Below are 960,710 nucleotides of genomic sequence, written 5' to 3'. Positions count from 1 at the left end.
GCTGGCCACGGGTCGGTATGAATCCTGTTTTCATATTACTATAAGATACCTAGTAAATTGTGGTACGACTGAGGAGGGGATTAATTCTCATGAAAAAGCAAGTACACAACAATTTATTTTCATTGTAAATTTAGTTTTTGAGAACAATCAGTTGCACTTTTTTCATCATACAGACCTTGATATCTCTTCAGTGCAAACAAATATCTTTAATGCAGCTCCATATGTAAGAAGCGACAGGTAACCAAGTACCAAAGTCGTAAACAGAAAATATCTAACATACATACAGTAAAGTAGTCGTTTTCAAATTCACTTTCCTCGGAAACTAAGCCACAGGTGAAACAAATTGTTTCTACACTCTTCACTTGTTTCTCCATAATGAATCATCGCCTGAACATTTACACTATAATTTACTAGACACCCTTATACAGCGAACTATAAGACCTGGTGCTTACTATTGACTGAACTATTTAATTAAATCCAGCCCCATCCATGATTTGACAATATTTTCTCAAGTTAATGAGTAATTAACACTCACGTCCTCTCACGCAAGTCCATACCATTTACAACATCGATTAACCTATCAATCTTGAAAAGCTCGGTAGTGTGTACTAGGTCTAACCCTAGCTCCCATGCACCCGTGGACAGCACCGTTTTACACAGAGAGGATTTTTCTTTATATTGTTCTTTCAAACGGTAGACTAACGAATGATAACATAGAACCGGTAAGTACCAGAGTATCGAGAGAGGTATATAAAGCTTTTAAGTAATTAGTAGCACGAGCTGTGATTTAGATACATACTCAACGCGCGAAGGCACGCGTGCCCCTTGGTAATGAGCACCCGCGTCCCTCGGCGTCTATTATTCGTAAGGGAGTAAAAGCGAGACGTTCGACTCGAGTGTTTCGCGAGGGAACTCGACCTTCGAGCATTCTTAAGGCCCCCCCTGATATTTTCACGAGCTTCCCACGAGTCTCGTGGAACATCCCCCTTCAATGCGTCGATTCGACAGAACTATCAATCCGGAGTTAATAGAATCCTCCCAGCCGCTGGCTGGAACCCTGTCAACCAGCAACCTTCGAGCTTTCCACCGTGTCCAGCCAAGCAGGCCTGGAAAAGCGAGTGTTAGACTCGCGAACCGGAAGAACCACGCCGTTCGCCGTACTCTTCTCTCATCCACTATCGCGACCCTCGTTACCGGTGCCTTAGAAATAAGTCAGAACGCGAGTACTCAAGTATAAACTCCTTCTTAAAGTGTCTTTTTAATTCTTCTTACTCTTTAGCTCAATACTGCCCACTGTCATCTCCAGCGATCGGTTCCGCGGGGATCCTACAAAGCCATTCGTCAAATCGTAAAAGGGGGCAAAGCTCGACGCCGCCACAGAAATTCACCGCCCCACGGAATGTAATTACCCTCTATTTAATAGCTTCGGTGCGGTTCCCTCTGTGTTTAAAGCCGCGTTCGTACTGTTCCACAGTCGCGAATCCCTCAGCTTCTGTTCTTTTCTCTCCGTTCCTCTCAGCCTGCCTATAGGCTAGACACGCTTCGCTTCGTTGCGCCACTCTGATGAGATAGACAGGAGGAACGAGTGTAACGACTGTTTTCATTAATACCGCGTTTTATCCCAGCTCGTAAAGCTTGATTTGCAATTAACGGGCGCGTTGCTCGATGTCGAAGGACGAAGGAGCAGTGCCTGCCGACTTCGTTTCTGGAACGCGCGGGTATCGAGACCGCGAGACAAGAATCGTAAGATCGATCGGGAAAGCAATCCTGTTTCTGAGTAACAGGTGTTTCGTTTGTAATTGAAGACGAACGAATGCTTTGTTGTGGGAACGGCGCTCCTGTCGCTGCAAAAAGATGGCGACGATTATCGCTCTGGCCTGTGTTACGTCACTTTCCGAGCTCTCGAGCCCGTTTGCCAGCGACGATGAAACTTTTACGGGCCGACTCGTCGAAGCATCGATCCTTGGAAATTCCTTGCGAACATCGTATCTGATCGGAGCGATACGATCGCGTACGTTAAACGTGGAATTTCTCTTTTGGATGTGCTGCACCGCGGTATGGAAAAGTCGAGTAGGGAATTCGCGGGAAGAAAGTAGCTTGGAAACGTTTTCGAGCTACTGTTGCGTAGGAAAATTAGTGGTGGTTTCTTCACAGTGCAAGTGGAATTGGAGGTTGTGAAATATAGGACGATGGAGTTTGGGTGTATTTTACGAATGTATTGGTGTTTCGAGGGAAACCTTCCATGTTGTGCTAGGTATTTCAGCAGATTTTGAGTATTCCACTGTGGAGGATCGAATTCTATGCAGATGAGAAGACAGTGACTGATTGTGAGTATAAAATTACAGAGGGTGTTTTAGACAGTGGGGAAAGGACGTAAGTTTCAAGCAGTTGAGGACATTTGGTTGAGTTCTTCGTAGCCGTGTATCCACTTTCAAAGAAATATCTTTTCACCCTTTTTGTATCTTTATCTAAGGAACAAGGAGGTGCTATGATAGAAAACTACACACTTGCTAGTAAACTAATTAGTAGGAGTGTACGGATCGTCCCGAGGTTCGGGTTCCCGGCCCTCGGGACGGGTCGGAAAATTTCGGGTGGGATCCCGATACTTTCATATTGCTCGAGATCATAGACATATATAGATGGAGCAGAAGCTGGGACTATAGGCGAGGGGAACGGCAGGCTTGGAGGGGAAAAGGCAGAAGTCAGATACAGGCACGTCGGCCCGACGTCGGGTTAGCTTCGGAAGCATTCGGTATACATAACCACTGCGTTACCCGATTTGCCTGTATCGCTCCCCTCCCCCCCGCCCCTCTTACACCCCCTCCCCCAGGCTTACGCTCTGTCTATATATGTCTATGCTCGAGATCCTGAGACTCAATTCGGGCTACAAGCATGGCCGCCATGAGCGGGCAATTTGATTTCAGGTCTGCTCGGCAAAACTCGGACGCGATCGGCTCGAAAGCCAGCTATTAACACGAGACCGAGACGGAAAGAATTATGTATCATTTATATCAATACCAGTGATAAGTTTTTACCTTTCTGTCTCCTGTTGAATCATAATTTGTATCTTATTATTCATTTACATATGTGTATTTTAATTGTTATCAATTAGTCTGTGAATACTGGATATGTACACATACGTACTTAAATAAGACGTATAAAATAATACATTTAATAAAATATTATTTTATTAAGATTTTAAAATATTGTCGAGCTAAAAATAGTCTTCCTCCCAAGTTTTGAATATGGTATTTATTTAACTACGTATATGGACATATTCGGTATTCACAGACTATTTGGTAGCAATGAACAAATATATGTAAACGAATAATAAGATACAAATTATGATTCAACAGGAGACAAAAAGGTAAAGTAGTAAGTGAACTAAAGGTAGCGATATAAATGATATACATAATCCTTTCCGTCTCCGAGTTTTGCCGAGCCGACCAGAAATCAAATTGCCCGCTCATGGCGGTCAGGCTTGCAGCCCAAGTCGAATCTCGGGATCCCGAAACCTTTGGGATCTCGAGCAATACGAAAGTATCGGGATCCCGCTCGATCCCGCCCGAAAGTTTGCGGCCCGTCCCGAGCCCGAAATGTCGGATACCCGCACACCCCTGCCACTCAGTGCGGCTTCTCATTCAAGAGGTATTCAAACACGTGAAAAAACCAAAAAAAAAACGATTTCAGATATACCTACTCAACTCACCTTTGAGAAACATGGAAAGACGGATAATCTGCCAATATTTCCCAAATAATTATCACGAGCCACAATAGTGTTTCGCGCCACAAGAACCCACCTTTAGACACTTTTTTTCGTAATTTGTCTCTCTCCAACACTCCAACTTTTCTGCAACCAATCAATTGTATCAAAGAGACAGCTCAACTTGACTAAAACATCCCTCTACAAATACCTATAGTGGATTCTGAAGTCTAGAAGCGTTGGAATAAGCGGTAAAGGTGGAGACACGGTAAAAGACGACAGGAGCGGCAAAAACGGTAAAGGCGGAAAAAAGTCAGTGGAAAACGGTAAAAAAACGGTAGCTCTCTACGGAAAGAAAACATGAAGCGGGATACGTTCGACGAAGCAACGATACCGTGAAATCATATTCGTGTATCGGCCGCGACCGGTACGCGATGCGTAACGCCGCCTGGAAAAAGCGAGACGAGTAGTTGCACCGCGTAGGTCAGAGTTTCAGGGGGAGAGGGAGCCCGAGGTTGTTACGAGCCGCGCCAAAGTAATTACACGTTGCAACGCGGCGCGATATTGCGTTACACGCGTACCAGCGCCAGGAAAAACGATAAATTCCGCTGGAAAGCGGGCCTTCGAAGGATGATCGGCTGGGCCAGTCGCGCGCAACGTTTATGGGCCCCTCGCCGCGGAAACTCTCACTGCAGCGAGTTATCCAGAGGAACGTGATAATCGAGTAGGATGTGGGATGTCGGCATTCTTGTAACTAGGGTTGCAGCGATTGGGATACCGTCATCTGGGGCGAGATTGTGCCAATTTTCTGTGTACACTTACTTCTGTGTTTATACGATTTTGATTCAACACAGCTCTAGAAAAAATTAAATTCTCCTTTTCCGCGATTTCTTTTCATGTAACGCGGTCCATTAATTTTAACTCTAAAGACAAAAATATTTCTACTCACTTTTCTAGGAAATAACTCCCCATTAAAAAAATTCTTAAATCTGCATCGAAGGCTGCTACACACTGGCAATTATATAAATGTTTTATCTGCTTTAAAACTTATTTGAACGTGTGTAGCGACACTCAGTTTTCTATTTCGACTTTATCTCGTACGCAGTCGGAAAAAATGAAGCTCGAGGTTTGACGATTTGTTTGCATGATTGCTCTATTCTTTGTTACACGGATTTTTCAGGAGCATATCTATCGTGTAAAAGCAGAATTAAGTGTATTTTGAAAAGGTTGGGAATATTTGTATTATAAACTATATACAGTTTTTGGATTTCATTTTACAGGAAAAAATTGTTATTATCTAATAGTCAGTAAGCCACATATGTGGAGAATTCTTGGTACATTCTAACCCTACGGTGACTGATCTCCAAAATGTACAACAATACCACAGTAAATAAACGAGGACAGCTGTTCGAAAAAATTAAGTAGAGTCGAACAAAGTATCCACTAGAATGCACCACAATTAGGATCTTCAATTTATACTAAAACAAGTGATTTATCTATATCCAATAGAAGTGGAGGGACATTCGAAAACACCATTTGTCACAAGCTACCCCTGGTTGCACAAAGTGATACCTGATGACGGTAATTCAATATTCGAGTATTTTATAAGTAAAGTACGTATGTATTTCTGAAATTCTGAGGAACTCGTGTTGCCAATTCCCACGTCGCATTAGAATTTCCTGATGTTTTCAATTTAGTTTCCAGAATACAAAATTATTGTGTTTGTTGCAATAGGAATATTAATTAAATTCTGTTACATTTGTGGCAATAGAGAAGTTTTCAATGTTATTTTATATTGATAGTGTGGAGTCAAGGAAATATAAGATTTGTAGAGGATTCAGGTAATATGGTAATAGAGCAGCGAAGGCCAGTTCGAGGAATTTGGGAGCCCGAGCTCCATGATGTTTACCACAGCCGCGCGGGAGGGGAGCTCGAAAGCCAATGATAACGTGGGCGCGCCACGGATAGGGAAAACTGCAGTAGTGCAGCCTCATACCCGTACGATAGGCTTGAATGACTGGGATTCTTCGGGGCCCAAGTGACCGGTGCCACTGGGGCTCCTAAGAGGGCTAGTTATTTCAGTCTAGGAGTACGAGTCTGCACCGCACGCCACTACACTGCGTTCCACATTAGAGCATACTCGTTTCGCGCAGGGATTAGGGATTGCAAACCGGTAAATCGGTAAATCGGTTTGAAGCTTTTTTTCACTGATAACGTAGTAGATATCGACGGAATTATGCGCTACATAAATGTGCTACATTGCTATACATACAATTTTTACCAGTAATTCACCAAATTTTTACCGGTAATTCGAGAAATACGTAATTTATCGGCAAATATCGAGAAATACGTAATTTATCGGTAAATATCGAGAAATACGTAATTTATCGGCAAATATCGAGAAATACGTAATTTATCGGTAAATATCGAGAAATACGTAATTTATCGGTAAATATCGAGAAATACGTAATTTATCGGTAAATATCGAGAAATACGTAATTTATCGAATTCCCTGGAAAAAATTTTGCGAATTACCGGTAAAAATTGTATGTATAGCAATGTAGCGCATATATATACCGCATAATTCCGTCGACATCTACTACGTTATCAGTGAAAAAAAACTTCAAACCGATTTACCGATTTACCGATTTACCGGTTTGCAATCCCTAGCAGGGATAGACTGTTGATCGGTAGTAAACCGGCAGGGAAAATGCTACGACCAATCGCGCGTGTCAGGTCCGTGGAAGCTCCGCAGATCGGTCGCAAATCGGTAGGGGCGTTGGTACGCTCTTATATGGAACGCAGTGTACTTACACTCTTACAGACTTCCCTATCTGTGGCGCGCCCAATTTATCATTGGCTTTCGAGCTCCCCTCCCGCGCTGCTATGGTAAACATCATGGAGCCCGAGCTCCCAAATGGCTCGAACTGGCCTTCGCTGTAATAGAGTCAGCATTTGATTTTCAAGGATTGGCATGTCATGTCCAGCCATTCGCGTTTAACAGGAGCAGCTGCTTGCATAAAATCCAACGATCTTCCCATGTCGTTCTACGTTTCATGGGTCGTTCTGGAAACTTTTACGAACTCTCGTCGAAGCAAATTTATGTCGCCTTTTACGATCGTCTCTTTTTCTATCCTACGTTTCGTAAATAGCTCCTGTTGATATTTTTCTGCACTGCTTATGAAATCGACGTAATACTCAATTCTCCAAGACTTTACGAGGCTTTTTAAGATTTCGCCACCGATTTTTATAGACGCCTCGGCGAACAATTACCAATCTGTATACAATTTTCAAAAAACTTATCTCCAATCACCGATATCAGTATAGACGCTAATCAAACTAACCCAGTAAATAATTAAAAAAAAATAAATACTCGTTGCATAGTCAGGCACCTAAAACGAATCGCCCAGCAAAAAATTATACCGAAGAAAGTTCATTCTGCAACAAATATTCTTTATAATAAATTATATAACTTCTGGTCACTGCTTTTACGAACAATTCTTGCTTCTCGTGGTTAAGCAAAGAATTTTGCTGATTTCGCAGTGCAAGGTTACGCACAGTTGCGCTAACTGTAGTTGGAAGATTAGTTTGACCCGGGGATTCCAATTTTTCTTTACACTTTACTCGTCTTCGGCTACCCATTGCTACTCGAAGTGTTCAGACGTCGATTGAAGTTTTGTGGTTTTCCCTGAAATGTTTATGTTGGTCTCTGGGACCATACATGGTAGGCAATCTTGCCAGGCAACTATTCTTAAAAAATATTTTCTGTTGCAAAGGACGTTGCTATATTTCTGGTCACTCCTTTTGCGGTCGCGGAAGACTGGGAGCAATTGCGGTTGAGGGAACGATTCGGTGGATTCTCCAGGGCAACGTTATTTGCTGACGCTCCACTTGTGGTTGCAGAATTAGTGCGAGCTGTGGGCTTCGACTTTTCCTTAGCACTTTCCACGAAATTATCAGTGATTGTGTCTGCGTGAATTTATTTCGGGAAGGTTCTTGTCGTTTCTCCGAATGATAGATTACTTTAGATCGAATAACCATTTCAAAGATCATAATCTTTGAAGGTTTTTCCAAGATATTTAAGCTAAATTGCATTCGAAATTGTAGGGAATTAAATTCTTTGGAAATTTTCAAACGCCAGATTGAATTTTTTTTGTAAGTTTCACAAAAGTTTCTAAATTTTTATGATGGAAAATTTCAAGTCAACTTTTTCCACGTTCGTATCTCATAATGTCTCAGTAGTGTCGACTGATTTTTCACTAATTTTTCAGTGATCTAGCACACATCTGCATACCCCATTCTACTCGTAATAAAATTGAGCTCCTAATATAGTACTATTATACTATTATTATTATCCCAATATACGTAGTCCTAATATACTATTAAGCTACTCAAGACGATGGATAGTCTAGATTTTCTACAATATATCCCAAGCCCTGAAGAAAACCATTGCTCAACCTCAACCGCTACTAGTTATGCTTCTATAGCTGTCCATCAATAACATGTAGATATACACAGCCAGAATTTAGTCGAATAACGTGTTCCATGTCCAACCAATATCTCGATCACTTTAATTTAATTCTACTCGGCCAGACACAGGCTACAAATTTTCCTGACCAATGAGAACGCTTCGCACTGACTCGTTCTCATGCAACCTTGCTAACAGAACTAGATCTTATCAAGATGCTTATGCGTACTTCAGTTAACTCCAAGGCAATAGCCAAAGGCTTCCGTAATCGCAAATCAGTCCAATTTGATACGCACCCGTAGATGGAGCATTTGCAAATAGCACCAACGCCATGGATTACGGTTTTTTCGACCACAAACTGCAGGATTTTTATCTACACACGTAACGGAACCGGTCCATATTATTCATTACTAGAAATTCATTGCTATAATAGCAAAGTCAAGTATAACGTTAGAACTTGGCAATATATTCATGAAAACTCTTCCTCTTAAGATATCTCGATAATATCAGTAACGCTTCAATGTTGATTCCAAAGCCTCGACTAATTTTACGATGACTGAAAATTGCTCTAATTATATATTCCATCACAAAACAGCGCTTCTGAAGTATCTACTTATTTGTTTCTACAGCAATAATGCAATCCACTCTGAAATTCCCTAAACTCTCCAAAGATTTATGACTAAATTCTCTAGATTCACCACTGACAGCTTAGTTTGGACTAACTTTTCACGTTTCATTTGGAATCTTTTTGAAGTAAATTGTTCAGAAACTTGCAAATGAGAAGATTAAGTTTTCACCAGCACCAATAATTTTGTCAGCTTTGAAGCTGAGGAGAAGACGAAGAAAATCTCGATCACCACAAATCGCACTAATTCTGTATAGGACACGCAATCTTTTTGTTCCCTTCTAAAATTCGCAAACATTCAGGATTGCAAATTCCAATCTCGACATTTCTCAGATCCATAGCCAGCCAGCTTAGCCTCAACTAATTTTTCACTCCACTTCACTGAAACCTCGAGGTGTAAGCTACCGTTCGCCCGCAGGTGCGCGCCATTTTATCGTTCCGGCCGCTCGTAACTTTTGTCAGGAGCACCCCATCATGTGTAATAGAACGAAGCTCAGCGACGTTCCAACTATGCCTTCAGACGCGTTTCGCATCGATCTTCTCTGATTTCTCGGCGTTCACTAGTTGCCATTAGTCAGCTGTGTGAACTACATCGGCGCCGAAGAGGCTCGGGGAACGTTCGCGGCATCCGATAACGCTACCCGCGCGTCAGAGTGGCTCACCGATCGTCAGGATTAGCTTCAGATACGATTTACCGTTTCCCATCGTGAAATATTATCAATAACGCACTATCCATTCGACGCTCCACCGATTGCCCCCGATAATGTCAAGGTAATTGCTGATGGGATCGATAAGCTTCGCTCCCTAAGCGCTCTCCTCTCTATCGTTTCGAGCGCTCCCAGATAGCTTGGACTCTAATTAACCGAGTCCAAGGGGATCATCTTCAACTGGGATTACTCCTTAAGCCCTGGTCTACTCGCCTTGTTTCCCTGTCAAACAGCAGATGAAACTCCTTCCTTGAATCTTCAATTCCTGGGGCGCAGCTTCCCACGTAGCTGATTGCAGCTTAACTGTTTCCTGCCATCAACCAACCAGACATCTATGAAGCCTACATCTTGCATCCCACTTCTAGGAACCATCAGGTGACAGAGATCTTTGCAATATTCTGTTAAAAAATTAAACAGTCGCGTCACATCTTCCTAATGCTGCAACTATGGTTCACACTTAGTAGTTGAGTACTACATACGCCTACTACCGGGACCCGTTCCAGCGCTGAAATCCTGATAGAGTGTAGCAAAGAGAAGAACCCCTCGAGTGTCGGTAGCCGAACGTTAACACGCCATGGCCCCTTTTGCTGCTGGATGTCGATTAGTCGCTCTGCCGTTCATCGTTCCCCGGCTCATCGGAGCCGTTATCGAGGGCTGATGTGGTAATTCGCTGAGCTCGATGTTAATGACGCGTGGCCAATTTACAGGTAGAGCCTCGATGACGACTGGCCAGGCCCCAGACGGCCCGTTAGGCTCGTTTGATATCTCGTTGCATTAACGACGGGAAATTCTTTGATGCTTTCATCGGGCACCATCAGGCGGCTGCGTGGCGCGGAGAAAAACGACGCCACTCGCCAGAGACGATAAATTAGCTCGGGAGCAAGAAAGTGTTGCCGGATGATTGCGTCTGTTAACCGTTTCCACGCGAGATAAATTTTACGATAGCGTGTTATCAGCTTGTAATTTGGAGGCTGGCCATTAGCGTGACGAGTGGGACCAACTGACCCCTGCACGGCTTTCATTCAGTAGACCCTCCCTGTCTGACCAGCGAGTAGATGAGTTTGGTTCAGTATTGTGTAGCACTGTGAAGCTATTAGGTAGGTGCAGAAGTTCGTTCGCTGGCTGTTAAGTGATGTAAGGTGTAGGGAAATCTCTCTTCTTACTACAGCTACTTGTACTGTGCGTTGCTGAGAAGATGTCTAGCGAGAGTAGCTCTTTGTCACGCGGTGCTATGCGATCCGATTCGTCGATGTTATCGTGTCGGACAATTATGGCAATTCGCGTCCCCTATCTCTACGCCCGTGGGGATATAACTTCCGCTTGCCATCTTCTCAGCAACGCTCAGTTCTTTCACCAGAACTGTGGTTTAGGACAACTGGGAATATCGGTTTCAGGAGATATGAGGATGCATGTGATTACATGTTAAAAGGGTTCAGAACTGAAAAGTAGGGAAGTAGTAGGGAAAGGTTAGTGGAAGAATTAGTTTTGTCTTTTTGAAATCGTGACTGGCTACCTTCTTCATCGATAAAAATATAATAATGTTGCAAATTGTTTGTCAAACGGGATCGAGAGTCTCATAAACTTGGTATGTGCGATAACAATGAAGTAAGAGTTATCGAAGAAATCACAATGATACTTACAAATAAAAATTGATTACCAAACGAACTCTAGGAATTTACTACCAGCCCACATAGCACACGACGTCACGTCTATTTTACGTCTGTTTTAGGTCTAAACGACTTACGACCTTATTACGACGCCTTTAAGACGTCTGCGCCTTTCAGACGACTGTCTTAAGACGACTTTACGATGTCTGTGTGCTATCTAGGACAGCTCTTATTATCTGCATATCCAAGCATCCGAACCCCGTTTACAACTAAAAGCTTGAGCTCTTAGTGTCCGAAGACCCCATTGTCAAAAGATATACCTTCCCAGTGAAAAACTTCAAATGTTTCGTGTACCTAGTGACTCATAACTATTGGAAACCTAATACGCGCATCAAACCATGAGAATATCCACGTACAATTCTCGCGAGCAAACCTGAAGGGGCTACAAACTCTCCCTTCTTCCTCGAGTCAATCACACATCCATATAAAACAACACCCCATAAAATAAAACTGTAATATTCGCAAGCCTGAGCGTCAGTAACAGCGCTTATTTATTGGCTACCATTCTTGTCCTGCGGGTTGCGCGATCCAGGGGCGAGTTTATGCTTGTTTCCCGCCAAATCTCGTCCATTCCACTTGATTAAATAGTCACGCAACCGGCATTAATCGCGACGATCTTGTCCGTGATAACGAACGCTCGCAACAATTCGCTACGGAAAGTATCTCGAAAATGGCGACCAGGCACCGCGACTTCGCGAAGGTTGTCGCCGATCTTAAACGTAAAAAGGCACGCGTAACGAGAGTTAAAATCACCAGTGTCTCTGCAGCTGATTAAGCTCCATGTGCAGGGAGGGAGTTCCAGGAAAGCCTCAACGTCCACGACATAAATATTCTAATTAGACCCGCGCATAATTAACGGACGCGGAACGGTGAATTATCGTAATCGTTAGGCAGTATTTTCATACGTTATCGCGACAACAATATCTTGTAGCAAGGTATCTCTTTATCGCATTAATTAAGCCCAAGCAACGGAACACGCTTCTTGGAGAGTCGGCGGGGACAGTTCCGCGTGATCGACGTGTACGTATAAGAGAGTTGATCGTAGTGGTCGAGTCATTCTTAACTTGCTAATATGAAAGGGAACTCTATTCGATTTCAGTGGAAAGATCTACTGATAGCAACTTGTTCGGAAGTTAGTAAAAGCAAGTTTGCGGATTTACGCGAAAGCTATTGAGGATTTGGCACTGTACTTAGCTTATTTTGCAGAAGAAGATGAAAAAAGGGAGAGAGGGGTGAGAAATTATTTTGTGTATAGAATTAATGGAGGTTCGTAAATTTTCGCTGGTCGAAGGAATTTCTATATTACCTTTCAACAAAAAAAAATGAAGTTAAAGGAGAAGGGTTGGAATTTGCTCTTTTTTTTATAACAAATTCACTAAGGTTCATTAATTTTTCCCAGTCGAAGATATTTCTGTATTCCTTTTTAGCGATGAAATTGGAGCAAAGGGGGTGAAAATCACCCTCTACACAGAATCTACTTGGATTTATAATTTCAGCTGGTTGAAGATACTTTCGCATTCCTTTTTACTCGTAACAATGAAGTGTCGGGATATCGTTAAACCTGTTCGAGTTTGTAGACCAACAAATGCTAATTGAAATATCTTAGCAGACTTAAATGGTAACAGAAAAATGACGCGCATATTTAAGGGGGAGCTTATATCAATGCAAAAACGTTTATGTGGCAATCCAGTAGAGCATGTTTCTCTGAAAACAGAATTAATTCGACGTTGAAACGTTTTATAAATAGTCATAGCGTAACTTTCGATATGCAAAAGATATTTGCATCGCATCCTTTGTATCGAACGCAGAGCACGCCATGATCTTAGGCACTAATTATTCAGGAATGAAAAGTGTCCTCACGAAGTGACTCGTGACATTTAAACGGGCACAAAACATCGATGGAGCTGTCTTCAGCAGCATTCATTGTTGCTTGATACATAAAGATAATCGCCAATAATCGTAACGTCCATAAATCACACGAGCAGAAAATTTTAATTATTTTTTAAAACGTTAAACGTCGAAGTAGTGAGTATAATATTTCGTTGTATGTAGCTTTTGCAACGGGCGGAACAAAGTAATTAGTTTTTAGCTTTTTCTTAGTACTCCGGGGCATTTCTGGGCGAAAAGGGAGACAGTTAACAAGTAGTTTTATACTAGAATTTGCATTTATATTTTGACATTTCACATATGCACGGAATTCTAATATTTGCTAGAAATGGACCACTGAAATATCTTCAACCACTCCAACGTTACTCTTTATTAGTTAATTCTAAACATCAAAACTGCCCCTCCCTCACTTTGAACTTCACAGAAAACTAACGACAAATCTTTATAGCTTTCCAGTACTCCTATAATCTTGCAAAACTACAAAAAGAACCCAGTTTTGTTTATAAAAAATTACAGGAAATGCAGAAAAAATTCTGAAGTCAGAAGCATTCAATGCACCAGTGGGTGACTCTCGATTTTCATTACTAAATGTCTTGTAAACTACTAGGTAGGTGTCGACATTAATACCTACAAATGGGTACAAAATATTTTATTTTCCTATCCTTTTTCTTCCTTTTGTAATCGATAGAAGGCACTGATTTATTCTGGTGCCACTAGTTGTGACATTATTCGTCCCTCTTTTTTCTTTACCATTTTGAATCTTCTTTTCACTCTCTAGCTACCTGTCAAATTTCGTCCAAATCGATGCGCTACACTTCACGTGGGCCCCTTTTATAGTTCACGAAATGGGCCTATTAAGAGGGGGGTAAATGGGGTGAAACTGATAGTGCTCTTGACGGTCGAAAACCAGTTCACGGATGTATCGCAATAAGAATAGCTTTTGCACACTAGTGCCACAAAATATTAAACAACTTGATCACACCAAGGCGATACCACTGACAGACAGTGGCGGATTTAACAGGGCGGCCGATGAGTAGTTGCCGCCTAGGTCCCTGCACAAAAGGCCTCGGCAGGGCCCCATGACCAAAAAAAAATTATGATTAGGTATAGGTATCCAAACACTACATTTTTTTCGTACTACTACACTTGGCCCGTTTTTAGTAAACTACCTCTTCATTTCCCCGAGAAAATGCGCCCCCAGAAGGCCCCCTAAGGACCTATCTTCAAAAAAGAGTTATGATTTTCACCAAACACTATATTTTTTTCTGTACTACTACACTTAGCCCGTTTTTAATAAACTACCTCTTCATTTCCCTAAAAAAATAGGCCGCTCAGAACGTTTGCCACCTGGGCCTTTTTTCTTGAATCCGCCACTGCTAACAGACCTCTGTTCTACTTACAAAACGCGACAGCTAATAATTCTTAAATTTCCAAAAGATCTTCAGCGCACATAACTTCAACCCCAAAACGTTATCCCCCCACCCAGAATATCAGCATTCCATTCATTACGCTCATATGGCCTCCAATCAGAAGCCTAACCCACTTTCAACGCATCGCTAGTACCTAATTCCATAATTCATACTTGCTGGCCCGGTATTTTTGAGTAGACGTTACTCTCCCATCTTCCTTCTAATCCCCGTGATCGAAACACCAGCGCAGTTCTCAGAGCCCCCCACCGGCCCACCCCAGGTTGACTTGGTCGAGCTGGGACGAGGGAACAGAAAAACGCGTATCGTCGGTGCTCTAATTAATGGAGCCAACCAGTGAGGCAGAAAAAGCATCATCGAGTTCTATTTGCGAGGCAGGGCCTGCATCAGGGCGCGGGTAATCGCGTGTGCCCGTGATTACGGGCCCCTTGCCCGTGGCCTCTCCTCTCTAAATCGTGTTAGCTGAAACTAACCACCGCCCGCGAGATCGCCGCCAAACAAACGGTACGCTTCCACGGGGCCCGATATGATGAGACCTGCCTTATAAGGCGTACAACTGGTGTTTAAAGTCACCAGCGCCGCGGCTTTCACCAATTTCAAATCAGATTGCGAACCCACCCGCCAGAGCCTCCTAATCGCCGTTACCTCGAGCACGCTGGGAATTCCGCTTGTAATCGATCCCCCGTGATTTCGCGTAACACGGCGCGGTCTCTTGGCCTGGGCATGAAGTGTGCCGTCGTTTGAAGGGACACGAACCCAGGGCCACTTTAGCGTCGACTTGCTTGGTCTTTTTAACCCTTCTCGGTGGATGTGTTCTGTCCGTGCGGGAAACTCCGAGGGGCGTTTAGGATGTACGGTTAATAGGTAGGGCTGAAAGGTTCCCACATCCCGCGAATGGTGAGCGATGGAACGTTTCTGCTGAGAGGGTTAATTGTGGGGAGAGTGTTTTAATGTTCGGCGGCTGAGTTGGTGATTGAAAATGAGGACGCTTGTGGAGTAGGGGTTTTTAGCTTTTTGGAGAACATGGTCCCTTTCCAGAGGAAAGTTTTCGAAGGAATAGAAAGGGACATATTGTGGCCGTTTGCTTACATTCGAGGTTTAAAGAAACCTTAAATTTCAGGGAGTGGACTAGTGAAAGTGACGGTTCAATTTCTTTCCCGCTCCAAATTCTGACATCCCGTGTAGTGACGAGGACTTTGACGAGGGGACCACGTGGTGTGTTACAAACTGAGTGTGATGGAACTTTTCAATCAGATAGAGAGCCAACAAATATTTGACCCATGTTTACTACACTGTAAGGGGTATCCCTACCTTGACGGCCTGAAAAGGAGCCCAGATATTTGGGACTTTTTTTAAGAGAAACCCTCAAATCATATTAATTGAAACCTTTATGCCTATATTCGTTCATATTTAATTTTAACAAAAAACGGTACCTAAAACTTTAAACGCGTTTTTCTCAAAACGTTGTTTTTCGATTTGGTTAGCATATCTCAAAAACCAATCGCTCGATTTACTTAAAATTTGGTATATATCTTCAGTAGATGTACCATTCTCGTTATTACTAAAACTAAATCGGTTTTTGCAAAATTAGACTTTTGCGACTTAAAAACCAGCGAATTTTTTTGCAAAAATCGATACCTGTTTTAGACGCTGCTTTTTTTTTAATTTTCAGTATTTCTCATTTAATTTCGTTCAGGCGATAGCCACACTCATACAGATTACACAAATTTTTAAAGTTTCTACTTCGGACAACTACAACGACTGATTTTATGCTACCAATGCAATTATGTTTTTTGTAAGGCGCTCTATTTGAAGCACTATAACTCCGGATATAACCACTATTTCTGCATATAATTTTTTTTCCATATTCTGTAAAGATTGCTAAAAAAAGCCACAAAGCTGAAAGTAAATATATTTAATGGTTTTCTTTTAAAAAATTCACAAAGTTTGATTCATTTTTCGTCTGTCAATTTAGGGATACCCCTTAATAGTACACCTTCTTTCCAGTACGCTTAATTAAGCTTGGATTTTATACAGCACATAGTACTCTCAGTACAAACAGAATTACTTTCTTCGCATCTAAATTGATTTCTCAAGACAGTAATGTAAAGGGCAAGATTCAACAAACAGTTCACTGCGATTACATCCATCTTCACTTTCGTCGAATTAAATACATTTAATTATAAACCTAATTGCTCTACCTTTTCATCTCTATGTCTGATGAAATTTTACGAAACCCAAAAAACAATCAGAAAATTCAAACTTCACAAGCAGAGTACTACCAAGCCTGACAACATATTCGTTAACAAATAATAGCAGTCGCGAATAATCCCTGCATTTCTTGTCGACGTTTGTGGAACGGTGTAATTCGAAGAAACCTAGGTACCAAGTGAAACTTGGCGGAAATTATTCAGCTGTGCAGGCAGAGATTTTTCAGTGCCTTGGCATCCGAGCCGCAGTGTGGTCGACTAATATACCGCTACAGCGCGTTAACCTTCTGAAGGTAGAACGGAGGTGTGGCCCACCCCCGTCTCTCCGTAAACACGAGGTATGAGGTACAACAATGGTCCCCGTAGATGGAAGATTGCACGGAAAGGTGCAACGTTCACGTGCAAAGGTCGCCACAGTTGAATCGAATAAAGGGGTATAATGTCGCAGGTCGACTATGATAGCTGATTTTTTATTAAAAAAAGGAAAAAGCTTGAATAAAAAAAAATATTGAATTTCTTGCTGGAAACGCCAGTCTGCTTTATTTGAAGAAACATGGGATTTGTTTGAACTGTGTTGATTTCTTGAAATTGACGAGATGCAGCAGAGTTGCAGTATTAAGGGGGATTCTCGTTTAATAGACCCGAGAGTAAATGATATTTATGAACTTTTTTTAAAAAAAACTGTTGGTCATATTTGATTAAACACTTTTGGGATATATAGAAGCATCTTGAAACTTGCAGAAAATATTTTTTTTTGTTTCGATCCTCCTTATTATTTATTAATTATTGTGGAACCTTGTTCACCTCTTCAATGACGTAACTCCTGTTGGCGGGATGCGTAGCACTTTTCACTGTCATCTGATTGCAAAAAAATAGAAGTTTCTTTAAGTTAGATAGTTTACACTGGAATTGGTCCACTTTAAAGGGAAAAAAATGAAAAATTGAAAGTGTTATAGCGATTGAAAGAAAAAGTATTTTTTTCCTTAGATTAATTTTTCATATCATTCTTTATACCGACGAAAAAAGGATTATAAATAAAAACTAAAATTAAAATTTCAGGTCCAGTCCCAGCGTAAATTATTTAACTTTAAGAAAATTTTCTTCTTTTCGCAATCAGATGACTGTGACAGGTGCTACACCTGACGCCAACATCGTCGAAGAGATTCCACAATAATTAATAAATAATAAGAAGGATCGACATAAAAAAAATATTTTCTGCAAGTTTAAAGATGCCTCCTTATATACCAATAGAATTTAATGCAATATTAATAATAGTTTTTTAAAAAAAAAATCATAAATTTCAGGGACTGTTACACGAGAATTCCCCCTTAAGGGGACCCTCCGGTCAACACCCTTAAAAAATAGGTAATCTTTATGAATTTTTTACAAGAAGAGGTTATAACATATTCTAAAAAATATTTTTTGCACTTATTGATACACTCGTTACGGTGTAAAACAATTTTCTGTTTCGCGTTTTCGGTCTTGATGCATTTTCTAGGTGGCGCTTAGTGCAGGCGCTGCTAAAAAGAGATGCTTAAACAGTAACCACGAAATTTACTCACAGGATCGTCTAAAATCAAAAATTCAAACAATTTCTTAAAATTTATTTCAATGGCTATCGCAACATCCCTTGTTGGGGCAAAAGGACCAAAACTACGATGATGATGCACATTTGAACGAAGTAGTGCAAAAAAGGCGGGCAATTTTCCGCATTAATGTGCAGATAAAAAAGAAAGCCGTGTTTGAAAAAATTATGTTATAGGGTGCTGCGAAAGCGAGTCCAATTACGAATCAAATGCCTCAAGGTTTTTTTGAATCGGTTCATTAGTTCTTCTGAAATCGTGGTTACCGTTTCAAAATATCGCGTTTCGAGAAAAACGCGTTCAAAGTGTTCTCGGCTCATACCTGCGTTCGGAGCTTAAATTAGTTATGTGACTGTACAATCTATACAGTTACGAATTTTGGTGTGAAACTTTCACAGATTTTCTGAAAAATTTTAATCGGAGGGTCCCCTTGAATCCACCCTAATCAAGGTACTATAGGTATCCCACTCGAGATTTTTTACATGAAATTTAATTTCCTAATTTTAATAAAAATTTCTGTGGCCAACCTCATATGATCTTTTAAAGTATGTAACATCAATTTGGATCTCAGAATAAATTATGCGGGAGTCTCTTACGTTACATATTCATGAGAAGTGTACTTTGAACCACGAAATGCAACCATGAAGAAATTTAACGGGCGAATAATTGAAAAATTCATATGAAACTTTTTCAGGCACTTGTGTATTTAATTGACTACTAGATTAATTAGATCGTGTCCTAAGTAAAGAATAAAGCGATTTAGCTGCAACCTCCATTTGCAATGGGTTCGAATTCCAATTCTCCATTGAAAGAAACTCGAGGGCCTTAATTTTTGAATACTTTAGAAATGAGACGATTCGCGGAGGCTCAGAACTCCCCCTTAGCACAGAGCTAACGTGAATTTCTTTACAACTTCCTAAGTGCAATTTATTAGCAACAATCGTCGATGGTAATTGAACGATCGTAAGGATAACTACCCTTTAACTCCCGAAATCGATGATGATAACACGTTCAGAAAGTCGTCGCGCCGATTTGTTCTCGTTGAATAATACTCAAGGTACCGTTGTATCATACGATAACCCCTTCCAATTATTCTCTTAATTTAACGTTACTCCCCCTTGTTTTTATATATATAGAAATATATTTATATACATATATATATATTTTTTATTCTCACTATTTCCTAGTTCGTACGACTTTAATCGTAGACGATAGGGGGAGCGGGCAATGTTGATAACACCCACACACCCCCCTATTAAGGTGACGAACCCGATTCCAAGGTTACCATGGTAACGAAACGTATCTGCCAAGAGATATCTTTCAAACGACACGATGAATAAGTAAATTAACGAGTAAACAAATGAATAAATAAATACTCAACTAGGCTTGCACCAAGTCTGAGCAAAGCGACAGGCCAAGCTTGCGCGGTAATTATAACTATTAAGGAATGATAGATTTTTACTACTCCTCTTCTTCTTTCCTTTTTTGTCTCTTTTTTGTACGTGTTAATTAAATGAATAATATCGAAACGGAAGTTTAAAAGAGCCTCGACTATGTATATAGGAAACGTATGTGTTGGCCTATCCAGTACAAAAACCAGATCGTTATAATATTATAGATCACGGATTATTGTGTTATGTGAATAATTACATTCTATGTTGTTAACATGTTTCTACACGTGAACAGATACACAGATATATGTACGGAGATATATATATATATATATATATATGTATGTACACACATGCATACATACATAGATATGTATGGATATAATGTTAACGCAGCTCTCTTTCTCTCTCCCTTTTCTCCTACCCCTCCATTCCCCTTATTTCTATCTCGTTCTTCGCAACTATTCGTCCTTCTACCTTTCATTAATCGTTTCCTCTCGCCATGCAGCTGGAGAAGACTACTTGTAGAGGATCGTTTTTTGTTTTGTACTTAAGCGTGCCCGTACGCGACCGAACTATGTTTTGTACCACGCGCAGAATGGCAATAAAGTAGTTGACCAATTCCTTTTTTTAATCACACGTGTTTCAATCTACCCTTTCTGTCGTATACGATCCATCCTTCATCTTCGATGGTACCTGGATTTAAAAATGCTTCACTGATTTGTCGTTACCTTAACCCTTAACTGGTATCCTGGGGTCGCTCGTGACCCCAAGCACCCAAAGTTCGATGTACAATTTTCGGTTTTCCAAGTTGATAAACTGAATTTCTAATTAATTTTATAATAATAGTTTAACTTTCTACGCTTATATTATTTTCTACATTACCTAAGAAGAAAATATTCATAGTGGTTGCTCTAGTGTCGACTTTACAAATTTCTGTGCCCTTTTTTATTTGGGGTCTGCCACGATCCCATTATACCAGTCACGTTTGCCAAAAACAGTATACCAGTTAAGGGTTAAGGGGTAGAACCTGGTCCAGGACGCTGAAGAAATTTCATCTTCGCGAATTCAGTACTTATTTCTAGAACTATAAGGGTGTTTTAATATATATTTATACAATACAAAAGAAAAGTTTAATGGAAAAATTTCGAGTTCATCGCGCTGAAATTGATTAATCATTGATGTGCCTTGCCACTGGAATTTGTGAAATGGCGGGGAAAATGGAGCCTGCATTTTTTTTGCCCAAAATAAACAAACTGAAATTTTCCTTAGTTCATTACATTGTCGATGAACTAAAAAAAAATAAAAGGTCTAAAATGGACAAAATTATGGGACTTTAAAGGAACAGTTACGGTTCTGCAGACAAAATTTCGATGTTTTTATTAAAAAAATATGGCTTAATTTAATTTTTTCATAAATGTTAATTCGTCGACGATGGTTGGTCATAATTTAACTAAAAAGCCCCGGGGAAAGTCCGTTGAAAAATGTTGTTTGTGAAAACGCGTTTTAAAGTTTACGGTTTCCAGTCGGGCGCGTGTATATTGCGCGACACATAACTGCTGATAGTTCCGAACTACTTCGAATTTCACTCTGAAATTTTAGGAATATATTCTCTAAGAGTATTACTATCCATTAAAGCAAAAAAGAAAGTCGAAAATTTCAACCCTCTGAACCAGGTTCTCCCCTTAGCACCTTCAATGGCGTCGGCGTGTTTTCACGCCGAGGGATTTGCATCCTGCGCACGATTTTGGCGTGCTTCCAATTTGAGTTTCTGTGTTCTCTGGTAGATCTTTGTGAAAGTAGTGCCAATGGGTTGGCGTGATTTTCCCGATGAAAATGAGTCTAAAAAGTCGATCTTATTTGTACCATTTCTCATCATATATTTCGTGTAATTGTTTAACGGAGTTTGGAAGCAATTCGAATTATGTATGATTAAAAGTATAATAGGCCATATTTGCACTCATTTCCATCAGAAAAGTCTACTATTCAACGGTAGTACTCTCGTGAAAATTTAATAGACCATATAGAAGTTCAAATTTTCATTAGTGTCGGCATGTGTTGAAAAGTGCACGGCAAACTGGAGGGAATTTTCCTGGCAACAGCGATCTGTCAGAAAGGTATGACAGATTTGGAGTGGCACTTTGCAAACGCTTGTGACACTCAAGGTTAAATCAGAAAAAATATTCATTCTTCGCTGACCATCAACAGATGAAAATTCTCTCAAATATACATATTTGTGGTTCATCATCACAGGGCGCAAGAGGTAACGTATTTTTTAAATTATTCCAAGATGTTCTGAAAATGGATTACGAAAACTATGGCTGGATATGAAACTGCACGATATCGCCAGTTGAAAGGAAAGGTTCAAGCTTTGACGTTCGCCCAAAATCAATAAATAGAAAATTGTTTTATCGTGTATTAATCGCTTAAGACTAAAACAGTTCTTAAATCTAACAGACTCTTTTTTTACGAAAACCAAAAGGGGAAAGAATGACAAATTTTCATAAAAAATATATTATTAAATTCCCATAAATACGAATATTCATATTACCAAGAAGCACACAATATATCTTTCCATAAAACAGGTAAGTGTTGCGCAGTTCGCTCTCAACTGTGGGACAGAAACTCGCTTTCCACGTGTATGGCAGTTCTTAAAATAATTTATTCACCAATATGAACAAGTGGATTGTGTAGCAGGTTCTCAACGACGATACGAGCGCAGAATCGATACGTTTGTAATAGTTCGATTAATTCTTACGTGCCCGATTACGTTCTTTACGTACGGTACATGATAAATATACAAAAAAAAAATGCATGTGTAGTGTCTTAAATGCTACGATAAAGCAAACGTGCACCAGTAACCGCGCCACGTAATTTCGTCATAGAGCTGAGTAAAAAATATTTCTCGATTCCCCGATTGATTTGCAGTTAGAATAGCTCTCTACACATTTATAGACCATATAGTACATCCACACGACTTGAAAATCATGGAACACAGGAGGCTTCGTTATACGTCTACCACATTTCTAAGTTACTCTTACCTTTCATCAGTTTCACATCGCTGTTCATTCATGGACACATTTAATAACCGTGTGACAACACGAAATTACAATTTGTCACGATGAATTTCATTGGATCAAAGCAACTTAATTCAAATGGACACCGTTCTGAAGCGAATATAACAAACGTTTTGCAATACAATAATGGTAAATACTAGACTAAAGATGTTCATGGACAGTGACGGATTTAAGAAAAAAAGCTCAGGTGGCAAACGTTCTGAGGGGCCCATTTTTCCGGGAAAATGAAGAGGTAGTTTACTAAAAGCGGGCTAAGGGTAGTGGTACTGAAAAAAATATAGTTTGCATAAAATCATAATTTTTTTAAGGATGGGGCCCTGGGGGCCTTCTGGGCAGGGGCCCAGGCTGCAAATCCGCCACTGTACATGGAAATACTCACGATGGCTACGCGTGTAACAAACCAATGGCCACCTGTGTCCCGCGTAAATCAATTCTGAAGCTTCTGTGAATGGTTCAGCGCGCGAATTCGGATTGGAACATCAATACTTGTATCGCACAAAATAGGGAATATTGTCGAAGCACGAGCCTCGTCGAGTAATATCCGAGCCGTTTCACAGGAGTAGTTTAAAGAACTGTTCGAGAGAGAAGCGCGACCAGTAAGTATCCATCTAAAGCGTGTGCCTACTTTCCATATGAATTGACGGTGCAAGAACGGGGGTTGCAACGAAAAACCATTAAGATACGTATCAGCGATATATTATTATGCGTTATAAAAGTCGCTGTGGTGCAAAGCAAGTTCCATAAAGTAAGAAATGAAATGCCATCTTCTTGAGTAACACGGGCATTTCCCCTTGCAACGCCTGCGCTTGCCAAAGGAACTCGAAAGAAAATGTCAGTCACCTGACACCAAGAGATCCTCCACTATCAAAACAAAGTGACGAAGAAAGGCGAAAAAAGAACACAAAAAGATCATCCATAACAAGATCAACGAACATCCGTTTCATCCTTCATCAGTTCAATGATCCTTAAAAACTCAGCCCAACGACCACTGACAACGAAGAAAAAGTTACCGTTTCGTATGAAAAAGGATAGCAACGTCGTAGTGTATTTCGATAACGACAATACGAGCAATTGACGCTGCGACAATCAAGTGACGGACAGATTACTCGAGTCGTTCTACCACGCTGATCGTGTCTTGTTAAGCCAACCCCAACATGTTCCAGTTACACTTCCCAATGGTCGATTTTTCTTATACGATCGATTGCACGCGATGATCGCCTAGCCCTGATTAACAGCAGTTGCGGTAGAAAGTGATAGGTATTAGCATAGAACGAAACACTGGCATCATGGACCGACGCGTCAGCATGTTACGCAGAGAAGAGGCAGAGAAATCGGTGTGGACTCAGGAGGCCAGCTCTAAGACAGAAGCTTGTCCTCAGGGATCATCGGGCTGGTCGCAGAGGGCGCGGCGGATGCGCGTCTCGCCGCCTCGGATTCTCGGAGGGCGTCGTCGAAGCTCTGCATTGAAGTAGATCTTGAAGGCACGACTTTGGTCTGGAAACAGTAAATCAGCGATTTTACGCGGAGTGATCTGCTTCAGTTTCTCCAGAGATTTGTCGTGGACAATAGGCGGTGATGGCGAAGAGCGTTGTATGTAAGTCGTTGGGACAGTTTGTTGGTGGTAGCACTAGGATCTAGGATTCTTGGAGGGTTTTGAGGATTGTAAGAGCAGATTTAAGGAAGGGTGATTTTAACACTTTGGGTGGCTCAAGATGATGAGAAATGCCACTTCAAGTTGGGTCGGCCTTTCCGAGCGATTCCTTCTGCTAAGAAAGTTTAAACCATTCATGTAAGTAGGTGTATGCGCATATCCTTACATTTAGGAAATCGGGAATATGTCATTTACATTATAATTTCGGTGATTCGCTAATTTTTACAGCCGTTATTTATTTACACCCAACAATCTGCAACAAATTAGCTGAAATTATTTTAATTCCATACTTCCATTTTATTATAAATTATCTCAATTTTCATTGCAATGAATAATGAATTTGAATGTCTCGTGCGATAGGGCCTTTAGTTGCAAACTAATTTCAAAGAATCTCAGGACGATGCACTTGGAAGAGGCAGTCATGATTTGGAGCAGCTTTTTTTTTAATGTAGTTGAATTAATTTAGAGAGATACAACGTTTAAAGCCAGTTTTCTTCACAAAAATCTAGCCCCAAAAGGCTCCATACAATTCCATTCTGCAATTTATTCATAATCATTGTGTTCTCACAACTTCGCCGCAATGCTTTTCAGAAACTACTCGTATAAATTGTGGTATCTCTCTGGTCGAAGGGAATTCCTGAAGGTAGGTTTACACCTGACGAGTGACTCGGCCGAGGCATCGGTCTGCTACTCGGCCAAGTGAAAATCTGGCCCGCCAGATTACTCGGCCGAGTACTGGAATATGCGTTCAGACTGGACGAGTGCTCGGCTCAGTGGGCTCACTCGGCCGAACACTCGTCAGGTGTAAACTCAGCATTATACTGAATACCACTTACCCTGTCATACTCGTCAATCACTCTGCAACACATTCGCCTCTCTTGTGTCAAAACTATCACTCGTTAAACTTCACAATCAAACACAAATGAGACATCGGCAAGAACACACCCAATCAGTCAAGCAAAAACATGCAGAAGTTACATACGTTATAACTTTCATACCAGAAAAACACAACGATACGTGCTTGTACTTTTGTGCTGTGTTACTTATAGTCTAGTTTTATCATGTCGACGTACCAAATTTCATGCCATCAAAGCATAATATTTAGTCACCTGACTTATAAGGGTGATTCATAAATACACGTCAATACTTCAGGCACCAAATCTACATACTAATACAAGTAAAAACGTCATATGAACATACGTCTTATATATCTTAGTTTTCGAGTTAGATGATTAATTGAAGAAAATGTTCGAAGTGCCTCGTGCCTCAATATACGCTACACACAGTAGCTTTATCCATATCATTTGCGACGTGTACAAGACCTTCAACAAGCAGAGTACATTTTTAAGAAGAACATTTTCCGAGTGGTCATTGAGAGACTATTGCTGAGAGACTATTCGAAGAATACCTCCTGGTGTTTTCAAGCGAGTGCGGAACTCAATGCTACGGCGTGCAGTAGCGTGTATCGAGGCACGAGACGGGCAACATCGATGGAACATTTTCTTTAATCATCCAGAAGACGTATGACGGTTTTACTTATATTAGTGTGTAGATTTGGCGCCTGAAGTATTGTATTGTATTTGTATTTTTTCTGTTGTGTTTTTAACACAAGGTGGCGTTTCAAGCATTTTCCTTATACTGCCTAACGAACGATAATATAGTTCATTTCCTTTTTCCCTCCACTCTCCTTCGGGTCCCAGCAGCAGCGGCGCACCGGGAGACAAGTGGTCACCCATCTTTCCCCAGTACGCCGCCCCGTTTAACTTCGGTGGAGATCTTACGAGAAGCGGTGTCTCCATCACGGCCATGGCTGCTGGTGGCGCCTGAAGTATTGACGTGCATTTATGAATCACCCTTATAAGTCAGCAGACTAAATATTATTATCCAAAACAATCGTTGCTTTTGACGAGATAAAGAAATGTCTGAGGACATTTTTTGCATGAAAGATGCAAGTATATGTTATGTGATCAATGATCGTTCTTCCCGAGGTGACATCTTTCAAAATTTAAAGTTCATGGACGTTTTTTAGATTTCGAAATTTTGAGTTTGGATTACACATTTTTCATTGGTACAGTGTTTAAGGGGGTATACCCGTTTGAACCCTCGGAAAATGTATACATTTTGTGGATTTTTTTACAAGTCAACGGTTTGATGCAGATTTCCCGTTTTTTAACTATGTTTACATAGTATTATGAACTACTTATAAAAAAAGTTTCAGTTAAAAAACTATTGTTTTTCGGAAGTTACGGATACATGTCCGAAAGTCTCTCGATTTTAGACGGCTAAACGGTGGCCCTAAAAACTCGCGCTACGTTCAACCAATTTACTTCAAATTTTGCATGCAGAATCATAATAAGATTCCGCATCGTCCAACGAAGGCTTTTTTTATTTCGATTCCCCGTTTATTATTTATAAAGGAAAAAGGTGAATTTTTCTCTTAGAAAAATTTAACTTTACCTTTGATCTCTCACCATTTCTTTATTTTTCAAAATTTTCAAAATCGCCTTCGTTGGACGATGTGGAATCTTATTATGATTCTGCATGCAAAATTTGAAGTAAATTGGTTGAACGTAGCGCGAGTTTTTAGGGCCACCGTTTAGCCGTCTAAAATCGAGAGACTTTCGGACATGTATCCGTAACTTCCGAAAAACAATAGTTTTTTAACTGAAACTTTTTTTATAAGTAGTTCATAATACTATGTAAACATAGTTAAAAAACGGGAAATCTGCATCAAACCGTTGACTTGTAAAAAAATCCACAAAATGTATACATTTTCCGAGGGTTCAAACGGGTATAGCCCCTTAAGCTGGAAATTCGACGACCTGTGACAATTTATGCAATATAAAAATATTATGTTTCAATTTTCTTTTGACCGCCGCTAATGTAGCACCTCTCGTTAAATTCCTTTCGTACCAGTATGAATATTTAATTGAATACACAGAGGAGATCCATATTCGTCAGTCACTCACTAATACATCACAGAAGAAGGGAAATCAGCCAGGATGTAGTCCACAGTGTGATGAGAGGCACTTACCTTCATGTTCTCGTAGGCAGAACCAACTCGTTCCTCCAACGAACGGAAACTGTCAGAATTGCGCATCTGGCCCAGCCTCATGGACAGTCCGCTGCCAAAGCCGCCCAAAATACTGCTAGTTTTCTCAGCCGTGGTCTTGAACACTGACTCTGTCTTCTGGAACCTATAGAATAAGAAGAGGACGATGAAAATTCATTTTACCCATGGGACTTGTTCTGTTGGTATCAGGTCGCGTTGTTCCCGGTGGTTGGGACAATTCGAATAATTCAAGTATTCGAACAGTTCATAAGTACTCGAATGTCGCGAATATTCCTTCGCTATTGCAGTATTCTAATATTACATTCGAATTAGAGCTGTACTTGAATACTACATTAGAATTAGGGCTGTGTTCGAATACTGCAGTTGAATTAGCACTAATTTGTCTTTACTAATATAATTCAACGTCCAAAGCTCAGTAACTCTGGTATAAAAGGTATTTCAACTCGATGTAGAATTTGGGATTAATTGAAGCGATCTCAACTGGTGAACCCTGAAACTGTTTCATCTACTGAAGTATTCATTAACAAAAACACGAAAAAATACATTCCTAATATTTTTAATGTTCTACAAGGTCAGCGTGAATAGAAACAAATCCACTCTCGGAATGCTCTGTGAGTACTAGGATATTAGAGGATTCAGTTCGTATTCGAATACTGAAGCACAGCCCTAATTCGAATTTAATACGCGAACACCACAATATTCGAATTTTATTCGCTGCATATTCGAGCCCTAGGACTGTTCGAATATAAAAACAGTGAAAAATTCTACTAGTCCCAGTCCTAGTTGTCAATGGCCACGGACGGCTTGCTTGGTACTCAATAATGATCAAGCCAATGATACCATTGCTCATGCATTTGCTCGCGCACCGACCACAATGGATTAATCACAGCATGCCGCGTTCGTATTATATAAAGCTTATGTTTCTCTGCCCGCGACCCATGGTCGATATGTGTATACCAGTTTTCTATAGGAACTAATCAGCTTAATTAACGTGTTTCTTTTTTCTCTAATCTCTTTTCACAGGGTCTTATTAGCTCAGTGTTAATTATACTGTGCTATGCAAGGGTATGGTCGAAGAATTTTAGGGCATGTAGTGATTCTAAAAATAGGCAAATGATATCCATCAACGTGGATCTAAGAATCGATCTTAAGGGAGATACAATTTAATCTATTTGTGAATATTAATTGCACATGAGTCATAATACATTGTTAAAACTTTGATTCGTACGGTGTGTAATATTTAATTATTCTGTTGATACTTTCGATCGCCAGAACTCAACTCTCTGGGTTCCTTTTTACCGAAACGCACATTTAGTTTCTTATTAAATGTTGAAGCTTAGGAATACAAGAAAAAGTAATTTCTTCGCCTTAAGGTCTTAATATAAAACGATCGCCACGTCAGTAAAATAGTACAGTACAAATCCAGAGTGCGATACAATGAAAGGCAGACGTATGGAATATCTGTCGTAAGAAATCGACATAAAAATAGGAAAACGAAATCTCCATCAGGATTGACTTGCAAACTGTTCGTTTTGTCCATTTCTGGTAAACATCACGCGGCCCTAAATTCTTTGATTTCCCTCCCACACCACACTGCATGCACAGATACTCGCTTCAATAACCTACCACTCGAAAGTAGCGAGGCGTTCGAACACCGAAGTAAGAGGATCGCGCGCTAAAATCGGTGCCAGGGAATCGAGTAAAAACTCTGCGAAACTTTCTCGAAAACTCATGTAAAACACAATAAAGCAGAAGGAGAAGAAGCGTTCTCTGGTACACGCGCGTTAATGATCACTGTCGCGGAAGAAATGTCGAATCCTATGGGAAGGACAACTAGTTTTCGTACTTACAAAATGTTCTCGGAGACTGCCTTGGTGAACTGACCGAGTTTCTCGCCGACGTTCTGATAACTGAATGAGAACCCAACCAAAAGGTCAAAGAAAAAGTGTTTCCTACATGTCTGGAGGGCAGAAGTAGCAGAAAATAAACAGAAAAGGGTTGTAAAGCGAATAGGAGATCGGTAACCGCCACCTCGCGCGATATTACAACGGACATGATGAATATGCAGGACGAGTGTTGGGCATGCGTTCTGTTTCTCGCGATCTGTACAATCCGAGGATATTTTTTTTGTTTACCAATCGGACTAACAATATCATTACCATAACTGCAAAATCGGATGAAGAATAAATGAAGCTCGAGGAAATTCTTCAGTGAACATTAATGTGCGATTCCACTGAGGCAACCCACGACAACGTTCCACGGGTGACGTTTTGCATGCGGAAAAAAAGCTGCGACAATGTTGCACGTTGCCAACAAATCGTCTCACAAGGGAACATCCCGAACCCAGAAATTCAAAAAATTCTGAAACTTTGTGAATATGTAGGGAATTTCCTTCCGATTATAACGCATTTTTTTTTTTGCTGCCCAAATTCACTCTAAGGGGGTGTAATTAACCCCTGAAAATTCGGCTATTTTCCGATTTTGTGTTATAACTCGTGAATTGTAAATTAATTTTTTTACCAAATGATAGATCTAATTAAAAGAAGTAACTTTTGTCTTGAAACTTTTTTTCTATCTTTTACAGTTCTTAAGTTTTAAAATGTACGAATTTTCAGGGTTTAATTTCACCCCTTCGAGTGAATTTGGGCAGCAAAAAAAAATTGCGTTGTAATCAGGAGGAAATCCCCTACATATTCGCAAAGTTTCGATTTTTTTTTAATTTTCGGGTTCGGGATCTTCCCTTGTCAGTGGAATCGCACCTTTACTAGCATTATCAGTACGCTGACTAGGAACGTTTCGTGACTGAACAATTGAATATTGTCATGGATGAAGGAATTATAGCAACCTCGATGTCTCTGGTGGCGATAAGCTTCTCTAGTTGTACTTCTAACCGTGTCTTGAGTCTCAGGCGACCAGCAGCAGCGTCATAAATAGAATTTCTAAACGACTTTTTGAATCGTAAATTAAAAAATTCAATAGTTTGTTTAGTATAACATATTTAACACTCTGAGTGTCACAAGGATTAGAAAAATGCCCCTTCAAATCGGTCATGCCATTTCGAGATATCATTTAATGAACACCGACATTTAATCAAAATTTAAACTTGTATATTGTCTACTAAAGCTTCGTGGAATAATTATCAATGTATAGGCGAGGTTTTTCCAATGAAAATAAGTCCAAACACGACCTCATTCGAGCTGTTTTTAATTATATATAATTTGAATCACCCCCAAATTCCGTAGACCGTTTACGCATCATGTATGACTAAAAGTAGCCCGAATGAGGTCGAGCTTAGGCTCATTTTCATCCGGAAAATCTCATCGATCCATTGGTGGCACTTTCTTCAAAACCTATAACAGAATATAGAAATCCCAAATTTCGACTTCAAAACGGAGTTTGAGCTTGGTTTATTTTCAAAACAAACATTCTGACAATCTTGGACGACATTTTTGATGCTGCCCAGAAACTGTCAACGAAAAATCACGCGAAAACTGTACACAGAATGCAAATCCCTAGGCATTAATGCACGCTGACGCCAGTCGAAGTGTTAATATGATTCAAATTAGTGATTTCCGAAGGACAGGACCCTGCTGCTGAGCGCCTCGTGCACGGAAGCACTAGTAGTACCCAGCAAAGACTCCACTAGTGCAGGATGAGGGTGAGAGCTAAAGAGATAAATGCGTGCTGATGATGGATAAGTGGTAAACTTACACTTGGCTCTCCTTAACGTTTTTCAACCCCTGATTCATGTCTTCGGTGATCTCCTTCCAAACACTGATGCCCAGCTTCCTCTTCAACTCCTGGGAGACCCTGATCTTGTTCGCCAGAACGTGCCTCAGGGTCTGTATCTCTTCTTCGACCTACGACAGACCGTGTCCTTGAGCTTCATCGCGGAATTGTTAATGTGGTCACTAAGACTTCGTCTGCTTTGTGCCTTGCAGAGATATGGCAACCAACCGGAGACCCATTCGAGTAGTATATACAGGGTGTCCCACTAAGGAGTGGACAGCGCGATATCTCTTATAGTATTGTCGATAAAAATATAAAAAAAATAGGGAATTGCATGGTTCGAGGGGGCCCATTTATTAGCGCGAACGAATTTTGTTTTCGATTATTATTTTAAAAGATACGATGGTCAAGTTCGGTTTTTCAAATGGAACTATTTTTTTTGAACACCTGAGTTGATAGTGCGTTCCAAGACAAATTCAATAAGCTTTAATGTATACACTTTATTTCCACTGGTTTTTAAGATATTGCGCTTGCAAATTTACTGATTTTCACTGCAAGGTCTTACTGGCGCCACGGGTGGCACTGCCTGTTGAAATGGATACTTACCTGCCAAAGGTCTACGCCAGAAATGGCAAGCCCAAAGGCTGGACAATTCTTTTCCGTCAGAAATGCTACTTAGGTAGGTACATCTGCGGTATCGAGAAGCGCATCGTTACTTTTATTTCGCACTTGCTTCTACGCTCGGATGGCCGGTTCTTTTGGGAGGGATGCAAGTTGGATTGGTTAGGTTAGGAGGAGTGAAAGTTGCTAGACTAAATTTCAACCATAGGGAGCAGATTGTGTCAAAAGAAAAGAATTGTCCAGCCTTTGGGCCTGCCATTTCTGGCGTAGACCTTTGGCAGGTAAGTATCCATTTCAACAGGCAGTGCCACCCGTGGCGCCAGTAAGACCGCCCCCGGTTTTTGCCATTCCAGAGGGTTTTCTTCCAGTGAAAATCAGTAATTTTGCAAGCGCAATATCTTAAAAACCAGTGGAAATAAAGTGTATACATTAAAGCTTATTAAATTTGTCTTGGAACGCACTATCAACTCAGGTCTTCAAGAAAAATAGTTCCATTTGAAAAACCGAACTTGACCATCGTATCTTTTAAAATAATAATCGAAAACAAAATTCGTTCGCGCTAATAAATGGGCCCCCTCGAACCATGCAATTCCCTATTTTTTTTATATTTTTATCGACAATACTTTAAGAGATATCGCGCTGTCCACTCCTTAGTGGGACACCCTGTATATAAAATAATACTCTTCGGAGAGAATCCATCAAATGTGTTCTTGGATAGCTAGTAGAGGGGTGCCCTTATTTGGTCACATTTCTACGCATCCTAGGGTCTTAAAGTATTAATGACCGAAAGATAAAAATGTCTTAAGGCGACTTCACACATGTCAGTTCCGTGACGGTTCAATACCATCAGTGGTCTCTTTGGGTTAGTGTCAGTAACTGGCACGCCCAGGTGTAAACTGCTCCGTTCCAAAACAGGGAAACGATATTCTTTACCGCTTACACTGACGACATTGAACCGTCACAGAACTGATATGTGTGATGTCGCTTTTACTCTGTGTGAAGAAAAATGGTAATTTTGTTATTTTCTTCATAATTTCAGCTTTCTTTGTTCTTCTTTGATTTTGACACTGAATTGAACAATACTTTTATCCTTTGAATGGAAGTTACACTTCCGATAAATATCGTGGATCACGTGACATAACAAAAATTAGCGTTAGCTCATGTGGGGCATTCACATTTTTGTGAAATTCAGTTAGTAGCAATAATGTATTCCAATAGGCCGTACTAATAATATAATATAGAAGAAATATTTTTTTTTTGCTCTCAATGCCTCATTTCACATGAACAAAATAAATCTATTCACCACTGGCAGTTATCCAACACACATTTTTAAATCGTTACGATGCATTTCCGTAAATTATCTGATTTTAAGATTTCGTTTGTTTCCTCTCTGCGCAATACAAAATTGCCGATACCACGTATATGTGACGTTAATTTTTCACGAGAAATTGTATGAAAAACGTGTTGCGCGACTGCTGCCACGACCAACTAAATAGGTACACCTGAATTCCATTTATGAGTTACAAAAGTGTCACGCGTAAAAGGGCCATTATTCCCTCCACGGCAAATGGAGGGGCCACGGACCACAGAATCCCTCGCCAGTCGTATTTCACGATTGTGGCTGTACACTGTTTTCCGAGGGAAGATAAAGAGCTCTGTGGTACGTACTTTGGCCAGTTCTGTGCTCCATTCTTCCTTTTGGCGCTCCTGCTCCTCCAGGGAAAGTCCTTGCAGCTCGCTCACCACGTTATCCGACGACGGCGAAATGTAGCCGGACGAGTGAAGAGTTGCATCTTCTCCTGCAATGCAAGGAAATACGTTAAGAAACCACTTGCGCGCATTCATCAACAATGCAAGCCCATTAATATAATAAATAAATAAAGTTCGCGTTGATTGGGTTCAAATATTTGGGGTTCAAATTTGTTGTGTATTTAGTGCACACCGTGTACAATGATGTATTAAATTCACAGGCTACACTAGTGAATATTTTTTAGGGAAATTGAGTTCCAAGGCTTATCTTTAGACATCGAAAAATATATGTTAAGATGAGGGATCGATTCTATTCGACGATTCTTGCTCTTTCGTCGTCGTCTTTAGCATCCAAGAACTGGAGAGATCGATGGATGTAATCGAAGGACTCGCGGATATATCCATACTTATACCGCTGGATTGCGCAAGTTATAGATCGCTTTGGTTTAAGGGGATAGATCAGCCGTTCTATCTATCTTATTACGTTTGAAATATTAAGTTTCATGAGCTGCTTCTTTTAGGCAGTTCGCGGATGGAAAATAGAGCTTTCCAAGAAAATACTTTCTTTCAACATTACTGTAGTTAATAATTGCTACACTTTGGATGCTAATTGTCAGTGCTTCGCGTGCTTTTCGTTTTTTCACGTTAGCCACTAAATGGATGACTTCTTTGAGGATAATTTATTCCGAATTCCTTATTAACGAAGAATGGTAATTTCGACATCAGACCTTACTAACACTTTCAAAATGATTAATTTTTCAACTGCAGTGCAGAATAGTTTTTTTACTGAGGCATTCGCTTTTCCCAAATACTTTTCTTGTTGATCATTGTTAATTTTCTTCTTCATCATTATGTGTGAATTGTAATATTCTTTCAACTTTGGAAAATTCATAATTCTTACTAGTGCCAAAAATATTTCGATCAACACCGAAAATTTCAAGAACATGCTACAGTACCCTTTGACCTTAGATTTCCCCCAAACTATATATCCATCTCTTTAATTCAATATTCCTTCCGTTCTGCAAAGTAGTTTAATAACAAAATCACTTAGAAATGATACATTTTTAGAGTCACATTTCTATAAGCATTGCTATCTGACCTCCACTTGAAGCAACAGCTGTGTCACTCACAATCAGCACATACAAGCCGACTGGGGGTGATCCTTTATGCAAAAATAAATCAAAACTGTAGAATAAGATTTTTTCATCCGAGGTTTAGTCTTGAAGAAAATCGATTTTCAAAATCGAAGAGAAAAAATGGCGACCTGTTGAAGGAGAAAATTTCATTTAACCAAATTTTTGCTTTGATCTGTTACAGAACATGCGATAGGGACGATAAAGGCAAATTTATTGAATAGAATATAAGTACCTAGCTGTTTTTATTTCAGATGAAGACAACGAGCGCAATCATATTAACCGTGAAGGAAGAATTATTAAAAGTGATCGCACATGAACACCTCTAATATAGTACATACGTATTTGTTACTTTTTAATGTAACGGCAAGGAAGTGTTGGTAAAATATTAGCAAAGAAATGTACAAAACCAGAACTATGTAGACCGTTTATCTGGGAAAGAAAAAATTCATAAAAACTGCCCATTTTTCACACACTTTCAAGTGAATACCTCCTTAAGGGGTTACGCCACCCTGAAAGTTTTGTGAAAAAAAAACGATATTTTTTTCTTTGAATTTTCTTATTAAGTTTTAAGAATAATTTAAGTCATGGTAGACGCAAAAATTCCCCAAAATAGCCGAGTTATACGCTTTCAACGAGGCGCGGATGTCGATATTCCGCAGCAGGTAGCGACCATTCTACTTTTCTTCTTTTGCGTGTTTCTCGAAACTACATTTTCAAAGGTGATATATCAAATATCTCCGAAACTATTTGTCCGATTGATTTCAAACTTGGCACGCATATTCTTAATGGTATTGTCTACAATGTAGCCTATCATTTTTTTCATGCGATAACCCCTTCGTATATAATAAATGTTTTAAGTTCGTTTTGTCAGGTGATAAACGAATAATTTTCTTCACCTTGCTCTCATGTGTGCAATAATTTTTTTCTCAAATCCGTATGCTACATTGTAAGTATTTTATTAAGGAACAGGAAAATCATCATGTTTTTCATTTCAGATGAGCCTGGGCGTTATAATTTGTTACATCAGTCACGCGTGTAACGGCGGACGAGCTCCGCGGGAGAACAAATAACTCGGTCATTTTTTTAATATTTTTGTACAGTATTTATACAATATATGCACTAATACATGTCCTACATATAAGAAGAAAAGAAATAATTTTCAAACTCATAGTATCAGTAAAAAAAAATCGTCTAGTTTAGTGCTGTTTCGAGCGCCTCAGGGTGGCGTAACCCCTTAATGATTTCGGCCAACTAACAAGGGAAGATCTGGAACCCGAAAATTCAAAAAATTCTGAAACTTTGCGAATATATAGGGGATTTCCTCCCGATTAAAACGCAATTTTTGTTTGCTACCCAAATTCAATCTAAGCGGGAGGAATTAGTCCCTGAAAATTCGACTATTTTCCGATTTTATTTTGTAACTCGCAATCTGTAAGAGATAGGGAAAAAGTTTCAAGACAAAAGTTACTTCTTTTAATTAGATCTATCATTTGGTGAAAATAATTATTTTACAGTTCATTAGTTATAACACAAAATCGGAAAATAGCCGAATTTTCAGCGGTCAATTACACCCCCCTAGAGTGAATTTGGGCAACAAACAAAAATTGCGTTCTAATCGTAAGGAAATTCCCTACATATTCACAAAGTTTCAGAATTTTTCAAATTTCCGGGTTCGGGATATTCCCTTGTAAGTACTTCCGAGGCGCGAATAGTTTCCTCCTCGATCCTTTATGAATTAAACATGCCAATTAATAAAAAATTAAAGAATTTTTTCTTTAAATTCCGTACGGTATCAAGAATCTTCGCGTTTTTACGTAAAAAAAGTTGTATGCGAAGTGAAAGTGAGGAGGCACGCCGACGAAGAAAACTAGTAACCGCCATGCGTAAACGCGAAATCTTTGCCTGGAATATTCGCGCGAACACCTGTCTGCTGTTTGTGCACGTCGAACACGTACGTATCTACAGAGAGAAAAAGAAGGAACTGCTTCTTCTTGCACCTGAAAACAATTAAGAACGAAGCTCCATTTTGTATCTCCTGCTCCTCTTCGGCTACGCGTACGTACATCCTGGATATCATCGATTTACAGACGCCACGGGAACTTTCACGGGTGCGGTGAAGCAAAACGACGTTGCAAACAGCAGGAACAATTTCGATCGAGGCTGTGCAAAGAAAGTCGAGCTCGACGAAAGCCTTCATGAGGGTAATTAACGTTCACACCATTCATGGTTCGTTAAAATTCGTAGCGAGAAAGAAGATTCGTAAGTTCTTGAGAATTACTCGGTTGCAACGTGATCTGTTCATGGAGAAACTTTGAAACTTGTGGTATGGATAGGTAGCTTCGATGAGGATTTATTTTGCTGATACGTCTCGGATTAATATGAATACTTGTGGAGACTGCAGCCTTTGCTATTTCACTGTTTTTTTTCGGCTGACCTGAGAGGAATGACAAAAATGTTGCCTTTCTTATGTAGAAAAAAAGAGAAATTGGTTTCTACGGGTACCAAGGTGAAAATGTAAAGCCACGTTTCCACGTGTGAAATGCGAAGTAAAGAGCAAGCTTAACTAGCACACTAATGTTTATGTAGTTTCAACGGGGGAGTATTTTTAATCCTTACAAATTCTTTATCCACCTCAAGGAATATAATTTTAGAATTTTGCCATAAAACACTGATCGCGTTCTTTATTCCAAATGACCAGTTTTGGCTAAGGCAGGGCTTGAAACCGTTATTGTAAAGATTTCGGTTCTTGAAAGAGTTATGAAGAACCTTTATTCGGAATAACCGTTGTAAAGAACCTAAATATCAGACTATATAAGTATAAGTTACGGTTCCTATGTAGCTGTATAACTTTTATTTTTTAGGTTCTATATAAGTTACAAAGCGGTTATAGAACCGATTCTTGTAACGATTGTACAGAGTTTTACAGTAAATGAAATCACAACATATTACAACTATAGATTACTCTGTGTAACCAAATTGTTTAAAAATTATTATAAATAAGTAAGCAAATGTATATTATGTACACATTTGTACATATGTATACAAGTGATCCTTGCACACCGCCGAGTGTATACATATACATATGTACAAATGTGTACATAATATATATTTGCTTACTTATTTATAATAATTTTTAAACAATTTGGTTACAAAGAGTAATCTATAGTTGTAACATGTTGTGATTTCATTTACTGTAAAATTCTGTACAATCGTTACAAGAATCGGTTCTATAACCGCTTTGTAACTTATATAGAACCTAAAAAATAAAAGTTATAGAACCTAAAAAATAAAAGTTATAGAACCTAAAAAATAAAAGTTATAGAACCTAAAAAATAAAAGTTATAGAACCTAAAAAATAAAAGTTATAGAACCTAAAAAATAAAAGTTATAGAACCTAAAAAATTAAAGTTATAGAACCTAAAAAATAAAAGTTATAGAATCTAAAAAATAAAAGTTATAGAAGCTAAAAAAATAACAGTTATAGAAAGTAAAAAATAAAAGTTATAGAACTTAAAAAATAAAAGTTATAGAATCTAAAAAATAAAAGTTATAGAAGCTAAAAAAATAACAGTTATAGAAAGTAAAAAATAAAAGTTATAGAACTTAAAAAATAAAAGTTATAGAGCTATATAGAAACCGTAACTTATACTTATATAGTCTGATATTTAGGTTCTTTATAACGGTTATTCCGAATATAGGTTCTTCATAACTCTTTCAGTCAGAACCTTTATATAACACTTTGAAACAGTTATTTTCGAAATCTATTCAAGCCCTGGGCTAAAGATATTTCATCGTATACCAGAGTATGATGGTGGGAGCGCGGCTTAATGTCGAGTTCGGGCACCGTTGTTCGCTGGAGTTTGGTAGTAGCGACGCAGCAGAACCCTGATACAGTTCTCACTTTCATATTTTGCAATTCTGTCCTACTTATGGTCGTTCGTGTGCTCCTTCCAATTCTTAGCACACGCAAGAATGTCTAACAATGCGAAAAAATATGCACTAAAGTATTTTCACAGTTTAAATCGAAATACTGCTTTGGAGCAATGAGTTCCCAAGGAGAAATAACTAAAAACAAAATGTTTCGGTGAGAGGAAATTTTCGATGCAAGTGTATTAACAATAGATCCAATAAAATTCGCGATGGCAAACAAACAGTGGATTGTTTTGTAAACGAATTGCAATTTTGGGTTCCTAAATCGAAATTCATGACTTCTCCACTAATTTAAGGAACTTGTTATCATTTTACTTTCTCTTGATGCTGACGAAATAGAACTTTGAGAAGTATTAGATTATTATCTCGCATTGAAAAAAATTAATATACTGGCATAAAAATTGATATGAACAGCTGCAAAAAAGAAAAGTATTCCTAATCTATGATCTGCTATATACTTTCTACATTTTTACACAAACACTAAATTTTATAACTTTCGCAGAATTATATACTGTGCCAGAAATAGGTGAGCAAATTCTGGAAGACTATTCTACTCACTTTAGAGGCAAAAACACGCTATACAATCTAATATCTGGAAATACATTTTTTCCAAGTTATAAAGACTTTCTATCTGTCCTGAAATTTCACGAAAACGCGTAGAAAGTTGCAATAGATTTCATCTGCACTTCGACACATATATGCATTGCTGAGATGATTAATTTGATCGAAGTACCTATCACTAACACAGAAGGAAAGAAAATATCTTTGATCCTACTTTGAGTACTAGGTAATGGTTGTTACAACTAGGTAACAAGCACTTTGCAGATTACTTCAGAATTTAGCCTTCTACATCACCGTCATTCAAAAACAACAGAGCTGTAAAATTGAGAGTCATAAAACTTTAAAAAATTTATGCTGCTTTCATAGGAATTTGCACTTCTAAATGCAAAAATAACCTGAGCTTTACTCCATCACCTAATTTATGGTGTAATATTTGAATGAAATTAGAAGTGAAAAGCTACTGAAATCACAACTGATGTAGCCTGGCGATCCAATATTCATACCCTCCTAGAAATTTCTAATATTTACCAGCACCAACCGTTATGGCGACCCTAAAGTGTTTATTCGAATGCAGCACCCGAGAGTATATTAAAAACTGCTAAAATATAGAAAGAACTTTTTTCATCGCATGCCCGTGTAATTTCCCTCCAGGATCATACAGATCACATTAGTCTTGAACCTCCAGACAGGTTCTAGCGTACCCGGAATTATACTGTGCACCTTTTACCAATTCGAGGAACTTCTTGTAATTCTGGCTGTTGCTGATCTTGGCCAGGTAGGGCTTCGAGAAGTCCTGGAATATCACACGGACCGATCTCCTTTTCTTCCGTCCCCGACTGGTGCCGCCATCCTCCCCATCAGCAGTGAGGAACTGCGTCTCCACGGACAGATTCGCGTCGTCCACCACGATTTCGTCGATCTCCCCGTTCGAGTCGTGCCAACAGTGGACCACCAGCTCGCCACCGTCGTCGCTGAGCTCGTCGATGTCGTCGAAGCTCGGCGTCGCCGTCATGTTCGAGTAGTAAGCGTCCTCTTCGTACTCCAGCGACTCGAACTCGTGTTCATTTTCGCTGGGACAGTCCTGCTCGCCGTGCTCCTGGCACACCCTCCATCTCGAGCTCTGCTTCGACGACCCCAGACGATCCTCGACCTTGTCGTTCCTCTGCTTTACATCTGGCATATCTCTTTTCATGGCTACCCGATTTTACTGGCCAGGCGCGAGCTTCTAAACGAAATTCAGAACCGAAGGTCTCTCCGACAAGCAGATCGGCAAGGGTTCGTTTAAAGAATCCTCGACGATCGGTAGAGGCATCGCAAAACCCTCGATCGTTCCTCAGCGCATCTTGGCGTCCACTTGGAAGCTAGCAGAGGAAGTGTCCGCCACCACAGAGGAGTCTTCTGCCTCACTGCTTTGTTTACCGGTCACCGTACCCTCCTTTCTGTCTCCTGAACCGTAGAAACAAGTTTCCTCCGCAGGGAAACCGTTCGCCGATCGAGTCCCGCTCCGAGAGCCACGAATAGCACGACTTCTGCGTGGATCTCTCCATCCAATGATCTTTAGACTCGCAGTTGTTGCTTTCTCGTTCGAATCACTTAGACGTGCCTCGCGTTCACCAACAGTAGAAGTTCAAAATTACGTTTATAGAATTTTCGCGATGTACAAGTCGAGGTGAAGCTAGGCTGCACGTTTCGGTGGGAAGATGGAGGATCTCGACGATAGAACGTTTAAGGTAATGGGGGCAAGGAAGATCCACTATCACTCTCAATGACGAACTCGATCTGGGCGACCACGTGCACCGATCGGCGCGTGCTGGCGACGATCACAGCTGGCACGATCGCTCTTCGTGTTCCCGACGCGAGGAGATCGCAGGCTTCCGCTCTCGACCGGCAGCGCCGCCAGCGTCGTGGCCGCCACGTATCCAAGAAGGAAAGAAATCCAGGCCCAGTCGCTCCTTCCTCCTTCGCGAAGAAGGTGAAAGGGGGAAGGGGGCCTTACGCCATCCCCACTCTGCTAGACCTTTGCGCCTGGCCTTCCTTGCCTGGCTGACGACGAATCAAAACACACTTTTACCGCGTAGATTGCTTGTAATGCTGCCACCTGCCAAGTCTTCATCTGAAAGTGCTCACTATGTGCCTCTTCGTGCTGACGAGGGGAGTGCATAATATTTTCTGCTAATATTTTACATATAATGGGTGCCCAATATGTATATTAATGTTTTTAATACGCAGGCTGCGCTATTGAAAGGTTTTCGTGAAAATCGAGTTTAAGGTTTTCCCTTTTACAGAGCCTCGATGTGTGCTTATACAGTGGCTCGCATTAATATTCGGACGCTTTTTAAAATCGCATAACTTTTTTAGAATTGGTCCAAACAACTTGAGTTTTTTTGAGAAGCTGGAAGGATTAATTTTCTAACTGACGCGTTTCGTCGTTTAGAAAAAAAATGTATTTGGTTGGAATAGCGAAAAGAATAGTAAAGGTCTGGGTTAGGGTTAGTAAAGGTCGAGAATCGCTGATTTCGGGAATTTTCGCGATTCTCGACCTTATTCTGCGATATTTAAACGTTTGTAGCTCGGAGCAACGTTTACCGATTCTGATGAAATTTTAGGCACGTATACAACTTACTGCAATCTACAAACGGGTTTTTTGAATTTTCATTACAAGCTCACAAAAAAAGTTTAAAAATCGACCTTTACTATTCTTTTCGCTATTCCAACCAAATACATTTTTTTTTTTTCTAAACGACGAAACGCGTCAGTTAGAAAACTAATCCTTCCAGCTTCTCAAAAAACTCAAGTTGTTTGGACCAATTCTAAAAAAGTTATGCGATTTTAAAAAGTGTCCGAATATTAATGCGAGCCACTGTATGTAAACGAATTAAGTTTTGTTTATGCAAAACTGTAATTATATTGCAGTGGTAGTAATTATATTTCACTTTAATTTGTGCAGTGATTCTTGGCATATGTTATTTACTTTTATTAAGTCTTAAACGTTTCTTCGATTAGCTATTTAAATTGGTATCATTCTTCTCTGCTCTTGTACGAGTACAATTAATTAATTTCATTTTGCCCGACACAGCGGAATTATCCCGCGTTCTCCCTAAGTAACAGGTGAAAACGCTGAGGGCACGGCCGTATGCGGAAATCCTCCAGTCACATTTGTTAACCATAGGGTAAGCAGGCCAGTAGATGGACGAATCGTTGGTTAATCGTTAATATTGAAAGAACTAGAGTTTTAATCTATATTATTGTTTTTTATGTTGTAGAAAAAACGTTTGTTGTTTTATAAAACATTAATATATTTATTGAAATCTTTTTTGGATGCGAAAAAGTATTTATATATACGGTCTTACGCCAGTATGCGCTAGTCGCTGGATTCTTAGTAGCCATTGCTCAGTGTATTCGTGCTTTCAAGTTAATAAAAAACGTGTTTGGACGTATTGTGAAGAGGTATGTAATAGATGATTGTACTGAAATAATAACAATTTATAAATAAACGCGTAAACAAAGAAAAATAAAACGATGGAACTTATAAAAATGACTGTCCATGTACTGGTATGGATTTTCTAACCTAACCCAGTAGATGGACAGAATAGAATTGAACCTTTTGAAGCGGTTTTTTTTTAATAAACAAAAAGTTTACACATTTACTTGTATGTAGGTACCTTATTTTTCTTTTAATTTAGGTGGCAAGCAACAAAAAAGATATACCTTGTATCAATATGCACATGATGATATACATAGATAGAGCCTTAGAAAATATTAGAAGAGGAATGAGTGTGGGAAAAGCAGTCAAAGCAAATAGAATTTCTAAATCAACAGTGCATCCCAAATTATCAGGGAAGACTCCCGAACATTGTAAAATGGATCCAAAACCTATTTTAACCGTAGGCGAAGAAAACCGCTGAAAGTGGATTTTAAATAAAGCCAGGATGGGTTTTCCAATGCATCCTGACGAAGTGAAAATGAAAAGAAATTTCACAAAGAAAATCCAGTACTGTAAATAAAGTTTGTAATCCGTTAATACTACAAGAAACAAATCTAAACAGCGAAGAAGATGGAAACAGCGAAATTTCACTGGATTTAATAATTGAATCTGTTAAAGTAACTAGTCAAATTTTATAATTCCCTGTTAAATTATGTTATTGATTAGAATAAATGAAAGAAAGTAATAAACTATATAAGCACACAATATTGACGAGACGTTTTATGTTAGAATGTGGGACATGTAAAAAGAAGCTTACCACATTTGTAAGGACATCATTTTCTTAGTTTATTTAATTATATAATAAAGACATACTTCTGATAAATTAAAACAAAATTAAAAACACTTTTTTTCATAAGAAAAAATTAACTACATAGATCATAGAATATCAAAAATAACTATATGGATATATATTTTTACTTTGTGCCATTACGAAAATGTTTAAAAGGTTACATGTCAAATCGGGACAGTCCTACACGATCCATGACGTCTGATCACTTCAGGATAGATATAATCTCACTTTATTTGCACTCTGGGGCCATAACCTGTTGCACAGTTTTCCGACAATGAAGACTGCATACGTTTTTAATTTTGATGAAATAAACTATATTTTAACAAAAAATGCTTTAATCTAGGTCACTACTGTAGCTAATAAGCCTTTTATTCGTCTAGCCAGACACCCGTCCATCTATTGGTTCCAAACTGTCCATCTACTAGCCCTATAGTCCATCTACTGGTGATACGGGCTATGAGGAGAATTTTCATCATTTTATGCTTAAATACATTAACTTTTTACTTACAGCAATTTTCTTCTTTAAATTTATACATTTTTACGTGCAAGGCTTTTGATTTTTTTTTTCTAATCAGCAGATATTTCTAAGAAACACCTTGATGTTTACATCGGAATCCGCTAAACCGTCCATCTACTGGCCTGCTTACCCTATTCACTGAACGCCTATAAGCGTCCCCGCGCAGGCTGTATTCACTGATTGAACGCCTTCATTACAAATGTGATTGCAATGCGACGATAAAAGTAACAAAGGTGATTAATACTTTCAACGCCATGTGGCATCAAAAAATGCAACGACCCATGCAAATGAGTGAACAGAATATATGACACAGGAATAATGGTACAAATACATATTATCACTTCTGTCTTCTGTATCAGCTGGAAGTTTAAGTTAATTGGCCAATGAAAAATACATAGCTTCATGGACATCTGACGACACAGATAACTTAAAATGCGCACGTGGCGTAGGATGCGTGTAGAAACCATACGCTACACCTGTGGCGCCAACTCATTTTATGGAAACAAGGTCACAAGAAATTATTTGCAAAGCTGAATTAATTTATACATTGAAAAAATATCATTTTTGTAGAAAATTGTCGGTATTACTCTTAAATGTGGCAAAGTTAAATGAGAAGAATTTATATCGCGTACTAAAATCCGAAATATATTTAGCGACTTCGCTTAATGATATTTCTAAGTAAGTCTTATATGAAGGGTAAGGGGAAAAAACGAGGAATGTCCATTTTTCGCGATTTTGCGATTTATAGCATATTTTGTTGGTGGCAACTTTGGGACTACAGAACTATCGAATCACAAAGGGTTATAAAATTCAAATGCCTCCGTAAAATAACGTTACCGTTTTGATATACCTACTGGTTAAAAACAGATATGTAATGAACTGGAATAAAACACTTAATTTTTCGATAAAACTGTTTTGTGACATTCCCTTTTTTTCGCTTATCCTTCATATGAAATAGTTGCTATCTCGTGCAAGATACGGGGAGAAAAACGCCTTCACTTTACTATTTTCTTTCCACAGAATCTTCAACTATCAACAAATAATTATCTCCAAGTCCTCCAAGATTATTGCAAAGACATTGTGTGTTTCTTAAATGTACGACTATGTTTTTTTCTAGAAGGGACAATAAGAACGAAAATCATTTAAAAAACTAATCCAATCAAATCTTCTCGAAATAACCCATGGCTCCAAATTGACACCTCTAATTGAAAATGACCTCACACCAACAAAGAATAGAAAAAGGGCAAAGAAATCATATCTATATTCTCATAAAAATCGTAAAACCTGTAATAAAACAGATCTTGCACAGAAAACTCCGTTTCTAATTCACTTCGTAATCTACATTAACGAATGATTTTTAAACTTTTCCTACGAACCAGAGGCAACTATTTAGTACACTTTCTGGAAATTATAACACCACACTGCTACGATATCCTAATTTTGTAATTTAAAATGCAGCAGGTCTAAACATTCATATGACAATTCCAATTTTATGATCAAAATTGTGGTCCTGTGTTCGCGTGACAAATTCTATGCTCTTACAAACATTTTATACACAAAGGGAAATAGAACTGTACATCATACTGTGCTCGCGAAAAATGGCGGATAATCATGTCTGCCTCTGCTTTTCTCGTCACGAAACATTGCATAATATAATACTTATGAATATGGCTTGTAACGGAGGAGTGAAACGAGACAGTCACGCTCGACGTCCAAACTATTAATGAATCATCCTTCGATATCACGACGCGATAGCACCAGCCAGTTTCTTTCAATTCTATCTCGCCCGTCGACTGGTTCCATAAACGCTTCACAGCAGGCGAAAAGGGGGCCCATAAAGGAGCAGAAACTGGATCGAGACTGGAAAAAAGGAAAGAGATGCCTGTTCGTACGATGGATTTTGTTGGATGAGGATGACGGAACGGAATCCTCGACGGTTCGTTGACCGCGCGCAGCGTCTCCAGCTCCCTCTTGCGAGGTAAAAATTCAAGGGAAAAGTAGCGCCTACTAGCCACGTTGTTTCAGTTACACCGAATTATTATTACTGAACCGATAGTGCCAGTGGTAGGTGAAAGCAGAACACATTTATGTAACCTTTTCTTCAAATGAATCACCTACACCACTTTTCTTCCAAGGAAAGAAAATAAACGAACGAAAAATTACTTTCATCGTGCCAAAGCACTTTACCAAATTTACATGAAATTTTGCACAAAGAAAAGGGGGGGAAATATGTTCACTTGATATCTTCCTTTCAACGTTTCATCGCATCAAGTTTCACGAAAATAGGGGAATCCTTTGAAATCGAGTTCTAAAGTGCGCCATTTTCGATTTCTCTGATTGGACCAATTTGGTATTCTTTCACTGAACGACTCAAGCTTCCATTAATTTATCAATGTGGGTATAGAGGGAGAAGTGTAAGACAGGAGCGATAACAGACATCCTTCTTTGATATCAAGGAGCGTCGCACAGTGGTTCCAAAATGGGAAATTTTGGAAAAAAATGGGTTCTCTATGTATTCTTATAGAAAATTTTGCGCTGATTCCGAATATATACCATGTTCCTATACCTAAAATAAACGATTCATGTGTTTTTTGGCCAAAAACCATGAAAAATCACGTTTTTTCACATATTTTGCGATATTGAGCAGTTTTCTTCTGCCTCCGTGTAATTTTGTCCAATAGAAAAGTTGTATAGAATTAAAATATGCGTTTTTTTAAATTTTTTAAATTTATTTTTAACTGTCAATATTCGTTTTTTGAACGGATTTTGTACTTGTACAATGTTTAGACAGTTAAAAATAAATTTAAAAAAATAAAAAAAACGCATATTTTAATTCTATACAACTATTCTATTGGACAAAATTACATGGAGGCAGAAGAAAACTGCTCAATATCGCAAAATATGTGAAAAAAACGTGATTTTTCATGGTTTTTGGCCAAAAAACGCACGAATCGTTTATTTTAGGTATAGGAACATGGTATATATTCGGAATCAGCGCAAAGTTTTCTATTGAAAGGCGACACCCACAAGAGGGATCGACGGTCAACAGTAGCAATTAGGTATTAACCTTTTTTTACGAAAAAAAAACTTACAAAAACGTTTGCATACGGTACAGACGGTGATGGACGGTGAAATTTTTTAATGGGAATTGTACCTCAAAATATGTACTTTCAAACCTCTCCAGTTTCGTTGCGGAGGTAGACGGAGGTACCTGAAAAAAATGGTGATTTCTAAAACACCTCGGTATTCTTTGAGATATTGTTATATTCTGACAACAGTTTCAATTCTACTTCTTTTTGCTCTACACTATGTAAAAATGAGTAATAAAACTACTCCGGAAAAAACAGGTCCACTTAGTGATTTGTAGAAATTTTGGCCATACTTCTTTAGTGCGAGTTTTTCCGCACTTGCAATCGGTTTTAGAGGCTAAGTGAGAGGAAATGATCGATACGTAACCGATGAAAAAACATACCTAAAAAAGCAATACGAAATTGTGACATGATTTTTTGACTTTTTTCCGCCTCTGAACCACTGTGCGTCGTAAGGCGAACCTCGATAGGATAGAACCTACAGTGGCGGCCCCGTAGATACGTACACCCTTTAAATCAGAATAACTTTTTTAATGTTGAAGCAAACGACTTGATTTTTTTAAGAAGCTAGAAGGATTAGTTTACCAGTTGACGCGTTTAAACGTTTTGAAAAAAATTACAATTGGTTGGAATAGCTTAGAATATTGATCGGTTTTTCAACTCTTTTATCTGACATCAGCTGGTAATGAAACTTTAAAAATCCCGTTTGTAGATTTCAGTAAGTTGTAGGGGAGAGTCATACGGCGAAAGCTAGATCTCGCTTCTAATGATAATTAACTGCACTATCGATGGAAAAATAAATAAATACTAGAGTCCGTAGCAACGTATTCCGGCGACGTTCTTTTCCTTTCAGTATTACCAGAGTTCTAAGCAGTTATCGTTGACTTTGGTGGTTCGCACGACAAAAGTTATATTTTTTTAACACCTGCATGAAAATGGGTGTTTTGAGGAAAATGACCGATTTCAGACGTAATCGCGTTTTCTACTTTTCTCCCAAGGGAAAAAGACCTTACGCGCATGCGTATTCGCAATTTTTTACTTTGCTCCCAAGGAGACTGGAGTTTGGCGTTACCCTGTGGTACGAAGATGCATTTGTTCGACTAATCGTTATCCATCGTGTGTATTTTTTTTGCGAATCGCGCAGCAGACTATCAAAAACACCTTTCATGCAGGTGTTGAGAAAAGTATTGGACTATTTCATAGCTGATTTCTTATTTCTCAGGTAAGTAAATAATTTTGTCATATTACGTATATTATTTTTAGACTATTAACTATACATAAATGCCCTGATTTTCCTAAAACTTTGTCCACGTGCTTATCGTGCAGTACCCGCAGAGTTGGGCACAATGTAATCTATTTACAAATTATAAATTATGATTAAACTGTAATTGTGTAATTGATTACACATTATTTTCTGTGATTGTTAATTTAGGTAGTTGACCATTTGGTTTTGTCAACTATGTAAACGAACGATTACAGAAAATAATGTGTAATAAATTACACAATTACAGTTTAATCGTACTTTGTAATTTGTAATTAGATTACATTTTGTCCAACTCTAAGTCGTCCAGTATTGGCCAATTATTTTTTATTCTCACCTATAATTATAATCCATAGATTTTTCTTTGTTTTTCTGCAGAAAAATGTCAGAAATTAAACCGAAAAAAAAGAAAATGGACGCAAAACGATGTGAATGCGGCTTTGAAAATGATACTATAGGACAAAATTAGACTAAACTAAACTAAAATAAACTTAACCCTTTCGGCCCTCTGGGGATACTATGTCCCAGTGAATGTTTGTGATCATCTGTGGAACAATATTGCCACATATGTGCGTTGTTTTATTGTTTTTCAGTTAGTCTGATTATATACTACTATCTTTGATTGGCAATCATGAGAATAAGCAAACGTAGTAACGAGATGGATAAGTTTTATTTTGGCAGGATGTCTAGCTGCAGAGTCGCAATTATAGAAATCTCGTGATATATACACGAGATTTCATTTTTCTGAAATTGTTTATCGTAACCTTTCAGTTTATAGTGGATATGATAAGAATGTTTTGCTTAAAAGTGTTTACATTATTATGTTTTTATTTATCTTATTGAGCATAAAGTAGTGGCTATGCGTTTTCGGGTCGCATACATATGTCCCACTAGGTATTTTCATACTTTGTTCTTGTTTCTTTATCACAAGCAGTAACACATAATAATGTTATAAATTCGTTGATAATATGTATGTATAATATATCTATATGTAATAAAAATACATTATATAACATATCTACAGAAGATCGCAAGTGTTTAACCGTGTTTAACTTTTCCGGGTCATGTACGTCCCACTCAAAAAAAAAAAAAAAACTGCTGGGACAAATGTACCCCAATTTTTAAAATTGGCATACAACTTTCAAATTTGATCAGTACCTATCCGCCACTTAGTACAATCGAGTTCTGCAAGAAAATATAATAAAAACCGGGTAAAAAAATGTCAGGTCGAAAGGGTTAACCTAGGTTTTGATGAACAAATCACTGAGTGCAAAATTTGCAAAGAATCGTTCAACGAAGATTGGGTGCAGTGCATCAAATGCGAGGGGTGGGCTCACGTGGAGTGCACAGACCAAGAAAATATCGATCATTTTACATGTGACATTTGTAGACGTGCTTAAATATTTTTTTTCTAATTGCAAACATTTTGACTAACATTATTAATTACTTAGACCTTACAATCTACTAACTACTTAAGTAGTTGGCCGCTACTGGACGACTATAAGGTGGTATAACAACTTTTTTATTCCGGCGAATTATTAATCTTTATGATAAAATTTGAGAAAAACGAGTTGTCCCCTCTTATTAAGCACTATTTGCACTACAAATTACTTCTTTGAAATTTGATTTTTACCAGCAGTTGCCCAAGTTACAGTGCAAAAACTGAAAGTGGCCGGAACTGTATGACTCTCCCCTATGCATGCTGAAATCACAGTTTTCAACCGAAAACTGTCGAAATGTGATTTTCACCACTTTTAACTGTTTGTAGCTCATAGCTACGTTAACCGATTTTGCTGAAATTTGCAGCATGTGTACAACTTACTTAAATCTACAAACGGGATTTTTAAATTTTTATTACAGGCTCAGATAAAAAAAAATGAAAAAAAACGAGCTTCCGTATTTTCTTCGGTATTCCGACCAATTGCAATTTTTTTCAAAACGCTAACTAAACAGTTCAACTAAACAGTAAACTGATCCTTGTACCTGCTCAAAAAAACTCAAGTCGTTTGCTCCAACTTTAAAAAAGTTATTCTGTTTTAAAGGGTGTACATAAGTACACATATGGCCGCCACTGTACGTAGAACCGGTTCATCGGCTTTCGTTTCAATGCAGTTCTAAATATGGGCCTACCTGGTTAACAGAAACCTCAAGGTTAACGGCTGCCTGTCGTACTAATACAAGGATAACGTGACCAATCACTAGAAAATGTGCGAGATGAAAATTTCACAGCCACTTTGTGACCTTTCGATCATTTCGTTACAAAGATTACATAGTAATTTTTAGGTGAATTGAATTTCAAATTCCTCATAGTAAAACTTGTATTATTTCGAACTTAAGAGGGGTCTTACTTTAGAAAATGATTTTCAAGTGTTTCACGGTACGGCAACAATGTTTTTAGAAAAGTTTTTGCGGTGGTATGGTGGAATTGTGTAAAAATTTACTAGTTTTTTTTTTGGAGGGGAGTATTGTTCCTTAAGAGAGACTGAATACTGTTATAATTTATTTACTTCATTTCTGCAAGTAAAATACTTATTTCATTTACTATGATCAATTATATTAGTGCTTCTGATTTTTTTTAGATATTCGTGTTCTTGGAGTACATATACAACCCTCTTGGAGCGACGAGACAGATTGAACGCCTATTTGTCTCAAGTTCTCCGAAGCACACAACGCAAGAACCCCCAGACATCGCCACTAACATCAGTTCGGGGGAAGATCGATAAAAACTGCTGCGCTAAGTATTCACCAAGTTAAGAGCTTACTGCTAAAGCTAGCGGCAACTGAAACCGATAGACACAAAAGGGGAAGAAGTCCCACTTCTTCAGGCATCGATACAATATCATGCAAACTTCTCACCGAGTGATTGTTACTTATCTCGTTAGTAATGACTCTTCCGAGGACCTTGTAATAAAAAAATGCACTCAATTCCAATATTCTTATGGTCCCGACAGCAGTATAAATAAACAAAAATAGAAAAGGTAGCAGCCCCATCAGTACGCCAGAAATAGAGATCTAAAAACGAAATCTGGGGAAGGAAATCGAAGTGGTATTTATATAAGTTGCAGGGTATAATTGTCTTCCTTCCAAACCACAAAACTAAAGTGAGGAAAGAGGATTTTTTGTAGGCCACGCAAACTCGAAGAAGGAATTACTGCAGGGGTAGCAATGATATATGCGTGCAACGTTTTAAAACAGGCCATAATTAATGTAAGAGAGTAAGAAAAATGGTTTAAAAAATTTCTCATTTATATTGTTATGTAAATTATTCATTCGTGTCGTGCATTGACTTCGTTATGTAAATTATTGTTGTTTGAAAAATATTAGGCACATTTTCAACTATTGACAACTACTTAGGGATGCAATTATGAACTACGGATATGACTATGGACAACTGGGGATACAATTATTTGAAAACTAGGGATATAACTATGGATAACAGAAGAGTCCTTGTAGAAAACACTGTTGGGGCCAAAAATCAAATTTTATAAGTAGGTACCTACACTACCTGCTATGCTATTACCATTGGCACGTAGAACATTTTCAGATAAAAAAATATTGAAATTCGGCACTTACAGTGTTTTCTACAAGGACTCAACAATTTCCGATTATTACACATTTGTTACTTATTTCTGTTCAAAAGCCACTTCTGTTTCGCTTGTACCATACTTTCATATGCAGATTCATCGTTCACTTGCAAACGACATGAGTGGACAATAAAATTGATATTAATTAATAGGTATCAGCGCGTAAATTGTAATTATGGAGAAGAAGACAGAAGGTGGCATAATTAAACTGCGCTACACACATATCATTAACAGCAGGCTTCCTTTGTCTTCAGTTAATTTCTACAACAATAGAAGAGGAAGCAGTGTCTTGGCATCTGTTCTACCTTATTTGCATTAAATTAGCAATCCTTCACCCTGTTCCTTTGATTTTCAACCTTTCGCGGGAAACAAATTTGGTTCACCCTTTTGCACACCAAGTATGATACCAAGGCACATCAAGGTTCAAATTAATGTAGGATGCTGATATCATTCAATTTTGTAAAAATGGAGTAATTCTAGTCTGAAGAATTAAATGAATTACACTGTTCGACAAGGTTTTTGAACCTTAATGAAATACATCGTTTCGCGTGATTTTTTCCTCGCGGAAAACGAATTTGGCGTAGCATGTCAGGATTTTGAGAAAATTGAGGTTAAACATGCCATTTTACAAGTTCGCGCGAGCGCGGGTTGCAGGATAAAACGCTGACCCTGTACGAGATAGTCTATGTGGCGTACAAGAAACTGGGTAAATGCATGAAAAAGTTGTATGTAAGGTGAATGTCCCAATTTCTGCTCACTTAAGAGGTTAATCGTCAGAAAGAAGGTGTAAAAAATTTGTTTGTGATCAAAATTTGCAGAGTAATTGATTAATTCCTTAATAATAAATCAACCAGTCGAAAACTATTTAAGAAAGATATTTCAAGATGTTTAACTACTAGTAATTTGTAATTAAATGTAATGCTTTGAATGACCATATTTCTGCTCACAAAAAATAGCGATGTACGTATCTCTACTCACCCTTTGTAACAATCTCTGCTCACATAATATGGTACCTTTTCAGGTTAAAATAAGTTACATCTTTTATGGAGATGTTTTATAACACAACAGTAAAGCATAAAATAATGATAAACAAAAAATAAAATGCCTTCGAATAGAAATAGAGATTACAGCATATATTGAATTGTGAGGTTATGTTGCTAAAATTTTGGTGAGTAAAAATGCGGACACGACGGTGATTCACTTGACCCTAAACCTAATCACCTGTTTTCTACTTAAAATAATCAAGAATAGTAAAAAAATCTACATCCAGAGCACAATACGGTATCTGTTTTTGTTATTGAATAACAAGTTTTACTGCAAAAACTATTTTCTGCCCAATTATCGAATACCAATAGCGACCCTGTTCTACCCCAACCAGCTAAAACACGGTCGAGAAATCGTGAGTCTCTCATTTTATAAGTTTTTCGTTGCTTATGCTGCACTTTGATTAACCCCAAGCTCGTGCAACACTCGCGTAAATGTTTAAATAATTTTGAATTATTTTGTTGTAACTATAGTACAAACGTGACACTTATAATAATAAGAAAAATACGAAATGAGCAGAAATTGGGACATTCACTAAGGCATAAGTGCTAGTGTTTTCTGAGGTCGCTGATTCTGAATCCGGCATAGGATTTGTAAAATTAATTTGTTTAAACAAATATATACAACTTTTTCGTGCATTTACCGAGTTTCTTGTACGCCACACAGACTATCTCGTATACCACAGATTTCAGTCTCTTACAATTTTGTACGCGGTTGCTTGCTTAGAATTTATTGTAACTCTTAAAGTAATACATATATTTTCTACACTTTTTCTTGCTGACTTCGAGTATTTAATCGGATTTTGGCTAGGACTTACCGTTATTTTTATATATTGGTTTGAGTATATCAAAAATAGGCTATTTTGGCATGTTTAACCTCAATTTTCTCAAAATCCTGACGTGCTACGCCTTTTTTACGGACAAATTCGTTTTCAGCGTGCAGAAATTTATCGTAAACGATATATTTCATTAAAGTGATACAAAAATCGCATTTTTTTGTCGGACAGTGTAATAAATTAATAAATTACAAAATTACTGTGGTATATTTTCTGTTATTTCGATATTTAGCAATATCTCTGGTCAATCTGTGAGCTAATAAGTTGGTGTGCAATGGATTAACTCATTCTGATAAGGAATATCGCTGTAAATTATCTTATCACGGTAGGGGAGACCGGGGCAGATTGTAACAAAAAAGATTTCAAAATTTTTTCTGGAAAGTGTTTTCCTCAACCAGGAAATAATTTGCGTGACTTACTACTTATTATGTGATGAACTCATTGAGGGTAAGTACGTGACAAAATATTGGACACTTAGCCATCAAGCGTCATCATAAACAAACCTGAACCTTTGTTACAATGTGCCGGAGTCCGGGGTAAAAAGTAACACCACGTGGGGTAAATTCTAACACATCTGTTTTACTTATTTAAATACAAATATGAACACAAATAAACATTTCTAAAAAATATAAATGAAAACACAGATCATTATTAAACCTTTGATATACATGAGTTAAACAATCATTGTTTATTCATCTGATTCTATCTTCTTCGCTTTCTTTACTTTTGCCTTTATACTTTTTTTCTACTTCTTGGATTCTCGATTGTTCTGTTGTTCGTCTAGAGTACTCTAGAGCAATTTTTTTCCGGTGTGTCAGCAAATAGCATGTTTGCTTCATCACCAGTTAGAGCGGAGTAAGAAGTAACATGTTACAATTTACCCCGAGCTTGAATTTTCGCGTTTTATCTCAGCAAATGAGAAACTAAACATCAAATTACTAAAACGCGTACACATTATAATAAACCAATGTGTAGCAAAAATTCAAACGGTTTGTAATTATTGGAAATGGGTTATGAAATAAACTGTAAAACAGTATATTCTTTATAAACTCTAGTTTATTTTACTCAGCTCGGAAGGACGTCGTATCGTGCTGAAGGCAAGACTCGAAGTGAAGAGAAAACGCAAAGGCAATTCAAAAAGTCCGTTGTCCACTTGAAAAGGGACAGGCCTGCGTTCTGTCTCTTACCCTTGCAGTTAGAATAAGGATTCCCTAACAGACCCATGGGCCCGCTGGCCTCTGGTTTATTGCTTTTGTCAGCGGTTCTCATACGTAACAAAATTCATTTTTGTGTTACCAACAATCCAACAGTAATGACAGTTAATTGAAATAAAAGTGTTAATTGTAAGACAAAATTTACTTACGTGCTCTACATACCTACTAAAATTCTGAGCTATAACCAGAAAATGAATACATAACGCTCAATTGGGTCACTAAAACCAACAGTGCTAATATCGTCAAACAGCTCTCGCATGCTGTGGGTTACAAGATTTGTCGTTCAAAAGATTTTACTTATGTTACAATTTACCCCGCGTTACAACCTACCCCGGTCTCCCCTGCTTTTAATAATGGAATCGGCACAGGTAATCGAAACTGTACAAGCGATGTTTATAATTAACCGTGAATCCGTGCCGTTACTTTGTTCAGCTGCTATTTGCATTTCCACGGTCCAACAATCGCAGACATATTTGTGCATCCACGTGAAACCGAGGCTGAAACTCTATTCATCGACTTAGAAACATGAAGCAGAGTCAATAATACGGGATCAGTTTGTACAGAGTACGGTGTATTGAAAAATTATTAGCATACACAGGCAGAAAACGAAGCACTGGGGAAATTTTTTACTTTTTCATTTTCGAATATGCGCTACTGGAAATATTTATTGTATCGCCCATAGACAATTTTCATAGTTACGTGATTGATAATGAAATATTGAAATATTGAATACTTAAATAGTTACTAATAATATTCTCCTAACAACAAAATTAACGGAGGTGTGGGTGTAAGAGAAAAATAAGTAACAGACTATAACGTATAACTTCTATTTCTTCAATTTCACGAAATTACTGGCAGAGACAAATTATTAGATGATTGTAGATCATTACAGACACAAATGGTGGTCTGGAAATAATAATTGTTTGTTTATGAAAAGGAAGCATTTGATTTATTTTGAGGTTGCAAAAGGAACAAAAAAATATAGGCACGCTTTTCAATCACAAGGGTAATTAGGTAAATGTAGTACCTAATTACGGAAAAATTTTGGCCCCCGTTTTGGCATTTGGCCGCTTTGATAATTCCAAACTGCAATTGTGTATGGTATAAAAATAAATAAACTAGAGGTCTGAGGTATATTTTATTTAATTACTGTGAAAACTCAGAACTTAGAGCAAGCCTGGCCAACTCGTGGCTCCAGGAGCCGTTCTTTTGGGAGCTCACGATCAGAGCCGCAACACTGTTGTCCCGTTATGGAACATTTCTAACCCCGCTAGTTTTCTTGTAGTCGCCGCAGCGAGTGCGAGACTGAGAACGAGCGAGAGGGCACGCGTCAGCCACAACTGCCAAGTCATAAATTATGCTCGGCACCGCCACAACGTCATATCTCTCCGGCACCTCTCACTCGCGGTGGCCACTACAAAAGAAATAGCGGGGAAAACAACGAGTTCTTTTCACGACCAAACACGCTGGTTCTTTTTGCAGCACCACTGTATAATGTAAAAGCTAAAAAGAAGCCTAGAATCAGTGCTCTAACGTACAATACTAGATTTTTTTTTAAAAAGACAATTCACAATGACAAAGTGTAAAAAATGTGTTCAAGAGCACTTATGCTGTGGTCACATGGTCAGAGTGAAAGCATTTGTGAACACCATTAAAAGAAAAAAAGAAGAACACATAAATAGTGCAAGTTCGAAACAAAGCTCGCTAAGTTTTGGTATATTATATTTTGAATTAAAGGCCAATGTAATGAGTGAAAAACGAATAATTATAGAAAAAGTAAATAAGTAAAGGAATCCAAATGAAAGGTGCAACTCAAAAAATCTACCCGTGCAATTAATTTTCTGACTCACTGTGCACAAATATCCATATAATTCTAATAAATTCAGAAAAATTACGCATTCCAATCGAACTACTTTCAAACGATCGTTTCGTAATAATTTGCCACACAGACGCAAGGCAACAATTATTCTTGACAATGGCTACCAGCACGACTGGAACAGTTACAGTGGAATGCAAGTTTGAATGTTAACTTTCACTTCCCTTTTTTATAAAACCGTCCAGGGAAAAAAACGAGCGCCGAGTAACGTTCGTCGTGTCGAAAATGAGTCATAAGCTTATGTATACAGAATTTCCATCGCTTCAAACACAGCGATAGGGTCAATGATTTTATAGAAACTGTGGAGAACCAATGGGAGCACAATTTACATCGATTTTCGGCGAAGTAAAAAACATAATCGACGCTGACTCCTACTATACAGCTCTGTCATCGATTCAAACGAAGTGAATAATTAATTGAAAACTAGAACAGAACCAGAAAACTGTTTTATTCAATTAAAAGGAAGCTGTTGCTTCTAAACATTACACAATCGAGAAAAAAGCACTGAAAACATTCGAAAAGTTGGACGAAACATCATGCAACATTTAGGGTAAAGGACCCAATTACTGACAACTAACCAATTACTGTCACCTTAAGCTATTTTACTTAAAATAACGAATAAATAAACTATAGTATATAATCTATAATATAGATTATAGGTTGAATTACATAATTCTTTTTGTGTACGACTTTACAACGTTTATTTGTTCGTTATTTTAAATAAAATAGCTTAAGGTGACAGTAATTGGGTCCTTTACCCTAGTATACAGTCTTAACTTGCCTCCAAGTGATCACGACGTTTTTACTAGACTACTAGCAACCTTAACTAATCAATCCTACGCAAAGAACTATGCTACCCTAGTAGCATAAAATATTAAATACACATAGATCCAATATTAAAAAGAAGTTCAATCTCTTTTTGATATTTAAATATAGATACAATATTTATTCTAGATTAATAAGCAAATATTTAATATTCATTTAATATTAGAAAAAAATATTTTTGTCCAAATATAAATAAAATATTTATTTAATAATAGAAACAAAATCTTTATATTTTTTTCGAATGTTCGGAAAATATTCATTTTATATTATGAAATTTTTTTTCAAATATAAAGTAAACATTTATTTCACATGTTCAGTATGTGTATACAATATTTGAAATCAACATTTCTGTCATATTAAAAAGTGTGGCCAACGAAATATTTTTTTAATATTTGGAAAAAATATTTAACCAACACTTTGTGCTACTAGGGTATAATTCAAAGTGTCGGCGACAGATTGGCAAACATCCAGAAATTCTTTTCTCGAAGTAATACTAAAGAATCTCCAGAATACTCGAGAAAATGCACTCTGTAACTTCCAAAGAAGGATACCTTGAACAGTGATGTAATTGCCAACTAACTTCCACAGAGAAACATATTTTTTACCAGATACAGCCAACTGAACAACATGGCTATAGCTGCCGCAAATGCAGCACGGAGAATGGCCCAACTTCGCATGGGCGGCCATTCTGCAGACTAATCTATCATCTTTTGCGAGTATGGGCTAGCACAGAGCTTATATCGAGGCTTTGCCTTGCAATTAGTATTTAGTACCATATTCACAAATTATTGCAGAAATGTTCGGGAAACATGCCAACCACGTGAAGCGCCGCAACTCTCCAGCATGCGTCCGTGGTAGCTGAATCGATATGTTTTATCCAACTGTAGCACGTACATACACGTGACTGTAAGAACCATTTTTCAAGGGTCGATATAAGATTGCAACCAGAACGACCACGAATCGCAGCATTTCCGCGAACACGACACCGATGGAGTCAGCTTTTGATACTTTCTCTTTGGTTTTCTCTGTCATAGGCAAATTGCGTGAATTTTGCTTCGAAGTTTTCTGATGAGTTATACACAGTATGTCGGTAAAATAACGGGACTTTTTAAATTTAATGAAAACTGCTAATACCATCTACTGAAACAATATTATGTAACCTGAAAGCTGTATAGGATAAATGTCCCAATTACTGCCACTTCATTTGTTTTACTTAATAAACACGCAATGTATAATGAATAGTTTAAAAAATAATTTATCATAAAATTGGGACTGTTCTTCTTATTATTATAGTACATTCTTTATACGTCTATTTTTTATACGTTACATTTTTTTAAAGTGAAATAAATAAAGTGGTAGTAATAGGGACACTGACAGTAAATGGAACATCTACCCTATTTCCTCTACAAAACAAAAGCATCGGTATTGGAATCGACTAACGGATTGTCAAGTTAAAACGGTTAAAGTGGCAGTACCTTTTGTCACTTCGTCGCAGAAACACAATGGGACAAAAAAAATTTCGGCGAAAAAACAGGTCTGTGTGCTCCAACATCCTCCGCATTCGCCGAACTTATCGGCATGTGATTATTTCCTATTCCCAAAACTCAAACTGGCCATGAAAGGAACTTTTTATGATAGTGTTACAAACATCCAAGGCGCGGGGATAGGCGTCATTGAGGCGATTCCGCAAAATGATATAAAAAAATGTTTGCTGGTACTAGTCGAACGTGCCCAGCGGTGTATTGATGCAGAAGGGATGTATTTTGAATAAAAAAAAATAATTTTGGCAAAATAACTAATTTTCTTCTTTGAATTTAAAACAGTTCCGTTATTTTTCCGACGTACTGTGTATTCCAGTGCAACGCGATCGAGCTTGCGAGTCAAAGGGGTAAAGACCGGCACTGGGTCCCGCTGATTGATTCAGAAGGAGCTAGAGTTTTAATAAATCCGTTGACGATGCTCGGACCACGCGGAGATTTTATAGGAGCCGCGCTCGCAGCAAGGGAAAATATTTGCATTGAAAATAATGAGGCTGTTAATGTGAACGAGACAGGAAGGCGTATGGGTAAATGGGGGAGCGGCAGCTCATGAAAGATAAAACGCTATGGCCATAGCGGGAGCGAGGCTTGAAACTGTTTGACGTAGGTCACGAAAATAGGCTCCGGCGAAATCATGAATTTGGTGAATAGCGTCGCGTAGCCTGGGTCGTTTCTTACCTTACAAAGCGTTTTCTAGTTGTAAAAATAACTAAGGCTTGTGGGGTTTAAATGCTAAGAAGAACGAAAGTTCAGTGCAGGGATTTGATGAAAATATTATGGAATTATAGTATGTAAACGTTTGTTCCTAAGTAGTAAATATGTATCAAGAGAATATCGCACTCTACTTTAGTATTTCCAAGATCCTATATGGTATTGTTGTAACTATAATACACCAGGTAGAACTTTACCAGCAGTTTTTTAATATTCCCCTAATATACTCATAATAATTCTAACAAATTGGTACTTTTTTGAGAACCTAGAAGGATTAGTTTACTACGTGACTTGTAACGTTGTTTGGAAAAAATTGCAATTGGTCGGAATAGTAAAAAAAATAGCGAAGGTCGCTTTTTCAACTTTTTTTATCTGACAAGGGAATATCCCGAACCCGGAAATTAAAAAAATTCTGAAACTTTGTGAATATGTAGGGGATTTCCGCCTGATTACAACGCAATTTTTGTTTGCTGCCCAAATTCACTCGAAGGGGGTGAAATTAACCCCTGAAAATTCGGCTATTTTCCGATTTTGTGTTATAACTCGCGAACTGTAAGAGATAGAAAAAAAGTTTCACGACAAAAGTTACTTCTTTTAATTAGAGCTATCATTTGGTAAAACAGTTATTTTACAGTTCACGAGTTATAACACAAAATCGGGAAATAACCGTCAGGGGTCAATTCCACCCCCTTGGAGTGAACTTGGGCAGCAAACAAAAATTGCGTTGTAATCAGGAGGTAATTCCCTACGTATTCACAAAGTTTCAGAGTTTTTCGAATTTCTGGGTTCGGTATGTTCCCTTGTCAGTTGCTCAGGCACTAAATGTACTCAATTTTCCCAATGTATTTAGTGTACTCAAGTGTTCCTAGTAGCCTAGTGACAAATGTACTCCAAGAGGAACGGGTACTCAAGTATTCGAGATATTCTAAACCTAACAGTGCCTACACTAGTACTTAAGGGGAGGTTCTGGTCTAAATGTCGATTTTTCTTTTATTTCATTTTTCGAATGTTCAACCTTTTAGGAAAACGGGTTTGAAAGGATTTGTTGAAATTCGTAAAATTCCCGAAGTTATAGGCATTTGAGTCGCGGCAAATACATGGGTCACAACCGGCTACTCGGCGCTCACGTAAAACTTCAAATGCGTTTTTCTCGAAACAGTGTTCTCAAAACGGTGGGACCTGTATCTTCAAAAGTTATTATCCGATTCGACTGAAACTTGTTTTATTTTGAAGATTATTCTTTTGGCTAGGGGGGGGGGAACTAAAAAAAATTACAAAAAGTTGAAAATTTATAATTTTTAAAGGCGTTGAAAGGACGAAAAATACAGGGAAAAGTGATTTCAAACGTGAAGTGTCGTTATTTTCTAAAAAAAATGTAATTTTTGTATTTTTTTTAGTTCCCCCCCTAGAAAAAGAATAATCTTCAAAATAAAAAAGGTTTCAGTCGAATCGGATAATAACTTTTAGAGATACAGGTCCCACCGATTTGGATCAATTTTTTGACGCCTTAACTTTAACGACTCCCCAGGGCTGTTTGCACTGATTAATTATAAAACAAAAAATATATTTCTATAACATAAGACATCCTTAATACAATGCAACAAGTCCCATTAAATTATATATAGTAGTTTTCCTTTAATTAATTCCTAAATATCACCTATTTTTTGGGGCTCTAGACCAGAACCTCCCCTTAAGTACTCAAACGTTCCAGTGAACAATGCACTCAATGTAGGTACTACAATACCCAATGAACTAAACGTATGGAATTACTAATTGTAAGTGCTTAAACGACCAAGTGTATACCTGCATAATAATATTGCTATACATTATAAATATTCGTTTCCCAATACTTTCAACTACCCCTTATTCTGATTTTTTTAAAAATTGTGAACAAGACCTAAACACTATCCAAAATCCTAGCATTCTACCTTATAAAAATTGATATAACATTATGTAAAGTTTGTATAAAAATAATAGCTTTGTAACGGTAATGAACATCTAATTTAATAGTTTATACGTATGAATGGTATTGCACATCCTCGTACGAAAAAGGCATGTATGAAAGTCACAATCTACACGTAAGTATATCACGGAATACGCAGAAAAATATTTTCACGATAAAATATACTTGTGTACTCCACGCATATGTGATACGCATACGAGACGACATCGAAGATGAACTTTACCTATCAACATTTCAAAATCGTTATCTTCCTGAGCTGCCCGCGAGTGCGAACTTACCAGATACATGATACAATTTTTAATTTTCAACGCGATTGCGTGTGTTTCATCGAGCGATGAATTATTTCCTCTAATTAGCGTGAAACTTTAATAAGAGGACTTAATAACCTATTCGATATACGAAACATATGGCCTGCTAGAAATTCCCAACATTCCTAATGCTATCGAGTATCACTGCAACTGCAGTAATAAGAGATTCGCAAAATAATCTCTTAAATAATATTTGATATGTAAGCGTACACTCAATTGGCCAATAAAAGTATACATTATTTTTCATACAATTCACACTTTTTAGAATTCCAAAATATGGGGAAAGTATTTGCTACTGCCAATAACAATCAATGTTTTGAGTCAAGTTATAGACCCACGTCAGAATCATTATTTATATGCTATAAATAAACAAATTATGTACTATTGGTAGTAACACTGCAGTAAGTTTTGATCAAAATGATGAAACACGAAATATTTGGTACAAAGAAAAATAATTTTTTATTTTATAAGTAAATCCAGTAACTACTATTCATATTGTTTGTACTTAGGTTCCCTGTGTTCTTTTTTACCTACCACATGTTTTCTACTACCATAACAAGACCTACCGTATTTTTAATAACAGACATCTGTTTGTGTTTCCAGTATGATACAATTTTAATAAAAACTGAGACCTTGATTCAATAGAAGACCAGCACTTACGCCCTCGCTTACCACTTAAACATACCCATATACACAAACTTGACCCCAAACAATTGAACTCAATAAAACGTGTATTGAATCGCAACGAAACAATAAACTACTTTGCAAACGAAAACTAACTATGCACCTCCATCGAAGCGTTTTGCGAAAGTCAGTTCCTCTTTAACGAAAACAAGGAAAATCGTAATGACGTTATCGCAACTAACATCTGCCACGAGTCGAGAATAACGCACAGGCGTAATACGCGCACGTATTTGTCGTACAATTGAAGAGGTTATGGCAGCACGTCTCCAACTGTACGTACAATATTAAGACTCAAATTAACGTTGACATTCCTGACGTTACAGCGTCACGAATCTTACCCGTGTTTCACGAGTAAATACTAAAGACAACTTACAACAACCAATAACACAAGACTCAATATGTCACATAACAACGCCAAGCAGAATTCAAAGATGCATCATTCCACTGACAAGCGGAACTCCCACGATAAACTGATCGTAATTATCGCGTAGGATCGATCGCACTCCAAACTGCGCGATAGGCATGTTATGTGGCACGAAAGGAATAGTGCCTGTCGAATGGGGAAAAATCAGAATAGGTTAGAACGCGTCACCAGAAGTGCCATGTCATCAGTGGTAGTGTTTCAGTGATCTGTGGCTTAATGTTGCATCAAATGAGATGAAGATTCGACTAAGCGAGTTACTGTGACGAAAATATGGAACACGTTAGCACAGAGGCCGATAAGAATCGCGACGGGAGTAGTGGCGTCAACGAACTTACCTGTTGGTACGTTGGTGCTCATTTCGTCGAATCGATGCTTCCTGGACGATGCTCCCTTTCGCTCGCACACAATCCACCACACGCGAATAATCAGGGGAACAATGATGCGCACACGTTTTTCCGCGAGAACTTTCGAAACGGATACTGTGACGTGTTCCCCGGTACCGAACCGAGATCGATTCCTTCCGACTCGCTTCTGATCTGAGGAACGGCTCGGCGGCCATCTTGAAAACAGTGGGCAGACCGCGCCGCCACACGGCGCACGCGGTACTAGCGGACGCGCAAATGTTGCGTTTGAATTTCAGGCGGCATGACTGTGGTTTAAACTTTAGATTTCGACTATATCACTAACGCGAAAGAAGTCCCACAAGGAAAATAAATGCCTTTGTATATTATTTTTGGCTATTTATTAGGGTTATAATGACTTTAAGGTAGGAAAAATTGCAAAACATTTCAAGAAATGGCAATGAGGAAACACCTGGGACACAGGTATATAAAATTATTTTAAATAAAAAATTGGTTTCGACTAAAAGGCAGAAATTTTATTCGAAACTCATCAGATATAAATAACCCAGAGTTAGTTAGCGCCATAAATAATGTTTTCATTCGACGGGAATTCATCCGATGGTCACACAGATAATGTTTTCAATCGACAGAAATTCATCCGATGCTTCGAATAATCATCTCACTTTCATTTATGTTTATATCCGAAAGTTATTTAAAGCATAAACAACTCTGGGCGAGCCTCGAGCGCCTTTGACCGAAGCCGCCGGCTTCTCGAGCCGAGGGACATTGTGTCATTCACCCGTATAATTTGCAGCGCGGAGTTGCTCGGCGATGTGTCATCGATTATACAGAAACGGAATTTCTTTATTTTTTATCGTATCAATATGAAAGTGACACCATTGAATTCCTTGCATTAACAAATTGACAAAAAATTATTTAAATCGGTCTTCTTTCACGAAACGGGCTTTCAATCATGCAAATTAATTTTATGCGTAATATCGTTAATTGAGGTAGTGAGAGCAAGCAACGGACTAACCCACATTCTTTTCGAAATTGAGTTAGTAGCAATAATGTATTCCAATAGGCTCTACTTATCATTTAAAATAGGCATTATTAGGTCGGTGCAGACGTTCGTTCGCTTTATTGATACAAAGTGTTTGTTAAAAATATAAATATATTTCATACCTTTGTAACGAAAACATTTTCCTTCAGTGTTTATAATTTTTTGCCACTTTTCTGGTAAAAGTTCAACTAGATGAACTGGTAAATTTGCCAATTATAATAAACCGTGTTTTGGAAACACATTAATTTTTTTTATATTTGTGTTTCAATGCGGTACGTCAACGAATACATTTAAAATTATTTTAACATCAGGCTGACTGTGTTCCTAAATGGGGGTGCATTAGACTAAACATTCCTGGCGTCAGGAGGTGGCTGGCGCCCGCTTTGGGTTTTCCAACTATCCGGTGTTGAAGGATTGCTTGTTTAAATAAAGAGAGAGTTTAGTTATGGCATGCGGCCTGACGCCGTATTGCCAAAGAATAGGGACTCTGTTTCTGGAGGATCTGGCCACGTCTGGACGCAGGCCGTTACCCGCCATCGATCTCCCGAACAGTTTACCTCCGTTCTCGAGAGCATCCCTACAGCCTCCGTCTCACTTGCGGGTTTTGCCCACTGGGTGAACGGGACCCCAGGCTCTCCGACCACAGGATCCAGTGCCAGCGGCAGGGTTGGCCCGCCAGGACACCGAACGGTCAAATCGTCTTTCTTCTCTCACTTCGCCGAACCGCTACCGACGATCGCGACACGCGCCGCGATACGCGCCGCGATACGCGCCGCCATGCACACCGAGATTCGCGCCGCCATATACAGTATTTCCTTGTTACGGGCTCGGTTTGGTGTACACGATACGGACTTTTCGCTATCCCCACCACTTCTGTCTCCCTCTTGTCCGGCGAAGGCGAGAGCGAGATGGAACGAGAGCGAGCGAGAAGCACTGAAAGCGAGCGAGGACGGTACGAGATAGACGACGCGTTGATGTTTTGTCTCGCTCTGTCTTTCGGACGCTTGACACTCTGTCCTTTGCGTGCGCGACGGGCGTGCGCGATGGTCGCAAGCGCTTACAGTGAGCCAGGCTTGCGTCAAGATATTGTGAAGCGGTTTTCGCTGCGCACGCAGTGTTCCATCTCGTTCCCCCCTTCGGCCAGAAAGAAGCGAGAAACGAACACTCGCAATTAGGGCTCTGTTTACGATACGGGCTCAACGCCGGTCCCGACCAGCGAGCCGCTAACGAGGAAACACTGTACACCGTGACTCGTGATAGCATAAGGTTTAGCTTAAGCCGCTTCCACTCTGTTTGCCAGTATAGACCTGGCCGAGATACTTGTATTAAAGCCAATAAATTGGCTTGTCTGCCGTGCTGGGCTGCAGGAGAACGGCCCCCACCATACTGTTTTAACTCGCACACTGTACACAGCCACACGGAGTTCTCGCTCCTACATAGCTGATGTTACTGATGGTGGAGGAACCGGCTGACTGGTAACGGGGATTTTGCTGCCCGCGGCGGCGAACAAATTACTCGGTCCTGTGCTACGTCACTCAGGATGACGACGGGGCGGCTCCGGTATAACGCAGAGTACCACATATTGGGACTCCTAGTGTCGAACCTGGCGTATGACGCAGTGCTGCGGGTGCCTATGCCGTCGCTGAAGGTGTGGATGGTCTGTTACGCGGACGACACTCTGGTGGTGATTGCCGGGCAACATTGAAGGACAGCGATCAGCCTCGCGGAGGAGACACTGCAGCCGGTCCTCGCCAAGATAGGGCCGCTGGGGTTACGAGTCGCCGTCCAGAAGACGGAGGGCATTTGGCTGTCCACGAAGACGAGACTTGGGATCCCCAGACAACTCGGCGGAGCCTACGTCCAGGTCTCGAGGTCCATGCGATACCTCGGACTCGAGCTGGACAGCTGCTGGAGGTAGACGCGCCACTTTAAGGCCCTGGGTCCCCGACTGGAGGGACAGGTCGGGCGCCTAGCGACCATTATGCCCAATTTCGGGGGCCCATTGGACGGAGCTCTATGGAGCGCTGGTATGGGCCGGCGATCTGAGGACGTGTAGCGAAGGACGTCAGCTCCTCGCCAGGGTGCATCGAAAGGTAGTCCTCAGGTCCGCGAGATGGCATTGGCAGAAAATGGTTTGGGAGTAGGTGGTAAAATACTGTAAGAAAGGGAAGTCTTGCCTAAGATGTTGGTGCGTCGGTGAACCGGTGGTTGCGAAACCATCTGTTTATTATCACGGCGATCCTGGGACCCTTGGCCCTCACTTGGGCTAATTGCCTGCATTTCCGATACAAGGGCCTATGAATTTACGACAGGCCCAGGTCTACGAGGTGCGGACTGACAAACCAAGTGTCTGCAAGATGGGGTTCTGAAATACAGGGCATCCTTGTGCGTCCTTGGTGGTCAGGCGACATGCTCACGCTCAACAGAAGGAGCTTCTGTTTCATACGTACTATAAAGCACTATGTTCCTACTAAATCTGAATATAATGATGATGCTGTTGAAGAAGCATTAGCTAATTTTATAAAAAAAATAGCGAGTTCTGTAAATAAAAAATAATATTTCGTCTTTCTAATGTCCTACCATTTAAAAATACCGTAACCAATTAAATAGACTATTACAGATATAATAATTATTTCTCGTTCGAAACCAAGAGTGCGGCCACTGTGCCGCATCCAAGTTTGAAATAATAGTGGGAATGTTAATTTGAATAATATGTTACTATTGTAAGTGTTTGAGTTATAACGTTATTTTGTTTCGTGTAACGATCTCAAACGAGGCGTTGCCGTTAATTACAGGAGATTCCACGAATAGAGCGGTTACCCGTGGAATAGTGGGATTAGATTCGGTTGGCGTGCGACTAAGAAATGAATTTCAAGAAACGAGAGTCCTTCTTTTAACAATAAATAACAAAATAGTTCATTCAAGAAAGGTTTTGACACTAGGTCTAAATGAACATAGAATTTACTCAATATAACTAAATGCAAGATCATTTCGTGACGACGTACTAGTCGGTACAAATGAATTATGTTTGTTTCGTTTTGACGCTAAATTGATGTAGCGCAGCGCTGTCCAAGGTCGCTCCCGCGGGAGCTTGGGGTTCTCCCACTCTCATCCGCGTTATCAGGGATACCGCGCGACACTACTCGCGAAGACGCAAGCCCGACTAGCCCGTCATGGCAGCCTTCGTAGCGTCGCGCGGTCTCCTTGACAACGGAAGGCACGCTGCGCGAAAGAAAGATTGGAAGGGGAAGCAGGCGCGTGAGGGGCCCCTACGCTGGACAGCGCTGGTGTAGCGGAACGTGAGATTAACCGAAATAACGCTCGGTCGGTTAAATAGAACATAAGGATCTTTTGACGCTAAGTCGGTGTAGCGGAACGGGAGATTCACGAAAATAACGCTCGGTCGGTTAAACAGAACACAAACATTGTTTGATGCTAAATCAGATTAGCTGAACGTGAGATTAACGAAAATAACGCTCGGTCGGTTAAACAGTACATAAGATCTGTTGATGCTTTCGTTATAGAATAATTTGAACCGTGGCGTTAATTAATATAAAAGATATATAGTTACGATACTAAATCGCTAGTTGAGCACAAAGTCTCGACACGAAGTCGGAATAACGTATAATACACGAAATGACGCTTGGTCGAATTAGAATGTTAAGGTTTTAGAAATTGAGAGGATTACTTCTCCCGGATTTGATTGGCTTAATGGTGCCTATCAGCTGGCCCACGCTTTTCTGGGATGGAAGTAAGAGGGGCAACTAAAGCGTCCTCGAAATGGAAGTTGAAGGGCTAACTAAAGCGTCCTCGAAATGGAAGTTGAGGGGTAACTAAAGCGTCCTCAAAGGTCGGTACGGTGTCAGGACCGAGTCTACTCCTCTGCTGCTGGCAGGCCTATATTTATACTCCCCGCTGAAACTTGACCCGCGCCAATCAGTCGCTACGTGATTACGCGTACCAATCGGATTTAACATCCGGTTCTCTTGTTGTGAGGTTGCCGGGGCTGAGATTCTCCCTGAGAATCTCGTCGGTTGCCGTGGGCTGGTCTCTGAAGGGTCGTCCTCCGGGCTCCGATAGTACGGGTGCAGATGCCGGGAACGGGGATTCGGTATGAACCGAAGGTAGTGGATCTTTAGCCGGTTTAAGAGTTGGAACTCACCGTAGAGTGAACAAAGATTTATTGAGCTTGAACTGACAATGGCGCGGCGATCGCGGTAGTGATCGCTAATCGATTCGCAAAAGTTGAGAGAGCGAGCCCCGTTTGGGCGGTGGTTATATATGGTCATTTTGGGTCACGATGGGGCCTAATGGTCGCTGTCCGATGACCCGTGGCTGTGCAACGTTCGTTATCCGCGCATCGATCGCGGATTCCTTAGCATTGGGACACGTCTTGCGGGCTCGATGCTAAACGGTGGTTGTTTCACAACACCCTCCATTCGCGCACTACGCTTAGTGTTATGCGGCGCCCGGTTGAGCGTGCGGTCTGCGCACGCGCGCTTAAGTCGTTCACGGCGCTGAATTGACAGTTGAATGGGCGGTTATGCGCATGCGTTGCGCGTGATTGAGTACAACTGTTTCCCGCTAGGTAGCGTGTCCCTCGCACGTGTCTTAATTACAGTTTAAATATAATAGAACGGAAATAGTGATAAATATAAAAGGAAAAGGAAAAAATTTACGACGGTTAGCAGCGGTACGTTACATTCGAGAAGTAGGTACTCTTGGAAGTAGTGGTTGTATGTCTGATTGTGAGTTGAGGAAATATTTCAGTTATAAAGCGATAGCACAGCAGTAGATATTGCAAAATTATAATAGCAGAAAAAACAAGGAAATTTATTAAGTTCCTGTGCAATTTTATACATTTCTTTATTTGTAAAGTCAGTAGTAATTAAGATGTAAGTGTCTGAGATTTATCGAGTACGTGAATATTGTGTTCTATTGTATTACAGTGATTATTGAATGCTTTGGGAAGGTGTTATTGTTTAATGCACATCGACACCCTCTCAGACTTTATTCTTCACGTCACACTGAATTAAAGAATGTAATTTTTAGTTGTTCCACCCCTTTATGAATGGTGCCGAAAGTAATAGATCCGCTGTACTCATAGGGAGTCTAATAATTCACCTCATCGATAGTAGAATACGAAATGTAATGTGATCAAACATTGGAACTTGTATTTTAAGTAAAACGCTACATATAAATATCAAAATACACCCTGATAGCCAGATCTGGGCAGCAGAATCTGACATCAGAACCGTAGTCGTCTGTGTCCGCAGATGGCTGCGTTCTGAGGTGCAGAGCCTGATGTCAGCTCAACAGCTGATCCGCAGCAGATTCTGCCGTCTGCTACGGTTCTGACGTCAGACTCTGCGCTCTCATGCCAGAGCCAGACCCTGCTACCAATCTGATGTCAGACTGGAGACAGATGATTATCAGGGCATGCAATTATACTTTACATTCATCTCAGTTTCAAGAATAAAGTCTGCGCACCCTGTGTTTGTACATCATTATTTTCTTGCTTTGCGCTCTGGATTTAGGTACCTCTTGACTCAATTGCCACGAATATACAAGCTAATCTGTATTTGTAACGTTGCAGTGGAGGGAACAAGCGGGGATCTTTCTTTACAACATTTATTTCTAATACCTATGTATCTATGTACAGTTACATACACTCGTCTATGAAACGCAAATACAATAATAATCTACAGCACGAGAGCCCGATGGTTTTGCTCTTGTGAGTCGGTATTGGCGCTTTACAAGGTGTACACCTATCATTCCGGTTCTTATAGTTTAATGACAACTGGTATCATCGACGGATGCAAGACGATCGTTAAGACGTCCTACGGAAGCGAAAAGATGTTCCTTTTTATTGCATAACGGTCAATTCCTATACGTGTTACGATACATAGCGTATTGTTCGTTTTAAGATAATACTGATGGATGCTAACTCGCGTTAGCACGATGCGACTTCGTATACAGATAGTAGCGTACGGATGTATATTGATAACACATTTCGCTTTCGTGTTGCTACGCGGCAGCAGTTAAATAATTAGCCTTCAATCCCAAGGAAAATCTTCGCCATAAAATATCTAACTTGCATCCCGAAATGGGCGGACCGAAACGAAATATATATCATTTCAATTGTGACCCGTGCCGTTCGTAGATCTCACGATCATTTTAGTTCTCTGGTAAATAAGAATAATCAAGCATCTCGAATGGAACCTATCACGAAACGCAAAGGTACTCCTCGATTAGCCTAAAGTACACGCATTGAATACACACGTACACCTACTAACTGAGTGGTATCGCCTATCAATGCTTCCTCATAGTGTCTCACTGATACCGGATCTTTTACTAAGCGAACACACTGAAATGATCTCTTACGGTGAATCTTAAGGTCCCATGGGACGCTCGGTGCTGCTAGTTGGGTCGAATGTGCTTTAAACTCGTACTGGCCTAAGTGTCCACATATCATCGCTTGGGCGAATCGTTAATAAACCGTGACCACTAACACTGCTGGACGACAGTTACACGCTAACGATAAGCTCGAACTAAACACTATTGTATTACGCGTTAAGCTGGCAGAGATTCGTGAATACGTGTCGTTAAAGATACCGAAGGAGCAGTTAGCACGTTATCGTTTCGCGTTGGCACCGTTGAGTATCAAACATTCTGATCTGTCTATCGTCTAGGGCGTAGACTCTGCGCTATTTAACACGCTCGCTGTGGGAGTTAACACTTTGCACTCTAAAGGCGATCCCTAGTTGCTAATTCAGCGCAACAACCCGAATGATGGACTGAATGGCCAAGGTAACGGTTACTGCAATTGTCTTTTATCGTTGCACCGAAGATTTGTGAATCTATTGCGCGTGAACGTCTCATAATACTGCGGTATTTTATCGGTTGCCATAAAAGGGGCAATTAACGTAGGTACGATAAAATAAGCTACGAGTACAAAGTGTGAATTCAGTATTGACGTATCTTGTATAATTTTCTAAAAGATTAGAAAATATGCATCGTAAATAACAAAGACCCAGAAATATAGGAGTTATGATTTGCAGTAGGAGTGCACGAGGTTGGAGTCACAGAATACGTTCAGGTTTTGTATGTAGTTTGCAGCGTGCATAAATAATGCACCAAACACAGCGCTTATTGTTGATAAATATCCGACAAAACGGAGTTGAGAGTTCAGTCTTTTCCAGACACTGGATGTGCGCAGTCATACGTAAGCATGAAACCGTACCAGCTGTAAAGCCGAGTGTATCCAGCGAAGCGGACTCACGTTCCTCAATGTCCGCGAGCATTTTTCGCAGCCGGTGGATACTCGACTTACTATACAATATTATACAATGTATACAGTAATTCCAGATGTACGGGTACATTTTTACTTATTTCTCATTATTCCTACGATTATTTACCTAAAGTGGCCTCATTCTTAGGTATAAACCCATATGCAGCATTTACAAAAGACAGAACTCTGATTTCCTCGGGAAACTTTAAGTAGTACCCTCCGTGCGTTTTCTATTAGTTTCGTTGCTGCACTATGAACGCGTACGGTATACACATGTCCTTCCCTTCTATTCAGCGAACGCGGTAAAAAGAAAGAAAGAAATATGAAACGGTTCTACAATTAGCAATGGCAATGAAAAATTGGAAAATAACTGTCTGGTGAGAGTCTGGAGCTAGGCGACGCCGGTAAATTAATCAGAGACTACCTAATATCAACGGATCTTAAGGCATGGTTAAACATGTGCAATGCGCGCTACAGAACACGTCGAATGCATCAGAAAGAACTGTACAGTCTTCCACGGGATAGACCTACCCACCATACTGTTTTGCTGCCTCGGTGAGAGCGAGGACCTTTGGACCCTAGATATATGTCGAAAATAAGCAAATAGGTGTCCGAGCGTTTCTGCCAATGGGCCTTAATATTAGAGATATTTACATGGAAATTATTAAAAATTTCATAGTGACCGTGGGGTTTTAATGGGTAAAAATCCCACACTACCCTGGCGCCCCCGGGGGGATTTCCCTCTGAAGGAGTCGGGGTGCTTTTTGATGACTTTCTCAAGTTAAAAAAAAAATTATAAAAGAATAATGTATAAAAAAAATGTATAAAGTTCTTTTTTAACGTGGAGACAACTCCAAAAGGCACCTCGAAGCCTCCAGAAGGAAATCTTCCGTGGACGCCAGGGTAGTGTGGGATTTTTACCCACTAAAACCTCACGGCCACTATGAGATTTTTAATAATTTACATGTAAATATGTTTATTGTTAAGGCCCATTGGCAGAAACGCTCGGACACCTATTTACTTATTTTCGACATAGATCCAGCGTGCCAAAGCTCATCAAAATCGGTGTCTACCTCATGGTGTCCTAACCTTGTAAGTAGTAGATCGCCCGTTGACAGCCGAGAGCAATAAAACCGACGGGTCAGATAAAATAGCCAGTACAGAAAAATAAAATGTTCATGTTTTTGATAAATGTTGTTGAAAGTATTACCAATGGATTTTTTAGGGTTTCCCGATGGAAATGAGTCCAAACATGGAGCAATTCGGTCCATTTTCAGTGAACGTAGCGTGTGCCCTAATTATATATTCATAATAAAAAATAGACCGAATTGCTTCGTGTTTGGACTCATTTTCGTCGACAAAAACTCTCGAATCCATTGGTAATATTCTCATCCAGGTGTAATGAGAAATATGAACATTTTTGTATTCAATACTGGATGACTGAAGTCACTTATTTAGTGGTAACTACTTACTTTCCCTGCCTCGGATCATGGAGAATTCTCCGGTCCATATTTTTTTTCTATAATCCGAGGACTATCTGTTTGTTATCATGAATTTGAAACCCTAATTAGGGTAGAAATGCCTAATTTTCCGGCTCACATAATATATACAGGGAAATAGAAATATACAAATTGCTTGTTTAAAAGTAGTTCGATTTGCATGACATTTAGTATGATTTTCATCAGAAGAACATACGAAATCCATTGGTGTTACTTCCTTATCGATATGACAAATAATAAAGAATTTCCTAATACGCCGAAATGAATATTTCACATTTTCACCCACGACTGCAGGGCGCGCCGACCTCAATTCGCTACGTTCGCCCGAAGATTCATACCTGTTTCAGAAAACAATAATTCTTTCTTTATCGTATCGATATGGAAGTGACACCAATAGATTCCTTATGTTTTTCCGATGAAAATCATACCAAATTTCATGTAAATCGGGCTATTTTTAACGAAGTTAAATGGAAACTATGAAAATCAATTTTTCATTTAATTTCCTTCATTATGCTCCGAATTACGTCGTTCTTGGTGTTAATTCCATCGGCGAAACACGAGGAATCGAATGGCGTCGTGTTCGCAGAGATCTGATGAGAAATACGGAAATCCTGGACATTTCTTCGTCGAAAGCCATAAAATTCGGTGCGGTACCACGGAGGTTGACCTCGCCACGGGGTACGCGCGCCATTACAGATATATGGACGTGGTTTTCACTGCGCACAGTGTTCGGCCGCGCGATGCGCGCCTTTGCACATGTTCAACCTTGCCTTCACGAAAACAGCGACGATCATTATTATTGCTCGTTCTATGCGTGATTGTAAAGCCTTCCTCGGTGACTATTTAGGCTAACCAGGCGGCGATCACGGTTGTCAGCCATCTTCCCGTGCGTATAGTCGCCCTAAATTATTATCATACTTTAGATACAAGTGTATAATACAGTCGCTGTATGTACAGAAACCTACCAGTCGAAAGCTAATGGGTATCGGTTATCCAGAAAGGAGGCTCCTTAGTCCACATACGGCCAGGCTAAAGCAAGATGCACACAAAAACGAAATAGCAAATCGTGTGTTAAGCAAGAACATTCGCTGTATTTGTTTACACTTTACATTATCTCTGCATATGGTACCATCACTGCCGCATCATACGCCACACCACCCGTCACTTTACTTTCGCGTGCATCTTGCCTAACAATTGTTCGTACTCGTTTTTTTTCTTTTTTATAAAAATAGTGTCAGAAGTGATCTCGTGGCTACGCGTTACAATCGTAAAAACGAACATGTGAGAAAGATACGGTCGCTGCGATTTTCCTTTCCCAAGTGGTACCCAACGAGGGGGGGTTTCGAGCGGAGGCGTGCAATGACGCTTTCAACGGGGCTCTCTCGTGTTTGTTATAAAAAAGTTTACGGCGATAGTTCTCCGCGGTATGTACAGCAAACGTCGGATAACGGATGGACTTTGTGCTTTAATCCTGACAGGCGCGAGAAACGCGCTAGACGTTCCTCTGCCGCGGTGATAATCACGCGAGAATGATTCGTTCGCTGGCACCCGCGGGATTTCACATGTAGACATCGATCTATAGGCGTTTATATTAATCGACGCGATCCCCTAGAACTGCCATCATCATGGCAGCCATGTGTCTCGCGTTTCAACAGCGATCAGCTCCGACGCGTCCACGCGTTTCCGCTTCGTCGTCGAAACGGCCTGCCTAATTTCTGCTAGCTTCCTCGACAGTTCTCGACGAACGAGCACCCGAGCAAGCTTGGCTGTCTATCTACAAATGTGTATAGCACGTACGACCCGCATACGGAGTTACCTACGAGGCGTAAGCTAGCTTGTATGAGTTAAGGGATTCCTGGGATTGATTCTCTCTTAATCTTCCGAGCGATCGCTTTTGCCGGAAAAGCTTCGTACAAAGCGAAATTTCACCTTCCTTTGCTTTCAAAGCCAGCATTCGGGGACTCTCCAACAATACTTTCGATACTTGCTAGAAAATATCGACGTGAAAGCACACCAAATTGGCGGGAAAACACGCCGAAGCCACTAAAACATTGTTAGTTTCAATTTTCAGGTTATGTTCGGCGATTGTATCGTGACAGTTCGAATGCTGTTCGAATTCACGCGAACGAGATGTGTATGCGACACGAACACACACTGTCGCGAAGAAATGTATGGAATGTGCAAAAACAAAGGATTCGTTCCTCGCGAAAGAAGAGTTATGTTCGTCCGGGATAATCGGGCGATTCCTAACCTCGAAAATCGATTGTGCACTGTGCAGCTGGTATGGATTACGCGGAAGTCAAAGGTAATTTTCTGTGATGCATAAGAGCTCTTCTCTTTTTACCGTTCCCTTCGGCTTCGATAGGTGTGGTCGAGCGTTTAGGTGCCATGCTTACACCTCGTACGAGCTAATTACTTTCTAATATTCATAGCTATGACAGCGACACAGACAGTAAGATTCCCTTAGATCGATTAGAAAACAGCGTTCGACCAACGGTAGAAGATTCAAACGATATAAACTTTAGGGCAACCAGCTTAATATTCTTTACGCGCTGTAACAAGAATTTTGTACGAACTCTTCTCGCCGTGCAAGCGCGTAGCTGTCTTGTCGTTTGTTGCTTGCTACGGCGGGAGAGGGGTTCTCGCGTCCATTAAAATATATCTTCCACGTTGGAGTAATTGCGGTCCCAATATCCTCCGCAGTACAGCCAGTCCTCCTGGCCCGTGTACGGATTGATGCCTAATTGAAACCACCTGTAGCGCAGGAAAAATTTACACACTGTAAGTACATTAGGTAAGTGTATCTAACATAAAGTGACCAGACATCCCGGATCATGGGGGCTGACCCGGATTTGAGTTGTTTGTCCTGCATTGAAAACTGTCCCGAATAGTGTCCCGGATTGGACATGTAACCTTCTCAACATTTTCGCAGTGGCACAAAGTTACTGTTTCCTCTACTTCACACGGTATAAAGAATTCTATAAGAACATTTCAAGTAATGAAGATTTATTTTAAAAAAATCGCTCTGCGGGAAAATAGCTATAAATAATGTATTTATTTAATATTTTTTATATTGATGGTTATTTATATAGTTAATATAAATATATATCCATATAGTTATTTTTGATATTCTAAATAGTTAATTTTTTGTTATGAAAAAAGTGTTTGTAATTTTGTTTCAATTTATCAGAAGTATGTCTTTATTATACATATTATTAAGTAAACTAAGAAAATGGTATCCTCACGAATGTGTTAATATTGTTTTTTACACGTCCAGCATTCCAACATGAAACATCTGGTCACTTTAGAATCTAACATCACGTAAGTAGCACTTAATATCACCACTGAAAAGAATTTCAGGGAATCTTTACAGTCTGAAGATTTGTTGAACCGTGACAATTTTACATCACGTTGGGGGAAGCTAAGTTTAAAAATTCTATGAATACGTACATGAATATTTACTGGGAATATCTAATTAATCACATGCTTTAGCGGTAAACTTGTCGATTAGCATGGCCATCACACTACTAGAGTTTTCCCTATCCGTTGCATGCCCACCGCTTCGTTGGCTTCGAGCACCCTCTTCCACGCAACACCATAGCATCCATGGTGCTGCGTGGAAGGGGGTGCTCGAAGCCAACGAAGCGACGGGCATGCAACGGATAGGGAAAACTCTAGTAATGTGCGTGTAGGATCGTATCTTTAAGGTGAAATTCCACGGCGCGTGGCTCGCCGTCTCGCCGAACCTGGGCGAGCCGAGCCGAGCCGAGCCGACTCGCCGAGTACGTGCCGTGGAACTTTACCTTTAGAACCTAAGGGCTGTGATGCCAGATCGGGGACGGGTTCCCTCGAGAATTTCCCCCACCTCGCGCACACTACGCCGGAGCTGCGTGTCCGTGAGTTGGACTCAGAAGCGCCGAGCTCACGGACACGCTGCTCCGGCGTAGTATGCGCGAGGTGGGGGAAATTCTCGAGGGAACCCGTCCCCGATCTGGCATCACAGCCTAAGGGCACATTACTAGAGTTTTCCCTATCCGTGGCATGCCCGCCGGTTCATTGGCTTCGAGCACCCCCTTCCACGCAGCACGCGTCCTCGGACCGCCCACCTGGACTTCGCTGCGCTATAGCATGTATGCGCTGTAGCGAACCGATGTGAGTTTGGGGATACCAAAAATGAGACTGCGATTACAGACATCGCGCGACGGCGTGCAACAATTTTGTTTCTTTTCTGTATTCGTCGAAAACAAACATAAATGTAAAGGCGGAAAAACACTGTCTTCGCGTCACGTGAGCTCACGTGTTATCACGTTGACAAATTTAAACCGTGATATCATGCTTAGAAATATACTATTGTCATGTTACAATATTTTGGTAATACTTAAGTAAAAGGTAATCCTCACCGATTTCGATAGCCTTGAAATATGCTGTCGGGAGCATGATTCGGAACATTTTTTCCTGTACATGTTACCGTCGCACGGCTTTAGTTTCCGAGATATTCGCAAAAGATATTGTTAACAAGGAGTCACATGAGGTCACGTGAGCCGATAATGTGTGGATTTACAGAAAATAAAAACGTAGGTACTATCACGTGTGAAGATGGTGATGTGAAGTGATACGCATAAGCTAATTTCAGTATGGTTCTGATACATTAAAACACCGTATAAAATCAAGTAAGTAAAATGGCATCGCACACTTTTTGTCCGTGACGTGAGTTTATGTGATAGCACGTGAGCTCACATGACGTGATAACAGTGTGTTTCCGCCTTTAGGCCGAGCGACGGTAACATGTATAGGGAAAAGTTGTTCAGAATCATGCCTCCGAAAACATATTTCAAGGTCATCGAAATCGGTGAGGGGCATGCTAATCGATAAGTTTACCACTCGCACTAATCAAGACCTACAGTATGATTCTCCAGCTAGAGTCGACAAATGCCGTGTCGCCAGCAACAACGCGCCTCGCTGAGTTTCGGGGCCTTCGACGCTCGAGACCAGCGGGCCCATACAATGTTGCGCACTAACAAGGGGAGGACAGGGTGTGATAGACATCGATTTTTATGAGCCTTGGCAAGATGGATCTATGTCGAAAATAAGTAAATAGGTGTCCGAGCGTTTAAGCCAATAGGCCTTAATAATAGTGATATTTACATGTAAATTATTAAATATTTCATAGTGGCCGTGGTGTTTGAGTGGGTAAAAATCCCACATTACCCTGGCGCCCCTGGGGAATTTCCTTCTGGAGACGTCAAGGTTCCTTTTGAAGATTTTCTCAAGTTAGAAAAAAAATTTATAAAAAAAAATAATTCATAATTTTTCTAATAAATTTAAAAAAGGCCTAACCCTGTCCTCCGCTAGTAAGCAGTGACGAACTTTGAGTTTTCGCGTTTCTCATCAGATCTTTACGAAAGTTGCGTCAATCGATTCTTTATGTTTGCCCGATGACAATGACTCCAAAAACGACATAATTCGGACCATAATTAAAGAAATTACACGAAAAATTGATTTGCATAACGTAAAATTAACTTCGTTAAAAATAGTCCGATTTACATGATATTTGGTATGATTTTCATCGGAAAAACCTAAGGAATCCATTGATGCTACCGCCATATCGATTCGATGAAGAATAAAAAAAATTCTTAATATGCTGTAGTGAATACGTTTCACGTTCGACCGCGCGGTATCGTTCAGGCGATGATTCACAGCTTATGCGAAAAATTGAACTCTCTATGTTTCCTTATGTTTTTCCGATGAAAATCATACCAAATATCATGCAAATCGGACTGTTTTTAATCAAGCTAATTTTACATTATGAAAATCAATTTTTCGTGGAATTTCCTTGATTATGATCAGAATTTTGTCGTTTCGGGGCCATTTCCATCGAAAAAACATAAATAAGAAATGGATTGACATTCAAGATCCTGATTTGTACTTGTCTTGCTATTTAAAAATCTTTAGATTTCAACAGTTTTAGGCTAACATACATGACACACACACACTTTCGTTTTTATCTAAGGTTAATCAGGAACAAAAATAGCAATCCCTCTTCAATTTTACAGAACAAGGGTACTATTGTGGGAATTGTTAACCTGTTAACCCGAAAGGTTCTCAACCAGAAATTCCCTGTGTGCGTGTACCGATAAATCAGCAACGACGAGTTAACTCGACTTGTTCAGAGCAAATTCGAATATGTTTTTCTGTATTTCTGTTATAATACAATAATATAGTGATGAAATTGAAGACAAAAATTCCGGAATATTATTAATTATATTAAAAATAATATAAACATGATGAGGGCAAGACAAAAATAAAAAAGTAAAGTTCCTTGTTATTGCAATAAAAAACGAAAAAACGAAAAAGCGAAACGTAAATAAGATAAATAAATATACCTAGTGATATATCATCAGAAGATATAATACCTTCGAAGTGGGAATGGAAAATTTTAAATGACGAGTTAACTCGCGTTGGCCAAAAGCTGACGAAATTTATCAGTTTCATTATGCCTGTGTCATCATGTATTTCTTCATTCCATACCTGGGCGTCCATTCCTGTCCCTTCTTGTGCTTTCGAGCTTTACGCGACTCCCGTTGCTTATCCTCGAGCCTCGCTTTTTCGGCCCCTGCGCCATCGTGATCACCGTTCTCCAATTTCCTGATGTCCGGCCTCAATCTGGAATCCGTCGGGTACACCACTTTCTCCAGTGCTGGTGTCAGTTCGTTTAGCGACATCGCGAACGTTGTGAACTGGTAATACTGAAAGCCGATCCGTAAATGTTAACCATTGACCGTGTACACCGATAAATTTAGCTCCTTTGTTGATTGCAACTAGCGTGCATTGACTTGCCTCTGAACTATTGGGCGGCCTTGGAGCAGCTTCCCAAAGGGTAACAGATCCAGGGATATCGTCGATTGTTGGAATGTCTTCTCCATCTATACTTGCTGATGGATCATCGATAGCGTCCTTGAATAAAAACGAAAAGAGATTACGCCTGTAGATGCAATGGATGCTGTATTATTTCTGAAATCTACGAAATTATATGGTGAAAAAATGGTTTTCATTAAATGCATTACATTTGGGTACTAGAAATCTTGAAACAAAATCTGTGGATTTATATCTTTTTTTGTATTTTCAGTGACTTCTTTAAATGCGATAACTACATTCACGTGCACTCTTCGGCCGTCTTTTTAAAGAGTAAAGCAGCTGTGATTAATATTTTAAGTACCTGATGGGAGGGCTTAAAAGCTCCGACCTTGAGACTGTGCAGCTTCGCTAGGACTTTCTTATGCCCCGGGCTACCCTGAGGACTCTTTGCTTCGCGTTTCACCCTCTCCAGAGCTTCTTCGTACGACGAAGGTTGGCACACCTTCATCCTCTCTGTCCATTTTCCGTAAAGGAACAGCAGCTTCCTCTTTCTAAACAGAAAACAAGTTTCTTCGAACGATTTCTCTTTATCAAAGACGACGTTCCTTTTCATCGACACTTTACATAAAGCTCCACACAGTAGGCAGAGACCATTGACGTAAATTTCTTACTAACGTTCGCGTATTTACTAGCGATCTCAAGAAGCTAATTCGAGTAGTGTTCCAAGATCTATCCGAATATTTATGTTTGTAGCCACTTTGAATATAAAAGAATGCTCATCTCAGATATGTGTTTAAAACTTTAATTCTAATAATATTCAAAGTTAAACTTTTGATCCGCCATCTAAAATATTTGTCTCGAAAACTGCAACAATTTAACAAATTTTGAAAAGAAAAAAAAAATTCACGGCAGCTCATACGCGCGTTACAAGTTACAACCACGACACTTTCCTGGATCGAACAGTTCAAAATTCCGTATATTCACTACTGACAATTTTCAAGACCTTTTAACAACCGTTCCTCTTCACTTCTTTCATCCAAAGTTCATAGTCCCAACATAACATAAAATTTACAATCGACGAAAAATTGCTGTTAAGTAAAATCTGTATCTTCATATTAAGGGCCTAAAACAATTAAAACTCATTCATTTCTACCTGCTACCCGTGTATGTATGCCGCATGCTCGAAAAGAGTCAGTGATCGTGGTGTGGAGTCTCTATCGACGCAGCGCGGAACGGTTGGCTAACGATTCGCGATTGGACTGGCGATACCGAGGATCGTTTCTACTCTTACTGATCCAAGTGATTATAAACTGTTACCAGCTTACTCTTGGTCCGTTATAAAGCCTTCGACGCGGTGAAGGTCCTTCCCGTTGCAACTGGCGCTCTTGAACGAGAGTGATGCCTTTAAGTTCGCTCCGCCGCTTTGTTTGATATCCAGCGAGCCGAGTTGCTCCATCCATAATTGGCCCACCAACACGTTATGAAGTATGCAGTTGATGTTCTGCCAAGTGTAGGCTTCCTTCCATCTACATGCACACGATTCGCCGTTTAATAACACTTTTCCTCCCACCGCCACTCAGCATAAGCTAGCTCGCAGAAACTCGAACGTAAGCAGCGCATAAGGCACTCACTTGGGCAGTTCGACGGTGACAATGCCTTTCGGATGTATCTCTATCGATTTACCCCAGAATTTCAATTTCGGGTGTATACTGCCGTGGAAGATGAAGTCCTCGCTATCGGCGTGGAACGCGGACACTGGAGGATGATGGGACACTTGCTCGCAAACTATCCTGAAGGGAGAATTTTTGTGCTCTATACTTATGAATAGATGATCGCTTTGCGTGAAGAATCACCTCTTTTCTTCGAAAACTTTATCTTAACTTCTTACTGAGGGAGCTCGATTTATTGGCATGGAGATATTGCCTTTAGCAGCCATTAGATACTGAACGAAAAGTTTAAACATAAAGTTTCAATGGAGACCTGTTTATATGCAGATCCAGTAATCCCCTGGACTTGTATAAAATTGACGTAAGTGGAGTAATTAGTGAACTTTTTGAAATCTAGATTATTATAAATAATTCCCTCGTAAGCAAGGGAAAATACCCAACCCGAAAATTCAAAAAATCATGAAACTTTGGGGATATGTAGAGGATATATAGATAAGTAAGGTAAGTTGGGGTAATAAGGCCCACCTAAGGTTCTATAATTTTTTTTAAAAAAACTTTTTCATATTTTTGAAAATTTTTTTTTTTATAAAAATCTATGGACATTAAACTATACACTGTAATATTTGTAACAATATAGGTACAAAATAAATACGGAAATTAATGGGATTTTAAAAACCTTGTAAACGGGCGTTATTTCCTGTAGTGGAGGTAATAAGGCCCACCTATTTAATATGTACAATTCGGGCAAACAAAGACATCATCGATCTCAGGTGTGAGCCCAACGCATTCCTCGCGTATCCAGGTGACACATGACACGCTGTCGCATATCTGTCTTGAATGCAGTTCTGCATAATTTGCAAAACCAACTGTCTGCAGAGTCCACGTTTTCTCTGGAGGTGGATGGCATGGGCTCTTGTTCACACACTCTTGTCTTTTTTCTTCCGGTTGAAGTGGTACGTGCTTTGGGGCTCTTCTCAATATCAGTCCTGCTTTGGAAGAGGAGCGACAAGAAATAAACCCCACTTAATATTTTGGTGGGCCTTATTATCTGCTTTGTCACTTCCTCATTGCCGAGGTTATATGTTAAACGTGCACTTTACAAAATCATCAATTTTTGGGAAGTATGTTGCCAACATATATACTTATTATAGTTGTACAGTAATTGGATAATGCGTACTTCTAATACAAAGCCAAGAAACCAACGTGATTCTTATAACTGCAGCGACGCCAGTTGCGGAGGAAGCATTTGTTGAATTTACAGCCGGCAAATGTTATATTAATCGCGTGGGGGTTCTTCGAGTGACATTTCGTATGTAGTAAAAGCAATAGATGGCATTAACTAGATTGTGGATTGACCTACCAAGGATAAATTACAGGTGGGCCTTATATCCTCCTGGGCCTTATTACCCGAACTTACCTTATTACGCATTTTCTTGCTGCCTTAAATATTCGACTATTTTCCAATTTTGTGTTATAACTCGCGAACTGTAAATTACCAAATGATAGCCCTAATTAAAAGAAGTAACTTTTGTCCAAAAACTTTTTTTCTATCTCTTATAGTTCGTGAGTTACAACAAAAAATCCAAAAGTAGCCGGATTTTCAGCTGTCAATTTCACCTCCTTAGAGTGAATTTGGACAGCAAAAGAAATACCTAATACACATCTATATATCCTCTACATATCCCCAAAGTTTCATATTTTTTTGCATTTCCGGGTTGGGGAGGATCTTTCCTTGTTAGTTCCAACTTTGAGAAGGTATAAATTTAATATAACCCGAACGAGGTTGCACTTTTTACAAGAACTCGACAAAGGGTGAAACAACGCGTCGCAAATAAGAACACCACAAGTACAAATCAATGTGAGTTAGAAGGACATACATCGAGGGATGATCGTATTCCATAAAAAGGAGCATTTATGATTTGAATTTGTTCCAGTGAATTCCCGTACCCTCGTACAATTCTTGTACTCATTGCACAACGCCGTGGTAAGTAATAACGGTGCGCAAAATGTCTGGTGACCCGCATGCTCGAATAGTTACCGAAAGTCCTCGTGCTCGAGTTCGTACGTCTCCCCCAGTATGGGATTGAAGGGTTTGCCAAGCCTCTCCCAGTTCGAGGCCAAAGCGCTGACAGCAAAGGCGGCAACGTACTATAACGTGTCATAATGAACGATATAGATCGTCCTCCTTCCAGATGAATGAATATTTAATGGTTGAAAAGCTAGGCTCACCTGTAGCCTCCCGATGGGAGTTTCTTCCTGAGCGGCTAGCTTGAGCAGCTTGGCATACTCCATGTACTCGGCAACGCGTTGGAGGAAGGAGAGGGGTTCGTTAAAAATGACTGGCATGGCGATTTTACTAAGATCCTTACCCAGTGACAGCACTGAGCAGAGATTCACTTCTGAGTGACCAGGAACTGGTAACGTTGTTCTTAAAGAAATAACGACATCCTGCTGTTATGATCTCAGTAACGATCTTTATCGGCGTAAGTTAAATACAGACTACTTGCACTGATGTTGACTATCAGTTACACTAAAACAGTCGAATATAATACTTGAAATTCAGCAGAAGAACGAACTGAAGCGTACAAAAGCTTATCAACGTAATAGGCAAAACGTAATCGATCGCCCTACAAAGGAGTTGTTTTGGCAACAGCACGCAATCGGAATCAATAAATCAGCTACAATCTGACAGGCCACGGACATCGATTACGTAATTCACAATCAAGCCCAGCAAACAGCGACGATTGTTGACCACCAAACGTACGACCCATTCGATTCCACCCCCCAGGAAGTCTCGCGGAACCGTAACACTCGCGATCTCAGCGAGGAGCGCATCGTTATTGTACTTTGCCAGCAGGCATCCGTCTTTACAGAGCAACAATCGTCGAACGCTCAACAAGATCGTCGCGAAGACTGAAGGTCCGTCGGCCTCGGATGCTTCTGAGAAGCATCAGCTCCGTCGCGGTCCCGATCGAATAGTCGGCTTTCCCGGCCGAAAATTAGTCCCGTGCATCAGAGCGACGTGAACGTCACGCACCTGTACGGCCCCTGTATCCTTTCGTTGGCCATTATACGGGGCTGTCGTGAATATCGCGCAGCCTATTGTCCGGCTGGGTAACGGCCCTTATCGCGGGATGGGACTCGTCACGTTCTTTGATCCACCCTCGCTTGCTGGTGATGTCCCGACGACCAACAACATCCGGCGATTACGTGAACCAAGGGCGGCTGACGGGAACGGGGGGGATGGTTGGATCACATTGCTCGGTACCTTGTCCTCTGATAGGCCTCCCGCGTGTACCCTCCTCCTCGTGCACAAAGCGACCAGCCACAAAGAACCGACACGGGCAAAGAGGGTGGAAAAGGCAGAGACAGAGGTGGGGGAGCGGAAGACACAAAGACGTCGCCTGGCGTTCTCCAAAAGGTGCACTGACTGTTATCACCGCGACATGGTTCAGAAGCCGGGGCGTAGGAACGTTAGTCAACCTAGGTGTCGGTCCAACGGAACACCTCGGTCGGTCGACATGTGCGTTCGCGCACCGTGTCACAGCGGCTTCTAAGTTTATATCGGATGGCGGAACTCGCGATCAGCTGTACGCCCGGATACTGCACGTTGGGTGTGCGGGCGTGACACAGGAGCCCTGGCGCACCCCCTTGTCCCTATCTGCGTCCTGCTCGCACCCTGCCACCACCCACGGCCAGAGCGGCACAGCTGTCTCTTTCCTGCCGCGCTATGCCCGCCAGAAAATATCAATAAATCCGAGCATGGTTGGTGTGGGCCATACCTTGCCCATTCCGTTGGACGTGGCGCGCCATTCGTTGCGCCCGGGACCGCGCACGCGCACCGACCGACGCAGCCGCGCGGAACGTCGCTGGTTGTCAGATTTGAATTTTCGTAGCAGCCAACCGCCGTTTCTCGTTGTGATCGCTCGGTCTGGCCGCTTAATTAATTCGGGCGCCGCGTTGTTTGGAGTGCGACGATTAAGCGGGCGGGTAATTTACGCGGTCCAGCGTGGGGGGAATTTTGCTCGGCGGCTAATTGCATCGTTGCTGTTGGGGGTGTAACGATATCAGGCGGAGATGGCTCGATAACAGCGCTGATGCACGGTGTAATTGATAAAGTAGTTACGTTGTTGTCGTCGTGTGACTGTAACTCGATTTCGATCAGTTCTGAGGGGACGCGTAGCAGGCCCGTTGTCTCGATGGGGATAAATAGCTCTCTGGCGATCTCGATATTCCTCCCGCGAATATCGTTCGTGCCACGCGCCTATTTTGCCAAACAATAGCACGCGATGAAGCTTTCACTGCAGTTTCAATGAAGTATGCATGGCGCGTGTTGATTGAATTCGTTCCCCGTTTTCATGGTACGGTAGCGACTGGGTGATTATTTTATCGAAAATTCCTCTCGTCTTTCGCGGACGAAGATCCGTTTGCGGGTCGGGCAACGTAATCGGATTGCACAATCGTCCGGTGGGATTATGGTTATCCTTTAAGTCTTTAAGTGCATTACACGTACTCGTATTGACGTGCACTGAAATGTGGATTAACCCTCGGGTGACGGATACGTTTTGACCCCTCCTAAATGTCAAACCACATCTGTTACTTATCGTTAGTATTATTTCTCGCAGAAAATAAGGATTTTAGAGCGCAACATCAGATTCTAATATAGAAGCTTATTCTGGGGTACGAATGAGTATTATTATGGGGTGAAATAGGCTCTGCAGTGGACTTGAGATTCAAGTAGCCGCTAACCAAGGGTTAAAATGCCAAAGAATTATAAATAAGCTAAATTTCGACCGTAAAACTTAACTACAGTGGTATCGGCGCACTGGATCGTGCCAGAGCACGGTGACTTATTTTCAATAGCATACGCACTATTTTATATATGTTTTTAACTTTCCTTGAAGATGATCTAAACCAAGATGGAAACGTCGGAAACTAATTTATATATAATTAATTAATTGCAAAATAGCTTTGATGTATTATTTTAATTTATTAACATAATAATTGTTTTAATCTGACCGATCCAGTGCGCCGATACCATTGTAGTTAAAATACCAAACTGATGAATCGCTTTGCAAACTTGAAATACATTTAGGACAGTTGGAATTAATTACTTTACAAGTCCTCTGGTTTGTAGCATTTCGAAAACACTCTTGATTATTCTCTGGAAACGCAGTGATTGTTTTTACAAGCTTTTATTTAGTTTCACTTGTGAGTTCGTTAGTTTATTAGGGTGAAATCTTGTGAGCTGATTTTGACCCACTTTCACATATCCGGTCGACTTGAAACTTTACACACATACGTAGTTCGATGACAATACAATATTTTCACTAAAAAGCATAAAATGATTTTATAGGCGTGGGGTGTAAATATCGAATATTAAAAGTTATGCAAAAACTAACTACTGAACGGTATGATTTTGTCTTGATTTTTAACCCTCGGTTGTCACACTGGGTCAAATTGATCCTGCAATTTTTTAACCAAAACAGATTTTGTCGGAACTCTTATTGCTTCAAATTTTTTTTTAAGCATGATGATTTAAATGTCAACTTTCAACGATGGGCATATTTTAACAAATAGTTTTTAATAACAATTGATTGAAAATTGACAGGGTCAAATGGACCCAGTGTGGCAACGACGTTCGAAAAAGTAGGTGTGACAACCGAGGGTTAATCTAGTTAGATAAAACTAATGCATCAAAATCCGTAGAGCATTATAAATATTAATATAAAAAGGACATTTCAAAAGTTACGCTCCACGTTTTTATTTTTAGTCACATGAGGGAATTCTTCTAAGGCAGTCATCTATAGGGCGGTATCAAAATTATTTTTTTCCTTTTTAGTACATTTTAATAAAAGCTTGTTTAAAAAAAAAACATTTTTTACTATACTTATGTCACAAAATCGACAAAAATCTGTATTTTTGTATTGTCAACTGACAGTGAGTTTCGAGGAATAACAATAGTATAAATGTTTACTAATCTTTCACTTCGTTTCAAGCAATTAGTGCACAAAGCATGGTATTCGCATCGAACAACAGAAATATGAAGATACGTCAATTCTCCAGCGTTTTCTAAATAAATACACCACTTTCATTCCTGAAGACCGTAACAAGGAGACGTTTAATTTACTGAATACTAAACACGCGAATACTTTCGTGCACAATTGCACGCAATACACAAGAATGTGAATCACAGATCGTTAACGAGTTCCCTCTTAATCCTAGGATGCCTTTATGTAAATTTAACTTGTGAGGTCATTCCATACCCCTCTCTTTAAATATTCCTAAATGTCATCGTGTATAAACTGTGTCGTGATGTGAATGAAATCAATTCACAGGATCTATGTCATTTCATAAAAAAAGTAGATATTTAACCAGGTTACAATTTCTAAGTCGTATCTACGTATGGCATCAATAGCCAACGCTGGGGAAAATAGATTTTTTAAATAGATGAATAGAAATAAATATTGTTATTTGTTCGAATTATACGGGATTCAACAAATGAACTTTTCTTTGAAATAGTAGTTACATGAGAAATAGTAGTAGTATGCGTTTATTTTATATGTCTTTCGGCTTTTGAAATTTGAATATTTCTATCTCTTCTCATCTTTTTCTTTTTCGCTCTGTTTTCTTCCGTTATTTCTTCAAATATATATTTTAATATTAGCTCATACAAATACTATTGTGAGTATTTCATCGAGATATATTAAAATAGTATTTCAAATAATAATATTTCAAACGATACCTAGTATTTTGTAATAATGTCTGACTGACTGACAGCACAAAAAAATCTATGCCAACATACATACCTGCGTTCAGAAGTACTTGCAAGAACTATTTTCCCGAATATATGTAATTTTAAGAAGGTAGCGAGCGACCTTTTCGATCCCCTATTTCCTATTTTCGAATCCGAGTGTAAATAGTAAATAGTATTTGCTCATGATTTAAGCATTAAATGAAGTAGGATTTTCAAACAGTATTTTATTTAAGCATTAAACGAACTTGTATTTTCAAACAATATTTGCTTATGGAAATATTTCAGTTTATAGAGTTTTGTCTCAAACTATTCCAAATTATCCCCAGCCCTGCCAAGATCTCATCTACCAAAACCTACATACATGGACACCACCGGCGAAAAGTTTGCAAGTAGATACTTATCGAGTACCATTAAAATCATGTCGTACGACAAAATGTTTTCTAATTCGAAGTTGACAGTTTTAGTGGTGATTACAGTGTTTCTGATTCCCATCATACATTATAATATCTTATCACGCAAAAGGACTAGGTACTTACATGTACTTCCACGTTCATGAATCATGATTGTGACATGTACAAGACAAACATTACTACAATAGATCCATTGCCTGTAAATATCAATTCGCTACAGTTACTCACAAAATTGAGCGTACACCTAGGTTGATAACGAAAATTGGCGGGAAAAAGAATACAAACACACTTATTCAAAAGTGAAAACACAATATATATATTATTCGTATATTTTACCAAATAATGCGTAACAAAAAATCTAAATAAAATGGACTATTGGTGTATATTTAAAAAAAAAATGGTAAAAGTACACGTATTTTAGTGACACAAAATTGAGCGTACACCTTGTTAAAACACTACTTACAAACTTATACTATATCGTTTCATTTATTAATACTTCGTCGCATATCCCCTGCCATCAATTAAGTGTTTTATTAAAGAAGGAGGAATTTTTTTCCCATTCTTCTCTCAACTTTCGTTTGAAATCTTCTATATTCGTAAAATTGTTATTTGCCATCCTGGATTTTATTTCCCCCCAGACATTCGCGATGGGATTGAGATCAGGTGACTGGGGAGGTGTTTTTAGCATCTTTGGGATGTTATGCAGCAACCATAATTGAACTATATATGTTGAATACTTTGGGTCATTATCTTGTTGAAAGTAATACACCCGCGGCATTTTTAATTTTTCTGCTGAATCTTTTAGATTTTTTTTTAAGATATTTAAGCACTTAACCCTTAACTGGTATCCTGGGGTCAGTCATGACCCCAGGCACGCAAGGATCGCTGCAAAATATTTGGTTGTCTAAGTTTGTAAACTGAATTTCTAATTAATTTGATCATAATAGTTTAACTTTCTACGTATCTATTATTTTATACATTACCTACGAACAAAATAGGTATTCATGGAGGTTGATCTAATGTCGACTTTACAAATTTCTGTGTCCTTTTTTATTTGGTGTCTGCCACGACCCCAAGATAACAGTTACGTTTGAAAAAACAGTATACCAGTTAAGGGTTAATTTTGTCCATTATGCCATCTATGCATTCGATAATTCCGGTACCATTTGCACCTATACATCCCCATAACATAACGGATCCTCCTCCGTGTTTAAAAAATTGATTTTAGTCTCGTCACAGAATATAACATTTTCCCAAAAACTTTCGTCAAAATTTACAAATGTTTTTGCAAATTCTATACGTTTCTGCCTATTTGCTTTGGAGATATACGGTTTCTTTCGTGCGACTCGGCCATTATATCCCTCTTTTCTTAATGTTCTACGAACTGTTTCAACCAAAATGTCATTATTTATACGCGAGGAAACACCTAACGTTAACATCCGCACACTTGTTCTCGGATTTCTTTTAATTTGTCGACAAATGAATCGTTCATCAGTGTTCGACAATATTTCCTTTCTTCCTTGGCCAGGTGTATTTCGGACTGTTCCATCGCACCGAAATTTGTTCATAATTATTTGTACGGTAGAATGTGTTCTGCCGACTATTTTCCTTGCTTGACGAAAGGATTTACCTTGCGAATATAATTTTACAATAAGATTTCGTATCGAAATGGCAGTCTGCTTCCTCTTATTAGCCATGTTGCTACTATAATCGCCAATCTACGGATAGCAGATAGTTTTTTTTTCTTTCAAAGACATTTCGGGACTTCCTCTTCAATATTACCAACATTTAACCAATACGCAATAGTGACATCAGCAGTATTATACGGGTCTAGTTGTGTGGGGAATTAGACAGGAAGCAACAATTGAGAAAATTCATTCACGCTTCTTAAAACAGTTATTAAAGGTTCCAGTGCGCTCCCCCAATTATCCGATAAGACTAGAAACAGGCAGAACCAAACTGGAAAGTTCAATATTAGAAAGAACAATAAAGTACTATGTGAGGATATTTAACATGGAGGAGAACAGATTCCCCCAGAGGTGTTTAGCGAAACTTAAAGAATTGGATAAGAACAAGAATAACCCAAGAAAACATAACTGGTACACACTAGTAAAGAAGAAACTTGTGGAATTGGAGAGTGCGGAAATATTGGAACTAAGAGAACAAGATGAAATATCGAATTGGATAAACAATATAAGGAACAGGATCGAAGTTAAAATATTCTTAGAAGATAGGGATAGGGCACTTGTGCCAAGATACTGCCCGATATACAAATATATTAAAGACTTAACGCGGCCAGGCACAGAAGAATATTTAGAGTTGTAGCGGGTAGCACGGGAGGGTGGTGCGTCAAGCGACCACCAGAGTAGCGCTGCTGCACTACGGGCCCTGGCTGCACCCCCGCTCCGCACCCCATGCCAATGCGCATGCTCCGAGACCACCCTCGCAGGGATAAAAGGAGCCAAGACCCAAAAGTTAACCAGTCTAAGTCCCAGCTCTGACAAAGTCGCTCCCTTGTGCGGACGACTACCCTGACAGGTGACTAACAGATAGCGCTCCCCGAGTGGACCAGAATCGGTAGACTTCTGACAGGCTAGTTCGCAAGGTTCTAACAATCGCTCCCTGGTGTGGACGATTCCTAAGCGGATCATCGCCTTCGTGTCAAAGTTGTTCACGTGTCTCCATGTATATAGTGTTAGATCTTAATAAATGTAAATAGTTTTGTCATTGGTGCGTATTCCTTTCTATTGCCACCCTGCCCGCACAATCCACGTTACAGAGTATATATTACCAATTCCATACATCAGGGCGATTGCTCAACTACGCTTGGCAGGAAGACATGAATTCAGTATGGTAGAAGAAAAGGAAGGAAGAGTAAGAATAAGCGACGCAGAGGAATGTCAACTGTGCAACATGGGAAGAAGGGAGACTTTAAAGCATGTTCTGTCTGTATGTCCCCAATATCAACAAGGGCATGCACAAAAAGTTAGGGAAAAAGAGTTCCCTGAAGTATTAAATATTGGGAATATCGAGGAAGCAAAGAATATGTTTTATTTTGTACAGTCAGTCATAAGAATAAGAAAACTTGCGCTCTAATTGAAATGTAATGCGAGTATAAATAGGTTTAGGTTTAGGTTTGTTTTTTTTTCCTACTGGTTATAAGAGTATAAATAATATATAAAGTATGGGTATTAGGCTTAAGTACATAGTAAAACATATAAAAGTAAGGATGTAGATGTGAAAACCAAACAACCTCCTTTGTAATAGGCTGTGAGCCTGTAGTACAAATAAACTTATTATTATTATTATTATTTAACCAATATAGACCTGCGCAATGTGAAAATTCCTACGTGTACGCTCAATTTTGTGTCACTAAAATACGAACACTTTTACAATTTCTGTTAAATATAGACAAATAGTCAATTTTATTTAGATTTTTTTTTTACGAATTATTTAGTAAAATATACGAACAAAATATATATATATATATTGTGTTTTTATTTTTGAATATGCGTGTGTTTGTACTCATTTTTTCGTCAATTTTCATTACCAACCTAGGTGTACGCTCAATTTTCTGCGTAACTGTAGGTAGCACGCAACAAAATACTACCTTCCTTATATTTTCCTAACTTCTAACGTAGCACACCAATTTATAGCTGAAAAAAAAATATTAATCAGAGAAAACAAAACAAGTGATAGATACTCTAGAAACACTGGGTCAGTCGAGACCTCAGAACCCCTCCCAGAGTTAACGTCCCTTCATCCAGCAAGGCTTACCGAGATTGCCCCCTAATCTGCTCGCAGCCGGCTAATTAGCGTGGATTAATGGCGAGGCAGGTATTTACTTAGTTCAACGGCCCTGTGTCTATGCGGGCAGTGCATCGGGATAAGAATGAACCGAATCTCTATTGATTCACCTGGAAACCAAATCGATATCCGTACGAGGCACAGGGGCTCACTTCGTTACAGATCGGCCAACTTTCGTCGGATCAGCGGAGAGACGAGCGGCCCTCGTCGGTCGTTTCTTCACGCGACGTGCATCCGCGGCTAAAGAATCCGTCATTCCTGGTTCCGCGACCCGTTCGAACGCCTCTCCCAATTATCGCTTTCAGATTAACGATTCCACTGACGTGAGTAGCACTCTCTGCAATTTAAGCCTCCCGAAAGGAATTTGAAAAAAAGTGTTTCTTCTTTATTATCCAAGTATCTGGATGAAGGTGTCATGGGTGGGACTTGTTTAATTGGAGCTAGGAAGATAAACGTGAAATTTCTGAGGGTAATCCGTCTGCAGGGGTAGTTTTGTGTCTTTTCGCAGTGATGTGACGCAATGGCTAACGAGGCGGAGAAAGAGGAGAAGGCAGTCGAAGATGCCGCGTGGATGAAAGTGGAACCTGAGGGCGAGGAAGAGGGTCGTGAGTCGAAGGAGGAGGCTGCGAAGAAGCCTCGCGTCAGGAAGTACCTCGCGAAGCACACGAAGCTGTATCCGGAATTGTACAGAAGCGACGTCTCCATACATCCAAGTTACACGACATTTAAGAACTTGCCCTAGTAAGAATGACTTCGTTAATAGACACAGACACAGTAGTTTGACTCGCACAGCCCCTTCTGCGTCAAGCACGAAGTACACTTCCCCTCGTAAATCCTCGCGTGGTCATCGATAACCAATAGCATTAATGAACCACGAAGCAGACTTTCTGTCGAAAGAATTTAAAAACAGCTAAACCGCTTCTCATCGTCGAATCAATCTTTAACCCTCTGCACTCCAATTTCGCCCTAGTCACCGACCAGAGATTTTTTTAGTAAACACAGCTATTGGAAGATGGAAAAGTATAATACAGTGATTTCGAACTCACTAATTCTTTTAATTCCACTCACCACGAAGATCTCCACTGTTGCAAGGTTTAGTGATACTAGTGACTTAAATCTTGGGGGTGCTTGAAAGAAATTCTTGAAGTGCAATGGTTTAAGCCTTCTTCTGCCCTGCCGCACTTTATTTCAAGCCTGAATTAGTTTGCTACCACTGCGCCGCCTCGCTATTGTTTTGCAGGCATTTCAATAGCGCTACGATGTAAGAAACTGTTCCGTAACTAGGGCAATGGTCTGAATATCTGATTTGTTAAAAGCCACGTCGCCTGTCGGCGTCGCGGGCAGAGGATCAGGCAGCAGATCAAGCGCCAGCTGATGCGCGAAGTTATGCATTTCGCGATGATGCAGATGTTCGCCATCGATAGCCTCAGAATCGACCGCGACTTCAGCGTCGGGATGCCAGCGAAGACATTGATCGTCCCCGGTTTGGTAACCGCGAACGAAAGGCGTCGCATCAACGAGCTCCTTCGTGACTCGCGATGAAATAAATTTCGTTGTGCATCGGAACCGATTTTGTACCGACGTGTGAACGAATAAAGCCGCGTTTACCCTGTACGTTGAGTAAATTGGTCGAGCCTCCTTTCGTTCGAAAAGAGGACCCCCGCTCTCGCGAAGCTTGCGCGCGAGATCCAGGAGGGAAACAAATTCAGGTCAATCGGAAACAAAGAAATCAAAGCCTCTCCAATGCCGAGCGGTTGCGTTTTTTGACGTTTGCAAGATCACAACACAGGGGAGCTGATACTTTGGTATTTTCACTCCTGTTATGAAATAGTACGATGTTTCGTAACAAGTACCAGCATGGGCTCCTGTCCGTTTTGTACAGCTGTGGTTCGTCGCCATTGGAGTTATGGGGCATGCACGTAAGTTAAAGAGGGATAGAATTGCTCGAAGGGAGGAATATTCTGTGGGTTTGATTGAGCCCTCAGTGACGGGGTAGTTTGAAAAGTTTGTATCGGTGGAATGGTGACAGAAGTATGAAATTCGTAATAGCTATGCATCTTTGCAGCTGAATAGCTTAAACCCATAACGGGGAAGGGGACTTTTGCAAATCGTTCGGTAATTGGGAAGTGATGTCTGACACTTTAGTGACAATTCATGTTTTATTACTTTATAGAGGTTTTCGCTAACTGCCGCGTATTTTTATACGTCGCGGCGCAATTTTCTCCTGTTTAAAGCACCTGAAAATGGAGAACGATGCAAAGGGGTACTTTACATCAATTGAATCGGTTATTGCAGAAGCCACGCGTGAGATATGTTTGGCGAATTTGAGTTAGGCACGTATCTTTATGCAGGTTGCCAAGGCGCATTGTTTGGTAGGTATAGAAATGGCACATATTCCATTTTAAGGGGTGAGTCCACTGTGGCGGTTTGAAAAATTAAGCTATTTTTAAAGATTTTTTTCTGCGTAGATACAACACATAATGCAATATTTTTTTTTTTTGGTATTTATTAAGCTACTCTTATATTATACAGAAAAATTTAAAAGAATTTTTTTTAATTTGTTTTAAAACTTAAAACGCAATTGTCTCAAAACAACGTTTTTTTCAACTGGTGCGGGTGATTGCAAAAAGCTATTTGAGCAATCAGTTTGAAATTTTTACACGTTATTCAGAACATCAGTGGCTACGGCCGGAACCACGGAAACCTTTTTGGATTAAACATTTCATACTTTTTAGAGAGCAAAATGATTGAAAAATTCACCGTATTTTGACACTTAAACTTCAAACCTCCGCCATTTTGTTAATTTTTTATCAGTAAAAATAATTCTGGTTCCGGCGATAAACACACTCATAATGATTGCAACACACTTTAAATTTTTTGTTTCAAATGCGTCATTTTTCCGGAATCACGCACGCCAGCTCTGCATCGCTTTCTCAAGGCGCTCACATCAGTGCGATATATATTTAAAAAAAACTGTTCAAAATTTAAAATAGATTTTTTTTTTATACTGTCAATAAGTGTATTAATAAGTAGACAAAGCATTATTTGCGTTGGACATTCCGTTTACTAAAAAATAAATCCTAAAAAATGACAATTTTTCACGACCTTAAGGGGTTGTACCTACTTAGTCAGAAGGCCGAAAAGAGGCGAGTGTTTGTGATTTTTTTTTAAAAAGCGGAAGCATATATTGTTACAGAACTTGTTGCACTTAAAAGAGACACATTTAAAGAACATTTGGTAATTTTTTCGTAGAAAAATCTTTACGTTTATAATAAAATTACAACCTACATCCAAGAAGCCTTTTTAAAAAGTTGTTTTGGGGTGAGCACTGCCATGCGGGACCATATTATCTAAAATAAAAAAACAAAGACGATTTCGTTAGTATATTAATGTGTCCTCTGATTAACAGAAGGAATTTCCGAAATATTAATTTAAAACAAAATGGCGGTTATTTAAAGTTGAAGTCCTGATTTTTGCCCGAAAACTAGGTATAACCACTTAACTTACCCTTCTCTGTAAAAAAACAGCTTCAAAGATTGAGTTTAGTGCAGAAACGTTATTGTATGTGAAAGCACGTGTTCATTTTGCAGTACTTCGAAGAAAATGATTCATGAACATCGATCGTGAACAAAACCACTTCCGCGCAATTTTCTTTATTCTTTTATTAACATTATGAGTATCCAAACGAATAAAATGTCGAGTTTCACCTTCAAGCTAGAAGTTTTGAATTAAAAGCCACCAAAAAATCTTGAAAAAAGTGGTTTGGGTTAAGTTAGTTTATTGCAGAGACAATGCACATGTGAACATTTTTCCAATTTTTTTTGGTAATTCTCTAATGGAAGATTTGGTTACCTGATTTGGCAGAATAATGTTGAATCTTTTAATTTAAAACAAACATGCATTTTTCACTGATTTTTAGGGCAAGAATTATTGGAATGAAACAGTTTTTACCCTTTTTGTTTTACCTGATTTGGCAGAATAATGTAGAATCTTTTAATTTAAAACAAACATGCATTTCTCACTGATTTTTAGGGCAAGAATTATTGGAATGAAACAGTTTTTACCGTTTTTGTTAAAACCTGAAAAACGTCAAATACCTGCGTATGTTGTTTCTGAAATAACCGATTCAATTACACCTGTAAAACATATTGCATCATAAATATAATCTAGTTGCATGCTGTTTGAAAGTTATTACACAGTTTACAGATGGATAGTGTTTTCTTAATAATCTTCCTGGTACATTATTACAGTTACCTATAAATCTTCTTAATTCTGCTGATACTCCTTACGTCTATTCAGCAATTCTGCAAAGCTTGCATTAATTACATACCAATCGACTACTGTTTTATTCAGTAAATAGAAATAACATTTACCCTTCTTTATTCTTGCCCGTCCACATTTCACCATTTCATTAATTAGAAATAGAGGCTACTTAAAACTAAATCATTGATAATCCCTTGTCAAACTAATATTACTTAAATAATCCATGTCAAGACGAGTGTCTACCCTAAATTCGAGGACTGTCACTGAGGAGTTAACCGTTCACTGTAAACCCTATTCCTCGGCAAGCGCAAAAGCAGAGTACAATATTGCCTCTCGTCAGTAGCAGATAAACTGGAGTCGATGAGAAGTACAAACAGTGCAATTTTGACCAGGTGAAAAATGGTTACATCCGAAGGGTTTCCGACGAGGAAGTAAAGTCGCTGGCGCTGGAGTTGGCTGGTACCAACGTGACGACGACTTTCATCTTCAGCCCCCCTAATCCCAAGCAAGTCCTCGCCATCCGACTTCCCTTTCTGATCATGATCATCAAGAACATGAAGAAGTACTTCACGTTCGAGATAACAGTAAATCTCTCGCGCATACACTCGCACTTTCAGCTCGATAACAAGCTTAACGAGCAAGGCGACATTGCTTGAGGAGAAAAAAAAGAGAGAAACGTGTGTCGTTTTCGCCCCGGTAGATACTCGACGACAAGAACATGCACAGGAGGTTCCGAATGAGCAATTTCCAGAGCGCCACTCGAGTCAAGCCCTTCTGCACGTCGATGCCGATCGGCCTGTCTGGCGGTTGGAATCAGATTCAATTCAACCTGGCAGATTTCACGCGAAGGGCCTACGGCACGAATTACATCGAGACCACACGCATGCAGATCCACGCGAACTGCAGGATCCGACGCATCTACTTCGCGGACAGGTGCACGCGATCGACCTATTTCCACTGATAGCGATAACATTGTTACTGCCGCTTTATCGGAGACAGTACTCGACGGGCAAGGAAACCTTCCCGACCCGTAAATTCTGATTTTGATGAAGCTTCGTGTGAGTGTACTTGTAGCGCATTGGAGTATGCAAGGAGCAGTTCCTTTTTTCTGCGGAAATTCACTCTGAAACCAGCTCTTAAAGTTCAGGAACAGCCGATCAGAAACTGTTATGCGGCATGCCCGCAAACACTTTGGGCCCGCAAGACTTGACTAGTTTCCTTGTGGGTTACTTCGGTTTTATGCGAGGACCACGAACTCCGTTCATTCGAAATATCTGTGTTATTTTAAATATTGAAAGAAGAACGAATTAAAGATAAGGTTCTATGTTTTCGAGAAGCTCATCGTACGGAAGATTTAAAAGATAAGTAACTCTTTAAGGGGTCATGCTCAGTCAGGAGGCCAAAAAAAGGGTGGACTTTGGAAATTTTTTACTCAAAAGCTATAACACATTTCTCAGAAAATCTTTTTTCCTTTTAAGGATTGCATCTAGTACCGTGCATCGTAATTTTTTTATTAAAAAATATTTATCAATAACTAAGTTATAGTCGATCTCACTCGAAGGTTCTCTAAAAAAACGCTTATGCGGTGACCACTGCTGCTCGAAAGTCGATCATCGAAAATAAAAATTTCAAAAGAATTTACTTATTATATTATATTATCTAGTATTCGAACGAAGGATTTTTCGAAATATTGATTTGGGAAAAAATGGCTGATGTTTAAAGTAAAAGTTTCAATTTTTATCATAAAGCGTAACGGATTTTCGTCAATTAAAAGAAAACTAAGCATCGGATAAAAAAATCCTTCGTTCAAATACTAGATAATATAGTATAATGAGTAAATTCTTTTGAATTTTTTATTTTAGATGATCGACTTTCGAGCGGCAGTGGTCACCACATAAGCCTTTTTTAGAGAACCTTTGAGAAAGATGGACTATAACTTAGTTATTGAAAATGGGAAATAAGATCATCAAAAAATAGGTGATCTTTAGGAATTAATTAAAGGAAAACTACTATATATAATTTAATGGGGTTTTTGGCATTGTATTAAGAATGTCTTAAATTATAGAAATATATTTTTTGTTTTATAATTAATCATTACAGACAACAGTGGGGAGTCGTTAAAGTCAAGGCGTCAAAAAATTGATCAAAATCGGTGGGACCTATATCTCCAAAAGTAATTATTCGATTCGACTGAAACTTTTTTTTATTTTGAGGAATATACTTCTGGCTAGGGGAGGAAACCAGAACAAATTACAAAAATAACATTTTTTTAGAAAATAATGACACTTGAAGTTTGAAATCACTTTTTCCCTATATTTTTCACACTTTCAACGCCTTTGAAAATTATAAATGTTCAATTTGTTGTATTTTTTCTGGTATCCCCCCTAGCCAAAAGTATATTCTTCAAAATACAAAAGTTTCAGTCGAATCGGATAATAACTTTTGGAAATACAGGTCCCACTATTTTGAGAACACTGTTTCGAGAAAGGCGCGTTTAAAGTTTTACGTGGGCGCCGAGTGGCCGATTGTTTCCCATGCATTTGCCGCTACTCAAATGCCTATAACTTCGGAAATTTTACTGATTTCAACAAATCCTTTTAAACATGTATTCCTAAAATGTTGAACATTCGAAAAATGAAATAAAAAAATCGACTTTTAGACCAGAACCTCCCCTTAAAGTGGAATAAGTTGGTAGCTCGAGGTTGCCATTTTAGATCAAGGGAAGCGATGTGGAGACAATTTTCAAACTTGGATATCTAAACGGGAAACTGTTGGTTTTAAGATACATGTACCATAATATATTTTTGCTTAGAATCTACAACTCTATCGAATATTAGGTACCTACCACGAAAAGTAGCTGTTGCATTTAAAAGCGTATAGTTGACTTTGAAATATCTTCCACTCACAAAGACAGTATTATCTTCAATTTCGTTTCTAATGTTTAGAATGGCGGAGGTGCTTCTGGTGAGCAGAGTTCATGATCCATTCTCATAATCATCTATGATTATATTGTTAGAAAAATTAGTGCGAGATATTTCAGATTTCCCATGGAGGTAAGGTATAGTAAACAATAGTGTTACCAGTTCGCATTTCTTCGTTAAGGGGGCACAGTACTTTCCTTGCCCGAAAATTAAGCACTTTTTATGAATTTTTTTTTATATATGAAAATGAAAAGCTAGAGAGATGGGGTTTGTTGCAAATGAGGGATCACTGTTTGAAGGTATCAAAAGAATTTTTATTAAAAAAAAACACCCTCCCTCCCTTCGCTATAGTCGCTCAAAGTTAGTCCCTCCGCTTTTTTTAAATCAAAATTCTTTTAATACTTTTAAACAGTGATCTTTCACTTTCAACAAACCCCACCTTTCTAGCTTTTCAAAGCCTTTCTTAGCTGGGCAAAGAAAGTACTATGCCCCCTTAATAAGGAATACCTAACATCCAAGGGTATAGGCTAAGTAGGCTGCAGCGTAGGGCGACAAATTTCGGGAACCGATAAATTCTGGAAAGCGGTAAATTTTGGGGACCAACAAATTTTACGAAGCGGCTAATTTTAGGGAGCATCCAATTTTGGGCAGCGGCAAATTTTGGGGAGCGAAAGAAAGTGGAAAATATTTAAACACAAAGGCTTGAGGCAACTTAAAAAACAATTCACTTTCTTTTCATGTAGCGAATTAGTAATCTAGGCAAATATCTAGATGTTACATTTTATCTTCACATTATTAAAATGTCCGCGATATGGGTAATGGAATGTATGAACACAGCATTTTAGCTGTGTCATCTTAAGCGCAGTTGGAAAGCACCTTTATATACTTGCAGCTCATTTTGATTTCACATCTTTTTTTATATTCTAATTATTATTATCTTCTATTCTTTAGTGATTTATTTGATTTCATGTACTTGGCGTAATTTTTTTACTTTTTTGAAGTTTTTTTTTATTGGTTAGTAATGACTCAGATGTGAATAGCCATATTGAATTAATTTTTAAATTGTCTCGACTCTTTAAAATTAAAGTATTTGATGATATTTTGCGGAAAGGGCGGCAGACGCTTGCTAGCCTAGGGGCGTCAAATCGGGCGCCATCCCGTAAGGTATTAAATCTTCGAACATTCTGTTCTAGTAATTTAGCAATTTAATTATTCAAATACATTTTTGCATAATTATTGCACTTGAGGAAGAAGTTAGTGCATGAATAAGCACATCGTGTTGTACTATTTAATACTTTACAGTAATATTAATCAACAGACTTTATTCGGAAGACGAGCTACCAGAAGACTTCAAGCTCTTCTTGCCACTTCATCGAAGGAAGTGTGTCCGCGAGAAAGACGTTGAGAAACCAAAAGATGCGAAAGCAAAGGAAGAGATCAAAACTGAGGAACCACCACCCTTCGAAATAGGTGAAGCAGAGCATGATGACGAAGAAGAAGCTGAGGAAGCATTAACAGAAGAATCGGTTGAGGGGGATCCTGCTCTTTCAAAACAGGCACCTGAGAAAGTTGTGGCAACAACGGAGGACGAAGAAGAGGAGGAGGAGGAGGAGGAAGCTGAACAACCGGATGTGGGTGATTATGAGGCTGAGGATGAAGATGCCGCAGAGGATGAAGCTGAAGAAGATGCTCGCACAACGCCTCCAGGAGACATCACGGAAGAGGAAACTGAAGCGGACCAACAAACCGCCGAAGAGGAAGAAGAGGCAGAGGCAGAAGCAGAAGTAGAAGCAGAAGTAGAAGCAGAAGTAGAATCAGAAGCAGAAGCAGAAGAAGCAGCAGTAGTTCAGTAACGAACACATAATGCATAGTGTAAATATTGATTAATAAATAATATTTATTTTTACGTGGCCTGAACAATTTAAAAGATTCCCTACTATACTCGAGTTGTTTTACATTAAAAATTAAAGATGGAAAACTGGAAAAGAAACATCTTGATAACTACTAGAAATCCATTGTAAAATTCATTCACGCGAAGCATATAAATTCTTATTTCTTTAGAAGTTCATTATATACACAGCGTAGAGAATAAACAAGATGTATATAGTTCTTTAGGTCATTGTTTATGATTTCTGTGTACCTTTTTTAATTAAAAATAAAGTTTAGTATTGACTGGAAAGATCAATTTAAAACGCTTTAACATTTTTAGAAGAAATAAATCGGAGTCAGTGTTCCTATGTGTATATCATATGATAAAAAAAAAGGAAAATAGCTGACTGGACATTTGTTTATTATTAAGGAACGTCGTAATCATCGTCTTCTCGTTTCCTCTTCATAGAATCATCCATTTCTAGCTTGATAGGTGGTCCGGTTTGCCCTGACGAGATTTGTATTTTTGGTTTCGTTACTTGTGCCTTCACTGTACCCGATCCTGTATTAGCTAAAAATTTAAAAACTTATATAAACCGACAACGAATGTTAAAGCTCATTATTGCACCTTAAGTAACTTGTCTTACGTATTTGGCTTTTCATTGTAATATGGATCGAGGGAACGGGAGGTTGGGAATACACGACTCGAAAGGGATCTGGGGATTAATGTACAGCGTCAAATTTATTATTCCAACCAAATTTAAACATATTTTTGCATGTAACTGACCCGATGAGAATTTTAGAACTGGCTTCGGTATCGAAATAGTCTGAGTCCTGGCAACCGTAGCGAGCGTTCCTGGTCTTTTAACGATAGAAAGCCCGGTCTTGTTCCCTTCCATTTTGATCTTAGACTGGCCGCCTTGGATATTATTTCCGATTATAGAGTGCAATGGTTTCCCTAGTACTTTCTTCGTTGCGTTCTTTAGTTTATAGTTCGTCGCATTCAAACAATATCGATCGGGCGGTAACCTCAAGCCATTGCTCGGTTTAACGAATGGAAGCGGTATATTATTCTTCGCTCTAGCCACGTCTAACAGTACATCTCTTGGCGGTGGATTCGTGAAAGTACGTTCTAGCTGCATTTTGACAGCCAATCTGACATCATCCAAATCAATGAACTTCTTCTTCCCATGATTTGCATAAATTCTACTGTCGTCCAATATACAGGTGACATAACCTATAAAAGATAAATCCATCACGTTATATACCTCGCATAATTTTTATAAAATAACAAATGTATAAGTTCTGTATAAGTTCTTTTACATCCCCCACGAAACTTCGACAACTTCTAATAAACCCTGTTCGTAAAATACTTACGATACGTGAATTCAAGTAGCTGATTTATAACCTTCGGTTCATAGTCTGTTATTCCCATATCTTTCATAATTGACATTATAACTTGGGCGTCTTTTGGAATATGTTTCACGTGACTCATTGTCTTTGATTTTTCTGTCATTGTGTAAAACACGTTACTGTTATTGTTATTGTTGCACTACGCGCAACAACTGGATATCACAGTTCCGCGGATTTTAGGTTAGCGTTGCGAGGCATAATTAGACGAGAATCGTGAAGTGGGCGTTGCAGTACTACCACACGTAGAGAACCAAATTTGTAGAATTAAAAATATTTTAATTTATAAATTGCATAAAAAATGACAATGTAATCGATAAATAATTGCTGTTTCTTTGCTTGATAAGAGAATCGGGTTTATAAATTTAACGAATAATTATAAACTTTGTACAACTACGTGTATATTTTCTGCGTTGTCATTAATGGCAATGGATACATGAGACTGGGGTACAGTGTCAGCAAACCTACGGATTTTTCCGTAGATCTACGGAATTTTTACTGTTAGCGAATTCGGTATCTCGCACTGACTCTGTGAAGGTGCCAGAAAATGAGTTGGATTGGTTGTTTCTGATAGAGACGAAGATAGCTCTATAAGAATCAACCAATTCAAGTCATTTTCTGGCACCAGCTCCGAGTCAGTGCGAGATTCCGAATTCGCTTTAATCTACGGATCTACGGATTGTAAACTGAAATCTACGGATTTTTTACCTTAAATTATTTAATACTATTAATGGGTGTGTTCCGTTTCGCGCATTGAGTGCATAGACTGCAGGCAATGGTGATTGGTGGTTCATGCCGTGAGTGTGTAGACTGCATAACCTAATTCGTGGAATTCCCTAGAATCCTCCAACTTCTAGCGCATGATGCGTGCAGCAACTACAGAAAATCAAACCATAGGGCGGTATTCTCAGTCGCTACTTATTCTTAAGCAAATGCTTAAGCATTCGGCATCCTTTACTAGCTACATACTAGGTTTCTAGAAAGGATTTGGGAAAGGGCGGTTCCCATGAGCAAGGGAATTAGCTTCTTGCATACATGTAATAATTAACACATATGAAGAAAATCCGTAGATCAACGGATTTTTCAAAGGGGGATCTACGGAATTCTACGGAATGTTGTATTGCGGGGCCGGTTGGGAATTCTGACTATTTATGGGAATCCCGATGTGGTCCGGTGTCCGTGAAACCCAAAAGGGTTCTGCTCGCGAATCGTGCGAAGTTGATTGAACAAGACAATTTGTAACGAATAACTTTGAACGAAATAAAGATTATTGAACTGAAAATTTAATTATTGAATATTAACCAGAACTATTAAGAAACGAACAAAGATATTTAAAGATTGATCAAAGGTTGGGCTTTATTATAACACGTCCGTGCTTTTACAACGTCGGTGATGAATTGAGAGGCGAAGAAACAGGCTTCTTCGTACGTTCGTTCCTCTTTTGTTTTAAAGCATTGTTTTCGACCGATAAGGAAGGAGGCGAAGACAAATTTCAAATGTAATAAACTTCATCCTCAACTCTTTAAAGTTCGAACTTCACGCTGCAAGAGCTTGCGCTAAACGCCGCTAGAGCGAAAATCGCAACTCGCAACAGTAACAGTTGAACTTTTCTCTACGGACTTTCAAAAATCTGAGTTGGCAACACTGCTGGAGTATACTTCAGTCGAATTTGCCTAGCGAGTTCGTGGCTTGCCGTCAAACTGTCTTTTGGAGTTTTTACCGAAGGAATTTATACCACATGAGAAACAACATGAATATTACATCTGCAGGTAAATTACTTATTTCAAGTTTCTCTGCTTAGTACATCTTTAAATTGCATTACATCGGTGTTTACCAGTAAATTTTCACACAAGACTTGGACATTGTTCGTGCAATGATTTGCAAGTCTCGTGGACCATAACCTCTAAATTTGTGTTCGAAGTATTAGACGCAGCGGTTTATTTAGTTTTAAATCGTTCCTAGTGTTTTAACGCAGCTTTTAACTGTCTCGGGCAATTCAGTTTAATGAATAAACGTTATTTTCTTCAGCTGGTATCATCTCCCTCCTGGAGGAGCCGATGCCGGAGTTAAAGGTGTTTGCTCTAAAGAAGTTGGATATGATAGTGGACGAATTTTGGCCTGAAATTTCTGAGGCCATAGAGAAAATGTATGTTACTTAAGTATTATGCTATATGGTGTTACAAATTATTTTCGGCAGTTATTTATTTATGAGTCATTCCGTTTCAGCGAGATTCTTCACGAGGATAAAGCATTCTCTCAACATGACCTAGCTGCATTAGTTGCTAGCAAAGTGTATTACCATTTAGGAAGTTTCGAAGATTCTCTTACTTATGCTCTCGGAGCTGGGGAGCTCTTTGACGTTAATGCTCGTAATGAATACGTTGACACTATTATAGGTACTAATGTTAGATTTCTCTTATTAATAATGGTTGATTTCGTTCGATTATATGTATTGTCGTTTGCTGAAAAGAAGGCTCTCGGACGTTAAACGGGGCAAGGGGGCTACTTTGCTCGCATTGGCCGATGCGACAACGTCGACCGATACAATGTAAGCGAGCGGGACGCAAGCGGTGGGAGCCAATGCGAGCAAAGTAGCCCCCTTGCCCTGTTCAGCGTCCAGGCGCCTTCTTTTCTGCAAACGACTGTACATATCCAAATTTTGTTGTAGCTAAATGTATCGACTATTATACTCAACAACGTGTCTTGGAAGCGGAAGGGAAGCTACCGCCAGGTAGCAAAGGCATCGATCAGAGATTAGAGGGAATTGTGAACAGAATGTTCCAGCGCTGCTTGGAAGATAATCAATATAGGCAAGCCTTAGGTCTTGCTCTCGAAACAAGAAGAATGGATATCTTCGAAGCCGCAATTATGCAATCGGTAAGATAAATTTTGGCTAGTTCGCGAAGCATGTGTGGTGTCCAGGTTTCTTGTTCAGGTTTCGAACTGTTTTTATGTTAGGACGACGTGAGCGGCATGTTATCCTATGCTTTCCAAGTCGTGATGAGTCTTATTCAGAATCGAGGGTTCCGCAACACTGTGCTTCGCTGCCTAGTAAACCTCTACCGTAATTTGGGAACTCCGGACTACGTCAACATGTGTCAGTGCTTGATATTTCTCGACGATCCATTAGCCGTTGCCGAGCTCCTAGACAAACTGAGTAAAGGCTCGCAAGATTGTGTTCTAATGGCCTATCAGATTGCGTTCGACCTGTACGAATCAGCGACTCAGCAGTTCCTCGGTCGGGTTTTGCAAGCTCTTAGAGCAACAGCTCCCATCCCAGGAGCTCTCATAGTTAAACCAATTGTTAAACCAGCCGCGAAGGCTTCCACCGATACCAATTCCGATTCTACAAGCATGGAGACTGAAAGCAGTACACCTGCTCCAGAGGATAAATCTCAACGTAGCGTTGAGAGCTTGGTAAGTCCCAGTATTCAGGAAATATAACTTAAAAGTACAGCTAATCAATTTCATTCATCCACGCAGAATGCCGAAGAACGTGAACAGCAAGAACGAGTGGACGCTTTGTCGAGCATTTTGGGCGGGGAAATTTCGATCGACTTGCATCTGCAATTTTTAATTCGTAGTAATCATACCGATATGCTGATATTAAAAAATACCAAAGACGCTATACGCGTGTCTATTTGTCATACTGCCACCGTAATCGCGAATGCGTATATGCATTCTGGAACAACTAGCGATCAATTTTTAAGGTAACTATCTACACCCTTTTATTCAGTTAATCGTTCATTATTCAGTATAATATCCTTCGGAAATGCCGTGTCTCAGGGACAACTTAGAATGGCTGGCCCGCGCTACGAATTGGGCCAAGCTAACGGCAACAGCGTCTCTGGGCGTGATCCATAGAGGTCACGAACAGGAAGCTTTAGCGTTAATGCAGTCTTACCTCCCGCGGGATACAGGCGCGGGTGCTGGCTACTCCGAGGGAGGCGGTTTGTACGCGTTGGGACTCATTCACGCGAATCATGGCGCGGCGATCACGGATTACTTGCTTGGTCAGCTGAAGGACGCACAGAACGAGGTTCGTACATGATAATTTGCTTACCTCAACGTGTAAATATTCTATCGACAATACGCTGTGTAACGTTTAATTTGTTGGCAGATGGTACGCCACGGTGGATGCTTGGGTTTGGGGCTGGCTGCGATGGGATCGCACAGGCAGGACGTATACGAGCAGTTGAAGTTCAATCTTTATCAAGACGATGCTGTTACTGGAGAGGCAGCGGGTATTGCCATGGGTATGGTCATGCTGGGGTCCAAATCGACCCAGGCGATAGAAGACATGGTTGCGGTGAGTCAAAAGATGCAGGTTTTTTTAATACACTAATTTTATTTATGCACCAGTCTGGAAAGATAGAGATAATATCAATTTAAAATAGAAGGAATAGTATTTATTAGGTAATAATATTTTGATGACTGGAAAGGGTTGTTGATTATGACTTATTATTAACTATATGTATGTGGGTAAGTATTGGGCTTTTTAATTTTTTTCCAATAATTTTATTCATTTTCTGCTACTTGCCAGTGTTTCAGTTAAATGATTTTGTTTATAAGAAAAGAAAGTAGTAACTTTGGGGTGACGAAAAATATGTAGATTAAAAAAGCAAAGGGCACCGTGAAATCTTGGAGGCATCTCCATTTAAAGAAGTTTTGTGGCCATCATGTTATAAGATGTCCTCCTCGAAACAGAATAAGTTCTATTTAATCGTGGGTAATCGTGGGTAAAGATTAAAATGGGACAGCCTGTGCATCTACACTGTATTAAAATTGAATTGTACTGACATTAAGCAACTGCAAGACCTTACATTTATTAAGTAATTTCGATAGCACCCTAGATCAAGAATCATTTAATAAACAGACTCGTCTGAACTTCAATCTTCCACTGTTTTGCTCCATAGGTTTATTAATATTTAACAGAACAATCGAGGAAACTATGTAATAAAGGGATTGCGATCGCTAGTAAGACCATAAACTGTAATATCAAGCTTTAGAAAACAGAGAACAATTTATTATAACATAAACATCTACAATGTGATACACTTAAACAATTTCCTCATTAACCAAGCGCGAAAGGTGGCTGATTAGCAGTCTTGAAGTCGTACGAGCCTCTTGCACTACAAAAGGAAAAGTATAAATTAAATTTAACGGCTGTGTACAAAGCTGGTATACACTCAAAGTCACGTAAAAGTATACAAACTAAAACTTACTTTGGATCGAGATTAGAACCACCCATGTATGCTCGCGGTCCACCATTCTTTGGATTACCAGGGAATCCCTTTGGCTTGGTAACAGATTCACTGTAATACTGGTAGCTGCGTCCATGTGAGCAAGCACCTGTTTAATAAAACGTGCCTTCATCATCACATGCACTAAAACCCTGTTCACATTTTGTCCTCCGCTATTTGTCAAAGCAACTTTCCATCTGTCATATTTGAAACTAATAAACTAAATGACTCATAGAGTCATTTTTCTTTAGGGGGGTGGTTACAACATTTCATCAGCATTCAAGCGTAAGGCTGTTAAAAGTATCGAAAAACTTCAGTCTTACCGAACATGTCATTAGAGCAACCTGGTTGCTTACTTCCTCCGTTGGCGTAGAAATCGGATGTGCCAACCGCGGTATTTATCCCCAAAAGACCAGCACTAGTGTGAATAACTTGAACGTTTTTCGCGTGCGAACGATCTACTCTTCCCTCAGGGCCGTTACTTTCGAACATTGGTTTGGCTGGGTCAAGAGCTGTAATTAAAATTTCGAGCTGCAATTAAAATTTCCACTCACAAAACAATAACATTTACTGCACAAAGTAATATTCTATCGTTAAACGGAATATTCTATTCTTATAACACAAATATCCTCACAAAAAACTTCATCTTATAAAGCAACCCTTTTACAAACGTCGATTTCAATTTGTTTTTTAAAACTGATAGAACTTTAGAAACATCTAGGGGGTGTCTTGATAAATAGTATACTGTTCCATTTACTGGTTGAATTCATTTTAAAGGGGTGAGATCAACTCTCGAAGATTGACGTAGGTACTTTTTGCTTTCATTTTCATCTTGCCAAATGGCCGGACAAGCAAAGAATTTATGATAAGTAAAATTCACAGTTATATTCATATTTTTGAAGCTCGATATTTCCTGTTTCTACCTACCAATAACTTCAGCGACCAAACTAGATCTCGAAACGATTCGCGCTGCCAAGCTCGCGACGTGGGCGCCCAGAGAGTGGCCGATTATTTTCATGTTGGTTGGCTTCAGATTCGCTTTTAATCGCAGGAAATTTACGAAACTGGCTACATGTTCAGCCACTGTCGGTACACTCTTTGCAGGTGTCGGGTAATATGAGTTATTGGATATTGCACTCCAGTCGATGACGATGACGTTGCAGTCCAAATGCTTGAGGTATGCTGGAACCAGATCACATCTTACTTATCAAGGAAATTTCTGCTGAAAATTCACGATAGGATTCATTTACGTTACCATTGCGAACAAGGGTGCAGGAGGATTTATCACCAGCGCTCTTCCAGCCGTGAGTAACCACGATGGTCGGTTTGTTTGCGTTCCAGGCGCTCCTTGTGACGCTGTTGATGTCGTTCGTCGCTATGACTTGTCCAACCGTTGGGTTTCTCCTGAAATGGAGAGTATATTCATTGGTGAAGTTAATAGTTAATGAGATCAGTTAATGAAACTTAATTGAAAGCGTAGATCATTCCAACGTTTGATACACCCATTCGTTGAATTTGAATATTGCAAATCTTGGTCAAAGAAGGAAGATTGAAATCAGTTGATATATTATTATTGTTTATGATGAATATATAGGGATTTAAGAAATCAGCCTTAGAGTCCATTGAAAGTTCCCATTTGATCATTGTTTCATGATGCTGTCATTTACATGTTTTGTTGGAGTATAGCTACAAAATTATCAACTTGTTCTTAATTGTGTTCTTGATAGCCTAGTGAATTGTTTCTACAACGTGGGGAATAAATCTTCAATATTACAAATAATGGTTTGCACTTTCTAGGATGTTTCTGCATGATTCCTGATAAGAGTGTATACTGAAGGAACCAGGGTTCATTTCGTGTTGTAGTTTCAAACATTTTAAGGAAAAATGCAAGAAATATTTTCTCACTACGCTTCAAATAATCCTTTATCGAATTTCAAAGTACCTTGTAGCTTGTCTATAAAAGATTTCAATCGAGTCTAAATATCTGACACACAATATGCTGTTTTTCGTTGCAATTTCATCAGACCCTTTCTTACTTCTCGACTTTTGAAAACCATTTGTTTGATTTAAAAAAAAATTAAGTCCCATTACTTCTACAATCATTAGTAGATCAATTCTGCTATTTAATCATTGTTTTATGATGTTGTCACTTACATGTTTCGTTCAAGTATAGCCACAAAATTATCAACTTGTTCTTAATTGCGTACTTGATAGCCTAGTAATTTGTATCTATTACGTGGGAAGTAAATCTTCAATATTGCATATAATGGTTGTGAAAATGGTTTGCACTTTCTAGGATGATTCTGCAAGAGTGAATATTGAAAATCTGAAGAACTTCAGTTCGTTTGAAGCTTCAAACACTCTGAATGAATGACGCAAGAAATATTTTCCCACTACGCCCCAAATATTCCATTATCGAATATCTAAGTGCCCCGTAGCTTTTCCATAAAAGATTTTCATCTAAATACCTAACGAACAATATGCTGTCCTTCGTTTGAATTTTGTCAGACCCTTTCAACTGATGTCACTCATGTACTAAAATTAATAATCTTACTTCTCGACTTTTGAAAACCAGTTGTTTAATTTAAAAAAAAAAACTAAGTCCTCATTACTTCTACAATCATTAGTAGATTTCGATTCTGTCACAATATGACTACTAGTAATTTATATGTACTTATATCAACATATATCTCCCAAGCATATCCTTCTTCCATTATAATAAAAGTCGATTTTCACTTGTCTCTCGCAGTTCCCCAAACAGTTATGTTACAAAAGTCCCATAAACTCTGTTACGTTCTAAAATGTTAAGGTAGTAAAGATCAGAATAATTTTCTCTGAGAGAGAATTAAACAGAATAATTCTAACCGTGTGTAAAGTGTGAAAACGACGGAATTTACGTTGGCGGCCAAGGTACTAATTTCCTCCAAACTCAGTGGCTCATAGTTGAGCTGAACTAGATGCGGCACGCCATCTCCATCAGGGAAGATCGTGTAATTGGCCTGCATCAACGTTGTGAGCAGGGCTGGGTAGACTGAAAATAAATTCCACCCTGTTAAAACGTCCCCCCACTTCCCTGTGTGTCGATATATTGATATATTATCTGTGTACTAACGCATAGCCAAAGCTGTTGGGGCAACCATTTTTCATCCGGTTGATACGAACCACCACACCGCACAGAATAAACGGACTACTTGGCTTCTGTGCTTTCAGTGTCCCTTCTTTTATAGTTTCAATGGAAACAATGGTCTACCACTTGAGCATTTGAACTTTGATAAGACGGAGTCACACCGTTGGATCAGTTAGGAGTGTTTGAGGGACAGTGTGATTTTGATCAGTTCTGATATGTCTATCAACGCGTGGTTGTGAAATCTTTGAAATCTCCACTGTGATAAACTTGACGCAGCTTGTGCCTCAATGCAGGAATTCGAACTCTAACCCGTACCCGGTTCGGTCCTCAGTATCGCAGAGTAACCCGCCTAACCGGGCCAGAGAAGACATCTATAACTCGAATAAGCCGGTTAATGTGGGTTACAGTAATACGATGAAAACAATTATAATTGTAAGCATGTTTCCAAACAGTAATCAATTTTATTTCAATATCAGACACTCCTAATGTCTGTGCATCAATAGTACATTGATTGAGTGTGAAAAGAGGATATTACGTAATGGAGATCATATAATTCACTGGTTGTAATCAATATGCGGGGTTAAGGATTAAGGTGGCCGGGTCGAATTTGCGGGCGTCTGTCGACGGTGCGGGTTTACAACCCTGTTGTTCGATGATTCGATACCTAGTACCGCGCGGACGAGATCAACTGTCGACCAGATGGCTGGACCTTTGCTTATTGTCTAAGTCTAAGGTGTCGAAAATATTCGAATGCTAGAAAATTTTAAAGAACCACACTTATTCCTTCCGTAGCTTATGTTTGCTCATTGCATATTTATTGCGCTTACTTTGCATAACATTTTTATGACATTGTTGCTAGACCAATAGCAAGGTAGGACTACTGTCAAGGATACTCGGGATAGGTGCTAAATGAAGTGCTAAGTCTTGAAGTTTAGGAAATAAAGTATAAATTCCGTTTCTAACAAGCGTCTAAAATTAATCAATCTTGCATGCATTATGTAGGTACTCGTATATTTTAAACATTGTGTTTTCATTTGATCTGAATATTGCCTGTAGATGCACATATCACAAGCCTTAACCCTCGGTTGTCACACCTACTTTTTCGAACGTCGTTGCCACACTGGGTCAATTTGACCCTGCCAATTTTCAATCAGTTGTTATTTAAAAACTATTTGTTAAATTAAGTCTAAAAAATTCTGAGATAAAGTTTGACCGTTGTAGAATATATGCCCATCGTTGAAAGTTGACATTTAAAGTGTCATCATGCTTAAAAAAAATTTGAAGCAATAAGGGTTCCGACAAAAAGTTTTTTGCTTAAAAAATTGCAGGGTCAATTTGACCCAGTGTGACAACAGAAGGTTAAGTGACTGTCTAGACTAGACTGTCTTATTTTACTAGTAACTCGCTTTTCTAGAATTTAAGAACCGTTCCCTTGTGGTTACTATGGGTTACAGTAACCTTCCTTGGTTAACCGGGTTTGGGTTATGGTTACGCGGCGGTTCGGATCCCCGCCTCAATGTTTGAGTGCCGAGAGAATTTATTTTTAGATTGAGAAGTTGATTTGAGTAGGATATAAAATAAATAATCTGAAGATAAATTGTTAAGTAATCTGATGATACGCAGAGGTTGGAATTAAATTGTATTTTTACCCTAAAACCTTGATATCATCTCTGCTTCTTATTTCTGGTCAAGTGTACACAAACATCGTTCAACCGCCACAAACGCTCTTTGCGTAACAACTGTAATCTCCCGTGTTTTTATATGTGTCTGTAATCGTTAATTTAGGTAGTTCACCATTTGGTTTCGTCAATTACGATTAAACTGTAATTGTGTGGTTGATTAAACATTATTTTCTGTAATCGTTAATTTAGGTAGTACACCATTTGGTTTCGTCAACTACCTAAATGAAGGATTACAAAAAATAATGTGTAATCAACTACACAATTACAGTTTAATCGTAATTTGTAAGATGTAATTAGATTACATTTTGCCCAACTCTGAATAAATTATACATAATACACTTTAGCATCTTTGAATATTATCACATTTGTCACCACCATGTATTAAGGCCTGCAGCAAATAGAACGAGTCTTATTATGCAACTTACTATGTGTTGTGAGCGCGCAACTGTGCGAACCGTGTACTTGCCATCGCGTAACTCCATAAGCCGATAGTGCATTATACAATTCATATACACGATTGAATTCACAAAAAAACACCCTATATTTTTAGTTATTATATAAACGGAAGAATTGTTTAAAATAACGCGAGGTAAAATTTTTTTTTTAAGAAAAACATTTTTTTCAAAAATTTTGTTACCGTTATTTTGTAGCGCTTATTGCGCCATTAAACTTTTGTTGGAAACATTTTTTTCTGTCTGTTGTACTTTGAAAGTTATACGTGAAAAAGTGGAAGTGGCAATTTGACTTTGAGGTTGGTTTTCACCCCCTTAAAGGGCGATAGGGCACAAATGAAACACACCATTGTTCTTGTTTTGAGTCACTCTAAAAACCCACAAAGTTGCGTTCCAATCGGTGAGTCCGGGTTCGCGGTGTTCCCTTGTTAGTGGTGTACTCTTTTGATTGTACTTAATTACTTTTAGAATACTTTTGCAAACTGCCTGCGCTTTGTCAGGGTTGTTTCGACCGCATGAAGTTTCGTTTCACCGCGAGCGAGCTGCTGGGTGCCAAAATTCTGAACGCATGATACACCATGTTATCTTTTGAGCAGATTGTGATGTAACGCTTGAATGCAGTATTGAGTAATAGCTGGTCAGGTGATCGAGGACTAGAGGAATGTTTCAACTATGTACTTCTGACGTGTCTGTGGTTATTTCTGGTTTTTAACCAACTTCAAAAATGAGGAGGTTATAGATTCAACTCGTATGTAGTATCTTTTTTTTTTATGTTTGTTCCCGCATAACTCCTCAGTATGGGCCGATTTTGATGTTTGTTTTTTTATTCAAAAGACCCCGGTGGTCCCATTTTACACTGCATCAATATTGGCTCAATACTTTGCCGGTACTGGTTAATTCAAACTTCGCCTCGTTACATAATTTATATTTCATGTATTCGCACATTTTAGAGTATTTCCCCGCTTTGAGTTGCAGACCCCATATAACGAATTTGAGACATCCTTATTCTCACTTTTTCAAGCCGCTTATTTTGTTTAATCTTCCATTTCTAGCAAACGCTTCTTTTTTTATGAGCACCTCTTTTTGTAGGTCTACTCATATTTTTTTTTTAAATAAATGTAGTTATGAAATTTAAATAACTAAAAAGTAAAAATTAAAAAATGTAAAAAAATTAAAATACACTTCCCTTATTTAATGTACGACTGTCATTTTTTTTTAAGTCGGCGCCAGATTTACACTGTGTAAAAGTTTGCCTGGTCACGCCAAGTATTTGACCGAATCTTAGATTGTGTTACACAGTGTCGCCTTTGCACGCTGCTGGAAAGCACCTTTATGTACTTGCAGCTTATTTTGATTTCACATTTTTTTCTATATTGTAATTATTATAATTTCTTATTTTTTTGTGATTTATTTGATAATACTCTTTTCCGTCCTCGACTTTTTCATGTACTTGGCGTAATTTTTTTACTTTTTTTAAGTTTTTTATAGGGATTATATAAACCTTTAAAGCAATTTTAATAACGAAAAAAAAACAATGCAAAAAATATTACGAAAGGAAGGGAGGGGGTAAGAAATCGCCAAATTACCCTTGCGCAATTTGAGGGTGGCCCCTTATTTAAGATAATGTATTTTCCATCATTATTTATGATTTCCCCATCAATGTTGAAGTTGCGTTACGCCCCTTTCACAAAAATCTTGGAATTCTCATTAAAAAATGAACCTATTGCACTTTTTGTGGCCTCGAAATTATTGAAGTTTTCCCCGTATAAACCGTTTTGTAGTGATCGGAAAAGGTGCCAGATCCGGGGAATATGGTGCATGAGGATTATCTTCGCATTGCAGTTTCGATATATTTTCCCGTTGCTATCGCCACGTGTGATCTCGCGTTGTTGTTGAAATACAGGACGCCCGTTCGATTCGCAATGGATGGTCTTTTAATTTAAAAACACGCTAACATCATGCAGAGGATTCAAAATCCTCGGCGTGCAAACACGTCGACGCCACTTAAACTGTTAATCTGGGATTGAGCTGGGTGTTTTAAAAAAGTAGATAGGTGTACATTGATAAAATTATAATAGGGTGATAGGCTGAGGTAATGATAATAATAGAGCACATCGAAACACGTAAATAGTTTTGTAGATTTCTGTCGGGTAAAGATGCTATCGTAATGCAATTATTATGGAATGGCTGTTGAAGAGGATAAGACGCTACAGGGATATGACAAAAATAGTCTGCGTTTGATGAGTAATGTTGTTGAGTCATGAATGGGGTGTTCCAAGACGAGGGTTGCAAAAATTAAGGATGCGTACGGTTTATCTGTATAAGATGTGGGTATAATGGGAATTTTTGAGAGTTGATATCTTTGAAGTAGGAAAAAATTATGTAGAATTTTTATTTATCAATAAGAATTAGTTTTAGGCCGTATGTTTATTGAGAGTAATTCAGTTACTTATTAGATCGGTTTCGTGAGGACTAAAAGTTTGGAACCACGATTTTATATTTACTAAAATACATTGTCCCGTACCTAATTACTTAATTTACTGTCAAATTATTTATTGCGACTGTGTAAACGAATGATTACATACTAATGTATTGACTCTTTTATTTACGAAAGATCAACATATTCACTGATTACTATATAGCAAATTGGAGCAATTTGATTAAAATTAGATATAAAAATTGAAAGAGTAATACGAGAGATGTTGGCTGTTATTATTTGTAATTTAGATAAATACGAGTCACTGTACATTCTGTGCATAAATTAAAATTCAGCATCCTTTAGCAGCTTCACAAAATCATTTCAATACTGAAAAGTGATAAGTACAGGGTGGGACGGCTGGTATACCGGGATAGGGGGTGATTTTACCTATAAAAATACATAAGAAGCTTTCAAGTAGTTTTCAAAAAAATTGAATATAAAGATTTGTCGATCTCTACTCAATAGATTTCTTTTCAAACTGTTACTTCCGCCGACACTTTTATTTGTGGGGTCGCGTTAAAGAAATAGTGTACGCAGAAAATAGTGTACATCTTCTGCAGCTAAAAGAAAATATCATACAAGCTTTCCAACAATTAAAGCGTCAAAACACTGTGGCCTCAGCCCACCACTCTCTGATTCATAGACAAGGATTTACATAGTACGTACAGATTCAACAATTTATTCAGTAACGCAAATGTAAATGAACGAAGCTTTAGAAAACAGAGAACAATTTAGTATAACATAAACATCTAGAATGTGATACACTTAAACAATCTCCTCATTAAGCAAGCGCGTAAGGTGACTGATTAGCAGTCTTGAAGTCGTAGGAGCCTCTTGCACTACAAAAGGAAAAGTATAAATTAAATTTACGGGCTGTATACAAAGCTGGTATACACCCCAAGTCACGTAAAAGTATACAAATTAAAACTTACTTTGAATCGAGATTAGAACCACCCATGTATGCTCGCGATCCACCATTCTTTGAATCACCAGGGAATCCCCTTGGCTTGGTAACAGATTCACTGTAATACTGGTAGCTGCGTCCATGTGAGCAAGCACCTGTTTAATAAAACACGCACTAAAAACCCTGTTCACATCTTCTACTCCGCAATTTTTCAAAGCCACTTTCCATCTGTCATATTTGAGACTAATAGAGTCTCATTCAGTCATTTTTCTTTAGGGGGATGATTGCAACATTTCGCCAGCATTCAGGCGCAAAGTTGTTAAAAGTTTAAAAAAACTTCAGTCTTACCGAGCATGTCATTAGAGCAACCTGGTTGCTTATTTCCTCCGTTGGCATAGAAATCGGATGTGCCAACCGCGGAATTCATCCCCAATAGACCAGCACATGTGTGAACAACTTGAACGTTTCTCGCGTGCGAACGATCTACTCTTCCGTCAGGGCCGTTGCTTTCGAACATTGGTTTGGCTGGGTCAAGAGCTGTAATTAAAATTTCGAGGAACCTGCTTAATCTTCTCGCATCGCAATAACAGTTTCACTGCACAAAGTGAAATTCTATTCCTAGAACACGAACATCCTCAAATAACTTCTTCATCTTCTAAAGCAACCCTTTTATGGACGTCGGTTTTTTCAATTTTTTTTTAAAAACTGATAGAACTTTGGGGACATCTAGGGGTAGGGTGTCCCTTATAATGACTTTGTTTTTGACCAATTGTAGAATTCGGTCCGAGACGCACCTTGATTTAGGGTAGATGCCCCATTTACTGTCAGTGTCCCTATTACTGCCACTTTATTTATTTCACTTAAAAAAATGTAACGTATAAAGAATAGACGTATAAAGAGTGTACTATAATAATAAGAAAAACGGTCCCAATTTTGTGATAAATTCTTTTTTACACTATTCTTTATACGTTGCGTGTTTATTAAGTAAAATAAATGAAGTGGCAGTAATAGGGGCGCTGGCAGTAATTGGGACATTTACCCTATTTCCCTTTGGTGTGATAAATAAGTGTGCAAAATTTCGCCTCGATTATACGACTCTAAACCCTGTCTAATGGGGCTCGAAGTTTCGAACGAAACTGCGGTCTTGCAAACAGCTGTTTTTTTTATAAATATGCAACCCTGTATGTAAGCAAATGTGTGATGGAACAGCAGTTGGGACTATCAATTTTCGGTATCTTATCGATAACTTATTGATAGTTAACGATATATCCATAACGATAATATCGTTAAGATATCGTTAAGTGATGGAAGAACAAAGGTGGTGCAAATTTTCCATTTGCCCAGTCTTTGGACTATGCCTGTAAAATATTTATACATTCCAGCAACCTCTGTTCCAAGTGAACGATTATTTTCTAAAGGTGCACGAAAGAAAAATAAAAAAAATGAAAGAAAGTTTATAATATATCGTGATTTTAAGCTTCTTGAGGCAGGGTTCAGAATAACCCGATTGGCGCAAATTTTTGCATACTTAGCACACTCAAAGGAATAAAATTAGCAGGGTCGCAACATTTTATCGCACCTTCAATTTTAAGGGACAGTCTATCTAGGGGGTCTCTTGATGAATGATATACTATTCTATTTGCTGGTTGAATTCGTTTCAATCAATTTCCGAAGATTGATGTAGGTACTTTTTGCTTCTAATTTAATCTTGCCAAATGGTCGGACAAACAAAGCAATTTATGGCGAGAAAAATTCACTGTTACATTCATATTTTTCAAGCTCGATATTTCCTGTTTCTACCTACCAATAACTTCAGCGACCAAACTAGATCTCGAAACGATTTGCGCGGCCAAGCTCGCGACGTGGGCGCCCAGAGAGTGGCCGATTATTTTCATGTTGGTTGGCTTCAGATTCGCTTTTAATCGCAGGAAATTTACGAAACTGGCTACATGTTCAGCCACTGTCGGTACACTCTTCGCAACTTGCGAGTAGATTATGTTCTTGGCTATTGCACTCCAATCGATGACGATGACGTTGCAGTCCGAAATCTTGAGGTATGCTGGAGGCAGATCACATCTTACATGTCGAGGAAATTTCTGTTGAAAATTGACGACAGGACTTATTTACGTTACCATCGCGAACCAGGGTGCAGGAGGATTTATCACCAGCGCTCTTCCAGCCGTGAGCAACCACGATGGTCGGTTTGTTTGCGTTCCAGGCGCTCCTAGTGACGCTGTTGATGTCGTTCGTCGCTATGACTTGTCCAACCGTTGGGTTTCTCCTGAAATGGAGAGTATATTCATTGGTGAAGTTAGTAGGGTGAAGGACCCAATTACTGACACCTAACCAATTACTGTCACCTTAAGCTATTTTACTTGAAATAACGAACAAATAAACGTTGTAAAGTCATACACAAAAAGAATTATGTAATTCAACCTATAATCTATACTATAGATCAGGGGTGTCGAACTAGCGGCTCCCGAGCCGCAGTGGCTCCTTCTCTTCTTCGCCTGCTCCGTAGAGCCGTAGGAGAACTGCCCCCTCCACACCTACTTCGCTCTGACGAATTTCTCCTCCGGGAGCCGCGCTCTCTCCCTGCCGGGTCTCGTGCAACGCCTGGAGAAAAATAAGTGGGGGAACCGGCTGACCCGGGGCCCGACTCGTGCGGCTCTCGGAGTGGGAAGTTCGACACCCCTGCTATAGATTATATACTATAGTTTATTTATTCGTTATTTTAAGTAAAAAAGCTTAAGGTGAGAGTAATTGGTTAGGTGTCAGTAATTGGGTCCTTTACCTCAGTTGATAGATCAGTTAATGAAACTTAATTGAAAACATAGATTATTCCAAAGTTTCATACACCCATTCGTTGAATTTGAATATTGCAAATCTTGATCAAGGAAGGAAGATTGGAATCATGTAATATATTATTATAGTTCATGTGAATACAGGGGGATTTAGAAAACCAGCCTTAGATTGTGTTGATAGGTCTTATTGGATAGAGATGGGCAAAATTCTAATTTAAATAAAATTTCGAATAACTAATAAAAGTTAAAATAATTATTCGTCGTGTGTCGAATAATGTTGACTCGGTATAAATTTATTGAAGGAATAAAATTAATTATTTTTATTTGTCGAACGTTTCAACTTCAGCGTCAAATACATTTGTCAGCTTTAATTTTTTTCGGAGATTGAGGTCTGGCGCGCGCCTGACAATCTATGTAGTATCGCCCCGTGACGGTGCTCAGCAGCTCGAACGCTCCAAAAAATTATTTGACGTCGAATAAAGTTAAAGTTAAGGTTACACTTAATGTTAAACCTAAAGTTGATGTATTTATTCGACGCTGAAGTTGAAACACTCGACGAATAAAAAAATTATCTTTATTCGCCGAATAATCGGAAGTTAAAGTAACTTTTATTTGATCCGTTATTCAAATAATTGGCTGCACTTCCGAATGGCCCCAGTGGCTGATCGACACGAGATTTGTGGGGAGGGTGTTTGGACTCTAAATAAAAAATTGTTGTTTCGGGAATTTATTAGTTTACGAGATATTAATAAAAAACTTTTAGTATTTCTGTTGACTTATTCCGACATTACGCATTCCACTTTCCAACTTGTTCTGGATATTAGTATTGGTTGGGGCTAGATTAGTGCGGGGGGCGCGTAAAGCGATGTAAGTTTAGAGATTTCAACCAGAAATTTGGAGATGCGATCCATCCTATTATACAGGGTGGATACCTATTACTTTATTGATAGGCAGTACTCTAGGGGGGGGGGTGATTCTATTCGCCAAAATAAGACGAAAATATAGAATACAATTTTGTAATATCGCGCTTCGTTTTCGAGAAAATTGGCTTTGAATTTGAGCTAAATATGCATGCCCTTTAGGCGCCTGAGGGGCACGCGAGGTAAGGGGAACGCGTCCAGCTGTCCGTAGGACAAATTGGGGGAGGGCAGGATGAAACCCCGTTAGGGCTACGTATATGCAGTTCAAAAAAATAATTTGTAAAAAAAAATAACAATTTTGTATTAATATTTCGGAAACTAATAAATTCCCGAAGCTACAATTTTAAATTTAGGGTCCACACCCCCTCCCCACCCATCCCCTCAAGCCTCGTGTCGATCGGCCACTGGGGCCATTCGGAAGTATATCTAAATAATTTTTTATTTAGTTACTGCTCAATTCTGCTATTTAATCATTGTTTTATGATGTTATCACTTACGTGCTTCGTTCAAGTATAGCCACAAAATTATCAACTTCTTCTTAATTGTGTACTTGATAGCCTAGTAATTTGTATCTATTACGTGGGAAGTAAATCTTCAATATTGCATGTAATGGTTGTGAAAATGGTTTGCACTTTCTAGGATGATTCTGCAAGAGTGAATATTGAAAAACTGAAGAACTTCAGTTCGTTTGAAGCTTCAAACACTGAATGAATGACGCAAGAAATATTTTCCCACTACGCCCCAAATATTCCATTATCAAATATCTAAGTGCCTCGTAGCTTTTCCATAAAAGATTTTCATCTAAATACCTAACGAACAATATGCTGTCCTTCGTTTGAATTTTGTCAGACCCTTTCAACTGATGTCACTCATGTACTAAAATTAATAATTTTACTTCTCGACTTTTGAAAACCATTTGTTTGATTTAAAAAAAAAATTAAGTCCTCATTACTTCTACAATCATTAATAGATTTCGATTCCGTCACAATATGACTACTAGTAATTTATATGTACTTATATGAACATATACCTCCCAAACATTTCCTTCTTCCATTATAATAAAAGTCGACTTTCACTTGTCTTTCGCAGTTCCCCAAACAGTTATGTTACAAAAGTCCCATAAACTCTGTTACGTTCTAAAATTTTAAGGTAGTAAAGATCAGAGTAATTTTCGTGGAAAGAGAATTAAACAGAATAATTCTAACCGTGTGTAAAGTGTGAAAACGATGGAATTTACGTTGGCGGACAACGTACTAATTTCCTCCAAACTCAGTGGCTCATAGTTGAGCTGAACAAGATGCGGCACGCCATCTCCATCAGGGAAGATCGTGTAATTGGCCTGCATCAACGTTGTGAGCAGAGCTGGATAGACTGAAAATAAATTCCACCCTGTTAAAACATCCCCCCACGTCCCTGTGTGTCGATATATTGATATATTTTCTGTGTACTAACGCATAGCCAAAGCTGTTGGGGCAACCATTTTTAATCCGGTTGATGCGAACCACCACACCGCACAGAATAAACGGACTACTTGGCTTCTGTGCTTTCAGTGTCCTTTCTTTTATAGTTTCAATGGAAACAATGGTCTACCACTTGAGCACTACAACGTTGATAAGACGGAATCACAGCGTTAGATCAGCTACTAGTGTTTGAGGGACAGCGTGATTCTGAATGAGTTCTGACATGTCTGACAACGCGTGGTTGCGAAATTTTTGGCGGCTGCACATTGATAAGCTCGACGTTGCCTTGTGCCTCAATGTTTGAGTGTCGAGAGAATTTATTTTCGGACAAGAAAGGGAAAAGTCCGAGAGGAAATTTATTCTGAATGGGCAGATTGAGAAGTTGATTTGAGGAGGATATACAATAAATAATCTGAAGATAAATTGTTAAGTAATCTGATGATACGCAGAGGTTGGAATTGAATTGGATTTTTACCCTAAAAGCTTGATATCATCTCCGCTTCTTCTTTGTGGTCAAGTGTACAGAAACAACGTTCAACTGTCGCAAACGTTCTTTGCGCAACAACTGTAATCTCTCGTGTTTTTCTACGTTTGTATTTCTTTTATAACTCATTGCCTGCAAATGTGTGGGAACAGGTGGGTGAATGTGTTTACTTTACGTGGTAAGATACACGTTATTTTTACGGACTCACGGTGGAGAAGTTGGGCCTTAAGAGTTAAACATTGATTGAGTGTTAAAAGAGTGTATTACGTAATGCAGATCATATTTTCGTTACGAATATTACTTATTGAATTGTCCAGTTTGTGTGCACAATTGTGATTAAATAAGAATGAATCCGTTTTTACGCGCTAGTTGTTGGTAATTTCTACTGGTGTCTGATTTTCAAGTGCGAGTTGAATTGTCGAATATGAAATTATATTTAAGGGTATACGTATTCAGTTTCTTGACTTCCGTTTTTTCCATTACTAGGGTGGATGCACCATTTGTGGCCACTTTAAGATATTGCACCAGTTTTGGCCACTTGTTAAAAAATATAATATTTTCCCGCGTAAGCAATAAGTGTAACCTTATATTTCTGGCGGTGTACTGAACAAAATATTTATGATGTGAAATTCTCCACATAATAATGATCTGCGAGCAATTTAAAAATAAGATAATTATGCACGTGGCCAAAAACAGTGCAGTGGCCACAAACGGTACATCTACCCTACTTCTCGTTGTGCCAGGCTGTGATTAATTATAAAAAATTTGACCAGAATTAAACGTCGACTATTTCAATAATATTACACTTAATTGTACAATCCTTTGATTGTGCTTAATTACTTCTGGAGAAAAGTTACGATAGTCGTTATCTCGGCTATCGAGCGTGATCGTACGATGGAAAGATTAGGCGATTGAAAGTTGTATCAAACGTTTATTAAACTACTACTTGAACGAAGTACAAGTACTAGATGATATTTCCATTATAATCAAGCTACTTATTTTTTATACTCGATATATTTTTGTGGACATGCTGGAAATAGAACTGTACGAGGCGCTTGTATTCGAGTAACTCAAATTTTGATTTGAGAATACCTGGGCTCGTCAAATCAAGTCAAATATTCGGTCTTTTGGATAGTAATTTAAAGAGATTAGGGAACTCGACTATTTTGCAAAACTTTAGATCCCATAGTTTCTCTAAAACCACTATGTAAATCACTTAATCGTCTTGTCATCACAAAAGATTCTTATATTCACTAGACGTTACTACGCAAATATATTGACTGACAGCAATAAAAAGGCCGACAACTTTAATTTATTTTTAATTCCATTACAAGCAGGGTAAACCGTACAATGATAGGCACCCTAAGTGGAAGTCACAAATGGAATGTCTATATTTTTTTGTGAAGTTTTTATAAGGTCTTAATTTTCAGGTGTTATCGGTGTTTATGGATGTCTCATTAAAACAAAACATTTCGAGTAGCTATTGTGTCTTTTATTTTAAAAATGTTCATTGAAAAACAAGAATAGGCATAAAAGCACAATCATTGGTATACGTAAGGGGTTATGCCTAGTCAGGCGGTCGAAAAGAGGCGAATATTTGTGAATTTTTTTTTAAGAAGCGGAAGCGTATATTTTTACAAAACCTTTTGTGCTTAAAAGAGCAACATTTAAAGAACATTTGGTAATTTTTTCGTAGAAAAATATTTACGTTTATAATAAAATAACAAGCGACATCCAAGAAGCATTTTTAAAAATTTGCTTTCGCGGTGAGCACTGCCATTCGGAACCAGATTATCTAAAATCAAAAAACAAAAAAGATTTCGTTAGTATATTAATGTATCCTCAGGTTGGCGGAGAGAATTTTCCGAAATATTAAGTTAAAACAAAATGGCGGCTATTTAAAGTTGAAATCCTGATATTTCCGTGCAAAAATCCCGCGAAAGATCAGGATTTCAACTTTAAATAGCCGTCATTTTGTTTTAACTTAATATTTCGGAAAATTCTCTCCGTCAACCTGAGGATACATTAATATACTAACGAAATCTTTTTTGTTTTTTGATTTTAGATAATCTGGTTCGGAATGGCAGTGCTCACCGCGAAAGCAAATTTTTAAAAATGCTTCCTGGATGTCGCTTGTTATTTTATTATAAACGTAAATATTTTTCTACGAAAAAAATACCAAATGTTCTTTAAATATTGCTCTTTTAAGCACAAAAAGTTTTGTAAAAATATACGCTTCCGCTTCTTCAAAAAAAATTCACAAATATTCGCCTCTTTTCGACCGCCTGACTAGGTATAACCCCTTAAGTTGTACATTTATTGGCACAGCGTATTAAACAAATGATTGCAAAATTACATGTTTTGGTACATAGAGAATCGTGTTGGGAAAATAGTTAAACAAATATGTATAAGTCACCGAAATTTTGTTATTTATTCTAAAACTTTTTTACAATATAATTTGTTAAACAAATTGTTTAATCAAATTAATTTTACAAATCCTATGTCGGATTTGGAATCAGCGACCTCAAAAACCACTAACAATATATACAACTTTCTCGTGTATTTAACCAAAAATTTCAGTCCCTTACCACTTCTGTACGCGGTTGCTTGCTTAGAATGTATTGTAACTCTTAAAGTAATATATATATTTTGTACATTTTTTCTCGCCGAATTCGGGTATTTAGTTTGATTTTCCTTAGGATCTACCATTATTTTATATATTGGCTTGAATATGGCTAAAATAGGCTTTTTTGGCACGTTTAACCGCAATTTTCTCAAAATCCTGACGCGCTACCCCTTTTTTATGGACAAATTCGTTTTCAGCGAGTAAAAATTCATCGGAAATGATATATTTCATTAAGGTTATACAAAAATCTCATTTTTCTTTATCGGACAGTGTTATTGGCACTCAAAAACTAAAAATAAATTATTGATTTTTAAATAATTCACTCTTTATTAATAATTAAAAATAAAAATATATAACAGATCAGGCAAAAGAAAGGAAAATTCAGATTTAAAGTCATCTGATTCAGGATAATTGCTTAAGAAAGCCATCGACTCTTCTTCGTTGCTGAATGTTTCTCTTCTATTGTAGTTCTCCTTATCAAAATTTAAAAAACCTTTACGGCTTTTCTGTGGTGCTGCCAGATGTAAAATGTGCAGTTTAACTACTGGACTCTGCGGTGTTGTAGTGAAAGAAATATAAGAAATTGCAGAGAACTATTTTCTGAGCTCGTACTTTTTAATATATATTTTGTTTTTTCATCAGGAGTACCAGTGATTACTGCAGTGGCAGTATTAGTGCAGTTTACCCTAAGTCATAGAAAAAATACAGCTTTTCGTGACTCAAGCGTACTTCGGTAAAGGACAATCTTCATTTCTCAAAGCTAAAAAGAACTTAACCTTTCATCCGTTGCAAATCTTAACCCCCACTTTCTCCTTCGAAAATAATTCTTACTCGAGTAAAGAGAAAACCTCAAAGGGAATATTCACCATTGAGAGTGTGAATAAAAACAGATTTCCATTATTTCACGATGGAATAGGTCATCGAGCCACCGTTGTTAGCTTAGCGAATAGAAAATGTAGGCTTCGTCGCTGAACTCGATTTTTCACCATAACGCGCAATATTTTGCCAGGAGCTTCCGTGCATAATCTTTGCCCATTTATTTGCGAAATTCTCGGCTTGTCTGCGAAATAACCGACTCCGCGGTGGTCCTCGTATTTCTTCGTGAGACGATTACCTCCATGGGACACCGAAATCCACTTACTGCCGTTGGAAAAATAGGCGCAGGGCAAACTGCCCGCGCTTTGTCAGGGTTGTTTCACCCGCATGAAGTTTCGTTTCACCGCGAACGAGCTGCTGGGTTGCAAAATTCTGGACGATGATACGCCATGTCGTTATCTTTCGAGTAGATTGTGATATAACGCATGAATGCAGCATTGATTAAAAGCTGGTCAGGTGATCGAGGTAGGGGAGACCGGGGCTGAAAGTTCCGATTTCGATAAAACATAAAAAATGAATGGAAAATAATTTAGTTATTCTCTTCACTGTTCACTAATTTCTTGTCAAATTTATTATATTTTCTGATTTTAAGCTTGTATTTAATATATCGTAATAGGTTTTTCATAGAAAGTAATTTATTTGTGGCTGATCGAAGCGGAACTTCTTACCCCTATTTATGGCAAGTTGTTATCGCAATGGGTTAAGTTGTTACTAAGATATAAGAGCTGCCTTTTAATGAAATATTTCATTTTCTAATGAAATAAAACAGAATTTTATTAATAATGTTTATTTATGAAGGTTCGGATCTGTTTTAATTCTTGACTAAATATATCTTTTACATTTTTAGTAAACTGCATATCGTTGGTTTTTAATTGAGCGAGGAGAATAGCACCTTAACTTGTCTTTGTTCCGTGAATTAAGAATACATTTTTCTTATAGAAAAATAGAAGTCTCTTGTATAGCGAACACAAGTCAAGCAACAACGATAACGATAGACTGACTGACTAAGGTTGTCTTTATGCTTATGTCTTATATCGTTCAGAGGTGGCGCCAGGGATATTTAAATCTCAAAGAGTTTGACTCTTACTGATTGAAATACTCATAGATTCTAGCAGGGTAAACAAAAATGTATTATCTTTAAAAGAAAACCAAAACGATATAATAACCGTAAACATTATCTTTGGTATAAAAACTATAATCTACTAATCAGTATTACATTCGACTGTTTGTAGGTACTTACTTAGTGAGATTTGTACTTGTAGCCTACTGTGGCCTCTTGTCCACATTGTAGTATTTTAATAAATCTCGATAGAATCATGTGGCAGATATTGAATTCTCTACCGACACTTTTTATTTATCTTTACGCATAACTTCGATCGAAGTCGTGTCCCTTTCCGCCTTTCATTCATATGTTCGCGTCTTAAAGCACAGCAGGAACAATTTATACATTTGCGGTGGGGCAAGTTGTTACAGTAACAATTTGAGAGATTATTCTGTTATTTCATATATTGAAACGATAAACACTATTACACCATGTTCTTAAATGTCATTTGATCCATAAGAACGAATCAATCTATAATATTGACGTTAAATAATTGAAATAGACCAAAAAATAATGATAGAAATTTTTTACTTAAGGTAAATGGCCCAGTGGTGAAACAGTTAAGGGAGCAGTTGAGATAATTGCAATTTCTTTTATATTTAAGCAGTATAGAATTATAATTAAATATGATTATTCGAAAGCGTAAAATTTCTACTTTCAGGTAAAGTAACAAAAATCTACATTTATTAAAGGAGAAGTTTTAAATTAAATGAAACATGAAACTGCTCATATGGCCCAGTAATTAACTGAAATTCATAGCGTGTCCCAGTCATTAACTATCAGCGTCCCAATTATTGAATATATATTTAATTTAACTATTTCTATCAGTTAATGAAAATAAATCAATATGGTTATATTTTGGGGTAATGAAAACATTTTATTTATAATAAATTTGTGTTAAATTCTTTATTATTTACCCGAATTAATTAATTTGGGTTTCTTTAGTCGTTTATAAAATTGTAGGTTATGTTAATATTATGACGAGTTTAAGATCAATTATCCTAATAATTCTTAAACAGTATTATATTTTTGTATAGTTATTATTAACGTAAATATATAGGATACCAAACACACTTACTTCAGAACAATAAATGTTAATAATCTCAAAACTTCACTGAGTACTGGCGTCTCTACCAGTGTTTAAACACCATTAAACACGCGTTTAATAACTGGTCCATGTCTTGTTTTCGTGTACTAGTGGATAAACGCAACAATTTCAATATTAAAAACAAAAAATTAATAAGAGATCCAATTAATTTGCAATTCTTCAATATTTAATAAATCCAAAACAACTATACTATTTAAAAAATTATAAAATAATAAGTAATTACAACCTTAACAAAAATATTCTCTCGCTTACTTGAGCCCATTAGGTAAGAAGCGAGATTGAAACTGTCGAAGCTTTACTGTGCAATAATATTTTTGCATGATATAACAATTCAGTTACGTAAGCTTATAATTGTATCTATACAATGCTAATACATTTTAACATTATATTTCGATCAATTTAAACGTTGCATATTCGTAAAACTGTTATTATTAACGAAATTTCTTCTCAATTTTTAATTATTAGGCCTTGTTTAAGCACTGGGCCATTTACCTTATTTGGTACGCGACTAATTGGTCCTTGCTTACAACCACACAATTCGCTGTCGCGGGCGCTATTAAAGTGGGCGACAGAGTGGCGTGATCAACTCACGCGGAAAAAATAATTTAAAGTACCACGCTCTTTTTATTTTGAAGATAGAGCCGTCGGAACAACTTACCCCCGGAACTTTTAGCCCCGGTCTCCCCTACTAGAGGAATGTTTAAACTATGTACCTACCTCTGACGTGTCTGTGATTATTTCTGGTTTTAACACTTTGAGTGGTGCAAACTTTTGAAATAATGCTCCTTTAAGTCAGCCACCCTTTTCCAAGGGATTGCTTTTGCCGGGAAAGTTTTGCGCAAAGGGTACAAAGTGAACTTCGAGCATGATTTGTTTCCAAAGTGTTAGGTTGCTGCATAAGTTGGAGTACCTACGTTTTCTATAAGCACGATTTTTGAAAACAGCTTAGGTATTGTACTTAGGAATCGTCCTTATATTACATAAGGCTTGGGGTGGGGGGGGGGGGGTAGAAGGAGTCAGGTAGCGTCTTACGTACCTAATATTTTTTTAACCTAGTTTTCAATACGAGTAGTCTCAAGAGCGATGTTTCATCGCGCGCACAAAACCGAATTAAATGAATTATACAGACCTTTAAAAGAATTTTAATAACGAAAAAAACAATGCAAAAAATATTACATAAGAAAGGGAGGGGTTGGAATGTAAAATTTTAGGAGTACTTATACTTGGGGAGGGAGGGGGTAAGAAATCGCCAAATTCTAAATGTCTCTTTTATACAAATCTTCGAATTTATCATTAAGAAATGAGTTTATTGTACTTTTTGTGGCTTCGAAATTGTTGAAGATTAACTTCGCATTACAGTTTCGATATTTTTTCCCTTTGCTCTCTCCACGTGTGATCTCGTGCTGTTGTAGAAATACAAGACACCCTTTCAATTCACAAAGGATGGCCTTTTAATTTGCAGGTCTTGCTGTACTCTCTCAAGTTGTTCGCAATATAAATCAGCGTTGATAGTTGTATTTGAATTGAGTAACTAATAGGTATGTACTCGTTATATAAACCAAGTGGCGATGGCGGACAGTGTTTATGCAGCAGCCTAATACATATTAGATAAAAAATTAGTAATAAAGCTTCTTCTGCAAAGGGAATATTAAATAAATGGTACCTATTCGTTAGTTGAGAGTGTTTATAATTTGTTACAAATCTCTCGCATTTTTGTCGAATAAAGACATATATATAATTTTTAATAGTGTCTTACATACAACTCCGAACATTGTGTTTTATTAGTGATCTCGAGAACGAGACGCGAAGCATAATTGAAGCATAAAAACAGATCACGGCCCTCTCACTTAAAAGAGGCAATGATAATATAATAATAACAAAAGTTAAAAAGAATTTCTCTTTGCTTCCCCACCCCTTGATAATGCTTTAAAAAACGTATGAAGCTCAGTTGGCGTCGCGGGACCGATGGTGGTTCCCCCGCGTGCGTGTTGGAAATTTTGGGCCTGAAGATTGTGGCGACACCTGCGTACAGTGGCGGTACTACATTGTGTTGTATTAGCGATCGTCTCGAACGAGACACTCTGCATAACTGCGATCGAACTTCGTCCGCCTCCGGCGGTGGGGATGTCGAGATTCGATAGACAGCGACGTTTGAAAAGTCGTTTTAAATTTTAAAGTAGCACACGCGACAGAAAGACCAAGCACGTCCCGTTCATGTATAATGTATATAAGTATTGCAACTTCCCTCGCAGAGGCTCGCTCACTTTTTCTCCGGCGAATTTACCAATACAAAATAATTAAACAATTAGGCGGCCGTATTTTAATATGGTGGAAATTGGAAAAGCGCAGTAGAATACGAAAAAAAGCTGCTGCGTGAGCACACCTTACCCTTACAACCTTACATCATGACTTAAACAATCCGTGCAGAAACCGCGTAAGGTGGATGATCAGCAGTCGGGAAGTTGTACTTGCCAGTCGCCCTACAAAAGAAATAAGTATAAATGAAACTTAGCGGCTGTATATAAAATTGGTATACACCCAAAGTCACTAAAACTTACTTTGGATCGAGAATAGGCCCACCCATGTATGCTTGCGGTCCACCACTCTTTGAATCACCAGGGAATCCCCTTGGCTTGGTAACAGATTCACTGTAATACTCGTAGCTGCGCCCATGTGCGCAAATACCTGCAATAAAACGTGTCTTCACCATTACGTGCACTAAAAACCCTGTTCACATTTTGTGCTCCGCAATTTTTCATATCAATTTTCCGCCTCCCATATTTGAAACGAATAGACTGTCATAAGTCATTTTTCTTTAGCGGGATGGTTGCGACATTTCGTCAGCATTCGAGCGCAAGGCTGTTTGGTTTTACCCGCGAATGATCATTCAGATCGTTCGGGTATTGTTAAGTTTGCACGTGATGTGCCGACTATAAGTTTCACTCGAAGGACCATCTCTTGGATAAGAGAAAAAAACTTGTACAGATCTAGCTATCGTGACTGTGTTGTGTCTTTATTCAAGTCTAGTTTCTATCTGGCCGTGAGGCGTACATCCTTCTTACAAGAAACCTACGAAACCCAGTCATTGGCTGTTAACAAACCGGGGTGAGAAAATCGCTATAACCATTGGTCGCCCGAAAACAGTGGGCGAAAGCAAGACCGTGGTGGGAAAACGTCGCCGGCGAGGACAACCCGACTTTCCCCGAATGTGCATCTGGCAATGCTCAAGGTCAAGTCCCAACGAAGATTCGGGCTAACCCCGAGAGGTATACATTTATAACGCAGACGACCAGGCCTTGCCCCAAGTGCTGCTTGCCGTAATAAATTTTACAGCCCTGTCCCGTTACAGAGTGCCACGGCTAAGGGTGTCCAATTGACGCATCGACACTGTTAAAAGTTTCGAAAAACTTCAGTCTTACCAAACGGGTCAGCTGAGCAACCTGGTTGGTCTTTTCCTCCGTTGGCATAGAAATCGGATGTGCCAACCCCGGAATTCATCCCCAATCGACCAGCACATGTGTGAACAACTTGAACGTGATTCGCGTGTGAACTATCTACTCTTCCGATCTCGTCCTTCCTTTCGAACAGTGGTTTGGCTGGGTCAAGAGCTGTAATTAAAATTTTCAGGAACCTGCTTAATCTTCTCGCATCGCAATAACAGTTTCACTGCACAAAGGGAAATCCTGTCCTTAAACGGAATATTCTATTCCTCTAACACTGAACTTCATTTTCTGAAGCAATCCTTTCACAGATGTCGGTATTAGAAATTTCTTAAAAAGTGATACGTCTAAGGGGTGTCTTGATGAATAGTATACTACTCTATTTGCTGGCTGAATTCATTTCAACCTTTTGACTGCGGCACACTCTTTGAGAGAACCATCGATACAGACGGCGCGATATTTGCATATCAGTCGCTGCGACTGGTTGTCCACTGACTAAAGGCTGCCGTTCCAATGGGCGGCTGGCGACTGCGCCACTAGTGCAAGGGAGACACAGATACATACGTCTCCCTTGCACTAGTGGCGCAGTCGCCAGCCGCCCATTGGAACGGCAGCCTTAAGGTCGGTATTAGATATATTGGCCAGTGAGTTTCGTGAAGGGTATTCTCCCACAACACAGTTTGCATGCCTCAGTGCTCCTTTTCTCAACGTTTTCTGACTCGCTCTCGCCTTCGCAGAGCAAGAGCGAGTCAGAAGTGGTGGGGATAGCGCCAAGCTTCTAGCGTGTAGGTCAAACCGAGCTGTCAGCGTAGAAATGCACACATCAGAATAGGTTTGCGTTAGCTCCGAAAAAATTCAGGAGCTTCATTGGTCAGGACAGTGATTCTTTCTCGATAGCTTCATCTAATATTGGTCTACGCATAACTTCGTAACGCACACAACTATTACGTTAAGAATAAACAAGAGCCACACAGCTACGTTACAGGCGGAGCCGAGCAGCGTTCACGTTACCCCACCATACCCTTCTTGGGCCAAGCAACTCCAACTGACAAATCCACGATCGTCAGGTGGTGGTGGTTGATTTCTCCTCGATCGCTGCTTGCGAAAACGAATTCACCGGCCAATATATCTGGCTTCGACCTTAGGTACTGACCAAAACGGTACGCGGAGATTCGATACCATTCTTAGGGATTAAAGAAATAAATAATTGCAAATAAATAAAAAATATTCAGTTTTTCTTTCGCATATATTTATAGACTTGTGAGAGCGTATATATACGCCTTTCGTAGTCAAAGGGTTAAGGATGTGAAATTAACTCTGAAAGATTTACGTCATTTTTGCTTTCATTTTAATCTTGCCAAGTGGCGGGTTAGACAAAGCAATTTATGACGAGAAAAATTCACAGTTATATTCGTATTTCTCAAGCTCGATATTTTGTGTTTCCACTTACCAACAACTTCTGCGACCTCCGTATTTTGCGATACGATTCGCGCGGCCAAGCTCGCGACGTGGGCGCCAAGAGAGTGACCGATCATTTTCATGTTGTTTGGATCCAGGTTCGCTTTTAATCGCAGGATATTTACGAAACTGGCTACATGTTCAGCCACTGTCGGTACACTCTTCGCAACTTTATGGTACAGAATGTTACTGGATATTGCACTCCAGTCGATGACGATGACGTTGCAGTCAAAAACCTTGAGGTATGCTGGAACCAGATCACATCTTACTCATTGAGGAAATTTCTGTAGAAAATCGACGATAAGGACTCATTTACGTTACCATCGCGAACCAGGGTGCATGAGGATTTATCACCAGTGCTCCTCCAGCCGTGAGTAATCATGATGGTTGGTGTGCTCGCGTTCCAGGCGCTCCCTGAGACGCTGTTGGGATCGTCGATCGCTATGACTTGTCCAACCGTTGGGTTTCTCCTGAAATGGAGAGTACATACATTCATTGGTGAAGTTAATAGTTGATTGATCAGTTAATGAAACTTAATGGAAAGCATAGATTATTTCAACGCTTGATACACATATTCGTTGAATTTGAATATTGCAAATCTCGGTCAAAGAATAAAGTGACCAGACGTCCCGCATTTGAGCCCTTTGTCCCGCATTGAAAAGTGTCCCGCAAAGTGTCCCGGATTGGACATGTAACCTTTTACATTTTTGCAGTAGCATAAAGTTACCGTTTCCTCTACTTTCTTTTGTTGTGAAAAAAGAAATATTTTTAATTTCGTTTCTATGTATCACTTTATAATCACAAGTATGTATTTTTAAATATATTGTAAATGCTTTAATAAACTACGAAGAAGATCTCCTCACGGATCTGTTAACCCATTTTTTTTGCTTGCTTGCTTGTCCCGCATTGGAACAGAAAATATCTGGTCACTTTATCAAAGAAGGAAGATTGAAATCATTTGTTGTATTAGCATAGTTTATGACGAATACAGGAGTATTTAAAAAACCAGCCATAGACGTGGGCAAAATTTTAATTTCAATACAATTTCGAATAACGACTAAAAGCTAAAATAATTATTCGTCACGTGTTGAATAATGTTGACCCGGGTTAACTTTATTCGACTTAATTATTCGTCACTTATGTTTCGTTCCAGTATGGCTACAAAATTATCAACTTGTTCATAATTGTGTACTTGATAGTCTAGTAATTCGTTTCTACTACGTGGAAGTCAATCTTCAATATTGCATATAATGGTGTGAAAATAGTTTGCATTTTCTAGGGTGATTCTGCAAGAGTATTGATAAGAGTGAATATTGAAAAACTGAAGAACTTCAGTTCGTTTGAAGCTTCAAACACTAAATGAATGACGCAAGAAATATTTTCCCACTACGCCCCAAATATTCCATTATCGAATATCTAAGTGCCTCGTAGCTTTTCCATAAAAGAGTTTCATCTAAATACCTAACAAACAATAAGCTGTCCTTCGTTTGAATTTCATCAGACCCTTTCTTACCTCTCGACTATTGAAAACCACAAATTTGATTTTTTAAAAAAAAAAAACTAAGTTCTCATTACTTCTACAATCATTAGTAGATTTCGATTCCGTCACAATATGACTACTAGTAATTTATATGTATATCAACATATACCTCCCAAACATTTCCTTCTTCCATTATAATAAAAGTTGATTTTCACTTGTCTTTCGCAGTTCCCCAAACAGTTATGTTACAAAAGTCCCATAAACTCTGTTCCGTTCTAAAATTTTAAGGGATGGAAAGTCAGAGTAATTTTCTCTGAAAGAGAATTAAGCGGAATAATTCTAACCGTGTGTAAAGTGTGAAAAAGATGGAATTTACATTGGCGGCCAACACACTAATGTCCTCCGGAGTCAGTGGATCATAGTCCAGCTTTATTAGATGCGGCGCGCCATCTCCATCAGGGAAGATCGTGTAATTGGCCAGCATCAACGTCGCGAACACGACTGGATTGACTGGAAATAAATTTCACCCTGTTAAAACATCCCCCCACTTCCCTGTGTGTCGATATATTGATATATTATCTGTGTACGAACGCATAGCCAAAGGTGTTGGGGCAACCATTTCTAACCCGGTTGATGCGAACCACCACACCGCACAGAATAAACGGACAACTTGGCGTCTGTGCTCTCAGCGTCGCTACTTTTATAGTTTCCACGGAAACAATGGTCGACCAGTTGAGCACTACGACGTTGATAAAACGGGATCACACCCTTGGATCAGCTGCGAGTGTTTGTGGGGCAGCGTGATTCTGATGAACTCTGACATGTCTGACATCCCGTGGTTGCGAAATCTTCGAAGGTTACTCTTTTGCAACCTGGCTGTTGGCTTGTGCCTCAATGTTTTGGTGTCGAGAGAATTTATTTTCGAACAAGAAAAATAAAAGTGACGCAGCCAGTTTATTCTGACTGGACAAATTGAGGAATTGATTTGCGGGGGATTGAGGTCGATATAAAGTTTTCCGTTGAATAGAAATTTGAGGATTTAAAATAAATAAACTGATGATAAATTGTCTGATGATACGTTGATGTTGGAATTGAATTGGATTTTTACCCTGATAACTTGATGTCTCTGCTTATTCTTTGTGGTCAAGTGTACACAAAGATCGTTCAATTGTCTCAATCGCTCTTTGCGCAACAAGTGTAATCTCTCGTGTTTTTAAACGATTTTATTCAGCTTCGATCCTCTGTTTCTTTGTTTGTATGGTAGAGCTGTTACTTGTTGACCCGTCGGGTACGCGGCTGCCTGAAACAACTTCAAGCAATTGCATGTTTTATTGCCTGTGGTATTATTTGATGTTAGCAAAAAATGATCGAAAAGTAACAGCTGTAATGTATGGTTCAAATCTGGCAACTCAAATTTAACCAACTTCCAACTATCCAATTATCTTTAAACTTTGTAGGCGTGCGTAGTTTGTTAGTGACTAGAAAATGAAAAAATTTATTAATACAATTTTATGTTAAACGATTTTATTAAAAATGCAGAAGAAATTAAATTAAAATGCACTGTAAACTAAAAAATAATTCTTTTCGTGTACTACAATTTCGATGGTGCTTTTTCACTTTCAGTAAAATCGTGGAGCCATGATATTTCATAACAGGATATGAATCACTTTAATACAGAAGCAAACGTCGAAATGAATTTGTTTTGAGAAAGTTTTCATTCGCATTAATGAAACAAAATGTTTTAATTGCGGGATTACAGATTGTAATGTGACAGAAAATTGATAAACTATAGTTGATGATTCCACTTGCCAACCGATGCTTCAACTTCTGGTTGCACATGGTGCCCCACGATTTTATTTAAAGTGAAAAAGCACCATCGAAATTATAGTACAAGAAAATAGTTGTTTTTTAGGTTTTTGTGCATTTTAATTTAGTTTTTTGTGCATTTTTAATAAAGTCGTTTAACATAACAATTTTATATATATATTTTTATTATTTCTTTTGCTATTCATTGGCTGAAAAATATGTGTCGGAACAGTTGGGTGAACGTGTTTACTTTACGTGGTAAGATACACGTTTGTTTCACAGACTTACGGTGGAGCAGTGTGCCTGAAGAGTTAAATAGTGATTGAACGTTAAATGAGTATATTACCTATTAGTACAGACAAAGCCCCGATGTAGTCAAATGCACGCGTACCCACGAATATATCTTTAAGTTGAATTTTCTCGAAAACTTGAACAAAATTTTATTCTATATTTTCAGTTAATTATTACAGGTATGTAGGTATCCTCAGCCTAAGCGGTTGTGGCCGTTTGAGATTACGCGGAAGTCGGAATTCCCAAAAGGCCGCGCAACAGAGGGTACATACAATCACCCCCTGCCCAATTGTACCACCTGTCCCACCCCATCCCGTACACGTTCGAATATTATTAGCTGCTCCAATTGTCTCAAGCCTGAGATCATTTAGAATAAGCCTCTGATTAGTTCCCTTCAATTCCTCGCCTGGAAGTATCCCGCTTATACTCCAAGCTAAATTAGAAAAATCGTCAGACGCAGTGTCCTTAAAATAAAACTTCCCGCTCCGGGTGCTCGTGGACGTCAGTACTCAAAGAATCGATACAAAATCTGAACACACAAAACAAACGAGAGGGAAGCATTAAACAAAGTCTTCGAATCTCAGTACCCCACCGCGACGAAGAAATTATATCCCGAGAAGCGAATTGATTTCACAAAGGCAGAGGTTCGCTTGCTCCCTTCGAGGATATTTTTCTACCAAACTAGCTGTCCTTAAAGAGCAGGGAATAAAAAGGTGAATAGGACCGCTCCTTTGCGACCGAGACCCGGGCTCCCTTCAGCAGAATGCATCCCTCTAACGAAGTATCTGTTATTTCTCGTTCATGCGACAGAGGTAGTAAGATACGTTTGTAACCATTACAAAGAACCTTTGTCTCGAGCTCTTCGCTTAATAAGATTTCTGCCTACAACAAGGGGGGAGGGGGCTAACCTCTAACTTTCTTTGTCGGAAAGTTTCACGTTTCCATTGTTTCTTATTCTTTTTTTCTTCTCCTCTTTACGCAGTACGCCCAAGAGACGCAGCACGAGAAGATCCTTCGAGGATTGGCCGTTGGCATCGCGTTCACCATGTACGGACGGCTGGAGGAAGCTGATCCATTGGTGACTTCCCTTTCCGCCGATAAAGACCCGATACTACGAAGGAGCGGCATGTACACCCTGGCGATGGCCTATTGCGGTACAGGAAACAATCAGGCCATCAGGAAGCTTCTGCACGTTGCTGTAAGTTCTCTTTGCCAATCTGGTCTCCGTCCTTTGGCAGCGTTCTTTTCGATGGCTTTTACGCCTCGGTTGCTTCTGATGCTCCAGACCTTCAGTAGGAAAGTCGATGTCGTAAACGGTACTACGCGCTATCAGATTTATGCGGGATTAAATTGTCTGCGAGATAACGCGGTGACGATTAGAATTACGCGTCACCGACTGGATTAATTAGCGATGCGTAGTAAGTGCTGCGATTAAAAGAATAATAATAAACGGCGGAAATGAATGGTGTAGTATTGCGTTTTGTTTTGTTATTGTCGTGAAAGCTAGTGTGTAGAAATGTCGGCATCTGCTCCGTGACTCAAGGCTTTTTAAGGGGTCAGCTCACTGCGGCGGTTTGAAAAATTAAGCTCTTTTTAACGATTTTTTTTCTCCGTTGATACAACATATAATGCAATAAATCTTTTTGGTATTTATTAAGCTACTGTTTAACAATAACAACATATATTCAACGACTAACAAAGTGAATATAAATAGCTTGTAATTAAATGAAAAGTCTAAAGAGCACGAAGTATTCGGTAGGAAGTCCCGCAAGGGTCTGCCCTTTTGCGTCGGCGTTTGACGAACGCCCGAAAATTAACGGACGGGGAAAACAAATTTCCCATGCGCCCCAAGCTTGCGGAAGAGGGCACGCTGTCCTTAGGATTTCACTGGAGCTCTGGCAATCGTCACTTTATTGCGCTAGCCTCCAAGCTCGACCACCGCAGTAGGCACTCGAGCAACCGACCGTTTCAGGCCTGGGAAATAAATAAAACTCCCTCCCGGATTACAGTCCGCTACATATTATACAAAAAAATTTAATGAATTTGTTTTAAATTTGTTTTAAAACTTTAAACGCGATTATCTCAAAACGACATTTTTTCAACTGGTGCAGGTGATTGCAAAAAAACTATTTGACCAATCAGTCTGAATTTTTTACACGTTATTCAGCACATCGGTGGCTATTGCCGGGACTAGGATTATATTTACTGATAAAAAATTAACAATATGGCGGACGTTTGAAGTTTAAGTGTCGAAATACGGTGAATTTTTCAAGCATTTTGACTTGTAAAAAGTATGAAATGGTTAATAAAAAAAGGTTTCCGTAGTCCCGGCCATAGCCACTGGTGCGCTGAATAACGTGTAAAAATTTCAGACTGATTGGTCAAATAGTTTTTTTGCAATCACCTGCACCAGTTGAAAAAATCTCGTTTTGAGATAATCGCGTTTAAAATTTTAAAACAAATTAAAGAAAATTCTTTTCAATTTTTTTGTATAATATAAAAGTAGATTAATAAATACCAAAAAGATTTATTGCATTATATGTTGTATCTACGGAGAAAAAAATCTTTAAAAAGAGTTTAATTTTTCAAACCGTGACAGTGGACTGACCCCTTAAGTGCTGGGACTTGCAATGGATGAATTGTGAAATGGCGTACAGTCACTGTGGGCGATTTAAAATTATTTAGGTAGCATTCTGCGCATTGAAGTTTTTAGTGTTGATAGGGGATGCAGAAATTCACGTATGCTCTCTAACAAAATAAATGTAGGGATTATTTCAGGATTATACACCATTAGGAGTAAAACATTTTAGAGATGGAAGTAGTACACAATTATTAATATTATGACGCGAAATGTATTTTTAAATTCACATTCACTTAGTGGCCCGTAAAAAAGACACAGGTTCAGGATTTGTTTTAGAAAATGGCATAGGTGGAAGTCATACCAGGTTTTATCCAGTAAAAGGTATATTTATTCATTGATTTTCTCAAATTTGGATTAAAGAATAATAATAAGCCCAAACAGTGTATCTGGTGACAAAAATTCGAACGGATTTGCGAAATAAATTAAAAGTATCTATACATTGGAGGCCTAATAGAGAATAATTTATAATTTTTATTACCAAATGATCATGGGAAGCTCATCTTGAAAATGAACGCCGAACTTGGTTTTGTTTTCAAAGTAAAAATTTGTGGCCCTCGGACAGTACATTCGATGCTTCCTAAAAACTATCGACGCGGAAGCAATTGGGTGAAATTAGCTCCCATCTTGTGAAAAATTAAAAGATTATTGTTGTACTAGTTTCGTACCGGGTTGTACCGTTGAGCCTTTTCTAACATTCGGAATCGTTTTCGAAAAAAAATGAGAAAGCCAATTTTAAAGATAGTTCTCTTTTTTGAAAAAATTGTTAAAACGTTTAATTTATTTTCATAGTCTTTTCGAGCTTTCCTGTTCAACGTCCAAGACAAAATCTTTAAAAAGCACACGCCTCCCACTCGCAGCAATAAATAATAATAATAGCAACTCCATCACTTATTATTTTTCAGTCAGAATTTTGGAAAATGTAATGATAAATGTACATAAATGCAGGGGCGGCTTTAGCATACTTGGCACCTCGGGCAAGATTATCATGGCGCCCCTCCAAGGGCACGAAAATCAATTAGCAGAACGGATAAAAATGAATAAACGCATACAGTGGCGCCCCTACAGATTTAGCGCCCCGGGCGGTCGCCCTGCCTGCCCCCTCCCCTTAAAACCGGCCCTGCATAAATGAACTCAATTTGCGTCTTTCTTATGGGCTGCTACGTACACGCAACCCTTTCACTGATCCCTCGTTGATGCAAACATGTCTTTCATCAGGTTTCCGACGTGAACGACGATGTTCGGCGGGCAGCAGTCACTGGCTTGGGATTCCTCCTGTTCAGGTGAGTACCAGCAAAGAATATTCAAGCCCCATAATATCGATACGACCCCGAAGAATGCGAATTCTTCGCGTCCACGCCCCACTCCCGTTTTATCGGTGTCTATCTAGAAATTCCATACTTGTGGTGTTAACCTAGATTCACACTTTTAATAATGTCAACGAAAGCTATTTGCGCACACCCTTCGAGAGCTGTCCGCAAATATTTCGAGAAAAAGGAGCAGCCACCCGAAGCTGCGGCGAACTTTTCATATTTATATGTTAATTTCGCCGGGTACCATCGGAATCCATGGTTCCCTGTTAATAATTTATCACGCCGGCAAACTGGGAACCTCTTCGTTTAATACACTTGCCAGCTTCTTTGCGATCATACGCGGCGAAATAAGAGAGGATTATTCCCGCGAAAGTTTCGCTCGCGGCGTTAAATCCCTTTCGAGCCGATGGTTTCTGGAATTGAAATGGGGAAGTGCGATTTCCGGGGCATGGAGGTTCAATTTGATTGGGACAAAAGTCTCTGGCGCTGGGGAAGCCAGCGAGGGGTATAGGAAATATAGGTGCAAACTTAATGTCGAGTGTCGTTGGATTGACGGGGTGTAAAGGTTCTTCAACACTCGAATACATCTACTTCAAGTTATAATGACGTAGAGCTTCGTTGTCTGAGTTACGTCCGTGTTATAGTAAACTAATGCGCAAGTTGTGTCTAACAAGGGGTGTTCGGCAACTCAAAAATTCAAACAAATTTAAAACTGCAGAATTTTAGTTTAAGCGGTTCTAATAACGGTACTATTTTTTATTTCGGTAGTGAAACGTTGCTAGGGATGAAAACACCACCTCAAAGAAATTGTGAGTTTTCATATTATCGCGAATATCTGCGAAACCGTAAAAGATATAAAAAAAAGTTTAATTCAAAGTTTAATTCAAAGTCACGGGTTTTAATATCCTACCATATGGCGATAAAGAACTCTGAAAAAATTAATTATTAAAAATTTAACCCCCTTTTCGGAAATTCTTTATAACCATATTGTAGGATATCAAAAATCGTAGAACTTTGAATAGAATCATAGAACTCGTAAGGACATTTCGGTACACACGTGCTCCCAGAAATTGGAAGCTCCGTTTTCTTGTTGGACGCTCGGTTTACGGTGCAACACTTGAGTAGGTAATGGAAGTGGTGGAAAAGAAAAGAAAGTTAACGAGGGGAAAGAGTGACCCAAAAAATAGCCTCCTTTTTGGTCCTACGGTTTTGAAACTGAATTTTATGCGAAACGATACCTTATGATGAGACATCAATCGCGCGAAATTTTCTAGTTGAGGTGAGAATTAGTTTGTGAGATGTGGGTGGTCAAAGAAGTGAAAATTTGTTAACGAGTCAACCCATACGCTTCGATGTACGGACTTTTATGTCAGTCCGATAATTTAATCAATTATTTCCAGGGGTTTTACTGACTGCTAACAACAAATTTGAACTTAGATTTTCAAAATTCACGAAAAGCAAAAAAAAAATCATGAAATAGAAATATATAATATATAATAATATAATATAATAATTCTTTATTGCACAGTAGACATTACAATAGAAAACATAAAAAAAGCGAGATAGAGGAAAAAGAAAAAGAATAGTTAGATTTGAATAGCACATATAAAACTAGAGGAGTGCAAAAGGCGAGGTACAGCTGCCAGCTGTTATTAACCTTGCCATTTAAAGCTACTTAAAACTAAAACAAATACAATAGAGTACACGAAAAGTAAATGTAGACGGCCAAATAACATAATCAAAATGACTGTGTAGTAGGTGCTTTTTGTAATATCGTCCACCATATTCAATCGACCATTGTGAGTTTTGCTGACTGCTAACAATGAATTTGAACTTAGATTTTCAAAATTCCCAATGGCCGATTCAACATGGTGGGCGATATATTTAAAAAAGCACCAACACTACACAGACATTTATATTTCTTGATTTTTATTTTTTTTTCGTGAATTTTGAAAATCTAAGTTCAAATCGTTGTCAGCAGTCAGCAAAACTCACAAAGGCCGATTCAATATGATGGACGATATATTTAAAAAAACACCCACTACACAGACATTTATATTTCTTGATTTTTCTTTTTTTTTTCGTGAATTTTGAAAACCTAAGTTCAAATTTGTTGTTAGCAGTCATCAAACCCAATGGAAGTGTATGGGTTGACGTGTTAACGAATTTTCACTTCTTTCACCTCCCATATCTCAGAAACTAATTGTCACCTCAACTCGAAAATTTGTTGTGATTGATGTCCCATCATAAGGTATCATTTGGCACAAAATTCAGTTGCAAAATCGTGGGACCAAAAAGAGGCTAAAAAAGGCTTCATTTTTGGGTCACTCCTTTGTTTGAAGCTGCGTGATGCAGTCACAGTTACCAGTGCTTTCATTTAAGGAAATATAGGCAATCAGTTTAAATCGGCACACGTACTGAGAATGAGGAAAAAGGAGGGAAAACTCGTCATCGATTAGAAAAATTGCGACTATTTCGAAGTAGATCTCTGTGTTATTAAAAATACAAACGGAAACTAATCCACATTCAGATCTGCTGTTCAATAATCATTAAGCATTCATTTTGAGGTCACATGCTAATTGTTAACACGCTGACCTTTTAGATATTAGTCATTCCGCAGCATGTACGTGCACCCGTGCAAATAATTAATGTTTAATGACATAAAGCACTGAATAGGCGAGGTGTCACGTAACTATTGGTACAAATTGAAGCGTTCTGATTCTACACAAAGAAAATGTAGATTAAATCTTTTTGATTTTTGTTTTCTTTTTGAGAAAAAGAGATTGAATATTCATTAACTGTGCGTTCAACTGATCAGGAATTTGCGGAGTGCTGTAGTAAGCTTAGTATAATTATGAATAAAGAGAATTATTGTACAAAAGTCAGTTGAAATTGTAGAGAAATATTTTTTCCAAGAGAAAAAATTCGTTTTCGAGAAAATCGATTTAACTGAGTACATATACGTATAATGTACCAGTTTCATCTTCAGTATCGATTTTCTAAAAACCGATGCTTTGTTTAAAAAAAGTTGTTCTACAATTTCCACTTATTTTTTAATATGTATGGACTCATTTTATTCGTAGCTGTACTATATTTACTGCTACATTTTGCCACTTCTAGATCTGTTATATGTGTGCTTAATGGATCTTCAATGTTAGCTTTTCTAAAAATGTTACCTCCAATCAGAAAATGTCATTTCACATTTTCGAAATATTTTTTTAAGACCCCCCGGGTATTAGAGTCTCTGTGCTTCTTTTCATGGGATCTATTAACCAATTAAGTTTGTATTTATGTTTCCAAAATAACCCTCGAACTGAAACTCAGATAATATTTACGTAGCGATATTTCCTGCCGTTCATTGCTGTGTTTCGTATAAGCTGCATATTCCGTTCCTTCCAATTTACCCTTTTGAGTAAATGTTAAACGAAATGTCAAGAGGTATTCAAATTATGAATGGAATTACAGTCTGTATTTAAATAAAACCACTAAAAAGCGAACGTGTTGAGGTAAATTGTGGGATAAATGTCATGAATAAAACTTCGTTGATAACAGTGCATATTAAGGGGTTAGTAGGCCACCTTGGATGAAGCACAGTTATAGTCATTTTCGGCATTTTTTTTTAGGAGGTAATGAAATAAATGGAAAATTCAATACGAACCAGTTATTGTACAACTCTCGACGGAAAAAGTCGTATTTTTTTCGTACAAAATGGCGGCTGCAGAGCCGTGATATGCTGTATACAATAAATTTTGGGAGGATTTTCCACAGTTGATTCGTATTGAATTCTTAAGATTTGAAGAAAGGAACTTTGCCTTGTAATTTCAGATTGAAAATATTTTTATATTTTTTTAAATATAGGTGTCATGAAAAAGTATGGGAAGATTCCCCACAAAAATTAATAAAAATTTCACGAAACTCACCAAGATTTTAATTACATCGCAATCCATTAGACATTCATATGTGGATTCTGTTGAAATCAATAACACTTACCAATTATTATTCATTCAAAAAAGAAGAAAAAGATATGAAGACATCGACTTTCATATCTTTAAATTCCTCAATACTCATACATATAAACAGTTGCATGAATTTTCTCGAAGATATCAAAATGATAATAGGACCATATTTTTAGAACTTTACCTATATAAATGATATAACACCTGACCTTGAGATAACACCTATCTGTCAATTTATACTATCAATCCAATCATCTGAGTGAACGCACTCGCGTATGAAGCTTACGACAATCATGTGAATGATTAAATGACAGGTGCTTCGAGTTGCTGATTAGTCGAATGTAAATGAGCGTTTAATTGGCCACGTCGTTCGAAGGTGCAACGCAGATGAGAGTCCCTTATGTGGGCAATCTCGTTGCTTAACGATCTTTGATCGGCGTTGCTTCTGAAAGATTTTCGAATATTGCTTTGATCATTTTTATAACAGTCTACGTTTCATTGAAACGCAGATTGCTTTTGAATTTCAGTAAAAATTGCAAAGTAGAATGCACAGACGTTGCATGCACAGGTAGGTATTAAGTTTTGTCTTTTTCTGTTTTGGCGTGTTTTTGCGTTAACATTTTTTAGAAAGCATTAGACTATAACCAAGCTCGGTGTTCCTTTTGAAGTTGACCGTCCGATGAGTTGTCTGCCAATGAAAATTTTGGTTTCTGTATTCTCTGTCAGATCTTCTTGAAACTATCACCAATGTAGGGGAGACCGGGGCTAGTTGTTACAATTTTCAGTTTTTTATTTTTTTTTTTATATTCCATATTCAATACTATCAATGACTCTCACTTAAAGTACGTTCTTTCCTCTACCGATGACCGCTGTCGCATGTATTTAAACGAAAACCATGACTTTGAAACAAGCCATTTTGAAGGTCGAGACATGTTGTATCAACGTGCCCCGAGTAGGGGCAAGTTGTTACAGGATTAAATTTTACGAAACGAGGCTTATTATGAGTAATATAATTATATTTTCTTGGACAAAGGTAAATTTATTAATGGTAAGAATCTATTACAATAAATATACAATAAAAAATCTATTTTAAAAATAATAAAAAACTACTGAAATCAGTTGCACTAATTATGACTCGTGTCTATTATTTGTGATGGTTTTATTTCTCATCTGTCTTTTCTTTACTGTATGTTTTTTTTATTTTTATGTCATCAGTTTCCTTTTTAACACTTTTTAATAAACTCTTTTTAGTTTTTGATTTTTTACTTTTCGTTCCTTCTTTTAACAGTTCTTCCTGTCGTATAAATTAATTACTAAATACAATGTAACAGCATGCCCCTTTCCCTCTGTAACAACATGCCCCTTTTTGTATGTAACAACATGCTCCTTGTCTTATGCAACAACTTGCCCCGGTTGACACCATTGTGTATAAAAAGCTATAAGTTCATACCAGTTCGGTGTACTCTTCTGTTCTTGGTACGAATCTGTAGCTAAAGGAACACTGATTCAAACGTGGTAATATTAATTTACATACATTTATCTGTCTGTTCGGTAGAAAAGATTGAAGTAGAAAGAGAAAAGTTACTATTAGTACCGAAACACACAAAAAACTGTAATAAAGTGACAACTCGTGAACCGACTACAAACAAACAACATACACAACTGTGTATGGTTGAAACACATCAGCCACTTCATCGTCGAAGTGATAGTCCAGGCGAAAAAAATTTAAACTGCTTTGTAACATCTAGCCCCGGTCTCCCCTACCTATTGACAAGATTCTGCTGAAAATGAATCTCAACTATGCCATATTCGGTCTACTTGTAATTATTCACGATTTATAATTAGTATAGGAAATTCGGGGGCGATTCGAATTATGTATAATTAAAAGTAGTCCGAACTATGTCGTGTTTAGACTCATTTTCATCGTGAGAACCTTGCCTGGTAGAATTGGACGCATTCGTAGAATTCTCATTAACCCTCCGGCGGACGCGCTTTGTCAAATCTCATGGGCGGACGCGCTGCGGCACTTTATGCCACAAACAGAGAGACACCAATATAATTCAATAATAGCAAACTTTATTGCATAAATAACCGGAACAGTAAAGTCAGAAGTAGTTCGTACAAAATAAACAAAATAAATTCTAGAATAAACAATAAAAACCAATAGTAAAAATAGTAAAATAAACAATGAGATCAGTCTTCCTCCATTGGGGGATGCAAGAAATTATTGCAACGAACTGTTTTATTACTATGCTTTGTGCATAGTAATAATAAAGTGAGAGATAAAGTGAGAGAAGGTATTGTATTTCGTCGCCTTCGTGCCGCTTTGTAGCGCCGAACGTCGTTTATGATTTGCCGCCATTTCGGTCCCTCTCACTCTTTCGCGGGCTGTCCCATCTAAGGTGATGCTCGATCACGAATCCTTACCTTACAAGGGAACACCGCGAACCTGGACTCACCGATTGCAACGCAACTTTGTAGGTGTTTACAGTGACTCAAAACAAGAATAACGGCGTGTTTCATTTGGGCCCTATCGCTCTTTAAGGGGGTGAAAACTAACCTGAAAGTCAAATAGGCACTTCCACTTTTTCGCGTATAACTCTCAAAGCACAACAGACAGAGAAAAATGTTTCAACCAAAAGTTTAATGGTGCAATAAGCGCTACAAACTTGCGTTAACAAAATTTTGAAAAAAGTTAAAAAAATTCATAATGGCGAAAAAAAACTCTTTTCAAAATTTTGTTAACGCAAGTTTGTAACGCGCTGCGGCACAGAATACCGCGATTTAGTACCTTCCACTTGAAAAATGACATCTGATATAGTACTTCAACAGTCACGATTTTGGTGTTATACGATTCCTATAATAGTCAGCCAAGCATATCTCGATGAACACTGGCATACAACTAAGTATATAAATGATATCTCTAAACGCACAAAAATGCGGCATAAAAGACCGCGACTTGCCCGCCGGAGGGTTAAGATTTAATACACAACATAGAACTATAAATTTTCATCAATGTCGACATGTGTTCAAATCGCGAGCTGAGCTGGACAAAACTTTCGCGGATAGAACGGATTCATCTGAAAGGCCTGACTAACTTGAGGAGACATTTCTTAAAACGTTGCATCAATCAAGGTGCCACGACTGCAGCATCGAGTACAATTACCTATCTCCGGTCAATCGACGAGTAAAAAAATTAGAGCACGTAGGGTTAATCTGTCTCCATGCTCAAACCTTTTTCGATGACTCTTCGACGCCGGCCTCCCATATTTTACTGCTCCACGGTGCTAGCTGGAAGGAACGTTTATCTCCAGCTCGGTGCCCCCTCCCGGCCATTTGGAACGTGCGAAACTTTTTTAATATGTCGACTTATTGCGTATCCGGCGAATTTGATCGACAATCGGCCGTCGAAGGCACGAACAACCCCGACGTTGACCGAGAGATCGATAGTTTTCATCTCTCAGAATTTGACGGATTGAAAGTTCCTTTCATTTCCCCGTTAGTTCGTCCAATTCGCCCCACACCCTCCCTTCCTGCCCCAGCGTTCTCGTTCCACGATTTCACGGTGCAGTTTTTCGCGGTCGAGAGCCCCGCCGTTAATCCGCGCCGACGTTTTCTATTAAACAGAGGACGTGGAGGGATCGATCCCACCCACCGGAAGTCCCCTTCGAGTCACCGGTTCCTCGGGCATGGCGACGTAAAACCGTGATAATTGGCGCTTCTTCTATCCCCTTTATTTCATCCCCATCGTGTTCCACGGGGGGATTAAGATTCGTTGCTTATCCTTGTGTTGCTTGATTTGCTTTTGAAATATTTGTTTTCGCGTGGAACCCTTTGTGGGTTTCTTGGAACCCCAGTAGGGTCGATCGCTGCGCCACTCTTGGGGGGTGGCATTCTTATTTGGCGCTTCGTTTTTGGTGTGGTCTTTACGATTTGATATAAGGGAGATTGCAACAGTAAGGAAATTAATTTTATTTTTACATACTCAAATAGTTATACTTATCAAGGAAGTGCAGAAGAATTTTCATGCGATTACAGAGACTCACAAAAGTATTCGTCCACCCCATACGTGTAACATATTTTACTTATTTAAGTAATGTTAAGTCCAGTATTACCCATTTTAATTTATAATGGTATAAACCTTGATTAATATAATTTTAGTTACCGTGTACGAAAGAAATGCTGAAATAAATTTTGCTAGAAGAATGGAACAAGATAAGTCCCAATTTCACAGTAAATTATTTAGTTCAATCTATGCGTAATACACTCCTCACATTAATTAAAGGATCACCTCTAGGAGCCCCAAAAATAGGGGCAAGTTCACATGGTCATAACTCCGGTAAAAATAGTCGTATCGATATTTTGAAAATGTGGTTTGAAAGCTTGGAATCTCTACTTTCAGCTGTTTTTTCTTCTTCAAATTTTAGATGCATCGCTTTTCGGCAAAGTTATAGCAATATAAAGCGCACCTGGTCAATTTTTAAATTTTTTCTTCAGCTTTGCGATGTTCCACGGCGTGCATGAATTTTTTTACACACATTCCATTTACACCACTCGAAAGCGACCACTTTCCTGTGTAAAAAGAGGGCAATTGATTTCTTGTACGATTTATTTCGGCCGAGTTATTTAACATTGAAGCAAAAATCTTTTTTTTTTCTTCAGTAGAAAAATCAGACTTTCCTCTTTCGATTCGGTTAAAATTTCGGTCTCTGATGTCCTTTCCAAAATATGCTTAAAAATGTATGTGTGTGTCTGTGTCTGTGTTTGTGTGTAATGATAGAAACAAGAACCGATCGCCATCGCGGGAACGACAGTCCGGCACATTACCATTGTAGCCTTATTTTTCCGAAACGGTAACTTCCAACATAAAGGCCACAGGTAAAAAATTATCGCAGCGGGTTCCGGTGGCACTCAAAAGAATCGGCAGACTCTCCGATTTAAAATGAGCTCAAGACATCGATGTTTCGATCATCCCGCGCGAAGATACAGCGAATTGAAGAGAAAAATGGAATTTGTACAATTTTTAAGCATATCTTGGAAAGGACATCCGAGACCGAAATTTTAACCGAATCGAAAAAGTCGAAGATGCGTCTTAAAGAGGAAAGTCTCATCTTTCTACTGTTTTTTTTTTCAGGAACGTTCTACGATGATTGGATCACTTGCTAGAAGCAACTAAAAAAAAAAAAAAACGATTTTTGCTTCAAAGTTCAATAACTCGGCCAAAAAAAATCGTACAAGAAATCAATTCCCCTCTTTTTACACAGGAAAGTAGTCGCTTTCGAGTGGTGTAAATGGAATGTGTGTAAAAAATTTCATGCACGCCGTGGAACATCGCAAAGTTGAAGAAATTTTTTTTAAATTGACCAAGTATTTCTCTTTGTATTGTTATAACTTTGCTGAAAAGCAATGCATTTAAAATTTGAAGAAAAAACAGCTGAAAGTAGAGATTCCAAGCTTTCAAACCATATTTTCAAAATATCGATACGACTGTTTTTACCGGAGTTATGACCATGTGAACTTGCCCCTATTTTTCGGGCTCCTAGAGGCGATCCTTTAATTAATCTGAGGAGTGTAGATACAGCTTATAATAAAATCGCAGGAATATTAGAAGAATATTAACTTATTACAATTGCGTTTGTATAAATTATATATTTGGGCGAATATTTTTTTGCACGATCGTTGCTATTTCCACGGATAATAATACTTTTTCACATAAAAACTGTGCACAGTTTTTCAATTGAATCCACCCAAAACAAAAATATGTGAATTAAATTTGCGAATTCTTACTTTGAAGTCGATTTAATTTGTAAGATGTGTTACACATGTAAGATACTATATAAGATACTCATGTGATACACTATCCGACTAATTTCGTAGCTAGGTGTCGATCATTTGTTTTTCAGCGAATAATATCTCCTTGTCTGTGAAACACGCGCTTCTTAATCAAGGGATTCTCCAGACATTTGCCCTTTTCACTTTGCAGGCATAATCGGAATCACTTTTATCCCACAATCATGGAAAATGTTGTATTACCGTAATAATTTTATTACTATCGAACTTCTTCGTGCCGAATACAATACTCCAAGTAATACTCTGACAAGCGAACTGAACGATATGTACTGTAGCTACCGTGCGAATGCCACGATTTGTTTCTATGTTTTGTCAGACCGCCCGAGGATACTGAAAATCAGTATGTATCGCGACAACTGTATCTCACGAGAATCGCCTTTTGAACGCTGCTATCGCTACAGGTAATACATGCACATACATACTATCGGTATCCATCACACGTGAATCGTGATACACGTATCGGCGCGTGAAAGAGTTCATAATAGGGAGAGCTGGTTACTTTTGTGGGTAACTGTACTTATCTTGTGCATTTGAAAACTTACAGTTAGTAGAAGAGGTTCTAAAAATTTGAGGACTTCAAAAGAAGCCGCGATTTTAAAACCGATGTGTTTATGCAAGTAAAATTGTTTCAATTAATTTTTTTACAAATGTTTTTAGTTCATTTAGGATGAATATCAATAATTTAACTAAAGCATTTTGAAAAAAGTTTACATTCTTTGTTATTTTTTTTTAAACAATTTTTACACGTTTCTGCTATTTTTTTTAGTTCGCCGGCTATAAAATTATATGAAAATTCCAAATACTCTCGGTTTTACTGTGCCACGGAAAAAATAAAGGCTCCTTTTTTACTGCCATTTAACAATTTCAGTGGCGAGGCGCATCAATGATTAATCAATTTCGACGCGACGAGCTTGAAATTTCTCAACTCAATTTTTTCTTTGGATTGTATACATATATATGAAAATGCCCTAAAAGTTTTGGAAAGATCGACTTTATTTTTCTTCGTTAAAAAAATTCGCAAAAATCGCCTTTTTTTTCAGCGTCGGAAACCAGGGTTTCCCCTTTAATATCGGTGTTCCTCTTCGAGACAGCGCGGCGCGGGGCCGATAAAAGATCGCTTCGTGAGCGGCGGTCATTGTTTTCCCGCTGGCGGAAGGATTAGGGATTCTGTCGGAGTTATCGCGCCGTCGAGAGCCCCGACGCGACGGGCCTCCCCGGTAACGCTGTCAAGGGGTTTTTATTGTCATTTAAACGAAGGAGTCGCGTGTCAAGTCACGATTGTAGGATTCGTTAAACCATCATCCACGTTGGATTCGCCTTACTCCGTTTGCCCTTCGAATTAAAGGGCCCCGTTGAAAGTTATAGAATCTGATTTCAGCTGGGGTGGCTTCCGTTTCATTGTAGTTAATGGAACAGACCTATCTCGCGTTATACATTGCCATTTCGTACGTTGGATCGTCAAGGAGTCTGATAAAGGAAGTTCGATAATTTGAAAATTAAAAGAATGTAGTATCTACTTTGCAGAAATGTAGTTCAGGTGGTCCCAAAGAAATAATGGTGGTGAAACATAATTAGGGGTAGAAGCACCCACTCAAAGTAATTGTGAGTTTTCATATTATTTGTGTTTAATTTTATACCGGGGAAGGTGCATTACATGTAGAGAGTGAATCCAATGGTGTGTCACAAAATCCTAATCAAAAACGTAATCACGTCGGCTCCAATATGGGAAGCAATTTCTAATTTAAATGTTATTTGACATTATAAGGAAAAGAATTAAGGAGAGCTACCATCTTGGATGCATGAAACTCATAGGTTTATTTAGTAACTTTTGTCATTTAAGTAATGAACTGTATAGAAAATTTTATCAATGGCATTTATTGGAGATCTATTGAAGATTAAGAAAAAAAATCTGCTAAATAATCACAATTTTTCTTCAAACACTCACCATTTCCATAAAAATGTCTATTTAGAAATATACCTATGTAATTCTGTAGTTCGTGTCACGTGGAAAATAAAATTTTTTCGTTCTTTGTTCTCGGATTCATCAGATTGGAAAAGATGTATAATAAATGCTATTAAGATTTTCTATTCATTTCATTATTTAAAGGAAAATATCTACACTGCGTTCCACATTAGAGCGTACTCGTTTCGCGCAGGGATGCACTGTTGATTGACAGTAAACCGGCAGGGAAAGTGCTACGACCAATCGTGAAAGTGCTACTAGTGTTCCTGATTTCTCCATATTTTTTGTTTTTTGAGAAATCAGAAACGAGATTATATTTCTTGAGAATTCTCGAGAAATTGAAAAAAATATTGTAAAAATTATATTTTTGGAATATTGTTGATAATATTTATCAAAAACACAAGAAAACTTTAACTAAATGATTATTCGTGTCTAATTTATACAAAACTTGTGTAAATGAAAAAATAGATATTAAATATAATAGGTAAATTTATTCATTTAATACAAAATTGGTACAAAGCGAAACATTACTTTTTGGTTTTAAAATTTATTTTTAAATAGCACAATGCGTTTAATGTAGCGTCAGCGAATCTATTTCTTTTTTGTGGTAAAATCTGTTACTGTTATATTTTCACGTTTTATATATATCTATCTTGGCTGTTAAATAAACAAATGCGTCTTTTGACCATTTTTGAAGAAATTCTGGATCATGCAAAAATTTTATACGGGATACAATAGTCTTATCTCCTCTTTTCTATATTTCTTCTTTAATAGCCACAAGAAACTCATTAGGTACTTAACACAGTATTCAATTTTTTAAAAATTTTAAATAAGAATTTAAGAGCACCTTAATAATATCGAATCTTCTGTACTGTTATTTTCTGTTGGAATTCATATAGGATCTAATATTATTAACCAGATGTATTATAAACTGTATATGTGTTTATACGTTCGCGATTAACTAGTAATACATTCATTTACGAAAATAAATGAGATTTATAATATTTTTCCTAAACTTAAGTTTCTCGCGAAATTATAGTATTTCTCGAGAAATAAGAAATAAGAAATTATAAAATTTCTCGAGAAATAAGAAATAAGAAATTATAAAATTTCTCGAGAAATAAGAAATAAGAAATTATAAAATTTCTTGAGAAATAAGAAATAAGAAATTATAAAATTTCTCGAGAAATAAGAAATAAGAAATTATAAAATTTCTCGAGACATAAGAAATAAGAAATTATAAAATTTCTCGAGAAATAAGAAATAAGAAATTATAAAATTTCTCGAGACATAAGAAATAAGAAATTATAAAATTTCTCGAGAAATAAGAAATAAGAAATTATAAAATTTCTCGAGAAATAAGAAATAACAAATTATAAAATTTCTCGAGAAATAAGAAATAAGAAATTATAAAAATTTCTCGGGAAATAAGAAATAAGAAATTATAAAATTTCTCGAGAAATAAGAAATAAAAAATTATAAAATTTCTCGAGAAATAAGAAATAAGAAATTATAAAATTTCTCGAGAAATAAGAAATAAGAAATTATAAAATTTCTCGAGAAGGAACACTAGCTAACTACCAATCGCGTATGTTAGATCCGTGGAAGCTGCGCAGATCGGTCGCAAATCGTTAGGGTCATTGGTACGCTCTTACATGGAACGCAGTGTAAATAAACCTATGTTTTCCATGCGTCCACCGTGGCAGTTTTTAAAATGTTTGACGCGATTTAAATAAAAATTCCCAAAAAATCCTCCAACCAACAGCTTCCAACACTCTCAGTCTCAATCTCGTTATCGAGACGTCGAAGTCCCTCAAGTTGGGTGCCTCCCTCCAGATTGATGCGTTGCGCGCGCGAAAGGAACGTGTTCGAATTCTTCTTTTCGGCGGGTCCAATGAATCTCGATCCAGCGCGGATAGTAGGATGCAGGGGGTCGACTAGAAATTTATTAATTGAAAATACTCGATCGATCTCAGTGGTTCTCCGAATAGGACCGTCGGCGAGGATAAATAATCCTGGACCTCGCCAGAACGAAAGGGGTCGTTAACGATTCTGTTGCTGGGCGAAAAATCTCGGGCGAACAGGTCGAGGATCATGACTCGAGAGTCGAGGGATGCTTGGAGGGGTGTCGTCCGCTCCCCCTGCCCGTTTCGGAAGCTTCGATCGCTGTGAAACCAAACTTCTAGCCGTCTGGTGAGACACTGAAAGTTGTTTCGAGGGATTTCGGATTTCACGTGTCACCGTCGCGTTTCCGGCTTGAGGACTTCCGTGCTGGCGAGCAATCGAAAAATTTACCGCGTCTCGGGCTCGAAAGACGGAGGGTGAATAAGTCATGGGCCGTGGTCGAGCATCGAGACGGTTTATAAGTCGCGCATGCACGTCGGACGTCGCGAAATGCGTTCGGCCGACGTGTTAACCTCGGTGCTCATAAATTTATGGAAACATTACACGTGCTCGCAGAGTGTGAAAGTTTGATGTCGCGGATCATGGTCCTGGGACGTTTGCCCTTTCGATCCGACGCATTTCGGTGGACTTGTAATAAAAAGTATTTTTATGGACTCGTTACTGGGAACAGATCAGTTTTTATTTCATGGGTTGTGGGCATTTGGCAGGCGAAAATGCTTTGCATCGACTCTCGGTTATCGCACTGGGTCAAAATGACCAAAAATTTGACTTTGAGGTAGAATATCTTTGAGACATCATTGAAAATAGTACTACTAGCGCAATGTAGTAGGAATATATTGTATCGTTTATAGGTAGAGACGCTTCCCGAGTGAGAATTTTATTTATCAAATTTTATTTCATTAAAGTAGTATGTCCCAAGTGTATAACCATAAATTTTTAGCTAAAAATATTCAAAATTAAAACAGATATCATTTGTTAAGCAAAAGAACTTTTTCTATGACCCTTTTTCTTTCATTTTTTTTTTTTAAACATGATACTGTAAATGTTAATTTTCAACGATGAACATATATTATTCTACATTGTTCAAACTTTATCTCAGAATTTTTGCGACTTAATTTAACCGATGGTTTTTAAACAGCAGCTGGTTGAAAATTGGCTGGGGTCGAATCGACCCATTGTGACAACTGTGTTCGGAAAAATAGGCGTGACAACTGAGGGTTAAAATTTAATTCCTGATAATTTGTAGTTGTTGTTTCGAACGTACTAAACTTAGCGAACGTAGGTGCGCGTTTGACAATTTTGCTTATCAAACAACGCTTCCCGGCGGCAAACTAATGGCGACGGGAACTGTGACTGGCTGGGAGAATTTGAAATGACTGTAACCACAGTATCTCCTAGCACTGACTTTAATAATACTGAGTATAGACAACGACAACTTAAGACGCGGATATATATAATGACAACACACTCCTATGTTTGAAGTGAAGACGAAATTGCGTTTTTCTGCAAAGACAAAAATTTTATTTACTAACCACGTGTATGTACAACATTCATAATTCCTAACACAATTTTGTACACTAGTTTACAAGATTAAGTATCTGTGAAGAAACGAGTTTCTCACCTGTAAAGACAAAAGAACAACATTTAAAGCCTTTAATTCAGGGGCTATAAATTCTTTACAGGCAGTTATTTTACAGTTCTCTGCCTTGATCGTTTTAACCAAGGTAAATGTACCAATAACTAGACGTTTAAGGAAACGATGGCAAAGTATAATGAATATTGTGTATAAAATTAACAATTTAAATGGAACTTTTTTCATTCATAAAGATTTTGTTGTTTCTCATCAGCACTTACATAAGAAAATTTCATTTCTTTGATATTTAACGTAAAATAAACAAGAATATTTGTACGTGTAAATGTACCAATACATAGCCAACCTCTGATTGACCTAGCGTCCTAATTTTCACGTCCCAGTACCTAGCCATGGGTTTTATAGTCGTGTAAAAATTATTTTAAAAACTGATTCTTTGTCTTAAATGGGAAAATCCGTTAAGGAAAATTAAGAAGTACAGAAATATAAAATTATTGTATAAATAACCATAATAAACAGATTAGGAAATAAAAGTAAAAACATTTTATTTATCTTACAAGTAATATAATTTTGTTTTATGTATATTATTACAATTGTATCTTTATAATTTATTAAATGTACTGAATTGTTTTTCTTTTTTTGGCCATTCATTTTTTAATTTCGTTGTTAAGTTTTTTCTTTTCCTCGGCAATAGCTTTTTTGGCTTCTTTTTCTTCAATTTTTGTTTCTTTGCTTCATCTCTAAGTCTTTTTCTTTCTTGTATTTCTACTTGTTTTCTTAGTTTCTCCTCCTGAATTTGAATGTGATGCATCTGCCATTCTTCAGACGTTAATATCGTAGAGCTCCTATTTGATTTTTTCACTTTTTTATTTGGAATTGCATTAGGCCAAATCAAAGCACTTTATAGTATTAAAAAATACTCCTGATTATACACTAGTACAAGTCTTTGAATATACTAAATCGCGACTTGCCTTATACATGGACGCTTGGTTAGTAATTGGGTCAGACACGAATATTATGTACCGATATACAGCCACGTATTTTTTTACACAAAATACAATCTAAATGCGTAATACCGCGTTAATTAATTGCTTTAAATATTCTTAGAATTCCATAAGTTATTCGTTCATATAAAGAAACCCAATATTACACTAATTATTCGCTTAACAAACATTCTCCTTAGCAAATTCTGAAGAATCTAGCAAAATTCGTCATGCGTCTTTACCGTGAGATTTCAAACAATTTTTCAAGTGTTTTAAACATAATATTTATCAAAATCATTTTTAGCGTATGAAGTTTAAGATTTATATAACACAAATTAATCAATATATTGTGCCTGATTGATATACACAGCTTAATAATAATTAATATCTGCATCAGTGGCCATGCATTGGTACATGGCTAGTCATTGGTACATTTACCTTACCTCTAACCTCTTCTTCTCTCCCGTCTCATAAAAGCAGTCTTGACACCTATTGAATTCCGTCGATAACGCGGTAAATTCAAAATATGTCACTAAGAAAACGACACACTACTATACGAGTGTGGTTGTTTACTTTACATATATACAGTAATTGGCTACGTAATATGGATTTTGCTTGCCCCTATGGTGGTTTTCGGGCAACTGGCCTACGGAACAGCACGCGACACAACGTGGACTCCGTGTGGGTGGAGTTCAGTTCGCCTTACCGAATCCTGTGACTTTGTTGGTGCAATCCGGCATAACTCCCATCAAGGGTGTCAATAAGGTCTTCCCCTAATAATTAGGGAAAGGGAAAATTCGTCGTGGGAAAGTCAACGACGTGGGAGGCCGGCTTCTAAGACCTCTGATCCGTCACCGGGCCCTACAGGTCTTTGTCGCCTGAGTACAACGAGGCCTTTGAAATCCCCTTGCACGCCAGGAAAACTGGCGCCTCGCTTTGGAAAGTCGCGCCTTGTTTAAGAATACTGGCGCCTTGAAATAAACACTTCTTTCAAGGCGCCAGATACCAAATTCTGTCTAACAAGGAGAGGGTTAGGGTTGAAAAATCATTTTTGTGGAATATCTCGAGAACTATTAGAGATAGGGAAATAGTGTCAATGGACGAATTTTGTGTCTTTGAATGCGAAATATGACTGACTCACCAGATTTTCAAAAATCCACAAAAATGATTTTTCAACCCTAACTTTGAACGCAGTTTTCACCCCCCAAATATGAAAACGGGGAAAAATAAAAAAACACGTATTTCTTATTTTTCGGTCCTCTGTAACATATCCAAAAATCAAAATGATCGGAGGCGGACACCTAAAATACTCTCCTTGTAAGGACGGAACAGTTGCTTCAAGAAAAATTAAAGGGTTTCGGAAAGAAAGGAAAGTTCTAAAGTGGAAAATCAATTGTTTGTTAAGTAAATTAAAAACTGGTTCAATTTCGAAAGAGCTATTAGGAGCAATATTATTGACACACATGTATCGTCACAATATTTGCTAAGTTAAATGGTTCACTGTGTACCATTGAATTTTGAACTGTTATCGGCCGAAGAGTCGTCTTTCGGTTTCCCACGATTTTCCTGATAGCATTCCACTTGACATTTGAATAATGTTTCGGAGATTGTCAGCAGACCTAAGCTAAGATTTATTTTGTACCTTAATCGAATATTTCACGATAACAGAACTTCTTATACCGTGGAACCTTAGTAATCCCCTGCAGACGAGACCCAATCACCTCCAATTATCGGGAATTCGGATTAAACGAAGGACAGACGCACTCGATGTCTGAGAAGTCGATTCACGAGCAAACATTTCGAAGGACAGAAGCTTATCAACGAAAACACTAGTGAGAATTGTAAATTCTTCAGTATATCTCGAATTGAGTGAATTATCTATAGGCATAACCTTGGTGGACACGGGTCCATTTCAACCCATTCTAAGTTTAAACTACATGCCTTAGGGGAGACCGGGGCTAAAAGTTCCGATTTCGATAAAACATAAAAAATGACTGGAAAATAATGTAGTTATTCTCTTCACTGTTGACTAATTTTTTGTTAAATTTATTATAGTTTCTGATTTTAAGCTTGTATTTGATATATTGTAATAGGTTTCTCATAGGAAGTAATTTATTTGCGGCTAATCGAAGCGGAACTTCTTACCCCTGTATGGGGCAAGTTGTTATCGCATTGGGGTAAGTTGTTACTAACAAGGGAAGATCCCGAACCCGAAAATTCAAAAAATTCTGAAACTTTGTGGATATGTAGAAAATTTCCTCCTAAATGCAACGAATTTTTTTTTTGCTGCCCAAAATCACACTAACGGGGTGAAATTAACCCCTGAAGATTCGGCTATTTTTCGATTTCATTTTCTAACTCGCAATCTGTAAGATATAGAAAAGAAATTTCAAGACAAAAGTTACTTCTTTTAATTAGATTTATCAAATGGTAAAAGTTTTATCAATTGTTTCAACAATTAGAAAAAAGTTATAAACAAAAATATTAATAATGTTTTCTAAAATTCGTTGTTTCACGTGAAATCTGAAATGGATGTTTAAATAATTATGAAACAGCATAATCCATATTTTTTTCCATACAATTTCAACTTTTGTTGTATTGCGGAAATATGCTCCTCGACAATCGAATAACTTTTGGATCCCATTGTAACGTACCTTAAGGGGGAACACCACTATGCTGGCCGGAAAAGCAAGCCATTTTTAAGAAGTTTTTTCAGAAATAATTTACAGTTTTCATACAAAAATTGTATTACCTATCTTCAGTACGCTGCCTTAAGAGACTATTTAAAAAAATAGAAAAACATCCATAACTTTTAATATATTAATTAATCTTCTAGACCCCCTCCCCGCGTGCTTGGATAAAATGGATACTGTCCTAAGTCACTTATTATTTCCTAATAAATCTTAGAAGAACATTGCTCGTCGTGCAGCTTCAGGTGCGTTACAATTACATCCAAAATTTATTCGATTGTCGAGGAGCACATTTCCGCAATACAACAAAAGTTGAAATTGTATGGAAAAAAAATATGGATTATGCTGTTTCATAATTATTTAAACATCCAGTTTAGATTTCACGTGAAACAACGAATTATAGAAAACATTAATATTTTTGTTTATAACTTTTTCTAATTGTTTAAACAATTGATAAAACTTTTATCCTTTGAAAGATCTAATTAAAAGAAGTAACTTTTGTCTTGAAATTTCTTTTCTATATCTTACAGATTGCGAGGTGGAAAATAAAATCGAAAAATTGCCGAATCTTCAGGGGTTAATTTCACCCCTTTAGTGTAATTTTGGGCGGTAAAAAAATTTCGTTGTAATCAGGAGGAAATTCCCTACATATCCACAAAGTTTGAGAATTTTTTGAATTTTCGGGTTCGGGATCTTCCCTTGTAAGATATAAGAGTTGCCTTTTAATGAAACGTTTCATTTTCTAATGAAATAAAACAGAATTTTATTAATAATGTTTATTTATGAAGGTTCGGGCCAACAAAAATGTATTATCTTTAAAAGAAAACCAAAACGATATAATAACCGTAAACATTATCTTTGGTATAAAAACTATAATCTACTAATCAGTCTTACATTCAACTGTATGTAGGTATCTACTTAATGAGATTTGTACTTGTAGCCTAGTGTGGCCTCTTGTCCACACTGTAGTATTTTAATAAATCTCGATAGAATCATGTGGCAGATATTGAATTCTCTACCGACAGTTTTATTTATCTTTACGCATAACTTCGATCGAAGTCGTGTCCCTTTCCGCCTTTCATTCATATGTTCGCGTCTTAAAGCACAGCAGGAACAATTTATACATTTGCGGTGGGGCAAGTTGTTACAGTAACAATTTGAGAGACTATTCTGTTATTTCATATATTGAAACGATAAACACCATTACACCATGTTCTTAAATGTCATTTGATCCACAAAAACGAATCAATCTATAATATTGACGTTAAATAATTGAAATACACCAAAAATAATGATAGAAAATTTTTTACTTATTTGGTACGCGACTAATATGTCCTTGCTTACAACCACACAATTCGCTGTCGCGGACGCTATTAAAGTGGGCGACAGAGTGGCGTGATCAACTCACAGGGAAAAATAATTTAAAGTACAACGCTCTTTTTATTTTGAAGACAGAGCCGTCGGAACAACTTACCCCCGGAACTTTTAGCCCCGGTCTCCCCTAGTTATTATTCATATTACTTCTCGATGAAGATAAGGATTATAACAAAATCAGAGTTTAATACTATAAGAAGCTTATTTTATGGTGGGTGAAAGAAATTCTGGGTTAAAACAGTCCCTGCGCCATTCATTTGATGTAATTGTTGTATCACAAGTTTCTTTCCTGCAGAGACCACCAATTTTTGACGTCAAACTCGTTAAAGTATTAGCACGTTTTATTAATTGAAGAAATTAGATGACGTTTGTTAGGAATTGTGAATAAATCATTAGTAGGCCTATTGAGAAGAACGTAGGACTGGTAGATCGATAAGGTGTGCAAGATTTATGACGACTTTCTCGTACGAACGCAAAAAGCTTTCAGACGTATTTAGCCAACGTTGGATTCTGTGTGCTCGATTTTAATCAACGCTGCTAATCGGGGGATAAATGTAAATTAATTTCTCCGAGGACGAGACGAGGATTTCCATCCACTAAATGGGACCCGCGAATCGTGACTAGATTACTCGACGAGCCCACCTATCCTCGTCAAAGTGTGTCGATTGATTCCGATTATGGATCGTTGAATTATGGACGCCATTATTTATGCACATTGCACGGCTGTGTCCTTACGGACGCGAAAAAGATTATACTAATAACACGAACTAGCGTCGATCAAAATATTTTCCAGTTTACCTTTCCTTTAATTTTTTGTTTTTAAATTAATTGCATTATTAAATATGTATTAATTATCCTTAGTTCATAGTTACCTTTATCGCATGGTTAGGTAGTTTCAAAAGGGGAGCTGTTTATTTTTGAACTACGAATATTTTCGTATCAAAATTGCAAAATTGCCAATGTCCTTGTTTTTGCATAAATGTTGCATAAACGTATTTTGTTATAGGCAGAGCGATTGAATTGTTCGTTTTGAACTTTAAATTTGTTCCTTGATCCTCGTAGAAATTACACCTTTGGGGAAATTAAGTTCTTTACATCGGTGGACCGTCGATAAAAATAATTTTTACGTGACGAAATGTGATTGTTGCAATAATCTAGAGCCTCTAACTATTTGGACGGTCCGCTTTGTTGTTTCGCACAGTTTCCGTAGCGAAAATCAAACCAGAATTGATCGATAATAGAACTGCATGGCGGCCATTGGGCGCAATTGTATTCACGCCTGTTTGCAGGTACAATTCCTAATTTCTTGGATGGGTATAAAATTTCCCTCGGACTCGTTTTCAACTCTGCAATAATTAAACTAACTGCAAAGTATATTGTGCTATAGGAATCATTACGAGGAAAACAAGATCACTGATAAGTATGTAAGTACGTCGATTCATAATAACATAATTTACATAATGAAGTTGGAATTTCGGCCGTAAAATTTGTTTTTAAAAAATTAAAACATGATTTCGGCGCACAGTTTCGGTCAATTAAAAGAAAAATAAAAGCTAATTTACAAATATAAGAAGTATCATCTTCCGACGTTTCGGTCAAATTTAGACCTTTATCAAGGAAAGTTTGAATAACTAAATACTGCGTATTCTTATATGTAACATGCTTGATAGAACTGTCAGTCATTGTTCAACCGACTCGTACGTCGCACGCTTCTATCAAACATCTTACATATAAGCGTACGCAGTATTTAGTTATTCAAACTTAACTTGATGAAGGTCTAAATGTTGACCGAAACGTCGGAAGATGATACTTCTTATATTTGCAAATTAGCTTTTATTTTTCTTTTAATTGACCGAAACTGTGCGCCGAAATCATGTTTTATTTTTTTTTAAAAAAATAACATAATTTACGTTTAGAAACAACTTGACGAATAATAACAAATTAAGCGTAGGTAAGTATTTCTAAGATAATTGAAATTTCTTGCATATTCGCATAATCAGATTTCTTCAATTTCCTACTCCAAATTTTACATTGAAATCAATTTTGTGCTTTTATATCATTTCTACAGAACAACACATTAAAAAAAAAATTCCCCCAAATTTATGTAGGATTTCTCCTGGTTCTTGCTGAATTCTTAGGCGAATGGGACGTGGAAATGGAGGTCTTTTAAAGGAATGAGGCCCAGTTAATATTAAAATAAGCAGAGTTTAATATAAGTGGAGCTAAGTGGTGAATAATGATGAAACATATAATATAAAGACTTCTCTCCTTCGCTCGTCTCCCACGCGACAATGCCGGCGCGCTTTTCGGCTGTTTTTCTGACGCGCCACGCCTCGACCAGCGCTCATCGGCATCCCACATTTACGCCTTAGAATTTCCCATAGCCTTGCATGAGACTTCACAAGTTGTCTTGAATAATTTAGATGATATATGAGAAAGGAGCAATCAAATGAGTTCTGATTAATCGTCGTGGCCCACCATGGCGTCAGGAAGCCAGGATAATATACTTAAAGTGACGCGATTATCAAACTTCCCCTTCTAGGGAAATCTTCGTTTATTATTACAGTACGTAATGCATCATTCATGTTCACTTTGTGTCAACTTCAATGTCAAGCTCGTTTCCCGCACTATCTTGTTCCACGTATTTTCTTAAAAAAATGTTCACGAAAGTGGCCAGTGAAACTCTTTACGTTAACTACTCCTTTCATTTTTTGAAGCTAAAGAGCTCGAGAAGTTGTACTTGTTACGTTCTTCCTTAGTAGAACAATAGAGCATTCTATTGTTAGCTGCATAATGGAAATGTTTCACAGCAAGTCATATCGAAATGAATTAATCATTGCTAATAAAGCCAGCGAACAAAAAGGACTTGGATCTCTCCCCGACCTCTTACATTATTCTTATCAACTCCTTCGATGCTGTGGGCGCTGCACTGAGTGCCATTAGCGTTTTTTGTTGTTTAATGAATTCCTCCAGCACCTTGGACTCGTACGTACGGTCAAAAGTCGTTTTCCCTTCGACTTGCTTAAGTACTCATCAATTCTCGTGGATGGCAGGTAGCTGCATTCATGATAATTGCATCTATTTTTCTTTCGTGCTAAAGAAACGCCTCGAAACAAACGTACTAATAGGGAACGTCGCCCAACTGTTACACGTCGATCTTCATGAAACACGGCATACGAATTATAGAGTACGTCGAAACGAGGGGGCCAGTGGTAAAAGTGGCACATGCCACCTTTTTATGATTTTAGAGGAAAGCGAGGTGAAGGAAAAATTGTTTTCATAGGAAATGCAATACGAAATTGTAAATATTTTAAACGGTTAGTGAATTAGATGGTAAATGATAACTATTGTCAAATTGTAGCTGAAAAATTATTTTTATAGGAAATGCGGTACGAGATTGTAATTATTTTAAATAGTACTAGAATTATGTAGGTGGTGAATGACAAATATTATCAGATTTTAGCTGAAAAATTAATTTTATTAGATCACGTGCCCCCAAGTTTTTTCTCGGTTCTGCTCGGTGAAACGTACATGCTATTACATCATAGTCCAGTGAAATTAGGATCTGTCTTTGGAATAAATCCCAGCAAGCTAAATTTTGGTATGGGCCTTTATTTGGTCGTTTTAAACAATATGTCATGTCCCCATCGATCCGACCGCCGCTAAAAATTTTACAGAGGGTTGAAAAAACAATTTTTTTGCGCGAATATCTCGTTATCTAGCAATTTTGCGACAAAAATAGTTATTGTACAATTTATAGCTTAGGAAATTCTCTACAAAAAAGGTGGTATGAGTTTCTTCGTTGGAGTAATGAGAACGTCAGCATCAATGGATGTAGCACGTGTGGAGCGAATAGAAAGAACAAGAGTAGGTTTATTGCTATGCTATCTCAAAAATTGGAAGCTGCCAACATCAACGTGAAACACGGTCAAGACGATGCTGACGTTCTCATTACTCCTACGAAAAAAACTCATAGCACCTTTTTGTAGAGAATTTCCTAAGCTATAAATTGTTTAATAACTATTTTTGTCGCAAAACTGCTAGATAAGGAGATATTCGCGAAAAACAGTTGATTTTTTCAACCCTCTGTAAAATTTTTAGTGGCGGTCGGATCGATGGGGACTTTTGACATATTGTTTAAAACGACCAAATAAAGGCCCGTACCAAAATTTAGCTTGCTGGGATTTATTCCGTAGATTGGGCAGATTTCCGTCTAATATCACTGGACTTATCAGGCGATGGTGCAATTACACTACATTGCAGGATCGAATGAATAGTACAATGAAACGAAAATTTATGCACTTGTGGCGTGTGCCCTTTTTCCACAGGGCCCCTCAAAAATTGAACACATATTTCTACAACATCCTACTCACAAACCTATCTTATCACTCCTCTAGTTCTCTCTCAACTCGTTCCCAATCTCTTCTCTCTATTCCTGCACATCGTATCTCCAAATTTGAATCTTCATTCTCTTATACCGCGGCTTATTATTATAACTCCCTTCCTGCTACTATCCGACAGTTAGGCTCTTTTCCGTCCTTTAAACAAGCAACCCGGCAATACATCCTTCAGCTCTTTTAGTGTTGTTGCACTTCGTGATGTCTTCCCTTTCCGCCCTAGCCCATGTTGTACCGTGATCTACGCAATCGCCGCCATTGTATATTGTTTCATTACTATCTGTTTCATATTTGATATTTCATATCTCATATCTCATATTTCATATCTCATATTTCATATCTCATATTTCATATTTCATATTTCATATCTCATATTTCATATCTCATATTTCATATCTCATATTTCATATCTCATATTTCATATCTCATATTTCATATCTCATATTTCATATTTCATATCTCATATCTCCTATCTCATATCTCATATCTCATATTTCATATCTCATATCTCATATTTCATATCTCATATTTCATATCTCATATCTCATATCTCATATCTCATATCTCATATCTCATATCTCATATCTCATATTTCATATCTCATATTTCATATCTCATATTTCATTGTTGAATTAGTTTTAAGTATTTTTAGTATTAGTATACGTAGTACTAATTAATGTTTAGTTTTATGTTATGGTTAGGCCTATTAACAGTTTATACTGCGGCCTCGCCTTTACTCGCCTTTACTTTCTCCTTATGTACTATACCTTTGTTTTACGAGTAATAAAGACGAAATAATAATAATAATAATAATATTTTTTTTACCGGCGGAAATTTAGGTTTAGGGAGTGAAATTACCCTTGAAAGTTGGGGGTTGGGAAACTTTTAGAAAACAGGTTTATGATCGAGAACTATTGAAAGAGAAGCAGATATCGTGTACGTAGACTAAGAATGTGAAGGGGTCTCGTTGAAATTTTATACGAAACAATTCCACGTGGGTATTTTATTTAAATACAGTAGTGCATCCGCAGATATCGTCCTTACTTCTGGGCATATAAAAATACTCCTGAGGGGAACGTTACATTCAGATCAGAAGGGCAAATATGATGATAGGATAGTTTCTCTCTGGGACAGGAAGTTGTCTCTTTTTGGTCGTCGATGGTCTTTTAAATGGAGATATACCTACATAGGTCTACCCTAGGTGTAGATAAGAGCCAACTTCCTGATATGTAGGGGAGACTGGGGCTGGTAAGCCATTTTTTCAGTGTTTGATTTTTAATAAATTATGTGGACGAAATATCATTAAACCGGTTAGTATATTTGATAGGGCATACATTTGGCTATCTGATTAAATTATTAAAGTTGACTCAATGTGACAACAATTAAGGTATTTTAATGTTTTTCTAACACTTTCCGTGCTGGTCAACCAGCCCCATGATCGGGGTTGGTTGACTTACAGTATGGGGTAGGTTGACTATAGGTACAATCAGTTAAAAAAATGTTATTAGCAACTTATCTCAGTGGTAATACAATAACACAAGGTCACAAGAGTTGTTTCGTTATAAACTATTAATTATCTGTCCTTCATATTTTAATAATAAACTGAAAAATTTTTCAACTTAAATATAAACTATAATGTATTTATAACAGTGAAATTTAAACAAAAAATAAAAATCGCTTTCTGAATAACACAATAACAATTTAAACCTTATTAACGTTATTAGTCAACCAGCCCCGACCGATCATGTAGACTTCAATAATCTATATAACCTGCAATTATTTATGTATAAACAAAAATACTATGTCAATAGATCGTCTAATAAACAAACGTTAAAATAGTCCCTTAACATTTATTCTATTGTAACTACATGGAGCGTGAAAACGTAAAATCTTTAAGAAAAAATATTTACTTACGTAGTCAATTTTTCGACAAATGCTGATAACTGTAAGGCCGCGTACAGACTTGAGCACGAACGCGAATGAGGCAAGCCGAGGCAGAATGGGTATGCCAGTGTTGCACGTCGGTAAATTGCTCGGGACCGTTCGCCGCATGCCTCGGGCCGATCCGACAGCTTTGGATCGTCCCGAGGCATGCGGCGAAAGCAAGGGAAAGACGAGCCTCCTTCTATACATGCTTATTCATGATTTTTTTTAGAAATGCGAATTTTAAGTGGGACCCCTTTTTTTCTTTACTACTGCGTTGTAGACTATAACAAATATATAAATACAAAATTATAATGTTAAACAATTTTATTAAAAATGCAGTAAAAACTAAATTAAAATGCACTAAAAACTAATAAATAATTATTTTCTTGTACTAAAATTTCGATGCTGTTAATATCACTTTAAATAAAATCGTAGGGCACCATGTGCAACCAGAAGTTGAAGTATTAAAGTGATTCATATCCTGTTATGAAATATCGTGCCCCACGATTTTATTTAAAGTGATATTAACAGCATCGAAATTTTACTACAAGAAAATAATTATTTATTAGTTTTTAGTGAATTTTAATTTAGTTTTTAATGCATTTTTAATAAAATCGTATAGCATTCAATTTTTGTTTTATATATTTTTTATTTTCTAGTTTTTAGTGTTTGTGGATTTACATTTCACAGCTCAGACTTCTTTACAAATATCTTTTATTGCTGTATACAGTTTAACAGTTTGCTTAAACGCTGTAGTGCTACTAATCTTCATTCTATACTAGCGTCCCCCATCTCGGCTTCGCCCGAGATATTAACGTGACTAATTCATATGTATTAGAATTAATATCTTTTAAGGAAATTAAGTATTTTTAAAAAAAGCTTGATTTCTTCGTAATATTTTGGAGAAGATAACATTCTTGGTATAATGATTTCCTGACATTAGGATGAATTGTTGTTGTGCATCACCTGCCGGAGCAATGATGGCGAATATTATCCATCGCTCCTATTTGAACTTCTCCTAAGTTAACATACCTAGTTAATTCCTGGATGATAATTCAATGCAAACCTTCCGGTAACATTCTCTCGTATAAGTCCAGGATTTACCAGTGTATCTTAATATATAAAGCAGAAGTCTTTGTGTGTTTGTCTGTCACCTAAAACATTCGAACGGTAAACTCGGGGGTCACGAAATTTCTTCCAGCTCATTTATACCTACCTAATCCGGATGAACGTGGTCACAAAAATATAAATAAATAAAATACAATTTTTTTAACAAATCAGAATCTAAATTTCGGGTGAAACTGAGTAGCAAAGCTAGTATTGCATACGTCGAGCAGGAGTGGATATGATCTTGACAAATTTGATCGCACCCGGGGCATAGTAACATCCACACGTGGTACACATAAATCTGCAACAGGAATTTGTAACCATACGATCATTCTAACATATATGTCCGCGGTAATCCACTTCTCTAGCGAGAAAGCGCGCGAAAAGCTTTGCCATCTGGTGGTGACATCACGGTACTGCTGCGGGTGAGGTATCGCGCGGGCCGAATATGCGCATGCGCGCGCGAAGTAGACTGTGTATACACGGGTCACGTGGTCTGCAAAGAGCCGTACACATGAAATGTTTACACATAAATTACATGTTACTAACGCCTTTCTGAGACATGCTACATAGCCTATGTCCATCCTAGAGTATGCACGAATAACGTGTTAAAATTTGAGGAAGAGCGGTTCGATAGGTCTTGAGTTTTGCGCGAACATAAAAATCGGCTCCCTCTTTATATAATAGTATAGATTAAAAAATATAAGTTGTGCTAAAGACCGGTCATTTGACCGGTCGCGGTAGGAATAGGTATACGTGAAGTGTCGGTAGGAATAATGTTAAAAAAAACCTGGGATCGCGGGGTCGGACATAAACGCATGGCATAGTAGAAGTGACTTCTTTCTATAGTAAATCGTCCCGCAGTAGAGCATATGTCGGTGCAAAGTTATTAACAATTAGTCAACCTACCCCTTGGGACAACCAGCCCCGGTCTCCCCTATAACCTTTTTAATTCCTTATGGGGAATAAAGGAAAATAACATTCATACATCAACAAACAATATTTATAATAACAGTAATAGTAGTAGTGAGTATTTTCCAAATTCTTCTCTCCTCCTGGAAACTTTTCCTCCTATCTTCCTAACAATATACGTACAGAGCAAAGAATTAAATAGTCAAGCGTAGAAAAGTGGACAAACTGATTATCTCCATCTCGCGCGTCCTCTACAACAAGTGGAAATTCCTAGAAATTCCTGGAAGTGGTAGTCCGCGTTCAGATAAATTTTTGGCGATTGCACGCGTGTCACGCGACAGTATATCAGCTGATTGTGAGCGGAGTAACGCCCAGTAATGTGCTGCCTGAGTATACTAATCAAAAGCTCTGGCGTGCACATAGAGCCGAGTATATCAGCCATCGAGATAATGTCGTCTCAATCGGGCACGCAACGACCAGCTGAAAGTACGAGTTTATGCCATCGTCGCTCTAGGACAACTGGTAAATTACACGCAATTACAATGCCTCGTTAAAGACGAGAAATCCTTCGTTAAGGAATAAAACGACGATTCAGAGAAAATAGTGGATGGGAACGTAGAAGACAGAGGGTGGAATGAAAAAAAATTGTGATACGAAGATGGGTGGAAATATGTCTCTTGACGTTACCCGTGGCTGGCGGAAGGATCGACGACCATTTTTCACCCGCACACGGCGAAAATAATGAATTTCGAACAGTGTGTAGGTATTCTACGCTCTGCTAGGGATGGCGTTCGATTTGTCTCGATGGCGAACAGTGCGAGGTCTATTATCTAGCGATCGATAAAGTTCGCGGACGAAATCCAGGAATATTTATTTTAGCGAGGACATCGTTCAAAATTGCCGTTATCGTTAGCTGGCATTGTATTCGAATGGACGCAATGCTTGGAACAGTGAGGAGGAATGACCCTTTAATTTCTCGATATTTACATCGCCGGGGTTTGCAGTGTGTTTTGTGGAATTTCTTTGCATAGTGTTTGGAATGCAGATTTAGGAAACTTAGGATATCCATACGAGAATTGAAGAAACTGCGACGTAGAGGATGGAAGCTGAAGCCTCGTGTAAAATTCAAGAGGTGGTAAACACGTTCGTGCGTTGATAGCAATTCCAAACGCCTTTGGAAAAATTCGAATAGATTCTAAAGGGAACCTCTTGAAACTCGAGAGATTCTAAGATGGTTTGCAAGGGCTTTGTGTTTGGTAGTCTTGTACAATCTTACAAATTTTGTGTTCGAAGTTGTGGAAATCTTGGAACTATATCTACATACGTATTGGGGGTTTGGCAGTGTTGAAGATTTTGTAAGCCTTGAAAAGCTTAGAGGTCTAGGAAGCTTTGAAAATTTTCATAGCATTGATTGTTTTGGAAGCTTTGATGATCTTAAAATTTTGGGGTTTTAAATATTTGATGCTCTGCCTTTGTGTTACTTCGATTACGCTGATCTGTAAGACATCAAAGATATCAACAAGCAAGATTAAGATTTTCAAGTACGAATATCTTCGAGAGCTTCAACCCACTCCTTCACTTCTAAAGCTCCACATTCCAGATTTGTTAGAAACCACAAAAGTTGATTATCTAGATATCAGAGAATGGTTTTTCTCAAATTTTCATTTTAATATTCTACAGCATCTATACTATTATATAAAGAGAGAGCCTATTTTTATGTTCGCGCAAAACTCAGGACCTATTGAACCGATCTTCCTCAAATTTTAACACGTTATTCGTGCATATTCTAGGATGGACATAGGCTATGTAGCATGGCTCAGAAATGCATTATTAACATGTAATTTATGTGTAAACATTTCATGTGTACGGCTGATTTGCAGACCACGTGACCCGTGTATACGACAGTATACTTCGCGCGCGCATGCGCATATTCGCCCCGCGCTACATCGCCCGTTGCAGTACCGTGATATCACCACCAGATGGCAAGGCTTTACACGCGCTTTCTCGCTAGAAAAGTGGATTACCACAGACATATATGTTAGAATGATCGTATGGTTACAAATTGCTGTTGCAGATTTATGTGCACTCCGTGTGGATGTTACTATGCCCCGGGTGCGATCAAATTTATCAAGATCATCCACTCCTGCTTGACATATGCAATACTAGCTTTGCTACTCAGTTTCACCCGAAATTTAGATTTTGATTTGTTAAAAAAATTTGTTTTTTATTTATTTATATTTTTTGTGAAAATAGACCACGTTCATCTGGATATTAGGTAGGTATATTGAGGTGGGACAATTGCGCGCAACTCATGAGTTGTTTACCGTTCGAATGTTTTTAAGCGACGGACAAACACACAAAAACACTTACTTTCTGTTTTATATATTAAGATACACTGGTAAATCCTGGACTTATAAGAGAGAATGTTACCGGAAGGTTTGCATTGAATTAGGAATTAGCTAGGTATGTTAACTTAGGAAAAGTTCAATAATATTTGCCATCATTGCTCCGGCAGGTGATGCGCAACAACAATTCATCCTAATGTCAGAAAATCATTATACCAAGAATGTTATCTTCTCCGAAATATTACGAAGTAATCAAGCTTTTTTTTCAAAATACTTAATTTCTTTAAAATATATTAATTCTAATAAACATGAATTAGTCACGCTAATATCTCGGGCGAAGCCGAGATGGGGGACGCTAGTATAATATATTTATGCAAAAAAATATACAATATAAATACAATTATACTACTTGTTACGTGCAGAGTCCAACAGATAATCGACCATAGTCCATTCCAAATCGAAATTGAGACTTCAGCATTACGTGTTAGAGCTTAGGGAAAGCTAACAAACTGCAGTATAATAAAAGGAAAAAACGGACACAGGCCAGAAAAGGCCAAAGGGTCCTGGGATCGGGGAAGAACTATCAAAGTCCAACTAAATAGATAATTTTCTGGTATACAGTCCGTTCTTCCACCACCAACATTCTAAACAAATTCCTGTTACAATAGCAGTGTAGCATGATTTCTCTTTTTAGTTAATCCCGTGCCTTGAAGCTGCGTCGGTGGCCGAATTCTTGTGCGGGCCTTTGATTTTCTGTTTATGAAAATGAACATTTAATGTTCTTGAAAAGATTCAGAAACCCATTATAAAGAAGAAGAATATTTTAATTAGGGAGAGTGGGAGAAGATTTCACAAAGTTTGTTCTTCACACCTTGAAAATTTTATTTTTTGTCACTGATCGCATTACCCCTGGACCCTCCAGGTGTCTTTGGAATTTAAGCATAACGTATCTGGCATAACTACTGTATGGGATCGTCTGCTAACGATGACGGAACACGTGTCAAAATTAACCCACTTTCGCCGGTGGACAGTTAAGTAACGAGCAGGCCCGTTAAGGTCAACATACCCTGAAATGGGTAGGTCAGGGTGGATCGAAGGTCATTAACTTATCACGCATGGAATCAGGAGTTGGTCGGTTCGTTCTAAATTCCGTTATCACGGGCACGTGCGAAGATACGGACAAGTCCGCCACGTAGCCGCCCCTATCGATAATGAAACAATTATTTACGCGGTAACGACGTTTTCTTATCGGCTTATTTGGCTCCGTGTTATCGCCCCCGCCTTCCTGTTTCCTCGGTAATTCCCAGCCGAGTACTCTCGAACGAACGTCACGTAAGAATCCAACGTTTTCTCCGTCCGCCATTTCTTCACAGAAAGCTGGTGACGTAATTAATTGGAAGGTTAAGCCAGTTATCTTCGCTAGATAGACGGACAAGAATTTATTGGCCTTATTCAATACAGTGTAGGGTGGATGTACCAATAAATGAACACGTACCAGTGAATGGACATTTTATATTAAAATGAGTAAAATAAGTTATTAAAATAAGCAGCTAATTAATTAGAAACTTTTAATTTCTTGCTTCATATCCAAACAATTTTTGCAGCACGTAGAATCAATCGCGCTGCAAACATAATTTTATAAAAGTGTTCATTCATTAGCCTTGAGTGTTCATTTATTGGTGCGTTTACCCTAGATTTTTAATGAGGCAGACCAAGGGTGTAATAAAGACGTTAAAGTGGTGCGTCGGATCTCCCTTAGGCTGTGATTTCAATATTTAAAAAAATCGAGCCTCGTTCATCTGTAACAGTAAAATATCTATTTATTTAAGTTTGTGGTTGGAATTCGTTTGAATACAAAGAAAATTTAAAAAGCACAAGTCAGAAACGACGAGCGAAAGAAAAATAATGAAGATAGGGAATAAAAGAAATAGGCTCTAAGGTTAGAATGCGACTAATTAAGATGTCACGAGTACATGCCGGGTATTATTGAGCATCTATGGACTCCAAAAAAATAAAAGATGTACAGTAAAGATCTTTGATATGAGTCCTCGTTTTCGGAAAAGCCGAGTTTGCAATTGGTTTCGTTTGAAAAATCAGCAGAATTTGCCAGTAGACATGGTATAACTTTGACTGAAACAAGTCGAAATTATAGATTAACTTTGTTCGAATGTGGCTTTGTTTTCGAGAGCATTGATTGAAGCTGGAATCGATTTTTAGTCAAGTGAACTCGTGCTTGATGGAGTTTCAAATCCGATTTTCTCGCAAATAAAGGCTCGAGCGAAAAATCCGAAGGTTCGTATAAAAAGATGTTATTTTACAGTTTCCATGTATTTTTGTAGAAAAAACCACTCTACGCTCTGTTGTCATACGCTTCAGAAGCCACTAACGCGAGGAATACACCCCATACGCGCGAACATTGATATTCCCGAAGTTTTAACGAAGTTCTGCCACTTAATGAGGTCCAGCAAGTTTGCGGGAAGTTATGATATTCGACCACAGTTTGTGGCTTCTGGTTCATCTTGATTCTCGAGAAGTCCTAATAATAAAAGTAATTTATTCGCCGCGGGAAATTTAATCTTGCTCGCGGTGGAAAATGGCGAGGGTACGTGGGGAGCATGGAAGCAATCGGTGAAGACTTTTCGGCTGTGAGCTTTCAAAATTTCAAGCTGGTCCGTGAGATCTTGCTGCATGCAAATGCACACTATCGTCCATAAGTCACCAGACACTTACACAGCTGGTTATAAAAACACGATTTTATATTCTGAAGATCTACTGATTATGATAATATAGAGTTAGCACATATTAATTGGTTACATTGTAGAGAGCATGCACTACAGTTTGTACGTTACAAATTTTACCAGAACAGGTAGCAAATGATTTGATTGTATAGCCACGTTTGGATACGACCAATTGAACTAATAGCGTCCTTTTAATTAATTATTTTAGTATTATTTCTGAACCAATTTCTTTCCAACCTTCTAACAGGTACTTCTGACAACTCATTCTTTAATTTTGGTTATGTTTTTCTTATTTGTGTATCCAAATCACCCCAAACTTCTGCATTAGGTTAAGGTCACGCGATTGTGGAGGCCATGCGACAGTTTGCATCTCATTTTGTCTTTTCTAATTCTTTTAACTGGTTCGTGCAGACCGTCGAAGTATGTTGTAAGTGAAATAAGTAAATATAACAAAATAGAATAATAATACTACTCCTGAAACTTGTATTCTAGTATTCATAAGGTTGACAGCCATCTGGACTTGTAACATTCAATAGCCGCTTCTTATAGGTTTTCGTGCGCTGAAAACGAATCCGCAAACCGTTTGCCGCCATCACGCTCAGTTTTTGAGAAACTCGACTTTGAAAGAAACCGCAAATTTTCAATTTTTAACATCTTTTGTGTCGAAACGGTAATAGTTATTCGGTTGCTCGTTGCGTCAAATGCAACGATAAGTTATTATTGCATTATAAACATTTAATTGTGTTTAAACAACGACCAAAGGGAAAAGGACACCCGAAATGTACTCTTTTTTAAGATATCTTTCCATTCCTTTCCAAAACTAAGGGTCTAGGAGAAAATCTGACCATTCCACGCGATGCAGCAGACATTTTTCCTTCGGAAAGCATCAACAGAAGTGGTAAAACACATTTTGTTTTCAATACAGAAGCGAAATATTTCGCTTCTGTATTGAAAACAAAACGTGACTTACTACTTCTGTTGACGCTTTCCGAAGGAAAAATGTCTGCTGCATCGCATGGAATGGTCAGATTTTCTCCTACATCCCTAGTTTTGGAAATAAATTGAAAGATATCTTCAAAAATGAGTGCATTTCAGGTGTCCTTTTCCCTTTGATCGTTGTTTAAACACATTTAAATGTTCATAATGCACTAATAACTTATATCGTTGTATTCGGGAGGGTTCGTAGAATAATTTGACGCGACGAGCAACCGAATAACTATTACCGTTTCGACACAAAAGATGTTAAAAATTGAAAATTTGCAGTTTCTTTCAAAATCGAATTTCTCAAAAACTGAGCGTGATTGCGACAAACGGTTTGCGGTTTCGTTTTCAGCGCACGAAAATCTATAAGAAACGGCTATTGAATGTTAGAAGTCCGATAAAAAGACGAATTTTGTTGAACTGTGTAATAAATGTTCACCAGGTGATTGTTTAAATGGAGCGTTCGTTGCCATCGTAAGTTTTCTCATCATTAAATAGTTCGACTGAAATTGTTGGAGTAAATATCCAATACCAGAAGACTCTCGAAATATTTGTAGCAATCTTCACGAAGCATTTCCACAATTTTCCAACTTTTGGTGAAAGCTTCTAGAAGACAGTTTCCCAGCAGGTGTTCCCTGCCTTCCAACATAAGTTACTCGCGATGAAAGTACTTCCCTCAGGCAACAAGTTTCCCCCCGCGAAAACACATCCGCGAGGCTCGGTTCGCGCGTTTTCCACGGATTTAGCGTGTACGCGGAAAGCCCGAGATTTCCTCGGCGAGCTCCTGGGATTTTCACAAAGTCGCCTGAAAGTTCTCGCGACAGGCATCACCCTATTTCCATATTCCCGATCTTTATCGATTTCTCGGTGGTAATCGAGTGGCCAGCCACTGTGGAATTTCCATAATCCCTGGCAGATATGTCGATCACGTGGTTATTTCAATATTCTTTTGTGGAAGCACGGATAGAAAAGTGCCTTGTGTTGTTAATGCTTTATCTGCTGTTGTTGCGGCCTGAGTTAGTGATTTCGATTTATTATCGAGCTTCGAAATAAGAATTCGATATTGCTTCGTGTTTAATAACGATAAAATTGTAGCTTTTAAAAATGTTTACTGTATTTTAAAAATATATCGTGAAGCTTCTCAGAATCAGAGAGCTGGCGAATCTAAGAATTCGCACCAAAAGAATTGCACCATTTACAGGTCGTTTATATATTTCTAAAATACAGTTATGAAGGTATTTTGAATCAATGAATAGTTTAGATTGTTAAGAAAAGTCGAAGTTGAGTTTAAGAATTTGGTATTATTTCGTATTTATTACCGCCATAATTGCACCACTCGAAGAACTCTATTACGTTTTAAAAATTGAGTAGCGAAGGGTTTCAAAATTACTTGCAGATAGAATGGGTAGTAGTGTGAAAATTACTCGGTTAAAAATACAAATTTTCGATAGTCGTGCGAATAAATTTCAGCTGAAACATTTAAATATACTGAACTCATTTCTGCTAAAAAAAAAAATAAGACATTTATCAATCTTACCCCACCAGTCAATAACCAACCAAAATCCTACTAATTATTCATAATCCTATGTAGCAACAACAACAGACGCTCCCCTAAAAATATCCAAAGAATCGCCCACGTTTTCCCACAGATATTCCCGTTTGGAGATGGCTGGCGCCATAATTCACGGCGATTCCTCGTTTCAACCCCTTAATGTGATCCCCGACGATCGTTTACCGGAAACAGGGGCTCCGGAACTTCCGATAGAAAACTTGCTCACGTTACGATGGCCGCCACGGCTTGTGTCTCGAGTCCTTTCCGTTCGAGAGCCCTCGGGGAAATACAGGGGCGCACGTTTCGTGTCCACCCCCTCATCGATTTCACGTCGCCCGAATCTCTTTTATCTACCCGGGGTCAAACCGTTTCCCAATACACTTCTCGCGGCTGGTCCAACGATCTGCCTGTCACGAACGACGATACAGCTGTCGGAAACTGTATTTCTTATTCCCGCCGGTGGCCTTCCGTTCCGCCTAATAAATGGGGCAGGAAAGAGCACAGTGATGCTGCCATCCCTCTGGAGGGGCTCGGGCGATTTCCATGCAGGAAACTAATGAAATATGAACGTTTTTCTTTCATTGGTCAACGCAGAAGACGTTTGTTACATATTGTGCATAAACTACTTGCTGTTGGTGTCCATTGTTCAATAGTATACTGCTGGACACTATTTTTTGCCGATGGGTCACGCGAAAAGTTATACGAAATTCATGGGAAATAAATAGTGCATCGTCTGGTGCATAGATGGCATTGTTTTAAATTATCAATTATTGGTTAGAAGAAAGTGGTATATTGTTTCGAATTTAAGAATCTGTAAATAAGTGCAAAGCGACAAACTTTAGCGTCAAAAATATGTGTCGCAATAAATTAATCCTCGTTATAGGTTTTCTAAAATTGTACTTATGTCAATTTCGTGTCTTTAAATTATTTACTTCTTATATGATTTTTAAGGAGATTATAATATATTATATGCCTTTTCTTGGGCATTTATTTTTCAATTAATGTGTAAATAATCATATATTCGGCAAAGAATAGCGTCGAGTAGTATACTAGAAGAGTATAAATTCGAGGATTGTTCAAGGTTGGTGACTTCTGTATGACGGATAGAGTTCGTGGAAAAAGTGAGAGAAATGAAGGCATGCAATGGGGTGTTTTTAAGTGGTGGAAATTGGAGTCGTGTGATTTGAGCAGAGAGTATGTAGATTGTAGATAGTAGTTTTGGGGTTATCGAGTAGGGTGGAACGAAATATAGGGGCAAAATATTTTTTTATTATTCCTGACTTCTAATAGTGGGCAAAATTTGCCTTTTATAATGTTATTTAAGCTGTGAGAGTTTGATCTTGATCAACAAATTTTTTCAGGTGCCGTAAGCCATTCAAAAGTCACAGAATCAGTAAATATGAATTTTTGAATGGCTTGCAGCACCTCAAAAAGTTCGTTGATCAAGATCAAACTTTTACAGCTTAAATTACTTTATAAAAGGCAACTTTTGCCCAGTATTAGAAGTCAGGAATAATAAAAAAATATTTTGCCCCTATATTTCGTTCCACCCTATTATGGAGTAACTAGTTTTTTTTTAATTAAATAGTCTGTAGTTAAGCATCAGGTTAGATGTTGGTTGATCGTTGTCAACAGAAGTCACACTTTCGTTGAGTATAAAAAATTGACATTTGGATAAATTATGAGCCTTTAGTTTTAGTTTTAGAAATTTTGACTTAGAAATTTAGCAGTTTTGTTACTATGTTAGTTAGCGTTGTTACTATTTTGACACAATTCTTATGATTTCAGTTTTCATTTCTTTGTAAATCCTTTTCACTTAAGGGGGTAGGTTACCCTCAACGGCCCAAAATCAGGCCCTTCTTCAAACGCATATTCTGAAGTCATGAATGAATATAGGAATAATTTTTAAACGTCATTTCGGCGACTTTAATGCACGAAAAGAAATTTTTAAATATATTTACAGGAAAAAAAGTTATAAATATAAATGTGGGAGCGTGTACGCGTTGCACCGTCTGATGGTGAACACGATTCCGGACATCTTGTGTCGGAAGCAGAATTTTGATAAACAAATTAATACAATTTTTATGTTGATGTACATGATTTTATCCTTTTTTTTGGTAGAGAAAATATTTTATCTTTTTTTAAAAAAAATTTATATTGAAAATGTGCTCCCGACACATTGTGGGGAATAGTTTCCTGCACCTCCTTGTAATTTTTTGTTCAAATCGTTGCAGCGGTTTTCGAGATTTTATGTTCACCGTTTTGGGAAACGTAGTTTCTGGGAAACCCCGTTTAAAGTTGGACATCGTTATCCAATCTCACGCGCAGGCTCGTACATTTTTTACTGTAATTCCTTCAATTCTTGGAATTTCGGGGCCCGGTTGCGCTTAAAATGTGTAGAAAAAATGTAGCTAGGGAATATGCAAACATCCTAAAAAGCAATTATTGGAAAATTTTGAGGGTAACCTACCCTCTTATCTCTCGTGATATGAGTGGTTTTCAAATTTTTTCAGAATTATTTCCACGCAATTCTCATGACTTTGGTGTTTATATTTTTGTTAAAACTATTTTCGCTTTCGTTCAAGATAAAGAATTGTGTCTTAGATTGTGGCGTATGTAACTTTTGTACGTCATACTATACTTCATTTTAAATTTATAGATTGTTTTATTCCAAAGTGGTTAAGTGTAGGGTCATGTTATATGATTTTTAATCAGTGATGCTGATCGTATCATTTTCTCCCCAGAAATTTTGAATTTCGGTCGAGAATAAGTATACTAATGATGATTATGATTTGAAGTATATTTTATGATCATACAGTTGAATCTTAAACGGAAGCACAAATTTTGTAGTTATGCATGTTTCGAAGTAAATAAGCTGTAGAAATCTAGAAATATTACCCAAAAATTTTGTGAAGCGTTCTTTTAGAGTTCATGTAAATACAGACAAGTAGAATAATAAATGTTAGATGCATATGTTTATTTTAAACAGAATTTTACGTAATTGAAGTCTAAAGTCTATCAGAAAATTTTATCAGGGAGCAATATTTTATTCAAATATTTATCAGTTCCAACTGTATCTGAAAATAATTATTAAGAGAAAGTAAAGAAGATTGATAAATACCTATAAGAAGCATTAAAGTGAATGAAAATCTCCACTTAAGTATTTGACGAAGAATACGAAATTCGTATAATTAAAACTTTCAAATTACAGAGATAGAATACCTAGAACTAAGTAATGAGATTAACGAAAGCACTGGTTATGGTTTTACTAGCGAATTTACTTTCATACGTGGTAATGAAATGACACTTAAGTATATTATGTTTAAAAACTTGTTGCGCCGGAAAAACGGTTTATGGTATTTTTACGTGAAAACTGGTTGAGTTTAAAAGGTTTAATTATGTCATAATGCCGCGTAAAGCTGCCGTGGACAAAAGTTTGGCCGCGTTTTCGCTCGCTTGAAATATCCCAGGAACCGGAAATACGGAGAATATTACTTTTTTATCCTCTTTACAGTAATTCTACACAATGGTTGGCGAAACACTGGCCAAATGGGAATAGTATTCCCACCGTAGGAGTGTATTAAAATTTGAAGTTTTTGTCTTTCACTTTACGAGAGCCATCCACACATAAATTATGAAAATATCGCGGCTCCAGTTCTGTCTCCTCTTTTATGGACGTTTAAAATAATGTATGAAGTCCAAGACTGGCTACGATAAATTCAAATGTGATTTATATTTAATTCTATCCCCTCCTGGAGGGTATTTCTATAAACGTTCTCCAATTCAATTTCGTGAATTCGATCAATGCAATTTTTGTATAGTATTAGCGGTTTTATATTGTGAAAATTTTCTTTCTTCACTATCAAAGTAGCACAATTGAAGGGTCGGATGCAATAAGGAGACTAGCGCTCGAAAATGGGAAAAATTATTGTACAAACGCTAAGAAAGCATTGGAAAATTAAATGTTAAACTGAATTTTAAAAAATATATTGTTGTAAAGCTCGTCACGACACACATTTTTTCTATTTGCAGTTTGTTTATCCAATCATTACTATTCGAGCTAAAAATTATAAACAAATTTTTCATCATCCAAAATCATTATTTCTTTAAACATAAATTGCGATAACTTGAGTAAATATTAACGTATCGTTAAGAAACTTAAAACATAACTTCAGAAAACTCTAGCGAAGCAGTAGAATATATCTCGTGCGCCGCGTATAATGCGCTACTTGGCAGTCTTAGCACTCGCGTTGACTGTTGGTGTCGCGCGGGATTTATATGCATCGTCATATCTTCTACAATTATTTATTAATCAGTGTGAAAATTGGTGAAAATCTTGCTTGTATATTAAGGAAAAACTTTGTCGCAGCAAGTTATATGTACCTCAAAATTGCCTGGATACTTTTTACCGGCGAACGTTGAAAAACATGGGTTATGTCCAGTATTACTTTTTAATTAAATATTATTACATTTATTAACATAAGGATTTCGTGCATACATTTTACGACTTCCCTAGAGTTTTCTGAAGTTATGTTTTAAGTTTCATAACGATCCGTTAATATTTCCTCAAGTTATCGCAATTTATGTTTAAAGAAATACTGATTTTGGACGATGAAATTTTTTTTGTTTATAATTTTTAGCTCGAATAGTAATGATTGGATACACAAACTGTAAATAGAAAAAATGTGAGTCGTGACGAGCTTTACAACACTAAATTTTTTAGAATTCAGTTTAACAACATTTAATTTTCCAATCTTTCTTAGCGATTGGACAATAAGTTTTCCCATTTTCGAGCGCTAATCCCCTTATTGCATCCGACCCTTCAATTGCTCTTATTTGGCAAATCTTCTTATACTTACGTCGACGAACACGGAATTCAAATCTTTCAACCTTCATTTTCAGTGGAATGAGTTTCTTTAAAATCATTGAAATTCTCTTCAATTCGAGAAGATCATTCATTTTCAGTTGGAAAATTTATCACAATGGAAATGCAGAAACAGTGAATGACTGAATGTAATTCAACTTAAGTTTGTGCAATTCTAAACATTCACACTTGTAATCACAGTTTACTATTTCCCCCAAACACACACTAGATCAAATCTCTATCTACATTCCTTCAAATATCCACGAAAATGGCAGAAACATGAAAGGAAGTCAACAACCACGATCCCCTGGTATTCATCATTATTTACCATAACTAAGTCCCATTGAATTTGTTATTGCAGAAACGATATATGTATGTGACATTTTCCTACTTTTGAGAAAAATATTAAAAATTGTTTCATTCAATAATTCCTGCCCTAAAAATTTTCATTAGAGAGCTAATAAAAAAATTTGGAGAAAGGCTCACATGTGTTATTTCTGCAGTAAATCAATTTTTTCCGTGATTTTTAGAGGGTTTTCTATTAAAAAACTCCCCGTTTTATTTGTTTGAATGCGCGTTTTATTAAAACAAAAAAGAAAATTACGTGGAGAAATGGTCTACCTATTCATGACCAAAATGTTTTGTTCATGTGAACAATGAAGTTTCCCTGTACTGCAGAAGCAACACGTGTACTTTCACATACAGTGGTAATCAAAAGAAAATTTAAAATTCATTTTTTCTAAGTGTTATGTTGGTATCACTGGTCTATTCTAGCAACTCCCAATCGATGGCATGGGAACTATCTTATTTTTGTTACCATTTTCAGTTTAAACTTTCTTCTGACCACTACTGTATGTACAGTGGCGTGCAAAAGTATTCGGCCACCCTTTAAAATCGCATAACCTTTTTTAAATTAATCCAAACGACTTGAGTTTTTTTTTAGAGGTTGGAAGGATTGGTTTACTGGGTGACGTGAACCGTCGTTTTGAAAAGGAATGTACTTGTTCGGAATAGCAAAAAAAAAAAAAAAATAGAAAAGGTCTGTTAAAAAACCAAAAAACCCGTTTTTAGATTTTAAGTAAGTTATATACTTGCCTAAAATTTCATCAAAGTCGGTTAGCGTTGCTCTGAGCTATAAACGCTTAAATATCGCAGAATAAGGTCGAAAATCGCTGATTTCGGGAATTTCGCGAATCTTATTCTGCGATATTTAAGCGTTTGTACCTCGGAGCAATGTTAACCGATTTTGATGAAATTTTTGGCACGTATATGGCTTACTTAAGTCTACAAACGGGTTTTTTGAATTTTCGTTACAGGCTCAAAAAAAAAAAAAAAAATTAAAAAACGACCTTTTCTGTTTTTTTTTGCTGTTCCGACCGGGTGCATTTTTTTCAAAACGACGAATCGCGGCACTTGAAAAACTAAACTGGTCCTTCTAGCTTCGCAAAAGGAACTCAAGTCGTTTGGATTAATTTTAGAAAAGTTATGCGATTTTAAAGGGTGGCCGAATGCTTTTGCACGCCACTGTATATCGTTTCTGCACTAAACTCAATCTTGGAGGCTGTTTTTAACAGAGAAGAGCAGGTGGAACATGTGTCATTTCTATACCAACCAATGCGTCTTGTTAACGTGTATAAAGATACCAATGTGTCTAACTTAAAACCGTCAAAAATGTCACACGCGTCGTTTCTGAAATAACCGATGGAATTGACCTGCTTACTCAATAAAATGATTCGAAATAGTCACCCCCGTGCCAAGGCACTCATCTAAATCCCAAACACACGATAACAAACTGGCGAACCTATTTCCATGTCTTCTCCTTATAACTTTACTTCGCGAACTTAGCATTCGTCGACCGTTTTACCAGAAATTATTCCTCAATCGTCTGCAATCCAGCGAGAGAGAGTAACGCTTTCTGGGAAGTTGATTGCGTGCGTTGCATAATCGTTCGTGCAACGTGTTTTCACGGTTATTACGGCGTTTCATTAGAACGATTCAAGGTGAGGCCGCTTAAGGGGTTATACCTACTTATTAGTCAGGCAGCTGAAAAGAGGCGAATACTTGTAAATTTTTTTTGAAGAATCTGACGCATATATTTTTACAAAACTTTTTGCGGTTAAAAGAGCAACATTTAAAGAACATTTGGTAATTTTTTCGTAGAAAAATATTTACGTTTATAATAAAATAACAAGCGACATCCAAGAAGCATTTTTAAAAATATGGTTTTGCGGTGAACACTGCCATTCGGAACCAGATTATCTGAAATTAAAAAACAAAAAAGTTTTCGTTAGTATATTAATGTATCCTCAGGTTGACGGAGAGAATTTTCCGAAATATTTATTTAAAACAAAATGGCGGCTATTTAAAGTTGAAACCCTGATTTTTTCGCGCGATCTTTGCACTTTAAACAGCCGCCATTTTGTTTCAAATTAATATTTCGGAAAATTCTCTCCGTCAACCTGAGGATGCATTAATATACTAACGAAAACTGTTATGTTTTTTGATTTTAGATAATCTGGTTCCGAATGGGAGAGTGCTCACCGCAAAACCAAATTTTTAAAAATGCTTCTTGGATGTCGCTTGTTATTTTATTATAAACGTAAATATTTTTCTACGAAAAAATTACCGAATGTTCTTTAAATGTTGCTCTTTGAAGCGCAGAAAGTTTTGTGCAAATATACGCTTCCGCTTTTTCAAAAAAAATTCACAAACATTCGCCTCTTTTCGGCCGCCTGACTAGGTATAACCCCTTAAGGTCCAAGTTTACGCAAATTGCAAGTCGCGCCGCGGCTCCAGAGCCGCCTATTCTCGCGGGCGCAATAACAAAAAGGAAGGGAGAAACTCTGCCGTGTCGATACGACCGATTAAGCAAGGAAATGGAAAACAGCTCGACGTAAATTTGCATTAATGGCACATGTGCGTTCTCGGGGTATCGATTTTCTCCGCTGTTGTGTTCTTGCTCTTCGACGATGTTAGACGTTGCTGCCGGCCACTCGTTCTCATAGAATTGGAACATGTGCCGCAGTGAAAGAAATTTCGATCGTTGTTAAGAGAAATGGCAAATTATGTCAGAATATTGAGGTTCTTCTGTAGCAAACCTAAGGTTCTAAATGTTCCTTAACACTTGGGTGCAAGATTTTGAAAAATGCGATCACCTCTACTAGGAAAGCTTTAGGCATACAGAGTAGAAAGCGAAACCTTTGCTTCTGTTGTTTTAAAAGCAACCATTCGGGCACTCTCGGACAATACTTTCTCAGGCGTGCACAAAATGCAAGTCCCTCGGAGTGGAAACGCGCCGACGTCGAGCAAAGTGTTAAACAGAATGTAAGTCTATAAGTGATATAAGACAAGTTTCAGAGGATTCTTCTCAATACTATGCTAAGCGGAGCAAGGATTTCCATATTTTATTTCGAATAGTTGCGATAGAGCTCAAAAACACTTTCAGTTATAATCAGTTCGAAAACTACAATATGTATAGAATATCTGTGAAAATTTGGAGTAGATTATTTGACAAAGGACATCATTCAATTGATAATCTTCAATTTTTATGAAATTTTTTCGAACTTGTGGATCGAAAATTTATTTAATTAAATTTCTCCCGAACTAGTGGAAATAGGAAAGCAATTTTAATACGAAAAATACTGAACAAAAATTTGAGAGATTTAATAATAATAATATATAAGTTTTCTCTCCCCAAGTTTTATGAAAGTTTTCATCTCCCGAACATAAGTTTCCGCCGATAAAAAATGTACAACAGTGAAAATAGAGCTATTGAGCTTAATTTTTACGTTCATACTTTTCATCAGAATTTCAGTAAAATCCGTCTGCACCGAACACACACAACTGCTATTTCCTCTTTTGTTAATTTAATACTACTCGGAATAGAAGTGTTACATTGTGATGTTCCTTAAATTCATTTCAATATCTCGCACAATATTACAAAAAAATCATATGAATCCATTTGAAAAACTCAGTATCGCCTTAATTTCACTTCGAAAAAATATTTTCGAAATACTCTTTATCATTTTATATTATCCACTTAGTACAGAGAAATGTTGATTAACTACTGTCATCCGATTAATTGCAGACTGAATATATAAAAGTGATAGAAGTACTAGATTCTTTCTTTTATTTAAAATTAAAGAAGAACAAGTACTATTATTTTTTTTATCTTCTGTGTTAGTTAAAAAAATCTCCATTGGTACTTTCGGCCTTTTTAAATAAACTGTATCACAGCCTTTCATCTTTTCTTATAATATAAAACTTTGTTTCTTACTTAATAAGACTTCAAAATATTAAAATAAACATATTGTAAGATTATATAAAATATTGTGGCACTTGTAGAAAATAAGCTTTGATACATTACGTTAATAAATAACATTATGGTAAATAAACATTAAACAAAATTGGTTCCTTGAAATTTTTAATTTTCGTACCACAACCTGTTATTGTCTCCAGTTTTCAATTACTACCACCAAACTTTAATTTCCAATATTCTATTCTATCAAAACAGTGAAATTTGTAGTCCGAGGACAGGTGGTCCATTAGTGTGTCCCTCTTTTTCAACATGCGATTTCTTTTGCTCTCACCCCTAGTTCCATTTCATAAAATAATAGCCCTTGAAAAAGGTCATTGCAATGGGAAAGCAGGAAAGAGTGTCGACCAGGCCTTTTTGGAGTTCATTCTCTGTCTGAAATAGTTAGCAAAGTAAATGGTAAAATGGCGATACTCGCGAGCATTCTACATTTTTTTTTGTATTCAAAATAGTCGATGGAAGATATTACGAGGCATGCCCAATTCCAGCTAGTTCCCATGCAAATAAATATTTCATTGTCGATCCGGTCGTGATAATACTTGGGCACTTGAGCGCGGGCTGCCACTGCCGGAAAGCTGCCACTGACATCCGCCGCGAATTCGAAGGAAAATAACCGGACATCGAGTGGAGTGGCCTTTGTTTCCCCAGCTTTCTGGGGGGCGCTTGAAAATTCTGCCAGCATCTGGACTGGCCGTGCAAACATTATTTCCCGTTTAGAGGGCAAAGTTTTTATTCGCTTCTACTTGCGCTGGTGCTTTCGACCTTGGATGGGATAATCCTCGGACGCCTTCGAGGAACGTTCGTGTCTTGAGGGAACTGTCTGCTTCACCCGGCCATTTTTCCCCCCATTATTTAATGTCGCATCAACCGCTAGTGTGGGTTATTAGCGACCTAGGGTCTGGTCTACAGTTGGTTGCACAGTTTGGTATGCCTTAGGTAATCTAATAGCCTTTGTAATTGATCCTTTGTCGTCTAAGTTGTCCTTTAGGGTGGGCCTTTAGGGTTGTAGTTTTGTCTATAGAGGTAGTGTTTCCTGCAGTGTAGGTTGATGTGTTCCACTGACAGTTGTACTTTGCACAGATCGCAGGATGGGGGTTCTTCTCGGTTAAGGAGGAACCGGTGCGTGAGGTTTGTGTGACCAATCGTGATTCTTGAAATTACGACCTGATCGTGCCTTGGTAGCGAACGTGATATACTTTTGTCGAAAAAATTGTCTTCAATTGGTGTCAGTCGTGGCTTAGTTGTGGATTTGCATTCTTCATTCCATTTGCCCTTTATTTTTTTCTTTAGGCACGGGAGTATAATTGCCGGAGGGAAGACAGTACTTTGTGCTGTAACATAGGTGGCAATGTATGTTCTGTGAAGCTTGTAGTAGGTACTAGAAGAGTATAGGTTTCAGAGGTTGCGCAGGGTTGTAATTTTTGTATGGAAGGGAATGGTTAGAGTTCGGAGGGAAAGGAAAATTAAAGAGCGTATGTAGAATGTAGGTAGGGGAGACCGGGGTAAAGTGACGCGAAAAAAAATTGAAGTCGAATAAATTTTTTCCCTTTGAATAAAAATCTGTGGAAATAGATTTATAATATAATTTGAACATTACTATTGATAAATGACGAATACCAATACTTAAAATAAACTTAAAGTATATTAAAATTCAACTTGAAAAGAAAATGCCAAAACGACCACTTTACCCCATATATGGGGTAAAGTGAGCTACTATTTGGGGTAAAGTGAGTTGAAATAAAATACGAGTTTTAATTAAGGATATAGGTAATTATTAACCCCTTGCGTTGAGATGACGGTGTATCACGTCAGTTTCTGTTTTTTTTTTTTGAACCGTGGTTGTCAAAAACTGTGGCAGAGTTTTCATTTTTTTGAGGATAGATTCTGTTCCATCACGTCACGTGGTTTCCCAGCTAGCTGACAGGTTAGGTTATTGCGCACATCACTCGCGCATCTTTTCTTTGCAGCTCAGTTTACCCCGGTCACTTCTAAAATTAATTATTTAATAATGTTAGGATTAATGTTTTCTCAAACGCGTGTACATGTATGTTTATAAGCTTGTTATAAACATGCAGAAAAATATTGGAGTTAAAATAACAAATTTAAGACTCATTTATCCAAAAAGCTAAATTGAAAAGGAAACTAATTGGAAGTCTCTAAAACTTCATTTTTAATTTTTTAAATGAATTTCCATTTTGCGATATTTGAATGTGTATAATTATCATTGTGGCATTACACACATTTATTACGTCACCAAAATTTGTAAATATATTCTTTGTTGAAGAATAAATTAAGAAAGCTCATTTTACCCCGAGGTTCACTTTGCCCCGGTCTCCCCTAGTGGTATTTGGATCATGAAGTTACTATCTGCATAGGTTTTAGTTGGTCCCTAAATAGTTAGGCACAAGGTTAGACGTGGGTTGATCGTACTCGACAGAATTCATACTTTCATTGAGTATAAAAAAGTGACTTTTGGATTTAGGAGCCTTTAGTTTTAGGAATTCTGGCATAGAAATTTAACAGTTTCATTATTGCATGACTCAGTTTTCAGTATTTTGACACAATGCTTGTGGTTTTCTAAGTTCTCCTTCCTTTATGAGCTGTTTCCTTGAGGATATGCTTTTGAAGGTTTCAATTTTTCCCGGATTATTTTTGTTTAATTATCGTAATTTTGATAGCTTGTCTTTTGGTCAAAACTATTTCGATGCAATTCTCGCAGTTTTCAAGGTTTTCGTTTTTTTTCAAAACTATGTCTATACAATACCTGTGCTTCTATGTATGAAATTTTTATGAAAACTATTTCAACGCGATTCTCGTGATTTTATAGTATCTTATTTTTCTTAGTTCTATTTTTGCAGAATTCCCATTGCACGAACCTTCTATTATTCCATCATGATCTTGCGTCGTGAACTAATTCCCAATACACTAATAAGTAATTTATTTATTAAAAGCTTGCATTCTTCTATAAACAGACTACCCAAAGGGTATATCCACTCAAACTCAGTACAGTGTACGCACCCTTTTCGAGATTGCTGCTACTATTTCGCTGCGTTTTTAATTAAGCGATGCCCGACGCTAAATAGTGCAGCAGGGGAATAGAAAAGCGTGGAAAAGGAAGTTGTCGTTCCATACTTTTTATTCCACGAACGTTCTTACGTGATCGCGTTCACGTGGCTCTTTTGCATTCGCGGAGTCTTAATGCGGTTGAAGCAAATGCCACGGGTCTCGACGTTCTTTCAGGCTGCCAGCAGCGAAATGCCAGGGAGTTCACATTCGTATCGACAAAATTCAATGTATGTACGCGCATACCGCCTCTACCCTTTCCAAGGCACGATTCTTTTGTTTCGCAATGCATTTCTACCCGTTCGTCGTTTATCTTTGAATTCTTTTCACCCCGAGGGACTTCTGGGACCTTTACTAACCGCACATATCTAAAAATTCATTCGCAAGTTATTTTGTTATGTTTAATTACAACTTATGTTACTTTAAAAATTACAAAACCGTGAGATGCAAATATCTCTTACTACTTAAGGAATTTGCAATGTAGGTAATAATATATTCTAACTAAATACAAAGACAAATTTCCAAATTAATCTGATTGCTTTTTGGATAAATTTGGGGAAGGTTTTTTGTTTTCTTTATAAAGAATTAGTTGGGTAAAATAGTCGATTATAAATAATTATCACCCTGAGAAATACCCCTCCAGCAATACCTCCGCACTCGCCGCGAGAGGGCATTTCTACCGATCTCGCTTTCTCGCAAGTTCTCTTTCAACTACCGATTCCTGTATACAGGGTATCCCCAAATTGTGGGACTTCCTGGAACATGTAATTTCCTGATCCAAAAAGTCCTTTACCCGTTTGGGATCTGAGGTTTAGTTCCCATGATATTAACAGTTGAATGTTAGCGGTCTAAGTTCCGAGGCGCGCAGTTTAAGGGGTTATGCCTAGTCAGGCGGTCGAAAAGAGGCGAATATTTGTGATTTTTTTTTGAAGAAGCGGAAGCGTATATTTTTACAGAACTTTTTGCGTTTAAAAGAGCAACATTTAAAGAACATTTGGTAATTTTTTCGTAGAAAAATATTTACGTTTATAATAAAATAACAAGCGACATCCAAGAAGCATTTTTAAAAATTTGGTTTTGCGGTGAGCACTGCCATTCGGAACCAGATTATCTAAAATCAGAAAACAAAAAAGATTTCGTTAGTATATTAATGTATCCTCAGGTTGACGGAGAGAATATTCCGAAATATTAATTTAGAACAAAATGGCGGCTATATAAAGTCGAAATCCTGATTTTTCCGTGCAAAAATCCCGCGAAAAATGAGGATTTCAACTTTAAATAGTCGCCATTTTGTTTTAACTTAATATTTCGGAAAATTCTCTCCGTCAATCGGAAGATATATTAATATACTAACGAAATCTTTTTTGTTTTTTGATTTTAGATAATCTGGTTCCGAATGGCAGTGCTCACCGCGAAAGCAAATTTTTAAAAATGCTTCTTGGATGTCGCTTGTTATTTTATTATAAACGTAAATATTTTTATACGAAAAAAATACCAAATATTCTTTAAATGTTGCTCTTTTAAGTGCAAAAAGTTCTGTAAAAATATATGCGTCTGTTTCTTTAAAATAAAATTCATAAATATTCGCCTCTTTTCGACCGCCTGACTAGGCATAACCCCTTAAGGGGACTGAATAGGTAGTCAGATCGCTTGAAAATCAAGTATTTTTGCGAATTAATTGCAAGGAGCTGAAAGCAAGCACAGACTTTTCCTTTCGTACATTGTTTATTACGATCACGTAAAGTAAAAAAATTGTTTTTTTAATACATATCTATTTTACAAATGACGTCACACGAGGTTGATTATCCAGTGTTTTAGAAAAAGTGTCTTTGATTTTGCACTGATATTGAGTTTAAAAATAAAGATACATCGGTTTCCTTGGGATATATTTCTCGTAGAACCTCTAACTTCGACCTGAACCTCGGAAAAAAGAATCGAACTAAAATTATTAAAGTAGCGACTAGGAGAAGGCGATTTTTACGATAAATGTGGCGTTTCGGGGCGCACAGATATCTGTGTTCTTTTTTATCTCCGAAATTAGAACTTTTATACTCTAATGTTGAGGTTCAGGGCAGAAAGGAATATATTTTGAACATGCTGTAAAAATTTCAAGTCGATCCGAACCTCCGTTTTTTTGCAAGCACTGCAAAACCGCAGAAGAAAAACGCCCACACACCAGACGATTTTTTAAAAATTTGTTTCAATTGCTGTTTTACAGCGTCAGCATTGCACCTAAATAAAGAGTTATGTTCGCGGCGCAGGTGATTTCCTATTAAAAGATTCTTAATCTGTACGAGTGTCGCTATCACCCGTAGCTCAATCAACAATTTTTTATGGAAAAAGTTTCCCTTCACAGATGTATTGTTTCCCGTAGAAAACCCTGTGCCGGTCATCTAAATTCACCCAATTCAAATTTGGGAAAACGTAAGCTCCACGTTGGTAAAAAATGGCCTCATAAAATAAGCTCAGCTGAGGTCATTGTAAGGGTACCAGGATTCTGTTCTCATAACTCTCAAAAACCGATAAAATAATATTTCATGCTCCACAATGCACCGACGATCACAGATACCCCCTTTTGAAGCATCTTTCTAACAAACTGAATACCAGTGAAAACAGATGATGTTGAAAAATCGCTCGCCTCGAGTAATGTTGTTTCTCGACTTCGATGTTTCGCAATTTCCGTCTCTAGTGTCATGGACGATTCGCATCGCGTTAGGGTAAAGGACCCAGTTACTGACACCTAACCAATTACTGTCACCTTAATCTATTTTACTTAAAATAACGAATAAATAAACGTTGTAAAGTTACACACAAAAAGAATTATGTATTTCAATTATTTTTATAGATTATATACTATAATTTATTTATTCGTTATTTTAAGTAAAATAGCTTAAGTTGACAGTAATTGGTTAGGTGTCAGTAATTGGGTCCTTTACCCTACTCTATTCTCACTGCAAGCACAGGTATTATCGGTCGTCAAGGATGAAAATTGTAGAAAAACAGGCAAAGTTGGTTGATAACTTACAAATATAAGGAATTATTTTATTCATCAAAGTATGCACCCATATTGTCTATACCCTCTTGCCATTTAAGCGGCAGGTTGCGCAGGCCGTTGGTATCAAACCCTGGCGGACGAGAGTCAATGAATTCCTGGAAGGCTCAGTAAACAAGAATCAGTAAACAAGTGACAAACTTTAACGCCAAAAACTTGTCGCAATAAATTAGCCCTCGTTACAAGTTTTCTAAAGTTGTATGTCGATTTCGTGTATCAAATTGTTTTCTATGTTTTATTTACTTGTTGCATGATGTTTAAAAAGATTGTATATGCTTTTTCTTGGACATTTATTTTTCAATTAATGCAGGTATACATAATTATATATTCGGTAAAAAATTATGTCGAGAAGTGTAATTCTAAACACATTTTCGTGAATATCTGCATCATTAATTTATTAGTAGCATCCGAATGGTTCGTTTCATGCATTCGCTTCGAAGTTATGATCGTTTCAAATCCACAACTTCCAATTTTTCGCCCGATGCATCTTCCTCTTTATCTGCATTTTTTTTTACAACTGTCTCATCAGATACCGGATAGGGTAAATGTCCCAATTACTGCCACTTCATTTATTTTACTTAATAAACATGCAATGTATAATGAATAGTTTAAAAATAATTTATCATAAAATTGGGACTGTTCTTCTTATTATTATAGTACATTCTTTATATTTCTATTCGTTATACATTACGTTTTTTTTAAGTGAAATAAATAAAGTGGCAGTAATAGGGACACTGACAGTAAATGGGACATCTACCCTATGCAATTATGCTTTTCAGAATTCGTTGAACCTGTAGATTTATGATTTACAAACATTTTACATTGGCAGCAAGGGCGCCAAGATTGGCTATTTCTTATTTTTTTTAACCGCGTAACAGTATGTACCTATATCACTTGCCCATTTAATCTGCAGTTTTTTTTACTACTTTTCCTTTCGTCCTTCCTTTGGCTTTTCTGTCGATCATAGTGGTGTGTTCATTACGAACGCAACACTACTGTAGATGTATGTAGGGGAGACCGAGGCTAGTCGATACGTTATTCAGTTTTCAATTTTTTTCATTTTTGTTTGAATTAATTACTTAATAACAAATATGCTAAAATATACTTTGGTCCTTTCTGTTTAATGTATAGCAAGCGAAAACTTGAGAAAATACATACAAAATGAAAAAATGTTATTTGGACGAAGGCAAAATGGGTCAATTTACCCCACTGCAGGGCAAATCCATACCGTTCTGGGGAATGTTGATACATCTGTAAAATATCCGTTCAACGAATAATTAATAAACTTCAAAAATATAATTTTAATCTAGATACCTTTCCAACAATATAGACCAAAAATAAGCAAAGACGTATTCTAAAAACCAAATAGCTTTTGAACAAACATGGAAAAACATTTTTATTTTTATTTATTTTTTTTGTCTTCTTTAACACGAGGTGTCTTCTTCTTTTTGTTAATATATCTTAATAAACTCATTTTGTCAATATTGTATATTTTCGCGCTTTGCCGTAATGATATTGAGTTTTTTTTCTATCGCTTTTTCAAAAATATCTTGCGATATTTCGCCACGATTTGTCTTTTTGATATAATTTCGAACCATTTTCCTAGTAATAAAAGGAAGAAATTCTTACCCCACAGGAAGTCATTATGTACAAACATGTCCATAACAAAAATGTAGAACATATAAACAAAATAACAGAACGTAATTACTTTACCATCAAAAGACTCAGTGTGAAGCTAAATTAATTCGGGTTATAAAATTCTCTATACCGTCTCACGACACATTGAAAAGTGAATACAACTATTTACTTTTTCTCTATGTATATAAACGAAAGCAGTTAAAAAATTATTGGTAACGTCAACGTACACATACGTATCCTGGATCGTAGGAAAGAATTGAACAACAATCTTCACATATCTCGCTGAAATGGAGCTACATATATACGGTGTCGAGGTAATTCGTCTGTATCAAATTGCCCCCTGTATCAACTAGCCCCGGTCTCCCCTAAATCAGGTCTTTTCAAAAGCTTTCGCGTATTTCGTAGGACGCAGTGACGCTGTTCTATGCGTTTGTTTTCTGCTTAAACCATTCCGACGTTTGTTTTCGCTTTGGATGATCACCTCAGTATCAGCATTCAATCAGCGATCCGAATTTAGAGCGAGTGGTCGCTAATTTTAAGCCGAATAATGTATGCTTTATGGGTTCAGCAAATCCGTAAATGCTCCACAAGCTGCTAAGGATATTAATAAATTGTATTTGTTTGTTCCATTTGCTGCTTCATTTGCCAGCTTCGCAGATTCATTTACTCATTAATAAAAATGCATTTTTTTACTCAAACCTATTGAACTTTTTGAACTGTCACTGACCAGTTAGTAAAACGATGGCAAGAAGTCATTGAAAAAGGAGAGAATCAAATTAATGATTAAACTTATTCTCTTGTAGGTATGGTCTTCGTCGTAGTAAAGTTCGAATAAAAATAAGCAAAGACTTTTGGAACAACCTAAGATTCCACAAAAGCCTGCTGCTCCAAATCTTTTACTTCAGAAGTTTAACCCCTTCACTGTTCAGTACGAGCCTCTCTCGGGGAAGCCATCTTTTTTTGTATTTGTTATCATGAATGCAATTAATTTATACGGTAAAAGAACTACATAGGGGAGACTGTTATACCATGGAACACTTTTTGCATTTTACTTTTTTTATTCTTTGGTTAGATTATTTTTTTTAAATAAAAAGTGATGATGATGATTATTGAATATTCCTTTACAACGTTCTGTAATTATTTTTGTGTTTTACAGTGATATTGAAAGTTAAAAATTATAATGTCAGTGCCATGTAAAATGTTCCATGGTACAACATGGTCATGTATCATGGAACGCAACCTCTTGTACTATCGAACACTGTCAAATTTTGGTTTATAATCAAAAGTTGCGTTTCCTGAGTTCCGGAATTTTGCCAGTAGTCTTGACAAAGTGGTTAATTTAACATTATACTTTGCATGCTTCCCTAATTGATATTTTAGTCGCTGGAGAAGCAATAACTGCCTGAACAGCGTTCTTCGAAACATCTGGATCAATTGGAGCCCTCTTAAGGGGTTATACCTAGTCAGGCGGTCGAAAAGAGGCGAATGTTTCTGAATTTTTTTTTGAAAAGCGGAAGCATATATTCTTACAGAACTTTTTGCGTTTAAAAGAGCAACATTTAAAGAACATTTGGTAATTTTTTCGTAGAAAAATATTTACGTTTATAATAAAATAACAAGCGACATCCAAGAAGCATTTTTAAAAATTTGGTTTTGTGGTGAGCACTCCCATTCGGAACCAGATTATCTAAAATCAAAAAACAAAAAAGATTTCGTTAGTGTATTAATGTATCCTCAGGTTGACGGAGAGAATTTTCCGAAATATTAATTTGAAACAAAATGACGGCTGTTTAAAGTGCAAAGATCACGCGAAAAAATCAGGATTTCAGCTTTAAATAGCCGCCATTTTGTTTTAAATAAATATTTCGGAAAATTCTCTCCGTCAACCTGAGGATACATTAATATACTAACGAAAACTGTTTTGTTTTTTGATTTTAGATAATCTGGTTCCGAATGGCAGTGCTCACCGCAAAAACCAAATTTTTAAAAATACTTCTTGGATGTCGCTTGTTATTTTATTAAAAACTTAAATATTTTTCTACGAAAAAATTACCAAATGTTCTTTAAATGTTGCTCTTTGAAGCGCAAAAAGATTTGTAAAAATATACGCTTCCGCTTTTTCAAAAAAAATTCACAAATATTCGCCTCTTTTCGGCCGCCTGACTAGGTATAACCCCTTAACACCCTCTTTACTTCGTGGCATAATTATTCGAAGAAAAAAAAACAAATAAAAAAAATGGCATCGTCTACCTTGGGCCATGTTCCATGGTACAGAATGTTGTGGGTTCCAAGGTACAAGAGGGTGCACATTTATACCAACATGTCTGCAAAATTTAGATGTTCACTAAAACTATTGAAGTAAGCATGTTTATTTACTCACCAGGAGATGTAGAGTACAATGTATGTAATACTGGTCACAGTTACAATCTAATGTCCTTATTAAATAATAAAATTACAGAAACGAAAAATTTACTTCTGTCGCTCAAAAATTTGTTTATTTCACTACACACACGTGTGGCACCACAGACAAATAGAACTTCCGTTAGAGCTACCTAGCGGCATTCTCTACAACCTGTAATGAGTTTCACTGTTTATATAGCACCACTATCCAGTAATAGACAATGTTTCAAGGTACACTATGCCCGAGGTAGGGGAGACCGGGGCTAGATGTTACAGGGGCAGGTTGTTACAAAGCAGTTTAATTTTTTTTTCGCTTGGACTATCACTTCGACGATGAAGTGGCTGATGTGTTTCAACCATACACAGTTGTGTATGTTGTTTGTTTGCAGTCGGTTCACGCGTTGTCACTTTATTACAGTTTTTTGTGTGTTTCGGTACTAATAGTAACTTTTCTCTTTCTACTTCAATCTTTTCTACCGAACAGACAGATAGATGTATGTAAATTAATATTACCACGTTTGAATCAGCGTTCCTTTAGCTACAGATTCGTACCAAGAACATAAGAATACACCAAACTGGTATGAACTTATAGCTTTTTATACACAATGGTGTCAACCGGGGCAAGTTGTTACACAAGACAAGGGGCATGTTGTTACATACGAAAAGGGGCATGTTGTTACAGAGGGAAAGAAGGGGCATGTTGTTACATTGTATTTAGTAATTAATTTATTAATTTAACCCTTTAGTTACCACGAGTCACTGTAGTAGCTTCCGCTAAAACCTAAAAAGATTTTATTAAAAAGTTTTAAAAAGGACACTGATGACATAAAAATAAAAAAAGAACATACAGTAAAGAAAAGGCAGATGAGAAATAAAACCACCACAAATAATAGACACGAGTCCCCGTATGAAACGGACGACGATAATTAGTGCAACTGATTTCAGCATTTTTTTATTATTTTTAAAATAGATTTTTTATTGTATATTTATTGTAATAGATTCTTACCATTAATAAATTTACCTTTGTCCAAGAAAATATAATTATATTACTCATAATAAGCCTCGTTTCGTAAAATGTAATCCTGTAACAACTTGCTCCGTATTCTGTAACAACTAGCCCCTACTCGGGGCACGTTGATACAACATGTCTCGACCTTCAAAATGGCTTGTTTCAAAGTCATGGTTTTCGTTTAATTACATGCAATAGCGGTCATCGGTAGAGGAAAGAACGCACTTTGAGTAAGAGTCATTGATAGCACTGAATATGGAATGCAACAAAAATAAAAAACTGAAAAAATGTAACAACTAGCCCCGGTCTCCCCTACAACAGTCTCCCCTACATGATGTTAGATCGTAAGGGTTAAATTTCTTTGACTCTACGATTTCATCGAATTTCACCATGAAATCTTACGAACGCATCTTCACAATATTGGCCTACAAAAAATAAGATTTAATAAAAAAAAGAAGGGTCGATCTCCTCGACTCTCCAAATGGAAATATCCCCTAAAGCCGGCAAACGCGAGAGTGCAAGGGAAATATCGCCGAGCAGAGAAGTTAGAATAGATCTTGTTTGGGTATGGTGCTCGTTTTCCGAGGGCGTACAGGGCCGCTGTAAAGGGCGGTGGAGGATATTTTTATTTACAGAAACAATATTTGCGACATCTGCGGGAAGACAATGGAAATTTAAAGCACCCCGCGGCTCTCTCTCTGGCGGGAAGCGCGTCGATAGTCCATTTAAGGGTTGTTTTTCTCGACTTTCGAGCACCGTGGAAACAGACGGCCCCCAGCGGAAGTTACTGATTTTGCTCGTGCATTTTAACGAGCAGGACAATGGGGATGGGGTCGGGGAAGATGGAAAAACACGTTCGATCGCGTATATTCACGAACTCTCAATTAACACTTGGGGGCGCATATTTACGTTTATTTCACGAGCACCGATCTGTAAATTAAAACGTCGATTTTCGTGAAATTATTGAGTAGTGTGATCGTTTTGGCGAATGGCTTTTTGAAGCACGTAAAGTTTTCAAATATTGATCGAGGGGAATGTTATGTATTATTAAATTTGTAGAAATTTAGTTTACTTTGAAAAAGAGTAAATGGATGTTTTATATTTTTTTTTTTGAGGGCGTAGCGATTATTATTATTACAAGTTGTAATTATTGTTGAAGGTTTTTGAAGATTGTGAATTACATATTGGAAATGAATAATTATTACATAATTTGAAACGTTGATGTTCGTTTGAGTTTACTTTTTATGCATACCTTTCAGTTATTTTATTATATTGCGTGTTTTAATTACTGCGGTTATTTCAATAATTTTGAGTACTTCAGTTATTTTAGTTATTCTGCTTCAACCAATATCGGGTATTAATTGTTTCACTCACGTCGGCTGCAGCAATTGTTATTCTAGTTATTTCAGTTATTTCAAACCTTTTTTAATTGTTTCAATTCTTTGAATCATATCAGTTATGTCTGTTGTTTCTAAATCGATTAAAATGTGTGGAAGCTGTCATCAATTTTGTGTCCAATCACCACTTCAATGAAAGCTTAAATGTTTCTCAGTATTAGAATTACAATTTAAATATAAAAGAAGCTTCTAACGATCCCTTCGGTCACTATAAAATTTACACCGCGTTGCAAAATTGAGGGTCATAAGAACTTTTTTTTCAAAATGTATGCTGATTTTATAGGAATTTGCAATTCTATATGTAAAATAATCTCAGAGTTGCTCCATTACGTATAATTTGTTCACAACTTGTTTTGACGTTTTTATGTTGCAATATGCGATTGAATAAAATTAGTAGTGAGAAATTACTTAACTCACAACTAATTGGCGTGGCTTGGCGATCCACTTTCTACAATCTCCTAGAAATTTTTAAGTAAATTCTTACATGTACCTGCACCAACCGCTCCGACAACCCTAAAGCTGTTCCTATTCAGTGTGTTATGAAACTCTTATTCTGTTTGTCGAATTCAGCACCCAAAAATATATCGAAAACAGCTAAAATATTGAAAAAAAGTTTTTCCCTCGCAGACTTGTGTTATCTCTTTCGAAAAGAGAATTACAATAGCAAAATCTATTTTTCTTTTCAATCACCACTTCAAAAACCAACATGTTGACATGGAAATGAAAACCCGAGTCACTCTTACAATTAAAATTAAAATTCAAGTCAAGAGTGAGTCCCCGAAGATCCCTTCGTCCGCTGCAATTTGTCACAGACGATTTCCAGCGTTACCAGAGGAAGTAACGGCTGGTTCCTCTTGAACAGCTGATAATCGCAAATTGCTTCTTAATTACAGCGGTCGCTTTAATCGTAGTTGGTGGCAAGGAGGGGATGAGGCGCGTATCGTTGGTAAATAATCACGTCTTACAATTAGTTGGAGAAGTTATCTCTGCTTCGTTGACCCAGCTCGTGGCTGAACGCAGACTCTGATAAAGCTCTCGGGGCTAAATAATGATCGATCTTCGACGGCTGACAAATTCGGTACGAACCGCTGGTCAATTAATCTGTTCGCCCGTAAACGAACGCTGTGCCGTGTAATTTCAGCCGCGACTTCTCGTTCTAAGGATTAATCATTGACACGGAAGGGGGTTATTACAGTAGACGCTCTCATTTTATCGAAAAATGGCCTGTAGCAGGGCGACAGGCCCAATAGCTTATCCTCCCACACTATCAATCATACGTATTGTATTAGGTTACTGTGAAAGCTTTGTAAAAACAGTGTGTTTGCCAAGAAAGGATCGTACGGAAATTACATAGGTTCCAGGTAAAAATCGTTAATGGAGTCTCTAGTTGCTTCGATATACTTTTTGTATTTGGAAATGGAGCTGTTAATACCTTCGTATAGAATTTCAAATTTCTAATTTCTTCGAGCTTTAGAATAGCGTTTTTAGTGAACTGTCTGATAGAGAATCTTTCGTAGTGTAAGTTTGACAGAGTTTGACAAAATGTAATCTAATTACAAATTACGATTAAAATGTAATTGTCTAATTAATTACACATTATTTTTTGTAATCGTTAATTTAGGTACTTAACAACATTGTGGTCAACTGCTTAAATTAACGATTACAGAAAATAACGTGTAATCAGTTACACAATTACATTTTAATCGTAATTTGTAGTTTGTAATTAGATTACATTTTGTCAAACTCTGAGTGTAACTATTTCCGCTTAGATTGACACTCGGTCGGCTGTGCCTGGGTCTGTTTTGACCCGAGTTCCTAACTCTTCAAATTTATATAAAAATTGCTGTTTACAGTTCGAGATATTAATTGCTGTAAGAAATAATCACGTTCCTGAGCGATACAAAAAGAAAGGAAAGTGCATACGGGTCGAAACTGACCCAGTCGATCTTCTAATCTCGAAGGATTAAAAGTAGTGTCTCAACTTTAATCCGTATAGTTTATGACGTATCATTCGTGTTATAAGTGATTAAGAATAATTATTAGTAGATGTTTCCATCGAGCACTTTTGTTAGCTATGGCTCTGGGCTTGCTTTGCACAAATTTTTGTTTAAGAGGTTACGTACACCTGAACGGGTGAAAATCGGAATCAACTTTGAGATTTTTTCCTAGAATAAATTATTTATTTCTGGAGATCGAACTCGGTTTCATTCAGTGGTACCGTATATTGAGGTTTTGCCGATGCTTGCGAGTTTGATGAGTTATGTAACTCCTTACCAGAGGCACGCTTAGAAATTGAGCAAAAGAAGGGGCAAATTTAGTGACCTATTTGTAGGATTTACGCAGGACGATAAATAGATTTGTAATCTCCACGGAAGTGTTCGTAGCAAATGTCTTCTATTGTCGAAGATATTGGACTGTGCATTAATATTGAGTCGGGAAACAGTTTGTTTTAGAAATATACCTACTATCCATGATATGTAATTGGATATCCTTGTTTTGAAAATGCCTTTATAATTGATTTTTTTATTTATTGCTTCCTCAAGATGCGTACTTAAACTTCCTTAATATTCATTTGAAATTCACTGAGCGTTGTATGTAACAAATTAAACTATTTAGAAATCTTGTGCTTGGCTGACCAAACACTGACTTATACTACTGTGCAGATTTCCTGCGCTTTCCAGCTGTGTACATACAGCATTCCCTCTGATTTCTGAATATCGAAATAACACCATGGTGTTCCTTCAAAATTAATAATTTCTTTTCAACTGTACACGGTGAAATCTTTTACGATACTTGGAAAATATCATTTATAATTGCATATATAACTTATAGTCCCTGATATTATTCAGAGCCAGGGATCAAGCCGAGAAAACTGGCAGAGAACTGCCATTAAAAATGCAAAGGCACAATTACTGTAAATATATGTATAAAATATTAATAATTTATTTAAAAATAAAACTACAAAATTATAATTATTTAAATATTTTCAATAGCTATTTAATGAATAACTGTCACATGAATGGAGGAGAACAAACAATATTTACACGAACTATTCATCCATATTATATTAGTCATATCATCCGTGGCTCCTTAAATAATCATCCACCCTCCAGTTCCCACCCTTCAAATTAATCATCAGATAATATTCATACTGGATATTACTCGTGCACCATCTACGCATACCAACGAGGGGAAAAAATGTCACGGTACACATTCATAAAGTAATCCCTATGATAATGAAATTTTATTCCGTGGTCTATGGCCTGGGGCTTCCCACGCAATTATTGCAGGCCCGTAGCCGCGCAATTTTTTAATCTTCCATCCGTTCCGAAAGCAGAGCGAAGTCTACTCTGGAAAAGGGGAAAAAAAATCAGTCGACAGGGAGAATTCATAATGTTTAGATGGACGAAAAAAAAATTCTCGTCAAAATTGAGTGTAGGCGCTGAACTCACCCCCGTCCTTCTAATGAAATGAACATTTCGGCTAGCTAGTCTTTCTAATAGCAGCTAATAGCAGTTAATTATTTCCTGTACTAATTGTTATTGCTTCTGTATCTTGTGTGGAATAAAGAGGATTTATTATTATTATTATTATAACAAAATAGTAGAGAATCACACATTTCGGAGTCGTCGTAGCTTCTAAAACAATTTAAGGCGACAGGCCAAGCAAACTACAAATATCCCTTTGGAAATATTTGAGGTAGGTATGCTTAAAACAGACTGTGTGACTTAACAATCTAAAATGATTAGGAAATTAGAACGTAGAACACAAAAAATATGAAATTTATATTAGACGGGGTGGGTTACGTGACAGGTTAGAAGACTTAGTGAGACAATTTTTTTTTGGTTCAAGTAAACAGGGGTGTCATTAAAATTCCTTTTCCACGAAACAGAATATCTCTCTCTCTCCCTCTCCCTCTCCCCCTCTCTCCCTCCCTCCCAGCGAATCCCGGTTAAACTTCTTTCCCTCTTATCCCCCTTTCTACCCTCTTTTTCCACTAGTCCCCTTTCTTTCGCCCTTTCCCTTTCGCTTCTCCCTCCCCCGACACCCATTTCGCTGGTACGGTCGCGTCGAACGCGAGTAAATTGATTTTCTGTATCGATAGCCCGGAGAGTCGATGCTACCACGCAACTGCTGGATACATTTTTGACTCCAGGCCCCGTATAAATTCGCATTACTCCGTCAAAGCGGTCACGTAATGCAGTTTCCATGTCTGTCCTTGGCGACAATGAATCGACCCTGGAGACCTTTGTGGGCACGTCAAACGATTTGCGAACGAAAAAGAAGGAAATTTCGACAGCCCCTTTTGCTCCCTTCTTTCAACTGTCCAAAAAGCCGCCTTGCTAGGTTCTAAAGCTGTTGATTTATTTCTGAAAATACTCGTTTAACGATTATTACCTGAAGCTCTTCGCCACGATGGCCTGTTGCTTTGCGACGGGGCGCCCCCCCCCCCTCCCCCGGTCTACACCCTTCTAGAATTTTGTCTGTGTCGTACCCATGCTTTCCCGCGGCTTTCGAATATTCAATATTTTAGTGTATTACGTGCTTCCATTTTCTACCGAGGAAGGTGGATTCTCCGGGTAGTTTTAAATACCCCTGGAAGTTGGTTTTACGCACTTTTTATGTGAAATAATTGATAATTGGGGGAGATGTTAAGTGGAAGGTAAAAGTGGTGTTTTTTCGTTATTATTCAAATATAATTCTTGTTCTCTGCTTTTGTAAGTCTTCTCAAACCCACTTCAAATGTTAAATGTGAAATTTTCTCCAAATTTATCTAGGTATTTACAGAATCACGAAAATGACCGAGTCTCAAAAGGGAAGGCAACTTTGGCAACTCGAAAATTTAAAAAATCTGCAACTTTGCAGAAATTTAGTTTATGTGATGCTAATAACGTAACTGTTTTTAATTTGACAATAATACGGTCCTAAGGGTGAAAACACCCCCTCAAAGAAATTGCAAGTTTTTATATTAGAGTTGCGCATTAACTAAATAAAAAATTATTTAAATAAGGATCAAATAAAAGTTACTTTAACTTTAGATTATTTGGCGAATAAAATTAACTTTTTTTATTCGATGAAGATTTATTCGATGAAGACAGTTAATTTTTTTATTTGACGAATAAAGTTAATTTTTTTATTCGACGAATAAAGTTACTTTTTTTTATTCGACGAATAAAGTTAATTTTTTTATTCGACGAATAAAGTTACTTTTTTTATTCGTGGAGAGTTTCAACTTCAGCGTCGAATAAATTCTTTAACTTTAACTTTAACTCGAGTTAACTTTATTCGACACATGACGAATAATTTTTTGACTTTTATTCGTTATTCGAAATTTAATTTAAATAAAAAATTTGCCCATCTCTGTTTCATATTATCGTGAATATCTGCGAAAGCGTAACATTTTTCGAAAAACGTTTAATTCAAAGTGTTATGGCTTTCGATATCCTACAGTATGGTGATAAAGAATTGTTGGAAAAAAGCGTGGTAGTACATAATAAACCACAGAACTTTGAATTTAACTTCTTTTTGGTATCTTTTACAATTTCGTAAATATTCACGCTAATATAAAGATTCACCATTTTTTATAGGGAGTGTTTCACCCTTCGGATCCTTTCATTGTCGAATAAAAAAATAGTTACATTATTAGCATCACTTGGACTACATTTCTGCAGTTTCAGATTTTTTTTAATTTTCGAGTTGCCGCACTTCCCTCGTCAGTAACAAGATTAAACGGATCACGCGATTACAGTAACTTCTTTTATTGCCCTTTCACGTTGAATCTCCCTCGAGCCCCACTAATTATTTTTTTTTTATCATACGTAAGTGCATACATTTACATAACCCTCATTAATGCTCGCACATATTTCTTCCCCTGCAGACATTTATACATTACGAATTCATAACTGCACGTATTTGTTATCCAAATTTATTCTCGTATTATTCACTTCACGATTTCCATATCCTTCCATAATTCTCATTATTAGCCCAGAATATTCTACGTTACTTTCTTATGGCAGTATTAAATCACCAGCCTATTGAGCAGTAATTATTACGCTACACGATTCCCAAATATTCCAGCCGTCCCATCCCCCGTTACCTTCAGATCATTAATTCCCTCCAATCCACCCTGTGTCTCCAGCGATAATCAGAGAAGAGGGATTTCGATTTACCTGTTAATCGAAAGAATCAGAGCACGTCTAGGTGCTCGGAGGCGTAATTCACCCCAGTCGCATTTTTCATCCCCTTGATAGGAAATTAGCGAGTGCCAGTGTTCCCCGTGTGCTGTAGGTAACTGTTTAATGACGTTCGAAAGGGTCAATTAACGGGTGGATTTGTTGGCAAACTATGGAACGATCCGAACAGGCTCGTCACGGTAGGGATCGTTTCGAAAGAATGGCCGATCATGGGGTGGAAAGGTGTGGGAAAGTCCGAACTGTCGCTACGCGTAAAATTTGCACGGGTGCACGCAATTGTAGCATCGATTCGCGAACAGTTTCGAAAGGTTGTATGGCTGCGGGCTGTTACATTGGCACGCCATTGTTCGCAGCCTGTTACAGGGGGTGGCGATGTGTAACTCATTCCCTTCTATTGGCCCATCATTATTGGCCTCGAGTGGTTTGGCGGTAAAGGGACTTGCAGGAAAACAGTACCACGATGGGACAAAAGTTCGGCAACTATGGGAACTGTTTACTTTAATAAATGAAGGACGCGGAGGAAATACCTATAGAGTCGAAAATTCGAAATTTTGCAACAGCAAATAAACTTTGAAACACTATAAATCAGATAGGTACTTTTGTACCTTTCCCAGTGAAAACATTTCTTCAAAGTTGGTTAGATGTTTCCTGTTTCCTCCCTTGAACTACAATAACATTAGGTTTTAATTTCCTTGCGCAATTAATTATTTAATTAAAGAACCACTGGACAATCAATTGATCCTTAAATCTTCAATAACTCGTTACTCACAAACCGTTAGTTGTTCCCCTTTACGACTTACCATGTTTAATTAAATTACCTACGAAAGCAACTCAATGCGGTCTAGTCTCGTTTTCACATTTTTTGGGCTCAGATGGTTTTTTCCCATGCACCCTTCAAATTGTTTAGCCTTCTACTTCCGAAAATTTCTGGGCATTGGTAGATGTTATAAATTATATGCATATAAATTAACAGGTACATTTTAATTTCATTTTATAAACATTATACTGTGAAATAGTAGAATATGGAACTTTTGCTTATAAAAGTTCGTTTTGCACGGATTAAAATTTTGAAAATAAATAAAGTAGTTTTGTGGTGTAAAAATGAGGCTGTGCTTTACTGTCAGTTGTTGTAAGCTGCAAGAGTCCCTACTAATATATAAAAGTGAAACGTTGTCTGTTTGTTTGTCCTTCTTTCACGCCTAAACAGCTGAACGGTTTTCAATGAAAGTTTGATTATGCATTACATAGGTCCTAGATTAAAGTATAAGCTATTTATTTTAGGTTTGTTTTATTTTGGAAACATCATAAATAATTCCCGGGTGGAACCGGGTCACGGGTCAGCTAGTAGAATATAAATATTAATTGTCAATTATTGTAATCGTTAATTATATTTGAAGGCAAATGTGGCAATAGCAGTTTGTATTTAGCCCTTACACGGTAAATATTTTCTCTAGTTTCGTAGTTCATTTATTTTCATTTATTCTGTTCTTTGTTGCAATATCGATAATCGAGGGTGAAAATGGAGTTATTAATGCTTTGGACAGCGGTGAGGATTTGTGGGGATTTTTGTGGAGGTTTGCAAAGTATTATTGAAGAGGAATGTTTGCAATGTTTCACAGATTTTTCTACATAGCCAGTGCAAATATAAACTGTACCTACTATTCTTAATGAGTCGCATTCACCATTCTATTAATAATAAACTATGTAAAAATGTTACGACATGTCAATGAAAATAGTAAAAACTGTATACCTACTTATAAATTTCACCTACGTGTAAATGTTCAACAAAAATTACTTCCCTTCAGGGGAATACAAATAACATCGGTTATACAATAGTTTCACGTGTCTAACCATATATATTTTTCTCTGTTTCAGGTAAGCGATCAATACATCCAATTGAAGTAGAAACGTAAGTCTTTGTTTCTAATTTTTACAGAGCGTTAAATCACCAAAACTATCTATGAATTTTCTTAATTCAATCCTCCATTTCTGTGATGAAATTTAAACTTAAATAGTGAAATGAAAAATACGTGGTTACAGGTCAACATTAGCAATTTGTGGGTATAAAACATAAAAGTACATTTTCCCTCTCCCTGTTAATACTCCGTTAATTAATTAATATGACTAGAAAGAACATTAATTAATTATTATCAATGTAGAGGAGAAAACAGATGTAGCCTGTAATGTATTAAAATAATACACCCCCTGCACCAAAATAACAATAATTAAATATCACAATTTCATAATTCTGCTGTCACATTCATGCAAGCGGACAGCAGTACCTGTTTCATCAACATTTTATCATAAATAACAATTTTGAAGTTAATATTATTCGCGTGGTAGGTGTCATAAATGAAAGCTATATTTAAATACGGAAAATTCAGTAAATTATGATATAATCTGCTAGCAGATAAAATCTTCATGGAAAAACAAGTGAAAGATGTAGAATAATTTTTTTTGATTCATCGCATTGTTTCTGAGAAAAATGGTTTTGAATATGAAGGGGGTACACCACCTTGTACGCCTAAAAGGATAGGTTTTAAAATTTGTTTTCTCGGGCAATTTTTCAGTGAAATATCGGGATCTTTTTAGGAGATGTTAGGCAACATTTTAATTTTATATTCGTACATTATTTATATCTTGAAGTTTAAAAATGGCGGAGTTATACAACATTGTCTACCGCCATGTCTTGTCAGCTGGCCCCCAGAAGCAAAAGCGATTGGAACATAAAAATTAAAAAATTCTTTATTGATCTTAAAGAGAAATAGATTTTCTTCAATGTTACGTACGATTTTTTAATAATTTTAGAAAATAAGGAAATGGCTTCGTGAAGATTTTTTTTCTCACTGAAACAGTTCAGCTTTGGAGGTTTATAAATATTAAACAAATTAAAATATGATACAAACCGTACGCTACACTGAATAAATTCTATTTTTCTTTAAGTTGAAATAAGGATTTTAATTTTTTAAGTTCCAATCGCTTTAGATGTTGGGGGATATCCAACAAAACATGGCGGTAGGCAATTTTGTATAACTCGACTATTTTAAAACTTTAAGTTATAAATAATGTATGCAAATAAAGTTAAAATGTTGCCTAACATCTCCTAAAAAGATTCTGATATTTCACTGAAAAATTACCCGAAGAAATAAATTTTAAATTTAACCATTCTGTTAGGCCTACGAGATGGTGTATCTCCTTAAACAAAATTAACATAATCTAGAGTCGATTACTCTGGTGTAGATTTTTTATTATCATTGACATGCTGGGTTGCGATGCATAAACAAATGTAATAATAAAAAGACCGCATACGTACTTAATAGAAATTACAGAGTAATTTTATTCAGCATTATTTTATACAAGGTATTTCTGAATGAGGATTCAAATATATAAGTTAGTTTACTTTGTAAGATAACAATACTTTGGTACAGTAACATATAGTATATATACCGAATAGCATTGCAAGTTTCATGAAGCATTTTTTATAAAAATTATGGAAAGTGTCATCCATGTTACAAATGTTTAATTTCCAGTAAAATTCAACTGCAGTTCTAATTATTCGTTAATTGTCATCTATTTAGTGTCGACAGGTAAACAAACACCAAAGCCTCAATACTAGAGGCAAGTAGTTTCATCCTTATACGATTAATCATTTTTCTCGAAACATCTTTTTCATTTCACACTTTCTACACATTTTTTCGTGAGAAATTATCTTCTGGCCGATGGTACCACGATCTACTTAAGATTGTATATTTTTTCACACATTTAAATTGTGCAAATACAGAAAAATGGCTTGACTTTTCAAGATGCTCACAGCAACTGCATTTAAAGGGCGACTTCTACATAAAGGCTTGAAAAAAGGACACAGTTAAAAATTCTTTTAGAGAAATGTATACATAGGTGAAAATCACCCAAATTTTTTATCCCCAAAAGTTATATTTGTTAACTAGATTCTCCTAAATATCGATTGAAAAATAACTGAAGGAGTTATCGTTACTGGTAAGAGAAATGTGTTTTTTGAGATTCGCTCGAGAAATTAGAACGAATTTTAAAAATACTTTAAAATTTCAGGTCCCAGACGTTCCCCGTTTGAAGAATAATTTTTCTTTGTGCTTGTAAAATAATTCAGAAAAAATGGCAACGTCAGGGATCTCTATATACTCTACATACATCTCTCAATCTATTTTTAAAATCTGTTTGGGCTTTTTGAAAAAAAAAACACACCTCTCCTATCGGCAGCATTAACCGTTTTAAATAGTTGTTACTATTTCTCAATAAAAATCGTGAAATGTCTTGTAAATAAATATATCTTTTAGTGGACAGAAAATTTAATATGTATTTCACCTGTACCATTTTCTAAAAAAAGAGCCTAATTTCGTGTCTATGTCAGGCCTCTAGCTGTACACGTAACCCCTCGAGCGTGTTTCGCTTTATAAAAGTGGTCCACGGAAAAGTAATGATTTTCGTGTAGCCTCCATAGCCTTCGGGAGAAACGAATATTAAAAATGGAGCCTTGATAATCCCACCAGGGAATTATTTCGCCGTTGTGTTTCCATCACGCAGAACTCGCTAAACCTCTTCCCTCTTATCATCTTTCTTTGCCAAACGCCGAATTTAATTATCGCCGCGATTCGAGCATTCATTCGCGGTTATCGCAACGAATAACCTTCCAGAAGATCGATTGTTCCCACGATCGACCTCATTTTAGAGGTCTAATTACTCGAGGACGGAGACACTGGCAATTGGAAGGAGTTCTCGAGCCGGCGTATAACTATTACTAACGAGAGGTGAGGCTTAATTAACGGGGCGTTAATTAAGATTAAGGAAGATTAGACATTAGCCAAGATTGCTGGTGACGAAAAGAATTATTCACTCGATGGAGGGGGGGATAATCTCTGGAAACTTTGATAATCTTTTAGTAATCCTTCCAAGTTTCTCTGATTAAGTTTTCATTCGTTGCATTCTAATGAGGAAATAGTTGTCACGAGATGTGATTTATGAATATAGCCTCCTGACCATCTTCTTTCTTCGGGGGCTTTTTAAAAGCCGAATTAGGGAAGGCTACCTAAAAAGTTCATTATACAGCCATAATAATTTAATATTTGAAGAGTACTGTTTACATATAATTAGTTCATGCTATGTATAGCCATGCAATAAATGGATAGACACCCTACTCAAATGTTTATGTGGAAATCAAGTTGAAAATTTCTTTTTTTTTTTTACAAATTTTGTATATAAAAATATACCGAAGGGCGAGGCTTTTTTAAGTAACTAATCGTAGCAATATTTGATAGTTAGTAAAATGTGTGAATATTCTTGGAATTACTATGTGAATTATAGTCGAGATGCTACTGCAATTTATGTGGGATTTAGTATGGAGGTAGCAAATCTTTGAAACTCGATTTTCTCAAGAACTTTTGAACAGTGTATAATTATTAAGTTATTGGAAATACACAGGTATTTATTTTGTGCGTTAAGTATGCGGAGAATTTGAACTAAATCGTTGATCCAAACCTCGTGCACTGTTATCAGTGCTGCCCTAGTAGAGGCTGCAGGTGATAAGTGTTAATATCAATATATCTCGAATTTGTCACGGTTATTGTGACATACATCTCGATTTTTTAACTTAGGAATATCGTAGAGTTGATCTTGGTTTCCTATTTCGAACTAATTATCTTCCTTACAAATAATTTAAACTTTTTTTTAAAAAATAAATTCTCTATGTGCCTAGAAAAACAGTCTTACAATGATATTAAATTTCGCACTCCCTGTTGCTGTCATTATTTTATTTTAGTGAATATTCCCGACTGTAGAGCACAGTCCCTTCTCCTCAACCCTTTAAACGATCGATTTCTGCATCAGAGATATTTCCAGTGTATCTACGATTGTAAATTTACAAATAACTACAGGCAAAATTAACTTATTCTGCCCATACTAAGTACAACATATCGCCTAATACACTACCTTTTTCATTTAAGACACAATTTTGTCCATTCTCACCAGGAATCAATCCACATTCGTGGCGAGTTAACTTAAGGGGGGGTTCTGGTCTAGAGCCCAAAAAATAGGTGATCTTTAGGAATTAATTAAAGGGAAACTACTATATATAATTTAATGGGGTTTCTGGCATTGTATTAAGGATGTCTTAAATTATAGAAATATATTTTTTGTTTTATAATTAATCATTACAGACGGCACTGGGGAGTCGTTAAAGTCAAGGCGTCAAAAAATTGATCAAAATTGGTGGGACCTCTATCTCCAAAAGTTATTATCCGATTCGACTGAAACCTTTTTTATTTTGAAGATTATTCTTCTGTCTAGGTGGGGACTAGAAAAATTACAAAATGACATTTTTTAGAAAATAACGACACTTCAAGTTTGAAATCACTTTTCCCTGTATTTATCGTCCTTTCATCGCCTTTGAAAATTATAAATTTTCAACTTTTTGTAATTTTTTAGCCCCCTTCCTAGCCAAAAGAATAATCTTCAAAATAAAAAAAGTTTCAGTCGAATCGGATAATAACTTTTGAAGATAAAAGTCCCACCGTTTTGAGAACACTGTTTCGAGAAAAACGCATTTGAAGTTTTATGCCTATAACTTCGGGAATTTTACGAATTTCAACAAATCCTTTTAAACACGTATTCCTAAAAGATTGAACATTCGAAAAATGAAATAAAAAAAAATCGACATTTAGACCAGAACCTCCCCTTAATACTTTAAATATTTCTGTTACTACCACTCCACGTGCGGCGTGAAAACGCCCCGCTCCACCATGAAACTGGTTAGCATTAGCGTCGTTGGGCGAAAATTAAATATCGCTTCGTAACAGCACAAAGAGGATTCCTGTAACGCATATAAAAGCCAATTGCCGCGAAACTACAGTCATTAAGCTCATTATTCATTTGGTATCTCGAGAAGCACGCAGCCCGCTGCATCGAGTTCGCTGAATTATTCAAACAAGTTTCTGAATGTTTCCCCCTCCGTCGTCCTTCGTCTTCTCACTGCTTATTTCGAAACTTTCTTCGCAAGCGAATGGATTAACGAGTGCGATGCAGTTCGTGCCACTGTCTCGAATGATAGACTGATAAATTATTACAAAACCTGCAAACTGCTTGTTTCGCAGCGCGGTGTTTATCCAAGCGCACGATTGTTTGAGTCTAAGAAACTGAGTATTGTTAAAAGAAAGTGGACTGTTATTGGCTATTTTTATATAATTATGCAGAGTTCTTGTCCAGTTTACTTACAGGAACTTTGTTTTATTGGCTTCGTGGCACAGGAAGTGGTACAGACGAACAATCACAGAATTAATGTTTAGAGAGATAGGTATACTAAATAGTGCTCGATGATCAGCTGTTTCAGGTCTGCTAACATTGTGTTAGTCGCTAGGTATCTATTCCATAAGGGTCCGTAGAAATTCCGTCGACAATAATTTATTCATTACAATACTTTTCATTTCAAGGTTCAAATTCATACCTACTTAAGGGGACTAGGCAGTCGAAAAATCGATTTTTTTATTGCATTTTCCGAAAGTACTATCTTCTCTCAATAAAATGCCGCTTGGTTTATAGAAAAATTTGCAAAATTGTAGATTTGGCAGCTAATAACGTCAAGCGGCAACCTATAGCGTCGCCTTTGCCCAGAAACTTTAAACGCGTTTTCCTCGAATATTTGTTACTCTTCATTTTTTTCCTGTTTGCGAGCGAATTGAGGTTCAAATCGACTTCGAAAAAATTACAGGGTGTGTAGAATGTGTGCCATTTCGGCGCAAACCTCTGATATGGTCCGTAAAAATTCGAGACTTTCATAAAAAAAATTAATAAGTCACCGGATTTTTTTATGAAAATCTCGAATTTTACTATAAACCAAGCGGCATTGCATTCAGAAAAGATAGTACTTTCGGAAAGTGCAATAATAAAAATCTATTTTTCGAGTGCCTAGTCCCCTTAAGATCGAAGCCAAATATATTGGCCGGTGAGTTTCGCGAGGGGTATTCTCCCACCACGTAGCGAAGCATCCCCACCACTTTCTCGTTTCTTTCTCGCTCTCGTTCCATCTCGCTCTCACCTTCGCAGGACATGAGTGAGCCAGAAGTGGTGGGGATAGTGCCAAGCTCTTGACGTGTAGGCCAAAACGAGTTCTTAGCGTAGAAATATATACATCAGAATAGGTGTGCGTTAGCTCCGAAAAAGATCAGGAGCTTTATTGGTCAGAACATTGATTCTTTCTCGATAGCTTCATCGAGAATGGGCTACGCATAACTTCGTAACGCACACAACTATTACGTCAAGAATAAACAACAGCCACACAGCTAAGTTACAGACGGAGCCGAGCAGCGTTCACGTTACCCCACCATACACTTCGGGGCCCAAGCAACTCCAACTGACAAATCTACGATCGTCAGGTGGTGGTGGTTGATTTCTCCTCGATCGCTGCTCGCGTAAGCGAATTTACCGGCCAATATATCTGAACACGACCTCAGTACAAATTACTGACTTAAGGGGGTAGGTTACCCTAAAAATATCGATAATTGTTTTTTAGGATGTTTGCATATTCCGTTAGCTACATCTTTTCTACGCATTTGAAGCGCAACCGGGCCCCGAAATTCCAAATATTGAAGGAATTACAGTAAAAAATGGAAGAGCCTGTACATGAGATCGGATAACGATGTCCAACTTTAATCGCGATTTCCCAGAAACTACGTTTTCCAAAACGGTGAACATAAAATCTCGAAAACCGCACCAACGATTTGAATGAAAATTTACAGGGAGTTGCAGGAAACTATTCCCCTCCATTGGGAGCGCATTTTCAATATAAATTCTTAAATAAAAGATAAAAATATTTTTTCTACAAAAAAAAGAAAAAATCAGAAACATCAACATAAAAATTGTATTCATTTTTTTTCTTCAAAATTTTGCTTTCTGCACAAGATGGAGACTGTCTTATAGATTATAAAAATGCCTTTACTTTGTGTTTTACGTAATTCACCTGTCCGGAATCGAGTTCATCATCAAACGGTGCATCGCGTACACACTCTCACATTTATATTTCTAACTTTTTTCCCTATAAATATATTTAAAGTTTTCTTTTTGCGTATTAAAGTCGACGAAATGACGCTTAAAAATTATATAAAAAAATTATCCCTATATTCATTTAGTACTTCAGAATATGCGTTTGAAGAAGGGCCTGATTTTGGGCTGTTGAGGGTAACCTACCCCCTTAAAATTACAACCCTGTGCACGATGTGGTAAGTAAAGTATTGTCCGAGTATACATATACCTACTCTCGAATGTTTGTTCAAGCCGAGTCAAGGGGACATTTCTCTGTGACACCTTCAAAAAATCGATTTTATTATTTTTATTTTTCGAATATATACAGGGTGTCCCACTAAGGAGTGGACAGCGCGATATCTCTTAAAGTATTGTCGATAAAAATATAAAAAAAATAGGGAATTGCATGGTTCGAGGGGGCCCATTTATTAGCGCGAACGAATTTTGTTTTCGATTATTATTTTAAAAGATACGATGGTCAAGTTCGGTTTTTCAAATGGAACTATTTTTTTTGAAGACCTGAGTTGATAGTGCGTTCCAAGACAAATTCAATAAGCTTTAATGTATACACTTTATTTCCACTGGTTTTTAAGATATTGCGCTTGCAAATTTACTGATTTTCACTGCAAGAAACCCCTCTGGAATGGCAAAAACCGGGGGCGGTCTTACTGGCGCCACGGGTGGCACTGCCTGTTGAAATGGATACTTACCTGTCAAAGGTCTACGCCAGAAATGGCAGGCCCAAAGGCTGGACAATTCTTTTCTTTTGACACAATCTGCTCCCTATGGTTGAAATTTAGTCTAGCAACTTTCACTCCTCCTAACCTAACCAATCCAACTTGCATCCCTCCCAAAAGAACCGGCCATCCGAGCGTAGAAGCAAGTGCGAAATAAAAGTAACGATGCGCTTCTCGATACCGCAGATGTACCACCCTAGGTAGCATTTCTGACGGAAAAGAATTGTCCAGCTTTTGGGCCTGCGAACCCTGTCGTAGACCATTGGCAGGTAGGTATCAGTTTCAACAGGCAATGCCACCCGTAGCGCCAGTAAGACCGACCCCGGTCCTTCCTATTCCAGAGGGTTTTCTTCCAGTGAAAATCAGTAATTTTGCAAGCGCAATATCTTAAAAACCAGTGGAAATAAAGTGTATACATTAAAGCTTATTGAATTTGTCTTGGAACGCACTATCAACTCAGGTCTTCAAAAAAAATAGTTCCATTTGAAAAACCGAACTTGACCATCGTATCTTTTAAAATAATAATCGAAAACAAAATTCGTTCGCGCTAATAAATGGGCCCCCTCGAACCATGCAATTCCCTATTTTTTTTATATTTTTATCGACAATACTTTAAGAGATATCGCGCTGTCCACTCCTTAGTGGGACACCCTGTATATAGGTAAAGAAAGGACACTTTCTTTAATTTAAATTAACCGCGCTCCATTAGCTCAGCGCGCCCTCTAATCGATATATATCGAGGCTCAACGGGGGAGATCAGAATATAGAGAGATAACGTAAGAGAACACGTGTGCATGATTTAAGTGATGAAATAAAATAAAAATAGATCTAGGAGTAATTAAGGAGAATAGACTTTAATTGTCGTTTCTCTTTCTTTTAGGTAATTAATAAACCATTTTGTATATTTGTAAATATTGTATACACATCATAAGTAAATTATAACCTCTTTCTTTTAGAGCAACACATTTTGGCTATTTTCCTGGAAAGTCCTCAATATTATCCTTTGTCTTATATATATTTGAGAACGTACTGTTAAATTTTTTGAGAGAAATTTCACGTAAGTTGTGGCTTATTCAGCCCTTTTTGTACACCCCTCGCCGTGAGTGCTCCGAGACCCTGGCAACTTTAAACGCGGTTTTCTTGAAATCTACTTCTTGTCACCTGGCGTAGATAAAATCTCAACAACTACTTGGCCGATTGCTCTGAAACTTTTACAGGACAGTCCACGTACTAGTAACTCTCGTCGGAACCAACGTTATATTGTTATGTTGAGTTTCTTATACTTTTTCTTATTGAAAAATTCCCGCAAAAAAAAAACTTCGGACTTTTCAATTAAAGTATTCGCCATTGTGCCAATTTTCAGCATAATTTATTTATTTTGGTCCCGACGATAACGACAATTATTCTGATTAAGAATCTTTTTGATTTTTTTGTTTTTGCCCACCTGCTATGGTATCAATTCTTAAGATATCCAATTTCTTTTTGCAGTTTATACAGCTCGTTTTATACACAAAAAGGTGTGTACCTTGAGTTTTAACCATGTTTTTTTATATGAAAAAAATCATAAAAACAACCCTGTTTTCCGAGCTGCTAAAGGTATTAAGAAAAGCAGGGCTTACGATCCAACGTATAATCTAGTCAGGACTTAGCACAAGTATTTTCACGTGCATTTCCAAAGAATATGTCTAAGCCTCTAAACCTTCTCGAAAATTATTCCACTCAATTTAAAAAAATGGTCTATTTCCGATACCTGAAAGAAAAATCATTTTTGCACCTCATGTTTCTCGTTCACGCATTAAAGGACGAAGGAAATAATTCCTCGGTCCCCTATACCTAATAAATATACACCCGTTTTGTGAGCTGTCCGAATGATTCATTTCCTATTCAACCACCACCGCGGAAATCGACCGTGAGTTATTCGTTGGGGGCTGGGGGGCAGATACGACCACGTTCTGGAAATCGAAAATGCATCTTTTTTTCCTCTACAGCGGCAAAGTGCTGCTTCGCTTTAATTTACGCAGTCCAGTTCAATTTACTGGGCACACGCCAGCGCCCGTAATAAGATTCGCGTCGTTATTGGGGAATATAGATGGCGGGGCGTAACGTGGACGTGCTTGTTCGAAAATAACGTTCATGGGCAAATTAATATCGCGATTGTACCCTATACCACTTACGCCATCGTTTAGCTACCAATAATTATTGACACAAAAGTAGTTGGATAATTATTGACGATCATGTTTTAAGTGGACCTATGTTGTACGTTGGCCCTTGTCTTGTGGATGCAAGGGTAATTTTACCCATTCTGTATATCGCGTATGAAAATATTTGTAAAAAATTTCCTCCACGTCTAACAGTCAAATTTGAAATTTTAAAGTCAAATCTGATCGTTCTACTTTTGTTAGATATTATGAAAAGTCTATCCCTAATGTTTGATTGGTAAATTTGAAAGTTTTCAAATGAAACAGACTTCTTGATGTTGTACTCGTAAAAATTTGTCTTACTGCACAATTCACGTAATTAGAAATTAAGGGTCTGCAACAAATGTGTATACACTGCGTTCCACATTAGAGCATACTCGTTTCGCGCAGGGATACACTGTCGATTGGTAGTAAACCGGCAGGGAAAGTGCTACGACCAATCGCGAAAGAGCTACGACCAATCGCGAAAGTGCTACGACCAATCGCGTGTGTCAGATCCGTGGAAGCTGCGCAGATCGGCCGCAAATCGGTAGGGGCGTTGGTACGCTCTTATATGGAACGCAGTGTACATTCTAGTATAAAGGTACCCCCAGGTTCGTCTGCTAATAATTCTCTCAACGAAAATTTAACTTCTGTCAGATACTCATGAGAATTTTATCCCGAATGTGTATTTGTATTTTTTTTCCTGTGTGTTTCTAACACAGGATGGCGTTTCAAGCATTTCGCTTATATTACCCAACGAACGATAGTCATTTTTCCTTTTTCCCTCCTCTCTCCTTCGGGTCCCAGCAGCCGCGACGCACCGGGAGACTGGTGGTCACCCATCTTTCTCCAGTACGCCGCCTCGTGATGTTTATTTGAGATCCACCCAAAACTGCTCGTTCCACTGGTGTTACACTCGTGAAGGTTTTTCTCAGTTGCATAATTGGAAATAAAAAAAAAACAACAAAGAATGCATATAGTAGATCAATCTGGGAAATTTATTTCTGTTATTCCAGTACCTATCAAATTTGTATCCCACAGTTCGTGTAGGTACTAATAGTTCTATTAACGAAAATCGATTTATCATACGTAACTTCGAATCGACGATCAGCCAGGAGGTGGATCGGGGAAATTTCGCAGCCAACGAGCTCGTTACATTCGAAATTCCGCCGGTCAAAGGGGCCAATAGCTGGAACAGTATCGAGACCGAATTCGAGGAGTCGCGATTGTGTAACCCGCGGTTAATGATGCGCCGTAAATAAGGGCGGTAAACGTCATCGATGACCAACGAAATCGGGGTTTCATTCATTGAGTTGTTTTAATCGTTGCCACGATTTACAGATACCGCGGTGCTTTGAAAATTTGATGAGTAATCGCTGTCGATTTATAAATGTTCGACTGGTCGATACGATCTGGCGTTATTGGTATCGAGGCAATGTTGCGATTAATTCACCCCGTGGCTTATCGGTGTTCGCCAAAATACGACGCACTGTTTTGTTCCGCATCCATTGTGGGATGGTCGAGCAAAGAATTTTTAGAATGTCGATATACAAAAACTTAAAAGAAATCGAGAAAACCATAATGAATATTTTGGAGGTTTTTTGCCAAAGTTTCTTTTATTGGGATTATTGTTTAAAAATGTATTTACTATAAAAATAAGGAAATACAGTTTCAAAATATTTATGGGTCATTCCACGTCAACCGGATCGAGTCCAAAATTTGGGAAAACGTAGACAAACGTGTGAGGGCTTAAATTGTTCGTCTACGTTTCCCCAAATTTTGGACTCGATATTATTACGTATTATTTTTTGGGACTGTCATGTTTATATTAGAAGGTATATATGCTGGTTAAACGAAGTTCAGCTAAATGTATAAGAACAACTCTAATATTTAGGAAATTTTTGACAAAATAACCAATGTTGTGTTGCTCTGTAAAACAAAGTTTGAGTTTATTTAACACTTCAACATACTATTTACACTATTTACAAACATAAAACCCTACCTGTAAAATAAAGAAACGACAATTAAAGTTTTTTTTATTAGATTGTCAATTTCCTTGTTATCTGTCTTTTACAATTACGATTTTTATTTAATTTTACACAGTACGTAAGTTTCTTAGCACGTGTCTTTTGTCATACTTTACCTACAACTCCAAACCCAGCCGCGTGGGACGATCAGTGGGTTTCCCTCGGAGCGCGGCAAATTTAAATTGAGAATGTATACTTTTCTTACAAATGTAGTTTCACAGATTCCAACACTAACAAGGGGAGGACACCTTGTGGTAGACACCGATTTTGATGAGCCTTGACAAGCTGTATCTATGTCGAAAATAAGTAAATAGGTGTCTGAGCGTTTCTGCCAATGGGCCTTAATAGTAGAGATATTTACATGAAAATTATTAAAAATTTCATAGTGGCCGTGGGGTTTTAATAGGTAAAAATCCCACACTACCCTGGCGCCCCGTGGGATTCCTCTCTGAAGGAGTCGGAATGCATTTTGAAGATTTCCCCAAGTTAGCAAAAAAAAATTTATAAAAAAAATAATTTTTTAAAAAAATTTATAAAGTATTTTTTGCCGTGGAGACATCTTCTATAGGCACCCCGACGCCTCCAAAAGGGAAGAACTAAAAAAAAATTATGAATTTTTTTTTAGTTTTTAATTATGAATTTTTTTATAATTTTTTTATAATTTTTTTAACTTGGGAAATCTTCAAAAGCCACCCAGACTCCTTCAGAAGGGAATTCCCCGCGGGCGCCAGGGTAGTTGTGGGATTTTTACCCACTAAAAGCCCACGCCACTCTGAAATTTTTAATAATTTACATGTAAATATCTCTGTTATTAAGACTGATCGGCAGAAACTCTCGGACACCTATTTACTTATTTTCGACATAGATCCATCGTGCCAAGGCTCATCAAAATCGGTGTCTACCACATGGTGTCCTCCCCTTGTAAGACGCAAAAAAAACTGTTTTCGTTAACAAACATGTCTTAACCGATTAAATTTCTTAATCTTGCCAGTAATAAGATACTCCCAATAAATATTCACGTATTCATAGAATTTTGAAACGTACCTTCTTCCAATGTGATGTAAAATTGTCATGGCTCAATAAACTTTAATGTTATCAAGATTCAGTAAAATACTTCTGCCCTAGGTGTTGCTCAAGTAACGTAACTATAGTATGTCTTGCCACACATGCTTGGCTATCATTTAGTTCAGTTCATTACCATCGCATACCAGCACTTTCTTCCCGAGATATTACGTGCTAGGCGATAGCAACGCACTCGCCCTAGCCGCTTTCCAAACCGCGTGTTGCATTATGAATTTCCTTTCGTTCACTGCGAAAATAAATCAAATAAATCAGGCTAAATAAAAATCCATTTCTTCCCAGTCCTAATCTGAAACAGAGCACAGGGTTCAGCTTGGAAATCCTCCATTTCTCAAACCCTCCATTACATTAGCATTGCAAATCGGTTAAGAATCAGCTCCCAGTTACATCGAATACCTGGCGAGCTGTGCTCAATGTTTAGGCCTGGAGCACACGATTCCGTGCATTCTTCGACGAAGCTGCGTTCGAACAGGTGCTTCGAAATGCACATGGGTGTTCTGATGGAAACGATTCCTCGAAGGAAGTGATTCTGATTCGCCTGTTATTCTTTCCTCGAAATAAACCTCTACTATAACTAAAATACTGACATTCGGGAAGGGAGCAAAAAGATTTTAGAAGTAAGACAGAGGGACTGATAAAACAATGAGAAATTGCCACAGTAACAGGTAGTAAAAGCATAGTACAGAACAAAAAGGAAACTAGGGCAGGAAATGGCATAAGAAGTGGTGGGTGTAATAATAGCAATCATTTCTTTTCTCGTAAGAGGACAGTTAATATCCTTTGCATATCGTTAGTAGGGCCCTTTCACATGAAACACATCTGTGTCTGTCATTTCTGTTGTAACTAGAATTTCAGGTATATTTACTTGGCACACATAGGAATTTTTAGAAAGTTTAAACAGAGAATAGCAGAACGTCTTGTATTCTGTGTTCTTGGTATTTCCTTCTGGAGCTTATTTTACGTCATCGTCAGTTATTTGTGTTGAAATGAATGTTTAAGACGATAGCAATTTTCATTCTTCACACCTCATCTAATCCATGTAGACTAGTGGAGGTATTACTCGAGGTATTACTAAAAAATTAAATGCTTAAAACTGGGAAAAATTATTGTCCAAACGGTAAGAATTATTGGAAAATTAAATATTGTTAAACTGTATTTTAAAAAATATAGTGTTGTAAAGCTCGTCACGACACACATTTTTCCTATTTACAGTTTGTTTATCCAATAATTACCATTCCAGCTAAAAATTCTAAACAAAAAAATTTTCATCGTCCAAAATCATTATTTCTTTAAACATAAATTGCGATAACTTGTGTAAATATTAACTGATCGTTATGAAACTTAAAACCTACCTTCAGAAAACTCTAGCGAAGCCGCAAAATGTATGCGCAAAACCCTTATGTTAACAAATGTAATAATATTTAATTAAAAAGTAATACTGGACATAACCCATGTTTTTCAACGTTCACCGTTAAAAAGTATCGAGGCAATTTTGAGGTACATATAACTTGCAGCGACAGAGTTTTTCCTTAATATACAAGGAAGATTTTCACCAATTTTCACACTGATTAATAAATAATTGTAGAAGATATGACGATACATATAAATCTCGCGCGCCACCAACAGTCAACGCGAGCGCTAAGACTGCTAAAGAATGCATTATACGCGGCCGCTTTATAACACTATATTTTTTCAAATACAGTTTAACAACATTTAATTTTAAAAAAATTTCTTAGCGTTTGGACAATAATTTTTCCAATTTTCGAGCGCTAGCCCCCTTATTGCACCCGAGCCCTCAATTACAATAAAATTTAGCGTCTCTTTTCAAAATAAAAAAAAAAAATTCACTTGATGGAGAGAGAGGTGGAAGTGGCCATGCGATAAAAGGAATGGGTCAATAAAACCATTCAGTAGAAACTAAAAACTATAATTCATCGATAACAATTTATAGATGGGAAGCGTCAATGCCAACAATTTGTACATAAACACAATTTGGTTATGGGCTGGTCTCAATTGCCGATACTTACTATTTATGTACACACCCAACTCCTCACTTTTGTTTGAAATTGGTAGTAGAAGTGCTATTAGAGTCGATCATAAATAGAATATGTAGCGAGTAAAGCACTTGTTGCTTGTCCATACACATGTTACTGCACGGATGCACTTGTACTTTGTACCTATGAATGCTATAGTCAGAACACGAGTAACTGGCTGCTCAAGACCACTGAGGAGCCCCCTCTTGAAGTTGCAGAGCATCTCTTCAAATAGAGATGCAACTTGGCTTTTATGATCAATCAATTATTATTCCTCCCTCTACAGTATTATAATAATGAGAATATTTAGAATTTGTAATAGTTCAGAACGCTCAATCGTAAAACAGTGCACGCAAGAAATAACACAGAATTATGTTTCTCAACAAATTATACAAATTTTTTCTTTTAATATTCAACGTGAATGCGTCCAGTGGTTGTTAATCCTCGCTTGGCGCATACAGGGTCGATTCGAACTCATCCTAAATATTAAAATTACATATGAAAATCGCAGAGGCAAAACATGATAAGTCACATTTTCCGTTGTTTATAGGGGAGCAATAAGTTTAATGCTCAACGCGCTATCAACCAACCCCATGTTACCAAAACTGTGCTGTTGTTTGCTTTTCAGATTAAATATGTATTTTTGTCACCCTCTGGAACGTTTCAAAAATATTGCTTGCCATAATATTTTTTATCCTAGACTTGTCAGCTTTTTACTGTGTTAATAATTATCTTTGAAGTAATCCCTTGTTAGGTTACCCTTAAATTGTCATTCATCTACTCAAATTGATTCATACCTTCCCAATGGATAACCAAAAAGTTTAGTTGCATAACTTAAAAATATAAAGATTTTTGTGAGCTGGTCGCATTATTCCCCTGTTTCACTTGGACTTGCCATGTTGGCCCTCTGTACACCTATTTTTAAAAGGTATGAACCTTTGGACTAGGAGGGTTGTTCTCCTTTTCAACCTATGTCTGCTCCCTTTTAGCCATCAGATGGTATAAAAATCAGAAAATCAACAGAAATGGAGTTATCGTATTTTCCCCGGTGGTCGTCATATATTAATCATCATTAGTATTTTTAGATCCCAACAAAATTGAAGTCTAATATGACAGCTAAGTTTGAGGTGCGTATAAGTGGAGTTATCAGTCAAAATTAGCGCAAGGGTTAAACATGGAAAATATCGCTATTAAAATTCCATGTCTCCTACAGGCGTATTTTCCTGCACTCGTGCAAGGCCGAGGATATTGTGCGAAGTTCCAGAACTTCGCCCGTTGTCGGTGCAAAGTTTACGGTCGTGTTTTGCCACGAGTGCGGTTAAAAGCTGTCCCGCGGTCTTTCGCGCGTCTTCGTGCTCCTCGAAATTGTTTCGGGGGATTCGGAGCAAGGAATTTGGGATTTCGTGGACGCTGGCAGGATCTTAAACCTGCCAGGCTTTTGGAGTAATGACTCTTCAGCTCGAACAGCATCCGTTGGCTCTTGAAAAAAAAACCCATAACAGAGGAACGTAAAGGAAATCGTACAAGTACTTCTGCTTCTGGAAGAAATAAAAGAAGACGGGAATTATGAAATTAGCAGGATTTACCGACAGATACAAAGCTCGAACAGGGCCCTTAATCCTTAGGAAAACGCTAGTAGCTTTAGGGACACGAGGTACAAGTGCCTATTTTTCATTTTAGGCGGAATATAAGAAGGAAATTACGAAGTCAGTAGAATTGACCATCGTATCTCCTTTCTCACTTCAACTCTATGCTATAGGTACTTTTAATCTATCTTATTTGTTATCTGCTAATCACTATTACCTTATTCTTTCTATTTCCTACACTGCCTTATATCTAAATCTTTCTACCCTCTTCCCTTCCTCCCCTCCTATTTCTATTCCTATGTTCATATACCTGTTCTCCCTTATCTCCTTCTTCTCTCTCCCTTCTCCTTTCCAGCCCCTCCATTCAACTTTCCCCCGTTCCACCATCGTCCATAATTTCCCTTATTCACCTACATCTCCACGCCTAATACATGTTCCAGATTGACCATAATAGCTGTAGAAACCTCAAACAGAACTATTTGGCTGCTCAAAAATCTCTCGTCCTACAGAAGAGGAAGGAAAAACTGTATATATCTCTTCGCGTGGAAAGCAAAGGAGGGAGGAAATTCAGAAATTCGCAAGATTTACCAACACATACAAAGCTCGAACAGGATCCCTTAGATCGTCGTGGAACGGTCGTAACACAGAGAAATAACGCAAGAAACGTATGCTCCTTTTTCTGGGCGGACTAAAAGGAAATTACGGAGTTAACAGGATCGACCGAAGAACACAAAGGAGGAACAGCTGGGGAAACGAAAGAAGCACTCGCGAGAGTAGACGTTAACGTCTGTTAGACGTTTAGCGCACCTCCCTCCCTCTATGTAGCCCAGCTTCAGACGCGAGCACTCGAGCTGCAAGTGCATCTGGCGCTGACTCGAGCTTAAGCTCGGCTCATCCTCGTCCAGCTTTGATCATACTCGACGCGCTGATTGACGCGCAGAGACGTAATAACGCGAACAGCCCTTCTACTCCGCCGCAAACAATCCTCCCGCTGTTGAATCGCCCGTATCGAATACCTTGTTTCTCCAGCAACGCACGATACTCTTGTTCCAGAACCTCTTCCCCGCCTCGCAGTATCATCATGCAGCCTTTGTCTTTGCAAACACGTGGGACAAACGCACGTCAGCCACGCAGAGACAGGGAAGAATCGAGCGGGGTTCTAGCTCTCTGGGTGACTCGTGAAATTTACTGTTTTGGTGAAAAACGTGCTACGCATACACCTGGGGCCCAACTAGCCCTTAACTGGTATCCTGGGGTCGCTCGTGACCCCAAGCACCCAAAGTTCGATGTACAATTTTCGGTTGTCTAACAAGGGGACCCCACAGCTGAACCCCCGTGGATTTTAATAAAATTTTAGGGGATGAATCTGGAGGTCACCTTGATTACCATCTGCTAAATATTTTATGCCAATGAGCATTATTTATAAACAATCGATATGTGAGCCGTAAAAGCAATTCACTTCAAGCACATTTTAAGAAAGTGAGTTGGTTGAGTACGTACAGCGCTTACTTCCCACCGAAACAGCACGGGTTCGAATCCCGGTTATCCTATTTTTTTTTCCTTTCCTTCAACCCTTATTTTAAATAATTAAATTTTATACTGCTTTGTTTCATAAATATTGTAATTTTTTAACATAAATTTGATATATAAACATGGTAAAAATACATATTGTCATAAAATATTTAGCAGAGGGTAATCGAGGTGACCTCCAGATTCATCCCCTAAAATTTTATTAAAATCCACGGGGGTTCAGCTGTGGGGTCCCCTTGTAAGTTGGTAAACTGAATTTCTAATTAATTTTATAATAATAGTTTAACTTTCTACGCTTCTCTACCTAAGAAGAAAATATTCATGGTGGTTGCTCTAGTGTCGACTTTACAAATTTCTGTACCCTTTTTTATTTGGGGTCTGCCACGACCCCAGTATATCAGTCACGTTTGCCAAAAACAGTATACCAGTTAAGGGCTAGGCCAGGGGGTCCAAGCTTGGAAAATTTACTACTTTCTGAATGGAGTTACCCTGAAGTTTCCTTTATAGTGATTCAAGGGACTTGTTGGGTGTTGAATATACACTGCTGTTGCGCAAGTAGAAGTATTAGGACTCCTGCTCTGTGTGGAATAATTTTGAAGGACCTTGCAAATTTATTGAAGAACTCTAAATTTCTTTAGTTTATTTGGTATTTTAAATTAAAAGCAGTGAAAGCTTTGCACGTTTTGACGACAGTGCCGCAGAGCTGGCAAAAGATTGCTGCATTCGAAGTGATTTGATACTATTTTTTAATACCCCCCAGATTTTTAAACCTGTCTTAACCTGGAGACAATCTCAATCTGCCTCAAAACTCCCTATTCTAAGCTCAGTCAGAAAATTTCTTGAAGTCTCACCGCTATTCGATATCACGAAGATATCAGGGTCACGATTTTCAAAGGTCTGAACGTTTTCAAAACTTTTAAATCGGTGTAAGCCACGAAACAGTCTGGAACTGCCACCAAACTCTGTATTATTTCGTTCAAAAAATTCTACGACACCATTTTGAAATCCCTACCACTATTCGATATCACAGCTAAATAGATATGTCATCAAACAGGGTTAAGCTTTCCAAATCTCAAGACTTTCCAAGTCTCAGACTGACCCAAAGCTGCGTATTCTTAGCTCGTTGAAAAAGATTGCATAGCAGCATAGATGACAGTGTTAAGATTTTCAAAAGTCTGAATATTTCCCAGATTCTCAAAGCTGTTATCGGCGCGAGACGGTGTCAACCTGTCTCAAAACGCCACATCGTTGATTTTTTTTTTACAAAATTCACAAGGCCGCGTCTTCAAATCCTACGAATATTCGGTATCACTACATCATCAATATATGTCAGTTTCAAAGCAAAAATTTGCAAAGAAACTTATCCTAGCTCTGTCCCACTTCCAGTGTAAAAAATCCTGCACCATTTCAAGCGAGAGTAAAGTCTGTTCCTCGCAGGGAGGCAAGTGTTTTTCTCTGTTCGTTTTGCGCCTTACACCAATCCACTAATTTAATTCCAACTGACGTCAAGATTAAGAGAGAGAGAGAGAGAGAGTTTCTCACGAAGACTGAAATCAGCGATTATCCCCCACACCGACGTCGCGAATCTATAGCCACCTGCAGTGCGCAATAAATCACTGGTTCGGAATAGCCGATTCGAACGGAACAATGCGACTAAGAAGAGTTTAAATCGCGCGATCAGATTTCTCGCGGAATTTACGACCTCCAGTTAAATTTGATCTGGATTAAGCAAAACCATAAACGATTCATCTCTCGGCGATTTCGGGAACCGAGTCACTTAAATAGTCACTTTTCCAAGAGGTTGATTAGTTCGAATGCTGGAGATTTAATAACCTTTCACAGTAGAGTAGAGTAATTCTAATAATGGGAAGTAGATTTAGTAGCCTCCCTGCGTTACTTTCTCTTATTGTATTCCCTGGGAATAGTAGTTGCACTCCCTAGTAGCTTATTTAATTATTGCCATAAGACACTTCTGCGATTCACGACAGGTATTTAGGGTATATCCACGCATTTTTTATTTCTGACAATTTTCATTAAAATAACTCAACCGTTACGGAGCCGATACGTTTGAATCCGTCTTAAAACGTCTGATGGGCCTAAAGGGTCATCCTTCAAAACTTGAACAAACGTGTGAATCGAGTCAGACATCTGTGTCGCATGCATACGACTCAAAATACGAAGTAGCAAAAAGGAGTGGACACCGAAGTAGTTATCGCTAAACAACTAGACGAATTAGCATGCCCAAGAGGGCAGGGCAACCGCAATTTCCAGAATTACATGAGGTATGCTAATGTAGTGCAGTTACGTCGCAGCTTTGCACTCTGGTAATCAGAATGGCCTGCTGAGAATTAACTGAGCGGGAATTTCGTGTGTACCCCTTCAAAATTCATCGCTTTTGGTATTCCTCTAAGGGCAATCTTCGTCGTCGCCGAGTCGAGGCAGGTCGAGCTGCTATGGAATTGTCATAATTGGCAATGCTGCGCAATTAGCTCGGTCTCCTGTCCCTTGTCGGACAAGAAAGATTTCGAGGGCAATCTTCTTGGCCCCAGTTGGTTAACCGCTGTTCTGAAACCGTTTCGAAGGGTCTGCAATGAATTCGGTAGCCGCACGCATGGATATCCAGGGGAATACTTGCTAATTTTTGGGACCCGAAGGTTCCGTCTTACTGGAACAAAAGGGGGCTCAGAGCGAGGCGGAAATCCAACGATCCTTTATTATCAGGCAATTGCTTACTTCCATCGTTTTGGGGAACATTTGCCTGCCAGGTGTCTAATAGTTGATTGCTCTGTCGGCGGGTGGTATACGGTAACTTCGAACCGGTACATACTGACGATCACCGCTGACTCGCGGGACAATACGGTCATAAACCGCGACCCTGGCGAGACCTGGCAAGGTTTGGTAGCCAGATGCCCGGTTTTTCCTCTGCTACGTCACGAAAAAGGAGGGGGTTCCTCCTCCACCACCGAAATCGCAGAAGGAAGGTTCCTCCTCTTCAAGGAAGGCTGGGCCAATCAGGCATTTTTGGCGCCTCCCAAATTCAGATGTCTTGTCCACCTTTGACATCGAAAAGGTGGACAAGGTCAGGATTCAAACAGCTCACCACAGAGCAAGTTCTAAAAAAGCTGATCATCGTGCGGATCAGAATCGACCATATTCATACACTTGACTTTTTAAACAGTCACCTAAGATTAGTTTGGCGGGTGATACAATCGTACTGATACACGTGTTTCGCAAGGTGAATCGGGCCTTACAACCCCGAAGGAAACATTGATTTTCCACGTGCATGTTGGTACGAACACCGAATGCTCTTTTTGTAGTAGGTATAGTATTGATATTGTAAATGGGCTAATCTATATCTATATTATTATATAAAGAGAGAGCCGATTTTTATGTTCGCGCAAAACTCAAGACCTATCGAACCGATCTTCCTCAAATTTTAACACGTTATTCGTGCATACTCTAGGATGGACATAGGCTATGTAGCATGTCTCAGAAACGCGTTATTAACATGTAATTTATGTGTAAACATTTCATGTGTACGGCTGTTTTGCAGACCACGTGACCCGTGTTTACGACAGTCTACTTCGCGCGCGCATGCGCATATTTGGCCCGCGCGATACGTCGCCCGCAGCAGTACCGTGATGTCACCACCAGATGGCAAAGCTTTTCGTGCGCTTTCTCGCTAGAGAAGTGGATTACCGCGTACATATATGTTAGAATGATCGTACGGTTCCAAATTGTTGTTGCAGATTTATTTGTACCCCGTGTGGATGTTACTATGCCCCGGGTGCGATCAAATTTGTCAAGATCCATCCACAGCTGCTCAACGTATACAATACTAGCTTTGCTACTCAGTTTCACCAGAAATTTAGATTCTGATTTGTTAAAAAAATTTTTTTATTTTTTTATTTATATTTTTTGTGAAAATAGCCCACGTTCATCTGGATTAGGTAGGTATAATGAGCTGGGAGAAATTTCGTGACCCCCTGAGTTTTTACCGTTCAAATATTTTTAGACGACAGACAAACACACAAACACTTTCTGCTTTATATATTAAGATACCGTGGTAAAAAATCGTGGACTTATAAGAGTGAATGTTACCGGAAGGTTTGCATTGAATTATGATCCAGGAATTAACTAGGTATGTTAACTTAGGAGAAGTTCAAATAGGAGCGATGGATAATATTTGCCATCATTGCTCCGGCAGGTGATGCGCAACAACAATTCATCCTAATGTCAGAAAATCATTATACCAAGAATATTATCTTCTGCGAAATATTACGAAGAAATCAAGCTTTTTTCAAAATACTTAATTTCCTTAAAAGATATTAATTCTAATAAACATGAATTAGTCACGCTAATATCTCGGGCGAGGCCGAGATGGGGGACGCTAGTGGTAAATAAGACTAGAATTGGTAAATAGGAGGGTATTCTCATTCGCGAGCGCGAAAAATAGTGTTTTTTTAGGAATGTTTTGTGCAAAAGCATAAGTTCGATCAAAACAATATTTTTGTATGTTGTTACGAGGTATTCATTGTATTGTTCAGTATTTCTATCTTAGAGCATATAAACATGGAGGAAGCATGCAATGGGCGAAAATGTAGACGGCGGTAGAAAGAGAAAGATATACGGGGGCAGCCTCTCTCTTTGTAGCGCCAGGGGCGGCAGTGTTTTTCCTTGTTAGCGGCTCGCTGGTCGGGTGAGAGAACAAAGTGCCAATAAGAAAACAGACGTCTAAAATTCATTATAAAAATGACTTCTTATAAAAGAATAATAATAATAAAAGTATTATGAATTTTTATTAGAATTTGTTACAGATTTTAATAGTTTTTTATTTTTTATGGCATGCTACACCAGTGCAAGTGCCTGCCTGCCGAATTCGCTAATATTCTCTAGTCTGCCGGTGATTTTTATTGTGCCTGCCTGAGGCCGGAGACGACGGTTCAAAACCTAAGACTCCGACTGAATGCCGAAGATCTGGCAACCTTGACACGGGTCGTCACGAATCGGCGAATCATTCTTCGCGTCCATGTCGATCGGCGTCGGTTCGTGCCGTAGCGGAACGTTGCAGGTCGGTGCTGGATAGTATAAACAGTCGCATTTGAAACGCTATTAAAACTAATATAGATATTATTTTATCAGAACAAACCTATATGTTCAGAAGTAATATCTATATTAGTTTTAATAGCCATTTTATATTAGGTCAACCGCGTCTCCGGGATGTACCCTACGTGTTGGGAGCATAAAATCCAGCAACGTTGCACTTCGACAGGGCACGGACTCGGCCCGTCCGGCCCGTCGTCTCAACGAGCGGGCCACCGAGCCCGGGTCCAGCGGGCAACGAGGAGCCGCCGAGTTCCCACCGAGCTCGGCGGCTCCTCGCCTCCATAAGCTTACCGTAGAGCAGGGGTGCACAGGACCCCCAATTCCGGGCGCGAGCGCACATTCGAGCTCGTTCAAGAACAAGCGAGTCCGCCAACGGAGTGGGGAGCGGTTGGAGTAGTGGGAGTGGAGCGTCACAGGCTGCCGCAGGGGTTTCCAGAGTTTGGCGCTTCGAAAGTAAGGCACACTTTGGGGAATTTTTAAAAGAAATGTATTGAGTATTATAATTCCAATCTCTGTACTCAAGGTTTCAAATTGAAGAAAAATGAATCCACGATTAATAAATATTAACAAATTATACATAGAAATATATGTATATTCACGTATGGATCTAATATTGCACCAACTTTATAAGTATCCGAATACTTTTGTGGCCCACTGTATATGTATATATCACATATATGTTATTAGATATCTTCAAATGCAAATACTCAAATTTACGTATGCGAATTTGTTAAAATTAACTTTCTGAATATAATATAAAATTCTGTACGTTTTCGTTTGGTCTTGTATATCTATCGCGAGTATGCTTGTAGTTGTAACAGGCATACGGCCTTTGCAGTCATAGAGTTCCCCACCACGAGACATTATACCGAGGAGTGGGGATGAGCATACCACGGTCGAGCTCGAGGGCTCACCAGTGATGCCAGAATCGTGGGACGCGGGACAAATGCTTACCCCCACTATGACCCACCGTCGTCTCCCACTATGGCTTACCGTCGTCCCTCACTTTCTTTCCATCGCACTGCACACAAGGATATCCCTACTCCTGTCCGTGTACTCGGCAGCCCAACAGACAACTGCTATGGACAGGAGTAGGGATATGCTTGTGTGCAGTGCGTTGGGAAGATAGTGGGGGACGACGGTAGGTCACAGTGGGGGTAAGCAATTGTCCCACGTCCCACGATTCTGGCATCACTGGGGCTCACTGACTGCCCTAGGGCACACTTAGTGTGCACCCCTGCCGTAGAGGCTCGGCACGGCACGGAGGCCCGGCTCGGTGGCTGTATAAACCGACCTTAAAGGTCTAAACACACTTGTCAGTTCCGTGTCAGTTCCGTATCCGTCGTACCAGTGGTAAGAAAAAGAGGGGCGTAGAGGGTCTCTTCTTCTTACCACTGGCACGACAGATACGGAACTGACACGGAACGGATATGTGTGCGCAGACCTTAAATCGACCTTTAGGAGCCCCGCCGCCAGCCGCGTTCGTCGGGCTCGTAACGAGGATGTACTGTAGATCTAGAAATAAGCATGTCTAGAAAAGGGGTACGTGATGGCAAATGTAGATCTCTCCTGTGGAAATTCTTATACGTCTGTCGGGATTCAGAGAGTGTCTGTCTGAAGAACGATTCACATTTCTTCAGTGAAATTAGAACGGAAAAGGATACGTCCGTGTACGAAAGTGAAGAATTAGGATCAGTTGCGTGGAGAAAATTTGCTTTGAGGGTAGAAGAATTTTCTTCAACCACATGAAACGATTTATCTTATAATACGTGTTTATGGGTTAATATATACGTATGTTTGTACATGTATGTTTCACTTGTCAAATTCTTTTATGTTGCAGAGAGTTATTTGAATATTATTAAAATATCAACTTTCAACCTGACCAGTTAAAAATAAGAGAAGAGAATTTTACACTTAATATATCAATATTTACTCTGACAAGGAGAGTATTTTAGGTGTCCGCCTCCGATCATTTTGATTTTTGGATATGTTATAGAGGACCGAGAAATAAGAAATACGTGTTTTTTATTTTTCCCCGTTTTCATATTTGGGGGGTGAAAACTGCGTTCAAAGTTAGGGTTGAAAAATCATTTTTGTGGAATATCTCGAGAACTATTAGAGATAGGGGAATAGTGTCAATGGACGAATCTTGTGTCTTTGAATGCGAAATATGACTGACTCACCAGATTTTCAAAAATCCACAAAAATGATATTTCAACCCTAACTTTGAACGCAGTTTTCACCCCCCAAATATGAAAACGGGGAAAAATAAAAAAACACGTATTTCTTATTTTTCGGTCCTCTATAACATATTCAAAAATCAAAATGATCGTAGGCGGACACCTAAAATACTCTCCTTGTGAGTGTATTATAATAAGATGCAATTACCTTTTTTTACATAGAAACAGAATAAAGGAATGGGAAATCTTTATTCCCTCTCGTGTAACTAAAAAACCCTCGAATAAATATAAGCTAATTTTTAACATCACAGATCTAATTCTATCATAATAACAGTAAATAATTTATTCTCTCTTTCTGTAAAACAAAAAACAATCCCTTTACAGAAATTCGAGTAGTCGAGTATCAGTCGTATTGATTTTCGCTGTCTATTTGCGCAAAAGTCTACCAGAGATACGCAGTCGCATGCATATAGATAATTAATCAAGTAATTGCGATCCGACGTTATTAGTTAATGAATATCGCGAGAAATTGTTAGACTACCGTGCACGGCCGCGCTGTCGAGGGACGCAAGAGATAACTCTATTTGTATTGTACTTTCGTTCAGAGAAAAGATAAATGTTGCATCATCTATCACAGAAAACCTGACATCGTTAAAAGGGTGAAATTGACCTACATGGCCTGTTGAATAATTATCCATTTCCTTCTATCGCTTTGGTATGCAGAACTCCTTTCAATGTATCATATTTCCTTAGAACCTGATAAATCTTCGATTTTAAGTAGTACAAAACGGGATAAGACCTCCCCAATGTCATTTTAATATTTTACTTTCACCTGATCAATAACAGTTTCATTGTATAAATTGGTGAATAGTTAGGCTATCATTTAATCTGACCTTTGCTTACGCAACTACGGTTTTACACTGCTGTATTTCTCGCTACAGTCAGAACAAAATCGATTAGGCGTTCAGGGCGACTCGCGGAAACTACCTCCACCATACTATTTGCCACTCTGGCTCTTGTCTCTCTGCCGAAATCTGCAGGAACAGAATTTTTCCTTTGATTTGTGACGAGTGCAACATTTCCCACGATATTCGAAGTGAATGTTTCTACTCAACCTTAAAGGATTGAAAAAACTATATCCACTGAATCAAGGTCCATTGACCACGCATTGTCATGCTTAGAAGTCTGCACAACTTTCTAGGAAGGAGCCGTAAAGAATTTAACCCTCAAACACCACACTATACTTTCCTAATGCTTTCACCACACTGGGTCTACGCAACCTAGAATTTTCTTTCCTCTATATGTGTATATTAGGATCTGGTGCACCGATTTAAACATTTTTTTTTTAATCAATTCGTTAGACAATAAGGAAATATATCGATAGATTGGTCAAAAATCATTTGATGCTCAAGATATTTTGAAAAAAGACGTCCGTGTTCTGAAATTTCCGTTCTTTCTTCTTTTAATCGCAGTTTTTTCTCAAAAAAGGTACAGGGATTTTGTTATACATCAATTGAAAGGTTTTGGGTCATACTTCAAGGAAATATATATGTCATTATGATTGGTTCCAAAAAATATAATTATTTCAGGAGGTCTCGTTCTTCCGAACGAATGTTCTCTGTGAAATTATACAATGAAATTGTTGGAATAATAATTTATTTTATAAAAACAGTATAAATCACTATGAAATCATTCATTTACATTAAGAGCAGTCGGAACATATTCCCTACACATTCTATCGATTGAAAAGTACGTGTTCTACTTTATACAGCGTAGAAATACTGTCTCAACGAGAAATCATTGCATAAGGGTCATTCCACGCCAAATCGATCACTTTTCTCCCTCGATGTCTCGGATTTTTTTAAAACTTGAATATGTTGTGGTCCTCGTGAAATTAGGGAGGGTTTAAGTCATCATTTTGTCGATTTCCAGTCTGTTTAAAAAAACACAGGGCCTTGAATTTTGCGATTTTTGCCTATTTTCGTGAAAATGGGTTGTACTTATGAATTTTTATCTCAGAAACTATTTGTCGGATTCAGTTGATTCTTACGGCATTTTAATGTGGAAGGATCGGTCTTTCTGACTAATTTTTTTCCAGATCGAAAAATTAATTTTGCAACATTGAAAATTATAAACAAATTTTTATTTTGCAAATTCGGGCTCGAGCTCGCGATTTTAAAAATCCGAAAAAAAACACAATCATATTCCTTGAAGTTTTTTCTACAAAATAAGCCTATCTCCAGGGTGGTGCGGCTCCTATTAACATCGCAGTGGGGTGGTAAATACGGCGGTTCGCGCCAAATCAGGTAAGCGCACCGGGCGTCGCGCGGACGCTCCGCTATTACGGTCGACTGACCATACCGTTACCACGCCATATTACTTCAATGAGGTTTAAAAACAATATCGATGGATCCCGTACTCCTCTGAATGGTGCAATTTATACCTGCAGAAAAACTTTACTAACCCACTCTTTGCCAATGACTTTTTTTATATTAATCAGATTTCTAAGTTTAACCCCGGTCCGCTTACCTGATTCGGCGCGAACCGCCGTATTTACCACCCCACTGCGATGTTAATAGGAGCCGCACCACCCTGGAGATAGGCTTATTTCGTAGAAAAAACTTCCAGGAATATGATTCTGTTTTTTTCTCAGATTTTTAAAATCGCGAGCTCGAGCCCGAATTTGCAAAATAAAAATTTGTTTATATTTTCAATGTTGCAAAATTAATTTGCCGATCTGGAAAAAAAACTTATTAAAAAAGGCCGTATTCGCAGTTTATTTCAATATTATAAAAGGGGGTTGCGACTCCAAAAAGGTTGGGAAACAATGAGTCAATGAAAAAAAATGCCTCAGGTGCGTAGCAATCGCTAGAAAGTTCTTCTACTCCGTGACCGCCATACACGCAAGAAGGATCTTGCCGTTCCTTCTTACTTGTGCAGTCAAAAGTTGTAATGCAAAACGGAGCGAGTGTGTCCAGAAATCAGTCGATTTAGTATGTCCGTACTGTCAATTTCCTGGCACGAACGCAATTACAACTTTTGACTGTACAAGTAAATCGAACGGCAAGGAGGAGCGTGTATGGCGGTCTTTAGACGGGAACACTACTCCGATTGAAATGGGAGTCCTACCTCAGCCAGCCTATAATCCAGACATCGCGTCTTGCGACTACCACTTCTTTAGGTCGATGCATCGCAAAGTTCAAAATAGATTGGTTCAAAATTGGATGAAGACTTTACAGCCTTAAAAAATGAGCCCTTATTTCGTCGAAGGATTCAAATTTGACCAGACAAGTGGCAAAGGGTCGTAGACAGCCAAGGAAAATACATTGATTCAAAAAAGATTATATAGCTATATTCTCGACAAGCACTGTATTTTTCATCCTCCCTATTGTCTGGCAGAAAGGTAAATAGGTGGTGCAGAAACAGCAAAATGTCGGGTACAAACGAAAATACTTTTTACTTCTGTACTCTGCTTATTAACGTAAATGTCTTGCACAGAAATAGATCTCCAGTAAGTAGAACATCGTTTCAGCATTACGAATAACCGTCGTTCCCGAAATATTCGCTCCGCAGCGTTAATACTGCCACCTGAAATTGCGTTTTTTTTTCAATTCCATAGGACTGTATTTTTAGAAGAAGTTTTGTAAAAGTCCTCCCGGAGGCAGGGGCCGAGAGGAATTCACGAGACGCGCGAATATGCAAGATGCGGGGAGTGCGATAAAAGTTCTGCTGGGAGGGATGATGGCACAATTAGCGACCAATAACTTCTAAGAAAATGGAGTTAACGCGGAAAAGGGAATTAAATTTTAGCTACGTCCGCCTGACGCTTGGGGGTTACTCGTTGCATCCAGAACTTTGTGTTCTCCATGTCAGTTCAGAAAGTCCTGGCCGCTTATAAAATTTGGCGTGCGTAAAATTCCGTAACTTCGAAGAACGCCGACTTCGGTCACGACTGTTAATTAGCACCAGAAAAAGAAACAGAAGGACGCAGCGAGTGAAACGAAGCATCAGTTACAGGATATCATTTCTACGTATTTTTTAATTTTTACTATTTTAAAAATGCTCACCGTTTCAAAATTCCAAAAAAAAAAAATCATTCGGCATCGCGGTGGCACAGTTAAAAAGTTATATTATTAAAATTAAATTAAAGTGTAGGGAAATACTGTAGGACCATTTTATGTAGCCCGCCATTATTGCGTTTGAATATGTCGCACGCAATATTTTCAGAAAAATTCTGTACGATGCTCGGAAGTTTTAAAAGATAACGATGCGGTTAGTGTCTGGCAACTGTTGCGAGAGAATCAAGCTGGATGGGGAGAGGCTCTCAGTTTTAAGTGCGCGAGATTGCTGGTACGTACTGAAATTGCTGGTACCTGCGAATTTATGTTTCCCAGGTTCCCTCGAACTACGATGGAGTCGTAGTGTCTGAAAAAAATTCAGAGATTTCGCGGAGAATGACTGCGCACGGTTATTGCCTGGTAGCTGTCGCGAGAAACCGGAGTTAACGCGAGGAATGAAATTGAATTCTCAAAATATTCTCCGGCTGCTCGTGAGAGACTGTTTTTATATTCTTGTATGTGGGATCGTGTCTGTGGGCTATACCTATCTAGAAGCTGATTGCGTTTCTGTCAAACTCGGATTTATTTATGGGTGTCGGGAATTTGGAAGCAGTAAGATCTCAGCAAACCATTTCTTGAGAAGTTAAATATATTTAAATAAATAAAAAGGGTGGCTATTTTGGAGTTTTTTTTTTATAAAGAAAGTATTCACTTGTACTGATTCAATTTGCCTTTGTTTAAAAGTACATTTGTTGACGTTTAGACAAATAAAAGTTGGTAGAAAAGTTTATTAAAATTGACATGTAGAAATGAAAATAAAAAAATTAAACGAAATTCTAAAGTAAAATAGCTGGTTATGTTAAGTTGATACCTGGTTAGCTACATAATCGGAAGGAAATAACTTTAGGTTAAAATAAATTGTCGGGTGTCCGAATCTAAAATATTGCTTTTCAAAATATTTCTTCGCTGTTTGATTAGGAGGAAGTAATTAAGCACTTGGTAAAAGAACTCCAACACAGCCAACCCTTAACGGTACCACAAGACATTCTCTGAAAACTTCAAATGAATCGGTTAAATGGTTTCGGAGATATTATTATGTTCATTGACTTGCAAAACTTTCTTGATAATCTCAATTACAGGTTTGGTAGACGATACTTCTATATCATCGTAATTATCGATTTCTGGTAAAAACAATTTTAATAAAGTCTATGCACAATGGCGCAATGGAGAAACATATAATTGTGTAGGCCACTATAAAAAGAATTTCGCGATAAGGTGTGAACAAATATTTCATGTTCAGGTTCCTATTCGGTACAATCCGAAATTCGATCACTCCAAATATTAGAATACTCCTAATTATTCGGTTACACTCAAAACAGCCAATACATAGGGTCTACTTTTGATCGTCATTATTTTTATAATTACCATCGCAAAATACAGTGTTGTCTCGTTACGGGCTCGGTTTGGTGTACACGATATGGACTTTTTATTGGTAATTGGTTATTAAATAAATGAGCCTTTTAGTTTTATATTTTAGTTTTATTTAACGGCTAGGAAAGAATGTCTTTCTATGACGGTATACCGAACAGAAGTGAGCTCTTCTCTAACAACGGACTGTTTTATCACCGTTGCCAGATATTGAAACAAAAAGACGCTCTACATACGTATTGGTGATTCCCTGTGGTTGAGTTGGACTCGTTCAGGGTTTGTTAAGATTGCAAACTATTTGCCGACTATGAAGGACCACCCTCGTAGAGGGACAATGTGCAATTGATTTCAAAACCATTTATTGTAACTGTTGTAAATAGCTTTGTTCATCATCTAGTAATTTTAGTTTATGGTCAGTAACGTTGAGTATACCAGGTGGCGCCAGTTTCGTTTTATTTCCGTTCTGTTAGGTTATGTCACATCTTTTATTTTCCAGAGTCAATGGTCTTTTTCGTTATGTACCAGTCTCAGTTTTTCCTTTGTTTGATATACATGGCGTCTGATATTCTGTACAAGATATTATAATTAAGATTCTACAATTTGCTTTATCCTGTTCTTAATAAATATAATATACGCAACAGTAACAACAAACTTAACTTAACTACATTCACTATCTAAGCGTACTTGTTCGTACGCAAGGTCTATGACTGTACTAATGAGAGCTGTCGAGTTCGATAGGTTCGATGAGTTCTGTTTGAATCTCTATTGCGATCTGGCCACGGCCTTGTCGCTGAGCTTTCCTCCAAGTCCCTCATCCCTCCCTCCTGGTCTGAAAAAATGGGCCTTGCCCAATCAGCGTCTCACGACATCGCGACACCCTTCCATTGCGCCCTTTGCGTGTCTTCCGGAGTGGGATGCGTTGGCGCTAGACTCCTCCGCTTGGTGGTAACAGCTTAGCAACGCGTGGGAAAAACCCCGGGCCTTGATTTCACCGATGGCCTGCTAGCTGGCGAAAACCGTTGAAACGGTCGAACCCATGGTGTGCCCTCAGGAACCTGACCTTCGAGGTCTGGGATGCGTAAAAAAAACTCGGCGATCCGAGGATAAACAGCGCGAGTCAGGGACTCCTTAGGTTTATGAAGATTTGTGTTTCCGCATCTCAATTGGATTTGGAGATGGGACAAACTTTCTCTAAACAAAATGACTCGACCAAGGTGGTCTGAGTAATGTATAACTAAACACGTATCATTATCTTTTACTATATTCAGGTTTCCCTGAATGTTGAATCATTTTTGCCTTTTAATAATTATAGTAGTCCAACACTTTTCACTATCCCCACCACTTCTATCTCACTCATGTCCGGCGAAGGCGAGAGCGAGCGAGAGGCACTGAAAGCGAGCGAGGACGGTACGATACAGACGACGCGTTGATGTTCTGTCTCACTCCGTCTTTTGGACGCCTGACACTCTGTTTTTTGCGTGCGCGACGGGCGTGCGCGATGGTCGCAAGCGCTTACCGTGAGCACGAAAACCGCTTCGCAAAATCTTGACGCAGGCCCGGCTCACGGTAAGCGCTTGCGACCATCGCGCACGCTCGCCGCGCACGCAGTGTTCCAACTCGCTCCCCCTTTCGACCAGAAAGAAACGAGAAACGAACACTCGGAATTAGGGCTCCGTTCGCGATAAGGGCTCAACGCCGGTCCCGACCAGCGAGCCGCTAACGAGACAATACTGTAAGCATTTCGCATCATGTCCTCATCGACATTATCAACTTCATCTATGTTACTCGGTATGTTCCATATTACGTACACACATGTTCCGACAATAAATTAAGAATCATACTAAGAAGAAAGTAACTTTATTGGTAAACTATTATTGAATAATCAAGAACACACATATTTAATGATAAATTACATCCAAATAATACCTTGTAACATACCTTCACTGCAATATTTGACTGTTTGATGCACTTTTCAGAAACTTTTACAGCCCGCGAAAAATATAAACGTTTCTTTTTCAATGATGGATGCCCGACTGATACTCAATTGTCAGAATCATCGTCTATTGCAGGAGTGTCGAACTTCCCCTCTCCTAGAGCCGCACGAGTCGGGCCCCCGGTCAGCCGGTTCCCCCACTTATTTTTCCCCAGGCGTTGCGCGAGACCCGGCAGGGAGAGAGCGCGGCACCCGGAGGAGAAATTCATCAGAGTGAAGTAGGTGTGGAGGGGGCCGTCCTCCTACGGCTCTGCGGAGCAGGCGAAGAGGAGAGGGAGCCACTGCGGCTCGCGAGCCGCTAGTTCGACACCCCTGGTCTATTGTGTCTAGGGATCTAGTATACACGATTGGCTGAAGAGTTCGTTATTTCTTTATCGAAATTTCACGAAGTTCCATATTACGTGCCGTTCCATATTACCTGCCTTTACCCTACTGTACAAGGAAACTTCACTCTATGAACCTCGGAAAAGAAATTGTTACACTGCTATGGATCAGAATGGACCCGTATTCCGCTCTGAACGGTCAGCTTACCCACCATCTACGAATTAAACGATCTGATACTTCGTTCATTCCCCGGTGTCCATTACCCCTGGCCCAGGGAAGAACCACAGACTTAACCACGACACCGTGAACCCTTTCCCCCTTCACAGACGTTCGAGGAGCACTTCGTTCAGTATGGAATAGAATCCTTGGCCCGTGATTTCGTTGGCCGGCGAGCTCGTGCGATATCGCTACGAGCTGGTGGGAAATGTGTGCCGAGCTCGAATTCGCGGGTATTGTCCGTGGGTGATGAAGGGTGGACGGAAATGGTTTTTCCTTCGGTGTTCAGTCGACCTTTCCGCCGATTCGCTGGCACGCGGGAGCTCATCACGCCTCGAGAGACCATTTTCGCGGGCCGAGAGTTAATTAACGTCACGTCGAACGTGGGTGGCGCCCCTTCCGCCCTCGCCGCCCTACTTGCTACAACGTGTCTCTTTTAGCAGTCATTACTGAAATCCCTGGGAGCCGTTATTTATAGCTGTTTTCTTCGATTTGCTTCGGGCCAGTGTTTGCCGAACACTCAGCTTTTGCTCATTGCCCTTCGACCTCATTCCCGCCAATTTTTTCCTCTCACACGTCGCCTTGCCTCGTTCCAAGTCACTCGCTTCACGGGCCGTCCTCCGCCCTCGTAAGACGCTCGCTCCAAAGGAGAAATTTGTTTCTCCGTTTCTTTCTTCCGGTTTCTTTTTTGTACATCGTCTGCTTTTTGTTTCGAAGGTTCCCCCTCTGCTGCGGCGCAAAATTTGACGAGAAATACGCGAGTAGCTACCTTTGTTTAGGATTTCAGTTCCTCGAATTTTCTTGAGAAACTAGGTGGCTAGAAAGGCGGAATTTAAAACGTTTCTGATAGAGGATTTTTTTTTAGTTTTAGTCCTTCGAGGTCTTTAATTATTTTAAGGTATGTTCCAAAAGGTTTGAATTATATTTGGAGACATTCAGGAAAAATGAAAGTATTGTTCTTCTTGTAACAAAGATAATAGAGAATATTGTGATACAGAATATTAGACATTGTGGATGTAGGAGTTGAAAGTATTAAGGTAATGTTTTTCTTGTTAAATAGCAGAGGGGGTTAAAAATTGTGGAACTGCTTGTAAAAATCTACTGGTGGGGATATAACATTTTTTGTCTTATATTTCATAATATTATTTTCATAGTATTTTTGCCCATTTTGTGCACAATGTTTATTTGGTGAATAAAAATTCATACAATACATCCTAGTTTTCAAAATAAAAGCCACTGTGATCTAGTGGCAGAGTTGTGCAAAATTACAGTTGAATTACTGCATGAATTATAATTACAAAATAAATCAGTTACATTGTATTCAATTACATTGTAATTCGTAATTCAGATCTCTCATTCAAAGAAATTACATCATAATTCGTAATCGCGATTGAAGTATAATTGCAAAGTACAATGTAATTACGAATTACAATTTTAGAGGTAACCAAATTGAGAGGTAATAAGAGGTGGGAAAGAAATATGTAGGTATTATTCATAAATTTATAATATATAAAGAGAAATAAACTGCTTTGTTACATTTTTTCCACATTCAAACATAAATGTAAAACAAGAAACATGTATCTGCTCTACCTAACTTACAATATATATATTAAATGGAAAAATAACGGCAATCACCTAATGCATCTCATGTAAAAAAATTAATACAGAAATACAGTGAAATACATCACCTAATATGGAAAAAACTGGGAAAAATACCATTTTTAGTTCACCACCAATCACTAATTGGGCGTCGTATAGGCATGAAAGATAAATATAATCGTTTATCTCACTTCTTCAGAGTTCTGAGTTGTAATTTAATTACATTCTAATTCAATTAAATGCATGATTGCAGTAATTAGGAATTGAATTAATTGAAAAGTTTGAATTACGTAATTCAATTACGTTGTAACTCAATTACTATATAATTGAAATACAATGTAATTAAATTACAGTGTAATTCAATTAGCTCAACTGTGTCCAGTGGTAACCCACTTTCCTGCTAATTATTCCTTGGCCTATGAAGCCAAGAAAACAAAAGCCCCACTATCCTGTAAACTTTGCATACATTACTGACTCATCCACTCTAAGTACAAATGTCTTTGATGTCACAGATAATCCAGACTTCGAACAAATTACACTCAACAAGCGTTTTTCTTCGAACGTCCTCGTCTTTCTTCACCGACTGAGGATTTCCTTTCACGTGACCTAAGTTCGTTGCCGTTCGATCAAATGTACGCCCACGCGATTTGCAGCTAATTTAACTTCTCCTCTGTTTGTCTTTCATTCCGCTTATATTACTTGCTGTTTCTCTTTTCGAGCCACCTCGAAACCTGCCTGCTTTTCTTCGGTTATTGATGAAATTTTCCTGGCGATGAGTCGGGGCGCATTAAAACGAAGCAACTTTGCATTTCTGACGTTTTATCGCGGCAGACGGCGAGAATACGCTGCAGCCTCCTTTAATACCACTATACGCCGATTCTTATCGCCTTTCCTCGAGCATTGTATCAGTTCTCTCGCCCCCCTCGGCTGAGTGAGGGCTACCAAGTAGGAAATTCCTTTGGTAACTAAAAGTCGTAAATTAACACTTCAAATGGCGCAGGGTTAGAAAAATGCCCCTTCAAGTCTCGGTCAAGCCTTTCCGAACGATAACCTCGGCTGAAAAAGTTTTGTCCAGCTTGCTTTGCGCTTCAATCATATGCCGACACTAATGAGAATCTGCAGTTTGTTTGAGAATCTAGTGGTTGAGCGCGCTGGATGCCGGAGAGGTTATGCTCGACGGTGAAAAGGTGCACACAACACAGCACTTAAAATGAGTAGCGTCAAGTTTATTTAAAACGAGCAAATACACTGGTCGTGAGTCGGTGAGAATGCACGAAAAGTTCGCGGTTTTGGAGATTATATGAATACACGAAGATGAGCGAATCAATGCTCGTTGCACCACCACGTGCGCGACACCCGCGGCGATCTACAATCGAATCTGAGCGTGTTCCAATGAGCACGTGAGCGTGTGAAATCAGCTTGAAGAGCGATTATATTTAATAGGACTGCAATATCGAATATAAATAGGGCAGGTGGCGTACAATTCCCTCGCCTAAGTGAGTTAGCACGCGAAATCTGGCAATGGTGCGGGGTGAGGAGTGTATGGAAGAAACACCATCCATTGGCGACAAGGCTACAGCTAGTAGTAGGAAAATTGTCCGGCAAGCCTTTCTGAACCAGGGAGTCCCAGAGGGATCACTGGATATCATAGCAGCATCCTTGTCGGAAGCCACCTTGAAACAATATAATGGATGCCTAAAGGAGTGTGCAATCTTTGCGGGAACAAGAGGGTGTAACGTTTCTCCAACCGAGCAACGTGGCAGTAATAGAATTTTTGACCAATAAATTCAAGGAAGGTGCGGGATATGGAACTCTCGATTCTGCTAGGGCTGCCATGTCACTAATAGCATTCAGTAACATCTCAAAAGATCCCATAATATCCAGATTCTTTAGGGGAATATTTAGACAAAGACCCGCGAAGCCTAAGTATGCCAGTACCTGGGACACTGAGCCTGTACTAAAGTTTATTGAAAACCGTCAGCTCTCGCTTAAGTACAAGGGTCAAGAGATATCAGAAAAATCAGCGACTTTGCTGGCAGCAGCCACAGCGCATTGGTTGCAAACGCTCGCGCTTATAGATATTAGTAATATTACTTTAACGGCGTCAGGTATAGAAATTAAAATACCAGACTTGATTAAAACCTCAAAGCCAGGGAGCGTGCAGCCGAACCTGGTGCTACGTTTTTTTCAAAGAAAGACCAAATGTCTGTGCGGCAAAGGCACTTTTAGGTTACTTAGACTGTACTAAGGATAAACGCACAAAAAACGGTAGACTTTTCTTGTCGGTCCGGAGGCCCTTTCAACCAGTGGGCACACAAACCTTGAGCAAATGGGTAAAATCATTGCTAAAAATGGCAAGTGTGGACACAAATGCGTTGACGGCATACAGTACTAGGTAGGCGGCCGTATCCGCAGCCACTAGGAAAGGAGTATACATAAGTACTATTAGACGCACTGCAGGCCTGGGTTAGGTCTGGGTTAGGTTGGTCTGATCACTCGCAGACTTTCGCAAAATTCTATAATAGACCGATTCACCAGTCGCGCGAATCCTTTGCCTTATCTGTTTTAGGACCTTAAAGGAATAGAAGGATAGGTTCTGTTCCCGAATTGAAACACACAATAACGTTCAACGTGAGTCTTTGATTCAGTGACTTATATCTGCTCAAACGTTAAGACTTGTTGAGGTCAGGATGAAGACTGACGTCTGCCGGACGCACAATTTTCCGGCAAGACGCGCGCGGGTAGAAAACTCCTCCTAATTGGTTGACCCGATGCCGATGTCAACCAATCGGTATCGTTCGGACCCCTAAATCGCGCCACCTATTTCGCGCGTCTACGGCGCGCTTCCACCATAGCGGGGGTGAAATTTGGCGGGAGAAATACTTCTGGTAACGCAGCAGGATTTCCCCAGACCCCGAGGTGCGTGACGTGGCCGGTCGCAGGCCGCCGCCCTCGCACCGTGGGCCCTACAGAAACTCAAGGTTTACGATACCCGCAATAACTATTGAGGCCGTAAACGAAAGTCTCTAAGAAAACATGCTTTGTTCAAATCACGAAAAGAACGGAAAGCGGCTTACTCAAAAATAGTTTTGCTGGCGCGCGTGTCATAAACCATGCCGACCATCTGTACGCCAAATGTTCATATTTTGCCGTACCGATGACCGCTACAGACCTGATACCTGATACTGAGTAAGAGAAAGGAATCGAGCATCACACAATCTCTAAACATCTGCGTTTAATCTCGAGAACGAGGCGCTCTATATAATTATACGATGAAACGAATTTACTTGTACGTGAAGTTCGATCGTAATTATATTGAGCGCCTCGTTCGAAGATGATTACATCCCACCCGATTTAAACCCAAAAAATGTAACCCTCAAAGAAGAAGAGTGTGTGATGCCTCCCCCTCGGTCTCAAATCAAGCTAAAAATATGAAGTTCGCGGCGAGTGGTCACTAGGAGAAAGTGCGAACGCGCGATATATAATTTTTTTTTAATAACTCTAAACGTTGCGAGGTTCCCGTCAACTGACAGTACTACGTGTAATCATCTTCGAACGAGGCGCTCAATATAATTACGATCGAACTTCACGTACAAGTAAGTCCGTTTGATCGCATAATTATATTTAGTGCTCGACTACACTATGAGCGGCGAGAATGCACAAGTTGATTGGGATCTGACACGGGGGCGGGGCCTAGCCAAGATGGCGCCGATATGGGTACAAGATACATGCGTTGTATATGCGATAATGTAGTTTTTTGCGAAAATGTTCCTTTCTATGCAACGTATTTGTGATTGGGCAGATTCAACTCCCGCTTACCGGAATTTTTGCAACGGTACGAGAATTGGCAGGGATTGATGTGTGCCCAACGACCGCTTCTACTTTCCGCCACCAGATGTCATGGTGACGGATGTCAGGTCCCAATAGAGACACGAGCGTCGCACAGGACACGTCCTACTATACACGCTGTGTGAACAAGAGAGAATTTGTTTGAAACACACTTGAGTTACACTTGCCAACTCAGATTTTTGAAAATCCATAAAGAAAATTTCAACATTCCGTAGATCCCCCTTTGAAAACTCCGTTGATCTACGGATTTTCTTCATAAGTGTTAATTATTACATGTATCAAAGAAGTTAATTCCCTTGCTCATGGAAACCGTCCTTTCCCAAATCCTTTCTAGAAATCTTATATTTCGACCCTCCCCTAACATCCTCAAAAAAAATTATTGTCACAACAAAAATTGACAAATTACGAAAAAAGTTCGCGCGCAAAAGTTGTGAAATCGACTTTTACTAATTCCCATTCAGTACAAGAGCTTTTCCCAAAAATAATGTTTCAATCAATCGGTGAAATTAAACAGTAAATGATTTCTGTAATCAGAATTTTTTGTTTTATCAATTTCGAATTACCTTAGTTTTAAAATTATACATATTGTTGCGTCGGGGCGTCTCTACCGCAGGCCACCCCGACGCAAAGGGGTAGAATAATGATTAGACGGGCGCACACACGACTGAACTATATTGTTACACAGAGCAATAGTTTACAAAGGTACGACCCGCACGTCCGAACGCAATGGCTTCTTCTTCTTTTAAAAGAAAGTTGGAACCTTAATAATTCTATTAAAAAAAAAATGTAAGAACACGATAATAGGCGCAGTTAATTAAAAATACAGAGATTTAAACATCAATGTCATTGCAGGAGTTACTGCGGACATACATGCATTACTGCGTGCCAGTTACTAACGAAATACCAATTACAGCGCGTATATTACTGCGGACAGATGTTAGGCAAAATACTAGTATAACAAAGCCTATTGGCTTTTTTTATATTTTTTATTCTTTTTTTACACGTCTATCTTTTCTTGGCATCTTTACAGAGCTGTAACTGTCACTCACGCACCGCGGCTCACTTTGGAAGTTAGATTGACATACGATCTGAAAACGGTTAGGTTACGCAGTTGCCAGTCCGCAGTAATACATGCGCATGGTGTAAAGTACTGCACCTAATACTGTGGCGAGAAATAAAAATTTAACTAAAACGTGGACGACTGATTTACTGTATATCTGAAAAAATCACTCTTGCTGTATCGAATAATAACGCTACATTACATGTATTACTGTTAATAACAAAAATATAAATGGTAGGTGTTAGGTCCAGGTAGGTGTTCATGAACCGCCATATCGGGAAATCAATCAAATTTTTGCCTTGACGAATTTCAATTATATTCATTAATAATAATCTGTAATAGAGTTTAAAATAATTTTATCAAATAATTTTCAAGAGATTATGTACTTTCCAACATTAAACACGATTTGTTTCAGAATATCCACAGTAATACCCACACTTACCCTAGTCATCTGTCCCAGAAACTACCGAACGATTTTATTTAGATTTCCAATCTACTCAGAATTTTTTTCTCACATTCAACGCCACCTATAACTCAATTTCAGCAAATTACGTAGCTGCCTCCGTTTCGCAGCAAAGTCTTCAATTACGGCTTCGATTGCTGTGATTGATCTCCCCGTCCACATTCGTCCTGACTTTCACCCTCCCCCATGTTGCGCAAAGCTTGCCGCTGTAGGATCGAGCAGCCGCTTGATCTCCGCCCGTAATTTCGGCGATGAGGGCGAGACTGGCTACCGTGAAAAGTCTACGGACGAGAAATATTTGCGAGGCGAGGCCGCTGATGAATCGACGGCTTTCTATTTGCAGGCACGCTTTGAGGACGCAACCCCGAAGAGACACGTCCCTCCTCTGGGGATCGCGTTTTTACCGCGGCGGGATTCGCGCGCGTACGCGCCCCGGAGAGCGAAGACGAACGTTTTCAAAAGAGCTCCGTACTGTTTCTTTGTCTCTTTGTTTCCCTGTTCCTCTCATACGTCTTTGCTGCAGCGAACAATGAGCGGCCTTTGAAGTTGCCGCCTGCGTATCGTTCGTTTCTTCGTGCTTCCGACGATCCGCTGCCGCTGAGAGTGGAGAAGAAGAGGCGCGTGTATGATTAAAGGCTGCGGATCGAAAACGCGCGTCGTTTGTCTTGAAGATTCGGGCGCAATCGCGAGTGGTAGCGTTCGGGAGGCAACGGGAGACGGTTCTGCCAGAAACTCGAAAGTTATCGATGAAAATGGATCACGTAGGCTTTTGTAGTTCGTTGGCACACGGATGTCGCGGGGCGTGCAATTGGCTAGATGGGCAGAGTTTCGGTACTGTACGGAATTGGAAGTGGAAATGGATTAGAATGGAAGGTGGACTTAAATTGATCTAGTAGGTATAGCTAAACAACTTCAACTTGATCAAATGATTGCGCTTGCGGAACCGAGAGCTGGGGGACCCGGTCCCTTTCACTCGTGAGGCATTCTGCTAAACAGGGATTTACTTTTTGGAATAGACAGTTGAGACTAGAGGTGTGCCTATCGATTATCGACAGATTATCGATATCTTATTGATACTTAACGATGTGTCGACAATATCGTTAAGGGGGTATTCTGGTCTGACGAGGCGTTTTTGTCGCGTTATTTCTGAATTTTTTTTACAAAGAACCCATCAGTTTTATTATTATTTAGTTTATTGCTACGTGTTTATTGATGTTTGAACTATCTTTACAAATTTTGTGAATAGAAAAAAAATTAAAATCAAACGCAGTTGACTGCTTTAAAGTAATGGCGAAAAAAAAACATGGTGTCATGGTGTCCATGATTGGGCTCGTTCTAGTGATCTATAACAAAAAATGAAAAGAGATTCTTTATCTGTATGCCTGTGGCTATCGTCCCTACCAGAATGATAAAAAAATATTGAAAATTAAGGAAATGGCGGCGGTTTGAAAATTAACTTTCGATTTTCGCACAATTTTTCAACTTTAAAGGTCTGTGAAAGTTTAAAAACAAAATATTTTATCGTAATTCTGGTAGGGACGATAGCCACGTGTGTGCTGATAATATATGCAAAACTTAGATTGAGTTGGTCCAGCCGATCTTGAAATATCATGGTCACCGGTTCGAAAAACATGGTTTCGAGAAAAACGCGCTTAAAGTTTTGCGTACAATTAAGACAGAAAGGTGACCTAGGAGAGTAACGGTCTCTTTGTAACCAAATGGTCGATTTTTGTGTTTTAAAAGACACAGAAATGTACCCTCCTCCCCCCACCCACCACCCCCCAAAAAGGAACAGTCCGCCGAAACTTTGCCGAAATACACTTGCAGGAACAAAACTGTTATGCGTCGCCCGTCCCGCTCAGTGAGCGCGCGATATACCTACCTATTCTGCACCCTGTAGCTCTGCAAATAATACGAATTGGAAAAAATCCTTTTGCACATGTATTACCTATAAAATGTACCTGTAGAAAATGCACAATAGATTTTTTTTGCCCGTCAGATCCGAATACCCCCTTAAGGCGAACAGAAGCGGCTGAGGTAGAATACAGCACTTTGTTGCAGCAACGATGCAGATACCAATTTTAAAGACATTGTAACACAACGGTACATGTACATAGGCACTTATAAAGATATCGCTTTCGATTCGAAGGGATATGTTAAAACGGTAAAAAGTAATTTAATATACAAGTACGATATTAACCAAAATAATTCAAATATACAGCCGAGCAACGTAACAATATATTAACAATGAGTGCACATAAAAGTATAAATGAGAGTGCGGGGGAAAATTTTGATAAGGAAGTACAAAATATAAAATCCAATACTGATTACAATATTGCATCAATAAAATACGAACTGAAGATTTTAATATTTTTTAACGCTATAATTTTGAAAAAATATACACCTCTGTTTTATTTATATTTATAATATATAATTTACAATATACGTATAAATAATACAAATTCTTACAGACAGAAGTACAAGATTACAGCCAAAATACACTAATATGTTGCCTGCAATAAGTTCAAATAGAAATAAATAGATTCTGAATGACTTTATTATATAATTAATGCGTTGCATTCTACCTCAGCTGCTTTATTCGCCATAACGATATCTTAACCATATTATCGATATATCGAAATATCGGTAAGATTTCGATATTTTCGACACCTTTATCGATAACTTTATCGATAACTTTATCGATAATCACACCTCTAGTTGAGACAGCCAGTTCCACTACTTTTTCAATTAAGAAATAGAACTTTCACCTCTAATTATTCCTGACGATTAGTGTCTTGGAACGACACAGTTCGTTTATCAAAGTTCCAAGTAGGAAAATAAAGAAGCACGGGAACCGCTTGGACGATTACAGCGGGACCAAAGGAGGTGCAGATTTTACCACTGATTAAAAATTCGTTTTTACTTTTATCCCACCGCGGGGAAACGAAATAATGAGATTCGTGAGTAATCGATGGCTAGGATATCCGAGTGATCATCCGGCTGCCTGAATATCTCGCGTCGAAAGGCTCCATTCGAACCGGCTGACCTACTTCTTCGTCTTCATCGTCTAATGCGAATTGATTTTCGGATATTAAACGTATAAAGGGACGTACCCGGTCGGCCATTGGTTTCCCTACCCCTTTAAATTAATAATCGACCACCGCGTTCTCTGTGGTTACGCGCCTGCAATTAGCATAATCGACCCTCGGGGCAAAGAGACACGGCAATGTTTGCATTTCGAGCAGCGTGAAAGAAGTTCATTTGGGCCTATCTTCTTGAATTCCGTGGAATTAAGTAATCCTTGCGGGGAACGAGGGGTTGGCTGCTGATAAGCAAGGGCGAACCCCTTGCCATAGGATTTTTACGAAGGTTGTAAACTCTACAGTTAACTTACGTCGAGGAAAAAAAGATAGGTACAGTAATCAGCAATTTGTGAATTGTGATTTCCTTTCTGTACCTGGCTTTGGTGTGTTTCCACATCGATAGTTCCTGAAAGCATCGAAAGCGTAGTGTCCTAAATGTTTACTTCGAAAACCAAAAGCTACCTCAGAGTTTTTTTGTTGGAAACTTTACCGCCTCAACAATCTTTGTGGCTGTTAAATTTCGCGTGAGTCATTCGGAAATACAAATTTTAATTTCTGTATTTTCCATTAGATCTTCACGAAGGATCATGAATTATCCCAAACTGGACCTCACCCAGAGAAGCTTTAATTACAGCTAACGTACAATTGGCCTGCAAAATTCAGAACTGATTCGAATTACGTGTAACTAACAAGGAGAGTATTTCAGGTGTCCGCCTCCGATCATTTTGATTTTTGGATATGTTATAGAGGACCGAAAAGTAAGAAATACGTGTTTTTTTATTTTTCCCCATTTTCATATTTGGGGGGTGAAAACTGCGTTCAAAGTTAGGGGTGAAAAATCATTTTTGTGGAATATCTCGAGAACTATTAGAGATAGGGGAATAGTGTCAATGGACGAATTTTGTGTCTTTGAATGCGAAATATGACTGACTCACTAGATTTTCAAAAATTCACAAAAATGATTTTTCAACCCTAACTTTGAACGCAGTTTTCACCCCCCAAATATGAAAACGGGGAAAAATAAAAAAACACGTCTTTCTTATTTTTCGGTCCTCTATAACATATCCAAAAATCAAAATGATCGGAGACGGACACCTAAAATACTCTCCCTGTAAGAACAGTTAAAAGTAGGTCGTGTTTGGATTCGTTTTCATCAGAAACACCTCGCTGATCCAATGTTAGACCTCCGTTGAATATCTAATAGAAGATAATAAATATAGCACTTAAATTGTACTGAAAGTGTTGATACGCTAGCAACAACTTAAAAATTCGTTAACTGCTTCTGTTTTTTTATTGAGTCTATGTACGTAACGACGTCTGCTCCAGACGGGTTGAAACGGTTCTAGAAATAACTGCTTCAAACGGTTATATGACGGTGCTTCACAAAACAGTTATGAAGAACCGATATTCTGAATAGATGTTACAAAGAACAGAAATTCTGACTAAATACTGTACCTACCTGTTTCGGTTATGGTTGTAGAACCGTTAATTTTTCGGTTCTAAATCGGTTCCAAGACGGTTCTGGAATCGATTCTCGTATCGATTTTACAGTAGAAGAAGTACTGGGGCCTAAATATGGGCTAGTTGAAGTATTGGGTCATAGTGGATGTTCGACTCTATCGCAGAAGGTGTGAAAGTACGACTGAGGAACAAAAGGAGCTGTGAGAAACAGATAATGGCCCGCATTTGTTTGGTTAGCGCATTGTGTTGCAAAACGTCTTAAAAGAACGAACGAACGAATCTTAGAAGATTTTACAGGTATGTTTGTTTTATTTTTTTAACAATAATCTGGTGAAATAAGAGTTAATCTGCTGTGAGCACTATATTGTTGACATTGTAAGCTTGTTTTAGCATCATTTTTATTAATAAACAGCGTTGCGTAGTAATGACTTTCAGCGACGTTTAAATTCATCAGAGGGGACACACAGGTGACGAGGATGCGAGTTGCATGTTTTGCGGAGGACTTTTCTCTGACAAGGGGAGGACACCATGTGGTAGACACCGATTATGATGAGCCTTGGCACGATGGATCTGTGTCGAAAATAAGTAAATAGGTGTTCGAGCGTTTCTGCCAATGGGCCTTAATAATAGAAATATTTACATGTAAATTATTAAAAATTTCATAGTGGTCGTGGAGTTTAGTGGGTAAAAATCCCACACTACCCTGGCGCCAGCGGGAGATTCCCTTCTAGAGGCTTGGGGGTGCCTTCTGAAAATGTCTCCACGTTAAAAAAAATTATAATTTTTTTTTTTATAAATGTCTCTACGTTAAAAAAATTTCATAAATTTTTTTTATAATTTTTTTTAACTTGGGAGAATCTTCAAAAGGCACCCCAACTCCTTCAGAGGGGATTCCCCCGGGGGCGCCAGGGTAGTGTGGGATTTTTACCCACTAAAACCCCACGGCCAGTATGAAATTTTTAATAATTTACATGTAAATATCTCTATTATTAAGGCCCATTGGCAGAAACGCTCGGACACCTATTTACTTATTTTCGACACAGACCCATCGTACCAAGGCTCATCAAAATCGGTGTCTACTACATGGTGTCCTCCCGATTTGTACCTCCGTTTTTTCGCAATCACTGCAAAACGAAGAGGAAATATGATTGCGAGAAAAACGCATTTAAAGTTTCGAAAGAGGAATTCTACCTGCGTGTACGCAGAAACGGTTTATGACGCGCTCGACCTTTTCGGCTGTAAAATCCTTAATTTTGCAAAGTTTAACGCAAACCAAACGGCATTTTACTCGGGAAGGGTGGTACTTTCGAAAAATGCAACAAAAAAATCGAGTTTCTGACTGACTAGTCCCCTTAAGTAGATGCCAATGTTACCCTGTATTGCCAATGTTCCCTCAGTTCACAGTATTTTTGTTCAGCTTATTTCAACTCTTAAGATATAGATCCAAGTGTCGCATCTAAGCAGGCGTGGCAAAATCTTGAAATAAAAGTGCTAGCCCATATTTAGACCACTTCCTTTAATTGAAATCGCTAGTATTACGTTTGCAGATTATTCTTTAAGAAACTAAAACCGACTTCAAAAAAATAAAACAGCGCTAAAAAGTAAAAAATATTTTTTCTCTTATTTCATCTACGACTCTCAAATTTTTAAGTCGGCGCCAGATTTACACAGTCCAAATGATGAGGCGCCGACGTAAAAATATGAGAGTCGTAGGTTAAATAAGAGAAAAATTATTTTTTACTTTTTACTGCAGTTTTATTTTTTTGAAGTCGGTTTTAATTTCTTTTAAATTTTTTTACTTTTAGTTTTATATATATTGACACAACATGCTGAGGAGATATGCACGTACGTACATACAATAATAATAATTCGGTGACAATAGTCTATATTATTAACCAAAACTGAAAAAATATTGGGCCAATGTTGATGCATTGTAGGATGGAACAACCGGGGTGTCGCCCTCTGTCGAATAAAAAAAAGATCATCAAAATCGGTCCATATGGTGTAGAGTTATGCGGGGATGAACATATAAAAAAAAATACGTACGGGTCGAATTTATAACCTCCTCCTTTTTGAAGTCGGTTAAAAAGCATTAGCATAGTTTTTTCAAAAGCATTATGAAAAAAAAACTGAAATAAGTATACATGCCATTACTTGGTAAAGAGAAACATGCTCCTTAATGTAATTGCTTTTCATGAAACAGTTAAAAATAATCGACAAAGGAAATTTGTCTTATATGTTGATTCTTTTTCACGTTGTAATATCCGTTCTCTTTGACTTTCGACTGATACGCGACATAAACACGAGTAAAAATATTGGTCGCGATGCTGATGGTACTAAAAGTTGAGTATAATATGTAGTATTTGACGAAGTTTGACTGATTTCTATTTCCTTGGGTGTCTGTTGCATTTTTTTGCCTCGTTTTTTTTTCAAAATAGATTGAATTTATCAAGATTATTCTGCGAATCAAGTTTTAAGCATTAAGCTACCCGTTTTTGTTTAATTTAAGAATATTTTTCGTCGAGATCGTCACTAACTAATAAGCATGGAATATTTTCCATTCGCGTAACAGGAAATTCTATTTATAGCTGGGGTAATAAAAGTTTCATTGCGTTTCCCTTGTAATTATGTAAATTTTCTAGTATCTTGCGGCAGTTTTATTTCCCTACCTATAGTCAGGGAGCGTATCATTTTTAAAACAACGACCTTCGTATCTAAACGAGTGGGTCACGTAATCTGTCCTAACCCTTTCTGAAAATAAATGGAAAGTGCCCCTGATTGTGAGTAGGTGCACTATGAATACAATGATTAAGCAGTGATGAGAAGATTCCAATGTTGCTACAATAGGACACAAACTTCTGTTTTTATTAAAATAGGCTTCTAACCAGATAGGGAAGAGGTTTGAAATTCTTCATACGCAAGTTTTACTTCAGAAACAAAAAAATCAAAGGCTGGATAATTCGAGGTTTCCTTTTGAGCCTGGATTTCAAACACATTTAAGAGAAACTTAAAAAGTTATTTTTATAAAAATACGCCTGCAAAATATAAATAATAAAATAAGCTTCTAACGCGGTGATAAAAGCAGTTAAACTTATAAATATTCAGATTTTTAAACTAGTTTGTTATTTTAACATTATGCAACGTAAAAGTAAAATATATCTACAGCAAAAGTACTTACATAGATATATACAAAATATACAAACAGCACATAAGTTAAAATATGAGGAGTCCATCTCCATTCTCCCGATACATCTACTGAAAAAATATTACACTGGAAATGAAGCGATCTTTACTCGAGAACTTCAAAGTTAAGAAAATTTGGAGGTCTCTCCCACCAAAAAAAAATCACATAAAATATAAAATAATCAATCCATTCATCCACGCTAGAGGAAGCAAATCCTTCATTTCGAGAGTCCTGGAATCCTTCCCCAACAAACTTCTCGTTGGCTTCTTGCGAAAACGGACCAAGTATTTTGCAGTAGCTTTCAATTATTACCTGTTTTACTGTAATAGATTGAACTTTAAATTTACATCGACCGAAAATTAAGAAATGTAGACTTGGTTAGTTTTGCTCGTTCTAGCCAACGTTCGGCAACCCAAAAATCCCCTTCCTTCGTAAGCATATTGCAACAACTACTTACTTCCTCCGAATCTCGAAAGTGCTCCAGTGACCTAATACCCACACCTAGTAGTTACCTCGTATCCACAGAGCGAACCGTGACAGACGATAGCAATTACGTGCTGTGGGCCACGCAGTTGTGAAGAATTTATTCGGTCGATGCGAGGCTTTGATAGACGAAGGGTGATCACTGTCACGTAGGGGGTGGCGCGTGCATACACCCGCTGGCGCAGCGTTGCTGCATACGTGCAATCACACGAGCAAATATCGTGTCTAGCAGTGTCCATATCGCTGATAACTCTTGTCCCAGGTATGGCCGTGGTAGGGGAAAACTTTAGGATATACCGACGGTCGCGATTCCACGCGTGGGGGTCGCGAAGGCAACTTGGTCTTTGCTCAGGGGGGGTGGAATGATTTCTTTCACTACGGCGCTCCGGGTTATTTGAAACCTGCCAGCTGAGCGAGCTGGTGAGAGATAAACCAATTATCTGCCGTTTGGGACCAGTGATGGATGATGGATGCACGAGGGGTGGGAATTTTGGCAGTTCGGGTTAATATTGTGGAAAAAATACTGATGTAAAGGAAGGGAGCAAACGTTGCAGGTTGCTAAGGGTGGTATTAGGTATATTCGATGGTTTATTATTGCTATGGCACAATGCGGAGGGATGCTTCATGGATAAACAAATTCAGAGTACAAAATAACGTTTCTGTAAATGGGTTTTGAGTTATCGGAAAGTGGCTTTGACAGTGCGTCAAATTTATTTTGATAATTTGATAAGTCTCGCTGTAAATCGTGGTTTGCTATTCTTAGTTGCAAGTAGTTTTAATGATAGATTACAATGGATAGATTTGAGGTAAAGTAGGGTGTAAAGCGGAGGTATTGAAACATTACCAATCATTTGGAACGACTCACAGATGGAACTTAAGGGGTTAGTCCACTGTGACGGTTTGAAAAATTAAGCTATTTTTAAAGATTTTTTTCTCCGTAGATACAGCATATAATGCAATCAATCTTTTTGGTATTTATTAAGCTACTCTTGTATTTTACAAAACAAAAAATTAAAAGATTTTTTTAATTTGTTTTAAAACTTAAAACGCAATTATCTCAAAACAACATTTTTTTCAACTGGTGCAGGTGATTGCAAAAAAAACTATTTGACCAATCAGTCTGAAATTTTTACACCTTATTCAGAACATCAGTGGCTATGCCCGGAACCACGGAAAGCTTTTTGGATTAAACATTTCATACTTCTTACAAGGCAAAATTATTGAAAAATACACCGTATTTCGACACTTAAACTTCAAACCTCCGCCATTTTGTTAATTTTTTATCAGTTAAAATAATCCTGGTTCCGGCGATAACCACACTCATAATGATTACAACACACTTTGAATTTTTTGCTTCAAATGCGTCGTTCTCCCGGTATCACGCACACCAGCTGTGCATCGCTTTCTCAAGGCGCTCACATCAGTGCTCACATAATATTAAAAAAAAAACTATTTAAAATTTAAAATAATTTTTTTTTATACTGTCAATAAGTGTATTAATAAGCAGACAAAACATTATTTACTTTGGACATTGCGTTTACTAAAAAATAAATCCTAAAAAGTGACAATTTTTCACGACTTCACAGTGGTCTGACCCCTTAACCTTATCATAGTGTAACCCCCGTGTTACACGAATTGATAAAATCATGCGCGCTATTTGGGGGCTTTTTTGTGAACTTTAAAGCGTTACTTTACTATTACCATATGTAACAAGTGTCTTTAGGGCAGAAATACATCCGTAGAAATTCTACTGTGGTACACTGTCTCGTATTGTAGATTACAACTCTTCATTTCGCGAGGACCACTGAAAATACCAGGGAAATGCTAATTTTTCTCTCAATTATTTCGAATTTCCTTTGTGAATAAATTTGATGTCGGACATTATAATATATGTAACACTAGTATAACATTCTGCAAAACCGAGGATTCGCTTAACATTATAATACATAGGCACATTTATGCATGGTTTAACACTGGTGTTATATCCATATTTTTTCATTTGTATAAAAAATTGTTACACCAGGAATTTTTTGCCTATTTTCACGATGAAATGTGGACAAACATGGACCGATAAGAATTTTTCTGAATAAAATAAAAAAATCATGATACTAAGGGTTAATCGATTCACGCGTATTGGCATTTTCTTATTTCCGCTACGCCATCTGGTGGCGACAATTAAAGCAGTCTAATCGGGTTAGTTGTCCCCTGTTATTGGCAGTATTGGGAATTTCGACTGTTTGACGGTCGATTTTGTAAAATTTAACAGACTATTCAATGACGAAAACATTATTGCAATATTTCAATACTCGTGTGACACCAGTCCTGTAACGCGATTGACCCGATTACAGAGCTTACTTTAGTAGATGGCGCTCTCACAATATTTCCCAACACCATCGAAAATAAATATATACGTCAATCTTCTAGCAAGCACTCTACAGTAATTGTTCATGAAACGGGCTAAGTGCTGTAACGTTCGTTTATAAGACGTTCTTTCTTATCCGTAAAACGAAATTTTACGAAACAGATTTAATATAATTTAATTGATGTAGTTTAATTTCTTTAATCTGAAGCGTTGGCTAGAACTGAAAAATTTGAAAATCTGGAATCCGATTTCTGGAGGGTAAGCGAATTCCTAGACTTTCTTAAATTTAGTTTATTCCCTAAAGTGGGGGTGGTGAAATTTAGTAATTGAATTGATGCAGTTTAATTTCTGTAATCTGAAGCGTTGGCTAGAACTGAAAAATTTGAAAATCTGGAATCCGATTTCTGGAGGGTAAGCGAATTCCTAGACTTTCTTAAATTTAGCTTATTCCCTAAAGTGGGGGTGGTGAAATTTAGTAATTTAATCGATGCAGTTTAATTTCTTTAATCTGAAGCGTTGGCTAGAACTGAAAAATTTGAAAATCTGGAATCCGATTTCCAGAGGGGAAGCAAATTCCTAGACTTTCTTAAATTTAGTTTATTCCCTAAAGTGGGGGTGGTGAAATTTAGTAATTTAATTGATGCAGTTTAATTTCTTTAATCTGAAGCGTCGGCTACAACTGAAAAATTTGAAAATCTGGAATCAGATTTCTGGAGGATAAGCAAATTCCTAGACTTTCTTAAATTTAGTTTATTCCCTAAAGTGGGGGTGGTGAAATTTAGTAATTTAATTGATGCAGTTTAATTTCTGTAATCTGAAGCGTTGGCTAGAACTGAAAAATTTGAAAATCTGGAATCCGATTTCTGGAGGGTAAGCGAATTCCTAGACTTTCTTAAATTTAGTTTATTCCCTAAAGTGGGGGTGGTGATATTTAGTAATTTAATTGGTGCTGTTTAATTTCTTTAATCTGAAGCGTTGGCTAGAACTGAAAAATTTGAAAATCTGGAATCCGATTTCTGGAGGGTAAGGGAATTCCTAGAGAAATTTTCATTTTTATTTCAACAATAAGACACAGCGGAACAATACGATCGTGCTCGATATCGATCGCGAAGAAACAACTTAGCAACGTTTGTAACTACAGGAAACTTGCAAAATGCAGTCGATCCTGACTTGTAGCCATTACGGAATCTACCTTCACACCTTCAAGCTTAACACCTGAAGGAATTCACCTGGTCCTTTCGAATGATTGTTAAACTACTTTGCGCGTCAGATTTACGCGAAGTAACCTTCGGATGATTCGTTTAATCATACGCGGTGCTTTCAAGAATGAATGCAGATTAATTGCACTGTCGCTCATAAGTATTTGCCCAGACGCTGTTCATCAATAGAACAAGCCAAAACAAAATTGGAGTATTGAAAAGAATTAACAAGTGTCGGTATAAGCTGTCTGTTTTATGCAAAATTAACTGCCATAAAAATGCAGTATTTCTGCTTTGAAGAACAGAGGATATAATCCTCTTAAATTTAACTTCCATTTTTCTTATTGCTATCTTTTATCAACCTTCTGAAAGAACAATAAAGAATCTAACTCATGCCATCAGGAAATCTTGACACAATTACTATACACTGTTTACAAAGTATAGAAACCAAATGCATCATGGAAACTTCCCACTGAATAAAGGCCACTGGCACTATGTACTTACTAGTAAACAGTTCTAAAACAACAATTTTCAGCAATCTTACACTTTAACTTTCTTCTTTTTAAAATACCATTCGTACATAAATCTCGTGTTACATTTCGGGGCAAATCCTTATTCTAATACAAATACATATTTAAAGAATTCCACGCATTTATGACAGCAGAGAAATTAGATTGTTAAGTAAATACTTACAAGCGTCAGACTAGATAATTATCTCAACCCTAGAATACTAATGTTTTCCGGTTTACGGTATGTAGTTTGTAATGTGTTCTTTAGTGAATTTTATTTTTTATGAATATTTCAAAATTGTATTTTTTCCACAGTTGTTCTACTTTTTTATTTGCAAAGGACAGTACAAATTTATTCAGTAACAAAATTAAAATAAAACACCGCTATATAGTAGCAGTGCTAGTCGGACATAGGGATGGGGGTGCTGTCAGAGGAGTAATTCTTATATTACGTACATTAGTATTCTGGGGTTAATTCGAGATTTTCATAAAAAAATTAAGATGCCACCGAATTTTTTAAACCCAGACCATCATTGTTTGTGCGCTACAAAAATCCGGGGACTTCTTAATTTTTTTATGAAAGTCTCGTATTTTTGCGGACACTATAAGAGGTTTGCCCCAAAATGGCACATGTTTTACACATCCCGTAATTTTTCCCAAGTCGATCTGAACCTCAATTCGTTCGCAATCTGGAAAAAAATGAAGAGTAACAAATATTCGAGGAAAACGCGTTTAAGTTTCTAGCTGCCAAATCTACAATTTTGCGAATTTTACTTTAAACCAAGCGGCATTTTATTCAGAAAGGATAGTACTTTCGGAAAATGCAATAAAAAAAATCGATATTTCGACTGCCTATTCCCCTTAAGGGGTTATGCCTAGTCAGCTTTCGAAAACGAACGCGATTTTCAAGAATTTTTTGTGGAATATCTACTGTATATTTTATTACAACTATTCGCTTATTTTAAATGTATATATATGCAGCAACTCTCAGTATTTTTTTTAATAGAAAAATATTAAGAAATGAACGAATAACAGCCATTCTCGCGAAAGCTGTGTTGATATCGATGAGCAAGATATTTCGGAAACCACTGCATCGATTGGCCTAAACTTTTGCAGACTTCTTATATATACCAAAGACTAGTAGATGAACGAAGGATTTTTTATTTGAACAAAAACTGTATTTTTAATTAACGAAAAACGAACAATTCAGACATCGGAAAAGCGTGGTTTTGCGTCAAACGGCCGCCATTTTGTCCAAAACCAACTTTTTGAAAAAGCCTTCGTTCATCTACCGAATTCAACCATATATTAACAGAATGTTTTTGAATTTTTAATTTTAGCTGATCCGGCTAAGAGAAAACTTGCTCACCGCACAGCGCCTTTATCAAAACAGCTTCCGCGAGAATGGCTGTTATTCGTTCATTTTTTAATGTTTTTCTATAACAAAATTACTGAGAGTTGCTACATATATGTACTTTTAAAATAGGCGAATAGTTGTAAAAAAATATACAGTAAATAATCCACAAAAAATTCCCGAATATCGCGTTCTTTTTCGAAGGCTGACTAGGCATGGCCCCTTAAAGTCTAGCAGCTCTTTTGCTACAGGCTACAATTTCAAAGTGGGGACCAAATAGCGACGAATGGTATCGTTTCCATGGAACACCGAGGCACGCGACACCATCACGTGTCGAGCCCTAGTAGCTAGTTTTTGAAGCGTTATCCGTGTCGATTCTCGCGGCGCGATAACTATTAACGCGCGATCACGCGGGCCTTGTGTTATCAGCGTTGTAATTCTACGTGGTTACTGAAGTACACCCCGCGTATTTCGCTTCTATTAACATAAGCGTACTGTCCCCCCTCGTTCCTAGCCAAGGCTCACGTTTCCTCTGGGGTTTCCCATTTTGAGAAATTAACACTTCGAGCGACACAAAGCTTAGCAAAGTATCGTTTCAAGTCAGCTCGGCCTTTCCTAACGATCACTTCTGCCGAAAATGTTTTGTCCAGCTTCCCGTGGGCTCTGAACTCATGCCAGCACCAATGACAATTTTAAGTTCTAAATTGTCCTTTAAATCTTCACGAGAGTGCTACCAATGAATAGGCGAGGCTTTTCCGATTAAAATGAGTCCAAACACGACCTTATTCGGTGTATTTTGAATTTTTCGAAATTTGAATTTTACGCATCTAAATTTCGTGGACATACTGTATGTTACGTGTAATTAGAAATGAACCGAATGTGGTCGAGTTTGGACTCATTTTCATCAGGGGGATTTCAGCAATCCATCGGTAATGCTTTCATCAAGATCTAATAGAGAATATAAAAGTTACTATTTTCGTTAGTGGATGACTCATCTGAGACTTGGCAATGTTCGGGAATACTTGGACAATGCTTTCCAGAAAATATCGACGTGATCCAAGGCGTTAATTAGGAAACCCTGCTTCTAAATAGAATGTAATCATTTGAATATTTAATCCTCGAACTTCGAAAGAGGAATATTTATAGTTATTTTTCGTACAAATTCGCATTCTTTCAACAACAGAGCACGGATAGCCCTCGCTCTATAAACCTATCTTCTCTAAACAAATGTAGGCATCGCAATTCACGTAAGCATCGCTATGAATTTTCATTCCTGCTTTAGAATCGTGTCAGCTTTCACTGGCATCATTGAATCGTGACAATTTTTCGTTTCATGCAAAATTTGTGCTGTTTTCGTGACAGTTAAAAAGGCAAGACTTACAGTTAGAGGTTCGCTGAAGATTTGCAAGGACTATAATTGTCTATTAACCTACTGTTATGCTGAGAAAGCGAAAGATATAACCCTTTTTAGGGACACGAATCAGATACACTTCCAGTAGCTTATGATTCACCTTAATGGCGAAAGAAGTTGTATATTTTCAATACAAGTACTCGTTTCTTAAAATAAAGGGGTATAGACTAAAATAATTCCGAACCTACTGCGTCGACGAAGAGTTAAGAATCAAAGTCCAAACACTCTGTCGGTTTGTTTTGTGCTTGAGGCTTCTTCGAAACAGAATTATGGATTAAATCGGAATTTTAATATTTTGTATTAATGTCCTGATACTCTACTATCACTTAATTTCATTCGCTTTTCATAGAAATTCGAATGCTTTACGATTTTTTTTCTATCACCCTCTAACATTTCGTCTTGCATTTTTAATTTCCGCTTCCCCAGTTCTGCTTTCCATTTTTCACCCCTCCCACCCCCCAGCACCTTACCTCCCCCCCGCACAAGATTCCCATTTCATCGCTGTAGAAGGTAAATGGTGCATTGACAACGTAATCACGTGAATGAAACACAGTTGTTACACTCGTTTCACGGAATTCTGGTTCGGAGAAGCATAAATTTACCATTCAGAGGTATTGATTGTCGTGTTACCTTCCCGCTTCCTCGGCCAAACGGAGCCAACAGCCTGACTCGGGGACACGAAGTCCTCGTTTCCCTTGTTAAAAACTGCTATTGCATGTACTTACGCGAGAGTTACGTATGATTCCCTTCGGACGATTGTAGAAGCACTCGAGCTCTGCTCCGAGGATGCATGTATTCTTTTCAACCTCGAGTCGAAGCGCTATCGAGATCAGCGGACGATATTCTTCAAGTATTTGCGAAATCACATCGAAGTGGCTTGGAGTACATCGTTTGTTCAGAAGATACATCTAAATTTCCGTCAGCTTTCTCTCGTGAGAAAATAATTCGACAGGGGTACTTCGAGACTTCTTTTTGTGCAGTTCAAACAAAAACTACACGAATGAAATAAGTTTCCCGCTCGTAGAAAGGTAAATGGTATTCTCGCTATTTTTTACTCGTAAGCAACGTTTTTCATGCAATTTTCGTGTGACAGGAAATGTAGGAAAATGTTGAAGGTTGTTTTTGACAAAGAGTAAGTTTAAACGTCACCAAAGAATTAATTAATTACATTGTTTACGTGAAAGCAAACAATCGAGTGGGGACACTTGTAGCAAATGGATGTCAAAGGGGAAAAGGGGAGCACGTTTATATGTTATTTTTGAATTTCCGGGGACCTGTGCGCGATTTTATTGCGACATCAATTGCAGGCTAAGCTCGTGTGCGGTACGAAAATGTTTTGATCGCACGTGAGCGTCCCTACGACTGAGCATACACTAAAGAATATTATATAATAACATTACTTTAGTCGAGCATTATTTTATAAAAATATGGTGAAGATTGCACCAGCTTTAGTTGATACTTCTTGAAGCTCGAAATGTGTGCTAGACTTTAGAGTTTGAATTGAAAATCCGTGAGAAATCAAAAGTGAAATTAAGAGGGAAACATTCTAAATATTCTTCTTAATTTTTCTTGTTGCATAAGTAAAAAGAGCTTTTTCATGAAACTCATGTTTACGTAATCGTCTGTGTGTTTGAAATTAGTCACCAGGTGTCAATGCTTTTGTGCAAACTTTCGTGCTACTGAATAAGTATTTTCGTTGAATTGGTACAAGAGTATAATTAATAGCTTGTTTAATTCATTCCAATCTAACTTGTCGATAGTCTCGAAAGCAAAGTTTTGAGCACTAAAGTAGTGTAGTAAAGAGAGTTCTAACCCAAATTTGAGTTTTGCGTTCAATACACGTTCAGAGTGGTACGATAGACGTTCAATACACGTTCAGAGTGGTACGATAGACGTTCGATACACGTTCAGAGTGGTACGATAGACCTTCAATATACGTTCAGAGTGGTACGATAGAGGTTCAATACACGTTCAGAGTGGTACGATAGAGGTTCAATACACGTTCAAAGTGGTACGGTAGAGGTTCAATACACGTTCAAAGTGGTGCAATAGACGTTCAATACACGTTCAGAGTGGTACGATAGACGTTTAATACACGTTCAAAGTGGTACAGTAGAGGTTCAATACACGTTCAAAGTGGTGCAATAGACGTTCAATACACGTTCAGAGTGGTACGATAGACGTTCAATACACGTTGAGAGTGGTACGATAGACGTTCAATACACGTTCAGAGTGGTACGATACACGTTCAATACACGTTCAGAGTGGTACGATAGACGTTTAATACACGTTCAAAGTGGTACGGTAGAGGTTCAATACACGTTCAAAGTGGTGCAATAGACGTTCAATACACGTTCAGAGTGGTACGATAGACGTTCAATACACGTTCAGAGTGGTACGATAGACGTTCAGTACACGTTCAAAGTGGTACGGTAGAGGTTCAATACACGTTCAAAGTGGTGCAATAGACGTTCAATACACGTTCAGAGTGGTACGATAGACGTTCAATAAGGTTCAGACTGGTACGATAGACGTTCAATAGACGTTCAGAGTGGTACGATAGACGTTCAATACACCATACTACTTTTAACTGGCGCCAAAAGTGTTTTGAACGTCTATCGTACCAGTCTGAACTGTATTGAACGTCTATCGTACCACTTTGAACGTGTATTGAACCTCTACTGTACCACTTTGAACGTGTATTGAACGTATATCGTACCACTCTGAACGTGAATTGAATGCAAAACTCAAATTGAAGGTTAGAACGCTCTTTACTATACTACTTACTAAGTAGTAACAGAATTTGCGATTTACTGACTGTCTTCCTCTATTATTCAAATATTAAGTAGGTATCTGAATATTTGATTGTTGATTATATTGAAATCTATTATCTAAGGAAATTCAATTCATCGATTTAGAATATTTAATAGTTGCCACCGTTAGCTACAACTAGTTAATTAGTACCTAGTAGTTGATTTATTCCACCTTCTGCCAAATATTCATTTAAAACTTCTGTGTTTACTTCAGTATTCTGCAATGTGATTTTTCCTTTCTTAAAAGTGGAATTGTTTGGCTGTCCAGCAGAATTGATTAGTGAAACGTTGTTCCTCAATAGTTTGAAGTCAATCAAGCCTCTGCTTTGCTTCGACAACAATAACGAACGATTTCATCGTTTGTGGGTATAAAGGCTATAAAGTATCGAGTCCATTTTATTTCCGTGAACAAAAATTATTAGCTATTCCTGTTTTGCATGAACGTTTTCCCATCGACCTGTTCATGCTCTGTTATTATCCCCTCTTCTCCATTATTTTTCCCTCTGCTACCCTCATTTCTTCCTTCCCAGTTAAATCTGTCTCTCGCTTTCAGCTGCTACCTTCCTTCAGATTTCCTCTTTCGTCTGTTTCATCCCTCCTCATCTAACCTCCTCGTTTTCTATTTTCCTTTATAAAATTTTATCTGGGATCACCACGAAGTCATTCGAAGGCGTTCTCTGCAGGACTTTGCTAATTTTATTTAATTCTAGTTCCGTTTTGTGTTTGCCAAAATTTGTGGAAATTTCGTTTACATTACATATACATTTGCTTTTCGTAGGTAATGTTAAGCTCCTTTTAACTGACGGAAACCTTGATGTTGGGGAAGTGAAATTACTATCGATATTCTATTCACATAGATATCGGTAGTACCTATAAGATTTCTCAGTATCAACATCACTCGTAACAAAACGATTAACACGTTCCGCGTCACGGTGGAAATTAAAAAAGTGGATTGCGATATGTAGTTGTAGAAATAGTAGTTGCGTTAAGGTCTTTATAATTTTAGCTCTTTTTGTTCCCTTTTGATTTCGACACTGAATTGAGAAATACCACTTTTCTTTTAATGAAACATTCACCCTCCGGTACATATCGTGATACCGAACGTGCTAAAAAAGTTCATATCCCTCTTTTCCCTCACATATTCTCCAAGACTAAATTGACTTAATCAAAAGCACCAGAATTATTGGAATATCCTTAATAATCCCTGTTTCTTCAAAATACGCTGCGCAACTGTAACTCCAACCCTCGGACGATGTACTCCAAGAATACCTAGACGAAATCGTTGAAGCTTTTCCCGTCTCGCGTAGAAGAGAGAACTCCGACCTTCCCTCTACCGTTTTTCTAAATATTCTGCATCCGCAGCTCTACATTTTCTCGAAGCACTTCGGATAGCCATTTAGATAAAAAGTCAAGGTTCAAGAATATTAGTTTCAGGCGTAACGGTTATACCAGTGACGCGAATAATTACATTTATCCCTCCTTTGAACGGCCATGTTGCTGTTAACGCTTTACCAGCCAGCGTTTTAAAGCGAAAATGTGAAATGCACTTTTCGATTAACGAAATAGGGGGTCCACTTTCTTCCGAACGTTTGATCCTTGGAATATTCCAGCGAAATCGAGACCATTCTCTGAATCATGTTTTATTAAACTCCCTAATATTGCATGCCCCAAATGATTACAATTAATAGCTGCGAAATGCTGAGTGAATTATAGATTATTAACCCTTCGTTGACACACTTACTTTTTCGATCAATTTTTGCGTACCTGGGTGGCTCACACCCAGAGTAATTTTTGAACAACTGCCATTATCATCTAAAGAATCCAATCGTCATAAAAAAAAATCATGGATCAGTATTAAGGTCTCTAGAATATATTCCAATATTTTTTTTATTCAAATTGAATCACTGTTTTTTTTAACAAATTCTAGATTACCACATGTCGAGAAAAAAGGAAGAAAATCTTTAAATAGTTGTAACTTTTACAAATTTCAATATTAGAAGTTAAAAATCTACAGAATTGTTGTTCGGATATAATACTTCGAGAGAAAAAATAGTGTGTAAGTCGACTTTAGAAATAACTATTTAATTTGCATGTAGAAGGTACAGAGCATCAATATCAGCTTATGGGTGGCTCACACCCAGAGTGTCGACGAAGGATTAATTACGTACGTCACAATCGCGTGCCTAAAAAATTTGGGGATTAAAATTAGGGGACTACTAGGTTGCGAAACAAGTGCCTTAAAATTGATGATTTGCCTCACAAGTGTTATGTTACAGTGGGCATAAATTCGTTGGAAAGATGTGCATACTAAATAATTAATTAACTCGAACATTCTAATTATCCAGTTATCCTGCTCTCGGGATCTGTTGCACAGAATAGATATTAAAATATGCAATCTACTTGCGAATTTCTCAACACATTGCAGCTGAGAGACGTAGAAGCACGTTTTTCAAGCTAGACTGTTTCCCCCTCCATTTTTTATTTATATCACAGTGGTGGTCGAAAAAAAGATCACGAACGACACTTTTACATTGTCTATATATAAGCAATTTTAACATTAGGCTTTACTAATTATATTGGTATCCCTGGGTTATTCTAGAAAATCCTCAGACTCTAATCGATACCCTATTGAAAATATTTATTGCACCACTCGAATACTTAACATGTTGCCACTTACACTTCATTTCATATTAATATTAGGAAAATACTATGGGGTGATTGTTCACTAGTTATTAACTGCTCGATATCTTGGCGAAAGTAAGTTGGATACCAACCATTTTATTAATCATGCAACTATGTGCAGACTACGTGGGTTTCAAGGTGATGCAATAAATCTATTCAGTAGTGCAGATACCAGTATACCTTTCTCGTATTCAATTATGGCCTGCTCCTTTACTCTCTAACACTTTGAGTGGCGCAGGGTTTCAAAAAATGGCCCTTTCGACCACAAAAGTCTTCTACAAAGCGAGCTCCAAGCTTGGTTTGCATTTAACATAAATATTCGAAGACTGTCGGACAATACGTTTGATACTTTCCAGAAAATATAGGAACATGCCTGCAAATCCCTTGGCTTGAAAACACGCTGACGCCACTCAAAGTGCTAAACTTTCTTTGTCATGCACCACCATGGTTGGGCATCATACAATTGAGGGTTGCAAGGGAAAATCCACTGTGTCCAACCTGCGAAAATTTGCAGGAGAAAGCAACTAAACTTTGAAACACTACTTTTGTATCTGTCCCAATGGAAATACTTTTTAAATATGGTTAAACGGCTCTGCTTTTCCCCTTAAATTATAATAGCATTAGGTTCTCACTCAGCTAGTTGTTCCCCTTCACGACTTGCCGTGTTTAAATTACCTATAAAAGCAACGTAATACGATCATAATCTCATTTTCACATTTTTTGGACTCTGACGATTTTCCCTCCTGGATCGTTCAAATGTTGCTGACTCCAAGTCCCGTGGCTATCAAGTGTGACTTGATATTGCGAAGAATGGAAGAGTTTAGGAATAGCAAGTGACCACACGTAGTATTGTTAAACACTAGGGTCTTTATTTTTAAAGAGCCTGGCCAGGGAACTGGAAAGGCTAGGGTGCCTTCTGGCAGGAGGAATATGACGAACCGCATAACACTTACCCTAAAAACATATTTCTTCTTTACACGCAGTAACCAAATGTAACACCAGAAGGGGGTCACTAGCATAGGAATGTTCTTCGTCAGCTGAATCGACGCGCATAGTGGGAGGTGAAATTGGTGCTAATAAAGTGTCACTGTAAATTATAAGCGCGCTTTCTAATCCCTTATTATTTCATCGTAGGGAGCACAGTGAGCTTCTAGAACCTATTTCGAACCTAGGAATTGAAATATAATCACAAATTCGGGTAGTGAGTGAGTCTCACGCAGTTCTGGAAAGATATTCACTGCGAACATGGTCTGCCTTAACGTTCTACGACCTCCAGTCCAACCATGTATTTAATTGTTATCAAAGAACGAGTAACGCACATGTTAATAGCTACGGTTGTATATTTTTGTCAAAGTTTAAGGGGGAAGGTACAGTTCAATAAGACCAAGAAAAAAAATTACTATAAAAACCTAGCACATTTCCTGGACATTCTGAGCCAGTCAGAATTTTTTTTCGAAAAGTCTATGCACGTGAAAAATAAACTCAGACTTGGAGGAAAAAATGTGTATTATAATGATATCAACACATTTATTTCATTTTTTCTTCTTATAGTTATATAGTTATATATCGCTGGTCTCACCTTGTCCTAGAAAAGAATATGTAGCCATTCGAGTGAGAAATGTGGGGAGGAAGGCGTTGGTTCAGCAATTTTAGCATCGTAAGTGGTTTAGCCCATCTTCGTTCAAGAGTAAGCTGCACAGATTGTTGCGTCAGGAAAACCCTATCACCCCATACTTATCATAATCATGGTTTGTATTGGGCTATACCCGTCTATCATTTTCGTAATAATAAATAAATAATGACACTCTCCTGTAAAATAGTGCTTTTGTGTCACCGTGTACCTTTTTCTCGAAATCTACCGAAGCGATTTTAATAATTCTCTTTAACTTTTCCAGAAATAAATCGACTACAATTTGACCGATCGATTGGGAAAAGTATGTACAATAATTTCAGTTCTGAGGGTTTAGAGAGGCAAGAAATACCAGGTTTACTAAACCTGTATTAAAACTCGCTTTGCCAAAATCTTCGATCAAAATGTAGTCGATCTTACGAGAGAAATGTGAAAAGAATTTTTTTTTAGAATATGTTCACTCAGTACTGAGCAAAAGGGACCGACACATAGGTGGCTTCGCTCTTACCAACTGTATCCACTTCGTTTTTAAAGAAACGGGAACACGATTGGGTCAAAAAGAGACCCCCGAAGGCCGCAGTAGGCGCAGGGAAATGAGAATCTGATTGAGTGGAAAAAGGCTCGAGGTACGTAGTGGAGTTAAGTGCTGCATAATGCACACGTGCATGTCGATTATATTCATCTTAATAGCTTAAAAGGTGAATTCCTTCCATTAAAGAGTTCAGTGCGATAATGGAGGGGGGTTCAAGCACCCGGGAACAGGCTTTTAATCGCTCGAAATGTTCCCAGTCCACGATGTGTTAATGTAACCATCGATTCAAGTAAAAGTTCGTCTCACAACCGTGTAGCAGGCAATAAGGAAGCAGCAATTCTTGAAATTCTTCAAAATCATCACATTGCAAAGTCTCAGCGATCCCGGTGCTAATGCCAGGCCAGTAAAGCGTTAACGATCGAAGGATCCCGTCGCCCACGTGGCGATGATAAACATCGTCGAAATGCAACGACACCCGTGCAGTCGAAGGGAAAACCGTCCCCTTTGTGATTGCAATCGAGTTCCAGGGACCGTGGAAAGGATTTCTGGGGTTGGGGGTGGTTCGCAATCTTCTCGACGATCTCAAGCATCTCGATATCACACAGAACACAGGGCGCAAGGCTGACTTCGCCCAGCCTCTGTTGCACGCCCAATGGTCGAAATTCACTTCGTTCTACAGAATTTTCATCGTGCCCATCCATTCACACACTCACGCGCAGTAGGTAACTTTATTGACGTCTCCTCAACAATGCAAAACGCGACTACTATTTAGGCTTATGAATTATGTACAAACAGTCGCCACGACGTGCTCGGTTATTTCGTTTAAACTAGAGCTGGAACTGGTTTTCGAATTTCTCTCTGTTGGAGTATTCGAGCAATACGAGTATTTCAATATACATCCCATGAAATTAGGGCTGTACTCGAGTCATCAAATACAACCCCAACGAATAGTTGTGTCTTCGCAAGGTAACGCACTTGCAGGGATTTTCTTTTTCTATTCGAAGTAGTATTTTCCAGCGCAATAAAAATATATTGACAACGTATTTTCTATGTCTGCTAATAAACGCTCCAAGGGGTGAAATACTCTTTCAGAGCTCGCCAACAGAAGTAGCATTTCTCCAATAAATCCCTAACTAAATATTTGTCGACTGGGAGATAATTTGAATAGAACCTGTTCGCTTTTGAACATAACATTGTATCAGAAGAGGAATGTTACATCAGCCCTAACTCGAATGTGTAATAGTATTTGAACACTGGAGTGTTCAAGGTGTATTCGTAACATTCGAGTACTTATCAAGTATTCGAGATTGAATCATTCATTGTCAGTTACTTCCAACGTTAGTCTTCACCTAGCCTCTGGAATTTGACTCTCGATGGCGGTCCCCTCTCGCGACCACGTTCCATCGACTTGGAAGGGCGCTATTATGTCCACGGGGCGATAAATAATTCGAGCAATTTTCTGTTCACAAGCGGTTCTAGCCAGGATGCGGGGCAATCGAGCGCTCCATCAGGCTTCCAGTCGACGTTATGGGCTCGCCTGAGAAATCAACCGATCACCAGTATCCCAGGGTTCGATTTAAAATTTTATCGTGACCAGCCACTCGTGTAGGCGTAATTCGCCGAAATGGTCGAGAGTTCTCCGGGACGGGAAGCTGCTTTTGTGCTTCCCTCGAGCGCCTTCGGTTCACGCCCGTACTTGGCGCTTGGCCACTCTCCTTTTCCCGCTTCGAGGCCAAGAACACGCGCCTGGTATCGACTTCTGCTTTTGTATTCAATTCCATCGAGTTAACACTTTGGCAGCCGCTTTCGCGCTGATATGCGCGATTTTAATCCGCGTCACCCACGCGGAGGGCGAGTCGTGAGTTCTTGCCCAGTTTATAGCTTCCCGTGCTTTTCTTATTGGCCGCAGAGTGCAGTGAATTCAATTACCAGGAGGATGGGTTAAGCCCATAATAGCCATTGTTTCAAAAATTGGTATTTATCGCATGGATTTTGATGGAAAAAAGTCAACTTGACAGGAACTTACGACTCACCGAATTTTATTTTCATTACGCAGTTCGTGTTCACATTTCTTTGCAACAGTATTTCCAGCAGCTTCGTGCGCTTCGTTTTAGCCAGTACAGTGAGGAGCTGGCAAGATTCGACCCGAGGGAGCTGACAATATGCCAACCAATAAGTGACACTATTAGCAAATAACATGCGTAACAAGGAACAGAGACAAATTCGTCTGAATTTTAAAATAGGCCTCGCATTTCCTCCGGATCGATTCCTGCCTGCTCCCAACTGTAAGAATCAGACAGCTTATTGTGAGAGAAGTGTTTTAGTTCGTCCAGGAAAGTAGATGAAGCTTTTGGTTCAAGCTTTGCGTGTCTGATCGCACCAGCTAATGGACAACGTTATAGTCAGAACAAGATCAACTGGCCACGCAAGGCCACTGACGCGCGTTACCTCCACATTTACCTACCCCTGCTCCGTCTCCCCTTTCCTCGAGACAATCTGTACTCAGACGCTCTCTGTCAGATAAAACAGAGCAATAAACATGATGGCCAGTGAGTTTTGTTTTCCGCGGACAGTTGATCTTGTTCCACCTGTATAGTTTCACGAAGGAAACGCACGAAGGACACCAATTTCGCTCAAGTACCGCATATACAGTTTGTATTCGCTATAAGCTCACGGCTGAGGACCATCGGCGAGCTCACAGCGCGTAGAGGTCCCGTTTCTAACGCCGATTTCCTTTCACTCTCGTTTTCGATAAGACAGTAGCTCACCCACTCCATACAACTACCAACATTGGCGGCGATAACGACGAGCTTATAGCGTGAGGGTAAATCGATCTTATAGTGAGGGAATACAGTAATTAGGATACCTCTGACCCCCTTTATTTTCTAATCGATCGAGCATGAGCTTAGTACAAGCGGAATGGAACAATCTCAACATCGCATGAAGAATACAAAAATTCGATGGGAACTTACTTGGGGGGGGGGGGGATTTGATGAAAAGCGCTTTTAGGCATCGATTAATTCACGCCTGGCGAATACAGGGTCCACTCGGACCCCTCTTAAATATCAAATTACATATACCTATTGCTTATCATTAGCCGCACTTCTTCGGAAAGATAAGAATTTCAGATCACAAGATTGAACTCTAATACAAAAGCTTATTTTCAGATGTATATGAATGGAATCGTGGGTCAAAATGGACCCCGCATCTAACGTACGATCAATCTATCCCCCGTCCGAGAGTTAAAGCGAGGACGTCTCTGCGAGAACTTTCGAATATCGCGCATGCAATGGGGATCCCTCTCGTCGGCAGGCGATAGAAATTCGACCTTTCGAAACGAACGGACCGATAACAATTCGCGGAAGTGGCATTAATTATCTCTCGGCGACTCGTGTTTATGGGTGGCCATTAATGGCCGATTCGCCGTGGATGAGCGGCTCCTCGACACCCCATCACGGCGGATTTAATACTTCTCGCTCCGCACTACTCTCGTTAAAAGATTGAGGAGCGCGTTCATTAACGGGGGTGGGCATTTCGTGAACAAATTACGGCAATTCTACACGCTAGACCTTAATTCCTTGATAACGCTGAAGAGTTCTCGATGAGCAACGGTTAATGTCAACGAGCCAATCGGCTGTTAAGCGAAGACTGCGCGGCTAACAGTCGGAGCGGACAGTTTCCGTCGCGTCAGGTCTCTACTTAGACGATCCTCGATCCTCTTGACGCGTGTTTTCTACTCAATCGTGATCGCTGAGCAATTTTCAGCACTCCTTGCTGAATGATTGAAGCCTCGTTGGCGAAACTCGAGTCCACTTGCCGCTCGTTAGGAAGTCCTTCATCCTGATAGCCTGTTCTCCGAATTCCTAAATCGTAGTTTGTGGAAATAGTCTTGTTCCCTCGACGTTCTGATTGCCTCTTGCGTCATCCGCTGAAAGATCATACACTCGCCAGGTTCACTCGCAAAATCTTAAGCGTTAAATTCCGCGCTGCCGCAGTGTTCTTATTTTAAACGTCACTATATTCACTTCTCCTACAGGCAGTTTATGAAAGTGATGCTAATCCCTTAGGGGAGGCTCTCGAACCTCTAGTGGAAGATCGAATGTTTATCATGGCGCGCAGTTCACTTGAAATTCTTGATTCGAGAATCAAAGTGTTTCGCGCTTTGCTATCGTAATCCGTACCCTGCTTCATGGTCTACTATTTCGTACCCATCGCGGAATGATCGTCGAACTCTAAATCCGAGGAATCATCTCAACTTTCACCTGCCCCTTAATAATTACCTTCTCCGTAGGAAGCTTCTCGAATTTTCGTTCGATGAATCGAACCCTCACAGTTCATGAACACCATTGACCGTATCTCCAGTCCATCTCTCGTGGGATCCACGATTTTATCAGTAACGTTCTTCACTCACTATAGTTCAGATTCGCGAAATCGACTTATCGATAATGTTAAACTCTGGTGACGGCAATCCCCGGTGTCCCGGGGCCGAAGGCCTACCTTGACGGCCTCCACGTTTGGTTCCTATACCTGCAGAGCAAGACCTTCTTGAAGGCCTGTCGGAACACCTTGTTGAAGATGGTGTAGAAGATGGGGTTGACCATGGAGCTGGCGTAGCCCAGCCAGGTGGCTAGGTCGAAGATCTTGTGATCGATCTGCCTCTCACAGTCGGGGCAGACAGCCGGGATCAGGTTCAGGACGAAGAATGGCGCCCAGAGAATGACGAAGGTGAAGAAAACTACGCCTAGCACTTTGGTCGCCTTCTGCTCGAGCCTGATGATCCTACCGTGGCGGGAGCTGTTTCGCGATACCACGCTGCTGGTTCTCGAGTGATGGCTGCGAACCGGACCCGAGTATCTGTGCAAGCATGGGGAGGACGAGTTGCTGCTCTGTTTCGAACTGATGCTCGCTGCACCGTTGTGGGCTCGCATCGTAGCCGCCCGCCTGATGGGAATGGCCCTTGATGATAATAGGGAGGTCCTCGTGTTCCCTGTAACGTCAAATGATGGGAGGGATTTTTAGTAATGATTTCAGAGGTGATATTCATGGTGTTTTCTTAGTAGGAATTCTTTTTGGTATTTTTTGGTATTTTTAAAAGGGAATTTCTTGGAGTTTTCTTTATAGAAATTTGGGAGTTTTTGTAATATGATTTGTTGGTGTTTCCTTAATGGGAAGTTTTCGTATTGGCTTAGAATTTTTAGTGATTTATCAACAGGAATTCTTGGTGTTTTCTCAGTAGGAATTATTTTTGGTATTTTTTGGTATTTTTAAAAGGGAATTTCTTGGAGTTTTCTTTATAGAAATTTGGGAGTCTTTGTAATATGATTTGTTGGTGTTTCCTTAATGGGAAGTTTTCGTATTGGCTCAGTGAGAATTTTTAGTGATTTATCAACAGGAATTCTTGGTGTTTCCTCAGTAGGAATTATTTTTGGTATTTTTTGGTATTTTTAAAAGGGAATTTCTTGGAGTTTTCTTTATAGAAATTTGGGAGTCTTTGTAATATGATTTGTTGGTGTTTCCTTAATGGGAAGTTTTCGTATTGGCTTAGTGAGAATTTTTAGTGATTTATCAACAAGAATTCTTGGTGTTTTCTCAGTAGGAATTATTTTTGGTATTTTTTGGTATTTTTAAAAGGGAATTTCTTGGAGTTTTCTTTATAGAAATTTGGGAGTCTTTGTAATATGATTTGTTGGTGTTTCCTTAATGGGAAGTTTTCGTATTGGCTCAGTGAGAATTTTTAGTGATTTATCAACAGGAATTCTTGGTGTTTCCTCAGTAGGAATTCCTAGTACTGTTTTATCATAGTACAAATTCTTGGTCTTGTCTTGTGAGTTCACTAACTAATTCACTAATTGATAGAAGCATATCATACAAATTTTTTAGCTTACTGGGTTTATTGCAGGGTGATGAAAGAAGGGTTTACCAGCAGATTATTATGTTTCGACTTTTCCTTTGCACCATCACTAATCATGGATCAGATAAAGTGGATGCAAATTCTAGCATGACTAGCGTGACGACGCTAATTCTAATGATTTCAAGCTTATTATGTTTAAACTAAAGAGTGTCACGCTTATAACTAAGTAATTTTATTTCCCGTATCTTAAACAGTCAAACCTTGTTACCACTTTCAAAGAATACTTAAATCATCGCTATAATGAAACTAGCTTTACTACTCGGCTTCGCCCGACGTTTAAATTTCGATTTTATACAGAAAATAATTTTTTAGTTTTTTTTGTGAAAATAATCACAATCGTCTGTATTATTCAGGCATAATAAGCTGAGGCACGTTTCGCAACCCCAGAGTGTATCGTTCGAAAGTTTTTAGGCGACAGACAAACACTCAAACGTATAGAAGTTTTCTGCTTTATATATTAAGATTTCTAGGCAAGACTTTCAAGTTCAACAGTATATTCGAAACCGAATAATTCTCACATAAATAAATTAAATTACTTACTCGCTAATTGTACGATTGTTTAATCATAACCAAAATCTGTCCTCTCTACTCAGAATTAAGTTACTTTCAACAGGAGCAAGTAGCAGGCACTTCTCCAGTCCCATAACGCTTAGACGTAAACAGTAGACTGTTATGCTTCGTAGATTGCCTGTTTGCTAGAAATAATACCGAGTTTACTGTGGCCAAAATTGGTCCAGTGTAATGCCCATGTGGAAAGCAACGTATGCTAACGAACTATGAAACTGTAAACCACTCACGGGCCATAAACCGTGTTCCGTTCGAAAGCTGATAAGTTCCTGTCAGGGACTCTTTTAATGAGCGGTCAATAATTAATCCTCTGACCTAGTCGCCCATTTTCCATCCATACTATTTCGACGAACGCAGCCTCGCCAAATCACCAGGATTCCCTTACTTCCACCCATTAACCCTTATCTGGCAAATGCAAGGTTCGTTTGGACCCATCCTGAATTTCAAGCTATATGTGTTACTTGCTTTTAGTTAGCCTTAGTAGGTATATACTTCTTGAAAAAGCTGAGGATTTTAGCTTATAACAAGATGAGGACTTAATTGCGTGGCTTATTCCGTAGTGTATATGAACGAACTTATTTATTGGATAAAATGGATCCTGTATGTGAGGTATGAGTTGGGAGTTAAAAGGTGGAAGGAAGCACGGAAAAGAAGAAAATAGAGGTATGCGTTTCGTCCTGGGCCTGCGAGTGGACTCATTAGTAAGACTTTACCTAGCAGACCCTGCCTTACAAAGAAACGTTCCCAACCCGAAAATTCTGATTTTATTGGAACTTCGTGTAAATGTAGAGTAGGTATATTGGAGTATGCAAGGCACATTTTTTTCGGCGGAAATTCATTATGAAAGGCTCAGCCCTTAAAGCCGGGGATCTACCTGAGAGCTAAGCTATGGTATGCTATGTCTGGCTGTGGTATAAAACATAAAAAAACGTAGCACAGCTCAGCTTAGCTTTTGGTGGAAACGGTTCCATAAGGATGTATTGAAGCTAATTTTTTAAAACTTAGCATGGCGTAGCGTAGTTTAGCTGTCAAGTGGATTCTTGGCTTAATATAACTTTATTTCTAGTTTGGTAGTGTGATAAAGTATAAAAACGGGGCAATTATTATATTTAAAGTTTTGTTGTGTCTCGCACCGTTACAAAGTTTTGTTACAAAATACAAAGAAATGCGATACTTTTAAGAGCTGATTTCACTCTTTTTAAGTGAACTTCCGCAGAAAAAAATTGCTCCTTGTCTACTCCAATATGTTTCCTCCAGAATTTTCGGGTTGAGAACGTTTCCGTGTTAGTCGCGGGGACGATATGAAAGTAAGACGAAAATAAGTGTATATCTTTCGATAGTGAAACTGATCAAGTCCATATTTCTTAATTTTTGGTAAATGCGAATTTGAAATTCAGTTTATTACGATAAAACAGGTAATAATTTATTGAAAGCTATTGCAAAATACATATGATTTTCTCCATATGGGTTTTTATTCACCCTTCGTTGACACACCCCCTTTTTCAAACAACTTTGACATACCTGGGTGGCTCACACCCAGAACAATTTTTGAACGACTGCCATTCCCATCTAAAGAATCCAATCGTTATGAAAAAAATCATGGACCATCTTCGAAGTCTCTACAATGTATTCCAATAGTTGTTTAATTGAGATTTTATCACAGTTTTTGTGGAAAAAATCTAGATTACCATATGTCGAGAAAAAATGAAGAAACTCTTCAAAAAATTGTAACTTTTAGAAATTTCAATATATATAAGCTACACATCTACAGAGTTGTTGTTCAGATATAATATTTTGAGGAAAAAACAGTTTATAAGTCGGCTTTGGAGAAAAGGTATTTATTTTGCATATAGAAGGTACAGAGCGTCAAAATCAGCTTAGGGGTAGCTCACACCAAGAGTGTCAACGAAGGGTTAATCTACTGTTGATAAAACACTTTAAAAGTAATTGATTCCATTAATTCTTAAGGACTTCAGGGTGGAATGATGGACCTGATCAGTTTTACCAAAAAGCCAACGATATTTAGGAATCGATGATTAAAAGTTTAAACACACTTGTCAGTTCCGTGTCAGTACCGTTCCGGCGTGCCAGTGGTAAGAAGAAGAGGGGCGTAGAGGGTCTCTTCTTCTAACCACTGGCACGACGGAACGGTACTGACACGGAACTGATATCTATTCGCAGACCTTAAGTGAGAACTTGCGAAAGAACGCGATTTTTTAAAATGTCCCCTTGTGGCGAGTGCAGAAGTATCGTTACAGGCGGTTCAAGGATTAAAGGAACCTGCAGCGCCTACTTCACTCCTCATATCGAACCTTCATGCTCGATCTTCCCATCAACGAGAAAAATTAGAATATCTAGAAACCTACCTAAGCTCGATCCTCTTCTTCCACCCCTCCAAGTGACGATCGAGTTGAGCTCGTAGTTTCTGCCAGGCTCCATCCTGCCGCTGTTATTTCTCCCCAGGAGCCCCGCCTCGAGATTCCTGCCCGTGATCGGTTTCATGGTATCGCTCGAGACAATTACGATTTCGCTGGAGGGTTGCGAGGGCGGCTTCCTCGACGACTCCCCGAAATAGGGGCACGTGCACGGTGGCGGCAGCGCGATCTCGCCTTCCTGCCTCTCGACAGGCTTCCTCTGGACGGCGTCCTCGTTGGGCGAGTTCTTCGTGGACGCCGAGACCCGGCCAAATACGGGCTGCTCGTGGAAGCTGAAGGACCTCTTCCTGGGCGTCTTCGGCGAGGCCGACTCTGCACGCTCGAGGTGGGCCTCGTTGAAGGTCGAGGCCCTTCGACGGTGCTTCCAAGGGGTTGGCGAGCAAGGGTCCTCCTGCGCGGAGAGGCTGGTCCTTGAGCCGGAAACGCTGCTGCCGCCACTTTCACCGCTTCTGTAATTTGGGGATGTTAGTGGTTGGTTGCAGGTGGAGCAAGAGGGGAATGCATTTGGGAACGGGCTGGAATGCTATGAGATTTGGTACTCTTAGTTTGGATGCTGAATTGAGTCGCACAGTATTGTCTTGACCTCAGGACGGGGTTTCTGTCGCGAACTAAAATGAGCTCTATCTCCCTACTTCTGTTCTTGACACAGCGGCGAATGGGACAGACTGCCTGTAAGCGGGATGGCGCTCATTCGCAGTACACCGTGTGCACCGAAATCTCGGGCACTAGCCGCACTCGCACAATGAACGAGCCGACCAAAGTGAACCATGTAACTTCGCCTGTAGGCGCTCCCCTCACTTGATTAGCTCTCGCACTGTGTGGCCGCGGCTGCTGTCCGAGATTTCACTGCACACGGTGTACATATCTCTCATTCTACACGACCAGGCAATAAAGGCAAGTCGAAAAGACTACCTGTCTTGGAAGATGGTGACGGTTCGGGACTGAAATTGTGGTCATTAATTAAACTCTTAACTGGGTCATCATCAACCCGGGAACGTCTCTCTGGTGTTTTAAAATTCCTTATTAAAGGTGATTACAGGGGAATTAAATATTGGGTTGGACGGAATGTTTTTGCGTTCTTCTTTTATTAGATAGGGTAAACCAACCAGTAATTGACCGCATACCAGTGATTAGGCAAATAAATGTCAATTATAAATTTAAACATTATTATATGTTTATAAATGGAGTGTAGTTGCATTTTTAATATCCTATATTTTTAGTTACGCGTATTAGGCAAACATTAATAAGTACAATTCTTATTAAAACTATGCGGTCATTTACTGGGCTTCTACGCGTTTTGCATTTTATATATTTTTTTAAATTGCGATAAGAATAAGTATTTTTGTAGAAATTTCAAGAAAAATAAATTTAAATGCAATTTCAACAGTTGTTTTGTTGTTATACATAAATATATTCAAGTATTAATCTGAAAGGTCCATAGATTCAACAATTCGGTCATTCACTGGTTGGTTTACCCTATTGCCACATTGCCGCCTTTAGTTAATTTCTTCTACCACTCATTATACTCTTCCAAGCACTCAGTTAGGAAGGCGGTTAACAATTCTCGTTAACTTCTATTAACTTTCATTGTATTTTTTTTTTGTTTTTTAGTATTTTCTATCTAGATACTATTTCTTTTTCTGCTTTTATGTATTAGGCATCCACTGGTTTTCTCTAGTTTCTATGTACCAAAGGGTTTAACAAACAAAAAAAAGTTACTCTTATAAAGTTTTTCAAGAATACATGTTGGAAGCACATTAAATCTTCATCGGAAGTTCTCTAGTAGTGATGCGTCGATCCATGGCAATTGTGGCATGTAAATCATCCTCATCTATTGCCTTTGGTCGCTCAAAGTCGCCTGATCAGAATTGTTCAACCCACATGTGACACATCCTAACTTTTAACGGCTGATTTTCCATGCACTTTGCAAATGTTTTTTTACTGTTTCTATGACTCTAGTGCCTCCTGACTCATCAACGTAGTACGTGTCGAATATGTACTTTACTAACTGACATATTTGGACGAATTTTAGAACAAAGAACTAAATGCAACACTTAAAATATAATTATAAACATAACACGTAATGGGACGCTGAATTACTTTATGAATGAAAAAAGAATACTGGAATTACTAAGGAATTATGTAATAGGACGTTATAACGGTACAACTTTCCGTTTAACCCAATAATATCAACTTTAATAGTATTTACTGCTTTTATACTAGCGGAAATTTTTAGCTACCACCAGGAACCAACTTATCTTACCCAACAAATTCTCCAATGACGAGTTAACTCTTCTCCACTCGTTAACAAGTGAAGGGAGTTTGCGTAGTTATTTTTCTTCTTCTTCTGTTTGTTCTTTTCATTTAAGAACATTCTTGAGACTTCGTTAATAGATTTTCTGGTGTATATTGGGAGGGATATCAGACTGGCACTGTGCACAGCGAGTTAAGGGAGAAATTATAGATTTTCTGGGAAGATAGTACTGTTTAACACAGCACTCCTCTGACTGTTATAAATTTTCCGAATATAACAGCAGCATCGAACAAACTTCCAATACATTAATTTCCCTGCAAGAAGCAAGATTATTGGATGAAGGTAGTGACGATAGGCACCCATTAGAAAAAGGAGACCAGTCAACCAATCCTTATCATTATTAATTTCTGTTACAAATACTTATTACATAAAATAACACATAAAATACCCAATAGGGGTAGATGCACTGTTTTTGGCCATGTGCTTATCTCATTTTTAAATTGCTCGCGGATCATTAATATGTGGAGAATCTTACACCATAAATATTTTGTTTAGTATACCACCAGAAATATAGGGTTGCATTTATTGCTTCCATTTAAAAATATTATATTTTTTAACAAGTGGCCAAAACTGGTACAATATCTTAAAGTAGCCACAAATGGTGCATCCACCCTAGTAATGGAAAAAAAAGGAAGTCAAGAAACTGAATACGTATACCCTTAAATATAATTTCATATTCGACAATTGAACTCGCACTTGAAAACCAGACACCAGTATTAGCTGTACCCATTACTATAAGCATTAGCCAGAGTCCACTTGCCCATAAGAAACACACACTAGAACCACATCCCCTATCTCAATCCTCTAGCCTTACTTTCTTCTAGCCAAAGACTAAAAACCTAACTTTCTTTCCCCTAATGGCGAGGAATCACGCAGCACGCGAAATTGTACAGCGAATTAGGGCTGAAAGTGGTTGGAAACGAGCTAATGCAGCTGCGCTAGTTGCCAAGGGAGGACAATTCATAATAGTTTATCGGCTGCTGAGGCAGCGACGCGTATTAATCTATGGACAGGTTCTCGAAAGGGAGTGCATTTCTAGATTATCCCGGTGTCTCGTCGCACCTTTTGCTTTTCCCCCCCGGTCACGTGGAACGTAATGGATCGCGGGATCGAAAAAAAAATGCACGAGTCTGGCGTTCTCCCTGCTGGTCGAGGAGAAAGGTCAATGGACACTGGGGTCGTTGCTAATAAATCGGACAGGTATGAAACGCGGCCGCCATTTTCGACGGGTTCTATCCATTATTGGAGATCACCGGGGCCATTATTCCGCTTTTCTGCCCACGACTGGCGTCCTAGTGGCGAGAGTAAGGTGGCGATTACAGTTTCCTAGTTGCGATTCATGTAACATCCGTCATTTGCATATGTCCTTAAATTTAGGACAATCAGAAATACGTCATTTGTATTATAATTCCCTCGTTCTTACAGCCGTTATTTATTTTTAGCTTAATTTCTAAACAATTTAGTGGAGGAATAATAAAAACGAAAATGAAAATACTGTACAGTAGAAAATACTGAAAACATGGAATAGAAAATGATTTTAACTCCGCGTAGATTGTTTGTTTAATCCAAACGCTAAAAATGAATAACACTCTCTTGCGCCAAGAACAGAGCATTTTTTTAAATCGCCCAAATTGTATAATAGCACGAAACATTCGACGAAAGAAAATCTTCCACTTCCTCCCGCATAATTTCACGCGGCAACCCAAAGGCTCTTTTCAAAGCTCGCTCTGGAATGTTAAGGTCTACCCGTTGGAGCGTCAACGAGCGAGGACGATACGAACGATTGCCTGTCGTTGAAACCGTATCCATCCACCGACAACGGAACGGAAACACGATGTGGAGTGTCGCGTCGACGATGCGAGCCTGCCGCGTTTTTGATTTTCCCGGGAAGCACTCGAAGTATCTTCAATCGTTCGAACAGGAAGACTATGGTCAACGGCCCTCCCGCCGCGACAATTGCCACCGTTAACAATTTCCTATTCGACGCGGCTCCAGTTTCAATTTCAAAAGTATTCGCTGTGCTCCCCTATTCGTACAGATCGGGCCATCGAGGCTGAAATGTAGGCCCTACTGACGCAGAGGAGCACTCTTTCCCCTGTGTTCGCGTCGCGTGCATCAATGGTTTCCTAGTTTTATTTATTTTCGATCTACGGGCGGAGATTTTTTTGGTATTGAAATGTAGATTTTCCAGGAGGAATTGAGGAATTCACATTTCCCAGTGTATTTAGTCGATATGTCTCGTTAGCAGGTACTTTTAGTAGCGCGCTGAATCTGGGGTAGCATATTGGAGGAAAAGTTTTATACGAATTTGGTGAATTTTGATTTTTTAAGTGACGAGTTGGAAATGACTGATGTTAGGTAATATTAGGGTGTGTTAAGGGGACTAGACAGTCGAAAAATCGATTTTTTTATTGCATTTTCCGAAAGTACTGTCCTTTCTGAATAAAATGCCGCTTGGTTTATAGTAAAATTCGCAAAATTGTAGATTTGGCAGCTAAAAACGTCAAGCGGCAACTTATAGCGTCGCCTTTACCCAGAAACTTTAAACGCGTTTTCCTCGAATATTTGTTACTCTTCAATTTTTCCTGACTGCGAACGAATTGAGGTTCAGATCGAGTTGGAAAAAATTACAGGATTTGTAAAACGTGTGCCATTTCGGGGCAAACCTGTTATAGGGTCCGTAAAAATACGAGATTTTCATAAAAAATTAAGAAGTCACCGAATTTTTTTAACCCAGACCATCATTGTTTGTGCGCTACAAAAATCCGGTGACTTCTTAATTTTTTTATGAAAATCTCAAATTTTTACGGACCCTATAAGAGGTTTGCCCCGAGGAAAAAATGAAGCGAAAAAAATATTCGAGAAAAACGCGTTTAAAGTTTCTGGGCAAAGGCGACGCTATAGGTTGCCGCTTGACATTTTTAACTGCCAAATCTACAATTTAGCGAATTTTACTGTAAGCCAAGCGGCATTTTATTCAGAAAAGATAGTACTTTCGGAAAATGCAATAAAAAATCGATTTTTCGACTGCCTAGTCCCCTTACGGAGTTGTATGGGAGACCGGGACCAGTTGATACAGACGAGTTATCTCAACACTGTATATATGCAGCTCCATTTGAGAAAGATATGTGAAGATTGTTGTTCAATTCTTTCCTACGATTCAGCGTACGTGTGTGTACATTGGCATTAACAATCGTTATTTAACTGTTTCGTCTATGCAGAGAAAAATTAAATAGTTTTGATACATCCAAATTGATCGTCCAAATAACATTTTTTCATTCATTTTGTATGCATTTTCTCAAGTTTCCGCTTACTATATATTAAAGAGGAAGGACCAAAGTATATTGTGGCATATTTGTTATTAAATAACTAATTCAAATAAATAATGAAAAAAAATTGGAAACTGAAAAACGTATCAACTAGCTGCGGTCTCCCCTACCTAGTCAAGCGGCCGAAAAGCGGCGAATGTTTGTGATTTTTTTTTTAAGAAGCGGAAGCATATATTCTTACAGAACTTTTTGCACTTAAAAGAGCAACATTTAGAGAACATTCAATAATTTTTTCGTAGAAAAATATTTACGTTTATAATAAATTAACAAGCGACATCCAAGAAGCATTTTTAAACGTTTGCTTTTGCGGTGAGCACTGCCAATCGGAACCTAATTATTCTAAAATCAAAAAACAAAAAAATTTCGTTAGTATATTAATGTATCCTCAGGTTGACGGAGAGAATTTTCTGAAATATTAATTTAAAACAATGTGCCGGCTATTTAAAGTTGCAATCCTGATTTTTTCGTGCAAAGATCACGCGAAAAAATTAGGATTTCAACTGTAAATAGCCGCCATTTTGTTTTAAATAAATATTTCGGAAATTCCCTCCGTTAATCAGAGGTGACATTAATATACTAGCGAAACCTTTTTTGTTTTTTAATTTTAGATAATCTGGTTCCGAATGGCAGTACTCACCGCGAAAGCAAATTTTTAAAAATGCTTCTTGGATGTCGCTTGTTATTTTATTATAAACGTAAATATTTTTCTACGAAAAAATTACCAAGTGGTCTTTAAATGTTGCTCTTTTAAACGCAAAAAGTTTTGTAACAATATATGCTTCTGCTTCTTCAAAAAAAAATCACAAGCATTCGCCTCTTTTCGGCCGCCTGACTAGGGTTAACCCCTTAAGCTAGATGAGGTAACTGGTTAGACACTCTGTGATCGAACGTCGTCTGTTGCTTCTTCTTGAAACAGCAAAATAGACAAGTTACGTTTAAGTTGTAAGCTGTTTTAAATAGTGTAACATAGAAATGACCGCTGCAATTATGAATAAATGTTCACCACTGAATTTTCCAATAATAGAATGCAACAACAAAGTTGCTATATTAGCACTTGTAAAATTATAATTTGAGAAAAGTTTCTGCTTATTTCGAGCTTAAATAATCCGAAATGGCAAGTGTCTAGTTTCTTGGAGTCTTGATGTAATTTAGACTTGTTTCCTAAAGCGTGGACGTTCAATTAGAGATTGCATACTCTGCATTAATGGCGCATTCGTTCTTGATCCCCCCATCTCTGCAATGCGAATGGCTCGAAAGCTTTCCTGTTTCAGCAACACGGTAGACTATTTCAAGAATTTCTTCAATAATGAACTTCCTGAAGGCATTAAAAGCCGCGAACTCGACGAAGAATTTCTTATCGATGGTGTTGCACAGTGCTTCGACCCGTGAAGCTTTATGAAATAACTTTCTCAGAGGTAGGTAGGTAGGTATGGCAACCGATGCCTGCTTGTATTCTGTACAATGAATTTCAGTCTCCCCTTTACAGTTACTCTGTAATTTAGGCAGATACAAGGCAATAACGGGGAAGAATTCTTTACAAATTCCTTCCAAATATTTTTCAATTAAAGCAGTTTAAGGTAGAATGTTTCGAAGAATCACACGCAGTTCCATTACGAAAATCTGTCACCTTCAGATTTAAAAAATATAATAAATAAATATCGCGTTCAAATAATTCTTTTCGCGTACACAGTGCTGGAAAAATTGTATTCCAGCAACCACAATTGTGTGCGCAATTTTTATAGTTACACGATTGATAAAGTGAACGATATCCAACCTATTTTGCCCAAGATATCGAGAACTGAATAGGTACCTAATCGACAAAATCGGCATAATATATCCTCAGTGCTGATATCAAGTGAGGTAGAGGTACTAATGTGTTAAATATTTGAGTGATGCAATAAGTATTATTGTTCCAGTAGTATAAATATTGTTTCTCTAGTCCTACAGAGTTCGAGCATGTCTCATCAGATTTCGATTCCACTTACGATCTACCTATTCCATCCCCATCACTAGTGAACACATATCTCTGAATTGAATAACACGTAAGAGATAGCATGTTAAGTATTCAAGTGATATAACGAATGTTTCCAGTTCTGCAGCTATCGTTTATCTTCCTATTTCTATAGAAATTGTTGAGTAGAAAAAGTCTCCTCATATAACTCAGGGAACCATAAGGGTGTCCTGTGTTTCGTACATACATCTCATTTGGCAAACCATTGGTCTGCCAGTCCTCTATAAACCTGGAACTGTTGTAAAATTACGAAACCAAGGCTATTCACCTGAACAGGGCCAAGATTTCCAGAGGGCAAGGACCATTGACTGATGGCCTCGCACCAACCCGTTCACCTGGTCATCAATCTGAACTATTCCTTTCCTACAATCTTCAAACGCCCGCTGCCGAACACGCCTCTACCAATAAAGAATATTTCCTACCACCTCTCTCTAAAAATCGCACCCCTGAATCAGACTCCATCTCTCAACTGAACATTCCTCCAAAGAGAGCTCATCTAAGCCAGTACAACACAGCTCGTACATTGAGAGCTCTAACATATTTAAAGCGACGAGTTAATTGTTATTTTATCTTAAGAATATGCGATAACTGTTATTGCTCAAGTGCGGCGCATACTCTCATTTATTTAAATCCCAACACCTTCATATCTCTTATAAATTAATCGGTGGGCTCCTGCGATCATGAGCCATCGTAAGAGAGTGACAGTGTTTCATGGATCCTTGCAACATCCTGTACGTAAATTCAAGCGTATCTCGTCAGATTTGCATGTCACGCATAGTCCACCCCATCCAGTGAACATATGTTCCTCGATTAAGGGGTTATGCCTAGTCAGGCGGTCGAAAAGAGGCGTATATTTGTGAATTTTTTTTGAAGAAGCGAAAGCGTATATTTTTACAGACCTGTTTGCGCTTAAAAGAGCAACATTTAAAGAACATTTGGTAATTTTTTCGTAGAAAAATATTTACGTTTATAACAAAATAACAGGCGACATCCAAGAAGCATTTTTAAAAATTTGCTTTCGCGGTGAGCACTGCCATTTGGAACTAGATTATTTAAAATAAAAAAACAAAAAAGATTTCGTTAGTATATTAATGTATCCTCAGGTTGACGGAGAGAATTTTCCTAAATATTAAGTTAAAACAAAATGGCGGCTATTTAAAGTTGAAATCCTGATTTTTTCGCGTAATTTTTGCAGGAAAAAATCAGGATTTCAACTTTAAATAGCCGCCATTTTGTTTTAACTTAATATTTAGGAAAATTCTCTCCGTCAACCTGAGGATACATTAATATACTAACGAAATCTCTTTTGTTTTTTTATTTTAAATAATCTGGTTCCGAATGGCAGTGCTCACCGCGAAAGCAAATTTTTAAAAATGCTTCTTGGATGTCGCCTGTTATTTTGTTATAAACGTAAATATTTTTCTACGAAAAAATTACCAAATATTCTCTAATTGTTGTTCTTTTAAGCGCAAAAAGTTCTGTAAAAATATACGCTTTCGCTTCTTCAAAAAAAAAATTCACAAATATTCGCCTCTTTTCGACCGCCTGACTAGGCATAACCCCTTAACTCGCACGTAAGTAAATGGCAATGCGTTCAATACTCAAGTGATTCAATAAACACATCCCTAAAAGTATATTTTCGGTGGTCGAGTTAGGCGAAACACCCTGTATATGTCGCGGTTGCGTGGCCCCGAGAGTGGATTGCACTTAGCTGCTGGCATTCAAAGTGCAAAACGGGGCTGCACTTGTCTGGTGTCCGCACTTAAGTAAACTGCTCTTCCCTACCTGAAACTCTCTAATAAAGGAATGCACTTAACCGGCCGGCCTGAACGCGTTCCCACAAAGGATTCGTTGCGCCTTTGCTCGGGATGCCCCGTCACTTTGACGCTCTTTGAAGTCGGCCCCTCACTTTCGAAGAACTTCGCCGAGCTTCCTAATTGTCCTGAAAACGGGCCGCGGCTTTTTCCCCCATTTCTGGGGAGCTTTCTTGCTCCTCGACCTCCTTCCCCGCCTCCCCTTCTCTTCGTCTTCGAAACAATGATTCAATTAACGCGATGAAGAGGATTCTTTGACGTTTCTGCGCCCCATTCCTTGACCCTGCGGTCGCGTTTTTAATTGCCTTCGTTACCAGTGGCACGTAACCCTCGAGCGGACAGGAACTGTTATTGGATAATCCGCCGAGGGTGTTGGATCACGAGCAAGACAGCAGGATGGATGCCTAGGTTGATCGCTCACTTCACCTCTCGATGCTACCGTCAAATTTAGGTTTTAACTCTACGCTCGAATTTATTTGCTCGTAAATTGGGCAGAAATCTTTTCCTCAATGCTGCACTTACTAAGCTCACAACTGTCGGGTAAGAAAGAATCTAATATAGGCAGTGATGTCAAAATCAATGATGTAATATTTAATTCGACGAGTCACCAATTCTTTTAATTTAATCTTTGGGGTGTCTGAGCGGCGTAGTTGATCTGCGAAGGGTTCACCCTGCTGAAGTGACTTGTAGGAATATATTAATGTAAAAGCAGCGGAGGCACAGTGGGTGGGACACTTGAGTATCCTGCAGACAAATAAAAAATTTGAGGACTTATTTAGCATTTCTTTTTAGATACTTCAAGCTCCTGAATTACGTAGCAATATGACCAAATAACTTCAACCCTATAGTAGGCGATGAAAAACAATTTCACAGTAATCACTATATCTCTGCTAGCCCTAATACTGATTTTACTATATAAGTACTTGTTAGCCTCTCTGCTTTAAAAAATAAGAATTTCAACCTACGACAACTTCAAAGTTCACTATAAAAAAACTGTATAAGCAAAATTCTAACGGGGGGTTAAAATTGACCCCGTCCAGGAGTGAAATTACTTTTCCTTTTCAAAACACTAGAAACCTTCTTTATCTTGATGAGAGGAGTCGTGGCTGTCCCTCATTGTACAGCAACATTTGATCTACTGTGTATCATTATCGCTGATGCGTTAGGGGGAGGAAAGTTCTAGTTCCCACGAGGCTTTCTCCCCCGAGAAAGTACGAGGGAGTGATCCCATCCAGACCAAGGGTCGTTTTCACTGACACGATCTTCGTCTCAGCGAGTTAGCATAAAGTTAAGAAAGGCATCCTTCCTTGCGGGTAGTTTGAGGCCATCGAGCGCGATGTCGTACGATAAGAAATTTTTCGTACTTTTATCATTCGATTAACAGACACAGCCAGGGATTCGAGTAATTACTGCCTCGTTTACACACTCAACACACTAGGTCACAGACTTATATGTGCACTTGTGCTGCATTAGTTCATGCTTACCACAAATTGAAGACTTCGCAGCAAGAAGGGGGCAGCTCCACATGTATTAACTTTTAGAAAGCTAATAAAAACAGTGGCAACAAAATATTTTTAGGCGTATGTTGAAAGTATTTTACCCACTTAAGGGGAGGTTCCGGTTTAAAAGTCCATTTTTTTATTTCATTTTTCGAATGTTCAACATTTTAGGAATGCGTGTTTAAAAGGATTTGATGATATTCGTAAAATTCCCGAAGTTATAGGCATTTGAGTAGCGGCAAATGCATGGGCAACAACCGGCCACTCGGCGCCCACGTAAAACTTTAAACGCCTTTTCTCGAAACAGTGTTCTCAAAACGGTGGGACCTGTAATTCCAAAAGTTATTATCCGATTCGACTGAAACTTTTTTTTTTTACTTTGAAGAATATACTTCTGGTTAGGAGGGAAACTAAAAAAAAATACCAAAAATTAAAAATTTATAATTTTCAAAGGCGTTGAAAGGACGAAAAATATGGGAGAAAAGTGATTTCAAACTTCAAGTGTCGTTATTTTCTTAAAAAATGTAATTTTTGCATTTTTTTTTGGTATCCCCCCTAGCCAGAAGTATATTCTTCAAAATAAAAAAAGTTTCAGTCGAATCGGATAATAACTTTGGGGGATACGATTTGGATCAGTTTTTTGACCCCTTGACTTTAACGACTCCCCAGTGCCGTCTGTAATGATTAATTATAAAACAAAAAATATATTTCTATAATATAAGACATCCTTAATACAATGCAAAAAGTCCCATTAAATTATACATAGTAGTTTTCCTTTAATTAATTCCTAAAAGTCACCTATTTTTTGGGGCTCTAGACCGGAACCTCCCCTTAAAATCTACATATTAACACGGCACTTACAAGACAAAATCCTGAACCCGAAAATTCAAAAAAATCTGAAACTTTGTGAATATGTAGGGAATTTCCTCCTGATTACAACGCAATATTTGTTTGCTGCCCAAATTCACTCTAAGGCGATGTAATTGACCCCTGAAAATCTGGTTATTTTCCGATTTTGTGTTATAAGTCATGAAATATAAAATAATTTTTTAACCAAATGATAGATCTAATTAAAAGAAGTAAGTTTTGTCTTGAAACTTTTTTTCTATCTCTTACAGATCGGGAGTTATAACACAAAATCGGAAAATAGCCGAATTTTCAGTGGTTAATTTCATCCCCTTCAAGTGAATTTGGGCAGCAAACAAAAATTGCGTTGTAATCAGGAAGAAATCCCCTGCATATTCACAAAGTTTCAGAATTTTTTGAATTTTCGGGTTCGGGATCTTTACTAAGCCAAAATATATTTTCTCTATGACATTGTGAATTTACAAAATTTGGAACTGCCCCTTTTTGTGCACCAAATTGTATATAAAAATCCAATCCCCTTATCACGGATGAATAATTATATTAAAAACCATTCTTATGTTATAAAGCTATGTATTAGTACATGAAAACATCAGAAAACATGAATCTATAAAATTTAAAATTTTTTACAAATATGCTTCTTTCTTTCACCAAATCAATGATAGAGTGCAAGTACTCGTACTAGCATTCTTACGTGTATAACTTGGGACTGGATTATCAGAACTGCCTCTTTCTTGCATCTATTTATCCAGATTTTTATACACTCAACTCTACTTGCATATAACTAAATTTCAGCAACTTATGGAGCTGCCTTCTTTTTGCAACAAAGTCTTCGGCTGTAATCTTTCGACGCTTCTTACCCCTTCGTTTCACTAGCTCTCAACAGTTCGTGCAGTGTCGGTGTGTTTTCGCGCTGAGAGATTCACACCCTGTGCACTATTTCGGCGTGTTTTCACGAGAAAACCAAGTAAGGAACTCGCTTTTTACGCTTTGTACAGAATCTTCCCGACGAACGCTCGGAAAAGCCTGATCGACTTAAAAAAGCATTTTTCGAAAACTTGCGCCACTCAAAGTGTCAACGCATCAATCTACACTCCCGCAGATTAATTAGCATTCAATTTCACGCACCCTCGAATCCAGACACTGGACCTGTCATTTTCTTTCTCCTGACCCCAGATAGCCCACGAGTCCATAGCCGCCCCGGAGGAAAATGGTCCGAACGATTTTGATCTTCGAGGCGTCCTAGGGGAATTCAATTCGACGTCCATCTCGTGGACAGTAGATTCGCGTGTTTCTCCTGGACCTCGATCATCGATCGACGACAGTGGTCCTTCCAACATCCCTGTCGCGCTCGATCCACCCTTGACAGGACCGTTGCAATCAAACTTGGCACGATTCGATGTCGTCGGCGAGGTCGGGATATTCAAGCCCGGATTTCCTAGTATTAGGATTCCGGCCGGATATCTGATTTTACGAGTGTTATGAGGAAAGAAGATTGGAGGTGTTCGATCCGCCTGACTGAATCGAGACTGATACCAGTGGAACTGGAGCCAAGGATCTTGGCGGAGCCTGGGTGTTTTCGGAGGGACTGGTTTCCCTGCCGATTGCGGGGAGGGGAGGGAGGGGGGGATCGTTTTCGAGGCGATAAGGGGGTGCCTGATCGATGAAGATGGTCCTTCGGATTGGTCGCGAAACGGGGAGTTTCCTTAACGAATCTGTTGTCGCGTGATCGAGGTCTCTTGAATGCCTGATCACTGTTGGTGATTGGAGGAGGTAATCGAACGTCTGAGGCGTCGACGACAGCAGGGGAAAGGAGTTGGGGCAAATGGGACGAAGCGTGGGGTTTTTTTGGTTGAAAATAGTATTGGGAAATACATTAGATTTGGTCGTCAATGAATTTTTGGGAATTAGGCGAATCTGGAGCTGTGTTTCTTGTACGTAATTACACAGGGTTTGATAACGGAGAATCATTTTGCTTGGAGATTATTCTTTTATTGTGGTGAAGAATGCGTTTTGTGGAAGGTTGTAGGAAACGAACTTTTAATTTTTTACCATCTGGTAGCTAGAGAATTGTATGAATTTTAATTTCACTGGAATTCTGGTTGCCTTTTGGAGTAACTTGTATTAGAACTTGTATTAGAACTTGTCAAGGTACACACGTTTTCCCAGCAAAATTTAAATGGCAAATTACCTGGCAATTATATCAACGCACAATCCCCATCTTTTAGAAATTCGATAAAACAATTCCACACAGCTTTTTTGCTTATCCTTTTTTTTTTTTAAAAAAAATACGTTATTGCTTTTCCCAAAAGTGTCTAATCGAACAAGATATCTTGTACCCAGAACTTAACACTTTCACAATTCAAAACTTCATTCCCCCAAATCGATTTCAGGCAAGGTACCTCTCGATTTCTGCAAATAATTAACGACGAGTCCATTTCAACCCCCCTCCACATCACCCTGACTCCCAAAATAATTAATAACCTCCCATCAACATTAAAACCCTCCAAGTCTGACGGACCCCACACCCCAGTTTCGAATATCAAAATAACATCCATCGATCGAAGAACGAACTTCCCCCTGCACTCCCCAGTTTTTCCTGCTAAATGTCAAAGCACGGCATGTTAATCGATGAGCAGCATATTTCCACTCTTAACGAACAGCTTCCTTCGATAGCTGGTCAACATTCGAAAGCCAGTGTGGTTCCGATATTTTTATTCGCGGAAAGGAGGTTTCGTTGTCGAACGACCTAATAAAAAAAAGAAAAATAAATAATCAGTGGCTCGTGTTGCTAATTAGGGGCTGCTCGAGCTGCGGCTCTCACGAAACCCGATTCTGAACGAGACGACGCTATTGTTACTCCCAGATATAATTCCGATACACGACCCATTTTGCGGCGAGCTACTGGCGTCGCGATAATGTCGAAGTGAGCAGGGGGAGGGTTGGAGGGAATCTCGTGGACGATAACAGTAAGCAACGTAACGAGGCGATGTCGTAGTTGGTAGGAGATTTGGAAATATCCGGGGCTAGTTCGCGTAAGGTGGTGTTTTTATGCGCCGAGGGCGCTGGCAGAGGGTGCCAGTAGCCTTCTTCGACACGCCTTGCGCCGCTGCTCCCGGAAAGCTTTCGAAATCTCGAGCACGTTTGCCAACTGCTTCCTCGGGGGTCTTGGATTCACCGGCGAAGCTCGATCGCTCGCAATGCAAAATTGAAACGACGCGAGAGCGAAAAGCTCGGGGCGAGATCTCTTAGGGGTTGAGTGAAATGTTCGCCGATGTTATTTCTGTTTCGACGAGCGAATCCTGTTTTGGGCGATTCCTCAGAATTGTATTTTAATGCTGGGGTTTCTTTTATTGGATGTAGATGGATGTGACAAAATGAGCTACTTGACGTGCGAAATTTAAATGGGAATTAGTGGCTAAGCTTCTCCGCATTGAATAATTGAATAATGCAGCCACATAACGCGCGTGCTAATCCTTCCACTTAGTGGTGTGCTACTTTCCATCTATTTAAGCAGCAAATTTTTTACTTCTAATTAAACCTTCGGCCTGAATTGTGCCTTTGGAAATGGAATGCTTTGATGTTGGAGAAGAATGTTTCACGCGTAACAGTGCTACCTAAATTTGCCACTTTGGAAATATTTCGCAGCAAATCTTCGGTTCAAATACTAATTATTCTTGCAACTATATACACTTCATGAAATCAAGAGATACGAAAGCCGTAACAAAGCTTGATAATAATAATAATTTCTACTAACTGGTAAATAAATACATGAACAGAAGAATTTGAAGAAGTATTACACCCCACGGTTTTCGAGATGACAGCTTCGAAAGATCTCAAAAAAGAAGAAACAAATATCCATGAATCTGCGCCACTTTCACATTCACACGCGCGTTCAAATTTTTTCGCGCCATTTCCCTTGCAACGAAAGCGCGAGATCAGCTCTCGCAGCTAAGTAAGACTAATAAGAGACTTTCCGGCAAAAGGGGAACACGTCCAAACGTATTAACTTTTGGAAAATTAATAAAATCAGTGTTGGCAAAATATTTTTAATCATATGTTACAGTATCTTAGCCACTTGAAATCTACATATTATAACGTAGCATTTAGCACTATTACTATTTTCAAAATTTGGAGTCTGCCTCCTTTTTGCACCAGATTCTATAAACTCCTCTTATCTTGAGTAAATAATTACATTTACCCTCATAGGTCACAGTGGGTCAATGAAATTACGTCCGATACTGTATACTCAATGCCAGCAGCAGTTTATTTCCTTATTTTCAACGAAAAAGACGATTATTCATAGCGAACAGTTGTTCGGTAGAAGTAAAAGATTGCTCAACTTCACCTCGCCAAATAATTATATTCTCCTGAACCAATCGTAATAACGCATTTTTCCCTCAAAGTATGACTCGGAACCTTTCGATTGCTGTATAATTAAACCCTCGTATCATTTTCTGAGAGAAACAGCGCTTGAAAGAAAAACAAAATTTCAGAACTCTCACTAACTTGGTCTCTTTATTTTCAAGATGTCTCAAGTACCAAACGATTTACGACTAAATCTCTTTTATATATACTTTTTCCTTATTGTCTTATGAATCGATCAAAATAAAGAGCATTAAAAACGGTGCAGTACATCCAGAGATATAGGCAAAAGAACGCTCTGGGTTAACCATGTGTTTATAACATTCAATTTCGTTAGGGGGAGCAAAGTTTGTCTCTAAATGCATGACGTACTTGTATTTGGCCTTTTTTAGTGGCAGTGGTGAGGTAGACAGCAAAGGGTGGCTCAACTGACAAGAGACGTTATCGACGTGTCTGGCGCAGATTTTTTGCTCCTTATATGCTGTCAAGCACAAAAATCTAAAAGACGCGTATTTCTTTATTTTTGCTGAATCTCAAGTTTAAGGGATGATTTAAGCTTTCTGGTTTCTCTAGTATCCCACTCCTCTGGATGCCACTTTTGCAAATGTTACCACAAAGATCATTTTATAATACGCCTTTGCTTTAAAATGCACGTTATTTGTTGGACATTTGGCGTTTATAGTGGCAGAACGGGAAATGTCGATTTTTGAAGAATGTGGTGCTGTTTTAAATGCTCTTAAAAAAAATACGCATCTCTTAGGCCGCGTCCAGATCTGAACCGAACAGGAACCGAACGCCACTTGAGACTTCCTACGTGTGAAACGTATATTTCTAGCGGTTTTCGCCAGTTTAGACAACGATCGCTATCTTCGAAATTGGAAACTCCGCAGGATGCGGGGAAGATGCTTTCCTCCCAGTGCCATTTCGCGATTTATTTCTTTTTGTGGTTTCGGTTCGCGATGAACGGAGCAGCTGTGCGTAACAAGGACTTTTCGGGAATAGTGCGCGAAGAGTCTACGTCGAACCTTCAAACCCAAACTGTTCTTCATAGGCAGCGCCCAGATCTGAACCGAACAGGAACCGAACGCCACTTGAGACCCCCTAATGCCGCGTTCCTACATGTGTATGTTTCTACCAATTTTCACCAGTTTAGATAGAGTCTCGTGGCTCGCGACAATTAAAGATCGAAGGGCAGAGAGTGTTTAGAGTAGTGCAGAAAGGTTTGCCTGCCATATGACACCGAGGAAGGGACCTCGGGACCCTCCACCAAACGAAAGTCAGGCTCGCCGAGATGTTCAGGCTGTTCCCAGCCGATGTCAGTAAAGTCCCTACCCATCAAAGGAACGGCTCACCCACATAGGGTAAACAACTGTAGTGGTGCATCCCTGTCGCTCACACCACCATGACTTGTTGTCGTCCTTGCCATTGGGGGTGTCAAGTAGTTTGAAGAAGCAAGACAAGTTGGTCATAAACGAAGAGTGTCCCACAGACCTCCCCAAGCGTACCTACGCCTACGGTTCGAAATGTCTACGGGACTCTCAGAATAATTTCACCGTTCATACGAGCACCATGTCCGCAGATCAAGCAGCCGCTGTGTATATCTGCATGTATTAAATTTATAAAAAAAAACAGACAGCAACAGACCTTGGGTCTGCACTACTCTAAACCCTCTCCGTCCTTCAAAGTCGCTAGAAATATACGTTCCACGCGTAGGAACGCGGCATTAGGGAGTCTCAAGTGGCGTTCGGTTCAGATCCGGACGCGGCCTTAGACTTTGAGCTTAACAACATATTTCAAGGAGAAAAAAATCAGCGCTGGACTCCTCGATGGTGTCTCTTGCGAGAGTTCCGGCCCCAACATCTCTTTGGGTAGGGAAAGTGTCAACAAGCACAGGAGTAGGAACACTGACTTTAATACTGCCAACATACGGTGCTGCCTATAACTGAATTCCAGCAAATTATGGAGCTGGCTCCTTTTTGCAGCAAGTCTTCAATTTAATCTCCGAGGCGGGTCTGGTAAAGGAAGCTCTTCGTATATGATCCCCGTCAAACGCCCGCGCTTCTTTTTCCCTTTTAATTAGCGCCGCTGGTTCATCCCTTAAAGGGCAGCTGAAATTAATCCGCCGTTCATATCGTTTCTACTTTTCCTGGCGGTTGCTGCGAGAGCGTAACAAATAGCCAATCTCCGACGCTGGGGAAACGGGGCCAGAAGCGTCGACCTGTTACACGGCGACATTTTATAACGTCTTCCCCGCGGAGTGAAGGGTGTTTAAAGGCTCTCGCCTCGCTACGTGCTCACAGACACGTTGCCGCCAGGGCGGGACACGCCATCCCATCGGTCTGGGACTTAATTCTTCGCGAGCGCGTGCTTTTGTCGAGAAATGACGAGCAATCGGCTCAGAGAATAAATTGCAGCCCGCTCGCAACTCCCACGCGGATGGTTCCTTTGAACGGGCTCCTCGGCCTGGATCCTCGATTCTTATTTGCGTGCGCCTGATTCGTGTAAATATGCCTCTGCATGGATTCGAATCCATCGACGCGCATTTCTTGGGTCTCGGGATTCGGCCATTCTTCTGGGGGAATATTACGTCTTTCCTTGTTTTTTTTTTTTTTTTTATTTCGTAGCTTGTGCTGCAGTTCTCAGTTGAGAATGTAAAGGAAGCTAACTGCGAACTATGGAAATGTTCTGTGTATTTTTAGTTAAGTAAGGATCACTTTTTGATATTGTATTACAGCTTGCAATGGTTTCTTTTCACTTAAGGGGATATTCTACTCTCTCGGTCGAAAAATCCGCCACTTTTCGGTGATGGTTTTTATAATAAAATACGCACTTAACGTTTTCGAATTTCGGGGAGTATATTGTACCACTCTCGAAATACAAAATAAAATCATTGTTGTTTGTTTATTTTAATTGTTTACTTAAATACTTCGCAGTGAAGTTGGCGTTTTCGGAATTGCTGGCGGTTGAAATTTCGGACGACTGCATCGTCGGAAACAAAAACACCAAACATATTTTTAATTTGCAGGAGTGTGGCTATCTCGCTAACCTCAAGTAGCTCAAGATTTTTTAATATTTTCCCACATTTCATATCTATTAAACAGAAAAGGAATGCCCTTTTCGGTACTTTCAACTTTGATCGACTCCCATTTTAATAATTTATGTTCAAAATTGTTATTTCGTGGAAAGCGAGATAACCATACTCCTGCGAATTAGAAATATGTTTGGTTTTTTTATTTCCGATGATCCAGTCGTCCGAAATTTCAACCGCCAGCAATTCTGAAGCCGCCAACTTCACTGCGAAATATTTATGTAAACAAATGAAATAAACAAACAACAAAGATTCTTTCTTGTATTCCAAGAGTGGTAGAATATATCCCCAGAAATTCGAAAACGTTAAGGGGAGGTTCCGGTCTGAAAGTCGATTTTTTTTATTTCATTCTTCGAATGTTCAACCTTTTAGGAATAAGTGTTTAAAAGGATTTGTTAAAATTCCTAAAATTCACCAAGTTATAGGCATTTGAGTAGCGGCAAATGCATGGGCAACAACCGGCCACTCGGCGCCCACGTAAAACTTTAAACGCCTTTTCTCGAAACAGTGTTCTCAAAACGGTGGGACTTGTAATTCCAAAAGTTATTATCCGATTCGACTGAAACTTTTTTTATTTTGAAGAATATACTTCTGGCTAGGGGGGATAGCAGAAAAAATACAAATAATTGAAGATTTATAATTTTCAAAGCCGTTGAATAATGAAAAATATAGGGAAAAAGTGATTTCAAACTTCAAGTGTCGTTATTTTCTAAAAAAAGTAATTTTTGTTCTTTTTTCTGCCCCCCCCCCCTAGCCAGAAGTATATTCTTCAAAATAAAAAAAGTTTCAGTCGAATCGGGTAATAACTTTTGGAGATACAAGTCCTACCGATTTAGATGAATTTTTTGACACCTTTGACTTTAACGACTTCCCAGCGCCGTCTGCAATGATTAATTATAAAACAAAAAACATATTTCTATAACTTAAGACATCCTTAATACAATGCAAAAAGTCCCATTAAATTATACAGAGTAGTTTTCCTTTAATTAATTCCTAAAAATCACCTATTTTTTGGGGCTCTAGACCGGAAGGTCGCCTTAAGTGTTTATTTCATTATGAACACCATCACCGAAAAGTGGCTGATTTTTCGACCGAGAGAGTAGAATGTCCCCTTAAACTATACTTCGAGGTTTAACGAATGTTTCAACTTTCAGTAATTCTTGTGATAACTACTAACAATATGTATCACATTAACACTTCCCTTGCCAGCATATTTCAAATTTTCTTTAGCTTCCTAACAAGTGATAGAAAACTAATCTGCAACGGTCAATCATAGAAACATATCAGTTCTGTAAAGATTTTCCTAATTTCAGCCTCTTTTTCCTTATTTTATATCGACGTGGAATTGAAAAATACGTTCGCCTGTTCGACTCAAGTTTCATTTCTAATAAATGTGAAACAAATTGCGAACCAAAAATTAAGATGATGTTAAGTTCCGCTGGACGAAAAGCTGAAAATGGAGGATAATCCAGACGGTCTTACACCTTTATCTGCAACGAAACCATTTCCATTATGCATGGGAACAACACAACGGCGCCAAATTCCTTAAAATTGGTACACCAGTGGGAAGCCTAATTCTCCGTGGTTAACAAGATGCGCATATTTCATCATCTTGGAACAGCCTCTCGCCCGAAGAGTTAAGGGAGCTACCTCACGCTCCATACTTCATGGAGAAACGCTGAGAATCTGCATACCACGAACGCTTGAGGGAGTGTGAACTTCCAATATTATCGGAGAACCTTTACATAGAGAATCCAGAAGTGGTTGCAGCTGAATACAACGCCTTGCTATAGGGAAGTTAATTCGTATCTTGATCGACACTTTTGAAGAACGATCGACGCTGTTGCTAGCCCATCCTATTCTGCTGGCCCTGAAAGCCGTTTCACACGAGACACTCTTGTGACACTCTTCGCTTGGTAAAAGTGGACTCCCCTCTAATTTAATTGCTCGTCGGCGAACCCGAGGTATCTTTAGTCAGTGCGGTGCTTATTAAGTACAAAAATAATGGGGCAGAGTAATTTCAAAGTCAATTCTTGATTTTATTGTATAAACTCCGAATAGGACCATTCTTCAAAGCTTCGGTGTCTCTGGTAGGTATACTTCTAGTGCGAACAATTAAAAAAAAAATAGAAGAAGCTAGAAATCGAGTGAGTACAAATTCGCCATTAGTTAGTTAAAAGACTGAGCACACCTATTAGTGAACAAAATTCTTAAATTTTGGCTATTTATCGTGAAATGTTCTTTTTGCCAAAATACCCACCTGATTTTTATTACTGTATACTTTATACAATTCTGACATTTTCGTTCCTACTTTATGTAACTTTTGTTCATATTTCTGCGGAAACACATCTCTTAAAAAACCACATAAGCAACTACAACTTGAGAAATCATTATTATCATTACTATTCCAGAGATTGTATGTAAGATGTTGCTCCCTACATTTTGTATTCGACTGCAGAGCACAAATTTTCGAGCGGTAGTGTACAGTGAGTAAAAAAAGTATTTGGACGGTTTTTAAAATCGCATAACTTTTTTAGAATTGGTCCAAAACGACATGGGTTTTTTTTAGAAGCTAGAAGGATTAGTTTGCTAAGTGACGTGTTTCGCCGTTTTGAAAAAAAATGCATTTGGTCGGAATAGAAAAAAAATTGTAAAGGTCGTTTTTTTAACTTTTTTCTGTGAGCCTGTAATGAAAATTCAAAAAACCCGTTTGTAGATTGAAGTAAGTTGTATACGTGCCGAAAATTTCATCAAAATCGGTTAACGTTGCTCCGAGCTACAAACGTTTAAAGATCGCAGAATAAGGTCGAAAATCGCTGATTTCGGGAATTTTCGCGATGAAATTTTAGGCACGTATACAACTTACTGCAATCTACAAACTTTTTTTTTAATTTTCATTACAAGCTCACAAAAAAAGTTAAAAAATCTTTACTATTTTTTTTGGCTATTCCGACCAAATACATTTTTTTTCAAAACGACCAAATACGTCATTTAGCAAACTAATCCTTCCAGCTTCTAAAAAAAAACTCAAGTCGTTTGGACCAATTCTAAAAAAGTTATACGATTTCAAAAACCGTCCAAATACTTTTTTTACTCACTGTACATCGAAAACACGAGTAATGACCCACAAAAGTGTCTTATGTGGAAAGCCCACTACCCTTCGCCATCTTTCGTTAGCCGTCCCATCTCGGTCATCCGGCAAATCCCCCATTCTTCCTTGCACCGTACGCGCTGTGTCTGCCGAAGGCTCAGGCATGATTCAGGAGAATCCGCCTGAATTTCTCGTTTAGTCAGTTGCCGGGCCTGCACGCGGCCTGGTCGAACGGTAACGAATAGCCAATCTCCGTGGCGAGAATAACGTCCCATCTACACCGCGACTTCCCGTTTTCGCGACGGGCGGCGAGACCACTTACGTGCCACCGGGACTAGATCAGGAGATGACGGTGGCGTCGACCTGGAATTGGAACGGAAGTCCTGGAACTTGGTGTAACGATCTAAAATGCCACCTCTTCCGGGAGACGGTGTCCAAAAATTGAACACGCCCGTCGCCCTCTGGATCGTGTTTCAGTCCCTAAAGGGACGGCCAGACTGCCTCCCCATTGATATAAAACAGTGCTTTAGCCGGGGTTGAATTTTTAGTGTTTTGGGTAGCCGACTGTGGTAAATGTGATTGACGCTTGGAATTGGGATAATGAGGGATTAGTAGGGAACCTTTAAAACCCATTGATTGCTGTGTTAGTCGTGTATAACTGCCACCATTAGTTTTGGAGTAATTCCTATTCACCAGCCGGACCTAATGGCGCACGGGATTCTCTCTTAGGTGCCGAAGCCATGATATCCGTTCGAACACTTTACCAGTGTATGGCCGAATCCCGCCTCAAGCGACACTTCTGCTAAAAGACACTTCTGTCTTCTTCTCTACAGCTGTAGCAACACTGACCAAATAGATACTTTTGGAAACTCTCTGCAGTGTTAAGCTTGTCTCTCAAAGTAAAACCACCTTGCCCCTGCACATGCCTAACTCGTACTTCTTGATGAACTCTACTTCCTTTTGCGTATACATGAACCCACTAATAATACTGCCTAATGAAATACGCCGTCGTGAAAAATGTCCGCACGACCACCGAACCACTGTGACTGCCCTCGCGTTCCCTTTAGTCAGTAGTCGCGTGAATCCAGTCCCTTCATTCTCTGCCAACGTCCTGAAGCTTTCAGCGCGCCTCCGCATCCATTTGCCCAAGGTGCAGCCGCGCGCGTAATCCCGGGGGTTGATTAAACCGAACATCCCCGATGCGTACCAATTCATAATTGATCGGATCTGGCAACATGACTTCACCCGAAACGTTGCGGCAACCTATACGCCGCGGCGTCGAGTGGGAACGAAACGCAGCCCCTGCAGGGGCTCGGATTCGTGGTAGCCCGACGTGATATCGATAATACGCGTTCTCCTTGGCACCGCGTTTGCGTCGCGGCTGCGTGTATTCGATCGAACGAGTAATTCCGACGCAATCTCGTTCGTGGAACAGGCAAGAGACAGCTGAGGGAATCTACGCTGATCTCTCGGCACGGAATTAAAGCGGAGCGAATCAATGTTTCGCGCGTTTCGAAATTAAACGGGGCTGCCGAGTAATCCCGTGGTTGCGCGAGGCGGCGGAATTCCTCTTAAAAATTCAGGCCGGTCCCCGTGTCTGCGTTTAACCGACGACACCTGCCTTCCGTCTTCATCCTTTCCTCGTTACTCGGCCGGGATCCTCGTCCGCACTTATACTCCGTGGGGAAAGTAATGGGAACGACGGAACGCTGAGGCACGGATTACGTCTTGGACGGGGGAGGGGATTCTGTTAACCTGTCGGTACAAATTCCGGATTCCTGCGAGAAATCCTAGCCCCGGATTTGCAATTTTACGTGTACTATTTCAGCGAAGGGGCTCTTAATGCCGGAATTGCAGAAGGAGGAAGAGGAGCCTGGGGAAGTGGGTGGGATTCGAGCTGGTAACCTTCTTCACTTTCAGTGCCACTATTTATGTTACGGAGAATTCACTCTTTTTAGATAATACGTTTCCTCAATTTAAGAATCAGCGGAAATCGAAGTGTTGCAAAAATTACAGATTTTGGGATCTAATTTTTGTTGAGTATTGAATATTTGGAATTCAAATTTGCAGAGGTTTTATAGAATCGTGGCTTCGAGACATTTAGAGAAATCACACAAGAAAAGTACAGTGGTGTATGTGTTAAATAACACCATATATTTTATCCACAGAAATTGATTCCTCCCGACACTTTGAGTGCAAAAATACTGCATAGAATACAACCCACAGTTCACCCCAATAATTCTCCCCATCTATTAAAAAATTCAGGAACCTATAGTATTACCCAAGAAAAATGTAATGTAACTTTCCTAATAGATTATTACTCTCGAACAGCAGAGAAACTGAAATCATAGTCACCCAACGTCCACCACCTAATAAACACCCCTAAAATTATTCCACCAGTATAAAAAAGCTCAACGTCGTTCCTCCGTGAACTTCAAAGATATCGAAACTTTACTATCCACATCTCCTTCAAATTTCCCACCGCAAGCAGAGCTTTAAGCAACATTCGCGAAAAGAGGGCGCCCATCTCGATCCCCGAGTTCTGTCGAAAGTTATCAGCGAGTATCGCGAGTATATATTTCTGTGGAGCGAGACGGCCAATAAAACGGGCTTCGATCCGAGATATCGACATCCCGCGACCAATTTCCCGACGGCACGTCGCGTTGGTTTCGTGCACGCGAATGGCTGGCAGGAGAAACGCGGGAAACATTCCGCGCGCTCATAAATCTGTCGCGGGTTTCGAGGCTTCTTCAGCGCTGGCGGATCCCCCGATGGGATTTCCACGGTGTTCGGAATTCGAGGCAGCAAAACGTCATCGCGATGCCGGCGAAAAGGATACCATCTGGAACTAGTCTCCTATGACAGGTGTTTCTTTTCTTTTGTGACTGAACAAATGGTCGACAGGCGATTCCTGATCACTCAGGGGGTTCCGCGACGAGTCGTTCGGCTTTTGCACTTCATGAAGAGGGATTTTGATGCAACTGCAGTAGGATGTAGTCCGTGGGAAATTAGGGGGGGTTTAAGTCATCACTTTGCTGGTTCTGAGCTTGTTTGGAAAATACAACGTTGCCAGAGTCTATAAGTAACTGTTTCCTTTCCGGGCTCAGACTGATGTATTGATAGTGCACGTTGGGTATAATAGTGTGTTAGACGTGTAGGGTGCTCTAGTCAAAATTTTGCGAAGGATAAGGTTCAAGAATTTATTGTTTCCAGTGCTAAACTGTAATTTGGATGTATTGTGTTCAACTGTAATCGGTGTAGTAATTTTAAGTGTATATACAGAGTGTTGACAAACAAAAAGTAGTTGAAAGGATTTGAGATTAGTAGTAACCATTGAATTAAATGAAATAATTTCTTTGAAGACGATGAAGAGGTGCAAATAGGTAAATTACATTATTTAAATTGGAAATTGCTGTTTATTCCGAAAAGATTAGTTTGCTCACTTCTTATGACTACTAAGCATTTTTTACTACTTCAATGAGTACTACAAGCTCGAAAATTTTTTTACTATCTTTTGGAAACACTCTGCATACGTTTTTCCTTCTTTTTTTTATTTCTGTAATCTACAATAGACAAACTTTTGAACTTCATTTTTTCTCTAAATGTTGAGCACTGCACATAATGTGTTTGCCAGATTATTGTAAATAGTAGGTATGTGCCAATTCTATACAAAATTTGAACAAAATCAGGGACTCGTACACTTCCTGATATACTTTCAAAATCATTAAACAAGATTTCTCAGTTTAATCTCTTGGACGATTTTCGTGGATTATCGTTCAGATAAATGCCTCGACAAATATGGATTACGTTGAAGAGTAGACTAGATAGGTGCCTGTTTACAGCTGTTGAATAAGCAGTTCGATTTAACTCGATTATATTGAAAATTAAATAATAAGCAACGTCGTTAGAGTAGAAGAGGAACATGTATGAGTTTGTTCCATTTTAATCATTGGTTAAGATACTTTAGTGGACGGTGATAGCACCTTTATTTCGAATTGAGAACAGGAGTTGAAAAGAAAATCTTGGTTGCTCTTAATAAATTTTAAGGGAGCTGAGTTGTTTGAGCGCCAGTTACATAAAGCAGAACTTTCTTCAATAAGCAATCCCTATTTTCTGGGAACTTCGTTCCCTAACTTGCGGCATTTTTCATGTAGAAAGTCGATTGCATAGTCGAAGGGAGTCAGCACTTGAGCCAGGGACAACTCTACCCCAGAAATATAAATTGCTTGAAGTGAGATAAGCTACTAATCCACCAGGAATCCAATTTAACAAGGAGGGGAGTTTAGATGACCGAAGGCTCATTTCTTCTGTATAAAATACTCTGTACGTAGTTTCGACTTTAAACACAAAAACATTATGTTTATTACAGTGATGTAAATACAGGTCACACACACACATTTGTTCACGAAAGACTTCCACGTTCGTTCGACCACATTATGCGTGTAGTTTTACTTTTTATATTTAATTATAAACCAAGTGATGGACCAGTCTAATCTGTGTGTTTTAACATGTCGCACCAGAATGGTATGCTGGAGCGCAAGTTTGGAGTGTGCGCTCCAAACCTGCATGTCAGATTGTAGGTCTGGAGTGTACGATCCAAAAGGTGTCAGTGTACATCAAAAGTGACAGGTTTTGGAGTGGAGCGTGGTATTTCCAGCCAGATGGAAAGTTTTACGCAACGCGCCAGCCGACATCATCAGGTTCCTGCCGTACTCAGATCCTATTTGTCTTTCGTTAGTGTAAAGAACAATTAACAATACAACGATACACTGGTGTGAAATTTTTTTAAAATACGAAAACTGTTATGTCAAGATAGAGGTTGAGTTGGCTGTGTGAAATGCTTTGAATAAGCCGGGCCCTGCAATCCAAACATGGGAGCGTATTCCTACTGTATACCGAGCATTTACGGCAACAGTTTTGGCCTGCGTGTTTGGGGTGCACGCTCCAAACACGTCGAAAAACCGTACGTGTAAACTGGCCTATTTAATCTAGGCATCAAGAAACAAAAGCGAGGTAGTGACTTTCACAATTATTTATTCTTCTTTATTTAAGGGGACCTTCCAGTCTAAAAGTCGATTTTTTTTTATTTAATTTTTTGAATGTTCAACCTTTTAGGAAGACATGTTTAAAAGGATTTGTTGAGATTCGTAAAATTCCCAAAGTTATAGGCATTTGAGTAGCGGCAAATGCATGGGCAACAACCGGCCACTCGGCGCCCACGTAAAACTTTAAACGCGTCTTTCTCGAAACAGTGTTCTCAAAACGGTGGGACCTGTATTTCCCACTGAAACTATTTTTATTTTGAAGAATATACTTCTGGCTAGGGGGGATAGCAGAAAAAATACAAATAATTGAAGATTTATAATTTTCAAAGGCGTTGAATAATGAAAAATATAGGGAAAAAGTGATTTCAAACTTCAAGTGTCGTTATTTTCTTATAAAATGTCATTTCTGTATTTTTTTTCTGCCCCCCCCCCAGCCAGAAATATATTCTTCAAAATAAAAAAAAGTTTCAGTCGAATTGGATAATAACTTTTGGAGATACAAGTCCCACCGATTTGGATCAATTTTTTGACACCTTGACTTTAACGACTCCCCACTGCCGTCTGTAATGATTAATTATAAAACAAAAAATATATTTCTATAACTCAAGACATCCTTAATACAATGCAAAAAGTCCCATTAAATTATATATAGCAGTTTTCCTTTAATTAATTCCTAAAGATCACCTATTTTGGGGGTTCTAGACCAGAAGGTCCCCTTAATTCAATCTAAAAAGCATTTCACTGTAGCAGTTATGATCTTCAAGTTTATCGGTCAGGTGTGCCTTCAAGATACTTCAAAGAGAACGTGGTATAAGGTAGATGGGTATTGGGATATTAAAGCGCTGACAACATAAAAAGATCCGCCAGTAGGAGACTAATATAAAATAAATTCTCCGGATCCACACTTCCTACAAATGCCCTAATTCCAGTACCCCAGCATACCGCTACTAAACAGCTAAGCTTAACATTGACACCATTCAGGCATGAAACATCTCTGTATCATCAGTAGGACATGAAACAATAGAAATACGTAGTTTTGACATACTTGGATAGTCCAGGTATAATCCAGAACTTGGCCCAGAGTTTCTCTAACTAGAGGAATCGAAGACGATTTAAAAGATAAAACTGAGGCCCCTGACGCAGCGAATAACGTGCTGACTTCGTCCCAATGCAATACAAGAAGCAGCCCGCGGAAGAGGTAGGTCAGGTAGTGGAGGGACGGCAAGGAAAAAGAGCACATCGCTACTACCATCCATAGTGAAGGCAGCCCTCAAAGTTGGGGGTCGAATATGTATTTCACCAAATGCCTCGATAACTATTCGGTGTAGGAAGGAACATCTTTTTCAATCGCGCCTTTAGTAGAAACGATTGTCGATACAAAATCAATACGTGGCGAATAGTTTCCTACGTCCAACTTCTCACACAAGTTTCCTAAAAATCGGCGTGTATGGGTTCGAAATGTTCCTTTGTAAGTGGCTTCAGTGCCACCCGAGCAAAGTGCTCTGCAACAGACGCGTTCGCCAAACGCATCCAATTCATCAGAATTGGTACACAGCCACTCGTCGGCTACGAGTCGATGACCTAACCCAGTTCCCGGAACCCTTATCGTCCAAGTCACAACTAAACACTCCCCCCACCCCCTCGAAATTCCCGTCCCAAGATCATTCGATTACCGCGCAATCAGGGCTGAACCTTACCCATGGCGAAAGCTGCATTGGTGCGACTGATGCGGCTGGTGGTGCTGGTGGTGGTGATGATGTTGCACGGAGTGCTGGGGGGTAGATCTCGGCGTGGCGGTGGGCGTGGGGCTTCCTGGGCTGCCGATGCCCTCGAGGCCTCTCGAGAGCTTGAGCATCTCGGCGCCGAAGGCGTGAAGGGCGGACATGGCCGACGGCGGTGGCTCGGTTTCCGGCAGCCAAAGTTCGTGGGTGTCCAGGTTCGTCAGTTCCGTATCGGTGGAGGTGCCGGAGGTGTGCTGAGGGGTGCCACCGCTACCTGCCGAGCCTTTGCTCAGCAGAAACCGCTTCCAGGTGCCACGTCTGTCGAGTCCTGAGGACACGCCGTCGCGGACAATCAGATTACGCTTGCGTGGCGATCGAGTCCAGGGAGGGATGATTTGTTTCCCTTCTGGGTGATGTCTGAGGAGGGGGCAGGGGGGTCACGGGATAGTTGGGTGTCGAGTGGTGGACGTTTGGAATGTTTGGAGCAAGTATCGCGCCTGGCAGAGATTCAGTGGTTAATCTGAAGACCGGTTAAGTGGTTTGCGGAGGTATTCTTGAGGATGCGGGGTGCTGAAACTGTGCTCTGTCACTTGTTATAGGGTTGAACTATTTGGTTAGAGGTTTAAATACACTAGTGGATTTAGAGCACTAATGGCGGAGAAGTGTGTGAAATACGTGCTGGTATCTTGACTTAAATAGAGGAGTTCAGGGTGCTACTCTTCGCCGGGTGCTACCTGCACGCAGGTCTTTGTACATTGCTGGCTGGAAGAAATTGCAGTGCAGAGTTTTCGAGTGGTTTGGGGGTGGTTTAGGTTATAGTTTTAGGGTACTTTGAAGATGTTTGGAGATCAGCTTTGAAGGATTAAGGTTCTTTGATAAATGCAATTTTGGAGGAATTTACACAACTTTGGTCGATTTCAGATCCTTGGAGGTTTTCGTAGCTCCAAGGAACTCAGAGAATCCAGGATTATTCTAGACTCCTGGTTTTCAAAGAATTTATTGTGGTTTGAAACTGATAATCGCGTGGTTCTATTTTGGACGATTCCAGTGTTTCTGAGTTTATTGTTTCAAGAAGCGACCCTGAACTGAGAGTTGTAAAAAAGCACAAGATTTAAAAAGTTCAGAATTATTCTAAATCTCTGGTCTCCGAAGTGATGATAGGAGGATGAAGCTGATAATTGTAGGGTCTACGTTGCTAAAGCTAGTTATCAAATAAATGATAGTGACAAACTTAGCTAAGAACTCATTAAAATATGTGTAACATCAGTATTGGCGATCCTTCGAGTAGGTCACCACTTTACTGAAGACTTACTGTCCTCCTTCTTAATTGTTTAGAGCTAGTAACACCTCTACTGTAATTACATATTATGAATTCATCTCCAGTACACTTCAAATTCTCTAAGTCTGCCATTTAAAACCTGCAGCTTAGCAAATATCGAGCTGCCCATTTCACAGACAAAGTGGAGAAACTAGGACACCAAGGTAGGTAACGAAATTGCAAATGTACAGTCGCGCAATTCCTTCGTTTATATTATCGTGTCATTATGAAACGAATGAAAGTTCGAGGAGCTTAAAACACTGTCGAGCGGAACGCGGGACATGTTTCCTTTGCTACTTATTTAGCACTTGGCTTCGCTTTGAAACTCGTCCCCTCTCTTCGCTGATTACATTTCAAATGGTCGAGGGAGGTGACGGTCTTCGGTGTTACTTCTCTGAGCTGTTTATATAAATTCGTTCCTGCTCGTACATTTATTTTCCGTTCCTCAGCTGAAATTGCCTCAACCGAACAACCTATCTCAATTTACGCGAAACCCCACAGCGTTAGTCTTGAATAATCGACGTTGTTATTCATCTGTGCCTCAATGAGTTACAAACTTGTTTTCTTTTTAGAGGAAGGAAATTTAACAGCCCTGCAGATCATGCGTTCTTCGCGATAGCATCAAATAATTGAGAAAAATTAGTTTTATTACGACAGAAGTGAAAATTACAACATTTTTAGAAACTGTTGATTAATCGGCAGTTATCGATTTATTTCGTTTTTGCTCTTCGAATTTTATGGAAATATGTTTTCCAGCAGAAGGTCACTCGAAGGGACTAATAATGACGAAATAGGGGAAGGGGCTTTTGAAAATATTATCTACAAAAAAACCGTGAATCAGTATCAACCTACCACAATATAAATACATGGTGTTATAGAAATTCTTACACAGCGAGATTCGTTTCTTCTTCTTCTTTCATCACTACTCAACACCCTTTTTCATAGAAACTTATATTCATCAGAACTAATAATGAAGAATAATGAAAGAAACAGGGGAAGCTGGCGCATTTCTTCTTCTTGTACCCAAACTCGAATACCATTCTTCACAGCACAAATATAATTATCCCGAAATTATGGTTTTCCGTCAGGCCCTCGTTGTTTCTCACGTTAAACGTTTGGTAAACGTTTCTTCGGAAGCGTAAATTCCACGTTGTCGCGGGATAAAGGTATGCACTGGGGAGGTTTGCCATCCTTCCGGGGCCAACATTTCCGTGGGTACAACATAGCTTCGTAGCTGAAACCGAGTCCGTTAACTGTGGGACCAAACTGCATCCTAACCTAGCTTCCGCCGTGGCGCGCCTGTTCCTTAAGTTTCGGTATTTACGCGCCCCTATTGCAATCTCTAATGAATGATCCGAATTCGCCAACTACCTGGTTGTAATTCGAAAACGCTTCGCTTGCCACAAAACGATCGGCCCACATTTTGGGGCCCAGGGGACAGAGCAACTAGACATGCTGCTACATTCCACCTTCTGGGAATTATTTATAAGGGTTGCAAAAAATATGTGATCCACACTCGGCCATTTGCGTAGATGCTCATCGGTTTGCGAGATATTTAGCAATAAACAGCGTGCACCAAAAATGCAAAGGCCCAAAAATGCACGAATATTTTTTCGTTCCTCTCGCGAGCATTGGAAGAAATAATTTCCAGCTTTAAAGAAATAATTGTGAAATACTATCCTTGGAGATTATTATTTAGATCGCAGAATGCTTCGACCCCTACTAATTTTGCGCAAACCCACTTCGCCCTGCTTTGATTTATGCCTTCCAAGTATACGCCTCCTTCTTTGGCCCCGTGCCGCCTTTCTGTATCGATTAATTTCGGCCGAACGATTATTCGGAGGCAGACTTTTTAACGTACCGTGTCACGTCCGCCGTCTTTGCATAATGGGGTCCCATTTGCATGTGCCCGTGGTGGGCAAGTCGCTAGCCGGCGACATTGCGACGTTTTCTTATCGCGACGGCATGCGGGCGGCGCCGAAACGAACAGATAAGGGACCTCGTAGGCCCCGATGGGCGAGAAAACCGATCGTTTTCAATCCTTCGTGCCTCGAACGTCAATAAGGAGGACGCGAACGGAGGGGTGGGGGTGGACATAGCCCTCTTTTTCACAAGCCGTTGAATTAATAAGGTGCTTCACGAGTGAAAACTTCTACTGCCTGCATAAAATCGTAGAATAAAATTGTCCAGCGAATTAGGAGGGCTCCAATGGAACCTCAAGGTATTCACTTTCCGGAAGGTTCAACATACCGCACGGACTGTGAACAACCTCTCGCGACTTTCACACGCAAACTCCTTCTACTTGGTTCAGTGGAGACCAGCCAATAAATTCTTCTTCTAAATTGCACCCTAGCCTAGAAATTCGAAGTGAATTTTTTTACTATAGTGTGTTCTACACACTGATAGGGTAATTTTTCTTACCCCATTCACACTTTCTGTCCTCGCAGTGTGTAAAGCATAATTGTGCCGGTGATTATGATAGCGGTGTGTTTTGTGGTTTCGTTGAAAAATAATGTCACTTTCATAATGGGCCGCGACAATTTCACGTTCATTTCGAAAGTGGTGTGAGTTCATTTGTTCCCTGTAATTTCTGAGAAAGGAAATAATTAGGGGAAATGTGGGATAATTGATGACAGTTTTGTTTTTTGATTAAAATAATGGTTTGCTTTGTTTGTATTTAATTATGTAAGTTGTGATTCTTAGAGTATTCTCAATATACGTGTACAAATCTGAGAGCTGAAAAATAATTTTAATAACTGAATTTCAACATTTTCTGCCAGTGATGTTATGCAGAAGTATCTCCCACTGAAGGGGAGACTTGATCAAAAGGTTAGGGAGACTTGATCAGTGAACTTTAAGAGTAAATAACACATTAAGTTTCTAAAGAATATTTATTCTCTCCGTCAATAACACGAAATAAAGGGAATATCGTAAAAGGAAAGTAAACTATAACAAACTTGAAAGAATTACTGGAAAAATAAAACCGAAGAATTAAACTCTATGACATAAAACAACATAAATGCATTCTTAAAAGACGTTTCCCTTAAATATCATCTAATTAAGATGATGATGACGAAGAAAAGATTTTCCTTCTCACTTTCTTTGCCGTACTTTTCTGTTTCATTAGCCGTACTATGGTTCTTTTTGGGGCATTTTCAGTTGTTCAAGTATCCCACCTCACACACACTGATCAAGTATCCCTCAATGCACTCGATTTGAAAAAAAATGAGAAATTAAACCTACCTTAAATATTTAGATGAATCAATAAATAGCATCAATAGACCAGAAATTGCTGTTTCTACTTAATATATTTCAAATCGTTGAAAGTGCCAAATTTACTCGAAAAGGAGGAAGAGCAAGCAGACCGAAATATTCACTTTTTGGCTGCAAATCAGATCGAAGCTTCTAACAACATTATTCTATGCTCCAAAAAGAAAACTGCAACGTGAAGTGTTGCGATACTGTAAACATTACCACGATAACGCGACAGCAGGCACAAATTACCAATACATTAATTAAAAAGCTGACGTGATCATGTATCCCCGCTGATCAACTATCCCACCTTTCCTCTACATATTTCTGTATTACGTATTAACCTTATATGTGGCTCAATTATGCTGCAAATATGAGAAAAGTTTGGACGAATACTGTTGAAAAATACGTGACCAACAAATGGTTCAAGTTGTTAGTAGCAAAGTATTTGAAAATGAAAATTGCATTTGTTCGAAAGAAATGTCTGAATTTATCAAGTTGTGAAGATCGAAAAACTACGTTGAAGCACTTTTGGACTTTCAGAGACATTCAAAGTTTAAAAAAAAAAAAAAGTATATATATGTTCGTACGAGTTGTTCGTAAAATTTTAAAATCATAGATACGTTTGACATTATAAGAGCGTATGTGCTGTGAAACATTTTATTCGCAACAGCCTAAATATCTCGACACAAAGGATACAGGACTTACCCCACTTTCATAATCACCAGCCCAATTATAAACAAAATTAGACATTGACTTTCTGGATGAATGTAAATTTTCCAACACATTTTTTAAACAGATCCCCATTAAATCCAAGCCTGCGGAATTATCTGCGAAAGCTACAGCTTAAAATCAGTGGGATGCACAGTGAATTTTGGTTGGGAGATGTAAAGCTGCGCATAGACCTGCGCAGCACGTAAGTCGTTAAGGATAATCGAAGATTCGACGAGTTGTAGTTGGACGTTCATTGGTTCGACTGTGGAGCTTTTGTTTCACCTTTCGCGGCACGTGGATCGTTCTGAGCGACGGGGAGGGGACTCGCAGTTGTCGCTTCCCAGGAACGATTAAGCGCGCATTGTTCGGGGGGAGGTTGGTGATTTTACGAACCTCGGGATCGCGAGAACGACGGAGGAGCTCAATGGGTGGTTGAATCGTGGAACGATCGCGAAGCTCCTTGTAATTGCTGTGGCTGGCTGTGGATCAGACACACAGGGGGTGGAGCGCCTCGATCGACGGCAAAAAGCTGGCCGAACGATGTGAAATATAGCGGCCTGGCGATAAATCACTGGCAAATTTCAGGGGGCAGAGAACGTTCAGTGAATGAAATGCTTTTAGCTTGCTTCTTCTTTTCTGCTGGTAGGAAGGAAGGCGTTTTCCCTGATTTGTGACCAGTATGCAATTTCCATGTAATTGGTGGAATCGCGGCTCGTTGGAACGTCTTCTTTAATCCTCTACTGGGCTGTGCTACGATAACATCTTAAAGGGGTAGTTTCGCGTCTGGAGTTAACGAAGTTAATCGTTTCTTGCGGCTTCTCTGCGATTAAAGTTTCAAAAGTACCTGTACCTCTGGAATATTGTATAAAAATTCGAAGATGTTTTTTTAGAATGGATGCTTTTGTTGTGATCTGAATTTTTATATTGGTTTTATTCCTGGGGTATTCAATTCACTAATTTATTCAATACAGGTGTGTTGTATTTCTTAATTTTTGAGAATTTCCGATACCAGACTCACTAATTGTAAATCACTGAAAGGGAGTATTTTTCTCAAAATCCTGACCGCGATATTTCAAATATCCATTTTGAGAAAAATGCAAAAAAAATTACAATAGGTGTAGTGAAAATTACTGTTGCCATTCAAGTTCCCTCTTTTCTTATTTTTGCTTTCTATGAATTCATTTCGAAAGGTACTAAAAATACACTCATATAAAATAAGAATCGCATTCATTATTGTATTTCTGATTACTGGATGAGCTGTAATTATGTTCACTACTTGCAATATCATTTTCGACTTTGCTAATAATTTATATACTAGTACTGTGAATTATATAAAAAAAATTCATACCATATCTTCGCCAAAAATGAATCCCGAAAATCGCTGATTTTGCATTCTTAACAAAGAGGTTAATTAGTAGGGCTAGATTGAAAGATCACTAAATAATTACACCATCTGTATTCCGTCATTTCATGCAGTTACTGAATTTAATTCTTGAAATTGTTGTACCTGCGTACAGTATTGCGGATTACTTCGATAGTTGTATTCGTAATTACTGTTCAATATGATAATTAGCCCTGTATCGCTGTGTTAATTCGTATCCTGCCTACGACTCTGTGTAATTTGAAATTATATTACAAAACGCAGCATCTGGTTAATTAGCATATTTTAGTTACCGATTCTAATTGGCTGTGATTAAATGTATGCAGTACAGTGTAAATCGATTTGGTAATTACTTTTAACTGGCTGTGCTTCAATGTCCTCTGACTATTTATTGACCACATCAGGCAACCTATTAAGCTGCACACACTGCAGTTTAATAACAACACGCAAGTGAAACAAAATATTTCTCCGAATTTCCATTCTCAGCAACAAAACAACGAATTAAAACTTTTCCTTAACATTATGGTACAACAGTAGATATAAAATAGAATAGAAATGAAATAGAAGTAACAATCTTCCATCCATAAATTTATTTACTCCACATTTTTCAAAATCTACGTCTGCTTCCTGCCATTATTAAAATATAAAAATTAGTTGACAAAGGAAAATTGTTTTATTGCAATGATTTTTCAGGTCTGAATGCATTTTAGCAATGATTATAAGTATATAGGTACTAGTAAGGTACTGTTTCTATTCGGTAACAAATCTCCATGCCACGAAGTGCACAAATCCCGAGAAAGCTTCGAGTCTAACAATTCTTCACGAGGCTTTTTGCCTTCCGTTTTACAGACACTTTGGGCGCGCGTTGCGCGGCCACGAAACGCCCACGATTAATTTGCAAGTTAAATTGGCCGACGCAAATCCTTGAGTCGAAAGAGGCGTCGGTTCGCGCCCCAATTTGCCAGTGCATCGGCTCCGCAGAAGTTTTGGCAGTGTTCTTTGCCATTCGCTTGTCGACTTTTTGCGAAAAAAAATAATGGAATTTCGGCAGCTTCTCCCAGATTATTCGATTAATTTGCAAACCGGAATTGTTGGCTGAAAGTAAAGTGACTTCTCGAAAGTGACTGAGATTCATTCTAAACAGTCAGAATCTTAAACGATTATAACTTCAATCAGTATTTTTCTCTTTGCAGAGATTTTTTTCATCTTCATTCAGACCCCAGAATTTTTTTAAAATGTCTCATCACCTTTATTCCAATATAAACTTAATAGATATGTACCTGTTCGTTTGGTGCACTGATGTACAAACTGGCGCCACGAAATGGGCAACTTAATCGTTGTACAAAGAACTCCGCAACAATTCAAACAGAAAATCGAATTTCTCCAAAAGACCAGTTTTTCAGCTAGATTTAGCAACCCTTATTTATCCTCCCTTATAAAGCGTACTGCGGGAAAAAATAACAAATCCGGAATTCGAAAATTATTAAACATTGGGAACAATACGCTAATTGCGATACTCCGCTCTAATTAAATACGAGGGTGGAAGAAATCAGTTCTCAAAGTTAAAGTCTCAAGTAAAAGTTACAAAACTTATTAAACAAAGTTATATTTTTCTAATCTCAAACAAAGTTCGTTATCTTATCACTTAAATACTGAAACTATACTTCTAAAATATTCCACGCAGACATGGGAGTAAATTGAATTTGACGCCAAATAGGAGTCATGGGGACCCATAAATTCCACCCTCGCAAATAGACACAGCGAACTAAATTTTGTTGGTATTGCAATTTCTTCACGGAAAACATTTCATCACTGATATAATTCTGTATTTCCTTGCTATCGAAATGTATTACTTTTGTTTAAAGAATCCTCCCGCATAAGTAAATAAATAAATAAATAAATACATAATTAAATCCCCCCCCCCCTGGTGATAATTAGTCGCCAATCTGGACTGCCAATTTTCCTCGTCGCGCCGTTGTGATCCTCTTTTTCGTCACCGCGGAGACTCAGTCCGAAATCTGAAAAGGGATCAGTTCCTTTTCTGCCGGGGCAGCCGGCACGCTGCAATGACGAACAAAGGTGCCATCCAACCTATAGAACTCTTAATCGCAATCTCCGGCGAACCGGGGCTAGCCAAAGGCTGGGAACCGTAGCCAGATTACACCGAAATTCTCTATAACACTCTTTCTTGGCGTGGGTTGGGTCGAGAGATAGGGTCGAACGGGGGCCTTGTTCGCGTGTATTTCCTGTTCGACTCGTGGCTTGATCTTCATTCGCCTTCTGATCCTCGATTAGAAATGCTTCCGAGCGATTCCCCGCCACTGATTTCGGCTTTGAGATGGCTGAAAGACGAAGCCAGCTGCGATTGCATCCTTTCACCCGTTACGTTGTTTTTATATCCCGCTCTGCTTCGGATTTACTCGGGCCTCGTGTTCCCTGCAATCGTGCCTGGGAAGCGTAGTGTGAAGAAGAAAGTGAGCCATGGTATTTATTCGTTCTTCATATTTTATTCGTCTAGTAGTTTCCGAAATACTGTTTGGATCTGTGCTTCGGTTGGTGCAAGGTGTTACTTGGTCATTTTCGGAGGCACTATATGATATTTCTAGAATTATTAAGCAATTCGGATTTGGGGCGGTATTCACAGTCGCTACTTATTCTTAAGCTAATGCTTAAGCATTCGGCATCCTTTACTAGCTACTAGGTTAGTTGAGGATGCCGCATGCTTAAGCATTTGCTTAAAAATAAGTAGCAACTATGAATACCGGCCCTAGACTAGATCTACAATTTTTTTTTTTTAGATGCAAGTCTCGGGTTTTTCTAGAATTTTTTTTTTTAATTGAAACTTCTAGGCTGGTATTCATAGTCGCTACTTATTCTTAAGCAAATGCTTAAGCATTCGGCATCCTTTACTAGCTACTAGGTTAGTAGAGGATGCCGCATGCTTAAACATTTGCTTAAAAATAAGTAGCAACTATAAATATCGGCCCTAGACTAGATCTAGAATTTTTTTTAGATACAAGTCTCGGATTTTTCTAGAATTTTTTTCTAAATTGAAACTTCTAGGGCGGTATTCATAGTCGCTACTTATTCTTAAGCACATGCTTAAGCATTCGGCACCCTTTACTAGCTACTAGGTTAGTTGAGGATGCCGCATGCTTAAGCATGTGCTTAAAAATAAGTAGCAACTATAAATATCGGCCCTAGACTAGATCTAGAATTTTTTTCTAGATACAAGTCTCGGAGTTTTTTCTAAATTTTTTTCTAGATTGGAAATTGTAAACTAGATTTAGGTTTTTTTCTAGATGCAAGTCTCGGATTTTTTTCTAATCTTTTTCTAGATTAGAAATTCTAGAGTAGATCCAGATTCATTTTCTAGATTATAAATTCTAGAGTAGATCCAGATTCATTTTCTAGATGCAAGTTTTTTTTCTAGATGCAAGATTTTTCTAGAATTTTTTTCTAGATTCAAGTCTCGGATTTTTCTAGAATTTTTTTTTTTAATTGAAACTTCTAGGCTGGTATTCATAGTCGCTACTTATTCTTAAGCAAATGCTTAAGCATTCGGCTTCCTTTACTAGCTACTAGGTTAGTAGAGGATGCCGCATGCTTAAGCATTTGCTTCAGAATAAGTAGCGACTGAGAATACCGCCCTTGGACATGACTTTAGTAATTACGGTGTATAATTGTGCCCAATAGCTTTCATTGCGATGTGGCACAGTGTTTTGAAAAGAGGAAAAAAGTCACTTTTTGAATGTTAAGTACACAGAATTTTTTCAATACAATTCCATAGTGGGATAGTTGAAGCACCAGAACCAACAAGAATTTTCTGTAAATACCATGAATTTATAAGAAAATTACAACATGTAATTTGAGGAACAGAACTCCTGCAATTTTGAGTTACAAATGCACTATCTTACAAGTAAAATTTAAAGTATCTACAAATTAAAAAAAAAATCGCAATTTTGTAATTTGATTATGTTCATACTGAACAAATAAATTACATGAATTAAGTCAGTGACACCATCATTGATTTCAGTAGGGCACAAGTTGAACAAAGAGGTATTTTTAATAATAGAATCCAAGTTTAATTAGACATAACTTTTTTGCCACAGCTAGCGTCAAGGTAAGACTTAATACTAGTGGTGCATTATACCTTTGAGTACATAACCAAACAGGTATCAGCTGCGTAAACCTGCAGCTTTGGTGTCGGGAGCATTTTTTCTATAACTTTTATCAGTATTTGGAGTATCTTGCTTTCGTTTTTCATAATATCGAAAAATGTTTTAGATAAAATTTGAATGGTTCATAATTAAATGTAATTAGTTTTTTATATGTGGCCAAATAGAGAACGTATGTACGAAGGTCACCGATGTTTTGTTAAACAGAATCATATATTTTTTAATACATCACTGAATTCAGTTCATCATTTTCTATGACAAAGTATTAACCTACTTGTGTCGAAAAACTATTAGCTTAGAAGATATTTAAATTTAATCATTAATATTGGCATACAAATATCTCCTCAACCTAAACTAATAGTTTTTCGACATCAGTGGGTTAATACTTTTTAATAGAGAATGACGAGTAGAATCCATTAATGCCTTTAAAAATATGTGAGTCCGTTAATAGAAACATTCTTGACTTCTATATGTCTTCTACATGTACGCCTACAAAGAAACTAATTACACCAAATTATTCCAAAACTATAATTACATGTGCACATGTGTTACATTCCTTTTTCGTATTTTATTTAAATTTGAATTATATTTTTTTACAAATCGCACAAAATATCAGTTTTACTTTTATTATGAATCGTCCCCAACTTTAAGTCCCTTACTTTTCCGTAGCTATGCCTCTCAAAACACCATTATCGCGGATTATTGTTTCACTCTGAATTAGCCATTTTTGTTTTTAGTAATCTTGACTTCAGATTTGTAGTCAGCGACCTCAAAAACCGCGGGATACCAAGTTTTGTATAAATTGAAGGTTTCGCATTGATGCTATCATATTTTTTCCTTGAAATGGGGGTTTCGGACCACTGTGCCGTGGGTTGCCTCGATATTTCGACGAGTCTTCAACTTCAGCTTCGCGTATATATGGAAGTCATACTGTAATTAAGTAAATTTTTGTCACCATTTCTCTGCGAAGCTTTTCTACCAATTCCTTCAGTTCGTACAGCTTAATGGAATTAGATTGAGTTTACTGGAAACGAGCAACTCCGCTTGCACGGAGGGAGCGGCGCGACAATTCGCCTTGTTAACTGCAGACGAGCGTGAGCTTGCGCATCAGAAATGTCGAGCCAACGGAACAATGCATGAAAGTAACTTTTGACATTTCGTTCTTTTACGAGAAACGCCGGGAACGCGGGAAAAACGCCTTGTTTGCCGGAGATAATGCCAGCGCGCGGACAAAGGAAACGGAAACTGTATCTAGCGTTAAAATGATACGAGAAACTGTTGGCAACATACTGTCAGGCGAGCGCCTAAATGTGTCGCGGACAATAGTGACACGTCTTTAGGAAAACTGCAGGATTCCTGACGAACCTGGACTCTTAAATCTTTTCAACGAAACAGTTACGTTACTCTTTCTGTTTTCTGCTGAATATTTATCATCTGCCTTTCTTTCCGAAAGCTTTACTCGTTTGCCTACAGTCAAACATCCTTTCGTTTCATTTGCAATAGCTTTGCTTGCTCTTATAATTCAGTTTGCCTTTTGATAAGTGCGCTGGTTCCCTCTTATTTCACTTGTTATGAGTCTGTAAATGTGTACAATCGTGAGCATCGATCTTCGGGTCTCTAATTTGCAACGGGGGAGATTTTTCAGCCACTAGTTTGCAGTTGATTTCATTCGAGTTTCAACCCCCTCAGCATTGAAATCTTCGATGTCTAATATTGAAGTTTAATTTGTTAACTAATCGACGTGTCACTTTAATCGACACGCACTCGCTAGGAAAAGAGTGACGATTCATTTTCGAAATTCTGCTTTGAGTTTGTACAGCTAGGAGGCGTTTACGAACTCGCGCCTTTGACAAGTATCGCTAGTAACAAAATAGAAGTAATTCTCTGTGAGAAATTGGGTCAAATTACGATTCGTTGATCTCCGCGAAGAAGCATCACGGACCTGCGATAATTCGATAATCTGGCAAACCTCGAAATTTGATTACATCTGCGACTCTTTTGGGAATACACTCTGAAGCAACGAGGGGGTCGTCTGCCCCCTTCTGCACACATTATGTTTGACTAACCTCGAATCAAGCTGCCTCAGCTACACAGCAATTAATTCGTTTATTTGATAATATCTCGTGGCTCAATCCCATTGTACACCAAAGAAACCAAAGCATAAAATGGATAAAAGACCATTTACTCGTGAGTAAATATAAAAATAAAAAGTAAAATGATTAGGTGACACATGGAAAATGGGAAAGTGTGAAAGGTTGAATCTTCAGTTAGATAGGAAAGTTGAATTATTTTAGAAGTAATATAACAAATTGTTGCGCAAATCTCAGAGACTTATACTGGACACTTCTTAATAGTAGTCCAATAAGACATTTCACGAATATTCTCAAAATGGAATGAAAAGTATTTCAAATATTCCAGATTCTTTATAAACAATTGCAGAAGATTAAATCACAACCCTTTGCTTAAGAATTTTTTCTTAAATAATATTTTTCTATTACCTTATTGCTTCCAGACTTGAAAATTACCAGTCTCGTTGATCTCAAGTGTCACTAAAATTTACACATTTTACACTACTTGCACCTCCTAATCTATATTTCTCAGTAAACGAGGGCATCCCATTTTCCAATTAACTTATCAAAGGTCCGCCGCAAATTTAAAATAATATATAACGAAAAAAATAAACGAAGGCAATCTCTGCATTGGTTTTACAAAAGTTGTGTAGTTAATCAAATCCATCTTCAAAAAAGCAAATCACAATGGTCTCCTTGAGTTTCGTTCCTGCTATTTCCTTATGGGCTACAAACTTCAAGGTTATCGATCTCATTGGCTCGCAATAGACTTTCCTTCTAAAATTAAGCAAAGTTGAAGAAATTCTTTCAGCGTAAATATCTCACAAGGGAACACCGCGAACCCGGACTCACCGATTGGAACGCAACCTAGCGGATTTTTAGAATGATTCAAAACAAGAACAACGGTGTTTTTCATTTGGGCCCTATCGCCCTTTAAGGGGGTGAAAACTAACCTCAAAGACAAATTAGCACTTCCACTTTTTCGCGTATAACTCTCAAAGTACAACAGACAGAAAAAAATGTTTCAAACAAAAGTTTAATGACGCAATAAGTGCTACAAACTTCCATTAACAAAATTTTGAAAAGAATAAAAAAAAATATATAACTGACGAAAAAAAACTCTTTTCAAAAGTTTGTTAACGCAAGTTTGTAGCGCTTATTGCACCATTAAACTTTCGTTTGAAACATTATTTTCTGTCTGTTGTACTTTGAGAGTTATACGCGAAAAAGTGGAAGTGCCAATTTGACTTTGAGGTTAGTTTTCACCCCCTTAAAGAGCGATAGGGCCCAAATGAAAGACACCATTGTTCTTGTTTTGAATCACTCTAAAAACCGACAAAGTTGCGTTCCAATCGGTGAGTCCTAGTTCGCGGTGTTCCCTTGTCAGTACTGTACATTTATCGCGCGGGTAGACACCGTCTTCCTATTCATTGACCATAACCACTGAACGCCTATAAACGCCCCCTATGTGCATTTCGTTGAATTATCCAATATTTATAAGAACCCGCAGCGTTTGTAGGGGGGTGGGGAGGGTAATCGGTTCGCAGTTCGGACTATAGAGAGTGAAATTGTTATTAACAACCAATTCCACCGCATTTGGATTCGTCGAAAGGAATCGCAGCACTTGCAAGTAACTTATTTATTCTTTATAGAAATTCACTCTAAGCTTCGTGTTTGAAAACGATATTCTCGACTGCAATTGATCGACTGATCCTGACTATTGATCTTCCAATCCACAGAATTAACTTCCAACCAACAGCGTAACGCAATTGCCATTTACGTAGCTATTATGAAGGAAATGGCTCTCGTCGGTCTGCTCATTCGCGAACGTAGAGGTTATCTAGCTCGTTTTTCTTTCCTCCAGCATTCTTGGCGAATGAACTATCAAATGGAGACATTAAGAAGAGAAACGGACTGACCCATAGTTTTTGCGAAATTGAATTAGTAGCAGTAATGTATTCCAATAGGGTGGTACCAATCATGTAGTAGCATATAGGGTTTTGTTTTTCAATTTAAAATTATATGGCGCAACAAAGTCACTCGTTGCATTGAAATTTCGTGGTGACATATATGTGCAACGCTTATTAAAATTAAATGGATAATTAATTCTGTCTTCGTCAGGGAGCATTTCGAATAGTGTCGGAAGCTAAACATTATGTCTGCGCTGGCAACAACGCCTGCAAAACAAAATTCCGTTGTAACCCTACTTCTTTAGAATCGCCTATTTCTCCGTTTATCCGGTACTAAACAGGGTTAGTCCGCTGTTGCTCTGAATGCCTGAAATTAGAGCGTCAAACTCTATTTTAAAGTGTCAAGATTAACCGCCATGTTTGGACAGCAGATCGAGCTCAGGTTGTCGACGTTTTCCCTGACATCGATACGCCTGTGGGGCTTGATTTTCGTTTCTTCGCTCGACACCCATTTCTTCGCCCGAGTTCCCGTGTCAGGATCGTTTTTCGGGGCCAGAATCGCGACAAAGGGGCCGGGCAATTTCTGTCCAGTCGATCGATGGCCAGGATTATTGGGTTTCGCAAAGCTGGACAGCCAAGACGCGGCTTTCCAAGAGGGATGCTCTTCTTCAGGGGCTTCTTCAACCGTGCCCGCGCTTTCACCGGCGGATCGATTGCGATGGAAATGAAACGTTCGCGCTGGATAATAGTGTGGCTGGTGATCGAGAATCGTATTCGACTTTAACATACGTCATGTCGCGTGTCATCCACGCGTCGTTAAAGCTCTCACAGTAATGAAACGTCATCCGTTTTTCGCTCGTTTATTTATTTACGCGCGTTTGGTGATTGGTGGCCGCTCGAGTATCAGTGTTATGCTTTTTATCAGCCATTTCCGCGCGTTTTCGGGCGGAAGCTAGGACACGATGGAATTAATTAAGGATGAAGCAGGTTGTTTCATTTGTCAGAGTGGTTTATTTTAATTCGACGGTGTGCAGCGTTGAAATGTGTACGTTATAAGTTTATCCTGAACTGGATCAATTTGAAAATCTGCAGATTTTAGAAAGCCACCGTGTATTCTTTTTCGTAAGAACTAGAACCTTCGTGACCCTTCTATCAAGCAACATGGAGGTCTACTCAAATAACAGAATGGTGGAAAGGATGATGAGGGAAGAAAAAGCTATAAATACACGATATAAATATATATTGTTTAGAAAAGTCTTAAACACGCTATTTCTCAGAATTTCAATAGCATAGTCGTCAAGGGAGCTGACTATGAAATAGCAAACCTAAAAGACTCATCGTCTTGACAGAACCCTAAAAATTAGCATCCCAGAACCCTCAGATTAGTAAACACTCTGAAGGTTCTGGTCCCTTGCTTTACCAGTGACACTTTTCTGTAAACCAATATGGAGACGTACTCGAAAGACAGGGCTGTGGGATGAGAGCTAGACAAAGGGAAGAGGGAAGATCCAGAGATACACAATAATAGGCATCCTCGGGGATCCAATCAGAAATGTAACAGGTCAGTGTACCTGGTAATACACTAACCTCCCGGGGGTGGACCCTGCGGGCCACCGAGCCATCCAGAGGACCAACCTGCTGCTGCTCCCCCGATATTCTGTCGTTGCTCCGCCAGCAATCTGACCGTCAACGCGTACGTAAGCAGCATCACGCCCAGCGGTATGTAAAAGCAGATTATGCTGCCGATCAACTTGTAAAGGGGGTCTGGTATCTGGCATGAACCGTCCACCAGCACGGAGTCGTCCTCCTGCAACACGGCCAAACAGGATTATGCATTTAACGTCTCGTTCTCCGAGATTTCTGTCGCGGTGTTGTACGCGGGGCACAGGACTTTCCCTTCCGCGTCGTGAGAGATTAATGTGCTTTTCATTTGTAAACCGAGGATCGACGACGTAGTGCTAGGGATTTTTATATCTATAACATTGATTCCTAAAACTGGAAGGTCATATAATGGTATCACGATTTGTCTGAAACTGAGAGACCATGGCGTAGTATTACATATCTTCCTGTCTACAACTAGAGGTTACTGACGTAGTAGTACGTCTCTTCCTATCTAAACCTGAGTCTAAATCATAATATACCGATACCACCCAAGCCACTGGTGTTTTCATTTCTAATCTATCCTGCATTTCTTCTATCATCAAGCTCACAGTCGATTTCCTTCTCTGTTCCAGGACACCGGAACAATGCCCCAGCGTGGTGTCCCTGTTGGCAGAGAGCTATAACCCCCACGTGCGATATGGCGCAGCCATGGCCCTGGGTATCGCCTGTGCTGGCACAGGGTTGAAAGAAGCGATTGCTCTGCTGGACCCAATGACCAACGACCCTGTGAACTTCGTTCGCCAAGGCGCCCTGATCGCCTCCGCGATGATTCTGATCCAGCAGACGGAATCGACCTGCCCGCGCGTCAAGGACTTCAGGGCCCTGTACGCCAAGGTCGTCGTGGACAAGCACGAGGACGTCATGGCGAAATTTGGCGCCATTCTTGCGCAGGGCATCATCGACGCTGGTGAGTTGCTCTCCTATTATTGCTAAACGACTCTTTGGCCTCTTGATAACGTTGGGCCATGTCTTGCCTGGGTTCACCTAACGTCGGAGAGGTCATGGTATGGATACAAAAGTCCGTCCTAGTTATCGCAGGCCTTGGTACGGAGATGGAAATGAAATCGAGGATCCTTTGCACCAGGGTCGGGCAAAAATTGTTTGAATTACAAAATAAGAAGGAATATTTTAAATAATTTTGGTAGGCAATAGCCATTAGTGGTACCACTTGCGAAAGAAACATTCAAGAAAAAAGCATAAAAAGAGTTGAGAAAGTTATTAAAAAAGAGTGCAGATGTGACAGTAGACACTTCATCGCTAGCTGCTGTTATGTAGTTAGCAACGATTGCTCGATACCAATCTGCGTACTAATTACTTCGATGGTGGATCATTATCTGTGTTAAATAAGGATGAAACAGAATACCCACTTAAGTTTAATCATTGTCACATTTGCACTCGTTTTTCACTTCCTCTATGAGACTGCAATAATTACAGTTTCTCTACAAGTCGATTGATCTTGCCTATTTTGAAGGCGTTATCAAAAGGATCTTGAAACGTGCTTAGCTATTACTAACATTCTGAAAGCCGTCGATATTCATTAACCCTCGGGCATTCAAAGAAAAACCTCCATCACGACCACTAATAAAAGACACTACGAAAGTGTCGGGCGCTGATTTTTTCTCATTAAAATATGCTGTGGCGCATAAAGATCTAAGAGACACAATTTTTTTTATTTTTGCCAAATGTCAATTTTAACTGGTGAAACCGAATTTTCATCGAAAATCAGCATTTTCCGAATAAAATCTCCTGCTACTATAAACGCTAAATATCCATTAAATGACGTGCATTTAAAAGAGATACATATTATAAAGTAATATATTTGTTAACAAATGCAAAAATGGCAATCGGAGGAATGGGAGACTAGAAGAACCTGAAAACACTTTTGTATTTTCTTGTGCATGAAATGAAGCAATTACCTAGTTACACTTGTCCTGTTATGCAAGTTTTATTTGCTAAATTATCAATTCTCTAAGCTCCTATATAGCAATTCACCGCAACCTGTGGTAAATATTTTGAATTCGTTGTTACTTTCATTCAGGAAATTATGAAACACAAATGTTACAAGTAAATGTTAATATGCCTTATACATATATACGTATGCATATATATATATATATATGTGTTTATACTCTTCTTCATCAGGTGAATCTATTACATAATTATATATATATATAATTATGAAAAAATATATATATAATTATGAAATAGATTCACTTACGTTATATATTTACTTACGTTGCAGAAGAAAAAACTTAATTCGGGAAATGCCAATTTTCGAACTTTGAGGGTTTATTTCACCCCTTAAAAATTGAGATTGAGCGAAAATAAAGAAATACGCCTGACTTAGATTTTTGTGCTTCGCAACATATTTGATCGGCGTCGAATAGCTCGACAGTGTCCTTTGTGAGTTCATTATCAGAACGACCGGCAGAGTCTGACCTAGACCAGCAGCGTCGATTGTTGCACACTTGCGCATTTGCACAGGACAATGACAATTGTTCCAGGTGGCCGTAACGTGACAGTGTCCTTGCAATCGAGGACAGGCCACACCAACATGCTCGCGGTGGTCGGTGCCCTGGTGTTCACCCAATACTGGTACTGGTTCCCTCTGGCCCATTGTTTGGCGCTCGCCTTCACCCCGACCTGCCTGATTGCCCTGAACTCCCAGCTGAAAATGCCGAAGCTGGAGATCCGCTCCAACGCCCGTCCAAGTGTCTACGCTTATCCGGCGCCCCTGGAGGAGAAGAAGCGCGAGGAAAGGGAGAAAGTGACAACGGCTGTCCTCAGCATCGCAGCGAGGGCGCGCCGACGTGAATCGGAGAGGCGCGCTCGCGACTCCCAGGAGAAGATGGAAGTGGTTAGTTTCAGCGCCTTCCAGTGATTTCATGATCGTTAAAGACGGATTCGCACGTATCAGTTCCGCGATAGTGCAGTGCCTTCAGTGTCAGTAGTAAATAATATCGTCTTCCTATTTTGGAATGAAGCAGTTCAGACTTGTCAGTGCCAGTTACTGGCGCAACAAGACCACTGACACTGATGGCGCTAAACTGTCACGAGACTGATACGCTTGAATCCGTCTTCATTGGTCTACGGATCGGAAAGAATTCGAATTATGCATAATTAAAACTAGCCGGAATAAGGTCGTGGTTGGGGACTCGTTTCCTTATTTTGAACTCTCGTGGAGATTTAATAGTCAATATAGAAGTTTAAATTTCTCGGTTGAAGAATCCTCAGCTATTCTCGTCACCGCTGTTGCACCTTGGAAATGTACAGTCTAGATTGTCACAGTTTCTCACACCTCGTAATCGCGGAGACAGCCGCCTCTGGGCGCCATGATCGATCGCCTAGCCGTCGTCGCGACGACTAAGGTCGTGCTGGCGCTTCCTCCTTCTAATTTCCGTCGCTTAATTTTTCATCACAGGACCCGCCCGAGACGAAGGAGGTTGTAGAATCGCTGCCGAAGGAGAGGGAAGAGAAGAAGAAGGAGAAGGAGACGGTGGAGTCTCTGGCGAAGGAGAAGGAGGAGAGGAAAAAGGAGAAGGAGAAGGAGATGAAAGAGGCGAAGGAGGCGAAGGAGGCCAAGGAGGCGAAGGAAGCGAAAGAAGCGAAGGAGGCGAAGGAGGCTAAGGAGGCTAAGGAGGCTAAGGAAGCGAAAGAAGCGAAGGAAGCAAAGGAGGCGAAGGAAGCAAAAGACGCGAAGGAGGTGAAAGACGTGAAGGAGAAGGTGGAGAAGAAGGGCAAGGACGAAACCGAGAAAGGAGAGAAGGAAAAGAAGGAGGCTGAACCGAACTTCGAGGTCCTCCAGAATCCTGCACGTGTGTTACGACAGCAGGTGAAGGTGATTCAGCTCGTCGAGGGCAGCCATTACGTGCCCGTCAAGGACATACAGATCGGTGGTATCGTCATGGTGAAGCACATACAATCGGACACGGAGGAGGAACTCGTGGAGCCAGTGGCTGGTAAGCCGATATTGCTTCTTAGAATCTATATACATATTTGTACTGTGCGTGCAGTAGGTATGAGTAGCAAGTAGGGTGGGTGGAAATTCCGCACGCGGCGTACGGTCACCGTTTCAGTCTCCGTGCTCCAAGTATTTGGTATATTGTGCGAAAAGGTCCTAAGGTGAGTAGTTCCCTTCGAGGGAGAATCAATATTAACAGCCGTCATATCATTGTTTACTTATTTATATTCTTCTTTAATCATTGGCAGGGTCTCGTTCGTCACAAGTATGTAGGATAACAGTTTAACTTGACTCAGAATTGATATTATATTTCAAATCGATTGATTATCTTGAAAGCAAAGCCTTGTTCGACAAAAAGCTGTTCTAAAATTTGGATTTATTTCTGCATGAGGATTAATTGCAGCTACAATTTGTACCGTATTTACCGTTGCATTTTGCCAAACTCTTAGTCAAACATACAAATACTTGGGTAATTTTCTGAAGCGTAGAATCACCTTCTTCTTGATGTTCTCCGAATTTTGCCCCACGCTACATGTAGCTGTGAGGATTAGTACGTCAGGTGTCTCTCAATAGAAACACAAAATTGACGCCTGATTGTTTAAACACTGGGCCGTATGCGTCCCTGGGCATTTGCCCCCCGTTATTCTGGTGCGATCTACCGTCTTGCCTCTCTACTTGCTGCTCTCACGCCCTCGCTATATACCTTTCTCTCGCTGTGCTTCAACGACTGACACGGTCAGCGAACACGCTTGCATCGCGTGTGGAGTCATCGACCTATTGCGTTCGATTATTACCATTCCGTTGCAGCTTTCGGCCCGAAACCCGACGAGGAGAAGGAAGCAGACCCACCAGAGCCCTTCGAGTACACCGAGGACTAGAAACCGTCCGCCGCTGAAACTTTGATCGTGGCTCTATCATTGTAACGCGAGCCACTCGTATAGTTCGCAACCTGTAGGAGGAAGAAAGGAGAAGAAACTCTGGCGCTACATCCTACAGCGATACATTCTTTTTTTAATTTCATATCGTTGAACCGCTATCGAGAGACCGACGCTCTCTATCGTCTATCGTCGAACCGCTGCTCCCCAATTTCCATCCAACTTTTAATAAACATATGATTTTGCTCTGATCGTTAATGTGTCTCATTTACTCGAAACCTGCCCGCTCCTTTTAAATAGCCGTAGATCCTTTCGTCCTTTAACATTTCAACTGGCGTGGGCGTGTTCTCACGCCAAGGGATTTACATACTTTGCTCACGGTTTTCACGTCGATGTGTTTTGAAAATCATCAGAAATATTTCTTGAGTACCCTTAAATGTTAGGTTGGAATGAGTTAAGCAGAACTTTCTCGGTAGGAGCGATCGCTTGGATTGGTCTTACCGATTTGAAAGGACATTCCTCAAAAGGTTGCGCCGCTCAAAGTTTTAAACAGTGCGATGATGCTCATTATGTATCGATAGGATTTTTTTCAAGAATTACTGGATCGACACTCTGTGAAAGGTAAGGGTGAATGTGATATTTATTGTAACTGTTACATTCTGTTGGTGGTGAATGTTAGAAAATAGATAGCTATAGAGGGGAAAAATGGGGGCAGATGCAGTGAAACAGATTTGAAGTATTAGATTGCTGTATAAGGTTCGCCCGCCACTTCGTTTATACTGTGAGCACTAGGGTGGCTCTTATTTTCGACTTTTGAATTTTCTTCGCGTCACTCCCCAGTATAGCTCCAAATAATAAAAGAAGGCTGTGTTAAGTTTGACCTCGATCGGATAAGGAGAAAAGGTGCCCCTGGGCCCTTGAACATTTAAATAATTATTTAACAGCTCATAAAGTCGATTTTATATAATTATACTCCACGTTATTGATTACATAAAAAAATGTCAAACAAAAGCGGTTTTCGAATAAATTATGAAAAACTGAAAAACAACTTTTTTCAAATTTTGAAAGTTGAAATCCTTCTGGAACATTTTTTATTTATTAAGGCGAAAAAAAAATTATAATTTGTATTTTCGAGGACTTTGACTTTATCGGTTCTCATGGGAATTTATAATGTGAGAACATTTTTAAAAAAGTTCCACGGTCCATGTTTTAAAAAGGTCCTATTGAAGTTTCAGAACTCTTTCGAACCCTGGACAGAACTTATTCAGCAACCTAATATTAACATTCAAACTGAGGCCTGACGTATATTAGATTTAGCGTATTATATAACATCTATACAGACAGAGTGAAATCACAGGAAATAGGACACCTAAACATCTCTGCTAGGATTGCAGATAGGAGAAAATGTTAAAGAGGAAACTTGTATTGTTCAAGGGGGCAAATATGGTGATACAAAGAGATCTTTTGATTGACATTATCTTCCAGGACTTTCAAAGGTCATCGATGCTTTTGAAATGGTTGCATGTATTATTAACTGCAATTATTTTGCACTGTTGTGCAAAATAACTCCTGAACTCGTAATGCAGGACGTCCTAGACCTCAACCGAGTGCAATTCGAACGAATATACTTACTAACACCCAAGGAATTTCAGTTTTATTAACAACCCTACCGTGATCGTCTCGCCCAAAAGTAATAAAGTGTTATTACAGTAAGCATGAATAATTTCAGAGGCGAGTGCATTATATCTGTGTTATATCTCAGTCTTCCTACCAGGGACCAATGAGTGTATTGTAACAAAATGCGGGATCACAATGGAAGATGCCCAACCCGGAAATTTAAAAAATTATGAAACTCTGGGAATATGTAGAGCATATATAAATATCTATCGCGCAATTTTTTTGCTGCCTAAAATCACTCTAAGTGGGTGAAATTGACCCCTGAAAATCCGGCTATTTTCCGATTTTGTGTTATAACTCGTGAGCTGTAAGAACTGCAAGTTACCAGACGATAGTTCTAATTAAAAGCAGTAACTTATCTGAAATTTGTTTCTATCTCTTGAGGTGCAAATCCACGATAATACAAAAATATCGTGTCTCACATGAGATTTTAATTTCCATTATTATTATTGATTCTGTTATCTCCATTATGTACATTTTGTTGTCGCTGAGATGTTTGTCTTATGATAGAAAGTCTCATGTAAAATCTCATCGTGGATTGGCACGTTTACAGGTCGCGTGTTATAATACAAAATTGTAAAATAGTCGGATTTTTAGGAGTCGGTGGAAACTCGGCGGCTCCTCGTTCCCCGCTGGGCCTGGGCTTGGGGGCCGGTCGTTGGGTCGACGGGCCGGACGGGCCGAGTCGGTGCCATGTCGAAGTGCAACGTTGCTGGATTTTATGCCCCCAACAGGTGAGGTAAATCCTGGAGACACGGTCGATCTAATATAAAATGGCTATTAAAACTAATATAGATATTACTTATTTTATCAGAACAAACCTACATGTTCAGAAGTAATATCTATATTAGTTTTAATAGCCATTTTATATTAGGTCGACCGCGTCTCCGGGATTTACCCTACGTATTGGGAGCATAAAATCCAGCAACGTTGCACTTCGACAGGGCACGGACTCGGCCCGTCCGGCCCAACGTCTCAACGAGCGCGGCCACTGAGCCTGGGCCCAGCGAGCAACGAGGAGCCGCCGAGTTCCCACCGAGCTCGGCAGCTCCTCGCCTCCATAAGCTTACCAAAGAGGCTCGGCACGGCACGGACGGCCCGGCTCGGTGGCTGTATAAACCGACCTTTACGCGCTGTCGACGACGAGGTACACGGGGATATATGTATCATCAGGGACCTGCATGCTATCATCTCACAAAAGCCCGTTAAAATCCAATACGACCACTTAGGGTCCCTCCTTTGCAAGTGGTTTAAATGGAATCGAGGATGGATAGCCTCGTGCTGCTTTGCCTTCGAGGGCTTCATAACTGGGACTTAGGCTGTATGTGGCCTTGAAAGGGGGTGCGTGAGACTAAACAGTCCTAGTGACAGGCGATGGCTTGTGACCACGTTGGGCCTCCCAGCTATCGGGTGCTGAAGGATTGCTTGTTTTAATGAAAAGAGAGAGTTGGGAGATGGCAAGCGACCCGACGCCGCACTGCTAAAGAATGTGGACTCTGTTCCTGGAGGCAGGATCGGTGGCGCCCGGAATGCATACAGGGGCGCTTGATGCCAAGGGCAAGTCAGATGCAAAAGGAGAATTTTTTTATCTTCATTAAGCGGTTCTCTCGAGAAGCCGGAGTAGGTATATTGTTTATAAAAATTAGTCAGATCAGTGGTGTTCTGTGCTTTTTGTGCGAGGCACCCCTGTAATCAAGCACAAAAAGAGATTTTTTTTAACTTTTATTCAACAGGCCTTTTCAGGAGCCCTGATTCTGGGGCGCCATATAAATTCTTGCATAGTAAACATCCGGGGACTCGAGGACAATACTTTCGTTGCTGTAAAAAAATATCGACGTGGAAGCACGCCGAAACTCTGCACAGGATGCAAATCGCAAAGCGTGAAAACACGACGCCACTCAAAGTGGTAAAAATTAAGCGAATGCGCCTGTGTGTTCCGACACTACATTTTGTGCATGAAGGTTAGGGTGGTCCTTATATGTAAGGTAAAAAATCAAAGTTTTTAAAGTTTTCTTCTGGCCCTCTCAGAAGTTTCCAAATAGTTTAAAAGAATTTCGTCTAAAATTTTGTTAAAATATTGTAGGGATGTTAGGTGATCAGGGCAGGAGTAAACTGCACACTCGTGGAAAAGTAAAAAGCTTATCTGTTACAAAGAACAGGTTCAGGCGACGATGCCTCTCGTTTGACGGACTCTGCAGGACTGACTTCATCCATTCTTATCTTGCGCTCCCCGAGATTCACACTTACAACACACACTCTTGACACATGCTCGGGTTACCCATCAGAGTTTTCTCCACGTGCATTCGACGAAACCATTCGAACCTCACACCCCTGACGCATTCGACACTCTACTATATACATCCGCTCTCGATCCCAATCGCTCTGGCCCAAAGATACTTTGTCAATCGAACAGTCTTCGCACTCCCACAATTTAAAGGTCGCTCAATGGCATTGAAATATTACTATTTTGGTATAAATTGATAGAAATTTGTGCAATAAGGATAAAATAATTTTATTAACTTTTAAGTGAGAGTATCACATTAAAATTCGGACACACATCGCATAGATGAAACGAGCTTATAACGAGTGTGTGCTGTCTTGTGTTGTGGCATAAGGCTTTATATGCACATTTAAATTTCTCGAATCAGATGCAGACGCAAACTTTGACGTAAGTTCTACATATTCAGGTTGTTAAACGCATAGATAAAAGCGTGGTTTCGGATTCTGATATATAAATATGGGCCCCGTTTCATTAAAATTGACAAGTGACAATTATGAAAAGTTGCAGTTGCCAAACTTGTGGTAGGGGAGAGTAGGGTAAAACGGAACGGGTGGGTAAAGCGGAACATCAATGTTTCTCTTAGATAAGAGCTGCGAATGAGTTGGTATCACGTGACATGAGACCAAACGGTCCTCACAGTATTTTGTGACAGACCATGGACCCGTGCACACGTTACTTTTCTATAGGCTAGGTAAGTACCGCGGACAGCGCTGCCTCGCGGTGACTTTTTTGAAAAGTGGGATGATTAATCGAATGTGGTTGAATATAGTAGGGAAAGAAATGAGGGTGAAATTAGCGGAAGTTTTAAATGTTTGAAATTAGTTAAAGGACAAACTCTGTACCAAATTCACTGGACGGCCAGGCAACGCGCATAACCTACGTAACATTCCAACATGAATTCTGCAGAACGCATTGCGTTATTTGTGAAAAATACTAATCGTGCACGTCGTATATGTTGCGTGGTTGGTTGCACTGAAATTGGAAAACCCTATGTAATGTTTACAGTGTACTTATTTATAATAGTTTGGAATTTTAAACAGTACGTAATTACCTCAACTTTAACTTTATATATATTTACATTATTTTTTGTACTAATCGCCCCGGGTGTTTCTCTTAAAACGTGTCCAATTATACGATGATTCTTATTTTCATCAATTTCCTCTCGAACTTCACTTACGTGAAAACTTTGTAATAATTTTAGGCCTTTTGTCAAACTTTTTTGTCGCAATACACTGGTATTTACTGCTTGAAATCCAGCTTTTATTATTAAGACCATTATTTTACTGTATTTTAATGTTATTGTAACCACGCACAACCCGTTAAACAATAAATTACAAAACGCATATTTCACGTTTGAATCTTAAACAGTTGCCGTTCGTATACTCCCAAAATTGAAAAAAAAATCCGAGAGAAGGCGCGAGCGCTCCGCGCCGGAGATACTTACTTAGCCTATTAGCAGTGTTGTAAACATTTCCGGTATCGAAGTTTCGATACTGTGTTGTAGTTTCGACCACTTTTCTTCACTTGGATTTAAGAAAATTATAACGGGAAGAGCACCGTTGGATTCTATAGTCCTGTAGTATCGGAATAAGTTCAGCGAGACGTTGAGAACCTCGGAGGAGACAGGCCCGTTGGGGAAAACCCAACGCGTCACCGGGCCCAGCGACGCGCGCAAGGGTTTGTCGGGGCGAGAAAGCGCGCGGCGGAGCGATGTCCATATTTGGGCATGAGGGCGACTTGAAAAGCGTGCGTGGTGGGGATGTAGCGTCCTTTTTCGGAAAGGCGAGTTTTCCGCGGAAAGGACAGAGTTGGAACAACCGGCAGAGTGTGTAGATGTACTGAGTCGTTGTGTTAAATCGAGTTGTTTGTGTCGTAGTCGGTTATCTTGTATTAGTTTTAGTTTCTTTCAATCTTATATATATATATCTTTCCTGTTTATATTAAATATATTTTATTTATCCCACAGTCCTTACGCTACATTTTGACGTTTTACCCAGTTCTTTACCTCGCGCTTAAGTGTAAATATTAAATGTTTACTAAATTACCGCATGTGAGGTAAAACGGAACACCTATTTAACCCACTTCCACCAATACAATTGTCGTGAAACTTTTCAGGCGCGCGTAGTTATGATGACAATACAAAATTATGGGAAAAAACCGGGAGGGGTGAAAAATGATTCAGTCATCAATAAATATAACCCATAACCACAAATCCAAACGAATTGAAATCAGCCTGTAACCACAAATCAGATCAATTCAATCGATATGAAATCAGCATATAACCACAAATCAAAACTTAGACACTAAAAAGTAAATAATAAAAAATGTACAAAAAAATTTTTTAAGTTAAACAATTTCATTTCATTAAAATGCACTGAAAATTAAAAAATTCTCCATGCACGTGTTGATATTCATTATTCATGTAAAAATCCACGTGTATTTGATTATTTTCAGTAATTTTTACGTTATCTGGTAAATTTGTTTTCTTATATGTATAATATATATTTTTGTTATATTTTATTCGTAATAGTTATGCCTAAAACATATATTTATAGTTTTTTTACATAAATGAATACATTTTAAATCATAAGAATAAGTTCACTTAAGACTCCTGTCGAAGTCCCGTGTCTTTTTTCCTTCCGATTTTATGTTATCACCCTCCAAAGTTAAGCGGTCCATTTTACCCTACTCTCCCCTATGTAGTGTAAATAACGCGGGGTAGTGCATGAATAATTTAAGGGGGTAGGTAACCCTCAAAATTTTCGAAAATTCAATTTTGGGATTTTTGCATGTTCCGTTACTTACATCTTTTCTATTTTAAGCGCAACCGGGCCCCGAAATTTAAAAAATTTAAGGAATTACAGCCAGAAATGTACGAGCCTGCACATGAGATCGCATAACGGCAAAAGTGCACGTCCAACTTTAAACGTGATTTCCCAGAAACTACGTTTTCCAAAACGGTAAACATAAAACCTCGAAAACCGCTCCAACGATTTGAATGAAAATTGACAGGGAGGTGCAGAAAACTATTCCCCACAATGTGTCGGGAGCATATTTTCAATATAAATTCATAAAAAAAAATTAAAATATTTTTCCTACAAAAAAAGGATAAAATCATATACATCAATATAAAATTTGTATTAATTTGTTTATCAAAATTCTGCTTCCGACACAAGATGGGGACTGTCTCGCAGATTATAAAAATGCCATTACTTTGTGTTTTAGGTAATTAACCTGTCCGTAATCGTGTTCAGAATCAGCCGGTGCATCGCGCACACGCTCTCACATTTATAACTTTTTTCCTGTAAATATATTTAAAATTTTCTTTTTCTGCAATAAAGTCAACAAAATGACGTTTAAAAATTAAAACAAAAATTAACTCTATATTCATTCATTACTTTAGAATATGCGTTTGAAAAAAGGGCCTGATTTGGGGCTGTTGAGGGTTACCTACCCCCTTAAATGTACGCGTCGGTACTATGGGGGTACAAGTAGGTAACTATTAAACGGAACACGTCGACTGCCAATTGAAATATGATTTTCCACAAGCTGCCTCTACCCCAAAATTTGTTGGTCCTCCCTGCATCCCCTAGCGTCACGCAAGTAACTATTCTCTGCCACTGCAAAGTTGCAAATCAAACGACCCTCAGCCTGTCGGTGGAGCTTCCTCCGCGAGCTAGCCGTTGTAGACCGAATGATCCTTCCGCTTCGCGTGAGAATACGCCGCAATTCCTTGCAAAAACGCCGCCTCCTTTAGTCGCGTGCATCGCCAGAATACGTTCCCTTCCACTTCGAGACCGGGCTTTCTGTACGCGGAAATTACAATGGCGTGAAGATTGATGACTGAACGTCAGATAGACACAGGCGAGTTATCGAAAACTATATGCCCTATTGAAGCTACTCGTTCCTGGCGCACCATGTGCGATTTCATGCGAATTGAGTGCAGAGCGATCATTTGTTCCGCGCTGATACTTCCGGATGCGACGAGCTAGAAGACGAGTCACCTCGATAGTGGAGATGTACTAAACAAGGCCTATTTAGAAAGGATATAGCGAGGTGGTTAAAGCTGGGAGAATCTCAAAGTTTACAGCTTTGAGGCTTTGAGGTTTCGCTAAAAGGAGCCTGGAAACCTTGTCTCTACAAAAAAGACCAAACTTCTTGTTCCAAACCATGAAGGTTGTACAGTGTAGACTTTGGGATTCTCCTAACTTTACGATCTCGCTGTATCCCTTCCAGCAACTGTACAGTTCGGATCACCTCTCAAAAATGGTGCTAAACTTCGATATTTCGAGCGAAGGAAACTGGTAGCAAGATGGCGTTTGCTTGATGGGCTTTGGGTAGGTATTTGAGAAACACTCAAGTAATGGGCACTCCTCGCGTCAGCGCAGGATCCTATTGAGACCTTACGCAGTAGTAAAGATCGAATTTTTGGAGTTCTGTATAGAAGGGCATGCGTGGGACAAATCAGGCGAAGTTCGCAGTCAAACGTGGCCCTGAAATTAGGGACGAAAGACACATTCAGTGGCTTAACACGTTGACCAGTCAGCACTGCTTCAAACGCACCTACAACTCTTTCTTAGACCACGTGCAATAACTAAACTTAATGAGTCTTAGTAATTATTTAATTGGGATTGATAACAAAGTAAGAGAAATATGAGCCGTTTATTTTGAAAATGGCCTAACTCCATTTTTCAATTTTTTCCGGTTACCATGGTTACATGTACAACTTCGTGTTATTTAGCAGTAAAGCATTTCAGGTTGCTTATAATCCGAGCAAATACGATAATTCTTGACACATAAGTTTTCAGAGTTAGTTCAATAATCGAACCGTGTAGTTTGAAAGTGGCCTAACTCCATTTATACTTGAATCAAGATATTTACTATTGATAATGTAAATATAAAACTTAAAATTTAATATTAAATTTTAGAAATTATTTCACCCATGGGGAAGAACAGAACAAGACTATTTAGTTGAGATAGTGAAGAAGAAATAGTAACTAATGATTTAAAAAAAAATCGAAAACGAAACAGAATTATAGAACAATATTCGTCTTCAGGGGATGAAGATACGATTAACAATGGAGAAGAGATTGATGAATCATACATCCAAAAAGTGCGAAAGATTAAACGGAATTCAGGAAAAAGATATTGTACTCAAACCGGAAATATTGTACCTGAAAAAAATTTCGAAAACAAAGATTGCCGTTGTCGGAATGCTTGCACAAAAAATTACGACGAAGAAGAAAGAAATAATATTTTTTAGAAGTTTTGGGGTTTGGGAGATTTTAAGAAAATCAATTTGAAGCATCTTAAATTATGTTGAATGGACTTGGGCACCTTCAAATTTTATAAAGAATCTGGTTGTTAATTTTGGAAGTGGCCTAACTCCATTCTTGATAAGAAAACGCATATTATTCACTTAATAATTGCCACTATTTTAATAGGAACTATAAATTTAACATCCTTAGATACACTTAAGCAGTATGACTCATTAGTATCCTATACGTATATTTTTAAACTCATTGAAACGCAAACCCTTAAATATCTCGATTTGAAGATAAATGGACTTAGGCCACTTTCAAAATAAACGGCTCATATAATGTTGTCAAAATTTTACTTAATTCTTTGCAAGGATATTCGATATGTTTTCCTCCCGATTATGTTAATAAAATAAATAACGAGACAAATCTTCAGAGCAACGATTGATTTGTAGGATGAAATTTTCTTGATATTACATTATATATTTTGGTAAATGGTAGATTTGCAAACTTCTGACTTATGTTACTGCCATTAGGAATATTGGAGAATATTAAGGGCACGCACCATTACACCATGGAATATTCTTATTTCTGACGATGCGCATTTGAATGGACGTGCGCGAGCGGAGAACGTGGGGTAATTACAGGGCTGTGCATGGTTTTGGCGGGCTTTCACGTCGATATTTTCTGAAACGCTTCGAAAGGTATTGCTTACACTACACAGGTTTCCTTCGGCGACTTTGCTACTCGTTTCTTTTGGTCGGAAGCTCGAAACCACAAAGTTTAAGACCACTTTTCGCGATGGTCCTACTTGATTTCGAAGCTGAAACGGTTTTGGTACTTTCTCCCTACGATTATGGCAAAAGAGCCGGCACTGCTTGCGAACTTGATGTCATCGCTATCTACAGGCAACTTATAGACCACCTACGCACAAATCTTAATTATGACTCTTTTTGCAAAATTAAAAACAGTTTGAAAATTTGCAGCTGATAGTGGAAGTATCCTGAATCGTAGAAATCAGACGAAAGAAGCTCCTCGTTCGAGCATCTTCCCCTACTTATTCCTAACATAATAAACAGAATAATATAAAAATATAATGATGAAAATAATGATGAAAAGATTTTCAGTTTTTCATTCGTGAAAAGCGTGTGAAAATGAAGATTCCCATTTGCGCGCTTCAGCCCTTTGGTGCGCGTTAAAACTTGCTTGCAGGCCGCGCAGAAGACGTGGGAGGGTATCTTCACTTCTTCGTACGAAAAAAGAAACACCCGATTTCTACTTCGCAAGAGGAGCTTTCAGGTAACTTTATGAATTGAAATTTACTTGGGCGACGAGAGTTTGAATTCCACGGGAATGCAAAGTCGAAATTCGTTGGGATATTGACTTCGAGTGTTCCCTTGAAAAATTCAGTGACCCAATTTTTTCACGCGCATTTTCGCACGGAAATTGTATGAATTTAAATATTTCAACTGCTTCGCGCTGCACCCTCTTGATTTTCGATTTCGCAGTTTTCCATTGGGACGGTTTCTTAGTATTTCATCTTATTAATGCATTTGACTATTTTTATTATATTAGGTTCGACTCAATTATTATTTTTACAGTGGATTTCATGTGATCAAACTTGCTTCTGCAACTGTTTACATTCATTGGCAACTAAAAACGAAGATGCACAGCTCTGCAGTTATCACGTAACCAGTAAGAAATTTGTTTGACGTTAATCAGCTTTAAGGTATCACTTATTTTATGTTCAATTGGATTTCGAGTAGGGGAAGGTGGGGTAAAACGGAAAGCTTAACTTTGGGGGGTGATAACTTAAAATCGGGAGGAGAAAAAGACACGAAACTTGAACAGGAGTCTTCGGTGGACCTTAGACTATAAGAAAATCAAAGTCATTGTTAAGAAAAATCTTTGGGAACGACGGAAAATGAAATTTACCGGAGATATTGAAATCTTCGTCTCGCTCAAGTGGTAGGGTAAAGCGGAACACCCACTTGAACACCATGCAAACGTACAAAATCTTTATTCTTATGATTTAAAAAGTATTCATTTATGTAAAAAAAACTATAAATATATGTTTTATGTATAACTGTTACAAATAAAATATAACAAAAATATATATTATACATATAAGAGAAAATATTTTATTAGATAACATAAAAATTACGGAAAATAATCAAATATAAATATAATATCGTAAAAGAAGGATAGATTAATACGGTTTGTTTATTATTTTATGAACAAAAATCACGTACAAATGTATAGGTGCAGGCCTCATGGGCCTACTCTTTACATGCAGTCATTTAGTAAACATTTAATATTTACACTTCAGCGCGAGGTAAAGAACTTTTTATATATGTCAAAATGTAGCGCAAGGACTATAGAATCCAACGATGTACTTGCCATTATTAATTTTCCAAATCCAAGTACCGAAAAGTGGTCGAAAGTCCAACGCAATATTGAAACGTCGATACCGGAAATTTTTCCAACTCTCTTAATGGAAAAATAACGTGTGCAGGGGTCTATGGTTTATCACAAAATGATATGAGGACCCTTTGGTTCCATGTCACGCGATACCAACTCATTCGCAGCTCTTATCTAACAGAAACATTGGTGTTCCGTTTTACCCCACTTTCCCCTACGTAGTAGTACCTAATAAATAACCACAATAACGGCAATAATAATAATAATAATAATAATAATAATAATAGCAGTATTAGTAGGATGGGTAGTGGTTTTAGTGCAGAATATTAAGGCTGCTAGTTGTACTCATAGTACCTATTTAATACTAATATTAGTATAACCCTAACTCAGACCAGTATCACTACCACTGTTATGACTACCAGTATATACTGGTAGTCACATTAGGAGTAATAGTAGTACGTAATATTGGTAGTCATAACAGTGGTAGTGATACTGGTAGTCGTAGTATTACTTAGTAATACCATAATAAATTTTTGTTACAAATGATAGTAATAACTCAAGTAGTTATCATAGTAGTAGTAGTGATATGTATTGGTAGCCATAATAGTAGTAGCAATAATGGTAATGGTAATAATAATAATAGCAGTATTAGTAGGATGGGTAGTGGTTTTAGTGCAGAATATTAAAGCTGCTAGTTGTACTCATAGTACCTATTTAATACTAATATTAGTATAACCCTAACCCAGACCAGTATCACTACCACTGTTATGACTACCAGTATATACTGGTAGTCGCATTAGGAGTAATAGTAGTACGTAATACTGGTAGTCATAACAGTGGTAGTGATACTGGTAGTCGTAGTACTACTTAGTAATACCATAATAAATTTTTGTTACAAATGATAGTAATAATTCAGGTAGTTATCATAGTAGTAATAATGATATGTATTGGTAGCCATAATAGTAGTAGCAATAATGGTAATGGTAATAATAATAATAGCAGTATTAATAGTATGGGTAGTGGTTTTAGTGCAGAATATTAAGGCTGCTAGTTGTACTCATAGTACCTATTTAATACTAATATTACCAGTATATACTGGTAGTCACATTAGGAGTAATAGTAGTTTGTAATATTGGTAGTCATAACAGTGGTAGTGATACTGGTAGTCGTAGTACTACTTAGTAATACCATAATAAATTTTTGTTACAAATGATAGTAATAATTCAGGTAGTTATCATATTAGTAATAGTGATATGTATTGGTAGCCATAATAGTAGTAGCAATAATGGTAATGGTAATGGTAGTAGTAACATAATAAATTTCTGCTACAATTGGTATTTCAAATCTGTAAGAATTTTAAAACCATAATAGCAATTTATATTCCCCACACCGTTATGTTTCACGAAATGACCACTCAGAAACGGATCGATCCCGCGCATTTCAAAGATTTAGGTGCGCCTTTAGAGCCTCGTTTTCTGCTTGCCTTTAGTTCCTGCAATTTAAGGCGGAAACGCGAGTAAGAAGAAAGAAGCATAGGTTTCGTGCCGCACGGAAAGTTCACGAAATGCCTAACAACGGTCTCATAGACGAGGTTTCGGAAACTTGAAAATACCGGATATGCTACCAACCCATTTCTCCTACTTACTCGTATCTGAATCTGAAGCCTGTAGTAAACGCATCCTATACACCAATTTCTGCTAACTACTGATTAATTGTCGGATTATTATTATTTCTCAGATATCTGTTCTTTAAGACAGCATTGCTTAATTTTCTAGTCACCGAATACAACATTACTACTATTATTTACTGTTTTTATTCATTTGTCTTTTACTAAACCCACAAGTATAGTAGATAACAATAGTATACGACCCTTAACCCTCGTTAGACGGCATAGGTACAATTGTAACTTTTGCGTTTTTAAATTGCGATAACTTTTTTTCGAGAACCCGAGGAGGGCTGAAGTTTCGTGACATCTCTAAATTTTTCGTCTAGATTATATAGACCAAATTTCAGAAAAATATCTCAACCCCCTTCCGAGCTAGGGGGTCGAGTTGAGGGTTGCATCCATAACAGCGGCATAGGCACAATGGCGCCCCTATTATATTTTGTATGAAGGTATGCAAGAAAAAAAGAATGCGATTTTTTTAATGATAATGTTATTAATGTTATAATAATAAAAGAGAGTAAAAAAATGTAGATAATTTACATTATAAAAGAAAATTTGGGAATTTTTTTTATTGATTTTCATTGAGTCTAAATGTTATCAGTTTATCGTACAGATTATACCGACAGTGGGAATATTCATATGAAATATGTGAGGGTGCAATTATGCCTCTGCCGTCTGTCAACGTTGTAAAATTGTGCCGTCTGACGAGGGTTAATAATAAAAACGTTAAAAACCCGGACATCCCCAGAGGAAAACTCGGATATACTGTGATACACTTGAGGGTGACGATGTCTCAGGTTGTACCATGTAGTACCATTTACATCAACGAGGTTCTCTGCTACACTGTGCCTTGCAGGAACCCAGCGATGCCGTGAAAGCATTAGGGGGGCAAAATCAGTAGTGTTTTCTCTTAAGTCAACCGAGTTGTATATTCGGCATACTTTTTGGTCATTGGTACTTTAACAGTCTGAGTGGCGACGCCGTGTTTTCACGCTGAGGGATTTGCATCTTGTGCGTGATGCATTTCACGCCGAAAAACGAACCAAACTTGGAGTTTGCTTTTTAAAACCCTGCCTCACTCAAAGTCCTGAAGCGTCTAAGGATACCGCTGCTTGACATTAATAGTTGTAAAACTCAGAAACTGTACATTTTGCAGGAGATGCAGTTTAAAATTTGCATTTGATTAACAGTTGAACGCTGATCATAAATTCAAATTTGACATTTTTGGAGTTGTCCAAATAGGGTGTGTCAATTTTATGGGTAAATTTAAAATTTTTGAAAATTTTAAAATGACTAGTAAGTCAAAGTAATGCTGTTTTTAATCCTGCGTCTGAAATTATCTTCAGAAATTGATTTGAGTGAGGTTTAGCTACTTCAAATCACAGTTGAAAAAAGTGAAAATTCAGTAAGATTTAACTACAAACTACATATTCGTATACTGCTTAAAGTGAGTCTTGCTTACATAAAAGCATGAAAATGAAAATGAAAATATGTGGAAATTAGTATTTATTACAAAAGGAAAATATATGTAACTTTAGCAACAGATCTAGCTATATGTCATTTATTTAGTAAATTTAATATTAACAAAGTCCACCAAAGAAGCGATATCTCCTTTGCTTCTGTTGCGACTCATAAGCTCAATTATTAATTTTTTTTTAATAATTTTAGTAATTTTTGCATTTTTCTATAATTCCAAATGAAATTCCAACTAGGTAAATAATGCATTACACAAAATTTAAAGGTAGTGGTTATTTTTAAACCTGAAATTGCACCGTCTTTCCACTAGTCGTTTTTAAAATTGAAACATTGAAAAATTCACACACCCTATTATCCCAATATCAATGCCAAGCCGCGATAAACCAAATAAGTGGAGTTTTATAATGCGTGATGAAGGGCACATTTAGTGGTTTGTTCCCTCGTGGTGTTGTTTTACATACCATTTGATTGAGTCTCAGATTAATCACTATTGTTCAGGGGTTGAAAACGGCTATGATATCCGTTTCGGATGTCGAAACAGTTATAAGAACCGAAATAATCTTGAAACAGTTACGAGTGAAAAAGGTTTTGGCCTACATCGGTCCCGGTTGAACAGAGCCGATAGTATTATATTGGTTCCATAACGGTTATAGGTATGTATATCGGTTATACAATAAACTGTCGGAACCGATACACACCTACCTACATTAGTGTTATAAAACCGATATATAACTATTATGGAACCGACATAATATCGGTTCTATAGAACCGTGACCGAAATCGATATAGTCAGAATATCGGTTCTTTGTAACTGTTCCAGTCAGAACCGATATGTAACAGTTTGGAACAGTTATTTTCGGAACCATTTGAATGGCCCGGTACGTGTCGTCACATCGTGACATCCACTGAAAGGAGATGTCGAGGTTTTCGTGCAACGTGTCTCACCTTCGAATACATTAGACTGAGAGGCAGGCTCATGGCTATACTGAGGATCCACACGAATATGATCTTCAAGGTGACCCTCCGTCTGGTCTTGTTACGACCGAACTTCATGGGGTAACGTAGGCTCAGGTATCGGTCCACGCTGATGGTGCACAGATGCATTATGCTCGCTGTGCAGAACAACACGTCCAGGCAGATCCATACGAGGCAGTAGACGGACGGCAGGGGAAAGTATCCTAAAACAAAGATGAGCACTGTGAGAGTCAGAGAGTGAGATTTGGAAAAACATTACTTGAAATACAGAATGAACATAATATTTCAGACACTGAATTATTCGTGTCACTTTATTATCTCTATTAATCCCTTCGTGGTCATACCTTCTTATAATTACAAATTGGTCGCATGGGGTTCACTGCACCCCAGCGTCATTTTTGAGTTACCATTTTCGTATTTTGGAAGCTTTTAACTATTGAGTAATAATTGTAAATATAATTTACCGAAATATAATTTTTGATACATTGAAATTTGTATATGAAGAAATAGTTCTGGATAAAAGCTTTTTTTGGTTGAAATTCACCAAATTTTTAAATTTTATTATTAAGGTCTAAAAATGTACAGAAATATTGACAAAGAGTTAATAAAAAATATCTTCTGATCAAATCCGATTATGTATTATTTAAATAATTGGTTGTAAATTATTTTATTCAAATAATGTCCGAGTCTGAGTGATTCCTGGACAAAACCTGCTAAATAATATTTTGAAATAATGAATTACATAAATTAAATAGCTAATTTTATAATATTGTAGGGGTACATATGTAAGTTTTTTCGCAGTAGCTTTACGTATGAGTCAATTCTACCGATGAAAATAATATATCGCGAACGAATAAAGCGGATCACAATGTTGAAATCGTGAAGTATGTAATCTCGTTGTAAATTTTGACAGGGAAGTAGGTACATACATATCTGACGAATGTTGGGCGTTTTAAATTCGCAGGGTTTATCACGACTCTGATTAACACTTCGACTGGTGTTGCCGTGCTTTCACGTTGATATTCGTTGGATGCCATCGAAAGTATTGTCCAAGAGTCCCCGAATGTTTACTTACACGAAAAGCTTATCCTATCCATTGGGAGTAGTCCCATGTAAATTTAATAGACACTATAGTTTATATTTTCATTAATGTCGGCCGTGTTCAAAGCGCGTGACGATCTGGACAAAATATTCCCGGCAGAAGCGACACTCGAAATGGCCTGGTTGATTTGAAGATGCATTTTTCAAAAACTTGCGCCACTCAAAGCGGTAAAGCGACTGGACTTTGAAGATCGAAGGGGAATCTCCGCATGACATCGTGGGATTTTCCATTGTGCCCGCTACAGTCACACCTACAGCACACTTTGTTGCAGGAATGTCTCAGTTACGTTACGGTGCAACATTTGGAACATCGCACGGAATGTTCCCGAAACGTTACAAGTAAATTGCTATGTCCGCCCCTGTGCAACATTGCGGGAGATATTTCTGCAACAATGTTTCGGAATTTTACAGCAATAGTCACGCAACGTTCCGGAGATTTTACAGCAATGGTCACGCAACGTTTCGGAGATTTTACACAGCAATGATCCCGCAACGTTTCGGGCAGTAGGGCCAAAAATAAAAATAATGGTATATACCGTGTCTGTGAGGGACGCGGCGACATGAATGTGTGCAGAATTGTAGTAGTATGAAGCCCGTTTGTCATTTTCTCATTGAAAATTCTTTTACCCCAGTGGGATTCGAACCAACGCGACCTATAGCACCGTAAACGAACTCTTTACCGCCGCAGCTACAACCGATGATTGAGAAGATTGCTTATGTATTCGAACTTTTACTCTTACCGTGTAAAATTTTAAACTCAAATTATACAAAAACGAAGGCTCGTTTTGACAAACCCCATTACATCTTCCTAATTGTGGAGCCAGGTATCACAACAAATTCATTTCCACGCTTGATGCTATATTAAATTGATTCATAATCTGTTATGAAATATCCTGCGTAGTACAAGAAAAGATTTTTTAGTTTTGAGTACATTTTTAATAGAATCGTTTACCATAATTTTTTTTATGTTGTTTTATTTTCTAGCTTTTACTGTTTGTGGATTTACAGTTCACAGCTCAGACAACTTTACAAATATCTTTTATTGCTGCATACAGTTTAACAGTTTGCTTAAACCTTATTGTGCTAATTAAGTAATTGCATTAATTACTTATATCACATTGTCAATGTCCGCATATATTCCGTCGGAGGTTGCCTGTGGAATATAAGACTGTATTTTGTGTGTCCAAATTTCAGGAACGCTCCGCGTAGGTTGCCAGTGGAAATATATAAGTCCGTATTCTGTGGTCGACGTTGCAGGAACGTTCCACGTAGGTTGTAGCGCAGTATGTGCGCAATATTCCACGGCAATGTGTGCGCAATATTCCGCGAGTATTGTACTGCAGTATGTGCGCAATATTCCACGGGTATTGTACCGCAGTATGTGCGCAATATTCCATGAGTATTGTACCGCAGTATGTGCGCAATATTCCATGAGTATTGTACCGCAGTATGTGCGCAATATTCCATGAGTATTGTACCGCAGTATGTGCGCAATATTCCGCGAGTATTGTGTGCGCAATATTCCCGAAACATTGCACAAACGTGGCCATTGCAGTATTCCACGGCAATATTTCCAAAATGTTGCTGTAAAATTGCAATGCAACCTGCAAGCAAACTGCAACATTGCAATGTGTAGCCAACGGTTCTGCAACGTTCCTACAATAAAGTGTACTGTATGGGCACTTCCTACTCGAATGGATGCATGGTTAGCCAGCGTCGACCCCTGGCCCCTGTTACGCAACCTACCCCGATACTTGTCACTTTTCGTTTTACTTTATTTTCTCGTGGCACGTGAAGTATCGCTTGCAAAAAGAGGTCAATGGGTCACCTCGAAACGAAAAAATCGACAAGTCTCGAGACAGAGCTGATATCTTCTGCCTCTTTATAGCATTCGTTTCCTTAATGTGACGTGCAACGCGATTGAACATATTGTTGCACACTTGAAATTTGATTTAATGTAATTCTTGAATAATACACATATGTAAATTGATGTGTACGATGATGTGTATCGATCGTATCTCAATCATAACACTATTAGTATTATAAGTTTAGAAAGAGAATCTTTTATGTTCTGAGTTTTCAGTGAAAATTTCGAAGTTATATTTCTTTCTTTCCTAAAAAGATTGAATTATGCAGGGTCTTTCATTTCAAATAGACTACCTAATCATCTTCTTCAGTTGAGATGATATGAAAAACGTTTCATATGCAATTTGAATGATTCCAATCGCGGATATGCTGTAAGGATTATTTTTTCGGAGTTTTAAAGGTAATCTTTGCATTTTTACGGTTTGACTGCCATAAGCATGGCTCTGTCTTAAGATACGCAAGCGTATTTTAAGATTTAAACCTGCTTTAGGTAGGGCAGCGTGTATTGTAATTTCGAAATGATGTGATATACATTTTTCTGTGATAAAGAAGGGAAAAAGTGGATCATAACGGTGTTTTAAATTCATGATTGTACAAGTTTCGTTTTTATTACGAAAAAAAACAACAAATTTTAAAGCATTAAATATCCAATATCATGCTAGGTATTTGTTGGAATTAATGAAATTCTATGTTACTTAGATTGTTCAATGAAAATATCTGTGATATCAGCTTGGGGTTTGGCGATCTAATTAAGCGCATTATTATTTCTGCATATTTTGACGTCATTTAAGTATAATTTACAGAGGGTTCTAGAATTTGTATTACGTTCACTCAAACAGGTACCAAATTCGTGTTCGACCACTGTGTTCTTTTTTTAATGTAATTGGTTATTATATTCAAAGGAGTATGCCTCATAAATCTTGATAAGTAAATAAATAAATATTAGAAACGCTATATTCTCTGCTTGTATATGGATTTATAACAAAGTCGAAGTGTAACAATTATTTTCGAAAGTTCATGCGCTTCAGGCAACATATACTAGGCGTTTCTACAGGGACCCACTCCAACGGTGGACGGGGGACACAAAAATGATGGAAAGAGTTCATACAAACATCAGCTCTATTTGACCTTGTACCCGACTTATAACCATTTTTTTACTCGAATAATCCTTAATGGCAAGCAGAGATAGTGTAATTGATTCTAATAAATATTTGTATAACTCTTTGTAATTGGACTTGTTTTTCATAATGGTAAATTAGCAGGTTAATTTTCTGTAAGCAATCAATGTAGCGAAGTATTGGAAGAAATTCCGCTTGATGTCGTACGTCGCACGTGGTTTATGCATCACGGCGCACCACAACATTTGAGTCACATTTATTAAATTTTTTTAGAAAATCTGCATCACGGCGACTGCAGGCTTGCACTCGGGGCGAAGATGGCCATTTCGAACACTTCTTATAGGTAAAGGTAAGGAGTTGCACAGTACTGGTGTATAAAAATAGCTACAACTCGGAAATAAGGTCAAATAGGGCACATATTTATATGCTCTTTTTTCATCGTTTTCGTGTCCTCCGTTCACCGTTGAAGTGGGTCCCACATGTTAAGACACGCCCTGTATAATACCTGGCTGCCTTACGAGGGTTATGAGTATTCTATACTCAATGTCATTTAAGAAGGAACCTGCCGACCGACGAGTTTAGACCGGTTCTGCGCAGGTTGACGCTCATTGGTGCCGGGAGAAGCCGCTATTGGCTGTACCCCCACCAACGCCTTTTCGAAGCCAATGAGCTCATTCTACATGCGCGAAACGGGTTCCTTCTTAAATGACTTGGAGTATACTTGCTGGTCTCCATATCCAGTGTGCAAACAATGCACAAGAAAGACCCTAAGAAAGATTTCTTCTCATTGTTGACCCATTATTTATCCATTGTGGTCTTGGTATGGTTTGCCCATTATTATTATTCGTTAAGAAACAGCATTTAACGGTACTTTAAAAACACTATGGTTTAGTAGATTCTATCTACGTTAAAAATACCATGCTTTACTGTAGACATAGAAAACACTGCTCCAAAGAATATCAATCTCACCATTTTCGTTTATGATATCGACAGCAATAAAATAATTATTAGCCCTCGATGGCTGTTCAGAGAATAAAAATAAGAATTTCGGATCGTATCGAGATTAAAATCTATCGTAAAAGCTTTTACTCGTTTACCCACCATCCAAGGGTTAATAATTCTGTTGAACAAAGCAAAATTAGTAACGAGTAATAACATAACCTAGAAAATACATGGCGTTAGATCAAAACCCGGGAAGTCCTCCTAGGATTAACTCTATCGAGGCTTCGTTACAAAATGATCGAATATTCGAAATTCAATCGGCGAGGTGGAAGCGCAACAGGAATACAAGTGAAGTTGTAATTTACGCGATCGTGGCCCCGTTAATTGCCGATGCTCCCGCCTCGTGGTGTTTACGTTTGCCCGTTAAACGAATGGCGCGGTGCAAATTTGCCAGCGACCCTCGGTAATCGTTTTTCTTTTGTTCGTCTCGTCGTCGACGGTATCCCGTGCTCGTGGTGCGGGGTCTAGCGCGATCGTTAAAATTAAACGTGGCCCCCCTTCGAACTGAAGACGACCGCGACCAACCCTTTAACGACACCGCGCGTTGCTCGTAAAAGGTAACCGTGCGTCAAATTTATCGTCAACCCTGCATTTACAGACGATCGACGAAGTGAGCAGTAATAATAAAAATAAACGACGGTGTTCAGCTTGGACTATGTAGACGTCGAACAGGGCAACTTGTAGAACCCCCTTAACGATATAACGTTTAGGAGTCGACCCGGTAGGGTGATTGGTTTTTGAGATATCGTGCTAACAAATTCGAAAAATATCGTTTTGAGAAAAACGCGTTTAAAGTTTCAGGTACCATTTTTTTTAAATTAAATTTGTTTAAAATGTTGCCCAAATATGTACAAATATAGGCATACAGTTTTCAATTAATATAATTTGAGGGTTTCTCTTAAAAAAAATCCCCAATATCGCGCTCCTTTCCAGGTCGTCAAAGTAGGGAGACTCCTTAGTAAAAACGCTGCTGATGCTGCTGAAATGATTTCTTCAGCTTGGGCTGGGAAATTCACACACTCACCAGACATAGCTCCAAGTGATTAAGACATATTTAGATCATTAGGATTAGCGCCTATAAAAATCAACGAAATATTGACAGAGCAACTAAAACATTTGGAATTGTACCAAACTTTTGTGAATTCAGACAGGGCAGAATAAATTATACGATGAAATAAAGGGGGCTGGACTGATGGCGGGATGAATAATCGAATGAATTACTTCACACGAGAAATTTTAATCCGGCCGTCCGAATCTGTCACTGAGTGCTCACTGGGAAAGAAATGTAATTTTGCGCCTCGCGCCTTCGAATTCGTTTTAATGCCTCGCAAAGAGCTCCATTCTGCTTGTCACGTCTATCTTTCCGCGACTCCGCGGACGAATGGGAACGACCCCCGACAAAATTTAAATCGAAAAAGACCCGTCAGCCTCGTAAGCGTTTCACAGGATTCGCTTATTCCTGACGGTGATTCTCGGTGGTTGAAAGGTCTGGACGTTTATTTCGGATGTCTCAGGCGGTTCAACTTTCAAGTGGAAATCAAATAAGTAATTCATGATTCGATAAGCTCGCGTGATTTCGTCGATTCACGTTTCGCCAAGTGGCCCTGTCACGAAGTCCTTGTTATATTTGAAAAGATGAACGCTTCAACTGTCCGTTTTGAAATTCCTATACCAGAAAATTCTTATTAACTTTTTAAGTGTTTTGAACATATTCAAAAAATGTCATGTCTTGAATAATCTTTTAAATAAATTTTGCCAATCAGGGTAGGTACCAATGACTTTTCCAGTTATTGTCTAAATCTCACCACGAAAATTTCGAATATTTTAGATTGCCTTTCTTCGTACTCTATTCCGCAAAAATTATGCGTTATGTCAATATGAAATGACCATCGCCGATTTTTAGGCGACTTTGGTAGAAAATAGTTCTTACAAAAATATTTGACACGTATTTCTTTTTATCGACTGGCATTCATGTTGAAGGGGTGAAAACAGCCCTGAAAGTTGGGGGTGAGAAACATGTTGGGTCGAATATCTTGGAAACTAATAGAGCTAGGAGAACGGTCTTAATGGTAAAATTGTGTAATTTCTAATAAGGAATGCAGCTGTGGAAATATATTCCAAAAAATTCGGGTTGTTAAATTTAAAAATAACATTATTTTTTGGAATCATTTGAAATTATTTAGACCATTCTAGCTCTAATAGTTTCCAAGATATTCAACCATACCTGTTTCTCACCCTCAACTTTGAGGGCCACTTTCACCCCTACAACATGAGAGTCAGCCGATAAAAAAAAGCGTGTCAAATATTTTTGTAGGAATTAGGACCAAAGTTGCAACAAAATCAGCGATTGTCATTTCGATATGTTCCCTTGTAAGCAAATATGAATATAAATTCAACGATTCAAAGATATCCATAATTTCAAGACTCCAAACACGTAAAAAATCATTAGAATATAGTCTTTTACTGTGCTAAAATGACGCCAGAGTAAAATATAAAATGCTCGATCTTCCTACGTACGGTAATTATTTTTAAATAATAAGAGGCACGCCTCACAGATTTCGATGACCTTAAAATATGAGAGGGGAGAAAGGGGGAGAGAGAGCATAAGTCTATTAAAAATTAATATTTGTAATTGTTTGGGTGAGTTATTATCCTTGTGTTATCTCCTTATTCATTTTCTCTATTTCTGCAAAAGGGGTTAAAAAGGACTTACTTCCAAATGTGTTGATAACAAAAGGGCTTATTTCTTATAGTTTTCATCAAAAGGGCTTATTTTCAAACGTTTTTTTTTTAAATAACTATTAAAACAATGTCGCTGAAAACATTACCGCTATCGAATGGAAAAATAAAATATGCGTGTACTAATAAAAAAAACAAGGTACCACATTTTTTTGCGGTTATTGAAAATTTGTTGTATGGAAATGTGCCCTTTTGAAAAATCACTTCTCACTTATAGCAAGAAAGGCAGCATTGTCTTGCATGGATCGTCAACGTTACTTCTGCGCTTTCCCTTAAAAATGACAGTAAGTGATATTCTAAAATGCCAATATATTTTTCGCTATTCTTCCGGATTATGTAATAAGAAATTCTGTTGCATTATGCTATCTTGACCCAAACGAGACTGATGAAATACCAATAGAAAGCATTATTAACCCTTAACTGGTATTCTGGGGTCAGTCATGACCCCAAGCACGCAAGGTTCGCTGCAAAATATTTGGTTGTCTAAGTTTGTAAACTGAATTTCTAATTAATTTGATCATAATAGTTTAACCTTCTACGTATCTATTATTTTATACATTACCTACGAACAAAATAGGTATTGTGTCCTTTTTTATTTGGGGTCTGCCACGACCCCAAGATAACAGTTACGTTTGAAAAAACAGTATACCAGTTAAGGGTTAATATGCGTCGTTATATACCTCTTTATGAAACAACAGCGAATCACTTTCTTTCTTTCGTTTTCATGTGCCAGGAAATATAATGAATAATACTGCCCTCCTTAGTTAAACTGTCCTATCTAGCATTTTTGCATTTCTTGAGATACGTTGAAATATTTCAAGTTCCACACGTCTTTTACCTTTTAAGCAAAGTTAGAAAACTCTGCGTGCTTCGTAAAGATTTATAAACAGTCTAATGTATTTAACCTAACTTCTCTCCAAATGGTTATAATATTCTATCTAAAACAATTAATTAATTGGTACGTTAATAACGCATCACCTACCGGTACATCTATTAAAAAAAATTATATTAGGCTGCTACGAAATAATGGCAACATGTTTCAATTTGAACGAAGGAAAACAAGGCCGGTACAAAGTAAATAATTAAATAATTAAATTTCAGTTTCCTCGGCTGTTTCCAAATGTTAGATAGGACATTTTAACTAAAGAGGGCAGAATAGATAGTGAAAACACTGCATTTTTCTGGTGAAACATTGTTTCTCGATAATAATACGAGGTTACAGACAGTATAGTTGGTTTTGCTTCATCTTAATTGCAATATGCGAGAATCGAAAATCTTGGGATATGTATGGTACAGTTATGAAACGCAGTGTATCATTTTCTATTCATTTCCCTCTTCCATTATTGCCTTTCAGAACGCGGCCACTCGCGCCCCCTCACAGGGGACGCTTTCAAATCAGCAAAGTCAATCGTGCCGCGGGGAACTTTGTTGCTGTCATTTCACGCACGCGAAAAGTCATAAATGTCACGGCAGTTGAATCCGTTGGCCTTGCGGGTCGAAATATTATCCTGGTCGCATGGAAATATTCTCAGCAATGAAAGAAGGGATCGCCGGGGAATGAGAGCGAGAGACGCGGGCCACCCCGGCGCGAACACGTGCAGGGGATGCAGCGCGAGGCTGTTACGAGGAGGCAGCACGCGAAAGTTACTTTCGCACCACGAGAAAATTGAACGCAAAGGCTCCATCGCGCCAGTGTACCGGCGCGCTCTTCTTGCAAGGCCAGCATCGACCGTTGGTAATTAAAGTTGGCCCGTTTGCTCGCGTGAAAAACGCCCCCGCTGCAGTGAATAATATGTGCGCCCAGGAAGTAGAACCACCTGGATTCCCGGGTGCTTGGCAAAAACTGACTGGCTGCATTTTAGGAATCGAACTTTTCGTTTGTAACCATTATGCAGTGTCCCGAAATTTTTGGACCAAATTAGTGCAGCCTTTCCAGGAGTTCAAGTGAGAAACCGAAGTTGCGTTATGCGATAACCTTTAGACGGGGGGGGTGGCTACTGTAGTGGCCACGTTAAAATTTGGATACTTTGCTGAAGTGTGAGTAAAAACATTTACAATTTCAATGAAAAAAATCCGGCCCTTTAAAGGTTAAGCAAAGTTATAGAGGATGTAAAAAAGTATTTTGTTGCTGAAAGAATGTGCTGCAAGTGTTGACCTTAACCTCGAAACTCAGGGTGGAATTTTTCTTTCCTCTAACGTATTCTATCCACTGAGAGAACAAGGGAGCAATGTTTCAAATAGTAATCCAAACAAATTGTTCCCTTGGTATTTTTTATCCCCCTAAAAGAATACCAAAATTGATTGTACTGATCAAGAATCCTAGAATCGTGGAATCACCTGCGCATATCGCAGCAAATAATGTTGGATGGCCAAGTTTCCCTTAAGAAGGTTCGATACCGGAATAAAAATGATAAGAATTCTTTGAAAAGCGTTTGAATCTAATGTCCAAAGTGTAGCCCGCATTGTGTCAAAATTTCAAGCTGATGGGCAGCACGGTTTTTGAAAAAATTGAAATTAAAGTTGCGCTTTTATACAGAGGCTCTTATAGGAGAAGCGAAAAAAATTATTATAAAATGTTACACGGAGTCGTTAAAAATGATAAGAAAGTTCTAAAAAATGTTGGAATGAAAAGCTTAATCATACCTGTGAAATTTTAAAGAAGAAAATTGGACATGACCCGTACCGGTTTATTAGATAATTGAATAAATAGGCAGCAATGTTCTTGTATTATTGGAACTGCCTGATGGAACTGTTTGAAACGTGGCAACGCTGCACGCCAGGTAGCGATGTATACATATACGTAGGGCAGATGTGTATATTACGGTGCCCTGTTCCTACTAGTGTGCTTTTATTGTTTTTTTTTAATTTTTTTGTTCGAAAAAATTCGAAAACGCGCAATAGGACGCCACAAGTGTGAGATGGAAAGAAAAAAAAATGGACGCGGAGCGACGTTGCCGCATTTCACACACATATTTTACGCTACTTTAACTGGAAATATTGTGGTTCTAGCTGCATTAAACATACCTTTTGTTTACTTGAATTCAAAAACAAAATATGTAGTAATAATTTTATTAGGAATAAACATGTAATTAACATTTTTGTCTACACAATTTGTTCTTATCTCAGATTGGTGTTACTGCAAAGCTCCCCATGTGTAAGCATAGGCTTACCCCTCTCTTCGCCTGCCCCGCATGTGAGGTATGGAACCTCCTTTTAAGGCCCCCATACACTAGCGGGCATGCTCGCCGAGCACGCCACGAACTGAAGGCTCGGCGAGGATGCTCGCTAGTATGTGCGATCGACGAGCGGTTAAAATACTTGGCTCGTGAGATGCTCTGCTCGCTGAAAATTGCTTGTGAGCTGAGCGTACAGCTGTACAACTGCGGCTCGTCAAATATGTTCTATACATAGACTATCAAGTGCGTGGACAATCACGAGCATGTCGACGAGCTTCATGCGGGCATGCTTTGCAGATTAATGTAACTCACAAAAGGGTGTACATATCTGATATGTCACGCTTAGCAGCTACGTGCGAAACAAGCTACTTAGTTATCACTGGGCTATCTTTTTATACAAAGGCTGAAATTCGTAATAGCTGATTTACTCAGTCAGTAACTAAGGGATAAGATCATCTTCTACCTACCAAATACCTAACGATAAGTCGTGTGCAGGGTGGGACAATAACTTTGATCACCCGGAATCAACTCCGTTTCTTTTAGAGATGTGAAAACCTTTATTTACAAAAATTGTACTGTACCAGGGGGCTATAACGTCTAATATTTGTTTGGTGATATGCTGAAATCTCTTCCCAATTTAATTTCTTACTCAATTCTTTTCCTAATTACTGATTTTATGGAAAAGTTCTACAATAAGATTCAAAAAGTTTGCTAAGTGCAGAGTAAGATGACTGGGAAAAACTGATGACCCAGTGTAACCAAAGTGTGCATCTACCCTAAGGTTGTGTTCAGATATATTGGCCGGTGAGTTCGGTTCCGCGTGCAGCGCGCGAGGAGAAATCAGCCACCACCATCTGACGATCGTGGATTTGTCAATTGGAGTTGCGGGGTCCCCGAAGAGTATGGTGAAGTAACGGGAACGCGGCTCGAGTCCACCTGAACGAAGCCGTGTGGCTGTTGTTTATTCTTAGCGTAGTAGTTGTGTGCGTTACGAAGCCATGCGCAAACCAATACGAGATCAAGCTATCGAGAAGGAATCAATGTTCTGACCAACAAAGCTCCTGAATTTTTTCGGAGCTAACACACACCTATTCTGATGTACGCATTTCTACGCTAAGAGCTCGGTTTGGCCTACACGTCAGGAGCTCGGCGCTATCCCCACCACTTCTGACTCGCTCTTGTTCTGCGAAGGCGCGAACGAGATGGAACGAGAGCCAGAAAGAAATGACAAAGTACCTCACGGGCACCGAATCCCCACCGCGCGACAAGCAGGCCTATCCCGAGAGAGAGAGAGTGAGAACGTAGAGAAAAGGAGCACCGAGGCCGGCAAGCAGTGTGGTGGCAGAATACCCCTCACGAAACTCACCGGCCAATATATCTGAACACGACCTTAGTACCTACAAAAGTTAGCAAGAAATCAACCGTTTATGAAGCTCATGCAGAGCTCGTGTCTTTCTTTGTACTATTTCACCAGGTGACCATTTTACAACAGAAAGGAAAGTAAGCAAATGCTGTGTGTACTAAGATTATTAACTCTATGTTACAGATGTGGCATAGATGTGGAAAGGGTTAACCCTTAACTGGTATCCTGGGGTCGCTCGTGACCCCAAGCACCCAAAGTTCGATGTACAATTTTCGGTTGTCTAAGTTGGTAAACTGAATTTCTAATTAATTTTAAAATAATAGTTTAACTTTCTACGCTTCTATTATTTTCTACATTACCTAAGAAGAAAATATTCATAGTGGTTGCTCTAGTGTCGACTTTACAAATTTCTAGGTCCTTTTTTATTTGGGGTCTGCCACGACCCCAGTATACCAGTCACGTTTGCCAAAAACAGTATACCAGTTAAGGGTTAAGGCAACCGAGTGATACTACATCCAAAACGATCCTTACTATTTGTGCATACACAATTAGAAAGTCTCCCATAGCACGAGGTGATCAATTCTACTTTTCAATCTTTTGCAAGTCATAAAATGCACCACAAAAATGCAAGGCTGCCATCTGGCACTCGCCTATCCGATGCCCACAGGAACGTATCAATTCTCCGAGAATAAGTTGCAACATCTCCCCAACAATGCCCTCGAGTAAACCTCGGTGTCAAATGGAATATCTGCATGCGAATTGGTGCATCCTGGATTGACGTCCCCTCGAAAAATATAACTCGTGGTCCAGGAAGAGGCGAGGAAAATCTACTTTTAATTGCACGTGTGATCGATAACTCGCGGCAAATTCGCTCGCGTCGGTTTATGATCCACCCTTGACGGAACGATTTCTCTGCCAGCGACGAGTATAAATCCCCCCTAGTGCGTCACAAAAATACTGAAAGATATATCGTCGTTTCAGTCGGAAACGACACTGTTCCTTCCGCTCTCGCCCTGTTCTTTTTTTCTCGTCGTTCTCACCGGGTTTTCGTTTCTCTCTCTCGAACGGGCCGCGCTGAAAACGAATAAGCGGTTCGATCGATTATCCGGGGAATACAATGGGTTGGAACAGTCGACCATGAAGTTTTGATGGAAAGTTGCGGGAGGGGGGGATTTATTGTTACAAACGATCGTGTAAATTGACGTGGATCACAGCTTCATAAATATCACCCTCGACGGCCACGGGATTCCCGCTGTCGCGTTTGCTGAATTTTAAATATGCCGCATGGTTATTAATAATCGCTGCGGCCAGCCAGCATGGAATACAGAGCGAATCAAAATGATGAATTCTCACCAGCGCCAGGCACATAGGGGACCGTTGTAAATCGGGGAAAATTCAGTACAGAGTTATGCAGTGTTTTCTTTTGAGTGGGCTTTGGATTTACGTAGTGGGAAATGATACATTTATTTTATTCTCGGGTCACCCTTTGACAATGGGAACAATTGGAACAATAAAAATTAAGTACACTCGCAGGGAAGTTCGGTTACCCGAACATTCCGATTTCTTTGAAACTGTGCAGGTTTGTAGAGTACCCAAATAAAAAGTATCAGACCATTCTTCATTTATTCTCATTTTCGGTTCTTCAGTATTGTAAACACCCTCCTAAAGGTTAATGAGTGTTTCCTGTTTTCCAGTATATCATGAAAAAAATGTTGTAAAGAAAATATAATGTTTTTTTCTGCTGTATAAAACTAGGTAACCGAATTGTTTAAAATTTGTGGTGGGGAACATTTTTCTGTTTAAATTGCAAATTTTAAACAATTTGATTACACAGTTTTATAGGCTATAAAAACGGTTAAGTTTCCATTCTAATAATTTTTTTTGTATCTACTATAGTTTTCAAGATATACAGGAAATCAGGAAATCACACATTAACCTTTAAGGGGTGTTTCACCCTGAAGAACTGAAAACGGGCACAAACGAAAAATTGTTTGATACATCTATTGAGGTCCTCTACAACCCTGCACAATTTTTAAAAAATCAGAGTGTTCGGATAACCGGACCTCCCTTTTAGTAGGGTTGGATTTAAAATTAGTTAATTATAGAACAGCGGTGAAGTGTTCCCTTCACGATTTGTTTTAACATCCATGTCACACTAATAGTATTTATTATAACATTACTTCGAAAATCCAATTTCATTTTTTTATTAAGACACTATTTCCATGTGTAAACGTTTCCCTCTTTTCGAAATTAAAATTAAAACTTTGGCTAGCACTTTAAAAAGTGTCCCTTCAAGGCGATCTGGCCTTCCCAAGATTTGTCCAACTCGCCCTGCGCTTTGAACATATGTGACGGCACTAGTAAAATTTGAAACTTCTATGTTCCATGTACAGTGCATGTTCGTGACAAATGGATAGGAGAGGCCTTCCCGATGAATTTTTACTTCCGAATTCCGTAAACCAATTGTACGTTATGTATAATTAAAAATACTTCGAACGCGATCGGGTTTAAACTCATTTTCATCAGAAAAATCTGAGCAATTCATTGGTAATACCTACGCACATATTCAATGAAAAATATAAAAAATTTAAATTCCGTTCGTGGATGTTTCATTTGCACACAAGCCGATTTATCGCGATCGACTGCACGAGAGCAAGGGGTCACTGAGCTGGCACAGTATAAAGCGAACTTTGAGCTCGGTTTGTTTCCAAACCAAACATAATAGTAGGGTAGACCGGGGTGATAGTACCAGGGGGATAGGGGAGGATTGTAACACGTTAAATATCTCAGAACATATGATAGACATTAACACCAATTTTGGATATATGATGAAGAATGACATTTGGAACACACACATCCATATCGTAGCAGTATAGATACACAGTAGACATGTATAGTGAAGAAAATAACTTTTCGATACCCTAAAGTAACTTTTCTTATTGATTTAAAATTGTAATATAAATACTCCCTTTGCAAGTACGTGTTTTTTCTTTTTTTTTTGAATATTTAATCTGGTTATTTTTAAAGTAGGGGAGACCGGGGCTAGTTGTTACAGGGGCAGGTTGTTACAAAGCCGTTTAAATTTTTTTGCTTGGACTATCACTTCGACGATGAAGTGGCTGATGTGTTTCAACCATACACGGTTGTGTATGTAGTTTGTTTGTACTCGGTTCACGCGTTGTCACTTTATTACAGTTTTTTGTGTGTTTCGGTACTAATAGTAACTTTTCTCTTTCTACTTCAATCTTTTCTGCCGAACAAACAGATAAATGTATGTAAATTAATATTACAGATTGGCACCAAGAACATAAGAATACACCCAACTGGTATGAACTTATAGCTTTTTATACACAATGGTGTCAACCGGGGCAAGTTGTTGCACAAGACAAGGGGCAAGTTGTTACATATGAAAAGGGGCACGTTGTTACAGAGGGAAAGAAGGGGCATGTGGTTACATTGTATTTAGTAATTAATTTATTAATTTAACCCTTTAGTTACCACGAGTCACTATAGTGGTTCCCCGCTAAATGATTTTTCGGGGACGGAACGCCACCATAATGGCTTTCTGTTAAATGATGTTTTTGGACGGAACGCCACTGTAGTTGCTTCCCACTAAATGATTTTTTGGAACAGAACGCCACTATGGTGGCTCTCTTCTTCATTTCGTAATGAAAGTCGTCTATTGATACGTCCGAACCGTCTACAAGTTTTGCCAACTCGTGTCAACCACATGTAACTCCTGAACAAGTAAAACCGTATCCTGTAGCGGAAAAAAGACCACAATTGTACGAAGAAAGAAGATGAAATCAGAAATTTTAACGAACACGCCTGTAAGAGAATCCATACGTCAGGAACAACTGTTGAAAGAAAAAACGAAAAGTAAAAAATAAAACCTAAAAAGATTTTATTAAAAAGTTTTAAAAAGGAAACTGATGACATAAAAATAAAAAAACATACAGTAAAGAAAAGGCAGATGAAAAATAAATCCACCACAAATAATAGACACTCTTCCTCCGAAGATGAAGAATGCGTTTGCTTGCACTGTCTCTCTCATTTTTCAAATTCAAAGAGGGGCTCCACAAAGTGGATTCAGTGCATAGAATGCAAAAAGTGGGCACATGAGAAGTGTGCAAAACCGAAGAATCACTTTTATGTGTGCATTAATTGCGAGTCCCCGTACGAAACGGATGACGATAATTAGTGCAACTGATTTCAGTAGTTTTTATTATTTTTCAAATAGATTTTTTATTGTATATTTATTGTAACAGATTCTTAATATTAATAAACTTACTTTTGTTCAAGAAAATATAATTATATTACTCACAATAAGCCTCGTTTCGTAAAATTTAATTCTGTAACAACTTGCCCCGTATTGCGTAACAACTAGCCCTTACTCGGGGCACGTTGTTACAACATGTCTCGACTTTCAAAATGGCTTGTTTCAAAGTCATGGTTTTCGTTTAATTACACGCGATAGCGGTCATCGGTAGAGGAAAGGACGTACTTTAAGTGAGAGTCATTGATAGAATTGAAAATGGAATGCAAAAAAAATAAAAAATAAAAAACTGAAAAGTGTAACAACTAGCCCCGGTCTCCCCTAATACTGATCGTTAATCAAAATTTGTAATTTCAGTTCAAAAGCCTGGCTGGAGACGATTGTAACATCGACAATCGGGGTCGGTTGTACCGCGACAGAACCGAATACATAGTGACAAAGAACACGAATAATATTGTCTTGATTCCATAGAATAATATAGCACAGCACAAGCAAACAAATGAAGAATGGGTGCAACGTACTGAATGTAAGGATTGATCACATGAAGAATGCACCAGCCAAAACGTTTTCTATTTCTGCCACACTTGCTACACCGCATAATTGGTTATAAATTTTACTTTTTTCATTTATTATTATAATTAAAATTAACGAATATTTTAATTTCGTAAAGTTAAATTTGCGCTACTATCGACTCCATGCAGTGTTACAACCGACCCAGGGTCAGGGACGGTTGTAACACTTTCTCCCCTTCTCATTTTTTATTAATAACCTGGATATTAAACTGTCCTATTCTCAATAATGTCATATAAGTAAGTAACATTTTCGTATAAGAACTTTCCTTCTAACTGTGATAGTTCCTGCGCAATCGTATTGCAAAGTCAAAGTGTTCCTACCACCCCCGGTCTATCCTACCCTTGCGCAATACCTTCAATGTTTTTCCAAGAATTGTTTTATTTTTTCATTTTATTTAGTTAGTTAACGGGGAGTACCCATTAGTTACTTACAACCATAATTATAATAAGAGACAATACGTGTATAAACAAAAAAGAAAGGGAAATAGTTGATACATGCAGAACAGAAACGACGTAACATTGAAGCTATGAGCTACCAAATTATAATAAGCTTATAGTTTGCGTTTTAAGCCTTGAAATGGATCCCCTAAACAGGTTTCGGTGTGAAATTACGCCAGAAGCGCGTACAGGGTGCAAATCCCCGGGTGTGAAAACACGGCGACGCCAGTCGATGTAGTTAGGCAAGTTTCTTGACACCTTATAGAAGAGAAGAGACGTTGATGTGTGAGACTGCTTAAGGTTTTAAAGAAGTTGCGCATTATTTGACAGTTTCATTACTCCTTTTACGATGTTAGATTTAATTACAGCGAACACTTTTATGTCGTTGAGTCTTGTCCGGTATACATTTAACTTATGTCCACGCGATTCCGTTTACACCCACTTGAATGACTGATAGAACAGAATTCTGAATTGTAGGGGGCGCCTTCATTATTCTCTGCCAGCCTTCCGTGACCCTCAGCGCCATCCTTTCCCTATCCAGTTCTTCTACGTTCGCGTTGCGTCGCCGTGAACAGAAGTCCTCGAGTGGCGTGAAATCGACCATCACGTGTAAAAGATGCTTGGAGCACGGGAACGCTGGCGAACGACCATGACTTTGGTCTCCGTCGGATCTCGTTGCTCGTAGGCCGTTGCATATTGCAACAGGCGGTGCACCGTTGCGCGGCTGCATTATTAAGAAGTTGGTGTGACGGTAACGGTGACATCGTTCCCGTCGCCGCAGCTGTGGCCGACGGAAACTTTCGTCGTCGAAGGGAATCTAATAAGCGGGGACAAGTAAATTAGGCGGGCCAACTTTTAAGTAAGTAACTCCGTTCTCAGAGCAGTCGCGCTCTTTTTCTGTCTCTCTGCCCGGTACTAACGATCCGGCTGGGGTCTGTGGTCGTGGGTAATCTCTTCAACAACAGTTAATTCTATTTTTATGTACCTATTAGGTCACCGCATAAGTTCTAAGTCCTCCAATTCGTTTATACTATGAGTGCACATCATGAGCTACTCACAAGGGACTCACCGATTGGAACGCAACTTTGTGGGTTTTTAGAGTGCTTCAAAACAAGAACAACGGTGTCTTGCATTTGGGCCCTATCGCCCTTTAAGAGGGTGAAAACTAACCTCAAAGTCAAATTGACACTTGCACTTTTTCGCGTACAACTCCTAAAGTACAACAGACAGAAAAAAGTGTTTCAAACAAAAGTTTAATGGTGCAATAAGCGCTACAAACTTCCGTTAACAAAATTTTGAAAAAAGTTTTTTTTCTTCAGTTATATATATTTTTTAAGTCTTTTCAAAATTTTTTTAACGGATGTTTGTAGCGCTTATTGCACCATTAAACTTTTGTTTGAAACATTTTTCTCTGTCTGTTGTACTTTTAGAGTTATACGCAAAAAAGTGGAAGTGTCAATTTGACTTTGAGGTTAGGTTTCACCTCCTTACAGGGCGATAAGGCCCAACTGAAACACACCGTTGTTCTTGTTTTCAGTCACTCTAAAAACCAACAAAGTTGCGTTCCAATCGGTGAGTCCGGGTTCGCGGTAGTCCCTTGTCAGTGCAACTTCCAGTGTTGATTTGTATTGTCAACAACTTGAAAGAGTGCAGCAAGAACTACAAATTAAAAGACCATCCCTTGTGAATCGATAGGGTGTTCAAAAGAAAGAATATGGAAACTGCAATGGGAACTTATTCCTCATCCACTGTATTCACCGGATTTGTATCGTAATACTTCAATAATTTCGTGACCATAACAAGTGCCATAAATTCTTCTGTAATGATAAATTTGAAGAGTTTTATAAAAGGTATAACACGACTTCCACATAGATGGAAAATGCTCATAAATAATGATGGAAAGTGCATAGTTTGAAGTACCCAAACAACTATATATCCTTTGACAAATCGAATCTGGAGAAGACGTATTTTAGCGCACAGAATTTATGCAGAAACCAAATATTAACGAGGATTGGGTTCTTTTTACACAAGAATGAATTATAATAAGCAATGTAACCCAGAGTTAACATTGAAATACTAACAACATGGACAGTGGGAAACAGACTTATGAACAAACGATTTGAATTTGCTGAAATATAGTTTCTCTGACGTCGACGTGTTTTCACGCCCACGGGTTTGCATCCCGTGCACGGTTTGGGCGGACCATTCATCCATGCTTCATGCAACCTACCTGCCTAATCATCAATTATTTTACTTTGAAAATAAACCAAGTTTCGATGAGTCACCTAGTAATAAAAATTGTAATTCCTACGTTATCCATTAGATTTTCGTGAAAGTATCAACGGAGTGGCGTGATTCTGTTAATGAAAATAAGTTAAACTGGATCTCATTGAAGCTATTTTTAATCATACACGGTGTAGAATTTGTCTGCTGAATTCTGAAGCGATTCGAATTATGTATAATTAAGAATGTTGAGAATATGGTCGTGCTCGGAATAATTTTCGTCGGGAAAATATAGCCTATACATTCGTAGCAGTAGGGACCATTAAGATTTAATAGGCGATATTAAAAGTTAAAAATTTCATTAGCGTTGTCATGTATTAAGAGTGCGAATTTAAAACAAATATTTCTTGGCAGAAGCGATTGCTCAAAAGGCCTGACCAACTTGAAGGAGCATCTTTCAAAAGGTTGTGCCAGTCAAAGTGTTAATTTAAACTTGGAAAAGGGGGAAACGTTTACACATGAAAATTGTTTCTAAATAGATGAAATTAATTTTTTTTTTAAGTAATTTTACAATAAATACAACTCGTGTGACATGGATGTTAAAACAAACCGTGAAGGGATTCTAATGTGTCGCTGCTGTTCTGTAAATAATTAACTGATTTTAAATTTTCTCATGCTGAGTTAACCTTCTAACGTTCCAACTCCTTTTGACCCCAGAATTAAGAAGAAATGTATCATTTCCTCTACGAAAATTCAATGGCCACTCAAAAGAAAACACTGTGCTTAAAGGTCTGGGCACACTTAGCACTTTCGTGTCAGTTCCACGTCGACGTGTCAGTGGTAAGAAGAAGAAGGGATAGAGGACCTCGCTCCTGAGACGCCGCTGGCACGAAACTGACACGGAACTGATAAGTGCGCCCAGCAGGGACGGATTTGTATACATATAGGCAAAGTAGGTTGCAGCTTAGGGCAGCGGTAAAATTTATAAATAATATTTATCGAACTGCTGACATGCTGGGCAGTTTTTAATAGGGGACAAAATTAATAGAAAATTTATCAGTAGCAGAACTTTATTGCAAAATATTTTTGTCTGTAACTCCTTATTTGGGTAAATTTTTCCTCTGGGAAACCTTTTTTTTCACTGAAAATTTATATGGATCGAAAGCACGTGTCAAACAACATGCAAAAATAACAATTTTGAGTTTAGGAATCTATTCAGTAAAAAGTTATTGAGTAAAAGGGACTGTGAAATTTTTAAGTATATTCTAACCCCTAATGTGGCTAACTATTATGCTTCAATTTGAATGGATACTTTTTTTTAACCAATACTATACAACGTTGGCCACGGACCTGACACGATCGCATTGGTGAGTATAATTACAGATCCTCAGATACTAAAAACGCACCCTCTTCCAACTTTTGCTGGGTAAAAAATTATTGTAGGTTATGCCAAAACTCACATCCCCAACAAATACTAATACCCTGGATAAATTAGAAAGTGGATTGCGTTGTTTCGGAATAAGTCAACGGAAATACTGTACAGAGGGGAGGGAGTGCAGTATTTAAATATATAACATAAAAAGACAATTTTGTTCGAAATGTAAAAAAAGTATTTTAAAGTATTTTCGAATCACCCTAAGTTTTTATGCTGTCGAAATCCCTCAATGTAACCGTTTTGAAAAACAAAGAAACTACATACTCCTACCCCTCCAACCTCCAACAACGAATCATATGCGACAACCACTGTAACTGTCACAATAAAGATTAGAAAATATGTCAAAATTTTGCAACTTTTTCGCCTCATAACTTTGCAACGAATAAATTCCTAACCTCAAAATTGTCATTTCTGCATGTTATTTGATACGTGCTTTCGATGCATACAAATTTTCGGTGAAAAAAAAGGTTTCCCAGAGGAAAAGTTCACATCTTTATTTTTTCATTGACAATTATTATATGCTATTGCATAGATTTCCGTTCTAAAATAAAATGTCCATCCATTTTCCCTAATACCAAAAGTGAGGGGTGATTTTTAAACACAGGAGTCTGAGTCAACTTTAAAAACAATTCACTTTTTTTCATATAGTAAATTAGCATTAACTCATACGCGAGCTGTCCTAATTAATTAATTTTAAAATTGTTTCAATTCTTTTAAATCGACGCCCAGATATTAATGTTTTAGTCATTTTTTCCCTATTTACAACGTGTGGGGTCGACGACAGAAATAATGACGCACTGATACATGCAGTTTAATGAGAGTATGGATTACATTTAAGAAATTAGTGATATAAAATGACATAACCTCCTTTCTGATACAATGGCTTATATCTTACTGCCTCGTGCTTCTCCATTAGGGATGGAGTGCAAAATCACAAACAGTGATTTATCACAGTGATCGCAGAATCTCGATCACGGTCGTGATTTAACTTCAATAAAAAAAGTGATTTTTTTAACTTGAGTGAATTGTTTACTGTGATCGTAATTCTTGATCTTGATTGAATTATTTTTTATAAAATACTTCAATACAGCTTGTGTTACAGTCAAAGCGTGCTAATTCGGCGAATATATAGAATACACATTCATAAATAGTCAGTATATGCACGCACTGATTTGATTGGCTAAAGTATTCATATATATATATATATATATATATATATATATATATATATATATATTATACTTTTTAACTAAAGTGAAGAAATATTCGTTAATTTAAATAGATCAAGAACGATTACATTGGTTCAAAATATACAACTGCGATTCTGTAAGAACAGTGAGGACTTGAGAATGTTTCGAGAGAAAGTAGAAATTGGGGTTATGTGGCGCGTGCAAAGAGCAGTTATGCTCTCCACAAATCAGAAGCGATCATGAAAATCGCGAATCACTGTTCTCCCTGCACCAATCAGAAGCGATCGCGAAAATGACGGCTTACTGTGAAAAATCACCGTGATTGGGAACGAACGTGATCGAATCACTCGTGATTCACAAATCACGGTTCTAGCCAACACTATTCTCCATGCATTCCAGCAGGTGGCTCACATGCTTGCCAACCTCACAGAACGATTCCCTATGCGTCTGGCGCCGGCGCACAGTGGGACGAACTGCTCCTTTTTGGGTCAAAATCGTAGAGCTTTTCATAGGAATAGGATAGAGGGGTGAATTTTTTTCGAGGTTAAAGATAAGATGTCGCAGAATAAGGAGCAAATATTGAGAATGTATGACAAACATGTTTTGATCTTGAAAATCTACGTTAAATTTGACATTTTAGAAGAAATTTTTTTTTCCGTTATAACGCGTGGTTAAAGTTTTTTCTTGACTTGTGATACATCATTTCCTATAGATTTTGATGCGCTGAATTCAAATCTATTCGCAAAATTTGTCTACGCCTTCAGGATTCGAAGAAAAATGCGATTTAAGGAGTTACGCTCACAAGGGACGTTCGTCAACCCGGAAATTCAGAAAATTATGAAACTCGGAGTGTAATAAAATAAGGAAGGCCTTCTTTCCAGTTTTATGGATAAATGTTTAAACGAATTTGCAATGTTTTGTACGTCAATGGAAGGGGCCGGTAAGCAATATATTTTTAAATTTTGAGAACCACTGAACAACTATTATTCATATGAATCAATTGCGACGCAAATAATTGCACGTAGAAGTATCGATTTTTTAATGATTCCTATTTTATGTTTCGTTTCGCAGAATGGATCTTTAGTGGATTAATAAATAGCGATGCAAAAAATATTACTGACAATCACTTCAAACATGAATGGTAAAGTCGACTTTACATTTTAAATTAAGATAGTCGTTATTCCTCTTAACGAGTTCGTTCTATTTCACGCCAATGGGAAGTGTTGCATTACAATACTACCACAGTGCAACGTTGCACGCAATTAATGTAATGGGGGAATGTATATTGCGCGGTGTTTTATGAAACATCAGTGTTGCGGAAGAGCGCGTTATGTAATATTACTACTATCATTATTTAACCGTCACGTAAAGCAATAATAAAACATCCTGTTACACTCTGGTGAAATATTAATAGAATGGAAATATTTTCCACGTCACGGATGAAACGTAAATCGCTTTGCAGCCATCTGCAATTAGTTGAATTATTTCGCAGTAGAATAGCGTATTGTTTCCGTGAAGGGCAGATTTAAATGCCGGGGTTGGGATGACTCGTGGGAAGAATGACAGGTGATCGAAATTAGCCTCACCAGTGAACGACACACGTTTATTTTGTCACTCAGTACACGCACCGACGGTCGATGACACACAATACAATAGCGACGTACACCACAATTAACAACGACAGAACAAAGACGATACAACTGTCGTAGGTGCGTGGGCGCGAAGCGACTGAGGTGAATGAATGTCCCAATTTCTGCCCATGTCCCCATTTCTGCTCATTTCGTATTTTTCTTATTATTATATGCGTTACGTTTGTACTATAGTTGCAACAAAATAATTCTAAATTATTTAAACAATTAGGCGAGTGTTGCACGAGCTTGGGGCAATACATACAGGGTCAACGTTTTATCCTGCAACCCGCGCTCGCGCGAACAGGTGAAATGGCAACAGCGCCTCACGGACGCATTCCACTACACCATGCACCGTCCCGGCGTTCGGAGAGCTGCCAGCGACCGCTGGACAGCAGTGATGCCCGAGTTTCGAGAATTTTGGGATGGTCTCTTTCAAATTAACGTCGCAAAGAGCTATTCAGAATTTCCCGGCCCGGGTTGACAAATTTGGGGCCTTTTTCGTATAACTTTTGAAATATAAATAATTTAAAATATTTTACATTTACTTAATTTTTTTTCTATCAATTTTTTAACCATAAATGTTGTAAAAAGCTTTTGCAAACTGTTTATTTGATACTGTATTTAATGCTGTTTTTAAAATTCATGGTGTTGGTAAACAATAGGCTAGTTGTTTCTGTATCAATACTTTCAGAAATTGAGAAAATTAAATTTTTATTCAATTATGTGTTAGTTCTGCAGGTCTCAGAATCTATTGTTCTGGTTTTCTTTTTTATGATTTTATCCTTAATGCAGTGCATACCTATATCAGACGTAAGGGGTAACTAATGGGACGTGTCTTTGGTTGTAGCGGTGTTTGAATTTTTTTTCTAGAATTTTTGTGTCTGAATGTCTTAGCTACTCAACGCCACGCCTATACCGGCTTCCGTTAATGTAATTTTTTGGAATGATGCGCCATTATTGTGGCTTTTACACGCAGGTGGCGAAAAATCTCTCTGTACAAGGGTATAGCGCCGCGGTCAACCCTGTCGTAGCTAAAATTTTTGAAATTGAGACGGGTACGAGATCAGTCGACATTATTTACAAACCTCATTACAGTAACCTGGGGTGTGAGTGGTAAATCGATCATAAAAGCGGAGCGCGCGGCTCGATTACCTGGGGCCGGAAATTCCCAATAGCTCTTAATTGCGACGTTAATTTGTAAGAGACCATCCTAAAATTTTCGGAGGTCAGGCATCACTGTTGTCCAGGCAGCTGGCAGCTCTCCGCTGGGCCGGTACATGGTTGTAGTGGAATGCGTTCGTGAGGCGCTGTTGCCATTGTACAAGTTCGCGCGAGCGCGGGTTGCAGGATAAAACGCTGACCCTGTACATCGCTATTTTTCATGAGCAGAAATACGGAGGTTTAGAGCATTATTATATATTTAATTACAAATTACTAATAATTAAACATCTTGAAATATCTTTCTTAAACAGTTTTTGAATTGGTTGATTTAATATTAAAGAATTAATCAATTACGCTGCAAATTTTGATCACAAACAAATTTTTTACATCTTCTTTATGACGAGTTACCCCTTAAATGAGCAGAAATTGGGACAATCACCTTAACGGGTTGCAAGTGGATAATCCCACGTAAAACAGCACGTAGTGCAGATGGACGCAAACTAGACTTTCCAATAATCCACAAGGTGTTGTCACGACGGTGCTGTTCTCAGAATTAAACGGTCGCCGAGCGAACGTCCCGCGAAGGTCATTAGCTGTCAAAAACGTTACAAAGGCACCGCGGCCGACTCATCAGTTGTTGTGAAGAGTCAGCGGGCACCGGTTTGTATCGCGCGGCGTGGCGCGTTGCTTGCGGCCGCAACACGTATGAATCAGCGAATCGATTTACTATTATCTGACAAATAATTATCCTTTAAAGTATGAAATATTTCTTGTTGGGAATTGCGCATGCTCTTATGCGATCGTCGTTTCCGTAAAGGCCGGCGCGCGCAGGCCTCGGGGTCTAGCGTGATGGCCGTGCTACGCTACGACCCGTTTGTTCTGGCTCTCTACGTTTTAACCTTATATTACTTTTCTTGTATGAATATATACATTCTAAGGTAACCACGTGTGTCAGTGTATTCTCCCGGAACCTCTCTTCTAATCACTGGGAGACAACATTTCTTGTTAGTATTCACAAATAATTTTGTACTATGCTGGTCTTGCTTGAAAGTGGGTACAGTATTTCCTCGTTATGGGCTCGATTTGGTGTACGCGATACGCACTTTTCGCTATCCCCACCACTTCTGTCTCACTCTTGTCCGGCGAAGGCGAGAGCGAGGTGGAACGAGAGCGAGCGAGGACGGTACGAGACCGACGACGCGTTGATGTTTTGTCTCGCTTCGTCTTTCGGACGCCTGACACTCTGTCCTTTGCGTGCGCAAGCGGTTACCGTGAGCCGGGCCTGCGTCAAGATTTTGCGAAGCGGTTTTCGTGCTCACGGTAAGCGCTTGCGGCCATCGCGCACGCTCGCCGCGCACGCAGTGTTCCATCTCGCTCCCCCCTTCGACCAGAAAGAAGCGAGAAACTTACACTCGGAATTAGGGCTCTGTTCACGATACGGGCTCAACGCCGGTCCCAACCAGCGAGCCGCTAACGAGTAAATACTGTACACTTATTCATTGAATATAAAAATGGTTAGTAAGATTGTGTACCTTGTGTAGAGTAGAGTGAGGTAAAATTTGGCAGCGGGTAAAAGTTCGCACCATTCGAATTTCATTGTTTGATTTGTGGCAGTTGCCACTGGTGATTGACAGTCAATTGTCAATCAAGGTAGGGTCATCAGTGTCGAATCGTGTACAGTATTTCCTCGTTAGCGGCTCGCTGGTCGGGACCGGCGGTGAGCCCTTATCGCGAACAGAGCCCTAATTCCGAGTGTTCGTTTCTCGCTTCTTTCTGGCCGAAGGGGGGAGCGAGATGGAAGACTGCGTGCACGGTGAGCGTGCGCGATGGTCGCAAGCGTTTACAGCTGCGTATTCACCTGCGCATTCGCTCCGAATGTGCATTCGGCGCGCACCGATGTTTTGCCCGTTTGGAGCTCAGCGCGCGTTCGGCGCGCATTCGGCGCGCATTCGGCGCGCGTTCGGGGTTGAGTGAAATTTGCGGCGTCCATTTCATGGTATTGTTCGGACCGGAATGCGCGCTTTGATGGACCGCCAGCAAGCGGATCGGCCCGAACGCGCGACGTACGCGTGTTGCGCCCCGAACACCGGACGAGCAAAAAATCGGCGCGCGCCGAATCCACATTCGGAGCAAATGCGCAGGTGAATACGCGGCTTACCGTGAGCACGAAAACCTCTTCGCAAAATCTTGACGCAGGCCTGGCTCACGGTAAGCACTTGCGACCATCGCGCACGCCCGTCGCGCACGCAAAGGACAGAGTGTCAGGCGTCCGAAAGACGGAGCGAGACAAAACTCGCTCGCTCTCGTTCCATCTCGCTTTCGCCTTCGCCGATCAAGAGTGAGGCAGAAGTGGTGGGGTAGCGAAAAGTCCGTATCGTGTACACCAAACCGAGCCCGTAACGAGGAAATACTGTGTTTCGTTTTGTTATCGTACAATGCGGGAAGTACCGAATTCGTTAGTTTTGATGTAATATTCTCATTTTTAGGAATCAATATTATTCCTATAAATTGATCAGTAAATATCTTAATTAATATGTCGTCTGAAAGAGCTGAAATTCTTCTATTCAGAGATACTAATAGAAGTTTTTAGTTGTCCTCACAGATGGATTAAACAATGGAAAAGTATCTGTGGGGGCAAGTGTTCGCAGAATGCAGTGGGGCAAGTGTTCGAATGCAATCTCCCCATTTAAATATCAGCTTGAAGTAAATGGAGCAATGAGAAGAAAATCGGAATAGGAGCGTGCAAAGAAATAATTAGAAAAGCAGAAAAACAATCCAAAAAATAACATCTACTTCTGAAAGTTTTTGAAAGGAATAAAACAAATCGATTCCAAAAAGAGAGTAACCCAACCATCAACGTCTATGGACAAAATAAATGGTCCTGCCTGTGAAGAAGAATACACTGATCCTCCAGAAGACTGATGCCTGCGCTAACTACGAAGGTGGGGGTAATGTTATGTGGTGTTACTATTACCTTAATTAAACAAAATTAATTGTACACTATTAATCGTTTTGCTATGTTACCAAAACTATTGTATGTAAAAAATAAAACACTTTTGTGAAAATTTCTCCTTGCGTTAAAAAAAGTACCCCATAACATGCGATCTTTTGCCCCATATATCGGATAAAAGTTCGCATTTCACACTTTTTAGAAATATTTATTTTATGTATGTTGTGACAGGTAAATTTACACGAAGTCACTGCCTATCGAATAATAAGGGATAGTAGGTACTTCTTACCATCAGTGTAATGCCAAGGATTTTAGGGAAGTTTAAACTTGAAGTGCGCACTCTTACCTCACTCTACTCTACTTCTTTCCAAGCTATTAACCATTCGTCTATTTATGAACTATGATCGTTTTGAACATCTTTGAGATTAAATTTCTTTAAAAGAAGCGAAAGCAGTTTTTGCATATTTTTTATTATTAATGTTCTACATCTGTTAATCTTTCGACGATGTTGTCATGGATTGTTACTGAGAAATTCACGAATATTTATTAACAATTTCGGTGTTTATTATATGTTTCATAAGGTACTACCTACTTAACAGCAGGACTTGCGAGCCGAGTGTTGCTCGAATCGTATTAAATTGAATCGAATAACAACAGAAATATTGGAACGTATAGAATCAAGCATTTTTATTCCTACAAAATGCGACACAATTTTAGGAAATTAAAAAGTGTCAACGATGGATCCTGAAGATACTAGAAAAATAAGAAAATTAATATTTGCTTTGTTCTATAAGTTCGTCCACAGCTCTCCTCCAATCTCGAGATCCAATATCCGTAGCACAGGTGTTCATAGATTTATTAACCGTAGCACCATTCAAATTTCAAAGCAGTGTACCAGAGAATATTAATTACCGAACTATAGGCACAAGAATATCAAACTTCTATTTCTAACGGATAAAACACAATTTCGAAAATTGAAGAGAGATCAAGAACTGAAGGACCCAGAAAAATAAGAAAATAAAGACTCAAGTTCGTCCATAGCTCTCCTTCAATTTCATAATGCAATATCCGTAGCAGAGATGTTCGTAAATTTATTAACTACGGCGGCATTAAAATTCTAAAGCAGTGGAGGAAAGTATATTAAAACGTTTCAGCTATTTATCCGATATTAAAGTCGCGAGTTGCCGCGTTAAAGTGGTTCGCCGCACCCTACACCTCGAGAACAGAAAATGATTGCCAGAGACGAACGGAATAACGGGGGACGCGAAAATCCGATTTACGCGGCGCCGCGGCGAGAATCACGGCGTTGTCCCTCGCGGGAGATGAATTTCGCGGCCCTGTACCGAAATGACAGCGGTTAATGCACGAAGGAGCGGGGAATTAACAGAGCTGCACGTGTCGAACGGAATTACCACGCCTCGGTGAGGCTGCATATTCATGGCCCTGGTTTATCGTTGTTTACATACGATACTGCAGGGCACATTATTAACGAATGCTGCTTCGTCTCGGGATCCCCCGTTGTTCGAAATCCCTTCCTCGAAATATCTGCGCCGAGCGTTCCATTTGCATTCGAAAATACAACTTTCGAGGTTTGCTTAAAGAACGAGTTGTTACGTACATACGGAGACTCCCCGTTATCGTTTACTTTAACCCTCTTGGGGGGGTTCTGGAATGCACAGGGCTGGATGCAGCTGCGCTCACGCGACAACGCGACGCGATCTTTCCCACGGAAAACTTTCTCGCGAAAAACCAAGAAAAACCAAGTAGTCCATCCCCGCCACTTTTGAGACTGATCTTTCTAGCATGAAAAGCGGTACGAAAGCATACTCGGAGCTCAGTCTTAGTCTAAAGTTCGTAGATGATAGAAGCTACGTGTAATATGAAGATCGGGTTCTATTCCCTTTCGAGCGTCTTTCCAAACCATACTGGAAATTTACTGTTAGGCACTACTCAGTTTCATCTTCTAAAAGCGACTGTTACGAATTTTAACAGTTAGATATATGGTTATATAAATGTTTATTAGAAAATAGTGTCCCTTTTTATGTCGTGACATTTAAGTCATTTACATCTAGTATAGCCGTCTTGGCCCAAAAGGGGCGCGCTCTTCCTCAGGCTTTCGCCTATACGAGCATTTGGCTTGCAAGGTGGTATTAGCAGTACATAACTAGCGACCCCGCCAGGGCCGGGTCGGAAAAAGCAGAGAAGGACCACGCTTGACTCCACGGCGTCCACTGTAGGAATTTTACTCTCTGAGCAGGATGCCAGGTCACGAGGAATATAATACATTCGCAACCAGACTAAGTCCCTGGCTATCTTCTGCTCTCTTTGGGGTGCATGCACTCACCCAGGACCACCAGGGACGCTCTGGTGGCCGGGGACGGCCTTGCATAAAATCGCATGCCAGTCCTCATGCGAATCGGGTACACCGGGAACGTAACCGCCCGTACAGGGGTTAGAAGAACCACCTGCCCCTGGTGGATAAGTCATTTACAACTGGGATTGGGACTTCGGTAGCACGAATTACGTTACATGTATGGCTTGCTAGCTTGAGACCAAACTGTCGACTGCCTCCCCGCGCCGAAGAAACTCTTATTTTAAATGCTGGGTAGAGAGGTTTCACCCTCTACCCTCGAATGGCCAAGATGGAGGACAGGCCTAAACATTCCCACGCTCCGACGTACAACGCTGACGAAATCCAGACATTGGCATCGGCGGGAAAACATTGCAACGTAGGCCTTGAAAATCCTTGGGCTTCACGATTTCGAGGACCGCTCTTGCGCCCAAGGGTTACTGCCTTGTCCCTCACCAGATGAGCGCGCCGAGGTCGAGGGAGGTCTCCGCCTTAATTGTCTTCCTATAATGCCCGGCCAACACTCGGGACTGCATCCGGATTTTGTCACCAAAACTTTTCCGGACCTGGCCATTCGTTACGCACGTAACACGACTATCGCATATCTTAGCGCGTTGAAACCAAGAAATGGACTTAGCTTACGCGACTAAATTACACTCTACCATTTGTAAAAGTCCTACAAATAACTTGAATATACTTAGATATTTTTTGGTACCTTAGTAAATGCACGACGTATGAACTTTTTAAAAGGTAAGAAGTCATGGAAAAATGATATTTTTTACACATACGATTTTCTTGCAGGATGAATCAAAGCAATAACTTAATTGTTTATGAGAAATTGAATAATTTGAAACTGATAAAGATGGACAACTACAATTCAGTGTCATATATCTGCATATATAGTGTTTACAATTATGCAATATCTAGAAACAAGTATACCTATCGCAGCAGCATAATTGTTGCTATTTACAGTAATAATTATCACGTTATTGTTTGCTTTATATATATATATATATATATATATATATATATTATTTAGTTTATATATATATATATATATATATAAACTAAATAATAGACCATAAATACACATATGCAAGTGATATGTAGAAGTAAAGAGTACATTTGCGTTAAAAAACATACATTTTTTTCAGTCTCTTCGGCGATGCGCGGCGTGCATGCGTGGCAGAGAAATCTCGGCATAGCGCCGAAACAAAACACTAATCGAAGCTACTAGATTATAGTCTTAAGAATATGCGTGCAAAATTTTATTCAAATCGGTCCACTAATCTTTTGAGATACCACAAATGCTCAGCAAATGCTGAAGCCTTGGGAGAAGGGGCTGCTATGGCATCATTTCTCATCATCTCTAACACTACTGTGACGGCCGGAAAAGTAAGCCATTTTTAAGAATTTTTTTTCACGAATAATTTACAGTTTTCATAGAAAATTTGTATTACCTACCTTTAGTACGTAGTCTTAAGAGACTATACAAAAAAAATAATAAATAGAAAACATCCATAAATTTTCATATATTAATTAATCTTCTAGATTCCCCAACACGAGCTGGTCGAATGTGTAATTATGGCATAACAGGTTCGAAATCAAATTTCATTTTTTTTTTTATAAACTATATGAGTGTGGTTTCCGTTGTACGTACGGATTCTTTGATTGAAAATAAATTTTTTTAAATAGGCTCGAAAAAACTGTCGATCTTATTCGCGGATTTTTGGAAATTATCTTCTAAAGCGCGCCATTTTTACAAAAATAATGTGTGTAAGAACTCGATACGTGCAACGGAACTCATATAGTTTATAAAAAAAAAAAATGAAATTAGATTTCGGACCTGCTGTTCTATAGTTACACATTCAACAAGCTCGCGTCGGGGGATCTAGAAGATTAATTAATATATTAAAATTTGTGGATGTTTTTCTATTTATTTTTTTATATAGTCACTTAAAACATCGTACTAAGGGTAGGTAATAAAATTTTTCTATGAAAACTGTAAATTATTCCTGAAAAAAATTCTGATGAATGTCTTACTTTGCGGCCGTCACAGTGGTGTTCCCCCTTAAGATATTAAATGTCTTTTTGAAGAGAATGCAGCCTAACTTCTACACAATACGTTGTATATCTTAATTTTTAAATATGTCGTTTCTTTATATGAAAAAAAAAATCATAAAAATGACCGTATTTTCCGATCTGTCAAGGGTATGTATCCCTTTAGGTCTATCGTCTTGTCTCTAGGGTTTTGTATATAGGTTTCAAAACAGCAGGAATGCTGAACCTGGACCATTTATCACTTAATTGCTCGTGAATTTGTGATGGGATAAAGCCGTTATTATTATTATTATAATTATAACCAATTAAACGTTTCAACGAAACCGTGTTGTACTACTATCACGTCTAAAGAACACAGTTGCAATGGCATCTTCTCATAGAGGACTCTGCTTGGTCTTGACGTTAACACGAGGCAGGATCGGGGAATAAGCAACAAGCAGATCGTTTTCAGACGTTCGCGTTGTGTACTTGTCGAAGAGTAAGTGATCGGTGATTTGTAACGTCGTCCATTTGGCAATCTATTTCTGGATTTGCCAGAACAAATATCCCATGGGTCGGTAACCGCACGCTGCTGTGGATATTCGACAGAGCGAGGACATTCTGGGAGGCGGCGAGGTATCGAGATCGATATATTGGACTGTGTTGCTGTGGCTAAACTCGAGCATGCTACCCTTGTCGGCGGGCATTCTTTCTTTTCACGAGACGAATGAGTTCGGATGAATCCGGGAGAGGATCCAGGCGATTACCTTTCGCTATATTTAGGCTCGAACTGGGATCATAATTCTCTTCTTCCCTCGCTTCTTGTTAAGTTCGCCGATGCACCTGCAGGAGATTCGACGAAGGAAGGCTGCATTATTACTTCTTGCCCCTTTTTTTTGCTTCTTGTGCGGTATGGATGGAAATTTTCAGAGGGTGGCTTGGGTTGATGGAAATGAAACTTTTTGCAGCATTTTTTGCTGCAAGGTTTTGCTATATTTGACATTTAGATTTTTGTGCCTACAAATTTGTGAGCTTGAAGAATTGTGTTTTAATTTTTTTTCTTTGATTGGACAAGGGGAGAATGTGTGAGACTATGGAAGAAATAGGAAACATAGTAGGAGTAGTCCTGGTTTGGCATGAAGTGAATTCAAATTGATTGGAATCTTTAAAATTGGTTGCAATGCATTCTTTTAATTAGGCATGATCTTTTGGTAGCATTTCTATGCAGCTTTTTAAGTACTCCTCTGTGTAAAGTAGGGGAGAGGTGCTATAAAAGGGACAGGGTTTAAATGGAACAAATCATGTTGCCAAAATGGAGAAGATGACGCAAAGCTCGTAGAGGGCGCCACTAGCACATGTACTACTGGTTTGCATGCGTGAATGGTTTGCGCGCAAACTTTTCATTTGTGGAATGTATGAAGTGGGTAGTTATATAATGTTTTATGATTAATTATTCTCCACCGACGACAAGTGGCACGTGTGCTGGTGGCGTCACGGGTGGGAAAAAGTTGCAGTCATCTTCTCCATTCGAAACGCATATACTGTTGCGTGGCCGTTTGAGTCCTCTGGATCTTTGGTAGGGAATTCGGCGAGGGTCGACGCCCGTGGAGTGCTTAGGCACTCTGCTCCTTGGACGCAGATTTTTGAATGGTAAATATGATGAAAATAGTAATAAGAACGGAATGAAACTACTTGAACTTAGTAAATTTGTAACTGTAATGGAAGAAAATATACGATTTTAAACACAATTTCAATCTGAACAGAACTTTTATTTATACGACTACTCGTGATGGCTTTTCAAGCTCAAGTTGCGCTTTCTAAAAATTCATCGCTTTTCCACCTTTTGTTAATTACAAAATGTCTTAGATTCTAAGAGCCAATCGCAAATTTACAGATTTATTAGCTAAATTCCTATTCGTCGATCCGATTCCTTTCGGTTATCGATTTTTGCTAAAACGAGCGTTTAACCACATTGCGCTGTAATTACACACCTAGGTGAAAGGAGGAAGGTGAGATTCATTTATTCAAACACACGTTTCCAAGTGGGTATCGATTAGTTTATAATCTTGAAGTCCCCTCATTAAAAGAATCTCTAACTATTTTCAAACACCTCAGGCTTGCGCGAACTTCACCTTGTCTCCCTTTCCTATTACAGTCGTGGGATCCGATTCGAACTTCGCGCTTCTGAAGCTTATACTACACGCCGCTAGACGGGAGTCGCAACAATACACATAGTACAAGTTATTTTCCAGTGACAACACTACTGTTGCCTACTTAGTCATTTGACGTAAACTTCACCGCGTGCGCACTCGCAACAGATCAGTAATCCGAGGTTGATATTTTTCTGATACAAAAAGGAAAGGACAATGTTAAGTCCCAGAGGGGATTACTGACCTACGAGCGTGCAGCGATTGCTATACACCACTGGGGAGATCTCGTCAAGAACCGATTGATACCATTTTTAACTTCGAAATCAGATGGGATCACCTTGAAAAATGACCTCAAGCAGGCCATACGGTCTTGAACATTTTACGGTCTTGAACAAAAGAAACCGGTAGTAAAATCCCAACTGGCCCAAAAGATCTCGGGTAGGCACCTGAAGAAGAACCCAGGGATGTAAGCGATACTCTAGCACAGCGCCGGTCAGGCTACCGTTTTCAGGGCAAGGGCAGCCGACATTGCCCAGGGCAAACGCTGTGGGCAAAGCTCCGGGCAGTGACGTCAGCTATCGTTATTACAGCGGAATGGGGAGGAATGGTTGTGGCGGCAGTACAGGCTCGTAGATGCGTAGGCAGGCACGGTCCTTGTTCATCCTGGCATCTGTACCGTATTGCCCGGGGAGGCGTGTCTTGACCGCCACCAGCAAGTGTTCGCCCCGGGCTGTCTGACCAGTTGCCCTGTCGGGCAACTCCTGAACGGCGCTGCTCTAACAGGCTTTGGGGCAGCAAATGTGCCTCATGACCTTCTTTTCAGGGCCGCGTTAGGCCTGAGTTTGCCCCATTGGCCACTAATCCATTAACGATTTCGTACTGGGCAATAGGAAAGGGGCCCATGGGGTAAACGCAGGCCCAACACGGCTCTGAAATGAAGGTCATGAATATTACTACCGGTTTCTTTTGTTCAAAACCGCAAAATCTCGAACTATGAGGCCATTGATCGAGGTGATCCCATCTGATTTCGAAGTTAAACATGATATCAATCGATTCGGTTTGACGAGATCTTCCCATTGGTGTATAACAATAGCTGCACGCTTGTAGGTCAGTAATCCCCTCTGACACTTAACATTGTCCTTTCTTCAGTTTTCTGGGGCTGTTTGTGAGATAAAGTTATACACTATATACTTATGTACTAAGTGTGAAAGTCTTATATCATTCAAAGAGCCAATATTCACCGGAAACGAGAATATACTATACTAGCTTCATTACTCGGCTTCACCCGAAATTCAGATTCTGAATTTATAAAAAAAATTATTTATTTATTTATCTTTATTTTTGTTGTGAAAATAGTCACATTCTTCTGGATTAGCGAGGAATAATGAGGTGGGACACATTTCGTGAGCCCAGAGTATACCGTTCGAAAGTTTTTAGGCAACAGACTGTTAACGCCAATCAAAATTGTTGGAATTATAATATGTGGCAAAGTCCATTTGCTTACACTTACTGAAACTTTATTAGTTAACAAAATGAAAGTTGGCGATGACGATTGAAATACAATGATATAAGTTCGCTGGTTGTCCAGCTCTGATCGTGAAGTTCAATGATAGGTACAAGTTCGCGTGTCGTCAAGATCGATCCGTTTTTACAAGTGAAGTCTCGTCCGCGGACAATTCTCCCTCCCTGGTCTTGGGGAATCTTGTCATCTCCTTGGGGCATAGGACCGACCAATTACATCCGCCGGTCGGCTTACCGACTTTGCAACACCCCCGAGCCTAATCACCGTTCCGACACGTAGTCCCGGCAATGGTATCGCGCAACGAGTCCCTTGTCTTAGCAAGCCGACCAGTGGATGTTTAGCCACGCTGTCGTGAGGGTATACGATACGTCAATAGCCGCTGAGAATGGCAAGACTGGAAAATGTCACCACGCACTCGGTATCACATTTCAGCCAGGCCAGAGTCTTCTCGTAAATATACAATCGTAGGTTCTCTAATGGCTCCCCTCAAAAGCGGCATTGTCCACTGCGATCGCAGCGTAATCCCAACACGGGTCCTTAACACAGACAAACACACAAACACTTTCTGCTTTATATATTAAGATTATATGTATACCTAACAGGTAAGCTTGAATGATTATTTTCTATGTTTTAAAGTTATTTTATAATATGCTCACTTGTAGATTTAAATGGGACAACATAACAAGCTTTAAATGGGACCCCTGTTTCCTTTCCAGTAGCAGTGAGATTTCAATTGCTGCTTCAGCTTTTTGTAATGACCGTTCTGGCTCGAGCATGGGCTTACGAAAACGAGCGAGATTATTAACAAATCATTCTACAAAAATGAGTGCTACATTTGTAATTGAAAACTTTGCTACTAGTAACGAAGGTTGGCTCCAATGTCAAATTTTCGAAAAATGGGCCAGTGAGTCATGTGAAATAAAGGGGGTATTCAATTCTTTTTGTTCTATGTGCTATTAATGATATTTTAACAATTGATCTGATTTTTGTTCTCATTTTGTTTATTTTCATTAACGTGTCCCTTTCATGACGTCTGTTAGATACCTACTTCGCGACTTTCCCTTTTTCTTACACATCTGGTCATCGTTACCCTCTAACACCCTTAGCCCCTTCCGAGCGAACGTGACTTGTCTGTAAACAAGCGGATTAGGCCGTGGGCCCTAAGGCCCCCTTCCAAAGTGAAAGCTAACGTTCTGTCACCACCGAACTTTCTTCAAACCACCTCTTCCTCCCTTACTCAATGACCAAACCTAGCTCCATTTTCCACACCCTCGCAATAGAAACCACCAATAGGATTCTCCGTTGTGTCCACGTTCTTTTCCTCCGTACGTCTTTAGCTTTAGATCTCGCTTGTACATCGCACCAGCAACTTGTTCGAACCGACTTGTAATAAAGGACATTTTAATATAAGTATTTGTATTTGCATTGTCCCGGGTACACGACACGTCTCTTGTCCCATTTAAGACTACGTAGTCATGAAAGAGACATTTCCGACTTATTTGGAAATCGAAGAATTTGTAATTTTCTGTTAATGTTAATTAGTGTACAATATATTTCTATTGAAGGCCAATAAACATACATCCTATTAATGGACCTGTGTTTTAAATACCTATCATGATATTATCAGAAATGAACGCTAAATAAAATTCTCTCTTTTATAGCACCTCTCCCCTATACAAGTAACTTAAAACATATGAAATTTGAAACTATACACACTGCTTCAACATTTTGAGTAGCGTCGGCATGTTTTCGCGTCGAGGGATTTGAATCCTGTACAATGTACATGTACATATTACTGACGTTGTGCGTGGTAAAAGAATGTATGACTCCGTTTAACACATCACACGCTGTCGGTCGCTGCGACCTGTCGCAGCTAGGAGATCAACGCTCTACGCGCACTGCCACCGCATCACGCGACAAATATTTATTCCGAGTGTCGACTATGATAACTGATTTGTCTTGAATGACTCGTCGAGCCCTACAATTTGATACATGACTCATAACAAAAGCGTATTTCCAGTTCTAGTCCTCTCCTCGTAAAGGTAGGATCTCCTACCCGCAATTGGTCGCTGCGATTGGTCACAGCGATTTGACCCAGCGACTGGGCCTAGGCTGAATCTCCTTGCCTGCGACCAGGGGTGTGCGCATAGCCGACTTTTCGGGCTCGGGACCAGTGATGCCAGAATGAGGACGGGTTTCCTCGAGAATTTCCCCCACCACGCATGCACAATACGCCGGAGCAGCGTGTCGGTGAGCTCGGCGCTTCGGAGTTCAACTCACGGACACCCAGCTCCGGCGTAGTGTGCGCGAGGTGGGGGAAATTCTCGAGGGAACCCGTCCCCGATCTGGCATCACAGCTCGGGACGGGCCGGAAACTTACGAAAGTATCGCGACCCCGCCCGACCCCACCCGAAATTTTCCGACCCGCCCCGAGGGCCAGGGACCCAAGCCTCGGGACGATCCGCACACTCCTACCTGCGACCAAGTCCATTGCCACAGTGGGACAGAATCCCAAGAAACAAGGAAACGAGTCAGAATTCAAAAGTTGGGAGGCTTATGTATTTTTATATATTTATGATAATAATAATAATAAATCGTGTTTATTCTTTTATAACATTTGATACAACGCAGTGGAGTTAGAAATGCAAAGTACAGAGTGGGCGAGGCTCAGCGTCGCTGTTATTCATGCCTGACCCGAATATTTCTTGTAAATTACTAATATGTGCACCTAAAAAAAGTAAAAACCCAGAAAGAAGACCCAAAAAGAAGCCAGAAATAAAGATTTTAAAAATTATAGAAAAAATTGTAGCTAAAAATATTCTATCCTCCCAATGGCCCACCTTCTCTCACATCTGAATACGTCAGCGCGCGCTTTTGTTTACACACAGATCAGAAGTAGACGTCATGATATTTTTTACCGCTTTTAGGTGCTCATATTAGTAATCTACAGGTAACATAAAAGTACATACTCCCATATCTTTTGAATTCTGACTTCTTTCCTTATTTCTTGGGATTCTGTCACACTGTGGCAATGGGTCGCAGTGCGACTGGTCGCTAGACCCCCTCCGCGAGCAGTCTAGCGACCGGTGGTCGCAGTGCCCAGCCTGCGACTAGGTATAATGGGAAACAGACCCTATCGCATTGTGTTGCGTCTCGAGTAGCCTAGACTCGTACTCAAACAGACTCTCTTCAGGCTCCTACGTCTGGCGTAAACCCGACGATCGCAGTCGCTTGTAGGAGAACAGATACATGCTTTCCCATTGCACCAGTATACTGCGACCAGTCGCTGCGACCAATCGCGGGTAGGAGATCCCTCCTTTAGAAAGGAAATAGAAGTTTCTTTTAGCCCTTTCCAGGCTAAATTATAAATGTTCAGATTGTTAAACGAATTTCTAATTTTAGTTCCAGTCAATTAAACAATGAAGGATATATAAAAAAACGTTTACCCAAGATATAGTACATACAGTGGGTCAAAAAAGTATTGGCACACCCAGTTTTCTTGGAATATCTTTAAACTATAAAGTAATTTATTAATATTAACTATGTTTATTAGTGTCTTTTGACACACATAAATAGTATGTTTACTGAGAATTCTCAGTTATTTGGTATAAGGAAGTAAAGTAAAGAAATCGAAAAATCCATAGTCAAATAAGTATTGGCACACATACGATGTTATTGAGGAATGCACAATAATAAACAATATGAACAATATTGAACTTACCTAATATTTGGTGTGCATGCCTTTGGCCTTAATTACAGCCTGTAATCGATTAGGTATCGATTCGACCAGTTTTTGCGTAATTTCCGGTGAAATGTTAGACCACTCTTCTAAAAGTGTCGCTTTTAGGTCATTTTTATTTTTTATTTTCCTTTTACGAAAGCGAGTAACACTTATTCTTATAGTTAAACCGTACGTGTGCCAATACTTATTTGACTATGGATTTCTCATTTTCTTTACTTTACTTCCTTATACCAAATAACTGAGAATTCTCAGTAAACATACTATTTATGTGTGTCAAAAGACACTAATAAACATAGTTAATATTGATAGATTACTTTATAGTTTAAAGATATTCCAAGAAAACTGGGTGTGCCAATACTTTCTTGACCCACTGTAAAACATAGGTACTTATATATATACGACACACGAGTTGGAATGTACGAACTCTGTCTTGTAATAAACCAGCCTAACCAACAGACTCCTCAAAACTATGCCACATCAAAGCTACAAAATGTAAACTAACACATCAACGTTTCAATGGTAAAGTTGCGAAACCGCGAGAACTCAATTAACTTTAAAACTTTACCACAGTATACGTTGTGGACCAAAATGTAAAATCATCCATTTAGCTCAGATTCGCAAACGTTGCGGTTTCGCGACTTTACCATTGGAACAACGATATGTAACAAGTCCAGGTCCAAAAACCAATATCAAATATCCTGCAGTCGCAAACATACTAAAAAAAAACCTCTTCCCCCCCTCCATACATTCATATGAGACCATATCCTCCCAGGAGGAATGAACCATTACGCCTGCCCTGCCCCTCAAAAGATTTCATTAGGGCCTACAATCTCTAGCAAACCGTGGTACGAGAACAGCATGGACGATGTACGACGTTTAATAACAGGATCGCGTTGGAATAATTTCTTGATGCCGAGGAAATATTCCGTGGCGCGTTTAATCTGAAACGAATCCCCTGAAAGCCCTCGGGTAGACCCCTGGCCGGTCACGAACGTTCCTCGGTCCGTGGTGCTTCGCGTAAATGAGAACGGAAACAATAATAACGGAACGTCGTTCCGAGAAACCTCTGGCCCCCGCACAGAAAAACTACAGAAACGAACAGCAGGAAGAGCCAGGTGTTTTTTCGAATCGTACTCGCGTGCACGCGAATCAACGGTTCGCGGAAATCACGTGTCGTCGCTGCCTCCCCGGTGATGACTGTGCGATTACGATTACGTTGAATGTTGCCGCGTAATTGCGCCGACTGCGTCGAATGTTGCGCGCCTCTGACGTTGGCGATTTCGATGGTACTATTTTGGAGTCGATAGTGGGTATGTACCTATCTCTGGTTAACTGACTGAGGCCAGCGGCGAAAACCACGGTATCTGCTGAAGCGCATTCTGTGTGAGGAATACGCCTGGCACGCGTAGGTATGTTGCTTTCGTATGTCCATTTGGGACGTGAAAATACACTGTTGGGGTGGGGGTTGTAAGGAGCTGCCAAGTAGTTGAAATTCAAACCGAGTAAAACTGTCTTCTTCGAATCGAGCCATGCAGGTACTCGATTATCCAAGTAATGCCGTAAACCAGGGGAATGTTAGCAGTACGGGGTAATATTGACAGTTAGGTACTTAACATGTAGGTATTAAAGAAGGTAAAGGCCAAAATTCTATGCATATTCACACGTGTAGTACAATCACAAACGATGCGATGTTACAATAGGATACTTAAAGCAAATATAAAAATGTTAATTAATTAAAAAAAATTAAAAAGTATAAAAGAGAATGCATTGAACATAAAAAGGAACAAATTCAAGTGTTAATGTAACTTCAGATTGGTAAAACTTTAGCTATTAATGCTATTTATATGGTGTGCCAATATTCCTTTTAGTTTACGGTACTTCAGCTTGAATATTCGAACAAGCTTGATAATTTTCGATCTTTTGAATGATTTGGGTGGCTTGAATGCTCGAACGGAATGCTTGATTTCAAATGAATAACTTGAATCTTTCCAAGCCACTCGGTCGATTTCGAGTTACTCAAAAATTCTAATACTACTCGAGCATTGAAGACAATAATAACGATTATTAGATACTTAATGAGGACGGATATTTGATTTAAGGTTTATATTCAGTATACCTACGTCTATATTATTCTGAACGACTCAAATTACCGAATGCTAGCACTCGCTGTTCATAATCGATACCCAGTAATTTTATTCGCGGAATGTAAACTCATTATTAATTGTTCAACTTATACAGACGTGTGTGTGTACATTAGGAATTATGTACATACAATCAGGTACAAAATTATGTGAATCACAAAAATGTAACTACCTCGCATAATAAACCTTATACATATTTAGGTTCTTACGTGCCAGGGCCGGCGAAAGGGGTATTTCCCAAGGAATATGGTTTATCCAGGACCGGCGACAGGTTACTTTGCGCCCTAGGCCAAGCTAATTACCGCGCCCGATTTTTCACAAATTAATTACGTTTATTTTAAATTGGGTGCATATTGACAAAAGGGCCCCAATGACGTTGACCTTGACACATGTTGTCAATGTCGACATGCTGCACAACTTATCCCTGTACATGTAACCGTCGCTCGGCTTTAGTTTCCGAGATATTCGCAAAAAGCTGTGATCGGTAGTTGGCTTGGGTTAGATGGTTCAGCCAACTTTTGCGAGATTTAAGATAAAAATATATATAAATCTTCCAAAAGTTGGCGGCTCCCCTTACGGAATCCCCTTTGTAATAAAAGAACTCTGAATAAGAAACAACGAAGTATATTCTATAAGCTCGGTCTTTACAATTGTTTAAGTGTTTGATTGTCGCGGTACCTAAGTCCACCTCTCGGATTTGACGTGCTGAGAAATGTGAGAGTCCCAAGAGTAGGTATAATAAATATAATGCCAAGCAACAACTGTACGCACTTTATGGTTAAGTTGAATACGAGAAACGAGAAGAGAGATTAGAAAGTGGTGGGCATAAATGCCTTTAGTTGAATATCAGGATTGTTTTCGCGGAAAACCTCGCCTGCACCACACCACTGCAGGAAACTGTGACCTCGCCGAGTCACGTGCATGCCAGACACCCGAAAGAGTTAAAATATCAGAGATAAGTGTACGTACGTAGGTAACATTTTTTTTTCATTTAAAGAAGCAGAGTTGGCCTTAAAATCTCCGAAGATCCTCCACTTATAGCTCCCTCGATACTCTTGTCTTGTGAATAAAATTTTTGTTTTGTCTAGAAGTAACGGAGATATTTAGGCGTTCTGTTTTACGCGATTCGCTCGATACATGTGGTGGAAAACTCCCTCTCTCCCTCTCTCCCTCTCCCTCTCCCTCCCACTGCAAAGGAATTTTAGCATCACATATAGGTATTATGATGCATGTATATTGTAATTTATTACAATATAAAACGAACCTGATGCGAAATCAGTGAGCTGCTGGATATGGACGAATCTGATGCGAAGTTAGGGAGTCGAGGGAAATCTCAGAGGTAATATTGTATCGGTGGATACGTTCAACTATCGTTATAAGGATCACCAGATGGAATAATGGATCGTCCCAATGATTTACTCAATTTTACCAATGAATAACTGTTCTGTACATTGAAAAAACAGTCTTTTGAGTACAAGACTGTTTATAAATAAGTAAAGGGTTAAGTTAACAATATTGCACGGTGTTGGCATATCGGCGATGCGGGGTTTAAGAGTAGTTAGAGTAAATTGTCAAATAGAATTTTAACCGAACTCGCGGATTCTATAGGGTTAGCTGTAGATTCGAAAGGGTGCTCGATCTCACTGGATACAACCAACTCTTAGCGAATCTGATACAACGTGACTCTACGCGTAACTGTACAGTTCTGACACGGCAAGGATTGAAGTTGCAGGGTCATATAGCTCCCAAATGAGTGAGGAATTCACTAAAAATCTCCATATAAGGGGATCCTTAGGAGTCCTCCCGCCACGCTCCTGTTTCTAGCTGCTACATATCCAGCTGGTCGGGATCATGCTCCCCACGTTACGTGAAGTATAACAGAAGGGGTTCTAGGGCGTTTTACTTTCCCACATGCGAGCTCGAAAATGATTAGAGATAGAGAACAGTCAAACAAGGTCCGTAACAAGGTTCATATTTCACATTCTTTCATTGTTAACCCTCTAGTGCATAAATTTTTAATTCAGTTGGAAAAATTAGACTAGTCTAATTCGGGGATGAAAAGACCGAATCCGATGTCTGTTTTCAATTTGGAGGTCGTCTGGGCTCCTCAGGGCAGCCTTCTGTGTCACCGCCTTAAGGCGGGATCATGTAGCAAGTACAAAAAATGTAGTGTTTTTTTTATAAAATAAATACTTTATTTTAATGAAAATTTTTAAAAAATGTTCAAAGAAATATAAATTTATGATATAATAGAGAATTATTTTATTGCGTATTGTGAAATTTAACAAAGTACAGAAGAATCGCGAGAAGCCATCGCGAGCCGGCCTAAGGTCGGTATCAGATATATTGGGCGGTGAGTTCATTTTCGCTAGCAGCGACCGGGGAGAAATTAGCCACCACCATTTGACGATCGTGGATTTGTCAATTGGAGTTGCATGGTCCCCGAAGGGTATGGTGAAGTAACGGGAACGCTGCGCGGCTCCGCCCGAACGTAGCCGTATAACTGTTATATATTCTGAGCGTAATAGTTGTGTGCCTTACGAAGCTATGCATAAACCAATACGAGATCAAGCTATCGAGAAGGAATCAATGTTCTGACCAATAAAGTTCCTGAATTTTTTCGGAGCTTACGCACACCTATTCTGATGTATGTATTTCTACGTTAAGAACTCGGTTTGGCCTACACGTCAGGAGCTTGGCGCTATCCCCACCACTTCTGATTCGCTCTTGTTCTGCGAAGACGAGAGCGTGATGGAAAGAGAGCGAGTCAGAAAACGTTGAGAAAAGGAGCATCGAGGCAGGTAAGCGGTATGGTGGGAAAATACCCCTCAAGAAACGCACCGGCCAATATATCTGATACCGACCTATAGTCATGACTTCTTTATGTACATACCATTCTTTATACAAATTAATTATATTTTACATCTTAATGCATAGCATATATCCCTTCTTGCTGTTCAAGGATACTGTAGTTAAAATTTCGTAATAATTTGTTCAGTACTTTTTGAGATTTTTGTGAGCATACAAACAAAAGCTGTGGCTTTATTATAATAGTGTGATATGATATATGTGTGTATATAGGTACCAAATTTAATGAACAAAGAGCGAAAAGGTGCACAAGTAAAATTTTCACGCATCAATTATTAGGGCGATAAACTCACACCCTGACTGACTTAGGATCATCCACTAACATGATACCGCCTTAAAGCGGCTACCAGCCAAGCATCACTTCACAGGTGTAAATTATTTTTTGCTTTCAAATCTTTATTCCATTCGATAGATCACTACACAAACTACTTACCAATAATTTTCTTTTAGCTGTACGGTGTCGGGAAGTATTTTATTCGATTTTTTTACTTTCACAAATAATATTCGCAGCATGCTTAGCTCAAATATACACTTCAAACTAGATTTCTGTCAAATCGAAACGTCAGATTGGCATGTTTCTTAGGCTAATATATGTGGTGTGGCAATACTTTTAAGGCTGGCAACTGAGATTTCTGAAAAAAAATTATAGCCGCCCAACTCCTGGATTAAACAGGTACCCGCCTTAAGGCAGGCCTATGCACTAGAGGGTTAAGATATAGCAACACTTCTGTTCTTGAAATACCCTCCTTTTCTATCTATTTATTTTATTCATATAAGACCCTTGAATATTAATTGAATAGTTTGAAATGATACGAATAGCTTCTTGTTTTTCAAGTAGCTTGAAGGGATGAGAGTCATTATTTCAATTTGAGTAGCGTGAATGTAAGTTAAAACGTTCAAGCTGCTCAAATCATTTCAGAAGATTTTTTTTTCCAAGTTTGCTTGAATAATTAAGCTACTTCTACATTCCAGTAGTTGGCTTGGTTCAAATAGTTGGATCTGAATTCAGCTTCACCGGAATTTTCAAACTAGTTGGACAGCTATAGGTGCAACCACTGTAATGGGGTCGTTAGGTTTGTGTTGTAATTTATTTTTGGAGTTGGCAGTGTTTTTGCATTGGAACCGGGTTCACATTTGTTACCGCCGCCCACTCTGTTACCGCGTTACTTTATTTAGTGGTAACGAGGTTCGGTGCGGGACTCGTTTCTGAATCAGTTTGAATCTGTTTACTGTTACCCGCACCTATTACTCTCCAATGTTACTTCGTCGCGTTCCAGTTATCTGTAGACTGTCAAAATGAAAACATGGATTTTAAAGCGGCTAAAGTAGCCTAAATTTATATTTATAAAAGAAATCGCGAAGGTGGTGGCAAACACAATTATATGCTACAAGAAATCTTTATAGTGGTGCGACGTTATTATTGGACCAAAAATTTCAAACAATTAGCGGCCAATATAAAAACTTGTACACTGATGAAATTATGTTCGCGTTTTGCGCGAAACGTAAGGACTCTTTGGAGCGGGTCATTTTACCCACATTCATCGGAACAACCGAATCAAGTAAGGAGTCACAGTATGCAGTAACAGGACATTGTCTACATTTGTTACCATGTCCGGGTAGTTGGGTAACAGAGCGCGGTGCGGTGTCAAATGTGCACCCGGCTTTAATGGTTCTAAAAGACATTTTTGAGAAGCATTGATTGTATGTTAAGTTGTATGAAAACAGTTGTTTTGCGTTGGAGTGTGAGAATCGAATTAATTTCATATTTTAACTGTATGCAACCTACAGTGAATTTTTTCATTTTTATGCCAAAATTGGGATTTTTAACTTTACGTGGTTGCTACTTTGTCGCGAATTACTGTTTCACGAGAAACCACGATGGAAGGATAAGCAATATTTATTTTCAAGGTGAAAATGAATCACCAAATTTTTAAGTGAATTTATTCACCACTGCACCATTTATTTTTACACCACAAAACTTCTCTATCGGAGGTCCCCTGAAAAATCTGTTCTAGAGTTCACAAACCCTGCAAGTTCAGACTTCGAAAAAAAGAAGAGATCGAGAAATTCACTTTTACGTGAAAAATCATATCAAATCCATTGTAAAGAATTTTCATCAATAAATATTGCTTTACAGCTGTGGAATTTCTCTTTCAACCATCTCTGTCGACCTGAATAATGATTCCGAATGCAATGAATAATATTTCACACCAAAAACCAAAGAACATGCAACCATAATGACCAATAATGACACGGCTGCTGCTGAAGCTTCATCGATGATGCTTGATTCTAATAACAGTCGCGGTCCCATTATTTTATTACCCTCGCAGCCCGCGACGAGCTGTCAACGGGGGGCATTGTTAACGAGCCTGTCGCGTTTCCGTTGAATCATGGGAGGGGGGGGGGGGCGTTATAAGCGTAACAATTTCAATTTCAGCGAAAGCCATGGAAATCCGTGTTCAACCGAAGCCGCAGAACAGCGCGAGTGTTACAAATCGGAAGTGTTCTCAGCGAGCAGCCGCTGTCACGTGCAAGTAGGGTGGTAGCTTCCCTTTAATTGCGTGACACAGCTAGCACTTGCATTAACTCACGTTTCTGCGCTCGTCCGCTGCCTGTTCTCAGCAATTGAATTCTTTGCAAACGCCGCCAACCGGTGTTTTTTGGCGGGGGAATAAAATATACAGAGTGTTTCATGGGTAATGCTAAATAGAAATGTTTCAGACAAAAGTTGCTTTATGTTTAATATACATATATATATATATATATATATATATATTTATTTTAATTCAATTATATATATATAATAAATATATTTACTATTAATAGTAAATATATATATATATATACATATATATAAATATAGTAAATATATTTATTTTAATTCAATTATATACAGGGTGGTCTACGAATCGGTCCCCACGACATTTGATCTGGTTCTGCTAGTGAAACAGAAGAAGGTTTCAAACAGAAGTTCATTGCTATTATATGAAGGATTTATTGACGAAACAAAATTTTGAAAGTATCTTTCTTGCGTAAGAAATTGGAGTTATTTTGTGTTTTTAAATGGCACCATATTTTTCTTTACATATAAGAATAAGTACCGCACAAAAAGACGTTATCCAATTTGAAGGGGTGTATATAGTTCTCACTAAACTAAATAAGAACTTATACCTAACAATCAATATTATCGGAAATGTAGGTGACGCTTTGTTTCGGTAACGCGTTTATACTAGGGCTGGGACTATTCGAATATTTTACAAGTATTCGAATGCTACGAATAAACTTCGAATATTTGAGTATTCGAATGCTACGAATAAACTTCGAATATTTGAGTATGCGAATACTCAAATATTCGAATAGTATTCGAATGCTACGAATAAACTTCGAATATTTGAGTATGCGAATACTCAAATATTCGAATAGTATTCGAATAGCATTCAAATACTGAAATATTCGAATAGCATTCGAATACTGAAATATTCGAATACTGAAATATTCGAATACTGAAATATTCGAATACTGAAATATTCGAATAGCATTCGAATACTGAAATATTCGAATACTGAAATATTCGAATACTGAAATATTCGAATACTGAAATATTCGAATACTGAAATATTCGAATACGGAAATATTCGAATACGGAAATATTCGAATACTGAAATATTCCAATAGTATTCGAAGACTTGGCTATTCGAATTATATTCGCCAAATAATTGAGCAACTGAAGCATTCGAATATTCGAATACCGAAAAATTCGACAAATAGTCCCAGCCCTAGTTTATACCCGTTAAATATAGACATCACAGATAAATATAGTAATTATCAGTCAACTTCATTTATCTCCATTCAAATGTTTCGCCCAGCGACACATTTCCTTTTATTCTTCCATACACCAACCCTTCATCCAACTCCAAATTATATTCCGCTTCGATCTGCATCTCAGCATATTCACCTCCATTTACCTCTGTCTTTGCGGAGCTGCCTCTCGTTTCAAAAATTTCGCTGCTCTGTCTGCTAACGAGGTATACACATACGGCGAAAGTGACGTTCGAAGCCAGTTTTCAAGTACAATCGTCTCTCTCGACGCCAGCTTTAATGTTTATCCCCGTTGAAATTAAAATGCTGAACTAAATAAACGCCCAGCGAAAGCTTTCATCGCGGAACATAATTATGCCTGTAACGAAGCCCCGCAGGATGTCAGCGATGATCATCGAAACGCTCGACTGAAAGGAAGAACGTTACCAACTGTCTAACGAGCGCACGGCGCCTGGTTCCTTGGCAAAAAATTGCGCAATAAAAATTATAACGTTCGTAATACGCTAACGGTGGTCGCAATAAACTCGACGCCGCCATCAGAGCGTGAGGAAATGTAATACCTCTGAAAGTCCTTTTCCGCGATTTAAGTTAATAAACAGCCACGAACGCTACACCCTCCCCCGCCGCGTTTCCGTGAAATTCCTATTAAACCATCGTGCCTGCGAGGAACTCGCATTTGCATTTCGAACGATGTTTATCTTAATGGGATTTTTTCTTGAAAACATACGCGTTCCACGGGGCGAATTACCTGATCGAATTTTTAGCAACTTTAAATTAGATATGAACCGCGCTCGCACTTTTTTCCGTGGCAAAGTAATGGTATTTATGAGAACTATTTAGTTGACAGCATGGTGATTAGTTATTCAAGTTTATCGTAATTTTTCTAAAGTTAATTTCTGGGATAATGGCTAGAGGAGTTGTCAAGCTTTTTGCATGTGAAAGGGATGAGTCAACCCTTGTGACTTTCTGTGGGGCTGAGGAACTAAGAAAAATGGTGCAGTATGCTTAATATATTGACGCTCTCTGTATCATAGGTGTGTGTGAGACGAAGGGACCTTGGCACCTCAGGAAATCGCTCCTAGGAGAGCGCCTTTTTAGCCTCAGCGTTGATGAGTTAGTTTGGGACCCTAAGATCGCCAGTACTTGTCCCGAGGACATACTATTGAGGTACTGTACCTTGTAGAGATGTAGTGAGTAACCTGGATCACACTCAACTGGTGTTTAAAGCGACATCCCCGAGGGCACACAAGCCACCAAATCCAGGGTGAGTCAATAAGAACTGTCACATGAAATAACATATACTGATTTTAGCAGAAACTGCTTTGTATGAAATATTAGCGTGACTGATTCATAGTCTGTAATCTGCAATCTGTAAACTCGAGAGCCCTCGGCCACTTATTCCCACCGCGGTGCTATTTCGCAAGCGAGAAGCGCTCGTCCGGTCGCCGCCTGGCGGTCGCCTCGCGAACTACTATTATTTAAAAATCATTATTTTAAAAAAATAAAAACGTTAGAACCTTCCTCTCGCCAAGACGAACAAAATGATGTAACACACTTGTGGGTACAGTTCATATTTACTGAGAAACATCATTTCAAAGTATGCAACTTCAATTTTATATAATAGTATAGAAGATATGTCGTATTCGGGGCGACTCGTCGAGCAGACACATTTTCTTTTTTTAAATCATATATTTCCTGAAATATCCAGGTGATCGTGAGATTTCTAAATGGTTGAAGGTCGTCTTAAGGTCGCTTTGTTATTAGGTACTGAACATCGTCATTTTATCGACTACAACACAGTACTAACAAAACTATGCGGTGCCATTTAAAAAACTCAATGTCACCATAATATCTTAGAAAATATAAGATATAAAAGATTAAACAGTGTTTGTTTGAACCCCGCCAAATACAATATAGTCGGTATAAAACAAATTGTGTTCAAATTATTAAATAACGAGGTATTTCAGATGGCAACTCTTATTGACTCATATGGTATACAGGGTGTCTCCGAACTGGTGGTACAGCGCGGAAGAGGTAGATTCTACGTGCAAAAATAAGTCGAAACTGTAGAGTAACATTTTTTCATACCAAGTCTCATTTCTAAATAAATTGATGTTGACGATTCACCAAGTTTATCCCGCAATGAATACTGCAAATGTCCCCTGGATCTGAACTTATCTGCAACACATTGAACAGTGCTACCAAATTTATCCCCCATTGCTGTCACTAATATATGTATTTCTGCAAGACGCAACAAAATATCCCTGAGAGTCAACCCTTGTGTCTTAGGGTCCCGTTAATTGCACAGAGACGTCGTAAGGCCCCGCTTCTCTAAGGGGCCCCGCCACTTTCTCCATCCATAAGAAACTGAGTAAATACTCACAAAAAAGGAGCCGCCCTCCTATTTCAATAATTTTGTAATATGTTGTCAGGGTCATCACTCTGACAAGGAGAATATCCTCGGTGTCCGCCTCCAATTGCTTTGAACTTTAGATATTTTTTAGAAGGCCGAAAAATAAGATATACGTGTTTCTTTATAGCGGCCCGTTTTCACATTTAGGGGGGGGGGACCACCCTTCAAAACTATAAGATTTTCAGGGGTTCGTCCTCGATTGCTTTGGTTTTTGGATATGTTTTAGAGGTCCGAAAAACAAGAAACACGTGTCTTTATATTTCGGCCCATTTGCATTTTGAAGGTGTGAAACCACCCCACAAAGTTCATAAGAATAGGTGGTACCCGCCTCCGATTGCTTTGGTTTTTGGATAAGTTTTAGAGGTCCGAAAAATAAGAAATACGTGTATTTATATTTTGGCCCATTTGCATTTTGAAGGTGTGAAACTACCCCTCAAAGTTCATAAGAATAGGTGGTACCTGCCTCCAATTGCTTTGGTTTCTGGATATGTTTTAGGGGTCCAAAAAATAAGAAATACGTGGCTTTATATTTTCGCCCGTTTGCATGTATATGGGGTGAAACCATCCTTCAAAGTTCATAAGGGATACAAAATTGTGTTGAATAAAACTTGATATAAATTGAATTTGCATCATAACTTGCTGCATGGATGATGTTCTTGTCATCAGTCACCGTTATTAGGGGGTGGACTACCCGTAATCGTTTAACTGCGCATTTGAGAGAATTGAAACGTGTAAAAAAAAATTCATAAAATTCTTAAAAAAAACCTTAGACAAAATTTATTTTAGGATGACATATCAGTGGTTTTATGACCTCTCATCGCTACTGACAATCAGAGGTGAACCACCCCTTGGATTAGATCTGGGTGGTTACCTATGAGGGGTGATTTCACCCCCTAAACATGCAAATGGGCCAAAATAGAAAGACAGTCATTCATAATTTTTCGGCTCTCTAAAACATATCCAAAAGCCAAAGCAATCGGGGACGAACACCTGAAAATCTTATAACTTTGAGGGGTGGTTTAACCCCCTAAACATGAAAACGGGCCAAACTAGAAACAGGCGCCTACCTGAGAACCTCTCCTTGTGAGTAGTGTTGTAAAAATTTTAGTTAGAGGTCGCCGTTTATTAAAAAGTTATTATTAAAAAAATTTAGTCAAAAGTAAAAAAGTTTCCGGGTAACATTTACATTTAATACAGTGTAGTTTTATACTAAATCGAATGCTCTTGTTTACCGTTCTTACTGAAACCTTTTTTATCTCTGATCGGTAGCTGGTTTGGGCTAGATTTGTTTAGCGTTCCCCCAACAGAGAGGCCGCCAACGTTTTAGAGATTTAAGATAAAAAAGCGTGCTTCAGATCTAGCACCAACCAACTACCGATCAGAGATAACAGGAGAAACACAATGAAGCTAACCTATAACTTTTTAATAAATGGCGACCCCCAACTGAAACCTTCGCAACACTACTCAGGGTAATGCCCTTGACAAGCTATTAAAAACTTATGGAAATCGAAGGCAGCTTTATTGTTGTGCATATATACCAGAACTGTAGGTAGTGTATCGCACGTATATCAAGTTTTCCACGCAGTGGAAACGTAATCGGTTTTCCGAAACTCGTAAAAACTCGCTCGTGAAACATTTTCCCATGGTTGATGAAAGCATAATTCAGCTAAATGCTCCTAGCAGCCGGGTATAAAAGGGCTGGTCATAAAATGAGCTGCAATAATTACAGCAGAAACGACGCGACGGTGTTGCTGCTTGTGAAACGCAGGGGTGTAGCCAATGGTTGACAAATAATATTTGAATAACGTACGTCGCGTGTGTCACGACTCCCTGAACCGACGTGGGGCGCACAAGGATGATTCATTAACACAGGGTGCGGTAGAAATGGCGGTTTAACCAAAAATATGGTCTTGAGGAATGCAAGGCGCAGTGGTTGAATTAAGCTTTCTTTCCAAGATTTAAAAATATGAAGTGTATGGGTCTAGACGACTAAGTAGGATGTGCAGCTACTTAGGAAATTGCTGATGTTGCGAGTCTAATGGAGGATTTTCAGAATGCGATGCTACATAAGAGTGATTTTATTTTTTAGATATAAACCTAATTGCGTCTGTTCACTTTGTGGATTCATCGTTGAGATACTACGACTGTATTCTTAACGATATATACGTAAGGTATGACTAATGTAAAAGAATGATGATACTTCGTGAGGAAATTAGCTCAGTGTACTTAATTAAAGTGAGTCAAAAAAAGTATTTGTGCACCTATTTTTTTTTGCAATAACTTTATACAAACAAGTGATACGCTAACAAAAATTGTTTCCATTAATAGTGTACTATGTACAGAGGTAACCTACAGATCTCACATTTTGCACGTTTCACATTTTGTTTATTATCTCATATTGACATGACATAATTACATTTTGCGATTCGTGGATCCATAGAGAAATGTTCAAAGAAAATTCATGCCAAGTGCCAGCTCATTCTAACGTTTTATACACTCTCTACAGGATGAAATAAAAATGGGGGATGAAATTTGGGACCTTTACCCTACACATTAGAATTAATATTTTGTATGCATCCTTTTGCTTCAATAATGGCTTGTAGTCTTCTTGGCATAAATTCTACCAGTTTCTAGATTAATTTCCATTTTTTAGATATTTTTCATTTTCTTACTCCTATATCCAACAAGTCCCATAAATTTTCTATAGAATTAATATCGGGGGAGTATGGTTGGGTTAGAAATATTGTATAACAAACATTCCCCTTTTTTTAGCGGCGTGATTTTGGTCGTTGTCTTGTTGGAAATAGAAAGTTTCATTTAGGCCCATTGTAACTGCACTTTTTTTTAAATTATTACGCAACACCTCGATATACTTCATGGCAATCATGGTTCCCTCGATAAATGCAATATTCTCAACACCAAGTTCAGTATTGTATTTTCTCCAGACAAATTTCTTCCCATCTGAGCCAAGAATATTACTTTAGTCTGAGAAGATAACACGTTTCCGAACTTCGATCGGATTATTTGAGTAGGTTTTAGCGAAACATAGTCGTTTTTCTCTGTTCGCATTATTGATGAATGGTTTCCTTCTCGCAGCTCCGCCATATATATCAGCAGAATGCAAAGCGTGTCTAATATTTCGGGGACACACATTCTTTCCCGATATTGACGCGACATCATTGCACAGTGTTCGAGCGCTTACAAATGGATATTGCACATTATCTCTGTACACAGTACACTATTAATGGAAACAGTTTTAGTTAGTGTATCACTTGTTTGTATAAAGTTATTACAAAGAAACTAGGTGTACAAGTACTTTTTCACTCACTGTATGTACAGAATCACGTTTCTGTTAGCGGATTGCTAGTTTTGCTAAGAAATGAGTTTGAAAATTTAATGGATTGCGATTAGCTACTATATTTGTCATAGATGATATTTTACTTGCCTCTATTTAAAAATAGCGTGAATATGAGGCTACGCTGAATTGAGTGGGACTAAGTTTAGCACAGTTGTGCTAATTGAATTACACTGTAATCTAATTACGTAATTTAATTACATTGTATTTCAATTACATAGTAATTCAATTACGTTTTAACTCAATTACATAATTCAAACTTTTCAATTAATTCAATTCCTAATTACTGTAATTGTGCGTGTAATTGAAATGCAATGTAATTAAATTACAGCTCAAAACACTGAAGAAGTGAGAGAAAAAGTGGAAAAAATGTAACAAAGAAGTTTATTTCTCTTTATACATATATTATAAATTTATGAATAATACCATATTCAGCACTCATAATAATTTCTTTCTGTTCGAAACCTTTACCTACATATTTCTTTCCCACCTCTTATTACCTCTCAATTTGGTTACCTCTTAATTCGTAATTATAATTCAAGTACATTGTACTATGCAATTACAATTGCAAATACAATGCAGTTACTAATTGCGATGTATTTTAATTGATTGCGAGGTCTGAATTACGAATTACAATGTAATGGAATAAGATGTAATTGAATTATTTTGTAATTATAATTCATAGAGTAATTAAAAAAAGTAAAACAGAAAGTTTATATGTTTGTGTGTTTGTCTGTCACCTAAAAACTTTCGAACGGTAAACTCTTGAATCACGAAATGTGTCTCAGTTCATTACACCTGGCTAATCCAGATAAATGTGACTATTTAAAAAAAAACTTTTTTTTTTAAATCACAATCTAAATTCCGGGCGAACCGAGTAGTAAAGCTAGTTAAATAATAAATGCCAAGTACTAAGTAAGTTGGAATATTTCGTTTTAATTAAGATTTAATAAGGCAGAAATTGTTGGACACACTGTCTATGTTGTTGCATATACCTAGTGTTGTTCCTATTTCATTGCATAAGCAACGCAAACTGCTTTGTTGAGGAGAGAAAGTCTCCTCATATCGGACGAGAAACCCTAAAGCTGTCCTGTGTTTCGTACATCTCGCAGTTGGTCTGTCAGTCTTCGTCCATAAACCGGGGATCTCTGGTAAAATCACGGAAACAAGGTTATTAGCCTGAACAGGACAAAGATTCCCAGGGGGTACAGTAGGTATTTACCTGGAATTCATATAACGAAGTCGTAAAAGCTGTGAGAATCCCAAACGACAATGTTAAGTCCAAGAAGGGATTACTGATCTACGAGCGTACAGTGATTGTTATATACAGTGAGTAAAAAACGTATTTGGACATTTTTTAAAATCGCATAACTTTTTTAGAATTGGTCCAAACGACTTGAGTTTTTTTTAGAAGCTAGAAGGATTAGTTTGCTAAATGACGTATTTGGTCGTTTTGAAAAAAAATGTATTTGGTCAGAATAGCGAAAAAATAGTAAAGGTCGATTTTTAAACTTTTTTTTGTGCGCTTGTAATGAAAATTAAAAAAAAACCGTTTGTAGATTGCAGTAAGTTGTATACGTGCCTAAAATTTCATCAAAATCGGTTAACGTTGCTCCGAGCTACAAACGTTTAAAGATCGCAGAATAAGGTCGAAAATCGCTGATTTCGGGAATTTTCGTGATTCTCGACCTTATTCTGCGATCTTTAAACGTTTGTAGCTCGGAGCAACGTTAACCGATTTTGATGAAATTTTAGACACGTATACAACTTACTTCAATCTACAAACGGGTTTTTTGAATTTTCATTACAGGCTCACAAAAAAAAGTTAAAAAAACGACCTTTACAATTTTTTTTTCTATTCCGACCAAATGCATTTTTTTTCAAAACGGCGAAACACGTCACTTAGCAAACTAATCCTTCCAGCTTCTAAAAAAAACTCATGTCGTTTGGACCAATTCTAAAAAAGTTATGCGATTTTAAAAACCGTCCAAATACTTTTTTTACTCACTGTACAGTGAGCCGCATTAATATTTGGAGACAGTGGTACTTAGAAATATATTGCCGTGTATCTGTAGTAATTTTGGAAGTAAGGGATTCGTTGTTTTTTTATGATTTAGTGGACTTATTCTAGTTGCTAATAACGTAAGATTTATTTTATTTAATTTATACACCATCTTGTTAATCGATGGTAAACGACATAATGCCTAATTCTGACGTCGCAAAAATACTCGGACATCACGTATGCTTTGCGGTTTGGTCGTCCTGTTAAGCCAGTTTGGTTGCACGGTGGCAATGTTTCTAAACACAACATGTAAGCACTACCTTGCAGACTTAGTTTCGCTTCAACACTCATTCATACCGCACGTATTTTTTGTGAAACTGATACGTAAAGGTAAAAATACGTCGTTCGATACACGCCAACTTATAATCGCGAAAAAGGAAAATCGTATCGGGAAATCGGTACATTACTAAATTTAAGTAAGAGTACTGTAGCAGACATTATACGCAGGTATAATCGTGAGGATAGGATTGAATCTGTTGCTCAAACAGGTCGTCCAAAGTTACTCGATATTCGTGACAAACGTAAAATTATTAGAAAAGTGAATAAAGATCCTAAATTAAGTGCACCAAGGTTGGCGGCAGAATTGTTTGAAGAGACTGGAAAGAAAGTTTATTCTGACACAGTCCGTCGAATGCTCAATGAAAGTGGATACAACGGAAGAAGCCATACATTAACGATGCGAATCGAAAGAAAAGAATACTGTTCGCCAAAGAATACATTTCTAAAGAAGAAACGCGGTGGAAAACTGTAATTTTTGCGGATGAGAGTAAGTTCAATATTTTTCGGTCCGATGGCCGAAAACTGGTATGGCGTAAAGCCAATGAAGAGCTTCACACTAAAAATCTCAGACCAACAGTGAAACACGGTGGAGTGAAGTGTGATGGTTTGGGGTTGTATTTCAGCTGCTGGAATGGGCGAATTAGTTTTCACTGATGGAATTGTAGATATAAATCAATATTTAAATATTCTAAAACAAAACTTACATAAAAGTGCTATTAATATGAACGTTCGTAACAGTTTTAAATTTTATCAGGATAATGACCCCAACACACAAATCACGTATAGTTCAAGAATATTTACTGTATAATTATCCAAAGGTATTGCACCCACCTCCACAGTCACCAGACTTAAATCCGATCGAAAATTTATGGGATTACTTAGATCGTCGAATCAGAATAACACCCATAAAGTCGAAAGACGAATTAAAATTACAATTAATCGAAGAATGGTCACGTATTCCGTTAGAATACTTAAATAAAATTATTTCTACTATGCCGAAACGTTTAAACCACGTACTTAAACAAAAGGGCAATCCAACAAAATATTAAAATTGATGTAACTTTCTTAAAGTATATGTATATTTTACATAAAAGCATTATGGCTTGCAGAGTGTCCGAATATTTTTGCGACGTCAGAATTAGGCATTATTTCCTTTACCATTGATTAACAAAAATACTGTATAAACTAAATAAAAAAACTTACGTTATTAGCAACTAGAATAAGTGTACTAATTAAATCATAAAAGAATCCCTTATTTCCAGAATTACTACAGATTCACAACAATATATTTACAAGTACCACTGTGTCGGAATATTAATGCGGCTCACTGTACCATTGGAAAGATCTCGCCAAGTCGAGTCGATTGATGCCATTTTTAACTTCGAAATCAGATGGGATCACCTCGAAAAATGCCCTCAAATTTCGAGATTTTGCGGTTTTGAATAAAAGAAACTGGTAGTAATATCCATGACCTTCGTTTCAGAGCCGTGTTGGGCCTGCGTTACCCCTTGGGCCACTGATCCATTGGCGATCTCGAGCTGGGTCCATGCGGGACACCCTCTTGGACTTAAAATTGCCCTTCACAGCTTTGAGGCTTCAGACCAAGAGGTTTGGCATTTTTGGGGGAGGTAAGGTTTCCAAACCTCTTGTTCCAAAACCTCAAAGCTGTAAACTTTGGGATGTACTATACCTCAAGACCATTACCTGATGCCCTCTCACCAACTCATTCACGGAGTCACTGTTCGCACGGCACACGCGTGAAAATTATCGAATTTTGCTCTCGAGGTTGTAAGGCTCGATTCACCTGTTGGTACGCGTATAAGCCGGACGATCTATCACCCGCCAAATTAATATTGCGTGACTGTTTAAATTATTACGTGTCGATTCTGATCTGAACGATGATCTGAGAAGTTTAGCTCTGCTCGTGCTGATGGTCCTAACGCTGACCTCATCAAAACACCGAACCGTACTATTCGCGAGCTCATTGACTTCTGCCTCGCTCTGAGCCCCCCTTTGTTCCCGTAAGACGGAACAGTCACCAATCTCTATTTCGCCTTTCTTGCAAATTTTGAATACCCCTTTCCAAACACGCTTCCACCAATAAGGAACTCTCCCTACCACCTTTCTCTAAAAATCCCACTCCTGAAAGGGGCTGCACAGATTCCCTTCAAACCACCCGGCAGTGGCAAATCAGAACTCATAGAAGCTGCATCAGAACTCATCCGTATCTCGACTCAGTAGCTGCAAAAATACGAGTGTCTCCGATTGTGACTCATTTGTTGCTTACACATTAATTGCTATTTATATTAAATATACCATAAGTGTTATCTGTTACAAGTGCGGTGCTCTCACTTATTTACCTCACAACAGCCTCGATACCTCCCTTCATAAACTATTCAGTGAATTCTTGCAATAGTAGAGCATCGCAAGAGAGGGACAATGTGGCGTGGAGATTTACAAATACATAGTTTCCAAAATTCTTACGCACAGAGCGTTATACATCCCATACAGCACACTCCATTGCAGGAAGGTTCCTATGTCGGTACCGAGGCAACATTCCACGCAACCCCCAGGGAACCTTCCTGCAAGCTTCGGGCAACGGAGTGTGATGTATGGGATGCCATTTTAAAATCAGCAACGATTAAAAAGCTTAATACTTAGTTTCCATTTGTTTGCAATAGTCCTGTTAGAGTTTGCAGGTCGGAAAGGAAGATAATGCGCGGTTAGTTTTGAAAGATATAATTAACTGTTAGAAAGTACAATTTTGGAAAACGTTACGGCGTACAACCCGCGCGTGTCGCTAGGTAGGGACGAGTACAGAGAGGGGATCCAGAGGTCGCCGTCTGGAGGGAGTCCCAGGGCATCAAGGCAGCGTTTTCACGACTGCCTGGTGCGTCCGCAATGTATGTTGCTCTATCTCCAACAAGTCCGAAAGAGACAGCTATCAAATTGCGTCAAATTCGAGCGTTGAACAAACATTTCAGTTCGTAAAATTTGACCTGGCTCTGTATTATACTAGATTGAATTATAAAAAAATCACAGGTTGCTTTCTCACGAATCGATGGTGTTTAATCAGCTCGTCATTTTCGTATTTCAAATCTATGTACAGATTTGATTTTTATTTGAGATTTTATTCTAAAATCAATGGAAGATTGTATTGCAAAATCGACTGGGAATTTTGTAAAATTTCCATTCTGTTCTCCGGATGAAAGACTTAAGTTAAATTGAACCAGTCGGATCATCGTTTTCGACAGTATCTATCTCACTTTTTAAATCCAAGGCCATCGTCGGCGAACTTTGTCCATTATAGTTTAACTTAATTGAAGTTCCGGGGAACTTCTCTTCGTCGTTTTGAAGTGTAAAATCGATCCTGATGAAGTGTCTCAGGAATCTCTTTTATCTTACCAAGAACTATTTTAAAGTAATTCCTGAAAAAAACCTTAAAAAGCACTTCCACTTAATACAAAGAGCTTGTTATTTAATTTCAATATAATTAATATAGACAGACAAGTTTCGTAGATATAATTTTTGGTTTAGAGTCCTAGAAACCCCAAGTTAAAGAGTAATAATTCGCCAATGTATAATTTTATACTTTTCTATTTGTGTTTGCAGCCTAGTTCTACTTAAAATTTTCCTAATTTCAGACAAACATTTGCATAAGTTTATACCCACTTTGTAGCACAAATTTCTCCATATTCTCTGCTCTCTGGGGCTGACGAGAGAACAACGCTGATTAGATTTTGTGCTTGTAGCCTGACTAGGTGCACTTAAGGGGTTATGCCTACCTGCAAGGTCTGAAAACACAAGTATTTTCGGGATTTTTTTTAAAACACTCGAAGACTTTTTTTTAAAATAAACCTTTATGTATTCGAAAGTGTACATGTTAAACTACTTGTGGTAATTTTTGCGATGGAAAATATACATAAATAAATAAAAATATTAGCGATCTCCCGGCAGCGATTTTTTTGTCAGTAGTTTGCGGTGAACATTCTAATTCTGACCTGGTTCGTCTGAAATAAAAAATTCGCGGGAATTTAGTTAGTATATTGGATTATCTTGTCCTTAATCGTTTATTATCCCAAGATATTAATTTGCTACAAAGTGGCAACTTCTCATAGCAAAAGTATCGATTTTCACCATAGAATCGCGCCCATGTTTCATCATTTTCCATCTGTAAAATAACAACTGCCCAACGGAAATGAAAAACCCACAATTAAGGACAAGCTAATATAATATACTAACTAAATTTGGTGGATTTTTTTATTTCTAATGAACCAGGTCGTAGCTATAGTGATCACCGTAATAAAAAAAGCGCTGTCGGGAGATCGCTTATAATTCCATTATTTATTTAATTATCGCATTGCAAAAAAAACTACAAGAACTTTAAAATATATACATTCGAATATACTACCGTTTATTTAAAGAAAACTCTTCAAATTGAAGAAAAAAAAATCCCGAATATACTTGCGTTTTCAGCCCTTGCAGGTAGGCATAACCCCTTAAACTTTTCTAAGTTCAAACAAACAATTCCATCGATTCATTAAATCGGTATGTGTTAGCATAAGTATTTCTGTCTGTGGTACTATGCTTGTTTCGATGAGGAAAAAATGATGCGTCGCAAATATCCCCGCATCACGAAAATATCTTCCCTCGTTCAGCGTGCGCGACAGAATCCGAAGAGAATCCCCAGGGGAGAACAATATTTTTACCTCTCGTGGAATGCTCCAAATGACACTGAACCAGAGAGGATAATCTTGCATTTGACAGCGACAAGAAGTCTATCTGCTTGGGTTGACGGTGGCCCGTCTCAGCGGGCATGACAAAAACAGGGCATAAAGTTCGCACAGGATAGCAGAGAATCTTGGTATTACATGGCTTCCCCATTCTAATGGAACCCATATTTTTCGTTGGCTTTTTCCTCCGCGAACGCATCGCTTTGTCCAGCATTGCGATTCCTCCGCGGAGCGTAACCACGGGAACGTGACAATTAGAAAAATAGCTCGTCTACGAAATTGCTTTTTCTCGAGGTATGAGACTAACCTAGATACTTTAATAATGTAATTACAAGTGCACACACAGTGCCTCACAAAAGTATCCGTCCACCCTGTATGAAACATATTTTACACATCAAAACGACTTCAAAGTAAGAATTCGCAATTCTAATTCACATTAATATAAACCTTCATTAATATACTTTTCTTTTGTGTGCATTCAATTAAAAAAATTGTCAGTTTATTTAAAAAAAAGTACTGTTATCCGTGGAACTAGCAACGGTCGCGCAAAAAAGCACTCGCCCAAATTTAATATTTAATATATTTAATATAAGTTAATGTAAGTTAATATTCCTGCGATTTTATTACCTATAAGCTTTAATCTGTTATGCATAGATTCAACTACTTAATTTTCTGTGGAATTCGGGATTATCTTGTCCCATTCTTCTCGCAAAATTTCTTTGAGCATTTCTTTGGTAGATGGTATTAACTAAAAATATATTAATCAAGGTCTGCATATACCAATGTAAATTATAATGAATTATTCTGAATTTAACATTATGTACTTATATAAGTAAAGTATGTTATACATATGGGGTGAACGGATATTTTTGTGAGTAACTGTATTCTGGGTGTTCATAAAAATGTTGAGCATTATTTTCAGGATCGATTCTACTCGTTTTTCCACGATACGTTGGGTGTGAATGAAAGCATCATTCCAGTAGTAGGTTGGTTCAAGAAATTTAAGGAAGAAATTATATTACAGCAGAATATTATTACTGATATCAACATAGATTACTTGATGGATATAAAGCTAAATGGAATAAGCTTTTAGTACTTCTTCGTAGGTTAGTAACTCTTATTAGAACTGTGTTGTTAATATTAGTCTAGTACCTATTATAATGTAGGACCAGCTGACATGCATTTTATATTTTTTTTGCAATTCACATCGAAACTATTGATTTTGTGACCTATGTTGATTAAGCATTTTTTACTTCTCTCGGTAAGTACACACTTCAAAATTTAACAAGAGATCCATATGAATTGTCACGTATCTAGAGACGCGGTAGCGTCTCGACGCCATGTACATGTTTCGACACCCTGTATATGCCGACAGTCGCTGCCGTGTATTTTTACTAGGGTGGACCGTAGCTACTCTTGACAAAAATTATTTTGCGAGATTTTTTTGGTCCCATCCCCCCAGAAGTGTGACACTTGCTGGGAAAATGATCTGGAAAAAATTTCAGCCCGATTGGACCAAGGGAAAACGAAGTGCCACGAATTTGAAAATTTGGAACTTTTTAAACCTTGACATTAATATAGATTATGATATATCGTTGAATTTGTATTTTTTTCTGTTTAAGAATACATACACATCATATACGATTGTTAAAAAAAAAACGTCCGTGACCTTGAAAACTCGAAAGAGTGACCTTGAAAAAAATTATTCCTTCCATTATATTGGCCTCTTTATATACTGTTGGAGATAGAGCAACATGCATTGCGGACGCACCTGCAGTCGTGGAAACGCTGCCTTGCTGTCGACCGACAGCGCCCTCTGGTTCGATCAACTAACCATTCTGTCGCGACACGCGTGTACTGTGCGCTCCATCGTTTTACCTCTTGTATTGGAATTTCTAACATTATATACGTTTAAAGCTAACACGCGTACTTCTCTCCTCACCCGACCTGCCTAACTCTAACAGGTTATGGGCCCAGGTATCGCGAGAGAGGAAGTCAAGTAAATATTCGCCGCGAGTTTAACCGCCGACGAGGCACGTGGCCACGCGATCGCGAGCGGGCGACGCAGTCGATTTCGGTTCCGTTGTGCCGCTCAGTATCGGGCACACACCAGTGTGTACGGCGAAAATCGGCGAGCGCCTGCTAGCGCAGTGAACGATAAATATTGCGAAAAGCGTGTTTTCGTGGTTTCGTGTATCGTGTGTTCGACGCGTGACGACACCGCCAATTTTTTTTTTGGTGAAGACGATTGCTAAAACGTGCGAACGATTTACAAATGGCGACTACTACCGTCAATTCGACGCGCATCGAGCTTCTGACAAAGGAGAACTACGACACATGGCGAATCCAAGTCGAGGCAATTTTAATCAAGAACGATGCGTGGCAATACGTCGCCGGTGACGTTCCGAAACCTGTCGTGACCGGCAGCAACAACGAACTTGCCGCAACGAGGGCCGCGCTCGAAAAATGGACGACAGAGGACCGCAAGGCGAAATCCGATCTAATCCTGTCCATGAGCCCTTCGCAGCTCAGACATCTTCGAAATTGTGAAACATCCAAAGAAGTGTGGGACAAACTGAAATCGGTTTACGCATCCCAAGGACCTATGAGGAAAGCTACACTTCTGGAACAATTGCTGTCCAAAAAGATGCTCGAAGATGACGACGTCAGAGATCATCTGTCTAAATTCATGGACGTCGTCGACAAACTGGGGGCCATGGAAATCGAAATCAACGGCGACTTGCTTTCTGTGATGTTACTCCACAGCCTGCCAAATAGCTTCGATAATTTCTGCTGCGCGATCAAATCTCGCGATACTTTGCCGGACATCGAGGCATTGATGATCAAAATCATCGAGGAGCATGACGGCAAAGTGCATAGGGCGGCTGAGACAAGTGCAAGCGCCATGTTCGTGAAGCGGAATCGTGGCAAAGCTAAATCGGATGGCGCCACCAGCGTCAGCCGACAAGACGACGACAATGCTGCCTCGAGCGGATCAAGAATAAAGTGCAACTACTGCAAGAAAAAGGGGCACAAGGCTGCGGACTGTTTTAAACAAAAAAGGGACACGCACAGTACAAAGAAGGACACACAAAGTGCCAAGAAGGACACACAAAGTGCCAACGTTGCAAATAACTCTTATTTTGCGGGTGAACTCTCTTGTGCGGAACAAAACGCGAAAATCTCCGCGAACCACGCATGCAATTCCGTGATCGACCAAAAGTGGTGCATCAACAGCGGATGCACGTCGCATTTGTGCAAGGATCCGGGACTTTTTACGCAATCACACACAACCGACAAGGGTGTAAGATTGGCTAACGACGCGACCGCGAAAGTGACAGCCAAGGGTGATGTGCGTATAATTGCTTCGAACGGTAAACATGACAGACCGATCACGCTGTGTAACGCGTTGTGTGTTCCGGATCTCCGAACTAATCTGATGTCGGTCGCGAAAATAGTCGACAAAGGCTACGAAGTTTTATTCACTAAAAAGCGTGCCTACGTAAATGATGCCAACGGGGACCTTCGACTGATTGCTGACCGCGAGGGCGATTTGTTCTGCCTGCGCGAGGGACGCGAGGAGACGTGTGCGGTTTCCAGCCATGCGCAGGGACGCTCCAGGGAATGGCACCAGCGGCTCGGCCACCTGAACTGGAGCGACATGTCACTGATGCGACGAAAGGCATCCGCGACCGGATTGAACTTCAGGACTGACGACGTCCTGCCCTTCTGTGATGTCTGCGCGCTCGGTAAGATTTCTCGCGTTCCTTTCTCCAAGCGCGAAAAAGCCTCATCAGTCCTGCTCGAAATAGTCCATGCGGACGTGTGTGGACCCATGCCAACGATTTCGTCAGGGGGAGCTCGATACTTTTTGACGTTTACTGACGACCACAGTCGTTGGACGGCGGTTTACTTTCTCAAACAAAAATCGGAGGTAACCTCAAAGTTCTTGGAGTACAAGAACAACGTAGAAACACAAACCGGTACGAAGATAAAGGCTCTCCAGTCGGACAATGGAGGAGAGTTCTGCAATTCGGAGATGGACAATATCCTGAAGAATGCTGGAATTCAGCGCAGACTAACCGCGCCGTACACGCCGCAGCAGAACGGCGTCGCGGAGCGCAAGAACAGAACGCTGGTCGAGACTGCCCGCTGCATGCTCGATGAATCGGGACTACCCAAGTCATTTTGGGCCGAAGCAGTCGCGTCAGCAAACCATGTGAGGAATCGCTGTGTGACGAAAATACTGGGAACCAGGACCCCCTACGAGATGTGGAACGGGAGACGTCCGGATTTAAACCACTTGCAGACGTTTGGTGTCAAGACGTTTGTCCTAGACAAGACTCCCGGCAAGAATAAACTCTTGCCAAAGGGGATCACGGGAGCTCTCGTCGGATACTCCGATACTTCAAAAGCGTATCGAGTTTGGGCACCGTCGCAGCGGAGGGTCCTAGTGACGCGGGACGTCAAATTCTCCACCGAATTCCTTTTAAAAGGGGGAACTCGGGAGTCAGCTCTCAGAGAGTGTGGCGAACCACCATCTGTTTCAGATAGTTCGGACGACTCCGAGGTGCGCGAAACGGAGATCGGTCCCAGTAACAAGCCAAAACCTGCGGACCGGCAAGAAACTGAGGGACAGCTCAACCCCCCGATTGTGCACGGTGAAGTTCCACCGATCAACGTCGAGATGCGCGGCGATGGTGCGCCGCAACCTGCGCCGCCCACAGAACCGGAGGCTGTCGACCATCCGATGCGACGGGGCCCTGGGAGGCCGCGCAAGGTCATGACCGGCCGACCAGGCCGACCGAAGAAGGAGCACAACATGGTGCCCATTGCCGACATTGCGGCACACGAGCCAGAGGACCTGGATGACTCCAGCGATGAGGACTCTTCGACGTGGGAGGACGCTGAGTTGGCGATGTCCGCCATCGAGATCCCGTATCACCAGGCCATTACGGGGCCCGAGAAGGCTGAATGGCACGACGCGATCTACGCAGAAATCAAGAGTCTCATCATCAACGACACTTTCGACATTGTACCGAGACCCAAGGACGGTAAGATCATCAAGTGCCGCACGGTATTGAGAAATAAATACACCGCTAGCGGAGATTTGGATAGAAGAAAGGCGCGAGTTGTCGCGAAAGGTTACACTCAGCGTTACGGCGTCGATTTCCTCGAAACGTTTGCGCCGGTTGCCCGGCTTGATTCTTTTCGTCTGCTAATGGCTTTGGCCGCCAAGTTCAACCTCAGGGTGTCGCAGCTGGACGTCGAGACGGCGTACTTAAATGGGAAAATGGACGCTGAAATGAGAGGGAGACTGACGATTCAATCCTGAGGCGAGCACAATCCATGCTCCAGAAGGTCAAGAGAACCGACATAGCATGCAGACTCAACAAGGCGCTATACGGCCTGCGCCAGGCGGGTCGACAATGGCACGCTGAGTTGGATGGCGTGCTGCGGGGCGTCGGGCTGACTCCTACGAACGCCGACTCTTGCGTTTATGTAGACCGGGGGAAGCTGACCTTCGTTCTCATCTATGTCGATGACATTTTGGTCTTCACAAACGACTTGCGGAGAGAGGGACAAATCAAGAAGAGGCTTGCCGAGTCTTTCAAACTGAAAGATCTCGGACCGGCGGAGCTCTGCCTGGGCTTCGAAATTCGACGCGATGGAACCAACATCCACCTTTCTCAACGGGGCTACATCCGTGCCATTCTGGAGCGTTTCGGGATGCGGGACTGCAAATTCATCGACACTCCACTTGCTGTCGGCGCCAAGTTGTCGAGAAATCTGGACGACGGGGGAAACGCCGAGGGTCCCTACCCCTTCAGGGAGTTGGTTGGTGCCCTGATGTACGCTGCCACGGGAACGCGGCCTGACATTGCGCACGCGGTTAGTGCGCTTAGTCGGTTCAATTCCTGCTACAAGAAAGAGCACTGGGGGCTGCCAAACGTGTGCTCCGATACCTCCGGAGAACCTTGGACCATGAGCTGGTTTTCGGAAGGGACGATCAGCCGCTGCAGGGTTTCGTTGACGCTGACTGGGGGAATTGCCCTATCGACAGGCGCTCCTACACCGGGTCGGCGTTCATCCTCGGTGGCGCTGCCGTGGCGTGGAGGTCACGCAAGCAGCCAACGGTCGCCCTCTCGTCGACGGAGGCGGAATACATGGCGATCAGCGATGCCGCCAGGGACGCCATACACCTGATCGTTTTTCTCCGGGAGCTCGGATACCCAGACCTCGCCGAGGTGGTCCTCTACAACGACAACCGTGGCGCTGGGCTGCTTGCGAAAAATCCTGTTTTTCACTCAAAGACGAAGCATATCGATATTCGTCATCATTATATTCGTATTGCATTACAGAAATATCCCATCAGGCTCGAGTACATGCCTACGGAAAGGATGATCGCTGACGTTCTCACCAAGGGATTGCCGAGGACGAAACACGCCGAATGCACTTCGAAGCTCGGACTCCGTTCTCGGAATCTTCCCCCCGACGCATGTTGAGGGGGAGTGTTGGAGATAGAGCAACATGCATTGCGGACGCACCTGCAGTCGTGGAAACGCTGCCTTGCTGTCGACCGACAGCGCCCTCTGGTTCGATCAACTAACCATTCTGTCGCGACACGCGTGTACTGTGCGCTCCATCGTTTTACCTCTTGTATTGGAATTTCTAACATTATATACGTTTAAAGCTAACACGCGTACTTCTCTCCTCACCCGACCTGCCTAACTCTAACATATACTACAACTTTTGTATGAAGAGTTTTTTCATATATTCATAAACGATGGAGATATTAAACATTTTTTATTTTTATTATAACGCTCCATTATACAGACGAAAATCAGTTCTAAGACTGAAAATAAGTTATTATAGCGATTATGTAAATTACGAATAGAAATGTCATCAAAGTATTGGGTCCCAGGTCTGCTCGTGGACTCGTCAGTAAGGCCCAGCAGATTCTGTCTCAGTTCCCAATGCAACGTCTTAATACGATTACCTTGAATTTAAACTATCATGAAAATTTCTAAATTATGGATACCTTAAGCGTTTCATAAAAAATTAACTCCGAGCGAGTGAAAAAATTACCCAGTCATCAATAAATATAACCCATAACCACAAATCCAAACGACATGAAATAAGCCACTCGCGTTCTTTATGAAAACGACAAAAAGCCGCTGCGTTGGGAACGCTAGTCGCGATTTTATTAAAAATGTAGTAAATACTAAATTATAATGCACTAAAAACTAAAAAATAATTCTTTTCTTGTACTTCAATTTTGATGGTGTTAATATTACTTTAAATAAAATCGTGGGGCACCATGTGCAACCAGAAGTTGAAGAATCGGTTGGCAAATGGAACATCATTAACTACAGTTTATCAATTTTAAATCACATTACAATCTGTGCCCCGCAATTAAAATATTTTGTTTCATTAATGCGAATGAAAACTTTCTAACAACAAATTTATTTCGATGTTTGCTTCTGTATTAAGATGATTCATATCCTGTTATGAAATATCGTGTCCCACGTTTTTATTTAAAGTGATATTAACACCATCAAAATTGAAGTACAAGAAAAGAACTAGTTTTTAGTTTTTAGTGCATTTTAATTTAGTTTTTACTACATTTGTAATAAAATCGTTTAACATCAATTTTTTTTATATATTTTTTATTTTCAGTCTTAGAACTGATTTTCTTCTGTATAATGAAGCGTTATAATGAAAATCAAAAATGTTTAATATCTCCATCGTTTATGAATATATGAAAAAACTCTTCAGACAAAAGTTATAACATACAGGGTGTCCCACTAAGGAGTGGACAGCGCGATATCTCTTAAAGTATAGTCGATAAAAATATAAAAAAAATAGGGAATTGCATGGTTCGAGGGGGCCCATTTATTAGCGCGAACGAATTTTGTTTTCGATTATTATTTTAAAAGATACGATGGTCAAGTTCGGTTTTTCAAATGGAACTATTTTTTTTGAAGACCTGAGTTGATAGTGCGTTCCAAGACAAATTCAATAAGCTTTAATGTATACACTTTATTTCCACTGGTTTTTAAGATATTGCGCTTGCAAAATTACTGATTTTCACTGCAAGAAAACCCTCTGGAATAGGAAGGACCGGGGTCGGTCTTACTGGCGCTACGGGTGGCATTGCCTGTTGAAACTGATACCTACCTGCCAAAGGTCTACGCCAGAAATGGCAGGCCCAAAGGCTGGACAATTCTTTTCTTTTGACACAATCTGCTCCCTATGGTTGAAATTTAGTCTAGCAACTTTCACTCCTCCTAACCTAACCAATCCAACTTGCATCCCTCCCAAAAGAACCGGCCATCCGAGCGTAGAAGCAAGTGCGAAATAAAAGTAACGATGCGCTTCTCGATACCGCAGATGTACCTACCTAAGTAGCATTTCTGACGGAAAAGAATTGTCCAGCTTTTGGGCCTGCGAACCCTGTCGTAGACCTTTGGCAGGTAGGTATCAGTTTCAACAGGCAATGCCACCCGTAGCGCCAGTAAGACCGACCCCGGTCCTTCCTATTCCAGAGGGTTTTCTTGCAGTGAAAATCAGTAATTTTGCAAGCGCAATATCTTAAAAACCAGTGGAAATAAAGTGTATACATTAAAGCTTATTGAATTTGTCTTGGAACGCGCTATCAACTCAGGTCTTAAAAAAAAATAGTTCCATTTGAAAAACCGAACTTGACCATCGTATCTTTTAAAATAATAATCGAAAACAAAATTCGTTCGCGCTAATAAATGGGCCCCCTCGAACCATGCAATTCCCTATTTTTTTTATATTTTTATCGACAATACTTTAAGAGATATCGCGCTGTCCACTCCTTAGTGGGACACCCTGTATAAAGAGGCCAATATAATGGAAGGAAATTTTTTTTTCAAGGTCATGGACGTTTTCTTTTTAACAATCGTATATGCTGTGTATGTATTCTTAAACAGAAAAAATACAAATTCAACGATATATCATAATGTATATTTATGTCAAGGTTTAACAAGTTCAAAAATTTCAAATTCGTGGCGCTTCGTTTTCCCGTGGTCCAATCGGGCTGAAATTTTTGCAGATCATTTTCCCAACAAGTGTCACATTTCTGGGGGGTGGGACCAAAAAAAACTGATGGTCGAAAAATAAGGTCCACCCTAATGACTACGTTATTAGCAACACTTGTACCACGTTCCTGCAAAGCTTCAATTTTTTTAAAAATTTTTTAGTTGCCAAACATCCCTTGTTAGCTGCTATATAATTCTCCACCACCGTTTTCACGGCAACAACTCGCCTGTCACGTTACACAGGAAATTTCTTGTTGTCGTTGCAGAGCTATGGAAGTTTATTTTACGACGATGTATAAAAACCTCGCAATATCATTGCGGAGAATCTTAATCAGAGTATCAGGATTTCGGAGTTTCCAGTGCAAGGGGTGCGCATTAATATTCGACGTGTACAGTTGTAGGCCATGAACACAGTGTAAAAAATGTAGTTCGCGGTAAATTGTAAATGCATTCGCGTATGCAATTTCGGCGATGAATATGCAACTCGGGAGGATAGTAACTGTTGGTGTTACGTGTATCGAAAATATGAATATTCCCCATCACTTCCTTAATATGCAGTGTGGTGAATTTTAAAGGTGCACCCGTGTGCATACATATAATACGTGTGTATTCCACAGGATGGGTCAGTAAAAACTGTTTTTTTACGGATTATCAGGGAATACATAACGCAACCTGGCACGAATGTGCTCTTGAAAAAATGAAACGAAAATGTGGGGTAAATTTTTTTTCTACAAGCCTTTGGTTTTGTGGGTATTTCATTTCGAAAATTCGTGCCGGATAACGTGGCTAACTCAGTTTAGTGGCGTTCATGATAGAGTTACCATATTTTTTCACCAGCAAACCGGGGCATGTGTATAAAAAAAGAACAGGACGATTTTAAAAAAAAAGAGTACTGCGCATTCAAGCTTCTCAAAATTCTCCTATAATTCAGAAAAAGCTTTAAAAAATATTTTCGATAACACGGTGAATTCAACATCCACACCTTTTAATCAGCGATTATTGAAAATTCCTCGTGGAACTCGTGGAAACGTAACTCTGCAAGTTTCTGTACCCGGGGACGGCAGGCGATTAATTAAATCTCGCTAATCTCACGTCTCTGCATTGCTGAACGGTATTTAAAGTCAAACGGCTGCCTACTCGTCGAAAGATAAATTTGCAGTGGGGGTGAAATCGACGCTGACAGTACAGGAACGGGCTACCGGGGACGTTGAAGAAGCGGAGGACCGCGCGGTTTCGTTATTCAGTGACACGCCAGCGCTGTAAGGAGGCCAGTAAAAAGGCGAGACAGGAGCGGCACAGTGACATTTAGAATTCAGAAAATAATGGCACCAATTTACCCCGGTAGGGCGGGCAGAAAATTTTTAGGGGCCGCGGAATATAACCGTCCGTAAATTTTTAAACGATAAAGATGGATGACGAGCGTGGCTGTATTGAAAATTGCATTTCCCACGAAATGGACCTGGATAATGGTGATCCACGCGTCACGTTGTACACACCGAAGGGTGGGCACTGAACGTCGACTTGCTTCCGCGGGAGAGCGGAGAATTCGTGGACGGTCGGATGGGAAAGTCACGATGATCCTTTACCTTGAAAGAGAAAGGCTTTCTAGTATGGATATAAAGAGACGGCGGAAAAATGTGAAACAAAAATGTGAGAAGGGTGGTGGATGGGAGTTTAATGTTTTATCCGGCGGGTAAATGTGTTGAACGGTATAGGTACTTGTAATTTTAGACAGTCCTGACAGTTATTTTGTTCCCAGCGGTGGTATAGAGTGTTGGTGGTGCATCAGGTTGTTTACAGTCTGGAAATTGAATTTTTGAAGACCATCGCGAATGCTCCTTGTGGAATGGTAATCTTAAACGCGATCTTCGTGGCCCTTTAAATTCTTATGGTTTATGAATTTATGATTTGGAAGTTTGTAAGGGGACGCGAGTTTCTATGCGTGGCATGTTGTCGCGTGCAATTCACAAGCGCAGTAGAGACGATGGAAGGTACGGCGAGTTTGAAAAGAGTCGTTTTTTAATGGAACAATGTTACGGAATAGAAATTTTATGTAGATCCTTGGATACACGTTGCTCAAGTGGGAACGTGGCTTAAGGTTGAGCCGTTAAAAGGGAACAATTACCTTGTTTTTGTGAGATATAATTCCACTATAAGTCCACTCCGGAAACGAAAGCTTTTAGAAATAATCTACTTGCTCCACTCTGGTCGGACGTCTATCTTGAAGTATCATAAAGTCACGATTCCACGCGCGCAACACGTGAAGCGGAAGGCACTTGAAATAACTTAAGAAGTTTTAGGAATGCGAAACTTCTATAGTTTTCTAAAGCATTCAAGAGTGTACGTTGTGTGGATAGGTTTGAAATACGACAAAGCACGCAATTATATTATAATTATTTTAGAACAAGCATGCTGCTTGAGTTATTAAGTGCACAGATTTATGATTATTTCTCCCTGTTGATTGTAGGTTATAAGAAACAGCGAACACAGAATTAAGCACTTGTGACGTCCCGGCCCTACCGCATGGGTCACGCTGGTTAGTCTCGGCTGGCGCCGCTAGAGGTCTGCTCTTCTCGCAAGTCCTATCGTCCACTCTCGTTCGTATATATACAAGTTCCAAGTTATTGCTTATTAGTCCCCGTGTGTCTAGGGCAGGGGCCGTCAGCTATGCTAGTCCGACCCATAATTACATATGCGGCTCCAGTTTTGTGGAATTATAATCACACTTCCATGGAGAGGACCTAGGGTCCTTGAGCGGGGAAATGCTTTAAGAGCCTGTCTCCGACTATATCATCGCACACCGGAATCGGACTGGCAGCAATATGTGAAGAATCAAACAGCTGATATTACTAGAAATATAGATTCTTTCATGATTGCCCTCACTAGTAGAGACCATGGTATGGTACGTGTAGTAAAAAGACACGGGTACACGTGTATTACATATATCCGTACCTCGATCCGTGTAGCTTTTAGTACACGGGTACCCGTGCACTATTTCACGTGTAATTAAATACACGTGTATCAACGTATTTGTGTATTTTGATCAGAATTGGGCATTAACTACGGGAGAATGGGCAATGGCGGTCACTTAAGCAATAAGTGTAATAAAACCGAGTGATGTTTTTCAATTTTAAGGATTATCGTTGCGTCTAAAAAGAAGCTCGCTTATTACCAGTAATGCCTTAATTTTTTGTATCAAAATAGGTAATCGATTAAATAAATCTTGTTAATTTTATAATTGTGTTATTAGTTACAATCTGAAAATTTGTAAAACCATACTTTCCGCATATTATTCTAGTAAATATATTTAAATACATTAATTCTTTTATGAATTTCGCAATCCCCCAGAGTTCTGGGATATCTATAGATATTAAAAATCAGACGAATCAAAATACGGATACGTTAATATACGTGTATTTATAAATACACGAGTATCTAAATTCACGTGTATTTAAATACACGTGAAATAGGGATCTCTACTCACTAGGGATTATTTTAGTAAATTGCCAGATATATTAATAATCCAGTCACTGGCCTTCCAGGAAATACCGTCTACTGTCAAGCAACTTTCTACGGGCTACTTAACCCCGCAGGCCTTCCCATTTTGTGATAGTATAAGTCTAATTCAAAGTGCGGAAGACATTCCAATTTATCATTGGCGCCGTAACAAGGCGGATAAACGTATCGCGTTTTTACGCCTGATGATTTCGTATTCAATAACGACAGATTTTTGTACTCTTCGGCTATCCCTAAAACAGACCAGTATGACTTCCACCGGTTAAACTTTGACAAGTACTGGTGGCTTAATGCGGACTGTGTCTACATGGAAGGTCTGGCTGTCCGCCGTCTACATTTCCTAGACAGACGAAATAGACACGAAAAGACTGAATAGTTTATAATGCAATACCTACGGGGTGTAAGTGGCTGGTTGTCCTGTCACACACCTCTTTACTTGTTTTTTAAGGTAACTCATAAGTCTAGCATAAGTTTTCATTTTTTAAGTAGTTTAGGCGTAAGAGCGGGTAGGGGTTTTTATTACCTTCTTTCTGGCAGTAGGTGTTTTTTCCCCCTTGATATATGCATACACATGCTGTGATGTGGCGAGTAGATCTCAGATTATTACTTTTACCAAATATGTTTCACCAAAGAGGCTTAGGCCGTGTTCTCTCAGCTAAGAGTTTCCAACATATGGAACAATTAGTTTTATTTTTATTTAATCTTAAGACTTGGTGGTAATTTTTTTCCTAATGCTTTTTCACGTCTGTCATACATGTAGAATGTTCAAAAGCTTTATAATAAACATCTTTATAAAAAAAGGGACCGTCAGCTATAGCCCTACTGATGATGATGAGTCTGGCTGACGGTCCCAAGACGAAACACGGCGGCGCGCGCACCACAATCTTTCTCTCCTCTACCTTTAATGCCAATCCACCTGCCCCGCACAGTACTCCAAAAATCGTCACCGGCCCGAGGGATTACGGTACGCCGGAGGCGACGGGGCAAGATTTTACCCCTCTTTACGTTCCGGAAACAATCACCAATAAAATCAATCACACCATTTCGGTTTCGGATGTGTAATACACTACATACCTATATTATTGAGGAAACTTATTAAACGATTTTATTCAACTTCACTCCTCTGTCTGTTTCTTGTCCGTTTGTTTGGTTCAACTCTTGTAACTTAATTTTAACTCATTTCCACGAATCCCATCGACTTGAAACTTTGCAAGCGTGTACGTATGTAATTATGGTGGCAGAACAAAAATTTATAAAACTCATCCCCTGCCGGATTGAAAAAATTGCATTCCCTACAATTTTAACGCATTTCCACAAGTCCAATTGACTTGAAGCATAATAAAAACAATTGTAATTTGTTAAAAATTAATTGCAACTTATTAAAAATGAATTGCAACTTGTTAAAAATAAAAATTAATTGTTTGTTCAAAATTAAATGTAATTTGTAAAGGTTCAAATATACCTTTTTCTTTACGAAGTTTTCAAATGAATATTTGTAGAATTATTCAAATCAATTGTAAAAAGGATAATCACAGAGTTTGTATGATTTTATTTAAACCCACATGTCACCACCGAACTTGTAGGGCAAGAAAATAATTATTTATTACTTTTTAGTGCATTATTGATCCAGTTAAATAAAATCGTTTCACTTCAAAATTTGGTTTTATATATTTTTTAAACCAACAGTCGTGGACAAACTGTCCCTTTCCAGTTTCTTTCATTTACTTTCCTACAATCTCTTATGTATATCTAACTACTAACACCTAAACCGCCATAATAAATATGGCGAAGTAAGTATAAAAAATTGCCCCCCTCCAAATTTCTATCTAATATTTTCAATTTTCATCTCCCCATGCCCCATTCGAAGGATCTATAGAAATTTTTCTCTTTACCTTTAACGAACAAATTCATTGAAAATTTTTTACAAACCTTCACCAAACGATGTATTACAATGTTTATGAAAATAATTTTAGTAATCAATCGTAGTAGGTAACAGTCCTCATTTCCTTCGCATTACTTCTTATCACGCTGTTCATTTGCAAGTCGTTGCACAGAAATCGAGCGAAGTCGATTATTGCGGTTGCCTCTTGTGCAGATAAAAAGAGATCCCCGACAGGCAATCGTCGCGCGAATGGAGAAAAATGGCGAGTAAAGCTGTCGCCGAATCAACACCTGCGCCACCCCCTGTTTCCGCCAGTTCGCTCGAGTCCTACTTGAAACTTGGCAGGGACTCTCTGGCGACAGCTTTGCAACCTCGCTTAAACTTGCAACGAAAACTTTGTACTTAACGCTGGGAACGACGTCGAAGGGAATGGAGATGCATTTGTTGCAGCGGGCGAGTGGTGAAGCTCGAGCACGTTACAGGCACGAATCTTGTGCCAGATTCGTGTCAGTGCTGGTTAATTAAAGGATACGAGTACGTTATGTCTGATTTATTAGAATGGCGTTAAGGAACGACCGTCGTAAAAATTTGTTAGTAGTGGTTTACTTAATCTGGTGGCTGAGGAATTAATCCTAGATTTTTGGTCGGTGGAAGAATTACTCTAAGGGCGGATGAAGTTATTTCGATTTAAGTGGTTGGACCAGCTGCCGGGTCACGAAATACCGCATCTTTGGGAACTTATTACTAATTGACCAAAACACTATTCGATAAAAATTTGACAAAAATGATAGAGGGATTTTTGAATAATATATGCAATTTTTTCAAGTTTTGTTTAAAACAAATATGGAGGGCCAGAGTATATCATTATTTCTGATGAACAGATTTCTGAAATAATTCTAAAATTTGAAATAATTCTAAAATGATTTCTAAAATTTGAACAATGGACTGTACTTTCGAATGGCCCCAGTGGCCGATCAACACGAGATTTGTGGGGAGGGTGTTTGGACTCTAAATCTAAAATAGTTGCTTCGGGAATTTATTAGTTTACGAGATATTAATAAAAAACTTTTAGTATTGCTGTTGACTTATTCCGACATTACGCATTCCACTTTCCAATTTGTTCTGGATTTTAGTATTGGTTGGGGTTAGATTAGTGCCGGGGGCGGAAAAGCGATGTAAGTTTGGAGATTTCAACCAGAAACTTGGAGATGCGATCCATCCTATTATACAGGGTGGATACCTCTTACTTAATATAGAATACAATATTTAAATATCGCGCTTCGTTTTGGAGAAATTTGGCTTTGAATTTCAGCTAAATATGCATGCCATTTAGGCGCCTGAGGGGAACGCATCCAGCTGTCCGTAGGACAAATTGGGGGAGGGCATGATGAAACCCCGTTAGGGCTACGTATATGCAGTTCAAAAAAATAATTTGTAAAAAAAAAATTAACAATAATTTTTTATTAATATTCCGGAAACTAATAAATTCCCGAAGCTACAATTTTAGATTTAGGGTCCACACCCCCTCCCCACCCATCCCGTCAAGCCTCGTGTCGATCGGCCACTGGGGCCATTCGGAAGTATATCCAAACAATGAAATATTAAATAAAACTAAGTTGTCTATCGTCCGGCGAAGGATTTTTTCGATTGGTTGAAGAATAACGAAATGGCGACTCTTTCAAGCAAAAATTTCATTTGCGTGTAAGAATGGGGAATTAAAAAATTACAATATCGAAAAAATCCTATGTCGGTGGATAGATAACTTAGAGTTCGTAATGGCCCAATTTATAGTACTTCTAACACATAGAATTTTAGTAAGGGAAAAGTACAATTATTTACGGGAAATAAGATGGGAAAGTTGTAAAAAAGCCGATAAACAGGCGGAAGGCACATCGGACGACAACAAGGAAGTTGTTTACTTGCAATAATCATAATTTCGAAAGAAATACACCAACTGTGACAATCCGACTGCCATTTTGTAGATAAAAGTTAATAATTTTACTGTATGGAAAAATATTACTAACAAAAGGTTAAATAAGAATCAAAGAAATCGATAATTATTTAACGATGCACTAGGGCTCTTGATACCCGGTGACCCGGGTACTCGGTTAACCGGGTGATACCCGGTTACCTGGGCGCTACCCGGGTCTGCGGGTACTACGGTTACGGGTACTCGATACTCGTATGATATGGGTAACACAGTTCGACAGCCATCTCGGGCAGCAAACTTCACGCTTGTCAAAATCGCTTTCTTCTCACCCTTTTCATGCAATATACCTACTATTACTAGGTTATGGCTATATAAGAAAGGATTTAAAAGGAAATTTACGAGAAAGAAGACAACGAAGCGTGGCTAGTCTTAAGTAGCTAATTAGCTTATTAAGGATAAGGTAGGCTAAGTTGATTGCCCGTATAACACGAGTATCGGGTAATCGTAACCGTATTACCCGCAAACCCGGGTAGCACCCGGGTAACCGGGTAGGACGCGGTTCACCGGGTACCCGGGTAACCGGAAACCCGCGAAAAGTAAGAGCCCTACGATGCACAAGTTGAAGAAAATGTATTTAGAATAACTATACTCTATGTAACTTACGTGTTAAAACAAAACGCAATGTGTTGAACACGAAGAAGAATTGTTTTGCTTCGTAAAATGCCATCATTTGCGAACACATCTAAAAAAAAATTTACCGACAGGAGAGGCTAGTGAATCACGACTCGCCGCAAAGACCTGATATATTAGAGCAACAATATAAATATTTCGATAAAACTATTCAGGACACCATAGTGCGTTTCCCATTTACTGATTTTAAAATCACTTATACTCTACTTAACGCTACATTTATACCAATACCTATGTCATCTTGATGAACATATTATGGACAGGATTCTCGAATATACAAGTAAAGATAACCGTCTATCAGAATTAGTTCCTAACAAAACCTTGAGTGCAAACCTTGAGAGATGTCACCACAATTTATAATTTTATAAATGGTACATATCGTATTATGAAATTACGAAATTTCGTTGTTGTTATTTGTTACGTGTTGTTTAGATATATAATGTATGAACATTATATATGTAAACAAGGGTGAACTAGTAATGTATGAAAAGGGTGATACACCTAAGTATGAGAAATTTGAAATGAACTACTTGAAATCCTGTTTTGAATTGATTGAATGTTCTACGATAAAGTCAGGTGTTAGAAGATGCTGGGATTATTATTAGATACTGTAGAACCTTCGTTATTCGAAATAAAATAAGGAGCACTTTGAGTTAATGGAACTGATTTTTCTGTCATGTATCACGATATGTTTTAGGTAAAATAACATAAATATGTATACAATAAACAATTAAGAGATACTGTAAAAAATTGTTTTTTCTAGAAACTTATAGGTATCAATGAAGGTATATTCTTAATACTACTATGAAGGTCTACATACCTATATGTATAGTAACAAAGTTAGTAATACAATTGATAAAAAATAACAGTTTTAACTGCCACACTGGGTCAAAATGACCCACAATTTGACTTTGAGGTAAAATATCTTTGAGGCATCATTGAAAATGGTACTAGGTACTGTTTAAACATGATGATGCTTTAAATGTTAATTTTCAACGATGAACATATATTCTACCATTTTCAAAATTTATCTCAGAATTGTTGCGACTTAATTTAACAGGTAGTTTTTAAACAACTGATTGAAAATTGGCTTGGGTCGAATCGACCCGGTGTGACAACTATGTTCGAAACAATAGGCGTGACAACCGGGGGTTAAACTTTCTTTTCACAAAAAATTTCATACCACTACATACTTATTCCATAAGTATTCTTAAATTCCAAATTTCTATATTTTTCAGAGCCATGCAACTTAAGTACATTTCAACCAATTTCATTTATATCTTGTCACCAAAAAAACAATATATATATATATATATATATATATATATATATATGTGTGTGTGTGTACATTATTCTCCTGACTTTTGTGACAGCCAAATCTTTTAATTTTCGAAATCTTCAATTCTTTCAATTGTTTTTTTTGGTGACAAGATATGAATGAAATTGGTTGAAATGTACTTAAGTTGCATGGTTCTGAAGAATATAGAAATTTGGAATTTAAGAATAGGTACTTATGGAATAAGTATGTAGTGATATGAAATTTTTTGTGAAAAGAGAGGAAATATTTTGGTAAAAAATAGTGAAGGGGTTCGGATAATCTATTTGTAGGTATATGCATTTGTAGGTATATGCAAGTGTCTAGTGAAATTGTTTCTACTATATTTCACCGAAAATTCATACACCGACGGTTAAAATATTGAGAAGACGCACGCCCCTTAAGGGGGTAGTGGACTATTGGATACGTAAAATCGTTACTTTCTTTGACGCTAAAGTACTTTGATACCAAACAATCGTTATAGTCGTGCTTTTGACAATCTATTGTGGGCATGTTTGCGAGTATTTACAAAAAAAAATCTTCGGAATGTATAAAAATGTCGAAGTTATTAATCGTTGAAGATAGTCCTGTACGGCGCGCCGCTGAAGGTGGTGTACATGGATTCAGGTGAACCAATCATCTGAGAGCAAAATGCTCTGAGGTGATTATTCTATACACAAATATCTACAGTGTGGAAACTTGCCGATGAATTTGAACAAAAATTGTGGAAGTTACACACTAATCAATTTTCTTCCACATTTTTACGGGAAAAAATCGACTTTAATCAGTTATAAAATATTTTACAACCATCCAATATCGATGCGGAATTTCTACACGATAGAGAATGGAATTATACAGCTCCATTTAAAATTTTAAGTGAAAATATTCATTCGTTCAAGAGTTACGATGTACACCGTTTCTGAAAATGGTGTTTCGAGAAAACCGGCTTCAAACTTCGGGGTGTTACCTTTATCGCGCGGTTACTCGGCGATGCACTGTGTTACGTTCGCTGCTATAACTTCGACAATTATTTGAATTTTTCATGAACATTTGTTAAAAATGTTCGTAAAGGATAAGACTTTCAGAAGCAGTATAATAAAAAATTTTGATTTTTTAAGGTGAAATAGTCCACTACCCCCTTAACGAAGCGGTATTCGTCGAAAAATGGCGCGCGAGCGTGGAAAATAGCTTCCTCGGCGGAAAATAGCTTTCACAGATAAACTTGAATCAGCCGTAACTGAGATTACAGAAGTTATTCCAGAAGTTGAGGGAGGATGGGGGAGGGGGCAATAAGGACAAGAATCCTCCGAGGTGTGGGATTCTGCGCAGCCAAAACACAATTTGGAAAAGTTTCAGAATTGTAATAAGCACATCGCTTGGTCGGGAAAAGTGCACGTGGACCTCGATTTTCTGGAAAACAGCAAAAGACTCTGTCAGGTGCGTCTACATTCGCTTCCTTAATATCACTCAACACTTTTCATATTATTTTTAATCGATATAATACAATTTCAGAGGTCCCATTAATATTGAATTTTTTATCCGCTGGTTATTCTATCAGTCTTCGTTTAAAAATCGAGAATTCTACTCAGTGGCCTCGTTAATGAAAAGAAACGGCGTGTTTTGAAAGAAAACTTTTGAAATTCCTGGGTGGAAGATGGAAACATATGGCACGATTGGTGAATATATTTCTTGTACTAATTAGGCTAAGTAGTTGACGTTTATTTATTAATTGGGTGGATTTCTGGGTATCAGTTTTTGTTCATAAACAGTGACGTGTTACTATTTGGTAATTTCAATTTGTTACTTTGTGGATACTTTTTATGGTTGCATCAGCTATATAAGATTTCAATTTTTCTGATTTATTTTCTGAGTACTCCGATGCATTATCTTTTAGCGAACAACTGTTCCTAATAGCCAGAATATTTGCTGCAGATTGTTTTTCATGTACTGCATCATATTCTGAAGAATTTGGGTTTCAGTATAGTGTGGGTTCAATTGTGAAACAGAATTTTGCAACGTGATACTCATTCTCCACCATTTCACAAATACCTGCCATCCATAACACTATTTTATCACAATTACTCCTTCAATTATGGGATTACTGCAAGTGTAAGTACTCACTTGTTGAACTTAATAAACGCAAAAAGTAAGTAGCTGCTGCCAAGAACTGCTTAAACGAGTAGCGATATTTCTGAGAGTAAAAACGACCTTAAGAACCTGCGTACTTAATATTATCAATGATACTCATTGTCAGAATTTCAAACCACGATTTCATATAATTACACACACAATGAAGCAATTAATTCAACATAATTAACCCTTCGTTGACACTCTGGGTGTGAGCCACCCATAAGCTGACTTTGACGCTCTGTGTCTTCTATATGTAAAATAAATACCTTTTTTCCAAAGCCGACATTCAAACTATTTTTTCTCTCAAAATATTATATCTGAACAATAACTCTGTAGACTTTTAGCATCTAATATTCGAATTTGTAAAAGTTACAATTTTTTGAAGATTTTCTTCGTGTTTTTCTCGACACATGGTAATCTAGTTTTTTTTAAAAAAAACTGTGATGAAATTTAAATAAAAAAAACTATTGAAATACATTCCTCAGACCTTAAAATTGACCCATGATTTTTTTCATAACGATTGGATTCTCCAAATAAAAATGGCAGTCGTTCAAATACTGTTCTGGGTGTGAGCCACCCAGGTACGTCAAAGTTGATCGAAAAAGGAGGTGTGCCAACGAAGGGTTAAAATAAACATATTCTCCTCAATTTCTTCCATTTTGACTTAAGTTGTTTGCCTTCCTCGCTTCCAGAGCGCCTTTCAACCACGTCTACGCTGGTCTCCTCTTTCAGAAAGTTTAATTAGTTTTGAAAAAGACCGCACTTGGTACTCCTCAGGCTTCATACAGACTTATCGAGTTCTCTGAAAATTCCTCAGCGGCGTTCATACTGGCGACACAAACCTTATCGAATGGAATTATAGAACCGTACCACCGCTTGCATACTTCCATCTATTTTCCGTTGAGGCTCGATAAATGGAATGGAATGTTATTTCCTTGGCTTTGTGGTTTTCTTCCTTGAGGCACTTCCATGTCACTTCGTCTAAGAGAATATGGAACGCAGTGACCCTTCATAAAGGCAGTGATCCATCCCTTGGACACCGAGCCAGTAGTCCAAGAATTTTTACGACCACACGTATTTCCCATGAAAGATGGACTGCCAACTTTCATTCCGCACCTCGTCACGTCTCGAATTGCTCCTTCAAGAACCGCCCGAGTGCTTGGGAAAAGTTAACGCAGTGCGACCACCATTATCCCCGACAGAACGCTGTGTAATTATCGAAAACTTATTTCGTCACAAAGCGTAGTTTTTGCTGATTTCCGTACTACCATGCGTATACTTGGAGGTAAAGGTACAGCCAAATCGTAAATTTTGGAGTTAAGTAGTGGCACCGATTGAAGAGTCCTTGTAGAAAACACTGTAAGTGCCAAAACTCAAATTTTCCAGGAGAGAGAAAAAACTTCCCTGACTAGATTATTTACGAAATTTGATTGGTTTTAATTGCTAAATATGCTTAAGTATACAACAACCCAAATGCATCAGAAAAATTCTATTTTTTGCATTAATATAGTCCAAATTTATGAAAAAAAAAGAATTCTAATTGTAGAAAACACTGTATGTGCCAGCTCTTAGTTGTAGAGAATATGGAATATGCCATCTCTTAGTGTCAGAGAAAACTGAATGTGCCATTCATTTAAATTTGTAAGCACTGTAAGTGCCAATCCTGTTTACATTGTTTTCTACAGAAGTGGCGTTGGACGTGCCAGCGTCTTTTAGCACTATTAGTAACTTATTTACAAAGGGAAATTGCAATAAAATTCTATACAATAGTGTTACCATTGACACGTAGAATATTCTCCGATAATTTTTTTTTTCATTTTGGCACTTACAGTGTGTTCTTTCTACAGAGACTCTTACTGAGGTAGAAAGGCGCAGGGCTCGATATCGAACCTCCTTTTTGGATACTGTGCATTTTGCATTGGGATTAAAGGGGTTCCTACTTCGGACGACTCAAAAAATTGATTTCTTTTTCAGCTTCATCTTAATACTTGTACTCCTAGAAATGGCCCACCGAAGGCTTTTTGGCGATAACTTGAAATTAGCTGAGTTACAGAGGTTTGAATGAACAACAGTAGAGGAGACCGGGGCTGGTTGACTAATTTTTAACATTTCTAATTTTTATAAATAGACCATTAGTATTTTGCTGACTTGCTGCATACCAAAAGTTTACGTTAGGTATACAGGCTTAATTTTGAAAATTGTTGTAATTGAGTTTAGGTAGTAGTTTTTTATTATATATAGAGTAGTGAGGCGAATAAGCCAACAAAGCCCGGCTGTGGGGTTAGTTGACATGACATTTACTTTTCAGTTTTAACCCTTTGCCTGCAGAAGGCGTATATATACGCTGTCACAGTTCCATCAGTATAGTATACGAAAGGCGTATATATATATCCTACGGCCAACAAATTTTTTTTTCACTCCTTCACACTATTATTTTTTTTATTAAGTATCATGGTGTTAGATACTGTAATTATTTTCTACTTGTTTGTTATGGTCTATTTGGAAGGCCTGAGAGTTTGAAGGGAGGATAGGGTGTAAAACTGGTAGGGGTGAGCTTGGCGGGATTTGTGGTGGGGGAAATAGATTTGAGCAGTTAAACTCTTTGCCTCGACTGCATCTTGAGGATGAAAAGTGCAATTTTTAGTGGTATTCCTATGCTTAGTCAAGCAACCCCGTCCGACATTGTCAACATGTTAAGGGTCGTACATACAAAACCTCCACGCACCGGATAAAATAAAATACCCTAAATTATAGCCAATGTATCACGTTCCCACAAAATATTCATGAAAAAACATCAAGCAATACTTACAATTAGTGGACAAAAAGTCATAAATAGTCGAAACAGAAATATTTACTTCCCGCCGACCTTTTTCGATTTTTCATTCTCACTGATAGAACACGCAAGTTTATGTCACGGTGACACATTAAATGGCAAGCTGGTCATTCATATGCTTTAATATCGCGAATCGCAGCATAATTTATAACATAATACAACAATTAAAGGAAATTAGTCGCGTAAACGCGTTTTTCTAAATTTCTATCATGATTTAGAAAGCAAGGGTTAAAAAACAAACCTACAGAGATATAGTTTTCATCTGAACCACGACCAATTCACCTCCGATCACATTTTCTGTTTTTTTTTGGGGGTTGAAAGGGGGGGTACAAATTTGGTAAAATTCGCATTACTTTGCTTCGAACCGCCTCCACTTTGAGAATTATTGATCAAATTCGATATCCGTGGTTCAGACGAAAACTACACTTATGTACATTTTAAATCAATTTTATTTTCTGATTGGTGGTCATCCAACTTCCGTTCACCCTGTAGGATGGTAGAAAGGGGGGGGGGGGGGCACACGGACCAAACGCTCAAAATCGACGCAACACTGAACGATTTCTGTCACGAATATTTACAAACAAAAAATGTTTTTTAAAAGTTCAATAAATGTACTTTAATAACATCTATACGTTTGAGTGACAAACGATATATCTCTTCTGGACAAAAAATGATTAAAAAAAACCCTAACATATACGTTCCCGAAGTAGAAAACTCCCTTACGCTAGGCAGACATAGGCAAAAACTATTTCAATGAAAATTTAATGGTTTTCTATGCTCTACAAAACTGTGCTATAAACTTTTGTGGTGGAGAACATTTCTTCTTTTAAACTCCAAATTGTATTCAATTTCATTATACAGATTTTAGAGCATAAACTACCATTCAATTTTCATCTTAACAATTGTTTTATACCTACTAGGGTTTTCAATATATATAAAAGATTTTTCTAATCCTTTTATATTCAGAAGGCTGTGCTTCTCACTCGTAATTCCGCTTCTTGAGTACGCACCCGTTATAATATTGTTGTAACCCAACCAACGCCAAAGCGTAACAACACGGTACATTCCGATTGCCGCAATCGACCGCCGAAATCCGGCAGAACCGCGTAAGGATTCTCGGAAGCCCTCCGCGACTGTCAGCACTTCGCGTAACACCCGAAAAGCGGGCCAAAGACGGAGACCCCGATGGTCCCCGCTGCGCCCGATTCAAGTATAAGAACGATGTACGAGCAATGCGAGCTCAAACTTGAGACAGATTTGATGGAGACTTGATGCAGACCTTATACAATATTCACGCCTGATTAAGGCGTAGTACCAGTGTCACCCAGATCGGGACAGAATAAACTTGTTGAAACCTTACGGTGAGTTCCAACTCTTTAAGGGGTTATACCTAGTCAGGCGGCCGAAAAGAGGCGAATATTTGTGAATTTTTTTTGAAAAAGCGAATGTGTATGTTTTTACAAATTTTTTTGCGCTTAAAAGAGCAACATTTAAAGAACATTTGGTAATTTTTTCGTAGAAAAATATTTACGTTTATATTAAAGTAACAGCCGACATCCAAGAAGCATTTTTAAAAATTTGGTTGACGGAAAGAATTTTCTTTAAAATATTCATTTAAAACAAAATGGCAGCTATTTAAATTTGAAATCCTGATTTTTTTCACGTGATTTTTGCACGAAAAAATCAGGATTTCAACTTTAAATAGCCGCCATTTTGTTTTAAATGAATATTTCGGAAAATTCTTTCCGTCAACCTGAGGATACATTAATATACTATCGAAATCTTTTTTGTTTTTTGATTTTAGATAATCTGGTTCCAAATGGCAGTGCTCACCGCAAAACCAATTTTTTAAAAATGCTTTTTGGATGTCGGTTGTTACTTTAATATAAACGTAACTATTTTTCTACGAAAAAATTACCAAATGTTCTTTAAATGTTGCTCTTTTAAGCGCAAAAAGTTTTGTAAAAATATACACTTCCGCTTTTTCAAAAAAAATTCACAAATATTCGCCTCTTTGCGGCCGCCTGACTAGGTATAACCCCTTAAACCGCAACGATCCCCTACCTTCGGTTCGCAACCGAATCGTACCGTCCCGGCATTCTCACCCGAACCTTCGGAACCCGTTGGACGACGACTGTGAAGGACGACCCGGAGCACCCCGAGATTCTAGCCAGAATCTCGACCCCAGGCGCCTTGACACAACAATATGCTCTTCAAATTTTGCGAAATATAGAACGTTCCTTGACAAGGTACAACATAAATTCCTCCATTGTGCATTACATAAAACTTCTTGCCCTATGTCCATCACAGATCACAATTATACTCCAATAATGCATAGGCTCAAAATTGTTACACGCAAAAAAAAGAGTAGTGGCTGATCTGACTTTCCTTTCCAAAATTTGAAACGGCCACTGTTGTCCTGATATTCTCAGAAAAAATTTCCTAAATGCGCTAGAACGAAAAATAAGGTCTTTTCCTTTATTCAAACCCACGCTTTTAACATCAAGGATTGCACATGTTGAACCTTTAACAGGTTATTCAATCTAGCGAATAAATATAGTTCCGATTTAGATTTCTTTAATAAGTCACTAGCGTCATTTCAAACTGATGTGCATAAAATTGCTGTTACTGATTAACTGAGAGCTGTTACTTCGGCGACACTTTGTATAGATAATGCCTTATAGGTATACTGACCTCCTTAGTTAAACTGCACTATCTAGCATTTTTTCATTTTTTGAGATATGTTGAAATACTTGAAGTTCCACACGCCTTTTACCTTTTAATTAAAGTTAGAAAACTCTACGTGCTTCGTAAAGATTTATAAATAGTATAATGTATTTAACCTAACTTCTTTCCAAATGGTTATAATATCCTATCTAATCAGTTGGTACGGTAATAATACATCACCTACCGGTACACCTATTACAAAAAATTATATTAGGCTGTTACGAAATAATGACAACATGTTTTAATTTGAAAGAAGGAAAATAAGGACGGTACAAAGTAAATGATAAAACTTCAGTTTTCTCGGTTGTTTCAAAATGTTAGATAGGACATTTTAACTAAAGACGGCAGTATAACAATTATAACTGTAGAATTTGTATACCAAGAGCTAGTCTTAATAATAAATAAATAAACAAATAAATAAATATGAAGTGTTCAGTGACATATGAAAGGGAGTGTACAAATTTAGCAGCTTCACCAGATCCATCCACAAACGCCCTTTTTTGAGATCACTGCCACTCAAAACACACCAGACTCGACAAAACGGAAAAAGGGGTTGGAAGCGTAGGTTCCTTCCCATTTGCGACGCATCGACGATTAACAAGAAGTCGAGCCAGTGGAAACGAGGTAACTCCGAGTCCACTCAGACACCTGCGTATTAATCGCGGTAGAATTTAATGTCCCGTTTCTATCCAGTCGCTTTTTGCCGCGTCATGGCTGTAATCTCATTCAGACCGCGCAGATTAAGGCAGCGCTAACTGTGCCAGTGCTAAGAAGCTTCATCGATGGTTTCTCCCGGGCGAAACCCACGGTTAAATGAAAGAACGCCTAATGAAACTGTAATTAAAATTTTCCGCTGGTATTGGGGACAGTTATTCTTCTGCGCTTATTTATTATACTCATTGGAACAAGGAAGTTTCCATATTTTTTTAATAGTTACTTAAAAAGATACTTGAAAAGGGCCCTCGAAACTTAATTTTACAGGAAATGAGGCACAAGTTTACTGTCCATACAATTAATGTTAGAACACTAAAACTCGACTGTATTATATTTTGATTAGGTATCTTGCGTTCAGTAACATTTCATTGATTACAGAAATTATTGGGGTTGGCGAATTTCATTTTACGTTGCCTGGTTTTCCCCTTTTCGAAATACATGATATTGATCAGGAAGCTTGAAGAATTATTTAAGAGCATAAAGTGAAGGGATGGTTATGTAAAACATTTTATTTTACAGAGGCTGGCCAAATTATTATACTCAAAACAGTTTCGTCAAAATCTATGAAAGTCGTGGCTGTAATTAAAGTAACAATGCGTGGATGTTATTGTTTTTCTTTTATTGATTAGCTTGTAGCGTTCCGCGACGAGCCGCCATAAAATTTTTCCTTTTCTATTATATACCAATTCTCATTATCCTTATATTATGTTATATTATACCTAAAACCTTTCGTATTACCCTTAGACCATGTATACCTATAGACACGGCCTGCTCTATATGAAGTCACGAGTCATAGCGAAGCAAAGATAACGGGCAAAAGTGACGTCACTTGTGGGCAAAAGATAATTCAAAATGGTGGATAGTACCTCATACCATATATACAAGTGAGGTTATATCTTTTTCTGTGAATAATTTTTGAATAATTATTAATAAAGGTGCAAACATGTTGTATAAAGAATTGCAAAGACAATGATTAAATCGCATTTTCGGAAATATTTATACATCGCTGTAACTTCCATCATTACTTTGCCCACATGTGACGTCACGTAGATGATTTAATCTTTGCGTCAAGGCAGTTATCTGAAGCCGTGTCTATAAGTATATATGGTCTAAGGTATTAGCAATAAGACGCGAGCACACGTACGAATGAACGCGCTCTAGCGACCAGTGAAAACTAACTAAGCGAAGTGAACGCATGCGCAGTGCCATTCAACCGAGCGAGTGAACCGAGTGCGGACCGTGAACGGATCGAGTACGCATGCGCAACAACGTACGATCGTCCGAACACCTAGTGAAACGCGAGTGTAACGCCTAGGGATGGAGTGCAAAATCACTAACAGTGATTTATCACAGTGATCTCAGAATCACGATCATGGTCGTGAGTGAAGTTAAATCACGACCGTGATCGTGATTTTTTTTAACTTGAGTGAATTGCTTACTATGGTCCTAATTCTTGACCTTGATTGAATTATTTTCTTATAAAATACTTCAATACAGCTTGTGTTACAGTCAAAGCGTGTTAATCCAGTGAATATATAGTATATACATTCATAAATAGTCAATGTATGCACGCATTGATTTGATTGGCTAAAGTATTCACATATACACTATACTTTTGAATTAAAGTGAAAGAATATTCGTTAATTTAAATAGATCAAGAACGATTACATTCGTCTAAAATATGCAACTGAAATTCTATAAGCACAGTGAGGACTTGAGAATGTTTCAAGAGAAATTATAAATTGAGGTTATGTGGCGCGTGCAAAGAGCAGTTACGCTTTTCACCAATCAGATCACGTAAATCGCGAATCACTGTTGTGCCTGCACTAATCAGAAGCGATCACGAAAATTACGGATCACTCTTCTATCTGCACCAATCAGAAGCGATCGCGAAAATCACGGATCACTGTGAAAAATCACCGTGATTGGGAACGAACGTTATCGGATCACTCGTGATTCACAAATCACGGTTCCAGCCAACACTAGTAACGCCTGACTGGCATAAACTAAATACGAAAAGCTAATTGGTGCGCGTAAAGTGCGACAAGTGATTGGTGCGGGCCAAGGTCTACGGATGGGTATAAATATAGACCCGCCAGCAGCAGTCAGCAGAGACAATCCAAGAGATCTTCCAGAGATCGTCCTAGAGACCATTCAGTATTCGACACCTTCTCTCCGAGGCGCTTGAACCGGCACCTCGACTAAATTCACCTTCCTCTGCCCGAGGCTGCTTTGAAAGAGGCACCCTGGGTTTCATACGATATTCCACTCAATTTTACATTGTACAACCAAGGCAGTCCGACTAGGCACCTTGGCTACCATCTTAGGCAGCTCGACTAGGCACCTAAGCAACGTTGAATCTACAACTGAGGCCGCTTTGAAAGCGGCTCCCATCCTAGAAAGCGTGGACCAGCTGATAGGCAACTGGAAGCTATTCAATCCCGAGAGAAGGAACTCTCTTTACTCCCAACTTGACATTCGAATCGACCAAAGTGTCATTCTCTCTGTGCTATACTATAACGACTTAGTGTCGGGACCTTTGTGTTTCTATATCAATCAATGCGTCCTGTTTTGACCAAGCGTCAGATTCTATTTCTTTTCGACCAAGCGTCAGATATTGTTTCTATGCGACTAAGCGTCGAATTCTATTTCTTTTTGACTAAGCGTCAAACTCTAATTCTTCTCGACTAAGCGTCAATTTCTATTTCTTTTCGACTAAGCGTCAAATTCCATGTTTGTTGATCGAACAACCAAAACGATATTTAAATTAGTTAATGTTGCGTCCTACCAATTATACCGACCTAGCGTCGCGAGCGAAAATCGAACAGTATTCTGTTTTACCGACCAACGCGTCGTTACGTAACCATTTTCGTTCTATTATAATTTATATTGCAATTCCACGACATCACGTCGTACCATAACTTTTTGAATAAACTATTTTTGTTAATTATTTTTAAAAGAAGGACTCTTGTTCGTGAAATTAAATTCTTTATCGCAAGCCACCCGAACCAACCCCACTATTCTACAAGTAAGCCGCTCTACTTGTGGAATCTCCTGTAACTAACGGCAACGTCTCGTTCGAGAACGTTACAAGCTACAACATCGGGCAACATTGTGAGTAATTTTTCAACATATAAGTCTCATTTGTTTTTAAAAGGGCGGAGATAAAATTATTACAAATAAGACAGAAATAATAGAGAATATCATCGGAGTATGGCAGACTATTCCAAAACTCCAGGAAGAAGTCACAGAATGTATTGAACGCATGCCACGCCGAATCCAAGCCCTCATAAAAGCTAAAGGCGGAGTCACCAAATGTTGAGTAATTGTATTTCTCGTACAATGTAGTCTTGAACTTAAACCTATATACCTAAATGTATTAAATTTGCATTCTTAAATACATATACTAGTATTAGAAAATAATATTATAACATTAAAAACGAGGCATCTATTTTATTCCATCGCTTAAACTTCCAAATCTCAAACCTTTTTATTTGAGTATAATAATTTGGCTACCCACTGTACTTAGAACTGGAAAATCAATGCAAAGGAAGTAAATACAGACAAACTTAAAGACATTACACTTATAAGGGGAGGACACCATGTGATAGACATCGATTTTGATGAGCCTTGGCACGATGGATCTATGTCGAAAATAAGGAAATAGGTGTCCGAGCGTTTTAGCCAATAGGCTTTAATAATAGAGATATTTACATGTAAATTATTAAAAATTTCATAGTGGCCGTGGGGTTTTAGTGGGTAAAAATCCCAGACTACCCTGGCGCCCGCGGGAGATTCATTTCTGGAAGCGTCCGGGTGCCTTTTGAATATATCTCCACGTTAAAAATATTTATAATTTTGTTTTATAAATTATTTTTTTTATATATTTTTTTTTTAACTTGGGGAAATCTTCAAAAGGCATCCCGACTCCTCTAGAGGGGAATCCCCCGGGGACGCCAGGTAGTGTGGGATTTTTGCCGACTAAAACACCACGGCCACTATGAAATTTTTAAAAATTGAAATGTAAATATCTCTATTATTAAGGCCTATTGGCTAAAACGCTTGAACACCTATTTCATCAAAATCGATGTCTATCACATGGTGTCCTCCCCTTGTTAGTTTTCAAAAAGAGCAGGTAAGAAGGATGAGAAGTCCTGTTCTGGACTTCCTTTACGGGCTATTGTAGACCAACTTGTTAGAGGTTCATAAAAATCCTTGAAATCTCTAGGGACGTAAATCTTTGGCCTCTTTAGAATATGAAGATTTGTCGCCTTTCAGAAGGAAACGACAAGCCAAGGTCTGAAGAAGCGGGAAATGCAGAAAAGTGAATATCGCAAAAAAATCGGACTTGGCCCCTTTCTAAAATTATAGATTGATTTCTGCATTTTGGACACCGGAAGTAAGTAATGGAATTCAATGATAAAAGTGGTGGATTAAACGGAGATTTTGATCGAAGGGGTACATAAGTACTTAGAAGTTGGATATCCATACTTTAAGGACTTCAAGAAATACCTATACTCCCAGTCATTTAAGAAGGAACCCGTTTCGCGCATGTAGAATAAGTTGATTGGCTCCGAAAAAGCGCTGGCGGGGGTACAGCCAATAGTGGCTTCTCCCGGCACCAATGAGCGTTAACCTGCGCAGAACCGTTCTAAACTCGTCGGTCGGCAGGTTCCTTCTTAAGTGACAGGGAGTATAAACATTTTCAGTGCTGTGATGGGATTATTGTGCCTCATGTGCTTGTTAACTGTTATTCGATAAGGTGGTAGAAGTAGTCGAACAGTGGTTTCGTTACTTTGTGATAGATTCCTTTCAATTTGCGGCAATGAGGCATTTTCATACGATTATGGTGAAAGGAGAGAAGATTTAATGAAATGGAAACTAGAACCTTCCCATGTTTTCTTCTTTTAAGGGGCGGTATAGGTACACCTAGAGAGGCCTACAAACTGACGTTCTTTAAGAATCTTTTTTAAGAAAGTATTAACATTTTTGCACCCCCAATTTTTGTATTAATTATGTCACATCTTCGGCTATAATACTTAATTTTTGTATATAAAAATATTAGTCGTATAATACAGATATAGAGGCTAGTTCCAAATGCATCATTTGGTGCAGTGATTTGCGGTACCCACTGCTAATTAAACACATTTTACTTCAAAGCAAAAAGCAAATTAGTTTTTTAAGATATACTGTTTGTGACGTAGTCGATTTCGAAACAGTTAATTCTTATAGAAGTGGCAGAACTCTGAATGAAACGTTCAATTTTCAATTTTAGTTTAAAAGGAAACTATGAATCAAACAATAGGCCGCCCGTCAAAAACTGCGTAATAGTGTATCATATAGCCATGCAAAATTGGAAGTAAATCGGTTGAATTGTGTTTCAGTAATCGTGGGTACCATGTTTGAAAATATGGTTTCGAGAAAAATGTATTTGAAGTTCTCATCAACATAATATGTCAACACGTGAGGGTACTTCACTTCTAATGTCTATATTTTCAATATTTCTGTGAATTTCGGTGTCAAATTTTTGGAAAACATTCTTGATATATCAGACACTGAAAATATGTAAAAACAAAAAGATCGATCTTTTTGGCATATCTATAAGGTGTATGTCCTCCGTTAATTATAGGATTTTCTTGGACATAAGCAGCTGATGAAATTCAGTGAGTTCGTTAATTTGAGCAGTGGCTCTTGGAGCAGCTGACAAAAAAATAGCTACTTGAAACGTGGATATCCATACTTTTGCGGCTGTAAAAAATGTACTTTTGTAGTGTTTTGGTGGGGCTATTTAATCTCATTGTAAAAAGATGGTGTGGATTGTCAATTATTATTTAAAGTGACGATAGAACAATTCGACTAATTGTATTCGTTCTTTTCTAATCGATTCCTCTCAGTTCAATGTAAATAGGAACTTCCAAGCTACCTACTACCAGGCGTTCGTGCATTTTTGAGAAATTCTTATTTCCTGCATGCTCTTATCTTTCAGTTGCTTGCCAAAACTGTAGTTCCATTTTATGTATCACCTTCGTATAGAACTTGTAAAGAAGTTAAAAAGGTTGTATTCCATTTGAAATGGAACCTTACACCGTCATACACCAAGCCTCCTTGCAAACAGAATTGTCAATGTAGGAGACAATTTGTTGCAACTCCCCAATCTACAAGTAAGATTTAAAATCATTCTATTACGCTCCAATATTTAATATACGCATACACTACTAAATAGAAATATTCATTGCATCACCTAAAACTCCACGTAGTCTGCGCAATCGTCATAGCTCCATATTGCCAATATATTGAGCAAAATATTTTCCCCATACTAACTAAGAGTACAAGTAATAACATATTACACCTTCAACTGATGCAATATTTTCAGCATTTTGTTATTATTGTTATTCTTTCTACAATTATTACTCGTATCCCTATTTCCACAGAATTCAAGCACATCTCATCAGATTTCCATTCCACTTACAATCTACCTGACTCCATCACTATGCAACGCATGCCCCTGACTCTGGGCCATAGACTTCTGAATCTTTAAGTCGAATATCGTAAGACTTCGTGCACCGTGGGAGTTTTAGTACCACCCCGCCATCTCCTGTTCCATCCTATCCTCGAATGTATTGTGCACCAGATATTCGGCCGCGTTCTTATCACGGTTCCACTGGTTATTTCAGTTTATACACGTGTACAGGGCGGCGCACGTGCCCCAGTAACAGAAATACAGTCGCTGGGGTGATCGAAGGAAAACAGTTTTCCATACGGCCTCGGCATACGGTATCGATGTGCTTCCCGTGGACGCTGGAAATACGTTTTATATCGCGAAAGAAGTCACCCCCACCCGCCCACTGTGGGACAAACGGAGAGCTTGTATAATGACGCCATCTCGCTGAGGGGGAAGAACGAAATACTAAATGAAAGTTCGCAGGAAAATCAAGCGGGGAAATGGTTACTCGGAAGCAGATTTATGGAAGCAGCGGGTGGAACTTTGCGGAGTAAGTACGTACACCGCTCACAGTAGGTAACCGACTTGTAACTGATCTAGATTTACTGCCTACCGCTGCCAGGTCTAGTTCGGTGGTAAGTTGAGGAATTGTTGGTCAACAGGATGCCCTCGCTACATGTGTGATAATGAACAAGTTTTTAGTGTTTCTTTTTACACGAGCACGTGTGTGGGTCATGAGTGGTATGTAAAGTTGTATCGTGTTGAAGATAGAACTGGTTTAACACTCCTGTTCTTTCGAAGACTACTTACAAGGGAAGATCCCGAATCCGGAAATTAAAAAAATTCTGAAACTTTGTTGGATTCCGTAGCAGGAAATCGAGTACAACACGTTAATAGTCCTAAGTCTCACAAGAGGTTTTATTTGTAGAACCCTAACTGGCGTGTTTTAACAGAGGTTCCGCTCTTAGATGCTAGAATGAACTGCTCCCTGGATTTTGGGACTGGGTTATATGTACTGGAGTTCTGGAAGAAGTGATAAGGGTGACGTGGAAAGAACTATGGAAAGCGCAAGGGTCAATGATGATGACTAATATGTTATTGCTGTATGGAGGATTTTGCGGGGGTGACTAGTCGTATCCAACAACTTTGTGGATATGCAGGGGACTTCCTCCTGATTTTTGTTCGCAACTTTTGTTTGCTGCCCAAATTCGCACTAAGGGGGTGAAATTAACCCCTGAAGATTCGGCTATTTTTTTATTTTATTTTGTAACTCCCAATCTGTGAGAGATGGAAAACAAGTTTCTAGACAAAAGTTACTTCTTTTAGTTAGATCTATCAAATGTACAAGTTGTATCATTTGTTTAAACAATTAGAAAGAAGTTATAAACAAACATATTAAAAATGGTTTCTAAAATTCGTTTTTTCACGTGAAATCTGAATTGGATGTTCGATTGTCGGGGAACACAGTTCAGTAATATAACAAAGGTTGAATTTGTATGACAAAAAAATGGATTATACTGTTTCATAAGTATTTAAACATCCCATTCAGATTTCACGTAGAAAAACGAATTTTAGAAAACATTAATAGTTCTGTTTATAACTTTTTTCTAATTGTTGAAACAATTGATAAAACTTTTGCCATTTGATAGATTTAATTAAAAGAATTAACTTTTGTTTTGAAACTTTTTTTCTATCTTTCACAGATTGCGAGTTACAAAATAAAATCGAAAAATAGCCGAATCTTCAGGAGTTAATTTCACCCCCTTAGAGTGAATTTGGGCAGCAAACAAAAATTACGTCTTAATCAAGAGGAAATCCCCTACATATCCACAAAGGTTTAGAATTTTTTGAATTTCCGGGTTCGGGATCTTCCCTCATTAGTGTAACACACTTATTTAGTACACAACATTCTGTTCCAGCCTGCCGGGGATGCACCTAATTCTTTCTCCACACTATACTAACAATAAAGTCTGACTAAATTATTTCAAATAAGTATATATATTTATGGTTGTAAGGAAAAACGCCGCATGCCATAATTTCAAAAAAAATCAGTTTATGCAATAATTCAGCTGTAGAATACAGGATTTATAATTTCATATTATATTTTTCAAAAATCCAAAGAATATCGGAGTTCAAATAAAACTGCATTGACATTTATTCGGCCTAACTCCATATGTCTAAGACTTCCACGACAAAGTGGTACTCGCTTGATAAACGAAGAAAAATATCTCTTTTACTAATATGTTGGTTTAGGACCAATAAATGTTAACAGTTTTATTCGCTTTGAACGTGTCCCAATGCTAATAAAAATTTACACCTCTATGCTGTCTATTAAATCTTCACAGGAGTACTACCAATTGATAGGCGGAGTTTTTTCAATAAAATTGAGTCCAAACATTACCTTATTTCAGCTAATTTTAATTATACATAATTCTCATCATTTTTTAATTTTACATATTAAATTAAGAACAGCTAGAATAAGATCGCATTTAGACTCCTTTCGGTCAGAAGAATTTCTCCAAGCCATAGGTTATAGTTCGCCATCAATCTTGTAAATTCACTGCATCCTTCTCCTACTTAGCCTCCTATTATTATAACTCCATTCCTCCTAGTATACGTTCTCTGTCTTCTTACCTCCTTTAAACTTAGTGCTGGTTCTTTCATTCCCTCACGATTTCCTCTGTAGTCGTTTCGTAGTTATTTCCTTTCTTTTCCTATTTCCCAACGGCTCTTTAGGTTAGGTTGTAGAGCAGCAGTTTATGCTGAACCTCGCCTACTCGCCATTGTAATTTTAATTTTAGTTTTAAGCTTTAATTGTAATGATGCAATAAAGACATTTAATAATAATAATAATAGTGTTATACTTTCACGAAGACTTAATAGAGAATATAGAAACTACACTTTTTATTACTGTAGGAGTCGGAAAAAGAGAGCCACGGCGCCGAGAATCGAACCCGAGCCGTCCGCGTGCTGATCAGTCGCGTTTGCCACCACGGCTAACGCCGACTCTCCGCGGTCCCTGTCCTCCGAACTCCTCATAAATGGACGCCACCTATGGGCCTCATCGCACACCATAGGCCGTTGCCTAAATGCTGCCGGTTGCCTACTACAGTTCGGCCATACCTGACATATGCGCCGCCCTCGGCCATAATCCGAGAGGCACGCCTAAGGGGTCAGGATCCCACTTCTGAAACTATAGGAGTCGGAAAAAGAGAGCCACGGCGCCGAGAATCGAACCCGAACCCCCTCCGCGTGCTGATCAGTCACGTTTGCCATTACGGCTACGCCGACTCTCCACGGACCCTGTCTTCCAAACTCCTCATAAATGGACGCCACCTATGGGCCTCATCGCACACCATAGGCCGTTGCCTAAATGCTGCCGGTTGCCTACTACATTACTAAGTAGATGATCATTGGTGGCTTAACTTCAAAGCAAATACCGAACTTGGTTTGTTTTCAAAGTAAATATTCGTAGACCTCGGACAATACTTTTGATGCTTTCTAAAAAAGATTTACATTAAAACACGCGTAAACCATGCACAGGGCGGAAATCCCTCGGCGCGAAAACGCGCCCACGCCAGTTGAAGTGTTCAATCACGAGTTAAAAGAGAAGGAAGACTCCGTTGACTACTACAGGTAGTTTATCAATTTCAGACAGCCACATACCATATTTACGCCCCTCTTACGGACGAAGAGCCTTATTACATTCAGTAGTCAAGGCGGCCTGGCACAAAGATTTCGCGAAACTTCTGTCCGCCTTTGAACAGCTACGCGTTCAAAGTGGTCACCAGCGAAATGAGCGACTCTGAAGCACGATGAATTCAAAACCCGGCCCACTGGATCACGGCGAATGAATGCTAAGAACTGAAACGGGACTCGGGAAGATTAAACCATCGGAGCATTAATACCGCCACTTTCAGAAGTTTCCCTCGTTTGCACGACCGACCGTATTGCGTGGTCCGCGACTCGAGAGAATGGTTTGTGACCCTTCGATCGATAGAGACTGACACCGTCCAAGTTTCGCCTTCGAGAGCTGAAACTGCCATGGAGCGAAGTTTCACCTTATCTATCATCGTTAAAGCATCGTAGAACAAGCTGGTTGAATCTATGCAGCGCAATATGCCACTAAAAATTCCCAAGCCTTTTAGCACTAATTCCCACTCGGACTTTGATGAAATGGGTATAGGCGAGTGAATAATTAACAGATTTCTGAATGTTGGATGGATTAGAGGGAGAATATTCGTGAAAAATGTAGCATCGTGTTGATTGTAATTATTTCTATATAAGAAGTAATTTTAGAGTGTTTTTGCGGAACTAAAAAACGATTGAATAAGGTAATATGAAATATTTGAATATGTCAAAAGACTCTTGGCAAGAAAGAAAATATCCACGAAAATATCGTAATCAATAATCATCTATTATGGCAGGGGTGCACAGGGAGCTGTTTTTAGCGCCTAGCTGCGAGCAACCCGTCTCTTCCCGTTGCTAAGATTAGAATCGGTGAGGCAAACTGCAGTAGTGTACGTGCATTTGGTATGACTTGAACCCAGCTGTATATTCTTACGCTACCAGCCTACGAGCACGCACGTACACTACTGCAGTTCTCCTCACCGATTCTAACCTTAGCAACGGGACAGGCGGGTTGCTCGGAGCTAGGCGCTAAGAACGGCTCCCTGTGCACCCCTGAATTATGGCAACTAAATCAAAATTTCGAATAAAAATTGAAAAGGAAAAGTGATGTTTTTGTAATGGGCGAAATTGCCTAGCGTTACAAAATATTATTTATTACATAATTTATACAGTCATTCGTTCCTTTCACTTTACTGTAATCACCATTAACCGTCCGGCGGCGAAGGTGGGTCATAATTATATATATAATTTTGACCCGCATCCCATCTTTGTTAGTATAAACGATTCATAGGATGTGCATTATAAGTTTCCGGACACCTGCTGTGTCTCTACAAGACGTGTTTACAAATTTTTGATCAGTCTTAACACCTCACTTTGGCCTGCATCTATACAGGGTGTTTTAGCAATTTTATCCACGTGAAATATTTCTGCTATATTCAAAAATTCATAAAAATGTTCCCTACAAAATTTGTTTTGTTTTTTGGGTGTCTGCGTATAGTAATAATAGTTTTATTCTGTTGGGAAGAGTTAATGAGATGCATTTATTGTTGTAGATCGTTGAATTCGTGTTTAAAATGGCTATCGGATGCCGACAAATAAAGTATTGCAAAATTGTTTATAACATTGAAAATTAGTGAAACTTTTTTTAGATCAACGTGCTCTGCTCAATGAGAAGAAAAAAGTTTAAAAAATTGTCAAAGTTTACACAAAAATTAAAGTGTTTCTCACTCTTTTTCTTCTCCTGGGGCAGAGCACGTTGATGTAAAACAAAAACTTTAACATTAATTTTCAATGTTATAAACAATTTTGCGGCAAGTTTTTTTACAAATGCCCAGTGATCCAGAGATGTAGATTCACCCCTGAACACAGTGACCATTTCTTTTTATACACCCTGTACATGTTACTTTTATGGCAGGACGAGAGTTTCGACTTCTTCAGTTGTACAAACTGATGCTCTATAAACAGTGAATCTATGCGACCGTCTTGTAAATCCAGTTACATAGAGAGTTTCAGCGTGGTGTCTGTAAAGCTTGAAAGGTGAAGCCTTAAGCAGTCAGTGGTAGGAACGCGAGGATAACGTTTGTCAGGCAGTAGTAAGCGACGAGCATTAGTCAGCCGTGAGCTGCGTGGTCGAATACATAGTTCCGCAGTGATAACTGTGGCGCATTAGTCAGGCGAGGCGCAAGTATTTAGTAGCACCGTTGCATTCACTGCGTTGGGGGTGGGGAAGTGGGGGAATGCACATAATACTCGACGGGAATGTTATCGCGTCGATGAACCGTGTAAGATCCCTTGAACACCTGCGGTCTGGTCTCGAGACTGATTTAAAGTTTTCGTGTCGTTCATTGATCGAAACCATAATTAGCAAACTTCTTACGATAAAAAGGTAGGAGGTCAATATAGACAGTTTGATTTGCTTACGTTCTTTGCTTACTTTCTGATTTTTATTAAACTGATTTTCAAAATATCTTTTTCGAGAAATATGTACGAAAGTATAGAAATGAGAAGGAAATTTGAACCTTTACTTCTAATAATAATAATAAGTCGTGATTGAGTGAGTTTGTGGCAACTAAATAATCTTTTAGTAGAAATCTGTATAGGGAAATTGCATATTTCAGATAGTATAAAATATAAGTTTCTATATTAAAGGGTCGAATGCAATAAGGGGACTAGCGCTCGAAAATGCGAAAAATATTGTCCAAACGCTAAAAAAGATTGGAAAATTAAATGTTGTTAAACTGTATTTTAAAAAATATAGTGTTGTAAAGCTGGCCACGACACACGTTTTTTCTATTTACATTTTATTGATCCAATATTACTATTCGCGGCTAAAAATTATAAACAAACAAATTTTCATCGTCCAAAGTCAATATTTCTTTAAACATAAATTGCGCTAACTTGAATAAATATTAACGGATCGTTATAAGACTTAAAACATAACAGACAACTGTAGCCAAGCCGTAAAGTTTATGCACAAAACCCTTATATTAAAAATGTAATAATATCTAATTAAAAAGTAATACTGGACAGAACCCATGTTTTTCAACGTTCGCCGGTAAAAAGTATCGAGGCAATTTTGAGGTACTAAGACTGCTAATAAGTAGCGCATTACACGCGGCTGCTGACTGTTGGCGCGCGAGATTTATATATACAGGGTGTCCCGAGAATGGTTTCTTAAAAGGGGTGACCCAGGTGATTTGAAACAACTTTTTCCTTAGCGAAAATATTGTCCGAAGCTTCGTTAACGAGATATTAACACAAAAACCTGACCAATCGGAGCGCGCGTCTTCCGCCTGAGCTCTCACGGTAGCGCTACGGTAAATCCCCGTTATGAGCCCGACGAACGGGGCCGGCGATGGGCTCACGGTGAGTTACGGACATGATTCTCTCTTCCGTTCTTTCCTTTCCTCTCGCTCATTGCCCGGTTCTCCCACTCTCGTCCGCAGGCTTCCAAGAAATAGTGTGGATAGTCGCCGGGCTGTCAACGGGAGGTAAAAACGGGCTCATAACGGAGATTTACTGTATTCGGTAAGCGGCTGCGTTGGACTATGAACGTACGAACAAACAAGTCGGCATGCATCGAAGGAAACCGCGTTACACAGTGTTTTTTAAAGCAGAATCTTAAATAATAATTATTTGAAGTGAGAGGACAAGAAATACGTAAATTTCGTTTTCAAATAACGCATAAACGAAAAGGTAATGTAACAGAAAATGTACGAAAAGTGATCGTAATTCGTTATTGAGGTCAATATCCGTAGTTTAATAACGGCCAACACAACTAAATTTAAAAAATTATATTAGGTGTATGAATAAATTCTTTCCGACTGGATTTACATAATCAGTACAAAACTAGGGTAGACCGAAGCGAATCGGATCATAGGGCGAATTGGATCAAAATAAGAATTTATTCCATATTTCTTAGATCGCAATAGAAATGAGCCACCACCCAAAGTAAAGGATCGCAACGTCAATTGCATCCGGGTTAATGTATCGAATATTCACTTCACTGCACGGCTACTAACACTGATCACTTAATTTATTTGTCATGGAACGTGGTGTCCCTACGTTATAAAAATTGGTGGAAATGAATTCTCACTTGGCGTTTTCGGAGCCGTGAGTACCTACAGCCGCGCAAATGCTCGTACAGCAGCAGTTGCGTCTCCGTTGTTCTGGGCATAAACCCAGAACATCGCGTAATAACCTTGTGTAGAAAACATTTCTATGACGCGATTGCTGACTGGCAGGATTTGTTCCAAGGAGATTCCTCTACCCCTAAGTAGTTTCTCTCGGTTCATTATGAGTTAACTCCCACCAGGATAACAGGCCTTAGGTAAAAAGAAGCTAGCACATTTTCGAAACACACGTGCTTTGCAGAAGTGCAACGAACAAACCAACGAAGCAGCCAAAAATTCATCAGGCTGATTGACCTGAGCATTTCGCTAGGGTCGCGGTTTATGACCGTACTTATTGTCAAGCGAGACGAGGGTAGCGAACGGTTTCCTACAGTTTTTGGTAATTTATGGCTTAACTGGTTCCGCCTCATAGCAGACGTGAACTCAGGGTATCGGAAAAGGGAAACAGGAAACAGAATTTTCTTCTTTATAGCAACTCGAAGACGTTGTGTTTCTCTTCTCTTCGGACCCTTTCGAACCGAAACACGTGGTGTCTGCTGCCTACCTTGAAGCAATGGGTACATTGGCAGTAAAAGGACGGAACGCGGACTTTTGTAAAAGTGCAAGATGGTCTGTTCGTTGCGCTTCTGCAATGCCTGTGTGTTTCGAAAATGTGCTGGCTTCTTTTTACCTAAGGCCTGTTATCCTGGTGGGAGTTAACTCATAATGGAACGAGAGAAACTACTTGGGGATAGAGGAATCTCCTTGGAACCAATCCTGTCAGTCAGTTAGCAATCGCGTCATAGAAATGTTTTCTACACAAGATTATTACGCGATGTTCTGGGTTTATGCCCAGAACAACGGAGACGCAACTACTGCTGTACGAGCATTTGCGCGGCTGTACTCACGGCTCCGAACGCCAAGTGAGAATTCATTTCCACCAATTTTTATAACGTAGGGACAACACGTTCCATGAAAAATAAATTAAGTGATCAGTGTTAGTAGCCGTGCAGTGATATGAATATTCGATACATTAACCCGGACGCAATTGACGTTGCGACCATTAACTTTGGGTGGTGTCGTATTGGGATTGGCAAAGCTGCGATACGCTACCTAGTGGCGACCTACTCCTTCAGGTTCTGATTTTCGCCACCAGGTAGCTTACCGCAGCTTAGCCAATCCCAATATTGGCATCCAATGGAGAAGATGACTGCAACTTTTTCCCACCCGTGGCGCCATCAGCACACGTGCCACTTGTCATTGGTGTGTTATAAAACATTAATATGTAAATACCAATTTCATATATTCCACAAATAAAAAATTCGCGCCCAAACCATTCACACATGCGCACTCATGCAAAACCGCAGTACATGCGCTAGTGGCGCCTTCTGCGCCGAGCTTTGCGGCATCTTCCATAGACATATATAGACGGAGCAGAAGTTGGGACTGTCGGCGAGGGGAACGGTAGGCTTGGAGGGGAAAAGGCAGAGGTCAGATACAGGCACGTCGGGTTAGCTTCGGAAACATTCGGCATGCATAACCACTGCGTTACCCGATTTGCCTATATCGCTCCCCTTACCGCGAATCTTACACCCCCCCCCCCCCCCTCAGCTTACGCTCTGTCTATATATGTCTATGGCATCTTCCCCATTGGGATTGGCTAAGTTGCGATACGCTACCTGGTGGCGAAAGTCAGAACCTGAAGGAGTAGGTCGCCACCAGGTAGCGTATCGCATCTTCGCCAATCCCAATACCTGGGACCAGCTGTGCACTGGGCGCATCCGTCGATGACCAGAATCGGTTCAGTGACCTAGTGGCACAGGTTTTCAAGCTGCAGGTGAATTTCCGAAAGGGTGAGTTTTTGTTACTTAATTGGTGATTATTATTTTTTAAATTTAACGCAGGGTATGGCTTATTTCCGGCGATAATTCTCCAAATTTCCGTACATAAATTTTTCTTTAGGATTTTTAAACAGTCTTATTCATTATCAGCAACAGTGTTGGCCGTTACAGAATTAAGAATTTTTATCACAATAACGAACTGCGATCACTTTTCGTTCATTTCCTGTTACATTACATTTTTGTCTCTACAATATTAACAAAAGGAAATTTACGTATTCCTTATCCTCTCACATCAATAATTATTATTTTCGATTCTGCTTTAAAAAAAAACTGTGTATTCGTCTTTTTACGTTTGACATGATTTTCCTCGATTTATCCTTTATTCATTATTCACTTTAAATGACAACCAAAAGCTGACGAAAAGTTCGATTTTGTATGTTACGTCTTTTTCATTTGTTATTTTGTGCGGTTTCCTTCGTTGCATGCCGACTTGCTTGTTCGTACCTTCGTAGTACAAACGCAGCCGCCTACCGCGTAGCCAACGCTACCGCAAGAGCTAGAGCGGAAGGCTCGCGTTCTGATTGGCCGGGGTTTTTTGTTAATATCTCGTTAACGGTGCTTGGGTCAATATTTTCGCTAAAGAAAAAGTTGTTTTAAATCACCCCCTGAGTCACCCCTTTCAAGGAACTCCACCATTTTTGGGACACCCTGTATATCACCATATCTTTTACAATTTTTTATTATCAATGATAAAATTTGTGAAAATCTTCCTTGTCTATTAAAGAAAAACTTTGTCGCTGCAAGTTATATGTGTCTCAAAATTGCCTTGATACTTTTTATTGGCGAACGTTGAAAAACATGGGTTATGTCCAGTATTACTTTTTAATTAAATATTATTACATTTTTTAAGATAAGGGTTTTGTGCATACATCTTACGGCTTCGCCAGAGTTTTCTGAAGTTATGTTTTAAGTCTCATAACGATCCGTTCATATTTACTCAAGTTATCGCAATTTATGTTTAAAGAAATATTGACTTTGGACGGTGAAGAATTTTTTGTTTATAACCTTCAGCTCGAATAATATTGATAGGATAAACAAACTGTAAATAGAAAAAATGTGTGTCCTGACGAGGTTTATAACACGATATTTTTTAAAATATAGTTTAACAACATTTAATTTTCCAATCCTTTTTAGCGTTTGGACAATAATTTTTCGCATTCTAGAGCGCTGGTCCCCTTATTGCATCCGATCTTTCATTTAACCTAGTACAAAAAATTGAAAACAACAGTTACTACATGTTCACTGTAAAATTATTTCTTTCGGACAATATTCTACAATTCCTACCCAAATTGTACGGAAACAATGAACAATATCCTAAATTGTAACATCAACAATAAACAATATCCAATTGTAGTATTGTATAAAAAGGGAATGTTCGCAGTATTGTGAAAACTAATAACAATAGAAATGATATTTAACAATGCATCGCGCCAATCAAATAACGACAAGCGTTTCTACGGAATTAGCGATCCGTTGTATTCAGCAAGTGGTTCAGAATGAATTAGTCAGACAGTGGTAAGCAGTATGCAACGCTCGGCGGTCAGTGATAGCACAATAGATTAATCGACCAATAGCAGCCAGATGACTACACTCGTCAGCAGGTTAGCAAGTTGCATATCTGTGTTGATGCGATGATCGGTGCATCGTTTCAGAAATGTTTCTCAAAATTATCCATACCTTTGTACGTCATCGAATCGAAATGTAAATTATTATTAAAATATTTTGTAGAATCTTATTTTATGACGATGCAGTGCGTGTACTCTTGTTATAGGGTGTACAGAGCAGGGCATGTAAAGTATAGTAAATGTGTCGCAGAAAAAAAGATGGTAGTAGTGAGAAATGTTGTTAGATACATCAAATTGAATTGTCTTGAGAAATTCACTTTTCAGACAGATTTCCCTCTTTACATGTCGAGGAGATTTCAATCGTACTTTCTCTTTTCGAATACAATTACAATCAGTTTCAGAAGTAACCTAATCAGAATACATCAATCAGAATGGCAGAAGTACCTCATCTTTTATAATATTTGAAATTTATGTGGATAATTGCGTATGCATTTTAATATGCATGTTTGGTAAGCATAACTGGACCTTCATGTTAAAAGAAAGTGCTTCTTGAATGTGATCTTAACCAGAAAAATCGTGGAGGCATATATAAGGTGTAAAATATTTATTTGTTACGGTTTTTATAGGCGATTCCATACACTTGGATCAGCGAGGATTTGTTAAAAGAATATAGCGTCAAAATATTTTTACTGCGACACGTTCTGCTTACTGACAAGGAGAGGTCAACCAAAGAACGCAAGTAAATCAATCTATTGCTTAGTATAGTTAATATATACATATTGAAGGGTAAAAAAAAATTTCAATCAAATTCATAAATCCGTTTTCTGTATACTGCGGCAAAATCGTGCTTGTCGCGTTGACAGTACCCAGGCCATATGGTTAATCCGAATTCAAAAAGACAAAAATATTTAGAAACTAGAAGCCTACGTAAAAAAAAGTCAAAATCGCAAAAAAATAAAAAAATAGGAGCCACTGAATAAAATCTTGTTTTGGGGGTACAAAATTGGGGAAGTTTTCATAAAAAAAAATAGAAGGAGATCGTTAATTAAAAAAAAAACTGATCGTCAGGTAATAGAGACGGGTTTTTCATACAATAAGTGCCCTTGTTCATGTCAATTGGACGTATAGTTTTCTCTGTAGACTGTCAACGCGGTTGAAAAATGTCAATCTGAGAAAAACGCGTTCAAAGTTCCGCTTGGTTCAGTCGCGCGCTTGACACCGCTTCACGGACAAGAAAAATTTAAAAAAATTAAAAAACCCGACTGCTTAAAAAAAATATTAAAAAAAATTAATTTTTTTATTAATTTAATTTTTGTAATGTTTTTTTATTAATTTAAATTTTTTAATGTTTTTTTAAGCAGTCGGGTTTTTTAATTTTTTTAATTTTTATTTAATCTTTTTTTAATGTTTTGTAGTAGATAGGATGGCTCAATAATGACAGGCCTTATAGAAGAATAGAGATATAATATATTGAAAGAACAGGACATAAGAAATACACACTAATGCGTGACTGCTTCACGCACGCCATCGAAGTCGACTGATTGATCGTCGGAAGGACTCGGGTCCTTCCGACGCCTTCACGTACGCCGTTACCTCCCGAGTTACCGAGTGACTATAGTTTTTTTATTTTTTAATATCCTATAACATTCGGAACGTCACGACAATTCTAAAGACACCTGATTTGTCCAAATCGGTGTATCCGTACAGACTCTAGAGCGTAACATAGACATACATACATAGCCTGATAAACACAATACCCTCCTTTGCGTGCCGCAGTCGGGTAAAAATACTATATCTCCGACAATTTTGCGAATTTCTTCATAAAATTTGGAGAGAGCATTCTTGAAACGTGCATTCTTCAGAAAACGTGAAAAAGAAAAAATCGAGTTATCCGATTTTTTATAGTGGTCTCCCCCTTTAAGCAACCTAAGTTCTTGCTTTCAGAACATCGTAGAAACATTACATCATTACAGCCTTTAATCGAACCTATCTATTACTTTCGTATGATTCCAAAATCCTAACCTTTCTGATTTATTCGTCTACTTTTATTCCTGAAAAAAACTTCATATCCTAATGACTGCACAGTTTGTTCCAACTGCAAAGTCTCTTCCAACTGTACAATTTGCAAAGCAAGGCGGAGCAGAGAGAAAGTACTATTTCCATGATTAAGAATCATATTTCAACGCCTATTATACATGAAAAAGCGAAGCCCTTCGAGGAATAAAATTTACAAAGCAAAACTTTCCTAGATTAACGACTGATGATATTCATCACTGCTTCTATTAACTGTTTCGCGATTAACTCCCCCTTGCAAGGCCCCATCGAAATCTTCCATTATTCGCAGCGTGAGCGGTGGTAAACGTAGGCGATAAGTTCGATCCGAATAGAAGAAAGTCGATAAAAATCAGCCATTATCTAGGGAAGTCCGCAATGGCAGGTGAAAAGGTTGAGTGTCTCGACAGAGTCCCAAGTCACTTCGCGAGATTAATCATTGTTATCGAGAAAAGTGTCAGTTTGAACGGTCGGTGACACGCTATTGTCGTCAATGGATCATTAATAATCGCTTCTCTTTGCCACACAATCACGTAGCTCTCCGGGAGACTTGCGCTCAGGAGACCGATTGAAGACTTTGCAGCAAAAAGGAGGCAGCTCCGAATGTATTAAATTTTGAAAAATTAATGAAAACAGTGTTAACAAAATATTTTCAGAAATTAAATGCATTGTAAAAAACTGTGATCACTAGTTGGTTTGGATGAAATGGTCGCCAACTTTTGGGCGATTTCCATATTTTTTAAGTGAAACTGCTTCAGCCGCGGTAGCGTAAGTTTGCTCGGGCGAAACGAAAAGTGAAACGAAGCCAACCAAGAAGCCGAGAGTGTGGGAGGTGAAACGCTCCTACTCTATTTACCACCTACTAGAGATGTGCGAAACTCCGAAACCCCGAGTCGGGACGAGAATTTTTCTCGGGATCGGGACAGGTTGCCGAGGGTTCCGGGATTCCCGAGAATGTCGGGATTTTCGAAAGTGCCGGGATTCCCGAAAGTGTCGGGATTCGTATTATTAGGACTGACTGATGTTTGTACTTTGGACAATCAAAAATGTCTCTACACTTTTTCTTGCGATGCGTTGAATGTGTGATGTCGTATCAAGAGACACGGTAGTCTCTCGTGCCAAGTACATGCGCAACGCAAGACGACCGTGCCTATATTACGCCGAGCACTTTTTGGAAGAACACTTCGATTATCGAATCTCAATAATGGTTGAACCGATTAAGTTTTGAATGGGCTTAATGGATAACTCGGGTTTGATTTACATAAGAAAAGTGTCTTCGTTTTGTTCCTACGTGCCTTATGAGCTGAGATATTTTAATGCAAAGTTGTAATCTGGCGAATTTTATGTTCTTAAAATTAAGCATCGTCGTCGTCGATTGTTGGCAAGAGGGGAACATGAAAGGGTGAAGAAATGTCTCGCAGGCATGTCGTTCATTCGATAAAGGTTTCGGCCAATCGTGTAACAAATTGTTGTCACGTGACAGCCAGACAGAGAGCACATCTGTCAAGGCAAACGTAACCTAACTAGTGTCAATGAATCATAACCTGCCAATTGTCAAATAAGGTAAGTTGTCAAAATTTTTGAAATAGGACACTGAATTATTGTCTCAATTAACAAGGTAAGTCGCCAAAATTTTTTAATAGACTTTTTATGTAGAGCTTATAGAAACGAAGGGGACACACGAGCTTCGATAGAAATGAAGGGGATGCACAGGCTTGGAGGCTGTTCGGAGAAGGTTAGATAGACAGAGAAGCATCTTCTTTCCCACAAGTTTCTGGAAATTTGTCAAATAAGGTAAGTCGCCAAAATTTTTTAATAGACTTTTTATGTAGAGCTTATAGAAACGAAGGGGACGCACAGACTTGGAAGTTGTCCGGAGAAGGTTCGTCAGAGAAACATCTTCTTTCGCACAAGTTTCTAGAAATTTATACCATGCATGTACAAAATAATATATTGTTTCTATGTCAGCAAACTATTTTTACATTAGAGTTTTGTGTAAAGCTTATAGAAATGAAGGGGATGCACGGGCTTGGATAGAAATGAAGGGGATGTACAGGCTTGGAGGTTGTCCACAGAAGATTAGATAGGCAGAGGAGAATCTTCTTTCGCACAAGTTTCCGGAAATTTATCAAATAAGGTAAATCGACAAAATTTGTCAAAAGACATAGCATTAAGAATTAACAAAATTATGGCAAACTGCTTGCAATGTAGAGCAAGACACATTAGTGAAGAAAGTACGCTGAAAACGCATCTCCCTTGATACTTTTCAATCTTTTGTGAAAGATATTCGTAATACTTTAAAATCCACAGTAGTTGCCACGCTATGCATTAATTTTATTAGTTTCCCATTAACAATATTTTAATTCACCAATAAACATACGAAATTAATTTTATTCCGACACCAATAAATTGTGCGTTAAAAATATTGGGCCTCTTCGTTTATTTTCGCTGAATTACCATTAGCATTTAAATTTCCTGCAACAAGACTTTCTGCCATACGCTCTCATCTCCTTCGGCCACATTATGTAGTCTCTACACTTAGTATATAGCAAAAAAAAGGCCACTCTATTTCTAGAAGTTCTATGTTAAGTTGTAACTAAATTGTGGCTTTTTATATATTTACAGATAATCGAAGCAGAAGAGAAAGAGAACGTAAGCCTGCTGCCCGAGCAAGTGAAATAAGCACATTTCCAAGTATAATTTTATTTTAGAGTTTTAAGAAATATGTATATACAATCAAAATCGAATTTTGCTATGAATGTGGAAAAATGTATAATTTAGAGGAGAAACACAATTAATTGGGTATTATCAATACATAGTATTATATTAATTAAACGATTGTATTCAGCTTCGATCCTCTGTTTGCTTCTTGCATGTTTGCTTCATATTTGAAAACTCAAATTTAATCCAATTCCACCAATCCAATTGTCTGGAAACTTTGCACGCGTGCGTAGTTTGGATGACAATACAATTATTTAAAAACAAAATAACCCCGAGGGGGTGAAAAAGTTATTCAGTCATCATTAAACACTACAAAATTACCTTTTTTACAAAAAGGTATCATACAAAATGGTGCGCCGAGTATACGCGCGCGCGTAGACGAACAAAAAAAACTGTCGTAAATTTATTAATATGCTATATTCAGCTTTAGAAAATTAATGATATACAAAAATTGTGCCATTTATAACAACGACTATTTGTATAACTAATTGGATTTAAATTTTCATAATTTTAAGAAACAAAGAAGATAATAATATTAAGCAGATATATTTTTATAGAAATAAATATTTCAATACCAATGAATATTTTATTCAAAATACTTGGCGCTGCGCTCCGAATTGGTGTTGCTAAACTGAATAAATATGTATAAATTGCAATTAATATTTTTCTTTCTTTCTTGTCTCCGTGGTGCCTTGTCTTATTTGATTATTTATACCAAGACAATTAACATTCTTTTGGTTTCGCAGCGCCAAGTATTTTGAATAAAATATTTATTGGTATTTAAATATATATTTCTATAAAAATATATCTACTTAATATTATTATTTTCTTTGTTTCTTCCAATGATGAATCTTTTATTCAATTTAAATCCGATTGTTTGTACAAATAGTCGTTATAATTGTCGCAAATTTTGTATATCATTAGTTTTGCAAAGCTAAATGTAGCACACTAATAAATTTACGACAGTTCTTTTGTTCGTCTGCACGCGCGCGTATACTTGGTGCACTTTTTTGTACCTTTTTTTAAAAAAAGGTAATTTTATGGGGATTCATTAAACGTCCTTGAAATTTTTTAGAATACCGATCCGTCCCGACCTCGGTTCCCAACATTTTCGGGTTCTCGCACACCTCTACCTCCTACATAGGCTTGACAGAAGTAACTGGCACGTGGCGTAGTAAGGAGTAGTACATAGAGAAGGTAGAGCTATTTGAAGTGGAAACTCGCGACGTGGTAGGGAATAGTAGAGGGGGAATCCTCGCATGGTGTGTGCACAACTTGTATTAAGCAGTATATATAGATGCTCTATACATGCGAGGATTCCCCCTCTACTACTCCCTATTACGTCACGAGTTCCTACTTCCAATAGCTTTTCCCCGTCTACTACTCCTTACTACGTCACGAGTTCCTACTTTCAATAGCTGTTCCCCGTCTACTACACCTCACTGCGTCATATGCCCGTTACTTTTCGCAAGCCTCCTCCTACACGTCACGCGCTTGCGCAGATCAAGTACGCGCAATCCAGCTATACCGTCGACAAGGATACCCTCTTCATTCTACAAGTAAGGATTCATCTGCTGCCTCGGACAAACCCAATGAATATGATTCAGCTGTGCCATCAACAAGTACCGAGGCACCCACTACGCTTCCATACACGAACTTTTATTTCTTTAAAACTGCCCATCAAGAATTTCAAAAACAATTTCTGAACAATAAGCCTGATAATGTTTTGTTCATTTGTGATCGAATATGGCTTAAGAACGACGTAAACCCAGTTGATCCGAAACATCAACAACTCTTACGTACTGCTTACTGAGCTATTAACATTCAACGTCTGGTAACGTGTACCCGCAACACATGCAGAAATTGTCTGACTCAAAACGAAAACATTCCAACGTCATCCAAGTCAAATGGTTTCGTATCTTCACAAATACCTTCTCACCTACCTACATTAGATTTGTTGTCAAAGAGGATAATTTCACCCAGGATACCGGTCATGCAAATTCAACACTTACGACATGCACAGCATGGAATCTTCGGGCAAATTATTAATGTTGCAGTGTCAGTGGTGAATCACTTGCCAAGAAACATTGATGACGATCATTGTGTTAATGTTCATATTAAGAGAAGCAGAACATAAATCACGTTATTCAATTGGTTTAGTGAAAAACGAAACATAAAACATTGGCTGCAATATTTAATTGAAACTCCTCTTTACAGGCAGTACGGCATTACAGTTTATGAATCTTTTTTTCATAATGAGGATGTTAATCAAATTCCCACAGATGAAATTAGTGAAGACATAGGGTAGGGTGGGGCTAAAAGTCCGGTGGGTAAAAAGTCCCGAATTCAAAATCTGTATTCCTAAGCAATGTATTGAGTTTCGCAGTACACTAAGGTGAATGTCCCAATTTCTGCTCATGTCCCCATTTCTACTCATTTCGTATTTTTCTTATTATTATATGCGTTACGTTTGCACTATAATTGCAACAAAATAATTCTAAATTATTTATACATTTACGCGAGTGTTGCACGAGCTTGGGGCAATACATTCATCGCTATTTTTCATGAGCAGAAATAGGGACATTTAGAGCATTATATATTTAATTACAAATTACTAATAGTTAAACATCTTGAAATATCTTTCTTAAATAGTTTTTGAATTGGTTGATTTATTATTAAGGAATTAATCAATTACTCTGCAAATTTTGATCACAAACAAAGTTTTTACGCCTTCTTTATGACGAGTTACCTCTTAAAGGAGCAGAAATTGGGACATTCACCTTATGTAAAAGGCGAGAAGAAACGGAGGTGACTACAGAGTCGCCAGTCGCTCCTGGACGTTCGTGCGAATTACACGACGCCTTCGTTATTTTATGTATCGAAAACCAAAAGAAATACGTCGTCTTTATTGTTTCATACGAAATAAACCACAGTTTAAAAGCGTATCAGCCAAGTACGTTAAGATTGTATGTTCCTTTAGTAATGTGTGCATGATATTGTTTATTGCTGAATGATAATATTTTCTAACATATATATCGCAGAAACTATAGAGGTACCATTGGGGCAAAAAGTCCCTCAGACTGAAAACATACATTTTATTATTTGTTTTCATAATAAGATGGCCAACGTATAAAGAAATGATGCCAAAGGCTTTAAATAGTATTTTTGTTTTAGTTGAACGATTTTTGTTAGTTTTTAGTTGAAAGTGAACATTTGACTTATATTTTTATTTTTTGTTAAAGAAGTCATCATTTCCTTTCAATATTGTATCTATAGATACCAAAAAGAATTGGTTTAATAAATATTTGTTGATTTCAAAAGAGTTTTTTACTTATTTAGTTTAATAGTAAGGTAAATCAGTATTGTCTCGTTAGTGGCTCGCTGGTCGGGACCGGCGTTGAGCCCGTATCGTGAAGGGAGCCCTAATTCCGAGTGTTCGTTTCTTGCTTTGTTCTGGTCGAAGAGGGGAACGAGATGGAACACTGCGTGCGCGGCGAGTGTGCGCGATGGCCGCAAATGCTTACCGTGAGCACGAAAACCGCTTCGCAAAATCTTAACGCCGGCCCGGCTCACGGTAAGCGCTTGCGACCATCGCGCACGCAAAGGACGCAGTGTCAGGCTTCCGAAAGACATAGCGAAAAAAACATCAACACGTCGTCTGTCTCGTACCGTCCTCGCTCGCTTTCAGTGCCTCTCGCTCGCTCTCGTTCCATCTCGCTCTCGCCATCGCCCGACAACAGTGAGACAGAAGTGGTGGGGATAGTGAAATGTCCGTATCGTGTACACCAAACCGAGCCCGTAACGAGACAATACTGTACACGAAAAGACATTAGGGACTTTTTGCCCCGTGCGTGGGGCAAGAAGTCGATTTTGCATTGACAAACATTTTGTGGTATAACTCAACAGAAAATAACACTATCAACAAACGAACTTCGTGAACTTAAAGCATAATAGTTATAGTTTATACAAAATAACACCATATATTTCTAGATTGTTATTACTAATTTTACGTAGGTTTATATGAAAAACAGGACTTTTAGCCGCACCCTACCGTAGCAATTGAAGATAGTCTCACTGCACAACAGCAAACACTCTTATGGAATGATGAAAAGTGTCTTCGTATTGCGCCAAAGGAATAAAACTTATTCACATTAACAAAAATTAAAGGTTTTAATATTTCATAAAAAGTTTCACTTCTAACGCGTGAGTTTTTTTATTTTAAATCTAAAAAAATTACACATTTTTATCTTAAATTTCCCAAAAGTTACACCTTTTTTTATGTTAAATCTCCATCTAACCATCTAACCCAAAGCAACTACTGATCACATTCTTTTGCGAATATCTCACAAATTAAAACCGAGCGTTGACAACATGTATAAAGAAAAAAGTTGTTTAGAATCATGCCCCCCACAACATATTCCAAGGTCATCGAAATCGGTGAGGACTGTCCTTTTGTAAATAATTACCATTTGTTCATTACTACGCAAATAATAATATTTTTTATTAATAGTTACTTATGATTATTAGCAAATAAGAAATAATCAAATTTTTGTACATAGAAAAAGATGGCTCAGATTTTAATGGTACAATTCAAACATTTTTAGTATACTGTTTGCAGTTACACACAAATGATACCCTTATACTTTAATCACTTTAAAATTTTGCACATATCATTTTCTCACCAAGTGTCATAATTTAGGGGGGTTAGACAAAATTAAATCGGATGTTGAAAAATAAGGACCACCCTACTGCTCATTCAGATCTAGACCCGGTCGAAGCTGATCGTTGCGTCTGAATCGAAATCATTGGAGACAAATCCAAGATGTCAAACGAGACTTACAGGCAGTGAAGACGATTTGGAATGGATTAACAAGGATTAGCGCAAGACACACTGAGTTAAGACGTGCTGCAGAGGATTTGACAAATTTGGATCAATTTGACATGGTTCAAGCAAGCTTCGAAGATATACAAGGGGATGTATTTAGTAAGCTAGATCGAGCAAGATCAGTTTGGTTGAGGGAAATTAAAACCGGTACAAGCAAGGTACGATGAGGATCCATTTGATTTCTATGTACTCAAGGCCAATTGAAGGTAACCACAGAAAATTTGAGCCATTACAATTGGATTTACACAAAACGAAACGAAAAATGTCATTTGAACGTAGGTCGTACATAGGCACTACAGTTTCTTAGTTGTGGAAGATAAAAGGAAATGCTCAAAATGCTCTTAATTTAAATTCATTAGACCTTTGAGATTATATAAAATCTGTTATATACACCGCAGAGATTAATAATGAATTCAATGTTCAAATAATATTTTTGTACATTTTCAGTGTGTAGTTTCACCCCCTGAAATATTCTAACGGATTTATGAACCACCTTGTATAAATAGTGAAGCTAGTCGTGGCAGTTGCGGGAAGATTTGAGTCATTCAAGCCACGTTAAGGGCGGATTAACATGATTGAAACCGAGTGGCAAAAAGTGAAACTTATTTACAACACCTGGGGCAGACCTAGAACGTTCCAGAGGTGAAAGGCGTTGAAACACATTCAAGTGTACTTAAACAGCTCGTGTTCTGTGTTAAAGCGGAAATACCAGAGAGTTGTTAAGAAGGATGTAATATGATTAGGAGAAAATTGAAGTGGAAAGGAATTCAACCAAATGGAACCTAGAGTAGCGTAGTTTTAGGAGCTAAATCGATTTGAAAAAAGTGGAAACATTATATTTGAAACGTTCGTGGCTAAATAAATCAAGATAAACTAAAATGAAATTTGAAGAGCTTCAGCGTTGATCGAATCCTTTCGAAAGCTATTAAAACTAATTGTAAGTAGTCGAAATAAATACTTACATTTATTCATCAAGTATACGGATAATTACACATATACCAGATAAAATGTGAAATAAAGTAGGTACAGGCAGTCGATGGAGATACACGTAAATTAATACCTACTTATAAAGAAAAACAGCGTGAAATATCTCTGAGGATTAAACTTTTGAAATAAAATACAGATCCATGGAAATCCACACTATTAATCGCATTACTGTGTGGAAAATTCGTCTTAATCTATTGCTCTGCAGAATGCGCTAGAACGAAGCACAGAACTGCTTCGTTAAGAGACCTATCACACCTAAACTCTCAACGTCCAAGAACCGATAGTGATAAGCACGATCATATAGTCATGCACCACTAAAATTATCAAGTTATGTATTTATCATTGCATCGGCATAAAAACCGTGCCAATGAATTTCTCGGATTTTCCTGATTAAAATCAGAGATGGGCAAAAAATTATTTTAAAATAAAAAATAGATTTCGAATAAAAGACATAAATTTCATTCGAGAGTCGTCGAATAAAAATATTTTGGGTAATTTTTATTCGACGAAATTCATTCGGCGGCAACCTCGTGATTTTTTTATTCGACGGGAATTCATTTTACGCTTCGAATGATTTTCTCAGTTTCAGTCGTATTTCCATTCGAAACTTATTCGAAGTTGAAATACATTTGGGCGAGACTCGAGAGCCTTTGATCGAAGCCGCCGGCTTCCCGAGCCGGGCGACATTGTATCGTTCACCCGTATGAACTACAGCGCGGAGTTGCTCTGCGATGTGTCATCGATTATACAGAAACGGAATTTCTTTATTTTTCGTCGTATCAGTATGAAAGTGACACCAATGGATTCCTTGCATTCTCCCGATTAAATTGACAAAAAATTATTTAAATCGGACTACTTTTAACAAAACAGGCTTTCAATCCTGCAAATTAATTGAATGCCTAATATCGTTAATTATAGTTCAAATAATGTCAGGTTTGGTATCATTTTCGGCGGGACACCCTACAAAATCCATTGGTAATACTTTCATCAGCACTTATCAAAAACATGAACATTTTATGTGGTCCGTCGGTTTTATTGCTCTCGGTTGTCAACGGGCGGTGTACTGGGGCCCGAAGATCCTGGCTTGCAGCGAGAAAGCAAAACAGTGGGGTGGGTAGGTCTTTCCCGATAATCCGAGCCCAAAGGCTTTCAACAATCGGAAGACTGTATGTACATAGGGTAAACGCATCAATAAATGAACACTTAAGGCTAATGAATTAACACTTTTATAAAATTATGTTTGCAGCGCGATTGATTCGACGTGCTGGAAAAATTGTTTGGATATGGAGCAAGAAATTAAAAGAAGTTTCTAATTAATTAAGTAGTTGCTTATTTTAATAACTTATTTTATTTATTTTAATATTAAATGTCCATTCACTGGTATGTGTTCATTTACTTGTACATCCACCCTATGTAGGGTAAAGGACCCAATTACTGACACCTAACCAATTACTGTCACCTTAAGCTATTTTACTTAAAATAACGAATAAATAAACTATAGTAGATTTTAAAAATTAATTTAATTATTTCAGTGTAAAAGAAAGGTTTTATTTAAACTAAAATTTTCTACAAAATACACTTTCCAGTACATTTACTATGTTACGACTTTCCTCACTTATAATGAGAATGACGGGCAATTTGTACAATAAACAAAATTATCTTCAATAAAATTAATTTAATAAATTTACTTTTAAATCCAATTTCAAAACTATAATTAAAATAATTTATCCAAAAATTTAATTTAATGTAATTCATGAAACCTATAATAATCTACATTTTGACTGGAATTATTATTTCAATAAAATATTACAAAAATAATATATTAATAAATTCTTCAAACAGCAATACATAAAATTTATAATAGTTACTCCTATCGTGGATCATCAATTAATTCACAAATTCCTCTAAATAAATTATAAAGCCGCCACATTTGTTAATTTTATTGATTAACATTTATTAGTCAATTCAATTTAAATCATTTCTATAATAGGGTATCTAATCCTAGTTTATAACAAAATTTAATAAACATTAGTTAAATAAAACTTAATATAATAATTAAAAATATTTCACCATACTTTAAATCAACTTAATTAAATATATTTATTATAAATTCACCAATTCAAAAATTAAATAGATTAATTTACAAATTTAGTTTAACCGCTGTTGCGTATAGTATAGATTATAGGTTGAATTACATAATTCTTTTTGTGTATGACTTTACAACGTTTATTTATTCGTTATTTTAAGTAAAATAGCTTAAGGTGACAGTAATTGGTTAGGTGTCAGTAATTGGGTCCTTTACCTATATATTCTTTCTGATGCTTTCGACGATGCGCGCAACCATATGCGTGCGCGGGTTCAAGTTACAAGTCCAAAAGTATTCTTTTAATTGGCTCGGCTCAAGGTCCCTATTTTAAAAATCCGATAAAATACCACCATATTTGCTGAAGTGAGTTCTATAAAATTAGCCTATCTTTTGTTGGAAATTTGCACATTCAACGTCGCAGTAAGCTATTAAAGAGAGCGATGCGCCCCGTTGCAGGTAAGCGAGACGCGCCCTCCGCTGTTATGGCACGGTTAAACATATGCAATGCACATTGCAAAACACACTTGAAAGGGTCGATTTTAATGGGTTGACGCGCAACGAGGGACCTCGTCGAAAGCATCAGAATGAATACAGTCGTTCGATTGTCGAAAAACCGTTGGGCTCGGAGTACCGAGAGAGACCTACTCACCCCACTGTTTTGCTTTCTCGCTGCGAGATAAGATACCGCGCTCGACAGCCGAGAACCACGGGGCCATAAAAGACATGTATAGCACTAGCTATTAAGAACGGAAAAATGTGAAATCAGATTCTTCATCCAATCTGCACGAAAGTGACATCAATCCTCTTCTTGTGTTTTCCTGACGAAAATGATACCAAACCTGACATTATTTGAACTATAATTAACGATATTAGGCATACAATTAATTTGCAGGATTGAAAGCCCGTTTTGTTAAAAGTAGTCCGATTTAAATAATTTTTTGTCAATTTAATCGGGAGAATGCAAGGAATCCTTTGGTGTCACTTTCATATCGATACGTCGAACAATAAAGAAATTCCGTTTCTGTATAATCGATAACACATCGCCGAACAACTCCGCGCTGCAGTTTATCGGCTCGGGAAGCCGACGGCTTCGATCAAAGGTTCTCGAGGCTCGCCCAAATGTATTTCAACTTCGAATAACTTTCGAATGAAAATACGACTGAGCCTGAGAAAATCATTCGAAGCTTCAAATGAATTCCGTCGAATAAAAAAGTGATTTGAGGCGCTTTGAATAAGAATAACCCAAATTATTTTTTGCAATTATTTAGAAGTTTTCCATCCTCACCGATTTCAATGTTTTTTGGATATATTGTCGGGGACACGATTCTGAACAACTTTTACCTATACATGTAACCGCCGCTCGACCTTCGTTTCCGATATACAACCCCTGGCAATAAGTTTGGAACCAAACGCAAAAATACGAAATTAACGAGAAACACCAATATTTTTTATGTATAATATGCAACGGTATATATATGAAACGCGTGGTAATGTTAAATTGGTCTATTTTAAAGTAAAAGCACCAAAAATAATTAAGAATTTTGTTTATTATATAATACAAAATATGGAAGAAACAAAATGTGTCTGGGAAATAAGTATGGAACGGACCGATGTTCTGGAAAAAAGTATGGAACAATATAAATTTGCAAAGAGATTAACAATAATTTTTTCAGTATTCATATTACCTAGTATTCTCTGACATTTGTACATGCATATTAGTTAGTTACTTCATGGTTTTCATTTCATTATTCTCTTTTCAATACTCTTTTGAGACAGGAAGCAAGCAAGTCGAATGAATAAAACATGCCGCCACGCAAACATTTATCTAACGATTTAAAGTTACGCATAATTGCATTATTGAAAGAAGGTAATACTCAGCAAAAAGTAGCTGAACTTTTGAATTGTAGTCGAAGCGCAGTAAGTAAAATAAAAGGAAAATTTAACGAGACGGGCAGTGTGGTGAATCGCAAAAGAGGCGGACGTCCGCGCTCAACTTCAAGAAGAGATGACAGACGATTAAGACAGATCGTAAAGAAAATGAGAAGAGCCACATCTCACGAAATTAATGAAAAAATGGGGTATTCTTTCTGCAAAGCAAAGACAAAGCCATTTCTCACTAAGGAACACAAAAAGAAACGTGTAGAATGGTGTAAGAAGTATGCGCATTGGACTACAGAAGAATGGAGTAAAGTTGTTTTCAGCGATGAATCGCGTGTATGCATCGGAGGAGGAGATGATGCAGGACACTTCGTGTGGAGAACACCAATTGAAAAATTTAGTGAAGATTCTTTGAATTTTAAAATAAAATATCCAAAGTCGTATATGGTCTGGAGCTGTATGACAGCTCAAGGAGTTGGACAAATATGCATTTTGTATAAAAATGGGAACTCTGAAGTATATATTCATATATTAGAACACTTTTTAATACCGAGTTTAGATCAGTGGTTCGAGGATTCGGATGATTTTTATTTTCAACATGACAATGCAAGTTGTCATCGAAGCAAAATAGTTCAAAACTACCTTCAACAAAAAGGCTTTCGTACCATAAAATGGCCAGCAAATAGCCCAGATTTAAGTCCAATCGAAAATTTGTGGGCACTTTGGAAACAATTTATACGCGACAAAAAACCAAAAAAATAAAACTGAACTTTTGGAAGCCATTAAGCTGTCATGGAAACAAAATTTGCCATCACAGTGTGAAAACTTGATTACATCGATGCCAAAACGTATACATGCCGTGATACGTGCACGTGGGAACGTCACAAAATACCAGGTAATATAAATATTAAATCAATTATTGTTAATTTCTTTGCAAATGCAAATGTTACATACTTTTCTCCAGAACATCGGTCCGTTCCATACTTATTTCCCAGACACATTTTGTTTCTTCCATATTTTGTATTATATAATAAACAAAATTCTTAATTATTTTTGGTGCTTTTACTTTAAAATAGACCAATTTAACATTACCACGCGTTTCATATATATTCGGTTGCATGTTATACATAAAAAATATTGGTGTTTCTCGTTAATTTCGTATTTTTGCGTTTGGTTCCAAACTTATTGCAAGGGGTTGTATTCGCGAAAAACTGCCGCTACTACACAATGTATTCTGCCGTATACCTACCTACAGTACGCGTCCGTGGCAGCGTATGTGCCAGCAAGGGACAAAACAAATGACGAAGCTGATCTTTGTTTCCGAGATATTTGCGAAAAACTTCCTTTGACTTATTCCGACCCAACGCATTCCAGTTTCCAACTTGTCCCGGGTATTAGTATTGGTTGGGGCTAAATTAGGGCGGGGGGCGCGTAAAGCATGATAGCGAACCGATATGAGTCGGGGTGTTGACGGGCAAATCTCTTTCTGGTTCAAATCTCTAAACTCACATCAGTTCGCTATCATGCTTTACGCGCCCCCGCACTAATCTAGCCCCAACCAATACTATAGTCTGATTTTCGAGAATTGAGACCTGAGGCGGGTCTCTCGGACGGATTGCGTGCGGCGTAGCGTACCATTGATTCCTCCTTAACCACGCTCCGTCCGTGGGACCCGCCTCAGGTCTCAACTCTCGACAATCAGACTATAATACCCGGGACAAGTTGGAAAGTGGAATGCGTTGCGTCGGAATAAATCAACAGAAGTTTTTCGCAAATATCTCGAAAACGAAGATCGTGCGGCGGTAACATGTATAGGAAAAAGTTGTTCAGAATCTTGATCTTGATAACATATCCAAAAATCATTGAAATCGCTGAGGAGGGAAAACTTCTAAATAATTACCTTATTTTTATTCGACGACTAATAAAAATAAAGTCTCTTTTATTTGATACGTTGTTTAAATAACTTTTTACTTAATCAATGCCCATCTCTGATTAAAATGAGTCCAAACACAATGTTATTCGGACTATTTTTAAAAATATTCAAGTACAATGCTTTCTAATATTCTGTACATCAATGTTACATACCGTAGCATTAAAAATAGTCCGAATCATATTGTCCATGGACTCATTTTACTCAAGAAAATTCCACGAATCCATTAGCACCACTGTTATGAGGATGCACGTGGAAAATAGAAAAGTTGAAAGTTCAGTATTAGGTACATGATTTATTCCAAGCGCCGAACTTATTGTTATCGCCACTTGGTTTCCTCGTCGAAAGGCTCGACCATAAGTCCCAGGCAAGCGTTGATAGATGCGTTTCCTTACCACGGTTAAGTGCTCGCAGGCGCTTAAAGTAGATATTACGATGTGTCCAACTCGGTGTTGGTGTTTTAACCTTCCGGCGGGCGCGCTCTTTTCATAACGTGAGCGGGCACGTCGTGTACAAAGTACACCGTGAAACGAAATTGGAAATTTGCAAGATTAAGACCCATTATTGTAAAATAAACATTATGCGGTGAAAGCTTATGATATTTGAAAGCTTATTAATGATTTATTTGAATGATAATTGTTACAAAGTATCGTATAAAAATCGAAGAATTAAAAAAAAATTTATTTATCAGATTCAGACTGACTAATTTGACAACCTTCGCAAATAACAGAAGATTTAGAATGTTTTTTACAAACAAATCGAGTACATTTGTGACGTGTCAAGGTGGTAGACGTATTTTTGCAAAACTTGCATCTTCCTCGCTTTCGACAGTGATTATATGATAGGTCCCGATTTTTTACGCGTGATTTTTGCACGAAAAAATCAGGATTTCAACCTTAAATAGCTGCCGTTTTGTTTTAAATTAATATTTGGGAAATTCCCTCCGTTAATCGGAGGATACATTAACATGCTAACGAAATCTTTTTTGTTTTTTGATTTTAGATAATCTGGTTCCGAAGGGTAGTGCTAACCGCAAAACCGAATTTTAAAAAAGGCTTCTTGGACATGAGTTGTTATTATAAGCGTAAATATTTTTCAACGAAAATATGACCAAATGTTCTGTAAATATTTTTCAAAAAATATCACAAACATGAGTACCTGACTAGTTATATAATAGTGACCTAGAATAGACATTAAACTGAACCTAATTCAAGTAAGATAGAATAATTAATATGACCATTAACAAGAGTAAAAGGAAGCGGTTAGCGTTAGAGCATGATTAAACACTGTCGAATGAAGTCGAATCAAAGAAGAAAGTGGATCCAGATAGCCAGCAACGTTTGAGCGGCTCTGGATGGATCTAGTTCTGTCCAAGATCGTCTGATTTGATTGAAAGGCGAGTGAAGATAAATCGAGAAGGGTTGTTGCAAGTACGGACATTCTGGGGCGGGTCGGAGCGAATCAGAGGGGATTAAATGCAGTTTAGAGGGATCGTTGCGCGTTCGGGCAGATTGCCGCGTAATCGATTCAAATCGAGTTCCAGTGAATACGGGAACATCGAAACGTGACGTTTTCAAAGCAACCGAGTTCCACGACATAGTCGATGGATTCCGTTTGTTTTAGAGATACCACGACGATGGTGGTGGAAATTCTGATCATACGTGCATATTTGGTGCAAGAAATATTACTTTCCGCACATTGTACAATAGGAAATTAAACAATTTTGTTATTACACATACACGTAGTTTAAAATGAAAGAGACACTATCACTAATTTTAAGATAATTTAAGGGGACCCTCCGGTCGAAACGCTCGAAAATTAGGTGATCTTTATGAATTTTTTGCAAGAAGAGGTTATGACATATCCTAAAAAATATTTTTGGCATTTATTGATACACTCGTCAGGGTGCAAAAAAAATTTTTGTTTCATGTTTTCAGTCCTGATGCATTTAATAGGTGGCGCTTAGTGCAGCGCTGTCAAAAAGAGATGTCAAAACGGTAACCATGAAATTTACACACAGGATCATCCAAAATCAAACATCCAAACAATTTCTTGAAATGTATATCAATGGCTATCGCAGCACCCCTTGTTGGGGCAAAAAGGACAAAAACTACGATGATTGGTGCACATTTGAACGAAGTAGTGCAAAAAAGTGGGAAATTATCCGCACAAATGTGCAGTTAAAAAAGAAATCTGTTTTTCAAAAAATTATGTTATATGGTGTTGGCATAACGAGTCCAATTACAAATCAAATATCCCCAGGCTTTTTGAATCGGTTCATTAGTTTTCCTGAAATCGTGGTTACCGTTTCGAAATATCCTATTTCGAGAAAAACGTGTTCAAAGTGTTCTCAGATCATACCTGTGTTTGGGGCCTGAATTGGTTATGTGACTCTAGAATCTATACCGTTCCGAATTTTGGTGTGAAGCTTTCACAGGGTATTCTCGGGATGTTATACTACAAAAATATATATATAAAAAAAATTGATTTTCTGAAAAATTTTAACCGGAGGATCACCTTAATAAATGAAGAAGGGATATAAGCGATGGTGTAAAAGGGGAAGTTCAGCGATGAAATACGCTGTTTTTAACTCTAATCTTGAGCAAAAAAAAAGTAGAAACGGAAAAGAAAACGAAAGCAAAAAACAGAGTAATATTTTGCGTCATTCAGAATAGTGGTCTCCAGTAAAGCTGGCTGCTGTTTTTTTAAGGCCGTATGGGAACTCAGGAATCGGATAAAAATAGGAAGTGAACTTAAAAATGTGAAGCTGAATGAGAGAATGAGTGATGGTTAACGAGGATTAATTTTTTATTTTCATTTCGAAAGGCTTTACCTATTTCGTAGAAGCATTTCTTACAGTGAACAAAACGTGTTCGTTTTTGCTCGTAACAGTCCAGTGAATGTGTAATGGAAAAAAGTTATTGGAAAAGAGGAAGATGACATGCATGATTAAATTTTACTCTTGCGTTCTTTGTTTGTCCCCTCAAAAAAGTTTGTAGAAATGGTTGAGAAAATATTGAAATGACCTGATATTTTTTAAGGAGTGATTCTAGACCTTTTAATTATTCTAGATCATGACCAGATCATTTCTCTATCAGAAACTGATTAAAGCGGAATTTGTTCGTTTTGTTTACCATAAATGGGCTGTATAAATGAGGTGTGTTCCTTCTCTTTCAACTAGCAAGGGAAGGACACCATGTGATAGACATCGATTTTGATGAGCCTTGGCACGATGGATCTATGTCGAAAATAAGTAAATAGGTGTCCGAACATTTCAGCCAATAGGCCTTAATAATAAAGATATTTACATATAAATTATTAAAAATTTCATAATGGCCTTTGGGTTCTAGTGGGTAAAAATCCCACACTACCCTGACGCCTCCGGGGGATTCCCCTCTGGAGGAGTCGGGGTGACTTTTGAAGATGTTTCCACGTTAAAAAAAAAAAATTATAAAAAAAAATTTATAAAAAAAAATTTTAACGTGGAGATAACATCTTTTTACCCAACTTTTTACCCAGTAAAACCCCATGGCCACTATGAAATCTATACTATTATATAAAGAGAGATCGGATTTTTATGTTCGCGCAAAACTCAAGATCTATTGAACCGATCTTCCTCAAATTTTAACACGTTATTCGTGCATACTCTAGGATAGACATAGGCTATGTAGCATGTCTCAGAACCGCGTTATTAACATGTAATTTATGTGTAAACATTTCATGTGTACGGCTGTTTTGCAGACCACGTGACCTGTGTATACGACAGTCTACTTCGCGCGCGCATGCGCATATTCGGCCAACACCAATAAATTTTGCACCAAAAATATTGGATCTCTTTGTTCATTTTCGCTGAATTACCATTAGTATTTAAATTTCCTGCAATAAGACTTTCTGCCATACGCTCTTACTTCCTTCGGCCACATTATATAGTCTCTACACTTAGTATATAGCAAAAAAAAAGACCACTTTATTTCTAGAAGTTCTATGTTAAGTTGTAACTAAATTGTGGCATTTTATATATTTACAGATAATAGAAGCAGAAGATGATGCAGTGTGATCTACGTCAGAAAAAAAAATTTATTGTGATATAGTATTATATTAATTAAACGATTTTATTCAGCCTCGATCCTCGGTTTGCTTCTTGCATGTTTGATTCATATCTGAAAACTCAAATTTAAACCAATTCCATCAATCCAATTGTCGTGAAGCTTTGCAGCCGTGCGAAGTTTCGATCACAAACCAATATATTTAAAAAATAACTCCCGAGGGGGTGTAAAAATTATACAGTCATCAATAAACACTACAAAATGTGTGAAATCTCCACAAAATTACCTTTTTTAAAAAATGGTACAAAAAAGTGCGCCAAGTATACGCGCGCGCGCAGACGAACGAAAAAAAACTGTCGTAAATTTATTAGTGTGCTATATTTAGCTTTACAAAATTAATGATATGCAAAAATTGCGCCAATTATAACAATGGCTATTTATACAAACAAAAAATTTATTATATAATATTAAGCAGATATATTTTTATTTTATACAAATAAATATTTCAATAGCAATAAATATTTTATTATTAATAGTTGGCGCTGCGCTCCGAATTGGTGCTGCTAAATTGAATAAATATGTATAAATTGCATTAATATTTTTCTTTCTTTCTTGTCTCAATGGTATCTTGTCTTATTTTATTATTTATATCAAGACAATTAACATTTTTCAGTTTCGCAGCGCTAAGTATTTTGAATCAAATATTTATTGCAATTGAAATATTTATTTGTATAAAATAAAAATATATCTGCTTAATATTATTTAATACATTTTTTGTTTTTATAAATAGCCATTGTTATAATTGGCGCAATTTTTGTACATCATTAATTTTGTAAAGCTAAATATAGCACACTAATAAATTTACGACAGTTTTTTTTTCGTTCGTCTGCGCGCCCGTATACTTGGCGCACTTTTTTGTACCTTTTTTTAAAAAAGGTTTGTCATTGCGGTGGCCCTAAAAATCCGCGCTACGTTCAACCAATTCACTTCCAATTTTGCATGCAGAATCGTATCTAATAAGATTCCGCATCGGCCTACGGCGGCTTTTTATTCCGATTTCCCGTTTATTATTTATAAAGAAAGAACGTGGACTTTTCTCTTAGAAAAAATCGAACTTTATCTTTGATCTCTCACCATTTCTTTCTTTTTCAAAATTTTCAAAATCGGCCCCGTTGGTAGATAGCTATTAACATACTTTATAAGAAAATTGTACTGTTTTTGATTTCGGACACGACATACAACTTTTTTCAGGGTCACCGTGTAGCCGTCTAAAATCGAGAGAGTTTCGGATATGTATCCATAACTTCCGAAAAACAATAGTTTTTTAACTGAAACTTTTTTTTTAAGTAGCTCATAATACTATGTAAACATTACATAAAAACAGAAAATCTTCATCAAGCCGTTTATTTGTACAAAAATCCACAAAATGTACACGTTTTCCGAGCGTTCAAACGGGTACACCCCCTTAAGGATGTATCGGACCTATCTTCAAAATAGTACCAAGGTGATGAAAATTTGTGAGATTGTTCTTTTTAATCTTCCTGAAATGCCCCAAATTTGTTTAATGAATTCACTAAACGGTTGCTGAATTATAACGATTTTAATTTCCACTGATTTCACACGCATTCTTATGGAAAGAGATGATCTTGACAGGTAAAACCGCTGAAAAAATGTTGAAGAAATGGCACTAATGTTTTCAATTTTTTTGTACATGTAGTATATGGATACATAAAAATACCTGCCGAGTTTCAAATGTTTTCACTAAATCGTTTTAAAGAAATAAATTATAACTTAAGAAAATTGTGAATTCAGGGCATTTTCCCTGCCAAAAGTTCAACAAATGATGCTTGAAAAAGCATTTGTAAAGTGAAAAATACCTTTCTTGTAGTAAAAATAAGACTCCAACTGTGGTTCGAGTTCCATACATCTAGATGTACTATGCGTAAGATGTAGATATTCAAGTATTTTAAATTTCATATACTTTTGTCTCATATTCTACGTCCGACACATCCTTAAGCAAAATATTTACCTGACTTTTTTTATCTATGACCTTCTCTCACTTTTCTAGTAAAAGTACATGTACCTAGGTGTAGTAAAAAGAGGCATTAATGTGCACCTAACATCACTTAACAGTGAACGAACGTATTTTTGCACTGGCTTAATAATATATTACCCTCCCTGCTTCCAACGATTTTCCACCCCTTAATTAATTTCTGTAATTCGTTTAATTGTTCATAATAAATAGGGGAGAAGGTGTAAATACGGACCGAGTTTGTAATACGGGCCAGATGCTTATTTCTCTCTTAAGTGCTGCGATATGTCGGAACTGAAATAAACACAACAATCAGACGGAATTGGTGTGATTGGCATGCTTACTTTAGCGAAAAAGTGAAAGTGTCTGTTTTTCTTCATGCAAAAAGTTTTTCTTGGTATGATTAGCTTCAAAATGCTATATTTAGTTATTTGGAAATATCTTTCCCACTCCGAGATTGTTACGTCATTCTGAAAGGAGACGGGAGGTGGCAATATCGAACGCGGTGCTACATATTACAACCTCTCTTACTTCATCAAGTAATTCTTTCCCATTTTGTTCCTAAGTGTTCCACTATATGCCACTGCTTATAGTCCTTATGCACTGGATGTGACTGTGATGTCTTTATTTGTGATTTTTGTTGAAATTTCCAAGCAATTTTCATTAAATGAAGCAATAAGGAGACTAGCGCATGAAAATGCAAACAAATATTGTCCAAACGCTAAGAAAGATTGGAAAATTAAATGTTGTTAAACTGAATTTTAAAGAATATAATGTTGTAAAGCTCGTCACGGCACACATTTTTTCTATTTACAGTTTTATTTATCCAATCATTAGTATTCCCGATAATAATTATAAACAACAAATTTTTCTTCCACCAAAATCAATAATTTTTTAAACATAAATTGCGATAACTTGAGTAAATATTTACGGATTGTTATGAGATTTAAAACATAACTTCAGAAATCTCTGGCGCAACCGTAAAGTGTATGCACAAAACCCTTAAATTAAAAAATATAACAATATAATATATATTATATTGTTACATATTGTTATATATATTTTTTTTTAAAATTGCCTAATACTAGGTAGAACCATGGTTTTCAACATTCATCGATAAAAAGTATCGAGGCAATTTTTTTTATATATATATAATTAAAAAGTAATACTAGGTAGAACCCATGGTTTTCAACATTCATCGATAAAAAGTATCGAGGCAATTTTGAGGTACATATAATTTGCAGCTACAAAGTATTTCCATAATATTAAAGAAAGATTTTCACGACTTTTCACACTGATAAATAAATAATTGTAGAAGATATGGCGATGTACATGAGTCTCGCGCGGCACCAACAGTCAGCAGCCGCATACACTACGCTACTTATCACTCGCGTTACACTGCAAAGACATGACTTACTCATTAATTATCATATGATTACTTATTACAAAAAAAATATTGCGATATTATTTTCGAAATATTTATTAACATTTTTATTACAGTATTTACACACAATATTTACAATATTTACAACATTTACACGTTGTAAGGTATCTACATCATATTTCGGTTCTGTTCTTTCATAACTTTTTCTTTTTCTCCTTTTTTCTATCTTTCCTTTTTCATATTCTTTTTGCTTAACTTTTCTTCTTTATACACTTTATTTTTAACAGATGTCGTGCTGAAAAATATTTTACCGATATCTTGTCCACTGGACGTACAATATTCTAGTAAATTCTCCAAACCTTTGCGTATTTCATCTGTCACTTCTACCCCATCTATCAATGACGTTTTTCGCAAAACTTCCACTCCAAAAGCTGTTTTCATTTTTATAGTAGTTAGTTTCCCATTATAACTATAATATACATCTACCTGCCGATTGGGAAAATAAACGATGAAGACCACTTGACTTATTTTTATTTTTTGTAAATCTTTGTCAGGCGTCAATAAACTTTTGTAATCTTTGATTTCGCATTTCGTTGCATCTACCATTTGGAAAGGGGGATTTCGCGCTGTTCAATTAGCTCCGCGTATTCTTCTTCAGTTTCGATTCTTCCTCACATCATTTTTTTCTTTCCGTACAATCCAAAATTCCTATCACAATGACAATGGGAGTGACCTCTCACAGGAAAAAGATGTTGAATTTCTACTTGAAATTCAGTAGATGCCATCGAAAAAATTGTAGCAATTACGATTTTGTCCTCCTGCAGCGTCAGAGTACAAACAAATTTTGTTCTAACGGTCTAAACCAAGTTCTTTCTTAATCACAATAATATACTAAATTACACACAGTATTAGCTCCTTTTTTAAACAACCTTCTATGAAATGGAACATGTGTGGGATCAGGACAAGGATGGAAATATCGAAGTGATCGCAAAAGCCCGTCAATGAACAACTATTGAAGGTTTATCCCTCTATAATTTTGCGGAAATATCCGGTCAACCCCAGAAAATTTTGCACCTGCTTGACTGTCGTCAGCTTCGGAAATCCCGCGACAGCGTTAATTTTATTCTCAGACGGTATACTACCATTCTCCACGATGTGTCCCAGGAATTCGACTCTAGCCTGCAACAATGCACATTTTCTCCAATTTATGTCTAGATCGGACTCTCTCGCTACAGACAGCACTATTCTGAGAGTTCGCACTCCGGTTTCTACATCGCCAGGCGGCACGATCAGATTGTCCATGTAAACCAGCACGATCTTTCTATTAATGAGAACAGCGTTAATGAATTTCGCGAAGACCGCCGGCGAGTTACATAATCCAAAAGGCACACGCAAAAACACATACTGCCCGTCGGGTACAATACATGACCTGAATTTGCGACTTTCTTCACTCAATGGTACATGGAAGAATCCATATCTTAAGCCGAGCGTGCTAAATATTTTCGCACCCTGTAACGCGTCTAGCTGATCCTCTACGAGCGGTAGGGGATACCGGTCTTTCACAATCTTTTGATTCATTTTCCTAAAGTCCATGCACACACGCCAACCCTTTTTCTTTTTCGCTAAGACGATAGGGCTTGTGTGCTCAGAGAGCGACGGCTGTATGATATTATCCCGTAACAATTCGCGTATTTGCGCGTTCACAATATCCCGTTCCCCCGGAGCTAAGCATCACGCTCTCTGGTAGACAGGCCCATTGTCTTTTACCACGATGTTCATACTTACATTCACGTCACGCGTCTTTTCGGGAGTATAATTGACAATCGTTTGCCGAATTTCTTCCCTGAGCACGGCATCCTCGATATGCGAAAGACTCACGTCATCCCTCATTTCATCGCACTCGATACTATAGATTTCAAGGACATCACCATTGACGGCAGATTTCTTCGCAAGTCTCCATCGATAAAGTACCCTTATTTATCGTTGCATTGACCTTGTTTAAAAAGTCCGTTCCTATGAGCAAATCGGGCTTATGCCAGCAATATGCCAGAAACCACGTATACTACGATCGGGTATGAATCTCCATCAATAGACACATTCGCTATGAATTTACCAAGCGTCTCATTACCCTCGGACCCGACACCTCGAAACATTACCTCGATCTCTTGCAAACGCGGCGCACCGTTTCTAATGTAACATTCAGCTCTCATGAGTGTCAAATCACTGCCCGTATCCACGAGGGCTCTCACGCTAGAATTGTTCAGTCTTACCGTCTTGTACGTTTTCTTCGTAGAAGACTACGCTATCAAATTTGCGCTTCTAACTGTCTCTTTATCGTCGCGTTTCGGGCGCCCGTCAACGAAATGTACCCTTGCTCACCACACCGATAGCATGTCCGGCTGCGCGCCTTCGTCGGGCAACGCCTGCTCAGATGCTCTCGATCGGCTGCTTTCCCCGTACGCCTTCTCCGTGGGTCGTCGATGGCAACACGAATTTCTCGAACGCTCGCAACAACGGCTCAGGAGTATCAAAACGATGCATCTTTGCTTGATGCCGCAATACCGGATCAGGGATACCACCGACAAGGTAATCGTCAGCTCGCCCTGGTCCTCAATCGGGACACGGCTCGCCTTTATCATCTTGTCGTAATAATAATCCTCGTACAGCTCACCTCTCTTCCATAAGCGGTCCTGGAACTGCTGGTGTGCGGTCATCTTGCTCGGTCGATGGTGAAACACACTTTCAAATTTCGCCAACAATTGGGTGACATTCATCTGGATGAATTCAGGATGAGAATGCATCCATTCCCGCGCCTTTCCCCTCAGTTGCATTCCTACCAATATCCTCGTATCGTCGTCGTTCAATCGGTACGCTGCATGCAACACTTACACCTGCTTCGACCAGCTGGGGAAGTCCTCTGATTTCCCCTTGAAATACCCCAGTAACTCCGCGACCGTCTTCACGCCTGCTCGAGCCCGCACATCCAGGGCCGCCGCCGCCTCGGCCGGAGCCGCCGTCGTCGCGCTCTCGCCATCGGAGCCGCCGCTACGCTCACCTCCGTCGGAGCTGCCGTTGTCGCGCTCGCCGCCGTCACGGCCACCGTCGTCGCGGCCGGCGTTGCTGTCCGTTCCTCTTCGGACCTCCCCGAATATTGCGTATTTCGTACAAACGCAAGCTCGCGTCTCCTCAATTCGAGCTCTCGTTCCACCAGCGCCTTTTCTCGTTCCCTCGCTGGCGCCCTCGTCCCCCGTGGTGGCGGAGGTAGACGCTCCACCTTCTCGCACACCCTCACTTTCGCGAACCACACAGGCCCACTGGCCCGAAGGATCATGTTCGTTCAGTTGGGCTATCAACTCAGCCTTCGTGCTGCCCGCAGACAAATGGCGGACCTTCATCAACTCTCTCAGTTCCGCCACTGTAAACTCACTCACATCTCTGGGCGACATGACCACTGCGCGTATTTTCCGACTGTCCGTCGCTCGAAAAACACCACCAAAACACCGTCACGTTACCCGTCGTCACACACTGTATCGTCAAAAACTGCGTCGTCGCACCCGACACGTCGTCAGCTCGTACAGCAATCACGCTGATATTCCACGTTCTGATGATCCACGATCTTTGATCTGATCCTGGACGAGCCCCCAAAATTATGTGGGATCAGGAGAGGGATGGGAATATCGAAGTGATCGCAAGAGCCCGTCGATGAATAACTATTGAAGGTTTATTAAAAAACTGAGGCAAGATGGCTCCGATGCCTTACAACCAATTGAAACAACTGCCAAGGCGCGCTCGCCTCGTTCCTCGGCTAGCCCGGCAAAAATAAAAGTGCAACGCAACGGCACGTGTTGTCGCGTCCGACCGCGCGTCGGCCGCGGCACCTGTACGGGGTCAGCGTTTTATCTTGCAACCTGCGCTCGCGCGAACTTGTACAATGGCAACAGCGCCTCACGAACGCATTCCACTACAACCATGCACCGGCCCAGCAGAGAGCTGCCAGCGACTACTGGACAACAGTGATCCGAAAATTTTAGGATGATCTCTTTCAAATTAACGTCGCAAAGAGCTATTGGGAATTTCCCGGCCCAGGTAATCGAGCCGCGCGCTCCGCTTTTATGATCGGTTTCCCACTCGCACCCCAGATTAATGTAATGAGGTTTGAAAATAATGCCAACTGATCTCATACCCGTCTCAATTTAAAAAATTTTAACTACGACAGGGTTGACCGCGGCGCTATACCCTTGTACGGAGAGATTTTTCGCCACCTGCGTGTAAAACCCACAATAATAGCGCATCGTTCCAAAAAATGACATTAACGGAAGCCGGTATAGGCGTCGCGTTGAGTAGCTAAAACATTCGGACACAAAAATTCTAGAAACAAAATTCAAACACCGCTGCAATCAAAGACACGTCCCATTAGTTACCCCTTACGTCTGATCTAGGTATTCACTGCATTAAAGATAAAATCATAAAAAAGAAAACCAGAATAATAGATTCTGAGGTCTGCAGAACTAACACATAATTGAATAAAAATTGAATTTGTGACAAAGTCACGTCACGCGACGCGCGAGCGTACGGCGCCAAGACAATAAATGTAGTTCGCGCCGCGGCCGCTAGGTGGCCACGGCCCCCGCAACGGTTCTCGCGGGCGAAGATGTATGGCCTCGAGATATAAAGGCTGTGGCAAGCGAAATCAGGAGCACTGGTGCGTGATAGCTATAGCACTTCAAGCAGTAAATCCAGCGCTCGCTTTTTGTACTCCTGAGGTGTGCCAGTGTCGGCCATCGCCGTACTGTGCCCATTACCAGCCCCTATCCGAAATGGGCCGAAAGCAATCTTGCGCCCTACCTACTACTTCCCGAAAACGTCGAAATCGCCGTCGCCGCGAACCTACGCTCCGCCGCGATTCGCCGTACCGGAGTCACCGCTCGAGACTCACCGCGTTCGGATACAAACCACACACACTTGTAAATAGACCAATAAACAATTGTTATTTGTTTAAACACCCGACGACAAACCCGACAAGGCCGAACCCGAACATATCGACTGAGTCGGCAACCTTCTCCGTCCTACCGGTAACACCGTCTCGCCACCGGAGACGGTCACAAATTTCTCAATTTCTGAAAGTAATGATAAGCCTATTGTTTATCAACACCACGATTTATAAAAACAGCATTAAATACAGTATCAAATAAACAATTTGCAAAAGCTTTTTACAACGATTATGGTTAAAAAATTGATAGAAAAAAATTAAGTAAATGTAAAATATTTTAAATTATATATATATTTCAAAAGTTATACGAAAAAGGCCCCAAATTTTTCAACCCGGGCCGGGAAATTCTGAATAGCTCTTTGCGACGTTAATTTGAAAGAGACCATCCCAAAATTCTCGAAGCTCGGGCATCACTGCTGTCCAGCGGTCGCTGGCAGCTCTCCGAATGCCGGGACGGTGCATGGTGTAGTGGAATGCGTCCGTGAGGCGCTGTTGCCATTTTACCTGTTCGCGCGAGCGCAGGTTGCAGGATAAAACGGTGACCCTGTATATAGGGTGAACAAAACGGAACCCCACACATGTAACTTCGATGACTTTATATACGGGCACCCGGCACACAATGTAATCAAAGTTACATTCATTAATTAACCGTAATTTTTTCCAAAAAGTTCGTACAATTATTTATTTTCTATTGTTCCTCAATTTCATTTTCAAACTTTTTTGTTTTTTTCTATTTACAAATTTCTCAATTTTTTGGGCCTAAATAATTTCGACATTTACATGTAATTACTACAAACATGAAAAAAGCTTGATTTAATGTTAAAACACATAATCTGCAAAGAAATAAAACATTTCTTACATGTTTCCAACTTCTGTCTATATTACCACCTCAATTTCTGAAACCATGTGTTTGTCAAAATTTGATTAGAAAAATGGCATAGCTTTAAAATAGTTGAATTTTCACGGTAAAGAGCCATTGATAGTATTGATACATTATCTCAGATCTATGAGCTACCATTTCCACCTTTTGTTTATAGAATTTTTACATTATTAATATGTGTTTATCTCGAAATAAAAAGAGTGGTCCATTTAGGGTAAAACTATACATTATACAATACGTCCCACCTGACAAAACGCCCCACCATTGTTTTACGCACACAAATAAGAATACATCGACGCTATCGTCGGATTCGAACTTGCCTCAGTCGTCCACAACTACTGTAATAATAATACGAGAAAATATTACGGCTTTTACAAAAATACACCAGGATTTATATTTTCTGCTTTCGGACAATTTGCGGTGAGTACCTACGAGAGAAATTCAATTTTCTAAGTCACTGTTGTTTTTGCAATAAATTCATACATATGTTTCGAAAGTAGGCAAACTAACCTCTTTAAATCGTTATTGCCCAAACCTTTTTTTTACTACGTTGTTGCTAAATTTAAGCCGGGGCGTTTTCTACTCCAGAATTTACAATATACCCCAGCAAAGAATTTACAATACGCGCCACCTCAAAATCATATTGTTCACGAATAACGTATTTCTTTTTTTTTTTCGTTGATTACAGAAATGTCACGTAAATATGTAGGGGAGACCGGGGTAAAGTGAACCTTGGGGTAAAATGAGCTTTCTTAAGGGGGCAGACCACTGTAACGGACCGAAATGTAAGGGTGTTTTCGGGAATTTATTTCAACCAACAGTGCAAGTAAATCAATGTATTGCTTAGTATAGTTAATAATGTACATATCGAAGGGTAAAAAATTTTTTTTTCAATCAAATTCATAAATCCATTTCCTGTATAGTCTTCGTTAAAATGTACGCTGCGGCAAAATCGTGTTTGTCGCGTTGACACTGACCAGGCCACATCCGAATTCAAGAAGACAACAATATTTAGAAATTAGATGCCTACCTCTATTACATGACGATCAAAAAAAGTAAAAATGGCAAAAAATTACAAAATGGCGAAATGTTGATAAAAAAATAGAAGCGGGTCGTTAATTGAAAAAAACTGATCGTCACGTAATAGTGACGGATTTTTCGTACCATAAATGCCCTTGCTGATGTTTTCTCTGTAGACGGTCAACGCAGTTGACAAATGTCATTCTGAAGAAAACGCGTTCCAAGTTCCGCGCGGCTCAGTCGCGCGCTTGACACCGCTTCACGGAAAATACTATATTTCCGTCAATTTTGCGAATTTCTTTATAAAATTTGGAATGAGCATTCTTGAAACGTACGTCTTTCAGAAAATGTGAAAAATAAATAATCGATTTTTCCGATTTTTTACAGTTGTCTGCCCCTCCAATTTATTCATTAACAATAGAATATATTTACACATTTTGGTGACGTAATAAATGTGTGTAATATCACAATGATAATTATGCACATTCACATATCGAAAAATGGAAATTCATTTAAAAAATTAAAAATGATGTTTTAGAGACTTCCAATTGGTTTTCTTTTCAATTTAGCTTTTTGGATAAATGAGTCTTAAATGTGTTATTTTAACTCCAAATTTTGTCTGCGTGTTTAAAACAAGCTTATAAATATACATGTACACGCGTTTGAGAAAACATTAATCGTAACATTATTAAATAATGAATTTTCCACTGAGTACATATTCGGGGTAAAGTGACCGGGGTAAACTGATTGTGAGCTGCAAAGAAAAGATGTGCGAGTGATGTGCACAATACCTTAAAACATCATTATTTTTATGTGAAACCTGTCTTCCAAAAATTATCGAAGCCCATTTGAAAAAAATTGTAATAGAAAAGCAAAATGTTTTTGTTAAAAAATTGATTTAGATAGTATAAGTATGTATTTTATTAATAATTATGTTTGTATTTGTTTTAGTAATAATATGTCAGACTGTTCATGTATACAAAGTTCATATAAAAACTCATTTTCAGAAGAAAATGTGTTTACACAAAGTACAAAGTTACAAAGTACAAATTATTAATGTTAAACTTGTATTAATGAAATATATTTAAAAAATTTTTTTTTATATAGTTTAAAAGTTCTAATAAAGTTAATTTTATAATTATATTCGTCATTAAAACTCGTATTTTATTTCAGCTCACTTTACCCCAGATAGTAGGTAGCTCACTTTACCCCATATATGGGGTAAAGTGGTCGTTTGCCTTTTTCTTTTCAAGTTGAATTTTAATATACTCTAAATTTATTTTAAGTATTGCTAATCGTCATTTATCAATAGTAATGTTTAAATTATAGTAGTAAATACGTTTATTTTTTGCCTTTCGGCCTCAAAATGGGGTTACATGTGTGTGTAAGTGTTTCTGGGACTGTTAACTGAAGATTGTGTTTTCGTTTTGATTCCTTACTTCATCTTGTTCTTCTTTTCTTCTCCTTTTTTTCCAGAACCATACGCATCCACTCCGCTCCTTCTTCTTCTCCCTTTACTATCCCTCTAATCGTTGAATTTTCTCTTTTCAGCTCCTTAGAGTCTTGTATCATGTGACCCAGCGTCTCCCTAGCCCCATTACATAGTCTGCATACTGTCTCTTTTTCTTCCTTCCAGTACATGCTTCCCCGCTCTTCGTTCCCACATCTGAACCTTGCGATCATGCTTTGATCTATGCCTCTGTAATTTCCGTCTAGGTAATTTGCTCTCTGGTTATCCCTAATTTCTGTATAATGTGTGTTATATCTGCCTCCTAGTATTCTGTCGTATTGCCATTGAAGCTGCTCTGCCCTGTCTCTGCGCTAATTCCTCATCAAACTCTCTCCCCTCCTTCTTTCTATTTCCATTTCTTGAATATCCATCATTTTTTGCCTATAGTATGCGTTTCTCATTTCCTCCCATTTCGACTTTTTCTCTTCTTGCTTCGTGTATTTCCCTCCAGCATTCTTGTACTATTTTATTCTTATCTAGACGTTTCGTTTTCTCCTCATATTTCATTGCTCTTTTCCCCGCTTCTACCCTTACTTTGTCCCTTTTTGTTTCCTCCAAAATTAAATATGCTGGTGTATTGAAGTCCAAACGAAAAATCCACCTTATGAATCTCTCCTGTATGTTCTTTACTTTTTCTGCTTCCCTCCATCCCCAAATTTCTGACGCGTACAGCAAGATACTTTTCACTATGCTTCCGAATACTCTCATTCTTCTCTCAAAATTGTTCTTGAACATTCTTTGTCCTATTCCCCATATCTGCGTCATTGCTATTCTTGCTTTCCTGACGACTTCCCTTATATGCATCTCTCTGCCCCCATTTTTCTGGAAATTATACCCTAAGTATTTGAACTCCTTTACTTCTTCCAGACTGTTCCCCTGCCAGTCCCATTCTTCTCATTTTTTCTTTTCTCTTCCTCTATGGAAAATCAGCACCTTTCATTTCTCTGCATTCAGTTGCAGCCCTTTCCTTTCAAGGTATTTTCCGAATCTTCTTACCATGTCCTTAAGGTCCTTTGGTTCATTTGCTAGTAACGCTATATCGCCCGCATACGCTAGAGTCCAGATTTTTTCCTTTCCTACTCTAACTCCTCCTGCTTGGTTTTTCCTCATGGTTTCCTCCAGATCTGCTACGTATATTGTAAATAACGTTGGACTCAGTGGGCATCCCTGTCTTACCCCTTTTGTTGTCCAGAATTTGGATGACATTTCTCCGTTTACTCTTATAGTATTTCTTGTTTCTCTGTAAATTTCTCCAATTCTCATTCTCAAGTGTTTACTTATTTCCCTTTTTTCCATGATGTTTTGAAGTTTTACTCTATCCACTTTGTCAAATGCAGCGCTTAGGTCCGCAAAAAAGTATACAACTTTCCCCCCTTTTTCTGTATTTCTCTGTTAGCTGCATAGTTCAGAATAAAAATGTTATCTATTGTCGACCCGCCGCTCCTGAATCCTGCTTGTGTTTCTGGTATTATGTGGTTCTTTTCCAATTCCTCTTTTAGTCTTTTTTTCCAGTACCATAGCGTATGTTTTGTACGCTGTGTTTAAGATCGTTATCCCCCGGTAATTGCTCACCTTTTCTCTATCTCCTTTTTTGAATATTGGTTAAATCACATCTTCTTTCCACCTCTCCGGGAATCCTTCTCCCTTCCACACTTTATTGAAAATTTCTGCGATCCTGTTTACTATTTTCTCGTTGCTGTAAATCCAGGCTTCATTTTCTATTTTGTCTTCCCTTGATGCTTTCTTCTTTTTTATTTTCCTGATTTGTTCTTTTACTTCTGCTTCTGTTATACCCTCTTTCTCTTCTCCCTCCGTGTTGTCAATTTCTTCCAACTGTCCTACTTCTTTTTTACAGTCGACGCCTTCTAGCAATGTTTTGAAATGATCCTTCCAATCTTTTAACTCTATTTTATTGGCAACTCCTATTTTTTTCTTCCTTTATTTATATATTCCCATATTTGATTTTCTCCCTTTAATTGCATTATATTCTGTATTTTCTTGTAAATCCCTTCTCCTATTTTCGCACACTTTTTTGTATTCCCTTCTTTTCTTCTGGTAGTCTTCTTTGTCTCCTTTACCCCTTCTCCAGTTCCTCAGTGTCTTCCTGGCTTCCTTTTTCTTTTTTGTACAATTCGAATTCCACCACTTAAAGCTGCCCAATTTCCATTTTTTGATTTTTACTTCCTCTTTCTGTACTGCATTATTTATTTCCCCTATCATTTATTCTACCATTTCATTCACCTCCGCCTTATTAAAGTTTATTTTGTTTAATTCAATTTGAAACTCTCTCTTCGCTTCCTCTGTCCAGACTCTTCTCTCTCTCAATCTCTCCTCCTGATTTCCCTCCCGTTTTCTCCTTTTAGTTCCTCTATATAGTTCTGCAATCAGAGGCATATGGTCTGACTCAACTCTTTCTTCCACTGTGAATTTCTTAATATCTTCTTTCGCCTCGACATTTGTTATTATATAATCAATTACCGTGCTCCGTCTCGGCTCCATATATATGTATACTCTCCTGTATCATCTCCCTCCATATTCCCATTCAGGATATTCCATCCTCTTTCCTCCACCATCTCCAATAAACTTTCCCTCTGTGTTTTTAACTTTGTCTTTTGATCTCCTTACGTCATGCTTTTCTTCTATTCTAAAATCGCCCCTTCCTGTCCAATTCTTGCATTGAAGTCCCCTCCGATTATCATTTTCCAAACCTCCTTTCCCTCTATTATCTGGCTCTTCTTTCGTCTCCTTCATATCTCTGCTGTACACTGTTATTATTCTCCATTTTTCATTTTGTATCTTTATTTTTCTCTCTTGAATATGTTCCATTCCGGCGTTCGATTCCTCCTCGTCTATGCCATTTGTTATACCTGTGATAACTCCGTCTATCGCTCTCCCTTTTTTTCTCTCTCTGGTGGCACATTTACATTTCCATGAGAAATTTTGTGGCAACTTATCTTTCAATCCTTCCCATTGTTTCTCTTCAATCCACGCTTCTACTAATCCTATTACATCGAGTTCATTTAAGAAATCCCAAAACTGTTTGTCTTTGCTGAGTAATCCCGCTACATTCCAGAACCCTATTTTAAATGTATCTATTTCTCTTTGACTTCCTATTCCTTTCCCAATTCTGTGTACCCTCTCTCCCCGCATATCTGCATCCACAGGCGCGCGGGGAGCGGGTGTTGATACTGCCTTTTGTCGTGCTTTCGTTGTCCTTGTAAGCTCTGCGATCCTCCAATAATTTAGAGGTTCACAGAACTTTGTCGACTCCAACAATTTACTTCTTTCAGCCCACCATCCTCAATCCAAATAAATGTCTTATCGTTGATTTTAACTTTCTTGCACCCCACTTTCACCTTTGCTCCGTGCTTTCTTTCCGTCTTGGCAATATCTTTAATATTTCTTTGAATCTCCCTTTCCTTTTTTGTCAGGTCATTGTCAATAAACAGCCTCTTATTTTTCAATGTACTCTTCTTTAGCAATACTGCTCTTTTCTGTTGTCAGGTTCTTAACTTCGCTATCAGTAGTCCACTTTTCTCTCCCCTTCTTACTCAGTATGCTTCCTCGATTTCCGCTTCTACCTGCAATTCGTGCCTTAATACATACTCCACCGTATCCTTCGGCGTCTCTTTACGCGGTAAATCCTCTCCCCTTAGGGTAATATTATTTCTTCTCACTCTCTTTTCTCTAGCCTCTTCCTTCCTTTCTAGCCCTTCCAGTCTCTCTGCCAGCCTCTCTGCCTGAACCTTCTTGGCTTCCAGTACTTCTACCCTTCCTCTCCTTTTCCCATATCTCATCCCTACTCTTCCACTCGTCCCTTAGACCCTGCATTCCCTGCCTCAGATCTTTATTATCCTGCCTCAAATCTCTATTATCTTTTCTCAACTCTTCCATGCCTTTCTTAACTGCCAGCACAGCTTCCATCAATTTGTCTAATTTTTCATTTCTTTTTCCTGCTCTGTCCTCTGGCTGTCAGTTGTTTCCACAGTTCCTACAAATACCTCAGTTTTCTTCATCGGAGGCGACCTCTCTACTTTCCTCGCTTTTAAGAATTCTTCTTCTATTTCCTTTTCGGCCCTTAACCTCTCCTGAGACAGGTTGTGTTAACACAATGCACTTTCGGTGAGACACCTCGTCATTTATTATTTGTTTGTCTTTATTGTTTTTCTGTGTTTTAAGCTGGATGGCGTTTCAAGTTTATTTTTGCTTATATTGCCCAACGAACTATAGTTCAATTTTTTTTGTTCCCTCCTCTCCCTTTCGAGTCCCAGCAGCAGCAGCGCACCGGGAGAAAGGTGGTCTCCCATCTTTTCCCAGTACACCGCCCCGTGATGCTTAACTTCGGTGATCTAACGAGAACCGGTGTTTTCCATCACGGCTACGGCTGCTGGTCGTCAATTTATTGAAACACACAAACGAGAACTGAGCTTATTGAGACTGTTGAAGCTGCGCAATGATAATATTTATGATTGATTAACTGCAGCACGTGAGTGTGAGATATAAAAATGTGGCCGCGTGGATGCAACCACATAGCGTCCACTCAATTATATTAATCGGCGGCGCGTGAGCGTACACTTGAGAGATCGTAGATACTGAGTAAAACCGAGAGATCGAGAACCGTGAGTTGACACACTTGTGACTGACAGACACAAAGGTGCTTTTAGTAATTTTCACTAAACGCGTGAGATAAGCCGTTACGGACAACGAGAAACCAAAGACTGCCGAAAATGGCTGACTTCCTTTTTCGTGTCTTCTCGATTCTCTTAGAGCGTTGATGCGGCACGCTAATTGGCGTATCGATCGTCGATGATTGGTCGCTCGTTCGGCGCTGATTGGCGGCTCGATCATCGTGCAGCGTCGCTGTAACGCAGCCCGCGAGGTGCTGCGGTGAGATTGAGAGTGGCGGCATTAGGAACTATCGCATTCCCAAACAAATAAAATAACCAAATTTAAGTTCCAATGTATCTTTCTGGCTGCAGATTAGTAAAACTTAACCCGTTAATACTACCTATATGATGTGCCAATGTTACCCCGGTACACTAACGTTCTTAATATGTATTAAAGAAGGAAAAGGACAAAAATTGTATGCATTTTGACACTTTTAGTATAATCACAAAAGATGCAATGTTATGATATGTACACATGTTAATATTTAAATTATATAAAATGTTTCAAAAACCTGCCAATGTTCCCCCAGTTTACGGTATACTTTTTAACTAAAGTGAAGAAATCTTCGTCAATTTAAATAGATCAAGAACGATTACATTGGTTCAAAATATACAACTGAGATTCTGTAAGAACAGTGAGGACTTGAAAAAGTTTCGAGAGAAATTAGAAATTGGGGTTATGTGGCGCGTGCAAAGAGCAGTCATGCTTTCCACCAATCAGATCACGAAAACCGCGAATCACTGTTCTGCCTGCACCAATCAGATCACGAAAATCGCGAATCACTGTTCTGCCTGCACCAATCAGAAGCTATCACGAAAATCACGGATCACTGTGAAAAATCACCGTGATTGGGAATGAACGTGATCGGATCACTCGTGATTCACAAATCACGGTTCTAGCCAACACTATACATGGGAGCTCTGCAGTGATACCAATCTTAGATAAAAAAAAATTATGTAGACAAAAATGTTATTTACATGTCTATTCCTAATAAAATTATTACTACACTGTTTGTTTTGGAATTCAATTAAACAAACAGTGTGTTTAATGCAGCTAGAAACACAATATTTTCATTAAAAGTAGCGTAAAATATGGGAGTGAAATGCGGCAACGTCGCTTTGCGTCCATCTTTTTTTCTCTTTCCATCTCACACTTGTGGCGTTCTTTTGCGTGTTCGTACTGGTTCGCAACAAATTACTAAATACATGTTTACAGCTTGGTAGTGTTTTTATCAATTTTTACTGTATCCTTTGTACAAGTATACACTGTATAGATGACTACCTGGCGTGCAGCGTTGCCACGTTTCAAACAGTTCCTTCAGGAAGTTCCAAAAATACGAGCACATTGCTGTTTATTTATTCAATTATCTAATAAATCGTACGGTTCATGTCCGATCTCCTTTTTTAGAATTTCATAAGAATACTTAAGCTTTTCATTTCAACATTTTTTAGGACTTTCTCACTATTTTTAAGGACTCTGTGTAACATTTTAAAGAAATTTTATCTTTTTTTTAAAAAAACGTGCGGTCAATTGACTTGAAATTTAGACACAATGCGGACTACACTTTGAACATTAGATTAAAACACTTTTCAAAGATTTCTCATTATTTTTTCTCCGGTAACGAACCTCCTTAAAGCGTCGTTCCCTTAATTATCCCAACGATTATCGGTTTATCCACGACTCATTGTGTGCCTTCGAGATTTACCTGGCAATTCGACTTTGTGGAACTCGGTTATATCTCGACCGTTTGCACGATGATTAAAAACTGGCCAAGAATCCGGCTAAATATTTGCGAGAAAAGTTCCTCGCCAAAGCTTCGAAGAACCGATACCTTCGTACTGAGCAAAGCTTGCGAATAAAATGGTGAAAGTTCTCAGTTTGCCACCGTAAGTTAATCTTCTCTGAGTAGTTTCAGAATGTGACGACGGGATTCTATTACATATTGATAAATTACGTGTATTTAACTCAGATTCTCTTTCAACTAAATCCAACAATATTCATCTCAATTTAATTGTTCTGTTCTTGGACGGAATATTTTGTCTAGCGTTTTAGACAAGGATGTTTAGTATCCTCCGAGCCGCCAGTGTTTCCAGCCCGAGCACTTATCAATATCTTTGTATGTTAGAGGGAAGATCCCCAAGCCGGAAAATCAAAACATTATAAAACTTTGGGGATATATCAAAATTGCGTAGGTATTGGGATCTGACATGGGGGCGGAGCCTAACCAAGATGGTGCCGATATGGGTACAAAATACAGGTCTTGTATATGCCGTAATGTATTTTTTTGCGAAAATATTCCTTCTTATGCAAAGTTTTTGTGATTGGGCAGGTTCAAATCCTGCTCAGCGAAATTTTTGCAACAGCAACGAGAACAGGCAGGGACTGATGTGTACCCATCGAGCGCTTCTACTTTCCACCACCAGATGTCATTGTGACGGATGTCAGATCCCAATACCTACTATATATTACGCATATTTTTTTGCTGCCACTTTAACGAGGAGAGTATCCCAGGTGTCCGCCTCCTATTGCTTTCAATTTCGGATATTTTTTTAGAGGACTGAAAAATAAGATATACGTGTTTTTTTATAGCGGCGTGTTTTCATATTTGGGGGGTGAAACCACGCCTCAAAGTTATAAGATTTTCAGGTGTTCGTCTCCGATTGCTTTGGTTGTTGGATCTAGAGACGCGGTAGCGTCTCGACGGCAAGTACAGGAAAGACACCCTGTATATGTCGACTGTCGCTACCGTGTACCTTTACTCGTCGCGGAGCCATTCTAACCTAACCTGAAACTTATTTCATTAATAATCACGCCTGCAATATTTTCTAAATTTAAAGACATTTTTCTTATGTAAACCGCATATAAGCTTTCGAATAAAACCAAATTGAATAAAATCCGTCCTCGTATGACAGAGATATCGTAAGGTGAATGTCCCAATTTCTGCTCATGTCCCTATTTCTGCTCATTTCGTATTTTTCTTATTATTGTATGCGTTACGCTTGTACTATAGTTGCAACAAAATAATTCTAAATTATTTAAACATTTACGCGAGTGTTGCACAAGCTTGGGGCAATACATACATCGCTATTTTTCATGAGCAGAAATACGAATATTTAGAGCATTATATATTTAATTACAAATTACTAATAGTTAAACATCTTGAAATATTTTTCTTAAATAGTTTTTGAATTGGCTGATTTATTATTAAAGAATTAATCAATTACTCTGCAAATTTTGATCACAAACAAATTTTTGACACCTTCTTTATGACGAGTTACCTCTTAAATGTGCAGAAATTGGGACATTCGCATTAATATCGTCTCCTGGATCAGTCGGAAACGGTAAGATTTTTCTTCTGATTCTTCAAGCCAAATTTTCGTAAACATACTTAATACGTATACGCGTTACACGCACACATTCAGCCAAAAAAAAAAAAATTAAAACATGTTTCGTTCGTCAATCGCTATCTTCACTATGCAATCTACTCCAAATTTTGACAGCTTACCGTCAAGTTATAACCTGGCGAGCATCAGATAAGATAAGTAAGTTGTAAAAATTTGATATGCCACGTGTTTTTACAAATATGAATCGTTGTACCATTGAAGTGCAACCAAACTGCAGTCTCAAACACAAGGTAAGTTGCCGAAATTTAAATTGCGAAATGTCTGTATATCATCAAATTGTTTTTTATTTGTAACTAAACTGAGGATTTTATGTATATGTAGATAATCGACGCGTAAAATGATGCTGTGACCTAGGCCAGGCTATGTATGTACGCATAATTTTGCAGGAAGGATTTCGTATAGGGGAGAGTAGGGGAATTACGAACACCTAAGGGAAAAGATAAATCCCCATAAATAAAAACTTCAAAAATGTAAAAAAATTACGCCTAGCACATGAAATCAAATAAATCACAAAAAATAGAAGATAATAATTACAAAATAAAAAAAATATGTGAAATCAAAATGAGCTGCAAGTACATAAAGGTGCTTTCCCACAGCGTGCAAAGGCGACACTGTGTAACACAATAAAAGGCAAAAAAAGATGGCCGGGCCTGGAAGTCAAATACTTGGCGTGGCCAGGCAAGATCAAGGTGTCGATGAATAAGAATTATTTAAAAACCGGAAACCAATGAAAGTGTTCGCAATGTGTCAAAGTTTTATTTAAATTGTGTCGATGAATGATCTTAGAATTACTTAAAAACGCAAAATAATGAAAGTGAACTCATATATTGTCAGATTTTTAAATTGACAAATTATCTGAAAGCCTGTGAGAGGGAAGGTATGGGTATTGATGATCTGAGCATACCTTGCCTCGCCAGGCCAAGTATTTGACTGAAAGCACCTTTATGTACTTGCAGCTCATTTTGATTTCACATATTTTTTTTATTTTGTAATTATTATTATCTTCTATTTTCTGTGATTTATTTGATTACATGTACTTGGCGTAATTTTTTAACTCTTTTGAATTTTTTTATGGAGATCTTCTCTACACCACTTAATACGAACGAAGAACATTTTCTTCCCACAATTTTTCCCAAATAAATTTCATTGAAATAATGAAAGTATTATAGGAAAAATATTTCAGATAAAAGAGTTAGGCGGGGCACCCTGCGTTTCAACATAATTTAACAGTGATTGATGTGGAGTTCATCGATCATTATTTAAAAGCAGGAAGCGATTCCAAGCGTTCCAACCCCCGCTTCTCATCCAAAGATCGGCTAACCGCAAACAAATCAACTGATAAAAGTAATGAAGAAGCATGCTATTCACAAGTCTCAGTTTCGAAACTTGAAAAACTGTTGCGTCTATAATTGGGAAAACACAGATACAGCTTCCGGCTGCACACGTAACTGGATACTTGAGCGGTATACTTGTACAAATTTATTGAACAAGTATAAGGTAAATGGGCCAGTGCTTAAACAAGGCCCAATAATTAAAAATTGAGAAGAAATTTTGTTAATAATAACAGTTTTACTAATTTGCAACGTTTAAATTGATCGAAATATAATTGCAAAATGTATTAGCATTATATAGATACAATTATAAGCTTACATAACTGAATAGTTATATCATGGAAAAATATTATTGTACAGTAAAGCTTCAACAGTTTCAATCTCGCTTCTTACCTAATGGCCTCAAGCAAGCGAGAGCATATTTTTATTAAGGTTGAAATAGTACAGTTGTTTTGGATTTATTAAATATTGAAGAATTGAAAATTAATTGGATCTCTTATTAATTTTATGTTTTTAATGTTGAAATTGATGCGTTTATCCACTAGTACACGAAAACATGACACGGACCAGTTATTAAACGCGTATTTAATGGCATTTAAACACTGGTAGAGACGCCAGTACTCAGTGACGTTTTGAGATTATTAACATTTATTTTACTAAAGTAAGTGTTTTTGGTATCCTATATATTTACGTTAATATTAACTATACAAAAATATAATACTGGTTAAGAATTATTAGGATAATTAATCTTAAACTCGTCATAACATTGACATATCCTACAATTTTATAAACGACTAAAGAAACCCAAATTAATTAATTCGGGTAAATAATAAAGAATTATAACACAAATTTATCATAAATAAAATGTTTTTATTACCCCAAAATATTACCATATTGATTTATTTTCATTAGCTGATAGAAATAGTTAAATTAAATATATATTCAATAATTGGGACACTGATAATTAATGACTGGAACACGCTATGAATTTCATTTAATTACTGGGCCATGTGAACAGTTTCATGTTTTAATTAATTTAAAACTTTTCCTTTAACAAATGTAGATTCTTGTTACTTTATCTGAAAGTAGACATTTTATGCTTCCGAATAATCATATTTTAGTTATAATTTTATACTGTTTAAATATAAAAGAAATTGCAATTATCTCAACTGCTTCCTTAATTGTTCCACCACTGGGCCGTTTACCTTATCTGATGGCTATGCAGCCTCCACACGGCACAAGTACACTTGAACAGTGTACGCTTGAACTATGTGGCGATGAACGACGACGACGTGCTCGCTTTAGCTTCGTTCGCTTTAGTTTTGAAGGGAGAAAACAACGTAAAATACGTAGCTTGTGGTATAAAGACTGGGTAAATAGAAGGCAAAGCTACTCACACACTAATCTATTAAATGAACTAATAATTTACCCTCATGATTGGTGTAACTACTTGCGAATGGATGGAGAAACGTATTTGAGACTTTTATCACTTGTGATTAAAGGGAAGGGCACAATCATGAGAAAGCTCCACAAAAGAAAGCTTCCACATGAAAGACTGCTTCCGACTGTGAAGTTGTTTTTGGTTGCTGGGTGTTGGTATGGATGGAGGCCACCGTGGTGGCATGCGGAGAGAAGCGCTTCGTCGCAGTTGCGTGCGTTCTAGAGACTAGCTGTAGCTAGAGGTTATGTTTTCTTAGTGTGTATTACATCATATCATATATTAAATATGTTTTTAATCTCAAAGGGTTGTTTTTCTCTGTCGTCTACCCCACACCGACTTGCACAAGTCTGTGCTTCTTCTACACACGTTCAAGTATACTTGAGGGCACACGACCTGTGCAAGTGTACAGTTTAAAAGTTCAAACATTTTCGTCTCACTTGTACAATCAAAATACTTATACAATATTACCATACACATGCGCATGTATACTTGTGCAATAAATTTGTACATGTATACTGCTCAAGAATGCAGTTGCATATTGTGTAGCCGACACTAGGAACAAGTGGCGCTTGAAACGCGCGCAACAGAGTCCCTGCGTGTGGACCCCGGTTTACGGTAGCCCTGTTTTGTCTCAGGGCCCGTCCTTAAATTACGTAAGGGTAATTTCGGCTATTTCTTACCCCCTCCCTCGCCCAGTATAAGAATTCGTAAGATTTGATATTGCAACCCCCTTCTTACGTAATACTTTTTACATTTAATTTGTTCAGTTATTCAAATTCTTTTAAAGGTTTATATAATTCATTTAACTCGGTTTCGGGAAATTTAAACCAAAACTACTTTTCTGGAATTTGTATTTATTGAAAATTAGATTAAAAAATATTACGTAAGACGCTACCTGACCCCCCCCCCCTTGTAAGAAAACGTAAGAAATTCGCGACCCCCTCCCCCCCCCCTCCAATAGCCTTACGTAATTTAAGGACGACCCCTTAAGGTAGGATCTCCAAGACGCGATCCGCCGCGGCGAGCGGACCTCAGGCTCCGTGTTGAGGGTCCCGTTTGGGTTCAAGCACTTTAAAGGGTCTATTCTAACGGTCGGCACACCTGTTTCAGAAAAACCAGATTGTTATTGTTTATCGTATCGATATGGAAGTGACACCGATGGTTTCCTTATGTTTTTCCAATGAAAATCATACCAAAATTCATGTAAATCGGGCTATTTTTAACGAAGTTAGCTTGAAATTAGGCAAATAAATTTTTCATGGGATTTCCTTCATTATGGTCCGAATCACGTCGTTCTTGGTGTTAGTTTCGTCGGCGAAACATAAGGAATCGATTGGCGTTGTTTTTACAAAGATCTGATGAGAAAAGTGGAAATCCTGGACATTTCTCACTTCTTAATGGTGTTTCAACCCCGGGTCGAAAGCCATAAAATTCGGCGAGGCACCACGGGGGTTGACCTCGCCACGTGGTGCCAGCCGGCATCTCTAAATATTCATTACAGCGTATTAAGAAATTATTTATTCTTTATCGTATCGATATGGAAGTGACACCAATGATTCCTGGCTCACCCTGGAGCTCGACGAGAGTGTAACTCAGGCCTGTCCAACGTTTGCTCTTGCCCTCGAAGAGAAGCCGCGGGTGGTTGCGAGCGAAGGCAAGAGCGACGGCAAGCGCGGCAGCCGTAAAAGAGTGATGATAGTGGCGTTCACAGATTCCCCCACCAAGAAGACCTTTCACTCTTGGGCCTAGCTCGGTGCCTCCAAGAGCGAACAGCAACTCGCGGCTTGTCGTGGCTGCTCATGCGAGCAAATCCCTGGACAGGCCTGGTGTAACTTATCCAAAACCCTGATTACATCGATGTAGCCTCTGTAATCCATACGGTAATTACAATAATTGTGAAAACTTTGTTTTATGAAGGCTGCTCGGATTGCGTGGTCCGAACGATGACCAGAACGAGCAAAGAACCTTGCTGATTGGCCAAATTTTCCTTGGAAAGGAGGGACCTTCCCTCTGTAAGTTCGACGGTGTAGGAGGAACCACCCTCTCCCTCTTCACAACGTAGAGGTTGAAAATTAGACATCTGCTTACCAAAACTAAAGTCCATTTCATATATATTGGCCGGTGAGCTTCGCGAGGGGTATTCTCCCACCAGGCTTGCCTGCCTCGGTGCTCATTTTCTCTACGTTCGCTCTCTCTCTCGGGCTACGCCTACTCGTCGCGCGGTGGGAATTCGTGTCCATGAGGTACGCCGCACGCAGCGAAGCATCCTCACCACTTTGAGTACATAGACGGGACACGATCAGAGTTAGGAGCGATGGGGCCGCAGTGATGGAGGGGGAAGCACCTACAGGAGTGGTGGTAATGTGTGCGTGACTGACGCAAGCGCAGTTCATGCACACATAACCACCACTCCTGTAGGTATTTCCCCCTCCATTCACTGCGGCCCCATCGCTCCTAACTCTGAACACGATTCCGAGCGTTCGTTTCTCGCTTCTTTCTTGCCGAAGGCGAGAGCGAGATGGCACGAGAGCGAGTCAGAGTCCTCACGAATAAATGCTGTACAGACATTGTAATGCTGAAGATAACTTATAATGAAAAATGTAACAGTATTTACATGTAATTGCATGTACATTTTATTGGATGAGAATTTATTCGACGAATAAAGATAATTTTTTATTCGAAGGTTTTATTCGAATAAATACGTCGATAAATTTTTAACTTTCGTCAGCGTCGAAACATGGTGAGTCACCAAGACTCCAAGTCGCCGTCGCCGGTCCTTTGTGTTCGTCGCTCACCACTCGGCCGGGCTCGACCTTCAGCGGCTCGAATAAACACGCTCGACGAAACTTATTCGTGGCTTTATTCGAAGGCTTCGAAAAGATAAATGCTGCGGATGAAAAATTTATGCGACGCATTTATTCGAATAAAACCTTCGAATAAAATGTATCGTTATTTGTCAAATAAATTCTCATCGAATAAAAAAGTTATCTTTATTCGTCGAAAAAATTCTGATCCAATAAAAAATTATCTTTATTCGTCGAATAAAGATAACTTCGATTATTCGAGCCTCGAATAATGAATAAAAATTATTGATCTTTTGTTCGTTATTTGAAATTTGTATTTAGATAAACTTTTGCCCAACTCTGGAGCGTGCGATGCACGTGAACGACGAAGCGAGACGAAGTATCATGCTTTCTCTCTTTCGTAGTCGACGGCAACTACGTGTAACTCTTTTGTCCGCTCTCACTCGTTCTCGGATTCTCTCACTCTCGACCAAAGAATTCCAAGAAATTGTGGGGATAGTCGCCGGGTTCCAGCTACCACAAGAGCGGTGGTTATGTGCGTGTGACTGACACAGGCGCAGTTCACGCAACATTACCACCGCTCCTGTAGGTGTTTCCCCCTCCATCAGCGGTAGCTGAAGTCTGCCGGTCCCGGCACACAACTACTACGCTAAGAATAAACATCAGCCACACGGCTTCGTTCAGACGGAGTCGAGCAGCGTTCCCGTTATCTCACCATACCCTTCGGGGGCCCAGGAACTTCAACTGCCAATCCACGCTCGTCAGGTGGTGGTGGCTGATTTCTCCTCGCGCGCTGCTCGCGAAACCGAACTCACAGGTCAATATATATGAAATGGACTTTAGCCAAATTGATTGGCCAGACTCTCGCCATGGATGGTCGCGATTTATAACCGTATTGTCCCGCGGGTCAGCAGTGGAACCCTCCGATGGAGCAATATACTCATTAACTCAGAGCGAAGAAAGTCGAAATCCTTGAAAAACGGCACGAGGTCGATTGCCTTTTTTCAACATCTGGCAGACAAATGCTTCCCGACGAAACCTTCGAAAACAAACAATTTCCTAGTTATAAACGAATGAATGAATTTCGCTTCGAAAATTATTAAATCGCCCGCTGTAAACAAGAAATGAATTTTCGCTTCGCTCTGAGCCCGCTTTTGTCCCGCAACACGGAACACTGAGTAAATATAGTTTTTCATATTATTTTTAAATAGGTTCAAAAATGAGTCTTTTAGTACGTTTATTTCGGTTACTTTCCTTATATTTATTCTCTTTTCTGGTCGAACTATTCGGGGGTTCCCCGATACGATTTCAAATAAGTACCACAAGTTTGTAGTTTTTCTTTCCCTGCTCCATAAAATAAGAGAATGTGATAAAAAATACCTACTACTTTTATGATTTGTATTACTTGTGTAAAAGTACTCCGACTTGCATGACATTTTGGATAATTTTAATTGGGAGAACGCCAGCAATCCATTGATGTTACAGAATTTCTTATAACGCTGTAATGAATATTTCACCCTTGTGTAAAAGTAGTCCTATTTGTATCACATTTGATATGATTTTAATTGAGAGAACGCCAGTAATCCACTGGTGTTACTTCCATAGCCATACGATGAAAAATTAGAAATTATTTTATTTTTGAAACAGGTATGGTCGACCGCTGCAATTCGAGGTCAGCACCCCGCAGTCGAGAGTGAAAATGTGAAATATTCATTTCAGCGTATTAAGAAATTCTTTATTGTTTATGTAGGAATGGCAGCAGCGGCCGGCATGCGTTACATTCTCGCACGGAAGACGGAGGTCGGCGGAGGACGAAGTTCGGCGAAGACGGCCGAATCGAGGCTGTGCTCGGCGGTCGTGCCATCGCCTTTAGAGTGAGTCGTGGAAAGCGTGCTAAGAGCACAGTTACGTTGCTATTGTCTTCTGTATTTCTTTGTTCTTTTAGACTAATATTCCATCGTTACATTTTATTTATTCTCATTGCACTGGTGTGTTTGGTTGTTCGTTTTGTAAAACCCCGACGATCCTACATTTATAAGGCTTTTGGTATTTTTTGGCAAAGATACCTAGAAAAGTATCTAGTACTGCATCTGAAGAAGTCGATAAAAAGTTTAGAACTTCTTTGTTTGTATCGCAATGAGAATATTTTTAGCATACATACAATCTTTTCTATACTTTTTAAAATCTTTATTTCTGGCCACTTGGGTCCCTTCTCCCAATTAGCCGATTGGAAGGTTGTCCAAATATTGTTTAATTTCGTGGGAATGTATTAACACTTTGTGCAGAGTACCTATTTATTTAGTATATTGGTACCGGGATAACATGGATACAGGTTCACAAATATTTCTGCACTTTCCATAGTATGTAGGTATATTTATCAAATTCTTTTAGTTTTATTGGAATTATTGACGTTATTTTTTTAAATAACGTCGAACCTTCGTATGAGTTGTATGCTACCTCTTCCTTTATGAACTTCCTTCATAATGTTCGTCATTTTCAGTGCTAAAAATGGGATGTTGCATTTTTCCCCTATTTCTTGGGATTCTGCCCCACTGTGGTGATGGATCGCGGGGCGGTCGCGGCTAGACTGCTTCTGGTGGAGTCATGTTTTGGTCACCGGCGGCGGGTCGCAAGCTAGGAGATTTCGCCATAATAGCGGAAAACAGACACCCATCGCATTGTGTTGCGTCTCGAGTAGCCTAGGTAGCTGCTGAGGCAGATGCGCTGACACAGCGGTCGAAAAACGCGTCTAGGGAAACGATTGCATGCTTCTCCATAAGAGCAGCGGTGCTTAGGATTTGGCCGGGGCGGATCGCGTCTTGGAGATCCTACCTTTACGTTGCAAAGGGAAGCAAAGAGTAGCAGCAGCTGTAATAATTTAAATATCGAATATTCCTAAAGGAAGATTTTATCAACGGTAAATCCTGAACATATTGCAACAGTGGACGTAATGAGTCCCAAAACGAGGCGTAAATCGTTGTCAGTTAGAAACACGCTTCGTTAGACCTGAATGCGAGCGATCCAACGTCGGTGCGCGAAACATTTGCCCTCGTTGCGTCGCGTGCCGCCATTGTTTGACGTCCACGAGGTGCAGCTGTTTCATTCTGCACTTTGGCCCGTACCCAACCTTCCCGATGTTTCACGCCGAATTCGCATTGTCCTAGCGTCGAACGCGTGGCGCGTAATTTTCTGCCAAATTGGAATTCGTGGAAGCTCGGCTACCGCCCGTGGCGGGATTAATTGATGGGCTCCATTCTCGCGTCGAAATTAATTGTAAATATTTTCGCTTCCGCGCGGCCCATTCCCGTCTCCACGGTCAAAAATTTGCGGGAATAACTTTTTCATTGCTGACACCGGAAAACGCGGTACACAATGATCCCTGATGGGGCTTATCCAGGAAATACTTGTTAAATTTGTTGCTTTTTTCTCGGCAATTTCAGTGGTAACTCCCGTGTTGGATGGTGTGACAAGCTTTTCATTAACCTTGAAATGCATTCTAGATACCTAAATAATTACACAAACGTTCATTTATCTTCGCATAACGAATTCAGCATTTGACATTCCGCAGATGCTTCGAAATTACTTTATTTGCATCAGCCTTGTATGTATGTATGTGCAGCTAAAAAGACCCAGAATTTCGTTTTACCCTCCTTCGTAAATAATATTTATGAACCATGGGACTAGTATAGATAAGGAAAATAACTGAAGTTTCCCATTCCCCGAGATATTAATAAGATGCACATGCTCACCTCTCCTACTAAAAACTGTCCAATTCAATAGTGTCATTACGATCCACAAAAAGCACGTACTTTTTTTAACTACCAGTCAGCATGCATACGATATTCCCACAGAACACACAGACCCCAGTCAACCATTGTGTGTGCAGCGTGCACCGTTATTCAGTTATGATTTCGATGTCACAACAATAAATGTACCTACACCCAGTCCATATGATTCCTTCTGGGAGACCACATAGGCACGACGGAGAAGTTGTTCCTTCCTAAACAGGGCCACCTTCTCCATTGAGCCTAATGTAGTTGTTCCGGAGGAACCATGTGAACTTTGTGAGTGTGTACTATGCCTTGTAGAGATATGTATAGTGGTTAACCTGAGACTGTCTCCAGTGGTTTCTAAAGCAATATTCTTGAGGATAACAGCTACCGAACATATTATTTGCCATTTGTTCAACTCTACACACTCTAATACCCTACGACACTAATAAGCAAAAAAGTTTGCTCAAAACATCTCTGGCCTTCTGACTTATCTACAACATACTTAAAGGAACTGTATACCAACTTGCTGTTACATCACTATACGGAGGATTCAGAAGCCAATTAGTGTGAGTTCAACTTTCCCTGAAAATGAGTTACGTAGTTCAAAAACCTCTTCATTGTTAACACTTTCAAGTTTATAAGTCAATTAGTTACTACTTTTATACGTAAGCAATAGATGGCGGCACTTATATTGACCACGGAATTACTGCATTGAATTCCACTTAACAGTAGACTCGTTCCGCGCATCGATGACTTTGAGAAGGCTGTTGATTGGTAAGAAACAGACAGAGAAAGCGCAACAACCAATCGCGTGCGTAGGTAGTAGTCGAAGCTGCGCAGATCGGTTGGAAAACGCGGGGGGGGGGGGGCGTAGGTCTACTCTTACATGGAATGGAGTTTAGGCAAAATTATTCAGGAGACAAACAGTCGGTTTCAATGCTAATGGACTTACACTAATTGGCTTCTGAACCCTTCATATGTTCGATAACCATTACTGTTACGTCACTATAGGGGAGAGTTGCCTAAATCATACCTACCACTGACGATATTGTATGTTATAAGGGTGGCCCAATAACGTTGCTCACCTGGAATATCTCCGTTATTTTTAGAGATATGGACAAATTTTATTTGCAAAAGATGTATCGTGCAGAGGGGCCCACAGCATACCCGTAATAAATTTTGTGTAAGTGGGTTTTTTTTTGGAGATTTTAAGGTCTTCTCTATTTTTTTAACGGCGAAATACAATTTTTTATTCCTAGCAGAATATTGGATGTTTAGGTGATTTCAACGACTTGCAACACAAGGTTATTCGAGATTAAATAATGGTGTTTACATCAATCATAATTGATTTTTTTTATTTGTTTGTAGCATTTTGTTTATATTTCTCATCGCTAATTTATTTTCTTATTTTCATTACCTTCAGATGTCGTTCATATTCAATAATAGCAAAGAAATTGATAAGGTACGCTTTAGGAGACCTGTACGATTTCGGCAATCAGTTTATATCTCTGTAAGGCACAGTAGAACAATCCACAACGTTAGCATACCCAGCTCAACAAATTTATGCACACTTAACTACACCACGTCCATCATACTGTTTAAGAGTCACCGAGCACTCTCCGCGTGAGATACACAATGAAAAGGTGAATTTTCCCGGCGCGTGGGAATTCTCCTTAAGGGTACGTCTAGGGCTGAGCCGAGCCCCAACCAGAACACCACTTCAGGTACCATAATGCCACGTTCCTACTTGTGAAACGCATATTTCTACCGATTCTCGCCTGTTTAGTGCCGTGGCTCGCAGCAGCTAAAAATTAAAAGACTGATAGTGTTTAGAGTTGTACAGACTGAAGGTTTGCCTGCCATGTGACACCGAGGAAGGGACCTCGGGACCCTGGACAAACGGAAAGGCAGGCTCGCCACGATGTTCGGGCTCTATCCCAGCCGAGATCGGTAATGGCCCGTCGCATCAAAGGAATGACACACCCACATAGCATGAACAACTGTAGTGATGCATCCCTATCCCTTAAAACAAGTTGGTCATAAACGTAGAGCAGCGAAGGCCAGTTCAAGCCATTTGGGAGCTCGGGTTCCATGATGTTTACCATAGCCGCGCGGAAGGGGAGCTCAAAAGCCAATGATAACGTGGGCGCGCCACGGATAGGGAAAACTGTAGTAGTGTGCGGTGCAGCCTCATACCCGTACAATAGGGTTGGATGACTGGGATTCATGGAGGCCCCAGTGATCGCTGCCACTCTCTTACAGGTTTCCCTATCCCTGGCGCGCCCACGTTATCATTGGCTTTCGATCTCCGCTTCCGCGCGGCTATGATAAACATCATGGAGCCCGGGCTCCCAAATAGCTTGAACTGGCCTTCGCTAACGTAGAGTGTCCTATAGACATTTCGAAACGTACGCTTGTAAATCCCGTAGAGAGCTAGCGAGGTACAGATCAGGGATGCCAGAAGTGGGGACAACAGGGATGGGTTATGACGTACTAGGGAGTAGTAAAGGGGGAATCCTCGCATGGTGTGCACAAGTCGTATAGTATACTGTACAGTGTTATGAATTGGCTAAAAATACGTTCATCAAAACAGCCGTCTAATAGTAAATATTTACTATTAATTATTTACTATTTACCATTAGTTGCTCAGTGACGAATTACCTGGGCCCGTTCATGACTCGGACGCCTTATCAAAAAAGTACAAGGTTCGTGTCACGGCAGACACGTCACCGTGGATGCGCAACCATGGACGCATCACCCTGTACCCCACCACCAAAAAGAGTACATATAATAGGACCCCCAAAACAAGAGTAGTTCAGTCCTAATACGCGACTCTAAGATGAGCAGTCATTATCATTAAGTTACTCACGCGCAGCAGAGTATTCGAGGATATTCTTGTCTTTTCCTGATTTAATTAAGTGTGTCTTATTATTAAAGTTACCTGTTAGAAATAAAAGTGTAATTAGTAAACCCGAGGCCTTCCAATCCACTTCACTTCATAATAATAGCTATGGTTGCCAGAAGTAGAGACCGTCAGGGACGGGTTATGACGTATCGCGTCTCTACTTCTGGCAACCCTTGCACAGATAGAGTTCGCGCTCAGTTCTGACCCGGGTTCTAAAAGCTGAGGAGCTCTTGTCCTCCCGACTGAGCATGTCTGAGAACAAATATATAAGCCCAGATGTGGAAAACTGGCATTAGGCGAGTTCGGTTCGGGGCTCGGCTCAGGTCTGGACGCACCCTAAAGACGTCGCCATAACGCTGAACAGATGCAAAGGTCGCAAGCAGGAAATAATTGGGCCCCTCGAGGAAGCGGCCGAGCGATAAGTAATTTTTCTCAATTACCGGTCACAAAGCGTCTGGAGGAGGCAGTCGCGATAGGAGAAGTTGGCCGGCGATAATTACCCTCCGTCCCTTATATCACGAAAAGTAGGCGCCAGTAGACGTAAAGTGATTTATATCATTAATTCCTCCAAGGTGGGGGAAAGGTATCGAGGCCGTGGACAAATTTCATTATCCATCCGGGACCGTCTATATTTAACGCTCTCTGCATTTGCATTTAGACCGTGTCGCCAAGGAAATTCCGTAAAGGATACGGATTTAACTTCCCCACGAACCGTCGATTTTATTCTTGCATCGACGAAAACTCGCGTCGACCGTAACGTCGTTAAACGCCTGCAATTAAAGCGACTTTCAGAGATCCCTCTTGTAAATTGGAAGCTCCGAATGGTGTCGTAATTTCGTTCCTCAAAGATAAGCGAGCCCAGCTCCCGCGTGGACGGGACATTTAAGAGTTGTCCCTTTGTAAGAATGATTATTGCGGAATGCAGGAAATGTAAGGAAGATGCGGAATTTTTGCAAATTATTTAAGATTCTTTGAGATCTTCCTACTCCAGAATTTGTCTCGCACTTTCAGGTTAAAATAAATCGACGTCCAGTGTCTTCGAGCGAACCTGCTGGTGCGAAACGTGGCAGGTGACAAGATATCGATAAAGGATTGTTCTCTGGTTGGAAAATCGTTTGTCGAAACGACGAAACAGCTAGCTAAATTCAATTTCCCAGACCCTGAACGCATCGGCGAGCGTTTCAGCGATTCTTCGACTGGCGTCCCGGAGACTGTCATCGTAAATATAACGCATAAAGCACGAGCGTGTACGAATCACGGGCAATTGACGCCAATCGATCCGTTCTGTATGGGGTGAAAATGTAGCTGGCTAAACCGTGACACGTCGACAGGCAGTGCCGTACGATTGATCTTCTGAGCTTACGAGGGAATTCGATTTGTCGTGTATACTTCATCGTACATACATATGTGTAATTTTCAGTTACAGGTTATTGAATTCGAGTGTTCGTTGGTTGCCAATATGTGAAAACGTTTGGACTGTGGATGTTTTGCTCTTTTTAAGAAAGGAGAATGGCCTAGGTGCCTTACGAGAAAGTGGTCCTTGAAAGACTAGCATTTGTAGCACTACATGTATAACACTGTAATGTAATATAATAGTATATGAAATAATGTGTTATTTTTATTTTCTTCATATTTTTTTACGATATTTGTTCTTCATATTCTGAGACAGAGATAATACCTATGTTGCTTTAATCGGTGGAATAATCATTCGTTTGATTTTGCTTCATCATCCAAAGAGGTCATTCTACATTAAATCGACTTGTTTTTGTACTTGATGAATAGGAATTCCGATGAAACTGAAAGATGTGGTATTCCAAGTGAAATAAAGGTGTGTTTAACTGATAAATTTCTTGGTTTTGCATTTGTTTAAAAAGTACGGGACCTCAAAGTTTGCAATTCTTGCCTATCCTCGAAGGCAAGCTGTATAAGAATTCATAAACTTCTACGTCCTGTACTTTGTAAACAAATTCAAAACCAACTAAATGATGACTTAAACCCTCCCTTATTTCACGTGTACTATGCCATATTCCATTGCCATCGAAATCCCTCTGCAGCAACTGGAAGAAATGATCGACGTGTCATAAAGTAACCAGCATAGTAGCTAACTTGGAAAGCAGAATTACCTAAGGAAAACTTTTTGAAGAAAAAGAAGAAACATAAAAACAATGTAATCAAATACTAATCTGAGAGGAAGAATAGTGAAATAGAAATTGTGAAATGAAAGATGCCGGATAAATATCTAAGTAGAAGAAAATGAGTACCTATGAACGAGTAATGGTTTGCTGAGATGCGAATCGTAGTCTGCTGTGACACTTGTACCAAGCTCATGAAATCCTCTAGAAGACTTATTATAGAAGTTACTGCGAAATTTATCGCCGAACTCAATGAGAGATCCATTAGGGGACTTACTGAGAGATTCATCGTACGGTCGACCGTGATACTGTAATCTGACACGATTTGCTTCGAAACTGTTACTTCTACCTGAAGAACTATTAAGGCCAAGACTAGTAGGTACATGTCACTGTTCAGAGAAATTTTATTCCATCAAACATGAACGCGTGAAATCTTCATAGGATGTATATCATAACAAGTGTATGATGATCAGGAGGCACAAAAGCAATAAAAATAATTCATATAAACATGTACCCTATTTGACCTTGCTTTCAAGTTACAGCCATTTTTATATGTAATTTTTATTTTCACGGTTTGAAGTTTGAACCAGCGCGGTCGGTTCTACTGTATGTATGGGTCTGTATTAACGCGTGCCTCCTGCGCGTGCGTTCGAGCGTACGCTAACGCGCGCTCAGCTGACTCGTCTTTAAACTGGGCGCTCCGGAACTTGGACCGCTAATATTCAACTCTTCATATCTCGAGAACGAAACCTCGGATCCCAAAACGGTAAAGGACTATTCGATGCCCTTTTGCATCAGGATATTGCATGTTCAGGATTGTCCCTCAATTTTGGGACACCCTGTGTACTTCAGAAGTTCACATACAATTGACCTGTTAATCTCTCATTACGGAAAACAAATCCTATTACAAACAGTTTAGTAGAATTAAATACATATGCTATCTCTGTTTGCCATTATGTATACTGAAATATCGAAATGGCTATGACTCTGGACCTTCGTCAAATAGGACACACGTTTATATGAACTTTCTTCACTGTGTTTGTGTTCCCCGCCCCCCACTGACGCGGGTCCAACATATTATAATTCACCCCGTGTATTTCTCAATTACCGAAGAACAAATGTTCCATTTGCAATGCTACTGTTCTCCTCCACTCTATTTGACAGGAACTCATTTTTACTCATCCATAAATGAAGAAACACTTCTAGAACTTCCTAACTTTATTATCTGCCCTGAATTCTTGCTTTCATTTTCTCATCAATTTACAAATAAATGAAAACAGTTTCAGGCGAAATGCACTCCAGAAAAGCAGTAGATTTAATTTTCGCTTCGATTTAAGCATCGGGGGAATATAATACCCACTTGATTTCATTAATCAAAAGAAACGTCGACGCACTTAAGGACTTGAAGACGATTACTTCTCTTTTGCTTCCATAAAATTAAGTAGTTTCTTATAATTACCATCGATCGAGTCATTTTCACAGAAGACTTTTCAAAAGGAAGTAATCGCAGAAATTTTGTAGTCGCGGCCCTCCATTGGCGCGAAATCGCCCTCGTACAATTATTCCCAACGGGGTTACTTTCGTAGAACTATTTCTCAGGAGAAAAGCCGCGGGAAATTCGCGATAACAGCGATCCTTTCCCGTCGACAGTTCTGCACGACGATCAAGTTCCCCTCTTCTGCTTTCGTCCTTCCTTTCTACCTACATCTCTCGAGCGCGAATCGCGTTCAGTCATTTTTCACTGCACGACTCGAATCGTTCCGTTTCTTCGGGAAGTGATCCTCGGGAACGAAATAGCACGGGCGGGCGTGCGCCAAAGGAAGCTCTGTGACGGGTAAATATTTTACCTCGCTCGCTGGCGAGAAATTCACTCGAATTAATCGATCCCACCAGCGAAATCGTTCCTTTCGACTGGTGGACAAGAAGGAGCTTTCGCTTGACGCTAAACGAGCGGAAAGCGATATTTGGCTGCCCAAATACGGGTTTCATGAAGAGTTCTCGTGCCAATTTCCCTCTTTTCATTCAATTATTTAGTTCGAAGATGAGTTGAAAATAATACTTATGAGATGTCAAAGAAGCTTTCGATGCAACTTTGTTGTTCGCACGACACACGCGTGAAAAATATCAGAATTTTTCTTTCGAGGTTGTAAGGCCCGATTCACCTGGAGGTACGCGTGTCGCCGGACGATCTATCACCCGCCAAATTAATATTGGGTGACTGTTTCGATGTTTAAATGTAGATTCTGATCCGTACGATGATCGGAGAAGTTTTGCTCTGTTCGTGCTGATGGTCCGAACGCTGACCCGATCAAGACACCGAACCACAGTGGTCCCAAATCGCCAAAAGCTGGCCAAAATTCAATTTTCGAAGTATATAGCAGCTTTATGCTATTATAGCAGATTTGTTGTATATACATCGGTGCATCAAATGCCGCTTGAATTTCTAAAATATATTCATTGGTTGTTGAGATATAGGCTGTCAAAGTTGACGAAATTTCATGCTCCTTAATGTCTTGAAAATGGAAGCATGTTTAATGTGTCAGAGAAAGTTTATCTGAAAAGATCCATATGTGAAACAGTTTACCATTAGAGTGGGTGTTATAAACATAAACTTTCCACAGAGACAAAGTAAAGTATCTCTGAATTTACCCTTGTAATTCTCTTCTCAATGTGTCATAAATCCAAGTCATGTTTTAATAAAATGGAAGGAAAGCAAAGATGAGTGTCACCGAGTGTCACGCTGTAACAAGTTTCTTGATATAAAGTAACATGTCAAGTATGATATCCAATTGAGAAAATTTGCGGAAATTTGCGGTTTTTTAAGATATTTAAATTTAAAGTGCCAAGTGTATTTAGTATATGAATAAAACAGCATTCGGTATTTCAAACAACACTTATAATTCATAGTTTTCTTTTATTATTTTTGGCAATACACTTGAACTATTGTGACCTACTAAACGCAGAAATGTTGAGTTTTTTTTACTGGAATCTGAAAAAATAAAATTGTCAAAATAATTTTTAAAAAAGTTTCGAAATTAACGTTCATATTAAATTCTACATTCTAATTATATCGTTTTAGACAAGAATCGGAAAATAATCAATTTTCACAAAAATTAACGTAAAAACAACGTTTATACCAGGGATATTAGATCCGTCATCTGGTTTTCTGCGATTTTGACTTCAGATTCGTAATCAGCGACCTCGAAAACCGTAGGATACCAAGTTTAGACCAAATATGATATGTTTCTGATATACAGGTCCGCCATATTGGATTCGTCATTTTGTTTTAAAAATCGTGAATTTCATATTCGTAATCAGCGACCCCAAAAACCCCCGAGCACCGATTTCTGACTAAATTGTAGTACGTTTTGAGAGGTTTGCCGCCTTTCAGCGATTTGGAACCACTGTGCGAACCTTGCTAGTCGCGAGCTCATTGACTTCTGCTTAGTCCACCTTTTCGCTGTCAAAGGTGGACAAGACTTCGGAATTTTGGGAGGTGCCAAAATTCCTGATTGGCCCAGCTTTCCTTGAAGAGGAGGAACCTTCCCTCTGCGATTTCGGTGGTGGAGGAGGAACTTCTCCCTCTTGGTGACGTAGCGCGGGAAAAACCGAAAATCTGGCTACCAAACCTCGCTAGGTTGATCGGCCGGAGCGTCTCGCTAGCGTCGCGGTTTATGACGGTATTGTCCCGCGAGTCAGCGATGGTCGACGGTATGTGCCGGTTCGAAGTTGCCATATACCACCCGCTGACACAGCAATTAACGGATATTCTCAGAGCGAAAACGGTCGAGGTGTCCAAAAAAATAGCACGATGTCGATTGCCGTCTATTAGACATCTGGCAGACAAATGTTTTCCAAGACTTCGAAGGTAAGCAATTGCTTAGTAATAAAGGGTTGCTGAATTTCTGTCTCGCTCTGAGCCCCCCTTTGTTCCCGTAAGACGGAACATTTGTTGATTTACAGGGGCTATCTAGTATACATATTATTATGAAAGTATACCGTAGTAGATAGAGTAGGTATGGTATAATTGTAATAGTAGGGTTCAGTGTAAATATCAGTACCCCCTAGTCAATGTATATCATAAAGATAGTATTCCATAGGTAAAAACACTATAGATACTAGATGCTACAGTAAAGTGTACTATAGGCAGAGTACCCCACAATAAAACGAACTATACACTAGCGGACAAACAAGTTACCACTTTTTCTGTTTGTTCTATTATTGTTGTTTTTTAGCATACATTTGGGACTCTGGTATGTTTAATATGCATATTCTGATGGAGAATTTAAAGCTGTATAAAACCCAGTTAAAGTTGAATTTATTTAACTGACAAATAAAAGTGTTATATGACATTGAACGGGGTAACACATTTTTGGGGCCGACAAAGAAGTTACCACGTTTAGTAACTTTTTAAGTTGTCCTAAAAGCAGAAGATGCCCCACAGAATATTAGATTTTTTTATCAATGTTCAAAAGTGGTAATTTTTTGTTGGCGTTAAAAGTGTGTTGTCTTGTTTAATCTTAGGGTTTTTGTTTGTTAGTTAAATAAATTCAACTGTAACTGGGTTTTGTACAGCTTTTCATTCTCTTTCAGAATATGTATATTAGGCACATACTGTACTTTTGAGTTGATATTGAAAAGTAATAGAAGTAGGGTGGTTCGAAAAAGTGGTAACTTTCTTGTCCGCTACTCTAGGTATTAGTATCCTACAACGGAATTGGCTACCAAAAAATATCCAAAATCATAGGCCACGTCTTTCTTTAACCTTCACTCTGTGCATAGTAAATATTCCGTGGTCTGTGCAGGGGGGTCAATCTGACCCCATATATATTTTCATATATTTTATAAAGTTTTTAAAAAAAATAGTTCCTTTTATTTTATTTTTATGAATTCATAAGAAATGCTTACTTTATTCAAAAGTTACACGATAATTAAAATTATATTATACGTATATAAAACATTTAACCCGAAGCATCGTCTTACATGGTTTCGTTGCTTTCTTCTTCGAGCTAATCCATTATGTTTTCATTGATACAGTTCATGCAGATGGTTTTTACATGTGCTGCGCAAGATGGCTGATTACAGATAGATAGTGTCGGTTTTTGAAAGGTCCAACTGACGCGCTGCGCTTCAGAGTCTCCTCTATAGCAGCATTTAAACCAAGCAAGATGGAGTGAGCATCATTCCTCCCTAGGAAACCACCGTGCAGGCCACAGGGTGGGCGGAAAGCATAGTGGGTTCCGAAAGACCACGTCTTGACTCGATGGGATCACCGTAAGGAATTTTGCTATTGCGTAGGCCATAACGGTCACGAATTATGTATAAACGTTCGCAACCGGGGAAACCTACCCGTAGGGAAACCTACCCGTAGGGAAACCTACCCGTAATGGCTGATTACAGACATAGCATCGTGTTCCTGTTTTCTTATCAGCCGATCGTGGGCAAATGTTGCAGCGTGGTCGCTTACTGTCAGATGTATTCGCCGCTGTTCCTTCGGCTGTTGAAATTCAGCTAAGGTTTTTTACATTATATCCTATTTGATGAATAGCGATTTTTACATTTTTTTTCAATGCCTGTGGGTTCGATAATCGGTTCGTTATAAGATCCTTTACCAATTGCATAGCCATTTCCTTCAAAAATATTTTACGTTCGGAGCTTTTCCGCTCAATGAATAGTTGTGGATTGGCACATTTGTACAAGTTATAAGCTACTATACCTGCGATATCAATCATGTTGAAAAATAAAACCATTGGCCATCGCTTGGTCTTTCTTTTGCAGGTATAGGTTCGAACTAATTTGTCAAGTGTGTCAACCCCTCCCTTCGTTTTATTATAGTCCAATATGATGTTGGGTTTATTTGAAGCGAGGTCAACAGTGTAATCATTGTGAAATGCAAAATATTGTATACAAAATAGGAGTATTTTCGAAACTGTAGACAATAATTTGTACAAAAGTAGTATCTTTTAGTTCTGTATAGTTCAGCGACTTTGCGCGGCTAAGCTTCGTTGCCGGACTGACTCTCGATCGCTCGACGACGAGTCACGCGCTAAGAAACGGACGTCCTTACCTAAACAAATGCCGTCATCCAAACGGCAACGCATATCGCGGAGAGCCCGAGACGTCTCTGCCTGGGTGCCCGACTCAGATATTCCCACAAAAGAAAATATATAATATAAATTTTGATACAAAATGCATGAAAAAAATTTGGGGTCAGTTTGACCCCAATGTACCAAAATATGCAAACTATCGTAGATACGTTGTTGGAATGTGTACAACGATGGACTGTTCCTGGAGTTGGAGTGTCAGGGACTTTGGGGACCCGGTGACTTGTGAGTTTTCCTTTCTTTCGCTACAGGAGACCCAAAAGAGGGGAAAACGGTCTTCTCGACCCCTGCGCTTCTCAGTCCGAGAAAACCCTCCAAACGGTTAACTTGCATCGCGCTAAAGACTATTCTTTCTATTACTTTTAGTTTAAGTTTTACACAGTTCTTATTATTATTATACTGACGATCGACTGTGTAACTTTTATTTTCTTAAATAAATAAACATTATATTCTAACATACGTCATAGATAATATTTTTTTGATTTTTTTTTTAAGAATGTGTGTGCGTAAAACCTTAGTTGAGGCAACCCTAGTTGCCTGGCACACTTATTAGGTGCAAAAACCTATTACATCGCGTATTACAACGACTGGGGTCAATTTCACCCCTATGCACAGAGTGAAGGTTAACTGTGGTAATTCAAGTTCGAAAGGTGGAACTCAGGAGGGTAGTTTCGCAATCTGAAATCAATTGGTACTATACAACAATTTTCCGTCAGCTTAGTTTATTTTAGGCACCTGTAACAATCATCCATACTTCATCATAATCTGTGTAAAAAATTTCGCCGATGTTCCCCGTTAGTGTTTACAGTGCCATTCGCTATTTTTATATTTAAAGCACAACTACCTTGGTGCATAAAATACAACTGACTTGTTCACGTTCAATACCGACTCGAAAATATCTCACAGATAAGAACAGTACAGGGTGGAGACACTGACTTAATTCGTAAACTTTCAATTTAAAAAATTATAACCGTATGTTTGACATTTAATTGCTGAAACACATTCACTTCAGAAAGAGAAAAATGTCTCTCCTGCACCCAATGGTTCACCCTTCTGAGTGACAGAACGAAATGTATACGAATGCATGGGAGCTACAGAAGGGGGTGAGAGTTTTAAAATTCTTAACCTCATAAACCACACAGGTCTGCGAAACATTTGAACTATAGCCAAACACGACTATTTAGTTAAACTACCTTCGTTCTACATATCCATAAAGGTGAATAGAAAACTACTATCTCGTAACAACCACCACCCGCTGCAACAGGCTCCCTCCGTATTCCTGGTGTCGCGTCTCCATTCTCAACGAACAACACAACCCCGCCTGAAAGCCAGCCAGCCAACATTCCAGATTTATTCATATTTATGCGCGTCCCCGGGTTTTAAACGCGCCCCGTGCATTCGCGTGCAACTTTGAAATGTAAATGGCGGAAGGTGGAATTCGGTCCTCGAGACACGTTCCGCCTGGATTGTTTGTAAACGTCAAAGGAATCCCGCGATTAATTTTCATGCCCCCGTCACTTTCTTCCTCCTACTGGTCCTCCCCCCACTCCCCCGCCGCCTTTTTCCCCAGACTCTGGCCGGATTTGATTGGAGTCACGTGACGTCGTCATAAATTTCGAATTAAGCAGAAGTTATATATGCATGCGGCTGAAGAGCTGTTGTGGTTTATTATGGAAATCGTAGCCTTCGTTCGTGGGGCTGCTGGTGTTATGGGAATGCCCGAAGTTTAACCACGTGATTTATGGGATCTTGGGAAGAAAGATTGATGGGGTGTGATCGCTGATGGGAGAAATTGATGTTTTCTTTACCTAGTGGCACGTTAATTAATTGCGGCACAGCTTTTTGCGGAGTTTCATATTTGATGATACAGGTCAATTATTATACTCCAGGCGGTACGGGATAAATTGACTATGTAGGTAAGTGTGTTTGCTAAATTAGATTAGTTTTGTTTTTCATTGCATCCTTTATTGGAGCTTGCCTCAATGTGAACAGAATAACTCGGACGAGTGCAATGCTCCCCAATAAATGAAGGAGTTTCTGGAATTTCACAAACCACATCTTTTGTGTACATTTAAAAGCTCTACTGGCCGTTACACGAGCTTCTATAGAGCTGATTTTGATTTCAGACTTAAGTTGTAAAACCTGTAAAACTTAGGTTGATTCACAGTTAAACTGAAAGACTTATTACCAAACAATGGTTCAGACATAAAATTGATTAGTTGATTATGAAAATCTGTGTTTTATTCATCATTAAACCTTAACTACCCCGTCTTCCCACACCTAGCCCTACCTACTTCTTGAAGGAACCGAGGATTTTAGATTATGACAGGATCAGGTTCTAATAGAAAAGCTTATTCAGAGGTACAAGTATATGAATTAAATGGTCAAGTCCAAAGGTCAAGTTGGCAATTGTATGTATTATAGCCAAAAAAAAATGTATTCTTTGATCAGCTTTTAAGGTTGCAGTACGAAGCAAAGACACATTCGCTTGCATCGGAAATGTAGATTGAGTTTTCTAAAACGATCTTTAGAGTCCGAAATATAAATTGCCGTAAGGAAAGAATCACCTTTCTGAGTGATAGAAATGGAACGATAGGTGCGTAGGGACTTAAAATGACCCGAGAGTTATTTTTGAAGAAGTGGATGGATTCTATTATGCTGAAGAGGGTGCAAAATGCACGAAGATACGTCTTAGTACCTATACAATGAAGGTTTAGTGAAACATGGTAGGCTTTGAACAAAGGCACAATATAGATAGAGTATACGTACCTATAATTATAATTCGTATCACAGTAAATGTGATAAAGGGTATATGTATTCGTGACTAGGGCTGGGACTATTTGTCGAATTTTTCGGTATTCGAATATTCGAATACTTCAGTTGCTCAATTATTTGACGAATATAATTCGAATACATCAGTATTCACAACTGAAACTAAATAAAAGCTTGTAAAAAATTGAACCTAAAGAACTTGATTTATAATTCACACCATACTATTCGCATACATCAGTATTCGATTACTGAAATATTCGAATAGTATTCGAATACATCAGTATTCGATTACTGAAATATTCGAATAGTATTCGAATACTTAAATATTCGAATAATAATATTCGACGTTTATTCGTAGCATTCGAATACTTGTAAAATATTCGAATAGTCCCAGCCCTATTGGTGACGAGGTTTTTGTAATGATTCTAATGACATTGTATTGAATTTTCTTCTTCATATATGCCTTTCATAGTCAAAGGGTTAAAGAAGAAAATTCTTTTGGGAGCTATATATACAGGGTGTCCCAAAAATGCTGCGGTTCCTTGAAGGGGGTGACTCAGGGGGTTATTGCAAACAACTTTTCCCTTTGCGAAAATGTTCTCCGAGTTTTCGTTAAAGAGATATTAACAAAAAGCACCGACCAATCAAAGCGCGAGCCTTCCGCTGGAGCTCTCGCGCTAGCGTGGCCGCGTACCGCAGTCAAAAGGTTAAATAATTGTTGTAATGTGGAGATTCTGAAGCAATCCCTTGGGAGAGGTTGGTGAATAGTCCATTAATCTTCTCTCATATTTCTTCTTTAATTTGGATAGTTTATTATTATAAATATAAATTAATCATTTTTTAGGCGCACATAATCTAGGACCTTACTCCTAAATTGTGTTAAATATATACTTTTTTCAAAATGCGGAGTCTGTACTGGGAACCTTTTCATAGCATTCCTGGAGTTTTACCTTTTGTGTGATGTTGCAAGTGTTTTACTACGCAATCGGAAAAATCTTAATTTCTAAATATTTAAGTTCGAAACGTTTATTGTGTTCGTCATGGAAAATGTGACGTCGAGAAGAGAACAGATTCTTTTACGATAAGAATATTAGGAAGTATTTGAAACATTAGACACTTTCAAAGCCCTGAGAATGAACGAATGTTTGAGCGAAGAAAATTATTACAGTTTTGAACAATCTCCCGCTGCGTTGAAATAAATAAATGCCTAAGCGAGTAAAATCATGCTTCTATAAATCTCTAAGAATCTCTAATAATGACGATACTTGGAACCATGTATCGATTAAAATATTGAATTTTTTGGCTTGCTTCACCAACGTAGATCGTGAGAAGAGACTAGAAAAGTAGAAGAACGCTTATGAATTGAAAAGCATGTTCGAAACTGTTTTAAAAAAGATGCACAAATTTTCTCGTTCGTTACATTTCGACAAAATCCTTCGAAAGTCTTCTTCCAAGCTTGAAATTCAAATTTTTTAAAGGGACACTGGCCACGTGAGATCATTATAATTACACGTGTATAATGAATAATATATTAACCAGTCACTTTTAAACAAACGTCCCATTTCCAGTCGATTAATACTAAGTGCTAACAGCGACCAATTACCAATTGACATTTGCACCGTGTGCGCACCGTTTGCCACAAAACTGACCGCAATTATCAACGTCCACGAGATGTCTGCTGTTAACTGTCCTATATACAGACGACGTCCTATATACATACGCAGGCATTTGCCAAGCTGGAATGTGCTATGAAGCCAATAGAATGTCCACAAGAACCGCCCCGTAATTAACACGCGATTATCGCCGCTTAAGGACACCCTGTCAGGGAATTAATTAACTGTGAGGAAAACAATTGGAGGGTTACAGCGATTACAGAGTCCTCGAAGCACACACGTAGTATGATTTTAGTGAGGCAAATGAATGGTTAGCGTAAAGACCGTCAAAAAGAAACTGCGAATGAATAGATGCTTTCAGTGAAAATAAAGTAAACGAAGTGACTCCAAACTGGGCTTAATAACAGCATTCTTTTTCGTGGTGAATATCACCCCTTGTATATTAAATTATATACACACACACACATATATTGCGTACGCGTATTCTTCATACCGTGATGGGAATTTAACTGTGTGTGAATTTTTTTTTAATGAAAAGAAATACTCTCGCTTCAACAGTAACAAGTTGTACAGTGGTCCCCGGATTATTGACATGCTTTTTTCCCCGGATCATCGGGAAAGACCTACCCACCCCACAGTTTTGCTTCCTCGGTGCCAGCGAGGGCCTTCGGTCCCGGGTAGACCCCCCCGTTGACTGCCGAGAGCAATAAAACCGTTGAGTCAGGTAAAACACCCAGCAGAGAAAAATAAATTGTTCATGTTTTTGATAAGTGTTCATGAAAGTATTACTAATGGGTTTTTTAGGATTTCCCAATGAAAATGAGTTCAAATATGGAGAGATTCGGTCCATTTTTAGTGAACGTCACTAAATGTCACTACGTTGACTTAAATGTTGTAATTCACACACTGGAAAGTGTCTCCTTTTTAAAATTATTACACGCTATGTAATAATGCAGAAGAGAATTTAAATGGAGAATATCAACGACTTCGCCAAATTGTAAAGTGTTTGCTGAAGATTGCTTAAATGCAGCCTCATTTTCGTCGACATAAACTCACCAATCCATCGGTAATACTCCCATCAAAGTGTAATCAGTAATATGAAAATTTTCATATTCAATACTGAATCTCAATTCGCCGTCGACGGAGGGTCTCCCGCTGGTGCGCTATTTCGCTCACTCTCGGTTTACGTCGTTTAGTCTCCTTGTCAGACGGTTCGAGCGAGGGTCCTGACAAGGGTCAGTTTATTAGGGGCAAACTACTTCCCCTGCCCCGGTTTATGGAGCATTCCCCGGTCCCGAATCTTTCTCGATAATCCGGGGACCACTGTATTTGTAATAAGGAAAACTCAGGCGCGGAATCTGAATTTTGACTGAATCAACAACATAATTAAGTGTTGGATTATTGGTAACACAAAAATGAATTTGGTTACGTATGAGAACCGCTGACAAAAGCAATAAACCAGAGGCCAGCGGGCCCATGAGTCTGTTAGGGAATTCTTATTCGAACTGCAAGGGTAAGAGACAGAACGCAGGCCTGTCCCTTTTCAAGTGGACAACGGACTTTTCGAATTGCCTTTGCGTTTTCTCTTCACTTCGAGTCTTGCCTTCAGCACGATACGACGTCCTTCCGAGCTGAATAAAATAAATTAGAGTTTATAAAGAATATACTGTTTTACAGTTTATTTCATAACCCATTTCCAATATTAAGTAATAACTGATATAGTTATTTCTGTTGGTATCATTTCTAGGTTTAATGAAGACGTATTATTATTATTAAGAATTAAGTGCATATGTGGAGAAGGTGTATGCTCTTGGACTGTTTTAGAACCGTTTTATTGTGGAATTAAAAAATAATTTCGTTATCAGCATCAGTTTCAGATTTGTTTCAATTTTCGAGTTGCGGAACTTCCATTGTCAGTGACTAAATATATCTGAGGTACCTATATATGAGCCGTTTACTTTGACAGTGGCGTAAGTCCATTTATGTTCGAATCGAGATATCGAAGGGTTTGCGTTGGATTAAATTTAAAAATATGGGTAACAGATAACATAGTTGTATAATGTTTTTGGGTTTCCAAGGGTGTCAAATTTATCATCCCAATTAGCATAATTAAGATTATTTAAGAAATAATATGTGTTTGATGGCTATGAATGGACTTACGCCACTTTCAAAATCAATGAAATGACGTTTTCAATTCTTAAGAAAGCACAAGTCCATAGGAAAAGTAAATTTCCCTTGAAATAAAAATAAATCTATACACTTTTATGTTATAAAATCAAAAAAATATTCAACTTTTATTCTTTGTTAAGTAATTTTTACATTAAAATTAATAATGTTTTATTAATTATTATTCAGTCTTCTCCAGTTTTTGCATGCGGGAGTGATTTAAAATAATTATGGTGTACAGGTGGTATATAATATAATAAATTCATTAAGTCCTTATATTTTAGATTGTGATTGGTCTCGTTTTTTTTCGTCCAAGTCGCACATTCCAATACATTTTTCGTGCATTTTATCTGTTTGCTGTAGTTTTAGTTCTGACTGCTTTATGTCCCGCAGACATTTACTCTGTAATATGCAATTAATTTGTTATAAACAAATTATTAACAAATTGCTGAAAATCACAAGAGAATATCCGGAGACCCGTATGAATCGGTCAGCGGATCGAAACTGAAATTTGAGATTAAATTGTTTATAACAAATTCATTGCACATTGATAATTAAACTGCTACCTTAATAATAAAACATAAAGCTGTGATCACAAAAAATTTTATTGCACAATAGAAAATTGTATTTTCCATATCCATTTGAAACTCTCACAACGGGACTTACGCCACTTTCAAATAAACTTTTTCATCACTTCATTAACCGGCATATTTTCGTTTTACAAAATTTTAATGATTTTAAATATATTAGTAACAATTTGCTTCAGAATGAAAAGATCATGTAAAAACGTAACTATTAAGATAGCTAACTCGATTTTTTTGGAAAATGGACTTACGCCACTTTCAAAATAAACGAATCAATATTTGGATACTGAAATGTTCATTCGAAATGCAAATCAAAATTAACAAATATTCGGTGTTCAATATCCCATGTTCGATCACGTAAATTACACCTCAAATTTTAAATTATACATATATTGCTGAGGCAAAAGTTGTGTGAGAAGAATTTATGTGGTACATACATAAACTTTTTATACTTAACAAAAACAAAAAATAATTTTATCAATAAATTAAATATGTGAATTAAATTCATTTAAAAAAAAAACTAGATATCAATGAAAACGAATAGCATTTCAAACGTTCCAGAAAACGGGGATTATACAGCAAAGGAATCCAGTGATCTTAATGAAGCTTTGCTTTTATCTAATAACCACAAATCCCAGCCACAACTTTAATTAATCTCACAAGAAGTCGAGCAGAATATCCTTCGAGCCGCTTCCCTTTGTCAGAAAGTTCCTTTGGTCGTAAGTTTTCGATCCCTCTAATTTCCAGAGGAGTAATTAACGCAATTATTAACGTTTGTCCTGGAACTTGCACCCACTATTTAATGTGTACCTTTGAGATTCCAACGAGGAAATCCGTTGCAGACGAGCGGTTCGCGACCTAACGCGTCGAGAAGCGGGTTCGACCAGTTCGACGTTAGCGTAGCCGAGATAGCATGTGTGGCTCGCGTGGAAGATTGTCATTCATTTTTTTCCAAGGCACCCGCGTAATTGGAACGGGAAGTGTTGTCTAATTGCGCGATTCCATCGGCGTACAATGGACTGCATACAGCGCCAAGAATTTGGGGTGATAATTGGAGAGTTAATAAATCATTGTGCAAAAGCACGGAGCAGATAAGTAGGACGCGAATTTTTAATGATATGCAATTAAATCGGGTATAATGAAGTGGGTGCTTTTAAATCTCCTTTATCTTTAACTCACCAACCAGCTATTACGCAGCGTAGTAAATTATTTTCAACAACGTAGCGGTGATCGTTCGTTGATCGTGGATATTATATGATGCGAATAATTTTGTAATATCTATGTGCTCGTATTTAATTAATACGATCTCAATTTGATATACGAGATGTGCTGAGATAAATGTTTGAAATTATGTCTGCACTATGTGATTTTTGGGAACAGCTGGGGGGAGGGGTGTATATTTTTCCATTTCCCATGTAAAATTTTATTTACTGAAAATGAGATGTTCTCTTTCTGTATTTTATGCGAAGGTTAAGAGCAACTCAGGTCTGTCTGAGTGGGAGAATGCATGCTCTTGTTAATATTTTGTTAAAGGGAAAGAGGGAAGAATTCAATGATTCTATATAGGTAAGTAATATACATAGATACATATAAAACATTGAGGGGGAATCAACGAAGTACTTATTGAAAATTTCGAAGATTATAAAATTGAAACTTTTCAAGAGCATATGTTTATGTTACTGAGAAGCATCGACTGAAGCTCCACTCAATATTTTTTCACAACGAACTTTCAAATGTAAAATCACCAATTATGTAGGGGAGACCGGGGCTAGTTGACTAACGAAGTTAGTTGACTAATTCCCTTTAATTTTTGTATTATGTTAACCAGCTTGCCATTTAATGTGTCACTGTGACAAAAATTTACGTGTTTTTTCAGTGAGAATAAAAAATCTAAAAAGGTCGACGGGAAGTAAATATTTTTGTTTCGACTATTTATGACTTTTTGTCCACTAATTGTAAGTATTGCTTGATGTTTTTTCATGAATATTTTGTGGGAACGTGATACATTGGCTATAATTTAGGGTATTTTATTTTATCCGGTGCGTGGAGGTTTTGTGCGTACGACCCTTAACATGTTGACAATGTCGGACGGGGTTGCTTGACTAATCATAGGAATACCACTACAAATTGCACTTTTCATCCTCAAGATGCAGTCGAGGCAAAGAGTTTAGCTGCTCAGTCCACTTCCCCCACCACAAATCCCTCCAAACTCACCCCTACCAGTTTAACACCCTATCTTCCCTTCAAACTCTCAGGCCTTCCAAATAGAACATAACAAATAAGTAGAAAATAATTACAGTATCTAACACATTGATACTTAATAATAAAAATAACAGTGTGAAGGGGTGAAAAAAAAAAATTTGTTGGTCGTAGGATATATATGTACGCCTTTCGTATAATATATTGATGGAATTGGCTGCGTATATATACGTCTTTCGCAGGCAAAGGGTTAAAACTGAAAAGTAAATGTCAAGTCAACTAACCCCACAGCTGGGGTTTGTTGACTTATTCGGCTCACTACTCTAAATATAATAAAAACTACGACCCAGACTCAATTAAAACAATTTTAAATATTAAGCCTTTATACCTAATGAAGTTTGTAAACTTTTGGTGTGCAACAAGTCAACAAAATACCAATGGTCTATTTATAAAATTTAGAAATGTTAAAAATTAGTGAACTAGTCCCGGTCTCTCCTACTATGAATAATTCTCTTATGACGATAGGGACATTCCACGCGAAATCGGACACTTTTTGGAGTAACATTTCGGATGTGGCTGAAATTTTAATATGTTGTAGTCTTTAGAGATATATAAACATATCTCGAAGGATTTTTTAATTTTGAAAAATGTCGATTTTACAGCTGTTTGAAGGTAAGTGCTAACTTTTTTTTCCAATAAATTATAACTATGGAAGTAGTAAACGGATGGAGATGAGGTTTACGGCGATTTGTAGAAAAGACATTGACGTTTTAAGAAAAAATTATTTCAGTTTCTGAAACAATTTTTTTTAACCATTTGTGTGCAATTATTTTAAACAATTGCAGTTTTTTAACAACGGGCGCGATTTTAAAAATCTGAAAAAAAAACAGAATATAGTTCTGTCCTTCCCCTTCATGGTCTAAGTGTCAAAAATATGGGCATTTTAAAATTGGCCTTGTAAAAATTGTCGAAAGTTGACGCTGCGTCGCCCAGCACCGTGGTACTCGCAGCGGCCAAGCGGCTATACCTGATATTCTTATACAGGATTCTCGAAATTGGTAAGTATTTGAAAAAAACTGAAGGAGGAAAACTGTTACTGTTTTTTATATCCAACATAATGCGGTAACTCAATTTTTGGTGTTCGCAATATTTTCCTTGAAACGAGGGTGACTTTTAGTTTTTTAAATGGAATGTTATATATTTGATTACCCAATATGAAAGCGACTGTCAAGAAAAATTCAACCATATGATACACTAATACCTTCAAGGCCACACAAGGTTAGGAATGAAAGAAAGAAATCTACTAGATAGATAGTTCAATATATTTACTTCATTCTCCTCCTCCCAGGTACCAGTCGAATAAATACAAGAACGATTTGACCCATACCTACTAATGTACAAAAAAAAGTATAGGCCTTTTTTAGGCTTTTTTATTTTGGAAACATCATAAATAATTTCCGAGTGAAACCGGGTAACGGGTCAGCTAGTATTAAATAAAACGTCAAATACAATTTACGAATCCACCTACTATGACAGTAATATTTCTATCCAATTCAATGTATGTAGGATATCCTTTTTAATAAAGAGGTAGTTCTACACCCAAGTACCATTCGAATAAATACAAAAACGATTTAATATAAACTGGATAAAACACCAAATACAATTTACGGATCCACCTACTATGATAGTAATATTCCTCTTCCATTCAACCCTACCGAATTTAAAGCATCAATTCTAATTTCCTCTTCCTCGAATTTAAAGCATCAATTCTAATTTCCTCTTCCCCGAATCGCCTCGTCAGTCCAATCATACCATAAATTAGCGAAACGACCGATAGAACGCTTTTACCAACATCAAAATCACTGGTAATGTATTCGGTACATTGTACATGACCCGCATGCCGTCGTTCGGTTCACAATTAACTGCCCATCCTTGTGTTCCCCGTTGCTTCCAGGAGAGGGACGTTTGGCCAGGATACACAGAATGCTCTGCTGAGATATCGAGACTCGACACTTTCGTTCCACGACCCTATCAGGAGTATCGGGCTCTAAATGAGACTGGATACAAATGCTACATACATACCTGTCCTAAATCAGCAATGTGTAATTGTATACTACTAGATTGCATAAAATACACTTGCCATAGAAAGTGTGTCAAAGAAGAAAATTTTACAAGATCCCCTTCTGAAGTGCTGTTTATACTATGTATATTAATCATGGTAACTCCATGTGTTTTACCAATAATTATCCCTAATTTCCTTCAATTTTACACATTTACTGTAGAAGTAAATTTTCCTGCTATACCCCAGTTAAAACTGAGGACTCATGTAGCCCATACAATTCTTTAAAAAAATCAGTAAATATACACCTTCACTACTAGAACCGTACATAAATTGTTAGAACAAATCGGGAAATGTATGACAATTTATTACATACAAGGAAACACCTTGAAGGATATTTGGCGATTTTGATGAAACTTACAGGAGAAGATATCGAACCCGCATATGCCCATTTGGAGCTTTTGTAAGAAGTAGTTCTGGACAAATATTTGACATGTATGTTTTGTTATCGGTAATCGTCCATGTTGAAGGATGAAAACAGCCCCTAAAGTTGGGCCTCGAAAATAATTTTCTAGAATATCTCGTGAACTATTAAGCGTAGGACAATTTTTTTTAAAGTGTGTGTTATTTAAAGATGAAAGCAGCCCCCTGCTTGGTTTATAAAAAAATAAATTTGGTTTAAACAATATATTAAAAAATGAACACGTTTTTGTCAACTTTCCTTGCAAACTGTTAACCAATTTTCACGTAAATTTATATATAGTCGGGTTTACTAAAGAAGGTTCCTGGACGGCCCATAGGCCGGCGCGCGTGGCTCGGAGGAGACCCAATGCCCGCTCCGTACTTTGTGCGACGTTGCCACGTTGTGTAGCAGAACGGACGTCTGATTCCATCTTCAAGCGCAACTGTGTCTCTCTCACTGGTGCAATAAAAGAGATTTCTTCATCTACAAGTCACTTCACGCCAAATCGATCACATTTTTAGAGAATTTGCTCCGAATGCAATATTATATGAATCACCTGAAATTATGGAAAGTTTTGAATCATTGTTTAACGGGTTTTGAACTTGGTTACAAAATATAGGAGTTTGAATTGTGAAAAGATGCTGTACTTATGAATTTCTATCTCGAAAACTATCAACAGCATTGAATTAATTTTTTTTTATTTGAATCGGGAAGAATTAATCTTTTAGAATAAAGCTTCCAAATTGTAAATCTATTTTTGCACGATAGAAATTTGTAGACAAATGTTCATTTCATTTTCGACAGGAATTCGTTCCTTTAAACATGGCTTAAAAGTATTACTCTAGGATGACATCATTAAAATTAACGCTGCAGTTATGTAGTCGCCTCTTGCTCAGTTATTACGGGCAGCTGACCATATACTTTGCACCCCAAATTATTTCAATAAAGTCTACAAACAATGTAAACAGAGCAAAATATTTTTACCTGAAACGGGGCGCACCACCGCCTTCAACACCTTACTGCGCCGTTAATTTCATCATTCGTGCGCGCTCAGCCTGCTCAGCGTTTGCGCATTCAAGTTTGGATCCGGTTTTAAGCACGACAATTCTACCCGCGCGCAAACCTCGACTCCAGAAGAGTGTACATTAAGAGACAGAAAGACACTTAGAAAAGGAAAACGACTCTTGAAACCAAGGGTTCGGCGTAGCGCGTGGACTTTCCGACAGTGCGGAAAGTTCTCAACGGCGCGCCGCGCCTGGCAGCCAAGCCTCTGCGAGTAACTACAAGCGGTAGGAACTGAACGCCTACCTTGACAGACATAAAATGATGCGAACTTTGGGAATTTTTTAAAACCAAACCATTAAATATATTTACTTCCAGCTTTGTGGTTTCATTTCTCAATCTTTAGAGAATATGAAAAATAAAATTGTATGCAAAAATAGTGGTTATATCCGGAGTTATACTGCTTCAAGTAGAGTGCCTAACAAAACTCATATGCGCACTGTTAGCATAAAATCAGCCGTTGTAGTTGTCTAAAATAATTTTTTTTAAATTTGTGTAATCTGTATGAGTGTGGCTATCGCCGGAAGTTGAATAAATGAGAAATACTGAAAATTTAAAAAAAATGTCAGTTTCTAAAACAGACATCGATTTCTGCAAAAAAATTCCCTGCTTTTTTAAGTCGCAAAAGTCTAATTTTGCAAACACCGAATACCTAATTTTAGTTCCGGCGAGAATGGGACATCTACTGAAGATATATGCCAAGTTTGATGTAAATCGGGTGATTGGTTTTTGATATATCATGCTAACAAATTCGAAAAACATCGTTTTGAGAAAAAAGCGTTTAAAGTTTTCAATACCGTTTTTTTTAAATTAATTTTTTTTTAATGTTGCCTAAATATGTACTAATATAGGCATAATGTTTTGAATTAATATAATTTCTCTTTTAAAAAATCCCAAATATCGCGCTCCTTTTCAGGCCGTCAAGATAGGGGGACCCCTTAAATTGCGTTCATTTCCTACCGCTTATAGCAGCTCGCAGAGGCTTGGCTGTCAGGTGTGGCGCGCCACGCAAAAGTCCGCGAACGCCGCGGCGTACGTGTAGCGCGCAAGAGCGGATGCAAGAGCGCCCATGTGAAGGGCCCTAAAGTTCATGTGCATCCTCGCATTCCACGCGCTACACGCGCGCACGTTAATCAAATACTGGTAGGGGTAGCTAATCTTGCCAGTGAAGGAGAAAATTTATGGTGATGGTGGTTATTCGGTCTTCGATGATAGATATGCAACGCATCCCTCTCTGCCGTGTAATGGATATCTCCACAAAATTACCTTTTCTAAAAAAAGGTACAAAAAAGTGCGCCAAGTATGCGCGCACACGCAGACGAACGAAAAAAAACCGTCGTAAATTTATTAATGTGCTATATTTAGGCTTACAAAACTAATGATATACAAACATTGCGCCAATTATAACAAGGACTATTTGTACAAACAATTGGATTTAAATTGAATAAAAGATTCATAATTTTGAGAAACAAAGAAGATAATAATGTTAAGCAGATATATTTTTATAGAAGTAAATATTTAAATACCAATAAATATTTTATTCAAAATACTTGACGCTGCGCTCCCAATTGATGTTGCTAAACTGAATAAATATGTATAAATTGCATTAATATTTTTCTTTCTTTCTTGTCTCAGTGGTGTCTTGTCTTATTTTATTATTTGTGCCAAGACAATTAACATTTTTGGTTTCGCAGCGCCAAGTATTTTGAATAAAATATTAATTGGTATTGAAATATTTATTTCTATAAAAATATATCTGCTTAATATTATTATCTTCTTTGTTTCTTAAAATTATGAATCTTTTATTGAATTTAAATTCGATTGTCACAATAAATTTTTTTCTCTGACGTAGGTCACACTGCATCATCTTCTGCTTCGATTATCTGTAAATATATAAAATCCACATTTTAGTTACAACATTATGTAGAACTTATATCGAAATAGAGTGGCCCTTTGCTATAGTAAGTGTAGAGACTACAAAATATGTTCGAAGGAAGTAAGAGCGTGACAGAAAGTCTTTTCACAGGAAATTTAAATGCTAATGGTAATTCAGCGAAAATGAACAAAGAGATCCAATATTTTTAACGCACAATTTACTGGTGTAGGAATAAAATTAATTCAGTATGTTTATTGGTGAATTGAAATAAATATTGTTAATGGGAAACTAATCAAATTAACGAATAACGTGGCAACTACTGTGGATTTTAAAGTATTACGAATATCTTTCACAAATGATTGAAAAGTATCAAGGGAGATGCGTTTTCAGCGTACTTTCTTCACTAATGTGACTTGCTCTATCTTGCAAAGCAGTCCGCCGTAATTTTCTTAATTCTTAATGCTATGTCTTTTGACAAATTTTGTCGCTTTACATTATTTGACAAATTTCCAGAAATTTGTGCGAAACAAGATGCTTCTCTGTCTATCTAACCTTCTCCGGACAGCACCCAAGTCTGTGCGTCCCCTTCGTTTCTATAAGCTCTACATGAAAAGTCTATTAAAAAATTTTGGCGACTTACCATGTTAATTGAGAAAATAATTCAGTGTCTTATAGGTTTAAAAACACGTAACATTTCAGAATGTTGACAACTTACCTTATTTGACACTTGGCAGGTTATGATTGAATTGATTGACACTAGGTTACGTTACTAGCGACCTGAATGTAGATGCTTGTTGTCTTTTTCTTAGACCATATATACTTATAGACACGGCTTCAGATAACTGCCTTGACGCAAAGATTAAATCATCTACGTGACGTCACATGTGGGCAAAGTAATGATGGAAGTTACAGCGATGTATAAATATTTCCGAAAATGCGATTTAATCACTGTCTTTGCAATTCTTTATACAAAATGTTTGCACCTTTATTAATAATTATTCAAAAATTATTCACAGAAAAAGATATAACCTCACTTGTACATATGGTATGAGGTACTATCCACCATTTTGAATTATCTTTTGCCCACAAGTGACGTCACTTTTGCCCACAAGTGACGTCACTTTTGCCCGTTATCTTTGCTTCGCTATGACTCGTAGCTTCATATAGAGCAGGTCGAGTCTATAGGTATATATGGTCTAAGGTCTTTTTCGTGCTGCGTGAATTGGTGGTACATTTTCTCACCCTTTCATGTTCCCCTCTTGCCCACACTTGACGACGACGATGTTAAACAATGTTATAAACTTAATCTCAAGAACATAAAATTCGCCAAATTGGAACTTTGCATTGAAATACCTCAGCTCATAAGCCACGTAGGAACAAAACGAAGACATTTTTTTATGTAAATTAAACCCAAGCTATCCTTAAGATCATTCAAAACTTAATCGGATCAACCATTATTGAGATTCGATAATGGAAGGGTTCTTCCAAATCCTGCTCGGCGTAATATAGGCACGGTCGTCTCGCGCTGCGCATGAACTTGGCGCGAGACACTACCGTGTCTCTTGATAGCGCTATCGATTGGAAAGATACGACAGTCGCTCTTACATCCTTGTCGATGTTGAATATTCATAGTTCATCTACGGTATTGTTCTCTAGATGATCCTCGGATCAGGGGCCTTTACCTTGATAAGCTGCCTCGTGATTGATCCGATTTATCGAGCTGCAATTCAAGGGTTGTGTGCAATAAGGGAACTAGCGCTCGAAAATGCGAGAAATTATTGTCCAAACGCAAAGAAATATTGGCAAATTAAATATTGTTATACTGAGTTTTAAAAAATATAGTGTTGTAAAGTTTGTCACGACACACATTTTTTCTATTTACAGTTTGTTTATCTAATCATTACTATTTGAGCTAAAAATTATAAACAAAAAATTTGTCATCTTCCCAAAATCATTATTTCTTTAAACATAAATTGCGATAACTTGAGTAAATATTAACGGATCGTTATGAAACTTAAAACATAACTTCAGGAAACACTAGCGAAGCCGTAAAATGTATGCACAAAACCCTTATGTTAACTGGACATAACCCATGTTTTTCAACGTTCGCCGTTAAAAAGTATCAAGGCAATTTTGGGGTACATATAACTTGCAGAGACAAAGTTTTTCACCAATTTTCACACAGATTAATAAATAATTGTAGAAAATATGACGATATTTATAAATCCCGCGCGGCAGTCAACGCGAGTGCTAAGACTGCTAAAAAGCGCATTATACGCGGCCGCTGACCGCATTATATCGGTGGCGCGCGAGATTCATATATATCGTCATATCTTCTACAATTATTTATTAATCAGTGTGAAAATTGGTGAAAATCTTTCTTGTATATTAAGGAAAAACTTTGTCGCTACAAGTTATATGTACCTCAAAATTGCCTCGACACTTTTTAACGGCGAACGTTGAAAAACATGTGTTATATCCAGTATTACTTTTTAATTAAATATTATTACATGTGTTAACATAAGGTTTTTGTGCATACATTTTACGGCTTCGCTAGAGTTTCTTGAAGTTATCTTTTAAGTTTCATAACGATCTGTTAATATTTCCTCAAGTTATCGCAATTTATGTTTAAAGAAATAATGATTTTGGACGATGAAATTTTTTTTGTTTATAATTTTTAGCTCTAATAGTAATGATTGGATAATCAAACTGTACATAGGAAAGATGTGTGTCGTGACGAGCTTTACAAGACTATATTTTTTAAAATTCAGTTTAATAATATTTAATTTTCCAATCTTTCTTAGCATTTGGAAAATAATTTTTCCCATTTTTGAGCGCTAGTCACCTTATTGCATCTGATCCTTCAGTTCATCAAAGTTCTGTGCCCGTGCCTCGATCGAGTTACCAACGGGCCTTTTCTTCTTTGTTACAAGGAAATTGTTGCAGTTGAAAGTACCTACTATGAATGAGTCATCATGCAAATTCTGCTTGTAAGTGATTTATTGGACACGACATATCGAGGGAGAGATAATATGTTGCCCCAATGAGTGGGGCAATCATTCGTTTGAAGTTATTTCATCATTTCATCAAAGGAGTCATTCTACGTTAAGTTCATTGGTTCTTGCACTTGTAAAAAGGAGATTTCGCTAAAAGTCAAATATGGGCATTCCTCGTGAAAGTAGGGGTGCGGTGGAAGGGGGGGGGGTTACTCATAATTGTATCTATATCGAACTTGTTTAAGAAATATATTACGTCAAAGTTAAAATTTTTATAGAGCCCCATTCGCTCACTTATTTTGAATTGCTGAAATTGCACTCATGGAGTCACAAAAGATATCAAGTTTTTTGTTGCTTTCCTTAAATCTAAGTTCTATAGCATCTTTTAAAGCGGTAAGTTCACAGAACAAAATGGTGGCTCAATGGTGGAATTTAACTTTTATAAGAGTACGTCCAAATATAATTATTGCATATCCAGTGCCAATTTTGGGTTTTGGCACTGCCTGTGACTAAATTTTTGTCACACGAAATTTATTGTTAAATATCTCGTGAACTACCGAGTATTTACACCATTGCCCTTTCATGGGTCCAATATTTTTCAGTTCTCTATTTACCATCAAAATTTTTTTAAGGGGGGATTTGCATGTAACAGCCTTCGAAATTTATGATTTTTTTTTTAAACTATTGTTAATGTTGTATTAAACTCTTTTGGTATATAAGGCGGCATCTTAAACTTTTAGATTTTTTTATTTCGAACCTTATTATTATTTATTAATTATTGTGGAAACGTGTTAACTCTTTGACGTCAGGTGTAGCACCTGTTACAGCCATCTGATTGCAAAAAGAAGAAAATTTTCTTCAAGTTAAATAATTCACGTTGTGACTGGACCTAAAAATTTAATTTTATTGTTTATTTATAACACTTTTTTCGTCGATATAAAGAATATTATGAAAAATTTGTCGAAGGAAAAAACTTACTTTTTCTTTCAAACGCTATAACTCTTTCAATTTTTCAATTTTTTTCTTCGAAGTGGACCAATCCCAGCGTAAACTATCTAACTATAAAAAACTTCTATTTCTTTTGCAATCGGATGACCGTGCTAGGTGCTACACATCCCGCCAACTGGAGTTACATCGTCGAAAAGGTGGAAAAGATTCCACAATAATTAATAAATAATAAGGGGCAAATTTAAAGATGCCTCCTTATATCCCAAAAGAGTTTAATCCAATATGACCAACAGTTTTTTCAAAAAAATTCTTAAATATCAGTTACTTTTGGGGTTGTTAGACGAGAATGCCCCCATAAGTTTGGAGTGCAACTCTTCGTGTGGCCCCCTCTTAAGTGTCCAACATCAAACAATCATATTCCTCGAGATGTCATGTCACCTAGGAGTCCCTATCCACGATCTAAATCGTCCCAAGCATAAGTTTGTTCCAGTTTCCACGGTTTCCTTGAAACAACGGCTGGGAGCACGCGTAACACGCAGCCCTTAATCAAAGTTATTACGATTCGTAAAAACTTTATTCGCACAAGGTCGAGGCATCAAGGAGCATGGCAAGCCCTCAAGGCACAGCTTTGTCGAACGCGAATTTCCCGGGACCCGGGATGGCCTTTATTAAATTTTTTATTTCCCTCCCCCGTTGGTGGGGGGTGTTAAAAGAAACGCGCGCGCATACACGCACGTGACAAGCCCAACACTGAATTACCCTGTGAGCACAGACGTTTCATGTAGCTGCACGCTTCAGCGTCGCTTCCTCTTCCGCGAGATATTCATCATCGTCGCATTATTAACGCGATCGTCTTTGTGCAGGAGCTTAAGCTTCGCTGGAGCTTCTTCTTGGGACTTGTGAGATATTGGTTACGATCCCACCGATGCAATTAAATTAGCATGTGCAACAGACAGGAAATGAAGTTATTATTTACAACGATTTACGATGGGTCACCTTTTCGAGCTTAGAGTTTCTAAATTCACAATACATGGTTGAAATGTTTAGTGGTTTTGAAAATATATACATATGTGCCTTGGCAGTTTTGGGAAACGATATGTTTTCTTCTAGAATAGTGTAAAGTAAAGGAGTCATTCTAGGACGAATTGGTTATTTCTTGCACGCGACGTTAAGGAATTTGGATGAAACTAAAATTTAATATAGTTGACGTGAAATTAGGGGGTGTTTAAGTCACCATTTTGCTTGTTTTGAATTTGTTTATTAAATATAGGGCGCTAAAATTTGCAATTTTCTGCTTATTTACGCGAAGGTAGACTCTAGAAAAATACAAACTTTGATGTCCTTTATTCCGTAAATAGAAAATCCTAGTTTCACGTCAACTAATTTAGATCAAAATTTCATCAAAATCTATTGAAAAATACTAGTAACACTTCAATTTGTTGATAACGTTATCTAACATAAACGCTGTAGTCAATTACTCGTTAATTAAAAATTGTTCAAAAATGTATGTTTTATAGGAATTTGAACTTCTATATGCAAAAATAACTTAGATTTACCCCATTAGGTAGGGGAGACCGGGGCTAGTTGACTAACGAGGTTAGTTGACTAATTCCCTTTAATTGTTTTATTATGTTATAAATTATGTTGCGATTCCCGATATTGAAGCGTATGAATGCTTGCCATATAATGTGTCACTGTGACAAAAATTTGCGTGTTCTATCAGTGAGAATGAAAAATCTAAAAGAGTTGGCGGGAAGTAAATATTTTTGTTTCGACTATTTATGAATTTTTGTCCACTAAGTATTGCTTGATGTTTTTTCATGAATATTTTGTGGAAACGTGATACATTGACTATAATTTAGGGTATTTTATTTTATGGGGTGCTTGAACGTTTTGTACGTACGACCCTTAACATGTTGATAATGTCGGACGGGGTTACTTGACTAACAAAGGAAGATCCCGAACCCGAAACTTCAAAAAATTTGGAAACTTTGTGAATGTGTAGGGGTTTTCCTCCTGATTACAACGCAATTTTTGTCTGCTGCCCAATTTCACTCGAAGGGGGTGAAATAAACCCCCGAAAATTCGGTTATTTTCCGATTTTATGTTATAACTCGCGAAATGTAAGAGATAGAAAAAAAATTTCAAGACAAAAGTTACTTCTTTTAATTAGATCTATCATTTGGTGAAAAAATATTTTACAGTTCACGAGTTATAACAGAAAATCGGAAAATAACCGGATTTTCAGGGGTCAATTACACCCCCTTAGAGTGAATTTGGGCAGCAAACAAAATTTGCGTTGTAATCAAAGGGGAATTCCCTACATATTCACGAAGTTTCAGAATTTTTTGAATTTCCGGGTTCAGGATGTCCCCTTGTAAGCATAGGAATACCACTAAAAATTGCACTTTTTATCCTCAAGATGCAGCCGAGGCAAAGAGTTTAGCTGCTCAAATCCACTTCCCCCACCACAAATCCCTCCAAACTCACCCCTACCAGTTTTACACCCTATCCTCCCTTCAAACTCTCAGGCCTTCCGAATAGACCATAACAAACAAGTAGAAAATAATTACTGTATCTAACACCATGTTACTTAATAAAAAAATAACCGTGTGAAGGGGTGAAAAAAAAATTTGTTAGTCGTAGGATATATATGTACGCCTTTCGTATACTATATTAATGGAAGTGGCTGCATATATATATATATGCCTTTCGTATATATTGATGAAACTCTGACAGCGTATACATATATATGCCTTTCGCAGGAAAAGGGTTAAAACTGAAAAGTAACATACAAGTCAACTAACCCCATCATATTTGTCAACTCACCCTACAGCCGAGGTTTGTTGACTTATTCGTCTCACTATTATAAATATAATAAAAACTACGACCTAGACTCAATTAAAACAATTTTCAAAATTAAGTCTGTATACATAATGAAATTTTGAATTTCTCAACTTTTGGTTTCCAATAAGACAACAAAATACCAATGGTGTATTTATAAAAATTAGTCAACTAGCCGCGGTCTCCTCTACAGAACTTCCTTTGACATTTTTACTGAACTCACAACTAACTGATGTGGCTTGGCGACTCAGCATTTATAGTTAAAATTCTAGTATGTACATGTGTAGAATAATATTTAGGTGTAGTATGAAAATTGTTGGTATTCTTCGAATTCAGCAGGCAAAAATATATAAAAAAAACAGCTAGAATATTGAAAAAAGTTTTGTTCATCGCAGGCCTGTGTTATGAGACATTAAACGCAATACAGTTATCCCCAACATTTCTTGGAATCCTTCGGTCGAGACTGAGGGAACGAAAGAGTCGACGGCAACTTCGTGTCAACAGTTTCGTTCCTTCTCGCTCGCGCTTCGATTTTCTCACTCGCGGCATTGGCCGCTCGGAATAGTAGGGTGTGTCAGATTTGTGGGTAAATTAAAAATTTTTGAAAATTTTAAAATGACTAGTGACAAAGTAATGCTGTTTTTAATTCTGAATCTGAAACTATCCTCAGAAATTGATTTGAGTGAGGTTTAGCTACATCAAATCACAGTTGAAAGAAGTGAAAAATTAAGTAAGATTTAACTACAAATTACATATTCATATATTGCTTAAAGTGAGTCTTGCTTACACAAAAGCATGAAAATGAAAAAATAAAATGTGTGGAAATTAATATTTATTACATTCACATGAAAATGTATGGAAATGATTATTTATTACAAAATAAAAAATATGTGACTTTGGCAACAGATCTAGCCATGTGTCATCTATGTAGTAAATTTAATGCTATTTAACAAAGCTCACCAAAGAAGCGATATCTTATTTGCCTCTGTTGCGGTTCATAAGCTCAATTATTAAATTTTTTAAAAATAATTTTACTAATTTTCGTATTTTTCTATAATTAAAAATGAAATTCCAATTAGCTAAATAATGCGTTACACCAAATTTAAAGGTAGTGGTTAATTTTAAACCTGAAATTGTAGCGTTTTTCCACTAGTCGTTTTTAAGAATAAAACATTGAAAAAATTGACACACCTTTACTGTAATCAACTTACTATGTACTTACGGTACAAGTAACGTGTGATTACGTTCACAGATTAACGAACCTTCGATTCTTCCAAATCTTCCAAATCAATAAAAACCGACATCCAACTGTGGTATCCTTCCTTGAAGAAATAATTATCCGAAAGTAAAAAATAAAGCTGTAACTCAGAATCAGCATCACATCAAACATACACCTGTCTCAACATTTTCCTCATTTTCACAGTTTGAATTCCTCACTGCAATACCTTCCACATATTACGGAACACCCTACATACTAAATAGTTATTCATCGTCGAACGCAAAACACCTGCTCAATTACATGAATCATTAAGCCGCGTATTCACCTGCGCATTCGCCCCGAATGTGCATTCGGCGCGCGCCGATTTTTTACTCGTCCGGTTTTCGGCGCGCATCAAAACGCGCATTCGGGTCCGAACAATACCATGAAATAGATGCCGCAAATTTCACACAACCCCGAACGCGCGCTAAGCGCGCGGCGAACGAGGAAAAAATCGGTGCGCGCCGAATGCACATTCGGGGCGAACGCGCAAGTGAATACGCGGCTTTACACGAAGCACCGTTCAACATCCGCGTGGCCACAACTCGCACTTACAACCCATTACACTCGTTTCAGTCTCGCCACGCGCACACATAAGGCTGTGCAATAATAAAAGAGAATAACGTCCTCGAAAATTGTTGCTTGTTACGGTAATTTCCCTCGTATTCCGCGAACGCTTTCCTGGCAGCGTCTTAGAGCCGGAGGACGCAAGCGACGGTCGTAAAAACGTAGCAGAAAACAGTAGCAAACAGGCGTGCGTCGCGGAGACGGTGCGGGGAGAGTAAGTATGACAACGGATAAGGGGAAAAAGAATGAACGATGTTGAAAGAATAGCACAAGAGGAGAAACGGTTACAAATAAGAGAGAATTGTCTACAGCTTATGAGAGTGTTTCAGAACACTGTGGTCGCGCTGTTTTATCGTGGAATGTATATGCCGTACCATAAATGCGAACAATATCACACGGAGATCTTTTACCTAGTCATACACGTTACTCAAATCCTTAGCTGAATGTTCGTGGCATTGAAGGGGGTAAACAAATACTGCTACACGGATGTTTTAATTGGTCTTCGTGTAGTTTGATCTCGCGGAGACTGACGCGGTAGATTCGGGAGGCCACTTTGTTTGGCACGTTTTCGCAGGAAGATATAATTACCTACGCTTCTATATGTGCACGCCACGGTTAATAATGTTTTTTTGTTGCAAAGGTTTTTGAGATGAGCGTCCGTGGTTTCAGAGAATCTGGATGCGAATTTTTCAGAATAATGTGGATGCGGTAATAGAGACGGTTGGGGACTGCTGGGAATCTGTTGTAGCTGCGGGTTTTTGTTAATTCTTGAGTAGCCTATTTGTCGTTTCATCGGTGCTGTACTTATGTTACCTACGACTTAAAGTCGATTTATATTATCCGTTCAGACACGGAACGTTGCGGAACGGTTCGATTCAGACAAATATTGTTGTGGGTTATTGGATACGGATGTTTGGAAGGTAAACTGTACAATGATTGGCACCGTAAGCGGAAATCCTAATTGGAATGTCTATATATTTTTGTGGAGTTTTTATATGGTCTTAATTTTCAGTTATTATCAATGATTATAGATTTCTCACTAAAATTGAGTACCTATTAAGTTTTTTATTTTAAAAATATTCAATGAAAAACAAAAATAGGCATAAAAGTACAATCATTGGCACCCTAAAATTTGAGGTTATATAGAAAAGCGTATGTAGTTAAAAACGAGGTTTAAAGTGTTTAAACAGACTATTTCATTCACTATTAAATACCTACAACACTTAGTAAATCTGAATTTCAATCCATTACTTACAAGGAGAGTATTTTGGGTGTCCGCCTCCGATCATTTTGATCTTTGGATATGTTATAGAGGACCGAAAAATAAGAAATACATGTTTTTTATTTCCCCCCGTTTTCATATTTGGGGGGTGAAAACTGCGTTCAAAGTTAGGGTTGAAAAATCATTTTTGTGGATTTTTGAAAATCTGGCGAGTCAGTCATATTTCGCATTCAAAGACACAAAATTCGTCCATTGACACTATTCCCCTATCTCTAATAGTTCTCGAGATATTCCACAAAAATGATTTTTCAACCCCAACTTTGAACGCAGTTTTCACCCCCCCCCCCCCAAATATGAAAACAGGGAAAAATAAAAAAAACACGTATTTCTTATTTTTCGGTCCTCTATAACATATCCAAAAATCAAAATGATCGGAGGCGGACACCTGAAATACTCTCCTTGTTAGTTATAAAGCGACAAAATATAGTTACCTACCCCTTACTAAAATTTTAAGAAAACGCCTAAAACTCAGTCTTTTGTCCCACTTTGTGGTGTTGCCAGATGTGAAATGTGTAGCTCAACTACTGGGCTTTGCAGTGTTGTAGTGAAAGAAAAATAAGAAATTGTGAAAAAGTACTTTCTAAGCTTGTACTTCTTAATATTTGGCTTTTTAATCAGGAGTGCCAATGATTAGAGCAGTTCCAGCATTAGTGCAGTTTACCCTAGAGATCGTCGCGATCAGTTGCAACACGTTACGCTTCGGACATACGACGACCGATATTCTCGAAAAGAATGTTTTGACTGAGCGATGCGTGACTGAAGTTGTCGGAATGTGTGTGAACGGAAACTCGTATGATATGTATTTAGTTCAGACAGAATCTGAAACGATGACCACTATTGGAATATATGGATATACTTCCGAATGGTTCCAGTGGCCGATCGACACGAGGTTTGAGAGGAGGGTTGGGGAGGGCGTGTGGACCCTATCTAAAATTGTAGCTTCGGGTATTTATCAGTTTCCGAAATATTAATAAAAAATTGTTAATTTTTTTACAAAATATTTTTTGAACTGCATATACGTGGCCCTAACGGGGTTTCATCCTGCCCTCCCCCCAATTTGTCCTACGGACAGCTGGATGCGTTCCCCTTACCTCCGCGTGCCCCTCAGGCGCCTAAATGGTATGCATATTTAGCTGAAATTCAAAGCCAATTTTCTCGAAAACGAAGCGCGATATTAAAAATTGTATTCTATATTTTCGTCTTATTTCGGCCTGTAGAATCACCCCCCCCCCCCTCCCGTCCCCAGAATATTGACTATAAGTAGAATAACACTCTATATAGTAGGATGGGTCGCATTCGCAAGTTGCTGGTTCAAATCTCCAAACTCACATCGGTTCGCTACCATACTTTACGCACCCCCCGCACTGATCTAGCTCCAACCAATACTAATACCCGGGACAGGGTGGAAAGTGGAATGCGTTATGTCGAAATAAGTCAACAGAAATACTAAAAGCTTTTTATTAATATCTCGGAAACTAATAAATTCCCGAAGCAACAATTTTAGATTTACGGTCCACACACCCTCCCCACTCTTTCCCTCAAACCTCATGTCGATCAGCCACTGGGGCCATTCGGAAGTATAGCCGAATATATTATTCTGACGCCTATGGCTTGTCGTTGCAGAATGTGAACTGATGGTATAACTACTACATTGGTGCTGTCTGAATCAAATCACGTAACGTTCCGTCTCTAAGCGGATAATATAAATCGACCTTTATACTTGTTTCGGATGTGATATAACAGTACTATAACAAGACAATATCTAACACTTCTAACTCTGGCGCGCTGAGGGGAGCGATTAGTCCTGACCCAACCGCCTCAGGAAACTTTTCAGGCCTGGCTCGCCGCCGGACATTTTTCAAAACTAACCGAGGGAAGGGATGACCTTAAAGCACGACCCACCGTCGAAAATTTTCAGGCCTGACCCACAGCAGAAATTTTCCCCTCTCCCCAGCACCGATCTATCAAACCAATATGTAGCAAACGCTGAAAACAATAATGCCATACATCTGCGAGATATTAGTAATAATTAATAGACGCACCTCGCACACGCGTAAAGTAGAGTGAGGTAAAAGTTCGCAACGGGTAAAAGAATTTGATTGTTTGAGTTGTGGCAGTTGCCACCCATACAGCACACTTCGTTGCGGGAACGTTGCAGCAACCTTGCGATGTTGCATTCTTGCAGCGCAATATTGCTGTAACGTTGCTGCAACGTTGCCGTGCAATATTGCACAGGGCGGACATAGGAATATTGCTGCAACGTTTCGGCAATGTTCCTGCAATGTGTGCGCAATATTGTGGCGGCGTTCCTGCAATATTGCTGCAACCTTGCTGGAACTACCATTTAAACTTAGATATTTCCGTTGTTTTTAATGATACGAAAAAATGTCTAAGAGAAAAAATGTTTGCTTCAGAGAGACAATTCTTCTGACGGAGACTATTTTTTTTCTCAAGATTATATTTCCCGAAATTTCAAGATCATCGATGGTTTTTTTAATGGGATGACGTATTTTCATTACTGTAACATTATAGCCAATACAAATACAAATTCAACCGTGTATAATATGTTGTCCTGTTTGTCCAACAATCATTTCTTTCCTGAGACATTTTCTCGTATCATTAAAAACGACGGAGATATTTTAAGTTTAAATGTAAGGTGACTCACCCTGTATATTTTAATGTGTAGAGGGACATAGGGTGGAAGTTGTAGTACATACTTAGTGTTACAAAACCCTAATGGAGTTTGTCAAAATGAGCCTTCCTTTTTGAATAATTTGAGTTTAAAGTTTTGCACGGTAGGAATATAAGTTCGAATACGTAAGCAATCTTATCAATCAGTGGTTGTAGCTGAGGCGGTAAAGTGTTCGCCTACGACGCTACAGGTCCCCGTCGGTTCGAATCCACTTGGGGGAAAAGAATTTTCTATGAGAGAAAGAACAGACAACACGGACTTTATACTTCTGCGATTCCTGCACACATTCATGTCGTTGCGTCCCTCACAGACACACACACACACATACCGTTATTTATATCTTTGGCCCTACTGCCCGAAACGTTGCAGAATGCGTATATAGGAATATTGCTGCAACGTCGCGGTGCTGTAGGGGCAATGGTGATTGACAGTCAATTCAAGTGTCAGTCAAGGTAGAGTCACCAGCGTCGAATTGTGTAGCTGTACTTCGTTTTGTTATCGTACTGTCATTTGCAGAAATGTTGCCGAGCAGAAACATGGTGGTCCGATTGAGTGTGTCCTCATAGAACCATGGTTCTCTAAGGGCTAGGCTACACATACGACTGTAAGTCGTACGACAATCGTGTCGTTTATGCCAGAGCCTACGTAACATGTGGAAACGCGCTCACAGAGACGACAGGACAACGATCAGTCGTTCAGTCGGTGGGCACATGCGACTGCTTCGGATTTTTAAGGGGTTATAGACCTAGTCAGGCGGTGGAAAAGAGGCGAATATTTGTGAATTTTTTTTGAAGAAGCGGAAGCGTATATTTTTACAGAACTTTTTGCGCTTAAAAGAGCAACATTCAAAGAATATTTGGTAATTTTTTCGTAGAAAAATATTTACGTTTATAATAAAATAACAAGCGACATCCAAGAAGCATTTTTAAAAATTCGGTTTTGCGGTGAGCATTGCCATTCGGGACCAGATTATCTAAAATCAAAAAACAAAAAAGATTTCGTCGTTAGTATATTAATGTATCCTCAGGTTGATGGAGAGAATTTTCCGAAATATTAAGTTAAAACAAAATGGCGGCTATTTAAAGTTGAAATCCTGATTTTTTCGCGTGATTTTCGCAGGAAAAAATCAGGATTTCAACTTTAAATAGCCGCCATTTTGTTTTAACTTAATATTTCGGAAAATTCTCTCCGTCACCCTGAGGATACATTAATATACTAACGAAATCATTTTTGTTTTTTGATTTTAGATAATCTGGTTCCGAATGGCAATGCTCACCGCAAAACCAAATTTTTAAAAATGCTTCTTGGATGTCGCTTGTTATTTTATTATAAACTTAAATATTTTTCTACGAAAAAATTATCAAATGTTCTTTAAATGTTGCTCTTTTAAACGCAAAAAGTTTTGTAAAATTATACGTTTCCGCTTCTTCAAAAAAAATCACAAATATTCGCCTCTATTTCGGCCGCCTGACTAGGTATAACCCCTTAGGTCGGCCGACTGTCACAGGATTTGCACACGACTGTCGTACGACTTAAAGTCGTATGTGTAGCCTAGCCCTAACACAGTGGTAGAGGTAAGGCACACGTATTGTCGCTATTGGCCGACGCGTCATTTTAACGAATCGGTCAGCAGCACTGCGTGAAGAAGAGAACGAGGGATGCAGCGTGTCGCTAAAAACCTACGAGTGGGGAATTCGGGAGTTCCGCGGCACAGAGTGGGGCGGTGCGAGCGAGGTAGCCCCCTTGCCCCGCTCAGCATCCGGACGTCAACATTTTTGCACAACACAACAGTACAATACGGTAAGTACTGAATTCGTTAGTTCTGATGTAATACTCTCATTTTTAGGAATCAATATTATTCCGATCAGTAAATATTTTAACTAATATGTCATCTGAAGGAGCTGAAATTCTTCTATTCAAAAGTACTGACAGAAGTTTTCAGTTCTCCTCACAGGTAACAGGATTGATTAAACTCTGGAAGAGCAGGTGTGGGGGGTAAGAGTTCGCACAATGCAGTGGGGCAAGACCTCGAATGAGAACTTCCTCATTTAAAAATCAGCTTGAAATAAATAAAACAACGAAAAGAAAATCCGAATGCGAACGTGTAAAGAAATAATTAAGGAAACAAAAAAAATCCCAAAAATAACGTCTACTTCTGAAAAAATTTCAAAGAAACAAAACAAATTGGTTCCAAAAAGAGAGTAGCCAAACCATCAACATCTACGAAAAAAATAATTTGTCCTGCGTGCGAAGGAGAACACACTGATCCTCCAGAAGACTGACGCATGCTCCAGCTACGAAAATGGGGGTAATTTTATTTGCGATTACTGTTACCTTGATTAAAAAAAATGAATTGGGAACAACTATTAGTTGTTTTGCTGTATTACCATAACTATTGTATGTAGGAAAATAAATCACTTTTTTGGAAATTTCTTGTTGCGTTCTATTACCCCACAACATGCGAACTTTTGCCCCACATATCGGGTAAAAGTTCGCATTTGACACTTTTTGGAAATATTTATTTTATATAAGTTGTGACAGGTAAATTACACGAAGTCACTGCGTATCGAATAATAAGTGATAGTAGTTGTTTCGTACGCAATGATATGATTATCAGTGTAATCTCAAGGATTTTAGGGAAGTCTAAACTTTAAGTGCGAACTTTTACCTCACTCTACTCTTCTTGTTTTTCCAAAGCTAAGGCGTAACTTTCTACTTCCAGCATCTACGCCTTTGCATTTCAGTTAGCACAATCACGTATCAGTAATACGTAATCTAGCCGGGTGCAGTTTAGTCATTACGAAGTGCGACCTCCATGTTACACGTGTACATCCATATGATGCGTCGTATATTCAAGTTCAGCAGGGCAGTTGGCGATCAGAATTGTACTGTTCAACGTCGCTTGCCGTAGTACTCTTCGTACCAAAAGAGAAAAATGGTGTCTACCTGTGTGACTTTAGCCGTGGGTGCTTTAAGTTTACTGATATTATATTTGCTGAAGTCGTACACCTATTGGAAGAGGCGAGGAATCCCGTCCGCTAAAGGAGTGATACCATTGCTGGGTCATGCGCTACCCTTACTGACTCTGAGGTCAAGTTATTTAGACCTGACTAGGAAGCTGTATGGAGATTTCCAAAACCGTAGCATGGTTGGATTCTACAAATTCATAAATCCGGTACTATTAATCCGTGAACCACAGTTGGTGAAGACCGTCTTGCAGACCAACTTTTTAAGCTTCCACGACAATTCGGTGGCTGTTGTGCCAGACGCGGATCCTCTATTAGCCACGAATCCGTTTTTCTGTAACGGTGATGTCTGGGTGTCAGGAAGAAAGCGATTGACCTGGGCGTTTTCCAGCATGAGGCTGAAAATCCTCTTCGTGGCTGTCAGCGGAGTGTGCAAGAAATTCCAAGATTTTCTGGACAGGCGGCTGAAGTCGAGTGGCAAGTACGAGGTCGAGCTGAAATATCTGTTCTCAAAATTTACGGGCGAAGTTGTGGCGAACGCTGGGTTCGGCATCGAAGGATACTGCTTCGACGATGAATCGCGTCCAATGGCTTTCGACAGAATCGGCGACGAGATTTTCAAGCCAAATGCCATAACCGCGTTAATACAATCTATTATATTTATCATGCCCATACTCAATAAGATGCTGAAAGCCAGTTTGCTCCCGAAGAGTCTGGACAAGTTCTTCAGAGATTTAGTCGACGAGAGTCTCGAGGCCAGAAAAAAGGACACCACGCCGAGAAACGACTTCCTTCAGCTAATGGCGGATCTTGAAAAGACAAATGATGAGAAACTGAGCAATGATGTTCTCACTGCCCACATGACGTCTCTCTACGTCGATGGGTTCGAGACATCCAGCATCACCCTCAGTTTCATTGGCTACCATTTGGCAGCGCACAAAGACGTCCAGGAGAAATTGAGGGCGGAAGTGCAGTCCACGATCGCCAAACACGGCGACCAATTGACGTTCGAAGGGTTAAAAGAAATGACGTACATGGATCAAGTGCTGAACGAGTCGCAAAGGTGTTGCACCGCTTTGGGCGTCATGAGCAAACTCTGCACGGCGGAGTTCGAGCTGGAGGGATCGGATGGGCTGCGTTGCCGCGTGAAACCCGGCACGGAGATCGCTATACCCGTTTGGGCTTTGCATCACGACCCCGAGCACTGGCCTGACCCGGAAGTTTTCGATCCAGATCGATTTAGCAATGACAGGAAGCAGGACATTCAAAAAATGACCTTCCTTCCTTTCGGGGAGGGGCCAAGGATGTGCGTTGGAATGAGAATGGCCCTGCTCCAGTTAAAAGCTTGTTTGGCTAGCTTGTTGAATAATTACAGACTAGAACTGTCGCCAAAGACCCAGCTGCCTTTGAAATTTTCACCGGCATATTTCCTAACAGCTCCGATCGGAGGCTTGTGGGTGTATATCTCCAAACTTTGAGTGACATTTGTCACGGTCGTCATACTTATTCTATGCATGTAACGTAGCTAGACTATTGCCCTTGTAATATTTATTACACGGTTTAAGTTGTCACGTGAAATGCGCGATCTTGTATGAAAATAAATGATACTAGGATATCGTTATCACCTCCCCACTCTGCTCGCATCATTAAACATATTGAGTCTAGCTTATCGTCATATTAAGATTTCAATTTGTACGGGGTCAATAGAATGTGTTATTGATATAGCAAATCGCTTTCTCATCCTGAAACTGAAGATGCATCTCTATGGTGCTTATACGTGCGCACTTGTTTCAATGCTTGTCAACATCACTACCAGCGGCCGCACAGTGGTTCGAGCATACTACATGCTAGCTGGACAAAATTATTTTTTCGCGGTATTGGGTTTATATGGGGTTGAAATTGTTAGAAACAAACCTGATTCGTACCACAGTTTATTATTTCACTAAAAATATCAATAAAATAAAAATATGACTAATTCAATAAAGGAACAAGAACAAAGCGACAGTATTATACTTTAACTATAATTATCCGTTGCAACATTATGTGTATTCCTGTAATTTCTGAGTTTTCTGTGGAGTTTTAAAAAAATTTCGAGCCACAGTTGACTCACCTAATATAAAATGGCTATTAAAACAGTGTTTTAGTATATGTTCCACGTGGTTACACGCAACAAGGGTTGAATGTACGGAAAGTAGAGACTTTCTAGTCTTTTTTAATCACACGATCGACCTGCAAAAATTTGCAAAACTATATTTTGTGAATTTTTTTCGAGTGCGACGCTCGGCAGAAGAGATAGCACTGTTGTTATTTTTCAGACTCTATAATGTAATGTAATGTAATTAACAGGATATTAATAGTTATAAGGCACACTTATAGTTACAGTTAAACTATAATACGTATAGAGTCTGAAATATAACAACTGTGCTATCTCTCCTGCCGAGCGTCGTACTCGAAAACAATTCACAAAACATAGTTTTGCAAAATTTTGCAGATCGATCATGCGATTAAAAAAAAATAGAAAGTCTCTACTTTCCGTACATTCAACCTTTGTTGCGTGGAACGACGTGGAACATGTAGTAAAATACTGTTTTAATAGCCATTTTATGTTAGGTGAGTCAACTGTGGCTCGAAATTTTTTTCAAATTCCACAGAAAACTCAGAAATTACAGGAATAATCATAATGTTATAACTGATAATTATAGTTAAAGCACAATATGTACTGTCGGTTTGTTCTTTTTCCTTTACTGAATTAGTCATATTTTTATTTCATTGATATTTTTGGTGAAATAATAAACTGTGATACAATTTGAACCCCATATAAACCCAATACCGCAAAAAAATAATTTTGTCCAGCTAGCATGTAGTATACTAGAACCACTGTGGACCGTAGCCGTGATGGAAAACACCGGTTCTCGTTAGATCGCCGAAGTTAAGCAGCACGGGGCGGTGTACTGAGAAAAGATGGGAGACCATCTTTCTCCCGGCGCGCTGCTGCTGCTGGGACCCGAAGGAGAGAGGAGGGAACAAAAAAATTGAACTATAGATCGTTGGGCAATATAAGTAAAAATAAGCTTGAAACGCCATCCTGCTTAAAACACAGGAAAACAATAAAAACAAACAAACAACAACATCACTATCGCGCCGCCACTATTTTTCACTATTTATTACGTGTACATGTAGTATCGCATATTATATGCGTTGTTCGTGCAAAAAGAAACATCAAATAAAAAAATTTAGAAAAAAACTTTAAAATAACTTCAAAAAACAGAAAAATAACTAAAAAGTAAAAAATAATTTTTTCCCTCATTTAATTTATGATTTTCAATTTCGTACGTCGGTGCCTCATCATTTGGAGTGTGTAAATCTGGCGCCAACTAAAAAAAATTGAGAGTCGTGGATATTAAATAAGGGAAAAAATTATTTTTTACTTTTTACTGGATTTTTATTTTTTGAAGCCGGTTTTAATTTGTTTTTCTTCCAAGTTTCGACATACAGTTTATAGTGTGTAATGAAGATGCATAATAATAATATCTACATTGGTTTACTTAAAATATAGAATTGTCAACGTCAGAAAACTAAATGTTCCATTATCTAACAATTCCCTTATTCGCACTCTGTAGACATTTTCCATATTAACTTAAATAATAGAGGACAGCGTGGTTGAAGTGACCCAGCAACGATCGACCTCAAAATTTAGAATGGCGGTCGTCGTGGCTACGCGTTCTCATAGGACTTGAGTGCAAAGTGCATATTACCATTCAAAAGACTACATGAACAATTTCTAAGTATATATTCTAGTATAAGAATACCAAATTTCATGGCACGGCATTAGGTACAGAAAAATTATTATTCCATGCATCAACGCGTTAAACCGTTTTATATCAAAACTAATCAAAAACTTGAAATCTTATGTGTCTGAAGTAATCGACTGTTGCAAGAAACTCTACATCATTTTCTTGCTACTATTATTTGTGAAACTAGGTTATGTTGTAGTCTTTATAGTGATATATAAAAGTATCTCAAAGGATTTTTCGAAATTTTAAAAATTGTGGATTGTACAGCTCTTTGAAATATAGAGTCGATCTTTCTTAAATAAATTAAAACTGTCCAACTAAGAAACTGATGAAAATGAACATTTGAGAGCTTACAGTGGAGACATAAAAGTACCTACCTAATAAAAAATTATTTTACTTTAAAAACATAATTTGTTAACCATTTATTTTGCAATAGTTCTAAACAAACGCAATTTTTTAATTAAACGTACCTTTTTAAAAATAAATATAGTACATTTTCTACCTAGTAGATTGAATTAATTTATTTTATTCCTAACTTTGTGTGGCCTTGAAGATCATAGTATACCATATAGTTGAATTTGTCTTAACAGACGCTGTGATATTGGGTAATGAAATATACATGTATAATGCCTATTATATCAGCAAGCGGGCGACTTCTTTCACCACTATAAATAGTTTTGAAGGAGTCTACAGGAACACTTGGTCCGATAGTGCAAAGAACTCTATCCCGTCCGGTTAATATTTACAGCGGAGCTTCACAGTCAGGAAAACTCACGTCTGAACATTTCAAAACTTGGTTTAGCGAAGTGTATCTACCGAATGTAGAAAGAGCTGTTGATTCCCGGGAGACGGGTACCCGAGAACCCGTGAGATACCCGGGGGGAGAAAAATTTCCCGGGTAGAGAAGAATGTCCCGGGTAGGGACAATCCGGGTAAACTACCCGAGATACTCGAGACATCTGAGATGTCGCAGAGTACCTTTCCATAGTTGATGCCTCACTAACCGTCATGTCCTTCGGGTCGAAGGGTTCGACCCCTGGAGAGACAGGAATACCCATTACGATGTGAAAAATCTCCAGTTCCCTATTTCTCATCAGATCTTTGCAAAACCGACGCCAATCGATTCCTTATGTTTCTCCGATGAAACTAACACCAAGAACGACGTAATTCCGACCATAATCAACGTAATTCCATGAAAAAATTGATTTATATAACTTAACGCTAACTTCGTTAAAAATAGTCCGATTTACATGAAATTTAGTACGATTTTCATCGGAGAAACATAAGGAATCCATCGGTGTCACTTCCGTATCGATACAATAAAGAATAAAGAATGCAGTTTTTCTGAAACAGGTATAAATCCACGGCTGACCGCAGCGAATCCAGGTCGGCGCCCCGCAGTCGAGAGTAAAATATTCATTACAGTATATTAAGAAGTTCTTTATTGCTCATCGTATCAATACGAAAGTGACACCAATTGATTCCTAGCGTTCTCCCGATTAAAATCATACCAAATGTCATGTAAATCGGACTACTTTTAGACCAGCAATACAAATCATAAGAAGAGTAGACATTTTTTTACCACACTCTCTTATTTTAGTGAGCAGGGAAAGGATTAAATAAACATAAAATTGGATGGACATGTTAGAGAGGTTAAAGAATCGAGTAAAAAGAAGAGGTTAGAACAGGGCTGCACAGGGAGCCTTTTTCAGCGCCTAGTGGCGAGCAACCAGCCGTGCGTCGAGCTATCCCGTTGCTAAGAGTGGAATCAGTGAGGAGAACTGCAATAGTGTAGGTGCGGGTTCGTAGGCGCGTAGCGTAAGTATACATGGCTGGGTTCCTTGTGGGGCCCAGTGCAGAGCAGGTCCCGTAATATAATTCGATGGGGTCGTAATTTTCAAAACATTTGCTGCTGCCGTCATTTCGTATGACTTGACAGTTCGATTTTACTGATAATAAAACATTTATTGCCAATAATACTTACCTTTTCAGTAACACCTAAAATAATTAGAAAGTTAATACGATACAAATAAGTACCTCGGACACAAAGAAAACAAAATTTTAAGTAACGATATATATCATTTATAAAGGCTAGAACATGATATATGAATAAATATATACATATGTACAGTACGCATCTGGTGCTCATCATTGCACTTAGCGATATTTACAAGCAGAAAGTTGCATTACTAATAAATCTGTACACGTAACAATATACTGGGACTTAAGGAATATGGAGTATGGTCCACTAATAATAATATAACTCCCTCGTATATTGCTACGTGTACAGATTTGAACCGTTTATTTTGAAAGGGGCGTAAGTCCATTTATGTTCGAATCGAGATATTGAGGGGTTTGCGTTGGATTAAATTTAAAAATATGGGTAACAGATAACATAGCAGTGTAATGTTTTTGGGTTTCCAAGGGTGTTAAATTCATCATCCCAATTAGCATAATTAACATTATTTAAGGAATAATATGTGTTTGATGGCTATGAATGGACTTACGCCACATTCAAAATCAATGAAATGATGTTTTCAATTCTTAAGAAAGCACAAGTCCATAGGAAAAGTAAATTTCCCTTGAAATAAAAATAAATGTATACACTTTTATGTTATAAAATCAAAAAAATATTCAACTTTTATTCTTTGTTAAGTCATTTTTACATTAAAATTAACCAGCATATTTTCGTTTTACAAAATTTTAATGATTTTAAATATATTAGTAACAATTTGCTTCGGAATGAAAAGATCGTGTAAAAATGTAACTATTAAGATAGCTAACTCGATTTTTTCGGAAAATGGACTTACGCCACTTTCAAAATAAACGGCTCATTTATTAGTTATGCAACTTTCTGCTTGTAAATATCGCTAAGTGCAATGATGAGCACCAGATGCATACTGTACATATGTATATATTTATTCATATATCACGTCTAGCTTTTATAAATTATATATATCGTTACTTAAATTTTTTTTTTGTTTCTGAGTTATTTACTGGTATAGTATTAACTTTCTAATTATTTTATGTGTCGCTGAAAAGATAAGTATTAATAGCAATAAATGTTTTATTATCAGTAAAATCGAACCGTCAAGTCGCAATGCAAAAATTGCATTATGGCACCAACGAAAATAGGGTTGCGTTACGGATGAACTACTCTACTTGCACACCGAGTTGCATAATTTTCTGACTTTGCGGGTTGCCAAACGTCCCTTATCTGCCAGTCGAGTCGGTGCTGGCGACGCAGCGTCACATTCAATTATTTTAATTTTGGCCCATTTTAAAGTGTCCATAGTTTTTAAAACGTATCCATAAAGAGGACAAACATGCCTATATCCTCATTTTTTCAAATTTTTAATAAGTTACGTTTAATTATAATATTGCATTTGTTTAGAACAATTGCAAAATATATGGTTAAAATTTTGTTTCTTTAAAGTGAAATAATTTTTATTAGGTACTCTAATGTCTCCACTGTAAGTTCCCAAATACTCATTTCCCTCAGTTTCTTAGTTCGATAGTTATAATTTATTCAAGAAAGATCGACTCTATATTTCAAAGAGCTGTAAGATCCATAATTTTAAAAATTTTGAAAATCCTTCGAGATACGTTTATCTAGAGTCGCGGTAACGTCTCGACGCCAAGTACATGAATCGACACCCTGTATACATATGTCGACTGTCGCTACCGCTATCATTTACTCGTCCCCGGGCTATTCCAACCTAACCTGAAACTTATTTCATTAATTATCTCATCACACCTGCAATATTTTCTAAAGTTAAAGGCATTTTTCTTATGTAAACCGCATATAAGCTTTCGAATAAGACCAATTTCAATAAAATCGGTCCACGCATAACAGAGATATCGTAATATCGTCTCATGGATCTGTCGAAAATGGTAAGATTTTTCTCCTTTTCCTGATTCTCCTTTTCGTTCAAGAAATTTTTCGTCAAACATAATACGTATATACGCGTTACACGCACGCCTTCAGCCAAAAGGAAACTAACACATGTTTCGTTCGTCAATCGCTATCTTCGCTATGCAATCTACTCCAAATTTTGACAGCTTTCCGTCATGTTATACCCTGGCGAGTGTCAAATAAGATCCCCATAAAAAAACTTCAAAAAAGTAGAAAAATTACGCCAAGTACATGAAATCAAATAAATCACAAAAAAGCAGAAAATAATAATAATTACAAAATTAAAAAAGATGTGAAATCAAAATGAGCTGCAAGTACATAAAGGTGGTTACAGTCAAATACTTGGCGTGGCCAGGCAAGGTCAAGGTGTTGATGAATAAGAATTATTTAAGAACGCAAAATAATGAAAGTGTACTCATACTGTCAGAGTTTTAAATTGACAAATTATCTGAAAGCCCGTGAGAGGGAAGGTATGGGTATTGATGATCTGAGAATACCTTGCCTCGCCACGCCAAGTATTTAACTGTAAGCACCTTTATGTACTTGCAGCTCATTTTGATTTCACATCTTTTATTTATTTTGTAATTATTATTATCTTCTATTTTTTGTGATTTATTTGATTTCATGTACTTGGCGCAATTTTTTTACTTTCCTGAAGTTTTTAATGGAGATATATCACTAAAGGCTACATCATATCTGAGTTTCACCAACATCCGAAATGTTAATCCGAAAAGTGTCTGATTTCGGGTGGAATGTGCCTTACCTAAAACAGAAAATGATCTCATCGAAATGTAAATACCCTATTATCCAAAAATTCCCTCATCCATACAGTTGTATCTCGCATATTAACTTAAATAATGGGGAAATTATCGTAGCTGAAGTAAGCTGCCAAAAATCGACTAGAAAATTTAGAACAGCGCCCATCCTGTCTGCGTGCCCTCATAATTATACGCATACGATCATTCGGAAGATTACCTTGACTCGAGAGGCAACGATTTATCTTTTACGATCGACCATATAGCACAGTTCCGAGCATGTAAAAGTTCGATCCCGCAGAAAAGGAGCAGCATTGTTAAAACATTCAGTCGGAAACAACTTGGGAAGTGGGTGAAAAATGGTGACTCGTGGAATTGAGGGCGCTACAAATTGGCCACTTACATTTCCGACATTTTTGCCGGCATTACTCTTCCGAATGTCTATGGGCATCTCAGCAATTTCTGCGAGGTTGGCGGACGTGCCCGTACGTCTCCCGTTCCTTGCCCTCTCAACCATTCGAGACGTCCATCCACCTTGCACCTTTACAGCGCCATTTAGGGACGAGGACACTGTTTCCCTTCCTATTGTTTAAAGTGAAATCGGTGCCGCTGTAAGGCGAGCAAATTTGAAACGATGCCACTTCGAAGTTACGCCAAACAGCTGGAAATGGCTGAAATTATCGTTGTGCTCGCGCGGAACGTAATTATTTCGAGTGCAGGGTCCGTCGGGGCAGGTGTAACTATAGATGTTCAGTAAGTGGACTTGCAATTAGTATTGCGTAACTGGTGAAATTTCGATGAAAGTTCGACTAATGATTTTAGAATATTCGAATTTCAGATTAAAAGGGGAAAATTCATGTTTAATAGAATTCCCATGAAAGAATAAAGGTGTGGATACTAGGGCGGTTATTAGCTATAACAGACGAATTTTTTTGCCGATTTTTGATGAATTAAAGAATATTATATGGAAAAGAACCCTGAAGTTTTACATGTAAAATTTTACAAGCGCAAATACTGCAAGTCCTCTACATAGTAAAGTTGTCCAGCTATTTAGCTGCTCTTTTTTTCTAGGTTTATCTAGATGCAAAAATATTTGAAGGAATTTTTAGGCAAAAGTCACTTTTATTTAACTTCAAAACATTAGGTACATTTTGAATTGGTTTACAATCATTAAACCATTTTTGTTCAACTGTTCAATTATGAACAAAATGGAAATGGAGACAAACAGCCACTAGACTTTGTTCCGAGTAGGGTAGGTCGGGGAGTGATGGCTACCTTTTTTTACAACAGTAGATTGTAAGTTTAATCGATATCCAAAGTAAAAAAATGTATTTGCAAATGTAAATTGTTAGACTTTGTAGTAAAATATAGGATAATATATTTATATATTAACAATAAGTGATGTCCATGTTACAATGGTAAAATACAACTCAACTATAACTGTTGCGTGATACTGAGTCTCTGTACCATGGAGCCTCCGCATCCTTCCCTGAGTCCCTAGAAACAGGTAAAAAAAAAGGTCGAGAAAAACCCCAGGTGTAAAGAGGCCCAACCGTCGCCAACTGCTATCCTGCGTGTAGATATCGTTGTACTCCAACATAAATGCATATGAAATTGTAATCTCAAGGTAAAATACAAAAATGGTCATAGATTCTTTCACAAAAAAAAATAAATTGCATCCCACGCATATCTAATCCGGATTGCGAGATGGCACATGATTCAAGGTGTCATGTCTGAGGTAAAAAGTGCATGTTTCGAAGTTAATAGGAGGTAAACTTATTTTGGAGGTAAGTTTGATTTTTTCAATGCCGAACCGCACTTTTTATCTTATTCGAAGAAATGGCATTTACACTTATTAATATAGTCATAGAGGAGACAATGTTATTAATTTTTATTTTATTTATCTTAGAAGCATCTGGCTGTATAGAAATTTCGCAGCTTATGTCTGGATAAATTCTATTTTAACGTTTTTTTTTTGGAAATAAATGTTACTTCTATTATCGCAAGCGATCTATATACTGTTTTTTAATTCTCCCCAAATGGTCTCATGCACAAACTTATCAATCGTATGGAATAAATATAAGATTTTGCCAATAAACGCGGTGGCTTTATAGAAATTTCGGGTAGTTACATAAGGCACACGTTATACTGCTTGTTGCTCTTCATTCAAGAAAGCGAAATCTGGAATGGCGTTTGAATTGTACGGGTAGATACCAGTTGCTCTAAAAGCTGATAACTTCATCTAGAGACGCGGTAGCGTCTCGACGCCAAGTACAGGAAAGACACCCTGTATATGTCGACTGTCGCTACCGTATTACCTTTACTCGTCGCGGAGCCATTCCAACCTAACCTGAAACTTATTTCATTAATATCTCATCACGCCTGCAATATTTTCTAAATTTACAGGCATTTTTCTTATGTAAACCGCATATAAGCTTTCGAATAAGACCAAAATCAATAAAATCGGTCCGCGCATAACCGAGATATCGTAATATCGTCTCATGAATCTGTCAGATGCGATAAGGTTTTTCTCCTTTTCCTGATTCTCCTTTTCGTTCAAGAAATTTTTCGTCAAACATAATACGTATATACGCGTTACACGCAGGCCTTCAGCCAAAAGGAAACTAACACATGTTTCGTTCGTCAATCGCTATCTTCGCTATGCAATCTACTGCAAATTTTGACAGCTTACCGTCAAGTTATAACCAAGTTATAAACGTGTTTTTACAAATATATACATAAATGAATTTCTTTTTAATTTAAATGATAAAACCAATTTAAACCAATTCCACCAATCCAATTGTCTTGAAGCTTTGCAGGCGTGCGTAGTTTGGATAATAATACAATATATTTAAAAAAAAAAACCCGAGAGGATGAAAAAATTATCCAGTCATCAATTAATAATATAATAATAATTTATAATATTGAAAATTATCTGAAGTCATTCTCTATGTAAATTATCTTTGTAAAAAGAAGTGAGATCTCCATAAAAAACTTCAGAAAAGTAAAAAAATTACGCCAAGTACATGAAAGCAAATAAATCATAAAAAATAGAAGATAATAATAATTATAAAATAAAAAAAGATGTGAAATCAAAATGAGCTGCACGTACATAAAGGTAATGATAAATACAAATAAATATTTTAATACGAATAAACATTTTATTCGAAATACTTGGGTCCTACAGTAGTTACAACATTACTTTTAGAACTTAAGTCTAACATGTATATTTTTATTGTTTAAGTTTTAATAGCGAGCATTCGAATACTATCGTGGCTCACTGTATGTAGGTATAAGACCGAGTCACCCCCAGGGCCATCTGATCCGAAATTACCCGACAGTAAAACAGCGTTCGAGTAAATCGAACAGCTCGAAAAAAGATCTCTGCGACAGTATCTTTCATCGCAGAAATTAATTTCCGGAAAATAAACTATTCCCAGTGTTGTTGCAAGGTCTTTAATTTACATATATGTACCTATATTACCACGTTAAGAGAAAATAGAAAGTAATTCTTCAATCGCAAGTTCAAACCATCCTGCGCCATTACTAATTCAAGAACCACCCAACTACACTCTGACTTTGAATTTCTGTTAAAATTCATGTTTAAAAATTCCAGTGATCAGAATTTCTTTACTTCCAAGCTTTCAGTTTTCTAATATAGCAAGGGTTCCAAAAATACGACATTTCAAATTTGTGGGACACTAAAATAACACAATGTTCCACCCGACATTGTAAACAATTCAGCCATAAAAGGCTGAGGTAGTTACCACAGACCGTGTTTACATTTCTGCACAAAGCCACCTTTTATTTTCTACTTACATAGTTAAGACGTAGGCTAATATTATTCCAGGAGTCGGAAACGCGTAATAAAGCAAAGTGAGGGGGTATCCCCGACTTGTTACGAAGTTAAGTCAATTAAGCGGACTTTAACCGTGTCCCAGCATTTGGAAGGGCAACAAAGGTACCAACTTCGACTTCCGTGGCCCTTAAAGTTCAGAACAGGGCTTTATGTGACACAGCCGGGGTCATACGAAATTTTATACGACCAACGAGAGATAGATAATTGATTCCGGAACTTTAAGCATGGTCTGTTACGAGAAATGTATCAAAATTCAGAGAGCCCCGTTGACAACGAAAGCAATTACGCTGAGCAAGTTATTTAGATACGTGCTCTTAGGTGTTCGTTCACATTTCTTCAAAATAACTTTCTTTTTCTAATTATTACAAGATGATACATGTCGCAAGACACTTGTAAAATCAGCCTTTCTGTAAAAAGGCCTGGCCTTTTCACCCCAATTAGGCTGACAAATCATAGTCTTTTTGCAATACTTTTATATAATTAATATATAATAAATATATACAAGTATTACAAAAAGGCTATGATTACACAGCTCGACAGCCATCTGAACTTGTAACATTCAATAGCCGTTTCTTATAGGTTTTCGTGCCCTGAAAACGAATCCGCAAACCATCACCCTCAGTTTTTGAGAAATTCGATTTTGAAAAAAAATGCAAATTTTCAACTTTGAACACCTTTTGTGTCGAAACGGTACTACTTATTCGGTTGCTCGTTGCGTCAAATTATTCTATGAACCCTCCCTAATACAACGATATAAGTTATTATTGCATTATGCATATTTAAATATGTTTAAACAACGATCAAAGGGAAAAGAACCCGAAATGCACCCATTTTTGAAGATATCTTTCAATTTATTTACAAAACTAGGGGTTTAGGAGGAAATCTGACTATTCCACGAGATACAGCAGACATTTTTCCATCGAAATGCATCAACAGAAGTGGTAAGTCACGTTTTGTTTTCAACACAGAAGCGAAATAGTTTGGCAAAACGCGCGGTGCCGACAGTGGTAGTCAACGGCGCACAGTGGGGCTGGAGAGGAAAAAAGTCTTAAAATGAAATTAATTTTTATGTATCCATCACTATATCCTGAAAGCCAATAGACCAACGTATCTAACGTATATGACAGATATGTCATATTCATGTTAATTGCAAAGAAAAATTGATCTGAAGTTAACCTTTCGTATTCTAACGGGAAACGTGTCAATATTCGTACGAGATTGTCGAATTTTTTCTGAATTCCTCTAGATATTTTTATTTTTTTACCGCATGTATTCCGAATGTGTATAGTCTCGGCTTATTTGTGACATAATTATTTTTCGAAAATTCTTCACTGTAATCCCACTATACGACTTCAAATGCAGCTACCCAGTATTTCAAGTTTTCATTAACTCTTTTAGGTTTATAAACAAAGCTCCGCCTTCCTCCGGGCTCTAGATAGTACTAATTGAAAGCAGATACCATCTACTAACAGCCATAAAAAAATTGGCTGCAACTATTTGCAACTTTGGCTGTTATTAATACATACTCACCCGAGTTCGCTGTGCACTCTTCGTTTCTTCGGTTTATTACTATTTCATTTGTTAAAGATGCTTCAATTTTATTTATGTTACTGTCCATATAACCGTTGGCTATTAGCTAATAATATAAAAAAAAAGTACTCAAAAATATTGAGAAACACCGAAGTTATGACATTTTTTCCTCGAATCCTATGTTACGTGCCCCACTGTGTGGCGGCGCGCGATCCACTGCCGCTCAGCGTAACACAATCGCTTAAGGGAGTGTCCTGCTTTATAAGGTCCAGAAAATCGTTTTTTTTGTATTGCTTAAATCGATAGATAAACTATCCAAGAATGTATTCACAAAGTTATAGCGGCCAATTCGAAGTATTTTTAAAGATGCAGAACCGAGAGCAGGTAAGCGGCAGGCACATGTGCGAGCGCTCGGCCGGAAACGGGCGCGTGCTTCACCCTTTGACGCGTCCCCATTTGTCGATAATTACTTAGAAACATAGAAAAACATAGAAAAACACATCCGTCCGATCAATGAAGTCCGATCATGACTCCTAAACATTTAAATTCAGGCCACAAAATCATTGAAATTGCCGCCTACATGGCTGCAGGCATATTCAATGATGGTTACTCAGCAGTTTTAATTACAACGCAGTTGTTCCATTTGAATATTGGCCAGCAGTGCAAAACGTTCGCCGATACCACTGACGCGCAGCGACTCGCGCGGGAAGACAAGCGCCAAACATACAGCAGCAAGGAGGCTCGTACGGCTCGTAGGATTGAGAAAATGCAACAAAATGAGTTTTTTTAACAGACGGAAGGGCTATTATATGGGACAGGAATAGCTGATTAGCAGATCACTGGCGTAAGTAACCAATAATTAATATTTTCTCCTACCGAAAACTTTAAAGCGCGATTTCCCCAGTTTTTATTTTTACGATTCTTCAAAATTGGCGGGCGTGATAGCAAAAAAACTATGCGGCCTATTAAATTAAACCAAAGCTTATGCTCTTCAGTATTAAATTATTTTCTATGTGAACTGAAGAGCTTGTGTACGAGGAGCTTGTGTGTTATAGTTAGTACTATTGCTAAGCACTTTGTATGGTGGCGCTGGTGTCTAACGTGTATGTGTCTCCGGGCTTCCGGGACACTCGATCGGTTGCTTGGCTGCGGTGTTGACGTGTCTGAACGTAAACGGTTATTTTTTATTTTAGCTTTCTCACCACGTGTTAACAGTTTTTCTCTCATTTCTTTTTATGGTGATTGTATGTACATGCAGTATTTTGTCTTCTAACAAAGCTTTGGCTAATAGTGAAATATATTAAACATTTTTTTGTCTCAAACAAGGCCAGTGGTGCGTTTATTTAGTAACCCAATACTTCCTAAACCATTAGTTTTGTAAATAAATTGAAAGATATCTTCAAAAATGGGTGCATTTCGAATACCCTTTTCCCTGTAATTGTTGTTTAAACAAATTTAAATGTTCATAATCCAATAATAAACTATAGCGTTGTATTCGGGAGGGTTCATAGAATAATTTGAAGCAACGAGCAACCGAATAAGTGTTACCGTTTGGACACAAAAGATGTTCAAATTTGAAAAATTTGCAGTTTCTTTCAAAATCGAATTTCTCAAAAACTTAGAGTGATGGCGACAAACCGTTTGCGGATTCGTTTTCAGCGCACAAAAATCTATAAGAAACGGGTATTGGATGTTACAAGTCCAGATGGCTGTCGAACTGTGTAATCAAAGAAAAAAATTGAACAAAAAATCAGCTGAAAAATCGGTGTTTAAATATTTTACCACAAAGCCAGTGTAATATTGCAGATAGTGGAGGATAACATACTTTCAATTGTACAAAAATAAATCAATCCTTCTTCAAACAAGAGTTTCGAAAGTATGCATAGTCGATTTAACCGGGACTGCTGCGATAGAACAAAAACAACTACGTATTTTCCACATTTTCATTTATTAATATTCAAAATAGTCCCTCTCCGTGTGTGTACACCGTTGGCAGCGGTTCAAAAGCGACTCAAAAGTGTGGGCAAGTTCCTCGAATGGTATAGCCTTTCGCGCACGCGTCACGGCCTTTTGAATGTCGTCTATGTCGTCAAAGTAACATCCTTTCGGTGGCATTTCGAGTTCCGGGAACAGAAGGAAGTCGCATGGAGCCAAATCTGGCGAATACGGCGAGTGTTTCAACTTTCAACACCGTGACTTGCTTTCGTGTTAAAAACTCGCCCACATTTATGGAGGGTTGGCTTCGTTGTCGTGCAGTAAAAACCAGCTTCCTGGCTCACAGTATTCTGGTCACACACGGATTATTTATTATTCTTATTATTTATTATCCATTTATTTATCACTTTGAATTATTTTAGACGCGCAGGCCATCTGAGGCCACCGTACGTGATCGCCGTCTTCAGCTGATTCCCGGCCCCCGCGAAATTGTTTATGGCTTTATCAAAAACTCGCGTTTTTGATAAACACTCATCAGTCTCATCACAATAAATTTTTTGCAACATTTTGTAGATTTTTGTGGCAAGTTTTACGTAAAATTTAATAACAAATTCGTGATATTTTTACGGCGTTGAATTTTTCAGACTGTGGCGCCAAATATCATAACGCAACAATCCGGCATTTTATTTCTGGTTCAATCTCCTTTGGTTTATAGAGTAGGGATTTAGCTTTCAAACGATATACAGCACCAACAGATGGTGCAATGTATACCAAATTTATGATAACGATCCCGATCATATCTTGGCGCACTATGGATACAAGGTGATTTAGAGTTAAGCCGCGTATGCACCTGCGCATTCGCTCCGAATGTGCATTCGGCGCGCACCGATTTTTTGCTCGCCCGGTGTTCGGCGCGCATTCGGGCCGATCCGCTTGTCGGCGGTCCATCAAAGCGCGCATTCGGGTCCGAACAATACCATGAAATGGACGCCGCAAATTTCACTCAGCCCCTAACGCGCGCCGAATGCGCGGCGAACGCGCGCAGAGCTCCGAACGAGCAAAAAATCGGTGCGCGCCGAATGCACATTCGGGACGAATGCGCAGGTGAATACGTGGCTTTACTGGTCAAGCGGGCAGGGGTGGTGGGAGGCGATAAAAGAAATATTCTTTGTCTGACAAACTTATGTCCAATTCCGCTTTATTTTTTAAATAATAGCCCTTCACCGTTTGACTATGCACCGTCGGTGTCGTTTGGTTGAACAGTGCTAAAATTGTTGGATTCCTATAAGTATTAACCCTTAACTGGTATACTGTTTTTGGCAAACGTGGCTGGTATACTGGGGTCGTGGCAGACCCCAAATAAAAAAGGACACAGAAATTTGTAAAGTCGACACTAGAGCAACCACTATGAATATTTTCATCTTAGGTAATGTATAAAATAGTAGAAGCGTAGAAAGTTAAACTATTATTATAAAATTAATTAGAAATTCAGTTTACCAACTTAGACAACCGAAAATTGTACATCGAACTTTGGGTGCTTGGGGTCACGAGCGACCCCAGGATACCAGTTAAGGGTTAAGGATGAACTTCAGTAACATTCAAAATAAGCGAAAATCTTTGAAAATTGGAGGCATCAATCTTTGTGCAATAGTAAAACCCTCCGCAAAATTTAAGAAAAATTGATTCGGTAGTTTTCTAATTATTTAACTTTCAATTTAACATGTATTCTTATGGGAAAACGCAATGTTGAGAATATAACTACAAAATTAAGAGTGAAATAATAGGCCAAAGTTTTTTAAATCTTGTGCACAGAAAGATCAAACACTGGACAAAATTGTCACAAAAATTCCGGACAATTCATTCGATGGTTTTTGAATAAATGAAAGAAAATGACACGGAAAACTGGTTTTTCTTGGATTGTCAGCTGAATAACTGCGAAAGTGCGGCAACGCCGCAATCAGCTCTAGAGGCGGGAATATTTGAAACACATTACTGCGTTTTGTTCCATATTCGTGGCAGTGTCTGCGATTTTTAATGAAACTGCGTAATTATCAGTATATAGACATACGAATATAATTTTCATATTCATCTTTTGTCAAAAAGTAGAAAATTTCCTTGCAATATATATAAACCAGATGAAATGGCAATAGTGTATTTGTGGGAAAAATGAAGCACAATTTATTTTTAACCTTCTAACTCCCAGAGTTGCAACCAGAAAACACTCATTTTAAAAGTGCGTAAAATTTGATCACCTGTCTATTTTTAACTTTTGAAATAAGGATTCAAGGGTTTAGGCCTTAGAGAGTTAAACAAAGTTCAACAAATTTTTGAATTATGAATTTTATATGTTAATAAAAAAGGAGTAAAGATAATATTATGAAACGGGCAAATTCCTACGCAAGAAATTAAAAAATTGATATAACAATATTTTCATTAATAGTATTTTATTTATATTTATATTCATTTAGCTGATTGTGGTTTGATCATTGTGCATCGCGTAAAATGCCAACAAAAATTGTAGGTTATGCGACACACGCGCGACGCCATTGGACATGATTGAAGCTCGCGAGTACTACCAACTGCTGCACGAGAATATTTTCTCATTGAGCTGCGTTGCCACGATCACAAGGAATTTCCGACTCATGAAAATTATGTATATATAAATGTTTTATTAATATAATTAAGATATATATGATCAACACTCGCCAAATACAACACATTGGCACACTTTTCACTGCTTTTCATATAAGTAAAAAGGAAAATTATAGTTCGATTATTTCATTTCTAGCAGTTGCATTTCAGGTACATTCCATCAAATAAGTTAATGATAAATCATCAAATATTCAATAAATTGGCAAAATAAGATAAAAAAATAAGTGCGAATTCAACTGAATTTGCGATAAAAATACACCATTGCCATTTCTGACTGGTTTTCATCGCAGGAAAAAGCCTTATTAATATCTTGGAAATGGATTAACTTTTGGCTAAGATTGTCACTGAAGTTCATTCTTAAAAAGCAAAAGTGATTCAACATTTAGGGAAACCTGAATATAGTAAAAGATAATGATACGTCTGTAGAGCGTCTTTTCTTTCAATATCCGGCAACGGTGATAAAACAGTCCATTGTTGAAGAGCTTACTTCTGTTCGGTATACCGTGTTAGAAAGACATTCTTTCCTAGTCGTGAAATAAAACTAAAATATAAAATATAAAAGGCTCATTTATTTAATAACCAATTTGCAATAAAAATTACCGCAGAATTAAATGTGAAATGAGCGATCTTCTTACATGTGTAAGTAATTTTTAATTGATTTTATTGAAGATATCCCTCCGAATATATTCACTCGCTTACTTTTATGTGATGTGAAGTGTACAGAAATGTCTTTTTCCACTATGCCCACTGGCACTTGTAACAGAAAAATAGCAAAAGGTCATAGGCAAAGAAAATACTTTGATTAAAAAAACTTGTTATATATTTTTGATGCGAAGGAAGACTTTAGTTCAATAAAGCGAATAAATTTTTGCACCGACCTAATAGTAACATATGTATGTAATTATGTATAGTATACACAGGAGGGATAACTTTCTCATTAAATATGATTAAAATTAATGAATAATTGTGTAAGTATATGAAACATCACGTAGAACAACGCTGTTCGGCCTATATTGTAGAAAGTGAAACTTTTATTATTCAAACAGCCACACTTAGTGCGCTCGTCGTAATTTTAGCAAAACAAGCAAGGAACGCGTGTTACTGTATAGTCAAACGGTTAAAAGATGCAAGTTTCGGGCGACTGCTAACGAGCAACCCTCTAAAACCCTGTTACGAGGAGAGGCACACAATAGAACTCGCTACTCACGTTTGTGTGAGGTGGTAGTGATGCTTTCAGGAATGTTATAATACGTGGTTTTGATATATTTTTGGGTGTTAAATTCGAAGAACACAACAAAAGTTTCATACAATATCTAAATATTATTATGAATATTAAAACTTACTAGAAACTTCTAGGAGACTAGAAATAGTAGATCGCGAAGCCACATCAGTCAGTTAAGTTCAGTAATTTTTCACTACAAATTTCATTCAATCGCATATTACAACATGAAAAGATCAAAGCAAATTGTGAAAAAACTGTAGGAGGACATATGAGATTATTTTTACAATTAGAAGCCCAAATTTCTATAAAATTATGCAATTACATAGTGATTATTATTGAGACTTAATGGGATAGGTAGGGGAGACCGGGGCTAGTTGACTAATTTTTAACATTTCTAATTTTTATAAATAGACCATTGGTATTTTATTGACTTGTTGCACACCAAAAGTTTACAAATTTCATTAGGTATACAGGCTTAATTTTTAAAATTGTTTTAATTGAGTCTAGGTCGCAGTTTTTATTATATTTAGAGTAGTGAGGCAAATAAGTCAACAAACCCCGACTGTGGGGTTAGTTGACAAATATGATGGGGTTAGTTGACTTGACATTTTCTTTTCAGTTTTAACCCTTTGCCTGCGAAAGGCGTAAATATACGCAGCCAAATCCATAAATATAGTATAAGAAAGGCGTACATATATATCCTACGACCAACAAATTTTTTTATTTTTTTTTCACCCCTTCACACTGTTATTTTTTTATTAAGTATCATGGTGTTAGATACTGTAATTATTTTCTACTTGTTTGTTATTGTCTATTTGGAAGGCCTGACAGTTTGAAGGGAGGGTAAGGTGTAAAACTGGTAGGGGGATTTGTGGTGCGGGGAGTGGATTTTAGTAGCTAAACTCTTTGCCTCGACTGCATCTTGAGGATAAAAAATGGAAATTTTAGTGGTACTCCTATGCTTACAAGGGGACATCCTGAACCCGGAAATTCAAAAAATTCTGAAACTTCGTGAATATGTAGGGAATTTCCCCTTGATTACAACGCAAATTTTGTTTGCTGCCCAAATTCACTCTAACGGGGTGTAATTGACCCCTGAAAATCCGGTTATTTTCCGATTTTCTGTTACAACTCGTGAACTGTAAAATAATTTGTTTACCAAATGATAGATCTAATTAAAAGAAGTAACTTTTGTCTTGAAACTTTTTTTCTATCTCTTACATTTCGCGAGTTATAACATAAAATCGAAAAATAGCCGAATTTTCGGGGGTTAATTTCGCCCCCTTCGAGTGAAATTGGGCAGCAAACAAAAATTGCGTTGTAATGAGGAGGAAATCCCCTACATATTCACAAAGTTTCAGAATTTTTTGAATTTTCGGGTTCGGGATCATCCCTTGTTAGTAAAGTAACCCCGTCCGACATTATCAACATGTTAAGGGTCGTACGTACAGAACTCTACGCACCGGATAAAATAAAATACCCTAAATTATAGTCAATGTATCATGTTTCCATAAAATATTCATGAAAAAACATCAAGCAATACTTAGTGGACAAAAATTCATAAAAAGTCAAGACAGAAATATTTACTTCCCGCCAACCTTTTTAGATTTTTCATTCTCACTGAAAGAACACGCAAGTTTTTGTCACGGTGACACATTAATTGGCAAGCTGGTCATTCATATGCTTCAATATCGCGAATCGCAAGCATAATTTATAACATAATACAACAATTAAAGAGAATTAGTCAACTAACCTCGTTAGTCCACTACCCGGTCTCCCCTACTCTAGTGTAACTGCCTGTTTTTCAACGCCATTTCGCGAATTTATTTAGCAAAAACTCTAAGTTTATACTATCTGGTGCTTTGCCTGCAAATTAAGGTAGGTTTGAAGTAATACTCAGAATTTTGTTAATCTAGTTTGCTGTAAATATACATAGATAAAGTCGGTGGCACAAACTTCGGATATACTTCCGAATGGCCTCAGTGGCCGATCGACACGAGGCTTGAGGGGATGGGTGGGGAGGGTGTGTGGACCCTAAATCTAAAATTGTAGCTTCGGGAATTTATTAGTTTCTCCGAAATATTAATGCAAAATTATTGTTCAATTTTTTTTTACAAATTATTTTTATGAACTGCATATACGTGGCCCTAACGGGGTTTCATCCTGCCCTCCCCCAATTTGTCCTACGGACAGCTGGACGCGTTCCCCTTACTTCTGCGTGCCCCTGAGGCGCCTAAATGGTTTGCATATTTAGCTGAAATTCAAAGCCAATTTTCTCGAGAAGGAAGCGCGATATTAAAAAATTGTATTCTATATTTTCGTCTTATTTTGGCCTGTAGAATCACCTCCCTAGAGTATTGCCTATCAATAAAGTAATAGGTATCCACCCTGTATAATAGGATGGATCGCATCTCCAAGTTTCTGGTTCAAATCTCCAAACTTATCTAGCCCCAACCAATACTAATATCCAGAAAAAGTTGAAAAGTGGAATGCATAATGTCGGAATATATCAACAGAAATACTAAAAGTTTTTTTATTAATATCTCGTAAACTAATAAATTCCCGAAGCAACAATTTTAGATTTAAGGTCTAAATACCCTCCCCACCCCTCCCCACAAATCTCGTGTCGATCGGCCACTGGGGCCATCCGGAAGTACAGCCCAAACTTCTTCAAAAAGATTCTTCTTCTTCAAAAGATTCCGACTGGTGTTGGTGTGGGAACTATTCTAGTCGTCCAAAATGAAAAAACTAAGATTTATTTTCTTTATTATGTTTGCCGCTATGGCTTGAACCACGGAACAGTCTCTATATCGTATAAAATTAATTATACGGAACGAAAACAACTAAATTTTTCAGCAAAAATCGAATATTTTCTTCAAACTGCTGCCATTCCGAAAATTGTTATTGTTAGGGGGCCTCTGTGGTTCCAACCATAGCGACAATCATAATAAAGAAAATAAACCTCAATTTTTCCACTTTGTAGGACTTAGGAGAACAGTTCCTACACTAACGCTCGTCGGAAAAGAATTTTTTTGAAGAATCTTGCGCCACCGACTATATCTATGTATACGTGCGATAAAAAAGTTAAACAAAATCAAAATATTACTTCAAACATACCTTAATATGCAGGCAAAACGCCAGATAGTATAACATTATAGATTTTATTAAATAAATTCTCAAAGATGACGTTGAAAAACGAGCAGTTACACTAGAGTACCCCCTTGAACACATTTGTCGCAGAATTTGAATTTACTATCTGCATTTGGCAGGTTTCTGATCGACTTTGAGGTGTTTCCACGTGAGATATTTCTGTAACTTGCAACTAGCATCTCGAATATACGTATACACACTGCAGGAATACGTAACCTTATTTTGGAAAAGTTATAAAGAACCAAGAACCATTTGAATTTTTCCAAATTACCAGTCACGAGCAACAATTACGCCGCGTGTAACTTTTGTATATTTACTGTTCTTGTGAATTTCTCGAATTCCGGTTTGAATTGCAGAATCAGAGGTTCAACCAGCACCGCGGACGCAAGGTACCATACGGAACGCTATAGCGTGGTGATTTGATGCAGACGCGGTTTAGTTATAAATGAGATCTAGACGCCAGTGGCATAAGTCCAAGAACGTCTATTCTGAGGTTTCAGACGTTCTGGAACCTACATGACCTTTATTGACTCTTTTCCTCCGCATCATCTTTCATCGGCTACTTATAGCGGGGTTGCACGGACAGCATGGATTTTCAATCGGATCAAACGCAAGGTCTTCGATTCCTCGGTTCGCTTCTGTGAGGTTGCACCACTTTCTACCTCGACCCGCAGATATCAAATTTTCAAGAAGGTTTCCCAGCACAACAATAGGGATTTCCTATACAGGGGGTCCAGCACCGAGTGGCACAGGCACGAAGGGGGTAAGTTTACATGCAGAAACCAGCCGAATGTGTAAAATAAAATTTCTCACAAACGCCTTCGTTCTGGAGGAAATCGAATTTGAAAATTCTACAGGACAAAATATATATTTTAGCAACATTCACACCGTCTGTTCGTAATTTTTATATCATTAATAGATACTCTTTCCACGAATGTTGATAATATCTGCTATTATTGCATTTTTAATAGTTACGGATAAAAGTTGTAACCCCATTCTTCATCCCCTCCAGTAATTACTATTTTTTTTATAATAATAATACTTATGGCCCTTTGATAATAAAATTATAATAAGAAATTATGATGTTGACAGAAGAATAAAAAACAGGAAAAAGTGTATAAGGGTATGTTTATGTTGGAGCTAGGAAAGAAACTATAAGAGCGTCGATCAGAGCGAGGATAAAAGCTGAAGGAAAATATCTTACTTTGATGTGTTTATAGTGGAGCTGTCATAATAGTACTGTTTCAGTCGTTTAAGGTTTCGCGAAGATGAACCATTTAGATATGAGTGATTCAGAAGAAGAATTATACTAATAGATATGAATTTGGAGAGTTTCATCATTTGTATAATGACCTAAGGAAATATTCTTAAAATTGTTTTGAATATATAGGAATGAAAATAGAAACTTTTGATTATACATTTTGTCCAAGACATCGGATGAGATTTAAAAAAAACTGTTTTTTACTAAAAAAAAAAAAACCTGGTGCAATACTGAAACCTTGCAGTGTAAATGTATAATGTAGCGGATGATATTGTTAAAGCTATTTGTGTCTTGTATAACAATAATTATTGATATGGAAGGTATTCAGCATCACCAGTAGATTTACGAGAAATTTCAAGAGAATTAAATGTGAGGCCTGATTTTGGTAGGCCAGCTCGTGCTGCCCAAAACGTACGGGATTTATTTGAAACTTACTTATGTAAGCACTTACTGAATATCCATCGTTAATAAGGTCATTATATGTCGATGAGATCGGCGATAATAGCGGAGAAAAAGAAATATTTCTTTCTCGACCCTTTTACCTTGGTCATCTAGTGTCGTAACCGTGAGGTTTATTTATTTATTATTTGTTGTTAATACTTAATTTGTTTATTACTCGATACAGTTATCCTTGTTTCTACATTAACAGGTCCTTACGCTAAGAGTTTTGCTCAGAGACTGCCCTTTCGTCTCCTAAGGGTCCCTATTTAAAGGAGATTTTCCGTAGGGGTAGGTGAAGGATTGAGAGGGGGTGGGAACTTTCTCCTATCGGTCTTGGGCCTCTTCAGGATCTTATCTAATTTGTGCATCTTTTCGGTGGAAAGTCAGGAAAAGTGGCTTTTGGCATAAGGGCCCGATTTATGGGATCCTTCGCAGAAACGCGAAGACAAAAAAAGGTTTTGGTGTAAGGGCTTGATTTAAGGGGGGAGCCTGGTGTAACTAAATGAAAATCGAGGCATTTTTTGGGAATTTTTTTTAAAGAAAGTATTTGATAGATCTTTCTGAAACTTTCAGGATATTGTATTAACAGGTTAATATAACAAAAAAATTTTATTAAAAAAGAGCGGCAAATAACAAAGTTATGCCCAGTCCGTTGGCGACGCAATTATTGCACCGCGGGCAACGTAGCGTCTTTTGGTTTCATCTGAAACCAAAAATCGAACAATTTTCTTTTAGTTTATGAGTGTACGCACAGAATGAAGAAATTTGAAACTTAAAAGATGCAAAATGAACAAATGGCGGCCTCTTGAATAAAAAGTTCACTGTTTCCAACGAAATTTTGCCTTAAATGTCTAAAAAAAAGTTATTTATTTAAACAATATCATTATACTAATAACTTAGTACTATGAAGAAAATGTTCACAAATATCCGTGCACAAGGCCAAGTCGATTGGTTGAATATTTTTTGAGTTACATTGCCCGCAAAGTATAAAACAGTCGTTTCGAGAAAACCACATTTCAAGTTTTGTGGTAGCCTGGCGATCCGTAGCAAAACCGGCTATATCCGCTTTAATTTTTCGAATTTCGTTTTGCAGCTTTGGGAACATATTGTCGTGATGTTCAACTGTTGATTTATGCAACAAAAAAAATCGATTTCTTCGATCCGCTACACCAGGCTCCCCCCTTAAGGGCTGTTGAAGGAATGTAGGAAAAAAGGTTTTGTCTATTGTCTAAGAGGAGAAAGTGGTCGGCTGCTGATCTAGGGTGAAGATCAGGGCTTGAATAGGTTTCGAAAATGATTGTTTCAAACTGTTATATAAAGGTTCTGACTGAAAGAGTTATGAAGAACCTTTATTCGGAATAACCGTTATAAAGAACCTAAATATCAGACTACATAAGTATAAGTTACGGTTCCTATATAGTTCTATAACTTTTATTTTTAGGTTCTATAACTTTTATTTTTTAGGTTCTATATAAGTTACAAAGCGGTTATAGAACCGATTCTTGTAACGATTGTACAGAGTTTTACAGTAAATAAAATCACAACATATTACAACTATAGATTACTCTGTGTAACCAAACTGTTTAAAAATTATTATAAATAAGTAAGCAAATATATATTATGTATACATTTGTCCATATGTATATGTGTACACTCGGCGGTATGCAAGGATCACTTGTATACATATGTACAAATGTGTACATAATATACATTTGCTTACTCATTTATAATAATTTTTAAACAATTTGGTTACACAAAGTAATCTATAGTTGTGTATATTTACACACTCGGCTGTATGCACAAATGTGTACATAATATATATTTGCTTACTTATTTATAATAATTTTTAAACAATTGTTGATATTATAATTTTATATTTAATTAGTGGAAGAATTGGGATGATTAAGATAATTTCGATATCGATGATTAGGAATATTAGGGTGATTAGGAAGAATTGAATTGAGAATGGTAATCGTGGTCTTGTTATTGGATTGAATCCACATTCAAATGGAGTTATTTTTTTTCGGTTTTTGTTGATTACTTTTGTGAATATTATGTTTAGAAGAATTATTAATATGGGAATAATAGCGAATACGATAAGAATAATTATTATGGAGATGATTGTATATATTTTATTAAAATCTTTTAATTGGAAGTTAACTGTAATTTATTATACTATATATATATGTAATTAGAAGTTTCATGAACAGATTGTAATATATAGAAATAATCAGATGATGTCTACAAAATGTCAGTATCATGATGCGGTTTCGAAATTTAGGTGATGTATTTTTGAGAAATGATTTATATTTAGTCGGAAATTTATATTTAGGCTAAAAAATAAAAGTCATAGAACCTAAAAAATAAAAGTCATAGAACCTAAAAAATAAAAGTCGTAGAACCTAAAAAATAAAACTTATAGAACCTAAAAAATAAAAGTTATAGAACATAAAAAATAAAAGTTATAGAACCTAAAAAATAAAAGTTATAGAACCTAAAAAATAAAAGTTATAGAACCTAAAAAATAAAAGTTATAGAACCTAAAAAATAAAAGTTATAGAACCTAAAAAATAAAACTTATAGAACATAAAAAATAAAAGTTATAGAACCTAAAAAATAAAAGTTATTGAACCTAAAAAATAAAAGCCATAGAACCTAAATAATAAAACTTATAGAACCTAAAAAATAAAAGTTATAGAACCTAAAAAATAAAAGCCATAGAACCTAAAAAATAAAACTTATGGAACCTAAAAAATAAAAGTCATAGAACCTAAAAAATAAAAGTCATAGAACCTAAAAAATAAAAGTTATAGAACCTAAAAAATAAAAGTTATAGAGCTATATAAGAACTGTAACTTATACTTATATAGTCTGATATTTAGGTTCTTTATAACGGTTATTCCGAATAAAGGTTCTTTATAACTCTTTCAAGAACCGAAATCTATATAATAGATACGGTTTCAAGCCCTGGTGAAGATCCTAGACGGTTGGACTTAAACAGGGGGGCGGAAGGCGACACTAGTAAGAGTTGCTCTGCTCGCTGCTCCAATATACATAAACACTTTCATTATAAAACAATATAACGTATTTCGACGCTTCGCTCTTATCGTCGCTGTGGTCGTTTATCGCAGCTCCAACATAAACGTAGCCTAACCCAGAAAAGCAAAGAAAACACAAAAGTTAGAGAATTTCTTCATTCCCCGTAACAGTGAACCATCAAACTAAATGCCCCATATACCCAAGCTAAAAATATCCCAATTAAACGATGGAGGCATCTAGATACATAGGAACCAAATGAAAAATTCTTCAGCAGTTGGAGAGGCTTCGCAGTGATCAGGTCCAGAATACGATACAATCCTTCCTCGCGGAACGCTTCGATTCTCTCGATCGGGCGCCCAATGGAGTGGAAAGGATTTAGCATTGAGTCGCGACAAATCGTTCGACGAGGTTAAGACACGGCTGTAATTTGTCTCTCGTGAACAGACTCTAAGTGTTCATCGAGAATCGCGCTATTCTTCTCGACAAATTACAGATAAATCTCTCCGGCAAGGACGTCTAAGATCGACTGACTTCCGTCGCGAACCCTCGTGCCTCGAGAGATCCTGGGACGTGCCGAGGGTCGACGGCGATGTCGGCTCAAAACTGTGGAAATCGAGTTTGTCGCTGCCATCGTGCAGCTTTATCATAAACAGGGGAGAACTAGGGGGGCGTTTAGCGGGAAGGAGCAGCAAGGATGACAAGCTCGAGTGTTGCCTAGAGTCACGTAATTGCAAGTTTCCGAGAAAGTTGAAGCACTTGGGCGGTGTAGTGTCAGCTATCGATTCGACAGTTCTCCAGGTGTCTGTGAGCGAGATTTTGGAACTCGTTGATGAGAATTTGATAAAATTTATAGGGTTAGGTAGTTCGTAGATCGTCGGGATGAGGATTAAGGGAATGGCGAGTGGAGGGCATGCTGTGGGAAGTTGATATATTACTTTAGATATATTAGTTTGTAGCAGAAATGGGAGGTCTCAAGAATTCAGAGATACGCTTCAAATTTTTTAGAGGTTTTGGAAAGTGGATGTAGTAGGGTAAAATGGAACGGCTGGGCAACTGGAACATTAATATTTTTCTTCAATAATGGCTATCCGAGTATAGGTTAATGAGCTAGAAAGGCGAAGAAATATGGCAGATTGCTTTTTGTTTACAATCTCATAAGTAATCACATCAATTGCCCTGAAATGTTGGTACAATTCATATTCTATTTTCCTAGCAGCGATGTGAGGCATCACACTGTGTACGGTAGCTATAGTTGCACTGTTAGAATGTGTATGCCCGCAAATAGATACTGCCATAGGGTAACTCGGGGTAATATGGCACAGTTAACTTTGAAACGCGATATCTCACAAGTATAAGTAGATACAGGGAAACAGATAAAATCATATGAAAGTGTAACTAATTCTGTATATTGACTAATAAGTAAAGATATGTAACTTTTATAGTTCAATGAGAAACGTACAAATACAAAAGTCCTCGAAAGTGGCATATTACCCAAGTGGTGGGTAAATATGCCAAAAGCTATGAAGTGCGAACTAATCACTCAAATTTTTCAGAATCAACAATATTTTAAACTATTCAAGCTATTAGTAACTAATAACAAATATTGAACTCAATGAAACGTAAAATATATTTGAAAAAAGCTATTTCTAACAAACTAAACAGCCCCAATCTCTACGCAGTCTTCATGGACCCACTTTTTGCAACAAGTAGTTTTTACCCAGTCACATTTAGGTCCTTTTTTATCGTAATAATATAGTTCACATATTGCACAGTAGTTGCACATTTTCTGCATCAGTCGAATTGTCATAAAAAATATCTACATTCTCAAAATTTGTTCCATATTGTAGTTCGAGCCTCCTTCGCCATTCGAATGGCTTCCTTTAAACTTTCGTCTGACCAAACAGCACGGTTTGAAGTTCGTACATACTTCTTAGGCATGGTTCTTATACGAAAAAACAACTCGATGGCATTAAACAGAAAGAGTTATAAAAATATTAGTTTGTGGCATATTATACCGACAAACGTGTGGCAGATTACTCCACACGGTCAAAAAAGGAAGGATTGAAAATCTCTCCACAAAGTACATAGTGTTAACGGATGTGCGAGAGGTTGTAAAATTCGTTTGTTAGTCTACTTTGTCATAATCTATTGATTTTTTGTATAACTGTTCACACAAATGTATAATCTGCATTCTAGTTACAGTGTGAAATTAGATCAAGACGATACTTTTATAACTTAGCAGAATTTACTGAAAATAAAAGAAGGTAAAAGCCAAAATCTATTGTCGACTTACAAGGAACACTATTCAATTGGTGATGGAATGGCGCAGATTTTTTTATATAGATTGAAAGTATATGTCACAAGGGTCATAAAAATGTAAACTAAAGATGCTCCCAAAAGCTGGTCTGACGTTGAAAAATCGGTAAAGGTGGAACCGGGGAAAGAAGAAAAATGTGGGAAAGAGAACGACAAATCCGTGTGTTCAAATTTAATTATCACTATTATATGAATATACATTATAGTAAATGAATGATAATAGATTAATGATAAATAGTAATTAGAAAAAATTAATGATAATAAATGATATGCTAATGAAATCACAACAGAGGGTAATATTAACCATTACATTTATGATAATCTTGTCGACAAAAAGATTTAAAAAAGTGACTGAAGCAATAATAAATTTCACAATGACTGCAACGAGCGAACACTGTTTCTTTCATACCTTGATCAACGAGACAGTCTAAACATGACACTGACATCATTAGTATTATCATTTATTATCATTAATTTTTTCGAATTATTATCTATCATTAATGAATTATCATTCATTTACTATAATGTATCTTAATATATAAAGCAGAAAGCTTCTAATATGTTTGTGTGTTTGTCTGTTGCCTAAAAACTTTCGACCGATAAACTCTGGGATCACAAAATGTGCCTCAGCTCATTATGCTTGACTAATCCAGATGAATCTGACTACTTGAAAAGAAAACTAAAAAAAAATTTTTTTTTATAAAATCAGAATCTAAATTTCAGACGAAGCCGAGTATTAAAGCTAGTTTTCATATAATAGAGATATTTAAATTTGAACACACAGATTTGTCATTCTCTTTCCCTCATTTTTCTTTTTTTCCCGGTTCCACCTTTGCCGATTTTTCAAGATCAGACCAGCTGTTGGGAGCATCTTTAATTTACATTTTCGTGACCTTTGTGATATATACTTTCGATCTATATAAAGAAATCTGCGCGATTCCATCATCAATTGAATAGTGTTCCTTATTAGCAGTTACACTAAATTGAACGGAATTAGTGCAAACGGTAACGGCATCTGTGCATTAATTAAAAAATCATTGAGAGGTGGCATATTACCTGCGGTGACATATTACCCCGAGTTACCCTAATATTCATATATGTTTTGCGTATACTATATGATTAATTTGCAATATTGATATTGATACTGTATTTTAATATATATCCTTCTTATTTCATCTCCTTCTGTTGTTATCTTTGGTATTTGTTATTTGAATTGTAATTGTAATTTTAATTTTGCCTTATTTGTCCGTTCTTTACTCATAGCTTTTCATGTGATTATAATGTGTCAAAGAGTTGTTATTCTGCAATAAATAAATAAAAAGAAATAAAATGATAGTTGCGAATGAGTTGCTGTCGTGTGACATGGGACGAAACGGTCCTCACAATAGCTCACGATCGACCGCAAACCCGTGCACAAGTTATTTTTTTATTCACAGAGTTGGAAATGTTACCGGTGTCGAAGTTTCGATATTATGTCGGCGTTTGGACCATTTGTTTTAACTTGTAGTTTGAAAACTTATAATGATAAGTACATTACTGTATTCTATAGTCCTTACACTGTATTTTGACGTTTTACCCGGTTCTTTATCTTACGATGAAGTGTAAATATTAAATGTTTATTAAATTTCGTCTTGTGGGGTAAAACGGATATGTACCTATTTTTATTCTTCCTTGCAATGTATTAATTTTTATCTTTTTTCGCAATTTTATATTTATATTTGGCTATCTTCAATAATTTTCATGTTATCTTATAATATTTGTTATCTATATAGTATAGTATATTTTTGTTATGTGATTTATAATAGTTATATCTAGAACTTATATTTATACGTTTTTTTTTACAGAAATTAATACAATTTAAATCATAAAAATACAACTTTTGTACTTCTATATGGTTTTAAATGGGTGTTCCGTTTTATTCCACCACTTGATCGACGCGAATATGTATTTCAATACCTAAGGTAAATTCGGGTAATAAGGCCCACCTAAGGTTCTATAATTTTTTTTAAAAAAACTTTTAAATATTTTTGAAAACTTTTTTTTTATAGAAATCTATGGACATTAAACTATACGCTGTAATATTTATAACAATATATGAACAAAACAAATACGGAAATTAATAGGGTTTTAAAAACTTTGTAAACGGGCCTTATTTCCCGTAGTCCAGGCCCGCCTATTTAATATGTACAATTCGGGCAAACAAAGACATCTTCGACCTCTGGTGTGAGCCCAACGCATTCCTCGTGTATCCAGGTGAGACACATGACACACTGTCGCATATCTGTCTTGAATGCAGTTCTGCATAATTTGCAAAACCAACTGTCTGCAGAGTAACCGTCCACGTTTTCTCTGGAGGTGTATGGCATGGGCTCTTGTTCACACACTCTTGTCTTTTTTCTTCCGGTTGAAGTGGTACGTGTTTTGGAGCTCTTCTCAATATCGGTCCTGCTTTGGAAGAGGTCTCTGCCCACTTAATATTTTGGTGGGCCTTATTATCTGCTTTGTCACTTCCTCATTGCCGAGGTTATATGTTAAACGTGCACTTTACAAAATCATCAATTTTTTGGAAATATATTGCCAACATATATACTTATACATACCTATAGTTGCACAGTAATTGGATAATGCGTACTCCTAATACAAAGCCAAGAAATGCTTATAACTGCAGCAACGCCAGTTGCGGAGGAAACATTTGTTGAATTTACAGCCGGCAAATGTTATATTAATCGCGTGGGGGTTCTTCGAGTGACATTTCGTATGCAGTAAAAGCAATAGATGACATTAACAAGATTGTGGATTGACCTACCAAGGATAAATTACAGGTGGGCCTTATTACCCAAACTTACCTTACCCTCGGAAAATCTTTTTTCCTTCATTGTTAAATATTTTTCTAAATAAAGTCTTTGATTTTCTTACATATACGTAGTCCAGAGTCTACTTAAGACCCATAGTGAATTCCCATGTCATTTTTCATCGGAATTTTTGTAATCACACTGCCAAGTTAGTATTGTAGACACGAGGTGCCTCAAGAATTTTAAGATGCCCTTGGGATTTTGGATACGCTTTAGAATGTAGATGCATTCCTTTGCAGTAGAGCGAGTGGGCCACGAGAAATTCAAAGTCCCCTTTGAGATTTTTTAATGGTGTTCGTAAGTGGATGTATTCAATGCAATGGAAATGGAGGGCCTCAAAGAATTTTGATATCAACTTTGGATTTTTTTTTCTCGAGACATTTTGAAAGGTAGATGTATTCGTTTAAGCTTTAAGGTATAAATAGGGGGTCTAAAGAATTTTCAGACCTACCATAAGATTTTCGAGATATAGTTTAGCATTACTGTTGTAAATATATGAAGAAAGTTTTTTGAGTAACATTGAATCTTTTCAACAAGCAATGCGCTGATTATTTGAAAACCTACTGTCATAGTTATATCAAGCTAATTTGTTACTCAATTGTGTACACGTGTATACGTGATTTTAACATATCGATGGAGAGTTCTACAAACACACGTACATTTCGTAAGTTAATTAATTAGATCTGACCGCTAAAATACAATCATTGAAACAATAAATTGTCTTCCTTCATCAAGTATTATTTCCTAAGTAGATACCTACTTATGCAATACTTTACATAACCAAGTGAGTAATTTGTCTCTGAATTATTTCGTTCGTTTTCTGGTATTCAAATAAATACACTGTGAAATGATCTCGCAAGTAGAATTCTTGTTACTCGAAGACTATATTACATTTTCAAAAATCGTTCCTTTCATACTGTATAATGTATGTATATCCAACCATAATAGAAGTCTCTGAGGAGAAAAGTGCCTGACCCTAGTTTTTTATTCCCACCTGTTATTAAAACAAATAGTCATCGATTCATATTTTCTCGTCCCCAAGAACAATCGAGCTTTCTAATCTCGCACATAATTCAGCAACCTCCACCAATCCCATTGAAACATTAAATACCATACCCCAGTACACTTCACAGAGACACACAATTGATTTCTCTACATAATAGCTACGAGAAATAATAGGGGCACACTGGACACATCAAAACTTGTTCAATTATTCTCAAACCGTTATCCTTCGCTTCACGTCCAATAACCAATCAGAAATAACACATCACATTCGAATGTACATTATTTTCCCTTCCAAGTTTAAACTGCACAGAGATGAGAGGGGGCAAAAGGCCGAACGAAATATCATTGAAAAGTTATACAGTATCGGTCAAAAGAAAGTTTAAACTGCGAACGATAACAAAAGGGAAATAGTTGTAGGTATTAGGAAGTATGTAATATATTTTAAATTTTATATCCCATAGTTTGGAGGTTTGCCAAAATAGGCCTGTAACACCAACATAATATCCATACAGCACACTTCGTGGCGGCAACGTTGCAGGATGGTTGCAGTAACCTTGCATTGTTGCATGGTTGCAGCGCAATGTGGATGTAACGTTGCTGCGACGTTGCCGTGCAACATTGCACGGGGCGGACATAGAATTATTGCTGCATAGTTGCATCAATGTTGCGGTGCAATATTGCACGGCAACGTTCCTACAATATTTCTGCAACGTTGCGGCAACGTTTCGTAATGTTTCCACAATGTTACAGCAACGTTGCGCCAGTATTGCGGCAACGTTCCTGCAATGTTGCCGCAATGTTGCTGCAACTACCATTTGACCTTAAAATATTTCCGTTCTTTATAATCATACGAGAAAATGTCTAAGGATAACAATGTTTGCTTCAGAGAGACAATTATTCTGACAGAGACGATTTTTGTCTTAAAGTTATATTTCCCGAAATTTCAAGATCATCGATGTTTTTTTTTAATGGAATGACGTATTTTCATTACTGTAACGTTATAGCCAATAAAAATACAAATTCAGCCATGTATAATATATTGTCCTTTTTGTCTAGCAATCACTTTTTTCCTGAGACATTTTCTCGTATCATTGCAAACAACGGAGATATTTTAAGTTTAAATGTTAGGTGAGTCACCCTGTATATTTTAATGTGTAGAACGACACATGGTGAAAGTTGTAGTACATACCTACTAGTGTTACAAAACCCTAATGGAGTTTGTCAAAATGAGTCTTCGTTTTTTAATAATTTAGTTTAAAGTTTTGCATGGTGGGAGTATAAGTTCGAATACGTTAGCATTCTTATCAATCAGTGGCTGTAGCTGCGGCGTTAAAGTGTTCACCTACGACGCTATGGGTCGCCGGTTCGAATCCCCTTGGGGGAAAAGAATTTTCTTTGAGAAAGAGAAACACGACCTTTATACTTCTATGATTCTGCACACATATATACCGTTATTTATATATTTGGCCCTAATGCCCGAAACGTTGCAGGAGGCAGACATAGAATTATTACTGCACCCTTGCGGCAACGTTGCGTGCAACATTGCAATCTTGCACTGCAACCGTTCTGTAACTTTGCTGCAACGAGAGTGTGCTGTATCGGTAGGTACCTACCTACTTAAAGCCTAGGTAGTATTAAGTTAGTTATGCAGATATGCAAAAATATGAGTTTCAAACTTTCCTTTGACCACCACTATAATGCTTCACTACGATATCACGATGTACCTTTTCAATCGAACGTGGAATTGAATTGCACGAGTGCTGGGAATGTGATAGTGGACAAGGGTAACGCCGCACGAAATCACGTTAAACATGACATCCGACATCAAACTCGCCAGCTTGTCTCTGCATAATTAATTTTATGCGGTGAGCAGCTCCGCCGAACAACACCTAAATTGTTTCGAGCGAAAACAGTCAGCTTGTTTAGCACCGTCACCCTCATTCCTCGCGGATTGTCCTCCATGCTTCGCCGTTAATTAACGTTAATAATTGAGATTCTTGTGGGAAACTTGAAATTTAATGGCAATTCGAATGTTCGATATATTCCACCCACTGTTCAGATAAAATTTCTATCCATTTCTTCTAAATAATGGACCTCGAACTTTGGCTTGATTTTTGTTGTTTATAACTTACCCTTCGAAATTCGAGAATGAAGTAGAACATTTCAGTCGAAGTAATAGGTTGGATCTTAGACAGAAGAGACAGCATCGATCTTCGTTTAGAAAATAGTCTAATGGAAATTAGTATCGACTGGTAGAACTCGAAGCATCGATGAAAGTGTCTTCTGTACCACTGAATCTTCATTCAGCTTCCCTCCAGCTTCGCGTTTAGTGGCAGAGATAAGGTTACGTTCGAGTGTGCAAAAGTATTGGAAAGAATACTGTTCATTATTGAAAGATACAAGTCGTGAATGGAAATCTTAACAATTTAATTTTTGAGATTCATTTTGTAACTTGGGATATTGACTTGACTTTGATATAAACGATCGAAGTTTTCAGAATACAAATATTCATAAGAATCACGTATTAGGAGATGTTAAGGCGGTATTCCATTGTGAACGGTCGCAAAATCAAGCTATTTTTAAAAATTTCTTTCTCAATAAATACAATATATAATGAAATAAATCTTTTTGGTTTTTATTAAGCTGCTCTTATATTATACCAAAAAAAATTTTAAAAAATATTTTTCATTTGTTTTACTTGTTTTTTTACAAAGCTTCAATATGGTACCTCAACAAAAACGGTATGTTCGTGGTGCAAGTGATTTCCCGGCTCAGGCTTATCTGAAACAAAAAATTCGAAAAGTTTCTTAATCTGCATGAGTGTCGCTATCGCCCGTAGCTCAATTAACAATTTCTGTCGAAAAATAACCCAGAGTTTTTCTTATAATCCAGAACTTTGCTTTCAACCCGGCGCCATTTTGTTATTTCTCAACAAAAATTTTTAATTGAGCTACGGGCGATAGCGACACTCATACAGATTAAGAATCTTTTCGAATTTTTTGTGTTAGATAAGCCTAAGCCGGGAAATCACCTGCACCACGAACATACCGTTTTTGTTTAGGTGCTATATTGACGCTTTGTAAAAAACAAGTAAAACAAATTAAAAATATTCTTTTTAATTTTTTTGGTATAATGTAAGACTAGCTTAATAAATATCAAAAAGATTTATTTCATTATATGTTGTATTTACTGAGAAAAAAATCTTTAAATATAGCTTGACTTTTCGACCGTTCACAGTGGAATAGCCCCTTAAGGAAATATTCTCGTATTACACGTGTAAACTAAAAATTGCTCAATTATTGACCAAAGTTGTCGACGTGAGCTGTTAATGCAGTCGAAGAGGTTTCACTTGCGCTTTAATCCCAATGTAAGAACCTCGATCGCTGATTAAAGGGCCGCCTTGAAAGCGGATTACAGTTATAATCCTTCCCTTCGAGACTTGTCGTACCTATTTAACAGCTTAATACATTAAGTATCACTCTGTGTTCGGGAAGAGCTCTATTGCGCCGTTTAATGGATCCTTGAACATCTTAATGGGCACCTTTATCTTATGTTCGCGCGAGAGTTGCTGCTAAAGTGTTTTAATGAGTGCGTTATAATAAAGGTGATCTAAATAATGACAATATTTATAGTCACTGATCTTGACCTACGTATGGGTAAAAAATGAAACACGTATTTATATTAAGTTTTAAATACTCCTATAGTTTGTTAAGAAGTTTTATGAAATTTAAATTCTATTTTCTTGTTAGCGAATTCTGGGACGCGTTTGGTAAACTTTTTGACCGTTTAATAGGTACTCTAGGTCCCTGGGGTGTGTAATAATGGGGTTAAAGAAGTGAAGACTTGTAAGAGATGATGAAGAGCATATTTGCGGATTTTTCGGTGATTTACTCCACGGGACATTATTTGCAAAAACATAATATTTTTCATCGTTCTCAGGATGTCCCAGAATTGAGGGACAATCCGGAACATGCAACATCCTGATACAAGAACACATCGAAAAGTCCCTTAGCATTTTGGGATCCGAGGCTTCATTCTCGAGATATTAACAGTTGAATATTAGTGGTGCAACTTCTGGGCCGCGCGGTTTAAAGCCGTGTCAATTGAGCGCGCGGTAGTGTACGCTCGCGCGCACGCGCAGGAGGCGCGCGTAGATACAGGCGCACAAAACAGTAGAGCAGACTACGCTGATTCGAACTGTGAAAATGGGTCTTAGCGCCACTAACCTTCACTCTGCGTACTAATAGTTTAACGTTAACCATTTAGAGGAATGTAATTACACCCCACGCAATTTCAGTGCCAAATGTACAGAAAAAACTTTGGCTGCGTAAGTATTTGTGAAATTTTATTAATTTTTAAGAAGGTAAGTGTAGAAAGAATTATAACATTTAATTTAAAATACACAAATTTAAAAGTTGTATATAAATAATGAAAAGTAAAGTTAAGATGCATCGTCAGAATCTGTGTGCATAATTTCTTCAAAAATGTAGCAGCTCAAGCTTGTCTTGATGTCACTAGACCGGGGGTAGCATCTGCGTTGAGATCTCTTACTTATCTTGCTAGTGCTGGGTCCGGTGGAAAGAAAATAAATAAACACGCTCTGGACATATATTTCATTGTACTAATTAGCATCATCTTTACAATAAAGAAACACTACAATTTACCAAATACTTACCACGAATTCAATAAAAAACCTATCTTACTTCTTTGAAACGTAAGCAAAGACCGGATTGAAACTGCATCAAACCATTTTAGAGATGATGACATTACGCTGAACAAAAAATGATTAAAAACCATATATTTTATGCCACAGGAATGTAAATACGAAACACACTGTAGAAAAATACTAGCGCAGCTGCTTATAAAAATTGATTTTTGTACGGGGAACATCGGGGTGCATATGCCCTCTGTACACGGTTAAGCGCTCAGGTGCCTTTCAAGTCTACTACTGCATTCAAATTCAGCGATTCCAATGAAATTTTTATGAAATTCTGTGTGAAAAATATCACAGATAGCATTCCTACAAGAATACTTAGAAAAGTTTCTAATTCGGTAACTTTTTATTTACGTTTTTATTAGCTTGGAGTGTGTTTCCATCCCTGTCCACAGAGTGAAGGCTAACCAATTGTCACAGTTTGAGCCAGCGCTGTCGGTTGGACTGTTGCGTGAGCCTATACCTACGCGCGCCTCCTGCGCGTGCGCACTAGGGGTCACTGCTCCCCGTCAACTGTTTCGGCGTCAAACCGCGCGGCCCGGAAATTTGCACCGCTAATATTCAACCGTTAATATCTCGAGAACGAAGCCTCGGATTCCAAAACGGTAAAGGACTTTTCGATGTGTAATTGCATGAGAATATTGCATGTTCTGGATTGTCCTTCAATTCTGCGGCACCCTGATATAACTAATAAACGCTCGCCGTTGAAAATTTGCTTCAGAAGAAATTCTGCTTTCTACAGAACAAATTTCTTTCCGAAAGCTTTAGGATTTACTAGAATCAAAGAATTAAAAGAAATCGATTTTTCCTTATTGTTAGAGGAAAAGTCGCCTGAAATTTTCCGATTAAAAAGAAATAATCGAACAAACCCTCGCCAGTTGAAGACTTGCCCCAGGAAAGATCAAGCTTTTCATAAAAAAAATCCTGTGAAAGTAACCATATATAATAAATTGAATTTTCTTCATAAATATATGAAGTAGATCCATCTGAAAGCTTGCGAATCACCCCGAATAGATCACAATTGACATAGCAAATCCTTACCACAGAACATTTTTCCCAGAAACCTACTCTTCAGAAAAAATCATCTGAAATCTTCAGATTAAACAGTATAAATACAAAAAAGGCCACATTATCGAACATTTACCTTGAAAAAATTTAATATTTCCTAAAATAAATCCTTCTGAATGCTTGAGAATCGAGCAGCATGCACATAACAAAAGCTATAGTGATCGAATACTTGTCCCCCAAAAGATCAAACATTTCCTAAAAAAAATCTGCCTAAAGGTCTAAAAATCGACCGATCAATGGCTCGTCATCGAACACCAACCCCGGAACAGGTGGAACGACCCGCCAGAAGAACTACTACCTTACCTCGTACGAGTGTGAGGATGCCTAGTGGCATCACCAGGACTGCAACCATCAGGTCCGTGATCGCCAGGCTCATCAGAAAATAATTGGTGACGTTCTGGAGCCGTCTCTCCTTGGTGATGGCAAGGCACACCAAGATGTTGCCAGCAGCGGTGCCCAGCACGAGGACGAGGGCCAGCATCGCCCACCAGTTGTTCAAGCCGTTGCTCTCGATGCCCAACTGCGTTCCATTCACCGATTTATCCTCGTAATCGCTGTCGTTCAGTATCCCAGACACCGTGAACCGCGCTATGTCGCAGCCAGAGCCATTCGTGCCGCTCGCCACGGCGAGCAACAAAAGGTCCTCGTAACAGGTGTCGACGACGGCCTCGTAAGGATCCGTGCGATCGATCCTCTGCATCGACGAGCCGATCATCTCTCAAGGAAACGGCTGATCCCCGGGTAGCTTGCTCTAACAGCAACCAAGCCCAGCCTTCCTCATCTGTGACGACGAACGTTGACGTTACAACTTCCGATTCGTTCCTTGGGTCACGCACGATACTCCGCGTTCCCTATTTTGGGTCTTCAAGGTGGTTGAACGATTCGCTTACCGACAGTCTTTTACGCGCACTGCTGAGGAACCATGATTATCATTCGTTTGTTTAACTAGGGGTAGGGTAGGTTTTTTAGTGGAAGATTTTGATGGAGTGGGAGGTGATTAAACGTTTTAGTGGTGCAAAGTGAAATAGTAAAGTGCAGTTGAAGGGAAATGAATGAGGTTAAAGGGGACGAGGTTCTTGTTATGGTAGAGGGACGTGAATGGATGTCGGCTCTATCGTGGCCTTTCTTCAAGCATAGTTTGAAGGCTGTGGCGGTTTTCGTTGAATCTGATAGTGGTTCTATTCGCAGAGCGAGGGTTTTGGGAAACTTTAAAAAGTTTGGAAAAAAGACTCTTTGAGACCCTTGGGATATCGTTAATATTGAATTTAACGGAGGTTAGTACACACATAGATGCTTTTGAAGAACATTCAATGTCAATGAGGATGGACTTGCTGGGTATTGCAAAAGAATTTTTCATTCCTGGTTCATTCAGAAAACCTCTTTCATCGCGATGACGTAAAGAAGAGAATCTATTTGACGATTTAAATAATAATCTTGAACGTTCCGAGTTTTCAAACACTAAATTGAGTTCAGAACGAGAAGAGGAGGAATCAACTAAAAACAAGGTGAATTACTGACTAATTCAACTGATAAAAGTAATCATGCGAAAAACAAAATCATGAATTCAACACCTGGCCTAGAAGACTCGGTACATAATTGAATCTTTATTCCTTCAATTACAATTTTCATAGGTCGATCTGAAGTTAGAAACAGATGCATTAATGGAGCAGAAACCACTGCTTTTGTTGCAATGATTCAAGGATTCGTATCACAGAACGAACAAACCGCACAGATTCCTGAATAGAGACGAACGAAATAGAGATAGAGGCAAAAGAAGAATTCCTATAAACGTACGACCTATTCGACCTCGTTTCCAAGCTATCTCTACGTGCTTATCTTTCCATCGACCACTGAAAATGACAACCTTTCATCCGAATGAAGTCCAGCGAATGTCTGACGAGTGATCCTACCATTAGTTCACTTATCAGAGTCCCCATCTATTCAGATTCCCAGATATCGAGTAGCCGCCAGCAGTTCAGTGGAGTAGGTTACATGAAATTTGCGAAGATACCATCACGAAAGCACATTTTTCGATTATCACGATCAGAAAAACGTCCTCGACGCGACAGAAACTTTCATGGCCGCGTTCATTCACCCTCCATCGATCCTTCCGGCAAATACCACTCACTATTTGGCAATGAACTTACACACGAACTCGTTGAAATATTTACGCGCCGAAGGGACATTGAGCAACTTTGATCTTCGCTATGCGCTGGCCGGTAAATATTGGCTTTTCAAGGTCATTCGACTTTTTCGCCATTTTGCTTTTTATTTCTGTGCCTGAGTGACGAAGAACGTCTACTTGCGCCTTTATGCTTTCTGCTTCAAATGAAACGGGTAGATTAAAGGTGAAAGGGGGTGGAAAGGGAAATAGCCAAGAATAATGCTTAATGACCTTCGCCAGACGATATCTTCTGCCTAGAGATATCGTTTTTTTAGTCAAGGCTTTAGAGGTATCTAATTTTCTGGTAACTTTATATGTTCATGTCAGAATGGCTCCTACGCCAGTTCCTATATATGATGGAAATCAGCTGTTGTGGAGGTGAGAAACTTTTGAAACATAGTTTGCACTAATTGTACTGTTGGATGCAAGAACGGCCTCGGTACACTCAGGCGCTTTCTGCATAAAACGCATAATTAGATTCCTCATTCTTTTCTACATATGGCCCAAAAATTTCATCGCCGCATCTTTAACCCTTAAGGGGCAATGCGACTGTAGAACCCGGAAAGGCAGCCTGATTTTGAGAATTTTTTATGCGAGTATAGTGAATGGAATACAAAATCTGTTCGAAGGCCTTTATTGTACATTCTTTGAAGTATGACCACAATTTTTTTTAAAAAATTTTAATACAAAATCTTCTTCTTTTCGACTTCTTCTGAAAAAAGTGTTCCGCGGCCGGAAAGATTTTTCCTTCAATTTTTAGCCTATGAAAAAAAATTTTTTGAGTTCTATATAGGTAAGATTATCTCGGGAAGTACACCAGGAAATTAAAAAAGACTGTTTTTTGTAAGAATGGTGCGTGATTGAACAAAACGTTTCAACAATTTCGAGGTTGTGGCAGTGCCGTGTTTTGTACAATCACGCACAATTCTTACAAAAATCAGTATTTTTTAGTTTCCTCGTGTATTTCCCGAGATAATCTTATATAGAACTAAAAAATTTGTGGTTTTGTAGTCTAGGTCTAAAATTAAAGGAGAAATCTTTCCGGCCCAGGAACACTGTTTTTCAGAAGAAGCTTCTTTTGTTGAGCTGTGGCGCCGACATTTTGTATTAAAAAAATTGTAAAAAAATGTAATCACACGTCAAGGTATGTACAATAGGGTGACTCTTATTTTCGACTTTTGAATTTTCTTCCGGGCACTCTCCAGAATAGTTCCAAATACTTAAAAAAAATCCCTGTAAAGTTTGAGGTCGATTGGATAACGGGAAAGGGTGGCCCTGAGCCCTTAAACATTTAAATCATTATTGAACAGTTTGCGGAAGTCGATTTTATATAATATCCTACAAGTTATTGATTAAATAAAAAAATATGTCAAACAAAAGTTGTAGATCCGGACAAGGAGCATTTTTTATGTTGTATTGTTTTTTCTCGCGCGACAAACGGTTTTCGAAAAAAGTCAAAAAAACTAAAAAAAAACTTTTCTTTCCTCAAATTTTGAAAGTTTTAATGCTTCTGGAACACTTTTTATTTATGAAGGCGAACTCGGTAATTCTAGTGTTAAGTAATTTTTTTGCGAATATCTTGCAATCCAAAGCCGACCGCCAAAAAGTTTAAAGGGAAATGTTCAGAATGATGACCTTGACTACATATGTGAAGGTCATCGAAATCGGCGAGGGCCAGGTTCATCGGCAAGTTTACCAAAATAGGTATTTCAGAATATAATTCTAACTTAATAATATTAAAAAAAAAAAATGGTGATCCCCCAGAAAACACTTCGCAACGGTTGGGAATCACTGAATTACAGGAGAACATATTAGATCAATAATTCATTAAACTCGATGAATCTCGAGTTCTTCCACTCTTACAAGGTTTAATGATGTTAGAAATGTTACACCCGGTATGTGTATTTGGCTTTACCAACCGCGGTGTGGTCAGCAACAGGAGTTGCTCCTCTTTTGTTTTTGGCTGAGGCGTCGCACAGTGTGCGATTTTGGATAAAAATCGCTAGACAGCGCAAATCTTGACCGATTTCAATATTTTTTTTTTAAAAATACTCGTAAAGGGCTCAGCAATAATGGAAGGGTGCAGTAAACTCTGTATTTTTTAGTCTAATCTATAAAAAATATTATTTAGCATAACATGACATAAAAACGTAAACTTTTGAAATTGAGCATATTAAAAATGAATAATGAATTTTTTGTAAATTTAATATTAGCTATATAAAATAAAAAATTTAATTCAAATTTACAAAATTTATGTTTTAAATAAACTGTAAGTGTAGCTGATTTAAATCTAATACCATTAAATTATATTTTATTTTTATTAGTTTTGATTTTATTTTAAAAAAATTTTTTAAGAATTGTAATTAAAATAGAATTTGATGTGGCAACTAATTTTATAATAATTTGTTAATATGAATTATATGTGCCATGTTAGATGCATTGAAATGTTACATGCATTGTGGCTTGTTTTATAATAACATTTCTTCAGCATCAACCGTTAAGGGCTTAACTTTTTTATCTTCTTTCAGTCCGAGAGAGCTAATTAAGGGATCTGATGAGATCAAGAGATAATGTAAAATATCTTTGTTACTCATTTGCCTGTTGCACATTCTGCTATGTTTAGCTCGTGCTTTACGAAAATTTTTATTATTTCCTTCTTGTAGCTCTTCTGATAGCCAGCCAAACGGTAAATCAAATGATTTAATAATGTCACTTCCACGAATAAGAACTTGTGGTGGCATTTTATACCTTTCGTACAATTCCACACAAATATCTGCAGTATCGAAGCAATATGTTTTAAATTTACTACAATCGATCATTCTACCACAAGTTAAAACTTGCAAAATATTATACAATCTTTGGATCAAATGTTCATCTAAACCAGTATATTTCGCAACGGCTTTGGCTTGGGCAAAAAAGAAACGAGCAACATAACCAGTGTTGGTTGTTCCAAAACCTTGCTTAACAATATCTACGTGTAATGAAAGATTATATTTTAAATAATTTTGTATACTTTGTTTACTTAATTTCTTTAAATGTTTTTCTTTGGCTGTCCTTGCTGAACCTTTTTTTAAATCAAGAGTATAAGCTACGTGTAATAGATATTCCATGAAACGGATCCAACAGTGGAGTGTAGAAAGGCTGAATTTGTATTGTGCCTACCCGAGATATAGTGACTTGGGTGTGAAGTCCCTCAGCGGGGACTTACCCGACATCCTGCTGGGTACTGGCCGCTAAACATGCCCCCCCACTACCTCTTGCAGGACTGTATTTAAAGAAGACCAGGACAAAACCGGGGCCCTAACAAAAAATAAAACAGAAATGAAGATACGGTTTATAATTATTAAAAGACATAAATTAAGCTTTGCTACTGGCTATTAAAAATTGTCTCATATTAAATACAAATACATTTTAGTAAGGTATATATGTACTGCATTAGAACAGTAGTGGAGAATTTATGAATCAATATAATAATTAATCAAAGCTTAATTGATGTCTTTTAATAATGATAAACCGTATCTTCAATTTCTGTTTTATTTTCTGTTAGGGCCCCGGTTTTGTCCCGGTCTTCTCTAATTGCAGTCCTGCAAGAGGTAGTAGAGGGGTACGTTTAGCGGCCAGTACCCAGCAGGGTGTCGGGTAAGACCCCGCTGAGGGACTTCACACCTAAGTCACTACATCTCGGATAGGCACTATAGTATTCTTCATTAGTTTGAAGACTTTTCACATAACCCAGATTATTTATAAATTTAGGTCCAACTCGACAAATATTATCGCAAGATGAAGCTTTTTGCTCAGTTAGTATATTACACACTTTGCAGTCTATCATTGTGCACTTCATGTCATGTTATGCTAAATAATATTTTTTATAGATTAGACAAAAAATACAGGATTTACCGCTCCCCTCCGTTATTGCTGAGCCCTTTACGAGTATTTTAAAAAAAAATTATCGACATCTGTCAAGATTTGCGCTGTCTAGCGATTTTTGTCCAAAATCACACACTGTGCGTCGTCGCCGTCGTTCTTTTTGTTTCAACGCACTCTTCAGTCACGACTGAATCTTACTGATATTATTTTCTACTCGTCACCTTTTTAAATAAACATGTACTCTTAGATTCTTAACTGTTTACATGACTTAAGTTTAAAATATTCGCTAGATATTTTACAAAAAAAATGGGAGATTCATCGGGAGTTAAGTTTCCACCAAGGGAAACTAATAGCAAAATATACTGTTGCGTACATGGCTGTTATAGCAAAACGTGTATCGACAGTGAGTACTGTCCGTTTCGATTATTTTCCTAAACTTAATGAAATAATAATAGTTAAAAATGGTTTCGGAAATGATGGGAGTCGCTTAAAAATGTGGAAGCAAATACTAAAAATTGGAAAGGAACAAGTATGCTCTTTATATTTAAAAAAATCCGATTATTTTTTCCAGGTAAGTATACGCACGAATGGTTGTACACATAAACATAACTATTTGAATTTAAAATTTATATTAACTTTTGATGTAATAAGTTAATTGTTCCACAAGAAGGTGTTTAAAAATTATTTCTTGAAGCACTCCATGTGCACTTTTTGCCAGTGCATGAGAGAACATTTAGTTTAGATATATCATTTCTGTAAAACAATAAAAAAACGAAATTATACCTGTGGTTAATATTAAAATGAATCAATCATTATTCTAGGGAAGTCCTCACGAAATGTCAATAATTATTGAGAGAAATAATACATTAATTATGATACTACAAACATCAATAATTATTCAGAGAAATAAGATAGTCTACCTGATGCAAGATATTAATAATGTAGCAATATTTTTGCACTTTTCACTAAGCCCAGCTTGACAGCTGCATTTTGCAAATTTTATTGTATTATTTCTCTCTACAATTATTGATATTTGTATTATTTTAATTATTGTATTATTTCTCTCAATAATTATTCATATTTCATGAGGACTTCCCTTCATTAAATTGGATGTTTGCAGGCAAACCACCGTTAATTCATATTGCGTGTAACTTTATATAGCTATTCCACCACAAATTAAATGGCGTGCATTAATTAATTCTTCGCCTTCTATAAAATTGCGACTCTTTCATGTCGAATTTGTAAAATTTGACAGACTATTTGACGACAGAAACATTATTGCACTTTCTCAAAACTTGTGACACCAGTCCTGCCCCGTCCTCTATTAAGGGGGGAGTCTAGTGTAGGGGGTCGAAGAAATCGATTTTTTTTTTGCATAAATCAATAGTTAAACATCATGATAATAAGCAGCAAAACGAAATTCGAAAAATTAAAGCGGATATAACCGATTTTGCTACGGAGCGCCAGGCTATCACAAAACTTGAAATGCGTTTTTCTCGAAACGACAGTTTTACACTTTGCGGGCAATGTAACTAAAAAAATATTCAACCAATCGACTTGGCCTTGTGCACGGATATTTGTGAACATTTTCTTCACAGTACTAAGTTATTAGTATAATGATATTGTTTAAATAAATAACTTTTTTTTAGACATTTAAGGCAAAATTTCGTTGGAAACAGTGAACTTTTTATTCAAGAGGCCGCCATTTGTTCATTTTGCATCTTTTAAGTTTCAAATTTCTTCATTCTGTGCGTACACTCATAAACTAAAAGAAAATTGTTCGATGTTTGGTTTCAGATGAAACCAAAAGACGCTACGTTGCCCGCAGTGCAATAATTGCGTCGCCAACGGGCTGGGCATAACTTTGTTATTTGCCGCTCTTTTTTAATAAAATTTTTTTGTTATATACCTTAACCTGTTGATACAATATCCTGAAACTTTCAGAAAGATCTATCAAATACTTTCTTTAAAAAAAATTCCCGAAAAATGCCTCGATTTTCATTTAGTTACACCAGGCTCCCCCCTTAACCCTATTGCAGAGCTTTCTGACCTAGATGGCGTTCTCGCAGTATTTGCCAATTATCCATCACCCAACAGAAATCGCGCCGAAATGCTTCCCCACATTTCCTAAGAAACTATCCTTCCGTCCACGTTATCACAGCTTCTACTTCTATCGATTTCCACGTGATCGGTGTCCTTTCATCTAAGTTTCTGTCAATACTTTCGAAAAATCGAACCGATAGCGCCCCGTGAGAGAGCAAAACGCTCTGGACACCGTAAGCTCTCTAGGATCTATCAATACACTTCAGAAATATCAGGCGACGCGGCGGGACGATAGCAACAAGCGTTCCTCGATTTCCAGCGGGGGAAATAGTGGATCAAGCCGCGAGGGGCGGGTTATTCTTCATTGCCAGGCGCAGGCCTGCTGCATCATGCAACCCCTGCATTTATATCGCTGCCAAGACGGTGGCAGAATCGACGAGGAGGGAAATGCTCTGGGCAAAGTGCACCTACAGGCCCCGAAAGTATCGCGCCCGATGTTATCAGTTTTCAAGAGCCTTTCATTCTCCAAGTAGCGGGTCACGTGCTGGCAGAACATGGCGAGCTTCCTAATGGCGTTATTTGAAATATCATTCCGAGCAACGTGTTACTTTATCTTGCTGCTATGCCATTTTTCATATCATGTGGATATCGCGTTACTCCACTTTGAAGAACAATTTTTTAAGTAATAATAGTGCGCCTGACATTGTGAAGCAGTGGCCGGAAATGTTTTAATTTTTATTTGCTTATTGGATTAGTAAACGCTCTAAATGTAAGTAAAGTAGGATCTTTTTATTTTACACTATATTATTTCGATAATTATTATCGCGTGACAAAAATGATGTAAGTAAGGGGATTGTAGCTTTTCCTACAAGTCTAAAAACGCAGATCGACAGAGCACACGTACGGTATTGCATTCCTCTTCTATTCCACTATAAAGGGAAATCGCTGGCAGAAGGAACTACAACTATTTTTGAGACTTATGGCGAAGGTAGTTTATTTGAAAGGGGATGTGAAAATGGGTTTACGAGATCCGAAAGTGGTGATTTTGACGTTAGTGAGGTCATGTTGGTCGAAAAGCCTGCACAGTCATCTTATGAGCTTCGAAGACAGTTAGAGTCCGATCATTTAATAGTAATTCGACGGTTACGTGCAATGGAAAAGGTGCAAAAGGAAGACACAATGATGAAGAACGAAATTACTTATGCACCAACGTAATACACAGTGGGAGTAACGTGGCTACAAAAGGACAAGACGACTGTCAACAATATTCATATCGTTTAGTAGGTTATGCCTTTCGCGACGATACGCTTGTATTTTGATTGTAATCGGTTCAGTTTTATGTGAAATGCTCACTTTCAAAGAGGTCATTGTTATAACCGCTCGGCGGGAAGATTTGCGATCGGAATTTTGAAGAACGAATTGCGATTTAATTTTTTAGGAAACTCGGGAGGAATGAAGCAGAAATTCTGGAAACGTTCGATCTGGCGTCACGCGGGTTTTTTTATTTCCTAAAATTAAAAACCATCTCAATTAATATCTGTCGAGGATTTCCTTTATTGATTTCTGCACGAAAATGGCGAATGAATGCCTAGTGCATAAAATCGGCCAGAGAGTAACTTAAAGGAAAGCGCCATTGAAATTGTTTTTTTTAAAAGAATAAATAATTTAAAAAAATATTTATCGCTTGTTTACAAGCACACTTTGTTATGCTTGAATTTAAATAACTTCCTGCTCCTGACCATTTGTAAGATTGATATTGGTCTTGAATTTAAGGGTAGGTACCTACTTCCTGGTGAAAAATAAAAATTTTTTTTTACATATTTTCATCCAATCTTAAAAATGACCAGGTAAAATTTTAGAATGAAGTTTCTAACGCTACAGATTTTACAGGCAGTTAAGGGGTTATGCCTAGTCAGGCGGTCGAAAAGAGGCGAATATTTGTGAATTTTTTTTGAAGAAGCGGAAGCGTATATTTTTACAGAACTTGTTGCGCTTCAAAGAGCAACATTTAAAGAACATTTGGTTATTTTTTCGTAGAAAAATATTTACGTTTATAATAAAATAACAAGCGACATCCAAGAAGCATTTTTAAAAATTTGGTTTTGCGGTGAGTACTGCCATTCGGAACCAGATTATCTAAAATCAAAAAACAAAAAAGATTTCGTTAGTATATTAATGTATCCTCAGGTTGACGGAGAAAATTTTCCGAAACATTAAGTTAAAACAACATGGCAGCTATTTAAAGTTGAAATCCTGACTTTTTCGCGTAATTTTTGCAGGAAAAAATCAGGATTTCAACTTTAAATAGCCGCCATTTTGTTTTAACTTAATATTTCGGAAAATTCTCTCCGTCAACCTGAGGATACATTAATATACTAACGAAATCTTTTTTGTTTTTTGATTTTAGATAATCTGGTTACGAATGGCAGTGCTCACCGCGAAAGCAAATTTTTAAAAATGCTTCTTGGATGTCGCTTGTTATTTTATTATAAACTTAAATATTTTTCTACGAAAAAATTACCCAATGTTCCTTAAATGTTGCTCTTTTAAACGCAAAAAGTTTTGTAAAATTATACGCTTCCGCTTCTTCAAAAAAAAAATCACAAATATTTGCCTCTTTTCGGCCGCCTGACTAGGTATAACCCCTTAAGGGGGACCAACAGTGTGACGCCCTTAAAAATAGGTGTTTTTTGAAGATGGATTGTGGCGCAGGTATAATAGATAGAAGTGTGATTTTTACTTTAAGTAATAATACATTTATTGCACTAAACAAAGAATAAATATTTGTTTTAAACGAATAAATACATAGAAAAAAGGCCGCGCCCGAGTAAGTTCTCATCACTAGACGAACGCGCTTGGCATTAAAAAGTAGGTTTTTGTCGAAACACCCCTTTGCGCACTATCGCCACTGTAAAAAATGCAATTCCTTACCAAATCTAAAAATTCAAACGGGATTCTATTCGTAATTACACTCGCTTTCGCCTTGCACACTATTATGAATTTTCAACACCCAATTTTTTTTGCGGACACTTCAATGCTAAGGACCTCATTTCCCGGCACTTTTTCGTTTAAACATATGGCAATCATCGTCCAATTTTTGTATAACAATGAGAGTGAGTGAGGCGATAAGCACACACGTGCAATTAAGGAATTTCTTTGGTTTTTTGGTCCAGGCCTTTTTTTACAACGCACAGAATACAATGTATATCAAAGGCAGGAGTGGACAAAAATGAAATAAAAAAAAAAATTATACTCTGCATTTGTAGCAGAATAAATTGCAAAAACTTTTAGCACCTTATATTGCATACTTTTTTCCATGATTTGACTGGAAACAGGAAGTGTCCTTAAGAAAAATACAAAACTATTCCCCCGAAACTTAGAAGATCTGCTGAACTCTATGTGATGAACGTGTCTTCATTGCCGATGCTGGGAAATACTCCGTCAAAGACGGAAACATGTGGTTCCAGTAGCAATGCGTATTTATAACTTCACGAAGCTCGTCGTCCAAATAGACAAAATTATCTAGCAAATCGAAGCAAGTAACACATGTATTCGAGTACCTATCCCAAATCGACAGTTTGTGCGGTGAAGTGACGAAATTATTTATTTTTGTAAACCACGTAGGTATGTACATGGTGTAAAGAAATTATATTTCGTGGATCACACAGGTGATTTTACACCTCTGTGCTAGTGAAGATCTGTTAAAAACAAAATTCATCTTGACCAAGAACTTCAAAGTCCAACTCTTTTTATTTTAATGTGTTCTACTCCTTGGGAGGATAAAAAGCGTCAAAGGAACCATTTTTATCGCTCATTGTTTGAAACATTCCTTGGAACATAGTTCCCCTGACACTTTTCTCGCTTCAGTGAGTGAAACGCGTTACAATAACAAAAAATTGACCCCGACTTTCAAGGTCAAGGTCAATTTTGCGGTAATTTTTTTTAACAAGTTTCTACCGACCCAGGGGTGTAAAATCACGTGTGTAAATTATAACATATAACTTTTTTTGCACCTTGTAGGTACAATACTATACTACCTTATACTTTAATCCATGTTTCTGGTAAATTTTTTGTTACCAGCCACTTTTATATTCTTCTACTCCACTCTTTCTCAAAGTGGGCGCTACCGCCTCCTTGGGGGCGTTTGAATTATTTAGGAGAGCATTAGGCATTAAAGGGGCGGAAATGGGGGCAATTAGGATTTTAATAACGCGAGGTTACACACGATTAGCCAACAAAGTTCATTAAATGTGTAAAACTGTAAACGCATACGCAGATTTTCTCATATGGATAGGTTGCATGCTTAGAACGCTCGGAATATGGCGACGCGGTCCTAAACTTTAGGAGATAATCGCGTGGAATGATTAAAATGGGACATCCTGTATACATGTGGTAGGGGGCGGTTGGAATAATTTGATAGAAATAAGGCGGCGCACAGTGGTACATAATGACATTTTTTGTTCAAATCACCCTGCAGGTCGTAATTTTTCAGGAACCTTGACGATTCTTTTTTTAAATTCTCCGCAATTAAATTCTCTATCGATCTGTCCGGTCGAAATTTTGAATTTCGTTGCTGATTTTTTTATATTTAGCGAATTATACAGCACTTTTCGAAGATCAGAATGTGTGGGCTTTTTTGGCCGACTGTTCCGAATTTAAAGTCAGATTTTCGAAATTGAAGGCGGTGAATCCAATATGTTGAAGGAAAATTTCGGAAAATGGGCTTATTCGGTAGAAACATAGTGCGTCTAGATTTTCGGGGACGCTGATTACGAATATGAGGCAATTATTATAAAGATCAAATTCTTTATTTGTACCGCAAATCTAATACTGTAGATCGAATTGTAAAATTTAAAATGGCGGATGGACATTCGTATTTTGACAAATTTTTACGCATCTCATAAATGTACACGTGATTTTGCATATTTAAGCCTGTTCGTCTGTGTTCATGCGCGTTCTTATAGTTGACTTTTCGGATTCAATATTGATGAGCAAGATTTTTAATATTTGATATTACTGATTCACTTAACGCTTTATCTCAGTTGCCTTTAGAAATCCGATTTTATTATGTGCAATCTTGTTGGAGGAGCAGGACTTGTGCTTCTGGAAGCAAATCTCTGATTTCGTGTTTATGTACGTGTTTAAAAATATCAAACATTAAAAATCGTGCTCATCAATATTGAGTCAGAAAAGTCAACTGTATTCGGCATATTGGATTCACCACCTTCAATTTCGAAAATCTGACTTTAAATTCGGAACAGGCGGCCAAAAAAGCCCACAGATACTGATCTTCGAAAAGTGCTGTATAATTCGCTAAATATAAAAAAATCAGCAACGAAATTCAAAATTTCGGCCGGGCAGATCGATAGAGAATTTAATTGCGGAGAATTTAAAAAAAGAATCGTCAAGTTTTCTGAAAAATTACGACCTGTAGGGTGATTTGAACAAAACATGTCATTATGTACCACTGTGCGACGCACAGTGGGGCACGTAACATAGGATTCGCGGAAAAAATGTCATAACTTCGGTGATATTTTTGAGTACTTTTTTTTATATTATTTGTTAATAGCCAACGGTTATATGGACAGCAACATAAATCAAATTGAAGCATCTTTAACAAATGAAATAGTAATAAACCGAAGAAACGAAGAGTGCACAGCGCACTCGGGTGATTATGTATTAATAACAGCCAAAGTTGCAAATAGTTGCAGCCAATTTTTTTATGGCTGTTGGTAGATGGTATCTGCTTTCAATTAGTACTATCTAGAGCCCGGAGGAAGGCGGATCTTTGTTTATAAACCTAAAAGAGTTAATGAAAACTTGAAATACTGGGTAGCTTCGTTTGAAGTCGTATAGTGGGATTACAGTGAAGAATTTTCGAAAAATATTTATGTCACAAATAAGCCGAGACTATACACATTCGAAATACATGCGGTAAAAAAATAAAAATATCTAGAGGAATTCAGAAAAAATTCGACAATCTCGTACGAATATTGACACGTTTCCCGTTAGAATACGAAAGGTTAACTTCAGATCAATTTTTCTTTGCAATTAACATATACGTTAGATACGTTGGTCTATTGGCTTTCAGGATATAGTGATGGATACATAAAAATACAACTTTCATTTTAAGACTTTTTTCCTCTCCAGCCCCACTGTGCGACGGTAGCCTGGAAAAGTTTGAGGGATACTGTTCTACTTGTTGAAAGAATTCTACCAAACGTTTCAATATTAAACAAAATTTTCTTGATACGATTACATACAGTTTGATACTAAAATGATGGTGTGACCGAGCATGGGTCAATTTTTCCAGTGAAAGATAAATCAAAAGTGCATAACAAAATATCTTCGTGCGAGCCTTGTGTGTGCACCTGATCAGAAAGTAGCAAAGTTTATCAGCCAATACAGTGCAGCTGATGAAATGAATCCTCGTGTAAAATAACTCGAAACTGTAGGATAACTTTCTGCGAATGTGGCTCTGTTTTCGAGAGAATTGAATGAAAGGTGGAATACATTTTTAGCCAAGTGCATGCGCATTCGATGAATCTTGAAACTCGATTTTCTCGAAAACAGAGACTTTTTTGGAAAAAAGGTATTCTACAATTTTAATTTATTTTTAATGAAGGGTAGATTTCATCAACAGTTGCGCTATATTTACTGTTGCCCAACAAATTTTCAAAATCAATTTCCCCAAAATCGAAACCTCGCACGAAGAAACATTATTCTGTATTTTTGCCTTTCTTTTGCACACGTCATCAACTCCTCGATTATAAGGGAGAGCGGGGCTAGACGTTACAGGGGCCGGTTGCAAGGCAGTTTAAATTTTTGACGCTGGAACTATCACTTTGAAAATGAAGTGGCTGATGTGTGTCAACCATACATATTACACACTCGTGTATGATGTTTTTTTTTGTAGTCGTGTTGTTACGTTATTACAGTTTTTGTGGTTTTGGTACCAACAGTAACTCTTCCCTCTTTCTACTTGAGTATTTTCTACCGAACAGTCAGATAAATTTAGGTACGTACCTAAGTTAATACACCAAGCTGGCGCATTTTATGCACAATGGTGTCAACCGGGGCTAGTTGTTGCATAAGAAAAGGGGCTTGTTGTTACATAGGAGAAGGGATATGTTGTTACAGGAGAAAAGCGATGTATGTTGTTACATTGCATTTAGTAATTAATTTATTAATTTAACCGTTCAGTTACCACGCGCCACTGTAGTAGCTTCGCAGTAAATGATAATTTTAGGGGACGGAACACCACTATGCCGTCCCGCTAAATGATTTTCTGGAACTCGGAAACATTAACAAACACACCCGCAAGAAAGCTATACGAGAGGAACAACTGTTAAAAGAAAGAAAAATAAATCAAAACCCAAAACCTAAAAAGATTTTACTAAAATGCTTTAAAAATGAAAATGATCACATCAAAATAAAAAAACACTGTAAATACTAATATTTAAATGTTTTTTTACAATCATCCTCCGAAGATGAAGAATACTTTTGCTTGCACTGTCACTCCTCTTTTTCGTAGTCAAGGAAAGGCTCCAAAAACTGGATATTCATTGCATAGGCTGCAAAACCTTTGTAGTGCAATTCGTTCAATAGATTTATATTTTTTTAACATAGATTATTCATACTTTTTTCTTCTATATTCACTGTATTTTTACAATTAATGAATTCATTTTTGTCCAAGAAAATATAATTATATTACTCATAATGCATCCATCTTCCAAAATTTAATACCGTTCCAACTTGCCCCTACCGGAGGCACTTTGATACACCATGTCTCGACCTTCAAAATGGCTTCATCCCAAGTCACGGTTTTAGTTTAATTACATGAGATAGTGGTCATCGGTAAAGAAAAGTGCGAAGGTACTTTATGCGAGAAGTACTGAATATAGATTGCAAAAAAAAAATTTAAAAAAAAGGAAAAATGTAACAATTAGCCCCAATCTCCCCTACCATCGCTTTGCTCGAAGCCTGTATATGAAGACCATGATAGATCAAGGCAACAGGGCGACCTTCGTTTACGAGTGAGAAGCTTACCATCATTTCACGAATAATTGAATGATATCGGAGCTTTCACGATCGAACACAGTCGGTTTGAACAGCGCGAAGAAGAGAGAGACGAATGTAAGGGTATTTTTATTGTCTGGTTTCAGCGATTGTAGCGTTAAGGCTCTAACGATTTAATCTCTCTTTCCATTATTCAGGCTCAGAGGAAGTGGCGCGTAAGTGGCGTTGTTTCGCCTAGCTGCAAGTTCGTGAAACGCGATTTTCTTCGCTCGGGGAAACGTTCGCCGTAATCCGACTGCATCTATAGAATCCTGCATACGATCGCGCAAACGTTTGCTTTGATGCCTCGCGGTTTTTAGACGAACGGAGAACTACAGAAATTAAATTAAATTTTAATCGAGGCAAAGTAAATCTTTCCCAAATCACAGAATCTTGATCTGCTTCGAATCAAAGCTATTCGAGTTTTGGTTTGTATACAGAGTGCTAATTTTTGCTTATGTTTTAGAGGGCCGAAAAATAAGATATACGTGTCTTTTTATTTTGGCCCGTTTGCATGTTTAGGGGGTGAAACCACCTCTCAAAGTTTATAAGGGGTACAAAATTGTGTTAAATAAAACTTGATATAAAAATTTGCATCATAACTTGCTGTATGGATGATGTTCTTGTCGTCAGTCACCGTCATTAGGGGGTAAACTACCCGTAATCGTTTATCTGCGCATTTGAGAGACTTCAAATGTGTAAAAAAATTCATGAAATTCTTAAAAAAAAACCTTGGACATAAATTATCTTAGGGTGACACATCAGTGGTTATGACCTCTCATTCTTACTGACAGTGAGAGGTGAACCACCCCTTGAATAATTTACCCCCAATAACGGTGACTGGCGACAAGAACATCATCCATACAGCAAGCTATGACGCGAATTCGATTTATATCAAGTTTTATTCAACGCAATTTTGTACCCCTTATGAACTTTGAGGGGTGGTTTCACCCCCTAAACTTGCAAATAGGCCAAAATAGGAAGACAGGTATTTCTTATTTTTCGATCCTCTAAAACACGTACAAAAACCAAAGCAATCGGGGCGGACACCTGAAAATCTTATAACTTTGCGGGGTTGTTTAACCCCTAAATATAAAAACGGGCCAAAATAAAAAGACACGTATTTATTCTTTTTCGATCCTCTAAAACACATACAAAAACCAAAGTAATCGGGGCGGACACCTGAGAAAATCTTATAACTTTGCGGGGTTGTTTAACCCCTAAATATAAAAACGGGCCAAAATAAAAAGACACGTATTTATTCTTTTTCGGTCCTCTAAAACGTATCCAAAAACCAAAGCAATCGGAGGTGGACACCTGGGAACCTTTCCTTGTGAGTGAATCATGGGAAATAGGACACCTAAATATCTCTCTTAGATTTGGAGATACAAGACAAGTCCAAAATACACGGTGGTGTTTAAAAAACTATCTATCAATGAACTTTAAATGGCATAGAAAATGGCGCCAAATGAGACATTAATTTTTAACCACATAGTTGCCTTCTTGAGCAGTGCAACTTTGCACTATAGGTAACAGTTTCTTCTGAAAGTGTTAGCCTAGATGGGTTCGACCACCATTCCTTTGGAAATTGTAAAGAAGAATCGTGTTCAATGTACTTCTACCATTTGAATGCATGCATATCGTTGGCTTGTTGGGAAAACTCACCAAGTCCATATTTTTTAATTTTCTAATTCAAAGCTGTTGCAAAATACATAATCTATTGTACAAAACTTAGAAAGTAATTGCTTCCATTAATCCTTAAGGATTATAGGATGCTTTTGATCAGTTTTACCAATAAACCAATAATATAAGGTAGATAGTAGGGGAGACCGGGGCTAGTTGACTAATTTTTAACATTTCTAATTTTTATAAATAGACCATTGGTATTTTGTTGACTTGTTGCGCACCAAAAGTTTACAAATTTCATTAGGTATACAGGCTTAATTTTTTAAATTGTTTTAATTTAGTCTAGGTCGTAGTTTTTATTATATTTAGAGTAGTGAGCCGAATAAGTTAACAAACTCTGGCTGTAGGGTTAGTTGACAAATATAATGGGAATAGTTGATATGTCAGTTACTTTTCAGTTTTAACCCCTTGCTTGCGAAAGGCGTACATATATATCCTACGCTCAACAAATTTTTTTTATTTTTTTTCACTGCTTCACACTGTTATTTTTTTTATTAAGTATCATGGTGTTAGATACTGTAATTATTTTCTACTTGTTTGTTATGGTTTATTTGGAAGGCCTGAGAGTTTGAAGGGAGGATAGGGTGTAAAACTGGTAGGGGTGAGTTTGGAGGGATTTGTGGTGGGGGAAGTGGATTTGAGCAGCTAAACTCTTTGCCTCGACTGCATCTTGAGGATAAAAAGTATAATTTTTAGTGGTATTAGCGTCAAATAACCCCGTCCGACATTGTCAACATGTTAAGGGTAGTACGCACAAAACCTCCACGCACCGGCTAAAATAAAATACCCTAAATTATAGTGAATGTATCACGTTTCCACAAAATATTCATGAAAAACCATCAAGCAATACTTACTGGATAAAAATTCATATATAATTAGTCGAAACAAGAATATTTACTTCTCACTGATAGAACACGCAAGTTTTTGTCACGGTGACACATTAAATGGCAAGCTGGTCATTCATATGCTTGAATATCGGGAATCGCAGCATAATTTATAACATAATACAACAATTAAAGGGAATTAGTCAACTGACCTCGTTAGTCAACTAGCCACGGTCTCCCCTACCTACTCATTGAACTCAGAGAAGAATGTCCAATTTACATGGGTCGAAAAAGCGATTCACTACTTTTAATTATTTTTTATTTGCCAGGACAAACACGACACACGCGTAAACTCAGTATACTGGCCTCATTGCTTGAGATCAATTACACAAGTAATGCAAAGGAAACCCATGTGTAACCCCTACTTTTGTTGTATACCAACGTCATTTAAATCTATATAAAGTATTAGTCAGCGCGTTAGTTTTCCAGATAGCAATAGTAAGCATCCTGAAGTCCTTCTTTTATGACCTTATCCGTACCCTATTACTCATCCTTGAACCTCGATCTCTATGCCTCATCCCTTAACGACCGTTAAACTCAGGACAACCCCCACTTTTCAGCTTACCGAAAACCGTACATATATACATATTACACGCAATTCTTCCAGTCAGAAGCACTTGAGCACTTCAGTCCGAATAGTCTGGACACGAGAATCTAGTTCTGAATCTATAATCTAGTATTTATCTGTAATCGTCTTAGTTTCCGTTATTTGTATAAAGTTATTTAATAAAATAAAAGTAATACGAAAAATACGGAATACAACACTTTGAGAAATTATTCACAGTGATGTAACAAAGAATTTAGAAACAGCTTAATCAGCTACCATTTCTACATCATTCCTATGTCACAAAATTTATGTGCAAGGAAGTCAACAAAACACCCCCTGCTTCATATACCCCTAACAGAAATTATCGACCTCGATATCTTCCACACCTTAACTTGAATTTTCCTCCAAAAATCCACGCATGCACAGGATGAACAGTCTAACCCCAAGATAAGAATAAGACTCGTTCCAGAAAGGTTCACAATTGGACACGCTTGTGCGTTTCGCATTCCACGAATACCGAAGAGTCATCGCCACTGAACAGTAGCTTTCTTCGACCGGTGGAATTTGATTACGCCGAAAAAGACAGGTACGAGGAAGCTATTTTCCAGGAGGCGTTGATCACCGATAATTAATTCGATGAAAAGAAAAGGTGAAATGCGGGCAATCCCAACAGTCACAGCAACGAAAGTTTAATTAAATCGTTCAAACGATGACGCGAAGATGAGCGTCGACGATGGGTCATTGCGTTTGAGGTACTGCGTTTAAACCGTAAAGCCCACTTGATCACGCTTGTTCGTTAACGAACACGTGACATTTTCATCGCCCCCGTCGTTGTTCGATTTACCCCAATGACGCGCTTGAATTTTTGATCCGCCCACGCGCGGACTTTCCATCGTCAGACTTTTACAGTCTGTCCCACAAGAGCGTGTCGGCGATATTTCTGTAAATATTCATATATTTGCAAAAAAACTTTATATGAGACGAATCTATGTATAAAACATTAATACGCTCTTACTTACAAGGGAAGATCCTGAACCCGAAAATTCAAAAAATTCTGAAGCTTTGTGAATATGTAGGGGGTTTCCTCCTGATTACAACGCAATTTTTGTTTTCTACCCAAATTCACTCGCAGGGGGTGAAATTAACCCCCGAAAATTCGGCTATTTTCCGGTTTTGTGTTATAACTCGCGAAATGTAGAAAATAGAAAAAAGTTTCAAGACGAAAGTTACTTCTTTTAATTAGATCTATCATTTGGCAAATAAATTATTTTACAGTTCACGAGTTGTAACAGAAAATCGGAAAATAACCGGATTTTCAGGGGTCAATTACACCCCCTTACAAGGAACACTATTCAATTGATGATGGAATCACGCAGATTTCTTTATATAGATCGAAAGTATATATCACAAAGGTCACGAAAATGTAAATTAAAGATGCTCCCAACAGATGGTCTGACCTTGAAAAATCGGCAAAGATGGAACCGGGGAAAAAAGAAAAATGAGGGAAAGAGAATGACAAATCTGTTTGTTCAAATTTAAATATCTGTATTATATGAAAACTAGCTTTAATACTCGGCTTCGTCCGAAACTTAGATTCTGATTTTAGTTTTCTTTTTAAGTAGTCACATTCATCTGGATTAGTCAAGCATAATGAGCTGAGGCACGTTTTGTGATCCCAGAGTTTATCGGTCGATAGTTTTTAGGCAACAGACAAACACACAAACATATTAGAAGCTTTCTGCTTTATATATTAAGATACATTATAGTAAATGAATGAGAATTCATTAATGATAGATAATAATTCGAAAAAATTAATGATAATAAATGATAATACTAATGATGTCAGTGACATGTTTAGACTGTCTCGTTGATCAAGGTATGAAAGAAACAGTGTTCGCTCGTTGCAGTCATTGTGAAATTTATTATTGCTTCAGTCACTTTTTTAAACCTTTTTGTCGACAAGATTATCATAAATGTAATGGTTAATATTACCCACTGTTGTGATTTCATTAGTATTATCATTAATTTTTTCTAATTACTATTTATCATTAATCTATTATCATTCATTTACTATAATGTATATTCATATAATAGAGATAATTAAATTTGAACACACGGATTTGTCGTTCTCTTTCCCTCATTTTTCTTCTTTCCCCGGTTCCACCTTTACCGATTTTTCAACGTCACACCAGCTTTTGGGAGCATCTTTAGTTTACATTTTTATGACCCTTGTGACATATACTTTCGATCTATATAAAAAAATCTGCGCCATTTAATCACCAATTGAATAGTGTTCCTTGTTAGAGTGAATTTAGGCAGCAAACAAAAATTGCGTTGTAATCAGGGGGAAATTCCCTACATATTCACGAAGTTTCAGAATTTTTTGAATTTCCGGGTTCGGGATCTTCCCTTGTTAGTAACAGTTCCAGTCTCCATTAGCAATTATAGCCTGGCACCGACTTGGCATACTTTCGACTAATTTTTCAGCGTATGCTACAGGTAGTGACCTCCATATCTTCCGAATATGGTGTACGAGTGCTCTTATTTTTGTAATACGTTTCCCTCTCAGCTTGCACGTCATTATGGACCACACATTTTCTATTGGCTTTGCATCAGGGGATTGGGATGGCCAAGGTAGTGCGGTGATGGCATTTTCTGCTTTCCATTTGGTACGGATGCGACTTCGATGTTTAGGGTCGTTCTCTTCTGGTAAACTCCATTGGTCCTCAGTTTGATCGAACCAATGTTTCACTGATGTGAGAAGATCCCTTTGGTACAGTTGCACCATTTCTTGAGCATTTAGATTGTGTGTGAAGGTGCACAAGGTCCCGAAAACCCGAACGTTAAGGGGGGAGCCTGGTGTAGCGGATCGAAGAAATCGATTTTTTTTTTTGCATAAATCAATAGTTGAACATCACGACGATATGTTCCCAAAGCCGCAAAACGAAATTCGAAAAATTAAAGCGGATATAGCCGGTTTTGCTACGGAGCGCCAGGCTACCACAAAAATTTAAATGCGTTTTTCTCGAAACGACAGTTTTACACTTTGCGGGCAATATTACTCCAAAAATATTCAACCAATCGACTTGGCCTTGTGCACGGATATTTTTGAACATTTTCTTCATAGTACTAAGTTATTAGTATAATGATATTGTTTAAATAAATAACTTTTTTTTAGACATTTAAGGCAAAATTTCGTTGGAAACAGTGAACTTTTTATTCAAGAGGCCGCCATTTGTTCATTTTGCATCTTTTAAGTTTCAAATTTCTTCATTCTGTGCGTACACTCATAAACTAAAAGAAAATTGTTCGATTTTTGGTTTCAGATGAAACCAAAAGACGCTACGTTGCCCGCAGTGCAATAATTGCGTCGCCAACGGACTGGGCATAACTTTGTTATTTGCCGCTCTTTTTTAATAAAATTTTTTTGTTATATACCTTAACCTGTTGATACAATATCCTGAAAGTTTCAGAAAGATCTATCAAATTCTTTCTTTAAAAAAAAATCCCGAAAAATGCCTCGATTTTCATTTAGTTACACCAGGCTCCCCCCTTAAAGCAACCCCAAACATGCACCTTTATTGAGTGTTTCACACTTCTTTGTAGCATTCTTTTTGCATGGACAGACCAAGCATGCTTTATAGGACACCAGGCCCGAAACGAAGATTCATCAGCGAATCCTACATTACTCCAGTCACGATCGCTATTTTGATGAGCCCACGCTAGACGATTTTCCACTTGCTTTTTTGAAAGTAACGTTGTGGACAGGGTACTCCGCCACTTGACACCATGTTCGTCCAAATGTCGCTTAATTGTCATTATACCGACATTTATAATTTTTTTTAGCTAAAAATACTTGTCGTTTTCGCAGTGAAAGAGTAGGATTTTTTTTTAAAAAGTCGGAGAATCATTTTATTTTCTCGGGTATCACTGCTTTGCTTTAAACCCCGACTTGGAAGATCATCGACACTTTTTGTCTTCTTGTATCGCTCTACCCACTTCTTGACAAACTGTGTCGATTTATGCATGCGTTTAGCGGCACTGTAAAACTCAAGTTTGGCCCTTTTGGGTGACAGCATAAGAATACCGCCCCGAACCGTTTCGCGTACGCGGCACTCATCTCGGAAAGCTCTGTTCTTTTCAAACGAAACTGAGGAATTGTCAGCCAAGGCGTATTAAAGGAATCCGCATTTGTTTACACTACCCTTGTGTCGCCCTCGTCAGGTGTCAGGTCTCAAAGATACCACCGACACGCTCTTGTGGGACAGACTGTAACCGCGAAATGACGCCTGACTGAAATCGAAATCGACGTATCCATGGATAAGCTTAATTGCGTGTTTATGAACGCGTGGCGATTTATCGATTGGAAGCAGGATGGTGTGATTCCCGTTCCAGCTCTGCTGATGAGTGACCACATTGTGTGAGAATTCTAACTTCGTGGAATTATTCGGTGCAAACATTTTATTGGAAACGAGTATTCTTATTAAAAATGGAAATTTTTATTAGAAACAGAAAATTTAATGTGGTTTTAGAGTAATTGTTAGATAACTCTGGAATATGGGGGATGCGAATTTAAACTTGGTTGAATATACCAAAATTGTGGTATATTTTATGCTAATTTTATATTCGTGGAAGGGGGCATTAATGGCGATTCAGAATTTGCGAGATAAAAATTACAAACGTTTTGTAATTCTCAAAGTAAAGATGCAAGGCGATAATAACGTGGATTTGCAACATTTTGTGTTTTACTTTATTTTGGAATATATACTGCGCGCAGCGTGTTGAAATATAAATCTTCATTTTGTAAACGTACAGAATCGAATATAAATGACGGAAGGTGAAAACCAGGAAGATAAATTACTTTGCGCTAAAGGTGGTTCAATTATCCGCAACTCTTTGTGTAATGCAGACGCGAAACACCCGGCGATTAACTGTTAATTTGCGAAATCAATTATGCAACTTATTAACTCACTGGAAACGTGAAAAATTCTATTCGCGTTTATTTATTTCAGAGACTTCGGAAACAGCAAAGACAGGAACGCATTTTCGTAAAGTTCCACTTTCTTCAAATTCTAAGGAAATTCTCCTCTTGCGAGTTGAAAAGCGTTCAAATATAAGCGGAAGAAATCTCAGTAAAAGTAAATAAAAACCCGGAAAAATGCATCACTCTGCACTGAAGTTAATCGAAGTTGTCTAGAAGCAAACCTTCAAATGTATTTTAATTTATCAAGTGGACACTTTTTAAACAAGAACGAATTGAAACACAAAACAGTTGAAAGGTGAAATTGAACACAGTAATTAACACTACTGTATAGCATTACTGCTAAGCTAAAATTTGCAATAACCCTATCATTCACTGGTGTGACATGAAAACACGAAGCTCGACTCTTGTTAAGGATAATCGTACTTTCTTCGCGGAGCGGCGTGTACCTGAGCAATTTTCCTGCACGGTTTCGTGTTGCAGATGAAAATAAACGAGGCCAATTTATTATCGTCTCGACCAGGAAGCGAAGAGCCACTCGGTCGGATTAATTTATTAGCGCGCAATCTGGAATTTGAATATTCACGAGGAGGGCGACGAAAAATACCGCCGCTGTGCTCAAGGGCCAAATATCCTGGCGAACGCAGTGTCGGTAGCGGGCACGTTGAATCGTAACAGTCGCGTTTTCTGAAGAACAGGGAAAAGGATTCTCCGCGTCGCGTCGGCGTTGTTCGGAAAATTGTAGCCTCGTGGAGTCTGGGAATGAGGAATATTGGGTTATCAAGCATGAGAGATTGAGATTAGAAGAATGTGTAGCGAGCGAAGTAATAGAAACTAACGGCCTCGCGGAATCCTGGAATGGGGAATATTATTTTATTGAGCATGAGAAATTGAAATTAAAGGAATGGATAATGAGCGAGTAATAGAAAATAATGGCCTCATAGAATTCTTGAATGGGACGTTAGTTTATCGAGAATGAGAAAGTAAAATTAAAAGATAGCGTGATGGGCAAATAATAGGGAATAATGGCCTCGTGGAACGATCAAATAGGAAATATTACTTTACTTTAAAAACTGATTTTTAAAAACTATATAGAAGATGTGGAATAAAGTTTCTTCCCACGACCTTACAGGTTATGAATAAGAAATATTTTGCATTTTCGACACACTTTTTGATGAAGGATCATACCATTCACGGGTCACCTTTTACCAATAGCCAACTTCCCGCCTTTCTGTCGAATTATTTTATTTTTTTCCATTATTCTGACCTCCACATAAATCAACAGACTACAGAAAAGCTTTGTCAGCTACTTCAACTTACATTTTAGGAATAAACAAATAGCAAATAAAGGAAACCAGTCTATTGTTTCCCAGTCTACGTGCAGAATTCGATATCCCAAGGAGCAATAAAAAATTAACAAAAAATCTGCCTTCTACCGGCAACTAGATGCGCCCAAGTAATTAATAACCCAACCACGGATGGAGTTTCGTGTGAAATAATAGATTATCATTCGGTGAGTGGGCTGAATAGCGCCTTCTTCCTGCACCTCCACCGTTCCGTCCACTCCGCTTCCGCCATTCTTTCATCCTTTCAATCCGCAGGTAATTATCCTGCAGCAAAAACGCGTCTTCTAATTCCCCTACAGCTCTCCAACCTCCAATTCATATTCGATCAGATTTTTCTTACACCGACGCCCTCCACCCACCACAGAATTTAATCTACAGCCACACTACGTTCAGGAACGATGAGGATGAAATAATCAAGGAACAAGGGGCAGCTATTCAATTGCACGACTCTTCAACGACGAAGAACCGATCTCTCTTTATCACAAGTTGCCAGCTCTTCACCCAGCGTGAACTATTTACCGGAGCCCTGGAGTGAACAGCTGCACAGAGGATCACAAACACACACAGAGCTGAGCCGCCAAAAGATCTCGGTGAAACTGCCCGACAAGCCGAAACACGGAGCTACAAGGAAACATGCTTTTCACATCCGACCCCGAAACTTGAACGAACTACTTTCGGGGTTTGCCGTGGAACGCGAGCCACGTGTCGCACGATAGCAGCCCGACCGGCCCGACTGCTTTCGATTCACGGACGACTATTCCACCGCTGCTGCACGCGTCTGAAAGCGTAGGGGCAGCAGGGTCCGCGGAAAGCACACGCGGAATTTCGCGAGGAGGCGAGAGGAGCCGCGCAACGGCCAGCGATCTACTGAGGCGACGTTATCGCGGACTACTAGCCCACTGGCCCCCATTCCTAGCTGCGCCCCTTCTTTCCGGCGGCGCGTATCACCCCCTGTGCTCGCGTCCAACCCCAACGGCGACCCTCTCGCTGCGTTGAACCGCGCACGGTAGAGCGGGACGCGCAAGCGCGTCGCGCCGCGTCGCGTCGACGGACTGCCCACCGACGTGTTCGCGCCAGACCACGGACACCTGTTCGTGCCTCCGTTCTCGGAAGTCTGTCTGTCGCTTTCCACCCGCTCCTTGGCAGAACAGCGACGAGGGTGGGAAGGGGAGCAGGTTTTTGGGTGACTGGGTCGGCGTCGGTGGTGAAAGAAGAATATTGAGTCTGTAGAGTGATTTGTGACCGAAGAGCGTGCAGGGATTGCTGCATATTGTGGTTCGCGGAGGTATAGGAACTATTTAACTTGGGACATACTCGAGTGGTGTGCAAAGCGGGATTTCTGAGACTGTGAATCATCAAATGTGCTTTTTGTTAAGTATCATGGGGCTGCGATTACACATGGTTATATCCAACAATTTTTTATTTGCTTCGATCCTGCTCCGCTGGGATATCAAGCTACTTGCTCCAGCTCCGCTTCATACTCCAAGTGAAACGTTGGCACGCTGCAACGCCGGCGATCAATTTCGCAGTTTTTAGACAACGCCGGTATTTGTTTCCCTTTTCGCCGCGCGCGCGCTTGTGTTAAAAATAGTATAATGTTTTTTCATCATTAAAATTCAAATAATAAAAAAAATCTGGAGCAGTACAAATTTTCCGTGCTCCGGCTCTGCTCCTGCTCCGGTCAAAACCACGTTGCTCCACTGCTTCGCGCTTCTGCTCCGAGCTCCGGTCCAACGCTCTGGTTATGTCTGTATATATTTCTAGAGAGTGTTAAAGTACGAGACGTAGGGGAAAGTGGGGCATAACCGGGTACCTAATGTAGTTTTTCTGCTAGCATAAAATCAGACGGCAAAATAAATTTTGGACACCGCTAGAAATCTTAAGGGGAGGTTCTGGTCTAGAGCCCCCAAAAATAGGTGATATTTAGGAATTAATTAAAGGAAAACTACTATATATAATTTAATGGGACTTGTTGCATTGTATTAAGGATGTCTTATGTTATAGAAATATATTTTTTGTTTTATAATTAATCAGTGCAAACAGCCCTGGGGAGTCGTTAAAGTTAAGGCGTCAAAAAATTGATCCAAATGGGTGGGACCTGTATCTCTAAAAGTTATTATCCGATTCGACTGAAACCTTTTTTATTTTGAAGATTATTCTTTTTTCTAGGGGGGGGGGGGGGACTAAAAAAAATTACAAAAATTACATTTTTTTTAGAAAATAACGACACTTCACGTTTGAAATCACTTTTCCCTGTATTTTTCGTCCTTTCAACGCCTTTAAAAATTATAAATATTCAACTTTTGTAATTTTTTTTAGTTCCCCCCTAGCCAAAAGAATAATCTTCAAAATAAAACAAGTTTCAGTCGAATCGGATAATAACTTTTGAAGATACAGGTCCCACCGTTTTGAGAACACTGTTTCGAGAAAAACGCATTTGAAGTTTTACGTGAGCGCCGAGTAGCCGGTTGTGACCCATGTATTTGCCGCGACTCAAATGCCTACAACTTGGGGAATTTTACGAATTTCAACAAATCCTTTTAAACCCGTATTCCTAAAAGATTGAACATTCGAAAAATGATATAAAAAAAATCGACATTTAGACCAGAACCTCCCCTTAAAGTTTTACGTGAGCGCCGAGTAGCCGGTTGTGACCCATGTATTTGCCGCGACTCAAATGCCTATAACTTCGGGAATTTTACGAATTTCAACAAATCCTTTCAAACCCGTTTTCCTAAAAGGTTGAACATTCGACAAATGAAATAAAAGAAAAATCGACATTTAGACCAGAACCTCCCCTTAATTGGACCTTACAGAATCAGAAAATGAGAGTTCTTATATGAAAAAACTATTTGGCTCACAGGAAAACAAGTTTTCTCGGAAGTATGCATATACCCGGTTTTACCCTATAGGTGTGGGTAATACCGGGTACTTATTAAAAAACGCATAAAATATGATGTAATTATAAAAACTTTATTACTATTATTTTAGAAACCATAAAAGTAGGTTTTTTGGTAAATGTTTAGATTGGGGGAGGATTCTCCGATTTCAATGACCTTCACATATGTTGCCAAGGTCATCAATCTGAACAACATTTCCCTCTAAATTGTTCGGCGCTCGGCTTTGGTTTACGAGATATTTGCAAAAAACTTGGCATAATTGTACATTGAAATCTGCCTATACAGACGACTGTTTCACAGCCAGTATTGTTTGTAAATTAATGTCTCTAATTGTTGACTATATGATAAATATTTATAAAATACGTGAATAAATACTCTAACCCCAAAACTGGTAAACCTGTCGAAAAGCTACGTCCTCACCGATTTCAATGACCTTGACATATGTTGTCAACATTTCTCTCTAAACTTTTTGGCGTTTTGCCTTAGTTTCAGAGATGTTAATAAAAAACTTTTGGCATAATATATTGAAAAGAGTTTCATAACCAACGGTATTAGTATTGGTTTGGGCTAGATTAGAGGGCAGGGGGGGGGGCGTAAAGTATGGTAGCGAACCGATGTGAGTATGTGTTAAACTCGGTAATTCTAGTGTTAACTGTGGGTGACGGGAAAGTGAATTGACTCCTTGCTTTACGCGCCCCCCGCACTTACTTACCTAGCTCCAACCAATTCCAATACCGTCGGCAGTTCTAGTGCTAAGTAAGGTTTTTTGTGAATATCTCGTAAACCAAAGCCGAGCGCCGAAAATTTTAGAGGGAAATGTTGTTCAGAATGATGACCTTGACAATATATGTGAAGGTCATTGAAATCGGAGAACCCTCCCCTAATCTAAACATTTACCTTTTTTTTTACAAATTTTAATTTGTATATAAATTTATTTTAATTTATTTAGTGAACAGAAATCACAAATAAAGGTCTCGTCGCCCTCCTCAACACTTGTGCAAATCTCACGAGCCCACCCGTGGCAGACAATGCATTGAATCCACTTTTCCTTGGACTTGGAATGAATGAAAAGTTCGTCACAAAATATGCAAGGTTCCTTCGTAGATAATTGCATTTTTATTTTATCTTCTTTCTCAATTTTTTTCTGTAGTCTAGGGTTAATTACGCCCCTGGTTTTACCAAAATTTAGCTTGGTGGGATTTATTCCCAAGACGGATCCTAATTCCACTGGACTAATACATAGAACCGGGTACCCGGGTTTGCCCCAAATGAGGTGATTTACTAAACATTAAATATTGACACTTCAACATGCGATAAAGAACCGGGTAAAACGTCAAAATACTGTGTAAAGTCTACAGAATACAATGCAGTACTTACCGTAATAGATTCTTTAAATCCAAGTGGTATAAAAAAGGCAATTCACCAACGCAACACTGGAACTTTTCAACTCGAAATTTTTAAACTTCTGTGAATGAAAAACTACGACGGTCTTTGCTCTGCGATTGATCTCATACCGTCGCGAGGTCCACCCGAATGTAACACCATACGTTGGCTGCATATCGCAGCTCTTGTCTTAGGGAAACAATGGTACCCGGTCTGACCCGCGTACCCGGTTTTGCCCCATTTTCCCCTATCCGTAGGTAAAATAAGTTCCGTTAAGAAATGTTGTCAACGTGCGTATGCGTGATGAGTTCCTTTACCAAGTGGCAAGCCACAGATACCATTCTGTGACAGTCATATCGTGTTGAATCGTTCTGTGTGTTTAACATGTTCGAGGCAATCGAGGGGTGCTGCCTGTAAAGTGGCAGATACTCGTCGTCAATTTTGTGAGCTGTATGGAGAAAATACCGAGAGTAATTAAATAATAAGGAGATGGGTTAGAAACTTTAATAAAGGACGTGAAAGTGTGCATGACGATCAGCGAAGCGGCCTACAGACTGTGGTCAACGACGACATACAACGACTCATTACAGTCAGCATCATTTTTCGAAGTGGGGATACAAAAAGTGGTTCCCCGTTATGACAAGTGTCTTAATAATGTTGGAAACTACATAGAAAAGTTGTTTAAGGCGTCATGCCTAGTCAGGTTTCGAAAAAGAACGCGATTTTCGAGAATTTTTTGTGGAATATCTACTGTATATTTTTTTCAACTATTCGCTTATTTTAAAAGTACATATATGCAGCGACTCTCGGTAATTTTGTTATAGAAAAACATTAAAAAATGAACGAATAACAGCCATTCTCGCCGAAGCTGTTTTGATATCGGTGAGCAAGATATTTCGGAAACCGCTACATCGATTGGCCTAAACTTTTGCAGACATCTTTTATATATTAAAGACTAAGTAGTAGATGAACGAAGATTTTGCTACTTTAACAAAAACTCTATTTTTAATTAAAGAAAAACGAACAATTCAGATAACGAAAAAGCGTGGTTCTGGGTTAAACGGCCGCCATTTTGTAAAAACTCAACTTTTTGAAAAAACCTTCATTCGTCTAGTGAATTAAACCATATATTAACAGAATGTTTTTGAATTTTTAGTTTTAGATGATCCGGTACAGAGAAAACTTGCTCACCGCACAGCCTCTTTATCAATACAGCTTCCGCCAGAATAGCTGTTATTTGTTTATTTTTTAAATGTTTTTCTATAATAAAATTACTAAAAGTTTCTCCATATATGTACTTTTAAAATAAGCGAATAGCTGTAAAAAAATGTACAATAGATATTCCATAAAAAATTCCCGAAAATCGCGTTCTTTTTTAAAAGCTGACTAGGCATAACCCCTTAAGATAATATCAAAAGACAAATAGTGTCTATATTACGCCACGACCCGCTATCCAGAACCCTTCAATTACCGAATCTCAATAATGGTTGATCCGATTAGATTTTGAATGGTCTTAATGGATAGCTTGGGTTTGATTTACATCAGAAAAGTGTCTTCGTTTTGTTCCTACGTGCCTTGTGAGCTGCGATATTTCAATGCAAAGTTGCAATTTGCCGAATTTAACGTTCTTAAAATTAAGCATTTTCGTTGTCAAGTGTAGGCAAGAGGGGAACATGAAAGGGTGAAGAAATGTCTCTCAGGCACATCGTTCATTGAATGAATAACAAATTGTCACGTGACAGCCAGACAGAGAGCACATCTGTCAAGGTAAAATAACCTAGCTAGTGTGGCTGTTTATGGGTTTTGTAAATGCTTATGTATGAAATTAGTGAAAGTAAAAAGTACTAATAGCGAATTGGTGCTACAGGGTGTCCCAAAAATGTCGGAGTTCCCTGAAAGGGGTGACTCAGGGGGTGATTTGAAACAACTTTTTCCTTAGCGAAAATAGTGTCCGAAGCTTCGTTAACGAGATATTAACGAAAACCCCCGACCAATCAGAGCGCGCGCCTTCCGCCCGAGCTCCCGCGGTAGCGTTGACACCGCGGTAGGCGGCTGCGCTTGTACTATGAACGTACGAACAAGCAAGCCGGCATGCATCGCGTTACACAGTTTCTTTTAAAGCAGAATCTTAAATAATAATTGTTTGAAATGAGAGGACCAGAAATACGTAAATTTCGTTTTCAAGTAACGCATAAACGAAAAGGTAATGTAACGGAAAATGTACGACAAGTGATCGTAATTCGTTATTGAGGTAAAAATCCATAGTTTAATAACGGCCAACATAACTAAATTTAAAAAATAATATTAGGTGTATGAATAAATTCTTTCCGACTGAATTTACATAATCAGTACAAAGCTACCGAATTTCTATCGCGGTGTTATTCGTAAGCTGCCAGAAAAATGCCAAAAGGTAATTAACAATAATGGAAATTATTTCGATGATTGAGTTGTTTTCATATTTTTCAAATCGAACTGTTATTTTACCCTAAAATCGGAAAGAATTTATTTCTACACCTAATAATCACCAATAAATTAAATAAAACTCACCCTTTCGGACATTCCTTTCCTTCCTTTTCGGAAACCTGTGTCACTGGGTCACTGTACCGATCCTGGTTATCGATGGACGAAATATTTATAGTAGGTTAGCGCCCACTGCTCAGCTGATCGCAGGTGTACGACACCGCCCAAAGGTAAGGGTCGCAACGTCAAGTGCGTCCGGGTTAATGTACCGAATATTCACTTCACTACACAGCTACTAATACTGATCACTTAATTTATTTTTCATGGAACGCGTATCTGTCCGTTTTAGCATTCGTTTCTCTTATGAGGAACCAAATATAATCTCCCATCATTGTCTCATCCCAAAATCCATGATATCGCCGCTCAATACTCTTCATATTCTGATGGAATCTCCCTCCGTGCTCGTAATTTGCTTACGTCACTAAGATTTTCCGGGAAAAAATTCAAGTGAGAATACAAGAAATGGATCTTCAGGGACATATTTACGCTTGTTGGAAAAAATGAAATCCATACAATAGAAAATGAACTACGTGTAGAAATATACAGAACAAAATTTATGTTAAATGATTTTATTAAAAATGCTCCACGATTTTAGTTAAAGTGAAAAAAACACCATCGAAATTGTAGTAAAAGAAAAGAATTATTTTTTAGTTTTTACTGGATTTTTACTATTTCTGAAACAAACACATATTAACAAAATACTTGAAAAATGTACAGAATGAATTAAAATTCAAATAACACAATAAAATTAAAAAAAACACAAAATCTGAGAAAAAATGAAATGTTAACGTTTTCACACAATTGTCTATAGCTTCGCTATTTATCCATAGATTTTCTTCAGCAGCAGCTTGTTTTCTTCGTAAAAGTGCAAACTCAACGTAGAAAATAAGAAACTGGGCGTATTTTTGAGATTTCGATATTTCCCAGACGATTAAATGAATTGTCGATGTCAATTTCGGTCGAAAAAATGACTTTTTTCATGTACTTCCATCGATTTCACCCGAACTACTGAATCGATTTGAAAATTTTGTCAGGTAAATTTGTTGGTAAATCAAATATCTTTAATTTGAGATAATTTCCGACCATATCGGTTATTCGCAACACGAGATATTCGCAATTCTGTGGGATCATCTCTTTGACAGGCAGGTAAAAAGTTCTCCTACCGATATCTCGAAAACGCATCCACAAAAAAAAATTTAGACCTCGTTTTCGGAATCAGCGGGTCATTTTCCATAAGAAAAAAATAGTGGCATCTGTTGCGCAAAAATTTTGTTTTTATTTTGTAAACTAGTGTAATGTACACTTTTCAAACAGCCTGAAGCAAACAGAATTACTCTTATTATGCAACTTACTATGTATTGTGAGCGCGCAACCCTGCGCATCGTGTACTTGCCATCGTATAACTACATAAGCCGATAGTGCATTATACAATTTGCTGAGGTTGCACGTGGGTTTTAGGCGTAATGAGGCGATTCGTTAGAAAGAACGTAAATACTGTGTTTTTTATATATTGAATATACATAAGAACGAAACGAATATTGCTTGCATGAACACAAGTGGAACTGCTTTTAAGATTGACTGGATAATTAACGTGATTCTTACTTTAGTCTTTTATACTCTCTCTTAAAACCTGCCAGTGCAGTACAACGGAAGACCTGAGTCACAGTCCTACCAACCTAGAATGTCTACACCCTATATTGCCAATCCTGGTGAATTACTTTCCCAACACAATTCATATGCATGGTTGATTTAACAAGAAAACGCCCTATATTTTGAATTATTATGTAAATGTAAAAATTCTTAAAAATAACGTGAGGTAAATTTTTTTTTAAGAAAAAAAACTTTTTCAAATACTTTGTTAACAGAAATTTGTAGCGTTTATTGCGCCATTAAACTTTTGTTTGAAACATTTCTTTTTGTCTATTATACTTTGAGAGTTATACGGGAAAAAGTGGAAGTGCCAATTTGACTTTGAGGTTAGTTTTCACCCTCTTAAAGGGCGATAGGGCCCAAATGAAACACATCGTTGTTCTTCTTTTGAGTCACTCTATAAACCCACAAAGTTGCGGTCCAATCGGTGAGTCCGGGTTCGCGGTGTTCCTTTGTTAGTGACTTACTCTGTACATTAATTTCCTTTCAGATTCGTATTTCTGAAATGCGCAGGCAAGTATGCAGTAGTGTGCAATCTCGAAGTCCCCAAATACCTGGCTTCTAGAGAATATCATAAATGCTGGTCTTTTATTGTACATTGAAACATCTGTTTTGAGGAACCTACATTTTTTTCATGAAAGAGGAGTCACATAATTTGAACAACGACGGGCCGCACAGGCCCTTTCCAAGCACTGGAAAAAAGGGTCTATTGTTGTATGAGGTATATATGTACATCCTACTCTGTTTATCTGCCGGATTGAAGAAGTCAGTGACACTTGGGTGTTTCTTTTAAGATATCGGAACGAAATTAGTGGCAAAAAATAGAATAAAATTATTCCTTTCTAATTATGTATAATTTAATATTTTTTACATCTATTAATTTGTTTTTTCTATTTTGTAACTCAATCGTGATAAAAAATTGAAAACTGTTTATGTGGTACTTTATTAATGGTTTAACTCGCACGTTGGGGAAACTTTCCGTTTTCAAGTCATAAGGAAAAGTCGAATAGTAAAGGAAGTAGCTGAATATCGTTTTGTTTAAATTAATGATCAGTCATTTGCGATAAAAATCATCTTTTATTAGTTATTCATTATGTTGGATAAATATTGTCAACTCTGCTCTGAGATGGTGCTGAGAGCGCCTTCACACGCCAAGCGGGACTTCCCCTTGGCGTATATTTCTTATATTCTTTGTTCTCTTTCTGACTTTCTTTTGTTCTTATATATAACCTGTTCGTTAATCAATGTAACGTGTGCGAGGTACACCTCCATTGTCTAAATAAATACATTTCTCTATTATTTTGTAACACATTAACCCTCGGAGACCACAGTGGGTTACGCCAATCCAGTTCGCCCGGAAAACACCTGGCATTTCTGAACGGTAAAATAAGGGGAGTTAGGGCTTTCGGGGAAAGAAGTTTGATACCTTTGCTATTAATAATTTTTTGCCCATCTCTGCTTCAGAGTAATTTCGTTTCCTACTCCATTGTCGGGGAAATATTTTTCGATCTAACCTAAGAAGTTGTTTCTTATTTATGTTGGTGGAGGAACATGCCAGATCTCGCCAGGGTCGCGGTTTATGACCATATTGTCCCGCGAGTCGGTGCGGCGGTTGACAACAGTACCAACGTGCGGGTCTGAAACCATCGTACGCACTACTCACCGACAGAGCAAAATACGGATTAACTCATTATCAGACTGAAGAATGCCTAAAACTATTAGACGGCACCACATTCTTAATTGCACTTTAGAAATGCTGACAAACAGATATAGTCGAAACATTCTTAGGAAAATATGAAATTACCGGTCAAAAACAACGAATGAATTCTCGCTTGGATTTGAACACGCTTTTGTCCCAATGCAAAGAGGACATCGATTTCAAGAAGAGAGAAAAAATTCAACATGCCATTTTTTCCAATCAAAATACCGAATCTTCATCAAGCTACGTTATAAAAAAAAGTTTCTTGGTGTTTTTGGCAAAGATACCTAGAAAACTATCTGGTACTGCATCTGAAGAAGTCGATACAAATTTTAAAACATCTTCGGTTGTATTGCAATGAGAATATTTTGAGCTTACAATCTTTTCTATATTTATTAAAATCTTTATTTCTGGCTTCTTGGGTCGCTTCACCCAATTAGCCGATTGGAAGGTTGCCCAAATATTGTATAATTTCGTAAGAATTTATTAACACTTTGTGAACAATACCTATCTAGTATATTGGCACCGGAATAACATGGATACAGGTTTGCAAATATTTCTGCACTTTCCATAGTACGTAGGTATATTTATCAATTTTTTTTTTAGTTTTATTGGAATTAGTGACGTTATTTTTTTCAATAACGTCAAACTTTGGTATGGATTGTATATTAACACTTTTTTTATGAACTCGTTTAATAATATTCAGCATTTTCAGTGCGAAAAATGGAATGTTGCTTTTCCCCCCTACTTCTTGGAATTCAGCCCCACTGTACGATATAGAATACAGGTAATTACTCCATTATTGGCAAATATTGTCAAATCTTGTTTTCGCAGTTGCAAGGACAAATATATGTTGATTATACAAGTTCGCGGAAGGTAACTAAAAAGCCGATAATTACTGATATTTTTTCTTATGGAAAAATAATTGTTTCTAACTAATTATTTGTTATTACTTTGCAAAATCGAAACTACTCATTTCGGACCCCAAATTTTTTTCTTTTATATTACCAAACTTTAAAAGACTCGATTTAAATCCTGCACAAAACAAAAAAATGTGACATGTGTTTACATACAGATCATATGTAACCGTCATGATATTTTTACCTTTTTTTATAAGAGCTCATATTATTAGTTTACAAGAAATATATTTAAAAAAAACATAGTTCCATAAGTTTTGAATTCTGACTTCTTTCCTTATTTCTGGATATTCTATCCGAATGTGACGATGGGTTGCAGTGCGGCTAGAGTCGCTAGACTGCTTCTGAAGGAATCGTGTGGCAGCCGGTGTGCGACTAGGAGATTCTGTCGTTATGGCCGAAAACAGACACTCATGGCATTGTGTTTTGTCTCGAGTAGACTAGGCTGCTCATGAACCAGACGCGCATAGACTATAGTGATCCTGGCGCGGCCACAGCAGTCGCAGCCGCACATAGGAGTTGAGATGAATGCTTTTCCATTGTACCAGGGTACTGCGGCTGGCGACTGCGGCCGGTCGCAGTCGCCGGCCGCACATTGGAACGGCCACCTTAAGGGGGGAGCCTGGTGTAACTAAATGAAAATCGAGGCATTATTCGGGAATTTTTTTTAAAGAAAGTATTTGATAGATCTTTCTGAAACTTTCAGGATATCGTATTAACAGGTTAAGGTATATAACAAAAAAAAAATTGTTAAAAAAGAGCGGCAAATAACAAAGTTATGCCCAGTCCGTTGGCGACGCAATTATTGCACTGCGGACAACGTAGCGTCTTTCGGTTTCATCTGAAACCAAAAATCGAACAATTTTCTTTTAGTTTATGAGAGTACGCACAGAATGAAGAAATTTGAAACTAAAAAGATGCAAAATGAACAAATGGCGGCCTCTTGAATAAAAAGTTCACTGTTTCCAACGAAATTTTGCCTTAAATGCCTAAAAAAAAGTTATTTATTTAAACAATATCATTATACCAATAACTTAGTACTATGAAGAAAATGTTCACAAATATCCGTGCACAAGGCCAAGTCGATTGGTTGAATATTTTTGGAGTAATATTGCCCGCAAAGTGTGAAACTGTCGTTTCGAGAAAAACGCATTTAAAGTTTTGTGGTAGCCTGGCGCTCCGTAGCAAAACCGGCTATATCCGCTTTAATTTTTCGAATTTCGTTTTGCGGCTTTGGGAACATATTGTCGTGATGTTCAACTATTGATTTATGCAAAAAAAAAATCGATTTCTTCGATCCGCTACACCAGGCTCCCCCCTTAAGTCCCTGCCATAAAATCCTCAAAGGCAGGACAGCGTGGGCCATCAGTCCTCGCCCTCACCCTTCAATTTGGTGACGCTAACAATTATATTCTTTAAAATAAAGAAAGTCGCAATTGAGTCGATTAAAAACTTTTCCAGATATTTATCCCACCAATTTGAAAGACACCGTTTCGAGAAAACCGCGATTACAGTTTTACGTGAACAAAACGATACGATTTCATTGACTTACCGCTAATCTGCTATATTGGGACCATCCTTTTGTCTCTTCGAAAAACTGCTATTTACACATTCACCATTACCTACACAGAAATTTAACATCCCTTTTACAGGTTGTATATTGAAAATTGAAAACAGTCGAACAAAGCCGCCTTTGTGAGCGCGGAGTGGGCAGTTTTGCCTACGCATCCGCCGCTATTCAATTGCCTACAACTTCGGGAATTTTTGCAATTTCAAAAACTCCATTTAAACGCGTATTCTTAAAAGGTTGAAAATTTGAAAAATACAATAAAATTTCGATATCTCTAGCCCGGAACCTCCCCTTAAGATTATGCTCTGCGTATGTTCATTTCCGTGTGTTCCATGACAAGATGTACATATTTTATATGAAACATCTCGTAATCAGTCGTAATGTATGTAAATAAATAGCACATAAATATAATATTTCATTGCATTTTTCTTTAGATACCCTGAAATTGAAGTATTAAGAAAACACATGGTTTAATGGAAAACAAAAACACGTGAAAACCTTGAAAATTGGAGAAATAGAGTCATGAAAAAAAAAGTATTTTTCTATTCCCCCTTTTAAATTGCGCGTCTTTGACATTGACTGCTTTTTTGTAAGTTCGGAAGCAACCAAAACATTCATGTACAAATATTATTTTTTACCCCATTGATACGGAAGTTACACGATTCCTGGCATTCTCCCGATTAAAAGACACCGAATTTCATGTAAGTCGGACTATTCTTAACAATGAGAGCCTTAAATTGTGTAAATTAATTTTTTATGCAATGTCGTTAATTATAGCCCCAATTTACGTGGTATTTGGTGTCTTTTAATCAGGAAAACAAGAAATCGGTTGGTGTCATTTTTGTGAAAATTCGATGAGAAATGCGGAACTTGGCATTTTCACTTCTTAATGGCTAGTGTATACTCTGTTTTTTCTCATCGCCTATTGTCGAGTTCCGAAAGCCAGAAAAACTCTGTGTAGCATGAAATCGGATGTATGAAATTCGAGCTCGAGCTCTGAGCTAGTTCAAGGACAAACGAGTCCGTCAACGGAGTGGGGAGCGGCTGGAGTAGTGGGAGCAGAGCGTTTAGGTGTGTAATACACAGGTTGCCGCAGGGGTCTCCAGAGTTTGACGCTCCGAAAATAAGGCACATTTTGGTTAATTTTTTAAAGAAAAGTGTTCAGTATTATAATTCCAAACTTTGTACTTTTATTAATTGAAATTTGAAAAATGTGTTGAACTTTTTGCATGCAATAATAGTAATTTGGTTCAAAGTTATAATGGCAGTAGTAAGAGGGGTTTGAAAAAAAAGTTTTTTGCTGATGAACATGATTTTGGCTGTCGTAATCATCTGAAACAAAAAACGCAAAATTTTTCTCAATCTATATGAGTGTAGTTATCGTATGAACTAAAGTGAATGAAAAATGTTGAAAAGCACAAAAATGGTTGTATTTCAAACGAAAACATTAATTTTTGGGAAAAGCATTTGTTAGTTTTCTGTGTTGCAAAATTGGATTTTTGATATAGATTAAGAAAAATTGTACTTGTTTTGTTTCCGGTGACTACGACAGTCAGAATCATGTTCGCCAGGATCAAACATTTTTTTTAACCCCTCTTACTTTCAACAAAATTAGTATTATTGCATACAGAAATTTAAACATATTTTTTAAATCTCGATTAACCCTGTGTCTGTGCCTGACAAGGGAACACCGCGAAATCGGACTCACCGATTGGAACGCAACTTTGTGGGTTTTTAGAGTGATTCAAAACAAGAACAACGGAGTATTTCATTTGGGCCCTATCGCCCTTTAAGGGGCTGGAAACTAACCTCAAAGTCAAATTAGCACTTACACTTTTTCGCGTATAACTCTCAAAGTACAACAGACAGAAAAAAATGTTTCAAACAAAAGTTTAATGGTGCAATAAGCGCTACAAACTTCCGTTAACAAAATTTTGGAAAGAGTTAAAAAAAATATATATAACTGTCGGAAAAAACTCTTTTCAAAATTTTGTTAACGCAAGTTTGTAGCGCTTATTGCACCATTAACCTTTTGTTTGAAACATTTTTTTCTGTCTGTTGTACTTTGAGAGTTATACGCGAAAAAGTGTAAGTGCTAATTTGACTTTGAGGTTAGTTTCCAGCCCCTTAAAGGGCGATAGGGCCCAAATGAAATACTCCGTTGTTCTTGCTTTGAGTCACTCTAAAAACCCATAAAGTCGCGTTCCAATCGGTGAGTCCGGGTTCACGGTGTTCCCTTGTGAGTCAATTTTGACCCACCGCTTGAGATCGCTAACGCACACAGTGGCGGATCTGTGTATGTCAGTTGCAGCCACGGCATCATTTAACTGTTGAGGGTGTCATAAAAACATCAACAGGACCTTTTCGGTGACTACGTTGGAGCAACAATGGGAAGCTCGAGACAATATCATACTTTCCTTAGAGAAAACAAAATAGGCATACGGCCTCTGCAGTCATACAGGTCTCCACCACGAGACCTTATACCGAGGAGTGGGGAGTGAGCATACTACGGTCGAGCTCGAGGGCGCATCGACTGCCCTAGGGCAGACTTAATGTGGACCCCTGTCCTAGATGGTCAAACATGCGATATGGTCTGAAAAATTGGAGGATCACCTGTCTTACGTTACGTCAGTTAGGGTCAGGTAGGTCCTTAAGGAGCCCGACCTCCATGTTGTGTACCAGAGCGGCGCGGTAGGGGCGCTCGAAAGCCAACGATAATGTGGACGTGCAACGGATAGCGAAAACTGTAGTAGAGTGCGGTGCAGGCTCATATCCGTAGGATAGGCTTGAATAACTGGGATTCTTGGGAGCCCCTATGTTCTCTACCACTGGGGCTCTCAAGAGGGCCAGTTATTTCAGGCTATTGGTACGAGGGAAATGTTTCGAAAAATATGAAGTCACGTTAAAATCGGTAGGTACTAATGTACGCGCATAACAAGTGATACCAATATATGTCTCGCAAGTAAAAATGTACAATTAAGTTATCGCAATGCCATTTAGAAAATGCAAGTTGTAAATGTTTCCAAAAATCAAGGGTTAGTTTGGAAAGCTTTGTCACCTCACAGTCCTGACACTTCGTGGTTTTATAAGAATGGTTGGCGAGAGACGCAGCTTTTTCTCCGAAATACGGGGTCGACAAATGGCACTCACGATAACAAATGATACTAATTATAATTATTCACAATTTCATAACTTATTCGCATTTTCATAGTTTATTAATTGCATACGCGGACACTCGCAGTCTCGCCTTGATTGCTCAGGAAGAAACAGCGGAACTGGACTGGTAATTACGAGAGTTCGTTAGACGCGTAAACTGCCGAGCGCGTCCGATGTTTCAGGAAGATAGATGAACACGAGAAAGGCCGCGATTTTCAACTAAAATATGAGAATTGAGGTAATCTTCGTTTGTTATATTGTACAGGTGAGTATGGAAGTGGCGTAGGGAAGAATGGGGCAATCGCGGTAAGCTGGCAATGATGGTCAGAATTGTTATTATAAAACGGCATTTCCGAAATGTGCAATTTCTTCTGTTTACGTTCAACGATATCATTCGCTATATTGTCAAATGACCTCGCCTTAATCGTTGCTAAGCAACCCAGAAGAACAAGTCTTTTTGTGTTTAAATGTCGTTGATATTATATTTTGTGCGCATAACGTAAGAGATAAATACGAATTTTGAAGCTTTTTTTACATTTCAACTTTACGTAAACACACCCCTGCAGCACACTTTGTTGCAGGAACGTTGCTGCACATTACAATGTTGCAGGTTGCTTGCATGTTGCATTGCAATGTTACTGCAACATCGTGGAAACATTGCCGTGCAATGGCCACGTTTGTGCAATGTTCCTGGAATATTGCGCACACATTGCTGTGCAATACTGCAATGGCCACGTTCGTGCAATGTTTCAGAAATTTTGCGCACACAATACTCGTGGAATATTGCGCACATACTGCGGTACAACCTACGTGGAACCTTCCTGCAACGTCGACCATAGAATACGGACTTACGTAATTTCAGTCGCAACCTACGCGGAGCGTTCCTGAAATGCGGACACACGGAATACAGTCTTGGATTCCACAGGCAACCTCTGAGGGAATAAATGCGAACATGGACAATATGTGATATAAATAATTAATACAACTACTTAATTAGCAGTATAGGGTTTAAGCAAACTGTTAAACTGTATACAGCAACAAAAGATATTTCATAACAGAATATGAATCAATTTAATACAGCATCAAGCGCCGAAATAAATTTGTTGTGAGATATCCGGCTCCACGATTAGGGAGATGTAATGGTGTTTGTCAAAACGAGCCTTCGTTTATGAATAATTTGAGTTCAAAGTTTTACACGGTAGGAATATAAGTTCGAATATGTAAGCAATCTTCTCAATTAACGGTTGTAGCTGCGGCGGTAAAGTGTTCGTCTACGGTGTTACAGGTCGCGTGGGTTCGAATCCCCCTGGGGGTAAAAAGATTTTTCAATGAGAAAAAGATACACGGGCGTTATACAGGGTGTCCCACTTAAGGAGTGGACAGCGCGATATCTCTTAAAGTATTGTCGATAAAAATATAAAAAAAATAGTGAATTGCATGGTTCGAGGGGGCCCATTTATTAGCGCGAACGAATTTTGTTTCCGATTATTATTTTAAAAGATACGATGGTCAAGTTCGGTTTTTCAAATGGAACTATTTTTTTTGAAGACCTGAGTTGATAGTGCGTTCCAAGACAAATTCAATAAGCTTTAATGTATACACTTTATTTCCACTGGTTTTTAAGATATTGCGCTTGCAAAATTACTGATTTTCACTGGAAGAAAACCCTCTGGAATAGGAAGGACCGGGGTCGGTCTTACTGGCGCTACGGGTGGCATTGCCTGTTCAAACTGATACCTACCTGCCAAAGGTCTACGACAGGGTTCGCAGGCCCAAAAGCTGGACAATTCTTTTCCGTCAGAAATGCTACTTAGGTAGGTACATCTGCGGTATCGAGAAGCGCATCGTTACTTTTATTTCGCACTTGCTTCTACGCTCGGATGGCCGGTTCTTTTGGGAGGGATGCAAGTTGGATTGGTTAGGTTAGGAGGAGTGAAAGTTGCTAGACTAAATTTCAACCATAGGGAGCAGATTGTATCAGAACCAATCGGATTTCCATCCCTCACAAAAGAACCGGCCATCCGAGCGTAGAAGCAAGTGCGAAATAAAAGTAACGATGCGCTTCTCGATACCGCAGATGTACCTACCTAAGTAGCATTTCTGACGGAAAAGAATTGTCCAGCCTTTGGGCCTGCCATTTCTGGCGTAGACCTTTGGCAGGTAAGTATCCATTTCAACAGGCAGTGCCACCCGTGGCGCCAGTAAGACCGCCCCCGGTTTTTACCATTCCAGAGGGGTTTCTTGCAGTGAAAATCAGTAAATTTGCAAGCGCAATATCTTAAAAACCAGTGGAAATAAAGTGTATACATTAAAGCTTATTGAATTTGTCTTGGAACGCACTATCAACTCAGGTCTTCAAAAAAAATAGTTCCATTTGAAAAACCGAACTTGACCATCGTATCTTTTAAAATAATAATCGGAAACAAAATTCGTTCGCGCTAATAAATGGGCCCCCTCGAACCATGCAATTCCCTATTTTTCTTATATTTTTATCGACAATACTTTAAGAGATATTGCGCTGTCCACTCCTTAGTGGGACACCCTGTACTACTACGACGATTCCTACACACATTCATATCGTCGCGTTCCTCACAGACACGTTGGTATATTTTATATATACCGTTATTTTTATTTTTGGCCCTACTGCCCGAAACATTGCGGGACAATTGCTGTAAAACTCCGAAACAATATTGCAGAAATATCTCCTACAATGTTGCACAAGGGCGGACATAGCAATTTACTTGTAACGTTTCGGGAACATTCCGTGCAATGTTCCAAATGTTGCACCGCAACATAACTGAGACATTCCTGCAACAAAGTGTGCTGTAGGGGCAGATATAATATAAAGGCAGGGGATTAGAATCAAATTTAACATATATATTTTTAATTTATATATGTAATTTTCAATTTTATCAATGAAAGCGTGTGCGGACAATGATGGTCGCTTGATCGTTAGTGCCCACAACGTGATTACCATTATTCCCCAGTGTGTTCTTCATTAGAACAATTTTATTCTGTAGAATGCAAAAATACGCCCTAGAACAACTGGAAAAGCCAATTAGGCTTCCAAAACTCTTGAAAAAGTAGTGTGCAAGTATATTATTTGCTATCAGTTTGGCCATGATAATGAAATGTGCTTTCGATGCATCTCTTGTGGCCTCTGGGCCCATTCTGAATTTTGTGGACGAGACTCAGCCGATGGTTAGGCATGCGAAAAATGTAACAGCCTCTAGACTGCGATTGCCAGTAACGTGACCGTTATTACCCGAAGGTGCAGACAGAGACTTCTACCGAAACTGAAAATACCGGTATGATAACGGTATTTTTCATCTTCAAAACCTTTATAGAAACCGAAAGACGCAAATACCGGTATGACGTCATACCGACACCCATACAGCACACTTCGTGGCGGCAACGTTGCAGGATGGTTGCAGTAACCTTGCAGTGTTGCATGGTTGCAGCGCAATGTGGATGTGTGGCGGACATAGAATTATTGCTGCATAGTTGCATCAATGTTACGGTGCAATATTGCACGGCAACGTTCCTGCAATATTTCTGCAACGTTACGGCAACGTTTATCAACGTTTCCACAATGTTGCATTAAAGTTGCGCCAGTATTGCGGCAACGTTCCTGCAATGTTGCCGCAATGTTGCTGCAACGTTGCTGCAATTACCATTTGCTTCAGACAGACAATTATTCTGACGGAGACGATTTTTTTTCTCATGGTTATATTTCCCGAAATTTCAAGATCGTGGATGGTTTTTTTTTAATGGGATGACGTATTTTCATTACTGTAACGTTATAACCAATAAAAATACAAATTCAACCATGTATAATATGTTGTCCTTTTTGTCTAGCAATCATTTTTTTTTCCTGAGACATTTTCTCGTATCATTACAAATAACGGAGATATTTTAAGTTTAAATGTTAGGTAACTCACCCTGTATATTTTAATGTGTAGAATGACACAGGGTCGAAGTTGTAGTACATACCTACTAGTGTTACAAAACCCTAATGGAGTTTGTCAAAATGAGTCTTCGTTTTTGAATAATTTAGTTTAAAGTTTTGCATGGTAAGAGTATAAGTTCGAATAAGTTAGCACTCTTATCAATCAGTGGTTGTAGCTGCGGCGGTAAACTGTTCGCCTACGATGCTGCGGTTCGCCGGTTCGAATCCCCTTGGGGGAAAAGAATTTTCTTTGAGAAAAACAGGCTTTTTATAAACACGGGCTTTTTATACTTCTATGATTCTGCACACATATATACCGTTATTTATATATTTGGCCCTAATGCCCGAAACGTTGCAGGAGGCGGACATAGAATTATTGCTGCACCCTTGCGGCAACGTAGCGTGCAACATTGCAATCTTGCACTGCAATCATTCTGCAACTTTGCTGCAACGAGAGTGTGCTGTATGTGTATATGCAAATACCGGTGTATTTACCTACCTATGTTTACCGGTGATTTTTTCGGTTTTCGGATTTTATTACAGTTTTCAAAATATTATTAGACAAGTATCTATACGCTGAACGTATACTAATATATTGATATGTTTATGAAAAGATATTACGTTATGTCGGTGTTTTTACAGCTCGAATTAATAAGGGTTATGAAGATTATTACTCTAATCTACTATGTCACTGAAAGGAGAACCGCAAAAATACCAGTATTTATTTCGGTGTCGGTACTTTAACGATTTCAGTACAGTATTCGCCTATTTCGGTTCTACATAAAACGGTTTCGGCACTCATCTCTTTTGATACGATATCGGTTTCGGTATATCTTTGTTGACGTTCATCGGGTGATATCTCAAGCACGTATGCTTAGGATTTCATCTCATGTAGATTTTTGAGTTTAGGGGACCACCTTACATAAGAATTTCATAGTAGAGTCTCGATCACAAATAATATTTTGGATTGTGTAAACTAGTGTTATTTTCGTATCCTGCAAATAGGTTGATAGTTTAAGTTTATAAAAAAAAATTTATTACAATTATAGCTTAAGTGACCATCATTATCCCCTTTTATCATTTAGTGTTGCGTTTTGGCGTATCAAAAAATATTTTTGCATTATTGAACAAAATGTTTCACAACGTATACATATGTATGCTCTTCTAATGTCAAACTTATTTATCATTGTAAAATTTTGTGAGCAACTTATACGAAAATGCGATTTTGAATGACTTAAACCATTTTTAATATTAATAGTATATCCTAATTGATGACTTACGATAACAATAAATAATGAATTTTGTGAAGAAAACAAGTTATAAAAAAAAGATAATATCAGTTTCTGATATTGTAAGGGTTTTAAAATATTCGTGATAAATTGGTGGAATGTAAATCCATTACTTTTGCCTTTACATTTTTTGTTTTGTCACTGACCTGGTAGTTATTTTAATTGAATTAGTAGCAGACAAAAAATATATTTAGCTATATTTTTTCTCCTCTCTTTGATAAGTTCTAAGTAGATCTCCTTTGTCTTAGCAAGTTCTTATGAATCTTCCACATAGAAATAAATTTTGTATTTTAAAGTTTCCCAAATTCCACAAATGCTCAAACGTAGTTTTTTTCGATCATCACAACTTAATAAATTCGTACATTTTTTCGAACAAAACCAGTGTTTATTTTCCAATACTTTCACACTAACAACTTTACCATTGTTGGTAAAATGAACTTGGTTAAAATGGTGACATCGCATTAATGTGTTTGCATTGCATAGTAGAACTGACGAGACTTACAATTAGTTACTGTACTCTGTTAAAGTTACCATCAAATCAGTTACATTTGGTGCGTATAAAGTAAATGCTAGCTATTTCTTAATTCTAATAAAATATCAAGCACCTCTCTTGATTGAAGAATCTCTTGTTTTTAAGGTTCAAATTAAAGTTAATGAGTTCACTTAATGTCTAAACCACGTCTTAAACGAACCTCTTGAGGAAAAATTTATGTTTGTTGTGTAGAACTGTTGTCTTAGTTCATAGAAGTCCAGTGATAGCACGCGAAAGGGTTGTCAGCGTAGGAATTAAGATTAAACACGTGGGCACTAGACCATTTCACTAATTTTTGAAACGCGAATCGATCGTGCAGTCGCCTAACGTCACCTGACGAACGAATGACGTACGATTCTTACACGTTATTCATGTTTCTGTCGATTTCCTACGAATCTTTAAAAAACCATGTATGTTTTAAAATCTGTTCTAATAGTATCCGCACTTATTAATTAATTCTCGGACGTGTGTGCCAGATTTACGTCCCCAACTATTGCACAGAACGTTATAAATTTCTCAGTTCGATACTGATTTATTTAGTTAGCAGAGGGATCTATTTTTATTAAAAAATTCTGACAAGTCGTTTCATTATCTGTGTACCTCACTATTAGGGTGTGTCAATTTTTTTCAATGTTTTAATTTTAAAAACGACTAGTGGAAAAACGCTACAATTTCAAGTTTAAAATTAACCACTACCTTTAAATTTGGCGTAACACATTATTTAGCTAATTGGAATTTCATTTTAAATTATAGAAAAATACGAAAATTGGTAATATTATTTTTAAAAAATTTAATAATTGAGCTTATGAACCGCAACAGAAGCAAATAAGATATCGCTTCTTTGGTGGGCTTTGTTAAATAGCATTAAATTTACTACATAGATGACACATGGCTAGATTTGTTGTTAAAGTTACATATTTTTTCATTTTGTAATAAATACGCATTTCCATACATTTGCATGTGAATGTAATAAATACTAATTTCCACATATTTTATTTTCATTTTCATGCCTTTATGTAAGCAAGACTCAATTTAAGCAACATACGAATATGTAATTTGTAGTAAAATCTTACTTAATTTTCACTTTTCTCAACTGTAATTTGAAGTAGCTAAACCTCATTCAAATCAATTTCTGAAGATAGTTTCAGATTCAGAATTAAAAATAGCATCACTTTGTCACTAGTCATTTAAAATTTTCAAAATTTTTAAATTTGTCCACAAAATTGACACACCCTACTCACTATGACGTTCAGAAGAAAGTGCATGGTTTATATTTTTCAATACATGTGTATAGGTTTAAATGTCAGTTTGAAGAATTTAATCTGAAAAATTGCCTCTGCGTATGGCGCACAGAGTGGTATATGTATATTCGTCTTGTCAAATTATGGTACTTCATCTTGATTATATTTGAACCGATACTATGCATCAATCCCCAATAAAAATCTAATTAAATCTATTAAACGAGAAAAGTGGAGAAACAGTACAAGTTACTGTCAATTCGTTCGGTAATTTGGGTCGTATAAGAATCGAACATTCTCTGACACAGTTTACGTATCCCTTGATAGATCATGGATTAAACTTGTTCTGATACTAATTCGCCTAAAGCCATCGAAATTCGAAATTGGCAGCGCATCCGTTTCCATCACAGCCACACGAAAATCACATCATTCATTACAGTTAATACCAAATCGGCCCGATAATTTGGAAACCTAATTCGAACGTTCTGGGTCTTCTACGATACCATCCAAATGTGGTACAGTGATGTGAGAATGATATTATTATACTATCACAAAATTAAATATGTGTAATAGGGCGGAGCGGAATATTTAAATTTGAATTTTCAGTTGGCCTGGGTGCGGGATAATTGTGTTTTGATTACCCAAACACAAGTGTAAAAATATTTTGGAAAAATATTCATGTCTGCAGGTTCTTTTTTCTCCTAAAAATGATTATGTGATTATATGATTATATGATCATTTTTAATTTTTTTAAAATTTTTTTACAGTTGTGTTTGGTTAATCAAAATACAACTATCCCGCACCCAGGCCAACTGAAAATTCAAATTTAAATTTTTGCCTATAGTACCGCTCCGCCCTAATATGTAACATAAAGATTCTATTTGTGGGTAGCTGAACACAGAAGTCCCTCTCGTCCAAGCAATGGGAAGGCACGCAATCAGTCGTGTATGATTTATAACACTTTTCGCGACAAGAAAACCTATGTTAAATGAAGGTTTTAATAAATACTTAAATTCTGTGAATTTAGTCTGAAAAATCTCCGAAAATTGATTCTATTTGGGCGTTGGTTTGATCATGAAGCTAGGAATTTGCTCCCTAACGAAATGTTTTAATGTGACAGGGCAATAAACGAAAGTCTCAATACCCAAAACGTGTATATCTGTACATCTCAATTAGCTTTGTAACCTCGTTATCACCTTCCAATAAGAATAAATCTGTATGATTATCTAATACCATTGACAATGAAGGATAAATAATAAACACGCCCATCGAATGCCTCGAATGACCAAGTTGCACGTACAGAAACCTTAGCGTAGGAGAAAATCAAAATTATTCATTGTGTGGTTCGAAAGGAGAGTGAAAGTGCTATGTAGTAAAGCTCTCGAAACCGGACGATACAACGAAGTGTGAAACCTGCGGTGCTTTAACTCTCACTCAACGGAATCTGGGTCCATTTAGACCCATCTACTTATGTTGCTTATTGCTCCTTAGTATCACTTCTGTAAGACGATAGGAATTTTGGATTCCATCAGGATCAAACTCTAACAAGACTTACTCTAAGATATCTATGAGAACAATTACATACATGAAGGATCGAGTGATTGGAATGAGTGAGTCGCGAGAAGCCCGAACGGTGAAAGAAAAGAGGATCGTAACGGCGACAACAGGCGATCGGCGTCGACGGTGGCGCGATCTGTCGTCGATCGGAAGCGACCGAAGCGTGAACTCTTGTGCCTATTTTGCTGTATTCTATTATTGTTTTTCATCTTATTAATAAACTTGTTCTTTATCTTGCGATCCCTGTGAGTTAGCATTAATAATAAAAAGAATCCTACATACATTATGGGTTGGCATGGACCCAGTAATCGCCGCGCTACCAACTGTCACGCTGTCCACTGTTCAACTAGTAAAAACGTTTTCATCCAAATATAAAAGCAAAATTGATAGTGATTTAGAAGATGACATAATACAATTCCCAACGAAGGGCAAATAAGAAACGCGCGAGTGTACAACGTCTCGAATGATGAAGTTGAATGTACCGAACCTTCAGCGAGGGAGAAGTCCGAAAATATTTATTGTGTTGCTTGGAAGCGGCCGATAGAGCTGGCGAGAGCCCTCGAAACTGGATGATACAACGAACTGAAAAGGGAGTCGGTGCTTTAACGGCGTTTAAGCGGTACCGTAACCGCACCGATCCAGCCGCATTATGCAAATTCCGTCCTGGAGAGAGCGGACCAGCCGCATCAGGCCCCGACGCGACGTTCGAACGTGTGGATAGCACCCTCTTCGCGTCGCGTGTCACGGCATCCGATCTATACGAGCGATAAGATTAAATTGGGTACGCTCCAAATCGATCGACCGTCGTTTATTAATGGAAGTTGATTAAATTAACAATAATCACTATAATGCGGAGAAAAGCTATCGACAAAGAACAGTACGAATGGCGTAGAAGGCGAGGTTCAGCAATAACAAACGCCGTTTTTATACCTAACCCTGAGTACACAGTGAAGGACAATACTTCAAAATATTCAAACAGTAAAAAAATAAACAAAAATAAAAAATATGAGTCTCTATTATACCTACTCGCCGACAGCATTTTTAAATCCGCTGGGGAGGTCAATAATAATCGAATAGTGGCAAGATGAGTATTGTAGAAGTCTGCGACCGAATAAGAAAAAGAGCCCCGAAAGGGGCTGTCCTTAAATTACGTAAGGGTAATTTAGGCGAATTCTTACCTCCTACCTCCCCCAGTATAAGAATTTGTAAGATTTGATATTCCAACCCCTCTTTACGTAATATTTTTACACTTAATTTTTTCAGTTATTAAAATTCTTTTAAAGGTTTATATAATTCATTTAACTCGGTTTCGGGAAATGTAAACTAAAACTACTGTTCTGGAACAATAATGATAGAATTTGTATTTATTGAAAATTAGGTTAAAAAATATTATGTAAGGCGCTACCTGACTCCCCCCCCCCCCCTTGTAAGAAAACGTAAGACATTCGCGACCCCCCTCCCCAAAAGCCTTACGTAATTTAAGGGTGACTCCAAACTTACAATATTGAGGTGTCCGGCGCCAATCTTTTCTTCTTGAAACACTTATGCTGTTAAAAACAGAGATTTAAGACACACGCGTATTTATTTATTTTTGCCCAATCCCAATTTGAAGGGGTGAAACAACCCATCAGAGTTCAAAACTTGGCATTTCCCGAATGAAGTGTTCTGCCACTATAACACGCCGAATGTCCAACAAATTACGTGTATTTTAAAGAAAATACATATTATAAAGCGACCCTTGTGTTACCAATTGCAATAAAAAAATATATAAAAAAATTCATGTTAAATGATTTTACTAAAACAGCATTAAAAACTAAAAAATCTGGGGCCACGGCAGTTGCCCGGTCGAGCCGTATAACATATCCTATGTTACAATGGCTAATTTAATTATTGACGATTCTCAAACTGAGTCTTTACACTTAAGTGGTGGTATGTCCTGGCGTCGTCGCATAGTTTGCATGCCTAGCAACGTTCATGTCTGTTCCATTCGATACCATACTCTACTACAAAAAGGAGTGATATCCCAACAAAAACATGCCTGTAAAATAGGCCGAGTTCGAGTGACTGATTGGCCGTAGAAAGCAGTGGATGAGATTTAATGTGCGGGCAAGTTCAACATCCCCCTATAACGTGCCACAGATAGTGTCGGTTTATACAAGGTCCAACTGATGCGCTGCGCCTCAGAGTTTCCTCTATAGCAGCATTGAAACCAAGCAAGATGGAGTGAGCATTTAATCTCTTTCTAGAGAGACCACCGTGCAAGTGCAGGCCACAACAGGGTGGACGGAAAGCAGAGTGAGATCTGAAAAAGACGACCACGTGTCTTAACTCGATGGGATCACCGTAAGGAATTTTTGCTATTGGGCAGGCCATTAACGGTCACGAATTATAAACGTTCGCGCAACCGGGGAAACCTACCCGTAAGGTTGCCAGCAGCAAGCAACGCACCAGGAGAAAAACGGTCACCCATCCTTCCCCGATACGCGCCCCACGATGCTTAACTTCTGTGATAGAACGAGAACCGGTGCTTCCATCGCGGCCACTGCCGCTGGCTATAACGTGCCACAGCTAGGCACAGGGCTACGGAACAGAAAACGGCTCCGTGTAACTTGGCCATAATGCCCCTACCGACTTGAGTCAGGACAATATTCGCCAATATGTGCAAATACCAAATATTCGTACATAAATTTGAATATTTGCACTTCACACTTTCATGTTTTAACGCGAATAACGAATATTCGTATACGAATATGGAATGAGTTGATCCAGGGTTAGAATGCATTATGGGCAAGTTACACGGAGCCATTTTCTGTGTTGTAACCCTGTGCCTAGCTGTGGCACGTTATAGGGGGATGTTGAACTTGGCCGCACATTAGATCTCATCCACTGCTTTCTACGGCCAATCAGTCACTCGAACTTGGCCTTTTTTACGGGCATGTTTTTGTTGGGATAATTATTATCTTGTACTACAATTTCTATGGTGATAAGTGACTTTAAATAAAATCATACAAACTCTGCGATTATCCTGTAGATTTGTTCAAATCAATTGTAAAGAAAAAGGATAATCGCAGTTTGCATGATTTTATTTAAAGGCACGTATCACCATCGAAATTGTAGTAGAAGAAAATAATTATTTTTTAGTTTTTAGTGCATTTTTCATAAAATCGTTTAACATGATTTTTTATACATTTTGTTATTTTCTAGTTTTTAGTGTTGATGGATTTTTTATTTTTTAATATTTTTTCCAGTTTCTAGTCTTTGTGGATTTTGTATACATTTATTTATATATTTTTTATTTTTTACTTTTTTTAAAAGAAAATTGTATTGTCATCCAAACTACAAACGACTGCAAAGTTTCGAGACGATTGGATTAGTGGATGAAAATTGAGTTTGCCAGATTTGAACCATACACCAAACAAACAAACAAACAGCAAACATACAGAAGATCGAAGCTAAGTAAAATCATTTAAAAATGGCAACCGGAAGACCGGGGGACTAAAGGGGGGTGACTTTACGACACTTTTTGACGTTTTTAAAATATCACACGAAAACTATGCATTATAATCCCGAACTACTTTTATAGTTAACTGGAGAAACAAAATTTATAATTGTCGCAAGGTTACCCCCTCAATGCGGTTTATCGTATGAATAGCATAGGGAAATAAAGAAGTAGGTACAAAGTAACCCTTTTAATCACAAAGTTATTTCCGCGTACGGTATGGCTAAAGGTCGGTTTATGCCGCCAACGAGGACGAGCCGGGACGAGCCGAGCTCCGGGCGAGTGCAGGCCGTGCCCCGGCCGGGGCTAGAACGAGTTCCGGACGGGCCCGAGATGCAACCTGTCGTGGCGTATGTGCAACAGCGTTGCCGGATTTCTGAGCTGATAATGTTCTGTCATTAGCTTTAGCTTGCTCAGAAGGGAAGATCCCGAGGTGTAACTGTGACTTTTCAATGAGCTTTTGCAGTCTGGTAGGGCTTCACATACTGAAAGTGCTGATACATGGTTTTGGTATTTTATGAGATATTGAATGTTAAATGAATTTTGAAGGAAGTGAGAGGCGTCCTCTCTGTGAATTCGTCGGTGGAGGAGGAATCTAGTGATGCGCGATATTTATCGATTACTGTACATATCGATATTTGCATGTCGATATTTTGATATTTTTTTATCGATATTTCAAACACTAATAATTGCAGGTATCGATAACTTTGTTCAAAATATCGATAATAGTTATTGCACCTTCTTTCGTCGCAATTTTCAAATTACTGACTCTAAGTAAAATTCAGTAATTCCTTTTCATACTTTATATTGAAAGGTGCCTATGCTATTTCCTATTAAAATAAAAATTCTAGTTTCCTTTATAAATATGTTTTGGAAAGTAGATTACTTGTTTTCATTGTAATACTTTTGAATCTTAATTTAAATAAAATAATTTCTTAATGGTACTACATAAAAATTGTTATCTTAGAAAATTCTTTTTAATAAAAAATAATATTCTCTTGAATATATGTAGCTTATTTTTTAATTGGTAAATTCATACGATCTTCGTATCGATATTAGCAATATCGATACTTTTTGAATAATATATTTCATGTATCGATATTGAAAGAAAAAATATATATTGATAAGCGTTATCAATAGTTGGGACCAATATCGCACATCACTAGAGGAACCCTCTCCTTCTTGATGAAGTAGGGTGGGAAAATGAACATCTAGTTCTCAAAAACTAGCCGGGTTGATCGGCCAGAGCGTCTCGCCATGGTCGCGGTTTATGCCCATATTGTCCCGCGAGTCGGCGGTTAACAACGGTACGCGCGGGTCCGAAGTCATCGTATCTACTTAATAAGTATTATCCAACATCAATACGTTTCGTGGAGGGACACGGGTCATATACAGGTTATTGAATCTGTCTTGAAACGCACTATCAATTGATTTAAAAAAAAATATATAGACCTTTTTAAAAAACCAAACTTGACCTCGTATCTTTTAAAATAATAATCTAAGAAAAAATTGTCAGGGCTAATAAATCAGCGCCCTTGAACCACGCGATTCCATAAAAACATTTTTTCTATTTCGAATACGTTAGGAAATATCCAGCTGATTACTGTTCCCGCGGACACCCTGCATATTTGTATTCAGCGTTTTGTGTACGTTTATTATTACTATTTTTTATTATTTCCTGCACATGTAACAAATAAACTTCTGTACCTATCTCAGAGAGATTGCTAAGTGTTCTCTCGGTGATATCGACTGCTTCCAGTTTGTATCGTTTTTGGTAATTATTAGTTTGATTTTATCTAGTAGGGTATCAAATATATTTCTGAATAACTTGAAATAATTGTAAAATTTGCGCTCATGGTCAATTAGGGTTTTGTATATTTTAAACTCTCTTTCCTGGCTTTTATTTTTCCACAGAGGGTTGACACTCCATCTTCTCTGCCTTCTTCTGTTTCGAGGTTCTTAAAATATAATTGCCATTATAGCTAAGTGCTCCGTTGGGAATTAATATGAAATTACGAATGACAGAACTCAAAGGTCTTCACTGGTCGAAGATTTGTTCAGAACTGATCAGTCACTCGCTTTCGACCAGGTAAGAAGGCGTAGGCAAACACATGAAGCTGCACCTCGGGACATTCGCTTGTCAGGTATGACTCCTCTACGTGTTGCGAGCATAAAATCCAGCAACATTGCACTTCGAAATGGCCCGGACTCGGCCCATCGTCTCAACGAGCGGCCACTGAGCCCGGGCCCAGCGGGGAACGAGGAACCGCCGAGCTCGGTGGAGACTCGGCGGTTCCTGGCCGTCCATGAGCTTACCATAGGCTCGGCTCATCCTCGACCCGTCCTCGATGGCTGTTAGTCCAGTGAAATTAGACGGAAATCTGCCCAATCTACGGAATAAATCCCAGCAAGCTACATTTTGGCATGGGCCTTTATTTGGTCGTTTCAAACAATATGTCAAAAGTCCCCATCGATCCGACGGTCGCTAAAAATTTTACAGGGGGTTAAAAAAAAAACAGTTTTTCGTGAATATCTCGTTATCTAGCGATTTTACGACGAAATAATTATTATGTGTTTATTGTCATGGCCAGTCTTGTCTCAATGCACCTGGTATAACTACAGAAAGCAATGTGGACAATAATGAAAATGTAGATCCTGTCGATTGCTTAGCGGAAACCATACTAATTGAAGAAACTGACGCAGAAGATGAGGTAGACACATACTTTTTGTATTTTTAATAAGAGAACATCGTGGATTAGGCGTACTAGGGACACCACGTTTAAAAAAAACGCGTTCAGTACTCTACCTCCGAGGTGGTGTGGAAAGGAGTGTATTATTTCTCACAAGGGAAGATCCCCACCTCGCAAATTCCAAAAATTGTAAAACTTTGGGGATATGTGAAGGTTGATATAGGTATGTATTACGCAATTTTTTTGTTTGCTGTTCAAATTCACTCTAAAGGGGTGAAATTGACCCCTGAAAATCCATTTTTTTTACGATTTTGTGTTATAACTCGCGAACTGTAAGAACTGTAAAAATCATAATTTACCAAATGATAGTCCTAATTATAAGAAGTAACCTTTTCCTGAACACTTTTTTTCTAGCGCCTATAGTTCGCGAGTAATAATACAAAATATAACAATTTTTAGGGGTCAATTGCACCCTCTTGTAGTGAATGTGGGCAGCAAACAAAATTGCGTTGTAATAAGGGGGCTTCCCCTACATATTTACAGAGTTTCATAAATTTTTGCATTTTCGGGTTCGGGATCTTCCCTTGTCAAAAGTATGGGGGTTGAAACTTGGTAACATGATTACACGAAAATGATTACTCCTACGATAAAAACTCATACGACCTTTTTTGTAGAGAATTTCCTAAGCTATAAATTTCGTAATAACTATTTTTATCGTAAAATAGCTAGATAATGTAATATTTGCGAAAAACTGTTATTTTTCTTTAACCCCCTGTAAATTTTTTAGCGGCCGTCGGATTGATGGGGACTTTTGACATATTGTTTGAAACGACCAAATAAAGGCCCATACCAAAATGTAGCTTGCTGGGATTTATTCTGAAGACAGATCCTAATTTCATTGGACTAGTATAAACCGACCTTAAATCGGAAGCATACCTTGCCTGGACAGAAGCATCCGAGTGAGATTGAGTTGGTACGAAGTAAATCTCTCAGATACAAGGGTATGTAAGTACACCTATGGTAAGATTCAGGGCCGGTCTTCTCTATAAAGGAGCCCGGATGCAAGAAATATTTTAGAGCCCCAAACAATTTCTCGGCGGTAAAAAATCATAACATCTTTTCACGAAAAAATGATAATATTAACAATAATAAGAAAAATAAAATAGAAAAATGAAAAAAATAAACGTTAACATATATAAATATATATAACTATCTTTATCCATATTATTAATAATAGTAAAGTATTATATTATTATATTAGAAATTATATTCTAATTTCTTTTTTGATAGCCCTCGCATATTATGGTATGGTTACCACCACCGAACCACAAATGTGGTGTGTCCGTGGTATTGCCAGTTCTGTGTTTAGAGCGTGGCATTCAAGTCGGTTTACAGAATTAAATTAATTTTAATCAAATAAAAAAATTTCGTTCTCATTCCTTTATTTTTAATTTTCTCTTTTCTTCATTTTTCCTTTTTCTGGGGCCCCTGTACAGCCCGGCCCAGGTGTCTTGCACCCGCTGTATTTCTCTCCCCCCACCCACTTGTGGCCGGCCCAGGTAAGAAGGCCTTGGTGTAAAATAGCATGAGTAATTAATCCAGCGTTGCTAAATGGTTAGCCATCCCGAGAGTTTAAGGGACGGGGAAATATGGTCGAAACGGAGACAGTTCTTCTGAGTTCAAGCAAAATAAGAGACGGCGAACAAACATTTCGTCGCTGTTCAACCAAACCTTTTATAACGGGGTATTTCTATGATAGTTTTCCGAAGCGGTCTAATACGTATGAATCGTATCTTACAAAAGAGTATAGTAATAACGTGGATCTAATGGAAGACAAAGTTGTTACCGTCTTTGGGTATCTCACAAAATAGTCAAGTACCCCAGGGGGTGTTTAGCACACTTTTTTAGATGAATGGGAACAAATATGCACAGTGCTGTAATAAGATCTCGTGAAAATATTTGCACGGTTTGTGTATTTGAGAATATTATTTTATACACCAATTCAGTAGGTCCCAGGTTAGTCATTACATAGTACATATGTATATCTCTGCAGGGTAGCATGTTTCTCACCCCCCAAAATTATCGAAGCAAAACAAGCTTTCCCTAGAAGAAATCTCTTTGGGAGCTTTAGAATTGATTTAATAAATGCTCGTCATCGAAAACTTGCACCAGAAGAGATTGAAGTTGCTTTAGAAAAATCCCTCTGAACGCTTTGAATCGACAAGAATCGATCGAGCCCACTCTTGCCAAAGGCAGAGTACCTATGTAGGTTCAGTCGCAACCAGCGATCAGCACCATAGAGCTTTGAGTGAATTTCTAAAATGCGACGTAAACCTCCTGCTTACGTATTCTATATTCTTATTGCAATTTTAGTTTTGTAGTTAATAAATAAATGAATTATCACGAATGTTATTGATTCAAAGTGTAAAGGTCTTTGTCATTTTCTGAAACTATCGAGGGACGTATTCGAATTCGTCCAATGTGAACGTTTTAGGAATTCTGATTGGATTAGGATTCCTGATTTTGCAACCTGAGTTCATAGTAGCTATACGTAATGTGATTAATAATTACACGTCACTTACCATCTTGTAGAAGGTAAATTGTGCTGTGTACTATGCAAAATACTTTGCTTTGTTCTATGAAAGTATACCAACATTTTATTGATGTAAGAAGCTCAAAATTTAGAACGCGAACCTGGTTTTCGTTAAAAAGGATGTCAGAATAGTTACAAATTCCATCTCCGTTATTAGAAGTTCGAGGGGCGTGAATTTAACACAACTTACATTACGTTAAAATCGATGTCAATGAACGACGTATCTAGGTGTTCTAGTAGACTGCGACACCCAATAAAATTAAAGCAGGGGAGGGGGAACCTCGCGCCTCTAACGGCGCAAACGATAAGGAAAAAATGTAAATAGCGGTATGCGCTTCAGGGCAAGGCTTGCACGTCGAATGCGAGATGATAAAATGTGATGTACTAGGCAAACTAGCGGAGCGTTTCGTTAATGCAGCGCCAGCCGTGGAAAAGCAAAGAAGGTAGGAAATGAAACGCGCGATGCAGGAAGTTACAGACGGTCGACAAAGAGGTCGTACGACGTTGCCGGGCTTTCGAATCGTGCTAGGTTTTATATTCTGTGAAACTCTTCATATCCGTTATATTCTCACGCTATTCCTGGCCATAATGATTCTCCACCCTTTAAAACTTGGAACGCGGGGACGTGAATGGAATGGAAAGAAGAAAAAACACCGTCGTTCCTGCTCCCTGACTCCGTATTATCTAACGAACAATTTTATCGTTCGTTTATTTTGATAAGCTTCGCGAGAAATCCCAGGATTTACCTCAATTGTAGTGTTTGCTTTTGATTTTTGTAACTTCGGGCTTATAAAATCTACATTTCATAACCAATTCAAGCCCTTCTCATTGTCTTCATGAGTTTATTGACGCGAAGCAACATTGTATTTGTATTTTTGTTCTCCTGTTAAACAGGATGGCGTTTCAAAGTCTATCGCTTTATATTGCCCAACGAACTATAGTCGTTTTTATTTTTTCCTCCTCTCTCTCTCTCTCTCTCTCTCCTTCGGGTCCCAGCGGCGCACCGGGAGAAAGGTGGTCTCCCATCTTTCCACAGTACACCGCCCCGTGATGCTTAACTTCGGTGATCTAACGAGAACCGGTGTCTCCTTCACAGTTACGGCCGCTGGTAAGGAACATTGTTTTTGGAACTCTGAATAGCGAGCTTAAGAATTTATAAGCAGTCGTATTGGACAATACACAATTATATATACATAGAGCAGTAGCGAGGTTTCCAGTGCGCAACTGCGCATACCCTGTTACGTATGTGGAAATATCCCATACGCTGCTCTCAACCGTTCTTCGAGTTCGCGTCTGCGAAGGGAAAACGCACTAAAATCCTTTCGCTTATCACACACTACTAATGGGGGTCGTGATCTCGACCAGCTGGATGTCGACCACGGGAACGGGAGTGACACGACGACGACCCCGAAGGATTTCCTTATATGGAGATTCCTGACAAATCCCCAATCATTTTTGGACTATATAAACCCTTTGGTTTCTACCCTCTGGGGTTCAAAGCTATACAGTCACGCGTAGAGTCACGTCGTGTCACGCTCGTACAGAGTTGGTTAAATCTAGTAAGATCGGGCTAGAGTCCCCGTCAGAATCACAAGTTAACCTCATTGAATCCGCAAGTCCGGTTTATATTCTATTTGGTAGTTTGCAATAGCCGCTCGTACGTCCCGCATCGCCAGTGCGTCAACACCGTGCAACCTAGTGGTAATTTACACTAATTATTTAAATATCCAATCGCGACATTTACATTTGTACAACAACTAATTATTGAATATATGAATGGTGTTCGCTTGTAAATCGAGTAGATTCGTTAAGGATGAACTTCAGTGACAATCTTAGCCAAAAGCTAATCCATATTAATAAGGCTTTTTCCTGCGATGAAAACCAGTCAGAAATGGCAATGGTGTATTTTTATTGCAAATTCAGTTGAATTCGCACTTATTTTTTTATCTTATTTTGCCAATTTATTGAATATTTGATGATTTATCATTAACTTATTTGATGGAATATACCTGAAATGCAACTGCTAAAAATTAAATAATCATACTATAATTTTCCTTTTTACTTATATGAAAAGCAGTGAAAAGTGTGCCAATGTGTTGTATTTGGTGAGTGTTGATCATATATATCTTAATTATATTAATAAAACATTTATATATATATAATTTTCATGAGTCGGAAATTCCTTGTGATCGTGGCAACGCAGCTCAATGAGAAAATATTCTCGTGCAGCAGTTGGTAGTACTCGCGAGCTTCAATCGCGTCCAATCGCGTCGCGTGTGTGTCGCATAACCTACAATTTTTGTTGGCATTTTACGCGATACGCAATGTTCAAAGCACAATCAGCTAAATAAATATAAATATAAATAAAATACTATTAATGAAAATATTGTTATATCAATTTTTTTAATTTCTTGCGTAGGAATTTGCCCGTTTCATAATATTATCTTTACTCCTTTTTTATTAACATATAAAATTCATAATTCAAAAATTTGTTGAACTTTGTTTAACTCTCTAAGGCCTAGACCCTTGAATCCTTATTTCAAAAGTTAAAAATAGACAGGTGATCAAATTTTACGCACTTTTAAAATGAGTGTTTTCTGGTTGCAACTCTGGGAGTTAGAAGGTTAAAAATAAATTGTGCTTCATTTTTCCCACAAATACACTATTGCCATTTCATCTGGTTTATATATATTGCAAGGAAATTTTCTACTTTTTGACAAAAGATGAATATGAAAATTATATTCGTATGTCTATATACTGATAATTACGCAGTTTCATTAAGAATCGCAGACACTGCGACGAATATGGAACAAAACGCAGTAATGTGTTTCAAATATTCCCGCCTCTAGAGCTGATTGCGGCGTTGCCGCACTTTCACAGTTATTCAGCTGACAATCCAAGAAAAACCAGTTTTCCGTGTCATTTTCTTTCATTTATTCAAAAACCATCGAATCAATTGTCCGGAATTTTTGTGACAATTTTGTCCAGTGTTTGATCTTTCTGTGCACAAGATTTAAAAAACTTTGGCCTATTATTTCACTCTTAATTTTGTAGTTATATTCTCAATATTGCGTTTTCCCATAAGAATACATGTTAAATTGAAAGTTAAATAATTTGAAAACTACCGAATCAATTTTTCTTAAATTTTGCGGAGGGTTTTACTATTGCACAAAGATTGATGCCCCCAATTTTCAAAGATTTTCGCTTATTTTGAATGTTACTGAAGTTCATCCTTAAACCCATCTTTTACCCAGCGATCCTTATAATATTAGTAGCACGTACCCACCGATACAACTTTACCGCTCGAGTTGTATCAAACTTTAATTAAGAGTTACGAGGCAACACTAACAATTTCCCGCGACTCCCTGATCTCGCATCAGGTTCGTTCGCGTCCAACACCAAAACAAGGAATCTTCTCTAACTCAGGGGTTTCGCGATTTCGCATCGGGTTCGTCCACGTTTAACCCTGCTACGGCTCCCTGATTATTAAAGTCAGGTTCGTCCGTGTTTGACTCCATTCCTAGGGGCTCCCTGATTTCGCATCAGGTTCGTCCTCGTTTCCGATAATCCTAGCGGCTCCCTGATTTCGCATCAGGTTCGTCCGCCCTCTAATTAACAAACTCATAAACCGTATTCCTTGGGAAGTACCCTTCTCGCCGGCCTCTCGCGTTGCCGCAGCCCCGGCTCGTAACAGCCCACACAGAATTTGGTATCTTATGCCTTGGTTAAGCTCTAACCTCTTTCCACTTACAAATGTTACTATTGCTTGGTATACTTAGAATAAACATAGAGCACATAATCTGAAAAATGCTGGCAGACATGGAATATCAAGATGATGAGGTTAGTATTGTTGTAACCCAGCCGACGACCGGGAATTACAACCGCCGCTCATTCCGATGGCACGCGCGAGCGCCAAAGCGCGGGCAACAACCCGCGAGCACCGTCAGCGTTTCCGACAAAAACGCCCAAAAGCGAGCCGAAGGCGATGACCCCTCTGGCCCCCGCTTCGCCGCGGATTAGCTATAAGACTCTGTTACTACCCGCGGCGCTCTCTGATCATTAGCACACGCACGATACAGTACGTGCTTCGCCTGTCACCCAGATCGGGACAGAATGAACTTGTTTAACCTTGCGGTGCGTTCCAACTCTTTAACCCGCAACGATCCCCTACCTTCGGTTTCCAACCGAATATTCCCGTCCCGGCATTATCACTCGAACCATTCGGAGCCCGTTGGACGACGACTGTGAAGGACGACCCGGAGCACCCCGAGATTCTAGCCAGAATCTCGACCCCAGGCGCCTTGGCATTGTAAGAAAAAATAGAATGCGTAAGTTAGAAATTACCAACTCGCAACATTCAATAAGTTAACATAAAATCTTCTCTTCACACTTTTTTGTATATAATTGTACGTCGATATGGATGCTGGAAAGAGGTTACAATATGCAAATAATCAATTCCTATTTTACTCATTTATGGGAAAATATGGTTGAAAGGAAATACAAGTTTCCTTAGGGTGAATCCGGGTGTGTCAGTCGGGCAGGAGAGTTAGTCCAGTCGCTATATTTCAGACTCTGTGTATAATCTACACATATGTAAGAGCGCGTAAAGATACAGAACAATAGCTTCTCTAGAAGCCAAACAGTTGCATGAATAACGTCTTTTCGCTTCCTTCTGTGTTTTTCTGGATTTATAGGCTATAAAAGGTAAGTTGAGGTTATATTTCACCTCTTTTATGAAACAGTACTTCTAATTTAATTTGCGCTTAATATTTTGGTTGCCAAGATAGTAGATGTATTGAGGAACAATGCAGCCATAGTATTTGGCCACATTAATTCTTTCTTTCAATGCTAACAAAAAGACCATCTCCCCCTGTAGAAAGGATATGGTCGAGTTATGATTTTTTAATTTTTTTCTTTATAATTATGTTTGTGTATTCATTTTATTTATTCAGTTTTGCATTCATTTGCTTTGCTAATCGCTAGTAGGTTGTTCACTTTTTGTCTGATGCATTCTTTACTTGTTTAGCGAAAACAAATTAAATTAATAAATCTGTAGTTGTAATATTCACTCATAAATAATTTTGCTTTCTTCTTTGTTGTTCTTTTCATGAATATTATGTGAATGGTCTCTGTTATCGACGAAAATCCTGGCACCTCGGGAGAGGTGGTCAGATCTCATGACTTTAGTTTTCAATCTGATTTTCAACAAATATTGTCTTAAAGCAAATATTGATCAGTTTTTCTGAATCAGCATAAAATTCTGAAAATATTGCGTTTCTTCTGAAAAAATAGGCGAAAGCTCCAAGCTTCCCGATACCGATAAGGTAGGAACTCCTCGTGCCTCCTCGTTAGCGATCTATCACCGATATATCATCGCGCAATGCCGATTTTTTGTAAATGCTTTTTCCACAAAACTCTTGTACCATGCCCCACCAGGAATAAACATCGAATATCCAACCTCAGTTATTTTGTTCACACGCAGTGTTTTATTCCTCCTCAACTCTCATACACAGTATTAAGTAGTTTCAATAGCCATTTTATGTCAAGTCGAGCGACAGTCCCGGACTTACCCTATACATAAAACTGAGAATATAAGTTCAATTTATCCTTTATCACAGTAACATTCGATGATTTTCACAATTTGAGGGGACTTTTGAATCTGAGACAGCAAACCCTTTTTGTTCAAATGATATAAACCTAACATCGACAATAATACATTTTTATTGTTATTCTCAATATTTATATTTTAGAACTACATTTAAAATCATTTAGTTCAATTGAAGATTTTGCAGCAAGAAGAGGGCAGCTCCAAATATATTAACTTCTGGAAAACTAATAAAAAAAATGTTAAGAAAATATTTTTAGATATATGCTCAATATATTTTACACATTTCAAATCTACATATTAACACAGCGTTTAGCACTATTATTAAGCAAAAATATATTTTCTCTATGACATGGTGAATTTTAAAATTTCGGAGCTGTGTCTTTTTTGCACGAAAGTGTATAAAAATTTAATTATTTTCGGTAAATAATTACATTGAAAACTATTATTATATTATGAAGCTATGTATTAGTACCTGCGTGGAAACATATCAGAAAACATCAATTTACACAAATTTAGAAAAATTATAAGGAAAATGTTTACAAAATTATGAAATAGTCTCAAAGTTCATTTCTTTGATCATCGTCGTCATCTGTAGCAGAAACTACAATACAATTTTCACCTTTAGTTAACTCATGGTATGTTTTCTCACATTGAGTGCTAACTCAATTTCAGCAAATTATGGAGTTGCCTCCTTCTCGCAGCAAAGTCTCAATTTGGAATCTACACATAAATTCGGTATAAATCACGGTTTTGATAATTTATTATTTTTGGAAGTGGTTTAAATCCTATTGCAGTAAGACATAACACGGTTTTACTTACAATTAGGTAGTACTTATAAAAGTGGTGAAATTATAAAGTTGCTTGTGTCTACGATCTTAAAAACATAAAATAGGCTTAGTAGAGTTTAACAATATTATTAAATAGGGGGAAATGCAAACCATTAAATGTCTCGAAACCAGAATAAGTGAACTTATACCATTTTAAAAAAAAACCGGGTCATCATATTCTCCTACAATAACAAGTAGAAATCATAAGAATTTAGTTGAGATTCTTGGCGATGAAAAATGAATTGTATTACAGATATACGATCACATATTTGCATTTTAAACTTTGAACAAGCGAAGTCGACTGCATTTTTATACTTATTTGTACTTTAAAGGGTTTTAAAAACAAAAAAGGGAATTAAAAGCAGAAACAAGTATCTACTATACACATCATTTTGCACGTTCGTAGTTTTTTCTATCGCCTTGTAAGACGATACAAAAAAGTGTAAGTAAAAATATCCATTTATAGAGGAATAGGAGCATTGTGAAGAGAACAAAATCCTTCCGTATGCCAGACCGGATATTAGCAATTGTACAGGGTGATTCTCTCGGTGCGTCTGTTAAAGAGATGTCAAAGAGATAAAAATTTATGGCTTTCGACCCTCGAAGGGGTACCTATTAAGAAGTGAGAAATATTCGAGTTCCGCATTTCTCATCAGATCTTTGCGAAAACGACGCCAATTGATTCCTTATGTTTCGACGATGAAACTGATACCAAGAACGATGTAATTCGGACAATAATGAAGGAAATTACATGAAAAATTGATTTGCATAATTTCAAGGTAACTGCGTTGAAAATAATCCGATTTACATGACATTTGGTATAGTTTTTATCGGAAAAATGCAAGCAATCCATCGGTGTCACTTTCATATCGATACGATAAAGAATGAAGATTTATTTTATTTCTGAAACAGGTATAAATCCTCGACCAACCGCAGCAAATTGAGGTCCGCGCCCCGCAGTCCAGGGTTTACCGCATCGATGTGGAAGTGACACCAATGGCTTCCTGGCGTTCTCCAGATTAAAATCATACCAAATGTCATGCAAATCGGACTACTTTTACATAAGGAATACAAATTGCTTGTGTAAAAATAGTTGTGGAAAAGGGGACTACATTTACACTAGGTGTACAAATTGCTTGTGTAAAAAATAGTCCGATTTGCATTTCAATACACATTCAGAGTGGTGCGATAGACGTTCAATACACCTATAGCGCCAGTACCACTTTGAACGTGTATTGAACGTCTATCGTACTACTCTGAACGTGTATCGAACGTCTACCGCACCACTCTGACTGTCTTGAACGTTTATCGTACCACTCTGAACTGTATTGAACGTCTATCGTACCACACTGAACGTGTATTGAACGTCTATGGTACCACTCTGAACGTGTATTGAATGCAAAACTCAAATTTTGGTTAGAACTCTCTTTACTATACTACTATATTTTTTTCATTTTTTAATTTCCGAAAAATTAGGTGTTTTCAGCCGTCACACTAGGAAGATCCCTTAACGTCTTGACGGCCGAACCGCGGAACGAAATCTTCACTGCACAGATGGAGGAAAATAACTTACCTTAGAAATTAACCGTTGCGTATAATATCTTAAACTTAAACAATTCTCTCTTTAAATAAATACAGGGGCAGCATAACGCAACCAGTTTCTTTAGTCTGTATCTGGTACTGTCGTGATCGACGCGACATGTTCAAAACTTAGGGTCCGCACAAGAAGCGGTGTTGGTCGTCAGGGGTTAAACTTATAGTTGAGCAATTGTACGCAAAACTGGATGAATTTTTCACACGAGTTAAATCTACTTTAGCCCGTGCGCGGTTGCTTTTGTGAATACACAATTGTATGGTGAGCTTCTTGCTATTTACCCCATCTAGTCACACAGTATTAAATTCGAAAGCGGTGGAAAGAGGCAAGAAACCATTTCTATCATATAAAATCTTATGAACAACGTTTTTAAAGTAATTATATTGTAACAATAGGGGAGAGCGGGGACAAAAGTAACACTTTTTACATTTGGCCTAGCCGACAATTACCTTTTACAGATATAAAAATGAAAATTATGCTTTAAGATATGTAGTATGTTTCTTGATCTATCATTTGAGCCCAAATTCAACCTTACGTGATAAGTAGTCAAAAAGTTATGGTAGTTTTCCGCAGTGACTGTCATTGTTACTTTTGTCCTGCAGGGGTAGGACGAAAGTAACATACCGTGGGGACGAAAGTAACACTAATTATTTTGAGGAGAATTAAGTAAAAACTCTTCGCCGAACGCAAAATAGGATTTTTTATTTTAAAAAAGACGATAGAAAAAAACATTTAAATAAATATATATTAAGTAACGATAAAAACAAATACATTTTAAATAACGCTGGTGGAGCATAACCAGCTTCGAACATTTCGTTGGTATTGTGTATTTAATTGAATGATAGGTATTAAATTTCACCTACTCCGAATTAAAATTATGACATACGTAGTGAAGATCACCCATGGTGCAGTCTTCGTGGGACTAACCCTTAAAAGCTAGACATTGGACCCACTTCTCTCTCGAACAGGTGTCACTGAATGGGTCCAAACTACTTTTATCCCCAGCCATGTTTTTCAGAATAGAACTGTTATAACATACAAACTATACAAGACTTGTTGAAATCAAATACAGAAGCTTATAAAGGCATTACCTAAGAACGCTCTAGCAAATAATTGGTTTAACATCTATAGGATACCTAGGAATACTAACAAAAAGAAAACAAAATAGGAGAAACTTACCTGAATGATCTAAACAACAATTTTAGCTTTCCCAGGGTATACGATTCATATTACTGCTCAGCGTCACTCATTGTCAGTACAATAAAAGGGACAGTACACACATGTAACTGTGAAAAGCAGACGTTTTGGAAATGTTTGTGGAAGGGAGGAGAAGGCCTGTTACTTCCATGACGCTGTACGTTGGCCCCCGCTCTCTCCTAATATGATTTCTATTTACAGAGACTGTTTTCTCTAGAATAGGCAAAAATTGGAAACCTTGATGGTGCATGTTTTTTCATCAAATTGGAAGCCGACAAAACGATGACTTAACTCCCCCGCCTAATTTCACGTGGACTACATCATACGTCAATCTCATCAAATTCCTTGACATCGAGGGCAAAGTCGATCGATTTAGCCAGAAGTGACCCATAAACTATAAAGTAGGTACACTGTAGCGGTTTGTTCAGTACTTCGCCTCCATATTAGAGACGCGACTTTTCGGTATGTTTGGGGTTTCCCCCGTGGGCCTGGGTGAGTCAGGTTATGGCCACGTATGCATCTGGCAGCCAGGCTCTCCCAGGTCGGAGTTTTTCCATCGCGGGGACGCGCTTTTCGCGCCGAAATTTGTCGGCGTCGCTTGAGGGACGCGTCCCTCTGAGAGGGCTGTATAAATAGCCTCCAGAGGTGACGCGCGCGCTCATTCACCCTCTGACTCTTACCTGCCCTTAGAGGTAACGTCTCGCGTCGTGTCTATCTGTGATTGTACGATTCCTTCGCTTGTGTATTTCACGTACATCTTCGTTTTTATATTAAAAAGAGTATGGTGTTAAAGTTATATTATATTTTCCTTCAACTCCCTCAACATGAAGGTTATCTTTTATCCTAGTTATATGTCGGTCGAATCTTCCTTCTCCTTAGTCCCTTCCCCCCTTTCCGATACTTCAACGTACTCTTAAACGTAACTGTAAAATTCTGTACATTTCCAATCATAATTATTATAATATAATACAGGGTGTCCCAATAATGTTGCAGGTCCTTGAAAGGGGTGGCTCGTGCAGTGATTTGAAACCACTTTTTCCTTAGCGAAAATGTTCCCCGAGGCTTTTTTAACGACATATTAACAAAAAAACCGACCAATCAAAGCGTGAGTCTGCCGGCCGAACTCCCGCAGTAGCGCGGCTTGAAAAGTAACACAATGACGATGATTTGAAATAAAGCTTGACAATACACATCCGAACGGATGTTTTCTCGGGTGTTCCCCGAAAAAAGTCTCGGTTATTTTTCGACAAAAGTTATTAATTGAGCTACGTGCGATAACAACACTCATACAGATTAAGTATCTTTTCGGATTTTTGGTTTCAGATAAGCCTGAGCCGGGAAATCACCTGCGCCATGAACATACATACCTCTTTTTTAGGCGCCATATTGACGCTATAAAAAAGCGTTTAAAACAATGTAAAAAAATCTTTTTATTTTTTTTTTTGTATAATATAAGAGTAGCTTAACAAATACCAAAAATATTTATTTCATTATATGTGGTATTTATTCAGAAATAAATCTTTCAAAATAGCTTAATTTTTCGGCCGATCAAAGTAGAACGACCCCTTAAAGTGGGTCGCACAAACAGCTTCCGCGAGTCGCAAGTAAATAAATAGCGGACCGAGGGCTGCTCACCACTGCACGAAAGTACATATTTATGAAGTAAGAATATACAATTTATACAGCTTCTACATGTTTGTGTGTTTGTCGCCTAAAAACTTACGAACGATAAACTCTGAGATCACGAAATGTGTCTCAGCTTATTATGCCTGGCTAGTCCAGATGATCATTTTCACAAAAAAAATTGTTTTCCTATAAAATCAGAATCTAAATTTCGGGCGAAGCCGAGTAGTAAACCTAGTATACAATATAAATTATAATTATTCCAGTGATGTTTCTAACTTATACATTGACATTGACGAGGTTTTCGAATCCTTAAATACTCTGGATACTAATTCTAGTCCTGGTGATGATGATATACCACCGATTGTGTTTAAAACTTGTAGTTATGTAGTGGCTAGGATCTTGTGGCTTATTTTTACTAAGTCCCTTAGTGCAGGTGCGGTTCGAGTACTCGATAAATTGTACAGCACTTATCTCTGTGAATAGTATTAAGGACCTTGGCATCGTATTTACTTCCTCTCTATCGTTTCGCTGTTATTGTCTCAATATGGTGGGAAAGACTCTTAAGATTTTAGGTTTTATATATCGGGTCTCGCGCTACTTTAACAATATTGGATCTATCAAGCTTTTATACGTGTCGTTAGTTACACCACATCTGGAATACTGCTCAGTAGTATAGTAAAGAGAGTTCTAACCCAAATTTGAGTTTTGCGTTCAATACACGGTCAGAGTGGTACGATAGACTTTCAATACCCGTTCAGAGTGGTACGATAGACGTTCAATACACGTTAAAAGTGGTACTGGCGCCATAGGTGTATTGAACGTCTATCGTACCACTTTGAATGTCTGTTGAACGTCTATCGTACCACTTTGAATGGCTGTTGAACGTCTATCGTACCACTTTGAATGTCTGTTGAACGTCTATCGTACCACTTTGAATGTCTGTTGAACGTCTAGCGTACCACTTTGAATGTCTGTTGAACGTCTATCGTACCACTCTGAACGTATAGTGAACGTCTAACGTATCACTCTGAACGTGTGTGGAACGCAAAACTCAAATTTGGGTTAGAACTCTCTTTTCTATACTACTCTGCTCTATTATCTGGAATCAATATTTTAAGAACTTATTACTTGAACGTGTCCAGCATACATTTCTTGGTTTCATTGCTTACAAACTTGGTGGTCCGTCATACAGTTTTGCCTGTACTCATAATTATGTGCCTCTCCCCTGCCAACTACGAATACCAACACTTGAAAGACGTAGATTCATAGCGGATTTATTTTTTAGTATTAAGATTATTAATCACGTTATTAAGTGCCCTCAAATTCTACAACTCTTTAATTTACATATTCCTCCTAAAAAACTTACGCACTGCTCACTCCTATATATAGAGCATCATCGAACTCTATTGGGTAAATACAATCCGATAAACCGTATGTATATGAATGTTAACACTGTATCTAATCTTTTTGATTTCTTCGACTGCTCATTTCATACATTTAGAACTGGAGTTATTAATCATATTTGTAATTAGCTGTTATTTCGTTTTACATTGGCTTTTATGTGTTTTATCTCTATGCGTTTTATACTGCCATCATATTGTGTAATTATGTGTGTAATTTTCGAATCTGTGCTTCATTGCTCAGTGTATATAATGCTGTATATTATATTTATCAAAGGGCTTCCGTGTGTATATATATATATATATCAATACATCAATATATAAATGTATAAATATATAATTGTATAAATAAAAATATAAATGCATACAACTATAGGGTAAATCCGGGTGCGATGCTCCACCCCGAGAGATGTCCCAGTCCTTATATTGCTGACTTAAGGTATACAGAAGAGCTCGTCATAGTGCAGGACAATCCCTTCAGTACAAGCTAAACAGTTGAGTGAATAATCTTATTCCGTTTTTTTCTGTGTCTTTCTGGATATAGCTGCTGAAAAAAGGTAACTGGAGGCTACATTTCACCCCGAATATAAAACAGTAGCGCACAGAATATTATTTAAAATATACTTCTAACAATGTGTTAATTTTTGTTTAATGTTTTGGATAATAAGATAGAGGTCTCCACGGGCAATGCTGTGTGCTAGCAACACATGCGCGAAATGTATTTTCCTTCTCTCGGGGTTGTAAGGCCCGATTAACTCTCGCGGTACGCGGTGTAAGTGACTTTAACACTTGCTAGATTAATATTAAGTGATTGGTTTGGAATATCGTGACGAAATAGAATTTGTTCGTTTGACGGGTTACCATACGAATCTCTGACTCGAAAAAAGCTACATATACAGTTACGGAAAAGTAGTTAAAATAGTTAACCTCTATGAATACTTCCGTTACGTACCTACCTCGCGATTGTACAACAGAGAGTGCCTCGGTGCCTCAGCTTCGCGCCCTCGGAAGCGGCTACGCTGGGCCGCTCTGAAAAGCTTTCGCTCCATTATTGTAGAGCCTTGACGAATCAAAGCGTTGCTTTGCTATGAATAATGTCGTGATGTGTCCGCTTCTCCCTCCGCTTCATCAATCCGTGTGCATATTAATTGTTGCCTTTACGAATAATGAGTACAATTTCCTAGCATACAGCTAACATAAAATGGCTATTGAAACTAATACAGTATTTCCTCGTTACGGGCTCGATTTGCTGTACACGTTGCGGATTTTTCGCTATCCCCACCACTTCTGTCTCGCTCTTGTCCGGCGAAGGCGAGAGCGAGCGCGAGGCACTGAAAGCGAATGAGGACAGTACGAGACAGGCGACGCGTTGATGTTTTGTCTCGCTCCGTCTTTCGGACGCCTGACACTGTCCTTTGCGTGCGCGACGGGCGTGCGCGGTGGTCGCAAGCGGTTACCGTGAGCCGGGCCTGCGTCAAGATTTTGCGAAGCGGTTTTCGTGCTCACGGTAAGTGCTTGCGATCATCGCGCACGCTCGCCGCGCACGTAGTGTTCCATCTCTCCGATCACTCGGAATTAGGGCTCTGTTCACGATACGGGCTCAGCGTCGGTCCCGACCAGCGAGCCGCTAACGAGGAAATACTGTACTGATATAGTTTATTTTATTAGAAGCTGAATCCAGATCCGTCTCGGATTTTCATGATATTGAAATATATTGTAGTCCATATGAAATTAGGGTGGGCTAAGTACTCATTTTTCTAGTTTCGAAATTGTTTAAAAAATACAAATCTTCGAAGTTCCCTGCTTTCGGCGATTTTTACGAAACCCGCCTTCAGAAATGGATTTTAATGACCTAAATTATTGAAGGCGTGAACTTGCGTTTTTTTTTATTCATGAAGGATGGTTCTATGTGAATGAATTTAACCTAAACAGTTAATGAAAAATAAAAAAATTAAATTTTTAACTATACAGGGTGTCCCACTAAGGAATGGACAGCGCGATATCTCTTAAAGTATTGTCGATAAAAATATAAAAAAAATAGGGAATTGCATGGTTCGAGGGGGCCCATTTATTAGCGCGAACGAATTTTGTTTTCGATTATTATTTTAAAAGATACGATGGTCAAGTTCGGTTTTTCAAATGGAACTATTTTTTTTGAAGACCTGAGTTGATAGTGCGTTCCAAGACAAATTCAATAAGCTTTAATGTATACACTTTATTTCCACTGGTTTCTAAGATATTGCGCTTGCAAATTTACTGATTTTCACTGCAAGAAACCCCTCTGGAATGGCAAAAACCGGGGGCGGTCTTACTGACGCCACGGGTGACACTGCCTGTTGAAATGGATACTTACCTGCCAAAGGTCTACGCCAGAAATGGCAGGCCCAAAGGCTGGACAATTCTTTTCCGTCAGAAATGCTACTTAGGTAGGTACATCTGCGGTGTCGAGAAGCGCATCGTTACTTTTATTTCGCACTTGCTTCTACGCTCGGATGACCGGTTCTTTTGGGAGGGATGCAAGTTGGATTGGTTCTGATACAATCTGCTCCCTATGGTTGAAATTTAGTCTAGCAACTTTCACTCCTCCTAACTTAACCAATCCAACTTGCATCCCTTCCAAAAGAACCGGTCATCCGAGCGTAGAAGCAAGTGCGAAATAAAAGTAACGATGCGCTTCTCGATACCGCAGATGTACCTACCTAAGTAGCATTTCTGACGGAAAAGAATTGTCCAGCCTTTGGGCCTGCCATTTCTGGCGTAGACCTTTGGCAGGTAAGTATCCATTTCAACAGGCAGTACCACCCGTGGGGCCAGTAAGACCGCCCCCGGTTTTTGCCATTCCAGAGGGGTTTCTTGCAGTGAAAATCAGTAAATTTGCAAGCGCAATATCTTAAAAACCAGTGGAAATAAAGTGTATACATTAAAGCTTATTGAATTTGTCTTGGAACGCACTATCAATTCAGGTCTTCAAAAAAAATAGTTCCATTTGAAAAACCGAACTTGACCATCGTATCTTTTAAAATAATAATTGAAAACAAAATTCGTTCGCGCTAATAAATGGGCCCCCTCGAACCATGCAATTCCCTATTTTTTTATATTTTTATCGACAATACTTTAAAAGATATCGCGCTGTCCACTCCTTAGTGGGACACCCTGTATAATGCATTTACCATATGACAGATTTTAAAGCTTTATTTCAATGAAAACTTTGGCTTTCTTTTCTTCACTACACCCTGTATTGTTCTCAATTCATATAAATTGACCGATTCGCTATTGTGTTAAAAAATCACACGAGATTACTCGCGGGGAACGGCAATACGCATTGTGGAGGGCCGCAGGAAGACAAAGAAGACGGATATCTTATCTCTCTAGTATATACACGCGCTTGAGTTTCAAAACAAAAGCACGCGTTGACGTTTTCCGAGCGAGAGAAGGTGAGCTTTAAGTCCGATTGGTCCTAACCTAACCAATCTGCACTGCATCAGTCCCAAACGGCCACTCACTTGAAGAGGCCCTCTTCATAGCAATATCTCCTCCTCGAGGCCCACCTTTTCTCGCGCGAGATACGTCAACGTATGCCTTTGTTTTGAAATTCGAGCTCGTATTTATACTCGAGAGATAAGGGATCCGTGTTTAATTTGAAGGAAGGACGATGCAAGCGGAACCACGCGCAGTCAGCGGACTCCTACTCCTACTCCTTTTCTTCTTGTGTCCCTCCATAAGGGAGAGTTCCTTCGATGGCATATTTACGACTGCGGATTGGGTTAAGCTAAGCACAGAAGTTGGCGAAGAAAGACACATGGCACTTTCGACCCCTCCGCATGCGTCATTCGTGCGCGCTCAGCCTGCTCAGCGTATACGCATTCAGGTCTGGATCCGGCTTTATGTGTATTTACAATTTACGCATAACGTACTTGATATAACGATTGCATAGGATGTACAAATATATTGCAAATATTCGTCACATCCTATGAGTCATCTATTATCGAAGATGAAGTACAGGTAAAAATTGACCCACCTTCGCCGGCGCGGCGGACAGGTAAATACTGTTACACTTTTGTGTAACGGGGGTAGCTCGGTTTGGCATAACGATAGTTTAATGTAACAGTAAAAGCACGGAACATGAACGATAACAAGAACTGGAATGCTATTTCTAATATGCAACAATAGTGGTCTCGAAACGTCTGCTCCCAATGGCATGTGGTTTAAGAGTCACCTCTTGACAGACAATCGATCCGATCACCTTCTTCTCGATGTCTTCTTGTCGCTGTCGCGAGCACCAGCAGACCTTGGATTCCATCCATAGGGTGCTCGCAACACTGGTCCCCCCTCCGGAGGAGCGGTCGTCCCGACCGCTGCAGCCTCTTCATTGCTGGCAGCCGTACCCTGGTCCGGAGGAGTGGGGAAGGCGCTGTGTGGCCTCTTCGGACCGTCACCTCGACATTTGTTTTCACGCCCAGGGGAAAACCACCCGAAAACCAAGGGCAAGGCGTGGACACGTGGATCCCCAAAGACTCTCCGCGCCTCTGCCCTCCACTTGCATTTTCGAACTTGCGCACTTCTTTCTTGGCAGGGCTTTGTCTTCCTTGACGGCGCATCTGCTTCCTGGGCAGAGACGGGCAGGGAAGTCCTCTCACCCAGTGGTCGGAACTCCAGGGCTCGTTCCTCTTGCTGCTCCTTCTTCTTCTTTCCTCTTCTTTGCCGCTGGACCCGAAATCCTCTTGCCGTCGTGAATCTTCCTGTTCCCTTTGCGTTCTCGCGAACCGGTTCCTGCGGACTGGAACGTGCTGTCTCGATGTCGCTGCTCCTGCCAACTCCTAGTATCGGAGACGCGCTGACCCGATGCCACTGCTCCTGCCATCTCTTTTTGCTGGGGACGCGCTACTCCTGGTGCCGCCGATCCAGTTTTCCCTTGGAAAAGTATCAAACTCATCAGAATCCGCGTATATGTAGGCCATCCGTTGGAACTGAAAGAACCGGGAGGACGGAAGGCGGGCCGGGCACGAAAGCAGAGGATCACACCTAAACAATGAACATGCTATCGGCCCGTTCCCGGATCAATCCGCCCAGCGCTCCCAGCTCATCTGCAGGTATATCTTCTTTCTTCCAGTCTTATTCCATCCCTCCAATCCTTGGCTTCCAAATGGCCCCATTCTTCTTCGTGGCATCTGGTGCAACTGCGTCGCACGTCCGACCGGTAAATGGGGACAACAGTTCCTGTATGCTGTCCACTCCTTACATTTCTGCTACCTGGGGATCCCGTGGTATCCTCCATGCCGGGGCCGGCCCCGAGACTCATTCGACTCTCTACCAGGGGGGGGGGGGCTAGCGGAGCGTTTTCACGTATGTCCGCGCTCCACTGCAGACCACCACGCTATTGTGGCACATTCGAGGAATTCGGGGTCGCATCCGAGTCGCAGTGGCAGTCCCCCGACACCTTGTCCCTCGTCGTAGGGTATCGTGAACCTGCAACAATTCAAGGAAAAGGGGGCCGGGCTACGAATGTAGCCTCCGCAGTTCAGTCCACTGATTAGTATAAAAACTAATCTTCTTTCTTGAATGTTGCGTCCGTGTCCTTGGAAGTCTTCATTCCTCTTGAAGTCTTGACACTTGCATCCCTCGGAGTCCTTATTCCTCTGGAAATCGTTCTTCGTATTTCGCAAGGCGGCGTACGTGGACCTCCTTACTCTTCTTCCGGGGCGAACGTTGGATCCTGTAGACGACGTCGTTGATCCTGTCCGTTATCAAGTATGGGCCTTCCCAGTCGGCTTGAAGTTTCGGACACTTCCCTTTCACTCTTCGTGGTTGTTACAATCACACTCGTTCTCCGAGCTGGAACTCCACTGTGTGAACACGATTGTCGTACCACGACTTCATCTTGGAGCTGTAAACATTCAGACGGCGCCGAATAAATTCGTGAATCCTCTTCATTTTTCCTCGGATCCATTCGGAGCATCCCTGTTCGAGGTCCTCTTCTTCTTCTACTTCTGGGGGCAATCTTCTCCAAAGCTGCAGAGGTAGACGAAGTTCTTGGTCCATATAAGATCATCGCTGGCGTTAGTTGGGTAGCCTCATGTCGTGCGGATCTGTACGCGAGGGGGAACATAGGGATCCATTCGTCCCAATCCCGCTGGTGTTCTGAAACAAACATTCTGAGATATTGGAGCAATGTTCTATTCAGTCGTTCGTGTCTTCGTACTCCCAAGCAGTTTCAATAATTCTTTGAACACGGAGGATTCGAATTTCCTTCCTTGGTCTGAGTCTATCTCCAAAGGTACACCATGACGACACACCACGTTCTGTAGCACAGCCCTTCCACTGTGATAGGTCGCTGGTCTGGCATCGCGATGACTTCAGACCACCTGGTGAAATAATCCGCCACGACCAGCACAAACCTGTTCCCGGCATGGGACCCCACAACGTCCAGCACGAGCCTCTCGAACGGAGCTCCAACGTTGTAAACTCTTCAGTTTCCCGGTCCCCTCTAATGTCATGAAACTCCCTCAGCACCTCTGCAACCCTTTCGCGCAGCACCACCAAGAGCCACGAGGTCGTTGTACCATCGTGAGACTCCCACTTCCTGAAAAGCAGACCTTCCCGAACTTTCAACGAGTCCCAGATGAACCAGTAATACTTCAGTTGAGGAGAGAAACGAGCAACGTCCTGCCAGATGGGCTTCTCTCCTCCCACCTTCTTTTCAAGGATGAAGCCGACTTCATCATCCTTCCTCTGACTTTGTCTCCATCCCTCAGCGTTCTCCTCTTCTGCGAAAAGTCTATGGACCCTCTTCGTCGTCTGCACTTCGTCTTCTGTTTCCTTTTTCTCCAGTCGGTTGCAGTTCCTACAATCTGCTTCGGAGCAAGGTCTTCTGGACAAAGCATCGGCGTTTCCGTGCGCCTTCCCTTCCCGGTGACGATTCTGAAAATCATATTCTTGTAGCCACTCAATCCAACGAGCGACCTGTCCTTCGAGATTCTTGAAAGTCAGCAGCCAGCGAAGCGCTGCATGGTCCGTTCTGATCAGAAATTTTCGTCCATAGAGGTAGTGGTGGAAATGTTCGATGGATTTCACCACTGCCAGCAACTCTCTTCGAGTTACGCAGTAGTTCCTCTCTGCTTTTCCCAAAGTCTGGGAGAAATAAGCCACGCCTTGGCCTTCATGTTCCTGTGACAGGACGCCGCGTATGACGAAGTTAGAGGCGGCCGTGTCCAGAATGAAATCCTTTCCCACCACTGGGTAGGCTAGCACTGGGGCTTCGGTTAGTCTCCTCTTCAGCTCCTGGAAAACTTCTTAACATTCCTCGGTCCATTGATAGTCCTGTTTTGCTTCGGTGAGGCGATGCAGGGGTTTGCCGATCCTGGAGAAATCCTTCACAAATTTCCGAAGGTAGGTGCACAATCCGAGAAAACTTCTTAATTCCGTGATATTATTCGGCTGCGGCCAGTCCGAAATTGCTTTGATCTTCTCCGGATCTGTCTTCACTCCGCTCTCGGTCACGATGTGGCTCAGATATTTCACTTCACGGCGGAAGAAGGAACACTTACTGGGGCTCAACAATATTCCGGCTTGGCGCACATGCGAAAACACTGTTCGAAGGCGTTCGAGCTCCTGCTCAAAGTCATTCCCGTAGATGATGATGTCATCCAGGTAAACCAAGCAGATTTTCTAGATCAAGTCCTGAAGTACGTCCTCCATCATACGTTCGAACGTTGCAGGGGCGTTGCAAAGTCCAAAGTCCTGTTCCTACAGAAAAAGCGGGTTTCTCACGGCCCTTCTCATTCATAAAGATCTGCCAGTAACCGCTCTGCAAATCTACAGTTGAGAACCAGGAAGAACCAGAGAGGGCGTCCAGGGTATCCTCTATACGGGGCAGAGGATACGAGTCCTTCTGCGTTATCTCGTACAGGCGTCGAAAATCCACGCAAAATCTTAAGGTTCCATCCTTCTTCTTGACGAGGACGATCGGGGAAGACCAGGGGCTTCGCAATTCCTCGATTACGCCCTGAGCCTTCATCTTCTTGAGCAATTCCTCTACTTCTGCTCGACAGAGTATAGGCAACCTCCGCAGCGCCTGTTTTATGGGTGTGCAATCTCCGGTGTTGACCATGTGTCTTACCCAATCGCAGTTCCCGATCGCACCCGAATCCGTGGCGAAAACGTCCATGAATTTCAATTCATGGAGCAGGTAAGCAAACGGTTTCCTCTGTGTTTCTGACAAACCTGACGAGCAGCGAGTGTACAGCTCCTCCAAATGCCGCGGGACGAGCATGTCCCTCTCTTCTTCACGCTTCTCCTTTTCGGCGGTCGGCTCGCCGAGGCGTATCTCCGGGCTGCCGGGAGGGCACAACACATTCCGGGACAGGTCGATGATGCAACAGTGCTTTTTCAGGAACGCTGATTCCAGGATGCACCTCTCCACTATGTCGACGATGTAGAAGTCTTCTTTGCTCAGAAGTCCTTCGATGTCGACTTCCAAGCTCTTCTTACCGAAGACCTTGATCTTTTCTCCGGTGGTGGAGCGAATGATGAGTCCAGTCTTGTCGACGTTCTTCGTTGGACACAATCCCTTTTCGAGAAGATTGATAGGAGAACCTGTGTCCAAAATGATTCTACAGTCTTTTCCTCCGATTTTCCCACACACTACAATTTCTTCCAGCACGTTCCGTTGGGATCCTGTCACCTCCTGCGCCGCCACACTCTTGACAATCGGGGGAGAGTTCCTACTGGTCCGGCATCTACCTCTTGCGCCGTCCTCTTCCCGTTTCCCACATAGGGCTTGGAAGGGACTGCTCTCGCCTGGACGCTCTTTGCCTTAAAGCAGTCCCTTTGAATATGGCCTGTCTTCCCACAGAGCCAGCAGGTCCTCGGCGGGTTGTCCGATTGGTCCTCGGGTTTGTCGGATCTCCACTTCTTTGCCGGGCACCTTTCAAAAGTGTTGGAGGATTTAGCCTTCCGTTTTTCCAACTTTCGTTCCCGCGACTGGACCGCGGGGCTGCGAGACATCGCCTCAACGGCCTCCATCTTTAGAGCTCTGGTCACGGCGACTCTTAGGGACGTAAAGCCAGCGAGGAAATGCTCTCGTCTCTCCGCTGCCTATGACTCTGAAAGAGCACATAATTCAAATTTGATAAGTTCTTCGCCCCGCCGCGAAATTCGAGCGCTGGCACTAGATCTGCGAAACTTTCGCATTGGGCAGCGGAGAGAGTCGTGAGGACGCTCCTCGCCGAACCCCTGAGGGAAGCGATGAAGGCCGTAGCCTTTTTTCGTCGTTTCAGCCATTAGCGCACGCGATAGTCTTAAACTGCACTTTATACACCTCCCACGAGGTTTTCCCATCGAAAATTGTAGGTTTCACCGTGTGTCCCAGACTGAGTACACGCAGTTTCGAAAAGGGGGCAGCAGCGGGCGTACTGACGGGGACAGGGTCAACCGCCAGGAGAACACTATCTACATTGGGCGCCATCTCCCCACCCCGAGGGAACGCGCCGCTGCCAACCGGGCCATGGATGTTTTGTAATGAAGCGGTTACGAACCTGTATGCGTTCCTCCACGTTTGACATGCGCGCCTCGAAAGCCGCCTGTGTTCTACGGTCGGCGATTCCTTTCTCCTTCCTGCGAAGGTCCTCCCTCTGCCAGCGGGCCTTGTCGTCCGTCCACTGTTCCCGGATCTGTCCCACGATGCTTAGCTGTAGGCTTGCTAACAAATCCTGTATGGACGCATCGCCCGTCGCTACAGGGGAAGGCTTCACAGAGGCCGCGGAAGCGCGAGTGGGCATTCCACTTCTGACACCACTGTTACACTTTTGTGTAATGGGGGTAGCTCGGTTTGGCATAACGAGAGTTTAATCAAATATAATGTAAGGAATACAACATGAGCAAGAACAGTAACAACAAGGAATGTCTTATGAAACGATAAAGAGGTAATCTCGACACGTCTGCTCCTAATGGCGTCTGGTTCAAAAGTGACATCTTGACAGGTGATCGATCCGACCGCCTTCTTCTCGATGTCTTCTTGTCACTGCCGCGAGCACTAGCAGACCTTGGATTTCATCCGTAGGGTGCTCGCAACAATACATTCTATTTACTATTGCTAGGGTCCCACCGGATACAGCGATAACTAAATAAGCTTCCAAAATCGATATAATCTTGCCCCTGTCATTACTCCATTATTCAATATACATTTTCGTTTATATCCGCTTCATCAATCTGCCACCCTGATCGAACACCATCAGAGGTTACAAAAAATATCTCTTTCTCCCCACAATAATTACAGACAGAAAAAATCAATCAACATCAGTAACTTCGTGACCCACCATTGGTCTGAATAAAATTGCGTCGTTTCATCGATTACGAAGCTCCTCAAACATAAATTCAAAGGATTCGACACTGTGGCTCTCTCGAGACGTTAATTCGACTGGAACACGACTGTACCAATACTATGAAACCTCGATTACTTAGCTGGACAATAAATACGAATGCAATTTCATCTTCATGCAGCGGCCAGCGTTTTGTTCGCTCTTGAACGGCCGAGTTGTTATTGGATTCGTGCAATTTCACATTTATCAAGATTCGCATTAGCGTGATTATACTCGCGAACACACTGGGCTAGTTCCCTGCTTTTACGTGGGCCTGTTTGTACTGTCGAGGGGGCGCGAGTGCTTTTATACTAATTATATCTTCTTAGTGAAGAAATAAAGTTGGCGAATTAGTGGAGGAACTCAAAGACAGTGGCCCAATGTTCCTGATCGAAAAGTCGCCACCTAACTTGTTGCTCGAGACTCGTTCGTCTAGTGATAGTGTAGTTTAGTTAGAAATTGTAATACGTGGTTGGAAATGATTTAAAATAAAGAAATAAAACTTCTAATAAATTTTTGAAAACTGACAGTGTGCCTTTGCTGGAACCACTGAATCATCGGTAACGAGTAAAATATTTTATTTTTGTTACAGGTGCAGATTTTACGGAATTTCTTCTTTCTGGTATAGGTATGTATCATTCAGGGTGTTCATAACTGTGTTTGAACATCTCACAGTTATGTTCGCAGTTTAAAAGTTCCGAGCAGATATAAGGTGAAGATTTCAACTCTTCTGGTATTGTACATAACATTTACAATAAACGATTAAAATAAAAGAGTAAAGCAGATTTACTTTTTCAGTCTCTTATTTTGCAGTAAGTGCAACTTTCCACACTTCTCAAGGAGTCATTAACGCATCGAATAACTTACTATCACTAATAGGGGAGAGGTGCTATAAAAGGGTCACTTTTGTTTAGCGTCCATTTCTGACAATGCCATTTTAGGTATTTAGAAAACAAGTACATCCATAGAAAGTGTGTTTATTTCCCTTCAATAAAACTATATTATAAACTCATAAATTGTAATAGAAAATAACAAAGTCTTCGATTTTCAAATAGGTGGGAAATGTCCCTTTTACAATTAGATGGTTTTAAATGGGACATTATAAGTCAAGAAACGGAAACGTTAATAAAAATAAACTTATTAAGTATTACAATTACAATTGTAAATCTTAATAATACAAAACAATGGAATCTATGAAAACATTAACTCTTCGTACTATAAATTATCAATATTTTTGACTATCTTCATAGAGTGTGACTTATCGTTAATGCTTTAGCAGCTTTTTTAGTTATAAAGTAATATTTTTTATAAAATTTATGTCTTACAAATTAAGTTCAACATAGGAATACCTACGAGTGCTAAATGTAAATACGTATATACAAAATCTATAAAACACTTAAATAATAAAATAGTTTAGAATTAAATTCTACTTAAACTTCAAGTTTCGAAATTTTCCATTCTTACTTGAAATTTGAATGCGCCCAATTTTGTTAAATTTTGACTTACGTGGCTAATTCTGGCACCTGCGATAGCGGTACTCATAACGATTAAAAATCAGTTTGGTTTTTTTGTTTCAGATGAGTCTGTGAGCTTAAATCACTCCCGCCAGGGAGATATTTCTTTTCAAAGGCGCGATTTTGAACTCCAGATAACATTGAAAAAACACAATTAAAAGTGTATTTAAAAAATTGTTCCGAATACATTACAAGTAGCTTAATAAATGAAAGAAAAAGTTTGACATTGTTATTCATTGTATTCACTGAGAAAAAAGCCTGAATGTCGCCGAATTTTGCGTCGTGATTACCAGAATGACCCTTTAAACCCGCATAAAATGCGTGTCATAAAACACGCCCTAGAGTATGTAGCACCGAAATCCTAATTTTTCACAATATTATCTTTAAAAATGACTTTCATTCCACTCCGCCCTCCCAAATTAGTAGTAAGTATAACGTTTTGACTGCACCCCACTAATATAACACAAGATACACAAGGCTGATGCTGTAAAAAAGGCCCACCTCATCTGAACTTCTTTTCACCCATAATTCCGGGTCATTCGAAACTTAAACCCTTCCTCCGCACCCCATAAAAATCACACCAAGGTCGAGCCCCTTCGGACATGGACAAATACCAACTTAAGATCTGCCCCGGTTATCGCCGCACGAACGAAGATACATTGATGCGGGTTCGTAGATCGCGCTGTCGCAGGAACGACCTCGACCCGATCTTCGCCAAGATCCATCGAGCTCCGACGACGACCGCCAAGCTAACGTCCGTAAGGAAGTTTAACGCTTTCTCTCGTGAAGGCGGAATAACGTGGAACACGGTACCTCCATTACCAATCCTGCGTAGCTTCCGATACCTGGTCTCACGACGGGTCACCGCGTCGACAGGATCAGCAAAATGATCCATTAGGGGGCGCTTGGTATCTGGCTAAATCGTGACTTCATGCCTTTAGAACACCTTATTCCAGACTCCAAATATATCCCTCGACGTCTGCTTGCATGGTGGCATGAATATTTGAAGTGATCAATGAGAAGGGAACCCCCGTATACATGGTGTAGCTGAAATCGTGGTAGAAATGGGAGGGGATGATTAATTGGATAAAGAGTATTTACTTAGTTGAGAGCGTGAAGTGATTTGCTGTTTCGTAGGAGTCTTCGTCGAATCGCCGGAGTACATGTTATTGATGAGATAGGATATTTTTAATTAGCTGGATTGGTCCGCGCACTTGGTATCAGAGATTTTATTGATATTTAAATATGATGTAGTTCAGGTGAAATGATGGGGGGGGGGGTGAGTCACCATTTTATTGATTTTGAAATTGTTTAAAAAATATAGAGGGTCAAAGTTTATAACTTTCTTTAATGGCTGTTTTTTGATAATTAGTAACATAATGGTAAGTTATAAAAAATTGTTGACAGACGTTTTTATTAAAACTTAAGGGGTGCCAGAAGTTCATAAAATTGCATTCTTACAATGATCATTTACATCATAGATAAATGGCTGTTTCTTCTTTTCAACTTTAAGTTAGAACCCCTTTAACACTAATATACAATTGCCAAACGAAAATCGCGAAACTAACACCATGCCAGACCTGAGCAAAGTCTCGGCCGGCGCACAGTGGTCAAAATGGGCTTTCTAGCTGGACAAAAGTCAAAATTGAAAGTACTTAAAAAAAATTTTAACTACGGTAAGCGGAACGTAGATAGTAGATAAGAAGAATCAGAGCTGTTCATGACCTTTGTTCATTTGTCCAATGTAAACAATACCCCCAGCAACTCGTATCCTCTGTTCATACGCGTGAATCGACGATTGAGGTCTCATTACTCGTCAGTGTCTGTCGTTCGTGGCATTTTTTAGTGTCACTATTTATGGTATATATTCCATCTGTGATGGATTCCAACATGAACCGTAAGTACAAGGATCCTATAACTTGGATACATTATTTGTTTGCCTAGAATTAAGAATATAGGAGAAGTCCGGTATAGTTCGATCACCGGGAGAGTCCGGCCAGTGTTGATATTTTAAGACTGACGCAAGAGCACTGTGTGTCATTGATACAAAAGAAATGGATGCGCTTGTTGTTGATTTTGCATTGACCATTGTCACAAATAACATATTTAAATTAAAAGAAACACTTAAGACTTTATGCGTGTCTGAAAGTTTTTAGACCAAGTGCTGATGATACTTGAAAGACAGGTAAGTTTATTTACACTATTCCGATAATGGGGAATACAATATGCATGAAACTGCAGTGTCACCCCAACAATACCTATGTATTCGTTTTTAATGTATTTCGACAAGGTGGTCGATCACTCCCAGACGAAAGTTGTAGGATGTGAAGGGGGACATAGCATGCTTCTATTTTTTATTTCTTAATCTTGTAACTGGCATCGACACGTTTTCTAAACACTACCTACTTGCATGTGTCTTTTTTACTGTAAACCCATCTTCAGATTCTGGGAGCGAAAATTCTATTCTTCAAGAAGTGATATGTCGTTAAAAGACTGGGACGAAAACGAATGCGTGGGATGCGGAGAAAACTATTTCGAAATCTCGAAAAGCGAAATGTGTGCGCTTCAGCCGTTGGTTTCATGATACTAAGGTCGTGTTCAGATATATTTGCCGGTGAGTTCGGTTTCGCGAGCAGCGCGCGAGGAGAATCAGCCACCACCACCTGACGATCATGGATTCGCAGTTGAAGTTGCTGAGCCCCCGAAGGGGCTGGGGTAACGGGAATGGTGCTCGACTCCGCCTGAACGAAGCCGTATGGCTGTTGTTTATTCTTAGTAGTTGTGTGCGTTACGAAGCTATGCGTAAACCAATACGAGATGAAGCTATCGAGAAAGAATCAGTGTTCTGACCAATAAAGCTCCTGAATTTTTTCGGACCTAACGCACACCTATTCTGATGTATGTATTTCTACGCTAAGAACTCGGTTTGGCCTACACGTCAGGAGCTCGGCGCTATCCCCACCACTTCTGACTCGCTCTTGTTCTGCGAAGGCGAGCGCGAGATGGAACGAGAGCAAGAAAGAAACGAGAAAGTGGTGGGGGTGCTTCGCTGCGTGTTTACGTACCTCACGGGCACCGAATCCCCACCGCGCGACGAGTAGGCCTAGCCCGAGAGACAGTGGGAACGTAGAGAAAATTAGCACCGAGGCAGGCAAGCGGTGTGGTGGGAGAATGCCCCTCACGAAACTCACCGGACAATATATCTGGAAACGACTTTAGATGCTTCAAATACAAGAATGTTTGCGATTTACGTGGAAAACTGAAAAAGAAATAACATATCAATTATCTTCTTCGTGTATTATACTTTTTGTTATTTTTCAAAGTCGGTCTCACTCGTAGTGGGTGGACGCTCTAACCCCGACATGCGGGTAAGACCGACCAGTTGCAGTGCCAATGTTTTTGGTTGAAAATGGAAATAAATATTTGAATTTAGCGCACACTATAATTTATATATACTCTAAATTGCTTGGGCTTTGCTTTAACTTCTACAAAACGACAAAAATGTGAAAAACAACGATGCTACAATTTCTTTTCCAAAAAGTGGTCGAACTATCCCGGACTTACAATACTACAAACATTTACAGTCTTTGTACTTTGACGGCCTCTCAAACAAAAATTCCGATTTGTCCTTGGGGCTTCTTGGAACTTATTCGCACAAATGTAGAGAGTCTGAAAAAAATAATTTCCATTTGCTACTTTTTGCAACCTTGGAGCTGGGACATTTTTTAATAAGTTTTAATAACAAGGGAACACCGCCAACCCGCATTTCCCGATTGGAATGGAAATTTGTGGTTTTATAGAGTGACTCAAGACAAGAACAATGGTATATTTCATTCGTGCCCTATCGCCCTTTAAGGTTATGAAAACTACGCTCAAAGTCAAATAGGCACTCCCACTTTTCGTGTATGCCTCCTATAGTACAAGAGACAGAAAAAAATGTTTCAAACAAAAGTTTAATGGTGCAATAAGCGCTGCAAACTTGCGTTGACAAATTTTGTAAAAGAGTTTGAAAAAAGTTCTTGATGAAAAAAACTTTTAAAAAAAGAATCCCACTTGTCTATATTCAATTTTCATCAAATATACGTAGATTTAGTCGAACTACTTCAGTCAGTTCCATAAATGGAGCGGAAACCGTTTTGTCCAGCTAGAAAGCCCATTTTGAACACTCTTTTGGCTGCTGATTCCAAGTTTAGACCAAATCTGATGTTTTTATGATATGCGCGTCTGCCATATTGGGTTCGCAAATTTGTTTTTTGCACTTTTGACCTGATTCGTAATCAGCGACCTCGAAAACTCTGGGATACCAAGTTTAGACCAAATCTGATGTTTTTCTGATATGTGCACCCGCCATATTGGGTCCGTCATTTTGTTTTTTGCAATTTTGACTTTAGATTCGTAATCAGCGACCTCGAAAACCTTAGTATACCTACTCATTATTGATCAAAGGTCACCTTCATGCTTTGGCCAGGTTTTCTCGATTTTCGACCACTGTGCGCACATCGACACCTTGATGCTAGACTTAATCCATTACTGTAATACTTCCTCAACAATTATATACGTTTTCCAGACGTATGTATCGGAACTAACACTTTATCATAGAACTGCAATGTCAATATTGGCCTTTTTTCTACGTACAAGCAGATTCCTCCCGTTGGAGCTTGTTATACTGCCAGTTGCAATTAGAAGCCTATTGTATTTTATAATTTATATTATTATATGTATATGGGTTCTACTGGAGAAGACGGATGCGACCATATCGCATATTTCGATAAGGAACAGCATTTTGGCGGCAGTCGGCAAACAAGACAAAATTTCCTTTCTTTCTCTTTCTAAATATATCTGTTTTCGAAAAACCTAAGAGATACGAATACGACAGCGATTTTACCCAGTCAAGTTGACACCCCACACGCGCGTACGTCGTAGGCGATCCGTGAGTACTTTATCCTTACTGTTGAGACGCCAAAGTTTATACATTGTTCTTGTCGCCGTCTAGGCGCGGCTGTAAATTCGGGGTAGTTCATTGTGGGCAATTTGGCTGATATAAGCCAGATGTCGCGGACCGAACCTAGTCTCAAAATGTTTGGGTCCGTAAGACACGGCCATACTCGTGGAAGTCAAACCGTACAGGAGAAAACTATGTACACTTCCATGTAAAAAATGCAAAGATTAGCTTTAAAACTCCGAAGAAAATAATCCTTACTGCATATCCGCTATTAGGATCATTCAAATTACATATAATACATTTTTCATTTCACCACAACTGAAGAAGATAATTAGGTAACCTGTTTGAAATGAAACACCCTGTATAATCCAATCGTTTTTCGAAAGAAAGAAGGATAACTTTGAAATTTTCATCGAGAACTGAGAACACAGAAGAATTTCTTTCTAAATTTATAAGAATAATATGTAGTGTAATGGTCGAGATACTATCGATCCAAACCAACGCAGGGTAGACCGGGGGCGGTAGTAACACTTTGACTTTGGAATACGCTTACGCAAAAACTATTACAGTTACAACAACATTTTTTTTTACGAAAATGTTACCTACTTATCTGACATTATTTGAGTCAGAACAGTTTCGCTGTATGTCAAGTAATATTGCGGTTATTAATAAAAAATGAGAAGCGGAGAAAGTGTTACAACCGCCCCTGACCCCGGGTCGGTTGTAACACTGCATGGAGTCGATAGTAGCACAAATTTAACTTTACAAAATTAAAATATTTATTGATTTTAATTATAATAATAAATGAAAAAAGTAAAATTTATAACCAATTATGCGGTGTCGCCACTGTGGCAGAAATAGAAAACGTTTTGGTTGGTGCATTCTTCATCCTTACATTCAGTACATTGCACTCATTTTTTATTTGGTTTGCTTGTGCTGTGCTATAGGATTCCATGCAAACAAGACAATATTATTAATCTTCTTTGTCACTATACGGTTCTGTCGCGGCACAACCGACCCCGACTGTCGATGTTATAATCACCCCCCAACCAGGTTTTTGAACTTAAATTATAAATTTTTATTAACGAGACACTTAAAAGTGATAAGTGACGATCAGTATTACTTTAAAAATGGCTAGATTAAATATTCAAAAATAGAAAAAACACGTATTTGCAAAGGGAGTACTTATATTACAATTTTAAATCAGTGAGGTAAATGTACCAATAACTAGCCGTTTAAGGAAATGGTGACAAAGTATAATGAATATTATGTAGAAAATTAACAATTTAAATGAATTTTTTTCATTCATAAAGATTTTGTTCTTTCTCATCAGTACTTACGTAACAAAATTTTTTTTTTTATATTTAACGTAAAATAAACAAGAATATTTGTACGTGTAAATGTACCAATACATAGCCAACCTTACGCGATTGACTTAGCCGTCCCGATTTTCATGTCCCAGTACCTAGCCATAGGTGTTATAATCGTGTAAAAATTATTGTAAAAACTGATTATTTGTCTTAAATGGAAAAATCCGTTAAGGAAAATTAAGAAGTATAGAAATATAAAATTATTGTATAAATAACCATAATAAACAGATTAGGAAATAAAAGTAAAAACATTTTATTTATCTTACAAGTAATATAATTTTGTTTTATATATATTATTACAATTATAGCTTTATAATTCATTAAATATACTTAATTGTTTTTCTTTTTTTATTATCCTCTTGTTTCGGCTATTAATTTTTTAATTTCATAAGTTTTTTCTTTTCCTCGGCAATAGCTTTTTTGGCTTCTATTTCTTCAATTTTTTTTCTTTGCTTCATCTCTAAGTCATTTTCTTTCTTGTATTTCCATTTGTTTTCTCAGTTTCTCCTCCTGAATTTGAATGTGATGCATCTGCCATTCTTCAGACGTTAATATCGCAGAGATCCTATTTGATTTTTTGGCTTTTTTATTTGGAATTGCATTAGGCCAAATCAAAGTACTTTATAGTATTAAAAAATACTCCTGATTACACACTAGTACAAGTCTTTGAGTATACTAAATCGCGACTTTCCCTATACATGGACTCTTGGTTGGTAATTGGGTCAGACACGAATATTATGTAGCGATATATAGCCACGTATTTTTTACATAAAATACAATCTAAATGCGTAATACCGCGTTAATTACTTGCTTTAAATACTCTTAGGATTCCATAAGTTATTCGTTCATATAAATAAACCCAATATTACACTAATTATTCGCTTAACAAACATTCTCCTTAGCAAATTCTGAAGAATCTAGCAAAATTCTTCTTTACTGTGAGATTTCAAACAACTTCTATGTGTAGTATTCAAGAATTACATTAAATCTGATTGTAAGTGTGCCACAATATATATATTCAATCGCGTTGCACGTCACATTAAGGAAACGAAGTCTATAAAAAGGCAGAAGATATCAGCTCGATCCCCCACCTGTCGATTTTTTCCGTTTCGAGGTGACCTATTGACCGCTTTTTGACCGCGATACATCACGTGCCATGAGAAAATAAAATAACGCGAAAAGTGACAAGTATCGGGGTGGGTTGAGTAACAGGGGAGGGGGTTCGACGCTGGCTAACCATGCATGCATTCGAGTAGGAAGTGGGTGTATCGCGTGGAATGCAAAATCCCACGTTGTCATGCAGAGATTCTGCTTCGATCTTCAAATTCCAGTTGCTTTAACACTTTGAGTGGCGCAAGTTTTTGAAAAACGTCCCTTCAAATCGGTCAGACCATTTCGAGCTTCACTTCAGCCGGGAATATTTTGTTCAGATCGTCACGCGCTTTGAACACGCGCCAACATTAATGAAAATATAAACTATATTATCTATTAAATCTACATGGGAATACTACTAATGGGTAGGAGAAGCTTTTTGTGTAAGTAAACATTCGGGGACTCTGGGACAATAATTTCGATGGTTTCCAATGAATATCGACGTGAAAGCACGACAACGCCAGTCGAAGTGATAATGAGAGTCGTGATAAACCCTGGGAATTTAAAACGCCAAATCATTCGTCAGATATGTATATACTTCTCTGTCAAAATTTAAAACAAGAGTATGTACCTCACGATTCCCACACTGTGATTCGCGTTATTTGTTTGCAATATACTATTTCCTTCGGTTGAATTGACTTATACGTAACGCTACTGCGAACAAACTTACATACGTACCCCTATAATTAGATAAAACTACCTTTTTAATTTATGTACTTCATTATTTCAAAATATTTTGTTTTGTCCAGAAATCAATCCAGACTCGGGCATTATTTGAATAAAATAATTTACAAGCAATTATTCAAATAATACATTATTCGGTTTGTCTAGAAGTTATTTTTTATTAATAGAGATAATAAAGTGACACGAATAATCCAGTACCTGAAATATTATTTCTCATTCTGTATTTCAAGTAATGATTTTCCAAATTCGTTCTCAATCTCAAAGTAGTTTTAGGATACTTTCTCCTGCCGTGGGTCTCCTGAATCGTATGGATCTGCCTGGACGTGTTGTTCTGCACAGCGAGCATAATGCATCTGTGCACCATCAGCGTGAACTGATACCTGAGCCTACGTTACCTCATAAAGTTCGGTCGCAACAAGACCAGACGGAGGGTCTAACCCAGACCTTGAAGATCATCTTCGTGTGGATCCTCAGCATAGCCGCGAGCCTGCCCCTCAGTCTAAAGGCGGCCACACACGGTCCGGCCGGCCTGTCAGTTTGGCCTGCGCAGGCCGGACTGTGCAGGCCGGCCAGATGCCGCACAGTGGTGGGGATAGGGATAGTTAGTAACGTTCGTGTTGTATAACTTTTAAACTATAAAAGATATCGGAATGGCGCCAAAAAACATAAAATGGAAAAATGATTCCTTTCTAATGATTTATAATTGAATATATTGTACGTTCATTTAACGTTTTTTCAACTTAATTGTTATACAAATTTTGAAATCTGTTCATTTGGTAGTTTATTTAATGCTCTTTAAGTGATTTAAATCGCTTGTTGGGTAAACTTTTAGTTTCCAATAGGGGTGTGCGGGTATCCGAGATTATGGTCTCTGGCGGGTTCGGAAAATTTCGGGCGGGCTCGGGCAGGTACCCGCAACATACGAATGTTCGGGTATCTCGAAATTTTCGGGTAGCTGGAAATTTTCGGGCATGGTTGGACGAAGTGATTGTATGAGTAATCCAAGACGAAATACGACGATAACGCCTTGGACCAAACCTGCCCGACTTCTTCCAACCAAGCCCGAAAAATTTCGGGCTACCCGAATATTCGTATGTTGCGGGTACCCGCTCGAGCCCGCCCGAAATTTTTCGACCCGACCCGTCTGCTCGGGTACCCGTACTTTCGGGTACACGCACACCCCTAGTTTCCGATTATAAGGAAAATTCAAATAGTACTATTAGAAATTGTGACGAAATCTACAGTTTAGTTAAACATAATTAGTCATTTATTATTAATTTATTCAACGGATTTATTCATTTCAGAGTATTAAGAAATTCTTTATTCTTTATCGTATCGATATGGAAGTGACACCAATGGCTTCCTCGCGTTCTCCCGATTAAAATCATAACAAATGTCATGCAAATCGGACTATTTTTTACACAAGCAATTTATATTTCTTATGTAAAAGTAGTCAAGTAGTGGCAGGAAGCTATTGGTGTCACTTCCATATCGATACGATAAAGAATAAAGAATTTCTTAATACGTTGAAATGAATATTTCACATTTTTACCCTGGACTGCGGGGCGCCGACCTCAATTTGCTGCGGTAGGCCGAGAATTCATACCTGTTTCAGAAATTAAATAATTCCTTATTCTTTATCGTATCGATATGGAAGTGACACCGACGGATTCCTTGTGTTTTTCTGATGAAAATCATACCAAATGTCATGTAAATCGGATTATTTTCAACGAAGTTAGCTTGAAATTTCATAATTATGCAAATCAATTTTTCATGTAATTTCCTTCAATATGCTCCTAATTGTGTCGTGCTTGGTGTTACTTTCATCGGCGAAACATAAGGAATCGATTGGCACCGTTTTCGCAGAGCTCTGATGAGAAATGCGGAAACGGGACATTTCGCACTTTTTAAGGGGGTAGACACGGGTAATGCAGCGCGCTGTATACCGACACAAACTGGCCCGCAACATGGGATTGGGAAATTACGTTGTTTGTCCTTATATGAGCAGATTTGGGCTGGGTGAGATCTCAATCGAAAGTGGAAGGTTTAATGCAGCCGCTCTGGTCATGGTTCAACGAGATTATGTTGACATCTAATAATATGAGTGTCCAAAGTAGAGAAAAAGTCGACAAAATACACTCGCCGATTCCAAGTATTTATAGGTAACTAAAAGAGTTTTGTGACTCAAACGATGACCAGAGCGGGCTGCATTGAATCTTTCTCTTTCGAATGAGACCTCACCCAGCCCAAAATCTGCTTATATAAGGACAAACAACGTAATTTCGTGACTGCATTCCCAAATACAAGTTCCGCCATATTGGCGATTATACAGAGCATGTCACGTGACAAATTTAGTTCAGCTAGTGGACACGAGATGGCGCCTACTCGGGAGGACTGCCAACGTGGAATCATAGCAAAACTAAAGAGTTAGCTGGATACATGTGCCACAGTAAAAGCGTGATGCAGCCAATGTATCCATTTTCGTACGATTAGAGGTTAGGTTATATGCATTTTAGGTATACATTGACTACGAACTGCTGGGAACTGTATACATTTACTAAATTAACGCTTTTACAGTAACACATACATCACTTGAAATCGCTGTCGAATTTATGCTATAATTATAATAATGGCCACATTATTTAAAATAAAAAAGGAGAGACTGGAACTTTTTTACTAATACTGGAAATATTGATTTACTGATATCATATTTGCAGAATGTGGAAGTTACAGCAATTATTTGCAATTATTGCTCTTATTATTATTTTTCCGACTATTGTATAAAACATATAACAAGGAAAAGTCTGCAAACCGGGCAACAGTTGACTCCCTGATTTTTTTGTAATTCAATACGGTCCTATGCAGAAATGGGCATTATTTAAATAAAAGTATATACTTCCGAATGGCCCCAGTGGCCGATTGACACGAGGTTTGGGGGAGGGGTGGGAAGGGGGTGTGTACTCTAAATCTAAAATTTTATATAGCTTCGGGTATTTATTAGTTTCCTTTGTTTATTCGTAGGCCTTTCATCTTGGATTTCGAATAATTTTTCATCTTTCATTGCATCTTTATCCTAAGGTCGTATTCAGATATATTGGCCGGTCGATTCGCTTTTACGAACAGCGATCGAGGAACAATCAGCCACCACCATCTAACGATCGTGGATTTGTTAGTTGGAGTTCTTTGGCGATTTAGAACACATGCAGTTTAACGCACATATTATACGCGTACAGCAATATTTCATGCACAACCATCTTCTCGTCGCTGTCGACTGTTTCACAGCCGACGGAATTAGTATTGGTTGGGGCTAGGACAGGGCGGGGGGCGCGCGCCCGCTCGCGGGCGCGTAAAGCATGGTAGCGAACCGATGTGACTTTGGGGATGTTCAAAATGAGACTGCGGTTACAAGTATCGCGCGGTGGGGTCAATACAGTATTGTCTCGTTAGCGACTCGCTGGTCGGGACCGGCGTTGAGTCGGTATCGTGAACAGAACCCTAATTCCGAGTGTTCGTTTCTCGCTTCTTTCTGGCCGGAGGGGGGAGCGAGATGGAACACTGCGTGCGCGACGAGCGTGCGCGATGGTCGCAAGCGCTTACCGTGGGCACGAAAACCGCTTCGCAAAATCTTGACGCAGGCCCGTCACAAATCTTTTTTGCGCCCTAGGCGAACTTGTCAAATTGCGCCCTTTATTATAATACATTTATTTGAGTTTATTGATGACCTTACTCTGAATTTTTATTCGTAGTTTAAAACAGTTGCAGTGCAATTTGTAATATTTTATTTTAAAGTATATACATATGTGTACACACTGATCTCTGCTTGTAAGCTTGACTTGTCCCTGTAGGCAAAATTAGGCCACTGCCTAGGGCGGAAAGTCGACAAGAGATGCATAATGGTATTTTCATTGCTGGTGTTGTTTAAAATATACTTTAAAATAAAATATTACAAATTGCCAAGTTCGCCTAGGGCCCAAAAAAGACTTGAACCGGGCCTGCGTCAAGATTTTGCGAAGCGGTTTCGTGCCCACGATACGCGCTTGCGACCATCGCGCACGCCCGTCGCGCACGCAAAGGACAGAGTGTCAGGCGTCCGAAAGACGGAGCGAGACAAAACATCAACGCGTCGTCGGTCTCGTACCGTCCTCGCTCGCTTTCAGTGCCTCTCGCTCGCTCTCGTTCCATCTCGCTCTAGCTTTCGCCGAGCAAGAGTGAAACAAAAGTGGTGGGGATAGCGAAGAGTCGGTATCGTGTACACAAAATCGAGTCGCTAACGAGACAATACTGTATCGCTATTGTTGTCAAGGTCAACATTCTGAACATTTCCCTTTAAACTTTTTGGTGGTCGCCTTTGGTTTACGAGATATTCGCAAAAAAACATAACATTAGAATTACCGAGTTTAACACATACCCACAACGGTTCGCCACGATGCTTTACGCGCCCCCCGCTCTAATCTAGTCCAAACCAATACCATCGGCTGTGAAACAATCGACGGCAACAAAAGGAGCGAGCACTCAGTTCATCGGCAAGTTTACCGTACTACCTTATGCGTGAAATCTTGCTGTGTGCAATCCTGATGTGCACTAAAAAAATGTGCGTCAAAGTGCATGTGTCCTAAATTATATGTGCACAATATTCTGTATCCTATTTTGATGTGCGCTAAATTGCATGTGTAATATCATACTGTGTAGTATTGATATGGAGCCGAAAAAAAAACAGAGTGATCTTTCTTATCAAGGATCGATCTTTCGGAATAAATTTTTCTTTTAACAGAAAATTTTTTCCACATAAAAATTGTAAACACTTTGGCTTTGATTGCAGTAATCCGCATCCATTCCATACCGAAAGACATTTGAAATTACAGTTCCGTCTCTCTATATACGCGAGCGTCGGGGCCGGGCGCACGCGATTTGAGAGACGAGTAGCCTATTCGGCTTGCTTTGATTCCTCCTCGAGCGCTCGAATGGTATGGGGCGACGCGCAGTTGTTTTTCCCTTCGGCGTTCGGCTTCTTCGGGTTCTTCTTTGATATGCGATACCCAAATTCTGTCGCTCAGTCGAAGAAAATTAATTGATTCTCGGTATTTCGACTGTGCGGCGACTACAGAAGAAGTAGCGGGGATAGCTTCACGCGTATAGAGAATCTGAAAACGCGTGCAATTTAAGAGACAACACTGTAATCCATTCTCCAAATTCACCATAAATTATCTTCTTCGATTTAAAAATAGTGTATGCCTCGTCTTTAATATATGAGGTTTATTGTGTTAGCAATAATGAAGCATCACCTTGTAAAAGGGGCTGCAAAGTTGAGCTTACGCAGATGCGGCCAGCGTGACGCCTACAGCGACGATGGGCCCGACCAGTGCGACACCATGAATATCATAAATTGGCATCGGGGTCCTTAAGAGTTTTTCCCAAAAGGACAAGAGGGGACTTTCCACGGGACGGAAAGTCAGTCGATTACAGACCGGGACTCGGGAAAGACCTTCTCGACTCTATCGATTTTAACAACGGAATAAAACTATAACGATTAATTTAGAAAGCGAGTTAATACTCCCAATTTTAAAATATTCTTACAATTGGGTGAACGGTGATTTCTGAGCGAGTAAAGTCACAGGTAGAGACGGCATCGATTATTTGTCACAAAAACACCACTTCGCGATTCTTCCTGCATGAGTACTGGACTTCGTCAATGGCCGATAAACATCCCCGTGGGGAAATCTGCGAGAAGAAGCCAGTCGTATGAGATGCACACCGAAAAATGTTCCCTGCATACGCAATCGTGCTTTCTCGATCAAAATTTTATCCTCCAGTCTCATCTACAACATTCTCTGCAACGCTGTCTGGATTTCATCTGTTATTCTATGAAATAGGAAATAGGATTCCGTGGAGTACAAAGTGATAGATATTCCATTCTTGTTAAAGCTTCTTCGTGGATAAAAATCTCTTGTAAGCAATGTGGAAAGAATAACGTTGGGATTGATAAGCAGGTAAAAATATTTATTTTTCTGGCTTACTTTAGAAGTTTCTTTAGGAATTGCGTGGAAAGTTACAACACGAGGAAATTGAATCATTAGCCTTTCTGAGGATTTTGTGATTTACAGCAAACGAGGAAGGAGTTCTTTTTAGCTTTTAATCGACGATAATATTCGGCCCTTAAGAAATGGAAAAGTGTGTGTACCTACTCAGGAAAATACGAATCACGGGTGTACATAATACAAGTCTACATGCAGTACAGTAGAGCTAGATTTATAGTGTAATATTTGGATAACTTACTCCTCCGGCATTCATTATTCTAGATTTATATAGGGTAAGATTTTAAAACAGTATTTTGTTGAATCTCGCCCCTTACACCACAAAAAAAGATAACAACTAACTATGTATTAATCTAACACAATCTGATGGTGTAATATAGACGTATTATTATTATTATAGTACTAGCTTAAAATACTCGGCGTTGCCTGGGTTATATTTCATTTTTCGGTAAAGGGGAGGGAGTTTTTAAAAAGATTTCCTAGCGAGCACCTAGGGGCTAAGAGGAACCTACCTCTCAAATTTCATGGTCATAGGATCAATGGTTCCAGAGAAATCGTGATGAGTGAGCAGGTGAGTCAGTCAGTGGTACTTGGAACATAATATATAAAGCAGAAAGTGTTTGTGCGTTTGTCTGTCGCCTAAAAATTTTCGAACGATAAACTCTGGGGTCACGAAATGTGCCCCAGCTCATTATGCCTAGCTGATTCAGATGAATGTGACTATTTCCACAAGAAAGTGAATAAATTTTTTTGTATATTAAAATCAGAATCTAAATGTCGGGCGAAGCTGAGTAGTAAAGTTAGTTTTATATATTATATAGATTTCAGGTAAAATGTCATACGGATTCTGATCATACCTATTTGTATCCTTTTTTCATTCCACATCATATTATAATAATGTAATAGAAGAGCGCTCGAATGCCACTATTTGCATAATGGATTCTATTGTACTTCAAATACGCCCTGTGTCAGAACGTTTCAAACTTATAGAACATTTAAACCTCCACCTGAAACTATACGCACGAAATGTGTATAATTCAAGTCAAGTTACATTCTTAGGCCATACCTAATCCAGAGAACAGAATCCTACTCAGTTCTCGCGAACTTTATTATTTTCAGACGAACGTTCTCTCACACCTTGCATACACACGATCGCATTACCTCGTGCTCTGCACATACGTTACACTCTTTCCCTCCGTTTCTCCTTAGTTTCTCCCTAGAACTACCCTAATACGCTGAGCCCTGTTTCACCCTCTCCAAGTATAGTTTAATTTTAATTACGTGGTATACTTCAGCGTTCATTTTTTGCTGGATACATAAAATGAAAATCTAGAGATTGAAACTACAGCTTTTGTTTCCTACTCTCAGGATTTGTTGATTCTGTTTGGAGTATTATGTAACTGAATTCGTGAATATGTTTTCTTTGATATTTAGTATCTGTTTTTGATGATGTGAAAAATGTCAAATTGTAAGAGAAAAATACATAATTTTGAGGGGTTCGGGGAGGGGGATGCGATGATAGGATAACATTTTTTTAAAAAATATATTTTTTAAAGATTTCAAGATGATGAATTTTCGTTTTTTAAATCAAAAGCTTATGTTTCTTTCATGTGACGCCATCTTTAGCATGAAGAGGACATTGTTACGTGCCGGTTACTTTTTAAATTCATCTCTAAATTTTTGCTACATTCACATCATATTTTTGCTACACAGATGTCGACGATTGGTTCAACCATCACATGTTACGGGAACTCCCCTCAATCAGTAGTCGATTATCTGGGAATATTCTTAATAGTTATAATTTAATTCTGCTTGAAGCCTGTCACGCCACGGCATATTCTCACGGAAGATTATTGTCAGCGATCTTCCAACACCGTCAACGTTCTTAGAACACCGGGCGCGATAGCAACTTGGATGCTAGGAAAGTTCCGAGCGACGACGGTTGGGCCCGTGTGCATGAGGTGCAGAGTCAGCAATTTGGCGCTCTTTGTGCAAAAACCCGAGTGCTCGGGCCTTGTGATGCCAGATCGGGGACGGGTTCCCTCGAGAATTTCCCCCACCTCGCGCATACTACGCCGGAGCAGCGTGTCCGTGAGCTCGGCGCTTCGGAGTCCAACTCACAGACACGCAGCTCCGGCGTTGTGTGCGCGAGGTGGGGGAAATTCTCGAGGGAACCCGTCCCCGATCTGGCATCACAGCTCGGGCCTACCCTGCGAACGCTCGGGGCAGTCGGCTGTTAAGTCGCGTTGTGCGTGGACGTTCTGCCCGAGGGACATATTGCCCTATTATATTAGGGGTGCGAGCTAGAGTTCCATCGTGAATAGTTAATACTTAACGTGGAAAGACTCAGTCCCCGTGGAGACTCAATTATTACGTTACTCATTATTTTAAATCATTATACTTGTTCCATTCTCATGTTTAAAAGTTAAACCGTTACTTCAACTCCGATGTAATTTTAAAAACTGTTAACACTATAACATCAGTATACTGTTCGACGTATCCTGCGTTGCAACATGTTGTACCGGCGCCCAGCGTTCCAGATCACGCAGAGAGAGAGAGAGAGAGAGAGAGAGCGCTCGAGCGAAAGAAAGAAGGAAAGTAATAGGTATTAAAACCTAACAATTACGTGTGCGAGGTCGGTGAGTGTTTTAAAGTACGTTATCATATTCAACAGTGAACCGAAACCGCACCGAATATTGTAAATTCTAAATCCGGCGATCTAACCTTTGTGAGTCTTTTATGACTCTTTTGAAACCCATGTATTGACTCCCCATCTATGTACCACCTTGATTTCCCTTTTCTTTTATTGTAATACATGGTAATTTTCACGTAATTCAAGTGTTATTTCTCTTAACCCTTAACTGGTATCCTGGGGTCGCTCGTGACCCCAAGCACCCAAAGTTCGATTAACAATTTTCGGTTGTCTAAGTTGGTAAACTGAATTTCTAATTAATTTTAAAATAATAGTTTAACTTTCTACGCTTCTATTATTTTTTACATTACCTACGAACAAAATATTCATAGTGGTTGCTCTAGTGTCGACTTTACAAATTTCTATGTCCTTTTTTATTTGGGGTCTGCCACGACCCCAGTATACCAGTCACGTTTGCCAAAAACAGTATACCAGTTAAGGGTTAAACCAGTCTCCCTCGAAATACCATTTCCTGACGGGTCAACCTGTATTGGTTGTAGCAAGTACTGTTGGATTGTTGGTAACACAAAAATGAATTTGGTTACGTATGAGAACCGCTGACAAAAGCAATAAACCAGAGGCCAGCGGGCCCATGGGTCTGTTAGGGAATCCTTATTCTAACTGCAAGGGTAAGAGACAGAACGCAGGCCTGTCCCTTTTCAAGTGGACAACGGACTTTTCGAATTGCCTTTGCGTTTTCTCTTCACTTCGAGTCTTGCCTTCAGCACGATACGACGTCCTTCCGAGCTGAGTAAAATAAACTAGAGTTTATAAAGAATATACTGTTTTACAGTTTATTTCATAACCCATTTCCAATAAGTACGTATCCCAAAAACAAATCTATCTAAATTCGTTAAGCGTTACGTGGAAGAAATTAGACAAATCCGCTCGGTCGCTTAAAATTTAACGCCCTCGCGTAACAACATCAACGACCTCAAACAAAATCGTATTTAAATGACTTTGATTAGCAAAATTAATGTTAAACTGTTTCTTAATTCTCGACTAATTTGATTGCAAGGTGCACTCGTATTTCGTTTGTAATAGGTGCGAATAACCGGCTTTCGACGGACAGTTTTTTTTACAGATTTGGAGCGCAAACTCCAGGTGTACGCTGCAAAACTGTACCTACGTGTAAAGTCTCCGACGTGATAAAGGGCGATTGCGCGTTCCCGGCGCGCGCGTCTGGAGTGCAGGTGTGAATTTGCACTTATTTCGACACGATCCGACGAAACAGATCAACGTGTCACACGCCAGTTCATGCACGCTGTGCATTAGGGTGGACCTTATTTTTCGACCATAAAACTTTTTACACGCTGCCCTCTATTTTTTTTTTTTCATTTCATAAACAAATAATTTGTGCAAAATTTGAGATCGATTGGACGTTGGGAAGACGTAGCGTATCGCATGCGAAGTTTTGAAATAGAAGTAACTGCGCGGTAAGCGTAAAGAGTGGCGTGTTTCTGAAAATTTCAATTAAATATTTTATATTTTCGGGACTATAACATAATTCTTTAGTATTTAGTATTGATTTGTTCATACGTGCATTAAAACCCAAGTTTTATTTGTACGAAATGAGACTATTATACACTAACTGTTCCTTAGCAACACCGAAATATGACATACAACGTTCGGCATTGCATAGACGTTGAAAGACCCTTAAGCGGATCAGATAAGGCAGCAGTTTTTTATCCGCGGTGGCTTATGGGCAGTGTTATCTGATAAGGCTGCCCATAAGCAGCCACGTATCAAAAACTACAGCTATATCTAATCCGCGGCGCGGAGCGGATATTCGCGTTGGTTTGAGGGAGCCTTTAAGGTAGGATTTCCTAGACGCGATTCGCCGCGGCGGCCAAATCCTAAGCACCGCTCTTATGGAGAAGCATGCATCTGTTTTCCTAGACGCGTCTTCCGACCGCTGTGCCAGTGCGTCTGCCTCGGCAGCTACCTAGGCTACTCGAGACGCAACACAATGCGATGAGTGTCTGCTTTCCGCTATTGTGGCGGAATCTCCTAGCAGGCGGTTAGCCGCGGCGACCAAAAGCTTGACTCCTCTAAAGGCTCCCTCAAACCAACCCGAATTTCGCGGCGCGGAGCGGATCCGCCACGGGTCAGATAAGGGCTCCCCCAAACCAACACGAATTTCGCGGCGCGGAGCGGATCCGCCGCGGATCAGATAACACTGCCCATAAGCCATCACGTATAAACACCTGCTGCCTTAAGGTAGGATCTCCTACCCGCGATTGGTCGCTGCGATTGGTCGCAGTACACTGGTACAATGGGAAAGCATGTATCTGTTCTCCTACAAGCGACTGCGATCGTCGGGTTTACGCCAGACGTAGGAGCCTGACGCGAGTCTGTTTGAGTACCAGCCTAGGCTACTCGAGAGACAACACAATGCGATGAGGGTCTGTTTCCCATTATACCTAGTCGCAGGCTGGGCAATGCGACCACCGGTCGCTAGATTGCTCCCGGAGGGCGTCTAGCGACCAGTCGCACTGCGACCCATTGCCGCAGTGTGACATAATCCCAAAAAATAAGGAAAGAAGTCAGAATTCAAAAGATATGGGAGTATGTATTTTTATGTTACCTGTAGACTACTAATATGAGCACCTAAAAGCGGTAAAAATATCGTGACGTATACTTCTGATCTGTGTGCAAACACGTGTCTATGATTATATGTATTTTTCGTGCAGAATTTTAAATCGCGTGTTTTAATTTTTGGTGATGTAAAAGAAAACATTTTAAGTGTCAACTTTCAACAATGGGCATAAATCCTACAGTGTTCAAACTTTATCTCAGAATTTTTGAGAATTAATTTAACAAATAGTTTTTAAATAACAACTGATTGAAAATTGGCAAGGTCAAATTGACCCAGTGTGACAACGGCGATAGAAAAAGTAGGTGTGACAACCGAGGGTTAACTAACTACTTCTGTTCTTAATTCAAAAGGTTAAAAGATGTCACTTGCACCCCTTTGGCTGTAAGTGCCTCGTGTATGATGAAAGAATAAATAAATATAAATGGAAATAATAAAGAGAGAAGAAAAATGCCGCACCTGTTCTGTTTAAATTAATTGACACTTCTCTCTACACATTTGCTTTCCCTCCGTAATTCTTGTAGTTTTTGCTCTTACAAAAAATGCCGCCCTGCTTCGTCCTCAGGTCAAATTCGAGACCAATCCCGTATCTCTCGAATATAAACACGCGTTGGTATATTAAAACAAAAGCGCGCGCTGACGAATTCAGATGTGAGAAAAGGTGGGCCATTGGGAGGATAGAATATTTTTAGCTACAATTTTTCTCAACGCAGACAAGTCTATAAGAAACGGCTATTGAATGTTACGTTTGAATTGTGATACGTGGAACGGGAACGAGGTGCGTGTTACTGTACGTCCAGTCTTTAGCGATGTGTTTCCCTGCGTTTCACAGCACAACACATCCCTCCATATTGGTTTCAAGCAATAAGAAGTACTTTTACGTTATATTACACGCATCAGAACGCCACAGAAACGAAACCGTTACATATTCCGCGTTTGTCAACATTTTGGTATTTTTCACTAAAATTGTGAAAATTCAAGGCGAGGTTCAGAACAGAAGATATTAACCGAATGAGCTGAAATTTTACACATGTATTACTGGCACGGGTGGGCAAGTTTTCCGCACTATTGTCCGACGAAAAAAGTGTTTTTTGCTACACCCTAGTGGGTACCCTGGTTATTGAACAACGCAGGGACTTTTGGTTATTGACATAAGGGTTAACAAAAAATTACATTTTCAAATATTTATTGAAGGATTAATCTCATTTCAAATGTCCCAACTGTCTTCCAAATCCTATATACTTATACAGTAAATCCTCGTTACCAGCTCGACCAAAGGGGCTGGGTGGGCTCCTAACGCGTTGTGGACGCTATTTCGCGTGGCCAATGGCGCGAGTGGAAACGAAAGAGTTGACACGAAGTTCCCGTCGGCTCTTCCGTTTCCTCTCGCTCGCTCATTGGGTTTTCTCACTCTGTCCGAAGGATTCCAAGAAATGGTGGGGATAGTCGCCGGGCTCTTAACGCATAGTAGGAACGGGCTGGTAACGAGAATTTACTGTATTCTAATTTATCGAATTAAAAAAATAATTCATAATTCCGTAACATATCAAAGTGAAGAATTGATTATGCTGCGTTTATAACTGATTTGATATCCGGTGATTTGCATAAACGTTAGAGATAACGACGCTTTTACGGAACAATAAAAGTAAAATGGAATAGCGGTGGTTGCTATTGCATTCCTTAATTTTCGTTGTTTGCAAGATTTATTTGTAATCTTTTAAAGTTAAAGGTCAAATCGCCACGGTTTAATGTTATTCGATAAGCTGAACCTTTACACATCACTATATTAGATCAAATGAAACAAAATTAGGGGGGTCCCACGGAAAATTTGAATTTTTTTACTTAGTAAATAAGTGGCACCCTACTATACATATTATCTTAATATTTTCCTTTGATACTATAAACACAACAGGAAGACTTATTAATTAATAAAATCTACACTATTAATTTTACCTATACATATTATCTCAACGTTTTCCTCGCACTTTAGAAACGCAGCAGAGAGTGTTATCAGTTAATATAATTATCACTATTAATCGTACACGAATAATGGCGGACGCAACTATTACTACCGTAACGTGCCGCGGCTAACTTCAACGTCCACATAATTGTTGCAAGGGGATTCAATTATCCATTGTTCCTTAATTTCATACCACCTCGCTGTCCCAAAGGAAGCCTTTGCCTTCGAGACAGCTTCTGTGTTATATAATGCCCGAGCAAAGTTTCCCTATAATAAGCTCTCTTATGCCCTCTATTATTTCAGGGCACCCTCTATGCTGCGCCGTTACACGGCCAGCTGTTCAAAGGAATGTTTATTGGGGAACAACTGATAAGTCATGAAACGTAATTGGAATTGAAGTAACTATGACAGGGAGGAAAAATGTTAATACATGGGAAGGTCCATATTCTACGACTTTTCACTACCAATCGAAGACTTTTCAGCAAAAAGGTGGCAGCTCCAAATGTATTAACTTTCGGAAAACTGATAAAAACAGTGTTAATACATTTTTTTTTTTAGATATATGCTCAATGTATTTTACACACTTAAAATCCACATATTAATACAGCATTTAGCACTATTACTACTTAAGTAAGAAGATATTTTCTCTATGATAGGGTGAATTTTTAAAATTTCAAGCTGCCCACTTGTTGCATTAATTCTATAAACATCCACTTGTCGCGGGTAAATAATTAGATTAAACATTATTGTACATATTATAAAGCTATGTATTAGTACATAGAAACGTATCAGAAACCACGAATCTACACAATTTTAGAAAAATTATAGTGAAATAAGCTTACTAAATCATAAAAAAGCCAGAAAGTTCATTTGTTTGATTATCGTCATCTGTGTCAGAAACTACAGAACGATTTTCATCTTCAGTTAACTTGCAGTTATTTTTTTTTTTACATTCAATACTATCTGTAACACAGTTTCAGAAAATTATAGAGCTGCTTCCGTTTTGCAGTAGTCTTCAATTATTTCCTTGCGCCAGCTCTTTGCTATCGCTATCTTATAGACTCAAGCATATCAAGCTTGAGAATTGAATACATATTTTCAAAAATGTTGATGACATCAAGAAATGTTAGAAGGATCTGTTGATATACTTTAGGAAGTTCACTTTTTGGATTAATTTGTTTTTTTTTTGTTTTAATGAGGTGTCAAGGAGACTTCAAGGTCACTGTTTTTTTAATGAAATCGTGTATTTTATTTCATCCATTATTACTGTGCGTGACAAGACCAATCATAAAATATGTGTGATTTATCATTTTGCCCATAGTTTACCTAATGTAATCCAGTTCACAATTAGTGGGGCTGTTAACATTCGAATTCGAAATACAGAAGTACACGTAAAGAGACAAATACGCATGCGCGCACAATGTGCATTAGCTGCCCATGGGTTGATTTTCTGTAGTCGCTGCACGCATCATGAGCTAGATGTGGAGAATTCTAGGGAATTCTACGAATCAGGTTATGCAGTCTTTGCACACATTGCATGAAACGCAACCAACGCAACGGACCCAATTTCGAAGGGAACGGCATATCTAGAAAGTTTTAGGCAGAGTCGAAACGGAAGATGAGAATGGAAGCAAATACGTGGCGCGCATTGTTATTTCTTAAGCGCTTTTACTGCTAAGTTTTTCGAACGTGTTCTTATAATGCTAACGTTACAGCTATACTGTAATCCAGAAGACGTACGAGAGCCTACGATTGTATTCAATAGCCTTGAAAACCTTCAATTTACCCCGGACGCGGATAATAAATAACTTCATTTTTCCTTTACACATCTGCTTACCAAATTTCGCTGGGTAAGCAGCAGTTCGTCTTGTAAAACTCATAAAATATGATATTCGCTTTCAATAATTGCCACTGTTCAAGAAGAATAGAAAAACTCGGGTTGAGAAAATCCAGGAACCAATAAAGCCATCAAATTTCGTTAGGAGTCGGTCCCCGATTCTTAGGACGAATTAACCGATGTACTTAGTTAGCAAGCGTTCTTCGACCACCGTCCAAATGTCTCGAATTAAATTTAACGTAATCCATCCAACTGCATAGCTAATTGTAAGTTTGAACATTCCCGCGCAACCTCACGAGCATCAAACGCATCGAAAATCGTTGCGTTTCGTTACTGCGGTTCATGCGCTGTTGGAAACGGAACGCTATGAATGCGCGTAGCGACTGCGCTGCGGTCTTTGCGCAGTATACGTGAATCGGAACACACTCGGAATCGTGTCCCGTCTATGTAGTTAAAGTGGTGGGGATGATTCGCTGCATGTGTGCATACCTCACGGGCACCGAATCCCCACCGCGCGACGAGCAGGCGTAGCCCGAGAGAGAGTGAGGAAGGAGCACCGAGGCAGGCAAGCGGTGTGGTGGGAGAATACCCCTCACGAAACTCACCAGCCAATATATATGAAATGGACTTTAGTCTCTCTTGTTTTCTCAGCGCACGCTTAGCATGTGTTGTGCTCACTCAGCTTTGTCGCGAATTAAACTCATGTAATCGACTCTCATCGTTCACTTTCAAGTGCAATGTGTGTGTTGAATACTCACAAAGCTCAATCAAGTGTCAGCTCACGCGCCCTCAATTAATATAATTGTAAGGGACGCCGCGTGGTCGCATATCTACGCGGATACATTTCGTATTATCTCACTTTCAGCAGTTAATCATTGCTATCAATAACATACGTGTAAGGCTGCTGTAGAATTCCGTTCAACTAGTGAAACTAAACGCCACGAGGCTCGTCTTAAGTAGTGATCGGTATCTTTTCACCATCAGTGAGGGGTAGAATTTACGACTCTACCTCAGCATCATCGCTCAGTGTACTCTCAATTGTGTTTTAAATAAAGTGACGGAGGTAGATCTCACCGCAATCACTGCCGTTCTTTCACGCGACCCATAACCTCAACCGCGAACCACGTTCCCGCTCTCCCATCAACTTTCGCAATCTCAAACAAAGATAAATGGTCAAAACGACACATTACACAGTTCGACAAAATTTGACTTTTTCGGACTTGTAACATTCAACAGCCGTTTCTTATAGAGATTCGTACGCTGAAAACGAAGCCGCAAACCGTTTGTCGCCATCACCCTCAGTTTTTCTGACATTCGTTTTTGAAAAACACTAAAAATTTTCAACTTTGTACAGTATTGTCTCGTTAGTGACTCGCTGGTCGGGACCGGCGTTGAGTCGGTATCGTGAACAGAACCCTAATTCCGAGTGTTCGTTTCTCGCTTCTTTCTGGCCGGAGGGGGGAGCGAGATGGAACACTGCGTGCGCGGCGAGCGTGCGCGATGGTCGCAAGCGCAAAGGACAGAATGTCAGGCGTCCGAAAGACGGAGCGAGACAAAACATCAACGCGTCGTCGGTCTCGTACCGTCCTCGCTCGCTTTCAGTGCCTCTCGCTCGCTCTCGTTACATCTCGCTCCAACTTTCGCTGGGCAAGAGTGAGACAAAAGTGGTGGGGATAGCGAAGAGTCGGTATCGTGTACACAAAATCGAGTCGCTAACGAGGAAATACTGTACATCTTTGGTGTCGAAACAGTAAATGCTATAGGGTTGCTTGTACCGTAAAATTATTCTATTAACCCTCCCGAATACGAGGAGGCTGGCGACGATGCCGGATTTCCTACAAAGCGTCAAGCCATGGCCCCACCAGTGCAACGATGGGCTGCACAGACCCTATTCGAGCACTTGAAAAAAGGGTCTATTGTTGTATGAGGTTTCGAGGACTGTCGAAGACAGTAAAAGACTAGCCTTTTTTTATATGTACATTGTGCTCTGTTTATCTGCCGGATTGAAGAAATCAGTAACATTTGGGTGTTTCTTTTAAGATATTGGAATGAAATTAGTGGCAAAAATAGGATAAAATTATTCCTTTCTAATGATATATAATTTAATATTTTTTACATCTATTATTTGTTTTTGCTATTTTTTAACTCAATCGTGAAAAAGAATTGAAAACTGCTTATTTGGTACTTTATTAGTGGTTGCAGTCGTTGGGGAAACTTTCCGTTTTCAAGTTATAAGGAAAAGTCGAATAGTAAGGGAAGTAGCCGAATATCGGTTTGTTTAAAGTAATAATCAGTCATTTGCGATAAAAATCATCTTTTATTAGTAATTCATTAACCCTCGGAGACCACAGTGGGTTACGCTAGAGTAATTTCTGAACGGTAGAGTATGGGGAATTAGGGCTTTCGGAGAAAAAAGTTTGATATCTTTGCTATAAATCCCCCCCCCCCACCCCCTAAGGATCGCTAGTATTCCAGAAGCAGGAGAGTAAACTCACTGCAACGGTAGTCTGTGGGTTACATTCACTCAGTGTGACAGTAACGTTAGAAATGTCTTTTTTTCTGCATCAATTTATTATACGTACAGTATTTGTGAGGCTTCCTCAGACATCCGCCTCGGCATTTGCCTTCTCGCTCAGGGGAAAAATACGGAAAAACCCTGAGCAACGCGCGGGTACAGCGGGACGGGTGACGAAATCTTATTGCTGCAAAGTCCTCCATGGTGAGCTTCCTGTCTCACGTCGTTCCTGGAGCTCTGCTCCGACGATGCCTCCATGGTGGGTTTCCTGTCCCACGACGAAATCCAGCACTCCGACGCTGCATCCTCCTTCGTGCAGCCTCAGGAACCCGCTGGTCCGCGAACTAGTCCCTAGCGTCCAGACTCCAGCGCTGCCTCGTCTCCAGTGCTTCGGTGACGTTCCCGCTTCGGCGACGTTCCCTCCTCGTCGTCGAAACCTTCATCGCGGAACTCATCCTCGATGTCCTTCCGGTGGCCGTAAGAGCTTGGCACTTCAATCCCGCCACAGCTCCGGATTCCATGCAAACGGAACAAAGAAACATTAGCGTTTACTTCCTTTCGAGAGAATTCATTGGAGCTGAAAGAACCGGGAAGACGGAAAGGCGAGACGGAACTGAAAACAGGGGATCACAGCTCATGTTGATGTTATCGGCCCCTTCCCCGATCAATCTGCCCAGCACCCCAGCTCGTCTGCATTTTCTTCTTTCTGGACTTCTTCTTGCCCTCTTCTCCCTCCCTCAAACTTCAAGATGGCCCCATTCCTCTTCTAAGGTTCTGGTGCTGCTCCTGGGGACCGTCCTGTGCCGCTCGTCAGCGGCCCCGTCTCCGCGATGCCCCCCCCCCCCCCCCGAGCGATCCGTGCAACTACGTCGCACATCCGTCCGGTGAATGGGCACACCATTTCCCGTCTGGAGCTCATGGGACTCTCTACCAGCGGGGCTAGCGAAGCGATTCCACGTATGTCCGCGCTCCGCTGCGGACCACCACGCTATTGTGGCACATTCAGAGAATTCGGTGTCGCATCCGAGTCGCGGTGGCAGTCCCCCGACACCCTGTCCCTCGTCGTGGGGTTTCGTGTTTTCTGAAACAACTCAAGAAAAGGGGAGCTGGGCTACGAAGGTAGCCTCCGCAGCCCAGTCCACTGATTAGCTTACAACTAATTTTCCGACTCTTCGTTCAGATCTTCGTTTCTTGACACCTATGTCACTTGGAGCCTTCAAACTCCCCGTCTCTTCAACCATTTTCCTTCGTGGGGATCTTAACGTCCGGAAGAAATGCATCTCCTCAGTTGACGAACGTCCCGTACTCTCGACTGAACGATTCAGCTCTTCGGGGTTCTCTCTCTCGGGGATTAAGCGATCCTGCGACGGTATTCGCCCCCGAACTCCCTCCGTCGCGGCTTCAGTAATTCTGCGCCCACCAAGCGCCTCGCTGTTTCGGTGGTGCCCGCGCTCCTGGGGACGCCGTTCGCCAGCAACACAACTGTATGGATCCCTGACTGCCACCCAGAGCCGTACACCCACCAACCCTTGGTGTGGTCCGTGTACTCCTGGACGTCCCTGCGTCCCTGTCGGAGTCGCACATCCACCACCAACACTCCGACGCTCCCTCTATAACGTCCTAACTCGGCCTCTTGAGATGACGGTTCCCCAAATCCGACGTGCCCCTCGATGCTTCTTGCAGCTCCAAGTCGAATCGGCATTGCTGAACGTTGTATCGGAATGACGTTTGACGACTCACGGCGTCCCCACGGAAAACCGTTCTCCCCGTCTCGGAAGAAGTCAAAACGTCAATATCAAAGCGTCAATCTTGTTCGATACTCGCGAGAGTGCCAACTTCAGTGTGTACTCATTTCCATTTGACGTACACTCGCATTACTTTTAACGGGAACCGTTCCTTGCCATTTTCTACGTTATACAATGAGAACTATACAACCAGAATTCAGATTCCTTTTTGTAGGTCGGCATCCCGAGCTTCCAGAGCTAACCCAGCAATGGCCTCCTGGACTCCTCCTTTTTCGGCAGCATCCTCGCCGAAGCCTCGAAGTCGCTCCCATGTCGGAGGGCCTCGACCGCCGTCACCGTTGCTCCTGTGGCTGTCCCCCGTTGCTGCCGCTGCTTCTGCGGCTGTTCAGAATCGTATCCCCGACAACATATCCAAAAATCATTTAAATCGGTGAGGACGGAAAACTTCTAAATAATTACTGTTTTTTCTTATTTATGTTGGTGGAGGAACATGCCATATCCGACTGAATGTTTCTTCAGTCCGTCGACCGATTGACGGTTGCGCACGCGCGCCGCTAAAATTAGTTCCCGAGTTCGCCGGTAGGAGTTACGCTACTTACATACTACGAACAATAGAACTATATAACAATAGTTATTATAATAAGGAACGGAAAAGAAAATATATTATGGGGGTTTAGTCCGAGAACGTTACACCCGCGTATTATTCTACCCTTTGCGTCGGGGTGGCCTGCGATGGAAACGCCCCGGCGCAACAGTATTAATAATTATAAAATTATACAGAGAACAAGACTTGGAAATTGCTTCCAAGATGGTGTTGATGATACCAGCTCAGAAGAAGAAAAGGCATTCATTTTTAAGACCAGCTTTCCCAACCGTTGAGCATTCAGTAAGTGGAATACACCGTTATAAGTCAGAAAGTGATTTCCAAGTGTATGTAACATCTATTGAGAGGAGAGATTGTCAACCGTTATTCCCCGACCCTGTTGCGTTCCCATATTTCGAGATACAAGATCATTAAAAAAATTGCTCTCGATCGCACCCTTTATTTTTTACCTTGTCTACTCACAAAAATGTATTACATAATCGGAGAAACGTCACAGTATAACAGCTACCACTTTTAGAAACAAATAAATATTGTATTTTATGGGAACAATAATCTTAAGGGGGCCGTCTCATTTTTGTTATGGTCCGAATCGATCGAAGCGTCCCCAGTAAACAAACGAGTTACTTATACCGAGGTGACATCTCCCGGTACTCTGGGTAGACGAATTTTTTACGCATAGTTGCCACATCTGCTGTTTTTTCTGTCTCTGCCGCGCTGTTGCCACAGAGTTCTATCTTTCTATCGAGAAGTCTTGAAGGAATACGGGACGAGAGCTGCGTCTAGCGTCAGAGCCTCGCTGAACGTAGCAATAATGAAAGATAGAGAGGTCCGGGAGTGTAAGAAGGAAAGATGGAAAGATACAAAACCTGACACAATTTGAACAATCATTATTAACGATATTACACATAAAATTTATTTGCAGAATTGAACGCCCGTTTCGTTCAAAGTAGTATGAGAGGTAGAGGAGTTAAATGAAACCCGAGATCACTACTGGTAAAAGTGCGATATTGTATTCGGTGCTGAATGTAAGAAAAGGGTCCGTTCGTTTCCGAGACGCTGTGGTAACTGCGCGTCGGTGGAAATCACGGACTCGACCGCTCATTGAGAAACATTTGACAATCGCCTGCTTTGGTGCGGTCGCCGCAGCCATGGCACCGCGAGCAGATTCATGATGCCTGGACCAGCTTCTCCGCTCAGCGTCGAATTATCTTACAGTAGTCCGATTTAAATTATTGTCTGTCAATTTAATCGGCAGAATCACTTTTATATTGATAAGATGAAAACTAAAGAAATTCTGTTTCTGCATAATCGGTGATACATCGCCGAGCAACTCCAGGCGACAGGTTAGACGGGTGAGCGATACCATGTCGCTTGGCTCGAGCTTCGGGGGACCTCAAGAATGAAGGCCTTCGATTAAAAAAATTATTTGTGGCCGACGGATGAATTCCCGTCGAATAAACTGATTCATCCGTGGCGTTTCAAATAAAACTAACTCTGAGTTATTTTTATTCGACGACAAATATAGATAAAGTCACTTTAATTTGATAGTTTATTTCAATAATTTATGAAACAATACTAATTTGCGTATTAATATCTTTTTATTTATACGTAGAAGGATGTAATATCTTGAATAATCAATGTGCAATTTCACAGCATACAATATGAATAAGAGACATCACCGAAGTGTAACACGCCGATCATAATGAAATTTATGAATAGTATAATTGTTAAAAAAAATATATGACACTTACTTTTTTATCTATAACCATCTACATCCCGGGGGTGAAAGCATTGCATTATCTCTTGCGTGATAAATAGTACTTTTTATTGAACATATTAATTTTTAATAGGAATATTTACACTATTTCTTTTTTATTTTATCTTTTTTTAAAACAGTAGTGCCACCCGTGGGGGTACGTGAACTGGCGACCTCACGCTTACTAGTCGGGAGTCCTACGCACTGACCACGCCATTCATTGGTAATTGTTTTCTATCAAATGTGTATAAACAATTTCGGCATTTTTTGCAAAGTCGATTTTCTCAAATTTGGATGGTGAGCTATAAACAATTACTGAATTTGCCAGTCCAGAATATCCCCTAGTAAGATTGCTAAGTAGGTAGTCCTCTTATTGCATCCGACCCGTATGCAGTGTGGATCTGTAACACAGTATTAATGGAAATACTTAATTGTTGTTTTATAAGCGTAAAAAATTTTCCGTAGATTTATAAGGTGTGAAACATTACCTGAAATATGCTACTTATTATTCCATAACATTCCATTTGCCCTGGCATTACAGTCCCATAAACCGTGTTCTCAGTAATTTTGTAAAAAGTGCACCTGTAAGAAATGATCGCAGACATTTCGATAAGTTTGGTATAAAAGTAAAAGTTTCGTTCAATAATTCGTCGAACATTATGCATACCTGCGACGCCCGTATGTATCAGCCTGGCGCAGTTTGACCGAACCGAACACGGCATCCTTACATATGCATCTTTTCTTCTATCTTTCTTCTGTCTCCTGTCTGTCTGGTCCTGTTTACTTAGAAATGTGTCTAAAAGATTAAAGTGTGAATTAAATTTATTATTTCCTTAGTCACATTCTTGGTAAAATTACGCCGGTGTAGATCGACTCGCGTGATCGTATGATCCGCGAGTACAAGTGCCATTGCTGGCACTTGTGACCCCTGACTCCATCAGTGGCACCGCGCTTTATACCGCGGTGCGAGGCCGGACCGATTCAATAGTTTCACTATTTTCGGCGGCAGACCTCTTTCGCTTTTTCGGTTTTTCTTTAGCTCTTTCTGTTAGTATAAATTGAGGCTCCCGAATAGGCATGCACCTATTGTGCCGACTATCCATTACTTCGGGTAGCATGCATTCTAAATAAAATTGAACCAGTTTTGGTTCCATTTCTCTTTTCCAAAACACATCATCTCTTTCTACTTTTATAGATTTCAGACCCTTCGGGGTCCAAACGCAAACTATACAGTACTTTCTGTCAGTAATATGTAACTGGCCTTGTACTTGATAAAAATAGTGATGCGTTTCTTTCATTGAAATAACTGTTTTATGTGTGAACATGCGTCGGACAGCGGGAACTTTTTCAATAGCTTCTTCCTGCGTAAAGCTCTCCGCTGATTTGGTGCATTTAATTTCCACAATACCCTCTTGACCGATGATTCCATCCGGCGAAGCTCCTAAGAAGGGGATGCAGCTGTCGATAAAAATTCCACATTCTGCAATATCTGTGTATTGCTTCTTCAATTCTTCGCGAGCAATTTTCTCGCATTCTTTCCTGCATTGCACCGCGGGTGCACTAATTAACTTCGGATACACAATTGACTTCACTACATTTCCGCATAGCGTGTCAGGTCGACGACGGCACACTTGTCCAAAATTGGATGCTGTCAACAATTTGGACCTGTGCTGCAACCATCTGCGGTTCTTCGCTTGTCCAATGGTTTCTTCTTCAATAGCATGTCTTCTGTCTTGCCACTCACTGAGCATTTGCATATGCTTCTCCCGCCCCAGTTCACAAATTTCGGATGTCATGTCTGGCTTGTGTGCATTTTGTCCATAATCTTCTGTTTTTCAGTTCTCTTTTCCTTTCCTTTCTTTTTCTTTTCTTCCATTTGGCGTACAACTTCGGGCGTTTTCTTATTCATTACTGCATTCAATCGCGAGTGCACTTGGTTACTGTTATACTCCGCGACAGCAGGGGAGAGGGAGAGGGAGGGGGAGGGGGAGAGGGAGAAGGAGAGGGAGAGGGAGAGGGAGAGGGAGAGGGAGTCAGTATAGTGACATTATTGCGTTGCAGAAAAGCGGCAGATCGAGCCGTGTAACATATCCTACGAAAAATACTATACACTTTTGGATGCTGCCAAAAGTAATCCATTTCTGTTGGAATGGACAATGTCGGTCGCTATTCACCGTGATTCATTCAAGCTTCTCTGACGACAAAATAGTAATAGGGGAAATGCAGCAACAGCGTGATACGACTCTCAATACATATCGGCAACTATGTCTTTCCTACATTTATCGGCTAGCTTGGACGTCCACCGGTTCCGATGGTACATGGCACGAATATACCATCAACGCCGGTGACGGAGAATCCTTGAAGCCTCATTCTGTCATTTCTCGAGTCTGCCTCAGTACACGATTCATACATTCATTATTATTTCAACGTTCGATGCTTATTAGCGTTCAATCGCACCAGACCACCCTGCACGAATGTCTCCTGCAGGCAACTATACCCGCAAAACTTCCTTCATGCCAATTCCAGGAAGAAAGGTGGTTGAAACGGTTTCGCGTATACGTACACGCGTTTCCTAGCTTCTGTGAGCGTACGCACACACTTTAAGATCCAGTGAGACAGCCCCCTTAATTCTAATATTTTACCAAGAAGAATACAAAAGAGTACTGAAAATTAACAAACAAGTAAGCAAAGGATTTTGGAAAGAATCGCCAGTTGTGTTTTTCGAACGAATCGAAGGTTATATTCTCAACGAGATGATAAATCGTTAAAAAATTAAAGGTCAAATTGTTTCTATCGCATGCACGAATGCTTCCGAACGTGAGTGCCAATTTAAGGTATTCCCAAACTCCGGTGACCTAGATTTCGTTGATCGTATACCAACAGCGAATAGGGTAGCTTCGTTCAACCGATACCTTGATTTTTGACTGGGAATTGCTCAAAGTTCAGTTTGCAAATAAAACTACGGGAAACCCATTTACCCGAGCGGCTGTCTGGGTGTAGTTCGTCAAAGCAGGAAAAGTATCGAAACTGTGGAAATGAAAATTGTTTGTAACTCGATTTCTCGACAGAATAATAGACCGCGGAGGCGGCTGTAATTACACGAATTCTCACCGGAATACCATCTAGATTACTCCCATCGCGACCTGGACTGGTTTTGAACTTAAATATATTTAAAGAAGTACAAATTTGGAGAATTTTGTCAGTTGTAGAATATTTTAAATCCTATCAAAATTCTTTAAATTTTAGTTAACATTACGAATTCTCAAAATGGCTTTCGCAATATTAAAAAGACTCTTAAAAATGTTAATAGTTAACTGAACTGTTCTATTAAAATTTGGTAAAATATTCAGTAAGTTTTTACATCAAAGGATTTTCGAAGGTTCCTGGGTAATTTAATAGCTTCATTATTTCTCAATAGAAAGAACTGGGCTGGATGTTTTAATACTACCTTTTTTAATTTAGTTTATATGAACTTTTATGCAAGAAGTAATAGCTTTTTAATTCTTCTTTGGGTTATAATTGACTTCGACTTCCTGTAGCGCTGCAGTGCTTGTCATCCTGAATGCTGCCTATATAATAACGCATTTATGTTTGCACCAGCGACATCCATTTCACGAAATCTCGACTCTAAATAATCGATTGAAGCCAGACGCGTCCCTAATGGCACATGGATGTGTCCAAAATATGCGTCGTGGCAGCTGTAGTGGTGTGTGTCCGATTTTTTCGAATATTATTTAAATTATACGATACTTGAAAATCTGCAGAAACTCACACATGACTTTCTGACGTTGGGAGATTAAAAAATCTCGTAGGTCATAATTTGAAAAAAAATTTGAACGGTTAAATGCAGTCTGTTAGGTTTTCTCAAGTAGGTAATAGGTATGTAGTATAAAAATAGTGTAGAAGGTTCAATAATATCTTAATTCTATTTTATTATAATTGACTTGTGGCTGTCAATATTTGTATGGTGAACTATACCTAATGTACCTAAGGATAGTTCGCTTCGAGCTAATTATTTCAGTGATTTGTTCTAAACAAGTGATACCTAGAATGTTGAATTCATCTTGACATATAATTAATTATAATTAGTAAAAGAAACTATGAAGTTACGCTTACAAAAAATTAATAATTTATTTGCACTTGCAAATTCGACTCTTGAAATAAATTATCCTTGCATCTCATTCTCGTTACGAACTTTAATTTTTACCAAATATTTCTCTGCACTTGTAAGAAACAGAAGGGACAATAATTAGACGTCCTATTTCTAATAGATAGCTCTTCTCCTTGAATTTGCAAAAATAGCCCAAATTCAGGATTAACGAAATGAAGAATTTGGATGAGAATCTGTCACAACTAATAAAAGTTCAAATATTGTTCTTATTTGTACACTTTCAGGATAATAAATTTGCATTTCTAAGGGAAGTATTCCCAAGGGTCTAAATTTTTACACTTCAGAATTCAGAACATTTATAACTCACCTGCCAAACGAAATGCATTTGTCAAAAGTCTACGCTTCACTCGTAAATGTAACAAAACAATTTTCACAACGCACAGTTAAACTTTTTAGACATTAAAGACCAACAAATTATTACTTACATGTATTATTTTCGTATGTTATTGCGTCTTTGCTTTTTCATAATGTACCTCACGCCTCATAAGAAATGCCACTCAAGAAGAAATGATTTAAAAGCCTTTAGACACCATTCTTAAACAACCTTGAATCTATCGCTGCACAGCAAGCTGGCCAGCTGCAAACGAGCGATTGTTTATGCAAACAAGCAATTATTTGCCGTGCAATATCTGATCCTAATGCAGATCGGTGTATACCAGCTATGAACCGAGCTCGTATCGCCTGGCTAAAGATAAATATTGCAAGGTGATTTGCGTACAGAGCAGTGGAGTCTGTTGATATTCGATTGAAACCTCAATTATTCATTACTTGCGCAACGTGCGCGAATGTAAATGCTACTTACTCGGAGGGGATGAATAATTGGCAGCTGGAACGTCAAGAAGAGCGATCGGGACATGCATATCTTAATAATAAAGTACATTTCCGGTTATGAAAAATTCGTAATTATTCGATAAAGACCTACGTCAGAGTCATGATGATTAAATATTTGGGCATGTCGATTTTATTTTTTATATAACTTTCACACTAAAATGTTTAATATTGTAAAAAAATGGAGAATAAAATTTATCATTATTATGAAATTCAGTGTTTAGTCATCTAGAGACGCGGTAGCGTCTCGACGTCAAGTACAGGAAAGACACCCTGTATACATATGTCGACTGTCGCTACCGCTATCATTTATTCGTCGCACGGCTATTCCAACCTAACCTGAAACTTATTTCATTAATATCTCATCACGCCCGAAATATTTTCTAATTTTTAAGACATTTTTCTTATGTAAACCGCATATAAGCTTTCGAATAAGACCAAATTCAATAAAATCGGTCCACGCATGACAGAGATATCGTAATATCGTCCCATGGATCTGTCAAAAACGGTAAGATTTTTCTTCAGATTCTTCTTGTTCAAGGAATTTTTCGTCACTATAATACGTATACGCGTTACACGCACACCTTCAGCCAACAGAAATTAACACATGTTTCGTTCGTCGATCGCTATCTTCACTATGCAATCTACTGCAAATTTTGACAGCTTACCGTCAAGTTATAACCAAGTTATAAACGTGTTTTTACAAATATATACATGAATGAATTTCTTTTTAATTTAAATGATAAAACCAATTTAAACCAATTCCACCAATCCAATTGTCTTGAAGCTTTGCAGGCGTGCGAAGTTTGGATGACAATACAATATATTTAAAAAAAAAACCCGAGAGGATGGAAAAATTATCCAGTCATCAATTAATAATATAATAATAATTTATAATATTGAAAATTATCTGAAGTCATTCTCTATGCAAATTATCTTTGTAAAAAGAAGTGAGATCTGCATAAAAAAACTTCAGAAAAGTAAAAAAATTACGCCAAGTACATGAAATCAAATAAATCACAAAAAATAGAAGATAATAATAATTATAAAATAAAAAAAGATGTGAAATCAAAATGAGCTGCACGTACATAAAGGTAATGATAAATACAAATAAATATTTAAATACGAATAAACATTTTATTCAAAATACTTGGCGCTGCGTCCCGAATTGGTGCCGCTAAACTGAATAAATATGTATAAATTGTATTAATCTTTTTCTTTCTTTCTTGTGTGTGCGTTCATGAATGTGTGTAGAATTAAATATATGTAGAATAAATCTGACTGCGTTTCTAATATGTATATGTATATGTTTATGTATTTTAGATTGTAAGGGAGTTATTGTAAATTATTAATACGAGGACAATTAACATTTTTTCTGTTTCGCAGCGCCAAGTATTTTGAATAAAATGTTTATTCGTATTAAAATATTTATTTGTATTTATCATTACCTTTATGTACGTGCAGCTCATTTTGATTTCACATCTTTTTTTATTTTATAATTATTATTATCTTCTATTTTTTGTGATTTATTTGATTTCATGTACTTGGCGTAATTTTTTTACTTTTCTGAAGTTTCTTATGGAGATTTTTTATACATATGAAACATCCTTTTTATGAAGTTTGAATTCTTTTTTAAACTTCTTGCAGCATCTGGAAAATAATGTTAAAAAAAATAATTGTAGCTTGAGATTTAATATTTTGAATTTCTCGTGAATAATCAAGATATTGGAGTGAGTTTTCTTTAAGAATTCAAATAAATTATTGTGCTGAAAAAAATGACGGAAACTTAATTTAGCATTTGAAAAAAATTGTGTTAAGTGGGAAAACAAGTGCCTATCAAAATAAAGAATGATTGCAAAACCAAAGCAAATAAGGATTCATCCACTAAGGTACGAAATTATAACAGAAAACTTAAAAACATTATTTTTTACTAATGGAGGATGTTGCGAGTCTCATAACGAGTAATTATCAAAAATGCTGTTCTTTCAAATTCAGAGAAGTATCTTTACTAGCATCAGAAAATCTGATTATGCGTAACATATACGTATAAATTTTTCAAACCTCAGTCGTTTTTTATCTTTCTCAACATATTCTCCATTTCTATCCTTCTGGTTCTCCACCTTATATTAGTGTGTACCCTCTGTGCACTATACACGAAATTGATTGAAAAAACGAAAAAAAATGATCGAAAATCTCAAATTGCTTGTTTTCATCCTCTATCTCCGATCATTTATACTATCTACAATTGACGAAATTCGAATGTTTTACGAGGAACATATCCCTCAAAATCACATTCAGAACTCCTGGAACGAGTTGATGTTCATCATCGTTTACACATTAATTACAACTTTAAGCAATATTTACACAGCAACCACACTGTTGGTCCACCAGCGGCAAATCAAGTCTATATTAAATCTGCTTCCCATCCCCTGAGCTCCTGGAATTTGGCGAAGCGTGTAATTTGCCGATATTACGATAATTCGACGAAATTTATGTGTACTTTAGCGGCAATTTACGAACTACCGGCGTATTTGAAGTTGCGCTTTTCAGGAAACGCGGCGACCAGAAGATTCAATTTATTTATACCAGCTGCGCACGTGGGAACTGTTCGAAGCTGTAGGACACTCCAGAGAATGTTTGAAACATGATCACTGAGAAATATTATTAATACTTCCGTAATTAACGTTAGTAAACCAGTGAAATAAAATGTAGTTCGTTTTTAAAATGTATGCATTAAATTGTTTAGATAAAGGGGAAAACGTCTTAAATTCTTTCAACAATAATACCGGCGACATCTCTCGAATATCCTACAAAATAAATTTCATTTAAAAAACGATATTTTACCAAAAACCCTCGTATTCATCAGTTGCTTTTTTGTTTCTCCTTTTACACTCAAATATAATGTATTTATCGAACAGTGCCCTGTTCAATAATTGTACTGTGAACTACTGTTGTAATGTGTACTTGTTCAGTGAACAGTACAATCTGTTCCGTCTTAAATTTATATTTCGGTTAGTCATTGTTTCGCGAAACACACGTGAACGTTTGCAAAAATTCGTGAATACAGTCATCATGAAATTTTTCAACTACATTTCGCCTTATCAATGAGATACTTTTTTCAGGAAATACTTTTCTTTCAATTAGAAATTTGTTATCGACTGTTTTCCTCGATATTGGTTGTCAACTAAGGTGAGAACGCGTTATTTGCTGTTGGTAAAGTTGAATGCGAAAATTTCAGAAGTAGAGCAGTCGAAACTTATCCATGGCATGTTATCGGTAGCGTAAGAGGAACAGGCTTCCCGCCATTTCCCACCAGTTGGAGCCACGTGAGTAATTTCCCACCGATGAAGATGATTAATTTATATTTGGGAGACAAAATTTTATTATCAGTACCTACTGTTACATTATAGAAATAGACGACTAATTTATTTCTAGGTAAAATAAGTTTTAATGTATATATCGGAATTTATCGATTTGATTTTACTCCACGTTATGCTATATATTTTGTTCCTTTAGGCGCACTTAAAGATTAGATTTCCTAAAATCCTTGGTAGGGGAAAGCGGGGACAAACGTAATGGCGTTATGAAAGTAACACACCTTCTCCCCCCTTCCACAAACATTTCCAAAACGTTTGCTTTACATAGTTACATATGTATAGTGGCTCTTTTACTGTACTGAGTGACGCTGAGCAGTCACTCAGTACAAATGACAATAAAAATGTCACTAACACAAATCGTATACCCTGGGGAAGCTACAATTGTTATTTAGATCATTCAGGTAAGTTTCTCCTATTTTGTTTTTTTTTTTGTTAATACATTCTGTCAAAAAAGTACCGGGAATCGATCATTTAAAAAGCTCGCTTAAAGGGATTGTTGAAATTCTTTTTGTCGCTAAGTTGGCACAACTGTCCTCTATATTCACTCGGAGTTTGAGCGTCACTTGTCATTTAGTTTGTTTACAGTGCGCCATTGTGTCAGTTCATCTCAAGTGTTACGTGCGTAACGAATGGCCAGATCAGGGAAAGTTTTAGTAAGCAAACCCAGATGTAGTCCCGAATGTTGGTCGTGCATTTTGGCAAACAACTAAGGCAGAGACCTCCCTTGAGCTCGACACGCTCATCTGGCGAGGGACTAGGCAGTAACCCTTGGGCACAAGAGCAGTCCTCGAAATCGTGAAGCCCAAGGATTTTCAAGGTCTACGCTGTAATGTCTTTCCGCCGATGCCAATGTCTGGACTTCGTCAGCAATGCACTTTGGATTGTGTGTATATTTGGGCTTTCCCTCCATCTTGGCCATTCGAGGGTAGACGGTGAAAACCTCTCTACCCAGCATTTTAAAAGGAAGAGTTTTTCGGCGCGGAGCGTCAGTTGATAGTTTGGTCTCAAACAAGAAAGTTCACACGTATAATCTAATTATTCGTGCTACCGAAGTCCCTATCCCAGTGGTAAATGACTTAATTGTCTTGACACAAAAAGATGGACACCATTTTATTAATAAATAATTTTATAAACAGAATCTAACTGTTGTAATTCGTAACACAAGTGTGTTTTGCGATTTTTACAATGGATAAAAATATCGAGCAAAGAGTCTGTCTGAAATTTTGCATCGCAAATGGAATTTCGTGTGCCGAAGCGCTGAAAATGTTACATAAGGCTTACGGTGAATCGACTTTAATCAAAAACACGTGCGTATGAGTGGTACAGAGCATTTAAAAGCGGTCGAGTTGTGGTGGAAGATTTGCCTCGCTCTGGTCGGCCATCAACGTCGTCAACTGAACTTCGCATCGCTAAAGTAAAGGAAACGGTGGCTGGAAATCGTCGTTTAAGTCTGAGAGAGATAGCCACCGAAATTTCTGTGTCTCGCGAATCAATTCGTACCATTTTAAACGATTGCTTGGGCATGAAACGCGTTGCCGCTCGACTAGTGCCGAAAGACCGGAATTTTCTGCAAAAACTCAATCGCGTTAAGGTCGCTGAAGACATGTTAGAACGAGTCAATTCCGACCCCGCATTCATAAAACGCATTGTAACTGGTGATGAGACATGGGTTTACGAGTTTGACATGCAAACCAGTCAACAAGCTTCGGAATGGCGCCTTCCAATTCAGCCGAAACCGAAAAAAGCACGTCAAAGTCGATCAAAAGTGAAGGTGATGTTGACAGTTTTTTTTCGATTACCGCGGTGTTGCGCACTCGGAATTCTTGCCAGAAGGTAAGACAGTAAATAAAGAATATTATCCGAGCGTTATGCGGCGTTTGAGACAGCAAATTCGTCGAAAAAGACCAGATTTGTGGAAAGAAAACTCATGGATTTTGCACCACGATAACGCATCATCTCACAAGGCTATTATTGCGAACGAATTTCTGGCCAAAAACTCAAGAAATCTTATCGAGCCGCCACCGTATCCCCCTGATATGGCTCCGGCTGACTTTTTTCTATTTCCAAAACTGAAATTACCACTTCGAGGCACCCGTTTTCAGTCGATAGATGACATAAAAGAGAATTCGCGGCGAGTACCGAAGCTGATTCCAAAAAATGCGTTCAAAAAATGTTTTGATGATTGGGTTCTTCGTTGGCATAAGTGTATTATTTCGAAAGGGGCCTACTTAGAAGGCGATACAATAAATTTCGATGAATAATACATATTTTGTGTTTCATTGACCAATTCCCGGTACTTTTTTGACAGAATGTATTCCTAGGTAAACTATAGATATTAAACCAATTATTTGCTAGAGCGTTCCTAGGTAATGTCTTTATAAGCTCCTGTATTTGATTTCAACAAGTCTTGCATAGTTTGTATGTTATAACAGTTCTATTCTGAAAAACATGGCTGGGGATAAAAGTAACACGTCACTATGGGGACTAAAATAACATGTTACTTGGGCGACCAAAGTAGCATACAGGATAGGAATTTTTCAGATGAGAATGATTGTCTATGTCTGGTTTGTTTGGACCCTTTCAGTGAAAGCTGTGCGAGAGAGAAGTGGAGCCAATGTCTAGATTTTAAGGGTTAGTCCCACGAAAACTGCACCATGGGTGATCTTCACTACGTATGTCATAATTTTAATTTGGACTGTGTAAAATTTAATACCTATCATTCAACTAAATACACAATACCAAAGAAACGTCCGAAGCTGGTTATGCTTTCTACCTTTCGTTATTTAAAATTTATTTGTTTTTATCGCTACTTAAACTGTATGTATTTAAATGTTTTTTTTATAATAAAAAATCCTATTTTGCGTTGGAAGAAGTGTTTTCCTTAATTCTCCGCAAAATAATTAATGTTACTTTCGCCCCCACCGTATGTTACTTTCGTCCTACCCCTGCCGGACAAAAGTAATAATGACAGTCACTGCGTAAAACTGCCATAACTTTTGGATTACTTACCACGTAAGGTTGAATCTGGGCTCAAATGATAGACCAAGAAACGTACTACCTTAAGGCATAATTGTCATTTTTATATCTATAAAAGGTAATTATAGGCTAGGCCAAATGTAAAAAATGTTACTTTTGTCCCCGGTCTCCCCTATTACACTGATAGTCGTATCATTGTGTAAGAAATAACTACTACCCCTTATTATTCGATAGGCAGAGACTTCATGTAAATATACCTGTCAGAACACATATGAAATAAATATTTCCAGAAAGTGTGAGATGCGAACTTTTACCCGATACCTATGTAGGGCAAAAGTTCGCGTGTTATGGGGTACTTTCTTTAACGCAAGGAGAAACTTTCAATATAGCAAAACGACTAATAGTTTACGATTAATTTGTTTTAATCAAGGTAACAGCAATAGCATATAACATTCCCATATCCCAGACCTTCGTAGATTGCGCAGGTATCAGTCTTCTGGAGGATCAGTGTATTCTTCTTCACACGCAGGACAAATTATTTTTTCCATAGACGTTAATGTTTGGACTATTCTCCTTTTGGAACCGATTACTTTTGTTCCTTTAAAAAATTTTCAGAACCAGATGTTAGTTTTTTTTTGCTTTTCCAATTATTTCTTTGCACGTTCGCATTCAGATTTTCTTTACATTGTTTCCTTTACTTCAAGCTGATTTTTAAATGGGGAATTTGTATTCGAACTCTTTCCCCACTGCATTGTGCGAACTCTTGCCCCCACAGCTACTTTTTCATTGTTTAATCAATCCTGTTGTCTGTGAGGAGAACTGAAAACTCCTATTAGTACTTTTGAATAGAAGAATTTCAGCTCTTTCAGAATACATATTAATTAAAATATATATAGATCAATTTATAGGAATAATATTGATTAATAAAAATTAGAATATTACATCAGAACTAACGAATTCAGTACTTACCGCATTGTACGATGACAAAACGAAGCACAGCTACGCAATTCGACGCTGGTGACTCTACCTTGATTGCCAATTGGCTGCCAATCACCATTGGCAACTGCCACAGCACCTCACTCTACTCTACTTGGAATTAGTTCCAGAATTAATTGACCTAGCACAGGGGTATATTGGACGATAAAAGATGGATAAAAAGTAAAATTACGCGAAGAAGTATTTCTTAAACATTAAGAAATAGGCTCATGCGAAGAATTTTTGCTGTATATTTTTTATCTACATATTTGTCCATTCAATATCGTTTGCTTTTTACTGAAAACTCAGTATAATATCAAATGTTTTTCATAAATTTGCAGTACTGTATCAATATTATAGTAGGTAAAGATTTCTTCCGTTTTTGTGAAACTTTTTTTTGAAAATGGTGGCTTCAGTTTCTGGTTGAATGAATTTTACTTTTCGTTTTGTTTACTTTGCAAAGAGAATGCGGAAACGTTTTCGTGCATTGTTCGTTCAATTTACAAAAATCCAAATGAGGAAAATATAAATACTCCGCACAATAAATGAATGTAATCCAATGTATCCAAAATTTTGCAATAGTCGTTCGACAAACCAAACTTTTTCTCCATTCGATATTTCCTACGCACCATTTTTTTGGAAACATCGACGAAACATTTTATTATTGTAAATTGTGTATTTGAATTTTTTTATTCCTTTCCTGTTTTTGTCAAGATACATACCTAGACAAACCTATTTCATTTAAATTAAAAAAGAAATGCACAAAGATTTACAGAAATTTCGAGACTTGGAAAGAAAGACATTATGAAAAAAAAAATAGTTTGCGTTTTCACGTAGCTACCTTCTAGCACAAACTTAAATAGTTATTGCTATATGTATACGTACTTACATACATATTACTAAATAATTGTAAGTATATAGTTTTATGAAAAAAAAAATTCCCTAACAATGAATGAAGAAAGAACACTCACCAACTTCGACTCTTCTAAGAAGATCGTTTCAGAGTAAAATATAAAAATTTATACAGAACTGCACCCACCCTTTTCATTCTCATCAAAAATTGCAAAAATACACACGTGCCTGTTTTGCAAGTGCTCAGCCTGTATTTCCAAATTGCCAAAATATTTATCTTAATCCTTCAATCAACTCTCGAATTAACATGCAAGAAAATTACATTTAAATAAACATATGAATATATGGATAATTAAGACGTGAATCAAGACAAAGTTCCTCTAAAATCTTCTTTTCTCGTATATCAATGGAAAAAAATACGTTATTCGCTGAGTACTTTTTTATTACTCGAAACGAAATCCCTTGTGTTTAACAAGGAAAATCGTCGATCGATTGAGTGATATGGCATTTTTCAAGCCTCCTACCTGCACGTCATTTGCTCGAGTGGCGGAAAATCAAGGGTTGCCAGAGGCCCCACGATATTTCGCGGAATTTGCCGGTCGAAATTCCTGGAAAATGGGATTGAAGGGCAACAGTAAAGTCTCTGGAATATGCAAACGGTCTGTACATATGGCGAGCTGACATGCTCACTCGTTTGGTAGACCTTGTGTCGATAAGTTCGATGGAATGTTCGCGTCAAGTGTCGGTGAAGTTTGAAATTCTGAAATCAAAATGAAAGCTGTGCCCCAAAATGGTTACAATTCGCGTCAGAAGCACGAATACCTAGGTGAGTGATTAACACTTATTTGGGAAACATGTATTTTAATTCTCTGTTATATTTCTTTCTAATTATTATAAATTCTGCAATCCTGTTGATTCCTCTTCTGTTCTATTAATTATTAGATAATATACATAGAATACTGTAAATAAATCCCCATAAAAAAACCTGAAAAAAGTAAAAAAATACGCCAAGTACATGAAATCAAAAAAAAATCATTAAAAAAGAATAGAAGATAATAATAATTAGAATATAAAAAAATATGTGAAATCAAAATGAGCTGCAAGTACATAAAGGTGCTTTTCAACTGCGCTTAAGATGACACAACTACATATACACAGCTAAAATGCTGTGTTCATACATTCCATTACCCATATCGCGGACATTTTAATAATGCGAAGATAAAATGTAACATCTAGACATTTGCCTAGATGTCCGCGGCCTGGAAGTCCAATACTTGGCGTGGCCAGGTTAGGTCAAGGTGTTGATAAATAAGAATTATTTAAAAATACAAAATAATGAAAGTGTACTTAGGGTAGGTGGGGGTATTACTGCGGACTTTTACGGTAGGTTAACTTTAAAACCCTCGACACGGTATTGGAATGAATGAAAGTTCCTCCTTCTTTTTTTAAAAGAAAGGTGGAACCGTAATAATTCCACAAAAAAATGAGGGCAGGGTGATAAGCACAGTTAATTAAAAACACAGAGATTTGTCGGTCAATGTCATTGCAGGAGTTACCGCGGACATGCATGCATTACTGCGTGTTAATTACTAACGAAATACCTGTTACTGCGCATGTATTACTGCGGTCCGACGTCAGGCGAAACATAACCTTAGTACAAATATCACGTCCGTGAATACGGTCGGAAGAAAGGTTAGATTGCGCTGTCGTCGGTCCGCAATAATACATGCACATGATGTAAAGTACTGCACCTAATACTGCGTTGAGAAATAAAAATTAAAACTAAAATGCAGGTGACTGATTTACTGTTTTTCTGAAAAAAATAACTCTTACTCTATCGAGTAATAAAGCTGCATTACATGTATTACTGTTAATAACAAAAATGTGAATGTGTTTCAAGTAGGTGTTCATGACCGCCATATCGGGAATCGACCGAAGTTTCGCCTTGACGAATTTCAAACTACGATAAAAGAATTAATAATAACTTTGCTGTACATATTTATTAATAATTATCTGTAATAGAGTTTAAAATAATTTTATCAAAAATTTTCAAGAGATTTTGTACTTCCCAATATTAAATATGATCTGTTTTAGAATATCCGCAGTAATCGGGGCATCCGCAGTAATACCCCCACCTATCCTATATGGTCAGAGTTTTAAAATAACAAATTATTTGAAAACTTGTGAGAGGAAAGGTATCGATGTCGATGAATGATCTTGGAATTATTTTAGAACGCAATATAATGAAAATGTATTGATATTGTCAGAGTTTTAAATAATTGACAAATTATGTGAAAGCCTGCGGGGGAAGGTATGTGTATTGATGATCTGAGAATACCTTGCCTGGCCACGCCAAGTATTTGACTTCCAGGCGGACATCTAGGCAAATGTCTAGATGTTACATTTTACCTTGACATTGGGTGCGTTTAGCAGACACAACCGGTGATCAACCGGTGAGTGATCTCCCTAGATTTTACTCTGAATGCAACCAATGACATTTGGTATATCTGGCGGGAATATTAAATCTCCATAAAAAACTTCAGAAAAGTAAAAAAATTACGCCAAGTACATGAAATCAAATAAATCACAAAAAATAGAAGATAATAATAATTATAAAATAAAAAAAAGATGTGAAATCAAAATGAGCTGCACGTACATAAAGGTAATGATAAATACAAATAAATATTTTAATACGAATAAACATTTTATTCAAAATACTTGGCGCTGCGAAACAGAAAAAATGTTAATTGTCCTCGTATTAATAATTTACAATAACTCCCTTACAATCTAAAATACATAAACATATACATATACATATTAGAAACGCAGTCAGATTTATTCTACATATATTTAATTCTAATGTCATACGTAGCATATGCGCACGCACACATACACACACACAAGAAAGAAAAAGATTAATGCAATTTATACATATTTATTCAGTTTAGCGGCACCAATTCGGGACGCAGCGCCAAGTATTTTGAATAAAATGTTTATTCGTATTAAAATATTTATTTGTATTTATCATTACCTTTATGTACGTGCATCCCATTTTGATTTCACATCTTTTTTTATTTTATAATTATTATTATCTTTTATTTTTTGTGATTTATTTGCTTTCATGTACTTGGCGTAATTTTTTTACTTTTCTGAAGTTCTTTATGGAGATCTCACTTCTTTTTACAAAGATAATTTGCATAGAGAATGACTTCAAATAATTTTCAATATTATAAATTATTATTATATTATTAATTGATGACTGGATAATTTTTTCATCCTGTCGGGTTGTTTTTAAATATATTTTAGTGTCATCCAAACTACGTACGCCTGCAAAGCTTCAAGACAATTGGATTGGTGGAATTGGTTTAAATTGGTTTTTATCATTTACATTAGAAAGAAATTCATTTATGTATATAGTTGTAAAAACACGTTTATAACTTTGGTTATAACTTGACGGTAAGTTGTTAAAATTTGGAGTAGATTGCATAGTGAAGATAGCGATCGACGAACGAAACGTGTGTTAGTTCCGTTTTGGCTGAAGGTGTGCGTGTAACGCGTATACGTATTATGTCGACTAAATTTGGTTGGAGAATCAGGAGAAAAACCTTATCGCATCTGACAGATTCATGGGACGATATTACGATATCTCGGTTATGCGCGGACCGATTTTATTGAAATTGGCCTTATTCGAAAGCTTATATGCGGATTGCTTAAGAAAAATGCCTTTACATTTAGAAAATATTGCAGGCGTGATGAGATATTAAGGAAATAAGTTTCAGGTTAGGTTGGAATGGCTCCGCGACGAGTAAAGGTACGCGGTAGCGACAGTCGACATATACAGGGTGTCTTTCCTGTACTTGGCGTCGAGACGCTACTGCGTCTCTAGATTATCATTTAACATTTAGAAATTTCATATCTTTTATTCCAGTTTCTTATATTACTTGCATAACGCTGTCAGTTACTAAAAATATAAAACTTCCAGCACCAACAATATACATTACATAAAACACAAATGTTATTTCTTCTTTCCCACCACACATTACTTCTCACATCATTCACTATAGGTATTTTCGAATTTTTATACTTTTCCAAGTGCTCCACATTTGTATAAACTGCACAATCCTTTCTTGCGACATTCTTCAATAAAGCACAAGTAACTCTCTTCACTGTTTCTTACGATAGTCTGTTGTTACTTACTACCAGTGTATTCCTAATAAAAATTTGTTTGCCATTTAAAATTTGTCGCGTTAGGAAAGGGCTTTTTGCAATCCCTGAAAAGGACATTTCGCGATTATTGCGAAAACACGGGGTTGCATGGATTTCGCTACATTGTCACAGGAAAAACGAGCTTCGATAGAACAATATGGTTCGCGGTGAGTGAGACTTTTAGTTGTTCCATTCTGCTTCCACCCACAAAACCGTAGAGGAAATTCCAACCGTATTCGCAGATCTGCGCGTCGTCTGTTGCTTTCTGCGTAATACTGATGCTACGTTTCTGGACATATTTTTCAAACAATCCGACGGTAACGATCATCGATACATCGAACCCGATAAGCGGGTTACAATTCCCTGGCATCACCATATGCAATAACAACAAAGTTTACAAGGCCCACGCTGACGTAATCGCACAGAAATTGTAAGTAATGAATTTGTGTGTTGCAATGAAAAAAAACGGGGTCCTATTTTTCTTTCTTCTGCCCCTTTTGATATTTTATGTTCATTTACGGAGTGATAAACTTGCAAAAGTATTCATGATAGACATCGCCCGTAAGAATGTGGAATTTAGATTAAATTTTTTCGTTAAGCAGGGAGTGCTGCTCTCAAAAAATCGACAACCAATTTAGGAAAATAAGTTTTCGAAGCGTAGATTTTTTTGAGTCACCAGTGATCCGAAGGCTCGTGTTTAAATACAATTTTCATATTTTGCAAGTCGATATTCTGAAAATTCAGAATTTCCAAAATACCATTTTTATCGTTAATTTGAAGTGCCTGCGGCGTTCGATGTAGATGGGTAGATTCATTGAAATAACAATTATATCCCGCTGTATACGCGTATCTACTTCCTCACCTCACGCAAACAATTTCTGTCGATAGATTAATGAATGGATTCGACATCAATATGAGCAATAAGCTATTCTCTTCCTTGATGAAGCTGATACGGCCTGATAAAATTGAGATTGATAACGCGACGGCGTCATCGGCCCTCGACACCCTTGGCTACACGGTCGAGAAGCTTATGTTTGAGGTGACAAACTTTTCTGTGTTTTTATTTGATAAATCACCAACAGTTTTCTGTTGCAGCTGATGCACCCATGCAGTTTGCTGCTGGCGAGGTGCGCCTGGCTTGGTCAGATCTACGACTGCGACAAAATTTTTAAAACAGTCAAATCCAACGAAGGCTTCTGCTGTGGCTTCAATTATCACTTCGAGTTCTCCAATGACTACGAGTATTTCGGAAAATTTCATCTTCAACATTTTGCTATCTATCTTCGTGTATGTTGCATTTTTAATATCCTTTCAGCAACGAAAATTCAGGGCTGATGAACCTGACCGCCACGGCGGAGAATTTCCAAGTGTATAATCCCTCTGAGAGTCTGCCAGGTGTTGGGAAAATTTTGGTAATAATTCATTAACAAATCTTGCGTTTAAAAGGTTTCTTGATCATTCGTGTAAAACTGTTTAGTCTATACCTAGCTATCGATTGTAATTATAAATAATAGAATGTACATATTTCAATTTTTAAAAGAAATTACTTAGAATTTTATTTGGACTCAAAGTTTAGATTATAATCCACAATTCAGGTATTTACTATTTACAAGGGGCGTTCGGCAACCCGGAAATTCAAAAAATTATGAAACTCGGTGTGTTTGTAGAGTAGTTCATCCGTAACACAACTCTGTTTTTGTTGGTGCCATAATGCAATTTTTAGGGGTGAAATCACCCCTTGAAAGAAATGCAGTTTTTTCTTTTCCGTTGAATATTTCGAGAACGGTGAGAGATAACGAAAAGAAGTTTAAACAAAAGTTGCATCCTTCTTTTATATCTATAAAACAGCGTAAAAATAATTTTCGAAAAATATATATTTCTCAAGTTACCCCCACCACCAATCTTTAAAATTAAGTTCTTGTATTTTGTAAATATACGCTGAAATACCTCTGGATAATCTCTTTTCATGCATATAAATAGTTTATTTGTTATATTTTTTTGCAAACAAATAAAACTTCTATTACCGAATTTGAAGTCCATTTTGGCAGTTTCCATTAATAACATGGCCTCTTAAAGCCATATTTAAATTATTATTTATGCAAAGTTGAGACAGCTTTCAATTATTTAAGCAAGAGGCAGTACGTACCTAAAATTGCATCCTAGGTAAAACTCATTAAAACTTATCAGTGACGTGCATGAATCAGTATGATAACAGCACATTCGTACATGCACTACTTGAAGTGTAATCTTATTAGGCTATTTTGGAAACCACACGAAAAATAAATAATGCGTGAAGATTTACAATGACTTTGCAAAATATACACGTTATCATTGAAATGACGCAGAATCACATTGATGCTGATAAACTTGTCGAACCTTCCGATTTGCATAATGTATATGAATTTTAAATGATATATATATATATTAATAATATTACAATTAATATTAAATTGTAATATATATATATATATATATATATATATATATATATATATATATTAATAATATTACAATTAATATTAAATTAAATTATAAGATTATATCAGTTTTCATTAATGAAGTGGCCGCATGAAGTAATATTTAAACATTCGCAGTCTCTTTTTGTGCATGTTGTATTGATTGATTATACATTGGAAGAATTATACTAATAGAAGACGATAGATACATTCAACTTTACGGTTTGTAATTGGTACAATAATGATATTCTTCATAGAAATGATTAAAACAAAAATACTGGTCACACCATGCACATCGCATAAAAGCCGGCTTCCCACAAATACTACATTTGGGTATAAGCTTTTCATTCCTGAAGTAACAGAAATCTACAGGATTTTGAAATTCGCTGGGATGCGTTTCTTGATATCCGCTTTTAAACCAAGCATATTGAAAAAGGTTTTTCAATATCATATGAATCTAGGCGATGAAAACTGGTTGTGGGTTAGGGACTGCAATTTAATTATTTCATTACGTAAGTACAAATTGACATCTCTCTCTTGGAGAATCACATTATCCGAAAATGTCCGCACGAAATTTGTCTAAATCCGGAATCCAAACGCATCTAAAGGCTGAACAATGCCCGTCGTTTTTTTTTTGGAATCATTGAAAAAGTTACCTCATTGCCTTGTGGAATCAACTACTGCAACTCATTTGGGCAGTGTCCCGTCCACGCGTCGAGTAGGAGCACGCTTCTGCGGCAATTTTAGGTACCTACTGCCATGCTTAAATAATTGAAAGCTGTCTGAACTTTACATAAATAATAATTTAAATATGGCTTTAAGAAACCATGTTATAGGACTTCAAATTCGGTAATACAGGTTCTATTTGTTTGCAAAAAAATATAACAAATAAACTATTTATATGCATGAAAAGAGATTATCCAAAGGTATTTCAGCGTATATTTACAAAATACAAAAACTTAATTTTAAGGGTTGGTGGTGGGGGTAGCTTGAAAAATATAGATTTTCGAAAATTATTTTTACGGTGTTTTATAGATATAAAAGAAAGATGTAACTTTTGCTTAAACTTCTTTTCGATATCTCTCACCGTTCTCGAGATATCCCACGGAAAAGAAAAAACTGCATTTTTTTGAAGGGGTGATTTCACCCCTAAAAATTTTATTATGGCACCAACAAAAATAGGGTTGTGTTACGGATTAACTACTCTACTTGCACACCGAGTTTCATAATTTTCTGAATTTCCGGGTTGCCGAACGTCCCTTATTAGTCACGTTATTATTAAAACAAAAGATGGACGTCTAGGGACGATCTACGTGCAACATTTCGACTTCCCAGCGAAAAGCATTTTCGTTAATTTCCTACTAAATTGATTTAGCAGGAAATCAAGACAACTCTAGATAAAAGTTTCAGCATCCATATAAAAATTCATGGACCAATATATAGCGATCTAATGTTTCAGCATGTACCAGGAACGGGTCGTGACATTGGTTTGTCAGTGGCATTGAACATCGACGCTGAAAACTATAAGAGCTCGGTGAGACAGTTCGTGGGTGCCACCGTGCTTGTACACGACCCGATAGATTATCCAGATGTTGGTGCACAATCCTCCACCGTGGTGCCAGGCCACGTGATGGCTATGACACTTGCTGGTACCAAAATAAAAAGCTCCGGGGACATTCGCAGCGTGCCCCTCCGCAAGAGGATGTGCCTGTTCGATGGCGAGGTACTATTTAGACGCTTTCAAGTGGCGATTCTTGTGTGCAATTTCTATTGGCAATCCTTCCAGTTGAAATTTCTCGTTTTGAAAGAAAACCTATTAGTGATTTTTTTTTATAATAACTTTATTGCTGATGTTGTTTTAGTCTTCCTTCGCGATTCTACGAGGGTTGATTGATAAGTAGGATCGCTAATCCTCTAAAATAAGTTTGGTGAAGTGAAGTAAATTTACTTCTGTTCAAAATTACAAGTTTATTTTTTAACATAGTCATCATTTAGTTCTACACATTTTTTCAAAAGCTTCTATCCACTTTTTAACCGACTTCAGAAAGGAGGAGGTTACTCAATTCATCACGTATATTTCATTATGTTGTATGCATGTTCACGCATAGGTAACTTCCTTATAGGTGCACCGATTTCGATGATTCTTTTTTTATTTGAAAGAGTATGAAGTGCCGGTGGTACCATGTCAGTTTGTTTCTTATTATTATCTAGATACTCTATAATTATCTAGAATTCCAGTTTTAATGTATGTTCGCGCATAACTTTGTAACGCGTGGACCGATTGGATGATTCTTTCGTTGTTATACGAAGTATGTTCCCCGATTGGTACCATGATAAAAGTTTTTTTAACCGACTTCAAACAAAGGCCAGTAAAAATTAAAAAATAATAAACTTTTTAAAAAGAAAGTAAAAAACCGACTTCAAAGGTGCGCCAAAAGGGATAAAATATTTTTTTTTAAAATCGGTGCCAAAATAGAAACAAAATTAAATCAATTTCTAAACCTTTATCAGTTATGATCCTTTAGCACACTAAGGCCTGGAAATTAGAGCGCGCAAAAATTGAGTGGGTCGCCACGTATGCAGCCGCTTTATTTTTGTTTCTATTTCGGCACCGACTTAAAAACAAAAAGTCGGTTTTTACTTTTTTGAAAAAGTTTTGCATATAACAAATTTGTAATTTTTAAGAGAAATAAATTTACTTCGTGTTGATACCAGTTTCATTATTGTATCTTGCCTCTGCAAGCAGTTCCCGTGTCTATTTCTTTGCTTAATTGTACTCGTTACGCGAGTCTGGGTAGTGCGGCCGCGTGAGTAGAGCGGTCTTCAAGAATTTGACAAGAACAATGCTCTCAAACGCTGCGTGGTTACATTAACGAATTTCAAAGTGACCTTGTCGGATACTAGTAAATGGGTAAGGAGATCATCTGGCCCCATACGGGCCCCGCAACACGCGTCTACTGTCTATTCTCGAAGAGGTGGACGCTTAGGATCGCAAATGGAAACTGAAATGAAACTGGTTATTTGGAATGAAATTTAACAATATATTCTGATTTTTGTGCAGCCTCAGATGATTTACATGGTAGACAAAACATAAGCTTAATATCCCGACAAGAAACGTATCGATTCGTATTCCTGCTCAAGCTGTATAAACTAAAATGTACCTACTGTTGGATGCAAGAACGGCCTCAGGACATTCAGGCCTTTTTCGCATAAAACGCATAATTAGATTCCTCGTTCCTTTCTACATATGTAGAGACATTCCATTGCCGTATCTTTAAACTTGGCAGAAATATGGTAAATTTTGTGAATCGACGTTGAACAACTGACCCTAACTCATATCCAATGTAAGCCAAACATACATCAAACTGAACACCACACGATCTATGACTATGTTAGTATAGGATCTGTTATACGGCTTGATCTGCCGCTTTTCTGTAATGCGACGAGCGTTGCATTAATATGAATGATGCCATGATGTGTGCGCTTCTCCATCCTCCCATACCTTATCAATCCGTGTACATTTAGATACTGCTTGTTAGCTTTACCTATTATGACTACAATTTCCTAAAGGGTAATCTCGCAATAATGCGTCCCAAACCACAGCCACACACTCTCTCATTCGGAACATGCCGGTGCGAATATCATTACAGTTTTATAATTTTGGCACGACAGTTAGGGATGCGCTAAACGAGGGTTCTCCCAGAATACCGTAGAGCACTGTTGAGCCGCACTCCTGCCGTTTACACTAACTAAATTTGGTACGATAGGAGAACCACTAATTGTTTACTATGTGGTTTTCCGTGAATTACCTCCTGCGTGGATTTCCGATGAGAACGCTGCTGCGCCTGCACACTCCCACAATCAGGGTATCGCATGGCGACTGAATGTCGACGCGACGACGGTCCCAAAGGAACAGGTCCCTTTCTTCAAGATAAAATTATAATAATGTGGTAGACAAGAATATGGTTAACGAGAGATTTCCCAGAACGCTAGCCGTTGTTGATGCATACTCCGCCCAAAAATGAAATTTCTAGTTGCGCAACGTAACATCTCACACCTATTTTAGACGATTCGAGACCTTACTCATCGATCAACCCTCATAGAGTTGTGCCAATCATGATTCGATTGGAGAAAATGATTCACACTATGAGGAGTAGTGTACATAGGTGACGGTTATAAATATATGCAGAGTGTTTAGAGAAGTTTTAGGTAATTATGGAGAATAGGTGTTTCCTCACCGATTTTGACGACCTTGAAATATGTTGTCGGGGACATGATTCTGAACAACTTTTTCCTATACATGTTACCGCCGCTCGACCTTCGTTTCCAAGATATTCGCGAAAAAATGCAGCTACTACTACAATATATTTTGCCTACCTACAGTATGCGTCCGTTGCAGCGTATGCGTCAGCATGGGATAAAACAAATGACGAAACTGACCTTTGTTTCCGAGATCATTGCGAAAAACTTCTTTTGACTTATTCCGACGCAACGCATTCCACTTTCCAACTTGTCCCGGGTATTAGTATTGGTTGGGGCTAGATTAGTGCAGGGGGCGCGCGCCCGCTCGTGGGCGCGTAAAGCATGGTAGCGAACCGATGTGGGTTGGGGGTGTTGACGGGAGTTCCCACTCACCCAACAGGTGCTCTCGGAGGCACCCTCTTCCTTGCAAAAAAATTATGTTTTAGAACCACAGTCATCCTAATATCCGGCGGCGCCAGCACCGCCGAACAGAGCCAGGGTGTTGACAGGCGCCCGCAAATTTCTGGTTCAAATCACTAAACTCACATCGGTTCGCTACGAGTGGCGGATTTAAGAAAACAGGCCCCGGTGGAAAACCTTCTGAGGGGCCCATTTTTGGGAGGAAATGAAGAGGTAGTTTACTAAAAACGGGCCAAGTGTAGTAGCACGGAATAAATGTAGTGTTTGGATACTTAGACCTAATCATAATGTTTATTTGGTGATGGGGCCCTTCGAGGGCCTTCTGTGCAGTAGCCTAGGCGGCAACTGCTCACCAGCCGCCCTGTTAAATCCGCCACTGTTCGCTACTATGCTTTAAGCGCTCGCGAGCGGGCGCGCGCCCCCCCGCACTGATCTAGCCCCAACCAATACAAAGACTCGAAACAAGTTGGAAAGTGGAATGCGTTGCAATACTGAATAAACAATCGAACGGCGTCATACAGCTACATACGGTGTATGTAGGGTATGGGCAGAATGCAAAACAATAATACTGTTGCGCCGGGGCGTTTTCCACCGTAGGCCACCTCGACGCAAAGGAGTAGAAGAATAATTAGACACACAACTGAACTATATTGTTACACAGACCAATAGTTTACAAAGGTGCGACCCGTACATCCGAACGCCACGGCGTTCGGTACAAGACCTTCTTCTGGTCGGCCTCTCGATCGTCCTCTTGAAGGGGGCCGACCTTCTTCTATCTTCAGCTGCGAGCACCAGTAGGCTATGCACGGGCCTATACCCGGTGCTCGCAACACTGCTCCCCCCTCCGGAAGAGCGGTCGTCCCGACCGCATAGGATCCTCTTCAGAATCTTCGTACCCCTGTCTGAAGAAGTGGCCGTGCAGCTCAGTGGCTTCTTCAGACATCCGCCTCGGCATTTGCCTTCTCGCTCAGGGGAAAACCACGGAAAAACCCTGAGCAAGGCGTGGGTACATCGGGACGACTGACGCAATCTTCTAGTCGCGAAGTCCTCCTCGGTCAAGCGTTCCAGCTTCTTGTCCCACGTCGTCCCTGGAACTCTGCTCCAACGATGATTCCCCTGCGTCGCGTTCCCTCAGTAGGAATCTCCAACGACGAAGCATCCTGGTCGAGCGTCCTCAGGAACTCCAGCGATGCTCTCGTCTTCCTTCGCGCATCCCGCGACGAGATCCGCAGCGTCGACGAACTGCAGCCTCCAGTCGACCGTCACCTCTTCCGGTGCGCCCACTGTTATGCCGATGCGCCCCAACTCCTTGTCCCGCGACGTCGCTGGACACCTGCGGTTCCTGGTCCCTCGACGAAACCCGCAGCTCTTCCTGGCGCGTTTCTCCTACGCGCCTTCTCCAGAACTCCAACGACGCTGCTTTTTCTCCAGCGGGGAGACGTTCGGGCCTCCTTGAGCGTCCTCCGGAACTCCTTGCAAAAGAAACAGGGAAACATTACCTTTCGCTCCCACTTGCGAGAATCCGTTGGAGCCGAAGGAACCGGGAAGACAGACAGGCGAGACGGAACCGAAAGCAGAGGCTCACACCTAAACAATGAGCTTGCTATCGGCCCGTTCCCCGATCAATCCGCCCAGCACTCCCAGCTCGTGAAGGGGAATAACCGAGCGCTAGTGAGGGGACGGTTTTCGCACTTCCGCACGCCAAGGACCCGGGAGCAGTAGAGGAAAAAAAAAGCGGAAGAGAAAGGAGGCGAAATAAAGAATGACAGTTCCGACCGCCGGACGACAGGACTCCCCCACCCGTTTTTGGGAAGAAGAGGAGCCTTTTTCAAAAGAGAAGCGCCTAAGAAAGAAGACGCAAGTGGAGGGTAAAGACGGGAAAATTCTTCGTGGGATCCGCCGTACCCACGCCTTGCCCAGGGTTTTTGGGTGGTTTTCCCCTTGGGCGTGAAGGCGAATGCCGAGGCGCCGGACGGAAGAGGTCACGCAGCGTTTTTCCACTCTTTCGGACCAGGGTACGGCTGCCAGCAACGAAGAGGCTGCAGCGGTCGGGACGACCACTCTTTCAGAGGGGGAGGCAGTGCTGCGAGCACCCTTTGGATGGAATCCAGAGCCTGCTGATGCTCGCAACAGAAACAAGAGGACAGCCAGAAGAAGGCGATCGGACCGATCGCCTGTCAAGCTGTCATTCGATAGCCAGACGCCATTACGTGCAGACGCATCGACACTTACATATTTCTCGCGCATTAGAGATCGTATTCGGTTACATCTGTTACTCTGTTCTTGTTAATGTTCTGTTTCTTTTGCTGTACCACCACATTGACTCCTGCTATGCCAAGCCGAAATTATAACAATACTGATAGCTTTTGGCAAATATCTCGGCAACGAAGGTCGAGCGGCGGTAACATGTATAGGAAAAAGTTGTTCAGAATCGTGTCCCTGACAACATATCCAAAAATCATTGAAATCGGTGAGGAAACACCTGTTCTGCATAATTACCAAGTTGTTTTTAATTATGCACTTTGTTGTTGAGAATAGCTTGGGCTTGCAATTAGTGTTGGTACGTATACCTACAGTATAAAAATACAGGGACGATAAAAATCTGTGGTTGCGTTCTTGGATATTTAATACTATGCATAGTAGTTTGTGAAGGAGTATTACACTTCTTAGTGTTAGGAAATGAGACTTGCTTCAGTAATTATGTACTGTTTTTTTTTTTAATAGAGTAATACTTCTTTTTGTGAAAAAGTACTAATTTTGTACGCTCATTTATATCAATCTATAGTAATTCTTTCAATGTTACTGTCATGTGAAATTTCTAATATATCATTCTTATCAAGAATGTTGAACGTATGTAATCAATTTTGGAATTACCTGCTCGACGTGTGTGTGAAAATGTGTCGCGATTACGAGTAGTATTAGTTTCTAAGAAGTTTGCATGCAACGCTCTGAATGAAACTCTGAAACTGCACTTTCTCGGAACAACTATTCTCGACAGTTTTCAGGGGAATCACCATGCAAGTTTAACGTAATATTGAAAATTGCTAACCCCACTTTAATAGGAACCGAAGTAATCTTTCTTAATGCGTTTCCTCTCCGAGACAACGTATGTTCTTTTATATCCAACAATTATGATACATAGGTAATATTAATTTGAAAATACTAACTTCTGATTTTTTTCTTTTTTCTTCTAATAAAATTGTAAAACGTGATTTCTTGTTTGCTACTTAAAAATTCAGCAAAGACGAGAAATATTTTGTCGTATTTTTCAGAAATTAAGCCGCTTCTGTTCTATCTTAAAAGGCAGAGTATTTAATGGAGTCTTTGAAAAATGGAATGAAAGATTGCACTTGATTTATTCTTCATTACAAATTTTTAGTAGGCTCGAAACCTCTCTTTTAAAATTTTTTACAGAATCATTCGAGCAGTAGATATTTCAGGTGAAAATTATAAAAACCGATTTCTCATTTTTAAAAAATTTCTAGGCACCTGGGGAACGGGTATATAGTTACCAAACGTGCATCTCGGAGTGTATACAACAAACGACTTACGGGCCCTGCGAATGTTTGCCATTTTTTTATCCCAATGAGCGTGAGTAATTCCTATTTACACTAAAATGAAAAACAGGTTCGACACTTCAGCACCATATAATACTTTTTCTTCGAATGACTTCACTTCTCCCATAAATATACTTTTTAAATTTTCTTTAATAGGACTGCAGACTTTTGTTAATAAAACCGATTTTTCTAAATACACCTACATTGCGAATATACTATACAATATGTGAAAGCAGGAGTTGAAACGGGTCCGAAAATAACTGTTTCAAACTGTTATACATATATCGGTTCTGACTGAAACAGTTATGAAGAATTGATATTCTGAATAACTGTTATAAGGAACAGAAATTTCTGACTATATCGATTTCGGATATTATATCAGTTCCATAATGGTTGTACATACATATGTCGGTTTTATAAGAGTAATGTATGTATGTATCAGTTACGTATCGGGTATGCATGTCACGTTTCAAAATATTTACGAGCAATGTCACATTTTTTTAATGTAAAATCGATTGGTTTATAAGTTTTTTTTTATCGCTGAGCCTCTTTATCTAGAGTCTCTCTTTTCAAAACTTCATTCGATGCAGAAAGAGCCGGAATGATAGACAGCATCTGTAAATTAAGTAGGCATTGAAAAGAGAGGTTCCAGATAGAGAGGCTCAGCGATGAAAAATCTTATAAACAAACGTGAAGAGCGATTCTTTGGGTCCAAGGGTTTACGACCAATGAGCCAGTGTCACTTGTATTCCTGAGCTAGTGGCAAGCATTTCGAATTCGATACAAAAATATTTTTATTTCACATTTTGTGTTTGTTAAAAACAAATTGTTAATAATCTTCATAATTAATATAAAATTAGTAGTATGTTTGTCAATATTAGGAAACTTATTGCTGTTAGTGTTAGCAATTCTTTAAATTAAGTGTTAAATTAATATTATAATATTAACATACGACTATAGTCGTAGTGTATAATAGTTACCTATTAGTGATATTTAAAAACATATGGACATAATGGGCCGTAAGAAATGCAACATTGTTCGCAAATATTTTGAAACGTGCGATGACAGAATGGAAATACGATGTATAGTGGGAAGTTGCTCTGCAACAATTTCGGTATGTACATACAATTTAATTTGTTTAAATTTTTAGACACTTAAGGGGACACACTTAATAGGATTTAAATTACGCCTAAAATAAATAAAAAATCTCAAAACTACTTTCCAGAAACAATTTCTTTTTTACAGATATATTATTTAATCATAGGTTAATAAGTTCACAAAATATTATTAAAAAAATATAAAAAAACGCATGGTTCAGGCGAGCCAAGCCCATATCGAGAGTACAACCAATATTTAACCATTATGGAGCCGATATAATATCGGTTCTGTAGAGCCGCAACCGATGCCGATATAGGCCAGAACCTTTTTCACTCGTAACTGTTTCAAGATTATTTCTGTTCTTATACCTAACTGTTTGGAGAACCGAAACCGATATCATAATTGTTTTCAACTCCTATGTGAAAACCATATTTTTCTTCATTTGTCTTTAGTTTGATATTTCGTATGTATGTATGTATGTATCTTTATTGTCTCCCGTTCGGGTTGCAAGAACATCCGCTTCCTTCCTTACAATTTCTTTACTTATCTCTACTTAAAATTACTCCTTAAAAATATTCCTTACACTTATCCTTAACTATACATCTTTATACACAATTCTCTGCTCGCCGCTTTCTACCTCTCGCATGTCCTACAATCCAGTTTTATTTCTCTCTCTCCGACCAGCCGCATCGCTCGCTCTCCCGCCGCGGTTGTACATTATACAGGATGATGCGTTAAAACCGCAACCTACGCGCGCGCGAACAGGTAAAATAATAACAGCGCCTCACGGACGCATTCCACTATAACAGCGCTGTCCAAGGTCGCTCCCGCGGGAGCTTGGGGTTCTCCCACTCTCGTCCGCGTTGTAAGGGATACTGCGCGACGCTAACCGCGAAGACGCTAGCCCGGCTAGCCCGTCATGGCAGCCTTCTTAGCGTCGCGCGGTCTCCTTGACAACGGAAGGCACGCTGTGCGAGAGAAAGGTTGGAAGGGGAAGCAGGCGCGTGAGGGGCCCCTACGTTGGACAGCGCTGCACTACAACCGTGCACCGGCCCGACGTTCGAAGAGCTGCCAGCTACCGCTGGACAGCAGTGATGCCTGAGCTTCGAAAATTTTAGGATGATTTCTTTCAAATTAACGCCTCAAAGAGCTATTCAGAATTTCCACATCTACCCTTTTTCATCGCTCCTCCCCCAGCCATTTTCCGGATATTCCGGGAACCCCGCCCCCTCGTCCACTTGTACCACCTGTTGTACCTTGACTTCCTTATCTTTTTCCACGTTTGCCTTTCGTATCTCTCTCTGTATCTTTTCTCCATCTCCCCATATCTCTCCCTCCCCCTTTCCCTTAATCTCCTCACCACCCCTATCTCTATTCCTATTTCCTTATAGAACTCTCTTCTCTCCTCCTCCCACGCGAACACCCTTCCCTCTTTGTTCTCCCTCTTCTTTATATCCTCCCAACACTTTCTCGCCCACCCACTCGACCCCTCCCTTCCCCAGCCTTATCTCAAAATTCCATGACCTTCTTCCTGCCCCTATCCTTCAAACTCCTCCTCCCTTGTTCCTCTCCCCCAACCGTTCCCCCTTCCTTTGTTCCTGTCCTCGCGTTAAAGTATCCTCCTACTAATATCTCCTCCCCTTCCTCTCTCCCCTCTGCCCATTCATACATACATTCTAACTTTTTCCCCAAGTCTCCGCTGACATATATTTCAACAAACGTCCACCTCTTTGCTCCTATTTTTGCCCCCACCTCGATTATTCCTTCCTCCCATATTTTAATCCCCCCCCCACTCCCTTCTATTAATTCCCTCCGTATCCCTGCTACCAACCCCCCCCACTCCCTTCTATTAATTCCCTCCGTATCCCTGCTACCATCCCCCCTTTGCCCTTCCCTTATTACATTCCCTCCTTGCTGCCTGCATTTCCCACACGAACCCCTTTGGCAGTTTCCACTTTATCGCCCCCCAGTCCTTCTCCTCCACCCATGTTTCTATCATTATCATTATGTCCCACTTATCTAATCTCCTCCAAAATTCCTTATCCTACCTTGCTAGCCCCGCTACATTCCACCATGCTACCTCCCACCTTCTCTCCTTCACCCCTACCTTTGCTCCCTGCGCTCCTCTTTCCTACCTGCTCCTACCCTCCCTTCCCTCGACTCCCGTCTTGCTCTCCCCCCTGCCACCCTTGCTCCGTTTCTCTGTCTGTTTCCCCACTCCTCCCCCCCCCTTTTCCGTCTCTCAGCACCTCGTTTCTTTCATCCCACCTCCACCAGCCTCCCTTTATCATTATCCTCCCATATCTCCCCCAGACCATTTCCTTCCCTTCTCTCCCCCTCTGCTATTGCCTCTAGGTTTCTCCTCATTCTCTTTTCCCGCCATATCAGATCATCATCTATTCTCTTTTTTCTTCCTGCCAACTTCTTCTTCGCCTCCATCACCCTTCTTCTCGTTTCCCCGTCCCTCAGCCTCACTACCACCATCCCTCCTCCTCCCCTTACCTTTCGGGCCGTTTCTATACCTCCCTCTATCTCCATCATCCTAAATAGTTCCTCAACTCCCTCTTTGACCCTTTCGCCTCTATCCTCCATCCCCCTTACCGCAATATTTTTCCTTCTCTCCTCCACCTTCCATTCCAGCTCCCTAAACCTTTTTCTATCTCTTCCTCCACCCTTTTCTCACCTGCTATCCCACCTTCTTCCGAGCTTAACTACAGTTTTTCTAACCTCGCCTCCAGTCCCTTCCCTCTTTTCCCTCCTTCACACTCTACCTTTTCTATCCTCTTCCCTAATTCTCTCAATTCCTCTTTTATCTCTTCCCTTTCCTTCTCCCACTTTCCCCCCTCATCCCGAATTCGTACTTTAACCCCTCTATCTCTATTTTCAGCCACTCCTCCTTCCCTTTTGCCCTTTCCTATGCCTCTTCCCTACCTTCTGCTGTCTCGTCCCTCATGTATCTTAGCATCTCCATTATATCCCCTTCCTCCTGTCCTCCTTTCCCTACCGGTGATCTCGCTATCTTCTTGCTTGCTCCAAATACCTTTTCCCTCTCGTCCCCTAACCCAGACCTATCTCCTCCTCTTGTTTCTCCCTTTTTCTTCTCCACTTCTCGTCTATTCCTCCTGTACTATTTCTTCTTTCCTGCTTGAATCTTTTCGCATTTGTAGGCCTGCCCTTTTTCTTAACTTCTTCCCCCTTCTCCTCCCCCTCTTTCTTCTCGTCTGCCAACCCTTACTGTCTTTCCTTACTCCTTTTCTAACTCTCTCTTTCCCTCCCCACTTCTTTCTCTACGTTCTTCCTTTCCTTACTTTGTCGCCACTTTCCTGTTCATTCTCCTTGCTCTTTCTTACTTATTTCCTTCTCTTCCTCGCCGCGCGTGTCGCCTGCTACCTCTTCCTCTCCACGCCTAATTTGCCTGTCTTCTCCCGCTTTCCTACCTAACCTCAAACTACTCTTTTCGCCCTTTTCCTTTATCTCCTCCTTTCTCCTTTCCTTCACCCTCACCACTCCCTGCCTTCCTGCTGCTCCACCTTTTCCCCTCAACTCCTTCACCTTTACACGCCCCTCCAACACTCCACACACATCCACTTCCAGCACTGCACTCTCTTTCACTCCTCTCTCAATCGCACCGGAAACGGAAGTCTGTTATTTCGTGTTATTCCTGTATATTTTCAAGTTGTATTAACATTAATAAATTACTCTTGCGTTGTTATAAACATTCGTCGAATTTGTTGGCAGATCCAGATGTGCGTACTTGTTACTTGACAGATGTAGATTGCATTCTGGCTCACAGGAGTAAGTTAACATCAAATAGTTTGCTTTCCATTATTCTGTCGAAAAAATTAAAAAATTCTCCATTAATATTATTGGATTTCCTGCACCAGAAATGTTCTTTACTGCCGGTTAAAATAGACATCAAGCAGCTTAAGATTTAATATAATACTAAATATCTTCTACAGTTCTGTAATTTTTAAACAGGAAACCTGTCACAGGTCCAAGTATCCCATATAAACGATTGCAATTGTCTTCCCCAATGCAATGACAAATCATACGAAGTGACGGCCGAATCGATACGAATAGATGACATCGAATACAATTCTGAAATAACGTAGGTAGCACTTTGTTTTATTAATTGAACGGTTTGTAATTATTGGTGTTGCGTAACTGGACTGTTTGTTTTGTAGAAAGTAGTGCTTATTCGAATAGCTTTTAATTACGACGCTGTTCTTTCTTTACAGAAAGAGAAATAATTGCCAGGGCCGGCGCCCTTATGCAAGAAGATTTTTGGTTCCAAATTTTTGCACCTGCTTTCTGTTTAATATATTTTGCCTTTACGGAGTACAAAAAAAAGAATTACATTAACATTTTGTTCAAGTGGGAGTTGAATTCCTTTATTATTAAGCGTGCAATATAGATTTTTTAGCGCCTCCTTCGGCGGGCGCCCTTATGCGGCGCATAACTTGCATAACGAATTCCGCCGGCCCTGGTAATTGTTGATAATTTCGAATTATTATATTAACCGTTGGATAATGAGTAGCTTGACATGGCGCCTACGGGGTCCATTTTGATTCAAAATATAATTACATTTCTATGGTACATTTTCTACATATCTACGCATTGCATATCCCACATATTCTTTGCATATGTTGGTACATTTCTGTATACTGATATATTATACAACTTTCATATTTCATATATTTTACTTGCATAATATTTTGACATTTTTTTTTAATATTCCACTGACATTGTAGTAAATATATTCGACAGCGTATCTGAAGTAGTAATCCTCCCTCCCTAACGTCTTGATCAATTTACCATATAGAATGTAGATCATTGTCACAGCAAGCTTCTTGTTTCTTTGCTCCCTAAATTATAAGGCAGGAAGTTTCATGTGTGCTCCTCTTCCAGACGTGGCTTGAACACGAAGAATACCTCGTTCCTGTACGTGTATTTCCGTGACGGCACGTACCTCGAGTATCGCAAGCAGACCATCCTGGGGTGGGACAGTCTTCTGGGTAAGGCAAACTTTCTGGAAATATGTTTACACGCTCAAGCTATTTCCCTGTCGCGGTGTAAGCGGTTAATAGCAGAGAATGGCTGGGAAAATAAAGTAAAATCGGGGGTGAAGCTCGTCGGGAAACTAAGAACGTGCGCGGCAAGTTCGACCAGCAAGTGGTGGCAATAGAAAAGTTTGCCCGAATGGAGAGAGGAAATTGCGCTTGATATTCGGAAGGAGGGGGGTTGAGCCCTGCAGGCGACTTTTGTAACTCGAGCAATTCTTGTTCGCTAAATGAAGAAGAAGATTACGTTCAATTTGGAACGGAGAAAAATTCTACCTTTTTTGAACATCATTGTGGAATAGTTATTTAAAATTGGTCTCTACCAAGAGAATGTATATTATTGTTCTAGGACTTGAAATCCCATTTCATTTTATAGTTTTAACTAAAGCCACTCAAACATTCGACGAGTGAAATAGGCTAGGTAGAATCAAAATTGTATAATGTTGAAATATTGTGGCAACGTAGGGGAGACAGAGGAGGATTGGTGCATAGGGAGGCTTGATACATTCTTATATTTGAGCCGTTTACTTTGAAAGTGGCGTAAGTCCATTTTCCAAAAAAATCGAGTTAGCTATCTTAATAGTTACATTTTTACATGATCTTTTCATTCTGAAGCAAATTGTTACTATTATATTTAAAATCATTCAAACTTTGTAAAACTAAAATATGCTGGTTAATGAAATGATGAAAAAGTTTATGTTGAAAGTGGCGTAAGTCCCATTGTGAGAGTTTCAAATGGATATAGAAAATATTTTGAGATATACTAAAATTTTTTGAGATCACAGCTTTATGTTTAATTATCAAGGTAGCTGTTTAATTATCAATGTGCAACGAATTTGTTATAATTCGCTTGTTATAATTTGTTATAAACCGCTGACGGATTCATACGGGTCTCCGGATACGCCCTTGTAATTTTCAGCAATTTGTTAATAATTTGCTTATAACAAATTAATTGCATATTACAAAGTGAATGTCTGCGGGACATAAAGCAGTCACAACTAAAACTACAGCAAACAGATAAAATGCACGAAAAATGTATTGGAATACGCGACTTGGACGAAAAAAAACGAGACCAATCACAATCTAAAATATAAGGACTTAATGGATTTATTATATTATATACCACCTGCGCACCATAATTATTTTAAATCACTCCCGCATACAAAAACTGGAGAAGACTGAATAATAATTAATAAAACATTATTAATTTTAATGTAAAAATTACTTAACAAAGAATAAAATTTGAATATTTTTTTAATTTTATAACATAAAAGTGTATACATTTATTTTTATTTCAAGGGAAATTTACTTTTCCTATGGACTTGTGCATTCTTAAGAATTCAAACACATATTATTTCTTAAATAATGTTAATTATGCTAATTGGGATGATAAATTTGACACCCTTGGAAACCCAGAAACATTATACTACTATGTTATCTGTTACCCATATTTTTAAATTTAATCCAACGCAAACCCTTCAATATCTCGATTCGAACATAAATGGACTTACGCCGCTTTCAAAATAAACGGCTCATTTCTCACGTAAAAAACAAAAGAGAAGCGTACACTTCAGCATAAAGGACGATTTGTAAATCGTGTTAAATTACGATTGTTTCAAGTATAATTTATTAAAATTAAAGGAAGTGCATTTTCGTGTTGAGAAACGTAAGTTTGTACTTCGTTTATATAAGGTTTTTGTCACTGTGTATTAATTTGTATGAAATATCATTAATTTTATGTGGAAGTACACTGAATATTACACATATATGCCAACACTTGTTGCTTTCAGTTTAAGGTCAAGTGTTGTTAGAAATATTGTTTTAAAATTCTATATTCGGGGAGGTATGAGACATACATGTATCAAACCTCCCCAAAGTAATTTAGCCTTGCGTAATCTGTAATAGATATTCTCCAGCAAACAAATTATGACGTAAATTTGTATATCTTATGCCGTTTAAATGGAAATCTAAGCGTCGTCAAATGAATACACCTGAAGATATTAGAAATGCTGTACTTGAAGTTATTAATGAAAACAAACCAATAAGGACAGCGGCTAGAAAGTACAAAATTGACAAAATGACATTACTTAGATACATATTTAAATATATAAATAAAGAAAATACAGTTTTTATTCAAATTTCGTAACATCACAAATATTTACAAACGAAGAAGAAAAATTACTTGCAGAATATTTATTAACTTCGGCAAACCTTAATTATGGTCTTTCTAAAAGACTAACGCAAGAAAGACAGGTGTGTGTTGATGTTATGGATTTTGAGAACGATACAGATATTCAGAGCGTAGACGAAAATGAAGATGCAGTTTGCATTCGTTGCAACTCTATCTATTCAAACTTGAAACCAAATGAACATTGGATTCAATGTCAAATGTGTTCCAAATGGTGCCACGCACAATGTGCTGGTATAAACATTCCAACAAAGATGTTTCATTGTGAAATTTATACGAAATAAACTGGTGGGAGGCTTGAGACATTTTACATCATTTACGAAATAATATTTTTTTAATACATTCTTTGTTTTAATTAAAAAAAAATATGTTCGTGTTTGTGAAAGAATAGAATGTTGAATGTAAATATGCAAAAAGATCATTAAAATATTATCTATGTAGTTTCGTTTACACAATAATTTTTCTCAAAAATGTATCAACCCTCCCCAGTCTCTCCTAACTGTTTTTTAGACTTTTTCCAAAGAAAAGTTTTTTTCTATTATACATATACCTACATAATTTTTTTAACTAACACAAAAAATGTATTTAGGATGCTATTTCCAGTGACTTGGGATGAAAAGTAGTTCTTGTCCTACCCCCACCCCAACAAAATCTTAAAATAATAATTTCAAACTTATGAATGGCACTGTGAATCATAAAGATAATTCAATCTTCACATATTTCTGAACACTGAGTACTCATTTTAAAATTGTTTACATTACTACGACCTACTGATTTTCTTCTCACGTTTCCATTACCACAAATTTTTTATCCTTACAATCTGGAAAATCGAACATGCCCATCTCGAAAAATTTAACTTCATCTTAAATTTGTACTTTCGAAGTGTATGTAAATACATAATTATAATTTTCTAAATCAGGGAAAAATTTCAGCTTCGTTCGGGGGAATCTTCGGCCTCTGCCTTGGCGGTTCCGTGATAAGCATGGTGGAGTTTCTTTACTACGCAGTGACAGACGTGGTATTTCGCAAGAAGAAACAGAAGCTACCGAATAACTTACCACCAGCTTCGAAATTATTTGTCTCCGTGCCCCTGAATAAAGGTGCAATAAAAAGGAACCCAATGACGAACCTGGATCAGAGTGCATTCCTTGCTTGGAACGAACAGTTTTCTCGTCGAAATAAGGAAGTGCTGTTCAATTTCCAGAATAATGGATTACGAAATAATCACGAATAGTGCATGACGAGGATAAAATTTACGGTTACTTCTTATTCGAGTACTTTAATGCTCGTATTATATTCTTTTTGAAACAAAATGGTGCTGACTTGAACGCCTAGTCGCAACGTCTGTATTAAAGGACTGTTATTTATTTTATTATGGAACAGAAGCTGTAGCATTTATTATCGAATAATTAAATTATCTTCGTATTGAATTGTCTAAGGTATGTACTACCGAATTTATTGCAAAAGATACAGGGTTACATGTGGCTGCTTAGCGTGAATTTGATGACCCTGGGGCATTCAGTTTGTTGCATCGCGGATGGAACGCTGCTCCTCATGGTCGTGCTCCTTCGAATGGGTTCGCTCGTCAACAGGCGTTTCAGATGAGATAGGAAATGTCGGCTGAGCAAGCAGTAGAGGATAAAATTGACTGAACTCGATATTGTGTTCAGAAGAGTCGCGTACATGCGAAACCTGTACAAAACAAGTACGTAACTACTATTGTCAGTGGTGAATTAGAATTTCATTAAATGTTCCTCCCGCCTACATGTGAAATGTTAAAATGTTGTTGGAACAGTATTTAACTGTCAATTACACTCTGTACGAAAGAGCAGAAAAATTCTTACAATACTTTTGCATTTGTATTTGAAAAGATTCCAAGGCTTGTTATATAACATATTACTCTAAAATATGAATAGCATATTTTATTAAAAAAATAGTTATCTACTCTTGGTTGATAATACATAAAAGTGACAAGTATGTGTGTAGACGCTATGTTCACTAATTTCTATGTGAAATGGTTTTGCATTAAGATAGTAAATGAGTATAGTAAGGTCGTCGCCAGATATATTGGCCGGTGAATTCGTTTTCGCGAGCAGCGATCGAGGAGAAATCCACCACCACCACCTGACGATCGTGGATTTGTCAGTTGCATGGCCCCCGAAGGGTATGATGGGCTAACGTGAACGCTGCTCGGCTCCGCTTGTAACGTAGCTGTGTGGCTGTTGTTTACTCTTAACGTAATAGTTGCGTGCGTTACAAAGCTATGCGGAGACCAATACGAGTTGAAGCTATCGAGAAAGAATCAATGTTCTGACCAATAAAGCTCCTGAATTTTTTCCGACCTAACGCACACCTATTCCGATGTATGTACTTCTACGCTAAGAACTCGGTTTGGCCTACACGTCAGGAGCTCGGCGCTATCCCCACCACTTCTGACTCGCTCTTGTTCTGCGAAGGCGAGATGGAAAGAGAGCGAGTCAGAAAACGTTGAGAAAAGGAGCACCGAAGCAGGCAAACTGTGTGGTGGGAGAATACCCCTCACGAAACTCACCGGCCAATATATCTGGCTTCGACTTAGTTTTATATACATAAGTAATAGTAATTATAATTCCTATGTAAAGTAGAACGATACTCTGTAAACTCGCTATTTACTCGCTATGTCGTGTTTAAATATAATTTTGCAACAGTGCGAGATAGAACAAAACTTTAAATATCGTACTACCAAAAGAAAAATAAAGTTATAACATAAAAAAACGGGATAACTTTAAGAGCTGATTTCACTCGTTCGGAGTGAATTTCCGGAGAAAAAAATCAATATGCTCCAAGTTCACACGAAGTTTCGTTAAAATCAGAATTTATGGGTTATACACATTTTTTTATAAGTCGATGCTTTGTTTTGCACATGTCCATTTTAGTTGTCAATAAAAAGACGATACTCACGTTTCCATGTAGTGTTCCGAGATCTTGGATGCATCTCCCCCATAAAGAAGAGATAAGGCGCTGCGTCGTGATGCCAAATGAGTTGGCACCTCGCCCACGATGAACACAAATACGATGCCAACTAGCATGACAGTCATCCGTGCTTGATCCTGAACAAAGACATTGGTATTCTGTAAAATAGACCGTCTCAGAGATAAGCGAAACTTACGCGCCTTTTGAAATGAGGCGTTTCAAAGTTCACTCATTTATACGATACTCCTTCTTTCTTGCTTGCTCGAGATTACACAATTCCAGGGAACATAGTTGAAGAAGATACAATGCATAAAGTTTCACAAAGTGCGGAATAAGAAATAATATCGTTAATTATATTATCAGGAGATTGTAGACGGGGGCCTCCATGATGGAAGATCAGAATCATCGATGGTACCTTATATGTAAGTAAAAATGAACGAAGGTAATCCTTGGTGAACATGTAATTGCGCAGTCTTTGCTCTCTGTATACAGCCACATTGAATTCCAGCATCAACGCAACCAAAAATTCGGGGGCCACGTTTACCATAATCTTTCGCAATAATTTTAAACAGGGATCGAAAAAGTTCTGGAACTCTTAATTTGAAAAAAAATTCTGTTAGAACTTATATGTTTCGTTTAAGAAAATATCTGTTCCTGTGGAATTTTTAGTAAATGTTTACTTTGGGGAAGGATTTTCTGATTTCAATGACCTTGATATATGTTGTCAAGGTCATCATTCTGAACAACTTTCCCTCTAAACTTTTTGGCGCTCGGCTTTGGTTTAGGACAGCGAAGTCCAGGCGGGCGGCCCGAGAACCTAGCATCTATAACGTCTTCTACGTGCTGCGTGGAAGGGGGTGCTCGCAGCCAACCAAGCGGCGGGCATGCAACGGATAGGGAAAACACTAGTACAGTATTTCCTCGTTACGGGCTCGGTTTGGTGTACACGATACGGACTTTTCGCTATCCCCACCACTTCTGTCTCACTCTTGTCCGGCGAAGGCGAGAGCGAGATGGAACGAGAGCGAGCGAGAAGCACTGAAAGCGAGCGAGGACGGTACGAGACAGACGACGCGTTGATGTTTTGTCTCGCTCTGTCTTTCGGACGCTTGACACTCTGTCCTTTGCGTGCGCGACGGGCGTGCGCGATGGTCGCAAGCGCTTACAGTGAGCCAGGCTTGCGTCAAGATATTGTGAAGCGGTTTTCGTGCTCACGATAAGCGCTTGCGACCACCGCGCACGTTCGCTGCGCACGCAGTGTTCCATTTCGTTCCCCCCTTCGGCCAGAAAGAAGCGAGAAACGAACACTCGCAATTAGGGCTCTGTTCACGATACGGGCTCAACGCCGGTCCCGACCAGCGAGCCGCTAACGAAGGAACACTGTAATGTGCGTGTAGGCTCGTACCCTTAAGGTCTGCGCACACATACCCGTTCCGTGTCAGTTCCGTATCCGTCGTGCCAGTGGTAAGAAGAAGAGGGGCGTAGAGGGTCTCTTCTTCTTACCACTGGCACGACGGATATGGAACTGACACGGAACGGATATGTGTGCGCAGACCTTTAAGGTGAAATTCCACGGCGCGTGGCTCGCCGACTCGCGCTCACCAAGCCATCTCGCCGAACCTGGGCGAGCCGAGCCGACTCGCCGAGCACGCGCCTTGGAACTTCACCTTTAGGGCTTAAGGGCACTCTATTAGAGTTTTCCCTATCCGTGGCAGGCCCGCCGCTTCATTGGCTTCGAGCCCCCCCCCCCCCCCCCACGCAGCACGTAGAAGACACTATGGATGCTAGCGCCCTCGGACCGCCCACCTGGACTTCGCTGGTTTGGGAGATATTCGCAGAAAACTTCACTTGACACTAAAACTACTGACGGTTTCACAGCCGACGGTATTAGTATTAGTTGGGGCTAGGTCAGTGATGGGGGCGCACGCCCAACCGTCCTAATCTAGCCCAACCAATACTAATACCGTCAGCTGTGAAACAGTCCACGGCGACGAGAAGATGATTGTGTTAATAACGTCTATATAGGCACATTTCAATGTACAACTATGCCAAGTTTTTTGCGAATATCTCGTAAGCCAAACCTGAGCGCCAAAAAATGTAGAGGGAGATGTTGTTCAGAATGATGACCTTGACAACATATGTGAAGCTCAAAGTCATCGGAGAATCCTCCCCTAAAGTAAACATTTCCCGAATTTTTATTGAAAGAAATGTTACCCTTAGGAACTTCTTTAGAAAGTGTTCTCATTGAACAGATATTTTAGAACCTATATAATAAAAGTTCCATGGATACAGTTATATTAGAACATTTATTAAAGAAGCATCCGTAAGATAAAGAAAAGTACTAAACTATTAGGTACTAGTTATATTTAACAATATAATATCATATTCTTCGTGTTTATTTAATAAAAGGTGCGAAAATCATAACATAATTAATTAATAGTTTCATAAGAAGTATTGAACAGAAAAGAGAACTTGTCAAGAATAATACCTGAATAACATTTTTTTATAACTCATATGAACCACAAAATACATAAAAATTCTATAATATCTGCGTAGAAATTATCTACGTACGTAAATATTACAAATAAATAACACATTCAGAATATCAATTTCAGTGTAATAATTATTTTTAATATTGATGAACAAAATATCTATTCCTCTTATAAAGAAACTAGCGTCCCCGACTCGGCTTCGCCCGAAATATTTGCGTGACTGATTCATAATCGGTAATCTGCAATCTGTAAATTCGAGAGCCCTCGGCCACTTATTTCCGCCGCGGTGCTATTTCGCAAGCGAGAAGCGCTCGCCCTGTCGCCGCCTGGCGGTCGCCTCGCGAACTACTATTACTTAAAAATCATTATTTTAAAAAAATAAAAACGTTAGAACCTTCCTCTCGCCAAGACGAACAAAGTGATGTAAAACACCTGTGGGCACAGTTCATATTTACTGAGAAACCGCATTTCAAAGTATGCAACTTCAATTTTATATAATAGTATAGATTTTTATTTTTATATTTTATATGTTCCATTCCAACTAGAACTTTTATTTTCAAAAACTTTTGCTTTATCAGTTCTCATGGGAACTAAACTATAATGCGAGCAAATTTTTTAACAAGTTCCACGGTCCATGTTTCAAATAGAACCTATTGAAAATTTCCAGATTATTCTATTTCAGAATTATCCTTTAAACATTGGTTTGATATTTCTTCTCTTTCACCAGACTACTTACAATTAGATATGCACAATGTACATCCCTCGATCTGTAAGCTTCTGAACAATACCACTGTCACTATGAATACTACCACAAAATATTGTGAGATTTTTCTGTTCTGTTAGATAATTTGAAATTCGAGATAGATTTAAATTCAGTAAAGGAGAATTCCTGTTGTGATTAAAAACATATTTGAAATGAAAATTTGAACAAGTTGACTGATTCATAATCGTTCTTCGAAACGAAATGATTAAAACATCACTAATGCTACTACTGTTATCCATTTAGTTAGATAGCAATTGAAGGTGCATTTATATTCAATAAAACGGAGTTCTTGCCGCTAACAGTAATACATTTGCAATAAAAATGTTAACACTTTGACTGCCACGGGGATGACTACTAATTGGCACACCGATTTACAATCATTCCCCAAAGCAAAGTCGTCAAAATATTACCCTCGTTAAAAATAACGTGAAATATTAAATGCATCACTCGTATGATGAAGTATTCGTATTTTTTCATAGTACAAACTACGGTTTGTCGGCTTTTAGAAACCTGGCTTAAAATCCAGTTTTAGTTATAAATTTGTAAAATTCGAAAACCGAATTTTAGGTAGACTTGTCGAAGAACTGGGACCTCACCGATTTCGAAGAGCTTCAGATATGTTGTCATGATCATTATTCTGAACAACATTTCCCTTTAAACTTTTTGGCGGTCGCCCTTAGTTTCAGAGATATTGAGGAAAAACTTTTGCTACTACTACATTGAATTTTGCATATATATGTACGCCACCGTGGCAGCGTATGCGTCAGTGCGGGTCGGCCGCTTGTTTACTGTTTCTTCATACACCTCGCTGTGACCGGCAGACAACGTATATACCGGGTAAACTAAACGGTTCAATTACAACGGTTTAATTTATTCCAACGCAACGCATTCCACTTTCCAACTTGTCCCGGGTATTAGTTTGGTTTGGGTTAGAATAGGGTGGGGGGCGCGCACCCGCTTGCGGGCGCGTAACGCATGGTAGCGAACCGATCTGAATTTAGAGATTTCCACCAAAAATTTTTTTGCAATATATAATCATATAATAGTGAGAACCTCATGTCTTTGCAGTGTGACGCGATTGTACGCAGCTGCTGACTGTTGGTGCCGCGCGGGATTTATATATATCGTTATATCTTCTATAATTATTTATTAATCAGTATGAAAATTGGTGAAAAACTTCCTTGTATATTAAGAAAAAACTTTGTCGCTGCAAGTTATATGTACCTCAAAATTCCCTCGATACTTTTTAACGGCGAACGTTGAAAGACATGGGTTATGTCCAGTATTACTTTTAAATTAAATATTATTACATTTTTTAACATAAGAGATTTGTGCATACATTTCACGGCTTCGCTAGAGTTTTCTGAGTTTTATGTTTCAAGTCTCATAACGATCCGTTAATATTTACTCAAGTTATCGCAATTTATGTTTAAAGAAATAATGATTTTGGTCGAAGACATTATTTTTGTTTATAATTTTTATCTCGAATACTAATGATTGGATAAAAAAACTGTAAATAGAAAAATGTGTGTCGTGGCGAGCATTACAACATTATATTTTTTAAAATACAGTTTCACCACATTTAATTTTCCAAAATTTCTTAACGTTTGGACAATAATTTTTCCCATTTTCGAGCGCTAGTCCCCTTATTGCATCCGAGCCCTCCATGGACCTGACACCAAAGTTCTTAAAATATACAATTCTCTTAAGAAAGCCAATGTAAGAATCTAACTACTGTCGAGTAAGATAAAAATATTAAATATTATAAACGTGATTATGTAAACTGGCAGCTTGTAATTTGTAAATTGTATGCTATACGTGTAACCTACATTTGTTCCGAAGCAATAAATAAATAAATATGAACTTACATAAACGTGAGTGAACGTAAAACGTGGATCAATATCACAGCAGCCAACGATTTGACTTCTAAAATGAGATCGTTGGCAGTTCACCTACCCTCAGGCGGTTCCCTTCACGCAGATTTTTGCGCTGCAGCACCAGCTGCCTCTGCCTCAGGGTCCTCTTGACGGACTGGCACATGATCACGTTCGCTACCAGCAGAAGAACGGCGGGTATCATCCCGAACATTACGAACTGCAGCCAATTCTGAAGATCGTATAGCCTGCAAACCCCAGGTTTTCATTCCGCGGTGCTTTCAGCTGAAATTGAATTCATGGCACGAATACCGAGAACCCTAGCAACGTTGCCAGGGGGAGAGCGCCCGCGCGGAAAAAAATCCTTTAACCTGCAGAAAATCTTGGTAATAAAAATGCAACGCTGAGAACGCTACGCAATGGTACTACCTACGCGGACCTGGAACGCGAAATTGCTGGAACAATCGCCTGTAAGTACGGACAGAATCGAAAGTCACGTGCTCGAATCCTACAGCAGTGCGCACTTAAAGAGAAAATCACATTGCCCGAGATAGGATACTGTTGAAGCCTAAGCAGTGGAGTGTGCTACGACGAAACAGGGAAATCGTAAACCTGTTGATCGCTTTGGAATTTTATGACAAACTTTCTGGAATTGATCGGGAGCTTTGGGAGGTTTGTCTGAAAGAAATGAGGAATTTGGAAGTCTGAAAGAAAGTGAGAAGATATATACCCATACGTATAGTAGTATGAAATTAATTTAGGGAAACAGGTTGGAATTACAGGCTGGCTGTTTTTTATTTATGATTTGGAACGTTTAATATAGATCGGTGATAACATTTTTTAAAAACTCCAAATTGCTCGAAAATCAATTACATATATTAAGGACACAAATTCAATTCGATATTGTTAAAATTCACGGCAGCTGAATGATAAAAACATAAACTTGGGAAATCATCGAAATTATAAATCTACAGTTGGAAGATATTGCGGTAGGTGCATGTTCGGAAGTAAACAATTACGCCAGTTTCTATCACACTCATTTACTCACCACGAGTGGAAGAATTCCGTAGTTACCAAGTTCCCTTGCTCATTGTACGTATAAATGAGGCAATACGGAACGTTGAACAAAATGGCGAAGCAACCGAAAAAGATCATCAGCTTCCGTGCCACCCGGTAGTCGCAGAACTTGGGTGGTTTGCATCTATGCAAGCTTAAAAGAATTACACAATCTTATTTAAACTTTATCAAATCCACCTTCACCCAGAATAAGCGTCAGGAAGGGAAAAGCGAAAGGAAGACCACTGGGGGCTATTGGACGTGATAAAGTTCGAAGGCAATTATAAGTTGAAACAAGTTGCGGGAAAATTAGCTGCAAGATGTGGTGACGACGATAATAACGAAGTACATTAACATCGATAATAAATATTGCAGCAAAAGTTAGGCTCTAGTTGGAGAGAAAAAGATGACTGGCAATTACTTATTAATCCTTCAAGTACGCCTCCTAAGCACATGCAAGGCTAAAGTTCTGTATTTACCAAACAAGCGTTACATTGAGTAAGAGTATCACTTGTCAGTTGACTAGGTACCGAATAAGTTGGAGCACAAAGGGTTAATAATTCGTTTACTTGATATCTAGAGACGCGGTAGCGTCTCGACGCACAGTGGGGCAGATCGGGTCGAAACGCGGCACTAAGTCCTTTTACAAAAATATCGCCATACTGCAAATTTTTTTACAGGTAGTTAATTGCACATTTGGGTCATAATGTAGCACGATTGTTTTTCACATTCATTAATTTTTAACGCGACTACACGGTTTTGAAAAGCACAACCTGGAAACTCTTCAGAAATAGTATTGTTATTTATAGTTTTGTTGCTTGTTTAATTCGACTAATTTTTTGTGGGATTAAGTGGCGAGGTATGTGTTTGAAGTGTGCCAAATTTGATTTGGATATCACTGATATTTTTGGAATTATACCTTACTGAATTTCCCAATTTTCATTGTTTATCTTGAACGGGAGTTCAGTGGAGTTCAGTGTTCTTACTGGTCGCATTGGAAAGGGTAAAGCCTTACCTTTATCGTACAGAAAAAATTGGCTGCTACTAGCTGCTACTGGGGTAGTGAGGGGGGCGAGAAGGGGTACATGACACGTTATTTTTGCACCAAGACTGCAATTCAAAACTGAGTATTGTTATTTATAGTTTTGTTGCTTGTTTAATTCGACTAATTTTTTGTGGGATTAAGTGGTGAGGTATGTATTTGATGTGTGCCAAATTTGATTTCGATATCTCTGATATTTTTTGGAATTACACCTTACTGAATTTCCCAATTTTCATTGTTTAACTTGAACGGGAGTTCAGTGGAGTTCAGTGTTCTTAGAATGCAACAGGGATGTTTTAAACAGATACGATTGCATATCGATACCATGGCTTATGGCATGGCGCGTGTTACAACTGATTTTAACAATTGACGATTACTCATTTACTTTCATTATAAATAGGCTTTTACTCACTTCTGACCCACTGATCTCCAGTATTCGGAAGAGGTCAAATAAAAAATCGGAACCGTTCTTCAGAGAAACGAGGAAGTTATTTGTTCCGACAGAATCCTCTGATGATGAGGACGAAGATGAAGATGAGAGCGAAGATGAAGATGAGGACGAAGAGGAACGTGAGGACGAAGAGGAAGATGAAGACGAAGAGGAACGTGAGGACGAAGAGGAAGATGAAGAATGCTGAAGTACAAGACAGGACTCCCGCTTTTACCCTAAATCTATGATAAGTACCTTTCACTGTTTACATCAATAAAACATCATATTATGTTTTCTGTTGTGCATGTTTCTAATGTTACGAAGTTTTTCACAACCAGGGGTGCAGCTAACACTAGAGAACAGGAAATCAACGAAGACGTAAAAAGAAATAGAAATGTATTTAACGAAGGGTGCTTGTAATATTTTTTAACATAAATTAAAATATGTTTGTTAAATAATTTTGAAGTAACGTAAATAAAGATTTTATAACTATTAAATTTCATATGATTTAAATGTTCCCCATAAACATATTTACAAATACAGTTAATGGACATAGTACTTTTTTGTCCGAAAATGAAGCAATCTTTATGAATTTTTTTCTATATGAAATTGAAAAGCTTGAAAGATGGGGTTTGTTGCAAATGAATGATCACTGATTGAAAGTATTAAAAAGAATTATATTAAACAAAGGCACCCCCCCCCCGCCCCTCGCTATAATCGCTCAAATGTGGTCCCTCGCGGAATGAGTAAAATTGCGATGTCATAAATTCCGCCTTCTATGGTTATCTGAAACATGAAATCAAAGCAAGACATTAAACTTTATTACCTTTTGTTTTGTTGACCAAGCCGATTCTTAAATTTCACATTTAAAACAAAATAGCGGACTGTGAAACCTACACTTTCAGTGCCGAAAATCGATACCTACACTTTGACAGTCCGCCATTTTGTTTTAAATGCGAAATTTAAGAATCGGCTCGGTCAACAAAACAAAATGAAATAAAGTTTAATGTCTTGATTTGCTTTTATGTTCCAGATAACCATAGAAGGCGGAATTTATGGCACCGCAAATGACCAACTTTGAGCGATTATAGCGAAGGGAGGGAGAGTGCAATTTTTTAAATAAAAATTCTTTTAATACTCTCAAACAGTGATCTTTCATTTGCAACAATCCCCATCTTTCTAGCTTTTCAATTTCATATAGAAAGAAATGCATAAAGATTTCTTAATTTTCGGATAAAAAAGTACTATGCCACCTTAAATAAACAAATTTCATTAATTTTTCTTTATCAATAGGACCACCCCCTGATAGCCAGATCTGGGCAGCAGAATCTGACGTCAGAACTGCAGCAGTCTGTGTCTGCATTTGGCTGCGTTCTGATGTGCAGAGCCTGAGGTGCAGTGCCTGATGTCAGACTGACAGCAGATCGACAGCAGATCGACAGCAGATTTCGCCGTCTGCTAGGCACAGCAACAGCGCCATCTGTAGGCAATTGCTTGGTAATTCTGGATCTCAGATGGCGCTGTTGCTGTGCCTAGCAGACGGCGAAATCTGCTGTCGATCTGCTGTCCATCTGCTGTCCATCTGACATCAAGCACTGCACCTCAGGCTCTGCACATCAGAACGCAGCCAAATGTGGACACAGACTGCTGCAGTTCTGACGTCAGATTCTGCTGCCCAGATCTGGCTATCAGGGCCAGTATACGTCCTAACTGAATGAAGTAAAAAAATTAACGATAAATATATGATTTCAGTCAGAAAATGTGTGCCGCGTTTCGACCCGATCTGCCCCACTGTGCGACATCAAGTACATGCCAACACCCTGTATATACAGTAAGGAGCATAACTGAACCAATAACCACTAATTTTGTATAAATCTTTATTTATTGCTAAGAATGTAGAAGAATATAAAAAAATGAACATTACAGTAAGTTTTATTACAGTTAGAAGTAACATCAGAAATTTTTTCAACAATTAATGTCTCCTCGTTTAGCACTGACAAACAAAATGGATTGACTCGGTTTTGCACCGGTCCATAAAAGGAATGTACAAAAAATTATGAACAAGTTTCGGTACGATAGAGCAGTCCGAAATACACCTGGCCAAGGAAGAAAGAAAATATTGTCGAACACTGATGAACGATTCATTTGTCGACAAATTAAAACAAATCCGAGTACAAGTTTGCGGAAGTTAACGTTAGATGTTTCCTCGCGTATAAATAAAGACATCTCGGTTGAAACAGTTCGTAGAACATTAAGACAAGAGGGATATAATGGCCGAGTCGCGCGAAAGAAACCGTATATCTCCGAAGCAAATAGGCAGAAACGTATAGAATTTGCAAAAACGTTTGTAAATTTTGACGAAAGCTTTTGGGAAAATGTTATATTCTGTGACGAGACTAAAATCAATTTTTTCGGACGGGATGGAAGGAAGCGATTCGTATGGCGACAGCCAAATACTGAGCACCACCATAGAAATACATGTCCAACGGCTAAACACGGAGGAGGATCCGGTATGTTATGGGGATGTATAGGTGCAAATGGTACCGGAATTATCGAATACATATATGGCATAATGAACAAAATTAAGTACTTAAATATTTTACAAAATAATCTAAAAGATTCAGCAGAAAAATTAAAAATGCCGCGGGTGTATTACTTTCAACAAGATAATGACCCAAAGTATTCAACATATATAGTTCAATTATGGTTGCTGTATAACATCCCAAAGATGCTAAAAACACCTCCCCAGCCACCTGATCTCAATCCCATCGAGAATGTCTGGGGAGAAATAAAATCCAGGATGGCAAATAACAATTTTACGAATATAGAAGATTTCAAACGAAAGTTGAGAGAAGAATGAGAAAAAATTCCTCCTTTAATAAAACACCTAATTTATTCTATGCTACGTCGCTTACAAGCCGTAATTAATGACAGGGGATATGCGACGAAGTATTAATAAATGAAACGATATAGTATAAATTTGTAAATAGTGTTTTAACAAGGTGTATGCTCAATTTTGTGTCACTAAAATACGTGTACTTTTACCATTTTTTTTAAATATACACCAATAGTCCATTTTATTTAGATTTTTTTACGTATTATTTGGTAAAATATACGAATAAAATATATATTGTGTTTTCATTTCTAAATAAGTGTGTTTGTATTCATTTTCCCGCCAATTTTCGTTACCAACCTAGGTGTACGCTCAATTTTCTGAGTAACTGTATATCATCAAACTTTTTTTTATTTGTAACTAAACTGAGGATTTTATGAATATGTATATGACTGTGACCTATGCCAGGCTCTGTATGTATATACGCATAATTTTGCAGGAAGGATTTCGTATAGCTGAGAATAGGGGAATTACGAACACCTAAGGGAAAATTTAAATTGAAAGAAAAGTATTGACTCTAATCAGATTTACTTTATAGATAATTGAAGTTTGGTTAATTATCTACAAAGGCAGAACAATGAATTATAGATACTTTAATAAACAAATCATTTTCTGAAAGAAAAATAAAACTCTTTCTGTCCGCGATTACTCGTAGCTAGGGTGGTAAATGCGAACGGTTGCTTAAGGAGGTTCGATACCTTACTTGCGGGGCAGACGGCGAGAGGGGTAAGCCTATGCTTATACATGGGAGCTCTGCAGTGATACCAATCTTAGATAAAAAATAATTATATAGACAAAAATGTTACTTACATGTCTATTCCTAATAAAATTATTACTACATATTTTGTTTTGGAATTCAATTAAACAAAAAGTATGTTTAATGCAGTTAGAAATATAATATTTTCATTAAAAGTAGCGTAAAATATGCGAGCGAAATGCGGCAACGTCGCTTTGCGTCCATCTTTTTTTCTCTTTCCACTTCGTACTGGTTCGCAACAAATTACTAAATACATGTTTACAGCTTGGTAGTGTTTTTACAAATTTTTACTGTATCCTTTGTACAAGTATACACTGTATAGATGACTACCTGGCGTACAGCGTTGCCACGTTTCAAACAGTTCCTTCAGGCAGTTCCAAAAATACGAGCACATTGCTGCCTATTTATTCAATTATCTAATAAACCGTACGGTAAAGGTCCAATTTTTTTTTTTAGGATTTCATAGGAATACTTAAGCTTTTCATTGCAACATTTTGTAGGTCTTTCTCACTATTTTTAAGGACTCTGTGTAACATTTTATAGAAATTTTATCGCTTCTCCCATAACAGCCTGTGTATAAGAGCTCAAATTTGATTTCAATTTTTTCATAAACCGTGCTGCCAATCGACTTGAAATTTTAACACAATGCGGACTACACTTTGGACATTAGATCAAAATACTTTGCAAAGATTTCTCATTATTTTTGCTCCGGTATCGAACCTCCTTAAAGTTCTCTTGATCTTTACTGAACACTGGTTTTCTTCCATGCCGCGGGTCTGACACAGTCTTTCTTCTTGTTTGACCGAACTTTGGTTGTTCGCGGGATTGAATATTTATTTGCTGCCAGACCAATAAAATTGAAACTCTTTTATCTTTAACCTCTTTCACGGGTATCTCAAGATCTTTCAACGACTATGTACGTATATACTTCCTAATATAATTCCGGAGTACTAGACACATAAAAATCTTCGAAGTGTTAAGGGAAAAGGGTAGATGACATCGTCCGTAATAGCCCCAAACACGCTGTTCGTAATTACCCCAAATGGACAGAAGTTAAGAAATTTCAAATAAAACAAATACAAACATGTATATATATACAAAGTGATCCCGTGATTTTATTTAGAATTAAGTAACTGAACTACGAAAAAATTATACTTTGTTATAAAAATTATAAGAAAAGCTACGAAAACATTTCACGACCATTATCTTTGCAGTTGCGCGCAGCCTTCCGTCGTGACAGTTTCCTTAATACTAAACATAGCTAATTACATCATGTAACAATATCGCCAGTACGTCAACAATGTAACAATACTCGCTTATTCAGTTATTTTGATACATGGACACCTTCGATAATGCATGAATTTAATCAGTGTTTCTTGTACTACATATACACAAAGTATAATACATATGGTGCATATAGATCGGCAATGCGGTGCACATGGATTGTTTTGTAGTTGCTAAACTTGCGTAGAATTTATCCTTAATTCTGACCCGTGATAAGACTGTTCGTTGCTGTTGATGATGAACCTTTGTAATTTATAATATTAAAAATCATCTGAAGGCATTCCCTATGCAAATTATCTTTGTAAAAAGAAGTGAGATCCCCGTAAAAAACTTCAAAAAAGTAAAAAAATTACGCCAAGTACATGAAAAAGTCGAGGACGGAAAACAGTATTATCAAATAAATCTAAAAAAAAAAATGATAATAAAAATTACAATATAAAAAAATGTGAAATCAGCATAAGCTTCAAGTACATAAAGGTGCTTCCCAGCAGCGTGCGAAGGCAACACTGTAACACAATGTAAGATTCGGTCAAATACTTGGGCGTGGCCAGGCAAGGTCAAGGTGTCGATGAATAAGAATTATTTAAAAACGCAAAATAATGATAGTGTACTCATATTTGTCAGAGCTTTAAATTGGCAAATTATCAGAAATCCTGCGAGAGGGAAGGTATGGGTATTGATCTGAGAATACCTTGCCTGGCGACGCCAAGTATTTGACCGAATCTTACATTGTGTTACACAGTGTTGCCTTTGTACGCTGCTGGAAAGCACCTTTATGTACTTGAAGCTTATGCTGATTTCACATCTTTCTTTATATTGTAATTTTTATTATCTTCTATTTTTTGTGATTTATTTAATAATACCCTTTTCCGTCCTCGACTTTTTCATGTACTTGGCGTATTTTTTTTTTTACTTTTTTGAAGTTTTTTATGGGAATACTGTTTACATGTTTTGTACCAGTTATCTGAATAAAAAAATTACTGTGCTCTAATCTGTTCGAAATACCCATTTTCCACTATAGGTACTGTTTTTAACACATTCGCTGCCAAAATCTACCTCGTTCAATTTAATGATCTATACGCCAAATCTCCTGTACCGATCTTAGTCGATCCAGAGTTTTCTTTGTTTTCCATATTAGACTGGACGAAAAACATATTTGATCACATCGAAACCTTTTTCAAAGGAAAATGGTATTTCTCAGTTCAGTATGGAAATCAAACTACAATAAAGAGAAGCTGAAATTATGAAGAATGTCACACAACTACAAACTATTTATCTAGAATTTTAGAGGGTGCTTGCAATTGGAAGAAAATCGTAGAGGACAAAGGCAAATGGCTTTAGACCACATTTTCTTCACTGCATCACCTAGATTTAAGAAAGGTAGTCATTGTTGTAACCCAACCAACGCACAGTGGTACATAATTACATTTTTTGTTCAAATCACCCCACAGGTCGTAATTTTGCAGAAAACTTGACGATTTTTATTTTAAATTCTTCGCAATTAAATTCTCTATCGATCTGTTCGGCCGAAATTTTGAATTTCGTTGCTGATTTTTTTATATTTAGCGAATTATACAGCACTTTTCGCAGATCAGTATCTGTGGGATTTTTTTGTCCGCCTGTTTCGAATTTGAAGTCAGATTTTCGAAATTCAAGGTGGTGAATCCGATATGTTGAAGCAAAATTTCAGAAAATGGACTTATTCGGAAGAACCATAGTGCGTCTAGATTTTCGGGGACGCTGATTACGAATATGAAGTAATGATTATAAAGATCAAATTTTTTATTTGTACCACAAATCTAATACTGTAGATCAACTTTAAAATTGCTGATGGACATTCGTATTTTGACAAACTTTTACGCATCCCATAAATGTGTACGTGATTTTGCATTTTTAACCCTATTCGTCTGTGTTCATACGCGTTCTTGTAGTTGACTTTTCGGATTCAATATGGATGAGTAAGATTTTTAATGTTTGATATTTCTAGAAGGTCTGATTCACTTAACGTTTTATCCCAGTTGCCTTTAGAAATCCGATGTTATTATGTGCAATCTTGTTTGAGGAGCAGGATTTGTGCTTCTGGAAGCAAATCTCTGATTTCTTGTTTATGTACGAGTTTAAAAATATCGAACATTAAAAATCCTGCTCATGAATATTGAGTCAGAAAAGTCAACTATATTCGGCATATTGGATGCACCACCTTCAATTTCGAAAATCTAACTGTAAATTCGGAACAGGCGGCCAAAAAAGCCCACAGATACTGATCTTTGAAAAGTGCTGTATAATTCGCTAAATATAAAAGAATCAGCAACGAAATTCAAAATTTCGGCCGGACAGATCGACGGAGAATTCATTTTCGAAGAATTTGAAATAAAAATCGTCGAGTTTTCAAAAAAATTACGACCTGTAGGGTGATTTGAACAAAAAATGTAATTATGTACCACTGTGCGTTGGTTGGGTTACAACAATGACTACCTTTCTTAAATCTAGGTGATGCAGTGAAGAAAATGTGGTCTAAAGCCATTTGCCTTTGTCCTCTAAGATTTTCTTCCAATTGCAAGCACCCTCTATTGTACCACTGTGCAATGCCCAAGCGTAACGACACCATGACACATTCCGATTACCATAATCGAACGCCGAAATCCGGCAGAACCGCGTAAGGATTCTCGGAAGCGCTCCGAGACCATCAGCAAATGGTGTAACACCCGACAAGCGGGCCGAAGACAGAGACCCCGATGGTCTCCGCTTCGCCGCGATTAAAGTATAAGAACGGTGTACGAGCAATACGAGCTCAGACTCTATAGCCGACTCTATACGAGACTCACGCCTGATTGACGCAGTGTCCATGTAACCCAGATCGGGACAGAATAAACTTGTTTAACCCTACGGTGAGTCCTAACTCTTTAACCGGCCAAGGATCCTACTACCTTCGGTTTCCAACCGAGTATACCCGTCCCAGCACCTTAACCCCAGTATTCGGAGCCCGTCGGACGACGACAGCGAAGGACGACCAAGGAACACCGCGAGATTCTCAGGGAGAATCTCGATCCAGGCACCTTCCGCAACATCATGTTGCATTAAAAAGTATTAGAGTAAAGTGATCTAATAATGATTAGTTTGTGAGATATTTTAAATAAGCGTCTGTATTAAATAAAATGCAACAGTAAAATGCACATGCATCGTTACATTTGCAGAAAGGATATGGACCTAAAAAATTTGTTCTGTTTAAATGTAGTCCCATTCGCCTGTTTCCTATAACATTTTCTTCTAATTGCGACTTCAATTAATCCGTGGGCCATCCTGTATAATTGAATATCGCAATCTAGGCCAGTATTCATAGTCGCTATTTGTTCTTAAGCAAATGCTTAAGCATTCGGCATTCTTTACTAGCTACTAGGTTAGTAGAGGATGCCGCATGCTTAAACATTTGCTTAAAAATAAGTAGCAACTATGAATACCGGCCCTAGACTAGATCTACAACTTTTTTTTTTTAGATGCAAGTCTCGGATTTTTCTAGAATTTTTTTTTGTAAATTGAAACTTCTAGGGCGGTATTCATAGTCGCTACTTATTCTTAAGCAAATGTTTAAGCATTCGGCATCCTTTACTAGCTACTAGGTTAATAGAGGATGCCGCATGCTTAAACATTTGCTTAAAAATAAGTAGCAACTATGAATACAGGCCCTAGACTAGATTTAGAATTTTTTTCTAGATACAAGTTTCGGATTTCTCTAGAATTTTTTTCTAAATTGAAACTTCTAGGCTGGCATTCATAGTCGCTACTTATTCTTAAGCAAATGCTTAAGTATTCGGCATCCTTTACTAGCTACTAGGTTAGTAGAGGATGCCGCATGCTTAAGCATTTGCTTAAGAATAAGTAGCGACTATGAATACCGGCCCTAATTTCTTCATCACTATTTGTAGTCCTAAAAATCTGAATAACCACTGTCACGGAATATGTAACATGTTTACCCCCAGCTGCCATACATAGCAGTGTTAAAAAAAAGATTAACAAAAATAAAATACTTCAGACACAATTTCTAGCGTTTACCTGAAAACAATGACCAGCCTGTCGATGGTGACACAAACAGCGGCCCAAACTGTGACGTTTGACGAAACAGAGACGACAGGCAGGTGAACGAACACGTCGAATTCCAGCCATCCTGTTCTGCACCAAAAAACACCCCTCGCCAGCCCAGAGAACAGGAGCATGGAACAGGTGACGAGATCAGCTGTGGCAAGGACTATAAAAGGATGAATCAGAATCTGTTTTTGCCCCTCTTCTACCTTCGTTAGGCGAGCAAACCCCTTTGTTCTTAATTCCCGCGCATTGGGCTTCAAACTGGCCTTTGTTGACTTTACGAAAAATGTAAGTTATGGGGACTGAAAATTCACTGTCCAACGCGAATTTTGATCTGCAATATCCACTGGGTGATAAATATTCTTTTCGTTAAAATGCAAAAATATTGCGTAGGAACCATGCACATTGAGCACTTTTTTTACAACAGAAATCTCCCCTATTATTTACGACTAAATGGGACACCCTAGCGCTCTTAATTTTCGCGTAATATATCATTCATGCCAAACGTCGTGCGTTTTTACGAAAACTCATGTTTCCCAAAAACTAAGGGTGATAGAGCAATTCTGTTGGCGGGTTTGAATTTGGAACGAGAAACTCTGCAGGGATCATCCAGTGAATATTGCAGAGCAGGAGAAAAAAATTATTTTGCTGGACAGTGAAAAACTGAACACGTCTTCGCGTGACTGTTTGTTCATTTTATGATGCGTAATGCTTGGGCTGTATTTTGTACATGGTTGATGTTGTTTCTGTGGTAGTAAGGAAAAACACCGTATGTCACTGTTTCGAAAATTTTTCGTTTATGCATTAATTCAGCTATAAAATAGAGGATTTATGTATTTATCAGAAATAATGCATGAAATCAAATATTTTATATGCAAAACAATAATGCAATTTAACTGTAGTCCAATATGCAATTCATACGCATTTGGCAAAACAACGTAAGTCCATAAAATTTGGAGGATACGAAGATTACTCGAATCTTTCTTTTACGTTTGCTTTTTATTACCTATTTCTATTAATCTACTTAAATAACTAATTTTCTTACAATACGATCCTTCATGCCAGTCTTACATCGTTGGTGCAATTCGACATTTATATAGACACGTTGATAATCATGTATCTACATTTTCATGACAAAATCGTTTTTCTCGACAATGCATTGTATGCTACACCAAAATTCCATTTTGTTTGCTGATAGCTCGAGTTTTGGTACAAATAAGGCTATTACTTTCTTTCGGTATGTCAGTTATTGTTCGCATCAAACATTTCTTGAATAACACCTTGAAAAAAAAACAATATGTGCAGTACTTTATTATCTACCTTATACAATAAGTATAGGTACCCTAATTCTATAAACATTAATTTATTTTTTGTGTGCAGATAAAATACTTATATCTAACAGATTTAAGATTATGTACGATGCGAACCTATATTATTTAGTTTGGTGAGCATAGTTATAACGTACCTACTTACCTTCAGAAAATTGATCCGTATTTTGACATACATGTAGATAATACAATTATATGCATATACAATTTTTTGTGATATATATATATATATATATATATATATATATATATATATATGTATAAATCTTGCGTACAATGTTTATTTTTCGCTTTGGAGAAACAACTTACTAACTGCGACGCAGTCAAGCAGAATACCACAAGCCCAGTAGACTTGCATCGTTCTGCATAAAGTGTCCGTAAATTATTACTATTCTGTTTATTATTATTTATGTAAGGTAAATGTCCCAATTAGCGACCCTGTAAGATCTACGCGCACGTTCTAACATATTTACATATTAAAAGTATTTATCGCAGTTACTCATTAATAGCCTATCATATGGCTGGTTCTTTTCCAGTATGAAAAACGCCCCTGTGTATGATGAAATTATTCGAATATAATTATTAATAATAAATATATTATACAGTGCACGTATACCTATTTTTGACCTTCAATTCTCTCTTCGTCCCAAATAGTGACCTATGTTGGACTGCATCATTAGGGACCTTTACACGGGCCTTCCTGCGCGCGGTCCGGCGAACCACACGCCGCGCGGCACGCAAAAGTACGTGATCGCCGGAGCGCGACGCTCCTACGTGCACGCCAGAAGGTTATATACACTCGGCACTACTTAGAGACAGCGGGTTCGGCCTCATATCTCTACGTCGACTCCACCCACATGTTTTTTTCCTCGATCCACGGCAGTGGTGTATTGTGTACTACCTGTTCGATGTATATTATCGATCTGCGAAACGATTGGCAAGACACGATCGCGATCTCAGTTTGCGAAAAGTATACGAATACACTGTTACACACTGTAACATCTGTTTTTACGAAGTTACATTTGGTTGACCTGAAGGTGCTACAAATTATGGAAATGGTTTATAACTCAGTTATAACGAGTGTTAAATTTTACAAGGGTACATTAAAAAATGTCCAAAATGTTTCCCCGGCAATGCGATGGCAAATGAAAATGCAGTTAACACATTCACTGTTGTGACGATCATAATTATTACAATTGACGGCAATAATTACCATGTCATTGCTTGTTTTAATATAAAGACTAATATTGATAGACACTAAATACACATAGGTATGCAAGTGATGTTATATGTAAGATAAATGCTGAAGAGATGTAATATGCAAGATGTTTTGAAGAAGGGGGTGGTATTCTGATTGCTCGTGATGCAGGTCAAATTTTTCACCCACGCTCTTGCGTGGCGCGCCAGAAAGCACCACAGTCCTGCCCGCGCGCCAGAAATCACCACGGTCCTGCCCGCGCGCAAACCTTGACACCAGAAGAGTTTACATAAGAGACAGAAAAGGTAGTTAGAAAAGGAAAACGGCACTTGAAACCAAGGGTTTCTGAAAAGTTCTGAAGCGCGTGCCGAGCCTAACAGCCAAGCCAAGCCAAGCCTCTGCGAGCCGCTACAAGCGGTAGGAAGTGATCGCGAATTTTTTAAAGCCAAACAATTAAATATACCTATTTACTTCCAGCTTTGTGGTTTCATTTGTCAATCTTTAGGGAATATAAAAAAAAAATCGTATGCAAAAATAGTGGTTATATCCGGAGTGATAGTGCTTCAAATAGAGCGCCTTACAAAACTCATATGCGCACTGTTAGCATAAAATCAGTCAGGTGATTTTGTAGAGATTGACGATACACGTGCACACGTGTATCGAAATTCACGGATCGTAGGATCCGTGCACCCGTGTACCGAAATTCACGGGTACACGTTAGGCCGTCCCGAAAAAAAAATGAAAATGATTGTTGCGTTAGGCCTTAGTGCGGGAAAGTTGTGTCTTGGGATCAATAACAACTGTGCAAAATTTCAGCCCTGTGAGTTAATATCTTGAGAAATTTCGAAATTCGAGTAAAAAGTAGAAAAATGATCTTGCAGCCCTGCTCCCACCCATCTGGCAACAGAGTGAGTCAGAACTCATCGCGTAAATGTAGCTGCTTGTGGAGTTCCTCCTTTCCCCATTCCAACCACCTTGTGGACTAGAAGGCGAAATTTGATAAAAATGTCCTTACCGTGGAAGGATACTCGAAGTCGGGTTAATAGACTTGATGAAGTGGAAACATGAGATTTGTACTCAAAGGCTGGCATATGACTGCGCGGCTCAAGGGTGACCCGAATGAAGCCATTCCCTTGCGTCGCCTCCAATTATTTTGCTGGACGCCTCTGTTACGAGCTCCATACGCTCCACAGCCTGAGTGTGGCAAGGTTGTGCCTCAAAGTCCCAGGATTTGGGGATCCCTTCCTCCTCCAGCATTTTTTTTCAGGGAGATGGTTTCAACCGAGTCCTATGTGCGTGGTAAAGTTATTGGACATACGTCCCAATTGATCAAGTCAGTATAATCGGTAGCATCAAAATTCAACGAAGGTGGAGAACATTTTCGGTTTCTGCCGACTTTAGTTGCCACGTGCTGACAGCACGATACGCACAGCAAGTTCTCTGATGTCGTCTCTGTCATCAGTTAACATAGCCAAATATATTATATTATATTATTGTTGCGAGCACCAGGTGTAGGCCCGTGCATGGCCTGCTGGCACTCGCAACTGAAGAGAGAAGGTCGGCTCCCTGGAAGGACGATTGGCATATCGACCAGAGGGACTATTTTGTACCAAACGCCATAGCGTTCGGACGTAGGGGTTTAGCTTTTACCATTGTAAACCTATAGCTACTACTGGAATGTAGTTGTGCAGTGTGTACGCCCGTATATTATTCTCTCTTTCGCGCCGGGGCGGCCAGCGGGGAGACACCCCGGCGCAACATTATATTATATTATACAATCCACACGTTACTTAGCCAAGAAATACAGGTCAATCATTGATAAGATAATTTCAAATAACACATACTTCGCTTTATAAGAAAATGTCCTTTTGGCTATGGTAACTGATGACAGAGACAACTGTCGATGACAGACATCAGAGTACATGCTGTGCGTAGAGTGGTGGCAGCACGCTCGTAAAGCTCGTAACAGAGGGAACCAGCAAAATAATTGGAGCCGACGCAAGGGATGGCTTCACTCGGGTCACCCTTGAGTCGCTCAGTCATATGCCAGCCTTTTTATACTTGTTATTTAAATTTCGAAATTTCAAAGCTCTTACCGGAACAGAAGATATTAACTCACAGGGCTGAAATTTCGCACAGTTGTTATTGATCCCAAGACACAACTTTCCTGCACTAAGGCCTAACGCAACAATCATAATATACGGTTTCACGTGTATTAAGATATCCATATTTAATTTTTTAACTAAATATCCGAATGTTTAGATTTTACGCAAATAGTTTGCGGTAGGTAGCTAAAGACATAATTTACTAGGTTGCAGATGAAAATAAATAACATCATGATTATGGTTAATAAAGTTTAATCTATTAATCGTTTTTTAATCTATTTCAGACTACAACGACTGATTTTATGCTAACAGTGCGCATATGAGTTTTGTAAGGCGCTCTATTTGAAGCACTATCACTCCGGATATAACCACTATTTTTGCATACAATTTTTTTTTATATTCCCTAAAGATTGACAAATGAAACCACAAAGCTGGAAGTAAATAGGTATATTTAATTGTTTGGCTTTAAAAAATTCGCGATCACTTCCTACCGCTTGTAGCGGCTCGCAGAGACTTGGCTGCCAGGCTCGGCACGCGCTTTAGAACTATCCGCACTGTCGGAAATCCACGCGCCACGCCGAATCCTTGGTTTCAAGTGCCGTTTTCCTTTTCTAACTACCTTTTCTGTCTCTTATGTAAACTCTTCTGCAGTCAACGCGCAATCAGGAGACTACCCCCTTTCGTCAAACATCTTGTATATTACATCTCTTCAGCATTTATCCTACATATAACATCACTTGCATACCTATGTGTATTCATTGTCTATCAATATTAGTTTTTATATTAAAACAAGCAATGACATGGTAATTATTGCCGTCAATTGTAATAATTATGATCGTCACAACAGTGAATGTGTTAACTGCATTTTCATTTGCCATCGCATTGCCGAGGAAACATTTGGACATTTTTTAATGTACCCTTGTAAGATTTTACAGTCGTTATAACTGAGTCATAACAATTTCCATAATTTGTAGGACCTTCAGGTCAACCAAATTTAGCTTCGTAAAAAACAGATGTTTCAGTGTGCCCTACAGTAACAGCATTTATGATATCCTCTATTAGCCAGGTATATCGAGGAATTCGTATACTTTTCGCGAACTGAGATCGCGATCGTGTCTTGCCAATCGTTTCGCAGATCGATAATATACATCGAACAGGTACTACACAATACACCACTGTGGTGGATCGTGGAAAAAAACATGTGGATGGAGTCGACGTAGAGATATGAGGCCGAACCCGCTGTCTCTAAGTAGTGCCGAGTGTATAACCTTCTGGCGTGCACGAAGGAGCGTCGCGCTCCGGCGTTCACGTACTTTTGCGTGCCGCCCGGCGTGTGGCGCGCCGAACCGCGCGCAGGAACGTCCGTGTAAAGGGCCCTATTGACTCGTACATAAAGGTCGGTTCATACAGCGACCGAGCCGAGCCTTCCGAGCCTCTATAGTATGCTTTTGGACGGTGCCGGCAAGTTTCCGCCGAGCTCGGTGGAAGCTCGGAGGCTCCCCGCTGGGCCCGGGCTCGGAGGCCACTCGTTGAGACGACTAGACGGACGGACCGAGTCCGTGCCCTGTCGAAGTGCAACGCTGCTGGATTTTATGCTCCGAACACGTAGGGTAAATGCGAGAGACGCGGTCGATCTACCTACTGGCGATTAGTAAGGCAAATAAATACAAAAGTGAATAAATAAACTAAATAAAAAAAATAATAATAAAAAATAAACTTTGTATCTATAATATAGTTGGAACGTATGCACCGACATTGTTATCCAATCTCTTCGCAATGACAAACATGTACTTTAATAACTGGTATGTATTAGCACTGCCTAAAGTGCAGTTTTTGAATTACTTCTCCAGAAGCCAAACAGTTGAATGAATAGCGTCATTTCGCTTCCTTCTGTGATTTTTTTTATTTATAGGCTATAAAAGATAAATCGAGGTTACATTTAACCTCTTTTCTCAACCAGTGGTGTACAGAATCGTATTTTAAAATATACGTCTAAGTTTATTTTCGTTTAATATTTGGGATAATAAGATAGTAGAGATATTGAGGGACAATGCAGTATTTGGCCATATTAAATCTTCCTCTGAAAGCTAACGAGAAGAGCATCTGTCGCTGCAGAACGGTGAGATGGTTAAGTTAGGATTTTTTTATATTTTTTATTATTATTTTTTTTTATTTAGTTTATTTATTCACTTTTGTATTTATTTGTCTTACTAATCGCCAGTCCGTCTAGTCGTCTCAACGAGTGGCCTCCGAGCCCGGGCCCAGCGGGAAGCCTCCGAGCTTCCACCGAGCTCGGCGGAAACTTGCCGGCGCCGTCCATAAGCATACTATAGAGACTCGGAAGGCTCGGCTCGGTCGCTGTATAAACCGACCTTAATGCGTGGAATACCGTGTCACTGATCGGGACATGCAATCTAACGTCCCAATTAATGACCGCATCGGAAAAGCATTATAAAATAATTAGTACAAATCAAAATACTTTGCAACAGTTTTAATGCTACGACCAGATTTGATAGCTGCCAAAGCATTTTCCAATTGTTGTTGCGAATAGTTTTTACGTCGTTTATATTCTTTAGTCTTTACTAACCATCTTTACTTATTGAGGTTATGGTGCAAACTGACAAACACGTAAGATGGAAAAATGACACGGCATCTCGTGTCAATAATAGGAATTCAAACATTTTACGAGTACCGATTATTGACCCCCATAATTATTATGAATTTAATAAAAAATTCGATGCAATTTTTTTAAACAGTAAATTTACAATTATTTTTAAACTTATTTCAATATATTTTTCTTACATTAATATACTCATGCAAGAAATACTTACTACCTAAAATTTGGCCATTCTTAAGTTCGGTAACAATAAACTACTTTTTCACGGCTTTGTAGCCGACACACGTGGAAACATTTATTAATTACTTAATTATATGTTATGATATACATTAGCGAAACCATCAACAAGATACTTTGAATATTCGCGAATCGAATTTTAATTTTTCTGTAACGGGGGTAGCTCGGTTTGGCATAACGAGAGTTTAATCGAATATAATGTAAGGAATACAACATGAACAAGAACAGTAACAGCAAGGAATGTCTTATGAAAAAATAAAGAGGTAATCTCGACACGTGTGCTCCTAATAGCGTCTGGTTCAAGAGTGACATCTTGACAGGCGATCGATCCGTTCGCCGTCTTCTCGATGTCTTCTTGCCACTGTCGCGAGCACCAGCAGGCCTTGGATTTCATCCATAGGGTGCTCGCAACAATATTTAAATATAAAGGATAAAGTGTGAATAATTGGGACTGGGTCGCTAATTGGGACATTTACCTTATATACATACGTTTATATCGTAAAAACAAAACACAAGGAAACATTGCTAATAAGAAGAGTTGGTGCTTAGAACTTTAAACAACAATATCTGGAAAGTGAGAACACGTGATATGCGCCGTTTTGTCTTACAACCACAGATTTATTGCCAGGCTTCTTTTAATTCTGTAGCATTTAATTATTTATCGACTTTGGGATTAACCTACGAATTTCGCCCACGGTAGATTCAGGAACGGTTTTTCGAAAAATAATATTATTAAGATATCAAAAAATACCATGATCACTCCTGATTATTTAATACAGTTACTATAAAGAAATATAATTAAGCGCTCGTGCACAGTCAAATGGGTCACACCAAGATAAATCAATAAGATTTTACGCTTGGTGTGAAGGATTTTGCCGAAATTGAAATATGATGTTTTTAATATGAATTTATGGGTGGTTTAAGCCATCATTTCGCTAGTTTCGAATTTGTTTAAAAAATACCAGCTATCAAAGTTTTTCATAAAAATGTTTCAACCATTTTGTTTCATATTAAAATGTATGTTTCGCAAAACTCGTATGGAGAATCGAAGAAAATTATTTTAAATCTCTCACTTGCTTCTTATTTAGCTCCACTATCTTCCGGTAAACACCCCCTGTAGGGGAGACCGGGGTTAAGTGAACCTCGAGGTAAATTGAGTTTTCAACAACAAACAAATTTTGGTGACGTACTAAATGTAGGGGAGACCGGGGCAAAGTGGGGCGAAAAAAGTCGAACACAATTTTTCCCTTTCAATAAAAATGTTTGGAAATAGATTTGTAATATAATTAAAACATTACTATTGATAAATGACGAATAGCAATACTTAAAATAAACTTCGAGTATATTAAAATTCAACATGAAAGAAATGATGCAAGAGGTATCACTTTACCCCATGTATAGGGTAAAGTGAACCCCTATCCGGGGTAAAGTGAGGTGCAACAAAATAAGAACTTTAATTAAGGATATAGGTAAATATTAACCCCTTGCGCTGGAATGACGTGTGTAGGGTGGCAGCTTCTGTTTTGTTTTTGCACCGTGGTTGTCAACAACTGTGGCAGATTTTTCATTTTTTTGAGGTTAATTTCTGTTCCACCACGCCGCGTGGTTACCTAGCCAGCTGACAGATTAGGATATTGCGCACATCACTTGCGCATTGCTTCTTAGCAGCCATTTGCAGCTCAGTTTACCTCTGTCACTTTACCCCGAATATGTACTCAGTGGGAAATTAATTATTTAATAATGTTAGGATTAATGTTTTCTCAAACGCGTGTACATGTATGTGTATAAGCTTGTTATAAACACGCAGAAAAAAATTGGAGTTAAAGTAACACATTTAAGACTGATTTATCCAAAAAGCTAAATTAAAAAGAAAACCAATTGGAAGTCTCTGAACCTTTATTTTTAATTTTTCAAATGAATTTGCATTTTTCCATATCTGAATGTGCATAATTATTATTGTGGTATTACATATATTTATTACGTCACCAAAATTTGTAAATATATTCTATTGTTAAAGAATAAATTAAGAAAGCTCATTTTACCCCGAGGTTCACTTTGCAATGATAATTATGCATATTCAGATATCAAAAAATGTAAATTCGTTTAAATAATTAAAAATTAAGCTTTAAAGACTTCCGATTGGCTTGCTTCTCAATTTTGCTTTTTGGATAAATGAGTCATAAATGAGTTATTATATATGGGGTAAAGTGGTCGTTTTCGTTTTTTCTTTTCAAGTTGAATTTTAATATACTCTAAGTTTATTTTAAGTATTGCTATTCGTCGTTTACCAATAGTAATGTTTAAATTATATTATAAATCTATTTCCACACATTTTTATTGAAAGGGAAAAATTTTATTCGACTTCAAACTTTTTTCGTCGCACTTTGCCCCGGTCTCCCCTAAGTGTCTTCCGAATGAAAAGAAGGGAAACAAGAAGAAACTCTATTCTGCAAAAAAAGGCATGAGAGTCCTATTGGGAATCGATATTAAACTTTAGAGGGCCGGGCTGGCTACTATAGTGGCCACCAAAGAATTTGGATACTTTGCCGACCATTTTGGTGGTATATATGCATAAATTTTAAGTAAATAAAATTTACAATTGCAATGAAAAAATTCCGGCCCTCTAAAGGTTTAACTTCTAAGTCTAAGCGGCTTCAGGTGTGATCTTACCTGTCAGGTATGTGAACACCGATGCCTTGAACTTTCCGTCGCAGAGAACGCGAAGAATCAAAGCGTTCCCAACTATTCCCAGAAGAGAGACTATAGGAATCCCTACGCTGTACACGATTATGCTGTGGAGAGTTGGTTCCACTATCCACAGACTGATATCGTCGAATATTATCTGGCTATCCCCCTGTAAGAATCTGTAACAAGTCACATTTAAGGAATTAAAATTTTATCGTTTGTCGTGGATCGATTCAACATTTACGATCAAACGACTCCTGAATAATTTTTCTGAATACAGAAGCCACGCTCGTTCAATCAGGTTCGTTAGAAACACTTAATGTTTTTTAATTAAAAATTATTTTACATCTGATTTTGCTGCAAATTTCACACAACTCTATGCATTCTGGGCATACGATAAGTATTAACCCTTAAATGGTGGATAACGTAACAATTAACTGTATACATGGGAGATACAGGGTCAAATTGGACCCAGCATTTCACATCTCTGGATTAGCTTTTATGCTAAAGAATCTTATTATAATTTAAAATTCCTATTTTCTTGAAGAATTTGTAATAATAAGAAGTAACAAGTGAACCACAGTGCACTAAGGAGGGATTAATACTTTATACTCCAATTGTACTTCTGAAGCATACCAAAGTTTAAATTAAACTTCCATTCTGCTACCATTAAACTTTATAAAAGTGGAGGAATTCGTGATTCCCAAATGAGCTGAATTACTAATTTTGAAGTGCCTAGCTTACACCCCACCATACTCAACGAGTGTAGCATTCAACGAGAAATCTCTGGCGGATTGACAACTGCATAAGTTCGAGTGCAGAAAGCAAACGTAGAACATTAATCAAAGCGGATCCTGTATTCTTCCAACGAATCCTTAAGGGGTTAGGCCACCTTGGACGGAGCAAAATTGTAGTCATTTTCGGAATTTTTTTTTTAGGAAGATAATGAAATAAACAGAAAATTTAAGATGAAGCCTGTTATTGTACAACTCTCGCCTGGAAAAAGACATTTTTTTTCACAAAAATGGCGGCGATAGAGCCGTGACACGCAAGATCTTGAGGAGCGACGTTTTCCACGGTGTTCAATCTCACAGCTATACCGTTTGACCTCGGACAAAAAACCAAAAAGTTTTATTTTCTACATGACTAAATCTAGAGAAGTACGTAGCGGTTTTGCGATATCTTGAATATATTCTTTGCAATTGACACTTTTATTAAAAAAAATAAGCGCTTTTTCTCCCCATGGTCACCATTTCGAGCCGGATTAATGTTTCTGGATTTCCCTACGTACTTCTAGTTTTAGGCATGCAGAAAATAAAACTTTTTGGTTTTTTGTTCTAGGTCAAACGGTATAGCCGTGAGATTGAACACCGTAAAAAACGTCGCTCTTCAAGATCTTGCGTATCACGGCTCTACCGCCGCCATTTTGTGGGGAAAAAATACGATTTTTTCCGGCGAGAGTTGTACAATAACAGGCTTCATATTAAATTTTCTGCTTATTCCATTATCTTCCTAAAAAAAAATGCCGAAAATGACTGCAATTTTGCTTCGTCCAAGGTGGCCTAACCCCTTAAGGGGTTATACCTAGTCAGGCGGCCGAAAAGAGGCGAATATTTGTGTATTTTTTTGAAGAAGTTTACCAAATGTTCTTTAAATGTTGCTCTTTTAAGCGGAAAAAGTTTTGTAAAAATATACGCTTCCGCTTCTTCAAAAGAAATTCACAAATATTCGCCTCTTTTCGTCCACCTGACTAGGTATAACCCCTTAATAAACGCAACAAGTTCACTGTTCAAAGTGTGCACACCGCACACGTTTGGAACGATGGTGCGCTGACTCACGTGTTGTTTATTTAATTATCATTCTATCGCCGAGAATTATGCAGCCTATTAAGCCACCACAGCTGCGTTGAACGCAACCCTCGGCGCCACCGCGTATTTCTCCTCATTCCGCCTATCGGTGTTTCATTAACGCACGTACCGACGTGAAACCATCGCATACTTGCCTTTTGCAAATCACTGGCATTTGTCCAGAGTAATTCGTGCAATTGGACGTCGTCCTTGTCAACTGATCCTCGAGGACGCACATATTACAGGAAATTTTAGGTATCTCGATTCTCAAGTGACGCGGGGAAAATGGTGCTCGTTGAAGACGCCGTTTAAATTGCCGGGGAAGAGAGGCGGATTAGAATCGCATCCGTCTTTTCAGGCGCAACCGTGAATTGAACGCTGATGAAGTCGACGACAACTCGAGCCTCGTTTAAACGCCATCAAACGATTTGCATTCGCTCGAATTTTCTTCGCGGAGTCTCAAAAAGTCGTGAAGAGTTTTGTGTGTTGGAGATAGCTCCGAAGGAAATGCTCGATTTCGAAGCTCACTGAAATCATTTGTGCAATGTAAAATTCAGAGCACGCGGTGCAGATGATAAAGTGGCAGCGTCAGGTTTCATCCTGGATGAAATTAATAAGAGTGCTAGCAAGATGGTTTTCCTTTCCTATGTCTCTCGTTGGGTGGCTGAAAGACGGTGGAATAATAGATTTGGCCTAAATGCTGAGTTATGGATAGGTACTTGTAGAATGGAAGACCCAAAGGGGTTAACAATGACAAGTAGCAGTTGTCCAATTATGAAGAAGAAACGTTTGATTTAAGTTAATTTTACAAAAAGAACATGAAAATACAATGGGCACGCAATATCTAATTATTAAAAATCCCAATTTGTCCAACTTTCGCACTTTTCCACTCTATAAAATTATCGTATGAACGTTTTAGATCGTATTGTGTTGAGAAAATACTAAAGTGCGTCATAATAAAGTACTTTCATCATCTACTAGACCTCTTCGATTGTTTGTACGAATTCCATTTATATTTGTGGAGTGTTAAAGTACTCTTCGAAACAACCAAATTTATCAACAGCTGAAGAATATAAACTGCACTATCTTGAAATAGGGATCAGCCATTGCATTTACAGGGTGCGGCCGAAATGATGGTACAAGCAAACACGGCGCGATTCCTCGTGCGAGACTAAGTAAAAGTGAGGAATAAAGATTTTCATACGAGCATTTCACGCACCTGACTAGACAGAAGCAAAATTGATGAGTAAATAAATCCCTGTAGAAAAATAAGTCGAAATTGTAGAATAACTGTGATCATGCGAAAATCGAGTTGAAGGGGGAACCGATTTTTAATTAAGTGCACGCGTACTCGATGTTGTTGAAAGCAAAGCTTTATTAAAAAAAAATGGTATATAATAATTTCGACTTATTTCTATCCAAGAATTTATTTCATCAGTAGTTGTTCCATCTTTACCGTTGGATTTTATATTTATGTTGGAAATTAAATTTATTCTGTATTTGTTAATTAATTTTCTCGAAGAAATCTTCTCCTTCCTGATTGTACTACCATTTCGGCCGCACCCTGTATAATATTTCAATGTCAATAATTTCTTTTCGTAATGAAACATCTTCTTTCAATCCAGTCTCCATTGAAATGCAAGGAACTCCTTCCATGGTGGAGTCTACTTAAGTTTCGACTTTAATAATAAAATGTAATTTAATTACTAGTGGTCTCACATATTTCAGAAGCGAATCTCTTCAATCACAGTAGGTATACAATATTATTTCATCTTGAATAACGAGAAAATTGCAATTATTGTGATGTTTACCAATCACTGCTACAGTGTTACCTCGACAAAGTTTTTCTTCTTCATCCCTTGATGAATTAATTCACAACGATTCAATTCTGAAAATATCACGAGACCGGCTAACACAATTCACGAAAAAATTCGTTACAAGATTTGCCAAAGGAGTATGCTCGATTACTTTACTCAGATCGACGTTTAGACGCATCGATCATCGACAGCGACAGGCACAGAGTAGGTACTGCTAAAACTCGATGGGAACGAAGGTTTTAATGGTTCTAGGAGGACTCAGATAAGTTTCTGATAATAGATACGCAAACAACAGGCTTCGAATCAATAGTCGATGAATCCTCATTCGTCATTGGACCGATTCTCGATGCTTCATTTGGAATGATTTATGAGGTACGCAAACAAAGGGTGAGCAGTGTTACTATGAAATTGTAACTTGAATTGACGAGTACGAAGATAATCATATAATTTATCAATCTCACACATTTTCTGTTGTAAAGCGTTGTAAAAAAAAAGGAAAATCGATTCAGAAATACTTACTACTTAGGTTTGATAACATTACTGCAGGATAGGTATGTTCAAATGGTAAGAAACTCGGAAGGATAAAATATTTTTTAGAAGAGCTTAGTTTTAGCTAAGCAAAAAATGAATCTATTCTATGACGTCGTATTCTTTCAGACGTCCTAAAAAAACGGTGTCTATTGATTTCAGAAGTGCGAATATATTCTATTCCTAATAGTTACATAGTTGTTAACTGAAATCTAGTGTCCTCAGGTATGTGCTTTACCAATCACACGAAATTAGATTGACTTATGAGATTTAAACCAGAGACCATTAACAAACCCAATGCAATTAACACGCATTGTGAATAGTTAGGTGTAGAAGACTAATGTGAATAAATACATGCCATAAAAAATACTACAGTGTTGATGTAAATTATTTCATATATATATACATATATATTCTCGAGTGGGCATGTTGCCCGTTCATATGTTATGAGCCGAGGCTGAGGGCAATGAGAGTGGCGGCTGCGAGGCTGAGGATTGAATTTGTTTGTTGGAGTTTGTTAGTAGCGGACGAACCGGGGTCTGGTATCCCCGGGAGCCGCTATAAGGAGGTTGGATGTCGTGGACGAACCGGGGTCTGGTATTCCCGGGAGCCACTAGGAAGGTAAAGTTTCACGGACGAACCGGGGTCTGGTATCCCCGGGAGCCGCTAGGAAGGTGGATATCGTGGACGAACCGGCGTCTGGTATCCCCGGGAGCCACTAGGAAGGTGGTTATCGTGGACGAACCGGGGTCTGGTATTCCCGGGAGCCACTAGGAAGGTAAAGTTTCACGGACGAACCGGGGTCTGGTATCCCCGGGAGCCGCTAGGAAGGTGGTTATCGTAGACGAACCGGGGTCTGGTATCCCCGGGAGCCACTAGGAATGTTAGTTTAGCCTCGTAACTTTCTAATGTGATACCCCTTGAGCGGTAAAGGGGTATCTCTGTGGGTTGGTCTCAAAGAGGAAATTCGGATGATGATTGAAAAGAACACTGAATTTATAATAACTAATTATATTCTGTAAGTTCAGTCTTTACAAATGTTCCTGTATTCGTTTTATCGCGGTACCTTGGTCCACCTCTCGATTTTGACGCACTGAGAAATGCGGGGGTTTCAAAAATAAGAGTTAACAGTCACAACACCTATCAGCAACTCTACGTACTGTATGGTAAAAGTTGGTACAATGCTCGGAGGAGAAATACTACTTGATCTAGCGAGCCTACTTTCGTCTACGCGTGTTAGACTTGAAATGAGCCCCCGAGTATTGATTCGTGGCCCTTTTTATATCATGAAATTCGGCTAAAAAGTAGTGGGAATATGAATATCTTCATTGAATATTAGGTTTTCCGGGAAAACTCGGTTGCATCCCACCACTGCCGGAAACTGTGACCCCGCCGGGTCACGTGCATTCCGGACACCCGAAAGGGTTTAAAAGTTCAAAGATAGGGCTGCGTACGTAACACATAAGACAGCGCTGTTCGGCCAGCTCCAGTACTACTGGAGAGGCCGCCTACCGCCCATCGAGTTGCCCCATCTGAGTAGACAAGCACGTGTGCTTAGGCAGGGCGCATCTTGCTTGAGACCAAAGAAAGAGACTGTTGTGCAAGAATTTTTATAAGACTGATTCAAAATTATTTTTATTGTAACACATTATATCTAAATATTACTATTAAATATTAATCAAGAACAAACGTAGCCTTATTATTGAACAACATACAGGAATAGTGTTGTTTGGGATTCATCTGGTTCGCCTCGCCACCATACTCATGCTCACGGCAGCACCTCCTGGGCAGCAAAGCTCACGGCTGATCTACAATTGATCGACCACTCACAACTCACCACATCAATCGATCACCCAATCAGATCACCCCACGTCGATCGGTTCTCGAGAACATTCGAGACGACGCGTACCGTAAATCAGCATCCATCTTAAAAATTCACTCTTGTTCATGCAGCGTGCAGTTGTAGACGTGCCGCGTGATATTCTGCTAACTCAACTCGTGAACGCTCATTGCCAAGTGCATTTTCTCGTTCAGTAGTGAATAGAATCACGAATAACTCTGCTCAATAATTCTCACGCTCATTAAGCACGCGATTAACATTTCTCATGCGGGGTAATCGATTGGTGATCATGGTGAAGTGCATGGTGGTGGCAACGTCCACACGTGGTCATTTCTGTGCGACGCACATCAACTTATTGTTCTCAATTTTCTATCTCAATTCTCACTTGAACCATTCACATTCTTAATTTAACTGCATTTTTAATAAATTGACACACACATTTCCTTTACAACCTGTGCTGCAGTGCATTGTGATTACATACCGATCCTAACCTCACCGGCGTGCGTCGCGGTCATCTGCGACAGATTTTCAAACAAGTGTGTTTATTTGATATTTATGAACATAAATTGAAAAAATATGCATAGAAAATGTCACTAACTCTACTGCAAATAATTTTTCGGAAAATTATTAAGAACATAGCCGTAATTTTTTATTAAAGTTTGTAATATATAGGGACATTATACTTCATGAGTCTTCGTCACTTCAGATCCTTAAGAGAAAATTAAGAAATAAAATTAAAACTGATTTAAAAAAAAATAAAAATTCACTAGAAAGTAAAAAATAATTTTTTTCCCTATTTAATCTACGACTCCCCATTTTTTTATGTCGGCCCCTCATCATTTGCACTGTGTAAATATGGCGCCAACTTAAAAAAATTGAGAGTCGTAGAGTAAATACGGAACAAAATTATTTGTTACTATTTAGCGCATTTTTACTTTTGTGAAGTCGAATTTAATTTTTGTTTAATATTTTATTTTCTACATTTTAGTTATTTAAATTATATAACTACATTTATTTAAATAATATAATATATAACATATATATTATAATATAAATATAACATGATAAATATAATATATAATATATATTATAATATAATAAATATAATAGAATATTACAACGTAGAGGAGACACGATTTCGAGCGAGCGTTTTTACTCCTTTCTTGTAAATGGCGAGAGTGAGAGGGAACGAAAGCGAATCAGAGGGACTGAAAGCGAGCAAGACACGGTACGAGACAGACGACGCGTTGATATTTTGTTTCGCTCCGTCTTTCGGACGCCTGACACTCTGTCCTTTGCGTGCGCGGCGGGCGTGCACGATGCTCGCAAGCGCGTATCGTGGGCGCGAAACCGCGTCGCAAAATCTTGACGCAGGCCCGGTTCAAGTCTTTTTTGCGCCCTAGGCGAACTTGGCAATTTGTAATATTTTATTTTAAAGTATATTTTAAACAACACCAGCAATGAAAATACCATTATGCACCTCTTGTCGACTTTCCGCCCTAGGCAGTGGCCTAATTTTGCTTATAGGGACAAGCCAAGCTTACAGGCAGAGATCAGTATGTACATAGCCAAAGAAAGTACATATATAACGCGTCTTAGACTAAATAAATCATTTATACTTTTGAAAAATGAAATTCTAATATTTTCTATTTTATGTACATATTTGTAACAACTATGCCAAATTTCCTAAATGAAAGGAAAGCCAATCTCGACGACCTTCGTACAATTGTATATATCAGCAACCAAGCAACAATTCATGCGCAGTCGGAGCACATACATAATTGTACGAAGGACGTCGAAATTGGCCTTCCTTTCATTTAGGAAATTCGACCTAGTTATTACAAATATGTACATAAAATCGAAAATATTAGAATTTCATTTTTCAAAAGTATAAATGATTTATTTAGTCTAAGACGCGTTATATATGTACTTTCTTTGGCTATGTACATACTGATCACTGCCTGTAAGCTTGGCTTGTCCCTATAAGCAAAATTAGGCCACTGCCTAGGGCGGAAAGTCGACAAGAGGTGCATAATGGTATTTTCATTGCTGGTATTGTTGAAAATATACTTTAAAATAAAATATTACAAATTGCACTGCAACTGTTTTAAACTACGATTAAAAATTCAGAGTAAGGTCATCAATAAACTCAAATAAATGTATTATAATAAAGGGCGCAATTTGACAAGTTCGCCTAGGGCGCAAAAAAGATTTGTGACGAGCCTGCGTGAAGATTTTGCGGAGCGGTTTTCGTGCCCACGGTAAGCGCTTGCGACCATCGCGCACGCTCGCCGCGCACGCAGTGTTCCATCTCGCTCCCCCCTCCGGCCAGAAAGAAGCGAGAAACGAACACTCGGAATTAGGGTTCTGTTCACGATACCGACTCAACGCCGGTCCCGACCAGCGAGTCGCTAACGAGACAATACTGTAGTGTAGACGGATGCATTGTCGTGCCAGTGACAGAATGTGCCGTTGCCGGTTCGTGTCGGTCCGTACTGCATAGTGTAAATCGACCTTTAATCGACCTTTAACCGGTCGATCGCTCTTTTGTAGTCGGTTACACGGGCCGCATCAATGCTATGTTCGCGTAGCCGGCGTCGTCTCTCGTCCGTCGCCATGATTGTCTTTGCCGCCGGACATTTCCCCTCTTGACAAGGGCAACGGCAATTCAGGGACGCCGTCGAAACACCGCCGCCCGTGTCGCCACAATATTTCTCTTACAACATTTTACATAAAAACGTTCAACTTAAATTTTTTTATATATTTTTTAGATTGTAGATTAAAATTTTAATTACTATCCTTGTTTCCACGAAAATTGATTTTATATAGAAAATTGTGATGTATGAGATACATCTTTCATACGATCAAACTGTAAGCTTAAATTATAATAAATAATATAATCATTTAATGCAGACGTATTCTCCATGCACGTGTTGATATTCATGTAAAAATCCATGTGTATTTGATTATGTTCGGTAATTTTTATGTTGTCTGGTAAAATATTTTTTCTTATGTGTATAATATATATTTTTGTTACATTTTATCTGTAATAATTATACCTGAAACATATATTTATATTTTTTTACATAAATGGATACTTTTTAAATCATAAAAATAAAAATTTTGTACGATTACATGGTCTTCAAATGGGTGCTCCGCTTTGCCCTACCACTTGAGCGAGGCGAAGATTTCAATGCCTACGGTAAATCTCATTTTCCTTTGTTGCGAAATATTTTTCTTAATAAAATCTTTGATTTTCTTAGAGTATATGGTCCACTTAAGACTCCTGTTGAAGTCCCCTGTCTTTTTTCCTTCCGATTTTATGTTGTCACCCTCCAAAGTTAAGCGTTCCATTTTTACCTACTCTCCCCTACTGTATTAAAAATCAATGACGAGTAGAATCTACATAAACGGAAGTGTACAAACTTACCAGCAATTTCATTGAAAATTCTCAAGTTAGATCACCGTATTGACATTGCAAAGATAAACTAAAAAATCCCTTAGTGAACGAAAGGAACCCTTTACAAAATGAATTTTAAAAAAAAGTTCTCTTAAATAGTATATTTAATATGTTCATGAAATACATCTTTAAGAAACAGTAAAGAAATAACACAAATATAACAGAAATAATATTATAGAATCCTTTACAGGAAAATGTTTACACACATGTTATAATTGTTATTGTCCATTCCTTGTATCTCAATATACATACACCGATCGCTTGCTCTGTTCCTGGAAGCGATTCAGCGGATTCCTAAACGGTCACCGACTGCCTCAAACGATTGTACGCCACCCTTCTTTTTCAATAAAACCCGTGGACAAGAGCCACGGCGTTCAGTTTTTCACTATTGTTCCATCCCGTTCATGTGGGAATCCGTTCTCGCACCCCCACGGGTAAAATTTACGCACGCAAATACGCGCTCTGCCTAACAGGGATCGCAATTGTGCGATATATTTATATCGCCGAACAACGTCTGTCAGATTGATCGGAAACAGTGACGCGGCGGGTGTGCCTTCGTTCTGTTCTCGGACCACCGCGTAAATGGGAGCGTGAGCTAGACAATAGACATCCGCAAGGGGGCCGCACGATCGGCTTAGTCATAAGAAACCAACCACGTTGTCACCTAAATAGAAGTAAGACCGCCTCCAAGGGTGTTTTATTACATCCTCTATTTTAATTTTAGAATAGGTACATATGTGTGTATACTGTTAGATCTGAATGCCACGTCAATTACTATCCTTCTATTCCAAATCTCTATTCTTTTCCGAAGATAGGTATAATCAAGGCGAACTTTTGCATTTCAAAAGAGCAAGAGCAGCGTGAATAGCGCTAATTGCTCAGAGTGATTAGTAGTTAGCACAGTCCTCACCGGACGTACTAACACAAAAACAGTAAAATTAAATCAAATAACGCGCCACGCGAATCCCCTCTTTCGGAATTATTACATTTCGGGTAGGAAAGTTTGAATGAAAATATTTTTTGCTTTTTAACTATTTTGTTCATTTTATTTTTTTGAATTTCTGTAATATTTCTCTAGTCGTAAGCCAGCATCAGCAATTGTTTCTGTAATTTTGCTGCAATACTCAGCACTTTAGTAGCTTCATTACAACTGTGACGAACTCACGCAACGCGTTAAGGCTGCCGTCTCACCGGGTTTTGAATGTGTGCGTACGCTCATGCAAGCTAGGAAAAGCGTGTACGTTCAAACAATCCGTTTCAACCAACTTACGTCGTGGAAGTGGCAAGAAGGAAGTTTTTGCTGATATAGTTGCCTCCAGTAGACATCCGTGCAGGTGGGTCTGGTGCGTTTGAACGCTAAGAAGCACCGTACGTTGAAATAATAATGAATTTATGACTCGTGTTCTGAGACAGACTCGAGAAATGACAGAATGAGGCTTCATGGATTCTCCGTCACCGGCGCTGATGGTATATTCGTGCCATGTACCACCAGAACCGGTGGAAGTCCAAACTAGCCGATAAATGTAGGAAAGACATAGTTGCCGAGACGTATTGAGAGTCGAATCGCGCTGTTGCCGCATTTCCCCTATTACTATTTTGTCGTCAGGAAGCCTTGAATTAATCACGGCGAAGTGATGCCAAGTTCGATTCGAGAGGCATACAGTGTTGCTTGCGGTGGATTATGAATTAATAAAATGTAAAACGTAATGTTTTTAGTAACATACTGCTAAGATTTTTCAGATTAAAATGAGTTGAAACACGGTATAAATCAGTTTATTTCTAGAACTGTACTAGATAATTGACTATAAATGTAACATTGTTAATCTGATAATTCTAAAAATAATGCGATTTATACCGTGTATTTATTTTCATCTGGAAAATCTCAGCAGTATGTTACTGAAACGTTCATGCCGATACGATAGAAAATGTGAACGTTTTGCATTCTATTAATACAAACAAAATACACAATCATTAAATATTTTAATATATTTTTTTTATTAATATAAATATATATAATATTAACGTTGGTAGATAAAGATTTGTCCCCCTTGTCCCCCCTTCCTCCACCACCCCAGTCGCCTCCCCGCCTGCCTTCCCAGCTGCCTTCGCGCCTTCCACCACCCCAGCCGCCTCCGCGCCGGTAAGTCAGGCGTTTTAGTGCCCTTTTTACCTGGAACAGTAACATAAATATTACATTTTCATAAAATTATATAACATAAAAAATATCGAACAGAAACGAAATAATATTCACACCATAGTTGGGCAAAATGTAATCTAATTACAAATTACGATTAAAATGTAATTGCGTAATTGATTACACATTATTTTCTGTAATCGTTAATTTAGGTAGTTGACAAAATATTTTGTGTACTCGTGTAATTGATTACACATTCTCTGTAATTTTTAGATAGTTGACAAAATATTGTGGTCAACTACATAAATTAACGATTACAGAAAATAATGTGTAATCAATTACACAAGTACATAAAATATTTTGTCAACTACATAAATTAACGATTACAGAAAATAATGTGTAATCAATTACGCAATTACATTTTAATCGTAATTTGTAATTTGTAATTATATTACATTTTGCCCAACTCTGATTCATACATATGCTATCAAGGTCACACAAATCACGTTCCACATTTACTTGTTGTAATTCTGCCCTCATCTCGGGGTCCTTCCTCGCCTTTCTCTCCTGTGCCTCCTTTTGCTCCCCTCGCTTCGTCGCTTCACTGAGTGCTTGTTTCATCTGGAAATGAAATAATGAATGTATTTTATGACACATAGTAAGATTGTATGCACATACAGGGTAATTTTCTCGCTAGAGTCCTCAAAGACAATGTTTCGTGGAAGTAACGCATTCCATGTTCTGCATTTTTCATCAGATCTTTGCAAAAATGGCGTCAATCGGTATCGTGCCGATGAAAATGGCCCCAAGCTAACTTCGCTAAAAAATAGCCCGATTTGCATGACATTTGACGTGATTTTGATCGGCAGAACGCCAGGAATTCATTAGAAGCACCGCCATATTTGATTAGATGAATAATAAAGAATTTTTTAACATGCCGTAGTGAATCTCATCTCGATCGTCGGAGTCCACGAAACTCAGCGAGGCGCGGCTTATTGGCGGCATCCCCTTTGAAGACTCTAGCCAGAGAATCACTCTGTATAACAGTATACAATATAATACTTACGTTATTCATATTGTCCATTCTTCAACACCTGTATTCCACTACGTTCGCGCGGTTTGCAGAACGCACCACAGACGAATCTTCGGATTCACATTTCACGTTCACGGTTCGCGTTTAGGTTTTCTGCAACGGGCAGAAGGATTTTGAGTTGTGTTGCGTTGTGTTGTATTGTGTTTGTGTTTGTGTTGTGTTTGTTGGTTTAGTGTAAAATAAGTGACACCCGAAATGTGGATATGCAGGACGTGCCGAAAGATATGGACAATAATTCTCCGTTTCGTTCGCGACATTTACGTTCGTACGCAAAGAGATTATCGAAACGGAGAGATCGCCAAAAGAGAAGGTTTTTAGCCCTTCATAAGAAACAAGAAAGCGCAAAAACGGCAGGCGACACTGCCGTAGGACAACGCGACTTCAGGAGAAGCTGAAGAGGCGCTTGAAGAATTTGATATAGAAAGTAACGAAGAAGAAAACTTCGTTATAGAAAAAGTTGCGAAGAACGAGCCGCAAGAACAATCGCGTCTCCCAAATAGCAACGATATAATGAATTTCGCAAATGTGCTTACTCAATTGCAAAAAATAGGTAAGCATGCAAAAGATGGGGAAGACTGTGGCATTGAACACCTACGAATAACTGGTGTGAAACGGCGTGGCTTCGGGAGCATCTGCAGCGTAATGTGCACTTTATGCCATTACAAAGCTGAAATCTGCAATCAATCGGACAAAGCCGAAGAAGTGGATTGCAATCAGGGCGCCGTTAATGCAACAATTTTATGTGGAGGCAGCTATGCCCACTTGGAACACACTTTTGCAGGAGTGAACATACGTTGCATGTCGCAGAGAGACTTTGTGAAGAATCAAGATGAATTCGTCAAGTCTGTAATTGTCGCTGCAGAAGAAGAGATGTTAGCAGCGACTGAAGAAGAAAAACGTTTGGCAATTGAAAGAGGCGACGCGACGTTCTTCCCGGATCAGGGACCCCTCACATCCCTGTTATGGCTGCCCATATAGCACACTCCGGGGCGGCAACGTTGCAGGATCGTTGCAGTAACCTTGCAGTGTTGCATGGTTGCAACACAATATCCATGTAACGTTGCTGTGATGTTGCAATATTGCACTGCAACGATCCTGCAACTTTTCTGCAACGTCACGGCAACGTCTGGCAACGTTTCCACAATGTTGCTGTAACTACTACTTAAACATAAAATATTTCTGTTGTTTTTAATGATACGAGAAAATGTCTAAGGAAAAAAATGTTTGCTTCAAAGAAACAATTATTCTGACGGAGATGATTTTTTTCTCAAGGTTATATTTCCCGAAATTTCAAGATCATCAATGGTTTTTTTTAACGGGATGACGTATTTTAATTACTGTAACGTTATAGCCAATACAAATACAAATTCAACCGTGTATAATATGTTGTCCTTTTTGTTTGAATTGAAGAAGCAATATACAGATATTGCAGAATGTGGAATTTTTATCGACAGCTGCATCCCCTTCTTAGGAGCTTCGCCGGATGGAATCATCGGTCAAGAGGGTATTGTGGAAATCAAATGCCCCAAATCAGTGGAGAACTTTGCGCCGGAAGAAGCGGTTGAAAAAGTACCCGCTTTCCGGCGCATGTTCACACGTAAAACAGGCATTTCAATGAACAAAACGCATCATTATTTTTATCAAGTACAAGGCCAGTTACATATTACTGACAGAAAGTACTGTATATTTTGCGTTTGGACCCCGAAGGGGCTGAAGTCTATAAAAATAGAGAGAGATGATGTGTTTTGGAAAAGAGAAATGGAGCCAAAACTGGTTCAATTTTATTTAGAATGCATGCTACCCGAATTAATAGATAGTCGGCACAATAGGTGCATTCTTATTCGGGAGCCTCAATTTATATTAGCAGAAAAAGCGAAAGAAAAACCGAAAAGCTTGGAGAAGCGAAAAAGGTCTCCCTCCGAAAATAGTGAAACTATTGCATCGTTCCGGCCTCGCACCGCGCTGTAAAGTGACTGTCAGTGGTCACAAGTGCCAGCAATTGCACTTGTACTTGCGGATCATGCGATCACGTGAGTTAATTCACGCCGGCGTAACTTTACCAAGAAAGTGGAAATAGGAATAATAAATTTAATTCACCCTTTAATTTTTTCGGACACATTTCTAAGTTCACTGGAGTAGACAGACGGAATCCGGTTCGGTCAAAGTGCGCCAAGCTGGTACATATGGGCGTCGCAGGTACGCATTTACTTTTATACCAAATTTACCGAAATGTCTGCGATCATTTCTTACGGGCGGACTTTTTACAAAATTACTGCAAACGTAGTGTATGGTACAGTAATGCCAGGGCAAATGGAATAATAAGTACCATATTTCAGGTAATATTTGACACCTTATAAATCTACAGTAAAATTTTGTAGGCTCATGAAACGACAATCAAGTATTTCCATTACATAATGTGTTACAGATCCACACCGCATACGTCACATTTCATTACGAGCAACCTGGTAAAATTGTAGGAAGACCATCAATAGAGCAGAGGAATTACACAGAATGAGAGAATATAATAATCTGCAATGAAGTTGTGGAACAATTCCGAAGAAAAACATGTACAAAAGTATTAAATTGAAATACACTTTTTGTCCAAATTAATGTTTTAAAAATTTGATTACGTTATTAAATTTGTATTTAAACATCAGACAATTCTTGTTGATAGATAAGATAATTTAATGTAGAGATTGATAAAAAAGAAAATGTCATATGCTTTTAGAAGAATTATTGCATTCATAAATTTCATTACGATCGGAGTGTTACACTTCGGTGATGTACCTTATTCAAATTGTATGCTTTGAAATTGAAGGGTCGGATGCAATAAGGGGACTAGCGCTCGAAAATGGGAAAAATATTGTCCAAACGCTAAGAAAGCATTGGAAAATTAAATGTTGTTAAACTGTATTTTAAAAAATATCGTGTTATAAACCTCGTCAGGACACACATTTTTTCTACTTACAGTTTGTGTACCAACTGTCAACGCGAGTGCTAAAACTGCTAAATAGCGCATTATACGCGACTGTTGACTGTTGGTGGCGTCCGGAATTTATATATACCGCCATATCTTCTACAATTATTTATTAATCAGTGTGAAAATTGGTGAAAATCTTGCTTATATGTTAAGGAAAAACTTTGTCGCTGCAAGTTATATGTACCTCAAAATTGCCTCGACACTTTTTAACGGCGAACGTTGAAAAACATGGGTTATGTCCAGTATTACTTTTTAATTAAATATTATTACATTTTTTAACATAAGGATTTTTTGCATACATTTCACGGCTTCGCTAGAGTTTTCTGAAGTTATATTTTAAGTCTCATAACGATCCCTTAATATTTACTCAAGTTATCGCAATTTATGTTTAAAGAAATAATGATTTTGGACGATGAAAAATTTTTTGTGTATAATTTTTAGCTCGGATAGTAATGATTGGGTAAACAAACTGTAAACAGAAAAAATGTGTCTTGACGAGCTTTACAACACTATATTTTTTAAAATTCAGTTTAATAACATTTAATTTTCCAATCTTTCTTAGCGTTTGGACAATAATTTTTCCCATTTTTGAGCGCTAATCCCCTTATTGCATTCGATCAATTGCACATTGATTATACAAAATATTATATCCTTCGACGTATAAATAAGAAATATTGATTCGCAAATTAGTAATGATTCATTGACATGTTTTGTAACTTCACTACCCAACCTCTCTATCTTTCATTATTTTTATCCTTCTTTACGCTCAGCGTGGCTCTGACGCTAGACGCAGCTCTCGTGCCGTATTCCTTCACGACTTCTCGATAGAAAGAGATGTGACAACAGCGCGACAGAGACGCAGAGAACAGAAGATGTGGCAACAATGCATCAAAAATTCGTCTACACAGAGTACCTGGAGATGTCACCTCTATACAACTTCTGGTGGGGAGCGCATTTGCAGCTTCTCTCTCTTTTCTTTCCCCCACCTCTCCGGCATGTGGAGAGTGGGGGCGCGGTCTCGCTGGAGGAGCAGGAAGCCATGTTGCCCTCTTGCCTTGGTGTTCTCGCGTCGTTCGGACGCGAGCCCAAAAATATATACGTTCATGCTCATTGAGCCCAACACGTGTCTTGTTACTTACCACGACCAGTTAGTCTACTTTAACTTGAATCTATACGTGTATCAGTGACATCCCCTTTGGGTATCCTAACATTCTTTTTATCGACCGCAGTAGTTTCATTAGGGTCCGTCTGTTTACAAGGGACGCTTCGATCGATTCGGACCATAACAAAAATAAGACGACAGTCACAGTTCACCCTGCGGCCGCGAGGCAGCTGCGGGCGCCACGTCATTCTCGCTGATGAAGATAAGCAGCCGCGGTATATAGAGCGCAACGCGCGCTAGACCAGACAGCTCGATGCGACGACTAAGCCTTTGCTCAAATAATGGCTACGATGCTCTCTTTTTATAACCGCTAACCTCTCCGTACCGGCGATGGACCGAATGGACCGAATTCGACAATGGGGCGCCCATTACGACGGTGGCAAGGGGGCCGCGGAATTTCTGAACCGGTTTGGTGAGCTCCAGCAAAACAGTTCAGCCCGAGAGCTTATCCTGGAGTGCCTCTCAGAAATCTTCAAGGGGCCAGCGCTCACCTGGTACAGGCTCGATACGAACCGATCCTGGTACGGACCGAATGGCAGTCGTGGGAGTTCATCATCGAAATTCGGGCCATCGTTCTCCCTGCCGACGAAAAGGCGATCCACTGCTGCACCCAACGGGGCAGCGAGCCCGGCCGGGCCTACATAATGGCCACAATGGAGCTGATGGTCGAACACGACAACTACCCTTCGGACCAGCAAATAGGGCGGATCATCTATCGAAACCTCCGCCCGGAATACCACGAATACATTCGCCGGGCGGACTTTTCATCTCTGCCGGAGCTCATTAAACTTACGGAGGAGCACGAGAAGAGCCAGAAGGCCATGGTGGACCAACATCTGGGCCGGAGCGCCCCTCCTCGGACCAATACAACCGGGAGACCTGCTGCTGGAGGTGCGGGCAGTGTGGATACCGACGCTACGAATGCCGCCGGCCAGGACGTATCTTCTGCTCCTTTTGCGGCACCGAGGGCGGAACCACCCAAGGCTGTACCTGCCATCCGCCGTTGGAAAATTTCACGGCGGCCGGGCCGAACCGACCAATTCCGCGTTGCTAGTCATCCTCCATTATCCAGTAAGATATATTAAGATAGCTATAAGGTAGTTTAAGCATGTATATCCGTCTTAAGATTTAATAATAAACCAGTGTGTAAATCCAAGCAACAACGTTTTGATCATTCCATACCATCTGAATAGGCAATCAATCCCCTTTTCTGTCACACCGGATCGCCCCGGAGGGCGGTCACAAACCTATGCACACATTTTCCTTAATTCAACCTTCCAAATATTAAACGAGAAAATCGGGTGATGTATAACAGGCAGAGATGGGCATTATTTAAATAAAAAAATATATAAAGAACGTATTATATAAAAGAGACTTTATCTGAATTTGTCGTCAAATATAAGTAACCCAGAGTTAGTTTTTGCGACGGAAATTCATCCGAAGCTTCAAATAATGTTGTCACTTTCATTTGTATTTATATCCGAAAGTTATTTAAAGCTTAAATAATTCTGGGCGAGTCCCGAGCGCCTTTGATCGAAGCTGTCGGTTTCTCGACTCGAGCGACATTGTATCGTTCACCCGTCTAATCTGCAGCGCGGTGTTGCTCGGCGATGTGTGTGAATATAAAAGTGACACCAATGGAATCATTATATTCTCCTGATTAAATTGACAAAAAAATTATTTAAACCGGACTATTTTAACGAACCGGGCTTTCTATCGTGCAAATTAATTTCATGCGTAATATCGTCAATTACGGTTCAAATTTTGTCAAGTTTGGTATCATTTTCATCGGGAAAGCACAAGATGTCAGTTTCGTGCATATCCGATAACAAATGCGGAATTAGTAATTCAGTTTTTAAATGCAATTAAATTATGCATCATTAAAATAATGCACAACTCATTACTTATAACTAAGTACAGGGTCAGCGTTTTATCCTGCAACCCGCGCTCGTGCGAATTTGTAAAATGGCAACAGCGCCTCACGGACGCATTCCACTACAACCATGCATCGACCCAGCGGAGAGCTGCCAGCGACTGCTGGACAGCAGTGATGCCCGAGCTCCGAAAATTTGAGAATGGTCTCTTTCAAATTGACGTCGCAAAGAGCTATTGGGAATTTCCCGGCCCAGGTAATCGAGCTGCACGCTCCTCTTTTATGATCGGTTTACTACTCGCACCCCAGATTACTGTAATGACGTTTGAAAAATAATGTCGACTGATCTCGTACCCGTCTCAATTTAAAATTTTTTAGCTACGATAGGGTTGACCGCGGCGCTATATCCTTGTACGGAGAGATTTTTCGCCACCTGCGTGTAAAAGCCACAATAATGGCGCATCGTTCCAAAAAAATGGCATTAACGGAAGCCGTTATAGGCGTGGCGTTGAGTAGCTAAAAGGTTAAAACATTCAGACACGAAAATTCTAGAAAAAAATTCAAACATCGCTACAATCATAGACACGTCCCATTAACTATGCACGCACTGCATTAAGGATAAAATCATAAAAAAGAAAACCAGAACAATAAATTCTGAGGTCTGCAGAACTAACACATAATTGATAAAAATTTAATTTCTCAATTTCTGAAAGTAATGATACAGAAACAACTAGCCTATTGTTTATCAACACCACGAATTTTAAAAACAGCATTAATTACAGTATGAAATAAACAGTTTGCAAAAACTTCTAACAACAATTATGGTTAAAAAAAATTGATAGAAAAAAATTAAGTGAATATAAAATATGTTAAATTATCCACCATTAAGAAGGAATAACTTTTTCTCATTTTTCGGCGCTAATTGTATTTCAATAACTTTTATAGTTAAAAGTTATACGAAAAGGTCACAATTTTTTTAACCCGGGGCGGGAAATTCTGAATAGCTCTTTGCGACGTTAATTTGAAAGAGACCATCCCAAAATTCTCGAAGCTCGGGCATCACTGCTGTCCAGCGGTCGCTGGCAGCTCTCTGAACGCCGGGACGGTGCGTGGTTGTAGTGGAATGCGTCCGTGACGCGCTGTTACCATTGTACCTGTTCGCGCGAGCGCGGGTTGCAGGGAAAAACGCTGACCCTGTAGTTGACCAATCCATTCATTTTTCAATTGATTGTTGCGAAACTTTGGTTATGAACACCGCAATACGAAGCTAATATTCTACGCCGTAGAATAGACGATATTGTCAATATTGCAGTTGAAAGTGTTCACACGCGTGCCTGACCGTGTTAAGACCTGAGATCCGGCAGATGTGAGCGCTCGACAGCCGAGAACGACGAGGCCATAAAAGAAAAGGATAGCAGTGATAGCTATCTAAGATAAAAAGATAGCACACTTTGTTGCAAGAACGTTGCAGAACCGTTGCTGCACATTACAATGTTGCAGGTTGCATTGCAATTTTACTGCAACATTGTGGAAACATTGCCGTGCAATATTGCAATGGCCACGTTTGTGCAATGTTTCGGGAATATTGCGCACACAATACTCGCGGAATATTACACACACATTGCCGTGGAATATTGCGCACATACTGCGGTACAACCTACGCGGAGCGTTCCTACAACGTCGGCCACAGAATCCGGTGTTACGTTGCACTCGCAACCTATGCGGAGCGTTCTGGCAACTTCGATCATGGAATACGTACTTACATATTTTCACTCGTAACCTACGCAGATTGTTCCTGAAATACGAACACACGGAATACAGTATTAGATTCCACAGGCAACCTCCGAGGGAGTAAATGCGAACATGGATAATATGTGATATAAGTAATTAATGCAATTACTTAATTAGCACTATAAGGTTTAAGCAAACTGCTAAACTGTATACAACAATAGAAGATATTTGTAAAGTTGTCTGAGCTGTGAAATATAAATCCACAAATACTAAAAACTAGAAAATAAAAAACATAAATAAAATTTATGTTAAACGATTGTATTAAAAATGCACTAAAAATTAAAAAAAAAAACTTTTCTTGTACTACACAGGATATTTCGTAGCAGAATATGAATCAATTTAATATAGCATCAAGCGTCGAAATGAATTTGTTGTGAGATATGCGGTTCCGCGATTAGGGAGATGTAATGTGGTTTGTCAAAACGAGCCTTCGTTTTTTAATAATTTGAGTTTAAAGTTTTGCATTGTAGGAGTATAAGTTCGAATACGTAAGCAATTTTCTCAATCAGCGGTTGTAGCTGCGGCGGTAAAGTGTTCGTCTACGGTGCTACAGGTCGCGTGGGATTGAATCCCATTGGGGTAAAAGAATTTTCTATGAGAAAAAGACACATGGGCGTTATACTACTACGAGTCTCTCTGCAGACATTCATGTCGTCGCGTCCCTCACAGACACGGTATATACCGTTATTTCTTCCTTCAAATTAAACACGGATCCCTTATCTCTCGAGTATAAACACGCGTTCGAATTTCAAAACAAAAACACGCGTTGACGTATGCTGTGCGAAAGAAGGTAGGCCTCGGGGACGAGATATTGCTATGAAGAGAACCTCTTCAAGAGAGTTACCGTTTGGGAGGGATGCAGGGTAGATTGGTTAGGTTAGGACCAATCAGACTTCAAGCCCACCTTCTCTCGCACGAAATACGTCACGCGTGCTTTTGTTTTGATATTAAACCGCGTGTACATTCCGAAACGATAACGGATCCGTCTCCAATTTGAAGGGAAGACGACGCAGGCGGGGTCATTCGCAGTGAGCAGACTACCCTTTTTCTTCTTGTGTCTCTCCACGGAGCGTATTGCCGCTCCCGCGAAATTTCGTGTTATTTTTTAATACAGCAGCGATAACATGAAGTGTATTCACATTACTGTTCAAATCTAACGTTCTCCGTCAATTAAACAAGCTTAATGGATAGGAAATAGACCACAGAATAAGGACATATTTTTTTCAAATTCTTTTACACTTTAACCGGACATCAAATTTTCAAATGAAAATCATTTCTATTATGTTCATGTTGCAAACACCTCTCTCGGAATACAAAAACAATTCATTCACACAGATCCATCCGTCGTGATTAAAAAACGACAGAAGTCCGTACCTTCAATAATTTGGGAGATTAAAATTCATTTCTGAAGCCGTTTCGTAAAAATCACTGAAAGCAGAGAACTTCGAAGATTTGTATTTTTTAAACAATTTCGAATCTGGAAAAATGAAGGCTTAGCCCTCCCTAATTTCATATGAACTACAATATATTTCAATATCATGAAAATCCGAGACATCGGGGATTTCAGAAAAGTATCTCATCTGCTTCTATCATCCACGCCGAGCGCAATGCACTCCAAACTTCCTGTGATGTGTGGAAAAAAACCGACAACGGTCGGCTCAGGCCATGTGCCTTCGTTGGCATTCGCGAGTCGGAGCCGCATGCGTCGAGTCACCACGAATGACACGTCCACACTAACATATATGTTCACGCACACCCTCTCTGACGTGGAAGCATGCGGCCCTGGCTACCGTTTCACCCGTCCACATCAGAACATTCGTGCGCGTTCAGCCTTGCTGAACGTATACTCATTCAAGTCTGAATCCGGCTTAAGGCTGATTCAGACACGCCTAAGGTGGTGTTCAGATATATTGACCGATGAGTTTCGTGAGGACTATTCTCCTACTACACCGCTTGCTTGCCTCGGTGCCCCTTTTCTCTACGTTCTCACGCTCCCTCTCTCGGGCTACGCCTGCTCGTCTCGTCGCGCAGTGGGGATTCAATGCCCGCGAGGTACGCACCATGCACCGAATCATCCCCACCACTTTAACTATGACGGGCCACGATTCCGAGTGGTCGTTTCTCGCTTCTTTCTTGCCGAAGGCGAGAGCGAGATAGAATGAAAGCGAGTCCAAACACCCTAAACGCTGATGTCCGGCGCGCACGCAACGACGGAGTATCAAGCCGCGTATTCACCTGTGCATTCGCCCCGAATGTGCATTCGGCGCGCACCGATTTTTTGCTCGTGCGGCGCGTGGTAGGTGCTCGGCGTGCAATCGGCGCGCGGTAGGTGCTCGGCGTACATTCGGCGCGCATTCGGCGCGCGTTCGGGAATCGTGCAGTGTTCATTCACAACAGTCTCTATAAGCATCGATCCGAAGAACGAGGAGAAAAGTCATGGACGAAAATATTGCAGTTGCTAGTGTTAGTTTCATTGTATTGTATACATTGCTAAAAAAAAAAGGATAAAAAGAAGAAACATTGGTGGATGAGGAAAATATATACCAGCAGATGCAACGAAAAATTTCTACGTGATTTAAATGCTGAAGTGGGAAGCAATCAATTTCAAAACTTTACGAGGATGTCATCGGAAGATTTTTTTATTATATTAAATTATATTCGAGATAAGATACTGCCTACAGAAAAGCTATTACGCCGGAAGAAAGATTGGCCATTACATTAAGATTTCTTGCAATCGGAGATTCGTATAGTGGTGTGCAATATCTATTTAAAGTCTCAAAACAGGTTATTTCAAAAATCGTACCAGAGGTGTGTGAAGCAATAATTGAGAGTTTGATTCATTATGTGAAGGTAAGTCATATATTAATCAATATACATATTAAAGTATTTATTTAAAAAATTATTATTTTCTACACATGCGAAAGAATATAATTAGGTGTGTGTTATAATATAATTTTAATTATCGGTGTCGGAGAAGTGGGAGAAATATGAGTTTAGCGTACAATCCGAACTATTGGAAAATGGAGATGGATGTGATGATTCGGAAGGTGGAATAGGCTGTGGATAGGTGTCGTAGGTGTTGGAATTGTCACTGATTGAATGTGATGAAGTATGTGAATGTGTCTATTAGAAACGGGAGTAAGTTCGGTGTAGATGGTAGTAGTAGGCGGTGTAGGTGGGGAAACAGGATTTGTAGACTGTGGAATGAATGTGGATGAAGAAGCAGGTGGAATGAATGTGGACGAAGAGGCAGGTGGAATGAATGTGGACGAAGAAGCAGGTAGAATGAATGTGGATGAAGAAGCTTGTGGATAGAATGTGGATGAAGAAGCTTGTGAATAGAATGTGGATGAAGCAGCTTGTGGAATGAATGTGGACGAAGGAGCATGTGTAGTATTATTGAGCTGTTGCGAAGGATTGGGTGACGGCGGGATTAAGGAGGACATTTCTATTTCATAGAGTATATTGTTGATTTTATGTTGGGCCATCATTCGGTGCTGGTTGTTAAATTTTTGTAATTTTGCCGCAACATATCTTCCGAATGCCGGGCACTCGTCACTCTCCGAATTACGGGCATGGATGGCAGTTTTTAAATATTTGAAAGCTTCATCGATTCGGGGGTCTTCTTTACGTTTGACCGACTTTTTCGGTGATTTAATTTCTTTTGCCCGTGGTGTTGTTTCTTTGAGCGCGACGTCGTCCACAGGGTCAATAAGGATGTCAGCATCGACTGCTTCATCCGCAAATTGTCATCTATGCAAACAAATCGAGGAGCAAAAGCTCAATCTTCCAGCGTCATCTGCTATAGATGGATTAACTGCCGAGATGCCTTTATTTTTTTTAGGAGATTCTGCATTTGCTTTAGGTCCTAATATGAAACCATACCCTGGGATTAGTCCAAAAGGATCTATTAAACGGATATTCAATTATCGACTTAGCAGAGCCCGTAGAGTAGTCGAAAATGCCTTTGGGGTTCTATGGAGCGTATTTCGGATATTGCGAAAACCGTTGCTGTTGCAATCCGAAAAGGCTCAAGTTGTTGTCATGGCTACGATTTCCCTTCGTAACTTTTTACGAAACAGTAGAACTTCAAGAAATTATTACACTCCCTCAACTTGTTTTGATGTGGAAGAAAATGGAGAAATCCGGCCCGGAGACTGGAGACAAGAAAACGAACAAGTTTCCCTTTTGCCTTTCAGGTCGGTTGCACGTAGAAGTAAAGTAACCGCCGAGAAAATGCGCAACGATTTGGCAAAATATTTTTCTACGTCCGGAGCTGTTCATTGGCAAGATAAATATGCTTAATGTAATACAAAATGCAATGCTTAATGTGCCAACTTAATATGTAAGAAAGTAATAGCATGTTGCAATAAAAAATTTAACATCCTAATTTGAGTAATTTATTTTTAAGTAAAATTCTCTTCCAGTACATTCTTATGGGCACACTTCGATCTTTGGTTGCATATGATATATCAGAAAGTGATAAGAGAAACAACTTACGCTTATAGTGTTTCTGGGTTCCGTATTGTCGTCCAAAAACTGCATCGCCTTGAACGCGAACCATTTCGAATGATAAATTTCGTCGCTTCCTAAAATAATATACATTGGAATAGTATCTTGTTCTTTTCTCTTTCGTGTACGGGGGAGTAGGGGAATTACGAACACTTAAGGGAAAAGTTAAATTGAAGCAAAAGGCCTGACGGATGGAAAGTCTTTAATCTTTAACCTCTTTCACGGTTATCTCAATATCTTTCAACGAATATGTACGTATACTCTTCCTAACATAATTCCGGGATACTGGACACGTGAAAAACTTGGTAAATGTTAAGATAAAAGGGTAAATGCCATCGTCCTTAATAGCCCCATATACGCTGTTCGTAATTACCCAAAATGAACAGAAGCTAAGAAGTTTCAAATAAAACAAATACGAGCACGTATATGTACAAAGTGATCCCTTGATTTTATTTAGAATTAAGTAACGGAACTACGAAAAAATTATGCTTTGTTGGGTAGTATAGGTTCAATGCACTATAGACTCAAAATACTCGAGCGTGAAATTATAAGAAAAGCTACGAAAACATTTCACGACCATTATCTTTGCTGTTGCGCGCAGCCTTGCGTCGTGACACTTTCCGTAATACCAAACATAGCTAATTACATCATGTAACAATATCGCGGGAGGACAGGACAAGCGATTTCAGCGAATATCGCGGTGTTTGGGTTTATCCCGCGTTCGAAATTCCCTCACTCTCCCTTAGAAGTGTTTAATATTATTTACCTCGTCCAGTTGTGGTGCTCTTCTTAATTTTCCCCTTTTCCTGTCTGTACGAGCTTTTTAGGCTCTCCACTTTCCTCTTGCAATCTTCCGCCTCCGTTCCGATCTCTTGGGCAACTGTACACCACGCGTCGTCCTTTTCTAAAGTATCGAAATAACGCGGGTGTCTGGAATTCCATAAGGATTCGTGTTTCTCGAATACCTCAAGGAGCTTGAGACAAATTTGCGGCGTCCACTTCATCATGGTGTCGTTCGGACCCGAATGCACGCTTTGATGGACCGCCAGCAAGCAGATCGCGGGGCGAATGGCCCGGCGGACGCTCGGTTCGCAATCGCCTCGATATCGGTCCATACATTGTATCCGCACTCGTCATTTGCCGCTCGGTTTGCCTCGAAACGACGAGTGCGGATACAATGTATGGACTGATATCGAGGTGACTGCTGGTAATATATTCGTTGTACCTGTTGGTATATATTTTCCTTGTCCACCAACGTTTCTTTTTATCCTTTTTTTAAGCAATGTATACAATACAACGAAACTAGCACTAGCTATTGGAATATTTTCATCCATGATTTTTCTTCTCGTTCTTCGGATCGATACTTATGGGGACTGTTGTGAATGAACACTACACGATCCCCGAATGCGCGCCGAATGCACGCCGAATGCGGGCCGAATGCACGTTGACCACTGAACGCGCGTCGAATGCGCGTCGAATGCACGCCGAATGCACGCTGAATGTACGCCGAATGCACGCTGAGCACCGACCGCGCGCCGCACGAGCAAGAAATCGGTGCGCGCCGAATGCACAGGTGCATACGCGGCTTCAGGCGTACGAAAAACGGAGCGAGTATGTATCAACGCATCATCTGTCTCGTACTGTTCCTCGCTTGCTTTCAGTCCCTCTGTCTCGCTCTCGTTCCACCTCGCTCTCGCCTTCGCAGAACAAGAGTGAACCAGAAGTGGTGGGGATAGTGCCAAGCTTCTGACGTTTAGGCCAAACCGAGCTGTCACCGTAAAAATGCACACATCAGAATAAGTGCGTTAGATCCGAAAAAATTCAGGAGCTTTATTGGTCAGAACATTGATTCTTTCTCGATATCTTCATCTTGTATTGGTTTACGCAGAGCTGCGTAACGCACACAACTACTACGCTAAGAATAAACAACAGCCATACGACTTCGTTCAGGCGGAACCGAGCTCCGTTCCCGTTACCCCACAATACCCTTCGGGGGCCCAGTACCTTCAACTGCCAATCCAACTGCGAAACCCAACTCATCGGCCAATATACCTGAACACGATCTTTAGTTAGTAATTTAGTAATTTACCGTGGGGTCTGCATAGTTCGTAAAAGATCGACGCAGGCGTGCACGGCCAGGCACCTGGGCCCAACTCGAGTCTTTCTTGCGTCCTACATGAACTTGCCAAATTGAGCCTGTTATTATAATACATGTATTGTAGATTTTGGATAAGTTACTCTGAATTTTTATTCGTAGTTTAAAACAGTTATAGTACATCTTGTAGTATTTCATTTAAAACTTCATTTTTAAAAATGCCAATGATGAAAAGACCTTTTCGGGCCCCTTGTCAACTTTACGCCCTACGTAGCTGCCTAATTTACCCATAGCGATCAGTATGTACATAGCCAAAGGAAGTAACGAAATATACTACAGGTTGTACTATAACTGTTTGAAGCTACCAATAAAAATTCAGAGTAAGGTCATAAAAAAGCTCAAATAAATGTATTATAATAAAGGGCGCAATTTGACAAGTTCGCCTAGGGCGCAAAAAAGATTTGTGACGGGCCTGCGTCAAGATTTTGCGAAGCGGTTTTCGTGCCCACGGTAAGCGCTTGCGACCATCGCGCACGCAATGTTCCATCTCGCTCCCCCCTCCGGCCAGAAAGAAGCGAGAAACGAACACTCGGAATTAGGGCTCTGTTCACGATACCGACTCAACGCCGGTCCCGACCAGCGAGCCGCTAACGAGGAAATACTGTAGTGCGGGGAAAGACATAGTTCTACGTCAAAAGAAAGAGACAGAAATACTGATAAAAAGAGACAGAAATACTGATAAAAAGAGACAGAAATACTGATAGAAACAGACAGAAATACTGATAGAAAGAGACAGAAATACTGACAGAAAGAGAGAGAGAAATACTGATAGAAAGAGATAGATATGTTTATTTCCGGTTTTGCTCCAAGATGGCTGTGGTTATACCGATCACTCGCTAGAGGATCACTAATTCTGCGGAGCGAGGAACACGGTCATGTGGTACTCTGGTGCCGCATATGTGATTGGTTCTAGCCTAAATGCGCGAAATTTCAAGATGAGACCTTTAGTTTGTTTACAATTATAAATGTACGATAGAATATTTTCAGTAAAACGGAGAACCAAAGTGTTTGATTTATGAATCAACATACCGAAATGTTAATGATAAATGAAAAATTTCAATCTACAGGGTGTCCGCGGGAAGACTGAACAACTGTATATCTCCTAATGTATTGGAGATAAAAAAAATAAAAAACTATGGCGTTGCATGGTTCGAGGGGGCCAATTTATTAGCGCAGACGAATTTTTTTTCGATTATTATTTTAAAAGATACGATGGTCAAGTTCGATTTTTTAAATGGAACTATTTTTTTGAAGAGGTGAGTTGATAGCGCGTTCCAAGACAAATTCAATAAGCATTAATGTATACACTTTATTTCCACTGGTTTTTGAGATATTGCGCTTGCAAATTTACTGATTTTCACTGGAAGAAAACCCGCTGAAATAGTAAGGACCAGGGACGGTCTTGCTGGCGCCACGGGTGGTCTTGCCTGTTGAACAGATACCTACCTGCCAAAGGTCTGGGTTAGGAATAGCAGGCCCAAAGGCTGGACAATTCTTTTCCGTCAGAAATGCTACCTATTAATGTTAATGTTTCAAAACGTCATAACATTTACTCAATTTCCACATTCAGACTCAATTTTCAACTTCAATAGTCTTTTATTTCGCACTTGCTTCTACGCTCGGATGGCCGGTTCTTTTGGGAGGGATGCAAATCCGATTGGTCCTAATACAATCTGCTCCCTATAGTTTAGAAATTTGGTCTAGCAACTTTCACACCTCCTCACCTAATCAATCGAACTTGCATCGCTCTCAAAAGAACCGGCCATCCGAGCGTAGAAGCAAGTGCGAAATAAAAGACTATTGCAGTTGAAAATTGAGTCTGAATGAGGAAATTGAGTAAATGTTATGACGTTTTGAAACATTAACATTAGAAAGTAGCATTTCTGACGGAAAAGAATTTTCCAGCCTTTGGGCCTGCCATTCCTCTTAAAAAAAATAGTTCCATTTAAAAAACCGAACTTGACCATCGTATCTTTTGAAATAATAATCGAAAAAAAAAATCGTCTGCGCTAATAAATTGCCCCCCTCGAACCATGCAACGCCATATTTTTTTTTTTTTATCTCCAATACATTAGGAGATATCCAGCTGTTCAGTCTTCCCGCGGATACCCTGTTCATATATGAAAAATCTTTATTCATTTTGTTTGATATTTAATCTTGCAACCTCGCACTAAGGTTTGCAATTTTATTATTTGACGCGATCTTTAAACAAATAAACATGACTATTTAAGAATAGATATAACTACAACGTTATCTTTCATTTTTCTGCACTTAAGAATGTGATGTAATGAATTTTGCAGTGACATATCACTTGTCACCGTGGAAGTAAATATTGGTCACAGCTTTATAACGAAATATTAAAAATTTTATTATAATTAAAATGTTAATCTATTTAGAAAAAAGTACTGAAATGTGTAACTTTATTTCATTTGTCTCATTTTGATAATACAATATAATTTTTATGTATGCAACAGCAATACTTTTCTTACTGGTGATTTGAGATATTCATAATATTTGTTTTTCTTTTGTCTCGAAACGAGACAACTTCCCGAGCGATTTTTACAAATTTTTACAATGCCACAAGGCTGATTAAGTATATATATATATATATATATATATATATATATATATATCTTTCTTTTTTCAATTATATTTATAACCCACTGCTGTCCCTGCAAATCACACTCTGTTCTCTCTACACACTGTGTCTTTCACACTGGTTCCAACTGTTTCTGATTCACTCTTACTCGATGAAAATAAGATTGCGCTTGCGCGATCACAACCAATCACCAATGCGGTACCAGAATACCACGTGACCATAGTTCCCCGCTCCCATGGACGTAGGAATATAGGGATTGAGGAGGTGAAGCAGCTTTCCGGCAGACGTACCCTAGCGAGCCAAAAACGGCTCTTCTACACAAGGTCGGCTAAGCCTTAGTCGCTAAGGGATACCTCAGCCTTGAAACTAATTATATCCCCGTGGTGGGGGAAGACGTACCTTCGCGACGGTACCTGCTCTCCCCGAACCGTTTCCCAGTTAAGGCCGTAGCCTCCCCTCATAAGGGGAGTTCCATGGACGCGGAATTGTTTTTCAACTTTTTTCCGAACCGTGTGTTGTAATAGAATAGACAATAAAGTATGAATTACTCGAACTTGGTTGTGCGACTACCTTGATCAAGAGACACGGCAGTGTCTCGCGCCAAGTACACGCGCAGCGCGAGGCACAGTGTGTCTATATTACGCCACGACCCGCTATGAAGAACTCTTCGATTACCGGATCTCACTAATGGTTGATGCAATTAGATTTTGAATGGTCTTTAAGATAGCTTGGGTTTGATGTACATAAGAAGAGTGTCTTCGGTTTGTTTCTACGTGCCTTATGAGCTGAGATATTTCAATGCAAAATTTCAAATTTAGCGAATTTTATGTTCTTAAAATTAAGCATCGTCGTCGCCAAGCGTAGGTAAAAGGGGAACATGAAAGGGTGAAGAAATGTCTCCCAGGCACGTCGTTCATTCGATGAAGGATTCGGCCAATCGCGTAACAAATTGTTGTCACGTGACAGCCAGACAGAGAGCACATCTGTCAAGGTAAACGTAACCTAGCTAGTGTCAACCAGCATAACCTGCCAACTGTTAAATAAGGAAAGATGTCCTAATTTTTTAAATGTCACGAGTTTTTACACCACATACCTAGGACACTGAATTATTGTCTCAATTAACAAGGTAAGGCGCTAAATTTTTTTAATAAACTTTTTATGTAAAGCTGATAGAAACGAAGGAGACGCACACACTTGGAAGTTGTACGGAGAAGGTTCATCGGAGAAGGTTCATCGGAGAAGCATCTTCTTTCGCACAAGTTTCTGGAAATTTGTACCACGCATGTACAAAATAATATATTGTAACAAATTGCATTTAAATTGCCAGATATTTTTATATCAGCAAATTATTTTTAATTTAGAGTCTCTATGTAAAGCTTATAGAAATCAAGGGGCGCACAGGCTTGAACAAAAATGAAGGGGCGCACAGGCTTGGATAAAAATGAAGGGGACGCACAGGCTTGGGTAAAAATGAAGAGGATGCACAGGATTGAATGGATAGAAATGAAGGGGATGCACAGGCTTGGAGGTTTTCCGGAGAAGATTAAATAAATAGGCAAAGCATCTTGTTTCGCACAAGTTTCTGGAAATTTGTCAAATAAGGTAAATCGACAAAATTTGTCAAAACACAGCATTAAGAATATTATTAAGAAAATAGATGATGGTGGACTGCTTGCAATGCAGAGTAATTCACATGAGTGAAGAAAGTACGCTGAAAACACATCTCCCTTGATACTTTTCAATCTTTCGTGAAAGACATTCGTAATACTTGAATAAAATCCACAGTAGTTGCCACGCTATTCATTAATTTTTTACATTCCCATTAACAATATTTCAATTCACAAATAAACTTGCTAAATTAATTTTATTCCAACACCAATCAATTGGGCATTGAAAATATTTGATCTCTTCGTTCATTTTCGCTGAATTACCATTAGCATTTAAATTTCCTGCAACACGGCTTTCTGCGATACGCTCTCACCTCCTTCGGACACATTATGTAGTCTCTGCACTAGGGTGGAACGAAATATAGGGGCAAAATATTTTTTTATTTTTCATGACTTCTAATAGTGGGCAAAAGTTGCCTTTTATAAAGTGAAAGCTTGATCTTGATCAAAAATTCATATTTACTGATTGTATGACTTTTGAATGGCTTGCGGCACCTCAAAAAATTTGTTGATCAAGATCAAACTTTCACAGCTTAAATAACATTATAAAAGGCAATTTTTGCCCACTATTAGGAGTCATGAATAATAAAAAAATATTTTGCCCCTATATTTCGATCCACCCTACTCTACACTCACTATAGCAACTCGGGGCCACCAATTTTATAACGTAGGAAGAACACGTTCCATGAAAAGTATAGTGCCTATCCGAGATATAGTGACTTAGGTGCGAAGTCCCTCAGCGGGGTCCTACCCCGACACACTGCTGGGTACTGGCTGCTAAACGTGCTCCCCTACAACTTCTTGCAGGACTGTATTTACAGAAGACCTGACAAAACTGGGGCCCTAACAGAAAAGAAAACAGAAATTGAAGACGGTTTAACATTATTAAAATTTTTAATAGCCAGTAGCAAAGCTTAATTGATGTTTTTTAATAATGATAAAGCGTATCTTCAATTTCTGTTTTATTTGCTGTTAGGGCCCCGGTTTTGTCCTGGTCTTCTCTAAATACAGTCCTGCAAGAGGTAGTAGGAGGGCACGTTTAGCAGCCAGTACCCAGCAGTGTGTCGGGGTAGGACCCCGCTGAGGGACTTCGCACCTAAGTCACTATATCTCGGATAGACACTATAAATTAAGTGATCAGTGTTAGTGGCCGTGCAGTGAAGTGAATATTCGGTACATTAACCCGGACGCACTTGACGTTGCAACCCTTACCTTCGGGTGGTGTCGTATACCTGCGATCAGCTGAGCACTGGGCGCTGCCCTACCATAAATCTTTTCGTCCACCGATGACCAGGATCGGTACAGTGACCTACTTAGTGACACGGGTTTCCGAACAGAAAGGAAAGTAAGGAAAGGAATGTCCGAAAGGGTGATTTGTATTTAATTTATTGGTGATTATTAGGTGTAGAAATAAATTCTGTTCGATTTTAGGTTACAATAACAGTTTGATTTAAAAAATATGAAAACAATCATCGAAAGAATTTCCATTATTGTTAATTACCTTTTGCCATTTTTCTGGCAGCTTACGAATATCACCGCGATAGAAATTCGGTAGCTTTGTACTGATTATGTAACTCCAGTACGAAAGAATTTATTCATACAACTAATATTATTTTTTAAATTTAGTTATGTTGGCCGTTATTAAACTACGGATTTTTACCTCAATAACGAATTACGATCACTTGTCGTACATTTTCTGTTACATTACCTTTTCGTTTATGCCTTACTTGAAATCGAAATTTACGTATTTTTTGTCCTCTCACTTCAAACAATTATTATTTAAGATTCTGCTTTAAAAGAAACTGTGTAACGCGGTTTTATTCGCTGCATGCCGACTTGCTTGTTCGTACGTTCGTAGAACAAGCGCAGCCGTCGACCGCGTAGCCAAGGCTACCGCAGGAGCTCGGACGGAAGGCGCGCGCTCTGATTGGTCGGGTTTGTTTTTGTTAATATCTCGTTAACGAAGCTTCGGACAATATTTTCGCTAAGGAAAAAGTTGTTACGAATCACCCCCTGAGTCACCCCTTTCAAGGAACTTCGACATTTTTGGGACACCCTGTATAAGTTCTACATTATGTTGTAACTAAAATGTAGATTTTATATATTTACAGATAATCGAAGCAGAACATGATGCAGTGGGATTCTGCACCAGAGAACAAAATTTATTGTGACATAGTATTATATTAATTAAACGATTTTATTCAGCTTTGATCCTCTGTTTACTTCTTGTATGTTTGGTTCATATCTGAAAACTCAAATTTAAACCAATTTCACCAATCCAATTGTCTTGAAGTTTTGCGGGCGTGCGTAGTTTGGATGACAATACAATATATTAAAAAAAATAATAATCCCCGAGGGGGTAAAAAAATTATCCAGTCATCAATAAACACTACAAAATGTGTGAAATCTCCACAAAATTACCTTTTTTAAAAAAAGGTGCAAAAAAGTGCGGCAAGTATACGCGCGCGCAGACGAACGAAAAAAAAATGTCGTAAATTTATTAATGTGCTATATTTAGCTTTGCGAGACTAATGATATACAAAAATTGCGCCATTTATTACAATGGCTATTTATACAAACAAAAATGTATTAAATAATATTAAGCAGATATATTTCTATGTTATACAAATAAATATTTCTATACCAATAAATATTTTATTCAAAATACTTGGCGCTGCGCCCCGAATTGGTGTTGCTAAACTGAATAAATATGTATAAATTGCATTAATCTTTTAATATACATATATGTAATAAATATGTATAAATTGCATTTCTAATATGTATATGTATACGTTGATGTATTTTAGATTGTAACGGAGTTATTATAAATTATTAATACTAAGACAATTAACATTTTTTCGGTTTCGCAGCACTAAGTATTTTGAATAAAATATTTATTGGCATAGAAATATTTATTTGTATAAAATAAAAATATATCTGCTTAATATTATTTAATACATTTTTGTTTGTATAAATAGCCATTTTTATAATTTGCGCAATTTTTGTATATCATTAGTTTTGTAAAGCTAAATATAGCACATTAATAAATTTACGACAGTATCTTTTTTTAAAAAAGGTAATTTTGTGGAGATACATCCTACATGCCGAATTTGTGCCGCACATTTACTGATCAATTCTGCTGATTTTGGTCAGACACGTGGATAACTTACGAATTCACAAAATCCCGAAAGCAGCTCATATAAAATAAATTTATTCTACATTTCCGATTTATTTTCGTTCAAGGAATAAACATATGCCCGATTGTACCACTCGTTTGGACACACCGTGAGTACATATAATAATAGGAGTGAATACTTCGTAAAAGCTGTTAGCAGTTGTAGTCAGTAATAGGTAACAATACGAGTAGTAACGAATACAACCATTTTCAATCGTCGAGCTTAGCAAATTGGCTTGAGCAATAGCTATTAATTGTCGAATGACAAGAAAGGGCTCCAGTGCCGAGGAATAACATCCCCGATATCGACGTCCAAACTCCTTCCCCCTATCGATCACCGAATTTTATTAAGCGCCAATTAGAAGCCGTGGGCTCATCTTAATCATTTTCAAGCATTAACGAACGTGTTGTGATGTATCCATGGTAACAACCGCGATTATAGCTATCGATCACCTGGTTCGACCTACCTTCCATCGCTCTCTCAAAGATAACTTGATAGCATGAAAATTTCGACCAGCTGCTCCATATACAACGAAAATGGCTCACTGGTAATTGGGGCGTGATAATTTTATTCCGAAAAATGTGTGATCAATTTATTCCTTGATCCGTGTGTTATCCTACATGTCGCTGCTCTATCCACTTTTTCTATTCCTCTGCTTTTAATTTTCTTCCGTTTGAAATACCTCAGCGTATATCTGCTCTTCAATACCAAGGAGGTATTTACATTTATGAATTGAAAAATCTGTCCTTCAAAACTTTTTTGCAGTAAAGATATTATTATTGAAGGAGAGGGGTGGGATCAAAGGGACACGTATTGAACGGGACATTGCTGACAAAGATGAAGGATCTTCCCACGTCAAAAGTAGGTATTTTTGTTTCGTAGCAACACTATGCATGCCCACCCGCGTCTAACTCCAAGTCGCTGTCTTTTCAAAGCTGGCGGTGATACACGGTTGAATTTTTTCATGCTTCAATGTAAAATTTTTCGGGTTTTTTCAAAACGCTTTCTCAAGTGCTGTTACAACTTATTTTTTTATTGTTGCATCTGGACAGATATGTGTCCAGTCTACAATAAGTGAAATGTCAGGCATCTCTTGTTCAATATTGTAACAGTAGAGATTAGATTTTTAATTATGTTGTCATATTTATGAATCGGATGCAGTAAACATTTGTGGATGGAACGTCCATTTTTTAACTGTCTCCTTCGAAACCAAACCTTACTAGGGGAGAGCGAGGGCAAACGTAATGGCGTCATGAAAGTAACACACCTTCTCCCCCCTTCCACAAACATTTCCAAAACGTTTGCTTCACACAGTTACATATGTATAGTGTTTCTTTTATTGTACCGAGTGACACTGAGCTGTAACACAAATCGTATACTGTAGGCAAGCGAAAATTGTTATTTAGATCATTCAGGTAAGTTTCTCCTGCTTTGGTTTTTTGTTAATATTCATAGTTAAACTATGGATATTAAACGAATTATTTGCTAGAGCGTTCTTAGATAATGTCTTTAGAAGTTCCTGTACTTGATTTCAACAAGCCTTGTATAATTTGTATGTTATAACAGTTCTATTCTGAAAAACATGGCTGGGGACAAAAGTAACACGTCACTATGGGGACGAAATTAACATGTTACTTGGGCGAGCAAAATAGCATACAGGATAGGAATTCTTCAGATGATAATGATTGTCTATGTCGGATTTGTTTGGACCCTTTCAGTGAAAGCTGTGCGAGAGAGAAGTGGAGCCAATGTCTAGATTTTAAGGGTTAGTCCCACGAAGACTGCACCATGGGTGATCTACGTATATCATAATTTCAAATTCGGAGTATGTAAAATTTAATACCTATCATTCAACTAAATACACAATACCAAATAAATGTCCGAAGCTGGTTATGCTTTCTACCTTTCGTTATTTAAAATTTATTTGTCTTTATCGTCACTTAAAATATGTTGATTTAAATGTTTCTTTCTATAGTTATTTTTATAATAAAACATCCTATTTTGCGTTGGAAGAAGTGTTTTCCTTAATTTTCCTCAAAATAATTAGTGTTACTTTCGCCCCCACCGTATGTTACTTTCGTCCTACCCCTGCAGGACAAAAGTAACAATGACAGTCACCGCGGAAAACTGCCATAACTCTTTGACTACTTACCACATAAAGCTGAATCTGGGCTCATATGATAGGACATGAAACATACTATCTGAGGTATAATTTTCATTTTTATATCTGTAAAAGGTAATTGTAGGCTAGGCCAGATGTAAAAAATGTTACTTTTTTCTCCGCTCTCCCCTATGTATGATCCTGGATATATAATTATATTTTATCAAAAAAAAAAAATCGAATATTTGTCCACATTTTTTACATATGCTGTTTAAATATGCAAATCAAAAAACGAATTAATACCACTACCGCGATATTCATGTAACTTAAGAAAAAAATCGATGATAATACTGTGATTTTGGTACCTGGAGAAATAATATTAATATTACCTTGTTTTATTATCTATGTATGTCTCACTCAATACAGCCAATTTATGAAAGAGACAAAATACACCTTTTTAAAAAGTAAAAAATAAGAGGTAAATATATAGAGAGGCTTATTATTACCACGTATTCTTTCCCACTTAGAAGCAGAATGGTTATTTAGTTTTTTTAGAGTCTTGTCCTAAACAAAAATGTCTCTTTCATTCCACCTCTCCCCTATGAATAAATTGAGATTTTCATACAAGATTGTAAAATATAGTTACTCTACTTTGATCTTCTGTCTTTTCAAAATATAAATATAGTCGACATATAAGAGTCGCTCAAGTCTGGCCGGTAAAAAAAATATCGTTTGATGATGGAATAAAACACTCACCTTCGTGTGAAACAATAATTTCAAGAAAAATCTTCTTAGTATGAGTATGGCGAGTCTGCTACTACATAGAATAAGCATTGTGCGTCGGAAACTTTCAAAATAGCGCCCTTTAAAACATAGAGAAACAATATATTGGGAAAAATGTATTCTATAATTTCAGTTGAGTCTAGTGCCAAACCTGGAGAAATATGTATGCTCTAAGCTGTTAAACTTTCAATTCAATATCTTTATTGGTTTGGGAGATATGATTTACGTCAACTCGAAAAATATCGCTTCGGGAAAATTGCGTTTAAAGTCTGAGGTGTATTGCATGAAGTGAAATGGCGATACCTATCCTCGGCAGTAGTGTAGTAAAGAGAGTTCTAACCTAAATTTGAGTTTTGCGTTCGATACACGTTCAGAGTGGTACGATAGACGTTTAATATACGTTCAGAGTGGTACGATAGACGTTTAATACACGTTCAGAGTGGTTCGATAGACGTTTAATACACGTTCAGAGTGGTACGATAGACGTTTAATACACGTTCAGAGTGGTACGATAGACGTTCAATACACCTATGGCGCCAGTACCACTGTGAGCGTGTATTAAACGTATATTGTACCACTTTGAACGTGTATTGAACGTCTATCGTACCACTTTGAACGTGTATCGAACGTCTATCGTACCACTCTAAACTGTATTGAACGTCTATCGTACCACTTTGAACGTGTATCGAACGTCTATCGTACCACTCTGAACGTGTATTGAACGTCTGTCGTACCACTCTGAACGTGTATTGAACGCAAAACTCAAATTTGAGTTAGAACTCTCTTTACTATACCGCTCTCGGCAGATGTCCGAATGTAAAAGTACTCTTTTACGAATATATTCTTAATACTTCGAGCTATAAAAAAATGCAATAAATAAAAAATTGATTTTCCTGATGCGGTAAATGAGAATACCTCATTAAGTAAACAGCTGTTTTACCGATTTGGACTTTTATTCGATCCCATATGCATTAATTGTGGCAATCATTAAACATTCACTCTCTTTTCCAAACGTCGTTTAGCTCAAAGTTGTAGATATAGGTATAGGTGTGTCTCGGCACTGGTAGTACCACTTAGAATATGGCAATACCTTGTGCAAAAGTGAATAAAAAATATGAAATATAATTTTTCTACATGCCTCATTGTGTTCGAGAAAATCGATGTTGAAAATTCGTCACGCATGCGCGCACTCGACTAAAACGCAGCAGAATTGACCAGTATATAATTTGTTAAAACCGCGAATGATACGAATCGTTGTGCAGAAATAAATTGAAATTATAGAATGTACACTTTTTTCTCGAATCAGGCTTTGTCTTCGAGAAAATCGTGTTTAAAAATCCATCGAGTACGCGTGCATTTAACTAAAAACCGATTACCCTTTCAAAAACATTATCTCGGGAAGAAAGCCCTACTCGAAGAAAGTTATTGTACAATTTCGTCTTATTGGTACATGGTTTTTCACTTAGGTAATTCAGAATCCGCTCGCGCAAAAACAGATGAATGGTCAAGTACTGCCAGTCCCTGTCCTAAAGAAGAAATTGGATTTTGGATGGACTAACGCCTTGCTCATGAGTTTCGCGTTTCCCCCGGAGCCTTACGCCATTGTCGAGGCGATTGTCTGAGAAAGGCCACGCAAGGCATCTGTTCTCGCGTGCGCTGCTTCTCAGTTAAGTGGATAACCCTGTACAAGAGAATTCATTTCACCGTACTTTCGCTCAACCTCTGCTGATTTGTAGCTACATGTATTGATTCGTAATTTCTCGAAAACGGAGGCACCTGTACAAACACTTTATTCAACATTTTCGATTTGTTTTTACGCAAAGATTCACCCTATACTATCCGTCCTTATCCACCGTGTAGACTAATTCTTAGGAGACTTTCGAATCTGTTGATGAAAATATGAGATGGCCTTTGCTCTCATTCGATTAATATTTCTCTACTGAACTAAATATGCATATCCTCATGTCCATCGTTTTATTCGCAAATGCACAGTTATATGTCCAACTACCTTTGTTGCCGATATATTAAACTGGATAGATATACTTTTTACTGCTTAAAATTTGTATACTATTCTTTTAATTACAATCGAAGTGATAATTGTAAAGGGACAGACGTTTTAAATGCGATCAGTCAGTGATTCTCTCACTTCTGTTCTGATTTAGTGAACTTCAATTGCACAGGGTTTTTAAAACAATTTTTGACAATATTCACAGATAAGTATGGCTCATTTTCTATTGGCATAGTGTTTTCTAAGGACGAGGGAATGCCTAATTACTGATTTTATGGAAATGTTCTGTAATAAGATTCAAAAAGTTTGCTAAGTGCAGAGTAAGATGACTGGGAAAAACTGATGACCCAGTGTAACCAAAGTGGGCATCTACCCTAAGGTCGTGTTCAGATATATTGACCGGTGAGTTCGGTTCCGCGAGCAGCGCGCGAGCAGAAATCAGCCATCACCGTGACGATCGTGGATTTGTCAATTGGAGTTACGTGGACCCCGAAGGGTATTTTGAAGTAACGGGAACGCTGCTCGGCTCCGCCTGAACGAAGCCGTGTGGCTGTTATATATTCTTAGCGTAGTAGTTGTGTGCGTTACGAAGCCATGCGTAAACCAATACGACATGAAGCTATGGAGAAAGAATCAATGTTCAGACCAGTAAAGTTCCTGAATTTATTCGGAGCTAACGCAGACCTATTCTGATGTATGTATTTCTACGCTAAGAACTCGGTTTGGCCTACACGTCAAGAGCTTGGCGCTGTCCCCACCACTTCTGACTCGCTCTTGTTCTGCGAAGGCGAGAGCGAGATGGAACGAGAAAGTGGTGGGGATGCTTCGCTGCGTGGTTACGTACCTCACGCACACCGAATCCCCACCACACGACGAGCAGGCCTAGCCCGAGAGAGAGTCAGAACGTTGAGAAAAGAAGCACCGAGGCAGGCAAGCGGTATGGTGGGAGAATACTCCTCACGAAACTCACCGACCAATATATCTGGAAACGACTTTAGTTAAATATTTATATTTAAACATCTACAGTTACGCACAAAAGTATTCTTCCACCCTATACGTAATATATGTTATATAGTAAATCGATACTTCTGTTTCGGGTACATTCGATTGAAAAATTGTGCACAGTTTATTCAAACAAGCATTATTATCCGCGGAAGTAGCAAAAATCGTGCACAAAAAAATATTCGCATAAATTCAATATTTATTTTATGTAAACGTAATTACAACAAGTTAATATACATACTTTTAATATTTCTAGGATTTTATTACTATAATAACTTTTTTATTACTATAATAACTAATAATAACTAATTTTATTACTAATTTTCTGCGAAATTTCGGTTTGTCTGGTTCCACTCTCCCAGCCAAATTTTGTAGCATTTCTTTGGTAGATGGTACCAACTAAAAGTACAGGTAATCCCCGTATAACTAGGTGGATAAGCTCCTAAACAGTGCGGTGTTATATGAAATCGTGTTATACGGGACTAAGAACAAGTACAAAAACGAGGATTAGGTTCCAAAAACTAACAAAAATGCACTATTTTGCTTTCAGAACTATCAGAAATACGTTTATTAATAATATCAATAACTGATCAAATTGATTATACATTAATGTTAAATAATGCACGCTCATTTTTGTCTTTTCCATTGCTGCTGCGTACAATTAAATGAAAGCGTTTTCTTTATTGCAAAACACCTTTATCTTCTGCAACCTAGAAAGATTTCTCTGATTTAAAAAAAATATGTTATTTTCATAGAGCTGATCATTCTTGCAGTTCTCTTTTGCATTTTGCACTTCTGTCAGTGGAAAGATTCGTATTCGGAAACTAGATTTCCTATTGTTTGGCTAACTTTGTGCATTTCTATGTGATTTTTAGGGTAAAATTTTGAATTTAGAATTTTCTAACCATGTTAGAGCGCAACCATGCTCTAGCAATACCGTTTTATACAGGGGTTGTCTGTATATTACTCAGGGTTTATATCAGTGTAAATTATAATGAGTAATTCTAAATTGAATTTTACTAAAAAGTAAAATATTTTATACGTGTATGGGGTGGGCGGATACTTTTGTGAATATTAGTGATAGGTTATCTTGGAAATTTTTAACCTATATTTCCAACACTATGAGTAATACTCAAAGGACAACCCGATTATAGCAATAGATTACAGTTCCAACTACAGACAGAATATAGGAAGGGTGAGTGTTCTTCTCATTGCCATCGATTACCCCTCGTCATCGGGAATCCAATTAGGGAAAGGAATTGCTCGTCCTTGCAGATTCCTTTCGCTATCTTCGTCAAGAGAGATGTCACTGACGTGCGTTTCTCTTCCGTCATCTTAAGTAATGTCCAAAGATAGGAACATTGTCTTGGGAGCCTGCCTCCTTGTCGCGTCGTACCCTCGAAAGGGCCACTGATCTATAAATAGGTATTTGCCCCTTCTTTTCAGCTACTTTTATAATCCTCCCCGTTCTACGTCTCGTTGCCAACCTTTTTTACCCAGCTTCACTTCAATGCTGCTAACACTAGGGCGGTGATGGCCGTTCGTGACTTTGATCCGTGGATTCAAACTGGAAACGAAAGGTTTTAACGTAACTCCAGGAAATTAGTGTCTGGAAGACAAGTCTAACAGCCAATAATCGAAAGACAAATAACAAGGTATTCGTTCAGAGAATTATTATGATTGATAGGAAGGTAATACCTGCCAAGTTGATCAATATTGTGCCGCACAGAGGCAACGTCCTGCTCCTATTGGATACCCTGGAAACTAAGGGATTGTGTACCTTGTCAAAGAACGCAAGCTGAAAGGGATTTCCAGTGAATCCTCAAGCCAGCTGGAATAAGCTTCTCCTGCTCTCTGTGAAAATCCCACCCTAATAATACTGGATTTCGCTGTTAGATATTATTTTTCAGGAAACATACTAGAATTACAGTACAGAAGTTCCTTGAAAAACTTCCTGCAATTTTCTCAATTTTAACCATTTTCGACTTCTCAACTCTACTAATCCTTTGTACAATCAGTTTGCTTTTGAGAGTTTAGTTTGCCACTTCCAATTCTCGTGGTCTTTGATTAATCATGGGGGTTAATCAATAATGTCAAGCAGCCATTTCCTTTATTGCATTCTGACCAGGAACAACCAATATGAGTTCCAGACCATCGTTCGGACCGTGAGGAATTTTATTTAATTTAAGGATGAGTCTCTGGCTATCAGTGTCTATGCATCGATCGACCCTGCTGCCCCTTATCTCTCTCGATTCTCGAGATCTGTCTCACTATTGAATCACCTCTGTGTCCTTTCACCTAGGAGGTTTATTTCCCCTCCTGCCTCCACGCCTGCGCCGGTTTCTTTTGTTGGAATTCCCTCTCTATTCACCGAGTGATTGATTGTTACCGATTCCTCTTGCGTGGCTTCAAATAAGTACACAATAGGCAAGGGATGGCGCAATTTCTCTTTCACGCGAAGCACTATTGACGTCTTGTAACAAGCTACTACCCATGGGGACAAGAATGTAACGAGAAAATAGTTAAGACCCTGTCTGGGGTATATTTACGCAGAGTTCGTCCGCCATCTCAGGTGGAAGGAGCTTCGTGGGAATATATTATATAAAGAAATCTTCATGATCTCTTTTGTGACATTTTAGTATAAAGTGGAAACTCAGTTGTCGGATAGATTCATTTACTGGGTGCTGATCAAAAAGCACACATAAAATATAAAAATTCAGTATTTGGAGTTGGTTTGCTAACTCAATTAGGAGGAGCTTTCAGCGAAAGTACAACCCCTGGCAATAAGTTTTGAACCAAACGCAAAGATACGAAACTAATACGAAATCTAGTGAGTCAAAGAAGTATTTGTAGATCTAGTTTGTTTGCAATAACTTTATACAAATAAGTGATACACTAACAAAAACTGTTTCCATTAATAGTGTACTATGTACAGAAGTAATGTGCAAATTAACAACTTTTCATAATGGGTAACAAAAACTAATGCCATAAAAACAAGAACTTGGAAGTCAAAAAAGGATTTGTACACTTACAATTATGATAGAAAGCTTATATTAAGTTGTACATTATGTTTCATTTTTGTGCGCTGAAAACGAATCCGCAAACCGTTTGTCGCCATCACCCTCAGTTTTTGAGAAATTCGATTTTGAAAAAAAAATACAAATTTTGAACTTTGAACATCTTCTGTGTCGAAACAGTAATAATTATTCGGTTGCGTGAAATTATTCTATAAACCCTCCCGAATACAGCGATATAAGTTATTGGTGCATTATGAACATTTAAATATGTTGAAATAACGATCAAAGGGAAAAGAACACCCGAAATGCACACACTTTTGCAGATATCTTTAAATTTATTTTCAAAACTAAGGGTCTACGAGAAAATCTGACTACTCCACGCGACGCGGCAGACAGTTTTCCTTTGGAAAGCATCAACAGAAGTGGTAAGACACATTTTGTTTTCAATACAGAAGCGAAATAGTTTCTCAAAACGTGTGGCGTCGACAGTGGTGGTCAACGGCGGCGCGCGATACACTGCCGCTCAGCGTCACACAATGGCTTATCGCGCGTAATTACCACTGCTGACGGCGCACGTTTTGCCAAACTATTTCGCTTCTGTATTGAAAACAAAACGTGACTTACCACTTCTGTTAGTGGTTTCCGAAAGAAAAATTTCTGCTGCATCGCGTGGAATAGTCAGATTTTCTCCTAGACCCTTAGTTTTTAAAATATATAGCAAGATATCTGCAAAAATGAGTGCATTTCGGGTGTACTTTTCATTTGATCGTTGTTTGAACATATTTAAATGCTTAAAATTCAATAATACCTTATATCATTGTGTTCGCGAGGGTTCACAGAATAATTTGACAGATCATGCAACCGAATAACTATTATTGTTTAAACACAAAAGATGTTCAAAGTGGAAAATTTGCATTTTTTTTTCAAAATCGAATTTCTCGAAAACTGAGGGCGATGGCGATAAACGGTTTGTGGATTCGCTTTCAGCGCACATAAATCTATAAGAAACGGCTATTGAATGTTACAGAACAGAAAAAAGTTTAATTTTGTTGGACAGTGTAATTGCTTGCAGTCATCTTGGCATGGATTCTACCAGTTTCTGAGTTCTTTCCTTTGACAGCCTTGACCTCTCTTCTAGAATCACTCGTCGTAAATCAGTCTTATTAAATATTTTTCTTTTCTTTACTTCTATATACAACAGGTGCCATAAATCTTCTATAGAATTAATATCGGGGATTGTGATGTTGTAATCAATTGCTTGGAAACATTGTGTAACAACCCTTCTCTCGTTTTTTTAGCAGTACCATGCTTTGGGTCGTTGCCTTGATGGAAATAGTAAGTTTCACTTAGACCCAATTTAACTGCACTTTCTTTTAAATTATCACGCCACACCTCGATATACTTCTTGGCATTCATTGTTCCCTCGAGAAATGTAATATTTCCAACACCAGTGTACCGCCGTGCTTAACAGTTGGTATAAGATTCTTTTGTTGAAATTCAGTATTGGGTTTTCGCGAGACAAATTTTTTCCCATCTGAGCCAAAAATATTGAACTTACTTTCGCCTGAGAAGATAACAAGTTTCCAATATTCGATTGGATTATTTACGGAGGTTTTAGCGAAACCTAGCCGTTTTTCTGTGTTCTAGCTATATTTCAGCAGAATGCAAAACATTTCTAATAGTTTTGAGACACACATTCTTCCCTGATATTGACACGACATCATTGCATAGTGTTCGAACATTTACAAATGGATTGGGGGCACTGGAAAGAAGGGAACATGACCAGTTACAGCCGGATACTGGAAGAGGAAGGTGTTCGAGCTGAACCGCATAAAGGAGCTACCCAGGGACCTGATTGTCAAAAGATACGTGTTCAACAGAGAATTCGACACAGTGATCGCAGCAAGAAAGCTCACAAAAAGAACTGGAGCGAGGAGGAACTCAACAATAAGCACGACGTGGTTTGGTACACGGACGGCTCGAAGAGGAAGGATGGACTGGCCGGAACAGGATGGTGCGAAGGGAACGGGACTGTGAAATGGGGTGTTAGCAGCCTGGGGAAATACGCCTCGATGTTTCAAGCGGAATTGGTGGTCATCAAAGAATGTGTGCGCTGCATAGGCGAGTAATTCGATGCAGCCGAAGTTGAAGAAAGAGACTGGAGGAGCGGAAGGGGAGTACCGAGTGTCGTCAGAATGGCCAGAGCAAACAGGAATAGAAGCATTGCGATCTGCTCGGACAGCCAGGCGGCTATCAAGGCGCTGAGCAGATGCATATACGTCTTGAATCTGGCGTTGACCTGCAGGAACATGCTGGACGAACTGGGGAGGAGAGGTGCGAAAATCTGCATCTAATTGGGTGCCAGGGCAAGAAGGGATCGCTGGAAACGAGAAGGCGGACCGACTCGCGAAGGAGAGGGCGAGCAGGCCCCCCGGGGAAAACGAGGAGATCCCTCCTATAGCGGATGTGGTGTTCAAAGCAATCATTAGAGAAATGGAGAGACACGAACAGGAAGAGGAGATGGGAGGAGACGACGGATTGTAGGGAAGCGAAAGAATTGATGGGCACGGAGATGAAAAGGAGCAGAGCAAGGGACATACTAAACATGGAGAGAGACAAGGCAAGACGGGCGTGGCGAGCATCTTGTGCGGACACGCGTCAACTGAATGCCCACCTGCACACAATCGGAGTAAGCGAATCGGACATGTGCTCGTTGTGCGAGGTGGCAAGGGAGGGCGATACGCGAGTGCCCCAAGACAATGGAAGTAAGGAAAAGGTGGTTGCGAAGCGAGATAGTCAGAGGGGAGGAAGTAAGGAAAAGGTGGTTGGAAAGCGAGATAGTCAGAGAGGAGGAAGTAAGGAAAATAGGAGTAGATAGAGTGGCGAAATTCCTGGAGGAGGTGAATCCGTGGAAAGGCATCTAAGGTCCACCACCGCCGGAAGGGGAGGACCTATACGTCGGTCCCCTCGATCAGCTAAGGACTCGGAAGTAGACCGAGTAGTAGGCTGGAGCCGCGATTCGAGGGGGCGGAATTCCCTTTGGTATGGTGCACTGAAGCGAATACGGCCGTCGGGCGAGATAATCAAGGGCCTTCAGGCGAGACGAGCAAGGGCCTTCGGGTGTGACAAGCAAGGGCCTTCAGGCGTGGGAAGCAAGGGCCTTTGGTTCGCTAGAGGTACGAGCGGCTACTCCTCTCCATGGCTCCGTGGCTCCGCTGGGCAGGGGCTGCGGCTAGGAGTGGCAGCGAGCAAACAAAGAGGATGGGAAGGGGCGTTACAAGCGTCAAGCGATACCGGCGCACCTGTGCCTCGCTACCAGATCTCGACGAATATTACCTAATCAGACCTGATCTGACCCACAACATGGGGAGGGGGGGGGGGGGAATGGGACGGATTTACTCGCGAGGGCGCGAAAAGTCACAAAAGGGGGGAATGGCAGAAAGTCGAGTCAGGGGCACAAGGGAGAAAGTTGGATCTAGGAGGGAGGGATAGATAGCCTTACACAAGTAACAAGCTGTCCCCCACAAGCCGGGGGCGAACACACGCGAGCTAACACAGCCTCGGGGGCCGTAGCGGGGACGAGGTACGGACACTGGCAGCTCGGGCCCAGAACTACTAGCAATGGTAGTAATAGTAAATGGCAGAGTACGGGGTGGATAGGAGATCTGGTAGAGCGGCGACGAGACACGGATCTATACATCGCAGACACATTTAAAGGCGGGCTGGTACCGTCGGCCGGAGAGTGTGGCTGGCGCAACGCATAAAACTCCGGCGCACCACGGTGCGTCTAGGCAGGGATCGCCCACCCCCGATGATGGTCACCCCGCGAGTACGGTCTGTCCGCAAGCTGGCCCGGGCCTATATAAAGCGGTCACGTACCCGAGAAACGGGGTAGAATACTGGCGGGTAAATGCGCACCCTGACGAGACGGCTATCTAAAGCCATCCTTCTCTAGAGGAGGTCCTTCTTCTTGGGCCGTACAGGAAAGTTAGTGCAATCCTTGCACCCGGATGGCAAATCGTACCTCCTATAATAGAGAGGCCATCCAACACCGTGGCAGCGCAGGGGAAAAGAGGTTACGCGGAACCTATCTGGCAGCGCAACCGCCCCTCTTTCCCCTGCACTGCCACGGGGTCAGAGGGGTTCGGCGCAACCTCTTTTCCCCTGCGCTGCCACGGGGTTGGAGGGCCTCCCTATTAGGAGGTACAATTTGCCATCCGGCTGCAAGGATTGCAGCCCTGGGGGAACCACCGTTCTCTGATGGTATGTAAGCTCGCAGCCTGAATGGCCAGAGCTGCGCCTGGGACTCCTGGCATCGGCCAAGACTCCCCCCGCTGCCAAGTCGCTACTAATTCGACTAATTTGATTACAAATGGATATTTTGTAGCTTCTTTAATAATACTTCGAACCTCTTGATTTATAAATATCTTCGGTCGACCTGACCGTGGCTTCTTGTCTGTAGTTTTTATTTTATCGTACTTTTTAACAATATACCGCACTGTTGTAAAGTTTAGATTTAAAGTTTTGCCAATTTTTCTATAATTTTCTTCACATTTTCGAAGAAAAATACCACGATCTCGCACGAATACGGGTATTTCATTTTTCTTTGCTGTCATGGCTTCTGTATGAAGGTTGAAGACGCACTACCACCGTAAGCAGACCAAGACCACTATGTAAACGAACACTTATTTACGTTTTGATCGGTGAATCGACGGTGCATGCTTATTTTCAGAATTTACCAGTAGATTCATAAGTGTATAAATACTTTTTTGCCTTCCAAATTCTTGTTTTTATGGCATTATTATTTTGAAATGCATTATGAAAAATGGTTAATTTGCACACTACCTCTGTACATAGTACACTATTAATTGAAACAGTTTTTGTTAGTGTGCCACTTGTTTGTATAAAGTTATTGCAAAAAAACTAGGTGTACAAATACTTTTTTGACTCATTGTAGGTACCAATATTTTTTGTATATAAAATGCAGCGGTACACGCATGACACACGTGGTAATGTTAAATTGGTTTATTTTAAAGTAAAAACACCAAAAATAATTAAAGAATTTCGTTTATTATGTAATAAAAATTATAGAAGAAACAAAATATTACTTGGAGACAAGTATCGAACGGACCGAGGTTCTGGAAAAAATATGGAACGTTATGAATTTGCAAAGCAACTAACAATAATTTATTCAATAGGTATTTATATTACCTTGTACTTTCTGATATTTATACATGCATATTAGTTAGTTACTTTGTGGTTTTCATCTCATTATTCTCTTTTCAATACTCTTTTCCTGATATCCGACTCATAAGAAAGGGAATGTGAAATTTGGTACTCCAATATTTATGTTTTGTCACTATTTACTGCTCTCCCGCTTAGTCGCGTGTAACGTACCGCTACCAACCAGCATAAATTTTTCCTTTTTTTCTTACCATATAAATTGTTATTCTCATTATATTATATCTAAGTTTCAATGTTAATAATAAGAACATGCGAAAGAGCCTAATGACGCGCAACGCATGTGCATAACCGCCCATTCAAACTGTGAACTCAGTGTAGTGAACGACTCGAGCGCGCGTGCGCAGACCGCACAATCAACCGGACGCCGAATAAACCGAATGTAGTGCGCGAGTGGCTGGAACCGGATGTAAAATCCGATTGGCGCACGTGATCACGCAGCAAGTGATTGGCGCGGGCCAAGTACCAGCAAGGAGTATAAGTACAGGCACTCCAGCAGCAGAGAGGCAGTCTTGAGACTTGCTTCTGTCACCGAACCAAGAGCATACCCAGACTTGGTCCTGACACCGAACCAACCTTTAAAGGACGCTTTAGTTAGCCACTGAACTTTCATTCGAGGACGCTTTAGTTAGCCCCTCAACTTCCATTCGAGGACATTACAGGACTTCCACACTAACCCCTGAGCTCCCATCCTAAAAAGCGATGGGCCAGCTGATAGGCACCAGGAAGACACTACAAATCTGAGGGAAGGAACTATCTAAAATTCAACTTCCATCTGGGGACGCCCTAACCGGCTACCTAGCTACCATCTGAGGTTGCTTTAACTAGCCACTCAGCTTCCGTCTTAGAAAGCGTGAGCCAGCTGATAGGCAACAGGAAGCCATTATAATTACGAGAGAAGGAATCCTCTTAATATCTCAGCTTAACATTCTAAATTGACCAAGCGTCATTTTTCTTGTATTACCGACTTAGTGTCGAGACCTAATGTTCTCTATATATATACATATTAATTAACGCCACGGTTTTAACTATTCTATAACGAAGGAGTCAAACGATCTTATCTTCTTTTCTACCGAGCGTTTAGCTACACCGACTTAGCCCCGAAACCGAAATCGAATAATATTCTTTATTACCGACCGATACGTCGTTACGTAATTATCTTATGTTCATTTATATAAATTTATCGTCAAAATTCACACGACTAAGTGTCGTATCCTATGTTCATATCGACCTAGGTCAAAACCTATTTTTTAATAAACCATTTTGTTATTATTGTTAAAGGGAGGACTCTCGTTTCTTGAAATTCATTTCCTTATCGCAAGCCAACTGAACCAAATCCCATGATTCCACGGGTTACCGCTCTACACGTGTAATCTCCTGTAATTAAGGGCAACGTCTCGTTTGAGAACGTTACACGTGAGTCTCGGTCCCGAGCCACAGACCGCGAACAATACCTACTGTAACGTCCGGTTGCCCGGAGACAATTGAAAGTAGGCAGGTTCTCGAGAGGAAAGCGGCGTCCCCTCGAGTATAGGATTGGTGGGGGTTCGTTGGTTCGGAGCAAAGGATTAAAATCCAGACTTAAAACTTAACAAAGGCTTATTTATTCCGCAACACTTAATTCTAATAACAAGAATAATAACAAATTAATATTGCTTACAGCTATGATGATATATGTTTTGTGGTTTTTATGTTTTTTTTTGTATTTATTGCTGTTATTTAAAAATTATAATATATATGTATATATGTGCATTCCTGCAGTGAGTTTGGCCACGGCCGTTTCCGGAGCGGTCCCCAATACTCTTGGCAGAGTTCTATATTCTATGCTCAACCTACTGCAGTGACTGCGGCCGCTGCCGTCTCCGGAGCGGTTCCCGACATTCTTGGCAGAGTTCTATTCTATTGTTCTGTAGACCTTGCCTTCGCTAAGCGGCTAAGGTGCTACCTACTAATAAGAGCAACGCTTGAAATCTCCGCGTAGACAAAGTTCTCAACCTTCAAATGATAGGTCCAAAAAGGAGCACCAGTACCTTTGTACACTAAGAATCAGTCGCTGCCGTCTCCGGAGCGGGCTGAAATTCTACTGGATGGTACTTAAGCTGCCTCCAGGCACCAGCATTCGTTGGTCACAAGAACGTGTTTGAAACGAATATCTGTCCTAATGCCCGCTGCGCTGCGTGCGCCTCCTTTTATACCAGAAAATTGGCGGACTGGCGCATGCGCAGTAAGTTGTTATCCGTTATATTGTATTTTGCTCGCTTATCATTTTATTTTGTTTCGCGCTTTTGTCGGCATTTACATTTCATTATTCTTAATCTGTCTGTGATATTTGTTCTTCTAATATTTGCTTATCTTATAAATTACATATAAAAATATTTACAATGAGTCTGCGCGACAATACAGGACGGTTTTGTGTGGTAACATTGATTGGTTCTACTATACCGACGGTCGGTAACGCTGGGTTTGCGTCCCCGTGGGATGTTACACCTACTGTAAACGTAAGTTTACTAAACCTAGCGAACTACTTACATATGTATTTCCAAGCAACATTTCGTTTCTTCTATAGTTTTATTACATAATAAACGAAATTCTTAATTATTTTTGGTGTTTTTACTTTAAAATAGACCAATTTAACACTACCATGTGTTTCATATACAGTCACTCACAGTGAAAATCGTACACGTTGTATCATAAGATATATTGACTCAGTCTAATTATAAAATAAGGAATTACATTGAAAGGAAATTACTACTCTATAGCTTAATTCTTTGCCATTACTCACACTTAACAGAAAAAATTAAACATTATTCTTTATTAATGATAAAAACAATAACGTCCTAACTTGCCATATTACCCTTACACTCAAAATCGTACAGCAGGAAAGCATCGCGCTGTTGTAAACAAACACCACGCGATGTTTTGCGTTTCATTTGTTTCTCTGTTGTTTGGCGTTTAGTCGAATTCCATTGTGCCAGTGGCAGACGGTCCTCTGAATAAATACAGTGAGAAACGAATGTATTCGAACGCTCGCTATTAAAACAGTAAACAATAAAAATATACCTGTTAGGCTTAAGTTCTAACAGTAATGTTGTAACTACTATAAGACACAAGTATCGAGATTATATATATGTTTCATAACTTCTACAAATATTACCCGATTCATTTCAAATTTGATATATATATATACATATATTTCTAAAATCTTTTGTTTTAGTACGTCTTTCAAAGTTGTGTTGTAATTTTTTAATCTCCTGTCGATTTCCGCCTACAAATATTCAATGTGATTAATATCCAGACTTTATGAGGGTGTACGTAACCCATGTGGTGTATTATACATTATACAATAACCATTCTTGCATAATTCCGGTCATCTGCTTGCGGTCATTGCCTTGCTGGAAATACAAATTTTCCAATAATCCCAATTTGATATCACTTTCTCCTAAATTGTTTTTTAAAATATTTAAAAATGCATGTTTATCTAAAGTGTCATCTATAAAAACAAGATTTCCAGTGGCGTTTGCAACCCCACAACATCACGGAACCGCCATAATACTTTACAGTAGGGCGTAAATTTTTAGTATTCATTTCTGAGTTCGGTTTTCTCCAGACATATCGACCTCCATTCGAACCAAATATATTAAAAATGTATTAAAAGTACATTCGGTTCGGATGGAGATCGTTATGTCTGGAGAAAACCCAACTCAGACATTATTACTAAAAATATACATAAGTTAAATATGAGACAAACAACGTGGAGGAACGCAAACTCGTAATTCATCATTTTACTAACAATATATCGTATAGAGACATTGCGAAAATGTTAAACAGAAGTGTTTCTATTATACAATACATAATTAAACGTTACAAACAAGAAAACCGTTTACTAAATAAAATAAAAATCCACCCGAAGAAGAAATTAAACGAAGCTGATGAGAGGTGGCTACTTCGAAAGGCATAAAAAGATTCAAAATTAAATGCTCCGGCCATAGCAATTGACATTGAACAATATCTTGGCAAATCTGTGAGTGCGGAAAACGTTAGAAGAATTTTAAGAAGAAATAAATACAATGGGCGTATAGCCCGATCAAAGCCGCTTGTAAGCCAAGAATAGAAGACAAAGATTGGAGTTTGCGAAACGTTATATTAATAGAGACTACAGTTTTTGGAAAAACGCGATCTTTACAGGTGAAAGTAAAATTAACTTGTTTGGAAATGACGGTAAAATAAGAATTTCGCGGAAAGCAAATCAAGAGTGGAAAGTACAAAATTTAAATCCGACAATTAAACACGGCAAGGGCAGCGTTATGGTGTGGGGCTGCGTTTCAGTGGTAGAAATTGAAAATTTGGAATTGATTGTAGGTAGTATAGATAAGTGGTCTTATTTAAATATTTTGAAAACGCATTTGAAAAACAGTGCTCAAAAGTTGGGAATTTTGGATTCCTTCATGTTTTACGGCGATAATGACCCGAAACATGCATCAAGAATCGCTCAAGAATGTCTGCTGCACAATTGCCCCAAAGTTATTCACACACCAGCTGAATCACCCGATCTAAACATAATTGAGCATGTTTGGCGTGAATTGAAGCTACAAGTAAATAAGCGTGAAAAATCAAGTAAATACCAATTAAAAGCCGCAATACAGGCAGCATGGGAAAATAATCAACCAAGTTTCCTAAAAAAGTTAATTCGATCTATGCCACGACGATTGCAGGCAGTTATAATTAATAACGGTTATCCTACTAATGTAAGTACTAAAGTAATTTTTCATATTAAATATATATTTTACTGTATAAATATGCTGTATTTTGTTTTGCACGATTTTGAGTGTGGGGGCGATTTAGCGTATAATGACGTTATTGTTTTTTTTCCATTATTAATGTTGCGAGCACCGGGTACAGTATTGTCTCGTTAGCGACTCGATTTTGTGTACACGTACCGACTCTTCGCTATCCCCACCACTTTTGTCTCACTCTTGCCCGGCGAAAGCTAGAGCGAGATGGAACGAGAGCGAGCGAGAGGCACTGAAAGCGAGCGAGGACGGTACGAGACCGACGACGCGTTGATGTTTTGTCTCGCTCCGTCTTTCGGACGCCTGACACTCTGTCCTTTGCGTGCGCGACGGGCGTGCGCGATGGTCGCAAGCGCGTATCGTGGGCACGAAACCGCTTCGTAAAATCTTGACGCAGGCCCGGTTCAAGTCTTTTTTGCGCCCTAGGCGAACTTGGCAATTTGTAATATTTTATTTTAAAGTATATTTTAAACAACACCAGCAATGAAAATACCATTATGCACCTCTTGTCGACTTTCCGCCCAAGGCAGTGGCCTAATTTTGCTTACAGGGACAAGTCAAGCTTACAAGCAGAGATCAGTGTGTACACATATGTATATACTTTAAAATAAAATATTACAAATTGCACTGCAACTGTTTTAAACTACGAATAAAAATTCAGAGTAAGGTCATCAATAAACTCAAATAAATGTATTATAATAAAGGGCGCAATTTGACAAGTTCGCCTAGGGCGCAAAAAAGATTTGTGACGGGCCTGCGTCAAGATTTTGCGAAGCGGTTTTCGTGCCCACGGTAAGCGCTTGCGACATCGCGCACGCTCGCCGCGCACGCAGTGTTCCATCTCGCTCCCCCCTCCGGTCAGAAGGAAGCGAGAAACGAACACTCGGAATTAGGGTTCTGTTCACGATACCGACTCAACGCCGGTCCCGACCAGCGAGTCGCTAACGAGACAATTCTGTATAGGCCCGTGCATAGCCTGCTGGTGCTCGTAGCTGAAGATAGAAGAAGGTCGGCCCCCTTCAAGAGGACGATCGGGAGGCCGACAAGAAGACTATCTTCTAGCATACGCCATCGTGGCCGAACGTGTCGGGCTTAGCCTGTATCTGTGTAAATCTATAGCTATGGCTCTGTGTGTGAAATATAGTTGTGTAATGTGTACACCCGCTTCTTATTCTACTCCTTTGCGTCCGGGTGGCCCGCGGTGGAAACGCCCCGGCGCAACAATATTTTAACAAATTCTAAGATGACATTTGTATTATGGATTTTAGAAAACAAAAGTGTATAGGCTTAATACAATACAGTAAAAAAATATGCTTGGGTCTGTTATTTTTGTGTGTTATTCAATTTGAAGTGTTTCACTTTGTCCCAGGTTCCCTTGTTTTACTGCAGTTTGATATTTTCCAAAACATTTTCCTAGACGAAGTGGAAAACCATGAAGGGACCACATTGGGCCCGGGAGACAATATTCTTTCGCTGTAATACGAACCGTTTAGGGACTTCAGCAATTTTTATTTTGTGTTGACCAATGATTTTTGCGGATTTGTGGTTATTTATATTCACAAAGAATATAAATGAACGTATAAAGAAATTGGATGTACACGCATAATCGTATGTACGAATATGGAACTTGAAATGTGGATCGAAATTTAACACTAGAACTACCGACAGTTAAGACGAAGCTATTTCTACCAAAACCAGCCAAAATGACTGGTCTTTAAAAAATACGCAATAATAGATACGGAGCAAGTATTCTTAAAACGTATGAAAAGTTGTACAAAAAGAGGAAACTGGGTAATTCGGGTTCGGTAAACAGATTGTGAGCCTTTGACACTTTGACAAGTACCAGTCATTTTGGCTGGTATTGGTGTAAGTTGCCAATTAGCCATGATACAAAATTATTTTGATTTTGTATAAATAAAAAAATCCTTATATGATTTCTTTAGTTAGCTATCGCTGCAAAAATCATTAGGGTAAAGGCAGGTAATATGGAACGGCACGTAATATGGAACTTCGTAAAATTTCGATAAAGAAATAACGAACTCTTCAGACAATCGTGTACCCAAACTAAGTAGATTCCTAGACACAGTAGACGATGATACTGGCAATTGAGTATCAGTCGGACATCCATCATTGGAAAGAGAAACGTTTATATATTTTTCGTGGGGTGTAAAAGTTTCTGAAAAGTGCATCAAACAGTTATATTGTAGTGAAGGTATGTTACAAAGTATTATTTTCATATAATTTATCATTAAATATGTGTGTTCTTGATTATTCAATAATAGTTTGCCAATAAAGTTACTTTCTTCTTAGTATAATTCTTAATTTCTTGTCGGAACATGTGTGTACGTAATATAGAACATACCGAGTAACATAGATGAAGTTGATAATGACGATGGCGACAATGATGCGAAATGCTTATTTTGTGATGGTAATTATAAAAATAACGACAATGAAAAGTAGACCCAATGTAGGTATTCGCTACTTTCAGTGGGCACACGAGGAATGTGGGGCTTCCGACGCATTGTTCACGTGCTCAACATGTAGGAGACGCAAAAAGCAGGAATGAATTCCACAAATGATGTATATTTATTTATTTGCGTCTTCTACTTAATAAATCTTCATTTTTAGTAAAAAAAAGTAAAGATTTTTTAGTTTTCTTTACAAATTTCCTAGGTGTTCCATATTGGGATCCATTTTTTTGAACGGCCGATTTTCACTCTTTTCAATTTTTTTTTTAGTATAATTGCAAAACAATTGGATTTTTTTACATTTGACGATGTAAATATGATTATGCATTAGTTCCTTCGTCCCCTCGTGTCAGTTTTATTAAAAAAAAAAAAATTCCCCCACTTTTGACAAGCTTTTGATATCAGATGTTCCATATTACCTGCCTTTACCCTGCATCATTGCGGGAAAAGATGTAACATGAAGTAGGAAATTTAAACTGAAATTGTAAAACCAGTCATTTTGACTGGTATGGTAGTTCTAGTGTTAAGCGTCTTATGTAATCAGTGTCATAAATGCATATGGACTCAATGGTAACTGACAATGCCTGCGCCCATGAATTTATGGAAGAAGACAATTTCGTATTTATGGTGTGACATTACCATTTCTAGTTTCCATATATTTTGCGTATAGGGTAGGCCCTTTGAAAGTATACACCCGAATATTTCTGTTGGTTTTGAATTTACGAAAAAGTATTTCGGGCAAAAGTTGCTCCGATGAAAAGGGAAATTTAATAGTTGATAGATGATTCTTTTTTAAAATTCTATTTTCCAAATTTTCAAGGTTACCATATATTTTCTAAAATTGGAAGATATATTTTCTTAATACCTAAATACTCAAGTTAAAGAGAAGATAAGGACAAATTCAATTTATGTATTTATGTACCATTTGACAGAAAGTCAATACATACAAATATTGAGATGTAAAAGCAGTAGTATTTGGTTTGAAACAAGTACCTACATATGTATTATGAAATATCCTTTTTAATTAAAATATCTACGCTGCCTTTCTAATGCTATTTTGCATAGCTTCCATATTTTCGTTAAAATCCACTAATTTTTGCCAATGCATTTTGTCTCTTCAACCCCGAAATATCTCCAAGCAAGGACAAACTCTCCTTTATCCTACATTATCCTTAAAAAACACCGTAGTACCATATTTTTTTAACAATTTAATTAACAGACCATAGTGTGTGTATTCGAACTAAAAATTAAAAATTTCAGTTACTTACAAGGGATGTTGGGCAAATCGAAAGTTCAAAAAATTTGGAAACATTGCAGAAATGTAGTTCAAGTGACGCTAATAACGTAACCATTTTTTTTTTTTAGCAATACAGCGGGTCTAGGGATGAGAACAGTGTTCTCAGAACACCCTCAAAGAAATTGAGTTTTCATATTATCGCGAATATCCGCGAAACCGTAAAAGATATCGAGAAAAAGTTTAATTCATAGTCTTGCAGTGTTTGATATCCTACAATATAGTGATAAAGATTTTTCAAAAAAGGCGATGGCGGGGTTGAATGTTGAACACTTTGAATTAAACGTTTCTTTCGCATTCACATTGCTCTGTCCGACGCACGTCCAACGTCCCGATGCACAGTGGTCTGGAAAGCGGCGTTTTGTGGCCAAAAGTCAATTTTTCAACTTCAATGTTTACAGAATTTTTTTTCCCTATGTATTGATAACCCCCGAAACCTTCAAACTCCAATCATATTATATATTTCAGGCAATTATATAATCAGATATAGTGTTATAAAGTGTAAATCATGAAATTTTAAGTGAAACTAATTGTTGTAATTACTCATTATAGAACAATAAAATATGGGTTTGTATTACACCAGTATGTAGGTAAGTAAATATATTTTAGTTATTTATGTGTTATAAGCATTTCTTAATGCGTGTATAAACAATGTAAAATTTATAACTATTTACACTTTGAGAAGGCTTATAAAAAAATGATTAGAAGTGATACACATCGGACCTATTTTATATGAAAGCTTAGACAATTGCTGTTCAGATCATGTAAATTTTAAGTGCAATTTCCTGCAATCTTTGGCTCTATAGGGATTTTAAAATCCGTCGCGCGAGGAGTTTTGGCGTTCTGAACGCGTGTCCCTATGCAACCACTTGAAAGGCGCCTGAGGAGGTTGAGGGAAATCTGAAACGCTTTCATTGCGTGGACCTTATCTTCTGTTAGTATTAATTCGTATAAACACTGGATATTGGCTCGTTCGAAGTGTCTTTCTGCCTCCTCGGATTAGTCTTTTACCGAATGCGCACAGTGAACCATCTCTTCAAGTTTGATGTTTTCATTTAATTTTATATGTTACAGTATAAATTCTCTAAATTAAAATTTAGTTATATATGTATATTATAGTTATATTTTACATGTATTATAGTTTTATTCATAAGTTTCATAGTTTAGAGTAAAACAGTGTATAGTGTACAGTGTTGTAGTTGTAAGAATAGAATTATAGAACCATTCGCAAAGCGCGCCAACCGACATGGCGTTCGCCGTGAGGCGTCTGGCTGGAAACAGAAGACGATCGAGGTGGGCCTCGATCGTAGCCGACTCGCAAAATAAAATCAGTTGTTGCTAACCAGCCGAACGATACGTCTCTTTTATTTAACCGCTCCCGATATTCACTCCTACATAGTGTATATTGTGGACTTTTGTTATAATTATATCAAAGACTTTATCCGTATAATAATGTCGCAAGATTCTTCAGGTGTGTTTCACTTCTACATTGCATCGAACATTTTTTTTCGTACAAAGGGCACACAAAGTTTTTATTTTTGTAGACCAGTACTACTTCAAGAATGAAGACCTTTTCAACGCATGACACAATGAAAGTAATTTAAATAAAAAGATAACTGCCGTTTCCGCCTTTATTTTCGACAGAATAAAACAGACTGATATTTCTAACAGTTACAAAAAATCAGTTGAAGATAAAGTGCGCGTGTTCTGCGGTAATTTGTCTAATAAATGGAAACGTTCTCACCGAATATTATACAAATTTAAATCGAAGCATCAGGAATGGTTAGAGGGGCATTTCACTTTTGAAAAATATAGTAACATTAATTCAGAAGCTTCAACATCTGTAGGACGGCCTCGTTTCTCATATGAAGAAAAATCGTCGCGATCACACAGATGGGAAGCAGCAGAACTTTCGGAAGAAATGAATGAAGAATTGGGTTTAATCGTACATGCAACAAGTATGGCACACGTAAAAGAGGAAACGAAAATTTAGCTGTAGTTCGAAATGAAACAGTGAGAAGTCCTAACCGCGCCAAACAAATGAGGAAATTGCTTTTATACAATAAACAAGAGCCAATAATTGGATTCAGAAGACGTATAATAATCAGGCATTTATATGTATGTTTCAGCTATATTTATCAATCAGTTTTCATCTTACTTTTTTACTCGTACTTTCGTTTTACGTTCTTTTTTTATCTTTTTAATATTGTCTACTTTTCCAAAAATGCTAACTTAACTAAATGTAATCGTATTTTATTATAAAAGCAATTAATTTTGACTTACAAAATAGCCATAAACATGTCTAGAATTTTGCCGTGATATTTCATTCTTTTGTGCACAGTAACAATTACTATTATTTTAATAATTCACTCTAAATAATCGTATTACATCACAATTAGTATAAATAGTCGTAATACATCAAAATATGTGTGGAAAGAAATCGATATAAGTATTATTTGAATTTTGACCACAAAACGCCGCTCTCCAGACCACTGTGCGATGTAACACCCATTGAAGAATGTTTCGACGGACGGTAGCTTGCCGCCGGCTAAACGGATAATGTGAATCAACCCGAATTTTGGAAGCAGCGCCAGTTATTTTCGGCAATGAATTTGCGAATTTGCTTGCAAGATAAACACGTCAAAGATACTCGGTCAGGTACCGTAAAATGGGGGAACATTGGCAGCAGCGGATAACATTGGCACATGCCAGGTGTTTGGGACTGTATATATTGTAAATATCAGATCTAAGTTCTACATTGTTTTAGTTACTAAGAATAGATTAACTTGCGCGAAACTGCACGCGCTCTTCCTGGTTTGGGGTGAAAAGTTAACGGTGTCACCATCTCGTCGATTGTCGCGGCAACAATTGCCTTCTCCCCACTCTCTCTCTCTTTCGCGAGCGCCGATCGCGATCGCGAATACTCGAGGCAGTCGGTCCCCTGGAGTCGTTCACTTTGCAACTTTTCTACTTCAAACCCAAACCACGGACTTTATTCTATAAAGGTTGAGACTCGTTTCTTTGTGCTGTTCAGTATAGCTTACAAGAAAAAGTGCAGTGCGCAGGTTTATTATCAAACTCGCAGTTAACAAACAAAATACCGGTCGTGATGCTCGCGCTGGTGAAAAATCTAGAATTCGACTTACTCTAATTTAAACCTAGCTACAATTACCTTAACCTACTTAAAGCTACCTTATAAAGAACTAAACTAATAACTATTTTAACCACTAACACCAGGGTTACATTGGCACCTATACGCATGAACATATAAAGTCGCATTCGAGATCGAGATTTTAGGTACTCAATTGTTTCAACGTTTGCGGTTAGATATCCAATAATCGCCTGTCAAATAGATAACTTTGTTACGTTATACATTACCCCCCCCCCCCACACACACATAAACATGACTCATGTTGTTGTATTCCGTATTTTTCGTATTACTTTTATTTTATTAAATAACTTTATACAAATAACGGAAACTAAGACGATTACAGATAAATACTAGATTATAGATTCAGAACTAGATTCTCGTGTCCAGACTATTCGGACTGAAGTGCTCAAGTGCTTCTGCCTGGAAGAATTGCGTGTAATATATATATATGTACGGTTTTCGGTAAGCTGAAAAGTGGGGGTTGTCCTGAGTTTAACGGTCGTTAAGGGATGAGGCATAGAGATCGAGGTTCAAGGATGAGTAATAGGGTACGGATAAGGTCCTAAAAGAAGGACTTCAGGATGCTTACTATTGCTATCTGGAAAACTAACGCGCTGACTAATACTTTATATAGATTTAAATGACGTTGGTATACAACAATGTATGAAAGAAGCTAATTCCCTTTAATTCACGAAAAAAATTCTCTCGCAAAGATTGTGAAATCATCTTTGCTAATTCCAATTGTACCTTTAACCCTTTAATTCACGAAAAAAGTTCTCACGCAAAGATTGTGAAATCATCTTTGCTAATTCCAATTGTATTCTCGTTCTCCGTTCGAACACTGATTCCTCTGTCACTTTTTATACTTGACATTCCTTTATTGGCCACAAATCAATTCAGTGCTCAGATTTTCAGCTTCGGTTTTAAGGAATTAGCGGGCGTTGTATAAGAAAAAACTATGAAGTCGACTTAAAACAAAATGTTTCATATCACTAGTGCAGGCTGGCGAATGTGCTATTAATCTATTACCGACTTTCATTCGTTTAAATTAGTCTCTACCAAGTTTTTATTATTTTCCATCGTAAAACGATTTTCATATCACATTTTTAACAGAAGACGTCCCTCTTATAAAAGTTTGTGTGTCAACTACAGGCCTCGCCCGCTAATTCCTTAAAACCGAAGCTGAAAATCTGAGCACTGAATTGATTTGTGGCCAATAAAGGAATGTCAAGTATAAAAAGTGACAGAGGAATCAGTGTTCGAACGGATAACGAGAATACTATTGGAATTAGCAAAGTTGATTTCACAATCTTTGCCTGAGAATGTTTTTAATGTTTTTCGTGAATTAAAGGTACAATTGGAATTAGCAAAGATGATTTCACAATCTTTGCGTGAGAACTTTTCGTGAATTAAAGGGAATTAGCTTCTTTCATACATGATTCATGTTTATGGGGGGGGGATTATTAATAACATTAGATCGCAATAATGCCTAGATCTTATACAGCGACTACCGGGAAGAGGAAGTATAAAGCATTTATAGATTCCGATCTTGATAAAGCTTTAGCTGATGTTAGAACTGGAATGTCTCAACAGCAAGCTAGTAAAAAATATAATATAAGTAGAGGTACTATTCAAAGCCATTTGAAACGTTCTTGTACCAAGCGTGTGGGGCATCCAACTACTTTAAGCACCGATGAAGAAAAAGTTACAGTAAATACAATGTTGGCGGTGGCTACATGGGGTTATCCTTTAAACCCATTTGACATGAAAGTAATGGTTAAAAAAAATCTCGATAAAAAAGGAGTAAATATCCGTTGCTTTAAAGACAATATGCCAGGACAAGATTTTATATATTCTTTCTTGCGACGAAATAATGCTGTTTCACGTGTAGCAAGTAATATTAAACGTTCAAGAGCATCAGTTACTAGAAAGGCAGTTGATGAGTACTTTGCTAGAATTAAGGATATCTTAGAAAATATGGAATCATCTTCTGTATATAATTTTGACGAAACAAATATAAGTGATGATCCGAAATGTAAAAAGGTCCTTGTTCTTCGAGGTATGAAACGAGTAGAAAGAGCGCAAGAACATTAAAAAATGTCTCTATCGATTATGGCATGCATAAATGCTAGTGGTGAGTTGTTACCCCCATTCGTTGTACAGTGACTCGCATTAATATTCGGACACCTTTTAAAATCACATAACTTTTTTAGAATTGGTCCAAACAACTTGAGTTTTCTTTGAGAAGCTAGAAGGATTAGTTTGCTCCGAGCTACAAACGTTTAAAGATCGCAGAACAAAGTCGAGAATCGCGAAAATTCCCGAAATCAACGATTTTCGACCTTATTCTGCGATCTTTAAACGTTTGTAGCTCGCAGCAACGTTAAACGATTTTGATGAAATTTTAGGCACGTATACAACTCACTGCAATCTACAAACGTTTTTTTTTTTAATTTTCATTACAAGCTCACAAAAAAAAGTTTAAAAATCGACCTTTACTATTTTTTTCGCTATTCCGACCAAATACATTTTTTTTCAAAACGACCAAATACGTCATTTAGCAAACTAATCCTTCTAGCTTCTAAAAAAAACTCAAGTCGTTTGGACCAATTCTAAAAAAGTTATGCGATTTTAAAAAGTGTCCGAATATTAATGCGAGTCACTGTATATCGAGCACAACATTTGTACGACAATTGGGTGACAGGTGGGCCAAGTGGCACAAAATATGCTGCTACAAAAAAACAGGTGGTTCGAAATCCACACCTTCGAACGCTGGTTCTCCGAAATTCTTCTTCTTCATGCGCAAAAAACGATTGGTAAAAAATTTGTAGTTGGGGACAACTTAGGATCACACCTTTCACCAGAAGTTATAAATGCATGCCAGGAGAACAACATTTATTTTACAACACTGCCACCAAACCCAACTCATTTGACCCAGCCTCTAGATTTGGCTGTGTTTAGACCTATGAAGACGAAATGGGCTAAGATTTTGAATAATTGCAGGAGAGAAAGCAGAATTACTGGATGTTTACCAAAAGAGCATTTTCTAGGAATGTTGAAAAGACTGCGAGACAACATGTCTATTTCCCAAAAAACAGTTCAGTCTTCTTTTCGAGCAGCGGGACTAGTCCCATTTGATCCCTCTAAAGCATTGGAAAAAATTCCAGATACAGAAATTCCCGTTGGACGAATTTTAGACCACTGTCTAGTGGAGATGCTACAAGACATTCGAGGACAAAATAATCCCAGGAAAGACACTTATTAGTAGGGAATCGTCACACCTCGAAGACATCAACATTTCTATACCATCTACATCTGGCTTGCATGGCATTATAAACAGAACTATTAATATAATAGATGATAATGTCTGCAAAATATGTTTTTGTAAATGGGAAACATGTAAAGGACCTGACTGGGTGCAATGCACAACGTGTCGTCAGTGGATCTGCGGAACTTGTAATCAAGGAACCGAAACAATTTCTTATGAATGTCCAGTCTGTCTGGGTGACGATTAGATTTCAGTTAAGATGTAAAAAAATAAAATAAAATAAACAAATTCAAGTGTCAATGTATCCAAAGGTTGAAACCAACAGGTCCAGTAATTTAGTCGAGCAGCGAGTAATTTAGTAATTTACGATTGTTTTATTAAACTACTCGACTAAATTTTAATATCCACACACGAAAAATGATTAAATTATTTGCTAATCGACTAAACTACTGAACGTGTCTGAACCAATCTTTACTGACTTCAGAGTAGTAAAACTTAACCTGTTACTGCTGTTTATATGACGTGCCAATGTTACCCCGTACCTGCTGGTATTTAACATGTATTAAAGAAGAAAATGACAAAATTTTTATGCATTTTAACACTTGTAGTGCAATCACGAAACATGCAATGTTATGATAGGATACTTAAAGCAACTGTAAACATTTTAATTTTTACGTTATATAACAAAATGTATCAAAAACCTGCCAATGTTCCCCCATTTTACGGTACCGCGATAACGTCGCGATTATTATAAGATCCTGTCCTCGACGATACGAGCGAAAGCAAGTCCACAATAAATTCGTATTTCTCGGCCATTACTCTCTGTCGTGCCCAGCGACAATTTAGATTTTTCTTCGCCTCCTGTTTGGACCGAAGGCGAACAAACGCAATGGGGAGGAAAATAAGCTTGTGATTTTTATGGACACGCGATTTATCTTCGTCCGTACTTTCTCTCTGGCGTGATCGTCCTCTTCTCACGCAGTTTCGTGTCCTCCACTCTGGGGAGAATATTTTTGTATACGACCCGTGTTCCGTAACTCGAAGCTCTCGTGTTTACGGTGCTCCTTGGTCATTAAAAACGAACAAAATTTACGACATTCTGATGTGGGCGCACGGTAAATATGAAAGCGAAGCGTATGTCCCAAGTTTCCATGTTCACGAGAGCTTCCTTGCTGACTTCGAAATACAGGCTGGTAATAAATTGTTTGCGAACTCTACTAATTATATTGGTAAAGAAATACTTCCCTTTCGAGCTGAAACTTTTTAAAGTTGTGTGTTGGGGAGGTGTTCGATGTATGCCTCTTTGAGCCAAGTCACCTGCTTCATGGCATGTTCTGATTGGTTGTCAAGCGTGTTGACGAATAAATACTCGGAGAGTAGAAGAATTTTTGCTGATGCTTTTTTTCTATTTAAAACCATAAATAACTACATAGAACATCAAACACTGCTGGAATTATTTAAGAGGACTAGACAGTCCAAGTGCTCGAAGATCAAGTATTTTTACTCGACTGCGGCACGCAAAGGAGGGTATTGTGTTTATCAGGCTATGTATGTATGTCCATGATTTGGACAAATGAGGTGTCTTTAGAATTGTCTTGACGTTCCGAATGTTATAGGATATAAAAATAATAAAAAAACATTAAAAAAAAATTAAATAAAAATTTTAAAAAATAAAAAACCCGACTGCTTAAAAAACATTAAAAAATTAAATTAATAAAAAAACATTTAAAAAAATTAAATTATTAAAAAAATTAAATTAATAAAAAAATTAAATTAAAAATTAATTTTTTTAATGCTTTTTTAAGCAGTCGGGTTTTTCAATTTGCGAATTAATTAGATGGAGGTGAATACAACTTGTGACCAGTACTTCTGGGTAATGTTTATTAATATTATAAACTGTGAAAAAAATTTTTTGGGGTAATTTTCACGTGTAAGGGAGAGTGGGGTAAACACGAACGCGGGGTAATCGCGAATGCGATGGTTACGGCGTTTTAATAAATAAAAACGATGTTCCCCCACCACTAGCTAGTAGTTCAGGTCGTATCCAACGCCGGGCAGAAAGTAATAAATACAGAACGCTCGTGCTATTCAAGATAAACACAATTTATTATTTTCATCATGTTTCAAGTAATATTTTGTCCATTTTCAATTGCATGTAATTACTGTTGAATTAATGATACAATTGTTTTTTTTAAGCTGAAATAAAGCACGTTTTTACCAAATTTTTCGGACCAAGTCGTTGCTTGAATCACGATTCTAAGCTCTGAAATAAATTCTTTTTTATTTTTTGATGTCGTGGGATATGGACGAACAAATCGGATGAGGTAATCTCGAACCTTCGAGATTAGCAACGTTAACCGATTTTGATGAAATTTTCAGCATGTATAAAACTTACTTAAATCTACGAAAGGGATTTTTGAATTTTCATTACAGGCTCAGAAAAAAGTTTAAAAAACGATCTTTACTATTTTTTTTCGATATTCCGACCAATTGCAATTTTTTTCTAACGCACGAGAAGAGTGATTTGGAAAATACATTAGGTATAGGTTGTAGCAACATTTTTTATGGGTTGACCATTGAAGTCGCGCTTTCTGTGCGACTTCTGCGATATTTAGCACTCTGTTCCTGATTACCTCACGGCAGTCGAGTAATCACGAACACAAAAGGTTTTGCTTTTTCACTATAAAGTTGATTTTTATTATAATTTTTCAAAAATTCGTCACAGTACTTTATAGATGAATAATTTAAGTATGTTTGTAAATAATAAACAAATTCGTTTCTCACATAGTTTTCGTTTTCTTTGCTTTTTTGCTTAGGTGTTCGAAATTACCCCACTCTCCCTTATATTACGGCGCTACAGTCGCCTGATGTGTAGCCGTTTTTCTGCAGTTTCGCCCCGATTGCGAAATTCTTACAGCATGTTCAAAATATATTCCATTTTTGAGTGTACCTCGGCATAAAGTGTGAAGGCTCTAGTTTTGGAGATATAAAAATAACAGCCACCTGTACACTGTACAGTGTGCACCCCGGAAATCGACATGTATTTTGATTCAATTCGTTTTTCGCAGCTTCCCTCCAAAATTACAGGTTCTAGAAATATATTCCAAGGAAACCGTTGTATCTTTATTTTTAAGCTCAATATCAGGACAAAACCGAAGACACTTTTTCTAATCCATTGTACAATCTACGTCACGGAGGGCCATTTGTAAAAAAATATTTTTTTACTGTACGTGATAGTGATAAACATTGTTTAAAGGAAAAGTCTGTGCTTGCTCTCCTTGTAATTAATTCGCAAAATATACACCCCGGGACAAAAAGATAGCACGCCTTAAGAATTACTTAATTTCTTTGTATTCAACATTACAAATTAAATTGTTGTTATATACATTTGTCAGACTGCATGTATTAGCACATATAAATTAAATGAACTTAAATCTTAACAACGGATTCATTTTTATTAAAAAGAACAGAAATATTAAGAAAATGTATTGGGACAAAATGATAGCACATTTGTTATAAAACTGGGTATATGAACAAAGTAATTGGTGATATTGAATGATCAATATTTAATGGCACCTTCTTTACATTTAATTACAGCAATCATTCTTTTTGGCAACGATTTATATAATTTTTTTTTAAAATGTTTTTTTGTTTTAATTGTTCCCACTCATCCTGAATACATTGTTGTAAATCATTCACATTTTAAAACTGTCTGCCATTTTGGTGCACTGCTCTGACAAGATTTCCCCCAAAAATTTTCAATAATATTGAGATCCGGAGATTTTGCTGGCCAGTGTAAAAGTGGAATTCTTTTGGTAGAAAAGTACTGCTTTATTACTTTCGCAGTATGCACGGCAGCATTATCTTGTTGAAAGGTGTATTTATCTCCGGCAATTTTTGTGGCATACGTATTTATTTGTTGATAAATCATTTCGAGATATATTTTGCTATTCGTTCGGTCTGTAATGAATTTTGTTTCCGTTTTACCACGATACCCAATACCGGCCCAAATCATTACACTACCGCCTCCCATATGACGACGCACAGTGGTTTGAGTATACTACATGCTAGCTGGACAAAATTATTTTCTCGCGGTATTGGGTTTATATGGGGTTCAAATTGTTAGAAACAAACCTGATTCGTACCACGTACCACCACCGTATTATTTCACCAAAAATATCAATAAAATAAAAATATGACTAATTCAATAAAGGAACAAGAACAAAACGACAGTATTGTACTTTAACTATAATTACCAGTTGCAACATTATGTTTATTCCTGTAATTTCTGAGTTTTCTGTGGAGTTTTAAAAAAATTTTGAGCCACAGTTGACTCACCTAATATAAAATGGCTATTAAAACAGTGTTTTGCTATATGTTCCACGTGGTTCCACGCAACAAGGGTTGAATGTACGGAAAGTAGAGACTTTCTAGTTTTTTTTAATCACACGATCGATCTGCAAAAATTTGCAAAACTATATTTTGTGAATTTTTTTCGAGTGCGACGCTCGGCAGGAGAGGTAGCACTGTTATATTTCAGACTCTATAATGTAATGTAATGTAATTAACAGGATATTAATAGTTATAAGGCACACTTATAGTTATAGTTAATCTATAATACGTATAGAGTCTGAAATATAACAACTGTGCTACCCCTCCTGCCGAGCATCGTACTCGAAAACAATTCACAAAACATAGTTTTGCAAAATTTTGCAGATCGATCGTGCGATTAAAAAAAAACTAGAAAGTCTCTACTTTCCGTACATTCAACCCCTGTGGCGTGGAACGACGTGGAACATATAGTAAAATACTGTTTTAATAGGCATTTTATGTTAGGGTTTGGGTTAGGTCTGGGTTAGGAATTGTTTTTAAAATTCCATAGAAAACTTAGAAATAACAGGAATAATCATAATGTTATAACTGATAATTATAGTACAATATGTTAAATATATAGTTAAAGAACAATATGTACTGTCGTTTTGTTCTTTTTTCTTTACTGAATTAGTCATATTTTTATTTTATTGATATTTTTGGTGAAATAATAAACTGTGATACAATTTCAACCCCATATAAACCCAATACCGCGAAAAAATAATTTTGTCCAGCTAGCATGTAGTATACTCGAACCACTGTGCGACGGCTCAAAAATTGTTCTTCCTTTCTCAAATCGTGGTAATAATAAGTAAAACCATTGGGTCTGTCCAAATTAAATCTTTTTTCGTCCGTAAATATCACTCTGCACCATTTTTTTTTTCATATGTATATAGTTTTCAGCAAATTGTAAACGGTGAAGTTTATGCAGCTCTGTTAGACACGTTTTCTTTTGCATTTTCCTTCTTATTAAATGTTTAGTTTTGTAAAACACGTCGAACGTTCTTGACATTAGTGTTTACTCCATCATTTTCAGCAATTTGCCTTGCAGTCGTCTTTGAATTGGATGCAGCTCTTAATATTGCACGTTTTTCTCGAGCTGTTAAACCTTGTGGACGTCCACAACTCCTTTTTTCCCCGTAGTTGTCAGGATTTTTTAATAAATTCATAACTGCCTCCCGACTTCTATTAATAACTTTGGATATTTGGATAAATTCTTTTAATTTTAATATGGATGGTATACATTTCATTGGCATTCAGTCTCTTTGCACGGCCCATTTTTAATAAGTTATTGTATTTTCTTAATAAATAGACACCACTGATTGTTAGTGCACACTTCGCTAACCTTCTTTCACAATGAATATTAGTCATTCAATAGCTTACGTACAACTGAGGAGCGTAGATTTGCTGTTTGTGCTATCATTTTGTCCGACTTGCGACTTACTATGCTTACTACGTTTACATTCGTATAACTTTGTCGAAATGTGTATTGTGGACGAGATTCAACACATTACACTTACAACCATGCCCAGAGTTGCTGATATAAAAAAAGTATGTATGTATTTTTTTCAGTTTATAGTACAGAATATTAAAAAATATGGGATGTGCTATGTTTTTGTCCTGGAGTGTACTTGATTTTCGAGCTATTTGCCTGCCTAAGTAGTCCCCTTAACTTTGTAATTGCGTCGATTTTTTCTCTGGCTCTACCTATAAACCAATTCAAACAGTCTTGTCAAACGACGATTACAATGCGACGACTGACTTCCATTTGTTACTCCGCATTCTGATACGACTTTGAAGACATTGAATATAACAATTTATATACCTGATACTGGGCTGCAGCCCGTAAAATTTTATAAATAATTACAAAAAAACGAACTAAAGTGATAAAAACAAGTCCATACTATGGGGGAGTATGAATCAGAATTGATTTTCATACATGGTAATCGAATACTTAGTTACAATTTTAAATAGAAGGTTTATTAGGAAAAATATGTAGGTATCTTGATTACAGTCGGATGCCAAATTTACAATATAGCACAGAATAGTGGACGTAATTCGTTGTATGTAAACCGGCAGCCCCGAACGTGCCACCTACAACGAGAATTTACTGTATTAACTACACATAAATATTTAGACAGTTCATTTGGCATCCGACTGCAATCAAAATACATATTTCTTTTAACAAACCTGCCTTTTAAAATTGTAACTATTCGATTACCATGTACGAAGATGAATTCTGATTCTTACTACCCTAAAGTATGGACTTATTTTTATCATTTTAGTTTTAAAACATATATTCGCAGTCGGTTTTTTAAAAAATTTTGTTAATTAATTATTTTTATATCTATGGTTTTAGTTTCATTTCTGGTGGTAATTTGTTTATGCTGACCAATGATACTTCATTGGTCAAAATCAGACTAGCTATTCAAGCTCTACAAGGGAACATAGAAATGGACATATTTGCACACTACATAACAATCAAACACATTACCCTTCATCTCGTCTGCACCGCAGTCGAGTAATAAGTAAATACTGTTTTTCTTATTTGGTCTCTAACGATACCATTTATATTCTATTATTATATTTTAGGAATATCAAATAGTATATGACAGGTCGAATGAAACTGTTAAAATTTTCAATTAATTATGAAATAACTGTAATTCTATGACTATTATCTTTCCTGTCCCGAGAAAACTGTTATAAAATCCAGTGTAGGTATTAACTGAAACATTTATACCATACATTTTTGTGCAAATAAGAAACTTTTATTTCCTTCCAAGTAGATAAGAGTTGTAGTTAAACAGGAACATTTATTCTGCTCTGAAAAAGTTAAAGTTGTGACAAGTACCTAGTCAGATCTGAAGTCGAAACCTTAAACAGTACGATGAAAATAATTATCTAAAAATCACAATGTGTCTTCTCTTCTATATTTATCCTGCTTCCAATTCCTTATTTCGAAAAACTTTCTAATCGCGCCAGGCACTCCCCTTTAGTGAATTTAAATTCACCTTTACTTGAAGACTTTACTACATAGAAGAGGCAGCTCCATAATTTTGCTGAAATTCAGTTACCTATAGGTAGAATTCAATGTAGGGTAGACCGGAGACGATAGTAACAGGGGGAGGGGGTTGATTGTAACACGTTAAATATCTCAAAACATATGATAGATATTAACACAAATTTTGAATATATGATGAAGAATGACATTTGGAATACACACATCCATACCCTAGCAGTATAGATACACCCTAAGGAGTCGGAGTCGGTTGTGCCGCGACAGAACCGAATAGTGACAAAGAAGATTAATAATTGTTAGAATATAATGTTTATTTATTTAAGAAAATAAAAGTTACACAGTCGATCGTCAGTATAATAATAATAAGAACTGCGTAATACTTAAACTAAAAGTAATAAAAAGAATAGTCTTTAGCGCGATGCAAGTTAACCGTTTGGAGGGTTTTCTCGGACTGAGAAGCGCAGGGGTCGAGAAGACCGTTTTCCCCTCTTTTGGGTCTCCTGTAGCGACTGAAAGGAAAACTCACAAGTCACCGGGTCCCCAAAGTCCCTGACACTCCAACTCCAGGAACAGTCCATCGTTGTACACATTCCAACAATAATATTGTCTTGTTTGCATGGAATCCTATAGCACAGCACAAGCAAACCAAATTAAAAGTGGGTGCAAAGTACTGAATGTAAGGATTGATCGCATAAAGAATGCACCAGCCAAAACGTTTTCTATTTCTGCCACAATGGCGACACAGCATTATTGGTTATAAATTTTACTCTTTTTTCATTTATTATTGTAACTAAAATCAATAAATATTTTAATTTTGTTAAGTTAAATAAAACCCGGGGTCAGGGACGGTTGTAACAGTTTCTCCGCTTCACATTTTTTATTAATAACCGGAATATTACTTGACATGCAGCGAAACTGTTGTGGCTCAAATAACGTCAGATAAGTAAGTAATATTTTCGTAAAAAAACTGTTGTTATAACTGTAATAGTTTTTGCGTAATCGTATTCCGAAGTCAAAGTGTTACTATACCGTAAAAGAAGTTAACTGTGAGTTAAATGAAGGTGAAAATCGTTCTGCAGTTTCTGTTGCAGATCACGATAATCAAGCAGCTGAACTCTCAGACTACGTATTTCATGATTTATTTAGTAAGCATATTTCACAATCATTGTTCAAAAAATTGTGTAGATTGGTGTCTTCTCATATGTTTCCATGTACTAATAGGGTAAACTTGCCTAATTCGTACCCCCGCTGTTTCTTTTAACCTAAGACAGTCATAATCGCCCCTATCGGTAGAAACTATATACAATAGTTAGCCACACACAATTAAGAAGCCGAATCTCCATGCCGTCATTCCACAAAAAAAAATATAAAGCAAGTAAATTTTTCGGGTACATTTCAATAAAATTTTGCCATGATTCTTAAGGATTTTGTACAATTACAATTTGTGAGAATCAGTGAAACGAATTTCTCTGTGAAACTACGTTTATTTTCAAGTTTATTTCTTGTTCTGACATCAACGAACAGTGCCCTATATTTTAGCGCCATAGATTTGAATTCAAATCGGCGTATGTGCCTATTTCGTACCACCGTGTGTAAGCCTGAATCGTACTGGTACAAACATACGAAAAAAAATTGGACGAAGGTAAAAAGAAAATCGTAACCAGAAAAATCAGAAGAGCAAAGAAAACTCGTAAGAGGAAGAATACCGCCAAAAGCAATGTACAAAAGAAAGAAAAGAAGAAGAAGAAAGACGATGAAAATAAAAGCTGGTTTTGTCAATTGTGTCAAGAAAATAGACAGGAAAATGTGATACTCGAGCTCAGTGCGGGAATAGATACAAATACTTTTGAGTATGTATGTGATGACTGTAGTATTTAAATTTGAAAATACGAATTAGGACAAGTATGTAAGTACGTTTTCCATATTAAATATAAATCATTTTTATGAACAGAAGTTAATTATTTTTTGTTGCTTGAGTTTATAAAACTGTTTATTCTATTAATAAAGAATTTTCGTTTAATAAGCATTTGTACTTAAGAGGTACGATTTAGGCAAGTTTACTCTACATAGCTTCATAATATAATAATGGTAATTAATGTAATTGAATTTTCGTACAGTTTAGTGGAAAATGAGTGTAGCTACAAACTTCGAAAATTCACCGTGCCCTATAGAAAAGATATTTTATGCTTAGTAATAATGCTAAATGTTGTATTAATACAGTATATACAGCTTTTGAGTGGGCAAGATACTTTGAACGTATGTCTGAAAATATTTTGTTAACATTGCTTTTATTATCTAGCGTTGCTCCCTTCTTGCTGCAATGTCTACACTTGCCATCGAACTAAAAAAGGAGACAAAAATCTCTCTTTCCTTTCAATAAGGACCCGACGATCCGTCAGCGTCGCTTACATCGTTTCTCACCATCAAAGAAAGACACTCTACCCCTCGGAGAGGGCAGAATCCTCCAAGGGGATCGTGTCTGAAAAGCATCCTCGACGCCTACCACCTTTCATCTTTCGAGAAACACGCAGCGATCGCGGCGGAAGCAGGAAGAAAAGCTGTGCTAGGCAGGCAGGCCAGAGCTGACGGTCACTTTCGCAGTGTTATCGCGTACCTGCTGATTCGTGGGTCACGGGGAAGGGGGGATTCTCGAGGGTGAGTGACGCGTGCGCAGGCCACGCGCGCTTAGCGGGGTAGAAATGTAGAACGATGAGCAACAGCCATGCGAGCTTCAGTTTTCGCCAGGGTCTCGTCGAGGTGAAGCTGTCGTAGCTTCTTCCCGCGAAAACACCGCGAAAGTATCCCTTATTTCTCCACCACGCAACGAACGCGCCAACCTTCTCCCCCTCGTCGCGATAAAACTAAACACAGTTCGATATGTGAATCATAAAGTGATACAGAAAATCGTTCACTGTGTCGTCCTGAATCCACGTGTGAAGTGGCGTCTTCGATCGTGCGATCCATTCGTACTGACGTCTTCCAATGTTTGGATACACGGAGGAGCTTCGTTTAGTTTCTGTGTGAGAGAGTTGCATCGATGACTTGGGGTTGCCGAGTACCGAGATGAATCAATGAACACCCGAGTCGCGGGGTTCTGTTGTTTATTTGCCGTTGGGAGACTGTTACATTCGGTTGGTTGGTAGGATCTCGATTCGACTGGTTGATTTCGACGCGGAGTCTTCGAGATTGCCAGAGCAGATCGTTGAGTTTCAAGTGGTGTGTCAGGGTGCTGTTGATTTCCGCGAATGGGACATCGGGACGTGTATCTGGAGAAGTCGACGCAAAACAGTCTCTTGTGCGGTTAGAGAGATCTTAGTGTCTGCGCGTTGTACTGTATGGCCACGTCAAGAGTGTCGGAACACCACGAAGGAGATGTTGAGAAAAATTCTACGGAGCTTCTTGATCGAGTTCCCATGAACACCTGCCCACCCAGCAGCTTCCCAGACAAGTTTCAGGACTTCTTCGCCGCGCTGAACGAGGACTCGGACGATCTACCCAGCATGCTCGAAGACAAATTGATACCGAGGTAAAGGGTGCTATGTTGTGACCTTGACTTGATCTTTGAAATTGATGGGGATTGGAAAGCTGGAAGGAAACTTCTGGTTGCGCGTCAATACTTAGGGGGCTAAACCTGGATAAGTTATGTTACTTATCATTCTGTACTAGTATTACTTTATTGTACTAGTTTCCAACGAAACATACGTAATAGTTTACTATTTAAAACGTCAGATTTGGTTTAGGTTCGAATTAGATACCCTACTGCTACACTATTATATTAGTTTGTATCGTAATGCACTATGATAATAAGGTCGAAGTGTTTCACTATTTAGAATCTGAGGTTTGGTTTAGGTTTGAAATAGGTACCCTAGTAGTTGAAATGTGAGGTTTCATTTAGATTTCAATTAGATGCACTAATGGTACTTGTATACTATTACACTCTTTTCTATCGTAATATATTTACATACTACATTGATCTAGTCCAACTATTTTTCTGTTTAGAATGTCAGGTTTTGTGTACGTTTGAATTAATTCTCGTGCAAGGAGCAGTGCTGTGCACACCGTCGGTGTAATATTTAGTTCTTAATAGCCTAACCCAGATGCTAGCAAAGTATGGTAACTTTTATTATACTTATTGTTACCTAGTGAATACAACAAGAGAGAGACAAACCTGGATATTACGAGACAGAGGTTACGCGAATAAACATGCTGCTCAGGTTTCATCATTCGAGTCATAACGAGTTTGAAAATTTAATCCAATCATAACAGGTAGTGTACTGCGTGTTCCAGAAGCTACTACGTATTTTAGCGAAATGGAGTAGAAATATCCTCGTGAGATAATTATACATGACTAACTGCAAAATTCGATTCTATCTTCGAACACGAGTTTATTCTATTAAAAAATTGTTGATCGTAACATACTGTTAGATTCTTCTGTCGAAGATAATCAATTATCTTTAATAATTAGGTATTTGTTTATGGAGTAAATTTTACTCATTGTCAGTCTTTACCTCGTTGTAGAGAATTAAAGATAAATGACAAACAGACATGTTATTTAAAAAACCTGATAACATTCTCCGATCAACATAATGTATTCTCGATCTAGATTTAGGTCCTTGAAGAGTCACTCCTTTTTATGTAGGTACTTTGTTCTTTCCGCAAAGAATCAGAAAAAGAGATCTGCGTTATGTCTCCCACACGTCTTCCAATTTCGAATATATCTACTTTCACACAGAAAGGTTGTGCTTCGAACAGAAATGCACTTTGAAACCGTACAACATTACCCCCGCTCCTTCTTCCAATACAATAATAATAATGCCGTTTATTTTGAAAGTGGCGTAAGTCCATTTATCTCCGAATCAAGATTTCGAAGGGTTTGCGTTGGATTAAATTTAAAAATATGGGTAACAGATAACATAGTAGTATAGTGTTTTTGGGTTTCCAAATGTGTCAAATTTATCATCCCAATTAACATAATTAACATTATTTAAGAAATAATATGTGTTTGATGGCTATGAATGGAGTTACGCCACTTTCAAAATCAATGAAATGACGTTTTCAACTCTTCAGAAAGCACAAGTCCATAGGAAAAGTAAATTTCCCTTGAAATAAAAATAAATGTATACACTTTTATGTTATAAAATTAAAAAAATATTCAAATTTTATTCTTTGTTAAGTAATTTTTACATTAAAATTAATAATTTTTTATTAATTATTATTCAGTCTTCTCCAGTTTTTGTATGCGGGAGTGATTTAAAATAATTATGGTGCGCAGGTGGTATATAATATAATAAATCCATTAAGTCCTTATATTTTAGATTGTGATTGGTCTCGTTTTTCCTCGTCCAAGTCGCGTATTCCAATACGTTTTTCGTCCATTTTATCTGTTTGATGTAGTTTTAGTAGTGACTGCTTTATGTCCCGCAGACATTTACTTCGTTATATGCAATTAATTTGTTATAAACAAATTATTAACAAATTGCTGAAAATTACAAGGGCATATCCGGAGACCCTTATGAATCCGTCAGCAGATTCAAAGTGAAATTTTAGATTAAATTGTTTATAACAAATTCATTGCACATTGATAATTAAACTGCTACCTTGATAATTAAACGTAAAGCTGTGATCTCAAAAAATATTATTCCACAATATTTTCCATATCCATTTGAAACTCTCACAATGGGACTTATGTCACTTTCAAAATAAACTTTTTCATCACTTCATTAACCAGCATATTTTCGTTCTACAAAATTTTAATGATTTTAAATATATTAGTAACAATTTGCTCCAGAATGAAAAGATCGTGTAAAAACGTAACTATTAAGATAGCTAACTCGATTTTTTTGGAAAATGGACTTACGCCACTTTCAAAATAAACGGCTCAATATACACCAAGGGTACAATTAAAATTAAAAGTATAGCATATGCAGAGAAAGTTTTGTTTCTGGAAACACCTGTTTGACAAACTTCACTGTAATCCATTTTTCAAGTTTGACTTTTGTTACGTGCCGCGGCCTTTGGTGTTCGAGCGGCGCGTTTTAGACAGCCAAATTCTGATTAGGGGTATCCCACAGTCGTTAGACTATCAGAATTTCCTATCGTTACGTATAGAATGGCAAGGAGGCTCGCCGCACTCGTAACAGTCAATTATTTTGTTTAATTATCTATATACCTTATCAGAAGAATAAGGAGTAGATTTTGGGATCGTCGGTGCTCTAGACCCATACGGGTCTTTTCAATGGAATCAGATAGGTAATTGATGAGTAGAATTTAATAGTAAATAAAGTTTTAATGATTAAATAATTAATGAATGTAAAACATTTAACAGAACTGAATATGAACAAATCGATCAATAATTTACAAAGAATAGGCGTTCGTGAAATCGGTATAATTCCTGACTGGGGGAATCCCACAGTCGTTTGACTGTCAGAAATTATCGTTAGGTACGAATTAATTATAACGGTGTATTTTCGTGTACAAAAAGAGATAAGATGTGCAACTCACCAGACAGTCACAATAATCTAATTGACAATATGCTTTAAATTTCCTTTTTGAGATTCAAATAATTTCTTGTCGCTGATAAACCTTGAAGCTTGTGTAGTTCTGAGTCGCTGATGAACCTGAATCAGAAAAGAGGATGAAACGCGAACACGCACACACTTGGTTATCGTTTTGAATAGTACTGAGTTGAATTATGAAATGAAACTGAATAATATTAATTTTAACTAGTAGATACAATAAAAATTTGGATTAAATCGTTAACAGAATAAATAGTTTCGAAGTTATTAGAATATTTGTTTCGCAAAGTCGAGTCTTTCACGCGGTTGCACAGTAGACCGGAGAACTCTAGCTCTAAAATACTTGCGGACCCCAATGACACACACCTCACGATTTACCGTCACAGAGTGTCGCAGCTTCACGCTCTCGGCAGCGACCACAGTGGGTCCGTACCGAAAATGCTTACGCTGCATTTTATCGCTCGGCCGCGTTACCATGGGCCCGTCTACTTAACGAGGCGGCGTGTGTGTGCGTTTTCACGTCCATCCATCAGACTCCCGATTCAAATATATGATCAATCTTTACGGAATATTCGTACTCACAGGAAAACATGACGTCTCACATACAATTTCGCACAGCTAAAGGTCCTCCCTTAATGTTCATGATTTCATATACACAATTTCTGACAAGGGGAATCCCACAGTCGGTTGACTATCAGAAATTGTGTTGGGTATTCAAATTTTAACAACAATTTTTAATTAATTACTAATTCACACATGCGACAAGATCGTGGGAAGGCGCGGTTCCCTGCACCGGATGTAGAGCATACAATTTCGTCAGTCTTCTAAGAAATGATCCAGTCTGCGCATTCCCGCTGTAGCCGTTACTGATTATGTTACAATGTTTAACGCGACGGTCAGAGGTGTGCTCAACGAGGGTTCTCCCACAATGCTGCAAAGCATTGTTGAAACGCACCCCTGAATCACTGGGTCTTTCCGAACGCGACTCTCTGGTGAGAACGCCGCTGCGTCAGCACCGCCTTATCTGTATCGCGGGACGGCAGTACGTTGAGACGACGACGTTCCAAGAAAAGGGGTTTTTGTTCTATCAAAAATATTATTAATTAATAGGCAGGAGTATGATCAACGAGGGATTTCCCATAACGCTAGGCGTTGTTGATGCATACCCTGACTTAAAAGACAAATTTTACGTTCCGAACGTAACACTTTTATAACAGCCTGGTGGCTGCACCACGTCTATTGCCTATGTGGTAAATGTCCCAATACCTGGACATTTAAGGTACGGCGGAAACGCGATTGAGAATTTTGCATTTATACAAGTCGATTTATATAAAAACGATTTTACAATTAAATGGGACACTGTGTGTACTTTATGATTAAAAAAACAACATGTTATTGATTTGAATAATTTTGTAAAATATTGAAAATTCATAGTCCTTACAATGGCCCAATACTTGGACAGCTTGACTAGTATGTCCCGGTGTCCCGATTTTACTGTCCCATTACCTGGACACATGATGAAACAACAGCAATTTGGATATTTTCTCGGGAAATTAAATAAAAAAATACAACACAATAGTTGTTCCTACTCGCATATTTTTTCTGTATAAATAATTTATTCCAAACAGTAAACAAACTTGAGTAAAAACAATCTATTATTGAATGACTAATTTTAAGGCTATGTGAGAATTTTACACATGAATATTGAATTGAATATTATCATTAAAACAAGATAAGAAGAATACAACAAAGTAATAAATGCTAAGGTGTTAAATAACGATTTTAATATTGTGTCAAGAATAACTCGTACTTATTTCACAGTTTGCACACATGGTCAGGTTTAGGGCCGTTCCGAGATTTCACTGTACCAGTAGATAGACACGAGAATAAAAGACTAATAAGAACTTTAATTTTAATCTTCCAATCAAAAAAGAATACTACGAGGTACCATTTTTCTAAATATGTATTAGTTGTATCAATATACTAAACATTATTAACAATATTCGCTTAAGAAAAAGTAGAGACTGTTTAGCAAATCAGATAAGAGCAATACTAAAATGGTGTAAACTGGAGAGTTGAAGAAAATTTATTTTTATTACGAGTGTTACAAGTTTACTAAAAAAAATATGTACATGAATATATTTTATTAAACATCTGAATAATTGAATAAAATAGTTCTTTTATGGATAAAGCGAATATTAAATGTAATACTCAGTATTATTTACACTAGTGTCCAAATACTGGGACGTGTCCAGGTATTAGGACATTTACCTTATTATATCCTCCATTTTATATTCCACCTGGGTCCACAGGGGCCTGTGGGTCTCACAATAAAAACGTAATAAAAATAATAAGGTAAGTTCGGGTAACAAGGCCCAGCAGGTAATAAGGCCCACCTGGAATTTATCCTTGGTAGGTGAATCCACAATCTTGTTAATGCCATCATTACTTTTACTACATACGAAATGTCACTCGAACAACCCCCTCGCGATTAATATAACATTTGCCGGCTGTAAATTCAACAAACCTTTCCTCCGCAACTGGCGTCGATGCAATTATAAGAATTACGTTGATTTCTTGGCTTTGTATTAGGAGTACGCATTATCCAATTACTGTGCAACTATAGGTATGTATAAGTATATATGTTAGCAACATGTTTCCAAAAAATTGATGATTTTGTAAAGTGCACGTTTAAAATATAACCTCGGCAATGAGGAAGTGACAAAGCAGATAATAAGGCCCACCAAAATATTAAGTGGGCTTTATTTCTTTTCGCTCCTCTTCCAAAGCAGGACCGATATTGAGAAGAGCCCCAAAGCACGTACCACTTCACCCGGAAGAAAAGAGACAAGAGTGTGCGAACAAGAGCCCATGCCATCCACCTCCAGAGAAAACGTGGACGGTAACTCTGCAGACAGTTGGTTTTGCAAATTATGCAGAACTGCATTCAAGACAGATATGCGACAGTGTGTCATGTGTCTCACCTGGATACACGAGGAATGGGTTGGGCTCACACCTGAGGTCGATGATGTCTTTGTTTGACCGAATTGTACATATTAAATAGGTGGTTTACAAGGTTTTTAAAATCCCATTAATTTCCGCATATGTTGTGTTCATATATTGTTACAAATATCACAGTGTATAGTTTAATGTCCATAGATTTCTATAAAAAAAAAAGTTTTCAAAAATATTTGCAAGCTTCTTTAAAAAAAATTATAGAACCTTAGGTGGGCCTTATTACCTGCCCTACAGGAAATAAGGCCCGTTTACAAGGTTTTTAAAATCCCATTAATTTCCACATATGTTGTGTTCATATATTGTTACAAATATCACAGTGTATAGTTTAATGTCCATAGATTTCTATAAAAAAAAAAGTTTTCAAAAATATTTAAAAGTTTTTTTTAAAAAAAATTATAGAACCTTAGGTGGGCCTTATTACCCGAAGTTTTACCTTAGCAATATATCAAAATACTTAGTTATCGAGGTTTATAAAACCAGTAATTTTATGAGACCTAAATGTATCTGCATTTCAAACTTATCATCATAACATTTGTAGCAAAACGGCGTCTCAAAGGATCCACCAGGCCGACACAAGAATTGAAATGCAGGAAGGAGCTCACAAGCTTTCAGTGAAGTCACTACTTACTTAGTCTAAAACCAATGATTTTATTTCAGAAATTTCATTTCTTTTTCTGAATATTCCCAAACTCTCACACGATTTACTTAATTTCACATAAAATAATGAGCTTGAAAGTAATCGGAATTCCCCGTGCTTTAAATAAATGTTACATTTTATTCTTAACCTTATTACTAGTTCTTGTCAACTAACAAATATTAAGAGCTACTCGTAAAGAAGCGAGGCAAACGCATCACGTCGGAAGTTCAATTTTCTTCCATTGCAAGAATTTCACGCGCCGCTTGCGTCGTCCTTTCGCCCGTGGAAAGAGCCGTGGAACGCGTCTCCCGCAAGTTTTAATGAGTCTGCTTTAAAAGGGGAACCAATATCCGATGACCTATTAGGCAGATTTTATTTCAGCCCGCTGGAACAAATCAGTCGACGGAAGCTCTCCTTTCCGACAGTAATTCCGCTGCAATTGTTCTGCGATGCTATAATTGTAATCCGCGAGTCACTCGATTAAGATTCCACTGGCACAGTCGATACCGTCCTCTGAGAAAATAGACTCGTTTTAATCCAGCCCCATTCGTCCACGATGGACTTTTAATCCCCTATTCGAAGTCGCTCGTTCTCGCGTACTTACGTGGATGATTAGGCGCAATGAATGGACAATGTTGAATGCTTCGACGGAACAATGAATTTGTAAAGCCAATGGCCATAGTCACTGAAAATTGTAACTTCAGTTTTTTTTTTTTATTTAAATCTTCATTTCTGGTTCTAACAGTTTGAGTGGCGCAGGGTTTGGCGGAATATATTTTCAAGTTAGTCGGGGCCTTTTCAAACGATCGTTTCTATTAATTAGGAAAGTCGAACGATAATGGCGTGTTTCTTTAAACCACGGCGACAGTGCTGTGAATGATCAAAGTGTTATTTCCCACGTTTACCAGATTCGTGCGCTTTATGAGTTGACTTGCTGACAGTGAGTGTAGGAATTCTCTACAGTACTAAACAATCAGTTGCATTTGAAAGATGAAAGAACCGGGTGGACGTAAACCACGAGAAAATAGTTGCGTTTGGACCACATCAAAAGAACAAGTTAGATTGTGCGAATCAACACTTCTTTCTTTAACATAAACTAATTAGTGAAACGTATCCCCATACAAAACTTCAAAAAATTTTAAAAAATTACGCCAAGTACATGAAATCAAATAAATCACAGAAAACAGAAGATAATAATAGATACAAAATATAAAAAAAAATGTGAAATCAGAATGAGCTGCAAGTAATTTAATCTAATTTAATTATTGGCAATCTAATTTAAGTATTCCGTTATTTCCTGCATTTACATCGCTAAAACTAATCGCGCAGAACAATTAATCCTTTCGGCTGATGTCGAGAGCAGCCACAATCCAAAACTTTAATGGCCACGCCTTACTGCCCATACAGCATACTTCGTGGCGGCAACGTTGCATGGTGGTTGCAATAACCTTGCATTGTTGCATGGTTGCAGCGCAATGTGGATGTAACGTTGCTGCGACGCTGCCTTGCAACATTGCACGGGGCGGACATAGAATTATTGCTGCATAGTTGCATCAATGTTGCGGTGCAATATTGCACGGCAACGTTCCTACAATATTTCTGCAACGTTACGGCAACGTTTGGTAACGTTTCCACAATGTTACAGCAACGTTGCGCCAGTATTGCGGCAACGTTCCTGCAATGTTGCAGGTCTCTGATTGTATGAAATGGATTTCAATCACTTTGTTAAAAAATTGTTTAAACAAATTATTAATAAACAATTATACTAACATTTTTTTATGTCAATAATCTTTATTTTCGCCTCCGATAAATATTTAAAGGTTAGATTAATCACGTATTTGCAGTATTTGTCAAGGCAATGATAAAATTAGTAAATAATGTTTTTTTATTGTTAACAATAATTTTTTAACAACTATTCATTAGAATATCATTCTATAGAGTGTGATGCACATTTATAGATTCATAAAATATGTAGTTATAGCTGTAGGTTTTGAATAAACAACGTGTTTCGTTCGTAGGATTCGTATTTTTCCAGTTTTTGTCAAATTTGAGCGGCCATATTGGATCCGCCATCTTCTTTTTCAAAAAACCTGCAACGGATTCGTAATCAGCGATACCTAATACCCCAGTGTACCAAGGGTCGTTGATTTTCCTTTCGATTTGGCGTGGGAATGGAATTTTGACGCCGACTGTGTCATTTTCGACCACTGTGCGACGGTCCGAAAAGTAAGCCATTTTTAAGAATTTTCTTCGGGAATAATTTACAGTTTTCATAGAAAATTTGTATTACCTATCTTTAGTACGCTGTTTTAAGAGACTATACAAAAAAATAGAAAAACATCCATAAATTTTAATTTACTAATTAATCTTCTAGACCCCCAACGCGAGCTGGTCGAATGTGTAACTATGGAACAGCAGGTCTGAAATCAAATTTCATTTTTTTTTTTATAAACTACATGAGTGTAGTTTCCGTTGTACGTACGGATTCTTTGATTGGAAACAATTTTTTTTTTAAATGTGCTCGGAAAACTCTCCATCTTATTCGCGGATTTTCGAAATGTTTCTCCTAAAGCGCACCGTTTTTACAAAAATAATTTGTTTAAGAAATCGGTAAGTACAACGGAAACTACACTCACATAGTTCATAAAAAAAAGAAATTTGATTTCGGTCCTGCTATTCCATAGTTACACATTCGACAAGCTCGCGTGGGGGGGGGGGTCTAGATGATTAATTAATATATTAATTAATTAATTTATATTATTAAAAGTTATGGATGTTTTTATATTTTTTTTGTATAGTCTCTTAAGGCAACGTATTAAAGAAAGGTAATACACTTTTTGTATGAAAACTGTAAATTATTCCTGAAAAAAAATCTTAAAAATGGCTTACTTTTCCGGTCAGCATAGTGGTGTTTCCCCTTAAGGTACGTTACAATGGGATCCAAAAGTTATTCGATAGTCGAGGAGCATACTTCCGCAGTACAACAAAAGTTGAAATTTTATGGAAAAAAATATGGATTATGCTGTTTCATAATTATTTAAACATCCAGTTCAGATTTCATGTGAAACCACGAATTTTAGAAAACATTATTAATATTTTTGTTTATAACTTTTTTCTAATTGTTTAAACAATTGATAAAACATTTGCCATTTAATAGATCTAATTAAGAGAAGTAACTTTTGTCTTGAAATTTCTTTTCTATCTCTTACAAATTGCGAGTTAGAAAATAAAATCGAAAAATAGCCGAATCTTCAGGGGTTAGTTTCACCCCCTTAGTGCGATTTCGGGCAGCAAAAAAAATTGCGTTGTAATCAGGAGAAAATTCTCTACATATCCACAAAGTTTCAGAATTTTTTGAATTTTCGGGATCGGGATCTTCCCTTGTAAGAAACAGATGCGACATAAAATAAATAAATTAAAAAAAAATTGGTATATTATTCTAAACGACCCAAACTACGAATACTATCACTCGCTGTTAATAATTGATAGCCACTAATTTCATTCGAGGAATCTAAAATCATTATTAATTTATCAACTTATAGACATATGTACATTAATAAATAATTATACATATGTAATCAAATACAAAATTATATGAATATTATCTGAATCACAAACAATTAAATTTCACGCATAATAAGTCCTATTAGGTAGATAAATATAAAATAGGTACAACAGTTTACAACCTTCTTTCTTTTAAACTATTTTTTAGAATTCCCCAAAGAAGGAATCTAAATAAATTGTATTGTATTCAAGTGCTAATCCATACTCTAATGTAGAGAAATACATATTTATAACAGTAAATATGGTATACCTTGGATTCTAAGGTTATTTAATATTTTCTAATTAATTTGACATTGATTAAATATGTAAATTATGTTATACGTATTCAGTGGATTGGTGGAATTGGTTTAAATTTGAGTTTTCAGATATGAAGCAAACATACAAGAAGAAAACAGAGCATCGAAGCTGAATAAAATCGTGTAATAAAATCGTTTAATTATTAATATAATACTATTTCACAATAAATTTTTTTCTCTGACGTAAATCACATTGCATCATCTTCTGCTACGATTATCTGGAAATAAATATGTATAAAATAATATATAAGATCCACATTTTATTTTTTAGTTACAACTTAACGTAGAATTTATTATATAGAAATAGAGTGGCATCTTGCTATAGTTAGTGTAGAGACTACAAAATGTGTCCGAAGGTGGTGAGGGCGTATGACAGAAAGTCTTGCTGCAGGAAATTTAAATGCTAAGAATAATAATGAACAAAGAGATCCAATTTTTTACGTACAATTTATTTATGCTGGAATAAAATTAATTTAGTATGTTTATTGGAGAACTGAAATCTTGTGAATGGGAAATTAATAAAATTAATGAATAGCGTGGCAACTACTGTGGATTTTACTAAAGTGTTACGAATGTCTTTCACAAAAGATTGAATTGAAAAGTATCAAGGGAGATGCGTCTTCAGCGTACTTTGTTCACTAATGTGACTTGCTCCACATTGCTAAATTTAAATAAACTAAATTTTGCCCATTTACCTTATTTGACAAATTTCCAGAAACTTGTGCGAAAGAAGCTGCTTCTCTGTCTATCAAATAACCTCCTCCGGACAACTTCCAAGTCTGTGCGTCCCCTTCATACAAATAAGCTTTACATAAAAACTCTAAATTAATAATGACAGTTTGCTGGTATAAAAACATCTGACAATTTAAATGCAATTTGTTACAATATATTATTTTGTACATGCATGGTACAAATTTCCAGAAATTTATGCGAAAGGAGATGCTTCTCTGTCGAACCTTCTCCGGACAACTTTCAAGTCTGCGCCTCTACATAAAAAGTCTATAAAAAACTTTTGGCGACTTACCTTGTTAATTCAGACAATAAATCAGTGTTCCAATGTGGTGTAAAAACTTGTGACATTTCAAATTTGGAAAACTTCGCAAGTTATGAGTGATTCACACTTGGTAGGTTATAATTTAATAGTATAGGTATATATACAATAACGAACGATGATCCCTGCCGAATGATCCCGAGATTAGACGATCGACGAACGAAACATGTGTGTTAGTCTCTCTTTTGGCTGAAGGTGTGCGTGTAACACGTATACGTACAGGGTCATCCGTTAAAACTGCAACCTACGCGCGCGCGAACAGACAAAAATGGCAACACCGCCTCACGAACGCATTCCAATACAACCATTCACCGATCTGGCGTTCGGCGGGTTGCCAGCAACTGTTGGACAGAAATGATGCCCGAGCTTCGAAAAGTTTTGGATGGTCTCTTTCAAATTAACGTCGCAAAGAGCTGTGCGGAATTTCCCGGCCCGAGTTGAAGAATTTGGGGCCTTTTTCGTATAACTTTGAAATTTTAAAGATATCGGAATGCAATTTGCTGCGAAAAGCGAGGAAAAATTATTCCCCCTTAATGATGGATAATTTAAAATATTTTACGTATACTTAATTTTTCTTTTAACAATTTTTTAACCATAATTGTTGTGAAAAGCTTTTGCGAACAGTTTATTTGATACTGTATTTAATGCTCTTTTTAAAATCCATGGTGTTGATAAACAATCGGCTAGTTGTTTCTGTATCATTACTTTTATAAATTGAGAAATTAAATTTTCATTCAATTATGTGTTAGTTCTGCAAATCTCAGAATCTATTGTGCTGGTTTTCTTTCTTATAATTTTATCCTTAATAGAGTGCACGCATAGATCGGACTTAACGGGTAACTAATAGGACGTACGTATCTTTGATTGTAGCGGTGTTTGAATTTTTTTACAATTTTTGTGTCTGAATGTTTTAACCTTTTAGCTACTCAACGCCACGCCTGTACCGGCTTCCGTTATTGTCATTTTTTGGAACGATGCGCCATTATTGTGGGTTTTACACGCAGGTGGCGAAAAATCTCTCCGTACAGGGGTATAGCGCCGCGGTCTACCCTGCCGTAGCTACAATTTTTTAAATTAAGACGGGTACGAAACCAGTCGACATTGTTTTCAAACCTCATTACAGTAATCTGGGGTGCGAGTGGTAAACCGATCATAAAAGCGGAGCGCGCGGCTCGATTACCTGGGGCCGAAAATTCCCAATAACTGTTTGCCACGTTAATTTGAAAGAGACCATCCTAAAATTTTCGAAGCTCGGGCATCACTGCTGTCCAGTCGCTGACAATCCTCCGAACGCCGGGTCCGTGAATGGTTGTAGTGGAATGCGTCCGTGAGGCGGTGTTGCCATTTCGTCTGTTCGCGCGCGCCTAGGTTACAGTGTTAACGGATGACCCTGTATATTAGGCTGACGAAAATTTGGCTTGAAGGATAAGAAGAAGAAGAAGAAGAAGAAGAAGAAGAAGAAGAAAACTTACCGTTTCTGACTGATCCATGAGACGATATTACGATATCTCTGTCATGCGTGGACCGATTTGATTGATTTTGGTCTTGATCGAAAGCTTATATGCGGTTTACATCAGAAAAATGCCTTAAAATGTAGGAAATATTGCAGGCGTGATGAGATATTAATGAATCAAGTTTCAGGTTAGGTTGGAATAGCCGGACCACGAGTAAAGATACACAGCAGCGACAGTCGATATATATATATATATATATATATATATATATATATACAGGGTGTCGAACATGTACTTGGCGTCGAGACGCTACCGCGTCTGTAGATTTAATTTCAGCGATTCCAATTACCCACCATCGTCTGAATCAGAGATGGGCAAAAAATTATTTCAAATAAAAGACAAAAATTTTATTCGAGACCCATCACATAAAAATTACTGAAAGTTATTAGTATTTGAATCGTCACAAATAATTGTTTTTGTTCGATGCGAATTTATCCGACGACCACAAATAATTTTTTTATTTGACGGGCATTCATTTTAACCTTGAAATAATTTTTTCATCTTTTCATTCATTTGTATTTGAAAATTATTTGAAGCTCAAATAACTCTGGGAGTAGAGAGCGCGAGAGAGGGGGAGCGTGCGCGAGCAGGATAGAGATAGATGGCATGCCACTGATAGGTTGCCGCCATTTGTGACAAAAGCGGAAGTAGATAGAGAAATAAAACGTAAAAAAGAAAGAGAAAGAAATACGGATAGAAAGAGGCAGCTAAACAAGCAGCTTGGAAAGCAGATAGTTTAGTGAATGTTTAGGTTATGTTTATTCCGGTTTTGTCACGAATCGCTGCGTTATACCGATCACCCCCTTGGGGATCACTATTCCAAGCAGTAGAGCATGATGCGAAGAGGTAGTTGTTAGTGTGAGAGGGAACGGGAATTAGAAAGAGAGAGGGATATTAGGGACGGCGGGTTTTTGTAAATAGTTTATCAGATGTTGCGGATAGAATAAGATCTTTTGGATTAATAATTATTTTGTGTTAAGGGGTTATGCCTACCTGCAAGGTCTGAAAACACAAGTATTTTCGGGATTTTTTTTAAAACACTCGAAGACTTTTTTTAAATAAACCTTTATGTATTCGAAAGTGTACATGTTATACTACTTGTGGTAATTTTTGCGATGGTAAATATACATAAATAAAAAAAAATATTAGCGATCTCTCGGCAGAGATTTTTTTTGTCAGTAGTTTGCGGTGAACATTCTACTTCTGACCTGGTTCGTCTGAAATAAAAAATTCGCGGGAATTTAGTTAGTATATTGGATTATCTTGTCCTTAATCGTTTATTATCCCAAGATATTAATTTGCTACAAAATGGCAACTTCTCATAGCAGAAGTATCGATTTTCACCACAGAATCGCGCTCATGTTTCATCATTTTCCATCTGTAAAATAACAACTACCCAACGGAAATGAAAAACCCACGATTAAGGACAAGCTAATCTAATATACTGACTAAATTTGGTCGAATTTTTTATTTCTGATGAACCAGGTCGTAGCTATAGTGATCACCGTAATAAAAAAAGCGCTGTCGGGAGATCGCTTATAATTCCATTATTTATTTAGTTATCGCATTGCAAAAAAAACTACAAGAACTTTAAAATATATACTTTCGAATATACTACCGTTTATTTTTAAAAAAAGTCTTCAAATTAAAGAAAAGAAATCCCGAATATACTTGCGTTTTTAGACCTTGCAGGTAGGCATAACCCTTTAAGTAAGTTATTCGTGAAACTTATTGCGGGATGTAACGAAGGGCTTGTGTTTTTAGAAAATATTGTGAAAATGCATAAATTATTTATGTGTCACAACCAATTATATTTTTACTTACCTGTAAAAATAACTCTGACAAGGTGATGACACCATGTGGTAGACACCGATTTTTATGAGCCTTGGCACGATGGATCTATGTCGAAAATAAGTAGGCCTTAATAATAGAGATACTTACATGTAAATTATTAAAACTTTCATAGTGGCCGTGGATTTTAGTGGGTAAAAATCCCACACTACCTTGGCGCCCGCGGGAGATTCCCTTCTGGAGGCGTCGGGGTGCCTTTTGAAGATGTCTCCACGTTGAAAAAAAACTTTATAAATTTTTTTTTATAATTTTTTTTTTTAACTTGGCGAAATCTTCAAAAAGCACCCCGACTCCCATTGGCAGAAACGCTCGGACACCTATTTACTTATTTTCGACATAGATCCATCGTGCCAAGGATAATCAAAATCGGTGTCTACCACATGGTGTCCTCCCCTTGTGAGTTATTTTTATTTGGTGACAAATAAAGATAAAGCCCGTTTTATTTAATCCGTTATTTAAATAATGATTTATTTAAATAATGCCCATCTCTGGTCTGAATCGAGTCGTGTGGACGAAATTGAATTTCATTGCCACGATTTAATTTTGTCTAACGGCTAAAATTAATTCCCTTTTAACCAAAGAATTAATTCAGTTACGCAAACAGCGCATACCACTTTCATGCTCAAAGCGTTCTCTAGAATATAACTAGAACCAAAAGGACTGATTCCGCGAACCTACAACGTTCTGTTAGACTTGGGCATACTCCCCGCTGTCAACTTTCAAATGAGACTGATTACTCGGCAGCCATTCCACCACCCTCGCTAGACTGAACCACTCGCTGGAAGGGTTGATTTAATTGCAGTAGGAACTTCGTGAATTATAGCACATTCGATTTTCGATGATGCTTCTTCTGATAGTATGTGACCTTATACGAAATTACACAAATATGTGCGTAGATAACGCACCTATAAACACAAGGTGCTTGAGAAAAAGGAGTGCAAACTTCAGAGCTCATAGATTTTATTCAGACAAGTAAAACAGCCTGAATAAACATAGGTCTCACTGTTAATTCTTATTCAAGTACATAGGTTGATGGCGATATATGTAGTAACAAATTAGAATTTAAATTGAAAGATAGTTAACCCTTAAAGGTCACACTGGGTTAGCGTAACCCATTTTGTCAGGAAAACTCCTGCGATTTCTGGACGGTAAGGTGTGCGGAGTTAGGGCTTTGGGGGAAAAAAGTTTGATACTTCTTCTACAAATCCTCCCCCTCCCCCCCCCCCCCCCAAAACACACACAGGATCGCTAGTATGCCTGAAGCAGCCGAGTAATATCATTGCACATGTACGGCTGTAATACGTTGTTTCAGATCTTTCAAATTTACAGATGGGGGAGAGACAAAGACCTTTAAAAGAATTTCACAGGGTGTTAAATCGGGACTTGTTGATGACCAACGGCTGAGTGGCAAATTGCCATCACCTGGCCGTCCAATTTAACGCTCTGGAAGATTTTCGTCGAGGTAATCTCCCACATCCCTGTGCGTTTTAATATCTTCAATAGTTCTTCTCTCTACAGGGTGTCCCACTAAGGAGTGGACAGCGCGATATCTCTTAAAGTATTGTCGATAAAAATATAAAAAAAATAGGGAATTACATGGTTCGAGGGGGCCCATTTATTAGCGCGAACGAATTTTGTTTTCGATTATTATTTTAAAAGATACGATGGTCAAGTTCGGTTTTTCAAATGGAACTATTTTTTTTGAACACCTGAGTTGATAGTGCGTTCCAAGACAAATTCAATAAGCTTTAATGTATACACTTTATTTCCACTGGTTTTTAAGATATTGCGTTTGCAAATTTACTGATTTTCACTGCAAGAAACCCCTCTGGAATGGCAAAAACCGGGGGCGGTCTTACTGCCGCCACGGGTGGCACTGCCTGTTGAAATGGATACTTACCTGCCAAAGGTCTACGCCAGAAATGGCAGGCCCAAAGGCTGGACAATTCTTTTCCGTCAGAAATGCTACTTAGGTAGGTATCGTTACTTTTATTTCGCACTTGCTTCTACGCTCGGATGGCCGGTTCTTTTGGGAGGGATGCAAGTTGGATTGGTTAGGTTAGGAGGAGTGAAAGTTGCTAGACTAAATTTCAACCATAGGGAGCAGATTGTATCAGAACCAATCCAAATTGCATCCCTCCCAAAAGAACCGGCCATCCGAGCGTAGAAGCAAGTGCGAAATAAAAGTAACGATGCGCTTCTCGATACCGCAGATGTACCTACCTAAGTAGCATTTCTGACGGAAAAGAATTGTCCAGCCTTTGGGCCTGCCATTTCTGGCGTAGACCTTTGGCAGGTAAGTATCCATTTCAACAGGCAGTGCCACAGCCGGTTTTTGCCATTCCAGAGGGGTTTCTTGCAGTGAAAATCAGTAAATTTGCAAGCGCAATATCTTAAAAACCAGTGGAAATAAAGTGTATACATTAAAGCTTATTGAATTTGTCTTGGAACGCACTATCAACTCAGGTCTTCAAACAAAATAGTTCCATTTGAAAAACCGAAGTTGACCATCGTATCTTTTAAAATAATAATCGAAAACAAAATTCGTTCGCGCTAATAAATGGGCCCCCTCGAACCATGCAATTCCCTATTTTTTTTATATTTTTATCGACAATACTTTAAGAGATATCGCGCTGTCCACTCCTTAGTGGGACACCCTGTATGAAATGTTGACACTATGTATTTCTTTTGTAATAACCCTGTATTCTTGTGTAGGTAAGATAGTTCAACTGTAACCCATAAGTTAATTCAAAGCATGTATGCCTACTTTTTGACCTACTATTTTTATTTATTTCTAAAATTAGTTCCTTAAATCAGCCTCGTTCTTACATTTGGATCCATACGCAAGATTTGGAAAAGTCGAGAAATTTTGACCCAATTTCTCTCACAAAGTTTTAAGTAATGCGTTTGTATGCATTCAACACATAATCATGCATGGTGTGCACTAAATAAGTACATACATATATTGACAATTTGAGCCAAATCTGTAGCCCGAAATTTGCGCACTTCCCTTGTCAGTACAATACTACAACAGATCAGTTCTATAATACTAAAATTATGTCTCATACTTTTAAGTAACTGTAATTGCTCAAAGTTTTGCTAATACCTCACTCAACCGCAGACGACGAGTCCCGCTTGCCTCTCCGGACGGACGGCGCACAGTGGGCAAAAATGAGGTAGTTTGTTTCAAAATCAAAGAACTTTTGATAGAAATGAGATAGAGCGATGATTTTTTTTCAATTAAAGCTGAAAGATTGCAGAATATGGGAAAATTAATGAAATTATGGTACGAACGTTTTTTACCTTTGAAAATCTGTGTTAAACTTGAAATTTTACAATAAAATTATGTTTTATCCATTACCATGTTCGGTTAGAATTTTTTTTGTTGACATGTACATCATTTCCCATAGATTTTGTCGCGCTGATTTCAAGTCCGTTCGCAAAATTTGTCTACTCCCTCAGGATTTTGAAAAAAATCGATTTTTGTGAAATAAACTAATGAATAATAATTTTTTCGTTGAAATGATTTGATAACCCACTGGTTTGAAGGTATATTGTATTTCCATATATCATTACACAATCAAAATAAGAATTTTTAATGTTTATTTTAAAATATTGAATGTTTTACATCTCGTGATCACTTGACGTATCGCTGTCATTGTCAATAATACGCTATTGGTAGTGAAAACTGTCTTGCTACTTCGAAATCATTCCAAAAAAAGATTTCCTTGTATGCATACCTATAAATTGGATATTCTAAAATGCTTGTTCCTATGTGGAAAGTACTGTTGGATAAGAAATCAAGTCGAGATTTGAGATACAATACCCGACCTGCCCCGATACAGACCCGAAAATTTCAATTATGTTAATAAACAATCGATTAAAATTGTACGAACAAAATAATGAATCGGCAGAAATTAAAAAATTCGTTGATGAGAAGTAAGGTAAAAAGATTAAATACTTACCTTAATTCATGTGCAAATGACAGCGACAATGACAGCGATACGTCAAGTGATCACGAGATGTAAAACATTCAATATTTTAAAATAAACATTAAAAATTCTTATTTTGATTGTGTAATGATATATGGAAATACAATATACCTTCAAACCAGTGGGTTATCAAATCATTTCAACGAAAAAATTATTATTCATTAGTTTATTTCACAAAAATCGATTTTTTTCAAAATCCTGAGGGGGTAGACAAATTTTGCGAACGGATTTGAAATCAGCGCGCCAAAATCTATGGGAAATGATGTACAACATGTAAAAAAAAAATTCTAACCGAACATGGTAATGGATAAAACATAATTTTATTGTAAAATTTCAAGTTTAACACAGATTTTCAAAGGTAAAAAACGTTCGTACCATAATTTCATTAATTTTCCAATATTCTGCAATCTTTCAGCTTTAATTGAAAAAAAATCATCGCTCTATCTCATTTCCATCAAAAGTTCTTTGATTTTTAAACAAACTACCTCACTTTTGCCCACTGTGCGGCGTATGGTGGATCCCTCGTCTACAGGCGTCGGAAAGCTACATTTTTTAAGGCTTACAACTAAAAAACATAACAGAATCGGACATATATTTATAAGATAAAAGAAGTTTCTTTTATTGTCCCCTACCACCTGTCCGATTGACCTGTAATTCTTAACCTTTTGACTGCGGCGGACTCTCCGAGAGAACCATCAATACAGATGGCGCGATATTCGCATATCAGTCGCTGCGACTGGTTGTCCACTGACTACCTACTGACCAAAACGGTACCCGGAGGTTTGATACCATTCTTGGAGGTTAAAAAAATAAATAATTGCAAATAAATTAAATATATTCAGTTTTTCTTTCGTATATATTGATAGACTAGCGAGAGCGTATATATGTGTACGCCTTTCGTAGTCAATGGTTAAAGTACGTAATCAAACAGGCAATTTTCTCACCCTGTTCCACATTACAACACTTGCATTTATTGGCAAACATCAACACTTTCCATTTCATTTTATTACATTTGATAAGTCCAATTCCAGTTCCATTTTTCCCCCATTCGCTCTAAAGCACTTTGCGAGTCGACTTACCGTCAGTGGAACTTTATTGAAGTTACATCCCCATAAAAAACTTTAAAAAACTTAGAAAATTACGCCAAGTACATGAAATCAAATAAAGCACAAAGAATAGAAGATAATAATAATTACAAAAAAAAATATGTGAAATCGAAATGAGCTGCAAGTACATAAAGGTGCTTTCAGTCAAATACTTGGCCTGGCGAGGCAAGGTATTCTCAGATCAACAATACCCATACCTTCCCTCTCGCGGGCTTTCAGATAATTTGTCAATTTAAAAGTCTGACAATATGAGTGCATTTTCATTATATTGCGTTTTACACATAAATCCAAGATCATTCATCGACAATTTAAAACTCTGACAATATGAGTACACTTTCAGTATTTTGAGTTTTTAAATAATTCTTATTCATCGACAGCTTCACCCTGCCTCGCCAGGTCAAGTATTTCACTGAAAGCACCTTTATGTACTTGCAGCTCATTTTGATTTCACATATTTTTTTTCATTTTGTAATTATTATTATCTTCTACTTTTTGTGATTTATTTGATTTCATGTAGTCGCCGTAATTTTTTTACTTTTTTGAATTTTTTTATGGCGATCTCACTTCTTTTTACAAAGAAAATTTGCATAAGAAATGACTTCAGATAATTTTTAATATTATATTATTATTTTCTTCTATAAAATATGTACAGCAGTTTACAACCTTCTCTCCTTTAAACTATTTTTTAGAATTCCCCAAAGAACGAATCTAAATAAATTGTATTGTATTCAAGTGCTAATCCATACTCAAATATAGAGAAATACATATTTTAAAAATAAATATGGTGTACCTTGGATTTGAAGTTTATTAAATATTTTCTAATTAATCCCACCTTTAACATTGATTAAATATGTAAATTATTTGGTGGAATTGGTTTAAATTTGAGTTTTCAGATATGAAGCAAACATACAAGAAGAAAACAGAGCATCGAAGCTGAATAAAATCGTTTAATTAATATAATACTATGTCTCAATTTATTTTTTTTTCTCTTCTAAATTATACATTTTTCCACATTCATAATAACATTTCATTTTGTATATACATATTTCCCAAAACTCTAAAATAATAAAATTATACAGGAAAATGTGCTTGCATATGTTCGTGCAGCAGGGTACTTTCTCTTTCTCTTCTGTTTCGATTATCAGTAAATATATAAAAGCCACATTTTAGTTACAACTTAACGTAGAATTTATATAGAAATAGAGTGGCATTGTGCTACAGTAAGTGTAGAGACTACAAAATGTATCCGAAGAAGGTGAGAGTAGAGTGGGTCGAATTCCGATTTTTTTTTAAACTCGAAATGTAATAGTGCGCAAAAGTTGCCTCAGGCAAGTACAAATTCAACGAAAAAAAAAATTTGAAATCGAGTGATATTTGACCATCGCGCATCGAGGTCAAATACTCAAATTTTGGGGAAAATACTCAATTTCTTAAAAAAGTTGACAAACGTTTTTCTCGTGTTATTTACATTTACCGAAGTCGTAAAATGATATTTAAACACACCGAAAGATATTTCCGGTATAACATTTCAGTTATTATTTAAATGGATTGGAGGAGAAGCTTCTATAAAGATTTACTGTGCAGCTCTTAGCTCGTCCATATGAAATTGAGAACGACTCAGAACCCACCACGAGAAAGTGTGGCTACACGTCGAGTTTTACAGTGCTTTGCCGTATACATTGTAGGCAATACGTTATCGTCGATGCGTCGAACGGTCGACGATCGTCTTTTGGGCAGTTAGTCGTTCACTTTCCTCTTGACTTTTGGCTGCTTGTCAGTTGCGCTTTGGCACTTCTGTACGATGGAAGATCCACAAAAACATTTTAAAAGAAGGGACTTTGAATGTCCGCTTCTTGGTCCTCCTAAGGATTTTCCCACTTCTAGGCTGCCGACATATGAAAGCGTCTTAAGGGGGGAGCCTGGTGTAACTAAATGAAAATCGAGGCATTCTTCGGGAATTTTTTTTAAAGAAAGTATTTGATAGATCTTTCTGAAACTTTCATGATATTGTATCAACAGGTTAAGGTATATAACAAAAAAAAATTATTAAAAAAGAGCGGCAAATAACAAAGTTATGCCCAGTCCGTTGGCGACGCAATTATTGCACTGCGGGCAACGTAGCGTCTTTTGGTTTCATCTGAAACCAAAAATCGAACAATTTTCTTTTAGTTTATGAGTGTACGCACAGAATGAAGAAATTTGAAACTTAAAAGATGCAAAATGAACAAATGGCGGCCTTTTGAATAAAAAGTTCACTGTTTCCAACGAAATTTTGCCTTAAATGTCTAAAAAAAAGTTATTTATTTAAACAATATCATTATACTAATAACTTAGTACTATGAAGAAAATGTTCACAAATATCCGTGCACAAGGCCAAGTCGATTGGTTGAATATTTTTTGAGTTACATTGCCCGCAAAGTGTGAAACTGTCGTTTCGAGAAAAACACATTTCAAGTTTTGCGGTAGCCTGGCGCTCCGTAGCAAAACCGGCTATATCCGCTTTAATTTTTCGAATTTCGTTTTGCGGCTTTGGGAACATATTGTCGTGATGTTCAACTCTTGATTTATGCAACAAAAAAAAATCGATTTCTTCGATCCGCTACACCAGGCTCCCCCCTTAAGATGCTGTTTTGAGGAACGGTATAAACTTGCTGTAGAGCTAAACTACAAGAAGGTTAAAATTCCAACTATTGCGATTACAGTCGCAAAGAAGGTAAAGACTTCATTTGACAAGTCCTCCATTCCAACAGTTACTAAAAACAGAATTGCGAAAATGGTTCAAGCATATCATGATTTGTATTATAATTTGAGGAAGTCTTACACGAGGGACAAATGCAAGGATAACTACAAAGCAAAGGTTTGTGAGCTCAAACGGGAAGCATTGCTAGTCGCTAAAATGCTCCTGTGAACAAATTAAAGGCAATTGCAAATGCACGCGACCTATTTCTGTTAATTGTCATTGTGAAAAAGCGAAGAGAATACCTCTCGTTGAACTAAGACTTCTGTATGATCAAAGAAACGAAAAAATAGGGGAAATTGGATCATTTGATAGAAAAACGTCCGAAATACTTACAAAAAAGTTACAGAGACAACCTTCTGGTCATCCAGATTCAAAATGTTCAACTGCCGATACCTTGGTATCAGAAGACATCGTCCTGGTTGATGAGTCTGAGCAAGAAGCTATGCATACACACCAACCATCCGCAAAGGACTTTATTGTTTCAAAACACTGCCGCTATGTGAACAAAAGTTAGCCTGTCTGAGGCTCTGACGTGGACGCGGTAGTTCCTCACCGCGAGACGCTTCGTGCGATGATGCGCACTAATTGCGATGGGTTTTTTTTATCTGTTAACTCGCTAACGTTCCGACGGACAAGAGCGCAAGAAGATGATTCGCCTTCTGCCTTTTCGGAAAGGCTCGCAAGAATGGAAACCGCCTCGAGCGGAGCGCGCAGCGCTACCGCGGTGACGTGCGTAACATGTATCGCGAACCCGCGAAATACGGAGCAATACCTTCCGCGAAATACGGAACACTATGGATCGCCTGATTCCAATTCTACGCCATACTCGCAGATGAGACTTCGGATAACTTCGACGGCTTTAACATGTGATGGATTCGGCATTTCAGATAGAGCGACGGCGGCCATAGCCTGCAGTGTTTTGAAAGACGTTGGAATCACCACTACATCTGACACGACACTTGTTGTGGACAAATGCAAAATTAGGAGGGAAAGAGTACGAACAAGATCTAGCTTGAAGGATTCTGAATCAAATATTATTCTTCGTGGCCTATACTTCGACGGTCGAAAAGACCACACCCTTTTCGTTGAAGCAGAGGGTTCGAAACGCTTCCGCAGGGTGATGAAGGAGGAACACATTGCTCTCCTTCTAGGACAGGGCTCGAAGTACATAAGCCACATTGTTCCTACGACAGGTTCCGCAAAACATATAAGTGACTCCATCATTGCAGCACTCACTGAACTAGATATCTAGAGACGCGGTAGCGTCTCGACGCCAAGTACAGGAAGGACACCCTGTATATGTCGACTGTCGCTACCGTGTACCTTTACTCGTCGCGGAGCCATTCCAACCTAACCTGAAACTTATTTCATTAATATCTCATCACGCCTGCAATATTTTCTAAATTTAAAGGCATTTTTCTTATGTAAACCGCATATGAGCTTTCGAATAAGACCAATTTCAATAAAATCGGTCCTCGCATAACAGAGATATCGTAATATCGTCTCATGGATCTGTCAGTTACGATATGGTTTTTCTTCTGATTCTGATTCTCCAAGGAATTTTTTCGTCAAACATAATACGTATACGCGTTGCACGCACACCGATGAACAAACACATGTTTCGTTCGTCGATTCGTCGACTCTCGGAATCATTCGGCAGGGATCGTCGTCCGTCATCGTACATCCCCATAAAAAAACTTCAAAAAAATAAAAAAATTACGCCAAGTACATGAAACAAATAAATCACAAAAAAAGAAGATAATAATATAAATCGCAAAAAAATAGAAGAAAATATACAACCAGAAAAAATAGAAGATAATAATATAAATCAGAAAAAAAAAGAAAATATACAATGTAAAAAAAGATGTGAAATCAAAATGAGCTGCAAGTACATAAAGGTGCTTTCTAACTGCGCTTTCTAACGGTGCTTTAATTAACCAATCAAAAAGGATCCAATTTAAAAACATTGTCGTAAATTAATAGCTTTACAAAATTAATGATATACAAAAAATTTGCGCCAATTATAACAATGGCTATTTATAAAAAGAAAAAATGTATTGTTAAATAATATTAAGCAGATATATTTTTATACAAATAAATATTTTAATACGAATAAATATTTTATTCAAAATACTTGGCGCTGCTCACCGAATTGGTGTTGCTAAACTGAATACATATGTATGTATAAATTGCATTAATCTTCTTCTTTCTTTCTTGTGCGTGCGTTCGTGAATGTGTGTATGTGTGCGTTTGCATATGCTACGTATGATATTAGAGTTAAATATATGTAGAATAAATCTGACTGCGTTTGTAATATGTATATGTATATGTTTATGCATTTTAGATTGTAAGGGAGTTATTGTAAATTATTAATACTAAGACATTTATTTTTTTTTTCGGTTTCGCAGCGCCAAAATATTTTGAATAAAATATTTATTCGTATTAAAATATTTATTTGTATAAAAATATATCTGCTTAATATTATTTAATAATACATTTTTTCTTTTTATAAATAGCCATTGTTATAATTCGCGCAAATTTTTTGTATATCATTAATTTTGTAAAGCTATTAATTTACGACAATGTTTTTAAATTGGATCCTTTTGGATTGGTTAATTAAAGAACCGTTTTCTTTTTTTTCTGATTTATATTATTATCTTCTATTTTTTCTGGTTGTATATTTTCTTCTTTTTTTGCAATTTATATTATTATCTTCTTTTTTGTGATTTATTTGTTTCATGTACTTGGCGTAATGTTTTTACTTTTTTGAAGTTTTTTTATGGGGATTTCTATTACTGACTGGGGTGTCGTGGGCTGTGGTGGCACAGCAGTAAATACTGGCTGGGAAAAATGGTGTTATCCATAACCTCGAAACTCATTTGGAAAGACCTCTCCAATGGGTAATCTGCATGTTGCATTTCAATGAATTGCCATTCAGACACTTATTTGCCTGTCTCGATGGTGCAACTGCAGGACCTCAGTCGTTCTCTGGTTCTATGGGGAAGTCTCTGTCGGACTGTCACAAGTTTCCTGTGCGTGATTTTGAAAGAATCGATTGCTTTATTCCTCCAACAGATCCATACGATCTCAGTAAAGATCAGAAATATCTTTTGGATATTTCCCAAGCAATTGAAACGGGTGTCTGCTCGCCAGATTTAGCTGTAGCACATACCGGTCCACTGTCCCATTCTCGCTGGTTAACTGCTGCAAATAACACCTTGAGGTTATACATTTCAACACCCAATCCCTCCTCTGAACTGAAAGAAATAGTGAAATTCATACTCATCTCCTATATGCCGCTGTGGTTTTCTATAAAAAAAGGAAGTTCAAGAATAAGTGGTCCACGGCACCTTTTCACGGGCCATTCAAACGTCAAGGTACTTACCTGACAATCTCCTTCAAATCATTGATCCTGTCATTCAGCGAAATGCTTCTTTCGCACACCCCGAAAGCTTGCTTCTGACTATGGCGCTGGATGAACGGAGGTACGTGAGACAACTTGCTCTGAGGAGAATTCTCAAATCAAGATCGTTACTGTCTAAGGGAAAAACGAAGGTACGAAGTTTTATAGTACCCACAGTCAAGTTTGATGCTGAAGATTATTTTAATATAATTGATTGGTCCTCCACAAAGTTGTCGTTGCTTCCTCTTTTGAGCAATGTTTCGAACGAGCACATTTCCCACCTGATCGAGAGCGGCTTTGTCCCGGAATGGGACATAAGAGACTTTCCATCCCACACTCAATCAGTGGAGAGATGTGTCAAGTTAGTCTCAGAATCGGGACAGAAAGTTGTGGGTTTCGAGAATAAGGAGGGATTTATTTGTTCAACTTTAAAATCAAGAGGCCTAATGCGGGAATTCGAAACCAAGACACAATTTCCAGTCGACGGTTGAATTGTCAACAAAAATTTAATGTTCCCCTGAAATATTGTTATAATTAACGAATGGTTGGTTGGTTGGGTAGGGTGTGGGTGGAACTCAACCTTCAGCCACACCTTCTCATGGTGGGTTCTGAATCGTACTCAATTTCATATGGACGAGCCAAGAGCTGCACAGTAAATCTTTATAAATAATAACTGAAATGTTATACCGGAAATGTCCTTTGGTGTGTTTAAATATCATTTTACGACTTCGGTAAATGTAAATAACACGAGGAAGACGTTTTTCAACTATTTTAAGAAATCGAATGTTTTTCCCAAAATATGAATTTTTTACCTCGATGCGCGATGGTCAAATATCATTCGATTTCAAATTTTTTTTTTTGCTCTGAATTTGTACTTGCCTAAGGCAACTTTTGCGCACTATTACATTTCGAGTTTAAAAAGAAATCGGATTTCGACCCACTCTAGGTGGGGGGGGGGGGGGTATGGCAGAAAGTCTGGTTGCAGGAAATTTAAATGCTAATAGTAATAATGAACGAAGAGATCCAATATTTTTAACGCACAATTTATTAGTGTTGGAATAAAATTAATTTAGTATGTTTATTGGTGAATTGAAATATTGTTAATGGGAATCTAAAAAAATAGGTAATGAATTAATGAATAGCGTGGCAACTACTGTGGATTTTATTAAGGTATTACGAATGTCTTTCACAAAATATTGAAAAGCATCAAGGGAGATGTGTTTTCAGCGTACTTTCTTCACTAATGTGACTTGCTCTACATTGCAAGCAGTCTACCATAATCTATTTTCTTAATTCTTAATAAAATGTCTTTTGACAAATTTTGTTGATTTACCTTATTTGAGAAATTTCCAGAAATTTGTGCGAAACAAGACGCTCTGTCTATCTATCTAATCTTCTCCGGACAACCTCCATGTCTGCGCATCCCCTTCATTTCTATCCTTCCAAGCCTGTGCGTCCTCTTCAATTTTATTCAAGCCTGTGCGTCCCCTTCATTTTTATCCAAGTCCTGTGCGTCCCCTTCATTTCTATAATATAAGCTTTACATAAAAACCCTAAATTGCTGGTATACAAATATCTGGCAATTTAAATGCAATTTAAATGAAATTTGTTACTACAGTATATTATTTTGTACATGCCTGGTACAAATTTCCAGAAACTTATGCGATAGAAGATGCTTCTCTGTCGAACCTTCTCCGGATAACTTCCAAGTCTGCAGCTCTACATAAGAAATCTATTAAAAAAATTTGACGACTTACCATGTTAAGGGGTCATGCTCAGTCAGGAGGCCGAAAAAAGGGTGGTCTTTGGAAATTTTTTACTCAAAAGCTATAACACATTTCTCCAGAAATCTTTTTTCCTTTCAAGTATTGCATCTAGTACCGTGCATCGTAATTTTTTTATTTAAAAATATTTATCAATAACTAAGTTATTGTCTATCATTCGAAGGTTCTCTAAAAAAAAGGCTTCTGCGGTGACCACTGCTGCTCGAAAGTCGGTCATCTAAAATAAAAAATTCAAAAGAATTTACTTATTATATTATATTATCTAGTATTTGAACGAAGGATTTTTTTAAATATTGATTTGGGAAAAAATGGCTGATGTTTAAAGTAAAAGTTTCAATTTTTATCATAAATCGTGCCTGATTTTCGTCAATTAAAAGAAAACTAAACATCGGATAAAAAAATCCTTCGTTCAAATACTAGATAATATAATATAATATAATAAGTAAATTCTTTTGTATTTTTTATTTTAGATGATCGACTTTTGAGCGGCAATGGTCACCGCAGAAGCCTTTTTTTTAGAGAACCTCCGAGTGATGGACAATAACTTAGTTGTTGATAAATATTTTTAAATAAAAAAAATTACGATGCACGATACTAGATGCAATCCTTGAAAGGAAAAAAGATTTTTTGAAAAATGTGTTATAGCTTTTGAGTAAAAAATTTCGAAAAACCCCCCTTTTTGGGCCTCCTGATTGAGCATGACCTCTTAATTGAGACAATAATTCAGTGTCCTATGTGGTGTAAAAACTCCTGACATTTCAAATTTGGACCACTCACATTATTTGACACTTGGAAGGTTAAGGGGGTATACCCGTTTGAACCCTCGGAAAATGTATACATTTTGTGGATTTTTTTACAAGTCAACGGTTTGATGCAGATTTCCCGTTTTTTAACTATGTTTACATAGTATTATGAACTACTTATAAAAAAAGTTTCAGTTAAAAAACTATTGTTTTTCGGAAGTTACGGATACATGTCCGAAAGTCTCTCGATTTTAGACGGCTAAACGGTGGCCCTAAAAACTCGCGCTACGTTCAACCAATTTACTTCAAATTTTGCATGCAGAATCATAATAAGATTCCACATCGTCCAACGAAGGCGATTTTGAAAATTTTGAAAAATAAAGAAATGGTGAGAGATCAAAGGTAAAGTTAAATTTTTCTAAGAGAAAAATCCACCTTTTTCCTTTATAAATAATAAACGGGGAATCGAAATAAAAAAAAGCCTTCGTTGGACGATGCGGAATCTTATTATGATTCTGCATGCAAAATTGGAAGTGAATTGGTTGAACGTAGCGCGAGTTTTTAGGGCCACCGTTTAGCCGTCTAAAATCGAGAGACTTTCGGACATGTATCCCTAACTTCCGAAAAACAATAGTTTTTTAACTGAAACTTTTTTTATAAGTAGTTCATAATACTATGTAAACATAGTTAAAAAACGGGAAATCTGCATCAAACCGTTGACTTGTAAAAAAATCCACAAAATGTATACATTTTCCGAGGGTTCAAACGGGTATACCCCCTTAAGATTGGTTGGTTATAAAGTTCAATGGTATATTTACAAAATAGGTATGTACAATGACGGACAACGATCCCTGCCGAATAATCCCGAGACTCGATGAACGAAGAACGAAACATGTGTTAATTTCATTTTGGCTGAAGGTGTGCGTGTAACGCGTATACGGAATAATATAAGATATCTCTGTCATGCGTGGACCGATTTTATTGCATTTGGTCTTATTCGAAAGCTTGCACGCGGATACATAAGAAAAATGCCATTAAATTTAGAAAATATCGCAGGCGTGATGAGATATTAATGAAATAAATTTCAGGTTAGGTTGGTAATAACCGGGCGACGAGTAAACGATAGCGGTAGCGACAGTCGACATATACAGGGTGTCTTTCATGTACTTGGCGTCGAGACGCTACCGCGTCTCTAGATTCACTGTTCGTCCCAATACATTTAATGAATCCCACGGACACACCCCGACGGTGTTTCGCAACATCTCGATGAACGAGTATGAGTTGCAAAACCGAGTTCACGATACGACTGCCCTAAACGATGCCCTGGATTCCAGACCAATGGAAATATAACTGTGTAATTTGCGACATGATTGTCTCATTATAAATAGATAGAGAGATTCGGCAGGGAATGCAGACGCATTAGCAGAGGAATTTCGAGATAATAATGAATGAAAGAGGTTTGGTCTGGGTTTGATTCTCAATGACCATCGAGACACGAGTATTTTGACATTTACATGGACAAATAACGAGCAACTGATGTCCCAAGGCTATGTTGTAATCATGAAACTGAAAGCAAATCAGTGGCAACGAAGGCATTTGCATACCAAGTTTTGCTAACGAAATTGTGAAATGTCATGTTCTATGTGTATTGAAGCTATAAATCATTCCCTCGTATATCATTCGGTTGACTTCTGTCTCTTGAATAAACCCAGACGACGGAATTTAAGGACTGCTGTAACATTTCAGCAGAATACGCATGAAGCACGTTTCCCAATAATACTGGGCTTTCTACTCCAGAAACTGGCATTGCAAACAGTGCAAACAAATATCGTACATTATAAAGTAACTTTTATTGGTACTTTGGTGAGTTTCAACAATGTGACGCTGAACTAATCGTAGAATGTGAATCGCGAAATCAACCCAGTGGTTTAGATTTGTTTCGGCGCAGACAGCCAGAGGTCCGTGAACTTCTAAGCATTCAGAATGAGATCAGTGCGCTTGTGCTTATGCGTTCCACGTACTATCTCTTGCAAATAAATTGCGAAGGGTAGGGTCCACCTGTCCAGTGAATGAACACTTAGGCTGCATGTTTGTTAAAATTAGTATTAAAATTAGTAAAAGTCGTTATTTAATCCCCCGAATGTTATTTCTGTGAGCGAGCTGTTTTATTACTAAAGTCAGACATCCCGGAACACAATTCTAGCAATGTTTGATAGTTATAACTGTCATTAAATAGAAAATGGACCAATGACCATTGAATGAACATAAATTTCTAATGAATGAACAGAGGTACTCCAGTGAATGAACGGGATAATAACAGTGGTTAGGTTTCCAATGTATTTAGACGATTTTTTGTGTAAATAATTTTTCATTCTCCAATTGCAATAATATTACTGATTTGATACTTTGCTAGTTTTATAAGATCATAAATATGCATAGTTCAAAATTTGGTTTCTGGGGTGGGTTAATCTAACCTCCACATTGACAGCGAAAGTGTGAAGAGAAAAAAAGACCGGGTAACCTGTGCATTCATTGGTAAAGTTAGAAATGTCCCGAAAACGATAATATTATCCCAATGTTTTTATTTACTGCCCTCGATTAGTTAGGACAACCATAATGAATTAAATGCATTTATTACAAATAAACTCGGCACTTTATTTTTAACTTTACTATGCAAAGTCCCCTTGGGGATATTATGTACACGTGATGGTTCGCTAAGCGACATCTTTTCCTCCTTTGTTTCTCTGACCGCTTCCAATAGACTTTCTTCCGAATATTTAAACCGTTTCTACTCGCAACAGTCTTCCGTATTGGTACTCTATCTTTTGCCAGACATCTAAAACAAGTACAGTGAAATTTTGGTATATGATTTGATAGATTATTTTGTTTTTATTGCTAATTAATATTAAGCTGACACATCAGGTGATTGTATGTATATTGCGGAAGTGTTAAGAGAGAGAAAAGACTGGGTAAGTTGTTCATTCATTGGTAAAGCATGTACAAAGAGCTCATCAATGAATGAACGGCCGTTCATTCATTAGTATTCACTGGTATCTCCCATCCAATGCATGAACACCTAAGAAACTCGACAAATTCTGAAAAATCCGTTATTTCATACAGTATTTTTCGTTAAAGGAACATATAACAATGTAATTATAACCACAGCTTTATTATAGGACCATTAAATGCACCTGAAAAATACAAATTGAAGATATCACGTAACAAGACTTACCTTGAACTTGTTGGATGCCATAAGGACAACTGTTAAACAAACGGAATTAATACCGTATCGGTTATATTTAAGGATGAACTTCAGTGACAATCTTAGCCAAAAGTTAATTCATTTCCAAGATATTAATAAGCCTTTTTCCTGCGATGAAAACAAGTCAGAAATGGCAATGGTGTATTTTTATCGCAAATTCAGTTGAATTCGCACTTATTTTTTATCTTATTTTGCCAATTTATTGAATATTTGATGATTTATCATTAACTTATTTGATGGAATGTACCTGAAATGCAACTGCCAGAAATGAAATAATCAAACTATAATTTTCCTTTTTACTTATATGAAAAGCAGTGAAAAGTGTGCCAATGTGTTGTATTTGATGAGTGTTGATCATATATATCTTAATTATATTAATAAAACTCTTACATATATATATAATCTTCATGAGTCGGAAATTCCTTGTGATCGTGGCAACGCAGCTCAATGAGAAAATATTCTCGTGCAGCAGTTGGTAGTACTCGCGAGCTTCAATCGTGTCCAATCGCGTCGCGTGTGTGTCGCATAACCTACAATTTTTGTTGGCATTTTACGCGATGCACAATGTTCAAAGCACAATCAGCTAAATGAATATAAATATAAATAAAATACTATTAATGAAAATATTGTTATATCAATTTTTTTAATTTCTTGCGTAGGAATTTGCCCGTTTCATAATATTATCTTTACTCCTTTTTTATTAACATATAAAATTCATAATTCAAAAATTTGTTGAACTTTATTTAACTCTCTAAGGCCTAGACCCCTGAATCCTTATTTCAAAAGTTAAATATAAACAGGTGATCAAATTCTACGCACTTTTAAAATGAGCGTTTTCTGGTGCAACTCTGGGACTTAGAAGGCTAAAAATAAATTGTGCTTCATTTTTCCCGCGAATACACTATTGCCATTTCATGTGGTTTATATATATTGCAAGGAAATTCTCTACTTTTTGACAAAAGATGAATATGAAAATTATATTCACATGTCTATATACTGATAATTACGCATTTTCATTAAAGATCGCAGAAACTGCCACGGATATGGAACAAAACGCAGTAATGTGTTTCAAATATTCCCGCCTCTAGAGCTGATTGCGGCGTTGCCGCACTTTCACGGTTACTCAGCTGACAATCCGAGAAAAAACAGTTTTCCGTGTCATTTTCTTTCATTTATTTAAAAACCATCGAATCAATTGTCCGGAATTTTTGTGACAATTTTGTTGTGTGTTTGATCTCTCTGTACACAAGATTTTAAAAACTGTGGTCTATTATTTCACTCTTCATTTTGTAGTTATATTCTCAGTCTTGCGTTTTCCCATAAGAATACATGTTAAATTGAAAGTTAAATAATTTGAAAACTACCGAATCAATTGTTCTTAAATTTTGCGGAGGGCTTCACTATTGCACAAAGATTGATGCCTCCAAATTTCAAAGATTTTCGCTTATTTTGAATCTTACTGAAGTTCATCCTTAAACCGAACAACGCTTTTGCGAGTTATCTGTGGGTCTCCAGTCTAAATGTCAGTGTCAGTTTCAACGTGAAGTGAGCGCGATAGGCGTTAATTTTTCGTATTATATGAGCAACGGTCATTCACTGGGGGGGTGTTCATTCACTGGACAGGTCCAGGATGAGGAGCGATTCAGCGCAGTGAATGGAGGGGGAAACGCGTACAAGAGTGGGGGTAATGTGTGCATGAACTGCGCCTGCGTCAGTCACGCACCCATTACCACCACTCCTGTAGGTGTTTCCCCCTCCATTCACTGCGCTGAATCGCTCCTCACCCTGGACAGGTCACCCTACGAGGAAGTATTATGTTCGCAAAATGCAGTGTGCTCGTTCTCGAATGGCGTTTCCGTGGAAGCAACCGTTAGGGCATGCATTATTGCATCTCTAATAATATTTGAGATCCACAATTTGTTTACAACAGCGTTCCTCAACCTTTTCACACCTGCAAACCGGGGATAATTGGAGACATATTTCGCGAACCGGTTGACAGCTAATACAGAAATAAAAACCAATGTAGATAGTGTTTTATTTATTAAATCTAATGTTATAAAATCACAATTTAATTAATTTTTTTTTATTTAATGTAGCGGCTACATGACTTGGGCGAAAATTTCACAGGCCAGTGCACAGTGGTTCCAAAGTAACTTTTTGCGGACAAAATTCTGTATTTTCGTCAATTCTCAACCGATTTTTGATTTTTATTGCTCGTTTTGTTTGGGATTAAATTTGCTAAAATGTCACACAGTGGTTTTCCAAAATTTTCTTTAGGGATTAAAAAAAAACAAATTCTGAACTCTTGGTTCCGAATCAACGAGTTTAGTAACCAGTTTTTTCATATAACATTAAAACGAGATAAAATAAAAGAAATATAAATTAAACAATTCAAATTTAAACAAGTTTGTCTTCTTCCATATATTCTACATCTTCCTTATAATTAGACAAAAGATATTTTGCGCCTTTTTCAAGTTCAACAGACGGAGTTGACCATTGGGACCTCAAAATCGAAATTAAAGGATCCGATGTTATTAATAAATTATGCATTATATCTTCATTTGTCGAAAACCTCGAACTTTTCCTGGTATTAATTGTCGGAATCTTTTAAAATCTTTGTTCCTAGATTCCTGGGCTTCTTCCGACATCTGACCAATCGGCAGATTAGTCGAGTTTATAACGTCTTTTCCGTGAATTTTTTTTTTTAATCCCTAAAGAAAATTTTGGAAAACTACTGTGTGACATTTTAGCAATTTTAATCCCAGACCAAACGAGCAAAAAAAGATAAAAATCGGTTGAGAATTCACCTAGATACGGAATTTTGTCCACAGAAAGGCACTTCGAGCGCTATCGCCAATTAATGAAAATCGGATTGACACCGCAGTGGCAAATGGTGGCAGCTAATTATTTTTTTAATTTGTTTATTACATTCTTACCCACATTCCAAATGCCCAAAATGTGGTTCGGGAAGATTCGATAAAATTTTATTTACTAATAAACAATAATAAAAACATAAAAAAATAAATCACGGTTTTGACGTTCTTCGATATTTCTGAACGCTATTAGGTTCTAGAATCATATATTGAATTGATATTTTAGACGGTTCTGGTTGTAGTAAACTCAGTAGACATTCCAAATTTTCAGCCCTTGTAAAGTTGTATTTCAACCATTCTGACGTGTCAACAGATCGCCTGTTTTATGTTTCCGCTATTGCCCAGTGCCGATTGAAGATTTTACGTAAAAGAAACTACTTAGATAAGCAAAATCTTATCAAATTAGCCCCAAAGATTGTTCTACTATAGTTTTCATCCAACTTTGTCAGAAAAAAAGGATAGAAAAAAACACGTTTTGGTTGGAATTCAGGTATTTGATATTATAGCAAATTTAATCCCCTACAAAATGAGCCGAAAAAATCAAAAATCGGTTGAGAATTGACGAAAATACGGAATTTTGTCCGCAAAAAGTCACTTTGGAACCACTGTGCGGTGCCGCGGCATGCCGGTCCACCGGTCGAGGAACATTGTTTCACAGTGTTCACATTACAAAAGCAACTGTTTCGGTCTGAAAATGAGGCACAAACTTCGTTCGACTGGTAATTTTAGAGATGAAAATTCAAACGTTGCAAAAATTGTAAACTTTTACGTCTTGTATTTTTAACTTAAACCCTCGCTAGTTTTACGTCAACTACGGTACATTGCAATTTTATTCTACAAAATTCCCTCACATTTACTGTAAAAAGTGATCGATTTAGCACGACCCCTCTGGGAAACGGTACCACGCAAAACAACGAACCGTAAATGGAGTGCTTGCAGGGGTTCAGGGATGGATTGGAGCTAGCTGTGCCCAAGAACCATCGGGACTTCATCGCGAAATCACATTTCCCGTGCTCGTCCCGAATTCGTACAAGTGTGGGACACGCGACGACGGCCTTTCATGTGGAAACGAAGCCGTCTCGAGCGGAAGACTCTCAGACTCGGGTTTACGCTGCTAAAGCGATTTCATGCCGGCCCGATATGCGACAGATAAATCTTGATGGCAGGGAAACAGAACGAAGTGGAGCTATCAGGCACGTGCGAACGAGCTCTTAATTTAATTAAAGTTAAACTAGACCCAGGATCCCGTTGAGACACGAACCTCGTATCAATTAGTCGTGTCTGCCACCTTTTTTTGGTAAACTTCGATCGACGTTGTTAAATAGTTCGTGTGGGTATTGTTTGTGATTTGTTTGAGAGTGAGCTATTTAAGGGGTGCTTTCATCGAATGCTTCACTTTTCGAGAGTATTTTTCAGCATTTAATATAAAGATTGCAAGAGCAAAGAATCTGAAATTTTTCTGAGATACTTATTGGAGTTTTAAGAACGCACAGAAAAATTATTGCGTAATTATCTTATACAGGGTGTTTTACCTAAATTTATCACCTGAAATATTTCCGCAATATTTAAAGATTTCATAAAAATGTTTCCTATAAGAGTTGCATAGTTGTTTGGGAGCCTATTGTATAGTAACAATAGTTTTATGTTTTATGCAGTTCATCCGCAGTTGTACCATGTTTACTTTTTTCGCATTCTGTTAATTCTTAACAAATATTTCAAGTGACCTTTCTTGAAAACAAGAAAACATGTCGCTTTTCTTGAAAACACAGTTCCGAATAAAAAAGTGTTTTATTATATTTTTACTTATATTTTCATGTGGAATCATACTCTTTCGGGTTGTACCACCAGTTTGGCGATACCCTGTACAATCTCTACCCCCTCCACCTGAATAGAAGGTAGTTTGGTGCTGGTATGAAGCACGCAGTGAAACGAGGGAGGGTATTTTGAAAATTGTTTGTCTGCAGGTGGAACGATTGAGTACCTTCTTTATTGAGGGATATAGACTATTGCGCATAGTAGAACCTCCAGTATCGAACGTTCTACTATCCGAAAATTCTATTATTTAAATAGTGTAATTCTTTCTCCGATGCATACGTCGTAATAAATTGACTTTGATCCAACCAGATGACAAAGATGAGATGAATACAAATATTGTTAACAATATTTCAAGTTTTCATACCGAAATAGGAGAATGCCATGAAAGAGACGGTGAAGATGTGATCTTTTAGATGGTTTGAGACGCAAACAGTATCTATAATCTATGCAGGGGAAACCCGGGCAAAGCGAATGCGCTGGGCATAGCGATGATGATGAGATGGGCTTTTGTTTCGCTTTGCTATAAGAGATGGCCCCACCAGTCTTTCCCGATCGAGAAAGCGACCGGTGGTCGACGCCATGACAATGCAATAGAACATGTGATTGCTGTTGTGCGTCGTTTGGGAAGAGAAAACAAAAATTGAGGGCTCGGATGCAATAAGGAGACTATCGCTCGAAAATGGGAAAAATAATTGTGCAAACGTTAAGAAATATTGGAAAATTAAATGTTGTTGAACTGTATTTTAAAATATATAATGTTGTAAAGCTCGCCACGACACACATTTTTTCTATTTACAGTTTTTTATCCAATCATTAGTATTCGAGATAAAAATTATAAACAAAAAAAATTTCTTCGACCAAAATCATTATTTCTTTAAACATAAATTGCGATAACTTGAGTAAATATTAACGGATCGTTATGAGACTTGCAACATAAAACTCAGAAAACTCTAGCGAAGCCGTGAAATGTATGCACAAATCTCTTATGTTAAAAAATGTAATAATATTTAATTTAAAAGTAATACTGGACATAACCCATGTCTTTCAACGTTCGCCGTTAAAAAGTATCGAGGGAATTTTGAGGTACATATAACTTGCAGCGACAAAGTTTTTTCTTAATATACAAGGAAGTTTTTCACCAATTTTCACACTGATTAATAAATAATTATAGAAGATATGACGATATATATAAATCCCGCGCGGCACCAACAGTCAGCAACTGCGTACAATCGCGTTACACTGCAAAGACATGACGTTCTCACTATTATATGATTATATATTACAAAAAAATATTGCGATATTATTTTCGAAATATTTAGTAACATTTTTATTATAGTATTTACACGCAATATTTACAATATTTACACTGTTTTGTTTACAATATTCTGTTCTTTTATAAATTTTTCTTTTTCTTCTTTTTCCTATCTTTCCTTTTTCATTTTCTTTTTGCGTATCTTTTCTCCTTTATTTATTTATTTATTTTTTATTTTTTTTATCGCAATATTTATTTGTAATATATAATCATATAATAGTGAGAAGGTCATGTCTTTGCAGTGTGACGCGATTGTACGCAGCTGCTGACTGTTGGTGCCGCGCGGGATTTATATATATCGTTATATCTTCTATAATTGTTTATTAATCAGTGTGAAAATTGGTGAAAAACTTCCTTGAATATTAAGAAAAAACTTTGTCGCTGCAAGTTATATGTACATTAAAATTCCCTCGATACTTTTTAACGGCGAACGTTGAAAGACATGGGTTATGTCCAGTATTACTTTTAAATGAAATATTATTACATTTTTTAACATAAGAGATTTGTGCATATATTTCACGGCTTCGCTAGAGTTTTCTGAGTTTTATGTTGCAAGTCTCATAACGATCCGTTAATATTTACTCAAGTTATCGCAATTTATGTTTAAAGAAATAATGATTTTGATCGAAATTTTTTTTTTTGTTTATAATTTTTATCTCGAATACTAATGATTGGATAGAAAAACTGTAAATAGAAAAAATGTGTGTCGTGGCGAGCATTACAACATTATATTTTTTAAAATACAGTTTAACAACATTTAATTTTCCAATATTTCTTAACGTTTGGACAATTATTTTTCCCATTTTCGAGCGCTAGTCCCCTTATTGCATCCGAGCCCTCAATTGTGCGTTTTCTTACAAATTTCGCTCAGGTACCTACGTGGCTTGATTATTAATAGTTATCGGTATTTACCACAGTAAATGCTTTTTTTTATAAGAATTCTGTGTTCTTAAGATTCTATTAGAGGTTAACATTTTTAATTTGTTGTTCATACTTTTTCCAAACATTCCAAGTTTCCACCAAGTGGGTTCTTTGGGCAAAACGGATGGGGGTAAAGCGGATGGTCAACCCTCTTTGCCCTGCTAATCCCGGTCATATTATTATTGCCGTTTTATTTTATTCTAGCATCGTTTTCCTGTACAAACGTAAAACAGGTCAAGCGAAATGGACGGAGAGCAATCTAAAATGCGCCATGGATGCAGTCAATGAGAAAAAAGAGTCTATTACGTCTGCAGCCAAAAAATACCTGATTCCGTATACAACATTACAAAGGCATTTGAAGTCAGGAAGTTGTGAAAAAAATTGGGAAGGTTTACTACTGTTTTTACCAAAAAACAAGAAAATGAGTTTTGTAATTACTTGAAAGAGTTAGATAATGTATTTTTCCGCCTAACTCGTGCTGATTTCCTGCAACTAGTTTATGATTTTGTAGCAAAAAATAATATTGAGAACCCTTTCAAAAACGGTAAAGCTGACGAAGATTGGTTTGCCGGTTTTAACCGAAGACACCGAGCAGGTCGAGAAATTTAATTTTGATGCAACTACGATTTACAATATGGATGAGACTGGCGTGAGAACGACGACTTCTAAGCCACCAAAGATTTTGAGTACGAAAGGAAAAAAACAAGTTGGAGTACATCTTAATATATAAAGCAGAGAGTGTTTGTGTGTTTGTCTGTCGCCTAAAAACTTTCGAACGATAATCTCTGGGGTCACGAAAAGTGTCCCAGCTCATTATGCCTAGCTAATCCAGATGAATGTAACAATTTAAAAAAATAAATAAATGAATAATTTTTTTTTATAAAATCAGAATCTAAATTTCAGGCGAAGGCGAGTAGTCAAGTTAATATATGTATACATATGTATTAATCATACAGATCGTACAAAAACAGTTTATCGCCTCCGTTATCTTAATTATTTTTCTAGAATTCTTTAAAAAAATAAATATTATACTCGTTTAAAACGTTGTCGAAACGGTTGTTTGAAACAGTGGAAAAACGTACGATATTGTCAGATACTTATACAATTACTCACGAAACTATCCGACCACCCCGATACGTAGGTAGGGTAGACCGGGGGCGGTAGTAACAGGGGGGCGATTGTAACACGTTAAATATCTCAAAACATATAGATATTAACACCAATTGTGGATATATGATGAAGAATGACATTTTAAATACACACATCGGTATTCTAGCAGTATAGATACACAATAGACATGCGTAGTGAAGAAAATAACTTTTCGATACCCTAAAGTAACTTTTCCTTAGTGATTTAAAATTGTAATATAAATACTCCCTTTGCAAGTACGTGTTTTCTCTATTTTTTAATATTTAATCTGGCAATTTTTAAAGAAATACTGATCGTTACTTATGACTTTTAAGTGTCTCGTTAATAAAAATTTATAATTTAAGTTCAAACACCTGGTTGGGGGGCGATTGTAACATCGGCAGTCGGGGTCGGTTGTACCGGGACAGAACCGAATAGTGACAAAGAAGATTAATAATATTGTCTTGTTTGCATGGAATCCTACAGCACAGCACAAGCAAATCAAATAAAAAATGGGTGCAATGTACTGAATGTAAGAATTGATCACATGAAGAATGCACCAGGTAAAACGTTTTCTATTTCTGCCACAATGGCGACACCGCATAATTGGTTATAAATTTTACTTTTTTTCATTTATTATTATAATTAAAATCAATAAATATTTTAATCTTGTGAAGTTAAATTTGCGCTACTGTCGACTCCATGCAGTGTTACAACCGACCCGGGGTCAGGGACGGTTGTAACACTTTCTTCCCTTCTCATTTTTTATTAATAACCTGGATATTAAACTATTGTGTTCTCAATAATGTCATATAACTAAGTAACATTTTCGTAAAAAAACTGTTGTTGTAACTGTAATAGTTTTTGCGTAAGCGTATTCCAAAGTCAAAGTATTACTACCGCCCCCGGTCTACCCTATAATATAGTTTACTTATGTACAGGCTGTATAAAAGGAGATGGACACCGCTTTCAGGGGTAAATCTACACCTCTGGACCCGTGGGCATTTGTAAAATTGTTTATAACATTGAAAATTAATGACAATTTTTTTTACATCAACGTGCTCTGGTCTATGAGAAGAAGAAGAGTTCGAAAGAAACCATATGCTGCAAATGCACCGTTTCAACGCAAAAATTTGTTAAAATTTATCCACACAAAAAATAGAGTGTGTAGACTGGGTAGAGCCACTCAAAAATCAGTGGCTCCCGTTTTCTCTTACACATACATACACGAGCGCGAGCGCGCGCGCCCACACACCCAGACGCATGCTTTTCTTCTCGCCTTTAAAAAAACAAAGGCGAAATCATGATTCATGTATCGATCCGGGGAAACACAGCTGCGCTTCGATATGTGTGTGAGTGAGAGGAAATAAGGGCGAGTAGGAAAACTACTAGGTATATGAGGCTCCCGAGCCAGCGAAACATCTACATGCCACTGCTTATATGACTTCGTCTACAGTCTACACCAGGGGTGCACTCTAACAGCGAATTCGGGAGACCGCACTGACACTGCACTAGTGCAGCTCCAGCACCATGCAAGTGCAGCACCAGAACGATGCCACTACAGATACACTAGCATCGATTACATTGGATTACATACGACCCAATCCTATATCGTATTCGGCGACCATGAACTGCCCTGGTGTAGTGCAAACTTCGCATTCGGATCAACTGAATGAACTGCACGAGTGCAAACTTTATGGTACAGAGGTTTTGTGGCAGTGCAATCAAGTGCACTTTGGTGGCACCGAATAACCTCCAGATTACTTTCAAAATGGACCGAAATTTATTCGTAATGGAATTATTGGAAACGAGCAATGACGACACAGAAAATTTACTTCTAAATTATCCAAAGGATTTTTTAATTAATTAATGTGTATGTACTTTACAGAAGTGAATAAATTGATAATTATCGTTGATTGTATCATAAAAGCTTCTAATTTTATAAAAAAAAAAGTTTTCGTATTTTTTTAGAGTGAAGCCTCTAAAAGGGACAGGGTTGTAACGCTTGTCCGTACAATGTGCCTCCTCAGTACTCCCTCTGTACCTGCTAAACCTAACCTTATTTTCGCTACGAACGCTGTTAAAAAGGGTACCGTATATGGTACAAAAACATGTACTTTTACTTCAATTTGAAAAATATGGAAAATTAACATTTTTAAACAGAGAAAATGCTTTAATAAAGAGAAAAGTTTAAAAAAATCGCGTTCCAATAAAAATCCCCACGAGATTGTACAACAAGGGCAGCACTAGAACAGCATAGAGTCTGTGCGTGCCTGCCGAATGCGCTAGTGATCTTGGCACCGAAAAACTTCGCACTCAGTGCACACCAGTGCGAGGTGCCCAATTCGCTATAAGTCTGCGTCCTCGAACTCGATCGTGGTATGCTCACTCCCCACTCCTCGGTATAAGGTCTTGTGGTGGGGAACTCTATGATTGCAGAGGCCGTATGCCCATTTTATTTTTTTTTTCAAGGAAAATATGGTATTGTCTCGAGCTTCCCATTGTTGCCCCAACACAGTCACCGGAAAGGCCGTTCTCATGTTTTTATGACCTCCCCCGAAATGATACCTACAAAAGTCTCGGTCCTTTAAGGGGAGGTTCTGGTCTAGAGCCCCAAAAAATAGGTGATATTTAGGAATTAATTAAAGGAAAACTACTATATATAATTTAATGGGACTTGTTGCATTGTATTAAGGATGTCTTATGTTATAGAAATATATTTTTTGTTTTATAATTAATCAGTGCAAACAGCCCTGGGGAGTCGTTAAAGTTAAGGCGTCAAAAAATTGATCCAAATCGGTGGGACCTGTATCTCTAAAAGTTATTATCCGATTCGACTGAAACCTTTTTTATTTTGAAGATTATTCTTTTTTCTAGGGGGGGGGGACTAAAAAAAATTACAAAAATTACATTTTTTTTAGAAAATAACGACACTTCACGTTTGAAATCACTTTTCCCTGTATTTTTCGTCCTTTCAACGCCTTTAAAAATTATAAATTTTCAACTTTTTGTAATTTTTTTAGTTCCCCCCCCCCCCTAGCCAAAAGAATAATCTTCAAAATAAAACAAGTTTCAGTCGAATTGGATAATAACTTTTGAAGATACAGGTCCCACCGTTTTGAGAACACTGTTTCGAGAAAAACGCATTTGAAGTTTTACGTGAGCGCCGAGTAGCCGGTTGTGACCCATGTATTTGCCGCGACTCAAATGCCTACAACTTGGGGAATTTTACGAATTTCAACAAATCCTTTTAAACCCGTATTCCTAAAAGATTGAACATTCGAAAAATGATATAAAAAAAATCGACATTTAGACCAGAACCTCCCCTTAAAGTTTTACGTGAGCGCCGAGTAGCCGGTTGTGACCCATGTATTTGCCGCGACTCAAATGCCTATAACTTCGGGAATTTTACGAATTTCAACAAATCCTTTCAAACCCGTTTTCCTAAAAGGTTGAACATTCGAAAAATGAAATAAAAGAAAAATCGACATTTAGACCAGAACCTCCCCTTAAACTCGACTGCCTTCTGGTCGGACGAGATACCACACGGCATCCAGATGGCGAGAACACCCCCCCTCCCAGCGATGCCTCCCCGAGTGTTGCGACTTTCGACCCTCGAAATGATTGGAATACCCATTAAGAAGTGAGAAATCTTTCAGTTCCTCATTTCTCATTCCTGCTTCAATACCTATGGATGCTTGTTTCGGGTTCGAATAGTATCGATACCAAGTCCAGCCAAGATGTTGATACCTACAAAGGACCGAACCTTTTGAGTAGGTATCATTTAGGTATCGATACCTTCTGATACCTACGGTACTCATACGTTCTTGAGATGCCATGATACTTCACCGCTAGGTATCGATACTGCTTGAGCGGTATCACGCCCATCACTAAGAAGCTCGGAGCTCGAGCTCGAATGTGCGCTCCCGCTCGGAATTGGGGGTCCTGGCATGGCCGTCTCTAGTACAGACCGGAAGCTACGATGTTGCAACACCGCATTTCGAACAACTATCAGTCCGATGACTATGTTCCGGCCGGTACCAGAGATAATAGTAATGACGCCGCGACGTAACGCGCGAACGGCTTCATAAAAATTCAAATAGGACTGATGACAGCGTTGCCAAATTCACTATGTTCCGGCCTGTTACTAGAGATGAGCGTGGTCCTGGGCATGCCTGGTCTACACACTCTAATTTCTGCGAAAACTTTAACAATTTTTTTCATCGAAACGGTGCGTTCGCGGCACATGGTTTCTTTGAACTGCTTTTCTTCTCGTGGAACGGAGCTGTGCCTGCAAAGCAAAAGAAAACTTTAACATTAATTTTCAATGTTATAAACAATATTGCGGCAAGTTTTTCTTACAAATGTCCATCGATCCAGAGGTGCAGATTCACCCCCGAAAGCGATGTCCATCACTTTTTATACACCCTGTACATATTTAAGTAATGTTAAATTCAGAATTATCCATTATAATTTACATCGGTATAAGCATTGATTAGTTAATACTATTTACCAAAGAAATGCTCAAAGGCTAGAAGTATCGAACAAGAGAAGCCTGATTCACAGAAAAATAGTTCAGGGGGAATTGACCCCACCCTGAAGCCACTAACCAAAGACAAAGTTAGGGATTTTTTTGTTCCTATGAATAAAAATATAGGGCTTGAATTTTTTGTATAGTTTTAAAGCAATCTTTATATTTCTAGAACTATTTTTTTATGATTACAAGCATTTTAGTGCAAATTTATATATAAAAAATTAAAGTCAATTCTTCAAACTGCTATAATTTCCAAAATAATCCAAATTTTGAGAAAATCCTACGCTACATGGACGATAATATATTCCTGTTTATATGTACCTCTTTCTTGTATTTCCTTCTCAGATGATCTAGTCATTCCCGGGAGTGTGGGCCAGTTACCGCTGTTTTCTTTGCAGTGCTCCGGGAAGCCATTTTATTCGCCGCCATTTCGTACAATTTTTCATATAGTTAACATCTCTTTACGTTCACAAAAAATTGTCAATAGCAAACACAAACTAGAACGTCAAAAAGAGTTGTTATTTCAATGCACATTTTATCAACTGCAAACTATCTCCTGATCCGCCCAAAAACAAATACGAAAGACAGATTGGGGGAAAGCACTCATCTGCCACTTGAACCAGCTTGTTAAGATTGCCCGTTCGCGTGGTGAAAAGAAGGGACCAATTACTTTTTGTGCTAAGTCATCGTTGGTCTTTCAGAAAGCAGGATACCTCGAACGCGGACTCCAAGAGCAGGCGATGGAGCAAGAGGGCTTTTCAGAGACGGAGCAGCGAGGTCGAGGTTCGTCTGCATCGCACCTCGTTAACGAGCAGCCAAGGTCACGCGAGCGTCGACGGCCCGAAATCACCGACTCCTTCCAGACGACGTAGCTCGAGCATAGCAGTGGCCAGACCTACGCCAGACTTGCACAGGTAATTCATCGATTGGTCTCAATATCTAGCTTGTTTTACAAATAGCAAGACGCGGTAGGTTAACACTCTGAGTGGCATCGGCGTGTTTTCACGTCGATACTTTCTGGAAATCATCGAAAGTTTGTATTAGCTTGCTGTACAAGTCCTGTCCGCTACAGTACGTCTTCTGCAAATTCGATTTTTCAAAACAGCCTTAAGGTGGAATCCACTGCGGCACTTTGTTGGCAACGGGCAACTGGCAACATCGTCGCGTCTTTCTTTCGCATGAAACACATGCAATCATGGACAGTTCTCCATCTACATGGAAGTTGTGTTATGCCATTTCTTTGTACAAATCTTAGGATTTATCAGTAAAAAGAAGGAACTTATAACTCTTTTTGTGGCTTCGAAATTATTGATGTTATTCCCGCCTGAACTGTTTTTTAGTGATCGAAAAATGTTAGAATCTGTTGGTGCCACATCCGGGGAATGTGGTGGATGAGGAATAACTTCCCATTGCAGTACCGATATTTATTTTTTGCGTTGCTATTACCGTGTGTGGTCTCGCGTTGTCGTGGAGGTACAGGACACGGTTTCGATTCATAAGGGATAGTTTTTTAATTTGCAGTTCTTGGTGCACTCTTTCAAATTGTTGGCAATATAAATCAGCATTGGTAATTGGAGTTGGATTAAGGAATTCATAATATAAATGAAGTGGCGGACAGAACTTTTCCCGCAACCTAATATTATTCCAGAGTTCGTGAATGTTTAGTACTTTGAAAAAGAACTGACAATGAGCATGATGTTCTCTTTGTACTTTCCTTCGATGAGTCACCCAGTAATGAAAATTTTAATTTCTATATTTAATATTAAATCTTCATGACACTGTTATTTGTAAAATGAGTGTGAAGTGAATCGAATTACGTATAATTTTATTGAAAGTGGCCCGAATAAAGTTGTATTTGACTCGACTTCAGCGAGTGTTTCGCCCCTTTATTGGCAGTACCGAAATGAAGATTTAATAGACAATATAGAGGTTATATAAGTTTAAATTTTCATTAGTATCGGCATGCTTTCAAAGCGCGAAGCATGCTAAATAGTCGAAAATTTCGAAAGGCCTGACCGACTTGAAGGGGCAATTTTCAAAACCTTGCGCCACTCAAAATATTAAATACGATGTAATACTCGAATATGAGTTAAAATCTACAATAAAACTACTGTAATACGTATAAAATTGATTCGTTTATGATGAATAGGAACTAATTTATTATTCCTATGAAATGTTGTTCGAATAAAATTATACTGTTACGTGCCGCGGCCTTTTTAGTGTTCGAGCGGCACGATTTTTAGACGCAATATCGATTAGGGGTATCCCACAGTCGTTAGACTATCAAGTATTGCTGGATTGAGTTTATGATTTAGAAAAAGCAAGGAGGCTCGCCGCAGTCGTAACAGTCGATTCTTTTAGTTGATAATTATTTAGGTACCTTCTCAGAAGGAGAAGGGGTAGATTTTGGGATCGTTGGTGCTCTAGTCCCGTACGGGTCTTTTCAATGGAATCAGATAGGTAATTGATGAGTAGAATTTAATAGTAAATAAAGTTTTAATGATTAAATAATGAATGGATGTAAAACATTTAACAGAACTGAATATGAACAAATCAATCAATAATTTAGAAAGAATAGACGTTTGTGAAATCGGTATAATTCCTGACTAGGGGAATCCCACAGTCGTTTGACTGTCAGAAATTATCGTTAGGTACGAATTAATTATAACGGTGTATTTTCGTGTACAAAAAGAGATAAGATGTGCAACTCACCAGACAGTCACAATAATCTAATTGACAATATGCTTTAAATTTGCTTTTTGAGTTTTGGAAAACTTTCTGGATCGCTGATAAACCTTGAAGCTTGTGTAGTTCTGAGTCGCTGATAAACCTGAATCAGAAAAGAGGATGAAACGCGAACACGCACACACTTGGTTATCGTTTTGAGTAGTACTGAGTTGAATTATGAAATGAAACTGAATAATAATAATTTTAACTAGTAGATACAATAAAAATTTGGATTAAATCGTTAACAGAATAAATAGTTTCGAAGTTATTAGAATATTTGTTTCGCAAAGTCGAGTCTTTCACGCGGTTACACAGTAGACCGGAGAACTCTAGCTCTAAAACACTTGCGGACCCCAATGACACGCACCTCACGATTTACCGTCACAGAGTGCCGCCGCTTCACGCTCTCGGCAGCGACCACAGTGGGTCCGTACCGAAAATGCTTACGCTGCATTTTATCGCTCGGCCGCGCTACCATGGGCCCGTCTACTTAACGAGGCGGTGTGTGTGTGCGTTTTCACGTCCATCCATCAGACTCCCGATTCAAATATATGATCAATCTTTACGGAATATTTGTACTCACAGGAAAACATGACGTCTCACATACAATTTCGCACAGCTAAAGGTCCTCCCTTAATGTTCATGATTTCATATACACAATTTCTGACTAGGGGAATCCCACAGTCGGTTGACTATCAGAAATTGTGTTGGGTATTCAAATTTTAACAACAATTTTTAATTAATTACTAATTCACACATGCGACAAGATCGTGGGAAGGCGCGGTCCCCTGCACCGGATGTAGAGCATACAATTTCGTCAGTCTTCTAAGAAATGATCCAGTCTGCGCATTCCCGCTGCAGCCGTTACTGATTATGTTACAATGTTTAACGCGACGGTCAGAGGTGTGCTCAACGAGGGTTCTCCCACAATGCTGCAAAGCATTGTTGAAACGCAACCCTGCCGCTTACATAAAACGGATTCGGCACAGAAGGAGAATCACTGGGTCTTTCCGAACGCGACTCTCTGGTGAGAACGCCGCTGCGTCAGCACCGCCTTATCTGTATCGCGGGACGGCAGTACGTTGAGACGACGACGTTCCAAGAAAAGGGGTTTTTGTTCTATCAAAAATATTATTAATTAATAGGCAGGAGTATGATCAACGAGGGATTTCCCATAACGCTAGGCGTTGTTGATGCATACCCTGACTTAAAAGAAAAATTTTACGTTCCGAACGTAACAATACCAAACTTTTAGTCAAAGAACAAAATGTCTATTATGGTTCAAAATCGATTTGCATTAATAATTAACACTCAATGACTCATTAAAGATAGATATTAATATTATGAAAATTTGTGTAAAAATATATTGGAAATATGTTCAAACGTATATTAACGTCTTAACATGTATCTAAAATAATTTTCAGGTTCATATTTCAAAAAATTGTTGAAATAATTTTTCTTTTTTCGAAGGAAAATATTGGGGCTTTTTTCCGTCAGAGTATTACGCAGTTAAGTTGGCGCGGTCAACCGTCGCTTCGAAAACTTAGTTTTCGATCTGAACTTTTTATATGACGATACGTACGCAGTCATTTGCGTTAGTACTTTTTTAATCACACCTACACCGAGAAAGTGGAATTAGTTTGAAACTTTCCGATTACGCGTGCCTCCATTCATGACGTTATTACACTGACTTAATTTACATTTATTCTTAAAAATAAAAATCGTAATATTCATTACGTTGAGTACAGCTCCCTATTATAATATGTATATAAAGTTCAGATCAACGCAGCCATTTTTATTTCTTCAATTCTGCTTCTTATACTGTGTAATTTATTTGTTACTTATAAGTTTTGTTGCTGAACTAAATTAATACATTGTAATGCAGACTTGTCAGACACATTATTTACGTAAATTAAACAAGTAAATGCAGAAGATTAAGTTTGTAGGTACTTATACACGCATAAAACTTAAACTAATATTTCTGGCAGAAGGTAGTAATAATTATTAACGTAATAATCTTCTTTGATTTATACAAATTTTATGAACGTAATGTACACAATTATTTAGTTGTAATTCTATTTCAATTTACATCATATTTCTCGCTAATAGGCAGTAATGGTTAATTACTTCTTTACTGTAACAGAATTATATAAATATGAAATATTAATTCAGTAACTCCGATGCATTTCTTCCATTTTTCTTCCTCGTTGCTTTGGTGCTTCCCTTCATATTTCGAGCATCGATTTCAACATTCTTCAAACTCTTTCGAGGTGCAGAATTTAAACAAATTCTACAAAATAAACATAAACGTGCAAGACAGTAAAGTGTGTTTACACGGAAAAACATAAAAGTGAAAATTTAAGGGGGCCGTCTCATTTTTGTTCTGGTCCAAATCAATCGAAGCTTCCCCAGTAAACAAACAGACCCTAAATGAAACTACTGCGGTCGATAAAAAGAACTTGTACAGAGATGACATCTGCCGGTACTCTGGGTAGACGAATTTTTTACGCACAGTTGCCACATGCTCTGTTCTCTCTGTCTTTGCCGCGCTGTTGCCACAGAGTTCTATCTTTCTATCGAGAAGTCTTGAAGGAATACGGGACGAGAGCTGCGTCTAACGTCAGAGCCTCGCTGAACGTAGCAATAATGAATGATAGAGAGGTCCGGGAGTGTCAGAAGGAAAGATGGAAAGATACCAAACCTGACACAATTTGAACTACCATTATTAACGATATTACACATAAAATTTCTTTGCAGAATTGAAAGCCCGTTTGGTTCAAAGTAGTCCGATTTAAATTATTTTCTGTCAATTTAATCGACAGAATCACTTTCATATTGATAAGATGAAAACTAAAGAAATTCTGTTTCTGCATAATCGGTGATACATCGCCGAGCAACTCCAGGTAACAGGTTAGACGGGTGAGCGATACAATGTCGCTCGGCTCGAGCTTCGGGGGACCTCAAGAATGAAGGCCTTCGATTAAAAAAATTATTTGTGGCTGACGGATGAATTCCCGTCGAATAAACTGATTCATCCGTGGCGTTTCAAATAAAACTAAATCTGGGTTATTTTTATTCGACGACAAACAAAGATAAAGTCTCTTTAATTTGATAGTTTATTTCAATAGTTTATAATGCCCATCTCTGGATGAAACAATACTAATTTGCGTATCAATATCCCTTCTAAACTTCGCAATTCTTATTATCTTCTCTCATTCTGTGCAATATTTATATATATTTCTGAAAAAATATAATCATATGATGTTCAATGTTTGTTTATTTTGGTTGTTTTAATAGAATGTAAAACTTTTACATTTTCGATCGTATCGGCATGAACGTTTCAGTAACATACTGCTGAGATTTTCCAGATGAAAATGAATTTAAACACGGTATAAATTGGATTATTTTAAAACGATTTTATTCAGCTTCGATCCTCTGTTTGTTTGATGTATGCATGGTTCAACTGTGGCAACTCAAATTTAACCCACTTCCAACTATCCAATTGTCTTGAAACTTTGCAGGTGCGCGCAGTTTGGATGACAATACAATATTTAAAAAAAATGACCCCTAGGGGTGAAAAAATTACTGTTCATCAATAAATATAACCACAAATCCAAACGACTTGAAATCGCCCACTCGCGTTCTTTACGAAAACGACAAAAAGCCGCTGCGTTCGGGACGCTAGTCGCAACGCGATTCCCGTACTAAATACATAATTTATATCGAGAAATGATTCGTTACGTTCGAATTGGAAAAAAATTGCAGTACCAGAAAAGAATTATTTTTTAGTCTTTAGTGCATTTTAATTTAGTTTTTAGTGCATTTGTAATGGAATCGTTTAACATAAGTTTTTTTTATATATTTTTTAGTATTATTAGATTAGAAATGTTTCATTTATATTTATTTATCTAGTGCAGTTCTAGAAATAACACGATTTATACCGTGTTTGAACTCATTTTAATCTGGAAAATCTCAGCAGTATGTTACTGAAAACGTTACGTTTTACATTTTATTAATATATAATCCACTACAAGCAAGACTGTATGCCTTTCGAGCCGAGCAGCCCAAGTCGTCGGCTCGAAGAGAGATCGCGCCGATTCGGATAAACATGCTGCCAAAAGTTGTTCAAAGCCTTAAAAAAAAGTCGAATAAACTAAGGATAAAGATGAAAACCTTATTCGACGGTTCGAATAAACGTTCTTAATATAAAAAAAAAATCTTTCGCCGTCGAATAAATTCACTTCAAATAATTTTTTTCATTCGTGGTGTTTAGAATAAAGATAAATCGTGCTATTCGAAGCTTCGAATAACGGATAAACATAAAGTATCTTTTATTTGAGTTTGTAGCAGTTACGTTTTGGTGACCACGTTCTTTCTCTTCGGTACTTTTCTTTCCCTACGTTTCTAACTTTCACTTTTCTAAATTCCCTTGCTATTTACAACTTCCTTCCTATTCTTTGTTCAATTCGTTTCCCGAGGCTTTCGTCTGGGCCTGGTGTTCGTTGAGAACTTGTGGTGACCAGGTCCGCGCGAGCCGAGCGAAGTCGCTTCTCGAGTAGCTTTCTCTTTTATCTTCATCTCAGTTTTTCTTCAGTTTTCTGTCTTTCTCTTTTTCTATTTCCTTCCTTCACCTTTTCTACCCCTGGTCAAGGGTACGGTCGGTGAAGAGAGTCAGTTCCTGCGTGAACACCCCGACGTCTACACGCGAATCATCCAGTAATATTGTCGTTTTTCTTTGATTAAAAAATAAATTGAGTGCTTGGTAAGTCGGAGTCGATATTATTTCACCTCATACCACCTCAAGTTTATTTCTTTATTCACCGTGATTCATTCAAGCTTCTCTGACGACAAAATAGTAATAGGGGAAATGCGGCAACAACGCGACACGACTCTCAACACGTATAGGCAACTATGTCTTTCCTACATTTATCGGCTAGTTTGGACTTCCACCGGTTCCGGTGGTACATGGCACGAATATACCATCAGCGCCGGTGACGGAGAATCCATGAAGCCTCATTCTGTCATTTCTCGAGTCTGTCACAGCACACGAGTCGTAAATTCATTATTATTTCAACGTACGGTGCTTATTATCATTCAAACGCACCAGACCACCCTGCACTGATGTCTACTGGAGGCAACTATACCCTCAAAAACTTCCTTCGTGCCGATTCCAGGACGAAAGTTGGTTGCAACGGTTTGTTTACTACATTGCGTATACGTACACGCTTTGCTAGCTTTTGTGAGCGTACGCACACACTTCAAGGCCCAGTGAGACGGCCCCCTTAAAGATATCCTTGAAACTTGAAATTATCCCCCAATTTTTAATATAGCGGTATAATCGCTGCCCATAATTGACGCAGGCAGTACTGTAATCGCATATTTGTGAATTTCATTGCCGCAACACATTTTGAATTCAAACAGAATATATTTCAGTAAGGTAATCTTTTATTTTGATGCTCCTGTATTGGAAGAGTTCAGATAAATATTTTTGCTCGAGCACTCTACAAATTTGTCATTGTTAATGGCAATATGCTGAAGTTTTGAATATCTGCCATTAATATTCTAGGAAACACCACAAACTGTATACTTTTGTCAATACAGCACCGAGAGAGAAGGAACTATTTATTTATTTATTAATAGGAATATCAATAATGACTTACTGCATGAAGATGTTTTCTACCCTGAAGAATTAATTCACTAAAAATGCCAAACTTCCTTAATTACATAGACTACAACGTACCCTCTTGTAAACATATATTTCACACTTTAAAGCAAATATAAACAATCAGAAATCGATATTTTTTCAAAGTGCCCAAACGTGTATACATAATTCCATCTGTAGCGATATCGATCTCGCTCTCTCGCAAGTTATCCGTTACTACCGATGCCTCCTATACATATACAGTGAGCCACGAAAGTATTTGAACGCTCGCTATTAAAACTGTAAACAATAAAAATATACATGTTAGACTTAAGTTCCAAAAGTAACGTTGTAATTAATATAAGACACAAGTATCGAGATTATATATACCAAATTCGAAATGAATCGGATAATATTTGTAGAAGTTATAGTAGCCATAATAGGGGCGTTCTGGACAAAGTGATGGCGAGGGGTACCGCGCCAAATGGCGAGGGGGTGATGCGGGGTAGGGGAACGCGACTCGTGACCGCGGGAGGGGATACCGCCGATGACTCATCACGCGTTGTCGGAGGCGCGAAAATTCAAAACAACTCGCCACACTTTTTTCGGCTCAAGGTCAGATCACCCCCGCGATAGTGGCGAACAAGTACTATTGCGGGATGAGAAGAAACAAGACTACCGCCAAGCTGAAATGTCACAGGGGCAAGGGGAATCGCCCGCTCGCTCCACCTTATCTCCTCCAAGAAGTCCTACTTTTCGGATCTCAGCGGCTGTCCATATCCGCGGATTGTTGCGATTGGTTTCGTTTGTGATCTTCGTCACGGGATGAACTGTGTTGGAGGGGATACGTTGACGCGAGCGGGCGATTCCCCTTGCCCCTGTGACATTTCAGCTTGGTGGTAGTCTTGTTTCTTCTCATGACGCAATAGTAGTAGTGAGAGAGAGGTACGATATGCATCTATCTCTCTTACTCTTCCTCTCCAGACAAAACACAGGGAGGTATTATGCGTAGAAGATTCAAATCGAAACCTGCATAGCCCACGCGCGAACATCTACCGAAAAACATATAGCTGTAATGTTGCAAGTATCACCCCAAGGTCAGATCACCCTCGCTCACTTTCGTGAATAATACGCAGTATGCAAGTCGAAACCTGCGTGACCATTGCGTTATCACCACGCCAAAAATATATTGTTATTATGATCGAAGGTACATTTCCGAGAATAATACGCGGTACAAAAATTCGTATTTACCCGCCACCCTATTTCGCTCCAAGGTCATATGGCGTCCGGGATAGCCGCGTCGCCGCCGCGCAGGCGCGATACCCGCGTACGATTCGCGTCGTTCGAATTCGGAGCGCGAGAGGGAGGTACGATATACCTCTATCCCTTTCCCTTTCCGTCTCCAGACAAAACACAGGCATTGTTATTATGCGTAGAAGATTCGAAAAACATGTAGCTCTAATGAGCGAAGGGGTACTTCCGAGAATAACGCACATATGCTATGTGAGTGTAAATATAGATGTATCGGCGTTGCATAGATCATGTGATTTATGGACACGCGACTACAGTTACATTGTAGGAGAATGTACATAGTAAGGAATGAATATCGAAAGAGCGCTAGTTTTGGGATAAGTGATATCTACCGCGGGTGGGAAAGGATCGTGTAAGGTATCAGACAATACGGGTATTCGTGTGAAAAAGTGATTCATTTATTGATAAAGCATATAGACATATTTGTACTATTGTGGCACATAGCGAGCATCGCGTATCATCGAACCCAAGCCTAAGACTAATAATTCACAATCTAACAAAGAGTGCGGTTCGTAGTATTCGCTTTCTCAAATAAGTTTTTCATGTGTGTGTATGACGCATGTCAGATTCCACAGTGCAAATAATTCCAAATTTTCTGAACGTTTTCCAATGCGCACACACAACCGCCATCATTGTAGAAAGCGCATCGCACAGTGTTCGCCGTAGGCATTGATTTCAGGTTAGGAACGACTGTGTCAGGCATGATTCCGAAATAATTATCATCAACGTCGTAGCCGTTGTCGTCCTCGTCAGTGTCGTCGTCGTTGGCGTTCTTCTTCTCGTACACCTTAGCGATATCTACGATGTTTTTGTGTGTTCGTAGGAGCAGTTGTAGTAGCCAATCCTTTTTTCTCTACTCCCTTCACGAACACCACGTCGACGGTTGCGAGCTCGCGGGAGATCATTTCTGGAAGCCTATGATACGGTACCCAACCATCGGACCAGTGAAGCCCGTGACGATGCGCTGTGAGCCAGGTCGCTTGAGCTTCTCGAACGACGACAGCCGAGCGTAAGAGTGTGGTGGTTCGAATAATCAATGGCAGATCGTTGTTTCTGTATCGCGATTATTCGCGAGAATCGCAATTTCCTTAGCGACGAATGTGTTACGTTCAGTCTTAAAGCCTTGTAAGTCGACCAGGACGGATAACATTATTAGACAATAGTAGTATGTAGTAGCAGCGACGATGTCAGAATAGCGACTGAAGTCATTGTGATCAACATCGTTCTAGTAGTTGCTGTTTGCATCACGTGATGTTTCGCACCACGTTCGTCAAAGGGCTATACTGGACTATACGGTCGTGTATGAGCAAACAATATGCTGTGGTATTAGCGGGTACGTTATCTCCACACTCGAAGTCGATTCACACGTCCACCGTTGCACTCTTCACCGACTCGTTCTGTCGAGAACAATCTATGATCGCGATAGGGGCGTAACGTAAGAATTCGTTCGTATTCAACAACGGTTCGTCGTAGCCATAGTACTGAGGGGCGAGAAGGATATTAATACCAAGGTCTATTTCACCACACTCCTTTTTATTCGCGTTATGGCGAGACTCAGTTTAACACTGATGCAACAATAATGGATTTCGGCGGAAAATTACACGACGCGTGACGTAGCCTCTACAGGCTGTTTCAAGAGAGACTGGGGTGAGCGGCACCTCAGGAGGGCTATTTATACAGCCCCCTCAGAGGGCCGCGTGCCCCAAGCGACGCTGAAAACGCGCGGCAAATTTTGGCGGGACAAGCGCGTCGGCACGCCGAAAATCCGTTACCTGGGCAAGTCCGGTTGCCAGAAACGCAGCGTTGGCCATCGCCCGACTCACCCAGCAACACGGGAAAAAGCCCGAGCCTCTGACGCATAGCGGTAAAATCGGCCGTTCTTCCAACGAACGAGTTAGCGTCGAAACCGCTACAGTACGAACGGGTAAATTTCGCGTACATATCGTACAGGAGCGCGTATTTAGATTTATCGAAATCCAGATGTAGGTCGTCGTACGGATACGCCTCGGAATTCAGAAACAATCGTACGTTTGTGAGTTTGCACGCGTCGAATCTGCTCGCGCTATTCTCGAGATTATGCTTCCGATCGGTTTGCATAGCGAATATCACGTATCGTGGTTTCTCGTGTTGTGTACCAGGAGATTAAACACTCGTTCCAAAAAACTTAAAACGATACTTTATTTAAAAGTGAAAACTCTTCCAGTACATGGAGTTTACGGAGAATATAATTTTAGCTTTGTAACTGCTAAGACGCTGTGTACTGTCTGAAGCTATGAATCCAACTGCCCTCAAGGGTCCTACAAGCAGGTAGCCCTTGCGGAAAAACCGAAAAGACACTTCGAGCCCCCCATCGACTCGCCTTGGGTTTGGGCAACGAAGTTCGAAGTCAGCCTCACGCTTTCTAATGGTTATTGAAGAAAGACAGGGTGAAGTGCTAGAGAGCGTGCTCTTTGACAAGAACCAAACGGATCTCCAACACTCGATCTGCGACGAGGCTTTCACGGTCCACGTATGCTTCGTAGTCGTTTGCACCAATGGATATTCGTACAGGTCCCACGATCGGAAACTCATCGCGATCGATCGATCACTTTCCAGGAGACGTAGCATCGACAATTTGTTCATCTCTTCTAACGCGACGTGGGGCATACGCCATTGTATCTTGTTGACCTTGAGTTTCGGTATTATAGCGGGGGTGATGGAGGCTGCGTACATCGCGTTCGTATCGAGTCGCGCGCGAATCAGGATCAACTCGTGTCGCGCGTTCATCACAATACGCCTGTAATCCTCGCAGAATCCCAGTAACGCGTACAGGGGCATATAGGAATTGAACGCCACGCTATTGAAAATGTCTTTGTCGTACGCGATGGTATGGTTCCAACCAGCGTTCATCAGCGCTTTGCTCCTGTCGGCGAACAACGACGCGTAATATTTCAGCGCGGTAGTGATTCCCGGATTTCTAAAACGATCGATCTCCACTCTGTCCAGTTCGTGGAACATGAACGCGACGCAGTTGTAGTCCAGAAAAACTCTCGCAGCGGCTTTCACGTCCTCGAAAGTCGTCGCGGCTGTCATCAAAGAGACGCGACCTTCGACGTACAGATAACTTTCGCACGGGAGCGTGTACAGATCTTGTTGCTGAATGGGTATTCTTATCTCATCGTTATTGTCGAACGTCCTGTTGGCGTACGGACTGTAAGCGTGCACATCGATCTTTGTGATACGATCGTCGAAAGTCGGCGTACTCGTCACGTCAAATATGGTAGACATCGTGTACGTATGTACGTAAGTAATATGTTAATATGTAACGATGCATCCTAGGGATAGTAGGAAACGCGCGTTTGGATGAGTCAACGGCTTTCCGCTTCTTCTGCTTCCTGTTCTCGTTCCGCTCCCCGTTTTTATCAGTACACCTGTTGTTGTTGGTGGTGGTGTTGTTGTTTCGCATTGACGATCATGCGGGACATCCGCCTCGCGTCGACCCTCCACGTCCCGGGGCCGCGAGTACGCGATATCGTGCTCTCGACAAGCGGCGTCCAGCGGATTTATACCTTCGTTGCCGCGAGCCAATCGCTTCAGCAAACGCGTCCCCGGTGCGCAGAACTGATAACCCGGAATGTGCAGCTCTATCGGTAAACGGTTTTTGATCCTGTTCACGAGACCCGATCCTGTCTTCGTTGACTTCTTCTTCTTCGATTTATACGTTACCGCAACCATACGTATGAAAATGCAGATACACGGGGCTGCAAGGACATTCGCAAGTCAACAGTGCTTCGATAGTGATCGATTCGACGAATATTACGATTCTGAGTCGCTCGACAGTCGCCGTGGGTGTAAATAGGTATCGTGTTACAGATTTTCGACGAGGAGGGGCCATGCGATTCGCCAAACAGCCGAACGCTATTCGCGTGACCGCGAACAGAACGTTGGAGGATGTGACGTGGGATGAGAGGCGATCGCGCCGACACGGTTCGTTGCTGCCGAACAGCGTGCGAGCCGTGATCTGCGGTTCGTCCGGATGCGGGAAAACAAACGTGCTTCTCAGCCTGCTGGAGAGTCCGAATGGTTTGCGCTTCGAGAACGTGTACGTGTACTCTAAATCGTTGCGACAACCAAAGTATCGGTATCTGGAGCGAAAGTTGTCGCGCGTCGGCGGACTCGGATACCGTCCCTACTCGGACACCGCCGAGATCGTCCCGCCTAGAGACACTCGACCCGATTCGATTTTCGTGTTCGACGACGTGGCCTGTGAGGAACAAACAGCGATCCGCGAATCCTTCTCCATGGGCAGACACGCGAGCGTGGATTGCTTTTATGTGTGCCAATCGTAAGGAAGTAGTCTAACTGTACTCCTAAGTATCTGACTGCCTGCTTGTGCGGGATGTTAACACTACCGTTGGTAACAGGGCTGAGTGTCTGGATTTGGAATTTATTGCTCCCAGCCCTTGCTTTACAGGAGAGAAATTCGAGAGGCTTTCTAAATAGAATCTGAGAGTGATTGCAGTGTGATCACAATCATACGGTAGAGTGCTAGCCCGGCCATTGACACCGTTCAGCAGACTCAGCCTGGCATCAGCGAGACATATGTCCAAATAAGTCTGCCCCGGCTTGAGAATAGAGGTCGATGGCGCGATGACTCTGAGTTTGAATCTGTTTTCATGCATTGTCTCCCAGCGACCCATGCACGCGCCTCGCTGATTATTTGCCCTGTCGTCCCACGCCTTGCTTCTGGTAATAAAATCGCCCGCGATAATGTAAAAGTTATTGAGACAGTGTAACTTAAGACTAGTAAATAAACTATTTAACTCTCTGATAAAAAGGTCGCGATTATCATTGTTGGCGTATTCGCTTACTATGAAAACAGTATTATTACCTCTCGTTGGGAGTTTTACTATTAAATATTCCAGGATTGCATTCCTTGTAGATGAAGAGAAATTACAAACCGTATACGGAATGTTTCGCTTGATCACGATTGCCGTGTCTGCACCCTGCATTGCGTTCGGCCTGTCATTTCTTATGATATTTCATAACCCTGGAGGGAGATTTTGTGGATAGCGTTCAGTTTAGTCTCTGATCGTAACACAATATCATGGTTGTGCTCCGCAATAAATTGGTTAAGATCCAATCGGCGGTGGGGGGGGGGGGGCTATAAAAGAATTAACGTTAATAGCTGCTATCTTAATGTGACTAGTGAAGACGGAACCTTCCATTATATCAATCCGTAAAAAGGGTATTAAAAATATAGTCGATCCGCTCTGTGTTCGCCGTTATCGGCGCATATCCAGGGTTTGGAATTGGATCTCAACCTGTGCAGCGAACTCGTTTTTTAATTCTTCAATCCAAGCAGGAGGCTTCGGGGGGGGGGGAGTGGCTGGTTACTGGACAGCTCCGTGTTGGTACCTGAGTATGATGGTATCATGGGCGCTCTTGTCGCCGGACTTGGTCTTAGCAGGTTGGAGTTGTAGGGGTGTTGTTGAGGACGCCTTCCTGAAAGCGTCTGTACAAAAGAGATATTCGCTCTGATAGCAGGATAGATCTTGCTTACCCTCTGGGTTATATCACGTAGATGCAGACCAGGGTGTTGAGCTCTCTTTTTTGCTTCATTGCAAACTTTATAAAGGGGCAGGCTTGTACGAGGCTCGGTGACCAGGCGAGCCACAGTGGGCGCACTTAAAGGCCTCCCTCCCATCTTGTAGAATGATAGCACACGCATCTCGCTATGCGATTGGGTGCACTTGACGCATCTATATTGCAGGTGGAAATTCTTGCTAGCATGCTCAGGCCTTTGGCATTTCTTACATTGGAATAGGGGCTGTCTTCTAAGATGCCCCCATTTCACCTGTTAGTACGCTATAGCTTTAACTTTGAACAGCTCCGACGTCTAGCTCTCCGCCGAAAGCTATATTAGGTGGTGGAATTTCTCAGACTGCTTTTTGTCAAATGAGAACCTGGATATATTTAAAATTTCGGTATTGGGAATCCGAAGATCCAGAATCTCGTTCATGATGTACTCGAGATCAAAATTTCCTTTTATCCCCTTAAGGAGGATGGATTTTTACCTACTTCCCTTCGGCGTATAAGTAAAAAACTGGATGCCTAGCTCGGGAAGCTTTGCAACCAAAAGTTGATGGTGCTCCAGGGCACTAATGGTTATGGTATGACTCCCAGTGTCAGTCCCTTTAACCGTAATTTTTTACTTAGGAATATTTAGCGAATTGGCTTGGGAATCGGTTGTCTTCATCGCTGGGGGCATCGTTTGCACCACACGCAGGTAGGTTTGGAGATCTGCAGGTCTTCTTGGGAGTTTTCCAGCCATCCGCCGGTAGAGAAGAGCATTGGGGGTGTTCTCGTCATGACCACTGGCTACTCTAGGCGCTGATGCTTTGGCCGCACGGGCCACTTCTAGGTTAGGGAATATATTGCTGGTTGTTTTCTTGGCAGCGTTTTCTTTAAGAAAGCTCTTAAAAACTTGTCGAGCTGGAGCGAATGTAGTTTCGGCGTTCTCGCCTCTCTTAATCTTTTAAATGACTCCCTAGGGGCCTTACCACTCTTTATTGATTCGAGAGAGATGCCAGGATTTCCGCCATGTGGGGATGCCATTGGACCCGGCATCGTTGGGGCATTCCCTAAGGAAGGAAAAACACTGATGAATATGCGGTACACAAAACAACTTAGTGAAGCCGCACAATTGCTGTCGTTCGCACTTGCATATAATTTCGCTACTGTCACAAGCAGAGACCACTTACAATTAGACGAAAACTATAGGAGAGCCTGCGGGCAGGCGACGTCACGGCTCGTGTCTCACGCGAGACTCCCCGTTCGCAACTACCCAACACACTTCGTTGTAAACGCATGTAATTTCTAGTTATATAACTAGTGGTAATTGTTTATAAGAAGTGCACAGTGACGCGAAATATTCTACAAAATATCATCATTCAACCTTTAGATTCATTCTTCAAAATTTCACATTCGTCTTAAGACAGACGTCCTCATTACGCATTTATAAATAAGAAAAAAGTCACAACTTGGAATATAATAACAGGTTTTTGGATGTAGCAAATTTTCTGACGTTTGAAAGACGACAAATGTCGACTAATTAATCATAGTTGTAAATTTGTTGTTAATTAACCAATCATAATAATTGTAGGCCTAACATTGAATATTCGTTGGCAAACTGTCGCAACTTTTTGTTAATTAACCAACCATAATAATTGTAGGCCCACCATTGAATATTCGTTGGCAAACTGTCGCAACTTTTTGTTAATTAACCAGCCATAATAATTGTATGCCCAACATTGAATATTCGTTGGCAAACTGTCGTAACTTTTTTACCGTAGGCCGTAGGCCCTATGATGGGAATTTGTAGGCAAAAACACTAACTATATCCCCACTAATTCCCAACTGTTGGCTACTGTTGGCCAACCAAAGATGCTACTAGGGGTTGAAATCCCGTTTCGTTAAAAATAGTCCGATTTAAATTATTTTCTTTTTAATTAATCGGGAGAATGCCAGGAATCTATTGATATCGCTTTCATATTGGTACGATGAAAAATAAACAAATTCAGATTCTGTAGAATCAATGACTCATGGCCGAGCAACGGCGACCGCGCGCGGGTCGGGCCGCAAAGCCTCTCACTGGTTATTCGACCTTCTAGTATAAAGATACAATGAAAGTTGAATCGTTACTTGAAACGCAAGGTGAAAGGCCTTCGAATAAACGAAGTGTCTTTCGCTGTCGGAGGAATTTCCATCGAATAATCAGCTTCATCTCTGGCGCTTTGAATAAAAACATTTATCTTATTCGATCTTCGAATAACGGTAAAAAATGAAGTCTCTTTATTTGAAATGTTATTTCAATCACTTTTTATCTAGATAATGCCTGTTTCTGCTGCTAGGTAAGCCCTACCGATGAGGCCACTAGCAGGACCAGGCCGAAACGCAACATTCCTTTTCGCCCCTTCCATCCTACCTACCAAACATTTTTCAAACCCCGCCAAACATCCAACTTATAACCACTTTACCATTTAGTTCTTCTGCCCCCTGGAATTACGCTCGTCCCAATTTCAAACCTAGTGTAGCTTCTAGCAATCGTACAAAACTTAAATCGCGACTCACAACATATTTCCTTCGTGAACGACAGGTTTCTGCAAGCAGAGGCTGGCCCATGGGGTCACCTATCACCCTCGCCGAGAAGTCCCACTAGAACCCCCGCTATTAGCCCAGGGGCGGCATCGAGCTCATCCCACTTGAGCCCAGGGGCGAGCCCAGGTGGTCCCAGTCCAACCAGTCCAGCCGGACCAGCTGGTTCCACGTCTGGGTCACGTGGACCCGGACCGAGGCAGTATCGTGGAAGGACCAGTAGCATGCCAGCAGTTCCACGACACAAGGTGAGTCACTATTCGTGTGCATCCTTTTTGTACGAGCATTTTGTTGCGCAAGGTGCCGGGGTTCCGGATTCTCACTGAGAATCTCGTAAAGTTTCTTGGTCGTTCTTCGCTGTTGTCTGACGGGCTCCGATGAATCGTGTAAGGATGCCGGGATGGATATACTCGATTGGAAACCGGGGGTAGTAGGATTTTTGGCCGGTTAAAGAGATAGGACTCACCGTAGGATTGAACAAGGTTTATTCTGTCCCGATCTGGGTTACAGTGACAATAGGACTGTCGCGTGTGAGCCTCGCATAGATTCTGATCCGTCATCACTCGTACATCGTTCTGATATTCTAATTGGGGTGCAGCGGGGACCATGGGGGCCTCTGTCTTTGGCCCGTTTTTTATGTTTCGTCATGTGCTGACGGTTCTCGCTGCGCATCCGAAATCACTTACGCGATTGTGGCAATCAAAATGTGCACGGGGCCGTTACGCCCGGATGTCGGTTGGGTCACAACAATTCGAAAGAATATTGCCATCAATCAATCGAATTAGTAACATTACTCGAGTTCCAAGGTAAAAAAAGTAGCCAGTACAAGTTTGGAGTTCATTAGGGAAATGTTATGTGAGGGATCAAAGCTATTCTTTGGTGTTATTAAGTGAAAATTCGAAGTTCTTCTGAGGGTGTATAGATATAGATACCAAATAATAGAGCGCTTGGTGGAAGGAGTTACGACATACGTGTAGGAAAAACAGTACTTACAATTAGTGACAGGTCTGTGGCTGCCAGGTGCCATACTTATCGTTATTCCCAGAAAACTCGGGCTCTGGAGTTTCTTCTATTTGATCATGCACATTTATAAATCTCACTATTGCTCAACCTACCTGTAATTGATTAGAAGTCTCAATATAAGCTTGTAGTCCTTGAAAATATTCTTGAACGGTTGCAGTCAAGGTGCTGGGACTACCGATGCACATGTGTTTACTATTCCCCTTATATGTTCATATAAATACGATCTTAAAACATGGGTCAGGCTGATACAATGATCTTAAGAAGGGACCTTCGAGCTAATGACCTCTTAAAGAATCTTCTTCTAGTTTTATGACACCCCGATCGTTGTTCGGAGACAGAACAAATTTCGTGCCTTTCGAATGTGCTTCGAATTTAGAAGTTTTCCGACCCATAAACGAGTGAACTTGAAATGATCAGCCAAAGGAAATACCAACTCTTGAGAGCGAAAAAGTCACGTCTGTGTCGTAAACCACAGCGAATGTTACAAACCTTAACAGCTTCTGTTGCTTAGTTAATTCCCTAATCATCAAAGATGCCTCACGTTTTGTAGTAAAAGCTGTACGTCGGGGAGTATTGGCAACGAGGCTAGCGTTTACCAGATCTGGCATTTGCTCAACAAAAACTGGCCCTACGGAGTTAATTTGCTCCAGTGACGTTTCATCGCCACACTAGTTTGTAAAATCGTAAGATTTTGTACGCGGTAGAAGTTTTAGACGGGGGAAGAAGTAGATGACAGTTTCACATGATGGGAACGGCAATTGACACAATGTCGATAGTAAATGCGACAGGAAATGCGAAGCTGATAAATTCTGCACTTGAAAAGATTGGTGACTTAAGCAACGACTGCCTCTTGGCTTAAAAGTGCTATTTGATGCGAATAGCAGCAGTACGTGACGTTTAAAGATTTTCCTTAACGTCGGACTTATGATTGGTATTATTAGATGTCGTAGGAATTTTGTAATCTTCACATTTTATTGTTACGTATTATTACATAATTCTAGAATAATATTTTGGAAAAAATTCTTAGGATTTTTGAGATATTATATGTGCATTAGGGTGCCTCTTATTTTCGACTTTTGAATTGTCTTCGGGGCACCCTCCAGAATAGTTCCTTTGAGCTCGGTCTGATAAGGGGAAAAGGTGCTCCTGGGCCCTTAAACAATTAAACATTATTTAACAGTTCCCAAAGTCAATTTTATATAATATCCTCCAAATTATTGATCAAATAAAAAAATAAGTCTAACAAAAGTTGTAGATCCGGACAAGGAGCATCTTTCATGTTCTATTACTTTTTCTCGTACGACAAACGGTTTTCGCAAAAAGTCGGAAAAACTAAAAAAAAAAAATTTCTCAAATTTTAAAAGTTTAAATGCTTCTCGAACACTTTTTATTTATGAAGGCGTACAAAGTAATGGAAATTTTATTTTCGAGGACTATTTTTTAAACATTTAGGGAGGGGGCATATACCGAAATATGCGAAAAAGATAAAAAATTTGTTTTTCCTTATTTTCAGTGTTTGATGTCATGAATGTTTCCTGAAAATTTGGGACCGAAAGTCGCATAAATATCGAAGATATAGACTCAAACATCGTTTTTTAGACTACTCATATTGAAAATTCGGTTAAAAAATATTACGTAAGACGCTACTTGACTCCTTCTCCCCCTTGTAAGAAAACGTAAGAACTTCGCAAACCCCACCCCCCAAAAGTCTAGCATAATTTAAAGCTTTAAGGACGACCACATACCCTCAGTAAAATACTGTAAAATGGTACACCATGTACATACTCTGTAACGAATCCTCTGTGTTCTCCAATATTGAAAATTCACTACAGGGTTGAACCATCCCCTTTAAACTCGCAAATTTTCATCTGTCCTCCTAAAAAACTCGGTCGAAACTACTTCTTCGTTCACAATGGAGCTACACGCTTGAAACAAAATCGATAACGTTCTGGTTTCGTTAATTTCCGGTTCCATTGGCATTGACGCTCGAAAATATCGAGTGCGTAATATGCTTTAAGAATGTGCATTGGCGTTCTAAAAGTGTTTCCATTAGAACGAAGAGTGCAGTCGATTATTGTCATTTTTATATTCTAAAAAGAAGCAAGGGCCAGTGTAAAGGAATAAATATAATATACGTAAAGTAGGTAATAAAGTAGCATAAAGTAAAATGGTGCAAAATATTCAAAACACAAATTAATCCTCAACTCTATTATATAATATGATAATAACACAGCAGAAAATTTAGTGAAATTAAATAAAAAAAAAAACTACGCGGGTGTTAGTTTAAGCTATATGAAAAGTGTTTAGCCAATTTAGTCATTTCTTTATACAAATGTTATAAGGAAAGAATACGTTAATGTGATAATTGCTTGTATCTGTTTAAAGTTATAATTATCATATTCGATTTTCTTCGTGTATCGCATTGTTTTTCCTTTGTATCTAAAATACTTGGGTCAATTTCAGTCAAGAAATTGGAAGAGATTATTAGCCTGATGGTGATATAAACTTTATTTTACAGGTACTCTTTGCAAATTGTAAATCATCTCGGTTGGTTAAGTTTTCGGCAAATCCTGAAGTGTAATCATTGTTAGTATCATTCGAGGAAGTAAAATAATCTCAGTTTAAAACAAAAATAAAAGTAGAAAGATGAGTATAAGCTTATTGCAAAATTTCTGAAGAAACTACCAACCAAAAATGTTCGAGTGCTGAAAATACATTCAGAGACAGAGAACTGGACATTGCATTAAAAATATTTTTCAGTCGCGAATATCAACCAAATACTCCTGTCATACGCCTGAAATAAAATATGTATTAAAGAATATCGTTGAACCAGTGACCAATTAATTTCCTTAAAATTAAAAATGTACGTTCGTCTTCAACAGCACATTACGCACTCCTCGATCGAAAGCAAGTCTTTCGAAACTCCGTTTCAGATCACATAGATCCGTTATAGGTACATATCAAAGCTGTTCGAGAACTCGAATATTCGAGTAGCTTGAAGTTCGGACCGAGCCGAGACTCGGTTTCCGAGTTGAGCCGAGTACCCGTAAAAACCGAGTAGCTCGGAGGAACCGAGAAACTCGAAATTTTTCTAGCAGCTCGAATATACTTGGAGCAGATGGAAATTTTCGAGCAGACCGACTGTGTCGAGTATAGTGCCTCTACGAGCTATAGTGACTTAGGTGTGAGGTCACTCAGTGGGGTCCTAACCGATATCCTGCTGGCTATGGGCCGTTAGACGTGGCCTCCTACTACCTCTTGCAGGACTGTGCTTAGGGATGGCCAGGACAAAACCGGGGCCCTAAAGATTAAGTAATATAATTTCGATTTTAATAAAATAAAAAAGAAATTGAAGAAATTAATTATCAATATTAAAAGACATCAATTAAGCTTTGCTATGGCAATTAAAATTTGTCTCGTTGTCAGCACATATTAAATAAAAATCCATTGTAGTAAGGTATATGTACTGCATTAGAACAGTTGTAATTTAATTATTTTATATTAACAACTTATTTTAAATTAAAATCACTGCATGTCTTGAAGTAATGTTGGAGACTTTACCCTTTAGGACCCCACTTTTGTCCTGGTCTTCCCTAAACACAGTCCTGCAAGAGGTAGTAGGGGGTACGTTTGGCGGCCCGTACCCAGCAGGGTATCGGTTAAGACCCCACTGAGTGACCTCACACCTAAGTCACTATAGCTCGTAGAGGCACTATAGCTTGAAGCTTGAACATTTCGGGCAATACGAATGTTTCGAATATTTTAGGTTACGAAGAAAAAAGTAAGAAGAAAAGAAAGATAACACAAAGAGAAGTGTATGAATACGTTCATAAATACACAAAAAAAAAATGAAAAAAGAAAGAAAGATTTGAAGTTAGTACTTATTTTCAAAAGTTACAGAATATTTCCATGTATAGCTTACATTTTAATTATTCACATTAGTTATTGAGAACCATTATTTACATTCCCGTAGATAAACGTAACCTAAAATATTCGAAACATTCGTATTGCCTGAAACGTTCAAGTTCCAAGTATATTCGAGCCGCTCGAAAAAATTCAAGCTTCTCGATTCTTTCGGGCTGCCCGGTTCTTTCGAGCTACTCGGTTTTATCGAGCCGCTCGGTTCTTTCGAGCCACTCGGTTTTTACGGGTACTCGGCTCGGCTCGGCTCGAAAAACCGAGCCTGGCTCGGCTCGCTTTTTCCGAGTACTCGAACAGCCTTAGTACTAGAGCTGATCAAGTACCCGGAAAAAGCAAGCCGAGCCTGGCTCGGCTTGAAAAACCAAGCCGAGCCAGGTACCCGAAAGAACCGAGCGGCTCGGACAGAACCAAGTACTTGAATTTTTTTCAAGCGGCTCGAAAGAAACCGAGCGGATTGGATGGAACCGAGCGGATTGAATTTTTCCAAGCGGCCCGAAAGAAACCGGGCGGATTGGATGGAACCGAGCGGATTGAATTTTTCCAAGCGGCCCGAAAGAAACCGGGCGGCTTGGAAAGTAAGCGGGCGGGCCCTAAGAAACCGGGTGGCTTGGAAAGAAACGAACGGTCCGAATGAAGGTCGAGCGGACCGCTCGTTTCTTTCCAAGCCACCCGGTTTCTTTCGGGCCGCTTGGAAAAATTCAATCCTCTTCGTTCTATCCAATCCGCCCGGTTTCTTTCGGGCCGCTTGGAAAAATTCAATCCGCTCGGTTCCATCCAATCCGCCCGGTTTCTTTCGGGCCGCTTGAAAAAATTCAATCCGCTCGGTTCCATCCAATCCGCTCGGTTTCTTTCGGGCCGCTTGAAAAAAATTCAAGTACTTGGTTCTGTCCGAGCCGCTCGGTTCTTTCGGGTACCCGGCTCGGCTTGGAAACCGAGTCCCGGATTGGTTCGGATTTCAAGCTACCCGAATATTCAAGTACTCGTACAGCTCTACTTAGTACATATTGCGTTGCGACGTGCGTGCATATAAGTTGTAGTAGAAAAACCATTGGGAACCCTTTCAGCGGTAAAGTCTTTAATCCTTCGAATATTTTAGTGCTCTATTACGCAATTTAAAAGTCATGTACAAGATGTTCCCGTAAGTCTGTTACAAAAAAAATTATGGAGATATCACCATAATGTTCTTACTGTACTTTCATTCTACAAAAAAAGAAAAAAGTTTGCAAAGAGTCTAGGCAAAATTAAATTTTAAGACTCTTAACCTTCTGTATCAAATTTAGGAATCCCGATATCTCTCGTTAATGACATGCAACTTCAACGATTCACGAGCATAAATATTTAAAATTCAGATTTAGAATAATAATAGAACACAAGCAGTTTTATGGTAATTCGTGAGCAGTAAAATACAGTCCTGTTACCAAACTGCTTTAAGTTCAGGTCAGCTTCAAACACTTTCGATAAGGAGTCGAAACACAGTGTTAATTTTAAACTTTGACTCGCAAGGATTTCCAAGAATGCATCCTCATTCGCTTCTGCTGGGAAAGTTTCGTCCACCTCGCTCCGCACTTTGAACATATGCTGACACTAATGATAATTTAAACTTCTATGTTGTCTATGAAATGTTCATGGAAGTAGTATCAACAGATAGGCGAGGTTTCTCCGATAAAAATGTGTCAATTTGCAATTATACGTATTTCGAATCTCGTCGGAATTCCGTAAGCCAATTAGGTACCCGCGCATATACTTAATTAATTAAATATACTCGGACTCTTCGTCAGAAGGCTCTCGTCAATCCATTGATAATATTTTCACGAAAATAGAGAATAGTAAGTAAAACAAAGTAAAAATTCCGAGTTACCGGCAATACTGTCGATGCTTTCCAGTTTCCAGAAAGTATCTACGTGGAAACACGCCAAAACCGTGCGCAGAATAGAAATACCTAGGCGTAAAAGCACGCCTACGCCACATAGTGTTAACGTAATTTTAGAGAGATATCTTGTCATTTAAAAGATTCTCATAGCCCCACAGTTGCCGGGGCTCACAGTAGTTTTAGAGAAACATAAAGAATGGTCAAGGGGGGTACTGATTTACTATAAATAATGACAGTTTAATATCAACGATCACAATATAGACGCGAAACAAAGGCGCTCTAAAATCATATAGACAAAGAGCGTTTTTCGAAAAGGACACTGGGACGACGAACGTCCCGTAGCAGTTCACCCTTGAATTTCAAGGCCCAAACCAACTTTGTGGCCACCTCTCGTTACATTCGCACAGTCGATGTTGAACGATAGCGACAGCGTGACGCTCTCGTCGAGCTTTTGCTGCAAGCTCATGCCCAGCTGAAGATCACTGTTGAATTTGCAACGGAAGACCGACTGTTCGTCGATCTTGTATCTGGCCCCAGCACCCAGAGTCCAGTCATGAACACCACCACCATTTCTGGCTAGGACGTAGTTGACAGCGGCATCCCAGTCGGGGGTCACTTGAACATACGAAGGAGAACTTTGTTACTTCGTCGTTTCTTCTAAATTTTGCGTCACAAGCTTTCGCTTATGGGTGTGATTTTTTAAGCTTCCTTGACACGTCCAGGACGGCAGGACCCGGTGAGTTACCGCAAGCAAAATGTTCATAGTGACAAAACAAACCAAGACAATGTAAAAAGAGTATGTTTCAGTTTTATTTTATTAAATGAATATGTGGTGTATAGTTCACCAACATCAGGATACGATTTCATAATCATTATTCCAACAAAATATAGAGAGAAGTGTTGTGGGGGTAGGTATGGCGCAATATTTAGAATTTTTTTTAAATTAAATAGAAAATTAATGTACAAATGCAATACAGTTTTCAAACATATATCTGTGATTAAACATATTTTGAATATGTTTCATAAATATACAAAACGAATTGACGTACTCGTGAAAACTCTGTGCTATGACGCCAAAACATCTGCACCTGCATAATACTTCTCGGAAATATTTTTGTTCGGTTGAAGAATCATTGTGAAACACATATTTTCTAGTTATGTATTATCGAATACTGTTTTGAAAATAATCATCTATTTTCGTCAAATGATTAATATCTACATACTATCGAAAAATAGAAGTACCTAGGTACCTACAACACCGGAGGAAAAGAAATTGGATAAAGAAAGAAAGTCGGGAACAGCAACATAAAATAGTGAGATTGACCCACCGGTGGGTCACTGCATATATTTTACCATTTTCTGTTTATATATATATATATATATATATATATATATATATATTATTTATATATATATATTATATATATATATTATTTATATATATATATTATATATATATATTATTTATATATATATATATATATATATTATATATATATATATATATATTCGAAAAAATAAGTGTTAACGACAAATCGAACCCCTTGGTCGTTTGGAGGCGTTCGGGAAAATACGTCCTGAGCGTGTTACTTACATATTTGGTAATAATAATAATAACAATTTGCGTAAAAAGGATGCGGATTTGTTGTGATATGGCAGATTGTCACGATAATACGATTCGATATTACAATATTTTTAGTTTCTAAGTTAAAATTTGAAGGAGCCTGCAGGGATAGTTGAAAGAAAGGTGAATAATGAGAAAAAAAAACAGTTTGGTAGGAATTTTGCGAAAATTTTATTCTATTACCTTTTTTAAAATTTTATGTTATTATGTATTTTAAAATTCTCTGGTATTAGTTATACAAAACTCTATATTGTTATTTCTTCTAAAAGTTAATATTATTATTATTATTATATGCAGTGCAGAGAATAGAGGGAGAGAATTCCATAGAATTAACCAGTGTCATCAATATGACAAGTAAAATATAACAAATCTTAATATGAATTTATTTTTGCACAAGGAAATCAAGGAATAACCTATTTTCTGGTGGTAGCACCTTTTTTTATATCATCGGACCTAGACCTAACTCAGACCCAGTACAACTAATAAAAAAAGTTAGTAATACAACAATTATCAAAAGGTTAATCCTATGAAAATTAATGTTCCGGAACGATGGTTAGAGAAACGTCGCATCATGCGTAAGCAATGTACTGTCATCAAAATAGATTGCAGCTACGCTTCAATTTCCATATTCGAGCTTATCGTTAGACACTCACAAGTATTGGCATTTCATGTAAAGTTAAACGTCCCAAAATGAACGGCAAACGTGAAGAGATGGGTGTTGTCATTGGATAACAAAATAGAAGTTATCGACAGTTTGTAGGAATATCAATAACGATCTAATATATAATAACAACAAAATTACAATACAAGAATTTAACCAAGTATGATATAGAAAATCCTGATAATTTTATTTCCAGTACAATCTTGTAAGATCCTCCGAGCTCTCAGAACCCTAATTATTGCAGTTAAACTCATTAGAAGGTTTACTTTATTTTTTAGAAGACACTAGTTGTGCCTTCACAGAAAATTGTTCCTTATACCTATAGCCGCCGAGGAAATTAAGTGATTATGTACAACTAACTAAAATAATATGCAGGGTGTTTCAGAGAAAGCATCGCAAACATTTATAATGGTTGGTTTAATTGGAATTCGAACATCGTTAATTATGATACATTGCATTTCCTAAAATGCTTCTCCTGGCAGTGAGTGAACGTATATGAACGTAGACAAATATGTGGATATTTCAGATACTGTATAAATATAGAGCATTTAAGAAATGAGTTATATATTAATTATTCGTGAAAATCAGCATTCGTTTTTTCAATACGCTGTTATTCAGCGAATTTAATAGACAAATTTTATTTTTTTTTGTTCCAAATAATCCAAAATTGAGTTAGGAGGTACACCGTTTACCCTCCGTAAAAAAACCGTCAGTTCAGAGCCACCTCGTGACATATAACTATATATATTTTCTAAATTTTATAATTGTTTTTAATACTTTACAACATGCTAAAAGTAGGTGCCAAACCACAATTTAATAGGATGATTAGTTTCTCTACAATTTGCATCAGAAGTTTAGCTACTTTTTCGGGGCCTCATAGTAGTCCAGCGTTGCCCCGTTGAGTTGTCCAAAACTCGCGTGGCAGGGGGCGCTCGAAACCAATGAAGGTTGGGGAAAACTCTAGTAGTGTGCGTATAGGCTCGTACCCGTAGGCTTATATAACTGGGACTCTTGGAGCCCCAGTGTTCTACATTTTAGGAATTGGGAAAATAAAAAGGAATTGACTAATGATTAAACAATAATATTATATAATTGGACGGAATAGACTTGAACAGTCCCACTTACACCTCTGATTAACAAAAAGTTTCTTATACAACTATTTTTATTCAGCTTCAATCCTCTGCTTATTTGTTTATTTGTATTATGTTCGTTTAGTTCAAATCTAGAAACTCTATTTTAACCCACTTCCAACTATCTAATAGACTTGAAACTTTGCAGCCATACGTAGTTTGGATGACAATACAAAATTCTGAAGGAAAAGAAACCCCCCAGGGTTTTAAAAAATTACCCAGTCATAAAAAATTATAACTCATAACCACAAATCCAAACGACTTGAAATCAGCCTATAACCACAAATCAACTCAATTTAATCGACATGAAATCAGCAACTTTATTGGTTTCGAGCGCCACCTTCCACGCGAGCATTGGAAAACGCGATGGATGCTGGTGCTCTCGGACCGCCCATCGGGGCAACGCTGTAGTAGTCTAACCCCTGAAGTGGGTACTCTAGTATAACTGCCCGTTTTTCAACGCCACCTTCGGGAATTTATTTAACAAAAACTATAAGTTTATACTATCTGGTGTTTTGCCTGCATATTAAGGTGTGTTTGAAGTAATACTCATAATTTTTTTATCTAGTTTATTGCACATATACATATATGTATATTGTTGCAGTAACATTGCAATGCAACCTGCAAGCAACCTGCAACATTGTAATGTGCAGCAACGGTTCTGCAACGTTCGTGCAACAAAGTGTGTTGTAGAGGTAGATATAGTCGGTGACACAAACTTCTTAAAAAAAATTCTTTTCCGATGGGAATTGGTGTGGGAACTGTTCTAGTCATCCAAAATGGAGAAACTAAGATTTATTATGTTTGTCGCTATCGTCAGAACCACGGGCAAGTCTCTATATTGTATAAAATTAATTATACAGACCGAAAACAGCTAAATTTATCAGCAAAAATCGAAAATTTTTGCAAACTGTTGTCGCTCTGCAAATTTTTATTGCTAGGAGGCCTCTGTGGTTCCAACCAATATCAGAGGTTTCACGGGAAATAGCACATGTCTTACACATCCGGTAATTTTTTCAAGTCGATCCAAACCTCTCTTTTTTTTACAATCACTGCAACACGGCAAAAAAAAACACCTACATATCAGATGACTATAGCGCCGTCATACAGGGTGTCGCACCTAAGACTGGACAGCGCGATATCTCCTAAAGTATTGGAGATACAAAATTTAAAAAAATATGCAATTGAATGGTTCGAGAGGGCCAATTTATTAGCCGAGACGATTTTTTTTTATTATTATTTTAAAAGATACGATGGTCAAGTTCGGTTTTTCAAATGGAACTATTTTTTTTTTTAAGACCTACCTTTTTGAAGATAGTGCGTTCCAAGACAAATTCAATAAGCTTTAATGTATACATTTTATTTCCACTGGTTTTTAAGATAGCGCTTGCAAAATTACTGATTTTCACTGGAAGAAAACCCTTTGGAATAGGAACTGGCGCCACGGGTGGCATTGCCTGTTGAAACTGATACCTACCTGCCAAAGGTCTACGACAGGGTTCGCAGGCCCAAAAGCTGGACAATTCTTTTCCGTCAGAAATGCTACTTACAGTGACTCGCATTAATATTCGGACACTTTTTAAAATCGCATAATTTTTTTTAAAATTGGTCCAAACAACTTGAGTTTTTTTGAGAAGCTGGAAGGATTAGTTTGCTAACTGACGCATTTCGTCGTTTTGAAAAAATATGTATTTGGTTGGAATAGCGAAAAGAATAGTAAAGGTCGATTTTTAAACTTTTTTTTGTGAGCTTGTAATGAAATTTAAAAAAAAACCGTTTGTAATGAAAATTAAAAAAAAAACCGTTTGTAGATTGCAGTAAGTTGTATACGTGCCTAAAATTTCATCAAAAGCGGTTAACGTTGCTCCGAGCTACAAACGTTTAAAGATCGCAGAATAAGGTCGAGAATCGCTGATTTCGGGAATTTTCGCGATTCTCGACCTTATTCTGCGATCTTTAAACATTTGTAGCTCGGAGCAACGTTATCCGATTTGATGAAATTTTAGGCACGTATACAACTTACTGCAATCTACAAACTCTCAATGGTGATACGAGATTGTCACGCGGGCGAATTCATGTAGCGCGTCAAATCATGCGCTGGACGAACACGGCGTCTGTACCGTCTTTTGTTATTTTTGTTCACTACGCTGACTTCAAGTGATTCTGGTTCTGTTTCTTTTTTCGTCCATGAGATGTATGAGCTATGTAAGCTAAAACTGAATAAATATTTTTGTATACTTTTTAACCAACAAATGCTTCTCTATCGATAAAATTCAGAATATAATGTCTTTTTATGGATACTTCAAAGTAGCAATGAATATTCAACAGCCATAAGAAGTTTCCCGTGAAGAAGGGTGAGAGAAAAAAAATTCCTTCGACTTAAATTAAATCTCTGATCTTGCTTGAACGATTTCAATATCGCGAATGCAGTTCAATGCAAAAACTTCTGTCGACAGACAGTCTCGTTTAGGGGTGTGCGCGTACCCGGAATTTCCGAGCTGAGCTGAACTCGGTTCGATTGTTCGAGCTGAGTCGAGCGTTTGAATTTTTCAAGCTGCTTGAAATTGTCGAACTATTCGAAAAAATGCGAGCTACCTGAAAAACTCAAGCGGCTCGATTACTCGAGCCCCCGTAAGACTTCGAGTTACTTGGAGGTGAATTTTCAGCTCGAAAACTTTTGAATTAAGCGAATATATTCTAACTGATCTCCAACTTTGGAGTTACAGTATTGTCTCGTTGAGGGCTCGGTGTTTTGTACACGTTGTGGGCTTTTCGCTATCCCCACCACTTCTGTCTCACTCTTGTCCGGCCAAGGCGAGAGCGAGTGAGGACGGTTCGAGACAGACGACGCGTTGATATTTTGTCTCGCTCCGTCTTTCAGTCGCCTGACACTCCGTTCTTTGCATGTGCGATGGTGGCGAGTGCTTACCGCGAGCACGAAAACCGCTTTCACAAAATTTTGACGCAGGCCCGGCTCAAGTCTTTTTTGAGGTCTAGGCGAACTGGTAAAATTGCGCCCTTTCTTATAATACATTTATTTGTGATTATTTATGAGTTTACTCTGAAAAATTAGGCAACTACCTAGGGCGTAAGGTTGACAGGGGGCGCAAACTGGCATTTTCATTGTTGGCATTCTTGAAAATAAACTTTTAAATGAAATACTACAAATTGTACTGCAACTGTTTTAAACTAGGAATAAAAATTCGGAGAAAGGTCATCAATAATCTCAAATAAGCGTGGCGCGCATGCGTCGAGCAGTCACGATTCCATCTGAATGCTCAAGCCCGTCGCGCACGCTGGCCGCGCACGCACAGTGTTCCATCTCGCTCCACCCCTCGGCCAGAAAGAAGCGAGAAACGATCGCTCGGAATTAGAGCTCTGTTCATGATGTGGACTCATCGCCGCACAGTGGGGTATTTGGCCTCAAAAGCTGGCCAAAATTCTAGATGCTTTAGAATTTGTTCAAACTTGGTATATAAGGGTTCTTGGGGGCGCTGATTTTGAATCGCATATCAAAACTTCAAAATTCAAAATGATAACGCCAATGTGGCGCCAAAAATTGCAGAAAACTGACCAACATTATTTTTTGTTGTTTCATGAAAAACAAAAATACTTTATTGATCTTAAAAAATATATTGTGTCACAATAGGATAAATCGATGATCAATCAGACGATGATGTCCACGGTTCCTTGTCGCGTCGGAAAACACTTCAGCTACGAACTCTTCATCATGGGAACATGAATCTTGCGTGTCCAAGGACCTGTCCTAGTCACTAGGAAGACTCATTTCTATGGTTTCTTTGAGGAAGAGATTACTTGTTTTTCATGGTATGGGTCTCATACCTGTTAACACGGGAACGCGACCGTACAGGCGTGCGTGAAACGCTGCAACACTCGATTGTCATTTCTAGCTAAATTAGCTATAAAACTACCATCCGGACGAATCCGGAACCAATTTTTTTTGCATTGTGATCACAAATCTTTAACAAATGTAATGACACCAAGACAAGCATCCGGACGCACCCGGAAGTATAACAAAATCGTTAATGAATTCTTATAATCGTAAAGAAAATTTACTGAACTCTCGATTATCTTCAAACGTTAATAACTATACAAATATATATGATGAAAAACTAAAACTTGTTCGAAAGTGCAGTATATACTTACCTGAAAAGCTTCCATAATGGAAGAATTCACACACTTTCCTTACAACATGTAAACATCACTAATAAGCTAACGATGTTTCAGAGGATAGTTAAGAAAGAAATGCGTGCTCTAAAATCTCCTAACTTTCGATGAAGCCCGTTGCTTCATGAGTGCACAAATGAAAAAAACAATATTGCTACATTGTTCCTCACATATTCAACTGCCACGAGCAGCAAAAATTTTACGACTTACGCGAAATTTTTTAAATCGACTTTTGGCCAGCTTTTATGGCCAAATACCCCACTGTGCGCCGGTAGAGCTGTACGAGTACTTGAATATTCGGGTAGCTTGAAATCCAAACCAATCCGGGACTCGGTTTCCAAGCCGAGCCAGGTACCCGAAAGAACCGAGCGACTCGGATAGAACCAAGTACTTGAATGTTTTTCAAGCGGTCCGAAAGAACCGGGCAGATTGGATGAAACCGAGCGGTTCGGATAGAACCAAGTACTTGATGTTTTCCAAGCGGCCCGAAAGAAACCGGGCGGTTTGGATAGAACGAAGAGGATTATATTTTTCCAAGCTGCCCGAAAGAAACCGGGTGGCTTGGAAAGAAACGAGCGGTCCGCTGGACCTTCATTCTGACCGCTCGTTTCTTTCTAAGCCACCCGGTTTCTTAGGGCCCGCCCGCTTACTTTCCAAGCCGCCCGGTTTCTTTCGGGCCGCTTGGAAAAATTCAATCCGCTCGGTTCCATCCAATCCGCCCGGTTTCTTTCGGGCCGCTTGAAAAAAATTCATGTACTTGGTTCTGTCCGAACCGCTCGGTTCTTTCGGGTACCCGGCTCGGCTCGGTTTTTCAAGCCGAGCCAGGCTCGGCTTGCTTTTTCCGGGTACTTGATCAGCTCTAATCGCCGGTCCCGACCAGCGAACCGTCAACGAGGAAATACTGTACTCGTAAATATTCGAATTACTCGAATTATTCCAATATTTATATATTTATTATCAATCAATTGATCAAATTCTAATCTAACTGTAAGGAATAAATATATGTATAAGACGAAAATTTTATTTTCATGTTTTCATAATGAAAAGATATTTCTTCTACAAGCTTAGTTAATAATTTTGTTCGTTGAGCACTGACGACATTCCCTGCACTACAAAATAAACTTTCAATTGGTACTTGAGAGGCAGATATTCCGAGGAAGTTTTTTTACTATTAATGCTAACTTAGAAATCCGGTCAATTTACTATATCTGTATTAGCTGGCACAGTTTTTTCGTTTAAGTGTTGTATCGCCACCGCGGTTACATTTGATACTTAATCATTGTTTACATACTTTGCACTCATAGCCATTAAAAATTGCGAAAGGTTGGAAGTTTGGGATGGTGTTGTAAAATTATTTATACATAAATCTCTGTATACATTCACACTCACCGAATGTATCTACAAGGTGAGTAAATTAATATTAATATTAATAATAATAATATTAATATTAATATTAATATTAATATTAATAATAATAATAATATTAATAATAATATTAATAATAATATTAATAATAATATTAATAATAATATTAATAATAATATTAATATTATCATAGCGAGAGTTTACTGTAGTATGTGTACATGTATCGTCACGATATCACGATACTATCGTGATATCACCTGTAATGCTTGTACTCCTTGTAGCATCATTTCCAGATGTTCTTTCCAGTTTTATCTCTTCGTTATTACAAAATAAAAGTATCTTCTTTAAAGTTATCTCAGCAAAATGCTTGAAAGTAATAAGTATAAGTAAGAGCAAATACTAGATTTCGTATGAATAAGCTTCTACTGGCACTAGATAGTAAATGATGGAAAATTTTAAGTAAATACTGCTAGTATTTACTTAGTGATTGAAGTATTCACCTTGTTGTAATGGAGAGAGCTTCAGATGTTTGAAAACTGCCGATTGGGATCTACATCTAGTCGTTACAAAATTAATTTTCGTATATTTTATTGCTGGTTCATCATGTCGTCATCCGATTCTATTGAAGTAGAGTTTGAAAGAGAGATCAGTGCACAATTTGCCTTTGTATGGTTATTAAAACGTGAACCGGTATTATTAAATAAATCGCAAATTCCTTCGGTGAAAACAGCCAAAATATCCGCGATGTCTAGACCCGTTAAAGGTTATGAAAAGAATTTTAGGAAAACCATAACTGATCAGTTAAAAAAAAAAAACAATATGAAAGCAAAATTAAAAAAGAAAGTTGAGAAAAACGCATTAGGAAATAAGAAGATCGTGTTGAAACCATGGGAAGAAGAGCTGCTAAAATTGTTAGGTAACAATGGAAAAAATCCATCTATTAACAAAATACCAGGGAACCGAACCCTAACCCGTACCCGGTTCGGTACGCCGTACCGCCGACTAACCCGCCTAACCGGGTAACAGAATTCCTCTGTAACCCGACTAACCGGGTTAACCGGGTTAATGCGGTTACAGTAATATTGGAAGAATACAGGGGTTGGAGTGCGTATTAAGAAGTGAGAAATCTTCGACTTCCTACATTTCTAATCAGATCTTTCGCCAATGAAACTGACACCAAGAACGACGTAATTCGGAAAGTAATGAAGGAAATTTAATGCAAAATTCATTTCCATAATCCGAGGCTAATTTCGTTAATAATAGTCCGATTTGCATGAAATTTAGTATGATTATCATCGGAAAAACATAAGGAATCCATCGACATTACTTCCATATCGATACGATAAAGACTAAAGAATTATTTTTTTCTGAATCGGGTATGAATCCTCGGCCGACCGTAGCGAATTGCGGTTGGCGCCCCGCAGTTAAGTGGTGAAAATGAGAAATATCCATTTCAGCGTGGTAAGAAATTCTTTATTCTTTATCGTATCGATATGGAAGTGACACCAATGGATTCCTTATGTTGTCCTGATGAAAATCATACCAAATGTCATGTAAATCGGACAATTTTTACACAAGTCTACACTAGGCTAGACTGTCTTATTTTACTAGTAACCCGCTCGTAGCGGGTAAACCCGGTTACTTCGGTTCTTTCTAGAATTTAAGAATCGTTCCCTCGCGGTTAGTATGGGTTACAGAAACCTTCCTTGGTTAACCGGGTAAGGGTTAGGGTTACTAGGCGGTTCGGATCCCTGCAAAATACCCGGTAGGCCTGTGAATTTATAGGAAAATAAAGTATTTTTTTTGCTCTGATTGTTTTCTCTTGTTTTCTTTTGTAGGCAACTTCAGTTACTGTTCGACTAACTGTACTCTGATGAACACACGCATCCTCACCAATGCCTACTTGAAAACCGGGATCACCTGTGTATCTCAAAAATACCACCATTCTCTCTTTCGGTGAAAGACCACCACCTCTGGTTTCGTTCACGTTGTCTAAAAATGTGTCCGCCAGGTAGATCACATGGTGTTTTTCGAATTTGAACAGGGCACGGTACTCTCGGGTATGGTTTCTTCGATTTTTGTAAACCTTGCGGGCACGAATTTGCATGAACAACGCCGTGATTGCGATTGAGCAGACATTTTAAGATAGACAATTAGCAGACTTAAGATAACACTAGCATTTACTTGCAGTTTTCAGTAAGTACTATGTGTTATGCATACGTATTTTACGTACTTACTGGAAAATAAGTAAAAACTATTTCTAATAAATACTTCATGTTTTATTGCATACGGAGTTGAGCATTTGCTTGAAAAATCACTGGTAAAAGCTTATACTTACTTTTATGCATACAGGGCATTGTCTTATAGCTTTCGTTGTTGCATAACATGTAACAGTCACGCGTGGATCAGTGGGCAGTAGAGCTGTTCAAGTACTTGAATATTCGGGTAGCTTGATATCCGAACCAAGCCGAAACCCGGTTTCCGAGCCGAGCCGAGTACCCGAATGAACCGAGCGGCTTGGATAGAACCGGGCGGCTTGGATAGAACCAAGTAGCTTGAATTTTTCAAGCGGCCCATAGGAAGCGGGCGGCTCGAACAGAACCAAGCGGATTGAATTATTTCAAGCGGGCTGAAAGAACCGAGGCGGCCCGAATGTATGTCTGTACATTGTACGTCGAGCAGATAGGTTCGGAAATAGGTTAGATATACTTAACCCAATTATAATATAGACTGCGGAAGTTTAGGCAAGTATGATATGCCGCGAATATGCAAATATGCTGAAAAAGATAACGGGGGGAGGGGGGGTGAGGTACACGAAACTTCTTTTATAAAACTGTAGTATACTAATAACTATACTGTAATAATTATATATTGTACGTATCAAGCCGTTGTACCTACTATTGAATTATTAAACTTTTGAATATGTATGTAACTATTACACTATTAAACTTTTTAACATATGAAACTATAAAATTTTAATGGCACCAAGCTAATTTGTAAACAAATTCCGTATCTGCAAAAAATATGAAAAATATGCAGAATGTGCAACGTATATCCAGAACATGCAAAATTTGTGGAATCGAAAATATATTTTTAACATCCTCTTAATGATGAAACATAGTTCTGTCAAAATCTCGCTTGTTTAAGTCATTCCAATAAAAACATGCATGTACATAAATTTCCGCAGTCTGTATTATAATTGGGGTAAGTATATCTAACCTATTTCCTAACTGCTCGACGTACAATGTACAGACATACAATCGGGCCGGCTCGGTTCTTTCGGGCCGCCTCGGTCTTTTCAGCCCGCTTGAAATAATTCAATTCGCTTGGTTCTGTTCGAGCCGCCCGCTTCCTTTGGACCGCTTGAAAAATTCAAGCTACTTGGTTCTATCCAAGCCGCCCGGTTCTTTCGAGCCGCTCGGTTCATTCGGGTACTCGGCTCGGCTCGGCTTGCTTTTTCCGGGTACTTGAACAGCTTTAGTGGGCCTTGCGAGAAGAATGGGCTCACAAGTATAAACAAAGTGAAACCTTTGTTTAAAGATTGACATTATATTCTTAATGAAATCACGAAATCTGGTTAGAATGTTCTGCCGAAATGGATTGCATTGTTTTTGTTCTATGCCAATGACTATCGGTAGATACCGTGAACGAGTTGGATGTGTTTCGGCACTCATTATTTCGGAGGCTTCTTTAAATGGTTCCAGTACCTCGACGTAGTAGTTTAATGTCACCCATTCTCGACTTGTTAGATTATTTATCGGGCATTCCATACTGAGAAAGAAATATACTTAGAGGTAGCTTAAGTTTCATCATATTAGTGATCCCGTAGGGAGTGATCGGTATAACCGCAGCCATCTTGGAGCAAACCCGGAAATAAACATATCTATCTCTTTCTATCAGTATTTCTCTCTTTCTTTCTATCAGTATTTCTGTCTCTTTCTATCAGTATTTCTGTCTCTTTCTGTTTTACAGTTTCTTCCTCTGTCTACTTCCGATTTTACTCCAAAATCGCGGCAATCAATCAGCGACGATATACGACGTTCTTCCAATCACTCCCTAGAGAAGGCTTGGGAATTAAGTGAACGCGGCGGCCGATTTTCGGAGACAACGCCTCCTTTCTCCCGCCGCGCGTCTTGGCCCGCAAGGCGGCCTAGGTGCTTGGAGCGCCTCAGGCCCGTCCCACGTAAACCGCGCGTGGCGCGTTGGCAAAACAAAAACGCATCGAAAATCGTGCTCTCTGGGCGATGTGGAAACCTATTGATACAATGTCGCCCCAATGCGTTACGCGCGGTTCATATGATACGGGCCTAAAGCGCTCCAAGCACCTTGGCCGCCGCGGTTGGCCAAGACGCGCGAGGGGAGAAAGGAGGCCTTGCCTCTGAAAATCGAACGCCGCGTTCACTTAATTCCCAAGCCTGCCCTAGAGGATCACTATTATTGAGAGTAGAGCTGTACGAGTACTTGAATATTCGGGTAGCTTGAAATCCGAACCAATCCGGGACTCGGTTTCCAAGCCGAGCCAGGTACCCGAAAGAACCGAGCGACTCGGATAGAACCAAGTACTTGATGTTTTCCAAGCGGCCCGAAAGAAACCGGGCGGATTGGATAGAACGAAAAGGATTGAATTTTTCCAAGCGGCCCGAAAGAAACCGGGTGGCTTGGAAAGAAACGAGCGGTCCGCTCGACCTTCATTCGGACCGTTCGTTTCTTTTCAAGCCACCCGGTTTCTTTCGGGCCGCTTGGAAAAATTCAATCCGCTCGGTTCCATGCAATCCGCCCGGTTTCTTCCGAGCCGCTTGGAAAAGTTCAATCCGCTCGGTTCCATCCAGTCCGCCTGGTTTCTTTCGGGCCGCTTGAACAAAATTCAAGTTGGTTCTGTCCAAGCCGCTCGGTTCTTTCGGGTACCCGGTTCGGCCCGGTTTTTCAAGCCGAGCCAGGCTCGGCTTGCTTTTTCCGGGTACTTGATCAGCTCTAATAGGGCCCTTTACACGGACGGTCTTGCGCGCGGTCCGGCCCGCGGGCCGGCGCGCCACACGCCGCGCGGCCCGCAAAAGTACGTGAGGCCGGATCGTGGCGCTCCTTCGCGCGGGCCAGAAGGTCGTACCCGTCACTACTTAGAGATAGCGAGTTCGGGCTCCCATTTCTACGTCGACTCCACATGCTTTGTACACGATCCACCGCAGTGGTGTATTGTGTTCTACCTGTTCGATGTATATTATCGATCTGCGAAACGATCGACAAGACACGATCGCGATATACGTTCGCGAAAAGTATACAAATTCCTCGATATACCTGGCCTATAAAGGATATCATAAATGCTGTTACTGTAGGGTACACTGAAACATCTGTTTTTACGAAGCTAAATTTGGTTGACCTGAAGGTGCTATAAATTCTAGAAATGGTTTATGACTCAGTTATAACGAGTGTAAAATTTTACAAGGGTACATTAAAAAATGTCCAAATGTTTCCCCGGCAATGCGATGGCAAATGAAATTGCAGTTAACACATTCACTGTTGTGACGATCATAAATATTACTATCAACGGCAATAATTACCATGTCACTGCTTGTTTTAATATAAAAACTAATATTGATAGACAATAAATACATATAGGTATGCAAGTGATGTTATGTCTAAGATAAATGATGAAGAGATGTAATATGCAAGATGTTTTGAAGAAGGGGGGTAGTTTTCTGATTGCTCGTGATGCAGGTCAAATTTTTCACCCACGCTCTTGCGTGGCGCGCAGCAAGAAAGCACCACAGTCCTGCCCGCGCGCCAGAAAGCACCACGCTCCTGCCCGCGCGCAAACCTCGAATCCAGAAGAGTTTTCATAAGAGACAGAAAAGGTAGTTAGAAAAGGAAAAAACGATACTTGGAACCAGGCTCGTTGCGCGCCTCAGGATTTCCGACAGTGCGGACGAGTCTGAGGCGCGCGACGAGCCTGGCAGCCGATCCTGGCAGCCAAAACTCCAAACGCAACGCCGTCGATAAGCCGTGCCTCGATGGGTTTCGAGGACTTCGACCCTCGAGACCAGGGGGGCCGTACCATGTTGCCCCCTAAGACGTGGCGAATAAAAAATTCTACATTTCGCACCGGATCTTGGCGAAAGTGACGTGGATCGTTTCCTTATGTTTTCCCGATGAAAATGGTCCAAAAAACGACACAAATCGGATTGTAATTAAGGAATCTTCATAATAAATTGATTTACATAACTTCGTTAAAAATAGTCCGATTTACATGAAATTTGGTATAATTTTCATTTGAAAAACGTAAAGAATCCATCGGTATCACTTCCATATCGATACGATAAAGAATAAAGTATACAGTTTTTCTGAAACAGGTATGAATCCTTGGCCAACCGCAGCGAATCGAGGTCGGCGACCCACAGTCGAGGGTGAAATATTCATTACAACGTATTGAGAAATTCTTTACTCTTCGTCGTATCGATATGAAAGCAACACTAATGGATTCCTGGCGTTCTCCCAATTAAAATGATCACAAATATCATGTAAATCGGACTACTTTTAACGAAGTTATGGAAATCAATTTATTATGAAGATTCCTTAATTACAATCCGATTTGTGTCGTTTTTTGGACCATTTTCATCGGGAAAACATAAGGAAACGATCCACGTCACTTTCGCCAAGATCCGGTGCGAAATGTAGAATTTTTTATTCGCCACGTCTTAGGGGGCAACATGGTACGGCCCCCCTGGTCTCGAGGGTCGAAGTCCTCGAAACCCATTGAGGCACGGCTTATCGAAGGCGTTGCGTCTGGAGTCTTGGCTGCCAGGATCGGCTGCCAGGCTCGTCGCGCGCCTCAGACTCGTCCGCACTGTCGGAAATCCTGAGGCGCGCAACGAGCCTGGTTTCAAGTATCGTTTTTTCCTTTTCTAACTACCTTTTCTGTCTCTTATGTAAACTCTTCTGGATTCGAGGTTTGCGCGCGGGCAGGACTGTGGTGTTTTCTGGCGCGCCACGCAAGAGCGTGGGTGAAAAATTTGACCTGCATCACGAGCAATCAGAATACCACCCCCTTCTTCAAAACATCTTGCATATTACATCTCTTCAGCATTTATCTTACATATAACATCACTTGCATACCTATGTGTATTTATTGTCTATCAATATTAGTTTTTATAATAAAACAAGCAATGACATGATAATTATTGCCGTCAATAGTAATAATTTTGATCGTCACAACAGTGAATGTGTTAATCTAAGTCACTTGTCACTTGTCACTTGTCACTTGTCACTTGTCACTTGTCACTTGTCACTTGTCACTTATTATTGTTATTGTAACTGATTCTGGTCATTTAGTGTTACCTTTTAGTGTTAACTAAGGGGGGGGGGCAAGTTTGATAGCTACTCACAAACACCAATTAATTTAGTACTCAGGTTCATTTCGTTGGAATGGAGTAGTACTCACAGAAAAAAGTACTTCGTTACATAACTTGCTAAGTACTGGTGTGATTCACGTGACATCGAAGGACAAAATATTAATTTTCATCGCACGCAAAATGCAAGGATATCTTTTTTTATACCTCACAATTAGTAAGGTTGGAATATCCTCTGAGTAACATTTACAAAAATGCAAAATATGGGAAGCGCAGGAAATACTGGCCCAGAAGTGTAAATGTACGCATAGTAGATTTCGAAAATTGATTTTCTCAAAAACAAAGCCTCTTTCAAGAAAAAGTTATCCTACAATTTCGACATATTTTTGCATCAAAATTCATTTAATCTGTAGTTACACTGTATTATCTGCTGTGGTCCGTCAATTCCAAATCAAGTGCACGCGTACGCCATTATTCTTTTTTCAAATAGAATTTATCGCAAACGTAGTCTGGTTTGAACAAAAGGATGTTCCACAATTTTGATTTATTTTCGCATAAGCATTCGTGTCGTCTATAGTTATACCAGCTTTACTTCTGTATTTTGATGCACACACATAATACGAGCCTTCTGAATGGAGTTTCTCGAGAACAAAGCCTCGTATGAAAATATTTTTCTCCCTATTTTCTATTTATTTTTACACAAACAATTGCCTCCCTGTTCGATTGCAATGAGTTATTCCACGCCAAACCAATTACATTTTGCCCTTCATGTCTGGGAGTTTGTTCAAACTAGAATGTTGCAGTCCTCGTGAAATTACGGGGGTTTTAAATCATCATTTTATCGGTTTCGAATTTGTTTAAAAAATACAAGGCCTGGAATTTTACAATTTTTGCGTATTGTTGTGAAAATTGGTTGTTTCTTTCGGGCCGCTTGGAAAAATTCAATCCGCTCGGTTCCATCCAATCCGCCCGGTTTCTTTCGGGCCGCTTGAAAAAAATTCAAGTACTTGGTTCTATCCGAGCCGCTCGGTTCTTTCGGGTACCCGGCTCGGCTTGGAAACCGAGTCTCGGATTGGTTCGGATTTCAAGCTACCCGAATATTCAAGTACTCGTACAGCTCTACACGGAAATACCCGCACATCCAAACCCCAAGCGAGGGTACCATTCGGCGTTTGGCGTCAAGATTATTCTCAACGGAATCAATGATGCCGCAAGGCGTGCATAGACGCTGAGGGTGGTCACATCGAGCAACTGCTCAACTAACAGTAATCGGCCCCTTTCGAGGCCACCAATTTGGTAACGTAGGAACAACACGTTCCATGAAATGTAAATTAAGTGATCAGTGTTAGTGGCCGTGCAGTGAAGTGAATATTCGGTACATTAACCCGGACGCACTTGACATTGCAACCCTTACCTTCGGATGGGGTCTTATACCTGCGATTAGCTAAGCACTGGGCGCTACCCTACCATAAATCTTTTCGTCCACCGATGACCAGGATTGGTACAGTGACCTACTTAGTGACACGGGTTTCCGAAAAGGAAGGAAAGGAAGGAAAGGAATGTCCGAAAGGGTGAGTTTTATTTAAGTTACTGGTGGTTATTAGGTGTAGAAATAAATTCTGTTCGAGTTTGGGGTACAATAACAGTTTGATTTAAAAAAGTATGAAAACAACTCAATCATCGAAATAATTTCCATTATTGTTAATTACCTTTTGCCTTTTTTCTGGCAGCTTATGAATATCACCCCGATAGAAATTCGGTAGCTTTGTACTGATTATGTAAATTCAGTCGGAAAGAATTTATTCATACACCTAATATTATTTTTTAAATTTAGTTATGTTGGCCGCTATTAAACGACGGATTTTTACCTCAATAACGAAATACGATCACTTGTCGTACATTTTCTGTTACATTACCTTTTCGTTTATGCCTTATTTGAAAACGAAATTTACGTATTTCTTGTCCTCTCACTGCAAACAATTATTATTTAAGATTCTGCTTAAAAAAAAAAACTGTGTAACGCGGTTTCCTTCGATGCATGCCGACTTGCTTGTTCGTACGTTCATAGAACAAACGCAGCCGTCTACCGCGTAGCCATCGCTACCGCGGGAGCTCGGGCGGAAGGCGCGCGCTCTGATTGGTCGGGGTTTTTTGTTAATATCTCGTTAACGACGCTTAGAACAATATTTTCGCTAAGGAAAAAGTTGTTTCAAATCACCCCCTGAGTCACCCCTGTCAAGGAACTTCGACATTTTTAGGACACCCTGTATAATAGGTAGGATAATGGAGGCTCCCCGTTTCTTACACCTACTTCTCTAAATTTTCCTCTGTATCGAAACCATACTATGTAGTATCATTGTTGTTCACGTGCTATTAAGCCATTCAGTTATTGTCCAAGTTGCTAATTAGGAGCCTTTTTAATTGCATAACCCACGTGTTTGTATGAATTTAATTGGGTTTTCGTTTACAGCTTACGCAGTTACAAACCCCACTGAAACGGGCCATGATTAAAACCCTTGCAATTATCCATCCTAATGTTACCCCACACACTGATTACCGTGGTGTAGAATAATCTCGAAATGCATGGTACTCTGATTATGGCAATGATTGGCAACTTGTAGCACCGTGCTTCATTAATTTTCCAAATGAGCAATTGTACAAAAACAAGTGACTCCTCTATCACAAATGTGAATATTATGATATTGTATGTTATAAATTTCTAGTCTTTTGATGGATTTCGCAGGAAGCTTGAAAATCCAACAATATCATTAGGCAAATGAGATTCTGGGGGAGAGGAAAATTAAAATGTGGAAAATTTGTCGAGGAAGGAGAAGTGAAATTTGTGTCATTTCCAAATCGAATTATAAGCAAGCATATATTTATAAAATTTGTTAAAAGAATTTTTAAATTTTTTGAAAACTTCAATTTTCTCCACACATTCCTCATATTTAAATTTTTCTCTCTGAGCTGAACTTATTTTTCTTATGAAAATATTTAGCTGCGGAGCTTTTATTAGAAACCACCAGATCATATAGGTCATGCTATAAAACATAATAGCATGAGGGAACTGAAATTTTGGTTATGTAAATATTTAGCCACGTGAAAGTCTCATAGTTTTATAAAAAATACTATACCATTACAAACGCCTAAACAGCGGTCTAAAAGTAACCTCTAATAAGCATAAAAGTTGCCACTCGTTTTCTTTTCACTCACATTGATTCAAATCTTAATATGTAAAGCAGAAAGTGTTTGTGTGTTTTTCTGTCGCCTAAAAACTTTCGTGCGAAAAACTCTGGAGTTACGAAATGTGCCCCAGCTCATTATGCCTAGCTAATCCAGATGAATTTGACTATTTTCACAAAAAAAAATAAATACAATTTTTTTTATAAAATTCGAGAAGCCGAGTAGTAAAGCTAGTTTAGCGTAGGTATATCGTAAGAAATAAGAATATTTCATATTTGAATAATGCCTGCTATTCTACATTACCCCTATAGTGACAGTAACACTCTTCAAGATTTTACCGACCTAAGAGTTAAAATATTCCAAGTATTCTAAAGAAACCTTAATACTTCGAATTATTGATTATCAATTGCTTCGAAATCCCGCACACATAACAAAACCGTCAAAAAACGTACTGTAAAGAATTGAATCTATATTCCAACACCTTACACCTCAGGCCAGCCATCGCTTTGCCGCGTCACAATTCACAGACATGTAGGTACACGGTAGATCCAATTCAGCAAAAAGGGAATTATTATAAAAACGCGGCTAGTGGAGGAAGCAAAAAGACGGGGATTTGACGTCTGGCTGCCACGGACACGGCCAGGTGAACTACTAGGTCCAGGATTATTTTTTCCGTCCACCCCCGTGTTTGTTCCCTTTTTTAATGTCTGCGTAAATACATGCGGTGTCCTGTGAGGCGCAAATCGGGGTATTATAAAATATGCATAGAAACGTTGAACAACGGCTCGTTTCATCGCCAAATTCTTCGATGTGCCGCGTTTATAAATACATAGAGGGTAGGCATCCCCGGGCTATAATCATTTCCTGGCAACTTTTCGACCGTGATCACCAGCATTGATTTCGTGGGGAGGGCGGGATTCGCAGGTGAATTATGCCCCTCCTGATTCTCCACGCATCGCGGCGACTTGTTTCAAGCGAATCGAAATTATATTTTGCGGTATTCCCGTCGCGGGGTGTCGTGGAAAGTTGACCTGATTCACGGATCGAATCGGCACGTTGTTTGATCAGTATGCAATCGTTCGCTCTTTTCGAATCGAATCGACAGGATTTGTAGGCTTTGGACACCTGGCGAGCAACGATAGGGATCCCATATTTCTAAAATAAACGACGATATAAGACACTTTTAAAAAAAACATAATGGAGCAGGGGTTACATAAAAAACAAAATATACTATTAATCAGAATACACTTAGTTCTGTTTTTACACGATCGGTAGGTTCCCGAAAATTTTGTGTGAAAGAGCCTGTGCATATGAAAAAATGGAGCATTGTACCTAACCAGGCTGCGATCATACCCACGCAATAATACCTACAAACAAATCGTTAAACCTCGAACTCAATTTATTTCTGACTGCGTTGTAATAAGTCGTAAAAAACAGACAAATCATTAACTTGACAGTGTACAGCAGCCTTCAATTCAAATTCTAAGAATTTCTTTTAATTCAAAGCCATCTCTTAGCTTAATAAAATAAGTGAGAATATTGTTTCTTGGAATTAATATTAAGTGAAGTTTTTTTTTAAATAGGCATCCTTTTCGAACCGTATTAGGTCAAAACAAATTGGGCAAAAAGAGAATCTTTCTTTTTCTAGACCGAGTTAAGTCAACATCGTGTAAAAAAGTCCGGCTAAAACAGAATTAAGTGTAGTATACATGCAGGGTGTCCCACCTAAGACTGGACAGCGCGATATCTCCTAACGTATTGGAGATAAAAAATTTAAAAAAGTATGTAATTGAATGGTTCGAGAGGGCCAATTTATTAACCGAGACGATTTTTTTTATTATTATTTTAAAAGATACGATTTTTTTTAACACCTGAGTTGATAGTGCGTTCCAACACAAATTGAATAAGCTTTAATGTATACACTTTATTTCCACTGGTTTTTAAGATATTGCGCTTGCAAATTTACTGATTTTCACTGCAAGAAACCCCTCTGGAATGGCAAAAACCGGGGGCGGTCTTACTGGCGCCACGGGTGGCACTGCCTGTTGAAATGGATACTTACCTGCCAAAGGTCTACGCCAGAAATGGCAGGCCCAAAGGCTGGACAATTCTTTTCCATTAGAAATGCTACTTAGGTAGGTACTTACATCTGCGGCATTGAGAAGCGCACCGTTACTTTTATTTCGCACTTGCTTCTACGCTCGGTTCTTTTGGGAGGGATGTAAGTTGGATTGGTTAGGTTAGGAGGAGTGAAAGTTGCTAGACTAAATTTCAACCATAGGGAGCAGATTGTATCAGAACCAATCCAACTTGCATCCCTCACAAACGGCTGCTCTCTTGAAGAGGCCCGATGAGGAATACGATTTACTTTAATTACAGTACATGTGTGTTTTGTAATAAAGTGTTTCTATCGTCTCCTGAATTCAACAACTGGCATCCAGACATCTACGCTCCTACAATCCACCGCCAATACTCCATGTGGAGAGACATTGGAAGAAAAGGGGTAGCCCGCTATCGACGCATGGTCCACTCGAGTATAAACACGCGCTTCGATATCAAAACAAAAGCATGCGTTCACGTATTCCGTGCGAGAGAAAGTGATCATTGGGGAGGAGGTAATGCTGTGAAGAGGGCCTCTTCAAGAGAGTAGCCGTTTGTGAGGGATGCAAATCCGATTGTGTCTGATACAATCTGCTCCCTATTGTAAGAAAATCCAAAGGGCGCAGTTTTAAAATGGCGCCCCGGAACCGCGGCCTACCGTCCGGAAGCCCAGTACATCGGCTGGGACCATTTACGCGGGAAATACTGGGAAAAACCCAGGCCCAACGGAAGCGTCACGGGAAGGACGCTACGCCCGGGCCGCCTGGACGCGGTCACTCTTGTTCGGTCTTTGGGACATGCTGGTCGCCGCTTAGGAAGCCCTCCGTGCCTATTTTGTAGTATATCGCCTTGCCTTGGCAAAATACACCGTTGTAAAATCGAAAGTTAACCTACGTGCATCATTGTTTAATGTAAAGGAAAAACTGGCCTTACACTATGGTTGAAATTTAGTCTAGCAACTTTCACTCCTCCTAATCTAACCAATCCAACTTACATCCCTCCCAAAAGAACCGGCCATCCGAGCGTAGATGCAAGTGCAAAATAAAAGTAACGGTGCGCTTCTCGATACCGCAGATGTACCTACCTACAGTGGCTCGCACTAATATTCGGACACTTTTTAAAATCGCATAACTTTTTTAGAATTGGTCCAAACAACTTGAGTTTTTTTTGAGAAGCTGGAAGGATTAGTTTGCTAACTGACGCGTTTCGTCGTTTAGAAAAAAAAAATGTATTTGGTTGGAATAGCGAAAAGAACAGTAAAGGTCGATTTTTAAACTTTTCTTGTGAGCTTGTAATGAAAATTAAAAAAAAATCGCGAAAATTCCCGAAATCAGCGATTCTCGACCTTATTCTGCGTTCTTTAAACGTTTGTAGCTCGGAGCAACGTTAACCGATTTTGATGAAATTTTAGGCACGTATACAACTTACTGCAATCTACAAACGGGTTTTTTTTAATTTTCATTACAAACGGTTTTTTTTTAAATTTCATTACAAGCTCACAAAAAAAAGATTAAAAATCGACCTTTACTATTCTTTTCGCTATTCCAACCAAATACATTTTTTTCAAAACGACGAAACGCGTCAGTTAGCAAACTAATCCTTCCAGCTTTTCAAAAAAACTCAAGTTGTTTGGACCAATTCTAAAAAAGTTATGCGATTTTAAAAAGTGTCCGAATATTAATGCGAGTCACTGTAAGTAGCATTTCTGACGGAAAAGAATTGTCCAGATTTTGGGCCTGCGAACCCTGTCGTAGACCTTTGACAGGTAGGTATCAGTTTCAACAGGCAATGCCACCCGTGGCGCCAGTAAGACCGACCCCGGTCCTTGGTGTTCCAGAGGGTTTTCTTCCAGTGAAAATCAGTAATTTTGCAAGCGCAATATCTTAAAAACCAGTGGAAATAAAGTGCATACATTAAAGCTTATTCAATTTGTCTTGGAACGCACTATCAACTCAGGTCTTCAAAAAAAAATAGTTCCATTTGAAAAACCGAACTCGACCATCGTATCTTTTAAAATAATAATAAAAAAAATCGTCTCGGGTAATAAATTGGCCCTCTCGAATCATTCAATTACATATTTTTTTTAAATTTTTATCTTCAATACTTTAGGAGATATCGCGCTGTCCAGTCTTAGGTGGGACACCCTGTATATGTATACTATTTTAAAATTAAATTCCTAATAACATTTAATTATTATAAAAACTTATTTACACAAACATTTTGATCACTTCAGATCCATAGATTTTGTTCAAACTTTTCATTTTTAATTGGTATTATACATTTATTGCCCATTTAAACTGTAAACATATAATATTGTTGCGAGCACCGGGTATAGGCCCGTGCATAGCCTACTGGTGCTAGTAGCTGAAGATAGAAGAAGGTCGGCCCCCTTCAAGAGGACGATCAGGGAGGCCGACAAGAAGACGGTCTTGTACCGAACGCCGTGGCGTTCGGACGTACGGGTTGGGCTTGTATACCAGATGTCATCTAAGAAGGAACCCGTTTCGCGCATGTAGAATGAGCTCATTGGCTCCGAAAAAGCGTTGGTGGGGGTACAGCCAATAGTGGCTTCTCCCGGCACCAATGAGCGTCAACCTGCGCAGAACCGGTCTAAAGTCGTCGGTCGGCAGGTTCCTTCTTAAATGACAGGGAGTATAACATTGTAATCTATTGCTGTTACCCTGTACACCGGAAATATAGTGGTGTCGTGTGTGCTCCCGTCTTATTATTCCATTCCTTTGCGTCGGGGTGGCCTGCGGTGAAACGCCCCAGCGCAACAACATTAAATGAAAGATTAATAGAGAAACTAAAAATGTTTTTTTTTCAATAATAAAACAGTTTGAAAAAGAAAAATAATAAATGAAGAATCATACCACTTAACAAAAATTCATATTTCACTTTGAAAGAGACAGCAGTTTTTTTTTTATAAATGAGAACCTCGCCCTTAAATTATTGTCAAGTTTTCACGTCAGTAGTCTGCAATGATTTTGAATATGAACAACAATACCCTATAATAATTAACACTAAACATGCGAACAATAATGACACATCAACGGAATACGAAAATGAACGACGCAAATCAACGAACGGATCCTTGAAGGAAACGTTTCCAACCCGAAAGTTATGATTTTAATGAAACTGAATATTGGAGTATGCAAAGAGTAATTTCATTCTGTGAAAATTCACTCTGAAGATCTGCCCTCTTTAGTTAAAATGTCCTATCTAATATTTGGAAACAACCGAGAAAACTGAAATTTTATCATTTACTTTGTATCGTCCTTATTTTCCTTCATTCAAATTCAAACATGTCATTATTTCGTAACAGCCTAATATAATTTTTTGTAATAGGTGTACCGGTAGGTGATGTATTATTAACGTACCAATTAATTAATTGTTTTAGATAAGATATTATAACCATTTGGAAAGAAGTTAGGTTGAATACATTAGACTGTTTATAAATCTTTACGAAGCACGTAGAGTTTTCTAACTTTACTTAATAGGTAAAAGACGTGTGGAATTTCAAATATTTCAACATATCTCAAAAAATGAAAAAATGCTAGATAGGACAGTTTAACTAAAGAGGGCAGAGATGTGAAATCAGTCCTTAAGGCTTAAAGTTATCGCATTTGCCGGTTTTTCTTTATAAATATGATTTTGTAACAGTGCGCGATAGAACAAAACTTCAAATATAAGAATTGTTTAATTTTTTATACTCTATGACACTACCCAAATAAAAATAAAGTTGTATTAAAAATGATGGAATATGTTTTCTTTACAACTTATGACTATAAACCTTAAGTTTAACTGCACTACTATTAACATTAAATATACGTAAAATATTGTTATAATTAAACAATAACACTGATCCTGGAGAGCACCAGCCCAACACCCCTGCTAACACGTGAATCATGAGGAGAGAGCAGAAGGCATCGCAATGAAAACGTCGAGACAAAAAAATTAAAAAACACGCTCGCGAAATGACGTGGATCAAATTCGCCGCGCAGAATTCAGACAAAGTGCTCACTTCGATTTCCTAATGATAGCAATGATCTCTGTGGCGAGCGAAACGCTTGGTAAGGGATTCGCGGAAAGAACGCAGACACAACAAACAGTCTCGAAGCGTAACCTTTCCTCGTCCTTTAGGGAGACGTTCGAGTAGCGACGTGGAGGGGCCCAGCGTGGCCCAGCAGTTAGTCCAACGCGAGCTGGCGACAGTAATGCTAGTCTCTACGACTGTAAAATTAACTTTTTTATTATTTTATTCTGTAAGCAAAGTGTGATCATTTTCCTACAAGCATCCCTACAATCTCTCTTAAAACAAACGCGGTAACTTCAAGGGCAGTTTCACCCCTTTAGAGTCTACAAAAAAGTATGCTGCATGCATACATAAGAAGCTTTGCGTTCACACGAAGTTTCGTTAAAATCATAATTTTCGGATCGGGAATGTTCCTTTGTTAGTCAGGTTGACCAACAGTTAATCTGGCAACTCAAAATAAATATACCTACGCGTTATCAGAGAATATCCAACTTTTTGTATTTTTTACAAAACCGCGACATTTTAGCATTTCGAAATGATGTTTTGTGCCAGCGGGAGAATGACAAGAAGATTGTCCCATGATAGCCGGTGTAGGAGTTTCAAATTATTTCCATGCGGTGGCAGGAAGGTAACGCAGAACTACCGAGAAAGTCGCAGAAAAGAGAGCGTGATTGTGGGAGCGTGGATGGTTAATCACTGTTAACACAATTCGCGTTCTTAATAACGGTTTCCTTTAATAATTGAACAAGCACGTGTTACGCGTTCGACGGACGATAATTGAAGAGATCGGGATCGCGCTGTTCGTGTGGGCTCGCTCACGCGCTCGGACGCTATCGGGCGCTATCGGGCGCTCTCGGCGGATCGCTCGCTCAGGGACGTCGAAGACGCTTGCCTAAAAGGGCGAGGCCCTACACCGGGACGTATGTAAAGCCCTAAATTAGGTCAGGAAGAACTAGAAGATTGTTAGTGGTAGGTTTAGGTATACTTATGTGGATGATGTAGGATGTAGGCTGGGGTAACATGAATGAAATTTGGATGGAGGAAAGTGAAAAGTGTTAGAGGTTTGCGATTAGAAGGTGGATTTAATGGATTGTCATCGACGTTTTGGTAAGTTTGTCCATTGCACTGTCCAACGCGATTTTTGTTCCGCAATATCCACTGGGTGATTCTTGTAAAGTTCTTCGCCCTGGACAGGAATCCGCAAACCGATTGTCGCCATCACCCTCAGTGTTTGAGAAATCGATTTTGAAAAAAAATGCAAATTTTCAACTTTAAACATCTTTTGTGTCGAAACGGTAATAGTTATTCGGTTGCTCGTTGCGTCAAATTATTCTATGAACCGTCCCGAATACAACGATATAAGTTATCACTGCATTATGAAGTATATAAGGGTCCAGAAGAAAATCTGATTATTCCACGCGATTTAGCAGACATTTTTCCATCGGAAGGTATCAACAGAAGTGGTAAGTTACGTTTTGTTTTCGATACAGAAGCGAAATAGTCTGGCAAAACGTGCGGTGTCGACAGTAGTAGTCAACGGCGGCGCGCGATACAGTGCCGCTCAGCGTCACACAATCGCTTAACGCGCGTGACCACCACTGTCGACGGCGCATTTTTTGCCAGACTATTTCGCTTCTGTATTGAAAACAAAACGTAACTTACCACTTCTGTTGATACTTTCCGATGGAAAAATGTCTGCTAAATCGCGTGGAATAGTCAGATTTTCTCCTAGACCCTTAGTTTTGGAAATAAATTGAAAGATATCTTCAAAAATGGGTGCAATTTCGGGTGTCCCTTTCCCTTTGATCGATGTTTAAACATATTTAAATGTTCATAATGCAATAATAACTTATATCGTTGTATTCGGGAGGGTTCACAGAATAATTTGACATAACGAGCAACCGAAGAAGTATTACCGTTTCGACACAAAAGATGTTTAAAGTTGAAAATTTGCATTTTTTTTTTCAAAATCGATTTCTCAAACACTGAGGGCGATGGCGACAATCGGTTTGCGGATTCCTGTCCAGTACGAAAAACTTTACAAGAATCACCCAGTGATTAACTGTTGGTCAACCTGACTAACAAGGGAACATTCCCGATCCGAAAATTATGATTTTAACGAAACTTCGTGTGAACGCAAAGCTTCTTATGTATGCATGCATCATACTTTTCTGTAGACTCTAAAGGGGTGAAACTGCCCTTGAAGTTACCGCGTTTGTTTTAAGAGAGATTGTAGGGATGCTTGTAGGAAAATGATCACACTTTGCTTACAGAATAAAATAATAGAAAAGTTTATTTTACAGTCGTAGAGACTAGCATTACTGTCGCCAGCTCGCGTTGGACTAACTGCTGGGCCACGCTGGGCCCCTCCACGTCGCTACTCGAACGTCTCCCTGTCGTCGAGGTAACTCCGATTTAATAACTACTGATTCTTTATTACTATAACTGGTGCAATTTATAAGTTTTTACAGTGTTTTGTTTCAAAACGGCGTTGTGACTTGACTGGTCTTAGGTTTGCGACTCTCCTGTCCCTTGGTTTGGGACCGGTATTTAACTTAGTTACGAAAAGGGGTGGGAGGTGAGCTAGGCGAGCAGCCTAAGGAATTTGGGAAAAAAGGGGGTGTTTGGAAAAGGCGATATCAGGAGGAGCCATCTTGGCGACTCTCGGAATTTGGGAAAAGGGGTGTTTGAGAAATCTGATATCAGAAGGAGCCATCTTGGCGACACTCGGAATTTGGGAAAAAGGGACTGCTCTGGAAATCAGGATATTGCTAAAAGGGATCTGTTGTCCGGATGGGTAATTATCTTGGCGACACTTGGAATGTGTCGCCCCTTACTGAATGGTCGAATTTCCAACCGGACCCAATCTCGTTGGGTCCGTACAAGGGAAACCCATTCGTCTAATGGAGGAAAAAGGGGGTGGTCGGTTGACGACTATCGCGATATCCCTAAAGGACGAGGAAAGGTTACGCTTCGCGACTGTTTGTTGTGTCTGCGTTCTTTCCGCGAATCCCTTACCAAGCGTTTCGCTCGCCACAGAGATCATTGCTATCATTAGGAAATCGAAGTGAGTACTTTGTCTGAATTCTGCGCGGCGAATTTGATCCACGTCATTTCGCGAGCGTGTTTTTTAATTTTTTTGTCTCGACGTTTTCATTGCGATGCCTTCTGCTCTCTCCTCACGATTCACGTGTTAGCAGTTTATTATTTAATTATAACAATATTTTACGTATATTTAATGTTAATAGTAGTGCAGTTAAACTTAAGGTTTATAGTGATAAGTTGTAAAGAAAATATATTCCATCATTTTTAATACAACTTTATTTTTATTTGGGTAGTGTCATAGAGCATAAAAAATTAAACAATTCTTATATTTGAAGTTTTGTTCTATCGCGCACTGTTACAAAATCATATTTATAAAGAAAAACCGGCAAATGCGATAACTTTAAGCCTTAAGGACTGATTTCACATCTCTGCCCTCTTTAGTTAAACTGTCCTATCTAGCATTTTTTCATTTTTTGAGATATGTTGAAATATTTGAAGTTCCACACGTCTTTTACCTATTAAGTAAAGTTTTTTTTTCAAATCGAATTTCTCAAAAACTGAGGGTGATGGCGACAAACGGTTTGCGGATTCGTTTTCATGGCACGAAAACCTATAAGAAACGGCTATTGAACGTTACAAGTCCAGATGGCTGTCGAACTGTTTTATCCGGTCATCCCGTATCTACGTTAGTTCGAATAATCGAGTTTCTACTGTAATAACAAATTGGGTCTTTCAAATTGGCAAACAAAAATGCTAGTAATCTTTTCTTTGCACCACCGCCGCGAATTTCCATATTCATCGATAAAAACTGATAATCCGTTGTCGATAAACGCATCAGCAGCGAGGCAAGGCCTTATCGACTTCGATATTGTGCTGCATTCGTTATCTATCCGTTCAAAAGCTTTCGACACCTTGTTCATTAACTCGCGTTCCCCAGAATCGATAACTGAAGGGAAGTTCAGAGATTTTCATTAACGTTGAATGAGTTATTGAACTTATCGACGATAATGGATTATCGAATACACAATTTTATATGGCCGAAGTTTATTGAGAAATTGGTGTTGAACAAAATTCGGAATCATTCTGGCAAATGTCGATTAATGAGCGTGTCAAGAAAATTTGTTTACGAAATTACCACGATTCAATAAACAACAACAATAACATCATATAATTATAATAATAATAATAATAATAATAATAATAATGAATTGGGAACATTTTTATCTAAGACTATACTGTACCGGTTAAATTCGAGAATAAGAGTACAAATTTTTTTCAGAAAAGTATTATACATAAACATCCTTTTAGTTTTTATGAAATTCCATAATGTCTCTGTGTCGCCATTAATCTCCTCGGAAATCAAAGAAAAGGCCAGAGAGAAACTGATGGACTCAGGGTTCCGAAGCAATCTCGAAAGAAAGATGAAAAATCTGTGTTCGAAAGTACAAAGGCATTCAATGTTAATGGCGTAATCTCTTGGACTTGCAAAAATAGCTTTTATACTCAAAGATGTAAATACAAGGTGCACCGTTCAACGAAACTGCAATCTTTGCAATTTCCCGGCACGATAACTTCATTTTCGAGAGTTCCGCCCTTCTACATCTTTGATAGTCGGAATTTCGAACCAAGACCGCCTGCGAACAAGGGGCATGTTCCTTCGTGAGGCAAATAGGAAGTCAATGAATTTAACGAAAGCTGTGCTATCTTGCTGCTGTTGGTCGACTCCTTTTTGAGAAATTGCATGAATCTTGACGAAACGAGCTGTAGAACCTACACTTAGGGGAGACCGGGGCAAAGTGGGGCGGAAAAAGTTTGAAGTCGAATAAAATTTTTCCCTTTCAATAAAAATGTCTGGAAATAGATTTATAATATAATTAAAACATCACTATTAATAAATGACGAATAGCAATACTTAAAATAAACTTAGAGTATATTAAAAATCAACTTGAAAGAAATGATGCATGTATGGGGTAAAGTGAGGTGCAGCAAAATAAGAACTTTAATTAAGGATATAGGTAAATATTAACCCCTTGCGCTGGAATGACGTGTGTAGCACGGCAGCTTCTGGCTTTTTTTGCACCGTGGTTGTCAACAACTGTGGCAGATTTTTCATTCTTTTGAGGTTAGATTCTGTTCCATCACGCCGCGTGGTTTCCCAGCTAGCTGAAAGGTTAGGTTATTGCGCGCATCACTCGCGCATCTTTTCTTTGCAGCTCAGTTTACCCCGGTCACTTTGCCCCGAATGTATACTCAATGGAAAATTAATTATTTAATAATGTTAGGATTAATGTTTTCTCAAACGTGAGTACATGTATGTTTATAAGCGAAAAAATTTGGAGTTAAAATAACAAAAAGCTAAATTGAAAAGAAAACCAATTGGAAGTTTCTAAAACTTAATTTTTAATTTTTTAAATGAATTTCCATTTTGCGATATCTGAAGGTGTATAATTATCGTTGTGGTATTACACACATTTATTACGTCACCAAAATTTGTAAATATATTCTATTGTTAAAGAATAAATTAAGAAAGCTCATTTTACCCCGAGGTTCACTTTGCCCCGGTCTCCCTTACGTACGGACCATACGCGTGGGCGCTAACTCGATCACTTATGTACCTCAATATTGAAATATATTGTAGTGCATATGAAATTACGGGGGAAGGGGCGGGTTAATTTATCATTTTACTGGTTTCGGAATTGTTTAAAAAATAGATGTCCTCAACGTTGACAGTTCCTGGCGATTTCTACGGAACTTGACTTCATAAATGAATTTTTATCTCCAAAAATTGGACGTGCGCATGTTTTGTTCCGAAAGTCATGTTTGCAACATAAAAATAATAAAAATATTTTTATTTTCATTTTCGTTCTTAGAGTCATTTTTTTAAATTTGAAAGCATTATGCTCTTATTCTGTGGTCGATGCCCTAACTATTAAGCTTTCTACATAATTAACGAAAACTCTTAAATTGTACTGTTGGATGCAAGAAGGTCCTCAATGCCAAAAGTCAGTTTCGAGAAAAGTATCTGTAAATATTAAGGCGATAGATATTTTTTATATACAGTGAAGTTGTTATAAAATTGTCTATAACTCTATAACATTTAAAACTTTGATATATCTCCTTGTAGTTGCATTATTACAGTCGCAATTGTGTAATAATTTAATCAATGAAATTAATTTTAATTATAGCCTTCTCAGGCCCTTCTTGCATAAAAAGAAGAAATATAGAAAAAATGGTGTTTTTTAACATTATTATTCATTATTTATTTAGTATTTGCATAATATTTGAAAAAAAGTATAGTCCATAGAAATAGTCATAGCTAGATCATGTCGTGTTCAGGTTGATAGATACAACTTAGGATCAGTTGGTCAACATCGATTCACAAAATTTACCATAGTTCTATCGATTTTAAAGCTACGGCAATAAAATTTAGAGGATATATGTAGATGACACATTTGATATCAGCGACCACGAAAACTCTAAAGTACTAGGTGTCTGTTAAATTTGATATTTTTTTCAGGTACTCGACCACCATTTGTTTTCTTTTTGCAATTTTGACTTCAGATTCTGAATCAGCGACCTCGAAAACCCTTGTATACCAATTTTTGTACAAATCGGAAGATGCCTTCATATTTTGGCCAGCTTTTTGGCGAATTAGACCACGGTGCGACAGATTGCATCTCGGGCCCGTCCGGAGCTCGTCCTAGGCCCGGCGGGGGCACGGTCTGCACTAGACCGGAGCCCGGCTCGCCCCGGCCCGTTCCGGCCCGTCGTTGGCTGTATAAACCGACCTTTACTCTGCTTACCATTGACTCGCCAGGAAGCTCTGGTACCTTGTACGAACCATTTATTCAAACTTCCTTGTATTAAAAGACATTTTATACACAAGAGTAAGGATTTGTTCCTTCCCAAGTCCACGACACGAAAGACATGTTTTTTAATGTTTGAAAGCATGACTGTAAGAACGAAGTTGTAAATAAGAATATTTTTAATATTTTTTATGTTGCCAAAATTACTTTGGGAACAGTACAAAAATTCAGCGAGGAGAGTCTATCTTTCGCGATTGAAGCAATCGAAAACGGAAATGCGTCCGATTAATAGTTTCGGAGGTAAAAATTCATTTGTGAAGGCAGTTTCCGTAGAAATCGCTAAAAACTGTGAACTTTGGGAGCTTGTATTTTTTTAACAATTTCGAACGTGGAAAAATGGTGACGTAAACATCCTCCCCTCCCCTCCCCCCAATTTCATATCGATTGCAATGTATTTTAGTGTCATCAAAATCTCGGACATCGAGGTACAAAAGTGATCGAGTGACTTGGGATGGCCCATACGAGTTCGTGTAACATCGACCACGAATGTAAGGATCGATCAAAGCACTGTATTGAAAGTTATAACACCATATTTATTTTCCTTTTTATATGCCCGAGTTCATTTTCATTGATCTGCCCTGACCCTATTAAGTAGGTACCTACCTATGAAAAGGGACAGAGGTGTAGTGAGCACACAGACCATTTCTTCCGTTTCATTAGATTGGACGATCCATTTAATCATTGCCTTCAGAATATCAAAATTCTACCCCCCCCCCTCCCCCCCCGCCACTTTGAACTTCGAGGAGAACAACTTCAGCAGAAAATTAGATCATTTTGATCGATTCAAGATTCTGTTTCGCCCTTAAACACCTCTAAACCTCGAAGAAAAGCAAGAATTACATTCGAGCACATAATTTAGGGCAGCAGAAAAATCGCCGAAGCAACGGCCGTATTTTCGTAATTAGATTTTTTCTGTTACTGCTTTGTGCTGCGAGTACTGCCAGCAGAGTTTCCTGATCTGTGAAGTTTTTAGGAAAGCATTGGGGAATTGTGGAGAATTTATTGCTGACTAAAACGAAGATGAGGTTGTTATATGATAGTTTGAGAGTCAACGTTATCCTTTAAATGCTGCAAGTAACCATCACAATCTATCAATTTTGATAAAACTTTGTACACGTATGAAATTGACAAAATTAAAGAACTCTTTAGCAGATAATTTTTCTCCGTAACTTGTTTTATGTCTCCTGCCGTATTAAAAAAAAAAAAAATACGAACGAAAAACACTTCGATCTTGGACTACTGATTTCACCCTTTCTGTATGATTTCGAGGAGAACGAAAAATGCTTCATAAATTACAGGTGTTTCTGAGTTATTTTTACAATCTTTCTAATTCCAAAATTTAGAACATTACATTAGAAAGAGCGCTAATTTTTTTTTAAATATTCGATTGTCAACACTCGTTCAGCGGATGCAAGGCCCAGTAGGACCCATTCGAAGTTACACATACTACATAATTACTAGTTATTACTGTCACTGCTTTAAGAAAATAAGAATTTTGGATTATAGCAAGTCAACATTAGGATGGGCCTTATTTATACGTGTCTAATTTTTTTTTGTATTTCTCTGCTCTCGCCCCCTAGAACGGTGCCATTTGATAAAAAAAAATAGTCCCTGAAAAAGTTTATTGCAATCGGACAACAGGAAAGCGTGCCAACCAGGGCTTAAAGTTTAGAATTCATCAATAGTTTGAATTTAAAGATTATCTAAAAAATAGTAAGCCCTATCGATTTTTTTTTCGAACAATGTTAAAAGAGCATTCAATTTTCTGCAATTACTGTATATATAATATTTTCGTGCTTCCAACCAGTTTTTAGATAATAGCGTTGGAATATAGAGAGGTCCGCACTACGCGCGTATCAAGAGACACGGTAGTGTCTCGCGCCAAGTACACGCGCAACGCGAGACACAGAGTGTCTATTGCAGGGGTGCACACTAAGTCTGCCCTAGGGCAGTCGGTGAGCCCTCGAGCTGGACCGTGGTATTCTCACGCCCACTCCTCGGTATAATGTCTCGTGGTGGGGAACTCTATGACTGCAAAGGCCGTAAGCCTGTTACAACTACAAGCATACTCGCGATAGATATACAAGACCAAACGTAAACGTACAGAATTTTATATTATATTCAGAAAGTTAATTTTAACAAATTCGCATACGTAAATTTGAGTATTTGCATTTGAAGATATCTAATAACATATATGTGATATATGCATATACAGTGGGCCACAAAAGTATTCGAATACTTATAAAGTTGGTCCAATATTAGATCCATACGTGAATATACATATATTTCTATGTATAATTTGTTAATATTTAGTAATCGTGGATTCATTTTTCTTCAATTTGAAACCTTGAGTACAGGGATTGGAATTATAATACTCAATACATTTCTTTTAAAAATTCCCCAAAGTGTGCCTTACTTTCGGAGCGTCAAACTCAGGAAACCCCTGCGGCAGCCTGTGACGCTCCACTCCCACTACTCCAACCGCTCCCCACTCCGTTGGTGGACTCGCTTGTTCTTGAACGAGCTCGAATGTGCGCTCGCGCCCGGAATTGGGGGTCCTGTGCACCCCTGGTCTATTGGGATCTGACATGGGGGCCGGGCCCAGCCAAGATGGCGCCAATATGGGTATAAGATACATGTGTTGTATATGCGATAATGTAGTTTTTTGCGAAAATGTTCCTTTCTATGCAAAGTATATGTGATTGGGCAGGTTCATATCCTGCCCAGCGGAATTTTATGCAACGGCACGAGAACGGACAGGGATTGATGTGTACCCAACAAGCGTTCCTACTTTCGCCACCAGATGTCATGGTGACGGATGTCAGATCTCAATATTACGCCACGACCCGCTATCAAGAACACTTCGATTACTGAATCTCAATAACAGTTGGTCCGATTAGAGTTCGAATGGTCTTAATGGATAGTTTGGGTTTGATTTATATGAGAAAAGTGTCTTCGTTTTGTTCCTACGTGCTTTATGAGCTGAGATATTTCAATGCAAAGTTGTAATCTGGCGAATTTTATGTTCTTAAAATTAAGCATCGTCGTCGTCGAGTGTTGGCAAGAGGGGAACATGAAAGGGTGAAGAAATGTCTCGCAGGCATGTCGTTCATTCGATAAAGGTTTCGGCCAATCGCGTAACAAAATGTCAGGTGACAGCCAGACAGAGAGCACATCTGTCAAGGTAAACGTAACCTAGCTAGTGTCAATCCAGCATAACCTGCCAAGTGTCAAATAAGGTAAGTTGTCCAACTTTTTGAAATGTCACCAGTTTTTACGCTACATACCTAGGACACTGAATTATTGTTTCAATTAACAAGGTAAGGCGCTACAATTTTTTAATAAACTTTTTATGTAGGTACAGCTGATAGAAACGAAGGAGACGCACAGACTTGGAAGTTGTACGGAGAAGGTTCAACGGAGAAGCATCTTCTCTCGCACAAGTTTCTGGAAATTTGTACCACCCATGTACAAAATAATATATTGTAACAAATTGCATTTAAATTGCCAGATATTTTTATACCAGCAAATTATTTGTAATTTAGAGTTTCTACCTAAAGCTTATAGAAATGAAGGGGCGCACAGGCTTGGATAAATATGAAGGGGCGCACAGGTCTGGGTAAAAATGAAGGGGACGCACAGGCTTGGAGGTTGTCCGGAGAAGGTTAGATAGACAGAGAAGCATCTTCTTTCCTACAAGTTTCTGGAAATTTGTGAAATAAGGTAAATCAACAAAATTTGTGAAAAGACCTAGCATTTAGAATTAAGAAAATTATGGCGGATTGCTTGCAATGTAGAGTGTCACACTAGTGAATAAAGTACGCTGAAAACACATCTCCCTCGATTCTTTTCAATCTTTTGTGAAAGACATTCGTAATACTTTAAAATCCACAGTAGTTGCCATGCTAATCATTAATTTTATTAGTTTCCCATTAACAATATTCTAATATACCAATAAACATACTAAATTAATTTTATTCCAACACCAATAAATTGTGCGTTAAAAATATTGGATCTCTTCGTTCATTTTCGCTGAATTACCATTAGCATTTAAATTTCCTGCGACAAGACTTTCTGCCATACGCTGTCACCTCCTTCAGACACATTTTGTAGTCTCTACACTTGGTATAGCAAAGGGCCACTCTATTTCTATATAAGTTCTACATTATGTTGTAACTAAAATGTGGATTTTATATATTTACAGATAATCGAAACAGAAGATGATGCAGTGTGATCTGCACTAGAGAACAAAATTTATTGTGACATAGTATTATATTAATTAAACGATTTTATTCAGCTTCGATTCTCTGTTTGCTTCTTGTATGTTTGGTTCAAATCTGCAAACTCAAATTTAAACTAATTCCACCAATCCAATTGTCTTGAAGTTTGGCATGCCTGTGTAGATTGGATGAAAATGCAATATATTTAAAAAAAAAAATAACACCCGAGGGGATGAAAAAATTATCCAGTCATCAATAAACACTACAAAATGTGTGAAATCTCCACAAAATTACCTTTCATAAAAAAAAGGTCCAAAAAAGTGCGCCAAGTATACGCGCGCGCGCAGACGAACGAAAAAAAACTGTCGTAAATTTATTAATGTGCTATATTTAGCTTTACAAAACTAATGATGTACAAAAATTGCATCAATTATAACAATGGCTATTTATACAAACAAAAAATGTATTAAATAATATTAAGCAGATATATTTTTATTTTATACATGTTGGAGATAGAGCAACATTCATTGCGGACGCGCCGGGCAGTCGTGGAAACGCTGCCTTGATGCCCTGGGACTCCCTCCAGACAGCGACCTCTGGATCCCTTCTTCCTACTCGTCCCTACCTAGCGACACGCGCGGGTTGTACGTCTCGACGTTTCCAAATTGTACTTTCAAATAGTTAATTATATCACTTGAAACGAACCACGCATTATCTTCTTATCCGACCTGCAAACTCTAACAATACAAATAATAATTTCAATACCAATAAATATTTTATTCAAAATACTTGGCGCTGCGCCCCGAATTGGTGTTGCTAAACTGAATAAATATGTATAAATTGCATTAATCTTTTAATATACATATATGTAATAAATATGTATAAATTGCGTTTCTAATATGAATATGTATATGTCGATGTATTTTAGATTGTAACGGAGTTATTGTAAATTATTAATACGAAGACAATTAACATTTTTGTCGGTTTCGCAGCGCCAAGTATTTTGAATAAAATATTTATTGGTATAGAAATATTTATTTGTATAAAATAAAAATATATCTGCTTAATATTATTTAATTCATTTTTTGTTTGTATAAATAGCTATTATTATAATTGGCGCAATTTTTGTATATCATTAGTTTTGTAAAGCTAAATATAGCACATTAATAAATCTACGACAGTCTTTTTTTGTTCGTTTGCGCGCGCGCGTATACTTGGCGAACTTTTTTGTATCTTTTTTTAAAAAAGGTAATTTTGTGGAGATAGACAATACGTCACTGCGCGCCGTACAGGTGGGACGTGCGAAGTGCCGACCTCTCTATATTCAAACGTTATTGTCTAAAAAATGGTTGGAAGCACGAAAAACTTATATATACAGTAATTGTGAAAAATTGAATGCTCTTTTAATATAATTTGAACAAAATTTCGATAGGGCTTACTATTTTTGAGAAATTCTTTAAATTCAAACCATTGATGAATTCTAAATCTTATACCCTGGTCGGCACCCTTTCCTGTTGTCCGATTACAATAATCTTTTTGAGGGACTATTTTCTTATGAAATGGAACCATATTAGGTGGTGAGAGCAAAAGAAATCGCATGTCTAAAATAAGGGCCACCCCAGGCAACATCCACGATAAAAGCTTATTCTGATAATTGTATGGATAAAACTCTCCTGTGGGTCTAAATGGACCCCGTATCCGCTGCCCAAGGATTAGTTGGCTATGGGAAGGGTAGTCGAAGTTTCTTACCTTTGTATAAGAGAGAAAGTCCGTACTCGAGTGGTATCTGATTGCATCGTAAATGGAAACCAACGTCCCGATAGCTGAAGGCCATGCCAATATCATTTTTCGTCATTCTGTTGGTTTCTGTGCTATAGCCACCTCGGTAGCCGATGAGGAGACCCTTAATAGTGGTCACTATGGAGCCCAAAACGCTTACGTCCGACTGCAGATTCGTGGCTGTGAAAATAGAAGATTTGTGTGCTTTAGAACTGGTAGACTTTGAGATATTATTTCGATCTGATATTTGTAAGGATATCCTAGAATTCTACATTTTTCCATTAATTTTCTCGTAAAGCTGTAAACAAGTCTATGGCGACAAAATTACGAGGAAATGTGATTAAGGACGCATTTGCGAAGTTCTAAGACAAATTCCAGAAACGCTCAGCAACATTCATGGCAATAATGTAATGAATGCTCTTTTAGAACAGCTCTGTGTCAGTCTAATTTCCTCCCTTTCGATGTATCACTATGAAAGAATCACGTTCGCGAACTTTTAAGTTATTTACTGTATACATGTATGTACAAGATGAGTTATTAAATTAGAATATTACTACAATGTATCCTGTTTGAATTAAAAGGCAAAAGAAATCGTGGAAAATATTATTTTGATGGCTTCAAAGGAACAACGCATCGAAGCTCTAAAGATCATTTTTTAAATATTGTTATATACTATTTAAATATTATAGTGTTTATTCTACTTTAGGGAATCCCTAACTAAAGTAATACAATGGTATTATATTTATGTACTGGGAAAGTATTAATTAATTACGTAGAACAACATACTTTTATCCAATGTTGGGTATTAACTATGTAGATAAAAAGGTTGCCTAATGAAGAATCGAGCGGAAGACAATTTTGGGTGCGGGATAGTTGTCTTTTGATTAACCAAACACAACTGTAAAAAAATTTTGGAAAAATATTCATGTCTGCAGGTTCTTTTTTCTCCTAAAAATAATCATACAATCATATAATCATTTTTAGGAGAAAAAGGAACCTGCAGACATGAATATTTGTCCAAAAAATTTTTACAGTTGCGTTTGGTTAATCAAAAGACAACTATCCCGCATCCAGGCCAACTGAAAATTCAAATTTAAATTTTCGCCTATATGTATAGTATTGCTCCGTCCTAATAAACCCTTTTTCTCATTGGTAACGCAAAGTTTAGTTAACCCTCCGAGGCCACAGTATCAGTGTCACCCGATTCAGACACACATGGGTTAGCGTAACCCACAGCGCCTTTTTGCCTATATCTCTGGATGTTCGGCACCGTTTTTAATGTTTTTTCGTTTGATCGGTTTGTAAGACAAAAAGGAAAAAGAATATATATAGCGCAGTTAGTCGTAAATCGTTTGGTACTCGAGATATCTTGCAAATAAAGAGTTAGTGAAAGTTCTGAAAAATTTGTTTTTTATCATTTAATCACAGTTTTTTTAGAAAAAGATACGAGGGTTTAATTATACAGCAATCAAAAGGTGTCGAATCATACTTTGATGGAAAAAATGCCTTATCGTGATTGGTTAAAAAAATATGATTATTTGGCGAGGTGAAGTTGAGTAATCTTTTACTTATACCAAACAAATGTTCAGTGTTAAAAATCGTCTTTTTCGTTGAAATAAGGATATAAACTGCTACTGGCATCAAGTACACAGTATTAGAAGTAATTTCATTGATGCTTCGAAAATTTAAAATGGCGAATCAAAAATGGTGGTCACGGAGGACTGAAATATAGTAAATCTCGGAAAGAAATGCAAATGCATGTATTTAATGAAAATTGGGTGTACAAATGTCAAATAATACTACGAAATGAAAGAATAATTTCTTCCATGAGTATAGTAAACTTGACAAAATGTACGACATTATTTATTTACATATATCTTTCAAAAAACTTATATTTCACTTTTGGTAACTCACAAATACTGTACATACAATAAATCGCCGAAGAAAAAAAATATTCACTACTATATTTACTTTCATGTTTAATGGATTCCCTAACGATTTAGGCACACTGGGTGAACGTAACCCGAGGACTACCTTTGCAATGATTTTACTCGGCTGCTTTAGGCATATTAGCGATCCTGTGTGAGGGGATTTGTAGAAGAGATATCAAACTTTTTTCCCCCAAAGCCATAACTCTTCACACTTTACCTTTCTGAAATGACAGGTGCTTTCCGGACGGACTGGGTTAGCTTAGCCCAGTGTTAACAGTCTCTGAGGGTTAAAAATATGCGTGACACTTTTTCAAACGATTTCGAACGACGGACACGACGAACATAATTTTTATCTTCAAAATCTAATTTTCTTCAAGTTCTGCTACAAGTGAATCACCCTTTATTGCTCTGCGGTAGCATAACTTTGTTTGTAAACGACGACTACTTTATAGTAGAGATCCGGTCAGCAATGACGCTATATATTACTTGGCAGGATTGACACAGAGGGGGGCATTAATGTTTGACAGTGGCGTTTCTGGACCAGTTCCAAAAATTCTGCTACGCACGTTTTCCGCGTTTCCAGTTTAATTCGAGAGCTGACTTCTTTGTTTTTGAAGGGCCATGTGTGCATTTTGTCACAATAATATGCGATGAACACACAGCTAATAAGATTTAGTAGGAGATATTTCTCATTGCAATTTTATGGACTATCGTTGCCTCCATTTGCTCTGGCAAAAAACTTTTTTTTAACCCTTTCGGGGAAAAAGTGAACAGATTGCGCGTGGACAGTCTTCGGCGTTCGAGCAGTGATGCCAGAACGGTGGGTTTTGTCCCACGGCCGCTACCACCACTCCACGACCAAGCGTACCCCCTCCTAGCGTCCGTATCGCACCACACAAGCATACCCGTCCCTCCATCCGTGTGCCGTACGCGCTGCCTGGCCACCGCTCTCCGGCGAGAATTCGTTTTCCCGACATCGAAGCGCTTGGTGCGTAAGCGAAAAATCAAGACTTCAAATCCCGGTGCGGATATTACTTTTTTTTTTTAATTATTCACTAATTTCTCTTTCTATATTCTCAGCAGACTAAAGGCTTAAAAACTATTAATTTACTAAGCATTTTCGAAGCTTGATTTGCTGCTAAAGTGCGATCCTCTTTTGGCTTGTATCGCACCACTCCAAGCGTAAGTACCCTACCTTCTGTCAGTGTGCCGTACGAGCGACAGCTAAAACATCTTGAAACGTTTCCTGTCTGTCGCAAGGGAATAGGGCAGTGTCCGATTTGAAAATCGTCAACTCTTTTAGTAAAATATCGTCGTGGGGAAGACGAGCCTTAATTTCATTGCTTACAGTAATATAAGATCGTAAGCAATTTTCGCGGAAGGAGGAAACTTCAACTTCTGTCATTCCCTTGCTTGTCGCATCTTCTAGGAATTCCTCACACTGAGGGCCTAGATCAACTTGAGCCAGGGGAAGTTGATTTTGTTTAAAAGACAAATCTATTAACTTGATATAATTAAAATTCTGTACCAGAAGGGGTTTTAAAAATTATAAATGACATTATTGCGACAGGTACGAGACCAGTCGATATTGTTTTCAAACCTCATTACAGTAATCCCGGGTGCGAGTGGTAAGCCGACCGTAATAGCGGAGCGGGCGGCTCGCTTACCTGAAACGGAAATCACGGATTCTGTAACTGCTCATTGTGACGTAAATTTTAAGGAGTCCATCCTAGAACGGCGCTTATTTTGTAAGTAGCATTTCAAGGGATTATTTCTGTTCATGTATACAAAACGCAGAAGACCAACATCATACATTAGCCTGCTGCGAAAATTCTTTGTAAATTAACAGTTTTCAAGTTTTTATTCTACTGAGAATATAGAAAGAGAAGTTAGAAAATAATTAATGAAAAAAGTAGAATCTTCGCATTGAGGTTCAAACCTCGATGAAATGAATTCTCGGCGGAGAGTGGTGCGATACAAGCCAAAAGAGGATCGCACTTTAGCAGCAAATCAAGCTTCGAAAATGCTTAGTAAATTAATAGTTTTTAAGCCTTTAGTCTGCTGAGAATATAGAAAGAGAAATTAGTGAATAATTAAAAAAAAAAAGTAATATCCGCACCGGGATTTGAAGTCTTGATTTTTCTCTTGCGCGCCAAGCGCTTCGATGTCGGGAAAACGAATTCTCGCCGGAGAGCGGTGGCCAGGCAGCGCGTACGGCACACGGATGGAGGGACGGGTATGCTTGTGTGGTGCGATACGGACGCTAGGAGGGGGTACGCTTGGTCGTGGAGTGGTGGTAGCGACCGTGGGACAAAACCCACCGTTCTGGCATCACTGCCTTGCCATGCTTTTAGAAGAAAAGGGACTTTTCTTTAAAACAAGATATTTATACAATCTGCATAATCGTATTTTCACTTGTTTAATGACACTCAGTTAACAATTATCCGCAGTAAGTGAAGCTACAATCGCCCAACAATAGCTCTAGAGTTCGAACTGAAAGTCTTATAACCATTATACTTTGTATTATTATTACTATTGTATTACTATGGATCACGAAACGTCATTGAGTGTCGAAGAGATTGAGAATATAAAAGAGTTTTCTCGAGAGCGACTATAGTCGCCCGGTATATGTATAGTGCCTCTACGAGCTACAGTGACTTAGGTGTGAGGTCACTCAGTGGGGCCTTAATCGATACCCTGCTGGGTACGGGCCGCCAAACGTGCCCCCTACTCCCTCTTGCAGGACTGTGTTTAGGGAAGACCAGGACAAAACCGGGGTCCTAAAAGGTAAAATCTCCAAAATTACCTGAAGCATGCAGTGAAATTTAATTTAAAATAAGTTGTTAATATAAAATAATTTATATTACAACTGTTCTAATGCTGTACATATACCTTACTACAATGGATTTGTATTTAATATGTGCTGACAATGAGACAAGCTTTAATAGCCAGTAGCAAAGCTTAATTGATGTCCTTTAATAATGATAATCAATTTCTTTTTTATTTTATTAAAATCGAAATTGTAACGCTTAATCTTTAGGGCCCCGGTTTTGTCCTGGTCTTCCCTAAACACAGTCCTGCAAGAGGTCACGTTTAGCGGCCCATACCCAGCAGGATATCGGTTAAGACCCCGCGGAGTGGCCTCACACCTAAGTCACTATAGCTCGTAGAGGCACTACACATGGGCCTTGTAGCGGGCGACTATAGTCGCCCGTCGTATGTACGTCGCGTTTTGTGCAGGGCGACTGTAGTCGCCCGTACTAGCGAAAGGGTTAAAAAGATCGCGTTATATCATCTAAAACAGGAAACGAATGCCTTGGGTAATTATTTACTTTAGCGATTCCTCACCGATTTTTATGAAATTTGAATATGTTGTAAAACTCCACATTTTGAACAACTTATCCCTATACATGTTACCGCCGGTCGGCCTGAGCTTCCGAGATATTTGCGAAAAACTTCTGTTGATTTATTCCAACACAACACATTCCACTTTCCAACTTGTTCCGGATATTAGTATAGGTGGGGGTGAGATCAGTAGGGGCGCGCGCCCGTCCGCGGGCGCGGAAAAAACGTGGTAGCAAATCGATGTAAGTTTAGAGATTTGAACCAGAATCTTGCGGATGCCCGTCAACCCCGATCCTGTTTGACGGTGCCGGCGCCGCCGGATATTAGGATGCTTCTGTTTCTAAAACATAATTTTTTGCTAGGAAGAGGGTACTTTCGAGAGTACCTATTGCATGTGTGGGGGCTCCCGTCAACACCCCGACTCACATCGGTTCACCACCATGCTTACGCGCCCCCCGCACTGATCTAGCCCCAACCAATACTAATATCCAGAACAAATTGGAAAGTGGAATGATTTGTGTCGGAATAAGTAAACAGAAATGCTAAAAGGTTTTTATTAATATCTCGGAAACTAATAAATTCCCGAAGCAACAATTCTAGATTTAGGGTCCACACGCGTCCCCACCCCTCCCCTCAAACAATATGTCGATCGGCCACTGGGGGCATTCGGAAGTACAGCCGAGAAGTCACCTGACCACAAATGCAGGCGGATTTCGAAAACCATTCCTCATTGGGTTCTACGCTAGTAACTTTCCGGAAATTGTCGAACGTAATATAAGATTTGCTTAAGCATTTGCTTGGCTAAGCAAGCCTTAAGCACCATCTTCTTTAGCAAGCAAATCTTAAGTTCGGACTGAAAATACATGAAGTCTTAAGCTCGTCTTATTCGAATAAGGCGAACTTTGTTAAGACATGCTTAAGCTCATGCTTAAGCAACGACTGATAATACCACTCAATGATTAAATATTCCATTGCCAGACAAATTTCTTATCCGAGCAACTCCCTATCAGCCCAGGCAATAGGCTGGGCTAATGGATTGAGTCCTGTTTCTGACTTAACATATCAGTTATGGATTTACCGCGATGATACGACTGTATCGGCGAAAAACACGCCCCCCTCCACTACTCCACACTCCATTGTTAGTTCGTAAACATCGAACCTTCCCCGATATCACAACTTTAGTCCTCAACGTCAGTTTAAGTTTAATTCTCGTACGACGCGAAGCACTCGCGAAAACATTAAAATTGTAGTAAATATTCGACTAATTCAAACTTTTCTGTTAACATCCGTATGAAATATCACGTTGAGAATTAGTTCTGGTGTTCCTGCTACGGCGACGAACACAAGACTGCAGCGCGTGAGGAACTTAAGTGTTGCGATCGAATTCTTTGGTTGAAAAAAACATTTAGGGAAAATAAATTCTTTATGGCGAATAAAAAGTCAACTGTTTAATTGTTAACCGTGGAAGTGAGTTACACTAGCAAACGTATGTTAGAACTAATCGGGAAAGGGGAACAAAAACAGTCCTTAAAAGAAGGGACATCCGCTTCATAGAAGACCAAGGGACAAGCAGATGCAAAGACGAACCAAGCCTTGAAGCACCAATGGAAAAACCAACCACAAAAACAACGGACACAGAGAGCTCAGCAGAGGAGAGTTCATCAGAGGAAGACGTCAGCGAAGACCACCCTCAAAAAGTAGAACCAGAAGAAGAATCACCGATTAGCACTGAAACCCCGAAGACCAGCCGAGTACCCGGTCGTTCCAAACTGGAGAAGACGGGAAAGCCAGGCAGGCCATGAAAATTATAGCAAACCAAACAGACGCAATGAAAGCAGAATATGACACTTTGATGGAGAACAGCACGTGGATCTTGGTGATTAGACCCGAGAATAAAAAAGTATTAAAGAATAAATGGGTGTTTAAGGTTAAGGAGCATCAGGATGGCTCCATCCAAAAATATAAAGCCAGACTAGTTGCTAGAGGCGATGAGCAACGTGAAGGGATAGCCTTCAATGAAGTCTTCGCACCAGTTGTGCGGTTGGAGAACATCCGTACACTCTTGGGAGTCAACGCTTTGAAAGGAATGCATAACCATTAAATGGATGTCATAACTGCGTATGTACAAGGCGATTTGCGAGACGAGTTATATATGGAGCAGCCTGGACAGTTTGTCAAACAGGGTGCGGAAGAGGAAGTATGTAAGTTAAATAAACCTTTATACGGCTTAAACCAGGCCGGACGCGAGTGGTATCGTAAATTAGACAATTACTTAACTAGTATTAAATTTAAAAAAAAACAGCCCAGAATCCTCGTATATATACCGAACCGAAAACGGGAAATGATATGTAACACGTCCATCCTCCGACTTATATTATCTGTGAAAACACCAAACTCAGGAAAGTCCCGGAATCCGTTTGCACACGGCACGGTGCCCCGCCACCGCCTCAAGGCAGGTGCGTGGGAAACTACAACCACATTTTTTAATAAAGCATCAGTCCTTTTCTAGAACTCTCAATGAGCAGCACATTATTTCGCCCATCACCTCCGATTCTTCGCAGTTACGACTCAGAACCGAAGGCCAGGGAATCGATTTGCGTACGGGAGTGCTCGCTGCGATCGACGTGAACGTTCAAACGTATAAACATTTTATAGTTTTTGCGACGACACCGATTACCGTCACAGATACTATAGTAGTAGTATACTTCGACGATTTGTTAATAGCGTCCGCGGATTTAGAAAACGTAATTAAGTTAAAAGAAACGTTAAAGCAAAAATTTAAAATGAAGGACTTAGGAAATGTTAGGGACATTTCGGGAATACACTTAGAAAGAAAAGGGGATACAGGGAGTATTTAAATAAAGCAAAAGAAATATATTCAAGATCATTTAAAAAGATACCACGTGGAAAACTGTAATCCCACAAATATGCCCCTAGAGAAAAATCTAAACGTTCTGCAATTACTGTCGGAAACCAAAGATAATGTTAACGAAATGTTAGACAAGCCATATAGGGAACTAAGTAGGCAGTTTGAATTATTTAGCAAACGCAACCAGGCCGGACATAGCTTTTGCAGCCAACTTCTTGAGCCGTTTCTGTGCGAATCCGTCCTTAACTCATTGGAAGATGGCAAAGCGAGTACTAAAGTATCTAACAGGAACAATAGAATATAGTATAAAGTACAAAAATGGGGAAAATAGTTTTAGACGCCGATTGGGCAAGCGATACAAGCGATAGGAAGTCATGTACAGAATCCTTTGTATATATAGCGGGCGGTCCGATCAGTTGTTGTAGCAAGAAACAAAAATCCGTCGCGTTCTCCACCATGGAGGCGGAGTACATGGCTCTTTCGCATGCTGCGAACGAAGTAGACTATGTAAGAAAATTGTTAAAACATATGAAAATCACTAACCTAATAAAAAATGCGACAGAAACACACTGTGACAATCAGAGTGCGATACAGTTATGTAAGAACAGCGTGTACCATACAGGGTGTCCCAAAAATGTCGAAGTTCCTTCAGAGGGGTGACTCAGGGGGTGATTTGAAACAACTTTTTCCTTAGCGAAAATATTGTCCGAAGCTTCGTTAACGAGATATTAACAAAACCCCCCGACCAATCAGAGCGCGCGCCTTCCGCCCGAGCTCCCGTTGTAGCGTTGGCTACGCGGCAGGCGGCTGCGCTTGTACTACGAAGGTATGAACAAGCAAGACGGCATGCATCGAAGGAAACCGCGTTACACAGTTTTTCTTTAAAGCAGAATCTTAAATAATAATTGTTTGAAGTGAGAAGACAAGAAATACGTAAATTTCGTTTTGAAATAAGGCATAAACGAAAAGGTAATGTAACAGAAAATGTACGACAAGTGATCGTAATTCGTTGTTGAGGTAAAAATCCGTAGTTTAATTACGGCCAACATAACTAAATTTAAAAAATAATATTAGATGTATGAATAAATTTTTTCCGACTGAATTTACATAATCAGTACAAAGCTACCGAATTTCTATCGCGGTGATATTCGTAAGCTGCCAGAAAAATGGCAAAAGGTAATTAACAATAATGGAAATTATTTCGATTGAGTTGTTTTCATATTTTTTAAATCAAATTATTTTGAACCCTAAAATCGAACAGAATTTATTTTTACACCTAATAATCACCAATAAATTAAATAAAACTCACCCTTTCGGACGTTCCTTTCCTTCCATTCCTTCGTTTTCGGAAACCTGTGTCACTAAAGTCCATTTCATATATATTGGCCGGTGAGTTCGGTTTCGCGAGCAGCGCGCGAGGAGAAATCAACCACCACCATCTGACGATCGTGGATTTGTCAGTTGGAGTTACGTGGCCCCCAAAGGGTATCGTGAACGCAGCTCGGCTCCGCCTGTAACGTAGCTGTGTGGCTGTTGCTTATTCTTAACTTAATAGTTATGTGCTTTACGAAGTTATGCGTAGACCAATACGAGATGAAGGTATCGAGAAAGAATCAATGTTCTGACCAATAAAGCTCCTGAATTTTTCCGGAGCTAACGCACACCTATTCTGATGTGTGTATTTCTACGCTGACAGCTCGGTTTGGCCTACACGTCAAGAGCTTGACGCTATCCCCACCACTTCTGACTCGCTCTTGCTCTGCGAAGGCGGGAGCGAGATGGAACAGGAGCGTGTCAGAGGGACCGCGATAGAAATTCGGTAGCTTTGTACTGATTATGTAAATTCAGTCGGAAAGAATTTATTCATACACCTAATATTATTTTTTAAATTTAGTTATGTTGGCCGTTATTAAACTACGGATTTTTACCTCAATAACGAATTACTATCACTTGTCGTACATTTTCTGTTACATTACCTTTTCGTTTATGCCTTATTTGAAAACGAAATTTACGTATTTCTTGTCTTCTCACTTCAAACAATTATTATTTAAGATTCTGCTTTAAAGAAAAACTGTGTAACGCGGTTTCCTTCGATGCATGCCGTCTTGCTTGTTCGTACGTTCGTAGAACAAGCGCAGCCGCCTACCGCGTATCCAACGCTACCGCGGGAGCTCGGGCTGAAGCCGCGCCCTCTGATTGGTCGGGGTTTTTTTGTTAATATCTTGTTCACGAAGCTTCGGACAATATTTTCATTTAGGAAAAAGTTGTTTCAAATCACCCCCTGAGTCACCCCTTTGAAGGAACTTCGACATTTTTGGGACACCCTGTATAGATATTAGACATCATTTTTCCCGAGACGCGCAGGAAAGATGCATTATAGACGTAAAATACCTAAGTACAAATATGATGGTAGCCGATATACTAACAAAAGCGTTACCTAGATGTAAACACGAAATATGTGTTCAATTAATGAATATGAATTAGATTTATTACCGACACATTGTTATGGGGGAGTATTAGATATGTACAAGCGCACTTTCCCATCTACGTATCAATCGTGTCTTTCATGACGAGCGGTAGCGACATTTTAGCCACCGCGAGCAAAACCGTAAGCGTGAGTGCTTAGCATACCTTTATACAGCAAGGACCTTTTCCATAAGTGTATAAACAACCATAAGCAATTATACTGAAATCAATTTGTTCACACGTCTTTCATTTAATAAACCTACAGTAAACAATATCTAAACAAATTTATCTTTTAAAAATAAAATAATTTTGATAACAATATTCTCCAAACAACTCATGCAAAGTGATATATGCATTCGATGAAATATTCAAGACATTTCTTGATATTTAAACATTTCAATTTTTAGGGATGAAACTGAATTGTTTTGACACCTAATATACCTATATACTTGTAACAAATTGAACTTAACATGCTAAAAAAAGGGAAGACTTTCACTTCCGGTGTGACAGAGGATAGCAGTGTGAGTGAGTGGAGTGAAAGGAATAGACATAGAAGATGGAAAAGGGGGAGTTGGGAGTGACGAGAGTGGAGCAGGGGAAAGGTCCGAGAGACGGAAGGGAAAGGAGAGAAAGGGTGAGGAAAAAGAAGGTAGGAGTGAGAGGAAAACAGGTGGTAGAGACGAAGATTGAGGTTAGGACAAGGCGGGAAAGGAACGAGCGAGAGACGGTAAGACTGTAGAGGGGACGAGGAAGAAAGAGTAGAAGAAAGAGGACGGTGGTGACACCGTGCGATAGGGAGAGGTAGCGGAGTGATAACGGAGCAGTAGGTAAAGGAGGGAATAAAGAAAGAGAAAAGAGGTAGAAGGGAAAGTGAAAGAGAGGAATAAAGAATGGAAGGTAAAGAGGGGCAAAAGGGAGAGGTAATGTTGAATGAAAAGGTAGCAGCAGAGAAGTTATGGGAGGAAAATGGAGAGGAGGTTAAAAAGAAGGGTAGGAAAAAACGAATGCGGAGAAGCTGACAAGAGAAATGGCCGCAAGTGGAGGATGCTTAATAGAAATCACAGAGATGTGGAAGAGGAAGAGGGAGAAAGAAGAAGAAAGGCAAGAGGAAGGGAGAGAGGGAGAAGAGGCATTCCTAAAGAGCAGAAAGGTGCAGAGATCACCAGAGGAGAAAAGAGCAGGGGGAGGTGAAGGTGTGGAGGGATTGATAAGGGAAATGAAAGAAGAGGTAAGGAAAGATTTAAAGGAAGTAAATCAGCAAGGGAGGGAGGTAAAGGAAGATATGGCAAAGTTAAGAGGGAAGATGGAAGAGTGGGAGGAAAAATGGAGAAGAGAAAATGAGGAAATGGGGAATAGAATGAAAAGGGTGGAAAAAGGCTAGAGGAAGTGGAGAGAGAGGAGGAAAAGGTAAATGAGATAGAGGAGAGTTTAAGGAATATGGAACAGAGGAGGGAAATGGATGAGGGAAACGGAGGGAATGGAAGGGGAGAAGACAGGATGGGTAAGAGGGCAGGAGGGGAAGAGTGGGAAACAAGGGTAAAGAAGATGGAAAGAAAACTTGAAATGAAGGAGAGAGAAGAGAAAAGGAAAAACATAATAATAAAAGGGGTAGGTAGGGAGGGAACGGCGATGATGAGGGCAAAGGCAGTGCTGGAGGTGGTAGGTGTAGAGGGGAGAATAGAGGGAGTGAATGAGCTGGGGGAAGAGGGAAACAGAGGAAGGAGGTGATGGTCGAGGTGAGGATGCAGAGTGTGGAAGTTAAAAGAGAAATAATGAGGAACAAAGGAAAGCTAAGGGGGAGAAAGGAGAGGATAGGAGACGACTTAACTTGGAAGGAAAGAAAGATGGAGCGGCGGATAAGGGGGATAGGAGAGGAGGAGGGAAGGAAAGGAAAAAGAGTGAGAGTAAGCTACGGGCGGATAGAGATAGATGGGGAAATGTGGGTTTGGCGCCGGAGGGAGAGGGGAAGGGCAGAGGGGGGAACAAGGGAGGGGGAAAGGAGGTAGGAGAGGTAAAAAGGAGGCACGGAAGAGAAGGGACAAAAAACTAAGCGGGGAGAGGGAGGAAGAGGGAAGGAAAGAACAAGGGGGGGGGGAGAGAAAAGCTAGAGCAGGGGTGCACACTAAGTCTGCCCTAGGGCAGTCGGTGAGCCCTCGAGCTGGACCGTGGTATGCTCATCCCCACTCCTCGGTATGTCTCGTGGTGGGGAACTCTATGACTGCAAAGGCCGTATGCCTGTTACAACTACGAGCATACTCGCGATAGATATACAAGACCTAACGAAAACGTACAAAATTTTATATTATATTCAGAAAGTTAATTTTAACAAATTCACATACGTAAATTTGAGTATTTGGATTTGAAGATATCTAATAACATATATGTGATATATACATATACAGTGGGCCACAAAAATATTCGGATACTTATAAAGTTGGTCCAATATTAGATCCATACGTGAATATACATATATTTCTATGTATAATTTGTTAATATTTATTAATCGTGGATTCATTTTTCTTCAATTTGAAACCTTGAGTACAGAGATTGGAATTATAATACTCAATACATTTCTTTTAAAAATTCCCCAAAGTGTGCCTTACTTTCGGAGCGTCAAACTCAGGAAACCCCTGCGGCAGCCTGTGACGCTCCGCTCCCACTACTCCAACCGCTCCCCACTCCGTTGGCGGACTCGCTTGTTCTTCAATGAGCCCGGAGCTCAAGCTCGAGCTCGGCTCGAGCTCGAATGTGCGCTCGCGCTCGGAATTGGGGGTCCTGTGCACCCCTGAGCTAGAGGATAGGATTTTGGAATGTAGCAGGAGTGACAAATTAGGATGAAGAATTTTGGAAGGGGATAGGGGAATTGGAGGTAATTGTTTTGTTGGAGACGTGGATAGCGGAAAAAGGATGGAGCAGGGTCAGGCACAGGTTACCGACGGGCTACAAATGGAGGACACAATGGGCAAGTAGAGAGAATAGGAAAGGGAGGGCGATGGGAGGCATGATGATAGGAGTGAGGGAGGAGATGATAGGAAGGCAGGAACGAGGGCATGGAGAAGAGGAAGGGATAATGATGGAAAGAGTAAAGGCAGGGGAGGATGAATGGACGGTGGTGGCAGTATATGTGAGCGGGGATATGGAGAAGAAGTTGGAAAATATTAGAGGATGAATGGAGGGACAAAGGGAGGAAGGTTGTGGTAGTAGGGGGAGATTTTAACGCGAGAACAGGCAAGCAAGGTGCTAGGATACAGGGAGAGGCGGAGGAAGAAGAGGGAGGGGGAAGGAAGTCGAAAGATAGTTAATAAAGGATGGAAGAAAGTTAATAAAGATATTGGAGGAAAAGGGATGGGAATTTTGAATGGGAACATAGAAGGGGATGAAGAGGAGGAATACACATACACGGGGGGAAGGGGGGAAACGGTAATAGACTATGTGTTGGGGGATGAGAGAACGAGGAGAGGGGTAGAAAAGATGCAGGTAGGGGATAGAGTGGAATCAGATCACCACCCGTTCGTGGTGACAGAGAAGGAGGGAGGGGTGGGGAGGAGAAGAAGGAAAGTGAGTGGAAAGAAAAGTAGGAAAGGGAAAATGGTTGGAGCGAATGAAGGAAGAGTTTGAGAAAGGGATGGAAGGGGCGAACATAGAGGGGGGGGGAATTCAGGAGGAAATGAGCAAGGTGGTGGCAAGGATAAAGGAGGAGATGCGGAAGGCGGAGGAGACAGGGGGAGGGATACGCGACGAAGGGGGGAAGGGTGGTGGGACAGAGAATGTAGGGAGAAGAAGGAGGTGAAAGGGAGTTGAGAAAGTGGATAGGAAATAAGAGTAGGAGGGAGGACAACAAATAGAGTGAAGGTGGAAGGGGAAATAGGGGAGAGTTTCTGGACAGCGAAAGGACTGAGGCAAGGGTGTCCGTTAAGCGAGAGGACAGAGCGAGAGCGGCGAGAGAGCGGAAATAGAATAAAATAGGATAAGAATAAGAGCAAGGATAGAGAATAAGGATAGGCTAAGAAAATGTAAAGAGAAGAGAAGGAAAGGAGAAAGGAGATTGTAAAGGAGGATGTAACCCTGAGGGGAATCATTAAATCATGTACATACATACATACATACATGCTAAAAAATGGTAATATTTTGAAATTCGTTGGACGCGAACGAGTCCTATCCGAAACTCAGAGTGAAAGTAAAATTTCAATCACGAGTTTCAAAGAACAAGTGGTGAATTCATTTTGTGATTCATATGTAAAGTGACCAGATATTTTCTGTTCCAATGCGGGACAAGCAAGCAAGCAAGCAAGCAAAAAAAAAAAGTTAACAGATGCGTGAGGAGATCTTCTTCGTAGTTTATTAAAGCATTTACAATATATTTAAAAATACATACTTGTGATTATAAGATGATACATTGAAACGAAATTAAATTTTTTTTTTCACACCAAAAAAAGTAGAGGAAACAGTAACTTTATGCCAATGCGAAAATGTAAAAGGTTACATGTCCAATCCGGGACACTTTGCGGGACACTTTTCAGTGCGGGACAAAGGGCTCAAATGCGGGACGTCTGGTCACTTTATTGATATGGCGGAACACTCCTAAAATCATGATCACTTCCTCCCGTTCAATTCTGAATAATGTAAGTATTATAAACGACTAACAGATAGAGCAAAGTGCGTTGACTTTCTCTTTGGCGCATGTGGCCCCAATGTTGAAGCCCTTGTCAGCTGTCTCTGGATTGTAACTCAATTCACATTTTAAACCAACGTCTGGTATCGGGATTCCAAAGAGATTGTACCCCACCGTAACGGTGCCATTTGTCGACCATTTTTCCAAAAAACTCCCGTAGTCCTGCGTTTTGTACTCTGCGTCTGCGGCGCCGGTTAACTGTTGGCACGGTAGAAACGAATAATTACTTTGAAATAGATTGACCGGTCAAAGGGGGCTGGCGAGTTAACTTGTCACTTGAGAACGCTTTCGGTTTGGACGAAACGAGTTAACTCTTCAACAGGACTTAACCCGACGCTGGTGAGGTGGTAAATGTAACAAAATTGGTAAGGTGGGGTCCCACAAACCCACCCAAATAATGTATGTGCCTATGTGGGGAAGCTACACCGAGGCACAACTGACTACCACGCGTTGTTAAAAAATTATAGTCAATATAAATATCGTTGGGTCTGTGACACTTCATCTTACTAACGCCGGGTTAATCACGCCCGTGCAGAAGGATAATTAATAATTACGACTGATATGTAATTGTTCATTCAACTACGAATTACTTTCTGCAATCGTTAATTTCGACTGACTTGAATTCCAATTGTAATTGCCACATGTAATTGCAGGACAATTTTATTACAATTACATAGTCGTTAATTGTAATTGTGGAGGAGAATTACAATTGTAATTCTCCCAAACAATTACAATTACAATTGTGATTCTGCAAGACATTTATAATTACATAGCTTGTAATTGTAATTCCGCACAGCAATTAACAGCTACATAATTACAATTATTATCCTGTATAATTACAAGTAACGACTATGTAATTGTGGTTTCTTTGCGTCATCAATTGTAATAATTGTAATTGAAGAGTCGGATGCAATAAGAGGACTAGCGCTCGAAAATGGAAAAAATTATTGTCAAAATTCTAAGAAAGATTGGAAAATTAAATTTTGTTAAACTGAATTTTAAAAAATATAGCGTTGTAAAGCTCGTCACGACACACATTTGCTCTATTTACAGTTTGTTCATCCCATCATTACTATTCGAGCTAAAAATTATAAACAAAAAAATTTTCGTCGTCCAAAATCATTATTTCTTTAAACATAAATTGCGATAACTTGAGGAAATATTAACGGATCGTTATGAAACTTAAAACATAACTTCAGAAAACTCTAGCGAAGCCGCAAAATGTATGCACGAAATCCTTATGTTAACAAATGTAATAATATTTAATTAAAAAGTAATACTGGACATAACCCATGTTTTTCAACGTTCGCCGTTAAAAAGTATCGTGGCAATTTTGAGGTACATATAACTTGCAGTGACCAAGTTTTTCCTTAATATACAAGAAAGATTTTCACCAATTTTCACACTGATTAATAAATAATTGCAGAA

The 960,710-nt window shown here is 38.6% G+C and overlaps 16 protein-coding genes and 5 long non-coding RNA genes across 26 annotated transcripts in view; 8 read left to right on the top strand and 13 right to left on the bottom strand.

Annotated features, from left to right (window-relative positions):
* Positions 1-22,056: 22,056 nt before the first annotated feature.
* LOC143377882 (uncharacterized) lies at positions 22,057-41,026 on the bottom strand. 2 transcript variants are annotated; one of them, XM_076829683.1, is made up of 6 exons: positions 39,916-41,026; positions 33,488-33,618; positions 31,181-31,329; positions 29,320-29,379; positions 27,431-27,593; positions 22,057-24,239 (listed from the first exon to the last, which is right to left on the bottom strand). In XM_076829683.1, exons 1-6 carry the CDS (start codon positions 40,385-40,387, stop codon positions 24,102-24,104), a joined length of 1,113 nt encoding a protein of 370 aa, XP_076685798.1. In that variant the 5' UTR covers positions 40,388-41,026; the 3' UTR covers positions 22,057-24,101. The 2 variants fall into 2 exon arrangements, with proteins under 2 accessions (XP_076685798.1, XP_076685799.1); XM_076829684.1 differs by lacking the exon at positions 29,320-29,379 and having other exon boundaries at positions 39,916-41,007.
* A 29,335-nt stretch (positions 41,027-70,361) lies between these two features.
* LOC143377879 (oxysterol-binding protein-related protein 2) lies at positions 70,362-85,820 on the bottom strand. The gene is made up of 9 exons (XM_076829678.1): positions 85,096-85,820; positions 84,288-84,486; positions 84,097-84,206; positions 82,023-82,181; positions 81,717-81,917; positions 80,753-80,942; positions 80,374-80,490; positions 80,065-80,282; positions 70,362-76,290 (listed from the first exon to the last, which is right to left on the bottom strand). The coding sequence occupies exons 1-9, from the start codon at positions 85,125-85,127 to the stop codon at positions 76,188-76,190; spliced, it is 1,329 nt and encodes a 442-aa protein (XP_076685793.1). The 5' UTR covers positions 85,128-85,820; the 3' UTR covers positions 70,362-76,187.
* A 7,189-nt stretch (positions 85,821-93,009) lies between these two features.
* LOC143377923 (uncharacterized) lies at positions 93,010-94,574 on the top strand. The gene is made up of 2 exons (XM_076829730.1): positions 93,010-93,773; positions 94,349-94,574. The coding sequence occupies exons 1-2, from the start codon at positions 93,553-93,555 to the stop codon at positions 94,572-94,574; spliced, it is 447 nt and encodes a 148-aa protein (XP_076685845.1). The 5' UTR covers positions 93,010-93,552.
* A 92-nt stretch (positions 94,575-94,666) lies between these two features.
* Positions 94,667-102,076, top strand: LOC143377898 (cilia- and flagella-associated protein 20). The gene is made up of 4 exons (XM_076829714.1): positions 94,667-94,951; positions 97,688-97,879; positions 97,996-98,228; positions 101,535-102,076. The coding sequence occupies exons 1-4, from the start codon at positions 94,868-94,870 to the stop codon at positions 102,067-102,069; spliced, it is 1,044 nt and encodes a 347-aa protein (XP_076685829.1). The 5' UTR covers positions 94,667-94,867; the 3' UTR covers positions 102,070-102,076.
* A 17-nt stretch (positions 102,077-102,093) lies between these two features.
* Positions 102,094-103,725, bottom strand: Taf9 (TBP-associated factor 9). 2 transcript variants are annotated; one of them, XM_076829695.1, is made up of 3 exons: positions 103,463-103,725; positions 102,873-103,322; positions 102,094-102,647 (listed from the first exon to the last, which is right to left on the bottom strand). In XM_076829695.1, exons 1-3 carry the CDS (start codon positions 103,599-103,601, stop codon positions 102,511-102,513), a joined length of 726 nt encoding a protein of 241 aa, XP_076685810.1. In that variant the 5' UTR covers positions 103,602-103,725; the 3' UTR covers positions 102,094-102,510. The 2 variants fall into 2 exon arrangements, with proteins under 2 accessions (XP_076685810.1, XP_076685809.1); XM_076829694.1 differs by having other exon boundaries at positions 102,094-102,656; positions 103,463-103,723.
* Positions 103,726-105,148: 1,423 nt separating this feature from the next.
* On the top strand, positions 105,149-330,212 carry Rpn2 (Regulatory particle non-ATPase 2). The gene is made up of 14 exons (XM_076829651.1): positions 105,149-105,264; positions 105,524-105,641; positions 105,722-105,891; positions 106,164-106,372; positions 106,454-106,912; positions 106,979-107,205; positions 107,282-107,534; positions 107,616-107,804; positions 138,220-138,435; positions 141,094-141,158; positions 325,698-326,032; positions 327,630-327,982; positions 328,547-329,084; positions 329,894-330,212. The coding sequence occupies exons 1-14, from the start codon at positions 105,234-105,236 to the stop codon at positions 329,962-329,964; spliced, it is 3,234 nt and encodes a 1,077-aa protein (XP_076685766.1). The 5' UTR covers positions 105,149-105,233; the 3' UTR covers positions 329,965-330,212.
* LOC143377885 (pancreatic lipase-related protein 2-like) lies at positions 108,474-122,763 on the bottom strand. 3 transcript variants are annotated; one of them, XM_076829689.1, is made up of 7 exons: positions 122,559-122,763; positions 111,604-111,769; positions 109,994-110,142; positions 109,666-109,920; positions 109,062-109,250; positions 108,721-108,847; positions 108,474-108,627 (listed from the first exon to the last, which is right to left on the bottom strand). In XM_076829689.1, exons 1-7 carry the CDS (start codon positions 122,584-122,586, stop codon positions 108,570-108,572), a joined length of 972 nt encoding a protein of 323 aa, XP_076685804.1. In that variant the 5' UTR covers positions 122,587-122,763; the 3' UTR covers positions 108,474-108,569. The 3 variants fall into 3 exon arrangements, with proteins under 3 accessions (XP_076685804.1, XP_076685803.1, XP_076685802.1); XM_076829688.1 differs by lacking the exon at positions 122,559-122,763 and adding an exon at positions 111,851-112,012; XM_076829687.1 differs by lacking the exons at positions 108,474-108,627; positions 108,721-108,847; positions 109,062-109,250; ... (1 more) ...; positions 109,994-110,142; positions 111,604-111,769 and adding exons at positions 117,190-117,317; positions 117,411-117,537; positions 117,731-117,919; ... (1 more) ...; positions 119,515-119,663; positions 122,312-122,477 and having other exon boundaries at positions 122,559-122,720.
* Positions 130,683-135,849, bottom strand: LOC143377884 (pancreatic triacylglycerol lipase-like). Its single transcript, XM_076829686.1, has 7 exons — positions 135,732-135,849; positions 135,485-135,650; positions 133,982-134,130; positions 133,653-133,907; positions 132,182-132,370; positions 131,321-131,447; positions 130,683-131,242 (listed from the first exon to the last, which is right to left on the bottom strand). The coding sequence occupies exons 1-7, from the start codon at positions 135,757-135,759 to the stop codon at positions 131,173-131,175; spliced, it is 984 nt and encodes a 327-aa protein (XP_076685801.1). The 5' UTR covers positions 135,760-135,849; the 3' UTR covers positions 130,683-131,172.
* Positions 274,628-583,601, bottom strand: 5-ht2b (5-hydroxytryptamine receptor 2B). Its single transcript, XM_076829669.1, has 6 exons — positions 583,008-583,601; positions 345,686-345,918; positions 325,051-325,270; positions 308,618-308,969; positions 279,432-279,949; positions 274,628-275,574 (listed from the first exon to the last, which is right to left on the bottom strand). Exons 1-6 carry the CDS (start codon positions 583,417-583,419, stop codon positions 275,081-275,083), a joined length of 2,229 nt encoding a protein of 742 aa, XP_076685784.1. The 5' UTR covers positions 583,420-583,601; the 3' UTR covers positions 274,628-275,080.
* Positions 543,067-544,827, top strand: LOC143377877 (cytochrome P450 9e2-like). Its single transcript, XM_076829676.1, has one exon. The coding sequence runs from the start codon at positions 543,165-543,167 to the stop codon at positions 544,671-544,673; it is 1,509 nt and encodes a 502-aa protein (XP_076685791.1). The 5' UTR covers positions 543,067-543,164; the 3' UTR covers positions 544,674-544,827.
* A 111,935-nt stretch (positions 583,602-695,536) lies between the features above and the next one.
* Positions 695,537-697,384, bottom strand: LOC143377889 (uncharacterized). The gene is made up of 2 exons (XM_076829693.1): positions 696,096-697,384; positions 695,537-696,010 (listed from the first exon to the last, which is right to left on the bottom strand). Exon 1 carries the CDS (start codon positions 697,222-697,224, stop codon positions 696,382-696,384), a length of 843 nt encoding a protein of 280 aa, XP_076685808.1. The 5' UTR covers positions 697,225-697,384; the 3' UTR covers positions 695,537-696,010; positions 696,096-696,381.
* An 11,994-nt stretch (positions 697,385-709,378) lies between these two features.
* On the top strand, positions 709,379-733,068 carry LOC143377912 (sodium channel protein Nach). Its single transcript, XM_076829721.1, has 12 exons — positions 709,379-709,433; positions 712,859-712,980; positions 713,056-713,243; positions 713,702-713,852; positions 713,909-714,054; positions 714,129-714,225; positions 716,729-716,992; positions 723,417-723,522; positions 728,325-728,381; positions 728,565-728,694; positions 729,495-729,601; positions 732,767-733,068. Exons 1-12 carry the CDS (start codon positions 709,379-709,381, stop codon positions 733,066-733,068), a joined length of 1,725 nt encoding a protein of 574 aa, XP_076685836.1.
* A 241-nt stretch (positions 733,069-733,309) lies between these two features.
* On the bottom strand, positions 733,310-774,337 carry LOC143377911 (FMRFamide receptor). The gene is made up of 8 exons (XM_076829720.1): positions 774,320-774,337; positions 773,773-773,874; positions 761,613-761,796; positions 751,428-751,620; positions 740,964-741,125; positions 739,998-740,163; positions 734,775-734,923; positions 733,310-733,526 (listed from the first exon to the last, which is right to left on the bottom strand). Exons 1-8 carry the CDS (start codon positions 774,335-774,337, stop codon positions 733,310-733,312), a joined length of 1,191 nt encoding a protein of 396 aa, XP_076685835.1.
* Positions 774,338-784,937: 10,600 nt separating this feature from the next.
* Positions 784,938-787,671, bottom strand: LOC143377922 (uncharacterized). Its single transcript, XM_076829729.1, has 3 exons — positions 787,431-787,671; positions 786,649-786,741; positions 784,938-785,882 (listed from the first exon to the last, which is right to left on the bottom strand). Exons 1-3 carry the CDS (start codon positions 787,669-787,671, stop codon positions 785,146-785,148), a joined length of 1,071 nt encoding a protein of 356 aa, XP_076685844.1. The 3' UTR covers positions 784,938-785,145.
* Positions 787,672-792,235: 4,564 nt separating this feature from the next.
* LOC143377905 (uncharacterized) lies at positions 792,236-793,337 on the top strand. The gene is made up of 3 exons (XR_013087439.1): positions 792,236-792,646; positions 792,980-793,037; positions 793,104-793,337. It is a non-coding gene; the product is annotated as an uncharacterized LOC143377905 (long non-coding RNA).
* Positions 793,338-795,421: 2,084 nt separating this feature from the next.
* LOC143377907 (uncharacterized) lies at positions 795,422-861,431 on the bottom strand. Its single transcript, XR_013087441.1, has 2 exons — positions 861,233-861,431; positions 795,422-795,814 (listed from the first exon to the last, which is right to left on the bottom strand). It is a non-coding gene; the product is annotated as an uncharacterized LOC143377907 (long non-coding RNA).
* The window catches only part of LOC143377876 (uncharacterized), a 475,856-nt gene continuing 350,677 nt past the window's right edge, over positions 835,532-960,710 (top strand). The window contains exons 1-3 of the mRNA XM_076829675.1: positions 835,532-836,300; positions 881,535-881,747; positions 898,650-898,896. Of these exons, the coding sequence (XP_076685790.1) occupies positions 836,110-836,300; positions 881,535-881,747; positions 898,650-898,896 (651 nt within the window). The 5' untranslated portion in view covers positions 835,532-836,109. The remainder of the gene's footprint in view (positions 836,301-881,534; positions 881,748-898,649; positions 898,897-960,710) is intronic.
* LOC143377903 (uncharacterized) lies at positions 867,643-869,869 on the bottom strand. The gene is made up of 3 exons (XR_013087438.1): positions 869,734-869,869; positions 868,221-868,298; positions 867,643-867,824 (listed from the first exon to the last, which is right to left on the bottom strand). It is a non-coding gene; the product is annotated as an uncharacterized LOC143377903 (long non-coding RNA).
* The window catches only part of LOC143377900 (uncharacterized), a 250,616-nt gene continuing 176,564 nt past the window's right edge, over positions 886,659-960,710 (bottom strand). Inside the window, exon 2 of the long non-coding RNA XR_013087434.1 lies at positions 886,659-886,800. This is a non-coding gene — a long non-coding RNA (uncharacterized LOC143377900). The remainder of the gene's footprint in view (positions 886,801-960,710) is intronic.
* Positions 905,514-959,456, bottom strand: LOC143377896 (voltage-dependent anion-selective channel-like). Its single transcript, XM_076829713.1, has 3 exons — positions 959,255-959,456; positions 943,970-944,179; positions 905,514-906,077 (listed from the first exon to the last, which is right to left on the bottom strand). The coding sequence occupies exons 2-3, from the start codon at positions 944,073-944,075 to the stop codon at positions 905,809-905,811; spliced, it is 375 nt and encodes a 124-aa protein (XP_076685828.1). The 5' UTR covers positions 944,076-944,179; positions 959,255-959,456; the 3' UTR covers positions 905,514-905,808.
* LOC143377902 (uncharacterized) lies at positions 940,827-942,303 on the top strand. Of its 2 annotated transcripts, XR_013087437.1 has the most exons (3): positions 940,827-941,239; positions 941,359-941,723; positions 942,205-942,303. It is a non-coding gene; the product is annotated as an uncharacterized LOC143377902 (long non-coding RNA). The 2 variants fall into 2 exon arrangements; XR_013087436.1 differs by lacking the exon at positions 940,827-941,239 and having other exon boundaries at positions 941,292-941,723.

The sequence above is a fragment of the Andrena cerasifolii genome, chromosome 16 (genome assembly GCF_050908995.1).
Source record: "Andrena cerasifolii isolate SP2316 chromosome 16, iyAndCera1_principal, whole genome shotgun sequence".
NCBI lineage: Eukaryota > Metazoa > Arthropoda > Insecta > Hymenoptera > Andrenidae > Andrena > Andrena cerasifolii.
This window is presented reverse-complemented; position numbering and strand designations above follow the sequence as displayed.

Excerpts from the sequence above, each read along its gene's own strand:
- LOC143377911 (XM_076829720.1), bottom strand. Across the intron at positions 761,797-773,772 it reads TGAGGGCAGAATTACAACAA|GGGGATAGCCAGATAATATT; the intron begins GTAAATGTGGAA and ends AGATTCTTACAG. Across the intron at positions 751,621-761,612 it reads GGTGTTCACATACCTGACAG|TCCTTGCCACAGCTGATCTC; the intron begins GTAAGATCACAC and ends ATCCTTTTATAG.
- LOC143377912 (XM_076829721.1), top strand. The coding sequence starts at position 709,379 with ATGAAAGCTGTGCCCCAAAATGGTTACAATTCGCGTCAGAAGCACGAA. Across the intron at positions 713,853-713,908 it reads TCGAGAAGCTTATGTTTGAG|CTGATGCACCCATGCAGTTT; the intron begins GTGACAAACTTT and ends TTTCTGTTGCAG. Across the intron at positions 714,226-716,728 it reads CAGGTGTTGGGAAAATTTTG|CATGTACCAGGAACGGGTCG; the intron begins GTAATAATTCAT and ends CTAATGTTTCAG.
- LOC143377923 (XM_076829730.1), top strand. The coding sequence starts at position 93,553 with ATGGCTAACGAGGCGGAGAAAGAGGAGAAGGCAGTCGAAGATGCCGCG. Across the intron at positions 93,774-94,348 it reads ACATTTAAGAACTTGCCCTA|CCACGTCGCCTGTCGGCGTC; the intron begins GTAAGAATGACT and ends ATTTGTTAAAAG.
- Taf9 (XM_076829694.1), bottom strand. The coding sequence starts at position 103,601 with ATGACAGAAAAATCAAAGACAATGAGTCACGTGAAACATATTCCAAAA. Across the intron at positions 103,323-103,462 it reads GCTACTTGAATTCACGTATC|GTTATGTCACCTGTATATTG; the intron begins GTAAGTATTTTA and ends TATCTTTTATAG. Across the intron at positions 102,657-102,872 it reads AGTTCTAAAATTCTCATCGG|CTAATACAGGATCGGGTACA; the intron begins GTCAGTTACATG and ends TTAAATTTTTAG.
- LOC143377898 (XM_076829714.1), top strand. The coding sequence starts at position 94,868 with ATGTTTCGTAACAAGTACCAGCATGGGCTCCTGTCCGTTTTGTACAGC. Across the intron at positions 94,952-97,687 it reads TGGAGTTATGGGGCATGCAC|GTGAAAAATGGTTACATCCG; the intron begins GTAAGTTAAAGA and ends AATTTTGACCAG. Across the intron at positions 98,229-101,534 it reads CGCATCTACTTCGCGGACAG|ACTTTATTCGGAAGACGAGC; the intron begins GTGCACGCGATC and ends ATTAATCAACAG.
- 5-ht2b (XM_076829669.1), bottom strand. The coding sequence starts at position 583,419 with ATGATCGGCTCGTCGATGCAGAGGATCGATCGCACGGATCCTTACGAG. Across the intron at positions 325,271-345,685 it reads TCAGTCTAATGTATTCGAAG|GAGGACGACTCCGTGCTGGT; the intron begins GTGAGACACGTT and ends GCCGTGTTGCAG. Across the intron at positions 279,950-308,617 it reads CAATGCAGCTTTCGCCATGG|AAGCGGTGAAAGTGGCGGCA; the intron begins GTAAGGTTCAGC and ends CCCAAATTACAG.
- Rpn2 (XM_076829651.1), top strand. The coding sequence starts at position 105,234 with ATGAGAAACAACATGAATATTACATCTGCAG. Across the intron at positions 105,642-105,721 it reads TCTGAGGCCATAGAGAAAAT|CGAGATTCTTCACGAGGATA; the intron begins GTATGTTACTTA and ends ATTCCGTTTCAG. Across the intron at positions 107,805-138,219 it reads CGATAGAAGACATGGTTGCG|TACGCCCAAGAGACGCAGCA; the intron begins GTGAGTCAAAAG and ends CTCTTTACGCAG.
- LOC143377877 (XM_076829676.1), top strand. The coding sequence starts at position 543,165 with ATGGTGTCTACCTGTGTGACTTTAGCCGTGGGTGCTTTAAGTTTACTG.
- LOC143377885 (XM_076829689.1), bottom strand. The coding sequence starts at position 122,586 with ATGGTTGCCCCAACAGCTTTGGCTATGC. Across the intron at positions 109,921-109,993 it reads CTGCACCCTTGTTCGCAATG|CATACCTCAAGCATTTGGAC; the intron begins GTAACGTAAATG and ends ATCTGGTTCCAG. Across the intron at positions 108,848-109,061 it reads TTGCTCTAATGACATGTTCG|GTGCTTGCTCACATGGACGC; the intron begins GTAAGACTGAAG and ends TTTATTAAACAG.
- LOC143377896 (XM_076829713.1), bottom strand. The coding sequence starts at position 944,075 with ATGACGAAAAATGATATTGGCATGGCCTTCAGCTATCGGGACGTTGGT. Across the intron at positions 906,078-943,969 it reads ACTTTCTCTCTTATACAAAG|TGACCCCCGACTGGGATGCC; the intron begins GTAAGAAACTTC and ends CGTATGTTCAAG.
- LOC143377889 (XM_076829693.1), bottom strand. The coding sequence starts at position 697,224 with ATGACATCCGAAATTTGTGAACTGGGGCGGGAGAAGCATATGCAAATG.
- LOC143377879 (XM_076829678.1), bottom strand. The coding sequence starts at position 85,127 with ATGGCCAACGAAAGGATACAGGGGCCGTACAG. Across the intron at positions 84,207-84,287 it reads CTCCCATCGGGAGGCTACAG|TACGTTGCCGCCTTTGCTGT; the intron begins GTGAGCCTAGCT and ends GACACGTTATAG. Across the intron at positions 80,943-81,716 it reads GGCTTTATAACGGACCAAGA|AAAGAGGAAGCTGCTGTTCC; the intron begins GTAAGCTGGTAA and ends TTTTCTGTTTAG.
- LOC143377922 (XM_076829729.1), bottom strand. The coding sequence starts at position 787,671 with ATGATGAAGTGGACGCCGCAAATTTGTCTCAAGCTCCTTGAGGTATTC. Across the intron at positions 786,742-787,430 it reads GAGCACCACAACTGGACGAG|GAAGCGACGAAATTTATCAT; the intron begins GTAAATAATATT and ends ATATTATTTTAG. Across the intron at positions 785,883-786,648 it reads CAGAAACACTATAAGCGTAA|TCGATGCTGACATCCTTATT; the intron begins GTTGTTTCTCTT and ends CGGATGAAGCAG.
- LOC143377884 (XM_076829686.1), bottom strand. The coding sequence starts at position 135,759 with ATGGTTGCCCCAACACCTTTGGCTATGC. Across the intron at positions 132,371-133,652 it reads GGAGGTCGCAGAAGTTGTTG|CTCTTGACCCAGCCAAACCA; the intron begins GTAAGTGGAAAC and ends TTTTAATTACAG. Across the intron at positions 131,448-132,181 it reads TTGCTCAGCTGACCCGTTTG|GTATTTGCGCACATGGGCGC; the intron begins GTAAGACTGAAG and ends GTTTTATTGCAG.
- LOC143377882 (XM_076829683.1), bottom strand. The coding sequence starts at position 40,387 with ATGAAAAGAGATATGCCAGATGTAAAGCAGAGGAACGACAAGGTCGAG. Across the intron at positions 33,619-39,915 it reads GTTCCTCGAATTGGTAAAAG|GAGAAGATGCAACTCTTCAC; the intron begins GTGCACAGTATA and ends CTTGCATTGCAG. Across the intron at positions 24,240-27,430 it reads CTGCCTACGAGAACATGAAG|ACCAAAGTCGTGCCTTCAAG; the intron begins GTAAGTGCCTCT and ends TACTGTTTCCAG.